Source organism: Podarcis raffonei, chromosome 5 (assembly GCF_027172205.1).
Source record: "Podarcis raffonei isolate rPodRaf1 chromosome 5, rPodRaf1.pri, whole genome shotgun sequence".
NCBI classification, from domain to species: domain Eukaryota; kingdom Metazoa; phylum Chordata; class Lepidosauria; order Squamata; family Lacertidae; genus Podarcis; species Podarcis raffonei.
This window is the reverse complement of record NC_070606.1, coordinates 29,643,659-30,620,133: the sequence shown is the minus strand read 5'-3', so window position 1 is coordinate 30,620,133 and position 976,475 is coordinate 29,643,659. Positions and strand designations below refer to the sequence as shown.

Sequence of the window (976,475 nt, the reverse complement as noted above, 5' to 3'; positions counted from 1 at the left end):
TCTCTCAGTTCCTTTCTGCCGGTCTCTTTGATAGTCCTTAGTGTTAAACCCCAAGTCTCGGAGGGGCTCCGGCCCAGCAGAATCCTTGTTGCTTCCAGCCAGTCTTCCATACTTGAACGCAAAGCCTATGGGGGGCTCCAACTCTTGTTTCAAATTTCTTACAGATCCAGATGTCCCCAAGGCTCCAGCTTTCACCTTCCGCAGATTTATAATCTCCCATTCAGACCAGGCTTTCCAGATCCAATTTTTATTGTCCTTTTTTATCATCATGTCAGGCCTCATATTGTAACTCTCCTTTAACTCCTGCACATCTCCTGCTTCTCCTTCATTTTCTTCAAAGATAAAGCGGGATATCAAATCCAAACTCCTCCTCCTCCTCTTCTTCTTCCTTCCACCGTTCCTCTGTGTCCAACTAGTCCATGACCTCAGTTCTGGTTGGTTCCCTCTTTATTTTTATTTCCCGCCCCCCAGGTCAAGCAGCTTGACTCATTGTTGCCACCATTTTAATTCCCTTATAATGCAATACCACACTTTGCCCTGCACCCGCCACACACACCTGGAGTTGGCCCTCTTTCAATAACCTAAAAATGTAATACACATAGGTAAAGGTAAAGGGATCCCTGACCATTAGGTCTAGTCGTGACTGACTCTCGGGTTGCAGCGCTCATCTCGCTTTATTGGCTGAGGGAGCCGGCGTACAGCTTCCAGGTCATGTGGCCAGCATGACTAAGCCGCTTCTGGCGAACCAGAGCAGCACACGGAAACGGCATTTACCTTCCCGCCAGAGCGGTACCTATTTATCTACTTGCACTTTGTGCTTTCACTGCTAGGTTGGCAGGAGCAGGGACCGATCAATGGGAGCTCACCCCGTCGTGGGGTTTCGAACCGCCAACCTTCTGATCAGCAAGTCCTAGGCTCTGTGGTTTAACCCACAGCGCCACCTGTGTCCCCGGATATATAATACACATATATCCACCTATATCCACCTAATTCTGGATCCCCCAAAACTAGTTTGGGGGGGAGGGACTACAGAACTACAGAAATTTAAAATCTCTAAATAATACAGATAGCTGCATGCAACTACTTGAAAATGGATGAGTGTATTTCTTCGTGGTGGCCAGCCATCTGTTAATGTGAAACTGCCATGTGATTTGGAAAATAATTTGCTGCTTCATGATTTACAACTCCGAATAAGATCTCACCCAATTAAGGCATAAAGGTCAAATATTTGTCCGTGTGGGGCCAGACAAGTGTGTACCTCCCATAGCAACTGACCTGAACCTCTGGGTAGGCTTCTTTAGAGGTTTTAAGCTCAAGTTGCCCTGAATAGTTTTCTATTAGACATGTTGATTGTTGGGTTTGCATACATGCAAAGAAGGGGAGCTGTACCAAGTTGAAATGCTAAAAGAGCATCTGCTATACAAATCCTGGCTATTGCCCTGTTTTAAGAACATAAGAGCCATACTGGATCAGAACAAAGGTCCAGCATCCTGTTCTCACAGTGGCCAGCCAGATGGAACCTGTAAGTAGGACCTTGAGTGCAACAGCATTCTCCCCACTTATGATTTCCAGCAGCTGGTATTGGGCTGGCCAGTCCATACTGCGCTGCTAGTCCAAGTCTTGGATAGTTGAACAGGAGTAGTCTTACTGTTTGGGGCTGAATGCTTCACACCAACTGGCCTACCCAGGAGTGCCACACAGACAATTTACCTATATGAAATGCTTGTAGGACTCCTGTAGCTGCACTAAGGAGGCAATTACTGTTCACCTGTCCAGATTTAACAAATAGACAATGCAGTTTTCTTTCCTGGGGGAATAAAATAATCAGCCAAGTCTAATAAGTTTTTTAAAGCATGCCCTATCTAAATCTTCCTGACTAGACCAATATAGTTGCTGCTTAACGCAGATTTCTTTATTCATGGTGTTGGGCTTTTTGGTACAGTTTATTTTTTCTTTGTTTATTTTTTCTGTGTAGTGCAGACAACAACAAAAAAAGAAGCAGAGAGCTCAGGTGGGAGTCTGAGCTCTAAATGTGTTTGTAATCAACAGATTAGTTAATCAGCCATGATTTATTAATGATGAATTAATTATCCCTGATTTTGCATTTCTCCTGGCTAAATGCAGCTTTAAAGAGGTTATTTTATTAATCATCGTGGTGCTAATTGCAGACACTTACAGAAGGACTGCTAATTAAACATGCAACCGTGTGCAGAACGAGGCCTTGGCTGCTGAGAGTGGCAAGAATAGAAGACCTCGTTTTCTGAGCAGTGAAACTTCATTCCCCATGAAATATTACTGTGTTGACCCGACCATACTAATTAGTTGCCAAGATCTGTTTTAATACATTACAGTTTTTTCCATCAGCAAAAATAAAATACCTGGTTATGTGTGAGGTGTTTGTGGGTTCTTTTGCTTCTTTTTGCACCCTCCCAACCTACATTGGAAAGTTCAGTGTGTTGTTCTTCCATTGCCTCTCCTTGCTACCATTCTAGAGGTACCGGTAAGTCAATACCACCAGTGTTGTGCAGATCTGTGTCATGAACTGGCAGGGCAACGAGAAGGAGGGAGAGGATCCTGGCGAGGGGTGTAGCTGAGACTGGGACACACCAGGGCAAGCAGAGAATGGAGAAGGAAGTACAAGGCGATGGAGGATGGTGTGGGGGTGGAGGTCAATGCACAGGAACCAGAGCAGCAGGACCCATCACCAGAGCCAGAGGGGCCCTGTCCCCATGTACATGGGCTGTGAGGTGTAGGAAGCAGTGGGAGTGGCACTCTAGGAGGTTGAGGCAGGCAAGGGCCAGTAGCCCAGCTCTCTAGCTGGCCACTAGTTCTGGAAGGAGGGTTGTGATTCCTCAGCTGCAGTAGGCTTAGAACAGGTGAGAGTCACCTGCCTCATCAAGCCCAGATGCTGCAATCAGCAGGCACAGTGTAAAAGGGAAGCTGAGCTGAGCTGAGGTGTTGTGTCTGCTCAACTGCCCTTGGCTTGGATGCTCCTGGACCACTTGGGGACTGTGCTTTAGGATTGTCTCTGGAGTGTATCCTGACTGGGACTTCAGACTTCGCTACTTGGATTGACCCTGAACTGTGTTTCCTGAACTTTGGACTTCACTTGTGTGGTCTGACCCCCCCCCCCAGACTTTGGACTTGCTACCAGGTAGGCCAAGGGTTCAACTTCAGGACAATCTGGTTTTCCCCAGTCTATTTGTTGCTGTGAGCTGTGTCAATCCTCTCATGAGAATAAGACGGAAGGGGAAGCCCCAATGATATTTAATCCCAGCTTCTTGCAGTTTAATCATACAAGCACATAGATTTATTCCCCGCCCTCCCCCCTGCCCGTGTTTCATAAGCCAGATCCTGCATCACCATAACTGGGCTGTTTTTATAAGTTATGGATATGAGGTTCCTCAGTTTGTTCCACACTTGCTCCTTTCTGTAATAGGCAAAGCAGACAACTATATCACACGGGGCAGGGAAGCTCCTCCCTCAGTTTGGGTCCAGGTGCTCAAAACCATTAGTGGAGATTATGAGGTCTGAAAGCAGTGATTTAAACCATGAGGCAATAAATTGTGCAGATCACTCTCTTCCACTCCCTCTTTAAAACAACATAAACGCAAACTAATTTTCCTATTTTGATTTTCTGCATCTTCAAGCTTGCTGCGAATACATTTTCTTTTTGTAATTCTTTGATCTTTTTGTCATGGATTTGGCTTAATTTTTCTGTTGCTGTAGTTTCTGTTCTGTCAGTTTCACTTCCATTGGAAGCATTAGCGCTTTCTGAGTATTTTTAAGAAGCTCGTTCATAGCTGCTTCTTGTGCTGCCAATTCTCTTAAGATATACCAAATTTCTTTCTCCAGTGAGGAAGAGGCCTTTATTGAGGGTGATGCCATCTTGATTGCGGCCTTCATTAGTGTCCTTGTTGAGAAGTGAGCCTTCTGTCTTCAGGCAGGCAGAATGGAGGGAGGCCTTTTGTTTTCAGCTTTTCTGAACCCATTCTCTCCTTTCTTCAAGATTTTTTTTTTTGGGGGGGGGGGTTAGACAGCAGGGGCTTTTCCTGTTTTTCTGGATCTTGAAGCAGAGCTTAGAGTTTAAGCGGTCATCTTATCTCCTTTGTGGCCACGCCTGCCTCAGTCATCTGTTTTGAGAAATTTTCTGTGCTTGGGTGCAGTTTACATAAAGGTAATAGAATACTGGTAGGGTGGAGAGGGAATTTACAGTTTGTGATTGTGAGCATGCAACACAGTTACTTTACTGCCTGCGATTGTTGTAATGTACAGCTCAGAACGGAATGAAATAGCAAAATACCTGATAAGCAGTAAATATAATGCTAATGGAGAAGTAAAACAAACAGCCTTAAGGATAAGACTACACATTATACCTCAGCAAACATATGCTTCCAAGCCCAAATTGGCCTGGGCAACAAAAATGTGTCGATTTAGGGGGGATTTATAGGGGAGAATTGACAGCCAGGAGGGAGTTCTTAACCTTTCCCACACCTGCCAGTTATCTCTTCCAGATAACCTCAGAGTTACTATTTGCTTAAAAGTATGGTTGGCTAAAAAGCAGGCAAAAATGGTTTGAAGGGCATCTGCAAAGGAAGATTGATGGGAAGGCAAAGAGTTAAGCGGCCCATCTTTGGCTTACGAAGTATAATGTGATACGGAAAAGTGAAATGAACACTGGGGAAGAATGTAAAACAAAATCAGGAAAAAGCCAACATTTTCCATATGAAGCTGTTTACATAATCAGTCTACTTGAGGAAAGTGTGAGGGACCTGAGGAAAGTCAAGAGGGAAATCAACCAAAGGAAAGTAAATTTGTAATAGTGATTGTCAGTGTTGGAAATAAAAACCAAGAAGAAGAAACTACTGATCTCTACACAGCAAGAGGTCATTGCTAGACTGAGCATCCAGAAAGGAGGGAGGGGGTGAGGTAGCGGAGAAAAAGGAGGGACGCTTAGTGACAGCTGAGGCAAATACTGTTGAGAAACGAACTGATTTCTTTGTCTCACCATCTAATGACAGGGAAACTTATGCTAGAAAGACAATTTTCCCAGGGGAAAAGAAAGAAATGAAAATTAAAGGTGACACCAAAATAGGCAAAAAAAAAAAAAAAGCTAGAAAGGAAGCAAAATGGTTGCTGTTGCATTTTGATGTTAGAGAAGTCAATAAAATGAAAAATGAAATCATTTTGCCACAGCAGTTGCTGTATGGACCAATCGCCAAGGACTTAAATAAATACAAGCATGAAAGCAGTGATGTAGAACCACTGTCCTTGCAAACTTTGGTAAAGGAAAAAGGAATATGTTTAATTAATATAAGCTAGTTCTCGTTTATTTGCCTAATTGGCAGTATATAAAAGTGTCCACAGGCAGTATAAAATACCCACCCAGAACCTAGTTTTGAAAAAGCGGCAGTTGTTGCTGTGAGAATGTTAAAGAACAATGCATTTTGTTGGGCCAAACTCTGATGGAATAGGGCAGGCAACACAGATGCATAGACTGTGTTCACACATCACCAACTACAGTAAGTGCTTTAACTATGGCTGGGCACAAACAAGTAGCATGCTAGCGCACACTGTTTAGAAGTCACCACTTTGCTCCCCCCCCTTTTATTGTCCATACTGTTCCTGGAAAAGGAAACTTGAAGCCTTGGCTTGCTGTGTTTTCCAAATCACAAGTGGTAAACCAGCAACAGACCTTAGCTACTGTACATGGTTCGCTTAGAGACAAGCAAACCATGTACTCAGGTTTTGACAGCAGACAAATAATTTAATGTGATATGCAAACCATTACTGATCTTAGGGTTGGCAAAAAAGCTCAATAACTTTTCTGTCTGGATTTTCACTGTTTGAAATATGGTGACCCTACATTGGGGACCTCTGCTTTGATAAGTTTATGAGGAATCCTAGAGTACCCTGATGCGTTACACCATCATTAATGTCCAAAGGTGTCACCTTATCCATCTTTATTTTATTTGGGAAAAAACTATACATTTATATTAAAGTTAAACAATTTCATTGTAGACCAGTTTGCTGTGAAGGAAATTTACTTTGGGAGAAATCCACTTTGGGATAAGTGGAGGTTGAGTGGTTCGTATTGTTCCCTCACTAGGTAATGAGGAAGTAAAGTTGTTTGCATGCATAGACAACTATTTAAGAAAGGCCTTGATGCTTTATTGGTCTAATATTGCAGCCTCTGGACAACATATAGTTAAAATATAAAAACGATTTTCCTGTCACTTTCCAAACTGCAAAAAGTGGCTTTGTCACACTAGGGAGGCAGAGAATTTTAATCCACTTTAACCACACAAACCAAAAATTCTGGTATGTGCTTGAATCCCTCTTGCAAACACACACCCACACCCACACCCACACACACCCCTTCTTGCCGGCATTTATGTGTAATGTCAACTTTGGGTCTGTTTGAGCTGTGTTACAACTCCTGCTGAAGTATCTATACTTAAAAAAAAATAAACCATTTAAGAGACTCTACATACTTAGCATTTTAAAAACAAAATGACATAATTAAAATCCTCACTGATAAGCACCCACAAGATACCTTTGATAATTAGCTAGAAACAGCCTTGATAAAGTAACAATTTCAGCAGAAAAAAACACACATTCAGAATGAGCACCTGCTCTTTTAAAATTACTCTGCTGCAGGTCCCAGCCCAGGAGAGTTTGCAGATGGTTTTATATTTACAAACCTGACCTCAGCAGCCCTTCATCAATCTTAAACCAAGCGATACTTCAGAAAGCATTGAACATTCTGTTCCAGGATCCTGCAATCTTCATATGTTTGCTAACTAGAAGACTAATTAATTAGGGATTTTGATTTTGGGCTTGTTTTTAACTCTTACCAAAAGCTCAGGACTGGGCACTGGGCAATTGGTTCTGGAGTATGTGGAACTCAGCTAGACAGTATCATCACTCATCAACTCATTCTAATGGCAAACTCAGGCAGTGAGTGCCAACAATTATGTAGGTATCTAACTTAGGTTAGAAATTAGCTTAGAATATTTGTCATTGGGGCAGGGGAATTTTAAGGTTTTGTAATGATAGCTTGAATCTCTCTCAGTTGCGAATTGCTCTGAATGTTGATTGTGAACTAACAACTTAACAAAATAAGCAGGTCTCATTTGTGCCACTGGTTTGCCCCATTAGAGATTTTTAAAGCATGCATTACTGGCCCTAGAGCTGCCATTGTCTAGCTACTTAAAGATCCTAGAGAAATTGCATGTTTCGTCATTATTTTTCACCTTCATTTTCTTTTGTTTATCAGCAGGGGGCAAAATATTTAATTAGGTCAGGGGCATTTATAATCTCTTCTGGGCCAGCTCCATCCATAACACTGGACGCCACTTCTAACTTAATTCCAGTCAGGCCCGCTACTCCACTGGAACATATGGATAACCTATAAGCCTTTAGTAAAAGGTGGGGGCCTCCCTGCTGAGAAAAGGCTATGCAAGAAAGCAGAAAGGCAGTCCACATCACTAGTGGAGGTCAAAGCAGCACTTAGACCAAACAGCATCTGGCATACTGTGCCAATTGGAAATCAATGAGAAACTCTAGGTTGTAAGTTGTAATTTTATGCCCATTTGCACAAGAAAATAACCCTGAATTAAAAAATAATAGGCCTCTGTCATTCACCAATACACTTATGGTAATGCATCTCTGACAGTTGAATGGTTGACAGACCAAGCAATGGATTATGACATTGCTTATGAGAAGGTGAGCCAATGTGGTGTCTTCCAAAACAATTCCCATCATCCTTGGTCATTGGCTACGCTGGCTGGGGCTGATGGGAGTTGTAGTCCAACAACATATGGCGGGCACCACATTGGATACCGCGGGCCTAATGAAGCTGAACCTTAGCTAGGTGAATACAGAACACCATTGACCAAGCGGTAATTTACCACGGAGAGCATCCAGCCACTCGATAAGCTAGTCTATAACATCCTACTGAAGTGGCACATGCTAGTACTGCACACAATTAAACAACAACAATTAAGAATGTGGAGGGTCAAATTCTCCGTGCCATATAGCAGGATTTATTTATTCATTTAAATAAATTTATATCCCACCGTAGGTCCCACAGAAGCCCAAGAACAGTGGCGGATTTGGGGCTCTTAAATTTCAGCACCCCCTGACTCTCTCACTCCGTTCTACAGCATTCTTGTGGTGCCCCCTGCAGCACGGTGCCCAGTGCGGCCGAACTGGTCGCGTGACTCTAAAACCACCTCTGCCAGGACAGAAAATGCGCAAATGATAAAACAATTTACAAATCTAAAAAAAAAGCCTAAAAACAATTCCAAAACAGATGTTACATATACCTGGCCTGCTAAAATGTGATTTCATGCCCATCCTGTTGAATTACCACTTGGTAAGTGGAAATCTTAGAGGAATTCCTATTTAGGATGCCAGTCTGCATTAATTATTATTACTTATATAGACTTTGGGTTAAGTTGGTTATAATACATCTGGCATATCTTTGTTGCCTTCCCTGTTTCTTGTCCAAACAGCCAAGCTAGGAAACAGGCTGGTACAAAAGACTACTCCTTCCCTATACCTTGCTAATTGGGCACATAGAACTGGTTTTATTATAATAAATTGGATCTTGGATATAAGGCAAGTGGGGGGAACCTGTGGCCCTCTAGATGTTGCTAGAATACAACTCCCACCATCCCTGGTCATTGGCCATGCTTAGTTGGGTATGAGGGGAGATGGAGTCCAACAACGAGGGGAAGGCCAAAGGGCAGCTCTACTATGGACCTAATGAAGCTTAGGTTTCAGGGCCCCTAATCCCAGAGGGGATCCTGAAGCAACTGACTCAGTATAAAGTAGCTTCCTATGTTCCTAAGGAAGGTGGTATCTACACACATATAAAAAATGCTGTGAAAATGCTTTAAAAAAAAAACATTTTTAAAAACACATTGAATTTTGCATAGTTCACTGTTGCCATCTAGTGTCATATTTGTATATTGCACTTTACAACACATTTAAAATGATTTATTTGCAGCTGTGTAGCTGAATCGTAAGATGAAACTATATTTGCTTATATCCACCCTCTGTTAAACTTTCATTTCGCAATCCCTAGTCCTGCTCTCTTTGTTGTTTACCTCACAGTTGAAATTTTGACTCCAAACTCTTGGGACAAGGACCTATCTTTCTTTCTTTGCTTAACTTTGTTTATGAAGTGTCATATACCATTATGATCCTAGATAAAGTACTAGCAAGCAAGCAGTTATTAACAGATTTGCAGCCTATTTTTGAGTAGTGGTTCTTGTTTCCAATAAGCACTGATTTGATCTAGTAGCCTAGCATGTGCTTTTACAAAAACCACAGTGAGTAAATAAATGATTTTGAAAGATGAGCCAAATAAAGCAAACCACGGGGTTGTAAATGAGACTCAAGTGCAGTTTGATTAGCCATAAGAAAGGGGCCATGTTTAAGTTTCTGTTCCAAATGTGGTAATAACGTGATTGCTCAGTTTACAAACCTTTGTGCAGCTATAACTATTTGTGAAAATTTTGTGCATATATCCAGTTTGAATGTTTGCTGGAATTTAAGTAGAGATCTGATGCTCCGGGGTGGAAATGAACAGCTTCATGACAATCTTAAATTATATTTTCCATTTGTTTATATCTAAATCACAAATGGTTGTTAGGAAAGCAAATGATGGAGGGAAAAACAATCAGTGCACAGTTGAAAGAACAAGTAATGATCTTGCTGGAACGAGAACATAATACAGTTCTTTAAAAATTGAAAATGTACCAGACATTTTGCTAATGAAATAATGGGGATGGTTGGGTGACCATATTAACTAAACCATTTAGGATGCAGAATATTAGGAGCAGAGTGACGGTGCCTAACAGACTAGGTTCAGCATCTGTCATGCTGGAGTCCACTAATGCTCAATTGCATCCTATTGTTTTCAGATTATTCAACTTCATTCATTGTCATTGCCTCTGTGAAGGATTAATCAACTGTTTGCAACCACATGATGTTTTGGAGTCATAGTGGGAACAATTGGTCTACAGTTTTAGATCAAAATGCCATGTTACAAGTCTGAATGAAAAGATGACTCGTCCATAAATACTCGGTAACAATTTAATTAGTCTGAAAATATATATAAAACATTGTTGCTTTGCTTTGTAACACACAGCACATTTGGAGGAGAAAATATTTGAAAGGCGTGGGGAGGAAACATCCTCACAATAAAACTAAAATAAGCTAGAAAAATATTCTTCAACCTCTATACGTATAATAAGTAGCCTAAAAAGTGAACATACGATAATTCAATAATTTCATTGTCAGTATTTCTTGTCGTTAGTCTTTTGTTTGACAGACTTCTTTATTATGTATTAAGCAGGCTTACAAGGCACTAGTCAATACTTTGCTTGATGTTGATCTGGCTGTTTGAAATAGATGTGAAGAGGATGTTTCTATATATTTTTGCTGGAGGTCAAGAATGTATATTTATATGAAATCTGTAGTATGCATCCTGAGGCAACTGTAAGGTGGATTTCTAAATCTATTTTTTAAATAATTTGAATATTATAAATATTTAAAGTTCAGTTCAAATATATATAAGCAACTACACACACACTGAGGTTCATTGGTGCTTTATGAAATATTACACTTCGCACTGTGGCAATTGGGAAAATCCCTAACTCTGCCATATGCCCAACATGCTTCACTTTGCAGTTAGGTTTGTGTGTTCCTTTAAAGCTGTTTGCAAATTCTCTTCCTCTTGGGCTTAGATATCCTTATTAGCAGCAGCTTCTTCTCCCAACCAAGCACTTTCAAGCAAATTCAGACTCAATGCTGTGATGTGTCAGGAAAGGTTTTTGCTGAGCTGCAGAAGGTTATTCATTGAAAAGACCTTTTGCTTAGCTGTTGTGATTCTTGTGGGGCCAGCCAGACACTAGTCCAGATGGCAAGTTGTTAGTGCTGGACAGACATGGCTTTGGGAGACTTTTCAACAGATGAAGCCTGCAATGTCAGGATTTTGTTGGAGGAGGTTTTTTTGTGTCGTTCCCAGGGTGGGAAGGTGCTGGGATGGAAATACAGGGCCGCCCACCCACCTGCTGCCACCTGTTCAGCTTTTGCCAGTGCCTCTATAAAGACTTCCCTTGCTTGTAATTTAGGCTCACTGACCAACACTAGGAACCGAGGAGGAAACAAGAGCGTTTCTCTCTCTGTCTTAGCATCCGCGTAAGACAGCATCACTTGAAGAAGAATTACGAAGACTTTATTCCTCTCTGCCCACTGTTACTGTACAGTCAATTGGAATAATTTTTATTTTTTGTCCTGTCCATTGAAACTTTTTTTTGGATTAAAAGGACTCTTCCTCCTTTTTTGGGTCCATTTGAAACCTGAACTTTTGAGAGCAGCAGTGCCATTTGTTCCCCTGTCATTATCAAACAGAATGAAATGAAGACAAATAAAAACATCCAATTAATTGCCATGTGCATTCCTGATTTCAGTCTTTAATCTGAGGGGTGAACAATTTTAAGCCTCAGTATTGTTTTGCAAGTGTGGGGAGATGTTGCTTTTCCAAAAAAGTCCATCTTCTTGAACTCCAGGTGAAGCTGGTTTTTTTTCTTTTTCTTTTTAAAACGAGAACGAAAAAGGAGAATCGTAGCAAAAGCTTTCTGTCTACCAACGCATTCATTGGCTGCAGTTCATTCATTTGTTTATTTGCGAAAGCATCCCACATGAAACCCTGCAAACTGAATAGCAGCATGGATGCTAGCTTGGAAACGGACCTCCAGTGCCGAAACGGAACAGTCTGTGCAGCAAAGTGTGGCTCTGAGCGCGTGGAGAGCACTGCCAAGCGCAGGCTGGCTGCCAACGCCAGGGAAAGGAGAAGAATGCAAGGGCTCAACACTGCCTTCGACCGCCTACGCAAAGTGGTCCCCCAGTGGGGGCAAGACAAAAAGCTGTCCAAATACGAGACGCTTCAGATGGCCCTGAGTTACATTATGGCCCTGACGAGGATCCTCGCTGAAGCCGAGAGATACAGTGCAGAGAAAGGCTGGATTAACTTTCACTGTGATCATTTCCACCAGGAGAGTTGCCATGCTTACACAGGGCAGAAGGTGGCAGCTGAAACAGACCCTTATGCGCAGAGACTTTTCAGTTTCCAGCCAGACCACTACTAAATGGGCAATTAAGAAATCACTGTGGACTTGCAAAGGCCCGCTTGGTCTTTTGTGTAGAAGTATTTGAGAACAGGAACTTAAAACAGCTGCATAAGGTAATCTTTGGTGGTTGTAGCCTTGTTCTTTGCCTGCAACGCACTGAGCTCCCTGGAACAAATTGATTTGGAACATTTTCCGATGCTTCATTTAATTCCTACTTTGAGGATGCATTTTTGTTTCCTGATTTAATTGTGTATCTTAAAATAGAAAACAGAAATTATACTGTTTAGTCCTCAGAGAAGTAACTTAAACTTTGTAAGTTTGCCATAACAGGTTCTTTGAGACCAAATTGTGTAGGTTTAACTCATCTACAACTTACCACTTCTCTGGCGTATGCTCGAAATAGAGCTAGTTTCAAATAGTGTTTATGGAATGCTTAGATGTTCCTCTGTGCTGACTGTAAAATCAGATTAGTTCATGTGATAATGACATTATGATAAAATAATTGCATGAAAATAGAGACTTTAGAGTTGGTAGGTTATGCTGATTCTGTATTTTTTTACATTGTTCTGTTTCCTTGAAGCCATAGGAAATTTTGTAAACTAAACTACAAATAAACATGGTTTTCTCTCATACAAAATGTTATTACATTTTAAAAGAAGTAGGTTCCTAGAGTGGGAGTTATATGTACCCAGTAAAGGTGCTGCTGTGGCTACTACTTTTGGAATTTGTAGTTAATGTAACAACAGCAAATGTTCAACATAAGGCTGGTTTTATTTCTCATGCCTTAGGATCGGGGATACATCAACACATCTCATTATAAACAACCTTTGAACTGGTTTCATTTTCTAATATGCTGTATTATACCACTGTTATAGCCAGGCATGTATTGAGTTTGAATTGAGCAAGCAGCAAAAGAGCGAGCCTGTGGAAAATCTTTCACACACTCAGAATGAACAGCCTTGTGCCTTACCTTGTACTTTAGCATTGAGCCAGCAGGGAAATTCTTTCCATCAGTGCTTGTCAGTGGGATGTGATATGCCAATATTATATATCATGACCAATATTCTGAATTTTTTTGAAATATAGTCCAGTCATTTATGGTGTTAGTAGTAGGCTGAACATACTGAAGTAACAGAAGCAGGGGGTTTATCTAGTGGTGTGGAGAAAGCGGGGTATAAAGACCTTTGGGGCAGGTATCTGCTTTCCATCAAGTTCACAACAGGAAAATATATACTGCCAATACTTGTTCTTATGCAGAGCAAACAGGCGTGCATACATCCTATATGCAGTTAATAGGAGTCTGTTGATTTGATCTGGAAAGTGGCGTAGACCTTGATGGCATTTAGGGTTGTGGTCAATGTTAGTTCTACATTGAAATGAATGACCATGACTACCCTAGGTCTATTAATTTCAGTGGGTCTACCCTGAGTAAAACTTAGCTGGCTACAACCGTCAACCTTTTCTGCAGCACAAAAAGCTGTTTGCTCCTCTGGTGGGCGGAGGAATCGGGTGCCTTTATCATTTCTGATAACATGATAGTAATCTTTCTAACGAGAAGACGTTTAAAAGGTCCCTGCATTAAGTGCAACTTCATTAAGTGTTTTACTTTGGCTGGATCATGCCCAAATGTCAGCACATAACATAAAATGTAACTCAAGATTTAACACAGTTGCCTTTGCCTACAAAAATACTAGAAGATTTTAATCTCTCTAAATGTGGCCATACTACTGCAATAAAGAATAGCTTATTAGTGAAATACTAAAGCTCTTCTAAAAATGTAATCCCTCACTAGCCTTTTGAATATTCTAAGTATGGTTTGCCTGCTACCAGTTGAAAACGTTTCTCCATTATTGTCACCAATTGCAAATAGTTTGCGTCCTCTACGGCTTGTGCCCTGTTGATGTTGTTTGGTATGCATAGAGCCACATAATGGCATCCATTACTCAGAATGGGTGGCCAGAAAACACCCCCTCTGTAGCCTTCCTCCCCTTTCCCAGGACTTTGGTCTGTCCATTAAGCACTTGCAAAAATACCCAAAATGATCTCTGGTAGAGATCCTTCTAATGAGTGGGAGAAATGCACACCATGGGTGACATGCCTTCAGCACTATGAGTGGGGGAGGAATCCCAAAACTTTAATCTTGAAGACTTGTAGCTATTTAAAAGATCGTTTAATTGCTGTTGTTCACAAGACCTGAATGCTGCTGCTAAAAGTGTAGCTAATATTTGCTTACTGGCACCAGGATTTTACAGAAAAGCATTGATAGAGATTTTGTCACATGCTACAATATGAATGCAGCGGGCAAAGCCAAGGCGCAGTGGTAATATAAAATATAAATCCTGATACGTTTTGCTGCTCTTTATCAACTTGTATATTGTATATTGTTGAGGGGGAGGGGAGAAACACATTAGGCATTAACTGATTAAGTTAAGCAGCCGGCAAAGATGATCAAGTGCCCTTTTTCTGGCATTCAGTACAACCCACTTTTCTGAGTGACACACAGCAAGACGAACAATGGGATCCGAATCAGCTTACTGGAATGCCTCTCATTCAGATGTGCATCTGATCTCTACAGTACTTGTCGTTGCTGATACAGCAATGGAATTGGGTACTGATCCAAACATATTCATCTGGTTCTTGCAGGGACCTCGCTTGCTCAGTGAGGAAAAAAATGTTTTGTGTCAAATCTTACCTGGATTGTTCATATGGAATTTCAAGTCACATGCCAGTCAAAGAGATACTCACACAATGCAACTCTGAAGCATTTATTTAATGGAGGAGGGAAAATACATTTGCTGAACATTCTGACATTTCCTTTTATATGCATTTTAAATATTATTTAAAATTGCAATATTTATTCCCCCCCTTTTTTCCCCTAGTGAAGGTATGCACCTTCACATATTATGAAGATAAAAACCCATTTTAATGGAAATGTAACAACTCCAAATTGGTAGACTATAAGGCCACCGGCTTGTGCAGTATTTAATTTAACAGCTATAAAGTTTTGTTAGATTTTCCTTGTCATATTAACTCAGTTACAGTTTACAGAGGGTATGAGAACACTTCTCAGAGAACTGTGTTTAAATCCTTCTGGTGCAGCTTATTAAAAAGAAAATCCACAATTTGTATTACACATCACATTTCTCTGACTCAAAGCAAGTTTCCAACATATTTTGAAGCAGACATTGGTCAGCTGACATAATTTTAAAAAAGTATTTTCAGTCATTCTAAAATATGAGGATATCAATGCTGATAGGTATGTTCATGTTTTGCCTACATATGAGAACCACACAGGGTTGTTTGTTTCCCAATACTAAATATCTGAGTTGGTGAATCTTCAAAGCCTTCATTATTAACATTTCTGCAGCACATCCTCAATGTTGTGCTTTTGATGCTGCTCTCTGCTGGAACTCACACAGAGATTTGAGCAGCTATATTTTAAATAGTCTCAAAGGACAGGAAGCAGCTTTCTGGCTTAATAGTGTTCTCATACACTATGTGCTGATTGTGGGGATGTCTTTTCGGCTTTGCAAAGTTTGTATTGTCTTAGCCAAGCTCAGAAAGCAACAAAATACATTTATAAATATATGAATTTTGAAAAGCTCAATTAAAAACCCCCTGCTCATTTTAGGGTTGTTAAGTCCTGAGTGAGTACTTAAAAGATAATGTTTATTTTGTTGTTATGAAAATTCTGTCCTTTTGCAGGTACATCTTTTGTTGCATAAGCCAAAATAATTTGTTCATAGTGCAAAGGCAGTTTGGCTTCTGTTCAATGAAATGAAGGGGAAAAAGAGCTCAAACAATATTGCAGAAGAAGAAAACTCTGGCAGAGCATCTGTACTGCATTTTGGCTATATAAGTGATTGCAACTATCTTTTCATATGTTATCCACACAACTGATATCACAGAATCAAAAGTTGTTGTATAAAATATTGTAAAACTGCCCTTAATATGGCTGTTGTTTAAGAAAAGAGCTTCACAGGGAGACTGCAATGTGAAACCACTGAATTAAAATTAAAGTACAGCTTCAGTGCTATCAACTGCAACTTGAAATGGGACAAAGGTATTTATTACTATTATCACATTTCATGTGTTAATTAGCTGACCTAATTCCAGGGTGCCTATCTTATCAACAACTGTTTTGTAAATTATCACCGTCTCTGTTCTTTATGCATTTCATTTTCCTCTGACCTCACTCCTTGCAATCCCCCCCAGGTGTGTGTGTGTGTGTGCGCGTGTGTATATATATCTCAAGATAAAGCTTCATGCATCTGCCGTGGTTGACTGTAGACAATGGAAGATTATGCCACAATACAAATATTTTTAGTCTTTAAGGTGCCACAAGACCCTTGGTTGTTTTTGCTGCAACATACCTGACACGGCTACTAGTCTGGGAGGTTTAGGTGGGGGATCAACAACTGTCAGTCATGACTAAAATCCATTGAAATAAACTATAATTAAATCAGTTGTAACAAAATTCACTGAATGTTGACATTCACACATGAACACTGACAATTCTAAGTAATGTCTTTAATTTCCAGAAATATTTATATGCCTTGCATTTTTCAGATATACACAACCGATGAATGCTGCCAATCACGTATAGGTAATTTTTAACATTCACTGGTGTATACAGGCAACTCCCAGTTTACGTACATTGAACTGATGCACAACTATACATGCACACATCGTGCTGAACCTGGAAGTGACTTTCAAAATGGCAAAAACGGCCCTTAAAGAGCCCAGAAAAGGCAAAAGGCATGAAAACAGCACCTAGGAATCCCAGGAGCCCTTATACCAACAGCTGATGCCGGTGAAGAGTTGGAGTTTGAGAAAGGAGGTTTGAAGGGAGTGATTGTGGTGGAATTTGGTGTCTCGTAAGTGTTGCTGTTTTTTAAAGAGTTGTTCAAGCATTTCCAGTGGTTTAGATGGTTTAGGCTTTTCCAATGGTATTTCAAATATACACAATTTCAGCGACGCTTGCAGTACCTCAGAACCAGGGTTTATTTTCAGCTGGAACACAGTTCCAGCACCTCAGGTGGGCACCATTGCCATTATAAGAGAACAAGGGAGGCGTTAATGGTGAGTTCTGGCACCTCTTTTTCTAGAAAAATTGCACTGCTTAGAACGTAACCCCTGTGTAAATTGGGAGTTGGCTGCACCTGACTTTTCAGGTTGGGCACAGCTATTGTCTGGAGCATTTACACATGAATAGAAAGGGTGGAATTCAACATAGTGTTAAGTGAATGCTCCATCAGTGCAGGGATTTCTGCTTGCACAATGGAACCCCGTCTAACTCCTAAATCTAAGGGAAGGGAGAGGGCAGAAAGTCCTGCCACACAAGTAGAAATTCTTGCACTGATGGAACACAGTAGCTGAATACCTCTAAACTTTAACCAAACTTTGGACATTTGCTGTAACATTTATGTGTCCTGAGAGTAGTGTTTTTTCCTGGGGGAAACTGGGGGTACTCAAGGGTACGCAGTACCAGCACCCTTCCCCCCCAGAAAAAAGCACTGCCTAAGAGACTTCTCTGCTGTTAACATAAATCATAGTATTCCTTTGTTCTTGAAACAGCAATTTCCTATTTATTGCACCTTTGTCTACAAAAGTGTTCATAGCAAAAATGACACAATGATATTATTTGTATTCAACACTTAAGAAGATGGACTCCATCTTTCTCTATGTGGGCAGTTAAAAGTAATCCTTAATTTCATGTACACATTCTGAGTATGATTTTAATTTATCAAAGTTTAGAATATATTTTGGGGACAAGTTCCGCCCACCAAGTTCTGCTCTTTGTAGAAGGTAGCACACCCATTTAAAAGCACTTGATCTCATGATATTAGTGCATTAGAATAGTCCAGTTTCTGGCCTAATTTAGAGAGCATTACCAGGCAACCCAGGACATTGTGCTGCCTGAGGTCCAAGATAAGCCATAAAGCTCTGTCCTTCACAAAGATAATGGCTGGTGGTGGGGAGGAGACTTAAGAGGAACAGCTAAAGCACTGCTGCCACTGGCACCCAGCATTTGTGGCCTGAAGCAGTTCCCTACTTTGCTTATTGGTAGGGCCTGCTTGTTTATGAGAAAGCAGAGGATATGGTCTCAAATGACATTTCCTTCTTTTTGTACTCTGTCTTACTGACATCAGAATCAGACCTTGAGCTAACTAGCAATGATTGAATTCAGTTTCATATTCTGTTTTACTCTATCAACAGCCATCAGGAACATCATACCAAACTAAGTCACCTGCCTTTCATTTGTATCAATCCTTTAAAACTTGCTCATGTTAAAAAGTCTTAGCATATCTTCCTTCTCCTGTCTATATTTGTAAATATTGAATCTCTGGCAGACTTCCATGAGCTTGATGATTCTTCAGTGAAAAAAGCTAGTGATCTCAGGTCATGTGTGTATGGTGGGTGCGGGTGCTTATCACTAGTGCAGTAATAGAAAATTCTCAGGCTCTTGGTTTGGATTAGAATTTAATTCTATTTCTTGGAAGGGTTCAACCTGTAGGGAGATTATTCAGCCAAGTGGCTATTCTCTACTATTAATACCTATAGCAATATTATTTTTGTGCTTTATGGGGGTCTTTGGCAGACCTGATGGCAACAGAATAATCCCTTAGCAATAAAATTGGAATCACACACCTGAGCAATAGCTTAAACATTAAGAAAATGCTAACACACATCCCTAGCTTTGAGATTTTGTTTAGAATACTGAATAAAACAGAAATGCAGTTAAACTGGTTAATGAGATGTATTAGTAAATACCTCTCTCTCATAAATAGCTTTTGTGTGTGTTCATTCTGCCACATGCAAATAACAATTGTTTTTTCTGGGTGCAGGTGGGATATTTTACCAAAAATGCTAAAGTTTTGCTCTAGAATCAGATGCATAATTACCTCTTTGAAAACTGGGAGCTCTACTAGTACCCAAAATGAAACAAATTTATTTGATTGGAATGGGCTATAGTTTGTTTAGTACAGAATATCTGTATAAGTATTTTCTCATCAGTGTGTGTCCAAAGTGGAGGGGCGGGGAAGGAAGTAGGATGGTCAGGTGGAACTCAGTTATGTCCATCTGAAAATGTCGGGTAGTTATAGGTCCATTTGCAAAGTATTTGGATGGCATCCTTCCACTGTACACACACAATTATCCAAACCTCCGGCTGAGAAAGGAATTCATATCACAATGAAACAAAAATAACCTGTATGCTATTTATTTTTGTTTCAAATTAGGGAATTCCTAAAATGAGAAAAGAACTAGTAAGCACACTTCAAAATGCACATAGCAATGGTAGCTGTGGTGTCTATATAATGTGTGTTTTGTAGGATATAAGCTGTTTAATTGCACATGTTAACATCCAAACTATATGCATGGTGTTTTTCCATTAGGATTTGATACACCATGAGTACATAAATTCATGGAACATAAGCCCACAACATTTTTTAAAATGTTCTGCGGTATTTAGCAGTTCCTTTTTGAAATGCTACGCCTATCTGCATTCACCAAATCTTTTATTGATGTAATTGTGTACTCCTCCTGAACAGATCTTTAATGATTCATTTCAATTTTTTTGCTGACATTTGACTTGTGCTTTGTGACTGTCAGCCACCTTTTAAGTATTATATTCAAAGTCATGCAGCTTACCCTCTTTCAGAATTCTCACAATGTCAATACTTCTCCTGGTCGTGTTCAGCTGGATGTCCAAAACCTTTACCATTATGCATTTAAGGTACAGTAGTTTGTTTTTTAATTCAAGCAGAAAAAAGTGGGCAGAGCTTTTTCTTTTAACAGCTTAAAACTCAGCTGCCTCCCCTCATAATACTTGGGAGGGGTAAAACAACAGAGCACTGAACTTGCCGCAGTGCATTTAATGCTACAGTGACCCCACAGTACAATGCTGAACTAAGATCTTGTACAGTATGTTACTCACAGGAATTGCAGCAACCCTACAGTTACTCAACAAATACAAGTTGCTTGTAAACCTTGAGCCTCCTGGCTTGTACCTTCCATTCTTTTTCACAGTTCTAGTTACGGGGTGGTGGTTGTTTTTTTGCAGGTAAGATTGGAATCGGAGGTTTTTAAAGTTCTTCACTTTCTACCACAGGCTGGGATGGTGACGAAAACCGCACTGGATTCTCAACAGTCGAGAAAGCAGAAAAAATGTCGAGTCCTTGCCCCGAGAGATTTGCATATCGGGTGCCACCAGGGCGAATCTTTATTGGCTGAGGGATCTGTTGATGCCACTGGGCTGGAGCCAAAAGCAACAACAAAAATCATAAACACCGTACACAAATCTCAACCTTCTCTCTTCAATCATCCATAAAGACACTGAATGTCTACCCCTACAAACACACAAGTTGAAACCTAAGAACTAGTGGGAACATGATGTTTCCAGTTGTCAACTGTTCCCAAGCTACTCAAATTAGAGAACTCCCTAGTACAGGGATGGCTAATGCCTTTTGTGGCCAAGGGTAAAATGGGCACGGCAGAGGCACAAAAATGGACGTGGCGAAAGCAGATAATAACTTACTTTCTACTCCACCCAGAGCCAGTCCCTTCCCTTCCTTAATCCCACCAAATACATTCTATTTGTTTGTATTCTGTCTTCCTGACTCTTCGGTATCCAACTCGGACCAAGCTACTTCTAACTGCCTCGCCATTATCTAAGTTGCTGTCTTTGCTAGTCACCCTCTGTTCAAAGCTCATCCATATATTCTACCTGGAATCTCAAGAGTCTCAGTTCAGCTGAAACAGCATAGCCCTGAGCAAACTTATCTCCCTTTATTATGTCAACCAAGCAAAAGATCTCTAAATTAAAAGGACAATGCTAAATTCAAAAGAATATCCCAACAGAGGAATAAGATAAGAAAAGACGACAAGCTACCAGCATGGAATTGATATTGGTGAAGTACATCAGTTCAATTATTTTATTACTGAAATCAGGGCTGAGGAAGCTGAGCCCCCATCCTGATATTGGTGGGCTACAAACTCCCATCATCCCTAAGCATTGACCCTGCTGGCTGGGCCTAATGGGAGTTGAGTCCCACAACACCCAGATGGCCACAGGTTCTGCATCCCATACTTAAACTACACCCACTTACCGTATATGTCAAGTCTAGCAGTGCAAGAGACGATACCAGCCTCGTTTTTTGCAGACAAAGTGTACCAGCCAGCATCCACTTTCTTAGCGGGCTGAATCAGAAGGCAAACATACCCTGTAGCATCTTGATGCATACTGAAAACAAAAATACCAAGGGTTCTTGTGTTATTTGCTGATATAACTGGGGCTGTTATAACCATACAAGGAAAGGAAACTACACAAATATTTTGGGTAAGGCCTGGCTTAGTACCCAGCATCTCCAGGTAAGGTTGGGAAAGACTTCTGTCTGAAACCCTAGAAAGCTGCTGCCAGGCAGTACTGAGCAATTTCCTTTCAATGTTCACATCTGTCCCTCTCTCCCAGGTACAACAGTAGTAACCACGAGAAAGAAAATTTTCCCAGTGCACCTAAATTCTTAGACTAGACTAGGAGTCCTGGAAACGACATGTTGCATTGCTCCTCTTGTATGGAACAACACTATGGAACGATAACTTTTCTTACAAACATTTTCTGTGTTTATATGCTTGTTTACTTGCAAACATACATAATACATACAAAGTACATGCAGCCATGGCCAATTGTGGTTGTTCAGTGCATGCTTACGCAGCAATTTACAGGCATAAAGACTTCTGCTGCAGGATCCCTCTCTTTAATAGGGCAGTCTTCTTACACAAAACCTGTAAAAACAGAGCCATACATGCTCCAGCCCTTATAGTGGATAAAATAGACTTCATGGGTAATATGGACTTCAGGTTTGGAACTTAGTCCTTGCTGTTTCTTAGGCCTTATGCAGGATAATATTAACTTTCCTGGGCAAGGAAATGCCTCCCCACTTGTAGAATGTCAGGTATTATCCCATTTTTAAAATATTTAAAGCTACCTCATCCTCTCTCTATGGGGAGGAATGGTGTCATTGTCTTTCTTCCAATAAAAGACTGGGGGTGGCATTCCAATCACTCTGCATTCTAGCCGGACTGGATGTCCTTCTGGTACTCCACAGTTCTGTAATTTCTCAAGAATCACTGGAGCTTTCTTAACTTCTTTTTCTGGAAAAGATGGAACCAAAGGCTTGTGTGATTCTCCTATCTGGTTTCTCTCTCACCCCTCACCCTGCCCTCAGCCCCACTGGACCACATTTTAATTTAATGTTAACATTCAGACCTGCAAACAAAATGTATAACGCTACGAAATTACTCATGTGATTCTCCAGGCTTATTTGGCAAGTTGCAGCCCACCATCGGAAACAATACAATTCACAACAGTATAGTTTCTGGAAGTCCCCAAAATATGTGTATGTATCTGTTTGTGTATGTCTGTTGGCAGGGAGAGGGCATGAGTACAAACCTTCCTACAACAAAGACACAATTTACTTAATGGAAATTGCTGGAATTGGCAGATAGAAGCTTGATCATTTTCAGCCCTGTTTTCCTCCTGCCATGTTCATATCACTATACCGGATTACATATTAAAGTTCCCTTCCTTCAAAAAAAGGCACTTCTTCTGGAGGAAAGGAATCATTGACAGTAGTCCACTATTGATTGATTTGCTTTTCAAAAAACAAACATGCATTCTGTCTTTCTTCCACTATACAAATAAATATAATGCTGTTGTCACACAACCCCCCTACAGGAGCACCTGTAGTGCCACATCACAATCCTGGATTTGTGTGATGTCAGGGTCCAGTAAGAGCGGCCATGGCATAGGAGCTTGAAGGGAAGGGGATTTGGCTGCCTTCTCCTTAAAGGTCCACTGATGGGGGAAGGCCTTTTAAAATAGGTCTCCTTGTGTAAGTGCCCTAGCAAGGCGCTTCTTACTCTCATGTAATTCCAGCAATATTCTGCATGACATAGGTTGGTTCCATCCTTCAGGTATGAAATGGGGCAAGTTCCCTTAGTATCAAGAGACACAATAAATTCAAATAATGAGGATTTTCATTTGCCTCTGTTTTGGCCAACGGAACCATGACACTGCAATGCATGATGTAGCCTCTGCATTAAACATCAAAAAACAGCCTTACCTACAACACTAAGCTCCAGGCTGAATGAATTTTGTCCTGTTTTGTTAGTGGCAATGCAAGTGTAAATTCCAGCATCATTTTGCGTAAGCGGATCAATAAGCAGAGAGTGCACTCCTGTCTCTCTGACCAGCATCTTATGAGTGGTGTCTGGTAAAACTGGCTTGCCATTCAGAAGCCACATCAGGTCAGGAGGTGGTAATCCACTCACCTAATAGACAAACGAAAAAGGAAGCAAACAAAAACCAACAGTGACATTATTATTGTTGTTGTTGTTGTTGTTGTTAAATTTCCCCATCCATGCCTCTAAGTTAAACAGATTAGGTCCAGAGTGAGATTAAAACATCCATCACTTTGTGTTCCATTTCGGATTTGCTCCTTGGTGCTCCAAAGATTCTCAAGAGGAAACTGTGGGGAAATTCATGCCATCTTTGTAAGTTACAAGCTTTAATGCAGGACGTGGTGCAGGGCTGGAAGAGGGCCCCCCGCTGAAGTACAATGTTAAAGAGGAACAGAAGGCAACAAATTCTGTTATGCCTGAACTGAGCAGGAGACCACGTCAAAAATATATATTTTATGATCCATTTGCTTATGTTGCCTTTTATTCGTTCGAAGTGTGCATTTTGTTCATTTCTACTTTCAGTTACACATTTGGGTTGTATGGCTGTGACAGGGGCAAGAAGAGAGTTGGTGGCTTTAAGTACCTCTGCTCTCCTCCAGGCTTGTGATTTTCTCTGGGTTGAAAGTTTCCACAAAAGCCAAATGTTTTAAAGTTACATACTGATAGTTATGGAGTTTTGTTGTTGTCGTTTTTTTGTGGTGATCAGCCTGAACCCAGCCTGCACTGATTTTCTCTGAAGAGATGATCAAATGCTAACGCAACAGGGCAAACAAAAAAAGCCAGCCAACCTTGCAATCCAGTCTACAAAGCCGTCCTTCGTGAGCTACCATGTCCCCAGGTGCCTGCAGAAAATAAGGCCGGAAAAATCGCTCCTGGACAGGTTCCTTATCTCCTTCTGGTATACGGGATCTTCCCCTGCAATGCAAAAACCTGTAAACATGGGATGAGCTTGGGAGGCAAGGCTGCCATCTTAGAAAAAGATGAACTTCCAGCCAAGCTTAATCTTTGGGCATCTCCCTCCGTTCACTGCTGGTGAACCCACCATAGCTTCAGTTTGCCCAGTTCACTCATCTTTACCTCACAATATATCTACACACCAAGGATCAGGTGTTGTTGGTTGTTTTTACCTGTGTGACTGGATTGCTGTTGTTAATCTACCACGCATTGGAGGAGTTTGAACCAGTAAGTGACCAGAACAGCTGATTCTCCCCTGTCAGAACGATATAGGAGAGAAGTAACACGATTCATTAAATTGTCTCCTTCCTCACTGCTGTTGTTGTGGTGTTTAAGACCAATGTACGGTTATGATATAACAGTGGTACTAGTCAATTGCAATACATTTTTAAAGGGAAGTAAACCCTTACCTGTGGATTTGCAGCCATGAATGTATAGTTCCCATCATCATCGTTCGTGGTCTCTTCAATATGCAATGAGCATGTCCCATCACCCTCCCTGATCATCTTGAAATGTCCATCTTTCTTTGAAATCTGCTTGCCATCCTTAAACCAATATACCTGTCATGATTGTAAAGAAAGGAGACTTAGGCTGCACACTTACCTGTGAGAGTAAGTCTCACTGAACTCAACCAGACTACATTCTACACCATTGTTGCGGTGCCCCCCGAGGCTCTACCCCCAGTGCAGCTGAACTGGTTGTGCTCCCCTAAATCTGTCTCTGATAGTTGCTACAGCTACAATCCTATACATACTTGCCAAAAAGCAAATCCAACTGAATAGAGAATGATTCATTTCTTCTCAAGGGCTACTTCAGATTGAACAGTTCACCAAGAAGCCCTTCACCACCACATTCAAATCAACTTACTTGGTGATCACAAGTCATTGTACTTGCCTTCACATACACTATACATTTAAAACACATCTCCAGCATGGTCTTCCCTTCTGTTGGATTTTTGTGCACCACCTACCTTAGGTATAGGAATTCCAACAATTTTGCAAGTGAAGGTAGCAGGGTACCCTTCCAAGACACGGAAATGCTTGAGTCTCTTGTCGAAGATTGGGGCAATGCACTTGCCCGTAGGGATCTCATCATGCTCAACTTCATCATCTGATTCATCCACTGGGGTACGTTCAAGGCGAAACTCTATTTCGTTCATCAACCTCTGCTCAAAGCTGGAAATTTTATATTCCTGCAATATAACCCAGTGGAGGGACATAATTAGTTACAAAATTTGTACTCCAATATATTGCTGAAATCACAGTTCACAGCAGATACTTCAGTGTTGTTTCCTCCATCTTCATAGAGACTGGCTATCCCCAGAACCAAGCAGTAGGACCTTTCCAAATGAAACCTGAGCATTGAAACATTACTTCAACCTCTGATTTTACCATGGGTGAGATCAAATGGGTTTTGGATTTCTCCATTCCATTCCAGCTTCCTTCCCTTGCTCTCCCCAAAATGAACTGACAATGCCTTCAGACCATCACTATTTTGTGTGAGACTTCAAGTGTGTACTAGAAATTTAGGTTTTTGCAATTAAAGTGGATTTAAAATGTTCTGTTGCCCTAACACAACAAATCTACTTATAACCCTCCCAGACATTTTGCAGATAGAAAAGTGACAGGAAAATGCACTGAAAAGTGTAGAATGAGCAAGGGATTAACAGAAAATATATAAACACCCCATAAGCAAATCAGTACAAAAACCGAACAGACTGGACATAGTGTAATATCCATGTAAGCTTCAGGCAAAATAGGATAAATGCTCAATAAGCATTTCATTTGGAGCCACCCTGAGTTATCCTGAGTCTTGCTCCTGATGTCACCTGGCTAAACTACAAAGGGTTAGAGGCCTGCAGCCTCATGAAAGGACACAGCATGTACATTTCCTCTTATACTTGGTTTGTTTATCCTGAGGCCCCAATTTGTGAGATTCTTCATCTTCAAAAAAGAGGAGGATTGCACAAAAATAGTTCCTGCATGTGTTGGCTTTTCTCGGGAGCATTAAACATTAATGGAACTGCATAGATATCAGAGAGGACACACTTACTTTTCCATCACACAGAGACTGGCAGGTTGAAGCTTCTTAAGTGTCAGCTTAACACCTGACTAGGACTAGGCAAAAGGTGGAAGATCTTAATCACAACTCTTCCCTCTTTTTTTAAGAAAAGTATTAGCAGTTGCGGGACGTGGGTGGCGCTGCGGGTAAAAGCCTCAGCGCCTAGGGCTTGCCGATCGAAAGGTCAGCGGTTCGAATCCCCGTGGCGGGGTGCGCTCCCGCTGCTCGGTCCCAGTGCCTGCCAACCTAGCAGTTCGAAAGCACCCCCGGGTGCAAGTAGATAAATAGGGACCGCTTGCTAGGGCGTTTCTGTGTGCGGCTCTGGCTCGCCAGAGCAGCAATGTCACGCTGGCCACATGACCCGGAAGTGTCTCCGGACAGCGCTGGCCCCCGGCCTCTTAAGTGAGATGGGCGCACAACCCTAGAGTCTGTCAAGACTGGCCCGTACGGGCAGGGGTACCTTTACCTTTATTAGCAGTTGCAGGGAGTCCCCAAATTTGATCAGGACTGTGGCACTGGGGGAGGGGATTCGGCCCCTTCCCTCATGACGTTTTCCTGCATAAAAGCACCCCTCTCCCACTCCAAAACATGTTTTTTCCAGCGGGGAAAACCATGCAGGCACCCACCATATGATACCTGTCCATGTGCTAATGAAGAGTTTAAACATATGTTACGTGTGCTGTTATTGTGTTATGAAATAACCAGACATTTCCCCTTTAATTTCTCCCTTCCCTGGGAAAGTCTTGAGAGCAGTATACTTAACTGCCTTCCAGGTCATGGATGCACAATGTTATGTAACTGAATTAGTTATAAAAATTTGTATCCCAAGCTAAAAATAACTTAGATAATTGTTGACAGGTACTTCCATGACTCATTTGACTAGATCCTGTTTACTACTGAATTATTGTTTATATAATACCATTTTACTGGTTTGTACATTGTATCTCTGTTTTTAGGATACTGTTTTATTGTTTTTATGGTGTATTTTTGTATTCAGTATTGTACTCCTTCTAAATAAATAAATATTGGTTGTTTTAATTTTGTCCCAATCTATCTTAAATCTGACAACGAGAACAAACAAGTTGATAGTGGGCTTTCTTGTGTGCGTTATTTTTTTAATGTCCATCTTTCCTCCTTGCATGGAATCAAACGTTTGTTTTTGGAATTTGAAGGGCTATGGACTACTCTTAAACCGAACTTCCTATAAATCTTTCACTGCAGGGCAGATAACATCAGGACAGTTTTAATTGGGAAAATGCTATGTGGTGGGGATGGTTAAGTCCCTCTTCCCCCAGTGCTATGGGGAATCTTTCTTTTCTTTTTCTCTCTCAGTGTGTGCGGGGCATCACATTGAATCTGATCCTTAAAACATGTCCTTAAGGAGAATGGTTTTCCTAAGTTCATCCAACAGTGAAAGACTGAGCCATGAAGCCATGAGTCCACCACTAGATGGGAGTCGTCAGATCACCTACAGGTTGGCCGTGCTTCATGGCTTTTCACCAGCTGGCATGCAAAGCCTATCCTTCTAGAATTTCACCTTGTTTAGTTTTCTCTTTCATGAAGCATGCCTCAGCAAATTGCTATACAAAATGGAGCAAATTCCTGTCTCAGTTACTTGCTTCTGATGGTTGTTACAGAATGCCTTTGCAAAATAGAAAGGCATGAGCTTCTAATAGTTGCCAACTGAAAGCACTTATTCCATGGGAGTAGATAAAAAAGGTCAAACATTCTGCTTATTGCTTTGTGATCTAAGCCTCCAAAATTGCTAAAACTAAGGTCAGTCTGAACCAGGGAAGTGCTGGATCCCCGAAATCATATATCTCAGCTCAGTCAATAGATGTAGTATTCACACTTGACGTATTTAACTTGAGGTAATTTTAAACTGGCTTAATATTTTAACTTTTGTATGTTTTAAAAGTATGGTTGTGAATTTTCCCCTTTTTATAAAATGCTTTGAGGGTTTTTTTACAATCAAGTAGTACGGTACATAAATTTTATAAAATTAATTAATTAACTAATTAAAGGAGGGCAAACTAGATGTGCAACAGTCAGCATATGTGTTTAAATGTGTGGGTTTCCTTGCAATATGCACAGAAACAGGAGCCCAGACCTCTCTTAATCATTGCTTTTGCTTCTATTGCAGATAGAAACCTGGGCATTTAGTATGCACATATGCTCACTTTGTATATTTTATCATTAAATGAGCCCTTTTTGTACCATGTTAAAACTGTAAAAATGTGAATTGACAAGTCACACTTTCTTAGCCTATAAACTGGGAATAATAGTGTCTCTGTGAAGTACTTTGGGATAGGATTCGATTATCTAGCTAACTAAGTAATAACACATAGAGCTAATGTCCTTCTAGAATTTAGAGCTTCTTTACTATATGGGTTTACAGAACATCTGTCTTGAAGTATAGCCTTCTTGTTCTTAACAAATTGGGAGCTTCATAATTGTCAAAAAATGTCAATTACTGTCAACCAATTGTCAAGAATTATCATGGAGGTATTTTCTGTAAGAAATAAACACACACACACACACACACACACACACACACACACTCCCTGCCACTTCCAATTGTGTTAATGGCTGAATTTCAGATTTTCAAATTCTAGTCATCAGATTTACATATGAAGCCTAGATGGGAGGGTTAGCAGGGTTGTACCTTAGATACATCCTGAGCTGTAAAGTTGAAGATTGGGGTATCATTGCTTGGTCCCTGAAGCTTGCGAGCCAGATTTTCATCATAGGTTGCTCTCTGGTAGAGGGAAGTAATGGGATTAGGAAAATGTTATGATGATTTATATGGGCATAATTTTAATAAAACCTAGCACAGGCAACAGAAGGGAGTTTCAGAAGTGACACGTGGTGTGAGGTTTGATTAATCACCCAGCACTGCAGTGCACACACCATTTCAAATAAATAAGAGAGCACAAAGTATTTTACAAGCTGGAAGGGACAGTTTAACTCCCAGTGATGTGAACTAAAAAGTCCCCACTGGTTAAAATGAGGAGCTGAATTGCAAATTCTGAGGTAAAAAAAAAAATTTCAGTTCCTTCTTACTACATGGAGGTAGTGGGGACGACTGAGAGACCTTCCTTTCTCCCCCCACCCTCTTGTAAAGTTTGAAACAAACACCTTAAAAACAAGGATGGGGGAACCTGTGGCTATCCAGATGTTGTTGGATTATAAATCTCTCATTCTTGAACAATGGCCATGGTGGCTGGGCCTGACAGGACCTGGAATTCAACAATATATGTGAGCTATAGGTTCCCTGTCTTTGCTTTAAGTGTTCTCTGGTAACAACAGAGGGCTGTGTCATAGCTGTCAAGTGTCCCTTATTTGAAGGGACAGTCCCTTATTCCAGTGCCATGTCCCGCTGCTGTCCCTTATTGATGGATGTCCCTTAAATGTCCCTTAAATGATGTCCCTTAAATTTCAAAGGAAGCAGCTCCTCTCCCTCCCTCCCTCCCTGCCGGCCAGGGAGGAGGGAGGCTCCAACTGTGTTGCTTGGCTGGGTTGCTCACCCACTAAGAAGTCTAAGAACGACTGGGGGGGTGGAGCTTGCATGCCTTGTGTGTGGCTAGTTAATGCAAGCTGAGGGGGGTTTTGAATGCTGGACGCCATTTTGTTGCACGTGCTGCTGCAAACTTTGCAGTGCAAAGCCAGGCCGGGGAGCCATCTTAAGTTGAGGCTGCATAGGCCTTGTGGCCTCTGGTTACAAAGTTGGCTGGACAGTGTTCTCGAAGCTACCAACATGAGTATGACCAGACTGCAGGAGGACAGCAAGACTGGAGTGCCTAGAACAGGTGAGGCCGCAGGTCCCTTATTTTGGCTGCTGGTCCCTTATTTTCAAGGCTGCTGGTCCCTTATTTTCAAATCTGTAAGTTGACAGCTATGGGCTGTGTATGGCTGAGGATGGCTGCAGCAGCCCTGTGGGCTATTTCTCCTTTGTACTTACAAGGAGATACCATTTTCAAAATCAATAAAATGTTGCTTTTTGTTAAAATTTGTCCTTTTCCTTTGGCTATTTTGAATTAACTTAAAGGGGACTATGTGGTAGCATGGATTTAAACAATAAGAAACATAAATAAAGCTTGGGACATTCTTGTTGTTTTGTTCATTCTCATATTCCTTAAAATATTATAATTAATTGGGAAAACTAACATTAATTCTTGGCATATACGACTGAAAGATAAATCAGAGTATATTCTGTACTCTGTTTGCATAAAAGCATTAAAGAAGACTATAGCGCTCTGCTCTGCAACATTTTCAGGAAACTGAACAAATAAACCCAGAATCTCTCCAATGAAGTTGTTCAAGCCTGATACGAGTGGAACAAAAACAGTCAGCCTGAGGCCTTCTTTCTGTTTCAAAATGGGCAGAATGCTAGGGCCCTGTAACAAAAAATGAGCAGACCCCGGTAGGAAAAATGATGGGAAGATGCACTGGAAATTGTGGGATAGCAATTACTCAATACAGTGTCATCTAACCTCTCTGCAAACAAATTCGGATAAATGCTCAATAAACAAGTCATCTGGTAGCAATCAGAGCCCCTTCTATTGCAGCAGCTATTGTGTGGCTGGCAAAACACAAGGAAACTTCCCTGCAAATGCTATCCAATCCAAGCAACAAAGGCACATCTAGGGGATCTCGACCAGTTCATTTGCACCAGGCATAGAGATTCTGGGGCGCTGCGACTGTGACATCCAGCAGAAGGAGGGAGTTGGGGAGGGGGACACACACCAGATTTTGGCATGACAGAGGGCACCACAGAAATTTGAGACGCCAAGGTCTGCCACTGCAAGCAACCCAGCAGAGGACATCCTTCTCTCTGATGGGGCCTCAGCTTTCAGCTCTGCCTGACCTCACCACAGAAACCAATGGCACACTAGGACTGAAGCCAGAAGATGGAGCTGCTGGAACGACTAGCAAACTGCGGCTCCATTATTTTCAGTGAGAACTCTCCCCTTTCAGGAAAGCAAGGAGAGTTTGCTGAGGGGAGAGAAATACTTTTGTTGAGTTGCTAGGGAGGATTTCTGTGCACATGCTCAGTAGGGAGGAGGCTCCTTAGCAATTATTTCTGTCAAATGTTTTGGTGGACACAGAAAGCAGGTGTGTATCCTGAACTCGACACTGAAGGGTTGAAAGTGTCACTCCTGCCTGACTTTGTCACCGTGCCTTTCTTTGCTCTGCCCTCTTCATACCTCTTCTGGTTCTGGGAGACCAGAGGGGAGAGGAGAGCAGGAGGGCTTCCAAGCAAGAGGCATTATCGCAGCTCAAGCCAAAGGACTAAAGGAGGCCACAGAGCAGGGGCAGTCAGGGGTTTTAGGGGTGGGGCAGAAGAAAAGAGAGGGGTGAGGAAACAGGGTAATGGGTATTTATTTATTTATTGTTAATGTTTCTATACTGCCTTTCTGTAAACCAGCAAGGCAGTGTACAACTGATCAGAAACAGTAAACAACATTAAAACTATATCTTTAAAACCTAAGCCACTGGAGCACAAAATATGCAGGAGGAATGACTTGTTGAGATGTCACTGGGCAGATTCACGTAGGGGCAACATTAACATATTACACCTGTTTCTTTCATGCAGCTTCCCCTACCTCAGCTCAGGAAGACAGGTGGGAATTGAGGCAGGACACACGACACGGTGTGAGCAGCACAAGCAGATGCTGGCAAAAAGAGCAGCAGAACTTCTGGGAAAGGTCAGCCCAATAAATTAAGCTGATGATTCTGAAGGGCTTTAGAACTCTGCTCTCTGCCACTCTACATTCAGCTTTTATAAAAACTATTAATTAAACCCAGATCTATCACTGATATAGAAAACCTGATTTTTAAAACATCAAGTGCTTTAAACATACTTGTAATACAACAAACTAATGAACAAACTTTTTATTGCTCACACAAACTACACTGGTCCCTTGGGTTGGCACCAGAATGCGGTGCAGTTGGGCATTTGCTGTGATGTCAAGATCTGCAAAGGGGCCCAGCACCCCAAAAGTGCAGCCATTCACACTTCTTGTGGAGTGTCCAAAAAGGGTCAGATGTGGCATGTTAGTATGTTCCACTTCTCCCAGGTTAAGGGTAGGTGCCTGGTCTAAGGTACACTCCTCACCACCGCCACAAAAAATATCCTAGAGCAAGTACATTTAGACCCCACCCCAAGTGGTCAATTGCTGAAAATATTGGGAAATGAAAGATGAAGAGATGGAAAGAATGAAAATGCTTTGGATGAAACGACAATGAAGTAAATGGCAATCACAATCTATTACCACGGTAATTAAAGATGGTTAAAAATTAACATTTCATATCATACAATCCAATGCACATCAATTCAGGAGTAAATATCAGTGTGTTCAGTGGGGCTTACTCCCAGGTAAGTGTGCACAGGATTACAGCCTCAAAGTTCTTGGCTCACTGTTCAATCACATCATGTATAAATAAATAGCTCATGCTCTCATCAGCACAAAGTGACTGTTGTTTCTAAAGGAGTTATTACGCCGTTAACATAAAGGATTGGGTGGTATTTCACAGTAGCCTTCTAAGAAATTCATCTCACCGCTTCAGCAAGTACAGACTTTAGCACCTATGATTCATCTGCAAAGACCCATCATGTGCCTGTGACTTACTAGAAGTGGTTTGGCAGGTGACTATGTCCCCAGAGCTGTCAACAAACCATATCACCTAAGTTATTGCCTGTGGGCAGTCTACCTCCAGGCTGATTTCCTTTTGTAAATATAAATATTTGGGCAAGGGTGGGGACAGCTGATTTACATGCACTGCGTGGCAGCTACAGCTAAGTTTGTATAGGGAGCTCCTCGCAAACCCGTTGAAGACGAAAAATTGCCCCTGCATTGTCACTAGTACATTCCTATGTGCTACTTCACGTTTATATATACAGGAACAAGGTCAGAGTTTAACTGGACTCCAAGTCACCACACTTGGCCCTTGAATCTGTTTTCAGCAACAGAGCTCAAATCTGGGTCAAGTGAAACAACAGTTAAAAATAGAATATATTTTAATGTGTGCAACAGTACTTTCCCCTACACCATGGAGCAATCACATTCACTTATCCTGCAACTGCTCCCAATTCAAACAGGGCTATCATATTTTTCAAAGTTCCATCTTGGGTGAGAAGAAACCCCATCCAAAACTCTGATTTTTAGGAATCAAACAATGTTTACTTCTCCATCACCCTCTTTCCTCCTTTCTTTCCCTTCTCTTGTACTACTTATGTCTAGAGGCATCATAAAACATTTGCCGTGTGGTTACAAATACATTTAAATTCTTAGTCGCTTTGAGGCAAAACTCTTTTTTTTTTTTTGGTAGAAAGCCACAAATAACAACAACTGTATTTCTGATATCCATTAGTTCCATGGTTCCCTATTGGCTAAGTACCGCGGAGCCCCCAGTTTTTCAAAAGCCAAGCCATGGACTCCCTACTTTTGAAAATTTTGATATCTCTATGGTAGGTTTGTTGGTTCATTAGAACTAGCGGCAATCAGCAACTACAGTTTACAAGTCTCTTGCATCCTAGGAGATCAGTTTTCTGGTCACTTGCAAAGATGCTATGAGCACTCAAGAAAGCTCATCTCTGATCTGAGAAGTGAATCAAAGAACTATATAAGCAGCAGAAGCTCTCACCACTGATCACTCAGTCTTCTCCCCTTCTGAGAAGTCACTAGACATTGTCCACACAATTTCAAGCCAAACTCCATTTCCTTAAGGATTAGAACCCTTAAAAAATATATCAAACATCAACTCCCTGACAGGTGCTCCACCTCTGCCATCCCTCCAATAAGCTTAACAGGAAGCAATGAGCAGAAGCTGCAGTGCCAAGACTGGCGGTGAGAAGAGAAGTGCCTGGTGGAGCAGCTGCAGCAGCCACTGCCAACTTAATTTCCCCAGAATGCCTCTGGACTCTAGCATAGCAGTCCAGAGGAATTCTTCTCAAATTAAGATGGGGTGGATGCAGCCTCACCTGGTACTTCTCTTCACTGTGCTGGGATGAGCACTGCCACCCAGAAAATGGCTTTAAAAAAGGATGCCAGAAAGCAGCAGCAGCAGCAGCTGTAGCAGGTCTTGTAGGGCCCTGCCATTTGCCCCACCATACCAGAAAATGATGCTGCACCTGAATATACACAAAAGAGTTCTCATCAGCAGCCCTGCTGACAGTGATTAATGTTCTGATCCTAAACATTAGGCCAGTCTATGTGCCTATAATGCCAGTAAAATGTCACACTATCCCCGGGAATAATGCCATGCAGTGTGATATTTTGCGAGCCTAGTGTGTTGGGTGTGTGAAGCAAGGTGTGGGCTGAAGGTCCAAGAAGAGCACATGTTTAAACAGTAGGCAGTGCTCTTACCTGTGGGCCATGTGGAAATGCATCATCCCGTAAATGCAGTCTTTTCTCCAGGTCCTTGACAACAGCAGCTTTGTGATCTCTAATTGAATCTTCTGTTGGCAGTGGCAAAGGCCTAAGATTTTTCTTCACCGTTCCCTGGCTTCCACTACAAAACAAATCTTCTGTTAAAATGCTGCTTTAGCATTTCATTAACCCATGCTTCTTTTCATTTTTCTACAAAAAACCACTGCCAACCAAAAGAAGCTGTTCAGATCCAGCTAGGGTCCATATGTGGATTGAGTACACCCAGCTCTGTAACTTATGATGCAATGAGGGGGACTTCAATTCTCACCCTCTACACCAAACAGCTGATCAGTGCAGTTGCAATTTATTTCATGGGCTGAGTGGTATAGCCCTTGCTAGTGCACACACACAGTCTGGAACCAAGGTCTTAGTCAATGATCCCAATCATTATGAAGAAAGAGGATGGCAAGTTCTAAATAGACTGCAGCTGTGATCCACTGGATAACTATTACATATACTATCCAGCTTTTCAAGTATAAAGCTCCTGGAGATGCCACAAACTTCTGTTAAAAATAAATTAACCAAAGCTAAAAATGCAGTTAAAGTGAAGCAAAATGCAACTGAAACTCTTTGCAATAATAAGGTCTGGTGGTTGCAAAGGATGACATCAGCTTGGTGGGATCCCTGTCCTCAAAGAAGCAGCATGGCCAGTGCAATATAAAAGCTGATAAAAAATTGCTGTAGGGACCACAAAACCTGCTTCCCACTAGTGCTTTCCCCCCCCTAAAAAAATGTTTAGGGGCACTCTCATTTTTCTACTCATATTGAAATACTGCCCCTCGATGAGGCCAAACTTAGATTCACAAAATGTTTAGGGGTATGCATCCCCCTGCGTCCCCCCCGAAAAAAAGCACTGTTTGTAACCTTTATTAATTAATATCAATATTTAACCCCACCAGGGCACAAGGATTTCATACTAACACCTGCTCCAACTTTGTCTGAATTAAGTTTTAGTCTGTTCAACCTCATTCATTTGATCATCGCTTCCAAACAATGGAAGACAGAAATGGCAGCACCTGGATGTTTAGCTAATAAGATACAAGGCATACCGGTGACACTCCACTAAACATACTAACATGCCACATCTGACCCTTTTTGGGTCTCTATCCCCAGACGATCTGTCCCAATTGGTTCATACAGTGATGTATCAATAGTCTTTTCCTACCCCCGGGCAAAAGAATAGAAAGTGCTAAGTGGAATTCAGAACTCCCAAGAAAGCACATAGTGGTGTGACAGAATGAATAAGCATGCATGGTAAAAAGATCCTCCTCTTCCCTACCATACACTTTCCTATTGGGGATAGAGATTCTAAATACAGAATATTAAAAATAACCTTGCCTGTGATATTGTATACAGACTCCTGGAGAGCTTTCCTTCAAAGGACCACTTTCCCTCCTTTTTCAAGAGCTCATCAATGTATAGGTTCTAACAATGGAGGCCAATTTGTTAACTGTGCTCAAAACACCCTACCCCACAATTATTATTTGGCAGATGTTTCCTATGGACAAACCATCCCTGTCTGTTCTTTCACAATGGCTCCCTTGTACTAACTTGAATGTGTAACATTTTCATCACTTACGGAGTTGGCGCACTTTTAGGTAGACCCATGGCATTCGTTGGGGGTGTAGAAGGAAGAGAAGGTAGAACAGAGCTGAGGAAGGCTACCGGGTTCTGAATGCGACCAGTTGGAGAGAGAGGAGTAGGAGGCACATTTTGGGGCTGGAACTGATTCAGGCTAGATACAGAAAGCAATAGTGGTGGCAACACAGGTTCTTTGGGACTTGTAAGAGGCTGCTCAGTTTGGTTTGCCAACCCTCCTGGAGGCCTTGTCTGGGCTGGTGGGGATCCTAAGAAGTTCTCCTTGTTGGTTGTCCTCTGGGATCCTTGTGGTATGTTGCTGAACGAAGGCATGGGGGAGCTGGAAGGGGAGCTGACGGCTGGGGTGGTGTTCTGAGATGCCAGGAACTGCTTAGGACGGGTGTAGGTGAATGTCTGTGTCGAGGGACCCTTGTTTTGCTTGTATGTAGTCGATGAAGGCTGTTGCTGGTTGGCTGAAGTAGCAGAGTTCAGTGTGCCAGTATTGAATGGCAACTCTCTTGGAGGTGGGGGGGATGGTTGCTGTGTTTGCTGTTGCTCAAGCAAGACCTGGGTGTGTAGCTGTTTTAACTGGGTGGGATCCCTGCATACAAAAACAAAAATGGATGAAATCTTTATTAGGGCCCTTAAGAAAACCATTGTGACGTGCGAATCAGGCCATAATATACTATACATATTATACATAATATAATTTCTGTTTGAAAAAAGAATATAAGTAACAATTAAAATGGAATTCCATTTCAGACACAGCTAAAGCTTTAAAAATGCCTTCTTACTTACAGTTTTGGTTTAGCCAGCACAGGAGGTGGCTCTTTTGACGGTGAGGTTAGCTCCTGGTTTTTAAATATCTGTCCATTGATCTTATCCGGGAAGCAGTTTGGTCTGGTTTGATTTGTAGGCGCTCCTCCACCCTCTGATGAAGCTTCACTTCCTTGATCATCTTCCGGAAGCTTAAAGTGCACATGAAGGCCTATCTTGGAACTTGACCGAGGTTCATTGTGGTTTACAAGAACTCCTTCCAGTTTAGGCTTTGGAGGCTGATCCACCCGTGGAAGTGAAGCGGCAGGTGCAGAAGGCTGCTGCTCAGCAGCAACTAAACTGATAGAACTTATAGTATGGAGAGCAGCATTATTATTCTGGTCCTCAGGTCCTGGAATAGCAAGCATTACAGTTATACAGTTAAGCATTACACAAATCAGTGACAACAGGGGTGCACAGAAGGGGCAAAATGCATTTTGAGTGGTGTGCAAGCTTTGTCACTCATATGAGGTTACTGAAAGCAAGACAAAATATTTTAGGATTTTTTGGGGGGGATGTGTGCTTTGGAGGTGCCTGTGACCCAAATACTGTATGCTGAACTTGATTACAGTGACAGCATACACATATTAATCAGAGAGACCTAAAATACTCTAAACTTTATTTTCTTGCAATTGGTGTAAACAAGGCTTGTTTGTTGGTGTAACAGATAAGGAGCAGTTAAAATGGTCTGCTCTTCCTGCAGTGTAACTGCACAATCCTGATTAAAAATACTCAAGAAAGCAGTGAAAACAGAGTGATAGAAGTCAAATTTATGAATCCTGACTAGTAGGAACATGGATGAGAGGAACTTTAAATGTATGCCTAGTGAAATAAAAGCCATTAGAACCCCACTGACATGTGGATCTGTGGATCAAGACTAATATTTTAATACGCCTTTTAAATTTTGTCACATTTTACTTATTTGTTTCAGTTTAGCCACCCCTTCACAAGCACACAATACTAATCAATAATTTTGAAACACTTGAACAAAAAAATAAGCCCCCCTATTATTATGATACAAACTTTTAATGAAATTGGTGTCTTTAGGCACGTTCAACTGAGATATGTCACCAGATTGGATTGAAATATTTTCACAATGGAGGAAATGTATTTGAGAAAGGCTGCTTCCTTGCTGAACCCAAACTCTTTTCTATATTCTCTGAAGTTCAGGCCACATATCAATATGTCTCTGATTATTGCAAAGGGATTATTACAGTCTTTTCTTACCCTTTACAGTTAAGCGAGCTGTACTGGAGACTGTCCCATATTTATTGCTTGCAGTGCACGTAAAACTCCCAGAATCTTCTGAAAACACCTCCGCAATGACCAACGTGCAAATCTCCTCTGAAAACCATCACAACGGAATTGGCAAATTTTACCACAGAGCAGGCGCGAATTAACAAATAAAATTATCATGCAATAGGGTAGGGTACCAAATAAATGGGGGCCCTCCAAGTGTGACCTGTTTGGGACTACTTTAATAATTACACTCAGCTGGCAACGGAGTTGCTGTTTCTTTGTTGCATGACCAGAAAGTAGTAGACATGTCTGTGGCATTTTTCAAAATACTGGTAGCCATCACAATATGTGGAGGAAAGTGGCCGTTCAACCCAGAGCTGACACTATCAAATATCAAGCAAGGGGCTAATTTTGAGCACCATCAAAGCCAGAAGAGTGAACAACAGGCAGATCTGGCCCATGAGACACAATCCACCAGGATGTTCTCTTCCGTAACTTGCATTGAAATTTCCATGCATTGTTGTAATGAGGCTCAGGGATTATGGCTCTTGAAGGGGAAGGGCCATAGCTCAGTGGCAGGGCTTTAAATGCAGAAGGTCCTAGGTTCAATCCCTGGCATCTTCAGGTAGGGTTGAGAAAGATTTCTGCTTGCAATCCTGGAAAGCAGCTGCCAGTTAATGCAGATAATGCAGAGCTAGGTGAAACAATGGCCCAATTCGGCATAAAGCAGCTTCCTATGTCCCTATATTAGTTTGGGGAAGGCAGGGGACTGGGAAGAGATTGCTGGTTAAATTTTCAACTGGCAGGGGAATGTCTTAGGCTGCTGGTTTTGATGCTGTCTCAGAAAAACAGATTTCAGGTACCGGAGTCATGGAAGATGGAAACTGTTTCCATATATATGCCTCCATATATACAGTATAAATGCAAACATGTTCTGAGGCTGCTTCATAGGAAACCAAGCCCCATGAGTAACAATTGAAATAGTATGTTTAGCTTGTAGAAGGGAAAGTTAAAGGGAGACTTGGTAGTGGTTTTCAAATATTTGAAGGGCTGCCACACAGAAGATGGAGCAGACCTCTTCTCTGTTGCCCTAGATGGCTGAAGTAAAATATGTGGATACTGTAAGGAAACCTTACAGACAGCCTTTGGAGGTGGTGGGTTTTCCTTAAACATGGCATGTTGTCAGGGCTGCTACAACTGCAAGATTCCTGGACTGAGCAAGGACAAGATGACGTCCAGGGCTGCTTCAAACTAAAAATGTCTATGATTCCAAGAAAACTAGCACCTATTTTTCACCTATCTTTCTGTATGGTCTATACCTTTCATTGGAGTGTATACTCCAAATGTCTATTGGCTGACAGGATAGCATTTTCTTTACCCTTCAGTACCACCTTTAAGCATCTTATAAGTCTAAAGTTCTGAAAAGTGCCGAATCTCATACCCACCCACACACCCACACACACCCAGGTGAATTGTTTTTGTGTTGTTTTTACGATGTCACTATCCAAAACCCATGTAGTCAGAATCAGTACACAGTTAAACCTTCTTGGCTCTCACAGGATTTAAACCTGTTCAGTTGCTCTGGGATAGCAGCCTTTTGGGGAGAGGAAAACGTGTGCTTCTGAGGTGAACGCTCTCAACATCTTTTAGCAGGTGGCATCCCATCTGCCAGTCCCTGCAGGAAGGGCACGTCTGTGCCACTTTTATGAAGTGCTCTCTCACATCATGTACAAACAAGTGAGTCTTCTTTCACCATCAAAAGCATTTCAGAGAGCACAAGGAGTGCCATATCAATGGGATCTAGAGGAATGGCACTGCATGGGGTCTCCATGCCCTTTAATTCAGCATTGCCTGCAGAAAATCTGCGCTGGTTTGGAATGCATTGAAAAAATCTAGTAACAGTCAGGATTCACCTCTCAAGAGGTAGAATGCACGACGTGGCATTCTCCGGTTTCAGAGGTGGAATGCCTGAAGTGGTACTCTCAGATTTCATGAGTGGGGCGGGGATGTGGGGAGCTGAGGGTTAAGAGAGAATAACTGGCATGGCCTGAGGTGTGACACAATACTCTCCAACTGGCAAGCAGGATAAAAATAGGACATCCCTACATCATCTGGTGCACAGTTTGCACCGAAGAAAAGAAGGGATTTAATACTGACTCCTTCATTCACATCTAGCCTGGGAAAAGACCATCCTCTGATCTGAAATAAGAGCAATCACAGGAGAGAACAGGATCCTTATCTCCCCACCAATGAAAGTAGTTAGTGTCCGCGTTAGCAGCCTTTTCAGGGCTGCAATCCTGTACCCAAAGGTCTGGGAATTAGTCCCACTGAACTCAACGGGGCTTGCTTCTGAGTAGAAATGTACAGGACTGCACAATCCTATACATCTCTACTCAGAAGTAAACCTTGTTGAGTTCACTACGGCTTACACTCATTAACTAGATATATGATTGCTGCTGCTCCTTTTGCAGAGGGTTGGGGAACTTTGGGCCCAGCATGGGTCCCAGTTTGGCCTGTTGTCCCCCGCCTCACAACTACTTGCCCCATACCTGACATCAGATGTGAAGTCAGGTGTGGGGCAGGTAGAGATGTGGCTGGCTGTGTGACTGAGCTCTCTTGTAGGGAACCTGACTGCGCAGTGAATCCCTTTCAAGTCTGCTTATCAGCAGCACTGCAGCACATCGTTTGGGGCTCTTTGCAAGCCCTGCATGGTGCTTTCAAGGCAGCTGACATCATTGTAACATCAGGTGATCGACAGGTGGGTGCCTCGCCCCATCTGTCATATTTGGCCTATAAGGGGTAAGGGAGATAAGGGCCTGGCCTACTGGCTAGATGACTCTGGTGGTAAACTTCACAGCAGATAACATCTCTGTTACTCTCAACAGCAAACGATATAAAAGGCAGCAGACCCACCACCATGCCAGCAATCCAACACTTGGTAGAGCAGAGTGCTTGATAATGTAGCACAATGCTGCAGAAAACGTGTCTGTTTCTCTTACACAGGGACTGCAGAGCTGAAGGCAGCACATTCTGGCCTCTGCAATCAGCCATGGACTGAGGCCAATGGGAGACTGTGCTTGCCTCCTAGGAAAAGCATAGTGACCAACTTGGCCTCATCCATTAGCCAGAGAAGGAGCAGCTGCAAGGACTTTCTTCCCCCATCTCTGGCAGAATTAGCACTTAACCCCCAACTGCTGGTTGTCCTGGGACTGCAGGCATGAGGGAAAAGAACAGGCTGGCCCCATCCATTGGCTAAAGCTCAGATGCCAGCTGCTATTCAAGGAAGAACACCAGCAAGGAACATCAGCCTGGCCCCAACTGGATATAAATGCCCACATAGCTCACCTCTTCGTTCTGGCCTTAACTAGCTGATGATTCCTCTCCCTTCCCTTCTGTGTGTCTGTACACTTGGCAGCAGTGCTTGATAGTCTCTCGCCACCCACCCTTGATGTGAGCTACTTTGGAAGACAGTAATTGTCTGACAAGCAGGATACAAATACAACACGTGACTAAATAAATAAATACCAGCTATTGATTTACTTATAAAAGTATTTATATACCACCCTCTCATAAAAATTGAGGGCGGTGTACAAGAATATAAAAACATACATTAGCCATGACTGTCTCTGTGCACTTTCTGGAAGAGGAACTGGAATGCTAGACTGCAGTCATTTATTTATTTTTTTTACTTTTTGCTTCAGTCTGTGTATGCCACAGTGGCATTTGGTAAGGCTCAAATAATGGAACATTTATGCATATAAGTTAAAGAAGTGTACTTACCTGGCTCAGCCATAGAGCGAGGTTCTAAAGGAAAGTAAGAGAAACATTACTCCATTCAATATTTATTTCAGTATTTTCCCTAAGGACCCACCAGGTAATTAATGGGGGGGGGGAGGCTTAGCTATTTTTTAATTAGAGTAGACCGATCAAAATGAATGGGCCTAACTTATTCAAGTTCTTTAATGTCATCAACACCACCACTTCATCTCTGTGTGTGCCTCCTTTCCACAAAAAATTATGCTCAAAGTTGCTTACAATGAGAATACATCACAAAAATCAAACACCGCACTGACAAACCTTGCAGAGGTTGTTGTAAGGATTGCTGAGAAAACACATGGTAAGTACCCTGAACCCTTGAAATGCACTACAGAAACAGCAATGACTATTTTACAGATTGTGGTAGAGTAACGTAAGTTCTGGAAATACCATGGCTCACTGCTTTTTATTATTCAGGTGCATTTACATCTAGCATACAACAAAATATAACAACTCTCCATGGGCATAGCTAGGATTTATGTTATGGGGGGGCAAGCCTTTTGTTAGGGGGTGCAGAACCTCAGTTAGCTATGTATTTTTATTGATTTTTATCAATCAGCTGCCCTTCCCTGCCTCCCCTTGGCTACGCCCATGCAACTCTCAGTACTGCCAACCCTTTCCAGATAAACGTCTGCAATGAAAGGAAAGCCTACTTTTCTGTAATATCCTGAAGTCCGGGGAGTCTTCTATCAACGTCCCTTCTCTGTACCACTCAACCTTTGGAGAAGGGGCTCCTTTCACTCTGCATTCAAACACAACCAGCTGGCCCTCAGAGGCAGATATTTCCTGTAGCATCTAAAGCAGAGACAGGCCACAACATGGTTTTAAATTAATTTTAAAATTAAAACCGAATAATTATGTGCCAATAGTTGTCTGTGTTGCAGTAAGAAGAGCTGTACCTTTGAATGTATATGTGTGCTGGGAATTTTCTTTACTCTGCGGTGCAGAGACATGTAGTGTTTTCAAATAGCCACACACATAAAAATGTTTCTACAAAAGTGACTCTAGATACCACGCTTGACAACACTGGGTTGGATCCAGATCAGCAATTGCAATTGCAGAAAGAACCAAGATCTATCAAAGGCTTCCCAATGGAAGTTGATCTGTGCCAATTCTTCCTTCACTTTGCACTGTCCTCACCCCCAGAGGTTTCCCAAACCCCACAGAGCAGCTTATTCAGGAAGTTCAGGGGATTGCATAGGGAAGGAAGAATTGATAAACATTGCCTCCTTGCCCCCTTCCTCCAGTATGAGCAGAGCTCCACTGAATGCAACTCGAGGTCCACCCCAAAACCCCTGATCTTCAGAGGGATATTTTATGGAAGGGGAAACAGCCTGGGGACGGTTAGGGACCCTCTTTTTTTTAAAAAAAAATATTGTTTCATTTTAGGTTAAAGTCCCTGTTGATAGCATCTATTTGTTTCTCATTGTGGAAAAGCAATAAGTAAGTTACCTTAGTAAACACTGGAGCAGCTATTATGGGGCTTCCATCAAGTCCTTGTAAATAGTTGGTGGGGCTTTGACTCTGGAGGTTAAAAAGCAAACAGGAAGATAAAGATACAAGAACAGCTATCAAGCAGCAGATTAGGGAAGCCCCCAGTCCTGACACTTAAGTAATTCCCACCCCCTCCAGTGCAAGATTAAGAGGGAAGTCCACGTGAAAAACATGACACAGGAAAACAATTTGATGCAAACTTTGCAGAGAAGGATCAGTGCATTTTCCTAAGGGCGTTACATAAAAACTGTCCCACATTACCCTCAGCATTTCATCTGGAGCCTCTGGAGAAGCCAGAAGGTCTGACATGATGACACACAAACTGTTCATTTTTCACAACATTTCCCCTCTTTTTTAGAAGCCTGACTGCTTATCCCACTCGTTCGCTGAATAATTCCTGGAGTCCATCTAACGATTGTCTACAATGACTGGCAACAGCTCGCCTAGATGTCTGGCAAGAACCTTTTCCAGAACTAGAACTTGGGACATCCCGCATGAGAAGCATGTGCTCCACCACTGAGCTATGGCTTTTTCAAAATCATCTGGAAGTAGAATTAAAACAGGGTTTCCCCAAAAGCACATAATATATCTCTCGACAGACAAAAGATTGCCCACCCGTCTCTTAGGGAAACATGCAAGCGATCTCCAGCTTACACAGTTTCTCTTCCTTGAATGATATAAATTTTTATCTCTCTTACATGGTAGGCGGGTATCGACACAGGATGTACCATAGAAGGTTGTGGTTTCGGTGTTTCTTGATGGGTGGTATTAACAGGAGGAGGAGCAGGAGGAGGAGGCACATTTGAAGAGATCTTGGTGCGGTTTTGGTATCTGGGAAAAATCCAAGAAGGTATATTTATTTACAAAGAAAGCAAGTTTCACGGATAGGTCATTTTGTTTGCTTTTAAAACCTTTGTTTGACTAAAGAAGCTCCCAACAGCAGATTCCCCCTTTTCTCTCACACAAAAGAGAATGCCTTTTGTAAGATGATGTCCACTTCAACGTACAACTTATCTCACTTAAAAAATAAAGGATTGTTGTGGGTGTGCCTTCCTATGTTCCTAGAAGTGTGTATTAATTAGAATTACAGTTTACCTTCCACCCTGCACCATCTTTCCAAATGGGATTGCCCCCACACCCCGCATGTGCTCTCCCCCCCCCAATTGGTACATGTATAGTTTCCCTTTTAATGGAACAAACAGTGACCTAGGAGAGATTATCTAGATTGGGAAAATGGCACAGGAGGAAAGACAACCTCCACTCACAGTACTATCGTCATGACCCAATTTTCTGCCACTCCCACAGTTGCTTTCAAAATAAATATAAATTGGTGGGAAATTCAATAATGGATCTTCAATGTCTAATCTATTTTAGCTCTCATACACATGGACTTACTGATCCATTTCTTCTTTGCTGGTGCTCGTGTCGCTTTCAGATTCAGAAGAGGAGGCTCCTGTGGGAAACCAAAAGTCAGTTTACGTGGCATCACATTTAATAATGCCTTTTAACTTCCTCACTGAGGTTTTTATTTATGTGATAAATGTACAATTATTACTAACTTCTTGTAGAGATGGATCCTGGCATCTTTCCCTGGGCCTATGCATCTTTTGCAGGAACATTGTGCTGTACCATTGTGCAAATTTCAATATGATATATTCCTAAAAAATAGTATTTCTCTTCCAGCTAAGGCTGAAATTGCTGTTGCAAGTGTCACGGGGAAGGACAGGACAGCACAAGGTTTGGTTTCGTATGCAAAAGTTCCTATGCAAGACTGGGAAAGATTCCCTGTCTGAAACCCTGGAAATCCGGTGCCACTCAAGACTGAGCTATAAAGTTCTGACTTGGTATAAGACAGCATCTTTTATCCTTAAGATAATTTTGTCAGGGTGACAGACACCCATTTGGTATGAAGGTGCACTAACTTCCCAATACCATTTTGTGACTTTGTGGGCTGGGTAATACTTACTTTTAAACTGTTGGTTAGCTGGGGTGAGCATTTTTCTGCACTGCTTTCCACTCAGCTTCAATCAATGAATAGGTACTTTCCCCCTCCATGGCAGGAGCAGATAGGAATCTAGCACCATTCATAAAATGTGTTTTGGTTTGGGCACTGCCAATATTTTTGTGTAATAAATCATCATTACCGCTTTATTTGTATGCCACTTTTACCCTACACAAAAATCATTCTTCAAGTGGGTTTTAACAAAGGGAACAACAATAAAGCACAAAACTAACAACAGGAAGAATAATTTCATAACAACAGCAATAATAGAACAGCAACATATGGGCTAATTCAACAGCAAAAAAATGTGCTTGCACCCAACAGCGAAGTGGGTTTGCTAAAGCCCACTTTTTGCAGCCAACATGTCTACTATTAAGGCATCACTGCTTTTTTTGTGGTTGCATCGCATTTAAAAAAAATTACAGCTGTGATATTCTTTGTATTTGGAAGCTGTATAGTATACAGAATATCACCTTCATGCCCTTTCATAGAGCACCTCATAGAGTCTGGAAGAGGTATTGGAAAGGATGTGCACTTTCATCCCAAATGGGTATCTGTCACCCTGGCAGGATATAAGATGCTGCCTTATAATCTATATTTTTTTAAGAGTACTGTACAGCAGCAAGGTTATCCATCCCATCTCAGCCCATGTTCACACCAGACTGTAAAACAGTAAATTTAGATTATGTTTATCTGTCTGTATACCCATCTATCTAAAAGATTGTAAATAGGCTAATTACCCTGTGCCATATCTATCCTAGCTGATAAGAAGTCTATCTCCCCTTCAGCACAGCTATTTCCTCCTCACTCATAAGAACATAAAAAGAGCCTGCTGGATCAAGACAATGGCCCATCTAGTCCAGCATCCTGTTTCACATTGACCAATCAAATGTCTGTGGAAAACCAGCAAATATTGTCTATCAAATAATTTTAATTGAAGAAATAAATTCAAGTACCTGACTCTATCAAAGAGAGAACTGTTTGCATTCCATGCTGTTGGATCACTGATTTCCATTTGGAACAACTATGCAGCAAAGCCACATAAAACCAAGTTGACAGTAAAACTTCCTTTTGTTAATTATCAAGCGCTTTCTGTTCCAAAGAGGCCCTTACCTTCTACGTAGATCTCTGCAGAGGTTGAGTCTGTCCCATAGATGTTAGAAGCAAAGCAGGAGTAACGCCCTGTGTCTTCTTCAAATGCTTCAACAATTACTAGTGAATGCAGCTGTCCTGACTGGATGATGTGAATATCTGGTGAGTTTTCAAGCTCTTTCCCTTCACAGTACCACCTGAAATGCAAGAGCACTATTTGTCACTGTAATATCCATTTGACAAAGAGACAGGCTGCAAGCGCAACAGTCAAAACAACGCCTGATCACCCTAAGCAGCAACATACCTCACACAAAAGACATTGAAGCAAACAGAGGAATATCCTGCACTCTTCAGTTATTAACAGTAACAGGACCACATTTTGAAGAGAGTATTTGGATCCTACTAGCTGATCAGTAAGTTGCACAATAGAAGATAGAACCGGTGTAGAGTAGCGGTTAGAGAGCTGGACTAAGACTACAGAGACTGAGGTTCCTGCTCAGACTGGAAGCTTGTTGGACCTGTCACTATCTCTTAGCCTAACCTAACTTGCAGGGTTGTTATGAGGAGAAAATGCAGAGTGAGGAGAAAATGCAGAGGGATCCTACTTGGATGGTCATTTCCAGAGGGTGATCTTTGGCCTTTTAAACGGTGTGTGAGGGTTGGTTGTTGTTATGGTATGTATTTTTGTGTTTTTATATTGTAAAATGCACTGTGATCTTCGGAAGAAGGGCCGTATATAAATTTAATAAATAATAATAATAATAATAAAGTACTGTTCCCATGATTCTGGGGTTGGGGGAGGTGTGCTTTAAATATACAGTGCATATGCTTGGGCTATGTAAGAAGCGCTAAGGAATGCTAAAACTCGGCAAGACTAAATAAAACAGGGCAAGGCAGATATTATATGGGGAAGAATTAGAAACAACAATATACAAAAAGCTAAAGGCAAGGCCTAAACGGTAGATCTTTATAAAATTATGCTTGATGCAGATACAGAGATAATGCTTCTTGTCAGAGGCTCAGGAGCAGAAGAGCAGGGGAGAGAGCAAATAGAGAGCGGAGGAGAGGAATCAGAGGGGAGCGTAGGGGAATATGACAGTGGACCGAGAGATTCCATGAGCTTCTCCAGCGAATCAGAAGATTCCCAGGAGGGGGCGCCTATGGTAAGGGCGAGGCGAATCCCAGAGGGGACGATCCATAAACAGGGAACCAGAGGGGAGTCCCAAAGGAGTAGCGGAGAAGTAGGGCCAGTTCCCCCACCAGAGCACAGTGGGGGAGAAGAGGCATGGGAGTCAGGACCAGCGTCTCCTCCATCGGGGAGTGGGGAGACGGAGGGAAGGGCAGGTCCAGCTAGCCTCCCCGAAAGGGGGAGCAGTGACACAAGTGTAACGGTCAGAAGGAAAGTGGGAGGCTGCGCGCGCGTGCCAAGTTCAAATGTGGAGGAGCGCGGGACAGCAGAAAACCCGGATTGGGAGCCAGGTCCTAAAGCCCGAAAGAGGGGGGAGGAGGAGTCGGGAGAACCAGCGTCAGAAGAATCTCGGAGGGCAGAGACTCCGACTAGCAGAAGGACCCAGAGAAAGAAGGAACAGAGGAAGAGGTGGAGTAAAGCTAGAATCTTAAGCTGGTGTCAGGGGGGCGGAGATTCAGATGGGACTTCTATGATCTGACGGATAGATGTAGCGTTGCGCGCTGCACGTCTGGAAATGAGACTGAACTTCAATAAAGACTTTTGAACTTGAGCAAGAAGCAGCGTTGGTCTTGTGTGAGCTGGGACCTTGGGCAGCGCTGACAGTAAGTCCCATCTCCAATAAACTCTGCGAGCTCACGGAGATAGGCAAAGATGACGACTGAGGAAAAAGTCAAGCAATTGCAGGAAGCGGTGTCAACGCTCTACGCAGAATTAGCTGCGTCTAGGAAAAAAGAAGAAGACACAGCTGCGCTCTGCCAGGATCTGCAAGCCAGGTGGGACAAATGGGGAAAGGAGGGGCAGCTGGGAGCCAAGCCGGAGGGAGTTAGCCTCGGGAAAAGGGGGGCAAGCCTTGTGACCCATTTTGACGGGAACCTGCAGCAGTACCCTAACTTCAGAGCAGAAGTAGTCTTCGCGCTCAATTTGCTTCGGAAAGATTTTAGAGATGAGGAGGAGAAAGTGGGTTTCATAATCACTCATCTGCATGGGGAAGCTAAGTCGTGGCTGCGAACTTTGCTACGCGAAAATGACCCCGCCCTCAAAGATTCAAGCGCTTTTATTGGAGCCATGGACGCTTGCTTTAAATCAACGGTGGATGTGGATGTCGCTAGAAGGGAAATGCATGGATTGCGACAAGGGAGAGCGACGGTGCGCCAGTATCATTCCCGCTTTTTTGGGTTAGTAAATGTGCTGGGCTGGCAGAAGGACTCAGCTGCCGTCAGGGATCTGTTCTGGGAGGGGCTGAATGGAGCCGTTAAAGATGAACTGGCGAGGGGGGAGAGACCCCAAAATACAACAGAAGTAGTCCAAAGGGCGCTTGCAATTGGGGTGCGCCTGGAAGAACGCCCGTGGAGCAGGGAGGAGGGGCGAAGAGCAAACACGTCAGTTAGAACGACTCCCTTCCTACCCAGAGAGACAGAGCGCGCTCAGTCCACGCCTCCTCTCATAAGTGGAGAGGAGCCAATGGAAATCGGAGGTGCAAGGGCTCAGACAGCAAGCAGAGCCCAGACACCAGGAGCAGTCAAGGCGAAGGCTCCTAGAGGGAGCAGGAAGTGTTACATCTGCGACAGTGCACAGCACATGGCGAAAGAGTGTCCCCAGAGGCTCCAGAAGCACACTGCAGCCTCAGCAACTGTTAAAGGAGGAATTCAGCAGGGAGTTGAGCAGCAGGGAAAAGGCGACGCCTGGTTGGAGATGGAGGCTCTGGGGCTCAACCAGGCGAGTCAGTGAAACAGTCCCCAGAGATTTTGCAGCCCACAGACCCCCTCCCACCCAAACCAGTGGTGCAACTCACTGCATCGCTCCAGCTGCCCGATGGGCTCACCCTGGAGGTCCCTATTACCATTGACTCTGGTAGCAACGCAGACTTTGTAGGGTTGGACTTCGTCAAGCAGCATCGCATAGCACTCCTGCCAGCCACGATGCCCCTAAATGTTGTCACGGTAGATGGCAGGAAGATACTGGGAGGAGAGGTGGTACAGCAAACACCGCCTCTGGTGATGCAAATTGGAAACCACCGCGAAGTCATCAGTTTCAACGTCACCCACCTGTCGGACACGCCCATAGTGTTGGGCATGAGTTGGCTGGATAGGCACAGCCCGGCATTAGCGTGGTACCAGCGGCAATTGACCTTCTGCTCTTCCTACTGCGCAGCGCACTGCATCCAGACCTGCCAGGAAGGAGAGGGGCAAGAGGATGCACTGCAGCTACACCTAGGCGTGGTGCAAGCGGTGCCCAACAAGTACAAGGACTTTTTGGAAGTCTTCTGCGAGAAGGAAGCAGACAAGCTGCCTCCCCACAGACCCTACGACTGCAAGATTGACCTCCTGCCAGGGGCGACGCTGCCAACTGGGAAACTGTACTCCATGTCTGAAGACGAAATGCAAGAACTCAGGGAGTTCATAGATCGCAATTTGAAGCGGGGATTCATCCGGGAATCCAAAGCAGTGGGGGGCAGTCCCGTGTTTTTCGTGAAGAAGAGAGACGCGCCCGAACGGAGGCTCATAGTGGATTATAGAATCATCAATTCCAGGACAAAGCCCACAGCATTCCCCATGCCCAAAATTGACGACCTGCTCGCGACGGTGAGGAAGGGACGGATCTTCACCAAGTTGGATTTACGAGGGGCCTACAACCTTATACGCATGCGGGAGGGCGACGAGTGGAAGACAGCCATGTTTACGCCTTTAGGAACCTATGAATACAGAGTCATGCCGTTTGGTCTCCAAAATGGCTCCCATTGTTTCCAAGCTTTCATGCACCACGTGCTAGCGGGACTCCTCTACAAGAAGTGCGTCTGCTTTTTAGATGATATCCTGATCTTTTCGGACTCGCAGGAGGCGCACGAGGAGGACGTCAAGGAGGTCCTGCAGAGACTACGGGAGCACAGACTTTACGCCAAACTGGAGAAGTGCCAGTTCGACACGACAGAGGTGGATTTCCTGGGCTACAAGCTGTCCGACAAGGGACTTGCCATGGACAGCGCCAAGGTCCGCTCAGTGTTGGACTGGAAGAGCCCGCGCAACCGGAAGGAGGTCCAGAAGTTCGTCGGTTTCGCCAACTTTTATCGCAAGTTCATCAAGGGGTTCGCGAAGGAGACAGCGGCCATCACGGACACCCTCAGCTCCAAGAAGAAGAAGTTCACCTGGACGGACCAGGCGGAGCAGTCCTTTCGGAGGCTCAAGCGTCTCTTCGCGTCCGAAGAACAGCTGCTACACGTAAACCCCAGCAAACCGATGAGGGTTGAAACGGACGCCTCGGACAGAGCGGTGGGGGCGGTCCTGTTGCAGCAAGATCCGCAAGGGGACTGGAGACCGTGCGCATTCTACTCCAGGAAGCTCAGCACGTCGGAGCAGAACTACACCATCTGGGACAGGGAGTTGCTGGCCATTCATGCAGCTTTCAAGGCGTGGCGGCACTTCCTCGTCGGAGCCAGACACACGGTGCAGGTTCGCACGGACCACAAGAACCTGGAGTACTGGCGCACGGCGAAATTCCTGAACCAGAGACACATCCGCTGGGCGGAGTTCTTTGCAGATTTTGATTTCCGGATAGAATACATCCCGGGAGACAACAACGTCATGGCGGATGCGCTATCCAGGAAGCCGCAGTATCTCGAGGAAGCGGCACCGGCAGCGGCCAAACACATTTTCGCACCAGAGGTGTGGGCGTGCGCTTCAGCCGCAGTGGACCTGGACGCAGTCCGTCGTGCGCTACAGGCGGATTCGTTTGCGCAAACCAAGATGGAGGAGGTGCGAAACGGCACAGCGAGGGACGACGAGTTCCAGATACGCGACGGACTACTCCTCCGCAAAGGGGCTCTCTACGTACCGGGAGAAGACCTTCGCGCGAGAGTCTTGCAGCAGCTGCACGACGCGCCCAGCGCTGGGCACTTCGGCAAGGACAAGACGGCGGAATTAGTCACCAGGGACTTTTGGTGGCCCAAGGTGCGGGGAGAAGTTGCGGATTACGTTTCCAGGTGTGACACCTGCCAAAGGGCCAAGCCAGTACACAGGAAGCCGGCGGGTCTGCTGGAACCGCTGCAGACGCCGCTCGAACCATGGGAGAAAGTGGCCCTGGACTTTGTTACAGATCTGCCCAGTTCGCGCGGCAAAACAGCAGTACTCGTGGTCGTAGACCTCTTCACCAAAATGGCGCATTTCATTCCGTGCGCGAAGGTGGCCACAGCGGAACAGACCGCCAAGCTGTTCATAGACCACGTGTTCAAAGCTCACGGCCTGCCGCGGTCCATCCTGTCCGACCGGGGCCGCCAATTCATCTCGAACTTTTGGCAGAAGCTGCTGGGCATCCTGAACGTCAAGATCAACTTAGCGTCGGCACGACACCCGCAGACCAACGGACAAGCGGAGAGGGTCAACGCCATCATGCAGCAGTACCTGCGATGCTACGCCAATCAACAGCCCTTGACCTGGGTGGACTACCTACCGCTAGCCGAGTTTGCCTACAACAACACGAAGCACGGGTCTACAGGGGTGACACCGTTCTTCGCCAACAATGGGCGCCACCCCAGAACCTTCCCGGGGTTGGAGACCGAGGCAGAGGGGGAGCCACGGGGGGCAGAGCACTTAGCCGCAGAGTTACAGGAGGTCCATGAGCAACTCCGAAGGCACTTGGAACTCGCGAAACACGCCTACAAGATGCAGGCAGACAGGCACAGGAGGGTTGGGGAAGACATACAGGTAGGGGACTGGGTCTGGTTAGCAGCTCAGGCAGTGCCGGCCAGAACGCTAGCTAAGAGGAAGCTAGGACACAAGCAGCTGGGACCTTACCAGGTCGCGGCACAAATCAATCCAGTGGCCTACCGGTTGACACTCCCGGAGGGCTCCAGAATGCACCCAGTCTTTCACAGGTCAGTGCTCACGCCTTACAAGGCGCCCCACAGGTTTCAGGCGCCAGGGACCGCACCAGCTCCACGTAGCCCATCGCCAGCAGGGGAGGGACCACAGAGGGCGACGCCACTCAACGAGGTCACAGAGATTTTGGACTCCAGATGGGGGGAAGAGGGAGTTGAATATCTCCTCGCCAGGGAGGGTACTCCGGCCAGCGCCAACGAGTGGGTGCCGTGCTACGCCGTGGAGGAGCACTATCTCAAAGACGAGTTCCATTCGATCTTCCCACACAGACCCATGCCGGCGGAGTATTTTGACGACTGGCTTTTCACACCCACACTGTCAGCCAGCACGTTCCAAGGTTTCTCCTCAGATGAGGAGCCGACGCCGGGGATGAGCTCCCCGGAGGGGTCGCTCTCGGGGTTTGCCACGGACCGCTCCTATTGGTGGGACACTCAACCAGAAGTGGGGTGGAGCAGGGAACTGCTGAGGGGGCCCTTGCACACAGCCTCACCCGAGGGACCGGGGGGAGAGGAGGACATGGACGTGTGGGGGGAGGATCTTGGTTTTGAGCACGACAGCAGAGAAATGGAAGCAGAGGAAGTCGACGTCGACGAACCCATCGTGGGGGGGCCTGATCCCGCTGGACGGTTGCACACCAGGGAGAGAGAACGGAAGCCAGCACTCACACCCCCAGCGCTGGAGCACCTGGAACCCACACCCGAAGAGGGGGAGGGGGGAAGGGGGGGCTTCGAGGGGGGGATGGATGTCAGAGGCTCAGGAGCAGAAGAGCAGGGGAGAGAGCAAATAGAGAGCGGAGGAGAGGAATCAGAGGGGAGCGTAGGGGAATATGACAGTGGACCGAGAGATTCCATGAGCTTCTCCAGCGAATCAGAAGATTCCCAGGAGGGGGCGCCTATGGTAAGGGCGAGGCGAATCCCAGAGGGGACGATCCATAAACAGGGAACCAGAGGGGAGTCCCAAAGGAGTAGCGGAGAAGTAGGGCCAGTTCCCCCACCAGAGCACAGTGGGGGAGAAGAGGCATGGGAGTCAGGACCAGCGTCTCCTCCATCGGGGAGTGGGGAGACGGAGGGAAGGGCAGGTCCAGCTAGCCTCCCCGAAAGGGGGAGCAGTGACACAAGTGTAACGGTCAGAAGGAAAGTGGGAGGCTGCGCGCGCGCGCCAAGTTCAAATGTGGAGGAGCGCGGGACAGCAGAAAACCCGGATTGGGAGCCAGGTCCTAAAGCCCGAAAGAGGGGGGAGGAGGAGTCGGGAGAATCAGCGTCAGAAGAATCTCGGAGGGCAGAGACTCCGACTAGCAGAAGGACCCAGAGAAAGAAGGAACAGAGGAAGAGGTGGAGTAAAGCTAGAATCTTAAGCTGGTGTCAGGGGGGCGGAGATTCAGATGGGACTTCTATGATCTGACGGATAGATGTAGCGTTGCGCGCTGCACGTCTGGAAATGAGACTGAACTTCAATAAAGACTTTTGAACTTGAGCAAGAAGGAGCGTTGGTCTTGTGTGAGCTGGGACCTTGGGCAGCGCTGACACTTCTCTTTCCTCATAAGGCTAAAACTCAGGGCTACTCAATGAAACTTGACTGACAGTAGATGCAGGACAAAGAGAAATGGAAGTGGTTCTTCACCCAATGCTTTAACTTATTGCATTCATTGCCATGAGATGTGGTGATTGCCAATGGATTTAAAAAAGAACTGGACAGTATCACACACACTGCATTCTGTCCTAATTTAGGGCTCCCTAGCACATGTGTATGATGTCATGCAGCAGGAGACGGCCTCATGGGGCCCACTGCAGCCAAGGGAAGGTCTGACGGGGCCCACCACAGCTAAGTCCCATGGGCTGCGGAATATTGAGGGGGCTTGGCCCCCTGCTTGAAATTTTTGGGGAGGCCTTGGCCCCCTGCCCCCCCAGATGGCTCAATTTAATCTCCTTGTCCAAAGGCAGTATAGCGGAGGCTGGGGGAACACAGCTAGGAGGGGTTGTTGCATTCATTAACTGCTAGTGGACTTCCCAGAAGCATCTGCCTTGTCTCTTAGGCACAGGAGGCTGGAGCAAACACTTCGTGTGATCCAGCAATTCATTTGATCTTATGTAGTACAGGAGGCAGGAGTAAGTGTAGGGCGGACTTCCGGGTTGGCGCCATCGTCTAATGGCGGATTCCCTCCGAGCTCCGGAGGGAATCTGCTCAACAGGGGTCGGGTCCTGCCGCGGCGGCGACGCGGGGACCCTTAGAAACCACAGACACTGAAGCCTGTGGACCTGGTGACTCGGTGGGCAGCATTTGCGCGCCACCCCGACCCGCAAAGAAGCCTTTCTAAAGGCTTCGGAACAGGGGACGGAGGGAGGTGTGGTGCTGAGAGTTCGACTGCTTCCCCTGCTGAGTGAAGCCGCATGCCATGGACGGAGAGCGTTAACTTCTTCTTCTGAACTTTTGGATCAAAAGTAACGACCCGTGAGTAACACGGTAATTGGACTTAAAAGGGAAATTTATTTATGGGAATTCGGCAAGATCGGGCAAGGTGCTAAAAAGGAAGTCAATCTACCCGCCTTGTAAACATCGTAAAGCAAGGATTTTATTACTAAGGTTGTGTGAATGTCTTTTTTTTTGTGTGTGGAAAAGAGCAATTAACTTTATATTGGGCCAATTTAAGTGACTGTGCTGGAGGATAAGAGAACGGAATTTACCCCTCCCCCAAAACCCGGGAGCGATCGGGGAGAGAGCCTGTGGAAGAGGTTTATAGATTTTGACAGCTGTCAAATTAGCTGTCAAAGTTGGGGGGAAAAAGGAGAACTGTGTCTTTGCTGTCTTTGCTGGTTACATCTGATACAATTTGGTAACAAATTGTTAAAAACAAAGAAGAAAAGGTTAATTTGTCATTAAGTAACTAGAATCCCTCTAGAGGGGGTTCAGGACATTACAAAAATGGCTGTAAGTGGAAAAATACTGGCTGAACTGGAAAGGACTTTCCGTCTTTTGGGAAACCTACAGGAGCAGACAACTGCTTTGACTATGAATGTAATAACAATGAAGGGAACAGTAAACAAAATTGCTGAACCTGGAAAGGATATGATTCAAGCTCCTGCAGATGAACAGGGAAGTGTTGTAGCTGATCCAAAAATCCTTATAGCCAAACAGGAGAAAGAGTCTGAGTCATTTGAGATGCCATTTAAAGAACATGAGAAAGAAGGAGGCGCTGGGATGTTGCAGATGGCTAAAGAGAGCCAGAGGCCTGTTAAGCTGGAAATAATTGAAAATAAGAACATGACGATGAAAGTTTGGTTGGAAGTGAAGAATGGAAATTGGAGAGATCTCCTCTTATGGGGATCTGAAGACATATGGAATATAAATATGGCCAATACAGAATTTGGAGCCTTTGGGACATTTGGACTTATGAGCAGTAAGAAACAAGATTTTGGCTCCATTGTTAAATATGGAGGCCCGGCTGGAAGAAATACGGACTTTACTGGAACAGAGCCTCTTCAAGATTCGGAATTTAAAATAAAGGACTATCAAGAAAACCGGCAGAGAGAAATTGAGAGAGGGTTAAGTGCCTCGGATATGAGATCGCCAGGCTGATTCTGGATGGACTGATGGACTTTGGTTGGGGATCGAAACCGGGAAAGGGGGTGGTAGGGCTTCGGGAATTCAAAGGGTGTAAAAATATGATTTTGTTTTAATTAAGTTGGTTTTTGCCACTAACATAAAAATGGGGAATTTGGGGAGAGATTTGGGGCCGACCTTAGCAAAAGATTATCAAAAATAAGTGTTGGTGTATAAAGACTGAGATTTTTAAGTTTAAATAGGTTAATTAAATTGATGGAGGAATTTAGGAAAAGTATGTTAAGAATAAGTTTTGAAATATAAAGATAGAGGTTTAGAAGTTAAAATTTGTTTAAGTTAATTGAATTAGAGGAAATAAGGTAAAGTGGGGGGGATAAAAATTGCTGAGCTAAAAATTGGAATTGGAATACAAGAAGGGCAGGTGTGGGGAAGTCAAGGAAATTGGGTATGGAATGTAATTAAGGTAAATTTTTTTAACTGCTGTTTTTTCTTCTTTTCTTTTTTTTCTTTCTTCTTTTCTTTTCTGTTTTCTTTTGTACTCTTTTTTGAAAATTTTAATAAACATTTAAAGAAAGAAAAAAAAGGAGTAAGTGTAGGGCAATGCAGCTTATGCCTAATAAAGCAAACATGGAGATGTGTGAGAGATCACAATTGCTTCAAGCGATGGCTTCCTTCCTCATGCATTGATAATCTACGCAGATTGGGTCCTCCCTAAAGAGGGCATGTATTGCGATCAGACCTGGAAACCGACACCCTGTGTTGTGGGGGGTATGATTGGTCAGAAACAACACCCAGTTGGTAGGTCCCTTGTAACTGAGTGCAATCTGGCCAATGGGACACAGTCCAAACAGTTCGAGGGACCTATTTACACCCATGCACGTGACCCAGAGCTTCCTCTTTCGGCACGTGCAATCGGAACACCCGCCCACCTCTCCCTACTTTTAGGGCTTTGCACTCGACCTTGCTATGCCTTCGTGTGTCATCTGTTGTTGGGACAGGGGCATGGCAGGAATTTTCCCCACTTGGCTGATTGGCTGTTGCCATTTGGGTTTCGCCTGCTGCGTAGCAAATCGTCACAATTTGTAAGGTTGCGGATAGGCTCTGGTTCAGGTGATAGGGATGGGAGAACGCTCTCACCATCCCTATGTGAAGGGAATTCCGTTAAAGGAATCCAGGGACTCGATGGTTTGGTCAACCCCTGAGAAGGGGTTCTGCCCATGCCTGAGTCCAGGGGGACATTTGGGTGGCGGAGATAGCCTGTTCCCGGCTTTCCGCTTATCCAGGTGTTCACCCTTGGCTGACCTATGCTGGAACCCTCGGTCAGCGCTACCTGCATGGCAGGGAGCTAGTTGAACCAGAGCCTATGCAACCATTCACTTTCTGTAATCAATAAAGTTGTGGCCTAAATTCTGCCAAAAACCAAAATCAAAATTTGAGTCAACTTTAGGGGGGAGATTTCTGGGTCTGAAAACGCAATTTAAAAAAGTGTACACTCACACCATCCAGTGTGAAAATAATACATGTTTATTAAAGGGATTTGGAATGCATGGCATGCAGCAGCTGAGGGCTACAAACAGACTCCCATTTATTCTGTAACTAGTGTACTCCCACAGCTGGTTTGGGAAGCATTAGCCACAATCCATATGTATCCTGTATCTAGACTGTAATTTCTAATGAAATACTGTGTTTTGGTATGTTTCCCTCCCAATCAGCTGTAATCCAAACTGTGCAAAAGAACAAAACCACTGCATTTTAAGCCAGTAATGTGTACACAGTCAACAGCTCATGTCATTTTTACACATGATGTACATATTTTAAGATCAGATGGGAGACAACATTACCCATTTATGAGAGAAGACACTAATTTGCTTTCCCCATCCCATGTGCAGAATAGCTTAGTTCTAGACAGACAAACTTTAAGGAACAAATCTGTAAACCTATGACAGAAACATAGGGCAGGAAGGAACTTATGATCTAGTATTTCTATATTCCTACCCAGCAGGATCCGTATATCCAAATGTTTTAATATATTTAATATCAATTCCTGTAGGTTGGCATAGTAGCAATGCTACAATCAGGTTGAGTTGCAATGACCAGGGTTGCACTCATTCATAATTTCAGTAGCTTGTTGTATTATGGTAATACCATTCACAATAAATTAAAAGTTCTTGTTATGGACAGAATTCTATACATTTGTTTTGGGTTTATCCTTGTGTGTTATTTCTCATAAGCCATGAAATCTTGATGGATGCACATGAATGATGAATCAGAGATGATGTATTCATCATTTTGATAGCTTGTATTACTCTATATACATCCACCTTTGAAATAATGCAGTCAACATTGCCATCGGTCATATTGGTGCAATGCTGCTGGACAGGAAAATCTCCCTCAGTAATAATCAAAACAATGTGACTAGATACTCATGGTTATAAAGTGACATTTAAAAAGTAAAGAAAGGGGGGGGGGACATAATTCTAAGTGCTACAGACAGGCTGCTTCCATATTACCTGAAACAAGGAAACACAGTACAAAAGGACAGTGATTTTGATTAACTTTGCACACCTAACTTATAGGTAGAGGTGCATATTTAGAAATCATTGCTATAACTTAAGTATTAATGCAATGCAACTCACCATAGTGAGGAAGACTGTGACCAAGCGACTGGTGTGCCTGATCAGTCTCCTGTTCAGGGGCTCACCACTGGTGAGTATAGTCATGGTCCTTGCTCTCTCTTCTTATGCTTATCATTAAGCTGTTCTTGGCCTGGACAGCTCTTTGAACAGAGCATTGCCCTCTGCAAAGTAGGACACATGACCAACTTATGAAAATGGTGTTCAACCACAATCTGCCAGGTTGAACTGCTGCCTAGCAAAAATTGCTGTGCCATTGTGACATGTGGTATTGCGTACCACCAGAGGATGTCATAAACATGTGAAGTTGCTTTCTACTTAGTCTGACCATTGGTCCATCTAGCCCTGGAAAGACATTTTCCAACAGGTAGTGGCTCCCTAGTATCTCAGGCAGAGGTCTTTCCCAGTCCTGCTGAGATTCTGTCCTGCCAGAGAGATTGTATCTGGGATGTTATATGTGCCAAGCATATATTCTGTTCTCTCCCCATTCCTGACTGATGTCTTTCCCCAGAACTCCACATCAACAAAAGCACTGTAAGTGTGCTGAATACTGAGCAGTCCCTCCTTACCTTCCAATTCATTTATGGGTCTGGATTAGACCCATAAATGAATTGGAAGGCAAGGAGGTACTTGGAGGTAATTGGAAGGTAAGGAGGGAAGGTAAGGTGGGTTTGACCTATAAAATCCTACATGGCTTGGGACTGGAGTACCTGAAGGTACCTCTTCCTATATGTAGCCACCCATGCCTTAAGATCAACAGCTTCCTTCATTCTGAAATATGGAGGTTGTCCTGAGGGAGAGGGCCTTTTTGGCAGTGCCCCCCTGGTTGTGGAAAACTCCATAAGGAGGCTCACCTGGCACCCACCTAAATGATATTTTGGTACCAAGAAAAGTTTTTTCTTAATTGTCCCAGCTGGGCCTTTTAATATGTTATAAGCAACATTTCAATATAATTTCATCATCATTGTTTAATATTTTCTCTAATGTTTGATCATGGTGGCTTAGCTTTTAACTTCTCAAGGTTAATTTAGTACATCTGAAGTGTAAAAGCAGCTATGTTTAGCAATGTTTTGTTTTTTCATACTGATTTCAGTTTTTGTGTATATTTGTGTCATTGTTCTGTTTTCAGGTTGTTGTTTTTTAATTTACTGTATGCTGCCTCTTCCATTAACCAGCAGCAGTTTCCCAATATTTCTGGCAGAGATCTTTTTCTGCTTGCATGCTAAGTTCTTTTAACTGGCAATAGCAAGGATTGCTATTGGTTTTGTGCATACAAAGAACTTTATCTCTGAGCTATGGTCCATCTGTTCCCCAATTTAGTGCTGACAAATTCTAGCAGAACTCAATAAAACAAAAATAAACTGAAGAAGGATGCTGTATCTTGGAAGAGATTGTGGCTGTGATCCTAAACATACTTATTAGGAAGTAAATCCCATTAGATGTCATTCGACTAAGTTTTACTCACAGTAGACCCATTTAAATTAATTAACATGACTAAGTTAGCGCCATTAATTTCAATGAGTTTGCTCTAAGTAAAAGAATACTACCCATTTAATTCTGTGTGGCTTATTTCTAAGTAAGCATTCTTAGGATCAGGCTGTGAATGTGGTTAGGAACCTTAAGTGCAGATGATCTGAATTCTCAAACAAAGCATGGTTAGAGTGTGCTTCTCTCAGGTATTCATGTGCATTTGCCAGAGAGTGCTCTCATAGAAAATGCATGACACATAGCCTGTTTATAGGGCTTCAAATCCTTTTGACACGGGTCAGGCTAGCTGTGTATGCCAAGCCAAAGTAAAATTAACCTAACAGAGGTGAGCTAAGTAGTTTGGAAAAAATGCAGGCACCTCTGAGTAGAGATGGCAAATATGGGTCACTTACAACCAATGGAGGAAATGTCTAAGATCGTAAGACTGGCCTTACTAGGTTACACTCATGGTCCATCTAGCACTGTATTCTGCCTCGGTGGGCCAGCTCTGACGTAGTATATGGCATTCATGGGAAGCTTCCTGGAATGTTTCCTGTGGAAAATGCTTCGGGGAATATCATTCATCTCACTTGCTGAGAGCCAGTTACTGTGATCTGAGACTAGATCCCAAGCTAAAGAGTTCCAGTCCATAGGACTGGCAGATCCTAGGGATTATCGGTCTCGGTGAAACATTTCCACATTTAATATTGTAGTGAATGTCCGAAAGTTAGCAAATGTTGGTAAATGATATGCATGTATGAATGCTGACAATGACAAATGAATTTTGTGAATGCTACCCTGAATATACATCAACATTTCAGACATACAGAAGCGAATGCTGACATGTAGTTCATTGCAACTTTGATTGGTGTCTCTCTCTTTAAAAGGTGAATTTTGGACAGTCCCTTCAACATATACAGCAGTGGGGAATCAAAGAGCCAACCTTGTGGCTGCTATAGGGTAAGAGAGGAAAATAGAGTAGTAATAGAATATTCACCTGCTGTTCACTCCTAATGCTGTTAAGAATTTAGGGACTGAACCTACAGGAATACCATCTGATTACATTGAATAATGGCCACTGATAATTAAATCTGTCATTATTTTGTGTGCATTTTCTGAAACCTATATCACAATATCCATACCATATAGTGACATCAGGTTCCCAAATCCACTGATTCCAAAACACATTCTAGTAAGTCCAATTCAATTTGGCGTGCATCCACTTACTACAAGGTACAAGAGATTGAATTGTCTCTTACCAACCCTTACATTTATGAAAGGATTTAGAACCATAGAATTGTAGAGTTGGAAGGGACAAGGAGGGTCATCTAATCCAATCCCCTGTAATGCAGGAATATCAATGGAAGCATCCATGACAGATAGCCATCTCACCACTGCTTAAAAACCTCCTACGAAGCAGACCAATATAAAACTTTATGCAAATCAAATTCTTGAAAGTGAGTTCACATATGCATGCCCATCACTTGATGACTGCTACATCAGGGAGTGACTTGCATATGTGAAATGGCCATCACAGATCCAGCACCTTAGAGCAAGCATTAGTATCCTTAGACAATCATGAAGTTAAACACTATGGGTGCAATTCAACACCCAGCCACTATGTAATAGGGCCACAGTCACATCTACAACCCTCTTGAGCATGCTGACAAAGACGGAAGATGTTGGGCAGGCAGATCACTGTCCCAGCCTGGAGCAGAGCCCTCCCTGCCTCTAGAATGCCCCATTTCAAGGCTTTTTGTTGCTGCTGGTTGGGACTCTGCCAGGGAAATAGGGACACTAGCAGAGCTGAGTGGAAGGGCACCTCTGCACAATCAACCCCCCCTCCCCATGCAAAGGGGAATTGGATTGGGCCCTAACCTTTTCAATGGGAAAAATTCCCCCATTCATCTATGCATCACTGAGCAATGTGCTAGAAAGGGATGCCCATGCATATGTGAATCAGCCCTGAGACAGTTTGAATGCCTGCTCCTGAAAATCTCTCAGTGCTCCTCATCATATTATTATATTTAAATAGCACTTCAGGAAGAGGAGCAGCAAGAATCACTCCTTGAAGAGCTGCTCTGGAGGATGGGGGGATCCTCTGGAACAGTGTGGGATATGGCAAAGGTGGGGGTTGCTGGGAGAAAAGGGGAATCAGCAAACAAAAAACGTCTTCTTCCTGTGGATGCTGCTATTGAATCAGAATCCCTCCTGCAAATGGAAGGAGCCCACAGTAGGGTGGCCATGTGTCCAACTTTACAGAGGACAGTCCTTTATTTGAAGGGCTATAGAAGGACAGTCCCCTGTCTGCAGGTGACTTCTCTCTAAAGGACTGACCAATCAAAGCCTGGTTTAAAGATAAAGAACCACCAGAAGGAATGGAGAAGCCTTGAACTTGAACTAGCACCTGGACCACACAGTTTCCCTGATCACAGTCTTCCCCACTATGGTGACATGCATTTTATTTCTATTTAAGTTATAGCAATGATTTCTAGTTTTGCAGCAATAAACAACTCTGGCTATTATTTTTTTGTTGATGCATTTCTTCTTTTTAGATAGTTTGTGAACGGCCCACCTTAGTGCACAGTATGACATGTCTGGATCCAAATATACAGCTTTTTTCCCATGAACAGAAGCATTTTGCCATCTTTGCCTTGTGCAAACATATTTTATATGTTTGGAATGGGAAAGAGTCTTATGGCTCAGATGACACAGCCTTTCAAGTCTCTTTCCTTAAACTAATCTTTCCAAGCAATTATTGGTGGTGCACATTCAACTGCTGTTCCAACGATTGATTTTCAAGAAAAAATATATAAACATAAACATAACCAAAAGGATTAATTTCCTTCCTTCCTTCCCACTCCCACACCCCAAAACAGAAAACTACTGCATCAATTTCCCACCCATAAGTCTATGTGCATAGTTGGTGATTGCCAGTCATCAGGGTGTTCATTTGAATATTTTATAAAGGGGTACCATATTTCAACAAATTTGTCTGTATCAGATATGTCATTCAGGGTGTGTACTCTCTTAGTTTCTCAGATACAGCAATTGTCCATACATTGTTTCCATTATGCGATGTGTGATCAAGTCCTTTGTTGTTTTTTGCTACAGTATAAGTAATTGTGTTGCTACCAGGCGAAGGGTGAAAATACATACACCACACTTCATTTACTATTGAATAAATGCCTTGACACTTACGCAGAACAGGCTTCAATGGGTCTGCATCACTGGGCAGTTTCTAAGTGCCAGCCTCACTTAGAAGAGCCTGTCCTCACTTAGAGGAGCCTGTCCTTGCTCCTCCCCTTCCTCCTTGCCATGAGGAGGAGGCAGCGCTGCTGCCACCCCAGCCCTGAAGCGCCAGCCCAGGCATGGCTTGCCTCCCTGCAGCTCCTGCCTCAATGAAGGAGCATCTCATGAGGGTGCCTTGTTGCGCCTCCTGAGAAATTTGCACCCAGGGCCTCCCTGCCCCCCCCCACTACATCACTGCATGCATGGTCATGCAGACTGGGCCCAGAGGAGAGTACAAGTGCATGGGCAGCTAGGGAGGAAGGCCCACTGAAGGCATTTTCATCAAAAGCTGCCTAAAACCTGTGACTGGCATCAATCTTATGCCAGTCACAAGTGACCTTTCCAAGGTCAGAGACAGAATAATTACTGGAGCATTGTAAAAGAGAAATGTATGGTTTTTAGAATACAATCTGAGGAAACATTGAGAAAACATTTAACTACTATACAGTAATCCACCCTCTGTGTACGCAAGCTATTACAGAAATAAGACAGGGACATGTTTACCTGATTTCAGGTGTTGGAATTCCTACCACAATGCAGTCCAACTGCACTTTGGTTCCTTCAGGGACCTCCCTGCTCTTCAGCTTTTGAGTAAAATGTGGTGGTTGGCCTATTGTCTCCTCAGAATAAAACGATGCAGCTGGTGACTCTGTTGTTAACCCTGAACTTTCTAGCTGATTAACAGCTTCCAAGTCTGCCTGTGGAGGGTTATCTGGGTTTTCAAGTGAGTGCTCAGCTACAGCTAAATCTTGCGGTACTGGGTCACAAGGCCTTTCTCTGTTTTCAGAGAGATTTGAGAAAGCAGAACCACTGTCCTGAGCAGCCTTATTTTTAGATTCAAGTTTGCTCCTGTAGTTTTTGCATGTTCGGGGCCTGATTCTTTTTGAATTGTGTGCTTTGAAAAGAGAAGAAAGCTCCTCAATGAAATCTGCAGCCTTGTTGAGGAATTCCTTTTTCGACTCTGTCTCAGAACCAAATTGCTGTTTCCTTAGGCTGCTGTCTGAAGTTGGTGAAGCTGCCTTAGATGGGAACTGCTGTTTGTTTGAAACTGTATTTCCAGAGTTTTTCAACTCAGAGGGAAAGAATACATGTATCTGTTCGTCCTGCTTGTTCTCAAGTGGATCTTGATTGATGGCTTGCCTTGCCAAGTTCACACTTTCATCCAGCTCTTCTTGGCTCAAAAAGGCTGAAAGATCAGGAAGGTCCTCTTGGCTAGCCACCTCGTCTGAAGGCCCCAAACTACTGCCACGGTGGAAAGAATGTGGAGATGGTTCTGATCTGCTTCTTTCACTATTCCCTTGGCGGTTGTTTTCAGCTAAATAGCTCTCTCTCAGTAGTTGAGTTATTGAAGTAGAAGATTCTGAAGTATTGTCTTGCATGCTGTTAACAAAGAGTACAAATAGGACCATAACCTTATAAATAACAAATCTATTCCTGGTATTGAATTAAAAAGGAAAATGGGGATGTGTCTACTCTATTACCCAGGGACATAGCAAGTCTTGAACCCCATCTGATGTCCAATTTCTGTATCCTTGTGAGCCTCTCTATTCTCCAAATGGTATGGCAGAGGCTGAAGGTGCATTTTGCAGCAAAAACTGCCCCCCCCCAAATTCCATTTAAAAAAATTGGTGCCATGAACTTATTAAACTGCCTTATATTCATGAATCCTTCAAGCCTACTGTAATAGGTGTCTCTGCTTTTAGACAGAGGTCTTTCTAAGCCCTGCAACCTGAGATCCTTTAAACTGGAGATACCAGGGATTGAGTGCTATTAACCCACCCTAATCAAGAAATTCCTTCCACTGAGCTGAGGTCCACCTTAGCAGGAAGTGAATGAAGAGTGCATGCACTCAGAGAATACATACAAATGTATGCATTTTACATGTTGCATGCATATAGATACCCAATCAAAATGCAATGCAAATTACAGTGTGAATTATTTCTCTTTCTTACAACATTAAAACTTTTTATCTGCCTTACAAGTCAAACTGTGGACAAACTTCTTAATGTACCTTGATTAAAAAATTGGTGAGGCTGCCTGGAACCAGTTAAAAGTAACCCAAGGTCTGCTACTTGGTCATCCCCAATCTATATGAAAACCTTTCCACTTGGAATGCTGTTTACATGAGATTGTTCTCTCAATGGCACTCTAGACCATGGTTTCCTGAAATCCTTATGTTTCCCTGAAAAGCATGTTGTTTCTTACCATTGCTTTTGGATTTTGAACTGTGGCTTGAGGTGGATAGTAGTACATATATTATGCATATATATTCATGTGATACCTATAAAACCAAAACTGATGTTTAAAGGTGTCAGAAATTAGTTACATACGTTTATTATTGGGGGGGGGGTTATCTATCTATATAAGACCAAAAGGGCCAAATGTGACTTTGCAATCAACATTCAGGGTTTTAAAAAGGCAAATAGCTTCAGTTGATGGGCATGGAGAAGAATTAACAGAATCAGAGCAGGTATTGTGAGAAAATTTAACCACTTCCTCCCTTGCTGCAGTCCTGAGGAAAATCCATTTTCTCAACTAGTGTTTGTATTGGGAGGAAATTCCTCCACTGGTGCCAAACAGGGATTTTCTGCAAAACAAATAATGTCACTGGAAGAACTAATTTTCTCAGGGCCACAGCTGGGGAGGAAACTGTTGAGTTCCTTTTCCATACCTTCCCTGAACCTATTAATTGGTAGCCACACTTCCTTAGTTTATTCTGATTGCATTTTTTAAAAACCTGCATGTTAAATGCAAAGATACATTTAACATCATGTATACAGTAGTTTGGCCCTTTGAATTTTTGAATAAAGGTCAGAGAGGGGTTTGTGAAAGCAATCCATCTAATTCAGACGCAATGCCTCTCAACTGGCTGAAGGGTGTCAGAATGGCCAGTCTTGTCCCTGTGAAGCAGCAGCTGGTCTGCAGAAGACCCGGAGCTGCGTGAGAAATTTTGACCAGCTTTACTGTGCAGCTGATTTAAAGAGGAACTCTTGAGCCAACTGAGCAGTTCAGTCAAAAGCAGCCAGCTGGGGTCTTAGGAATAGAAGAATCACTGCTATGTTAAGTATACCATTAAAAGGGGGAGGGGCTTAATGCAGCAAAAACACATGTGCTGCGTGCTGCATGTGGAACTTACCAAAGTTCTACATTTGACACATGGATCATCAGAAATAAATTCCATAGGTTAGCCTGTTTGGGGTGGGTGGTGCTATCTGTGCTAAAGACAACAGATAGGGGGCTGGAGAAAGATGATAGTTTTTCATAATTGAAAGTGATGTGCTAAGAGTAATCTTTAGTGCTCATGTCCTCTCTTTTTTGCCTCTTTTTTCCAGTAAACTGAAGGGTTTTTATGATTCTTGTCTATACCCAGAGACAATCATGAGGTCAGCATACCTGCCAGAGGCAATGATGCCTCTCCGTGGTGTCTCCCTTCAACATACTGAAAAGGACTACTGCCTATCTCCAGGCAGCATTTGCAAGTCTGCCAGAACAACTCTACCATTTCCTAATCCAGGGTCACACACCTAACAACCACATTCAGCAGCATCAGAGTCTGACTCCTGTCCAGAAAGCAACCCACTAGCGATGCTCACATTTTAGCAAAGTTCTGTAATCTAAGTGTGTAATATCTCTGCCTTGGGGTGTTGCGGTGGCTGACAATTTGGATGAAAGGAAGAAACATTTTGGAACTGGGATACTAGAAAGCTGTGACTGCTAGTGACTAAACTGACCTACACAACAACTAAGTATTAAGTATTACCTAAGAAGCAAAGAACAAAAATCATGATGCAGCCAAAGCATTTTAACTTCCAATCAATTTCAGTGGGCAAATGGTAACCATGTGGTTAAGTCCCCCAGTAAAATCAATAGGACTTAAAGTGTGGTCACCCTTTAGATGAATTGCACTTGAAATAAATTTATCTAGTCTTCTTCTGGGGTACATAAAAACATAAGAGCCTGCTAAATCAGGCCAATGGCCCACCTAGTCCAACATCCTAGCCTCACAGGGGCCAGCCAGATTCCTAAGGGACACCTGCAAACAGGACATGAGCAAAACTGCATTTTTGGCCACCTGTGATTCTCAGCAAAACAACAACACCCCCCCCCCCACCATAGGCTCTTTCATGAATAACTATTAAGACTCTTGACCAATTAAATAATGTTGAGTTGATTAAGCATCTTCATTTCAACCTATGAATTGGCTAATTCAATGTACATGAATCTGCATATTATAAAAACCCCAATATAGGAGCCTTTTTGAGAAAAGGTAAGAAGCAAAATCTATAATGCGACAAACAAAAGCTGCTACGGATACTTCGAAGCAAGGGCCATCCTGAACATACTTTTTAAAATTCCTGTTACAGTAACATACTATAACCAAAATAATCCTTAAAAATAAACAAATGTACATTGTGGCTCCACCAAGTAAAATTTGCTCTCACTTATTAAAATTGGCCCCTACTGATCAATCAACTAAAACTTCAGTTGATTAACTTACAAATGTCACTGCTCAAAGCTTGCAGTTCTAGTGAATATATTACATGGATTAGTAAAATGTAAGTATGACTAGACAGATAAATGTAATCAGTATCTCTAATCCCTTCAAGAACATCCATCGCTACAGTAACCCTGCCTGGCCTTGCTCAATAATTAGTGTAAAAGAGGGCTATGCAGACAAACAAGAGTAGATCCAGATGGGAAAAGGAAGGATGATGCTTTAACAACAGCAAAAGAAGCTACTATTTTCACTGCTAAGCAGATTCAGAGAGAGACTTTCATGCAACATATTTGCTCCATACATACAGCAATCTAAGGGGGGAAACATCTCATGCGCATGTAATTTCTGAGTTAGCCCTAAGCCTAAATCTTAACATTTTATTGTGGATCATCTAGGTCATAACATTCTATCAAAACTTTGCTTGCTATTCTGGCAAAGATAAATTCTTTTGCCCTGTATTTAGTAAGGGAGAATCTAGCTAGCAGTCAAACTATAGCACTCTGAAACATATTTTGCCCACCTCACTTTTTGTTAATTTTGCCTGCAACATATGCAATAATCAAACGAGAAAAGGTATCAGTTTTGCCAATAGTCTGCTTTGAAAAGATCAGTGGTGCAATCTTAATCATATATCTTCAGAAGTAAGTCCCACTGTGTACATATATGCTATACACTCACCTGGGAGTAAGTCCCATTAAACTGAGCAAAACTTACTTTTGAGTAGATGTGCATCAGCTTGTGTGGCAAGTGTTACAGGCAGTTCATGTTTTTAAATGACCCTGTCCTATGCTTCACAAACCCTGGACAAAATCAAGTCATGCCCACTGTACACCCTGTAGAAAACAACCTGACTTCAGAGGACAGCAAACTCAAAACTAGTGATACCCATATACTGTATGGGGATTGGGATGTACCAAGTCCTCTTGACTGAAATCACTTAAATGCAAAAAGACAAATTACCAGAATGTCTGGATGGATCCTATGATAAGTTAACTTAAGGAAACTAGGAATAAAAGTTTCCTGTCTCCTCTGCCCCACTTCCCCCATCCCAGAAATGCTGGTGGCTGAAGCAGGAAGAAGAGGATAGGAAACTCTTCTTCCTAGCTAGCAGTGGGCAAAACAGAACCAGCACAGGGTGTGATCTAGGGAGAAGCTCAAGGACCACATAAACAGGCTGGGGGCCACATTTGGCCCTCCAAGGTCCCCCAACCCTGTTCTAAAGTTCTGAGTTGCAGGCAGCAGCCAAGTTAGAACTTTCATATTTAGAGTTATCATATATCTACATCTATATCTTTATTCTGGTAGGGCTTCTGTGCTTTTGAAAGAGAAGCATAGCCAGCAAATGAAGCAGTTCCCTTTTCTGAATTTTCATATTTGAGAAAAGCTCCACCATTTGATTTCTGCTTTTTACAAAGGCGCAGCTGCTCTGCCAAACATGAAATTGGCAGAATTACTTTAATCATCATCATCATCATCATCATCATCATCATCAGATGCAGAATTTGAAGATGCTACCTCTCCATCACCTGTATAACCAGAAGGCAAGGAAGAAATTAACTAGCTTGCCACCCAGGCATCATCACACAGTAATTGATCTTTACCCTCAAACCCAAATGACAAAACCACAACAATGCTGTGGTTTAAATGAACAGAAAGCAAATCCTCTTTCAACAAGCCTCCTAACTAGAGATTTTTATCCTAGTCAGTATATGTATTAATTTTAGCTTGTTTAAGGTAAAGGTAAAGGTACCCCTGCCCGTACGGGCCAGTCTTGACAGACTCTAGGGTTGTGCGCTCATCTCACTCTAGAGGCCGGGAGCCAGCGCTGTCCGCAGACACTTCCGGGTCACGTGGCTAGCGTGACGAAGCTGCTCTGGCGAGCCAGCACCAGCGCAGCACACGGAAACGCCGTTTACCTTCCCGCTATAAAGCGGTACCTATTTATCTACTTGCACTTAAGGGTGCTTTCAAACTGCTAGGTGGGCAGGAGCTGGGACCAAACGACGGGAGCTCACCCCACTGCGGGGATTCGAACCGCCGACCATAGGATCGGCAAGTCCTAGGCGCTGAGGCTTGTTTATATGTATACAATTTTAACTGTTTTTATACATGCTGTTGTTTTCTGTAAGTTTATTGTATTATTATTATTTTATTTTATTTAGCTCTTGTGTGCCTAACATGTGCACAACACAAAGCCAAAAACACTCCCAGCTATGTATCCTAGCCTGCTAGGTACATGACCTCCCACCCACCTGCTTTTGCAGTTTCAGATAGACAGTGACAGCTGGAAGTTTATGAAGTCACTGGTGGGCTCTGATCATCTTGGAGTATGTGTGTGTTACAGTTCTGCAGGCCTGCTTTTGGCTAAACATGAGGAAAAACTTGCCAGTATGATGAAGCCGTGGAACAACCCAACCAATGCCACTGTAGAAGAATTTGTTTCGATAAGCTTCAGTACAAATACTGTGGCTCAGCTGAGCTGTGGAATGGGTGATACAATATTCAAGCATAAGAGTGATCTGTACTGAATAGAGGGTGTCACATCCTACTTGTGATGTTTGTGCATTCCAAAAATAGTCTCTCCCTGCAGAGACCAAAACACTGCTGGCATATATTTATAATTTGTGATCAGTTACAATCCCTGGGTTCTTTTACTGAAAAGTACTACATTCATCCTTTTAAAATATATGCATACATTTGCTTTTTCAATCTTCACCTGATATAATGCTTATACTTGCAAGTTGTTTTTGTTTTAATCCTTCCTTCCACAGCATTTACTGTCCCCCCCCCCGTTTTTCTGAAAATAGCACCCAGTTCAGAGTCTATGCTAATCTCATCCCATACTAGTAAACAAATAATTGAAAGCTACCTCTTCCAAAGCAGCTCTTCAACCAGCTGTGTTCCTACAGGCAGTCAGGACAATGCTTAGCTCTCCCATTTCAATCCATGGGATTTATATACTCTTAAATTTCACTGAATTGCATGCTGTATGTTCAAAATAGTTACCAAAAATATGGCACAGTGCGGCACAGGGGAACTGTATGTGAGCATTGTTTCTGTGATAGAGCAAACTGTGCTATTCATGATGGCTGTGTTGTTTACCCAAATCTGCAGTGCAGAGATGGAGAAAGAATTGTCATGAGTTGACCACAAGGTGCCCAGTGAGCGCATCTGATAACTCCTGAAGAAACTTCTACTTAAATCCTCCCTTAGCATATCTAGGACAATATCATATGGCAAGAAATGTCAACTGCATTCTAAGAGGTATCAACTAAAAAAAATGCATGTTAAAGAACACAGCATTGATCTTGTTATGGTATGTTTTTAATTCTCATTGACTTCCAGCTTCACTCTAACAGTGCAATCCCTATACATGACTAAGAAGAATGTCCCATTGTATGCAGCAGGACTTACTTCCAGGGATGTGGGTAAAGAACAGCAGTCTAAGGTAATTTCTCTGTAGTTTCCTAGGTTCTTTCCCCCTTCTTAATGGGGAAAGTACTATATTTATTTGTCATCAATTCTTTGTGATCTCTTTTGCCCTCCATAACTTCTCAAAGGTAACTGCTGGTAGTTCCAGCTCTAATCTTAGTTTCTTTAGTATAGTAGGACTGGGTTTACAAGAGGCCCTGCCAAATAAATTTGTTTTATATACCTTTTAATCCTGTTTTTTTCACTGTTCTGATCTATATACCTTCACAAGTATGATTTCTATTAAGTCAACTGGATTGCCATTTACTTTTTTAAGTGAGAGAAATAAAATAATTATATTAAACTTGCTGACAGAGCTATCCCTCTCTTAGGCTAACACACTTGTATCTGAAGAAGTGTGCATGCACACGAAAGCTCATACCAAGAACTAACTTAGTTGGTCTTTAAGGTGCTACTGGAAGGAAAAAAATTTTTTGTTTTGACTATGGCAGACCAACACGGCTACCTATCTGTAACTTAGGCTAACAGTTGGGTTTCCTCTCCCCTCCGGGCCTCCAGAATATTGAACGCAGCAATCATACATTAGAACCATCATTGTACACCTCACTCATCCTGCTTTAGTTAATAGGTTTTATAGGTTTTTTTAGGGCTACAAAAACCTGCAAAACCTGATCAATAGTAGAACAAAACACTATGTCAGCAAAAAAGAAAAGAAAAAAGAATAGGGCATAATTGCCTTGCTAGTCAAACTGCATTTTTTTAAGTACAGTGAGGAAAGACTACTGCATCAGGTGCACTCAAGAGATTAGTCAAATATGCCTGATCGTCACTCACTGGTTCATCACATTACAATTCCCAAATGAATGAACAACCCGGTCTGTGCCCCTGCTGAAAAGTATTGTGATTTAGATGAACTTCCATGAAATATCTGTCTGTAGTTTTTGACCTGTGATGGCTGTTTCACATATATAGCCCATAAGACAACATTTATATAGATATTGAATTATTAAAAAGGATGTATGATCTCTCCTTAACAGCACAGAGCAGTTATACAATGAAGGCAGAGGAATAGCCAGGGATTGGGCCCTGGGAGCTCAGCCGTAAAACTTGCACTAGTCGGTCATTTCAACTCAGCAGCATGGAAGGGCACTCTGCACATGTGCAGTGGCATTCTCTAGCAGGCATGAGCATACAAACAGTTGCTGCTCATGCTTAACATAGAAAGCTCACAGTGACTGGTTTTTTCAAATAGATTATGGAACCAGATACAGTTCTCATTTAAAATTTTATGAAATGTAGATGGCAGGTATAAAATTGGGTTGTTTGGTTAATCACTAGAATAGGTACCGGTAGTTATGCCCAGTAAACCTATATATCTTTTTAGGTTAATAGCAGTGTCCCCCCCCCCCAAAGAAACCTCCTTAGAGTGGGTAGAAGATTGATCTAATAAAGGTCACATCCACACACCACATTTAAAGCACTCTTATATGCAGTTTCCCCACAAAGAATCCTTGGGACCGTAGTTTGTTAAGGCTGCTGCTGGAATTGTAGCTCCAAGAGGGGTCTTCTAACAACTCTCAGCACCTCTAACAGCCATGACTGTTCAAGGGGAATAAGAATGCATTAAATGTATGGTGTAAATGTGACCTTGCAAGCATAAGCAAATGCATTATTACGCCACTTAACATATTCTCATGAATCTCATTATTCCAAAGCTAAGCCTTGTCCTAAAAAAAAGGTTGTGGGGTTAAACTCTAATGAACCAACTCATATTATATATTGCCTTCTGTAAAAAGAAATGGAAAGTCAGGATTCTACTGCCCCCAAATATAGGCCACCCTGAATTCCACTGCAGTTGAAGTGTGTGGTTCGGTCTTGTGCATACAGTGAATAACAGTTTTCGGTTGCTAAAAACCAAACAACCTCTATTTTTATACCTCCCCCCCCCCCATTCTCTTCTATTACAGCCATGAACCACACAGATCTGTGGGCAGCTTGGTGGACAAGAACTGATGGCAAAATTCAGCCCACCAGCTCTTTAGCAGAGAGGAGGCTCAGCTTGTATACCTGTGTAAATAAACCATATATCATAAAGACACCTCAGTCTCCACTGTGCCTCATTCCAAAAGCAAACACAAACCCTGGGTAAGAACCTGGAAGCCCTGAAATATCAGAGACTGGGGTGGCGTGCAACAGTATAATTTCTACAGTAATTAGGTGGTGGTGGTGTTTTTACATGGATCACTTCATGGATCACTCCCTTGTCATGGCGAAGGGGCTTGAATAGCTCCAAGAATCTATGAGCTATGCTGTGCAGGGCCACCCAAGATGGACAGTTCATAGCCAAGAGTTTAGACTAAATGTGATCCACCTGGAGAAGGAACTGGCAAACCACACCAGTAAGAAATCTCCATGGACATAAAAAAGGAGACGCTTTGAGAAGAAAGTGAGAGTTTCCAAGGCATGCTCTGGTTCATGGGGTCATGGAGAGTCGAATACAACTTAAGACGACTAAACAACTGCTATATTGAAGCTACTTTATTTGCAAAAAATTCCATTGGTTTCACTGGAGCCTACTTCCAAATAACTGGATTCTGGTTTGTAGCCCAATGATCAGAAATAAAATGAATTCATTGATACAATTGTGAACTACTAGTGAACAAGTGATTTCAAGATTGTAATGTTCTAAGCTGGATTGATCTGATACAAAATGGACTTCTGTATACTGATCTTTTTATGAACTCACACATTAATGCAATCCTGAATTGCTAATATTGTTTGATAGCTATTTTTAATGTCATTAACTGCATCTTAATGTATTAATTAAATTTTGGAGCCTCAAAGAGCATAGATATAAAATAGATATAAGATATATAAAATATTTTACTTAATACCTCAAAATGTTGATTATATATATATATATATATATATATATATAATTACAAGCCTGAAAATTCTGAATAAGTGTTTACATTAATAATCCTCTAACATGGTTAAGCTGAAGTGCTACTGTTTAATCTGATCAAATTTCATTGACTTTTATGGGACAACTACTTTAAAGTATAATATTTAAAATTAATTGTGTACCATATTTCAAGGCATATTAATTATACAAGTTTTATTCCTAAAAAGACTGAGCTACAATCCTGTAGCAATTTACTCTGGAGTAATCATACTTTGTTAGTAGAATCTCGGGTGGTATCTTGAGAAATGCATTTTCACGGCCTTAAGGATCACATTTTAAACATCTTCATTCTGAAAGGGTGGCAAACATACCCTCTGCCACCATAGATAACTTTAGCGTGGTGTTTACAGTTGAAGAGTTTAAAATTTATAGGCTGTATTGCTGCATGGGGCTTTGCTTTGCAAATCCAGGAACTTCTTTTTCAAACTTATTTAAAATAATAACATTTCTGCTTGTGTAAATTGATATGTAAGAATTGTTCCGAACAGATAACCGAAGAGTTTACTAAATTCTCTTTTATGTTGTTCATTCTTTTATTATATTTCACGATGCTCTTTCAATTACTGCTTAATGTTGCAACATATCAGGCCAAACATTTGCCACTGACCATCAAAAACATTTTTTTTCAGAGAGAGAGAGAGATGGGAGTTGGGGGTTGGGAGAGCAATGCCCTTCGAGCAAGACTGTTTCTGCAGCTGTTGTGTACATTAATCCACAGAGCAGATCTCCAAACCCTAAATATAGCTTGCAGTATCATTTTACATGACACATACTCTCTCCCCCCCAATTTTTTTTTAAAAGACTTTAAATATAGGGCAATATTAAACTAGACACTATGTATGTGTTTTCTTTAAGGAGGTAATGCTGATTATTGGTGTGGATTTAGTGCTAGTGATTACAAAGCAATTGCTTAAAGTACGGTTAAGAGGGGGATTCAAAAGGGACATTTCTCATCCATGCAATTTATACATTTTTTGCCTTCTGTCGACTCTACTTAGAATACCTAAACAGGCACAGAAGGAATTTGGACTCCCTCCCACCCTTCACACTCTGTAGATTCTGTAGATTATTTCATTTCCATTCAATCTTGTGTGCCTCTACGCCATTTAAGACAGAGAATTTTTAAAGTTTCTTGCTCACCTAATATGATTTATCAGCAACAATTATCATTCAGCTATAACATGGATTCTCTCCCTCCTGGACCCTCCGTGCACCTGCGCAATCTCATCGAAACACACACTCACTCTTGAAAGTTAAAGACATTACCTTTTCTGATTTATCCAGATGTTGAAATCCAACTCTGGCAACACAATCACGGTGATAAAGATTCCGAAGTAAGAGATTAAAATGACTGAAGCAATTCCTTCAAGTCCTTTGGAACCAAAACGTCTTGGAGTCCATCGGGTGGAGCGGGGGGGAAAGGCGTTAACCTTGGTTTTGGGGGGAGATGGCTGTAAGAAGCTGAACAACCTGTCACCACTGAAGCAATAGCATTTGTCCGTTTGCAGGTCCCAAGTTATTTTGAGACTCATAAACCATGTGCCTGTGAAACATTCCACCTCATTGGACAGGATAATATTGAGCAAAGGGATTCCATTGCTGTAACAGCACCTACGGGGTATGTGTGTGTATGCAAGGGAGGGGGTCATCATTTTATCTCCTCCCAGAATGTCTTTGATGGATGCTCACGCTCTTGGCATGACTCATTCAAAATGGATTTTGTATTGTTTTACGTAAACTGTTGTCAAAGAAGGCACATTCATTTTAAAATTAGAAAATAGTGGGATCTAAGCTCTTCCTTATTCTTATTACCCAGAATATCTGAGATGCCTAAGATTACATACCACTAATAAAGACTTAAGATTTTAACTAGTTAGATTCAAGGCTAAGAGTATATACATTAAAAAATCAGATTAAACATTGGGGGTATGATCCTGCTAAAGTTAAACCCTTTTAAGTCCCATTGGTTTCAGTGAGACATAATTAAGCAAGTGCTTAATTCTCCCATTGAAATCAAGGGCATTTAATTGTGCCTGGCTGATCCATTCAAATCAGCTTGCAGTGGGTTATCATCTTGCATCCTGAAAATGCAATCCTAAATACAGGCAGTGGCATATAAGCCTACAATACCATTTTGCCTGCAACGGTTGCATGAGGTCATGGTTTGTGAGGTGCCACTTATGTTTTAATTAATAACTCCATCCTAAACATCTGTTGCTAGTACATGAAGCCTGAAGACATGTTGTCTGACTGAAATAAACAGGAACTGTTTATGGGATTATGTCCCAGGGGCTTAACCTAAGATTTACGAAGCGAACACAGCACATTTTATCACTCTTAAGGCTGTGATCTTTTAAATATTTTGTTGCTGTTGTTGTTATTATATATAATAAATCAGGTTGTATTCATGCTAATTAAGTCACAGTTAAGCTGAAATAAATATGAAAAATATCAGGACTAACCAATAAACACATTTTTGTATGCAGTTTTCACTAATGTACACATTTTTGCAAGCAATCATTCCACAGACATTTTTGTATGTCGTTTTCACGAATATACTCATTTTTATGCTCGCTTCCCCCAATAGATGCATTAAAAAAACCAACAACCTGGGTTGGCGAACTGCATTGCAAATTTCAGGTGGCTGCAAATTTTAATGGATAGAAAAAGTATAGCTTGGTTTTGCTTCAACTGGGAAGAACTAGAGTTAGACATTGCAGGGGGCCACATGGTGGCTGTGAACTCTCATCTTTGAGAGCACAGGAAATGACATAATCATACTCAGAGTTTCCCTACCCGTTACATGGGGAGGTCAATGAAGTAAAACTGGGACGGGGAACTTTGAGTGTTATGGCACAGTGTCAATATGTGACTTTCAGTGTGTATTACTGGGGGAGATAGGTCAGACACACAAATGCCATACGTTCCTTGTAGCATCTAGTTTGTTTCAATTGGATTAAACCAATGGCTTCATAGGAAAGATGGTCTTTAAGGAGCAATCTGAATGGAGAGCGTATTATAGCATTCAGAACATTGATTGGAGAAGTTCCTGGCTGGTTAAATATATTTTAATTTCCTGGTATTAGATGCAACTGTAAAAATAAAAGTATAACATTCCGCAACTATTCTAGTCTCCAAGAATACATTAGATACTGGAATAGTGAATAAATTGGATGTTTATTTACATCATTGCAGACCCCTCCCTTCCACAAAGACATACAGACTCTTACATAGCTTTGCAGTACTGGAGAGACTCTTGAGGAGTTTCACAACTCTACACAAACTCTTCCGGAGGTTTTAAATCCTGCATGGAATCTCAATATGGATTATGCCACATTAGCACTCCACAAAGATAGCAATAAATACATTCCAACTTTTGAAACCAATAATGTATATCAGGGTGTCACCAAGCCATTTGTAAACATAATTTAAATACTTTCAACAGAAAACTCTTGAAGACAGAGTTATGGTTATGCAGTTGTAAAGTTACTGTCATGTAGAGATTGATCCCAGTCACATTTAAGTCAATGGCAATCCTTCACTATAATGATTACTGTGGCCCTAAAAAAATGGAATCAGTAAAAAGGCTGACTATTCAACATTTGAAAAGCACAGTAAGAGAAAATAGGGCTGAGATCCTAAGCACACTACTGACATGAATAGAACCTGCTTTAAAATAAAGGCTTTAGGACTCCATTGAAAAAAATCCAGGCTGAAATGTAACCAAATGAAATTAGGTTGGATACTCTAATATTTATATTATGCACGCTCTCTCTCTCACACACACAAACAAACAAACACACATTAATTAACAAAAACTATTGTTAACAGAAATAAACCAGATGCATGCTGTAAAATCTGCTAGCTGTTCTGCTAGCTGTATTGTGCTGTACGGTAACATCCTGCCCACACCTTCCAGGGGTTCAGCTCTTACCTGTGTCTGGTTTCCTAAGAATCTGTAACAGTCTTAGAAAATTCACATTTTTATATGCTTGCACAGTAAGGGTGTGTGTGGAGCAATCAAATAAACAGATAAAGTATCACTATGTTTGTATTTGATACTATTTAAATGTATATGAACAGACCCTCGCAAAATATAGTTAAGGGTCATTACGACAAAGGCAGCCACTCCTCTGCCCCTTCCTCTCTTTGCATGTTTGAATATTCCAAACTCTAAATGGCAAAGGGCTGCAAATTGCAAACATGCCCATTATTTGGTGGCCATCTCATTAGTAATAATTTTTTATATTATCTGTCATCAACGTTTAATATAAATGATTTGTATCTGCATCTGCAATAGAAATAACTGTTTTGATCCTAACTGAGAATATACTACAGACCAAATATGATGTGGCAACACCATTTGATGCATGTAGTATTGCATTCCTCCTCCCCACCAAACCAGCAATCTTGGCAGGATCAGGAGAATGTCAAGAGAGGAAGACAAGCGACAGCATATGTGAAGGTTATGTCCCCACCATTTTTTAGGATTAAGAATCCATATATCATTTCCTTGCCAGACATGTCCTAGTGAGGAGAGGTGTACATCTCCCTCAAAATGTCAAACATTAGAGGAAGACACAGTCTCCACACGTAAGTTCCTAGTGACTCAATCTAGAATCCCTTTTTCTGAAGTCCACACCACTAACTTCTTTGGCTATTGTTTTTAAGTGAGAGACAACATCTGTGTCTAAATGTCTGGAGGGAAGAATGTATCGCAGTGAACTCAAACTTGTTATGATATATGAAGTTGATCTTTAAATTCATTTTTCTTTAAATTCTTTAAATTCATTTTTAAGGCACTGTACAAAATTTCAGAAAGCATATTATTAACAACAACAATCCAATTAAAACCACATTCACCTCTTTAAAACTGAACAGCAGCAATTAGAATATCAACAGTAATTAATAAACCATATTGGCTATAAGTCCTGTAAGACCTGCTCCCTGCCCTGGGAAAGTGAGGCCCTAAATGACTCCAGTTACAGAAGCAAGTGCAAGTGTGCAGCCTGCAAAAGGTGTCCCAAAATATGATGGCAAGTGCACCTACTTAAACATAAGAAAGTGATACTCTATTAAAATAGACTGATGGTACACACCTAGCAGCATGAAAATAGCCAAACTGTTATTGTTGGCATTTGTCTGTCTCAAGAGACAATGAGTTGCTTTTTCAGTAACATACTAAACCCACTGCAACTTGGTACTCCCTTAAGAGTCATCATCATAAAAGAAATAAGACAAGATCACACTTGGGCTGTTCTCAAGTCGTCATACTTTCTGGGTTTTCAAGTTATTATTTATATGCTGTCTGCCTCATGCACTGGCACCATTCCTAGAATTGGATGCAGTATTTCCATTAATGATACATGAAATCACTTCTATTTTCTTCATCATCTAAACAAGAGTTGTAAGGATGAATTGGTTAATATACATATCCACAAATGTTTTATCCCTTCCACTGGGGTGTGGGTGTGTAAGAAAAACAAACAGGTCACATTCCTGACAGCTCCAGCAACTGCAACTTGATCTATAACACCACACAAATAAAACAAAATACCAAAATGCTATTGCCCTAATCCAGCAAGGTAAATGTGCATGCCAAAATTACTCACATCTCTTGGTTCTGCCCACATGTCACCCTTTCCTCAAATCCTTCCACTGGCTTCTCCCCCCATTTTGTATCCAGCACAAATGCCCTGTCCTTTAGGAAGGCAGAAATTGCTGTCTTACTCAGTCCAGATTCATAGTAGGACTTTAAACAAGGCATATTAAAAAAAACAACCATTGCCATAGGAGTTGGCGTAGTGCCCTGCCAGGGATTTTTTTTAAAATAAAAAATATTAATTCTAAAATACATTGCTCAGGAAACACATTATCAGAAACAATCACACTAATGGGGATTTTTTTAAGATTCAACCAGCTCCATGTACGCACACCTTCAGAAGTTCCAAAGTTCAGCATAAATTATCTCGCAAGAAAAGCAGGCAGCCTATCAATAGGTATTAAACAGGCACAGTTGGATAGTATGTTTTATGACAGGAATTGATATGTACTTTTGTATTACAAATGTGCTGAAGCAGCAAGCAGTCATTTGATTAGTGGCTGGATTTTAAACTTAAACCATTGTTTCTTTTCACTCTGATTGCTTGCCACACTCCCTCTACTGTTCCTGAGCATGTACTACACTTTGTGAAACCTCACATCATCGCTCAAAGGGAGAACTCCAAAAAAACAAGCATTAGTTTCAAATATTCAGTCTAAGGATGCTTTCGAATATGGATGATTTAACACCACCCAATCATTGCTGCTCCACTTTGAACTGGAAATGGAATAACAACTCTGCTTCCAAGCAGACAGTTCCATTTCCCCCAACACCAGATGTTTGTATGGGTTATTATCATTCTTTGCGAAGAAAGGCTAAATACTCCCTCCCCTTTTTACTGAATTCCTGGTCATGATTCTGCATCCCACCCCATTTAAGAAAATAGTCTGATAAAAAGGCAATACTATTTGGAAAGAGAAGAGTTAAAGTTATAGAGTTGGGAGAATAGGCTCCGTGAAATCCAGTCTTGTATATTTTCCTAATATCAAAAACTATTTAGTCTAAAGTTCTCTGAATTACTAATGTGGCAGAAAATTTGAAAAAAGAAGAAGTCAGGAGCTGCCAGATAAATCTGATATTATTGGTATATTTCTAGGATATTAGCAAACCAAGAAGCCAATTAAACAGTGCAATTCAAAACAGTGTCATACTTCAGCCTTTAACCTGAACTGATATTCTGACACTGAAAGAAAATACTAAGCTGGGGCAGAAGTTTCTATAAGACTTAACATAGATAGATAGATAGATAGATAGATAGATAGATTCTTTATTGTCATTACACACGTGCAACATTGCACAAGTGCAACGAAATTGGATGCCATCCCTTAAAAACAACAAAAGCAAAACAACAACAACAACCAACAAACCACATTCCAGCCACACCCACACCCATCAATCTCCCAGGTCACACTATCGAGTTACAGCATTCAAAAGGGCCACAGCTCTCGGGTAAAAACTGTTTTTCAGTCTATTTGTCCTTGACTTGATGTTTCTATATCTCCTGCCAGAAGGCAGTAGTGCAAACAGACTGTATCCCGGGTGAGATGAATCCTGCAGGATGTTGTTTGCTTTCCTAAGACAACGGGAACCGTACAATTCTTCCAAAGATGGGAGAGGTTGACCAATAATCCTTTGTGCTGTGGTTATGACCTTCTGGAGCACCTTCCTCTCCCTAGCTGTACAACTGGAGAACCAAGCACAAATACAGTATGTAAGAATGCTCTCTATGGAGCCTCGGTAGAAGGACACCAGCAGTCTCTCACTCAGATTGTTCTTCTTTAAAAGTCTGAGGAAATAAATTCTCTGCTGGGCCTTCTTCACCAGAGCAGTGGTATTTGCGCTCCAAGTCATGCCCTGATCGATAGTTACTCCCAAAAACCTGAATTCCGCCACCCTCTCCACCCGTTCCCCATTGATATGCAAGGGCTGAATGTCCGCCTTTTTTTTCCTGTAATCCACCACTAATTCCTTGGTCTTAGCCGTATTAAGAGCCAGATTGTTCTCTCCACACCAAACACAGAGCCGCTCCACCTCGTCCCGATAGGCGGACTCATCCCCTCCTGAAATGAGCCCTACCACCGTAGTGTCATCAGCAAACTTGATGATTTTGTTGCTGGAATAGGTGGCTGTACAGTCATACGTATAGAGAGCATAGAGCAGGGGACTCAACACACAACCCTGTGGTGAGCCGGTGTTAAGGCTAAGGGCTGTGGACATATGTGACCCTACTCTAACCCTCTGAGAACGTTCTGACAAAAAATCCAAAACCCAGAGACAGGTGGAGTTGGAGAGTCCAATCGCCTCTAGCTTGGACACCAGTCTATGGGGGAGGATAGTGTTAAAAGCTGAGCTAAAGTCCACAAACAGCAGCCTCACATAACTCCCCGGCTGCTCCAGATGGGACAGAGCAGCATGGAGAGTGGTGGTGATAGCATCCTCTGTGGATCTATTTGCCCTGTATGCAAACTGGTAGTTGTCAAAAGTTGATGGAAGACAGGAAATAATATGACGGCGCATCAGTTTCTCAAAACACTTCATGATGATTGGAGTCAGTGCAACTGGTCTGTAGTCGTTCAAACTACTGATTGTGGATTTTTTAGGCAGAGGGACAATAGTTGACGACTTCAGGCAGGGTGGGACAATAGACTGGTGTAAGGACTTGTTGAAGATCTTAGTAAAGACCCTCGCCAGCTGATCCGCACAGCCCTTCAACACCTTTCCAGTGATGCCATCAGGTCCAGCCGCCTTCCTCGGATTCACCATCCTCAATACCTTTCTCACCTCATGCTCCTCTACCGTGAATGAGGGGCCCCTATGGGCTGGTGGCTGTAATACCGGCGTCTCAGGTGGCTCCTTTCACCATAAATCTGGCATAGTTATTTCTTCATGCCAGTCAATATGGTTAATAATACTAACTTTGGAAAATGCTGTTTAGAGTTTCACCAAGTCTATTGAAAACTTATATGACTGCATCAGCCTAAATTCCCTCCCTCTAATTTTTTCACTTATCTGACTGGAATTCTTCTATTCCTTTGCTACTGAATCACTTCTTTGCTCTAGCCTTAAATTTCATTCATTTACATGTAAAGTGAGTTGACAGCTGGTGTATACTATGAAAAAATATGCTGCAAAACATTTATATAGCAAATTAAAGAATTTGCCATCCTAGTGGCACTGTTTGCTGTTTGGGAAGGAGCCAATATATTGTCACAAGATGTAATCCATCAGGGAAGATCCTGAGTGGATTGGATGCTGCTGTTGTAGATCCCATGGACAGATAATGCTCGAATCCTGCATTCAAGGTTGCATGCACAATTCACAATGTTTGTATGGACAGTGAATCCCATCTCTGTCATGATCCTGTGAGGTTAAGTTAGGCTGAGAGGTATATGGCTGCCTCAAGGTCATCCACCAAATGTTATGGCCAAGTGACGATTTAAATCTAGGTCATATTGTCCTATTCCAACATTCTCACCACTGTAACGGGGTGAACAACCTGTGGCCTTTCAAATGTTGTGAACTACAGCTCCCAGCATCCCCATCCATTGGTCATCCTGGCTGGGGCTGATGAAACATGGGAGTCATATGAACACAAGAGTCCTGCTGAATCAGGCCAATGGCTACCTAGTCTAGTATCCTATTGTCCCAGTGGCCAACCACTTGCCAGTGGAAAGCCCACAAACAGAATGTGAGTGCAGAAGGACTCTCCCCTCTTGAGATTTGTTTGTTTGTTTACTGCATTATATCCCACCTTTTTATCTAAGAAGCTCAAGGTGGCATACATGGTTTTCCTCCTCCTTATTTAATCCCCACAACAATCTTAAGAGGTAGGTTAGGCTGAGAGGCAGTGAGTGGCCCCAGATCATCCAGTGAGTTTCATGACAAAGTTGGGATTTAAACCCTGGTCTTCCAGGTCCTAGTCTAACACTAACCACTACTCCACACCATCAATACCATCAGTAGCTGATGGCATTCACCTAACAGCCTCTGGAAGTGGAGGATTGCCATCTGTGAAGTGGGATATATGGCAGCTCTACTCACTAGTGATATTCACAGCTCCAGTCACCTATTGCTTTGGTGCCATTCCACACACACCCCACAGACGTCTTCTTCATTTTAGTAACAGCAGTGTTGCCACACAGCCCATCAGATATGACTATGGGCTGAGGTCACAAAGTTACGTCAGAGAGTAGGCAATGTCTACTCAGGAAGCATTGCATTGTACCTCACTCTACATTAGCTTTGTTCACTCTCAGAAACATCAAAGTACTGCCAAATCTGATTTGCTATGTTATGGTGTTACTGTTCTTAATAAGAAGGCATTTATAAAGAAAAAATGGTGCTAAGGACAAACAGGATTCACAGTGAAGCGCTGCCTTTATGCCAGGTATGCAAAAGCAGGTTGGCTAACTGAATGCATATGGTGGTGAGCAGGCTGTCTAATTATACGCCAGCGAGACCTTCTTTCTAGTGCCACCAAGGGAATGGCAAAAAGTCTCCCTCGGATAGCCAAAAGGGGTGTGCATTTGTTGTGTGGTGGATAACATTTAATGAAAAGCACCTATAATTCCAGCTAATTCCTCCATTTCCCATTAAACAAACAACATATATCCCATGTACCCCGCCACCACAGAAAAGTTGCTTAAATGCCTATACTATAAAGTTAAGGAAGAATATTTTCCTGAGCTTTTTAATTTGCTTCCTGAGCCAATGTGTTCCCTAATGCCTAAATTATCAGCTGAGTCACTATGACTGGGCAAAACGGAACAGGTCATAGCATTTAAAATATAGTCTGATAATGACAGACTATGCATGAACATAAACCTTTTTAGACTAGTTACCGTAGTACATGTGTGACCGAGGAGAAATCTCTCTAGCTATGAATTAAAGCTTCTTTTCCCAGTGATATGCATAATTGTTTTCTCCAACAAGGAAGAGCAGACCTGGCTCACAAGCTTAGAACGAATGATCTTTTAAAAAACAATTATTTGGGTAAGTCTAAGAAACTCTAATTAAGCTATTAGAAATCCTAAAGAGAAAGCAAAACAATAACCTTACTTAACAGCTGCTTACAACAGTAGCTGCCAGTTCCAATTATTAGAAAAAGATTGTGTGTATTTTTTTAAAAAACACAGGTTGCAGTTCTAACGTTTTTAATTAAGATTTTATTGTCTATTAACATGAATGAGTTATGAGAGAGGTTGAAGAAACTGTTTGGCTTCAAGAGAATTGGTAGCTGAACAAATTTATGTAGGCCGCTCAGTTTTAACTTAAACTGAATCATTACTTTTATCATTCACTAGGCTTTGTTTTCTATCAGTTCAAGCACTCCTGAGAAATAAATCCTCCATACTTAGAATGAATTTTGAGATTACAATTTGAACCAACCCTTCAAATTGTGCCATATGTACAGAGTATATGAAATATAAATAAATGAGAAGCTGTCAGTTTTGTCATTTTAATCTGGAAGATGCAACAGATTCATTTTATGATTTTCATTCAATTGTTCGTTGTATATGAAAAATAAGATGTGCTTTAGTTTGCTATGTACCTATAGTGACAGATTGCATGCATTTGTATCTTTGTATATTAGGCGGTGAACTGTTGATTTCTAATGTAAAGGCGCCAGGTGGTGGTAACTGAAGTCTTTTGTTCAGATTGCTCTTTATAGAAAATCTATTAGGAGGGGCCTAGAGCGGAAGAAACACTGTGTGTGAAGAACAATGTAGAAGTTTCCCATAGTATTTTAGATGGAGAAGGACAATGAAATAATGACCTTTACAAAACAAAAATATTTCCAGCCTATGCTTTATTGCATTTTTTTAGCACCTTTAACGCCAATCTGCATCACAGAACCCCTTTCTATACTATTTCTTTCTCCTTTGCTTCTCTCTCTTTCTCACCAGAAAAAGAGTGCTGGTATGATCAGTAAAGAAGGAATATGGTGGGCTGGTCAGGGCTCAGACCATTTTTGGGTCCCAACCAGTGGCCAATCCTTGTGCACAGTGCACTAAACTATTAAGAGGGGGAAATTCAGACAGCTACCGACTTGCAGGGGACAGAGAGCAGCTGGTAAAGATCCAGGATTTTAAGGCTTTGAGGTTCTGGCACTAGTACTAGTAAGCTGGTGCAAGAGTACAAAAGGGGTTCACTCCTAGACCAAGCCTATGGTGGAAGCCAAGGGACAGATCATAGAACTACATGGTTGTTTAGTGAAGAAAACAGGAGGGGTAGCATAGTAAGGCTGCATCCATCTTACCGTCCAAAATGACCACAATAAATCAGTGAATTGCACTTCTGAGAAACATTGTAAAGTCTAATAATATAACTGTGTTAGGTTATTTCCTAACCTTCTTAGGTTTTAAATATCAGTCATTTGATATGACTAGTATAATCACAAATATCCTAATTACTGGCACATTAAAATATTTTGTTTGGAATTTCACTAGAGATCTCCCCTGCCCTCCCCATCTGCTTCAAGTCAAGATACATAATACTCAGAGCCCATCAAATTAATTTGGCATCTGAGGTGGGAAAATCCCACAAGTGCATGTTCCTCCCCCGTGACAGTAAAAAATACCAAAATTAAGTAAGTAACTATCAATTTGCTGCCCTTTCATGATGTCCAAAATCAGCTGCTTCACTCCACCTAACAGTAGGCCCAGCCCTGCCCAGGGCAGCAAAGAAAGAATATCTTCTGCTATGCACAGCATTGTGGACACTCAATTTACACTTCTACACAAACACACCAAGATGCATATGAGCTTTGGGGTCAAATATTAAGTCATTACTAAGTGGAAAACCATGGCAGTAAGAATTGTAAGGAAGGCTCTTATGAAATTATGGTTGTGACAGCGGGTCAACACATTTTAACATGTAAAAGTTCTAAGCAGGTGATAGTTGTTAAAAATTGTATCAAGTCTGTTGCCTATAAATATCTACTATTCATATGTCCCACACAATTTCTGTGGTCAGCTGAGGTTGGCCACTTGATAGCACTCTCCATGTGTCACATGCAAATGTAAAAGTTATTTAGAAAGTTACTCTTGCTTGCCACACCCTGGTTTAGGAACTTCCTTCCCCTGCTGTCAGGGAACTGACATCAGAGCGAGAGGCGAAGGGGAGGCTCCCAGATTCTGCTGGCGAAGGACCAAGCACCAGGGGGAGAAGCAGCTCGGTAGAGGGGGGAGGAAATCAGCGCAACACCAGGGATAAAGGGGGGCAGATGGGGGAAGCGGAGAGAGAGCTCCGGGACTCTTCACTGGACATCAGTGAGGAGAGCGCAGGTCCCCCACTACCCACGCCCTTCCTGCGCAGAAGACTCCCGCGCAGTGAGAGAAGGAGGAGACTGGGAGTCAAACGGCTTTTATGCTGGAAGAGGTTTAAGAAACGCCCACAGACAGATTCTGCCAGCGACAGAGACAGCCAGCTGGAGCTGGGCTGTGCAGTCAAAACGGTTTAACAAGGCAATTTAGCCTAGAGAGGCGGCAGTTTACGCACGAGTAACTCATACCCATAACACCTGCCTATCAGGAATTCTCAATTGGGTAGTTATTTAGGGGCTGGGGATAATATAAGTTTGTATATAGGCTGTGAATGTACTTTTAAGAGTCTAGAGCATGGGTAGGCAAACTAAGGCCCGGGGACCGGATCCGGCCCAATGGCCTTCTAAATCCGGCCCGCGGACAGTCAGCATGTTTTTACATGAGTAGAATGTGTCCTTTTATTTAACATGCATCTCTGGGTTATTTGTGGGGCCTGCCTGGTGTTTTTACATTAGTGGAATGTGTGCTTTTATTTAAAATGCATCTCTGGGTTATTTGTGGGGCATAGGAATTCGTTCATTTCCCCCCCCCAAAAAAAATAGTCCGGCCCCCCACAAGGTCTGAGGAACAGTGGACTGGCCCCCTGCTGAAAAAGTTTGCTGACCCCTGGTCTAGAGCATACCGTATGACACATTTTCATATTAGGGTGAAGGTAAACATATATTCTAAAGTATGGTGGAACATGCACTCACTGCATTTCGAGGTTCTTATTGACATTCATTTGTGCACAAATGAACACGGAATGCATGTTTGAGGGTAAACCTCTTGGCTGGCCTTCACTCTTTTAAAGGTAACATTTGCATGGGGTCTACCTGCACATACCTGAACGCATGAATGCATACACCTCTATGAGTGAACTGGTACCCTGGAAAATGGAGATTCAGAGCTCTATGCACATTCACTTGTTCAGAAATGAATGCCAGAAAAAGGATTCAAAATATTTATTTTTAGGGCACATCATATGTTGTTTGCTTTTAGGTCACGGAAATGTGGATTTTGACCTACATAAACAATTAAGTAAATTCCTTATACAGTATGCAGAACTACTAAAATGATTTATTTATTTTTAAATGCTGGGGAGTAGGTGGATTTTGGGAATCCTTCCTATGCTGAAGGGAACTACAAGAAAGCACTTTCTTTGATCCACAAATAGATAACCTGGCCTTACAGTTCAGACATCATAGCCTCTATGAAACTTCATTGTATTGTGCGCATGAAACAGCTGACCATTGGCAACTGCCTTAGGAGAGGTACAGCTAGTACCACCAAGCTTGCAGATAGAATGTAGAAGGTATCATCACTCACCAATTTTTCACTGTTCAGGATGAAATGAGGAACACGATGTAGGCTGGCTAATGTGCTGACCTGGCTGGCTTTGGAAACACAAATAGGTACAAACAGGGAACAGTATTTCATTATTTTGATCACAACCTATGGTTTCATTCACTACTCCATTCTCTCACAAGAATGAGTGGCCAGTTATTTAAAATATGTAGATCTGCCTCCTGGACCATAACTTATATTCACATGGGTGAAAAGGTCTCTTTTCTTTACTTCCAGGATTTTTTTTTTAATATCAAACTGGTTTTCTGGGGAATGTCCTATTGACTTCTATTACAGTAGGAAAAGTATCCCAGGGAAGCTTAAGAATATTATGGTTCAAGGAAGGGGTTAAAATTATTTCCATAATGAGCAGCTTTATTATGTTTGATATTTTTTTAATGGGGTTAAAGGATGCTTTTGGGAAACCTCTTCCTTCATCCCAGGAAGTTAAATAAGGGAAGCCCTGTGACACTATCCCTGCTTTCCTTACATTGTTTTGGAACTGTTGCGTGTGGACAGTGGCCCTAATTTCTGTAATTTGTTCACTATTCAACCATCCAAGCAGTTGTGCTGCTTATTGTCCTCCTCCCCTCCTTAAACAAATATTCTATAGGTTTCTTTCCCTTCTGCAGTTTCAGTATTTCTTCTTACAGTCACATCCACAAAACATGTGACAACACATTAACATTCTTTCTATGTCTCCCTGCCCCCACTGTCCCCATTTCCCTCACTTGCAACTATTCCTGCATCATTACAGCACTCTTTATTCCCAAGTGAATATTGTGGCTTCTCAGAAATATTCTGTGAGGGGAGAGGGAAACATCAGGGAAAATTCAGTCTGGGAGCACAGGAAGAACAGGTTGTACATCCAATTTTTACTAGGGCTATCAACCCATTAAATTAAACTGAAGAGACTGGTTACATTTAAATAAATGTGCATTTACCTAAACCTCTAGTTACGCACTTTTTTGAGATACTGAAGGAGGTGTGTAAGGTAATTTCCAAGTTGATAAATGGCTACCGCTCATTGTTAGAAGAGAAAGAGAGAGCCCAGCTTCATAGGTAAAGGTAAAGGTACCCCTGCCCGTACGGGCCAGTCTTGCCAGACTCTAGGTTGTGCGCTCACCTCACTCTATAGGCCGGGAGCCAGCACTGTCCGCAGACACTTCCGGGTCACATGGCCAGCGTGACAAGCTGCATCTGGCAAGCCAGCGCAGCACACAGAACGCCGTTTATCTTCTCGCTAGTAAGCGGTCCCTACTTGCACCCGGGGGTGCTTTCGAACTGCTAGGTTGGCAGGTGCTGGGACCAAACGACGGGAGCGCACCCCGCCGCGGGGATTTGAACCGCCGACCATGCTGCAAGTCCTAGGCGCTGAGGTTTTACCCACAGCGCCACCCGCGTCTCCCTTATTGTACAGTAGTCACACATCAAAACCATAATATTCTAAACAAATAGAAAAGGTATGTCCAGAACTGTCAAACTATTACTTTAGTTGTAAAGGCTGCTGCCCTAAGTTTTAAGGATAATCTGCTTCTACAGTATTCAATCATTTTTCATGTGGTAAAGGCCCTTGATGCAACTAGGCTTTGAACAAGCACCCTCAACTCCATTACAAAAACATGTGAGAATATAAAACCTACCCCTTTCTTTTAAAATTAAACTGCCTTCATCCCACTGCTCACCCCACCAATTCTCAAGTAGTAAACAACTCTTCTCTTTCCCTGGTGCTCTCAATGTAATATCCTCCCTACCTCCATCCCAGAACACTTGCACACAATGGATCACATTTAAATAATCCATTGTGGAAATTTGAATAGAAGCCAGCTCAGCTCACCATGAGGGAAGTGGCGTGACCTGCTTGTGTGTGAGCGAGTCCCAGGTCTTTCCTCTCCAGCGCCTCTTTCCTCTCCCCACTGAAGGCTACTTGCTTCCCTGCATGCAGTCTTGACAAAGTAGTAAGAAGGCTAATTTTAGGGTACTTCATCATAGTGCCATGCAAAGATATGGTGTCATTTCAAAATCAGCAGCATGTGGCACTGCTTTGAGCTCCCTCCCCCCCCCTTCCTGAATTGTGGTCTCACTTTGATCTACAGTAGGGCAGCACTTTGTACTTTGTGGCAATGCACATTAAGGTACTAAAGGAAATTTCTCAGGAGTAAGTTGCCTGACTGTGGAATTCCCTCTTCCAGCCTCTACTTTATTGGGCTTCTGCTTCCAGATCAAAACAAGAACTTTAGACAACAGCGGGTGCTAAAATTATGAAATTTGTGAAGGGAAGTTAAAGGAGATGGATATGTATCCAGTGAAGGGACTGAAGGGGGACATCTGTCCCCAATATTTGTCTTCAGAATTGTTTCCTGGCTTTGCTAATTTATTCATTTATTTATTTAGTAGACTTCTAAACTGCCTGCCATTTGAAAAGTTCCCAGGACGGTTCACAGGTCAGTTACTAAAAGCACAATTAAATACAAAATAAACAACAAAGCAACAATTTAAAAGAGTACAAGCAGATATTCAAGTACTGTATGGAGAAAACACAGCAGCAGACATAAAACACTCTGTAATCCAAGACCTCAGACCATCTAAACAGTTTTACCAAAGGCCTATGAGAAGAGATTAACTCCATTAACAGTGCAGTCCCACATGACCCGGAAAGCTGTCTGCGGACAATTGCTGGCTCCCTTGGCCTGAAGCTGACAGGACTTAACCATCCAGGGGTCCTTTACCTTTTTATCTTTACCTTTTAGTCTGTTCAGTTCAATGGGGATTGCTCCCAAGAAAGTGTGCACAGGATTGACCCTGGCCTGAGCACTCACATTTGTTGGCTAAAACTTGCATCCAGAGTATCTATGTGCTGCCACCTCTCTCCTTAATACTTTTATCTAAACCCACAATTGCAGCTTAACCTTTGCAAGCAGAAACTAAGTATATATAATTGCACTGATGCATATTCTTCTCTGGTAATTTGCACCTCTGACTTTTCATACCAAGTGGGCCTCAAGTGTACTTTGACACAGAACCTGCAGACTGCATACTGATTTGTCACACTGCTGGGTGTGATAGACCCTCACACCTCCTTCCCAAAGCCCAATGCCTCACTTACACCAAGCTGGCCAAGAACAACTATAGCACTATTCATGTGTTCTAATCTCTAACAAGATGAAAAGAGAACAGGAAACAGCATAGGACTCTGCCTTCCATTTCAGCTCTGTATAATACACCCCGCACTGTTCAGGGCCCCTCAGTCCTAAGGACAAGGTTTTAGAAGTACGTAGGGCTATAGGGGTAAGGAGGGGGAGAGAAACATTGGCTGGGTAAGCTGCCTTCCACTTGGGCCACCATCAGATATAGTGATACACACTAACATCAACATCACCTGCATAAGTACAACTGCAGCAATATTTTGAGGGAAATTTCTTTAGCTAAGAGGGCTTGACAATTATTCATTATGTATGAACTGGCTTTTACACTGTAGCGCAGACAATTCAATAACTGATAGTACTGATAACTAAAGACTAGTACCCAGTAGAATGTGAAGATGTTAACCCTTGCAGACTTGCAACAGATTATCAAATCTATTTACTAATTATGAAAAGAAGGCTTAGATACAAAAATATCTAAGTATTCTTTAATAGTCAAGTATCACTTCTTGTCTACATTGCCATTTGTTTCCATAGGTCCTGATGGTAATTATGCTGTTGCTTTGTAGCATAAGAGTCTGGTTCCCTCTGCCTGCAGGCAAAGACATTGCTACTTGAACAGATCAATATAATCACAACACAGAGAAATGTACTGAGTTCTTTTTATTCAGATGGGCTGCCACTGATTGTGATTCATACGAGCAAAATTAAAAAAAACCAAGTGTTCACACTCACCAGTATGGGAGGCAATAGGTAGGAACCAACTACGGTATTCCCCAAAGCAGTGGCATCCTAGCTTTACAATTTGATCATTAGCTGCTAGACTTGTGAGAACTGAGAATATTTTGAGACAACCATTACTTTCCTCTACTAAGTGATAATATTTGATAATATTTACAACCTGATTCTAAATCCCACTTCCCCAAATAATGAGAAGTTCCAGGGGCAGTGCTAACTGCTTTTGTTTTGCTTTGGAGAGCACTGGAAACTGAGGATAATTTTGTAATATGTGCTTTGAAGGCAAACAACATACATTTCTAACCAGGCAACAGATCTGCTACTTTACATGAGATTCCTTAAGAGATGCACCTTGCACCCCAAGATGCTTGTAGCTTTCAGGTCAATTTTCTCTCTCCACCCTCTGGTCGAAAACCTGCTTCTTTTGCTCCTTCACATATACTTCTTAATCTAGCATTTGCTAGAAATGAAATGTGTCACCTTCATAGTTCTGATCTCCAGTTATTTCCTGACGATTTTCTCCTGTTGAGGAAACACTTATCAACCTGGATCATTCTGGATCATTAGCATGCAGTCTGCCTAACAAAGGAATGCTGTCTATAATGTGGAGGTTAATTAGACTGAGTTACAAAAGGAAAACAGATAATTTGGTTTAGTTTTTTAAAAAGCAAGTTTTGAATTACTAAGGACTCCTCACCAGGCACAGCAGAAAGCTAAAGAGAAAAAAATCCTTAATAAAGAGCCTTGCATCACATTCAAACTTGCTACAACTATACTAACAGAAACAGATATATTAAGTGTCTTAGGCTGCAAACCTGAGCTTTCTTATTATTGCTTTACTCATACAGTTTAACCATTTAGTGTCAATTTAGCACTTTTCACTGCTGGATTTGAAACGTGTCTCCAATTAACCAGTGAATAAAAAAAATGTTAACTACTTTCCACACAAGTAATTGCCAAAACCACAGATGGCAGGCAGCATGTTAGAACAGACCTTCCCTTTTCCTTCTCACGGGAGGAAACTTCTCTCGTACTGCTGGTGGTGCCTGCTGTGACATGTGTGTGCGCATCATAGGAAAACAAAGAAACAAAAGAAGTCCATGGGCGCTATTCTTTAGAACTATTCCTTCTAGTCGTATGCAAATCTGTGGGAATCAATTACTGTCACAAAATTGTTTTTACGATGCCTTTAAGCCGTATTATAGGGCATCCCTCAGCAAATATATTTGGGCGTTTTACAGTATTAACATAATAGTAGGCAGAAAAGGCAAGTCCCTGCACTGCCCTAAGACCATAGGAGGCAACTCCTAGGGGCTGAGGTCACTTTGGCCCCCCAATAAAAAAATTGAGGCCTCCCTCCCCCCAAATTAATGGGCATTGCCATTCAAATAGTGTTCACCCACTCCGTCTTGTGATCGATTATGCGGGGCTGGGCTTACCCCCCCCCCCAAAAAATTTATATAAGGCGGCATCCTTTGCCTAGGAGCCTTGCAGTCTAAAATAGCGCTGGGCCCTGATCCTAATTTACTCAGAAGTAGATGGGGGACTTACTCCACAGTGAAGTGGGTCCCACTGAGTTACTTAAAAAGTGTGTGGAGACGTGAAAGGACCTGCTACCATTTCCCTCAGCTTCTAGCGAGCGAGGCAGGGGGGAGATACAGTGGTACCTCAGGTTAAGTACTTAATTCGTTCCGGAGGTCCGTACTTAACCTGAAACTGTTCTGAAGCACCACTTTAGCTAATGGGGCCTCCCGCTGCTACAGCGCCGCCGGAGCCCGATTTCTGTTCTCATCCTGAAGCAAAGTTCTTAACCTGAAGCACTATTTCTGGGTTAGCGGAGTCTGTAACCTGAAGCGTATGTAACCTGAAGCGTATGTAACCTGAGGTACCACTGTAATAAGCAACCCCATCTCTCCCCCCTCAGCGAAAGCGACACGAGGGGAAAAGCTGCCCCGGGCCCATTTCGTCCGCGGTGAGAAGAGCCAGAGCGTGCTTCCCGCCTGCCTCGGCTGTTCGACGCAGGCGGGCCCGGCGCTTGCGCACTGCGAGGGAGAGCGAGCAAGGCGAGCCGGCGCTGCTGGGCCTGTTTTCTCGGCGCGCGCGCCCGCCCGCCCGCCTGCTCTCCCGCTTCGGCGCTGCCGCACTCCGGGGCCCGCCTGGGGTGGAATCACCGGGCCGAGTCAGCCCGGCAGCTTCCTCCGTCGGAGGAGAGAAGCGGGGGCGGACGCTGTTGCGCAGGAGGCTGCCGTGAGTCGGGCAGGGCAGGGCGGCCTTGCTGTGTGTTTGTTTTCCCGAGGGGGTCCACGCTGTGGTCGGGGGTGGAGAAGCGGAGGAGAAAGCGGGCTTTCTAGGCTGGTAAGCTGGCCGGCGGGAGAGCGCGGAGCGGACCTCGGGGTGGAGCGCGGGGCCTGGAAGAGGGGAAGGGGAGGGTCAGCGGAGCCCGGCTGCCTGCGGGAGAGAGTTGGGGCTCTCCGGGGCCTCGGTCGGGGTGGGGGGTGGGGGGCTTCTCTTCAGCCTCCTCGTGACTCACGAAGAGGCGGCGGTGGGCGGAGGGGCAGCGCCGCCAGGAACGAGCCTTTTGGGGTCTGGTGGGGTTTGACAGCTGCCACTCGCCCCTCTTCCCGAGGGGTGCGTGAGGAAAAAGTGGGGCGCTCCACATGCATAGCTGCCGAAACCTCCGGGGGGAACGAACCCTGCTAAATAATATATATGCGTGTTTTGAATCCAGTCGCAGGCCTTTTAGATGAAAAAACCGTTGTGTTGAGCAAATGCAGGATGGTGTGTTTTCGTGACTAAAACACCAGCAGCCTAAAACAGCTGGAGCCTACATACAGGTAGTTGGGTATATCTAAAGTGAAGACAGTACAGTACTCGGTTAAATATATTTATATTCTTATTTTGTTAATAAGTACCCAGCGCTTACTGAGTGACCTTTGCATCATTGGAAGGGACATTTGAAGGCAGGAGCTTTTCTTTTCTTTTTTACTTCTTAGTGAGCAGTTGGTTAGAAGGCTACCAATACGCTTTTCCTCATACAAGTAAGAAACAAGTGATAGCAATGTTACGGTTTATTTATTTGCCACTGTTAGTCCAAAGGTTACCGGAGCTGTGAACTGCATAGTAAATTCAAATTAAATATACATTAAAAGTACAGTAATTCAAAAGAAGATAATACAGCAAACTCCCAAAATACCCATCTAGATGGGAATGATAGTTAGCCTTGCTGCAGAAGTACTCCTGGCTTCTGTATCGAAATGAAAGCTGAAACTTGAGAGAAGGAGCTTGAAATGAAACTGAGGGCCCAGTTTCACCTCTGTTCAGGGCAATGCTCTGTCAAGGCCCGAAAGAGCTGACCTTGCAGAAATTATGCACCCCAGCCTTTTATTCAAATAGGTCCAGTAGTACTCAATGATGCTTACTTCCAAATAAGTGTATCTAGGACTGCAACTATGCTTCTCCTACATCTGGACGTTTACTAATGTCAAACTCTGCCAACTTCACCAAAAATGGGGAGGGGGGACAAAAGAGCTACTGTACTGTAAAGTTGTTGGAGACTTGACTTGAGCCCTGTGTCAGAAGGTGCTCACTTTTTAATGCTACCTGTCCAAACACATAGCCTTCAGCCAATGCTTAAAAGGTTGACCTAGATAAACTATATAAGCTCAACTGGTTACTCAGTGGGTCTCATCATATTCTGTAAGGCTTACTTCCAAGTAAGTGAGCATAATATTGTAGCCACAGTGCTTCTTCATTCAATGATTCTTTTAGCGCAACAGTTCCTGTTAACCTAGAACCACAGAGATAGCAAATCATAGCATTTCTCTTCTCCTTCTCCCCATTAGACATGCTTAAGGTATGTTGAGTGGCAAGTGGGTGTTTTGCAATTTATTTGGTACTAGTCAGAGTGGTTTCATAACTGCAGCTGCCAAGTCAGAGTTACACACCCTTTGAAGGGTTAGTTTGGTAAGCCCCATCCATGGCTTAGAATATAAATCATCTGTGTGTGCCTTTAACCATACCAAGTAATTTTCATGTTAGAAATAATTTGAATTTTTAAACTTTTATGGTGATGCAGTAGTTACACATGTGGATCAGGAAATTCTAGCAGACATATACATTAACTCCCTGCTACATTAAGTTGTGAGCTTAATGGAGGTAGGCATAAAGGAGATACGTTTTGGAAGGTGCAATAGTTTGAAAACGGAAGTTGTGGTCCTTTTTTAAAAAACCATTTTGGAACTTGGCCTTGCACTGTTTTTCATCCAGAGTTGACAGAAAGTAGCTCTTGTGTGTAAGTTTACCCTCCATATCAATGTGCTCTATGTAGGGCTTCCTTCATGCTTGATCGGGAAGCTGCAGTTAGTGCAGAATGCTACAGCATGATTGCTGACAGTAGTGATGCCTTTTCAGCATGTAATACCTGTGCTCAGAGATCTGCCAATTTGCTGCTGGGCAAAGTGCAGAAAGAGTGGGGCAGAAGATGTGGATAAGCCCTTGGTCTTTAGACATCTGGAGATTTAGAGGTAGCTAGTGTTACTGTGCTTCGTATAAGTGATGTAGCAACAGTGATTCATACTGTAGGTGCTTCTGGAAAGCTCTAGGTTCATACAGTAAATCTTTTCAGAGTTATTGGGTGTATGACTAAAACAAACCATTATTCACCTAAATAGAAAGAAATACAGTAAAGCTTTGTCGTATTACGCCCCCCCACGCCCTTTCTAATTCAGGAATTTTTGCTTTTTAATCTTCTAATAATAAAAATGTTTATACAACTAAATGGCATGGCAGGACAGCACAGCCCCTGAATTAGTGAGAGAATAAATTGGCTTGGTATTGCCATTATAGTGTTCATTCTAGTGGATGATAAAGACTTCCTTGTATCTAGTGTTCAAAAATATTGATCTGGTTGTTTAGCCTCGTCATTATTGTTTTATGTCGATTCCTATTGTTTTATGCCAAATCCTATGAAATGGAACAGTATAAATTCAGCAAAAGAACTATCAAAGGTGAGCACAGAGAGGAGTGTCTTCTTCAGCATATGGTGAAAGCTGTATAGTGAAGACCCTAGATGCACCCCTATGGGAAGGAAGTCCATAATTTAGGGGCCACCACAGAGTAAGCCATCTCCCAAGCTGCCACTTCTCACACTTCTAAGCATGGCAGAGCTACCAAGAGAGCTCCCTCTGCACATCTTAACACCTGAGAAGATGAGTATGGATAGAGGCTGTCTTTCAGATATCTAGGATCTAAGTTGTTTAAAAGAAATGGTGAAAATAAATCATAGAAATATGCACAAGCGTGCTGAGAGCTATATAGAAAACTCTCTGGATCTGCTTGAGTAACCTTGTGTTGCTGTGTGCCTGTTTCATTGCACTGAAAGTAGAAGAAGCCCTTTTATTTTTCTGAAGAAGGGTGATATATATTTTCTAGGACATTTTAATCTAATTATTATTTTTGTTGTTTATTAAATTTCACTCCTGCTGTTTCTTTGAAAGGTGCTCAAGGCAGCAATTAACCAAGCAATAAAACAATATAATGAAAATTGAAAGACGTGTTTCAAAACATTTAAAAACAATTAGAAGATCTAAAAAAAGTTAAAGCCAGTCAAATAGCCTCATATCTAATGATTTCAGGGTTGCCAAGAACTGTTTCTTTCAGCCACTATATGCCTGGGTGGACAGGAATGTTTTTCACTTCCTCTTGCATTTTAATAAAGAAGAAGACAGGCATACCTAACTGGGGAAGGGTATTCCACATATGGGGAACCACCACTAACAGCACCCCCCCTGCCAGTTGTAGGGCCTGAATAGTTGATACTGGAGGAAGCTAAGATTTACCATGCTTTTTCAGTTAGGGACTCTCTTTAAATTCTATTTTCAGTGATATTCAAGTGGGGGGAAAATATGTGATTGGGTTTGGAGAAATGTGAATTCCCATAACTTTTACCTAATTATGTTCTTATAACATAGGTTGAATTTGCCGTGATTGGCATGGATGTCTGAGGGCCACTTTTTTACAAGTATGTTCCAGCTCTTGGCAGCACCATCTTGAGTGTCTCGTAAGTGTGGCTGGATTTTGTTAATTATCTTGCGGTTTGCAGTCTAAAGCTGCAATCCTATGCATACCTAGCTAGGAGTAAATCTCATGGAACTCAGTGGGATCTACTTATCAAGTAAAACATGCTTAGGATTGGGCTAAATATAATCTTAGGGGTTGACTTAAATGTAAAGACATGGGAGAAAATGTGTAAAAATAGTGGGGAAGAGAGAACTGTTCTTTTCCAAGTCTCAAATGTCCAGAAAATGTAATCTCCATGCTGAATTTGTAGTCAGCACAAAAATTTGTCTTGCACAAAAAAATCCTTTCAGATTTGCCGTTGTGGTGCTTTCTATCCTGCTGTCATTACTGGTTTCATAAATAGTTCTGGTTATGCCTTTTCGCATCTTACTCGCTTGTAAGAGTAACACACAGCAACCACATTTGGCCTGCAAGAAATGTTTGCAATTTTAATATTTAGAGGTCCAAAAATACTAGCTCTAGCAAAATACTTATTTAAAATTAGATGATTAATATTTTAGAGAACATGTAACAGTCATATTTACATTTTTCTGCTATAGAATTATTCTAATGAGACGTGAAATTCTTAGTGTTTTTATTTGGGCTAATCACAATAATTGAGATGAAATTTGTGAATCCTATTATAAATACCAAGTCACCTGTATTCTAGTACTAACTTATTTTCCACTCCATTACAGTGATGCTGGACGTTTGAATGCTGAAGCTGGCAGATCATTGAGAGGGCTGGCAACATGTTATGTTGGGGAAATGCCTCTTTTGGACAGCTTGGATTGGGCGGCATTGATGAAGAAGTTGTCCTAGAACCCAGAAGATGCAACTTTTTCATAAACAAAAAGGTTCGAGATGTAGGCTGTGGACTAAGACACACTGTGTTTGTCTTGGATGATGGGACTGTGTATACATGTGGATGTAATGATTTAGGACAATTAGGACATGAAAAATCCAGGAAAAGACCAGGTAAGTTAAAACAGTGCCTATTAGATAATCATATTGCTCTAGGTTCTGTATGTGGGTGCCAGTTATACTTGCAGCAGCAGTTGCTTAGATTATGGAAGTGTTTCTAGAATTAGTAGAGCTTCTAGGACCTGCTCTTTTTTCCCTTCTGACTTTTGTACCACTGCTATTGCGTGAAAGCCTCTATTTATATGGAACTGAAAACGCAACAAGATATTTCATTAAGGAATTGTTGGAGATCTGTTTTTTATATTATTTTAAACTGTAGCCCATTCAGAGGCAGTATTTAAAATATTTATTTTTGTCTGAGAAATTATGTATTAACATTAGTTGATCATTAAGTGTGTTATATTTTAAATTCTTAAAGCAGCAGCAGCTTGATTTCAGTGCTTAGAACCACTGAGGTACTTTTTTCTATTTATGCCAATGATACACTAATTGGACTAAACATGAAGTAATTTTTGGTAATACAAAGTGGGGTCTCTAGAAATAGTTTTATTGAAAATGCTTTAGTCTACAAAACTGCCTAGTCCTCAGTTGCCACTGTGTCTACCTCATGTGCTGCTGCTGCTGATTGATAGCACTGTAGTGTTCAACTCTGTTCTAAAATAGAATTCACTAGATAGCTACTAAGGTGCAACTACATATGATTCAGGAGATAGAATCTTCCATTTTTATTGGGGCTCCCTGAATCGGATAGGGACCATGGCATTGAGAGACAGCATCCAGTTGTGTCACTTTAGTGATTAAAATTACCTCCCCCACCAAAGCAGTTACTTCAGCCAAGGGTGAAAATAAATAGGTAGCATAAATTTTGTTCTTAAGAGAGGAAGAAAAACTACAATCCTTATTAGGCACAGATTAATAGTGAAATGGTTTCCTACAAGCCATGACCTCAGGTAAAGGAGATCTGACATGTTTGTAGGAACACATTTTTGCTAGTTCAGTTGTGCAGTCCATCATGGAAATGTTTGGGCAAGAGCAATGTAACATTATGCTGCTTTTTCTCTTGATTACAGAGCAGGTGAGTGCCTTGGATGCTCAAAATATTGTAGCTGTTTCATGTGGAGAAGCCCACACGTTAGCATTAAATGACAGTGGTCAAGTCTATGCTTGGGGTTTTGCTGCAGATGGACAACTTGGCTTGCCTGGAACTGAGGAGTATACCAGAGTGCCCAGGTAAAACTAAGTGATAACATAAGGCTTTTTTTGGGGGGGGGGTTAATAAAAAAATCTTTCATCTTAGAAAAATTGTTCCTTTTGCTTTTGTAAAAAGGGCTTATTGCTTCATCTTTACATCTTTGTAATTTTTCAAGATCAAACTAGTATGGCTAGTTTAACAAGTCAACAGTAAACTATTAGTAGTTTATGAATCTGGCTTGTTTAAACTAACCATAGATAATGTTAATCCTAGTTCTGGGTGCAGATGATATGGCAAGCTGGGGTTTACTAAAAGTGAGAGTGGAAGCTTCCAAATGACTCCTGAGCTATGCAGGCAGGAGTGGGTAGCATGCGAGTCCAACACTTCTGCAGCTTATTTACATCACTGAACCATAATGTTGCATATGGTCATGATGCCACATAATATTTGAAATGATTAAGATGCATTTTCTGTAAGGAAATAAAGCTTTGTGTTTTTATAGCATTTTGTGCAAAGGCTGTTCATTTAATTATGTCTTGTTATTCCTACAGAAACATAAAAAGCTTGTCAGACATCCAAATAGTGCAGGTTGCCTGCGGCTACTATCATTCCCTTGCACTCTCCAAAGGTAATCAATCTCTGGACTGTCTGCTTGTTTTTCTGTATAAATTTAAAATACTCTTACAATGACAATAGAAAAAACCACACTAAACATTTCACATCGTAAAATAGCCAGTGTTTGATAGCTTTGAGAGGACAGAAAGAGTAAACAAGTTTTCAGCTTTGCTCATGTTAAGGAAAGGAAATGTGTGTATTATGAGCATTTATGTTTGCCACTGATCTCCAAATTCTAAAATGTACAGAGATTCCATGCAATACCTGGAACTATTAATATATTGAGAATTGGGCTTTATTTGGAAATGTGTGTGTAGACTTGTTGCCTACCCTACTTCTTTAGCATTTAATTTCAAAAATACCCCTTTTTCTTGGCTGAAAAATTATTGCCACCATTTGAATTCTGTTGTGTATGATAGTGGAGTAATTTTAATTCTTAGAGTGACGTAAATTCCTACAGTTATTCTTCATCTTAAATGTGTGTCTTTTCTTTTCTTCAACAGGTAGTGAAGTCTTTTCCTGGGGACAGAACAAACATGGTCAACTAGGTTTAGGTTATGAATTCAAAAAGCAGACTTCCCCACAATGGATAAAATCTTTGCAAGGGATACCTTTTGCGCAAATTACAGCGGGCGGAGCACATAGCTTTGTGCTTACTCTTTCTGGAGCAGTTTTTGGGTGGGGACGCAACAAATTTGGCCAACTTGGTCTTAATGATGAAAATGGTAAGTACACAAAATTTAAAACTATGAACTATATTACTTTCCATTTTAGTTATGATCAGATAATGTGTGCTTATTTTTGTAAAACCAAATTATGCTACTCTGCTGAATTGATGCTCAGAGCGTCTGTGTTAACGGATGAGAAATCCACTGAACTGAAAGTTGCTGAAAGGAACTGTGGATATCATTGCAGTGCAGTACTACAATAACTTTGAAATGCTTTGCATGCTTTAATTGTAGGAAATAACGGTACTTTCAAAATAGTGAATAAAATACTATATAACTTCCAGGCACTTTGCTATTTGTTGCACTGTAGTGCTTCTCTGAACAACGCATACTGTGGAATTATAAACCTCAAAGTGCAACAAAACTATTTGTTATGTAAAACAATAATAGTTTATAAACTAAATGAGTAGTTTATATTTTTTTTATGTAATTTGTTGCAAAGTGTATATTACATTTCCTGATTTATTACAATTTTCAGATAGATACGTTCCCAATCTTCTAAAGTCACTAAGATCCCAGAAAATTGTTTACATCTCCTGTGGAGAAGATCATACTGCGGCTCTTACAAAGGTACTGTAGTAGAAAAACTGTATTTCACACTCTTAACTAATTAGTAGATTTGATAGCTTTTCACATGCAGGCTGACTGCTTCAGTAGTGAGGGATTCAGCAGTCTGTAGGAGAGAAAACATGTTCATGTCACCAGTTGGTCTGCTTTTTTGTAACCCTGCACTGTTGTCAAGAGTGAATGGTTACCCAATATTGGGTGTGAACTCCTCCCGCACCAACCCCTTCATCTGAGGGAAGATTCACACATTACAGTTGTACTGAGCCACTAGCTTGGGCAACGTCAGTGAACCTGCCAAGATCACATGTTGCATTGGCTTGCTCACACCAGCATTTATATAAGCTCGGGGAGCGGGGGGAGAGCTGCTGAAATGTAATGTGTCACTTGCTGCTGACTTGCAGAGGAGGGGAGAAAGAAAGGAGAACTTGTGCTTATTTTCCTTCAGAGCTTTACAAGTTCATGTTTAGAAATATTCCATTGCATTCAGCCTAGCTCTAATAACCATGTGGGCGGCTGCTCCGCTGATGGATGCCATCTCTCTTGCTAGTGCTGAAGCACAGTTTATAGTCTTGTGTGTGTGTTAATTTAATGCAACATACTTGGGTTTATTTACACAGCTGTCATTACATTCAGAATTGGAATATGACATTTACAGTATCTGCAAACAGAAGAATAGTTTAGGTTTTTTGTAAACAAATACTGTTTGCTTTCTCAGTACATAACGTAAAGCTTATATTTAAAAACCTGTGGGAACTCTTTCTTCAGGTAATGTGGAGAAATGCACTTTCTGTTCTCTTGAGCAATTCTTGCTCTGCAGTTGAAGTCATTTTGAAACAAATAAATATGAAAGTGAAAATAGTAGTCCTACTATATTGGGCAGGGCGCAATGCCCACTAATAGCATTTTACATTATCTTGTTTATCAGTCTGATATTACCACTAACTTAGGATTTTTTTAAATCAACCATGTGTTTTTAAATTGGAACTCAGCTAAAGATTACATGATTTTTTTGCATGGGTATTTTTTGTTACTTGAAATTAAAAATTTTTAATTTAATGTTAATGTTAATGTGATTTATTTTTGGTGTACAGGACTGTGGATTTATTTTATTGTTTATACTCTTACACAGTGAGGATGTTGTGCAGAGATTAAATTATATATCTATGAAGATAAGCATGTTTGTAAAGACAATTTATTTGTTATATGTGTAGGGCAAATATCTAGTGCTTCTCCACAGTTGTAACTATTATTTTTTGTACATAAAAAGTATTCTAACTTCAAATGTTTTTTAGGAAGGTGGGGTGTTTACTTTTGGAGCTGGAGGCTATGGGCAATTAGGTCATAACTCTACTGGCCATGAGATAAACCCAAGAAAAGTTTTTGAACTTATGGGGAGCATTGTCACACAGATTGCTTGTGGAAGGTAAGACCACAGAATGGAATAATTTTATGGGGTGTTTAGCAACTTGAAAAGTGTAAGAAGTAAGTTTACCTCTAGCTACTGTGGAATTCTCAAAATCTTGTTGGGCACCCCAGTTATGCGCCATTATAAAGAAAAGACTGCTGTAAGTTAGATAACACATTAGTTTATGCAGCCCGGTGAATTACTTAATTGGATTGGCATGAAGACTGTTCTATAGGCACAGTAGCCTTCCATCTCAATGCATTACAAGTTCCATGCGTTTTAGAGGCTGCTCCCTCTTAATACCCTGAACAGAACATTGCAACTGTCTTCTCTTAAGTTACTGGGGATAGATAAGTCACATATAGCATATGTAATATACTACAGCATTCTCAGTTTCTTACTTTTTGAATTTCTATTCTTTCTTTGCACTAGGCAGCACACATCTGCATTTGTCCCTTCCACTGGAAGAATTTATTCTTTTGGTCTTGGAGGCAATGGACAGTTGGGCATGGGATCAACCAGTAACAGGAAAAGTCCTTTCCCAGTGAAAGGAAACTGGCTTCCTTATAATGGAGACATCCCACTAAATTCAGGTAATAATGCTTGCTTTAGTTGTATATATATTTTTGGAGTGTTAGGGGGGAATTATTTTAAGAATAGTTATATTGTGAAAATGGGTAAGGGACTGGATTTGTTAGTATTGCATCTATGCCTCATGAGATTTTTGTGTTTACTGTAGAAGCAATAAATGCTGCACCAATATGTTGCAAATTGAAAACAAGGACCCCTAACATATCATAGTAACTGCTGCAAGAACAACCATTGCCAGGACATGGAAACCGTTACAGTTATTAACTATGAACCAATGATATAATGCAATTAGGCAATCAGCATTATTGGAAAAGCTGAGAGCAAAATTAAAAGTAGCAAGAAGCCAAAATAAACACGACAGATTTTTGCAGTCTGGTGTGACTTTATTGATTACAGAAATAATGAGACATAATGTAGAACAGCACCCTTAGTTTACAGCACAGTCTGGTGTGCGTGAAGTACAAGTTTTATTATTTCCCCCCCTTCCCATAAATTCCTATAAATTCTGATAGTTGTTGATACAATATACCTTTGACTTTTGATCAGTGATCTAAGCAAATACACATAATAACTAATACTTTTGGTATATACACTGACACAACTTTGTTAATATATTCAGAAATGTGTATCTGTTTATTGTTGTGTTGTTTTACTTTTAACTTTAATTTTATATAATCACAGCACGTTATGCTCTAATGTAAACAAAGATATATCTCAATGCAACCATGGTAAACAGTTTAAAGATGAAAATGAATAAAAATCCTTACTCCGCCCCCCAAAAATGCACCAAGTCAACTCTAGTTTTTCTCTGAATGAACTTGTTGATCTATGAGAGTGCAGAGCAATAACTGTGAATGTGATTCAAAAAGGAAGGTTGCTGTGTGTGGTGTAAAATGCTAGTATGCAGACCTGCTATTGGCAAAAGTTACCTGATGTTCTTGCAAAAGTGGCATCCCTCAATTTCATTCCTACCTAAATAAAAGACAAATTCTTTTCAAGCTTTCTTCTTGATGTTAACATCATGCTATTTTAATTATAGATCGTGAAGAATATTATTATGTACATAGGATTTTCTCTGGTGGAGACCAAAGCTTTTCACATTACGTTACTCTACAGGTAGTTCATCTCATTTTTAAAATCCATAAGCTGGCTTCTGTGTTTACTCAGTAAAGTGCTTAGAGCTGAATCTGATACCTGGAACTTTGACTTTGTATTAGTGTTGCTTTCAATTTGCTTCACTAGAGTATTCTTTAAAATATAGTGCAACTAGTGTAGCTTCAGTTGTGTATTATTGTACTTTAAGATAAAACTTTTTTTCCATATCTTAAGTGGTCAATATGCTTTCGGATTTGGTGTTAAAGTAGCTGAAACTTGTTATTTGTAAGTTGTTTAGAGAAAATTAAGCTTCATTTTGTTAGCTGATAAAGCAAAACTCACAGTTCCTAAACAAAGCAATCTTTCCTTTTGAGGATTGGTGTGCATACATAATATTTAGAGTTTAGTGACTGAGCCAATCCTTATTTTAAGTTAGGGAAAGCTGTAAACTGGGAAGTATGAATTCATAGAAATACAAAGTTTTATTGGAACTGTCTGCATTATTTAAATATAATTTTATAACCGTTTTAAATTTGATGTATTTTTATCTGCTTTGTTTCATCACAGTATATTTTATGTTTTATTCATCACCCTGGATGAAGTGCAGAATATAATTTTTTCAAGCAAATAAAATAAAAATGCCTTCTATATCACACACAGGATATGAATGTCCATTATGGTGATGTCAGCTTGTTATGTACATCCTGGCTCTCCACCTATGAGGATGGGAAACTTTTGACCCTTCCAAGTGTTGTGGGACTTTAACTCCCATCATCCCTGACCATTGGCTATGATGGTGGGGGCTGGGGGCAGCTGTGAGTTCAAAAACGCCTAAAGGACCACGTGTTCCCCATCCCTGTTATATCATATTATTAAAAACGGCCCATTCAGCCTTTAATTTAGATGGATGGACCTTGCCCTGAAATGCCCTACTGCAGCAAGGGAAATCTGTGAAGCACTGATGTGAGTGTATTGAACTTAATGAATTAATCTGGGGGTGATAGTTGCATGCAGGAAAGCATGACTACAGCTGGATTGGGGCCATTATGTATGCTGAGCTCCAATTAGCACTCCTGAAAAAAGGGAAATTTTAAAACAATTTCTTTAAAAGCATTTTATATAAATCATCTCAGATAATATAGAAACCAACCAGCTTCTGTGCATAATGCTTATATGCTACAAGTTCAAAAGCAAAATGTGTGGACTGCTCAAGAGTAAACATGAAACAAAGTTGTATGGTGTAGCAACTCTAAATATAGGGATTTCTGGAAATTAGCCCTAGTTAATGGGGGGGAATATTTCTGTGTATAATTTACCACTCAAAATGTAGGATTTGGAACCTCCAGATGACTTCAGATACCCATGTGCTTCAAAGCAAATCTGGACTGTGAATGAAGGCTTCATTCAGAGGTTGCTGCACTGCTCATCTTCAGGATCAGGGAGGCTCCCTGCAGAGATAGCAAAGTAAGAATGGTGGTTGTTACACTTTTCGGTATATCTTGCAGATAGTGGTGTTGTGTGCTTAACTTTACAGAACCATCCACTTGGCTCCTGCATTTGAATGTATTACTCTTACCTCATGGATGCTCAGCTTAGTTAACATAGGAAGAGCTCTGCTTAAAGGAAAGGATTGCAGTAGGAATGGGAGAGGGAAGGAAACAGACATGACAATGTCCATTAAATTCACTAAGAAATATGATTGGGCTTTGTAGAAAGTTTCTCTCCTTTTAGTCTTTTCAAGTGTAGTGTATGTTAAGCTATGTTTTCTTGTAACATAGGATGTTTCCTTTCAGTATGGCTATCTGTATGTATTGCTACCTTTATTGGTTGATCTGCCCTTTGCAGAACTGAACTATTTTTAAAATGAAATTGGAATTTTTTAAATAAACGTGTAAGAAGTGAAAAGGTGTCCCCTTAATTCTACTCCTGTACTGTCTTCTAGTGGTCATGATTCCAGTATCTCTCAAGCATATCATAGCTCTATAATGAATTGATAGGTGTCTGACTCTAATAATAAATAGAAATATGTCTTGTGAATTGATGCTTTTCTGTAAACATTGGCTTACATGCTCCATTTCACCTATTAATATACATACATTCTTAATTTCGATCCAGAGACTCACAAAAACATTTTCAAAAGCAAAATAAAACAGAAATACAGGGAAAGGATTCCAAGGCGGTTACTATGTTTTATCCAGACCATGTAGGTTTCTGTTTCTTATTCTTTCCAAGAGGAACTTAGCCATGGCCAGGATAGTATCATTTGACATATCTCCAAGGAGGTACTTAAGATAGAAGGTTTTGGATTTTCCAGTTTACCAAAAGGGGTTTAATTAATTGATCCCTGGCTTGTTTGAATTGCTCACAGTGTAGTGGGATATGTTTCACAGAGTCAACACCCTGAGAGCATAAGGACAGCCTGTTCTGATAGGGTATACCAGACAGTCTGCCGTTTAGTACTTCTGAAGGGATTACATTTAGTCTGACTTTGGTGAATAATTGGCAATAGTTAGGTTCAGACAGATTCATGAAATTCGATGGTAACTGAAAATCATGGCCATAGTGGATTCCAGTTGCAAATGGTCCACAGGTTACATAAGATATAGAATGAAGATCGCTGTATAAAATATCCCATAACCTTCGTCTCAGGGATTTAAGGGCAATGTCATAGCCCAAATGATGTAAAAAGGATGGTGAAAGACCAGTTGATGAGGCTTTTCGGATCATAGTTTTCAACCATGAATTGACAGACTCTTTTTTGGTTAGATGTAAAAGTAAGCCCTTCCCCAGGCCAAATACCAGTATTTCAAGGCAGCCCACCACACTTTAGTGGAGAGTGGACATTGACCTGTTTCCAACAATAGAATTGAATTAGGGACACAATTTGGGACCTGAAGTAGGAACCAAGGGAACTTAGTCTGGAACCCATCTAACTTAGAAAATAGACCATTGTACCAGACATTTGAAGCATAAAGGAGTTGGGAAACAGATTTTGCGTTAAAGACCCTTATGGCTGATAGAACATAGTGACCTCTCTTTGTGAAAAAGAAACGGAGTACAGCAACGGAATATAGTATTGCTCATCTCCGCCTTCTGACAGATACTCTGCCAGTGGCAATTCCAGGACTTTGTGTGGTGAAACAACTGCCATTGACTAGAATGTCAACAGTGATTATTACAGACTGTTAGAACATTGTAGTAAATTTAACTTTGTGTATATATTTTTTCTTATTCTTGTTTTTAATAGTGAAATCGACGGAACATTTTCCTCAGCTGGCTGTCTAAATGGAAGTTTTTTAGCTATCAGGTCAGTGGGTGATACACAATATTTTAAATGTCCAAGCCACAAGATTTAATGAAAGTTTGGAAATAATTAAGAATTCCATATTCATTTAAAAGTATAGAGAATAAGTAGTGGGAAGCAGAATTTACTTACTGCTTTTTTTTTTTATAGCCATGATGATCACTACAGAACTAGTGCCAGATACTCAGGGATTGACATGAATACTGCTCGACTTCTGTTTCACAAACTTATACAGCCGGAACATCCTCATATATCTCAGCAGGTTTGTTCTGAAATCCTTATTGCACCTAGTTTCAAATCCCAGGTATTACAATTGGTGGTTCTTTTTGCACAGAACTGGTAAATTTAGGTTTGTAATGCAATGCTTGATGCTTTGTTGAAATATTCTATACTTTAAAAAAAATGTAAATTGTAGTAGCTCCACAGAGTTGTCAACATTTTGAGATTTTTAAAATGTACTTCAGTTAGTGTTTCAATGGCTGGATTTGGGAATAACACTCAGCCATGGGTTGTTCAGGTGAGTTCTGCCTATGCCTGTGAGCATCCTGGCCAACCATTTATGGTTTGTTTGTGCCCAACAAATCATGATCTCAAACTGTGTTTTGAAGTTGGCTTGTGAATCTCTGCTTTTAGTTACCTCTGAACTTCAGATCCTTAGATTTGAGCTTAGTCACATCGCTCAGAAGCCCCTGCCTGGCAACAGAGGTGTAAGGGAAAAACAGCTAGAAAGTGAAATTGTTCATGCAACTAAGAGGTTATCACTGATACTTTTAACAGATCTCTCCATCCTTCACTACTGTGCCCAGTAACAGGCTCATTACCCTGCATGCCTCATTGCTGATGAGCCCTATGAGAAAGAAAAGTAGTAAGAGACCATGAGCATTTCCCCCTAATATCTAATGAGAGATATATGTTTAAAAGCTCACCTTTGTTCTTAGGAAGGACTATACTAACAGTTCAACAAATGCAGTTGCAGATTTTGATCTAAAAGCTTCCCCTGTCACCCATTCACTTCCTGATAAACTCAGTTCATTCCTAGTTCTGAGAAACACTTGTTGTTACTGAAAGAATAGCTAGAGCAGACAGAACTTTTGCTCAGGAGGATTGCAAGGAAAGGGTTGGTTGATAGTACCTTTAGGACTATTACTTTGCTCAGGGGCTTTTGGAGCCATTAAAGGATCTTGAGCAGAATGTTCGTTTCCTGTCTGCAGTTGGCCAGTGGCAAAAGAAGTGGTAAGTTGATAAGTTGATTGTCACAAAGGCCTTCTGCTCAGCAACCATCTATTCACAAGAGGATTTGGGGCGGGGGGGAATCACCAGGCAAAACAAGCCACAGTTTCTTTGATCATCTGTGGTTGGGGTCCTGGTTTCTTCAGTAAACCATGGTGATAGCAAACTATGGCTTAGTTTTATGTCTGACTAGAATGGCTCAAACCCCTGAACAGAAACACTCCATAGTATGAAACTGTGTTTCAGGGCCGCATTTTTCATATTGTAATGTGTGTTGTACTCCAGAACAGATATGAAAGGTAACTTTCATCATTCTTGTAAAATAGCTGTTATAAAAAACATTTATTGTGATTAAGTTGCTCTGGGTTTTGTTTTGTTTTTAAAAAACAAGTTTATGTTCAAATTCATTTTAAAAAAAAGTGTAAAATGAGTTATTATAATAGAAAATGATTTTAGTTTAAAACCAGAATCTATTTTGTACCACATTCCCAGGTTGCAGCTAGTTTGGAAAAGAACCTTATTCCTAAACTGACTAGTTCCTTGCCTGATGTTGAAGCCCTAAGACTGTTTCTAACCCTGCCAGAATGCCCACTAATGAGTGACGCAAACAATTACATGACACTAGCTATCCCATTTGCAACTGCTATTGTGAATCTAGAAAAGGCTCCACTGAAAGTACTTGGTAAGGTTTCTTTTGTTTAATTTGTATGTCTTAATCTGCTGCAAGGGTGTGGCAGCTTGCAAAACTAACTGTGGGCATATATAATCTCTCAAACTGTTCTTGCTATCAGTTTTCACCTTCTGTTCATTGCACTACTAAAGGGAAGTGCTGTTGCATATAGATAGCCTTGTGTAGCTCTATGAGCAAGTGTTGCTTTGTTTGCATACCACTGTAAACCTTTATTAATCGTTTGCCATGAACACACTGCCTCTGGCCACTTATTCCTCCACATTCACGGTGGGTGGAAACAGTGATCCCTGGCATAGCATTAAATGCAAACTAGAAATTGTGGTTTATGTCAGTCCTAAGGTTTGTTTTTTGCTTACTGATAGTGTTTGTTGGAGTGAAAAATACGTAATGTATTTCCTCTTGCCATTAGCAGGTACAGTGGTACCTCTAGTTGTGGACTTTATCTGCAACTAGAGTGCCTCTTCTGCGCATGTGTGCGGTGCGATCAAGCACATGCGCAAAGCACGCAGATCGCTTCTGAGCATGCACAGGCAGTGAGCCCGGAAGTAAACACTTCTGGGTTTGCCACGTTCGTAAGCTGAAAGTCCGTAACAAGAGCGGAATGCAACACGAGGTATGATTGTACGAGGCAAATATACCAGAAAGGCATAATAGTAGATTATAAATAATAGTAAATTATCAACTATGCTCTACTGTGATACAGATTTATAATTTTGAGGCCAAGTTATTTTTTAAATCCGAAATTGCTCAAGTGTCCAATGAAATTTCTTAAACTGTCTTTTTGAATTCATGATAGTTAATAAGCAGGGTTTCTTGCGACTGTTTGAGAGATATCTCCTCAGGGATAATAAACTTTGCACTTCCCTTTGTAACATCCAAAAAACTATGTCTCCTATTCTTACATATTAAAAGGATGTTGATATGGAGTGGAAAAATGGATGGTCTAATTTATTCATTGCTGAACAACTAATGAACTTGAGATCTAGACAGTATTAGTTACATATAAGTCCTGTTAAGTTGTGCAATGTTTTCGTCTGCTAGATTTGCTTTTCCCTTTTATTGATAGAAAACTGGTGGTCTGCATTGGAGCCTCCATTGTTCCTTAAAATAGTGGAACTTTACAAGGATGTTGTTGTCCACCTTCTTAAATTGTACAAGATGGGCATTCCAACTTCAGAGCAAAGAATCTTCTCTAGCTGCCTGCACTCTTCTCTCAAGGTTTTGGAAATTTTGCACAGGGTAGGTCTTTGCAGTTTGTATCCTTATTTCTGCTGCCAGATACGTTTTGGCTGATGTACTGTATCATTGATGCAATTGATTTTCACTGAGTCTAGAAGTCTAGAGTTTAGAAGTCTGAACTTTCACAGAAAGTTGTGGCTGTGTGGACCATTGAGATTTGTTTGGAATCCATATAATCAGTGGATGGAGTATTTCCTTATGTTCTCATGAAGAGACATGCAAGACCATACTTTGATTTAATGTAACATCAGAACTGAGATCAAAGTATACGGCTCTCAGTATATGGACTCACCCAAACCACAGAAGTTGAAAGTTCATGCCAGTATTACAAATGGAGTCAAAATTTATTTTGTGAACAACATACCTTGCTTTAGGAAAGGCAGAACCACAAAAGAGAAATCACTAAGGCTGCAATTCTATGCATACATGCATGCATTCTGGTTCAATGTCTTAAGATCTGACACTGCATATCGAAATAGCTGACAAGAAACATGTGGAACCCCACTTTTCAAATAGTCTTACTCACAGGCTGCCTGGTAATAGCAAGTACTTTTATTATCAAGTTGGTTTTTGGAGTGCATCTTGGAATAAAATTCATGGTTATTTTTACACTAACCTCTTAATGTTTACAACTTAATATATATAAACAGTATCATTCTATAAATAAATAATTTAAAACACATTTTCTCTTGCTGCTTATCAGTTATAAATAACCTTGGTCACATTCAGCAAACAAATACCAACCCCTAAAGTGGGAGGGAGAAAGCATCATATCAAAAAATGTCCTTAAAACATCAGCCTGTTCCAGCCCCTCCCCATTCTGTGGCTGAAAGTGGTGCACACAGAAAATGGCTGTTCCCTGTAGTTTATAACTAAATCATTGTGTGACTAACATATTCCAGTCTTGTTATGCTTTGGGAAAGGACATATATTTATAAAGGAAAATAGTTCAGACAAATTAAATGGATATAATTTGTATAAGGTATGTGGTGGATTTTTTGTTTATGTTTTTCCTGTATATATGTGCAAATATGAATAAAAATTTATAAAAAAAAAAAAGTTCAGACAAATTATTCCTCTTTGTGAAGAAGGCTGGCTAACATAGACAGCAACTTCCAGACTCCATAGTATGGCAATACCTTTATTAGGCCAGCCAAAATATTGCAAATAGCATTTCATATACAAATCTGAAGAAATAGTTTTAATAGAATAGAGTGAAATGTAAAATATTCTCAGTGACAAACTGCATTCTCTTTAAAATGCAGGTAAATGAAAGAGGTGGGCAAATCATACAATATGATAAATTCTACATACATGAACTACAGGATTTGATAGACATAAGAAGTGACTACTTTCACTGGATTCAGCAGCAGGCATATGGAATGGTAAATGTCCCATTTTTGTTTTCACTATGTGTTATAAAATACACTGCATGGGCTTGAATTCACATTGCATAGCTGCTCATTTGGATGAATTGTATGGCTCAGTGTTCCCAATACATAAATAAATTCCTGCAAACAGATAGCTAGGTGTGGGAGAGAAGGGTGTTCTCCATAACATGCTAGATTTCTATGGATGGTATTCAACCAAAATTTCACTCAACAGTGTACCTATTGAAATTAATGAACATGACTATGTTAGGTCCCCTGCTCCTCCACCACAGTCTGAAGCAGTGCAGGCCAAGAGCAGTTTAGGTTGTGACAAGTGCTCTATTTAGAGTGGTTCTTAGTGTATGTCAGTTTTGGGTTGTGGGTTTTCTTTTTCTTTTTAGTTTTTCCTGGACAATGTCCTTTTTATGAAGTTTTCTGAAACATTACATCCATACAGAGTAAAAAAGTTGGTCTTTGATAAGCGTTAGAGAGAGGGCTAGTTTTTCTTCTTTTCCTTTAAAGAATACAGAGTGTACATCAAAAGATGCACTGCTTGGTTTGGATATACTGGCAAATCATGGTGTACTACAGTCACATCTTGGCACATGAATTCTTCCTGAAGCTAACTGCCAAAATCCCTAGTCCATTCATTTGCACTGAGCCTAGACTGTTCAAAAGCAAAACCAAACTTGGTGCAGGTTCTTCTCCTGGCCTAACAAGAATTGGTGAGGCGAGCATGCAGGCCAGTGCTTTGCTCAGGGTTCAGGGAGATTTGTTCATGCAGCACTAAGCCATGGTATAGTGACAGACATGAATAACCTGAACTACGACTCACCACTGATCATTGGTGATGCTATCTGAGGCTGGTGGGAGTTGCAGTTGAGCAACAGGTTAACCACCCCTGGTTTGGTGTGAACTGGACCATAGGGTGCAAGCAGAGGTGATTTCTCACAGCCACATCTCTGAACTGAAAAGTAAATGCGTTGCTTGGATATATGAAAGACTTGCTGGGTATCTAAGTTTCTAGTTAGTTTGCTTCTTGCTTCCAAACACTAATTGAGATACCACTCAGGGTCAGAACATGGATTCTTAATTTATACTGAAGGTAGTAATAGAGTTGGGCTTTTAAACAAACAAGAATATTTTTGGAAACTATTTAATGTAGGCAACAGGAACCAAAATTCCAGGTTTATTAAATGATGGTGATCAAACACTAACACCTTTTTAAAATATCATCTGCCCTCATGCATCTCTCCTCATGAGTTAATCAAATATATTACTTTTATGGGAGAATACCTGTATTCTACATCCCACCATTGCAATTGTGCATATAATTCATTGTTCTTTTACTTCTTCTATTCAGTAATCGTGATGTTCTCAAAGGAAAGGTCCCCACCCTTATTTAATACTACTCCCTAAAGTATCAATTTTATTTTTAGCTCAGAAGTGTCTCTTTCCCTGCTCATATATCTCAAGTCGGGCATCTGAAGTATTTTTGTAATGGCTTGGAGCAGAGCCTAGAAACAGTGTAGGTTAAATAGGATCTGTGGTTTCGGAATACTGATTGTGAGAAATGCAATCTGCTTTTTAAGACTTTGAAAAGGAAAAAGATTATTCATAAATGTATTAATTGAATAGATAAGTTGTGCTCATGAGTGCTCTGTGTCCATTATCAACATGTTGATGAAGGATGAAAAGAACTTAAAAACTACCTAGGCTAGATTTTTGCGCCTGTGACATTTGGATTTTAGGCACATTAATAGTTTAGTCATAATTTGGAGGTGGGCCACAATAAAGCTTTAGAAATGAGCTGGGATAGATGTTTGAATAAACCAATCTTAAAGTTGGAGAATTGCACGGTTTAGGACCAAACCTCTCTGTGAACTTTTATTTATCCCTGTTTTCTAAGGAGCGACCACTGCATCTTGTGGAAGTGAATGTGTGCCAGGCATGACTTTGGTAGAGGCTCCATGCATGTATTAGCAGTGAATCTGTATGTGGGCACAGTTATGCCGTGTACCTCCCTGGGATCCATGTGCACTAGCATACATTGTTCTCTACACTGCTCTGTGTACATAGGACATAAAGGTAAAGGGACCCCTGACCATTAGGTCCAGTCGTGGCAGACTCTGGGGTTGCGGCGCTCATCTCGCTTTATTGGCCGAGGGAGCCGGTGTCCAGCTTCCAGGACATGTGGCCAGCATGACTATGTCGCTTCTGGTAAACCAGAGCAGCGCACGGAAACGCCATTTACCTTCCTGTCGGAGCGGTACCTATTTATCTACTTGCACTTTGACATGCAAAGCGCCACCCTATGTACAGCGCCACCCGCGTCCCTATACATAGGACATAGAGAGGTATTTAAATAAATTTTGCTCAAAATAGACCCATTGACATTCATGAAAGTGACTTAAGTTAGGGCTCGTCCACACGTAGAAAGCATGGGCCCAAGCAGTTTCCCCCTTGTCCCGCTCCTTTCCCAGGGAAAACCTGCTCTTTAAATTGGAACAAAGGGCAATCTATGGAAAAACCATTTGCTATTTTCCATTTGAGTACTAAAGAGCAGTTTTGCTTGGGGTAGGGCAGGGAAGCAGCAGGACAAGAGGAAGCTCTTGGGTTCATTAATTTCAATAGCTCTACTCTGAATGCCACACAGCCATTAGTCTGTGCCCATCTTTTTTTTAAAAAATGCAGGCATCTGCATGAAGGCTTTTGGGGGTGTGGAGGAAAGTGGAGAGGAACCTAACAGTGTTTTTTTCCTTTTAATTACTGCTGCCTCTTATGCACTCTTTTGGTAGGATATCAGCCATGGATTAAATGAGGTAAGAAGTTATCTAATTCCCACAGTAAAGTTTTGGAAACTAGACCCAAAGATTCTGACATCAGGTTTATCCATGGGCCTTGAATTCTGATAATCTTGCAATAAATTCACGGAGTAGATATATCTAAACTGTTTAAAAAACTTAACCTCTTCATAAGCTGGATATCCTGTATTATATCTCTCTGTCAAGTAAATGTTGCATAACTGCCAAAATAAAATTTATATATACTGTTGCTAATACTGCACATGCTAACAGCTTTTTCTATTGCCTTTCTAGCTAGCAGATGTGCCAGTTACAATTTGCACCTACCCATTTGTGTTTGACGCACAGGCAAAGACAACACTCTTGCAGACAGATGCGGTTTTACAGATGCAGGTAAAACAGTAATTTAAAAATAAAATACTTTAAAACACTGTAGTTATTCCTGGATTGATATAACTTAGGCCCTGTTTATATTAACTGGCTTGTATCACAGTTGTTCAGATATCAAGAAAAACTGTGTCTTTGGATATCAAAGATTCAGGCAGTACTGCATTAGTATAATCACAAGGTGGAAATATTACTAGGAATTGTAGATTCTCTTGAGCATCCAGTGTTTATTACTACTGCTGCTGCCACTAAGGTTTTTACTTGGTTTTTCCCAGATGGCTGTTGACCAGGCTCACAGACAGAATTTCTCATCTATTTTTCTCCCAGTATTTGAATCTGTCAATCCATGTCTGATCTTAATTGTGCGCAGAGACAATATTGTGGGGGATACCATGGAAGTCCTAAGAAAAACAAAAAATGTTGACTACAAGAAGCCTCTTAAGGTATAGCCTATATGCATGCATGTTTACCTTTTTGTGATGCACACCTGGCCTTCAGTTTTCTCTTCTTCTCCACCCCCTACCCTCTGCTTTTCCCATGGCAAATATTTGTCCTAGAACTGGGTGAAGGGAGAATTCTAAGCAAAGAACAGCTGGCCAAGAAAGGGTTCAGCACTCGCTTCCTCCCATCATTCAAAATCACAACTACCTAAGGCTCCTTTTGGTGCATTTTCTTTCTTTTTAATTGTTGGAACTTTAGTATATACACTTGCATATAATTCATAACTTGCCCCTCAACATTCATTCATAGACTTGAGGCTGCTCCAGGTCAATGAAAAATGTACCTGTATAATATATACCTGTATAACGCATGTCTTTACAAATATGCATTTGCCGTGTTCATTCATTCATCCATCCATTCATTCATTTATTATCTCCCCACCCATCTGGCTGCGTTTCCCCAGCCACTCTGGGCGCCATCCAGCACATTAATAATAATAAAAATTTTTTTTATAAAAACATAATAAAAACTTAAAACACATTTTACAACTTTAAAATATAATGTATGAAGTGGCCTTTATTCAGACTCCTTATTGTAAATGTCATTATCCAAGTAACAAATTGAGCACTTGTGGATAGCTCAGTTGGTTAGAGCCTGGTGCTGATAATGCCAGGGTCGCAGGTACGATTCCCTTACAGGACAGCTGCATATTCCTGCATCGCAGGAGGTTGTTCTAGATGATACTCAGGGTCCCTTCCAACTCTACAATTCTATGATTCTTTGAGTATGTGTGGTATTTTATTTTTTAAAAATGTAATGTTCTAACTGCATTGCCAATGTTAGGTTATTTTTGTAGGGGAAGAAGCTGTTGATGCAGGAGGAGTTCGCAAAGAATTTTTCTTGCTCATCATGAGAGAGCTGTTAGATCCCAAGTATGGAATGTTCAGGTACGATGAACAATCGAGGCTCATCTGGTTCTCAGATAAGGTATGTAATTTGTTGGATTTTGTGTATTTATAGTGGAAATGAATATCTTGATTTACTTTCAGCCTATGGTATCTTTGAGAATATTACTACTATGATATAATTGCACCAGTGCACACTGCATCCTTTAGTCTATGATAGCATTTGTTATGTTAGCCCTTTGCTCTTGATCCTGAATGTGCTCATTTCTGTCCCCTTTCCCTGGTGGTCACAGAAGGCCATGAATACAACAGCACTAGATTAAGTCAGTGTGTTTTTTGGCTGCTGCATGGCTGTGTTTTTGTATAGTCTGTTGGGGCCAAAATAAAAGTATCCGCATCTTAAAGTTTTATGGCATAAGCTTTCATGGAGTACAGATCACTTCAGCGGGTACATGAAGTGTTCACCTGAATTGTTTGGAAGAAGGATTATAAATCATGAGGTTAGAGGGAAATGAAATGTAGAACAAATGATCAGTCACAATTACATTATTAACAGCGGCCATTCACAAAACTCTTGTTGGTGACAAAACAGACACCCTAGCATTTTTAACACATGTAGTGTAATAAAAAATCCAAATGTAGTGTGATAAAAAGCCTTCCCACGGAAATACTCTACACCAGATGTGCCACAACAGAAAAGACCCTTTTCCTTTGTCGTAATTGGCTTCACCAGGGTGTCTCAGAGAAAGGACTTCAAGGATGATCTTAGAACTTGAGCTGTGGGTTCCTGTGAACAAAGCAGTCCTCCTAAGCTGATTAAAGTTCTAAAGGCAAGAATCAGCACCTTAAACTGTGCCAGAGATACAGCTAGTGCAGTTTTCTGTTGAGTGAGATATATATTCAGTTGGTCTCTGTTAGTAACCTAGGCATTGTATTTCGTACTAGCTGAATTTTCCTAGTTGCTTCAAAGGCAGCACCAAGGACAGTGCATTAATACAGGATGTTACCAGATCATAGATAACCATCATCAGGACTTCTCTCTCTAGAATGCTAACCCTCAAAACACTGGTTGCTTGCCACTTGAGTTGTTGCCTCGCTACACTAGAGGGGATTACAAAATCAAATACAAAGCAATTAAACACCCTTTTCTGTAACCCTTGAAAAAATGGCTTGATGAGTTTTTAACCCTATAGATCCCAACCTCAAACATATACATGAGTAATAACTGAGTGTACTAGCTTGCAAAATTATTGTGATTCCACTTGAAGTCTAGCAGCAGTTGAATGCAAGCATGGTCTCTAAAGCAATGTGCATGTTTTTGTAAGCTTTTAAAAGTTTAATTTCAGTTTTTTCATATTTGCAGACCTTTGAAGACAGTGACTTGTTTCATCTGATTGGTGTTGTCTGTGGGCTAGCAATATATAATTTTACTATTGTAGAGCTTCACTTCCCCTTGGCTTTATATAAGAAGCTCCTGAACAAGAAACCTTCCCTGGATGACCTCAAAGAGCTAATGCCTGATGTTGGCAGGTGAGCACATTACAACTGAAAGTACAGTAAGTAGATTAACATTTCTGTGCATCATAACTTCTTTCACAGTGCAAAGAAATAATTCAATAGCTTGTTAAGGAGATGAGATACAAGATTTAGAGTGTCTTTATTTCTAGTTGACACACTTGAAACAAATGTAGGTTTTTTAGGATTGAAATCCTTCCAGGGCAAAAAAACTTGAACAGATATTGACTTCTCAGTAGCTGCTAGATTTTTGCTAATCTAATCTAAACTGTAAATTTCTATGGAAGAATATAAAACCATTTCATTTCTGTAAGTTTCTGAATAAATTGTGCTGTTACAACTTGCGATGAGAGACATTTTATTCTCAGGAGTATGCAGCAATTATTGGACTACCCAGAAGATGATATAGAGGATACCTTCTGCCTCAACTTTACAGTAAGTGTGAGATCATCCATTGCCACTTTTTTAATGCCAGTGTAAGGAGTAACAATATGTAATCGAGTCTCTCTTTTCCTGTTAAAATGCTAGGCTTTGTATAGCATGCTTCGCTTTCCTGTATTGAATTATAGATTCTATTCTGCAACAAAAAGTAAAATACACTCTCATGTTCTAAACAGATCACTGTTGAAAATTTTGGTACCACGGAAGTTAAGGAGCTAATTCCTAATGGTACTGATATTCCTGTTGTCAAACAAAATAGGTAAGTTTTAGCATGGTAGGTTGACAGAATAGTTTGCCTTTGCAATTTTATCAGTGAGAAATACTTTTTTCATGTCATGCAGGTTCTTAACTCAGAATTGAACTATAAGGGGTGTGAGTGTGGTGGGGAGTTACACCCAACTTCTGAGATATTTATTCCAAACCTGTAATCTTGCAAAAGAAATTTCTCTTTCTCTTTCTTTCTTTCTTTGTTGTGGTGGTGATAAACAGGCAAAATATTTTAAGAAACGAGTTTTGCCCTCCTTCCGCTGCTCTTCTTGGTGGTTCCTTACTGCAGCCACCAAGACATTGGCAGCATTTGAATTATCTTTCCTGGCTTCATAAACCATAGCTTAAGAAGTAAGAAATTAGTGTCAAACTTGCCTGTTCCTTTCTCATGCCTCCCCCTTTGCCTTGTATGCTGGATTCAGTGTGACATTCATGTTATAGTTCTTAACTAGGAGCTATCTGAAGATAATTGTTGACAGTGTTAAAATGGTTGCTGTTCATTGCTAGTGGAGTTGTGGTTGAACATTCTCATCTTCTGAAAACATGGTGCCTTTTCTTCTCATTTGATCTTTAGGCAAGAGTTTGTGAATGCCTACGTGGACTACATCTTCAATAAATCTGTGGCTCCTCTCTATGACGCATTCCATGCAGGCTTTCACAAGGTGTGTGGAGGTAAAGTTCTGCAGCTCTTCCAGCCCAACGAACTGCAAGCAATGGTGATTGGGAATACAAACTATGATTGGAAAGAACTAGAGAAGGTATGTTACTAGTCCAGACATTAGCAACTACTGAACACTAAAGAATCCTGTATAATTAAGCGATTGTCCAAAATAGAGCTTTTCTGTATTATGTAGAAAAACACTAAAATACATAAAATTCAATAAATACATTTACGCATAGGTATTTTTGTTTGTTCAATATACAACATTTTATTTGTAAATTTGAGGGGGATATATTGTGATTTTGATTTGTTGTTCTTAGAATACTCAATACAAAGGAGAATATTGGGCAGAGAATCCAACAATTAAAATGTTCTGGGAAGTTTTTCATGAGTTACCACTGGAGAAGAAGAAACAGTTTTTATGTAAGTATACAAAACTGTGTAAGAAAATAAGAAATCTAAATAGGAACTCTAGAGCAATTGTTACCACTGGCTTATTTTTCATGTAACACTAGGTCATAATTTAGCACTATATGCTAAGCAGCAGTGAGCCTCGGGCCTGTGGAGCTTCCTTCAGCATAGCCGGCTATCGGAAGGATCTACCTATGGTTTTAAACAACCTACATCCAAACTTGGAACTGTGGTTAGTTTAGCTGTGGCGTGTTCAGACAAGCCAGGATCAATATGCAGTTTATGATCCTGTCTTGTTATCAAGTTATAGTGTAATCTGTCCCCAAATTTGGAAGTGAGAACTTCAGTTTAAGAGCGGCAGCAGCAGTTTCTTCTAATCACTTCAGGACTGGAGGTTAGGGGAAAATGCAGGCAGGAGTGCCAGCTTGGCCCTGGCACCAAAATTTGTGGGTGCCTGCCCCCTTCATGGGAATTTTGTGGGTGCTCAAGCACCCAGGGCCCCAGGGAGTTGGCACCTATGAATGTGAGCATGAGGCTCAGTGCTGTTCATGCACGTAATGCTAAACTACAGTGTAGACCTGGTTTACATGTCATGCTAAGCCCAAGAGTGTTGGGTTTGGTTTTTTTGAATGGTTAAAATGCTAAGTTGACTTTGGATTCTGTCCAAGGGAGAATTTGCATTTTCACTTTTTTAAAAAATGAATATTTTTAACAGAAATAAACAACAATTACTAGGATTAGGTCTGCAAGTTGCTTATTCACTTATGTTTCAAATGTTGGATCCAGACTTTTTTTGCCTGGTTTCAATGGGAATGAAGCACAACATGCATCATGACTTGGCTCACTTCATTGATTTCAGTAGGACCTAAGTTAACTTAAGTCTGGATTCCGCCCTGAGTTTTGAATGTGTGAGCACTCTAACATGCATACAAGCACATATATGAATAGATTAACTGCAGCTGTTTCTGGTGAAACATATCATACCAGTTGAAAGCACCCATGCAGCTGCTCTGCTTGATTTGATATGATTCATTAAAGGTTGAAAACCTTGCTTTAGGTGCAAGCACACCTGTTTCCAAGCAAATAATTATTTATTTAGCCAAGAGAAACTGTTAACTTAATTAAATCACTTCACACCACACTTGTTTTTTAGGGTTGGACTCGGGGGGTGTTATATGGAGTTTCTGTTTTTAGTTATATTGTTCCCCCAAAGAACCTCTGGGTGAAGCAATGAACAAATATAATAAATAAGTTCTCTAAACTATAAAATTTGTTTACAATAATTTTAAGCAAAAACAATGAACTATAAACAATTTCATATGGCTATAACTATCTTACATTTTCAGAATTTTAGATTTGGGCTATATCAGTCTAAAAAGTAAAATGAAAATTATAGCACAGCACTAAGTTTTTGGCCTTTGTACCCAGGCTTCTTACTTATTTATATTTTCTTGGTAGTATTTTTGACAGGCAGTGATCGTATTCCTATTCTTGGGATGAAGAGCCTTAGTCTTGTCATTCAGCCGACTGGAGGTGGTGATGAGTATCTCCCAGTGTCTCACACATGTTTTAATCTTCTTGATCTTCCAAAATATACAGATAAAGAAATACTCAGATCTAAGCTGATCCAAGCTATTGATCACAATGAAGGTTTCAATTTAGTATAACTTGCAGAGGCTAAGAACACAGCAACTCTTTAACATGGGAACATTGAACTAATTTTGCATCTATCTTGCAGTGTCACATTAGGTGAAAAGCCTGGCAGCGGAGCTATTATAAGAAATGCTTGTAAACATGTTCAGTGATCGGATCCTCTAATGGCAGCCAAAAATCCTTACACTAATAAACTGTCTTGATATGAATGCTGGAGCCACATTTTGCCGTCTTAATAAAAATTCAACTTTGGAATAAAAGCAATGGTTTCACTAACTAAATTTTAGTACTTCACATATTGCAAAATGACTTGCTGTGTGTGTGAAAGGTGTGCTTACTCCCCCCCCCCCCAATCACTGCAACTGTCACGTTAGGTTTGTCATTTTGTAAATAATTTTTTTTTTTGTAATAAAATACCTGTGCTCCAATAGCAGTAGAGTATCTATTGCTTGTAACTGAATTGGGGCTTATTTTATAAAAACAGACACACACCCAAAAGGCGTTAACATTTTAGCTGATAAATTAAGAGATATGCATCTCTTGTCTTTTTGTAAAAATCTAATGAGGAGCCATAAATTTTATGTCAACCCTTTCATACTGGAACAAATATGGCTCCTGTTAACATAAAAAAAAGAGATCAAGACAATGTGAAAGATAATTTGTCTGATAATCTCATGGCACCATGAAGCAACTATCAGTTGTTAAAATTATGAATGGAACCCATTATTTAATCTTGGAATTCAATCCTTGGCAACTGTTGGTAATTAGAATAATCAAGGAATGCCTGGCTTCAGCTCCACTTTTTGCCTTTTACCTTCAGTAGAGCTGAGAATTTTATCCTTTTGTTCCCATTCACAAATGTTGAAAGAGCAGTTTTGCGGTTCTGGTTCAGTTTACACTTTTTCAGATAATTGTTAAATGCTCTCTTTTTAAAAGACTTTTTGGATTTCAGTAAGACATCTCTTGATGATACCGAATTGAACATGAGGATTGATGGGGTGGGGGCTGGCTTAAGTTCCTGAATGTTTACATGTTAATGGATAGTATGTGACTTTCAGCTGTGAAATATTTATTTTTTTTTAGATTTATAAACTGCAGTGAAACAATTCAAGCATCAAATAAAAAAAATCTTGAATGAATTATGTACAAGTGTGCATGTAGGTGTTTCATTCTTTCAACAAATTTGATTCTGTGCAGGAGTTAGCATAGCAATGTGTCACTTAGCCCACATCTCTGTGATAATTATTTTGAGGTTCATATCAGGTTCAGCCTTAACTCCCAGTTCTGGCTGTACAAGACCCATGTAGGCTCTGTAGTCTGCACGACTGAAGTCCATCTGGCAATGTCACATAAGAGTGAAACAGGGATACTGTCAATGCAATACTGTCAATTTATATTGATACGCTGAAATGACAGGACATGGTTTAGCAAAGGATCAGATACACATGGACCATGCTCATGCATATGTGTAATACTTTGTATGTTATAATGCAAGGGTTGGCAACGTGTGGGCCAAGGGCCGGATGCAGCCCACGAAGACCGTTTTACTGGCTCACGAGCCACCCGCTCGGCGAGTCCCCCGCGCACTGTGCAGTGAGTGTCCAAGCATCGCCGGAAATCATGTCTGCGCACATGCAGATACTGGAAATCACTTCTGCACATGCCCAGACGCTGAAAATCGCTTCCGCGCAGGTGCAATTTTTGGCATCTGGGCATGCGCAGACATGATTTCCAGCATCGTGCTGTGCCGGTCTGGCCCACGGACAATCTCCACGGGAGTGATCTGGCCCATGGCTGGTAAGCCTTGCCAACCCCTGTTATAATGGAAGTGGGAAAAGCAGTAACCCAAGTTACTCGTTACAATGAATGAGTTCTTCCTTGCATATACCTTGTTAAGTAAGCTGTCTTTCCTTCCTACTAAGTTCCCAACATATCACTACTTCCCTTGTAGATGTTTGTTCCATAACCATGTGTTACATTGTAATAATGCTCAGCCTATACGTCTGTTACTTTGACCAAGCGTGCCATATGAAGCTAGGTTCTTCTACCATTCTTTTGGTTGCAGTTTGGATCATCTCCATTTTTGTAGTTCACAAATAACTTGTTGAAGTAGTTCCCGTGAAAATGATGAGATTTTTGAAGGAATATTTTGTGTGTCAGCAGGAGTTTTAAGAATGAAGCCAGGCATGTGTGTGTGTGTGTGTGTGTGTGTGTGTGCGCGCGCGCACGCACGCACGCACACACACGCACACACATGCTGTTATTACACTTGAGGTGGTAGATTATGAGCAATGAGGGTGCATGCATTGCTATCAAGGTCCTAATTGTACCTCATCCACCAGCATATAGGCACTTGTATGTTTCCCCTAAGGGGGTAAATAGCAGCTATAGGAGGGTGGGAGTGATTTTAAAAATAGAAAAAACAGCACAGCTGCAGCCATAATCCAAACCAGACCTACTTTGGCTGCTTTGATCCCAAAAAAGGGATACTGTTCAGAGCTCTTGTATTGTATTTCTGTTTCAGCTTTTAGATGCAGGTGCAGTAAAGTAACTAAGGTTGATGCAGCTAAAGGCAGGCAGATTTATTTAAGTCTACAATGAAAGAAAGAAAGAAAGAAAAAACACCTTTTCTTGGTATCAGTTCTCAGTGGGGGAGTTCATAATGAGTTAGCTTGTAGTAAGACCCACACTGAGGGCAACGGTGGCTGTCTCCTTTGTGTACCCAGAACCAAATAATAGTGGAGTTATCTTCCTCACCTGCAGAAAGAAAGAAAAAATTCCATTACAGTGGTACCCCGCAAGACGAACGCCTCAGAAGACGAAAAACTCGCTAGACGAAGGAGTTTTTCGTTTTCTTAGCCACTTCGCAAGACGCATTTCCCTATGGGCTTGCTTCGCAAAACGAAGCTTGCCCCGCAAGCTCCAGGGATAGCGGGGAAGCGCAGCGCATCTTCCCCGCTGTCCCCGGACCTCTTTTGAAGCAAGGGGCGGCGGGGAGAAGATCGCTTCTCCCCGTTGCCAGCCCCGCAATCTCCGGAGATTGTCCCCGGACCCCTTTTGAACCAAGGGGCGGCAACGGGGAGAAGCGATTCTCCCCACTGCCCCTTCCCTTGCTTTAAAACAGGTCCCCGGAGATTGCGGGGCAGGCAATGGGGAGAAGCAATCTTTTCCCCGCTGCCCCTTGCTTTAAAACAGGTCCGGGGACAGAGGGGAAGGCGCGCGGCGCTTCCCCTCTGTCCCCGGACGGTCTCCATAGGAACGCATTGATTGATTTTCAATGCATTCCTATGGGAAACCGTGCTTCGCAAGATGAAAAACTCGCAAGAAGAAAAAACTTGTGGAACGAATTAATTTCGTCTTGCGAGGCACCACTGTATCTGTTAATTAAGAACCCACATTTTAGAAAGCTTCAAGAACTTTAGAGAAGGGCCAGCTACATTTGACAACAGTTTTGGTTCCCTAGAATAATGGAACAGCAGCCTTTGAAGCTGGTCTATTTTTGAAGTTGGTTATGGCATCTTTCCCACCAGATCAGTGGGAAGTAGTTTTGTATGTTGCTGCATCTTTTGTGTAGTTGTCATTGTAGGACATAACTACACGTGGACTCTGGGAAAGAGACTCCCAAAGGCATGAATGTGGGGGAGAATTGGCAGGAAATGTTTAACTTGTCACCCTGCTGACTGTTGGTGTCGGACAAGAAAACAAGGCCAGAGAGTGAAAACAACCTGTGAAAGAGCTCCTTGGTGTTTCAAAGCAAGAATCATAGGAAATCCCATGTTTGTATCTTAATATAGTATGCATCTTCTACCAAAGACTCAGGCTTTGCATATTTTACATGCCGCTCCATTTGTAACAGGGTCAATAAGTATGCCTGTACAGTATTTTTAAAATTTCTTAAAGCACTCACACCCAACTCAACTAGAAACCACTGTTAACAATCAACACTATTACAACATAAATTTTGCTGTAGGCAATTTATAAGATATGGATGGAATACTTATACCCACTCTTACCCTCCTCAACTCGCCTTGGGTTCAGTGGATTCTTCCCCTTGTGCATGCACACAGGCAGCCCAGGACAGGGAATGGGAAGTCTGAGCATGATGCCTCTATAATTATCCCACTTTGAGTGCATGCATGCACTGAGGGATGTGTTGAAGGGGAAAGGCTCTACTGCTTGAATCAAAAGATGATTACTTCACCATGGTGGGGTGGGATTGCACCTGAAATGTCTGGTGCTTAATAGGTTTTACAAGACTATGCAATATGAGAATCAGGAAGACAGTATGTACTGAAGTCAAATGAATTATGATACCTACAGATACAACCCACTAGTCTCTTGTCCCCAATTGATGGAACAATATGAGGCTCTTCTCTGGTTCCTGGATATTTCTTGGGCTTCAAGACGTTGTATGGATCCTTTATAAAGAAAAAATGTGTTAGTTAGCAGCACAGTTGTTATATATCCCCTCCTGCCATGTTTTTCCTTTACTGAATGACCAAGGGTTGATTTTTAAAGAACTAGAATACAGTGGAAGAACAAAAAAGTTATAAATCTTGGGTGACTGAAGTAAGAGTTTAAGGCTGTATTCCACTCCAACCTTGGTTCATCTGCATGAATTTCATTGCTTTTAAATTCAGCTTGATGTGTAAATTAAGTGATGCTGAGAAAAATCTACAGGGCCCGTAAAGACTTGAGACCTCTAAGTCACAGTGCATGATGAGACCACAGCCAATGGTGTAGTCAACAAAAGCAATGGGAGATGTGTTGGGTTGGAGGTTAAATTTCTTTTTAAAATCTTCCACTGATAGTGATAGTTATTAGTCAAGAGTGTGAAACCAAACAAAATCGTATTTCAGTGAAACTCTTCAATTGCTTTAAACTTACTTCCCCTCTCTTCAATGCTTGCATACTTTTCAGTTCAAGCCCAGTAGCTTGCTCTTCATCCGTAGGGATACCTGAAAAGAGCAATGGAAACCCCCAGATTTGATTGCCTGTCTGACACTATGCACTGATATGCAAACTTAAACCCATTTAAATCAACTGTTAAGTGTAGGGTCAACTTGGGCTTAAGTACGCAAATCTCAGGCCTTCATAGCAAATGCAACAACTCTTTCTTTTGTAATTGCCATCTCTCTTTATGCACTGATCGAGATTCTCTCTATGTGTCATTCTACATTCTGCTTTGTTGGCATTGATGATAACAACTACAGTCATACTTCTTCTTGTGAATGCTTCATGTTGCATTTTTTCAGGTTAAGAACACAGCAAACCCGGAAGTTTCGCCACACACGCAGAAGCATTCTGCACAGTTCGCGCATGCGCAGAAGCACTGCTCTGGTTGCGGACTTTTCGGGGTGCGAATGGTACCCCAGAACGGATTGTTTCCACAACCAGAGGTACCACTGTACCTTTGGGCAGAGGCATAACTAGGCTCCCTTGTGTCCTTAACAAGGAGACACATCAGTCTGTTGCCTCCCCTGTCCCTTGCGCTTTTGGCAAGGAGCTGTATTGGGAGAGACCATGGACCAGAAACTCAAAACGGTTGCTTTTCATTGGCTTTTGCACTCAGCCAGTGACTTCCTCCACAGACATTGGGGTTGAGTCTGCTCTGCCTCCCCACCATCTCCATTAGTCCATCTTCCTGACTTCTGCCTCTTTTCCTTCTGCCTCCATTCCACTCTTGCCCTCTCCCTGTGTTCTGTTCCTCTGAGTCCTGCTGGGTGCTCTACTCACACTTCTAATAGCGCTGCCAGCCGCCTGGGGAGGGGGGCCCTCAGGGCTGCAGCAATCTGATTTCTCCATCATGGCACCCAGAGGAGCCTGCATATCTCACCCAGCCATCCAGAGCAGTAGAGGAGTGGCCTGAGGTGTACATGGATGATCAGGCTCCCAGCCACTCTGAGCCTACTGGGTATACCACTTCTCTTGAAGGTGCCACCAAACTCAGCTGTCCTGTGTATTTCCCGGTCTTTTCTGTTTTGGCTTCAGGCAAATTGAAAATTTGTTTTAATTTCCAAAATCTGAGTTTCATGGGCCCTTGGAGGATGTAGCAATTTAATATTAAATGTTGAACCGACTAAATGAACCACAGGAAGAAGTGGAGAATGACACAATGAAGATAAAATTAAGCACTTTTAAATCATACTGGTTTGAAGATGATATTTTAGGATGCACTACATATTCTTTACGACCACCACTGTTAAGTACACTGATCAGATAGGATATAGCAGGGTCTAATTAGAAACCTGGGGGTCATGGCAGAGAGCTCAATGAAATTATCAGTACGTTGCAGTGAATAAGACAGCTTCAGATGATAAAGAAATGAACTGAAATGAAAACTGAGAGTACCACAATGTCCTTACACAATACATTATAGCTTAGTCGGTAGAGAATGCAATTCTTAATCTCAGGGTCGTTGGTTTGAGCCCCACCTTGGGCAAAGGTTTGCTGCATTGCAGCAGGTTGGACTATGTTGTCCCTTCGAACTCTATAATTCTGATTCTGTGATCTATGGTGTTGCCACATTTAGAATGTTGTGCACAGCTTTAGCTGTAGCTCAAAAAGGATGTTGTAGAGGTAGAAACAGTGCAGAAAAGGGAGCATATTTCCATCACTAGTTACATCAGAGAAAGTATTCCATTGAATCCCAGTTACTGGGCTATTGCCATCAGGCTCTGTTCAGGGACATGATGTTTGCAATTTGGTAAGTGGGGTGGTGGGACACGGGTGGTGCTGTGGGTTAAACCACAGAGCGTAGGACTTGCCGATCAGAAGGTTGAAAATTTGAATCCCTGCGACGGGGTGAGCTCTTGTTGCTCAGTCCCTGCTCCTGCCAACCTAGTAGTTCGAAAGCACGAAGTGCAAGTAGATAAATAGGTACCGCTCCGGCGGGAAGGTAAACGCCGTTTCCATGTGCTGCTCTGGTTCGCCAGAAGCGGCTTAGTCATGCTGGCCACATGACCTGGGAGCTGTACGCCGGCTCCCTCGGCCAGTAAAGCGAGATGAGCGCCACAACCCCAGAGTCGGCCATGACTGGACCTAATGGTCAGGGGTCCCTTTACCTAAGTGGGGGGGTAGGAAAGCATACTCCTAAATTACTCCATATCCCCTAGACACCAGCAGAGTTAACCAAGGAAGGGGGCTGGGTGGCAGAACTGTGGTGAGAAGGGGCCATTTCGTAACCTTTGGCTTCCACCCATGGGTCAAACGAGAGTTACAACAGAGCCTCAGCAGAAAACAAACAACCCTTTTGCTTTGGGTAATTGTCAAGTTTAGATAATAATTATTAATCATTAGCTCGCTGGTCGCCAATGGTGACTCCCTCCCCCCTCCCCCCAAATCTCACGTGCAGCTCTGCAAACAGACTATTGCCTGCCTCACTTCAAAGGCCATTTATGGGGGGCTGTTCCACGTGTCTTCCCCACAGGACACGTGATTCCCTCCAAGAAGAGGGACACAAAGGGGCCTTGTGCCAGGGGCGGCTCTTGCCTGCCATACGCCCGGGGTGGGAGGGTGGGCTTTGGTTTCTTGGCGGAAAAGCAGGCAGGAGCGCCCCGGGGGGACGGGCCCTCGAGCGCCCAGCACGACCTCATAACCCCGAGGAGGCGCCTCCTGGACGGGGCGGGGGGTGCCGCGCTTTGGTTTGAGTTGAGGTCACCTTGCCGGGTCTGCGAGCGCCAGGCAAAAGCCGCCCCTCGCTCCCCCGGAGCGCGCTCTCGCAAGCCCAGCAGAACGCGCTCAGCCCCGCCGCCGCCCCTAGTCGGCCTGTACGCACCCCCGGCGCTCATGGCTCGGATGGAGGCGGGCGCCGTGGCCCGCACAGCTCGCGGGAAGAGCCGGAGGAGCAGCAGCCTGGTCGCCATGGCGGAGCTGCGGGGATCCGACGGCGGAGCAAGGTCAGCCAGCCCTGCAGCTGTCGCCGGCGCTCACAGCAGGCGGCCACTCCCACCAGAGGGAGGGGCAGCGGGCCACCGCCGTCAACACCAGCCCGAAGCGGTGCTGCACGCCCCCAGGCTCAGGGCTATGGGTCATTCGTCCCCCCCCAAGTTTTCGCCAGCTTGGTGCTCCCCCCATCGTGAAGATCACAACTCCCATCATCCCATACCCGCCAACATTTCTCCGATGACAATAGGGGCGTCCCATTGCATAATGATAATTTTACTATTTATACCCCACACATCTTACTGGGCTGCCCCAGACCATAGCTGTCAACTTTCAGATTTGAAAATAAGGGATCAGCAGCCTCACCTGTCCCGGGCACAGGCTACGGGATATCTAACAAAATGGGATAGCAGCGGGAAGCAGCGCTGGAATAAGGGAATTTCCAGCAAAAAAAGGGAAGGTTGACAGCTATGCCCCAGCCGCTCTGGGCAGCTTCCAACATATATGAAAACGTAATACAGTGGTACCTCAGGTTAAGTACTTAATTCGTTCCGGAGGTCCGTACTTAATCTGAAACTGTTCTTACCCTGAAGCACCACTTAAGCTAATGGGGCCTCCTGCTGCCGCCGCGCCGCCAGAGCACGATTTCTGTTCTCATCCTTAAGCAAAGTTCTTAACCCGAGGTAATATTTCTGGGTTAGCAGAGTCTGTAACCTGAAGCGTCTGTAACCTGAGGTACCCCTGTAAAACATTAACTCCGTACCCTCCAAGATTTCTCCCAATGGAAATAGGGCCGTCCTAAGGAAAAGCGGGACGTTCCCGGGATCATAGCAGAAACCAGGACGGCTTCACTAAATCAGGGATGTCCCTGGAAAACGGGGACACTTGGAGGGTCTGTCATCCCCAGTGTCTGGAGGTTACCAGGCTGGGGAAGGCTTGGAATGGAGGAAGGGGGGGATTTGCAATGCAGCACCTGCGCAGAAGCACTCTCAAGGGCCAGGTAGGGTCGCACCGGGGCTTTCATTCTAGAAAAATAGGTGCCGCTTCTCACAATGAAGTTGTTACAGTAAGTGCCACAACAAGAGGTGTCGGTTATCTGTTTCAGAAGATGAGCAACCGCCTCCAAGAATGGTCTTAGAACTCAGGTACAGTATGTCCATGTGGAATAAGATGACCCTTACTGGGTGTTTCACATGGCAAGGGGGCTCACAGAACAGTTTGCTATGAAATACAGCTAGGGCCAGAGAAAATGACAAGTCAAAGGTCTCCCCACTTAAAAAACAAACAAACAAAGTCATTCATCCTCCCTCACATCATATGAGAATTTGGGCAGGTGCACCTGTCCCCTCAGAGCTTTATTATTATACTGACCATATTAACTGTCCTATATTCTACTCCAGAGGAGTCTCACTCCTAAAAAAGACAGGCAATCCTTGATCACACAAATACACCCTCCTTAAGCCACTAGGTCTTTTATAGTTGCAGTTGCACAGCTGTTCTTAGGGTTTCATAAATACAAGGTTATCAGATTAAAATATTTACATACAAAGTATTAATTGCATTTTATCATTTTATTAATGAGCCACCCAGTGAACACTGTTTTTGAGTGGCCTTATATATTATTAAAATAAAAATCAGATAGAAAATTTCCTTTGTTTTTACTTTGAAAGTTACATTGCTGAACTGTGGCAGATTCTCCTCCATCTGTTGGGTTGTAGAGTCACCTGAAGATGAGTATCTTGATACACTTTTGCTCACACAATAATATGAAATAAAATACTTTTAAGTGGATTACATACTTCCCTTTCCTCACATGCAAGCCTCTGCCCTTGTGTAGGCAGCCAGTAGAATAACTGTTGCACATTAACTTTAGGTTTGATATGGAAAGATGACTATTATAGGGAGATGGCTGCCAAAAGGAACAATTAAGCTATTTCTAGCTTCTAAGGTGTTTGGATGGTGCATGAGTGATTTTCTGGGGCAAAACATAGGGAGAAAAAACTAACTGGCATGGCGAAGACTTGGCAATTCATGTAGTGAGTCAGACCAGCAGTCAGAAATGGCTTGTTACATGGAGGCAGCTAATTCAGTTATCCTAATGTATTGAGATATTCTAGCACCTCCTTTTAATGCATAAAACATACATAGGAAAAGCTTCTTATGAAGGATGGAAAACATTTAAGGTCCTGTCAGGCTGCTCTTCTCTGTTCATCTGTAAATAATCATTGTTGGCACTACTCATGGGTTAGCTCAAATCAGGGACTGCAAATTCACTGTGTGAATTCATGCTGTGAATTATAGCATGGCAGCAACAGTAGGCAAAGTGAAGAAATAGCACAATTGGCTTCAAGCATTAAAACAGGATGGGGTGTGTTTGCATCTCACATGCAGGATCTGAAGAGAGCAGGCACAGAAGTAATAGGCCACCTTATTATGCACAGGTAAGAGAAAGTTGGCTGCATTGCATCTGCAGTGGTCCTGTTCGTTCTTTAAAATGAAAAGTTAAGACATTTGATGGAGGCTTGGTCTAAATTGCTCAAAAGATCATATTGGTCTCATATTAAGCTTAGACTAAATTTAAAGCCAGCCATGGTGTTGTTCACATCCATTAGAAACCCTAGGTGCAGAAACACCATAGTATACTTTCCACAAGCTGTATTGTATTTCATATCTGTTGGTAAAACAAGAAGTTGCAAGAGAGGAGTGAGAGGCTTTCCACACACATTATTAACAGCAACCAAAATTTAAACGACCATTTAATAGACCTTAAAACAGACTATACGAGTATAAAACACTGGTTTTGTATTTCAAAAGTTGCAGGAAGAGAGCCAGATCATTTTAAAACAGTCTTCTACAAAACATTTGCCAGTTGGTTACATAAAAGACACTATATACAATATAAAAGCATAAAATAATCCACACTGTAAAAATAATTTAAAAACAAAATATTTTCATTTTAAAATATCTCCTATAGCACAAATACATTTTGACATGCAAGCAAAGCTAAACATATTGCATTCTTTAGTGTAGTCTAGCAAGTTCTGCTATTTAGAACCTGGACCATTAGAAAACATGCCAATGTTTTTCAGATGAACACAGAAGGCCATTCTTAACACTTTTTTATGCTATTGTTACAGAACAGGTGTATTAATTGCTTAAAAAGGACAACCACTTTACATATTTCAAAATGGAATAAATATTAAAGCAATGTACATGAATGAATGATCAATAACTGGCAGAGCTCTCTTGGGATACGGCTGAAAAGTGGTTTCACAAATAAACATAAAACTTACTATTAAATACAGGGTGAGGAAACACATTGTGGAAGATGGAAACAATCTGCAGCTGGAAGTATGTGTGACATCCACTTTTAAAAGGCAGCCTTGAAGAAGCAGCGTTGTGACCAATTTCTGTAGCTGCTTTTTGTATAATTCAGTACCAACACGTGGTATTAAGTTATCCAAAACAGAAGCCGTCCTCAAACAGCATATTTTAAACTTATGCTTAAACTGAACTTTCTGTTTTATATTGGAAGTTTAAGTTTCTCCTTTTAAGGGTTTGTGTTGGGTACAGAAGCTCTTTTGGAGACTGCTCCCATATCCTGAATATTATATACACACCTTCAGTACATTTACATATTCACATTTTGGCAGCATTCACAAAAGATTTTATACATTAAGTGCTAGCTTTGTATACTGACTTCCTGTTCCACCTACCCTTTGTGTGTCACAAAAAAGTTTAATGAGCTACTATTTAACTGAACACCATTTTGCTATAATTTTGCTAGCCAATAGGCACTATTACATATCCACAGGAAGTTTTTTGTTTTGCAGTAGCACTTTCTAATAATCAAAGTAGTCAGGGATTTCCAGGTATTCACTACGATGCCTAATTTCAATATGCTCACATGCATTTCAACATGAAGACTAATGTTAAGAAACATAGCTGCCATACTAACTTTTGGGGAAATACCAGTGTTAAACAGATTATGCAGTAACAGAGCTGGGGGGGGGAGGAGACTTTAAATAAATCAAAGTGTTACAAAGCAAGAGGCGTGAAAATACCATTCTTTGGTCTAGATTAGCTGTTCCCTTTATATTATATTAACATTCCAATGGCTTTTTCAAAACGGTTCAAAAAAAAAAAAAGGTTGAAATTTGTTAAGCAAAAATACTGTATATGTACACACACACAGCTCACACAGATTAAACTTAATAAAAATGAATGAGTGACAGTAAAAAGATACTTAGTACCTTCAAAATTCAAAGAGATTAGTGTTGAGTGTGCCTTTATAGAATTTAATTGGAAAAGTTAGAAAACTATGCATGAAAATCTATTCTAGTTGCTTATAAACACTACATCCTTATATTTTCCTTGCTCTAAATTCAGTACACATTCATTCCAACATGCCAAAACTGCTAATGCTGGTGGGAAAGTTCCTGAAACCAGTCAGTAATTACTTTATAGTTTGTCTGTCGAATGGTCAAATCCTACAGTTTCGTTTACCGACACAGACTCAGATTCCTGAAGCTCAATTCCATCTTCTCCATATCCATTCTCCTCTTCTCTGTCAGGAGTATCTTCTTCTATACCGTTATAGAACTCTTCAATTTCACTCTCGTCTTCTATGTCTAAGCTTGGACTATGACAGGACCCACTATCGCTGCTACTTCCACAAGAGCTGGAGGATATGACATCATCTTCAGAGTCCGAGTATACCTCAGCACCATGGAAAATATAGCGATTTGGTGGTAAAAACAAGTATTGGGTACCTGAAACATGTTTGATTAGCAAGAATAGTTATTTCAGCATTAATCATCCCAAGAAGTCCTAAATGTGATACATTAATGCTTATGGGTTGTCAATATTTTAAGCACTACTGTTTCTAGGTAAGGAAATAGGTATACATAAAATTTATTACACTTTAATTTCACATGTTGTGGACTATGGAATCCCTTTTTAAAGGCTTACTACATGCTGCTATGTGCTTAACTGGATTCAGTAACATATGAAGGCATTCACTATTCAGCAACCCCCTCCAAGTTTCTCACTGTACACATAATGTACACATTCCAATATTGTCTCAAAGGAAGAGCTCCCTTCCACTCTCATTTACTGGTGGCCACGATCAAAGATCTTGAGGGAAGGGAAGCAGCTATGACTGTGTAACTAATTTCTGTGGTTTAATTATGAAATCTACAATCCACTTCTTTCCCTTTACTTTTCTCAAAGATACATCTTAATAAGCAATGATGTCAGACTGTGCCAATGACTGTTATCAAAGAAATACAGCAATCGCTTCAGAGCTTACCGCCTAAAGGCTTATTAAAAGCAAGTTGACTGAAATACCATTTTTGATGGGACTGTGCAATTGCAAGCTACACTAAAAGGCCTGTACAACTCTTGGTATTGCTGCAACCTGTTCGTGCTGCAAGTCTCTCCCATTCCAGGCATCTAAATGAGATTTTGTCTTACTCAGAAAATCATATTTTTATCTCCAGTATACTATTAGACATTCTGAACTTGAGGAAAGCATACTGTTCTATATTAATACAATTTGTAATGCAAAAAACATATCCATGCTTCACATCTGGCAGACATGTACCAGAAGCTTGGTGCTGGTGTGCACACTACAACTTCTACAAGGCAAGCTGCCACAAATACCAAGTCAATTTCTATATGGCACTGCAAAAAAAGAAGAAGAAGAAATTGGATGGTGTGGAGAAAACTCACATAGTCCATATAAGGAATGGCTTCATATAATAGCTTGGCACTGAAAACTACTGCCATGTGCACCAATCCTTGTAAACTGAGGGGAAAACAAGTTTCCCAATTCTTTTCGGGTTTTTCTTGCAACAATTGAGTTGATTTGGATGCTTAAAAGCAGTGGTAATAACAGAAGTCTGCATCTTAAAATTTGGGTTGGTTTAGATAATCCTTCAAACCTTGTTTTAGATTTTCAGGAGTGAGACTTTGCCTCACGTTCCCCCCCCCCCACTCAAGATCCCCTTTCTGCTTAAAGCAAAACTTAATTTTGTCATGATGTCCTAATCAGGCAAACAATGCTGCTCAAATGTGTAGAAGTAATTCCGAATCCTGTGAATCATGTTTGAACTGACCCTTCCCCCTCTTGCTGCTTCTGGATTTTGTGAAAAGATGAGGGAGTGGGAAAGAAGAGGGGGAAGAGAAACAAAAGATGTGCATATTTCCTGTGGGGACTTGCAGGGGGAAAATATCCACGGGGATATGTAAATTCCCCTCCCCTTCACACGACACACAGAAGTGCCATTTCCATTGCCACTTTTTAGATTGTGTGGAATCGCCCATAATGTACTTGACAGCACAATCTTATACACGTCTTTTCAGAAGTAAGCCACATTGAACTCAATAATCCTTACCAGCCTAGAGTTGGTGTGAGGGTTAAGTGATGTCAGTGGGGCCAAGTTGGGATCCAGGGTATCCCTGGTTGGTTCAACCCCTCCCTGGCACATCCTGTTTGGGGGCTTTCCTCCAGTACAGCTGTTTTGGGCTGGGTGGAGGGATAGTGCTGCCCCTGTCACCCTACCTGTGGCAGATCAGAGGTCTGGACTGCAGCCTAATTGCTGAAACCAGTGGTAACCTATGTGATGCCAGTTATTGTGGACTACAGCTCCCATCATCCTTCACCAAGTCATGCCAAATGAAGGTGATGCGAGTTGACTTAAAGGCACTGCACAACTTCATCAACCAAGTGTTTATCAGTGTTTCACGTCCGATTGCCTTTCTAGATTTGTTGCATTTTAGAACAAAACAAAGATTACTACATTGTTTTATTACAAATATCCTAATTTGGATTTTGTCCACAGCCATGGGTAGGACCACTTTTTTAAATACCTTCAGGGACAAAGTGGGATATAATTATAAATAGATATCTCATTTCATATGGGTCTGACAATAGCTTTGTAAGGCAGAAAAGCAGAGAGATAAAACAAGTATATTAGAAATGCAGACATTATTTTTGAAGGCATACAAAATAAATTCAGTTCATATTGCCTACATGTAGTTTGAAAGCTTGCAAACATTTGAAGTAATCAGCTGGTTCAGTCAGAGGAATTCTTTCATTTGTTCTAGATTTCCTATTGTACTGCACCAACATAAATCTAAGTATTTTTTATTGAAGTGGATGTACATGTTTTTGTTTGTATCTCTGGTTGCAAGATCAGGACATTTTTACAAAATGCTGTTCACTACTGACTGAATTCCTTTAAAACAAAATTGCTGTGTTTAATACTTTGAAAGTATTGTTTAATTTGAATGTAGTGGTGTTTGCAAATTATTTAAGCACTTACCATCAAGCCGCTTGCTAATCTGCTCTTTTGCACATCTATTAACCCAACATTTTCTCAGTGTTTCAACAGATGTTTTTTCACTTCTCTCTTTGTTTTCCTCTTGGTTAGATCCATTTTCCTTCACATGTTCTGGGTTTTCTAGATGGTCAGAAAGACTTTCAACATTCTCTAAAGAGTTTTGAACTTCTTGATTTTTTTCTTCTACACAGTTCTCTTTAGACTCCAAGGAAGCATTAGAATTTCCTGCTTTATATTCAGAAGATTGCTCTGAACGTACCACCTGAGAATGTTGCGGTGCAATTCTTTCAGGTGAACTAGAATATTCAGAAATGTTTAGAGGAGTAGGTGGTAATTCAGCTGAATGTATTTCAAATTCTTTGTGAGGTCTGGGAGGCTTCTCTGTTATTTCTGAAAGTTTCACTGAATTGCTACAAAGTTTTGTATATTCACCACCTAATCTATGACATAATTCATTGATAATGACATCACAGTCACCAAGAAGCTCCACGTCGAAGTGTAGATGAGGCAATGGTTCCCTATTAATTAGAATCTGAGGCACTTCATGTGGGATAGAACCTACATGTTTAAGAAAAATAAAACAAAATGAATGTTACAGAAATATAATGTCAACTGTTATTAACAAATGTGACAACTAGTTTTAGGAACTACTTGTAAATGCACTAAAAAGTGACCTAGAATTCTGCTTCTGCAATATTACTTAATAGTATGCAAGATAAATACACTCCTTGCTCTTATATTCCTCCCAGATCTAAAAAACTCTCTAAATTCAATAATTACAGCACTGTACAGCATGACAGTTGTATGGAAGCTCCTTATATATTTATTCTGAAACAGAGATTCCCCTCCATATGCCTAAGAGATGAGCAATCAACACTTACTTGGAATTAACGCAACCGGTCTTACTTTAAGTGAAGACCCGATAACAATGAGAAGATCAACCTCATCTTTGTCATACTTCATGGCCCTATGAAACTGCTCAGGTAGATTTTCACCAAAGAACACTATTTCCGGCTTCATGATGGCAAGTGGTTCATCAGGTGAACACCTGGGACATCTAGGAACAACCTGCATACCAAAGGTTGCATTATTAGTTTTAGTTTTATAGAAGTTAAATTCAATTAGCAAATCACTGGGTCAAAACATTAGCTGCAACAGATTTATTAAGAAGTTCAGATTGCTATAAGAAATGACTGATGTTATAATCCACAGCTTTTCTAAATAATATTCCAAGTGTAACAAAACTGACGATGACATGCAAGTATGAATTGTATTCTTTAACAATTGTACTCAATAGAGGAAGACTAATACTTTAACCAGGTTTTTTCCATGAAGCACCTGAACAAATTATTTTTAAACTCGTGAAAATGTTAGAGATTACAATTTTCCAGAGACCTATTCTATGAATAATTTACAAATATTTCCTCTCATCTGACCCAACAAAGAGAAGCACAGCACATGTTGCATATTTATCAGCTTTTGTGAAGGACTGCCTCACATATGTATTCTCTCTCTATTGTACAGAAACAGATTATGATACATACAATGAAGATGCATCAATTAAACATTAGTCATGTGTTTCCATAGCCAGCATGGAAACCCAGGTTACTAGCCTCTTAGCAGGCGTATAATAATTTTTGCAGGGTAGTAGTTTCCACGGATGCCTTAGTTCCTCCTTTCCTAGTCTCACAAAGCCTTTCCTCCCAATTCTCAGTCTACTGTCACTATGCATCCTTGATTCAACCACCTTGTCTCCAGACCCCCATCCTTTAGATTCCCTCCTCTTAATCTTCAGTCTTTTCCCCAAAGCTGCTTCTTTCCCTAGAGCTTACAAATTATATCCCTGCAACTTTCCCTTCCCAAATGGAAGGTGGACTGAAATCATTCTGACACTACTAGCTCTAATCTTAGGCAGCTGAGCTAAAATACTTAGGGAAATAAAAGTCAAAGTGTCCTCCAGTGAATGACAGGTCCAGAGTCACATCTGAACTAACCTACAAGAAATATTCTACTTTGAAGAATCTTTCCAAGCTGCTTTGAGCTCAACTGAAGCAATGGTGAAATATAAATATAGTGTTATGAGATTTGGGGTTGGGAGGATTCCAGATCCCTATAATCCCTGGATCCAGCAAGTGTTAAAAGCCAATCAAGCCAGGCTAGCTTTTTGAACCCCTAGGTAAGCATCTGGAACCTCTGGAATCTTGCACTGCTTGGAGATTGGAGTGGTATGCAACAATGATAATAAATAAGAACTGCACTTGTCTGGAGAACTACAACTGCTTCTATGTAAACTGAATTCTTGAACTGCTACAGTTCACATTTCTAGATATAAGGATAACATTTTATCTGATAGTTATTAACACTCATACTTTTTGTTCATTAACAGTGCATTCCTAATCATGTTTGCACAGAAGATCAGTTAAGCTTAGTGAGCCTTACTCCTTAAGCCTGTTTATTAATGCAGCCTTAAATGTACCTGATAATATTTATGGTTTCATTCCTACCTGATTGAAAATGTCTCCTCGAACAACTTCACAATCGACTTTGTATTTACAGATGAGGCAAGAAGCTGTTGCAAAGGAACCTGAAACACATACACACACCAGAAAGCAAATAAAGATGTATGCAGTTGTCTGGATTAAAATATCAACCGACCTAGTTTATTCTAGTCATACTGATCTGAAAATAGGAACACATACAAACATATATGACTTAATTTGCATGTTCACACTTAGCTGATAAAATTCACTGGATGATATCCAGTTAGTCATACTTAGAGTAGGCCCACTGTAAGCAAACCCTTGGATTCCAATGGGTTTACTCCAAGTATGAATTAGTTGAATACTACCCATTGTTGTTTTATTTCATTTGTTCATCCTGAAAATCTATGGGGGCACTGCAGTAGAATTCACTGTCAGGGAGCGGACACAAAATCCTTTTCAGATGTATTCATAAATGTACAGTTCAAAACATTTATCCTATTCTATATTCTCCAGGAACTAACCAAGTGACAGATGATGCAAAATGCTGAAAGATTCCACATATCCCTTATCACGCACATTAAAATTAACATGAGATCTAGATAGAATTTAAGATTGACTAACCATGACATTGGATTATCCTTTGAATTCCTGCCACTTGTTCCAGTGTATCTATGTTCTGAGTATAATTGCGAAGCAGTTTTTTTTCTTTATCCATCAAAGCTATAAATTTATGACAGAGAGATGGTTGAAACTGTCCAGGATATATTTCCTGTAGAATTTTTTAAAAAGCGAAAAATAAATTTTGCTAATATCACATTTCAGTTTTTGTTTAAACATCAGTCACCATACATTAGCTATTGCTTACTAGAACCAACATTTTCTTAAACTGATCGTAACTTGTGTTAACCTTTCGGCTTGGAGAAAATACTATAACATACATCATTAACTTAAATGGGGGAAATGTATACACCATCTCCTGCCACCCCCATTGAACATATGACATGCTATGCACAGCTTAAATATGGAGTCATGTCCAGTGCTGCTGTTCTGATAGCACAGCATACTTCCACATGCAACAGAACTTCCCCCTCCTATCCTTTCCTTTGAAGACCTCCAGGGATTCTCAAAATCTGCTCCAGAGGGCTGCAGCCTTCAAAGGGTATTTTGAGGCAGCACAGGGAGAAGAGAGAAAGGGGAAGTCCAACTTTGTGAGCGGTACTCTGCACGCGCACAACCTTAATACAACCCACTCTTCTGAAAAAGTGTATCTTCCAAGCCCTAAAAATGTTGATCATTACAACTGTTGATCAGTGTTGATCATTAAAAGGTATGAATGAAAAGAAAAGCTATTTAGCATCCACAATCTTACATCCAGAAAGATCCCCAAAGGAATTATAGGTTGCATTAAAAAAAGTATACAGGCAGCTCCCTTTTATGTAGGAGCTATGTTCCGAGGCACCACGTGCATCAGTGAAATCACATATAATTGAAACCTACTGAAAAAGCTTTTGATTTTACATTTTACTAACATTGTACGTATTCAAGTTGGTCAACTTAGCTTGTGCTATTTTCATTCATTATGTTATTAATTTTATGAAAGAATAAAATTTGTTCATAAAGTAGAAAGCTTCCAAAACAATATTATTGCTTTTTCAGTGGATGCCTTAAGTTTAAGACAAAAATATTTATGCCGCAGCTTGGCATATAAATACACCGTCAGAAAATTAGTTTTCCCCACCCGCCACCATCAAACAAGATTCAGTATATGCAATGCTATTGTAAAGTCATAAATCATAATGGCATTTAAACATTTGATTGTATTCAAAACTGTCTATGAGTGGAATAGACTTTTAGTCATACTGAAGTATTTCACTTTCCTCTTCCCATCCAGACACCATCAAAATCTGATTCAGAGTAGGGAAGGAGATCATCTGAAACTTTTTTTTGGGGGGGGGAGGGGGAACCAGAGGCAGGAGGAGGGCTGGAGAGGAAGATGAAGTTCTACTGTGTAAGCTAAAGTTCACTCACACATTTGACTCCACCTATTTGTTATAAGCATATCGCTACTGTATCGAGTAAAAAAAAAAAAGAGTAGTGCCTTCTTAATAGGAGAAGCAACAGTGATAGTTACTCTATAAACTTTGGCTTCTTTAGTTTCTTTATATCCCATAAAAATAAGAACCACTACAAGAGAAAGAGAGCACTGATTATTACTCAAACACACTACAAAGCAAGCATGACATCATTATTTGCGATTTTATATTGGTGCAATAATCAATGTGCCTCTTTGCTCATGTAAGGGCATAACAGCTTTGAGGAAAACTGTCTTTGTTTTAGATACATAAAGATTATAGGTTGTTTAAACGTATCTGTTTTTCATACAAGCAAGAGAGAAAAGGCACCTTTGCAAACTTAAAAAACGGCCTTGGATCTTTCCTGAAGTAATCAATATCAAACATTGCTTGAGGATCAGGAAGATCTGGGAAATCTACTGCAAGGCGTGCATAGATACCATCTCTTGATCTGAAGTCAGGGATTCCACAAGAAACAGATACCTGAAATAGGTTACATACCATAATAAAGATCAATTGTATACTATAACAACATTTGTTGCTGTAAAATATTTGGACTATACACTGTAAAATTTAATGTTTAGAGATTATTTAAAACAGTGAGCAGTTTATAAATGCTTTTAATAACTAACTAAATAATTAACTAAAAATAGTCACCCCCTAACTGTTTGCTTATTTTCTTTTGGCAAATAAAATATTACTTTTTTTAGAACTATCCATTATTCAGGTACCTAAAAAAACTGCAGATTAGGAAATTCCACTTACAACTATAGCAAAACTACTTATGAGAATCCAACACAATATGCATACAGGCTAGAGAACTGCAGAGTTAATTAACGTTTCAGTTCAGTCACTTCAAAATCAGTAAGACTTTTCTTAACAGGTATCATATTGGTTCCAGACAAATGAAAGTAGGTAGTGTGATTCTATTCAGGGCATTAGTTGCTGCAGAACAAGCTTCTGCTTGCACTCCAACTAAAGTCATTGTATATGATGCAAATGAGCATCACTGCCAAGTTCTACCACTTACTTCCTAAAACTCTGTCAAATGCTTTACTAGTCCTGTCCAACTGTAAAATTCTATGATTCTACAATGGTTTGGAAATAGGCTGCAAATACACTGCTGCCTCAGTCTCCTGGAGGCTGGCCAACAATAGTGGGTTACCAGAAATTAGTTACTTTCCTTAGCCTTTCTACCTACCTTTGAAGATTCACTTGCATATACTTGAACACTGAAACAAGGGTGGCTGCTACTGCCTCAATGAAAGGTCAGTGTTTACAGTATCAGAGCAAGGGAATTAACTGTTCCTTCGTGCTAGTGATAGAAGTTAGTTGCTCATCCCTTTGCTCAGGTGCTCTGCAGGATGCACAATGAGACTCTGTCTGCCTGTTTGGCTGAATGCTCTCCCCTCCCCCACCACCGCACACTGTTCTAGCAGTTCTCCCACCCCTCCAAACCTGATGGGGGGGGGGGGAGAGAACACGAATGGCACTTGTTGCACTGGCTCCCACAAGTGCAACTAGTTTAATCTGGGCCGCAGTACAGAATTGTTGCCCATGATGAAAGGTCTTAAAATCACTGCATTTGCTACAACATTCACATTCCACTAGGGCACACAGGTATCTTTCCTTCAGCATATTTGGGCACATGGGATATAAATATTTTCTTAAGAACTGTGAGCTTTGTGATATGGACAACCATCCCTTGCTGGTGTTGGATATAGAAAAACATCTGCCCAGGAGCGACTCTAGCATTACTGTAGCACAGCAGAGAGCAATCCATTCACATGATCCACATACTTGCATCAGAATAATTAAAATCTCAAATAATGTTCTACTTATTCTATTCAACATTAGATACATACCCCAGCTCCTGTTAAGACAATTATTTTTTTGCACTCTTGTAGTAGTTTCACAGCATCCTCTATTGTATTGATATCTTTTCTCTTTTTTCTTTTAGGTGGTTCTGACAGGATATTAATAACAATTTGCCATAATGTCATGTCATCAAGTTCAGGAGGCGGAATAGTTTCTGGCAACAAGTCTTTCAGAATTGCACGTGGATCTGTGCCTAGCATGAGATGTTGTTGGACAAAAGTGTATGGGCCTGTAATAGAAAATAAAGCAATTGTCATCTGGCTGATGCAGAATATTCAACCTGAAGGAGAAAATTCTGCAACCTTTTTTGTTTATCACATTTTCAACAGAGCAAGTAGCATACCAATCTGAAAAAACGTGTAATGTACTGCACACAAAAGGGCATGCATTGGCATTATGGGTGAGGCATCCTGTGAGCAACAAATAACCACAGCATTTTTGTATTAATCCCATGAATAGGACAATTGGTTCCCATATCTTTTTTTCCTTTGTGGGGTAAAAGCAGCTAAGGAGATTATTTTCAGTAAGAAAACAATTCAAGCGGTAGGGCAGAATTAATCCCCAATTCAGATTGCAACCTCAGTTGCTGCATAAAACAAAGGAAAAAAATTGGTGGGGAAAAAAATTACAGAACTACATGTAATGTGAAAAGGCTTTGGGAGTAAACCCTAAGGAACAATCTGTGCCTGCTGCCTTGCAGGACATCCTTGGAAGAAGAAAAGGCCTGCAAAAATTAGGAGTGGAGTCCCTAAGGCACTTGTATGGTGTCTTGTATGCCTCCTTCCCGCAACTCCTGCCACCAAGCTGGTGCCAAATGTATTGCTTTCCTTTCCTTTGGACCACATGAGCAAATGTGAGAGAGGGTCTTGTTTTCTGGGCAGCCCAGGACCTCCATACACACTGCTCAGGCTTGCACCTCGGAATGCCCTCAATTGCCAATTCTGGATTTAGAGCTGAAGAAAGAGATAGAGCACTCCATAGTTTTGCACGGTGTAGAGTTGATAATATGGAAGGATAAAAGCAGGGGCAATTTGCCACTCAGCTACTCTTCCAAGGTGCAACTCCTACTCATGCCAAGATAAGCAGCCAAATATACAGGCACCTCAACAAACCACTCAGAGTTCAGACTTACATGAAGGAAAGACAACAGTGTCACAAATATAAAGATATGACTTGCCCAATAAAATAAAAGCAAGAATGAAGGTGTAATCTTACAAGATATTTAATTGGAACCCCTATATTCAATTCTAACTAGCTACCTATACGTGGCCTTGGAGTCCAATCACTGGAGCTTGCATGAGAGGCTCTATCATCTTCATCACTCTCACAGGAATGGAAGCCGTTTGCAATTATTTCATCATTAAAAAACATATTGTCTGAAAGACATTAAACAGAGACAAACTATTATCAGATAAAAGTAGGGCCATCACATTTAGAACAAGTTATGCTGTACTTCACCTACAAGAAGTAACAAGATTCCTTTAAACTGGGATTTAATCATGTTTACATCATTCATACTCATTTATGTAAACTTTAGGTACCATCGAAATAATATGTAAGATTTGCTTTAACTTCTGTATCTTCAAGAGTTGCATAGAAGAGGGTGCTCCGCCTCCACATGATGCACTTGCCATAGAAGTCAGAAAAACCTAGCTTGCCCAAGATCCCTGTATTCTGCATGGGATTACTAGCTTTTTGCTACTAAGCAAACCGTCAGCCCAAGTGAAACTGGCTTCGGCCAACTTTATCCTCCTAGGCACAGACTGCTGTTGAAGGCTGCAAGTTATACGCAGTTAGAGCAAACTTGTATAGGACCAGGCTGCACGTTTAGTCGCCTTCTTCCAGCTCTCTTCCCCCACCCCACCGGCTCCAGCGGTGACAAGTGGATGGGATGGGAGGAGCCACAGATTACTGCAAACATTAAGACTGTGTTTAGGAGGATTTCCCAAGGCCTTCAGGTCTTGAAGATCGCGGGAGGGAGAGAGAAGGACTAAGCAGTGCCTTGACTTCCCCCAGCCCCGACAGCGCGAATCCCATTGAGGTGGGGTTAGAAGAGGATGCCGGTGTTCTCGGGTCTCTCCCTGCGACTCCCTCCCTCCCGTGCCGCTAAAGAGCAGGCCGAGCGGTGCTGATGCTGCCGCTCCTCCTCCGTGACCTGGTCGCTGCCCTGCGCCCACCTGCCGCCCCCTCCCCCTCTGGAGCGGCTCCTCACCTGGGCGCGCGGCCGCCTCCGCAGCGCCGTTCGAACACTGCGCCGCCCCGCAGCCAATGGCCGCCTCCGCTGCGTCTCCGGCGGGCGCCGCCTCTGCTCCCTCCCCTTGGCTCGGCCACCACCTCGGCAGCGGCGGCGGCGACAACTGCGGCAGTAGTGGCTGCGGCGGCGGCTCCTCTCGGGCCAGGCCCCAGCGCCTCAGCCCAGCGCAGCTCCAGCCTTCCTCTCCTCCTCTTTCTCCCACCGCTGCCGAGGCCTCTCCCGGCTCGCTGTTGCCAGAGGAAGCAGCAGCAGCAGCAGCAGCGACCTCTTCCTCCTCCGCCAGGGCCTCCTCGGCGGCGGCGCTTCCTATGTAAAGAGGCGCCTCCGCCTCTCCGCCGGCTTCCTTCGCGGCCGAACAGGCCCGGCCGGCGCTGTCAGTGGAGCCCCGGCGTTGACGCTTCACAGCTGGCTCCGGGCTTTCCGAGGCGCCTGACACAGCCCCGCCGCCGCCGCTGCTGCCGCGGCCGCCGCTCCGGCACTGGAGGAGCGGCGTCTCCCCGTCCGCCATCTTGGAGAAGGAGCAACTACTCCCTCCCTCTCTCTCTCCGCCCGCTCGCTCTCACCCCCACCTTTCCCCGTAGACGGAAAAGACAGCCCCCCCTCCCGCACCTCTCTCACTCACACACACACACACACACACACACACACACACACACACACACACAGAGAGAGATTTAAACACGTCACGTGACCCCGTCGACGCCCACGCGGGCAGCCGCCCAGCGTAGGGCCGCAACAACAAACTGGATCACGTGACGCCGAGCGCGCGCGGGCGGGGGGTGAAATGACGAGGCGGCTAAGTTGCGGAGTCCGCAGTCACGTGACCCCCCTCCCGGAATTTTTCTGACGTGCCCACCTTCTTTATATATTAAAAAAGATTAATTCACCTATATTTTGTCAACTCTTTTGTAGTAAAACTTGAAGCTAAAAATACCGTAACGAATTCCTTTGGATTCTAACGTAACTTATGGAGTGCGGGGTAAGGGGGTGGGGAGGAATCCCTTTGAATTCAGTGGGATTTATTTCTGAGTTAATATGGATAGGGAGAAGATCGTTAAATGCTTTTGTAGTGTTTGGTGTGTTCCCTCCCCCCCCCCAAAAATGAATAAAAGCGAAAGGAGAATAAACAAAAGAACTGAGGGAGGAAAGAGGAAAGGCGCTGACGCAGCAACTCGTTGAAGGAGCAGCGAAGGCTGGATGGGCGAGCAGCTCCCGGGTTCTGCTCTGCCTGGGCAAAGACTGTAAAGAAGGGAAAGGGCGCTAGCGGGCCGGGAGCCGCAGCAAGCTCTGGAAACGGGTTGTAAGGGGAGGAGCCTTAAGAGGCAAGCAGAAGGCCGCCGCCTTCGGCAGGATGAAATACTACACACATTAAAGCAGTTAAAGGTGGGATTTAATAATGCACTCATTAAAATAAGCATCGGCTTGTAGATTGGAAGAACTCCCACTGAAATGCTTACCTGTTTTAAATACTTTAAAGCTTTACATTTCATGCAAATGTAAAGTAAAGCTGCAAAGTTTAAGCGCCACAACGCTATACATAAAAGCAGATAAAAATAGGTAGGCAACTAATTCAGCATCCTGTGCGAGTCATCTACAGATATACACGACGCCAAATAAATTGGGGCAGGCTTCAGAAGGAACGTGTTTAGGAATGCAAGTGATTTTTCATGCTGTTCTGGGTTTCCTTTTGCTTTTTAAGTAAGGTTCATAGCTCCTGTTTTGGCATCTCTATAAATATAAATCTGTAATCAAGACACAGTGCAGTGGAAGTTAACCTCTTTTTTCCACTCTTAAACATAATTTTCAGGTTAAATTTGTTTGTAAAGGAGACAAAGGAAAGCACCCTTGTAGGGAAAGCACCCACAAGTCAATTCAGGTTAAGAGCCTGACGTATTTACTGGTTGGTATTGTAAACACATTTTCCATACTTGTGGACATAGCAATTCATTTCAATGCATCATTTACCTGTTTTTCAGGTTTGTCTTTTAAAAATGGTTTCATAAAGATTATGGTATAGCTATAGTCACACTGGGTGCTTTCCAAAGGACTCATACACCCACTAAAATTGCCTTAGGGTATGTCTGTGCCAGCTGTTTTTCACTTGATTTGTTCCTGAATTTGGTGTATAAATAACCTGACTATCTTTTTCACTTCTAGCAGGACCTCAGTAAATAGATATCTGTCACCTTAATATATTACACAGACATCTCAACATACTCTTCAATGCAAATGTTGTATTTTCGTTCTTTCCTAAATAATCAGAATTCCAGCATAATCCTAACCCAAGATCCGTCAGGGTAAGAGAATTAGGATTTGGTGGGCCTGGGAGTCTCTTGGCTCAGCCATGGCTGAGCTGGTGATATGCTGGCGCAAGTACTTCACCCCAGCACAGCCAATGTGGAGTGCAAGTTCCCCAAAAGGGATGTTCTGGGAGTGGGGCAGGAAAATGACAGGATAAAAACCTGTCACAAAGGCTGTCATAAGGCAAATTCCTCTGAATTCACCCTGAACAGAGTTTGCCACTAGTAACCTAAATTGTTGTAACTTGCATTACTTTCTATAATTTATATTGCTCTGTAACTTGCTTCTCAATTTCTACCTATTCACTCATCCCCATGCTTAGATATACCTCATTCTCTCCCCTCCCTTTTCTTCTTGGTTAGTTTAGAATTGCATTCAGAAAAAGGTGTTGGTTTGGGGGGGGCGTTGGTTGGTCTTTATTTGTTTCCATTCTTGAAGGCTAACATTCAAATAAGCTAAATCATTTCTAGGCACAATGTAAACAATTATGCTGCAATTCTTTTCACAGGAATACCAATTGTTTCAATATTGCATGTACTTTTTATAAAGAGCAAAACTATGTTTCTTTTTCTTATGACTGAAATTTGCAAGTGTTACAATGGTTCAGTGACTAATGTTGCAATCCTGAACATACTTGCGTAAGAGTGAGCTCCACTGAATGCAACGAGACTTTGAAATAAACATACATGGTTCAGATGGTATTCTTACTGGGAGACGTGACCTTACTCCTAGTAAATATGTGAAGGATCGCACTGCGCAAGGCACCTAAGATCCTCAATAAATAGTATTCATTAACATATTTTTAAAAACTTTGAAAAGAAAACAGAGAACTAATAACTGTTTCATAACACCAGGAACTCACCCTGTGGAAGCTTGCAAAGTCAGCGCCATAAATCTCCTTAATGAGCTTCACTAACAACCTGATTATCTGTTACTTGGGCAGCCACCGGCCGCGCTTCCCTGGCCTTCCACCAGCTCTTGCTTGGCCTTTGAAGGACTCTTAGATAACCGAGCCGCTAAAGGGGTTTAGCATGACGAACCTAAAACGTGGTCGTACCTCTTCTGTGGAAGACCTTTCCTTTAATGCCTCAGAACCTATGTCTAAGGTTTCGAAGCCCACTGGGCTGGATTCACCACCTAAGACCTTAGAGCCTTCTATCTCATCATTGGAGGAGTTTTTCTGCAATCTTGTGCCTCCTTCGCCTGTTACCTCCAAGCAGTTAGATTGCCTACATGATCCTGCAATGACTCCAAACAACCTTTTAAACACCTCCAAGCAGGTAGACTGTCCATATGACCCCGCAACGACTTCAAATACTCCCTTGCCAGGAGACAAATCGCTGTTGGATATAACCTCCAGCCCAGATGGCCTCTCTCCCCACCCCGACCCTCATCGTAAATCTTTATGTGATATAGTACAATCAGTGGAGCTGAGGACTTTGCAGAAATATTGCCTGCACTTGGCTGACGAAATAAAGGTGCTATCAGCTTCCATCAATATGTTAGAGGGAAAACTAAATGCCTTCACCAAAACCCCTGCCTCGATTTTGAATCCGCCATTGAATCATCAGGGACCTGATAATCATGAGGCACAGAGCCTAAGTAGGGGGCAGCAGCTAGTAAACCTCCAACTCACCCCTAACAATATATGCTTGAACATCGCTCACTCCTGCTTCCCCTACTATGCCTGGAGAAATTGTAAAGCTGCTGTGATCTCATTGCGAATGTTGACCAGGTCCTACTTGGCCCAGGGTGATCTCCTATCATTAGAATGGCTGCCAGAGACTCCCGGAGACTGAGTGACATTGCCAGACAAGAGGACATAGCCCAGGTAAAACCAGGGATGTTCCTAGGGGACCAGATTTATCGGACCATACCAGCCCCCTACCTTGCAGAAATCCACTATGTGGAATACCGCAGACTTCTTACAGCGGCTAGATTAAATGTCCTTGACTCTGCGATATTGTGGGGAAGGTACAGGGGAGTACCATACGCTCAGAGAACCTGTCATTATGCTATGGGTGTGGTTGAGTCCACCGAACACATTCTCTTGACTTGCCCTTCTTATGCAGAGCTTAGACAAAATTTTATAGACCCACTCCTATGTCAATTTTGCTTCCTACCCGAAGAAAACCAGGTTTTACACTTGCTGAATAATGTCACTAGAGCTATACCTTCCTTGGTGGCCAAATTTCTTTTTTTAGCTTTTAAGCGTCGCAAGACTATAATTGACTGTATTGATATGGGGCTATCTGTTTAGCCCATTTTAGTGTTGGCTAAGTTCTAAAATCTTCCTGGATGTTTTAACTGTGTATTGACAAATGTATTTTTTTCTGACTGACGGTCGAATAAAAGGTTGATGATGATGATAACTGTTTCAATGGGACTCATTGGGGGCCATGGAATGAAAAGGCTGGAGAGGAACCTTAGTGCCATCTAGTCCTCTGGAAAAGAGGTGGGAAGCAGTATTCTGTTCCCACAGAGACCAAACAGATGCCTATGGAGACCCCCCTCTCCAGCAGGAGAGCACAAAAGCTCTTCCTGGTATTCATAGACATTATTTCCCTGATACTGGAGACAGCACACAGCCATCATGATGAGTAGCTATATCTTCCATCAATTTGTCTAATCCAGTTTTAAAGCCACCCAAACTGGTAGCAATACCTTGTGGTAGCAAATTGCATAGGTTGGTTATGCCCTGTGGGAAGAACTGCAACTTCGTCCTCTTCAAGAATTTGAAGGGTTTCCTCTGTTGTAAATGTGGTGCTTTTGAATGGTAGGGACTCCATCCTGTTCTGCTTCCTTGATGATCCACACTATAGCTGGTGACCAGTATGAGACACCTGTATACTGTTTTTCTGTATATAGGGTTCAGTGCACAAATATTTGCCCAAGGCCTTGTGATTAACTGTGGGACAGTTATTTTGGTACATGATGAACTAAATCAATGAAGCATTTTCCAACAAGCCGGCTGAACTGGTCCTATTATGTTATAACTGGTGATAGATATTAATGACTGCTATTAATTGCAGTGTATGGCTTTCAGCAAGAGTGAACTCCACCTTCTAATTCTTCTTTCAAATCAGTACAGAAATCCAGACCATTCAGGGATGTTACCTTGCCCACTGCAAACTAGAGTAAAGTTAGGTTGGTCTGTTCCTTATTACTGTATTTGTGGATGTTACTCTGTAAACCAGAACTTTAAGCACAGGAGGTTTTTTAAAAAAATTAATGAAGCTGGGAAAAACATAATACCCACATCTGTCAGAACTTCAAATATTAGATTTCATCATCCTGCACGTCATGCTAGTACTCTCACTTGTAAAAAGATTGGGCAAACAGACTTGTACACAGTGTTTTGCAACTACATAGGCAAACTAATGGCAAGAATCCATTTAGATGTTGGCACTTATTCCTCGTTGTTATTTGTTGCATCATCTTTCAAATTGCATTATGTGCCCTTTATAAATTCTTTTTAAATATATAGTTCTAAACTGTCAGAATTTGATTTTCTTATTCTCACAAGTGAGAAGGAACATACTTTGTAGCTCCATTAAATAACTGTTATAATACCTATTAAAACAAATAAATGTGAATGAATCGCAACAATGCCTTATCAAATCAAATTGAATCAGGAATTACAGTTTATATCAAAGCTGTTAATTTCCAAAACTAAGATTATTGCAAAAAATATTTTTTATGCTCTGAAATTCCCTCTTTATTTATTTTAAAAATTCCTATCATGCCTGGTTTTCCAAAGAAACTCAAGGTGGCTAACAAATCAGCAGCAAAACAATATAAAACAAACAACAACCCCCAAATTAAGCACATACCCGCGGCCAAAATATTAAACTAAAAGCAATTTTAACTGTTTCAAAACAACCATTAAAAAACTAACCTCTTTACAGGTGGAAACATGAATCATAAAGCTGGGTCCCCCCTCACTCTGTAAACTACAAATCCCAGAGAGCTTTGCAATCGTAAACTGTGATCAGAATTCGCTTCCACCAATAAGAGCAGGCTCATTCGAGGGTGTGCTTACAGAGTCTCGGGTGACATCTCAGTGTATAAAACCATCTGTAGAGAAGCTTCAGCATCACTGCACCTATCGGTTTTTCTCTAATCACTTTAAATAGCTCTGAACTGGTTAAAAGACGCATTTAAGCTTTTTGTGTCTCTGTTTTCAGAAAGTGGGAAAGTGCTTGCCAGACTGAAGCAGATGGATGCAATTTTGAACTGCAGACTGGAAGACATGGAAGATTTTTACAGCTTGCTAGGCTGTGATGAATTGTCTACAGTAAGACTAGTTAATTATGATTTTACTATTCTCCTCCTTAGTTCATTACAATTTTTTTAAAAAATGTCCTTTCTTTGTTAATTGGTTTGATTTGGTGTATATGTGCTGTTTCTGTTCTTCCCTAATTTCCCCATGTTTTCTGTACATATTTTTAGCAGTTGATCTGTTTTTCTCCCCCAGTTCAGTTTTTTTGACCTATGCAACATTAAGCTGTTGAACACAATTAACTGTTCACACAGCTTTGTTTCAATAGAATAGTTTGAATTTTTTCATTTTGAGTGAAGGAATACAGTTATCGGAATAGCACTTGAATAACCTTTTAATTGGTATATACCTAAGGAATTCTCTGCATTCTCTAGTTGTCCTGTGTTAACTTAAATAGTCCAGTTAATATCCAAAGCCTCAGTAGATTGTTTTGAGGTTACAGTGGCACAGAATGTAGTTACAGTTGTTCTGTTTAAAAAGATCTATGTTGACGTAATCCTTGCTGACTTTGAAAAGATAATATCCCTTCTCACAGTAAATAAAAACTTACCGTGAGCGTGCACATTTTGGGTTTGTGGATTTCACTTGTATTTTACTAGAACTTAGAGATCCACCAAGCAAAGTGAGGTGAAAAAAGCACAGACTAGAAGAATGCTGAGCCCAGAAATTTGCTTTGAGTACCCGAGAGGAATGGAACTGTTTCAGGCAAAAATCCACTCTGTTACCACAAACTTTCTTCACCTCAGTAGTTGAAGAAGGAAGAGGGGAGATAATTTTCTTGCTGCTATTGTTAAACAAGTTGAGAGTTGCAAATCCTTTCTGCAAACCACCAAGAGATCTACCAGTAGATTCAGATCTGCCTTCTGCCCACCCGCTAAAGGTTTGCTGAGATGGCTTCCAGCAAGGGGCCACTAGATTTTGCCTGCGTGAAAAGTCAGCGTGGTTGATTTTTGTAATGAAAAGCTGTGTCAATAGGATAGTCATTTTGAACCACAACAAGTGGATAGCATCCTAAGTGAAGTAAACAGAAATAACATTTTATGAAAAAGCTGTCTGCTGGCTTTGAAAGCTGATCCACTGCACAAAAGTGATTTATGTTAGGGAGACAGAGATGTTTCACATTACAAACCATGAGCAGTAGACACAAGAGATTGCTGACAGCCATGGTATTGTGTGAGTCTGCCATTTTCAACAGAACCTATGTATGTTTTAGAATTAAAGAAATCTAGATATATGGAAAATGTTTTGCACTCAAGCAGCTTTGGGATTAATTTACCATATTTACACATATAGTGGACTGCTCCCGTATATCCCAACATTGGTGGAGACTATTTCCAAGGAAATCTGACCTTGACTTCCATGGATCTTCTGTGGAATAAATGGTGCATGAACACATGCATAGACTATTTTGCTGTGTACTGAGGCTCTAGTGTCAACCTATAGCAAAAGAAGAGTTGCTTGACGCAGGTATTTGTAAGGGAAAATAAATATATTCCCATATGCACTGCTGCCTGTAAGTGGCTGTTTCACTGTGAATACCAATTGCCAGTTTAGTAAATCTTACATTCATTAAAATGGATAATACAAATCCATGAGTTTTACACATAGTGCCACACACATACTTGTGTAAGAAACAAGTCATATATGAAGCTTCCATAGGTATATTTTTCGTAAGAAAACAAGTTCCATCCATTCTTCAATTGTTTGTCTAGGTTGAACAAATTCTTGCAGAATTTAAGGTTCGAGCCCTCGAATGTCATCCTGACAAGCACCCTGGAAACCCTCAAGCTGGTATGTGGTTTTTCCTTTTCTCTCTCAAAATGAAACAGGTGACGTTACACAGAACAGTGGATTCAGGATTTTGTGAGCCATTGGCCAAGCACCCCCTAACCCTAACCCTGACAAAGGAGTGGGGTGCAAATCAAAAATTCCAAAAGATGCTGCCTTTCCTGCCATCTTAGGAAAGATGAGACTGGTCAGCCTGCTGTGGGTTCACCCTCAGGCTCTACAAGTATCCGGGCCCTAGCAAATGCCCAGCCTTGTCACTTGCTGGCACTGGCTATGATAGAAGAAGTTAATGCACAAGTATCCTCAATTTCCTGCCTAATACTTTGCCCTATTTATATATATGCAGCACACTTTGTTTTATTTTTATTTGTGTGGCACACTTCCTTTTCAGCAGCAAGTTGAACTATATTGCCCTAATGCTTATACAAACATTGATTCTGGAGGAAAATCATAGCTACTCTATTCTTTAGTGCAGTTGTTTGGCAACGTAGGTTTAATAGGGTGGCTTACAAAATCAAATGCTTCACTTCCCTTTTTTGAAACAAATTACGGTCCAGCTTTCTTTCTCCAAATGATCTGCAGCTAAAGAAAAGCATTAAGCAAACAGATGGGGCTTTATGAAGTTGCAACCCTGTTAACATGTGCACTTATTTTTTGAACAAGAAATAGTTATAAGAGACAATGCAAACTCAGGGTGTTTAATATTGTATAGATTTATTTGCATTTCCATAATTTTTACACATTTTGGGTTTTATCCAATGTTAATCCTACACATAGTGGACCCATTGAAGTTGTAGATGTGACTCATTTAGATTCATTAATTCCAAGGGGTCTAAGCTCGGTAGGACTTAGTTGGATATAACCCAAATATACATTATATTTGGCAGTACATTGTTTCTGGACCTGTGCAGAGTAATAATTTGGGAATAACTAAGATGTGGAAAGGGGGTAATGGGATTCTGTTTGTGTTAAATGTGGTTAACCCCTTTCATGCCCACTGTTTATCCACACCAAATTGTCCCCAAGTGAAACATATTTTGAACCTCATGGAGGAAATGTTGCCAGAAGGGACATTTTGGAGTAGAAAGAAGGTAGAGTACCTGCCTTCCCACTTAATCACTCAAAATCTCTTTCCAAAGCTATTTTTGCTTTCTAAAATGGTGTTGGGTCACTGCTAACACACATTTCCATGTAATGTGTAGTTAAAAAATCAGGGGCAACTGACGAAATTGCATATTATGCAAATAAGAATGCATACAAAAAAAATCATGTTTATGGGTCTAGTGAATGTATATTTATTTTTCATATGATTTACGTCATGACTAGATGTTAAAATACTAACTGCCTTGTCCCTTTTATCTAAATTGCTTCCTGTAGAAGAATTATCAGCTTGCCAATCAGGGGTGGGGGAGAAACATAACTGGAAAACTAAACTGTATGACGTTTTGTTTGTGTTTGCCAGTCCCTGTTAGCATTTTAATTCAGTGCCTTTCAAAAGATCTATCTAGTATAGTAAACTGGCATAAATGAATATAATAATAACGATCATATAATAGAAAGGTGACTCATAGATAAAATATAAATCTCCATAACCTTTACACAGATGGTTACTAAGGATGCGGACTTGTGTTTCTATTATAGTATGGAAACTTTTATATCCACTGGAAAAAATGAGATCACCCTAATACGATAGGGAAGTTTTTGTTTTGTAGTAGACGTAATATGTGCATATCACTGCTCCCATGATGCTCTTGGAACTATCTGTTCTGTTTCACTTGTATATACCTGGTTGCCTTTGATGACTAATTCTTTTTTAGTCATCGTGATTGCATTTGAAATCTTCAAAATCAAACTAAAGGCTCTTCCAGGTGACATATTTATTGGGTATTCATCCTGATTTGCTTGCGCAATCCTTTTGTGGAGAGTTAGACTATATTTATTGAGCATTTGTTCTGATTTGCTTGTGGGGTGTTTGAACACTTTCCTATAATCATTCCACACCTTTCAATATATGTCTCCTGTCACTTACCAAACTGCAATAAGTCTGATTTTTTAGAAAAAGAATAAGTGAATTTGTCATGCTAAGGAGACAGCGTGCTTTAATAATTTTTAACTGTACAGTACAAACCTACATTTTTATAATGCACTTGAATCCCTTCTGCAAAATATTGACAGTGGATATATCTTTCACACTGAGTGATATCCAACAAAGGATTATTGTTATTATTATTGCAATTAGTTTATTTATTGCCTTCTAAATCACTGACTGAAGGTCATTTACACATAAAATAATTAAAAACAGAAAAAACAACACATACATTTAAGTAAAATTTCCATAAAACTTTCTTCTGTCTCTGATTTGTAGTGGAGAATTTTCAGAAGCTACAGCAAGCTAAAGAAATCCTCACCAATGAAGAGAGCCGATCTCGCTATGATTACTGGCGGAGAAGCAAGATTACCATCCCATTCCAGCAGTGGGAGGCTCTGAGCAACTCAGTCAAAACTGTTAGTTTTGGTTTATGCATCTATAATTCTTGGGGAATAGAAAGAAAGAGGCCATTCTGTGGGTGGGAAAGTTCTCTGCTAGCTAGCATTGTTCAGCAAGGGGAATGGGAATCGGTGAGGATACCATTCATCCTTGAGCAAGCATGTGTAGCTGTGTTACAACTCACAAATTTCTTTGTTTTTTGTCTAGTCAATGCACTGGGCTGTCAGAGGTAAAAAAGAGCCAATGCTGGAAGCTCCCGATTTAAATCTTAATGATAAGATGGCTGACAATTTCCCCCAGAAATCTGAAAACAACAATCATGAACTGTTGGATGACCAAAAGGGGCTAGAAGACTTTGACCCCACTACTGGGAAGCTGCTGTCACCAAAGAGCCCTGATTCCCCAGGTAAATAGTTTGTGGTACCAGTGCTAGACCCAGAAAAAAATCCAGATAATTGGGGCTGGCACCAGATAAGTGAAATATGCAGCCTTCTTTTATTCTCAGGGGTGGGGTCTGTCCTCATGTGGGTTTGCATGAATATCAGGTATACTTCTTGGTGTACCTGACCCCTGCAAGCTGCATGGCACCTGTGCACAGCTCATTTGAATCTCCTACATAGCACACCCAAGAAATTGTAGGGTGTTCAGATGGTGTAGTCCATATAGGGCATCATGCTGCACATGTCTTTCTGAGTGCTGTGCTTCATACTTCTCATGTTTCAGCTGGGGCTAGTTCACATGTGCCTGAGTGTCCCCTGAAGACTGCAGGATCCAGTGGTGTGTGAGTGTGAGATTGCAGGTCAAACATCACAGATGGAGCTTCCCTATCATCACAAACACAGTGTAGCAGGCCACACATTCAGATGGAATTTTCAAATGATTTTGAAGAAGAGCAGAATAGCTTTTGTTAACAGTACAGTAACAAATGCTGAGAAATCAAGTGATGTGCATGCATGGATGAACTAGGTGCAGAATAGGAAGGGCAGGAAACTTCCTTGAACCTTTATCTCTGAAGAACAGTTGGTGGGAGAGACAAAGTACCATAGAGATTGGGGATACTAATCCTAGGGAGAGTGGGAGCCAGCGCTGCTGATTTATGGGCCCAAAATGTATGTATGGACAAAGAAACCCAACAATTTGGCATGCGTCGCTCCTTAAACCTCAAAGTGGCTTTACCATGCAGGTTCTCTTTGGGATACATTGTGATGCTGGTTTCATATTATTGTGTGTGTGCATGGTACTGAGTCAACCCAGGACTAGGTTTAGTTGTGTGCACAGCTTGAATGCACCCCCCTCCACCAAGTTACCAAAGCTTCATCTACAGTTTTTGGCCTTTCCTAAATGAATGAATGAAGCAGGGAGTTGGTAGTTTTTGTATTAAAGGAGTTTTACTTTATAAACCCAAAGTACCATTTCCTCTCTACTAGCTGATTCTTTTCTCTCTCTCTCTCTCTCTCTCAATTCCCCCCCCCCCACCTTACAGGATTTTCCGATCCAAATTGTTGGCATTTGCGCTTTCGTTGGTCTGGTGACACCCCATCTGAACTCTTGCGGAAGTTTAGAAACTATGAAATATGAAGCAGAAGACCAAATATATGTTGAACACCGTGTTCACCATTTCAGTATTTTGCATATGTTCATAAAGGAGTGTCTTTGAATATTATTTAACTAGGTAGTTTTGTACTATTGATGCCACAATTTCCCATGCAGAATACCATGTATAGTTTGCTTGGTTTTTTTAATGTTGGCAGGTACTTTGCTTTTATTCACTATTAGCATAAGTAATATGTGAATACAGTTAACCGCTTTTTCCAACATTCATACTTAATGTATATGTGAGTTGTTTCCTGTCATTATTGAACAGTTGGGAAAAGCACGTTACTCAACATCCTTGATCCCTTATATCTTTCTGCCCTTATTCCTGTTATATTCCTTCAAACAGACTTTAGCCCTTTAACTCTACCACACTCAGCCAACCAAAGGTATCCTGTATTCTTTCTATTTTCTCTTGCCACCAGCCACTGATACCTGGTTCCCTCTCTCTCCAGATTAACTTTCTCATGCTACCACTCAGTATCATTTCAAAACCCACCTTTCCTGGGATATAACCCTTTGAGTCTTTATCCCCCAGATAAAAAACGGCATCTACTCATATTTAGTTCTCGTTGTCCTATCGACTGAGGGACAAACTACATGTTAATTTGGATAACCTAACATAGAATAATAGAATTGTAGAGTTGCAAGGGAGCTCAAGCGTCATCTAGTCCAACCCCCTGCAATGCAGGAATCTTTATGCCTGGTGTGGGCATAAATCTTCATGCTCGAACCCACAATCCTGAGATCAAGAGTCTCATACTCTACTGACAGAGCTATCTTTAAATTTTTCTTTTTATAAAAGTGGTTTCAGGACCACCCCCAAAGGGTTTGCTATGGTGCATCGGGAAGGGTTCTAATATTTTCACCCTATCACTTCTTTCTTTTTCTTTCTCTCTCTCTCTCTCTTTCTTTCTTTCTTTCTTTCTTTCTTTCTCTTCCTTCCTTCCTTCCTTCCTTCCTTCCTTCCTTCCTTCCCTCACCCCCCCCCTCTCTCTCTCACACACACTAACTATGTTGGGATCTCCAATGTAACACATATTTTCCTTTCCCTCATTTGCTTCCTCATTGCCAAAATTTAGAACGAAAGTTTGTTGTGGCTGTTACCTGCCTTTTTCTTCCTTCCTTCCTGTTTTGCTTGTAATACTCTGTAAACATCATGTACAGTACATTGATGGCACTACAGTATATAAATAATATTATAACATAATTGTAACTCATAGTTAACAGTTGAAGACTGATCTGTCTTATATGCAGCTATATGTTATTTCTCAGATGTTTTGTTTTTGCTCTTCCGTGGACTCACATGTAGTATAGCAGACAACCCCAAACTCGGACCTCCAGATGTTTTGGGACTACAACTCCCTAGCTAACAGGAGCAGTTGTCAGGGATGATGGGAATTGTAGTCCCAAAACATCTGGAGGGCCGAGTTTGGGGGTGCCTGTAATATAGTATTCTGTGCTCACCTTCCTCTCTACAATGTTCACTGAAATTGTTCAACCAGCAGTGCAGGCACCTTGTCAGTTTGTGTCCATTAGATGATAAGAACTGTGCTTTCCTGTTTGACTTCTCTCATGCACCTTGAAAAAGTAGCATGAGAACCATGGGATCCGGAATGGCAGGATCCTGGTTCCTTTTCTCAGACAAAGATGGCGTAGGCTCTTGTTAAGGTGGCTTGAGCCATGTTTAGCATGGTTGCCACCAGTTTCAGTATCTTTGGCACACTGCACCACTGCTGCGTTAATACTTTTGGTGGCACTATCCTTCTGCTAAGATACTGAAGGGATATTAACTTTCTGCTAATAATGGTGTAAATAAATATTACACGTGGGCACTGAATATTTCCCTTCCTTGCACCAGAAGCTCTGCTTTGGGAATTTCTACCAGACACAACATCAACATTTTAAGCACTTATTTGACGCTTTAAGCACCAGACCACCCTTCCTTTAAAAAGAAAGATCTGTGCCTGGTACCAATCTTTTGGGATGCAGAAAGCAAAGCTATTTGTATACATGAGTTTAGTGTGGCACTGGCCCATTGTCAGTCATTTAAAATTTCAGCTTGAAATGGTTTTGTGTGCCTGAACCATAGCCTATTGTATATTATTAAAACTGTATTGACATCTTGCATCGAACACAAAAGGTGATGTGTACTCTGATCTGTTTCTTTTCTTGTAAGTTCTGTTGCCTTTATCTTAATAAATTATTTTGAAGTTATGTATAAAAGTTGCCTATTCCTTTTTATTTCCCCCCTTTGTTTAACCATATGAGTAAATCACAAGATAGAGAAGTACTGTGGGAAAGCAGACAATTCTACAGAAAAAAATATCATATAGTCAGGGAGCATTTTCCAAGTTTTGAGGATATTTTAGATTTATTTGTTTGAGCGGCTAAAGAAATCATTTTTCTAGTATCTCTGGAAACCAAATCGGCCTCTGCCTGGGTGATTCACTTTAGCTTGGATCAAGGGAATGGAGCAACTCCTCTATTATGAAAGGTTGGAACTTTTTAGCTTAGAAAAATGGTGAGCAAGGGTGGGGCATGATAGAGGTGTATAAAATTGGGCATGATGGAATAAGTGAATAAAGAGGGTTCTCTTTCTCTCACCCTCCTTGTTCTCCTCTGATAATATTAAAACCCACAGCCATCCAATGAAGCTGCTTGTTGGAAGATTCAGAACAGACAAAAGGAATTGCCTACTGCAAGATGTGGCAATAGTCACCAATTCAGATGACAGTGGGCGAATAAAATCATATTTGTTCAGTGAAATAACCCAGTTCCAGACCATACTGTTATGAGCTCGGGGTGCCAGCCCCCTACATTCCTGGATCCAGTAAGTGCTTGAATTTAATCAAGCGTCCTGAACTCCTGGATTCAGCAAGGGTTGAAATACAAGCCAGGCTAGTTTCCTGATGAGGTAATTGCCTGGGATGATGAGCCATTAAGAAAACAAGGGAAAGGTGATATTAAGAAAGTAAGGAGAGGGGGGCTTTGTGCCAATGGTATACGAGTTGGTTCCCCTTCGCTAGCTCTTAGATAGGACAAAGTCAGATTTGAGTTCCCTATGAGGAAAGATGGCAGGATGGAAAAGGCAGAGGCAGAGCACAATGCTTGATTTCTGTTTGAATCCAGGGCTGCAGCTATGGGAGAAACAATACTCTTTTAGGCTGCGAACCCCTCCATTCTAGGCTCAGGTTGTATATATGTGTAAATAAACCACATATCATAAAGGCACCGCAGTCTCTGCTGTGCCTCATTTCCAAAATGGAAACATGAATCCTGAATAAGGCGCCTGGAACCCCCTGGAATCTTGCACTGCTTGGAGATTTGGAGTGGTGTGTGACAATACTTTATAGGTAATAAACAACTCCTTAAACTGAGCTGGGAAATGCATTGGAAGCCATTCTTAGGCATAAGATACATGGTAAAACTACATTACATTACATGGTAGAACTCCTAGAGAAGGACTGTTTTTAGCAGTAGAGTACATGATTTGAATGTAGAAGATTCCCGATTCAATCTTTGGCATCTCCAGTTAAACAGGATAGGTAGTAGGATGGTAAATACATTTTCCTGAGACTATGGAGAGCCACTGGACTTGATGGATAATTAGTTTGACCATTTCTCTAGGCCACATATTTCAGCTTCTAGAATTATGTCTGCAGACTCTACATACCTCTGTTAATAGTTATCCCAAGGATTTATCTAGTGATTAGACAAAGGGATTTTGATGAGTGATGCTTATCCATTGTAGGGCCTGTGGTAAATTAAATGAATTAAATGAATCTGGAACTAAAATAATACCAAAGCTCTAAAGTCTAATTTTCAGTGGATACCCTCCCCCACAGCTGAAAATACATCTTCATGCAAAGTTAGCATGAATGCAAATAGCTTGTCATTTAAAATACTTATCTTCCTACGACTAGACAGCAAGAAAGACTGCTTCCTTTTATTCTGAGCAACAAGACAATAGCACCGTACACATCAATAGTAGCAAGTGCTACTGATGAGTAATATGGTAATTGAGGGGTTTTAATTTCCTGAAGGCAGTCGCCACCTCCTTCCAAATTCATAAAAAATGAATGGCAAGGGCAGTTTGGTGTGGTTGGCAGCGCATGAAATGTTATAAAGCTGATGTAATTGCAAAGCAAGTGATAAAACTGTCTCGCACAATAAAATACTTTGTATACTTTCAGGTTCAGATGTTGTGATATGCATCAGTCGCTAGCGCTTGGCGTTATTGCTTCTCGGCATCTGTTTGACCTATCAGTGTCACCAACGCTCTCTAAGCTCCAGTATCAAACAGCCCTTTTTGTGTGTGTGTGTTCTGTCTGTCCTATTGGTTCATTCCCTACAACTTCCCAGCTAACTCTGCAGCTGGCTGTGTCTACCTTTTTCAAATGGTGGCTTGGATCCCCTCAGTGGGCTCAAGGAATCCTATGTGTTGATAGAGGCCTAGCTCAGAGGGTAGGTAAAAAGACGACTTTATGAAAGAGGGTGGCTTCAGTGCAATGTGGAGGACCACGGCTGTGTTCACACTTCAGTTTACTGTGCACTCACTGCATTTCCATTGCTAGATTTATCTTAAATGCATTATGTATCCTGTCCTTTCTTATAAAATACTTATGTTTGATGTTGTTTCTCAAACTAGCTTCAGTCCTGGTGGAGATGGAAACCATTCCCCTGCTTTTTTGCTTTTCTGCTACCACTCTCCCCTTCCCCAGAAGCTGATTTCCTGCCCTGGTGGTTTCCAAGTATGTGTTGCAAAAGAGATAAATACTGTACACATCTGAAACCCTAAGAAGGAACGTAGAGAGTGGTGGGTGGCAGCTGAAAGGCAGTGGGTGAAAGAAGAGTTAAGCATCCCTCTCCCTGGCTATTTCTTTGTTGAAAATGCCCACTGGAGCTATTTTATCCCAGGAGACGCAGCCGGTGTGATTTTTAATGCATGCATTTGCTTATCATTTGGGGTTTATCTCAGATATATATGTGTCTATATTTTGAACCAGTGTTCAAAGAAAATGTACTTTGCTAGTCCTTGGACCTACACTTTCTCATTTTTCGACACGTGATACCACCATTTACACTCTAGGCACAAAGGATGAATAAATTCACAATACAGACCTGTTGCATTAAATTAAATGATGTCAAACGCTAGGGACAGAAAATTGAATGCAGAAAAATGAATGTTTTGGAAACTGTCAAGTATTATAGTTATTAAATAAGATGGTTTAGCCCTTTGTAGTTTCCTCTTATTGTAAAGGTTTGTGACGAATAACAAAAATTAAGAACACATGCCTTTTATGATGTGGATGTCTGGAATGGAGTGCTGACATCAACACTTAATAGAAAGGTTAGTAAACAAAAAACTTTTGATGCGATGGGGAAATCTTCTGGCAAGTCCCCACTACACATAAGTATCTAATAATCCCACTACACAAAGTACGGTAGTTAAAGCAAACATCTTAGTTTAAATCAGTTTGGTCAAATTGACTGCAATGGGGCTGAGACAGTTTAAATTCAAGAGCATTTGCTGAAGTCAACTGAGCCACATATTAACATTTTAATAAAGTTTCATGTGCCTGATGCACATCAGGCCTATACTTAGGGCATTTGGCATGGATCAAGGGACACAGACCATTGTGTTTCAACTCATTGTATGAAATTCAGCTGTGATGAGGGGTCTTTTTAAGGAAGAAACAGACTTATTTTTGTTAGGAAATAAGTCCCACTGATTTATCTAAGAAAAGTAGCACCACTTTAATTACTTTTGTAGTTCAAATATGTGGGTACTTAATTGCTGGTTGCCAGGGGAAAACCCGAAAACAAATCAGTCATACAACCTGATCCTGTGCATGTCTACTTGGAAGAAAGTACCACTGATTTCAATGGGACACACTTCCAATTAAGTGTGCATAACATTGTGTCCTAAAAACTGCAGTCCCACCTACATTTGCTTGGGAGTAAGCCCCATTAAACTGAGTGATACTTAATTTTGAACAAATTTGCTTAATTTGTTAATACTTAATTTTGAACAAATATGCTTAGGATTGTTCAGTACAACTGAGGGAAGAAATATGGAATGCATACCAGTTTTCTATGATGCAAAATAACTCGGATATGATTTCAACTTTGTCACTGCATTGACAGGATTATTAACATGTCAGTTTGAACAGAAAACAGGAGGTTGATATTTTTTCTAAGCCTTTTCATTGACTTTCTACAAAGCTTCCAGCTAAAATTTAGGAGAAGGTTGCCATAATGCACTAGGTTTAGAGTTGTCATGTCAGCTGGGAAGGAAATGTTTGGGATTTTAATGGAAATATCAAAGGAGAATTCTGTCACTGTCAAGAGGATGTCACCAGCACGATGACAGGCAAAAGTACATAGGGAACAGTGACTGTCTATCAACAACTGCTTAGCCATGACAAATAAGGAGAATTTTCATGCTCACTACAAATGTACCACTTGCTCAGGTACGAACTACAATTTAGGAACTATTCAGGGCTTGGTGTTGTTGATGGATGCACAGGTGGTGCTGGTGGCAAGCAGGAATGCCAACAGAATTTATTGGGCCCTGTAAAATGTATGTAGTTATGGCCCCCTGCATCTCTCACCTGCTCCCCCTTGCAATCTATTGGCAAGAACTGCTGCTTGCATATCTAAACTTAGACTAGCCCACATCGCAGGGCTGTTGAAAAGATAAAAAGTGAAAAGACAATAAACATAACCTTGAGTTCCAGGGAGAATCACCAAGTACCTCGGGTTACATGCGCTTCAGGTTACAGACTCCGCTAACCCAGAAATAGTGCTTCAGGTTAAGAACTTTGCTTCAGGATGAGAACAGAAATCACGCAGCAGCGACGTGGTGGCAGCAGGAGGCCCCATTAGCTAAAGTGGTGCTTCAGGTTAAGAACAGTTTCAGGTTAAGAATCGATCTCTGGAACAAATTAAGTACTTAACCCGAGGTACCACTGTATATCTATATCATATCATTTCAAACGTTTAAATAAATAAATAAATAAATACACACAATAAATTCAGTAAAGCAGCCCACCCTTTGCTTTAACTGCAATGTTTCATAGTTCTGATGTTTATGGCAAAAGGCCAAGACAAAAAAATAGAGAAAGAAAATGCCAACCCTGATAAATATCAACAAGCAAAAAAATAAAAATAAAAAAAAATACTCCAAGTATTTACAGGTTCACAACTTTGAGCTACCAACTCTACATCTACCCCATATCACAGGGCTGTTCTGAAGGAGGCGGAGGGGAGGCCAATGAATGCAGCCTTGAGCTCCTGGGAGGAAAAGCTAGATACAAATATACAACAACAACAAGCAACAAATACTCTAAGCATGTGCCGATTCACAGCCCTCAACAACACAAACACACACAAAAGCATTTTGCCAACTTTGACAAACAAAAAGTATCCTTGTGTAGCCTCTGTACCCTCCTGTCAACAGCCCTGCTCCAATCTGGAGAAAGGGTGGGGTAAGAAAAACCAACCACCAAGAAAAATTGCATGGTGCAAATGAAAAGTGCTGTTTAAGATCAAACAGATGTTGCATTTAATTTATAGCATTTTTTTTTAAAAAAAATGGGCGGCTAAGATTCAAGGAAAAGGTTAGGAGCAAAACACACAAACTGTGAACATTTCCCACCAGGTCTATATTTTTTTTCATTTCTATTCTAATTTATTGCAGTGCCTTTCTAGTAATTAGCATTCAAGGCAATTTACCCACAAAATAGAACAGATCCAAATACAACAATTCTAAAGACCAAAGTGCCCGTGAAACATGAGACGGTTGCACAATTTGGGGAGGGGGTGTGGTGGGATTCTTGCCAAAGTCCATAAAACTAAAGCCTTTGTCAGGCTTTCAAATTCCCCCCTTAAAATCAATGGGTGGAGGGAGGGCGAGCGAGGTCACGGCAGCAGTCCCTGCCCACGATGTCTATGCGCTGATTGGCTGCGAATGCGGAATGTGCGCGCGTACAACTTGTACCCGAGACACCAAGGAGAAAGTTACGCACGTGCGAGTGTGCGTGCCCGGCTCTGTACACACACAGGAGGACTAATCGGGAAGATTGTGTAACCGAGACAGGGCGAGCAGTCCCGACCTCTTCCAGGCAGTATACGAAGGTCTGAAAAGGAGTGAAACTACTACATTAAACGCCGTACATTTAAAGCACATTGCTCCTCCCAAAGGAATCTGGGAACTCTAGTTTTGCACTTCGTAGAGCTACCATTCCCAGCACCCTTGGCAAACTATATTTCCCAGGAATCTTGAGGCGGGGGCAGCGGAGGCATCTGCTTCAGATGTACGATGTTTTAGCAGCCCTTCCCCAGGGGGCTTGCAATTTGCCACCCCCCCTTTCCGAGGTATGCCTTGCTCCAGCCTCTGGGCATGTTTGAGGATGTGAACTGAAAATGTGAAAAAAATTAATTTTAAAAATTAATTTTAAATGTGAAAATGTAAAAAAATGTGAACCCAGAAAATGTGAGACTTCACTATTTGCCTTCTGTGCGTCCGTGGAAGGTAGTTGGTTGTGCTTCCTTTGCACGCGATATTTCTGTTTCACTCGAGCAAACGGATAACTCAAAGCTTTGCCTTCTTTCTTCCAAGCGGGGTGACTTGATGCGCGAAACAGGGACACGTTACATGGATGATGGGACAAAATTAATACAGCGGCAATTACGATTTGCGAGTTCTGTTAACTGTTGCATCGGGAAGACAAAATAGAGATGCGGCAGGCTGGATAAAATTTATTTGTCGCTGCTTCAGTTCGTTATTCAAAAGAATGTCTTGTGAATGTATGACTTCTTTTAAAATTTTTTTTTTTAAAATAAATAAATGAAAGAGCGAACGCTGTCACACCGACCTTGGGCATTTAAAGGAGGCAACGTTTAAATTGGCACGATGCACTCGAATGTTTCATTCAATTTGATATTTATGGTACGACCGCTAGTAAATGCTGCGAGTTCCCTTACACAAGCATAGGGTGTGAAAATAATAAAAAAAGTACCCCTCGCACTTCCGCAGCGAGCAGGGTTCGAACCTGCGCGGGGAGACCCCATTGGATTTCAAGTCCAACGCCTTAACCACTCGGCCATCGCTGCTACATAGAAACGAGAGGCAAACAGAGGTATTTAGCAGAACAGGAAATGGCATCCGCTGCTTACCTTCGCTTGCCAATCAAAATTAAAGCGCCCAACCAGAAAACGGCGTTTCTCCGCTCCTCCAATCCAGACCGGGGAAAGGCGGGCTCGCACAAAAGCTGCGGCGCTTCTTAGAAAATAGGATCCAGCCGAGCAATGGCGTCTCTCCAGAGGCGCCAAAGAGGTAGCACCGCGAAAGATGTCATCCCTTTTCTGCTCCCTGTAGTGCCGTTTCCAGAGACCCACAATCCTCCCCTCAGATGAACAACTCTCCCCCAGCTTCACAGGGTGTTTTGGCTCTCTCCCCCGCCAAAACAGTCCCGTCGCCCCAATATAATTCATGTCATTGAACGTAGTTCATAATTTAAACTCTGTTCAAAAGGCTGGCGGGAAAGCTTTCCACCCCGACAGAGATATAGGAGAAAGCGCCTGAGGTAAGAAAGGTTTAGCTGCCACACTGACTGGACGTCTCCCAAGTTCTCCACAGACCTCCACCTCAGAGCCGTGGTGAGGTGACAGGAATCGTAATCTGTGTGGAAGAATAAACAAGCTTTCGTGACAGATAACAGATATCAACACAAGTGACACCTATAAAACATAGGCAGCTGCCACCCAATACTATACCTACATTGTCACGATATGGCTCTCAAATGCCCTATTTTGTCAGGCAGCCTGCCCATCTCCACCCTGGCACACAGGGCTGGATTTAGATGAAGAGAGGCCCTAGGCTACTCCACTTGTGAGGCCCCTTCCCATCCCCCAACCCTCACAACCAGAAGAAAATGGAAGAGTGTTATAAACAAAACTGACTGAAGCCAAGGATGATGACGGGTATTTAAAATGCTACAATTCACAATTTCTCCTTTAAAGGACATAAGATATTATTGTTAAATACCATGGTGATTTAAAAAAAATGCATAACATTAACACTGAAAAACTTTTGCAATAACTGAACTTTGCAAGCCTTTTGCGGCCTGGGCAGGCCGGGTCGTCATCTTATATACCTTCTGGGATTGACAAGGCATCTGACCCGCACCTGAATCTCATAGATCTCCTGTAGCTACTTCTGATTAGTTATCATTTAACTCTTGGGGGAAATAATTAGCATTACACATCATGTGCATGGAAGTTGCCAAACCAATTAACCAACTAGAAGGATTACTATTAATAGCGCCAGGCTTCCTATAACTTGATATTGCTAGATAGTTTTGATGAACTGTAAAAGCATTTTTAGTTTGCTTTCTGTTGCCACCCTGGAACTTTTCCTTATTAGTGCCACTTTGTTTTGTATGATTCCTTGCAAATGAAGGAAAACAACTTTTCTGCTAGTATATGTTGATAATATAGTTTTGGTTACTGAGGAGAAACAAGATTGTACAAAAACAAGATTGGATGCAGGCCTGGCCAGGACATAGGCATCCTGACTGTTACAAAGGTGACCTGCATGCTTGCTTGCTTGATTAACAGCTGTTGGGAACTTCAAGGTCCCTGCTCTCCCTTCTTAGGGTCTTTGTACTGGACCTGGAGACTCCAATAGAGAGCATTCCATGTCAAGAAGGAGGGCAAGTGGGCACTCTATCAAATGACAGGGCAGGAGTTACACGGAGCAGGGCCTTTTAACTGGTGGTGCCCATTGTAAACCTTGCTCTTCCCAGACCTGCTCTCTTTTGGCCTGTATTTTGGAGCTTTATAATTTAGGAAGACTCTGGAAGAACTGGTTGACAAGTATTATCAGTTGCTGACATATGAGCAGATTTTATTTGCTGCTATTCTGTGCTTCTGGTGCACCAGGGTTTACACCAGCATAATATAGTTGGCTGCCAGAAGGAATACAATTTACAAGCTTTCTCCATTATCTGCACAGCAGGGGGTGTTCAGTGAACAGTGCAAAGGCTGAGCTGAAGCATTCCCTGCTGGTTACCTGCTTTCAGCAATAGGGGTCGCTGTTTGGTAGTACCCAATTGGTTAGCTGTCAGATTCTGGAGCTCCCTATTGGTGGCTCTTAGGTAATTCACAAAATACAGAGTCCATTCATAAAACACAGTGTTCATTCATAAAGCAGTAACATAAATCTCCATTGCTACATATTGGGTGTATATTTCAGCAGTTGAACGTACAAGTTTAAGGCCATGCTGTAGTGTAGTGCTTATGCGACTGTGAATAAAAGGTGGCTGGGCTCATTGTCTCAGGGTTTTGGGGGGAAGAGGTGACAAAACTGATTTCCAATAAGTGCCCCCACTTTATTTCCATAACAAGTTCTTGAGTCTGTGCTCTGAATGGTGACACCAGGGACCTAGAAGGTGCAGGGCTTGTAAGTCCAACCCCTGCACAGTCTCATCAGGGCTGACCTTAAGGCAATTGGAGCAATTGGGCCCCGTGGGCCGCAGACTTTGGCTGTGAACTGGGGCCCTACAAAAATAAATAAATAAAGCTGTGGCCCACTGCTTCAAATTGGGCCCCACTGGCTAGCATTGAGTCTAATAGTTGCTGGGCCTGAGTTGCCCTGCCCTTGCATGAAGTCTTGGGTTTACAGTTTTGGGAGAGGGGAGACTGCGGCTCTGGGGAGCAGGCAGGCTGGCGAGGCCCCCTAGATTTAGAGGCCCAAGTTGTCCTGCCCTCACATGAAGTATTGGGTTTCCAATTTTGGGAGAGGGGAGACTGCAGCACTGGGGAGAGGGCAGGCTGGTGAGGCCCCCTAGATTTAGAACCAATTGTTCCATTCCATGACTGAGAAAAATCCAGCAAAATAGCACTGTTGATCTGTACCAAAAAAGCGTTCATTGGTACACTAGTGGCTGATTGGTTCATTATGGCATGACCTATTGTAGAAAATAGCTTATGTCAACAGATTCCTGTTGTGCTCAGAAAATGTTGAATTTATATGAACAAAGTTTCAATGAACAAAGAATTGGTCCCTTCTCATTGACAGTCACCTTTCTTGAGACCCTCATTCACCATGACAGTAAACAATTTGCCACTCTGGAAGTGGGACATGGATATCATGTCCCTGAAGGCATTGTCAACAACCTTCTCTTTTTCAGGTCAGCTATTTTGACCACCTTCACAACTGTTTATGATTTTTGAGCATGTTTACTTTGAAAGTCAAGGGAGAAGTTTGATGGCCCTGACCTCCTTACTAAATGTTTCTTCAGCTGGTGATACTGCCATCCTTGTGGAGCTCCACGACCAGCACTTCCATGAGGTGAGCTGAAGCAATTTGCCTCAGGCAGCAGATTTGACTCCCACCCTACCATTGCGCCACTGCTGGCTGCATTGTGCCACAGCTTTGCCTGCATCACCGCCACCACAAAACCCTTACCCTCACTGCTAACACTGCACCCTCACTACTGCATCATTGAGGAAGTGCAGGTGCAGCTGTGGGCGAGGGAGCAGTTGAGGTAGCAGGCCAGGTGGTAGTGCAGGTGCAATGGTGGGGACAGAGAGGGGGTCACCACCACAAGTCTGTTTTACTTTTGTACCCCTCATTAGCTTACCCCCAACTTCTGCTTTTCCTTGTACAGGTGCTTAATGTTTTTATCTTGACACTTTGGACTCATTTACATTAGAAAAAAAGCAAAGCATTTTAAATGCATTATAACACTGTGACACCAGATGGCACTATAGCACTCAGTCTTTCAGCAACGTGATTTCCCATTATAATATGAGGTTTACAACGCGTTTTCCTGAAACAGTTTTTTGATGTGTCTAGGTCCAGCCTTTGACATTGGGGTTGAAATGATTTGTCAGATGGGGTTCCCCACATATTCACTGAATATTTGCTGATCATTCTCACTGTAGCTTGTTTTGCTGGCACCCATGTTGTTGTTGTTGTTGTTGTTTAGTTGTTTAGTCGTGTCCGACTCTTCGTGACCCCATGGACTAGAGCACGCCAGGCACTCCTGTCTTCCATTGCCTCCTGCAGTTTGGTCAAACTCATGCTGGTAGCTTCGAGAACACTATCCAACCATCTCATCCTCTGTCGTCCCCTTCTCCTTGTGCCCTCCATCTTTCCCAACATCAGGGTCTTTTCCAGGGAGTCTTCTCTTCTCATGAGGTGGCTAAAGTATTGGACAGCTTCAGGATCTGTCCTTCCAGTGAGCACTCAGGGCTGATTTCCTTAAGAATGGATAGGTTTCATCTTCTTGCCGTCCATGGGACTCTCAAGAGTCTCCTCCAGCACCATAATTCAAAAGCATCAATTCTTCGGCCGTCAGCCTTCTTTATGGCCTAGCTCTCACTTCCATACATCACTACTGGGAAAACCATAGCTTTAACTATACGGACCTTTGTTGGCAAGGTGATGTCTCTGCTTTTTAAGATGCTGTCTAGGTTTGTCATTGCTTTTCTCCCAAGAAGCAGGCGTCTTTTAATTTCATGGCTGCTGTCACCATCTGCAGTGATCATGGAGCCCAAGAAAGTAAAATCTCTCACTGCTTCCATTTCTTCCCCTTCTATTTGCCAGGAGGTGATGGGACCAGTGGCCATGATCTTCGTTTTTTTGATGTTGAGCTTCAAACCATATTTTGCGCTCTCCTCTTTCATCCTCATTAAAAGGTTCTTTAATTCCTCCTCACTTTCTGCCATCAAGGTTGTGTCATCTGCATATCTGAGGTTGTTGATATTTCTTCTGGCAATCTTAATTCCGGCTAGGGATTCATCCAGCCCAGCCTTTCTCATGATGAATTCTGCATATAAGTTAAATAAGCAGGGAGACAATATACAGCCTTGTTGTACTCCTTTCCCAATTTTGAACCAATCAGTTGTTCCATATCCAGTTCTAACTGTAGCTTCTTGTCCCACATAGAGATTTCTCAAGAGACAGATGAGGTGATCAGGCACTCCCATTTCTTTAAGAACTTGCCATAGTTTGCTGTGGTCAACACAGTCAAAGGCTTTTGCATAGTCAATGAAGCAGAAGTAGAAGTAGATGGCACCCATAGTATTTTCTAATTTCTTTCCATAATTTTGAAGCAGGTAGAGTCAGAGCATTTTCTCTACTTTGAGAGTGGATTTGTGACTGGTAGTGGAGGAAAGAATTAGAATACTCCATCCAGTTGTATATTCCATCATGGAAATGTTTTCAAACTCACATGCAGATTTTCATTATTATTCTCTACTGTGGTCAGAAAGCTTACAAAAATAGCTTCCTTAACATTGAACACTGTGCTGCTTTTAGATATATGCTCCAATATTTTTTTAATAGAAAACAATTACAGCTTATTCTGCTATGTAATTCCTTTAAGTCCATTGGAAAAAATAAAGTGCTTTGGTTCCTATGGTCCTTGAAGAAAAAAAGAAAAAAAAAGTTCTGCAGACTGTAGCATAAAGATGAATTATTTTAGTGCTAGGGTGCCCTCAAGTGTTCTTTGTTGAAATTGCATATATTTTCCTGTACCTGAGTGCACACTCCACTGAAATATATTGCACCCATACTTGGTTAATCTGCAGTTCTTGTTCCAGGAAATACTTGCTTGCAAGCTTCCTTCAATGCACAGAACTCCATACTTGGATCAGAATGCTTAGCTGCATGGACCTATCTCCACGTCAGCCATTGCAGACCTTCTGCACAAATACAGATTCAATCTAACCATACTGCATTGCTTTCAATGGAAAATATTCACTACAAAAATGCACATGCCCTTGAAATTCATGCAGCACAGAATAATAGTATCTGAACTTGAATATGCAGATAGATACACATGCACTTTATGTCTGCTGTTCCTGATGTCGCTGTGGAAAGCTGCTTCTGCATGTAGATATTTTTAGAACAGGGATGAGGAGTTTGCAGTCTGCGGAGCCAGTAGTTAGAGATGATGGAAATTGTAGCTGAACAGCTTCAGGGTGCAGGTAGGGAAAAGATTCTTTGTTCTTGCCATAGTTGGATGAGAGCTAGGAAGTGTGGATAAGGGGAGAAGGTGAAGAGCAAAAAGAGGACACATTTCTTCAATTTTGCCCTGCTGTTTTTCTCCTCCACTTCCTATCTTTCCCCCCAAGTTCACATTTGTTTTCCAATATAATAGATTTCACTTTTATCCATAACAGTATAGCATAGTATAATAGTATGGGTGCCCTCAGGCTAAATAAAAGAAATTCTACACCACAATATTCTGAATTCCACTTGCCTTCAGAAGCATGTCTAAAAGCCTAAAGTAAGAATGTCTACAAAGCATGTTTGTAAACTGCTTTGAAGGTTGTTGTTTTACAGTCAAGTGGTATATAATTTTTATTAAATAATTACATGAATGCATTTATATAGTGATAAATGGGTGGAGAATGCTTTTTGTATAATTTAATGAACTACAGCACTTAGAATGAGACATGAACTGAACTATTAGTTGAACCTTGATGCTAAACAGGTTAAAACGCATTCTCAGTATATAATTCCCAACCATTTAATGGATGGTTTATCTACAAAGAGACAGAAACACCCATCATTCTCAATATTAATTATGGATCTCTTTAATGTTTCATTTTACTAGCTTTTAAGCGTGTTATTAGGGACACGGGTGGCGCTGTGGTCTGAACCACAGAGCCTAGGGCTTGCCAATCAGAAGGTCAGCGGTTCGAATCCCCGTGATGGGGTGAGCTACCGTTGTTAGGTCGCAGCTTCTGCCCACCTAGCAGTTCAAAAGCACATCAAAGTGCAAGTAGATAAATAGGTACCACTCCAGCGGGAAGGTAAACAGCATTTCTGTGTGCTGCTCTGGTTTGCCAGAAGCTGCTTAGTCATGCGGGCCACATGACCCGGAAGCTGTCTGCAGACAAACGTCGGCTCCCTTGGCCAGTAAAGCGAGATGAGTGGTGCAACCCCCGAGTCATCTGCGACTGGAGCTAACGGTCAGGGGTACCTTTACCTTTAAGAGTATTATTACAGTGGTACCTCTGGATGTGAACGGGATCTGTTCCGGAGCCCCGTTCGCATCCTGAAGAGAATGCAATTCGCCACTTCCGCGCATGCGCGTGACATAATTTTGAGCATCTGTGCATGCACGAGTGGTGAAACCTGGAAGTAACGTGTTCCGTTACTTCCGGGTCGCCGCGGAGCATAACCTGAAAACGCTCGACCCGAAGCTACTTCAACCTGAGGTATGACTGTACTCAGTCTTGGGTCTCTGCGTACTCCCCCCCCCCATTTAGTTCAGGCTTCCTCAAACTCAGCCCTCCAGATGTTTTTGGCCTACAACTCCCATGATCCCTAGCTAGCAGGACCAGCGGTCAGGGATGATGGGAATTGTAGTCTCAAAACATCTGGAGGGCCGAGGTTGAAGATACAATTCCTACAGGTGTAAAATAGAGGTTTTATGGGAAGTAGCTTTGTGCTATGCTGTTTTGTGCTATGAGTAAGGACATGAGTAGAAGCAGCAGCATATTGGACTAGTTGTGTGGGTTGCTACCACCAGCACTGTTGCTGCTATTAGCTTCCTTGCTCCTCTTCCTTTTGTTTGGTGGACTAGAAACAATGAGAGGAAGCCCTCTTTAAAATGATGGAAAGAAAGCAGGGATAAAATAGCTGTTGGTTTGCTGGCTCTTTGCAATTGCAGGGGAAGTTTGCTAATTTTTCTTCTAAATAAAAGAAATGTGTGTGTGCATTTTAGCACTGAAGGGACACAGTGCACCGTGAAAAGAAAAGTTTGAAGTTGAAGTTTGAAGTTGAAGGGCAGATTGTCATGTCACTAGCATCATTGTGTACTTCAGTCATTTGGTGTCTCTAACACTCCCATAGTCATATCCTCACTGCCCTCATAACTCTTATGAGAAAGCCCTAATTGAGGGCACATTTCTGAGCAACTCAATATTGTGGAGTTTTTCAATCATTTGAATCCTCTGGTCATTTTGCACACTTTTGGATTACTTTTTCTAAGTGTAACTCTGATACTGTGAAGCATGAATGTAAAATGTGTCCCTGAATTTTACACTTCCATTGTAACAGTTTTACTCATGAAGGGGACAGTGGTAGCTGCAATTTCAAGAGAGGTTCGCTGCCGGGTACTGTGTTAAAACTGAGTAACAATTGCACAGTTCAAGTGCAACAATACAGTTTGGGGAAATATTCCTTTGGTTATTGAGAAGTCAATTTTCAGCTTAGGCAGGGGCACCTGTCCTTTTAAAATCTGTGTGGGGCTGATGGGAATTGGAGTCCAATAACTTTGGGAGGGCCACGGGTTCCCCATTCCTAATGGAAAGCATGGGTTCTTAGTTCAGGATGAAATGCTGAAGATCTTTGAAATTCTACAAAAAGTAGGGAAAAAAGAGGGTTTACAGACCCCTATCTGTTGTATCCCTTTTTAAGGGAATATAAAATAAACTAGGGTGGGTCATTAGTCTACCATGTCTCCTTCTGTGTGTAGTTATTATTATTTTGACATCATCCTTAGGGTTTTTGTTTTGTTTTGTTTTGCCCCTTCCTCTTAATTAAGCAACAAGAGTAAAAATGTTTTTAGCATTTTTATTATTTAATAATATTTGCTTATAAGCAGCTAGCAATAACAAAATGCAAATAAGCTTGGCTTGTTTGTAGTCAGCTCTGTCCCCCTCCATTCAAAGCAGAGCAGCTAAAGAAAGAGTTCAAAATACTTGAGAAAGTAACACATTTCCAAACAGGTGATTGAGGGCATAAGGCAGCTCAGCTAATTGATATCAGTTATAAGTATAAACAGGAGCAAAAGTAAAAAGCTATTGAACTTCTATAATTTATAATATAATACATTTAAGTCAAGAAATATAAAAAAATCACGACACGGCTTTTGGCTTCATCAATCACTTTCCCTCTTTCTGAAGATGGCCTTGGAAAAAAGACATTTAAAGGCTCAAGGTACATTAAAAGTCAGCTAATATAATATTCAGACCCATATATGAAGACATTTTGAAGAGGATTTTATTTTGATTCCTTATGTTGTTTCCTATATCTTCTAGAAAGGTCTATCTATTTTGTCAGAGATCTTTTAAAAAGCATCTCACTCACCAGTATGGAGAAAAAAATCCATCCATTTCTTAATATTGCTAATGTGCACATTACTTTTTTTGAAATGGAAATACAATAACATGTGAAGTTTTCATATTCATTACTCGTGTTGTGTTATGCAGTTTTACTATTTGTTGAATGCACATCTTTATTATATGAGGGCTCGTGAAATGATTTCACTGCTCCGCACTGAACTCGTATTCTAGTCCAGTTCCTGAACCACAGAAACTTACTGCGTTTCAGTTCTTGTTCACCTAAGTCAATCACTGTGTCACCATCCATTTGTTCATCTTCAACAGGTTGTGGTGGTTGACCACCAACTTCCCACAGGAACCCCAGGAACCTATTTGGAATATATACAATCAGCTGCCCCCATAGCAATGTTCCTAGGCCAAAGAAGATTGACCATAGCCACTGCTCTAGTGTAAGACTTGCACAACTAAAGGGCTTCCCTCCGAACTGAACAATGATTAGTTGTGTAATCAATGTTCCCACAAAAACACAACAAAAAATGGAATTTGTGAATATTCCTGAAAAAACATTCCTTTCCCCATGAATCTTGCGCGCATTGACTTCATTAAAAATCTGCATCATTACAAATGTGTTAAAAACAATAGTGTAATGCCGGGTAGGTGGGGCATGTAGTGGTGCAATTCGTCCATTTTCAATATCAAATAATTTTTCACCCACAAAAAGAAGTGCAAAGACAACTACAAGTTGATAAATAGCATGAAACATAATATTTTTTAGCATTGTACGGGAAATAAGAGGTTTATTTCTGCCATAAGGCTTTCGTTCCAGCAGAGTCTCTGTTGGCTTTTCTGTTGCTAGAGCAAGAGAAGCAAGTGTGTCCATAATGAGATTGACCCACAGCATCTGAACAGCTTTCAGAGGTGAATTCTGGGTGACTGCTGCTCCAATAAAAGCAACTACCACTGCTACTACATTAACAGTAAGCTGAAACTGAAGGAATTTGGAAATGCTGTCATATACATTCCTACCCCACATGACAGCTTTGACAATGCTTGAGAAGTTGTCATCAGTAAGAATTATATCAGAAGCTTCTTTAGCTACATCTGTTCCAGCAATACCCATTGCAAAACCAACATCAGCTTTTTTTAATGCAGGCCCATCATTTGTACCATCACCAGTTACTGCTACCACTTGCCTTTGTTCTGTGATATTGCTGTTAATGATCCCTTCTACCAAGTTGTACTTGTCAGCAGGTGAGGACCTTGCAAGCACACGAAGCGTAGGCCAAATCTCGTCAATAAGCTCTTGTTTAATCTTTCCATCTGGACCACGTATTAGTCTATTAAACTCATGCCCCTCTAAGCACTCAAAGTTCTCCCCGGGTTGCAGAATTCCACATTTTGCAGCTATTGCACGAGCTGTGTTAATGTTATCCCCAGTAACCATACGTACAACAATACCAGCTTTCTGACATTTTCTTATTGCATCAGGAACCTCAGGTCTCACTGGATCTTCAATACCTACAACTGCAATACAAGTCATGTCTCTGAAAATATCATCTTCTTTGTCCCAGTTTGGTCCTGAGCCGGCTGGGAAATCTTTGAATGCTAGACATAAGGTGCGAAGTCCCCCAGAGGCCATTTGCGCAATCACATTTTTTATCACATTTTCCTTCTCTTTTTTGGTAAAGGATATAGGTTCCCCAGCAGCATCCAGTATATGGGTGCATTTTTGAAGAAGTATTTCAGAAGCACCTTTGCTAAAGAGTTGATAACTCCCATTGGGGTTTTCCAAAACTGTGCTCATTGATTTCCTTTCAGAATTGAAGGTATATACCTTAAACAATTTCTCTTCTGGTATCTTAGTCCTCATAGCCTCATAATCCTGCTTTAATTCCACAAGCAAGCCCAGTAAAGCACACTCAGTCTTATTGCCAATTTGAAGAGCAAGGCCTCCTTTTTTGTCAGGAGGCAGTATTTTCGAAGTATATGCACAGTTTAAAGAAATACTTTTAAGCAAATAATTCAGCATGGTTGGATGAATTAATTTAGGTTCAGGAACATGTTTATAATGTGTGCCAGCAATTAAAATTTCGACTACTGTCATTCTGTTCATGGTTAAGGTTCCTGTTTTATCTGAACAAATTGCTGTTGCATTACCCATAGTTTCACAGGCATCCAAATGTCTCACTAGGTTATTATCTTTCATCATTTGTTTCACAGAGTAGGCAAGTGAGATGGTGACTGCAAGTGGAAGGCCCTCTGGTACTGCTACGACCAAGATTGTAACTCCAATAATAAAGAACGTCACAATATATTGTATATAAATGGGTGTGCATTCAGCAGTCCAAGTATGCTTCTCAATCACAAAAGTTTGAACTAAAAAATAGACTATTAGAACAGTAACAGTGATTATAGACATTGCCAGCCCTGCTTTTCCAATCTGAACAGCCAATCTTGTGAGTTTTGCTTGTAGAATTGATTTTTCTTTTTTGTGTTTTGAAGTTTGTTCTTTTTCCTTTGTTTCGTTTCCAGCAGTTTTATGAGGGTTGGCTGGCTTTTTATGATTTGCTTTCTCATTATCTTCTCCAACTCCAAGTAAACTGAGGATAATTCCTGTTTGCGAGTTTAAACCTACAGCTGTAATAACCATTTTTCCAGAGCCTTCCATCACATGGGTACCTGAAAGCAACATGGGGTCCTCTGTCAAAGACTTCTTGACATGATCTGATTCCCCTGTGAGGCTGCTCTCATCAATTTTTAGATCATGTCCTTGAAGGAGCAAACCATCAGCTGGCAAAAGGTCACCGTATTTGATCTGTGCAACATCCCCAACCACTAACTCAGCTACTGGCACCTGTACTGACTCCCCTTTCCTGATGACAGTAAATTTCTGTTCCTTTTCAATGCGCTCCTGCAACCCCCTGAATTGTTTTTCCTTACTCCAGTCATTGAAAGCTGTTACCAACACTACACAAAGTACTGATACAAGTATTGCAAATCCTTCAATCCAGTCAGCCTCCGCTTCTTCTTCTTCTTCTCCAAATTCATTTGCATGACATTCTGCAACACTTCCTCCTGGATCATAAAAAGAAAGTCCCAGTGATATAATGGCTGCAATTTCTAAGATGCATAATGTCGTATCCTGCAGTGCTTCCCACATTAATTCCAGGAAAGTTAGGGACTTTTTAGGAGGTATAAAATTCTTTCCAAATACAGCTTTCCTTGCATCTATTTCTGATTTGGAACCAAGTATCCCAAGTGTGGGGGAAGTATTCAGCATTGCACAGATTTTAAAGATGTCACCATAAAGTTCCTTTATTTTCTTCACTGCATCTTTCTTTCGAAATTCCATCAAATGTTGCAACTCTGGGAGAGTGATCTTAAAGTCTGTTGCCTCAAAGTTGACTGGAGTCACCATCATCCTGCCTTCCTGCAGTTTACAATAACAACCCAGAAACTTTTAATAGCATTAAAACAGGGTTAGAGACATATTTTATTGCATTTACCTAAAAAAGGCACTTCTTACAATATTAAAAAGGGCAAACTTTTTAAAAATGGGACAGAGGAAATGAAACTCTTTCTTTTACCATTAGCCCTAGAATGAGGTGTAGCTAGGTGTATCACAAAAACAGGAAAACTATGAGCTTCTCCATAGCTTTGTAAACCCTCCATTAACAGGTGAGGTCAAGGACTCAGCTATACAGCTGCAGATAAAACGTTTTGAATGTGTTGTAAAGTGCAATATACAATTGTGACACTAGATGACGACTGTGAGCTATAGCAAATTCAATGCATTTTTCAAAACGATTTTAAAAAAACTTTTCCACAAATTTTTAATGTGTGTAGATTCCACGCAAATGTACTCCAACAGTGATTTGTGTCAGTTTTCCACAACAACATGTTCCAGATCAGGCTTCCTCAAACTCGGCCCTCCAGATGTTTTGAGACACAATTCCCATCATCCCTGACCACTGGTTCTGCTAGCTAGGGATCATGGGAGTTGTAGGCCAAAAACATTTGGAGGGCTGAGTTTGAGGAAGCCTGTTCCAGATGCTTCTCAAACACAGTAAGTTGTGATTTGCCATATGTTTCAGTGACCTCTCCTAAATCTAGTAAAAAAATCATGTTAATATTTTAACAGCTTTGGGGACAATTATACCCGTACTGGAATGAAAGAAAAACTGCACAAAACTACTAAGAGATGGAGTGATCCTGAAAAATGCTGTTAAATATTTTAGTTATTCTTTATGTATGCAGATGCTCAGATCAGATTCTTTCCATTTCTTGTGAGAAAGGAGCAGAGGGTGAAAACTGACTTGTCTATTGCAATAATACACAATTTACTTATTTCACTTAATATCACTACACATGGTATTATGGTTAGTAATACCCCACAGGTTTACAATGCCCTTCCCACAATCAATTAGAATGTTCCTTGTGTTTTTTACATTATCAGTTTTTTATATATTGAGCAGAACATGCTGGCTCTGCTTTTGGGATAATTCTAACTCACACTGTAAGACACTCTCAAAGGTGTCTGTGTCATATGAGAATGTTTCAATCGGCAAGCAGTGTCATATAGTGGAAGATGACCAACACTGCTCAAACTCACAAACCATGGAAAAAAAACACCTGGCTGTTGCAATTCCAAATCATCAAAATCTTTCTGATTGGTGCATTGAAAACAAACCAGCCAACCAGAAATATCTCCAGAATTCCTTGCCCGTGAATCCAGAAGTGTCAGTAGCAGTATTTTCGGTTTTCAAGAAGGTTTGACACTGACTGCTTACCCATGAATGCTTGGGGAGTGGCAGTTTATGGGCGAGTCATGGTGCCAGATTGCCTGGAGCCTAAATCTGGTCTGCACAGCCAGTGACTGAGCAGGCCAGCTGCAGGGTGCCTGATTCAAACAGGCCAATCAGGAGAGAGTGGAGAGGTGTGGTGATGGAGGCAGATTTGGTGTGGGACGTCTCCAACCAGGTCCTAACCAGAGATTTAGAATGGGAGCTGTGCCTTGCCTCTGCCTCTCTGATCATCGATGGATTCTCCACCTTGTCTAGGATGGTGTGGCCTGGACAGTGTTGGCTTGACACTGGTATTGAATGTTCAGCTGCCGTATTCAGAGTCTGGGAGAATATTTTTCTTGCTGACAAATTGGTTGGTCTGTAGGTTTTCGCCTGCCTCATAGCAATTGTCATAATTTATGGTGGATTAGGCGTGGTGTTTGAATTTTAGCCAAATGAGTACCCTGTTAAAGGGGTCCAGGAGGATATTTATGTCCTGGAGCCAACATAGGGCTGATGAGCCATAGTACCCTTACCTCTGGCGGTCCTAAGGATAGCGCCCCAGTTTGAGTCATAGGGCAACCTTCCATCCAGAGTAACCCAGCTCAGGCAGACTGGCTGATGCAGAATTCATAGCCAATGCCTTTTCCAAAGCCTGCTTACACCTGTAATCAATATGACTGGTGTCATAAATCTTAATCCTTCCTGGGGCTGTCCCGGATGGCCCACATGCTTCTGTGCCTGGGTATGCAATTGCAAATTATGTGCAAAAGAAGCATGGTGATTCTCCTTTCTTCCATGAATAACCACAAATCCAAGCCTAAGATTGCTCTTTTGTTATAATAAAAACTAAAACTGACTTTGACACCTGTGACCTGATCGTATTCACATATGCTTCACTACACTATCAAATGGTGGTGATTCGCTTAAATGGCTACATGGTTTGGAAGCTGAACAACCCAAAATGGAGTGGAAATCTCAAAGTACATCTCTTCCTCTACATACATAGCTACATGCCCAAGAATAAAATTAGGTAGTCTCAGAACCATTAGGACCTGCTACTTCTAACACCCAGAAAAGGGGAATGTGCCGTGTTTTCAGCCAATGCAATAAAAGCAAATCACTTTGCTACGTTTGCAAGGTCTGCAAAATTATTATAAAACTCATAGTTATTACAATTATTGTGTGTGTGTGTGTGTGTTTTGGATTGAGATGACAACACCTCTGGCTCTCTTTTACAATACATGTATATGCATGCTTGTATGTATATGCATGCTTTCATGTATAATGAATATTTATATAGAATATTTCTTTTGCTTTTCTGTGAAGTAGTGATATGGTCAATTTTAGTTCCTCAAAAATGTAATGGGAAATATGCAAACTGGGCCAGGCTACCAGTTCTGTATGAGCAGTAGTTTAATTCAAATGCTAGGCCTGAAAAGGCTTCTTTTCTGAGAATCATTCACAATGAAAATGACTTTTTTTAAAAAATCACATACCCTTAGATAAAGAAATGGGAGAATCCAGTTGTTCCTTATTCACAGAAATATACCTGGATGGCTGCTGTTCTCTTTCCAGTGGCATTTGCCAAATTTCAAGGAAATAGGCCTTGGCTAAAATGCTATAATGGCAAAGCAAAAGATTACTTAGCAATAACGATAGTTCTTAAATTGCATTTTTTTTTTACAAACAGACAATGCAGCAAAGCTAGTCATAATATTACTAATATTATAGATTATAAATAATTTTTTATAAGAGAATCTGACCATCTTATTGCTTGAAGTTAAGATTTAAGCTTTTTTCCTAAAAAACCTATCTCATTGTCTTGGTTAGATATTGTTTCATGCTCCCCATTTTCCAAGGGACAGGAAATTTAAGGGATAGCCTTTTATATGCTCAATTAGACAGTGAGGCAAGAACCCTTTAGATATTTGTAGCACCTATTTATTTATAAATAAAACTTGGGTGACAAGGGGTGCTTCCAGACTACCAATATTCTGCTGTTGTATTTCAATCACATACCAGCAAATTCAGGTTGGGCAATTAAAGTGGATTGGGTGTTCTTGTGCAACAAACGCACTTCCAAAAGTAAAAATAGGAACCTGACATTTTGTGGAATAAGACTTGCTTGATGCTGTGTAATATAAATTCCTTGCAAATATTGTGCAAAAAAATCATGATGAATTCTCAATCAACAGACCACTTGGAAGTGTCTTATTTCTCAAAAACAGTATATAAAATGGCAAACATATGCTTTGACTGTACCACTTTGAACTACAGATGGGGGCTCGTATAGTATGCTAATAGGAGTGAGGGGTAAAGGTAAAAGTAAAGGGACCCCTGACCATTAGGTCCAGTCGTGACAGACTCTGAGGTTGTGGCGCTCATCTCGCTTTATTGGCCGAGGGAGCCGGCGTACAGCTTCCGGGTCATGTGGCCAGCATGACTAAGTGAGTGAGGGGTAGAACCCATCAGATTAAAAGTTAGACACTCTTCTTTTTGAAATCTAGTTTTCTATGTGCAGATAATTATTTTCTGTGAAGGAGAATTCAATTATGTAAGCTTTGTAAAGCTCTTTTTCTGCCAGTTTAAGGCAAAAACTCAATATATTCTTCCTCCTTCCTTCTTCTCTTTCCTTTCTTTGAACTTTCATACACAGCAGTGTTTATTTGTGTGTGGGGGGGTGGAGGTCATAATGTCCTTGGTGCAAAGGAAAAAGGTTGAGTCCACTTCTTGTGGCTGCTTTTGTTTATTTTATTTTAACCCCCCAGATGCATTAATTGCAACAACACATTTAATGTAACCTGTAGTTTGGCCTTTGCCCTCCATCATAGCAGTTACGGTTTGACCTTAATTTGAAACACTTATCAACAGGTAACCAAGCACTGTCAGTTATCAAATTACACAAAACACTAAAGGTAAAGGTAGAGGGACCCCTGACCATTAGGTCCAGTCGTGGCCGACTCCGGGGTTGCGGCACTCATCTCTCTTTATTGGCCAAGGGAGCCGGCGTACAGCTTCCGGGTCATGTGGCCAGCATGACTAAGCCGCTTCTGGCGAACCAGAGCAGCGCATGGAAACGCCGTTTACCTTCCTACTGGAATGGTACCTATTTATCTACTTGCACTTTGACGTGCTTTTGAACTGCTAGGTTGGCAGGAGCAGGGACCGAGCAACGAGCCCACCCTGTCACGGGGATTCGAACTGCCGACCTTCTGATCAGCAAGTCCTAGGCTCTGTGGTTTAACCCACAGCGCCACCCGCTAGCAAGATGATAATTTACCTTTTCAACCACTGGAAGATTACAATTGTCCCTTAGATAATTTATAGTCCATGACATTTATAACTGAATGTGCATATGTAAAATTCAGACATCTTGAAGTGATGTTGTATGTGTTGAATAATACCTTGTCTGAATGCACTATCATGTGGTAAGAGGATGAAACGTAAGCCCTAATGAAAGGATGTAGGACTGCCCTGCCTGCCACACACCTGTTGTTAATCCACCATCTACCTATACAGTGGTACCTCGGGTTACATACGCTTAGACTCCACTAACCCAGAAATAGTACCTTGGGTTAAGAACTTTGCTTCAGGATGACAACAGAAATTGTGCTTCAATGGCGCGGCAGCAGCGGGAGGTCCCATTAGCTAAAGTGGTGCTTCAGGTTAAGAACAGTTTCAGATTAAGAACAGACCTCTGCCTGGCACTTAAAAATAGATAAATATGAAACCAGGCATGCTTTCCTGGGGATAACCTGACACAAAGGGCAGGTGGAAGGACATATCCAAAAAGGCCTGTTCTCTGGATATAATCCTCCAGTCCTCCTGTGGAAGAGGCACACAGATGGCAGTCACAGAGGTGGTCTTTGAAGCGTTATGTTCTACTACAGATATTAATTGACCAATGCTAAGATGATTGCATTATAATCAATTACTGCTGTTAGTGTCATTGCCATTCCACTTTTTCTGCATACATTTCAGCTATAAATTAATTGGGGCAAACTCTGCCATTTATGTTTCATTGCATTCATTTGATAACCTTGTATATTTTTTTCTACTTTTGTTTGAGAATAGCAGTTGTGCATTGGAAGGACCATGCAAGCTTACTCCAGAATCCATTTGTTACTAGAGGTATCACAGGACTCTCTGTTCTTAATAGGCTACTCAAGACCTCAAAACTAAATTATTAGCATAAGTAGTTTGATTACCTGAACAGGGGACCTCAGTCAGCAGAAGGCACTTTAAACTGAAAGAATCAGCATCCTGACAGGTAAAGAGAAAGGAAGTGAGAATAGGAGAGAGATTAGAATGATAGATTATCAACAGCTGTGTAGTCATGTGGACTGAAACAATAATTATAAGATTTATTGCAGGAACAGCTAGGTAAATGTTTCCTATTTGTATGTAGACAGCCAGAGCAGAATTTATTGTCTTCACGGGAAAGAATTCAGTGTCTCTTTCTACAGTAGCTACACATGGGTCCTTACTTTTAATTTTGACAGGAATAGTACTCTGATGGTTTATCTGATCAGGTGAAAGCAGGCGTCAGGGCCCCCTGAAAATTTTCAGCAAGGTGGTGGTTGCATGCCCCCTGTGAGGCATGCTCGCAAGCCACGGGGTGTCCACATGGCATGGCAGCACACCCTGTGGTATGTGCACATGGCATGTTGACATTGTGCAGGCCTAGCCCCCTCAATTGCAGGAGCAAGGCAGTGTGCATGTTTCCATGGCCACTGTGGCATTAATGTTTGTCTTCTTCACTGGAAAATTTACAACCGTGCCTGTTTAGCAAGGAGTGTGCATGCAGTATAAAGCCTGTGCCTTGTTACAAGCTGAAGAGTGAGGACATGAAGGCTCTCATCCTACATCTCTCATGTGGTGGAAGACAGGAAATAGTAGCTAGATAATGAGATGCAGCTGTCGCCAAATCATTAAGGGGCCACAAGGGTGAATTGAGAATACCTGGTCTCCTATTCCCAAGGAGCTGCAACCTTGTTAACATCTTCAAACTGAGCAGTAAGAATTGGAGGTATTTGCAGCACCTACCACCTCCTGGTGGGCTTTGTTCACCCCAAAATCAGTATCTCCTGGCAGCAAGAACTACTGAAGAGGGTGCTGGACTTTCCATTTCTGCATATGAAGTTCTAAAGAGGTGTTACAGCTTTTGGGTGTTGTGAGGGCCCTGATCCTGTTAGGGTTGTGTTTTGGTTGAATGTGGGAATGTGTGCTGCTGCCCCAGAGTGGGACGATAGAGCAATTAAGGGAGACTGACCGCATCTCAAGTGGAAATTGGTGGCTGACTAGGGTGAGAGCTTTATTTCTCAGCCATATGATAACCATATGTGATTGTTAAATGAAGGGTTGGGCGAACGGTGTGAGGTTCTTATTTGGGTTGGTGTAGTCCTAAATTAGATACGATTTTACTCTCACTGTGAGGCTGCCAACGTTTTAGTATACTCTCCCTGTTTTATTTCTGAAGAGCAAACTGGCATCATCAGGAGTAGTTTAAAAATATTGATACAGGACAACAGAACTGGCAGGCTAATGACTTTCAGCAGCAACCAAGTATGTATGGTCTTTTTGTATATGTATTCAGGGGATTGTTGGGGTTGGCAACTGTTAAGAGTGAAGGAAAGGGTGTTCGCATGTGGGTTTGTTTTTGTGTGGGTGAAAGTGCAGGTAGATTGAGATATGGATGGTTAGTAGGTACTGGATAGTGAAATCCTCTTTTATAGATTTTGATGCTCTTATTGTTTTCTACACTATATTTACATTTGCTTGATTTCCTTGTGGCTTGCTTTGCACTTTACAAGTGGTATATAAATGGTAGTAGTAGTAATAATAACAACAACAATATACTACTACTATTCATTTCATTTCTATACCACTTTATACTTTTTTGGGGGGAATCTCAAAGTTGTCTACAGTCTGCGTGAAAACATCAAATTATATAGTATACATCACTGAAGGTAGTTAAATATGTTGCTTTGAGTGTCTAACAAAAAACTAAAATATTTTAAAACATTTTTATTTTATTTTTAAAAAAGCATTACAAAGGAGATCAACTATAGAATGCTGATAGCCTGACTTATTCTAAACAGTGTTTCCTCTAAAACTTTCTATAGCCCATCTGAAGACACAATTCAACCTGCTGCTATAAAATAAAATGTCACCAAAAATTGCTTTAACAACAAAGGCTGGAGCAAGCACATATAGCTCTCCCTACAGCCTGGAGCTAGATGTTTTTAATAGGGCAAATCCAATTGAGTCCCTGGATATCTTTACTCGGACTCAAGTTCTACTGATGTTTAATAGGAATTACTTCCTAGTAAATGTAATTAGGATTGCACTCTTCATTCTATAATATGTACAGGCTGGTAGGCAGCATTTTAGTGACTATGTACGCCTTTCCCAGCTGATACATTCTGCCTGTATCCAATTTCACTCAAATTTATTTCACCATTTTCCATACATTCCTGAACTCTTTTCTCCATAAAAATCAAGCAAAATGTTCTAGTAAAATATTTTCATAGGCAACTTATTGTCAATAGCAGTCTCTTAGCTTGTTTACATTTTTTCAAAAACAACGAATCTATAAGGTCTAAAGTTGCAGATTACATACTCCTTGTTTGTATTCACAAATTCTTTAGATTATCTTCTATGTCTTCCTCCAAAGGAGAAAGGCTCCAAAGGCTCTTATCTTCATTTTTCTCCATTTCCACATATAGAGACAAAGGTATTGCAAGATGGTTGAAAATCAACTTGTTATACTTTACAGTATTTGTAAGCAGTCAGGGAATATTAATAGACAAACTTGGAAACGGGTCTATCTGACTTCTCAAAGGTAAACACTGTGGCAGGGGAAGATCAGTCTTATGTCCTTTTCTACTACGTACTAGATAAAATAGTCAAATCAAACACACAAATCATTATGTTCTGCTTTGTTTTTAGCTAGGGAGGGAGGGGACAGCCTAGCCTGCTAATGTCCCTTTAACAGCATCTTGATATGTGGAATTTGGCAGATTAAGCCAGCATTATCACCTGGTAATGTCCAACTATAACATGGGTGAGTCTAGTTTAAATGGAAGAATTTTCTAGCTGCCGTACCTTGTAAACATTCGAAGCTGTTTTTTCCTGGTAGGGCTCCTGTGTCTTTAACAGCTGCTTGGCTGGCAGAAATTTAGCAAGCAAAGCTTTCCCCCTCATTTCACCTCCATACTGGAAAAACTTCACCAACTAAGTTTCTGCCTGTCAGGCAGCAATAATAGGCTTGTCAGAAAAAGTTGTTAGCTTATTAATCGCCTGCACCTTACACAGCATCCTTAATTATCTAAACCACTGTACAATGCGAACCTGCATTTTTCCTTCTGTTCTTTTCTAGTTCCCTGTTCCCAACTCAGCCCTAGCTCAAGACTTGCAGCAATACTTTGACCTAGCTCCAAGGTTCAAGAAAGACTGTAATAGCTCTATATCTCAGCCTCTTTCATTTCCCCATATCAACCAGTAACTGCTCAAAGTGACAGTTAAAGTAAGATGGGAGCTGGAATCAGAACACTTCCATCAACCAATGACATGTGGCTTATGGTTACATTTCTTTTAGTTCTGACTCTGTTTGATACCCACATGCTTATAGGGCTTGTTTCTTGGAACAAATCAAGGTGCTGGTTTGGGCCTTTAAGCTTGCTATTCTGGAAACAGGGTATTTTATGTACTACCTTATCCCATATGAAATGACCCAATATTAGGCAGAAGAGAGGATTTGGTCTTTACTATGGTTGCCAGTATGGTGTTTCCACAAATGAAACTACACTAATGGGAGAAGCTACAATTGGCGGACTTTCCTCTTTTGGGCTGCTTTTACAAGTCCAAGGCCTTATATAGGGCCTGGCCATGGCACTTAACCCCTCCCCCCTTCATTCATGGGATGAAGGTGCATCCTGCACATTTTTGTCAGGTGAGGCTTTTCTAGATATGCAAAAACTTTAAACAGCAGTGATAACTTACAGAATTCACTTTCACAAAATGTGGTGACAGTCACCAGTTTAGGTGGCTTTAAAAGTGGATTAGGCAAATGAAAGAGGATAAGGCTATCATTTGTTACTAATAATGATGGCTATACTCCAGGAACAGATACATGTTAAATTCCAAATGCTGGAGATCATGAGTGGGGTGAGTGCTGTGGTGCTTCCTATAGGCATCTGGTTGGCCACTCTGAGAACAAGACACTGGACTAGACAAGCTTTTCGCTTGATCCTACCAGGCTCTTTTTATCTTTCTTTACAAAGTTATGGAAAAATGGCACCAACTAAATTTCTTCGTGTTTGGTAAATGATAAAAGTTGAGAGCCCTGCAAGAAAAGCAATGTTGGTAGCCCAATGAGATTTGTGTGTGTGTGTGTGTGTGTGTGTGTGTGTGGCAGAAAGGGCCTATCCTGCCTGCTGGACTTCTTGTGAGTGTTTTCTTTAATATGTCATTGATGCAGCAATAGGGCATTAGAGGTAGTTTTATACTGGACCATCCATACATCATTCCTCTTTATTACTTCTGGTGATGCTTCCCCAGAGTTACCATATTGTTCTGAATTGGGGCGGGGACAGACTCCCCAAATGGGCGCGGGTGGTGTGGTGGTCTAAACCACAGAGCCGAGGGCTTGCCGATCAGAAGGTCGGTGGTTCAAATCCCCGTGATGGGGTGAGCTCCTGTTGCTCGGTCCATGCTCCTGCTAACCTAGCAGTTCAAAGTGCAAGTAGATAAATAGGTATCGCTCTGGTGGGAAGGTAACAGTTTTTCCGTGCGCTGCTCTGGTTCACCAGAAGTGGCTTAGTCATGCTGGCCACATGACCCGGAAGCTGTACGCCGGCTCCCTTGGCCAGTAAAGCGAGATGAGCGCTGCAACCCTAGAGTCATCCGCGACTGGACCTAATGGTCAGGGTTCCCTTTACCTTTATCTTCCCCTAATATACATTTTAATGCAATTTTGCCTAATATTAGCTTTTTGCAAAGCAGTTTCCCTTAACAGAATGCACTTGCTATTTTCATGAGTATATACATTTTTATGCATACTTCACCTTGGTATATGCATCTTTGTACACGTTACTTTGGTGAAGAACTGCATTGCAAAATTCAGAGAAGTGTGAATTTTGAAGGATGGCTGTGTTTCATTTTGTAAATTGCTTTGGAAAGTATGAATTAGGTAAAAAAGGTAAAGGTACCCCTGACCATCAGGTCCAGTCGTGACCGACTCTGGGGTTGCGCGCTCATCTCGCTCAAGAGGCCGGGAGCCGGCGCTTGTCCGCAGACAGCTTCCAGGTCACGTGGCCAGCGTGACTAAGCCGCTCCTGGCGAACCAGGGCAGCACACGGAAACGCCGTTTACGCCGTTTCCCGCCGGAGAGTGGTCCCTATTTATCTACTTGCACTGTGAGGTGCTTTCGAACTGCTAGGTTGACAGGAGCTGGGACCGAACAACGGGAGCTCACCCCGCTGCGGGGATTCGAACTGCCGACCTTCCGAACGGCAAGTCCTAGGCACTGTGGTTTAACCCGCCTGAATTAGGTAGGTTTCCTTTAAATGCAAACTGAATCAAATTTCTCTCCTATCCCTACCAGAGGGTCCTTAGTGGTAGATGATGTCTTCTTTGTTTACCTCTATCTCTATCTTCCCACAGGGCAGTTGTTGGTAGATAGCCCTCTGTGGAGAACCCAAATAAAGTAGACTCCAAGGTTGTGTTTGCCTTTCTGCCTCTCTTTCTCTCCTGGAATTTTTCCACAAGGCAGTAGGTGGTAAAAGACCTGTGAAAGGGGAGAGAAAAGTCCAGGTGGTACAGCTCAGATATCTTCCTTTCTCTCCTGGAATCGTTCAACTTGTGGTAGATTTAGCTAGCAGCTGAAGTGGTAAAGGCTTAAGAACATAGATTATATGACAAAAGGGTGGCGGGGGGAAAGAATTATATTTTTTGCTGAAGTTTAAAGAACAACTTGATAGGTTTTCAAAAATATAAAAATATGCCATAAAAAGACAGTGTGCAATTCCTCACAAGTGCCACTGAGATAAAGGAGGTTCAAGTGATGAAGGATAAAACACATAAAAATGTAATCTAGGTCAAAGTATTGTAATTGCTGGTTTCAAAGTAAAAAAAGCTATAATTTTTGGTGAAGGTTGTAAAAGTCTCAGTTAAAGACAGGGCTCTGGAAATACCATTTTGTTTATTTGGTTTTTGAAAAACAGGAAGGCATAGTTTTTATGCCTTAAACTATTACGTATGGTGTCATAGGTCAACTGAACAGGACACTATGCTGACATTAGCTAGAACAGACATGCTGTTGCTTTAAATTGGCTTAGCTTCATTAAACTCTATAGAACTATAATATTTTATGCCAACTATTTTACAACAGCCAGTTTGCTGTTATGGGAGAATACACCATATTTTCCATTCCAAGAAAAACTGTAAAAATTTCACAGATAACAAGTCTCTTGCATTCTAAACATCTTTCCTGCATAAGGGCAAATTAAAGAAAAAATATAGTCACATTTTTTTGGTGGTGCCTATAAAACATGATTTGTGTTTTATGTATTGTCTCAGTAACAAACAAGAGGCTAACAAATAACATTCCTAGCGTTGCGCTGACATCAACTGATGATGACGACGTGTGAGAAATATAAAATTAAGAGCTAACTGCAACTATAAAACATATCCTGCCAAGTATGCCTTCACACTGTCTTGGCCTCCTAAGAGATTTGGTGGTTTTATGTGCACTTCTCTTTTACTTTGTGTTATAGCAAGGGTTGCCAATGTGCTGCTCTCCAGCTCATATGGACTACAGCTCTCATCATCCCTTACCATTGATCATGCTGGCAGGAGCTAACGGGAGTAGTAGTACATGACATTGGTGGGGGTTGAGTGGGAAAGGCACCAGTTGTTAGATTGGATTCATTATTCCAATATAGAGCTCTGTTTTCCTTCTTGATAGAGAATGAAATTCCTACAGCAGGACTACCACCACAGCTGGGTGGAAATTTCAAATGCCTGTATCTATATCAAGATAGACAGACAGATAGATAGATATTCTAGCTTGGCGAGGGAGACGGGACCCTGAAGCTGAATAGAGAAAACATGAAGATGTCCTATAAAAGTGAGTGAACAGAGAAGGCTGTTCCACGGTCAGTGCTCAAGGTGGAAGAAGTCTGAGGACTCTAAAGGGAAGTGTTGAAATTTCATAGTCATTCATTCCATCATATACAAAGGGGCAGAACCTGCTCTAGATGCCCGCACAAAGGAGAGCAATTAAGTAAAATGACTGTCAGGGTTGAGTACTGTTTCTTACCAACATACTTCTGTTTGGAAGTGGGTGGAAGACAAAATACATCTTATGAGTCAGATGCAATATTCTGTGGGTTGCCACATGGTGCAGAAAAGAAAAAATAACAACAATAACATTGCAATCCCAGTGCAGTGGGTGAGAACCTTATGAATCCCTTCGCTGTCCTCTTTGAAATTCTGAGTCATTGCTTTGAGGCTGAGACTGGCATTTGACCAAATTGTAGGAGAGAAGAAAAGGGGGGGGACACACCAATAATCTGGAAACAAAGACAGTTTTCTCTTGGCAAAACAAGGCATCTTTTATCCAGGTATGTTCCATGTAGACTAGAAGAATTATGTTCTTTATTTTTATTTTTTCATTATTTGTCCAAGAGTTTGTATAGTATTGCTCTCTATAGCTTTAAGGAGTGCCCATCCCCCCCCCCCGAGAAGTCCCTATGGCCCTGCTGTCACTTACCCTGAAATACACTGCAGCGCTTGTCAAGCTTTCTGTTTGCAGATGTATGATAAGCCAAGTAGTGAGCTATAATAGCTGCACTGAACTTCTAAACTTTGGGAGAATTGCCTAGACATTGGTTCAGCACTTGAACGGCAACTGTTTGTATTCTGAAATAGGTGAGTGTTGTAGCATTGCACCTTTAAAAATCTTTTGTCACAAATTACCATTCAGTTGAGTTCTGTGACTGAAACAGACTAGCTGTTTTTTTTAAGGCAAGTGAGAACATATAGTGCACACATGTACTAAGGAACTGTCACTCATTAGCTGAGTTGACAGTACTCCTGTTAAAGTTGCAAAAAACTTTAAACTCCTGAAATGTCAATTTTTGTTCGTTCATTCATTATACAGAAAGAAAAAACCAAAGTGGCTTTACACATTGCTTTGTACTAAAATTCTGTAGGTGTAGTTATTCCATCTAGTTTTAAGAGAAAGATTTATTAGGAATTACAGCACCTAATAATATTCTTTCTGTCTCAAGTGCATACAAAAATAAGCTCTTAAAATTTAAGATTTTGTATATCCTGTGCAAACTTCACCAAGAAGATTCAAATTCTGAAATCAATAAATTATAGAAATTAGGTATTTCTGAACATAACCTAATTTTGTACAATTTATTGTACAGCTCTGGAGATCTAGTTAGCTAAGGAACCCAGAATTTATGTGCAAGAATAGTGGGATGATATTGACGAAATATTCAAAATACTGACTTCGTATTTCAATTGTATGCACGCTTGGGAGTAAATCTCATTGAAATCAAGAATCATGTGTAGGTTCTGACTATGTGAACATTGGCAAAATATGTGCCTGCCTATAGCACTTGTAATTTGCAGGGAATTGGAAGATGTCAAAAAGTATTCACTACTTTTGGAACATTATTGGAATTGGTTTATAAAGCAGAATCTCTCTGGGCCTGTGGTAACACAGATTAAAAACAATTGGGAGCTTTCCACTAATTGCATAGTTATTTTTACAGGTCTATATTTAATCAAGGAAGGAAACATTACACATGTTGCATCTCTTTAGTTTTTGTGTCAACTTCCAAGGCACTTTATCAAGCATTCAGTATTAAGACTTTATAGTGTATGTTAAGTTATACCTTTTGTGTTGATTTATTGTTATGAAAAAGCTCACATTTTATTGAGTTTTCACAGTTTTGCCTTTAAGATATTAACTGATGTTTTGATGTATTGTACTAGTAAAAAGGTAAAAAAAAATACTAGTATAATTGTGCAACAATGATCTTGAGTAAAGCATGTTTACTCAGAAATAAGCCCAACTTAGTTCAATAGCAGTTACTTCCTAGTAAGCATGCATAGAGTTGTACAATTACTATATTAATGTCTTTTGTGATAGGCTGACACAAATCCTTTCAAGGCTGTTCTAGCCAAATAATTGTGTTTTATATGATGGCCCAGTTATTGATTTTTTGGCTCCAGTTGGAAGAGCAGCCAACTGTGCTAAAGGCTCTGTTTGAGAAATAACACTCTGAAAGAGGTTAGTAAAGGCCATGTCAAATAAGTAATTGAGTAGGAGAATTAATTAAAGTCATACATGGCAATAACTCAGTGATGTTACCTAGCTTTTCTAGGTGTGGATTCACAATCAAATGATAAATAGTTCAATATCTTTGTCTAATGGTACAGGATGTTAACACTTACGAATCCATGTCCAGGAGAATCTGACAACTGATGTTCCCGTAGTTCAGCATATGAGAAACATATCACATAAGTGAAAGTCTGAGGTGCCATTTTTTTGTTAACTGAAAAGGACTGAGCCATATGCTAGTATTTACCAGAAGTGATGCAACACTTGTCTACGTGACAAGAATAAATACACCAGCGGGATAAGGAGGCTGCCAGAATCAGAGTATAAAATAATATTGTTGAGATAAGTGAATGAGAGATAAAAGCCATATCTATATATGCTAAACAGGATTTATCCCCAAATATCTCTGAGGTTGCAACATTATGGTTTATATGTCTTGTGATCCTGTCTGACGTGAAGAATTATATTTCTGCATAAGTTTACTTGCTCACCTTCTAATTATGTTCTTGCCTCCCATAGTATGCTGGTTGGAAATAATGTCTGGTTGCAAGCTGGCATCATTGTAGTAATGTCGGGTACTTATATGTGGCAGTATGACTATAGGCTGGTCCAAGCAAGCAAGAAACAGCAGCAGTACTGGGATGGGGGTCTCTACTAATGTGAATGGGGCCATAGAAGGACAACACAACAATAGGCATCTACAACTATTTCATAATAGTGTTGTTTGGATTATTTCTAAGGTGTGGTGCAAGGAAGGGCAGCAATTCCAGAGAATGGACCTAGTGCAGATGGAGACTTAGTTGGAAAAACCATACATCTACCAGGAGAGATTACAAATAAGGCTACAATCCTAACCCTACTTACTTTGGAGTAAGCCCTACTTACCTCAGGAGGACTTCTTTCTGAGTAGATACGGTTAGGATTACACTGTAAATCTATTATTTTATAAAGTCTGGAGCTCAGCAATTCTCACTTTGGCTCAAGAATATAATTCTGACACTTGGAAGTTTCCATCTTCTACCTTCTGAAGTTGGTGTAGTTGTCTTCTTGTGCTGAAACGTATGCACCTGATCCTATGGCCAGTGGTAGAGCATATTTTTTTGCATTCATTCCAGTCATTGTAGACAATACTGAGCTAGATTAACCAGAGGTTATGTATAAGTGTAGTTGAATTCATTTGGAATCCTGATGAATATATTTTGTCTTTTTGATTGTCTTAGCCTTCCTGCTGCTTTCTCATCCTCTCAATCTGGCTTTAGCTTGTAAATTTCTTGGCATAATTAAGCATATATGCTTAGCTCTTTCGATACCATGATTGCTGATATAACTACATAATTATTTTCCTTTTGCCCCCAGGGAAAAAATGTCAGCAGCCATGCCATACATGAAAATGAAAATTGATCCATGGAACTTGCAGATTCAGACACATACTGTGGAGAAGTTATTGGAACCCCTCATTATTCAGGTAAATTAGAAATGGGAAAAGTGTGTTATGGAACTATTAAATGAAACTGGGAAAATTTTGAGATGGCTCATGTGATATTTTATGAGAGTTCAGAAAAATAAGTTGAGCAAAATATTGACTCAGGATAGCTATATATGCATTTTCCACTGCATTAAGTATGAACTCATGCCTACCCAAAATAAGGATTATGAACTCAGTGTAAACCACAGTTTGTTCACACAGTGAAGATATCTAGGGTTGCCATATTTTGAAGAGCAAAAAAGAGGACATATTTGCAGACTTCTTCCTTTAACTATGGATTGCTATGACAACTCTCATTTTCCATACCCATGAAAAAGAGGACATGTGGGCTAGAATATGTGAATGTTTGGGGAGGAGGCTGAACCTCCTCTTTTGGCCTGTTAGAAATCTTGTTTCCTACTGAGAACAGTGCAAGGGCTTGGAGGACCCAAACCTCCTCTCTGCAAAACTATTGAACTGGTATGTGAACAAAAGGCAAGATAGAGGCTTGTGTGTAATTTGTGCTTTCCTTTGTGTATTTGTGACTTCAAGGAGACTTGTGCAATTTTAGGCCTAGACTTTGTCAGAGAGTATGCTTTGCAAATGTTTCAGAACTATGGCCAGAGTTAAGTTTTGAAGCTGACAGGCTCTGGTTTTGGTGTTGGGGATGCATAAAGTGACTTCTGCTGAACTATAGTAATTTAGGTTCAGCAGCTAAGCTGAATCTCTTCTGTTTTGATGCCTCTCTATTCATAAATCTTTAGCCTTCTTACATATTCCTTAGTACTCACATAAAAGCTTGATTTTTCCTGAACCTAAAACTTTCCACTGGCATATAGGTAAATCAGTAAGCTAGTTTACACAGATGCCTACCTTCTGATATATTTCAATAATTTCATTCCATTTATTCCATGTGATAACTTTCACAATGGCCTCTACTTGCAGTAAATTATTTCAATTGACTACACGTTTCCCCTGGTAATTGCATTTTCTATTATTGTAACTATATCATATGCCCTTCATCATTTTCTAAATTCTCACTTAGCCAATTCATGAATATTCTCTCTCTCTCTCTTCCTGAGTTGTTTTAGCTTTGTTGTCTGAACTTCATTTTTTTGTGGTTCTGTGAATGTGATCCAATTTTCTAATCCAATTTTCTAGATCCAATCTGTATAATCCTTATTCCTTGTTTATTTGTGGTAAAGATTAATTTTGAAACTGTTTCTCTCATTTCCTTTTTTACAAGCAGAAAATAAAGTTACAGTATGAAACTAAAGTATAAAGACTATAGAAACTGAACACTAAACTGCTGCCCATTTTATTTGTCTTATTCATCAGTGAGATAAAAGTTTACTAGGTGCTATTGGTATATAAATGGTTCAGGCGGATAAATAAACTATTAGGTTTGAAGTGACCACTTTGCTTCTTTTGCACTGCCCTTTAACCTAGCCATTTTGAGTCAGAGATTAATACTGTTAGGAGAACTCTCTCCTACTGTTGATTTATGTCTCCATTCCATGCAGGTCAATTTGATAATCCAAAAATTCTTGGTGCATTTGTTTTATGGAAGTTTTCTTTCTTTTTCTTTCCCCCAAACTCTGAGCTGTACTTAGTTCTAGTATGACAGGCACTTTTAGCCAGAGTTTTCTGTGTGTTCCCCCTAGTTTGTTTTAAATTTTTAAACCGTGATGAATTTGTTGCAAGTTATTTTTCCCTAAACCGAATACTAGTGAATGAGGCATATTTCTCTCAACATCCCTTGTGTTTTCAGACAGATCTATGTGGCCAGCAGGCTGTCTCACTTCTTCTCTTATACTGGGAGTTCTCATACTATGTGTTTTCTCTTGCCCTGAAAGATTGTCTTTGTGTAGAAAGAGGCAGCAGCCAGGCAGGGAACGTGTTTGCAGGGATGAATGTTGGTTGTCCTGTCCTTTTCAGTTTTGATGAAAAAATGCCTCCAGAAACTATAGTAAAATGAAAACTACTCTTACAACTTCCATGGATGTTTGAGTGCCCCAAACCAGAAGGCTGGATCTGCTGCAAACACTGGGCCATCCAGTAATCTTCAAAGGACTCTGGAGAAGTGGCACCGGGGGGGGGGGGAGCTAGAAGAAGAGGCGAGGGGGGCAAGTAGTCCTCCTCCCTACCCCCCTAGCCCCAGCCGCCTTCTTGGTTTGCCGCCTGCCTCATTCACTGAAGGGCTGGCTACGGTGGCGCGAAACGGGCTTCCTCCCCGCCCAGAGAAAGAAGGCGCTGCACATAACTTCCTGCAGCTGCTGCCACCGCTGCTGCTGCTTCTTGTGAAGCAGGTAGGCAGAGCAAGCTTGTCTGTTCCACTCTCTGGCCCACAGGAGCACCATGGCGGTGGCAGCGATGGGAGGAAGAGGCCGAGCGGTGGTGGCTCTGCAAATCAAACACCATGCCTGGTTTACCTCAGCATGGTGCGGGGACATCTCTGCAAATCAAATGTTGCTGAGGTAAACCAGGTGCGGCATGTGATTTGCAGAGATGTCTCCGCACTGCGCTGAGGTAAACCAGGCACGGTATTTGATTGGCAGAGCTGCCACCGCTTGGCCTCTTCATCCTGTCGCCATTGCCGGGAGTCTTGGCTTTGCGGCGGGTTCTTAAATGGCTGGGCAGGCTGGATTTAGGACCCAGACTGGCCTGATCTGGCCTGGGGACCGTAGTTTGCCGACCCCTGCTTTAAAGCTTCCACAAACCTTACCAAACAGTAAGTACACACTTGTGTAACTGTTATACAGTCATAGACTCATATGTCACATGTTTAATGTTACTAAGTAACTGGGATTAGATAGTAAAATCTGGATAAAAAAATGGCAGGAGGACAAGGCCCCGCTAGAATATGAGGCCCTCAGCTGCAGCCTGCTCAGCCCATATGTAAATCTGGCACTGTAGCCACTAAGTATGTTTGGTCCTCATTGGACTCTGTACACTTATATGTAATATGCCATGCCTAGCTATCAATGTAAATCAGAAAAACTTACACTGAAGCAGCTTAAATAAAGGAACTAAAGAAAGTAAAGGAGGTTTTTCAAGGGAGGCAACACTGTTTTCCCCAAGGGGGTGAGGAGAGCAGTGAATCTAACAAAAGAGAGCAACAGGAACAACAGGGAGTAACAGGATGTTCACAGGAAAGGCAAGGGTTCAGTTCTAGCTCAGATTCGGAGGAGGGGAGATACAAGCCAGCTCTAGTCAGGAGGTTAGAAAAAAGAGCGGGAAAGCGAAGGGAAGGGCGCCTTCGCCATTTTGAGAGTGGCTGGTCACGGAGAGGCAGAGCTCAAAAGGTATCTGAAATAAGTGACTCTGAGGAAGAATAGTTAAAGATAAGGATAGTTTAAAAGTTTGTTTGTTAATACACAATAAAAAGTTATAAAAGAACAAGAAGCGTTTGTGTGGTGATCTGAAGAGGACAATGACCAGTCCTGACAGGAACTATCCTGGAAATAGCTTTAATATTGAAAAGCAACTTTCGCTCTATCTCTCTCTGAAAAGCTTATATAAGCAAAGCAAACACTATGATTATATGATGTCTGTTTTAGCACCACTGTTATACCTCTACATATTTTGCCTTTGTGTGACTAATCACTATAACAGCTTGAAAAGCTAGAGGCTGCTTTTGGGGCAATTAATGAGACTATTTGTTTGTGTGTGCTTCATTCTGAATTTATTTCTTCATACACCATGTGTTGGATATACTAGTGCTGTGTGCACAAATCATGGATTATGAATTTGATATAAAAATTCCCTTAGAGCTTCATTAGTCAGTTATCTGGGATCATTATTTTCTTAATATATGCTGAAAAATGTAACTGTTTAATTTCAGAGCTGAAAGTACTAAAATGTCTTTTATGTTTTTAGGTTACCACATTAGTGAATTGCCCTCAAAACCCTTCTAATAAGAAAAAAGGATGCTCCAAACGAGCCCGTGTTATCCTTGCTTCTGTGGAAGAAGCCACTTGGAACTTACTGGACAAAGGGGAAAAAATTGCTAAAGAAGCTCCTGTGCTAATGGAGGAACTTAATGCTGCGCTTCGTGATGTCCGCAAAGAAAGTAAGTCTGTAATTGCTATAACAATAACACACCTATTTCAAAGAGCAGCTGCATTTAAAAAAAAGTGCATTTGACTCTAATCTATGAATTTTTTTTATTATGATTCTTAAAATTTCAACAATCCCCATAGTTTGGAATAATAGGCACATGCCCATTCCAAAACTTATTAAATCATTCTATCTGTTTTCCTTCTCTTCTCAATCTCACTAGAGTTACAGGCAAATCAGCCCTTTCCCTGTGAGATGGAAGACAAGTGTTCTCTAAGGAGATTCATGGGCATCTTTGTGTCTGAGAGATGCATTAGCTGGAACTGATTCATTTTTGTGTTCAGGGAGTGTATCAATTGCAGGGAACTCTGGATGGCTCACTGGTAACATGTTGAAAAAAGTTGTGTGATTCCTATGAGTTTATATATTGTCCTCAACCTCATAGTGGTGTTGATTGCAAAGTGGCACCATCAGAAGGCTGATTTCAGTTTCTTCCTGTTGTGTTGTGGCTGTCATCATGTACATATGTTCAGCAGTTCACTACACAAATATAAGGCACTGGAGAAGGTGAGGCTGAAACCTTGGGGTTAGATAAGTACATTGCAACATGGTGTGATGTTTGCTGTCCATCCACTTTCCACTGTCCAATATATGAATAAGTTACAGGCTTGTTATTGTGCGTATTATAAATGTTTTTAAGAATTCTTTCAAATTGATTGGAAGAAAATACAGTATGACTTGAACTGAAAAGATTACCTGTCAGCCATAATCATACACTGTTCTAGTGAGGATCATTCATTTCAGTCTACCTATCCATCTCAGTTTAACAGAACTTACAATTTTGTATTGATAGGCAACCTCAATTTTCACTTTGCAATTGACATTAGATCAGTTCTTGAGATAACTGCCAAAATAAAATATTCATGAAGCCAATTACATACATATATACATATGTGAATTTTAATGGTAGAAGGTTCCCTTGTTAAAATTTCCATGATGTGTATGTTCGTGTGTGTAAAGAAATGGGATGGGATCAGGAACAGGAGGATGTCATGATCGCAGAGATCAATGTAAACAGATCCCTTTGGCCTTTTGTTTTGTTTTTTAAACATCGGGTGTCCTTCAAGCTACATGATAGCAGTTTCCCCCCTGTAGTGCAATGTGAACAGTGCCTACTCAGAAGTAAGCCGTATTGTATCCAATGGGGAAGTGGGGTTAGAATTGCAGCCTCGATTTGTCAAAAACGATGAGTAAAATTGTACTAAGCTTGGATCCTAGAACAATAGGCAGGTAGGATCCTAGAATGCAACAACTGATTGGCTTGCAGGAAAAGATCAATCAGGCTCCAGAAGGAAGTTACCGTATTTTTCGCCCTATAGGACGCACCAGCCCATAGGACACACCTAGTTTTTTTTGGGGGGGGGGAAATAAAGGGAAAAAAATTATTCCCCTCCCCAGCCGCGGCTTTAGTGTGCCCCGCGCTCCGGGCAGCAGGCTGCTATCCGCAGCCTAGGGAGCCCTGTGGGAACTGCCGCGGGCTCCCCAGGCTTGCGGATAGCTTTCTGAAGCCTGGAGAGCGAGAGGGGTCGGTGCACACCGACCCCTCTCGCTCTCCAAGCTTCAGCGAAAGCTTGCATTCACCCCATAGGACGCACACAGATTTCCCCTTCATTTTTGGAGGGGAAGAAGTGCGTCCTATAGGGCGAAAAATACGGTAATCAGCCTGTTAGGCTGGTAGGATCGTAGAATGCAACAACTGACTGGCCTGCAGGAAAAGACCAATCAGGCTCCAGGAGGGAAGCAGAATCAGCCAATCAGACAGGACTCATTGTGTAAATAATGTATATAAAAGCCTGAGGTTTGGGGGTCAATTCAATCACTTTTACAAGCTGCAATAAAGAGCATGAAATCACTACAGGACTCTGAGTATATTTCAAAAATCCTGCTTCTTCTCCCTCCTCCCCCAAACCCCCACACCACCACCCAGTTCTGTGGGGTGCAGTCAGACGCTTTGGATTCTGTCGCTCGTGAGCTGCCTCCAAATTTGAAACAAGCATGAGGCATAGAACTGGAATAAATGGTGCAGAAAGGAAGGTCTCCAGTTCACGAATTTGCAAACAGAAACCCCAAAAGTGGCCCATTTTCTCCTTTTGCTGCTGTCCTGCTTGGCACGTGTGTGTGTGTGTTTGTGTGGTATCTGGCCATGGGCATCCCACCCATGAATCATAATTTCCAGGACCCCCCCATCTTAAATTGTTTTTTTAGCATTTGTAGAATGCAAAATATGCAAGCACGATTCTTCTCAAAAAAAAAAGGGTGGTGGTGATAAATTAACCTGCCCCCCCACAATGAAAAAAAATCTTGTGGATACCCAGATGCCCCTTTTGAGTGACAGTTGTCAAGTTGAGTTACCTATATGTCTATTTGACATAGAGTGAAATGCAGCCTCACCCCACACAAGCAAGACCCACTGAGATGTATCTAGTTATGTCCTACAGAGAGTAAACTTATTAAGGGGCCTTAGTTACCATGGCTATCATTTACCATGGCTGCACTCTGTGTAAGACTAACATTGTCTAAAACCTGCTGAATGCAATCAATGGGATATTTAAAAGGGTGATATTAGACTGAAGCCAGCCTTACAGGGAGATTCTAACCACATCTGTGCAGAAGTAAACCACATTTCATTCAGCCGGGTTTATTCCCAGGAAGGGGGGGGGTTAAGATTGCAGCAGCCCTAGGGTTGTATCCAACCAAATTCCAGTCAGAACAGACCCACTGAAATTAATGGGCCTAAATTAAGCATGCCCATTAACTTCAATGGGTTTACTCTGAGCAGGATTTGTATGAGCTGCAACCCATAGTCTACAGTCCTCATGCACAGGACTAACTTCTGAAGACACAAGAGTTAGGATTGTGCCTGTTTGTCAAGGAACATGGGAATGGAGAAGGTAGTTTATCTGCAACAATAAAAAGATGCTTGTCATAGGTTAGGCTGGGTGTGGGCCATGTAGGTGGGAGGGTTGCATTGAGGACCTATGTGAATCTCCTCCCCATCTTTCCCCCTCTGCCTCCCTTTCTCTGCCTTCCAGCCTGCTCAGAGCAAAAAGGCACCTTTCCTCCTGGCCATCCCTTTCCAAGAATGCCAGAGAAGGGTTAAAAAGGCAGTGCATTGGGGGAAGCACCCCCTCCCAACAACCTGGAATCAGAGAGGGAGGGGAAGGAGGGAAGTAAAGCTCCATCTCATCCCTCCCAGCCCAGGCCAGTGCCAGGTGGGGAAACAAAATAAGACTAGATGAGCAAACTTGGCTCTGTTGGAAGAGGGTGCCAACCTCTGTTGCTTCCCCCCTTGGCAGAGAGGAACCCACTCCCCAGTCAGCAAGGTAGGGAAGGAGGAATTGGGTTACGTGGGTAGAGGGGCAAATGGCCCTAAGGATGGCTGGAGCGCCCCCAACCAGTTGCTAGGCTAGGAATAACTGGGTGTTTCATTTTTTTCTAATTCCCAACATTCCAGTTATTTATTTAATCTGCAAATAAAGCAGGGGGGCGGAGTCATAGCTCTGTGGCAGAGCATCTGCTTTGATGCAGAAGATCCCAGGTAGAGCTGGAAGAGACTCCTGAAGAGCCACTGCCAGTCAGTGTGGGCAATACTGAGCTAGATGAACCAAGAGTTTGATGGCTTCCAATGTACCTATGTCTTAAGGGGAGGGTCATAGTTCAGTGGTTAGAACACCTTGCACCTGAGTTTTCCTCCCTGGCATCTGCATGTATGGCTAGGAATCTCCCCTGCCTGAATCCCTGGAGAGCTGCTGCCAGTCAGTGCAGTAAGTACTGAGCTAGATGGACTAATGGTTTGACTTGGGAAAAGGCACCTTTCCAGTAACACAGTCCTTATTTATTTTCTTTATTTACTACATTTATACTCCTCCATTTCCCCCAAGGTGTCCAAGGCAGTAAACACGCTTTTCATTTCATCTTTGTAACAACTTTGCAAGGTAGGCAAGGCTGAGAGAGAACAACTGGTCCAAGGCTGTGCAATGAGCTTCTTGGCTGAGTGGGGATTTGAACCTGGGTCTCTGGTCCTAGCCCAACATTCTTAACTGCTATACTTCCCTGGCTCTCTTATTTGCTAAATCTTATTTTTTTCCATAAAGGAGAATCCTCCGCCCCCCCCCCCCCGTCCATTATATAGGACAACCTCCTCCACAGTGCCAGTTTAATCGGGGACACATGACCTGAGGAAATGAAATACTACTTTTATAGAGGGATAACTTAACCAGATTTGGATCACTGGCCTACTTAGCTCCATAGTGTCTACACTGACTGACAACAGCCCTCTGGGATTTTTACATGGTCCTATCTCAGCACACCTGGAGATGCCAGGGACTGAACCAGGGATCTTCCGCATGTCAAGCAGATGTTCAGCCGCTGACACCGGTTCTAGACCACACAATTAAAGCACGTGGCTTCCTCTAAAGTATCCTGGGAACTTTAGCTCTGTGAGTGGGAAGCTACAGTTTCCAGGATTCTCTGGGGGAAATCATGTGCTTTAAATGTTTGTTGAATATGGGATGTGGAAAATGGGGGGGCGGGTGGAGGGATCTTTGTACCCCGAACGCTGGATATGCTTTATTTTATTTTATTTTTATTAGGAATTTAAACAAAACATATTATCTGAAAACATATCATCCTTAATTCCCCCCATTTTTCTACCTCCCCGCACCCTCCCATGAAGAAACCCCCCCACCTCCCTGACTTCCCTCAGTTCCAATCTCTGATTTCTCTATGGATGCTATTCTCTGCATGTTACAAAGTTGTATAAATCCTTAAGTTATCTAACTGATTATTGTTAATAAAAAGTTTGTGAGTGTTTACTCAAAACCTGCCAAGGAGTCCAATTCACTTTGTTGCGTCTTTAAATACTTTGTAAAAGGTTCCCATTCATCTTTGAAGTCACAGTTGTCCTTGTCCCGTAGCTTATGTGTCAGTTTTGCCAGTTCTGATAAGTCCATCAGTTTCTCTTGCCATGATTCTTTAGTCGGGATTTCCTCAGTCTTCCATCCTTGTGCTATTAAGACTCTCGCGGCTGTTGTTGCTTACCAGCGCTGGATATGCTTAAGACGGCCCTGCACCTGACCTTACTATGCCTCTGGTTATTGCTCCCTGCATCATGGGAATCCTGGGCCCACCTCATGCCACCCTGCCAGCCAAAAGGTCAACAACTCTGGGAAATGGGGTGGGGTGGGGGACGCCGGAGGGATCTTTGCACCACAGCGCCGGATATGCTTAAGACGGCCCTCATCTTTCAGACAGTAAGAGCTGTTTGACAGTGGCATAGTCTCCCTTTGGCAGTGGTGGAATCCTTGGACTTCCTTGGAGGTTTTTAAACAGAGGTTGGATGGCCATTTGTCGAGGATGCTTTAGTTCAGATTCCTGAATTGCAGTGGATTGAACTAGATGACCCTCAGTGTCCCTTCTAACTCTATAACACTGTTTATATGACAGCTTTTCACCATCACTGGGTGCTTGCACTAGAGCTGGCTGCAGTAACAATCTGGAGCTCATTTCCCTACTCAAATAGGCACTGTAATAGCTAAAGTGGTTGTAATGAAACTGGTCCCTGGATGATTTCTTGTGCATCTGTTTTCTGCCAGGTAAATATAATGGTAAATAACACCTAGCTGTAGAAGTTCTTTGTGCCTTAATGAACAAAGAGTCAGATTTTCAACTTTGTCAGTTTTTCTAATTTTTTAAAACATTGATTTATTTAAAATTTATTTAGCCTTTATGTGGTATAAAATATCTTCGAGGTGCCAGAATAAGCAATAATGGTAGGTTTAAAAAGGTGAAGGGGCAGGTTCATAAATGAACAGTAAATATGGGTGGTGGAGAGAAAAGCTCATTGGTAGCAAATGATACAGACTGGTAGTTACTACATTCAGTTCTCCCATTTCTGCAACATCTTCTGCTTTGTATAAGAACTTGTTTAAGGTAGGGCTCATCCACACCTCAGTTTGCCCCACCACTTTCCCCTGGGAAAACCCGCATTTTAGCGTTGAATTGGAGCAAACAGCAATCATGTTTTACGTGGATTGACTTTGTTATGATTTAGCACTAAAGAGCAGGTTTTCTGGGCGAAAGTGGCGGGGCAAAGGCAAAACTGCTCTGACCCATGTTTTCGGTGTAGAAGTGTAGATGAGCCCTTGGTTTGGAGGACCAAAGTCACATGTTGTATGGGGACATTGTCCTACCCCTCCTTTCTCAGCCTTTTTTCTATCTTCAAAAATAGCCTTGGTGAACAATCAACATGCCTACGTGCATTGTTCATCTTCATACTTTATTAATTTGGCACTGACCCTGTGGGATGTCCTCCCCCTTGTCATCTGTGAGGTATCAACTGTGGAATATTTCAAATGTCTTTTAAAACATTTTTTGTTTACTCAGGTTTTCCCTGATAGTTGAAACATTATCACTGCTCAGTTTTGTGTTTTTATATTTTGGTAATATGTCTCTTTTCTATTTTATTTGTGTTTTTATTATTGTACATTTTCTCATAAACCACTACAAGTTTTTCTTTAAAATGTTAAGTAAATTAAGTAAATTAAATTGACCTCCTGGCAGAAATTAATCCCCTGAGCTGACAACTTCATCATCTTGTTGCAAAGTCTCCCCACTTAGCCAGCATTCTGCTTCAAAACATATCAGAATGGCCTTAGGTCCGTGACTGCAATTGCACAAATTCAGAGGACAGAACAATCATATTAGCACAATCAGTGTTGAATTCCACCCATAGTGTGTTACTCCCTTTCTCTTACCTTTTCTCTTCCGACCTCATCTGTATTTTTAATATTCAGTCTCTTTTAAGCATTTTCAAGCCTTGGGATAACCCAAGTATGCTGATACCTCTCTCTTCTGCATGAGTGGTGGGGATTTTAGCACAGGAACACATAAATCAGTATTTGAAGGAACGAGTGAGGACCTGTACCAAAATATCACAGTGTGGAGTGCTTTGGTTCAGGGTTTCAACCACTTTGTTCTATCCAATACCCCTTATTTTTCATTCTCCACCTCCCCTCCCCAAATTTAATCAACATTCTGTGCCCACTGAGCATCCTCAGTTCTCATTGGTCTCGTCCTCATCAATTTAAAATTTGGGAGGATGGCATGGGCATGTTTGTGCTCAGTGCCAGCTCCAATTAAAATCTTGGGTGCTTCCAGTGTTTTCTATTGACAGCTCTTCATCCCATCCTTGGGGAGATTTAAAAATAGTTTCTTAGTGTGAACCAGGAAGAGATCTCTCCAGATGAATGAGAAGACTATTTCTTCCCTTTTTTTTGTATGTGTCTCCTCCTCTAGCCATTCTTCCAACCATATATCAGATTCCCCACTTTCTGTGCCAATCCATTTGCAGTCATTGACCACTCCACTCCATTTCATTCCATTCCCCCTCCTGCTCTTTTGTCAGGTTTCTTCCTTCCCCTTACACACTCAACATTTTGTGCCATTGAGTTATTATGGGGTTGTTCCCCACTTCATCACACTTCCCCTCCCCCATTTAAAAACTACAAATCATATATACTTCACTTTATATAGTTAATACAAAACTCATTTTCTACTCATCACAAGGATTCCTTTTTTAAAAGGTTGTGTAGCATTTTGGACTCTATGTCATAGTGAAATTTACAACATTTACTTTTTAAAAATCCATTAGCATTCATTTCCCTTGCTTTCTCAAAAGCCAAGTAATCTTAACAGGATTTTATGTGTTCTTTATAAATTCAAACCCCATTCTTCTGACACATGAAATCCTGTGTGTGGTATGACTCAAAAGCAGGTGGGAAGAAAAAGACTTGTAACAGAAAAAAAGAACTATTTCTGTAGTGGGAGTTTTCAAACTGTTAATATCAAACTATAATTTAATTAACAGCATGTTAGTGAGGCTGATATTTAATTATTGTAAAACCAGGACAACAATGTAATATATTCCTAGGATAATCATTTGTGTATTTCATCCCTTTCCCTCCTCCCCCAGACAGAAGTGGTTCAGACATAGCTCAAATGCTTGATATCTATTCCCATTACTTACAGCCTATATATGGTATTGAAGGCAACAGCTGCAGCTTGTATTATTTCCGTCTATTGCCTTGTCAGTGTTGCATGCAGTTAGTTGCTATCACATCTCAAGTGAACGCCTAGATAAACTTTAGCTCACAAATACCACAATCACTATGAAACAAATATAGGTTGCTTCAGATACTGTTTGTTCTCAAGCCAAAAGGAAATCGGAAGATATGGATTTGACATTCTTAATTTGCTGATGTAATTTTCTCATATCAGGAAACAATATATAAGGAAATACTCACTGAATCTAATTGTAGAATGCAATTCTTTCATACTATTTTGTGGGACGCTGCTTCCCGATTTATGATGATGCTTGTCTTTGTATCCTGCAGCCCCATCCTATTGGCTCCTCTTGCTTCTGCAATGGAAATGCTAGCAGAAGCTAAGGGACTCTGGAACTTATAGTTGCTTAGAGAGCATGTTACACAGAGATGTATAATTCTCTTTAGTTCTCAAGCTACAAGTCTTAGTTTCTTGTACAAATTCCCTTGCTATCTGTTTTAGAGAAGAACCTGGGCCAGCAGTTTGATGACTGAAATGGTGCATGTTTGCCACTGCATGCTGCTTCTGTTTGCCTTTAGTAAATATCAAAAGGTTGTACAAATTGTGAGCACATGCTAAAGATAGTTTTGGTAGTCAGTGGTCAGCAATAGCAATTTTAGGACAAATCTGCCTGTTCGCTTTTGGGATTAATTGGTACTTGGTATCATTTACTGTTTGCCTAAATCAAATTTGTAAAAGACTTTAAAATAATTATTTTAATTCATTAAGTTTATTATTGTTTGCACAGATGAGTTATCAGCCAATCACACCATTGATGCATGTTTAAATATTGTACAAATTAAATATTAGAATTAGAATTGCTAATCACCCACTTCAGTAATCAACACTTGAGACCTGTTGTGATTGGCTCAGCCAGACACAAAATCTCATAATCTCTAAACTGTATCTCTCTTTCAGATATCATCAAATAACCTTCTCTAGAGAGTAACTGCCTCTCCAAAGCAAAGCCCCCTCTCCATTTGTGACTGAGGGCCAAACAAGATAAAGTGCTAATTGCATGAATGCAATTAATGTGCATGTTTTTTGTTATGTAAGTAGGCACAGGGAAACTATTTATGTGACAAAAATATGCCCATAACATGCAGTAAAATGCATAGGTTTAGGAAGGGGGAGTCTGGTTCTTTATGTCTGCTTCTCTCCCAATGCCTTTCTTTTTGCATTTTGTTGTTGGTGTTTTGAGGGAAGGTTTGATCACTGCCAATGGGAGACTCCCTTGAAATGCAAATAGCAGCTGCATAGAGTAGTGTGTTTATTTGTTTTTTCTGTGAGAGAAACTTCCACAGTTCTGAGTTTGAACAGACTTGTAGGTGGCTTTGCATATAGCAACAAAAAAGGCTTGTCTTGTTTGTTCCAATAATTACAACAGTAGGGAAGGACAACAGGCGAAAGGTATACCCTTGCATCAAAAATAACAGCTTGTGGCATACATTTTCTCCTTTTTTATCATGCCAAAGTGGTTCAAGGTGAAGTGAAAGAACAATGTAGACCAAATACTTCAGGGCAATATGCTACAGAAATAGTAAAAGCAGGTTGAGGGTGTTTTAAACTAAGTGTACAGCTATATAAGTCAAATTTAAGGTCATGCGTAATGGTCAAATCTCCCCTAGAAACTTCAGCTAGTGAACATTATTGCTAATGTTGCTCTGGAAAATTAGAGCTGGCAACCTGAGGGTTTCAGAGTGGGTGACTATTCCTGGCAGAAGGAGCAAGCTTTTATAACTCTTTGTGGGAGGAGAAAGGAATGCCCATTGCTTTCAGCCTAGCTTTCTCAGAGTGGCAGCTAAAAGCAGATGTCTAGAGGGAAGGGGAGGTGAAGGCCAGAACAAGTAAGGGAGGATATAGATTGAAGGCTTAAATTCCAGGCACTGAATTCCACTGAAAGTTTGAACGGCCAACAGCAGCCAGTGCCTCTCTGCAGCAATGCCTAGATAATGACCTTTAAAGTTACGTTTAGTTCACTTTTTTTTTTAAAAAAGCTTAACTATCATGGCACAGCGGTGGCAGCACAAGCACCCTTCTGTGCCAGTTTGCCCAGAACGTGTTTGTCTGAGGAAAGATCCCTGGATTTTCCTCAGAGTGAGTCTGGAAGACCGCCAGCACTGCTTCAACATTTGCAGTGGCAAAACAGCAGTTAGTCAGTAACTGGAGCAACAGAGGGGCAGATGAGCAGGGGCCACAGCAGTGGAAGAGAGGAGAAAGGCAAGGGATGACTTTGAGGATGATGCAGCAACTGGGTGGGTGTCATTGAGGCAAGTGAGCATGGGGCCTGGGCCACCTCTGCTGCCTGTGGTAATTGTCTCATTCTGCCTCATGGTAGTATCACTCCTGATAATCAGATTTCTCTCTAGATCCAGTTGTAGGAAGACTTGTATCTCATTAAACAAAGTATAATTTTTGGTATAAGAAAATATCAAAGTTTGACCAGGCAATAGGTCATTTGCTTGCATATAGGAGGCAAGGGATTGTATGTGCTGCCCCACCCCAACTTCCTTGTATATGAGTGCCTCACCCCCTCTGTGTATGACTGTCTCTCTCTCACACCCCTTTTCATGTTGAGTAGGGAGGATGTCAGCAGAAGCCTCCATACAATCAGGAGCCCTGAGTGCATATGATTAGAAGCCCCCTTCAAACCTTCCCTGCACAACATGGGAACATCAGGCAGATAGGTTTTGGGATGTTGAGGGTTGGACCAGCAAGGCCCCAAGCTCCCAACTTGAATTGTTATTTCCAGTTCAGCCATAAGGTCTAATCAGGGCTCAAGTGGAGTGCTGGACAGAAAGCAGGAATGAATTGGAGTTCAAAACAAAGAAAAGCGATGACAGCGGATCACAGAATTCAGTGTGGTCTTTTCCATTCCTGTACATGATGGGGCTGTACAGTAGCACTCTCCTTCCCCCACAAAGATGAGTCTGGGTGCATGTGGAAAAGTGGAATGTGAACATCTTATCACAGTTGCTATTGCACTGCTCCTTGGGCTTTGATAGGAAGGTTGCCTGGTTGTGCATGTGGGAAACTTGTTGAGTCTTGCTTTGTTGAAGGGTGTGTGCTTCTCCTCTTTCTATTCTCTTTCTCTTTCTATTCATGACAACTTCTGCTTGGGCATGTGGCCTTTTCATTTGAATGCCCCCCCCCCCGGAAAACTTAATGCTGTTTTAATCTCCAATCTAAATTCGTCTGTCCCTTATCATTCATTCTTGGATCATCAAAGCGCTGCTATTTTACATGCAGAATTAATCAATCAGTTCTTTTCCTGCTTTCTTTCACATTTTTTTCCCATTTCCCTTTTTCAGTCTGCCTTGCAGTAATAAATTCTCTTTGCCAATCAGTTCTCCCTTGTCCCATTTTCCCCTTTCCCTGAGTTCAGTAACTTTTTTTTTTCTGTGCCCAACAAATCTATTAGCTCCACTGTAGCAATTCTTCAAAGCTGCAGCCAGCAGTCTCAGTATGTCTTTCTTGGCTAGGGAGATACAACTTGAAAACAGTCTAATGTATTGATTCTTCTTTCTTTTTATTCTTGTGAAACACTCCAGTTAAAAAAGAGAGTTTTCTGAAGGAAATAGGGATGGTTTCATTTTTGCTCTTGGCGTTGGTGATTCAAAGCAGTTATAAAACAAATTAATGTCGTCAGAACTGTAATGCTGGAAGGAACCAGCGGGTCATAAAGTTTTACCCCTGCCGTATGCCCAGACCTGGCATCTGTCAGCCTTTCTCTCCCAGATTGACAGCTGCTTTGTATGTTAATGTATTGTACATGCTAAAAAATTTAACAGGAAACAACCTGTGGTTGACTTGGGTACACTCCACAGTGAACTGATTAGCAATTGTTCCCAGTGGTATGCAGCCACACTGCAAGATTTGGAGATTCTATGGTATTGTGTTGAAACAGCCCCAGAATGCAAAATGAACAAGTTGTACTAAACCAACAGTTCACCTGGAGTAAATACACAATGACTGTAAAGTGGATGGCTCTAAAACTACACAATATTGCAAAGTTGCATTGTGCTGCCTTTTCCTCCAGTCTTTATAAACTATAACACAGAATGATATATATTATAAATAATATCCTATATTAAAAAGCAATAATTGGCATGATGCATAGGTAGAAAGTGGTATATTGTAGCACGAAAATGAATACATTGTCATGTAATTTTAAGCTTCCCTGCCTTAGTTATTGTTTCCCCTAATAAAGAATGCAAAAAAGAGAAAACTTTTCACAAAGGTGAACTACCGTATTTTTCGCTCTATAACATGCACCCGACCATAACACGCACGTAGTTTTTAGAGGAGGAAAATCCATAGGCATGCCACCCATAGGCATTCCCTCCATAACACGCACAGACATTTCCCCTTACTTTTTAGGAGGAAAAAAGTGAGTGTTATGGTGCAAAAAATACGGTAATTCCTTTCAACTCCACATCTCTGTAAATCTGAAGCATCTATCTGTCAATGTGCCTCTGGGGGTGAAGCCAACAGCTGCACAAGCAGCACCAAAGTAAGCTCCCTGGGCCGCAAGCCTGGGCAGTGTGGAGGTCTTGGGGTGCCTGGACGAGAAGAACCCCCTCTTGGCCTCACTGATGTGGTCCAAAGGAAAGCAGATGAATTTGCTTATGGACTGCAGCATTACTTGTATCTTTATTTTACAGGTGAAGCTTTAAGGGTAGCTGCAAAAAAGTTCACAGATGATCCTTGTTATTTGCCTAAAAGGGAGGCCGTTGTCCAAGTAGCACGTGCTCTTCTGGCTGCTGTTACAAGGCTTCTTATTCTGGCAGATATGATTGATGTCTCATACCTGTTGCAACATCTAACCACGGTAAGTAGCTACTATGGTCAGCAAATGACCTTTCCCATCTTCTCGGCTACCAAGCTTTCTTAATTTTCAGATTTTTTTGAGTAAGTAATTATAATATTCATTGATTGGTTGAGTTTACTTATATGCAGCTTTTCCACAATGAGCTGTGTCCAAAGCAGCTTACAGCAAACATTCAAAGCGTGGAAATACAGATAACTGGAAATACAAATATACAAAAAGTGGAACATGTCAGTAAATTCAAATTCATGTTGGTAAGCCATGGAGCTTGCTACTGATGAACGAAAGGATTGGATTTTGAATCATTGCTGCTCAACCTGCAAATTCCATTATATCAAATGTGTTGGGAGTTAAACTTTTTATTTTTTAAACTGTCCTGGGGCTAATTCGGACTTTCAGACAGAACTGGTATTAATTCCTCTTTTTAATTTGTATAGCACCTTACTATTGGTCCCCACCCCTCCAGTCTTTATGACCTTGGCTGTGGATGATTTTAGCTGTTGGTATGAGTTTATGGTGTTGTTCTTAGTTATAATATGCGGTTATTGTACTATATTTATTCCCATTATTTTTCTTCTGGTACAGTATTTTATTCAGTTTACTTTGAATAGGCTGTATAGAATCCCTAAAAATAAATGAACAAATAAATCTTTAGAAATGGGAGGTTTTTTGTTTTCAAAAGCAACAACCAAGCCATGGCTCAACTCTAACCAAAGTTAATTATGCTCTTGTTCCATTGAAATCCATGAGACTTAAGTTAGTCATGGCTAACTAGTTTCATTGATTCTAGTGGGACTTAAACATGACTTACTAGCAGATAGATCAGGGCAAATGTTTCATTTTTATGAGCAGCATATGGCATCTCTAAGGGGCAAGAAACACTTATACAGTGGTACCTCAGGTTACATACGCTTCATGTTACAGGTTACAGACTCCGCTAACCCAGAAATAGTGCTTCAGGTTAAGAACTTTGCTTCAGGATGAGAACAGAAATTATGCTTCGGCGGCGTGGCAGCAGCAGCAGGAGGCCCCATTAGCTAAAGTGGTCCTTCAGGTTAAGAACAGTTTCAGGTTAAGAACAGACCTCCAGAACGAATTAAGTACTTAACCAGAGGTACCACTGTACTGCTTTTGCTGTGCTCTTGTTTTATATAACAACATTTCTGTACAGCATGCATCTTAACAGCAATCCTGTTGCCACCACTCCCACTTTAGAGAAGGTAGAAAAGAAAGATATTGGCCTTCCTAAGAGGCATGGGCTCAAATCCAGGTTATCTAGAAGCAGTTTTGTCACCTTAGGCTCAGAAGACAGGATTAAATGGTATGCACATACATTTACCTTCATACGACATTCATGTAGGTTTTGTAATGTGTATTTTTGGTAATCTGTAATGTAATGAATGGTTTGGGATGCTGCGTATGGATGGTAATACAGAAATGCTTCATAAATGAGCACCTATTGTTTTTGTTATTTGTTATTAGCTGTTTCCCGCTTTCTTTTGGAAGATTTCTGCAAGTATTTAGTTTTTGCTTTGTTTTAAATCTTGTAGACTGACTTTCCATCCAAACAAAAGTTTAGTTCAGAAAAATCAGTAAACCCATTAACCTAATTTAAAAAAGCTGAAATGTGCATAATAACAATGTCAACTGAAAAATATACCACCATAGTATCAATGAAATTAGACAGCAAGGCAGCATTCCTTCCTCAATGTCTTTTCTGTACAGAAATACATTTACTTCTAGAGGCTTTTAAGATTGAGTTTTGGAGACCTGCTAATGTGTGTCCTCCTCTGTGTGACCTCACTGCAGTATTTTAACATCCTAAGCAGTGCTTATTTTTAGGAAAAATAGTGACAGTACGCACCATGCTCCCCCATTCCCCCATCCTGACACCATTTACCTGTGCAATGTCCATTCAGTTGTGAACTGGAAGAACTGATTTCCATAGCGACTAATCTTGGAAGAGGGGGAGAGATGATATATGTAGCCAAAATGTGGAGAAGGCATTTCCACAATGGGATCAGAGCTGAATTTCTATTCCCTTATATGCATGCTGTGTCTGTGGACAAACTGTACATTTCAAGCACGCACCCCCCTGAATCCTGGGAACTGCAGCTTACTTCTTACAGAACTACAATTCCCAGCACCCTTAAACTACAGTTTCCAGGATTATTGGTGGGTGGGTGTGAAATGTGTATGCAGACTATTTCTGTTGAAAGGCAGGTAGCAGTTTCCAAGCAGTCACTGAAGCAGCTACATGTAGAACATAGCGCAGTGGTGCATCTGTGATTGGAGGTCACTGAGGAAGACCAGTGTCCTATAGCATATGTTAGTTTATACAGGCACTGTGAGTGAAACAGTTCAGTTTTTTAAATAAAAAAATTACATATTTTTATTTATAATCCACAATATTCTGCAGAGCAGGGATAGAATGTTATTTTTCTGTTGAGCCTTATATTATTATTATTTATTTAGCCCACTATGTTTTTTTATATCTAAGCTCTATCAGAGTTCTGAAATTTGACTTGCCACAATGCTTCATATAGCAGTAATAACCAATCTTAAGTAATCATCTTGTGGGTACTTTCAGTACTTCTGAAACTTTTCTGGTTACTTTATTGTGTGAATTGTTAGAAATTGCTAAAACGATTGAAAACCACACAAGTGTGCTGTTGAATATTTCAGAAATATGGAGCATATACCAAAGAATACTATAATCGTCTCCTTTCTATTTTCTAAAAATGTAGTATTCATTGAAAACAAACCATCAGTAAAGAATGATTTTCTCTCCTTACAGAGCATATTAGACAGCTGTATAATCTTCCTCTACAGTGCCCAGCATATTCCTCAGTTCTGTTCTGTGGAAGTAGTAGTATATTTTTCATTGCTTTGCAGTGCTTGTTCATCATACTGCATCTGCCAAAAGCATTTCTTTTTTATGTTGTCACATTAATTAGAAAATAGACTGAGATGGCCAGGTAACTTTAACATATGCTGTTGAATAGCCATCAAGCGCTAATAGCATTTTGGTCACTGCCATCCAGGGCCAAATTCTAATACAATTGAAATCTGTAATGAGTTCTGACTTTGCTTTTTTCTATCCGAAGTCTTTTAACTTTCATTATTATATTTTAGAGCTCCCTCAGGTAATTGAAATATTCTTAACTATGGAGCTGATCCAAGAAAAGGCATTTGAACTTCTGCAGTACCTTAGAGATGGTTGTGCAGCACTGAGAGCAACCCTTCTCAGAATGTTTGCTAGTTCACGTCAATTAAAAAGGCAATCTTGTTTAAATATATGTCTATAAAGCTTCCCCTGGAATGTGTTCTTCTATAGTGGCAATGCTGACATATTGTACTATTCCTTCATGAGGATTTTGGCTGTTAAGGTTTGTCCATTAATCATCTGAGAGCAGATGAAGAGGTTCTTTCCTTTCCAGTTCCATTGCTCCAAGGTTTTCTAATTTCCATAGAATAAAATAGGTGTTTGATCACTGAACCGAAATTAATTTTAAAGGTTATGTCATTCACTACGAAATGAAACTGCTGACCAAGTAAGAGATTTGTTAAATGTATAAAATGGTGGGAGAAGGGGGCCAAATCCATAAATGGGTTTTGGCACAGCATTTTATCGCTTTAGTGTCAGAGACATACTGTCTGGTCTGGGGCGTGCAGTGCATGAAATGATATTGTATAGAATAGCTATATTGTGGAGGATTATTAAAATTCACATCATGCAGTTTCTACAAAAGTGCCCATTGCTCATCAGAATTAGGTTAGGAACTGGTTTTTGAAGCACTGTAACACCTGTGTCTCCTTGCTAAGGTGAGACCCTCACTCCTAGGCATAGTGGTTTTAATTATATATGACATCAGGTAATATAAAATGAAATGTGATCAAAGTCAATCTAAATAGTAGGCAGGAAATCTATCATGCAACCTCTGATACTAGTCTATAGCAAGCACTATAAAAATGGTGGCATGCCATACAATCTTTTCTATAGTCCAGTGTCTGTAAAGTCTGTATAGTTAGTGAGAGTGATGTCAGTACCCAACTGTTCTGTTCCACTTCGTAGTCTAATAACTTTTTTGTATCTTCATTCTTGCTCTCTTGTTGGACCTTTATGTCCCATAAGTGCACACCACCTTAAAATAAAGAACCTGGTAGCACAGGAGTGTCGAGCACTGACATTGTTCCTGATGTCATGCTGATGTTTGCATAGTGATTATATTAGTTAAAATGTAGGTTGCGTTGTGTGACTTGACTGAGCTCCATGCAGATTATGGAGGTCTGGTTGTTGCACATTTTAGTGCAGAGTTTTAGCACCAGAGTTTTAGCACATCCACGTTTAAAGTACATTTGCTGTCGCAAAATTACAGCTATTTTTAACTAAGTAATACTCATTTGTGACCACTATTACAAATATTAGCTTCCTACTGTTAAGTGGGTGTCCTGCATGCAGATGTGCTGGGTAGCCTTGTACATATGCACCTTTCTCTTGCTGCCTCAAACTTTTAGTGAGAAGCTTTTTAGAGTTAGGCTGAAAGGAAGCCAACAGTCTGTGACTTGCTTGCCTCCAGCTTAGGGTACTCCAGAGAGAGGAGTACACATCTTCCCAGATCATCTTCCTATAAGCTCCTTTGACGTATGAGACTGATGCTCCCTTGGAATCTGAAAAGCTATGTGCATGTAGTGGGGAACAGTTTGTCTTGAAGATGTGCATCCACAGGAAAGTTGACACAGCCCCTCTGCTTGAGCAATCACAGCCTGTTTCCAGCAGGGGAACTGTAAAGGTCCATCTACAGACTCAAGTCTATCCAAGCTGGCTTTTGCATGCACATCACCTGCTTGATCATAAACCAGGATACAAATGTAGGTGTGAGCTATTGATGCTTCATGGCCAGCGCTGGATTTACGTACAAATATAAGCTAAACAAGCTATAGTTTAGGGCCCCACTTTCTTGGGCCCCCCAAAAAAATTTAAAGGAAAAAAACACCTGGATGTACATTTCCAAAATATAAGATAAAAAACAAATAAAATAAAACCTACATACAGCAACAGTGTTTTGTGTTGTGTAGGTTCATAAATTACCATATAGCATATTCAACACAAAAACAGTGACAATTTGTTTTTGACAAAGGACAGCTGGACATATAAAGGGCCCCATTACCTCCAGTAGCTTAGGGCCTCATCAAACCTAAATCTGGCCCTGTGCATGGCTTAAAAAAGATTGCATACCTGAATGTGTATTCCATTTAAAGCAATGCAGTGTGGATGGACAGCATCTGAGTTAAAACATTTGTCTGAATACATCTATGACTTAACCTAGTTTCTGATCCATAATGTGGGACCAGTATATACTAACTGCAATCCATGGGCCCGTGCTTTTCTGCATATCATTGTACACTCTGTAACATTTCTCTTCCAGTTTGTGTTTGTAACCATAGTAACTGTGTACTTCTCAGCAATTAATGATTTGATGCATTTAAAGCAGCTGAGAGCTAAAGGCTTTTTATGTTCCAGTAGCAGATACTGAGACACATGGGGAATACTCTGGAATCCCTTGTTTGTGCATTGCACATTCAACAGGTGTTTCTTAAATGTGAAAGAAAAGCTTTAGTAAATAAAAGCATTGAACAAAGTTTAATTGCAAAACCACCCATCTCTCTTAATTGAAAGTTAGTTCAGGCATAATGTGCACGAATAAACTGAATCATTGATGGATGCAAATGGGGGAAAATAGTTTTTCATCAAAATGAGTTGTCCAAACATTAATTCTGTAAACTAGGGCTGCATGCCCTAATTTACCTCAAGGTCAAGAAAATATTTTTGGACAATGAAAGGGGAATTGAATTTAAAGTATGAATCTCGTGAGACAAAGTATGCATGTCTTGTTCATACAAAAACATATATGAAATAATAATTATGTATCAATGCAGATGATGTTTGAATTCCCGAGTTTACTTATTTATAAGCCAAGCCCAAGCTCCTCTGAAATTCAAGCTCAGTTAGTTTAGACCCAGCCCCAGTCTAGCTATCCTCACCAAAGCAGCTGTCCTCTTCCATTTCACCTGGAAAACAGCAACAGAAACCCGGAGAACTAAATTTCCCAGTGATCTTGATATCCACAGTGGTGCTACCACCACCTGATATCTTTCTTGCCACTAACAGGTAACTTTTGGAGAAAAGGGACAGACCTTACCAGGTGCCCCAGTGAGGGGCAGCTCCTGTTTGGGTTGAGGGTATAGAGGGGAAGCCACCAAGAGGCACCGTCATGTTTCCAATACAGTGGTACCTCGGGTTAAGTACTTAATTTGTTCCGGAGGTCTGTTCTTAACCTGAAACTGTTTTTAACCTGAAGCACCACTTTAGCTGATGGGGCCTCCTGGTGCCACTGTGCCGCCACTGCATGATTTCTGTTCTCATCCTGAAGCAAAGTTCTTAACTTGAGGTACTATTTCTGGGTTAGTGGAGTCTGTAACCTGAAGCGTATGTAACCTGAAGCATATGTAACCCAAGGTGTTACATATGCTGAAGCATATGTAACTGTAGTGTGGCTAGACCTGGTGTCAAAGCAAATAGATCCCAATTTAGCTTATTCTTTCTGAGCCTATTCCTAATTAAGCACGGAAGATTTTAAAAGAATATTTAACCCCCTCCTTGTTTGGCCATAGGTTCAAAGGACATTTGTGTGTCTTCAAAATGCATCTAGTAAATCTGAACTGCAGAAAACATATAAAAACCTGCAGAAAGAGTTGAAAAAGCTGGACCATTTGGCATTCAAACGACAACAGGTAAGAAACTTTGGTAGCCCAATTATATGTGTTTGTACATTTGGATCACCAATTTTCAACTGCTCTCAAACCCAAGTATGTAAATGTTGCTATCACATGCAACTTCTGTTTATTTCAATATAATGTGAACCCTGAATTTTACCCACGTCTTATGTAGGTGTAAACTGAGGTTGTTTGCAATGTTTTAAAAACTGAAAATTATCACAATCCCCCCCCCCATATTTCACTCAGGTTTGTTCTCTTAACGCCAGGACAAAAATATAGGGTACAGCCCAGAATCCATAGGACAGACACATTCACAACAGAGACCACTGTACTATTCTTCCCATTTGTTTTGTGGAAAAGTAGCTTGTTCTCACCTTTCAATGTGTTTAGCCAATGAATGATATGATAGCAATGACTGACAGTTAGGAAAGCAGATCTAGCTAATTAGACAAAGAGAAGGCTGGAGTGAAACACCCATTGTCCAGACTAGAGAAGGAGCTTCTCAGTTTATTTCAAGCAGTTTATTTTTGATTGCTTCCAAGGGATGGAGGAGGAATCCAGAGATCAGATTTGGTTATTTTCCTTGCCCTTGCAGCTCCCATGCCCCTTAGGTCTGCTCCAGAGGGTTGAGGGGCCCTCCAGAGCAGATGTAGGAGGACTGTGGAGGACTGCAGAGGGGGAAATTGCTAAAAATTGTTTCCCTCCCTGTTCTGCTGACAGAAGTCTTACGACCACCTGAGCTACATAGTATTCTTCTAAGCTGCTTTGGATACTCCTGTAGAAAACCAGGGTGTAAATAAAGGGTTGTTGAATTATTTTGAACCCAGGTACTCAGTTGAAAAAACCCTAAAATACAGACCTTTCCCAGCACTTTTATATCCAGGAGTGATACAACTATCTCTATTCTATCCTTTCCTCTTTTCTAAATAAAAAAACTTTTGAGGACTACTTGCTGCTCTGAGGAATAAAATTCAACGGCTTTGTTTTAAACCACTAGATTTCTCTTCTACATTTCTTCTGTATCAATAAACGGTCAATTATTCATCAGTATCATGCTCAGCGCCTTCTAGCAATTGTTCTAAACTCTAATAACACATTATGTAGAACAGGGGTAGCCAACCCGGGGATCACCAACCTGACACCCAAGGGTGCCCAGGTGCCTGCGAAGGCTTTCATTGGCACGCTGGACAGATGCCAGACTCTGGCCTTTCTTTTTTCTTTTTAAAAAGTAAGGGCTTGATTCAGCTAAGTAGTTGCACTAGCAGGCAGCAGTGCAGGGGGACTTGCCCCTCTCATCCATGCCATCCAGATCTATTTGGAGTGGAGTAAGAACCCCCGGGAAGGGACGCGGGTGGCGCTGTGGGTTAAACCATAGAGCCTAGGGCTTGCCAATCAGAAGGTTGGTGGTTTGAATCCCCGCTACGGGATGAGCTCCCGTTGCTCGGTCCCTGCTCCTGCCAACCTAGCAGTTTGAAAGCACGTCAAAGTGCAAGTAGATAAATAGGTACCGCTCTGGCGGGAAGGTAACAGCGTTTCCGTGCGCTGCTCTGGTTCACCAGAAGCAACTTAGTCATGCTGGCCACAGGACCCGGAAGCTGTACGCCGGCTCCCTCAGCCAGTAAAGCGAGGTGAGTGCCACAACCCCAGAGTTGTCCGTGACTGGACCTAATGGTCAGGGGTCCCTTTACCTTTACCTTTAAGAACCCCTGGAACAGCAAATGGGGGAAGGGGATTGAGAGATCATTCCATTGGGCAAACAGAAATGTGTGTGCTGACAGAACCATCAAATTAGCACAGCATCAAATTCCTCCCTTAGTCTCTAGCCCTCCTAAAAAAGAAGCTACAATGCAAAATGTATCACATTAGCAGCAAGGTCATTTCCCTCCTGCTACATTTCAAGCTGCATTTGCAGAATGTTGTTCACATCAGAGAGTGGGTGGGGTGTCTTCACCCAGTGTGCATGACCCCCCTGTAACCCCTCCAGAACTGAAGCTGCCATCTGCACATGCACACTCATCAAATGTTCACATTACTGTTCGTTTCACATCCAGTTTTCTAGAGGAAAGCTGAAGAAGCTGGTTTGAGGAAAATATTGCATTATTGTCAAGAAACTACAGTACAGGATTGATATGGATTGCAGCTAATGTTGTGGGAGTGCACTGGATGCATACCAAACAATAATGTGAACATATACAAAGTCTGAGATGAGATACCAGGTTCATCCACACTGGATTTACAGATACACATATTTTATGGTGTTATGGATCATATTTTCTATGGCAAAGGTAAATTCAGATTAAATAGGTAGGCGGGGGGAACTGTCTGGTCTTCTGATGCCAAAAGATCACGTGAATGCTCTGAAAGACTTCTAGAAGCCTATGAGTTGGTCTATTGTGTGACTTCCTTTTTAGCCGGTGGTTTTTTTACTGGCAGTAGGTGGCAGTGTTTTCAAACATATCCCCATTCGTTTTGACAGCATTTATTTCTTCTGGTTGGTGGTTTAGCATCAGATATTGTAACCTGCAGCCATTAAAAGGTTTATTTGGTGAGGGCAGATTTTAATAGTTAAAGCCAAGGATTAAGGGCACATTTGCTTATTGTTAGAAAGCATTTTTGTTCTTTGTTTTAATGTAAAAGGAAATGAAAAATAAAATATAAAAGTTGGCCATTTGTGACATCTCAACCATGAGTGGTGCAGCTCATTTATTAATTGTATGTAAGTTGTTACTTTGTTGAATAAATAATATTTGAATTCTTAGGAGCAATATAAGCATTTATTTTAATTTTTTTTATAAAGCTGGTTAATCAGTTAAATATTTAATCTTCTGATATCCTTAATTCATTTGTTTTTAACTGAAATTGCTAGTTATTAACAATCTTATTCAAGCTTCTTTTAACACAAACAGGATTCTCCTGCATCATTTGTGCATGAAGCAGAAACACTATGTAGTATAAGAACACTGATGTAGTTGTAGACAAGCAGTGCTGAATTTTTAAAAATTGGTTCATTGCCACTGACACTGATAAAAGTAGAATCATTCAGGACAACTTGCATGAGGCTTTTCCTGTTCTGCATTGGTAGTTGGGAGCCCCACAGCCCAGGAGATGCAGTTGGGGAGTTAGATCTGGAAAACTTTCCTATCTTTTCAGAGGTAGACACTTGGGCAGGTTTCCCCCTCTGCTCCTCAGTTGTGAAGACAATATTCAGATGAATATTGTACAACATTCTGCATATCAATAAAGCTTTAAAAACGATTATGAAGTAACAGTACCTGATGTTCACTCCAGATCTTTACATCTGTAAGAGGCCTTGTTGTAATTGCATGTTTTTAGAATCACATTCTACCTGGTCCTTAAAACTTTACTGGGAATTTCGTCAGTTTTCAAATAGGGGGTGGGCAAATTGTGACTCCCTGAGTGATCTTAATGATATGCTGTATTTTTATTTTGCTTTTATAAATTGAGCTGGATTTGTTTTATTGTAGCATTATTTTACTGCTTGTTTTGATGCTTTATTGTATTGGGTACTGCCCTGGATCATATGTTGACGGGTGGACTAAAAATATTCTTCCTGCTCCTTGCTGTGATAATAGTGGAAGGCAATATCATCTTAAAATTGTTTTAGCTAATTAGTCAATTAGAAAAATGAAGGGGTTATAAGGTCATCATATGTGTATTAATATTATGATCTGTTTCAGCAGTACATTTGTCAAACTAGGTATTTGGTTAAAACAGTAATGTTTTTAATGTTGGTAGTGCCTTTGGCGTGCCTGTGGCACTGCTGGTTCAAATTCAAAGGAAGTTTTGTTTCTGCTTAGATTTCTCTGATTATATAGTGACATAATAGCTGACAACAGAGCTTTAAAAATGTAAAAATACCACCCCACTCTAATGTAGATGTTAAGGTAGTTGTTTGATTTTGATTGTATACCCCGAGGCTAATAATATGCGATAAAAGAGCTTTTAATTTTTCTGTACAGAAAGATTTTTAATTGATCATGAATTATTTAAATAGTGCTATTTTAAGGCAAATAAGAATATGTCGTGACCACCTCTTTGTGCAGATAGAAAACTGTCAGACAAAAACATATCAGTTCAATAGAAATTCTTAGACATATTTGGGTGTGCAAAGTCGTGTTTCCAGTTTCCAGAAGATGGAGCAATCTATCAGTCTTTTGGTGCACAAAATTTGTATCCATTGTACAATAATCACTTGGTCCAATTCATCAAGGGCACGGTGGGGATTCAGATACGTAGGGTTTGGGAACCAGTGGCCCTTCAGATGTTGTTGGACTACAACTTCCATAATCCCTGACTGTCGGCCATGCTGGCTGAGACTGATTTGAGTTAGGGTCCAATAATGTATGGAGAACATAGGTTCACTACCATGGCCAGATGGGACAGTAGAGTCCTGTTCTGCTCTCCCATTCTTATTCTTCCTCTGGGCGGGAGTCCTTGGAGTTCACTGAGAGCACTGTGACCTCTTCAGGCTGGAGAGCTGCTTGCATCGTGAGCTCCTCTGATGCTGGAATTCCCAAGAAGGCAGGGCTATCTAAGGCTGACTCTAAAGACAAGTCCATTCCAAGATGTCTGTCTTAGCCATAACCTTTTCCCCTTGAGGATGGGGAGTTGGAGACCTCAGTTAAGCCAAGAGGTTTGTATCCAGTGGTGACTTTCTCTTTGGAAAAAGAATTTCAACTTTTAGAAGTTGGACCGTATTGATTTTTGCCATACCTATTGCACCCCTCCATGTCATATTCCTTTCTCCTCCAGAGAATCCTTAGAACTGGTTTCAGGGAACTGGTGACTTGTGCTGAATTTCAGGAGCGGACCTGCTTTCTGCTAAATGAAAACCACCATTGTATACAATTCTGAGACTTAAGCTTAAAAAGAGAAAGATGCCACAAGGAAAGGCTGCTGTTACTGCCCACCCCAATCTCCGCTGAGTGGTAGCAAGATTTCAGGGATCTTGGCACTTAACCATTAGCATGTAACCATTTTAAACATGACTATGCATTTTCGTCAGTCTTGCTTCTTAAGCAGAAAAATATTTGAGTGTCAATTCAGATAATGCTCTTAAATTACATGTGCATCCCACACCAATCAATGTTCTGGGAAGTTTTGTATTCAGTATTGTTTCAGCAGACTTAATAGAATAATTTCCAACATATTTTTCTCTTGCTATCTGCACTGAACCTTACACAATGGGTCTTCCATTCCTCTAGTATGATTGGCTTTCTTTTCACTGCTGAAGGATGCCTGGAGCTATGCTATAGGTGAAGCTGTCCAAAGTATCACCACCATCTTTTGATGCCTTGCTTTACAATATTTAGCACTCAGATAAGAAAGTCAGAGGAGAAATCTAGTCTAAAAAAGGGCTGTCAAAAATGTTAGGCAAAAGATGATAAAACTATAAATGTGAAAACAGAAAGAGGAAAGGTTTAAAGGATAAATGCCAGCCCCTGGAGCCAGATTTTCAGGTTAGACTTCTTTTTGAAAGTACCTGAACAAATAGTTCCTGTTTTTATGGTATTGTTGATCTGCTACTTCCAACCTTTGGAGAATATTTGAAAGCTCAGTAAGAAAAGGAAGTCTTCTCCAACCCTTGCCTTTGGTTGTAGAAATAAAGGAAGGCATAGAGGCAGTCTCCCCTACTACTGGAAGGCCTTCAGGAAAATTTAAAGATGTGCCCCCCTATCTGTGTCTCTCCTCCCTTGCAAAAAACTATTTACAGTATATACAGTGGTACCTCTGGTTGTGGACAGGATTCATTCTGGAGGTCCAGTCAGATCCTGCTTTTGTGCATGTGCAGGCTGCTTCTGCGCATGTGCATGCGGTGAAACCTGGTAAAATACTTCTGGGTTTGCTGCGCGCACATCCCAAAGTTTATGTAACCAGAGGGTCACGTAAATGGAGGTACGACTGTACTGTACACTAGTGGCATTATATATGCTTTAGCCACATTGACATTACTTGTGTAACTTTGCATTTGGTGGAAAACCTGTGACTTCTAGGCACTCACATGGCTCCATCTTCCATTAATATATTAATGGGAAAACATGAACAAGACCACCTCAAAAAGTGTGCTAACAAACCATGGATAAAAGAATAAAAGAACAAATAAAACAATAAAAGAACAAATAGCAAACCAACTCCAATACTTCCCAGACATGTTTTCATCTGTCCTTTACCTAATAAGGGATGAAGTTCTGAGGTGCTTTCCTATACTCCCCAGTCTAAAGTGCCTCTTCCAAATTTACACTGTTCTATGTACCAGATTTGTGACAAATAAAACTGCCAAGCGTAAGCCATTGGACCAGATTTAGCCAGATACAGATTATGTCCACCAGGACAAGAAGGAACAATATAAGGAAGGTAGAAAACATAACACACTCAGTAGTCAATGAGGGCAGGCATTAAAAAAATCCTGGTCTCTATGGAGGTTGACCAACCAAAGTCCAACAGCTTTGGTCTCCCCAAAATGCCCCAAATCCAACAGCTCTGTGGAAAGATAAAGGTCCATTTCCAACCTCTTTCTTGAAGTTTTGTTATGCCATTTGAGCTAACTTGTGTTTCATGAGACTTCAGGCCAGCCTTAAGCCTCAGAAATGAAACCCACCTCCTTCTGTCTCCCTACAATTACCCACCTATCCCTCAGTTTATGCTGTATAGGGGGGAGGCTATTTTTAGTGGGGTACTTACATTCTTTTGCTGCCACAGATAGATTTAGCACTAGATCATATATTTTCTCAGGGATAACTTCCTTCACATAATTAAGCAGAAAAATATTGAGTCCAAGTGGTAAATGAACATTCTTTGTGTTGGCTACCATCTTCCAAAACTGTTAGCTTTTTCACATAATCACTGAATATGGAGGAAGTCAATGCTTTCCTTGTGACACACCTAACATCCAACTGAATCTAGTTTTGGATCTTTAAAATTCTCTGAGAAGAGAAATGCCATTGTGTTTAAAAACATTTTTCTCTAGTACTCTGAGGCTCTTTAGTAAAACAAGAAAACCTGTATTTCTGGAGGACTTTCACAGTTCAGTGTTCAGTCTTTTTTAATATTAACTTTAGAACATCCACATTCTGACTTCGATAAGACATAAAAGATGCATTGTCTTTTAAAATGCATTGCTTCTGCTTCGGTCTCTAAATACATTGTGAAAGACTATTGTGTATCTGCTTTTATCAAAACCTTCAAATTTTCACTGCAAGCTGCCAGAAAGCTAGCAGTTTTAAAGACTTCTGCTTTTTAGTCGGCAGTCGTAGAGATTAGATACATGGATGATTTAAATTCACACAAGAGTTCAGGAAACACCAAATTATTATTCAGTTGTTCTAAAACTGTAGCATCAATGCATAGAGAGGGAATCTTGCCTGCTGCCTCCCCCCACATTGCCAACCAGTGTGCACATAGAACCAATCCACATACCAATTCTGAAGGCTGGCCAAGGAAACATCACCCATATATTGATCTTGTGCTGCTTTTGATTGTCTGTACGGGCTTGAGACTCATATCCTCAGAAACTAGGGATGACATTTGACTTTAATCCCTTTTCAAATGTATAAATTTGGTGGGTTTCACATACGAACACAGTTGCAGGGCAACAACTTTTCCATGATGCAACCCCACATGGTTTGGGATGGTGTATAAATGAAGCAGCCACATTGATGGGGCAGATCCCATAGCTCTTTCTCATATAGTCAGCACCCTCCCTCCCACTCTTGAGGAAAGCATGTTTGTTTTAAAATCATCACTACTGAATAGTCTATTTAAGGAGCAAATATCATCTGGTGGCATTTTATGTAAAATGTGGCATGGACGGGCACAGAAGACTGAAGGATCTACATTGGCTCCCAGTATATTTCCGAGCATAATTCAAAGTGTTGGTGCTGACTTTTAAAGCCCTAAGCTGCCTCAGCCCTGTATACTTGAAGGAGCATCTCCATCCCCATCGTTCAGCCTGTACACTGAGATCCAGCTCCTAGGGCCCTTTGGCAGTTCCCTCCCTGCGAGAAGTGAAGTTACAGGGAACCAAGCAGAGGGCCTTCTTGGTAGTGACTCCCAGCCTGTGGAATGCCTTCCCATCAGATGTCAAACAGATAAACAACTATATGACACCTGAAGGCAGCCCTGTATAGGGAAGTGTTACATATTTGATGTTTTATTGTGTTTTTATAGTTTGCTGGAAGCCGCCCAGAGTAACCCAGTCAGATGGGTGGCATATAAATAATAAAAATATTTATTATCCCTGTTCCTGAGAACTGTTGCAATGGAAGCAAAGACTTGTAACATCCCTGCCACATCTATTATCGTATCCGGTATGAGGCAAGAAAGGCAACACCAAATAGTTCTGCCTTGTGCATTTCTAAATGCAAAGGCAAATCCAACTGCTATAGCACCCAGCTGCTTTGAGCCTGCAGTGCCACCATGAACTGCGGTGTCCTGAGCACCACCATGAAATCTCATTCAGAATTTATGCAAATTCAAGATGTTGTGACTAATATTTATTCTTAAAATTCTATATGCCAATGATTCAGTTTGTATATTTTTTCCCTCACCAAACAATTTAGGGCAGTTGGTTGCAGTATTCAAAGAAATGCATGTCATGTGGATCTTGTCATGTCAGCTTCTGTTGCTGTTGCAGTCCTTTATGCATGTTTGGTAATGAAAAGAAATACAACAAGCATCCTGAACAATAGCTTCAGACTGTATTAATAAATAGCTGTTGTGTGAAATCAGAATGTGCATATTTCCTATTGACAGCATTTCGCTTATGGACAAATATAGAAAAGTTTTCCATGTCACAATAGAAATATTCTAAATTGTTAACCAATGGAGAATTATGGGTTTGTGGTTTTTTTGCAGTTGTAAGGGTCTAAGCTGCTCACATATTTTAAATGTGAGCACTGGCTTTGTTTACCACTAGCAGATCTATGATGTGCTGTGAAAAAATTACAGGGAAGACGGTGCCAAGGTTTCATTTGTTGTAATTGGGTATCACTGAGCATGCAAAAGATGTGCTCCACCATGATACTTTCTGTTTTAAATGTGGCAAAATTCCTTGGTGGGTGGGTATGCTATTGACTTTACATGCTATTTCATTTTTTGACTAGCCCTCTGCACTGGGAAAATGGAAAAAAGTCTATCTTTGCGGGAGAGGAAAGTCTTAAGAATCAGATGGTTAAAAAGGGCAGTGAGGCAATTCCCCTTCTTTTATAATCCCCAGCACTAATAAGAATTCCTTAAAACACCCAGCCACCCTGGAAATAAAAGTAATAAAGATGATATATCAAGCAATGCTTTATATTTATGTTGTTTTTCTTCTGCAGAAATAATCTATATCACCCCAAACCTTGTGTAGTAATTTCTATTAATTGCAGTTAGCTCTACTGCTGAGGGAGAATTTATCAGCTACAGGCTTCCCTTGGGCAAAGTTTAACCAATAGGGTGCCATGGGTACCTGGCATCCCCATGTTTTGCAGATCAATAGGAAAACTTTATGGAGTGTGGTGTATGCTCTAGTTGAAATTGATTGCGTCCTTGAGACCAGAATAAAATAGCTCTGTGTTTGGAGTGATTTGGGAAATAAAAAGGTCTCAGAGGTCAGCACCAAGTATTGTGTTTATGCTTCTTAATATTTCTTATAGTTATTTTGTATTGGCAAACACTCAGAGAAATTGTTTAGCAGGAACTTGGGCTGTGCACAGGCATGACTAGCAGTTGTATTTATCTCAGAGTTCACTGTTTTTTCTGATGATATGATAGGTCTGAAGGAAATACACGCAGTTGGTAAGCCACTTTTTAAAACCATTAACTAAATCCTTTCCTTATATGCTTTTTGGATTAAATGATCATGAAACCAGTGTTTTCAAACTTATTGACCTACTCAGGTTTTTCCCTTCCCTGTTCATCTTCTCTTCCTCTTAATAATCAATAGACACCCTAAAAAGTGATTTGAAATTCTGCAGCCTTTTAGTTCTGTGGCTAACAGGTGCCCAGAATCCAATGATCAATCCAGAAAACACTGGGAAAATTCACCAGTGGACCTTTTCAGGAAAAGCATAGTATTTATTATTTTATTTACTAATTTGTAAACTATTTATAGGTCTTTTGTTTTAGTAAGCAGTATAAGTTTTTTAAAAATAGATACTATTATCTACTGCTCTTCCCAGAGCACTGAAGCATGACTCAAGTAATGGGAAATTTTATGTAGCTGGGAAGCATTAGCTCACCTGTAAAGCAACAATGGTGTTAACTTATTCTCAGTCTGCTCTTGCTGGAGGCATAATTTCAGAGTGCTTTCAGGGGGATGATGTTAGTGGCTGGGATGGACAGGAATGAATAGTGTTCACAGGGCACACCAGGACATGGGCTAACATTCAAGGTTAAATTGCAAAAAAAAGCAATTTTAAGGGCATTACTTGTAATTATTTCTCAACATAAAAATATAAAACAACAACAACTGCATGAGTATCAACCCAGGGCAAATAAGTACTCTTGAAAAAAATGCTAAGTTGTGCCTGACTTTTTAAGTGACTTTGGAGTACTGAATTTGAGACCCAGAGGGGGGAGGGGGGATTTAGGATAAATTGGTTGTATCTGAAATGATGCACACAACTTTGAAAGAATCCATATGTGTGTCCAGTCTCAGTTTTCCTAATGAAAGTTATTCGTCTGTATAGGGAGGATAGAAAGAAGTAATGTAAATCTTTTGATTAGTTGCTGTGGACGGAAAGGTAACTACAAACCATTTTCTGTATACAGTATACCAGAGGTGGTTTGAGGGATCTTTTGCAATTTTATTGAAGAAAGAAAGAAAAAACTTAAAAATATTACACAGCTTGTCAGATCTTCGTTGTTCTTTTTTTAGAACCCCAAATGCAAAGGATTCAGGGATCATCCACTTCTGCTTGCCCTGGGCCTAGAAAGCATGGGTCTAAGTGGTTTTCCTCTTGCTCTGCTCCTTTCCCAGGGAAAACCCGCTCTTTAGTGCTAAATCGGAGCAGATGTCGATCCAAAGAAAACCTAAGTTTGCTCCGATTGAGTGCTAAAAAGCGGGGAATGTTACTCCATCCAGCACTGGCTGAATCTCTATTCCCTGTTCTGTCTCCCAACTGACCATCTGTCTTGTCTGGATTAAGTTTCAATTTCTTCACCCTCATCCAGTCTATTACTGATGACAGACACCAGTCACAAAGGCAGCTTCCTTGGATTTAGGTGGAAAGGAGAACTAGAGCTGGGTGTCATCAGCATACTAGTTGACACTGAACCCTGAAACTCCAGACAATGTCTCCCAGTTGTTTCATGTAAATGTTAAATAGCATGGGGGACAGAACCAAACCCTGAGGGACCCCATAGGCCAACGAATAAAACTGTGGAAGGAGTCCGCTGCACCACTTTTAGCATTCACCCCGGAAGGAAGGAAGGAAGGAGTCGCTGTTGAACAGTAGTTGCTATTAAGCCATTGGGAATCAGAAACCCTTGAGGATCTACTGGAGACCACCCAGGGATTTACCAGTAAACTTCTGCTCCCCTCCTAATATACTACTAAAAATATAACTATATTGGCCTCTTGGATGCTAACCTGGAGTAGGAAGATGTACAACTGCTATTAAATTAGGAAGATAATTCAATATGATTGCAATTACATTATCAATATTTTTCTAATCTGCTATATCTGTGTGCTCTTCAGGATGAGCAAGCCCAGTGCCATACTACTCCACCCTGCCCCGCACCCCCTGCGATGATGAATTTTGTCATGGGCTCAAGGCAAGAGAGTACAGTTCTACATTGTCATGCCAGGTTACCTGGCAGTCCCCTTGCATCCAATATTTAGATGATGAGACATGTTTAAGAAAGAAAAGGGAGGTAGAAGCTGCTTATCAGAATATGAGAAATGAATCAGGAAAGGAGTTGTGTGTGGCAGAGGGAGCACAGCAGATTGTATTCTCAGTAAATCTTTGGCCTTTTGTCTCATTCCCAGCATCTCTCTCTCTCTCATACAGAATCCGCATTTTCTTTCACAGGTTTGTAGCTGTGTTTATGAGCAGAAGTGCGGTGCCTGTGGCCCTTCAGATATTATTGGAATGCAACTCTCATCAGCCTCTGCTAGTATGGCCAATGGTCTAGGATCAATGGAGATGGAGTCCAACGACATCTGAAGGGCCATTGATTCCCCAGACCTGTGATGTTTCATGTTTGTTCAGTGTTGATTGCTCCCAGCTATTAATGCTTGTTCAGTCAAAAAAGCTTCAGTCTTTCAGATTCCATTGGAGATGGAAAAGATTTCAGTGTATGTGTGTATTACAGGAGCACTTACTGTGGTTATTTCCCTTTTTATACTTCATAACAACTAGTTCAATGTTATCAGCATAGGTTACTCTTTTATTATTATTAAGCGAAGTGACATGTTCCCTTTGGCATACACATCTAGCATATAACCCCCTGTAAACAATAGCAATGGAATGTGTAGGACGAGCAAGATGGCAAGATCTATGAGTGCTTATGAGAAACCAAGCTTTTGGTCTGAAAGAGAGGGATGTAATTGCCTTCTGTTTTCTCTAAATCACACTCCTTTCTTGACATTGTTGTGGCAAGATACTTGAAGCTGCAGAACAATTAAGACTCGTCATTACCTTATGGGGTACACACAACAAACTATCAAGAGAACGTTATTTTGGCCTACATGAGAGACCGTATCAATGGCATTACTATACCTATGCTAATGTTCAAAGTAGTGATGACTGAAATGCATCACTGAACCCATTAAAGTTTACCTTAGTTTTATGTCCAAAACCAGTTGCCTTAAAAAAACCCTCTCAAACACCTTTTAGAGAGTTGATTTTTTAAAAAGCATATTGGTTCCATTCAGATATTTTTTACTCACTGTAAAATTAATTCCCCTTGAATGTGACTATTGAAAATCTATTTGAAGTTGCCCATGGTAGTAAGAAGACAGGCTGTATAATGAGATGAAGTGTGACTGACATGCTGTGTTCATGCTTGATTTACTGTGGTACACAAACAGCATATGACTTTTAAAGGTGGTAAGCCTCAAATAGTAGATGTGTCACATACAGTATCTTTAGCATGGCCTTTTCAGAAGGATAAAGGAGGGAAAGAGCCTTTATCTTATCAATAGAAAATATGTTCATATCTTGATTTTGTGACTGCAATGCATTGGTACCTTGGGTTAAGAACTTAATTTGTCCTGGAGGTCCGTTCTGAACCTGAAATTGCTCTTAACCTGAGGTACCACTTTAGCTAATGGGGCCTCCTGCTGCCACTGCGCCGCTGGAGCACGATTTCTGTTCTCACCCTGAAGCAAAATTCTTAACCCGAGGTACTATTTCTGGGTTAGTGGAGTCTGTAACCTGAAGTGTCTGTAACCCGAGGTACCACTGTAAACTAAATATAAAGGGGGAATATTCTAAAACATATATTTTCTTTTTCCAGATGGACAGTCACCTAAAGCAGAATATCTTAATTTATCCTACATTCCCCCCCCCATAAATGGAAAATGTAATCCATAAATGTAATCCATTCTCTGACTCATATATGAACATTGCAATTAAAGCATTCTTTTTTAAAACACCATAGATGGTCTGCTCCCATGTGAATATTAATTTTTTAAAAGGATTTGGTCATAATAAAATACCAGGTTCCTCTGACAGAATGGTGGAGGAGAGAGATTTAGCATTTAGAACTGCATAAATAACTGAATGATTTGGTTCAAGCATTACCTTTAATCTATCTGTATTCTCCAGTTTCAATGGAAAACATGAACCCAGTATTCATAATGTAAACCTTATCTAGAGTAAATTGTCCAAAAGCCCAGCTTTGGGGCTAATGTGTCACAGTGCCTCCAATAGGTTGCCTGATGGGGATACCAGCTCCAGTTCATGCTGTGGTGGACCCCAAACCCATCAGGTGAAGTTCCTACTTTTGGTGAACCCTGCAAACGGTCCAGGAGGAAATAGTTGGCCTAATGAATAGACCTAAGCCCCATGACATGCCAACTTTGCTTCTTTGCAATCGAATAAAGTTGTGGCCATTTTTCACCCATCACTTGACTCATGTCTGTTATTTGCTCCTCAATCCCATGCCCTTGTGTGTGCACATGGGGGAACAATTCTACTGGTAGTTCTTTGCATTACTGAAATTCTGTTTAGGAAATGCCTTGTAAATATGGGTAAACACACACAGCGGAATTCTAAATATCCAGTGATGTGAGTTTTTTTCTGGAAAATTTTGAATTGGCTAATTTGCATAGGGGAAACTTCAGTTTGCGCCAGAACAATTTTTTATGCCACAGATAGTGATCTATTTTGGCATATTTATTTTACTTGTACTTCTGAGATGGAAAATTTTATGCAGAAAAATAAAGCACTGAACAGTTGGTTTTTTGCCCCATATATCTGCTTATAGCACAATTCTGTGCATGATTACTCAGAAGTAAGCCTCATTGCATTCACTGGGACTTACTCCCAATAAAGTGTGTATAGGATAGTTCTTTTGAATGTGTTGGGACTGGTTGCACTTTCTCCAGTGCTTGTATGCATTGCTAAATAGATGAGCACTTGTGATCCTGTTATCTCCTACACAGGAAATATGTAATTAAAAAAATCATCCTAAACTGGGAACATCTTCTGTGCACAGCTGATCCATCCTCATGTCTTCCTTTCTCTTTATATTATCTTTATATTATCACAATATTTCTTCTCTTAGCTCTAACATGCAGATTCTTTCTTAGTGTCTTGCAATCATTCTGAACTATTTATAAGAACAGTTTTGAGAAGATGCCTCCTACAACCAAACAACTCTTTCTTCTATCTAAATTTCATATGTCTTTTTATATTTTATTTTTCATTTGTTAACAGTGTTATTTATATATAAATCATTTTCATTTTTTTTACACATCTGGGATTACTTGAATCCCCGGACTTCCCCCCACTGCACCCCTGGTTTCCATTATTTATCTGTTCTTTCTACTGCATCTAATTACATTTTTCAGATTCATTTTATGTCCACTTTTAACTTTAACCTTACTGCATTATATTTTTCTTAAAATGATATTTATTAGAAGTTTCAAAAATTACAGAAAAAAGAAAAGAAGAAAACAACAAAAAATTTAACAAAACATACATAACAATACATCAAAAAAGGAAAAAAGAAAACATAAAAACCAATATAACAATAAAAAACACACATCCAATATTCCATATTTTTATCTTTCATTTACTTGTTTCATCGACCTCCTCACACCTCCCTTTTTGTATTCTAGTTTAGTTATTTGTTTCAGCAAATTCTTTCCATCTTTCCCAATTTCTATTGAATAATTTGTCTTAACAGTCTAACCTATTAATTAACTCAGCAAATCCTTTCCATCTTTCACTATATTCTGTCATTCAATTTACCTTAATTTATTTTAACCTTATCTTACCATAAAATACCTTAAAGCTTAAAACTTAATATTTATTTGTACATAATTCCTTATATCATTTCTACTAAAGCCAAATATTTTCATTCCAACGTTTTTCCTAATGCTCATTAATTTTACACTAATTCCCAAAATAAATTTTTTAAAAATTTTCTTCCAATCTTCCTCCAACGTCTCTTCTTCCTGGTCTCGGGTTATGTCAGTCCTTACTGTCCATTCCATCTAGTCCATCAACCTGGTAATCTTATGTCCGAGGCTCTTAAGTCTTTTCCATGTCCCTTCTGCAGATCTTCTTCTTGTTTGTACCTGCACTTTACCTTGTCTTTTGTTGATCTCTTTCTTAATTTATTTTCTTTCTCGTTGAGGAGTAGGTCTCGGGGATACTCCAACTCAAAAATATCTCCATCTCTCCTCAGCAGATCGGCCCATTCCCCACAGTCCCATTCCCCACAGTCAGCAGTGTAGTCCAGAAAATATTTAAAAGCATGTTTCAAAGTCCCTCCAAAATTAAGGGCCCCCATATCTCCAAACCCCCTCTGGCCCACTCCAAATTCAGTCTTCAAGGACAGCGGCTTATGCTCCTGCAGGGCCTCGGGTCTCTCCATTTGTGTTACTTGAGGTTCAACAGCAACCTCCTCCATTATCTTCTGCATTTGCACTTGCCCTGTCAAAACAGGTTCCTGCGTTGGCTCCTGAATGGTTTCTGTATAAGTATTCACTGTTTGTCCAAAATTTTTGACTGCAACAGTCATCAAATCCATCTTCTCATGCATCTGCTCCAACAAAGCGCTTGTCTTACAAAAAGCAAGCACCAAAACTTCTTCCAAACACATTTTTATTCAAGGTCAGAGTCTGGTCCCATGATCTTAATCTCCACAGCTGTAAAATTCCCAGATCGACTCCAGCAACAATTTAACAAGCTCCCTCTAGAGGAGACAATTTCTATTTGTATCCATCTTTTGAAAGCAGGTCCAACAAAAGAGAATTACTTTCATTTTTCAAATTCTTTGTTTCTTTTAAATGCAAAAGGCAACATTGGAATCAATTTGTTTCTCTTCTTTAACTATCTGTCAAAAGGCGTTCCATTCACAGTCAATGAACTTCCCCAAAAATCTCTGTCTCTGACACCCCGTTCCCAGGTTTGAGACGGTGGAAATTTATCTTTCTTTACTCTTTCTCCTGCAGGCTTGAACAATCAAAATTCCCCCTCTTTACTCCTGCTTCCAAGAGGGGTTTTGATGGTTAAAACTGGAGGAATTTTAAACCTTTATATACGGCTTTCCTGACTTTAGCTTGCACAAATTTTGCTTCAGTCTATTTACAAAAGTGGAAGGCGGACTTCCTGTTTAGAACCTTCCCGCTTCAGTGCCAAATTAAAATATTTCTTAATCCAATTTTCCGTTCTACTCACGGGTACTTGTTTAGAGTTTAGAGTCCAATTGTCCACAGGAAAAAGTCAGTGCTCTCCGGCAACGGCTGTGCGGCTTCACTCCGTAAAAATAACGGTCGATTCAAAACACCGCGCCGCTCACCCCATGTCACTTCAGATCCCCCCAAAAAGGGGTTTCCTTGCGAGTAGGGGGGGCGCTCCTGGTGTCAGCCGAATCCCACATTCCCAGGCTTCCTCCGCCTGGGATTTTTGAAGGGTCTCTGCCTTCGCCGCCGCGGCAAGACCCGATTTTCGCGGAGCGGGTTCCTCTTGATCAGAGGAATTCCGCCATTGCCGATGGCGCTAACCCGGAAGTCCCAACCTTACTGCATTATAAGTGTTATAACAATCCTGCTAACGTTTTAAAATATCTTCAGTCATCTTTAGGGTACTTTATAATTTCCCTCCACTCTTCATTAAATTTCTTATCATCTAGGTGTCTGATCTTCACGGTCATTTTTGCCATTTTGGCATAGTCCATCATCTTGGTTATCCATTCTTCTTTGGTTGGGACTTTCTAAATTTCATCTGTCAGTCTTTGTTGCTTGCTCAACTTTCTAAACTATGATGGCAAAATGCCAAAGCATGTCTTTCTGTCCTTTACACAAGGAGCAAACAACAACCCAACAACAGTCCAATCTACTGATGTGAATTTGACTGACTTTGAACTGTTTAAAAGGTTATTGGACAAATTCTTGGCTGATAGGTCTATCAGTTGATATTAGCTAAATGTAACCTTCATGTCCAGTGTACCTCCCAATAGCAATAAAAGCATGGACAAACATTAGGGGAGGGCCACTGCCTTCATACGCTGCTTGTGGGCATCTCTGGAAGCATCTGACTGACCACTGTTGGAAATATAATACTGGGCTAGATGGACCATTGCTGGTCTGATCCAGCAGGGCAGTTCTTGTGCTCTCCTCCTTCCTACTATGCATTGGACCTCATCTGTAGGATTGCAGCCAACAGCTTCAGTTGATAAATGCAAGGACAATTTAAATTGGTTGCTCTGTGGGTTAAAGGCATGCTCCTTTGTCTTTATTCAGCTGTTTTGGTCCTCGTGTGTTCCTGCAAAAGGGAATGATATATGGTAGCATATGAAAACTTGATTTGTTTGTTAGTTGCTCAAAGAGCATAGGGAGAGATTAGGAGATGGTAAAATGCTTACTTTGATTACTGGTTTGTATGTATTTTGGAAAGTAATGGGTTTTTCCCAGACCTTGTAGTATATATTATATGCATTATTATTGCTGTTTTGTTACAGATCTGGGGTAACAAAGTTTTGGGGATGCAGGGGCACCCACAACTGCTAGAACTAGTGAATGTTATAAATTAATAAAGGGGTAATATTAAGCTGATATTTGGAGTATGGGGAAGATTCCAAGCCAGTGGAAAAACACAGGCTTAGCTCCCTTTCCAGGGAGCATGCTTTCCAAGCATCAGAAAAGGTGTTGATGGCCCATCACAGGGAAATCCTTGGGCTTGTGCCAATGAAGGTTGCTAAGGTTATGCTGAGTGATTGTGTAGGTTACAGGAAATTTGTCACCTTTTAAAACTAGGCTTGGAATAATGGGGAGAAGGAGTGCAAGCAGACAGAAGAGAAGAACTGCTTAGCAAGGGGTTTTCTGGGTAGGAGAAGCAGGAAGTGAGAAGAACTTCATGCGGCATTGGCTGGAGGAGCCAGCACTGAGAGACCATGGGCTATGACTGGCAGCTGCTTTGGAACCAAGCTTGCTGAAGTTATGAGTGGCCATGAGGGACACTTGTGGGGTGTAACGTTCTATGCCATATCCACTGAAGGCTTTAGGTGTAAATAGGTGTAAAATAAACTATATTTCTGGGTAAGTGCCTGGAACCCTATGGAATCTTGCTACTGCTTAGCAGAGATTGTGGGTGGCAACCTTTGTAACATTATTATTCCTATTTCAATTAAGCATTGGATTCTATCCTTTCAGGCAAAATTCCAGGTACAAAAAAAGACATTTTTATTTCCACAGGTATGTATTGTATTATCTCACAGTTCCCCCCATATACACAAAAGAACATCCATAACAAGGGTTTGGGTAATATGAAAATGTATGTAATCAATTTAATTACAATTTAACAGCCCTACAGAAATACTGAGATTATGTAAATGTTTATTTATATAACAAATGGAGCACATAGTGCTTCTTTGTATAATGAATGCCATTAGCAGGTGGCATAGCTATATTTTACACCAACATGTATTTCCACAAAAAGTTATTGCAGAATCTGAACTGGGCTACTGATGGTCCCAAACTGAAATGTTCAAAAAATATGTTATCATTTCCCCACACATTTGAACATTCGCTTATTCAACAGCATGAGTTACTTAACATGTCTTAAGTGTGTGTGGGGGGGAGGGGGAACTTGACATTGGTAATGCTTAGCATATGGCATAGATAGCCATAGGGCATATAAACCCCAGCTGTTATGTTAGCAATAAGTAAAGTTACAAAAATGACATTTTAGAATGAGATGCCTGTTTTTACATGATTTATCAAGCTTTGGAACTAGATAGGTGAAATTTTAAAGTTGGGTTTTGTTTTGCTGAGGCTGTGAAACCACACCCAGCTAGTTCCTGACACTGAATATATATCTATTTTTTAAATATACGCACAGCTTCCTACTTATTATTTTTTATCTGCCCCCTTCTACTGCTGGAGGTTATTGGCATTTTGCAGAGCTTCTCAGAATTGCGGCATCAGCTTCTGACAAACAAAATGTCCATTTGATTGCTGGGGAACAAAAGAAACCCATCTGCATGATCAAAATGCTGTGTTGTTCCATTAAAATAGAATCCACTGAGTCAGTAAAGCAATATACATTATTAAGGTGAACCAGTATGTAGCACGCCAGCTTTGATTTGGACAGAACTCTTCCTCAGGCTGGATGTTAAAGATTATTTTTTGTGATTAAAAGTTTCTGGGCACAGACTTGTTGTTAAGCACCATGTACCTCTACAGTTGTTTACAGTATTATTATTATTATTTTTAAGAAACTCAATTGGCTATAAAAAACCATTTTGGTCAAAAAACCGATATGTTGCTTTTCAGTTATTTTGATACTTGCCTCTGTTATTATTATGTTTCAAACTGAAGTGTAAGCTTTTCCATGTCAAGTGCCTTTATGGTTGTCTTGCTATATACTCATATTCTTGCATGTGTGTGCATGTGAACAATACTAAAGAAAGGTGCACCCTTCTGTAGCTCTTTCAGTTAATCAGATTTCCAATTTCAGGCAGCTCTCTTAGCAGATCAGATTAGAGGTGATTCTGTTGTCACTGTAAAATATTCCTGACAGAATGACAGTTCTGAAAACCTAATTTCCATTGTTAAAACGATATATGCACTTGAAACATTTTCAGTGCATGAGTCCTCATCATCTGTGATCATTCTGAAGTTAAAGAGCATGTCAAGCCACACTTTAACGTTTGGTGAAAGACAAGACTCTATAAAGTTCACTGTGAATGGAAGTTGTTTCGAAGTCAGATGCAGTGCTTGTCACTGCATTTGATAAGGTATACTGTACGTGTTCATAAGGTTACATGATTGCACCAATAATCACTTCTCTATTTTGCAAGACTTTTGAACATTCTAGAAGTTGCAGTGGTTAATTTATATCTCCAAATGTTAGCTACTCGAATCTGACAGCATATTTTTTATACTTAATTTACCAGCTGTTGGAATTGCACCTACGCTTGTGCCCTGGGACTATTTGATTGAAAAATTTCAAATATAATCTGCATGCTAATAAATGTCAATAAGTGTCATTCTGAATTCTGGTTTCTTGTTGGTTGCTTGTGTGCATACTTCACATTTCTTAATGGTGTCATTGTGATATGGGATAGCAAACATTCAGGGCCATAGGGGGTGAACTCCCTGTTGACTTGAAACACATCTTTTCTCACAACTGTGTGACTGGCAGCAAACCCTGTTAGCCTTGTTTGTACTGCAGAGATGTGTTCAGACGCAGTGGGTGTTAAGAAACAGTTGAGTCTGCTGACAGGTGGTTCTTGTTACTCTATCAATTAACACAGCAGGATAGCTACAAACTGCTGAGTATCCAGTGGGAAAGCTGTAGGCTCCGAAACAAAACCAGAGAGCCTGTTGAAGGTATTTTTGCCAAAGGAATCAAGCTGTTCTGCTCTTTTTTTCTCAGCCTAGTTCATTGTAAAAAGAAGGACCTGGACCTGTTCCCCATGACCTTCGGTAAAATACTTTCCCCCCTACCTGAGAGTCCAGTGGAATGTCAGTTATCAAAGGAAGGCTTTCTGTTATGCTTGTATAAACGTTGAACATTATTTACTATGAAGTCGTCTTGTTTACACCAATCTTTTTTAACTAGACTTCCTTTATTTTAAATGAAAGCAATGCTCCTTAATTCGCCCAGTGCATTTTTTTAGATCCTGGTGTCATGATGTGTGATTACCCCCTTTCTGTTTAAGGAGACTGATAGCTTGGCGTCCTGTCAACCTTTGATATATTAATCAGAGCTCACCCTACCTAACTTTATAAAGTAAATATAGATCAGGACTTGTGGTCTCTCTCTTTTAATTTAGTAGCATCACTTCTTCCGATGGAGTCTTGGTTTGATGGTTTTTGATGGGAAATTTTCATTAATAGAAGTCAAAGGAGAAAATGTGCAGATGACATTCTGCAGAGTTTCTGTTTGAATTCCTATGTGCTATTTTATATGCTTATTCGGGCTTATCCCCTGGCTTCTGAGTTTAAAAGCCCCAGGAAGGCACACAAGGCAAATAAAGGTTCTCTTGTTTAGTAGCCAGCTGCCTTACCCTTGAAGGTGGAGGGAAAGGTCTTCAAAGTTTAATCTCAATTGTTAGACAGCTTTGTGTCTAGGTGTGTGTGTTCAAACTATGGAAATTCCAGTTTGAGCTGGGAGTAGAGATGGTGGAATCTGTCAATTTCTGTTTCTGTCAAGTCTTCATTTTCTAGTCTTAGCTTCAGTTCTCCACATTTCCACATCAGGTGGTGTGTGTAGGCAGTTTTAAACCATTGAGAAAATGAATCAGCATTTTTGTATTAACTTCTCCAAATATACACATCCCCCCCCCCCCGTATAATGTATTATTGCGTGTTATTTTCACTTGGCTGCAGAACTGCATTACAAAATTAAAGTGTGAATTCCAAAATGTGGCTGTATTTCAGTTTTGTAGTGTTGGAAAGTGCAAATTTGGAAGACTTGCCTTAAAATACAAACTCAATTTAATTTCCCCCCATTCTAGTGTGGAGTGCTAAAACGATGACAGTGCAGTTCTCCAACCAAAGTGTACAGAAATGCATCTATTGGTGAACACTGCATACAAAATGCATTATATTAGGGAAAATTGCTTGCAAAAATGTGTATATTAGTCAAAACTGCATGTAAAATGTGTACATTAGGAGCAATTTGCACTAAAGTACTGTTGGATTTTCATGAGGATTAAAGAAATTACAACTTGCTACAGAAACATGGAGAGCTGAATTTCAGAGAGGAAAAACTGAGAAACTGAAATAGACAGATTTATCCATTCCTAGTTCCAATGAACACAGGAGAAGTACAGCGGGGTTCTTGGCTGTTGGCAAATTATTTGCTTTCCTTGCCATGGAATTATGAGACTTTACAATAAGCCCCATGATTCCTATGATGAAATTATGTTTTGTGTGTCATTTGCAGCACTGGTCATCTTCCCTTCTCCTCTTTCCTGAGGATTGTGCAAGGGAGTGGTTAGCAGAATAGAGTAAACTTGGAGAAGGCCTTGAGATCTCTTATGTGGCAGCAGTGGTTGATCACTTTCTCTTTTCAGTTAACTTTTGAAAAGATAGTAGCTAAAGAAATTCCCACATACTGTGATGAAAATGAAGCTTGATTATCACTCACTCATGCTGTATGTTAGACTTGTCAAGTTTGATGAAAAGGAGCTTGAGAACAATAGACTGATCTGAAAGCTCAGTTGTTGTTCTGTATCAAAATAACCCAAATAGTGGAAGACTGGGCATATTTTTGGTCCTATAACTGCCTTGTTTTTTTTAAAAGAAAATTCACTGTATTACATGAGTCATTGTGTGTGCATGTAGGCACATGCAAAATTTTAACTTCACAATGGCTCTAAAATACTTGGCACATGTAATACTCTTCAGGGTGTTGCATTACTCCTGGAGGGTAGGCTATTAAGCATTATATTATTTCAGTTTTTATGGTCATAGTTTGCCTACTAGTTAAAAAATATATTAGACATACAGTGTGGTCTGTGCAACTAAAATGAATCTGAGACACATTAGTTTACAGCAACTATGTAGTCTACAAACCAAGTGAATATAACAGAAGTGAAAAAGTGCAAAGTAGTAGAGGATGTGACCAAGCCAGAAGTTGTAAATTAAGGGACCCGAGTGGCACTGTGGTCTAAACCAATGAACCTCTTGGGCTGGCTGATTGGAACGTCAGCGGTTTGAATCTGCGCGACAGGGTGAGCTCCTGTTGCTGTCCCAGCTTCTGCTAACCTAGCAGTTCCAAAACATTCCAGTGCAAGTAGATAAATAGGTGCCGCTGTGGCAGGAAGGTAAATGGTGTTTTCATGTGCAATGGCACTGGTCACAGTCTCCTATTGCACCAGAAGTAATTTAGTCATGCTGGCCACATGACCTGGAAAGCTGTCTGCAGACAAACACTGGCTCCCTTGGCCTGAAAAGCGAGATGAGCGCCACACCCCATAGTCACCTTTGGCTGAACTTAACTGTCCAGGGGTCCTTTACCTTTTTTTTTTTTTTTTGGTAAATCAAGTAAGTTTGTGTCTGTCTCCCCCTCCTTCCCTCCCTCCCTCCCTCCCTGAAGCATGCTCAGATGCAGTCAGTCCCCTTTCATTTTTCTTGTGGTAAGTAGGCCACAACAGAAAACAGACATGAGTACCACTCCTTGCCCTAGTGAACTGACTGTTTTAAAATGGAACTTGTTTTAAGTGGTTTAAAGTTGTATTTGGGTGAGCACAAATAGCTGCAAAACATGTGATGTCTGCCCGATAATAGCCACCTTCACATATGAATCGTGTGTGAATTCTTTTAAGGGTTTTCTGAAAAGACCACCTACATTAACTCTAGAGTGATGTTTAAACTATCAGCTGTTTTAAAACAATTACAGTGTTCCTTTCCTCCACCCAGGCTAAAATGCTTGAAGTGGGCAACAAAATAGCCACGACACAGAATATTTTCGGCAGAAAAGTGTTCTGTATACATTCCTAATTTCTAGACAAGGTTTTATGCTATATTTTCAACTTTCATTTATTCTGACCTCTAATTAGGAATTGTGAGTCTGAGTGTTTACATTAGAAATAGTACCCATTGTAGCTGATCACTTATTTAAAACAATAAAAAGAAAGTTATTTTGTCAAAGCTACTGTACTTAATCTTATAAATTTTCTTAGGCATGTTTGCATTCTCTAAACCCATACACCACTAATATACAAGTACAAACCTGTTGTCAAGGCAGTAATTGAACTGGTGGAGTTAACAATTAACTAAAGTTCCCAGCACAGTACCCTACGAATGTAGTAGGTAATGGAGAAACTGCCACTATGCAAGAACAACTTTTTTTTTTGAATGCGTACTTTATAAGTCTGACAACTCACTGACATACTGGTGGTTTGCCACAGTGACCTAAATATCAAATGTCAATTAAAGTACTAATCTTTTCTAAGAAATGTTAAATCAAGATCTTTCTAGCCTGTCTTTGGTGGTTGTCCTGGAGCAACTTTCAGATCCTTTAGTGTTGGAATGAACAAGAAATAGCCTAGCATTCATTTTTTTTCCTCACTAAGAGAGAGAGATGCTATGACACTGAAGGCTCTCTGGCATATTTTATGTAAACTTTTTTATTTTGGTAAAAAGAATTTTTTTTTTTAGCCATAGATCTGTATAAGACCCAAGTAACCTGCTTACCTGATGATTTTGTTTTGTGTCCAGCAGTGGTGGGTAAGGAACAGGTCTGCTTCACTTCAGGTACAGTACTGCAATGGTGTCGCATGGTGCTAATGGTGCATAAGCAGGCCAGACCTCAGGGAGTCAGTTTGCCTCTGCTTGGCTTCCTGGGGAGGTGGAAGGAATTGGCCATCCCATGCCAAGGTTGCTGTAGTCAATATCTTGTGACTTGTTGAATCTCTCTCTGTTATTTGCTGCTCTGGCCCCCTTCCCCTCATGTGCCTGGGCACACAAAATGTACTTAAGTTGCAAACCTTTATGCATCTTACGTCTGTATAGATGAGTATTCGTTGAAGTCATTGGGACCTATTGCTGAGCAGGCACGCTGTTAAGTGCAATTCATTTGTACATAAAAAAGGATGGAGGAAGGTAGGTGGGATGCATTGTGAATGAAAAACTATGTGATGCTTAAAGGTGCTCTTTCAGGTCCAAGGGAGATGTGACATGGAGAGCCATGATAGGTCTCCTGACTTTAATAGGAAAAAACAAGAACCTTCAAAGGAAAAATCTGTTCCCCATGCTCTTATCCCATACTATACTGTATTTTCTTCCCTTCCAAAGCAACTTTTGGGGGCAAGGACAGCGGGTGGGGAGACAGCTACATGCTTATACAGTACTGTGCTTGTGGTGTTGTTACTTTTCCAGCAATGTGAAAACTGCAGGAGAAAAGCTAAATGCCCCTCCCTCAGCACAGTGCTGATCCAATCCAAACCAGAGCACACAGTTGTGTTGTTGTTTAATCTGAACTCAGATCTCCTAGGTCACATCTTTTCCAGCCTTATTTAGAATTCCTAATAATATAGCAATTGGTTAGGGTTAGGCAAGCTGTAGCTTCTATATAATCTATTGTAAAAGTTTATACAGTTTTGAGAACTTGAATAAAATTTTATGCCCCTGATAATAGGTTTTGACAAGGTTCCTGTCATTGCTCAAACTGTTATAAAGGGCAATTTCATTTTCATTTCATTTTGTCATGAATAGTAATTTCTCTCTTGATGAGTGTTTGATTTTTCTTTGATTTTGGTAGGAAATGGCTTCCGGAAATCATGCCATGAGAAAGTGGTGTCTGCAGGGCCAAATAAAGAAGCCTGGCCCACAGACCTCAGGTTCCCCACCCTCAGTGTAGTGTTTTGAGCACCTCTAAACACAACTTTCCTCCAAGGATTTAATCTTTTCGTAGGCAAATATATTATTGTGTAATGCATACACTTCGGTACAAACGTTCATTGCATTCTGAATGCATATTGGAAGATCAGAGTTCAAACCCAGCCATGAAGCCTACTGGGTGCTCTTGGGCCAGTCACTATCTCTCAACCTAACCTTACACGACAGGGCTGTTGTGGTGAGCATAAAATGGAGGGGGTGGGAGAAGTATGTATCCCACCTTGAGCTTCTTGGAGAAGAAGTGGGATCTAAATGTAATGATACATCATCACAAGTGCACATAACAGTTAGGCTGTTGCAGTAAATATGTATTTTTCTCCAGGATGCAAAGTTATGTTGTGTAAAACAGTTATCAGGATTTTTTTTAATCTTACTGTGTGGAAAATGCTTCTATTACACAATATAGCTTCATACCCCACAAGAGAGTTCAAGCATTGAAATGGGAGTACTGATTAAATATCTACCGGGAAGCATTTTGGTTTACTTTGCCAATGGTGTTTTTGTGAGTTCAGGAGATGCAGTTGAAAAGAAAGAAAATGCACACAGTGGTTTCTTTACAGGTGTGTAAAACTTTCTAGCAGCCTTGTACAATACTTTCATTCATTATAATCTGTAAGAGGAGAGGACCAAATTCAATAGTTTAGTAGTGATTCGTCTGACATTGTTATCCACCGTAGAGGTAGACTTAATCTTATTTAACAACTGTTTTGCAGTTGTCTTATATGACTAATTCTTTTCCAATACTCTAGTTTGTGATTTTGCTGAGTACAGGAAGAGTTCTCTATACAACAAGACCTACAAAAAACATGTTTGACTGGAAAGGGTTCCTATTTCTAACCCTGAGTTTTGGCACTTTTATTTTTAAAAGGCAGAAAATATGGAATTGATTTCTGTAATACTCTTTTATATTATCATTTATGGTCTGAGAAACAATGGAAGACTTCAATACAATTAATGTTGGCTGTTTTACATATTTGCACCTAGCTGCAAAATCTGAAAGACCTCTTGTTACTATTTAGGGTTTCAGGAAAAAATTCAAAGAAAAATTTCACTGTATGTCTTTTTCTGTTAGATTGTTATATTGATGCGAGAAACCATATGATATTTAGTGGAATTTTCCATCTGTGCAACTCTGAAAAGTATACGAGCCCTTTCAGAATTGGTGGTGTTAACCACCAAAACACTAATTCATATGTGTTTGTTTGTAGCATGTCCTGTCACTCTTCCTTTTCAGAAGTTAACCTTTGAAATTGGTTTATTTTATTTGGTGTTCCTTGCTGTGCAACAGGGATTGATTTTTTGTTTAAAGATTGTTTTGATAGAAATGGTGCAGGCTGAGGCAAAAGTGATTCTGGATTCAGCATTGCTCGCTGAAAGCATCCATTTAAGTCTCACTTGTTTTTGGCATACTTTTTGAGCTGGATGACATGTCTTCATAACAAGTAATTTATTGGGATTTTCAGTTGTAAATGTATGAAGGTGACAATGTGAAAGCAAATCATAACTCATATATATCAAGTGCAATATAAGCTATGACTCCCCCTCTCAACACTTACCCAATCATTATTGATCAGGTAATCCAAATTAGTACATAATGCATTCATTTAAGGGTGTTGTAGGAGATAAAATTACCTTGGATATAAGTACCATTGAAATCAGTGGAAGTTACTGCTGAATAAATATGCACTAGATTACATTATTAGAGGAGGGACTATCTGTGATTATAGAGCAAAACATGTTCACAAGTGGAACCAGATATAATTCAAAAACCTTTTTTTTTTTTGCATTTTCTGTTCTCAAAATAGGAAAATAGCTTTCTAAAACACCATATCTGGTTTCCGGGCTTGTGTGTGTGTGTGTGTGTGTGTGTGCGCGCAATTGTTGATTGCTGCCATCTTGTCTTTTCCCTTTGAGCTTCAATGTGGCAAGCTTATTTGATATATACTGTATTCTTTATAGTCATGTGTACTTATTTGGATTTTAAAAAATATGTTTAACATTTGCAGCATGCACTACTGTGACTGCATACTTAAAAATACTCTAGATAAACAATCGGGACTATTTTACAGTGGCTGCAGTTTACATTAATGAACACACCCTTCCACACAAAGTAATTCATTTTTTTCAAACTAGAAACGCTTACTGTACTGAATAATGGGTTATCAATGTGCATACATCTATGACTGCAATCCTGTGTACATTAACTCAATAGAGGTAGGTCCATGAGGGTGAATGGGGCACTGCCCCACCAACATCAGCCAGCCCTCAGCCAATCACACCAGCTTGCCTTACTAACACAGTCCAGGGGGTGACACTGCCTATCAGCTTCCTTCTCCCTAGAACTAGGCAAAGGAGGAGGATGGGCACAAAACTAGAATTAATTTGCTCTATCTGTCATTGGCTCTGGCTTCATCTACCATTGGTCTCCCTGTCTTCTGCTCAACCAGTCCCAATGGGTAGCAGCTACCACTGCATTTACTTGTTGAGAGTTAAGCCTCACTTAGCCAGCTGAGGGTTGCTTCTGAACAAACATGTCCAGAATTGAGCCATGCATGGTTTTCTTCCAGTGGGAAAAATGCCGAAGTCCTAGGCATTGCTATTGAAACACTAGGTACCTTTTGCCCTTTTAGGCATCTAAAAGTCTAGGAAGCCCACAAAAAGCATTGGCTCATAAACCAGATAATGAAAGTTGGTTATTGAGTTATTTTTAAGGCAATAAAATGAGTCAAATTCCATGCTTCTTATGATGCCTGTCCTGTCTGCCTGATTATAGAGTCTTAAAAGAAGGGGTTGGCTTCTCTTCTAGCTCCTTCCCTTTCCAGTTGCTAAAAATTCTGCTAAATGGCTGGGCAAATAATTTCTCATATAATTTATTGTCATGCTTTCATTTTCAAAAGGCTTAAAAATTAGACATGTAAATCCTGCTGCAATTTTGCATCTAAAGGGTTGGTTTCAGGGGAGATTCCCAGATGTGACTACATTGTACTATACTTCTATACTATACATTCAACAATTTTCTCCCCACAGAAGCATACTTTTCACTCCTTTCAACAAGCACCCAATGCCCCAAAGTACTTCGCTAATCACTCAGAACAGTAGGCTCCCATGGGACTGAAGCAAGAGTACTTTAAGAGTTGCTACTTTTTAGTAGTGAAATAAATGGCAATCTAAAGCACTTTCGTAAGGTCACGCAAGCTGTGCTGCTATTTTGTTGCTTTGCAGTAGGAAGATTGTTAAAAGATTCCTGGGGGAATCAAAATGTGAAGAAACAGTGCATTTGGAAGGTAAATTATGAACAGATGTGCTGGGCAGTGGGAGGCCAGCACAAAGCAGGTATTTGGAGCAGAGCAGCACGGAAGCACAGCATGCAGTTATGGCAGCTGTGCATGCAGAAGGGTTGCATGGGCCAACAGTTACTTTCATTCTGCAAGATTCAGTAATAAAAACCAATTGGCTCTTATTAACATTTTTATAACTGGTCTGATTGATACTGAGCGCAATAGTTAAATCATATATAAGAGTAAATTAGGTTTGTTGACTGAAAATGCATCTGATAGACATTTTCACATTGTGGAACTTCTTTGACTATTATAAAAAGATGGACATTGACTTCTTTTTGAAGGAGGCAGTAGTGTGACCCCCCCCCCCGAAAAAACCCACTTTGGACCAGATGCTATTTAACAATTATCACCCAGTCACAAATACTCTGTTTTGTGTCAATATGCTTGATGCTTGAAAGGGTTGTGGTGGTGCAGGGATAAAGAACATGTATGAATTATGTTCACTCAATAAATTGGACTGCTTCACTGTATGTTTGGTGGAATAATGTCTTCAATGGCACTGTCAAACCCTTATACTTACCTAGGCTAATGATCAGAAACATTCAGTTTAGTTACAGAAATCAGGGTGAAAATATTATATCAATAGCAAAGAAGATTCTGTACCTATATGAATGGCTGGTGCACACATTGCACATATACTTAATACTGAAGCTCTGATAGTTACCAAGTTTTCCTATATATAATGGTGGTAATATCTTCAAAGAACATAGCAGATTAGTTAACCATGACCTCCCCTACCTGCAGCCATGTTCTTTGTCTTTAATCAAACTGCTTTCCCAGGTGTTCCCTGTAGATAGTTTCCTAGGTTTTCCCTGTGGCTGATGTTAAAGTGGTTGCACTATAGCTTTCTTCTTTGTTTCAGATTTGTTTCCCTTATAAAATGGGTTATGCTTGCTGTGCTCCAGTTTTCAGCAAAGACTCCATTTACTGATGACAAATGGCTAATCCTGCAGGGTAGGTTGAAGGAAACATTCCCTGCAGTTCAGAATTTAATTACAGAGTGACAATGAATTACCTGTATACAATTACCCTGGTTGTGCTCTCAACAAAATCTTCTTACATCAACAGACACTTCCATGCTTTCCATAGTATCTGGCATAAGATATGGAGCAATGTAAAAGATAGTGACACCACTTCAATAAATCTGTTGATTCCTAATTATATTTTTGGGGTCAAGGGCATAGACAAAGGATATTGAGTGGCTTTTACGTAGGCTAGTATATGCAAATATGATCAACAGTGGCTTCATTGTTTCACAAATATGCAGGTCAACCTGTATGTGACACCACTGATATAATTAACAGTTGTATATATAGTGCAAATGGGGGGAGCCAATTCAGATCTGTGTCACCATAGGAGGCAAAGGTATTTTGAAGAAAATGTAAAGGAGATTCCGAGGCAGAAAATTTGTATTTTAAATGGGGTTAACTTTTTGTGTGTATTAAAGTATACAAAACAACAACAATGTTCTGTGAGCAGAATAAAAAGCTAATAAGTTATATGTAAGAGCTTCCATATATGCTTTTGAAGATGAAATGCTTTGGGTGCACTCTTAACAGGGTGTTGCTTGTCAGCTTATTTTTTCTGGTCATTTGTCTTTAAAGTGAGTTTCTTGATTCACAAGATGCATATGGAAGATCTAGTGTACTGTCAAGAGCATTTATTTCTGTGTATGTGTATTCAGTAGCTGCATCTGATCTGTATTAGTTATTATGATAATCACTACTTTTAGCCAAACTTATTTCAGTCTGGCATGCTTTTAAAAGTGCCTATATTATTACCTTCTCCCTCATTCTGTGGAGAAGCTTGTTGACTTGACTTTCCTTCATACACAGCTTTTTTATCCTGCTGTGAATTCCCATCAAAGCACTTACACGATCAAATTTTGCCCCAGGCAGCCTTTAATGCTACTCAAGGGTGTTTTATAGAATGTGATATATCTCCTTTAGTGTATAAACTTAATGGCTAGCTTTTGCCAATCAACAACCCCTCCACAATTGTTCCCTAAAGTGGTTTGATTCCCTTGTCAAAGCTCTTCAGTAGGCTAAATTCCTAAGTAATTAAAATGGAAATTTTAATTTCCTCCTTGAAGAGGAGCTGGGTCTTAATCCTAGTGCATGGTGAAGACCATTTCTTCTCTCAGAATTAAATATGGGTAACATGTATGTAGTACAAATTAATGTGTATGTGACCATAATAGCTCTGATAAATTTCTTAATGCAATTAAACAAATTCTTTCATATAATAGTAACTCAGTATATGTCAGATAGTGTGTTATCTTGGAAATTAGTAATGCTATTAAAGGATTTCTGTGCATCAAAGGACCTTAAGGGAAAGATAGCAGCTTTCAGGGACAAGAAACACTCTTGTTATCTATCAGTTGTCCATTTATTTCAATTGTAATGTCACCTTTTTATTCAAAACATGCTGTGAGCATGAGTCTTCACAATAATTTCAAACATTAACAAAGATGGAATTCTACTAATTCAGCCTCTCATTTTAGAATACCCTTTTAAAGTGGTTGTCTAAATGTTGACATATTGTCATTCATTTCCATTGTAATTTCTCTAACATTTCACCTTGTGTCTATTAGCATGCATGGTGTTGCTTAAATTCACTTACATATCCCTGTGTGATACTTCAAAGGCAACTTTATGAATATTAATTGTATTAGATTAGATAGGCTGTTGCTCGGGCTGTGCTTTTTTTCCACTTTTCATATATTGGCAACAAACAAGGAATCTAGTGTTAAGTTTTCCTTTATTACACCTTTGCTTATTTAAGGCTCTTAATGTACATGCATTAAGCATTTCTGGGAATAGCCTTGAATAGGTTGGTACAGGATCACACTGTTTGTAAATTGCTGAAGTTAAGGAAGTCTGAGTTTGGTCAATGCTGCATGGGTGACTGCCTAGGAACCACATCTATGCCACTTTGGGTTCCATTATTGCAGAAAGGAGAAAAGGCGTAAGACAATACACATACATACATACATACATACATGCATACATAATGTTTCCCCTCTTTTCTTTAAAAACACTTGTTATTGTGAGTCAAATATGTTGGACATATGAAAAACTATATTGAAAATGAGAATATGAATTAAGTTCCCTCAATAGCAACTACAGCATCTAGGTGACAAGATTATTGACATTTAGAAAAATCACTGAAAGCTATTTTCAGCTTGCGGGATAGAGCTTAGTCATAGAATTGTAGAGTTGGAAGCAACCCCAAGGGTCATCTAGTCCAACCCCCTGCAATTGAAGGAATCCTGAACAAGAGCACTCTACACTGCAGATTCCACTTGTATATTTCAGTTAGGAAAACCAAAGTCAACATTGATTTAGAATATACATACAGTGGTACCTTGAGTTACATACGCTTCAGGTTACATACACTTCAGGTTACAGACTCCGCTAACCCAGAAATAATACCTTGGGTTAAGAATTTTGCTTCAGGATGAGAACAGAAATCATGTGGCGGAGATGCAGCAGCAGCAGCAGCAGGAGGAGGCCCCATTAGCTAAAGTGGTGCTTCAGGTTAAGAACAGTTTCAGGTTAAGAACGGACCTCTGGAACGAATTAAGTACGTAACCAGAGGTACCACTGTATTAAACAACCTCAGGTGAGATTCTGAAGTGGGAGGGTGGGAGGAATTCTTTCCTTTGAGATCATATTAAAATTAACCCATTCTTACAGTTTTCTATGCAGCCAGTGACAGTCCATAGCAAACTCCAAGAACAGAGGTGCATGGCTATGGCTACATCCAACATTCTTTAACGTTGCTTTCCTAGAAATGATAAATATTTAAGGAAAATGCTATATAAAGATAATTTTTGCTTCTTAGCTGGAAGTCTTTGATGAGTAACCTCGAAGTCTGTGGGTAACTTACCTATAGGTTCATCCGAGCTTTCTTCCTTGGGCTTACATACCCTGTGATTTGTTAGAAAAACCATAAAGGTAGAGCTAAAGATAGCATTCACTATGACCAAAAGTTGGCCCTGGTGAAATCATGGATAAAAGCCCTTCATGTGAAAACTAATTCCCAAGTCAATTAGGTTTAGGAAAAAACACTGGAGCTCAGTGGTAGGTCATCTGGTTTGTGTGCATAAGGTTCCAGATTCATTCCCCAGCAGCTCCAGGTAGGGTTGTGAAAGATTCCTGGTCTGCAGTTCTGGAAAGCCTCTGCCAGTCAACATAGACAATACTTATTCACCTAACTCAGTATAAAGCAGCTTCTTATGTTCCTGTGTTCCTTCCACTGTGCTCAAGGTTTTGTGTTGTTTTTATGTGGGTCTGAGCCATAAAGAGGGCAGAGAAAATCTTTAAAATGTAAATTTGTGTCAGTGCAATTGGCTCCATTGCAGTGGCATCTACCTGAGCTTGCTGGCTTCCTTGTGCAGAATATCTTAAAGGTGTGAATTATTCTGTCCCAGAGAAGCTTTTTCTTACATAGCTGCTCATTAAAGTTGATGCAAATTATATATGATTATTTCTATAAAGAGCCAGCTGAATGCGTGAAGAGAAAAGGGAGAAAAAACTCTCTTACTTAAAAGATTGTTTACATCTAATTATGTCTTGCACATGTGTTGCAAAATAGGATCAAAGCTATGAATAACAACAAAATGATAGCATAGCAACTTTCATATGTGGTGTGAGTTGGCAATGCTTTATTCATAACTGTTTTAATAAGTTGTGAATATAATGTTGAATTCAAAGTAGCAATCTACACTGAAACTGTACCCACTTGTTGGTGTCACTTGAGAAAAAGCATCAAGAGAAAACAGTCTTCTATATATATTTATTATTTGTTTCAGAAAATTTATTATATACTTTTGATTGTAAAAACCAAAAACCCTCCAAGCGGTTTACAAAAAGAATAAAACAATGACACCATCAATTAAAAAGTTAAAAGCTACTGTTTGAAACATTTTAAAATTAATTTTAAAACATTTTAAAAATAATAATAATTGAAATCAACAAGAAGCTAAAAACCTGATTTAAAACACATGTCAACATTCTGCATTTCTTTTGAGCTGAAAAAACTGAACAACAAACATGAACTTAGACTCGGCTGGGCCAAGTATATTTTTCCAGAGAGGAGAGGTATTCACCAATATTTGTTTGGAAAATCTGGAACTCTTAAGTTTGTGGAGTTATATTGATGTATCAGGATTTTGTCTTCTTCCTGAGTCAAGGGATGTTACACATTTTATTGATCTATTCAACTTTGTTCACAAACATTCTGTTTTGCAAGATTTTTTGCAGACTGAGGCAAAACTTCTGGACGCACTGAAACAAAGAATGCAGGCCTCTAGCTGCCGCACCTTCTTCCCTCTTTACACAGAGCATCATATACATATTTTGGAGCCTTGCCACCACTGTTGCTTTCCTTTAAAAGAAGAAACAAAAACCAAACCAATATTTTAATGAGTTTTGCAGACCCTCCAAGTGTCCTTGTTTTCTAGGGGTGTCCCTGATTTACTGAAGCCATCCTAGTTTCTGATTGGATCCCGGAATGTCCCACTTTTCCTTAAGATGTACTTATTTCCAATGCAGAAATGTTGGAGGGTAAGGAGTTATACAACCCCCAAGCCCTCTGAAGGTGATCCTGTATATGGTTTTTTAAAAAATGTTCAATGTTTTATGATGTTTTTATATATGTTGGAAGCTGCCCAGAGTGCTGGGGCAACCCAATAAGATGTGTGGTGTATAAATAGTAAAATTATCATTATGGAATGGGATGTCCCTATTTTCATCGGATCAATGTCGGAGGGTATGGTTTTGCATCTAATCTGTAGCAAGTTCATGTATTGTGGGCAAGGATAAGACTTCCTTTTGTACTGTAGTTGATTTTACAGCATGATGGAGAGTGGGGGCAGATTCTCTCTCTCTCTCTCCTTCTCTCTCTCTCTCTCTCTCACACACACACACACACACACTTCTTAAAGAAACTATGAGGTTTTGTTTTCTGGTTGACTAGCAACCCTAATAAATGATGAAATGATTTTTCAAAGTATCAACTTCTAGATGTTTATTTCATTTTTGTGAAAAGTGGTACCCTGATGCAGTCCTGTTGCTCTTTTTTCCCTTCCACAAAAGATGGTCACTATGACACCATTTTACTTGAGAAATAGAAAGGAAAGTCAGAGAGTCAGCCCTTCTTGTCCACCCCAACCTCTCTTCTTTCTTGCAGAAAGGAACAAAAGGCAGTGGAGTGCTCACATTTCATTCCTAGGAGCATAATGGTTTGATGAGAAAGCATTATGGTTTTATATTTGCTCACATACCTTGAGGTTTCAGAATAGGGTGGGGTACAAATTGGAAAAGCAATAGTTGGAATCTTATTGGTGGACGAAGGAAAATTAAACCGACAGACAGCTGCCACATAGATTCAGGACACTTTAAAAAAATGATTTGGAATGGATTGATGAAAAATTCATGACTTTTCACATTTGTGAGCTTTAAGCCTCACAAAAAACACCATCCAGTTAGATTTAACTGTGTGCCTCAGTTCCATTGATTAGAGTAGGCCTCAGGCACACCTGTTCATTCAGTTACATCCAGAGCGGAGAGCACAGGGTGTTTGTTCCGTTGTTTCCCACAGTAATGGAAGCTGCCAGGTGGGTGTGTTTTTAAAGTTGATTGTGTGGAATTACTACATAGTATGGTTAGATTTTTGAAAAGCTGTATATTATAGTATATTTACTTATATGAAAGAATGTTCTTGTGATATTTTTGGCAATACTATACACATGGAAAAAGGCTAACTATCCTTTCAGAATGGCTTTAAATGCCTAAATATATCCACAGGTACTGGGTGGTTTGTTTGAGGGCTACACACAATTTCCTCTAGAATCTTTTATAGTGGTTGGCACACACTTTGACAAAACACCATTTTTATAATGCTGTAAGTGTATTTCACATAAGCCTGCATGGTATATCAATTGCCTGTCAGAACTACAGCAACTTTGACTCTGAAGTTGACAATCTTACAGTGCCTGTGCACTTGGCATATCAGCTGTTAGAAAAATTAGTGACTGATATGTTTAAAGGATTGGCAGCAAAGTGCTTACTAAGACAATCTGGTGTATTTATCACCACAACAAAATTTCTTTGGGATTTTTCCTTTTAACTTTCTCTGCAGAAAAAATATGGTATTTAGGGCAATTCCCCTTCATTGTTCCATTGCTTCTTTTCGTATAGTAGGATCCATTTGACCAATATATCTAGATAGATAGATAGATATGCTAAATCTATCCTTTTTTTCCTGGGTCTGCATCTTTTTCTTTCCCTTATTTAGGACAGGCATGGGGAATCCGTGGTCCTCCAGATATTGCTGGCCCCCACTGTAGTTAACCCATGAAGTCACAAACATTGAACTGTATGTGCTAGCAGTGTGCTTCTTGCTACCATGGTTGTAATTTTGTAATGTCTTGTTTACAGAAGCTGTGGACTCCTGCAGACAGTTGATTCTGTTAGAGTCCTTTGGTGGAAGTAACTTTATGTAACCAGCCCCTCTCATCCTAGGTGCTTTTATGTTCAGTGATTTTCTTATGAAATGTTCCCCAAAGAGCAGGACTATGTCTGAATTTCTAGTTCTCTTAAAAAGTGGTGGTATTTGGGCAGGAGTCCATGGCTCCACTCTGCAGGTCTGGAGTCTACCAAACCCAGCAAGGGTTTTATTTTTTCTGCCCCCCCTTTTTTACTGCCCTTCATCCAGGGATTACAGGGCAGTTTGCAATATGAAAGGCTGCTCCTAGAATAGGATGGGATGGCTTCTTGCACCATGATAGGAAGACCAGTTCACCCTCATTGTTCCTTTTAATTTGTCAAGAAATATTAAGAAGTCTCATTTGATATGCAAGATTTGCAGTTCTGTACAGATCTAATATAGAGAGAGTTGTATCCAACTAAGTCTGCTCAGGGTAGACCCATTGAAATTAATGGACCTAAATTAGTAATGTTCGTTAATTCCAGTGAGTCTGCTATGGATAAAACTTAGCCAAATAATGCCCACAGGTTTTGCACCTGTTCCTACAGAGCTGTGGTACCTGCTGCATGAAAATAGGTACTGGGAAGGAGAAGTGCGTCATTAAAAGCGTCATTTTTCTTCAACTTATGTTTCACAAACCAAGGAAGCTGGCAGGTGAAGCAAGATAATCCATTTGTGCATGCATGTGTGCGCACCATGAAGAAAGAGAAAAGGAAAATGCAGTAGACTGGTAAAGGCTTAAATTTTAAATTGAAATTGGGGTAGACATAGAAAAAAAGTGAGATGCTAAGAGTGGCAAAATATAGGTAAATGGAGAGAAAGAAACGTGTTATAATGGCTGACAAAATATGTTCCATAAAGATTACATACCTCCTTTTCACCCTGCGTTCTGTAAGCGCTTTAAAACAAATCTTGACATATTATGAGTGAGATCAGTGGTAGTGAGTCTAGTCTAGATGTATAGGTCAGAAAGAAGTCAAGCAAGAGGGAACGTAATAGAGTTGTATGGAAGTATGCATGGTGTGGAAAAAGTGGATAGAGAAAAGGTTTTGTTCTGTTTCTGATAATACTGGAACCTGGGGTCATTCAATGAAGCTGAATGGTGGAGGATTCAGGACAGACAAAAGAAAGCCCTACTTCACACAGTGCATAATTGAAATTATGGAATTCACCAGCAGCAGCCAGCTTTGATTATCCTTTTAGTTAAATTCAATGAGGATATGGTTTTCAGTGGCTGCTGTTCATGATGGCTGTTGTACTATCTCCAGTATTGGAAACTATGTCTCTGAGAATACCAGTTGCTGAATATCACAAGGGGGATACAGCTGTTGTTTTCAGGTCCTGCTTGTGAGTTTCCCATAGGCATCTCATTAGTCATTTTGAGAACAGAATGCTGGGGTAAGTGGGCCTTTGGTTCAGAATGTTGTTTTGAACCACAATATGAGAGTGGGGTAATTATGGCTGCATTTTAAAAGCATGCACTAGAGTTCCACCCCTTGAAATGTGAAATTATCATTGTTTGCCTATGAATCAGGAGGAAAAGCATCAGGATGTTCAATATTGTGCTTAGGCTGCAGTGCTGTACACATTTTCCTGGGAGTAAACCTCAATGAAATAAATGAAACTTACTTCTGCCTTGAAGTTTAATGGAAAATTGGGAAAGTAAGTACGGAAGTAAGTAAGTAAATTTTTATTTATACCCTGCCCTCCCCGGCCAAGACCGGGCTCAGGGAAGCTAACATCAAATATCAAATACATTAAAACACAATCAAACATTTGATTAATATACTGCTTAAAAATTAGAATCAGGATAAAATTAAATGACTGTGCACGAATTACAACCATAAGGGTTGGGAACCCCAAGTATTCATCAGGGCCAGCTATCCATGTTGGTCCCACATGAGCTGATAAAAGGGCCAAAGTGGTAAAGTGGTCCCATGGGAGGGGGGTCAAACTGTGCCCGGACCAAAGGCCAGGCGGAACAGCTCTGTCTTGCAGGCCCTGCAGAAGGATGTCAAGTGGCTATGTGTGTTGTCATAGAAAAATGTGTGTGCCTGAGCATGTATGAATAAGAGACTTTTAAAATCCATTATAGCTGTAATGGCTTTAGGGGTTGCTTGTGCGTAAATAGCTGCCGCTCTGGGCTAGGTTGGCTGGTTAAACCATTTCTCGCTGGACAGCCATCCACTCCGTGGCTGTTCAGTCGCTGGCAGAATCCGTCAGTGGGCGTTTCTTAAACCTTTTCCAACATAAAAGTTGTTTGACGCCCAGTCTCCTCCTACTCTCCCTGCGCGGAAGTCTTCTGCGCAGGGAGGGCGTGGGTAGCGGAGGACCTGTGCTCTCCCCGCTGGTGTCCAGTGAAGAGTCCCGGAGCCTGCTCTCTGCTTCCCCCATTGGCCCCCCTCTATCCCTGGTGTTGTGCTGATTTTCTTCCCCAACAGGAGACCTGCCTCTCTCCCTGCTTGGCCCCTCTCCAGCATCGCTGTGGAGCCTCGCCTCCTCCTCCTCTAGTTCCGATGGCAGTTCCCTGACAATAGCCATATCCCAATACGTAGCTAGGAATATGTACATAATATTAGGGCATATTATAGGCTATATAAAATCAGGTGCAATTGATTGATTCTGTTTTTGCACCATCTATATATTGTATTAAAGCACCATATTGGTATTATCAGAGCTCTAAATAAAAAAAGAAGCACTGGAGAAAAATAATTCTAGTAAAGTATCCTGTCTTTAAATGGCAGGATGCAGCATTTCCCAGTGCTTTATCCTGTTGACTGTATCTGTAATTGATCTTAAAGCAGAACATAATTTCTTTGGTGTGTGAGTAGAAACAGTCCTATTTTCTACACCAACATGTGCAACAAATTAACTGTAAAATGACTTCCTTTGTAGTTTACTGATTTTAAAGATAAGGAATCACACAATACCAGTTAGTATCTGATGGGTACAACAGTTATGCTTCAGACAACTGAACTTTCAGAAATAAAAAAAATAGCTTTGAAGTAGAATTCAGAGCTGAAATTTAGAGGTGTGTTGCAGGAAGAAAGATATCTAAAGCAAATTATTTAGCAGTAAGTGTGGAAGAGCCTATGACATTTGCTGAAAGATTGCAATTGAGTAGGGGTGACAGATAGAACAAAAGGAAGAAAACTACTGTATTCATAGGGTTAATTCAGTCTCTCTTCATCCTGTCATGGAATGGAATGTTCAAAATTAATAGAAGAAACTTATATACAATTCTTCATGAAGAGCATCTGCCATTGGGCAGCAATGATCACATGTGCTAACATAATATTTTGGGCCCAGTATACTGCATGTGGATTGGGCTTTCTGCTGCACTTGCAAAAGAACACACAAATTTGCATATACTTTTGCAGTCAGTGGTGGAGCACACATAAGTAATAAGATGTCTGAGAGACAGTATATCAACATGTGAAGCTTTCACCATAATTAATAGTTCAAATCTAAAAAAGGCTTACTCTGTTTAATACTACCTGCCACATAACTGTTAAAGTTGAACAAAATAACACAACACAATGGCCAATAACAACGGCACTAGACTGATACAAATGATCAGAAATTGCAACCAAAGTCTCTAAATCTTCTTCACCAGTCGCGGTAGAATAATTCAAAAGTTCGATATATGCATAATCTGTCACCAAATATCGTCGGAACAGAGTTTCCGGATAACCAATCTGTTTTGTTCAATGCTTCATCAGCCAATCTTGATCAATTCTTCATCAGCCAGACTTGTAAGAATTAATATGAGAAGGATGCAGTTCAATTTCTTAACAAGCTGAAATTACAATACACATGTGATGAAACCTGCGTCTGTATAAAACAAAATGCATAATACAATATATACTGTTGGGAAACTGTGTACGTGCAGCTACTCACACAGAGTCAATTAAGGTTTGGCAGACAGCCAGAAGGTCATGTGAAGAAGTAAGTCTGCCTGGTGATAACAGAGACATAGAGACAGCTCCCTGATTGGTCAAGCTCTTTCAAAGGAGTGATAATTAATGGCCTACTAACTGGAATGTGTTAGTTCAGAGTTCAAAGGTTCAGAGTTCTGTATGTCAGTGTAGGAGTTGTGAGTCGTGTCAGAGAGAGCTAGCAAAAGATCTGTGTTCTGTTCCTGTAAATAGTCCACTGTATATAATAAACACCTAACAACAAGTTCCTGGTTTCTGCTTCGTCTATCCTGTCTGCAGCCAAGTTGCCAATTGCTTCCATGGATTCTGCGTTTACTCTGCTAGGTCTGGCTAAGGTCCTGCAACTAGTCAGAAAGTTGTGACACACCTAATAGGTTTTGCCAATAAAATACATTTGCCACCTAAAATGCATACCCAATCTTACATGTAAGTGAATATAAATGCTGTAGAAAATATGCTCTTCTTATATTTGCTGATCTTAGGCTGGCAGTACTACATTCATTGCAAGACCAAGTGTGATGTTTCGGGGAGGGGGGTTAAAAGTATACTTTGACTCTCAAAAAGCTTTTGACAAAGTACCTCACAAAAGGCTTATGAGTAAGTTTAGCAGTCATGGAATAAGAGGAGAGGTCCTCTTGTAGACCAGGAATTTGTTAAGTTTCAGGAAGGAAAGAGTAGGAATAAATGGACAGTTCTCTGAATGGAGAGAAGTAGAAAGTGGTATTGGGACCTGTGCTTTTTAACTTGTTCATAAATGGAGTTAGGAGTGAGATAGCCAGGTTTGCTGAGAGTGCTAAATTATTCTGAGTTCTTCAAACAGAAAAAGATTGTGAAGAGACCCCAAAGGACTTCTCACAACTGAATGAATGAGCAGTAAAACAGCAAATGCAATTCAATGTAAACGAGTGTAAAGCTCATGGGGTCTGAAATGGTGGTGACGGACCAGGAATGAGGCCTCCTGGTCTTAGTAGGTAGCTTGATTAAGATGTCACCTCAGGGTTTGGCAGTCATGACAAAGGCAGATACCATGCTAGGGATCATAGAATCATAGAAGGTACTAACAGAAGGAGCAACAAGGGCCATCTAGTTCAACTCCCTGTGATGCAGGAATTAGGAAACTAATTTAAAATAAAACTGCCAGTGCTGTTATACATTTGGAACAGTGTACAGTTCTGGTTACCTCACCTCAAAAAGGGTACTGTTGAGTTGGAAAAGGGAGTTCAGAAAAGGGAGACTAACATGATCAAGGGGATGTAGCGACTCCTTTATGAAGAAAAGTTATAATGTTTGAGACATTTTAGTTTAGAGAAAATGCAAAAGATGCAATGATAGAAGTTTATAAAATCATGCATGTCATGGAGAAAGTGGATGGAGTCCCCCCTTATCATAACTCATGGGCATCCAATGAAGATGAATGTTGGAAGATTTATTCTGTGCCTCCACAATTGGAGGCAGCAATGCTTCTGAATACCAGTTGCTGGAAACCACAGGAGGGGAGAGTGCTCTTGTGCTCAAATCCTGCTTGTTGGTTTCCCATAGGTATCTGGTTGGCCACTGTGAGAACAGGATGTTGGACTAGATAGGTCATTGGCCTCATCCAGCAGGCTCTTATGTATGATGTGACTAACTTAGGTCTATTAATTTAAATGGCTCTAAAACAGGACACAAGTGGTGCTGTGGGTTAAACCACAGAGCCGAGGACTTGCCGATCAGGAGGTCGGCAGTTCGAATCCCTGTGACGAGGTGAGCTCCTGTTGCTTGGTCCCTGCTCCTGCCAACCTAGCAGTTCGAAAGCACGTCAAAGTGCAAGTAGATAAATAGGTACCACTCCGGTGGGAAGGTAAACAGCGTTTCCGTGTGCTGCTCTGGTTCGCCAGAAGCGGCTTAGTCATGCTGGCCACATGACCCAGAAGCTGTACGCTGGCTCCCTTGGCCAATAAAGCGAGATGAGCACCACAACCCCAGAGTCAGTCACGACTGGACCTAATGGTCAGGGTCCCTTTAATCTTTAAAACTTAGTTGTATGCAACTCTCTAACCCCAAAGTTTGAGGTATAAAGGCAAGGTGGACTGCAGAATGGAGAAAGCATCGAGTATACATACAGACTTTCACCTTCTTTCTGAAACTAAATGAATGAGGTCTTTGTTTTGCTGGTTCCTTCCTTTTTAAAAAAGAACAGTGCAATATGCATCTGGAGCTACCTCTACTACAACTTCAATAAATCACATTTTCCAATTTTCCACATTTGTTGTGAATTTTGCTTGGCTGATCACAGAAACCTTTAGGGATCCTGGGTTATGAGAATGTTTTGATCCCAAAAGCCAGTGAGTTCAGCATTACATCAGATAATACCTTCAGGGACAAGCTGAAAATAGAGAAAATGATGAGCAGCAATATTTCGGTACTCTTTGATCTGAATATGAAAAAAAATAGGCCAATGCTAGAAGAAAATATTTCCTCTAACACTATTTGAAATCTCAGTTTTTGAAACAACAACATATATTGTTGGTTGTGAATATCTGTCCAAATTTCAGAGGTATAGTCAGACTACGGAAAACCTCAATTTAAATTCCTGAGTAACAGCTTGTGTTTTCTTGAATATGGAAAATGACAGCAGCTAATTTTCATACATTTAAAAACATTTTATTATGGTGTAGCCTAAAGGGTTGCACACAAATGAACAAGGACTTCATCCATTTTTAATAAATTAGATTCTTCTGCCAAAATCTCTTTAATTCCTTTAGCAATCTTATTTCTATATTGCCCTGTATCTGAGGATCACAGGGTGGTTTACAATATAAAAACCACAAAAATACATAACATAGTAACAAACTAAGATAATACCTCCCAGTTTAAAAGGCCATAGATTGCTTAATTAACCAAAGGCCTGGAAGAAGAAGAATGTTTTCGCTTGGCACTTTAAGATATGTAACAAAGACACCAGGCAAGTATCCCTCAGAAGAACATGCTGCAAATGGGGAACGATCACAGAAAAGGCCTGTTATCATGTTGCTACCTTCCAGAGCTCTCATGGAGGGGGCACACAGAGAAGGGCGTCAGATGATGATTGCAGGGTCTGGGTCAGTTTCTATGGGCGGAGGCGGTCCTTGAGATATTGCAGTCCTGAGCCATTTAAGGCTGTATAGGTAAAGACCAGTAGTGATGTATGGAAGTGAAAGCTGGACCATAAAGAAGGCTGATCGCTGAAGAATTGATGCTTTTGAATTATGGTGCTGGAGGAGACTCTTGAGAGTCCCATGGACTGCAAGAAGATCAAACCTATCCATTCTTAAGGAAATCAGCCCTGAGTGCTCATTGGAAGGACAGATTGTGAAGCTGAGGCTCCAATATTTTGGCCACCTCATGAGAAGAGAAGACTCTCTGGAAAAGACCCTGATGTTGGGAAAGATGGAGGGCACAAGGAGAAGGGGAAGACTGAGGACGAGATGGTTGGATAGTGTTCTCGAAGCTACCAGCATGAGTTTGACCAAACTGTGGGAGGCAGTGGAAGACAGAAGTGCCTGGCGTGCTCTGGTCCATGGGGTCATGAAGAGTCGGACACGACTAAACGACTATACAACAACAAGGTAAAGACCAGCACTTTGAATTGGGCCTGGAAACTGATTGGCAGCCAGTGCACTCAGGTCAGGAATGGTGTTATATGCTCAAACCATCTTGCCCCAGTGATCAACCTGGTTGCTTAATTCTGCACCAACTGAAGTTTCTGAACCATCTTCAGAGGTAGCCCCACATATAATGTGTTACAGTATATCTTAATGGTTTAATGCCTTTCCTCTCAGTTGTGACCAATCAACAAGGTAGTTGCCTTTTTCTTTAACTGTTGTGCCACTGCTTTGTTCCTCTTCTGCCAATGGTGACATAACATGCCACCCTCCTATGAGGAATTCTGTGGCTGGACCATACCGCAGAGGAGCCCCTGTTGCCTGGTATAGGGTAGGTGGATATTTTTTGATGAAAAAAATGTCCTCATTCAAAGCAGGAACAAAATGCCTAGTTTTGCAAATGCCCAATTCTGCAAAATACAGGTTTAGAGGTGCACTCATCAGCCAACCTCCTCAACTGTTGGTATCCAGCAATATAAAATGGCCCCCACTGCAACCTTCAGATCTGCAGTGTTCCTACCGTAAGAGTGGTGGCAGAAAGCTCCCGTTTCCTTTTCATTAAGGAGGCCAGCATGAAAATTCATGCTTTTCCTCCTGGCATACTCATTTTAGGGGAACATAGTTGCCAAACTTCTTAGGCTAGTGGACACATCTGGAATTCTGAGAAAGTGGCATATCCAACAGTCATAAAATGGCTGCCTTGAGGGTGTGGCATAACACAAAGTGGCTGTCACATCTAACAGAGCAGAAAAAGACAGGGAAAAATGTGTGGGCATGTCCCCCAACACCTGTCCCACTGATGGGGAAAAGGGACCTATATGAGCAATAACTTTTCATCTATTCAGAATGGAAGGGAGGATGGGTGTCGAGTCCTGGTGTCCAGTGCAGTGTGGGCATGTTTAAGGTGTGCATAAATGTAGGAGAGGCTGAGCCACTGCAACCAGGAATTGAACAGGAAGAGCAACCACTCTCTGTAGCCCAGCCAGCCAATCTGCCAGCCCTTGTTGTTGAAAATGGACAGACAAGTGTGAGACTGGGCAGGCAGACGCTGCAGTGGCTTTCTTGTGCTTGCTGCATGCAAGGCATGCCTGGGAGCTGAGTGCCCGGCACCTATGGTTCTGACCTCACATTTACCTTTGGCTAGTCTCAGTTGGGCCACTAAGGCTGGGGGCATCCTCTTCCCAGGCCCCTGTGGGGGAGTGAGAGGTGGCATCTCTCCTTGGGGCAGGGTGGGCAGCTCAGAGACCAGGGTTAGTGGCCAGAGGACTCCCAAGGAGAGGGGAGAGGAGGCTGAGGGAACACTCCACATGGGAGGGTGTTTGAAAAAGGTTGAGAGGCTGCCAGCTCTGCAGGCAAGGGGTGACATATTGGGGCTCCTGAGCCCCACAGGGGTGCTGCAGAAAGAATGTGGTTGGTTAAGGGAGCCGTGGACTCAAAAAGGTTGAAAACCTCTGCATTAGTACTTTGTCACCCTCCGTGTGTTCTGGAAACCTGAGGTCCATTGTGGGCTTGCATGCATGTATGTCAATTTTCTCTCTCTCTGGACAGTTTTTATTTTTAAGTTTCAAGTTTTCTGATATACCAAACTTGCAGAAAACAGGCTAAAACGGAAAATAAAAAGTCTGGTCCAACCTGTAGTCTATCCTGGAAGTTCAACAAACCCATGGTCTATTGGGGGCGTATGTGCAGGCATGTACCTGAGGAGCAATGCTTAGCCAATTACTCCCCTCTTCCATCCCAGGACTAAATGGGATGATACTCAATTTTCTGTTTCAGAGCAACTAGGTTTTCTGTCTCTCTCTTTCTTCTTCCAGCAGCAACTTTGAAGGTTTCTGAAGATGAATCTTTCTTTGAATTTGAGGAAAATATTTTTTTCTATTTTTAGAACCTTTGTCCTTGGTGTGCCTTGCAAAAAAACCAGAAAAGTTTACAGGCAGGATGTTTCCATGCTATTTTTTATGGCTAACCCTTTTAGTCTGTAGCCATATATCCACTTACCTGAGAGTAAGACTAATTTGCTTTTGAGTAGACATGCATAAGATTGCACTGAAAGACTGCAGTCCTAAACACACTTATTTGGGAGTAAGCCCCATTGAACACAGTGGGCATTAACCTCTATGTAAATGTGTAGTATTATGATGTTAATAGATGAGGAATGCATGGTGCATAACTCTTCTTATTTATCTTCTTCTGCAGAAATGCATATAACTGAGCCTTAGCACAGAAACCTCTGCGAAATATGAGATAGTTGTAGTTATGGTGATTAAATTAAAAACCATTTGTCATTAATATTCCCTAAGTATCATGAATCAGGGGATATTTTAGGCAATTACATTCCCAGGACAATTAAAATGTACCACAGAGATAGGAAACCAATAACAGCTATAGGTAAACAGTGTTTGTCATATGCGTACGGGAAGAGAATAACAAGGCCATGAAAACTTGCATTGCCCTTAGGACAAATTAATGTGATGTTTTGTAATTTGCTATGCCTCTCTCACAAGGAGAATCAAGCATACAGATAAAGAATTTCTGGGTCGTAAAATTAAAGAGGTGGATACAAAGGTGGAGGCAAGGAAAATGGTTCTCCTCAATCAACCATAACTACCACCCTTGGTGGTATTCCTCTGGTGTTCTATAAAACACTGAACATGTTTTAATTTAAATCTTCTGAACATCTAAATAGATTGGGGGACATAGCCTCCCCACTCATATTCATACTGTTAACTACTATACAATGACCCCTGTGCTTAGTGGACTGTAGGAACATGGCTACTGGTATATGTTGCATTAATGCCCAGTGGGTTAATGGTCCATTCTCTCCTTAAATATGATTGAGCCTCCTGGATTCCCTCTTCCTCCTCATTCCCTGGCTCAAACAACTGGCAGTAGTATTCAGTCACTGTGGCCCTGCTTAAGAGCCATGTTAATAAACCAGTTCAGATTAACCAGTTTGTGTGGAATGTCAACATCATCAAGGTGGCATGCCCTACGCGCATTTGGATGAATAAGTGTAGGGTGGCAGAGGAGCCTGTTGGTGTGTTGTTTTCCCTCACCCCAAAACATGCTTGTCTATTAAATTTATGTTCTGTCCTTCCTCCCAAAGGAGCCCAGGGTGACAAACAACAAGTGATAAAACAGTGAAACAAATTTTTCAAAAAACAATTCTTTGAGACAGGGAAAAATCTCAACTTAAAAAGGTTTGTTGAAAGAGGAAGGTTTTCAGTATGCACTGAGAAGACAACAGACTGTGCCTGCCTGAGATTCAGAGAGAGTGAATTCCAAAGAGTAGCTGCCATAACACAAAAGGCCCAATTTCTAAATTGTGTGGAATGGACCTCATGATAATATGGTATCTGCAGGAGGCCGTCACCTCCAGAGCACAGTGATTGCTTAGTATATAAAAGGGTGAGATTATCTTTCAGGTATCCTTGTCAGGACTCACATTTTGCACCAGCTGCAGCTTCCGAATCTATCTCAAGGGCAGCTCCACACAGCGAGCATTGCAGTAATCCAGCCTTCATTTTACCCCAGATTCATATCTGAAAAGGGCTTTGGTTTTTGAAATATAAAGTTGGGTTGGTGGGGGGTAGGTTCAGGTGCAGAAGACTACATCTAGTCAGCAGAATTAATTCATGTCGCTCAGAGCAAGCATTAATGGTTCTGCCAGTTTTTCCTCCTAGGCTGGTAAGAAAGGGCACATTTCTGCCATGTGTCCCATCACTGCTGCAAGTCCTGGGAATGAAAGTGGATTGGTAAACTTTGACAATTCTAATTATGGAGTTCGGAAATACTTTCTGCTCCTTCACTGCAGTGGTCAATGAATCCATAGGTTATCTGGGCCCCTTTCCTATGAAGCAACAATTGCTTTAGAGGTGGTGAGATCACTGTGCAACCAGTTAACTGCATCTCTGCAACACTTATTCCAACTTCATCTTTCAGTCAGCTGTTTTTCTGCTAAATGGAAACAGGGATGAAGAATGTGACATTTGATCTCTTCCAGATTGTGTCACAATTTTAGATACAAAGACAAATGCTTTAAATTACTTCAAAATAATCCCAAACGCAAATGTCTGCTCAGTTAAAAAATACATTTTGTGTTTGTATTTGATCTGTTGACCTCCACCTACAGCTCATTCGACATCAAAAATCTTTCATTTGCATAAGTTTACAGGGTTCATCAGGCTACATTTACACACAAACATTCCTAGTAGGAGTTATTACAAGGACATCTTCACGATGCTTGACCTCTACACAGGGCAGCTACTGAGATGTTATGAAGGAAGTTGAGATAATGTGCTTGGTAATGATATATTGGATGCATTTTAATTGCCTCTGTAGAACATCAAGTTGGGAAAAAAGGACTTCTACCTCATTTCCTAATGGATGCAACTAGTGATTTGTTTGTAGCATATTGATTGACACAAATACCATGGAGACCAACATATTTGGGGAGAATAAATAAGTAAATCCCCAAATGCCTTACTACTACTACTACTACTACTACTACTACTACTTGTAGGGCAGTCTGAAAATGTTCCGAAACTTTATGTGGTTCAGAATAGTGCAGCCAAATTTATTAACTTGAGTTTGCCATATTTATCATATTCTGCCAGTGTTGAGTGAAGGATCATCATGTGGTGGTGGTGGGTGGGGTTTAGTGGTTGCATGGAGGGGTCAGGTAATTACTATTTTCCCACTCCACTTCATCTCATACACCAGTTACTTATTTTTTCAGCACTGTTTTCCTGCTACCACCATAAGAATCTAAGTATAGTTGATAATCCAAGTATAAATTACCAGTTATAATAAACCTCCACCCATCCAACAGCAGCTGTTCAAAAAAGTGTGATACAAAACAGTGCAGACTGCACTTTAAAGTAAAACATGTTTTATTAATAAAATCAGATAGTTAATAATAGAATTGCAGAGTTGGAAGGGATCCCGAGGGTCATCTAGTCCAACCCCCTGCAATACAAGAATCTCAACTAGATCATACATGACAGGTGGTCATCCAACCTTTGCTTAAAAACCTCCAGTGAAGAAGAGCCCACCATCTTCTGAGGGAGATCGTTCCATTGTCGAACAGTTCTTACTGTCAGAAAGTTCTTCCTGATGTTTAGTTTCTTGTAACTTGAATCCATTTGTTCAAGTCCTGCCCTCTAGAGCAGGAGAAAACAAACTTGCTCCATCCTCCATGTGACAGACATTTAGATATTTGAAGATGGCTATCATATTTTCTCTCAGTCTCTTCTTGTCCAGGCTAAACACACCCAGTTCCCTCCACTGTTCCTCATAAGTCTTGGTTTCCAGACCCTTTATCATCTTTGGTCACTCTTCTTTGTTTATGTTCCATCTTGTCAATATGTGAAAAGTTGGGATGTGGTTTAAAGTGTGACCTGATTTTTTCTCTGTAAGAGAGTATATTGGTTTTTGTAATTTGTTCTCCTTGAAGCTCACAGTGAAATAGTACTGAAAAACCATCGCTCTGTCATAAGAATAGGTCAGATAAATATTTATGCAAGACACACAAGTTTTTAAAGTCAAATTGTGCACTTTCTCATAATATATAAATTTTATAGAGCTTTCTTTCACTTTATAGCTACAGATCTTAAAAGGTCTTCAATCCCACCAACCCATCTGTTTTTTATCAAATACATGGCAAATTCTCAAAAAGAAGGACCAGAGCATCCATGCAAGGAATGTCCACAAGTTTTCTTTTGCACTCAAGGACAGCTGTTTGATAGAACAGATCAGGTCCTAGAAGGCTTTCTAGCAGGAAGATAGACTTCTCTGCATGTTTCCTGTCATCTCCTTTAATCCACTGAAATGGGCTTCTGTTCTGTTCTGACAGGAAGGGAATGTGTAAGAAGAGAAAAGAACAGGTTCTGAGGGCTGCTTTGAACATTATTTTGTTCATAGGAGCACTGTGACTTCAGTTACATCAGCAGTGAGTAATCTTATTACTGGTGTCAGGTGGAATTATAACTCTCCTAATATATTCTTCAGAAGGTATTTACACGTCCTGAATAAAAATATACCACCTACATTCCCTTGTCACCAGTGGTGTTTGGTTATCTGTGAATGATACGGGCTACAGAACAGAGGTTGAATTTATTTTATATCTTAAAAGTGTTCTATTTCTAGTTAACACTGCAGTCCATAGAATACATTCAGACCACAATATACTTTCAATAATCGATCAGCAACCGCTATGTGCTGTACCCTGTGGGGATGTGCTAACTAGATAGGCACAGGGCTGATTCTTACCATCCTTGTGTGGGGATTGTAACATCTGATTATTTCATGAGGAAGCACTTGCCTGAAAATACCATATTATGTTGGTCTGCATCATCAGAGAGCCAGTGTGGTGTAGTGAGAGCCAGTGTGGTGTAGTGGTTAAGAGCGGTAGACTTGTAATCTGGGGAACCGTGTTCGCATCTCCGCTCCTCCACATGCAGCTGCTGGGTGACCTTGGGCCAGTCACACTTCTTTGAAGTCTCTCGACCTCACTCACCTCACAGAGTGTTTGTTGTGGGGAAGGAAGGGAAAGGAGATTGTTAGCCACTTTGAGACTCCTTAGGGTAGTGATAAAGCGGGATATCAAATCCAAACACTTCGGTGTTGCTAGTTTCCAAGCCTTCTCTGTGGCATGGTAAATTCTGCTGTTTTCACACGGAATTGGTTTTGGACAAACAGTTAATCCGTTATCATCATCATTATCATTATCACCTGCAGGTCTCAGAGTGGGTTACAACAATTTAAAATTCAGTATTAAAAACAGTTAAAACAAATTACAGCCACAGGAATAAGGCGATTGTAATTAAGAAAATGAGGTGATCCTTGCACAGGAGTTGTGCTGCATCAAAAAGGACCATAATGTTGGCCTAAGAGAGATAATAAAAGCATTTCCAATTCCCCATTCAAAATAAATGGGTGACTACATGATGCATTGTATGGGGACGCAGGTGGCGCTGTGGGTAAAACCTCAGCACCTAGGACTTGCCGATCGCATGGTCGGCGGTTCGAATCCCCGCGGCGGGGCGCGCTCTCGTCGTTCGGTCCCAGCGCCTGCCAACCTAGCAGTTCGAAAGCACCCCCGGGTGCAAGTAGATAAATAGGGACCACTTACCGGCGGGAAGGTAAATGGCGTTCCGTGTGCTGCGCTGGCTCGCCAGATGCAGCTTGTCACGCTGGCCACGTGACCCGGAAGTGTCTGTGGACAGCGCTGGCTCCCGGCCTATAGAGTGAGATGAGCGCACAACCCTAGAGTCTGGCAAGACTGGCCCGAACGGGCAGGGGTACCTTTACCTTCACCTTACATGATGCATTGCACTACAACAGCACTTTTCACAATGGTGATCCCTCTGCAGTAAGAAACCATTAGATTTACAAATGGAGATGTAAAAATTAGAATTTGTAACGGATGCAATTGGATCTTGTATATCAGGGATGTCCAACAGGTTGATTGCGATCTACCAGTCGATCGCGGGGTGTCCCTGATTGATCCTGGTCGATCATGGGACCCTGATTGCCCCCCCAAACTCAACAACTTTGGCTCATCCTCCCCCCCCCAAAAAAGCACAACAACTGCCAGATTTTTAATAGTGGGTGTAGATCGCAATCTCTTGGAAGCTGGACAGCCCTGTTGTAGATCAGACACAATGTGAGACTCAAGCTCACTATCCATACCTATGGAATAACCAGCACAGGAAAATTGGAGATTCTACATTTTTAAATGACACTACTAGCCAAACATTTCACCATTATGTCCTGTGGCAAGATTTAGAATCTTGGTGGTCCAGAGATTATTTTATTCTCTAGATAAAAAAACATTCTCTCATTCCTATTATGGGAACAAATGAACCTTTTGCCACAGGTAGAAAATAAATGCAGGGTTCTTGATCTTTTTGAAGTAATTTTGAATTATTGCAAGTATTAAACTATATAATTATAAAGCAAGCCAGTAGCTCTCATTGATTCTCAGACATATTTTATTTTTTAAATGATGAAGTATTCACAAAGCATTGGGTGCAATTAGTATTTTGCTTAGTTAAAAAAATTAAAAAAAAACATTGAACACCCAAATTTCTCAAGGGTTCTTGCCCAGGAGCCTTGTACTCTTCTGCACATTAGTAAGTGGTTTATGTTGTCTCTTTAGATGGCAGCCATTCTTGTATCTTAAAAATACTTGTTAATCAGAATAATTTCATTAGTGTTTTTTTTTAAAAAAATGCATCTAAATTGTACATACTCCTGAAATATGCACTTTGAACATCTGTCATATACAGACCACATAGAAGTTCAGATGTGGTCTGAACTTCAAGAAATAACATCAAGGCTCTGTAGAAATTCAGAACTACTCTTAATAGAAGTTTTTTTTAAAAAAATGATTAGTTTCTTAGCAGATTTGGCATTTAATTAGACTAGCAAATACTGTCTGCTACCAACTAGAGTTGATAGAGATGGATAGATGCATGCCTATCTAGCAATCATATCTGATTTTGAACAAAAGTACTCTCCCTTTTTCTCTTACTCAGAACTGATAATGTACAGTATTTACAAATATTTTTGTTCATATATACTGTACACTTAATTGCTTCAAGATGAGTTCAAAACTTTTTTATTTTAAATCAGCATGCACATGGAAAATCACCATAGTTCTCTTAGATCAAATTAAGGAAGAGGTAAGCCACTGATAAGGAATTCTTGGTTATTTTCCAAATCTATCTTACTTTAAAAACAATTACTGAAGCAGAGTACTGTTTGGGGATCATTCAGGTTGGCAAATTAGTTAATAGCATTTTAAAAACAGTTCTACTTTTCTTCTTGGTTCAAAAACCTGTTTTTAGTTATCTTTATCTTGAGCACCAAATCCATTTACTAAAGATTGTATAATTTAGTTTATTTTCTTTCTGTGGCTTAGGTGCAACTCATATAAATGAAACTTCTCCAACTCAATAAAAGAAGTCAGAGGTTCTTTAGAAACACTTAAGCCATAGCATAAACTAGATTCACCAACCAACAAACAAAAAATCTCTTTTGCATTTGCATTGGCTAAAGTACTTTCAGTAGAGCTTTTGCTGGTAATACTATGTGTTGTGATTTGTTGTCAGTTTACTGAAGTTAGTAGAAAACATAGCATTATTTGTCTTTAAAAATTAAATATTGTGAATTATAGAACCAGGGGCATAAGTACCATCTCCCTGTGTTAATTTGTTGATTAGTTTGGAGCAGGGGTCAACAACCTTTGTGTCTGGATTTTCACTTTTTGAAATATGGAAAACCTACATTCCGTTAAATTATCCTTTATTATGCATTTATTATTGAGATGTGTTACTTGCCCTATACTGTAGAAAGCACCCCCACCAGCCAGTTTTCCAATTAAATTTCTTGCCTTCTGGTGCTTTTCTCTTGCCAGTGTTTCAGACCAATTATTTACCTCCTGAGACATGGGTTTTTTAAGTGGAACCCTTTGTCCAGAGAAGGGGAGTGACTTGTGGAAAGGAAGTTCCTGTGTAAATGTGGCAGGGAAAGGATTAAGCACTGCTCCCTCCAATTCACTACTGCAAAGTCCTTCCTTCTGAGGGTGCTTTGCAACACTGACAAGACTGTGGGTCTAATCTTATATCTGAATGCAATATAATGTGGCATTTGACTCTTAGCCCCTGGCAGATTTCCAGGGGTGATTTTATTTTCCAACAAAGCCCCCATAAATAGGCAAGTATCTGTATTTTCACTAACTATGGCACAGATTTATAGAAAGAGTTGTTTAAGTAGACCGCTGAAGACTTTTTCTTATGGCAGTATATACTGAATTTAATAGGGTTTTCTCAGTAAGTGTTTAATATTAGTCTCATTTCCTTAAAACTAAAAAAAAAAGGATTCCCATCTCTACTTTGCACATACAATATTCTCTTTCTCTAGCTTTCTGGTTTACAAAAGAAGTGGAAGAGAACTTGGGAAAGACAGGAACAGATGACACATCTGTTATGTACTGAAGTTCTCACCCTGGGCCAGCAGGGGGATACTGTAGATAGTTCAGGTCCACATATACAAATAAGGGATCAAAAGTGACGTTCAGTGATTGGATAGTTACAGAAAATGGTTACTGTTGCGTTCTAGTGGAGCTCTATATAAGCAGGCTGGCTGAACCCTTCAGTTCTGTTCTGGCCTGGCCTGTGAATAAACAAGAGCTGTTTGAAGAATTGCTGTGTCGTCTGATATGTTCACTCACAACTTAACAACATCTGAGCTTAAAGGAATTTGAAATACCAAGATGCACAAAAATTAAACTTTGCAATCCAAGATCCAGTTGAATTTTCAGAATTAAAACCCTGGTGCATAGCTTTGAATGTTAAGTTTCAGAGCTGCTTCATACAATCTCCAAATAAGGAGGTAGAATTCTGGACTGTGCCTCAGACTACAGCCGTGTGTGTGTGTGTGTGTGTGTGTGTTTCATATTTCTGAATATTTTCCCATGGAAAAAGCAAATCAAATCCTGGTTGCACTAGTTTCTTACATGTAGGCAGCTGCAGTGGTTCAGTCCAGAGTTCTTCAATCTTGGTAAGAAACTAGTATAGACCATACAATTAGCAATTGAGTGAATGCCTTTTGAAAAATAAATTGCAGGTGCAGACCATGGTGTGACCTTTAGCAGTGCTTTAACCCTTTCCTCTGATGTGGGTAGCGGTCCTGGGTCTGTTTATTTCCATTGTAGATGGAATTTCCTATTGGAGTGAATGTGAGCTTCTCCTAATGCACATAGCAGTTGCGTGAGGCCTGGCCCACATTAGGACAACAGTGTTGGGAGAAAGAGAATTAAAGATCTCCTGTCCCAATGCCAAAGTGAATTTTGAAGTATTTGAAAAAATTTGATTTTGATTTCAAATGCTTGAATTGGAATTAAGGCAAATTGTCCTCTTTCTGTTTCCTTTGCTTTTAGGCAGGAATTGAAACAATAGTTTAAATGCTGAGAAATAATAAGACAATTAGTACCTAGAAAATGCTGTAAATACCACATTCATTTAGCCCAAATCTGTGAAACAGATCTTAAAAGCTTTGGATTGGTAAAATATCTGCTTGAATAAATCAAATATGGGAGGAGTAGATGTGTTAATATTCAAAGGAGCTGTAATTCTTAAACATTGAGGAAACTGATATATGAATGCAGGCTGTGTCTTTTAGGCCTGTCTTTGGGATAATAGATGGGGAAATATGTTGAAAGAAACTCCCATCAAATCTCTGTCTTACCTGTTAGCTCATGGTTTTGGTGCCCTGTGAAGTTGCATAGGTCTTCCTACTTTACTGTAGCATAACTCTGGCAAAGCATAATAAAGCAAATGCTAATTAGCTTCACACTTTTAAAATTGCATTAAAATTGCCATGGTGTTTATGCTCTTTGAATTTTACTTAGATCTATTAAGGGTTAAAGAGGATGCTGTATGTAGCAATGTGAAAGTTAAATAAATGTAATTATTTACTTATACAAGTAGGCTGTTCATAATTATACAAGTATGTTCTCTGCAAACACTCCCCCCCCCCAAGAAGGTGCCTTCTGAAGCTGAAAAAGGACCTGTACTGGCTGCTTTTCTTGACAAATGCTGATGCTGTAAATTATACAGCTGTTCTTCCTCTGTATGGATTTTGCAGTACCAAGAGCGATTTATAGGTCCAGAGTGCAGCTGTTGAAAGTCATTTATTCTTGGTTCTCATATTAAATCTATCATATACAAATGTATTAACATTCAGTACAGAACTCAAGGGCTTAAGATAGTTTTTTCCTTCTTCATGGTCTTGCAGCCTGTAAATATTCTCTGGTTACACAAAACACATTTTTGACTGTCATTTATTATTAAGTTCATATTTAAAGAGGGGCTCCATCTTTTTATGATTTCCCCTTACTAAATATTTGAGGCTTTTTTCATTTAATACTATGATTTATATATATTTGTTTTAAAAGCCTCCTGTCAACGTTAGGGAAAATTGGAAGCCTAATAAGCATGTTTGAATAAATTCTTTTGCATTAGTTTTACTGTATGTCACTTTAAAACATGTTCAGGTTTCATTAATGTATTATCTTAACATATGCCAGGCTGACTTTGGAAGATCAGTTTTAGTGTTCATTAGTGTAATTTGAATCTATTGCTTAACAAACTGTATTTTTAAAGAAACATTCCTTTATACTAGCATGAACAAGAAACAGAGCCCAAGGTAGTTCCCTGTAGGAAACAGAAACAGGTGTGGTTTTCAGTAACTGGGATCCCTGGCATCACTGAGCAGGCTTAGCCACCATCTCAATGTCGTCCGTCATTTCTCTCATAATGTGAATAAATTCCATTCTCTCTGCTGTTGGGGGGTTGTGATTGCACTGTTATTCCTGATACTGTGTTGGCCCAGCTTTACTAGCAGAGATCCTGAAGTGGGTGCAGAATGCCCCTGTGCACAAACTCCACATTGCCTAGGCAGGCACATTATGTGACCCATAAGAGCAGCAAAATAACCAGACTGTACAACTGTGATGGAATAAAATCAGGCCAAATCTTTATTGACAGCAGCAGGCAGGGCAAGAGCTGGCATGGCATTGGGTCCCAGGATCAGTTCATCATCCCACAAGCCCCATGTTGATGGAATGGATCTGCTGGGTTTGGATCGCTCCAAACCTGTAGGACGGGAGTTGGCCAGTGTTGAACCTTGCCGTGGTGCCCATTTTGCTGCTTTATTTTATAGAGAAGTACACAGGATTATGCTTTTAGGAAGATATAGTGCAGATAAAACTTGATAAGAAGAATGGAGAATCGAAACACATGTTTCTAAAATTGGCAATTGCTAATAAACAAGTGGACAGCCTGTGGCTCCTGACTCATTTTCTGTGTCTGACACAATCTGAAAGTACCCCATTCTTCCACCCCATCAAATTTCCTTCCTTTATGTTCCTTTCTATTTTATTTCCTGGCTTTTAAAAGCCCCTCTCCTTACTATGTAGTTTTAGAACAACTGGAAGGGTCAGCATTTTATTTTATTTCTCACTTTCTCCTAGTTGTATGACTTGGGGCGGGGGAGTCATTTATGTATGAACATGTATATAGCATGCTAAAGTTGGAAAAGGAAATACTTTCACTTGCTTTCCAGAATAGTGGGTACATTGTCTGCTGAACTAAACAATGCTCTGTATACTTACTTGAGAGCAACCCCACCAAACTCAGTAGGGCTTAGTTCTAAACAGACCAGCATATGATTTGGATTTCTAATCTGAGGTGCAATGTGAAAATTGAAGCAAGGCAGCATTTATGCCAGAGCAATTGGAGTGCTTTTGTCCCTGACTCTGCCCATCATTGGTTCTGGCTCACCCGCTGCTTGCATGCACCCACTAACAGATTTCTCAGAGGATTGATAGGAAAAGGTTGCCCACCCCTGCTGCAAATATAATATGGAAGACTGTTTCCACAATGGGCTTAGTGAGTTCTAGGAGCTCGGCCCAACTCCCTTGTCTCAGATTACCTCAATAGGAATTGCTGCCTAGTAGGTGATAGTGTAAGGACAATATCAGGGAAGACGAGGAAATAAATGCTAGATTCAGCCTAGCATCATATGGACATAATGCCATCTGTACTCCTTGTATTAGTTTGAGCTTGATTTCATTGAGAGACGATTTTGAAATAATATTTGAGAGCCTCTTGCAACTATATAGTGGAATTTAAGTATTTTAAATAAATAAATAATCGGGGTGGGTGGGCTGAAATCTATTCTGTATGTGTTGTGTGTCTCTACAACCCTGACAGTTTCACATGAATCTAGACCAAGTATTAAGAACAGCTCACTGGAATCAAACTGCATCCAAGACCAGGAAAGATTATATACCTGAAGAGTCTGAGCTGATTTATTGCAGAATGGATCCACAAACTGGTGAAGGTATTGGTGAAGGACAAATCCAAATGACACTAATCCCATAAGAGGCTACTAATTGGATTTCTTAAAAATATTAAACTAAAAGTATCTGAGAACAGGTCAAAACACATACAGTGACTGAAATTGGTGTACAATGCATATGAAAAAAGCTGAAGTTACAACAGATAATACATTCTTTTCTCTGATTTCAGTACAAGTAGATATGATGTACATGCCTGTGGGTGGCAACTGGTGTGTGCATAAGAAATTGAAAAATTCAGAAGTGTAATACTTCACCAACTGAAGCATGGAACCTCAGTGGCCAGCTGAATTTCTAAATGGTGCTGATAACTCATGTAGAACAAAATGAGAATGAAATGTTGTGGTAGTGAAGCTCAAAATCATCTTAAAGTTTTAAAAAGTTAATGCTGTTATGTGGAGTAATTGGGTTTTATTATCTGTTTTTGAAAATGCGTATCCTAACGCCTTTGCTAACCTGTCTGTGATTTTTCTCCAGGAAAGGTGTTTGTTGTACATCTGGGGATAGGTGTCTGGTTTTTTGGGGGAGGGGGTAGTATTATGAGTTTGTGAACCCCTCCATTGTAGGCTCAGGTTGTATATATGTGTAAATAAACCATATATCATAAAGACACCACTGTTTCTGCTGTGTCTCATTTCCAAAAGGAAACACAAACCATGGGTAAGCGCCTGGAACCCCTGGAATCTCACTTGAAGACTGTGGTGGCGTGCAACAGTATTCAGGTGCTTGGATAGATATAAAATCCATTTTCCACTATCCACTAGCTCATCACCCCTTTGATGATGTATTTGGAAACACACATTAGCTTAAGCTCATATGATACTTCCTGGTGAATAATATATCTGTGGAGTAGTAATATGATGCAGAATGGCAATTGTATGCCACACTGGCTGCAAACAAATCCCTAGCTAGATGCATATTTAAAAAGACGAATTAATTTACCTCTTTTACCAAGGAACAAGTAAGATACTGGTTTCTTTTTTTTAAAAGGTTCTAGTAAATATCTACAGTCCAGCCAGCAAAGCCATCTCCTTTAATATAATTTTTAGCATGATTGCTGATAACTTGAGAGGTGGATCATGACTGTACTTTAATAAGAACTCACATTTACAACTTGGTAAAGTTGTCACAAATGCTTTTCCTGGTAACTGGTTTTGGGCTATGCTTCATGTAACTTGAAATCTGACACCAGAATATAGTTTCTATATACAGTGGTACATCGGGTTACAAACACCTCGGGTTACAGACTCCGCTAACCTGGAAGTAGTACCTCGGGTTAAGAACTTTACCTCAGGATGAGAACAGAAATCGCGTGGCGGTGGCAGTGGGAGGCCCCATTAGCTACCTTAGGTTAAGAACGGACCTCCGGAACAAATGAAGTTCATAACCAGAGGTACCACTGTAATCTTATGTCCTCCTTCCTTTTGCAGTTAGAATAGATTATATGTTTCTTGATTGTACTTCAAGCTGTTTGTAGATAGCATGCTGGGAAAGTATTGCTTTCCAGTACTGCCACATCTGGTATCCTCTTCCAAGACCTGCCATATTGATTCTAATCTGATCTGGCCCCAAATGAGCACCATCACAAAGTGTCATTCCTATAAACTAGTTTTCATTCCACCTGATTTTTATATTTAATCTGAATTCACTGGACTTGCAGACTTTACACAGGTGGAAGATACGAAACAATATTTCCATTTTAAGGGATTGTTTCTGTTCATACAGCCATTAATGGAGAGCTCTAGCCTACCCCCCCCTTTTAGCAGACAGATACTGATCTATCTAGCTACCCATTGTTTATAACAGCAGTGTCTTTTAAGTGCATCAAGTAGGCTCTTTCCCAGACCTACCTGGAGATGCAAGGCAACAAGTCTGGGGCGATTTGCATGCAAAACAAATGCTTTACCATTCAGCTACAGCCCTTCCAGGACTGTTTTTATTCATACTCCCTGCAACAAATTCTCAAAATGTGAATTACATGAAAATTATACAGTTGTGTGTGGAGAAATAGGAAAAAGCTGCAAGGAAAAATATTAATGGATCTTGAGGCATGTGCAAGTATAATTAACCTTCATACCGTTGTTAGACAGTAATTAAGCTGCATTTATTAGGGATTTTATGGCAGAGGATAGAAATGGTACACAAAAATCTAAACGATAATAATATTTTTTTAAAAAAATAAAAGACAACCCCCACTTTTCCTGCCCTTTTGCTATATTTGTAAAATAGGAATTGAGTTGCAAAGTAGAAATAAGCTCAGGGAATTTATTTTCTTTGTGTTACTAGAAAAATAAACATGCTGCTTTTTTGAGCTTTTTATCTAAGCCAAGATGCCAGCATGCTCTAGTTCATAATTACAAATCCCAGGATGTTTTGTGCAGCTACAAGTGCTAACCTTGGGTGCTTTTTTCTCCAGGAATCTTCTTAAAATTATATCTTATTGTTCTCTGTTTAGAATGTGTTATATAGCGGTAGCCAACGTTTTGCTCCTTAAAAATGTCGATTCTTTCTTTTCTCAGTTTCCTTGCTCACTCTATTTTTTCTAGTTTTGATTATTGTACATCTTGTACTCTTGGTACTATAGTATCTTGAACTATTTCTGCCGGTGCTTCAGGTTCAAATCTCACCTCAGCCGTGAACCTATTAGGTCGGATTAAATGAACCTCACTATCTGCAAGATGAGGTCAACAAACTGACCTACTTAGGGTACTGGGATCAGTCAGGATCAGGTTCATGAATAGCTAGGAATCCTAGAGAATGGGTATGATGATTCTCCATTGTGCTTAAACTGAGCAGCTGGCCCTAGCAATCTGGTCAGCACAGTAGTCTGGATTAATAGGTTTGTGAAGGACTTAGAACACTCAAAAAGTGCTATAAATAATTCTGTTCTTTACATAGTGACAAGTACTTCCAGTAGAAAATTAATATATTTCCTTGGCTGGGCAGAATATAGCATTGGATTGTGTTGCATTGTTTGCATACTCATTAACCCATATGCATTACCTGAAACATGCAGAACGTTCATGAAAATGCTTCTGTTGTGCTTATGATTCTTCTTTGAAGCCATGACCTGTAGCTTCTGATTATATTCCTACTGTTTCTGTTTATTGCATTTTTAAAAAATAAACAACCACTTTATGGTGTTACATTTGATGTGGTATCCAAATACATACTATTGGAAACTAAATTTATAACTTCTCATCGTGGACAAACAAATTCATTGTTCCTACACCTACTAAGCATTTAGTGTTTTGAGTTGCTATTGAAAAAGAGTCTCCTGTCTGTTGCTGAGCTGATACAGTATATTCTTTAATGACGTGGTTGAATCAGGATATGGGGCCTGTGTGCAACACTAATTTAACCACAGTTAAAACATTGCCATTTCTTAAGACAATTCAAAATAAATTATGGTCCTGTTTGGGCTGTCTCCAGGCTCACAAGGGAAGTGGAACAGAACAGTGGCACCTACTGGCAGTAGAGTGTAAGGGAAAGTAAGGCAGAGTCATATGCAGTGAAATTAGGTCAAGTATGACAAAGTCATGTCTAGTAAGGTCAGATCAAGGCAGATCCTGTAGGGTCTGGCTTCAACAGGTCAGAAGCAGCACCTTTGACAGAGCATTGTGATAGCATGTTCTCTCACGAGGAAGGCTGTTGCTTCAGCAAGGTGAACAAGCCTGAGACCTTCGTCAGATCTGCCTGTGCTTTTAAAGGGCTGTTGTTTTGTTCTGCAGCGTTTGGCTCCTACAGCATAGGGGTTACAGAGGGCTGCTGTGGGGGTGAACTCTGATTGTCAGATACTGCATGCAAGCAATAGGAGGTGGCTATTTTTCGCTCTGCCATGCCCTACTTGGGAAATCCTGGTGGGCAGCTAACTGGAGAAGATATTCAGGCTACATGATCCAGAAAGGCAGTTCATGTGTTCTTAAGGGCAGTGAACAATTACTGTGGACTGAACTATTCCAGGCACTCTGAAAAGCAAACAAACACAAAAATATTTCTTTCCTTTTGAGCTAGAATTCATTTCTTTCCATTTCATCCTAGGCATGTTATAAACGAGCAGCAAAACGTGCTGCCGGAGAATACACAGTTAATAAATCTTTATTGAATTTTTCTCTCTTTCTTTCTTTAGTAGATACAGAACAAATTGAAATAATGTGTTGCTACACTGCTTGCCAGTATTTAAGTTGAAATAATAATAGTAATAATCCCCATATGTATGATTTTCTTGACAGGATTTAAAATCCAACAATCAACGCGATGACATTGCAGCAGCACGTGCTTCTCTGAAGGAAAATTCATCTCTTCTCCATTCAATTTGCTCTGCTTGTTTGGAACATTCAGACATTTCATCTCTTGCAGCCAGCAAGGACTCTGTTTGTAATGAAATACAGAATGCTCTTGATGTCATTTCCAATGCTTCTCAAGGAATTGGAAATCAAAAGGTTCAGTCGACAACACAGTCTGCTACTCTTGGAAGTGCCCTTGATGAATTTGAGGTAGGTGAATGTGTAGCACTGTAGCACACTCTGTAAAATGGCCTAATTTATTTTAAATGATGTGCTTGTGGAAAGTAGCATACCAGAAAACCAAATCTTACTGACCTATGTGTGATCAGTTCCATAGCAGTTCTCAGACATGCTTCCAGCCTGGCTGATTTGTTTTGCTGAGTGATTGTGACCTGCAACCTAGGGATCAGACTTAAACATGGTATCTACTAAAGCAGGGAATAGCCAATGTGGACCATCTGCCTCAAGAAATGATGGGACTTGTAGTCCACAGCATCTGGTGGCTATCACAATAGGTACCCCAGTACTATAGCATTGATAGAGCCCATTGACTAATTTTACAAATGACAAATGCCTCCACAGGGCTCCATGAAAACAGCAATAAATAGACAATTAAACATCAAGACAATCAACTACCCAGTTAAATCCCAATCTTTAAAAGCAACAAAAGGTGACATAATGGCAACAGATAGATATCTCAAAAATTCACAGTAGCAAGTTCGTCTCACACCTTCTTACTATTTAACAACAATTTATCCAAAAATGCTCTGAATAATAAAAGTTTTCATATCTATTTCCCCCCAAATGTGAAAATGAAGCTATGCTACTGGGCTTTCTTGGGCAAAGGGGTCTACAAGGAAGGTTTCACTGTTTGAAAGACTTTACTCTTGCCCACATCAGTATGAGCTCAGAAAGAGATGGCATTTGGAGGAGGGACCTTTTTGGTGACCCATTTTAGAGCGTGGAGGCATGTTCAAATAGGAAGAGGCAATTCTTGGGCCATTCTAGATCAAGATCATTTAGGCCTTTAAAGATCAAAACTAATATTTTGAATTGTGCGTCAGAACAAATTGGAGCCAATATAGTTATTTCTGCAAAGGTATTATAGTCTCCCACCAACCAGCTCCAGCCAATTAATAGGCTGCTGCATTTTGAACCATCTGAAATATGTGTTTATGGGGCGATACATGATCATTTTTGCACAACGCAAGTTAAAATATACTAAATATATTAAAATACGCTTCTCACATATTATGGAGGGAGCGAATCTGCTTCTAGCAACAGGTCACTATCCTTAATGGTGTGCTTTGTTTGGGGGGGGGATGTGTTCATGGAGTTGGGGGCTGCCTCTATGTATAAGCAGAGCACCCATATATACATTTTTGGATCCTGGCCTTAGATTATATTGTTAAATGTCTTCTTGTTCATAGACTTTTTCTATATTTCTTTAACCCAAGTAGTGCAAATGGTACCTTAGGCTGAGTGAGTTAGATAAAGCAAAATTTATTGAGTATCTAACCTTTTACGAATGTTTGAGAATTAAATTGTTTCATTTTTCTTTATTTATGGGGAAATGGCATTGGATAAGAACCTGAAACAACCTTTGCTCTATCTTCTGCATTATAAATAAAGTACAATGAAATAAATGGATGTAGTCAACAGTCTGTTGGGAGCCAATCTCATTAAATGTTTACAGTCTGGAAATATTTGAAAGCGCTTACTCAACAAGTACTGTCTGGAAGCTTTCTTAATATCATTCATATACAGTATGGGAAGTTAGGATTTATACTTGGGCAAAAGCTGAAGTGAGTCTGAATACCTCCCAAAGCTTTAGGCTTACAATACATTCTAACAATACTATATATGTAGTTGTGACTGTAATAAAAAGTATAATACTAAATGTGTAATAACTGAAACTTAAATCCCCCATTAGCTGGTCAGTTACTGTACTGCATTCCAGCTAGCTGTGTAAGAGGTCTAGAAATGCTTGCAATGTGTTGATTTAGTCAGCTATCTTAGGGAAGCATGGCTACACCATAGCTCTTCCTATGACAATTTTAAAAAGTTGAGCATGTTCTTGGGAATCATAGCTGTTTTGTATGTTCATAGCCCTATTCAAATGACATATGTGGAGATATCAATGTATGGACCAGGAGGTAAGATGAGATAATTCATAGGCCTGAGCCAAGAAGACTACTTCTGTGACGAAGACCCTGATAACTTGAAGACTTTGTGGCACGTCCTAGCTCCAGCAGTGCCCCAGTTACCTCCAGCATCTCTTGAGAAATGGCATCATAGCCATCTGAAGCAGAGGGAAAGGAATGACAGATAGACAGTTCTTTCTCGATCCCCTGTACAAAGGACCTGGACATACCGTTCCTGATTCACCTGTGGCAGCTTCTTTGTCTGTGAAATCAGATGAGGTGGTTCTAATGGGGGCAGGACAAAGATACTTGTAGGACCTAAAGGAGTGTGTGGCCATCTCCCACTACCTCAGGATTTGGCCTCTGTGTCGCTTTCCCGGCCCCACAGGAACAAATGGTGCCATTAATTCCTGGGGGTGTGGGGGAAGAGATGCTGCAGTGGCAAAAAGTGGAGGTGGTGTGAGGGAGAAACCCCCTACTTATCCTCAGTGGCTGGTTCTCCCCTTACCTTTAATGTTCCCTGCAAGGGTTTTTCTACCCCCAAAGCAAGCTAATGGAGTTAAGACAGCTCATTAAATTGTATTGGGTTTTTTGGGGGGGGGATTTGTGGGTGCAGGAGTGACCCTTAAAGAGGACTCTGTAGAGTCCTCACTCCATGCAAGCTAATGGAGCAGAGCCACTCCATTAGCTTCTATAGGACAGGGAGAAAAACCTTGCTGGGGTCCAAGATGGCAATACTTCTCCAGCTTAGACTTCAGTCAAAAGTGGCGAAGAATTCAAGGGCTTTAAAAAGCTAATCTTTTCTTTGAGGAGGATGTTAAGGAGGCGCCCTGCAATTTCTTTTCTGAGAGAGAGTTTTGTCCGTGTCTCTAATCTGAAGTGAAACCAAGTTAGAGTGGCGCTGTTACGAGTATTTCAGATGATGTATAAAACTGGAAACTTGGTGGAAAAGTCTGTAGCTAAGCATTCTATTTAAATCTAATATCTTCTTACCACACCATTAATTCTACAGGAGCAAAACGCATGAAGCACTCAGGCAGGACAGATTAAAAAATCTGTTTGATCAGATCTGTCTACTGCAAATGCTCACTCATTTGTATTGATTTCGTTACTGCTCCTTTTAAACTCATCAATGCAAGTTGCCCAGCACATATCAGATTTCTGTTGGTAACCTCAATTGGATAATAAGATGGCTCTTTATCTTCAGTCTTCCTCCACCCTCAGTTGTTTTTTTTTAATGAAGGAAACATAGAGATTTGACAGAAGTTGTAGTAAGAATTAAAACACCATATCATGAATCAAATATCACTTTCTTGTGTTGAAATTATGGATGCCCAGGTGAACTAATATAAAATGAATTTATGTACCTAAGATGATCACCACTGCAGCATTTGGTCATACTACATATAATTATTATTTTTAAGTAAGTTGAGAATTTTGAATATTTAAAAAACAACAACCATTGGGTGGTCTAATTTTACTCACAGTAGACCCACAGAAATTAATTGACCTAACTTAGTCATGTTCATTAATTTCAGTGGGCCTAGTTTTTTTAAAAAAGTTAGTTGAATACCACCCATTTTCTCTGTTCTCCTTCACTTTGTCAGTATGGTTTTTAATGGATTGCCTAGCTATACCAAAATTATCAATCCCTCCGATTGGAACAATAGAATTGCAAGTGAAGGGACTCAGACTGCAAATCACGGATCAACAATTATGGTTGAAGGACGGGCCTTGGCAGTACCTCTAATAGGAATGCTTTCTCTTTGGAATATCAATCTGCATTCACAATCCAGAGTAAGGAATCAGGGCATAAGCAGATGATGTAGACCAATTCCTTGAAAAAAAATAGCAACATATATACTGAAATCTAAAGTTGGGACAGCCTGCAAAATCTCATCCACAAACTATGTACATTAGAGTGGGCAAGTGTAATTATTTAATAATTTGTTAACAGAGCTTAATGATTTGATGTACCTTGTAGCAGTGTCTTGGTTATAATATTCTTGAGATTTTGCTAGCTTAAGATATTTGATGGAAATAAGAGGGCACAAGAAGGGCCTGCTCATTTCAGCTTTTTAGTTTTAGCCTCCTACACCATTTTAGCTGCTGGTTGTTTCATATGACAGTGATTTTGAAGGAAACTTTAACACAAGCCTCTCGGTACATATTTGCTGAGAGCAGTTTCTTAAGTCTAGTTTTTTTTAAGAAAAAGATTTGATGTTTCTCAAACTTTTGAAATGCCGAAACCTTCTAATGTTACTCTTAATTCTTTTGCCTCTCAACCCACTGACAGCCATCTCTTTAGAAGATGAATGCACTCTTCTCATAGATTTGGCTTCATTGATGCTGATGTTTGGTCAGAATCTACTAAGGAACAACTATGTGGAAGGTGACCCTTTGATCACATCAAAATGGAAAGTTAGATTATATGGAAAAAGTCAGAGTTTAAATATAGCTTTCTCTGTCTCCATAAAGTTACAGTTGGTCCTGGGAGGCCGTCATCTTCTTGTGTGGACAGGGGAGTGGCTGGGCAGCTGGTACCAGCCACCTCTGGCTGCACTGGACATTCCAAGTGGGGTGGGCCTCACTCACAAGGCCAACCAGGTGCAGGAGCTGGCCCAGCATTTTGAAATTTAATTTGTTCATTCAGACATTTCTACAAATGTGTTTGTTTTCATTATAGTACATACTTCCTCAAAATACCCCACACAACCCCAAATTAAGCTTTCGTTGCTGCAGTTCCTTAATTTTCCTCTCTGAAAGAAGTCACAGAAAAAGATATTTCTTGCTTAATTAAATACTGCTAATTTTCATGAATTCGTATTGTAGTTAGAAAAAGACTCCCAGAAGAGTTCTCTCTCGTGTGTGATTTCCCTTTGCAATCAGGCAGACTCACCCTGCTGTGAGAAGAGGGTGCTGCAAAAAAGAAAAAGAAAGAAAGAAATGTAATAGTTTGATGAATTTCTAATGTCTGTTGCCATTATCGTGAGTTAGGAAAGTGATTTGCTTAAATTAGATATTATGAAATTGATAATGCTTTTGGATAAACAAAGCAACATTATTCCATTTTCAGATAAAGGAATTTCATACACACAGAGAGAAGCTTGATATAGTCATTCAAAATTTTCTAGTTAAACAAACCTCACTTTACAGAATGCACAATCCATTTCATTAATTTTTTTCTTCAAACACTTAACCCTCAAATCCCAAGCAGTAGATCACCAGCATTTATTTGCATATGTCTTGCCTTATTGAGAGGGCTCAGGATCACTTAAATGCATGGAATAGTGGCAGGAGAACTCCTGAATTTCCCGTTTAAAGATGCCCCACTTGCAGCAAGAGCAACAACATTTATTGGAAGAAAATGGAGGGGTCAGATGCATGCAGAAGCTGAAATGATATTTATTGTTGCTACTACTGTTTTTTATTATTGATGATATCTGTAACGTTTTTATTGAAATTGTTTTAATGTATTTTAGTTCTGTCTTTACATACTACTTTGAGATTTACTTGTAATGGTAAGCAGTATAAAATATATTAAAAATATATAATTATACTAATTTATAAAACTACTTCTGCCAGTTAGCATCCATGGAAAAGTATTTCTGAGGCCAGTTCCTTTATCTGCCCCATGATCAAACCATCAGAGTTTGTCATTTGATAAAAGGAACTGGGCTAGGAATCCATCATCATCTTTGAGGCCAATTTATTTTACTTTATTTTATTTTAGGAATGTATTTAGTTCACCATCAACTATAAGTTCTCAGGGCAGTTTTCAAACATAAAATTAACATAGGGCAGGGGGTTTCAACCAGTGAGCCACGCCCTCTTGCATCTCTGCCTCCTAAAGGCTTGCACAGCCATTTGCTGTAGCAGCCCTGGCTGCAAGCTCCTCAAGCTGCTTCCCAGGTCCCTGTGGGGCAGTGTGAGGAGGCACCTCTCTTTGGGGCAGGGTGAGCAGCTCGGAGACCAGGGTGGCAGCAGTGGCTGCCTGGAGGACTCGCAAGGAAAAGGGAGGAGAGGAGGCTGAGGGAACACTCCACAAGAGAGGGTGTTCAAAAGGTGAGAGGCTGCCAGCTCTGCAGGTGAGAGGTGACATAACTGGGCTCCTGAGCTCCACAGGGATGCTGCTGAAAGAATGTAGTTGGTCAAGGGAGCTGTGGACTCAAAAAAGTTGAAAACCTCTGCCTATAGTAATCTAATTCTTCATATGCAGGAGAAACCAGATTGTGCTTTCTGCCACATTTATTATACTTCATTCAGCAATAACTGCTCTGTGGGCCATGGGGTTTGAATGACACAGGGTCATTCAAGGGAGAGAAGAGACAGGGTGTGAGTAGGGATGGGCTTAAAAAATAAATAAATCTCAGTGTTGAGCTAATTCCTATCTTGCTATTGATGAGAAGTGGATTATTATACCCCCCCCACCCCCCCACCCCATTCTGCTAAAAATCTGAGCAAATCTCACATATTATATGCACTGACACTCCAGGTTTTCTAAGGTAACTAGCGCTCAAGACATTCTGGCATCTGAGGTGGACAACAAAATGGCACCTCCCCTCCCTGCTAGAGAAGAAAGGGTTAGGGAAGAGCTACATCAGGAACAGGGGAGGAAGAAAAATTGACATCAGGATCTGCTGCCCCGGCGGATCCTGCCACCTGAGGCAGTCACCTCACCTTGCTGTGGGCTGGCCCTGGCCAGCGCATAAACAGATAATACAACAATTGGTCTGCCCTGGTTGTCTGCCAATGGGCATTTTGCAGCCATCTATTGCATGTATTGTAATGTACCCAATGAACAAGATCTTTGCTTGAGAACCATATAAATGTACAACTTTGCTTTGAATTTCTTGCTGTCCTTCAGAGATGAAGATTATCAAGATTCAAACAGTAGGATGGTTACACTGGGGATATGATATATGCATTCCAGCTATGTGTTCAAGAAGACCAGTGTGAGCATGAGTACTCTTCTTATTTCCCCCTTTTTATCTTACCCTATAGAATCTGGTTGTCTTGGATCCTCTTACTGTGAAGGAAGGCAAAATAAGGCCATCGCTAGAAAAGCGTTTAGAAGGAATTATCAGTGGTGCTGCTTTGTTAGCAGATTCTTCTTGCACACGTGATACTCACCGTGAGCGCATTATCATGGAGTGCAATGCTATTCGCCAAGCCCTCCAAGATCTTCTTTCAGAGTACATGAATAATGTAAGTGAATGTTTTACTCCACCCACTCTTGCTGTTTGTCACTGTTTTCTGCACTGCTACTTACATGAAGGTAGTCCAATAGTTATTGGTGTCTACTGAGTAGTACTTTGAAAATAAAGTTTAGTCAAAGTTTTCTGAAAGGTATTTATATACTGCTGATTCTCAGAATAATACTTAATATGTTGTATATGTACAAAGTCGACCTTAACCCATGCTGCTCTATGGTGCCATTTTTGCAAAAGTCAACAGAAAAGGAGATGGTAAGTAATTTATTTTTTTTTAGCCTTCTTGTTTTCTCAGAACATTAGAAATAAGATATCTGTGATTATTATTCTGTAAACATTTTCCTGGTACATGTGGTTATTTTTAAAAATAGCAGTATGTCAAGAGTGATCTTAAGGGGCCAGTGTTCAGTAGGGGAAAGTCTTAGATTCACAAATCTGAAATGTTTATAATGTATTCTGAAAAGACAATGCTTAGATGTTGGAGGTAGACTTTTGATTGAACCACTACTATAGTGAATGTTACTGGCAGTAAAGAGATAAAACAAATACCAGCAACGCTACTAGACAGAACTACTTCTTCCAGTGTTTGATTTGGAAACATAACCTCTCTGTTGAACAGATAGATTATCTTACTCTTATTCAGAAGACAATTTGGGAATGAGTTTTGTTGAGTAGCTAATAGTATTCATGTTGAGACATGATATTCTTTTACTTTCTTCTCAGGTGTACAAACTATTGACGCTATGTGTTCTCTCAGGTCCCCCCCCCAAGCTTTATTGATCATGTAGTGCTTTCAGTATTTTATCATAGCTATAGAGAGATATCTACAATATATATGAATTTAATAAGATGAAAACAATAGGGAAAACAGGAAAGGAAGATGGGTAAACAGAGAAAAATGTGTGATTATTTCTAGTACAATTATTTCAGTTATTTGTTGCACAGCATCCAGGTATCCTTCCTCTATTGAATATTCTTCATATTCAAATTGGGAAAATGGGATTCTTCACCCAGATAGAACATGTATTGTTAATGTGGCTGAATGAATGCCATAGTTACTTACTGATTATTTTCTGTAATGGCAAAGATACAACTACAGTCATACCTCATGTTACGTTTGCTTCAGGTTGTGCATTTTCAGGTTGCGTTCCGTGGCGACCCAGAAGTACCGGAAAGGGTTACTTCCGGGTTTCGTCGCTCGCACATACGCAGACGCGCAAAATGACATCACACGCATGCACAGAAGCGGCGAATTGCGACCCGCGCGTGCGCAGATGTGGGTTGCATTCTTTTCAGGTTGCGAACGGGCCACCGGAACGGATCCCGTTCGCAACCAGAGGTACCACTGTATTCACAGATGTGGACACCATTGTGTGAAGTTGTATATTCCCACCTTTCATTCTGTCTTTTAAAGGAATGAAATGCTCGTGTGCTCCTATGGAGTATTACCACAGAATAGGGAACTCTCAACCCATCTTGGGTTTTGTTGTTTTGTTTTTTAAAAAAGATTTTCCAGAGATTAAGGCAATACCCAGGAGGTTCGATCTGCCACTTCCATTTTAGGAGCTGCAAGGTGACATTCAGCCAAGTTTTACCCAGAGGAGACCAACTGAAATGAATGACTAAGTAAGAGTAATTATAGATTCAGGAAGGTAGCCGGTTGGTCTGACACAGTCGAAATAAAAATAATAAAAAATGAAAAATTGTTCAGTAGCACCTTATAGACCAACTAAGTTTGTTCTGGTATAAGCTTTCATGTGCATGCACACTTCTTCAGATCTGAAAGCTTATACCAGAAAAACTTAGTTGGTCTATAAGGTGCTACTGGACATTTTTTTATTATTAAGAGTAATTATTTTTAGTAGATCAGCTGCAAGTAAAATATATATGAATACCACCTTTTGTTGCTGCTGCTGCATCATCATCATGATGTACGGTATTGTTTACAAGCAAAGGCTGTAAAATAAATGGAAGCATAGTTATCTCTTCACAGCTAGGCTCCATGCCTTCTCCAGCTAGGATAAGTATAGCAACAATACAATTCCATTTTTGAACATTTGTATGGAGAAGCCCTATAATTTACACTGGCCACTACCACAGGTCCGCTGCTATGATTTTGTGGAGCCTGTGACACCTGCCCAGGTATTTAAAAAATAAGAACTGCCACATCTATCTGACATGCAGCTCTTACCCTGAAAAAGATTATCCGTCCCTGGGCTGGATGAACAGATTGTCTGGATCTAGAAAAAAGCAACTTTCTATGGATTCCTAAGTTGCATGCTTCCATAATAAGGCTAGCTGCTCTTGACTGGACAGTAGACTGCAGCATGTTTGGAAGATTTTTGTTTGTTTGCAATGAGTATGTGGAATTTTAGCAACAATACTCTGTTCCAATTATTAACCTGTGCCTGATCCAGGGGATAATTGGACATGTGCAGAACAGTGTAAAATATCCATTTTCAGGATGTGAGAACTATATATATGAGAAATGGAGACTCCAAATATTTCATGCACCTTTTCTAGGCAAGCAGTTTCGTTTATTTCTTAACATAGTCACATCCTTTTAGAGAGAGTAGATGAATTGTGCAAGGTTAAGGGGACCCTGTGGGTTCATTGTATGTGATGTAAGTATAGAACCCCCCTCACTGTTGTTCATTCCCAGTTATCAGAAAATTCAGGTCTCTCATATTCCCATGTTTCTGTAACCTAGTTTAATGTAATTTACCCATACTTCTATTTTGAATGATGCCTGGAGTATTATTTGAATAAATGAAGTTCTGGTGTCAGTTCCTTTGTCTTTGAAGTAGCTGGTATATGAAAAGCTTAGAACATAATACATATGAAATAAATAAAAAATATGAATCCCTATCACAGAAGAAGGCTGCCTGAATCAAACAAGAAGCTACACTTTGCATTTGTGCTGCAATTTTTCATTACATTTCATTATAATGACTTGCTGAGCATTGTAGCTGCTTAAAATTTGATTGCCAGGAGCCACTGAGCAATCAAATTTTCAGGAGCTGCCATGCACCCAGGATTCATTTGCATTAGCCCTAGGATGTTCTTCTAAGTCAGAATTAATGGTCTAGACTTGAAGTATTAAGAGTAGATGCTAAAATCTGCAAAACAAAATACACTCTAAGAACACAAAGCTCTATGAAAATGCTTTAAAACAGTGCCTAAATTGAGACATGCTGTATCCATAGATGTATAGTGGAGAGAATCCAAAATTAGAAATGCATACCATGGGCTGACAATAAGAAGAGACAATAGCATCAGATTAAGGGATACAAGGCTGCCTTCCAACAGTTCTCTTAGGGCTCATTTAATCTCCTCTTGTCTCATGGCTGTACAGTTTTATTACACAACATGATTCCTAGCAGAAAATATATACAGTAATATTGAAGATAAATGCACAAGGTGAACAAACAGACTGGATCCTGCTATTGAAACTGGGATGCTGAGCTTTACATGTTTCAGTTTAATATTACAGCTGTCAACTATGATACTCTGTGTGCCAGGGATCTCAAACACCTTCCTCACATTGAGAGGTGGGTAGTGAGCTGCCTGGAATTACTAGTCAGAGCAAATCCTCTACTATCCTGTATTATATCAAGAATAGGGTCTAAGGTGGATTATGATATTTTTTGCTGTGCTATTTTATAATTCTCTCTCCATCTGCATGTCCTGGGTGCAGAAGGCAATGACCCTATAGTTAAAAAGATGATACCCACTCTAGGTATCATGATTAAAGATTTGTTGTATTTTATTCTTATTGCTTTGAAGAATTTGAAGGATCCATTTGCTTATAAAATGCATGATCCCAGCAAAAATATATTTTGATTTAGAGAAACAAGAGCTTCCAAATGAGCTTAACGTTGTGGGGATCACAGTTATTCATTGTGACAAGCTTTTCAAGTACAATTGAAGAGTAGAAATGTTTGAATGACTTCCAGTTCTTCCTGAATTATTTAATCTTTGATGATGGAGATTTCTGCACTGCTGTGACATTCTCATTACAGGGGGGTTTGCAAACAAAGATTGAGATTGTGGTTGTGTAGTTTGGAAGTTGATATATTCTACAGAAAATGGGCGGAAAACAAATTAACTCTGTGTGACAATGCCAACAAAGTGGTGGAGGTTATATACAAAAACTGAGGCTACGATGACAGTATTATTATTATTATTATTATTATTATTATTATTATTATTATTAATTTTTATCCTGCCCTTCATCATATGGTTAGCGTAAGTTAAAAGCAAACCTAAATCAATTAACAATAAATACAAAAATAAAAATGTAAAAATGTAAACAACAGATAAAACAACCATAGAATCAAGTACAAAACATAACACGAAGCTAAACACAGTTCCTTGTTACAGCAACATACCTATACTAGCATTGTGAAGAGGACCAGGCAAACTGAGAGGTCTTAACATGTTGCTGAAATGTCAGTATTGTTTGTTCTGGTTGACCTTATTGGAGGTAGGCATTCTAACTGGGGTGCCACCATGACAAATGTTCACACACATTCAAAAACCAGGCTTCCTAAACCTGCTTTTCTCTTCTAGAGGTTTCTGTTCTGGTAAATAATGTGTGAGATCCCTAAGTTGCTATTTTTTTTTAGCCAGGAGAACTGGAGAAACAAGATTAAAGATTTTTCTTGCTTAAGTCCTGTTCTTCATTAAATGTTTCTGAGCCAGCAATTTCAGCATTAATCGGATACTTATTTGAGGAATCCACTAGAAAAATATAGAGTGATGCACAGCTCATGGATCTTGAGAGGATGATTCAGTACAATAGTCAGTAATTCATATTTGGTATACTTGACAGCACCCAAAATATATTAGTCTGCTGAAGACCATTTTTTCCCAGGAAGCCTTCAACAAAATGGTATTTTCCCTCCCTCCAAGGTAGAATAAATCCTTGATTATGGTAATAACCTAGCACTGCAAAGAAATATTGGAAGTGTTCACTGACTAAACAGCTACCACACTTTTTAATTCATGAGAAGGAATTTTCCTTAGGTAAATCAAAAATTACTGTAAATAAGTCCATTGCAAGTAGAAAAGAATTTAATGTATTTAACATGGCTTGCTTTTTTAAATGCATTAAAAATATGGCAAAGGTCATTCTATTGTTCAAATTAATGGTTGCAGAAACTATATTTAATTTTCATATCTCATTGCTAGTTCTGCCAGGAATTTGCCCTAGAGCATTTCAGGATTTTTAAGGGTGAATGGGAAAGAGGAGGAACTGGATTTTTATCTGTAGCTTCTGCACAAACTGTAGCTTCCAGATCAAGTGCAAGGGAAGCCCCACATAGAGTGCATTGCAGTAATCCAGTCTTGACCTGACCAAAGCATGCACTACTGTGCCCAGGATTTCCTGGTTCAGGAATGGCAAAAGCTGTTGAACCAGTCACAGTTAGTAACAGTACAATCTAGGTATTAAGTCTTTGATTGTACCTTTACTGTGGGTTCTGTTTGCCTCCCCGTGGTGTTTAACTTAGGACCTTTCTAAAGAAACTGCTGTTGCTTCCAAGCATTATTGTTTGAGATAGAAAGGAGTTAATATAATGCATTTTTCAAATATATGTACAGATTTTCTCAAAAGCAACTAAAAATAAATGTATTTTTCTCAAAAAGCATGCAGAATAAATTATCAGTGTCATTAGGTCTTGAATTTTTAAGAAAACATCAGAAAAGTTGTTCAGCTTTTGTCTGCCTTTGCAAATGCTTCTGAAACTTCTTAAGTACTTTAGTAAACTTTGTATATTCCTGCCTGAAATCAGTGGAGCATTATATTTCTCTAGTATTTGACTAGCAAAATCCTGACTTCTTTGTCACTGGTTCTTTGCTCCCTTTTGGAACACATTTTAAGTATAAATCGTATTCTAATAAGTGTAATTTCATAAATCAGTTTTGATGATCTGTTCAGAAGAATAAATAGGAATGCTTATTGCTGAGTTACTTATATATGTAATTTTAAAGTAATTTTTAGCATAACTTTAGGAACTCAATATATCTGCTGCTGCATTTTGAACATAGCTGCTTGCTAAAGAAATATCTACTAGTAATAACATCAACACTGCCTATAACATAGGATCTAATCATGAGATCCTGCCCCTTGGCTTTGAACTTTGCCAATACAGTGGTGCCCCGCAAGACGAATGCCTCGCAAAACGAAAAACACGCAAGACGAAAGGGTTTTTCGGTTTTTGCGTCGCTTCGCTAGACGATTTTCCCTATGGGCTTGCTTCGCAAGACGAAACATCTTGCGAGTTCTTGCGAGTTTGTTTCCTTTGTTCCTTTGTTTCCTTGTTTTCTTAAAGCCGCTAAGCCGTTAATAGCCGCTAAGCCGCTAATAGCCGCTAAGCCGCTAATAGCCATGCTTCGCAAGACGAAGAAACCGCAAGACGAAGAGACTCGCGGAACGGATTAATTTCGTCTTGCGAGGCACCACTGTACAAGTTTCGCTAGCCTATTAACACAGAAGTCAAGAGATGTATGAAACTTGTTAACAGAACAGTTGACAGCACCAAGTGTTCGTGCTTAATGTGGTTTGTCTCTTCCTGTGCAGCATGGTTTAATCAATCAGCAATCTACACATTAAATCAATTAATGAAATAGTAAATTAATGACACTAATTAATTAGTTAAAGCTTTCAGCCCTGTTATTAAACCACTTTGAGATTTTGCTGTTTAAAGAACTGGAGAAAGAAGGCAATGTTTTGATTCAGCAGAATGAGAACTTCCTTATGAGCAGGTATTGTTAACAGTGATTAAATCCACATCTGGATCTGAGCATACCTACTTGGAGCCTTGGCTATGAGGCTCCCTCTCCTCCCTCTTTATCTTAGTGGACTTGTGAAACAGGACAATTGTTTAGCAATCGTAACAAGGAGTGAAAATTCCACTTAACTAGTAAAAATACAAAGTAAGCAGTTTTGATCCCCTTGAAATTATTGGGTGCTTGAGTTTCCTTTTATGATCTGAGAATTATGCCCAAAGTGAGACTGGCTTAATTTCTGACAACAGATTTATTAATTTTAGATTTATATATATACACTCTTCCGTTGCTTGGTCCCTGCTCCTGCCAACCCAGCAGTTCGAAAGCACATCAGAATACAAGTAGATAAATAGGTACTGCTCCGGCAGGAAGGTAAACGGTGTTTCCATGCACTGCTCTGGTTCGCCAGAAGCGGCTTTGTCATGCTGGCCACATGACCCAGAAGCTGTACGTCGGCTCCCTCGGCCAGTAAAGCGAGATGAGCGCTGCAACCCCAGAGTCGTTCATGACTGGACCTAATGGTCAGGGGTCCCTTTACCCTTTACCTTTACCTAAGGCACATTTTTAGAAGCATTTTTTAAGTCAGTCTCTATAGGCATGTAAACATACAACAGCATTTAAAGTGTTTTTTATACTACCCTGCATAATTTTTATTTCAAGGCAGTTTAAAACAGAATAACAAGACATGCAATTAAATGCAACATTAAATCTCCATTAAAACAGCAGAGTAAATGCTTCATTTCCATGTTTTCAATACTTGAAATAAAAAACTATTAAAATGCCTGAGAAAATAAGTGTGACAAAGTGGGTGCCAGGCAAGCCTCCTCTGGATGGGATACCACAGATAAGATGAGAAAGCCCTCTCCTTTGTTGCCACTTGCTTGACCTCTGGTGGTGGGAACATTCTGAGAAGGGCCTCAGTGAAAAATATGGATGCTTGGGCACAGTGCTTTTTTTCTTCTAAAAAAATGTTTAGGGGTACTCTCATTTTGGCTCAAGAAAATCACCATTTTATAGTTCAAATTGGTAAAAAATAAATACAGTAAATGGACAAAAGTACAAAGATTCACAAAATGATTAGGGGTATGTGTCGCCCCAAAGAAAATGCACTGCTTGGGCAGGCTTGCAGAATAACTATCAAAAGAACAAAAGGGTTATTTTTCAGAAGAGACCATAGACACCTCTTTGGAGGTTAGACAGGGTGAAAATTGAGGAAGTATATTTTTTCTGATATTTGGGAGTGGTGTTTTCTCAGACAGAAACCTGTACACAACATGTAGAGTTTATTTTACTTTAGAGCTAATGGTGCACCAGCATTAGAACTATATAAAGGAAACTCGTTCTTTAGCTTCTCAAAGTGTGGTCTTCAGAGAAACGAAGTCCCTTGGATATAGTTAAAAACAAAATTATATAATTGTGGCTATTACTGCCCTATCAGTCCCTTCTGATTTATGCATTGGCTGTAACAACAATTCAAACAGTGGCATACGTGATGCTGCTAAATATTTGGCTAAGGAAAAATATCTGTCATGAACAATCACACTTGGAATGTATTTGTTTGTTCCATAGTGGTGAAATTAGGCTTCTTTTGAACTATATGCAGAGTTTGGGGGTGGAGCTCACTAAAAAGCATTAGAAGCAGGAATTATCTGATCTGATGTATCTCTTCAGATGGGCAGAACAATTGAACTGGTGCCTTAAAAAGTTCCATTATTTAATAATTTCGCTTACATTTATATTGTACTACCTTGTAAGGATTTGAAGAAACCCAGTGAGGGGATGGTGTTTATTAAAGCCTAGTTAAATGTGATGCTCTCAATTGTCCCAGAAGGAAGGTTTACCAATATGCTGTATTCTGAATATACCTGTACTTGTGGTACTTGAGTACCAGGTTGGAGTCATAGAATCACAGAATTGTGGAGTTGGAAGGGACTCCAAGGGTCATCTAGTCCAATCCCCGGCAATGCAGGAATCTCATCTAAAGTATCCTTGTACATATATTATTGTATATTGTTCTTTGTATGATGCCTTGAACAATTTGGGACAGATTTTGTGGACAGATGTGGAGAGGTTTGATTATAAGCCTGCGGTTTCTCTATTGGGTGGAAATGATACAACTGTGAAGTATATTCATTTTCTATCTGCAGTAATTGATGAGATGAGAAAATTTGTAACGGGAGAATGCTGTGTCCTGTCAGCAAGATTCAGAATCTTAAATTTGTTTTATACTCTTATTCATTTAGTATTTACATAATTTTATTAAGATTTGCATAAATATATTTAATTTCATTTTAACATTTTTTAAAAATAGGTCCAACATTTTTAAACGGCATGTTGTGATCTGCCTGACAGCTTTTGAAGCAGATTTCCAGGCACTGCAGCCTGACTAAGAAATGTGACTGGAATTTCCCTGTCTTTGTGAGGAGAGGGCAAAAATTCATGAGACAGAGCACTTCTCAGTTCTGTAACAATTTCAGGTTGATAGGCCTTATGACCTACATAAGGCTCCGTGCTTCATTCAGGTACAGAAAGCAGCACAGAATAGTGTGTTCATCAGGTTTACTTTGGGCATTAAGCTGGATGTCCTGTTGACAGATGGGAATGGGTTTTTCTATTTCATCAATGTTGGCTGGGTATGGTCATATTTTTTATCTTCCTTGAGGTATTTGTTAGGGAAACACATACAATTTTGATTTGGCTCTTAACTATCACAACTTTGGCAGAAAAAAATGTATGCAGGGGGCCTTCCGAGGGTGGGCAGGTACCTGTGGCTATGGGCATGGTAGGGCAGGGTAGAGAGACTGGCAGCACCAGAAAAAATTGGGGGGGGGGGGACAGAAAGGGCTAAATATATTTCTAGGTGGGCTGGTTGTGTGCCACATATTAAGATAGCTGAAAGAAAAACAACAGTTGATCTTAAAGAAAGGAGTCCAGTAATAGCAAGGGGGTGAGCTTCTGATTTAGGTGTGCCATGTCGTCCATGGGTAAAGACCACCCAACAGAGTTTGAGCAACTGCAGGAAAAGAGACCTACCTGTAGCTAAACCATATGCCCAACATAGGACAGAAAGTTCAAGTGCGAACACTCAGATCATCCAAGGCATAGAAGTGGCATGAAAAGCCAGGCCAGTGAGTTGGGTGGGTAGGATGGCCTTCATCCCCCTTTTCTTAATTAGTATTATGTTGCATAATGCTTAAATTTATAATCCAAGAATAGTGTACATTTCTTTCTTGCTGATCACAGTTGGGTTCAGAAGTGAACAAATAGCCAGTATTGATTTCTCAGCATGGATGAAATATGTTCCTGATGAGCTTTTCCAGTTAAAATCCTGCCTGCAGTATTTTGAGCAAATAGCAGCTTCAAGGGCAATACAGTGCACAAGAGTCAGCCTCAGCTGACATACCAGCCTAAGCTGGTAGAAAGCAGGTACTGAATTTTGACTTGCCACCACCATCCTGATTGGATGACATTTTAAAAAGCTCTCATTGATTGCTGGGTCATCAAGAAGCTGACCTAGAGTCTGTCCATGACAGACTGAAAAAGATTTTCTAGAACACTGGTGGCGGGGGGTGTGTGTGGGAGAATAGCTTTATATAATAGAGGCTGATAGCGGTGGCTTGTGCTAAAACTAATTTGTGGATAAAATGTATTTCAAATAACAAGGCAAAACTAGATGAGAGTGGTTCAAGTTGAAAGTGGACACAAACATTTGAATGGTATGGACTGGTGAAGCGTGTTTTATCCTTCCACTTCCACTTCATAATATCAATATATCATCTACTGATTGATCCTCCATCCCCTAAGTGTGGTTTTCCATGCATAGATACATAAAAAATCTACTGGTATCAATGGGAGATTGATTGACAGCCTCACTTAAAAACAAAGTATGTTGATCTACAAATGCACAGTCTTGTGCATGTGGCTTCTGAGTTGAATGAATACTTGGATAGGGAGTTGAGGTTGTGCCCACTGGCCTGCCCCAACCTACACACATTCTTCACCTTTTCTGCACCAATGCTATGCATGCACCAGCAGTACACACACAGGCTCTCTCCGTGCAATCTGTTTTTTTCATTTTTAAAGGTACATAAAACATATGCATAGCCTACATATGTATGTACAGGTTATGAATATATAGACTCCGTGTAAAACAGACAATGAGTACATTGAGACCAATGTGCAGGGGCAGTGGGTGTCAAAGAATTTAACTTTAATAGGTCTTCTATTTCAAAAGACCATTCTATTTTCGTTCCTAATTTTCTTTGCTTTAGAGAAAAGCTCATTCTCTCTCTCTATATTACTTGTTTGGAGCTTCTAACTTCTTGGTTGCCAAGGAGAGTCAGCAGAATAGCAGTGCAGGGTTCTAACCTCCAGCACTCAAATGGATCAAGTAAAAGGAAACTCTGCATCTCTCTTCATGTAAAATGCACCGTGTTCCAATTTCCGTTCAGAAAACAAGCTCATGCTGTCTAATTGATTGCAGTAATATTAGGTCTAGTCTAGATCAGCACTTAATTTTTGTGATTATTTCCTCCGATAAAGTATTTTGTGCCACTATGCAGATTGCTGCTTCTTGACTCTTCTCCTTCTCTTCCTCGCTTTTTCAGGGAAGGATGTAGGGGCAAAGAAGCACCATTCTATTTCACAGGTTTTGAGGTCCAGAGGCAGAGAGGTGGGGCCCTGATGCTGCGAGGCAGAGCGATGTGGGGTGGAAAGGGCTTGAGTGGCCTGGATGCAACAGCTCTGATTCCAAGCACGACAAAACAGCTCTGATTCCAAGCACGACAAAACTCAGCACAGAATGAACTCAGGCTTGCTAGAGAGGTTAAAAGCAACAAAAAAGGCTTTTATGGGTCTGTTTGTAGCAAAAGGAAGAACAAAGAAACAGTGGGGTCACTCAGAGGAGAAGATGGTGAAATGCAAACAGGGGACACAGAAAGGGCTGAACTCCTCAATGCCTTCTTTGCCTCAGTCTTCTCCGATAAAGAAAACAATGCCCGACCTGAAGAATTTGGAGCAAATGATTCAGCAGAGGAAACACAGCCCAGAATAACTAAGGAGATAGTACAAGAATACTTGGCTAGTTTAGATGTATTCAAGTCTCCAGGGCCAGATGAACTGCATCCAAGAGTATTAAAAGAACTGGCAGATGTGATCTTAGAACCACTGGCAGTCATCTTTGAGAATTCCTGGAGAACAGGCGAAGTCCCGGCAGACTGGAGGAGGGCAAATGTTGTCCCTATTTTCAAAAAGGGGAAAAGAGAGGACCCAAATAATTACCGCCCAGTCAGTCTGACATCAATACCAGGGAAGATTCTGGAGCAGATCATTAAGCAAACAGTCTGTGAGCACCTAGAAAGGAATGCTGTGATCACCAATAGTCAGCATGGATTTCTGAAAAATAATTCATGTCAGACTAACTTGATCTCGTTTTTTGACAGAATTACAAGCCTGGTAGATGAAGGGAATGCAGTGGATGTAGCCTACCTTGATTTCAGCAAGGCATTTGACAAGGTGCCCCATGATATTCTTGTAAAGAAGATGGTAAAATGCGGTCTTGACTATGCTACCACTCAGTGGATTTGTAACTGGCTGACTGACCGAACCCAAAGGGTGCTCATCAATGGTTCCTCTTCATCCTGGAGAAGAGTGACTAGTGGGGTGCCACAGGGTTCTGTCTTGGGCCCGGTCTTATTCAAAATCTTTATCAGAGACTTGGATGATGGACTCAAGGGCATCCTGATCAAATTTGCAGATGACACCAAACTGGGAGGGGTGGCTAACACCCCAGAGGACAGGATCACACTTCAAAACGACCTTGACAGATTAGAGAACTGGGCCAAAACAAACAAGATGAATTTTAACAGGCAGAAATGTAAAGTATTGCACTTGGGCAAAAAAAATGAGAGGCACAAATACAAGATGGGTGACACCTGGCTTGAGAGCAGTACATGTGAAAAGGATCTAGGAGTCTTGGTTGACCACAAACTTGACATGAGCCAACAGTGTGACGCGGCAGCTAAAAAAGCCAATGCAATTCTGGGCTGCATCAATAGGAGTATAGCATCTAGATCAAGGGAAGTAATAGTGCCACTGTATTCTGCTCTGGTCAGACCTCACCTGGAGTATTGTGTCCAGTTCTGGGCACCACAGTTCAAGAAGGACACTGACAAACTGGAACGTGTCCAGAGGAGGGCAACCAAAATGGTCAAAGGCCTGGAAACGATGCCTTATGAGGAACAGCTAAGGGAGCTGGGCATGTTTAGCCTGGAGAAGAGGAGGTTAAGGGGTGATATGATAGCCATGTTCAAATATATAAAAGGATGTCACATAGAGGAGGGAGAAAGGTTGTTTTCTGCTGCTCCAGAGAAGCGGACACGGAGCAATGGTTCCAAACTACAAGAAAGAAGATTCCACCTAAACATTAGGAAGAACTTCCTGACAGTAAGAGCTGTTCGACAGTGGAATTTGCTGCCAAGGAGTGTGGTGGAGTCTCCTTCTTTGGAGGTCTTTAAGCAGAGGCTTGACAACCATATGTCAGGAGTGCTCTGATGGTGTTTCCTGCTTGGCAGGGGGTTGGACTCGATGGCCCTTGTGGTCTCTTCCAACTCTATGATTCTATGAAAACAAAAAGCTGTCTGGGCGATGACTCTGCATGCTCCGCTCCTTGCATCCCACTGCCCCCAAACACTTATGAACCTCCTTCCATTCTGCTGCTCCTGCCATGGAGGGGAAGGAGGGGGGAAGCAGCCCCAGAGCGATGGCAGTGGCCGATGGCATTGTGGCTCTGACCACAGAAGAATATTATTGGGGGTGCAACACACCTGATACCCCCTAAAGTTGGTGTCTATGACATCTGCCCCTGATTGTCTTCAACACTGGGGGGCAGCCCCCCAATATTTTATTGAGGAGGGGGATGAAGGGACCTGAGCCCCTTAGAGTTGGCACCAATGGTTCAAGAAAGGTTTAACCACATGGCTTTTCTGGAAAAACTGCAAGTTTTAGAGATGCTGTTTCTGGAAAACTGCAAGCTCTAGCTGACAGCTTAGGGAGGAGGGACATCTTATTCTTATTGTTCATTTTCCTTACCTCTGTAGCCCTGCTGTAAAATGCATCTATACAATAGCACTTTGTGGGGCAAAGCAGAAAGAGCTGTAGAACCTTGTTTCAAGGCACAGTAGTTCTGTTATCCACAATAACACCAAGCCACCACGTACAAAGTTATTGTACCAAAGATGTATAGCCTGGTCCAAGCCATGTTTGCATGGTAATAAGTCCCATTGATTTTAATCAGATTTACTTCCTAGTGAGTATGCCTAGGTAGGAAGAAGACGTGCTAAATAACACCAAACCTATTGGTAATGATTGGGCTGTGTAACTACATAGTCCCCAAGGGAGGAGAAGTAATGGGAGGAAAAGAAAATCATATGCAGAACATGTGCTATTTGAGGTCAGACACCAATTACATTAAAAATGCTTGCTGACTGTACAGTGGAAAAGAAAAGGAAAAATATTCTGTAGGCTGAATTCCAATTTTATGTTTGTGTTGACCCGTGCCCTTTATTGAGATTCCAGCAGTGACCATTATTTACCCCAAACACAACACAAAATATACGTGTGTGTGTGTGTGTGTGTGTGTGTGTGTGAAAGTGTGAAACATTGCTTAGCAGAAGTGTTGCCAGAAAGCATCATTAAGCTCTAAAATTTTATTTTATATAGCACACTGTAAATAGAAATATTAAAGATTTATGGAATAAAATTAGTGGTGCTTTGTCACTGTGTAGATCTGGGAAATAAATAAGCAGGAGTCACAATCGATGTCTGGCTCTGTACCTCGTAATTCACTGCTCATACTTGCTTCCTATAAGGCAGCGTGACTCCCATGGAGCTCCAGCCATTGATTGCAAAGTCACCTGGCTCAGCATGACGGATGATTCTTGATAACCTATCTATCTAAAGTAGAATGGATGTTACTTATACAGATACAAAATTGTCCCTGCTCCTTATCGTTAACCACACATGCCTTATGCTGTTTGCTGCAGATTATACTGTTGGCCTGTGCATTAGTTACAGGGGGATACATTTATAATGCCCTACCAACTGCATAATGCAAAGTTACTGGCATGCCTGTCTTCTTTGAATGGCTAAAACATAAATTAATGTTATTCAAATTGATATCACATAGTCCCAAATCCCAACATTCTCTTTTTTCTGGTTGTTGGCAGATTATTTTTTAAGCTTCTAATGGTCTGTGTGTGCTTGTGTTTGTGCAAAGAGTCAGGCAAACAAACAGGTGAAGCACAGAATATAAATATGCAACACTCTCTACAGCTGTTTGCTTCCAAACTGGCCATTTTCTCTGAAATGTATCACCATTTTGTTTGCTCAATTTTAATGGACAATCCTGATGACAATATTGCTAGAACATTGCATTTTAGTATTTTTACTGAATTGTCTGCTTGTCTGGATAGCTCAGTTGGTTAGAGCGTGGCGCTGATAATGCCAACATTGCAGGTTCACAACTTAACAAGTCCCATATGGGACAACTGCATATTCCTGCATTGCAGGGGGTTGGACTAGATGACCATTAGGGTCCCTTCGATCTCTACAATTCTAAGATTCTAATTGTGATGCTAGACTGTCCAGTGTGGGCTGACATGGTGGTCTTTCTGTACCTTGCAGGAAGAGTGGTTTCCCACCAACAACTTGGTCCCAGCTTGGCCAAATTTTTGTTTTTAACTCCCAACCTTGTTTTGCGTTCAAGCTGAACTGCATAAATCTATTTTTGTTCAATAAAGTTCATATTTCTAGTTAAAAACCAGTAATTTATCGCTTGTTGGGTTTACTTCACCAAATGCAAAATCAAAGTGTGACTTGTTTGAGATGATGTGTTAATAAGGGGCTGATCTGGGCTACTTACTTGGAGCCCATTTGGGTAGAGAGTGAGCAGCAGTGGCTACATAAACCAGGGTAAGAATGAAAAGAGGAAAGCAGACAGTGTTTGCCAGGGAAAAGAATCTAGATTGCTGTTGATAGACTCCTTGCCCACCTGGAATCAGCCTAGGGATGGAGGACTGGGATCTGAGCCTTCTCAGCCACAGAAGAAGTCTGTGGATGCACCCTGCACCAACCGTGCTTCCTTCCTTTCAGTGAAACGTTTGCCTTTGCTGTGGGGATGGCTATTGTGAGATGCTGAACCATGTCAGTATACAAAATGGTTTTCAGTTATATAGTTTTGCCTGCATCCTTTTGGAAACATTCGTCATCTGTCACATGCGTCATTTGCCTCCTCATTTTCTTCTCCTTTGCTAAGTTGTTGAATTGAAAAAGCTGGTTCAAATGTGACACATCCTTCTCTTGAGGTGAGTTCACACTTGCATTTTTCAGAAGTGAATGACTGCAGCACAAAATGATGACTTCCATGTATGAAACAGCTTTTGCATATCAAAATACCACACACAGAATCCGCTACTGTAAAAATGTGTGCCTGTTTAGCATACAATTTAAGCTCTAATTGTTGCATCTCATTGCCACTCAACTCCCACCTTATAGTCTTCTCCTTTACATACAAGCCAACTAAAATTTTATGTAATGAATCGAATGAAGTGTGTTTAAGTCCATTAAAAGTTATGCCATGATAAATTGGTTAGTCTTTAAGATTACACAATTCTGTTTGTGGCTTTCATATGGAAAATGTAGTGTGTGGCATCACCATGCAGACAATGACAGCAGTATGCACTGCTGTGTGTCATTTGGCTATGTGTCATCGAGTGGTGTGATACTGACAGGAGAACATGCATGTTCAAAACAGTATATGGACATTTTCTCTGAAGTTTTATAAGGGACACAATTTTAGGTGATGGCTCTTTCGAATAGTCCACACTGTGCCTCTCAGGGAATGTTTGAATTGGTCCTGATTATTATGGTTTTATGGTTAGATAATAAATTCCATAAATCATAAATTTACTTGAAGACAGGAGCACCTGCCTTTGAAAACTGACTTCTTCAAGTATAGAAAACATGATTCAGGTAGACAAGCTCCTGTGAGATCTCCAGACTCATGAGATATTTATCTTTTCTCAGATGGTGCATAGAGGTCTGTGTCCAAATCTTTTCAGTAAAGTGTCATCAGTCAATTGATTTGATATTGCTTCCAGATGAAGCATATGTTAATGATACATCCTGAATTGTTTGCGTACCCAGGTGCATGATGCCTGCAGCCTGGTGAGAGCCCAACCATAGAAATAAGACACAGGGTTAAAATAAGCAACAACTTTTAATGATTACAGATGTAATCATTGGGTATGTATCCGGTATCAAGCAGCCTGTCTGCTGGTTGATTAGTAGGGTAGGCGGTCTACCTTGACTGGGGGTTGCCCCCAGACATGCACCAGGTGATACAATTCTGCCAGGGCTGCCATTGGGAAGGGTCCTATGGCTCTTTAAGTGTGGACTCCTGGACAGAGACACCGCTCCTTGACCCCTTTAACAGGGTACCTGATCAGCTAATGATCCAAACCAATGCCTGATCTGCCAAAAGTTGTGGCATTTGCTATGAGGTAGGCAAAAACCTGCAGACAAGACAGTTTGTCTGCAGGACAGTGTAATATAGCAAGGTCCTCACTGTGTTGAAAGACGAATAACGTTAACAAATGAAAGCAGTTATATTTGTTGATGCATGTTACATTTATTCATGTATAGATGTTGCCAAAACATAAACGGTAACTAATCCATGTTAAAATATTTTATTTCATACTTTCCTTTTTTTGGACAAACTCAGTATGTTTTGTGATTTCCCATGTTCTACTCCGGCATAAATAGTAATATGGAAGTAAACCTTTGAGAACATAGGTGTGTGTGTGTGTGTGTTTTCATGTAGGCTGCAATTTTATCTTAATCCCTCTGTTTGTTTGCTGTAATTGTTTGCTCATAAGCTTTTTCTCATAACCTCTTTTAGCAGATCTCATTTAACTTCAAGAGGTGAATGGATATATTTCCCACAAGAGAGATGGGAAATTATTTGTTTCTAATTTGCAATATATTGTGACTATACTAGTTAAGGCAGGGACGTGGGTGGCACTGTGGTGTAAACCACTGAGCCCTGAGCTTGCCGATTGGAAGGTTGGCAGTTCAAATCCCCACGACGGGGTGAGCTCCCGTTGTTCGGTCCCAGCCCCTGCCAACCTAGCAGTTTGAAAGCACATCCAAGTAGATAAATTGGTACCGCTCCGGTGGGAAGGTAAATGGCGCTTCCATGCGCTGCTCTGGTTTTGCCAGAACCGGCTTAGTCATGCCAGGGGTGAATGAAGGCTAACCAGCACCTGGGGTGGGGCAAACCGCTGGCTGCGCATGCGTGGCGCCGCTACGTACGACGCATGCATGCAATGACGTACATGCCCTTGTTTGGGAGTTGGGTTTGTGGGTTCCCCCCTTTCCTTTCCTCTCTCTCTCTCCTCCCCTCCCCGAGTGCACATACACATACACATACACCCCAGAGTCGTTTGTGACGACTTAGCTGTCAGGGTTTCCTTTACCTTTTTATACTAGTTAAGTAGAGCTAGTCATGAGGACCGACTGCCATATAAGCAGAGATATTTCTGTAAATACCTTTCCTGGAACTTTTCTGTTTTTTGATGTTGCCATCACATGTGCTGATGAGTCCCTTTAGTGGAAAATCCTCTCCAGCACATGGGAGAACTGTTCTGTTTTATATAGGCTAGGCATCTATGTGTTAAGTACCAGTCACGCAGAATTTTAAAGGCTCCTTCTCTGGTTGTTGCAAATATGGATTTGTATGGCACTTTTGTTCACAGTCTGTCCTATGCCTCTTCAATTTCTAAATCCCAATTCACCTTCTCAAATTTTGCCAAGGACAAAATTGAACCTCTATAATAGATTTATACAAAGATGATACTAACCTTTTCGTTATTATATTATTTTTTTCATATGTTGTTAATTGTCTCATAGCTTCATTTTTAACTAGGGAAAAATGACCTTAACTGGTAGACTAATAGCCATGATACTTGAACATTTCCCAATTGAATTTGTATCTCTTTTATGGTAAGCAGTCGCCCATCTTTGTAAAAATCTTTCAAATAATACAATTAATTTTCTTCCCACACACCTGTATTATAGGCTCCATAGTTGTTGGCATCTACTGCTGCTGTGGTTTTGGAATGTGATGAATGAATAATTTCACATGGATATTTCTGTCAACCTATAATATCATTTAAGGAAAACTGGAGCTGAGTTGTTGGAGTGCATCTTGATAGGTGGCAACTCTGTGGCCTATTGCATATTCAAAGCACACTCACATTATCCTTAGACAAGTTTCTCACATCCTTTTGCCTCTCCAGTGAGTGTTAAAAGAGTTGACTAAGGTACAGATTTGCATGCAAAGTAAGAATTTGTCTTTTAAATCTATCCACATCTATGGCTCATAAATCAGACTTTTCAGCTCACTTCTACATGAATTAGGGTTCTACACTTTAAGGGTAAAAATGGCTATGTCTAACTTCATACAGTTTTATGAACCTTGTCTAATGTTAACATACTTGGATGCCACTTACAAATTAGTTGGTCTCTATGAATGTTGAAAGAGCTTCAGAATCATATAAATATTTCCCCCCAGTATGTGTATTCTCATAGTGAAAAAAAGCTTTTGTGTTTTATTCATTTCAAGAGACAGCAATCCCTGTGCTGCAATGAATGCTTTCATCTGATTTCTTTGGGGACTGTAAGATGCAGGCCTATTACAGATAACTGTCTTTTTCATTATTATTTTTAAAATATATGGTGTTATTAAAACAATTTATTAATATTTACTTTCCTGACCATGTCATCAATTAAGTGCATTCTCCTCATATTCTCTTATTATGCAAACTTTGTTTCCAGTATGATTTTAAAGTTAATTACTCGGAGGAAGCTTGGAATAGTTTCCACTACTGTAAGCAGTTTTGAATCTAGGATGTAGTAAACTATTTCTCACTGGCAATGATTGTAAAACAAGCCATCCAGTAGAGAGTGAGCAAGAGATACTAAGAGAATAAAATTAAAGAAATGGTTGACACTGGAAATTTCAATGAAATATTGCCAATGGGCAGAAGCTGCTGAAGTTCAGAGCCTCTCTGAGGATTCTCTCTCTAATATTGCTTAGGCCAACCTGCTATCTAAAGCCTTAGTTTCTGATTGTCTGGTGAGAGCTGTACAGCATATGCTGCAGGCACTATTTTGATATTCATCTGAACACATATAGAGTAGGAGCAGTGTACACAATCACATTGCAGTCTTCATCTTTTCTGTACATTAAAAAAGAGTCTCTAAAAAAGACATTGCTTATACAGTATAGGCAATCTCTTTTGCAGGTCTTCTGTATATGTACAGGACACTCTCTCTCTCTCTCTCTGTGTGTGTGTGTGTGGTACCCTGAAAATATGGTACATAGGCAGTTCAGAAAGAGAAAGAGGATAATTCCATCATCATTGTTTTAGTTCAGTAATGATAGCTTGAGTTAGGATTAGGTGAGGGGACTGAGGTAGAATCTACTAGGTGCCTCTATTTGCAGCAGCTTAAATGCTGACTCCGATTTCAGGTCTAAGATGACGTATTGCTATAGGATTGGGGGGATGGTAGTTGAAGGAACTGCTGAATTGGTCAAACCAATTTCTTTGTCAAGCTGATGGCCAGTTAGGTATCCCCATCTCCAAAGGGGAAGTGATACGCATGTTACCATAGAGATAACTGGAGATGTTTTCAGGAGGAGGGGTGGGTCTTTCCCACCTCACCTGGCTGGATGCCACATCATCCTAGGAAGGATGTGTGGTGAGTTTGGATGGACTGGGAGCTGGAGACACAAAGACTTGACTCAGGGCCATCTTTTCTATTTGGCTTAGTGGCGCCATGCGCCACGTGCCTGCCCAGCAGGGGCATCCAGCAGCGGGACGTGGTTTGCCGTGTTTAAACTCATTCCTGTTATTTACACCTGTCTTTAGCATTCTAATTACTTGCTTTATTACTCTGGGAGGGGGCACCGAGCGTTGGAGTCAGGCATGGCTTACCCATAGGCGCCCGCTGCTGAAGCCGCCGCACTCCCCAGCTGCAGGGTGGGACGATGCGAGCCAAGCAAACGAGGCTTTTTTGCTCGTCTCTCTCTTCAAGCGGTGCGCTCACCCCAGCCTCAAAACCTGGTCTGGAATCGCCTTCCTGCACTCGCCCGAGCCTCAAAACCTGGACTGAAATCACCTTCCTGCTGCATAGGCGGCCGCCAGCGGGCAGCTGCTGCTGCTGCCAGGGGCGTCGCAATGTGGGGGCATGGGAAGCAGTGCCATCCAAAAGGGGGGGGGCGACAAAATTCCAATTTGTTTTTCTATTAAAAGAATCTCCATGTATCTGACCGTCGCGGATATGGGTTTCTTTTCTTGAGTAATGGGCTGTGTTTTTGAAGTTGTGACACTCGCAACAGGATGACACTCTCTCTGTCTCTCTGCCCTCTCCCACCTTTCTACATCTCCCTTCTTAACTGTTTCCTGCCTCACTTGAAATCCTTTCTCACGTGTAAAGACACCTTTGGGAGGCGATTTTGCCCTTTTGGCTCCTTTCCCCTAGAATTATAGTACAGAATTGTAGAGTTGGAAGGGACCCTGTTGAGGATCATCAGTCCAACCCCCTGCAATACAGGAATCTCAACTAAATCATCCATGACAGCATCCAACGTCCGATTGCAAACTTCCAAGGAAGGAGAGTGCAAAGCCTCCTAAGGGAGTCTGTTGCACTGTTGAAGGGCTCTTGCTGTCAGAAAAGTTCTTCCTGATGTTTCGTCAGAATTGCCTTTCATGTAACTTGAAGCCATTGCTTTGTGTCCTATCCTCCAGAAAAGAAGCTTGTTCCAAATATTTGAAGATGGCTGTCATATCTCCTCTCGGATCCCTTGTTTCCAAGCTAAACATACGCAGCTCCTTCAAGCACTCCTCATAAGGCTTGGTTTCCAGACCCTTGATCATCTTGGCTGCCCTCCTCTGCACATGTTCCAGCTTGTCAATGTCCTCCTTAAATTGTGGCACCCAGAACTGCAAACAGTATTCCAGGTGTGGTCTGACTAAAGCAGAGTAGAGTGGTACTTGATCTAGAGACTAGATTTTTGTTGATGCAGCCTAGAATAGCATTAGCTTTTTTTGCTGCAGCAACACATTGTTGACTCATATTGTGGTCTACTAAGCAGCGATCATTTTTTATAAGGGCTGGCACAGGCCATTTAGGAGTCTTCATTGTCAGCTTCCTAGAATCATAGAATCATAGAATCATAGAGTTGGAAGAGACCACAAGGGCCATCGAGTCCACCCCCCTGCCAAGCAGGAAACACCATCAGAGCACTCCTTACATATGGTTGTCAAGCCTCTGCTTAAAGACCTCCAAAGAAGGAGACTCCACCACACTCCTTGGCAGCAAATTCCACTGTCAAACAGCTCTTACTGTCAGGAAGTTCTTCCTAATGTTTAGGTGGAATCTTCTTTCTTGTAGTTTGGATCCATTGCTCCGTGTCCGCTTCTCTGGAGCAGCAGAAAACAACCTTTTCCCCTCCTCTATGTGACATCCTTTTATATATTTGAACATGGCTATCATATCACCCCTTAACCTCCTCTTCTCCAGGCTAAACATGCCCAGCTCCCTTAGCCGTTCCTCATAAGGCATCGTTTCCAGGCCTTTGACCATTTTGGTTGCCCTCCTCTGGACACGTTCCAGTTTGTCAGTGTCCTTCTTGAACTGTGGTGCCCAGAACTGGACACAGTACTCCAGGTGAGGTCTGACCAGAGCAGACTACAGTGGCACTATTACTTCCCTTGATCTAGATGCTATACTCCTATTGATGCAGCCCAGAATTGCATTGGCTTTTTTAGCTGCCGCGTCACACTGTTGGCTCATGTCAAGTTTGTGGTCAACAAAGACTCCTAGATCCTTTTCACATGTAGTGCTCTCAAGCCAGGTGTCACCCATCTTGTATTTGTGCCTCTCATTTTTTTTGCCCAAGTGCAATACTTTACATTTCTGCCTGTTAAAATTCATCTTGTTTGTTTTGGCCCAGTTCTCTAATCTGTCAAGGTCGTTTTGAAGTGTGATCCTCTCCTCTGGGGTGTTAGCCACCCCTCCCAGTTTGGTGTCATCTGCAAATTTGATCAGGATGCCCTTGAGTCCATCATCCAAGTCGTTGATAAACTTGCTGGTTCCTTGAATTAATAAAGGGTTCCTTTCAAATTAAATGCTGTGTTTGTTCATTTCTGATCTTGAGCTTTTAGGGAGGTTTAAAAAAATAATAATTTGCCTTGTTACTGCACTGGATTGCTCTGCAACTCAATTTATTAGTTTGCTTGCTGGCATAACGGCAAAGGAATCTATTTAACTAGCCTGCCCCTTTTTTCTTTTCCTGAGCAGAGAGAAGCGTGGTGTCAGTTCCTTAAAAAAAAAGATGACAACTCTGGGCAACCTTGGGAGGGGGGAGCGCCAGGCAGATCTTTGCACCCCGTCGCCACATATGCTTAAGCCGGCCCTGACTTGACTTGCTCTCTGTACTGTACTGTACTGAATCCAGAGCTATGGCTTTGGTGGTGGTGGTGCTCCCTGGAAGCTTAATGGGGAGACAAAATCTGCTGGAGGGTTCATGCTGTGAGCCCTTCATTCTATGCTCAGGTTGTATATATGCATATTTAAAACCATATATCCTAAAGACACCACCTTTAACCTTTGTTCCAAGGAAACTGAACACTGGGTAATCGGTGGCTCCCCATAATCTCTTGCTTCTCAGAGACTGGAGTGTACACAGCAGTATAATAAAATCTTTAAATTGACTTCCGTACTTATCTGTATAATTTATTTTGTGAGCAGAATTTCTTGCCAAATAATGTGTTTCCATCTTGCAGTTTGGTCTTTTTAATGAGTAATGTGAATAAATAAAGAACACAGAATTCATATTATGCAAAGCTATAAAAATTAAGCCTTAGGTATTGACCTAGAAAAATAGCATGGATTTGGAATCCAATTTCTGTATTTTCTTTTCTGAAACTTGAAAATCTTCGTAGTGCTGAGAGTCCAGTGTTGTTGATGTCAAATTTTGATTTGCTTCTTTCCTCTAATGATATTTCTGCTGTATACAAATAAAGAGTTCAACTGATTTTCAGGGATTGAACACATCTACACTAGAAAATCTTTATTTGCATGTTACCAAATTATATCCCACTTTAATTTTACATAATCTTCAGGAACTGTAAGTAAGTGATCATGAACAAGTCCACAGCAATCCTGTACTAATTTGGGAATTCAGAAGTGCTCATGTAGATCACTTTGTATCAGACATTTCAGCTGGTGCTACACTGTCATCTTTCAACATTGCCAATACGGAAGATTTTTTAGACCAAAAAAATCATACTGTGCTGCCTACAGAGCCAGCTTCCAACTATTGATATGAGGGTGTACTGGCGAAAAGGCCTATGTGTTTTCCACTAACGTGTTCCACACCTTGAATTGACCATCAACAGCACCAAACTGAAAGCATGGGCAGCTGAATTACAGGCATGCCCCAAGAAGATTGTTGTTAATCAGACATTGCCTGGGTATTTACTTCACTCATATTGCCAACACTCAGTAGATTTTGGTTCCTCATGCCAATGAGACCTCTGATGATGTGTAAATTGTCTATGCAGAACAGAGTTGTGTTTGAAGTCGTTTCAGGTGATACAGAAGGCTCTTTCTGATGTTTGATCTGTAATGGCAATTTCACACGTCATTTAGTTGTTTATTAAACCGATGAATAATCCACTTTCCTGCCAGAATACTCAAATCATTGTACAACTAATGATCACTTCATGTTATGGCTATTGAGGAGTGAACATGCATGTGTGAACCCTGCCTTATAAGATTACTTTCAAAGTGTGCGGTTGTTGGTTAAGGGGGCAGGACATTGGGCAGGGGAGTGGTTTATTACAAAATGCTTCCTAGCTCATATTTTATTATGTACTTTAGTCTACTAGTCTACTCATTTTATGAGTGACAGCAGACAGATGGAACTAGGTCTGGTGAAAGTCTGGAGATAGGTATTGCTTAGCTTTCTTGCTTATGCCAATGAGATTTTTGACGAAGGAAGAAAGCTGTGAAAGTGTAACGAGAAGAAACAAACATGGATAAGACTGATAAAATAATAATTGCCTCCCAGTGCATGCTTGCATTCAGATTTTGTTCCTTAAAAGAATTTTTTTCTGGAAAGAAAAGCTATACTTTCAGTTTTGTTGGGAACAGTGGGAGACTGTTTTGTTTATTTATAGTCGCAGTCCAAAGCGAAATGTACTGAAAATGCAGGTGGAAGTGTACAATTATCATTAGCTGTGAAATAGATCACTTATTATTTCTATTGATACAAAGAAAACAACAAAATCTATTCCTTTTGAGAGTTTCCTGTAATAGCTTTTCATGCCTCATTTATGACATACTTTAGCATTAAGGCAGTGAAAGATTGAAGTATATAGTGCTGGGGTGACACATGGTTTATTATTAATGACGACTATTATTTCTAATGAAAGAGTTTTCTCCTCCAAAAGAGCACATGATTAGTAGATGCAATATCTTACTCTCTCTGACTTTGAAATAACATTAAGAGCAATACAATCACTTTATAGTGCAGGTAGGCAAGCAGTGATCAAAGGCTCTGTTTGTCCCACAATGCTGCCCAATTCCAGGGATACTGCCATGGTAATGCATTGATAGGCCCTTTGAATGAATGATTAAGTTGCTTTAAGGGATTGCTATGACAAAGGCTCTGTAGGAAAGGCTTTTAGAATCATTTGCTTGTGGCAAAAGGAATGGCACCCCACCTTTGGTGGGGGCAAGTTTGCCCCACACCCCTCTCATTGGAAGAGACTTGAATTGATCTCCCCTGAGGGGGTGGGCTATATGGGAACCACCTGTGCAGGAGTGCTCTCTCAGAGGAAGCCATTCAACCCTGCTGTGTCACTTCCTCTCCTTCCTTTCACGTTGCAGCATTGGTAAGAGTGGTTCACGTTCTCTCTCCATGCTGTGGAGGCTAGCTCCTTAGGTACTCTGAGGCGCAGCTGGCTGGCTGATGGTGAAGAGTAGGAGTGAGCACGAGTGTCTCACTTTGAATAGGACTATGCTTCCTGCCTTCAGTAGGAGCACAGCAGGTAACTGCCCTTTCAGTCATCAGTTTGGTCATCAGTATTGCTTATGGCATTTGGGGCTTGCACAGGTGAGAAATCCACTAGCTGACCACGTAGGACTGGACATCAGGATGTTTATGTGCGAACATCAGTCTAAACCCCATGAATGGCCAAGCAGGCCCACCATGTAGGCCTCACTATCAGAACATCTCCCCTTGCCCATATAGGTCCATACCCTCCAAGATTTCTCCAATGAAAATAGGGACGACCCATTTCATAATGATAATTTTACTGTTTATACCCCACACATCTTATTGGTTTGCCCCAGTCACTCTGGGCAACTTCCAACATATATACAAACATAATAAAACATTAAACATTAAAAAGCCTTCCCTATACAGGATTGCCTTCAGGCAGCTCAGGAGTCAAGTAACTCCATACCCTCCAACATTTTGATAATGGAAATAGGGATGTCCTAAGGAAAAGTGGGACATTATGGGATCAAATCAGAAACTGGGATGGCTTCTCTAAATCAGGGACATTCCTGGAAAATAGGGACACTTTGAGGATTTGTAGGTCTCACTGCCTAGATGTGCTTGTCGGTTGTGTGAGCCCAATTTTCCATCCTTGCAGTTTGGCTCCTTAGGTCCTACCATAACTTCTCCATCTTTGTCTGTGTTGAATTCAGTTTTGGACCTGCCATCAGGCCATTTAGGCTTTGCCTGTGTCCTGCTCAGCCCTCCTTTGGCATAATAATAATAATAATAATAATAATAATAATAATAATAATACAGTCATACCTCGGGTTAAATATGCTTCGGGATGATTATTTTCGGGTTGCGCTCCACAGCGACCCAGAGGTAATGGAGCCGTTACTTCTGGGTTTCGCCGCTCGCATATGCGCAGACGCTCAAAATGACGTCACGAGCATGCGCGGAAGCGGCGAATTACGACCCGCAGACGCACTGACGCAGGTTGCGTTCGCTTCAGGATGTGAACAGGGCTCTGGAACAGATCCCATTCGCATCCAGAGTACCACTGTAATAATAATTTATACCCCAGCCACTCTGCTCTGGGCGGCTTCCAGCAAAATATTAAAATACAGTAATTCATCAAATATTAAAAGCTTCCCTAAACAGGGCTGCCTTCAGATGTCTTCTAAAAGTCAGATAGTTGTTTATATCTTTGACATCTGATGGGAGGGCGTCCCACATGCCCAACTTCTGGCAGCATTGGACATGTTATTACGTACCTGCTAGATTGCAATGGTGGAGTTAGGCCCCTAAGTTCTTGCCCTCAAATTCTGGTTTTTGTTGGTAGTCCCTGCATTTGGCTATAGGGTCTGCCTTTGGCTTTGAGAACCTGGCCCTTCTGCAACACATCATTGTGGATCCTGATTCTGGTTTACATACCTCTAAGACCTGGCCATTGAGCTCTGTGAGTCTCTGCCTCCAGGATGCCTTCTCTGTGGGATGATTTGTACCCCACCCGTCTGGCTGGGTTTCCCCAGCCACTCTGATAACACCCCTTCCCCCATAGGTTCAGAAATTATTGTGCCTGGCAGGCTGTGGCAGTTAAGGGAAGGGGCTGAACTCAGTGGCAGGGCATAGAAATGAACTCGCAGGTAGAAAGGAATGAGTCCCACTGCTTATATGCTCACAAGTCTTGAGGGATGCATTCTTCACACTCAGGAATTAACTTTACCTGCTTACGTTTCTATGATTGGCCTATGCTGTAACAGATCTTCCCATTGTTATATAACCTTTCCACCAATATCCTATCTCTTGACTCCTCTTTCATGATGTGTGTACAATGAGTTGGTCAGTGATCGTGGCCATTTAACAGTCATCCCAGCCTCTGTTAAAAACTAGGAGCTGAGCAGTTTTCTCCCCACAGGAGTCCCATTGCACTGATTTTCTGAAAGACTTAGTGCTAAATCTCTCAGCACCACACCACGTTAGATGTGTATATTCACATTTATCAATCAGGTTTGGTACTCCAATGTTCAGGAAAGGTATAATAATAATAATAATAATAATAATAATAATAATAATAATAATAATAAAATAAATAAAATAAAATAAAACACCTTTCCTCACAGCACTGTGGTTTTGAAAAACCAGCCCCTCCCTGAAACAGTTCTTTACCCTGGGAGGGAAGCTTGGTTCTGGTGTCAACAGCAGTTTCTCTTCTGGGGTAAATAATAGCTTCAGGGAGGTTATTTCCATTGGAGCTATGGCAGGGCTAACTTTCTCCCCATGCCTTGCAGCCTTGATTCTTATTAGACTCCCTTGTGGCTCCAAAAGTACATGTTAAATCTGTTATTGTATTTTAAATATCATGTAGATTGGCCCTTGGTCCTTAAAAAAGTGTTAAGCAATCTTTTGCTTTTCTCCCGTTCTGCTCCTCCCCTGGAAAATCATTTAGACCAAAACTTTAATGTGTGAAGGGAATGACCAGGGTCCCACCTGCACTGGCAAACCCTCCAATTTCCCCCTTTTTCCAGGGACAGTCCTGGATTTACAGAAGCTGTCCTAGCTTCTTATTTGACCCCAGAATGTCCCACGTTCCCTTAGGATGTCCCTATGTTGGAGGGTATGCATTGGCATTGGATATTTCTCTCAAGAGTCACCTGCTATGGGCTGTGTGGCATTCCTTGTATCAAAAAGCAGCTGCTGTCCACCATTGTCTCACTAGAAGTTTGACTGTCTTTCAGCTGGAGACCTTTCGGTATTAATCAAGATGTAATGCATCAGTAAGGTAATGTAGTGTTAATTAATGCTCACTTGTAGATGATTATCATTACATATGTAATATCAAAATTAGTGGCACTTGGAAATATTCAACATCATGAATACATTAGACCTTTGAGATAAAAGGACTTAGTTATAATGAAGTCAATGTTGCAGGTCATTTCCCACTACTCAGTAGAATCTATGTTGTAGTTAACCATCTAAAGAAACACCTTAAAAAGTAATTTATGTGCAAAATTGAGGTTAGTAGACTGGTAAGGTCTGTGTCATGTGGAATTTTCACAGGTGCATTTGCTGCACCTTCAGTTTATTTGAGAATTCTCAGTGTTCCAGTGGAAAACACTGAAATACACTAATTCCTTTGATATTCATTAAAATAACATTAATCTTGATGAACTCTGCTGGTGTTAATGTTGATTTATTCTGAAACCTTCTAATTAAAATAAATCAGATTCTATAATTAGCTAGAGGGGAAAATAGGCACTGACCTAGTTACTCTATGCTACACTATATAGTGAGTTTAAACTTGGAAATATTTTGTGGGATGAATTTAATAACAAGAAATGGTTTTAAGGATTGATCTGTAGAGGATAGGAGATTTTGTGCACCTCTTTGGCTGGAAGTACTAAAAAAATCATTTCAACAATATACTTAGAAAGATGCAGCAGTGTTTTGTAGCAAATACATTTGTTTTACAGCAAATAAACTATTTTCCTAATGATTTGAGCCTAATGATTTGGATTGACTTAAGAAATTAGTAAATGCATTGGCTCTAGAGACACTGGAGTTTGTGATTGCTGCAACATACACACTGTAATTCCCAGGGGCTGAGAAATGTATATCCAGTTTTCATATTTCTCATGCTCCAGAGGGGGCCCTCAGGAGCTAGGGTCTCAGTCTCAGGAGGCATAAGCCTTTTACCAAAATATTCATCAACAATGACAGGGTTGCAAGTGCAGTGCATTCCAGAGAAACCAAGATCAAGTGTGGAGAATCGGTCTAGGTCCAAAATGTGATCCAGAAGCAGGGTCAGGCAACAGTCCAAGGTCAACATCACAGGGAGTTCAGGCAAGGTGCAACACAACAAGGAAGGGAAACAAGAATCAGGATCAAGGAGCCAGAGACATGTGTTCTTTTCAGCAAATAGAAGGCTCAAGAGGGAGACCTTATGTTCTCTGGTTCCCTAGATCATACCCTAACTGTAGCTGCTAGTAGAGAAGGAGTTTCAGGAATTTCTTTCTGGGCCAGTAGATGTTTTTGCTCTTTGGCCCAGACTTGGACCTTTTGACATCAGCATTCTTGAGAAGGTTGGGGAGGGATGTTCTCCACCTCCTCTGACAGCTCCAAGGGTTCTTTAGTGGGTCTCAACTTGATAGGCCTCTCAAGAGGATCCTCAGCATTGGTTCCAGGGGACCCTGCCCGCCCCTCAGTGTCCTTGACATGTGAGGTACTCATACTAGGTCAGGGTTAGGCATTTTATTAAAATATTTACATACTGCTCTTCATAATTTACAATAGCCATACATAAAAGCATACAATAAAAACCATATTAAATGGGGAAATCAGAAACCAACTATTATGTACAGATGTTTTCTTAATTGTCTGCTTAAGCCTAATGGAAGAGAAAGCTTTCAGCAGCCATTTAAAGGTTGAAACAAGGTGCCTGCTGAATCTGTATTGGCAGAGTATTCCACAGGACTGGAATATGAATTTTCTGCCAGAAATGAGCATATAATATGAAGCATCATGTCTGTGCTGGTTGAAGGAATGGTTGTTATTGAAGAATTCGAAAGTATACGATAATATTTTTGGTTGGCATGCCTATTTGTGGTATGAAAAGGCAAAAGTACATAAAGGTTTCACAAACCATATAATTAGGAAAAATTTGTGTAGATTATGGGATAAATATAAAAACTTATTGGAGACCAAAATACCACTTTGGCTTTAACCTTTGGAAATAGTGGTGAAAAATAAAAATATGATGGAGAGTTGGGCAACTTATAGAAATTTGCTAAGAGAGGAGAATTTAAATTAAGAGAGTTTAAGGATTTATGTGGGTTGTTAACAACATGGTTACAATATGGCCTAGGACCCTCGTATCTACAGGACCGCCTCTCCTGGTATACCCCACGGAGGACCTTACGGTCTGCAAATAATAACATCTTGGAGATCCCGGGCCTCAGGGAGATTAAGCTAGCCTTGACCTTTTTGGCCTTGGCCCCGGCCTGGTGGAACACTTGTTTAAGAGAAAATTATATGAAAATGCTATATAGATGGTACCTAACACCTAGTAGTTTGACAAAAATGTATAAATCAAATTCGAAGCAGTGTTGGAAATGTAAAGAGAAAGAAGAAACCTTTTTTTTATGTGGTCTTCTAATAAGGTTAAAGCTTACTGGGAAATGATATATAATGAATTGAAAAAAGATGTTTAAGACAACATTTGTTTAAAAAACAACAACCCCAGAAGCTGTTCTCTTGGGAATTATGGGATCAGAACTACCTAAACAGTATAGAAATTCATTTATGTACGAAACTACAGCTGCAAGAATGTTGTATGCCCAAAAATGGAAGGAAGAAGAAGTCCCGATGAGAGAAGAATGGCTACTGAAATTAATGGAGTATGCAGAAATGGCAAAAATTACCGGAAGAATAGGAACTCAAGATAAAAAGTTATTTAGAAAGGAATGGAAATGGTTTATTTGTACAAGCAAAGTGTAAACAGATTAAGACAGTGGCAGGATTACTATAAAAACCTGCAGTTTAAAAAAAGGCATATGAGATACATATGGCAATAGATGAATAAAAAATAAATTAAGATAATTTGGAGTATGCAGGAAAGGATGAAAATAAATGTAAAGAACCACAGAAAGAGGGAGAAGGGAGTCAGAGTTTGAAATGTTAGAATTATATTTGAATAAGTGTTGAAATGCATATAAATAAAAATTATTTTTAAAAATTAAAAAAAGAAAAAACAAACAAGGCCCAATGGCAGCCCTACATAGAGTACACTGCAGTAATCCAGCCTCAAGATTACATGAATCACAGTGGTTAGGCTATCCTTGTCCAGGAATGGCCATAACTGGCAAACCAGACCAAGCTGCTAAAAGGCACTTGTAGCCAAGGATCCTTGGGCTTGGAGTGACAAAGTACCCCCAAACTGTGTACTTGCTTCTTCAGAGGGAGTGCAACCCCATTCAGAACAGGTTCAGTGACTATTTTCATAGGACTCAGCTCAGTGTTCTTAATTGGATATTTTCATTGTGCCTCAAAGTTTGCTTTCTTCATACCTGTTCTTCTCAGCAGCTGCTTGCTATAAAAACTGCATCATTATTGTCATTTTCATTTCCTTCCTGTTCTTTAATTGGCAGGGAGTGGGATGCCATCACATCTCAGATCATATACCACCTGCTGTCCCAGCCACCGATTCAAACTGAAGGCAATCAGATTTGTCCTCTGAATTGGCTTTGTGACAATTTTACATCACAAGGCAGATTTTCACTAAGGACAGGAAACATTCCTCTCCATCTCAGTTGGTATTGGGAAAAGAGGACAATGTGGCTATGGATAGCTACAGTGCTCCATTAGTGGGCTTTCACCAGCAGCAAGGTTGGATAGGTGAACGCTCTTCTTCTGTTCACAGGGCCCTCTCAAGAATCACCAAAATAAGTGCTCATTATTTAACTGAAAATAGATCTGCAAAGGGGGTATGTGTGGTGTGTTTTAGGTCAGCGCTAGTTGGAACAAATGTAGGAACAAAAACAACCATATACATTTATCTTCGTTGTTAGAAGGCAACTACTGTTCTTTCACTGCACTGTCTGCCCTCTTTTCCATACTGTAGATACCTAGAAAAATCCATGAACATAACCATTGTTTGCATGAGTCATTCATTGTAGGGGATTGGTGGATGGATCCTGTTAGATATTTGCTGTAAAAAGATCTTTGAGATGCTAAAAAGAATTATCCATGACTGAACCCTTTCAGGAAAAAAAATCAGGTATTCCCTCTCTGTGATGTGTTTTAAGATTAATAGAGAGACCTCTGGATGGCTAGTGTTAGAATATCTTAGTGCTGGTAAAAAATAATTAAAAAAGTGAGCTTTTCCATGGTCACAGTCCAACACAGAGCTTTGCATGTTTCAGCTCATCAATTTTATTGATTTTAAGTCCCTTAACTGTGGACTGAATGTATGTCCTGCAAGTATTCCTACAGATGTTTGCACCCTACAGATGCAAAATATTTATTTGGAGCTGCAAATTCTCAATTGCAAATTCTTCCACTATGAATCTGCTCCCAACATGTGACAGTGCCGGATTTAGGGTGGTTCTTCTGCACAGGGAGCCAAGCCAAGGGGCTGCAAAATTGCAAAGATCCATTGGGCGTACCAAATTTTGGCCTTCCACAAGGTGCCATATTATGAAAGATTACCAAAGTCCGCTCTGCATGTATGAACTTTAATAACAAATATCTCTTTTTAGCACAACTCTCTGCTACCTGATTCCCAATGAAATAGAATATTCTCACTGTGGTCTTTTTCAAATGACGAGTTTGCGATTGAGCAAAACGCAGATGAAATATGGCATATACTAAAAGAAGCTTTTTCAGAGTTAGAAGAGGAGAAGCATGGAAAGTTAACTAGACATGCCCATTGATTAATGAAGAAATGAGTGTGTTGCAGATACTGTAGTTCCTTGTTGAATAAATGTGTTCACTTACTACTTTTGATAAAAAGCCCAGTAAAAACATTTCATTATTAAGACTGACTATTTCAAATAATCCCATACTTTCATGCATAGATGTAAAACATTTGTGGGAGCTCCGGAAGACCTTTATTCCAGAGTTCTTAATACTTTAGTCCTGGGTTCTTAAAGAGATGAAACCAGTAGGGTCTCTGTTCACAATCTCTTTCCTTCACCTCTTGGGGCCTATCTATGTGCTATATTAAATGCATGTTTACTTTTAAAAAGAAGAATCGGGGAAGGGAATCAGTATTCGGGCTGTATTGTTTGTAGAGGAGAGTCAAAGTGCCAGGTTTATGCAGACAATTAGGAAAATCATTTTCTATAATAGCTGATGGTCTAACTTTAGATCTTTAAATCTCTATGTGGTCACCCACCTGCACACATTTGTTGAAAACTGCTTTGATACTGGTTTTATGAAATTGTGGTACATATGAAATGCCCACGTCGGCATAAAAATAGCTCAAAAACAGCAAAAAAAAAGCTCAACAACTTTTCTGTCTGGATTTTCACTGTTTGAAATATGACACCCCTACCCAGGAGGGAAGCTGCATTTGAAGGGATGGGTTTTAACTGGACAACAGAACAAAGGTTATATCCTACACATGCTTCAGTCCAAGTTTGAACTCTTCTGGGGCTGCTTTGGGTTAAAACAATGTTGAGGTGGGTAAGTGCAGGGGTGATTGGGAAATCTAAACTTCTCTGTTAAGAAGACTAGAGCTTCATCTCTTGGCCTAATGTGCAGATTGGATCACTGAATTATCCACTGACTTTTGCAATTCCACAATATCCCATTGTAGTTCTTGGCTAAAACAAAATTATTGAAATGCATATTCTGAGAGAGAACAAGTTCAAAGTTCTCCAGAAGTTTGTCTAATTCTCTTTCATAGCCATTTCCTATGTAGTGGGAAGTTGGCTATATATTTGATGAAGATAAGCATTAAAAGTCCTTGTTTTTTTTAATCCCTTTTCTTTTATGTGCGCATGTTTCTTTTGGGCGATACTCTCCCCAATGCTTTTCAACATCTTTATGCGCCCCCTCGCCCAGCTTGTCCGGAGTTTTGGGCTGGGTTGCCATCAGTATGCCGATGACACCCAACTCTATCTGTTGATGGATGGCCATCCTGACTCGGCCCCAGACACACTGACCAGATGTCTGGAAGCTGTGGCTGGATGGTTACGTGGGAGCCGGTTGAAGCTAAATCCTTCGAAGACAGAGGTCCTGTGGCTGGGACGGGACGATATGGGATTGGGGGGGCAACTCCCATCTCTTGCGGGGGCGCAGTTAGTGCCAGCACCGTCCGTTAAGAGTTTGGGTGTAATCTTCGACACCTCCCTTTCCATGGAGGCGCAGATTGCAGCTATAACAAAGGCGGCATTTTTCCATCTCCGCCAAGCTAAGCAGTTGGCTCCTTACCTCTCTCGCCCTGACCTAGCCACTGTGATCCACGCGACGGTCACCTCCAGACTGGATTATTGTAACTCGCTCTACGTGGGGCTGCCCTTAAGACTGACCCAGAAACTCCAGCGGGTGCAGAATGCTGCAGCGAGACTCCTTACGGGGTCTTCGCTGCGAGATCACATTCATCCGGTGCTATATCAACTGCACTGGCTCCCGGTGGAGTACAGGATCAGGTTTAAGGTGCTGGTTTTAACCTTTAAAGCCCTATATGGCCTAGGACCCTCGTACCTACGGGACCGCCTCTCCTGGTATGCCCCACAGAGAAACTTACGGTCTTCAAATAAAAACATCTTGAAGGTCCCAGGCCACAGAGAAGTTAGGCTGGCCTCAACTAGAGCCAGGGCTTTTTCGGCTGTGGCTCCGACCTGGTGGAACACTCTGTCACAAGAGACTAGGGCCCTGCGGGACTTGACATCTTTCCGCAGGGCCTGCAAGACAGAGCTGTTCCGCCAGGCCTTTGGCCAGGGCACAGCCTGACTCCCTCCCTCGGCAATCTTCGCGGAGCTCTGGCCCAATGGTGGCCAGTGGCTTGAATTTAATTAATTTTATAATGAATGATTTTAGAGTGTTGTTTGTGTTGTACTTTTGTATTGTTTTATTGTTGTTAGCCGCCCTGAGCCCGGCTTCGGCTGGGGAGGGCGGGATATAAATAAAATTTATTATTATTATTATTATTCTCCCCCCCAAATAATAATAATATAAACTCTTCAGGGAAGAAGTGTTCTTCCCAAGTGTCAAGCCATTCATTAACGATTGCTGATGCATTCAATTGTAGATTTTCTTGAGGCCAAGGATTTGTCTTTCTAATGACTGCTTATGCAACCTCTTACAGCCACTGTTGTTGGTACAAGAAGTAGTGAAAAGAAGGGGTGAATGATTTCTGCTTCAACTTTTGTGCCTCTGGTGTTTTGTGGTGATGATGGAAGACTTTTAGTGTTTTTCCTATGCTGAGAAAAGAGAGTTGCAGCATTGCATCTCATCAAAAAGAAGATGCCCATGTCCTTTCCCCCCATGTTATTTTTTAAATGTTAAAAAATGGAAACATCAAATGCAAAAAATCACTTATGTTTTGCACCTTCTTTACATGCTTTTAATATGCAAGGCCTCTTTTATTTGAACAAATTACTTATTTAGAAGTGTTTTTCCTTAAGCAACTTACTTGTTTACCTTTTCGTGCATTCTTAACAAGCGTTGTACATTCTCTTGATGGCTGTTGTGAGTACTTCAGCACACAGCACCACTTGCTGTAGCATCACCTCTCAATCTTCCTTGTATTCAAGATCACTGTGACATCTTCGCACCTTCATCGCTTAGAGATGCAGAGGACCCAATGGCACTTTGTGAGCCTCCACAATTCTCATTCTAGTGAGTGTGAAGATTTGCTAAGAAGAACATGAAATAAGCAGTTTATACAACATATAGCTTGCATGCAAGGACATTGTTAGCTTGGGTGGTACTACAGCATCACAACCCAGTTGTCCAAGACTCAGTTAATGTTAACAGCAAAGGAAAACATGTTATTTCATTATTTCCTCTCTCTTGCACAGCAGCAGCTAAAGAAAAAAACCACATTAAATGAAAAGAATATTTTTTTTCCATAAAGTGCCTTTCTTTCTAAGGAAGAACCCAGTTGCCCTGTAGCCCAGTGTTGTAGTGAACTTGAATTCAGCTCCTAACCATGTAATTAGTGGCAGGGACATATGAACCGGAATATTTAAAAGATTTGCATCAGTGTCTCTTGTGAAATACATTTAAATAATTTTTTCCACTTCTAGTGCATTTTCAGAATTGATGCTGGTTTTATTATTGCCTTATTTATTTATTGTAAGCTGCCTCAAATGTGTTTTATACAGAAAGGTGGAATATAAATTAATAAATCAAATAAACTAAGCTAAAACCAAGTATTCCAGCTTCTAGTAGCATTTATCCCAGCTGTTGTAGCTCTTGTTTCACAAGGATACAGTCAAACACTGAGTAGATTTTACCTGTCTTTACTTAGAAAAACATTAGCATATCCTTCAAGTTTATGTGACCAGACCACTGTTAATATCTAGGAAAGCTGGCTTTGAGGTTTGCTAAGGCTACCAGAATCTTTCAGGAGTTAATGCTGAGCTCTGGAACCTGAAGTCTCCTGCATAATACAGAAGCTGGGAATGCTTACTCTGTATCTATAGAGGAAATAGTCTGTTGGCATGCTCAGGCTGCCTTCTACCCCAGCCTGGGTGGAATCTAGACACAAATAAAAAATGTAGTGAAAATGCTTTTTTAAAAAAAGTTTTGAAAAATATATATTGAATTTGCCATAGCTCACCATCATCATCTAGTGTCACATTTGTATAATGCACTTTACAACACACTTAAAACGTTTTATTTGCAGCTTTATAGCTGAGTCCCTGCATATTTTTGGAAATATGGTTGGGGTTCTTCTGCACCTTCTGTGTGATCTTGTGATTCAGTGTGAGAACTCTGGAGAGCTGCTGTTTGTCATTGTAGAGCAGTAGATAAAACTGAGCTAGATATAGACCAGTGTTCTGACACTGTGTGCATCTTTTAAAATTAAGGACATAGGGCTGGATTCAGCTAAGTAGGCGCAGTAGCCGGAAACAGCACAGTGGGTCCCAGCAGTGCAGTGTGACTTCCCCCCTCTCTTCCTGCTCCATGCCCTCTCATAAGCTCTTGGGGATCAGGAGATCCCGTGGGGATTGGGAGCACGTGGGGAGGCAGAGAGAGGAACTCATTCCATCAGGCAAGCTGAAATGCTTGTGGTGACTGAACCATTGGAAGAGGACAACATTGAATTCTTCCTTTAATTGTCTATTAGAGAGCTACACACCCTGATGGCTAGGACAAATGGATTTATTTCTTGTCTTCTAGTAATTATTTAATATCTGAAGAAGTGTGCGTGCACACAAAAGCTGATACCAGAACAAGCCTAGTTGGTATATAAGGTGCTACTGGAATTTTTTATTATTATTTTTATTTTTATTTTGACTGCATCAGACCAACACGGCTACCTACCTGAATATTTAATTACTGCATGCCATGTACACTGGGATCCAGAGCACAAACACATCTGCATGTATCCTGGGTTTCCCCATGCTTTCTCTGCTATTTTTGGAAGAAGGAACCTGAAAGGATCCATTGTGCAGATGGCCCTTCTAATCTTGGCTCATTGCTTATGAACTATCAACAGTGATCACATTAGAATGAACAGCATGCAGGTGGGTGTAGTATCTACAGCTATCAGGGCTGGTGGTTTTGAACGTTTTCATTAATTTAACAGCTAATGAAAATTTCCATTAATAAACTGAGTTCCCAATTATTTGATTATTGCACATTGTATGATAAAATGAAAGCGGCACCCTAGTAATAATATAACTAGTTATTTGAAGGTAATTACTGGGCTACAAATATGAAATGTGTCCAGCATTATGAAAGCCAGCTGAAGCTTCTGCATAGCTTAATCCCAGCAAGCAAATGACACCCACCCACCAGCGTTATATTGTGGCCTGTCAGGTGCTTGATTATCCATTGTCTCCCAAGGCAGACGGATGCCAACAGCAAGAGGAGCAGCAAAAATTCTGTATTTAGTACCGTATTTTTCACTCTATAAGATGCACTTTTTCCCTCCTAAAAAGTAAGGGGAAATGTGTGTGCGTCTTATTGGGCGAATGCAGGCTGCGCAGCTATCCCAGAAGCCAGAACAGCGAAAGGGATCACTGCACTCCCTCTCGCTGTTCTAGCTTCTGGCTTAGCCGTGCTGTGTCCCTTCCCCCACCTCCCGCAAAAGCCAGCAAGAGCCACGCTCCCTTTAAAGAGCGCGTGGCTCTTGCTGGCTTTTGCAGGAGGTGGGGGAAGGGACAGAGCGTGTGGTTCCTGCCTCTTCGCTCAAGAGGCTTTGCATTGCGTTCGCTGAAGCCAGAAGAGCAAGAGGGATTGGTGCGCACCAATCCCTCTTGCTCTTTGGGCTTCTGGGATAGCCACACAAAGCCTCTTGAGTGAGGTGGAAGCGCTCCTGCCTCTTCGCTCAAGAGGCTTTGCATTGCTTTCCGTGTGCTGCTCTGGTTCGCCAGAAGCGGCTTAGTCATGTTGGCCACATGACCTAGAAGCTGTCTGCAGACAAACGCCGGTTCCCTTGGCCTATAGAGCGAGATGAGCGCGCAACCCCAGAGTCGTCTGTGACTGGACCTAACGGTCAGGGGTACCTTTACCTTTACCTTTATTTCCTCCTCAATAAGGCTGGATGAGTACCTCACATAATTGCTCTACAAACCAACCCCTTTCATGTCCTTATTTGGTTTGGTGCTCTTGAGAGGCAAGAGGCTTTCCAAAGGCCACCCAAGCTCTTTTTAGATGTTATAGTAGAGCCAAGTTAACATATTGCAGGTGGGGAGCACCAGTATAGAGGCAAATTTCTCTCCAAACCAATGCTCACTCTTTGGAACATCTGTGGAAAGCATTATGTCTATGCATAGGGATCTCTACATGTTTTAATCATCCCATCTAGGTATGTGGAGGAGCTTTCTATTACAGTTCTGCCTCTTCCCCCATCATATTGTGCACCCATTCAGCCCTAACAAACATCTGAGGAGTGTAAGTGTGAAGCCATATGAAGGCTGACTTTATAAGTTGTTTGAGGTTCAGCATGGTAGCTACTAATAATATTGAACATGGAGGCCTTTCCTTATGTGAAGTGCATAGATACACATAGGTGCAGCAGTTTTAACCATGCCAACATACCCCCTCATAGTCATAGAAAGGCATCCACACAGTTCTGTTTTTAGTAGCTAGTGACTGTGCTGCTGTAGTAGTAAGTGGTCTTCATGAGCCAACAGTGAGGAAAGAACATAATATTATATTGGTTTGTTACTGAACTTGTATTTTTTGTTACCAGACTCATAATTTGGGAACACTGAGATTTCCTCTAAACTCAAACCCATCACAATCAGATAAATTAATTCCATACTTAAACTACATACTTAAAGTAGTCAAGGTCTGGAAATGTTTTTTCTCATGCAGTACATGTGAATACAGTTTCCCCCCACCTCTTCTTACTACCCACTGCAAGTAGCTAAATCCATTTTCAAACCTCATGGCTCTGGCCCAGATTATTAAATGAAGATCAGAAATCCAAGAATCATTATGCCAATATAATAAAGAAACCAGAAACTGAAAAGCTTATGAAAGTTAGGATGAATTTTAAAAATGACAAATAAAATATTTTGAATAGCAAATAATTTATGCAAAATATGTTACAAAATCTAGGATGCTAAATAAATAATACAGTGTACTCTTTTTTGACATTTTGTATTCCCATATTTCTTTTTAACAATATTCCGAAGGTAATTTTTTCCCAATAATAGTTGCTTTATACAAATGGTGGATTTCATAGTTTTTAATTTTCTTTCATGAAGTTACTGTAAAATATTTGGGAGAAGTATTGAAAAAAATAGATTTGTGGTTAAATAATTTCTCTTTATTTATATATAAAAAGAAGATATTTGTTACTACTGTATGAAACATTTTGCCCTAACCTTTTGGAAAACCCAGGTAATCCTGAATACTTATCCCTAGTCAGAACCCCAGAGGATGAATCTTTTAACTTATGTAACCTTCCATATTTTTAAAGTAATTGTACTGTAACCTCTGTTGCTATAGCCCAGTATTGTTAGCATTATTGAAGCTAAAATATGAAGATTTCCTTCTCAAAAACCAGTAATTGGGTGGCAATTAGTAGGTTCTGTATGAACAGCTAGAATTCATGACCAATTTATTTAGATTTTAGACATCTTAAATATTTAAATATTATTTAGAGATCTTTCTCTATAATTGGTTCTGTGATACAATAAAACATTTCTTACTTTTTGGTCAATATCTTTCCTTATTAAGTTACCTGTAAATATAGAGGAGAGGGAGATAATCTCATTATGGTTTCAGGGGCTTTCTTTTTGTCTGACTTATTTTTGTCATCTTTAACTGAATATGGAGGCAAAGTAGCTGTAACCTGTAGGCAATCATGAGCACAGATCCAAACTGGGGGCTGGTTTCTGCATTAGCTTAAAGTAGGATCCAACTGCAAGAAGGTTGGATGGTGGCTGCATAAATGCCTCCTATCACACTTGTTAGGCAATGAGATAATGCGGGTTCTGTGTGTAAAGGGCACATCCATATTTAGTTCCAATTCATATAATCTTTCCCACTTGGCCACAGCTGTGTGTGTGTGTCAGATGATGTCAATCAAATCTAAAAGCAAATGAGCCTGTGCATGGAACATTCAGGTTATATGCATGTTGCAGAATACGTCCAAAGGTGCAAATATGCATGTGGGAAGGGTAGGAGGCTAGGTAATGTGTGAACCTGTCCTTAGAATCCATTTCTGTGGCTGTGCCAAATAAGGATCTGTGCCCTTGACAACTGTTTGGAGGATTAATTTATTACCTCTTCATTCAGTCAGAGATAACCCCTAAAAAGGGCAACATGACTGAACCCTATCCCCAAAAGGATATGTGTGACTTGTCTCTACATTTTATTCTCCATCTGTAATTTGTTATGTCCAAATGGCATTTCCAAAAGCCAACATTCAGGCCTCTTTAGATAACTTTTTATATGCATTGTACTATGCATCCCAAAACTTATTTTTAATTGTAAAACCAGGGAATTGGCTTATTGGCTAATTTTCAGGATGAAACAGCCATAAAAGCATACTGCTGGTGCTTGTACTGATTGAATACTTGAGGAATTAAAATACATCTAATTGTCATGGCTACCTGGTTGCTTTATCTGAATTACTTAGAAACTACCTAAAACTGCATCCTGGTCAGCCATTAACTGAATGTAACTTTGTTGCTGTGGTTACTTCCTTTGTCATCAATGCTCTTATTCTCTGTGGTGTGTTTCTCTGTTTTTTGATGCAGTACTACATGAAGGAATAGGACAATGAGTCATTCATTCACAGATGCATTGATAAAATATCCCTCTTTATCATTACATTTCATTGCTTTACAAACCAGGCTGCAATACAAGGCAACAGTTAATTCTGAGAACTGTTTTTAAAAAACTTTGATTCCTTTTTTAATAGGGAAAAAATTGTCTCTGTAATCTTGTACAATCCACCCCTCCATTTGGTTAATGGATTATTTCTGGAACAAATAGATAGAATTTCCTGCACAGTCAGTGTGATAACAGTTGTGCAGATTTTGCACAGCACAGAATTTCAGAGTGAAGTTTTCTTTCTGGGCACAAAAGCAGTAACAAAACAGTTTCTACAAAACTGAGAAACTCTGAATATAACACAGGATAAAACTTTTGTTAATTTAAAATTTTAGAAACTGAAATTTGCAAAGTAAAATGTAATTAAATCATGGTCCTGTACATACCAGTACATCTCAGTATATTGAAACTTTACAATATGAAAAAATACATTAGATCTGTACAGTTTTGTTTTTTTACAGGTAGGTAGGATGAGTTTTGAAAAAAGATTTATTTTAAGGATTGTACTCTGTTTTTAAAGTCAAAAAATACTGCACAACTTAGCTAATTATAAATTGTAGACATCAAACAATCTGTATCTGAATGTGTAAATTTCAACAGAACAGGAATTTTGGAATCCATTACTGAAGAAATCTTCATTTCATCCTTCATGTGAAAAAAAAATGGTGGCAACCCTTGGCTGTATTTCAGGCCACTGAATGTATCACTGATTTCGTGCTACCGTTGTGATTGTGCTCAGATCCAAATCAGTCTCTAAGTGTGTTTCCATTGTTTCTTCCTGTGCATTAGATTCATAGGGCTTATGAGCAAGAAGTTCATGGTGTACACCACAGTAACTTATTGTAGGCTGGTCATATGCAAGAAATGTTGACATGTTCATAGATAAAGGTATCTAGAGGTGGAAATAAATATGAAAAGTAGTTAGTAAAGAGGCAGTTGAGCACTAAACTAGATGTAATATTGAAAGACCATGATTGCATTTTCTGCTTTTTTTTACAGCTTCATTAGCAGCTACAGAAGGGAGGTGGGGGAGATTCGAATAGAATTGTGATGCTGGGGAGAAGGTTTTTTTTTCTGTTTCCCCTCCACATTCTGTACTATCTATTAAATATCTGTTTTTCACATAAAAGAACTCTTAACTAGGAAAAAAACCAAGCCGTCTCTCTCCCTCCCATCTATTTTTAATTTCATTATCGATTTGATACTCCATTGTAGACTACTTGGTCTCTAAATCTATTATCCCACAAATATTATCCCACAATGGTAAAATGTGGACATTTCTTTCATAAATGTAGTCATCTCCCACAAAGACTAATGGTAGTTTAGCCAGACTTAATTTATTTCAGCTAATGGTATTTCATCATCATTAATCTGTAATAGATTGTTTGAATACATCAATTACACAAATGTTTCACCAATCCATGAACCACTTAATACAGTTTTCAAATTAATACATTTTTACCATTGTTACAGCCAGAAATACTTTTTTCTTTTATTGCTACATATATTATTTTATTCCATTTCCCCAAAAATATTTTTTCCCTGGACTGTTTTCATAATAGTAATCATCCCCTCTACTCCAATTGCTGTTTGCCTGATGGGACAAATAATTTTTCATTAGGAAAATTTGATAGGGGATAGGGTTAACTTCGCTTTCCAAATACCATGGTCCTCATTGCATCATACACTCCTTGCATGGTGGCTGTTATTAATCTTTATCAGAAAAGAACAACAGCAGGAGGAGGATGATCACAGCTCTCCTGTCATGTCTCATTTCATAGTTACCATTCTATTTAATAAAGACTTCTAGAGTCCATGCGCCACTCAAAGTGGCTTATAGCAATTAAAAAACTTTGTATATATTATATTAGCATGGTTGTTTGTGAAAAGGAGTAGGTGAAAGTGATGATGAATACCTATAGAGTGCTACAGTGTAAGAATGCCTATAATGAGGAAGCTTGGCCTTAAACAATTACACAATGCAAAATGTGTCTTTTAGCTACCCTGTCAAAAAGCACAGCTAAGAGGCAAGTCTTTATTTTTTTATTAGTTGTCATAACAATCATGTGAGATGTATCAGACTGTGAGGCCTTGAATTAGGAACTGTTAAAAAGCATAGAATCGTAACTCTGGAATTCTTCTAACAAATGCTGGTGGGGTATAGTAATGGCTATGCTACTCCAGCATTTGATAGAATAATTCCAGTGAAAATCTCATTTAACTTAGGAAGAGAGTGAATATGCTTAAGGTTATGCTGTGAGCTAGACGGTTATTGGCTCAAATCTTACCTCATCGCTAGAAGGCCTTGGGCAAGCCTCAGTTCTCTCAGCCTCAGCACTCCCTCTCCAGCAGCAATACAATTGAATTACTGACTTACCTCACATTTTGGGGGGGAGGCTTGTGAAAATAATGTATGTGAAGCAGTTTGAACACTAAAGAAAAGCTATATAAATGCTAAGTATCGCCAAACCCAGTGCCCAATCCAAGCATCTCCTCTCCCCCAACTCAGATCAGCATATTTAAGCAGAGCATAAGAAGAAATCAGGTGAACTATCCCAAATGACTCAAGTTGCACACACCAGGGAAATCAGAAAGTAGAAAAAACTCCAGAGTTACTCAGCTAGTTTGATCCTAAGCAGTAAGCAAAACCCATCTACAGAGTCTTCTTAAAGAAAAAATTGCTGAAAAACAAGTCCAGCCATTCAACAAGCAAATGAAGAACACGTCACTTAGCGACGATAGAGAATGGTCTCCTTTGGCTATAAAGGAAGAGTCGGAGACCTCTAGCTGCTAATTAGTTGAGAAACTCTTGTCTCACTATCCACCCCCACATTATGAAATACTTTCATTTGACATATGATGTATGTAAGCTTTTTGTGGCAGCAGATAATGACCTTTTATGAGACCAAGCTGTGTTGCTGAAATGGCAAGCAAAGGAACTGAGATTTTTTTTTGAAAACTAAAATATAAATCAGAGAATGCCAAAAAGTCGTGATACTTCATTATATGAGAACAAAGAAGCTCGCTGATTCTAAAAAGAGCTGAATAAATGTATGAAATGTGATTTTGGTTCTAATGGTAGAGATATGGGTGACCCATTAGGGTAAGGGAAGAAGTTCCTAGCAGCTTCACCTTCATAGATGTTGAAGGGACCAATATCTAGTGCCATTCTGTGATACCAAACTACCAACAGAAGGACTCATAAACCAGACTCAGGTGCTCCAACAAGCAGGAATCAGTCATAGAATAGTGACTGTGCCTACAACACAAATAGCTATCAATAAGAACATAAGAGCCCTGCAGGATTAGACAAGAGGGTCACCTAGTCCAGCATCATGTTCCCACACTGGCCAAGTAGATCCCTATGGAAACAATCAGGATATAAGAGCAATAGCTCCTTCATGCTTGGATGCGCCAACTGGTGGTATTCAGAGGATACTACCTCTGATACTAGAACTAATATATAGCCACTGTAACTAAAAGCCAGTGATTAGACAAATTCAATGAGGAAAAGTATCACACACACCCCTTTAAAGCCATCAATATGTATTGTGGTAGCAACTTACATGGCTTAGGTATGTGCTATGTGAAGAAGCACTTCCTATTGTCTGTCCTGAATCTCCAATTCACCTTCATTGTGTGGCCCTGGGTTCTCCTATTATGAGAGAAGGAGAAAAAATCCCCCCATCCACTTTCTCAACATCATACAGATGATTCAAGAAAGTCAGTGAGCTATAGTCTTCAAGTGGCTCCCATACAAATAAAGTACCTCTGTCTTCAACAGCTCTTCTTAACATGAATCTTCATAATAAGCGTTGCATCATTTCCCAGTACATGGTGGGGAGGCATATCATACAGCAACCTTGCTAAATCTAAGGAGATCAAAGTCAACTCAGTGCCTGGATGGTGGGGGAACAGCTGGGAATCCCACACAGCAAGAGTGGAGATCCTGTGGCCCTCCAGATGTTGTTGGATTCCAACCTCCACCAGCTCCAGACAGCACAGGATGACTGGAGATGTAGTCCGAAAGTGCCTGGAGGACCACAGGTTTCCCCTTTCTGACTTACAGGCTGTGGAAGACAAACAGAATATAAATGCAATAAGCAAAGAAACCTATGTAGTACAGTGGTACCTCGGGTTACAGACGCTTCAGGTTACATACGCTTCAGGTTACAGACTCCGCTAACCCAGAAATAGTACCTCGGGTTAAGAACTTTGCTTCAGGATAAGAACAGAAATCGTGCTCCGGCAGTGCGGCGGCAGCAGGAGGCCCCATTAGCTAAAGTGGTGCTTCAGGTTAAGAACAGTTTCAGGATAAGAATGGACCTCCAGAACGAATTAAGTTCTTAACCGAGGTACCACTGTATTTCCAGTCATAAAGTAATATGCCTATTCCACCATTTCCATTTAAATGTTATAAATTTACATTCACAGACAGCTTTATCCTTTTGTTTTGTGGTATCAGCTGATATGCTGGGCATACTTATGCATTGTTCAGACATCATCCACCTTGCAAAAGCATAGCCTTCAGGATTTAACTGACTGCATATTTTGCAAAAGTACGGCCGCGCCAATGTAGTGGTCTCACCGTGGTGCTTATCCTGGTGAGGGAGCTGATGAGACAGGAGTGGAACTCTAGACATGGATGGAATCTAGATGGATGGAAGAGGTTCTATACTTCTTTGCTGTAGTAATGCTGCTTTCCTTTTTTTTCACATTATACTACACAATTTTTGTGCCCCAAGGGAGGGTTAGGTTCTTCATTTGTGGGACAAGGTGGGTCAAGTAATAGTTTTCATGAGACTAATGCCTGCTGTAGGCAAGATGAGCTTAATGAAGGATTAAGTGTTTTGAAAGCTATTTCACTTGGTTTAATTATCACTGAATAGTCCTTCATTTGGGAGCACTAACTGAACATTCTAACTTCCGATATTCCCTGTAAAGCTCCAAAGTTTGGCAGATCTTAGTAAATGAGATCTCTTGGGCTACATGTTTTACTTCCTGTATTCCAAGGCCATTATGATAACATCCCTGCAGTACGTACATTTCATTTCAGTATATGTTTCCTAATAGAAGACAACAGCTCATTTCATCACAGTGGAAGCTGTGGCCTCAGCATGTTGCAAATCAACATCAGCTGTGTTCTCAACTGTGTTGGTATGTGAGAATTTTATTAACATTACAGAAGCCATGGCTCCTCTCAGAGGGGAACATATTAAGCATTGTTTTGGACAAGATGAAGAAACTCAGGGATTGGGACTGTGGTGGCTGGAGCTCACTGGAAGCAGCAATAAGAGGAGGCAGAACCAATGACAGGCAGAAACAACTAATTTTAGTTTTGTCCACATCCTTGCAGAGTTCTACAGGGGCAACATTGAGACTGAGGAAGATTAAGCTAACAGGCAGGGCTACTCCCTTGACTGGTTGTAAATGAGAAGGCAAGCAGGTGAGAGCTGATGGAAGTTACTGGGATAGTGCTCCAGCCATCTAACGGACTAGCCTCCACTGTCTGTTTCCTGTTCACCCCACTCATTTGCACATTCAAAATGCGCTTCACGGTAAGGATTTTTCCAGCTTTGCTACCAGAGCCTTTAACAGTGATGTAGAGGCTCCGTCTGTGACCTCCAATAAAAACATCACTGTGTTTTTATTAAGTTGGGAGCCAGCCAGAGTGGCTGGGGCAACCCAGTCAGATGGGCAGGGTATAAGTAATAAATAAAAATTGTTGTTATGCTGCAAGCATATGTTCTATTACTGAGGGCAATGACCTGTTTATTCAGTGTTAATTCTGATTTGTTTGCAGGGAGATTAGATGACTGCTATTTAGTGAGCATTCATTCTGATATGTTTGTAGGGGAGGTCAAAGCAAGTATCATCCCACACCTTCCAGTGCATTTTCATGCCCCTTTGCAAAATATGTGATCTTTTGGCGAAGTGGGTTTGTTGTGCAAGACCTCCCAATAATTATGCACCCTGAATTTGCAAGTATGTGATTGAATCCCTCCTGGAAATAGAAATAGTCTGGAAGAATCCTGAGTTAGTGGTAGCCCAAATAACATTTTTCCTACTACTGGCTAGAACAAAATTATTGGATTTTTCTTCCTAGCAAGTTGTGTTAAGATGAACATCTTGAAAACTTTATTACTGTTGTTGTTTTTTAAAACCAATACATTCTGATTTATGTCATCATTTACCACTAAGATGCACATATGGATTGTGCTTTGTTTGTGTATATTAAGGAAACATTAATTTTGCAAAGTATGTTGTCCCAGAATTAAAATTGTCACACATTCAGTCCACATTATAGGATGCAGTGCAGGAGTTTGTTATTAGTCATATAAACTATGTTTGTAGGGTTTTTGTGATCTGTAATAAAGAAACCATCTGGAATGTAAAGGATCCTCATATTCTTGGCATTCAAAAATATAATTTGGAACTTTTGAAAAACATATGTCTATAGAACCGTCTGTTTCTGATGGAATACATATGAAATGTTAAGACCAGGCAGAGTGGTTAACTTATAGTGCCTAAAAAGTAGGCACATTGAGAAGTCTGTGTCGTCAGACTGTAAGTTATAAATAAAGCAAGCTTTAAAATTGAATACTAAATCCCATTAGAGATATGTATATTCTTTTTCATTTTATCTTTTCTTCTCCTGTGCAATGAATCCAAAATGCTTATTGGGAGTAAAATTTCTATAGTGTACTATGTATGAATAGCAATCCATATCTGTTTACTCATGAAAATTCATGAACCAGAATCCATGATTTCTGGTTATGAAAAACTTTGTTTTCTTGGATTAAGGGTTGAGGAGATGGAGGGGACTAAGTGCAGAGGTGAAGCATGGAGCCGAGTGTGGTGCTCGATTTAAATGCAACTGCAATTTTCATTCAAACATTTTTTTTTAATTATGTGTTTTCATGTTTTAAACCACCCTGTGATCTGTAGATGAAGGGCAGTATATAAATTTATTATTTTTATTATTATTTTTTATTTTATCACTGTTCATTTATAAAAATAATTATGTGCTATCCTAAATAATAACACTATCATCCACTATGAAGCTAAAAATGACAGTGGCAGGAATGTAACAAATCATTTAAAACATGAGCCAATCAAAACACATGAAATTAGTATAGAATACAGTCTCAATATCAGGATTCCTGTTTGGGACAAGTCCTTAAGCAAAAGGCCTCAATTAACAATTAAAGAAAGTCCAAGAATTGTTATGTGTTCAAAGGTAACGCCTAATAAACTAAAGCAAAAGTAGAAAGGAAGCCCTTTTCAAGCAGAATGCTTTAGTTCTGTGCCATCTGGTGTAAAGCTGTATTTATTATGAATAATTTCACTTCAGGAGATGAAGCAAACAGTAAAGTGAAGCAGTAAAGCAGTAAAGTGTTAACTGGAAACATCAGTAGGAGAAGTTGGTTGTTAAGGACTCTACATTCTGTAATAAACTAGGAATTTTCTACATAATTGGAAGTAATATACCTCTGAATATCAGTTGCTGGGGAATATGAATGGGTAGAGTGTTGTTGTGCTCATGACCTGCTTGTGGGCTTCCCAAAGGCATCATTGAGAGAACAGGATGCTGGACTAGCTGGGACATTGGTCTGATCCTTTCCATATATAGTAGGAGAGAATGGGATGTTAACATAGTGACACATTTCTTTAACTCTGATATACATGAACAAGGTAATCATAATGATGCTTATGAAAATGGCATGGGATTATTACAGCCTGTCAAAGTGGGAGCTGGGCTTCCCTGTGGTTATCTAGTTAATTCATAAAGGAGGTACAAGCAAGTTCCTCTCGTTTTCCTGCCAGATCATTTTTGTGTATATTATATAGCTGAAAGCAGATCTTCCCATCTCTTCCCAGTCAGCATAATGTGACATCCATGATGGTGTGTTGCTAAATGAAATGAATGTGCAAAGGATAGGGAAGGAAAACCGGAGGAAGTCTAACTAAGCAGCCTGTCTTCAAATTTGCTTTTAGAAGGAGACATATTTTGCTGTGACAGAGATAGGCAGAGCTTTTAAAGAACTGACTGAAAATGCAATCCAATGCATGTCTACTCTGAAGTAAAATCTATTAGGTTCAATGAAATTTACTCCAAGATATCTTTGTATAGGATTGCAGTCCATAGCTGGTTTTTGTCTTTAGAAATCATCCACTGCTTGCTATTTATGTTAATATTGTCATTTTATTATTATGCCTTTATTATATTATTTGAGAACTCAGTGAGCAAGAAATGGTGGTATACATACTCATATTTGTCCCATGAAATACTGTTGGTTGCCTTTACTCTTCAGAATGAAAGGATTTAACAGAACTGTAGATGTCCATCTTGTCGGTCTGTGCCAAAGTCCTTGATTTTTAATTTGTCACTTTGTGCTGTAGACGTGCAAAACATGTATGTATGTATGTATGTTCAATCTTTTTTGGTTTATAAACAATACATCCATTCACCTTGAAACACCGATACACAAAAGCATTTTTTCCCCTTTTGTATTGGTAGTGGTTTGGTTTATTTTTTTATATTGTTATCTATTGCTACAGTTATATCCCACATTTCCTGCAAACAGCCCAGGTGGCATATCTGATTCTCTCCTCTCCCATTTATCCTCCCAACATCCCTGTGAGGTAGGTTAGGCTGAGAGCATACTCAGTCCCTTGCTAGTACTGTCATGCAGCAGGTGGAGTGACCTGCTTCATTTGGCAACCTGATTGAGGGTAGAGGGGAGTGGAATAACATGAAGGCAGGAACTGGTGTCTGAGAAGTAAAGCGAAATGTTTTAAAGGGTTGATTCTTCTTGGGCTCTGCTTCAAGAAGCACAATTGGGGCCAGCACTAGGTAGAGGATCGTATCAGAATTGTTAATATGAATAACAGGAAGAATGAAAATGGGGTCTTCACAGAAAGTGATTGAGAGATTTAAAGAGCAGTGCAGGGTTGTTGGCCTTTCAGACAGTCCCAAACTGCACTATGAAGCAGCACCAACAGGTCTGAAGTTTGAAGTCCAATCATGCATACGTAACCTTAAAGCTTAAGTATAAAGCTTACGTAATACGTAAAGCTTAAAACGGGGGGGCGCCCTTTGCGTGGACGCGTGCAGCCCCTAGATCTGGAGCGGCTCCAACAGCATAGGCTTGGCTTTGCCTTCCCTCAGGTGGGATACCTGGAGGTCTCCGCCTACCTCAGTCAGTTGTCCAATCCCACCTGGGGGAAGCGTTGCCAAGGAGACCAGGCCAGGTAGGGGAGGGATTACCTGCCCACACAATAGAGGGAGGATCTTACCTAGGAATCCTCACTTGGCTCCAGAGCTTCTCCCACCCTACCCACCCTCAGTTAATGTCTTATTTTGCAGGTTAACTTTTCTTCACAGGTATGCGGGCGCTGCTACGTTAAGGTCGCTGTTAAAGGGCCGGAAAGGAATTTCCCTGCATTGGCAGGTTTCGCCTTTCCCGTAGCAAAACGCACAACTTTGGCGGTATCAGGCCTTGGGCGGAATCCTTTTGTCCATCTTCCTCTTTGCGGCGGCGATACCAGGGTTCCCCGTTAAAGGGGTTTTCTAAGGGAGGCTTTGACCGTACGCCGAAAGGTCGTCATTGCTCTCCCCTGCAGCGGCGGCGTTATGGGGGTGGCTATCTCTGCTTGAACATATGTTCTCCAGAGCCTGCCCATCCCCCCTACACACACTGGATAACCCTGATGCTCCCTAGGTCCCCGGCTGGGGACTGGGGAGGGAGAACGCCCAATGCCTGAGCCAAGGTCTACCCACATTTGAAATTTAATAAAGTTGTGGCCAATGTAATCCCATAGCACGTTGTCTTGAGTCGTTATTCCACATGACGGGGGGACCGCACGGGATCTGGGGACTCCGCCTGTCCACGCAAATGCATAGAGTTTGTACACAGGCAGATTTCATGCACAAAACATACCCAACTCCATGCATTGATTGCGTATTGATTATATCCAGTTTTTAGAATGTTTGGTTAGTGATTCCCTGGTAAAGTGATTCCCTAGTAACAGACTTTATGGATCTTGAAAATAAAATGAGATATATATTTTATTATACAAACGTAATAAAATGATAGAATAAGTTATATATATATAACCTACTGAGAAGTTGGCGCTGATTGCTCCTGCCTCTCTTCATATTCCTAACCAACTTTTGTTTCATTTATATCTGCTTCTTCCTCCCCATCCCCTTCTGCTACAATTTTCCATCCCCTTGTTTTCAATGTGATTTTCTTGTTTGTTTGCCTTAATTTCATACAAAGTATTCTGTTAACACAAATTGCAAGTTAGCAATAGTTGTTCTCTGCCCCTCCTAACCCCTACTCTTCAATCTCTCTCACACTAATTCATATACTTAGGCTTTTGGGGACTACTGATGGGCGCTTATTATTGATCACCCTTATTTAGGGCAGGATCAATCAATGCTTTTAATATTGGAAGGTTCAGTAAAACATACAGTGTGAATTCCTCCAAGGCTAAACAGGAAAAGCAGTTTTTCCTTCAGACTTCCCAGGTGTGGGCTGTTCAGTCATAGCATGTACAGCTCACTCCCCCAGGAGCCTTCACTAAGAATCTTCTGAAGAGCTGGAGGAAAGGTAAGCATTCCACTGTTAACAGGTGGCTTATTTTGTATCCCTGGAGAGCCCACTTTAGTCAGATTTTTGCTGCCCTTCTTCTTGCCGAAGCAGAAGTAACATATGGCCCCATATCTTCTTAAGCCTGCACGTTGTTACACCTCCATTTGGAAACCAGACAAAATATTACACAATCTGGCTTTAAATGCTAGACACGGCATTGCCCATATTTCAGTTGCAACTGTTAGTGAGGAGACATTTAACACTGCATCTCTCAAGACAGATGAGAATTTTACAGGATGCTGCTGCTTTATGTAATTAAAATATGTGCCTCCATGCTGGAAATAACAAGAAGTGATTGGAGTACATTGCTGAACAGCTTGCTTGTAGCCATGCAGATGGCAGCCTAAACCTGAATAAATGTGCCTGTTTGTGTTGCACCCACGTCTTTTCAGTCTGAGCTTGTGTACACATTACCAGTTTAAAATGCAGCTAGATTGTTCTTTTTCTCAAATTGGTTTGAAGCTGATTTGGTGGAAATGCATCAAAATGCAGTTTTTCCCAATAAAGTGCAGACAGGATGGATATGGATTCTGGCTAGTGTGTTTACACTTCTTCCCAAACCTGTGGTGGGACTGTGCTGGATGCAGACTAAATAGGAGTGTGCACACAGCCTGAGTATGATGAAGATGATTTTATTTATTACCCACCTTTCACCCTAAGGTCCCAGGGTGGGTTGCGCAAAACACAACATTAAAAGCAGTTTAAAACAACTTGCAATTTCCAATATCTGGGCTGGTGTTTACTAGACCCCCCACCCTGGTGATGTTTCTTTCATTTCCCCTACCAAGCCCTGTACCCAATACAGAGTCAGTATTCTATCAAGTTGTTAGGCAGTTTATACATTAAAATGCTTTTGTATTTAAATAAAAATGATAAATTATCAGATGGTACTGAAAGATTGAGGTGACAGAATGGCCTGGACCACTTGAGAATGCAGATATGGATTCACATTTTGGGTGCTGTTTTGTGTTAAAGATTCCCCCCTGTAAGTAGAAAATAATCCCAATCCCCTTTCTTTCTGATGTGCTAGTTTACCCTCACTTGCTATATTCTCCACTTAAAGTCTGAAAAATATTACTGTTCATTCTACTGCATGTGTTCATCAGGTCATACATTTATTTATTTTAAGGCTAACTTGAGATACAGTGAGGCAGGTCAAAAAGGTGTGTAACATAAAAACAAAATGAGTCCAATATTGAGCAACCACATGCCACTTTGGCATGGAATAATTTGTCAACTGATTGTCACTAAGCAATCTCTGGTTGCTTGATGACACAGAGATGCTGTGTCTCCATCTTCCGTGGCATGCAGGGGGAGAAGTGGATTTGTAGATTGTAGCAAGGAAGCCTGGCCTAAATTCTTCAAGCTTCAGTGAGGCAAAATGAAACAATAAACATAATACTGGTGAGGTTGTGGGTTGATATCTGATCTCAAGGTGTGATTTGTGAGCTCCAAACTGGTAACAATAGGCCATAATCCCACACTTACATGAGAGTAGGCCTCCTTGAACTCAGTGTGGCTTACTTCTGAGTAGGTATGTGTAGAATTGTTCTGTTAACCTCTTGTTACAATATTGTGCCCCAAAACATATAAATAAATAGTATTTTTGAAGAGGATTAACATCATTTCTTGCAGCTGCAAGTTCACAGTGGGTGTTTTAGATTTTTTTTTTTTAACTTAACCAATAGTTTTCTAATAACTGTGAGCAATGCCCAACTGATCAGCTTTATAACTGCAAGCCTGTATCAGGTCTTGGGAATAAAAGCATTTCAAAGCTCCTTTGCTAGAAGTGTCTTTTCTGCTCACAACAATCTTGTGAATGAACAGATGCAGAATGTCTAAAAGGTCTAAGGTATTGTCATATCAACAATATGCTGAATAAAGCTCTACTGCTTGTAGAATTCATGTCGAGACACTGAGCTCCCGTTGATTATTTTTCACCTTGTCAACCTTCAACTTTGAATTGTTACAGGTAACTTACATTCATGGTAGAGCTGTTGAATTCATAATATTTAAGGTGCTAAGCAGGCACTAAAACATCAAGAGAAAAAGATCAGATACTTCTGCCTGTTGACTATCTGAACTACTTACTGTCTGAACTACTATATTCTTCATAAATAAGAAGGGAAGCCACAGATCTGTCTGAAACTGTGATCAGTTTTTAACAAACTAACCTCCAATTTTAAGTAAAATATTTCTAACACTTAATATCACAAATAGCATTTGGAATGCAAATAATTCCAATAATTCCCAGTAGTTTTATTGGCTGCAAGCTATAAAACACTGAGAAATTGCTCCTTATGCAGCAGAGCACTGAATACCAAAGCAGTGGCCCAACCAGCTAGATTTTTTTCCAAGATGAGGGGCTCTTGTATTTAGTGATTAGTGATATTATACATACATTGGGCTTTATTTATTTAATGTGGCAAGTTCAAAGTGGAGGCAGAAAGTGGGTTCAAGGTTGTCAAGTTACCATGAAACTTAGGAAATCTGCACCCTCTTCTTCTTGGAAAAGGGTAATTATAAGCATTTAATTCTAACTTCTGTCTTCCCCACTTCATAATTTTTGCAATGCTTCTGCCCTAATGTGGTCCAGTTGTCTTATTTGCATTCAAGTATTCTTCCTGGTGCATTTAGGCCTCCAGTACAGCCAGCCAGATTCCTAGTACTACTCCCCTATCATTATACAAAAGCCATAGGATTCCCTGCTTCTGTCTATTTCCTATCTTAGAAACAAGTGAAGTATAGACAATGGTTTGGATTGTAAGTCTCTCTATTTGAACTAATCATTTTACTTTTCTTTAAACATTACATTTGGTGCTTCAAGTCACAAAACCGTTTTCCATGCTGACTTCTTGCCACTTTGATTCTGTAAATAAACACTTTTCTATCTTTAAATTCAGAATTAAGACTCAATGCCTTTTGCTAATTCACCCAAGTAATTAAGGCAAGTAACAGGACAGTACAATGTGAGGAGCTCCAGATTAAAGGTCCTAAATATCACACTTCCATGGCCACATGTGTAATGCTCAAGTTCAAGTAGTGTTTGACTAGGGACATATGCAGACTTGGTAAGAGGGGTGTATTTTTTATTAATCAGAATCCACATCAAAACCAGCTTTATTACTTGAAAGCTCCACCATGTTCAAAAAAGCTCTCAGTACACAAAAAACTGATGTCAGGGAGGGAGTTTGGTTTATTCTTCATGCTGGGAGTTCTATCAAGTGAACAATCAGTAGTCAAACATTACACCCCCAAACAGCCTGACATGCTTCTCAATCCATGATGAACTTCATCATTTGCTTTTCTAAATGTATACACTAACCCTCAGAAACCTTTGAATTCGAAGTGGTGTGATAAAATGTCAATGTGCATTGAAAAAATGGTATTTGGACTTATTTAGTGATGCAATCACACCATTTACACAGTGCACACCAATTTGGCCCTTATAACCTCAAACCATGTTGCTTAATAATGACATAATATGGGATAGCAACAGAAGCAACTGGTGTGGGAAGGCAGTCACCCTCCCAACACCTCGTGTAGTGGTTAAGAGTGGTAGACTCGTAATCTGGTGAACCGGGTTCGCTTCCCCGCTCCTCCAAATGCAGCTGCTGGGTGACCTTGGGCTAGTCACACTTCTCTGAAGTCTCTCAGCCCCACTCACCTCACAGAGTGTTTGTTGTAGGGGAGGAAGGGAAAGGAGATTGTTGGCTGCTTTGAGACTCCTTAGGGTAGTGATAAAGCGGGATATCAAATCCAAACCTCCCGACAAGGGAGGTGTTCCTGCAGCCTGTGGATAGGATGAGGGCAGGGCAGGGTTGCAATGAGGTTGGGATTTCACACTGCTGGAACAACTGACTGAGGTAGGCGGAGACCTCCAGGTATCCCACCTGAGGGAAGGCAAAGCCAAGCCTATGCTGATGGGGCCGCTCCAGATCCAGGGCTGCGCGCGTCCACGCAAAGGTCGCCCCCCATTTTAAGCGGGGAGCGGTCATTACAAAATTGTAGATAAGTTCAATACATCACCCCTTAGGGAAAGCCTGGATGTAGCATTAAATATTATTTAAAGCAGTGGTTCCGAAAGTGTGGCCCGCAGACCACCAGTTGTCTGTAAGCTTCATTTAGATGGCCAATGGAGTGATGTAGCTACATTTGTGTGAAGAATGCTGTGTGTGTGTGTGTGTGTGTGTGTGTGTGTACCACAGGCACAGTGGCTTCTCCATAGTTCTTAGAACTCAGCAAAGGTGAGCAGGATGAATGAACCGGAAGTGTCAAGGGAAAGGAAGCTCCGCCTTTCTCGAAGGAATAAAGCTGTGGCTGGTAGCATGAAGTGGGAAGGTTGCGAACAGTGAAAAGTAGCTGATGAGGTGCTTGAAAGGAGTGGAGAGTTAGTACTTTGATAGAAGCAGAATGAATACTAAATCCGACCAACGATTCAAGATGACAATTCTTACGCTGAATATTGAAGAACTTTAGCATAACAGGCATATCCATCATATTAAAATATTCATATTGATTTTTGATTGTATTTAAATTGCTTCTTTTATTTCTTACTATATTTTATTGTATTAAAATTTGAATTTTATATATTAAAAAAATACTCTAGCACAACATAACTGTAAAACAACAGATTGGGGGGGGAATCATTAAATGATCTGTCAAGATCCTCAGCAATTTTCAGGTGGTCTGGTGGTGGTGGGGAGTTTGAACCACTGATCAAAAGCAGTGGTACCAAGCCTATGTGTCCTCCTCCTCATGGGATATGGCTGGCAACCCAGGATCTGTGACAATATTGGATGTGTTCTTAACCATGTCAGAAGCTCTCAACCTGTGTGTCCATATGTTGTATTTGTGGTGCTCAACTCCTTTTCATAGTCTCCATGACTTGTATAAGGAGTCTCATGTAAAGAATTTTTAAAGAAATACAATTAACTGCCTTACTAACAAATTTTTGCCAAGGAACACTAGCTAAAAAGGGTTTTAAAAATTGCCAATGAGACATAATGTGAAAGAATTTCAGAGAATCTCCTCCTGCCCCTGAAGTGGCCAGGAAAGAGGTGAGCAGAAAGGTGTTTATCTTATCACTGCGCTTATGCTGTTAGTAGTTTGTCAGTTGACTGTGGAATTGGGAGAGAAGTACGTGGTTAGCAGAATTTGGGATTATACTGAGGCTGCTTTCCAATGTTTGGGTCTGTGCCCTTTGAGCACTTAGAATTTAAATACTTAAAATATTATATCTTGCAGATTCTGTTACAAAGACTGTATGGGCAGCAAAGACACTATTGAAACTCCCCTCCACATTTATAGCAACAGATGGGAAAGGTTTCTTCATGTAAATTGTTGTGTACTTGATGTTTGTCCAATACATGTTGCAACATTTTGAGATGAAAGCCTGGTAGTGATTTAGCAAAGTACAAACCAAAGGAAGAGGCAGATGGCTAAAAGTGGTTGGGTACACAATGCAGTAAGTGAACTCCCCTTTCATATTTCCTACAGCAGTTTTAAACTTTTAATGATGAACCCATGTATTTCTACCAGAGATTATGAAAAGAAATTAAAACATTGTAATTTGTTTGCTAATTGAAAAGGGCCGCTCACTGCCACAGCAAAGCCTGCTGGGTGAAGGGAAGATTGCTCAGAGCATGTGGATGTTTGCCTGTGTTTTCCTGGGATTTTATGTGACTGCAAGTGAGAGGCAGAAAAAGAGTTTATAATAGCATCCTTCTCATGCAGCTGGCAGGATGAGTCAGGCAAGCATCACCAAGCATATTTGGATTTGCACCAACTGAGGTTTCTTGGTAGGCAGACTCCGCTGGAGGCACAACAGCTGGGATAGTTTGGGGGTTTGTGAGCCAAAAGGGTTTGAGGTTTGTGGGCCAGTGTCTCCTTCAAGTGCTGCTACTCCTCTAACTCCACTGCTTAGACCTTAAATACTACAAATTCTACTAATAATACTGCGTGGAAGAACTAAATTTTGTATTTGGAAAGGGTCACTGTGACTCATGGTACTGTGATGCTATTGATAACCACCTCAGTATTTGCATATTGTAATGCTTCAGAGGCTATAAAAAGAGGCTCAGTTGACCACAGAGGGTTTTGGCTATAGAAAATCCTATGCTAGGGTGATTCAGAGATGCATTATCCAACCATGTCCCCACTATGTATGCTACTCTGTGCTGTGAGTTTTACTTCTGCATGCTCCAATGCACGCCACCAGAAAATACAAATTGGGTTGCTTCCCAATGCTTTGTTATGGGCATATAGCAATACATTTTGATTTAGAGGGTTTTACCTTAATCAATGGCATGGGCTACATGCACAACAAGGAAAAATAATGTATGTGTGCCATAGCTCTCTCTGAATGCACTCTTAATGCAGTGGTTGGATTAGATTGCTTTTGGATTCCTTCCAACCCTATGATTTTATGGGTTTTTTCCCCTTTTCAGTTGGCAACAATCCAAGTTCGCTAATGACTGGATAACTAGCAAATATAAATGTCAGATCCAGATAAAATGGGAAAGATACACAGTGATATCTGAGTTATAAATATACTTATTTGTAGATAATGCTTGTGTCCTTGGCTTTTGAAAGAGATTGTGGCTGTTATGCCAAGGGAAGTGCAAGAATTTTTTTTGGAGTCTGCTTTGTGCTGTCTGAGTGCTAGTTTATGCAATCCTAGGGAAGTAATAGAAGCTTGTATAATGCTTTTAAAGTAATCTCTATAACTAGCAGGTGTCTTGCTTATCTGAGTTATGTTGAGGAATACTGAGAGAACACTTAAAATATCTTATGCACATTCTTGGAAGAAACTTCAGAAAATCATGCCTGTACAGGTGGCGACCATTTCACGCACGGGTTCCGTTTCCACTACATTTAATGGAAATGGACACTACATTTAAAATGTGTGTCTATCTCCACCATCACTATCAACTGCCAGGGTATGGAAGAGTCTGCAGATCAATGGAAGAGCTGTTCCCATGGACTGGCATTTGCCCTAAGCAAACTACTGAGTGAGCCTGCAGCTTCAAAAAAGAAAATAGTTTTCCTATCAGGCAGCAATGTGATAGTTTATGTTCTGTGAAAAGTATTTTGAACACTGAACAAACAGAACTATCCCCCTCCTGATTTGTGGAAATGAATAGCTGCAAATAACTTCATAGGTATTTTTTGATGGAAACTTAACAAGAAAATAAAAGAGGTCTAGACACTAGGAAGATAATTCATATGGGGCAAAACAGGTGAAATTCCTTATATCAGCTTCAGTGTAAAAAGTGAAAAAGTCTGATCATCATTAAACTTGTCCAAGTCATTTGCTTGGATGTTTCAATTTTAGTGATGTCCATCAAAGTTATGGTTAAAATTTGGATTCAGAGGCTTGCTGTTCCCCAAACCCTTTACATAGCTGAAACTATCATTTCACTGCTGAACTCTGTTGCCTCTTTCTCTATCAAACATAAAAGTAATTGGTACAAATGTCTCTGAATGAACATTAAGTATGGTGGAATGAATGGCATTGGAGTAGTGGGAGATTCAATTCCAATTTTACTTGGAAAATACACAGATCTTTTGGAACTTTATGTAGAGCTATTTTTATTTTATTTTATTACTTTCAGTTCTCTCATTCAAACACAAAATGTTACCAAGTAGCTATGAAACAAATCTGTGCAGCTTTTTCAAAAATAAAATAACTAATGGTGTTGAACAAAAGGCAAAGTTAAGATTTAGTTGGGTGGACTAATAGTCTTCTGAATTAAAAATAAAATCCTCATCAGCAAGCAAATTATGTCTATATTAAAAGGACAGTTTCTTTCAGGTACTATTTTTTTCAGTTCAAGTATCACTCACTACATAACAGCTCTCAGATCAGATAAACAATAAAATTAGGAAATCTGATTGCAATTTTATAGAGATGTGTGCACTTAATGGAAGAAAGCAAGTAGATTTTATATACTTTGATATTAAGAAGGTACTTGATGTTATTTGTAATGAAATCATACTCTCAATTTATTTCATGCCAGATTGAACATGAACAGTCTTGTGACTAAAATATGCATATCATCACACAAATAAGCAATGAGAAACAATCATGTTAAGCTCCTTTTGTTGTTGTTGTTGCCTCTTTAGAAGTGTCACAGCTAACTACTGAGCTGGATTCTGTTCTGTAGATAAAAAGGAAACTTGAGACAAATTCATCTTCCACATTCATAAACAATGCCATTCAGCACTCCAAAAAACAAACTGAACATAATTTACTGTGGTAGAAGTTGCTGGGCTTTTAAGTGGATTGTCCAAAGTGCTGTGCTTTTGTTCTCCCCCCCCCCCCGCCAAGTGATAATAAGCTTTATTTTGAGTGTTATTTAAAAGAAATTATTGAAGAAAATAAATGTTACACAACATTCTCTCTCTCTCTCTCTCTCTCTCTCTCTCTCTCTCTCATTCTTTCTGTCTGTCTTTAGACACTCATGGTACCATGTGTAAAGCTGCAGCAAACTATTAGATTTATGCTCAGTTAAACAGGCTTTGAACAGTTTGGTCCCTTGGAACAGAGTCCTGTTCATTGAAAGAGACTATATTTCTTCGTCCTGTAGCTCTCTGCAGCCCTGAAAGTCTTCTCCTCAGGTCTGGGGGTCTCCTTGCTAAAGAGTATCTTAGGATACCTGCCATTGCTAAAAAAATACTTCCTTAGATCTTCCTAACATGTATATTTAAAAGTGTTTAATAAAAAGTGTAATATTAATTACATGTATGTATTTAACCAAGTCCTGAAAATGTTGCATGGTTTACATTAAGCAAAGAGATTTAAAACAAAAATAATAAGAGACATTGCCCACAAGTCCCCATGTTTTCATCTGAAGGCACATTTTGAAGCTGAGTTTTTCATGTGTGAGTCTATTCAGTGATGGGATGGGAAACCTTCTGGGAATCCCAAGCCCACTACTTTGAGTTCTATGGTGGAGGAAAGTGGGAATAGAAATGTGCTAAACAAATTAATAAAATACAAATACCATGCTTTTTGAGCCTACCTCCTTTGTCACAATTTACCTTACCACTGGAGACCTTTCAGAGCATTTCACAAACCATACACCATTTTAAGTACCTGTGAACATTGCACCTTTAGTGGTGGTTTATTTATCAAATATAGAACATTTCAGCTAAATATTAGTGAATTCATTCAAATAGAATTATTTTCAGGGATAAAATGCTGGGGTAGATCCCCCCCTGCCACTCTTCACAAATATCCCAGCCTCTTATTGTCAGTTTTGTTTTTACTGTCAATTTTCCATGTCAGTTATAGAAAAAGTTATGAATAGAAAAAGGGCTGGTCATGTTTTTCCTTTGAAACAGATAATGGGAGTAGAGAGAGAAAGCATAATGGACCCACTTAAGGAATTTAGCATTAAATATTTCAGTTGAAGAAATGAGCATAAAAGTTTAAGCGATGTGCCACAAAACTAATATATGTGCTGCCTTGTTGCAAACTGTTACAGTGCTGCTAATTCTTCTGTCTTTGATGCATGATGATGTACTGTCCCCTGATCATCATATAAACTTCACATTCCTAATGCCTGTCCCTCGATACACATAGTGTCAGTAACACATTCCCTGGATTTAGTCTGTTGTCTGTTTCCCCCTATAGTAATCTGATTTTTCACATGCAGGAGAAACCAGATTGTGCTTTCTGACACATTTATTATACTTCATTCAGTGATAACTGCTCCATGGGCCCAGGGGTTTGAATGACATTGATCCTGACACTTGTAGCTTAGAAATAAAGCCAGTTTTGTCCATGAAGAAATCTTACGACCTGTGCCTGCTGGAAGATCATTAAGCCTTGCAGCTTATTGACGGGGGGGGGGGAGGGGGCAGGGATAAATGGACAAGGAAAAGGCAGCTTAGCTAAGTGAAGCATGATGCAACAGCTAACAGCACAATTGGTGCTGGTGGAACAATGCAAGAAATGTTTGATGAAGGCATGAATCAAGTAGACAGCTTTGGGAGGAAGCTTGGCTTTACCAGCTGTAGAAAAACATATTCTTTGAGTGAAATACAGATGTAAACCTTACTTTTGAGCTTTCTGCTTCTAAACAACCTTCTCCATTTATGGTAACTGGATTGATCCAAGCCTTTGTGTTTTGTTAATTTCCTTGATGAAAAATGTCCCATTTTTAGAGATTCACAAGTAGTCAATTTGTCAGGAAAATACTCCAGTAAGCATGCCATTGTTTAGTTTAAAAGCTTGGGGTTTTGCTTAATCATGGCTCTAGTCCATGTAGAAATGACTTGGGAATTCTAGGATACATTTATCTGTGGAATAAGGACAGGTGGAGAGATGTTATTTAACTATTTATACTTTGTGGCCTTTCTCCAAGTCAGAAATACTCTTGCCAAGCTGCTTTTTCATCTGCAAGATAAAAGATGTAGGCTCTCTGTATCTTCCACTCTCTGTGTGAAAAAGCAGTGCTTGGGATGGTGTCATGGGGTCTGTACTGGCAGTGAAGGACCAGGAATGGGATCATGGTGGATAGCTAAATGCAGATGTTTGACCTAGGACTCAGGTGCATTAGTAAAGAAAAATCTTTTTATATGTGTTATAACACCGTGACACCAGATGGTGGTGTGGAGTTCTGTCTTTCGCCAACATGATTTCCCAGTTTGAGGTTTGCAATGTGTTTTCCTGAAACACTTTTTGATGTGTCTAGTTCCAGCCCCAGTGTGCAGCAGCTGTGAAAAGGGAAAAATCCATGCTAGGTGTCATTCGGAAAAGAATTGAAATTGAAATGCCATTATACAAATCTATGGTGTGACTTTACTTGGAATACTGTGTAGAGTTATGGCAATCTCAGCCTAAAAAGTATGTTGTGCAGTTGGAAAGGGTTCAGAAAAGGGCAATGAAAATTATCAAGGGGATGGAGCAACTTCTCCAGGAGGAGGGTTTGCAACAATTGGGGATTTTAAGTTTAGCAAAAAAGGTGAGGAAGAGGCAATGTGATGGGAGTGTAGAAAATTATGCATGGTATGGAGACAGTGAATAGAGAATCCCACCCCTCTCTCATAAGACCAGAACTGGGGGACAGCAATGAACATTCAGGACAGACAAAAGAAAGTGCTTCTCCATACAGCTAAACTATGGCATTAACTTTCTGTTCTGCCTCCGCTATTGGAGGCAGGCTTCCAAAGCCAGGAGAGTCTATCATAGTTGCACAATGGATAACAAAGTTTTGTTTCCCCTCATCCTGTTCTTTGACTAGTATCACACCAGGTGTCCCCCCCCCATGTGTTGCTTACTACAGAAGCAAAAACAGATATCCTTAAATTGATCTCTAGGCTCCTGGTGCTAATTTAACAAAGGCAGGTTTACAGCTGTGCAACCCTTGATTAAAAAAAAGAGCAAAATCTTACTACAAGTGATTTGACAAGAAATGGGAAACTTTGTCTATTGTAAATAGCTGATATGTGGGATTTGGAGGTGCAGAAATGGGCCAGGGAATCACATTCACACACTTCGTTCCCCATCCAGGTAGTGATATGCATGCAGAAGCCTTTTTCACCTACTCCCTTAACTGGAGCAGGGCCACTGTCTTTGGGGGGTAGTTTGTTAAATTTGGAAGCATCTGCCTAATTATCTGCCTAAGCATCTCACCCTCATCACTTGTGCATAATTTTATTCTTGGACCATTACTGTTAATACTTTCCAGATGCTTTTTCCTAAACATTTCTCCTCAGTAAGGGCAGCTAAAGGGAACAGAACAGGTGGCTGCTTAAGCAGCAAAATATTTAGCATGGAAATAGCCAGGACCGTGTTCAAATACTTAAAAGGCTTTCTTAGGGCTTCGGGCAATCCATTGTTCCCTTTGTTTAGCAGTGCCATTCTGCAACCAAAAAAAACCCACACACAAAACCCACCCATCTTCACTAGTTTTAACTATACTTAATCCAAAAAAAATTAAACATACATACATATTACCTGCATATAAAACGTTGTGAAACAACAGAGGTGAAATCTGTGGAAAGTTACAGTTCCTTTTATATTCTACAGATCCATTTCATTATACTGAGTATATTTTAGAGATTGTTTTCTTTCTGTTTCTATATTAATAAATACCCAACATATAATATTGGTTAGTAATTCAGAAGGGCGGGGAAGAGTGGGGATGGCTACCTTCTGTGAAGAAACTACTTTTCTGAGAAGTATAAATGAAAGAATTCTGTTCTGTACTGAACGCTGTTTAGACTGTAGATAGTTTACTGTGTTAAAGGGGAAAACCTTGTCTGACCAAAGTTGGTGACATCCATTGTACTGGAGTTCAGTTGGAGGTCTGCCAAGAAGCAGTTAAACTGATAGAATTGCTGAAGAGATGAGTAGGTAATTTCTGAGGTTTCCGTTATGGCAGTTGCTGTAGAATTCAGATTTTAAATGGAATTCAAAAGGGCAGAATGTGATAGGTCATTTTGTGGACATTCCTTTCAAATTTATTGGTCCATAGATCTAGGCCAAAGAGAGTATGGAATTCAAGCAAAAACCTGGTGGTTGGTTAGAGGGTTCTGAATGCATACTATAAAAGGGCAAGTTCAAGACTGTTTAAGGACTAGTCCAGTAGTGGCCAGCATTGCTCACTTGTCTTCCCAACACTGCCCCATACTGAGCTCCCCTATGGTTTTGCTCCTCTTCCTTCCAGTAACCAACAGCAGTGCATGGCATTGGGGAGCCATGTGAGCAACACGGCACTACCCTGCTGGCTGCTACTGGCTCTGCCATATGGGCAATTTTGGGGAGAGTCTGGAGCTGAGAACAGCAACAAGAAAAGGAGGGATCCAGAACGGGGCCAGGAGCTTGAGAAATCCTTGCGGTACCAAGCAGCTGCTGAAGGGAGAGGAGTCAGTTCCTTAAAGGTAAAATTACTGAAGGTAGAAACTAAGAAAGTCTGTAGGGGGTGGCAATGAATTTAGCAGCAGTCTTTGGGAAGAGCTGGATCAGTGTGTCAGTGGTTGGCAGTTAAACTTGAAGAAACGGCAAGTCCCTGACCAGACATCTAGTATGAACTTCAACAGTGCCTATAAGAGAGAACAGGTAAAGTCTGCTAAACAACCAATGGCTTAATTTAGGTGGAGATTAGCAGGGTATTTGGCTAATGGTGTCATTGGAGTAAGAAATAGAGCAAGTCTAGAGACCTCTTTAAAGCAACAGTAACATAATTAATGTAAATGGAACATCTTTAAGGCAATCGTAATACATTTAAAGTTATTCTTATATAACTAACCTGCAAATAAATTATAATGTATTTGACTTTCAGACTGTAGTCTCTTGGACTGTTCATCTCATACAGTACATAGGTACTGTATGTGATAAAAGCTACACAAGGTATTATTTATATGAAATAAATGATTGCATCAGTGAGATACAAGCAATTATGATAGTAGGTACTTTTAATCAATGTAATTTGTGGCATAGATTCTGCATACAGTAATAAAGTGATGGGATAAGTAAACCATAGTAATGATGTGATTGTGAACCAGCCCACCATTGGTGCTATTTGTGAGATTGTAAGATCACAGGCAGTGGTGGACCTTGGGGCCTCAAATTTCAGCGGGACCCTGTGTGACACCAAATTTCTGTGTCCCCTGCATCTCGCCTTCCATTGTACATTATAGTTGTAGCGCCCCCGAGGCTCTGAACCCAGTGCGACCAAACCAGTTGTGCTGCCCTAAATCCACCTCTGCCACAGCCCATCATACCCGCAAGTGTTATCAATTTATCCAGGGGAGATTAGTTGTTTATTTATCAGGACACCCCATTATTTTATAACATCATCCACTACCCAAATATGTCCAATCTAAATCCTGTTCTTAAGCCAGGATGAAATCAGTTAGTGAAATTTGCAGCCACAAGATGTGATGCCTCTGGGCTTAGATGGCTTTAAAGAGGGTTATAGAAATTAATGGAGGATAGGTCTGTCAGTTGATATTGGTCCCATGATAGCTTGTTGAAATCATGTTCAGAACAGTGATGCTGCTAGGGCAGGACCACCCAGGGGGGCACACTATGGGTCAGCATGGGTATTTTGGGCCCACTTGGGCTGATGTTGTTCATCACATAAAATTTCTTGTCATTCTAAAACACGTTTTATAGCTTGAGGAGACATCTGGGCATATACAAATACTCTGTTTCTTATGAATAAATTATCATTTTCTGCAACAAAATAATGCTTATTTCCAGATACTAGTGTTTAGCCTCAGGACAGCAGAAGCAAACTCCATTTTATTGTAGTAATAATCACAGTATGTTTAAAAGGAGTGTAACATGCAAAACTGCACATGCTCACAGTATTGTGTGTGTGTGTGTGTGTGTGTGTGTGTGTGTGTAGTGGGATTGGCAAACCTTTGCTTGTTTTCTTTTATCAGGACAGTATAGGGAGTGCCGTGTAAAGCATAGAATGGCAGGTGGTGAGGAAAGACAGTATGTATTGTTTACTTTGCATCATGGGCACCTAAAGAGGGCTCTCCGTAAGATAATTGTCTCTCCATAAGATCATCTAGCTGCATTGTGGGCCCAAGTGCAGGAAGCATGGGGCCCTGGTGTGGGGCCACCCAAAGTAGAAATGAGACTTAGGACATCAGTATTGAGTTGAAATTGGCTGCCACTTGGAAAGGTGCTATGGCCCATTAGTCCCTGTATGGACTCCTGGACAGAGACACCCCTTCCCAGATCCCTTTAGTGGGGTGCCCAATAGGATAAAGATGGGACCCAATGCCTTATCTGCCCAAAGTTGTGAATGTTGGACGAAATGGATCTGTGGTCTGATTCAGCAGGAATCTTAATTTATTTTGGATCAGAATGTATGTGATCCAGCACTGATCTTTTAATGTTAACTTATATTTTAGCATAATATTATTCACCCATTTTTAATAAAAAAAACCATCAATGATTTATTACGCCAGAGGATACAGCCACAATCAAACAAAAATGTTAAAAACCCTCTCTCACACCCCAAACTGTTAAAAATCACACCATTATCTGAATCTGACATACTGCACCGTGTGTAATGTCAGACTAATGTAACAAATCTCAGAAGTAGGGGAATGTTGAGAGAAATAATATCATTCCACATTTAGAACTCCCATATCTCTTTATACTATTAGTCTCTGCAGAACCTGAAGGGTTTCCTAGGGCATTTGTTATCTCTGATATAACCCTTGGCATAAAATTCATTTCCCCTATGATGATATGTCCCATCCATGAAATATTTCTAATCCATTTGTCCAAATCTTTTATTTGTTGACAACACATATTAGGACAATACTTTTATTAGGCCAATGAAAAGGACACAAAGCATGTGTTTGAGTTTCCTAGAACTCTTCTTCAGGCTAAATGGTAAAAAATATATGCAAGGGTGTATGTGTGAAAGAGAAAGAGAAAGAGAAAGAGAAAGAGAAAGAGAAAGAGAGAGAGAGAGAGAGAGAGAGAGAGAGAGATGTCAATCCATCCTTGTCTGCGTCCAGTAAGAGTCTTAAGATGGAATGTAGGAGGGGGAAGTAGATATTCACAGGTTTCAGGGCTCCTGGGAAGGAAGGAAGGCACCCCTCATCTCAGTAAATACAGCCAACTGTCACTCAGCTCTGCCTCCATTTTTAGGCAAAACATGCAGGAGAACAGGAATAGATAGAAAATTGAATTTCTTATCCATCTGTCTTGAGACAGCTGTTGTGCATATGCAGATGATGCATTCATGAATAGGAGTACAAGAGCAGAGAGAGGTTGCAGGCATGGGGAAACCAAACAGGCAATGCACATCAGATGAAGATGTACCAGTCCCCTCTCTGTGTGTACAGTGATATGACTTGAAACACAATGTGGTGGGGTGGGGTGGGGGAAACAACCTTGCTGCATTTTAAGCCGCTATTGTGTAGGTAGCCTTAGTAAGAGGTAACTTCCTACATTCCCCATGATACAGGGGGAAAGGCTGCTTTGTTCAAACACATCTGGGAGCTTGAGAAAATGGCTAACACAAAGGTCTGTCCAAACAAAAAAAATTGGCTCCTGGTGAAGGGTAAGTAGAGAGGGGGCCAGCCTAGCCTCCTGTGGAGGGAAATCCCACAATCTGGGACCAGCCACTGAGAATGCCCTCCTTGTGTCCAAATGTGTCTATGAGGGTGGTGGGACTGAAATAAATACTTTCTCTGGAGATCTCAAAACCCAAGCAGGCCCATATTCAGCACTTTGAGTTGTGCCTAGAAATGGACCAAAAACCAGTGGAACTGTTGTAAGAATGAGTTTTTGTTCCTCCTGTAACTGGCTCCAGTTAGCAGTCTATTCATAGCATCTTGAACCCAATGAAGTTTCTGAACATTTCCCAAAGGCAGCCTCACATAGAGCACCTTGCAGTGATCCAAACAACATCCCTATCTCACACAGGTACAGGACCCACCCCACTGCCAGTTCCATTCAGACCAAGGAGGAGGCGCACTGCACAACTCTCAGCTGTGACCAAGATGCTTCTAGCTCCTCCTCTGCAGAGTTGCTAACCAGCATTTGAACCCTGCATGGGCTGACTGGTTGGCAAATTCATCTTTGTGGGATCAGCTCCATTAGGGATACAGTTCATTAAAGACTGTATATGGGTCTGCAGTGGCAGACTTTGGGCTCTCAAATTTCAGTTGCACCCTGTGAGACGATAAAATTTTATGGCACCCCCCCCCCAGCATTGTTCTACAGCATTGTGTTGGTGCCCCCTGCAGCATGGTAGCCAGTGTGACCGCACCAGTTGTGCCACCCTAAAACTGCTTCTCCTCTCAAGGAGAACAAGGTGGGTAGATGCTGTTTGAGGCAGTCAGTGGGGAGTGGGATGATCCAGGAAGGAGGCTTGCTAGGATGTTCCCCTCATGAACTGGGCCAGCAAACCAGCTGATAGGGGTGGAGTGGGTAAGGATTGAAGGTGCCAACCACTTTCACTAGTATAGTAATTGGCGAGCAAAAAGCACAGTAAGAAAACTGGATTTTCAGAAAAACAATGGGGAATCCTTCTTTAAGGTTGCTGTTGCTGTTTACTATTTGTCAATACACTCTGCAGTCTTGTGTTGCCTGGCTGACTTGGGACATGTTTATTTGGAAGCAGTGGCAGCATCCAGTAATGAGTGATCCCCTTGAGCTTTTACTGGCTATGCCTCTGCCAAGTTATCAAACTTTAGTGTTTTATGAGCATTGTTAATTAGCTGTGTTTTCTGCAGTGAAGTAAAAACAATCTGTTATTTTACAAAACATGTTCACTCATGAATTTGAACCTTCTTTACAGCACTGGTTTTCAACTAGTGGGTTGGGACCCACAAGTGGGTTGTGGCCTGATCCAGGGTGGGTTGCAGCAGAAGTACTACCACCATGCAGATATTTAGGAGGGGGAAAGAAATGGGTCCGCCAAATGCATGTTTGGGTTAAAAGAGGGTCTTGGGTCTGAAAAGGTTGGCGATAACCTGAAATATTGTTTGTGAATCAATCAAATTACATGCTAGTTTTGCATCGTATCACATTATAGCAGTTCCCCCCTTAAACACTACATTGCTATATATTACATTACTCATGCTTCACTGGGGTCAACGCTGTAAGCTTTATGTGCCTGTCTTCGGTATTTATGAGGATATGGAACTGAGATGCTGCATTTTTTGCTGTGTTGGAACTGAGATGATTGAGTTGTTTTTATTTCTTCTCCCTGGTTAACTATTTCTAGGGGTTGATGGGCATCTTTCCCACAGATTTCTGCCATATAACAATGAGCCACTTTATATATAAGCAGCACAGTTTTAAAAAATGATCTCCTTGGCGTGTTATGCTGACTATCTGGAGACTTCACAACTAACTAACAAAAGAAAGTCATCTTCATACCCCATATATATATAACTACCACCTAGAGTGCTGGTACCACAAGCCTATTAAAAAGTTGCTTGCTCTGTAAGTTATTACAAATTTAAAAAACCCCCAATATTCATGAATACATATTTTATTGGGAGATGAGGGGAATAGGAAGAGTTGGGGAAATAGGAAGAGTTCAGAAATAGATAAAATTGACAACATCCTTAGAGATGACGGTGCAAATGTCCTAGGTCCTCATAGTAGGGATCCCAGTGTATAATTTCACAATGAGAGAATACAAAATGAAATGCCTGCTATTTAAAGAGAACATAAGAGAAATTGCACAATGGACATTTGGGAAGGATTTAATGTATAAGTGTTTATATGCTAATTCTAGAAGCCTGAAAGCTATGGTAAGGGCAACAGATGGCACTAATAGAGAGCATAGATACATTGGACATATCAGAGACCTGGTGAACAATGGGATTCAGTTATCCCTAAAAAAATCTGTAGAAAGGATAGGGAAGGGCATATTGGAGGTGATGTTGCTGTATCTTTTCAAATAGGGCATACATTTCAATAAACTTGGCAATGTAAGAAAAACAACATACGATACAATGTCACTGTAAGTGGAAATCGTAGCCTCCAAAAATAAGATAGCATTGGTGACATACTCTCTGATGCACACACCTCTGACAAAGCAAATAAATAAATAAATGGGAGGGCCAAAGTGTTTGTGATAGTCACTTTAATTTTTTTCCCTTTTTACCAAATGGAGCTGCAATTCTACCATGGAAGACCAGAATCTTATATAGCTATGAATATATGTGTGCCTGTGTGTAATTCTTAACCCTTTCCCTCTGGTATTCTTTCTGACTGAAAATCACCCCCTCCCCCACAACACCATTCTAGCTGCTTTTCCTTTTGCAAGAGAAAGTAGACAGTGCTGCATATTTTCCCCTCTGTGGAGAAAGCTGTAACTAAAACTGCTGGGGTGGGTGGGACTCAATTACCTCTCTTTGGGACTTTAAAAACAAAACAAAAACAAAAAGTGGGACATGGAAGAAGACAAAATCATAACAAAATTATGAATAGTATAGAGAAAGTGGATACAGATTCCCCACCCCATGTTATAATACTAGAACTTATCCAGTAACACTGAATGGTTAGAAATTTAGAACAGAGGAAAGTATTTCTTCATACATTGCATAATTGATTTAAGAATTTGCTGCTGCAAGATACAAAGGCCACTACTTAGATGGCTTTAAAAGGACATTGTACATATTAATTGGAGGATAGCATTGTCAACAACTTTTAGCCACAATAATGGAACCTCTGTGTAAAGAGCGAATACGTTCCAGGGGGACAAATAACATGGGAGGCCATTGCCCTGCTTCTGGGCTTCTTGGAGGCATCTGCCTCTCACCTGTTTGAAATACAGTCCTGAACAAGATGATCTGATCTGGCTTTTTAATGATTTTTAAGATGTTCCAATAAGCTGTTTTGAGGTTTAAAGAAAAAAGTCATCTTACATAGAAACTGCTATCATTTGATCAAAAGTACTGTTGAAATCGCCTGCCAACCTAGCAGTTCGAAAGCACCCCTGGGTGCAAGTAGATAAATAGGGACCGCTTACAAGCGGGAAGGTAAATGGCGTTTCCGTGTGCAGCTCTGGCTCGCCAGAGCAGCGATGTCACGCTGGCCACGTGACCCGGAAGTGTCTCCGGACAGCGCTGGCCCCTGGCCTCTTAAGTGAGATGGGCGCACAACCCCAGAGTCTGTCAAGACTGGCCCGCATGGGCAGGGGTACCTTTACCTTTACCTTTTTTACTGTTGAAATAGGATGATTCGACACTGATCTTATTAGCTGTTTGCCTATTGATGGAATTTAGAAAGACAAAAGTGTTACTTCTGTAGAATAAAAACAAAATAAAAAAAGTTCTCCATCAACTTTGCTGAAGTTGTCAGTAGGTGACAAGTTTGTTTATGAGATCTGAAGGCAGGGTAATAACAGAGGCCTTGCCTCTTCAACAGATTTTGTATTGCTTAAGGATCAGCTTCTCTACAGGATGTGGAAGTGAGAAAAAAATAGTGAATTTGTGGACAATAATACCACTACCATCCCATTTTCATCTTTGAGTGTGAGTGGGATTTCTTGTCTCAGCTCTCAAATCCATTATGAGATATAGATTGGGTTGGTTGCTTTTGTTGTTTCTGGTCATCAAAATATATTAATAGTTTTATGAGTTCTTAAACATGTCCTATGAAAGCATTTAGAAGCCAAAGTCAGCCAAGTGCTACTTTTATGCAAATCTCATTGATTTTAGTGGATTGTAAAACAGCTTGGGAACTGCTCTTTTGGAGTATATATTTAATTCCTTACCTCTAACATCAAAACTTTTGATATAAGGTTAGTGTGTTTCTCCATAAGCTCTTAATAATGTCCCTCTTTTAGATGCTACTTACTTTTACCAGATATGAAAGTTAGTTGTGTATTTAATTAACACAGAAGTAGAGAAGAAAAACTGTGAGAAGATAGGGATTTTTGTGAATGCATCATATTAACTATAGAAGTTGGAAATCACAGTGTAAAGAAAGGAGCGGTAGTTTGGGAAATGATGGGTAGAACTAGATGTCGTTCCTCAGACCTTTTAATTTCCAGAGATGTGACTTAGAAAAATATAAATTTAGGTACTTGCTGGAATTGCTGTCTACAGGTGAAATGAGTAGTGCAAATTACAAGTGAAATGGGAAATGCAAATTTCAGCAGTAAGAAAGGAACTCTGAAACCACTTTCGGTTTACCCTGGAAATGTCACTCTTTAAGGAACTAGGATTCCTTGGGCCCATGCATGCTTATCATCTGCTACATCAGGCATAGGCAAACTAGGCCCTCCAGATGTTTTGGGACTAAACTCCCATCATCCCTAGCTAACAGGACCAGTGTTCAGGGATGATGGGAATTGTAGTCCAAAACATCTGGAGGGCCAAGTTTGCCTATGCCTGTGCTACATACACCCACCTGTGCAGTTCAGACCATAGTATACCACACATAAAAATGGCCAAAGCAAAAAAGTCAGATGATTCAAGCAATTCAAAAAAATATGCTACTGTGGGAAGGGAAAAGGTCCCCATAGTCAACTGTTCAACCTGACTTGAAGGCAATGCTGAGTGAAAGCAATCCACTGACACATCCTGAACACTTAATTGGAGGCAGCTCACACTACTCAGGAACATCGTCAGTATCATCAATACCGGAGGCATGCCTAAGGGTTGGTGAAACTGGCCCGCTCCAGAGGTGCAGGCCCAGCGGAGGAAGGTGCAAAAATCATGTATCAGACTATAGTGTATAGACCATATGTGTTTGTAGCGATGCAATGCCACTGTTGTGGTGAGATCAAACAAGGGAGATACTTCCTGTCCTTCTTGCACCGTGACACAAAGACGTGTGAATTTGTTTGCCCTTCCTCCTCACTTCACCCTCTCTCCAAGTACTTGGGCCACATAAAAAATAGTAATATCTAATGTGGCTATTGCAGTAAAATATTTTTTTTCCTGAGTGGGGTTGCTGATACAGCTCCTTTCCAAGGATGCAAAGAACCCCAGGTATGCCTCTGATCAACACAATATTCACCAATTGTTCAATTGTGTTGTTCAAATCTGGTCTCTGTCTGTGGCAGCTGCATTTGTCAGGTATAATAGCAAAATTTTCTCTAAAGTCAGAAGTCCATTTGGGCAAGCTCGCTTATTTAATCCCTTTAGGTCATTAATTTACAAAATAAATTTTGTGTCACTTCTTTGACAGCAGCTTTTTAATTGTCTGATGTGTGAAAAGAAGTGACCTTGTGCAAGACACAAGACCACTACATTGCACAGTAGAGTAATGGTATTAACATAATTATAATGTGAAATACGCCAGAGGTGAATTATTTTAAAACAAATTAAACAAATGACATTCTTATATCATAAACTGCATTTAATATCATGCATGACTGTCTTTATGATAGATCTTACAGCAATATAGCAAATTAAATATACATGGAAGAGTAGCCGATGCATTCATGGGCAGATGTTTTGCATTTGAATTAAATCTGATGAAGGTGTGAAATATAAGTCATTCAGGACAAACAAGCATAATTTACTGACTATTGCAGTGAGGGGAAGGTGCCCATTGGCAAAGTAAGAAATATAGTTACCCATGATGAATGCTTAATGTTAGCAGAAGAAGAAAGAAGATAGATTGTCCTATTTTCTGAATGGGAAACTGAAACAAAAATGGAATTACTGAATTGGTGAAATAATCCCTAAGGGTCTTTCTTTAGAGTGCCAGTTTTATCAACAAAAACTCTGAGGAACTAGCTGGGAAGGGGGAGAAGGGATTGAATGTATGTGTATGTGGCAAGGGAGAGAACTGAGGAGGAATGACCCGGCCAGTTGACAAAACTGAAGAAAATGTTATATAGAACAATGAGATATTGAAGAACATACCATTAGTATCATTATGATTTAAACATTGGCCTATACTGTATAGCTATTTCACAAATAAATTGTGCACCCTTGTGTGGGTTGTGGGTGTGGTTTTGCTGAGCGTGCTTTATCATCTCTATCTGTTCAAAGTTGCAAAGCTGTCTACAGCAATTCAGAATAAGATTTCATTATCAACGTTATGTACGTCAGCCCACCCCACTTGAGTAGTAGGAGGCTTTCCTCTAGAGACACTGAGCAAATCTTAATTAAAAAGCATAATTGCATATCCCACTTCTCTGAGTTAAGAGAGTCCTCAATACATTGCTGGTGGCAGAACGGTACTGGTTTAAATATTGTGAAGTACTGTTGCAAGGACACATTCACATATGGCATAATTACTAATGCTACAGTACTTCTAATGATTGCATTTTATTCAGCTATGACAGTTCTCATTAAGAGTCTGGTTAGTGCAAAGAAAAGCTAGCTCTGAATAATTAGAGTTGGAAGGAACCATTCTCTAGTTAGAGTTACTTCTCTCTCATTCTCATTTTATATAGCTTATTTTGAAAATGCCCTCATTTAGGAGAAAGAGAAATCTTATCCAGAAAAATGCCACACACCATTTATATCAGGAGTGGGATGCTGCATGCATTATCTCAAAATTATGCAATAAATATGTTTGATTCAAAGACTCTTTACGTCTTTCAGGTGATGACTTTGAACAGTGTAATGCAATTTGTAGAAATAAAATAAGGCACCCCCCAAAAAAGATACATTTTCAAATTATTTAGCATGGGTATGACCCTAGTATTCCTTAGACAGGGCAACTCAGGGCTTCCTTAATACAGTGCCCGTAGAAAACCAAACAACACATTTCATTAGTTTTGTATTTTGCTCTTGTGTATACAAGATTTTTCTTTTCACAAATCACCGCCATGGGGGCCCCATAATCTAGAACAGGCATAGGCAAAGTCAGCCCTCAGATGTTTTTGGCCTACAACTCCCAACATCCCTAGCTAACAGGACCAGTGGTCAGGGATGGTGGGAACTGCAATGATGCATTTGAAGAGCCTGCCTAGGGGTCAGAGTAGACACAAAGAAGCTCATGTGTCCACATCATTCAGGGTGGGGGAAGGTTTGATTTTAATAGTGAAATGAGCTATAACTGAGGGGTTGGAAGCTTGTGGTCCTGGGCATTTCTAGTTAATAGAATCTGGTAGCAAGTAATGGGAAAGTTCCTGTGCTTTGATACCTTGGAGTGCAGCTGCCAATCAAAGTGAACATTACTGGGCTAGTTGAAGAATCAGTCATAGTATAAGGCAGTTTACTAGGGTCATATGAGTACAAATGAGAGGGATGCTGAACCTGAGCCCCACCACTTCCTACCTTCTCCCTCAATCTTGGATCAATGAGTTGGGGTGTGGTAAAATGTGGTAATGATGAATGTTTCCGTGTCCTCCTCCTCCCTGTAGGAACATATGTATCTTGGAGGATAGGCACATGAAAAGAAACCTGTGACTGCACTGTTGGATCTAGTTTGGCTCTAAAATGAATGGTGTAAATGAAAGAGTTTATTCCAGAATTATTCTACTGTGGAGATGGTGGTTGCTGTGGAAATTCATTTTGCTTTTTAAAACATATAAAGGAAGGTGCACCTCAGGAAAAATGTCTTTTGAAAAGAAGCCTACTTTGCATCATAAAACAGAGCAATGTTTCCCACTCGTATGATATAACACAAATTTTATTGTATGGTCACAGATCCGGTAATCCCAATCATATTTATAAAAAAAGATGCAACCTAAGGGGTTTATTTTATCAACTGCTCCTTTACCAAGTTCTGTTGCTCGCTCTGACAGCCCATATAACGACAGGGTCATAAACTTGATCTTGCAGAGTCTAAGAATATTGCCAAATTCACAAATTCTTTTGAGTTCAGACACATACATCTAAGTAATACCTCTCTCGCAGTTTTTTCCAGAGTTTGCTATAGGTTGCAAAATCACTTTTTTTGTTTTCTCTTGAACCTTGCTCTTAGGTTCTCTAGCTGTGCTGCGGAAGCTACTGTTGCTTTGGGGGGGGGGGGGGAAATAGACACCCATGTTCCAAGTCTGCATCTATGTTTTCCTTGCCCAAAGGGAAATTACTTACTCTACCACGCTTTAAAAAAGTACTCTTGCATCATAACAAGTCCCAGAGGAACAATTGCCCTGGGAGGGGCTGGGATATAAGCATTTCAGTAGGAAAAATATCCACAACCCACAATTCTTTGTAATTTTTTTAATACCTTCTTTTTCTACTTCTGACAGCATGCAATAATAACCTTTCAATCAACAGCTTCTGCATTGATTACAGATGTGAAAGAGAAGGCAAGCTAATGCAGAGTACAGAAGGAAACAAACTTGGCTTCAGCTTTTTGGCCTTCTCTTTCTACTTAATAAATGCACAGGAAATATCAGAGCCAGACCATAGTCACCTACACCCACACAATGATGATTTATCCTTGATGGCACATTTACCTCAGCAATCCACTTACAATATATAATACACTTGAAGGCCAAACTTGTTCACACTGGCTTGGTGCTGACCAGCAGTTTTCTGCAGTTGCTGATCAAGTCCTGCTTCTTGATAAATCTGCCTTTTGGTTTATAGGCACACACAGCTTATATGGCAATAAAACAAGCACGTTCATTAACTGCTTGAGCAGTGGCAGAAGAGTGTAGATGCTTGGCATTATTTTCCACATTCAGGCTTCAATGCTGGAAACTGCAGCACCTCCTAAGCTTGGCTGCTAGCAGGCATTGATGCTGCTGCACCAGCCTTGAGCAGAAATCCCTATGCAGTGCAGAAATGACGTGCAACTGGTTTTCAAGGTGGCGGTGGTAGAAAGATGTAACTAGTGGGGTCATCTTATGCCACATCCTAAGGGCTCAGGAGTCTCTCCAAGCTCCTTCCCTGGACTCAGTGCTAGCAGTGAAGTAGTTAGAGCAGAAAATACAGGGTGAGTCTTTTAAAAGAGGCCCCGTGGAACATGTGTACTCTGTATCCACGGGGCCTCTTTTAAAGGACTCATCCTGTATCAAACTGGTCTAGGTAACAGGACATAAATGGCAATTGCAAGTGCACTCATGGCATGTTCATGGCAAGCACAGTTTTGGTTTTATTTATTTTTAATGCATGCACTCAGGTAAACCATGTTTGGGTCCAAGCATCATTTTTGAGGCCTACTACGAACTTGTACAATCGCCGCCACCCCCATCTTCCACAATCACACTGCACATGCAGTCTTATGAGTCATGAAAGAAAGAAAAAAATCTGTTTTAATACTTGCATGTTCTACATTTCTCAGTTACAATATGACTCATACAGAGGCAGTTCTCTCATATCCTAACCCCCTCCCCTTTCCCCCCTTTTTGTTTAACATAATATGCAGACTATTTTGTCTATTTTGCAACTTTGGTTTGTCCATATAACGGTATATTTTTTGTTTCTTGCTCTAATAGACAATCACATTTGCAAAATAAACAATTTCACTTTACAACTTTACTTATCTGGCCTTTTCCATTGCAAAATCATGAATTACGCATTATGTTTTTAGGCCTTTGAAAAAACATGAATCCAGAAGTGTACCACTCCTGCTCTTTGTTGAACATTCTTCTGAATGTAGTCATGCTAGTGGTAATATTACCTGACTGTCTTCTAAAAGCGCTACGTTGGTGTCTCATGATGCATCTAGCAGCTTTTCTTCATCATTGGTTGCCACAGACACTGTCCCTATACAGTGGTACCTCGGGTTACAAACACCTTGGGTTACAGATTCCACTAACCCAGAAGTAGTACCTCAGGTTGAGAACTTTGTCCCAGGATGAGAACAGAAATCGCTCCACAGTGGCGGCGGCAGCGGGAGGCCCCATTAGCTAAAGTGGTACCTCAGGTTAAGAACGGTTTCAGGTTAAGAACGGACCTCCGGAACGAATTAGGTTCGTAACCAGAGGTACCACTATATTGAAATCATTTTCATCTTGATTTTATTAATCTATTTCCGTAGCATACTGCCTGATCTAGACTGCAGAAAATGTTTGGACTCCTTCAGATGACCTGTTTTTAAAGCAGTTATTCTGATTGTCTTGTGCAAAGCTTATGCAGTCTTACAATCAATGCTCACTATAATTTAAGTGTTCATTCTGATTTGTTTGTAGGGAGGTTATACGACAGTGAGTTTTCATCTTCATTGCTTGCATGGAGGTGATATGTCATCCCATCAATCATTTATCCCACACTTTTTAGTGCATTTTTTTTGCCGCTGTCCTAACCTTAGAAAGGCAATTTATTTTAAAAAGTGGATTTGCTGTGCAAGTGTGCTTTAATTCAGTTTAAATGTGCAGACCTAAATTTCTAGAATGTGATTTAATACCTCGCACAAAGTACTAACAGCCTGGAGGTGACCCTTGTCTGTTTTGAAAAAAATGAGAGGATTTATTGGTATTCTTTTGCTTCTTTTTTCCTTTGTTTAACCATCTTACATTTTTCTGGCTGCCTGATTCGTACTTAAAGCCAGACATGGTAGTTTGATGTGTGTGACACAGAGCAAACTAGACATTTACTCACATATAATTTTGGCCTGTAATTCCTATGAGCAGCACTCCCTCCCACTGTTCCTGGGATCCTGGTGCTTTCTACCTCCCACCAGGTGCTCTTCCCTTTGGGTTATGCCCAAGGAGCTGTAGGAATGGCAGCTCTTGAGTATGTGAGGGAGCATGCCACATAGGGAAACACAAATCTCTCTCAGTTCGCAAACTACCATGCCCTATATTAATCTCACAAGCAGACATATCCTTTTCTAGGGAAAGGTCTGGACCAGCAACTCAGAATGTCATGTCCCCTGACTGAAACCCTGGAGAGCTGCTGCTAAGTGTAGACATCACTGAACTTGATGGTCTGACTCAATATTAGATGGCTTTTAATATTGGCAAACCTAGTGATTCTTGCCATAGACACGATTATGGGAGTGTCTGTTTACAAGGATGTTCTATCCCCTGTGCTACCATAACTGTTGTGTTAGAAAGTCACTAGCAAATCATTCTTCAAAGTACACAGTGAATCTTGCCCTACTTTTTTTGACTGGCAAGCAGTAGGCAGCACACTTCATTTCCCTGTCACTAAACAAGTTTAGGTCATAAAAAGGTCTACTTATTTGAACAAAATCAAAGTAAATCTGCTTATGAAGTTATGATCAAAGTGAAATATGGCTGCAGGTGTTTTCTTTTTAAATTACGGATCAGCACTATGATAAATAATGTACATTCATCTCTAGCCCAAATCATCTCTTCATTTCTTTGCTCTTTTTAAAATTCACAAATCCATAGAAAATGAAAGCAAAGGAATTCTCATACGTTGGTTAGGATACCAGTACATACACAGTTATGGTGTGCATGTCAAATAAGTTCTGTTTTCTACAAAGGCAACTTATTGCACAGTATAATGGCAGTTAATTTATTTAAAATTACAAAGGTCAAAATCTATTCAGTTCAGAACTGTACTTCATGACCTGTGGGGTTCCAAGGCAGTAGATTATTTTGACACAAGTTACAGTCATTAGCTGCTATTCAGCCTACATTTTTGATCCTATCAAAATGGATAAATTTGGAGTTTTATACCCTGACCAGTTTTGGCAAAAAAGAACCATATGCAATGGAGGAATTTTTTTAATGTAATAAAGGATCCTTTCTGTTCTTACTGCATTACCATCTGCTTTCAAAGTGTGTCTTTTTTGCCTCTTACATGCTAACAGAGAATGATGAATTATGCTGAGTCAGTGCTTGATCAATAGCCAGACAACTATGGATGAGTAATTGACTTGGGTGCCAAGCCATCAAGTTAAATTTCCTCTATGCTTCAGTCCTAATGAAACTGTAATAATTCCCGCCCCCTGCTGTTGTCATGCTGTCATCTCCAAATATTTTTTCCCCTGTTGACTTACTTCCATGTCATCAGCACTGACATTGCTTGACTGCGGCATAGCATTTTCTTTCATTTTCTTTGTCATCTTCACAATTTGTTTTTAATGCATATTATTTTGATAAAAGAGCATTAGTTGTGAATAAAAATGAAGGCTGGAAAAGTATTTTCTGTTTTGAGGGGAATGGAACAGTTTTCTCTCACTTCACTAACGCAATTACAAGGAACCTGATTGGAAGAAATAACTTTGTATCTATATTATTATTTATTACTATTTTTATTCGATTTATATACCGCTGTTTATCAAAAGATCTCAGGGCAGTGTAAAACATTAAAAAACATTACAAAAATCAATGGCAAAACATAATATAACATAAAAGCATGGAAAATAATCTCTGGTATGTTTTATTATGCCTGATCTATGTTGAGCATGAACTTTCATCTGAGAGAGACCAAAAAGCCATTCTCTTCCAGTTTTTGTAGGAACAGATTTGAAAAAGTTCATCTCTGAAAGTGGCCAAAACATATTTACTTGGAAGTAAGTCCATTTCATTACCAGTGTCTTCAAAGTAAATATGTGTAGGATTTGAAGTTAAGGGATGTCAGCTCTTCTGATTGCTCTGTGAGTGCAAGCATTCCTGCTTGCAAAGTCAAGTGATCTTCCCTCTCCTCCCCCATGTACTGTTCTGGGAGTTCTTCTCGCGTTTCTGAGCAGATTTGGGGGAGAGGTGGGAAAGCGCCATTGCACCAGTGGGAGTGCTTGTGTTGGCTTCTACTAGCACACTTGATTCGTTTAATTCAGGCCTTTGTGTTGATGCACACTACTAAAGAGGATGAAGCTAACTCATAAGCAAGATCACATTATACTTTGTAGTTATGTAGCATAGTTTAACTGCTTGCTAACATTTCTGCCATTCCTGGACATTTTTTTCCATTTTCTCAGGATGGGTGATTTATTTTTTTAATATATTTTTTGTGCAAGGCCACATGAGAAGGTGACAGCCTATTTCCCCCTGAACCCAGCTACGTTTTTCAAATTCAGGAGAAAGCTCATGTAAGAGTTTCTAAAAGTAGAGCATTGTAGTATAATAGCTTCTTCATTGCCTCAAGGGTATTTTTCATTGCTCTGAGATGTCATGTATTTTTACAATTTGTTGGGTCCTAGGACCTTTCAGTGCATTTATTGAGGGCTTTGTGAGTTTGGTGAATGCAGAAAAATATATTTTAAAAGGTTCTAGCTTTGAGCTACTTAATATGTGATGACATTTCTACAAAGAAAAGTCTTCCAGGTAGGATATAACATGAGTTTGTGTGTAAAAAATGTCAACAGGAAGGTGAACTCCTTCTATTTTATTTCCTTTGCTCACTATTGTATCTTATTTTTAGCTAGGAAGTTGATGGGCAGTATCTGTTTTAGTTTTAATTTTTGTATTGCACCTAGCATTTTGGTCGTTTATAAATAATAATGTGTGATGATCACAGACATTTTCTCCCCCAATGTAAACACTCCAACACCTCCCAGAAATACTAAAGGTTCTACTATCTTCACACAATTCAGGTGTTGCTGGCAGACAGAATTTAACTTTTAACACACACTTGTCATTGATCCTCTCCTGGAGAAGGAGTGCATGAAGTAAGCATTACAGTTGCAGGCAGTATGAGTCACCCGTGTTACCTTCAATGTTTCCATCAGCAAACAGATAAAGTGTGAATGACTATTAATGTCTTTCAGCACACAGACGTATGCATTTTCCAAGAAGTATTGTTCCTGGATGTGCATACATAGGGGATACATGTCTGTCATGCACACAATGTGTTTGCTATTTGAAAAAAAAGGCTGCTTCAAATGTAATAAAAATGCATAAAAAATTTATACCACCTTAAAAACTATCGATATGCAGTGCAATCCTACACTTTGCTGTTTAGTTGGAAGCAAGTCCCACTATTGTCAATGGGGCTTGTTCCCAGAGAGGGGTGCTTTGGATTGTGTTGAGGCCTCATTGTACCATACTCCTTTGTGGACTAGGAATCACTTCATCAGCAGTGAGGCCTGAAACAGCAGCTGGGCGGGGGAAAATGCAGCTTTTGGGGCACTTTAAGGGATCTGTGTACAAATCAAAGGGGCCTGTGAAGAAGTCGAGGGGTGGGGTGAACTTTGTTGGACACAGAGTTTCCAGAGTGTAGATCCTTTGTATCAGACCTATACACATATAGCTTGTACACGTAATAGACGGTGCACAAGGTACAACTCGTATATGAAAGTCAGATGGGAGGGTCAGAAGATGCAATTCCACTTCCACTTCCACCTCCAGGAGTTTGCTGATATGTTGCATATCATGAAGATAGCTTATATCATTCTTATTCAAAAGGGAAGAGCTTCTTGGGGGGGGGGGTATAAGAAGAAGTTCAGATTTCACACACACACACACACATTCACTGTATGCCAGAATAGTAATGTAGCCTGCAACTCTGATTAATGCCTCTTTTGAATTAAAGTTGACAGAGCAGTGACTGGCAAAATCTAGCCAGAGATGTATTGTAGATCTTGCTAATCCAGTGACCTTCACTGTCTTTAATTACCACAGCTTTATATATTTTCATTATCTGGTGTGGGTGTGGGCAGAGCACAGCAGTAGCATACCATCAGAGGCACTCAATAAGTTGATTAATTCTCTAGTTAAGGGCCCTATACAGTCATACCTCGGGTTGAAGTAGCTTCGGGTTGAGTGTTTTAGGGTTGCACTCTGTGGTGACCCGGAAGTAGAAGAACATGTTACTTCCAGGTTTTGCTGCTCGCGCATGCACAGACGCTCAAAATGACGTCACGCGCATGCACGGAAGTGGCGAATCACGATCCGCGCATGCGTAGACGTGGGTTGCGTTCGCTTCAGGATGCGAATGGGGCTCCGGAACAGATCCTGTTCGCATCCAGAGGTACCACTGTACTGAAGATCCCAAATAAGGCAGTGCTGTATGTTTAGAGTGTTTTAGCAAACTGAAATGAATACAGATATAGTGTAGGCACATTTAACATGCATAAATACAATTACACATGCCTGGCTCTGGTGGCAGCTGCTGCCTTCTGGGTGATGGTTGCAGATGAGGAGGCTTCAAGACGGGAAGGGAAGATGAGGGAGGCAAACAGAGAAAGAAGAAACCTGGCCCGCTAGGCTGTGAGACCAGTGGGGAAGTGGCAAGTTGGGGAGAGATGAAGGTGGAAGGAAGGAGGAGTGAGACAGAAAGATGAAGGCAAAAGGCAAAAGAAAAAGGGTGGAATGAAGCTGCAGATTCTGCATGTCTTTCTCTCTGTCTGCTTCTCTCTTCCTCCCTTCTAACTTTCCTCCAACACTTCCCTGTTAGTCTCACAGCTGAGGGAGCTGAGTTTCTTCTTCTTCTTCTCTCTACCTCTTTCTTTCTTGCTTCCAACTTTGTCTTTATGCCTCCTCCACTGCAACCACTGCACCATTGCTGGAGCTAAACACCCCACTGCCACTTCACCACTGGCTGTTGCAGCTGAGGGAGCTGGGTTGGTGTTTCCCAAGTTCCCTCAGAGAGGAGGGAAAGCAATCTGCTTTGCTTGAAGGAGTGAGGAAAGGCAGCAGAGACAGGGAGAGGGGCTCCACTGGGGCTCTCCATCCCTGCCAGCTAGCAGCCAGGTAAACATTGTCTATACACAGTTTTGTGTATGTGCACTGCCTCTGGAATGGAACCCATGTGTGTGATGCAATGACACAGTATTTATAGTTGCAGTCATGTGGCAATTGCTGATCTCACAATAGCGTGAACATGTGAACATGACACCAATTAAAGAAAGCTCCTTGCATCAATAGATAAGCATTGAAGACCTGCTTCTTCATTGCTGCCTTTAACTGAGACTGTCATTAGCTTATGTGTTATAGAGCAGGTTTTTTAAAACACTTTTGTATTATTGCTAATGTGGCTATATCTATATATAGCATTGCTCTTGTGTGTTTGTTGATTTGTGAGGGTGTCGCCCTAATAACTTCCTAAAATACTTTAAATAAATCAAAGTCTCTTGCAGGGGTTGATTGCTGGTCTTGGGAATTGAAAGACTGCACTATGCTCTTGCTCACTATTGATTGCCTTCACCTTCTTTCCCTTCCCTTTTCTTGTCTTAATACGAGTAAGAGTAACATTCACATGAGTCCAGCAGAATGAATAGATAAAGATTACTTAATCCAGAAATTTTATTTGCTTTCAAGCATTACTATTACTGAGTGTGCTATTCTTCCATTTCTGCCTTTTACAGTGTAATGATATGAGGTCAGAGTAACAGGCTACAAGTAAGGAAGAAGAGATGTTTCACAAATTTGATGTATCAAGGTGAATCCATTTCTCAGAATTACCATTACCTTGCTTACTCAACATTAGTTGTATTTGGGAAGCAAGTAGATTCATTACCCTCAGAAATATATCAATATTCCTCTTGCACTCTCTCAAAATAAATTTTCATCTTACTGCCTTGTCTTATGGAATCAGTGTGTGTATGTATGTTAATGTAAGTTTTACTGATCTGAAAAAATGTATAAAGATTTTTGGTCTACAAGAGAAAACTGAATCGTAATTGGGAAGAAAAGGGCTGTATTAGTGGGCACAGAACCATTATCTCAATAATTCATAGTGAGGATGTAAGCTTTAATTGACCATTAATAAGAATCTGTAATATTAGTGCATGAAAAATGTACCAAAGTATTTAAAGTAACACTGCACTTTAAAATGAGGATTTGCTGGCATGCTTTGCTGTTAAAACCTTCCTTTGGTGGGTGAGAAATAGGGATGTAGTATGTAATTTCTATGAAAATGAAATATTTATATTACTGAGGAAAATCAAGGAGGTCCTTTGCAGACATTCCCACAGAGCCCAGTTAGTGCTCCAGGGTCTTGACCTTCTGGTGTTACTGCTCTGGATTTCTCAAAATGAGCTCTCTGGATTCATTTACATTGAAGTTGCATATAACACTTCATGAACTAACACTCTAACACTATGTAATGAAGGTACCAGATATTTCAAGTTGGGAGCTGGGAGACCAGGCCCTGTTGAGAGCTCAGCTAGTTCACAATGGGTGCTTACAAGAGGTAGTGATGAGGAGCAGAACTTGGGAGAGCAGGCTGTTTTGCAATAGACTATTGACAATGCAAAAATGGAAAAGAGAAGATGTAGGGCAGGAATAGGCAAACTCCGGCACTCCAAATGTTTGGGACTACAATTCCCATCATCCCTGACCACTGGTCCTGTTAGCTAGGGATAATGGGAATTGTAGTCCCAAACTTCTGGAGGGCCGGAGTTTGCCTATGCCTGATCTAGGGGAAAGGTGAAGCAACCCAACTCACTTCTGGGGATCCAACAGATAGCGTAGCAACTGGTTGCAAGCTTGATAATGATGGCAACAACAACAACAACAACAACAATTTATTATTTATACCCCGCCCATCTGGCTGGGTTTCCCCAGCCACTCTGGGCGGCTTCCAACAAAATATAAAAAATACAATAAAACATCAGACATTAAAAACTTCCCTAAACAGGGCTGCCTTCAGATGTCTTCTAAAAGTCAGATAGTTGTTTATTTCCTTGACATCTGGTGGGAGGGAATTCCACTGGGACCACAATAGCATAAACAATGAAATTTTTTATAGCATTTGAAATGATCAAAGTAATCCCATAGGGTAGGTGGGGACAATAAGTCGTGGCAGCACCATGGATAGCTCTTAGTGAACAACATGCTCCAACAAGTGTTGGAAGTGAAGTGAAGCCTTTTAGCCTCTGTCTCCAGCCCACCTATGCTAAGCTTCAATTCCTTGAGGAAAACTAGAGTCTTTTAAAGGGCCAAGCTCTGGCCTAAAGACAGGCAGTTCTCCTGCACTTCGTAGCCCCCTCCCTGGTGTACTCTCTGCACTGATAGTAAGATAGTTTAGGACGTACTCAGTTCCTGAGAAGGTGCTCAAGAGGGCCTTGACTTTGATTCTATGCACCTAAGTTCTGTGGCATCTGCTTACTTATATATAGCCAGTTGTAAGCATGCATCTGAAAGTACACTCTTAACAATGTGTAGATTTAGCCATACCATACTATTTTTTATTTTTAAAAAGATCATATCTCTGTATTTTACTGAGTTTTAGGTGCATCTTACCAAGTGACTAATGTGGAGCACTTGATAAAATCTTCAACTTTTATCATACATTGGGATGTGTGGCAGAAAAATCATAACAAGACATACCATGTTAGAGAATCTTACACTGCATAAATTGGTTGTCTGTACTGGGCCACAGAGCTCCAGAGAATCACTCCAGACTGGTTAATTCAGGCTGCTCTACTATACATTCAGAAATCTAGGTACTATTGTCAATTACTCATTTCTTTTACTGAACCTGTAGTATGGTGAAACTCAAAATGGTAGTTATATTTTGCTGCAGGTTCTATTACCGTAGAAATGTCATTACTGGGGACGCTGTTTTTCAGTAAGAGAAATGGAAAACAGTGTGAAAACAAGCTCAAAGAGAGACTCCCACAAAGCTCAGTATGAATTAGATAAAAATAAAATGGCTTCACTTCTGCAAAATGTTCTGTGTCAACAGTAAGTTTTTACACAACTGTGTTTTATTGGCAATTAAATATTTTCCTTGCAGAATCCCTTTAAGAAAGGAGTGTAGGGTCCCCATTAAAAAACTAGTGCAGGTCAAAGGGAACAGCAATTAGAATAGATTGCTCATTATTGCCACAAATATGCTAGCAAGTTATGTTGACAGAGCAAACTTCCTTAACCCCACAACAGCATTTTGAACAATCCACTGCTGTTCAATTTGGATGTCACCTCCAAAAATAATAAGCTTACATTCCTATGAAAACTGAAGTGTGTTCATTTGTCAAAGTTAGAAACTTTCCCCCTTTTATCTTCCACATCCCTACAAATAACTGAAAAGCACCTGGTAATTATAATTCTTTACTCTTAACTTTTCCATATCATGTATTGCAAGATTTAGCAGGCTGTTGAAAAATAGTATGCTTACAAAAGCTTTGGGTTCTCCCCACCCCCCGAATTTCCCTTGTAAATTCTCAAACATATGGCTAAGAAAATTAAAGTCAGAAAGTACATGCTGAATGAAACTTGAAAATATTGACTATGGAAAGTTAGTTTAGATGAGAATATCCAACTGTTGCATATTCTGTGTAGCCTGTAGTCTATGCTATAATTTCCAACACTCTAAAACTGGCATGAAGTTTGGTGCAGAATGATTGGCTCATAAAATATGGCAGAATACTCAAGGAAGTTCTATATAGTGTGACTGGTGTGGAAAACACCTGTGTTTCCTGCAGCAAATATATAAAGTGTAGATGTGTTGTCTGTGTCAGTCTTTGGCCCTCCTAGCTTGTGTAAGGTCACTAAGGAGTTCAGGTTGGATATAGGTAAGATGATGAACCTATTTGCCAGAGGCAAGAGGAGTGGTCATGGGTGGGTTGGAGATCAGGTACCAGAGCAGGCAAATGTGAACTCAGAAATGTAATTTGTAGCCCAGTCGCAACTGGAATCAAATACGGGTACGACTTTCAGATATCCTCATACCTTAGGAATGTGTCTGTACCTACCTGTCGGCGTTTATTCACCAAAGCCAAACTAAATGTATTTCCCTCGGAATTTCTAAATAGCAGACTGAGAGGCATCCACTATCAGAATAGGCTTTGTTTATGTTCTCAGGACGTCGATTGTATGAAGCATATCCTACTGCATTGTGGGCAATATGAGCAAGCAAGGGATCAACTGATAAAACCCTTACTGGCAAATTTGCCGGGGAAATCTTTTGGAAGACAGGTCAAATGATATTACACTGGCTGTGGTAAAGTTTCTTTCAGAGGTTATAAGAAACAAAGATCATTATGCCCTAGATAAAACAAAATGACTGTCTTGGTTTCTTCCATCTGTCTGTCTGGTCGTTTTAACTGTATCTAGTTTTGAAATTGTTTTGTGGGACTTTGGACTGCAGTAAAGTTTTGTTTTGATTTGATTTGAACAATGAGAGAAATAATTAGTCACATCATGGAGGTTAAATACTGGATTGGGCAGGCTTGTGTACAGTAGCTGCTTATCTCTGGGAATAGTCACCTCCAGTGCACTAGGCAGGGAAGCTTTTGGGGGTGCTTGTTTCTTCTAGGCCATCAAGGTGTCACAAATGATATTAAGCTTAGGAAAAACCTTAATAGAAGTATCAGGCCAATCATCATGGGAATCATAGTGGAGGGAAGAATAAATCAGTTGAGAAGGGGTCAACCCTTATAAATTGCTTTTGCTGGAATTTATAAAGAAAACATCCTTAAGGTGCCCTCTTGGTGGCATAGGATGGCCTGGAAAGTGTTTAAAATACACTTGTACCTCGGGTTAAGAACTTAATTCGTTCTGGAGGTCTGTTCTTAATCTGAAACTGTTCTTAACCTGAGGTACCACTTTAGCTAATGGGGTTCTCCCGCTGCCGCCGCGTAGCCACCGCACAATTTCTGTTCTTATCCTGAAGCAAAGTTCTTAACCCGAGGTACTACTTCCGGGTTAGCGGAGCCTGTAACCTGAAGCGTCTGTAACCCGAGGTACCACTGTATATGAAAAAGAGTAAGGAAATTGTTGGGGCCACAATAAACTGAAAGGTAATTTTCTACATATATAGTGGCAATGTAGTGAGGCAATCAAGTACTGGAAGATGGTAACTGATTTAATTACAGTATTTTCATTATAAAAGTTAATGATATGCTGAAGAAGATGGTCACTGGTGGAGGAACCTGTCTGCTGTGGATTCCCCTGTTATTTAAAAAGTTTTTAAAAGGAGTTTATGGCTAATAATAAAATCAAAGAGCAGCTATGGAAAGTATCCATGGAATCTTTGAAAAATGTCTTAATATTTTAAATTGCATCTGTTTTTCCTAACAGCTTTCTAATGTACTTTAAAAATTTGACACCTGTGCATACAGCTGAAATAGCTAATTTCAGTTATGATCTTAGCCAGATCATTGCTTATAGTGATGCTTAGTTCCATTCCTTTCATTCTAAATCTAGAGCTTTGTTTCTGAAGTACAAGAAAGAGCCGTAACACCTGTGTGCTGGGCTGCAACTTCCGCTGGGGGTGGATTCATATATTATGATAATCACATAGTAATTATAGTTCTCACTCAATCTTCTAAATGCAAAACTTCTATGACAGAGTGAGTCATAAAATTATTATTACCTTAGATACATTCCAAAAAGATCATTTACGTGCACACATGCACAATGCTTCCATGCTACATTGAAATGTGCCTCCCCACTTTTTTTGGTAGTACAGTGTTGTCACTAGAGTTTAGGACAAAGAGGAAAGCATGGCTTAAATCCCTACTCACCTATGAAGCTCACTGGATTATTTTGGGCCATTCAATCTCTCTCATTCTAACCTAAAATCCTTGAGAATGTGAGATTAATCTCACGTACATTGCCCTTAGCTCTTGGGAGGAAGGGTAGTATATCATTATAATAATAATATTGCATGCATGTGTATGCATACTCCAACAATCTCACATACATTCATGCATACTTCCCCTTGACATATACATTTTTGTACTTATTATTTGGTTGGAGAACTACCCTGAAAAATGGAGAACAGGTTGTGAAGGACAGATGTACTTTGGTCCATGTATTATTCGGGGTAACTGCAGCTTCCGTAGATTCACATTAAAATGTGAACCAAACTGAATTTCTCCCCCATCCCTACTTACAAACATCTTTTGAAATCAGCATGTTTCAAATACAGATTGTCACATGGTATTTAAGATGTAGGACTGTGTTTATTGTGATGGTGGCAGTGGGTAGGTGGGGGGGTGGAGAGTTAAAGCTCAACTGAGTGCATGCATCTGGCCTTGGCATTCTCTGGATTGCAGTATTTACTTCCTCTCAGGTGAGTTCTAGGAAATGTGAGCAAAGCTAGGGGAAGATAAGGGTCAAAGGATTCATCCACACTTTTGTTTGACCTGTATTTTGATTGTATCATGTACCGATTAATTCCCCTGGGTCTGAGAGCTTTTCTCATTGTTCTGCATCTGTGCCCTGAGAAAAACTTACCCACTTACCAGATGTGTGGACAATCTGAAGAGATCTTGCTTAACCGAGCTTTAGTTCAGTGGGTTAGATTGAATTTGCACAAGGCACATCTGTGGCACAACAATAAATTAATTCCAGGGAAATTAATTAGTACACAATACGATTGAAATATGGATTAAATGAAAGGATGAATAAGCCCAAAGTGACAAGGCTTGTGATGGCTGATACTGGCAGTTTAAAAATATTCACTTGCTCTAAGTCAGGGGTTGTTACTGCTACAGTAGTTACTGCTACTGTGACTCTAAAACACACCACCTTGGAAACAAGTCCCATTTATTTAAGAAATTTGCATATCTTGAATATATATGCTCAATCAAATGCGCTTTCTTCCAAAGTTTATGTGGTCAAGACTGAGATAATAACCCACAGCAGCAGCTCTGGTCTAAAACAACTGGGCATCTGAATTTCCTTTATTAACCCACCATCACTATTATTGTCCAGAAGTTATGAGGATATTCACTTATATTTATATACCATTACTGGCAGCAACCATTTTAGGCATGTTCAATGCATGTACGCATCACCACAACTCAGAAGCGGCCAGAAAAGGGAGTGGGGGTGCAATGGGACAGAGAAGGCTTGCACGCACTCTGCCGATGTGTGTGGGGGGGGGGGAGTCAGGAACGCAACCCCTGCACAAAACAGTCATTGCCTGTATATGCAGGATGCCAAGGATAAATGCACAAACTTCTTGATTAATTGCACACAATGAATGAAAACACATTATGCTTTTGAGAAAAGTATCTCTCATCTCTTAAGTCTGTGCTATGTTGAAACAGATTGCCTACTGCTCTCATACCTAGTCTTATACCTCACCTCCACTCTGTATATATCTGCTGTCCTCTCTCCCTCAGCTCTGGCTCATATCTCTTCCTCCCCTTCAGATGCTGATTCACTTACTTGTCCTTTCAATGGCAAACAAACATCAACATGAAGAAAAAGATCCAGGAACTCAATGAGTCACATTACGTACAACATGTCCTCTTATCAATGGGCCATTACCAATAAGATCTCCAGCTCAAAGTGTGGGCCAAATTTTTGTAGGAACAACATTACAACTGTACGCACATTTACTTGGACACAAGTTTTACTGTGTTCAACAGGGTTTACTCCCTTGTAAGTGTAGACAGAATTGCAGCCTGATTCCCAAACCCATTAGCCATATAGTGGTCTGTTTTGAATCTTATTGAGTGGAGAATGCTCCATGCACCGACAAACTGCTTTTGAGCAGCTACTGCTCACTAGGTAGAACTTCTGACTTTTACCACATCAGCGTAAACTTTCTTAAATTTGGAAGATTGATGGCACAGTGAAAACAGAAGGTGCCTTGTGGAGAGCAGTAATACGTGAAAGGATTGCAGCCCCCTTGTTATGCGACATAATGCAGCAGCTCAGATACACAACTTTGAGCTACCAGAATTTGTTAATCTCTGTACTTTAATTTCAGTTCAGAGGAACTATTTTATGACTTGGCTATGCTTGGGGGGATTTTTGATACTGAACAGTAGGCCCACCTCATCCCTCCCATGCCAATCACAGGCTGCTTTTGAAATTCTTCTTGGTTTCAAAAGTGATTTGCCATGTGAATCGGGTGGTTGTGCTTTTGTTCGGGAAAAACCAGCTTGACGTCTTCTTGGATACATAAAACTAGCTGCATTCTGGCCAAAGATATAGTGTGTCGATTTTTAGATGTAAACATTCCACATCAGGATTTTTTTTGTCATTACTAGCAAATATGGTAGAGAAATGTTTTTCTTTATATATGTTTAATGTATAATGTGACTATAAAAATTCTTCATCTCATTTCAGAGTTTTTAAAAGAGCTAATAAGAAAGGTTTTCACCTTGCTTAAGTGGGGGATTCTGCATTTATAGTGCCAAAGAACCACTTTTGTAACATTTTCAAGGACCATTAGGCATTCTTCCAAGAGTAAAACCTTCAAGGCTATGATCACCTCTTCCTGATGGAAAAAGATGCAACATTTTAATTGCGTCTCTCTAATGCATCTGCAGAATTAATAATAGCCCCTGTGACTTACTTTAGAACAAAACTGCTAACAACTAAAACATTTCACAAAGTAAAGCAGCACTTAAAGAAATGATCTTGTTTGGTTGAACCATAATCTTAAAATATGGATTCTCCCTCCTTCCCTTGCGATTAGATAATTTCTTGTGTGTGTGTGTGTGTGTGTGCGCGCGCCTGTGTGTCCCCATGTGTGCATGCTTGCAGGCACACATTTTTGGGAAAGTGACAGTAAGTAAAAATAACTTTTATATGGCCATTTGGTAGAGATTTTGAAGAACAATAGACTAAAAAAGCAATACTGTAATTAATTTCTAAACATTAACATTAATTAAAAGTAAGGCTGAGCCAGAACCTTTGTGAGCTTTTGCAATAAAACCCCTTCAAAAAGGTTAAACCTTTAATCACATCAATGGGCAAGTTAAACAAAAATTGCCCCTCTCCCCATGGCAATGTGAGAAGTGTGGGGGCCCTAACTTAGGTCATAAGACACCACCTTGACTTTTATGTATGTCTGCAATTCCTGAGTGGTGTGGGACAATCTGAGTGGCAGGAATGAGTACTAGGTAGGAAGGAGGTCTAGACCTGTTGGGCAATTCACCAATAGTATGTGGACATCAAGAGCAAAGGACTTGACCAAGAGTCCTGGACCAGTAGAGGAGTGGTCCAGCAGAATCCTGGGAAGAAGGAAACTGATCACAAGATGAGGGGAGGGAGCTTCCTATGTTGCTTCCAATGACTCTCTGGAAGCAACTGAACCATTTTTTATTTTTTTAAAAAAGAGAGGGTTTTGAGGTGAGTAGGGAGAACCTTCATTACATGTGCATGTAGTGTTGGCTTGGTCCTAATTAAAAGCCACTGCAAGTGTTAGCACACAGAAAAATCATTGGAGAATCATTATATGCTACTCAGCAATATAAATGGAGTTAGTAGGAGCATAATTCTATCTGTTTTAAATGGCAAACAGATCTCTCTGTGTAGTATATTTTGCCATTTTACACGGAGTACTCTTTTAAATTTGCTTAGCAATAACAAAGGGGCTTCCCAGCATTAGTAAAAGTGGCATGATTGGTTGCACAGAAATTTCTTTATACAATATACTCTCTGTACATAATCATCCATCCTTATGGAATATTGTTTGGGTGCCATTTAGGAAGAATGGGGGGGCACATGTTTCTGACTATGATTATTTCTTAGGAGCTCAGAGATTATATCTCTGGTAATCATGAGGTATGGGACGTGGATGGCGCTGTGGGTTAAACCACAGAGCCTAGTACTTGCTGATCAGAAGGTTGGCGGTTCGAATCCCTGCAACGGGGTGAGCTCCCGTTGCTCGGTCCCTGCTCCTGCCAACCTTGCAGTTCGAAAGCACATCAAAGTGTAAGTAGATAAATAGGTGCCGCTGTGACGGGAAGGTAAATGGTGTTTCTGTGCGCTGCTCTGGTTCGCCAGAAGCGGCTTAGTCATGCTGGCCACATGACCTGGAAGTTGTACGCCGGCTCCCTCGGCCAATAAAGCGAGATGAGCGTCGCAACCCCAGAGTCGGTCACGACTGGACCTAATGGTCAGGGGTCCCTTTACCTTTTACCTTTAATCATGAGGTATAACTCATTAATTACAATAAAGGTTTGTAAAATAATGTTGGATATTTTTCTGCAATTTAAACTTGGTTTTTGAATGTTTTTGTGAATCTGACCTCCCCACAAATGAAATCTTTTTGCACTCCTCCACAGAAATGTGGAAGAGAACTTCTGATCATTAGTGCACAGAAAAGGTATGGCAGCATATTTAATAACTAACATTACAATTTTCAGTTCTTATTGCATGTGTTGGTTAAGAAATTTTAATTAGAAACCAGTTTGTGGTGATTTAAATGGCTCAAAGTATATATTTAGAATTTAATGAGAATCGTTCAGAAGGCTCAAGTAAGCCGTGTTGCTGAAACACTCTTTAGATTTCCTGAATGAAAGACTGACATAGAGAAAAATTAATTTGGCCCTTGCTTCATCTTCTAATAGAGAGGCAGCTAAATATTCAGCACACTTGCCAGTAATTAGTACATTTGTCGCCGGTCATAGGGATGGAAGCAAGGCCAGCTTTAGCTGAGTTAGTTCTTTGGATTAAATAATGTGATGTTTCTCTAGCTCTCCCATATAGACCCCACATTGCCCATCCATCCATATACAGAGTTCCCATATACATGTTTTGCCTTCCTGTGTGCTGTTACTGTGCCTTGCAGAATGTGTGGGGGCACACATTCTTTGCTATTTTTAAATAGAGAGTGACCTGTGTATACATACATTCCCCTTCATACAGACACTCAACATGGATTGGCCAGGATGTATGGGCAACACTTGCATTGGTGTCTAAGTTTGTGTGTGGGGATTATTCTATGACTACCACATTTGTTCTCACTCACCCATTCACCTGTTAAGGACCCATGGTGCAACTGCACACCTCAACAGGGCTAGTGTCATGCTCAATGCTGAATATAGGTGCAAAACCATGAGAAAGCACAGCATTACATTAGGCTCCAATTGCCAAAACACAAGTCTGCAATCTACAATTTCTATTAAAAATGGCTCCCATTTTGTGCTGGGGATTTGAGATTTTTATGGTTCCTGGGAGAGCAACCCTGGGGCTACAGGATATATTATATCTTCCTTTCCAACATCAGAAACAGCTTTGATGTCACAAAGGGAGATAAAATGTTAGATCTTTCCACCCCACTGTTTTGGAAACTTTTGATGCATGGAGCTCCAACATTAATAGGGCCAAAAGGGTGTGTGTGTTCTGGAGGCAGTTTGGGAATATGAACCAAGAAATGGTTTCAATCCAAAGGATCCAGAACTGTCACAGTCTCCGTTTCTGATGGGGTGGGGTTTAAAGCCTGAAAACAGGCAGCAGCACAATAATATCCTGCTGACATAAGCCTGGGAATGCATTGGATGGGTGGTTAGGCCATCTTTGGATTTCCCCACTGCCGCATTAATTGTTCTGAATTTTAAAGAAATTTGCCCAGCCACATACAGTGTAACCTTGCCACAATCTCCTTTTATTTTAAATATTGGGCGGAAAAGAATGTAGAAGAGAAACTGAAGCTGGACTAAATTGTTGGCTGGTGGTTGGGCTGAGATGAAGACAAGAAAAGTACCATATTTTTCAGTGTATAAGTAGGTTCCCTCCCTAAAAATAATATCCAAAATTGGGGGCATCTTATACACTGGGGCCATCTCCCCCCATTTTCTTAAATCGGAGTTCTCAAAAAATAGGTGGCATCTTATACATGGGGGTGTCTTATAGACGGAAAAATATGGTAGTTTGTAGATAGGAAGTGAGTGAAGAAAAACGTGGATTGGACTTAGTCAGACATAATTAGCCATTTAGAATTATGAGAATGACCCCCCCCCCCAGCTCATACACTCCCCTTGCTCCTCTGGTTGGAACATGAGTTGGGTAGATTTTGCTTCTATTTAAAATTAAACGCAGCTTGCCATGCTGTCCAAACTACTATTAATCTTATTTCTGGTTAATGGAAACAAGCCATTTTCGAATCATAGTCTATTAATTTAACTATTCAAAGTTAAGACTAACCTTATCTTAGGGTGTAGACACTGGTTAGGGTATACATACTGAAAAACTGATGGCTGTGATTCTAAGCAAGCAAACATGCAGAAATAAACTACATTACATTCAAAGGGACAACTTAATGGGCACAACTATGAGAGATATTTTGGAGGGGTTGTGGCATTTGGGAAAATGGAGTACTGGGGAAAGGCTAGAGAGTGCCTTCCCAGTCTTTTGAGATGAGGATCTTTTGGAACTAAGTCCAATCTGCCGTTCTTAACTATCAACTTGAGGTTAAGGTACATATTATAATATATGCCCATCCATGTAGCAGTTGTTGAAAATTGTTCCATATGACAGCAGCTTAACACTCAGGCTATCATTTTGTCAGCTGTTTGCCATGCCAGTTGCCTCTGGCATGTGGTGAATCTCCATGGCAGCTCTACCAAAAAATAAGTGGTGGATATATATTAGCTAATTTATATACATGTTAAATGGCTCAGAAGCACTGGAACAATGACAGCAGCACCAACATCCAGTAGCCATTGCACAGAAAAAACTGAATGCAATACTTCTTCAATACTTACCATAATACCTACTGAATAATGTATTATAGTTGCTAAAAGGTCAATAGCTAAGAAATTACAATACAAAATAAAAAATTAAGCTGCTGAGGCTTCTGCAGCTGGTTTTTGCTAAAGATGACCTGAATATTTCTTGCACTCAAATACTTAACACCACAGCACTCAAAGTACTTATGAGAGCAAAAGCAAAGCCCGCTTGCTGTGTTCAATTTTTAAAAAATTCTTCTACAATCTGCTAGGCTGAGATTTCTATTAGACACCATTGGGCTCAAAGCAGAAGCCCTGTGGATCAGACACTCAAGCCATGTGCTTCTGTGAAGAGCTGCTTTTACTTCCTATATTCTGCCCTGAAGTCTTATCTTAACGGGTAACTACCACAGGCTGAGTTTACAAGTTGTCATATCCCAATAAAGATAAAAGGTAGTACAAGCCTTGGTCCCTAACATATGTGAAACAGCAGGCATATTTTTCCTCCCTTGTTTATCAGCTGAACCCAAGGTGGTGGGAATAGGCTATTACCCCTTCAGCTACTAATGGCACTTTGCCAAATACTAAGGAAGAAACTATCGAAGAAAAAAACTCCTAGGACATATGTGTTGGAGCACACTGGTTGTAGTAGCTTAAAGTCCTCAGAATGAGCAATGGATTTGACTAAATCCCTTAAAAAGTAAGGGTTAGAGATCTGCTCAGCTCCCTGGACTGCAGTCCATTTGCATTGCAATCATATTAACTTGTTTTGTTTCCAAGCTGATCTGTTTGCAATTTTTGGAGGGCCTTTGAGACAACAGCTTCATTCAGAGGTAATGAATGAGAATAAGCCCAGCTCTAGCCCCCTCCCCAGCTTGTGTTCTCCCTTCCCTCCACCAGTGCTGTGTGGAAGTTTCTATAGCCATTTCAGATTAATCACAGCTTAACTTTACTTGGAACGCTGCCACCTAATAGGATTGTTTGTAACTATGTGTGCATAAGATTTGAATGCAATACTCTTACAAGACATATTATTGACTAGCTTAGCCATTTTCTGTCTTCACTAGTCTTTCTAAACATATTTGACTAACTAATGGATGTAGATATTTGCAAAAAAATAAGAGATCAAATAAGTTCGAGCAATTCCTTTTACTTTAGACTTGTGAACCATAAAAGCAATTATTAAAAGTTCAAGTAAAACTGTAGCCGTACTTGATCTAGATTTATTTTGACTTGCAACCTCAGTGACTGTGAAAGCTATTTACTGTCTTATAATGTGCAAGGCAGACATCTAAGGCAAAAGTATTAAGATATGTGGCGATCTCACTACAAACAAGAATTATTAGTATACTAGTATGTTAAATGGGCCACTCCCTGCACAGATATATATTGACTTACATGTCCATTAGGAATAATAAAGAGGATGGTATAGCTCTGACATTGTCTGCCTTTCCCATTCTTCAGCTTCTACTTAATTGCACAATACGAAGAAGACAATGAGATCAGGCTTTGGTTTTTGGTTAACTGCCTGCCAGTGTTATGTATAGGTGAAGGTCCCATATTGCCCCATCTGTTAATGACATATGGGTGTTCTACACTTGAACAATTGTTGAATAGCCATGACTGTGCTCTTCTGTTTTGAAGAATGATAGGGGATAGGGATGAGAGTAATACTTAGACTTGTAGGAAGCAAAGGGCAACCTATAGTACATTGTATTTATGCTTTTGGTCTTGTGTGGAGGTTTTTTTTGGGGGGGATGTTTTGTATGTGTGCACAAGGAGCAACCCATTTAGTAAGAAGGATGTGTGTCTCACTACGTTATGGGTCTATTCAAATTTCTGCACCAGTCAACTAACTGTATTGGTGATGCAAATGGTGCTGTTAGAGAGAAGAACTATGCAGCACTTCCATTTTAACAGAATCTTTGAGCCTTAACAGCCAGGTACTTCCAGTGATGTGATATGCTCTATACTGACTGAAAATGCAGTATGATGAGTTAAATTGAAACACAGGCTGTATTCGAATGACAATATCAAAGGTTAATAATTCAGGATTTTCCTGTGCTGACCAGCACACAGCCCCTTCACTCCCCTTCCTTTCTACAAAAGGGCTTCCCCCAAAAAGCCTGAGCAGGAAACTATGGTTAATGACTTTCAAACAAGCCAGGACATGAATCCATGGTTTAAAAGTTGGCTTAAGAACCCTGACTTTATTTGCACCATTATCCATAATTCCCAGTGCATTTACTGAGAAGTTGTGGTTAACAGTCCTGAGGTGTGATTGTGGCAACCAGGTCACAGTCAGAGTGACAAGCATTTCTACTGTACATTTTTACATAAAAGGAGGGGGAATCCCCATCCATTGCTCAGCAGTCTCTGTAACCATACAGAAAGAAGGCATGTTTACTAACCATGATCTTCCTTTTAGAAGCTGGACCCCAGAACATAAAGATCCTAACCTGATTACTATTATAATTATTAGGAAAATAACTGTTTACAATAGGCGTAGTTTCATTTAAACTGTAATTTTAAAGAAAGTTGATGCTCTCCTGAGTGTAGGCTCTGTTATACTGCATTTTGACTTTATTTTCATCCAGAATATATCTTATAGAACATTCTATAGCAGATATTATTATTTTATAAACCTTGATACTCCTGCCATTCATTTTGCGTCATGTATTTCTCTGCTATGTTCTTAGCAGGTTTTCTCATGAACTATGTTTTCAGTTTTTCACATGTCACTTCTTCATATTTTTGCACCCTTGGAATGTACAAAAATGTCCTGAACTAGTGCATATGTGTGTGTGTACCTTTCTCTGCATGGAAGAAATTAAAACGGTGTGTCATTTGTCATCTTTCCAATGCTAACTTGCAAGGTGAAGGCATTTCACAATGGAGCCAGTTAATTGTTCACAGCAGGAAAATGTCTATTCCCTGAGGGGGCAGCAAATGAACTGTTCATTGCTATAATCTCTTTTAACTATTTTTAAAGGTATTCTTTCTGTTGCTGTTCCATTAAGACCTTCTTAACTACTACAGATCACACTTGGCTAGATAGTGTTGCAACGGATGTCTTCTAATTATGATTGTACTGTACAGTGTGAAGAAAGAGACACAACTGGTTCAACTTGAAATTTAGTTGAATGGATAGGAATTCACTTGCCTGATAACTTCAGACAGTTTAATAAAATTCTGGGTTTTTATAAACTTCTGAGTTTATTCAGGGCCTATTCTCGTGTAACACTCCAGAAAGAGGGCTCAACCTCGTGTTTGTCTCCAGTCCTCACAAATAGCCTCCTGTTCCCAAAATTAATGAACTAGTCTTTGTCTCCCTATTCTCCTGACATGTCCCCCAAAATAATGTTGATTTCTTTTAAAAAAGCAGGGAGTCAGGGAGATGCTGTATGCAATTAAAAGTGGTACAGCAGAGTTCATTCATTACATTTCCCCACATTGAGGTGTGTGTGTGTGTGTGTGTGTGTGTGTGTGTGTGTGTGTCTAAAACTAATGCTGGGTTTTTTATTATTATTTATTGAATTTATATACCTCCCTACACCTTTGGGTCTCAGGGCGATTCACAGAATAATGAGAGTAATGTAATGTTTGAGGTGTAATGCCTAAACGGTTACCATTAGGCCTTTCAGCAAAGGCTACAACAGTATTTCTCTGTGAGTACAGAGACTTTTCCTGGGCAAGAAGAGACTTCCTGGCTCTACTGTGTTGTGTTTCTCTTCCCTGGCTCCAGGTTTTACTTCTTATTTGACTCCCCAGTTCTGCCCTCTGATGCAACTCCTTGCAGTGACAGACCTTCTTGGGGTCTTGAATTTCAGTGGTGCCCTGTGCAACACCAACATTTGGCATCGCTCCACATCTTGCAGTCCATTCTAAATAATAGCCACGGCATCCCTGAGGTTCCACATCCAGTGCGAGCAAACGGTGGCGCTTCCCTAAATCCACCTCTGCTCCTGGTTCCTGGTTCCCAGCTCCTGGTTCCCAGCTCCTATGGCTCACCCATGACAATTTATTAGCCTATATTATAACTACTGCCTCAGGCATGGTGTCTTCTGTACAAATCATACAGTATGTTCCCTGCCATTGACTTACCTATTGAAGTCTGTTGTCTTTTAAACAAAGGAGGGAAAGGAAAGTATTCTTACTTACCAACTTGCTTTCAAGTTGCCTTTCATTCACTGAGGCTGGAATAGAAACTGACAGTATGCCTAGAACCAGACATGGAATTCTCTGCAGTTTCTTAGAAATATGTATCATGGTTAGTACTTTGCTGAGTATTTTCTCTCTCTTCTAAACCTAACTCCCCGTGAATAAGTCTGGTCACAGATGTGGGCTATCATGTGGCTGTGTAGCAGGGGAATAATGATATTTGATCCTGCATTTACCAGTAATTTTTTTCCTTTCAAATACACTTCGATTTTTATGTCTTAAGAAAGAAGTCATTTGGAGAAATTGATCTAGGATCACACCTAAATCAAAGACTTTAAAAAAATTGTTGCAGTCAACGTACTGATAGACTTTTTGATAACAAAGCTGTTATATGCAGCTTGCAAAAAAGAAAGTTATGTTCAGAAAAGCATATTCTTTATTTCTTTTCAACACTTTGCCATAAAAACCATGTGAAGGGTTTATTGTTGTTGGACAGACATAGTTTATATGCATATTCAAAGGCATCGTTTATATGCATATTCAAAGGCATTGTTTGCAGTGGTTGAGCAATTTACAGTGATGACAGCAAAGTATTATCTGAACACACGGTATTTTCATATAGGATGGACTCCATTTTGTGGTTTTGCTTTTTCCCTGCCCTACATCTCTCCTGTTAGAGAATGTAGTTCTTGTTTTTGATGAAAGACAAAAGATTCAATGGTAGAATTGCTTTCTTAATAATCTATTGAAAAATGACCTCTATAGAAATGAGCATTGCCCACTGGATAATTGACTCTTTTGTTCTGCAGATACAAGATTTTTCTTCTTCAAAAAAATTGCCTTAAGTTCACTGAAGCAGCTTATGAGAATTTTCTAGGAAAACCATTTATTGGGTTTATGTTGCATAATTTAAGATAGAAATTTATGAGTTAAACTGCTGTTCTATATTCCACATTAGTTGCTATTACAAAATTCATCATAGAAATTAGGGATCTAGGAAAATAACTATTTGTATGTAGAGTATTATTTGGCAACATACTGTGATTAGTGCTAGAATTTGTATAGCTAAATAAACAGGTATGAGTTCATTCAGCAAGTCAAAATAAATTCCAGCATCTAAAGGAAATAGTGGACTATAGCACTAAGATTTCAATATCCTTCTTTGTGTAAGCTTTAAATAAAATGAATGTAGTGAAGTTGCTCAATAAATAGAGATTTTCATATGCTACTGCTTTCTGCTGTAGTAAAGAGAAGACTTTGAAAACTGCTGGACACAACACTTAGAATCTGTTAGAATACAATAATTAGCCTTGTTTAATAGATAGACGTGGGTAGCGCTGTGGTCTAAACCACAGAGCCTAGGGCTTGCCGATCAGAAGGTCAGTGGTTCGAATCCCCACGACGGGGTGCGCTCCTGTTGCTCGGTCCCTGCTCCTGCTAACCTAGCAGTTCAAAAGCACGTCAAAGTGCAAGTAGATAAATAGGTACCGCTCTGGCGGGAAGGTAAACGGTGTTTCCGTGTGCTGCTCTGGTTCACCCCAGAGTCGTCCGCGACTGAACCTAACGGTCAGGGGTCCCTTTACCTAATAGATAGATGTATGATTAAAAGTTTACTGAATGGTTGTGTAAGATCTCAATTTTTGTTCTATAATGTTTCTACTCATTTTAATTATAACAAACACAAATAAAAGCTAATGAAACCTGGTTATATTCTTGTAATTTCTCTGTGCAGGATGTAAGATAGTAAAATATTGTTTTCTTCTAAGCTGCTCTTTTTAGCCTTGGTCCAGGCACGTTCTGAGCACGGGGTGACTGCGCAGTGGTGCAGGGCCATATAGTGGGGGGGGGGCTGGAATTGTGTCTACCCTAATAAGTCCTCTCAGGATCTTGCAGAATGACTATCTTGGCTGTGAGTCCTGGACAGGGCCTGATTTAGGTTTGATTGAGGCCCTAAGGTACTGAAGGGGCCCTTTATATGTGAGCAGGCTAGCAGGCGGGACCCATAGGAGCCTACATAACACAAAACAAAACACTTTTGCTGTATGTATGTTTTATTTGTTTTTTTATCTTATATTTTGGAAATATACATCCAGTTTCCCCCCCCGTGTTCCCCCCCCCGAGAGTGGGGCCCTAAGCTATAACTTGTTTAGCTTATATGTAAATCTGGCACTGGTCTTGGAGCCCTCTGCTCTCTGCCTTACAGGCCTTTCCCCACTTGGCCTGGAAGGGTGGGGCTACAAAGGCTGAGGCTGCTGAAGAGGCCAAATACCATCTTGGCTGTCTCTTAGGGCAGACTCAGGTCATTGAGCCCAAACTTGCATTTCATAGTTCAAGTGAGTGTAGAAATTTAACAAGGTCCAAGTTTCTGCTCATAGACATATTAAAGTTATGTTGAAAAGACTGTATATTCTAAGTTCATTACTCTACTATAGCAATGTTGCAATACTGTAGAAGAACTGGTTCAGGGTTTTTTTGTACTGTTGTCATTCAAAGAGTACTAACTTTTACTCACAACTGAGTGCATACTGTTTTAGGCGTGCAAGATAAGCTTTGTCTTCTTTTTAAACGTGTTCAGTGAAAGCATAATTGCTCACTGGTTATCCTGGTTGAATTGTACTTTCAGAAGCAAAGTGACAACATGAAAAACAAAACCTGCAATTTTTGGATGCTGTGTATTTATGAACTGAGACAATGAAAACTAAAGTAGCTGAAATTTTGGCTGTTTTGGGAATTTATTTTAGGATGAACTAGCTTGTAATACTTATTGACACCTTTATAGATCTGCTCTTATTCCGATCAATAATTTATAACAGATATTGCCTTCAGGAAACCTCAGAAATTTATTCTCTATGGCCAGCAGGGTCACTAAGAAGGATACATGGGCTGAACAGTGAAATCTAAAATATTTTTTGCATCATGGCTTTTTATTGACAAAAGTATTTTTACAGTCCTTTCATAAAAAAACCCAACACATTTATTTGTGTCAGAGGTTTAGAAGCAGTGATGTATTTATAGCATTGGTTGGGGAAGAGGTCTTAGCTATGAAGACAAAACAAATTTACACATGAGAGCAAGGAGTTGCAATGAGTCATAATATGTTGCTGAAGTTTTCTGAACCCACTATAAGAATAAAAAGACTAGTTTCAGGCAGAATCAGTCACTCCAGTAACTAAACTGGGAGGGGTGGCTAACACCCCAGAGGACAGGATCACACTTCAAAACGATCTTGACAGATTAGAGAACTGGGCCAAAACAAACAAGATGAATTTTAACAGGGAGAAATGTAAAGTATTGCACTTGGGCAAAAAAAATGAGAGGCACAAATACAAGATGGGTGACACCTGGCTTGAGAGCAGTACATGTGAAAAGGATCTAGGAGTCTTGGTTGACCACAAACTTGACATGAGCCAACAGTGTGATGCGGCAGCTAAAAAAGCCAATGCAATTCTGGGCTGCATCAATAGGAGTATAGCATCTAGATCAAGGGAAGTAATAGTGCCACTGTATTCTGCTCTGGTCAGACCTCACCTGGAGTACTGTGTCCAGTTCTGGGCACCACAGTTCAAGAAGGACACTGACAAACTGGAACGTGTCCAGAGGAGGGCAACCAAAATGGTCAAAGGCCTGGAAACGATGCCTTATGAGGAACGGCTAAGGGAGCTGGGCATGTTTAGCCTGGAGAAGAGGAGGTTAAGGGGTGATATGATAGCCATGTTCAAATATATAAAAGGATGTCACATAGAGGAGGGAGAAAGGTTGTTTTCTGCTGCTCCAGAGAAGCGGACACGGAGCAATGGATCCAAACTACAAGAAAGAAGATTCCACCTAAACATTAGGAAGAACTTCCTGACAGTAAGAGGTGTTCGACAGTGGAATTTGCTGCCAAGGAGTTGTTAGGAGAGACTCAGAACTTACAGGGTTAAGAGTTCTGAGTGATGCCTCACATTCTGAGGGCGGGCTTAGAACACTGAAGGGAGTGGTTTCTCTTATTCTTTCAGTGTGCGTGTTAGCTCCGTGGAGAAAGGAGCAACATGGGCGAACTATCGCCAGGAGATTTATAGCTGTTGTGTTTTGCTAAGGAATAAAGACTTTAAGATAAGGAGACTGCTGCGTTTCAGCCTGAGTTATTACCACACGACAGAACGTTCCTGCTTCTGCTTCCGCTGTGTTTTACGCTCTGCTGCGTCAAAGGTCCCAGGGGGGAAGAGCAGAGCTGCGCAAGAGAAGTGTGCCGGACCCCTGGACGTAATTGACCCCGAACAGGAGTGTGGTGGAGTCTCCTTCTTTGGAGGTCTTTAAGCAGAGGCTTGACAACCATATGTCAGGAGTGCTCTGATGGTGTTTCCTGCTTGGCAGGGGGTTGGACTCGATGGCCCTTGTGGTCTCTTCCAACTCTATGATTCTATTATTCTACCTTTCTCATCAACAAGAAGCTTGATTTCTCTGATATGCATCATGTTTGCGCTATATATTCAAGGAAAACTGTCTATAAAACTAAAATGGGCTTAAAGTGAGGGGAGTGCTGTACAGTGGTACCTCGGGTTAAGTACTTAATTCATTCCGGAGGTCTGTTCTTAACCTGAAACTGTTCTTAACCTGAAGCACCACTTTAGCTAATGGGGCCTCCTGCTGCTGCTGCGCCGCCAGAGCACCATTTCTGTTCTCATCCTGAAGCAAAGTTCTTAACCTGAGGTACTATTTCTGGGTTAGCGGAGTCTGTAACCTGAAGCGTATGTAACCCGAGGTACCACTGTATGTACATAGGTTAGTATGTGTGGCTTGCTGCTTCCTTGGTGCTAAATCCTACTGCAAACTCCTACAAGTCATTAAGATTTTCATGTGGAGGCAGAAGGAAGATTAAGTACTGCTACCAAATAAAAGACTTCCAAAGTGATTTGGCACTGTTTTAATTAGTGTAGCTGCTAAAAGTCAGTTTATTGTCTACTATCTGTGAAGACAGTGTTACCAATGGAGGTTGTTAACGAACACAAGGAGAACAATAACTGGCTCCAGGAAATGTGACAAACAGCCTGAATCTCTGTGCTGCTTGTTTCTTTCAAGAAAGAGGAATGGGGGTCTAGTAATATAATTGCTATAGTACAGTGTCATAATCAGCCTTAAGGGTGATTGTTTTTCTGAACCAAAACCACATACCCGAGAGAGCTTTTCCTATAAATAAATACCCACGTATTGGTGTGCATTCAGCTTCACTGAATCTTCTTGCTGATAAACGATCAAAACCCCGCTGCTGCATTTTTCAAAATCTCCTAATTGTTAAGCTATACTTGGAACTGAGTTTATTATTATCACCATTTGTTACAAAATAACATTCTGTACTTGTACTTCTGCAGTGAAAAACAAGTATTGAATTAATCAAAAAAGATTCCAGTTTCATCCAACACTCTTAGATCAATTGAGGATGTGCAAAAGTTGATGTCAACAGGAGAATTGCAATGAACGCATTTCTTGTACATTGTGTGTTAGATATCTTTTAAAAACACTATATCAAAATATAACCTATTCCAAAAGCATGTAGGGGACCCTCTATTTTAATTTCTTCTTCAGAAACTCTAATACTGTCTGAGGTTTGAAAATTGGACTGCTTTTGGTTATTAATAGACTATGTGGTGCTTGGAATAAGCCAAAGTTTATTATTGACTACAGTTTGTGGTTAGCAATGAGAGAGCTTAACCATGAGCCTGGGTTTGGATGACACACTGTCAATTATTGGATTAGTTCAGTGTGGCTCAAGAGTAAAAAATACTAGAGCAACAAAGTAGTTATGAGCTCCTCTTGGAGGCCCACCTGTGTGCGTAGTCCTCGCAAGCTAGTACTGTAGTTGTTTTAAAATAAATTTATGTAACTAATAGTCTGTATACCACAGATTGCTAGATGCAGGGCAGAGGGGACAAAAATAATATGAAAGACCTGAGGAAGACTTAAATGCAGCAATTTCTTTTTATGGGCAGAGGCAAACAGTGGTAATAAGAAGAATTTCCTGAAATCGTGATAGAATAATAGGAAAAGCTGTATTTGCTGAAGATAATGAGGACTAAACTACATGTGATGTTGTCCATGAGTTTGTTTTTTTAAGCATGCTCAGCTGTCTTGAGAAAAAGTAGCTCCCAGATCCAGATTTGGGGTGGCAGGTGGGTGAGTGCCTTTTTATCTGGGACAAATAGCTCCCTCCCTGTCTGATATTTGCTACCAGAGATGCTGTTTGCAGTGAAAGCCTGAATTATGTGTCATGTAGTGTCTGTTCATTAAAGCTGTGGCAATTTTATAATGAGAATAAGAGAATGCTGAGTATTGAAATGAAGCGTATTATCCCCCCCCCAGTAGAATCTTATTAAGGTGGTTTCATGAAGACAATATAATAACCTTCTTTTAAAATATTAACTAGTTACAACATTTCTCCAAGCGTGTGAGCATTGAATGACTGACTCCATTCAAGTACGCTACTCTGTTTTTTAGATACTCTGTTTATTCAAAGCTGCTATTAGCATTGTTATTACTTATGCTTTTACCAGGTACAGTTTATCTACAGAATTGTCCTTTATGCAGTGAAAGTGAAAAAATGCCATCTTTCTTTGAAAAGATTTCAAACAAGTCCATGATGGAACTATAAAGGCAAGATTAAAATTGCAAACTGATCTCTCATCTGCACTGTGTACAGCAGTCCTCCTCTATTCAGTAATAAAGGATTGTTTTTCTTATCTTCAAGCTGCAATATAGATTCACTGATGCATGAATTGCTGAAATAACAGGCATTTCTGGAAAGAAATGTGCTCTGATTTGTGCATTGGCCATGCCTTGTAAACACGTGTGCTATCTGTGTCTAACCTTATGCACCCTCCTGTTTGCATGGAGTAAGAGAATAGATTTTAATTTGTGCTATTCATAAGAATTTTAATCTTACACAGTAGGGTTCTAATCACAATCCTACAGCTCTCGCCATTTTAGTATAATGGGTTTTGATGTTCATAAGCATTTCCCTGATTTTAAGAGGTGGAAAGCAACAGAGTTGTTGACCATATTTTATTTCAGAATTATAGCTTCATAATAGCTCGGCTTGGCTACTTTTCATCCAATACAGGTAAATGTGAATGATGCCTCTATGTTTAGAATTGGCCAAGTGATGGTGTCTTTGTAATTGTCAGGGAACTGCCATCTGAGACGCAGGAGGTGAAAGGGCTCACGGAGGGTGAGAGAGACCATTCAGCTGAGGAGGGGACCAGCAGGGGGAGAAGTGGAGTTCCAAGGGAAAGTGAGTCGGAGGGAGGGCTCAGAGACACTTCAAGCGAGAACAGTGGGGAGGTTTCAGGACCTCCTGTAGGGACACCCACTCCTCGCCGGAAACTGTCACGCCGAGAGTCCAGAAGACGCGTTTCCGTTAAGGAGCTTTTATGCTGGAAGAAGTTCCGTAAACGCCCACTGTCCGATTCAACGAGCGACTGATGGAGCCATGCTTAAGGAGCTCCGTCACAGACAGAGGTTTGTGGACTTAGCCAAACTCTGAGGGACTAGGATTTTACGCACAAGCAGCTCACCATCCCATCACAGCAATCGGACAGTCCCTGAAAGCAGCTTGTGCAGAGAGGCATCATGAGCAACCCAGCCGGAGCCGGGGGAGCAGGAGGAGCTGGAGAGGGTCCAAGCCTGGAAGAAAGGTACAGGGTGTTGGAAGTCCAGCTAGCACTGCAAACGGCGAGGCTAGAAGAAAGGAGGGCGCAGGATGCAGAAAAGGCAAAAGGCGCTACACTAGCAAGAAAGATGCCAGGATTGGTGCAGAAGTTTGGGGGGGACCCCAGGAACTACCAAGCCTTTAGGACAGAGATGCAGTATGCTCTTGAACTGCAGTTTAACGACTTTCCCGACGAGGCATCGCGAGTGGCGTTTGTGATTGGCCATCTCGAAGGGGGGGCGAGAGACTGGGTTAGACCCCTGATGGCAGGGAATAGTGAAATGCTGAAGGACACGAGGAAGTTTTTTCGCGCCATGGATTTGATGTTTTCCAGCGAGATTGAACAGGGACTGGTGCGCAGACAATTGATGGCTTGCAAACAGGGGAGCCGATCGGTTCGTGAGTACTGGACTGAGTTTACAATGTTGATACATAAATTGGGATGGGACCTATCGGCGGAACCCATTCAAATGCTCTTTGAAGAGGGGCTTTCTTCGGCGGTGAAAGACGAACTTTCCCGGGCGCCCAGGGCGGAGTCTATGGACCAGCTGACCAAATCAGCGCTGACCATTGGAGCGCGCCAGGAGGCAAGAGCCTTGGACAAGCGGGAGGGGAAAGGAGAGCGTTGGAGGGATTTCCGCATTCCAGAGATTCCAGAGCCAAGTTTCCCGCCAGGAGAGCCGATGGAAGTTGGAACAGCGCGCGCGTGCGCAGTTTCAAATCCCAGTGAAGGGAGGAAGAAGGAGGGAAAGAGCGCCAAGAAATGTTATCTCTGCCAGCAGCCAGGTCACTTTGCCAGAGTCTGCCCGCAAAGAAAGGAATGGCAAGGGATGGCGGGAGCTGTTGGGGGGAAGGAGGAGGGAGTCCAGGAGCCAGTAAAAGCCAACGCCTGGCTGCCACCGTCAGGGCACTGCAGCCAGGCCAAGGAGCAGTAAAAGTGCCCACTCCGGAACCTCCAAGACCAGCCCTAGTAATAGAGGTGTTGCTAGAGCTGGCAAATGGATACCCACTAAAGACAAAGGCGCTGTTGGACTCAGGCAGCTCCTGTAATTTTATGAGTAAGGAGTTTGCAGCTGAACACCAGATACAGACACTCCCTTTAAGCAACCCCCTGCAGGTGACCACGATCGATGGGAGGGAGCTGTTGGGAGGAGAAGTTAGCCTACAGACCGTCCCAATGGTTATGAGGGTGGCCAGGCACACCGAAAGGATAGCGTTCAATGTGGCCACCCTGGGAGGGGCTCCCGTCATTTTGGGAATGAGCTGGCTAGCGTTGCATGACCCGCTAGTGGGCTGGCATCAGAGAGTGGTCTCCTTTGGGTCAGCACATTGCCTGGAACACTGCAGAGAGGGAAAGGTGCCAGAAGGGGCAAAAGCCTTTCTAGCAGGGACGGAAGTGGCGGACAAAGGGAAGGTGCCCAAACAATACGCTGACCTGAGCAAGGTCTTCAGCGAAAGGGAAGCAGATAAACTACCACCGCATAGAGACTTTGACTGCCAAATTAACCTGGTCCCTGGGGCCCAGCTCCCCGTGGGCAAGCTGTACGCCATGTCAGACAGGGAAATGCAGGAGTTAAGGGAGTTTATTGATAAAAACCTGAAGAGGGGCTTCATCAGAGAGTCCAGAGCGGTGGGGGGGAGCCCAGTGTTTTTTGTGGACAAAAAAAACACGGATAAACCCAGGCTTGTAGTGGACTACCGGCGGCTAAATGCCGTGTCAGAACCAGTGACTTTCCCCATGCCCAGGATTGATGACATTTTGACCAGGGTGAGGAAGGGAAAGATATTCACGAAACTGGACCTGAGAGGGGCATACAACCTGATACGAATAAAGAAAGGGGATGAATGGAAAACCACCATGTTCACCCCTTTGGGGGCTTTTGAATATCTCGTTATGCCATTCGGATTGCAATCAGGCTCCGCCTGTTTTCAATCGCTCATGAACCATGTCCTGGGACCTTTGCTCTACAAGAATTGCGTGGCCTTCCTCGATGACGTGCTGATATATTCAGAGAATGAGGAGCAGCATGTAAAGGATGTCAGGGAAGTACTGAGCCAGCTGCAAGCAAACCAGCTGTGGGTGAAATTGGAGAAGTGTCAGTTTCACACCAAGGAGGTGGAATTCCTGGGGTACCGCTTATCAGACAAGGGATTAGCCATGGATCCAGGCAAGGTCCAGGCGGTGCTGGAATGGAAGACACCGAAAACGAAAAAGGATGTGCAAAGGTTCTTAGGGTTTGGGAACTTTTACCGTAAATTCATCAAGAACTTTGCCCACTTAACGGCTCCCATCACGGACTGTCTAAGCAGCAAGAAGAAATTCGTTTGGACGGCGGAGGCGGAGCAAGCATTTGAGGAATTGAAAAGGGCATTCGCTTCGGAAGAACAGCTCCTGCATGTGGATTTACAAAAACCCATGAGAGTGGAAACTGATGCCTCAGACCGGGCGGTGGGGGCGGTGCTGCTTCAGCCAGGAAGCAATAAGTCGGAATGGAGACCGTGTGCCTTCTTTTCGCGTAAGCTGAACAAATCCGAGAGGAACTACACCGTATATGACCGAGAACTACTCGCCATTCACGAAGCGTTCCGGAGATGGAGACACTTACTAATTGGCGCACAGCATAAGGTGCAAGTGTGTACGGACCACAAGAATTTGGAGTATTGGAGAACGGCACGAGTGCTCAACCAACGACAAGTGAGATGGGCCCAGGAGTTCTCCAAATTCCATTTTGAAATCTGCTATGTGCCAGGTCCAGAAAACATCAGAGCGGACGCTCTCTCTCGCAAACCTGAATATTTGGAGGGGGAGGGAGCGCCTGAAGAGAGACATATTATCCCAGAGGACCACTGGGTGTGTGGGGCGGCCTGGGTGGGGCAAAGAGAACTGGTAGAGGGAACGGTAAATGATGAATACGCCCAGGATAAGCTCAGAAGTTTAAGGAGAGAGGGAGAAGACCCCGGAGGTTTTGAGGAAAGAAACGGGGCATTGTATTACAAAGGGGCACTATATATACCCGAAGGGGAATTGAGGGGGAGAGTACTCAAACAGCTGCACGACAATCCCACAGCGGGGCATTTTGGGCAACACAAGACCATGTGGTTGGTGACCAGGGAGTTTTGGTGGCCCAAGGTGAGGGAGGATGTACGGGAGTATGTGAGAAGGTGTGACCAATGCCAGAGAGCCAAAGGAGAAAGGCGGGCACCAGCGGGGTTATTAGAACCGTTACCCACACCAGAACGACCGTGGGAGGCGGTATCGATAGATTTTATGACTGATCTGCCTAAATCCCAGGGGAAAACCGCCATACTAGTCGTAGTAGATCTGTTAACTAAGATGGGTCACTTTGTAGCTTGCTCACATGCAGTCACGGCGGAAGAGACAGCGAAATTGTTTGTAGAACATATTTTTAGGCTGCATGGCGCCCCCTTGAGGGTGGTCTCCGACAGAGGGAAACAGTTCACGTCCAGATTCTGGAGGAAACTTATGAGCTTGTTGCACGTAGAGGTCAACTTTTCGACTGCCAGGCACCCTGAGACCAATGGGCAGGCGGAGAGGGCAAACGGTATCCTCCAACAATACCTGAGGTGTTATGTCAATGACAGAGAGAACGATTGGGTCGAAAAGTTGGCGCTAGCGGAATTTGCTTACAATAATGCAGAGAATGTGTCCACCGGGATGAGCCCCTTTTTGGCTAATTATGGGTGCCACCCCAGGGCGTTTCCAGGGGGAGGAGGGGAGAGATGGAGTGTCCCGGCCGCTGAACATTTTGTAGAAGAAATGGAAGCGATCCATCGTCAACTCCAACTCAACTTAGAAAGGGCCAAAGAAGAATATAAGAGGCAGGCAGACAAGAGCAGAAGGGAAGGTGAAACCATTAGGGTGGGGAGTCAGGTCTGGCTATCAACCCAAGGGTTGCCGTTCAAGGGGGGTTGCAAGAAATTGAGACCCAAAAGATTGGGACCATTTGAGGTCATCCAACAGGTCAACCCAGTGGCTTTCAGACTCCGGTTACCGAACCACATGAAACTGCACCCAGTATTCCACAGGTCATTACTGTCACCATATGGGGGGAAGGTGAAGGGGTATCCACACGGGGGCCAGCCATAGAAGAAAGGGAAAGCAGCAACCATGTGGCGGAAATCATCGACTCCAGGTGGAAGGGTAATCAGGTGGAGTATTTGGTCGCGTGGGAAGGGGAACCGGAGTCGGAAAACACCTGGGTGACGGCAGAGGAGGTCCGTGACGAGATCTTGATCGAAACGTTCCACCAAAGGTTCCCCAGGAAACCTCAGCCAGTAGCGAGGTTCCGGAGGGAGTACTTTGGCACCACCGACGATGAGGAGGAACTGGAAGGATTCAGGGAATCAGAGTTGGAAGGAGGAACAGACTCCGATGAGGAGGAGTACTTGGAAACCGGAAACAGCAAGAGGTGGAGGGAAGTGTTCGAAACTTCGGAAGATGAGGGAGGTTCCTTCAGGGGTTTTGCTCCCTCGCCTCCCGCAGAGGAGGGGAGGGAAGGGGGTGAAGGGGGCCCTGGAGGGGAGGTGGATGTCAGGGAACTGCCATCTGAGACGCAGGAGGTGAAAGGGCTCACGGAGGGTGAGAGAGACCATTCAGCTGAGGAGGGGACCAGCAGGGGGAGAAGTGGAGTTCCAAGGGAAAGTGAGTCGGAGGGAGGGCTCAGAGACACTTCAAGCGAGAACAGTGGGGAGGTTTCAGGACCTCCTGTAGGGACACCCACTCCTCGCCGGAAACTGTCACGCCGAGAGTCCAGAAGACGCGTTTCCGTTAAGGAGCTTTTATGCTGGAAGAAGTTCCGTAAACGCCCACTGTCCGATTCAACGAGCGACTGATGGAGCCATGCTTAAGGAGCTCCGTCACAGACAGAGGTTTGTGGACTTAGCCAAACTCTGAGGGACTAGGATTTTACGCACAAGCAGCTCACCATCCCATCACAGTAATATATCTGGGTTCAGCCTTCTAAGGTTTAGAGTTTAATTGGGCTGGTGGGGAGGAGAGAAGGACATACTACCTTGGCTCCAGCCCCTGTTCTCACCTCAGCCTTTCTGTATGTAGTCTTCCATTTTATTCCTCCTCTTCAGAGGCTGTGCTGCCATATACAAAGACTAGTTTAAATTCAACAAACACAATGCCTCCCCTTAAAAAAAAGCTAAGGATGGGGAAAAATTGTGGTGAGAGCACAGTGATTAAGGCATGTGAACTGAGAACTCTGAAAAAGCATATTGGGATTTTTGTGAAGGTGGCAAAACAATGGAAGATTTTTTTTCACGAGCGTTATCTGAAACTCTCAGCATATCTGGTAAATAGGTTATCAGATGAGAATTCAAAAAAATTGATTTGGGCTAAATTTTGGGTTTGACCATGATGTTTTTTTTTTATTTGCAAATGACAAAAAAGTTCAGAACGGTACTTGAATTTACTTCTGCCAAATTTTCCAGATATAAATTGACAAATGCTTAGTACTTGGCTTAGTGTTTGTGAAATACTCTCAGAGAGCCTGAACTGCAGCACCTCAAAATGTTGTCACTGCTGCCCAGGTAACAAGCTAATATTTTATACTATGACTTCACCATGTTGGGTAATCAATATTTTCTGACAAGATAAACTGGGTGAAGCAGAGCTACTTAATATAAATTATTATTTGGACTATCAAAAAACCTCTGACAAATTCCATTACAGGAGGTTATTTAGGAAACTACAGTAAATATGAAGTGAAAGGTAAAATATTCATGTGCATTAGAAACTGCAAATAAAACAGTAAATAAAAAGCACTATAGACAATTTCTGGGTGCAATCAATATCTTGGGAGATGAGCAGGTTGATGATCACTAGCTCTACCCTCTGGTTTTACACACATCTTGTACTGTGCCTATATGTGTGCAGAGGCTCTGTGCAGAAGAGCCATTCAATATCTGGATATCAGTGGCATAACCAGATGGTCCAATCCTACTCCCTCCTTCTCACATGTTAACTGCATAGGGTATGTGCATAAGGATGCATAGTCAGTTAGTTATCCAAAAGGAGTCATCTTGCAAAAAGTGCCTTTAGAGGACAAACTTTTCTCATGACTTCAGCTACATTCTACCTCGACACCTGCTGCTATTTTGATAATGATCAGCCCCACCCCACTTCAGCTGATGCTATTTGCATTTGGCACATTAAAGGCAAAAATGCATTTAACATCACAACTAGTTCATTTCTCTAGGAAAACACCGGATTCATTTCCAGCACTTGAACTTAACAATATACAAACAAGGTATTATTTATCCATATCAGGACTTAAGCTTGCTTTTGTATAATTAGGATTCAGATTAATAGGGCATCAGTCATTGAAACATAGAAGGCGTCTAATACTAAAATTAGATTCCTTTGATGACTGGTTTATTATTCTGGTCCTAACTGTGGTATTGGTGACTGTGGGAGTTTTAATCCATTTACTTTAATGAAAAGAATACAGTAGCTTGTAAGGCAATGCTCTTTTGCTGACTTGCAGTCTGCACAATATGTTTATCCTGAAAGTCTGCAAGTTGCCATCATTTGTATAATGTCTGACAAGCTATATGGAAAGCTAGAGTCCTGCAGGTTTTTCATAGTGATTAGAAGCATTACTTAAGGAAGTATTTAATTTTATGAGCAGCTGGGGCCTTCATCTTGAACTAGTGTTAAAGCACATGGGCACTTCCTTTCACAATTTTAATTAAAATTAATTCACATATAAATACATTAAAAACTTGTTTACATTTCCATTTAATTTTAGTTGGGGCCAAGCATCCAAAATCCTTCCAAATTAATAAACATGCATAATTGTTATACTGCATTTCCCTTAATTATCATTGTGCAAGTCACAAGAAAAGGTCTTGTTGGAATTCAGTATTAAATTAGCTGTAAACAGATGTCTATTAAAACATATGCAATCATACCTTTCACTTTGGCTTCCTGCAGATTAACTCTCCAACATTTGAAATATATATCCTTAAGAAACAACTTTACAGGGCAATCCTATATTTACGGTACCTTACGGTCAGCTGAGATGCCTCAGGATGCAGAATAAGTACCACTGCACTGGCAGAGATGGAGATAACACCATCCAGATGCTGCTTACACAGCCAAACTCTCCTGACATGCTGGCAGGAAACACCACTCACATAGTTTTTCTGTTAGTGAGAGTCTGCCAGTTAAATGGAGAAAAGTGAGACCAGTCATGAGCAGGCATGGATGCACTGCAACTAAAGCTCTCTTATTTTCCTGACATGCCCCAGGAACCCTAGCATAGTTGATTTGCAGTTACTGTGAAAGGAAGAGAAAAATCTGTTCCCTACCTAGAGATTGGGGTGTGAGTATGGGAATTTGATTCACTTCAAATTAAAGGCAAATGTACCAAATCCACACTTTACAAGACAATATGCAAACTGAAACAAAGTTTCATCCCTTTCCAAATTTTGCAGTGCAATTTTCCAGTCAAGTAATATGTTAAAAAATGTGTGTTCCACATTTGTGGAGTTACTCCTTTAGTGTGGCAGCACCTGTGCTCTAGAACTCCCTGCCTATTGATGTTACTCTGGCACGTTTATATTGTCAGCAAGCTTATCCAGGCAAACGATTCAGTGACTTATATTTATTTTATTGATTTTAGCCTTGTTTTTAATGATGATGATCATATGTAAATTTATTTTTAATTGGATTATGGATTTTAGCCATGTTTATCCGTCAGTTTATCTGCACACTACTTGGAGATTTATTTATTTTTAACAATAGCTTTTATTATTTTTCTAAATAAATAAATTTTGAATTACATTCAGTAGAATAAATGCTTAATGAAGAGGGAACAATATAGAGCTCCCCATTATCTCTTTGGGCCTACAGGAGTCCTTTGGGTTACAAAATTCCACTCTTCAAGCTAGAGTCCATGTTCAAAAATTGAATATTTTCAGCAAGTAAATCAGAGAGCAGGTAAAATTGTTGGCCCCAATCCAGTTATAGTTCTTACTTAAGTCTTGTTGATAACATAACCAATGAGCTTCAATGGTTTCACAGCTAACTCATTCCTTTGGACCTAAAGAGGAACTTAAGTTTAGCTGGATTGAGGCCATTTTCATTTTAAATATCCTGCATTCATTTGATTACATGGCACTTATTCTGTGACTTTCTTGCACTCCAGCCAGCACTGCTACTGAATATAAAATCATACATACTTGTGAAAAATGAACAGTAAGGAAAGAACGTTGCCTTTACAACTGGCTCCATTCCCATTGGCTGTGCAAATTCTGCACCCTGAGATCATTAACAGAAGTTGTAGAGCATAAGGTTACCGCAGCTATTGGGCCATTGCTGCTGTATTCAGTGTTACCACTGTCAAACCCAACACTGCTTTCTAATGAAGAGTATGTGCCTGTACTGTTAGGTAACATAGGCTAATGGCAGCTAAGCTAATAAACATACACTATGCTCAATATCGTTCCTGTTAAATGTACTCTAATTTGGCTACAGTGGCTCAGATTTGTCACTGGTCAATGGCCCTTTATGTCTGACCTTATTACTAATACTGTTGTAATTAAAGCCATTATTCTGTCCCAGGTTTACAAAGGGAAACTTGTTTCTCCAGGCTCACTATTTTCCGACCAGAGTTGTTGCTCGTTCATGCTATTTGTTAGACCATAGGGAGTGCTATTAAAGACGTGTCTGCTTTCTCCAGTGTCCCCAATTCCAGATGCCTAGAGCCTGCATCTCTCACTGCTTCATGCATTCCCAGGAAAGGAAACAATCAAATTTCCAACCATCTCTGCTTCCACAGTGAAGAGCAGAAGCAGAAGGGTTGTGCCAAGGACGGAGGCAAGCCCTGGTCCAGCCAGAGAATGCCTGTCTGGGCAAAACTCTCTCCAAAGGGCTCCAGTTGCATTCTTGTTGTTGCTGCCACCACTTTAGACTACACTATGTCAGGACTTTTGCAGTGAGGGCCCTGTGCAAGCTCTGCCCCATCAGGCAGGATTTCACCAGAGGCACCCAGTCTCATACACCCTATAGCTGCCTTTGTCTGTCCTGGAGAACACAGTGGGATGTCTATCCTGGAGACTGCAGTGGGAATGGTGGAGACATCCTGTCTTGAGGCTGGTGAGCTGCAGACTGGACAGGGTTACTCATAGTTACTCTGTATGAGGGAGGGTCACTGAAGTGACCCAACCTCCCTGCAGAGGTTCAGAACCAGGGGAAAGGTTCTGAACTCTCTCTTGTGCTAGCGCCTAGTGTTCATCCCACAGCACGTTGCATATGCATGTGAGCCCTAGCCATGGCCTACAGGCTGAAATGAAGCAGGAAGACCAGGCACAGGACCTCCCAGCTGCATGAGGCCCTACATCTGTGAGTACTGTGGTATAAACCTGCTGAGTGTCCCGAAGCCTCTCTATGCAGTATGCTTCTGAATGTTGGTTGCTGGAAACTGCAGGAGGGGGGAGTGCTAGTGCAGTCAGGTCCTGCTTGCATGCTTCTCATAGGCATCTGGTTGGCCATTGCAAGCACAGAATTCAGAACTAGATGGGTCACTGGTCTGATCCAGAAGGCTCCTATATTCTTATGGATACTTACCGTATTGGCCCGAATATAAGCCGCACCCAGATATAAGCCACACCTTTAAAATTGGAGGGGAAACCCCCCCTGAATATAAGCTACTCCCTTCCTCACTGTTCCTAGCTGCATATGGGGGGCGGGGAGAGAGCCATGCTGCATTGCCAACAACCTTTCCCCTTCCTCGCTCTCTCCCTTCCTGGCCTTGTGGGAGAGGATGGGGACTGCGCGTGGGGTGGGCTTTGGGACGCTTCTGGCACTGCTTGCCCTGCGCTCCTGGCTGCATACCGTAAGATCGCGAATATAAGCCGCACTTTAACTTTTCACCGTTGAATTTGGGGGGCAAGTGTGGCATATTCGGGCCAATATGGTACATTTATTCTGTAGGACTTTATTATGAGGCTGGATCTACACAGATATAAAAAAACACTATGAAAATGCTATAAAAATGCAATAAAATATATTTGCGATCTGCCATCGAGCTCTACAGCGCTATCTGGTGTCACATTTTTATAACACACTTATAGCATTATAATTGCAGCTGTGTAGCTGGGTCCTAAGTGTCTAAATTTGGGGTGTCCCTGATTTTTGCTGCCAACCTCACTCTGGTGGTTTAGTTTTCACTGTTTTTGTACACAACAGTGGGACCTAGAATGTTATTTAAAACAAGACACCACCATGTGCCAAGTATATGGGGGAAGATCATATGCTAACCCCTGTATGTTAACTTCTCTGTGTTTGACTTTCCCCATGACTATTACAGTTGTTCAAGTGGAAAGGTACTTCAGAATCCATGGTCTAGAATGTCGATAAGGGTGATCTTAGAGGCAAGTCTAAATCCTGGCTCCTTGCCTCACATTTTAGAAATTAAGCACTGGCCCCAAGCCTGGACTACCATTATGCTCCTGCCAATTAGCAAACACACACACACACACACACACACACAGAGAGAGAGAGAGAGAGAGAGAGAGAGAGAGAGAGAGAGAGAGAGAGACTCATTCCAGAAAGATGCAGATTGCAACACTCTGATTAAATTCTCCTGGAATTGTCCCATTTACCCAAAGTGCACTGTGGCCCTGCAGGGGAGGAAAAGTCCATGGATAATTCAGCTGCAGCTCTAAGAGAGCCTGTTGTAAGCTTGCATTTTAATGAACCAGATCAGCTGAAGAAATGTTGCCTATGCACTGCAGCGTAGCTGTCTGCTTGTAAACTAGCCTGTCGATAAACAGAGATCTTCTCTGTCCAGAGCTTCCATCTCCCCCCTCCTCTTTTCAAATACGTTTAGAAAAATACATGTGAAAGGAAGACGCCTCTTAATAATTAAACTACTGTGAAATTAGCCCTGGGCAAGTCTGCTTTCTCCTTCTAGGGTAAAGACATGTCACGGCTATGACTCATGTGTCATGACCGTGGTAAATCATTAATGTAAAAAATTTAAATTAAATTTAGTTGAAATGCGAAGCTGTGGCAACACCCTAGCTGTTGGGAGTATGACCAAATACAAGTTGTTTAAGAAATCAAATGCTGCCTTCTCAACTAATCAGCCCTTTGCTGTATGAGGTCCCCAGTTCAGCAGTAGTGCAGACATTGAGCTCTACATTTGGCCATTTCCTTGAAACACTACAGTATTTGAATATGTTGCATAGAATTTGTTCTGGTGGCACAGGCTGCCTGCTGCCAGTGTGCATTTTGGCAATATTGTTTAATATTAGCCTTCAGTGGGCTGCTTGATTGACTAACCCATATATCTTTTGTTCCCCAGACAAAGCAGTTCTAGCTAAGAATTATAAGGAAAAGGTTTCAACTAAAAAAAAGCCCATTCTCTTTTTAATGAATGTAACCTTTTAGCACAGACCCGTTCATTTTTGAATGCATATGAATAGCAGTGGTTAATAGAACAAAGGGACTTGCACCCATGAGCTCTATAATGCATGTACCATCATATTATTGCACTTTGAATATTTATATTAGGAAAGAGAAATCTCTCTCTCTCTCTCTCTCTCTCTCTCTCTCTCGTGTGTGTGTGTGTGTGTGTTTGCACACACACACACACACACACACGCCTGCCTGCCTGCAAGCCAACAATAAAAGGAGAGAATATCTACATTCCATCTCTGTACATAGCACCAGATGTAATGAAACTGCAAATAGCAGACATTACTATTATATAAAATTATAGGCATGGAGGGAGATGGAATTGGATCTCTGTTCCCTTTCCCTATTAAAGCACAGGCATACAGTTCTTGATCTAAAGAAAGTATTTCAAGGACATGTCCTCCATGTATACAAGACATGCACTGCATGGCTTATTATTCCTGAACTCAGTTCTTCCTCCCTCCTCCTTTTAACTTAACAAAACAACTAAGGAGAATCTTTCCAGGGAGGAAACTGTTTGCTCTTCTCCTTACAGCAGGGGTGACTAGTCTATGACCCTCCAGATGTTGTTGGATCACAAATCTCCTCATCCCTGACCACTGGCCATGCCAGCTTGGTCTGACAGGAGGACCAACAACATCTGGAGGGTCCCAGGGTCTTTATCCCTGCTTTAAAGACCCTCCTAGCAGCACTGGATTTAGGATAGTGTGAGTGGTTTCCCTTCACAGCGTACTGAGCCAAGGGGCTGCAAAATGTAAGAGATCCATTTGGGGGATGCCATATTACCAAAGTCTGCCCCTGCCCTCCACTCTACAATATGTGTCTGTAGTTTCTCAGGTTGATGACCACTGCACTAGATAATAGGCACAACAATTTATTTGAGAGCTGAGTGAAGGATTATAGCTTAGGGAAAGGGCTGCAGCTCAATGGTAGAGAACTTGCTTTGCATGCAGATGTTTCCAGATTCAATTTCCAGCATCTCTTGATAGGGCTGGTGACCCCTATCTGAAATCCTGTAGAGCCACTGCCAGTCTGTGTAGACAATGCTCCCCTAGATAGACCAATATTCCTTGGTATAAGGCAGCTTCCTGTGTTCAAATGATGCAGAGAGCAAAAGCGAGTACTTTTGGGTCCTTCCACTTCCTTCCTCAGTTCACTGAGGCCTTGTGTGGAAGATTGTGGAAGAATGAGGTGGTAGAATTGAGGAGCAGAAGAGTGCACTGCGCCACTTCTGGTTGTGCGAATACATTTTTTCAATCCTTCCCCCAATAATATCTCCCTGAAGGTAAAATGCTAACACATCTGGGAAGAAGAGCACAGCCCAAACTGCAGGGAATTTGGGAGCAACTTGGGGCAAAAAGGCTGTAGCTCATTGGTGGAGCACATAGAATCATAGCATCATGGAATCGTTGGAAGGGACCCAGGGGTCGTCTAGTCTAACCCCCTGCAATGCAGAAATCACAGCTAAAGCATCCATGACAGGTGGCCATCCAACCTCTGCTTAAAAACCTCAAAAGAAGGAGAGTCCACAACCTCACGAGGGAGGCCTTTCCACTGTCAAACAGCTCTTACTGTTGGACAATTTTTCCTCATGGAATCTCCTTTCTTGTAATGTGAAGCCATTGGCTGAGTCCTACCCTCTAGAGCAGGAGAAAACAAGCTTGTTCCCTCTTCCATGTGGCAGGCCTTGAGCTATTTGAAGATGGCTATCATATGACATACTGCATTCAAAACCAACCCCTAGCATCTCCAGGAAACTGGGAATGACTGGGAAACATATTCCGAATAGGATTCCTCACAAGAAAAGGGAAAAGTTGACAGCTATGCTGGGAAGTACTCTTGCTTGAAATCCTGGAGAGCTGCTGCCAGTCAGTGTCAAGAATACTGAGCTAGATGGACTGACAGGCTTTCTCAGTATATGGCAGCTTCCTGTATTTCTAAAGGTGAACTGATTTATTTCCCTTCCCATTGAGAGGGGTCAGTTGCTGGCAACCACAAATAATGGCTGGCTGTTAAGCCAAGAGCAAATTTGTGGATTCCTGGACACATAGAATGGAAGCATGTCTTAAACTTATTTCTCTAATTCCTCAGTAATGCACAGCATTTGCTTGAGGATTGCCGCCAAATGCATTTGAGCTGTTACAGGAAAGGCTGCCCCTCAGTGGAAGTGGCCATAGCTCAGTGACAGAACACATGCATTGAAGCCAATAGGTCCCTGGCTTCAGTCCCTGGCAATGCCAATCAGGGTTGGGAAAGACTCCTATCTGAGGCCCTTGAAAGCTACTGTCACTCAGTGTGCACAATGAGAGCTAGATGGACCATGGTCTGATTTGGTATCATGCAGCTTTCTATGTTCCTAACAGAATAGGAATAAAAACCCTAGACCAAATGCCAAAGCAGCAGCTAAGAGTGCCAAAACTGTCATGGTAACTTATTTACTTGCACTGGGGCTGGATTCCAACCCCACTGCCAGTGAGTGGTAAAACTGCAGCCATCCCACTTCTAGCACAAGTCACCTTGTCATCCTGCAGAATCCTAGTCAGATTATAAAATAAATCAGCAAAAGCTTCCCCTCACAGTTGGTAAATTCATCCCTCCCTACGCTAATGTGGCATGTGGATACTTAAAACCCCTCAGCCAGAACATTATAACAAGCAAACAACTTTAGAAAAGAAATCTGACATTTCCCCATGGCATGTGCTACCTATGAGCACCTACTTAGCATCTTATAACTGTGAGCTATTTATTGGTGGCTTAGTGTGACATCCCATTGTAGCCTTTCTTTCTGCTGATTGCCTGAGGAGGGAGCTGAGTGTATTTTACAGATTAACTGCTTTGACTGAATTCTGTCTCAAACAAATGTTTAAATAATGTTGGCTGGATGGCATGCTTTAGTGAGCTCCATGCACTGGATATCACCAAATTTAATCAACATCACAGGCAGAGATAATCCTGTACTGTAAAACTCAAGGAGAAAAGTTATGAATTGAGGAAGGGGAGGGGGACACCTTTTAGGCAGCTGTCACCAACCTAGTGCCCTCCAGCTGTTTTGGACTATGATGCCAATCAGCTCCAGCTGCCTGTGAGTTGTAGTCCAAAACAGTTGGAGGGCATCATTTGCAAAGGCAATCTTAGAGAATAACTAGAAGTTACAGTGAACATGGGTGAGTAGCTGAGTTTCCCCTTCCTCTCACTACAGCTATGGAAATAAGCTACAAAAATTAACTATGTACTGTAAAAGAAATATACATGCAGGTCCCACTTTATGAACACTTGCTTTGTGAAAATTCACTTATCCAAACCTTGGATTGGATTGGTCAGGAACACATTCAATATTTCCCCATAGGAATCAGTGGACATTGTTGAATCGTTTTGCAAACAAAAATTGTTGAGTCATTATGCAAACTCTTGCCTAAAGAACGATTCCAGGGAATGCATTTTTTTTTCATAAAGCGGGACCTGCATGTACTGTCATGTTCCTACCTCACACCCTTGTGGCAGCCAATAATGGGTGAAGCAGGAAACATGCAATAGGGTGCCATCAAACATTAATTGTTCTCATTATTACATGTGATGATACAGAGAGGGACAGGGAAAATAGACACAGGGGCAACCCTGTTTTCATCATCACATCATTGTTTAAACTCTTTTGGAAAGCTTGAATTTCACCATCCTGAATACTGGGGAAATAATAAGGTGACTGACTTTGGCTTATGGAATAAGTGAAAATAATGAATGCTTGTAACCACAATGAATGCTGTAACCACAACATATGCATTTAGGACCGTTTTATTTACCACCTCATTAATGAGTTTGAGCAACTAAGAATTTAGAGTGCTGAATAAGGATTTACATTTAATTGAAGTCCGCTTTTCTTTTCCTGACAAAATGTATTTTTGCACCCTGGTTGGATGTAATTAGTTCAACAAGGCTTTAAAAGAAATTGGCTTTGTTAAAATGTTGTATTTGCCACGTCAGTTTCTATGTGGAAATCAAAGCATAGAAATCACTAGCTTTATGGAGCTAGGGAAGTAAACCAGAGAGGTTTATTTTATTTTACTGTCCTTTTTGCTGTCACTATTTCGAAATTCAGAATAATAGTGAACCCCAAGGGGAAAACGTTTAATTTCAGATAAGATATTAAACATACTTAACAATTATTTATTTTACTGTTACAAAAATGGCAGCTACAGTAGTGGCTATAACAAATACACCACTCGTTTTCATCTTCCCAGGTACTGTTACATTTGCTAATGGTAATCACATGAAAATACAGTGGTACCTCAGGTTAAGTACTTAATTCATTCCGGAGGTCCGTTCTTAACCTGAAACTGTTCTTAACCTGAAGCACCACTTTAGCTAATGGGGCCTCCTGCTACCGCCGCACCGCCGGAGCCCGATTTCTGTTCTTATCCTGAAGCAAAGTTCTTAACCTGAAGCACTATTTCTGGGTTAGCGGAGTGTGTAACCTGAAGCGCATGTAACCTGAAGCATATGTAACCCAAGGTACCACTGTATTAAGCTTTTTTTATACTGGTTCAGAACACTTATCCATCTAGACCAGAGTTGTCTTTGTCAACTATTAATGCCAAGCAGAGGTATTCCCAAGGCCAGCTACCTGAACATAAAACATAGGAAGCTGCTGTATACCAAATCAGTCCATCGCTCCATCTAGCTCATTGTCTACACTGACTGGCAGTGGCTCTCAAGGGTTTCCAACGGGATGGCTCCAGCCATACCTGGAGATGCCAGGCATTGAACCTGGGACCCTCTGCATACACACCACTGAGCTACAGCCCTTCCTTACCTGGATGCCAAACGGGCATGATTTTTTGTTGTTGTACAGCAGCTCCATAGGGCTGCTTTGAAGTCAGGAAAGTGTTGCTCTCATTAGGTCTTTCTCTAAATCCCCAGCACCTGCTAATAGCTTCATAAGGGACAAAGGGCAGGCATGGATGCTGTTTCTCCTCTCACATGAAAGAGATAATGGCAGCTATGTGTAAGAAAGAGAAAAAGAGATTTATGGGGTGGGGGTGGGAGGTGGGGAATGGATGAATACTCTCTCCCAGAGCAACAATTTGCAGATCTTCAAAGAAACCCAGTGGGGCTGCTAATTAGCAAAATAAAGACCCATAGGAGAGCATAATTATGTATCTCGCCTATCATGACTCATTTGGGTCTCAGCATCGTTCCTAATGGGAGATGCTGTGGATGGGGCCAAGGGATCTTCTCCGTACTTGTAAAGCATGTCTTCCACCACAGAGGTATGAGCTCTCTCCTTTGACAGTGTGCATTAAACATTCAGAAAGACAAAATGGATAGGCAACATCCTATTAAAAGCTCATTGTATTTTCCTCTACTGCATACTACCAGTTCACCAAATGTTTCTTCTGAGAAATCTGCATTTTCTCCCTACCCTCTGAAAGTGCTTCATGTAAAAATATGTCAAGCAACAGAAGCAGTAGAGCTCTGGCTGTCCATCACTGTTTTCTTTCCTTCCCAGAGTGCTTCAGAGACTAGCTTCTTTCCCAGAGGCACTCTGGGAAGAAAACAGAATAGCTTTCGGAAGTTTTTTTCTTTTTAAGAAACAAAACAAGGAAGGTAAGAAGTTCTTCCCCATTCTAAATGCCCCCCATAGTTTGCATAATTTTGTGCTGCCCTCACTGCCCACTTTTGTTTTGGAAGCCTGCCCCCCAAGAGGGGTCCCCTCAAAAAAATCAAGACCAGTCTTACTGTGATTGGTAACAAGGTCTATCTTAATTCCACCCCTAGGCCTGCTTACAGTCATATAGTTGGATGGGTTATAGTGAATATATAAAGAGAGCCCACCTATGCTTCAACTCAGTCCAGCTGGGGACCTTCCCTCAATTTGATTGGATAAAGGTCTTTGCTCCCAAAGCCTGCAAGCTTCTTCAATCTATGCCATGCTAAACTAGCATGAACTGTAGGGGCATAGCCAAGGACAGCTGAGGGGGAGTTGCCCCCCCCCCAGCAAGTAAGTAAATAAAAATACTTAACTGACCAATCACATCACAGGTAGCTTGGTTCTGCCCTTCCAAGATAAAGTCTGCCCCCATCAAAAATCCTGGCTATGCTCATGAGGGATGGCACATTTTCCTGGAACCTTAAAATCAGACATGGGTGGCTTTTGCACAGTTTAGTTGCAGCTGTGCTTAATGTTCAAGATTTGGACTAAAAAATTTAAGGCAGCAGGCAAAAGCAGACCCCCAAAACAGAGGGGCTTTGTCTTCTATGGTAACAAAATGATAAACAAACCTACAAACTGTGTTTTGGCTCAGCTCTGAATTTAACAAAGGGGAAATATGGCTAATGGGGTACACATATACTTGTATCCTCACATAGATAGTATTTGGTAATTCAAAAGAAAAGAAAACAGAATAGGACATAATGCTCTGTTTTGAAGCAATGACTCATTGTTAAAATGATAATGGCTGGAAGTAGCAGAGTACAATACAAGTAAACAATTTGCAGTGTCAACAGAAATGCAGTCAGTTGAAAAATTAACCTGAATACATTTCCGTAGAAATAAAGTAGGATTCCCCCTGCCCTAATCACAGCTAAATTCTTCTGAGAGAACCAGGCAGAACGTGGCAAAATATCTTCTGAAACATTGCCAAATACATGCATCAAATTTATTGCAGGAATTTTTTGAACAGGCAACTTTATTGAGATGCATAGTGGCAGCCACTCCACTGAGGATATGAAAACTGGAATTACATTATGCATCTGCATTCTATGTGGGAAAGAGCTCTGCCTCAATGCTTGGCATTGCAGAAGAGTCCAGGTTCAATCCTCAACATCTCTAGATAGGACTTGGAGAGGGCCTGGTTTAAAATCCTGGAGAGCTGTTGTCAGTCAGAGCAAATGCTGAGCTGGATGGACCAATACTCAATGGCTATGAACACATTAGCAGCTGAAGATACAGTGAGATGATTTTCCCTGGTTCATTTCAAGTTGCCTTTGCATGCTGTACTCACCAGAGAAAGGCAGGAATGTCTTCATCTGGTGCACATTACAGGTTTGGTTTCCCTGTCACTGCAGTGCCCTGAACTCATGAAGCTGTCACCTACATATGCACTGTTACCTGCACATGGGCTATGGCTTTCTAAGAAGTACACACCTCAGCTGAACTGTGAGGTGAATGTAGCATTTACCTTGTAGCAGCAGAAAAGTAAAATAAGATGTGTGAACTAGTTCTGTATATGGATGAAATTTAAAAAAACAAAAACAAATTGGAAGTACAATTTTTATTCTGCAATAGCTATGGGATTCACATAACTCAGTAGGAGCAACAAAGAAGTAAAACGTAATGGCTTATATGATTTGCAATGAAGCCTGGGCGCTGTTACTTTGCTTGCAGCTCCCAACCTATTTTAAAGGTCATGATCTGGAACCATGTCCATGCAGGACTTATTTCTCATTGTCCTTCAGTTTGTCAGGATATCTTGCATGCATCAGCCTGTGTAGTTCAGCCTATTGGGCCTAGTAGCTGTTAGTCTGGGAGTCTCTCTGAGCTTGTGAGGCAGCTGTTATAAATTGAGAGAAGAAGGGCTGGAGAAAGGAGGATGAGGAAGGAGCCTGCAGGTTCTATCTAATGATATTAGCAGAACCAGAGAAAGAAGACACTCAAGGGCAGAGAAGAAGTGTAGCTACTGGAGACAGCATTTGGAGTTCCTTGTTGGCTAAAATAAACAGAAGCCAAGGTCTGTGTCTGATACTGTACAGGAATGCTTTAGACAGAAACTAAGGTGGTGGTGGTTATCCTCTTTTTTCTCCTTTTTTCTCCATATGTATGTACTGCACCCCTGAGGCTGCAAACATCCAAACAATAATACCAGATATTGTGAGGAGTCATCCTGTTTCCTTTGTAAGCTGACAGAAGTCAGTGCTGAAGGTCTGCACTGCTGGCCCTACTGACTGCAGTGTAACATGAACCAATTTAACTCACCAGCTGAGTTGTGCTTAACAGGCAATGTTGGTGAAAACTGGAGAAGCCTGGAGTTTGAGAGGTGCCAGTTTTTGGCAGCTAAAGTTTGATGAGGAAGCAGGAGTAGATGGATAACGTTTTGGTTGATCAAATGGTGTGCACTAGTGTGTTGCTCAGTTGGGATTTACATTGGTGCAAGGGCATTACAGTCATACCTCGGGTTGAAGTAGCTTCGGGATAAGTATTTTTGGGTTGCACACTGCGGCGACCCAGAAGTAACGGAGCGCGTTACTTCCGGGTTTCGCCGCTCGCGCATGCGCAGACAGTCAAAATGACATTACATGCATGTGCGAAAGTGGCGAATCGCAATTCGTGCGGACGCGGGTTGTGTTCGCTTCTGGATGCGAACTGGCCTCTGAAACGGATCCCGTTTGCATCCAGAGATACCACTGTATTAGTTACCATATAGTAGATAAGAACTACTGACTCCTATGGAGAAATCACCAGTGATACAAGGTATAAGCAAGGAGAAAGTCATGTTTTGGGTTCATTTAGTACTTTTGTGTGTGTGTGTGTGTGTGTGTGTGTGTGTGTGTGTGTGTGTGTATGGTGTCTGATGGAGAATTTATACTGTTGGAAAACCTACTTCCCTCCCTCTCATTTGCCTTTGCACACATGGAACACTTTGCTTTTCATAAAACAATAGAAAAGCTCCACTCCCTGTTACCACATCAATCTGAATCTTAGAGCAATAACCACAATTGCAGTATTTCTTCCATCTCCAGCAGTTATTCTGCAATTGTGACTTCAGACACTGATGTTAAAATGTTGACCTTTTCTTGACACAGCAAGCTTCTGATGTCTAATATTAGCATAGTTATGTTCTTAATAAAAAACGGTACATGATGCTGTGGTAAAGGTTAGTACCCCTTTGGCTTATCAATGAGCAGCTGCTCACTGACTGTTGCTCCTTTGACAAGGTATACTCTTTTAAAAAAAAAAGCTGAGGTTTGCTCATAACAGAGTTAAAACTATAGATGCATCAGTTGTTTTGGCCTTTCCTAAATCCACTCACTGATTGACTTTCATATATTCAATGCGTTTAAATTACATACCAATCTAGAATAGAATAGAATATTACTATTTTCTTGAAGGTGCTGTGGGGTGGGCAAAGGATCACAATCTTCACTTTAAGTAGAGGGGGAAAGGCCTGTAACAAATAGGACTGCAAGCTTTAATTGCCTCAATTTATAATCAGCTATGGCTGGAATCTGAGGGGTGGGGAAGGGCTGTTGCTCAGTGGTAGAGAATCTGCTTCGCATGCAAAAGTTTCCAGGTTCAACTCTCAACATCTCTAAGTGGGCCTGGAAATGTTCCCTGTCTGAAACTGTGGGCAGCTGCTGCCAGTCAGTTTAGACAATATTGAGCTAGATGGACCATTGATTCGACTTGTTGTAAGGCAGGTTTCTATGTTTCTAATGCAGCTTACCTGTGAGTGAGCCACGTTAAATTCAATGGAACTTACTCCTGAGTGGGCATGACTAGGATACAACTTTATTTTAACTGGTGACTAATTTTATTTGTTAAATAATTAGGATGTGAAAAGGACTATAATCATAGCTTTCTTGATTAGCCATGAATGAGCTGAAAGTTACGGTTTTGCCTGACAAACCTGAACAGGTGATTAGGAAGTTAAGAAAAATGCAGTATGTTTCTTGGTGGCTGCAGCTTTTGGTATATAATAACACCAGAATTTTACAGGAGAATAATAAGAGTTCAAAATTTAAATACACACATGATGAATTGAGACTTAACAGCAAACCATGGTGTTTTGATCCAATAATGCACTGCATTGAGCCATTGTGGTTTGTAACAAACCACTGTTGGTCATCAAAGCAGGATTTTATATCAGGACATGGTTTGAATAAACCACAGTTAGCTGTATTTTAACAATTTAGGAAACTGCAATTTGTTGCAAACTGGAAATGGAAACTTAAGATTTCCTCTCCTTAGGCATACAAGAGTGGGGGAAGGAGAGCAGATGAGCTTAAGGGTCACGAAGTGCTTTGTTGTTATGCCTGAATTTGGGCACGGTGACCAGAGAGGGTTTTTTTGTTTTTTACTCAAATTAGCTAAAACCAAGGTATCCCTCAGTTACATTTGTTCTCTTTGGGAACCTGTTGCATGATTAATGGTTGTGCTTCCTGCTTTAAACGTTTGCTGACTTTCACTATCTGTGTTAGTATTTGTAAATAAAAATATATTACTGTATGTCTCTAGATGTGTCTCTAGTACATTTAGTACTTGAGACACAACTAGTATACTCAGGGCTTTTTTTTTGAGCTGGAACTCTCTAGAACTCAGTACTGGCACCTCTCAGGTGGGTGCCATTGCCATTGTAAGAGAACAAGGGAGGTGTTCACGATGAGTTCCAGCACTTCTTTTTCTAGAAAAATAGCACTGAGTACACTTAGGGAAATTTAACTTTGTTGCTCTGCCCCTACATTTCTTATGCAGATATAACAATATGAAAATGACCATGATGTCTGCTGGAAGCCGCCCAGAGTATCTGGGGAAACCCAGCCAGATGGGTGGGGTATAAATATTATTATTATTATTATTATTATTATTATTATTATTATTAAGCAGTAGCTTTTGCATGTTGGATCTTTGGTTGTCAGAACTGTTTTGGATAACATGACAAATGGAACCTTCCATGTGCATTCACAGCTTATTTAGTCTTTTTACTTAACTTTCTGTCTAACTTTTTCATACAGTTGTATAGTGAACTGTTAAATAATCCATCCCAGAGGTGCTTCAGTTCAGAGTAGAGTTAATTAGCTATTATTTAGAAATGCATTTCCAAAGTGCTAAATCTTGTAAGTCCTCTTAATCACTGCTTGATGAATGCATTAATGACCCTCTGCTCAACCATATTCTGGCACGTTTCTCACCTCTGATATACAAGCAGCATCCTCTTTTGCCCTTGAACTTGAGCATGTGCATAAGTGCAGCCATAGAGACATATAGGCATAGGCAGGTGCTCTTCCCTCATCCTGCTGATCCTGTTCTCAAAATATGCTTTGGTATGAAAAGCACAGTTTATTCTGGTTCATTTGCTTAGTTAGCTGGTGCTATTTTAATTTAGCCCTGAACTGCCTTAGTTGCAAGGGAACAGCCATCCATTGTTTAGTTGTGGGCAATTTTAAATCCATCTAAAGATGCTCAATCACAGAAGCCACACAGATGCATGGTTGAATAATTTTGTCTCACATGTTCCAATTTGGCTTCCTCCATGTCTTAATTAGCATGCTGGGTAATCCTTCTCTGGTTCTGCCTTTTGATACCATTTAAATAATAATAATGGATGCAACTTCCCTCAGATAATTAGTTTGCTCTGCTGTTGTGTATATTTATGAGTACTTCACTCAGTATTATCCAAACAGGGATGCCAGGCACCAGACAGGTGAACTGATCACTCTGGTATATTCGAAGGGAATGCCAGGTTTGGCTCTCAAAAGGAAATCTCCATTATTTCAATTGGTGTTGGCTCTGGACAAGGAGAAGCAACCCCCAGCACAGTTCCTAGGGTACTGGCTCTTCACTTGTAAAAGTATTCTATGCATTGCTTAAAGACAGAATTAAGTTTAAAGAGAAGTATTGCTCCAATAGGCATGTAGTTCTGTATCTTAAAGGTATGTGAACATCAGTAATAAGGTACACCTTCTGAATCACACCATTGCTTTTTGCATATGTTTATGTGAATGTACATCAGGTCTTGTTTGGTACTAGGTTTGAATATTAAGAACTGGGTAGTTATTGTAGTTTTGCAAGCATCTAGTAAATTTTGTTGGTAGCATTAATATATAGTTTGCATACTTGTAATGAATTGATCACTTGTGGCATCTTAATTTTGATTGCAGCTCAGATACAAAAGGGAAACAATTGTGTGTTGGGCCTTATGCCCATTGCAGCAGTTCTCAGTGAAAAAATGGGGCAACCAAATACCTGGGAGTAAATAAAACAATAGCAGCAACAAAAAACAAAGCCACCCTTACCTGCTTTACTTAATCCTGCCACTGGGTGTCACTGCTTTTCTTTAAAAAATTAGTTTACCAAATATTTTCAATCTGTGTCAAAAGTACCACTCTGCTTCTGGAGCCCCATTTGCAGTCTGAGAAAGCAGGGCAATATTTTTGGCTATGTTTTCAAGAGATGAGGGAGATAAGAAATGCTAAAAAATTTCAGCCCCTGGAAAGGGCTTACCTTAATGAGTGGTGGTGGCAGAAGCATTTTGTGTGTGTGTGTGTGTGTGTGTGTGTGTGTGTGCACTCTCTTTCTGTTAACTTACAGTGGTAAGCATTGGTAGAACTCAAATCCGTGGTCCTGCAGGCTGCTCCCCCCCCCCAATTCCACAGGAAGATATTTGCATCACACTGTGGCATAATTTAACTTTACAGTGGAGGTTGCCATATTTCTCCCATACAGTGGTGGATGGTGTCCACTGGGTTTGATAAGCCTGCTAGGGAGCCATGGGGATGTGGCCAATAGTCACATGGGTGTGGCCAATTGTGATTTTCTCCCTATCCTCCCTGTTTGCAAAGATGCTGTGGACACATAAGTACTGCAGTTATACAAATACTCAGCACATAACTAAACTGAAAAATGCCTTACGGGGCCCCTGTTGTTCTTTGTTGGAAGGAAAGTTGTGTGGCCTCCACCTGTTCTGACATCCTTCTCCTTTGCAATGGACCAATGGACACTTCATACAACATTGCAGCTGTATACATTAAGGTTGCCATATTTCAAAAAGTAAAAACCAGGACACCAAAATTGTTGAGCTTCTTTTAGAAAAAGCCGAAAGTTGTTGAGCTTACACTCCTAAGTGTTTTTACAAAAACACTCCTAGGCCTGGCTGCCTAGGTATGCCCTTCAAGGAAACAGCTCGGAGCATGATCAGAACATATACTTCCAGTTTAATTGACTCCCCCACCCCAATTTTTTTTAGAACCAAAGTTAAGCAGAGAATGTGTATATGTGTATATATGCATGTGTGCCTAACACAGAGGTTCCTGTAACGTGATGCAGTTTCAGTCTCATTAGTATGAGAAATGCTTTTGAGAATTGAATATCAATCTCAAGAACTGAAGTAATTTATTTAGCAACAGCCCACTTGTAGCATCCACTTCAGTTTATCCCTAGGAAGGTGAAGGCTTGGATTATAGAGAACTGGGTATCCCACCAGTGCTCTGCAGCAGGTATGCTGGCACTTTATACTGATATGAGCTAATGCACCATCATACTTCAGTGACCACCAGCTTTTGTATATTAGCAGCTTAAATGTTTTAGAAGCTTGGAATCCAAAACATGGGGTGGGGTGGGGTGGCTGGAAGATAAGTCAAAAGTGCATCCTATTGATTTAAGTGAGTAAGATTTGCAGTTGCTCCAGAACATGTGTCATCTTCACATGCAGAAGCATTGGAGTGCCTTCCCTGTGCTATAATCCCACACTGTTCCTGTGACAGGAACATTGCCTTCTCTCTCTGCTGGACAACATGTGTGTCAGTAGTATCCCCACCCTGCCTGATGAAGCTGTGTAGACTCACATGTTGGGAAAGCCGCTCTCACGCCACTGTAGGCACATGTGAATTGGCTAAGTGAGAGTCTGGGAAGGAGCCCAGGAGACCCTTGATTGAGACACAACAGGTGATAATGGAGAGCTGGAGCTTACTCTAAACCTAGTGAATTAAAATCACATCACTAGGGCTAAGGCTAACTCTGTAAATACTCAATTGCCAACCTTTCCATGTTCTCAGAAAATGTGCTGGCTGATGAAGTGAGACTCTCCTCATTCTAAGCTAGAGTAGCATACTCATTATCAATAGCAGGAGAGTTCTGAAGTACCTTATCTGTAGGGGACTGAATAAAGCTAACCCCACAGGACCAGGGATGTAAGCATCACCAGGACATTGATTAATGGGCTGGTAGACATAAACGGGTTATGGAGAAGAGATGACCTGGATCCCTCAGAGAGTTTAGGGTTACCAAAAGCACATTGTTTTCTGGTATTCAAAATTTGGAAACAAAAAACAAAACAGTTCATGTCCTGTATTGTTAGTCCCAAAATCAACACTTCATATTGGAATGTCATCCTTATCACAGAAAATTAAAATAGATATTTTAGATGGTCTTGAAATAATGGTTTTTCATGAATAATTGGATTTCTGCATAAGGCCTGCTTCATAGGAAAATGGAGTGAAGTAAAATCCTACTCCCGCCCCCCCAAAAAGAACGAAGCTATGAATTCACTTTTTCATTATTTTACTCTGCCATATGCAGAGACAGCATCTTCTCATTATGCTAAGAAAAGGTTTGTCTGAATTTTACCAACAAGGTCTTTAAAAATGAAATGAAACATGAAATAAACATTTGTGCTGTTCTTGCTGTTGACTCCTGGGGCACAACATATTAAAGCTGGTCTTAGCATATTAATTAATTAATTTTATTGAATATATATGATGCCTTATGCCCGGAGATCTCAGGGCAGTTCACAGAACAAGATCAAAATATAAAACCACAATATATATAATCAAAATAAAAACAATAACACCCCCCAAAAAAGAACCGCATTTTAAAAGGGCATAGGATGTTCCCATTAATTCCTCTTCTGTCCCTAACCAACTGTTACAGCTATGCTTTAACTCAAAATTTACATTATTATTCTGCCACCCAGAATACTCTTTACTCCAGAATCAGCATTCAAAATGACCTTAACAGATTGGAGAACTGGGTGCCAGCTAACAAAATGAATTTCAATAGGGACAAATGTAAGGTTATGCACTTAGGCAGGCAGAACCAGATGCACAAATATAGGATGGGGGACACCTGGTTTACTAGCAGTATATGTGAAAAGGATCTAGGGGTCTTGGTGGACCACAAGTTTAACATAAGTCAACAGTGTGATGCAGCAGCAAAAAAAGCTAAAGCTATTCTAGGCTGCATCAACAAAAGTATAGTGTCCAGATCAAGGGAAGTAAATAGTACCACTCTATTCTGCATTAGTCAGACCACACTTGGAGTATTTTGTCCAATTCTGGGTACCACAATTTAAGAAGGATGTTGACAAGCTGGAATGTGTGTAGACGAGGGCAACCAAGATGACCAAGGGTCTGGAAACTAAGCCTTATGAGGAGTGCTTGAAGGAGCTGGGTATGTTTAGCCTGGAAAAGAGGAAAGTGAGAGGATATATGATAGCCATCTTCAAATATCTTAAGGGCTGTCACATGAAGGAGGAAGCATGCTTGTTTTCCCCTGCTCTGGAGGGTAGGACTCAAACCAATGGCTTTAAACTGCAAGAAAAGGAGATTCTGACTAAGCGTTGAAAAAACTTTCTGACAGCAAGAGCTGTTCAGCAGTGGAACAGACTCCCACAAGAGATGGTGGACTCTCCTTCCTTGGAGGTTTTTAAGCAGAGGTTGGATGGCCATCTGTCATGGATGCTTTGATTGAGTTTCCTGCATTGCAGGGGGTTGGACTAGATGAACCTTGGGGTCCCTTCCAACTCTAAGAGTCTATGATCCTATGATTCTATGATTTCCCGAAGTGCAGAGTGGATGGCTGAGGCAGAGAAGTAGTTCTGTCTTTACCAACAGTCTCACATCTTGCATTAGAGTTTCTAAAGTGTGGAGTTGGCTTTTTTTAAGGCAGCACATGTATGTGCTTGGGGAAGAATTAGGTGCCTGAGAATCCACAACAGAATTTTTGGTTCAGATGGTAGGAGGCCTATTGACCTCCTACTTCCCCGTCAAAAGTGGTGGCTGTGTGGGCTGTGCCCCTTAATTCCATATTGATTGACAGTGTTATGTAGGCTTTCCTTCTTCCTTTGAATTCTGTAACCCATAGACTTGAAAACAGATGTGTGCTCTGCAACCTCCTTTCTCCTAGGATTTGCTTTCCTCTGTCCAGTAAAGCTTAACTGCCTTAAGAACATAAGGAGACCTCTGGATCAGATCAAAGCCTATCTAGTCAAGCATCCTTTTCTCACTCTGCCAGGCAGATGCCTATGGAAGACTTCTTCTGGAATTTGATCTCAACAATTGATTCCCTTGTTGATGTTTGTGGTGGAAATATCACTACAAAACAGTTCTTTTCTCCTTTTCTAGTAATCTGGCAAAGAAGTCTTGTAAAGCACCCCCTCCCACCAAATGTGGTAAAAACACATGACACAGTGTCAAGAAAAGGGCATGTTTCTCCCAACATCTTTTCATGTGCAAATTTTGCCACCTAAGAGCCTTTTCATTTGGCCTTGATCACATAAGAGTAAAAACTTTCATAGTGACATTATACCTCAAAAAAGATGGCATGGCATCTGTTCAGGGGAGAGCCAGAATATTTCATTGTTCTTTGTTAAGAGATTTGGGTAGAATTTTGTGATGCAAAGGAGTAAATGGTTGCTGTAAACCCAGTAGCAGTGTACAAGGAGGTTATGACTACAGACACAGTTTTTTTCATCTCTGCGTGACAAGCTGCCACCTGCTTCTGCATAGCATTAAAGGCAGAGGAATAAACTCTCTTTTTTGCATCTTGGGAAGACGCTGTGTGGAAACCACTGGCCAACTGTTTGTTTGTTGCACAAAATAATGAATAAAGCATGGTTTGATTCTCTTGAGACAGAGAAGGTTCAACCATTTACAATCAATTTCCATCTCCTGGAACTAATGTTATTTAACTCAGTTTTGACCCCCACCCCCACTTTTTTAAAAAAGATTGTAGACTAGAGTGGTTGGAACGGGCCTGCATAAGCTGCACCATCAGCCAGACACTTCTTTCTTAGACTATAGTAATAATTACATGTTCACCTCTGTTTTATCACTGAAGTAATGCACAAATAAATATTGCCTGCTAGATATCCTTCAGCTGAAAATGCAGTTTCTTAAGGCCTGGGCAATATTTTTCATGTGTTAATTCTACATAATAAATATGAAACATTATTGATATCAATAGTTCAACTGTTGGGCATTTGAAAAGACACCACTATTCTTAATGGTTTCCTTTTCTACATTCCCGACCCCTACCTCCTGGGTTATAAAATGCTATAGCACATTATTCTGACCAGAACATTTTTGTATAGGGGTACTTGAGCTTTCTTCAATGTAGTGTTAGCTTCAGGTATGGTCAGAGACAAAGAAACATGCCTAATATAAAGTCACTCTACCAATATTTGCAATCCATTTGTTACCATATTTGAGCCAGACACATTTTTAAAAATAAAATATTCTCATATTGCCACGTCAAAACTGTCCCTGGTTAACACTATGAAATATATGTTCATTGCAAATTTCATACTAAGAATTAAAGACTGGGAAAACATTTTCTGTGTGATAATTTTGGGTGGTATTAATTTTTCTCATTTTGTATATGCACGAATGGCATTTCCCACCAATCTAGAGAGAGTGCCTTGACATTTTTCATATTGCAGTTATAGAAAGTCAATATTTTCAGTACAGATATTATCTGATACAATGTTGGTGCTCTCTTGGCACTAGATATATTCACTTTTATGGTAATATTATATCTCAAGAAGAATATTGACTCAGAAAATCACATCTCCTGAGTAAAGTGCGTCATATTTAATCAAGCTGAAATCACTGACTCCTGGCTTTCAACAAATGTATGATACTAGTTCACATGAGTAAAATTATGAAGCAGCCTTTCACTTTCTTTCTGCTTATATTCCTGTAAAACAAAAACAACTTTATACCCTGAAAATCACCTTAAGTGCATTGGTGGTGATTAGATTCTGCAGTTCTTACCTCTGGAAATAGTTCACAGTGATTTTCTTTCACTATCTCCCCATCCCCCCAAAAGCAAAAATACCCCAGAACATGGATGCTCTTTTTCTAGATTGCTGCAGTGCAACCGCTTTGTAGATACATTCTCTCCCAAGTGGCCAGAGATGGGCAGTGTACAAAGCCAAATCAAGTTATGCAACAGAAGTGGTGAAATTATTTGCCACCTTTTATAAACATGCTCCAGTTTGTTTCTGAAGATGGAGGGGAAAGGTCTGTTTTTCATAAAGGAGTAATATGTGGTTGCTAATTATAAAATATTTAGAGGAAATTTTCATTTGGTTATATTTTGCCATGGCATTTGAGGTGGGTCTTATGGATTACAAGTATCCACCATGACAACCTCCAATCTATTCTGAACATTGCATCCCTATTAAAATAAACAAACAAGTGTGTCTCTAAAATGCCATTCAGCAAGGTTATACAAAAGAATCAATTGATTCCCAACTCCAACCCTCATTGATCCATGGACTTTTCCTAAAAGATAATATTTCTGGTGTGCTTTTCCTTAGACTGGGCAAGTATCCAGTTTTCACTGCAAGCTTTTTCTAGTTGCTGTGCTGTATTTAAAATGTAGCTCTGCCAGCTTTCTAAATACCCAAAGTGGCAAATTGCATACTGAAACACCACCAAGCACAATGTAGCATTTTTTCAAGATAGAAAAATGACAGATTTAATGCCTCCATTGTCAATCACGTTAATGCCTCTAACACTGTTGCAGAATGAATTTCTAATGAGCACCCAAGCAAATGTGTGCAGGAAGTGGTTTTGCCTTTGTAACTGTACATTTCAGCTCCTCTAATTGCATCAATAAGGAATTTGGTCTCCTCATTTAATGAATGCCTTTTGACTACTTTCTGAAAGGAAACTGACTGTGAGAAGGGAGAAACACTAGCATCTTTTATATGAAACCACATAAACAGGTTTCAATTAGTAGTTATCAACTCTACAAACTATTGTGTTAGACTGAGCACAGTGCAGTGAATCCCATTCTGTTCTACTACCCATCTTTTATTCCTCATGAAAGCTTTTATTCCTCCTTTGAACTTCAAATGATTCCCCTGCCCCTGCCCCCACCCTCAGTAGTTCAGGATGTTGCTTTAAACCCACTTGCTTCTGATAATGCCTTGCATTCAACAGAAATCAAGCATTCGGCCGCAGTTGTTCCTGCACCATCTATAAGCCAAAGCATGTCCTAAAATGTGTATGAGCCTACAACACTTGGCTGCCATGCATCCTTGAATCATGAAGTGAATTTCAGCATTTATTAAAATGCTTGCACTGTTCTTTTTTTAGCATTATTTGTCCACATAAAATCAGCACATATGCAAACAACTCTGCATTTAAAAAACAACGCAGCAACACTGCAGATGTGATTTATGAGCTATGAAATAAGCTTTCCATTGAAATAATAATGATGATGGAATAAAAACCAACAAAGCACCTGTACCAACAGGTACTGTGTCGAACCTGAACTCAAACTTCTGATTTGCATTCTCTTCACTTTCAGTGGATTTATGGAGGAAAGTTTAAAATGATAAAAGGAAAGGAAAAGGCCAACATATGATGAGCATGTGTCAAGATGTGATATAGAAGTGGTTGTGGCAGAAAAGAGAAATGTAACCTTCATCTTAATCACTGAGGTTCAACAAACCCACCTTTTTTAAAAGCTTATTTTATTTGAATCACAATGGTTCATACCTCACATTCCCTGGAGCCTGCTTTGCTATATGTGCAGGGTCCCGTCCCGTTCAGCAGCATCTCACTGGTCTCGGTGTTAGTTGGCTTATAATCGACATAAAATTCCTGTGTGGTTGGAGTCATCTGCTTCAGCGACTGCCGTTTCTTCTTCCTGTGCCTTCGCATGAGAGAGCGCTGCTGCAGCTGCTTCATGCTGGCAGGGTACCGCTTCCACGACACATAGATTACCAGCAGGATCACAAGCACAGACAAGAAAAGGGCCACACTCCCTGCTATGATTTTGTGGAAAGAGATGTGTTCTGTGTCGTGCTCAGGCTCTGAGCTGGCTTCTGTGGACCCGACGGTGGGGGGCAGAGGGGGCTTGCTGTCATGCTTAGGCCTGATGACTTTGGGTTTAAAGGTTGGCTTTGGGAAAGCCTGTGGCAATTCAAACCTCTCTGTAGTACTTTTGCCACATATGCTGTAATTTTTCACTGCATCAATAACGTTCACCCCCTGCAGCTCTTTGGGGCTGGCACAGATAATTGTATTTTCCCTCAGCCCTTTAAAACTTTTTAGCCAGTTTACCAGGGAGCAAATGTTCCTGCTGCATTCCCATATATTCCCAGCAAGGCTGATGTCATTGAGAGATATCCAAGAATCCAAAATCTCTTGACCAATAAACGTGAGCTTGTTGGAATCCAGGTTGAGACGCTGTAAATTGGGCACACACTGGAAAACACTAGGTCCACTGAAAGCTTCTATTTCATTGCCAGATAAATCAAGCCTTTGTAATGAGCTCCAGGTCCAGGACATCGTTTGTCCTATAACACTGATTTTATTCCACTGTAAATAAAGGTTCTGGAGGCTGACTAGCCTTGGAAAAAGAGCCAAGTTAAGCTTAGAAAATTGATTGTGCTCCAGGTGAAGCTCTTTCAGCCTGATCATGCCTGCAAAGACATTCCTTGCTAAGCTTCGGATTCTGTTGTAGCCCAGGTCTAAGAGTTCGAGGTTCCTACAGTCCTGGAAAATTCGGACAGGGATTGTTCTCAGGGAATTGGACCGCAAATGTAAACTCAGCAGCTTCCTTAAGCCCCTGAATTGTTCAGCTCCCAGAGACTGCAGCTGATTATATGACAGATCCAAGTTCCGGAGATTTGTTACTGGTCTGAAGGTGTTATTAAGAAAATAGGCAATTCTGTTGGAACTTAAAATCAACTCTTTTAGCCTGCGTATTCCATTGAAAGCATTTTCATCAATATTGCTGATGTGGTTATGGTCTAGATAGAGCCAGGTGAGTTGATTAAGACCTTTAAACTGATTGTATTTTAGTTTCTGGAGGCTGTTGTATCGGAGGGACAAACCTAAACAACCAGCTGATATACTTGAGGGTATCTCCTGTAATTTCTGGGACTCGCAATATACCATTTTGCCTTCGCACCTACAGCCCTTTGGGCATCCTCGTTCAGCAGAAGAAAGCATTGTCAGTAATACAGTAGGGGCTATTACCAGGGCTACAGCTGATCCGCTCAGTAGCCTAAATACATTGAAACCTGGAAATAAAAATAACTTAGAAAAGTTATCCCCCCAAATAAACAATCCAGATCTATTTCAATCATGCTCAGAATTGCTACTTAAATGCATAAGAAACCCCCAGCAGCATAAGTACTTTGTAGCTTGCCCCCACTTTATTTTAATAAAGGAAAATGTAATAAAGAAAAAAAATCATGCACATAAGCTAGCCACAGTCAAATACAATCTCTTGGAAATTTAACTCTGGTCACATCTTGCAGGGAGGCAAACCTATAGAGCAATTAAAACAGAATCAGTGCAGGCACTGCTGTAGGCTAACTATAAATAAATAAAATGGAAAACCTACCCATCCTTTGTGTTTTCAAAGGTCGTCGTTAGGTCTTTTGCTTTTGCTTAGGGTGCCACAAGCATGACAGCCCCTGTCAGCTGCTCTGTGGTGAGTCAGGGCTTGCTGACACCCAGGAAGAAAAATTGGACCCCTTGGGAGATGGACCGATTTTGGAACATTATTCTTTGCCAGCCATGCAGAACATCCCAAGAATAAATAAATCCCAACACAGCATTTGCAGCAGAATGTCAAGTTCTTCCTAGGTAATAGGATCTTCATGGATGGTGCGTTTTTGCATCTTTACATTTAGAAACGAGCTGCTTTAAAATCTCCCCGTGCAAAGCATGATAGATTCCTCCAAGTGATGCTCAGCTGTCTGAATTCACCCGTCTGTATTCCATTGGGCAGCAGTTCTCATAGTTAGCACTCCCGATCCAGCTAAGGAAACTGCGTTGGAGCACAGAAGCCAGGATGACCCTGTTCAATGAACAAGCACTGTTCACTTCTGCGTACTGTCATTCTGAAAGCTCCTCCGACTGTTGCTTTGGTTTCAGTGAATGCAGTCTTATGTAAAGCTGCCCCCAGTGGCGAAGAATATTATGGGCATGTGCAGAAATATCTTCCTCCTCCCTCCCCCCCCTTCAATCTTGCAAATGAGTAAGCCCTGTGCTGGGAAATGAGTGATTGTTCTGGGTGACTAAATAGGAGCAGACTGGTCAGCCTCAGTATACACTAGTGAAATAGTTGGAAATTTCCCTGGGCTTTTAGCTTTTCATTGTCATCTTTTTCTTTTGGGTAATTTAACTAAGCCTTTTAAGCCCAGCATCTGCTGCTGGGACTTCCACCTAGCATAAAGCTTGGATGTAACATTTCTTTTCATTTAGGCAAGAAAACAGCACACACACAAGCCCATACTCACAGAAACCTGCGTGTATATACACAATGGGTGTAATTGAACACCACAGGCATTACATTGTCATGTAAAACACACTAATCCTCGCTATTACCACTGGTATACAGATGGTAAGTACTATGAGTAATCAGGCAGGAAAACTTAACAGGTCTAATACCAGTGCAGTTAACTTTTTTGGGTGGGTGTAGGAGGAGGCATGTCTGTATACTGACTGGCTTACTACAATGCATATTCCCTGATCCCCCACATCTATGGAAGGCACATAACCCCCATATGAATCTCTGAGATCTACCTCTGAAACCCCACACTATTTGAAGATGGCAAATGGACCTGAGATATAGTTGGCCCGATAGATGGCAGGGTGACTTAGACGCATCCCTTTCAGTGGGCGCTTTGTGATGCTGCCTTTTAAGGTGGGCTTGATTGTCATGTCAACTTTTTAATGTTGTTTCCAATTAATTTTTCCTTTTCCATGTTTGTTATGCTTTTAAAAATGTACATTTTTGGTTACGTTGTTGTTTGCTGCCTCTATCATTTTCATGGAAAGGTGGGTATAAATTGTTATAAATAAATAAGGATAGTTAATAATAATATATACGCTCTGCAGTTAGTGAAGTAATGCTGTGCACGTTCTTCATAGCCTTCCCATCTCCCTAGATTTCGCCAGCTTAGACGTAGGAGACACTGAAGTGTGGGTTTGCAAGAGTTGAGATCCTCTTTGAACACCCTGCCCTCTAATTTGGGTGAGAAAGAGGGGTCCCCCGCAATCCCCAAATGTCTGTCTTCTGTCCATAGATTAAGTGGGACACCTCAGAGGAAATTGCCAACTGTACAGCAAAATGGAAGCACATTGATTCTATGCAGTTTAAGACTCCTCTGCATTTGCATCTATGTTGCCTTCTTTGCTGTTTCCCACATAGGAAACATGCGAGTTTCCATTCAGTGCTGCAGCCATCAAGTGATGGACATCCATGTATTGAATGTTCTTACTTGTAGACAGTCAGTGATGTTCTTTATTCGGCACTCTACCATTTATCTTGATGTTTCCCACATGGTACAGAGAAGCTAGAGGAGAAAAGGATGGTGACAGATTCTGAATACGAATTATTTTACCAGTATTGTAATTCCTGTTCCCTGTTTGAGAAGCTATGCACAGTTTTTCAATTACCCTGTATTCTGCCTTCCTTCCAGGGCCTAACTACACATAACATGAATGGTGTGATTAGCAGTCATGTCAAGGCTTTTCAAAAATTAAATATCAGGGGTGGGTGGCAGTGTTGTGCTCAGGAACATAGTGTTCAATAAGGGAAGGCTAGGTCTTCAATGTATTCCGGCTTATTCGGCATATTTAAGATACAGCATTTCAACAAGTATATAGGATTTCTGTGGAAGGTGAAAATGGAGCTTTGATACCCCCCAACTTCTCTCTCTCTCTCTCTCTCTCTCTCTCTCTCTCTCTCTCTCTCTCTCTCTCTCAATATACAGCACACTGATTGGGTCACTTTGCTCCACAACTTGCTCTTGTTGCTTCAAATCCTTAAGAATTTGAAGCTTAAAACATTCATTGAAAGCAAAAGAACCAAAAGCCTTGAAAGCACAGCACTCAAAACAGACTTGACCTGGAAGTCGGCCCAGGCAATTTTAGTTCGGAAGTTTTGAGTACACATACAAGTACCTTTGCGTACTTCTATTACATAATCCAATTCTCTCTATATACCTAGCCAGCCTTCTGCTCCTTTTTTTGCTGCTTTCCGCTCTAAATATATGATTAAGAAAAGATTGCACCTTGTCCACAGAAGTGTAAAGGCAGGGACCTTTCAGTTTTGCATATAAAGCTCTCTATAAAGTTCTGTGTGCATTGATGTCGTGGTGGAGCATGCTCTCATAGCACCTGGGGTTGCAGTGGACAGTGTGACTGCACTCAGAATACTGTTTAAAGTTTTGATCACCTCACCTCAAAGAAGGTGTTGTGTTTTAATGATGTAACCCACCCAGGGTCCTTATGGTGAAGGCTGGATTAACAACAACAACAACAGTCTTGTAAAGCTGGAAAAGATTTGGAAAAGGTCAATGAAAATTATCAAGAGGATGGAGCATCTCCACTATGAGGAAAAGCAGCATTTTATTTTTTACTTTAGAGAAAAGCTGAGTAAGATTGAACATGATAGAGGTTTATAAAATTATGCAGTGAGTGAAGGAAGGATAATCTTTTTGCTCCCTCTTTCATCATACTCATGGACATCCAATAAACTGAATGCTGGAAGACTCAGGGCAGATAAAAGAAAGTTCATTCTCATGTGACACATTGCATTTGCTCCCTGAGGATATAGTGATGACCCCCAACTTGGATGACTTTAAATCAGGTTTGTACAAATTCATGAAGAATAAGGCAATCAGTGACTGCTAAACATGTTGGCCATATTCTCCCTCCACTTTCGAGGGTAGTATGCATTTAAATACAGTTTGCTGGGTATGGCTGATGGGGAGGGTGCTGTTGTGCACATGTTGTGTTTGTGATAACTCCACTATCAGTAATCACTTGCGTTTCACAAATTTTGTATTTTGAAGGAAGACAATGATTTTAACTGGGACACACACACACACACTCACACAATATTATCAGCACAACTAGGAAGTCACACAGATAAACTGGAAAAGTAGATGTACATATTTTATGATTACAAACTTAGTACAATTTGCACTTCATCTTTGGGTTTTGAGGTGAATGTGAAGTTTTCTTAAGCAGAGCATCTGAGGAAGGCTAATGAAATTTTCAGTGGGAATGCCATTTTATGTTGGCTAATCTCTTTCAAGTAAATGATAAACCCCACCAAGTTTTTGTTTTTTTAAATTACACCTGTACTGGATAGGCAACTCATTCAGATAAGAAGTTTGGCAAGTGCCTTTCATATTTTCATTCCTGCCCTTCCATAGTTCTTTGACCTAGATGGTCCAATATTTTATTTCATCTGTCTTTTAACAAGGCCCTCTGATTTCTACATGTTTGTATTTTTGCTTGGGGAATTCTTACCTTGTATTTTCATCCCAACCTTTAGAAATTTGTTTTCACTGCTATTGCAACTGTGTTTTTCATACAGTTAAGGGACATCTGAATTCCCAGGTCAAGCCCTGGCTTATGTCACAATTCATGGAGTAGCTTGTGCTAAGAATTCACATAAGGATTCACCTCAAGAACCCTTAACAAGAATCTGGGATGTCAGTGACAGAATTCAGAATGCAAAACCCCCAAGCAATGCATGCATAAATACATGTATATGTGCATACAGAATGCTAAACAAATCAACTTCAAGCCCAAGGATTATGAAGCTGGCTTGTTTAAATAACCGGAATTTGTTTTAAATCAAAATCTCTGGTTTGTACGATGTTCACTTGAACCCCTTCCTGTTTGTGCACATCCAGCGAAACTGCCTTGGTTCCCACTATCGGGGCTTATCCACACTTCCTCTTGTCCCACTGCTTTAGTGCTTTCTAGTCAAAGGACAAGTGGAAATGTGGATGAACCCTCACACACAGAATTTGAACTTGAAAACATCTAGAGGCTTTATTCAAGAAATCAGTGCATGATCAAGGCATAATTACAGGGCACAGGGCACATAAATGGAGTTCTCACATGACCATGCAAAAGCTAAGCTCTCCCAAGATCTGGTGTGTCCCTCCTGCTCTTCTTTTTTACAGCAGGTGAAGGCTATCACTCACGTGAATCACACCCACGTTATATAAACAAACGTCTGCCTGTAAGGGCTCTGCCAGAATGGCTCAGTCTGTGTGTGCTGGCACATTTGACACCATGTCTTTGGAAACAGAAACTTGTCTAGCTCCTCTGTTCCAATCTTGGTCTTGGGCTCAGCCAGCCCTTCTGATTGATCAGCTCCTTGGCAGGGTCTATACTGGCTTCAGCTCTTCCTCTGCCTTGGGAGTATTTGTCAGGGGTGGCAGCAATGACTTCTCAGGGCTGTGAAGATTTGGGTCTGGGCTTGAGTAGCTCCATGAAAGACACTTTGCCATTCTAGGCAGCTAGCAAACACTATGTGTGTGTTTGAAGAGTATGCGTGTGAGGCTGAGCAATCAAAAGATACCAAATTTAGTACAAACTTTTCTTGTCTTGTTTAGCATATTTAGAATTTTCCATTAGCTGCTGCTAAGAAAAGCCTGTTATTTTAATCTGTAAGCTAATGGAAGGGTTCTGCATCAAAAATATGTACGATCAGCATTTCATGCTGTGGTTAATGGAAAGAACATGGAACTGATCATGGGAACCATTGATGCTTTTTAGGAATGTGTATATAAGAGATAGCTTTGAATGCAGTATTTTAAAGCTATTGCTTTTAAAATAATAATAATAATAATAATAATAATAATAATAATAATAATACAGTACAGACGTTTAAATGTTGTTCTGCCATGGTCTCTGGTAAAACCAGCATCAGATTTTCATGTTGCTTGTAACACAGACCTGTTAAAGCTAAAATGCACCCCCAGAAGTATGACTGGCATGATTGCAATTAGATGTGTATGCATTTGGTTGCAATTGTCACAAATACCTATTTGCTGCAGCCCATACATAACAAGTAACACCTCTACCTTAATGGATTTACTTTGGGTATGATTAACATTGGATACAAAATGTTTATATTTTTGTTTTCATTTGTTGTGTCATGGGGAACTTAAACTGGGTGGTATAACAGCTTATCCCACAGGTATATTGTTGGACTACAACCCGCACACATGCTCACAAATGTACACACATGCACTCACACAGACACACGTCCAGATGTTAAATCACTTATAATTTTGTTCTTTGCATGGTATCAGTGATTCAGAAATGTTTTGGTGCTTAAGATAAAGGGCCCTTCCACATGTTATGGATTTTGTACACACGGATATTAGTTTTGTGTAAGAAATGATTCAAATGATATGAATTCCACAACCATTTCACAATGAAACATCAACCAGCTTTTGTTTCAAGAGACAGAAATCCCATTCCTTGTTTTTTCTTCTACCATCTTGGTGATTAACATTAAAATACTCTGCATGTCAGCTTGGAAGTAAGTCTCACAGTGTTAAATTGGACTTACTCCCAAGTAAGTGTGTAAATAGGATTTTAGTGTAAATTATCCGGTATATCAGTCCAACTGATTTTGTATTTCAAAATAGCTATGTTTGGTTTTCCCTGTCATAGAGCATGTATACATCTTTTTGCTGATTTCTACAATGTGTAGTCCAGTAAATAAAAACTCTGAAACAGCATTCAATAAAATACTTACGAGATCTGGGACAAAATTAGAAGGCTATAACACTTTTCACGTACTCCTCCAGACTGCAATAAGTAGCTGTCTGCCCAACTGTGAGATGTGTTAAATTGTAGACTCCCTCCTGCACAGAATCTTATCTGACCTTTCTCAGTGACAGTGCTCAGGAGATCTTATCCACCACTTCTCAACTGCATGTCTAGCATTGTGGAGTGTCGCAACACAGATGGGGATGTTGAAGAAAATCAAACTTAAGTGATGTTCTCTCCAAACTCACCTATTGATGTTGGGCAAAACTGGGAATAGAAAACACATTTTTAGAGTTCTATGCACTAAGTAAAGGTGCTTCCCATGAGAAGACTGGCATTCCTGTTCTCTGCGTTTTTGTTCCTGTATGGCAAATTAACAGTTTCAGTTTCCTGATTTTTATTTCCTATGGCAGAACATTCATCATGCTAAAAAATAAAGCAGAACTAAAATTTTAAAAGATGCTTACTTTTGTAGCTTAATCAATCATATATGCAAATGTCTAAGAAGTATTAGATCTCTTTGTGGTTTAGCCCAAAATTGGTAGCAGACTGTTGGAAGCTATGTCTGTTAATTCCCTAGAGGTACCATAAGGTTAGGGATTTTTAAAAATTCATCTATTATCATCACTGCCTATTTCCCCCCTATGAAAGCATCCTCAGTCTCATAGCTGCATTATTTACAGAGTTCAGAAGAATGATTCATTAGACAGTTATTCATATTTAAATTGATTACTCTTTCTTGATCTAGGTATTGGTTTTTCTTTTGCAATGATGTAGAAAATTTCAAGAGAAAGGACACATCTACTAACTCTGATTTTCTTCAACTGAATTTGATATAGTACATTTACAGCTGATGGGATCTGAGCACCCATCTGCCAGTTTTGACTTTTCTGAATTTAATTAAAAATATATTTCACTGGGACATTGTTTGCTGCCTCTGGTGATATGCTCTGCATATGGAAACCTGCATGGCCCCCATCATTCTCTCTCTGTCTCTTTCACTCTCTCTCTCTCACACACACACCACACACCAGACAACATATACACACACAGAGCACATGAGTGAGTGAGAAAGCAATATAGTGGTGCTTCCCTGTGGTGTGAGCCTATGGATAAGAACTAAGAAAACTCTTTATTATGGTTACCAGATGCCCCCATTTCCTGGGGACAGTCCCCGGATTTACAAATCTGTCCCCGGACAAAATCCGTCCCCGGAATGTCCCCAGATTTCATTTAATGTCCCCAGAATTATATTTTTAGTGTTGTAGATTTATTAGTAGGGAATGAAAGTTGCATGATTGGTTCAACGGCACAAGGCACATCATATGGGGACTTCTAGCAAGGCAAAATGGCGGGTGCTATGGCAGCAAGCAGCTCCTGAAGTCAGCCAGAGCCAGCTGCACTACCAGGCTGACTCTGGGCTGCTGATACTGCCGCTGCCACCACCACTGCCGAGAGGGAACCGGGGATGGCCGGCACGTCAACTGGGGGAACCGCTGACCACCCTCCCGCAACCTAAATTGAGCTGGGAACAAGAGAACCCGGCCACCCGGCTGACTGCCCAGCGGCACTCCAGGGCCAGAGCCAACGCAGGGAGAAGGAGGAGAGGAGAAGGAAAAGGAAGAGAGAGAAAGAGGAATGAGAAAAAAGAGGGGAGCCCCATCTTGCTGCGCCGCTGCCGCCGCTGAGGAAGAGAGGTAGGAGAGCACCTGCAGGGCAAGGACATGTGTCTGAGCCCAGGCCCAACCTGAGCCTACTCCATGGAAGCTAATGCTCCAAGAGAGCAGGCCGGGGCCCAGAGGAAGGCCGCGTGACAGATGAGACCACAGAAGAGAAGATATTACTTCTTAATTTTTTTATAAAAAAAACCCTTATTTTTAATAACTTTGTTTTCTCTCTTTTTTTTAAAAGGTGTCCCCAGATTCTTTGAAAAACATCTGGTAACCTTACTTTTTATCCCAGGTCAATCTGTTTTCCCCATCTACCTCAGTATTGTCTGCTTTGACTGCCAGCAATTATTCAGAGTGTGAGGGAGAAGTGTCTGCCTGAAAACCAGTTGCAGGGAATTATAAGCAAGAAGAGTGTTGTTGCATTCATATCTTGTTTGCAGGCATCTGGTTGGCCATTGTGGGAACAGGATGCTGGACTAGATGGGCCTTTGGTCTGATTCTGCAGGGCATTACTTACTTTTTTTTTTTACCAAAACCTGCTTCTTGATCCTTTAAACTGTAAGGATTGAATTTGGGGCCTTTTGCCCACAAAACATTGTTTTCTGTTACTGAATTATGACCCTTCGTCATGCAGTTGTTGTGGTGTGTAAGAGAGACAGAGAATATTGGAACCATGTGAGTGGGACAAATTTCATGAATCTTTCTTTTCCAGTAGCCATCTCACTAAAAAGTAGGGCAACAATTTCTGGGCTCAATCCACATAGTTGAGCTTACTCATGTGGTTTGAATACTCATGTATACGGCATCAGTGTGATATTGCACTACAAGGAAACAGGTTTCTTGCTGCGTGTGAATGGAACTATTTGCAGAGTTCACCCTGCACATTGCTTATGTAAGCACCTGCGCATCTGACTACCAAGCTGTGGAAACTGTATTTCTCCTCCTCTTCCACTCACAGTTCTTTGGATCACAGCCATCGTTCTGCTATTAAATGCAGGCAGGCATTCAGGTGTAAGCAATTAGAGTACAGTCTACCTGTAATTTGACTTGTCCTTTCAAAATATTTTAAAGCTCCCTGTAAATTTCTCTTTGAACCTGTATATTGCCAGTAAAATATACTGAATACTCATCACTCTGTAAAATTAAAGTGCTTACTCATATGAGATGTTCAGATCTGAGCTCTGAGGTCATGTACTGAGTTCCGCAGATGGGAAAAACTGGTCTCATACAGTATTCAGTAACATCTCAAGAAACGACATTATGACTGTTTAGTGGATTTGCAAGTGAAAGAGGGAAAAAACCCATGAGTATAGTAAAGAGACATATAATTATATCCATTCATTCTGGGGCTAGAATCAAGATAGTCTATTCACAATGATTACAGTTGTGTATTTAGCCACCACCACCCCTTTCTTGAGCTCCACTTTGATTCTGCAGGATGGGGTGGGTGGGATGACAAAGAAGGACAAATTCCTTGCTAAAAATATTTATTCATACCTCCTGGAAGTGAATTTTCCTGTATTGTGTATTTGTGCATAAAATCAATCAAATCTTTTTCAGTCAGCCCAACTACTGTAAGTTGCTAGATAGTCTAATTGTAATAGGCAATATTCTTGGAGAAATACCGGAACTTAATTGTACAGGCAGCCTTGGTTAGTTAATTAGCTTGTCAACCAGTTCTTTTTAGTCTTGGCTGCTACTGATTTATACCCAGTAAAAATATAAAAGGATTTTCTGGTGTAAAATGAGAATGCAGGTTCCTATAATGCTTTCTCATGGTGCTATCTTTTTTCTTTCTTTTCTTTCATCTTCCCCCCTCCTGATCCTTTTCCCTACCAACAAAACGAAAAAGCAAACTTTGAAGAATCTATTAAGATGTCTAAACTACTAGTTAGTTTGCTTCCTTTTGAGGTCACACCTGCCAAGAGTACAGTTTGTTACTCTTTGTGGTCTTCAGAATCTGCATTTGTGCAGAACAAAGAGCAGGAATAGAGAGCCTATGGTACAACTCTGAATGTTGCTGGACTACAACTCCCATTATCCCTGAACCCTTTGCCATGCTGCTTGGGGCTGATAGTTTATCACCCCAGTCTAGAGCTTAGAAGAGCTTGAAGTCCTTGCCCTCAATTGCGGAGAACTGTATCACTGCATACCTCAAAGATGGGGCCTCTTTAATTGTAGCCTGTACATAGCATTCCTTGGTGTTGATGGCTTTCATAAGCAGCCCATGTCTCGATGCTCAGCATTTCTCCATATAGGCAGCCTTAGTGTCTGATAAAAGCTCATGCTTTCTGTCGTGGTGGCCTTGGTATCTAGCCCAAGCTGCGGTAGGTGGTTCTTTCTGCACTGACAGCATCATGTGGAGGAAGGGGTTCGATAAGGATCTGAGTGATGGACCATCCTTGAAATCTTTCCCTCCTCATAGGTCCTTCTCATATATTATCCTCTGCATTTTCATGATGTTTTGTGGATATCCTCTTGGAAGTTACTGGGGGAATATTATCTACACTATAAACTTACTTCAGTTTTTGTAACCAACTCCAGTGCCATGGTTTTCCACAAAGAATGCAAGGAATTAAAATTTGATGAGGGTGCTAAGAATTCTTTTAGAACTACACTTCCCAGGCTTCCCTTGAAAGAAAGGAATAACTGTTCTGTGGTGTAGATAGGGCCTAATATATCACTTTTTTTCTCTCCTTTGTGCAAAAGCTGTCCTTCCATGACTAAGTGTACTTTTCTTTGTATTCAGTCTATATCGTAATGTAGTCCAATCACCTTTAAAGCTTTTCAAAAGTACCCATTAATTTGGTGTGTGTGTGTGATCTTTGCTGCAGCAGGTGTGCTTTATCTCTCGCAGTTTCCTAAAGTGAATTGTTTCAAAATAACCTTGCACAGATAGATATAACAACTGTAGGAATATCTTTGTGGTTTTGTGTATATGTGTGAGTCTTGTGGCTCCCACTTAAATGCATAAGTCTCAGAAATAGACTCAGTGCAGCCCAGTGTTTGCTTTGAGTGGATTCCGTTCCCATTTTTGCTTAAGTCCTCCTGAAAAGGTCTGTCTCTTTCAGGAATATGAAATAATTTAATGCCTTTTGAAAACATGCTCTGATTTGGGGAAAGCAGTGTTTACCCCTCCTTCCCTGAAAGGTGCTGCAAACAATGGAGGAATACTTGAAGCACTTCAAAAGTAATATATGCTTCGTGTCTCAGTGACTTTCCTTTCCCATTTCCATGTTAGTGGCAAGACTAGCTACTGATCGATGTAAATATTTTATCTCAAGGTGATGTCCAACTTAAGTTGGCTTTATTTATTTAGTCATCTTCCTTTCTTTTTTAACCACCAAGGCAAACTACAAGGTAGGTTTGGCTGAGAGATAAGGACTTGTAGAAGACTACTTTGTACAATGGCTGGGGAGGGGTTTTTTGTTTTTACTTCAATTTCACTTGTAGGAGGGTGGTAGCTTGTGTAAATATATCATCAGGATGTGTGAAAGACTCAGAAGTCCCTAGAAAGGCCTGGGTCTCTTTCGGTCTTGTTAGCTCCATTTTGGAGACCATACATTTCACTCAGATTCCAAAGTGGGCAACAACAACAACAAAAGGGAATAATATAGCAACTCAGACTCTAATATATCACCTGCTGATTATAGGCTGTGTCCCGACAGGGACATTATATTGCAAACAGGTCGTTCCGATCCAATTCTGTGTGCGTGATTGGCACATATGAGGGTCCACATGCTCCCATTTTTCCCATTCACTAAATTGCTATTCCGCTACTTCCAGTCAACCCCACTGGGTAGAACTAGGCAGAAAATATCCTGGATTTTTTTTTTGTCCCTCTCATCAGTCACTCCTTTACACACTCAGACTCAGTTAGTTTACAGGATTGAATTGTAGTTGGCTTGTTCTTTTTTTCCCAAATTATAAATTAATTTTTGTTCATAGTTGCAGAAGATCTGTAATAATAAAAACAAATTGGGGCTGCTTAGTGCTCTGTGTGTGGTGGGTACACATGCTGAACTTTCTGTAAATTAAGATAATTTCTCTCTCCCAGCCTTCTCCACTTGACATCTAATTTCAGTTTAAAGGACATTAGGATCTGATTGTGTTGCTGAGATGGAGGGGAATCAGTCAGTCCTGAACCTCTTCTTGCTGCTTTCTCAAAGCTCTCCAAGCCTCTCTTGCAGTATCAGAGAGGTTTGGGGTGAAAAGCAGAAGGCAGCAAGGGAGTTTCCTGATGTTGACAGGCACTTGACTCTTCCCACTTTTTTCTTTTAAAATATATATCTCTGAGAGTGCCATGTCCCAAGGCACCCTTCTGCTGCAGGAGACCCTTGAAGAAGTCTGAAATAACAGCTAGAAGAGGACTCTCAGCAGCACAATACTGAGGTGATTTAAGCTAGGGATGGGGAAGAAACTGGATTCAGTTTGCATTTAAAGGTGAATCTACCTACTTCACACTTTCTGAAATAATATGTTAATCAAAACACAGCCATCCTTTGAAAGTCGCACTTCCGCAAATTTTGCTGTGGAATTTCTGTAGCCAAATTGTTGTTGTTTAGTCGTTTAGTCGTGTCTGACTCTTTGTGACCCCATGGACCAGAGCACGCCAGGCACTTCTGTCTTCCACTGCCTCCCACAGTTTGGTCAAATAATGTGCAGCCAAATAATGTGTACCAAAATGCATATGCTAGGGTTTGCATAAACATGCATATATTAATGAAAATAACATACAAAAATATATTTTATGAGGGAAAATAGATGCTCTGAAAAATGTCTGTTACAGGGATGTCTGGACTTTCCTGGACATGCCATCTTTTTCAGGCTTAAAATTTATATCCAGGCAGAATTTTAAAATGTGACAAAATATCCAGTTTTTGTTTGTTTGGTGGCGCACAAGTGCTCATCTACTCAGTACTCTCTCCTCCTCCTCCTCTGGACCCTCTTCCTTTCCTTTCCTTTCCTTTCCTTTCCTTTCCTTTCCTTTCCTTTCCTTTCCTTTCCTTTCCTTCCCTTCCCTTCCCTTCCCTTCCCTTCCCTTCCCTCTCTCTCCTTCTCCCTGGATCCCTCTTTCATTCTCTCCCCTTTCTCCGCTTCTCCCTCTTCCCTCCAAGGACTTGCCCCTCCACTGCCCGCTGCATCCCTTTTCTTTCTCCACCTTCACGTCCAGCATTCTACCCCCTGCACTACGGTGACTCCCCAGCCTTTGCCTAATGACTTCCTGTGAGTGAGATCCTCATCCAGGGTCTGTCCATCTCTTTAAACCTCTCTCTGCTCATGTGATCTTCGGTTTGTTTTAGGGCCATAGTTCAGTGGCAGGGCATCTGCTCTGAATGCAGAAGACCCCAGATCCATCGTTAAAAGTGGAAGTCAGCAAATGCATCCTCTTTTTTGCTCTTCAAAATAGGGCAACCCTAGCTAGGCAAAAATGCATATAAGAATGCATATTTTAGGAGAAATTTGCACTAAAATGCTGGTGATTTTCATGAAATGTGGAGAACCAAATTTAAGATTAGAAAATTGAGGAGCTCAGAGAAACCAAAATTGACAAATTCATCCATCCCTACTTTAAGCTGAATTTGAAGGTCATCTGAAAATGCGGAGAGATAGGAAAGATTGGCACACCCGCCCACACCCATCCATACAGAGCACTAATCCACCCAAAGTGTTTATTTTATTATTGCTTGTCTCACACAAATTTGGTCATACAAATTGTGTGAATTTCCCCCCACTGAAATGAATGACACCTAAACATGCATAGCTCTGTGTGTGATTGTAGCCTTAGTGTTTGCTTAACACAAATATCACACACACACACGCTCTCTCTATCTCTCACACTCATCCAATTCTTTTGACAAGCCATGGTGTTTCCTATTTCACCTTCCGATTATTTTATCTTCTTTCCTTCTTTTCTCTGTAATCTTTGCCACCTACAGGTTATCTGTCACCTCCCTGTATATCCCTTAGCCATTACAATAATGTAACCTGTAGGGCCAAAAAAAGAAACCTCTTAGCACTTTCTATACTGGAGGCATACCTTAGTGTGTGCCCTAAGTAACAGTGGGCATGATACATTTACCAATAATAAATAAATAACTGCATCCCTGCTATAAAGTCTATTGAAGCAATTTATGGATAGTAGAAGCAAAGCAGGGCAGAGTTCTGAAGTAAATTTTATGTTTGTGGCTGAGTTCTTTTGAAGTGAAAATAATGAGAAGAATTTAGCAGGAAAATGGCAGTTTTAAGAAGCCTTTCTAATGTAATGCAAAACTTTGTATTTGCTCAGGGCTTCATAATAGCTTCTAGTTTTGCAATAAACACGTGCAGCATGCTTTAAATAAAACTTAATAAAATCCTATAATAAAAATGTATACAATATGACACCAACTTTTTACATGCACAAAAATATTCACATTAAGTGGACAGCATATATACTGGCAAATCTTTGTCCATCTTCCTTAAATTACACTATAATCATATTATTGCAATAAAATAATGTGAGTTGAGATTTTATTTTTGGAAGAGGGTAATTACCAGTCTGCAGCTTTATTGTTCTGCTTTGTGTGTGCATGCCTTCAAATACAAGATGAAAGTGAGAAAGAGGAGATAAGTGATGAGAATCATAATATATTTTATTGGTAATTCTGCAGTTTTAAGAGAACAGAATTTTGTTTATGGGAGAGACCAAATGTTGCTACTTCATAGAGAAACAGAAGAGAGAAGGAAAGCTCAGCAAGTTAGACTGACTCTTGGCCTTTTAAACCAGCCCTGAGGTGATATGTAGCCTGCTCCACTGTCATCTCGCTTCAAAGCTTGTGGTTAAAATGGTTTTTTTCTGTTTATCATATACAATTTTATATTCATCTGCTGATGATCACAAGGCAGGGCAGAAAATACTGTCAGTGCAAAAGGCCCTAATAACGATTAGTGACTGATTTAGCTCCCCCTGAATTTCACCTAGAGGGAAATTGAATGCCTACCTTGGAGGACCATGCTGAGGCATAATACCTGGAGGCGTTTTTGAGGGATTTTTAAAAGGCAGCTTCACAGAGGTTTGTGCAGATTCTTAGGGGAGGGAGCTTCACTCCTTTAAGCTGTTTCATGTTCTGCCTAAAGCAAAATTTGAGATTAATCTGGAGGACCCTTTAAGAAGGTAAAACATCTGTAAGAATTTGGCGAGTAGTTAAGAGTATCACTGTCAAATATTCTTGGAGGAGTGGAGGAGGTGGCCCTTGGAATATCTTCACATCACCATTTGGTCTGTGGTAGCCAAGGGCTACTTAGGGATACGGGTGGCGCTGTGGGTTAAACCACAGAGCCTAGGACTTGCCTCTCAGAATGTTGGCGGTTCGAATCCCCTCAACGGGGTGAGCTCCAGTTGCTCAGTCCCTGCTCCTGCCAACCTAGCAGTTCAAAAGCATGTCAAAGTGCAAATAGATAAATAGGTACCGCTCCAGCGGGAAGGTAAATAGCATTTCCATGCGCTGCTCTGGTTCGCCAGAAGCGCTTAGTCATGCTGGCCACATGACCTGGAAGCTGTACGCCGGCTGCCCTTGGCTAGGTAAAGGGACCCCTTATGGTCAGGGTCCCTTTACCTAGCCAAGGGCAGCATAAGATGCTTCCTTACACGGAGTCAAACCAATTGGCCCATCTGTTGTCTACACTGTGTTGTCTACACTGACTGGCACTGGCTCTTCAAGATTACAGACATGGAATCTTTTCCAGCTCTACCTGGAGATGCCAAGGATTGAACCATGGACCATCTACATGCAAAGCAAGTGTTCTGTCACTGAGCTACAGAAAGGGCATGAAAGTGAGTGCAACCATAATTGGCTGGTATGTCTGTTGTCTGGACAAAAGCACCCTTGGGAAACTACCAGGGACAGAGCACCCTGGCGGGGCCCATTGCTGTCCTGATGTGTGCCCTGTACAGCTGGATCTTGCAACTGCCACTTTCATTTCTCACAATGACGCACAGCAATGCTGCACCAGCCAAGCCTTGCAGTGTGGCCTCTCTCCGTGGGCAGGGTTTAGTTTTTAGCAGCAGGAGCAGCAACATCAAATTTATTATATGGTCAAAGATCTGGTAAATAATTGCTATAATTTAAATAGAAGTACAGTATATTAAACTATTGTGAGGAAGGCACCGGATGATTAGTGTGCTTGCTCAGTCTCCCGACCAGGTGCTAATAACTGCTAATAGACAAGTGCAAGGCTCCTGCTTCTGTTCTTATGATTTCTTATCTGTAAACCAGACTTGGAGCAGGTATCTGTCAAACGGAGGGAACTTTCAAACAGAGGATTGTCCTCTGTAAAGGAGGCAGCCATGAGTTTAAATGCTTACATGTGTCACCCAGTCATGTGAAAAAGCCACACTTATCACCACTGGTCCACAGCTCTGATTTACATTTTTGGATCAGCTGTGATTTATATTTTTAGCTCCCCATTTTGCATGTTGCACAAATACTCTTCCCCTGAGGGCATGCTGTTATTTCCAGAACACTGAGATGATTAATAGTGGAGCTATTTGAGCTCCTCAGGTGGTTTTCATTATTTCCCAGAGATAACCTGTTGTAAGTATAAATTTATTCACAAGTCATTGGGCATGCATGGCAACTAGCCCTGCAAGAATTATTATATTTGTACTGTGTTTTCAGCTCTAAAGAGCCTGATTTTTTTGGGGGGGGGCCAAGGTAGCTCACATCAATAATTTGTCTTCTTGGTGAGCAACAATATCTAGAATTTAAACCATTACAGAAATCTCTCACTTGTGGGATTTGGTGGTAGTGTCTTGATCAAGCCCCACACTTATAAAGGAAGTTGTGGATTTCTTTATATTTGACATAGAAACTATGCTTTCTGCATCTCTCCTGCTCTTGTTTACAAAGCACATGGACTTTCCTAGGTATTTAATTTATTTATTTCTAAAATGTCTTTCTATCCCACATTAGTCATAGCGTAGACCAAGCAAAATTAATGGGAATTACAAATGAACATCATGAATTTTAATGGGCCTACTTTGAGTAAAACTCAGTTAGCTACAACTCAGTGTAACCAATAATTTACCATCCATTAAAAACAATTTAACACAAAATAGAGGTCAATAAAAACAAATCATAGAGAGCTAGTAACATTAATATAACAACTTACAGAATTATTCAGTAATTTGTGGTTCTCTGAGAATGATCTTCTTCAAAGAAAAGCAGTCCTAAAAGGATGTGCTTTTAAAGCCTGTTTAAGAGTCTGGAATGGTGAGGATATGCCCATCTCCATGGCAAGGGAGTTCCACAATGGGGGAGGGCACCGGATAGTTTCAGTATATTTTGTAATGGCAATATTGTTATTCATTTAAGACAACTTGTATATGATCTTTCCTATACCTGAAATGGGTTGTGTTTTAAAAACAAACCCTCCGGCAACATAGAAAATTACATTGAATGTACAGTGGTATCTCAGGTTACAGACGCTTCAGGTTACAGACTCCGCTAACCCAGAAATAGTACCTCGGGTTAAGAACTTTGCTTCAGGATGAGAACAGAAATCGTGCTCTGGCGGCGCGGCGGCAGCAGGAGACCCCATTAGCTAAAGTGGTGCTTCAGGTTAAGAACAGTTTCAGGTTAAGAACGGACCTCCGGAATGAATTAAGTTCTTAACCCGAGGTACCACTGTATAAAACCCAATACTTAACAACAATTCAATTTCAGCATAACAGCCCAAGTGGGGTGCTTTTTCAAATGGTGATGTTAAAGGCAAAAGGCAGATGGTAGAGATGTAAAGTTACTGGGATTTGTTTGTTTTTGTCCTCCCCAATACTGAACTTTACATTAGGCTGCTGTGAATGTGCAACACAATTATTTTGCCATGTACTTACCTCTCAGTATTACATAATTATACATTGTAATTATGTCATTATATGTACTTACTTTAACAACATAATACAGCCTGTTTCTAAAATGTACATTATTAAGAACATTGTTTTTTACCCAACAAAAAAATTGTTGCTGGAAGGAACATTGTGGCTGCAACAAGCACATTATATTTCTTGTTGTTGTTTAGTCGTTTTATCGTGTCCAACTCTACGTGACCCCATGGACCAGAGCACGCCAGGCACTCCTGTCTTCCACTGCCTCCCGCAGTTTGGTCAAACTCTTGCAGGTAGCTTCGAGAACACTATCCAACCATCTCGTCCTCTGTCGTCCCCTTCTCCTTGTGCCCTCCATCTTTTCCAACATCAGAAAAGGGCACAAGGGAATACCTGCTACTTGAAGCAATTGTTTTAGATGTTTCAAAGACTAAATTAGATGACTGCTCCGATGCTTAGACTATAACTCTGAAACAGTTTCCCATTGTCAAGTGTAATATTTATTAGTAATCACATATTTAGAAATATAATTTTGCAAAAATGCTTTACAGTAATTAAATCTTGTTTATAGTCACAACAACCATTTTACAGATGCACAGTAACTTGGCCAAGTCCACTCAATGAGTTCATGGCCAAGAAGGACTTGTTTATCTTCTTAGTTTTCCTTGGGCATCTGGTTGGTTATTGAGAGAACAGGATGCTGGACTAAATGGGCCTTTCCTGTGATCCAGTAGGGTTCTTCTTATAGTCACATGTCTGGCATGTTAAAGATCCCAGGAATGCTGTTGTCAGAAACTTTGGAGAATTGTTGCTAGTTGATGTCAACCACACTGAGCTAGAAAGACCAATTGATTGACACTGTAGAAGGCAGTTTCCTATGTTCCTGTCCTCCTAGGGTTAGTTTTATTTTGGTACTTGTTCTGCACACTAATAAAATATTTCATCTCATAATGTGCCATCCTTCCCCTTTCCCCTAAGATATCTGTTACTTCTGCTCTTTTGTTTCATATTTTTATTGTCTTCCCCCACCATTGCATCAACAATGTAGGAATACATACGTATGCTAGGGAAGCAAAGGCTCCCTGTCTTGTATCCATCTTATAGCTAATGCTGCAAACAGCCATCTCCTCACTGAATAATGATGGAGGCACTTGCCCCATAGCGCTTTTCTGTCTCTCACACTGTGGCACCCACTACCACCCCACCTAGGCATGCAAGGTTAATGTGGCAGTGATTCATGGTCCTGGCAGATGCTTTGTTAACTTAAGATGTGTAGGAAATGTTATCATTTGCTAAAATCCATAATGGGATGTGAATTATAGTTTTAACTAATCCCCTCTTGGTAGGCTCTCTACCCAAAGCATTTAGATTATTAGTAGTGTTACATTAGGTTTAGGTGAGCTGCAAGAGAAGGTGCCCCAAGCGGTGTTCCAAGAAGCACTGGAGGAAATCCCTAGATAAAGAGTGATTTTCTCAACATGCATTAGGAACGTAACCAGCTGCCTCAATTTTAATTTTCAACATTAGACTTTGCATATGGTTTATTTCATCTCATGAGAAACCAGCTACTAAACAGGTCCTGTTGGACGTACATGGACCCATAATATTAACATTAATAATCTACTCACTTGCACATCTAATTCTCAATGCTTCTTGAAGTGCCCAAAGCCAGTGTTAATTTGCTATTCATATCAGGAAGAGAACAATCGAGGGAAAGGGGCAATTGTTTTGTTTTTATTTAGCAAAGAGCACATACCGGTAATTCTATAGGACATTGATTAAGCTTAATGGCCCATCATCTATCCAGGAAGGAGATTATTTTTAGGTGTAGCAAGCACCTTGACCATCTAGAGAGGCCTTAGCAAATGGAAAGAACCTGACAGAGACTGTTAATTAAGTATTTCCATTTTTAAAAATACTTTCTGCTTGCATAGGAAATAGAGATGCAGTAGCCTCGCCCTCCTAACTGAGGTTTGCTATTTGGGACAAAATATCCATAGCAGAATAAACAAGAGTCTATTTCCTTCACTGCGTGTCCTTCATCATTGTTCCGTGGGACATCTAGAACCTCAGGAAAAATGGGGAAATAAGTTACATTGAATAATGAGTTGGTTTGTTACCACTGATGTTTATTTACTCAGCAATAGAATATATGTGCATGCCTGATTAGGAAGGAAGGTTGTTATAAAGTAGATTCACATTGATGCTTCTCAAGGGCAAATTCCAAAAGAAATCTCCTAATCCTTCTCTCTCTTAAGGTATTCAGCATTCCAGTTATGATGAAGTAGATTGTCTTTGTTATGGAGTGAGTCATAGTTCCTCAACTTCAGCAGCGTCAACACAGTCTTAGTAGTAGAGCCAACCTAATGCATATTTAAGAACACACATTAGTTGGTAGAAGGTGATTCATTCCAGTAGATTCAGTGTGTATTCTAATAAAACACCAGATGACAGCGAAAAGCAGAAATATTGAGAGAGACATGCAAATAAATTTATTCACTTAATACAGAATTCCTTTGTAATAGAGTGTTACATCTTTGGGTCACCTTTTAGTGATCCAATTGCCTAGCTAAACTGGGTTCACAGAAACAACCCTTAAACATTATGGCAACTCAAAGTAGAGTTTTGTCTGGACCTGAGCCTTTATCAGTTTCTGAATCTCAGTCAGGTGTACCATGTCCCAGCTTTGTCCAAAGGATGAAACTGTAGGGAGACAAGCCTTTTTATAACAATAGATCAGAGTGGGTCAGGTGGTGCTCTTGATTCCTGTAAAAGCTTCCTGGTTAAGATGGCTCACTTATTTGAGCAATTAGAGGATTCTATTCATTTTCTTTGTGTTGGCAACAACACATGCTTTGCATCTAGTGGATTCCAGGTTCAGTCACTAGAATATCCAGTTAGAAAGACTGAATTGACAGGAAAGACACCTCTGCCTGAGACTATGGAGCACTGCTGCTAGTCAGTGTATATAATACTGGGCTAAACCTAGTATAAGCATCCTCTTTGCTTTCCCTGCATATTTGTATTGTATTGTATTGTATTGATCTTTATTACGGCCATTGGCCCATCACACGACAGTTTCCCATACCAACATAATGCCTGCATATTTGTCTGTTCCTGCCTACAGCTGGGCAGGAACTGAGTCTGACAAGTGGCTACTGAATTATTGCCTGAAACAAAAGCAAATGTGGGAGTTTCTCCCCACATCACAGAAATTTTTAGGAAAATACTTTTGCTAAGATTGACAGTAGGTTTGTCCAGATGACCTGTGCTTTGGCTTAATTCGTCTTGATTTCTTTGCACAAAGGTTGCATGGTGGTTAGACTATATCTAGCCCTTATTGAGCATTTGTTCCAAATAGTTTACAGGCTGGTTGTATGGCAATGAGCATTTATCCTGTTTGGCTTTTGGGATCTTCACATTAATCATGCATTCATCCCACACTTTTCAGAGCATTTCCCTGTCACTTTCCTAACTATAAAAAGCTCGTGTTATTTTTAAAGTGGATTTTCTGTGCTAGGGTGACAAGAGTGCTTTATTCCACTTCAATTGTTCAAAGCTAAATTTCTGATATGTAATTGAATCTCTCTCACAATATAATGAAAATTTGGAGGCACCCAGTAATAGTTGGAGGCACCCCACACATCTGTAGTACAACTGAAAGAAAGATGAACAGAAATGATATTGCAACAAGGTGCCCAAGATGTGTTTTATAGGATATTAAAAGTTCAAAGGACAGCATAAGTTTGAAAAATATCATTTTATCACATGGAAGCACTACAGTATTGCCCCAGGACAAATCAATGCTTCTTGGAGTCAGATCAGGAATAATATATGTGCTTTCTTGCCAAGGGTCCAGGGGCTCATTGTTGAAGTTCCAGTTTTGAAGGCATATTTGGACAAGTTCAGAGGATGTAATTAAATTGATTTTCTGTCCCTGAGCTACATGTCCCCATCAAATTAATCTGATGCTAATGAAGTTTATGGACCATCTTCTCCAAGATGTCTACAAAATAGCGGGAAATAAATTAGCCAAATTGGAATGATAATGGTTTGATGGAAGTGCCTTTTACTCTGCTGGAACCAATTCTGTATTAGTTCAGATCAATGAGACAAGGGCAACTGCCAGATCATCAACTGCCACAATACACTTAATACACTATAACGTCCTCTTCATACTATGAAAAGTGTTTGACGCCTCCTTTTTATGCACACAGTACAACCATGAGAAATTGATTTCCAAAAGCTCTGGGAATCTGCATCTTTGTGATAACATATACATTGCAGAGTAAGGTCATCAATCCACAGTATAAAGGTTTACTCAAGGTCCAAAGAATGCCAGCTGTCACTGTTTTTAAAAAGTCGCAAGACATCATGGTTGACTAGCAATTTTGTTGTGTTCTGATCTGATGCTTGTTCTGGCAGAGAAAATGTCAAGGCCAGAAAGCTGGAGGCAGTTGCAGGACCATGGATAGCGCAGAGTGAGCAATTTGCTCTGAAAAAAGTTGAGGGCTGCTTAACCTTTTAAAGCCTTGGCCTCTAGCTTCAATGCCTTTTGGAGAACTTTGAAGCCTTAAAGGGCTAACCCTTTGGCTTGAAAATGGATATTTCCCCTCCATTTTGTACCCCCCCTTTCTGGTATACTCTCTGTGCTGCTGGACCAAGGACATGGTACCATTTTAACAATCCCACACAACCATTTCAAAAGTGGTCCTATTACATATTTGGTAGCCAACCAATTTTCTGTAATTTGATCTGTGGTGTGAAGATTGCACCAGTATTTCCAAAGTTATGACCCTAAATAGGAGACAGGCCCATATCCTTGGAAACAGATATAAAACACAAAGTACATACTTGTACATAGTATGTAGAAACAAATGGACACCTCCCCCCCCGCAAAAGCTTTGTGTACTTTACATGCAGTCATATTGCATATTGAAGTATGTGAAGGAACAAGATTTACAGAATATAAAGAAATGGTTAATAAACAAAAACTTAAAACTAGGACATTTTTTTTTTTAAGTAGAAGATCCTATTTCTGGTGGGGGGGGCAGAGCAGGTAGTTTAGACAACTGACAGCTTAAAATGATATCCAATCAGTTGAGCCATTTTTTTTCCTAGGCTACAATCTGGGTGGCAAAAAATAATGTAAGATAGCAGATTTTGGAAATGATTGACAAATGGTATTCATTTTGATTTCAGACATCCATTCCTTCTCATTCTTGTTAACTGCAGTTCTTCAGGGCCCATTTTTATACAAATATATTTCCATGTAAGAAGGTGCAAAATTAGCTTATTTCCTGATTTCTCTGAAGGCAAGGTGTTTCTTTTGTTGAGCTAGCAGCTACTTACACATCTGTGAGCTTAGATGAATAAAATGGAGGGGGGCATGGAGAGATGACTGAAGCTTGAGTCAACCAAAAGTTCTTTCATGGTGGCATAAATTCTTTTTAAAAAAATCCTGCTGCAGCAGTGGCAGAAATAAATACATATTTTTCTTTCTCTACTATGCATCTCCAAAGTGCTGTCCAGTAGTGATGTTTCATTTGGTGAACAGTCAGGTGAATACAGGGTGTTTCTGTCTGGAGGTTGAGTCATCAATATCATCCTGTAATTTCTCTGTTTTGTAGAGAAACCCAGTCACATTCAACTTGATTGGGGTGCTGGAATGGAAATTTTTGCCTGGTAGTATTGGTGGAGAGGTAAGGAGTAATAATTTATGAACTGGACCCCAGTCCATTGTGGCTATTCAAATTAATTCAGGAAAAGCTGAGTTGGTTTATGCATCTCTTAAAGAAGAACAGAATCATGGGTGGCCTTGAGATTACAGATGTTCAGGCTGTGCTAAAAAAGAAGCAAATTTTGATCCAGAATTCTTCAGCCATATAATGTTCTATTTACAACCTTCAATATGTGGTGAAAATGAGATTAAAAGTAAGTAAATATGAAATACTTAAGCAAGTATGTACTTAGACCACCAGTCCATCTCAGTTAGGATATACCCTTTTGCATCCTAATTCTGCTGGTACTCTTATTTCTTATTTTATTTTAAGAAAGCCCAGAAAACAAAAACAGCTACAAAAATAATAGACAATAAAAGTTGCTCATAAGAATTGTTCATTGTTTGTAGTTAATAAATAGCAGAAAATATGGACAGCTACTACTGTACTGGCTTAATAAGATCCAGTATTTTCATGGCTACTTTGTCAACTGTTTCTAGCATGTTGCTTTGGAAGGGCCAGTGAGCATAACAGCACCCAAGGTCACATGAAGGGTGCAGTTGCTTCACTAAGGCTGCTATCCTAACCCCAGTTACCTGGAACTAAGCCCCACTGAATTAAATAGCATTTACTTCTGAGTACACATGATTAGGATTCTGCTGTAAAGTTGTGATCCTGTGCACACTTATTTCAGACAATTCCTTCCAGTGCATTCCCAAGAGACTCTCAATTGCTTAGTGTATAATCACATGGGTGGCGCTGTGGTCTAAACCATAGATCCTAGGGCTTGCTGATCAGAAGGTTGGCGATTCGAATCCATGCTACGGGGTGAACTCCCATTGCTCAGTCCCTGCTCCTGCCAACCTAGCAGTTTGAAAGCACGTCAAAGTGCAAATAGTTAAATAGCTACTGCTCTGGCCGGAAGTTAACGGCGTTTCTGTATGCTGCTCTGGTTCGCCAGAAGCGGCTTAGTCATGCTGGCCACATGACCCGGAAGCTGTATGCCGGCTCCCTCGGCCAGTAAAGTAAGATGAGTGCCGCAACCCCAGAGTCGTCCACGACTGGATCTAACAGTCAGGGGTCCCTTTACCCTTTATAATCAAAGGAGGGAGAAGGGGGGGGGCAAGGAAAATCAAAATGGTCCAACATTCATCTTGAGCCACCCATACTAGAAAGGTTTTCAATTTCTTGTTTAAAATAATGTATTTTACTTTTCTTTTTTTTAACCCTGGATACAGAGGTGTCAGCTACTGATGATTGTGATTGGTTGTACTGTCCAGATATGATTGGTCAGCACAGGAGATAGTCCCTAAATGAGAAGTAATACATTGGATGTGAGGGTGGAGGCAGAGGAGAGAATGAGCAATAGTTTAGGGAAGGTTTGAGGTTCAGAAAGATGTTTGGGTGTGCAATGCATTCCCTGCCCCCCTCTCAGTGAAGTTTGTATAGGACTGCAGCCTAAATCATAGAATCAGGATGGATGAAAGGGAGCATAGATTTGTATATTATTGATTTCAGAGGGTAAAGGTGTTGATTGCAGAGGAACTGGAGGTAGCCCAAGCCTGCTTATATTAGAGGTTTCCAGATGTTGCTCCTAGGGAAAGACATGTTAGTAGTAACTGTTGGGATTGTATGCCAGAAAGAAAATGTGTAGTGAAAGGAGAACAGCAGCTGCTTTTAGCTGATAGCATTTTTTTTTTTATGTTGTGCCATTTTACATTTTTCAGTAAGTGGAGAAATGATAGGAAATGTCTATAGAAATACATCATTGTGAAATATACTATATTCAAAAGATGTGTGTGCTCTCCCTTCTGATTTTCTTCCGTCTTTTCATCCATCCTGCATAAATATGGACGCTCTCCTCTGGTGTATTTCATTGAGTTGTTTTATAGAAGTGGCTTGCGGAATACTCTTGACTTCAGCTTTGAATAATATGCAGAATGGTTCAGGAAAACATTTCATTTTTACTAATTGGAATGAATTCAGTCAGGGGTTCAGGGAGGGAAATGCAGTGGCGTAGCGTGGGGGGTGCAGGGGGGGCCCGCTGCACCGGGCGCAACATCTGGGGGTTAGGGTTAGGGGGCGCAAATCCATGGGTTAGGGGGCGCAAATCCACGGGTTAGGGGGCGCAAATTACTTGCCTTGCCCCGGGTGCTGACAACTCACGCTACGCCACTGGGGAAATGTACCATGGATCTTTTTATCTTGAGGCAATATCACCATAAATGGCTGCATCTCGAAGCAATTCACAAATTATGAATTGTGAGAGCAGATTAATGCTACACTGTGCTGTCGATTATTGACAAGTAAATAGCTCCTTGCCTGGAAACCCCCTGATGCCAAATAGGGCCATACCAATGCTTCCAAAAGGGAGCTGTTAAACTGGAAACACCTTGATTCAGAATCTATGCAATTGTGTGTGAAAATTAAAATGATGCAATCATTTCCATGTATCATATGAGAATGGAAACAAACTACAGATAACCAGCATGACACCGAGCAGCTTAAAATTCTTCAAGGAGTTGCTGTTGGCATGTTAAAATAGGAAAATATTGCAGAATTAAAGTACGGCTATGTTGAAGTGTGAGCAGGATACTTAAAAAGAGATTTGTTTGTTTATTAAAAATACAATGAAGTTGTATAACTTGAAGTTCAACCATTGATTGATAATGCTATGTTAGGAAAATGCGAAGAGAAATTTATAGTTATTGTAAATTTAAGAGAAAGGATATTTCAAGTTAATTTACTAGTTAAAAAAACCACCCTTTTGTGAAATTATTTTATTTTTGTAGAAGCCTTGGACTAGACATAAATCCTCAGTGGCTGGTTATAAAAGTTGAAAATAAAACGGATGATGGGTTTTACCTGCATGCAGAATGTAATAGCTTGCACTGGGGTTATTTAATGTGTAAATACATTCTGTTCAATGCCATTTGGATTGCCTGTAATTTGGGGCTAATATAGTTTTACATGTATGGGACGCGGGTGGCGCTGTGGGTAAAAGCCTCAGCGTCTAGGGCTTGCCGATTGAAAGGTCGGCAGTTCGAATCCCCGCGGCGGGGTGCGCTCCCGCTGCTCGGTCCCAGCGCCTGCCAACCTAGCAGTTCGAAAGCACCTCCGGGTGCAAGTAGATAAATAGGGACCGCTTACCAGCGGGAAGGTAAACGGCGTTCCGTGTGCTGCGCTGGCTCGCCAGATGCAGCTTGTCACGCTGGCCACGTGACCCGGAAGTGTCTTCGGACAGCGCTGGCCCCCGGCCTATAGAGTGAGATGGGCGCACAACCCTAGAGTCTGTCAAGACTGGCCCGTACGGGCAGGGGTACCTTTACCTTTATAGTTTTACATATATACTAATGAACTGTATTGCCATCTTGCTGTGAGAGGTCTTCACTTCAATGTCTGTTAAGGATTTAAAACTGTCTGGGTTTTAAAAAAATCTATTTTGCAGTGCATCCTGGCTTCCCTGGAAGAATATTACACCTGAGAGATATTGGGATAATTTGTTTTGGTTAATAAATTATTTGGATAGTTGTGGAATTTTGACTAAACTTGATTGTCTTTGCTTGTCGCCCCTGAAACATGTTTATTTATGTATAAACTGTTCTTCCTTTTCAGAGGTTTGGAGCTATTTAAGTAGTTAAAATAAACTACAGTTTAAAGTAAAATATGGTTTAATGTAATGTGTGAACCAGGCCACTGAAAACTGAGCATTTGACTGACCTCATTCTGGACATTGGTATTAAAATCTTTGCCACATACAGCTTGGGAAAGTGGATTGTCACATCTTCCTTATTTTAGCAAGCCCTTTATAACATAATTATTAAGTTCAATAATATTTTGTGGGCAATATTCCATGTTCGTTCCTAATTTCAGATTTGGATGCATCTTGCAACACCAGATTTTATGTTTGTATTTGTAAATTTAAAACTACGCCACTTTTTTATTTTTAAAATGCCACCATTTTCCATTTTTAGTTCTTTGGTATTCTAGTAATTTCACATATTTAGAGAATAATAATAATAATAATAATAATAATAATAATAATAATAATACAGGCTCTCCATTATGAAACACAGGTTGTGTTACTTTTGTTTTGCCACTGCTGCTATATTCAACACAAGATTATTGTTGATCATTGAGGTTCATATTTAAATATCTGCTTAAAGCTTCAGTCCTAATTATGTAAGTCGGACTTCCTTCTGAACTAACGTGCATAGAATTTACGCTATCTATCTGTGGTCCGATATACTAGCCTTCCCCAACTGGGTGTCCCCCAAATGTTTTGGAAAACAGCTCCCATTATCTATGACCACTGGGCATGCTGACCACTGTGTTTTAGGCAAATGCAACAGAATATTTGCAGACTTACTATGTATTTCTTTTGCTATGTCCATCTTACTTTAATTTCCAGTCAGTGTCAAAGTTACAGAAAACACATATCGTTACCCAGGTGTTCTGAGAAGGAACACTGTAAAGTACAAAAAAAGATTTTCAATACTTGTGGCAGGGGAAAATGTGACCAACAAACCAATTTTAGAGTTTAGCTACACTTGGCAAATTTGGAAGCCTTGTAAATCTAGAGTAAGTGGGGATAGCATTGGGCTCACTAATTTGCAAACAAGACTAGAGTGGCTCCAGGGATTTCTTTGAATGGGACTAAAATAAGTGGCTTTCCTAGTCATTAAGTTTACAAGCCTTTGCAAATCAATAGACCAGTCTGTTACGAAACAAATGACTGTCTTTAAAAAGCAAAAAGCAGGGATTTCACCACAGTGATCCAGGCAGTAACTAAGGTAACTAGGAAGTATTAAATCAGCATATTTAATTTCAGACTTTAAGGTTAGAGACATTGGGCTCCGGTAATAAGCCAAATCAGAGGAAAAATAATAGAATCACAGTGGGTAGACTCTAGAAATATTTCTTCCCCAGTTCCATGCCATATTTGTTTCCTCGCACTTAAGCCTGTCTTATCTATATCCACAAGAAGAGAATAGCACTTAACAGGTTACCCCATGCAAACTATGTTGGCTAGATTATGGAAAGGAATAAATATACCTAATAGGAAATGGGTAAGTGTGTAACTGTTGATCAGCTGGACTTTTGATACAGTTTAACTGGTGGAAATTCCATATAAAGCTAGTTGGACAAATGTGGGAATGTTTTATGAGTTATCCAGGAACCCAAAATGATCACTCAAGGGATTTAAAAATCAATTACCTTCCACAACTCTAGCATTCAAAGAAGCCATTTTTCATCAAGCCAAACCTTAATATATACTAGAAAAGTCATTAGTACACCATTGTTCATTCTTCAAGATCACTTCTATCATATGCCCAGATGTATTTGGAGCATATGCTCCAATATTGATTGCAAATTCAATTTAAGGCAAATCTCTTCCATCAAGGTTCCAGTTGACAATATCGTTCTCAGTATTTTCTGTCCCTGCTTTTATGCTGTTGCTGATGTTAGTAATATATTGTTTTTCAAATTATTTTGGGCTTTTGTGTTGCAGTGTAAACCAATGAAAGCATCAGGAAAGCAGCATATAACCATTTTATTAAAGTACCACTCAGTATACAGTTACCTCTGAGAAACACCTGGGACAGTCTGAACACACTTCCAGGTTTCCTAAGCTTATAGACTATAATGAGAGGCAAAAACTCCCCTTGGTATTGTAACTGTGGCATGTTGAATATCTCTTTAATGAGCCTGTAATGGAACATTTCATTTCCCCCTTTGATACTTGCCTGGTGTGATTTAGTCCCACTGGGCATGGCTCTACTTCATTTTATATCTGGGTCAGGCATGTTGGGATTGAGTAGAAGGCTGTCTAAGCTGCTTTGCTTAGCTGCCATATAGATTTCTATGTATTGTTCTGAAGAAAAAGGAAGTTGCCTTTGAACCTGCCTGTCCCTGCTGAGTGTTCACATGAGAGTAGAATCTTTCACAACATGGACTCCTGAGTGCATAGTTCACCCCTGGTACGAGGGTGAGCAGATGCAGATCAGGACAGGGCTCCTTCACCTTTAATAAGTCGTCTTCCCATGTTATGCTGAACACAGGTACAAACTGTCTCCATCCATGTTTGTGTGAAAGAGTGCACACTTGTGGATTAATCCAGCTCAGCTACAGTGTACACAGTACAAGACTCTACACTCATTGTACAGCTCAACTATTGTGTACATATACATTGTATGCTTGTTGAATGTAATGTGTGAATGCCCCTGGAGTTGTATAGAAGAGGGAATTTCAGAAGGTGCAGCTTGCATAATGAGCTATACTTGATGAAATTCTGTCTTTTCAAACCAACTGCTAAAGGTGTAGCAACCCTCTCCTCTTTTTCATCTGGTCACCTTAACTGGATCTTGGAGGCAAATAATAAATACCGGTATATGGTATCAGAAGGCCTATCTTCTATTTTGGTCTCCAGCACACCAAACAGAACTGATGCCTAAGATAAAGCCAATTTGGATCAAATTTATAGGCTACAGGCATACCCTCCAACATTTCTCCAATGAAAATAGGGACGTCCGATTCCATAATGATAATTTTACTGTTTTTACACCACCCATCTTACTGGGTTGCCCCAGCCACTCTGGGCAGCTTCTAACATATATAAAAACATAATAAACTATTAATTTTTTTTTAAAAAACCCTATGCAGGATTGCCCTCAGATGGCTCAGGGGTTAGATAACTCCATACCCTCCAACATTTCTCCCATGAAAATAGGGGCCTCCTAAGGAAAAGTGGGACATTCTGGGATCAAATTGGAAACCGGGACGGCTTCTTTAAATCAGGGATGTCTCTGGAAAATAGGGACACTTGGAGGGTCTGCGAAGGTGATAGCTTGGTAACCTTCACCATTCTCTAGCAACAGTCCAGTGATGTAATAATGATTCATAATAGCTAAAGACATCTACTACTGTCCCCAGCCAGTTGATGTGCCATTAGAGATGTTATCTCATATCCTGAAAACAAATGAAGATGTGGTCTCTTACCTGGCTCCCAAATCTTAATATAAGTTGGGGAGAACTGCTATGGAGATCTTTAAATGCTCACAGGATAGGCAAGCACCATACAGAGACTCTAAATTATGGTGACCATGTTGCTGGTGGTGAGAGGGAGTTTAAACTTGGAGCAAGAAGGAGGGAACTGTGGAGGAAAACAGAAACTGAAAGGTCAGCAAGAATGATTTCTTGATAGTTTTGTGCAATTTCAACCTTGTTTTGGGAGCTTTTGGAACAACATCCTCTCATTTAGCATTCCTTTTGTCTTCCATGGTTTGACAGTAACTCTAACAAATGTAGTGCTTTTTTTTAGTATCTAACAATTAGTTAGCTGGTGGCAACATACACTTCCCATAGGATGTTGCTTCTCATTCCCAACTAGAGTAAGATGATGACTAAAGATGACAGATCTATTAATTATCTATGCATGTTTGGTTGTTTTCTTCAGCCTTAAGGATTCCACTTAATGCAGATCATATGGAAACTGCCGGAAGGATTGTGGTGTCCGTGTATGACAGTTAGGAGTGAAGCTCTCCCTTCCAAAGGACACCTGTGTAGTTTGTGTGCACCTCTCACAGGCAATCTTAAATAATTTGTAGAAGCAGGGATGTGTGAAAGTGCCTTAGTCCATTCTGACATTCATTCGCACTTGTAATGTGGTATTTTCCATTCTGTTGCAATTGGTTTATTTTGCATAAGTCTTCCTTCCATTTTGTCATCTGCTTATGGGGACTTCCGACGGCTTTGCTCAAAAGGGTCATAGGAACGTGCAAGCCCACTCACCAGCACCAGCCCCTCCCAATTAAGTAGACTGCTATTTGTGGGTTTAAATAAACACTCTCCTGTTCCTGTTTTCATCCTGATACACATCAAGCCTTGTGTTAAAGGCACTAGTAGTAAACAGTGGGGAAGCTGGCATGGAGCTGAAGTAAGATAGATGCATCCTTCCTATTGTATAGTAAGTCAGATTTCAGTGACCTGAAGCAAGATTGTCCTTTTCTGAGAAAATTGAAAAAGCAGAAAATGGTTTAGGGAGCAGAGGAAGGTTATCTGATTAGAACACCTCTGAATGACAGCAGCTTTTGAGTGGAATATAAAATAATTATCTCATTTGTGGTCAGTTCAGATTGCATATTGTTTGTTCTCTCTGGGAGACTGGGTGACCTTTATTTTATGCATGTATTTCATTGTTGTAGTTTTTTACTTGATATTATTTACTTGTTTGTATTTTTTTAAAATGAAGTCCAGATCAACCCATCTTTTCATATTATTTATCACCAGTGTCACAAACACACTGCTCTGATGATATGCCTTTGCTCCTCCTTCCATCTAGTGTACGATCTTTTTAGTTTTGCCTTACTTTGTCTTCACCTTCTAGTATCCAGAAGTTTCACAGCCCTCCCAGAAAATTGTATTCTAAACTGTCCATATTTAGGGAGATCTTTTGGATTGGGATAATTTCAAAGACTTTATTCTAGAGGCACAGATAATGAAGTCTGCCACAGAACTGTACTACCTGAAGACTCCTTGCTTATATAAGCTTCCATTGTTTCTCAAAAACTTTCTCTTAGACACATGGAAAAGTATGTTGTTTTAACAAGAAATCTCTTCCATTCATTCTACAGTAGTACAGTCCCATGAGAAGTCTGTGGCTTTTGATGGCTTTTCTTATTTAGATTTATCCCACCTAGAGCAGGGGTAGGTATTAAAGGCCAAATTTGACATGGCGGTATGTGTATGCTTTCTCTAAGTCTAGGACCTGATCACAGAACACAGCAGGCACTATCTTTCTGTGTGTCACACATGTGGAAGCATATCATTTAGACTTCACAAATATTTTAAAGCATTATAAATACACATATAAAACAATATAAATCTCTATATAACCACACTAACCAGTACTTGAAAGTTGTGTGTGTGTGTGTGTGTGTGTGTAAAATATATACATTACTTGTCATATATACAAATACATTACAAGTGCTGGTTATTGCAGTTGCATGCAAAGTACTATGGATATATTTTCTTAAATGTATTAATGTTACCATAATCATTTATTTAATGAATAAAAGATTTAGAGAGAAAATGAAGTAGGAAAGCAAGACAGTTGAGGTCGAAACCCAAAAGCAAGGGTCAGTTTTATCTTACTAGATCTTGTTAGACAATTGTCCCTTTATTCCTAGCATAGCCCAGATAGTTGTCTGTGTAAGTAATCTGGCTTTTTCTCTTGGACCTGTTCTGCTCTCAGCTTTAACGCCTTGTTTTTAACTTAGTGGCAGACTAAGTTACATTTATTTTGACTTTTGCCAGAGCGCTGTGCAGTGGCCTGAGAGTTATGCAGCAAGAGACCTCCATCCATGTTGTTAGGTGGATTAACATCTGAAAGAAACAGCCTCTTCCTTTAAGGGCAGGCTCACAGGCCATGTTATTGTATATAATACTTCAAAGTTTCATTCCTGGGACTGCTCTTGAAATTACCCATAATTGTCAGCTGATGCAAAGCACTCCCCCCCCCCCCCGTTTAAGTCTTTGGGGAGGATGAACCAAAGGCAATAAATTATTTGGCTGTTGAGCACTGGTTATCAGTTAGCTTCTGGGTGCAATGCAAGGTGCTGGTTTTAGACTATGAAGCTCTTTTCGGCAACATAAAACATTTTATTTAAAGTGGTATGGGTGGACAGGGATAGGGTAGAGTTGCTAGCTTACTGTTATTACCTGTCCTGAGCTCATGGGGTAAAGCAGGCCATAATTACAGTTAATAACTAACGAAATCCTTCATGTGGACTTTCTGAGGAGTTGTACCAACAAAATATATATAAGGGTTGATTCAATGTTAGGACTTCCGGGTTGGCGCCATTGTTTAATGGCGGATTCCCTCCGAGCTCCGGAGGGAATCGGCTCCGTAGCGTCTGGGTCTGGCCGCTGCGGCGAAGCGGAGACCCTTAAAATCACAGGCGCGGATGCCTGTGAACACAGAGACTCGGCGGGCACCATTTGCGCCCCCCCAATCCGCGACGGAGCCTTTTTAAAGGCTTCGGAACGGAGGCAGGGTGAGGCGTGGTGCTGAGAGTACTCCCTCGCCTACGGAGTGAAGCCGCAAGCCATTGACAGAGAGCGCCAACTTCTTCCAAGATCGATTGGACTCTAAAACATCAACCCGTGAGTAATACGGAGATTGGAATCTTAAAAAAAATTTTTTTTAATTTTGGATTTGGAACGAGCGGGAAGGGGCTAAAAAGGAAGTCCACCCCCCCTCTTTGTAAACAATTTAAAGCAAAGGACTGAGCAGCTAAGGTCGAGAGAATCTGTTTCTTGTTTTTTAATAAAAGATCCTGACTTCACGGTTTTGACATTATAAGAAGATTTACTGGAGGATAAAAAGAATTTTGGGAGCTGAAATTTCACCCCCCCTAGACCCGGGAACGTCCTATGAGAAAGCCTGTTGTATTGAAGATTTTGACAGCTGTCAAATGAGCTGTTAGTCAGCTAGTTGTCAGCTGGAAAAAGAGAACATTGTTTCTGCTGTTTTTGCTGGTTTATTCGGTATAACTTGTTGAAAATAAGGAGGGCTGATACAAAATAACTGGACTTTTGGTTTTGAGCTGAAAGGAACATTAAGGAACTAAAATCCCCCTAGAGGGGTAATAGGGATACTACATCACAAAAATGGCTGGAGTATGTAAAATCCAAGCAGAATTGGACAGAGCACTTGTTCTCTTGGGAAACTTGCAAGATGAATACAATGCTTTGTCTACAGAGGTATCACTACTACACTGGACAGTAAACAACAGTTTTGAGCCTGATAAGGACTTGAAACAGGAAGCCTATTCAATTGAACAAATAAATGAAACTGAAAGTGTAGATACGATGGAGCAATATATTGTTTTTGAGGAAAATGAAGGAGGAGCTGGAGGTTTGCAGGAGTCAAAGGAGAGTTACAATATGAGGCCTGACATGATGATAAAAAAGGACAATAAAAATTGGATGCGGAAAGCCTGGTCTGAATGGGAGTTTGGAAAATGGAGAGATCCCCTTTCGAGGAGATCTGAAGACCTGAGGATTACAAATTTGTTGAAGGTGAAAGCTGGAGCTTTGGGGACATCTGGATCTGAAAGAAATTTGAAACAAGAGTTGGAGCACCCCATAGGCTTTGCTTTTAAGTATGGAGGACTGGCTGGAAGCAATATGGATTCTGTTGGGCCGGAGCCCCTCCGAGACTTGGGGCTTAACATCAAGGACTATCAAAGAGACCGGCAGAAAGGAACTGAGAGAGATATAAGGGCCTCGGACGTGAGATCTCCAGGCTAAATAAATAACATAAAGACTGATGGATATTGGTTGGGGACTGGAACCGGGAAAAGGGTGGGTGGAGGTTGGGAATCCAAAGGGTACATAAGGATAATTTGCTTTTTATATTTTGTTAGTGGTAAGGAAATTGGGTAAATCGTGGAAGGGAAATTTTGGTCGACTTTAGGAAAAAGGTTTAAGAATAATTAATGAGGTATAAGTATTGATGTGTAATGTTAATAAGGTAAAATTGGTTTTTTATTTTTAAATTAATTGAAAATAAGGCTGTTAAAAATAAATTGAGGAAATGGAAAAAAGAAGTAAAGTAAAATAATAGTATGTTAGAACAAATGTTCAAGCTAAGGTGAAGAAATAAGTTAAGGACTTGCTGAATTGACAACTTAAATTGGAATACAAGAAGGGGAGGTGTGAGGAGGTCTGAGAAATAAGGTTAAGGATAATAAGTATCAGAAACTTTATGTGTTTTTTTTCTATTTTTCTGTTTAGTTTTGAATATTATGTATTTTTGTGTGTTTTTTTTATTTTGTTTATTTCTTGTTTTTGTATGTTGTGTGTTTCTTGAAAATATCAATAAATATTTAATAAAAAAAAAAACAATTTTACATGTATTTGATACGCCTTATTTTTCCAATTTTACCTCATCTAGTATCGGAATAGAAATAATTCCATTTGTCTCAGGCCCTCATTGATAGCTCACATTTTATGCTATGGTCACAGAACATTACAATTCTGTTAAAAAGCTTCATTGTTATACAACCATTTAAGAGTTATGTTTGTTCAACTCCATTAGGGTCCCAATATTAATTAGCCATATCTTCTCAGTGGCACTATGTTCGCTTTCTTGTTTTAAGAAAGTGGTCAGTTTTGCTGTAGTTATTAAATTCCCCCAAAGCATATTAATGTCTAAGTTAACAACTCTCAAGGGGTGAATTCATTTGTGCATTCCAACATTTTTCCTAATATACTACAGAAATGTATGCAATATGACTTGATTTTACAACACCAACCATTTCACATTGCAATTGTTAATTTGAATATGTCAGATAAATCCTTTTAGATCTGGCAGGGACAAGGAGCTAAAAAACACACCTTATTATATAGAGAGCTTATAGAAACACAGTATATGAGCCATATTTATAAATATATGGCCATTGTTTATCAGGGATCTTAGTGTCTATAAAGTTTTCTATTTTTAGGGCTGTGTTGCCATGCAGATCTGCATGGCTCTGTCCTATGAGTTCCATAATGTTTTAGGGCTCAGACTGCAATCATATGTGTACTGGGACTTTCTTCCATTTTAGGACCGTACGGTTCTCCATCTCTGTTAATTTATGTTTTGAACAATTGACTTGTCTTTTCTAATCGAGAAGTTGATAATGGCTACATGTAACAAGAGTGCTGCACCAAGTGATGCTGTGTTCCAGAGTGCCAATGAGCTTGAGCCCTTCCTCCCTCTTTCTTTTAAGCACATGAGACAAGCCCTGCTGGATCCTACCAAAGGCCCATCTAGTCTATTATCCTGTTCTCTCTATGACCAACCAAATGCCCATGAGGAGCCTGCAAGGAGAACCTCAGTACAGTTGTACTCTCCCCAACTTGTGATTCCCGGCAACTGGTATTGAAGGGCATTCTCCCTTCAACAGTGGAAGTAGCTAGCAGCCATTAATAGCCTTATCCTCTATGGCAGGCATGGCTAAACTTTGCCCTCCAGATGTTTTGGGACTACAGCTCCCATCATCCCTAGCTAACAGGACCAGTGGTCAGGGATGATGGGAATTGTAGTCCCAAAACATCTGGAGGGCCAAGTGGCTATGGGTTTGTCTAAACCCCTTTTATAGCCATCTACATTTGTGGCTATCTCTACATCTTGTGATGGCAAATTCATAGATTTAACTCTGTGCTATGTGAACATGTTTTTTGGCTCGTAGTTTGTGCGTTATGAAAGAGGGTGAAAACTCTCTCTGTATTCACTTCCTCCACACAATGCTTAGTTTTATTTTCCCTTTCTCTTGTGTGCTTGGCTACAAGGATTCTTCCTGATTGCTTAAACCATAGTTTCCGATGATATTTGAACTGGGAAATGGTAGCTTTCAGGACTCCCTACAGAGAGTGTAGAGAAGGATCAGATTATCACAGGAAGCTGTGGTTTTAAAATCCACTAACTTTTCTTTGCAGCTAGATGGGGAAGAAGAGCAGGGAAGGGGAGGGGAGAGAGAATAAGGAAGTGGTCCAGCTTGTCACTTGTTCATGTGGCAGCAAACTGTGGTTTGTTGCAATGATGACCTTGATTCAGCTGAACCAGGCCAATGAGTGCTTTAGTTCTAAGGTGCCTTTGTTTTCATTCCAAGGTGTTCCATTTCAACCAACTTAATTCAAGAGGGTTGAACATTTCCTAAGAATAGGACATGAACTTACTAGGCACCCATTGTTATTAATTGCTGTTAAATGTTTTAAACTTTAGCTTGCACCAACATGCTTGTTATTTGTATATGTACTGGAATAAGAATAACTGTAGAGATCAGAAACCTGTACTGTGACATCGACATATTTAGGTTGACATTTTTTTAATGAGAATATAAAGTGTCAAAGATGTTGCTTAGGGCTATTTCAGCTACTAGTTAGTGAGCTGGAATAAGCAGTGGGTGCCCCATGAGAACAAGAACTTCCGCAGGTATGTTGGTATAGCATACATTGGAAGAATAGAGAAAATAAAATTATATCCTGAATATACAGTTTTTTTCAGATATAATCAAGAGCCAATTTACACTTACTATTTTAGGCACACACCAAAGTTTTACAAGTGTGCAGCTAAAATACGTAAAGTGTGAATGTGACAAACACATGTTTGCAAATATATATTTCACACATATACTTCTCAGGGACATGTGATTGGCTGCAGCTCTCTCTTGATTTTATGCTCAGTAGCAAACCCTGGTTTGCCCCCGTGTAATGTGTGAAATGGTCCCCAAATGACAGTTATTTGGAGATCAGCAAAGCTTTTTAGATGCTGCTTCTACAAAATGAATTGAGGTTGAACATTTCACTTAGGGGTTGTGTACTTTTTTCAAGAAACTGTAAGTATACATTTGGAGTGCCCATAGGCCTATGACACTCGGTGAATACTTCAGGATATAACAGATATCTTTTACTTAATGCACTTTTCAAATGATTATCTGGAGGTGAAATTGATTTAACCCTGTTTTCTTTTTCTTACCCTGCAGCCCCTCACTCCCTTTGTTTCATTTCTAAACACTCCCAAATTAAATTAAAGGATAGTGTTGAAAATATGTACAAACAGTAAACATATATGTTTGCCTAAGTTAATTAAGTGAAACTGTCTCCAGAGTCTAGGCCCTTTGTTTTTGTTTTTTATTACATCCCTCTCTCTATGGTAGGTTTTCATTTATTGTTGATATTCATTAACACATACTGCAATTTTTCCCCACTGGGAACCTTTACTGTTCTATATCCAGTAAAATTCTACACTATAAATGAAAATACTATGTAGAAAGTATGCCTACTGGACACCTCTTTAACACCCTTTAAAACTTGCAATAGTCTAATCCTTGCATTGTTTTTTTTACTGGGAGCAAAAAGACAATGGAGGCACGGTCCCCTGTATACTTCTGTCCTGTAGAAGCTAAAACTGTATCATGTCAGGACCTGCCAGCACCCAGAGCCAGACTTGGATGAGATTTCATTATCATAGGAAGAGCTCATGGGTTCTAGCAAAAACTAGGGCTAGGCGAATTCCTGAGATCATATACTAGGGTGATATCCCACCCAGGGAAACTGCAGAATTGGAAGAACTAATGTGCCTCAGCTGGACACACTCCCCTCTCTGTGGCATTTAATGTACCGTGTCATCTATAAAGTGTCATATACATCATTACAGATTAGAAGAATAACACAAATATGTGTTATCTTCACTTTTTGAACTGTATGCATTTCACATTAATGATGCAACTCTCCTCTTCCACCGTGATATCCTGAAAACTCCACCAGAAGATGCACACACCATGGAAATGGCTGTGTATTATATATGTCATGGTTGTTACCATGCTGAAAATGCCTATAATTCAAGGTTAAAGTAAAAGTAAAGGGACCCCTGACCATTAAGTCCAGTCGTGGACGACTCTGGGGTTGTGGCGCTCATCTCGCTTTACTGGCCGAGGGAGCCGGCGTTTGTCCGCAGACAGCTTCCGGGTCATGTGGCCAGCATAACTAGGCCACTTCTGGCAAACCAGAGCAGCACATGGAAACGCCATTTACCTTCCCCCTGGAGTGGTACCTATTTATCTACATGCACTTTGATGTGCTTTCGAACTGCTAGGTTGGCAGGTTACAGTGGATATATACACTGGGTGTTCTCCCACTTGATTGTGACAAAATGGTTGACTGAATGAATTTCTAGAAAACAAAATGAAATAAGTCAATGTAGCAGGAGCTGAGTTTTGAAACATTATTGTGTCATACAAGTGGTGTTATCCTCATAGTCAGGGCCAGCCTGAAACATTTTCCTTCCTGAGGCAGACAAGATGGTGCCCCCTGTTCATTCCACATTCAGGAGTTGGCTGGACTATCTGTTGATTCTTATTTCATCCCTTGTGACAAGGTAACATCCTCCACTTGACCTGAACCAGCAAACTAGCTTCAGGGAGTGTAGGGCGAGGCATGTAGCACATGAACACCTCTCTGCTATCACTCAGAATCTGCTGCCCAAAGCAGATGCCTCAATCTGCCTCATGGAAGGGTTGGCCCTGCTCAGGGTATGTATCACACACCCTCATGGGGCAACTGACACCATTTGCCATGTGGGAAGAAAGCAGAGAGTAAGAGAGGCAGGCAAATACAATACCAGTAATTGCTTTGGTTGAATTCTAACCCCCGCATAGGGCCAACTTTGCTTTATTTGTTTTAGTACTTTAAAATTTTAAACCACCTTGAGCGCCTTGAGAACAAGGAGGCGTTCATGGTGAGTTATGATACCTCTTTTTCTAGAAAAATAGCACTGAGTAGGCCACTTCCCCTTCTACCTCTGCCACCCATTTTTCATTGGGGTTGGGGTTTGCCCTTCAACTGACACTCATGGTTCAACTGTTCTTAACCATAGACTGATAGACCTACACAGTCCTCTCAACTTCTTGAAAAGTCTTGTTTCATTAGGCACCTCCCTTTTATCCCTCCTTTGCTAGTGTCAGCTACTATTAACATTTTATAAATTCTGGGCATTCACAGGGCATCTCTGTTTTTCTTTTTAATTTGCACATTTGTAGACTTTTGTTTATCTTGGGAGACCTCAGGAAATATGTAAAAAACCAAACAAAAACAAACCCCAATTATTTATTTTTGGGTGGCTCCATTTTACTTTCAAACCGATGGGCACTCAACTATCCAAGTTTGCTATTAGAGGGAATGATGGTTTCTTCAGTGAACCGAGTTTGTTCCCAATATATCACTTTTATATACATTGCACATGTCTGGGTATCTTGTCTGCTATCAACCGATAATAACATGGTAAGAGCTGCATTTCTCAGCAAAATGATGTAACTGGTATGAAGCATAGTCAAAAAGGTCCACAGCTTCCAAGTTATCAAGAAAGACGTATTTTTCTGTTGGAGGGGAGATGATTGTCTCAAGTCTGTTTAGATTTGCAGTTTGCACACATTGGCTGTTATTGCTCTGAGTAATGATGGCTATTAACAGAAAAAACATCAACAGAGTGAAAACAGCTGTCGCAAATGCAAGACAGTAATGGAGATCTGTGCTCATATTCTCAGCCAGATTGCAGGCTCTATCTCTTAACTCCTCCAGAAGCATAATCATTGCTTTTTATCACAATTCTGGTATGTATGTATTGAAAAATAATCCATAAGGCTTCCACTTTCCCTAGCCTTAGATTCTCAGAATAAGTTTTGTTACCTGTCGTAAATCTGATTTATACTAAAACAAAAGTCTTTTAACAGCCCCTCTTCTTAGGCACCTAATTAGTACAATCACTTCTAGAGTTGGACTGAGTATCGACAATGATTTAGATTTGAACTGGGGAGACTTGGAATCAAATCCCTTTTTAGCCATGAAGCTTAGGGCCAAGTGAGATTCTAAAGTGGGTGATGTGCCCTGACATTTTTTGTTTTGCTTTTACTTCCACACAGCAAATGGAGACTGAATTTGATCAGAATAAGGAGATAGCAGGAACAGGTGCTCAGTCTTCTCCTTACTTGCCGGTTTCTGATCAAAGTTGTCACAAACTGCTTTGCAAGGGAACTGGACCATTGCCAAAACTCTGATCAAATTCATGGCTATGCTCCACCTGTCTCACACAACACATCCATTTTTGCTCTTAATGGATGTTTAGGCCTGTAATTGTCTTGTGGCCTAACCTACCTCACAGAGATGTTATAAACAAAATGGTGGTGGGAAATCCATGCATACTACACCAAGCTCCTTAGTAGAAGGGTGGGATGAAAATGTAACAAAGAATAAATAAGTATGTGAATGTGTTTTTACAATCCGATTTGAAAGATGAAATTTGAAATGTAAATATTCATATTTGTTTGAAGCTCACTGTGGCTTATTCCTGTAATGATAAACCACTGTTTATTGGGATGTCCAAGTGAGATCATTTTGTGAGCAAAATCCTTTCAGCTCTTGTCAAGTCGCAACTGCAGGATCCATAAAGATAGTGGAGGGGAAAGGGTGATACATAAAGAAAACCCTCCATTCCCATCCATCTGCAGAAACACAATGTAGGCTTCAGAGATGAGGGGAACGATTTTGTTTCTTCTTTGTGTTTTGAGTCTGCATTTTGCATGGACTTGCCAGGAACAGACAAGTACTGCTTTTTTATAGTAAGATCCTTTCAATTGTTATCATTTGCCATCTACAGTTTTTAGGCATTTTGGGATCCTGAACCCTTTCTTTGACACATCAATTTGTTTGGTAAGGACACAAGATGAGCCTGCTGGATCAGGCCAATGGCCCATCTAGTCTGCATTCTGCTCTCACAGTGGCCACACAAATGCAAGTAGGACATGAGCACAACAGCACCCTTCCTACGCACCATTTCCAGCAACTGGTAAACTCCAGTTTCAGAATTATTTTGTTTTACCTTGAGAGGGATCTCTATATGTTTTCATTTGTTATTATTATTATTTGGTCTTTTTCTAGGGCCCTGAGAGGGGCAGACAATGATGATGTAATGATACTTTAACTACAATATCTGAAGAGTCCATGACAAAGCTGGCTAGGAAATTTGTCAACTTGTTTTGACATACAAAACAGATTGAAAAAAATGGTTGTAAACAAAATTGTCAGGTATGGTTTTCATACCTTTCAACACTTTCCCATTATTAACGGTAGTTATATGTGTGAAACTTTTACGTGGGTTGATTTAAGTGAGCTTCCTAGACTGTTTGTACATTTCCTGATGCATTATACAGACATAAATATTTTTTTGTACAAGGAATTATGATTAGGCAGCAATAATGAGCTTTAGTAAATTGAAATAGATCTCAGAGGCCCTCAGCTAGATTGGCTGGCAGCCTGAGCACATTGGCATTATATCCAGTACACAGACTGGGCCATCTTGGTAATATGCCATATCTGTGGATTCTTCTAGTTGATTATTCCTAGAGCTAAAGAGACCCTGATGAATCCAGTCTTCCATTATACAGCCTGGCTTCTTAGGCTAATGAAGAAATTGGAAGCAAGGATGTGGCTTTTGCCTCAAGCGTGCATCCATAGACCAGTTGTGGTTACAAGACTGGTGCATGCTATTTGTCCAAACTCAAAATGGAAATATTCAGTGTAGCAGGGAACTAAGAATATCCTTAGCCCTTTCCATCTGAAAATAATCACATAATAATAATAATAATAATAATAATTTATTATTTATACCCCGCCCATCTGGCTGGGCCTCCCCAGCCACTCTGGGCGGCTTCCATAAAAACCAAAAATACAGTAAAATATCACACGTTAAAAACTTCCCTGAACAGGGCTGCCTTAAGATGTCTTCTGAATGTCAGGTAGTTGTTTATCTCTTTGACATCTGCTGGAAGGGCATTCCACAGGGCGGGCGCCACTACCGAGAAGGCCCTCTGCCTGGTTCCCTGTAGCTTTGCTTCTCGCAATGAGGGAACCGCCAGAAGGCCCTCGGCGCTAGACCTCAGCGTCCGGGCAGAATGATGGGGGTGGAGACGCTCCTTCAGGTATACTGGACCGAGGCCGTTTAGGGCTTTAAAGGTCAGCACCAACACTTTGAATTGTGCTCGGAAACGTACTGGGAGCCAATGTAGGTCTTTCAAGACCGGTGTTATATGGTCTCGGCGGCCGCCCCCAGTCACCAGTCTAGCTGCCGCATTCTGGATTAGTTGTAGTTTCCGGGTCACCTTCAAAGGTAGCCCCACGTAGAGCGCATTGCAGTAATCCAAGCGGGAGATAACCAGAGCATGCACCACTCTGGCGAGACAGTCCGCAGGCAGATAGGGTCTCAGCCTACGTACCAGATGGAGCTGGTAAGCAGCTGCCCTGGACACAGATTTGACCTGTGCCTCCATGGACAGCTGTGAGTCCAAAATGACTCCCAGGCTGCGCACCTGGTCCTTCAGGGGCACAGTTACCCCATTCAGGACCAGGGAATCCTCCACACCTGCCCGCCTCCTGTCCCCCAAAAACAGTACTTCTGTCTTGTCAGGATTCAACCTCAATCTGTTAGCCGCCATCCATCCTCCAACCGCCTCCAGACACTCACACAGGACCTTCACCGCCCTCACTGGTTCTGATTTAAAAGAGAGGTAGAGCTGGGTATCATCCGCATACTGATGAACACCCAGCCCAAACCTCCTGATGATCTCTCCCAGCGGCTGCATGTAAATGTTGAAAAGCATGGGGGAGAGGACAGAACCCTGAGGCACCCCACAAGTGAGAGCCCAGGGGTCTGAACACTCATCCCCCACCACCACTTTCTGAACACGGCCCAGGAGGAAGGAGCGGAACCACTGTATGACAGTGCCCCCAGCTCCCAGCCCCTCAAGACGGTCCAGAAGGATGTTATGGTCGATGGTATCAAACGCCGCTGAGAGATCCAGCAGAACTAGGAAACAGCTCTCACCTTTGTCTCTAGCCCGCCGGAGATCATCAACCAGTGCGACCAAGGCAGTTTCAGTCCCATGATGAGGCCTGAATCCCGACTGGAAGGGATCCAAATGGTCCGCTTCTTCCAGGCGTGCCTGGAGTTGTTCGGCAACCGCTCGCTCAATCACCTTGCCCAAGAATGGAAGATTTGAGACTGGGCGATAGTTGGCCATCGTGGCCGCATCTAAAGATGGTTTTTTAAGAAGCGGTTTAATAACCGCCTCTTTCAGCGGGTCTGGGAAGGCTCCCTCACGGAGGGAAGCATTCACCACCCCACGAAGCCCATCGCCCAGTCCTTCCCGGCTAGCTTTTATAAGCCAGGATGGGCAAGGATCCAGGAGACAGGTGGTTGGTCTCACTCGTCCAAGCAGCCTGTCCACATCCTCGGAGGTAACAGATTGGAATTGATCCCACTCAACTTGACTAGACAGAACTCTAGCACTCTCCCGCCCCGGCCCTGCTCCCACGGTGGAGTCTACTTCTTCCCGAATCTGAGCGATTTTATCTGCAAAAAACTTTGCAAAATCATTGCAGGAGAACATGTGGCCCATACTGGGCCCCGATGTTGCAGGTGGTTCCGCTAAATTGTGAACCACCTGAAAAAGTCTCCTGCTGCTATTTTCTGCAGATGCAATAGAGGCGGTGAAGAAATTCTTCTTCGCCGTCGCTATCGCCACTTGGTAGGCTCGACGTTGAGCTCTAACCTGTGTCCGGTCAGATTCGGAATGAGTTATCCGCCACCGGCGCTCTAGCCGTCTCAACGATTGTTTCATTGCCCTCAGATCCGTGGAAAACCACGGGGCTGTCCGGGCTCCATGCAATCGGAGAGGGCGCTTCGGAGCCAAACAGTCAATAGCCCTGGTTAACTCCGCATTCCAGCGGGCCACCAGGGAATCAGCTGAAAGGCCATCAACATGGGATAAAGCATCCCCTACCACTCTCTGGAAACCATTTGGATCCATTAAGTGGCGGGGGCGGACCATCCGAATTGGTCCCACCTCCCTGCAGAGGGGATGGGTCGCAGAGAAGTCCAGTTGCACCAGGAAGTGATCTGACCATGGCACTTCTTTCGTTTCGCTTTTACTTAGTGTCAGATCACCAACATCCATAGAGGTAAACACCAGGTCCAAGGCATGTCTGCGGCTATGGGTTGGGCCAGACTTATTCAGGGACAGCCCCATGGAGGCCATGCTTTCCACGAAGTCCCGAGCGGCCCCTTGTAAGGTCGTGTCGGCATGGATGTTAAAATCCCCTAGGACGACCAAGCTAGGTGTCTCCAGGAGAACATCCGCCACGACCTGAAGCAGCTCGGGCAGGGAATCCTTGGTGCAGCGGGGAGGTCGGTACACCAAAAGGAATCCTGTACTGCCCCTATTGCCCAACTTCCAGAACATGCACTCGGAAAACTGGGTCTTCCCAATAGGACGCCTGGTGCAAACTAATGACTTCCTAAAAATCACTGCAACCCCCCCTCCCCGCCCACATGACCTGGGTTGCTGTGCGTAAGAGAAACCTGGTGGACAAGCAGCGGCAAGGACAGGCCCATCTGCTTCATCCAACCAAGTCTCTGTTACACATGCCAGGTCAAGTCCTCCATCCATGATCAAGTCATGGATGGCAGTGGTCTTATGAATCATTGACCTGGCATTGCACAGCAGCACCTTCAGGTCATGTGGGTATCCCTTGCTGATTCTAGTATCCATCCGGTCAGGACCAGACCCGGAGGCAGGAATAGTCCTCAGACAACGACTAAACCTGCCCCCTCTGTAATGACGTGGTCTAGTCTTAGCGTAACTCCTCCTCCTACCCGTGATCACTGAGATCGGTTGCCCCAGTGCATCCCCCCCTGTGGAACATGCCCCAGCCATTTTGTGGGCTGGGGCCCACTCCCCGGCAGCCCTGACCCCTCCCCCTAAGAACAAAATAACACCTTAAACAAACAAACAAACAAAAAACCAATAAAACAATACAAACAAAAAAATTAATAATGTAAAAATTACAAAAACATCAAAATAAATAAAAAATAATAATTCCCCAAGCCCAACCAAACATCCATCCCACCCCCACCCCCCACATACCAAAAATCCAAATGAAAAATTTTAAAAACATTTTAAAAACACTCTGTGCCCCCCGGCAGTAACAACTGTCCTCGTGAGGCCTGTCAGGCCCTGCCCTGGGCCAGGTGGTAAGTGGCAGGAAGGAGCAGGGCCCTCAGGCACTCACACAGGGGAGTCCTCCTGGGCAGCAGGCAGCAAGCACCACGCAGTCCTTATGAGGCCCCAGGCCCCGCCCCAGGCCAGATGGTAAGTGGCAGGAAGGAGCAGGGCCCTCAGGCACTCACACAGGGGAGTCCTCCTGGGCAGCAGGCATGTATTACTGTACATGAAGGGTTATCTGTATGAGTTTCTTGAATCATGAAGAGATCCTTCACAGGAAATGAAAACTGATTTTTTTCCTTCTTCTTCTGAGGGAAGACTTGATAAAAACCTTTGCCTGGGTTTAAGAGAATTTTGCAGAGAGCAAGCATTTGGTGAAGTCTCTGAACTCTGCCATCATCTTCCAGGAACTCTACATTCCAGAAGTACAACTTTCTTTTAATTTGTTCAGATGTGTTGCTCTTTCCTGGGGTTAAAAAAATAGAGAATTCCTGCAGGGAACTTTAGAGAACCATGCCCACAAAGCCAAGATTGATCCCCTTCAAGATTCTTTGAATCCCTGCTGTATAAAAGAGTCAGTAGAATACTATAGTTTCCAGCTTGTGTGCAATTCCATGCAAACTCCCCTTCTCACTTTGTTAGACTATTATATTTAACTCATTTTCCGGTTTCTCCACAACCTCTTTCCCTGCCACTGAGAAAGTTCAATTATTTTTGAAATAATAAAAATCTAAATAATAAAATATAGTCAAGATTTATGGATACATAAGTTTATTTATGGGATGTGGGTGGCGCTGTGGTCTAAACCACAGAGACTAGGGCTTGTCGATCAGAAGGTTAGCAGTTTGAATCCCCGCGATGGGGTGAGTGCCTGTTGTTTGGTCCCAGCTCCTGCCCACCTAGCAGTTCGAAATCACGTCAAAGTGCAAGTAGATAAATAGGTACCGCTCTGGCAGGAAGATAAACGGCGTTTCCATGTGCTGCTCTGGTTTGCCAGAAGTGGCTTAGTCATACTGACCACATGACCCGGAAGCTGTCTGCAGATAAACACCGGCTCCCTTGGCCTATAGAGCGAGATGAGCGCACAACCTCAGAGTCATCCATGACTGGACCTAACGGTCAGGAGTACCTTTACCTTATTAAGTTTGTTGCCATCCCATTCCACATGTTAAAAAACCCCAGAAGAGCCCATATCCCCCTAGACAACATTGTGTAGGGATGATTCAAATTCTGTTCAGTCAGTCTCTACCATGCTTGTTTTTCCATAGGAACTAGTTTCAGATGTTATCAGTACTGAGAATACATTCTAGCTAACAATAGTAATATTTCAATGACATACATATATCAGAAACATTTAGTCATTGGCTTTAAGCTGTGGGTGGGTGACCTTTTTCAGCTAAAGCCTGCATACCCTCGTGGGCCAGAGTAAAAAAGAAAGTGGCTTGGGCCAGGGGCAAAAGTGGGCAGAGCAACAGATATTACTCCTACTTTGTGCAGTAGCTTGCATTCCAACCACACACATCGGAGGTTCCTACACATCCCCACATATAAAGACAAGCAAGATGCATTATCATAGGTCATGGATACATTCCAACCAGGCAAAAACACATGAAGATTGTGTAGAACAGGGTCAGTGAGGGATGTGTCCTGGGAATGGGATGTGGCCTAGGGAGGGTCTCTAAGCCCAGATTAGAGAGGCCAGGACGACTGCATTCTTTCCCCAGGCCTGATGTTTCTTACACCTGCCTTTAGAGAATACAGTTTTCACACTCTCAGCTTTTGGGTGTTTATAATCCCCTCGAATCTTTCACAGTTGGGAATAACGGAAGAGGTTGGTTAGTCAGTGGGAGCTACTTACCGTATTTTTTGCTCCATAACACTCACTTTTTTACTCCTAGAAAGTAAGGGGAAATGTCTGTGCGTGTTATGGAGCGAATGCCTACGGATGGTGGGGGGATCTGCTGCAGCCGTGAGCAGAGGATGCATGGTTCCCCTTCCTTCCCTCCTCCGTGGCTTGCAAAGCGGGACAAGAGCTGCTGAGTGGGGAGGAGAGAGGGACAGAGAGCCTGCTTCTTTAAAGGAGCAAAACGGGAGAGGAGAGGAGCCTTCTCCTCTTATACCCCTCACCTGCATTATTAGCAGCATCCTTCTCCACACACCACATGTGTGCTCCTTGTCCCTTGGGTGCTTTTCCTTCCCTCCCCACTTAAAACGTGGTTACAAAGCACGGATCCACATGGATCCTCAGGATTCTTGCACTGGGTGACCCCAAATTCACCGTCAGATCACATGTCTGTGGCCACAGCATGAACCACAAAAATCATACATCCATTGGTTTGTTTAGAATATTTTTTTTTCTTGTTTTCCTCCTCTAAAAACTATGTGCGTGTTATGGTCGGGTGCGTGTTATAGAGCGAAAAATACGGTAAGAGGTACCAGCATGAACACTAGTTAATCTGAGCCCTTTCCATGCCCCTCCCAGTTGTAAACCTTCTGAGCTGGTCTGGCCCTAACACTATGGTCAGGAACTCTTTGCAATAAGCGTTCCTGATCATGGGGAGAGCCTATCTGTGTACAGTAGGCTCCTCTTTCCAGACATGTGGCTGGCAGAGGTGCTGGGGCCAGCAGGAGACATTGAGATGGGGCCAATAAGTGCAGCTCTGCTTTCCCCTCAGTGTGGTTACAGTTGTGTGGAGGAGAATATCTGAGAAGCCAAAGCTCTATTCTTAATTGTTGCGTCGTGGTAAAATTCTGGCCATGCTCTGTCACTCAGAGCAATCTCTGGGCCTGTGTCCATCTAAAAAACACAACACCACCCATATATTTTAAATAGGTGTACGCAACTTGTGATCTTTCAAGCCAAATTTAGGATGCATTGTGGCCTGTTCTTAACAGCCAGAAGGAGCAAAAGGAAGAGGATTTTCATGCTGCTTCTTGGTTTGTGAACATGGCTTGTTGCTGCTTAGCTGGGCATACAAGTCACCCATTAGCAGTACCTCTGCCTTGCCTGAATTCAGAATAATTATTGGCTCCCATTCAGACCATTAACCACACCCACACACTAAATCAGTGCACCCACTGTCTCTCTTGGATTTGCTGAAAAGGAGGGAGAGAGCTGGATTTCATCTGCACACTGATGACACTTCAACCCACATTTCCAGTTAAGAATAATTCCCCTTGTTTTTTATGGAAGGGTGTTGGCGGTTCTGTTTGTTTTATTTGTTTTGAAAACTCAATAAAGCATTTTCGTTTTCAAAAAGAAGAAGAAATGTATGCATACACTCAGAGCAACCAAGTCTTTCATGCCCTATTTTTGGCACTCTGGAAAATAGTAATCTCCAGCTAATGTGTAACTTCAGATGTATAGATTTAGATATAGATATGAAACAGTGTCCATCAAACATAACATAGATCTCTCAAAGCATTTTATGATTTTCTGAAGCAAGGCTGGTTCTGTCATTATGGACAACCAACTGACTGCCAAGGGCAAATGTTAATATAAACAGATATGGAAAAGATGCAAAGGAGCCTAGCATGTGGATGAGAGACTGGCTAATCCTACCTACTTTGGTGTGTTGGTAAACAGCCATTAAAACCTGCTTGGCTGTAACATGTTCTTTGTTTTCCATTATTATTATTATTATTATTAAAATTTATATATCACCCTTCATCCAAGGATCACAGGGCAGTTTATAATATAAACACACAAAAATACATAGTAACAAACAATAGCAATAGCTAGTTTCACATTTTCTATTTCTATGGTGGCAGGAGAACCAAGTAAAATCAAGCCCATATTGGAAAATCGTCTTCTACTGGGCAGCTCCAGAGTCACGGCCAAAAATATTTTAACAAATTCCAGCTTAGGGTGTAGCTCACTTTTAACATGAGATACACTGGGCATTGCAAACAACAGTGGGTGAGCAAGTTGACAGTGCAAAATGCTGCTTCATTGAATTGTACAGTGTGAATCATATCATTCTTGGCATACCAGCCTCTCAGGAGACCAAGTCATTATTTTGAGGTAAATTGGCTCCTGGTAAGGATGTAAACAATGAACAAAAATTGTGTACCATTTATTTGTTTTCGCCTTATGTGTTTAAAAAGTAGGTTTAGAAGAGATTTCCTGCTCCTCGCCCCCCTATGGGAGGACAGTAGGGGACTGAGGAATTGCATTGGACTTTGAGTATGTGAAGGGGGAGAGATAGCTGGGGGGAAAGACTAAGAAAATACAGCATTTCTTCCAAGCTCAGCTTTTCAATTACAAAACCTGCCTCCGCACCATCCTACAGCCCCATCTGACTCTGCCTGTTGTCTGAGGATGGAATGGGGGAAGGTACAGATCATTTTTTAAGAGCATTGAAGAATCAACAGGGGGAAAGTGCCCCAGAGGGAAACCATGGGAGACACTGAATAAAGTCTCTGCTTCCTCATTCACTGGATATTGCTACTAGCATTAATATTGCAGAGAACAAGGAGGTTAAGAGTATACACATGTGGAACATTGGCAGGCAGTCTGAACATAGTGCAAGTAGTATTAGTTAGAGGGGTTGTTTTTTTGTTATTATTTCCTCTATCAAAGGAATATGAAACCACAGGGAAACAGATGGCTCTGAGAATTCATCAGGACAACCACCATGGAATAGCATCGACGAAACATTGGCACAGTGGGTAGGCGGACACTTTCATTTGTAAAAGCACAGAGGGTCATGGATATGTCAAATGTAAACACAGCAATATATCTTATACAGGACACACTGACCAAGCAAGTGTATGAACTCTATTCTCATTTGCTAGTTTCACTAACCAGCACCTGTGGTGATTTTGAATTTGTTGATAAGCTGATACTAATGCACAGGTTGTCACCCAGAGGCTGAGCATGGCTTTACGCACAACTTGGAGTGGAAACTGGAAAGGAGCTATGCTGTTTCTGGTATAATTCCAGGACTCTTAAAATAAGGATTCTTCAAGAGTTGCTGAGGGAAATTAAGCTTTGTGATCCTGAGATATGCAATAATCCGCTCCAACCAGATTTTAGGCATAAATGAGAGGAAGGAATAAGCAAAATGTAGATAACGCCTCACAGATCAGGCCCTTGTCAAACAGACCCCCACCATCTGCGGAGTCCAAGGCCTTCACCCTTGGTGAATTTGTAATTTTGCTTTTATATGTAACATTGCAGTACAGTGGTACTTTGGTTTGCAACCACTTTGGATTACAACCATTTTGGATTACAACCACATCAAACCCGGAAGTGCGTGTCCCTTTTTTTTGGATTGCAACCCCCCCCTTTTTTGGATTACAACCAATTTTTTTTTGGAGGCCCCATTGGCGAAAGTGCGCCTTGGGTTATGTCAGGGAACTGCCATCTGAGACTAAGGAGGTGAAAGGGCTCATGGAGGGTGAGAGAGACCATTCAGCGGAGGAGGGGACCAGCAGGGGGAGAAGTGGAGTTCCAAGGGAAAGTGAGTCGGAGGGAGGGCTCAGAGACACTTCAAGCGGGAGCAGCGGGGAGATTTCAGGACCTCCTGTAGGGACACCCACTCCTCGGCGGAAACTGTCACGCCGAGAGTCCAGAAGACGCGTTTCCGTTAAGGAGCTTTTATGCTGGAAGAAGTTCCGTAAACGCCCACTGTCCGATTCAACGAGCGATTGATGGAGTCATGTTTAAGGAGCTCCATCACAGACAGAGGTTTGGGGACTTAGCCAAACTCTGAGGGATTAGGATTTTACGCACAAGCAGCTCATCATCCCATCACAGCAATCGGACAGTCCCTGAAAGCAGCTTGTGCAGAGAGGCATCATGAGTAACCCAGCCGGAGCCGGAGGAGCAGCAGGAGCTGGAGAGGGTCCAAGCCTGGAAGAAAGGTAAAGAGTGTTGGAACTCCAGCTAGCAATGCAAACGGCGAGGCTAGAAGAAAGGAGGGCGCAGGATGCAGAAAAGGCAAAAGGCGCTACACTAGCAAGAAAGATGCCAGGAATGGTGCAGAAGTTTGGGGGGGACCCCAGGAACTACCAAGCCTTTAGGACAGAGATGCAGTATGCTCTTGAACTGCAGTTTAATGACTTTCCCGACGAGGCATCGAGAGTGGCGTTTGTGATTGGCCATCTCGAAGGAGGGGCGAGAGATTGGGTCAGACCCCTGATGGCAGGGAATAGTGACATGCTGAAGGACGCGAGGAAGTTTTTTCGCGCCATGGATTTGATGTTTTCCAGCGAGATTGAACAGGGGCTGGTGCGCAGACAATTGATGGCGTGCAAACAGGGGAGCCGATCGGTTCGTGAGTACTGGACTGAGTTTACAATGTTGATACATAGATTGGGGTGGGACCTTTCGGCGGAACCCATTCAAATGCTCTTTGAAGAGGGGCTTTCTTCGGCGGTGAAAGATGAACTTTCCCGGGCGCCCAGGGCGGAGTCTATGGACCAGCTGACCAAATCAGCGCTGACCATTGGAGCACGCCAGGAGGCAAGAGCCTTGGAGAAGCGGGAGGGGAAAGGAGAGCGTTGGAGGGATTTCCGCATTCCAGAGATTCCAGAACCAAGTTTCCCGCCAGGAGAGCCGATGGAAGTTGGAACAGCGCGCGCGCGCGCAGTTTCAAATCCCAGTGAAGGGAGGAAGAAGGAGGGAAAGAGCGCCAAGAAATGTTATCTCTGCCAGCAGCCAGGTCACTTTGCCAGAGTCTGCCCGCAAAGAAAGGAATGGCAAGGGATGGCGGGAGCTGTTGGGGGGAAGGAGGAGGAAGTCCAGGAGCCAGTAAAAGCCAACGCCTGTCTGCCTCTGTCAGGGCACTGCAGACAGGCCAAGGAGCAGTAAAAGTGCCCACTCCGGAACCTCCAAGACCAGCCCTAGTAATAGAGGTGTTGCTAGAGCTGGCAAACGGATACCCACTAAAGACTAAGGCGCTGCTGGACTCAGGCAGCTCCTGTAATTTTATGAGCAAGGAGTTTGCAGCTGAACACCAGATACAGACACTCCCTTTAAGCAACCCCCTGCAGGTCACCACGATCGATGGGAGGGAGCTGCTGGGAGGAGAAGTCAGCCTACAAACCGTCCCAATGGTTATGAGGGTGGCCAGGCACACTGAGAGGATAGCGTTCAATGTAGCCACCCTGGGAGGGGCTCCAGTCATTTTGGGAATGAGCTGGCTAGCGTTGCATGACCCGCTAGTGGGCTGGCATCAGAGAGTGGTCTCCTTTGGGTCAGCACATTGTCTGGAACACTGCAGAGAGGGAAAGGTGCCAGAAGGGGCAAAAGCCTCTCTAGCAGGGACGGAAGTGGCGGACAAAGGGAAGGTGCCCAAACAATACGCTGACCTGAGCAAGGTCTTCAGTGAAAGGGAAGCAGATAAATTACCACCGCACAGAGACTTTGACTGCCAAATTAATCTGGTCCCTGGGGCCCAGCTCCCCGTGGGCAAGCTGTACGCCATGTCAGACAGGGAAATGCAGGAGTTAAGGGAGTTTATTGATAAAAACCTGAAGAGGGGCTTCATCAGAGAGTCCAGAGCGGTGGGGGGGAGCCCAGTGTTTTTTGTGGACAAAAAAAACACGGATAAACCGAGATTGGTCGTGGACTACCGGGCCCTAAATGCCGTGTCAGAACCAGTGACTTTCCCCATGCCCAGGATTGATGACATTTTGACCAGGGTGAGGAAGGGAAAGATATTCACGAAACTGGACCTGAGAGGAGCATACAACCTGATACGAATAAAGAAGGGGGATGAATGGAAAACCACCATGTTCACCCCTTTGGGGGCGTTTGAATATCTCGTTATGCCATTCGGATTACAATCAGGCTCCGCCTGTTTTCAATCGCTCATGAACCACGTACTGGGACCTTTGATCTACAAGAATTGCGTGGCCTTCCTCGATGACGTGCTGATATATTCAGAGAATGAGGAGCAGCATGTAAAGGATGTCAGGGAAGTGCTGAGCCAGCTGCAAGCAAACCAGTTGTAGGTGAAATTGGAGAAGTGTCAGTTCCACACCAAGGAGGTGGAATTCCTGGGGTACCGCTTATCAGACAAGGGATTAGCCATGGATCCAGGCAAGGTCCAGGCGGTGCTGGAATGGAAGACACCGAAAACGAAAAAAGATGTGCAAAGGTTCTTAGGGTTTGGGAACTTTTACCGTAAATTCATCAAGAACTTTGCCCACTTAACGGCTCCCATCACGGACTGTCTAAGCAGCAAGAAGAAATTCGTTTGGACGGCGGAGGCGGAGCATGCTTTTGAGGAATTGAAAAGGGCATTCGCTTCGGAAGAACAGCTCCTGCATGTGGATTTACAAAAACCCATGAGAGTGGAAACTGATGCCTCAGACCAGGCGGTGGGGGCGGTGCTGCTTCAGCCAGGGAGCAATAAGTCGGAATGGAGACCGTGTGCCTTCTTTTCGCGTAAGCTGAACAAATCCGAGAGGAACTACACGGTATATGACCGAGAACTACTCGCCATTCACGAAGCGTTCCGGAGATGGAGACACTTACTAATTGGCGCACAACATAAGGTGCAAGTGTGTACGGACCACAAGAATTTGGAGTATTGGAGAACGGCACGGGTGCTCAACCAACGACAAGTGAGATGGGCCCAGGAGTTCTCCAAATTCCATTTTGAAATTTGCTATGTGCCAGGTCCAGAAAACATCAGAGCGGACGCTCTCTCTCGCAAACCTGAATATTTGGAGGGGGAGGGAGCGCCGGAAGAGAGACATATTATCCCAGAGGACCACTGGGTGTGTGGTGCGGCCTGGGTGGGGCAAAGAGAACTGGTAGAGGGAACGGTAAATGATGAGTACGCCCAGGACAAGCTCAGAGGTCTGAGGAGAGAGGGAGAAGACCCCGGGGGTTTTGAAGAAAGAAACGGGGCATTGTATTACAGAGGGGCGCTATATATACCCGAAGGGGAATTGAGGGGGAGAGTACTCAAACAGCTGCACGACAATCCCACAGCGGGGCATTTTGGGCAACACAAGACCATGTGGTTGGTGACCAGGGAGTTTTGGTGGCCCAAGGTGAGGGAGGATGTACGGGAGTATGTGAGAAGGTGTGACCAATGCCAGAGAGCCAAAGGGGAAAGGCGGGCACCAGCGGGGTTATTAGAACCGTTACCCACACCAGAACGACCGTGGGAGGCGGTGTCGATAGATTTTATGACTGATCTGCCCAAATCCCAGGGGAAAACCGCCATACTAGTCGTAGTAGACCTGTTAACTAAGATGGGTCACTTTGTAGCTTGCTCACATGCAGTCACGGCGGAAGAAACAGCGAAATTGTTTGTAGAACATATTTTCAGACTGCATGGCGCCCCCTTGAGGGTGGTTTCCGACAGAGGGAAACAGTTCACGTCCAGATTCTGGAGGAAACTTATGAGCTTATTGCACGTAGAGGTCAACTTTTTGACTGCCAGGCACCCTGAGACCAATGGGCAGGCGGAGAGAGCAAACGGTATTCTCCAACAATACCTGAGGTGTTATGTCAATGACAGAGAGAACGATTGGGTCGAAAAGTTGGCACTAGCGGAATTTGCTTACAATAATGCTGAGAATGTGTCCACCGGGATGAGCCCCTTTTTGGCTAATTATGGGTGCCACCCCAGGGCGTTTCCAGGGGAAGGAGGGGAAAGATGGAGTGTTCCGGCCGCGGAACTTTTTGTAGAAGAAATGGAAGCGATCCATCGTCAACTCCAACTCAACTTAGAAAGGGCCAAGGAAGAATATAAGAGGCAGGCAGACAAGAGCAGAAGGGAAGGTGAAACAATTAGGGTGGGGAGTCGGGTCTGGCTATCAACCCAAGGGTTGCCGTTCAAGGGGGGTTGCAAGAAATTGAGACCCAAAAGATTGGGACCATTTGAGGTCATCCAACAGGTCAACCCAGTGGCGTTCAGACTCCGGTTACCGAACCACATGAAACTGCACCCAGTATTCCACAGGTCATTACTGTCACCATACAGGGGGGAAGGTGAAGGGGTATCCACACGGGGGCCAGCCATAGAAGAAAGGGAAAGCCACAACCATGTGGCGGAAATCATCGACTCCAGGTGGAAGGGTAATCAGGTGGAGTATTTGGTCGCGTGGGAAGGGGAACCGGAGTCGGAAAACACCTGGGTGAAGGCAGAGGAGGTCCGTGACGAGATCTTGATCGAAACGTTCCACCAAAGGTTCCCCAGGAAACCTCAGCCAGTAGCGAGGTTTCGGAGGGAGTACTTTGGCACCACCGACGATGAGGAGGAACTGGAGGGATTCAGGGAATCGGAGTTGGAAGGAGGAACAGACTCCGATGAGGAGGAGTACTTGGAAACCGGAGACAGCAAAAGGTGGAGGGAAGTGTTCGAAACTTCGGAAGATGAGGGAGGTTCCTTCAGGGGTTTTGCTCCCTCGCCTCCCGCAGAGGAGGGGAGGGAAGGGGGTGAAGGGGGCCCTGGAGGGGAGGTGGATGTCAGGGAACTGCCATCTGAGACTAAGGAGGTGAAAGGGCTCATGGAGGGTGAGAGAGACCATTCAGCGGAGGAGGGGACCAGCAGGGGGAGAAGTGGAGTTCCAAGGGAAAGTGAGTCGGAGGGAGGGCTCAGAGACACTTCAAGCGGGAGCAGCGGGGAGATTTCAGGACCTCCTGTAGGGACACCCACTCCTCGGCGGAAACTGTCACGCCGAGAGTCCAGAAGACGCGTTTCCATTAAGGAGCTTTTATGCTGGAAGAAGTTCCGTAAACGCCCACTGTCCGATTCAACGAGCGATTGATGGAGTCATGTTTAAGGAGCTCCATCACAGACAGAGGTTTGGGGACTTAGCCAAACTCTGAGGGATTAGGATTTTACGCACAAGCAGCTCATCATCCCATCACAGGTTACAACCTGTTTTGGTTTACAACCAGACCTCTGGAACGGATTATGGTTGTATACCAAGGTACCACTGTACTCTTTATGGTTTCAGTTTCTGAAATCAAAATGGTAGCCTAAGCACAAAGGGTGAATTTGATGTTGTGCTCTTCTAAATATTCTGTCTACACAAGGGGCTATGGTGGAATGCTAAGTGCCCGGGGCAGTTGCACAACCATCTGTGCTGGAACTCGGTGTGAGTGGAAGATGAATCTGTTTTAAATGAATTTATACTCAGAACTTGGCAGTATTGAACCACCTCTTGTACTGAGTGGCCACTTATATGTAACCTGCTTATGTATTTGTTATTTTTAGAATAATGATCAATTTTATACTAAATTATACATAAGAAATCTTTATTATGCATATAATACAAATAAATAATCAAGCTGCATGTGGTACAATATTTGTGCAGCATAATATTATCTCTACATATGTATATTAATACATACATATTTTTATACAGTTATATGCATTGTTGTATGTCTCTATGTGTTGATTACTTGAGGCAACCTGGGATATACATGGATCTGTGTGTGTGTGTATAAATCTGAATCATATGTATAATGATGTGAATAATGATAAATTTTATATGTGAACATTGTTCCTATTTTTGGTAACTCAAAATGTGGGGTGGTGGAGGGGAACTTGCTTCTTGTCAAAATTAAGGAGCAAGATGGGAATTACAAAAAAAACCCTAAAAATATAAGCTTGACATTAAAATTTTAATAAAATTAGTATTTTCCTGAGGCAGCCACATTCTTGTGTGTGTGTGTGTGTGTGTGTGTGTGTGTGTATGTGCACACACACGCACGTGCCATGGGACTAGGCCCTGGTTGTGAGGCAAAAGTCAGTATTTTTACTTTATCCGCATTTTCTGGTATTTCCATTTTATGATAGATGTCAACCCCCAAACTGTTTCCATTTTGTTTGGATTAACAGGAAAATGTTGGTTTTATTTTTGATCTGAAAACCTTGGTTTTAAAAAAATCAGGCCTGACAGTCAACTGATTACAAACATTACAATATCCAATGAAGAAAATGTAGAACACAACATTTAAAGGTGAACTGTTTTATTGTGACATTTTTTAAAGGTGGCATAGGATTATTTGTTTTTTGTTTTTGTTTTTGCTACATCAGACTAACACAGATGCTCTTGAGATATTTAATTAAGATAAGTTTTCTTACACTAAGGTGCTGAGACAAGTAATTTATTTGGACAAATTGTTCTAAACGTATAGTGAACCAAGGGATTGAGAGACATACTTTGCTTGCAGTGTTATCAACACTGCCTAAAGTAACATTTACAGGAGAAACCTTCTGCAAAAAATAACAATGAGTGATGCAGTTCTAAGCATGTTGTATAGCCTTGTGTGCACAAAGGCAGGGGATAATACTTACAATAGAGATGTTTAACTTGTAAACAGATCCCATTAGTTCAATGGATTTACTTCCCAGTAAGCAGCATTGTAGCCATAGTTAATCATGTTTCCAATCCTAACCACGAGTTTTCTGCAATTATGTGGAAAAGAACAGTCCAGAGTCTGGACAGTTCACTCCCACTGGATTTTGCAAGGCAGAAAACTCTTCACTGATGTTATTCAAGAGCAGGACAACTCTTTCATTCCCAGAGCAGAGCCATAGCAAAACTGGAAGCAAACCATAGGGTCATAGAAGAGGTAGGATGAAAATACTGGGACAAACAGCTGCTTTGCCATGGGGAATTCTGGTTGAGATAGTCTTCTAGCAAAAATGTAATCTGCTTAATGAGCTCTGTTTGAGGCAGGGGGGGTAGAACTTGACACTCAGGGAGGCTTTGTGACTCCCCAGGCCTATTTGACCTTTGGGGTTCTCCCTAGGCCAGACTCCCTTTCCTTGCCACCCTCACTTACTAGCACTGCCCTGCATTCTCCATTATTTATGCCTAGCTGGAATGTGTCTTTGAACTGTGATAGTGCTTGCTGGATGGAGAATGGAGAAGTGTTTTGTTTGGGCAATGGTAGAAAGATAAGCGTGCCCTCTATTGCTTGAATTACTTTCCCCCTGGCATATCCACCCCTGGCATGCAGCCCTTGGAGGTTGCCCTTAGGCTAAAAAAGGTTCTCCATTCCCTTGTTTAAGGGTTTCCAGGCAATAAAAATTATGACAGTTAATCTTGGTTTACTATACCAGGATACCATTCTGTTGGCTTTGTAAAGGCTGCCAGAGTTTTTACATGTGAACAGTCCCCTTGGTCAGGTGGCGTCTTTGCTTCTAGGCTCGCAGACCTCATATGCATTTAGAGTAGATTACATACACTTACTTTTTTACCATGTCAAAGGACTGATGATCAAATGAAATCTTGCTCGCCCACTGCTGTTCTGTAGCCTGAACAGCAAACTTGCAGTAATGTTTTTGCATTCTAGTACTTTCGGTGCATGCAATATTTTAATGAAACAAACAAAAAGTGTTCATTCTAGTTTTGTGTGGTGTTGCTAAAGGTTGCACAACTTCTATTATTTACTTGGGTACTTAATCCGGAAATTCATATTAGAACTGGTGAGGAAAGGGATGAAATGTCCTGAAGCATCTTTTCACTGTTGCAACATGAAGCTTCAGCTCAATATGTCCATAGCAGCTTCTTTGATCACCCAGTCTCTGTGAAAATTGTAAACTGTCAAAATGGTGAGACTTCTGCAGATGCACGAAAATGTCTTAAGTGAGCCCGAGTAGTTTTCCCCATTGGAAACACAGTGAGTGAATTATTCCTTCTAGTCACTGCTGAACTGTGCAGTTATTGCAGAACCCTGATTATTTTCAGCATGTAGACCTGTAAACATTTTAAGTGGAGTTGGCCCAAGACATTTTGCTGCCTGAAGCAGAGCAGCAAATCTGTCCTCTTCAAAATTCAAGGTGCATAGTACCCAAAATTGGTCAAGTTATTTTGGCACCTCAGGCAAAAAAATCCAACAAGCACCTCTCCCTCTCCCTGGCAGCAAAAAATCTAACAGTAATACATTTAATAATATACCAATTTGTTGCCATTTCACAACACCCAAAATCAGCAGCCAGAGGCAGCACAGTCTCACTCTGCCTAATGATAGGCCCAGCCCTGAAAAAATCTTTTTTCCCCAGTGCCATTGATTGATCTTAATGTGCCTTAATTACTTATAACATTTCTACCCTCCCCTTCTGCGGAGTAGTTTCCTAGGCTGCTGAACCTCACAACACCATCACAAGACTGAGAAATAGTGACTTGGTCAAAATTACAGGGTTTGCTTCTTGTCTCAGTGGTGATTTGAAGGTCAGTTTTAGGGGTATCAAGGGACACGGGTGGCGCTGTGGGTAAAACCTCAGTGCCTAGGACTTGCCGATCGTATGGTCGGCGGTTCGAATCCCTGCGGCGGGGTGAGCTCCCATCGTTTGGTCCCAGCTCCTGTCCACCTAGCAGTTCGAAAGCACTCTTAAGTGCAAGTAGATAAATAGGTACCGCTTTATAGCGGGAAGGTAAACGGCGTTTCCGTGTGCTGCACTGGTGCTGGCTCGCCAGAGCAGCTTCGTCACGCTGGCCATGTGACCCGGAAGTGTCTCCGGACAGCGCTGGCCCCCGGCCTCTTAAGTGAGATGGGCACACAACCCTAGAGTCGGACACGACTGGCCCGTACCTTACCTTTAGGGGTATAAACAGACTGGAGGGCTTGGATTGGATCCTGATTTAGTGCTTCAGAAAACAGCCTGTCAGTTTTAGGCTGAATCTGATTTGGAAAAAAATGAGGCTTCTTCTGCCAACATTTCCCAAAATTCACTATTACTGGGAAATAAAAGTATCTATACTTTTTCCTTTTGCAAGACATAGTTAAGGTTGTAAGAATGAGTTGGGTATGTCTGTATGGGGGGTGGGGGACAGGGAAGTTAGTGGGTGTTGGAGGTAGGATTTATTTTGGGATTGCAAAACATGGTTGAAATTTGCAGGCATAGTAGCACCTCCAGAATGGATAAGGCCTGTCAGGTTACAGGCAGAGGATCTTCTTCTGTGCTGGGCGCCTTTAAAATTTGCCCCACCACAGAAACCTCCATAAATTTGATTTTTGGCAGAATTGGGTGAAATTTGCTGCCAGGTTAAACTCTCTGGAGGAAATGAATCCTGCCAGATTTCAGGAGGACTACTGTAATGGTTTTCCTTCAAGGACAGCCTTTACAGTTTTCTGGTGGGTAAAATCATTATCTCTAATTACAAGCTTGAAGTATCAGTCACAACTGAGCATGCTCCCCACCCCACACCCCTACCCTGGTATTTTCCTTAAGGTAACGTCAGAGATGTTAGGTTTGCTTTTTGTAGACAACTTTTCTGCAGTGGCTTTCCATTTGTGAAATGTTTTCCCCAGGGAGGTTTGGCTGGCACCTGCATTATACACCTTTAGGCGTCGGGTGAAAACAGTCCTCTTCAACCAAGCGTTTGGCCGATAAATATATGAGTCCCTTCTAAATGTGTTGTTGGAGGGGGGTTACTGGTTTGTGTTTTTCTTGTTTTTATTTTATATTTTGAGGGGTTTTTTTACCTTGTATTTTTATGTTGTGAACCACCCTGAGATCTATGGATGAAAAGCGCTATTCAAATTTAATAAATAAAATAAATAGTACTTATGCATTACATAGTTATTTTTAACTTGTAGAAGTTGGAGCTATTTCTTTATTTAACTCTACTGTAATTAATTGTCCTATGAAAAATATGTATATTCTAATGGAGCCCCTAAGCAGGGAAATGTGCAAGGGGTTGGGCAGTGCCCATATGAATGTATGTTATGGTTAGCCTGGATATACTAGATCAATATGAACGTAAGTTGATTGGAAATCCTTGAAACCAGAAGCATATATTTATTGCAAGTACATGTGGCCTGAATGAACAAACCACCCTTGTTGAACACAGTACTTTTGTACCTTTTGTTACGTTCAAAAATATAATTTACTAAAGTAGATTGAATATATTATTTTCTAAAGAGAAATTATGGTAGTGAGAAATGCTAGTCTTTAAGGTGCCATGGGACTCTTTGTTGCTTTTATTAAGATGTTAAACATACTAGCTTTGTATGCTCAAAATTTTCATTTTTGCTGTTTTTTTTCCAGGCTGACAAAAAAGAAAGGAGCAATGCCTTGAATATTGCAATAGATAATATGTGCAAGAAAACAAGAGACCTCCGCAGGCAGGTAATCTCCTCAGGGAAAAAGTATGTTAAATAGATAGTTCTGCAAGCAGTTATAACATAAAATAATAATTATGACATGCTTTTGTTTTATTTTACGGAGACACACTTTTCTTTAAGAAATGCAGATGGAGATTAGGGATGCAGGTTTGGAACAGTGGAAACACCAAAAGTCCAAGATTTAGAAATATGTATTCAAGGGTCCAGTGAGTGGTGAGAACACCTAATGTTGCTTTATTGCTTGAAGGTGTGGGCTTAGTCAGTTCCTTGGATGACAGATTCCATTATATAAGAGTGAGAGATTAAATAGTCCTAGGGCAAAGGCACATGACGAAGCAGCATTGCTGAAAGCTAAGCAGATCTGGATCTGGTCAGCCCCTCCTGCACAGCAATGTCTGTTTTGAGAGAAAGGATGGAAAACAGAATAACAGCTTTCTTCTGTGAAAATGATTCTTTCCATACTGGAGGTTGTTTAAAAGCATCCTTACACAATACATTTTAAAAACATCTTTACACAATGCATTAAAATAAAATTAAAACTAACAGCCATAATCTAGCATAGCCTTGCTGGAATATAATAGTCTTATTTATACCCTCAAACCCAGACAGAATCCTGTTCCTAATCTATGCTTAGTATAAGAATATTAAATTGATTATGTGATGGAAAAAAGCAGGTTGATGGGCAAATAATTTATGCTGGGTGTCAAAGGCGACAGAACCAGTTTGTGGATTCATCTTATATATTGTAAATGTGTGATTATAACATTGAGTGTGCAGATCTGTACACATACATTTTACTGTTCATATCCAGGAACATTTAGGTACCAAGTAGTGTGAAAATCAACTTACAAGGTAAAATTCACTAAGTTCTACTAGCCACTAGAAAAAGTGATACTCTCACCAAGCATTTGTAACAGGAGGCTGAAAAATACACTCTTAAATCTGAGATTGTTCTTTGAAGTTGTTGGTATCCATCTTTCTAGAAAGACAATGGAAAACTGCACCTTCGGGGGTAAAGTCAAACCATTGGAGAGTTACAGCGCCTGCTGTGGCTGTATAGACAAATACAAGAGAGACCTGTTTTATTATTGCAACTGGGGCAGATGAAGGCATCCAGTTTCGCTGTTACAAGTACCCCATTGTGTTTCTTCTCTCTGTGCTCCTCCCAGTGGTCATTTCCAGTGGTCATTTCTCCACTGGCTGCTGCTGTGGATACATGACCTGAATGTCTGTCTCCAGGCACTGCAGTCATCAGTAAGGGATTCTCACATGGTGGGGTTAATGTTGCCAGCCTTCATGTCACGTTTGCAGACATCTTTATAACACAGAGTTGGCCTGGTGCCTGAGGCCAGCTACTTATAAAGCACATCCTGGGGGATCCTGACATCTTCCATTCTATGTACATGACTAATCAATAAAGATCCCTTCTCTTTAAAATAATTTTTAAAGCACATTGTTTCATTTTGCATCACATTTAGTATTTTTACATGTACTGATAAGAGCAAGAGTCATAATTCACAGTGAATAATTTAACCCAGTTGATTGTGTTAGTAGTCAGTTCTGACATAAAGCAGGAGTGGAGGACCTCATGGGTCCAGAGCAGCTTAGATGGGGGCATGGGGTGGGGGAGAGGAAATGGAAGTCCCACTGCATTAGCAAAAACTATGTGCACAGAGCATTGGATACAACCCAAGGTTTCTTATTTGCAGAGTACATTTACTGCATAGCATAACACACACGAAATACCATGATATATGATTTAATTAATGGTGCTTTCTTTTCCCAGCTCCGCAAAGCTATCATTGATCATATCTCAGACTCCTTCTTGGACACAACTGTTCCACTTCTTGTGCTCACTGAAGCTGCCAAAAATGGAAGAGAAAAGGAAATAATGGAATATGCTGCTATATTTAAAGAACATACGTGCAGGCTTATTGAGGTGAGTTTGTTGGTAGTGCAGTGGACCCGATGTAACCTTAGCTTTCAGTAATCGCTTTGTATTTTTGTCCCCTAGGAAAGTACAGTGACTGCATTAGTGACTATGTTCACAGCAGCATATTTTTGGTTTTCCCTATTATACATATTTTTGTATGGCCCTGCTCCATGTTTGTTCATGTGGAAGTGTTTGTACCATACTGTTGTTTTTCTTGTAGCTATTATTGGAATCTTCTGTGGGTGTTTTGAATAGTCCTAGAGTGTTTAAAATAATGTTAGGTACTTACTGTCTAATTATTAAGAGAGATACATATAAGCATATTCTTTCACATGTGGATAGTGTACAGGAGTGAACAGACTTTGCATTTGCAGGATCTACTTTGTTTTTTATTAGAATCCTGACATCTACTAACTGGAGTCAGGTGGCAAATAGTAGCTCAGGAAGGGGTAGGGAGAAAGCCACCCACTGTGTCCCATGAAACATATACTCGTATGACTGAATCTGAAGTTCTCTTATAGCCCACCTCTCTCTGTTTTCTTCAGCTTAGCAGGCTAATTCCTTGGCACCTATAAAAGTTTCTAGGTTTGCTTACCTTGCTGTTTTGAGCAAATAGAACTGTCTTTTCTAGCTGCAGACTGACTTTGCCTCACTCCACCCCCAACTTTACTGAAGCCTGGTCTGAACTGAACCCATGCAAGAGAACTCAAGAACATGTGCTTTCACAATCAGAATCAAGAAATCATGGAAATTATTGTCAAGTGGTGTGTGTGCATGCCATTGAACTTAGAAGTGACTGATCTGATAAATTATTTGCTACTCTGGACGCTGCAGTCTTTCTGCATTGTAGGACATGTGAAAGTGTGGCAGGAAAACTTGGGAGTAGCTTTGCTCCTGGATGATGTTGCACATGCTAGTAACACCACTGAGCTGATGTGCACTTGACTGAGTGAAGTGGGCAGTTCATTATAAGAAGAGTTTTCAACATGGGAATAGAAACCCTCAATAAGATTCCCATCTCCCTGCTAGAAACACTTCGCATAGTGAAGCAACCCTCTCCAGTCTCAGCCAATCATATGGTGTCTTGGGAAGAGTTGCTGGTGCATGCAATATTGCCCAGGGGTGGAGTGAGCCCCATGCGTACCAACAGGCACCTTTGTGTGTTCTGCGATAAATGTCTGAAGAAGGTAGATGTGTGACTTATCCTTCATAAATACTACTGCATTTTGCTCATCTTTCTTTGGAAAGAGGCAACACTGCTATAATTTGAAAAGTTACTGGGGGGATTTGAATTCCTTAGAGTTGCCTCTGTGACTACTAGTGAGATATTCTGCTAAGCAATTTGTTTCACAAACACAGTAATAAGCTTTGCCTCATCCACAGATGAAAAAAGAATTAAACAGATGCTAAAGTGGCTGCTGGATGACATTGTCTATGCAATTCTACACTTCCTCTTACAATAGAAATTCAGGCTCAATCACTCACTTTTTTCACAAGTATTTCATTTACATTGAACAATGTAACATTCACACCCACCCACCCACCCACCCCCATTTGCAAAAGGCATTTTATTCTGACTTTGAGCTCCAAAAGGAACCCTCAGTGCAGGCTGGAATAAATAGATACCCAACTAAAACAAATACAAATATAATTTATTCACAGTCCACCAAACACTTCATTTGTGTTTGGTCACAGAATTTACAATACATAATATTGTTAAAAGAGAAGAATATCAGGAAACAAGCATGGAAAGTCAAAAGGAAATTGCAATGGTTGGAAATTTTGTAATTTGATTACCATTTTTTTTTAAGTCCTCCAAAAAGAAAAAAGATTGACAGATACTCTTATTATCATTCTGGAAAGGATTATGTAATGATATATATAAGAGTTTATCTTGCCTCCTGATAAAAACTAGATTTAAAAAGAACATGTGGTGTAGAATCCACCTCTTCATTATTACAAGGGCAGTATCTGTGATTTATGGGAATTTTGCTATATTAAAAAGTTTTAAGTGTAAGGTATTAAATATGCCAGAGAAAAAGCTTTAAGAGCAGATATCCATTTCAGATCAGGCATCCCATTCTTAGAACTAGAACCCCGCAAACCCAGTGACTGGGGTAGAACAAGACCTCTGGTCTGCACCGGACTTTGCGAGTCAATATTCAATGCTCTCTGTTTGGCAGTTTGTAGATAACAAATTAGAAGACAGAAGTTCAACTGACACAAGTTTTGCAACAATTTCTTCATCCAGGCAGACTTGTCTATCATTTCCTGGAATACAGAGGAACTGGGAGTAAGCAGAAGATAGCAACAGAGCCAAAATTTAATGGACTAGATCCAATAGCTCAAAGAATTTAGACCAGTGTCCAAATTAAGAGCAGCACCAGTAACACGTCTAGGAATGCCAAATATAAACCAAAAGAAAATAGGGTTGAGCTCCTTCCATGTGCATTTAAAAGCATGGAAACCAATTAAGTGCTCCAGAAATTGTATCCGTGATGCAAGTTTGGCTTTAACAACTCTACTGGTCACTGGGATAAAACTTTCACCCTTATAATCAGCAGATCCAACCAGGCCAGTCACAATATTAAAAACAGTTTAAAACAACTTAAAATCACAAAAATAACTACGCACTATTCACCCTGCAATATTCTGCCCTACACTGTCTTAGTAAACTGACTATAACTCTATATTATATGCCTGCAAGAGGCATGCCACTTAGTGAAAGGGGTGAACCATGTTAAATAAGACAGTGGGTGTCCGTATTGGGATGAAATAGGTCACAACTTATTGAATACATATGTAAACAGGTTTTGACAAAGGCACTGGGTATGTATCCAAGATCAACCAACCCACCTGCTGGTTGATAATGTATGGGCCGACTATGTGGGAAAATGTTGCCCCCCCTCAACATACTCCTTCCAGGGCCATTTCTTGAAGATCTCAGGGCTGTTAGCAGCATAAAAATACAAAATACATAAAAAACAAGAAGAAAAAGCAAAAACAATAGCCCCCCTCCCACAAGCACATTTAAAAGGATATAGAAAGTTAATCAGCTAATAGCCTGGTTGAAAAGGATCATTTTCACCTGAACCTCCTTGGAGAGAGCATTTCACAGATAGGAAGCCACTGCAGAAAAGGCCTGTTCTCATATTGCCACCCTCTGGACCTCTCATGGAGGAGGCACACAAAGCCTCTGATCCGGGCAGGTTCTTATGGGGAGAGGTGATCCATATTAACGTACATGTGAATTTGCATGGAATGGGTGAGTTACGAATAATTCCTGTGTACAAATGCAGCTACCATGGTTTAGTATGTGTAGGCCTGAAGTATCAGCCTTCTGTTTAAGGAACATGCCTTGGACAAAATCAATTTTCTCTCGTGCCTCTAATCACGAGAGAAACCTATGGCTCTCCAGCTGTTGTTGGACTATAACTCTCATCAGCCTTGAGCACTGACCATTCTGTCTGGGGCCACAGCTTCCCCCTCCTTGCTCTGAACAATGATGCTTTTAAGTGTGTGTGTGTGTGTGTGTGTGCGCGTGTGTGTGCATGCACGCTTGAAAACTTAGCTTTACATTATGCATCCTAAAGTTGTAAAAATGCACCTCTCTGCAGAATTTAGTGACTTGGAAGCATTATTAGAAGCACTGTCAAGGTTTGTAACCTCAAAACATAAACAGCATTTTTTCCTAATTTCTTTGAAAATCTGTGAAGTGCTTTCTTCTCTTTCCTCCTCCTCCTCTTCTCTTTGAGAACAAATGCTTTCATGTGCATGTTTAAATTTTCTTTAATAATAAGCTGCATATAATAAGCTAGCTCCTTGGCAAACACTGTAGCTTCTCACTTTTTTTTGCATCAGTGCAATTTTTGTTTATGTTTTACACACATTTCTGGATCCCTACTTCCAGCGAAAATTAGGAAGACTGTATTCTTATCTTCCTTCTCCTAGTGCTATATCACATGTTATAACAGAAACAGGCATCTGCTAAAGATTTATATATTTATATGCAGCACAGATAGACCATCTTATAACCTAGGTGTTTGGGGAGCTTGCAGCATAAATCTGAGTTTAAAAACTGGTAACAGTAAGATTAAAAAGTACCAATAAAAATATTGCAATTCTCCACATTTTATTTTTTTATTTTTTTTAAATCCTCAAGACAATCAGTGTTTTAGTGTGAATTTCTCTGAATATATACATCTTTGTATGCAGTTTTACTAATATACAAGTTTTTGCAAGCTATTTCCCCTAATATAATGCCTTTTTGTACTTAATATATATTAGCCCTTTCCAGAAATATATGCATTTTAATGTACATTTTATCCTAGTATATACATTTTTGTTCACATTACTTGGCTTGAGAACTGAATTGCAAAATTTGGAGAAGTGCAAATTTGAAAGTGAGACTGCATTTCAATTCTCATATTGTTTTGGGAAGTGTGAATTAGGCAGGTTTGCCTTTAAAGGCAAACTGAACTGAATCTCTCCCCCATCTCTAGCTGAGGGTCTTCTACTGTCAGGTGGGTTTCGGGGGGGGGGGAATTGAGATTGAATAATATATGTGTAATTTTAGAGTTTTCCTTTTAAGGTAATTGCTTCCTTCATTTTAATATAATATTACCATTGAGTGTAACAAGCATATACGTAGCTGAGGGCTGTTTTAATCCTACTAACACTGGATTCAGAGAAATGCTCATTTAGGTATGCATAAATGCTTCCATTTCCTTTTAGTGATATTAATTATTATAATTTAACTGCTTCTGGTGCTCCCATTACTTTCTGGTTTTGAGAGTTATCATCCTATTATTGGATACATGTAATGAAAAAAAGGGACAGCTATAAGAAATTCTTATTTAAAAGTTTCATGATGTGGTTCCCAAGTACTTACATGCATTTCTGAGAAACAGCATGATTAACGATGCTGAGTGCATTTTCAATAAATAGTAGTGCTTGGCTCTCCAGGAAATTAATTAGATAGCAGCTATATTGCATCTGTCAAGTTAGTAGTATTTCATATGTAAAATACTCCTAAGAAAGCAGTCATACAAGGGGATATTTGACACACAAATTAACAGATTTACAATGCAATCCTGTGCACGCCTGCTCAGAAGTCTCTGCTTTGAACTCTTATTGAATTCACAGAGGCTAAATTTGTCTTTGATTGCAGCCCTGTGTATGCAAAAATAAATATCTTTTAGTATCCAACACTATTAGATATGAGGGCGGGGGGAAATGGATAGAGTTGTATCATGTAAACAAATATCCCCTTTCAGCCTGCCAGAAATCTATTTGGAATAGCACTGAATACTCAGAATTATAGAGGAAACGCTGTTCTTTTTGTTGTTTATGTATCTTGGCTGTTAAGGATCCAAACTTAAATATGTTTGAATTTATCATATTTGTGTAAAACCATACAAGTTTCCTACAGTTGATTATGTGTATGGGGCAGTAATGGAGATTTAGAGGACTCGTGTCATGGGCAAAATGGGCACCAAAGAGTCTGTCCAATAACATCTAACACTGTATGTGGGGCTGCAATTTAAAACACAAAAGGGTACATGTATGGAAGGTACCAACTCTTTCCCTACACGGCTCCTCCTTTCAGCACTTTTCTTCTCTCTGTGAGAAGTAGCCTATCCTGGCTCTAGGAGACCCTGTGGTCAAATCATTCTCTCCAATTAATTTTAATCTCAAGCTGTACGAATAGCAGTTTATGCTTCTCTCAGAATTTAAGAGGAGAACAAAGTGAAACCTAAATCTGTAGCTAGTAATGGCCTGAAAGTGTAGTAAGTCTGAAATATACTCAGAGTCGCAAAGTGATTTCATGCTCTTTATTCAGCTCATAGTGGTGAGGAGGAATGAATGAAAGTCCCCTCAAAGTATCTGCTTTATATACATTATTTACACAATGGGCTGCACATGATTGGCTAATTCCGGAATTCTACTGTAAGCCAATCAGGTTGTGGATTCACTTCTATCTGGAGCATGATTGGGTAGTTCCTGCCAACCAATCATACTGCTGCATTGTTCTAGGACCAATCAGACTGCTGCATTCTGAATCCTATTGTTCTAGGACCAATCAGACTGCTGCCTTTTGGATCCTATTGTTCTAGGACCAATCAGACTGCTGCAGTTTGGATCCTATTCAACTCAGTACATAACACCCCTCCCCTCTAAGTTCCAGTCCTGCCCGGGAGGTCGCATTCATAGTCCTCGAGGTACGCTGGCGGCCTACGTGTGCGTTGCGGCCTGGGGTGTTCCCTGGTCCGGGGTTCAGGTTCTGGCTCGTGTTCCAAGGATGCTGGCTGTGATGGGGCTATTTGGTCTGGCGCAACCGGCTCGCTCAGTCGTGGTTCTGGTTCTGGTGTCCTTTCGGCCTCGCAGGTCCTCTCTGTATTTACTGATTCTGCCTCTCCTGCTGGCCCCTCGTGCTCTATGGGCCTCACTGCCCCTCTGTTCCCTTGGGACTCCTCTGACCTTTCCTCCTCCTGGTTTTCTCCCGGGAATCGTCGCCGTATCTGGTCGCAGTGGCGGCGCCAGCATTGCCCCCCATCTGTTAGCACCTCGTACGACACGGGGCCAGTGACCCTGGTGACTGTGGCGGGTACCCATGCTGGGCCTGCCCCAAAATTCTTTGCGTACACTGGGTCCTGGGCCTCGAAGGTCCGGGGGTTCCTGCCTTCCCCCACCACTACCTCATCCTGAGCTCTATCGGGGTGAATGCGGTCCAATCTGATTGCAAGGCGCCGACCCATTAGTAGTTCAGCGGGGCTCCGGCCAGTTGTTGAGCTGGGGGTGCTGTGCTGTGCTAGAAGGAATGTGGCAAGGCGGTACTCCCAATCCCCTTGCGTCATGCGGCGAAGGGTGTCCTTGGTGGTCCGCACCATGCGTTCTGCTTGGCCATTGGTGGCAGGATGGAATGGCGCCGAACGGATGTGGCGGATGGCGTTCTGCGCTGTGAAGGTTTGGAATTCTCCTGACGTAAATGCAGTCCCGTTGTCTGAGACGAGAGTGTCAGGGAGCCCGTGGGTTGCAAACAGCCTGCGTAGTACCCGGATGGCTGCGGACGTAGAAGTGGATGGTACCAGTGCGACTTCCAGCCATTTGGTGTAGGAGTCCACCACTATGAAGAATGTTTTCCCCTGAAAGGGGCCAGCGAAGTCCACATGCAGGCGTGACCATGGTGCTCGGGCGGACTCCCAGGACTGGACTGGGGCCCTTGGGGGATCTGGGCGGGATTCTTGGCAGGCCTGGCAGTGTTTGACCCAGGCCTCTATCTCTCCGTCGATCCCCGGCCACCACACATAACTCCTGGCAAGGGCCTTCATTCTTACTACCCCTGGGTGTGTCTCGTGTAGGGCTGTGAGGACCCTTTTGCGGAGGGGCTGGGGAACAACGACCCTGCTTCCCCATAACAGGCACCCCTTGTGGGCCGACAGTTCATGTTTGCGGGTTGTGTAGCCGGCGAATTCTGGCCCGGGGCTGCTGCTGGGCCATCCCCTCCACACCCAGTCCAGGACCCGGGAGATGACCCTATCTTTCTTGGAATGGTGTGCAACTTCTTGTGCCTGAATGGGGCGGTCGGGAAGCAGCTCCAGGCTCATAACCTCTTGTGCAGGTGCTGGGTCGGGGCCTGTTTCCGGTAGTGGTAGCCTGCTGAGGGCATCCGCATGGCCCATCGCCTTCCCCGGACGGTGAATCAGTGCATACTGGTAGCTGGCAAGGAAAATTGACCACCTGAGGACGCAAGGAGACAGCACTTGGGGGGTCTGCTTTTCAGGGGCAAATAAGCCAAGCAACGGCTTGTGGTCAGTCACCACGGTGAAGGGCCGCCCGTACAAGAAATCATGGAATTTTTTTACTCCCTTCACGATTGCCAGTCCCTCCTTGTCGATTTGCGAGTAGTTCCGCTCGGTTGCGTTGAGTGTCTGGGAAAAGTATGCCACCGGTACCTCTCTTCCATCCGGGAGTTGGTGTCCCAGGACAGCGCCAATTCCATAGGGCGAGGCATTGCATGCTAGCACCACCGGCAGCCTCTCATCGAAGTGTGCCAAGACCGAGTTTGAGACAAGCAAGTCCTTGACTGCCTGGAATGCGGCCTCCTGGCGCTGGCCCCACACCCAAGGGGCCCGCTTGTCCAGGAGTCTGTGTAGGGGCTCTGCTACCGCCGCCTTGTGGGGAAGGAAGGAATGGTAAAAGTTCAATAGTCCCAAGAAGGCCTGAAGTTCAGTCTTGTTCTTGGGCGCTGGGGCATCACAAATGGCCCGTACCTTGTCCCCAGTCGGGTGGACCCCTTCTGCGTCCACCATAAATCCCAGAAAGTCCACCTGAGGCACTCCTAGTAGACATTTTTCCCGCTTCACCTTGAGACCCGCCGTCTGGAAACGGTGCAGAACGGTGCGGAGGCGGTCCTCAAACTCCTCTGGTGTGGGCCCGGCAATCAACACATCATCGAAGAAGGGGGTGACGCCAGGAATCCCTTTAAGTAGAGAGTCCATTAGATTCTGGAATATGCCTGGTGCCACGCTGACACCGAATTGCAGCCGCTTTACCCTGAATGCTCCTCTGTGCGTCACAATCGTCTGTGCCTCTGCTGTGGCCTCATCTACTGGCAGCTGTTGATATGCTTGGGCCAAGTCCAGCTTGCCAAAAATTTTCGACCCAGCCAGGGTGGCAAGAACATGGCTGACCACTGGCACTGGGTATGCATGGGCCGTGAGGGCCTTGTTTATGGTACATTTGTAGTCTGCGCAGATGCGGACTGAACCATTAGGCTTGAAGGGCGTGACGATTGGGGTTTCCCAGGGGGCATTAGGCACCGGCTCCAGCACTCCTTGCTTCACGAGCCGGTCCAATTCCTCGTCTATACGAGGTTTCAGGGCGAACGGGACCCGGCGGGCCTTGAGCCTGACCGGTCGTACTGCGGGGTCAAGCTGTAGAGCAATGGGGGGGCCCGTATACTGTCCCAATTTCCCATCGAAAACCCCCGGAAATTCCTTGCATATGGCGTCCACGTCCACTTGTAAGCTAGTGTGGTTCACCCCGGTGACGGCTAGCCCCAGTGGTCCAAACCATGCTAATCCCAGTAAGCTAATGTAGGGGCCCTTGACCACAAGCAAGTCCAGTTGCCGCGTCCGCCCTCGGTATTGCACCCTGAAGGTCCCCACCCCCATTGTGGGGACCTTACGTTTTTGGAAGTCCCGGAGGGTGAATGGGGCCGGCCTGAGTTTGGGACCCCCAGTAGGACACAGTTTCCTTAAGGTCCTTGCCGAGATTATGGATAGAGTTGAACCCGTGTCAAGCTCCATGCGGCATGGGGCCCCCTCTATCTGTACGTCAACATAAATTTTCTCTACGTTGGGGTGGGGCAACTGGTATACCTGGAAGTCCGTGAGCTCTGTCGAGTTGCCTTGGTGCGTTGGGCCCCGGGACCTGGGGCTCTTGGATTGGTCATCTGATGCCTGGCGTCGGGTGGGCCGAGCCCGACACACCCGGGCGATGTGTCCCAATTTTCTGCACTGCCTGCACTCTGCGTTGCGGAAACGGCAGGTCCTCCTCTCGTGACTTTCTCCACAGCTTGCGCAGTTCCCTCCTCGTCGAGGCAGCTGTGGTATGTGGGCTGCTTGAGTGCGCTGCTGTACTCGGTGCACCTCCTCCCTGTCGGATCCTGAGTCATCGGTGAGGTCTTCGTGGTGGACCCTCGGTTGGGACGGCTGGCTCGGCCGTGCCTCTTGCGTCGACCTCTCGGCAGCTTCCGTTGCCAGGGCCTCCTCCAGAGCGACCTGGAACGTTAGGTCCTTCTTAGCGTAGAGGCGTCGTTGCAGCTTCTCATCCTTCAGGCCACCGACGAGGCGGTCACGAAGCATGTTCTCCAGCTCTGAGAAGTTGCAGAACCGGGCGGCTTGGCGGAGAGAGGTCACAAACCCAGTTATGGTTTCCCCAGGGGCTTGCCGCTTTGCGTAGAAGGCATTTCGACGAGCCACCACTGAGGGCTGCGGCGAAAAGTGCCCCTTCAGCTGTTCCATTATTGTTTTGTATGGAACAGTAGCGACGTCTTCAGGCGCAAGGAGGGCCCGGGCAATTTCAAACGTCTCCTCTCCGCAGACGCTGAAGAATATCGCCCTCTTCTTGGCGTCTTCTTCGTCGATGACCCCTTTGGCTTCTAGGAGGAAGGTGAAACGGGAGGCGTACGCTTCCCAGTCTCCAGATGCTGGGTTGAATGGCGAGAAGCTGTTGTCGGTTGCCATTCTGAGTTCCTTGTGTCCCGGAGCTGAAGCCTGGATACACGGTGCGAGGCAGCGGTGCGGCAGGTGGCGGTGCTGCGGTGCTGTGTGTGGCAGTCAGCTCAGCGGGATCCCACCCTCGTCGCCAGTGAAATATACTCAGAGTCGCAAAGTGATTTCATGCTCTTTATTCAGCTCATAGTGGTGAGGAGGAATGAATGAAAGTCCCCTCAAAGTATCTGCTTTATATACATTATTTACACAATGGGCTGCACATGATTGGCTAATTCCGGAATTCTACTGTAAGCCAATCAGGTTGTGGATTCACTTCTATCTGGAGCATGATTGGGTAGTTCCTGCCAACCAATCATACTGCTGCATTGTTCTAGGACCAATCAGACTGCTGCATTCTGAATCCTATTGTTCTAGGACCAATCAGACTGCTGCCTTTTGGATCCTATTGTTCTAGGACCAATCAGACTGCTGCAGTTTGGATCCTATTCAACTCAGTACATAACAAAGTCCTTCTCACGTACGTCAGCGTCATATTGTCTAGTCAAATCAGTCACTCAGATAGTTATTGTTTGAAGCTGGTTCCATTACAATATAATTCACAAAAGACAAGTGAGGCAATCCAACTGAAAGTTGAAGACAGGGATTTTCAGAAACGTTAGTTGTCAAAAGAATTAAAAAAATTAAGTTTCCTAAATCATTTCAATTAAAAAAACCAAAACTTTGGCAGTTGACACTGTTTGGAGTCAAAAAAGTAGCTTGTAACTTTCTCATTGGTATTATGTATGAAGCTACCCAATAGGTAACAATCAAATGACCTGATTCACTTGGTAGAAGATTCTGAAATGAATGGATGAATCTATCCCCAGGGGAATTGTATAAGTTGTAGTGCACAAAGACTATGATCTAGCTTGATCTGCATAAACAGAGATGATAATTTGTTGGCCTATTAAACAATTCACTGGTCAGATATTCTTTGGGCCATATGAAAGAAATTATTCTCATCACAAGCCAATATACATAATGCAGTGTTTGGGAAAATTGAATTATGCAGTTGCACACAGTAAGGAAAAAACTCATGTAAATGAGGTAAATATATAGATATTTATTTATATTTGATTTGCATGTACACTCAGATGGCATTTTGGAAACTATTCTCTTTTTTGTTTTCGTTTTTTGAATCTGTCTATTTTTATACTTCTAACAGTACCATCATAAAACTACAACTAAATGAGCATTTATGTGTATCATATCATTATTTTAAAACAGAATTCTGCCACAGTTGTATCAGTTTATTAGAAATCTATTTCGCTCCCCTTTCCCTTGAATGCTTCTGATGCTATATTCAAAGGAAGAGAACCCCACTAAGACCTCATAACATAGCTGTGTGATAATCTCACAAGGTAAAAAATCATTTCTAATGAAATGTGAGATAGCCTGTGTTCTGAAATGGTAGCATTATAATTCAGTATAAATAATACATTGTGTTTAAAAGGTAAGCAGTTAAAAGGAATCTTGAATATTAAAAGTGACATAAAACAATAGCCATATTATAGTGGGTTGTACAGATTCTCTGGGCAAAATTCCAATCATGCAAAGGTTTATTGCCCATATGTCTGTGATGTAATTATCATATAAATATGAAACTAACACTAAAAGAGTCATTTTACTGTGGCTTTCTTTTGCATTGTGCCTAAACTGACCATCATGGCCAGTGAAATTTATGGCAAAAATGGAAAGTGAGGAACTTGAAATTGGATATGATGCATTTGCGGTGAATACCAGATAATTCAAAGTTGTCCAATATATTTATCCTGTCAATATTTTAGGGGCCTAGAATTAATGGAACAATTATCTAGGAAAGAAGTGTAGATTTGGCACTGCTTATGGCATTAAAAGAACCAACATTCAAACCAAAAATCTTTAGTGAATGTAACTGTGTGCAGAAGTGGTATGGGGGGGGCAGAAATGTGGAGCTGCCCTCCTGACACTAACATTGCTGCTGCTGACTTGGATGGGGCTGGGGCAGAGCTGTGGGGCCATGTGGTTGCAGCAGCAGGACTTCACTTGTCCCACTGGTGTAACTGGAACCCAGACTTTGACACAACTCCAGGTAAGCAGCTATGACACACCACTGCATGCACCGCTTCTTACTGTGTGCATGCCACCTGGGGTTCCATGATGGAAGAAATGGGGGGGGGGTATAAATGTAAGGAATGAAAGGTGTTCTGGAAGCCTTTTAGTGACCAGAAGTCATGACAATGGCCTGATCTCCCAAATATATATGCCGTTTGATAAAGTGACATGGCGGTCCTTATGGGACAAGACACCATTTAGATCTAACTGTGAGAAATGGGGAACTTATGTTGAATTGTTCCATAAGTGGCATATAACTTCACAAAGATTATCACATATGGCTCCAGTTTCCTTGCTGAGGTCCTAGAAAGGATGTTAAGATATAGGAACATATCTGCATTTATGGTGGAAATATCCACAGATTAAATTGTATTGGAACGCTGTGTTTTGTTATATCAGACTCATTGTAAAAGGTACAATAATGCTATCCCTGCAGTTAGCCCTTCTAAACAACAGAAGATGGGTCTGTTTTGTGTAGCAGGGAACTGGCCAGTTATTTACTTAGTGCTGCCAGACTAATTATTTTAGAGATACATGGTGGAAGCAGATATAGGCTACTGATATAAAAAAGTGTGAGATATTGCATTATTAGAAAAATGGACACACAAACGGAGAGCACTTAGAGGCCAATGCAAAAGTGAAAAGTTTGTTTTAATTTGGTATGATTTTGTGACTAATAGTAAAGACATACAAACCTGGATAACCAACTGCCAAGTTTGTGTTTGACATCAGTCAATACCAGTAGTGACATGCATTATGACAGAATCACCAGTTCACCCATAGCAAACCCTGGTAGTTTATCTATTTCTTTACCTGGAAGGACTCTGTTTACTTTGTTATTGATTGATTACCATTCCTGCTACCTGGAGCACCACTGCAGAAGGACTTGTTACCACTTTAAAGTGCATATTTGCTCATCATGGCATACCTTCTATTTTGAGAACAGATAATAGGCCAGAATTTTCTGCCAAGCTGCTTTGCAATTGACTTTGATTTTCAACATAACATCATCAGTCAAGAGTTCTCTTGAAGTAGTGGGAAAACAAAACAGGTAATTCATGCAGTAAAGAACCTGCTGCAAAATAATGAAGAAATACACACAGTTCTCCTGATATGCTGCTCAGCCCCACTGGTTGGAATCCTGCAGAGCTGCTTGTGAATCAGTAGCACCATAGACCCTAGCAAACTTGGCAGCCCTTACTGCTCATTCAGGTTGATACTTGTGGACATTGAATTAAATTAAGTTCAGTAAAAAGATTGTCAGAGACACAGTTTCAATATCAGACATGGAAGCAGGACTATATTGCCCATTGTCTTGGTCAAAGCAATTTCTAATAATGCACCCGGGAAACAGAGAGAATTGAGGAAGTATACTGCAGTCACAACCCATTCTCACACAGCACACAGAAAGCATTTTATGCTTTAATTTTATGCATCAATTTAGCCGACCGGTCAAAGCCATTTTCTAGGGTGTGGCTGCTGTCACATGCTGACAGCTCCTAGGAGCCACAGAGAGCTGAGTGCAGGCTGGGGACCCAAGGTGGACAAACTACCTCAGAAAGAGCAGTATGTGTCCCCCACCTGAGGACACCAGAGGATACTACCCCTCACTTAACACCCCATACACCCCAAGTACCAATCTAGTGACTGGTGAGCACCTCAGGGCTTTATTTGGATTGAGGTTTCCTATTATGAGTGAAACTGGAAAGCACTTGGGGAATGGTTCGTTTTTTCTTCTGAGAATTCTAAATTTTCTCATAATTTCTGGTCCCGATTCATGAAGCCTCCAGTTCCCTTGCTTGTGACCCCCCCCCCCCGCCAAATCTGTTACCTGGTGACTGTTGCTTCTTCAGTAGCAATGACAATCCTCTTCCTCCCATCTCTCTCTCCCATCCCCATTCACCCCTGGTCATAGGCAGAAATAACAGGAGGGCTCCCTTATCCCACACCACCCATAGAACTGTTATGCCATATTACATGTGCCAGCAGTCCCAGGACATATAATTTTCTCTGTGTTCCACACTATCAGGCAACAGAAGGAAACTGTAGCAGACAGTAACAGTGGCACAGATGCCAGTGAAGGAGAGGGGGGAGAAACAGGAAGATTCTCCTTTTATCTCTACCACAGACTTCACCACACCAGCAGTCAGTTAAATGAGTGGGTCAGAGGGGACAGAGAGTTTTTCCTCTCAGATTAAAATACATATGGAGAGAATGCAGGGGCCATAACACACACCTCCATATTGAAACGAAGCATCATGAGTTGCCAAGGAATTATGAACTACAGTGATACTATTTTGCTATTTGCATAATTTCACCCCCCAGGACTACTGGCAAAAATTCCAATTCTGCTGAATTAAGCCTAGCACCCAACAGAACCTGCTCACCTATCCTAAGACCTGAGAAAGTGCAAGGTCACTAGAGGAACAAGTTCAGGCTGGTAAACTGCCCTCCATCTGAGCTTCCCAGTGGTACATGACCAGCATGTCAGGGGTTTGTGCACTTTTGCAATGGGGAGCTATTTGACTTGCACACACTGAGGACTCAGCAGAAGCAAAAGAGAGAAGGGGATTTTGCTTGGAGAGAGACCCTATCCTATTTGAGACCAGAACACTGCAAGGGTTGCTGGCAAGACTTGGCACAAAATCAATCTAATTGTAAGAGATCAGGACGCTGGTCAGCTCTCTGCAGAGAGAGTATCTGAGGTTGGATGCAAGGCAACTTAGAGCAGCAAGCTGGAAACATTGCTTCAGCAATTGTCTTATGTCTTTTGAGTTTAACAATCCTGCAGTTACAGAGCTCTTCCCTGCCCTCTAAGGGAAGCAGTTGCAAAGGGGTAGGCAACCTAAGGCCCGGGGGCCGAATGCAGCCCAATCGCCTTCTCAATCCGGCCTGTGGATGGTCCGGGAATCAGCATGTTTTTACATGAGTAGAATGTGTGCTTTTATTTAAAATGCATCTCTGGGTTATTTGTGGGGCATAGGAATTCATTTTTTCTCTCAAAATATAGTCCGGCCCACCACATGGTCTGAGGGACAGTGGACCGGCCCACAGCTGAAAAAGGTTGCTGACCCCTGCTCTAGAGCGCCATGGGGGGGGAGGTCTCAACAAGCTCAGGGAAACCCAGATGTTTGCAGAAATACAAACAACATAGTATAAAACCCTCCCCCTCCCAAAACAAACAAACAATCAAGAAACCACCCAATGAGGCTGAACATGCTTAGTGGACAAGGATGTTGACAGTCTTCTGGAACGTAAAATTGGAAAGCCATGGAGGAAGTAGAATGGAGTACAGCATATTGCAAGAAGGCATGGATTAATGGCTGGAACACTGGGCAGGAGTGTTCCACATTGTAATCTTTTTTTTTTTTTTTTGAAAGTCTTTCTCTTTGTTAGACTTCCTGCTGACAGATTTTAATTGCTATGTTGATCAGAGAGAATGAAAGATAGCAAAGGCAACTTGATGTCTGAAGACTTGCAGCCAATTTAATTGATAATCATAGAGTCATAGAAGTATAGTTGGAATCATAGTTGGAAGAGATACGTGGCCCAGTTGAATTTAATTTCCTTATATTGCAATTTTGTGGTTCTGAATATGGACGCCTCTAATGAATAAAACTGTATCAGGATCAATTAGCACATAATCCTCCATTTCCTAGTTTAAAAGGAGTGAATGAGTGCATGTATTTGAGGAAAGTTGCAGTCGTGCAATAGGTGTGGGAAACTCTAATTGCCCTGAGTCGATCTGTCAGGTCATCAGCATCAATCAATTCTAACCTTTTTGTGCTCCCTTTCTCACTGGTGCAGATATTCTCACACAGAAGGGAACCCAATAATGAACTAGCTCAACAGTCTGATTTTAATGCAGGATTGTGGAATGCTCCAAGCCTGGGGATCCTTAGTGGAGAGAGATGAAATATAAAATGCCCTGCAGGACATGCAGAATGGATTTGCAGAGTCTGTGAAATCCTGAGAGGATCAAGGACAATCTTTATTATTATAATTCATTGTTTTCTGAGCTCATGGGCTGGTTGGAACTAGCAGAAAGTGCTATATTTTTCAGTCATGCAGTAAGCCCCCAGATATTTTAAAAACCACTTAATTCAGAATATCCAATAACACCACAGTTCTTTCACAGAATGAAGGCATTGGGGAAAGAGGTCCCTTATGCTAGCTATATATTTTTTTCCTAGGAACAGCCTGTCAAAATCAATCACAATTTAGTAAAGACACTTCTCCAAATCAGAATAAATGAAAAATGACCAGCCCGAGGTGTCAGGCGAAAGGAAACGTAATTTTGAATATGTATCGGTATTATTAATAGAGCTGAGACAGGACTGGTTTTTCTAATTCAACTAATTCACACACACACAAAGGCTGACCCCTACGGACAATGTTGTTCCCTTCTATTCCTGAACAGGATGTTAACTCTTTCTTATCCCATTTTTTTTCCCCTGGAAAGGGTTGCAACAAAATAACTATAACAGCATCCAAGCTTCCAATTTATATATGTTTTTTCACTCTTTGAGAACTGATATTGTTTGTTAAACATAACTGAGGCTTTTCCAAATTTGATCTCTTTGGAGAAGCTGAATTACATCCCATCATAATATGAGCAATATAGGAGAAATGTGATGGAGATGCTCAGGATTCTGAACAGAAGAGTCCTTGGTGTTCTCACTAAAGAAAAGAGTTTCCGCAATTGCCTGAATGGTTCCTTGTGTTGCAGCATCTAGAACCTAGTGTTTCTGTTTTGGGGAAAGATTTGACATCTCTGGCTTAATACTTGGAAATGAGCATCAAGCCTGGACACTCCTTGCCCCTTCCCTCCTCCTGTTGCAGGCGAGCTGTGGAACTTCATTCCTGGTCCCTTTTTAAACCACAGTTCCCCATTAAACCACTTTTGAACTGTGAGGGTTTCTCTTGCATTTGGCCTGGAAACTGGAGCTAGTACAGATGCTGCATTGCAGTTGCTAGCATGAGTGAGATCCTGTTGGCTTATAACACCCCTGCTCATACATGTGCACTGGCTGCCAATTTCTTACTGGACCAAGTTCAAGGTGCTACTATTAGTATATTAAGCCCTTAACATCTTGGTGCCTGGTTCCTTGGCAGATTGTCTTATATACCCATTTGACTACTATATGTAGAACTGGCACTTTTACAAGTTCTGGATAATGTTTGTCCTGTATTTGTGGGGTGTTAGGGGAGGCGATTTGTAAAGAACTGATCTTATAGCGTGGCAGCTCCTACACTCTGGAACTCCCTGCCCATTGACACAAGGAAGGTGCCTTCCCTATAATCTTTTAGGTGCCTGCTAAACAACTTTTCTGTTTTGGCAAGCCTACCCAGACATATAAAGTTGATGTGTATCTTAATCTGTAATTTAATTCTTGATTTTATTTAATTTACTTTTTATAAACTTGTTTTTAATGCTGGATTATAGGCATTCTAAATGTATATTTTATATTATTTGTAAACTGCTTAGAGGCCTTATTTGTATTCAAGCAGTATACATTTTTTGTTAAATAAATAAATAAGTGGAGAGCAATGTACTTGGGGACAGGGGAGTGCTGCCACCAATTCTTCCTTTCCTCACCCTTGCTATGCTATCCTCAAGCCTTTTCTTCTCCCATATTATTTACATTGTGAGTCCACCAAGCAGAGATCTTCTGTGCTCTGGATGATGCCTAGCATGCTATTGAAGAGCTAAGTATAGGTTCAGTAATAACACAGTGGTGTGTGAATCAAGAAGCATGGGCAGCCATTTTGCTGCTTCTTTCTGAAACACCCTCATAATAAATGCCTTTGTAACAATACTTTTGGCAAGAGTAATTGTTACTGTTCTATATCACCCATAAACACACGGTTTTTATTTCCATGGCAGATAAAGAGCATTGAAGTTTCATTGAAAATACACAGTTGATGTATTTGTGCTATCTTCAGTGAAATTCCAGTGTTTCTTTTTTTGTGTGATAAACGGCCTTCAATCTTTTTGGTGTAAATTTACTCACTTGTGGCTATATCGGTAACACCCACTGAAATAAATTTGTTATTTACCAGTGAAATATTGCAGTGATACCTTCATGCTGAGCTTCACAAAAAAAGCAAAGTGCTCTGGTTGAAATTCCTATTCCTGTACAGACAGAGAAGTCTGTCTACATGCTCACTTAAGATCTGCTGATCATCATGTTGTCAGTGGTGATTTTTAGAACAGTTGTTTAAGATAGCCATATTTTGTCCTCTCATTTATTGACTTTTGACTTTTGACACTGTACAACAAACATAAATATATTGCACAAACATCTATGTCACCCTTCCCCAACCTGGTGCCCTCCAGAAGTTCTCATTAGCTCCAACCAACATAGATTTTCTAGATGGGACTGACGGGAGTTATAGCCAGAATATTGGAAGGGGAAGGCTGCTTTTTGCAATGTAGGCATACTGCTGTCACTGTTTTATCATATAGATTACCAGTGTTATTTTTCTAGTAAAAGAGGTGCTGGAACTCACCTTGTTCTCTTATAATGGCAATGATGTCCACCTGAGAGGTGCTGGAACCAAGTTCCAGCCTAAGAAAAGCCCTGTAGACTACTAATGATGTTTCGTGGTGTATTCTAAAAAAAAAAAAAAAGTGCTTCGTAATTAAGCCTTCATATACTGTAGAGTATGCTGTGCTACTAAGCAAAAAGCTTGACCCATCTCATATTCTTGCTGGATTGCTTAGTTAAACTAATGAAGTTTTATAGTCTTTGAATCTATTGTGTAGATAGAGATTGAAGAGCCAAAAGGAATAGTGCTCAGTAATGATAATCACTCCATAGCTCTCTGGTGCACCTTAATTAACCTTGGTTACTATTCGCTGAATGCTGTTGCTTTGTAACATAGTAAGTAGTGACACTTAGCAATTTATAGTGTGTCTTATGGATGGTATGGTAAAGATACTAATGCTGGAGTAACTAACACCCATTCTGATCTGGTTTATCATTGATCTCAGGAGTATTACGGTAATGGATAAGAGGGGAAGAACTCATCAAAAGTTACTTGTCAGTCATAACATGCTTTTTTTAAAAAAAAAAAAAGTATGGCGCTGGTTCAGCTAGGGTTGAACTTCTGTCTAGATGTCTAGAAAACACTGGTGACTGGAAAGACGATTATTCAGAGGCTCCCCTATTTCCATTGATTTGCTGCCTATGGTTATGATTAAGTGATGGGACAGGAGAGTTAAAAATGGGGGGGGGGGTCCTCTACCCTACCTCCTGTTTACATTTGAATATATCAGAGGTAGAAGCAGTTGGAACAACAGGACATATCCTTTCCAGCTGTCTCACTGATATCTCAGGCTCAGTGGCATTTGGGGAAAAACAGTGCACCATTTTTACAAGATAGGTACATGTTTGCAGGAATAGTTTGCTTGTTGCAGGATATTTGGTTTGTATCTTTTTAAAGCCTATATGATTACTATCCTCCTCCCTCTCCACAGTTCATATTTTCATTATACTTTTGTTCTTTTATGCACCTACACATATACAGTATATATCCTCGCCATTACACAACAACTGACTGATGAGTATTTGTATTTTGAAGGACATTTGATACCATACATTTTATTTCTCCTTTGCATATGTAGTATAATTATAACATCTCTCTACCATTCACTCCATCTCAGTGCTTATCATGTGAAAGGACTGAAGAGTTTTGAATATGAATTTTTGAATTTATTATGAGATAATTATATGTGTTGAATACAATAAGCAGAGAATTGGAGCTTATGAAGGCAAAGGTTCTGCTTTGCACACAGATTGCTCCAGCAGGAAGTCTGTGATGGAAATGGAAAAGAGGTACTTAAAATATCAATGGTAGTTCTTTTTACATGGCTTCCATTTTTTAGTTCCACTTAGATGCAAACAGTTGCATTCATTTGAATTTGCTTTGAAAGTGTAGTGTTTATTGAGCTAAGCATTGACCTAAATAGTACAGTGATCTGAGAAACAAGCATGGTTCTTATAAGTTGATGACCTTTCTGATTCACCTAAGGATTGAAATCTCTGATGAGCATATGCATATGAAGTGGAATTCAAGAGCCCATACTAGACTATATCTATATTATTATTTTTTGCTGCTTTCAGTTTATAAAATAATGGCTAAATAGTACATTGTCACAGATGTCCCAAAAACACAGCAACAATCTGGTTGCAGAATTCCTGTTTGAGATAAAAGATAACTCTTTGGAATTCAGCATAGCACTAAGGAAATCATTCCATCAGTGCAGACATTTATGCATGCCTGATGGAACAATCTCTACTTTTCTTCCCACTACACATGTACTTGGGGTTTCTCCCAATGCTCCAGAGTTGAAGGATGTTGGGCGTACTTGCTCTGGTTTCTACTAACATAAGCAGAATTTTTAGTAAGAACAAATCCAATTGTAATTTCAGTATTTAGTTTTGTGGGACAAATTTACATAATTTTTGGGAAATTACAGATAACATGTCTGGTGTTTCTATCAGTGCTGGTCATTGTCTTTGGAATATAGAAACAGATACTCACGATCCCTTCCAACTCTACAATTCTATAGTTCTATTATCCAGAAAGTTGACACCTGGGTGTCCTATCTGGCTCTTGAGACTCTCCCCAGGTTACACACACCTCTCCATCCATGTGCTATGTAGTCTTTGATTTCTGCATATGTTGCTGAACTTCAACTTCCATCATCCCTGGCCATTGACCATGCTTAGCGGGGCTTTAATTGTTATTTGCTGATGTTTAATTTTACTCTTTACTCTTTAATTTTACTCTTTAGATTTTAATGGATTATTGAATATTGCTTTATTTGATATGTTGTTTATTTCAAAATTATTGTGGCTTTCTATATTGGATCAGATTGCTACTAATAATATTTGATATTTTATTATGTTTTTATATTTGTTGGAAGCAACCTAGAGTGGCTGGGGCAGCCCAGCCAGATGGGTGGGGTTTGAATAATAATAATAATAATAATAATAATAATAATAATAATAATAATAATTCAGCAACATCTGCAGGACCAAAGATTTCTTACACCTGCACCAGAGCCAGGGTTGTCATTCTCACTGCTAATGTAGGAGTGAGAAGCTTTGACCTGCTGTTCCAGATGCAGCAGCCACTAGTGACCAATACGGGGAGGAGATTGCTGTGGCTGAAGGAAATGGAATTAGTGCTGGCACATGGCTCTCCAAACTGAAGTTCCTTTTGTGTTCTACCTCAACCAGATATATAAAAAGGCAATTTGGCAGAGGGAGCAGGGAAGAGATGGCTAAAATAAATTGACTTGCTAACATATAATCAGCAATAAACTGGATCACCTTTTCTGCCTCTGTAAGGTAGGGAATGAGGAGGGTGCTTTAGCTAATTTGCCTGCACTGGGGCAATACATTCAAAAGAGAGCAGAGGTACCTTAAAAACATTATACAGTTCTTCTCTCAAATCAAAATTCTCTCATGGCTGCACTTTTAAGCAAGCCAAAGTGTAATCTGTGTTCAGATTATTTTGTTTCCTGATGCCACTAATGCTTCTGAAGTCAAGGCTCTCAACTTTATATTTCACACACATTCCCTCTGGTCTACCCCACATTATGAAAATAATTAGATAAAAGCTTCAGTTCTCGATAAAATCCACCTAACCAACTCCAGCTCCTCCATTACTAAACTGAGCTGCAAGCTACATCCTGCCTACATCCTGATTAATCCATTTAATCACAACCTTTATTACGGAAGAACAAAGATGAACAAGTAAAGATTTCCTAGTTTCAGGATGCCTGAGAGATATATTTCAATACCAGTTAGAAATGTCAATCAACCTACAGTTAACAGGCATGGCAGATGGTGCACTGTGCAAACAAAGACATTTAAAAGTTGTATTGACCTATGAAATGTCATATTAACATTATAGTAGGCATGTATCCATCTTGCATAGAAATTTACATGATTGAAGATTGGTGATTGCTTTTTTACCGTATTAAGAAAATGTATATTAGGAGATCCAGATGATTTAGACATTACAGCAGAGAAGCAATATGCCATATTATATTATGTAGATGTGTTATATTTAAACAGGCAAGGCCTTTTCAGGCTGACCTTTTTGTTTGGAATGTACTTAGTTTGCTCTGTATGATAGTTGTCTCTGGCAGTGACTCATTAAAGCCTATGAATTATGTCACTAGATCAGCCAAGATAAGCTTTCCCCAACCTAGTGCTCTCCAGCTGTTTTGGACTACAACTCCCATCAGTCATGACCAATGTCAGGGATGATGGGAGTTGTAGCTAAAAGCATCTGGTGGGCATCAGGTTGGGGAGGGCTGGCCTAGACCATGCAAGAGTTATGATTAATTGTGCATAGAGGAAGGGTCCACAGGGAAAATTCACACATTCTCAGATAAAAAAATTATTTCAAAGCAAGAAAGATTCCATCAGCAGTATCTCTGAAAAATTTTACACATTGCCTGGGAAGACAGGTGAACTAATGCCAGTGTACTGGAAGAGGCAAAGATCACCAGTGTTGAAGCAATGATTCTTCAACATAAACTTCGTTGGACTGGTCATGTTGTGCAGATGCCTGATTATCGTCTTCCAAAGCAAATACTCTATTCTAAACTTAAAAATGGTAAGTGTAATGCTGGTGGTCAACAAAAGAGGTTCAAAGACTCTCTCAAGACAAATCTAAAAAAATGTAGTATAAACACCAACAAGTGGGAAACATTGGCCTGTAAAGCGCTCCAATTGGAGAACAGCTTTTACCAAAAGTTTCATGGATTTTGAAGACACTTGAACTCAGGACGGAAGGGAGAAATGTGCCAAGAGAAAGGCATGCTTGGCAAACCCTCACCGTGATCAACTCCCGCCTAGAAACCTATGTCCCCACTGTGGAAGGACATGTCGATCCAGAATTGGGCTCCACAGTCACTCATGGACTCACTTTTAAAACCGTGTTTATGGAAGACAATCTTACTCGGCTACAAGTGATCGCCAAAGAAGAAAAATAGGCAGAAGTGCTTTAAGTGTACCCAAAGGCTCAGACATGCACATTGGGTTTTAAACTCACCCCCCCCTTGAACAAAAGATGCCATACTGTATATCTTTTGCTTTTGAATGTCCCTCCATGTGAAGTGAGGAAATACTCTTCAAGAAACAACCCCAGCCATAATTTATACCTTATGCAGTTCTTCGGGCTGAGGCAAACTACCACTGTTTTACTAACCACAAGTCTGAAATGGCACACAATAAGTAATAAGTAATAAATATAAAGGCAGGAGGAAATGCAGAAGGGAGAACTTTATTATAACTGGGCATGGAAAATGGAATTGTTTTACCATGAAAGAAAACTGCAAGAAAGAAGTAACTTATAGCGGGTAAATATACTAATTTATGATTCTGGTCTTCAAAGAAATAAAATGAATGAATACTGGTATATTTGTCATCGAGGAGAGAACCATGTCAAAATAGTAAGATGAAACAATAGTTTTGCTATGGTGGTGACTCATGTATAGTTCTTTAATTTGAACCTAGTGTGGGCAAGAAAATCCTGCCCAAGCTCCCTGTAATGCCTGAATTCCTTCAACATCTCATGGCACAAAATGTAATACCCTTGATTATTTTTTTCATTAGCAGATCTGGGCACTTGCTGAGCTGCTGGTGCTGCTTGAGTAGGTTCTAGAAAGAAATCAGAAAAGCTGAAGCAACAGTTTTGTGAATGCATATCAATAAAAAAGAAAACATTGTGCACCATCACAATAACTAGAACAATTTTGCCTCTTGGGAATACATTAAATTATGACTATGTTAAAAATCAAATGATGCAGGAGGAACACATGGAAAGTGGACTCCATGTTGTTCCCTCTAAGGGAATCTTTTAGATGCAAGAGAAGGCCCTTCTTTTGTTGAGATCAAAGGGGAAGGAAAAAAATTCCCTTTCACTTTGATGGGGATGGTACCAATTAGTATGATTTTACTAGATCAGGTTTTGGGGAAACTTTGCAAACAGGCTTGATTGAACCAATTGAGATGTTGTTGTTGATACTGCTGCTGCTGCTGCTTTAGGCTCAATTGTGTGCACACTCACTTGGGGGCAAGCCCCACTGAATACTATCAGGCTTACATCCAAGTGAACATATTGTACATAGAACTACACTGTTAAAATTGCTTTTGAAATGATGTGAAGCCATGCTTGCCAGCTTACAGTAAGGTGAATTTGTCTGTTTTGATTCCATAGCACTTTCACATTTTGTTTTACCCATATTCATATTCCATTCCATTTCTACATTAAAATGACAAGTATAGAGAGTACTTTCAAAATATGTATTTAAATGGCGAAGAACTGCATCACAGAAGTTCACAGAAGTGCAAAATCTGGTAGACAGCTAAATTCCAATCCAAGATGTGTGGATTAGGCCATTTCTGAGAGAAATTTGCAAAAGCTGACTTTCTTAGTCTTCCCTAGTTTACAGTATAAATTATAAACGTCCACAGCTCTGTAGTTTCCATGATTTTGAGGGTAAAAAACAACAACTCCAGGTATTTAGGGCTCCGAACAATAGCTCCATGTAATATGTCCATATTGTGAAACTTTTTTAGATTTATAAAGTCCTGTGCTTAAGTTGAAATACTGAGTCCTATATTATAATAATTTGTTTATAATGCTTATAAATGTTTAATATGTTCCCTTATGATCCTTTTTTTACCTTTCCTAGAACAGTAATTTTACTGTGAAGAGTGAGCCCTTGTAAAAATGTTTTATCATCCTTTTAAACTGAATTAAGATCACATAATGAATTCTAGGAGCATGGAAGCATTTTTTATATCATTTCAATCCATTTTTTTATTTTATGTAATCTATACTAGACAAATATTTTTTAGAAAATTCTTAGGAGCTAGTGCTGTCTGATTCTATGCAACGTTTCCACGGTAACTGGAGGAAGCAGATAACCCTTCTCCCTGATGTCTCCAACTGTACACAGGAAAGGCAAGAAAAGCCAATAAAATGAAAAGAAATGGAAAAACTCTTGATGTAGAAACTGCAATGCTACATATTATGGGAAGGCTGGAATATGAATGAGAAAATTAATTGAATGCTTCTAGGCTAGTCAATAGATGAGTAACATATTATATAGATAAATACTTTATTTGCAATGAATCTGCTTTGCAACAAATAATGGCTAGACATTTTTCAACTGATGCTGTCTTATTTTGAGAGCTGCATGCTGCATTACAAATGTCCCAGCTTCCAGTGAGGATGCTTGTCCATTGACATTTGCAGAGCCATATAATATCCATATTGCTGTGTGTAAAGTTTGCAATAGTTCTGTAGCCATTACAAATGCATTGCTTTTAAGGCCTGGTTAACCCCTCCCGTTATTCCTGTTTATTATAAAATGTTTCTAGCAGTTCCATTGTGTATGACACATAAACATTACCTGAGCCATATTGAAAGGGAGCATGTAGCCTTCATGTCAGATCCAGATGTTTCCAGATGAAGTTGAATCTGTGTAAAAGCGAGGGCAGGAATTTAGGGCTAGGAAACCTGCTTAGTCTATTCTGTGTGCAAAATCAGATTTTAGTGTGAGAAACAAGAGTGTTGGCCCAGTTAGACCTCCAACAACGTGGTTCTATGAAAATTTCCAAATGTGATTAGGACAGGTCATCAATATTAGAAGGTTTTGTGCCCCATGTTGGGAGTCTGAAAATATTGATCTAGGCTACAATCCAAAAACTGGTTACTGAAGTGTAGGGCTACAAAACCAATATGGCTAACCCTGAGTAAGATGTTTGTGGACTAACCATAGTGCATATTAAGAGTCTGTGTAAAGTTCTGTGGTCATAAAACATCAGTTTTTCCATTTGTAGTATAGAAGTACGAATTACCTTGACAATTGAAACTGATGTCAAGTTGGCATGAAGGACAAGCAGAACCACAGAGCAGAAATAAAAAATAAGGCAGCTCTGGCTATGGTCAGCAGTTTTGTAAATTATTACTTCTGGAAGAAACACCCCAGAACAACTTCAGAAAATACCTGTTGTTTTAGCTCAGTGTGTCGCATATGAGAAAGCATTGGTGCACATGTTATCCTTGGAGATTCTCCTTACCTTTTAAAAATGAAAGTTCTATGACAACCATTCTAGTTTCCCTCCAAAATGTAACATTACTATAGTGCAACTGGACGTCCAGTCATCATTGTGCTCAGCATGGTATTGTCACAGAATCCTGTTTGAGGTGGAACTGGATTGTGAACTTTAAACAACCACCTTGCTGTGTATGCCAAGATTGATCTTGGCACACAGCCTAGGGATCTTTCTTTGCAAAAGGAGAATGCAAGTTCAAAACTTTATTTCCTAAAAATCAATGTTACACAGTTGGGACTTTTCTCTTCCTTTTGAAGAGAAAAGCCCTAGAAAGTGGTGAAGAGAAATTGGAATGAATGAATAATTCTACTTAGCATGCTAACCCTAATTTCATACACACAAAAGATGGGGGTATTCTCTCTCTCTCTCTCTCTCTCTCTCTCTCTCTCTCTCTCACACACACACACACACACACACACACACACACACGACCCAGGGGCCTAAGGATCCTGTAGGGATTTTTCAGCTGATATGACGGGTGCTCCTGTCAAAGCTCTGGCTGACTTCTGGAACATCCAAATGGCTTGGGCAGTTGACACAATCACTCCTGAATGCCCTCTTCTGCTTTGTGGAGCCCATTTAGCTCCCTGATATACTCCAGAACTTAGGGTGAGGAAACAAGCTGGGAGAAAGCTTGCATGTGAAAGAATGAAAACTCCAGTCAAATGGAGTCAAACACTGGCGAGGGCTCATTATTGAGCCAGCCTAGTGACAGTGAAGGCAGCAAAGAAGGCATACTTTGCAGCCGCCATTGTATTCTCATTGTGCCGTCCAGCAGAGCTGTTATTGGGTAACGCAGGGCCTTTTACAGTCTGGCCTGAAGGAGGTGACAGAACTGACGGTAGCTCGTGTGACTTGTTTGCAAAGCATTTTGAGGATAAAATTGCTTGCATCCGCTGGGACCTTGACTCCACTGTTACAGCAGATGAATCTTGAGAGATGTCCAGAGCACTGTCCAAACCTGCTATGTTAGTAAGGTTCAAAAATACGGCAAAGGTGTGTGGATCAGTCAGGGTGACCACTTGCACTCTAGGCTCTTGCCCCTCTTGGCTGATAAAAACTAGCAGGGAGGGGACACCTTCCTGAGCCAGAGAGGTGATGAATGCCTCTTGTGAGAAGGGGTAGGCCCTGCCTGCTTGAAGGAGGCTTCTCCACCCAAATTGCCTTCTCTCAATTGGCACTGACGCAGAACTGCCTTTATACACACATGGGATGGTTAAGCACTTTCATTTGTCACAGGATCTAGATCAGGCTTCCTCAACCTCGGCTCTCCAGATGTTTTGAGACTACAATTCCCATCATCCCTGACCACTGGTCCTGCTAGCTAGGGATCATGGGAGTTGTAGGCCAAAAACATCTGGAGGGCTGAGGTTGAGGAAGCCTGATCTAGAATGCCACTGGGCTGAAAAATGCATGGGAACATACTCCATTTCCATAGGCCCACAGTTGGTAGTATAGTAAAGCAAAGCAGAAAATGTCTGGCTTACCTGTTTGCTCATCTGCAAGGCTACATCTGCTTTTTTCCTTCTTAGCCCTCTGCAAGCAAAAAAACCATTTGCTCACATACACACATACACATTTTGGCGGTTTTAAGGCTGACCTGCTTGTACAAAGATTTGTCAATGCAACTGGGTTTTAAAAATGAAAAGATAAAATAGAGTAGAATAAATATGCTTGATACATGTTTTTAAAAGCATTATATATGAATATAGTATAGGCATAAATGCATCTAACAAGCAGTAGCTTACAAGGTTGTCAAAATACACAATTTGACCTTAGTGCTTCTGCTTTTTACTGTTGCCAACTTACTAAAATCATACTAAAAAAATTACAAAATGCATTTTAATCATGACAGTATAAAGCTATAAAAGCCAAGAACCTCATTTTTGTACCCACCCTGGGGTAGTGGCATTTGTAGTTCTGATAGAATAGTATTTTAAAATATTCTTGGGGTATGCAGACATATAAATACCTATATTGGTTTTAAATCTAGCCCTTCTTAATTAAAATAGTTGGATTTTCTCCCCAATAGTAATTTATTTAACAATAGAAAACATAGTATATTTTGCTTTACGCACTTCTATATTCGCAAAAGATCATTCAGAACAGAGAGGAGAAATGTACTGATTTTGGTTGAAGTGATATGGTCTGCCTCTACAACTGTTTAATTTAGCTAGGGACAAGTGGCACTTCCAATAATTGTATATGAAAAGCAATCTCTCACTTCAGTGTAATAGCCAATCTCCACTTTCCCATGAGGCCATCTCTGTCTGAATTCTCTTTTTAATGGACAGAAAGAGCACTCGTACATTTCCAAAAATGAAAAAAGAAAGAAAGTGAAATAAAAGATTTGCCTCTGGCAAATGATTAATACTAATGTGCAAAACTGGTTGTTTTCTTTTTCTCTCTTCCTCCACCCCTTTTTCTTCCGTTTCCCTGTGTTGTGGATACATTGGTCTTTATGAAAACCTTACGAAATACATTTGAGAGGTAATGGTTTGTGAACTAAGGCTTGTTTCAAATGTAATGCTAGTGGTAAGCATGAGTGGAGCTCCATACAGTCAGTGTTCACATTTGTGAACACATTTGCAGTTATTTGGTGACATGCAATGTGAGTGTCCTAGTTCTGACTTTGACCTTGCTGTTGCCCTGCCCCATCGCAGTTAGCAGCAAGGACATCACTGTGAGGAGGCCTGCTCCGCAAGGCCCTCCTACCCCCTAGCTGCTCATGACTATATAAGTGCATGGCAACAAAGGGCTGCAACAACGTGTGGGGCTAGATTAATGTCTTTTACATTTCTCAGGCTCCACCCTTCCTTTCTGAATGAGAGGAATTCATTTTAATTTGCATCCAAAATTGGGAAGGGGAATGATGCTGATGTAAAGACTGCTTACCAGCTTCTGTTGGAAGAGAGGTTGTGGCCCAGCAAGAACATGGGTGAGATGGGGGGGGGAAGCTTCTGTTGCCCACATGGCCACTGGATGACACTGGCTCCTCCTCTTGCCACGGGATAGATCCCTATCCTTCTCCCTGATCCAAAGAAATAGCGTACCCCAGCAAAGAGGTCTGGGGAGGCGTTGTGTGTGAATACCCTGATGGGGCTTGATGGGCCACAGATGCCACCCCAAACAGCATCCTGGAGGAACCACCTGGATTTGACATGTGTCGTAGGTCGGTCCTTAAACCAGGATTGATCTTGATGGGGCCAGTCAAACTCGAATACAGTGGTACCTTGGGTTAAGTACTTAATTCGTTCCGGAGGTCCGTTCTTAACCTGAAACTGTTCTTAACCTGAAGCACCATTTTAGCTAATGGGACCTCCTGCTGCCGCTGCGCCACCGGAGCACGATTTCTGTTCTCATCCTGAAGCAAAGTTCTTAACCCGAGGTACTATTTCTGGGTTAGCAGAGTCTGTAACCTGAAGCGTCTGTAACCTGAAACGTATGTAACCCGAGGTACCACTGTACAGGGGAAAAGGCCTCCTGTTTGAAGTCCAAACAGGACAGGGGACACTTTTGTCCAAAAATGGGGAGATCCTATGGAATATGTCTTTCTCTTGCCTTTTTAGGACAGTTTTCTTTTCCTCTTAACTGAATTATGGAAAAATCTTTCCCACATCTCTTTTGAAGGGTCACCAGAGGCCAGATAGATTGCTTTGTGTTTGCATTCAATGAGTGACCAGTTGGCTTTCACATATGCAGTGCTAGTTAAAAACAGCAATGCAAAGTTGATTAGAATTACTTTAATTCTTAACTGGAACTTGTAAATATAGTTGGTAGTCTCCTAAAAGCTGTTCCTATTCATCATAGGATCAAGTCATTATTTGATTAAAAAAGTATCCAGTCAACTAATTCATCTTTGCCCCTTTGGGTAATAGGAAGAATATATTAGGCTACATATTCCCCAGCATAACTTCAGAGATTACAGCTTTTAAGTATCATGAATATGTATAAACTTCACATCAAAACTTAACGGTCATGAAAGATTGTTCTCTTTCCTTTCTTCTTTTTTCACTGATTGAGCATCTCTTAAGTTTTAGAATTTCTTTACACAGGTTGTTGGCCTGCATAGTTATTAAACACACTTGATAGTGCAATCCTGCACATGTCTGCTTAGAAGTAAGCCCTATTAAGTTCAATGAGATTTACTCCTAAGTAAGTGTATATAGGGCTGCAGCCTAAAACCATAACCCTCACACTACCTGTACTAGTCTTACTGAAGCAAATGGAATTACTTTGCAGTAAGTGATTTGAGGATTGTCTCCCTGCTGTTTGAAATACATACTCCCAACTGCGGGGGAGTTTTCATGCTTAATGTTACGGAGAAAAAAATATTCAATAGTTTGTCTGGAGGCTTCTTAATTTATTGACTGCATTTGTGTACACAGCTTTTCTGCCAATGCACTCAAAGGATGATGTATACAAAATTTAAAATAATGACATGGCTATCGATGGCAACTAGCTATGATGGCTATGCTTGGCCTCCACAGCTGGAGGCAGCAGTGTTGGAAAGCACAGTTGGGGAGATTGCTCTTATGTTCACATCCTGCTTGCTGATTTCCCGCAGGCATCTGATCAGCCTCTGTGGGAACAGGATGCTGTACTAGATGGGCCACTGGCCTGATCCAGCTGGCTCTTCTTTACGTTCTTATGACATGCAAACTAATACAGAAAGAAAAGGGGCTGGGGAAGGCAGAAGAAAACAACACTTTGATAAAACAGCTTCTGCTGGCCAGCCTCTAACAAAGTAAAATCTTGCAGACAGGGTTTCAATTTGTGCTTTCTGTTGGACTGGATCCAAATTATATTGCTTTTGAGTTTGCTGCATGAGTAGCATGAATTAGTATATCACTCTGGCTTTTCAGGAATGTGCCATCTGATTAGAGTTTTGAGTTGACGAAAGGATGCTTATATTCTGTTAATGGCTGCGGGTAGTTTCGTGAATGGACAATTTGCGGGTGGAGAAGAGCCCTATCCAGTAATTGTGGGGTTGTGTTTGGTAAACAGCTGCAAGGAGAGGATGTTTATTCTCTGTGTGTTTAGTGTGGGGTTGCAACTCTTGGTTTATTCAGTTTTTATGGGGCATCCACATATTGTTGCCATTATTCAAACTGGAGAAGGTTTGGCTTAATTTTTGTTTATTCAAAGGGCGGAAGAGTAGTGCAGTCTTCTCAGCTGTAGCTGCCCTTAGGGCTTGCTGTAGCTGGTGGGAATTGTAGTCCAAAACATCTGGGGGGCACCTGATTTGTGAAGGCTAGTTTAGGGGCAGACACAAACATCAGGTGGTTCTGCATTTTGTGCTAAAAGGAGCAAAAGCTGGCCCCTTGGCTGGGCTCCTGTTGATGTCCTTAGCTCCCTATACTGCATTGGTACAATGAACCATTTTGAAAAAAGCAAGGGAAATCTCTACAAAGTAAATCTGCGCCAGGGCCCAGGCAGCATTTTGGAGGCAGCAGCAGTGACTGCTTAAGCCACAGGGAACCAGCAGGCATGGCAGCAGGATCTGCCACCCCTGGATCATGGCAGGGTCTTGCCACCCGAGGCAATCGCCTGAGGATGCTTCATCATAACGCCGGCCCTGGGTGGGACATAACCTGGAAACCTAGAGGCAACATGTCCTGGGGCAGCCAAGTCACCCTATTTAGCACTGTTTTAGCTGTCAACTTCACTTAACAAAGCAAGCATTTGCTCCAGCTGCAAAAGGAGGTCTCTGGGGTGAATTGAGATGTGGAGGGACCTCACACCAAGGAGCGAACAGCCTGCCAGCTTCTTTCCAGAGGCCAGTGGCTTCTTTCCAGGGGTCAGTGGTTGCAAGAAGATTTCCAAGCACACTTGTACTTAAATGCCGCCCTCTAGCAATAATTGTGGTCCTGTCTGGCCATGTCCATGGATGATTAGGAACGCCTGCAAACAGTTGCCTTGTCTTTAGTGTGGCATTACATGATCACAGTCTTTAATGCCTTTACAATATTTCCCTCATAGAGTCATAGAGTTAGAAAGGACCTTGGGTGTCACTAATTCAGCTCCCTTTTCAGTGCAGGATCTGCATGACTGATGGCTGTCTAACCTTTGCTTGAGTCTCTCCAGTTTACCAGCCACCTCCACACTGATAGTCTTTTTCACTGATACTGTTGGAAAGTTTATCCTAATGTTAAATGAAATATTCATTGTGATTGGGCTGGCTTGAGGTTCTTGACACGCAAATGAAATATTCATTGCGATTTCCACCTACTGACTTGTCTTGTCCTCTGGAACAACACCATACAGGTTTGCTATATCTTCTGCAGTATTGCCTTTTGGATATTTGAAAATCTCTTCCTCCCACAATAACAACAACCCTTCTCTTTACCAAGCTAAACATAGGCTGGATCTACACTCATCTCAAAAACACTAATAAAAAAAACACTATAAAAATATAGCTCCCAGTGGAATTTCCCATTGGCGACAGATCGCTGCTTTACAGCACCCTCTGGTGTCACATTTCTATAACACATTTTTAACGTTATAACTCATCAGTGTAGATTATTCCTTTCTCAGCTCTTCCAACCACTCATCATAGGACTTGATTTCCAGAGCTTTTCACCATTCTGGTCATTGTCCTCTGGATATACTCCAGCTGATCAGTATCCTTCTTAAAGTGTGGTGTCCACAGTACGACACAGTACTCCACATGTTCCCTTAGCATGCAGGATAGAGAGAAACTATTAACTGCAATAGCTATATATCTATATTATATATTTGATGAGAATGGTAACGATATAAAACCAAAACATGAGGCTTATTGGGAAATGCATGTATATGGTTATTTTAAAAGAGACCTTATTGTTGACTTTGCACTGGCAAGATAAATGCAGGATGCTAATTTTCCGCAAGGTTAGTCTAAAATTGCATCTACCATACTAGCTCCTCTGAAACAGGTACTACTGTGAAAATGAATGTAGAATTTGGGTTATGGTTTCTCTGACTTAGGAATTAAGTTTGCTATTCTGTTTCATGTACAAAACTCTGTATCCTGGTTTCTTCATTCAACACAGTGGTGCATTTATTAGGATGGTCTTCCCACAGAACATTCCCTAACTTCAGCAGTTATGGATGCCCCTGAGCCCCCAAACTCTGTTCAGCCAAGAATGAGGGTAACAAATAAACATTTGTGTTAATCAATGAGATTTTTGCTGTCCTTCTGCTGTGCTTCTAGGGGAACCTCACATGGAACATCATAATAAGAACAACTTTGTTTATATAAATCTTCATGTGTCATGACTTCTACCTTGATTTTCCTTGAGAGGCTTTCAATAGTGAGACAGCATACATCCATATTTTCCTGGCCTTTATAATAATTTATAATAATAATAATAATTTATTATTTATACCCCGCCCATCTGGCTGGGCTTCCCTTTATTGCCCTTTATTGCATTCCGTATCCATAGTGCTGCCCTATCCATTATTAATCCATAGAAGGAATCTTGCACTATCAATGTAGATTAAACATTAAATATGTTAAAGGTCAAAGAAACCATCACAATGAAGATGAATTGAGAGCTATCAAAGTCCAGACAAGTACACTTGATATTTGTGGTTTAGAGTTTTGAAAATGGAAGAATAATAGGAAAAAAAAATTGTTCACAACTGCCTGCTGTGAAGCTTGGATGCAAAACTAAGTAGCAAATTTAAGCCAGGGTGGAGGAGAAGGAGGAATGGGTGGGCAGAGCAAGAATAATTTTGACCAGTCCTCTCTTCCTCAGTGCAGGGGGAGGAGGCAGAACCATCCAATGCCAGGGAAGCCCTTTCAATGCCCAAGGAAGGAGGAAGCTGCACAGCACAGACTGAGCAATCAAGGGAGAAGGGAAGCCATGCATTGTCTCTGATGCAACAGCAGCACCTCAAGAGGCTAGTGCAGACCCAGCTCCCTAGAAGGAGTGCCCGGCATCAATCCAGGAGCTCTTGGTGGGACAGGCAGTTCTCATGAGTAGCTGTACTTTCCTGCCTGTTTAAAAGTGTGGCAGGTAAGCAGGGCCAATTGTTGATACAACTTCATGCTCCTGTGCAGTCTTAAGATCAGAACTCCTGATCCTGAAGCCTTGGCCCCCTGGCCTTGTCCCTGAACTGCCTTCAGGGCATGGGTGTAGCCAGGGGGCAGGAACAACAACAACAACAACAACAACAATTTATTTATACCCTGCCCATCTGGCTGGGTTTCCCCAGCCACTCTGGGCGGCTTCCAACAAAATATTAAAATACAGTGGTCACTTAACTAACTGACCAAGAAAAGTCCTGTCACCCCTAACAAAAACCCTGGCTATGCCCATGCTTCAGGGAATGCTGAAGCTTCTCTCATAAGTTGGTTTGATATTTGCCTCATTGCTGGTGCCCAGACTAAACAAAATTCTGCCCTTCTGCTTTTGCTGAGTTTACACTGTCAAAATAAAGTTTGTTTTCTTACTTACAAGAAAGGACACCTTTTTTTGTTCTTGGGCAGGAGCCAGGATGCCTCCCAGGGCACATGCTGCAGTTGGAAGCCCCACACTTAGTCCTGTGCCAGATAATGCTGGCCTCTGCCCACTGCTGCCACTCAACCCACTACCCACCAATGCCATCTGCTTTCCCTCTCCTAATCTGCGCCCCCCCCCCCCCGGCACCATCAAAAGTGGAAGCTTTGCTGTATCTGGGATGGCATGTCAGTACCCACAGCTGTGCCCCTCTTTGGCAGACTCTGCAAGTGGTCACCCTGTTATATCATGCAGTTACTTCCCATCTCAACAAGAGACATACTCATATGCTCTTGAACATGCCTACATAAATGAAAAAGAGACTGTGCTGTTTCTGACCAATGCGTTTTGCACTCTGAAGCTGATGCTGTTTGCCTGATGTCATTATGACATCATGTTGATGCCTAAAGAGGAGGGAATGTGACCTCATGCTGCCAGAACAGTGACTGACTCCTGTGCCCTTATGTTGATGGAAATAGAAACTGACCAACATACCATCACATACCTGCTAACCACCTGAAGGAGAAAGCAGGCAGTGGCCCCTTGCCCACATGCCACTATTCTTTACACCTTAAAGCAGAAAAATTCTTAACAGTCTGTTTCACTCTCCCATTCTCTCAAATGTAAGTTTAACCTCTCATTGGGAAGACAGGCAGACAAGGAAGCATCACTGTCAACCAAAGCAATCTAAGTAAGGTATGAGATGGTTGTTTTCTAACTTATGATGGCTGCTGGTGGTACAGTCTCTCTGTGCAATGTCTGCCTCCTATCAGTTATTTCTCTAGTGAATAGGAGGCACTGGAAAGCCATCAGCCATCCTTTGTGGTATAACAGTACATTAGAGATCCAGCTTGAGAAGAGTTGTAGTCCCACAGAGAAAAAATGGGCAAGTAAAAGCAAATCAAGTATAAACACTGAAAACAAATAAGCAAACATTTAAGCCTAGTCTGTACTCTGGTTTTGATATTAGCTGTATGAATTACCTAGAGTGGGGCTTGTGTACCTGGTTGCTGTCAGTTATGCTTGCCTATTTTTGTGCACCAGACATGTGCAGTGAGAGTTGTGTGTGTCTCTAATGCAATACTCACAGGAGAGGGGAGATATGAGAGAGGCTGGCAGTCATGCCAGTAAGAAGAGGGGACCGTCAGTATCAGAAGTTGCTCTGTTTTGGATTGGTTGCCTATCTCCAGGATTTGATTTGTCATGCCAGCCAGCCCTCTAGACTAGCAGTGCTATTGGTGAACACCAGATCTTCCACTCATTCACCATTTGGTTGTGGATGAACCAACGTCCAGCTGGGTGGTCTGGATGTGACTCAGTTCTGTCCACCTGAGTACTTGGCACAGCACCATCATAGCCTTGATTGGAGGAGTTCTTGTTGCCCACCAGGATTCAATCACCCTTGCCAGGAGACCAGCCTGGGTCCTGGTCAGAGGCTTTGCACATAGTACTGGACCAATGAGATAGAGTAGGGATTCTGGTTATATACCATCCACCCTGCTGCATAGCAGTCTTCTTCCCTGAGATGGCAGAGATAGTTTTCAGGATGGTATTAGCTAACCTCAGGACACCAGGCTGTTTTCAACTAATCTGGTCAAGTGGAATGCAGGAACTATCTCTAGTGCAACAGAGCTTCCCCCCTTCCCCACCCCTGCGACTCCACCATATCTGCTTTGGGGGGTTGAGAGGACCCTAGAACAGACTTATGAAATCCTAGGGATTCCTGAATGTCCTGGCATCTTTTTTTGATGGTGTGGCTGGCAACCCTATCAGTACCCTAGTCTTGCTGTGGAATGATAAGATGGAAGGGGCAACTGACATGGTCACTCCTGAGCTCCCTCTCTATGATTGCTTTTCTGCATTGATTAAGGTGAACCGCTGACATGGAAACCTGGCTGGTGAGACATTTCGGGAGTTCTATGTGAATCAGATCAAGCTAACAGGAGGAGGTTTCATGTTCATTATAATATATGTTCAATACATGTTCATTATAATATATACATGTTCATTATACTCAATAAGGTTTGGAGAAGCTAATGAAATATATTAAAAAATATTTAAAAATAGAAAAGCTAAAATATAAATATATAGATAAATAATCCAATGCTTATAAGCAAGAGAACAGAGTTTTATAAAAGAGCAGAAACAAGAGACCTATAGTGAGGGCTTTAGTTTAAGCAGCAGAGATTTATGATATTTATAAAGGGTTATGGAGGAGTTCCACTTTCTTTGACAAATAGTTTGGTTTAGCCATTTTGGGCCATTGTACACTTGTGGGTACAAACAGTATATCAGACTTCTTAAAGCTTATTTTTCTTGATATGGCTGTTAAAATCTCCCAGCAAAACACATTATTTAATATCCACTTTCTCTAGCCCTTTGTGATTTCCAGTGACACAAGTCTGCCACTTGAGCCAGGTAAAGGGAGTACTGTTGGGTTATGGCATGGGATGAAATAGGAACATGTCTATGTCAGGTGTACTGCCCTGAGTAGCAGGAAACAAGGACAACAGATAATTTGACAGGAGGATATGTGTTACATTTATATCCACACTGAAATGTGCTACTTACTAACTTGCATTTATGTTTTTGCTATGCCAGATGAAGAACATATAGTTCAAAACTATCCCTTACTATAAGTGACTATTTTGCCCAAATTCGTTGTTGGATTGTGGTGCTGGTATTTTGTGGACTGCTAATCTCAGATCTAGAACAAGGAAGAGAAACTGGCACAAATTTAAATGTTACCGGTATTTGTGTTAAAAATAGCACTGAGTTACTTTTAGTACAAATAATGGACACTTCTTTATTTCTTTTTTTTAATTTATATGCTGCCTTTTTCTTTAAAAACATATATAATATAAATAAAACAGGCATCCCTAAGCAATAATACTGCTCTGTGTTTGTATCATGCAGGATGGGGACCCTGTGGTCTCCCAGATGTTGTAGGACTCCCAACTCCCATCAGTCCTGTTAGGTTCCCCACTCTTGGTACTGTGTTTTCAAAATGATTCTCATACATTATCTACCTGTATTACAGATGGGAATACTGAGGCTGGGAGTCTGCCTGTTAGTAATATGGGCAGTAATGTCAAAGCGGGCTCTGTGAAATAATTACTTTTTAATGTCAGCAAATGCAGGTTGCTGTGAAGCAGGTTCTGAAGAAGAATATGGTGCAGGACAAATGCATATTGGCTGATGTGTAAACGTTTATGGTTCCTGGGATCTTTTCATCCTTTTATGGGGGTGCTTGGTGAGATACATATATGCTGTGCCATTTACATGACTGAAGCTGCAATTCTGAAAACACTTACCTGGAAGTAAGTCCCACTGAACTCAATGACGTTTCCATGTATGGGATTGTTCAGCATGGCCACAATGCTCTACATATTTACTTAGGAGTAAGCCCTGGAACTCATTGGCACATCTCCCTGAGTAAATGCATCCTGGATTGTGCTGCTGCTTTTGTTTTCCTCAATGATAATTTAGGAAATACTTTCTGCAGATTTTAAGATGCAGTTGCAGAAAAAGTCTTGCTTTTGAAGCATATTGCTTGAGTTTAGATGATTTCTTTGTCAGCAGAATATATCAGCCCTTATCTAGTGGCTGTGAACATTAGTATTTACAGTCAATATACTGTGCAATAAACTGACAAACCAAATGGGATTTTTGTTTACTTTAACAGCCCTGCATTTATCTGATGCTGTTTAGATCTCATTAAGTCTCCCTTTCCTGAACTGCTCTCATGGGCCAGCTGAATAGGAAAGGTAGTGTCAAAGCACTTTATAAATCCATTAGGCTGAAAGGTCTTAGGTTTCTAACATTATAAATTCGATATCTTGCCTTTAGTTGCAATGTTTACATTAATTAAGAGTTCTCACAATGCCAGAATACTGACTTTAATTACAAAAAGTTTAGTCTGATCTGAAAGTAATCTATCGGGTCCAGCATCTTTACCCCCACAGTGGCCAAGAAAGCTTACCAGCAGACTCCTTCTTCCACTGCTTCCCAGCTACAGCCATTCAGCAGCATGCTGCCTCTGAACCTGACAGTAGCATATAGACATTGTGGCTATTGTCCAAAACGACTTTAAATCAATTTAACAAAGTGACACGTCTTGTGGCAGTAAATTCCATATATTAATGTTGTGTTATGTGAAGAAGCATTTTCTCTTGTCCTGCAAAACAGGAGCTTTGGGACAGAACCTCTTTCCTTGGCTCTCCTTAATGGCCCATCACCCAGGCAATTGCCTCACCTAGGAAGCTAACTAGGCTTATATTTTAGCATTTGTTGGATCCAGGGGTTAGAAGCATCCAGGGGTTAGAAGGGCCTTGGCAACAACCTTCTCTACCCCCCCCCCCGAACTCATAACAATACATTTGCTAGCCTATAAGGTGCCATAAGACTCTTATTTTTCTGCTTCACAATAAATATGTTTGACATACTCTACCAAAGAAAATGAGGAATAGACACTCCGCAGCTTTCAAGAGAATGGGTATTCCAAAACCTTTGATTAAATGCAGTTAAGGTCTTGTCCTTTGCAGTTAAAGGCAACTTTTATTTTAGGACTGTACCAAAATGGATGCCAATTTTAGTAAGGGGATAAAAAGTAAAGGTTCCACTATGAATACTTTCCACACCGTTTCTTTATTTATTGAGTAGCCAATTCATCCATTTAGTACCTTGACAAACAAAATTACAGTGAACATTTCAATAATTATATGATTCCGTAAGACACTTCCCTCGTTAACAAGACAGTTACAGCGGCAGTAGGGCAAAGATAATCATCCTGTGGGTATACTGTGTAATCTTTTCAAATCAATAGCAGATGTGACATTAATAACATAGTACATAACTAAAATAATCCTTTTCCTAGAAGGAAAATAATTTAGTAGTGCAATCCTATATACTCAGAAGTAATCCCCATTGAGTTCAGTGGCTCTTACTCACAAGTGACTGTACGATTGAAACCTAAATTATGCTTTCTATGATAATTTTAAAAGGCATGCATATTCTAAGGGAATGAATGTTCAGATTTGTGGTGTAGTGCCTGTGGTTATCAAATATAAATATGCAAATTTTGAAAAATGTCTCAGTAGAATAACGTTTAAACATACTTCTTAAATAGTATAGAGGCTGATAAACACAGTGGCCTGGTTTGGATAATCATTGAGACTTCGTAAACAATAGTTTTTGAAATCAGGTTGGGCATCAGGTCTGAACTTCACCCCTTCCCTCCTCCCATCATGCATCTTTAGTATAAAGATCCTGGGTCATATTAATGTGGTGTGCACATTCCCGTTTACTCTGTATTCCGTGCACTCCCACCACTGGTCTGGAAAGTGGTGTACACACATTAGCCACAATCCTTATCTATCCTATTGTTTCTTATGAAATACTGCATTTTGATGCACACCCCCCCCCGCAACACAGGTTTGATCCAAATTGAGAGAAAACATGTCATAGCTTCTTTTTAAGCCAGTGATGTCTACACAGCCTAATCCAAAGTTCCTGATTATATCTGAACCAGGGAACTCTGGCTTTATTGGTTAACTGACATTAGGCCAGTGTTCCCTAGTAATAGGGAACACTGGTTTAACTCAAGCCAGACTCTACATGCTGAAGGCAGCTTAAAGAAGTGGAGGAGAGAGAAGGGGTAAGGCGAGAAGTGCTGGGCCAAAACACCCATTCACACCATAACCATAGTTTGTGAGGACTTGAACAATTGTCTGAGCTGGGAATGATGGATGGGGGTGGTAATTATATTGTAACATGAAATATGTTATTCCTAACTTTTAACATAAAGAATTCTAAATGATATAGAAATTATAGTTAGAAGAGTAACCAAAATTTTGTGTGCTGGCTATTGCTCAGTATTTGACATCCAGAAGAGCTCTGCTAAAGCTCAGTTTCACATTGAAAAAGAGGTTGAAACATCAACTAGCCTTGTAGTATTATTTTATTGCATGTCGGAGGTCAGTTTTTCAACCCAGTGAAATATAGTTTCCCCCCATAAACCAAATATTCCACTCTATATAAGTTATAAACCACAATGAAAATGTATACAGCATTCATAAATACACATAAAAGCACTGTTAAATAGAATCTCTATATACCTCAATAGATCTTCCTCCTCAAAAATATAAACAGGAACCATTATTTATTAGTAAGCATATAGGTTCTCTGACAAATTTTTCATATAAATACAATGCATCTGTGCTTAAGACTTCCTGCAAGGACATATAAAGGTGTATAGAAAGAAACAAAAAGAATACTGCAAGCAATCTAAACTGGCACAGTCATCAAGGATTTAGTACAATACTGTGGCCTGTGTTTCTGATGTAATTCATATATTCCTATAACCTTGGGAAATTGCACCCCAAAATTACTCTACTTGCTTTTAGCTTGTTTTCTTATAAGCATCTTCGCAAGAGGGGTGGAAATACAGGTGGTCATTAGCTGACTGGCTAAGTTGTTTAACTAGCTTCCTGAGCAGGGCCGATCCTACTGTGAGGCAGAGTGAGGCAGTTGCCTCAGACGGCAATTTCTGAGAGGTGTTAAGTGGTTAGAAAGGTGTACTGCATGGTCTGCCCTGCAGACTCTGAGCTAGTTTGCTCCCCTAGCATGGTTGGCATACCAGTGAGACAAACTGAAGCAACCCACCTTGGGCAGCATTCTCCTCTCACCCCAGCAGGGCATGGGTCCAGATCTGTGGGGTAGAAGCGTTGGTGGCACTTGTCTCAGGTGCCTAAGGGTTTGGGGCTGGTCCTGTTCCTGAGAGTAATTAATAGTTATCTTCTACGTTTAAGTGCTGCTATATATCAAACCAGTGTATACTGGTTTTTTGTAATTCTTGCAGGATAAATTATAGTTTCCAAATCTCTTTCCTCTCCTGCCAAAGGAAATAAGCTGCACATTTCTTTAGCCAGAGTAGTTATCTCACCTGGATCTGAGGCAACCAGTCCTTCCAAGGACTAAAAATCCACATGGTCCTTCAGTGCCAACCAGGCCTGTCCACTTGTGAGGTGAGGTGCCTGCCTTGAGTGGCAGAAGTGCAAGAGGTGTTGGCCACCTACACCACCAGTGGCACTGGTTTCTAGGGTGATCTCATGGAGTGTACAAAATCTCACCAGAAGATGCTGGTGCTGCCAGCACTTTGGAAGTGCCGCCACCCAACACAAGTAGGAGAAGTGTGTTGCTTGTGATGGGGTGGTGATGACAGAGGGGGCACGTTCCTGTTTTGCCTCAAGTGGCAAAATAAGACCCACAAAGTCTGGTGAAGTCCACCCATGTGCTCAGTAGCAAGGGAAGGAATTTCTCCCTACCTTGAAGCAGGTGGGCTCAGCAGCAACAAGAAAACCATTCCAAGCAACATGTGCTTCTAGTTGTACTCGCCATTTTAATCTCCCAAAATGCCTCTGGGGCCTTGATGGAGCAATGAAAGTGGGCCTACCAGCACATGTGGTTGGGCTATTAACCTACACACTTACACCTGCAGGGCTGGCTCTATGATTAGTTCTTGTGAGGTGGCTGTCTCAGGCAGATGATTTAGGGGTCATGAAGCAGCTGCAAATCATTATTGAATTGTATTTATTTTATTGCCAAGAGGTGCTTGTGGGATTTTCTACCTGAGGTGTCAGAATAACTTGGCTGGCCTTGGGTACTATGCACTTGGTGTTGGTCAGGAATGCCATTTTCTGCTCTTCCTCGTGCAGCAAAATGTCTTGGGCTGGCTCTGAATGGCATGGGAAAGTGCCAGTTGAAATCAGTTCCCATGCGGCTCTGCATATATGAAAAAGGGGCTCTGCTATTTCCTTCAGGCCTGTCCTGTGTGTAGTATCTGAGCTTGAGGAGAATAGTGACAGATCCACTAGATCAGTTTGGCTCTATGATCAACTGCATGTGGGGGGAAGCTAATGCATAATAACCAACTGGGAATAAGCTAATTCAAATGGATTTTAAACTGTTATAGAAAACACTAGGTCAATGGGTCCAATCAGGCACAGAGTTAAAGACATTAAAGTCCATTGAACTTAGAGGAAGTTTACCTTAAAAACCCTAACATATCCCAATATAGAATCATTTTTCAACATAGGAGCCAACTCCTAGGAGCTGTGGCCCCCACAATAAAATATTTGAGGGGGTTGGACCATAGCTGTCAACTTTTCCCTTTTCTTGCGAGGAATCCTATTTGGAATAAGGGAATTTCCCTTTAAAAAAGGAAAACATTGACAGCTATGGGCTGGACCCCCACAAAGTTGATGGCCATTCACATTCAAATGCTGTGTGCACACTATTTCATGTGACTGGTTTTGCGGTGTGGGGCTTACCTGTGCCCTCACAATATTTTATTCAAGTCGGCACCCCTGCTCTTCAAACATTCAAAAGAATGGGTGGGGGCTCAAGCTGGGTAAGGGGTGCAGGGACTCATGCATTTCCAGACCTGTGAAGATCTGCAGGGAGAGATCTTGCTCCTTGCCCAACAGGTTCTAACCATGTTCGACTGAATGTTGTTAACATCCCATTGCAGATCCTTGTGTTCTGCACACACAGGTAGGGGCAGAGCCTGTTCCCCCATGGGGATGTTGGGGACATGGCCAGTGCATGTGTACCTGCTTTTCAGACCCACACATTGCTTTGAATGCTTGAAGAAGGTTTCTGTATTAGAATGTGACCATTCTATATTTAAAAATAATAATTAGATGGCCACTCCAGGTGTTTGGGAAGGCCCAGATGTAGTTCAGAGAATGAACTGCAGAGCAGTTTTTCAGTACCCTTTCAGCTTCCTTTTGGAGAGGTTGCTGGAGGTGTTGGGGTTGATGAAGCCAAATTAGTGGTAGCTATCATAATGGATTTCTGCATAACAGGCAGTATTCAGTACTGTACTAGTCCTACTCAGACTAGACCCATAGAAGTTAATGGACATGGCTACCTTAGCTTCGTTGATTCCAGTAAGTCTACTCTGAGTAGGGCTTAGATGAATACCACATATAAAGTGGGATACAACAAATGAGGCCAGCTGAAGCCCTCTTCAAGGAGTTCTGCTTCCCCAGTGGGGCTTTCCCCACTCTTCTCCTTTCTGCATCCCCCTAAATTGGCAGCGGGGGGGGGGCAGGTTGGCAGAAGCCCCAGAACAGCACACAGAGGTAGGAGAGGGGCATCGTTCTGTTTGGCAAAACGACAGATTGATTGTCTTTGCACAACACTGAATTTCTCCCATAGTTTTTCATGCTTGTGAATAGTTAGCAATGCTATGTTTGAGCCTATATTGAGCCTCTACAACATAATTTATGTTTCAAATTGGGATGTATTTGCATGGTGGTTATTTTTATATTTTTATGTAGCCCATCAGCATGAATGACTTTTATATCACCATGGAGTCTCTGCACTTAGGAACTCCACAAGGGTGGAGCTAATGATAGAAGCAGTGGAGAGAGAGCTTCTAGTTGTTGGATACCAGGGATACTGAATTGCATGCATATCTTAGACACAAGTAGAAAGTCTTTGTTCAGTATAGGATTTCATACAGTGCCTTTGCCAGCACATCATCTCCTTTTTTATGCATGCACATGTATTTTATAGGGCAGGTGTAAGGAACTTGTAGCCGTTCAGATGTTGATATATTCCAACTCCAGCCAGCTCCGGTCAGCATGGTCAATCGTAAGGGCTGATAGGAGCTGTAGTCCAACAACCTCTAGAGAGCCACATATTCCCTGCCCCTTTTGTCAGGGAAAGAAGTGACTTCTGCTTGTATGTGTCATTCAAGTGTGATGTACTTCACATGTATTTTGTAGTCAAGGATCTACAAAATGCACCAAAGCAGTCCTAAGAAGCAGTTCTTTGCCTCATTTTATTCAAAGGTGTTATTTTCACAGCAGGATATTTTGGGCATGTCAGTCTTCTCCATTCTTATTGGTTTTTAAAGCAGCCATCTATGTTTTAGAGGACAGTAATATAGAAAAAAAATCAACATTAAAGATATCAGATTCTCCCATTTTATGCGCATCACTTCTCCCCCCCCCATCCAAACCTCAAGTAGGAGGGCATAATTCAATTGGCCATCTATTTCGATTGATAGTTTGGGAAGATATGGAGGCAAGTTAGTAAGCTTTCTCATAACAGAATGATAGAATCACATTGTCAAATCACCAAAGCTATGATTGTCAACCTAATGAAAGCAAACCTGGACACGGAAGAATAAGAGACAGAGAGATAGCTATATTTATCATACCACCACACTGTGCAGGTTTTACAAATTGTGTATGACATGCAATCTATTTACCAAACTGAGGGAGGTGACCAGTTTTGTTTTCTCTTGAGTCAACTTTACAGATTGTGAATTGGAAGTCAGTGTGAACTAAAACTCTAGGGCTGATATATATGTGCTTTTTTCTTTCTTTTTTGTGGTGGTGGTGGGGACACCCTGAGCTGTGTGGCTATCACACATAAAATCACCTCCAAAGGCAGCCTTGGACAAAATGGAATTATTTACAGTGGTACCTCGGGTTACATACGCTTCAGGTTACACACGCTTCAGGTTACAGACTCCGCTAACCCAGAAATAGCACCTCGGGTTAAGAACTTTGCTTCAGGATCAGAACAGAAATCGTGCTCCGGCAGCGTGGCAGCAGCAGGCCTCATAGCAGCCTCAGTAGTCTAGGTTTATTAACCACATTCAGTAGCACAACAAGAAAATAAAATGAATCTTGGCCTATTAACAGTGTGTTCAGATCAGCAGTCATTATCATCATTCTAATACAAGTCTTCATACAAATTCCCTCCTTGAAGTGCAGGTTTGGATTTTTTAAAAAAATAAAAATTAATTCTGAATTTGCGGTTTCCCCATAAACCCCACCTCTCTTGATAAATTATATATAATGTAAAAAAAAGTGTAGAGAATGGAGAAGACACCTTAAGATGGGACTGTTAAATAATTGGGTCCCAGGACTTTAAAAAGGCCAGTTTTATCATCTAATTAATAAAGTTAGCAGTAGACCTTACATGAATCTCTAACGGTATCAGAGGTATACATCTATTATAATTTTTATTTAAAGGGCTCCAGTCATTGAAGGAGGGACAGGGTGAAACCTCTATTTGGACCAATTATAGAGGATATTTTTCATTCTAATGAGAGACAAGCTTCTACATCATCATCATAATAAATGAAATGGAATATTAATGAGAAACAAAGAGTGACCATAAAAATTTGGGAGGATCTCAACTGCTTGCCATCAGGTGTTGAGTAGCTGACTGTATAAAACAGTGCATCTGGATACATTATTTGGGTCTACAATATACTGCTTTGTGGATAAATACCTTTGCCAAAGCAGTTATTATTGACTTACATGATATACAATGACAAAAATAGCTTTTGTTTATGGTAGCAAAAAACTAATGCAAATAAATGTTCAAACAATAAAAATATCAGTCTCCTTGTTTCAAGATAAAATATGGTCTTCCTACATATCGTGGCTTTTGATCTTGCCTCTGAAAAGGCTTCTTTCAAATGTTAACTTGTTTTCTTTGCTCAGCATTGTTGTATTTTGAAGCTTTAAATGATATTCGTATATCCTTTAGTTTCTGGTTGGTTTTTTCTCACTAAGTAACTTCAGAGAATGAGAAAACTACTGTTTAGAAATTAAAATATCCCTGGTGTTATACCTTAAACCATTTTTATCTCATGTGCAGTAATACAGCATATTGCTGTTTTGCCAGATAGGTTTATATGTTCTCGAACTCATCACATTTTCTCACTTTTACCCTTCAGGAACTTCATCTTATTTTATATGCATAAAATATAAATGTTCTTGTTTCCATTAAAATGGCAACAAAATAAAACCTTGTCAAATTCATGCAGTAGAAAGCAAATTTTAATAGAACTGATAATAGTTGTCTGTACAGTGTCTTCCTAAGTCATGAACAAGCTCAGCTTTATTGGGAGGTAACAAGTTCATAAACTTCTTTTCTGCCCTGTAGAGGAACTTGTATAATAATAAATATGCTCTGGAAATTCAGAACCAAAAGGCAGTAGTGATCCCATGCCATTCCAAGTTGTTGTTGTTGTTGTTGTTGTTGTTATAATAAGTAATAATATGTCGCCCATCTGACTGGGTTGTCCCAGTCATTCTGGCCAGCTTCCAACAAATTAAAGCGTCAAACTTTAAAAACGTCCCTATACAGGTCTGCCTTCAGATGTCTTCTAAAAGTCAGATAGTCATTTATTTCCTTGACATCTGATGGGAGGGCGTTCCACAACTACCAAGAAGGCCCACTGCCTGGGTCCCTATAACCTCACTTCTCACAATGAGGGAACTGCCAGAAGGCCCTCAGAGCTGGATCTCTGTGAGAGTAGTTATGCCTCTCTACTAATAGAAGACACATTTCATAGTTAGAAACAGAAAAAGATAAATCCTAAAGGTATTAAGATTAGATAATTAGACATGCTCAATGGTTATAATTTCCCCATGCTAAGGATTAGCCAGATCAGTGGTAGTGCATTTCCAGCACAAACTACCGCAAGGTGTGCTGTTGTACTTTTTATCAAAGACACACAGATTGTAGTTTATCCTTTTGGGTGGAATTAGTATATCTGGGCATCTGTTGGATTAGTTTTGGTAAATAAGATTAAAGAAACATAGTTCTTAGACAAAATATTTGGCTTTGTAAACTTCTGCTTGTCAAATGCTTAAGATTAAATGTGCAATTCAGACAGCTTATGCTGAATGTAAAGCTTATTGATTTGACATTATTGATCTGGTCCTGCAAAGTGCCCCCAAATATAATTGACTTAAATGAGATATAAAACTCTCAGTATTCAGCGGAGACCACGGAAGTGACTGTTTGCATTGAGCGGCGCAATGGTAAAGGAGGCCATAACAGGTCAGCTGAGCCTTAGCATATACAGAAATGTGGAATGACCTTCTTTGGGGCACAAACTTATTGGGAGGAGAAAATAAATAATACAAAAGTGCCGTATTGTGGGTTCCATTGTGCATTTGGCCTGGCAAAGTCATCTCTAAAGTTCTGCAAATACAAAATAATAAAAGTATGAAATGGAGCTTAAACCTATCTGGTTTTATATGTGTTTTTTGAACACAGATTTAGAAAAAACCACCAGTTTCTATTTCAAGAGACGTTTTGATCTGTAAGGACAGAGATGGCCAATAATAGGTGGAACGTTCCTCTTTAACCACGCCTTCGGTTGACTGACATTCAGTGCCCTTTTAAAATGTGTTGGAGGGGATTGGGTTGTTCTTGTTTTTATTTTGATTATGTATTTTGTGATTTTATATTGTGATTTTATCCTGTGAACCGCCCTAAGACCTGTGGGTATAGGGCAGTATACAAAGTTAATCAATCAATAAAATGTGGGATAATAGTGTCACAGTTACCCTAGATGTTTACATTCATTTATTTTGTCTCATTATCTATTTAATTAGTACACACACAGAGAGGGAGACTTTCCGTCAATGCAGTTGTCATACAGAGTTTGGGAGTTATAGTTTAAATGAGAAAGATGCATATAAATTTGAATGTATGATCTTGCATTACATCCAACCCCCAATGTTCCTTCCTACCTTCTTTCCTTGGGGTGCTGTGTGTTTTGCGGGGGATGAGATATCGGCAGAAAAAATGGGATGTCCTGTTGGAGGGGGGGCACTTGCAGGGTATGCAGTTTGGTTTCCCAATGCAAGTCAATGGGAGGCCCAAAGCTCTGGATATTTCTGGATATTGCTTTGGATTTGGGGTCCAAAGCAAGCCCCTTATGAAGCAATCTGAACTGAAGGGCTGGATCTACCAAAGTGGGCCCTGAAGCAAAGCAGGAGGGCCTCACACAGCAATAATAATAATAATAATAATAATAATAATAATAATATCTGTTTAGGGGGAAGCAGTTGCAGGGGGCAATTTTCAGTAAAAAAGCCATTGGGAATAGCCACTTACTCATGGGATATGGGGGGCTTTGCCGCCTGGTGCGGCTATGCCACAGATCATGGGACCCTAGGGGGTTTATAGTTCATACGGTTGGAGGGAGAGCATTGGGGCTACCCTCCTAGTCACACAATTATAACATGCTGAGGTCCATGACGTGGTCCAATCACATCAGGGCTGGAGAGGCTGGGTGTGGGTGGAGACCTGGCCAAAGCGAGCTCTGCTTCCTCACTATAAAAGGGAGTCCCGCTCTATCGTGTTATGGTCATGCCCAAAGATAAGTGGGCTGGAACTTGTTAGGACCTTGCTATGGAATACTTGGTCACCATATTCAGGGCCAGGGAGATATTTTTCCTGCAGATTATTTGGCCTGTCTGCAGGTTTTCACCTTCCTCCTATCAATTGTCACAACTTTGGTGGTTAAGGCATTGGGTCTGGATCTTTAACATCTGGATAGCCTGCTAAAGGGGTCTGGGAAGGAGTAGTGCTGTCTGGGAGCCCACACAGGGACTGATTGGGTCATAGCAGCTCTTCAAGAGGTGGCTCTGGAGGAAGCCTCATACTCGATGTATCTCCCCAGGGTGACCTCGTTTCCAGGGTCAACCCATCTATTATTAACCAGCACATGGGTTGGTTGATCTTGGATACATACCTAATGCCTTCACCAAAATCGGTTTACATCTGTAATCAATGAAGTTGTGGCCTATTTCATCCCAATACCAATGTCCTGTGTCTCATTTAATATGGTTGGCCCCCACCCCATGGCGACATACTTCTTGTGATTCAGCCTGCAATAGGGGGAACGGAGTTTTAGCTCTCAAAGAAGCATCCCTCATTTAAGTCACATGCTTTTGTGTGTATTATTGTGTGTATAATGGCTGTGTCGTCTTTTCTCACCTATGTCTCCTAACTTGAGCTGCTTAAATATTGATTGGGTAAATCCACTTTTATTATTTTTACTTTATATTAAAGAAACCCATAAAATGCTAACATCTTGCTTTCGCAATCTCAGTGAAAGGTGAAAGAATAAAACTCACCTCAGCTTATCATGGACCTCAACAGAATTTCATTTGCTTTCAGCAAGATCTAATTTGTGAGAATCTCAATGCAGCAAGAAATTTCAAGTGTAGAAGAAAGCTGGAGAAAAAAAAATGCTGTGAAATAAAAGAATGTTGGTGATGCTCATAACATTTTTGTTATGCGTTACTTTTAGTATGTGTACACCTAGGATATTTTAAGTGAACACAATGGTAAGCTTGACTGTGTGGCATTCATCTGTTTGAATGGCTACAGTCCTAACCCATTTACCTGGGAGTAAGCCCCACTGAATGCAGTGGGACTTCCTTCTGAGCAGATGGAATTCCAGATGGAAATGCAAATGAAGGTTGGAACTGATTGAGGAACGCACCACTGCTTAGGATCCAGGTCTCATTTTCTTCCCCTAGGGTTTCCTGTGCCCCATCTCCTATAGTTCAGGAGGGCTTCCCAATCCACCAGAGAAGCTTTTCCATGGGTGTAGGTGGCTGCAAGGGAGAGCATGGAACAGGGAACTTTGCTTCTGTGAATTTACCTTAACACAGCTAATGTGCTCTCTTCTGCCCCAAACTGGACTTTGAGCTACTATTTGGGTTATCCATTTCCCCCTTTTCTCTCATATAAGAAGTATTTCCATAATGATGGATATCTTCAAGATTTATGCCTCAGCTGCAAATGCTACTCTAATACAAGCAAGCATTTTTAATCATCTTATCTGTCAGGGCTGCAGTTTCCATCTGCATAAATCTAAGCTTTGTTACTGCTTTTTTTGTCTGAAGTTTGTTAACATCAGACTGGTTGCAGCAGAGTATTCAATATATTTTAACACTGCTGCATTTAACAAGACTCAAGTAATTCTGCATACTAAATAATGTTTTAAAATCTTTGCTAAAATATAGCTATATCTTTGTTACCCTAGATTGGCTGTCTGCTTGGAAGTTTAGGCTTCATCTGCAATGACTTTCAGTTTGTTTCTAGGTATAACCCAAAGTGCTAGTTCACACATACCTATAAAGTCCTAATGATAGGGCTGTGCTGGACAGCTTCTCTGGGCAATAGTAAGCTCCAGGAGTGGTCTCTTTGCAGAATTCGTTTCCTTATAACGAGAGACCAACGAAGACTTGCGCAGTCTTTGTAATATCTGTTTATCTGCAATTTATACAACGTAGGTCCAATTTGGCCCCTTGATGTTGTTTTCCCCAAACCATGTGCATCTGCCCCACACCTGATGTTATCTGTGGTATCAGGAGTGGGGCAGGTAGAGATTGTGCAATTGAGTTAAATCAATCCCTGCAGAAAATAATTTATAGATGATGACTCCAAATCTCGTGAATTTGCTGCATGGCAAGAGTTCCCTGTGGGGAACTCGATTGTACAGCCAATCCCTTTAAGCCTCATCTGATCATCGGTGCTTCAAAGGCAGTAAAAGACCAGATTATCATCTGATTCCATTGCTACAACAGGTGTTTGATAGGTTGGTGAACTTGCCTGCAAGGGCTAGGGGAGATCCACTTCTCTTGCCCTGACCTATATGCACAAGCAGAGCATAGTGGAAGTCAAAAGACTTAGAGGAGGAGGCACATTCATAAATCTTGCATTGGATTCCAAAAGGTCAATACTCACTACTTTCTGGCTCTTTGCCCAAATTTAAGTTTCCCTTCTTCTACAACCCTGACTCTGATCCCCAGTAGAATGCTTGTCTCAGAACCCATCCTGTGTGTAGACTGGCCATTAAGGAAACAGTACACCCCATTCAGGAAATAAAAACTGATAATTCTGAATTGTTAGTGGGCAGCTAGCTTAACAAAGATAGCCAGCTGACAACCTGTGCTTTATTTAGGTCTTATGTTTTAAATTTGATATCCTGAAAAGATACTATTGCTTGTAGAATTTTTCATTATTGTCAGTAGGTTTATTTCTTCAATCAAAGGTCATAACTTAAGTTAACAACTCGACAGATAAAAGTGTCAGTGGCTTAAAGCAAAATTCAAAGCACACAATCAAATGTATCATCGAACCAGCTTCTATCAAGGCATCTATGTCAAGAGGTCACTATTACAATCTACAACATTTCACTGAACAAATGGCCACCCAGGGTTTTGTGTGGCTATGGCAAAAAAGAGCTATCCTAGCAGTGCTATAATTATCCTGATTATTTAGCAAAACACAGCTTTTCTCTGGGTGAGATTGCTCCCTCCATCAGTGTTGCAATAAATGACAATGACTATTTCTTTATGAGATATACAAATCTGGCAATATAACAATAATGACTGACATTTTAAATTTCCTGTTGACCACAGGCACAGAATGTATACTTGTCATTGGCATCTTAGCATATCACCCTTCTAAATACATAGAGGACACTATCTGAAATTAAAGGGCAGTCAAAGTCATACGCAAGTATGGGATGCTTATTTGTGAAAATAATGTTCTAGAAAAAAATGTTTTATGGACTATGTATCTGTGTTGGGGATAAATGCAAACATGTCAATGTTTTTTCTCCAGGTGGCTAATCTTGCTTGCTCAGTATCAACAAACGAAGAAGGAATAAAAATTGTCCAAACAGCAGCCAGTCATATGGAGACTTTGTGCCCACAGGTATGACTTTTACATTCAATATATTTTTTAAAAGAATCTGTTCAATATGTGTGTAGGAATATAATGCCAGAATGAGTCATTGAAAAAAGTATAAGCATAAAGAGAAAAATATTAAAAGAGGAATGTTTTGTTATTTGTCTTTACAAACAGCATACCGTACAGATTCAAAAATGCAGAGCGTGACTTGTCTTGCAGTAGCATGTTGTCCTTTGGGGCTATTGGTGCATTGTCATTCCATTAGAAAAATTGGGAGTTCTTAGGGCAAGTTGATATCCTCCTCAGTTCCAGCCCTAGGCATTTTGCTGCTTGAAGCAGAGAAGCTTGGCATCTACATCAGCGAGGTTAGTGAGCCATTTGCAAGGGGTCTCCAGGGCTGATGCTTTTCCTGGCCCCACCTCAGCATCCACTGCCATTTTGTAGCCCTGGTGGTGAGATTCCTGCTGCCACCAGCCTTCCCACCATGCTTGCCAGATGGTGGCACCTCATTTCAGCACCATGTGAAAGAGGGGAGGTTGTTTGGGCTGTCTGTCTTGCTGTCAGGTAAGAGCACTTGTTTATGAGCACTGTGGGGAGTGGAGAGGGGAACCAAAACTTTCCAAGGCCTTGCTGCACCATTCAGACATCTTTCTCTATCACCTCCCTCCCCTGTGGTGCCACCTGAAACAGATCATAGAATTGTAGAACTGGAAGGAACCCCAAGACTCATCTAGTTCAATACCCTGCAGTGCAGGAATCCTGCCCACAGTCATCCCTAGGGGGACTTGAACTTATTTCACTGTGTTTCAGGGCACGGCTAGCCCTGATTGCAATATAGATAGTGGTCAGGAAACACTATTTTCATGGGGGAGGGGGAGAAACCAACATAATTTTAAAAAAAACTTTCATTTTTACCAGGCATGTATTTATTAGATATAATAAGAGAGCACATGAGTCCTGGCATGTTTTCAATACAGAGACAGTTCTTCTGTGTCTGCAATGTGTGGTACAGGGCATACTCTGGCACAGCAAATTCAGGTTTGACTCATATGCGTATGAAAGGTTGACAGTCTGTTGCAACCCAGACCTAACAGCAGTGTGACAGATGTTTCTTTGAGAAGACTGGAGTGAGAGAAGAGTGAGTGCTCGAGAAACAATTGACAGGTCACTGTGGTGTGTTTCTCTCTTTTTCAGAGTTACAGGCCCAATACAAGTTGCCAGCTTAAGCAGTATGGTAATACACACCACTAACGCACTTATTGTCCTCTGTTTTTGGTTCTTCATTACGCTGCGCCTCTGATTCCTCTAGAGTAGGGATGTGGTAGTGTGTGGTGTTTGTCATTGTGACTGACTTATACAGCTTTGCATATTAAAAGATATAAGGTATATGCAGTGCTTTTTTTCTTAAAAAAATGTTTAGGGGCACTCTCATTTTGACTCAAGAAAATCACCATTGGTCCATAAAGGACTGCTGCTGCTGCCACAGCTCAGGACTGACCTGCTGGGAGCCTGAAGGGCCCTGCCCTGCCTCTCTCCACCTGGCTTGGGGCAGGGCCTGACAGGCTCCAAAAAGGACTGCTGCTGCTGCTTAAAATTGTTTTTATTTTTATCTATGTCATTTTAAATTGTTATTGATATTAATGTTGTATTTTTAGTTTTAGATTTTATGATTTATGTGGAAATTTTTCCCATTTGGTTGTGTACCTTTTGATGTGTTTTATTTATTGTTTATGACTTTTGTTGTGTTGGTAATTATGTAAATCTTGTCATGTTGTAAGCCGCCTCGAGCATTGGTTTAACTATGGAAAGGTGGCATACAAATAAAATGATGATGATGACCATTTTATAGTTCAAATTGGGAAACATAAATACAGTAAATGGACAAAAGTACAAAGATTCACAAAATGTTTAGGGGTATGCGTCCCCCTGCATCCCCCCAGAAAAAAGCACTGGGTACGTGTTAGGTATGGAGATACTTGTAAAACACAGTGAGGTGAGTGTAAAGCAGGGATGAGAGAGGGATGGGATGTTGGAGTGTGCTGTGTGCTGATTGGCTGTGGGTGACGTGTGACAGAACAAGTGTGTGGAGAGAGCAAAAGACAGTTAGCTTTGGAGTGAGTGAGAGAAGGGTGGCTGGTGTGGATGTTGAGGAGTAAGGGATAGAGTAGGCAGGATGGGATTAGGGATATAGTTATCAGTGCATGTCAGAATGCACAGTATCCTAACACAGTTATTAGAAACCAATCATATAAGAAACTACTATATTTAGTTTTTGTTACAGTAATTTTGTTGTTCCTACCATGTATCATATTTGGCAAATCTATCAGGGCTATGACAGAGTAAACAAGAGGTAATAGTGTTTATATGGTGACAGCGGGATACCAATAATTAAGAGATTGCTTGAACTATTGGAAGGCTAGACCTCCTAACCTTAAAAGGGATCCCTAACCATTAGGTCCAGTGAAAGAACATTTACCAAGCAAAAGGGATTGGTGATTTGAAATCAAGTACCCACTTGCTTATAAGACTTGGGCCGGGGAGGGTATGACAAAGTAAAATTAGATTCAGTATGCATTTAAAGCCAAATCTATCAGATGTGCACTTTCTGAAACAATTTGTAAACCAAAACACAGCTATCCTTGCTAATTCACATTTATCTGAATTTTGTGATCCTGTTCTCCAACTAAACAATGTTTACTATATATTGCATATATTAGGGCATATTGCTTGCAAAAAGTGTTCATTAGTCAAAATTCAACTTTATTATTTTAATGGGCTCTATTTGCTTTTGATATAGAAAGTTGTTCTTTGTTTTCAGGCATGGATAAGATTGCCATATTTCAAAAAGTAAAAATCTGGACAGATTTTTGTTGGGCTTTTTAAAGTTTTGCCCAAAGTTGTTGAGTAAAGAAATAGGAAAATCATCAAAAACGATACTGCCGACATTGGCTCTGCCATACGTCTGGATTTTCCCTGATATTTAGCTGATTTCCTCCTGGATACTGCTTGCAGTTGCAGTATTCTGGATATGTCTGGGAAATTCCGGACATATGGCAACCATAGATTTATTGTGTGTACATGTGTAAATATACATTTGTGAGAGTTTTGCTTTGTTTTGCTCAGTTTTGTCCCCCCCCTTACTTTATACAATAATATAAAGGTAAAGGTAAAGGGACCCCTGACCATTAGGTCCAGTTGTGACCGACTCTGGGGTTGCGGCACTCATCTCGCTTTATTGGCCGAGGGAGCCGGCGTACAGCTTCTGGGTCATGTGGCCAGCATGACAAAGCCGCTTCTGGTGAACCAGAGCAGGGCACGGAAACGCTGTTTACCTTCCTGCTGGAGCGGTACCTATTTATCTACTTGCACTTTGACATGCTTTTGAACTGCTAGGTTGGCAGGAGCTGGGACCGAGCAACGGGAGCTCACCCCATCGCGGGGATTTGAACCACCGACCTTCTGATTGGCAAGCCCTAGGCTCAGTGGTTTAGACCACAGCGCCACCCGCATATATATATATATATATATATATATATATATATATATATATGTGTGTGTGTGTGTGTGTGTGTATAGATATTGCATTGATACACCACTTCTTGCCTTCATTTATCACTCCCGCTTTTAGTCACCTTGCCCTAAACCAAAGGAAACTTTTTTTGCAATGCTAATTGCCATACGAGGGGGCAGTTTCCACTATGTCAGGGGAGGAGAGGCTTAGATCCTCACACCCTCCTGCCCATGTCATTTCTTAAAAACCCAACATGATTGCTAATTATATCATTAATGTAACATGTTGTTAGGCCCTAAGAATGGATCCTCACTGGGTTGTCACTGTTCCCTCTGTTGCTGGACTGGGGCCTGGGGCAGAGGAAAGATAGGGGCAATGGCAAATGATGGCTTGAAATAGGCAGTGGTTTATTCTTAGCTGGGAAGGCTGATATACTGCTGCAACTGCTCAGCCACTGATGGCTAAGCTGGCAATCCTCCCTACCCACCCACTGTGGCTGACGGTCTTACATGCCTCTGTGGAGGATGGGGGCTGCCTTACAATTTGAGTCATATTGAAGTGCGGTGGTGAAATGCAGGCAGTCATAGGAAATGTTAGCTCTTGTCTCCAGCTTGCAGAGCTACTTTTTAATAATATAGGCATATTGGTACAGCCATCTGTTTTTATCCTTACATCCGCAATTGGTTTATGAAAGCACAAATATGCAGCATATTCATGTACAGTAATATTTTTCTTAATGTCATCCTGTCTTGCTGCTTGAGAGCCCTATATGCTGTAATTATTTTTAACATTACATGCTAATGTTATGTGACTATTAAGACACCAACCACAATACTTTAAAGAAGTATACTTTGTCTTTTCAGAATATTAATGAAACCTACTTGGCAAATGGCCTAGACGGCCCTCTATAAATAGAGCTGTATTTATTGCTACAAAGAGGAAATGAAATAAGTCCTAAAGTGGCCAATAAATGTGTAAAATAATTTGATGCCATGCTGAAAGAGCAGTGATGCTGCTGGAACATTTTTACTGAGATTTACCACAATCCAACTGTGGCTTTAATTAACTAAACTTATTGCGCCACCCTTGTGCCTCCATAATCTTTATACCTCACCAGCCCACTGCTGCTTCTGCTACGTAATATGAAGGGTTTATAGCAGGAAAGCTGAAATTGCCTGCAAATCTGCTTGGGTATCTGGTATATCTGAAGTACTATGGTCCTTCATTCACAATAGCTTAATTTCCTTCGCCATCTTAAAATGCTTTTCTCAGATAACTGTTCACCTTTGGGTTGGGGCTACTTAGGGCAGGAGTCAGAGTAGTGTTGCAGACACAATCTAGTTTTCTTTTCCTCTGCCTCCAAGCATTACTTCTCTGGACGTTTATGGCATTTTCTTTGTACTTCTAGCCAGAAATGGTCATATATAGTCATAACGTAACAGTATATTTATGATGCTTGTGTACACTAACTGTCCTTCAATTAAAAGTTAGGAATAACTTTCTGACAGAGCTGTTGGACAGTGGAAGGTGGTGGACTCTGCTTCCATGGAGATTTTGATGGCCATCTGTCAGGGATTCTTTAGCTGCAATTCCTGCATTGCAGGGGGTTCGAATAGATGATTATTGGGAACCCTCTTAAATCAATGATTCCATGTCTGCCTCTTAAGGAGACCCAACATCATCAGACAACATTCCTAGGTAGTTGTTTGGGTCCTAAAACGCTGGTTGGCTCAACCACCAATGTGACACCTGCCCTGGTCTGTCCCTAAACATTTATTTATTGGGTTGAGTACTGAGCAGCAAATATCACCCCACCCTGCCACATGCAATTGAGAAGCACAGATCTTACTGTAGTTAATGCTAATGCTAAGAAAGTTTCCCATCTTCACCAGTATCTGAAGCAAACATTCATCTATGGTTTCAGATCCTTTCTAAAACAGAATTAGGGGTAGTGTTAACTGCAGCTTAATCCAGCGCTGGCATTTCTTTCAGTGCATGGTGGGGATTTGCTCCTGAGAGGAGAAGGGGTGTGAGACAGGAGCACACTTTCTGGAGTTCTGGCTCCTCATCTCTGAGCTGCAGTGAAGAGGCAGCCAGCAGCCTGTCCGCAACACTGCAGTACCTTGCTTTACAGAGCTGCTGCTGTGAGGATAAAAATGAAATAATGCCACGTATGCTGCACTAAGCTCCTTGGTGAAAAAACGACAACTGCATACACAAATGGTAAATACCTCAGTAGAGTCTGATTATATTATTGTGTTTGTGTTTAAGTGATACAAGTTCAAATATAATGACTGAAACAGTTATTACAGATCCACAGTCATGTATTGTTCTTTGCATCCTGGGATTTCCTTTGTCCTCTCGCTGTGTTCCCCTAGTATATCCTGGGTTTTGTCTAACCCCTTCCCCACAATTGCAGGCCTAAGTTTTCTATTTGAACAACTCATTATGCAATGTCTGGATATCCCACTTAAGCCTTAAATAACAATAGTATCTGCAACTGCGGTCTTAGGGCTCATTCACACTTCCTTTTGTCCCACAATTTCTTCCATTTGTCTCCTGATTTCTAAGCATGGGTCCAAGAGATTTTCCTTTCGTCCCACTACTTTCCCCAGGAAACCCCACTGTTTATTGCTGAATTGGAACAAACACCAATCCACAGACAATCCTGGGTTTTCCCGGTGAAAGTGGTGGGATGAAATAACAACCTCTTGGACAACCCCTTATACCAAATCACCTCTCAGTGTGCCCCTTTGAACTCTTACTTGTGAATAAACATATATAAGCTTGTGCTGTAAACCTTCATTTATAGTTCCAGTTACAGAAAGGTAGCCGTGTTGGTCTGCCATACTCAAAACAAACAAACAAACAAACAAATTTCTTTCCAGTAGCACCTTAAAGACCAACTAAGTTAGTTCTTGGTATGAGCTTTCGTGTGCATGCACACTTCTTCAGATACACTTGAAACAGAAGTTGCCAGATCCCTCTATATAGTGAGAAGGTGGGGAGGGGTATTACTCAGAAGGGTGGTGGGAATGGGTGATTGGCAGATAGCTGTGATGAGCCTGTTGACGACTCTTAACGACTGCAATAGGTCTTACAGGAAAAAGCAAGGGGTGAGGTGAGAAGGTGAAAAATAGCTTTGTCATTTATAATGAGATAAGAATCCAATGTCTTTGTTCAGACCAGGTCTCTCCATGGTTTTAAGTTTGGTAATGAGTTGCAATTCAGCAGCTTCTCTTTCCAGTCTATTTCTGAAATTCCTTTGTAGTAAAACAGCTACTTTGAGATCTTGTATAGAATGTCCTGGGAGATTGAAGTGTTCTCCTACTGGTTTCTCTGTCTTGTGATTCTTGCTGCTGAATTGCAACTCATTACCAAACTTAAAACCATGGAGAGACCTGGTCTGAACAAAGACATTGGATTCTTATCTCATTATAAATGACAAAGCTATTTTTCACCTTCTCACCTCACCCCTTGCTTTTTCCTGTAAGACCTATTGCAGTCGTTAAGAGTCGTCAACAGGCTCATCACAGCTATCTGCCAATCACCCATTCCCACCACCCTTCTGAGTAATACCCCTCCCCACCTTCTCACTATATAGAGGGATCTGGCAACTTCTGTTTCAAGTGTATCTGAAGAAGTGTGCATGCACACGAAAGCTCATACCAAGAACTAACTTAGTTGGTCTTTAAGGTGCTACTGGAAAGAAATTTGTTTGTTTGTTTGTTTCTTCATTTATAGATGCACAATATTTCATTTCCATCCCAAAGCCATCAATGGTTGTTTGGGATGTTGCTGTTTTTGCAGTTTCTTTCTATGCTTTGTTCCTAGCCCTTATTGAACTTTGAATTGTTGAGCCTCCTCTAGTTTGTACACATATTGATTCATGTCTCCAGCTAGCATAATTATGTAAGCTGGCAAAAATGCAAAATTCTTCTCTACAAAAGCTATCACTTGGAAGCAATGTGATCCTGCAAAATTATTCATCCGATATGTTGGTTTCTAGGTAATGCAGAGTTTCAAACATCTGTTTGTGTTATTATGGATTTTTGGAGCTGAAAGCACCTCAATTTCCTGTATATTATATTTGCTTTCATTCCACTAAATGTCAGGTATCTATTTGGTTTTCTTCTCTAGATCTTGATGTCATGATTAAAGAGTCATGCATGTTGTTCATCAAAGTAATTGAAATGATCACAATTTTATTCCATTTTGAATCTCCTGATGTGTGCAGAGTGCTGCTAGACAAGAGTTTCTGTCCAAAACTATTTTCTACACATACTGAGTACTGAACAAGGGCAGAAATAATAGGGTAAAGTGGAGAGTCAGTGAACTACTAACCATCTGCCTTAAAATTGGCAAAACAGATGTTAGTGTCTCAAACAATGTCAACATTTTCTTAAGTGCCATTTCCAGCCTTTCAATAAGCATATTAATTAAAGGTACATACCATAGTCTTGAGATTAGTGCTATTAAAGTGGAAATGACATTTTGAAAAAGCAGGAAAAATGTTTTACTGCTATTTTTATGGCTGTTGCTACAATCCTACACACACTGATTGGAAGTCAGTGCAACTTTCTGCCAGTATAGCATATTTAGGACTGGCATATACTATTCTGGTTTTATAATTGTTTTTGTTGTTTTCTTTCCCAATTTTCTATGGATCTATTTTATGTACACAGCTTAGAAATGCAAATAATTTAGTAATATAAACATGTCTTAAATATAGAAAGGTAAATAATTTTTGCGAAGACCATTTTGAGTATTAATGAAGGGAGCTGCTGTTTTAATTAGGGAGAATTTTTTTTTATACCTGTTGCTTACATTGCTTAACCATTTTCTTAATTTCCTTTCTAACACTGTTAAACTAAACACAAGGTGGGACGTGCTTAGAATCACGGTGCCTCAGGTTGGGGCCAACGATAATGTGTGGTGGGTGGAAGAGAGGGGCACAAAGAGGAATAAGAATCTTCATGAGGGTGCCCTTTTCTTGCAGAGGACAGATTGCTGTGCATTGCAGAGAGTTGCCCTAGGTGACTCTTTGGGCACCGTCCAACTCTACAATTCTATGACTCTTTCAGAAGACAGTCTTCTATTGGGAGGCATTCTCTATTTAAAAGACTGTCCATGTCGAGTTTAGCCAACAAGAACCTTATGTGCAGGACTGCTGATGGCAGTTTTGTGTGCACAGTATTGAGAAGCATGATGTAGAATGCAGGAGAGATTAGAAGTACTGAGAACACCTTCTGCATCCTCAGTTGGTCAACCCTCTTATTTGAGAATTCCACACCTGTCCAGCTACTTGTTCCTGGGCTCTCTCTTACAAGAACCAAAAATCTTTTAAGGAAGGAATTAAAATACTGGTGACCCAGATGCTCAGAATCTCCAAATCCATGCCTCTTTTGCATCTTAATTGCTTTCTTGATTGAGGTACGCAACCTCAGGAACAGGTAAAGAAATGGTGGCCCTCCTAGTGAGAATAGTATCCATGCATTCACCTGGCAATACATTTGCACCCATACTGTCAAAATGCAATAGTTTATTCCAGTCATAACTTCCATACTCAAGTACTTTACTTCCACACTGGCTGCACTGCCAATTCACTTTCAAACACCAATAGTTTTAATACCACTGTCATTTAAATGCAGAAGTGAAATACTCCATGGCAAGAACAAACTGTTCATTTATTTAAAGGATTTCAAGGTGAAGTGCCCTCACAAGTTAGTGATGGAGAAACATTTTCACCCTGAGGGCTGCCTTCTGTTCTGGGCACCACATGCCAGTGGTGGGTGAGACCAGAAGCAAATATTTCTCTGCACACTCATACAACCCTCTCTGTTCTTCATCCAGCCAAGCAAGATGCATTATCAGATGAAGGGCAAAAAACCTTCAAGGACAGTGTAGAGCAGGGCCAGTGAAGGATGTGGACTAGGGAGATTCTTAAGGGCCAGCAGCTTTTCTTCCAGCTCAGATAATAGAGTTTAAAGACTATCTATCTCTGAGTTGATGGAGAGGTCCCACCCATTTGTCTTCTCACACAGAGTTCCCTTTCCTTTGTTCTCTTAATGGTCCATCACCCAGGTGATCATCTCAACACAGGAAGCTAGCCAACCTTATATTTTAACACTTGCTGGGTTAGAAGCATCTCACATATAGACTACTTCCTTCTCCACCCCCTAGCCACAACACCTTGTTGCGGATTGGAGGGCAGTGCTTATATCAGCCCTGCAGTGTGGTATAATTTTATATTTCAGGTGCGAGGTGCGGCTAATTAAATTGCCCTCAGACTTCCTCCCTGAGCAAACAAAGCATTCAATTCCATACAGAAGCCTCATGCTCTGTTGACTAGCATGCAGACTGGCTTTAAATATTCAAAAACTAAAAATACATTTTCCATGTGATGCAAGATCTAAGGAGTCTTAGAGCCTAATGTTTATTTTCTAACCCCCTCAGCCAGAGACACAGGAAGCACAAATATACCAGAGATACATTGCATCATTTTGTTGCAGAGTCCTCCTTGCCATTTATAATATTAGGTTTGAAAACTCTGGTGAAATCATTGTTTATTCAAGCAATACTGCTTTTCTTCATATGTCCAGAAGCTTATATCATTTGTAGGAAATTCTGTTAATGAAAGATGAACGTAAAGCTGGACACTCCTTTAAAGTCCACAGCAAATTCACAAAAGTGTCTTGTGATCGTTTTCTGTCTCTCTCATATCCCTTTGTATCAGAATATTTGAATTCTTTTTTGCGCCAGAAAGTCTTTTCTTTAATTTCCCCATTTTGCACGATCCCTTTACAAAATCAGTGTATTTTAATGTATTATGTTGTTGTTGTTTTTGGAAGAGACAAGAAACAGAATGCTAGAAGTGCCATGGGTAAAGCAGAATAGCATTACTATTAGAGAGTTATCTCCTTTGATCAGAAACTACCAATTTTTAAAAATAAGCTTGCCTTGCAATGTAGTAGGACACAATACCAAGCAGCCCAAAGATCCATTCAGTTTGTTGTGTGAGTATTCTTTTCAATGAAAGCAAAAAGGAATGAACTAGGGACTACAAAAAAAAGAAGTCTTTAGTAAACAGTAATGAAGGAAAATATTTAGATTGAAATTACATGTTTTAAAAGGTGTATTGTGACTTGCGAGTGTATTCTACTGCAGGAATGGCCTTTTATATTATTGGAATTCTCTTTATTCTTCAGACAATGTCCTGGGGAATAGACTGGAAATGCATCTTGCTGCATAACATGAGCTCCATAATAAAGCTGGTGCAATCTAGAAGTACAGGCTTTATAATTAATAATTAACTCCACTCAGGTCCACCCGCATACCATATATTCTGGTTGTGTTTTGAGGGGGCAGCACAGTTGGCAATGAAAGTCCCACCCCCCCTGCATATCTTGGCAGTGCCTGAAAGCAACCTTGCTGTGGAATCTATCTGTCACCATATTTGGGGCAGGGAGGAATCTGCCTGCATAAAAATTGGGCTTGCCTGGAGATTTTGGCTACCTCATAGCAACTGTCATAACTTTTGGCAGAAAATGCATTGGCCTGGATCCTTAATCTAAACTGGAACAAAGGTTTAGGGAACCCAGATAAAGGGGTCCATGGAGAAAGTTTATCGTAAGGCCCAGACAGAGGGGCTAATATGCCATAAAACTCCCTAAGTAGAGACTTGGTGGGTTTGCCCCATTTGATCTGTGTCATGGGGGGACCCAGAATATACCCTAATGGACCAATCAGCCAACAATTGGGCTTAGCTGATGCCAGATACATACCTAATGCCTATGCCAAAGCCTACTTCCATCTGTAATCAATGAAGGTTGTGGCCATTTCAATCCCAAGCTGTTGTCCTGTCCTTATAGGTACCCTCATGCCCCTGGTGAACCCAGGTTCACTACACCTGAGCCTGCAACCTATATTTTTGTTTTAGTTATTTAATATTTCCATCCATCTCAGTATTATAGCTACAATACCCACAAAAGGGACATGGGTGGCGATGTGGTCTAACTACCAAGCCTTATGGAGCTCCCCCCATACCAGCGTGAGTAGATAAATAGGTATGACAGTGGCAGGAAGGTAAACAGCATTTCTCTGCACTTTGGCACTCATCACGGTATTCTGTTGCACCAGAAACAGTTTAGTCATGCTGGCCACATGACCTGGAAAAGCTGTCTGCGGATAAATGCTGGCTCCCTCGACCTGAAAGCAGATATGAGCACTGCACCCCATAGTTTCAGTTTACTGGACTTAACCATCCAGGGGTCCTTTGGCTTACGTTAATCTTACAATACCTACATTGTTAAATCTTATTATTATTCATTAAATTTCTGTCCTGCTCTTCCTCCCAAAGGCACCTAGGGTGGCAAACAACAAAGCAGCTGAACAATACCAAAAACACAATTAAAACCATTTTTTAAATCTGAAAACCTTTTAAAATGTAGGGATTTGGTGCATCTCCCAGAGAAAGTGTGACTCATATTTTGTACCTTTTCTGTATTTTACCACTGGGAACCAGCTCCTGTGTGCCTTTTCTTTCCTTTTTTCTGTAAGTTATAATTTAATTCATTTGAATGCAGAATCTAGTGTTCTATAGCTGAGAACCATGTTGTACCCAATTGATTTTAACAACAGCAGTTTTTAAAATTAACAGTCATTATGCGAGCTATTTCCTTTCCTTGCTATTTTATTGGCTCTTTAGCTGGCTAATTCAATTACCTGGCATCCCTGTGTCTATTCAGATGTTGTCTGGTAAAAATGCATGCATGTGCCTGCCTCAGCCACATTAGTTTTTCTCTTGCTAGGAAGTGGGGAAGTAATATTCTTTGAAAGCATGGCCTTGCTGCTGTGGTCCTTTGATTTCAGAGTGACCTCAAATGCCTTTTCGGAAGAGGAAAACATATAATGCCTGCAAGGCAATATTGATGTGTGTCTCAAGGACAGCCCTCACCCATGCAGAAATTCATGGCCCAGGGGTATATTTTCTCAAAGGTGTAGAGTTTGGAAATGTACTACATCCATTCAGGTTTTGTGTAGAGGTTTACTCACCTAGAAAACATAAAGACATGCAGAAATAATTTGGAATGAACCAGCCTCTCATTAATATTTATGAAATTTTGTTCTACAGTCATTCTAAATAATTCTTTAATAGTACATAGCCAGAACACTGGACTCTGCTGAATCTTCTTTTATGGAATCTTCTTTTCCGAAATACCAGTCACCTTATTTTATTCCTTCTATCCTCATGTTTAGATTAGTTTTGCATCGATTTGCATAGATTGAGTACATAGGTGAATGATTCTGGGGGTTCTATTTTGTTTCTTTTGCGATATATTTGTGACATTTGTGAATTTTTTTTAATGTACTTGCATTCCATTTTGATGCGTCTTGATATATCTTGTATACAATTTGTTTTTGTGGATTTACTTGTTTTACTTACGTATATTGTTTAGAGAATTATGATTAGTAGTATTGTTTGATTTTGAATGTGGAATTCATAATGCATTTATTACATTTCTCCCTTTTTTGTTGGGTTTTGTAAACTACTTAAGAGATTTTTGTGGAAATATAGCAGGATTTCATAGGGGTTCTAGGCAAAAAAAAGGGACAATGCTGTTTACCACCTAAACCTCCTGGAAATCGTAATGGTCCTCTGTGATTTTACAATATATATGCTCACCTGGAAGTAGGGCTAAGCCACCCATGAGGCAAGGTGAGATGATTACCTCAAGTGGCAGAATCCACAGGGACAGCAGTTCTGGCTTCCAAGGAATGCATCGCCAACTGCTGCTGTGGTGGCAGAAACAGCTATGGTGTGCTCCTTGGAAAGCCAAATCTGCCCCCATGCCACCTCTACAGTAGCCGCTTGGTGAATAGGAGGCGCTGGTGGTCTCCTCCCACCCTTGTCCCCAATGTAGGTCTTTATTCTCCCATTGTTCCCAGTGTAGGATCTTCACTCACCTCTTCTGCCCTGGGTGCAGGGGGATGGGACACACACCATTTTGTGGTTTGCCTCAGGTGCCAAAATAGCTTGGGCCAGCACTGCCTGGTAGCACTGGTGGAGGAAGAGGAGTGCGGGGGGAGTGCATTGCCCCCGGCAGCGCGATCCCGGTGGGGTGCCATCGCGGCTGGGTGCCACGCCCTCCGGACGCGCGCCATGCCCCTGCGGGCGGTGCGCCAGTCCCGCCCCTGCCTGCTCTCCGACCCCCGGTGCCGGAGCATGAAGCTCTGCCACTGCCTGGTAGCTTCTCAACACAGAACTTAATTTGTGAACTGGGATAAAATGCTGAGCAATGCTGATTATTTGCAAGCGTGCACACACTCAAATATTCATGAAAGTGGAGGGTTGCTAGAATTCATGCGAGCAGTTTAGAATTGGAAGTTTTTTGGAATGAAACTGATTTTTTTTTCTTTTGCCCTTTAATAAACTGTTAGAGGGTACAGTACATTTGCCTGTAACTAAAAGTTCTTCTTGCCTGTTTATAGCCACAAGGGTCTCTGTCTCTTTGGCTGCTAATAACTGGAGACAGATGCTTTACCTGAAGCTAATTTCTACAGCCAGCCCATGCAGTCAATCATATCATTTATATTATGGACAAATTATGCCTTTGACACTTGCTTATTCAAAACAGTGCATATAATTAGTGTACTTCTTTGTGATTGCTTTTTTATTTCATGTATTTTTAATTTGTTTTGCAATTATATAATATTCAAACATAAACAAGAGGAGCTGTGAAAAAGAAGAAGAAGAATTTGTGTCATTAACAGAAAGTTTTCCTTTTAACGTGTGGTTAGAACAGTTACAGTTTAATTTGTAGATGCATTTCAGTAATAACTTAACAAATAAAAGATTTAGTAAGAATGTAACAAATAAAATATGTGTTTGTGGAAGGGGATTGTTGGTTTTTTGGTTGTTATTATTATGATACTATTTTGTGCTTTCATTTTTTATTTTTATGCAATAAACCACCCTGTGATCTTTTGAGTGGTATATAAATTTAATAGTAAATAAATAGATAACTATTCTTTTTTCTGTTAATGTCTTCCAGCTTGTCATGCAATCTGCATGGGGAAAAGTAAAACCAATAAATTTATTTGCCGCAGTAATAAATCACTCCGCTTCATAGTAGGAAGACCCCAGGAAACCATTCAATGGATAGCTATTTGATGTGCACAGGGGTATTCTAAAGGTCTGCAATTTCTAGTTGGCTGTGCTTAATTGAGCACCTTTACAATAAAGTTCTGTTTGATGAGAAAAAATAATGTGACATTGCTAACCTCACAGCACAATCTTATCCATCTCTTTTTAGAAGTAATTTCCATTTTCAGTGGGATTTACATGTTCATAGGACCAGTTTTTTCCAAGACTCAAAGAGGCACAATATAACATCAAAAAGTAAAAATGCTAACTTAAAAATTGTATTTGGGGGTGCTGAAAATTTGGTGGGGATATACTACAGTATACCGCAATAATTGCTTGATTGCTTGTTATACATAATTAAACCCTACTCTTTCAACATAGATTAATGTTCCAACGGCAGCTAGCATGATAAGACACAAAAAATATTATTATCATTCCAAATTAAAACAACAAAGTTAAACAGCAAAACAGATGGTGAAATCAAACTACTGTAAGCTGAAAGTGCTTCCTTTAGTAGTCACTGAAAGCCTGGGAACAGAACAGAAACATTTTTGCCTTACACCTGATGATAGTAATGAGGTCTCTAGGCAGGGCTTCTTGGACAATATATTCAAAAAGCTTTCAATCTGTCAATTTTGGTTTCTCTCAGTTTCTCATTTTCCCAGTTTTAAGTTTATTTCTCACATTTCCACATCAAGCGTGTACAGTGGTACCTTGGGTTACATACGCTTCAGGTTGCATATGCTTCAGGTTACAGACTCCACTAACCCAGAAATATTACCTTGGGTTAAGAACTTTGCTTCAGGATGAGAACAGAAATCGTGCTCTAGCGGTGCGGCAGCAGCAGGAGGCCCCATTAGCTAAAGTGGTGCTTCAGGTTAAGAACAGTTTCAGGTTAAGAATGGACCTGCGGAACGAATTAAGTACTTAATCCGAGGTACCACTGTAAGGCACAAATATTAACTTGTTCCACAAGTCTGTAAACCAACTGACTTGGGAGCCAAGCCTACATTCCAAGTCTTCGTCCCTGGGTGGAGTCAGAGCCCAACCCAGTCCAATAACCCTATGCAGGCAATGTAAATCTACCCTTCAGGTGAGTACCAGTTGTACTAGCTCTCCCCCCCCCCGTACTATTTCCCTGATCGAAATGGCCCCCCTGGTGCTGTTATTAGGCATTGTGTGTGTTTGTGTACTTTGTTTCTGGTGGAACTAATAGTAGCTTCAGACAGAGGATGTAGATCATGGAAATGGTGCTTAAGTAAGTATACACTGACGAGACTTCCAGTTTCCTGCCGACAGAACAGGGAGTACGGGTCTGATCTCTGGACAGACCTGAGCCCCACAGAGGTCAGAGGGGAGCGACCAAGGCAAGGCGCCCCTCCTACAAAAGCTCTGCAAGGGTGTGCAGAGTGTCAAGGATTCCGGCATAGCACCAAATCTCCCACCATCCCCAGAATAACCGCTGCTGAAGGTCAAAGGGGCGGGGGAGAGAGCGGTTGAGAGCACTCTTGGCTGCACCGAGACTCTGTGGGATAAAGCCTTGAACTGCCTACCATCAACAGGAGATTCTCAACTAAAAATATTCAAACTGAAATAAAAGGGTAAGAAGAATTCTGCATCTTCTATAATTTTGTTTGAAGAAAGGAACATAATCAGATCGGAATTAATTAGACTGAATTTGCTGATACACATAGGGTTAAAACAGGAGGTCCACCCTTCTTTCTTCCAGGATCTCCTTTGTGCACTGTTGTGGCTCCTGCATAAGCACTCTGTGTAAAAAGAACAGGTATGAGGAAGGAAAGATTTGCATGGGGCTGGGAGAACACCCTACAAGTTGAGTGTCAACAGAGAATGGGAGAAGAACCATCCTGCATGAGAGCAGAAAGGAGATGTTCTTGTCCTGAAGTGGGTGGGCCAAGCTTTCTTTGGAAGCAATGTCAGGGCAGGGGCATTGGGCATCCATTGCCCACATCTACCAGGAGGATACCAAGTCCTTCTTCCTTCACAGGGCCACGCTTCAAGAGAATGGTCTCCGTTGCCAGCACACAAGCTGATGGACAAAAGCGAAACTCCGTCTTCTGTGGCATTCCAGTCTTGCCTTTCTGAATTGTAAAGTCCTTCCAAGTCGCTGGAGGAATCCATGCTGCTCACGGCCTTGCATGCCTTCTGGGATGTCCCGGTTGCTGTCTGAATGTGCCCTTCCCTGAAAGAGGAGAACGGCATGACTGGCACATGTTAAAACTAAAAGAAAATAGAGCAACTGGTTGCTTTCGATATGCCAACGATCAAATAATATTTCGTAATAAACATTGTTAAAAAGAAGTTAGCTGCCTTCCCTCCTTTTACCACACTTAAGAAAGAATCAGGTATCAACTGGGGAACTTGAAAAATAAGCTTTACTTACCACTAGGGGCGCATCGGAAGATGGCTGACAAGATGGCTGACAATAACATCTCTCCGACCCACACGAGGTAATTAGGAGGCTGTGATGGGAGTAAATAGCCTCCCTACCCCCCCAAGGTTGTGGGGGGGTGGCTGCCCTTGCCTGCTGTGCCCTATACCACCCCCGAATTTGTGGGGATGGGGGCACTAGGCAGAATGCCCTCCTGTGGGATCTCGGCGCTCCTGGACGCTGTCTCTGATCCGCGCCACTAGCTGCAATAACTTCAAAAGAATCAATTAGGAGGAAGCGAATGCACATATTTCAAGGAAGGAGGGGGAGTAAAGACTGCTAACTGAAGAGATCTCTGATAAACAAGACGAGTTGGAGGAACAAGACTAAATCATGAGAAGATACGCCAAGACTCGGTATGGCAAAGGGACTGGATGGGGGAGGGGGAAAAAACTTTCCTTTCTTTCCTTTATGTGATTAAACAAGAATCCCCCCCCCACAAGTCAGAAATGCCGTTTTAATGACAAGCTGTGGATTTAAGACTGTGTGGAGATAAATTTTCTAATCAAAGCATGTTTTAAGAAGACCGTGGAATGTATAAGAGCTTTGGAATGACGCAGTTAAAAATACCGTCGCCATGTTGGCAAGCTCTGTCGGAGGACTTGAGTCTGGGAGGAGAAATAGAGCTGCTTTTATATTGTGTGTGAGACTCCTCAGAGGGACTTAAGAACAACAGTTTGCGAGATAAATGATGGAAAGAGCGATGTTATTTATGAAAGCGATGATATATGGAAACCATCTTGATATGAGGATTGGATGAACAGAAAAATCCACACAGGACTATAATTGGTGTTTATCTGCTTAAAGAGATTACCAGAAGAGATCATAAGGAAAAAAGAAAAAAATGTACGAACAAGATGAGATGTGGAAACAGCAAGATAAGACTGGATAGAATTATGAACTTTATTTGGACTGATTTGATTAACGCAGTAGCAAGAAGATGATCGGAATCCCCCTTCGGAACTTGGGTCCCCTCAACAAAAATTTAAAATTTGGCTTTGTAATTCGGAATTTATGTGATGATTTGATTGGTCGGTTAATAAAAAATATTTTTAAAAAATATATATAATCATGCATCAGTTCACAACAATAGAGGCATTAAAAACTGTACAGGAGAAATACTGTTATAGATTTACAGGAGCCCCCCACTCCCAATGCTAGAAATTGATCAATGGTAAATTTTTTGATTAATTGGGATATCAATGAAAGGAGAAGCTGCAGACAAGGAATCCCTGAGCTGACTTTTGCAAACCAGGCTGGCTGGTCTAGCAAAGAGCAAATCTGTTAACACACCTGTGCTTGCTAGGCACATGACCTAAGGGGAAGTGGAGATGAGCCCCAAATGTATGGTGGGTACACGGCCTATGGTTTCAAGGGGAATGTCTCTAGCAGGCTTTAGCTTGCATGGGGCAGGAGCGTAGTGAGATTTATTTGGTATTATTTGTTTGCACTATCACTGTGTGTGACCTTTACAAAGACTCTTTAATTTGACGCAAGGAGGCAACAGCAAAAGGCTGAGGGTCCAGGGTGGTCCCTGAGTCCTGCTGAAAAACATAAGCCAGGACCTCTCAGTTTAGACTTCTGGGTTTCCTGGCATTTCTCATATGTAATATCTGTGACAACACAGGGCCTCCACCACCACTGGCTATTCCCCGTCTCGGCTCGCATGTGGCACTACAGCTTCCAGATGGATGCAGAGTACAACTGCGAGCATTAAAAATCCAGGAGCCACTGGCGATTTTATGCACTGTGAATTTAACCAGCAGTGGCAATAGAGTAATTGGGGAATCCAAGGAAAGTGAGAGCCCATTGACATGAGAGCCCAAACAATATCCTGCTTCCTCCACAGGGCCACACCTCTAGGGATGAGGCTCCAACTCCAGCTCCCAGGATGAAGGACCAGAGGACATCCCTGCAGTTCCCGACTGCCATCCCTCACGCCTCTTCCCCACCGTGCAGGAATGGCTCCTTCCTGGCCCTGTTTGGTGCGGAGGGACCAGCCAAAGTCTCTTCCGATTAAAACAGCATCTCAACTTATTTCAGAGAGGAAGGAGACTTTGGCTGCTGCTTCTGGGCTAGGCCGGCCGGGATGGAGCTGAGATGCCCGTATGGAGGCAAAGTGGGGAAAGATGCTAAGAACAGTGAGGAAAAGATTCAGCCTGGGAGCTGCCGCATCCTGGGAGGGACTGGAGCCCAGACAGCGGGCACTTGCCTCAGGTACTGGGACAGGGGGAAGGGTGGAGACCTCCATATGGAGGCAGAGAGGGAAAAGGCTCAGAGTTCAGGAGGGAGCCATTCCCCAACATTTACCTTGTTCTGGACAAATCCCTGGAGAGAGGTGATGACCCTCAAGTACAGGGGCAGAGGGAAGGAAGAGGTTCTTCTGAAACAGGATTGGGGAGTTGTAGGAACACTGTCCCCTGTGGCTGTTGCCAAAGCCACCCTTATAAAAAGAACAGACAAACACCCAGGTGGCCACGCTGCAAGTGGACATTCTGCACTTTCCAAACCAAGGCTTAGTCCCAGAACCATTTTTGTTTGTTGGTTTGTTTGAAATATTTTTCATTAAAGATTTTCTTGGCTTACTGGGGGGGGGCATTCACTGACCTCTCCCCCAGCAGTTCTTCCTTGACTGAATTAAGGCTAAATGACAGATGACATTTATCATACAGATTGCCCTTGAATGAAAGCTTTTTCTTTCATAATTGCTAGCACAGGAGAAAGAGGAAAAAAAAACTTGCAATCCAGAGTAAACTATGTAATAAAAGTCACATATAGTTTGGCCATTAGTTGCTCCCTTCTCCTCCTTTGATGTAAAAGAAAAAAAGGTTGGGAGATCTGATCATGTATCTCCCACCTTATGGCACTTTTGACCCTTGCCTGTTAATTTATGTGGTTTGGAATGGAGTGTCAAAAGCCATCATGTCTCTGCAAGACAAGATAGAATATTGCAGTGTATGCTAAAAGGAAGTGTAAAGGTAATTGCACTCAAAATTGCATTATTTCCTTCCCTCCCCCAGTTTATAAGGTCAAATTTCCTTTCTTGTTCATCAGAGACCATAGGAGATGAAGCCTTCTGTGGATTCATCTCATTATTTTTAAAGTTCATATATCTAAAAAGTTCTAATAGTACTGATACCAAGCCCTTTTTCTAAAAATAAGAAAAGAATCATATTTGTTTATTAGGGAATATTTGTGTTCCATTTATTAGCAATCACAATCATATTAAAATTGGAAATCTCTTCATATTTGGTGGCATTTTGAGCTTAGATTCAATCATAGCAATAGGCTAATGCAAAGCTTGTTATTTTGCTCTTATTAACAAGCCTATTTTCAACATGTAATTTGAGTTTGGTGTAAGTGCATCCAGTAAATCTATATTTAATTAAAGCAAAATAATACTGACCAGATCCTTACTTTATTTGAGGAAAGTTCAAGAATAACTAAACTTGTTTCCGTAGAAATTAATAGGACCATAAATTCAGTCGTTCTCATTGTGTACTCCTTTTCCTCATTTACTCATGAGTCTTTCTATGTAGGCAGAACAAACATAAATGACTTGAGCTACATAATGTGGGTTTGCAGTCAGGATTCCTCTAGGCAGCATGATGAAAATATCAGATTGCAAAGTACCAAATTTCGCAATTGGTTCAAGGTGTAGTTTAGTGTAAGAATGGAAAGGAATTGTGTCTTTTGTTTCCTGACAAGCCTGTTGCTTAGTGGCAAAACTGTTCCTGGACAGTATGAATGATACCTGTTCACCACAGGATTGGACACCATTAGCAGAATGGATTCACCATCCCCTCTGTGTGTCCCCCAAATCTACTCCATAGGCTTGGGAGATCCTCCAGGGCCTATTTGCAGGCAGCACATGAGGTTTCTTGGGTAAGAGAGGAACAGGAAATCCTATCATGTGAGCAGAGATCTTCCTCTGGAGCTCTGTTGAATGTCTCTCTATGACATCCAAGACAGAGTGTATGATTGAATGGTGCCCCATATCAGGGAGAGGTCTAAGCTAAAAACCCTTATCTCTGACATCTAATTTTCTATGTGCAGGATATCCCCCACCCCCCAAGGTAGAAGCATCCAATTATACAATCTCTATCCTGATATCATCTAGGATAGAGCTGTATGCAAATGGCATCTCAAAATGTTGCACCCTATTTGTGGCAGTGGGAGGATAAATCCTTCAACAGCTTCTCAGGAGTGGGGCTCACTATTAGCAGTGGTGGGAGCACAAATTCTTTTTCTCTTCAGGGTATGTGTGTGTGTGTTGGTGTGTTGGGAGGGGCGTGCCTGCCACAACATAAAACTGGCGAAAATTCTGATAAAATTCTGAAGAGGGGCCTTCTTTTCCCCAGAAGTAGGGTGAGAAAAAGGCATTTTGGCTCAGCTGTACTCCAGGAACAGTTTTACCACCTCATCTAGGCCACCTCATTCTAGGTCAGTGCATGTATTCATAGAATCATAGAATCATACAGTTGGAAGAGACCACAAGGGCCATCGAGTCCAACCCCCTGCCAAGTAGGAAACATCATCAGAGCACTCCTGACATATGGTTGTCAAGCCTCTGCTTAAAGACCTCCAAAGAAGGAGACTCCACCACACTCCTTGGCAGCAAATTCCACTGTCGAACAGCTCTTACTGTCAGGAAGTTCTTCCTAACGTTTAGGTGGAATCTTCTTTCTTGTAGTTTGGAACCATTGCTCCGTGTCCGCTTCTCTGGAGCAGCAGAAAACAACCTTTCTCCCTCCTCTATGTGACATCCTTTTATATATTTGAACATGGCTATCATATCACCCCTTAACCTCCTCTTCTCCAGGCTAAACATGCCCAGCTCCCTTAGCCTTTCCTCATAAGGCATTGTTTCCAGGCTTTTGACCATTTTGGTTGCCCTCCTCTGGACACGTTCCAGTTTGTCAGTTTCCTTCTTGAACTGTGGTGCCCAGAACTGGACACAGTACTCCAGGTGAGGTCTGACCAGAGCAGAATACAGTGGCACTATTACTTCCCTTGATCTAGATGCTATACTCCTATTGATGCAGCCCAGAATTGCATTGGCTTTTTTAGCTGCCGCGTCACACTGTTGGCTCATGTCAAGTTTGTGGTCAACCAAGACTCCTAGATCCTTTTCACATGTACTGCTCTCAAGCCAGGTGTCACCCATCTTGTATTTGTGCCTCTCATTTTTTTTGCCCAAGTGCAATACTTTACATTTCTCCCTGTTAAAATTCATCTTGTTTGTTTTGGCCCAGTTCTCTAATCTGTCAAGGTCATTTTGAAGTGTGATCCTGTCCTCTGGGGTGTTAGCCACACCTCCCAGTTTGGTGTCATCTGCAAATTTGATCAGGATGCCCTTGAGTCCATCACCCAAGTCATTGATAAAGATGTTGAATAAGACCGGGCCCAAGAGAGAACCCTGTGGCACCCCACTAGTCACTCTTCTCCAGGATGAAGAGGAACCATTGATGAGCACCCTTTGAGTTCGGTCAGTCAGCCAGTTACAAATCCACTGAGTGGTAGCATAGTCAAGACCGCATTTTACCAGCTTCTTTACAAGAATATCGTGGGACACCTTTTCAAATGCCTTGCTGAAATCAAGGTAGGCTACATCCACTGCATTCCCTTCGTCTACCAGGCTTGTAATTCTGTCAAAAAATGAGATCAGGTTAGTCTGACATGACTTATTTTTCAGAAATCCATGCTGACTATTGGTGATCACAGCATTCCTTTCTAGGTGCTCACAGACTGTTTGCTTAATGATCTGCTCCAGAATCTTCCCTGGTATTGATGTCAGACTGACTGGGCGGTAATTATTTGGGTCCTCTCTTTTCCCCTTTTTGAAAATAGGGACAACATTTGCCCTCCTCTAGTCTGCCGGGACTTCACCTGTTCTCCAGGAATTCTCAAAGATGACTGCCAGTGGTTCTGAGATCACATCTGCCAGTTCTTTTAATACTCTTGGATGCAGTTCATCTGGCCCTGGAGACTTGAATACATCTAAACTAGCCAAGTATTCTTGTACTATCTCCTTAGTTATTCTGGGCTGTGTTTCCTCTGCTGAATCATTTGCTCCAAATTCTTCAGGTCGGGCATTGTTTTCTTTATCGGAGAAGACTGAGGCAAAGAAGGCATTGAGGAGTTCAGCCCTTTCTGTGTCCCCTGTTTGCATTTCACCATCTTCTCCTCTGAGTGACCCCACTGTTTCTTTGTTCTTCCTTTTGCTACAAACATACCCATAAAAGCCTTTTTTGTTGCTTTTAACCTCTCTAGCAAGCCTGAGTTCATTCTGTGCTTTAGCTTTTCTGACTTTGTGTCTACACGTGCTGGCTATTTGTTTGAATTCCTCTTTGGTGGTTTCCCCCTTTTCCATTTTTTGTACACATCCTTTTTTAATCTTAACTCAGTTAAAAGTTCTTTAGATAGCCACCCTGGCTTCTTTAGGCACCTTCCATGTTTCCGTCTCATTGGTGTTGCCTGAAGTTGTGCTTTTACTATCTCCCTCTTAACAAACTCCCACCCATCATGAACTCCCTTTCCTTTTAGTATTACTGTCCATGGGATCTCACCCAGCACTTCCCTAAGTTTTATGAAGTCGGCTTTCTTAAAGTCAAGAAATTGAGTCCTAGTATGCTTGGTTGCTCCTTTCCGCTGTATAGTAAACTTCAGAAGAGCATGATCACTCGCGCCTAATGATCCTTCCACTTCTACCCCACTAACCAGGTCATCAACATTGGTTAGGACCAGATCTAAAATGGCTGTTCCTCTTGTTGCTTCTCCCACTTTCTGGACAACAAAGTTGTCTGCAAGGCCAGTGAGGAATCTGTTTGACCTTATGCTCTTGGCTGAGTTTGACATCCAACAAATATCTGGGTAATTGAAGTCCCCCATTACTACTATCTCCCTTCCTTTTGCATGCTTGGCCATCTGTTCCAGGAAGGCATCATCTATGTCCTCCGTTTGGCTTGGGGGTCTATAGTTAACTCCCACAATGAGGTCACTGTTATTCTTCTCTCCCTTAATTTTGACCCAAATGCTCTCACTTTGGCTTTGAGGTTCTAAATCTTGGATCTCTTCACAGGTATACACATCCCTGACATATAACGCCACTCCTGCTCCTTTCTTGTCTGGTCTGTTTCTCTGAAATAGATTGTATCCCTCCATTATTACATTCCAATCGTGGGACTTATCCCACCAGGTTTCAGTGTTTCAGTATTCCATAAGCTTACATGTGGCTCTCTTATAGTAAAGGCTCGTCTGTGGCCAACCTCAGTAATTCTTGTATAGCTGGTGGGATTTAAACAAGGGAACAGAGTTCCAAATGTATGTGGAAGCCACAATTTGATTAAATCTGGCACAGGATTGTAAACTGTTTCCCCTTTAAGTCAAAGTTTGTACTGCTTGAGCAGGTGAGAGGCCCACAACTATAGCAAACTATAGCAATAAAACAACACAAGGACAGGAGCACCGAGATGATAAATTGCTGTTGTGCTTGTGCTCTATGAATTTTTTTTAACAGTACCGTAATACATGAAAACAAATCAGCTGAGGCATTGGTAATGGTTAGCTTCTTCCCAACACCCATTAAGAGATTTCAGATGGGCAAATTTAGCATATAAATTAAAGCACAAGATGGGTTGGCATTGCCACATTTGAGCAAGAATGCTTATTACTCCTCCTTGGATTCTTACATTTGCCAAATGCTGATGAAGACAACAGATTTTGCAGTTGAAACACTGTGGGGAGGGGGAGGATTTGCTGTATCTGCATCTTGCACATTACTGCAGCAGAAGCGTTGATATGGACGGCTGTACCCTGTAAGTAATGGGAGTAGTGTATGCCAGGTAAGACAAATGGGAGCCTAACATTGGCACAAAGCTACCAAAACTGTCCAGCATCTGACTTGATTTAGTCTATTTTTGCATTTGTAGGCAGGATTCCATCCTTCTGCATTGACACCCATATGTTTCTGCTCCCTATCTCTTGCGCACATGCATTCTGTCCAACTCAGAAGTCTGAGCTGGAAAGTTTTGTTTCCAAATGTTACCTAGATATAAAGTGTTTTGCTGGCAGAAGCCTCATTCACGCCAGTGAGGCTTCAAACTTGAACATTCCTTGAAGGGATTCAGGCTCTTCCAGTAGAGCACTTGGAGTTTTGTTTTGCAGTCATTGTGAGTTGGATTACAGCATGTTCTTCACAGTTAGGCCCCATTGGAATCAATGGTGCTCAGGTTTGTTATTATTATTTCAATGGGGCCTAAGTGCAACCAACTTGTTCTGGATCCAGGCCAATGTAATAATGGGTTGTAAGCGCTGTGATGTCTGAGTGACAAAAGACAAGGGGAGGAATTCAGCATTGCACTGTTATGATCCTTCCATCAGTGCAAACATTTCTCCCAGCTGGATGGAACAATCTCCTCTGTTCTCATGAGCTGTTCTGGGGGTTATTCCAACCCCTCAGAGCTGATGGGGGTAGGACACAAGTAGGGGAAGTGAGCATATCTGCTCTAGCACAACTTGTTAGGTAGTGCAACTATTTAGTTGAATTTAGCCTATGGAATATTCCAGAATCGATCTGTTTCTTGTATACATCCTCTCACAGCATCTCCATTAGATACCGTATTGATTTGACTAAGGCATTTTCTTAAATTGTTTTTATAAGCTAACTAAATGAGGTTGGGCACATGAGGCTTCAGAATTAGGGCTGTCCTGCTAATTTTGGGTGTCACTTAAGGGCCGTGAATTGTTCTTTATTTATCACTGTTATATTTTTACTTCCAAGAACGGGGAGAGATGCTTGTGGGATTTTCTGCCTTGAGTGTCAAAATAACTTTACTGGTGGGAGAGGGGCATTTTCTATTCCAGCTCAATTAGAAAAAATGTTTTGGGTTGGTTGGATCAGAATGGGTTTCAAGCTTTTCTGCATATTACTGCACTTGACATATCAGTAGCAATAATACAGCAAAACAAAGAAAATTAGCAAATCCAGCCAAGAACATTTGTTATGCTAATCTTGACCAGTTGATAATCTTCAGCTGAAGGTATGAGTGCTTGTACTCACCTGGGATTTTCACCAAACATGTCTTTGGGTACAGCTGTTACAGTCCACTACCAACAATCAAAATAGAGGCAATATTCTCTGACCCTAACCACATGGTAGAATTGCCATGTTTTGAAGAGCAAAAAAGGACACATTTGACAACTTCTACTTTTAACTATGGATCTCTTTGACGACTCTTATTTTACATACCCTTGAAAAAGGGTACATGTCCTGGAAAAAGAGGACATATGGCAATCCTACCTTATCTAGAAGCCCTGTGGCCATGTTGCATGAAGGAATGATGCAACCAGCACCATTTCTGACCAGCTTTGAACTCCCAGCCAAATTGAATGGTTGTTCTTAGGGGGAGGGATGCACATGTGATGGGACCATGAGCAATACTTAAACATGTAGCCTCAGGCACCCACTTCTGAAGCACCTGCTTTTAGAAGTGGGTCATACAAAGGTCACTAATCTGTGGAATCACTGGCATGGGATACAAGAGAAGACTGAGCTTGATTACAGTGGTGCCTCGCAAGACAAAATTAATCCGTTCTGCGAGTCTCTTCGTCTTGCGGTTTTTTAGTCTTGCGAAGCACGGCTATTAGCAGCTTAGCGGCTATTAACGGCTTAGCAGCTTAGCGGCTATTAACGGCTTAGCGGCTTTAAGAAAAAGGAAACAAACTCACAAGAACTCGCAAGACGTTTCGTCTTGCAAAGCAAGCCCATAGGGAAATTCGTCTTGCGGAACGACTCAAAAAACGGAAAACTCTTCCATCTTGCGCGTTTTTCGTCTTGCGAGGTACCATTGTACATCTTAGAAATGAGGTCATGGGACATTCTATCTACCACTAACGGCACATTCAGGAGAGAGCCAATATGGAGTAGTGGACTATGTGTTAGACTGTTGGGCTATGACCTGGGAGACCAGGGCTCAACTCTCTGCACAACCATGAAGTTCACTGATGACTTTGGCTTAGTTACAGTCTCTCAGCAAATTTGCTTTGAGAGAAAAAGGAAGGGAGTGAGGACCATGAATTTTATTACTTCAGCTCCTTGGATGAAAGGTGGGATATAAATGGAATAATAAATACAAATTTAAACCTCTCTTGTTGAACCCTCTCAGACATTTTATTGCACACATGTATTACACCTCCCACTCTCTGCCTGTTTCATAAAACCCCTATAACCTTTTTCTATCTCTTCTATTTCCAGGCATATTTAAGTTGCTGTTAAATTTCATTACATCCTCTTCCTTGCCTCTTTTGATATCCAGATAAGGAGATCTTTTGCTTTGCTTTGCTTGCCAGCTGTGGGCAAAGAACCATCCTCTTCTTCCCTCCCCTCTCTCACTCAGGGAGGTGTTGGCATGGAGGCTTCTCCTCTGTCCCTCAGGCTAGATTAGCAGAGTGACTCCACTGCCGCTGTATCACTTGAGGAACATTTCTTCATCCTGGCTGCCAAAGCACTCCTCAGCAAACAGCTTGGCTGCAGGGCCTATGCTCTGGCAGCAGCGTCTAGAATTAATTTCCACATTGGAAGGAGTTCATCAATCTCATATCTTAAAAAAGAAATCCTAATGTGTTGAAGAATTGGCCGCAAACATCCTCCTGGTGATTTTTCTTATTTTATTCATTTTTTAAAAATCCAGTTTGCTGGATTCTCTGTTGCTTAGAGAAATTGATTTTGAGAATTACTTGATGGCGTCACTTGGTTATCTTCAATAAAGGTAACCTGATGAGATTTTTAAACATGTTGTCTTTAAATATATTGTAGAGGTGTGCATTGTCTCTCTGTGGAGAGGCTGAATAATGAGGCAGATGAGGTGATTCAGGAATCTTCCCTCCCTCTCAAGTTTAAGCTCAATGTCGTTAACCCTGCCTCCAGTTGGATTAGGGCCCCCATTGTTGCTGTTTTGCCTCTGAACATTTCGGTATCATACAGCTCCATCTTTTTTTATACCTCTATATTTTTGTATATTTCTATGTTTCTCTAGGTTCACGGGCTTAGCAAGAACAAAGGCTATCCAAAATCTTGCCTGTGGAACACTGAAGAAATCTGTTTTCTTTTCCTTGTTATTTTGTTAAAGTGCAACAACAGAGGGCTTAAAAAAGAAAAGTTAAAAGCCTTATTCAAGTTTTTTTTCCTGAATCCTACTTTTCTGGCTTTAACCAAAAAACAAATAAACAGAGCCTTTCAGAACTCCACAGGCAGCAGTCTAGGCAGCCTCATGTTGTATGATCTGTAAGGCCTATACTGGAGGATCATGCTGAAGGACACGAAAAAAATCAGAAAGCTTTTTAGAATAAGCAAGAATGCACAACACTTGGACATCTTTTAATTATTTCAAGATAAGAAAGAGCAGTAGTTAGTCCCGCAGCCCACCCACCCCCAAATATGAAACTGATGTGGAAACTGGCCATTTAGTTGAACTAATAAAGGTATTGCCCTAATATGGATTATGAAGGAATCCCCTAGATCAGTCGTCCCCCCCCCCCGCAATTTGGCTGGCTTAATCCACTTGGATGCTGGAAAATTTTATTCACTTTGGCTGTAAGGGGGAAATCCAATTTTTACATTCCCTGTTCTCAGTGGAGCAATTCTGGATAAAGATTTCTGATCCCTGGACTCCTCACATCAGTCAACAGAATCAAATGGTGGTGATAATGAACGATTCTTTTTCTGAAAGGAGTTTTAAAAAAACCTAGAGGTAAAACACCTCATATTACAAGGGTGCATAAGTGTCATGAACCAGTCATTATTACAAATATTCACATATTGGTTAAAAGAAAGAAAGAAAGAAAAAATGATGGAAAGATGAGTCAGAGGCTGATCTCAGTGTGAAGAATGTAGAGGAATATAGAAGAAAATGTGTAGTGTGGGAAGAGAATGTTAAAATAGGAAAATAACCACAGCTGGTCAAATCTAAAGTGAAGCTGCAGAAACTAAAAGTATCATCTCTTGATATACTTTTGGCCACAGTATCTTATCATTGCCTAGAACAGTTTTAAAACCATGCGCCTCTTGAATCACCACCCTTTGCTGTTTTCTCTCTTTAAAATACTAATGGTGTTACCCTCTGTGAAAGATTTTTAAACACCCAAATTATGTAGTGTTTTAAAAGTTTATTCAATCTCAGAAGTTCAGAATAGGTGACAGTCTTTTAAAAAAGAAAAACAATAATAATTAAATTCAAACTAAAACACATAACAAACATTGCATATTATGCTTTCAAAAAACTTCTGACTTTTTAAGGGAAATGTTGGGTGGTTTCTCAGAATTTCTATGCATATTTGTGGCCTGAATTTTGCGTGTGAGTGGCAAACTTTGAGAGCCTGTCCTCAGCCAATTTCATATATGTGTGTGAATGAACTCTCTTGTTGGAATCTAGGTAGGCTTGAGAAGTGACTCATTTTTTAAAAAGGGAGGGAGAAAAGGATTTGGTTAATTGACTGCTCAAATACTGTCAAATAATGGTCAAGTATCATTAAGTTTAATACTTATGGGAGTTACCAAAACACACACACACCCTAATCAGCTGGTATTGTGAAACAAAGAGGTTCAACTTTAAATAAAATGTAAATATTTGTTAATTGATTATGTTTTATATTGCCCTTGTTCAAAGGGGTTCATGGTGGTTAACATAGTTCCTTCTACCATATTGTTTTCACAATAATTATGTAAGGTAGGTTAGGCTGAAAGACAAGCCTAGCATTCCCCATTGAGCCTCATGACTGAATGAGGATTCTCCCTGGTCCTAGTGCAACGCTCTAGCCAATAGGCAGTGCATTTTGCCTCTAATTACTCCTTGTTTTGGACTATCCTGAAGTTATAGAAGGTAGCCAATGAGAATAGCTTTACTATGCTGGTTTTCCCTGACTGCTGCAAGGATATAGACCAGCCAGATATTTGGTCACATAAAAGGCAGTCAATTAATCTGCGGCTTGGCATGATGGAAGCTGTCAGATTTGGAAGCAGTGACATTGTGGCACAACTGTGGGGGGACGAACCAGTGAATTATACAATCTTAGTTTAGTGATATTCTTCCTCTGCCCCAGATAAACTTGGATTGTGACACAGGTTGGCTAGATCCAGCTCAGTAGGTATCAAAACCGCATTAAAGGCATGGGCAGCCATATTGGAATCAGACACAGACCTCCTCAGAATACCTGGAGCTACATCACTGAATGATCTTGACCTAATATAATAGCACATGCATGCAGGCACCCTGGAAATTGTGTAGGATAGTAAAGCAGATCAGTGGGACCTGGCACAGTGTCAGAAAGAAGATTCTAATTTGCCTAATTATTGCAAGAACAAGGCTGAATTCGAGGCAGGAGGTTGATGTGATTTAATCTATATGGAACATATGGAATAATATTTGCAAAATCTGCGAAAACAGCCTAATTAGGCTCTAATGGGTTTTCTTTCCTTGGTCCTATACCAATCCTAACCCTATGGCCACATCACAAATGACAAATTTATTTCACCAATATTACTTCCATGCCAGATTGAGTCCTCAGGCTGCTGCTGATCTGCATTCTAAAGGTTCAGTTTGTTGTGTTGCTTTTATTTGAATGCCATAAAAAGTTGCAAAATGTTCATTTGAATACCTTGCACAGACTGCACATACCTTTATCATTAAATACTCGATTTTCTTCTGCACAATATGAAGGGGCAACTGGGTAACATTGCAAAATCAAAACAGGAAAGAGATGTGCAGCCTCAATTGATATATGTTTACTCAGAAGTAAATTCCACTGAATTAAATGGGATTATAGGATTACAGTAAGGGGTTATAGGATTGTGGTATAAGGAAAAGCATTTGAGGCATATCATTCCAGGAGACAATACTAGGATTGATAGTTAAAAGAGAGATGTCTATTGACTAAAAAGAAATAGGTTATTGGATTGTTTACAGAATATCAATACAAAGAAGGAGATGCACAAGGTGGTGTTCCAGGCAATAATAAGATCTGCATTATGAAGGCTTTGGTTCTGTGAACGCTAAGGAGCTAGCCCCACTGAACACAATGATATGCATTTTTTTTAGTAAGCGTGTGTAGGATTGCACAGTAACGCAGAAGTAGAAACAAAATGCAAGTTAATAAGCCAAATGCCCATGGTGTATTTTAGGCTGAAACAGCCGATACAGGACTGAACCTGACTCCAGGGTCACAGCTGTGGAATTCCGGTTCCAAGAGCATCATAAGCAACTCCTGCAAACTCCTAGTCAGCCCCTGGGCTAACAGTTGTGCCTTTGTCTTCATTGCATATGTATCTCTCGAGTGGGATATTGAATGTGATGAACCAAGATTGCTCTAGGCAACTTATATAACATATACTAGGAAGCTACCGTAGCCTGTCCTTTCACTTTATGTGCAAGTAGGTTGCTAAATTGTTCACCAAGGAAATACCAAATGTTTTTTTAAATAAGGAGTTTTGTGTACAGGTTGGCTCAAGAGCCTCACAGTCCGTTATTTCAAAACCAGTTAAGTGGATCAAGAATGCAAGTGTTTTTGAAATCTCCTCCTGAAGCTACAGGGAAAATAGCATTTTTTGTTCCTCTGCCACTCCCTCCACCCACTCTCACTCACTCTTTATTTGCAAACAAATTTCTAGATTTCTAGAATATGGATTCCAGCGTTTCCATGAAAAAGCCCAAGCTCTCTAAACCTCTTCCAAAAGCCACTCATCATTTCACAGCAACCTTGTTGTGTGCTGTTGCCCCTCACTCAAGAGTGTATGGATCAGTGTGGTCTCCCTAAAAGTATGGGTAACCCCCGGCTGCTCCATGATCTATCATTTGCAAGTCACTCTAGTGCAGAGATGGGGAACTTGTGGTCCTCCAGTTGTTGCTAGACTACTCATCCATATGCTGTTTTGGCTGGGAGTTGGTGTTCAACAGCACTTGGAGGGGAAAACATTCCTCATCCCTGCTCTAGTGCAATGCTAAACACAGTTTACACCAATGGTTCTGTCCGGTTGTGACTTAAGTAGCTTTGTATCCTTGTAGCCCATCTAGCCCTAGCATCTTGTTCTCACAGTTTCCAGCCAGATACCTATGGGAAGCCCATGCCTAGTAGCTGTTATTCAGAGGCATACTGCCTCCAACAGTGGAGGCAGCACAGCCATTATGGCCAGTAGCCAGTTTCTGGCAGATGCCTTCTGTTTGAGACGATTGCAGGACAGGCGGAAACAAATTTTATCCCACCGTGCAGATGCTCCACTGGGGAAAGAAACTAGTGCTATACAACTGTTCAAGGCTTGGAAGCCTTACAGGAGTGAGGATGGGAGAGGCTAACAATTCTAGTGACATGCCTTGATAGATGGGTGAAGCAATGCATGAAGGCATATAGCTCAGCTGGTTAAAGCATGGTACTGTTAATGCCAAGGTTGCAGGTGTGATCCCCGTATGGGACAACCGCATATTCTTGCATTGCAGGAGGTTGGACTGGATGATCCTCAGGGTCCCTTCCAACTCTGTTGTTTGTTGTTTAGTCGTTTAGTCGTGTCCGACTCTTCGTGACCCCATGGACCAGAGCACGCCAGGCACCTCTGTCCTCCACTACCTCCCGCAGTTTGGTCAGACTCATGTTTGTGGCTTCGAGAACACTATCCAACCATCTCATCCTCTTCCAACTCTACAGTTCTATTATCTTTGTAAGAACTGGTATCTGGTTGTTGCAGCTAGTGATTTTGCTAGTGAGGAGGAAGGTGCCATTTGAATTTGACTTGGGTGGGGGGAAATAGGGAACAAAAAATTGCTTTTTAATTCTCTTACCAAAAGAAGCAGAAAAGAGCTCATGCTGTGATTATTTAAAGTAGGGATGGGGAACCTGTACTCCCCTAAATATTGTTGAACTCAATATCGTGTCAGCAACATGCACCATGGCCAATGGACAGGGGTGATGAGAGTTGAGACCAAGTAACATCTAGAGGGCAACAGGGGACACACACACACACAAAATTTACAACTTTATCAGTGAACAAGGATTTAAGCCTAAGTCTGCCTGGTCCAAATCTGATGCATCCTCCACATTTACCTAATGGAATGTCATGTTATGTTATTTGTTAAAAAATAGGACAGAAAACTGTGTCAGAAAAGGTATCTGGGCAGTATTGTTCCTAAAAGGACTACTCTGCTTTGCTACCTGGGGCAACCATAGTTGTAAGAAATAATTCAGCCATTTTGAGCAATAATAATAATAATAATAATAATAATAATAATAATAATAATAATAAAAAAATTTTATTTACACCCCAACCTTCCTGGTTTAAAAACCGGGCTCAGGGTGGCTAACAGCAAATATAAAACATTGATTAAAATGCGACTTAAAAACAGCATAAAATACAACATAAATGCAGTATCAATGTCAATAAAATTCAAAAATTCCAAAAAAATTTGGGAGGTGGGGGGAACCCAGTCAGTAAACATCCAATGATCACCAGGGCTAACTGGCCAAGTTGGTCCTACTCGGGCCAGCAAGGAGACCAGGGAAGAGTTTAAATGTGGAGTCTCAGAAGGTTTTCTTCATAAAAAAGGAAAGGGGAAAGGGAATGGAGGATCAGGCTAACTCAAGCAGCATGTTTCTCTTCATATAAATTGTAACTGGAGGCAATTTCATATTATGTTGTTATAAATGCTGAGAAACTGAAACACACTTCAGATGTAATTTGACCCAAAGTGCACAAAGAAATAGAATAGCATCAGTTGCCTCTCTTGGCCAGAGTCCATTCCTACCTCCTCAAGTGTGAGCAGCAAGCATTTCCTTCCATGGAAACAAAGTGTTATGATAAGTTTCACCCCCAGCTTCATATCCTTATTTATTTATTTTGTTTAAAGGACCAGGATCCACATTCCCATTCAGCCGTGAAGCTCACTGGAGGATTGGGGGCCGGTCACCAGCTCCCAGAGTAACTTACCTCATAGAGTTGTTGTGAAGATAAATAAGGAAACAAGGAGTGCCATGTTCTCCACCTTGGCTTCCTCGGAGGAAATGTGGGATATGAATGTAATAAATAAGTAAGAGTGTTTCTGAACCACATTGGGTTGTATTCAATGTAGTGTTAAGGTGAATGCTTTGTCATTACAAGGATTTCTCCTGGTGCAACAGACCGTTCTCCCCCTCTCCTCCCCACACTCCCCTAAATTGTTTCTGGGTCCCCCCCCAACCCTTTCGAGCAGATTTGGGGATGGTGCAGGGCACACATGGGGAGAGAAGAGAGGGGGAAATCCCCTTGCGCTGGGGCAGAAATTTAGTTGTCCTTAATATTAAAAAATTCCTAAGAGGTGTCCAAAAATACAACATGAAAACAATAGCATATTTATCTAAAAACAAATGTGCAACATAAACCTGGTAAAAGAGCATTTTAATTAACATTATAATTATGCATTAAATTATTCTTTTTTAAAAACAACAACAACAACAGTGTACTGCTGTATTCAGTGTCCTCCCAGGAGCAGGTTCTCATGCAGTGCAAGGCCCTGCAGTAGCAAAGAGTGGCAGAAAAGTATTCTGCATCTCGCCCTTTGGATTTTAGCCCTCAGTTTGAGGGGTTTGCTTTGTTTTTTGTTTTTAATCTTCAGAGCAACCACTTTAATGAAAACTAAGAAAATGGATTGCATTAGGTTTGATAAAGAGACAGGTTGCCTGTACCTGTTTTAATTATGAAAAAGGTGTGTTGGCCCAGGGACATATTGAATTTGAAAGGGGAGATAGATGGTGGCTAAGGCTGGCATTAGCGTGCAGTGCTCTTCTGTACCTGCCATGCCTACTATGAAGCATTTTTCAAAGTGTGTGTAGAATGTCAAAGACAAATTTCTAGCAGGTGGATACGCTAAGTATGTGTCCCTGTAAGGATGCCCTCCTAATAATCTCTTAAATCTTCTGGTTTGATGTTTTGCTGCAAAGAACCATATTATATTGCTTTCAGCAGCACTGGTGCATTATACTGGAAGTTTAAGTCACCTCTTCAGAGATATCACCCTAGTGTTTTGTGTAAGGGGCTTCAGTGACAGTGAAATGATTTCAAAGAGTGAAATGCTAAACTAGCAAAAACAAAGGATGCTTTTCTATTAGTTAATGCTTATATAACTTTGAATTATTTATATACTAAGATGAAAAAAGAACGTTTATTTACATGGTGCAGGATTGCAGTGTATGAGCACAATTTAGCCCTTAATTAGGAAGCTAAACAATAAAAATCAGTTTTGTTTTCGTTATTGAATTGACTCCGTATAAAGAGGACACAAACCAAGTAGAGTTTGGATTTTACATTGGCCTCAAAACTGCCTGCCATGAGGCTGAGATGCAAAACTGTCTGGCAATGTAAGACAGAGGGAATGGGGAAAGCATGGCAAATTGTATCCCTTTATGTCATGTGGTCAATTTATGCCTCTCTTTGTGCTGGGGCTGTATACCCCTGAATCCTGTTTGGGTCAGACACTGGAGGGGTCTTGCCTTTGTGTCTTAGGAACGTTCCAGGGGCACCTGGCCTGCCTGGAAAGAATATGCTGGGACAAACGCATGCATTGCAGGGGGTTGGACTAGATGACCCTTGGAGTCCCTTCCAACTCTGAAATTTTATGATTTTAGGATTCTAACTGGCATTGCAAACACATCAGGCAGCACTGTGACAGTGGGGCAACATGTGCTGAAGCTGAAGGACCATAATATCTGGGGCATCGTGTTTTTCTGATCACCTGGAGCTTTCCAGGCTGTTTCACAAACTGTGCTCAGCATTGGCAGACTATGAAGGTTGGCATCCTATCATATCTGGGGTAGTACCAACATTCCTGTGTACAAACATTTAAACTGATTGCTCTGATAGAAGAAATGGCCACCTTTAGAAAAAATGAACTTGTTACCTTTTGCAAGGTGGAATATAGAATTTGTGTGTGAGAGAATGATGTAGCAATATTGTTCTATTTAGCAGTTCTGTTTAACTGCACAATAAAATTTGAACTATAATATATATATATTCCACGTTACTAAGAAACATTTGAATAATGACTTACATTTTACTCAGGTGTTCTTTTTCAAAAGAGAAAAGAAGAAAAAAATAAAACCAACCTGGTTTTTGACAAAAAGTATTTTAGCTGCCTTCAAATCTCAGGCTTTCCCAATTTTTGGAGTACCTCCTTTTATATATTCAGGGCCATATGAGATTTCTTTTTGTGTTATATATTTGTTTAATAATGCGAATCATAAATGCCTGTGTAATGCAGAATATGGTTTAGTAGCTTTTAATTTTTGACCATTTTTCTTTATTATTTGTTCTGTTTGTCAAAGGCAGCTTTAGTATGAAAAAAAAACCTCTATTAGAAACGCAAGATTTACCTTCAAACCTAATAGCTTTTTGAAACTGATTTAGATTTCTGTGTTTTAATGAACCGTTAACTTGAAAAGTATCTGAATAATGGATATTCCCTAAAAGAAAATGTATTTGTTTTGAGGACTGATGTCTTGGTATATTTTAAAGCTGGAAGCAATTTAATGCAATGAAAATTCAGGGAGCCTTCCTTACTCAACAAGAAAACAATTCTAGATAGTATTTCAAAAAAGATATGCAAAACTACATGTTTGATTTTGCTGTTGCATTTAACTCTCATGTGGGCACGTAATGTGTCTATGTCATATGATTTATGAACTGAAAATACAGTACCTAACCCAACCCCTTTAAAATTGGACTTATAAAGCAAGGATGGTTTCCAGTATGCTTCCAGTCTTTATTTATCACTTCTCTTAAAAGTATTAGGTATTAATTTATTCTTTAAAAGATAGCCATTACAGGTACCCTGACCTAATTAAAATTTTGTATTATTATCTGTGCCTGCCCTACAGGAAGTATCTGGTGCTCAGAGGCTCTGTTGACACCAAACAGACTATTCATCTTCTTAAAATTATTTAAATAATTGACTCTTTCACATACAAATAAAAACCACAAGTGTTTTCTTGCAGTAAGTTTGAAGATTTGAAGGTGAGACAGAAAGCAGGGGGGCAAGTTAGCAGATGGGCAGCCTGTAAGCCTAATCTATGCATGAACAACAAGTTTATTAGGACAAGGCAGAATGGTTTGGGTCCCTTTTGTCACCTGACTGCTGCTGAGCTAGTAGCTGCAACACCCCTTTCTGGCCATGCATGATGGTGGCACTGCAGAAGATGAGCAGGTAAGCATCTCTGTCCTCTGACCATCTACCATGGTCATGAGTGCAAAGGATATGATGCTTGTGTCTATCTGCTAGTCTTCCATTTGAGACTCTCTGTCGCTGTTTCCTGTCTCACCCTAACAGAATTTAAAATCATCAGGAAGGTTAGCATATGCACAATATTTCTATGTGGTGTGAAAACTGAGACTTTTCTGTTGTAGAGCTTGGAAAACTGAAATGTAGTTAAATACTTTTCTGCCTGGTTTTAGGGTATTTTACAAAGAAAAGTGTGCATTTTCTTTTCCTTTAGGTTATCAACGCTGCTTTAGCTCTTGCGGCCAAACCCAAAAGCCAGGTGGTGAGAAACAACATGGAAATGTATAAAAACACATGGGAGAACCACATACATGTGCTCACTGAAGCTGTGGATGACATTACAAGCATTGATGACTTTCTTGCTGTATCAGGTGTGCTGCTTTTTATTTCATCTTTTCCCGTTGAGATACCTTTCCCGCTCCCTCTTTTTTTTTAATGATTATCTGAGAAACGACACAATCCCTTAGGAAGCTGCATTATATCATCCAGCCTCCAGTATCTAGCCAGGTGTGAAATTAGTGTGAGGGAAAGTGAATATGAAGACAGAGGAATGCAATTGCTGCCAGTCCCTGTAGGAGTTTGCAAAAGACAGCAGAGGCTCGTTGCTCCCTTCACCTCATCCTCGGCTACAGCAAAAACACTGTACAGCTTGAAGCATGCAACCCACCAGTGGGATAGCCTTCAATGAAAATTAGTAGCATTTCTAGGCAGGCTTTGAAAGGTTCACATTTTACTCCTACTAAGATAAAAAGCTAATTAGTGGACCCAACTCACACTTGGGTTTTCAGGGGAAAGTAATTATAATTGTATGTGATTGAAAAGATGTTCTGAAATGCTTACTTGGCCATAAGGCACATCTAGCAGCAAAGGGGTGTAGCATGTTTCACAAACATCAATAGGAACTGCTGAAATAATATCTAAGAACAGCAAGGTTGAGAAGAAACCATTACTATTCAGGACAAAGTCAGGGAGTCAAGACACTCCAGCCAATTTGGGAATTAATGGCTGGGTTCACCCATGGCTTCCCATGTCAATTACACACTTCATGGTGCTCAGGAGCACCAGAGTCATGAGTTTATGCGCTGTGAATCGAATCTTCAATGTGAACTTGGGCTTTGACACATAAATATCCACATGAGATCCCATTTGTGGGATCTTTCACAGTCATAAAAAGAGGTTGAATAGTGTCATGTTTAAGGAGGGGTTGTGTGTCATGGTTGGGAAAGCAAACAGATACAAGTTGGTAGAAATATTTCAGTTCTCACTGTAGCCTTTTTAGAACCATTGTCATTTCTGACATCAGATTCAAAAATGGCGTTGAATTTTGGACCTCTTTTTTCCCTTGTGGATTTGTTGTTTGTCCTTCACACAGATTTGTCTTTGAAAAAAGCTGTTTGTGAGCTGGCTTCTAATTATCAGGTGTGCTAGGATTGTGTAGCTGTCAGATGTTGGTGTGTTTTTGGGTGGAAGCTCTGTGCATGAAGTCTGGTATATGCTCTGGAGAGGATTGCCATATTTGAATGCCAGAAAGATTTTTTCTTGTCCTATGTCAATGACTAGTAACCCTGGGAATGTCCCCCATTCCTCTGAAGTGTGTACCATGATTTGGCTCTTTAGCTATTTCTGTGCTTTTGACCAACCTTATCACTATTTTATTCTATCATCTATCTATCTATCTATCTATCTATCTATCTATCTATCTATCTATCATCTATCTATCTATCTATCTATCTATCTATCTATCTATCATCTATCATCTATCTATCTATATAATGGGCTAATATGATTGTTTAGAGCACGGGTGTCAAACACAAGGCCCGCGGGCCGAATCTGGCCCGCCAGACCTCGTCATGTGGCCCATGTAGCCGCCGCCGGCCACCAGCTTTCACCTTTTATTCTCGCCTTTTTTTTGACACAAGAAAGCCGCCTCTTCAGCGCATGCACGGCAGCCTACAAGCCAGAGAACGTCTGCCCCCTAGCGGCATCGGCCGTTCTACACAGGAAACCTCCACTTTACATGTCCTTTACATAGTCCTACAGATACAACCGGCCCTTTGAGGGTGACCAAACTGCTGATGCGGCCCCCGATGAATTTGAGTTTGACACCCCTGGTTTAGAGGGTGTCTCTTGCTTACTCTGTCTAGCATCTTAAACTTTATCAGATCTTAACCTTTCTGATAAAGGGGTGGCATTCTGTTTTAACTGTGTTGACTTTGGGAAGCCAGTTTTTGAACAAGTCTTCCTTGTACCATTCATCATTAAACCCAATCAAATACTGTGGGGTTTTTTAACTCCTTCACTGCTTGAATATCCTTCACCATCCCCACCATCAGTCACAGACAGATTTGAGAGGGGTTGAAAATTTAAAAAGAAAAGAAAGCTAAGACCAGTATGGTGCAGAGAGGACTGCCATTTGTGCCATACTTTGTTGCAAAAAAAGATACAGGGAACTGCTCTTGGGTTTGAAATCATTCTAGCGTAGCTGTCTAACACTCCTTTTCACACCAGTTTAGAGTATTCACCATTGTTTGTAATGTTATGAACTGTGAGGGGAGACACTCCTCCCTTCTAAACTTAATAAATGAATGAATGCTAGAATTTAGCTAATATCGGGGATAGGAAGGGGGGAAATAAAAGCTGCAGGACTGTGCCAGACAACGAATGCTTGGGTTAGCTTATTCAAATCAGCCTGGCTGGGCTAGCTAAGTGCAGAGACATTGGAGGTAGAGGTAAAGGACCTCTGGATGATTACCGTATTTTTCATCCCATAGGATGCACCGGCCCGTAGGACGCACCTAGTTTTTTGGGGGGGAAATAAAGTAAATTTCCCCCCCTTTATTTTCCTCCCAAAACCAGATTGGGGAATCCAAACCGGGTCGGGGAACAGCGGTATGGCGGCGCTGCGCCTCCCTGCTGTCCCCCGAGCTTGTGGGGCTGCCCGATGTCTGCCCAAAGCGCGGGGCGCTCTGCTTCAGCGCTCCCCATGCTCCGTGCAGCAGGCTACTATCCGCAGCCTAGGGAGCCCTGCGGGAACTCCTGCAGGGCTCCCCAGGCTGTGGATGTCTGCCCAGCGCGCGGGGCGCTCTGCTTCAGGGCGCCCGCGCACCGGGCAGCAGGCTGCGGTCCGCAGCCTAGGGAGCCCTGTGGGAACTCCCGCGGGCTCCCCAGGCTTGCTGATAGCTTCCTGAAGCCTGGAGAGCGAGAGGGGTCGGTGCACACTGACCCCTCTCGCTCTCCAAGCTTCAGCAAAAGCCTGTATTCACCCCATAGGACGCACACAGATTTCCCCTTCATTTTTGGAGGGGAAAAAGTACGTCCTATAGGGTAAGTCCCGTCAAAGGCGACTATGAGGTGCGGCGCTCATCTCTCTTGAGGTGAGAGAGCCAGTGTTTGTCCACAGACAGCTTTCCAAGTCATGTGGCCAGCATGACGAAATTGCTTCTGGTGCAGTGGAGACATTGAGTGACAATGGGGAACCACTAAGAGCCTTTGGCAGCGCAAAATAACTGTCCACCTGCCCCCCCCTCATATTTTGGATTAGAGGTATACTGGTGTCAGAAGGGAAATAGACAGCTAAGTGATGGGCTGTAATGGAGTACAGATAAAGAGACACGACTGACAACCATGAGAGAAACAGAAGGAGTTTTGTGGGATGTAGTTCCTTAATGGTAGATCCTTCTGAAGATCTTGCTTGTATATTTATACTGAGCACCCTTTTGCAGATGTGAAAGCTTTAAATACAAGCTAGGATGCTGTGGTTTCTGTAAAGGGTATTGAATTCTACACTCTGTATGCTGATGCTGTGTGCGTGGCATTTCGGATTGCTAGCATTTCTGCCGGTCATATGGGGCACCTGCAAGACTGGGGAAAAGAAGTAATTGCCACTTCATCCCCTTTAGTCTCTTCAGATACCTCTTGGGTCCCTATTAGTTTTCAAAGGCTATGCGCAACAGCACCTCTTGTATATTGAACTGGCATTAGATTTGTAGAGATAAATGGGTCATAAAGCCACCTTTGTGTCTCCTATTCCTTGAATATTATTTACCAGCAGCAAAAAACCAGGCCTTTATATGGAGTCTGGCTTTATGGTTTTATCTATAGCTATCTAGCATTCAGTTGCAACTGGTTGAACAATAAATAAATGTATAATTAAAAGTTTACCAGCAATAGTGTGTGTGTGTGTGTGTGTGTGTGTGTGTGTGTGTGTGTACAGCCTGCACACACACTTATGCTATGGTATATTTTGAAGTGCTTCCTAAATTGAACAAATATACTGTGCCAAATTCACATTTTTAAAGAGAGATATGCATATTAATCTTGGGAAATGTATTCTAAAATAGTGTTCACTAAAAATGTATTCAGTGTAAATTCACATTCAGTGGTGGTTTTCTGCAGTCTTTCTTCAGCAATTAAGGAGGGGATGCGAACTGGCTCTCTTATTCATCTTGTATTGAGTCTGATTCTGCTTTATCTTCACAAAGAATGGCTCAACCTTTTAATGGTATTTCTGCGGAAAGCCCTCTCATTTTAGTGAGCAGCTGTGATGTTTCGTTAACTGTTAGTTAATCACATGTGTGCTCGCCCTGCTCTGAGCTAATTGTGATGAAATGCAACTACAAATTATCCAAATTGTCTTAAGGCACCCAGTAACTTGACTTGTGTGAAGCAACAAATGAGAAACAGCAACCATTCCGTTCCGGGTAACACAAATTTATGGGGCCTAGGAAGAGCACGAAGATATGATGGTTTGGCTAAAAATTCCACACCATTTGACACACCATGTGACTTGCTTCTTTCTGCTGGACAACAGGAGGGAGCTCCATTTTCAGTATACTCTAAGCAACCCTCTGCTAATAGTGAACTCAAGTGGCAAGGTCAAACTAGATCAACTGAGAAACAAGAGGGATGAACAGGAGAGATTTGCCCTTTGCAGAAGTACAAGAAAATCTTTCAAAAATAAAATCTAAGGGCTCATCCCCCGCCTCCCAATGAAATAATTCAATGAGGACCGAGAATACTCAGTAGCCACTAAATGTTGTGTTAGTAGTGAGGAACAGAGGCATACTCAGGTTCCCTTGTATCCTTTGCAAGGATCTGTATTGGTGCCTCCAAAGCCATGGAAGTCAACAACCAAACTGGCAGGTGAGATAGGGCTCCTGTCCTAGAAGCATGTCTCACTGGCGCTGCTAGTTGGAGGAGGAAGGTTTGATTTTTCCAGGTGTTGCGAGCAGTGCCAGAGAGCCCAGTCGAACCTTGATCTGTCCATCCTCATTAGGGGCAAAGAGCAACCCGCCTTCTCCCACTTCCCTTCACGGTACTTTCACCCTTCACTTAACAGGGCAAGTTGCCAGAGCGGTGGCAGTGCCAGCGCCTGCCAGTCCACCTCCCAAATTCCTTCTTTCTCCTCTCATGCTGCTGCTGCAATGCGGGTAGTTAAGCTGCCTCATTTTTACAGGGCATATACAGAGAGAGGGGGTAGGAGGGTGGGAATGTGTCAGTGGCTGCTATTACTTCAAAGATGGCTGCACTGAAGACAAGTACTGCCTCCTCCTGCTGCTGCCTGGGGTGGGGAGCTGACAGGAGCAATGATCTGTAGGGAAACTCTGGCCTCTGGCCAGGTTGGGGGCAGTCAAACCTGAAGGAGAGAGAGAGGGTGTGGATTCACACACCCCTTTTGCCCTCACATGCATTGATAAGCGGCACGATTTTCACATGTACCCTGAGCCTGCCTGCACTCAGGTCCCTGGTGAGGAATAGAAAATGGGGGGTTGGAATGGAAGAGAACATGGCTAGCTAGCTGCAACAGGAACGATCCTATTTAGGAAGTGAGTACACACTGAAACATTTTGCTTCAGGCTCCACCTTCTAAAGCTTACAGTACGTGGCCATCCATAAATTGTTGTATTCTAAATCCCATCAGGCTTGCTGACTGGAGTTGATGGGAGCCTGGACGCAACACAAGGAGGGCAACAGGTTCCCAACACTTGTTTTAGGTTATTTCCCTGCACTTGACCCCTGAAGAGAAGAGAAATAAACATCAGTGCACCTTGGTAGTGCTAATGTTGAACTGTTACTATATACAACATCCTTTTCCCACTCAACACTATATTTGCATGATGTCCAAATGCTATTGCACATCCATCCCAGTTAATGAAGCATCCTATTTTTGGTTTGCCTTTCATTTAAGAATTGGAGAGCATGGTTTGTGCTGAAATTATGAATAATTGCGTCACCAGAGACCTTTAACTGTTCCAGCTGAGTGTACTTATCCATTTTCTTCAAGACTCTTCTTGTCCAGAATCTCTCTACAAAAATTGGATATAACCAGCGGCAATATTCACATATTTTTTTATCCTGGAAAAGGCTCCAGGTATCAATACAAAATAAGAACCTTAGAGCAAGTTTTAGTTTGGTTCTAAACAAGCCCCTATGGGAGCAAATTTTGAAAAGGCCTATTTTTCCAGTAGTTTAAGACAGTTTGGAGTTCTGTTCAGCTCCTGATCTCCATCTTGCCCACTCCTAATGTTTTTACAAAAGTTTAAGCCTTCTGCTGAATGTAAATAAGTACTTTGTGTTCCTCTAAAATACCCACTTTGTGTTCCTTTAAAACATCTGTTTTTGCTTGTCAGATAGAGAGCTGTTTTGCACATATTGTGCAAAATATGCTTTTCGTATGTTCAAAATGTCATCCCTTCAAGCCATATTTTGGCAATGGAACATACTTAAGGGCCTTTAATGACTAGCGGAGACTAGCTGCTTGAATTTGTGATATACCATCTCTGCTTGGGTAGGGGCTGAAGGAAACAATTGTGCATTTTAAGTTTCTAGGTTTTGTTCTTGGGTAGCTTCCAAGCATGAGATTTGTGATTCCTTAAATTGTTTGTTATTGCTTTGGGGAGCTGATTGAGTTCTGAAGACAAGCCCTGTCTGTCTGGTTGTTGGTATGGTCCCCTCTGCTCAACATGTATATTTGTAAAAAACAGATACTACAAAAACAGTGTGAGTCTGCCTTACAAGGGAACTGGCTCTATAAAAAGCTGCCCTTGAAATATCCTATCACTTGAGGAAATGCAAAATGAAAAACAATATGAACAGTTTAAAAGTCTTCTATGACAAGTAATAAATAGTACGGCTCTGATGATTTGAAAGAAACATGCTGTGGGTAAGGACTTAAGAATATAAAATGGCCCCTTACGCTAATAGTGACATTTATGCCCAGAGAGGGAATCAAGTGTTTCATTGTTATCTAGCACACTTGTACAATTCCTCTGTAAACAACCGTCAGGAAATTGAACTAGGTGAACCATTTGTCTGACTCTGTAATGTTGCTTTTACACTGTGATTCAACCTATAATTAAAATTAAACCCAATTTATGCTATGTAGTGTTTATCCACTAGGGCTGACATTGATGATTTTCCTGCAGAGGTTCATTCTCTAACAGGACTTAGAAAAATGCTTGATCTTCCTTTTGTTTTGTTTATTGTACCACATTTTTTGACGTAGTAAAATCATCATAATTAACAGATGGGAGCAAGGCCTAAGCATCTTTCATGTGTGGTAGTGGTACAGATTTGTAAAACAGGTCCCCTCCTCCATAGTATATGCACACCTCCACAGTATGTGCACACTTTCCCTTAACATACATGTTTTGTACACATTTTTGATTAAAGAAGTATATTTCAAAATTTGGAGGGCAGTGAATTTCTAAGATAGCTGCTGTTTGCTTTTTCATTCAGTTAGTGCAAATTCCAGAGGTTTGCATTAAAATGCTAAGCAATCCAAATTTCTTCCACATCCCTATTTGCTGTTGTTTTAACCTGTGCTTCCTCTTGGTCACACTTGCTGATCCACTAATAATATTTTTCATGGAGTTTGAAATACGTGTGAGCACCTTCCATGGATAAAGCTCTTGAGAGCTTTGCATTGTTGTAACATTTGGTCATGATTTCTTGGTGCAAGCAGCTTCAGGTTTAATATTACAATTGCTTCCCCTGTCATTTCCACCACTTGAACTACCTCAAGATCCTTTCTCCTTCACTTCCCTCCAGTGACTACTGCTGTTTTCTTTTTGCTGCTTCTGGGCAAATGCACTTTGTCAGAGTCACTGCAAGTAGGAATGTCTTTACAAACAATTCTCCCTAATACTCTAGTTAATTATTAGGCCTTTTTTTACTTTCAAAGTCAGCAGCAATAGGGCTCAATGGAGTGGCACCACCAGCACCACATCCGAAGCCCCAGTGGTCATACTGGACAGGTCAGAAGATGAGATGCAGGATATACCTTTTGCTGTGCCAGCTCCTAGACTGGGGTAAAGAAGAGGCCTGGCATGGGCACTTGGCTGCCATGTGTTGGCAGCAGAGTTCACATAGGATCCAGATGACAGCTTTGTCCTGCTCCCTCCTCACCCTGTTTGGTGAGTTTCTGCCGGCCGTAGCTTCCTCCTTGTGAGTGGGCATATTGGGGCTCTCCTTGCCGGCAAGTCTTCCCAGCCAGTGGTGGAGTTCCCCCATTGGCAAAGACTGGCTGAGCTGAGCTATTCAAACCAAACATCTTCCAGCATGGTGTATAGGGATGAGTTTGTGGGTGGATTGTTGTGCTACTTCCTGAAATGCCATAGATAGAGAGAGAGAGATGCATGACACATGTAACTAAACACAATAATTTGAGATCATACAATCTCTTTTTGCAAGTCACTCAAGCTGGATATTATCCTGTATCTGGATATTCAGTATCTGGGAAAATATTTAATACACATGTCTGTAGAAGAACCCCTCCTGCACAATAATAAGCGTGGAGGGCTCTCTACAGTATCCATGGATATGGAATGACTGGCTAGGGCCTTGGAGTTAAATGGCTGATAAGAACATTTTTTAAAAAATATTATTATTATTATTAAATTTATATACCACCCTATACCTGCAGGTCTCAGGGCAGTTCACAGGATAAAATTGTAGAATATTAATTCCTTTAAAAAGGGAGGTTCATTAGGTACAACAACTAGGAACTGAACTCATTTTTTAAATAGATCTAAACAAAATGATGAACATGATTTCTAAATGAGTCATGGGTTTGTAAACTTCCCCCAATGCACAATATTTTATACTTGTTTTATTCATTTGTTACATTTGTTTGACAATGTAATTAACAAAGGCTGCAGTCCTAATCCTCCCCCTTTCCCTAGAAGGAAGGCAGAGAGGGAGGGCCACTGATAGGTGGCTGGGGCTGCCCACTTGTCAGTCACATAATATCATATGGCATCAGGTAACTTAAACTTCAAGGAAGAACTGTGAAAGTTTTCAGCATGAAGCTGAAGGTGGGAAAGAAAAAAATCCCTAAAAATTAAAGAAATATATATTGAAAATCTCCCACTCAGAATAAAGTCATTGTATGTTCTGAATGTGGCTGAGAGGGACAAAAACGAAAAAGAAATGTCAAAAACTGTTTTGCATTAGTAGTTGCATATTCACCTCAGCTGCTTTTAGCTATTATAAGTATAGAAATCTCACATTTATATTCCTGTCAAGTAAAAAAAAAGGGGGGGTGCCTACAGGTGAGTGCTAATGTAACATCTTCCACTTAGGTAGCACACAAAAGCTTGTTAAAATCGCAGCTCAGCAGGCTCTGTTTGAAGCAAAACAAGTCTTTAAAATTGCTGCTGTTGGGTATGAGGTTGACAAGACCCATGGCTGTTTCTGCAGATTTTTTAAAAAATAAAAATGCACACCCCCTGGAAACCTTTTTATCTAGACACATCTAGCCCTCTATTTTACTAGTAAAAAGACATCTTTCAAGGGCAGTCGAAAATATTCCAGGACCTTTTGATGGATACTGCAGGAATTCTCTGATTCCAGTCTCTTGCTGGAATCACCTATGTTGACTCAACTATGTTGAATCTGTCTGTTTGATCTCATCACTGAAGCTGACACTCTGAGAGGGTATGGAACCAATGTGTAAAACAGTAATAAAAAATAATACACATGCATCAAATGGAAATTCACCCTAATCGAGTTATCCCTGCTTGTTAAAAGCTAGACCAAAACAAGAAGGGCTTACTGAAAATCAGGAAAATGCCCAAGCCTGGGCATTTGGCAAGTTTCCCATGGAAAGATTTTCCACAATTGTGGTGGTCATCTTCCTTTAAAAACAACAGCAGCAGCAGCAGCCTGTCTCCTTGGATTGTTCTGTTACAAGTGAGGTACACTGCTGGGATTCTTGAAATAGGAGCAAACAGCTTTTTGCTGTTTTTTTTAAACATACAATAAAATAAAGCTTATGAAAAACTATCATCTTATCTAAGCCACCTGCCATCCTGAAAAAAATATTAGTGCTTATTCCAATATCCTTGAAAATCTCTGAAAAACACATGCACACATACGCATATACAACAAAAGGGTGACACTTTGCATCTCAGCATAACATCAGGCAGCGGAGAGGCATTGTACAACTTTGAATATTCCCCATGGGGAAACAAAGAAAAACAGCAGGTCATGTTTGGGATACATTATGCTCAAGCTAGTTGAAGGACTCTCCCTGGCCCTTGGAGGATTGCTGCTCAATTCTCCACCTCATACAATCCAGGAAACAAAATAAATCAGGATCTAAAGAATTGTAGAACTCATTGCACATCTCAAAGGAAACTCTAGACTTAATGTTTCCTGAAGGGAAACTGCTGATGTCACATTGCAGATGACTGAGGTTCAAAGAGCACTTTGTGAATGTTCAAAGGAAAAACCCCACAACCCCATTTATCTCATGCAACATGGGTCACACCCACACCATACATTTAAAGCACTCTTATGCCACATGGAAGCCATGACTGAGACAGAATCCTGGGAACTGTAGTTTGTTAGGAGTGCTGAGTGTTTTTAGAAGCACCCTTGATAGACTAGAGTTCCAAAGATTCTTTGGTGAAAGTAATGACTGTTAAAATTGTATAATCGTGCTTTTATATGTACAGTGTGGTGTATGTAACCTTAGGGTTGTTTTTTGGATTCCAAGCCTAGATGAAATGCTGTGGAGAGCACTCAGTTTGGAGCAAGACTTGGGAGATATTCTGATCTCTCAGGTACGCAGGTTCTAAAGAGTTTAGGGCAAAATGCAGATGCTGAACCATTGATTTATTCTCACCCAGCTCTGTCTGTTGATAGGAGGATGCATTCTACACCAGCTTAAATGTTAAAGACAGGAAACTTCCACCCCCGCTCCCCAAGTAAATGATGTATATAGCACAGAAGATTATGTGTGCACCATGCCATAATATGTTATCTCACGAATAGATCTGCTTTTTAAAAAATGTTTCCTGTTTCTTGTGATTTAATGGTGTAGATCTAATGATAAAATATTGTGTGGGCAGTTTTGAACCCACTCTATAACATGCAGGTTTCAATATTGCAATATCTCGCTATTTGCCAATATTGCCAAAACTCCAACCCTTAACAGGAGTTATTCGGGAAATAATGATGTGTGTCTGAACAACAAAATTTATTTTGCTTGTGTTGTAGAAGAAATACTATGACTGTAGAGAATGTCCCAACTGTAGAGAACGGGAATGGTTGTGGTGTTGTTGGTTTTTACATGAATGTTGCTATGAATCAGATGGTGCTGTGAAGAGGGAGAACGAGTGATTCAGCATTCACCTTGATTTTACTGCCAACAGGGAAATGGCTGATGGTTCAGATTGACAGGCCAGTTTCAGGAAAATTATGTGTGCTTGCCCATTTATATCAAAGTGAAATGATTTCCCAATGCAGGCAGAGTAAAAGGCTGAAATGTAGGCCATCTTACTAATCCTCTTTTGGGGAGTGCAGTAGTGTGTACCTTATAATTAAGGTGCACAGTAGACGGGTTTTTCAATCACTGTGGAAGTCAGTGGGCACAGGAGCTGAGACACGGCAGTCATAGGAGATGAGAAGGAACCAATGCAGCTTGTCTCATCAAAAACTTTTTAAGATATAAGGACATATTGAGAGAGTGGCGAACGGAAAGAGACAAACAATTACCAGACTGCATTTTGGAGGGAACTTGGAAGGCATTTGCTGTGGATATAAAAGGATACATTGCACAGATGGTAAAGAGCTATTCTGTAGGTTCATTTGCACCCAGTGGGGAAAATGTAGGAGTTAAGGCGTAGATCTAATGATGAAGCAAATGAATCAGATTCTCTTCTGACATAAATTGGTGAAGCTTCAACGGAACTGTCAAAAATAAACCTGCAGTGCATTTGACCTAGTAACTTAAAAGGAGCACTGTAGGTGGAACGTTCAAATGCTATCAAGATATTGGGATCACAGCATCAGAAGTGAGGAGGGATTCTTTTAAGTAGAGAGTCTGAAAAATATATAATAAATATACAGAAAGTTTCAAAATACTTAACAGGGTACCGATATGGTGCTAAAGAATAGGCAAATGGGTAACATTCAGCTCCTTCTCTTTAAACTCTTCTCCTGCTTCTTTCTGAAGTTCTCTTTCCTTTCACTGTTAATTAAAACTACTAAACTTTCTCATCCTTTCCAACAAAAATGTGTGTTCAGCTGGACATTTTTTCTTTCTCTCTCTATCTCTCTCACTCCCCCCCCCAAGCAATGCAGATCTGAGCTGAAAGCAATGCCAGTCCATTTCAAGCATGCAGATGGAATATGTCCATTATGCCATTTATTAGGAAGAGATGACAAACTCTTTCCTATATATTTAAGTTCAACACTACAGCTAGGGGTTGAAATTAAGAAGCATTCCTTCCTTGCTACTAATGAAATTAAGGATTTGGATCTGTGACACTCAGTGAGTAGCTGAAGAGTGGGTAGATAGGCTGATTTATTTTTTCCAGTGTGAAGGGTCGTCTTTTGGTAGTAAATAATATGTGCTTATCACTTCTGAATAGCATTTATTTTGCCCTGAGTACAAGGGTTTGGAGCACAATGGGTCCATTTACTTTCAGCAAAGTTTGTTGTGCCTTCCTAGCCACATTCTGACCAATTTGAGAGATGAAAGCGATAGAAATGTGTCTAGCAGTATTTCCCTTCTTCTATATATGTCAGGGCTAATCCAGTTATGTGAAGAAAATCCTAAAATTATACCTTGGAGACAGTTTTTGTCAAGCATCAGATTCATTTACAAAAAGCATTTTTAAAATGACTTTACTATATGAAACCACCACAATTCATTCGTTCGTTCGTTCGTTCTTTTGTCTGTCTGTCTGTCTGTCTGTCTGTTTTGTTTTTCTATCACTTGCTAGGGTTTGATTCACATCTCTTGGCTCAACCCATATTCTAAAAATTTTTGATGGCGTGACAAATTGTGTCAAGACACATGAAGGGTGGTGAACACAGAATGTCAGCTTCCCGTTAATCACGGTTAGCAAATAGGAGTTAGCTTTGGGAATACGGTATTTATTTAAGAGATTCCTATACCACCCCTCACCAAAAATGTCCACAAGGAAGTTTATAAAAATTAGGTAATGTAAAAACATTATTCATTATAAACAGAAATATTACAATAATGACCATAAATTACGTGATTAACAGCATCATAAAAATGGCAGCCTATCAGCCTCTTAAAAGGAGAGTTTTTACCTGGCATCTGAAAGAATATAAGGTTAGGGCAAGATACACACCCACCCACCGCTGAAGTGTGTTTCATTCCATAGGTGTGGAGCCACCACCAAAAAGGCCCTTTCACCCCCAGCCCCTCTCCTATCTATAACATATCCATCCCACTTCACTCTCATTCCTCAGATCTCAGAGATATGTGTTTAATGTACATACATTCCCATGTTGTTTCCTTTCATCACTCTTAGCTGGCAGTTTGTGAGCCACTCAGTGCAGCATACCTCCAAGGAAGGAGAATCACCCACCTTCTGAGGGAGTCTGTCAAACAGCTTTTAATATCAGAAAGTTCTTTCTGATATTTAGTCGGAGTCTCTTGTATTGCAACTTGAAGACATTGGTTTTTGTCCTACACTCTGGAGCAGGAAATACAAGCTTGCTCCATCTTCCATGTGACAGCCCTTTAGATATTTTAAGATGGCTATCACATCTCCTCTCAGTCTCCTCTTTTCCAGGCTAAAGATATCTTGGTTGTTCTCCACTGCACATGTTCCAACTTGTCAATATCCTCCTTAAATTGTGGTGCCCAAGACTGGACACAGTATTCCAGGTGTGGTCTGACCAAGGCAGATTAGAGTGGTCCTATTACTTCCTTTGACTTTGATGCAGCCTAGAATAGGATTAGCTTTTTGTGATAGAGCAGGGGTCAGCAAACTTTTCCAGCAGGGGGTCGGTCCACTGTCCCTCAGACCTTGTGGGGGGCTGGACTATATTTTGAAGGGGGGGAATGAACAAATTCCTATGCCCCACAAATAACTCAGAGATGCATTTTAAATAAAAGGACACATTCCACTCATGTAAAAACACACTGATTCCCAGACCATCTGTGGGCTGGATTTAGCAGGCGATTGGGCCAGATCCAGGCCCCAGGCCTTAGTTTGCCTACCCATGTGATGGAGCAAGGGGATCTCTGGGCTGACTGGGTCATCTGCACTAGAATCCTCAGGCTGGGGCATATGCAGTGCTTTTTTTCTGGGGGTATGCATACTCCTAAACATTTTGTGAAGTTTGGCCTCATTGAGGGGCAGTATTTCAATATGAGTAAAAAAAATGAGAGTACCCCTAAACATTTTTTAAGAAGAAAAGCACTGGGCATATGCACCAATAATAGCTCACCTGGTGGATATGCTGACACTGCATGCCTTTCCTTTTTTTGCTTCAGAGTCCTTGCCTTCATCCCCTGGAGATAAGGAATCTGACTCCAGGGTCATGAGAAATGTCATGTGCTACATTGGTTAAAGACATAGTATTAGAATGTATATTTACATATATATTTACTTTATCCCAACAGATCCAACCATATATTACCAATCCCATGAACAGTAGGTGAAGTTACTCCACTTGCTTATTTCTACGTAAATCTTATAAAACTGTACCATTGTGTGCTAAATCCATTCAAAAGTTTTGACAGCAAAGCCTGTGCTGGTCTACTGTGAACCACTTGCTCTGTTATTTTACTATATTCTGAAATAACTTTGTCTCAAAATATTTGCACGCTCAGACAAATTCACCACATGTCATACAGTGCGAGATCTGAACAGCCCCATGCGAGATCTGAACAGCCCCACCTCCAGCATGTGGGATTTACGGATCTCAGTGTGTAAGGTGTAAAATACCATTCATACAGCACTTTGTTTATTTTCTTTTATTATTGCAGGCACTGGGGTTTTTTGGGGGGGAGGGGTTGCTCCAAAGTTCCTCCCACGTTTCCTGAGCAACTGATTCTCCCAATTCTTTTCTTAGCATTTCTTTTACTCCATCTCATGTTCCTGTAGGTAATTTATAAATTGTTTTATATATTGTTGACACCAGCTCCTCTATTATTTGGGGAATATGAATCTATTATTAATTCCAACTTTGTCAGTCTTATCCTACCCCCAGCTTTTACCAATGCATTAGAGTCTTTGATAAATAAGGTGCCGATTGTGTGGAATTTCCCTTAATTGCTCCTTTACTAGATTGCCTGTTTTCCATGCACAGATTTTATATGGAGGCCATTGCTGTCTGTTGTTTTTACATTCCTGAATAATTCATTGCTGTTTTTTTTCCAATTGGAATCCCAAAATAACTACCTGGCCACTGTGTCCTTGGTTATAATGTATTGTTGAAATGGTAATCCTGCTCAATAAAAAAGGAGCCACAAGTTCAGGCATTTGGTATATACTTGGCTGAGAATCAGGATGGATGGATTTGGCTCTGTTTCATCCATGTCTATGTTACACATGACCAGTATTAAGTCAGTTTTGTCCAGGCTAAAATGGAACTTGCATTTTTTTAAAAATTGTGCATAGTTCTTTTCTTTAAGTGAGATACTTCCATGTTTATATTGTACTACAATCAATTAACACTCTCTCCACTTTCATTTCTAACAGGATCTAGCTACTCAGAGAAGCTAGAAAGTGCATCAGTTGCTACACAGTTCAAAACAGGACTAGAAATGCCTCTGTGAGGGACTGTGTGATGACATGAGGGCTCTCTCTCTCTCTGTCTCTCAAAAATACTTTTTTTAGTGCTACCACATACCATTTATCATGGGGTATTTTCAGCCCTTTTGCAAAATGCGTAGCACCTGTTGCTCTTCCTAACTTCTCTAAGCAGCTAGATTCTGTTAAAGAAAATGAAAGCCCTCACTTGGACTATGCTACAATATCCGTATTAAATCAGGCACGGCAGATCAGGTGCAAATTTGGTTTCCCTCAAATTTGTTCTCTGGCCTTAGCTGATGAGCCAGTGGGACAAAACCACCATCTGTGAGTACTTCTAAGCAAGAAACTCTCCTCAATATAATGATACCCATCACTCAGACTGGTTCTTCACAGTTTGATCAGTTCAGCATGTTCAGTGCTCCACTCCTAGCTTATATGCTTGACCTTTTATAACATCCTAAGAGTTTCCAGTTCTGCACCACACATAATTTGACTGATGCTAATAAGCTTAATATTATTTTTTGTAGGATAAAAGATGAACTTTGGGGCTTCATTTAGTAGAAGTAATTGGGAGTTCACAGGCAGCGTGTGACATTTATTTCCCTGGAACTTACCACAAATTGCTTTGGAGGAGAATTGTGCACACATGATAACTGCCATAAATGTCTATGCTTTCCGGCTGTCCCACACTTTCCCCAGTGTATATCTCTCCCTTCTGTTTAACCTGCATTTTAATTTCCATACCATCTAACCATAAGCTTCATAAAATATGGTTTCATGTATTTCTGTACATACATATATTATTGAAACAACAGCCAAATGCTTACGCATTTTTCCTCCTAAATTTATTCATTAAGATCCCTTTCCCACCTTTACATAAATGCTTATTTATTTATTTTTACCTTAATGAGTTTTTGGGTGGGGTGGGGTGGGGTGGGGTAAGGTGGGTGAAGGAGAGGACAGGCTATGAGGCCCAGCCACTAAATGGGAAGTGACATAAGCATTCAGTGTGCTCAGTAACATTATTCTAGCTTTTCTTGTTGCTGGTGATTCTGAAAGCCATCCTACTTACTCACCCCCATATTCTTCCCTTGACTTCTGGAAAGTCAGTGAGACCCTTCTGGTGGATGCCACATAATGCCAGGAGCTCAGCAGCAACATCTAAATCCCTTGCACCCTTGCTTGGCAGCTGGGACTGGTGGCCCCTCTGCCACTCCAGGTGGAAGCAGCCTGTTCAAAAATGCTCAGTCCACTAGATGCCTGGGTGAGAATAAGGTTGCAGGGGAATCATTGCCTTTCTGTCCCAGTATGGAGACATCAGCTGGGCACTGGATTGAGGCAAACATATGGCTACTCTTTTCTGGCCCCAAGGTGCTTTTGTATGTGAAGAACCTCAACAGGACGTGGTGGAGATGAGCAGGATTGTGCACCTGCCTGTGCCTTGCTGTGAAATAATGTGATGCAATGTTCAACTTATCTCTTACGTCCTGCTATATATGGTTTCTAATAGTTTCAAAAGCAGCAATTAAAAATGATACATTGCTGAACACTATGAGTCATCGGCTGAGTTTCTCAAGATGATGGCGTTAGCTGGAGCTGGGATTTGCTGGATGAATGCCCTTTGGTAATGCAGTAGTTGCTGCATTGTACTGAAGGTTATAATTTATATGGGCTGAAAAGCATAGCTTTTCCTGTAATTGAAAATGTTCTCTAAAGGCATTTCATTGGCAGTCTTCAAGTTAACATAATTTATTAAACTAAAACAACAATGAAAACCATTTTCAATTTATCTTTTCTTTTACTACAGTAGAACATAGTGATGACTGATATCATCCAGAATTGATAGGGCAGGTACATGTAAGCCTGTAATGTGGGGTTGCCAAGTTCAGGAGTGTGCCTCTGTTATCTTGAATAGCTATGTGGATGCCCACGTCCTTTCTACCACCACAGTTTTGCAACAGTGAAAGAAGATGAAGCTCATCAATAGCTACCTTCCCCACATTAGCTGTGGCATTGCTTAAATTGTTGGTTTTCAAAGTATCTTCCTGGAAACGCTGTGGTTTCTCAGAGGTGTATTAGTGACTTCCTTGAGATATAATCTGTAATGTTGCACAAGGGTCCTTGAAATACAGCTTGTCAACCATCATGGTCACATCCACACCGTATGTTTAAAGTACATTGATACCACTTTAATAGTCATGACTTCCCCTGGGAATAAGAGTTTCCCCTCAAAGAGGGAAACCCCTCAAAGAGTTTCCAGCTTAACAAATTACAGTTCCCAGGATTCTTGAGAGGGGGAAGGCATGTGCCGCTTATGGGGGAAATGTATGATGTGGACGTGACCTAAGATAGAGCTGGGTGTCCCAAGCCCACCTCAGATTACCTTGGAAAGAATATGACATCTTTCCAAAAGAGAGGGGGAAGTTTTCCTCTCCAAGCCAATTTGAAAGCTCATAAAAATGTCCTCCAGCCCCCACTTCAATTTCCCAAAAGCCTCCCAACCAGTTCTCAACCCTCCAACCTCACCAGTCCCTTTCAGTCAGTAGAAGTGGCTGGAGCAGCAGTGATAGTGTACAAGGGCAGCAGTGGGGGGAGGTTTTCCCCTTCCCATCCTCCTTTAGCATCCCCAAGGCACTCTGGATCACAGCATCAGGCAGAAAACCAAGGGATCAAGAGAGAAGTAGTTTCCTTGAGGGCTGTTGGCTACCTTGCTGCTTAGGAGGTCAGGACTTCAATGCAAATCTTCTGTTCTTGCTGGTGGCCAGGGTTCCAGCCCATGTGTGTGTGTGTGTTTGTATAGATCACAGGTTTAAGAGTCACCAGATTGCATACTGCTAGTCCCAGTTCCAAATCCAGGAAGGAAGATCAGGTAAACAGTAGTCAGGTTCCAGCAAGGCACAGTCAGGTGTAGTAGACTTTAAGTTCAGATAAGCAAGGTCACACAAGAAGTTAAATCCAGATAAGCAAGGTCACACAAAACAGACCAAAGGCAAACAAAGGAAGTGGGTAGCACCTTGGATAGTTCCAAGTGCCACCTAAACTCGGAAGCAGACTTTAAAGCTTCTCTGTCAGTAAATCCCCACAGAGAACTGCAGTGTCCTTTGATAGCTAATCCCACTCCTTGTGAGAGGCACCTCTGCTGTTTCAGCAGCCACTGGTTCCAGGGGAGAGGAAAGGCAAGGTTTCTGAGCTAGAGTCCTTCAAGCCTGAGAAAGGTAATAAATATGACCTCTTGAGGCTGGAGGGTGCTGGAACCCCAAAGGTGGTAGGAATGTCAAAAGGCATAGTTTCCTACTGGCCTTAGAGAGTATTGAATCTGTGGCCTCTTCCATTGAGGATTGGAAGTCAGAGCCCTGAATCATGACAGCAATGCGTGGAGTGGACCATCTACTAACTGAGTAGACCTGGGTTGGCAGCAATGCAACACAGACTGATGAATGCTGAAGCCCACTAAACTTAATGGCCTTAAACTTACTCAATAGGATTTAAGTACCAAGACAATCACAGACATGTAGAGTTGAACCACAAGGTGATCTACTCCAACCTCCTGCAATGTAAAAATCTTTGACCCAGCATGGGGCTCGAACCCACAACCCTGAGATTAAGAACCTCATGCTTTACCGACTGAGCTATCCCTCAGGGATTGTTCTCTGTCTTTCAGCCTTTGTTGTTTACCATACAATGGAGAGCAAGGAAACATTGGCTTGCTTCCAGAGATCCTGGATGCTTCTGTTGGTGGAAGAAAGGAGGCAACTTCTCTCCCTGTCCGCAAATCTTCTTTATGGGGGTTGGGGGAGCCACTCCAGATTAGTGTATGGGGAGGTTATATGGGAAATCTGCTAACAGAAGGAGCCCTTTCATTCATGGAAGAGCAAATATGGATCCAAGCCACTGAGAGTCTGAATGGGATAAGGACTGTAAATGTATATATAATATAAATTGTCTTATTATCCCCCCTGCATGTCCAGCATGTTTTAATTTAGGATAGTAATTGTAATCTCCATTCCCAGTGGTTAGGTAACAGTGTCGTTTCCTCTCTGGTTTAAAAAGCAGAATCAAGAACAGGATTTATTATTATTATTATTGGTTCCATAAGCCAATGGCATATTTGTTTGTTTTTCATTCAGGAGATCTGATCTTTGAGTTTAAACTATGTTGCCTGTAGAAAGGAAGGTTTCCTTATTAATAGTTGCAAACAAGCACATCTTAGATGCAATTTGTGTATTACAGCTACTTTATAATTTCAGATAGTCACATTCAGATTGGCTCTCTGGGATTAAACATAAAACCCCACATAGCTGAGTTTTTGGTTTTTTTAAAACCCAAAATCCTGACTGTTCTTCTTTTAACCTTGTAACTTTATTGTAGCTTGTGTCATTGTATTAAATAACATTTTATTAGGAAAACCGAAATGAACTGAATTGTTAAGGTCAAGCTGTAGGCTACAGGCATTCTGCCAGCAAAAGCTCGATTTGTACCATGCTGTTTTCGGTCTCTGCTGTCCTGATCCTCTTAACATTCCAGGGATAGAAACCCAGTTTAAGTGAACAGAACTTGCACTGGTAAAGCAGCTTGGATAATTGGTTATGTGACAGTAAATTATAGTTTATGATCAGGCTTATGTTTCAAATTTGTTGCGACAAGTCACAGACATTAAGATAGTAATCAGGGAAAATTCAAGTTGTTCAAAGCAAATTGCACAGCATATTGTAAATAGACAATGGCTAGCAATATGATTGAGATCTTAGGCTTTCCTATCTTTATCTTTATTTGCAATTACTTTTCCATCAGTGGTTCAAAAGTTCTGATTGACATTCTTCTTCTTTCCCTATAAAGCCAGCTTTCAGATGAGTGCACCACATGATGCTAATTCTAGGTTTACTTTTAGTGCAGCTGTACAGAAAGATGGGGGGGGGGGTGTTAAACATTACAGTTTGAATATGACTTGCTAGTAGCTGTAATAAAAGGTTTAACACCAGTGTAGTTAATCCATAAAATACCCATAACATTAAGTCTGACTTTGTAGAAATAGACTGTTATTATACAGCATACTTTCTAAAAATGATTATGTATATTAAAAAGCCTTCAGAATAGGAGTGTATTGAAATTATTTCTCATTTTATTCTAAAGGAAAAGTATTATGTCAGGACAATAAAAACACATACTCATACTACCAGCATTTGAAAATCCAGATTTACAGGCTTACTCTCCCACCCCCAACTTTCTGATCTTTGGGTAAATACAGATTAACAATTTACCAGATAGTAAAATGTATTGAAATACGTGTTTAAAGAAGACTACAATTTCATGCATTAATTGGGGGGGGGTAGCAAGGAAGAAGAAGGCTATGACATAATGAAAACAAAGAGGGTGGTTTGTGGCAGCTTCTTTCAAGGAGGAGAGGAATAGCAATGGGCAGATCCATCTACTTTCAGTCCATGTCAGCTGCACACGTTTTCATTCCTAAATCCATTTAATCTGTCTTTTTTCAAGTAAAAATGTCATAAAATACATGTTTCTAAATATATTTCATCCTAAATTTGTATTTTTAATGCATTTTATGCTTTTGGTTACATTTCTAACTGCAGACCCTCCAAGTGTCCAGGGACATCCCTGATTTAGAGAAGTTGTCCCAGTTTCTGATTTGATCCTGGAATGTCCCACTTTCCCTTAGGACGTCCCTATTTTCATTGGTGAAAAATTGGAGGGGATGGAGTTATCCAACCCCTGAGCTGTCTGATGGCAGTTCTGTATAGGGAAGCTTTTTAAAAATATTTAATGTTTTTATATATGTTGGAAGCTTCCCAGCATGGCTGGGGCAACCCAGTATGATGTGTGGGGTATAAATAGTAAAATTATCATTATGGAATGGGATGTTGGAATGGGATGTCCCTATTTCCATCGGAAAAATGTTGGAGGGTATGATATTGCAGAATTTGCATAAAACACCACACATTTTTATTGTGACCAGACAGCTTGAGAGAAACCAGATCAGGCATTTGGTTTGGGGCTCCGCCACCCCACCCCACCAGCAGCTTCTTTATCTTCTCTTAGAGAACTGATATTTGGTCAGTTTATTATACTTGCAAAAGAGCTGAAGGGCGTATCAAAACAGAACTCTTCAGCTAGAAGCTCAGATACTGCACGTACAAGCCAGAGCGGTGTTTGCTAGATCAACACAAAGAACTCTGGGACACAATTTTTCAATTCCTTTGCTAACTAATTACACATAAAGTCAGTTATTGCCATCTCAAGGGGGTTTTTGCCTGCAATTTTCTTTGAACTGTGGAATCTTAAGAGAGAATGACCACATGCCAGGTAATGCTGACCTTTCTGGATGCGCTGTTAAGGAAGCACGGTGAGTGAGCCATCTCCTTAGGCAATCAATCAGCCTCCCATAGAACACTGTGTGTGTGTGTGTGTGTGTGTGTGTGTGTGTGTGTGTATCTCATTCACAGATTATTTTTCCCATTCCTGTTTGAGATCTCAGTGCAGTTTGAATGGGAGCAAATTCTTATTTCAAATAAAAGAAAATAAAAAGAAATAAAAGATACAGAAAAGGAAATGTCATCCTAGCCATTCCTTAGTGAGATGAGGTTCCTTAATCAAATGTTAACACTATGGGGGACAAATCTAACTGAATATGGATGTGGCCTAATGATCATGTAGTTGACACGGTTTTTCAGCATAATGCAAGATGCATTTATTTGATTTACCTTATGTTCACTTAAAAAAAAAATCTTTTAACAACCAAGGTGTCATTTTTATTCAAACTTCATTCATTTTATTTATTAAGCTTCATTTGCTGTTTTAAGTAGTAATTTAGGGAAGCTGCCCATAATAAATGTTGTACAGTTGTTTCCCATATCCCATGTGTTACAATAGTGATTCTCATAGCAGCATAGATTACATACACTGTCTACGTGTGTTTTAAAACACTCCCATACACACATTTGTAAACCTTGATTGGGTTTATAAACATAGCAGTTTTCAAAGTAAGGTATTTAACCGGAAATGGCTGCAGCTTCTTTCTTTAATCTTTCTCGTTCCAGAAAAATCCCCAGCCTCTTTAAGTGCCTGGGAGCAGCCTCAGCCTTTGCCAAGCCATGCCATCCTGTTTCCTCACAATGCTACACTGGCTGCAACAGTGTGTCATTATGATGCAGCAGCATTATTCTAGGTGCACAGTGTACAGAGAGTGGGATAGATGACAGTCTTGTTTGTTTATTAAAGCTACTGAGCATTTGCACATCAAGAAAAGAAGCAGAGAGCCAGTGTCAGTGACAGCTTACTCACCCTCTCTCCCTTGGCTGGGCACCATTGCTATGACTTGGTTAACACAGATGGGAAGAAATTTTGCCCTCCACATTTCTGGTCATTGTGGAGGGCATCCTCATAGCATTGGGTCACATGTTTGTGTTGTTACACCTCTCTATACAGGCTGGCCGTGGTTTTATGGGTTTCTGGTCTCCTAATCTTGCCCTCACTCCCTACCAGCCATGGACTACAAATAAAATGTGTCCTGCTTTTCACCAATACATGTCTCTGCATTGGGCTCTTGAGCACTTATTCCCTGATCAAATGCAAAAGGATATTGCATTTTGTTTTTGTCTTTAAAACTTTGTTATGTTTTTCCCCCTACAACAAACCTTTAGTCCAATTCTTTTGGACTAAACAAAGCATCTGGATATGTATATATTTTATATATGCACAAGCCAATCATTGACTAAGAGGTACTTTTTCTAAGCTCCCCACTGGTGAGCTTAATAGCAAACCACACAGGACATTAATGAGGTTACCCTAATTATTCTAAGACACAACTGAATAGCAACAAAATGGTAGAGTATAATTGCTCTTGGATAAGCTAAGGATCCCCAGGATATTGTAAGCAAATGATGATAGATCCAGGGATTGTTGCCCCATTCTGAGTTTCATACTGTACCCTTGGTGTCTCAGTCTGGGAGGAACAGAGGGGAAAGAATTCACTGATGTGTTTTTAAGAGTTGCTAGTTCATATCCCTGCATGCCCTCTTTCCAAGGAGAGTGAAGGAGCAGGAGGATTATTCTGCACAGACAATCTGTATGTAAATTATAAGAGGCTCAATCTTCCACTGTCTAAATAAACAAGATAGATGTTTTAGTGGTATTTGCTACTTCTTTCTTTTTCTTTTTACTTTCTGAGTAAAATAAAGCTAAATGCATGCTTTCTTTCCTTAAATCTCCCTTCCTTCAAAAGCTCCACCCATAAAATCCTTCTGCAGCTTGAACACATGCTTTTTTTGCTGTTTTTGTTTTGGTAAAACTGTGGAAAGTTTAAGGTTTGAACTCTTGTCAATTACACTCCTGTCAGTTTGAACTCTTTTCTACATAGTTTTAAGTAAATGGTTTCAGTCAAGGGTAGGGAACCCTTTTTCTGTTGGTAGGCACGCTCCCTTGTGGGCATTCCTCATAGGCCACATGCCTATGGAACACAGGAAACTGCCATACGCTAAGCAAGTCAGACCATTGGTCTATCTAGATCAGTAATATATACAGTGACTGGTAGTAGCACTCAAATAGTCCCACCTGGAGATGTTGGGCATCGAACCAGGGACCTTTGGAATGCAAAGCAGGTGCTCTACCACTGAGCAGGGGTCCTTTCCTGTGAGTGGGACTGGACTGAAAAGTGAGTAAGACCAGGGCTAAAAGTGGGTAGAGCTCATTCACTCACTTGCTCCTCCCTCCCTCCCTCTGTTTTAACCCTTCTTGCTACCTATGTGAAATTAGGCCAAGAGGTGCATGTGTCCCCAGGGCCACAGATAGTCTACCCATGGCTTAACTGGTGACAGCTGCCTTGCATTATGTGAAGATTGCCATTGGTCCTACCCACATGGATCATAGAGTGTTCCACTGTATTCATATACAGCATATATACTGGATGATGTCGGTGATGATCTGTTTAGATACAGCACTATATGTATCCATAGGTTTGACAGGTTTTTAACCCAGGTGAGGGCCTTTCCACATTTACCTTTTTATAGTGCTGTAGTTGCACCTTTATTTAGCATTCTTAAGATTGAATTTGTAGCTGATTATCTGCACCTTTGGAGTGAGTCTAGGGTTTTCCTTTCCATATTAATGGCTGCATTGTGCCCAAAATGAGAAAAGTTCCATGGCTATATTCACATCTCTTACATACCCTCATGTTCCTCCAGCCAGTAAATGTTGGAATAATGAGCATGCACACAACCATAGCCTTTTATTTTAGTTTTAACGTCTAGTACTCTTACATTCTAACCTTGTGGGAGTATAGATTAGAAGAGGAACCATGTGATTGCTTGAGCTATGGTGAATTTGACTATTGCAATGGATTTTCTTCTGCAACTAATGATTGCTGTCATGGGAAATATTTTGACTCAGTACCAATGTCTCGAACATCTGTTTCCTCAGGCAAACCTATCAGAGGGTCTTCTTCTTATTTGGTGATCACTTATAGCCAAGTAAGATTGTCTTCCATAAACACGGTTTTAACAACGATTCCGTAAGTGACTGTGGAGGTCAATTCTGGATCCACACATCCTTCCACAGTGGGGACATTGGTTTCTGGGCGGGATTTGATCATGATGTGGATTTTCCAAGCGTGCCTTCCTTTTAGCATGTTTCTCCCTTTCGTCCTGAGTTCGAGTGTCTTCAAAGCCCATGACACCTTTGGTATAGGCTGTTCTCCAACTGGAGCGCTCGCAGGCCAGTGTTTCCCAGTTGTCAGTGTTTATACTACATTAAGATTTGCCTTGAGACAGTCTTTAGACCTCTTTTGTTGACCACCAGCATTATGCTTTCCATTTTGAAGTTTGGAATAGAGTAGTTGCTTTGGAAGACTATCATCAGGCATCCGCACATCATGACCAGTCCAACGAATTTGATGTTGAAGAATCATTGCTTCAACACTGGTGATCTTTGCTTCTTCCAGTACACTGTTATTAGTTTGCCTGTCTTCCCAAGTGATGTGTAAAATTTTTCGGAGACACGGTTGATGGAATCTTTTGAGGAGTTGGAGATGGCGTTTATAAATGGTCCATGTTTCACAAGCAAACAGTAAGGTTGGTAGTACAGTAGCTTTGTAAACAAGCATTTTGGTTTCCCTGTGAGGTATCAGAGGGTAGCTGTGCAAAACAGACATCTCCCAAGCCTCACGCACTAACCACATCACCCAGAAACTGGAACGGATGCTTGCACACATGCCACACAAGCGAACATGTTGAGGATCCATTCTGGATCTTTCTCTCTCACACACATACACATATTGATAGGAGAGGGAAAAACAGGTTTTTTCAGTACATTATTCTGGAGCAGTAGCTCAACTATGATGTTGTGTGGCAGCATGCCAAAATATCCCCCAAACCTGGGAACCATACAGCTTTAAATGGTAGATGTGGAAAGACTTTATAATAGGCCACCTGGGGGTGTTACCAGCTAGAATATTGCTGTTGGGGCACCGCCAGCAGGTGCGATGCTGCTTTCTCCTCATGCATTCAGTAAACACATGAGGAGGTCTCTTGAACAATCGGATTGCAGTACATGAGTCTGGAACTCACTGAACAGTAATTCATGGCATATTGTTGAATGCTAAAATCTTTTCTCTTTCTCTGAACCATTATTAAAATGCAATATAAAAATATTGATGAGGTAGGGAAAATGTTGATTTAAATGATTGCTGCTTGCATTCCAGCTGATTCATAGTGGAATGGAATGGATTGCAGCCAACTTACTTTTATTGACTCTCTCTCTAGATTAATCAACTAATAGATGTTTTCCATCTACAGCCAGCCTTGTTGCATAAGCCAAATTGACTTATAACCTAAAAGATAGGCAATGAAATGAGAATTGATGATGGCAACTCAGAATTATTATGCTTGGTCTTAATAAAGATGAGTGGAAGGAGATCAAAACAAAAATTAACAGAACAGAAAAATCAGAACAGATGTGAATCTCTTTCTCATCCCGAGGTACTTAAAAGCAAGGAATGTCCTCCCAGGCAATGATATTGAATTTGCTCAAGGAAGTTTGATTATATGCTGTGACAGGAGAGGGTTAGCACAAAGAATATACTGAAGAATATACTGATGAGCCAGCTGGTCTCTTCTTATTTCCCTCAGATGTCTCTTGTTTACATCTTGAACTTCAGACTATATATTAACAACAAGAAGCCTTAAATTTTTGCTGGCATACTTTTTCCAGTTTAGCAACAAATATATTTTATTTTACCATCATAATTTCAAATGTTGCTCAACAAGCATTTTCACACATCACTTTTCAGCAGGTACCACCTTAAAAAATTCTGTATCTGCCAGGGATTCTAGCTGACACCTAGCTTGGTGAGCTACCTTGGACTATGGGTGCTCCAGCCTCACAAAAATATCCAGGTTCAAAGGGGAATAAAGCCATGCAGCATCATTCCCTACAATTTGTAGAATCCTCTTGATTGGCCCAGCTCAAGTATAAATATTGAGTGTCTGAGCATGGTCAACAGAGCACTATCTGCTGCTTGCAGGTTCTCTGCATCTTGAGATGTAGATTCATATATGGGTACCAATGGCCCAGTCTGAATCCAAAACATTATCAGTCTCTGCACTTCTGCTCTCCATATTGTATAATGATTAAATCTGTGGGTGATCACTTAGTGGATCAGTTAGAACAGGAAACCAGTGTAGTGCCCCTTCCTTACTGTTTCCCTAGTCTCCCTGACCCCTCCTGAAGCAACTATTAAAGCAAAAAAGGCTGAAAGTCATCGGGTACACTACATTCAGTTAAGTGTAATGTGTAGCTTGGCCCCAAACCTGGATTAGGTGCAAGTTTGCTGCTTTAAATGACTTGTGAATTGCAACCTTAATGTCAGTCTGCACTTGCTATCCAACAAAGACACAGAGGACAAATTTCACTGCCACGGGCAGACATCACATTTGTGTCAGGGTTTGGTATTGCAGATATAAAGCAGTTACAATAGAATATTTCCACAAAACCAGTGTCTTCACCTGAGCAATTATGTAGGAGCAGCAGATGGCCATTATCCTCTGACAATATTTTATTGGCATCTCTGAAATGGATAGCACTTAGCAATGTATAATCTGATGTGATGTTCACTCTGTTATTCACATTGCACAAGAAGTAAAAACATTGCAGAGATGTCTGCAGTCATATAATGCTAATGGAGCAAGGGGGGGGAGCCTAAAATTTAAGTGTTCATCTATTTGTTTCAAAGTGAATTTAGTCATCCTATAAAAGCTGGTGAATTAACTGGGGCCCTCTAGCTATTGATGGAAAACTTGTAACAACATTATCAGGAGAGATGCAAAACTTCATCTTTACTTTTAAGGTGTCACTTCAAGTGACCTTGAAAAAGTTGTTTAGCTACCATTTTTTGGTCTTTCTCCCTCTAATTGTCAAGAAGATTGCCAGGTGCATGTAGTAGTTTACTAAGTGCTTGGACAACTTTAAGAAACCTCTCGTGATTTGCACGTATATCCAGTTGCCAGCACACCAGGAAGATGAGTCAAGATGACCAAATGTGGATAAATAGGTTGTATTTATTAAATATAACAACTTGAGGATCTGCAAAATAAATTTTAACTAGTCAGATTCAACCAATGTAACCAAATCAAGTCCGGGTAGGTGTTCATTAATAGAAATTACCGCCATCACATGGGCAAGTTAACAGCCGCACACTGTGTGCACACTACAAGGTTTCCTAAGATTCCTCCCTCCCTGCTGCGTGGACCTTGGGTGTAAGAGCCCAACAGGCACATTGTGGCCCCATTGGCCAACGTTCACCCCGATGTGTCCGTCTTGCCAAAGGGCACCCCCCAGCTCCTCCAGGCCATGCCTGACAACAGTGACTAAGGGATGCCCACAACCCAACACTGATTCGGGTAAGTGTTCCATTCTTTCTGAAATCATCTCACTTGCCTGGACTACATGCCAATTAGCCAAATTGATGGAACACCAACAAACATCACCCAGCAGTGTGGAGTAGGCAAAAAAGAGGAGACCCAGAGCCAATTAGGGTCTCCCCCCAAAAAATCCTACTCAGCCCCTGGAAAACGGACTAGTCTGTAGGTCCATGCTGCAAAAGGGAGGGAGGGTGGTTGCTGAATAAAGAAGAGGGAAGAGTCTGGGTCAGAGCAGGCTTAATAGCCTGTCACCACCTCTCCTCATTGGGCTAATCACTCTCAGGCCATAATGTCATGTGGCAAAAACACCCACCCAGCTATAAATGGGGTGGTAGGCATTGTAACAATCCTTTCTTACCAACTTCTGAATAAGAATAGAGAGGTTTCTGCTGTTCAAGTGGTTCAGTTAAGGCATAAAGTTTGGAAGGCTTAACTTCCAGATTCAATGAATGCATGAACTATGTAGGGATACCCTTGAAGATGCAGCCAGTGCAAAATGTTGCTACTTAACTGTTAAGTGAAGCCTCCCATCAGATCTGAGTAAATCTGAGCCAGGTAGCCTTACGAGGTACCTAGTTCAAATCTCATCTTCAGCCCTCTTTCGGCACTGTAGACCTTCCTTGTAAAGATTGCTGAGGGAAATGTATATGACGTGCTTCAGAAATGCTATATGAATGCTAATGATTACAGAATCACCACAAGAAGCCCTTTGCTTTCTTATGCTCTTTCTATGTAGAATATATTGTCTTTACATTCTTATCCAATATTCCTTACTGTTTTTCTCATCTCTGGGAGGATAGATTTAAGTCTGTGAACCAGAGTAGTCATTAGCTGCACTCCTAAAATAAGTCAAATAGGTCCCTTGGTTCTGGCAATTTCCTTATTAATAGACACTAATTTTAGTAAAGACATCCCTTTTCCTCTCCATTTTTGGCTGTTGTAGAAATCTTAGAAACAGCATTTATCTTTGTATCGGGGGGAGATACAAGAAGTACCTTCACACTGACAGTGTATGAGACCCACATGATCCCCAGCCCCACTTCAGTAACAAAGGGGAAGTGTCAAGGAATGCCCCACCCCATGAGCTCTTGGTGGCTCAATGCAATTTTCCTAAGTCTTCCCTTGTATTAAGGGGTCACTTTTCCATTTGTAAGGGGGTCCTGTTGCTTTGCTCTGCTTTCCTTTCCAGAGATTAGATGTGCTTTAGAGCAAGTTAGGCATCAACATGATTCTTCTCATCCTATTATTTGAACATTGAAATTTAATATTTGTAATTTACATGGCAATGGCTAGATGCAAGAAAAATGATCTATGGTCTCTGTTGGAGGTTGTAAGTTTAGTATGTGGGATGAAGTTTGACATTTTGGTCTGAAGTGATGGAGCATAAATAGAGATGATTGTTGGATGCCATTAATATTGTCAACTGTTATTCTGTTTTTGTTTAACCAGGCAGGGGGAGAATGTACATTATCTTTCTGCCTCAGATACCATCATGTCATGGGCTAACCTTAAAAAGTCAAGAGGCACATGAAACTAATCTCAAATGGGGGGTATCCAGACTCAAGCCTTCACTCAGCTGTGAAGCTGACTAGATGGCCCAGGGCCAGTCACTTTCTTTTAGCCTAAACTACTTCACAGAACTGCTGAGAGAAGGGGAGAGAAGTCAGATAAAAATGTAATGAAACAAACAAAAATATTAAAATGAAATAAACGGAAGGAAGCTTTAAAAGACACGCCCCCTCAAAAAGGTGTAAGAAAAGATGGAAAATGTGTGATGCTTCAGGTGTTCATGAACATTTTATGCAGAGTTAGCTAAAGGCTGTTTGGACCAGCCTGCACTGACATAAATGAAATGTTAACTTAAATGGCAGTGGACTGGTTTGATTAATTTCATATATCCTCAGTGATAGCTTGGTCTATATAATCATGTTTTGCTGTTTCTCTTTCACACAGAAAGTCATATCCTTGAGGATGTAAACAAATGCATCATTGCCCTAAGAGAACAGGATGCCGATGATTTAGATCGTGCAGCTGGCGCCATCCGAGGGCGTGTGGCTAGAGTGGCACATATTGTTTCTGGTGAGATGGACAGTTACGAGGCTGGGGCCTACACTGAAGGAGTGATGCGAAATGTGCAGTATCTTACAAATGCTGGTATGTATCCATTCTATCCTAGGTTTTGATTTGCGTTGAATTTTTGTAGAGAAAAGTCAAACACCAGCAACTGAAGGGTTTTTGTTTTTTAAGGGTAAGGTCCATCCATATGAAGATAACAGCCCAAATTTATTTAGCTTCCGTCCTGCCAGAGCTTAGTTTTCCTCCTTATGACACCCAGATTTTTACATTCTGGAGTGCGGGGCATGCTCTTCTTTGTATAGACCTAGCTATCATAATGGAAAGAAGTGTCTCTGTTACAGCTCCAATCAAGTAATGCTTTGGATGCTTGACCCAATTTGACCTGTCAATTTAGCAAGTGCTTTTGGAGTGTGGTGTTAGAATTCCTGCTCCATGATTGCAGTCATGGGATTGTTGTCTTTCACATGACGGTATGTGTTTTGACTCCACAGAGTGGGAAGTGACGGAGACAGGATGTTTGTGTTACTATGTTCCACGAAGTGGGATTATTGTCCTTTGTTCTTTTTCTCTTTGCTGTCTGATGCTAGAGAGAGAGGGAGCTACGTTGCAGTGCTCCATGTGTGTTTATATGTAAATAAAGTAGATTAGCCAAAATGCTGTTCCTGAGGTCTGTTACGCAAGTTGCACAAACTCTGCGGATCGCTAAGTGTGCCGGTGTCAGTTGGCATTGGTCACTGTGATGTTTGGGCTGAAGAAAGCTTATGAAGCTCCCGAACGATCAACCAGGAGGGAGGGAATATGCCAGTCGAGCATGTGTCTCTGCCAGGGTCCTACTTGAGTGTAGGCTAAACTCCTGACATGTGGTGCTATTGCCTGCTTCTGCACAGTAAAGTTCCATAGCTGGGTTGCTTAGGGTAGATGTTATGGCCTGCTACTGCTGCCGCAGTGCAGGGAAGCACAGAATCAAGTTGCCGGAGTGCTTGAGTATTGTGACATTAGAGCGGTTCCCTAGCCAACCCTGCAAAGTAGGCTTGTAGTCCTGTGGAACCCATCCTAGACCTTTCTTTTTGATGCTACCACCTATGTTTAGGTCACATAGGGCAAGGGAGCACGAATCCCACTGCATGAATTTTGTATTCAAATATGCATAGTCTCCCAAAATACACATTCCTAAATGTATTTGTTTAAAGAAATATTCAAATTGAATATCTTTTGTGCAAAGAAATGCTTAGATTTGGAAAAGTGTGAAATCCAAAGCATGACTATATTCTAGTCCAGACATTAGTTTGGGAGGTGTGGATCCGAACAGTTCATATCAGAATTAACAAAAACTAATTCCTGAAGCATCCCCAGTTCCTCCCTCTATTCATTTTTCTTCCTCAGGAAGGAATAGGTGAGAAATCTTGTGGCACAACACAGTTTTCTCATTATTTCTTGAGTGGAATGACTGGAAATGATAGAAAAAGCTCGGCTTTTGTGTAAACTTCAACCCTTCCTCATTGTAACTTGGTTCAAAGTCACTTTGAATTGGCGCTGACTGCTGTTCCATTGCACATCTATGACAGTAATGTACCAGAGTCTAAATCCATATATAACAAAAGGCAGCCATAAATAAGAGGCTTTTGGTTGCAAAATTTTTTGGCACACTTCACTAATGTGTTACACACTGAGTTTTTAACATCTGAATCCAGCACCCTTAAATTATTCAACTAAAATTCATAAGAAACATTATTATAAATGGTTCATGACTTTTGGACCATATGTTGTAAATAAATATGAAATCCTAAAAGATACCCCACCCAAGGAAAAGCATACTGAAAGCAAAATACAACTGGCTCTAAAAAGCTAGATCCAGCAAGCAATGATACAGCTAGTTTTTCCATGCAGAAACTAATCAAATATTTAGAAGCAGCTTGTCCAAATGTGCATCACTGAATCCATTTCTTTTCCAAGAGGGCCTACGTTTTGCTGTTACATCAGCAGCTTCTGCCTCACAGGTGGTTACCCTCTTCAGCCAGAGATCATTGCCTTATTGCAACCACTCTGAAAATTGTCCCTTAGGGGCAAATAGTAGCACTGGGAAAAGCTGTAGAATAAAAGGTTTTAATAAGAGCTCTCTCAGTACCATAGTCCCTATCTGGGTTGAGGGTCCCAGTAGTGGTTTTTACTAATCAAGAATAGTGCCTGGTACTCCAAGTGTCATTGCACCATAGAGTTGCATAATGGCAGCCCAATATTGGCAGTTTTATTTTCCTGTCCCTTTCCATATCGTGAAATGCAGTAGCTGCAAAGACAGCAACTAAACACCAAATTTTATGTTGGGGGAACATTACAAATGGCAGTGAAAATAAAACTGCCAATATTGTAATGCTATTATACAGCTGTATATTCTGTGTAAAGTTCTGGTCTCCCCATCTCAAAAAGGATATTGTAAATCTGCAAAAAAATGTATAACCAAATGTTCACAAGACTGGGGCAACTCCCCTATGAAGAAAGGGTTTGGGTTCTTAGTTTAGAAAAAAAAGGTGAGGGGGCCATACTTGAGAGAGACGGGATAAATAAATAAATAAATAAATAAAGGTGTGGACAAAGTGGATAGAAATACTTTTTATCCCATTCCAATAACTAGATTCCAGTGTCATCCAGTGAAGCTGAAATGTGGGAGCATATAGATGAACTCATTGACCATTCTCAGCCTTCCACCACATGGCATTTGTCATGTCTGGCACTATCATTTATTTTGAGAGAAGAGCAGCAACATGGGAAAGGAAGGGCATTCTTCAACTGTGCAGTATCTGAAAACGTAACATAATCTTACTGTTAGAAGGCCCCTTTTAAATATTACTGCCTGTCAGAAAATACAGCAGTTAAAGATTAGGGAACAATTTGCACTCTGATGACTGAATAAAGAGACAAACAAACAGGCTGGGGTTGAACTGGGCCACTTTTATTCAGTTAACATAATGAGATCAGCAGAGCGAGTTAGCTATAAAGGGAGAACTCACTTGAACCACAACTGTAACTATTGGACAACACACCCCTGCCTGTTATAGGATTGTCATGAACTGGCAGAACTACGAGGAGGAGGAAGAGGATCCCGGCAAGGGGTGTAGCCAGGACTGAGACACACTGGGGCAAGCTGGGGATGGGAAAGGACAGGTTGGTGTAGGAAGTACTCACAGGGGGACGGAGGATGACGAGGGGATGGGGGTCAGAGCACAGGACCCAGAACCAGAGGGGTCCCTGTCTCCATGAACACGGTGGGCTCTGAGGTGTAGGGAGCAATTCCAGGAGGCAGAGGCAGGCAAGGGCCCACAGCCCAGCTCCCTGGGTGGCCAGGTGGGACTCATTAGCTCTGAGTTGTGATTCCTCAACTGGAGTAGGCTTGGAGCAGGTGAGGGTCACCTGCCTCGTCAAGCCCGGATGCTGCAATCAGCAGGCAAAGTACAAAAGGGAAGCAGAGCTGAGGTGCTGTGTCTGCTCAGCTGCCCATGATTGGGCCATGGCTGGGATCCTGCAGGATCTCTGTGGGACTGTTCTTTGGTTTTTGACTCTGGACGTGTGTATTGGCCCTGGACTGGGAACTTGGCATACTGACTTGCTGCCAGGTAGGCCAGGGGTTCAGGCCAAGGGTGCTGCTGGGGACTGTTTATCTCCACTCCTTTTTTAATATCTACATGAAGCCATTGGAAGTGGTAATTAGGTGTTTGATTTTACTGTTTTATCTTTTGCAAACCAGTTTGAGGGTTTTCTTTTTAACAGTCAAGCGGTGTGTGGAATAAATAAATGAGCCACCATTTGGTGTTGCTTGCTTATTATCGTTTGTATTGCTAACTTCTGGTTTGATTTTGGTCCATTGTGCTGTGTTCTACACAGAAGATTCAAATTGCTGAGTATCTTTAGATGTATAAATATGCCAATTAACTTAGCGCAAACTTCATGCTTATATTTGTAGGCTCAACATCTGAGTCGAAGCACACTGATTTGTTTTAAAGGAAAAGCTTACTTTAATAGCCCTTGAATTGCAAATCATCCATAACCATTGATCTGAAGAGTCACAAATTTGCTGTAAAATACAGCTCCCCATTAAAGTTAGAGAAAGGCTCAAATGAATGACTGTGGATAAGAAAAGATGTGTCCTCAGAGGCAAGGCAGAGGTTTCACCTACAGGGCTGAGTGGTGATTTAATAGGTTTATAGATAAATCCTGTATATATTTGTCCCTTAATCCTGCCGAGTTTAGAGAAGAAAATATTTTCTGTGTTCTCAGTTTCTGAATTTGACAGTCATTGTGCCCAATCCTGTGCATGTTTCCTCAGAAGTAAGGCCCTTTGTGATCATTGGACTTAACTCCCAAGTGAGGGTAAACAGGATTACAGCCTGTTGACGCTGTGATGATTCATGGAGCTAAATGGGGCTTACCTTTGTGTAGGAATGTATAGGATTGCACTGTTAGAGCCTAGTCAATTATGTTTTTTCCTTGTGCTGAAAATTATTTGTTGGCTAGGGCAAGGAAAGCTCCATGACAAAAAATGGAATTAAATTACCTGCCTTAACAAAGCATGTCTGCCTTTTCCGTTGCCTCCATAAAGCTTGCCTACCTCTGAAAAAAAGTTTTACTGAGCATGTAGTCATTTCAACTTTTTAATACACAGTAGTCTGTGGCATTCATGCCTAACATATTATTAAATATGCAATATATTACATTAGTTGATCACTTTTTATGACATAATTTTTATTGGTTTGTTCACTGTTGAAAACACTTTTGTCCATCACTAATGGAGGACAGATTGTAGGCCCTGCATCAATAACAAGTATTTTCATAGAGCAACCTAATCCCCTTATGTGCATCAGAGGAAATCTCTAGTCAAGATTACTTAGATATAGGTTTGTCATTAATTTAGGGCATATTTACATTGCAAAGTTATCGGGGATTCTCCAAAGAATCCCAGGAATTGTGTTTGGGAGTTTGGTGAAATCTGCCTCTATTCCACATACGGTTGCTGCAGTTTTCTGTTCCTGATGCTTACAGCTGCCCTGTATATCATATTTCCTGTTCCCTATTCTTAGTAAACTACTGTCTCTAGTTTCTCCTTATGTTCCTCATTTGGAAGGATGTTTAAATTTTGTAAATGTGAGAGTTGTCATTCTTCAGGGTTCACCTCGCTCCTCAAGACCACAGGTAATAGAATATTGAACTGGGTATCTCTTGTCAGCAATGCATAAGCCCTGCTATTTGGCATAGTTGGGTGGCTGGCTCTGGTAACTGAATTGGGGAGTAATGAAACAGTAGCATATGTCTATTTAGTGTATGGTTTGTACATTTTTTTACTGCCATAGGGGTGGAGGAGATGCACTTGTGGGGATTTTCTGCCTCAAGTGCCAAACTGGCCTTGGAATCTGTGCACCTTGAATTGGGGTGTGTGTGTGTGCCATTAGCTACTCCATCTCGGGCAGAAAAATCTTTTCTGTGAGCTTTCAGGTTTGTTTGCTACATGGAATCCAGAGTAGTAGCTATTTATTTCTTTAATTGGAAGCATTTATATACTGCTTTATATTTCAAAAATCTATCAGTAGTGTACACTCTATAAACAAACATAGAATCATAGATTTGTAGAGTTGGAAGGGACCCCAAGGGCCATCTAGTCCAACCCCCCCGCAATGCAAGAATCTCTGCTAAAGCCGTCCAATCTTTGCTTAAAAACGTCTCCAAGGAAGGAGAGTCCACCACCTTCTAAGGGATTCCATTCCACTGTTGAACAGCTTTTATCATCAGAAAGGTCTTCCTGATGTTTAGTCAGAATCTCCTTTCTTGTATCTTGAAGCCCTTGGTTTGGGTCCTAACCTCCAGAGCAGGAGAAAACAAGCTTGCTCTATCTTCCATATTGACAGCCCTTTAGGTATTTGCAGGTTATCTCAGGGCTAGCTCAGTCAGTAGAACATGAAACTTTTAATCTTAGGGTTGTGGATTTGAGCCCCACCTTAAGCATTGCAGGGGGTTGAACTACATGACCCATGTGGTTCCTTCCAATTCTACAATTCTATCTCCTCTTAGTCCCCATTTATCCAGACTAAACATACCCAGCTCCCTCAACCATTTATCTTAAGGCTTAGATTCCAGGTCCTTGATTATCTTGGTTGCTCTCTACTACACACGTTCTAGCTTGTCAATACTCCTCTTAAATGGTGGCACCCAGTACTGGACACAGAACTCCAACTGTGGTCTGACCAAGGCAGAATAGAGTGGGACTATTCCCTTGACCAGGACACTATACTTCTGCTGATGCAGCCTAGAATAACATAAGTTCTTTTTGATCCTACATCCCACTGTTGACTCATGTTAAGCTTGTGGTCTACCATGACCCCTAGATCCTTTTCACATGTACTACTGGCAATTGCTTCTATTTGTGCAGCTGGTTCTTCCTGCCTAAGTGTAGAGCCTTACATTTGTCCTTACTGAAATTCATTTTGTTAGTTTGGGTCCAGTTCTCCAATCTGTTAAGGCCATCTTGAATCCTGATTCTGTCTTTCACAGCATTAGCTACCCCTCCCAGGTTGGTGTCATCTGCAAAGTTGATGCACATCCCCTCAATTCCTTTGTCCAAGTCATTTATAAATACACTGAATAACAGTGGGCCCAGGACAGAACCCTGCAGAACTCCATTTGCCACTTTTTTCCAGGGTGATGAAGAACCATTAGTGAGCACTCTTTGGGTTCTCACTATATCATTAAAATGAAAACACAACGTAAAAACCAGTAAACAGCAATATAAAAATATAGAAAAGTATATAAAAGTGAATAAAACAAAAATTCTGAGGATTTAGTGACATAAAGCCAGGCCCAACCTTATGGGTCAGGGGAAAGCCTGGGAGGAGAAAATAATATGTCTTCACAAGATATCTGAGGCAACTTATTGTTGCTGTTTCACATATGGCAGTACAGGATCAACAGCAGAAAATGACCATTTTCAGGTCATTGCCCTGTGATATTCTATGGGATGCAATGCCATTAATAGAATTTCTCCAGGTGATATATGTGACCTTATCAAGGACAGGTGGTCCTTCAGGCAACCTTGATCCCAAGTTGTTCCAGGCATAATATATTAACAAGAGGACCTTCGACATAGCCTGGTAGCTGATCAGCAGCTAATGCAATTCTCTCCACGTAGGTATAATAGGTGTGCATCCAGGTGCTCCACTCTGACTACAACATTCTGCACCAACTGCAGCTTCCAGATCAATCCTAAGTAAAACCTCACATAGAGTACATTACAGTAGTCCAATTGTGAAGCTACCAATGCATGAATTACTGTAGCTAAGCTATCCCTGTCCAGGAAAGGGCATAGTTGGCAACCTAAGCTGATGATTGCTGGCCCTCGTCCAGCCCACTACTGCATCCAGGCACTGATTTAAAACATAGCACAAAACATAACATAAACTGGTATATATATGTGTGTGTGTGTGCGTGTGTGTGTGTATATATTCCATTTTTAACAATATTATAAAATCGTATCACCTGTCAGAGGCTCAGGAGCAGAAGAGCAGGGGAGAGAGCAAATAGAGAGCGGAGGAGAGGAATCAGAGGGGAGCGTAGGGGAATATGACAGTGGCCCGAGAGATTCCATGAGCTTCTCCAGCGAATCAGAAGATTCCCAGGAGGGGGCGCCTATGGTAAGGGCGAGGGGAGTCCCAGGGGGGACGCTCCATAAACAAGGAACCAGAGGGGACTCCCAAAGGAGTAGCGGAGGATCAGGACCAGTTCCCCCACCAGAGCACAGTGGGGGGGAAGAGTCACATGAGTCAGGACCAGCTTCTCCTCCAGCGGGGAGAGAAGATGAGTCAGGGGTAACCACGCCCCCATCGGGGAGTGGGGAAACGGAGGGAAGGCCATGTCCAGCTAGCCTCCCCGAAAGAGGGAGCAGTGACACAAGTGTAACGGTCAGAAGGAAAGTGGGAGGCTGCGCGCGCGCGCCAAGTTCAAATGTGGAGGAGCGCGGGACAGCAGAAAACCCGGATTGGGAGCCAGGTCCTAAAGCCCGAAGGAGGGGGGGAGAAGAGTCAGGGGACTCAGCGTCAGAAGAATCTAGGAGGGCTGAAACTCCGACTAGCAGGAGGACCCAGAGAAAGAAGGAACAGAGGAAGAGGTGGAGTAAGGCTAGAATCTTAAGCTGGTGTCAGGGGGGAGGAGATTCAGATGGGACTTCTACGGTCTAAGGTATAGACGTAGCGTTGCGCGCTGCGCGTCTGGAAATGAAACTGAACTTCAATAAAGACCTTTTTACTTGAGGAAGAAGCAGCGTTGGTCTTGTGTGAGCTGGGACCTTGGGCAGCGCTGACATCACCTTTTACAAATTTTAGCTCTGCCAAGCTTTTGACTTCCCTCCATTTCATTTGGACCATCTAAATTCTACATTTATCTTAAGTTATTTAAAACTTAAAGCACAAGTAGAAAGTTTCTTCTTTTAAACATTGCGAGCTTTATCACAGTCCAGCTAGTGTCTTTATATGTTTACAATGATTGTCTATGTATTGAACAAATTTACTCCATTCTCCCTGGGACACTTGATCACTCTGGTTTTGGATTCTCCCCGTCTGCTTTGCCAATTCCGCATAGTCCATTTTTGTCTGCCATTCGCCTACTGTTGGTAATTCTTGCTGCTTCAACTTTGGGGCTAATAAAATTCTAGCTGCCATAGTGGCATACATAAACAATTTCTGGTCAACTTTTAATAGTTCCGCTCCTGTCATCCCCAACAGGAATGCTTCCATTTTTTGGGAGGAAAGTATATCTAAACATTTTTTAAAAACTTGTTATAAATAATATATTCAATTGTACTGTTGAATGCCACTACAATCTCTGAGTAGTGTGAGATTCCAAGGGTTCCAGATGCACTTCTGTGCTTTCTTTTGGGAATGATGCATAGGGGAGACTGTAGTGTCTTTATGATATATGGTTTATTTGTACATATCTACAACCTGAGCCTACGATTGAGAAGTTCAAAGCACAGTCACCCAAAGAGGGTATTGCTTCTCCCATAGCTGCAGTCTTGGATCCAAACAGACATCAAATGTACTCTCAAAATGTTGCTCTGTCCCTTCTACTTCCTGCTTTACTTCTAGGTCATATTACTCTAAGTTCTGGCTCTATCTGCTGAGGGAAAGTGGGGCCACTCTTTTGGCATGTCACACTGAGTTCCTTTGATTGTCTTAATGGCCCATTCCCCAAGCTATTACCTCAACCCAGGAATCTTAGCCTAGCTTTTAACACTTGTATATTCCAGGGGATTAGATGTGTCTAGCACACAACTTAATACACATGAGTCTAGCACCCAGTTTCAACACCCCAAGCCTTAATTAAATTTTAACACTTACTGGACTCAGAAATTTAAGTGAGTCTGGCACCAACCAACACAACAATACAAATACCGTGTTAGGAGATGACCAGGTTAGAGCAAGTGCTTTTGGAATGATTAAGTGAGTGAATACGCCAAAGTGTTCATTGGATTCTACCTGCTGCACTAGCTGCTATAAGAATGTAAAAACATTTCATTGTTCATTCCGTCATATTTGCATAGAGCTCCAAAATATGAATTCAAATACAGCCAGTACCTGGGATCTTCAGTACACCAGGAATTTATATTCGCACTTCAGAGTAGTAGGCCATCTTTGTATCACATTTGCTACTCTGGATCCTTTAGAGCTTGCAGCTCTGAAAGGTCACACAGAAACACGGCAGAAATGGGTACAAGAAAAGAGAAGTTTCCCCTTCCCATATATTACTAGCAAATAGCATTATGACTTCGTATTACATCATTAAAGAGGTACTATTTTCTAGAGAAAAAATTTGATGGAAGCGAAGGCTCAGAAAAAGCTCAATATGGAGGCCAAATGGCCAAAATATTGGGAGATTTTGGAACAAGAAGGTGACAAATTGAAATTGCAGAGTTTTGAGAAACTAAAAGATAAAGTGCGAGACTGGCTTCATTATTACCAAATTTTTTATCTATATGGATAAAAAAACTGGTTTCCAGGTGGAAAAATCAAAATTGGAAACAGAACTGTTAGATCCCAAAACTAAGATACTATCAAGAATGTATAACTTGCTGTTGAAATGGAATACACAGGATGAAACGGTTAAATCTGTTATGATTAAATGGGCACAAGATGTTGGACATAATATAATGTTTGCTGACTGGGAGCAGTTGTGGACCACAGGTATGAAATTTACGGCATGTAATGCCCTAAGAGAGAATATTATGAAAATGATATACAGGTGGTACATGACACCAGTCAAGCTTGCAAAAATATATCACTTGCCCGATAATAAGTGTTGGAAATGTAAGGAAAATGAAGGTACATTCTTTCACCTTTGGTGGACATGCCCAAAGATTAAGGCTTTCTGGGAAATGATATATAATGAAATGAAAAAGGTATTTAAATAGACCTTCCTGAAGAAACCAGAGGCCTTTCTCCTGGGCATGGTCAGCCAATTGGTGCCAAAGAAGGACAGAACTTTTTTATGTATGCCACAACAGCAGCAAGAATACTCATCGCGAAGTATTGGAAGACACAAGATCTACCCACCTTGGAAGAATGGCAGATGAAAGTGATAGACTATATGGAATTGGCGGAAATGACTGGCAGAAGCTGCGACCAGGGAGAAGAGTTGGTGGAAGAAAATTGGAAGAAATTTAAAGACTAACTGCAGAAACACTGTAAAATTAATGAATGTTAAAATGATGCAGGATTGAAAGGAGATGGTTTTAGTAACAAAATTAAAAGAATATGCAAAAAAGGATTGATAATTAGATGAAAATATGATGTTTAATATGTTAAGATTTATAATTAAGATAAAAACAAAGAGGGAAAGGATTTGCTGAATTAACTATGTGAACTGGAATACAAAAAAGGGAGGTGTGAGGAGGTCAGGAAACGAGTAATTGAAATATAAGACATGAAAAGTTTGATTTGGTTTTAATTGTTTTTTATTTTTCACATATTTTGTTCTTTTTTCTGTATTTTTGTATCTTTTTTCTTTGTCTTTTTTATTTTTCCTTTCTTATATTGTAATTTTCTTTGTAAAATCTCAATAAATATCTTTTAAAAAAAAATTTCTAGAGAAAAAATTGAACAAATGTTTACCTGTGTTATTCATCCAGACCTTGGTATGCCACTCTTCCTTTATAAGCCAAACATTTTCCCTTTAAGATGGGAGTATTTATAGCTGAAGCTTCATAGTACTTAGTCCCTATTTCATCCTCTATTCCTAAATTGTAAGCTACATTTTCAAAGCACACCTACATACATGTATATATTTGGGATGAGTGAGATGGGTTTCCTGATATAATTATATTTGGAGACCCAGTCAGATTATAATTATGTATCATAGTTCTTCCTTCTCATATTTTCACAATAGTGCCTATCTATCAAATTTCTATTTCCAGACGCCAACACAGGCCCCATAATTTTATTGCATATTATATTCTACAGCAAAGGTCATGCTGAGTCCATTAGTTTTAAATGATTGTAGAATCAGTGGACAAAGATTCACTCCCTAATCTATACAGTCTTTTACCTCTGTTGTGCAGAGACCTAGTCTGTGCCAGAACTGATGGTTGTACTTCTTTTTAATGTATTTTATCTAATTGGATGTGTATCCTTTCCTGTTCCCGGGACTCGGGGAGGATTATATAACTTTATTTACATCCTTTGAGCAGCCCGGACCATGTAGCAGAAAGGATGGGAAATGTTCGTTTTCCCCATCCCCACTAATTTCAATTGCAGACCTTTTAAGTGGATTAAATGCATATGCCCTCAACTGTACTCTAAGTAACTTTTAAGCAGTCAAAGAATACAAGGCACCAGACAGTGAAGGTGAAGCCTGTTGGTTGTTTGCAAAGATGGGCCGATGGGTGAGCTTACTTGACATTTTGCACTCCAGAAGAGATGCTTTATATTCAAAATTGATTATGTATCCCACATAAATTTAGTTAACCATAAGAAGAGCCTGCTGGTTCATTCCAGTGGGCTATTTAGTCTAGCATCCTGTTCTCACAGTGGCCAACCTGTGGGAAACCAGCAAGCAGGATTCAAGCACAAGAGCACTCTCTGCAACTGTGGTTTTCAGCAACTAGTATTCAGAAGCATTGCTGCCTCAACTGTGGAAGCAGAGTATAGTCATCATGGCCAGTAGCCCTCTCCGTCCATTTTTCTATTCCTCTTTTAAAGCCATCCAAGTTGAGAATCACTGTCTCCTGTTGGAGCAAGTTCCGTCGTTTATGCACTGCATAAAGAAGTACTTTGTTTTAACTGTCCTGAATCTTCCAACATTCAGTTTCTTTGGATGTCCACAAGTTACATATTTTTGTGTGTGTGTGTGTGTGTGTGTGTGTGTGTGTGTGTGTGTGTAGGGTACACAGGTGTGTAAAGAAAGGGTTTTAAGTGGTATGTAAATTAATAAGTAATAAATTCTCATGAAAAACATTTTAGTTCATATTTCTCCAAATGTGCATTTTTTTGTACTCATTATTTGGCTGGGGAACTGCATTTCAAAAATGTGTAGACGTGTGAATTTTAAGGATGCTTGTGTTTCTGTTCTTGTACCGTTTTGGAAAGTGTGTAGTAGGGAACTTTGCCTTTAAATGCAAACTGAATTCTCCCCCTAGCTGCAATTATAATGAACCTTACTATGGAGTAAATTCCATTGGACTTACTTCTGAGTAAACATGGTTGGAGGTCTATTTTAACAGTTACTTCTGTTCCAGTCAGTATGCTTAATTTACATACATTGAAGCTTTAATTGAATGATCCCAGTCATTCAATGTACATGATGATGTGAATTTGGAAGATGCCACAAGATTATATGTTGGCTGTATTGTCTAATACATCTACCACTTAGGAAGTTGTTAGGCTTGCAGTGTTGGTAATGCTGCATTATACTAACTTGAGCCTAAGCGCCTTGAGAAAAGTGAGACTTGCTCTTAGGATAGCATTGGATTCAGCTGTAAGACTGCTTTTCCTTACCCATTCTGAAATAAAGTCAGCTAAATTAGGTCAGCAGCAACACAATCTTTCCCCAGTAGTTTTCTTGATTCTGAATTGCTTCCCTGTAGTGTTTTAAATTCATCCCAGTTGAGTCAAGCCTGGGCACTAGCCTAATAGTAGCAGTTGTTAGGAAATAGCTAGTGCTATATAGATTGAGACTGTTGACTGTTGAGACTGACTGGGGAATAGAAATCAGAATATGATGTTTAATTGGGGAAGTAGGGCAGGTTTTTAGAAAACAAACTGGAGTGCTAGAAGAAAATGCAATTTTGTGCTGATTTAACAAATGAATAATTTCTCTGAAGAATTATTTCTCTCCCTTGAGTTCAATTTCTATAATGCACTCTGTGAGACAATAAAAGCCTCCAAATTATGGTGAGAACTAAGTTCAGCATCATACAAGTAACACAGATGAAGGTGAGAATCATTGTACAATCTACCTACTCTATATACCATATAACATAAGGAAAAGCCCAAAAATGTACTGAAGAAGGCAACAGAGAGGAAGTAATGCTTGCTTTTGTGAAGAGGTCCTCTAAATATCTCCAAGTGTACATTTTGCATAGTCTTGAAACAGCATCAAGGGTTGCACCCAATGTAGTGCTACACTTAAGTCACTTAACGTTATACTCATCCCACTGGTGAACTGTTTTATACCCGTGAAGCATTGTTTCACAAGAGAATGCATAAGCAGATTTCTGGTAACTTTGTTGCACAATGAGATCAACCGCTGCATTGGACTGTTCTGTTGCTGAACATTCAAGCACGTCTGCTACCACAAGAGCCCTTATCCTACCAGAGAACATTGGACACAAACCCATATGTCTCGCTTCCCCAAACCCATCAAGAACGTACAAAATCCACTTCACTTTATAGCAACTCCACCCCCCCCCACCGCCAGTGATCAGGGCAGATGGTAATGGCAGCCTCACAGAGGCTGGACTTTCCTGTTCTGAATCGGCAGTTGTTATTTGTTTTCCTCCCCACTGTATCACTTTTATTGGAATGAGAAATATGACAGAGGGCAATAAATCCTTTATTTCTCTTCTAAAACTGGGAGCAGTATTAATGAAAATTGCACTGCAATTTAGAACAATTTGAAATGAATTAGTTATATGAAGAATCGTCTAGCATCTCGCCATACTTAGACAGTTGTAAAGAATCCGTTCTAAGAACTGTACAGAAAGGGGAATGAAGCCTGGGTTTCAATTGCCAGAGCTTGGGAAGCTGTCAAATTGGTGACATTTCTTTGTAATAAAATTATAAACAAAATCCCATGTGGATATATAAACTGGTGCATGATATAAAAAGCAAGACAGGAGAAGTTATTTAATCACCTTTTGAAGGCTGAAGGAAGCTCACATTTGATAAGCTGTACCTCATTTTTAAAAGGGCATCACAGAAATAAATACCATTCAATGCAAAGCAGCCACCTTGCCATGGCACTAAAGGTTCTTCAAGTCTTCAGAAAGGTTAGTTGTTGTGAACTTTGGGAAATTAGGATGGTGCCCAGAAGGAAAGTAACGAGGAAGAATAGCATCATTGCCACACCTACTATAGCTGCAAATACAACAACAAAGGCAAATTGTAGGAAGAAAAGTCTTTTGTTTACTACATAGTGGCTTTCACCACAATTGTATAGGCATTTCTGCTGGCAGTAGTGGCCTCCTTTAGAACGTTATGCCTTGAGTATGTGCACGGTATTATCAACCAGTGCTTTGAATCATTTTGATTGCTCTAACTAGAATTTAAGAATTCTAGGGCTGGCCCAAGTTATTGTGCTGCTCCAGGTTGATGTTTTCAGCACCTAAGATGCATCTGTTAAAATATTTTGGAACCTGAGGCAGGAAATCCACAAGAACGTCTCTCCCAGTCTGGAAGGAAAACTGCAGTAACAATCAAACAACTAATAATTTGTTTCCCTTTTATGATATGAAAAATCAGCTGCCTGCGGAGGTCACTTCACTCTGCCTAATGGTACGACCAGTCCTGGAGGACAGAAACCTCCCTGGCTTTTTACTCCTACCATAGTGACTTAGGCAGCAGCAGTTGGGGTGTATGTGTTACACGCCAGTTTCCTTCCTGTAGACCTCTCCACACTCATCACCTGATTGGCACCATCACCTATGAATGTTCATTTTCCATGTGTAATGAATGAGGATGTGGCTGAGAGGCAGTGATTTCCATCCCATCCTGTATTCACTGCAATCAGTGCTGTTTCCATTCTGCTATAGTTTAGCTTCCACTAAGATCTGGGTTATTCATCTTGCTATGCAAAGAACATAACTTAAAACATAAATAAAATTCAGGTCCAGAGACTAACAGGCACTGCAAGAATCACACAGAATTTGGCCTCTACAAAGAACAGTATAAATATAATGAGCTTCCTTACTGTTACTAGAGCATAAAGAATTATGAGTTCCACAGGGTAGCATATTGAGATGGCAGCATTACATCATTAGTTTCCTTATTCACATAAATTCCACAATCAAACCATACTGATCCAGAAACTGTCCGTCTTTCTATCACTTTCTGAAAGAGAAGTGGCCCAGAATACTTCCCCCCCCTTGTTTTATCTTTAACAGCCTTCTCCTACCACCTGACCATGGAAACTTCCATATGTATCCCTGATGCATAATTCATAAGGAATTGCTTTCTCTGAATCAGAGTTCATAGTTTGTGTGTTTAAAAAAATTATAATGGCTTTTAGAGAGTAAGAGCAGTGAGAGGACAATGTGTGAGCCTGAAGTTTGGGATAGTCTATTTAAAAATGCAATTGCATTTTCTGCTTAATTAGGTGCTTAACTCCATGATTAAAGTAAGTGTATGTATATATTTAATACTTATTATTGGAAAGTATTCACTTTGTGAGTCCTTTGTTTCCCCTTTCCTAACAAATAAACTATTATAAGGCAATTGCTTTCAAGAATGTTATATAATTCTACCTTCCGTAAATTGTTCATGTAGTAATCTTGCCAGCTGTGATTTAGTGAGGCCAGGGTTATTGTGAGCCTTTGGAGAAATTACTAGGAAGAAATATTGCCAACATATCAAATGAGAGTATTTTAATTTTTATATTTACAAATACAAAAGCCAAAATAATCAATGAGTGAGAAAATGCCCTGAATCCTTTTCACCCACATGCTATACTAGGGAGCTGAAGTTTGATAGCTCAGTTGGTAGAGCATGAGACTCTTAATCTCAGGGGTGTGGGTTTGAGCCCCACGTTGGACAAAATATTTCTGTATTACAGGAGGTTGGACTCGAGGATCCTCATGGTCCCTTCCAATTCCACAATTCTATGATTCTCCAGGTGTGAAATCTTAGGCCAGGATGAACTTAAGGTAAACACTGCAAGGAAGCCTCCTGATAAGAATTTATAGCTTCCCAATTTGGAGATGGATACTTCATAGGGAGCTCAGTTCAGCTGAGAGTATGGGTTGGTTATAGAATCACAGAGCTGGAAGAAGACCCCAAGGATCATCTCGTCCAACCCCCTGCAAAGCAGGAAACTCAATTAAAGCATCCATGACAGATGGCCATCCTACCTCTGTTTAAAAACCTCCAGGGAAGGAGAGTCCACCACCTCTCGTGGGAGTCTGTTCCACTGCTGAACAGCTCTTACTGTCAGAAAGCTTTTTCCGAATGTTTAGTTGGAATCTCCTTTCTTGTAACTTGAAGCCATTGGTTTGAGCCCTACCCTCCAGAGCAAGAAAAAACAAGCATGCTCCCTCTCTTCCATGTGACAGCCCTTAAGATATTTGAAGATGGCTTTCACATCTCCTCTCACTCTCCTCTTTTCCAGGCTAAATATACTCAGCTCCTTCAAGTATTCCTCATAAGGCTATTTCCAGACCCTTAATCATCTTGGCTGCCTTCCTCTGCATGTGTTCCAGTTTGTTAACATCTTTCTTAAATTGTGGTACCCAGAATTGGACACAGTATTCCAGGTGTGGTCTGACCAAGGTAGAATAGTGGTACTATTACTTCCCTTGATCTGGACACTATACTTTTGTTGACGCAGCCTAGATATAGTATTTCCATGAGATACTGTTTCTATGACCTAAACTTTTTCCTGCTTTTACGTAGAGGATGTAGTGGTATTGGTATCAATAGCATCATAGACAGCCTTCCTCACCAGATGAAGCTGCCACATTTCCCAATGGGGCTTCCAAGAAACAAATGGGACCTTCAACAAAATGTTGCCGTGTTGGAAGGCTCTTCTTTAGTGTTCCAACCAACTAACTATGCCTTTTCCCATTTCAATCTCTCTGGGCCTCTAACGATTGGCAGTAGGACTGCTTAGCCACATCCATCAGCCGTTAAGTGGAGGCTGGTTTAGGTGGTTTGCTTGCCTTTCCTCTCAGGGTGCAGACTATGCCTTGTGCTGTCACAGCCTGTTTTTATTTTGTTTTTAACTTAGATGGGGGAAAACAATATTGTAGGCAGGGTAGGGCACTTCCTGGTAATGGCCTGGCTATGGCTCATTGAGATACACCTATGATTTGTGATTCTACAATCTCAGTAGTGTTAATTCACTAGAGGAAGTCACTGTAGGCCAATGCATGCAATCAGCAGATTCAAGTGATTTTTCCTGGACTGTCAGCAGCAGAGCAAGGCAGCACTTCCTGTTTCACCTCAAGCAGTGAAATAGGACATGCTGCCCCTCCCTCAGGCTGTAGGTGATGAGGGGGGCTGCATGTTATAATATTAAATATATATTTATATAAATTGTCCAGTAGCAGCTTAGAGACCAACTAAGTTTGTTCTTGGTATGAGCTTTTGTGTGCATGCACACTTCTTCAGATACTTCAGATAATGTCTCCTGATGGAAAAAGAAACTGCTCCACCACTTCTAACATTAAAATATATCTCGCTTGCATGCTCTTTTTCTCTGTGCAGCTTTGTGCTGTTGTTTCCTGGCATGGATAATATTCAGATATGAAACTCATCATGACTACTATCTGACATGGTGCAGTCCAGGAAGTTTTGCCTTCAGTATCACCTTGATTCTGCTTGTATAGTGACCCTGAGAGTCAAAGGGAAAGTTGTAAGTGGCCCTTCTCCTTCCCCCTCTCTGTATCAGGGCCTCCAAGGGTCACAGGGAAGAAGGCTTAGCCACATCCCTCAACCAGAAGGCCCATAGGTGTTTTGAGCCTGCATGCCATCTCAGCAAGAGCAAAGCCAGTCTGGCCACAGCATCTGTGGGTGAATGTACAGAATCTGGTTTTGGGAATGCAATTTTGTTTTTGTTTTTTAATTATTCAGATAACACACTCTCTTTTCCTTTCAATTCTGCTTTTCAAATGTCAGATTTAGGGTTAGACCAGGATGCAAATCTAAAATCTAAAACATTTCCATAGTTTCTTTGACTTAGTTTGAATGGCTGGGAAAGGACTGTAGCTCAGTGCTAGAGCACACGTTTTGCATGCAAAGTGCCTAAAGTTCAATAACTTGGCACCTCTAGCCAGGATTGGGAGAGACTTCTGTCTGGAACCCTGGAGAGCCACTGCCAGTCAGTCGAATGTGCTCCTGTCTGAAACTATTCTTGTGAATTTAAACTTTTGTAGTGTTATCAGTTTATAGAGTTAGCCTTTAGAAAGATTTGAGCAACCAACAAACTGATTACTACACTTCAACACAGAGTACACCTATTAATTTAATAGTGGGTTCATTTTTTGTTTGGGTAATTAAAGTACAAAGTATTGAGTTCTTTTCCTATTTTTATTAATAAACATATCAAATAAACAAATCAAAGCTTAGATTTTAAATTTCAATCCTTTAAATAGGAGAACATTGTCTAGGTTCCCTGTCTAACCAGAACTTGTGTAAGATCCTGCAGTTAGTAGGTACAAGCAAGGGAGCTTCAGATGGTAGAAAGCATGTATGTTCAAACCCCACAGCATAGTTAGTCTCTGATAATCCTATCACTTGAAGAAAATAACTCAGCTCAATTCAGAATACAATCAAACTATTTTAATGTTTCTTGAAAATCCTAAGCACTTAAAATATACAAATTAACTAATAAAATATACTATTAACTAATTTATCCTCCCTAAAGATTCTTATGATGTTAAGCTAAGCAAAGAGACACATATATTTCTTCTAGATAAGGGGTGATAGCCAATGTTAGCCATAATCAAGAGACACATTAAAAGCAATGGACAAGTAACTAAAGTCCATTATTTTCAAAGGGTCTAACCTAAGTTGAATATCACTTAAAGTAAGATCCACATTTACTTTTGACAAGTCTTTAGCAGGGCTTTTTTAAAGCCAGAACTCAGTTCCAGCACATCTCAGGTGCTTGCCATTGCTATTATAAGTTCATAGTGAGTTCTGGCACGGTGTGTTCTCCCTCATGGAAAGCACGGGTTGTGGGCGGGGCTGACAAGACACCTCACTGTTACTAGGCAAATGGTTTGGCCATCCTTGAAGCAGGGGCGGGCTGTTACTGGGGAAATCTAGATGTTGCCAATTGTTGATTGACAGCCCTATTTGTTAAATACAATGCTCACAGCGAGGAACTTCCTCTTTTCGCTGTTTACTTCGGATCACCCGCCCTCCCTTCCCTAATTTTAAGCTGTTTGCTTGACCTTGCTATGCCTGTCATGGGGTCGTCTGCTTTGGGGCAGGGGCCTGGTAGGAATTTTGTCCATTTGGCTGATTAATGTGTGCCACTTGGTTTTTGCCTACTGCGTAGCAAATCGTCACAACTTGTAAGGTTGCGGTTAGGCATTGGTCTTGGAATTGGTTGGTGGAGGGGTATGGATTCGGCTGTGCCTGCCCCTCCAAAATGCTGCTGCTGCTGCTTCAAGGGTTTTCCGTTAAAGGAACCCAGGGGCTCCCCATGCTTTTGTCCGAAACCCCCTGGCAAGGGGCTAGGGCCACGCAAGCCCCTGGGAGCATTCTGGGGAGAGGTGAGGCATGGTTCCCAGTCCCGTCTCTCTCCCCAGGTGACTTACCCTTGCTGACTTCGCGGGGGGTGCGAATGTCAGAGCTGTCCCCATGCAGGGTCAGTTAGTGCTACCAATGCCTAAGATACCACTCACATTGCTGTAATTTGAAAAAAGTTGTGGCCAAAATTATGTCAAAAACCTTAAACAAAAATTAAGTGTCAATTGTGTTTTTCTTTGGGGGGGGTGTCTTGGGGACCTCGACACGCAACTCATTTTCTAGAAAAATAGCACTGGTCTTAAGCATAACATCAGTACATCAGCTTTATATGCCTAGCCTTATCGTTATATACATATATTGGGTGGGATTCAATTACAGCATCTGGACAAGTGAGAGCATGGATTTTGATTTTAATTAATTTAATTTTAATATTAATTTTAATTAATTATTTATAGTGAAACAACTTCAATGTTGTCAAGATGTTTTCAATTAAGGAAACAGAATGTTGTTGTTGTTTTAACCTGGAAATTCTAAATAATGAAAATGGGAAAAACAACTCACATTTATAGTTTCAGGCAGTTTATATAGGTCATATATTTCCATATTAAAAGCTGGGAGAAGTTACATTTTAATGACTTAATTTCATGTGATTCTTAAATTACAGTACCTGGTATAGACCTCTAATTAGAGATAATTACTGTTGCTTTACCCTTCCCATTTACTTAAGCAGTAGGAGATTTCAGAGGCTACCTGTTACCATCAGTTACTGTGTGAAGAGAATGTACCAGAGACTGAGTGTTTTATGGTGTCTCTTTATTTACAAATGTACATGCTGAACAAGAGGAAGTTGACAGATTGTGGGTAAAACCTCAGCGCCTAGGACTTGCCGATCGCATGGTCGGCGGTTCGAATCCCCGCGGCGGGGTGAGCTCCCGTCGTTCGGTCCCAGCTCCTGCCCACCTAGCAGTTCGAAAGCACCCTTAAGTGCAAGTAGATAAATAGGTACCGCTTTATAGCGGGAAGGTAAACGGCGTTTCCGTGTGCTGCTCTGGTGCCGGTTCGCCGGAGCAGCTTCGTCACGCTGGCCACGTGACCCGGAAGTGTCTGCGGACAGCGCTGGCTCCCGGCCTCTAGAGTGAGATGAGCGCACAACCCTAGAGTCTGTCAAGACTGGCCCGTACGGGCAGGGGTACCTTTACCTTTACCTTACCTGTTACCATCAGTTACTGTGTGAAGAGAATGTACCAGAGACTGGGTGTTTTATGGTGTCTCTTTATTTACGAATGTACATGCTGAACAAGAGGAAGTTGACAGATTGCACTAGCCAGCCAGCGCCCCCCCCCCCAACAATCTTGTCCTTTGAGCCCTTGAAGGCTTCTTCTTGAGAGTAATCTAAAAACCCAGATATCTGACTAGTCCCCACCCAGATAAGTGGGATATGTTCAGTAGCTAGTATCCACCAACCACCTTTGCTCTTTTAATCAGATATCTTGCAGCATTCAATACCCATTGAGCTATTTAGCTATTAAGTTACCAGAAGCCTAGAGAAAAGGTAATCTCCTTATTTAAGGGCCATAGCACTAAAGTCAATGGCTTGAGTTTAGTGTTCATACTGAACTACTTAGATTAGAAAAGATTTGGGTCTGCTACAGCTATTTTGTTTGACTTGAAAATATATGTAATGGCATAAAACATTTGGAGACGACAATGTGCAATAATAGAGATGACACTGCAAAGGACAGGAACCTGACAAATAGAGTGTTATCTTTTAGTGTGTCTGAGCTCATTCTGGAGACTGGTTATTAATCTTAAATTTATACTCAGTTTAATATCTTCCTGGTGCCAGTCAGATGAAAATTTTCTTGGCAACTGGCAATGATGCATATTCACTGGTTTTCAGTTTAATTAAGAACCTTGGAGTTTTATTTTGAGTCCCTCTCCCCCTCTACACTTACTGTTAAATGTCAGCAGTCTGCCAGGAAAGGTACCTTGCCATGATTAAATTATTATTTCAGTTATTCCAAGTTATTTACTGTAATGACTACAGTATTTAAAAAACAACAACAACCACAACAACCACCTAGAACAACCTTTTTCACAGATTAGATTTACCCCAGGCTGTTCAACCTGGCTTAACATGGTTGTTTTTTGTTAGCATATTTCCCATGGGGGGGAAATATTTATTTTTCTGTTTCCAATTAAAAGTTCAAATATTTTAATCAGATTTCAAGGAAATTTTTAATTGCTAAGCTACCAGTTCAGGTATAGTCTGAGTTCTGGCCACACCCATGATGTCCCCTGCAGATGTAGCTGAAGAGGGTATATTTTCCTTTTTCTCTCCTAAAGATTTATTAGGTGTTTCAGCTAAGGTTGTTCACCCAAATCCAGTTCTAACTTCACTTTAGTCAAAATGCTAGTGATAATTTCAGTTAATATCAGGTACAATCTGACCACATTTGAGTTTCCCACCTCTGAGAAGCAAGGTGTAATTCAGAAAATGAGGGCTGTGACAGGAATGAAATAAACCAGTGTTTCTAGAAGAATTGCTAGATTTTTATGTGAGGGGGTGGGATGTATTCCTTACATCAGCACATGTGTGGAATGAGAGAAACTATTGTGAGAAAGCCCTTCCAAAGGGATGACAAATTATCACTGTCAAACAATCCTGTTAAAAGTGGAAATGTCGGGAGGTATGTTAATATGTGGTGCGTAGGCTACTCCCCAAGGAACAGCTGTGTTAATCTGCCACACTTTAAAGGCTGACAAATTTATTATGGCATGGGAAGTTGGATCCCTCTGGATCCAGTGATTATCACTTCAAAAGGTGGGTTGGGTTGCCCACCTGTCAGTCACTGATATTATAACATCACTTAAAGTTCATGCCCTATCCTGTATTCCAGATGGAACTGCCAAAATTCTGCAGTTTGTGGATCTGTTGCCTTTTTTGTTGCTGTGCAGCATGACAGAAAAGGTGACAAATTTTAAAAGCACCATATTTTGTCTGCAAAAGAAGGATGAGGAGCGCATGTAGCGTTTCATCTATATAACCTGTGGAAGATCTAACATTTTCAAATTAATGCTGTTTGTATGGTATGCAAGAGAAGCTGAATGAGAAAGTGGCTTTTACTGGCCTGGTTTTCTTTAATCTAGTACTTCATTTAAGTGTTTTTAAAAAACAAAGAGTAAACACAACTTTATTGTGGTTTTATTAAAACAGAGAAAACGAAAGCCACCATGGGCATATTCTGAATCGGAATAATGTCTTTTCAGACCACAGTTGAGCCCTGAAAAGCTGAGAACATACTGTCAAGTAACTGGGCACATGAGGATTAAAAAAATGTTCTTTAAAACTTCAGTTGAATTCTGCATATTTGCTGTGTGTAACAATCATAAAGCAATGGAAAGAAGGCAGCCTTATACCAGGTCAGAGTGCAGGCAACTCCCCACTTACTTGGGGGTTACGTTCCAGGCCCATGCACATGAGTGAAATCACGTAAAGTGGGGAGCACCCTTTACACAGCCTCTAAACATCCTTCCTGCCATTCTCTCTCCAATCCAGACCAAAAATACTGTATCCAAAACAAGAATTGAAGCTCTGGGGCTGGTTGGAGCCTGGAGGATGCACAGGAAAGTGGCTGCTGCACTAACCTGGACACCAACTGTTAGGCGGGGAGGCGGAGCAGTGTAAACAAAGCCCCACACTGCCTCCGGTCTCTTTGGGGCTTCCTCTGCCCACACTGGAGTCTGGGGGCTCTGGGGAGGGTCTCCTCTCCAGCTCCCTCACCATTTCCAGATTTGATTTGAATTATTTATTTCCTGGCGTCACATGTATACAGTGGTACCTCGGGTTAAGAACTTAAATTTGTTCTGGAGGTCCGTTCTTAACCTGAAGCACCACTTTAGCTAATGGGGCCTCCCGCTGCCGCTGCAGCGTGATTTCTGTTCTTATCTTGAAGCAAAGTTATTAACCTGAGGTACTATTTCTGGGTTAGCAGAATCTGTAACCTGAAGTGTCTGTAACCTGAAGCGTATGTAACCCAAGGTACCACTGTACGCCGTTGTGTACTCATGGTGTGCAATTGGGGGGGGGGTGTATTCGTTTATCTAGAACGGGTATATTCTACTCTTGAATGGTAGCCTCCTTCAAGGTCTCAGGAAGACTTCTACCTCTTTTTCCGCTGGAGATACCAAGGGATACCTGAGACTTTAAGAATGCAAAGCTTGAACCATGGTCCTTCGCTATGGGGAAGATAGAAAGCTCTAAGCTCAGCATATGAATGGGCAATACTTCTCACTGCCTGGAAGCACAGTAGAAAGTCAACAGCCAGGGATGGATTAGTCAGATCATATCGAACACCTGTACAAAACCTATCTCTGTTCATTTCCAATAGAGCATTTACACAGAGAGGTACTGGCACTCTCACCATACACAAAATAAAAAGAATATGTTTATTTTCTCTCCTGGTTTTAGACTGGCTGTTGGTACTTTGCATTTCCTTGCAGGTGGGGCCATGGCTACTGCTCACAGTGAACTGTCACCATGTTCTGAATTGCCAGGAATTTTAATTGAGCCAGATGCAAATGCTGGAAAGCTGTCTGATCTTTAGCGCGTGTGCTCTCTCTCTCTCTCTCTGTGCCACATTCTCTTTAATCTTCTTTTAAAAAAACACCAAACCAAACTATTTGCCCTTTTTGGATACACTGTTACAAAACACCAGTTGCCTGTGATTGGGTTTTCTTGGTTAACTGGCCTTTGCTTCATATTGGCTAAATTTAATTGGAAAGGGCTGCAGCCCTGTGTACAATCAGGCTGCGTAAATTCCGCTAACTTCACTGGGTATTAAAGCAGCTGAATGTGTGCAGCACTGCAGCCAAAATCTCAATGCTCTTACTTGGCTTTTATTTTTAGCTTTATTGAGCAATTATGCTTTCTGATCCAAATAATGCTGCATGTTTCCTATATTGACTTGGGCTTTCTTCTTTTTTTACATGTGTATCATTAAGTGATATAAAAGTTGTCAAACTGAAAATGTGTATTAAATATAAACTAAAGCCTCCCAAGTCTGACTTGAATTCCAATACAGTTTAACTTGAATCAAAAGTAGAATATTTAGAACTGGATTACCCTTTGAACATGCTGCCTTTGAAAATGTGATCTAATTAAACATTGTAGATGTGGCATATGCATTTCCCAGGAAATTATAATAGAACATGCATGGAAGTGTTAAGCAATAAATACAGATGCCCCAGTTCTACTGGTGGACATGTGCCAGTTGAAGTAGGCTTCATTCCACCTGGGCATCCCTAGGTAGATGTGGAATTGCACATGCAAATGGATGCTGCATATGTGGTTCCTTTCCTGATCTATGTGTGGAGCTTTGTACATAAAGCTTCAATCAGAAAATCAGTGATAGCACAAGGGATGCTTGAGGAATTCTGATACAAACTGACCTGCTCCACCTCTCCCATACAAATGTGCAGCTTAGAACACTGTTACCCTTCAGATTTCACACTTCTTCAAGCTTTGTAGTGCTGATCTTTGCTCACAATGTGTACAAAAATGCATGTAGCACTGCATATTTAGAATTGGGAGAAAATAGATTGAACTATGTGTATTTATGAATTTAGACAGATTTTCTAAAAATTGCAAATTAATGCAGAAATAGGATATAAAAACTTATGCTAAATTGAAATGTGATAGAAATACACTTGTCTGTTTGATAAGCTGCTGGAAGGGACATTGGGAGCAAATCACTGGATTTACCTGTCCTGTCCTTTCTTCCACTAAACAGTCAATAAATGTCATCATCGATTATCTGACCTGGGTTATGCATGTGTGGGCTACAGTTTTAATGTTTATTGTGAAATAAATCAGTGAAACTGTACACAGCTTCACCTGTGTCTGGTGGTAAATATAATTTTGTCATAGTGATACAATTGGACACTTGTCTTGGACAAAAAATAAGCATCATGTCTGAGCGGTACTTATTTGGCTTGGGAAATCCCACCTCTGCATTTAAATATTGAGCTTGTTTGGACATTGGTGTCATTTCCAAGATCTCACTCAGCATTAAAGGCTATAAATAGCTCAAGTTACAGCTTTCAACTGCCAAAATGTATCTCCATTAAATTAGAAAAAAGTGCAGATCATGGGGCTCAGCAAGGGGATGTAATCAAAAAATACAGAATATTGAGGAGGATAATTTGCCATAGTACAGACATTTCAGAGAGAGCATTATGTGACTGGTGAACTGCAGGTCACAGGGCTTGGTCAGAGAGAAAATGCCATTTGTGAATAAACACAAATGGCACCTTATGAGAGGAGTCCCTTTGGTAGGATTGCATATAGCCTAAAGGCTGAACTGCATATTGCAACAGACACGGGACTGTGTTTGGAGGGGAAATGTATCTATTGTATTCTCTTCCCACCCCATAATGTGTAGTTTCATAGCTCATGATGTAATGTTGTCAAGTTCTGCATTTCCCTGTTGCCACTCAACTACATGGGCTGTCACATACAAGGAAAAGCACAGTGATGTGTCATACCATGGGATGTGAAACTACATTTAATGGGGACAGGCAGAGGAATGTGACATGTGAAATGTCAGTTTCAGCCACAGCCCCATGTCTGCAATAATGTACACTTCTGCCCTAATAATTGCAGATTTTATAGAGGCCGCTCACCTCTAGCATATGGATGTGGAGTTAACATCTCATCAAAGATGCAGCAAACTGAACAAATTATTTGCCTTAACCCCAAGCTGAACAATTAATTGTCTAAACCCCAAACTACAAAGGAGACGGAACAACATGGCATATTGAGCTTTGCAAACAAAATATCAATAGGTTTTCAAGACTTGATTTACAAGTCCAAAAACTGTAAGCAAAAGAAAATGAAAGAGAGAGAAAGAGAAAGTAAGAAAGAAAAGCCTATGGAAAGGGGAAACCATGGACATGGAACATTCCCCCCCCCCCTCTCTTTGAGGGAGCATAGGAATCCTCTATCTTCTTGCTCTTGATGATTACAAGCAAGGAGTTATATCTCAAGGCTCCCCTTCAGTAACCTTCCTCTGATAGAAAATCTCCCTCTGTCACAACTAGCTCCCCTTCCATCAGAAAACATGAGCCCTGGAATTCAATCCATGAATTGCAGAGCAGAAGCAACAGACTACCCGTGCTAGATAAAAGAAGTTACTTCTTCACACAGTGCTTAGTTAAGGTATGGAATTTGCTGCCACAAGATGGAGTTGATGACCACCAACTTGGATGGTTTTAAAAGTGGGTTAGACAAATTCATGGAGTATAAGAGTCTTCATGGCTACTAAATGTGATGGCTGTTTACTACCTCCAGTATCAAACACAGAGGGCCCCTGAATACCTGCTGATGGGGAGTGCAAGTGGAGAAAGTTCTGTCATGCTGATGTCTTTCCTATGAGCTTCTCATAAGCATCTGGTTGGCCACTGTGAGAATAGGCAGCTGGATTAGGTGGGTCTTTGGTCTGATACAGCAGGGCTCTTTCTATGTCCTTATATTCTTAGATCAATTCATATATTTCTTGTATTTCAGACTTCTTTCAAAAGACAAATATAGAACCCTTGAAATTCTACCTGGAGTTCTAAGCCAGGGATTTCATTCTGTTTGCAAGCTGCATCGGGATAATAAAATCCATTAATAACAATGGATTATCTGTGCACAACACACTGAATATAAATTGGGGAATGAACTCAAAAATTCAAGACATGATTTAAAATGTAGGTTATAAATTGTCCTCTGCCATTCAGTATCGTCACCAGGTATAGGTTCAGTATACGCAACAACGGAGCACTTTAGTGAAACACTTCATTACAGCATCTTATACTACTTAAAGGATTATGTTAATGTTCATCCCACAAAATAACAAGATACTTAAAACATTTGAGCTGTCTGAGAACTTATTAGCTAGAACCAATAGCGGGAATCTTTATTTATTTATTTATTTTGCCAAATGCAACTTTGCTGTGTTATCATGTGATACAGGTGCAAAAAAGTCAATGAAAGCTTTGGATGTGTTGGGCCTGGCACATCTTTTCTAAATTGGCTTGTGGAAATTATTTCATCTATTTCAGAACATAGAAAATACTATATAAAGCATATATGTGGATTCTTTGGGAGAGGGGGTAAAAAAGAACTCTTTCCAGCTACAGTTTGTCTCCCAATTGCAGCTAGGATCCTTGTCTTAGTGTGAATTTGTACCAGCAGGCCAAAATGTGTGGGTTTTTTTCTTTTTCTGTTGGCCATTGAGAAACACTGGATAGATTGTGCTTGTCACTCATGCCATCTTTGTGGCAAATCAGCACCAGAGGTGGAATACTGCATCCCACAACAGCTGAGTGAACGGTAGCAGTGGGGAAAGTTAAGTGTGAATAAACTTCTCCTTTCAGTGGAGCTTTTGATATCCCTCTCCTGGGAAGGGAGAGTTGGTAACCTTTGTTTCCAGTAGAGAGCAAGAAATACTGTTCCCAGAAATAAAAAATAAATCCTCAGCGTACAAACATTATTGCTTTGTAGTTTCACACCCTGATTCCCCGTAAGTGGCTATTTATATTCAAATCTCTGACTCAATGAATACTGTTGCTGTGGGGGTGTTTTTTATATTCATCTACCCCTCCTTTTCTATGAGTTCATAAGCAACAATCTGTTTTTAATAAGGTGTGGACTCTGGGATTTGTTTGATCAGCGAAAATACATTTTATCACTATGCATATTTCTTACCAAGTGTGATGCCACTTTAGGAGCAACTACGCAACAAAACAAAAAGCTGTCTTCTCTTTTAAGGTACTTGCTCCAGTGTGCTGTCTGGTCATTGCTTAGGAGAGCACATTTCCATTGATGGATGTGTCTGAAGTGCAGCCTCCACGTTTGGGCAAAGGAAGTTCAGCTTCAGTGAGGAAACCTTATTAGGAAACTGCTTTGTTTTGCATTTGCAAAAGGCATGCTCCAGGCAAGAGCTAAAAAATCCACTCACTGTCATTCAAGTAGAAATGAATACTGGGCTTTTTTTTTTTGCTATTGAATTCAATTCCCATTGTTATTTTATGAGCTTCATAAAGACAAACATGTAAGCAAATGGAAATTGGCAAAATATCTCAGCTTCTGTAAACAGAACAAGCAGGTGTTTTTTTTTAATCCTATGGGGATAACATATATGGCTTCCTTTTTATGATAAAATAAGGAATGTTTTTAAAGCATGTGTTTTCCAGTGCTTGCACAGAAGCACTGTTCCTTGACTGGATTCACATGGATGTAGATTAATGCTGAGAAGCCGGTCAAAATACACAATCAATACTGAATCCATTCACACTGCTGTAAAGTTAGAAAAGTCATGATTACGGTACGTCATGGTGGTGTGAAACTAATCCACATTTCAATCGGGTAACAACATGGACAGGGCCAATTCCATAGATCATTTACAGATTCACCCCTGCAGTGTGAGGTCCAATCATGCTGAGGTGGCTCAACCCATATACAAAGAGCACTCATGTCGCTGGCATCTTCAGGTAGGGCTGTTCTCTTTGAAACCATAGGAAGCTTGCTTCCATCCAGTATAGACCAGGGCTGCAGGGCCAAACCACAGCCACCTGACCACCAGCTGATGTTACTGGGTGATGTCAGCTGATAATTGGTGGTGTGGTTCAATTCTGCTGGGTGCTATGCTGCCAGTCCTATCGCTGCCAGAGAACAAGCTGGCAAAACAGACCCTTGCAGCCAGCAGGATTGCACTTTCCACTCTGAGTTCAATTGTGCTGGATGCTGCTTTGCCCGCATGTTCCCTGCAGGGGGTGCACTGCTGAAGCAGACCCCTCCCCTCCTGCAGCCCAGCTTAGACAGTTGGGTGGAACCACACACTTACCAGTCACATGACACCAAGTGGGTGGCTCTGCCCATCTGTCAAGGTTGATCTGCAGGAGTGTCCTCCCAGTTGAACGACGTGGCCCAGGGAGAGAGGGAAAAATAGTGGAAGTGAACAACTGGCTTCGCAAAGGGTGTAAACAGAAACGGTTTAGATTCTTCGATCACGGACTGCAGTTTCTTGAAGATGGACTTCTGGCAAGCGATGGGCTGCACCTCACAACGGTTGGGAGGAATGTTTTTGCCAAAAATCTCAGAAACCTCATCAGGAGGGCTTTAAACTGACTAATGTGGGGGAGGGAGACAGTGCTCCTGAAGGTAGGAGTCTATCAATTGATGAAGATGATCATCCAAATGTCATAGACCGAATGGAGGAAACAGCACGCAGACCTAGTGGTGGGAGGAAAAAATCCTTAAATAAGAGACACGGGGGAGTGATTAATGGACTTCAATGTGTGTACACTAATGCGCAAAGCATGGGAAATAAACAAGATCAGCTTGAGCTCTTGGTACAGCAAACTAAATATGACATAATAGGCATCACTGAAACCTGGTGGGATAAGTCCCACGATTGGAATGTAATAATGGAGGGATACAATCTATTTCAGAGAAACAGACCAGACAAGAAAGGAGGAGGAGTGGCGTTATATGTCAGGGATGTGTATACCTGTGAAGAGATCCAAGATTCAGAACCTCAAAGCCAAAGTGAGAGCATTTGGGTCAAAATTAAGGGAGAGAAGAATAACAGTGACCTCATTGTGGGAATTTACTATAGATCCCCAAGCCAAACGGAGGACATAGATGATGCCTTCCTGGAACAGATGGCCAAGCATGCAAAAGGAAGGGGATAGTAGTAATGGGGGACTTCAATTACCCAGATATTTGTTGGATGTCAAACTCAGCCAAGACCATAAGGTCAAACAGATTCCTCACTGGCCTTGCAGACAACTTCATTGTCCAGAAAGTGGGAGAAGCAACAAGAGGAACAGCCATTTTAGATCTGGTCCTAACCAATGTTGATGACCTGGTTAGTGGGGTAGAAGTGGAAGGATCATTAGGCGCAAGTGATCATGCTCTTCTGAAGTTTACTATACAGCGGAAAGGAGCAACCAAGCATACTAGGACTCAATTTCTTGACTTTAAGAAAGCCGACTTCATAAAACTTAGGGAAGTGCTGGGTGAGATCCCATGGACAGTAATACTAAAAGGAAAGGGAGTTCATGATGGCTGGGAGTTTGTTAAGAGGGAGATAGTAAAAGCACAACTTCAGGCAATACCAATGAGACGGAAACATGGAAGGTGCCTAAAGAAGCCAGGGTGGCTATCTAAAGAACTTTTAACTGAGTTAAGATTAAAAAAGGATGTGTACAAAAAATGGAAAAGGGGGGAAACCACCAAAGAGGAATTCAAACAAATAGCCAGCACGTGTAGACACAAAGTCAGAAAAGCTAAAGCACAGAATGAACTCAGGCTTGCTAGAGAGGTTAAAAGCAACAAAAAAGGCTTTTATGGGTATGTTCGTAGCAAAAGGAAGAACAAAGAAACAGTGGGGTCACTCAGAGGAGAAGATGGTGAAATGCAAACAGGGGACACAGAAAGGGCTGATCTCCTCAATGCCTTCTTTGCCTCAGTCTTCTCCGATAAAGAAAACAATGCCCGACCTGAAGAATTTGGAGCAAATGATTCAGCAGAGGAAACACAGCCCAGAATAACTAAGGAGATAGTACAAGAATACTTGGCTAGTTTAGATGTATTCAAGTCTCCAGGGCCAGATGAACTGCATCCAAGAGTATTAAAAGAACTGGCAGATGTGATCTCAGAACCACTGGCAGTCATCTTTGAGAATTCCTGGAGAACAGGCGAAGTCCCGGCAGACTGGAGGAGGGCAGATGTTGTCCCTATTTTCAAAAAGGGGAAAAGAGAGGACCCAAATAATTACCGCCCAGTCAGTCTGACATCAATACCAGGGAAGATTCTGGAGCAGATCATTAAGCAAACAGTCTGTGAGCACCTAGAAAGGAATGCTGTGATCACCAATAGTCAGCATGGATTTCTGAAAAATAAGTCATGTCAGACTAACCTGATCTCGTTTTTTGACAGAATTACAAGCCTGGTAGATGAAGGGAATGCAGTGGATGTAGCCTACCTTGATTTCAGCAAGGCATTTGACAAGGTGCCCCATGATATTCTTGTAAAGAAGCTGGTAAAATGCGGTCTTGACTATGCTACCACTCAGTGGATTTGTAACTGGCTGACTGACCGAACTCAAAGGGTGCTCATCAATGGTTCCTCTTCATCCTGGAGAAGAGTGACTAGTGGGGTGCCACAGGGTTCTGTCTTGGGCCCAGTCTTATTCAACATCTTTATCAATGACTTGGATGATGGACTCAAGGGCATCCTGATCAAATTTGCAGATGACACCAAACTGGGAGGGGTGGCTAACACCCCAGAGGACAGGATCACACTTCAAAACAACCTTGACAGATTAGAGAACTGGGCCAAAACAAACAAGATGAATTTTAACAGGGAGAAATGTAAAGTATTGCACTTGGGCAAAAAAAATGAGAGGCACAAATACAAGATGGATGACACCTGGCATGAGAGCAGTACATGTGAAAAGGATCTAGGAGTCTTGGTTGACCACAAACTAGACATGAGCCAACAGTGTGACGCGGCAGCTAAAAAAGCCAATGCAATTCTGGGCTGCATCAATAGGAGTATAGCATCTAGATCAAGGGAAGTAATAGTGCCACTGTATTCTGCTCTGGTCAGACCTCACCTGGAGTACTGTGTCCAGTTCTGGGCACCACAGTTCAAGAAGGACACTGACAAACTGGAACGTGTCCAGAGGAGGGCAACCAAAATGGTCAAAGGCCTGGAAACGATGCCTTATGAGGAACGGCTAAGGGAGCTGGGCATGTTTAGCCTGGAGAAGAGGAGGTTAAGGGGTGATATGATAGCCATGTTCAAATATATAAAAGGATGTCACATAGAGGAGGGAGAAAGGTTGTTTTCTGCTGCTCCAGAGAAGCGGACACGGAGCAATGGATCCAAACTACAAGAAAGAAGATTCCACCTAAACATTAGGAAGAACTTCCTGACAGTAAGAGCTGTTCGACAGTGGAATTTGCTGCCAAGGAGTGTGGTGGAGTCTCCTTCTTTGGAGGTCTTTAAGCAGAGGCTTGACAACCATATGTCAGGAGTGCTCTGGTGGTGTTTCCTGCTTGGCAGGGGGTTGGACTCGATGGCCCTTGTGGTCTCTTCCAACTCTATGATTCTATGATTCTAGGGAGAAGATGTGGCCTGCTGGGGCAAACTGGTCCCCAAGTGTCCCTATTTTTCAGGGACAGTCCCAGATTAACAGAAGCTGTCTCAGTTTCTGATTTGATCCTGGAATTTTCCTTAGGGTGTCCCTATTTTCATTGGAGAAATGTTGGAGGGCATGTAGTTATGACCCCCAAGCCAAGGAGATAAGAAACTGTGCAACCTTTAGAAGACATCTGGTGGTTACCCTGTATAGGGAAGATTTAAATGTTTAATGTTTTATGTTTTTATATGTGTTGGAAGCTGCCCAGAGTAGCTGGAGCAACCCAGTCAGATGGGTGGGGCTTTATTTATTTATTTATTTTGTTTAATAGGACGTCCCTATTTTCACTGGAGAAATGTTGGACAGTTTGCAATCTTGGTGTAGATGGACTAATGGTCTGCCTCCATGTGAGGCAACTTTCTATGTTACTACAAGTCCTTTTACTGTTTCCTTGGTCACTCCAGTCCAGACTTTGTCCCACGATGAACCCTGGACTTGCCAACCCTGAATGACAGGAGTGCCCGGGGAGAAATTAAAAGTGCCCACAAATCTCTCTCCATTTCCTAGTGTGCTGCAGAAATATGTGCCACCTGGGGTGGTTTTAGAGTCCCATTGGGCAGTATTAATTTTGCTGACCTGGAGGATTGGCTGTTCAGGACTGGAGGTGCTTTCTGCTTGACAAGATACTAGTAGTTATGGGGCTCAAAGCCAGGGTAGGTACTGCCAAAAAATGTGACACTATATCCATTGCCCCATAGGTGTTTGATTCCTTAAGAAAGCTGTGGTAATCATTCACTGTAGCTGCTTCATCCTTGTCTTTCTTCCTGTTCTTGGGGCAATGCAATACAGTAATGACATTATGTAAGGCAGAATCTGGGGAACCTGCAGCCCTCCAGATATTGCTGGACTCTGATTCCCATCATCCTTATCATTGGCCATGCTGGCTGAGACTGATGGAGGTTGGAGTCCAACAATGCCTGCAGGATCACAGGTTCTCCATCCTTGAGGCAGGGGTAAGACCTCTAAGCATAGATGGTATGCCAAAGGTTTACTATAGTAATGGTTATTTAGGGCACAATTGTATACATGCTTAGTGGAGAATAAGACTCATTGGACATAAAGGGACCTGCTTCTGAGTAGATAGGAATAGCCCTGGAATACTTTGGGAGGACGGGTGGGATACACATCTAAAAAATAAATATGATTGTGCTATTAAGTCTAGATTCTGTAAATGTTCTTTTCAATAAAGCTACATTATTCTCTTCGTTCTAGACGTGCAGACTAAATCTAGCTCATAGCCTTTATACTGAAATATCGTTATTTGTAACATTTCTCCATTCTGGTTAAATATTTTCCTACCTTTATTACTGACCTCCAGATTAATTCTGCTGAGATAATGAAAGGCAAAAATGTTCTTAACATAGCTTCTCAGTTCCATTTACCTTAATGCAATTTTTTCCTTTGAAAAACAATTCCCATTATACCTTTTTAAAATGAAGTAATCCAAAGCTATGCAAAAGTATTCTTCTCAATTATGAACTGCCACATTATATATAAATTCAATATGGAATACACATCATGTGGACTAGGATCTGTAGGAGGTATTAAAGTTCCAGTTTAGTCTTTTTTTAAAAAAAATTAGTTTCCATTGTCCATTTAGTTTCAGATCTCTCTTCCCTGTAGGAATGACAACAGACCTTCTTGAGCTGGTTTTCTGATGTTTTCTCATCCCCACAGGTTGACTGCTCACTCTTCAGTGGCTCTCATTGATTTGAGAGATGACTGGCAGGTAGTATGAGAGCATAGCACAGCGGGCAAACATCACACAGGTTTGCCAGCATTCACCCATGTCCTAGAAAGCTTTGGTAACCCCTGGGAAGAAAAGCATGCACATGAGAGGATGGGAGTAAAAAAATAATTGATTCCTATGTGCTCCTGGGTACAAATTTGTTTTGCAAATGTACAGGAGTGTGTAGTCAGAGGCCAATGTTGTCTTCAGGCAGACAGCATCAGCCTGAGGTCACAATGGCATGTCTCTCCTCTTCAAGAAGACAGTGTCAGCATGAGGTTAAAATGGCCCACTCTCTTTCAGACAGGCAGCATCAGCAACATGAACACTTGGGCACCATCTCTTCCTCGCTGAGGAGAGCGTATGCAGGTGGGTGTGGCCTCAGCCTGTCATTCTCTTTTTAGGGTGGGCAAAAGCGTTACGTGGGCAGGATGGCCACAATTCCCTGTCTTCCACTTAAACAGAAAGTAGCAATTCAAAGGTACACGATAGTCTACAAATATCAAGGGTTTCAGCAGTACAAAATTGAGACATTCATTTTGGTCTGAAGTTGTTGTTTGTATCATTGGACATACCCATATCATTGGAACATAAGAACAGCTGCTGGATCAGGTCGGTGGCCCATCTAGTCTAGCCATCTAGATGCCTATGGGAATCCCGCAAGCAGACCCAAATGTAAGAGCACTTTCTTCTCCTGTGACTTCTGTTAACTGGTATTTGGAAGAATACTGCCCCCAACTATGGAGGCAGAACATAGCCATCAATGCTAGTAGCTCCTGAGAACCTTTACCTCCTTGAATTCCCTTCTAAATCACATGTCTCAATGAGCCATTTCCAGCATTACACCTTCAGCATCTATCTTTATTAGATAATACTTGAAACATTAATTTTTGCTGAATCAATCTCAGTTTTAAGCCTCAGGAGATGTTCTTGATAGATTCTAAAGCCATTTTTTATTGTTTATGTTGTATAACCTGAACTTTTACTTTACAAAAATCCAGTAAGCGTTTATAGGTTTATTGCCCGATTCTGCAGCTGTTAGCTCCTGTGACATGGAGGCGATAGGGATTGCATTGAGAGAGTGTTTTTTGAGTCTGAGGAATTGGGCAAAGCAATTTATTCCGCCCTGGAAGTTCTGTAGTAGGGAATAAATAACAACTCTCTGAGAGGTGTCTACTTGCTGTCCATTGCTTACTCTGAACGTAAGGTGGGATGAAGGCCAGAGAAACTGCATCAGATTGCATGGTGTGACCGTGACACTCACCTGATCTCCAGCAAGGTGCAAAGTGGAACCAATGCAGCACTCCTACCAGTGTCTTTACACCAAAATGACCCTATCACCACTGTGTTCTTTCTCCTCCTCTCCATCCTTGTTTGCTATAACAATCAAGAGAGATCAGGTGAATGCTGCAGCCCCACCGTGCCATCCACCGCTGCAGGTAATGTGTCAGAAGTTGTGTAAATCAACTCCTTAGGGTGGGGGTGCTTTCTGTTGGGAATTTCCATTCCACCTTTAGTTGCAGACATGGAACTGTTGCATGTCACATGTCTGCTTATGTTCCAGCACAGTTTGCTGGGAATTTCTGTTGTGTATAGCCTTTGCTTTTGACACTCTCTGATGAGACGAAAGAGAGATGACATGTTTTCCTTGTCCTGATTTATGCTTAATAAATCTGTAGCTTGTTAGTATGCTTCCACAAGCCTCACGCCACTTCTGTTTGCACAGTATGCTCTGCTGATATAGTGTACTCAGGCTTTGAAGTCTGAGTTGCTGATTTACATCACACCAGAGATCGGGGGATCGTCACTGCTGGAAGGGCATGATCCAGCTGGGGGCTAGCCTGCCGGCTTCACGAACCCCGAAGGATGCTGACACTTTCTAACAAGATGCTTAAATTAAGGCTAAAGTCCTAGGCATACTTGCCAAGATGCGAGAAACACATGATTGCAGGGTGGGACTGCAGAGCAAACATGTTTAGAATTGGCCTGCAAATCCCACAGGATATTTAGCATATATGTAGCACATTATAAATGTTCAAAAGCTCCTCATAAAACAGGTCAGTGTTGCTATCCCCATTTTGCAGGTAGAGAGTGGTGCAGCTGAGACAACAGAGGCTTGGCTAAAGCCACTGGATGAATTTGTGGCTGAGGTGGCATTTAACCAGATATTTTCCTGTTACGTAAAAATTACCGTAAGGATTAAAAAGGCTTGTAAAGACATTGTGACTGGACAATAAGTAATTTTAATGATTTTATAATTTAAAATGGACATGTGGTATGATGATAAACAATGGAACCAGGGAAGGGAATAGGGGGAAGTCAACTCTACTTTTTTCTATGTTTGAATATGCATTGTTGCTTTTATTTTTTGTTGTTTTTGGAAAATTAATAAAATAATATTTTTTAAAAAATTACCAAAACGGAAATACGTTATTGCAGGTTCTGCACCCTCCTTCCCACTGTGCCTGGAATCATATTTTAATCAGCCTTTCTGACTTTAGCCTTCAAGCTTTCTATTATATAATTTATGATTAAATATGAACAATCAAGGCCTAAGATGTAGAGCAGATATAAAAAGCATGTTGTGGCAGATCTGGTTAGCCCCCCACTTATGGATGTCCTTATGAACTGTCTCTCGTGATATTGTACAAAATGTGAAACCAATGACATTTAATTACAGAAACATTACAGAATGTCTATGCCACCATGTAACAAAATTTAGAAACAACTTAATCTTTCCCTTTTCTGTACTGCATTGGAAAAACTAATTGCAAAGAGGCTTAGATTTCTGTGATATCCAGAGATTGCCTGTGTCATACAGTTCAAGCTTCTTTAAAGAGCCAAAATAGTTTTCTACTGCATTAATACAATCATTCTTTTTCTCTCCTTTGTTGTTTCATTTTCATCTATATTTGAACAGATCATTTCTCAACTACTCATTATGGATTTTGCTGTACTGTTAATAACTTGCCCTGGAATTATTTGTGCATATTATGAATGATGACCCAATGGCACTTAAAACATTTTGGCCAATACATTTATGTATGTGTGTGTGTACACCCACCCACACACCCCTTGGCCAATTCCGTTCTCTTAGCATTAGAAGGTTATCTTATCTAGTCTATTAGAATTATTTATATACTATAGCAGATACATCAGTGCTTTCCAAGATTTTGACATTTGGAGTTACACTTTTTTCTCAACTAGAAATTGGAGACACATTTAAGTCTAATTTCCAAAAGTGTTGTTTGTGCAGTAATAAGAATTTACCAACACTTCAATTTATTGTAGACTATGCACTAGTGTAAACTGGTATACAGTTTATAATAATAATAACAATAATAATAATAATTTATTATTTATACCCTGCCCATCTGGCTGAGTTTCCCCAGCCACTCTGGGCGGCTCCCAATCAAGTGTTAAAAACAGTACAGCATTAAATATTAAAAACTTCCTTGGAGGACTTTTAAAGTTATTTCTATGTTGCTTGAGTCCTGGAACTTCTTAACTAATCATTGCCTAAAAGAATGGCAGTGGGGTAGGCTGTGGCAAAAAATAGAATATACTAAGAAGAGCAATTCCCAAGCAGTCCTGTTACTTGTGCTTTCATCTCAATTGAAAAATTTGCTGGCTCCTAAAATTTGTGCATGCACAAAATGTTTACCCTTTGTCTATCACTGTTAGCAGACTTAGAGTACTTCTGATAGGAATCCATTTTCATAATCAGAACAGTTAAATCAATCTGAATTCCCCATTGCAAACAATGTGGCTGGCAACAGAAGCACTAGGGTCTGATCTGCCTGGCCTGCATGCAGAAAGCATAGGTTTTCAAAATATGTAACAAATCAAAGCCAACAATCAAAACTCAACATGTGACTCCTTCAATTATAGATAGTATTGAAAATCGGAACGTGAAAGCTTAAGATAAGAAACTCAGTTCACCTGTATTTGAAATGGAAATTTGCCTTGGGCTCCTTGGCATGCTTAATATATGATCAGTTTATGTGCCAAGCGTTAAAATGTATTAGGACCAACTGGTGTGATCTGAGATCTGAGGGTGCAAATGTCTTGTCAAGTTAAGTAGTTTATATATTCTGGGTTAAAGATTCTGTTTAATATCTGGAATATTGAACTATATCCATTTATCTTTTTCCTCTTTCGTATACTTGGTAGCATACAGTATTTAATATTTTTTGAATGGTATGCCTCTTGGGCCTTAGGTTCCTAGTATCAAGGTTCCTTATGTTCCTTGAATCTCTTTAAAAAAGAGATGATGCTTTAGGGATGTTGGAATGTTCGCATGTTGCACAAGCACCTCTGAAGTCCCACTCTTTCACCAGAATTTTTTTGTAAATGAGGCTTGGATATAAAGGGACAAAGCAGGAAAAGAAGGGAGGAGGAACTGATACCCAGTTCATATTCCTGCAGCCCAAAGCCAAACATGTTTTCTCAGACATCCTGCAGAGATGATGCAATTTAGTTGATGTGGATAGGACTGCTGACTTTTTTATGTTGACACACCAGATTTCTTAACCAAATAGTTGTTTCTGCTTGTGAATTGTTCAAAACCACCATAAGAACTTGCATATCATTTAGGAGTTGAAAAAAGGCTTCTTTGCAGTGACAATTTCCTTTACTGAGTTTTGACGGAAAGTAACAGTACTTTTTCTCCTTGTATCTTAATAATGTCAGGATTGTTTTTGTAGTGGATAGGTGGTAACTGATCTGTGGTATCATTCAATCAATATATACATTTAAGTTAATTTTTTTTACTGGGCTGTAGTGCCTATACACCAGCTCGTCAGGAAAAGATACAATAAAATGAAGAGCCACAGTGACGGTTATAATTATAATAGCAAGCACAGTTAAACTTACGCTAGCTTAAATAGCCTGTCTAATCTTTTAGTAAGATCTCTCTTAAGACATACAGAGAACATTAAAGTGCTTTCCATTGAGGTCTCCAGAAGGTCAAATGCTATTCTGTTAGGACCAGCTTTGGATATGGATGCTCATGTGACCTTTTACAAATCAAAGATTGCCCCACGATTCATGCTAAAAACCTTCCATGCTTTTGGCAGAGCACCTCCTAACTCATGGGTACTTAAAACTCATGGAACTGAAACTCAGAGAAAGAGCTCACGGCTGAGCTTTTACACAGAAAGTTTCTTTACATTTTATTTTTAATAAGTCTTAAGATACGACTCCATTCTGAGACTTTCTATGGGGAAGCCCTATGGGATAAAAAGGTCATTATAACTTTAGCTAGTGGTAGCAGTGCCAACGTCTTAGCAATGTGGACTATTGCACTTATAGCATTGCTTAGCCATCGTAAATTATTTGAATACAAAATCAATCATTGGAGGAAAATGCAGTTAATTTTGTTATGGTGCACACCCTTTTATTTTAGTCAGCATGGAAATTACTTAGTAGGATGAGGGATGAATTTTGCCTCCTTCATGCTTTTAAGAGGTACACAGTAGGAAAGGCAGTGCACATTAGCCCTTTTCAGGTGACCAAGCGAACATGTGAAGGATAATGCCAGGATTGTGCACACTGTCCTTTTTGTAATCTTCATATGTTCATCTGATTGTCTATCTGGTCCTTGCATGCATGCAGTTTGTACATTCATAAGGTATCTACAAAAGCAGGTTGCAAAATGCAGGTTAGAGCTTGGTTAGAGAGAGTTTATATGCATAATCAGATAATCAAATGTACATGTAGTTGTATTTCTGACCCTTTCCTTCATAATAGATGTGTACTTTGGTTCCTGGTTCTTATTATACGATCGCTTAGTGCTCGTGTGCCTCAGACTAAATTGATAGAGCAATGTCCCTGAAACTGAGCTCAGGCATCAAACCTGGCAAAGTATTCTGAGCTCTTGTGTCCTTCCTCCAGAGCAGGACAAAGAGAGGTTGCCAGACAAAGCCAGTCCTTGGAAATATGACACAAACAAAACAATTCTCCATGTGGACCCAACTTGGGGGGGGGGGAGTAAGTGAAAGAAAATAAACAAGATGGGAAATGCAGGAACTGATTATTGTATTGTTACCGACCATTTATTCATTTTCTCTCCCTTCTGTCTAAACATTTCCTTTCTCTACTGTGCCCTGGACTAATAAAAACATGAGCTGGGAGCCGAAGTACAGCAAGTTTTGGGAGATTTCCACTGGGTATGATGCACGGAGCAATCATGTGAATCAACACTTAATCCCCACCCCTTTAAAAGCCTTTACTGGTGGGCAAATGGAATTGTAATGCGTTGCATTATTATTAACCTAGGTGTCTGCCTTCCATTTTCTTTTTCCTTTCCACTATTGTCCCCAAAAGCTTTCTTTAAAAAACAAACAAATACATGGGATTTCTCAAAACTGAAAGATAATGGCTAAGAAGACGTTCTACAATTGCCTTAAAAATTCTCTTTTTAATTTGATTTAACAGTGATTCCAGAGTTTATCGGTCAAGTCAACACTGCATTGGAAAAGATAAGCAGGAATACAATTCATCTGTTTGATGACAATCAGTTTGTTGACATCTCCAAGAAGGTCTATGACACAATTCATGACATTAGATGTTCGGTTATGATGATTCGGGTAAGTGTCTTCATTCTTTCATGCATTGCCAATTAAAACAAATTAGTCAGCCACATTGTTGTGCAGCATTCATATGAACGAGAGCTAAAGCCAAGTGACTAAGCAAGTGTGAAAGACAAATTCTTTCAAAAAATAGTTTGCATTTTGTTTCGAGAAACTGCGCTGTAACATTCAGAACCAGCCACTGGAGAGAGAAGGTGTGCAGTGTGTGGTTTCTCCTACTTAGGAAGAATCTGTACTGCTCACAGATGTCCTCTTTGTAGGCACAAATATGTATGCTTTATGTGTATTCTTTGTCCAAGTCAAATAATAGAACAAATAAAACATAATAAAATACATTAGCAAAATAAAATAAGCAAGAGTTATTTCATAGAATGTTTGTGTACCATATGAAGAAGAGTTTTTTGGCAGTGTATCATATTAGCTATACAGAAATTGTTTTGAAATTTAGCAGCTATTTGAAAAAGCTATTATTGCTACTTGATTGAAGGCTAATTTTGAATCATAGAATCATAGAATTGGAAGGAACCAGGAGGATCCTCTAGTTCAACCCCCTGCAATGCAGGAATCTTTTGCCCAATGTGGGGCTCAAAACCATGACCCTGAGATTAAGAGTCTTGTTCTGTACTGACTGGTGATGTAACAACATAAAGTAACCCTATTGACAACGCAAGGCACTAACTTTGGCTGGGGTTAAAATTAAAGAGACATTTAATTTCTGTACTAGAACTGCATGAACGCAGGGTATTTGATGAGAGCAGAAGCAACTTTGGTTTCTCAGCCTCCAACTCCATGACAGACATGGCTTGAAAGTGAATAGCTGTGAATGCTCTCCTTATGTTACAAATGCCCTCCAGGTCATAGAATAATCTTTCTAAATCATGGTATATTTTAAGATGGCAAAACCAATGAACTAATTTGTAATTCTAGATTTCTGTTCTATTCTGTTTCACCACCAAGTCTTGGATGTTGGGATTTAGCAGCTATTCTGCTTGCTTCCATGGCTCATAGATTCCTTCCTGGAAAACAGGTGTGCTCTCCTGACATTTTGCTGAACCCGCCTGTGAATGATTGCGTGCTCTTGGGTTTGAGAGAATGCATGTCCCATCTTTTGTGCTTATGAAATTCCTAAAGAAATATAGATTCCTCATCCTGCCAAAATGAATAAGATTGTGTTAAATGGCAAGCTTCTTTCACATTCTTCACACACATTACGTGCAAATTATGCAGAGCAAACACTTTTGCTACATTATCAATATGTTCATTTTTTCTAAGAACAAAGTATAAATATACTCAGGATAAAAGGATAAAAGTTTCAAGGGATGTTTACTTCCTTATTTCTGAAGAGGAAGATCAATTTTATTTCCCAAACATGCATTTTCATGTGCTTTGGTATAATGAAAATATGGAGACTTTTATGTAGGAAATACTTCTAAAATACGGGTAGCAGATTACTGCATGGAGACTGTGAGACATGGGGGTGTTCAGGATTGCGCTTACATCTAAATTAGCAAATGAACTGAAAATACCAAATTAGCTCATTCACAGTGTTGTAAATGGTGCTACAGCTAGTATGGATGTTAAAATTATATATGAAATGCACTTGCCATTTAAAGCACTCACCTTGGTAATACCCAGTAAAATAACCATTAAAATATGTCCCTGTCTTCTTGCTGTGCTTGTACAGTGTGATGAGGTCAGAAAAAGATCTGTTGCGAATGTGACAGGGGGAATGGAGGTGACTTTTTGCAGAGGATGTAGGAAGAAGTGAACACTTTAGTAAACACTGAGCAGAGTTTTCTCCGCTCAAGAAATCCTCTAGTTTTATTGAAACTCTTATTTTTATTCTTTTGCTCCCCTTGAGATTCCTTGGACATTCCATCAGAGACCAAACCTCCAAATTCTACTCAAATTTTGCTTTAGGCAAAATTGGTTGCAGCTCTGCTTTCGACATCCATCAGAGTCCTGAAATAACAGCTTAGTGCTTGATAGCACAGGAACAGTTGCACTTTTCTCGCTCGCTCTCTTGCTCCCTCATTCTCTCCTAGACAGGCTAGCTGAAAACTATTGCTAGACTATTATGGAACAGGACATTGCAGCAGAGGTGTTTAGTCCTTTGATTATCGAAATCTAGTTTTTCTGTGCCACATGAAAATAGGCTTAACATTATGGCAGGTTTTTTCTAGTAATATTTGCAGTTAGTTTCCTATAGTTATAGTTGTTTGAATTGTGTCAGGATTCCCTTCCTTATTGTGTGAGTCACTCTGAGGCTTCTTTTGTAAAACAATAACAACCAACCAACAGATTAATATAATTATAATGCATAACATATAATACATTTCATTATTTATTAATAGTACTTATGCCTTGCCTTTCCATTTTGAACAAAATGCTTTATCAGGCTGTAAATGGTCTTGTCCAGGGACAGTTCCTGGGGTTTGTAATGCTGCTAGTATTTATTTTTAAAAACACCCCTCTGTAGAAACTCTTCATTCTTCCCCCATACCCAAAAGACAGCTGTTATGCAGCTTGTTCATTTCTGCCATTTTTAATTCACCCTACTCAAGGGCTTACAGCGGGGATGGGAAACACGTGGATCTTTGAATGTTGTTGGACTGCAAGTCCCATCATCACTGACCATTGTCCTTTCTGGCTGGGGCTAATGGAAGTTGGGGTCAAATAACGTATGGAGGGCTGCAGGTTCCTTGCGGATGGGCTAGCTGGTGCAAAGGAGAATGAATGGGAAAGTAGGAATCACAGCAAATTAGTCCTAGGCAGGTGCCCATGTTTCCCAGATACTGGTGCCAGCTGTTACCTAATCTGCATTAGAATATGCTTAACATTGGCAACTCAAGGAAAAGTCAGAAGAAGTTAAATAGTCCAATACACCATCTGGACATTTCTGTTTCATTGACTTTGTTGCGAGAGCTTGACACCTGAAGTGTTTCTGAGGTTTGCTTTAATAACAGAGGGCACACTTCCCCTTACCCTTGAACCAGAGATCTGGTTCAGAACAGTGCCTCACAAAATGAGTCGAAATAAAGAATTCCATGCGTTTTGAAAGGAGGTGCATTCATATTCCTAATTAGATACCATCCAATTAGTTGTAAGAAACAGAACTAATACCTGCCTATAAGGCACTTCTGTATCTCTAAATGCTATTTAGGCATAAGCACTGTCTGCAGCAGCCAAGGTGAGGGAAGTAACATGCTTTACAGCCAACTGCTGGGACACATTGACTCCCTGCCAAACACACTGGGCTTCTGATTACACAAGGATCTGAGTACTGATGCGAGCAACAAAATTCTTGATCAAAATATAACTGGGAGATGTAAATGAACAAGGACACAAATTCATGGGGTTCCTTTCAACAAGAAAGGAAAAGGAGAATCTCTCAATGGGAACAGCATGGCAACTATTTCAACCATGAAATGACTGTGGGGTATTTTTTTTAATTAAAAAACCTGCTAAAAACAACCAGTCTGCCAAAAGTAATTATTAGCTTAGATTGTCAGTGGTATAGTTCAAAGTTTAAGCAACCTCTCAAATGTGTAAAATGTTAGGAAGCACTGGGGGGAGATCAAAGGCAGGTACTTTGCCCTACTACAGACTCTATTATTGCTCTGCTAGGAGATTTGCTGAATTAGACCTAAACCCGATGACTGGTTCAGAAATGTACCATTTTGTGTTCATTCTGTGAAAGTGCCTTCATGGTTTCCCTACTTGAGTTTTCTCCTCTATACTTGCCACATTTTCTATATCACGTTCTGTTAATAGCTTATATTATTCAAGATAGAGGACAAGTCCTCTTATATATTTGCCATTTGTGGCTTGCACCTAGTATAAAAACCAGTCAAATAGTCATACATGGTCAGATTCATTTGCTTCACGGGTTCATTTCAAAACATCAATCAGACTGCAGACCAGATCTAGCTATAAGTGATTTGAAAATTACACTATTAGTAGGGAATCAGTGATAAAGTGAAGCCTGTTTGTAAATTAGTTACATATGTATTTACCATTTTATTGGTAAATATATACATAAGGAGCATTTGGATTTGGCATTGTATTGCTTGAACCTGTAATTCTATGGCAATCTGGCTGGCCTTTTTAAAGCGGCAACTGAGGACTAAAAGGTTGGGAAAGCGGAGTTCTGGTTCATAGCACTGTTTATATGGGGTGGCTGAATGGTATCTAGGCAGCTGTCTATGCTGCATATTATTTGATGCCAGCTGAGTACTGGAGCCTCAAACATGATACTCTTTGAATACCTGTAAAAATGACAGGGGGTCACCGTCTGGGTAAGATAATGCTGCCAGGGGCTCTGCATGGAAATGAAAAAGCTACACAGAGCAAAAATGACTAGAAATCACAATAACTCACACAGGCAGTTGTTTGAACAATATCAAACTGTAAATTCAGCAGCAGTCATGAATCAGAGCACACAAAGCTTCTCCGCCCCCTAATCATCAGAATGCAACATTTTGAATTTAATCCTTATTAATTTAAATGTTTGAAATGTTTCTGTGCACATAAAGGTGGGAAAACATAGAACCATCCTCTTCCATTGAAATAAATGTGGCAGCTCCTGTGAGCACTTGACTTCTGTGTGTGCTTCAATGATTTCCCAGCCAGAAAAGATACCATATTTACTCGAGTCAAATGTGCACTTCAATTTTCAGAAACTTGAAACCAAAAAAAGTATTTGTGAATGTGTCATTGAATCTAATGCGCACCTTAATTTTTGCAACGTAATTTGGCCAAAAAAGGTGAGCATTAAATTCAAGTAAATACAGTAATTGCTTCGTGGTAAAGAGCAATGAAATCTTCTGCATAAATTTTAGTTTCAATCAGCATAGAGTTTTAACTTCCAGGTTTCTATTGAGAGTTATAATAGTCTGTTTTAGGATATATCAGTGGAATTCTGGACTGGTGAACCACTGACCAGCTCTTCCATCATAACTTCACTCAGTTTTCAAGGTATTCTAATAGCGATAGCATTGTTTGTTTTAGTAGATCTTGTTCTTGCCAAGTTCCTGAGGGCTAGGCTGATAAAATATGATCACGTCACCAGGACTTTGTTTCATTTGTGCTAAACCTCTCCCTTCTTCCTTCACAAATGAAAGTGGAATTCTGAAATGTTCATACATTATACAAATTGTTATGTGCTGAAGTTCTCACCCTGGGCCAACAGGGGGATACTGTAGATAGTTATGCAAATGAAGGATTGAAAGTGACATTCAGTGATTGGATAGTTTGTATGCAAATGAAGGATCGAAAGTGACATTCAGTGAATGGATAGTTTTAGAAAGTTGCTACAGTTACGTTGTTCTGGAGCTCTATATAAGCAGGCTGACTGAGCTCTTCAAGTTCTATTCTGGCCTCTGAATAAACAAGAGCCGTTTGAAGAATCGCTGTGTCGTCTAATATGTTCGCCCACAACTTAACACAAATTGTAATTGTACAAATTCAGTACATTCTCGCATGCTTGCTTGTCACGTATGATTTTTCTATTGCTGTTTATAGGGAGGGAATCATAGCTGTCAGCAGTAGAGCATGCATTTCTTACATAGAAAGCTCCAGATCTACACCATTCACTTAAAGCATGTGGCTTCCCCCCAAGAATCCTGGTACCTGTAGTTTACCCCTCACAGAGCTGTAGTTCCTACCAGCCTTAATAAATTGCTGTTCCCAGGGTTCTTTAGGGAGAGCCATAGTGCGGATGTGACCTTTGTTTCAATTCCTGGAATATCCAGCATAGAAAGACCCTGGAGAGCTGCTGCCAGCGAAGGGGAGTTAATACTGCACTAGATGGATATTTAGTTTGCCCTGGTATAAAGCAGCTTACTATGAGGAGAAGACCTATAACTCGTCCTAATATTTCACTGGTCATTGCTTATACAGCTACGGACTTTGCTTAACAAAGCTCGAATCTTGTTTTAAAAAATAAAATGAAAACGAGGGGTGTGTTTCACCAACTATTCGCAACAATGCTTGTGCATTGCGGTTTTGGAATTGGGGCATGAGTTCAGCCATGCTAATAACTGGATAAGACTACTTTAGCTCTTTCCCTTCACTTGTAAGTTCCACAGACTGCGAGGTTGCCTCCTTGTGCTAGGCCTGACCCCATACATTGCTTTGGTTGCTTAAGCTGGTGTTCTTTTGATCCCCCCCCCTTCCTCCTTTGAGTGCGAACAAAAGGGCAATGCTTTTGTCTCCAGCCCTCTCTGGTCCTGAAATGTTGCTCTGCTACTGTGTTGATCCCTGCCCTTCTTCTTTGCAAGCCTTTTTGAGACTATTCAGTTTGCTGCCATCTCTATTTTTGTGGCTTTGTATTCAGAACAAGAGATGGTTTTCATTCTCTGATTATAATTACGCCACTGGAGTCAGAGGTTAAGGTTACGAAGGTTGCATCTTTGGGCACAGGAAAGACTTTTATTTTTCTGTCCTCAGTAGTGATAATTGAAGGTTTCATGGGCTGCTTTTTTGTTGTCATGGTCAGTCCACAACGTTTCATTTTGTTCATTGGCTATCTTGCACAACTTACTTACAAATGCCTTATAGACCTTAAAAGAAAGCCGTAGAGTCTTCAAGCGAAGGGAAGCTTAGTTCAGGCAAGTCTGAAAACTCACATACTCTTCCACAGCTCAACAAACAAATTGTTCCACAGCTCAACAAACAGTCTACATATTGATGGCAGTGGATTTCTGGGAGTATTTGTTCTCCAGTGTGGACACTGCAAATGAAAATGCTTGTAAGCAAGTCATGTGTAATGAATGAATCAATCTGTTTCTACTCCTCTTTTGCATGTGTTTACTTGGTCAATTAAGGCCTGTATCTGCATTAATATGCTATTTATTTTTATCTGAAGTCCACACAAACATTGTAATTTAAAAACATGTTCAAAAATATTTTTTCTCTTAATATATGGGCATCTAAACATTGCTTGCCACTCCAATCTCCAAGCAGTGAGAGACTCCAGGGATTTCAAGTGCTTACCCTTGGTTTCCTTGGAAGGAAGGTCAGTGGAGACTATGGTGTCTTTAATATCTATGGTTTTATTTACACATATATACAACCTTGAGCATAGGATGTAAGGACTCACAATCTTTTTACATACATATATGCACATGCACATGTAACTCAGCTGGGAGTCTTCCCCCTAAAAAAAGCCCAGGCATTCTGAGATATTCTGAGATACTATAGCATGTTAATGCTCCATTTCCTTGATTTAGAGGACAGCACAACAACTACTATTTAATGCTTTTTATACTGTTGTTGGGAACTATGCTGATAGCGGCTCTCTCATGACTACAGTGCTTGCCCAGCCAAAGGTAGACATTGCTGGGCTGGACCCTGGTGTTGTGGGTGCCTGTGCTCCTGCTTCCTACTTCTTCTGCCTTTTCATGGCAGTGGAGAATAAAGCTGGACTTTGGGGAAATGGTGTGATTGAGAACAGTGGAGACTGGAAGACAGGAGGACTCGGTGCAGGAAGTGAGAAGGCAGAGGAGCAAGCCAGAACATCTGCAGCTGAGAGAGGCACTAGATACGAAATGAACTCCTCTTCTTGCTTATTTGATATCTATGTATCCAACTGACACAGCCAAGGGAGCTATCTAAGAACAGCACTCCTTGATTCCCAGTGCTTAAAAAATTGTTTCAGCTAAAATGGCACATTGTTTTGTCTATTGTGTATTGTTGTAACATGCACCAGCACATAGTTTTGCAAGTGAAACCAGGCTACATAATGAATGCTTTTTTCTGGTTCTCCTTGAACTGTCTGCATTATGTTTGCTCCAATGCTCTTGTTGGGATTTGTGGCTACTCTGCAAAATTAAAATAGATATAAACTGATCACTGTCATGAGATCAAATAGATGGGATTGTGTGTTTACTTCTGGCCAACATTTCTTTTCCTAATCTCAAGAGATAATCAGCTCTTTGAAATATTGCTTCTCCCTGATCTCATAGGACTGGGCTGAATGTTCATTTGAAGCAATTCACTGACCACTTAACAATGGCACAAACTGTCTCTGTTGATTTAATTCCTCGCCTTGACAGTATTTTGGAGCTGCACCAAATATCTACTTGTTTCAATGTTGTGGATAAAAGTAGAGCTTCCAAGGATATAAAAATGTTCTCGAACTTTCCCTGCACTCAGTTTGTTAGCTGCCTTTATCCACCCCAACAGCTGATGCTTTAGCATTGTGTGTGTGTGCGCGTGCGCCCACACACACACACACACACACACACACACACACACACATAATTAGATGGTTTTCTTTGTGGTAATGGTGTTCTGCTCCAGCCACAGGGATTGTGTAGTGAGTGTGAAGATGGTAGTATATTACAATGGCCTATCAGAATATGAGTGAGGGCAGTATTTTCTAAATCAGGCTTGCCCTTAACATGATTTTTTGTTTCCTCCTTTAACATGGCCTGCCCCACTACGAATTGCTTTTCAGAAATGCCTCACTGTTTCAGTTGCTGGAAATAAGCAGGTTCTGTTTGTAGCTTTCCCATGGGGATCTGGTTGGTCATTTGAGAACAGAATGCTAGACTAGATGAGCTTTTGGGTTGATTCAGCAGGGCCGCTCTTATATTTTTATGTGCAAGTGATAGTGTGAAGATCTTTTTGCTTTAAAGTTCTCTAGAAAAAGGATTGGTGGGAAGCTAGAGTCTGACTAAATTCATTCTTAAAATGGAGTGTTGGAGGAGTGAGGCTCTACTAGTTTTCAGGTTGCACCTAGGAATGCCAGCTGCAAATTCCATGGCTTTAACATCTGCCAACTTTTTTTTCTCCCTTCCCTGCTGCTTTGTTTAACATGCAGCTGATGAAGAGCTATGAAGAACCCAAAACCTTGCTCAGTATTTTATGAGTTTTTGGTTGGTTCTAATAAATGTATTGCCTCACCGTGGATTTTGGACTTTTTCTCTGTTGGAACAGCATAGCTTCTATACTTTTTAATATGTGGAGAACTATGAGTTTTAAGAAGATCACAGTATACAGTGTGAGTGTATTGTACCTTATACTAGAGCAGTGAGCCAGATTGCTAGATATTATATTGCTTTATTCCTACATTCGATTTATTCCTACACTCAATACAAGAATTGAGCACCCAGCCTGAACTCCCCTTCTATTATATGAGCACTGTAGCAAGACCATAGATTCCCACTTTATTGTCTCTTTATAACACTCGAGGGAATGCTGTAAGAGTGAATCACATACATAATGATAAATTTGCCAGGTAGTGTGTGGATCTGAAGGTAAGGAATTTTCTAAAGTTACTCAGACTTGGTTCAGGCTTTAAATTAAATTGCATACTGTGCAGACATGCAGCAAAATAAGAATTTGGGCAAAACATGCCCCACAATTAGTAAAAAGCTAAATTCCTCCTTAAGGGCAAATATCATCATCATCACACCTTTATTGGCATCACTTACAAACATTCAGAATAAATAGGCCAATGCGATCTCATTGCCATTTCAACAGTACAGTCATTTGCCAAAGGGAAGAAGAGGTGAGTAATCTATTTCACCTCTGTGGGACTCCAGCAAGGGCAGGGTCCTGTAGCGTACCTCGGCGGCAGAAAATCAAATAGAGGAACTTGGCTACTGTCTTGGTGAGCTCCTGGTCTCTCCCCTGTAATAAGAAGCGTATAACCTCTGTCTCTGGTTTCCATGTTGGGATACATAGGTGGTCTAAGAATTGTTGGCGGAGATCATCATATATTTTACAATTAAGGGCCATGTGAGCTAGAGTTTCCACCAGGTGGGCATCACATGGGCAGATCCTACCTCCTTCTGCCATACCCACAAACCTACCCCAAAGGAGGTTAGAAGGATTACAATTGAACCTTAAGGGCAAATACCAGCCACACAACTGAAACTTCCGCTTCCGGAAATGAAATGTATGCAATTAAAGGAAGCATATCTGAACCAAACCTGCAAAGTTTCAAAGTGAAGGGGGAGCAGTGAGTGAGTTAACTGGAAGTAGATAACTCCATCAGGATCCAGGAAGAAGTAAGAGTGAGGAAAGCTTTGGGGGAAGAACAACTCGATTATAAAAGCGAAAGCACTCCATACCAGGTGCCCTCCATATATTGTTGGACTGCAACTTCCCTCAACCCCAACGAGCATGGCAAATGCCCAGACATGATGGGAGTTGTGGTCTTAACAACACCTAGAGGTAGCATTGGCTACCTGTGCTCTGTACAATCCATCACCAGACACTTTGCTCTCTAACAGGCCTGGGGAAGGTGGAACACGATGAGAGGTTGCTGATAGTATACAAGCCAACTAGTAAGTGTAGATCTGAGTAGTTTCCCCACACTGTTTTGTTAAAGTTGTACATATTGACTCTACCAGTGTTCTAGTTAATCTCTGAAAGTTTCTGAAATTGATTTTAGAATTGGCACATGCACAGTTCATTGAGTCTTCATTGTGTGTCTTTTTATCCTTCCCCTCACTGATTGGTTAAAACTGCACATAGAAGAGTATTGATATGATTGCGGAATTCTCTTTCTCATAACAGGAAAAAATGGACAGATCCATCAGTCTCTCAAGGCTGTTGCAGCCTTAATGTAGTTTGTGCTTCTATGTGAAACTGTAGAGAGAAAATATAAGACACCACATAGTAACTTCCATAAGCTCCAACCAGCATGGCCAGTAGTCAGAGATGGTGGGAGATGTGGTCTACCAATATCTGGAGGTCACTAGGTTGGTGAAGTCTGAGTTAAGAGAAAGAGAGCAATGCCTCTCCTTTCTTAGAGGGCCCTCTGCCAACTCCTCTGAAATAAGCATACAGTGGTACCTCAGGTTACAAACACTTCGGGTTACAGACTCCGCTAACCCGGAAGTAGTACCTCGGGTTAAGAACTTTACCTCAGGATGAGAACAGAAATTGTGTGCCAGCAGCGCGGTGGCAGCAGGAGGCCCCATTAGCTAAAGTAGTACCTCAGGTTAAGAACGGACCTCCAGAACGAATTAAGTTCGTAACCAGAGGTACCACTGTATTTGCTTAGGAAACAGATGTGGAGAGGTCTGGCTGCAAGGCTGGTGCAGCAATCTCTATTTTGAGTAGAACTAGAATTAAGCACTTTGGACTTGTATGAAACTTGGCACACTTATACACCAAGTCTTTTTTGTGTGTGTTTTGCTTTGTTTTTGTTTTTTTTGCTATGAGTCCCAGTAAGGGTAGGGGAGCATGAGAGAGACAAATGCGTATTTGTAGTTAACATGGTGCTATCTGGATGGTGCCTTGCTAGCAGGAACCTTTTGAACTTTAACAGTTTTTTCTCCAAAGTATTTTACAAACCTAGAAGACAGGCTAGACATATGTGGGATAGCTGTATCAAAGGTAGCTTTAAAGCAGCCAGAAAGAAAAGAAGCAAAGGTTTGAGATGGAGAGTTTGTCCTGCATCAAAGATGCCAAGTAACTAGCCCCACTTTCTTCATGCCAATGAAAATAAAACTGATCCGTTTCAGCTGCTGGTGGAACATACTTCGATTAAAACAGAAGGCTAACAACTGTACAGTATCTTTGAGGTCCAAGTACTATGCTTCCCAGGCAGAGATAGCAAAGGTTGCATTGAGCCACGTTTGCATGAGGAAGCTGACACACGTCTGATGTTGAGTATCAGATGCAGCACATAGCAGGCAGGAAAAGATGGTTGTCGGGACAGCAGGCACAGATGTGGATGTGATCATTGTGTCTGCCTTGCAGCACTTTCCAGGGACAAACACAGCTGTTACAACAAAGCACATGAAATTACAACTAGTTGGGACCCTAGGAGAGCAAACACATCAAATATGTTTCATGGATTCAGTGGGCATAATGTGACCTTGTTCTTTGATAGCTTTGGGACACATGGAACATATTTCCTTACAGAAATGTTTCCTCTTGGAGAAATGCATTTCTGATACTGGCAGAAGGCCCAACACATTTTTCTTTCACCAAAAAAATAAAATAAATACTTTGCTGTCTCATCGGGAGGTGATTTTGCTGCTTTCAGTTCAAGGTGGCTAGCTGGGGCAGCCATCTCCCCCCCCCCATGTGAATCCCTTTGGGAAAAGGCTGAATTATGGCATAGTGTTGTTTCCAGGAGCATCCTGGCCCAGCCACACAGACTGCTGAGAACATCTAAGCTGCTGCCTGAAATGGTTGCAATGCCTTTTGGAGGGAGAGGGAGAGGGAGAGGGAAAGGAAGAGGGAGAGGGAGAGGGAGAAGCCTCCACTGACATAGTTAAAAGACAGAAGGGTCACAACAACACCATACAGTGGTACCTCGGTTTACAAACGCTTCGGGTTACAAACGCTTCAGGTTACAGACTCCGCTAACCCGGAAGTAGTACCTCGGGTTAAGAACTTTACCTCAGGATGAGAACAGAAATCATGTGCTGGTGGCGTGGCGGCAGCAGGAGGCCCCATTAGCAAAAGTGGTACCTCAGGTAAAGAACAGTTTCAGCTTGAGAACGGACCTCCGGAACGAATTAAGTTCTTAACCAGAGGCACCACTGTACTTCTAAAGCAAATTTAACACAAATTTAAACTACATGGCTTTCCCAAAGCAGCTTGAGAACTGTAGTGTAGCCTTCCCAGAGCAGCCTTAAAGAAATCAGTGCCCAGGATTATTTGGAAGAAGCATTGTTTGGATGTGAGAAAGATTACTGCCATAGAAAATTTGTAATTGCAGGTAAAGTGACACCCCCATCTCAACAGTAATAGAATATACCGTACTTCCTTTTTGTAGTCAATGAATGGCCCAGGAAGAGGAGGGGGAGGCGATATTTGTCCTAGCCTGACCATATAGGATCGTGGTTGCAGCATGTCTTCTTTCCCTCACCAACAGAGAAGTTCACTTACTTCAGGGAGTAATGGTGTGATATTTTTAAATTACCATAGTTGCAGTGACATTTCATAGAAAGGCTCTTTCCCCTTCCAATGTTCTATTCAATATTGTATTTTTAAACTTTAAAACATGCAAGCAAATACCCTTGTAACCTCTACAAGGAAAATTTCTACTGGTGTAAAAACACAAAGAAAAACTGTTAAAATGAATGGGAAAACTGCATAGGTTAGAGAACCGTGTCAGAAGTCACAGTATGACATACATTTTTATCATGGCCCTACTGTGGTATTTGACATTTTAAATCCCTACTGAAACAAGAATTGAGCAAATATTGTACAATTGGAAACAAAAAAGGGAAAAAAAGAAAAATCTAATTGCTTCCTGCAAAAAGACTGTGGAGAGAGATAGCACTTATAAGGAACACTTTCTGTCCTGCTGTTTGAAAAAGCTCCAAGTGAAACTAGAGTAAGCAGGAGCACAATTCACTAGCAGTTACCAATATAAAACAAGTTATTGTTGCTGTATCATCCTTACCGGAGAAGAAATGCTACAAATATTGACATTCATTTTGAATAATGCCCTGTGAATACTGGAAGAGAGGTTGACTATGCAAGAGTTGGGAGGCAAATGTCTCATCTCCCCCAAAAGGAAAAAAACCCACAACCCGACTATATTAAACTGTTCTAGAGATTCTTCTTTTGGCACACCCTGATCAGATCCATACCATTAGCGTCCACCATCTTTTGCACCAGGTGTTCCTAGATAAATTCACTGGGTCAGTGTATTTTGATACCTGGAGCAATATAGGAAGCTGCCTTACACTGACCATTGGTCCATCTAGCTGACTGGCAGCGATTCCCCAAGGTTTCAGACAAGGGACATTCCTTGCCCAACCTGGAAATGCTGAGAACTGAACTGGGACTTTCTGCAGGCACAGCAGATCCTCTACCTCTGAGCTACTTCCTTTCATCAGCAGACGGAGCAGGCACACAAGCCACCTGGTGCCTTCCCCTCTCTGGTGAAATCCATTATATTTCTGTTTGTAGTAATTGCTTCAAAGTTTGCATCTAAACGCATACATTGTTTTTGTATACCGTATGTGCTCTTTAAGCTGCTTAAAGAGGCGATTGTGTTTTATGGGCTTTTATTTGTGCTTGTGGATCACTTCAAGATGCTTCATAGCAAGTGATTCATAAATGAAATGAAATCTAATATAAATAGCCATATGCCACTTTTATGCAAATTTGTGTCCACTTTTATGCAAATTTGTATAGAGTGTAGGATGCCTTGTGTGGCAGGGCTGAGGAGGCAGCAGAGGCCCCACTGCTCTGTTCAACCCTGCTGGGTAACAGCTGGGGTTAGGACTCTAGTCTTTTTCATTAGGCTGTCTATTACAGATGTCAAAAGTATGAGAGAATAGTAGATTTTTGTTTTGTAAGTTATAAACCATGTATATTCTAAAAGACCTTTAAAGTAGTGAATGTTTCTTTCCTTTATAGGTCACCTTTAATTGAAAGCAACCAGGGAACTTTGATCTGACTATGTATTTCTCGTACCGGTGTGCTACCCATTTTCTAGGCCACTTATCTCAAGTAATGAAGTAACATTACAGTAATCTTGAGATTATGTTTTATAGCACCTTAGAAGTTCACACCAAAATTAAGTAGCTGGTTATCTTCAGAATACTCCTGTAGTACAAGGAAAGGCCTATTCAAGACAAAATTCCCACTTAATTCAGGAAGATTTTCTTAATTTAAAGCAGGGTTCATACAGAAAAGGGCTATTCACCAATACTGCTGTATATCCCGATAATTTTTCAGGAGTCGAGGCTGATGAAAATCCTTATCGCAGGGACAAATGTTTCTCTACATGCAATACAAAATGTTTATTTTTTCAAAATGTTTAAGTTGAGAAGGGTGCTTTAAACAAAACTCCTGGGGCACTGCCTAGGGACAAATCATTCTGAAAAAAGTGGTATCAGTCTAATCTGCAGATTATTTTATATTTTCCATCTTGCTCCTTGATCTTGGTTCAACCTGTTCTGTTAAACTACACATTATTAATTAATAGTTAAAATGGTAGGTTTGTGTACAATGCATGTATTTTACCCAGTGCCCTGTGCACGACCTGCCCTTTGTTTTCCTGACTACACAAACGTCCACCACATCCATTTGCTCTGGTCAGTGACAACCACTCCAGTTCTACCCAGGATACTTGAGGAATCTGTAAATGGTAACCCCCCCCCCCAAACTTCATGATTATGGTTCACCCAGGAAAATTGTGGGACTGCAGCTTGTGTGTCCTTGAGTCACGTTTGTTAATTTGCATCCCCCCCACCCCAATATCCCTGATGTGCATACACCATAAAACAGTATGTTGACACAAACACAATATGTCGTCACAAGAAGATGGTGGCTTCAGGGTGTGTCAGCAATGTGAAGAGAGCAGGAAAGTGTGAAAGGATTGGAAAGTTGCAGCAATGGCAGTGCACTTTATTGCATCTGAAGACTGTGGGGAGGGGAGCCGTTTCCAGGGCTCCTTGATGTCAAGGCCATGTGTAGCAGCGAAGGCAGTTCTTTCTTGTCCAGAAATGCAAGTCATGGGGGAAATGAATAAGCAAATGGGAGGTGCATTTGCAGTCACAGTTGTGTATTTTGGGCAGTGTAGAAAGGGACTTTCCTATTTTTTTTTCTGGAGTCCAGTACAGGATGTGCTATTCAGAAGGCGCCACATCAAGAGGCAAATGTACAAGCTGGACCAAATTTCTAAGCTTAGTTAAAAGTCAAAAAGAATTTCCTTTGCATAGCTCCTCCTCAAGGCAATTTTTTTCAGAGATTTTAAATACCTTAATTATAGATAGTTGGCCTTGTGTTAGAGTAAAATTTATTTTAAAAAAAAAAAAACCTCCCCTGGAATCATTCTTGTTGGTTTTGAATGTCTTATTTCATTCGATCATCCCATAGTTTTGTTGAAGAATACAAATAATATTTCCTAACACCTTTTCACCATCAAGGCAACAGCTGGAAGAGCCATTCGTCATTTCAGGCTGGGAAGTGTGGAAAAATATTCCTTTAGCTCACATACTTGTTCATACTTCTTTTAAAATGGTATTTTCATTCCCCACGGTGCTCCATCAGGTTTGGGAGGAGTTGCTCAGCCATGAGCAAGCTGTTCCTGTCAGCCTTTTACTCAGGTACTGACTGTAACTGTGTGGTGTAATGACTTCTATTTAGAATTTGATTGACAGGCCGCTGACAGGTGGGCACAGAGCTAGTGTGGAGGCCCAGTGCATGGAGGCTCCAACTGAAGAGTAATAGAGACATAGAGGTGTTCTCCTTTGGTGTTTTTTCTTCATTTATATGGCATGTGCCTTTTGACTTGCTAGCAGCAGCAGCAGTAGCAACAGTGGGGCAAATCCTGGTATATTGCTCAAGATCTCAGGAAAGGGAGACATGTGCAGGTGCTGGCTCAACCCAGCCAAGTCACCCTTTGCTTGCATCAATACCTCAAGTCAGTGGTGCTCCAGTTATGTGAGCTGCTTGAATATTTGTTTGGTGTGAGCTATGAGTTTAGCTCCCTTTGTGCAGAAAGAGGTGGTAGGATTCTAGTCTGCCCTGCTTCAGATTGCAAGTGAGGGGTGTGGTCATATTTATTTACTCGTGACAATTGTTTATTATCCCACCTCCCAGGTATAAACTATTCCAAGGTGGCTTACAAGCTACATTAAATTACATACAGTGGTGCCTCGCAAGACGAAATTAATTCGTTCCGCAAGTTTTTTCTTCTTGCGAGTTTTTCGTCTTGCGAAGCACGGTTTCCCATAGGAATGCATTGAAAATCAATCAATGCGTTCCTATGGAAACCGCCTTCAGACCAGGTCCGGGGACAGTCTGTCCCCCGACCTCTTCTGAAGGCTGGGGGGGGGGACAAGGGCTTTTCTTCCCACCGCCAGCCTTCAGAAGGCTGTTCTGAAGCCTGGCGGTGGGAAGAAAAGCCCTTCTCCCCACCTCCCACCCCGGAAGCTCCGGGGACAGGAGGGCTTTCCTCCCGACTGCCAGCATTTTAAAAGCCCTCAGGACAGCGGAGGCTTTTAAAATGCTGGCGGGCGGCAGCGCAGCGTTTGCTGCCGCCCGCCAGCATTTTCAGATCACCCGGGACAGCGGAGAAGTCTCCGCTGTCCCGGGAAGGCAGGCGGGGGGAGCAAAGACTTTTGCCCCCCACCGGCCTTCAGAAGAGGTCCAGGACCTCTTCTTGCGAAGCAAGCCCATAGGGAAATTCGTTTTGCGAAGCACCTCCAAAACGGAAAACTCTTTCGTCTTGCGAGTTTTTCGTTTTGCGAGGCGTTCGTCTTGCGAGGCACCACTGTATTTTAATAAAACAATAAAAGCAATATTTAACATGTTGTTGCATGCCACCCCAATCTCTGAGTGGCGTGAGATTCCAGGCACTTACCCAGGGTTTGATTTCCTCAGAATGAGGGACAGTGGAGACTATAGTGTCTTTAAGATACATGGCTTATTTACACATACATACTGTATAACCTGAGCCTATGATGGAGGTGCTCACAGCATTAACACCCGAAGAGGGTCTTGCATCTCCCATACAGCCTTGGATCCCAGCAGAAATCAGGCATGGCTCTGTCTCCCAGCTGTCCAGCCTCCTCCTAGCTTGCACACCTCAACTCTTGCTTTTGTCCTTCTAACTGACAAACAGTTGAGGGACAGGGCCCACCCACTTGTCGTCTGGCACAGAGCCACCTCCTTCGTTAATTTAATGACCCATACTTAGGGATCATTACCAAGAAACTTGTTTAAAACTCTCTGGGATCCTTCCCAAAGGACACCGGATGCCGTCATCCTGTGGAGGGAAGGAGGTAGGGACAATACAAACTGTTGTAGATCCTGTGGTGGTCTTCACTATTCTGGAAATAGTTGTGCTAGCAGGAGCCGAAGCAACAGGTCCCACTAGTGCCATGGATCTTTCTCCCTGTCTTCTGCCCCACCCCAAATTTGGCTCTAGGCAGATCAGAACTCCCAGAACAGCATGTGGGGGAGGAGAAAGGAAATAGCTCTGTGAGTGCGGCAGTTCTGCTTGATGAAACAATCTCATTGGCACTGCTTTGAGTTCCATCTATGGTCTTGTAGGGTTTGTTGGCTATGAATATGTGGGAATGAGGTTGTTTTCCTTCTCTCTCTCTCTCTCTCTCTCTCTCTCTCTCTCTCTCTCTCTCTCTCTCTGTGTGTGTGTGTGTGTTTCTTTAGTGGAAATCAATAGCTGATCCACATAACTACTTTGGGTGTGCTGATGGATTTAGGTATGCTCAGCAGCAATCTGACACCCCCCCCACACACCTTTGAATAGCAAAATTTATTCACATCATACTGTGGGAGGAAAAATATGAATCCCTGTGATCCATATGTGTGGTGTAAATAACAAAAGGATAGGCTAGGTGCCTGGATTCAAAACTAACTGTCCTGAAAGAGAGAGCCCCCAGTAGCATAGTGAAAACTCAAAAAATCAAGCAGCAGTATAGTGTTAGTAGACCCTTTTATCCCATTTAGTCTGCTTATAAACAGTGCTCCTCTCTTTCTACCCCTCTTGCAATGAGCAGACCACACACAGTGAAGTCAGTTAAAAATGCCTTACTTACGGATTCATTCATATAGCAGCAAGGAGAACACAGGCAGAATACTAGGGTAGAAAATACAGAAAGATAGCTTCAGACATGTGCTCTAAGCTTGGAGTTTGCTTAGGCATGTCTTCCTTGGTCAGTTACATGGCGCAGAGAGAGGGGGAACTGGAAGTGGAGAAGAGGGGGCATGACCTAGCTGAGTCTAGGATGACAACCTCGTTGCCTTAACCCCTTCATGCACTAACTGGCACTCATGCATATATTTGACTGCAATTTCCCACACATATCACAGTCAGATGGGCAAGGTAAATAAAATTTTTACTAATCTGCTGTTGAAAACATTTTTGGTTTGCAGGATAGTGGAAGGTTGTTAGGAAAACAAGAATCCAAAGTTTTCCTGGGCATGTACAACTAACTATACATGTCTTCGTAGTCAATTAAAAAAACCTCCGGACATGGCCCTGCAATGAATTTTTAATAGCATTTTTAAAAAAAATGAAGTGAATGGCAAAAAGGCTTTTAAAGGCTTTTTATTCTCCTGCATAGTGAATGCTGAATGTTAATGTAGCGATGTAGAGTAGGTTTACTGATAGCCTCACTGATTTGTGAATGATGTGCACCATTCTTTGAGAATGGCTTTGTTTAAATTCTTTTGCTAAGTATCAATTCATATAAAAATAAAGGAAATAGAAATAAAAGAAAAATAGATGGTTGCCCTGTTCATGGCAGGTATTCAGCTGAAAAATAACTGCAGTATATTTATTTTTAAATGTAATTCCCATTATGATAGTTGCCAAAGAGTTTTTATTAGTGCAAAATATTAGTATTCATACATTCTGAATGGAGACTATGGTTGAATTTATTGCAACAAACAAAGGAGCGGGATGGCTCTTGTAATTTGGGAGCATGTTCTTCTAAAAAAACTCTTCAGAGAAAACTAGAATGGAGACAGTGCTGCGTATGCATGTTTTCTGAAAGAATATTCATTTGACAGCTCTAATCCAAATGTAAAAGGCATGTTTAAATGTATCTCATGGAAGAGTCACTAACAAATAGAGGCAGTGCAGTGTGGATAACCAGCATGGCATAGTGGTTAAGAGTTTTGGAATAGGACCTGGGAGGCCTTGGTTCAAACTGCCATTTAGCTAGTTAGTGAAAACTAACTTAAGTCACATTGGGTGGCATTCAACTACGTTTTATTCAGAGTAGAACTGTTTAAATTAATGGACCTAACAATCATCTTCCTTCATTTAAATTGGTCTACTCTGAGTAAAACTTCATTGAATACCATCCTTTATATTCAAAGGTAGCCTTCCCAAGTTTACTCACGCCCCAGTCTTACCCTGCATTTAGTGGGACAGGTACTCCTTAGTAAGTTTGCTTAGTTTTACAGCCTTCTTCATAACTAACATTAGCTGGATTTGAACCATTTAATTCTCCTTTTTTTCTATATTCCTTTGAACAAATCCATTTCATTCGTCTCCTTATATACAATAAACAAATTATACAAGCTGATTTCTATAAAGGGCATGATATCTTTGTCCAAGAGCCATCCATGGGATAGTAGCAAGGCAGGGATGGTAGCCTTCAGAAGCTATTAGATTCCAGCTTCAATCAACCTCATCCAGCATAGCCAATGATCAGAAATGATGGGCATTGTAGTCCAACCAACATTTGGAGAGCATCATGTTGACTACCCCGGGCATAGGGCTAAGTAAAGAAGTAATACATACTGAGCTGTATTCAATAATCTTTACTTGGGTCATTTCACCTGTTCACTGTCAGGTAAACAGAGCCTAATCCCTATTAATTATGTGTTGTGTCTCCTTGGCTGATGCAAGCTTATTCAGAAGTAAGTTCTATACAGTCTAAAGAGACTTACTCAAAAGTAAGTGTGCATGCCTTTGCAGCATCCATCCAGTTCTCTTCAACGTATTATGCCAAAGCTCATGTTGACCTTGCATAAGCTTAGTATTTTGGATAGTATCTTCTTCATTCTGTATATCTTTCACAGAGGCATGATTCCACAATGTTATGGCTGTGTAATATGTTTCAATTAATTTTTGATCAGGCTGTTTCTGGTCTGGAAGCTAGAGGTGTCTGTCTCTTTCCTTATCTTGGGCTCACTAGAAAGCTTGCATTTAGTCTTTACTCATACCATGCTGTGATTGATAATTTAATGAGACAAGCTGCTTAATGGGGGCGGGGGACCAGAAAGATTAACACCGTTAAACCTAGCTAGGAGAAATCAATTCATTTTTTTTAAAAAAACCCTCAGATTAATAAACATTCAATTTAACATTTGCTGCATCTGTTTGATGGGATATGCTGCTCTTCTTACGCCAATCAAAGGTGAAATAATATTGTACGCTGACAAAAATAAGAATTAATTAGGCATAACCACCTACAATTTCATCATTCAATTTAGCATTAGGACAGTAAGGGTAGAATTATCAGAATCACTGTGAGTAGCATGCCAGGAATTTTTCTTTTTATATTCCCTTAAAATTGACAATTATATTTATAAGTGTGCTACTGTTTTGGGTAAGTCATTTTGAGTTCACCTTTATGAAAAAAGTGCCTAATAAATAAATGAAGGCAGACCTGAGGAACATGTGGACCTCCAGGTATTGTTGAATTACAATTTGCATCATTCCTGGCCTTTGCTATGCTAGATGGGGCTGGTTTGGCTTATCTACTAGGGTCTCTTGTTTATTTAGTTTGATAGCCTGCCCTGTTCTATCAAAAACAATTCTCTTCCCCAAAGACAGCAGAATTCAAATTCCTCTAAACTTCCCCATGCTTTCCAACTCAACCTTGAGGCCAGTCAATACAGGCAGGACAAATGCTTCAGACAAGGGTTTTGTGTTGGACTGTGGCGAGTCTGTAGTAGTGTATGCCTTCAGGCTGTGTAGGCCGTAAGACCAACAGATATAGATGTTATTTCCCTGCACAGGTACAAAAATGGTAAAGAAAACCACGGAAGCACACATATCCCCAGTCACAGAACTGTTTTCTAGAGTCCTTTTCATAGTGAGGCATGACACTTAAATTGGTTTATATTTGTAGTTTAAAGATGTCCTGAGAGAGCCTGTGTAAGAAAAATCTAAAACACATCACCGTGACATGTGATGCTGTGTGTTCCATTGCATATACTCATCCTCCTGTGGCAGATGTTTTCTGACTACTTTAACGTGAAAAAGACCAGATAAGAACCTCATAAATACTGGTTCAAGGATGGCTGCAGTGTGTCTTTCACAGGGTAAATGGACAGTTATCCTTTCTGGCAACTCAACAGTGTCCCTTGCTATAGCTATATTGCCTAAGGCATAACGTAAGGCAGTGAATTAAAGGATTTGCAGCAGTAAATTGGTCTGTGGCTTGCCACCAAGTTGCTTAGCTCTGGGCTTGCTAGATCAGACAGAGGAGCCAAATCAGTGAATAAAGAGAGTGCCGATGACACAATTTGTGCCATTATTTACAGCTACTGTGTGTTCTTCTGAAATTCACTTGGAAATGGACTAATATAGCCATTACTCAAGGCAAAGGTTAAGAGTGTGTGTGTGTGTGTGTGTGTGTGAGAGAGAGAGAGAGAGAGAGAGAGAGAGAGAGAGAGAGAGAGAGAGAGAATGAGCCAGTTCAGCCGATTCTTCCTTTAAGGAAAAGAGAACATCTAGAAAAAATAATTAGCTCTGTAGAATACTTTTGCTGTAAGCAACCTTAATGATTAATATTAAAGTGTGGGCTATTCTGCACCTTACCAACTGTCAAAAGATATGCAGCTAAAACTATGGTAATCCAAGCATTCACATTTATTCATGGTGGAGGGGCAGAAAAAGAGTGTCATAACTAAACATGCTTATATTTATGCTTGTTTTGCCATTCACCACTTCCTGTGTGGTAGCATTCATACTGCTAGCAAGCAATGAATTAATAATGGGCGTAGGAGGTGCTGTATATCTGGAAATCGTTATAATAAACCTCCTAAATAGTTGCAGTGCATAATGTTTTGTTAACATATGAAATATGCCAGCTGGTTATCCCAGAGAACGAAATGCGGGAGATACCTAGAGAAGAGGTCAGGATGGTGATAAGTTAGTGTCAGTGAGAACTGGGGAGGGTTTATGCTTCTGAAAGTAGCTCAAGCTCTAGCAGGGCTCTAATTATGTTCTTATGAAACCACAGTTATTACCTGTAGGGATTTAAATGCAGTGCTCTCAGTACCTGCTATCTATTCCTATTCATGTCTTGGGTTCATTCCCCCACTTTGCTATATTATGTAGAAATATACTAATGTCAGAAGAGAGCTCTGATACCCTAATTGCAATTTGGCCCAACTTCAATTGTCATGCATTCCCTCCTGTACGCATAAGTTAATACCTTTTCCACTTCATCACATCCAGACTTGATTTTGATCCCTTATTATCACATGTTCAGACGTGCTCATTTCTTATTTTTAAACTGCTCACCTACATGTGATAATTAAAATATTCTAACTGCAGCAGGCTATTTCTTTGTTGGCCGGAGTGGTTTTTGATAGCCCAGGACATTTGGCTGATGTATCCTTCATGGGATCTAATGGTTGGGAGATAGCTGGAGCTTTATTGAGTGTGCTTGAATGGAAAAACCATCACAACTTTGAAAGTGACACACTCCCCCAATAGCCCAGGTAAGGAGAGGGGCCAGGTGTGAGTGAGCAAAAAGCAGTGGTATATGTCAAATAGGGAAAGAGAGAGGGAGTAGCAGGAATTTGGCTGAATGTGCTAGGGGCGGGTGAGGCAGATATCTCCCTGACCACCCTTTGTCAAATGTAAGACCATAAAATAGCCCTGCTGGTTCAGGGCCAAGTCCATCGTTCAGCATCCTGTACTCACAGTGGCCAATCAGATGTCTATGGGAAGCCCACAAGCAGGTCCAAAGTGAAACATTGCTCTGAATACTGCCTCTGACAGTGGAGGTAGAACCATAGCTGTCAATCATCCCTTATTTGGAGGAACAGTCCCTTATTCCAGCGCCATGTCCCATTGCTGTCCCTTATTGATGGATGCCCCTTAAATTTCCCGGGTTTCAAAGGAAGCAGCTCCTCTCCCTCCCTCCCTGCCGGCCAGGGACGAGGGAGGCTCCAACTGTGTTGCTTGGCTGCCCGGCCCGCCCCACTCTGGCCTCCTCTCACCAGCCTCAGCCCCGGGAGCCCCTCCCTGCCGGGACTGGCGGGAGCCTCGGGCCCTTCCGCTGCCATCCTCCTTGCTGCCACCAAACTGAGCGTCTCTGCCTGGGGCCTCCCCTTTGCCCGTCGCTGCCACTCCCGCTCCCGCTAGGCCGTACTGCGGCTGGTGTCTTGAGCAGCAACCTCTGGAAACGAACGGCTAAAAACCGGCGCTGCTCTCCAGAATTATCTGGTCCCTTTTAACTTCATACTTCAGATGGTTTACTAAAATCCCTTATTTTGGCTGCTGGTCCCTTATTTTCAAGGCTGCTGGTCCCTTATTTTCAAATCTGTAAGTTGACAGCTATGGGTAGAACACAGCCATCATGGGTAGTAGCCCCTGACAGCTCTGATATGCCGTAGTAGATTCTGCATTACTTAAGCACACATTGCCTGCCTCCACCCATGTTCTACTTCTGTATATGTAAATAAAACAAATATAACCAAAAAGGCCTCTGTTCTACAAATGAAACCAAAACCTGGCGAATGTTGCTTCTACAATGTCTCACCACTCAGGAAAGGAATTATGCAACAATATATACACAGTTTTCAAAATGCCCCTCAGAGCAGCCCTATATATGTTGTCAGGGTAAAATAATCACATCTGGGTCCCATCTAGTTTATTAATCATATGTACATTCATATTTAGATGGACAGCGTTTTGGTGTCCTGGGATCTAGAAATCAGTATTATCAGTATTATTGTCAGTATTGTCTAGTATATGGAAAAGCCAGATATTCAATGATCCATTGAGATACAAATATGTATCACTGCTCAAGAAGTCCAGAATTTCCCACAACCAGCTATTAACCGACTTAATTGAGTTTGGGTGTGTATTTGTTTAACCTGGGCTGTGATGATGAGCCAAGTGGTTTATCAGCTGCCCAAAAAAGAATCCCTTGAGAGTTTTATTAACGACTTAAAGATTTCCCTGAACCAATTGATGGCAAGAGAACAAATTGAAAGTGCTGCTGTCTGTGACCACAGAACAGTCTATACAAAACATTTTCCTATGAAAAAATCTGGTTAATGTTCTTGGAAGAAAATGTTTTAAAATACGGCATAAGAGCTCTGTCTAGATTCTGTTACAGGACATACAAGGACTCTACATTTATTTCCTATGAGCATCTTTTCCTCACCAATCCATCCTTTTCAAATGTACTCTGCTCTATAGATAGTCAGTGGAATTTAATTCCCCTTAGACATCTCCAATTCCCAGCTGATGTTTCTAATTATATGTGTGACTAGATGTCATCTCAACAAAAAGCTGATTTAAAAATAAACCCTTTCTTTTGCTATGGAAACGGGAGACGTGTACCCTTCATTGCTTTGTTGCCTCCATATGCAGCACAATTTTCATAGTCAACACAATTTATACGTTCACAAGTGATGGATAATCAGAGTTAAAAGATACTCTGTTTCAGAGCAAGCGACATTTATGACCTGCCAACATTAATAACTATGATCAGAGTGCAAGCATGACGAAATAACATCAATGGTGGTCAATTACAGTAATGTTGTTTGACTATGTACATCATTATTTAGTGCCAACAATTAGCACTGTGACAAAAAGGAAGTGATGCAGTTCCTCTCCAGGAAGCCTTTTAATCTATAAGCATATTGGGGCGTTACAAAGAACTTCTACCCGGTTCCTGTGTGGTATCTTCTACAATCAGCCACAGCTCCTTGTTTGAGCCATCTGAAGGGGCATTTGTGGAATAAGGTAGGGCAAGACATGCTTCCAAGATCCCTTTCAGACAAACCCTGGGTCCTCACTTAACCGGGAACCCTCTTTAGAGACACAGTGTTACGGTTGCTCCACTCAGAGCTGGATGAAATAGCTGCCTCAGGTGGCAGAAGAGTAAGGGACCAAAGGTAGACAAACTCCCCCAGAAGAAGCATGACGTGTCCCCCATCAGAGGTACTACCCCTCCCCTAACACCCCATACACAACAAAACAACAGCAGCAGCAATAATCTAATAATCTATAATAACATATTAATAATGAAAAGAATAGTAATAAATAAAAGGATGGCACAGGTAGCAGGTAGTTGGTGCTTGTCAAGCAGCAGTCTTCTGAGCACTTACATGGGAGGAAGCCTCATTGAATATGAGAAAATAAGTATCAATTGCACCATCATGCTATTAGAAAAAGATATATATATATAATAACTCAAAGACCCCACCACCTCTCCCTCTGCAAGAAAATAGCCAACCTACACAAACCTATGGGGAGATTGTCCAAGAGGGAATTACTCAGCCTCTCTTCTGGGATTAATAGGAAGCCTAAATAAATATTTGAACCTGAATTTGAACCTGCCAACTATAAACTCTTATTGCCATGGATCTTTGTTGAAACTTATCTGTGAGTAGAGCTAGAGGAGAAATTCAGTTCAGTTCACATTTTAGTGTGAATTTACCTAATTTGCATTTCCTGAAACAGTACGCAGACCCAAATACAGCTAGCTATTCACTGAATTTATAATCCACAGCACCTTTCTCTTGATTAATCCTCAGTTTATTTACTCCCATCTACCCAAATCTACCTCAAGACCACAGGTTCAAGAGTTTCACAGCTTTCCTGAAATGAGTTGATGGAAACGAGATAGACGAATATAAATATTTTGGATCTAATCCATCAATTATGTACAATTATTCTTGATTCTCTCATATCATAGCCAAGCTGACTGTGTGAATCAGTATTGTACTGCCAGCAGCATTAGCTCCTATCTTCTTCTCCATCGAGAAAAGTACATTTTCAGTGCCATCCTACTGTAAATGCTATTCTCTAATTTAAGCAATAATAAGCCCTGGAGGAAATTAACAATATGCTGCAATAATGAAAAACAAGCATAATGATTATTGGATTTTTTTTGCATCCATTTGACAGGACTTAGTTATCTAATTAGCATTACAATGCAATTCTTATAGAGCCCTAATTTGTATGGAAATTTATAGTCCTTGCAGAAATAGAACATATTTGTACCTCAGAGGGAAAACACCATAGCAAAGATATTCTAAAGCTATCAGCCCAAGTGTACTTCAGCAGAGAAGTTTATATTTTATTTTGTTTTTTTAAATTGGCTTTCTCGAAACTTTGTCATTTATCTTCAATTGTGTTTAAGCTACTGTGAAACAAAATTGTCCATTTCCAGGTTTCAAATGTTCTTTATTTTATTTTATTCATAGCAGAAACTCCCACAGCATTAACCTACAGCACCTCTGCTTAGATAACCATTTCACTTGCATTACTTTTGCCATCGACCCTTATCACATATTCACTTGCAAAATAACAGGGTTTTAAATTGGCCATAAAGTTGTTGCTGTTGCTGACCCTTTACCGATACACTGTTGGCAGAGTTGCTGTGGAAGGCTGTGTGGTGTGACTTTTCAATTCCATAGAAGCAAAGGCACACTACAGAAAGCTGCATCACAGAAAGTTCACTGCTTAGAAATAGAATTCTGTTGTGATGCTGTCTATTAGGTCATCCCATGAGTACAATGGAGCAGCTACTCTAGAATTGTGTCTGGATGCAGAACTGGCTGTGCATTCTATATGTCTCTCACCAGTCACCCCAATCAGTGAACCAACCCAGAGAATCCCTTGGCATTCCCTTCTTTTCCTTCCAGTCTGATAAAATAGCAGGACTGGACTTCAGTACCAGGTAAAGCATCATGCCCATCCTCTGTGGCGGCCTTGCATAGCCTTGTGCCAAAATGCTTTCAATATATTTTATCTGTTTATAAAATTTCTTACCCGCCCTTCACCATAAGGTCCCAGGGCAGGTTACAACAAATTAATATGCAATTATAAAAACAGATTAAAATAATAAAACAAGCATAACCATTCCAAGAAGTTTGGGAACTACTGTGCTAGACTGATGGTTTCTGGTTGCTGTGAGGCTTAGCTACTATATATTTTGGAAAATGGTTTGTCTGTTTGTTCTCTGTGTACAGTGGTGCCCCGCAAGACGAATGCCTCGCAAGACGGAAAACCCGCTAGACGAAAGGGTTTTCCGTTTTGGAGGTGCTTCTCAAAACGAATTTCCTATGGGCTTGCTTCGCAAGACGAAAATGTCTTGCGAGTTCCTGCGGGGTTTTTTTCCTCCCCCCCCTTTTCCCAAGCCGCTAAGCCGCTTATCAGCTGATCCGCTAAGCCGCTAAACAGCTGATCCGCTAAGCCGCTAAGCTGCTGATCGCTAAGCCGCTTAACAGCTGATCCGCTAAGCCGCTTATCAGCTGATCCACTAAGCCGTTTATCAGCTGATCCGCTAAGCCCGCTAAGCCGCTAATAGCGCTAATCGGCTTGCTTTGCAAGACGAAAAAACCGCAAGACGAAGAGACTCACGGAACGGATTCTTTTCGTCTTGCAAGGCACCACTGTATTGGACGGCTCTTGAGATTTTGTCACCAAATTTGACGTGGGTTTCCAAGGTGAGAGCAGCAGTTTTCGTTGCTGTTGGGATGCCAGACACTGTTTTGAATAAAGATAGCTGTCTGAAATGTGGCTTTAGTATGACTTTGCCCAATTGCTGGCATAGTAGTTCCAAACTCTGCCACATTGGACACCCCTGAAGATATCGTCACCTCATTTGGCAGGGCTTTGCCAGTTTGGATGGCTCTGAAGGTGTTACCCAATTTGGCTGTATAGTTACCTCTTGAGGTTTCATTACCAAACTCAACATGAAGGTTCCCAAGGTAGAGGAGGTGGTCTGTCTATATTTGGATGCTGGGCACCAAGATGGTGGTCCAAATTAACCCTATTTAAACATTAGTCCTGGGTTTCTATGAAGACTCAAATATATGGCTGGTTGTGTATATTTCATGATGTTTGTCTGGACCTCACTGAGCTGATTGCGTGTATATTTTAGTATGACTGGAGATGAACAGGATGAAGCAGTAGTGTTGATTTTGAGATCTTGGAAAGCAACTTATGAGATCTAATAGTGTAAGCATTGGCTTAGGTCAGTGTAATGGGTTATGAGGATTATACAAACCACATAATCAGGAACAGAAATCCATACTACAAAATGATGAAGCCTGGGTACCAAATTAATTTTATTTTGTTGATAACAACTATAATGCATTGTCCCACAAGGCCAATCCTTATGTCCACAAGGCTGTCATATTGTATAAAGTCCTCACGTACAGCTTCCCAACCACAAAATATAATTACCAGTCAACAGTAGGTCCTGGTCACTCCACCAATTTTCAGTTGGAAGTGAGGCCCTCTTTTGGTCACTTTAAGGCAAGGCTTCACCAGTGAAACATGCAGTGTGTCCTGCAGTTCATCGTTCAGAGTCCTTCAGAAGTTTCTCTTCAGTGACATAAATAATCCATCTGTACCACTAAAATGTGTCCATTGATTTGTCAAGGCTGGAACTTGGCATGTTTGCTTAATGTGTTTTGGGTCACTGAATTACATACAGGCTTCTTATAGCAATGAAATGGAGCTGAAAATCTGGCTTAAAGGGCTCTGAAAGAGCTATTGCTGTCTCTTGGGTCAACAAAATACAGCAGAACCATGCAATCACCATTTATTTGGAATGACATACGGGTGTTAAGGGTATTGTGAAACAAACAAACAAAATCCTTAGGTATAAAAGCTGACAAACCCACGAGACTGTTAGCAATAGGATCAATTTTCTCTCTGCCTTCGTGCCATTGTGCTTGTGTGTTTGCTTACACTGTAGGGTAAGTTTAGGACAATGTCTACCTGGAGATTTGGCCTTGCCTCTAAATTTCGTAGCCTCTGTGACTGAGCCTCTTTATTATAGCCTTGATGATGCAATACATGTATAGGGATTTTGGTTATAAATGTTGCTGTAAATGCTTTGTGAGCAATTGTTTCTTTGGAAATGTTTTTGGCTTTCAGAGGAACAGCATTAGGGATGAGGAGGATTCTCCAGTGTTCATGATTACATTAAATAAAAGTAGTAATAACCCCAAACTTGCAAAAGCATAGATTAAAAAACCAGAACAGAGGGAGGGCTCTGGATGTGCCCTTCTATTTCAATACTCTCAGAAGAGCATTAGCCCAAGATCCAAATAAACAATGGCTGCTGGTAGATGGGTCACTTTTGTGCCCAATGAACTGTATTAATGCTCTTCTCACATGGGAGAAAACTACAATCACTGTAGAGGGCAGATTATTGCATGCATTTCCTGTTTTGTACACTTATGAATGCTTGTAAGGGCCTCTAAGAAACTAGAACTTCAATCCTAGTCGCACATCCTTGGCAGTAAGTCTCACTGGATTCAGATAAATTGACTTTGGATTAGACATGCATAGACTATGGCTGTAAAAACTAAAAAGATCAAAGAGATCTTAATGACAGATCATGAGACATTTGTCTGCCACCTTGTATTTCTATATCACAATCCTAAATATTTGTCCTGGCAGGCTAGGCTTAGGAAGCTGTCTTATATCAAGTCTGATGAATGGTCTAGCTCCAAGTCCCCCAAATGTGGGTCTCCAGTTGCTTTTGAACTACAATTCTCATCATCCCTGACCACTGGTCCTACTACCTAGGGATGATGGGAGTTGTAGTCCAAAAACAACTGGACACCCACGTTTGAGAAACCCTGCTCTAGCTCAATATTGTCTACACTGGCTGACAGCAGTTGCCTAGAACTTCAAATGGGAATTTCCCCAGCCCTGTCTGCTATTGCTAAGGATTGAACCCAAGACCTTTTGTGGGTAAAGCAAGTGCTCTAACACTATGCTATGGACCTTCCTCATGCTGGCTTTCCACACTGGTGAATCAGCCCTACAACATTGCTATGTTGTAAAATTCAACACCTGAATTTTAACTGGAATCGTAGATGGCATACTTCCCCTTAAGCATTTTTGTTCTTGCTCAGCAGTTCTCATGGCTGTGCTATTCAAATGTAACTTGTAAATCAAATGCAGGGGTTATGAAATCAGGTGGATTGCCTTTTGTCTCAGCCAAAGGCAGTTCATAGGTAGATGTGAATTATATGAGTTATGACTGAACTGACTACAGCAGCTTGGAGCATAATGTGAACAAGGTGTAAAATATACCAGCGCTGGGCTTAACTATAAATATTATTGGAGTATGATTAGCATGCATGGACTTCACTCTCAATAAAAGACCAAGCAAGATGAAAACAGAGGTGAGAATTCCAAGCAGACATGCTCTCAAGTCCTGTTACCCGCACTGCTCTGTGTAATGTCTGCTTCTTCCACCTGTATGGTTAGGGCATATCAGACACTTATGAAACCTGCCACCGGCGCAGCAGCAATAGCACAGCTTCAGACACTGTCTCAATTGGACTTTGTTCCATGGAATTTGTAATATAAGCTGAGTTACAATAAATTCTCAAACGGGTGGGATCAGGATTTTGAAACATATTTGTGTCCTGAACCATGGGCTACCTGGCAGGAAGTCCTGCTGGAGTGCATGATCCTATGGCAGATGTTAGTGTGCAGTCCGTATCCAGAGTCCAGTCAGGCCAGGTTTCCTCCTCTGCAGCCAATCAGGTCAGGGCACCTGAAGGTCAGTCCCAAAGAGCTCCCTGGAAAATCCAAGCTGTGGGCCAACCAACAGGGGAAGTTGAACATGCTGATTACAACATCTGGGCTTGATGAGACATGTGACCATCACCTGTTCTGAGCCTACTCCAGGTGAGGAATCATGCCCCTCCTCCCAGAGCCATGGATGCATGGGTGCAGCCTGGTAAGGGGAAGGCTGAATCTGGTTGGCAGTCCAGAAATTATACTGATTTCTGACACCAAAATCCAGGCATATGAATACTTCCACAGGGCTCCTTCACTGGGTTTTACCCTTCTTTAATTACAACCTAATCCCCTTCCTTTCTTATTTTTATGTATCAAAGAATTCATAGAGTTTGGCAACACTCATCCTTGCACAGTGTGAAATGTTTTCTTGGGGCTCTAGAGCCCTATGTAAAATATTGTCCAAAATACCGACAAGTTATTTGAAAAGTCCTTTTTTAGAGCTTTTCAAAATAACTGTCATTTTTGTCTCTTCCCCCAAGGGCTGTACCATTGCTCCTGTGGTGCCAAGAAAACACTCCTTGAAAGGCATAGAGTAGTGAAAAATAATACCAATAAAATGTTGAGGAACTCTGGAAAAACATATCTGAAATACAGTTTCTGTAAAATGTGTTTTACCTCAAATATATTATGGTGTGGCAGAGTATAAAATGTTGTATTGAAATTCATTTGGCATCATCTAAACAGCTCAATTGCACATTATAACAGTTCTGTTCCACTTTCATGATTTTAACATCTTTACGCCATGACACGCCACCATAATGATACGCCATATTTTCTATATACCCTCCTCCCCAAAGTTGAGTTCTTAAACATTTTCTAAGTACTTTTCTCTCCTTGTAGTATAAAGTGTCACTGATGTCATATGAATCTAACTTCCTTGGAAGAGGCAAAGGAGGAGGATCAATCTTTCGTGTGCAATGAGAGAATTACTACTGTATAGCCTTTTCAGAATCACAGGCAATGAATCTGAAAGAACATTTTTCACGCTCCTGAGATTAGAAATGAACAAGTGAGACCTGCAATAATATGTTTTGGGATGAAGTTCTCCTGTTTAGGTCTCAGCCGTGTCCCTTTCCTGGATACTGCAGTCTTTCTCATCTGGGAGACTCAAGCTTTGGCAAGTCTCTAGGGGAACAGTATTCTGCAGTGAAGGGAAAACCTTTATGGCAGAGGTTTTAAAACCTTTTGAGTCCTTGACCAACTACATACATTCTGTAGTTCCCCTGTGGGATTTTCTATCTTTCCTTCCTTCATTAACTCCTCCATCTATGTCATGCCCCACACTGTTTTGGAAGGTCGCCCAACTTTCAGGAGCAGCTTTTTGGGCTGCATGGCTGGATAGGGGGAAGCGGACACTCCATTTTGCATGAATAGATGAGTCCTCTGCCAGTGCAAACAGCAGTACAGTGGCATCTCGGTTCTCGAACTCCGAAAATCCGGAAGTAATTGCTTCCGTTTGCAAATGCGCCTCAGAAGTCGAAAGGCTTCCGCTGCGTGTTTTTCAATTTTTCCAATTGAACTTGCAGATAGCACTTTTTCGCCTCAGTTTCCGAACATTTCGGAAGTTGAACAGTCTTCCAGAACGGATTATGTTTGAGAACCGAGGTACCACTGTATCTGTGACCAACCCTACCCAAAGACATACTTCCTCCTTCAACCACGCATACCCCTTGAGGACAATTTCCCTCATTATACAAATTATACAAGCTTAGTCTGTCAACTAAAATGGTTAATCCCACTATCAATGATTTGATGAGGCAACAGCCTTCATTATATGAACTGCAACCCCTGCCAGGTTGGGCAGCCCCTTACCGACTTGCACAGTCAAGAGCAGTAGCATTCCCCTGCCCCCTTACACTCTAAAAAGGGCAATGGGGAAAGAGAGAGGGAGAGAAGGCAAGGGGAGGGAGTCACAAGCAAATACATTACCCCATATTTGGGCCCCCTAATGGGTTTCCCATAAGCCCACCCCCATCCTACCTGTATCTTCTACACATTCCCTCACATATATCTATTCACAACCCCTCCCCAAAGCTCCAAATTCCCCCCTCAAAATTTGGCCCATAACTTTAGGGCTACATGTAGCTTGCCCGTTTGTTACCCCATCCCCATTCACCTGCACCCAGCTCAGGTATTCTGTTTCCAGGTCGAGGGGTGGTGGCAAGAGCGCATGTGTCAATGGAAGTGGGATGCAAGTTCTGTGGGCCCAGGTTTTATAGGGCTATTTAGGCAGTTGGACTGAGGTTTCCAGTGCAAGTACAATCTGTTCAGTATTGTCAATGAAGCAGCATTTTTAATGCTTAAAATACAGAATGTTACTTGTTAATTTTTATAGGACATATTGGTCTTCCAGCAATAGGGTCACTGGTGAATAACGGAAAAGCTAGTACAGATGAAGATTGGACCCTGCGGGGAAATGCATATTAATTGACTCTTACAGAATTTATGCATTGTCAAAAAGTTGCTTAGAGGAGATAACTAAATCTTACATGGAGTCTTGATAACCCTCAACATTTCAGTTGTTTTCACTGAACAAGAACTCTGGATTCACCAAGAATTTGCCAAGAGCTTTGGCAAAATATATTCAAAAGAACATCTCACAGCTTTGGTAAATACTTCCAGAAGGATAAAAAAAAATCCCTACCAGCAATTTTTCAGTTCTCGGTGAAAAGGTTCACATTTGTTTAAGATATGTCATTGCATAGATATGACTGCCTAAGTAGCAGTGTGGCATCCTTGCATTGACTGCAGAATTAGGTGAGATCATCCATGCCATTCGTTTGGAAGGCAAAGTCAGCAGAACATAGGGCTTGGAGCAGACTTGGGAAAAGGTACTATCTGCAATATATATAAGAAAATCATCTTGACTAAACTAACTAGTGGTAGCAGTGTAAATCTAGTCAGAAGTCAATCTGTGCTGAGTTCAGCATGTAGCATCAACCACTTACTCAACTGATCCAGCCCACAGCAACGTCAGTAAAACTCTGCATAGGTTGACTAAAAACTGTAGTTGCCATGAGCTGAAATTATACTTGTCCGTTTTGGTCTATTCATCCCGATTTGCTTGCACAGTCAGGGTTCATGCAGGTTAGACTATATCCAGTCTTTTTTATCATTCATTCTGATTTTTTTGCAGGAAAGTTATACAACAATGAACATCCTGATTTGCTTATGTGGTGTTTACACATTTCCCTGTTAATTATTCAATCATTCCACACATTTCAGATCGAACGGCAAAAAGTCCGGGGGGGGGGGCAGTTCGGGCTAGGACAATAGAGTTGTTTAAATCAGTTGAGTTGCACAAACCTAAAATTCTAGTATGCACTTCAATCCTTCCCACAGAATACTGGAGGCAACCTTTGTGTATGTTTACGATTACATAATAGACCGAAAAAAATGCATGAGTGACTGCATCTCCCACAGTGGACCCCCTCCATTACTTTTGTCTGTCGTATTGTTTCAACATCCTCTCAATATAGAACTGAATCAAGACAGGATTGAATCCTGCATTTTCTTACATGCTGTTTACATGCTATAGACCAAAATTATAGATTTAGATAAGTCAAGTCCTCTCTGCATTGCAGATGTAACACCAGTTGTGCTTTGCTCTAGGGTCTGAGGATTGTTTTTTAAAAAGTGAAAAAGCTGTCTAAGCTTGTACCCATCACTGCAGCTAAGTGACTTTGCATATTTGCCTACAGTGATTGTCTTCTGATTAGGTAAAAAAGAATGTATACTGTGGAACAGTAAAATCTGGGGTTTCCTGCATGTAATAATAAAAAAACAAATACACTTATAATGAAGTTATCTTTTAAGAATTTAAGGATTTTATTTTCTGAGCAGCCTGCCCAATCATATTGTAAGCTCATATTTACCAGGGTGGTTTAAGAATGTAGTCTTTTATTCTCTTTCTGAACCAAGGCAAAGTTCCATCTAGGCTGGGACTCCGTTTTCAACAGTAGCCAACCAGCTGCTGTTGTGTAGTGCCCAAAGTAGATGATACACTTTCCTCTATGGACAGTTATATGTTTTAAAAGTATGTGTGCTCAGGCATGAATCTTTAGGCATCAGAGCCAGCCCTACCATTGGGCAGAGTTCAGGAGATACTTCAGGTGGCAGATGCTCTGGAGGAGGGAGTAGCTGTGTTGCAGGACTGGGCCTGTAGCTTCTCCTATTATTACTAAGGTAGCCTACTGCCCTCAGATATGGTGGAGTTAATGGCAGAATGAATCCAACACAATCTTGGCTACAGCTGTACCATGTTGATTCCCCCATCGCCATAGCCCACCCCCCTTTAAGTAACAAACAGCAATGCATGCCATTGGGAAGCAAGATCAGCAGCACAGCCATGCCTGCACTGCTCACTTGGCTGCTCCTGATTGAAGTAATTCTCAACTGCCAGGCTGATTGGCTTCTGTTCACTTGTGAGAAAGGGTATGTGTGTCCATTTCCACAGGTCAGGAAGGGTGGAGTTTGAATAAGAGTCATTGCTTCAGTAATGAAGCATCTTAACTTTGGACCTTGTATAGGAACTGGAGGCTCCCTCCATTCCTGCTCTCAGTTAGGCCCTGATCTGAGCAGGTGTTTGCATGTACTTACCTTCTCTCCTCCCAAGCTGCCCCATATGCAGCTAGCCAGGAACTTCAGTGGTGGCTCTGTAGTTTCTACCTGCCTTGTCATCTCCTCTGTTCCTATGACTGCAGGAGTTGGGAAGCAGCTGTGCGTCTGAGAGATGCAAGTGCTGGCCAAGAACTGAAGCATTTGGTGTAGGCACTCCAGTCCTGGGGCAGAGATGTCCCAATCCCATGACTCTTCTGTTTTACTGGCAGTATGGAGATCTGCTGGAGAGTCCTGCACCTCTTGCTCCTTTTCTGAGCAGGGCTGACCCCTAGGAGACAGCACTCTGTCCTTCACTTCATGCAGTAAAGTGCCTTGCACTGGCCTTATGTGCATATTCAGAGTCAGGATGCCATTGCCTGGGAGCAACAACAGGGGAGGGTGGTTGCCTTTCCAGCACTGTCTGTTGGTTTACTGGGCATGTATGTTTGACCATTGTGGAAATAGGATGGTGATCTAGATGGGCCTTTCGTATAATCTAGCTGCATTCTCTTTATGTAAATTAAAATGATCTTGGGTAGTGGGGATGGAAATTATTGTGGTCTTGGAGAGTAAGCAGTACTGGGCTAGACAGAGTCATGGTACTACTAATTACAAGGCCACATCATTCATATATATTTTGCTACAGCACTTGAAAAGTACCCACAAAGAGAAGGATTTTGAACAGTTTGATAGGAAAGTGACTCTTAAAGTACAGGGATCAGGGATGCTGTATAATCAATGCGTCATTCACAATTTTATGAGCATTTTCACTTTTGTGAATTACTGCAGAATACTAAATTAGGTAAAGGACAATGCATATTCTTTCCAGGAAAAAGGTCCCAGGGGCTGAGAAAGCTCTCTAAATGGGACTCTGAAGAGCCACTGCCTGTGAGCATAGGGCATCCTTCCCTAACCTGGTGTCCTCCAGATGTTCTGAGCTATAGCTCTCAGTAGCGCCAGCTGCACTATACAAAAATTAGGTGACAGGAGTGAAAAATGACAAATGAAAGCAAGTGTGTATATGTCTGTAATAAAACTATTTCATCTAGAATTTAATTAGTTCAACCATTAGTTCTAATTTGTCATTAGAGCTTGTTGTGGTCAGAATTTCTGTAGATGTCACACAAAAGCTTATATATTTTTCGGTGTAGTGAGGCCATCCAGGATTCTCTGTCTTGGAATAAAAAGCCTTTGGTGGTGGTGATTTTTTAAAGTCTTGTGGTGGTTTCCAGACATGAGAATCACCACCTCAGCACTAACTTATTTTAGCATTTGGGTCACCTGGGCATATTTTTCTAAACAATGCATAAACTACTAGAAAGTGTTCCATTCTGCATGTTTCAAACAAGCTATGAGAGATGTTTGTGCAAACAAGTTCTTGCTAGACTTGGTTGTTCTAGAAACCAGTTTTAGTTCCAGTTTTACTTCTAGTATAGCCAGCACAAGCTATACTAGAGCTTTCCAAACTGTGTGTCGTGACACGGTAGTGTGTAGATGCGTCATGGAAATGCTCCCCGTGCTCTTCCCGGGGCAGGAAAGGGGCTAGTTTAACCTCTGGTTTGCTAGTAAAACTGAGTTACTGTGTTGCGAAATGATGCACGTCTAAAAAGTCTCTCACCAACATGAAAAGTTTGGAAAGCTCTGAGTTATACTGTTTTGTCTTTTGGTATTCATAAATCAAACTAAGAACAGGAGAAACACAGGGCAATTGTAGTCAAACCCAATTCCTTGTTAGCTCAGAATTCAGCACATACAATCTTTATGAGCAATCACTCTTTCAATATAAAGTTATATTCATCTTTAAAAGCAATTTGAATAAATGCAGTCTGTTTCTATGCAAATAGGGGTGAGTGTTTGGTAATGCACAACTCAAAATATGCGGATAAATAAATGATTAGAGGCAGACCTACACAGACGTTCTCATCATAGAGGTCTGGCATTTGAATTCTAACTTGAAAATGTAGGGAGCTTTCTTGGAAAATGCAAGTGTCTTTTAATCCCAGGAAAAAAGAGTTGGGTCACTTAACTGACTATATCAAATAACATGCAATTAATATGAAGCAATAAGGAGCATAACTAAAATATGTGTTTGCAAAGTCAGGCTTTGGAACACTTGCTATGGTCTGAGAGAGACAAATGAGGTATCAGACTAAATCAAAGTGTCTAGCTGATGAACTATGGGTGGTATTCAACAAATTTTTACTTAAGAGTAGACCAAATAACATTAATGAAAATGACTAAGTGAGGTCTAGTAATTTCATTTGGTCTACTCTGAGTAAAAGTTGAATACCATCCCATGTTTTTGCAAAATATACCCCAAAATTAGAGCAAATGGGTGGGACAGGTGAAAGAAAGTGGCAAAAGCCAGCAGTTTTTCATTACCAATTTTTATTGGTTGTAAGCAGTCTAACTTCAGTTGAGGCCTAACCTCAACAACTAAAGATTTATGGAATGCTAATGGACACTTTCAGCTGCTCAGATGTCAAAACAACAATAGCAGCACACACGCCTTAGTGGAAGATGAGGCTGTGTGCTTTTGGTACAGAGATATAGCAGAGAAGACAGCAGATATTATTGAAGTGTTAGTGAATTATTAAACACAAGTGGACAACATGATTAGGCAGCACTGGTCACCTGACCTCCAGCTGATGACATGGTCCCAATTTCTCTGGAGAATTGCGAGAGGTCATTTGCACACACGTAACTCTAATATGTATCCTAACAAATTATTAGGATAATGTGGTGAAATCAGCCTCCTTTTACAAGTCTCATAGGTTACTTTGTAACATTTGTTTTTAATAATCACAAACCATTCTGTGATAGCATTGTGATAGGAACACTGCATTGTGTAAGCCATGCATAACTGTCACAAATATAACATCCAAGAAAATCAGGAATGATCAGTGCAAAATATGGGGGTAAAACAGTCTGGCTGTGCATGTTCAGTTATATAATTATATGCTACACAAAAACTAGTTAAATAGGCTGAAATAATAGCTCATGTTCTTGAATTCACATTTTTCTTATATGTGCATTCATTGCGGAAGTGGGACCATATACCACCTACATTAGGTCCAGGCGGAAATCTGGTAATCTGTCACAGGTGTGTGACATCTTTAAAGTTCATGCATAAGAATAATGTCATGTTCTTTTCACAGACCCCAGAAGAACTTGAAGATGTCTCTGATCTTGAAGACGATCATGATGCACACAGCCGCACCAGTACTCAAACTGAAGGGAAAACAGACAGGGTATGTACCAAAGCCATTTTATTCAAAAATAGTTGCCTGTATTGTTTGTCCTTTAAGGAGTCTTATCATGAATAATGCCAAAATATTAGCTCCTTTCTCCAGTAGATTTCTGGAAAAAGCATATGAGATCCAGAGTGAAATTAGTTATGAACTGAATGAGAAAAGGCTGAAGTTCTTAATGCTGGTGTGTGTGTGTTCAATTTGCTTGTGAAATGCCCACTCAAAATTGGAAGGTGCTCATTCCTTGAAGGGCTGATTGTTATTATTGAGTGTTCATATTCTTGTATGTTGTTCGAATACAAAAGGAAACTAGTTTTAAACAGTTTGGCTAGTGCTGCTTCATTGTAGTTCTCTACTTGCAGCCTGGCTCTTATGGAGACTCTTCACACTTCCAGAATTTAGGCTAACCTACATTTCTCAGATAACTAGGCAATGTGAAATCTCCCATGAAGGGAGTACATCTGTATTTGTGAATCTGACAGATACTGTAGTGTCATATTCAGTTTTAATGGAACATGAAATATAAAATTTCATTGGGAACTATTTTACTGTGAAAAGTAAAAGGTAGCATTTCCACTTCTCTCCATCACAGCTTGGGAGTGGGAGTGGGGAAGACAACCTTTGGAGAGCAAACAGAGACATTTCCAACCTTTCCAATCATAGTTCTGAGAAGGGGGGGTGCAGGGGTGGTAGCACAATCTTTTACACTTCACAGAAGGATATGTGAAAGGTAAAAAGCAGAATTTCCAGGGCTGCCCCCTCTCAGCTTTAGGGTAGGTATGGTGCAGAATGCAAAATCCAAAGAATCGAGAAAACACTTTATCTTCCAATCTCACTGCTGAGATCAGGAGATAAAGCTGTGGGGGCTGGTGGGCCACTTCCTGAATCTTGGTGGGCTGCATCTGGCCCACAGGTTAGTCATCCCTTTTATGTAATTTATATCTTGATCTCCCTGACATCAAGCGATACAAGATGGGATAGAAATATTTGAATAAATAAAGCATGCACCCACTACCTTGCCCACAGCTATAGATGTAAAGCAGCTGTTTCAGAAAAAGAGAGTCCAAGTGGTGTAGTTCCAGATGCTCCTTCTTGCATTGTGAACAAAAATAGAGTTTTCTAAGCGCTAAAAGCAAGAAACAAGCACCCTCCATCTTGCGTCCACTCCCTTGTTCCTTGCATGCTGCTTCTGTTAAGACCTTATCAGTTCCAGTTCCCTACATCAGAGAGACCCACCATTCCAGGAAGACACTCAGAAGAATGACAGCTGAATGTCAGGGTTCTAGTTGAATTGTTTATCCTGTTTACAATAAGCCAAGGTTTTCTACATCCTGGAAAAATATCTCTCTCTCTCTCTCTCTCTCTCTCTCTCTCTCTCTCTCTCTCTCTCAAACACACACACACACACACACCCCTAAACTTGTGTACAATGCAGATACCACAATTCCTTTTATTTTAAATAGTCTCTAGGGACATCATTTTAATAATATTAACTCCTGTTATTATGGGATGCACCTTAGTTAATATAGAAGAGATAACAGTTTGCTACCCTATCATTCATTAAATTTTCAGAAACTGAAACAAAACAGTAGGAACAGTACCAGTCAAAGTAGCAAACCCCCTTTTGGCTTTTAAGTTGCAGTGCCTTTCTAGCAATAAAACGACAGTCTTCTCAGATTGCAGTAGCAACTTTATAGAAGGCGAGCAACCCAGCCAGCCATAATCTGAGATATATATGCTCTCCTAGGAGCCTGTACATACCATCTTGAGAATTACCACTCATTGGGATTAGCTCACCTGCTGCTGCACAAGTACAATTTTCTCTGCGTGAGGAATGACATAAAGTTGGATAAACATCCAAACTGACCAGATGGCGGCTGTACAGATGCCAAATGGGTGATGCCCTTTTGCACTATGCTTTGGCAGCTGCCCAAAGCACCTGTCCTGATCAACAGCTGTCTTCTACACAGTCTCCAGGAGCAAAGTCCTCTTCTGCCCAGGTGAAAGAGCGTTCAGAGGAACAGAATCTTCACCATGCTTCCACAATGGTGTCCAATAGTAACAGAATGTTGGCAACTTCCATGCAGTCTCTGTATAGAATGAATGCAGATAATCAGGACATAAGTGATTATACCTACTCTTTCTTCAATTTATTATGTTAGACTTTGGAAAAAAACGTATCAATATTCTAAAGGAACAGTGCAAATATTTAAAATCAGTTAATTCCCCAGGGTTTAACTGTGACTTTCCAGTGTTCTTAAAACATACTGTGTGAAATGATGTGAAGTGTAGGTGGGTTCCTATGAAGCAAGACACAGTGATAACAGCAATAACTTTTACTGAACTAAAAGAACTGGACAACTAGGGCAAAGCAGCTGCTTATATACTTTTCTGAAGGCCTGGGCCACTCCCACTCGCAACGTGTCTAAACTCCCAAGCTTCAAATCATAAAGAGGCCAATGGCTATAGCCCAAATCCTAAAACATTCTGTGATTGGATATGTATTGCGCTAAGAATCCTTAGTTCAGACTCAAGCTCAGGCAAACACAGGCCACTGAATACATAACACAATGATTCCTAAACTAAACAAAACACTTGGCAATTAAGATACCACTGCTGCCCAATTTAGTCTGAATTGTGCCTTAAAACTATTACCTTTGGAGTTTGAGATAAATAAGGGATTTCCTTAAAATAGTTTCCATGTGGAATAATTGTTGGTGTAATTTGGAAAAATAGGTGAAATTGCAGGAAGGGATGCTGACAAGATTTGTTCATTAATTGAATTTATATCCCACTTTTCCTCAAAGGAGCCCAAGGTGGTGAACATAATTCTCCTCCTGCTTCCCCATTTTATGCTCATAACCACATTGTGAGGTAGTTTCGGCTGAGAGTGACTATGGTTTCAGATTTGGGTTTCAGTCCGGAGGCTGAGAATTTGCCTAGGAAAAGGTCTGCTGCTTCTCTTCCTGTTGACAACTGTCTGTATATGGTACTCACTGCCTACTGTTATTGCTGAATTATGCCATGCCACTCCCATTAGGACTGCATCATTCATTGTACAAGTGTGCTCAAGCTCCCATATGGAAAAGTCTGTTGGTGGGGAAAATACAAATTGTGGTGCAAACATGGCAATAGTGGCACAGGAACGTAACAACAGCCCTCCTGGGTCAAGCCATTGGCCTATCTAGTTCAGTATCTTGTTCCCTCAGGAGTCTGATGTCTGATGCTGATGGGATAACCCACAAGCAAGGCATGAGCACAACAGCACTTGGTCCGCCTGAGATTACCCACACCTGGTATTCAGAGGCCTAATGCCTACGCCAGTGAGGTAGAACATAGCCATCCTTGTCCTCCATGAATTTGTATTTTAAAATTGCCCTTCAATTTTATATAATTTAAATTTGATTTTTTATTTATTAAATTTGTTTTTTTAAGTGATCCAAGTTGGTGGCCATCACTGATTCCCATTGAAGTAAATTTCATAGTTTACTATGCATTAGGATGGATTGCAGGGGATAGATAACAGTGATTCTTGAACTGTGCATTAAATGGTAAACGGGGAAGCTTGGTGGTTTTTAGACAATGGTGCGGTGGTGGCTGGTTTCAAGTTTAAGAGACAATAGAAGTCATTCCAGAAAACACATTCAAACATTTACAGTACAGTAACGCAGGTAGCGCTGTGGTCTAAACCACAGAGCCTAGGGCTTGCCGATCAGAAGGTCGTGATTCGAATCCCCGTGATGGGGTGAGCTCCTGTTGCTCCTGCCAACCTAGCAGTTCAAAAGCACATCAAAGTGCAAACAGATAAATAGGAACCGCTCCGGTGGGAAGGTAAACAGCGTTTCATCGCAATGCTCTGGTTTGCCAGAAGCGGCTTTTTTTCATACTGGCCACATGACCCGGAAGCTGTACGCCGGCTCCCTCGGCCAATAAAGCGAGATGAGCGCTGCCACCCCAGTTGTCCACGACTGGACCTAATGGTCAGGGGTCCCTTTACCTTTACAAACAATAAAGTAAGCATGCAAAACTATATACAAAATCAAACTGAGCCATTTTCAAGTTACAATGGTCTTAACTGATCAAGCACCTAAGATATTTAATGTAGTGAAGTGATCTCATAGTATACTGGACCTTATTGTGACACTAAGCCCAGCAGTGTATTCAAAACTCATGAATGGGATTAAGAGCCTAATTTAAATGGATAAGCAGATGCATAGGTGAGAAGGCAAAGGGTTTGTATTTTTGTTTTGACAGTGAGAACCAAACAGATATTTTATATTTTACATATAAAATTGGATTGACAAACAAGCTGTTTGTGTAACTTTGAGAACTCTTGTAGTGATATGATTGTTATGCAGAAGATGCCTGACATGATTTCACAGTAGCTCCTGCTTGCCCTTCAACCTCCTTGCCTCCATATCTTTTCGCTTATGAAAATGCATTTGCAGATGCATTGTAGTCTCCAAACAGCTCTGCTACACTTGAATTTAACAGGCTTCTTTGACCCCACATGCTCCCTGCACCAGAATCATGATTTATTTTATATGTCCTTTTGGAGAAGGGCTATTTGAGAGGGATTTTCTTTTGTTCACTTTTGTGTTCAGTAATATTTAAAAATAAATCCACAGTGGAAATAGTTTAGCAAGGCTGTGTGGGTTCTGGATAAGGAAACTGAAGTGAGAAGCCAGCAAAATATATATTAAAAAAACAAAACATTTTCCCATAATTCTTTTTGCTATTTTAAAAATTGTTTAAATCAAGTTGTCCCAACATTCTGAGTTGGGATGATAGACTTTCATTCCGGCTGAGCTGGGCTTGGGGCTTATGCCAGTGTAGCCCCACCTGAGCTTGGGGATCCATTGGATCCTGGCAGAACTTGGGATTGAATTACCCCCTCAGTGGGCACAGGATTGCAGCCTGAATAATAATAATAATAATAATAATAATAATAATAATAATAATAATTGTTTTTAGGTTTCCCCAGCTACTCTGGGCAGCTGCCAACAAAGGACTAAAAACAGAATAAAACATCAAACATTAAAAACTTCCCTAAACAGCGATGCCTTCAGATGTCTTTTAAAAGTTGGATAGTCGGATAGTTGTTTATTTCCTTGACATCTGATGGGAGGGCGTTCTGCAGGGCGGGCGCCACTACCAAGAAGGCCCTCTGCTTGGTTCCCTGTAACCTCACATCTTGCAGTGTGGGAACCACCAGAAGGCCCTCAGTGCTGTACCTCAGTGAATATCCTCCTCCTCCTGTTCTCTTGAATGAGGAACAATACTTCTATAAGGCTCCACAGCCTCAGGGTGGACTGATGTCAGATTAATTTGATTATGTATTTAAAATTCAGTCTAAGTTCACAGCATGTTGGTTGGCATACACAAAAATATTCAGGAATTTGTTTTTCAGTGAAGCGAAATTGCTATAATGTTAATTAACCATCTGTTATGCATATCCTTAACGTATCACACAAAATCTAAACTTATTTTACTGTCCTGTAATCTGAATGGATTTTATAATCAGGATGAAGAGTGAGAAGTTGTCCAATTTCTAACACAATAGCAGCCAGAAAATGTATGCCTGAAAGTATGTCATTTTAAAATGGATTCTGAAAAAATTATTTAGGCATTATTCCTCTAAGCAAGGAGTAGCAATTATTTTAGGTGCACATACAATACATACAGCTGTTAAGAGGGCAGTCACCTGAGCTCTAACAATGCATTGGTGAACTGATGCCCCTGCCAATTTCCATATGGGAGGGAAACAGTGAAGCAGTCTGGTCTGGAATGTGATGGGTACTTTTTTCAGGAAAGTGGCTGGCAACATGTGGGCATGATGGGGTGTCTTTTAGTCTTTTTGTCAGATGAGCAGGAGCTGCAGTAGGGTACACAGACCACATTCTCTCTCCTAAAGATGGACAGCATCAACATGAAGTACACGCTACAGTCAGTCTTCTGGCAGGCAGCATCAGTATTAGGCAGAGGTGATGTCAAATGGGAATGTGCTGTCCCACATTTCCACCATGTGCCAGAATGCCCTCCCTCGTGGAACTTGACAATAGGGGTGGCCAAAAGAAGGTTTTGCCACTTGCCTTTTCGCTCAAGGGGAAAGAAAGATGAATAGCAACTCTATGTGCTGGAAGTGACGGGACAGGCAGGGTGCCTCCTCTTGTGCTTATTCACACTGCCTGATGGGTGGGCCGGCTCTGGCATTAGGTCACAATGGCGAAACTCTCCTTTTCAGCCTCACTCCTTCAGGCAAGTGGCATCAGAAGGTGGTCACAATGGCCAGCCACTCATCATTCAGGCAGGTGGCATCATAAGTTCACCGGAATGGCCAACTTGTCTCCTTCAGGCAGAGATAACCTTAGTGTTGCTGATAATATCAGAAGAGAGCTTTGCTCTTCCATTATGCTGTAGTAGTTGGCCATTGTGACCTCCTCCTGATGCCACCTACCGGAAGGAGAGAGACTGGCAACTGTGTTGATACCACAGTGCAGGGTAACAACCTACCTGAAAAAGACAGGTTGGCCATTATAGCTCTATTTAGCCATTGCTATTTATTGTAACACACCCACTTTCTTTGTGGCAGTTTATGAAGCTGAAATCTATTGCTTTAAAGGGGACCTACTGCCACTGGGAACGCGGGTGGCGCTGTGGGTTAAACCACAGAGCCTAGGGCTTGCCGATCAGAAGATTGGCGGTTCAAATCCCCACAATGAGCTGAGGTCCCGTTGCTCAGTCCCTGCTCCTGCCAACCCAGCAGTTCGAAAGCACATCAAAAGTGCTAGTAGATAAATAGGTACCACTCCGGCAGGAAGGTAAACGGCGTTTCCGTGCACTGCTCTGGTTCGCCAGAAGCGGCTTAGTCATGCTGGCCACATGACCCAGAAGCTGTACGCCAGCTCCCTTGGCCAATAAAGAAAGATGAGCGCTGCAACTCCAGAGTCGGCCACGACTGGACCTAATGGTCAGGGGTCCCTTTACCTTTACTGCCACCTACCCAAATATGTGAGAGATCCACACAAGTGCAACACCCCAAGTTAAGTGAAGAACGATCTGTTTCCCTTCGCTTTCCTGTGGAATATACCCCCACTTCACCTATTATAATAGAGTGGTACCTCTGGTTACAAACTTAATTCGTTTTGGAGGTCCGTTCTTAACCTGAAACCTTTCTTAACCTGAGGTACCACTTTAGCTAATGGGGCCTTCTGCTGCCGCTGCCACATGATTTCTGTTCTCATCCTGAGGCAAAGTTCTTAACCCGAGGTACTACTTCTGGGTTAGCGGAGTCTGTAACCCAAAGTGTTTGTAACCTGAGGTGTTTGTAACCCGAGGTACCACTGTACTTACTTGTTGGTGTCTGTCACGCCAGAATCCATGGCTTTTGCTCTAAACAGTGGCACTACCTGGTATCATTTAGTAATGCAAAACATGTCATTGATTGGGAGTACAGCAAACATGTGATTGAGTAGTACAGCAGATGCTTTCGATGCAGAAAGTCCCAGTTTTAGGTCCTGGCATCTCCAGGCAGAACTGGGGAAAGTCTCCTGTCTCAAATGCTGGAGAGCTACAATCAATCAGTGAAGATAATATTGCACAAGATGGACAAATGGTCTGAGACAGTATCAGGAGGCTATTTCTATGTGACTTAAGTTTCTCTGGCCGTAAGCAAACAGCAAACTGCTGTAGAGGCAGGGACACTAGCAACACAATATTATTACATCATGCATTTTTCATTATTAAAATGCAGCAAGGAAAAGAGGAGGAGGAGCCTTTCAAGCATGTAAAGTAAGATAGAGAACTGCATTTCTGGTTTGAATTTTAAAATTTAGTTGAATGCAGCCATGAGTCAGCTTTGGTTTCTGTTTCAGCTGAATACTTTTAAATATTGTTCCCCTTAAATATGAAAAGTCCTTAGCCATCAGAGAATATTCCCACAGAGATCCATGCCTACAGGCTGATTATTCTGTATGATTTATGAGCAGCATGGCACTGTGCTACTAAGGAAGATAGAATGAATGACCTAGAGAAACTTGCTTCTAAATATGTCCTCTGTTAAGATTTGGAATGTTTCACTACCTTGTAGTGCCAGGAAAGATCAAGAACCCTATAAAGGTCCCCCAATGTATGGGATAATCAATATTTTCTCATGCAGTTGGATGGAATTCTAAAACTGAAGGGAGGCTATATTCGCTTCTCCACGATCTGCAAGGTTTAAAATAATTTATCCAATGTAACTAGAATTTAGTCACAGTTCAGTCTAAACGTGTTTTCTGTTTCAATCCACTTAAGCTGTCCTCTCATTCTGAAAATGACAAGCACAGTAGGAAAAGGGTTGTTTTCAGTTGTGCTATTCTTACACATTTCTTTTTGTTCTCTTTAGTTTTTAAAAAATGTTCCTTGTGGTGACCAAGTGAATGGTTATATAAGAAGAGTTTGGATTTGATATCCCGCTTTATCACTACCCTAGGGAGTCTCAAAGTGGCTAACATTCTCCTTTCCCTTCCTCCCCCACAACAAACACTCTGTGAGGTGAGTGGGGCTGAGAGACTTCAAAGAAGTGTGACTGGCCCAAGGTCACCCAGCAGCTGCATGTGGAGGAGCGGAGACGCAAACCCGGTTCCCCAGATTACAAGTCTATTGCTCTTAACCACTACACCGCACTGGCTCTCGAATATAAATCTGTAAATACATTTTTCTAAGCATGTCAGATTAGTTTAGGAATATATATCTACAGATATAGATAACCACAGATTAGCAGATTTCTATTCCAATACCAGAGCAGTTTCTCTTCTCCTCAAGCATTTATTCAGAGCGCCTTTTGGCAAGGCAGATGGCATAATCATTGACAGCTGGAAAGAGGCTGGCCATCATTAAAACAAACACTAAATACACGCTTCTAGACAATTCCTGGAAATTAAAGCATGTAAGTAGAAGAAAGAATAGAACATGGGCACTGAAAATGACTAAACAGTTTATCCGTATTTCATGCCTTTGGGAGAGAAACTGATTTTTTTCTTTATAGAAGTGATATGCTTAAAGTGCATCTGAATTCAGGTAATCCTGCTTGTCAGTTACTGCAGAGACTGTGGATCTGATCTAGTCACTGCTGCACCCAGGCCTGGTGTCAGCACTTGGTATGCTTGGGAAACAACTGGGGTCCAGGTGCCGCGTAGGGCTCTTGGGGGCTGATGCTTTGTCTGCTGAAACCTTGCCACCAGTCTCCACCTCCTCTGGGTGGTGGCAGAGGTGCTGTGATTTGTCTGAAAAATACCCATATGGTTGTGATATTGTATGCTCCACAATGCAAGGAATGCCCACTGTCAGGCATTGCATTATGGGGAATGGCAGCTGCTTGAATCCTTTCCAGCAATTACAGTGCCACTGTTTCTAGCTAATCCTGCTAGTCCCGAGGAGGAGGAAGTGGTTGGCAGCAGCTCTAGGAATACCACTACAGACAGTGGGCCCAAATGACAGCAAGGGGTGGTCTGTGCTGGCAGGTAACCCACAGAAAGTAGTAAGCAGAGGGCCCATCCAGTACAGGAGTATTCAGCGTACAGGAGTATTCAGCTAATCATTCCCTTGTCTATTCTAGAAGGATTGTATGATGAGCCTTTCACATTGAAGGGATGGGGAGCACACCACAAAACACACCCACCCACCCACCCCAAAATAAAATACCTGGTACTTTATCCTCCATTTGTATTAAGCTGTCAATATACATGTATTTGTACTATATAATATGTATACAAACAGGTTAATAATGAGTTATCCTGGGTAAGATGGTGGAGTCAAAACAAATGGCCCAAACTACACAATACAGTAATATATGAACATATTAAAATGAAGAATATGCTTGGATCACAGTGAGTATGACAATATCAGTAATTTTAAATTGTTTGATACCAAAGAGTAGTACCCACTTTTGCAACTGATACATTCCCCAGTATCAATTCACAACACTTTCCTTTCATCAGGGATATTTCTGCCCCACTGTGATGATTTGCCCTGAGGACATCTCTTTACTTCCTTCTATATAGGTAAATAAAGGTAAAGGTGAAGGGACCCCTGACCATTCAGTCCAGTCGTGGACAACTCTGGGGTTGCACGCTCATCTTGCTTTACTGGCCGAGGGAGCCGGCGTTTGTCTGCAGACAGCTTCTGGGTCATGTGGCCAGCATGACAAAGCCGCTTCTGGCAAACCAGAGCAGCGCACGGAAACACCGTTTACCTTCCCGCCGGAGTGGTACCTATTTATCTAATTGCACTTTGATGTGCTTTTGAACTGCTAGGTTGGCAGGAGCAGGGACTGAGCAACGGGAGCTCACCCAGTTGTGGGATTCGAACCGCCAACCTTCTGATCAGCAAGCCCTAGGCTCTGTGGTTTAGACCACAGCGCCACCCGCATCCCTTATATAGGTAAATAGGTAAAGGGACCCTTGACCATTAGGCCCAATCGTGACTGACTCTGGGGTTGGGGCGCTCAACTCGCTTTATTGGCCGAGGGAGATGGCGTACAGCTTCCGGGTCATGTGGCCAGCGTGACTAAGCCACTTCTGGTGAACCAGAGCAGTGCACGGAAACGCCGTTTACCTTCCCGCCGGAGTGGTACCTATTTATCTACTTGCACTTTGATGTGCTTTTGAACTGCTAGGTTGGCAGGAGCAGGGACTGAGCAACGGGAGCTCACCTCGTCGCGGGGATTCGAATCGCCGACTTTCAGATCGGCAAGTCCTAGGCTCTGTGGTTTAACCCACAGCGCTACCCACGTCCCACTATATAGGTAAATAGTTGCTATTAATTCCTTTGGTGAAGAGGAAAGTGCTACACTTAAACTGCCCTTTATCTCTGTTACTGGGTGGCCTGTCCCACTAAAAGGGACCCTGGGTGTCTGGGTATGACGTGTTTATTTATTACAATCTGTGCACAGAACACACAGTGGTGCAGTTTTGACTTTTCTAAGTATCCAGTGCAGGACCAGCCAATCCTTGGACAAATACATAGCCCAAAGATGCAGGCATCAGATCTCAGCTGTTGTTTTCAAAATGACATCTTATTCAGAGCAGTCATTTGTTAATGTCCATTTGCATCCACAAAAGAAGGACACCCTCTGACAAAGGCAGATGTTTTGCAAATCAAATGATCTTACCTTGCAGGCAAAGATGACTCAGTTGCCAGAGGCAGAGAAAGAAAAGATAGCTGAGCAAGTGGCTGACTTTAAGAAAGTCAAGAGTAAACTTGATGCAGAGATTGAAATATGGGATGATACCAGCAATGACATCATCGTTCTGGCTAAACGGATGTGTGTGATTATGATGGAGATGACAGACTTCACAAGGTAATTATGCAGGATTTAAAATACATACATACATGCATACATAGAGCTAGAAGCAATTGTCACGTTCAGAGTGGAAAACACAAAAGAGTTTATAATGACAGATGACAAGTGAGTGTCACAACTAATAAAACTGAAAATTGAAGTATTCAGTGTGAAATACTGAAATGCCAAGCCGTTTAAACCATCATACTGTGCTTGCCTTAGGGGAGAAAAAGTGATGTTTATCTTTGTCCTTTTTGTTTTCCTTTGATTTTACTTGAGGTTATTTTCTCTCGTTGATCCTTTTAGCACTGTTAAACAGTAAAGTGACCTAATGGGATTGAAGTCCTGTGGTTATGAAATTACTCAGATAAAAACAGAAAAGCTCTCGAATGTGTACAGCATTTGTTCTTCATTGTGAACTTTGGGCCTATCTATGGTAGAAATTTACATGGTTTTACGACTTTAAATGTCACAGCTTCATCAAAGAATCATGGATATGATGATATGGAGAGGGAGTAGATCCAGGGATCCCTCCTAGATAACAACAATTCCCAGTGTTCTCTGGGAATGTTATAGGAATTTAAATTGGTGGTGTAATGCAGCCTTTGTGTTTCTGTACTTATGTCTGAAATACTGGAATTTTCCATAATGCTATCAGGGTTGGGTCTACTGGTCAGAGTGCATCCAGTATCTGTTTGTGCAAACTACACCTTTGCAGGCATTTTATTACCATTTAATCAACTTTTGGATAAAAAAGATTAGTTAAAGACCTAAAGAAAACTAAAAGAGTAATTATTTTCTGGCTGGAAACTGAAACTATTGATAGAGACTACGAGATAGACATACAGCTACACTGGGAAATCTCCCTTTTCCCAGATCTCTGCAGCTCATTGTTTAAGGCTATATCCCGGACTTGCTTCGTAACACATAATGGTAAGGATGCTGTGAATCCAAGGACATATCTATACAGTATTGTGAAACATGATGTTTGGCTTGGCTGATAAGCATACATGTTGGCAGAAATGTTGTAGATATGGGTTTTATGGAAATAAACGGGAGCTCTTCCATATATATAAGGGCTTTCATGACCCCCTTCCTAATGCAGCCTCCTGTGTCACTCAAACAAGACTATTCTCAAAAGCAGGGGGACCACTCCAAGAGAATTTCCGAACAAACAAGATTTTTAAGATGTTACAGTCTGTTCTGCTTTGTTTGAAAAGTGGTATCCTTGTTGTGGTATAACATCTTAGTTCTTCTGTCGTGCAAACTTAAAATAAGCTCTTGTTTAAAACAAACAAAATCCCACCCTTATCTGCCATTATATTTTGAAATTTGCACTTTAAAACAATAGTATCAGGATGCTTCCTCAAAAACCCTTTGGCACAGGAAGACTTTGAATCTCCCTACTAATGGTTCTGCTACCTGTAACTGTAACTAAGGCAGACTTAGAAATGAAATGGAGTGCAGTTCACAGCCACTTTTACCAAGCAAACACTGACTTTCACTGGCCTCTCATAAAAAAAGTAAAGGACCCCGACCATTAAGTCCAGTCATGAACAACTCTGGGGTTGCGGCGCTCACCTCGGTTTACTGGCCGAGGGAGCTGATGTTTGTCCGCTGATAGTTTTTCCGGGTCATGTGGCCAGCATGACTAAGCTGCTTCTGGCGAAACTAGAGCAGTGCACGGAAACACCGTTTACCTTCCTGCCGGAGCGGTACCTATTTATCTAACTGCACTTTGATGTGCTTTTGAACTGCATGGTTGGCAGGAGCAGGGACCGAGCAACAGGAGCTCACCCAGTTGCGGGATTCAAACTGCCGACCTTCTGATCGGCAAGCTAGGCTCAGTGATTTAGACCACAGTGCCACCTGCGTCCCTCCTGGCCTCTTATACATAGGATTAAATAAATGCCTTGCAAAAACTTTTACTACCTGCTCTCTCTGATCCATATTAACAGGTCCTTACAACAAGGGAACCTGCAAATCAAGTACTCCCAATCAATGGAGAAATATATAAATATAATCTTTTAGTTGGACATAAGAGGTGAAATACTGAATGCACAAATGCAGACAATTCTAACAAGAAAGAAAGAAGAGTGAGAGGCACCTAAGAAAAACGGTGTGCCTGCATAAGGAGCATATAGATGAGCTGAGAAGAAAGAAGGGAATGTGTAAGAAGTGGAACAAAGTAGAAATCACGAAGTAGCCTACAGTTGTAGGAAGGTCAGGCAGGCCAAAGCTCAGAATGTACCCTGGCTTGGACTACAAGACTCTCAGGGTCTCTTCCAGCTAATACAATTCTATGATTTTATTATTCTAATTGGCAAACTTATTCTGGAATTTCTTGTTGGACATCCTTTGCCTGTCCTTTTTACATTGCAGAGGAATTGCATTTGTTTTGCTGCACTACTATTTTATAAATATTCACGAAGAGCTATCCCTCCCTCTTTCTTTATTATTAATGTTTCAAAAACAGTTCTTTCTCTGTTTCACCTTTGGTTCTGTTCTAACCTATTCAGGTAGGTTCTCCTCTGGATAAAGTGAAATGGAAGAGGTCTATATTGCATTCTGTTTGTTCTTCATATGTTTGAAGATGGGTCTAATTGTTGTATGAAATTAAACCCCTGGTTCTCCATTCTTGAAAGTATCCTAACCTCCTTCTTGTGTTAAATTTTTCATGAATTGAAACAGGTGTTGTTGGTGAAACATCTGATGTCCAACCACAAAACCTGCTAAGCTGGTGTGGGGACACCCTAACCTAGTTTCCTACTTTCTATTTCTATTCATGATCTCAGTTTAACATGCATAATTGAAATAAATGTTATGTACAAAGCAAAGTAAACAAGTAAATAGAACAAGGGATTATTTGGTTTGCATCTTGATAAACAGGATTGAGAATGTCAATTTGCTTAGGTTCACTTATGTAAATATACTGGTTTGACCTTAGCTTCCAAACAAAATTATGCCACTAGGGATGTCAGGTGTTGTCAGGAGATGTTTGATGTCCTACAGATGAATCAAGTACAAGAACAAAGAGAGTAGCCAATTAACAATACAATCAGTGCCTACATTTCTCTCTCATTTCTTTTAGTTCTTTTGTTTTTAATGCTAGGCAAAGGCTATGTTTAACAGCACAATCCTATGCATGATTACAGTATGCCCAAGTGTTTTCAAAGTAGCCTATTTCCTAAATTTGCTTATCTTTTTAATATATTTACCTATGCCCATAAACAGTGCTTTTGCCTCTTTGGGAAATATATCAGTTCTACCTTAGCTGAGTATTAAACATAATTTCAAACAGAGCTGAGGGGAAAGGAAAGTAGGGAGGAAATTTAATCTAAAAATGCTCTCTACAACAGGGATGGGGAACCTGTGGCCTTCCAGATGTTGCTGGTGCTGATGCGAGCTGGAAGACTACAGATTCGCCCTTGCTATTGTACATCATGGGTGAGATTATCCTGATAATGGACTGTTAACTTGATGAGCATTATTGTTGTTTTTATAAGGCTGCTGGGGGATACAACAGGCGGATAGTTTCCCTCACTTGAGAGATGCTGGCTGAGTTTTTTTGATAGTGCTAGTGCAGAACAGTGTTCCAACGACAGAAACCCATTCCTTCTTAATTTAGTGGCTCTTTTTATTTGATTGAAGTCTTCTGCCTAGGTGGCCCTAGAGCAGCTGTCCATTACAACATTGTTCCTATAAAACAAAATGGGGAATGTGTGACCTTTTCACGAGGCAGTTGTTTGGTTGATTGTTTCTCACAGGGACAGAAAATGTTTTGTGTCTATCTTGCCTTTACATTTCATCATATTGAATGGTCCAGACATCATCTAAATGATTGCTGGCTATTTAAACTGGTCACTTACAACATCTGTGTTCTAATCCTAGTGGGAATAAACATTTTCATGTGTAAATAGAAGTAGAAATAATGAGTGGACAGGAACTGTTGGGCAATTTTTCCCTCCTCCAACTATCCCTAATACAAAAAACTGTGTTCTCTACATTGCTGCAGATCCATGTATCTGCTAGATTTAATGTGTATCAGTTTAATAGTAGTAGTACTACCTGACTTAAGAAATATAACTTCTGTATATCTTATCTTTTTGAACTACTGACCTGCAACAAAATGTTGCAGTGTGGAATGCTGCTGTGTAGGATTGTGGGTGGGGTTTTTTTTTGGGGGGGGGGTTACTTCTGTCATTCTTGGAATCCCCTAATGCACCAGTGGAGAATGGTTGAATGGTTTCTTTAAATGTAAAGGTTCATCATTGTTCCACTTGATGTGTATGTCTTTAAGGGGCCAGAGCAAAATAACGAGACCCAGCTTTACAGCTGTGAAACATAGCAGGTGCTGCTGAGTTGCATTGATTAAGCTGTGTCAGCAATTGGGTGTAGTATATAAGGAGCAGCACCTAGCTCTCCCATTACCCTGGGGGATGGGTTGGTGGTTGGGTCATGTTTGTTTGTTGATGTATTTAGTGTAAAAGGAGTTTTTGTTACTAAAACCTTGTTTAAGTTATTTTTGAGTCCCTTTTTAATGCATGGTCTCCCCAGCAAGCTCTCTGCAGCGCTACCATACTGCAAATAGCCAACACTTTCGACCCTCCAGATGTTTGCTGAACTACAACTCCAATCATTCCTGGCCATTGGCTAATGGGAGTTGCACACTTTTGCACAATGTTTAGCAGCAGCTAAACACTAGAAATAGATGCAGTGATTTATAGTTGGGAGTTGACCCTATTATAGTATAACCTGTTGGACAAAGTCTTCCACCACCTCATGACTTGTTAGATTTCTTTTCTCAATTAAAAGAATTTAGATTTAAATTCTAACATTTATTTTATTAATTTTTTTTAAAAAAATGATTTAAAATTAAAAAGCACACATGAATTGAAGGAGACAATTGAAATATGACAACACTGGTGTGTATATTCACTCTCTAGTGTCTGCCTTTCCCTGAAAAGGTCTGGATGATTGAAAATATATTTGAATTCCCAAAGAGGAGCATCAAATGCTTTTTGCAGTGCGCTGGCTCCATTGTGTCATACTGCAGCAGGATTCCTAGTTCCAGTGCATGGGGTCAGAGTTGTTTCACAGGGCATCAGAGTAAGAGGTAGAAATAACCAGCACTCTGTCCCACACAGAGATGTCAAGACGACCTTCCTTCCAAGGTTCTTAAGAGCACAGCAAGGATGAACTTACTACTTTTTCAATGGGGTTTGCCATAAAGTTCCAGAACGTAACTGAGGAGTAAAGCTAAAGAGAATGAGGATTTTGAATTAAAACCTACAGAGCCACAAAGAGTGGTTTCCACAGCTGGAGAGATAAGCAGTTGGTTAATTTTAAGAAGCAGCCAACCTCTTTGGCTATGGGAACTGCGGCATGATACAAGGCACAGGCTGTCCGCGCAAATCACTTCTTTGGATCTGTGCCCTGATAATTTATTAAGGACAGGGAGGCCATCTGTATGTAGTTCCACTAAATGAATTCTGGCATATTTTGTTTCAGATACAGTACATTTATTTTAAATTGATTTTTTTTGCATACCAAATAGCATCGTCTATTATTTATATTCTAAAGCGAGCCTGCCTGCACAACTTGTTGTCATGCACCAAGCTAAACACAGCCCACCAGATTGTTGCCTGCCGGAGAATTAGTAGGCCTTTGCTGTTTGCCCAACAAGGCAGAGATTGGGGGCAGGGGTGGAATTTATCAAGCACATAGAATCCCACAATAATGCCTAAACTTGATGGGTCACAAGTAGTAAAGTTATTTTTTAAAAAAAACCCATCTTTTGGAAACACCTTATGCCTGCACTATGCCTCTGTGTAGTATAATAATATTCCTGTATGTTCATAGGGTTCAGTGGTGTGTGTGTGCACATGGGTGTGCCTCAGCTGTGCGAGCAATTCTCCACACAAGTATTTGTTGCATGTACGAATTCAACGGAGAATGTGTACATTGACACAAAGACATGGAGAATGTGCCTAAACTAACAGCACAGCACAGGGGATTTTGTGCATTTTCTCTGCCTAGGCATTTTGCATATTGCCTGGGAAAAGTCTAAAATTGATGTGGAGGCTATTCATATTACACAGGCAACATACAAAACATTTCAGATAAATTTGCATTAGTTGGGGTTTATCCATCTTGGCTGAGTATTGAGTAAATTGTCTTATGATACTTTAAGTTTGTACACGTTCTTCATATGAATGTGCACAATTGTCAGTTGTTATGCAAATTTATTTGTCAATTCACACTACCCCCTACATGGTGCTATCTAAAGTTTCTGGGGCTGCTTATGATGATAATTTCATTTATACCCCACCTTTCTTCCAAGGAATTCAGGGTAACGTACATGGTTCTCTGCCTCCTTATGACATAGATTAGGTGGGTGATCCAAGGTCACCCACACAATGAGCTTCATGGTCAAGTGAAGATTTGAAACCCGGTATCCCAGCTTCTAGCCTACAATTCTAACTACTACACCACAATGCAGACAAGAATATTAATCACTGAGCATAGGAAACCCCTCTAGCCGCTGGGATCTATGGACACAAGCAGAACTAATGTATGGTACCCTTTATCTATATTATTAAATTTTGTCATATCAAATGATTAAATTAAAACAGTGCATTAACCTTCAAAAGATACACATTTTCCTGATAGGTCAGAAGTAGTCATGTACAAAAGATAAATGTAAAATATTTTGATAAGTGATTGTAATGTATAATGAAAGATATACATATTTGAAAGATGAGTTACTGAGGCATTAGCGACCTAGAAATGTGATTAGACATCCATATTAATAAACACCTGTCACTATTGCATAACAGATGTTCCAAGAACATATCAAATGCAAATTCACGCGACTCCTTCACTGTGCGGTTAATTACATTACCTATCCTGCAATTTATTTGTTTTTATTTTGTTCCATTTCAGTTGCTAACTGTGGATTTCTGAACGAGGGAAGTATTTTAGGAAGTTTTGGAACTTGTTCTTGCAGCGGGGTTTAAACATAATTCTGACACTCATCCAAATTGTGCTTTTTTTGTTTGAGCTCAGTTCTAAACTGAACTTGCTCTTTCAGAACAGATTTATGCCTATATGCTGTAGGTGGTATCCACACCCTTGGAAATGAGTTTAGCTTATTTAGTCAACTTACCCAAAGTGAGTAAGCTGTTCAGTAAACAAGGAGAATTCAGGTTTGCTGGAAGTCTATATTGTTTTAACAACAAACCTATCTACTCAGAAACAAGTCCAATTGAGTTCAGTGGGGCTTACTTCCAGGTAAGTGGGCAAAAGACTTTAGACTTCAAAAAATCTTTTAAGCGAGTTCCATGTATGGTTCTACTCAGGCTCAAGTCACACCACATGCAGTTAACATCTTACTGCCACCTTACTGGCTTGAACCAATGTACTGAACACCAGGGATTAAATATCTAAATTTAGGAGTGTGAAGGTGGTGTGGGATGTTTAAGATTCACCTAAACCTTGCGGGTGGCACTTCTTAGAACCAGCTAGCTGTGCAAGTAGGCAATTTCTGCAGTCCTTGTCCAACCCCACATTACCAGGAGAACATAAGAAGTGGGCTCAAGAAAGCTTGAGAATTTAAGATTAGAGGAAAGGACTGAATAATAATAATAATAATAATAATAAGTTTTGTTATTTATTCCCCACCCAACTGGCTGGGCTTCCCCAGCTACTCTGGGCAGCTTACAGCACGTTAAAAAATTGTGCAAGATCAGACATTGAAAATTTTTCGATACAGGGCTGCCTTCAGATGCAAGCTCATAATAAAAGTATTTGGGGGACTGGAATACTATAACCAATTAAGATTCTCACTGCCATTGTGGCAGCTGCCTGAGCAAAAGCTGTGTGATGGGAGCTGTCCTGATCTCCTCCTATTATCTGTTGTGTCCTTGAACTAGGGTGGGGAGCTCATAATTGGACAGCAAGAGCAGAGGTGTTGGTTCACTCTCATAGCATCAGGGGTTAGGTGAGGGAGTCCTTTGATTTGTTCTAGAGGAGAAGGAGTAGATGTGGAAGTCCATCCCCCGAGACTGAAAGGAACTGTTTGTTAGCCATCTTCAAAATCTAAGTGGTGGAAAGGTGGGTTAATCTGTTAAATAACTAAAATTCTTAATATATTTTACTTATAAATGAAATCAGCTGCCTTAGGAACAGCAAAATTTATTTTTCTAATGCTTTTCTTGCTCCTCTTTATCTCCCATATATTGATTATTTGTCCTGGTTTAGATCGTCTTTTCATTAGATATTGGTGTAGTTAAGTGGGAGGATGAAAATCTGGCCAATTTGGTAGATAGGTAAAAAACAAAACAAAACCCCAACCTCAGGTGTTGTCAGCCATGAGGGGTTACCAGGACAAACTGTGACTTTTCCTTTCCTAAAAAACTCTAGTTTGATAATATGGCCTGGGAACCCATGGCCCTCTAGAAGATGTGGGATCACAACATCACGAGGGCCACATGTTCCCCATCCCTGTTTCAAAGTATAAAACTGACGGTTCCGCAGGTGCTATTAGCACCAATGGCAATAATCACAATGCAATCTTGGAATTAGTGTTGTTCCAAGGGTGCATTATTGGCAGAAACAACGATGGGCACCAGAGAGTAGCTGCTGATTAAAGCGAAGCTGTAGCTTGCAAAACCTGCACTTCCCCCCATAAAGCTAAAGGAAAGAGGAAAACTAGTGTTCTTGTTGGCTGTATACATTGGTTGTATATAATGATAGTTGTTTCTTATAATTAGATAGATAGATAAATAGGTAGGTAGAGTGTGCAGTATTGAAACTAGCGTAAGTTATGGTCCAGCCCAAAGCTGTGCACCATTAAGGCCCCCAGATTTCAATCCGAGAGATTTAAAGAGTAGAATTTAAATTATCTCATTAAAATATGTGGGACTTCAAAGTGCTGGGCTGACTTGTGCTCTTAGCTATTAAAAAGAAGGCAGAAAGTCACCTGTTGGATATTCTTTCAGTACAGGAGTAGATGACTTACTTGATCATAGGCTGTTCTTGCTCTATTCTAGCAAAATTATGCTTCCTAGGTATCTGTCTTTACTGACATTATTTTGTTGCTGATGTTATTTTAGCATTATTTGCAAAACACATCAATATACCATGTCAGGGTTTGTTTGTGCCTCTATGACACTGGAAGCTGATTCACATAATCTTATTTTTCTGTGGCTGACTAGAGACCACAGAAAAGAATTTTGTAATTCTTGCTGAACAGATTGGGCTTGTCATTCCTTTAGCCAACTTATTATTAGAGCTGAGTTTGACAGCTGAGAGAGAGAATTTACTTGCATGCAAAGGATTAAATCTAATTCTGAATAAATAAACGTAGCAGCATATATCCAAGTCTCTTGCAAATTGCACAAGCAGTTTTGATACTGGGTTTTACGTTAAAAAGCCACAAAATGATCTTAAAAGCCAAAAAGATTAAGTTCAGAACTCAGCAACCCACTTACAATATTCACACCCCCTGCAGTATCACAATTGAAGATAATAATCGCTTTTTGTATTTTTCAGTAGAGCTGGTACTCCCCCCCCCAGCTTTATTTGGCAATTAATGAGGGGTTGGATAAAGCTTTTATGATGCACTCTTGCTCCCATGAGCATTCCAGAAAATGTGGTGCTAGGAGGCTGCAGAGAGCTAGAAGGCTTAACTTTAAGAGCAGGAGAAATGTGGCAAGGCCAGGAAGCTATGAAGAGCTTCACAACTAAAACGAGCAACCACAACACTTTAGTTAAAGCCACACCATACATTTAAAGCTCTGAAACCTGAGAAACCAGGGTTCAAATCCCTACTCAGCCATGCAGGTCACTGCCAGGATTTGGGCCAGCCACTGCCTCAGGTTAACCTACCTCACAGAGTTGTTGTGAGGAAACAAAATGGGAGGGGAAAGATCACATGTGCTGCATAGAGCTCCTTGGAGGGATGGTGGAATATAATAATAATAAATAACAATATAAATTATACTTGCATTTGTGAGGCTGGGATAGTAAAGTATGCTCCAGGGCACAAAGGTACCTTTCTGGCTGGCAATATGTTGGCATGAAAAGCAGTCTTTTCTCTCTCTCCTTCAGATGGATGGGGCAAGGGGCATGCTAGCCAGTTTCTCTCCCATTCAGGTGGGCGACATCAGCATGAGGTCACTATGGCCAGTTCCTCCCCTTCAAGCAGGCATCATCAACACAAGAGCAAATGTCCTCAGTGGCCAGCCAAATGCCTGTGGGAAGAAGTCAAAGCTGAGTGCATACTGCCTCCAACAGTGGAGGTAGAGCATAGATATTGATATTATTATTATTATTATTATTATTTAGTACTCATGAAGGATAAGACTAACAACAACAACAACAACAACAACAACAACAACATTTATTTATATCCCGCCCTCCCCGGCCGAAGTCTGGCTCAGGGCGGCTAACATCGGGTACAGTGGTACCTCGGGTTAAGTACTTAATTCATTCCGGAGGTCCATTCTTAACCTGAAACTGTTCTTAACCTGAAGCACAACTTTAGCAAGGTACTTTTCTGGGTTAGCGGAGTCTGTAACCTGAAGTGTATGTAACCTGAAGCATATGTAACCCTAGGTACCAATGTATATAACATTGGTATAAAATCAAACAATAATTAAATTACCTCCTAAAAACAGATCAAAATCAAATTAAAGTCTAATTAGATGGCTTTCCGCAGGGTTAGGGTTGGGAACAGGGTAAGAGAGCAAGAGAAATAAGTAAGGAAGATGGTTAGTGAGGGAGGCAGCACACACTGAGGAGCAGGATGTGGGAGTAGAAAGAGAAGTTATGTCGGAAAGAGCACCAGTGCTCCCCCTTTTAGAAGTGCCACTTACTCCAATCATAGGGAATCTAGGGGAACCCCAACAGAAGAAGGCTAACCCCAGCAGCTTGGAAAGGGGAAAGAATTATCCACAAACAGACTGAGACAGGGAGATTACTAGTAGCTGCAGAGCAGAAGTAAATGTGATCAAAATAAAAGCATAAGCAGGTAAAAGTGAGGGAGGAGTAAAATAAAGAGACAAGATTTAGAACATGAGGGTTATGATTTGGGAAGCAAACCCTGGAGGAAACAACCTAGAAATAGCACCAGACATGAGCTCAGAGCAACAGCCCCGTTTAGTAATTGTTTTCCCACCGCACCCGAGTTCTCCTGACTGCGTATTGGCCAAGTTGTGGCATCCTCAAGTTGTGGCCTGGCTTCTCTGTGTGAGTCACACTCTTGCCTGATGGATTTGCAATGTCACTTGGCCAGCATGGGGCCAATCAGTGCTCTTCTCCTTCTACCCAGCCCCCTCTGGCTTTAAATTGCTATGTAGCTTTGAATCTCAGCCTCAGGGCAGACAGCTATGATACAGTATTAAAACTTAATTTTGTTTGCTTTCTATTTTGCTTTCGTTAACACAATATCTCAAATGAAGTTGAGCAAAGTGGAGCGGAGAGCGCTCCCTGGCATTTTTGCATGCCTAATGAAACTGAAACTGCCCTTGTCTACAGGCTTCTGAGGCAGCTAAGTTGAGCTCAGTATTTTCAGACAAGAGGGAGGGAAGGGCTTTCCTCACAGGAACAGTTCTCTTCCTCCTTCTCACAGGAGCAATTAATTTTAATTTTTGAATTCTATACAGTTAGCTGTGGGAAGTGAAGTGCAGCCAGCTATCCTAAGGCTTAAACAACAACAACCCAAGAGGTTAAATAAAAGGTGGGAGGGCACCTTTTTCATAAAGGCTCCTCCATCTGCACAAAAGTTTACAGCACTTTAAACAGCCATGTCTTCCTCCAAAGACTCCTGGGAACTGTAGTTTGTTGAGGGTGCTGAGAGTTGTTAGAAACACCAAGTCCCCTCAATTCCTCTTCCCAGGGAAATTCCCAGCATTATGATGATGTGTTATTTAAATTGTTGTTAAATTCACCAAATTGAATGTTTAACTGAGTAACATTATACACATACATGCATGTATTTATACTGTAGTCTGTGGATTGCCTTTGGTTTCCAGAAGCCATCTGCAATATATTTGCGCACTATATTATTATTATTATTGTGACACTTGCTATCTTAACTGTGAAAAATCTCTCACTACATATTCACAGGTGAGTAGGGATGGTAGCAAAATCCATCAGAAAAGGGAATGAGAGTGGAGATTCTCACAGTTCAAATGTTTGTCCATGATGAGGAATGGAAATCACGGAAGCCAATACAAGCAGTCTTCACTATCGTGATTCTTTAGTGTGCAAACATTACACAAATAATTGTGTTATTTTCTACATTGTGTTCCCTGTTGAAATGTATTGCATTTATTTATGTAATTAATCACATAAGTTTCAGCCATAGCTGATACTGAGATCCATTAATGTTTTTAATGGAAGCTGAAAAGCAGCAGAATAGATGATTCCATGGCAGAATGGAAATGATGCCCTCCTTACATCCCTCCAGGAGAGTCCCTATTGCCATCTTGAAATACTGTGGGGGGAATCCTGTGGCAAGTTAGCTGGTCAGTAACATCTATATTATCCAATGTTACAACTGTCTCAGTCATAAATACAGTTTAATAGTGTTGACCAAAAAGATTTAAAAGCAAAAGAGCACACTAATAACATTTTCTTGCAATTGCTGAAGTCATTTGAGTAACAAGATTAGAAGCAACATGATGATAAAAAAGGCAGGTCAGCTGTTTATAGACCATCAGTTATAAACATGCTGATTGCTCAATTACATTTAGGTGTATAATTTATTTAATCCAGATAACTTCATTCTTTCAGAATAAATGCTCTCTTTCAAAAATGCTACTTCTCTCTAGAAGGGTTCCTTCCTACCTGACAGAGATTGCCCGTCTCACAGTACGAGTTTGTAAATGTTGTGCAGGCCATGAATTGCTCTCTTTCATTCTCATTCATGTTAAAGAATTAGGAGAAAAGCATTCATTTGTTTCTAATCACTTTTTTTTATTATCGATGCAAAAATATTTGTTTTTGCAGTTTTCAAAAGGCATATTAGACACTCCAGGGAATCAGATTAATATAAACTGATCTTCTGTTTCATTTTGCTACCTTGTGCTTGAGATGAAGAACTAATTTCCCTCCTATGTCTGATCTTAAAATAATTTTAGTATAGTTCAAATTGTAATCGCTGTTGGTGTGCATTACTAAACTCACTTATTTGGAAATAAATTCAATTGAAATCAGTAGGATTTGCTTTAAGGTAAATAAGTGTGAGCTGCAAACAAGAGTGTACCTTCAGCATGTTGACATAGAAAAATGAACATATGAATTTAACAGAGGATCATATGCAGACTCTCATAACACAACAGCTATTTTTATATGTGTTCTTATGTAGCTTGATAAAACCTGTGAATGGGCCCCCTCTTCCTTAGATTTTGCCCCTGTGGTCCCTGATACTGGTGATCCACTGCACAAAAAAGGGGCAACATTTGGAGAAGGGTAAAACAAAAACAAAATCAAGGGTGGGGATGGGAAAAGCACTTCTCCCATAAAGGCCCCCCATGGGAAATAATAGGCTCCCCTCACTTGGTTTTTGCCCCTGCAGCACCTTATTTCCCCACTTTTCCATTCCTTTAAGGATGGGAAATAAGCCACATGGGAAACGTGCAATTTTAATCCATGCCTCAGAATTTTGGGGTTTACAAAATCTCACTTCCCCTTTGAAATTTGGTACATCTTTCCAGATCAACAGAAGTATCAGAAAACATTTGTATACCTGTTCCTCAAAATGGAAGATTCAAATGGGGGGGGGGAGAGATCAAGCTATTCACACACTAGCTAGGAAGCATAAATCAGAGGCACCCTATTACGCTATTACCCTATTACGCTAGAAAAGATAATTTTATGTTTAACTGTTGTCAGGAGTTTTAGTTAACCCAGCACAGAGCAGACATAACTTCATATTGGATGGAAGGCTGTGGAAGTTCTGTTGCCCTTGAATCATCCTTTGGACAATTTCCAGTAGGCGCCAATAGAGATGTGAAGGCCCAAGTTAAAAATACAAAAATGGGAGGAGTCACCCCCCCATTTTTCTTGTCCCCCCCCCTCAACAAAAGTTTTCATCTCTCTAGGATCCAGAAGTGACATTAATCTTTCTTGAAAATTGCAAATGCCGTGCATTTGTTTAATAAACAAGTTCTTTCCAGGATTCAGCTCAAACCCCACCCTTTTCAGGTACAACTGTCAGGTCCAGTCCTAACCCTTTACCATCCATATCAATTGCCGAGTAAAAAGCATTGTCCCATCTTGCCACATACATTTAGTCCATCCAGTAAAACTGACATTTAACCAAAATGGAGGTCTGAAATGCCCATCAAATACTTTTTGTGTTGTCTGCTTCTAAGCCTTCCAGACTCTGCCCCAAGGCCCATTTAGTGGCCAGGGTATAGGAGTCTGCTATCTTAGTCATGAAAATAAATGCTCACGAGGCATTTGTCTTTTCAATGACAAAATACAAGCACTATTTCAAAACAGAAAAGTTGGGAATAGCTGACAGAGTTATTTACAGAGGAAGAAGGAGAAGTGCAGGTATGTTTAGTTATTTATTTTGCAAGCCTTGTTGAATCCTGAGGGAGTCACAGTGAGATCTAACAAAGATAAGAGACATTGAGCTTGAAACCAACATGAAATATCTCAACGTCTGTATCTGAAAGAAAGAAGCACTGATAGCAGATGATCCCAGTAGGAAAAATTGCTTTAAATGACAGAACATATTCAACTAGCAAAGTGTTATATTTAAAGGGTTTAATGTCAGTGAGAGTTACATCCCTCTGCAAAGGTTATTTCTAATCCTTTCCCACTCCTGTAGTTACATAGTCTAGAGTGAACAGATCTCTATCTAGACATAAGTAGCTACAATTGCCAACTGCACATCAGGCACAATCTAGTCATGATTTGAATGGTTGGGGTCAAATGGGTGTCTTCCCACAGAAAGAAGGGCATTCTTAACTGAAACAGGGGGGGACAAATTTTTCTCTCCCCTGCCCCTAAAGGTCTTCCAATCCTCCAGATCAAATTGGGGGGCTGCAGGAGGGAGAAGGGATAACCAAAAATTGCTTCCTTGCCCGGTCCATTGATGGATAGCTACCCTTCCATTAGCAGAGCAACACCCATTTGATTCCACCCCTAAGGCTTAGTCGTTACTTAACTTCTGCCAGATTTTGCCCATTGTGTTCACAGAATTTTCACAAACTTGAATGCTACTGACTTTAAACGAATAAAATAAAATTCACACCTTTTGCCTTTATTACTCCCACACTTTCCTATAGAAGCCTTTCCAGTGTCTCTTTGGCATTTATTGTATCCACAAGTAAGAGAAAAACAGAGGATGGATCATATTTTGGAGTGAAGCAGAAATCTCACCCCTCAATAGTTTGCCTATGTCCTTCCCCCCTTTCCCACCTGTTCATTTGCACCTGCCAGAGTCTCTCCCCTTGTCTTTCCCACTCCCCAAATTAATTGCATTTGTGAAATGGTTGAGTCACAATGGTCTGTTTCTAGGTAGAAACTTTGTATGTAATCTTAATGCTTCAGAGCAATTGGCAACAGCAGAATGATATTGCTTAAATATGGCCCATTTGTGTTTAAAGTTCATGCTTAGAATGGCCACTCATGGATCATAAAAAATAAAACATTCTTCATTAAAAAAGGCACAAAAATGTGCAAAAAGTACAAGTGCTGATATATATGTACAGATGCAAAATTAGAAATAATTTAATTGAAATACAGGAATCTCACCATAGTGAGGAAGAGATAACCCTGCTGCTCTTCTTTTGTATGGTTCTTTAACTCTAAACTGGACTCGGACCAGACAGCCCCTTGAACAGGGGAATGTCCTCTGTAAAGTAGGACACCTGCCCACCCTATTCCTGCTCATTCATTGTCTTTGCCAAAAATAGCAAGGTGGAAGAAGTGAGAGAGAAAGCAGCAGTTTTGAAAGGAAGTGTGTTTCTAGGTCCATCAGCTATTTCAGTTTATAAGAATTTACCCCTAGCAAAAGTATTATTTCCCTACAACTAGCCGGGGGGGGGGGGAGAGGAGAGATAAACTGATGAAACCTTTTGCAGTTAGAAAAAATAATTCTTGTTTGCTAAAAGTTTTCAAATTCCTTTCAGATTCTATTTCAGCATGCCTTACAACACATGCTGAAATACAATACAATTTTTCTTCATTGACCTTGATTTAAATTGAATACATCTAACAATTTTTTAAAGCTTCTCTGTAGCTTTTTATGCAAATATATATTAGTTAAAAGTTGCCGCATCTTTTTCTTTTCTTTTTAAAAAAATATTTTTAGGAGTTCTGAAGTTGTATTCACAATATGACAATTTGAATGACCTTTAAAAAAACAAGCAGCCAAGATAATGCAAATCTATGTGTAATACAAAACCAGAATATTCTGAGGGCAATATGTTACTTAGTAGGAAATGTACTGTTCCTTTTTATTCCTTCTTCTTAGTGGCATTCAAATCTATCACACTGTGACTAAGAATTAGGAAAATCAGTCTTGGATGAAAATCAAACAAAGGCCCAGTGCAGAGGAAGGATTTAGCTTTAGAGGGTCCTTGGTCTACTTCACTTGCTGATGAAAAATGAGCAAGTAGAAGCACTAGGTGAGGCTCTCAGCTTGTTCCTAAGCTGTCTTTGTAAAAATGACAGCAGAGCCTGCCCACCTATGACGCAGGTGAAGTGCCAGCCTCAGGTGGTGGAAGTGCAAGAGGTGGTGCTTCATCCGTGCCACCACCAAGGAGGCATTCCAGTGTGCAGTGTTGCCACTCATCTTCCCTACCCCCAGGCCGAACGCTCTGGCTCCCACTGAGTTCAGCAAGAGCCAGGACATTCATCTATGCTGTTTGCCACTCGGCACTCTGCAATGCAGGCAGCACTTAGGGGAGCACTCTCTGGCTCCTGCTGACTTTGGCAAGAGCTAGGGTGTGGTGGTGGCAGAAGGGAGGCATGCTTGGGCAGGGCCAAGAGGTGGCAATTCCCATTTAGCCTGAGTTGACAAAATGGGGCGGCCACCCCTGAATAACAGATAGGTTGCGGGGCTCTAGGGCCATGATGCTGATGGGATCAGGGAAGTAGGTAGCAGAGGATGAGGACAAACCTGCACTCTCAGAAACTGTTGCTGCTGCTGTACTAGGAAGGAAAGAGCAAAGTACACAGTGGACCCTCTGGATACGAACTTAATTCGTTCTAGGGGGCAATGCGCAACCTGAAAAGTCCGCAACAAGAGGCACTGCTTCTCTGCATGTGTGCGGTGCGCTTCTGCGCAGAAACCTGGAAGTATACACTTCTGGGTTTGCCACGTTCGCAACCTGAAAGTTATGTTACCCAAAGGTAACGTAACCCGAGGTACCACTGTAGTTCAAATATAACTAAATTTAACATAATGCCACAGTGATGACCTAGGGGCAGTAGGGACAGGCCAGGAGCTATTCTATTGGGTCCCCTAGAAAATGAAATTATCAGGCTATACTTTCTAAACTTTATTCCTGGTGACTTCCAGGGAATCATTACAATACTTGCCTGCATGAAATGTAAGCTGCATTGTTTGCTTTTGAGCAGAACATAATTAGAAAGGTATGATCTCTTTCCCCTCAATCAAAGAGTTGAATGGCTAAAACCCGATTCTACTGGATAATTTATAATTCACTGTGAATCTGTCTCCGGGAGCATTCATTTATTAGAATAATTGAAAGTGTGGCATTTGCAGAATGGTTCTTCTTTTGTTTCAGATGTACTGTTCCTTCATTTCTAGATTTGACCAATTTAAGTGTAGATGAGTGGCATTAATAGTCACATATTGAGGTAAATGTGGCATGACACAGGACTGGGGAAATGTCACATACAGGCGGTTGGAGGATGGATGGCGGCTAACAGATTGAGGTTGAATCCTGACAAGACAGAAGTACTGTTTTTGGGGGACAGGAGGCGGGCAGGTGTGGAGGATTCCCTGGTCCTGAATGGGGTAACTGTGCCCCTGAAGGACCAGGTGTGCAGCCTGGGAGTCATTTTGGACTCACAGCTGTCCATGGAGGCACAGGTCAAATCTGTGTCCAGGGCAGCTGTTTACCAGCTCCATCTGGTACGTAGGCTGAGACCCTATCTGCCTGCGGACTGTCTCGCCAGAGTGGTGCATGCTCTGGTTATCTCCCGCTTGGACTACTGCAATGCGCTCTACGTGGGGCTACCTTTGAAGGTGACTCGGAAACTACAACTAATCCAGAATGCAGCAGCTAGACTGGTGACTGGGGGTGGCCGCCGAGACCATATAACACCGGTCTTGAAAGACCTACATTGGCTCCCAGTACGTTTCTGAGCACAATTCAAAGTGTTGGTGCTGACCTTTAAAGCCCTAAACGGCCTCGGTCCAGTATACCTGAAGGAGCGTCTCCACCCCCATCATTCTGCCCGGACGCTGAGGTCCAGCGCCGAGGGCCTTCTGGCGGTTCCCTCATTGCGAGAAGCAAAGCTACAGGGAACCAGGCAGAGGGCCTTCTCGGTAGTGGCGCCCGCCCTGTGGAACGCCCTTCCAGCAGATGTCAAAGAGATAAACAACTACCTGACATTCAGAAGACATCTTAAGGCAGCCCTGTTCAGGGAAGTTTTTAACGTGTGATATTTTACTGTATTTTTGGTTTTTATGGAAGCCGCCCAGAGTGGCTGGGGAGGCCCAGCCAGATGGGCGGGGTATAAATAATAAATTATTATTATTATTATAGCTCAGGTTACAGACGCTTCAGGTTACAGACTCCACTAACCCAGAAATAGTACCTCAGGTTAAGAACTTTGCTTCAGGATGAGAACAGAAATTGTGCGGCGGCAGCACAAGGCCCCATTAGCTAAAGTGGTGCTTCAGGTTAAGAACAGTTTCAGCTTAAGAATGGACCTCCAGAACGAATTAAGTTCTTAACCTGAGTTACCACTGTAATCACTTACTTATTGATAATTTATTGCACTCAGTTACCAAAACTTCCTATGCTCCCTGAGATGCCATTTATAGATTCTCCACAACTTTACTGAGGATCAGACCAAGCCATTTTGCCACCTGAGAAAAGTCAGGACCCACGACCACCGCACCAGCAGCTATCACTTACTGCAGATGCTGCCCTGAAGCTGCCCTGAATGAGACGTTGCCAATGTGTGCGGCCTGGCAGCTGCCATCAACAGGAGGCTGAGTGGCAAGCGGGTGCCCTTGCTCTGGCAGCCTAGCTGGTGGGCTTGTTACACTGTCCCTTTCCAAGTCTTGTGGTCAGCATGACTAAACCACTTCTTGCGCAACGGAACACTGTGACAGAAACCAGAGCGCACAGAAACGCTGTTTACCTTCCTGTCGCAGCAGTACCTATTTATCTACTTGCACTGGTTTTCTTTCAAACTGTTAGGTTGGCAGGAGCTGGGACAGAGCAACGGGAGCTCACCCCGTCGCGGGGATTCGAACTGCCGACCTTCTCATCAGCAAACCCAAGACTCAGTGGTTTAAACCACAGCGCCATTCATGATAAGAGTGGCCCAGAGCACACACATCTCCCGCAAAGCACTCTTTCCTCCAGATCAGATCCAGGCGAAGAGAAGGTGACAACATGCAGACCAGGAAGACAGGGCAGCTCTTGTCACACTATTACTGCCCCAGATAGCAGTCTTGATGGCAGTTTTAATCCTCACAGGAAGGAGCTTTGATGGTATTGGTAGCATATATGCTAAGGTAGGAATTGTGCCAGTGTGACTTCTGGAAGCGGGCTTGAGATATTTTAAAGTAAAACAACTGCCTTTTTGATTGGAAAGGATTGGATGGCTATCAATTCAAGAAAACAATGAAACAGTTTGGACACAGCTTCAGTAACGGAATTTTTTTAAAAAAGCCAGGAAGAAGGTTTGCCTTTAATTCTCAGACAACTGTTCTCTAGTTAACTCCAGTACTGCAATTAGTGATGTGAGGTGAGAATATTCACTGGAGACTATTCTGGAGAATGTGAATATTCTCTGCTAGAAAATTCTCCGGAGAATATTCTCCACAAACTGTAAATTCTAATGTAAGAACCAGTTTTACAATCCACATTTAAAAAAAATCTAGTAAATAAGAAGTCAATGTGTGATATTACCAGTTTAAGTAATGAATAATGATTTTTTGATCCAGTTACATTACTGGACATTGTGTCATTCACCATTGGCAGTTCTGAAATGTGAGTTACAGAAAACTTAAAAAAAAAAAAGTTTTAAAAATGCTATTCATTTAATTTGATGAACATTTGAATTTGTATGTATTTCAACATACTATTTGCCCCCTATTTTGGTGTGACCTTATTCTTAGCAATTCTATATCCTTGGCCATATAGTGTGGTTTTTTTTTTACAGTAGCTTTAATGCTTTATACACTTAAAGTCCCTAGGCCTAGGCAATTATGTGTAACAGCATGTGAAGTGGCCTTGAGTTAAACAGTTGACGTTTCTATATTTTTATTTAGTGCCAGTAACTGGTTTTTACAGTGCCATTCAATGGTACAAGGTGCCATTTACCAGAGATTGACATACGGAAATATATTATCATATAATGATAATATATTTAATGTTAATGGCTTCTTTTTTGTATGTATGCATATAGTTTTGTTTATCAAACTGTGTTTTAGTCACCAAAACAGTTATTAAGTGTTAGAGCTATTAGAAGCACAAGATAGCCTATTACTGAATTTACTTTTATCAAACTTTAACACGCCAATTGTATTCTTTGACTTGTCCTATAACATGTACATGTTCTAATAGAAGAATAAAATACGATTAAACTACGGAGTTTCCTTATACCAAACCTTAACATGATAATTACTGGTGCCATCACCCTAGAATGGTCTAACTTTAACTATAAAACATGTTTTACTTTTTAATTTGATACTTGCAAGTGACAAGTAGGTTTGTGCTTATGTATTTTCACTGTTTCCTTTACTATTGTTTCCCTATATGTCAACAGTGCTGACCTGCTGACCAGTAAGAAAGTTTTCTAGATTCCCCCCACTTTATATCAATTTTATTAGTGTTGTACTGAAAATACTGTACCGTGTATATATGCTTATTAAAGAATATACTCATGTAGCCGACCTGAGGTTTTTTTAAATATTCCTTTTACTTTAAAAGCTACATTTAATACATACACAACATAATTAGAATTCAAAGCTGATGGTAAATATATGTCATTCACATTGAATTTTCAATTTCAAGTTTGGTGCAAAAAATCAAAGAATGTGAATTCACTGCATTGCCCCATTGAATAAAAGTATCTGTACAGTTTTTGGTTGCCATCTGAACAAGTTTACCCATGAATAAACATGTATATTAACTAATTTTCAATGCATTAAAATTATATCATTTTCAATGCATTAAAATAAGTATTCTCCTATTTTAAATGAAAATTCTCTAATATTCTCATTAATCAAGAATATTCTCAAGAATATTGTCCAAAAGATTATTCTCAAGAACTTAACATCACTAATTGCAATACATACTTAATTCATTATATTTATTGCTTTTCTTTTTTAAGGGGTAGAGGCCCACTGAAGAATACATCAGATGTTATTAATGCAGCAAAAATGATCTCAGAGTCAGGATCAAGAATGGATATGCTTGCAAGACTAATTTCTAATCAGGTATGTATAATAATTTGAACACAGTAGTTAACACAGTAGTTGATGAATACAACTGTTACCATGCTTCATACTTTCATATTCTTTGTATTTGTGGCTCCCTTCATCTAAAGTCCAGTTTCTGTGTCAGAAGAACACCTAAGAATTATCACAGCTGGCAAACTGTGGCATAGTAAACTATTATACCAGGAGTACATAAGCCACATCAATATTTGCCAATGAACTGTCTTGGTCAAATGACTTTAAAACCCTGTCACTCCTTTCATAAAAATTTCCATTGTTTCATTGAGATGTTACCTCAATGTTACCCTACTTTTTCAATTGAATTATTATGAGCTGTACACTGGAACTGATGTGCAGTTAAATTAAAATGGAAGAAGAAATGACACATTAATTTATTTTCTCTTATATCAGGAATAAGAATTCGTTCACTTTTCAGATGCAGTCTAGCTAGTCTAAAAATAAAAGGCTACATATCAAGGATACTTGTTTAGTATAAACTAAACTTTACGATTGTGCTGCCACCAGTTCACTCAGTAGCAGTACCTCAGTTTTTGAATGCAATCAGTTCCGGAAGACTTTTCGAGTTCTGAAATGTTTGAAAACCAAAACTCAATAGTCGACAAGCTAGGCTTGAAGGTCTTGCACTCAGCAGAAGCTGCGTTTCCAGTCCGACTTCCGAGACATGTTCAAAAACCGAAGCATTTGCTTCCGGGTTTACAGCGTTCAAGATCCGAAACATTCGTCAACGGAGACGTTTGAAAACCGAGGTACCACAGTATAGTATAGTATTTCTTTAATGCTATTTAGCATATTTATATACCACCCTTCCTACCGAAAGAGCTCATGAAGGCAAAATACAAGCCACAAAACAATAAAAACTTCTTAAAAACCATTCCAATGCAGACTGGGAAATATCTCAATTTAAAAGGCTTGTTGAAATAGAAAGAGTAGGCTCCAAAATGATGACAGATGGCACCTGTCTAATATTGAAGGGGAGGGAATTCCAAATAGTAGGTGCCACAACTGGGTATATAAGGGGTGAACCAATCTTTTAGGTATTCTGATCCCAAGTTGTATAAGGCTTTATACACCAAAACCAGCCCCCTGAGCCTGGTCTGGAAGCTAATTAGGAACCAATGCAATTCTATCAACAGTGTGTAATGTCTTGGCAGTACCTTGCTGAAACAAGAAGTCAAGCAATTGCAGTTTGCACCTTCTGGACCAACATTAAGGGCAGCCCCACAATTCAGTAATCCAGCCTTTAGGTTACAAGCACATGGATGTCTGCGGTCAGGCTATCCCAATGGCTTTAATTTTCTTACCAGCACTCACAGCTACTGAGGTTACCTAGGCCTCTAGCAACAAAGATGGATCAGGGGCACCTCCATACTATGTACCTGCTCTTTGAGGAGTACAGCTCCCTCCAAAGCAGCCAGTTAACCAAATATCCATACGTGGAATCCATGCACCCACAGTGCCTCCATCTTGCCAGGATTCAGAGTCACTTTAGTGGTCCTCCTCTAGCCCACCATCAAGTCCAGGGCTTACAAGGCCTCTCCTAATTCAAATATTGTAGAGAAGTAAAGCCAGGTGCCCCAGTGTACCTTGTGTGTTTAACAAACATGCACTTCTCCATTTATATAAAGCTCAGGACATGAACAAAGCCGCCGCCTCTGCTGATACTGAAAGTTAACCAGGCTAAGGGAGAACAGCTTAAAGCAGCCAACCCAGGGAAGGAAATAGGTATCCTTCCTCTCTTCCACAAGCTTATTTTGATATATGCAAAGCAGCATTCCCATGCTTTACAGGCAAGCAGGGACATGCTTAGCATGGTCCATAGTTTTCTGATGTGCTGTTTTCTAAGCATTTCCCTGTCCTCACCTTGTGCAAATATCTGCCCTAGTCCAGCAAATGGGTGCAAATGGGTGCTGCATGTGCAGTTTGCTCCCTGGTGCAGCTGCTACAGCTGGTGCATGTAGCCTTTGAGAAAACTGAAAGTAGCATAAATTGGCTATTCAGATGAGGGTGCTAGACTTAGATCTCCCCTTGTCTCTTAATAGCTGATAGGCACCACTGCAATTATCTCGCCTGGATATGTGCACACAACCCCAACCACTGGGGCCTGGATTGTTTGATTGTTCTCAGGATGGAACATACCTTTCTCATAGTTTCTCCCCGCTCTGGTTCCCTAAACTGGGAATAACAGAGTCATTACAGGTCTTCTTGTCACAACCAATAATGTCCGTTCATTAGAATACATCAGTTTATTACTCACAATACCTCACAGAGCAGACTCTATTATCTTGACACCCCTTTCCCAATCAGCACCTTGGCCATAATGTAAGAGAGAGTTTTCAGTATCCCATATTACATGCAAGTTAGAAAAACAAACCCTTCTTTTCTTTTCCCCATGTAGCTTCTAAAGCGAGAGAGCAGCTGAAATAAGCAATCACTGTGTAATGAAGACTCATTGTTGCATCTCTTTGACCTTTTCCAGTTCATAAAGTAGAGCAGTTTCAAATGAATGACTTTTACTCAAGCTGCATACAATCTCATATCATCAAAATAGGGAACTGTGAAACCATTTGAATTAGGCTTTGAGATTTTTGCCTCTGGGAAAAAAATATGTGTTGTGGCTTAACATTAACTACATCGTATAGATTATTCACTTTAGCAGGAGCCATTTTGAAAATCTACAGGAAAAACAACATTACTTCTTATTTCTGGTTAAAGAAATAGGACACAGTGCAATACAAGTGGCCACATTCATTCAGGTTACAACCCATTTTCATTGCAGGTTTAAAATATATCAGCAACCCTTATTCATAAACTCTAAAAATAAATCTGCTAAGGGTTCATTTATTTAAATTGCAGAAATATTATCTCCCACTATTAGAGGATAGTTTTGTTTGCACTGGGAACAAGCTACCTGCAAAACTGAAGGGGAACTTCAGGCTCAGGTACTTCGCCCAAATTCAGAACTGCCAACTGCCTTATAGTCCCTGTCTGATCCCAAACTCCAGCCTGCAAGTAAATTGCCCCATTCAGGAGGAAACACCAAAATATCATCTTTGACTATAGGCAAGTAATCAATTTAACAAAGGACAGTCACCCGGCAGCCATAACAATACACTTTATGCTACCATCACTGTGCGGTGGGAGCCAAAGACTTAAAGCAAACTGTAATTAATATATTTATTTTTTCATTTATATTCCATTTTGTTGCATATCACCAAACTACCATTAAAGGGTACTAGCTGATGATAAAATAACTGAGACAAAAATCACAGTTGTATAATTACAATAAGCACAGTCATGGGTGTTATTTCGAATAGCTTAAATACAATTTCAACGTATGCACCATTTGATGAGAAGCCACTGAAAGCGGTATCGGGGCGACAATCCAGCACATTTAGTTTTTAATAGGCTTAAGTGTACTTTGATCCGTACTGGATTATGGCCATGATCTGTAGCACTAGCCATTACTAGAATCAGTACAGCAGCAAAGTAATTTTATGTCCTTGGAAAGTGATGAGATGGAAGTAAAGCAAAACCCACATAATGTATACTGGAGGCAGTTTACAGCATTTTGAATTATGGAATTATATTAACTAACCCCCTCCCCAGCTATTCTGCAAAATGGCTTTACCCATTGAAATCAATGAATATGCTACCATTGTTTTCAGTGAATCTGCCCATTTCAGCTCCACTTGATCATTACTTTTTATTGTGAGAAATGAAATGGCTAATTCTGTTATCATTTGGATGACAGACACTCATTAGAATGAAAGGAATTCTTGTTCCTACGGGAAATATCATGGTAACCATACAATAGCTAACACGACAACTGGTAGTGTCTAATGGTCATATGACACACAACAGTGATTTTAATCTGCATTATACTGCTTTGCTTTTGAAGGGGATCAGAATACATAAACAATTTTATATATATATATATATATAAACACACACACACACACACACACACACACACACACACAGAGGCTATGTTATGGATTTACTTTGGAGTAAGTCCAGCTGAACACAGTGGCGCTTCCTTTTAAATAGCAATACATTGAACTGAGAGAGGGGGTTGGGGAGAGACAGTATGACACTATTATATCGCTCCATGTTGTAGAAAAAGCATATCTATTAGATACCTATCCAACCAATCACTATGTTGTACAAAAGAGGGCAATCTGCAGATACCATATTATGAGAAGGTCTATTCTGTGTGATATCAAAACAGACTGTTGTTAATGTGTTGTTACACACGCTTTGTTGTATTGTAAAAGCTTAACTTCAGGATGCTTAGAATCACTGTGGACAATTGTAGAGCTGGAAGGAACCTTGAGGGTCCTCTGGTCCAACCCCCTGCAAAGCAGGAATCTCAACTAGAAGTGGTTCAGAAATTAAATAAATAAAAGTGTTCCAAACATGCATTGCCAGTATACAGGAAGGCAGAAATACGTGCAGAAATTCAAATTTCACACACTCCATGCAACCCACACACGCCATCCAGCCAGTTACAAACTCCATTCCCAGTAGCCCAGATTAATATGGAAGTTTATACAAGCTCACGTTTCCTCTGTGCAATTCCATATGCTTATCTTAAAGCAACACATGCCAAATGCTGGATTGGAATGCCTGTCTTCATTCACCACACTGCGCTGAAAATATTATTGAGCAATGAAGTCTAGTTATTTAAAACAGCCACTCCCATGTATTTTTTTGCGCAGTAAATATCATCAACAGGTGTGCCTGAGAATGTCCACATAAAAATATTCATTACTGCATAGACTGAGGAAGGTCAGCTATGTCATTATTAATTTTAGTAATGGATGCCTGGACAAAGAGAAGTTTGGACTAATGCTAAATGTCAGTGGGAGCTACTTTACCTTAGCCCTTTACACCTCTAGATTCTCTGTTGCCTTGTTCCATCTCCAATTGGTCAACTAGGGGGGGAGGACATTTTAGGGAGCAGCAACTGCCATCTCCTTGTATTTGTCAAGTACACCTAAGTGTTACATTTAGAAGTGCTTGGAAGGTATAAAGAAAGGAAGGATGCAGCAGGACATCTACAGGGCTGTGAAGATGAGTATCCAATGTATCAAGTGCTACCTTCTAGTGCTGCTACTCATTTCATTATTGGGTCATTTCAACGAGGTCATGTCACCCTCCGTATTGGATGTTGATGAAATTTGCTGTACACCCTTCCCTTATGGTTGAAAGAAACCCCCTTAATTCCCCCCCTCTATCTCAAACGGTTTTAATTTTATAGCACTTCAATGTTTTGTCAAATCTGCATTGTCTGTCCCTCGAGACCCTTGGCACAAGATACCCTTGTGTACATTTTATTTTTTCCCTCCATAACCAAGGATCAGATCTCTGAAATTTTACACAGAGCTCAATAAAATGATGAGGATTTCAGAAAAAAATACACCAGCACTCAAAAGATTTTATAAATGCCTAAATTTTTTTTAAATAAATGCACTTGTAGCCTAGTTTTTTGGGTGAAAAAAACTAGGTTTCGAAAAGCTGAATTTACAGTGTGCGGGCATGAGGCAACCCAAAGTTTTTGGTGTTGAAAATTATTGCAAAGACATGCTCTTTCTCGATAAAGAATGAAATTTATGGGTTTTTTTATTCCTTGTAATGAAAATTTTACATTTTTGGACGTGGGGGAGGGAGGGAATGGCTACTGGGTAGCCATTTTGTACAACTTTCCTACAATCCATAGCTGTAATAGAAAAAATTAATGAAACCAAGTTGTTCATCTTAAAAATTAAAATAATAAAGGTTTTTTTGAGAGGGCAGCCATGTTTTAACTTTGGGATATTTGAATTTGAAGTTATGAAAATTAGAACATTATATGCTGACATGTAAGGAAATAAGACCTAGCAAGAAAAAAATCCAAAAAAAGTAAAAATTGAGTATTATATACAAATTTGAGTACATCAAATTAGGCTTAAATTATTTAAAAAATATTCATTTCAGAAATATTAAAAATATTTAGAAAACATATTCAGTAACCTGAATATGTTTATATAACCACATTGGTTCTACTACCAATATAATAGAATAAAATGTTATCATAATTATTTTCTTGCAAAAGGAACATGGCATAATCAAATGATGATACAAAAGAGCAAGATTAGACTAGGGCATGATGTTCAATGTGTGCTCTTGAACCGGACATGAAAAAATCCAGTCATGTCAAGGTCAAGGATTTGAGAATGTGATTCATTTGAGTTAAGAAAAAAAAAAGTTTTTTGTAGCATGCACCTTATAGGTAGTGTTGGAGAAGTGAGATATTTAGAGAACCATTGTTTAAAATGTCGGGAGTTTGTAGCATGGATGCCTGCTTTTCAAGTAAAACCTTTTTTAAAAAAATACTACTATATGTATGCGGTCTCTTGGACTGGATTCACCTGTATTCCAAAAAATAAAAATTGCTAGCAAAATGAAATATTGTTTCCTTCTTTTTTTAGTGTCAAGACCCATCATGTAAGCAGGACTTACTGGCTTATCTAGAACAGATCAAACTGTATTCCCACCAGCTCAAAATCTGCAGTCAAGTTAAAGCTGAAATACAGAATTTAGGCGGAGAACTCATCATGTCAGCAGTAAGTGCAAATTGTCCTGAGGTCATTTCATTATACCATTATCTTCTGGTTACAACCTGCACTATAATCAGACAAAATATCAGATCCATGAGACGAATATTTTAGTCTCTTGTGGGTGCGGCAGTTTAGCCCACATTTGGAAGGAATACATACATAGATACATGTGAATATTCTAATGTACATTGTATTTGTTGCCTCAGCATAAAGATCTTTCAGGCTAGATTGGGGGTGGGGGTGGGGAGAGATACATTTGATAGCAGCATTATTAGTGTAGTGCACCAATTTCAAGACATGCTGCATTACCAAATAATTATTTAAAATAGCAGGTAGACTTCGCATTACTCACATAGAAAACATAATGGGGGAAAGTGGGATGCATTTGTTGCTGTACTAGAGCAAAATCAAGAAAAAGGCTGATACTATATGGTGGTTATGCCAAAGTTATGGGCAAACATGCCACTGCACAAGTGTAGGATTGGTATTTAAAAAAACAGCATGTTTAGATTCAATTTTAGTTAAATATTCCTTCTGTACACGATCCCATCCTGTTTATTTAAATGTGGCATTATTGTATAATTCTTTACTCATTTCTTGCCATCATACCTTGCCATCCTTTTATTATGAGGAATATCAATGCACTCCAGGAAATATGTGAGAAAGATGAATTGTCCCAGTGACTGAGAATACAAAAACGATACTTTCCTCCAGTGGTTCCCTTCATTCTTATAACAATAAACACTCTGTGAATACGTTTAGTGGGAAATGCATAGGAGAAAACAAACCTGTTGGTAAAGTGGCAGAATCAACATTCATAGAACAAATTGCTGAGCTACCGTAGTGAACGACTGACCACTCTTCTACTACTGTTAATAGCTTGAGTATACACAAAATGAAGTATAAAATTAGGGGGCATGGGTGGTGCTGTGGTCTAAACTACTGGGCCTCTCGGGCTTGCCGGTCAGAAGGTCAGCGGTTTGAATCTGTGTGACGAGGTGAGCTCCCATTGCTCTATCCCAGCTTCTGCCAACCTAGCAGTTTGAAAGCACACTAGTGTAAGTAGATAAATAGGTACCACTGCAGCAGGAAAATAAATGGAAGCATCAAGGTGTCCTGTTGCACCAGAAGTGGTTTAGTCATATTGGCCACATAAGCCGGAAAGCTGTGGACGAACGCCGACTCCCTCGGCCTGAAAAGCGAGATGAGTGCCTCACCCCATAGCCACCTTTGGCTGGACTTAACTGTCCAGGGGTCCTTTACCTTTACATTATAAAGTTTGAGAGCTTATCATTTAGGTATGTTCCATGGCAATATGCAAATAGCTTTAACAACTATAACAAAGAGACTTGAACTGCAATAGGAATGCAGTAACAGTAATTCAGATTTTTGCAAAACAACATGGTGGAGTTTTTGGGGGGGATGTGGGATATTGTTTCTCATGCAGTATGACTTATTAAAGCTGTAAATAGAAACAGCCTTCATAAAAACAACCGCAATCCTTTCTGCTTACTCACTGCTCTCCAAGCTTTTGCATGTGTAAAAAAATGGTTTACTAAAGTGCGCAATCAAATGTGCTCACTTTCTTGTGATTGCAGAGGAAAAGTCCTTGCTGGTGATCCATACTTGCAGAGTAATAGAAATGTAGAATTGGAAGGGGTCCCAAGGGCCATCTAGCTAACCTTCTGCAATGTAGGACTCTCAACTCGATCATACATGACAGATGGCCGTCCAACCTCTGCTTCAAAATCTCCAAGGATTGAGAGTCCACCACCTCTCATGAGAGTCTGTTCCACTGCCAAAGAGCTCTTATTCCAGGGCATGCAGAAGAGAGGTTCAAACATTACTCCCCCACCACAGTTGGTCTCTAAGGTGCTACTGGACAATTTTTAAAAATTTTAAAAATATATTTTGACTGCGTCAGACCAACACGGCTACCTACCTGGATCCCCAACCATATTTTGCCAACATGGGCAAGGGCTGTTTGGGGTCAGCCACAGGAAGGTTGAACAAGCCCTGGCAAGGAGAAGCTGAGAATAAGACATCAGTCACAACCAAACAATCCTACACGTTCTTCTAATAAAGTTCTTCTAATGCTGTAAAGTAAACAGAAAACTGATAACACATCCAGCTTTTCATAATCATCCTAAATACCACCAACTGGCATAATGACAAATGAACTGCTAAATAGAAGAGAGCATCTGACAGAAAATCAATGCAGCAGGCAAGAAGAAAGAAAACTATTTCACTTTAGGCAAGTCCTTTTTTATATTGTGAATTTTCCACCTTCTTCTCCTGACCTTCTGCACAACCATACACACACATATCCCAAGAGTTCTCCCCTGCAGTCTGCTCTTTAACTTGGTATGCTCTTAGACTGATATCTTTTTTTCACACCGAGCTAATGATAAGTATCTACATAGGCATGAGAATTATGTCCCCTGGAACCATTATCTGAAACCCGGGGTTGCTCCTGGGTCCATCTTTGTTAATAGTGGCCAGCAGTGCTGTTAAAGGTATCGGTTGGTTGCTCGACAGCAATCAGGCAACATGCCTCAATAGTCTGTTCTAAAGCTTTCTTATTAGTGATAAAAACCTTTAGAATGCAGAGCGCCTATATTCCATGTCTTGCTAATTCACTGGCAGAATCTGAGAGTGGGCGGTCCTTAAACCTTCCCCAGCAGAGTAGTTTCTTGACCCCCAGTCTGCGCCTTCCCTCTCTGCACGGAAGCTTTCTGCGCAAGGAAGGCTTGGGTAACAGGGCACCTCCCTCCTCCCCGCTTTGCTCCAGCAAGGTATCCTGGCACTGCCTTGCCTCCTCCGCCCCCTGCATCTCCTCTCCACTAGAGGCGTGGCTACCTTCCTCTGCTGAGGAAGTGCTGCTTCCCACGATCTTTGGGGGCTCTCTGTAATCCATCTGCCTTTTCCCCTCTCGCCCCTGAGCGGATGGCAGTTCCCTGACAAGTGCCTTCAACCAGCTTTGGCTGGTACGCCAGTTGGGGCCATTCCTCAGCTGAACCTTATCCCATCCCATGCCATTTATTTTATCCCTTTCCCCCTGGTCCTTTTGCATTCACTTCTTCCTCTTAAAGCAGCTTTCCGCTCGTATCCCTTTCCTTTCTTTTCACAGTTTATGTAGACAACAACAACATTTTATCTGACTTTATCATTTCCTTAAAACTTTCTTAGTCCCTTTTCTCTCAGAGGAGGGAGACCTTCCTTCCCACTCTCCCCAACTTATCTTTTCCTGGTCTCTGCCCACCTCCACTTTATTCAGGATGCAAGGAGCTGCTGGTCCAACTTAAGGCTATATGGCGTGAGTAGTGGGCGGAGGTAGTGATGGGCAGGCAGTGGCACTGAGGTTCACCGGAAAGTGGCCCAAGGCTTATGGTTTGAGAAAACGCTGCCTTAGAAAGCTACACATTCATTGTCTTTGTTCCTCAGAAGTTTTAATTGTTTGGCTTGCCTCAGAACAGATTTTGGATAGTTCAGGAGAACCTACCCACCGTTCCTTTTTCACTGCTGCTTTTGATGTACAGATACTTGATTTCTGGCCAATTCTAACTATGTATAGCTTTTGCCAAACTCAGTTACGCGTTGACCTTCTGCTTAAATTGTATTCCTTATGGCCTGCCCTTTTCTCTTCCAGTTTCCCTTCTCTGCCAGAATTTGCTACAGATATTCAGCAGCTGCAGTAATGGCATGGAAGGCAAAATGTAGATGGAATGAAAGAACATTCATTAGTCTTCTCGTTTGTACACTTTGAATCTGATTCTGATTTCCATGACCAGACTATGGGTTAAATTATTTGGCTGTAAACATTGAAATACTTCAGAGGTGACTGGATTTCAGTTGGAGGGGAGCATAGGAATGACATATCAAGCTCTTATTTGTCCTGTCAGTCTAAGGATCAAAGAAGAAATGCTTTTACTTCTGCTGATTACAGTTTAACCTGCATTTCCCCCTATTTTCTTACACTCTGCTTTTTCCTCTAGGATGGCAGCCTGGAGAAGACATATTGATATAAAGTGCAGCCCTTGGCAGCAAAACAATTCTCACATTAAGCACAGAAAAGAAAATTGGTCTAAAGCAAGGATGCAGAAGCATCTTGTAAAGGAGTGGGGAGGGCAGGAATCTCTCCATCTGGAGATGCCCCAGGCACCTCTGCTCCAACTCTTCCTTTGCTCACAATGCTCGCCAGTCACACCAGACCCCTCTGCCTATTCCCCTTCTTACACTGTCACAATGCTTCGAATTTGCATGGAGCTGAGTAAGGGCAGGGCAGGGGAGGGCAGGGGAGGGGAGGGAGAACAGTGGCAGGGAGTTTGCAGCAAAATCTGGTCTGGATCAAAATCGTATGGCATGCCACCTTAGGGCAGGGGTTTGCCTTCATAAGAGCCACCATGCACATGGATTGGCAGAAACAGCTCACTAGGTGGGGGAGAACCCCTATGCTTGCTTCCTGGCAGGTGGGCTGCTGTTACTTAATGGGAAATGTCAGGGAGCTTGACTCAGTGGAAACGCACAGGCAGAGCCAATCTGGTACTCCAACAACATGCCAAAATACCCAATAGTCCTACCTCTCCCCCCCCCCAGTAAGCAATAGCAACACACCTGTCAGGAAACTAGCATAGCATCCATGGACGTAGCCAGGATTTGGGGGGGGGCAGGACTTTTGTGGGCCTCCCAGAAGTGATGTGTTTAGTCTGTTAGTTAAGTGTTTCTATTGTTTTACTTGATCAGAGGGGCAGCTGCCCCCCTGCGCTCCCTTGGCTATGCCCATGATAGCATCTCTGCCCCACTCTCAAATTTATTTTGCATATGAAACGGGGCTTGATAATTTCCTGACTATATTTGGAAGGGGGAAAGTGGTGATTTATATCAGAGTATGCCTGATAAAAGGTGCATACATTTTTTTCTCAGGAAGAGGATGCTGATGGCAAAGTGTCATCTAAGAAGCATCTTTGAAAGATTAACTTCAGGGTGCTGTAAAGAAATATTTTGTCTATTTTGTGTTTATGTGGATTCTCGTTTCATCAGTTTTCTCTGGTTATGATGGCATGAGGCCTTGAAGAGGCTGTAGAGAATAGCAGAGAAAGACAAAAAGGTATCCTAGTGACTATTGTCCTTGAGTACGTTAGATTCCCTGCAGAACGTTACTCAGAGATGTATGGAACAGGCTGTGGGTAAAACTATAAACTATGCTTGCTGTAATGTGCAAAGACTAAAGGACTGTGACTGAACCACAAATCTACTACAATTCATGTTCATTTCCATCTGCAGCCTGACCTGGGGGTGGGTGTAATTATGTAATTTGTTTTAAATTTTAAGTGTTTTTTGAAGGGGAAGAATGCAGATACCAGTCGATGTAGAATTTTAGTACTGGAAATCAGTGAAGTATTGTTTGTTTGGAACCAACTTTCTACCCTAAAGTGTAGTCAAGGTGGCTCCTTGTACAACAGCCCCAAATAATAAAATGCAAAGTCATAAATATACAAACCAACAACAAAACAGAATAGTAAAAGGCAATCGCTGCCAAGAATGCCAAATTAAAAGAATGCTCACTGGAGTAAATTGTCTTCATCTCTGGAATAAGCTTGCATGGTTTTCTCCTTTCCATAACTCTCTGAGTAGGTTAACGTAAAAGGTGATGACTATTATAAGGTCATGTCCAACAAGGGATTAAAACCTGAGCCTTCCCAGTCCTAGCCTTCCCGACACACCAGCCATTACACACACTAGAGCTGTGTATGCACCATACAGTTAAAGTGGCTTCCTCTAAAGAAACATGGGAACTGCAGTTTACCCCTCACAAAGCTACAATCCCCAGAACCCTTAACACAATTCCCTTCTTGGGGGGGGGGGAGTCATGTGTTTAGTTCTCAATTGTCCAAATTTTATTTATTTTTCTCACTACACACAAGACAAACGCATGCCCTCTAACACTGATACATACTGACATACAGGCAGTCATCCTGTGGCAGAAATGGCATGGGCAACTGGAGTTTGGAGCATGTCTGTGTAGAAGAAATAGGGTTAGCATTGGCAAAGAACCAAGGAGTCCACAATCCCCTAGCCTCTCCAGTGGTGCCGGGGCCTGTACGGTGCCATATGCACATGATAGAGCAAGCATTATAGTGGACCTCTATTATTCTTTGGACTCAGTGAAAGGCATACTGGCTGAAAATGACTGGTCACTCTGTTGTGCATATCACAACCCCCCCCCCAAATGCAGCTTCCTGAGCACTACGAAATTCATTCTGATCACATTCTCATGATGCAGTACAAATTCTTATCACTTAATTCCATAGTAGCTTTTGAAACAAATTGTGTTCGGGAGTTACAAAAGCCAAACTTCAAAACATGTTCAGAATAATCAGATGGATCTTCAAGAGGAGGTGGGCAGAAACCCCAGAACAGAGTATTCTTTAAAATTATTCAAAAAGGAGCTGCATTTCAAAATTGAAATTGTCAACCTTATAATTAAATATGAGCACAGTGACTCTTCGAAGCTTAAAAGTTATTCATTCAGGTTATTGATATGAATTACAGTAAATTTATCCCTTGCCAATTTTCTAGTGCAAAATGACAACAGCAAAGGCAGCTTAAGCTGGAGGTGGAATTCATAGCACATGGAAAGAAATGCTGAAGAATTTTAACATTCACCAAGAGGCTCATACACAAAAATGAAATATGACACAGTTCAAATGCTATGCAGTCCATGTTGGAAATCATCTGCCTAAAAATCTTCTGCTCTTCTAGAGTTCCAGAATTCCTCCCCCAACTTAGGTGTATTTAAACAGTGGCACAATACATCTACAGGAATTTTCTGTTGTTTAACTGGCATATGTTTTTGTTAATACTGTACTGCTCCTTTATTCACTTTTTTAAAGCTTGGGTTATGTATTATGCTTTTATGACATTGTGAGTTCTCTTGAATGGGCTATGCCCCCAAAGGCAGGCTATAAATAATGTTATAAATAAATAATACAAAACTAGCTGCAAAACTAGAAAGGCAAGGCTCATTGTAGTCTTGAGCAATTAGAGCTTGTTGCTTTCTATTACTAAGCAGCAAAGCTGAACTCCTTTGTTGTTAAATCTTATTTGCTATATCAACACTGACTTTAAAAGTTTACTGTGAAAAAAGAAACAGGGAAAGTACTAGCATGAGGAAGAATGATCCCAGCCAGGGTGCCATCGCAGCTGCCCCCACCTGCTCTCTGCGCCCCCCCCCCCAGTGCCGGAGCATGAAGCTCCACCCCTGGCTGGGGGTAGTACCAAACTATCTGATAGGGCTACATGTGTCCCACCATAGCTGTTGTATGAGGATCGGACCAATACGTTGCATAATTCCAACCCAGCTGCAGAGACAGAGTTAGAAGCCTGCTTCAAAGTCCCAAAGCAGAATTAGGGGTGAGAAAATGTTAGAGAAAAAAACTTATGGATGTAAGAGGATTTTATTTAGAAACTGGCATCAGTTTTCCTGAATGTTCTGGAAAACTGTGTGTTTCCTCCACAGAGAATGAAATCAATATACATGCAAACATACACCATTCATAAAAAATATTAAGATATAGTGTATGCTTTCAGTTTGTTTCTAAAAACTCTTGTATCCATTGGCTTCTTTTTCTCCATCCTTTGGAGACATGGCACAGTTGTCCTACTCCTCATTAGAATGACACAATAATCCAGATACATAGTTCCATTACCTACATAAGTCTTTTGTTGATTTTAATATTTGCTTTTAATTCTGATAGTTTTATAGATATATTTGATTTTAGCCAAGTTCTTTCTATCTATCATCTATCTATCTATCTATCTATCTATCTATCTATCTATCTATCTTATGCATGCTTTGAGAACATTTTGATCAAGCAGTTAATATTTTTTCTATATAAACCTTCTCAATCAAATTTGCAGACCTCAGAAATCACAAAAGATCAGGGGATTAAAAGATGTGTAACATCATTTCTAAGACAAATTATAGCCAAAATTACTGTATTTTTCACTCTATAAGACGCACCAGACCACAAGACGCACCTAGTTTTTGGAGGAGTAAAACAAGAAAAAAAAAAATATTCTGAATCTCAGAAGCCAGAACAGCAAGAGGGATCGGTGCGCAGTGAAAGCAGCAATCCCTCTTGTTGTTCTGGCTTCTGGGATAGCTGCGCAGCCTGCATTCGCTCCATAAGACGCACAAACATTTCCCCTTACTTTTTAGGAGGGAAAAAGTGAGTCTTATACAGCAAAAAATTCGGTATATTTAAGACTGTGATTTAGTGATTCTACTGTATTGTTCTTGGGTTTGTTTTTAAAATTGTGCTGTCTTTAGGTTTCCAGTAAGAAAAGACTGGATGTAATGCTTTACAAATGCAAAAAAATAAAAATAAAAAAATGTCCACCGTTAAAGTAACTCTGTCCTCACCTCAAGCTTCTATTTATCCAACATTGCAAATAACTTTTGACCCTTCTGCATTCATGTTGGCTTATTCCTTACATGGAATGCACAAATGGAAACAAAGATCACCTGCATTTTAAATGTTTGTTTTTGATTACAGCTCGCTTGATTTCTGAGGCTGTTAACAGTTGTGTTTCTGATTACAGTTGGACAGCGTGACTTCACTAATTCAGGCTGCCAAGAACTTGATGAACGCCGTGGTGCAGACAGTGAAGATGTCCTATATCGCCTCTACGAAGATTATCAGAATTCAAAGTCCTGCTGGCCCACGACACCCTGTGGTGATGTGGCGGATGAAGGCTCCAGAAAAGAAGCCTTTGATTAAGAGAGAGAAGCCAGAGGAAATCTATGCAGCTGTCAGGAAAGGGTCGGCTAAGAAGAAAATCCATCCCGTTCAAATCATGAGTGAATTTAGAGGAAGAGAAATAAACTGAAATTATTATTCTGTTCACTGCACAAGTTTCCTACACCAAGAGGCTGCTTGTTCTGTGTAGTTATTTTTTCACTTCTCTAATCCTACAAGTAAAGTAATAGTTGATGTTCTCGTTTTACATATGTTTGACATTTACATTACATTAGGTTATATTCATTTGTACACGATGAAGCAGCCTATGATTTTTTAAACCCACTTTTCAGTCATTGCCATCATATCTTTTAACACGATTTCTTCTGTTTTGAAGAGTGCTTTAATTTTGATCACTCACCCCATTATTTAATATATTTGATCTGGAATCTCACTATTTTGAACACAATATTAGGAAAACAAAATAGTATCACAATGTGCCATGTTTAATCAAAAAAAGAAAAGCATTTGTTCAAAGCTTTGCATTGTTCACAGCACTTCAGACACAATATACATTTAAAACAACCTTTGTTGTCCCCCAGGTTTCAGAAAGGGGCTGAGGCAGCTTGATAAGAGGTTGTCTAACAATGTCACCTAGGGACTTCATGGTTAAGGAGGAACGGATCAGTCTATTTTCACTCCATGATGCAGAAAAATTCATATTGCAAAGAATGAATTATTAGAACATCCTTATTTGTGGTTGTGGATTTGATTATGGGATGTTACTGTTCACACTCTTAAGAACTGCACTGCAGCAACTCTCACATTATTTCTAGTGGGATAGTTAATAAGACTAGATTTTTGCTCATGTTATGAAATACTGGCTTAATTAAAGTCAATGGGTGGCCTTCAGAAAAATCTTACAATAATCAGCACTACAAGGATAATGTATAATTGGACCAGCTGTTCAAGTGATGGAACTGATACAGCTGCAGGGTGTGTTGGACTTCAGGAGCAGAAAGAAAACCTTGTTCTTCAAACCAGTCTTCTCCTGCTCCTTTCACAGCTCTCTGTTTTTTGGAGGAGGCTTGCTGATTCATCCAACGCTCTCCTGTTTTACCTTCCTTCCTTAAAACCCACTAGTCCTGCTTAACAATGAAAAATATATAAACCTGAAGAAAACGGAAGTTTTAACCATCTAGTAATGAACAACTAAGGTATCCCGCAGAGTGATGAAATTTAATATCTCATAGGAGGAGTAATTATAAAAATGTAAAACGTGTATTGAGTTTGCGATATATTTTCTCCTGCTTTTTTCCTGTTTCCCCAGGTGATGTTTTGACCGAACTCTACCAGCGGGCACAATGACTTCAATGATCAAATGCATATTCCATTTGGTTGATGCTGTCATATAGTTGTACAATATATAGTTAGGGAACCAAAACTGCTAAAACTAAAATAATTGAAGTATTTTAGTCTCCATGAGGCGAACATACTAAATTCCTGTTGAAACGCTAAAGGATTGAAATAATCATTGTCAAAGAGAAAGCCACCATTTGTTTCAACATCATCAAAAATGAAAATGATTATATAAATTTCTGTATAATTTATATGAATACTGGGATAATTGCACCTTTCATAAGATCCATTTAACTAGCCCTCATAGGGGGTGGGGGGAGAGAAACCTTGATATGATGGAACAGCAAACCATTTTTGTAAATGACCCAAAAATCACCTTTATTTGTGACACTATGATAAATTGAAATGTAATGTAAGGAGACGGCTCAGTATATAAACGTCTTTTCCTGTGGTGTCCCAGTTCTCAAAATGTGACAATTCAGAAGCAGAAATAGCTTTGTGAATTATTACATTTAATGTTTTTCAAAGTATACACCAAAGATGAAAGGGCTTTTGAAATCCTTGATTATCAGATGTTTTGAACAAAGTCAGCTATATCACTGTGAACTTCCTTCATTCCACCGTCTCTGCTACCCTCTGTCTCTCAGGACATGGTCGGATGTTACTTTTCAAACACAACATGAAAGGAGATTGGGACCCTGTCCTGTGCTTATGTGCCTACACCTCTCCTTCTTGAATAAGAAAGTGGTATCTGACATAACCAAATGCCATGCTTACTTGCACCAAGGATCTACCTAAACGTATTGTCACTGACAAGCCTGAAACTAGATCCCTTTCCATACCAGAAGTTGGCTTTCAGCACCCATAATCTATCAATGACCTACAGATTTAAGCAGGAGGTGCCCTATTTAGACACTCTGCTTACATCAGGTGTGGGGAACTGGCTCTGGTTAGTGGACCATAGGCAGGCCACTTTGAGAGGTGGGCAGGGCCAGTCCAGTAGAACTGACATCACTGATATCAGTGACATCAAGCCCTACCTTCTGCAAGTTTCAGCTGTGTTCCCCCCCATGGGGAACTCAATAGTGCAGCCATTCCAGCAGACTTGAAGGAGGTAGCTTCAACTGCTGCCTTGGGCAGGGTATGGATGTGCTACTAAGTTTTCTATGGGGAATACCATAGCTCAGCTGATCCCAGCAGGCCTGCACTCAAAGCCAACCAACAGCAGTGGTAGTAATCTCCCTGACATGTTAAGGAGCACACACGAATCTACCTGCCCCACACCTGACATCATGCCACACTTGATATCACATACGACATCAGGTGTGGAGCAGGTGGGCATAATTATGGGAAAACAGCCTCACAGGCCCAACTGGGGACCTTGCTAGGCCTAAAAATGCCTGCAGACTGGAGTTTCCACACCCCTGGCTTACACGTAAAACTACATGCAAGCTAAGAGAATGGGGACATGTGCACTAAGCTCTCCCCCCCCCCATGACCCTTCCAAGTCATGGAGGGTGAAGGCATAAAGTGAGGAGCTTCCTCTACTTGTGGAAGTTTCCTGAACGTTTTAGAACCCAAATTATGCAGGTGCAACTTAGCACCTCTTGTGTCCCTGTGCACATGTTTTACATGCAAGCAAAAATGCCCCCAAGGCCCTTTTCTGAGTGCTGGATGCTCTCATGTTGGGTCTTCGTGGGGCATAAAATAGCAGATTCCTCTTTATGCTGTATAACGTGGAGTTAAGTTTAAAATATAATGGTTGCTTCCTCCACTTCTAGTGGATTTCATAAACTGGAGGGGGGGGGTTCTTAAAACTCAGCAGCAACAAAGCTTCACATCTGTTACAGTGGTTGCTAGGAAACTGTTAACAATTTCCGGGAAAATGTATTAGAAATGTTGGCCCTCAATGCTTTTGTGATTAGTTAGTGAGTGTAAGCAGGGGTGACATGAAAGGATACCTAATCTGCTTTCTCCACTCTACTACTACTACTATTTATTATTATTATTTTGTAGGCACTAAGGTAAAGAACAGTGGGTTGTATCCAAAGTAGTGCTAAGCAACTCAATCTACCAGTGCAAGGATTTATGCTCGCACCTTCTCTGGGCAGTGCAAGGATTTATTTCCCACCTTCTCTGGGCAGAAACCAGTGATGGGACCTGCAGCCACCATGTGAGGATGCCATGTGCCAATGCCAGGACTGGCTGAGATGATACGGCAGTATCAGTCATACCAGCACCTTCATGTGAGGAGTGGGCAGATGACTGGTGTGATTTGTGCAAATCAGGGATGCAGTAATCCTATCAATTGCAGCAAATTACACATTCTAGCTGGAACCAGAGTTCTCACAACTGGCACCACAATATGAAATGGTTGTGGACATCAGAGTTGCTCCCTCAGAAACTCAAATTCCACAAGGCTCAGGTTGCAGATATTTTGTTTAAAGCCTTTCACTTCTTGGAGTCATGTCTTTGTTTCAGCTTACTTTGATGTTGATGAGTCATGGTGTGACTTACATTACTAATCAATCTGAAATAAATATTGTTTGGCACACACAGAAGTAATTCACTCCTGTTTTTTTCTATTATAGTTTCAGTTTATTATAGTTTCTGGGCAATATTAGGTAATATTAGAAAATGTGAAGGAACAAGGTAACTGGGTACAAAGGAGAAGGGAAGGTCCAAGGAGACAATACTAACATGGCTATCTATCTGTCAAGAAAAAAAGGACTGTCCATTGCTATGGGATCTTATTGAGAAAATAAGCACCTCTGAAAGTGAACTGTGTCTCCAAGCTCACCCTGAGAATAACAAAACAACCCTGTGCTAGTGTGACACAAGATTCTGCTGGTTAACCTACTCCATAATTGGAATGTTTCTCCAATTATATCCCATAATATACTTCAAGGCAAAATACAAGAAAGCAGAAGGATGATGCAGTAATCGTGTGTTAGTAACATTTATAAAACCAGAAATAAGTGGGGTGGATGTGGTCCAGTGCCTGCCTTGCTATATAAACAGGCTCTGCTGCAGGTTGTGGGGATGACTCCAGATGGGTCAACACCAAAGCAAGATCATTAGGGTTTGGTGCCCCCCCCATGAGAGACAGAGGGAGAGTGTTGAAGGAGACTTATTCTCTTATTCCTGACAGAGTGTGATGTGCCTACTACTGGATTTTTGTTTATTATCTTTGGCCCTAAACTCTGAATTATATATGGTGACACAGGATAATGATAATAATGATAATAATAATTTATACCCCGCCCATCTGCTAACTAGTCTGGTTGGGCAAGAAGCAAGGAGTTGCAAAGATGCTGCCACATTTTCTGTTGAAGTGGAGTGACTGACCACCATCTGAGGCAGAGGCCTAAATGTTTGGTCTCTCGTTTCTTGTTTCAGCCATAACACACCTCTGGAAGGTACTGGCAGCTCATCCACTGATCCATCTTTTAGTGTGAACTGCATACATAAAAAGGTCCTGCATTCAGTTTTCTTCTTCACTTCAACATGTGTGCACATGCTTTTCTCTTTCTTTAAAAGATGAGATTCTGCCATTCAACTGTCTGAAAGAGTAGAGGGCTAGATTCAGTCCCTTACCCAGCTTTCCCATCAGAGAGCTGACTGGGGACATGCTAGCTTTTTAAAAGCTGCTCCATTTATGCTGTGTTGGATAAAAGCTTTGTGTTTCTGAATTTCAATTGGTTTCCTATTATACATGCTACTTTATGGAGTATTTTAAAGGTACTCATCCTAAACAGCATAGGCCCCGTGTAACTGAAGGAATAAAATTTCCCCATGTGACCCACATTTGCAGCTGTGTGATCATCAAGAGGCAGCCTGCTTCAGGGTCCATCTGTTTGCCTTATTAGGCTGATTGAGATGGGACCATTGTGACACCATCTACGTGGGAACGCCCTTGGCAGAGAGGTGCTCTGTGCTTCTGTCACCAATTATAGGAAGCTTTTGGGATTCAGATTGTCATTCAAATTAAAATTAGATGTAAAACTGTACATAGGCTTCATATGCTATTTTAATATTGACTTTTCTTTCATTTTATTGTTAAGCCATTTTGACAGTTTTATTAGAAAGGCACTGGCTTAATTTTAAAATAAACCATGTCAAATAAAATTGCTTTCCCACATGCACAGTTTGACTCTGGCCAGTTCTACCCACACTGCCTTTCTTTTATTTCAGCTAGAGCTACTGCTGAGCCAAAAGTTCTTGAGGAAGAATATTCAGATAACAAAAAAAGGAGGGATGAATTTTGTTCCTTGAAACTGGGGTGAGGAATTTGGGCTGCCATAAACATTTGCTCCCTGAAAGAAATGCCTAAATGCCTTCACCCCAGATTTGGTGTCTCCAACTGGATATTGAATAGAAAAGGGGGGGCGTTGCTCGGTACAAATTCAAGCCCATAATGTTTGTCTTACTCTATGCAAATATCAATCTCCCACATAATGTCTTGTCAGGTGGTTTGTTCAAATCCAAACACAAAACATAATCATATTTCTGAAAAACCCAAATAGGAAGTTAGTCTGACATCTTTAGTGGACATTTGATGATTTACAAAACATGGGATAGAAATATTAATGAGACAAACCTATACACAACTGAACTCAGCAGGACTTGCATCTCAGTAGACATGCAGAGGATTGTGCTTTAAGGCCACACCTTTGTACACTAGTCATTCTAGCAAACAGTTTGGGAATCATTCACCACACCAGCCGCAGATTTGTTTTGAAAGCTGCTACTGCAAGCTACCTCAAGTGCTTAAAGAAGATAATAAAATGGGATTAAAATCTACAGAATGCAAGAGCAGTAACTTTTTTGTTTTCACGCCTTAGATATTAAGTGTGTTCCTGTGGTTCTTACTCCCTCAACCAATTGGTTCCTTGAACCTACGCCACCTGTTGTCATGGTTTCCTTCTGCATTTAAAGCTCTTTGATCAGCAAAGGCCACATTCTACCAGCCTCCCTCACTCCAAGTAGGGCGTCTTCCGCAAATTGTCTCAATTATGTCAAACCTGCCCAGACTCTGTGAGTCAATTCCATTGTTTTCTTTAAATGAAACCCCTAATTATTTTACCTATGCAATCAATGCAATGTGGGTCTCTATTATCATTTCCCTCTTACAGTATCTCTCTGAGCCTCCAAATCTAATTAGCATTTCTCAGATAATCTCAGGAGCCGGTCAAATAGATTTAAACCACTTTGATTTACATCACGAGTTTTAATCATGATTTAACAACAAGGCAGCCTTGATTCAAATGCTTAGTTTTAATCATAATTTCCATTTATATTAGGTAGCTAATTTATTTAGAAGAGATTCACCCTCGCCGGCTGGCATTGCCATTAGACCACCTTCATTTGATTACTTTCTTACAGATAAAGCCAGGTAAAATTAAATATAAGTCATATTTTGCTAGCCACGGGGACAGATTCATGAGCCTTGAATTAACAGTTGCACAGCAATTTGCTCACACTAGGGATTGCCACCACTAACCATGTGACTGGTGCTTGCCTCAGTAGCAACTTGGGAAAGTGGTAGAGATGACAGAGCTGGATTCAGATGCCCTATTTTCAGCTCAAGGGCCACATATATTTCTGTAAAAACCTTTCAAAGGCCGCATGCCAATGGTAAGCAGAGCCACAGGCAAAACTGGGAGGAGCAAAACATTGGGGGGGGGTTTGCCTTTGCACACACTTTGGTCCGACACATATCTTTATAGCGGGGATGATGAACCTGTGTTCCACCAAATGTAGCTGAACTCCAGCTCCCACCAGCCCCAGTCAGCACGGCCAATAGTCAGGATGATGGGAAATGTAGTCTAACAACGCTCAGAGGGCCAATGTTACCCCATTGCTGCCTTACAGATCCAGGAAAGTTCTATATTATGCCTCCTTAGTAAAGTGCTATGGAGACAGTGTGTTTTAAAACAAGAGACAGCTAATCCAAAAACAGACAACATTCAATAATAAGGTAAAAATATTAATGAACAACCCTAATTTTAGTACACCAATTCCTAATTCATAATGCATCAAACTTACCCAACTGCCTTTCATGCTCTTTTTATTAAAAGTAGTAATAGGAAAATAATTTGACTGGGTTTTGCAATAATCCCTTGCATGTACTCACAAGTAACGATCACACAAGCCTGATCAGATCTACCCAGCACAAGGAAAAACAGACCCTTATATTTACAAAGGGGGATGACCGGTGGCTCCTAGATAAAGAGGCAAGCCAGGAGGAAGCTTCAGCTTCCAGAGAGGCAGCCAAACTGAATGAATGGGTGTTAAGGTGGCAAATACAACTCAGCATAAGCAAATGTAAATTGATTCACATTGGGCAAAAAATTCAAGCTTCACATATACACTTATGAATTGGTGGTGAATATGTCAAGTCACAGTGCGGCAGCTGTGAAAAGAGATTTCAAGTCAGGGGTCATTAGAAAAGGGTTTGGAACAAAAACTGCAGAGATCATAACACTGCTATACAGATCTAGTACAACCACAATTAGAAAACTGTTTACAGTTCTGGTCCTGACATCTCAAAAAGGACATGGCAGAGATGGGAAAGGTTCAGAAAAAAGCAACCAAAATGATAAATGGGCTGGTACAACACTCCTATGAAGAAAGATTATAATGCTGGGGCTTTTTAGTTTGCAAAAAAGTTGAGGAAGGGGTGGACATGATAAGGTGTATAAAATTATGTATGGTATGGAGAAACAAGATAGAAAGAAGTATTTCTCCATCTCTCACTATGCTACAACCCGGGGTCATCTGCTGAAGCTGAATATGGGAAGGTTCAGGATTGGCAAAATGAAGTTCTTCACACAGTGTACAGTTGCAAACTATGGAATATGCTATTGCAATGTGTGGTGATGATCACCAATTTAATGGCTTTGAAAAGGTTTCAGGCAAATTCACTGAGGATAAGGTTAACCAAGGCTACAAGCCAAGATGGCTGTGTACTACCTCAAGAATCAGAGGTGGTATGCCTCTGAATATCTGTTGCTGGGGAAAAGACTGATACAACTAGAGAGGCTTTTGGCCTGATCCAGCCGGGTGTTTCTTGTGGTCTTTGAGTAGACAGAGAATGGAATCTCTGGCAGAAGTGTCTGGAGGAGGACAGTGACTGCGCTGCTTATCCACAGAGAATAAATCTCTGAACATGATTACAGAGCAGTTTAAAATGGGGAGAGAGACTGCCCAGTTTGGCAGTCAGACCAATTACTTGGTGGGGTAGGTTTTGCTAATGTAGGAGAAGCTCTATAGAAATGCTAATAAATATTATGGGGTATTTTGCAAACAATGCTAAGAATTCAGTATATCTCTTAATGCATAACTTTTGAATCTGAGTTAGTGCAAAAGAGAAAGCCATTTAAAAATTGAACACACTTTTTGAAAACCAACATGGATTTGTCAGTTGATTTTAAAAAGCGCGCCATCAAAATGCAATTCATGGCACCCCTTTATTTCAAATCTAGTATGCTGATGATCATCTTAATACAAGTCATTTGGCTGTCGTGTTCCAGTTTGATTTTTTTTACTGTTGGCCAGGGATATTGAAGAAAGTAAACCAAATGTTGGCACTACTACATGAAAGAGGACAGCATTTGTACGAAGTAGCCATGCTTGTTGTGATTTGTTTCATTAACCATCCTTGGTCAGATAGTAATTGACTGGTATAAATTAGGGAATCCAAGGAGTTTCAGCAAACAATGAACACAAGAGGCATCTATAAGGGAACAAAGGCCCCTGCAAATGGAGCAATTATATGCTTGTTGCAGAACTCACCACTATCAAATAAGTGCTATGCTAATAACAAGGATGGGACTGTGTCACTGGATTAAATAAAGATTTCTTGTAAACAGATGGTAGAAGACGTGTCTTCCAAGCTAATGAAGAAGAAAAGAGGGACGAGAAACTAAGCAATAGTAAAAATATTCTTGTGTCCACAGGCCTGCCTACATGTGACAGACACCCTCTTGCAACTATTCAGGTCCACTGCAAGGATGGGAAACCTGTTGTTGGACTCCAATGCCCATCAGCCCCAGTCAGCATGGCAAAAGGGTGCTTTGGTCCAACAACATCTGGGAGGCCACACATTTCCCATGCCACAGAGTTACTGTGCTTTAGGAGTCTCTTGCAAGAATGAACCATCCTGTAATGCTACATTTGCAAAATGCTGGAGCGCAGGAAAGGGCTGTGTGTGGGAGTCTGTCGTATGGATGACCTCAGGGTTCCCATAGCCATTATGTACATTCTTTATGCAAAGGATAATTATCTTACTTAAAATACATTCTAATTTAATATAATTATCCTTTCAACAAAGAATGTTCGTAACATCTAGAAGAAAACTGAAATCACTACATTCAGGCATACATGCATATACCAGATGCTATTATCAAAAATGCAGGTCAAGAATATGTCAAAGTTCTGAAGGAGGGAGACTATAAGAAACCAAAGGCCCATCTAGTCCAGCATCCTAGTCTCTCAGTGGCCAACCAGATGCTTACAGAAAGCCTAACAAGAAAAATACATGCACAACAGACCTCTCCACACTTGCAGTCTCCAGCAACTGGTTTTCAGGGGCATATTGCCTCCAATATAGGAATCATTGCACAGCCATTGTAGTTAGTAGCCAATGATAGCCTTATCCTCCATAAATTTCTCCCTTTTTAAAGCCATCCAAGTTGGTGGCCATTGATAGTGAACCAAGTAAACTAGCAGAGTAGCAGGTTGGCTCTGCCAGGACATTGGCACCACGCTGACCTCCCTGTTGCCTTGCCCCCTTTCCCCTCCTCCCCTCCAGTAAGAAGCAGCTCAGCTGTTGTTAAGCCAGGTTAGTACTGCCATCCCACCCCACCGTCCACTACTGAAGTCCCTGATGTTGAGTTCCAGTAGGCACAGTAAACTAACTGTAATCTGGGACACAGTTCAGAAGGGCAAAACCTGAGCCTCATCCCAAGCTCTGGAATTACGCAGGACAGGCTTTACTTCTATGGTGTCCTTGAGTTATATAATAAACGGAATAGTGATTCAGCTTCTTATAGAAGTAAATGAGTGCTCTTTATTCATAAGAAGAAACAATGCTGTAGAGGTAACACCCACCTACCAAGCACATAAGTGTATAGTACTTATATGGGGTTGGATCCAGAGTTCCCATGGGCACAATGTTTCTAGTAGGAGGTTATTTTTACCAATTCCCCTTTCTCTCTAGTAGTAGAGCAGCTCTCTTGGTGGGGCAGAGCAGCTACACTAGCTTCCCAGCAGGTGGGTTGCTGTTGCTTTTCACGAGGCTTGGGGAAGGGTGACAGGCATTAGACATGGTGCAAACACACAGGCAAGACTTCCAGAACAATGCCAGAGGTGGCGCTAAGGCTGCAGAGGTAAGGAAAGTGGCAAAATGGCTTCCTCTATCCCTCCTGTGAGAGTCAACACAGAGTCAACATCTTTGTCCCTTCCATGACCTGGAGCCAACCCTCAGCTTCCTGCATTGGCACCAGCTCTGTCAATGTATTAAGCTGCTGATCAACAGAATGGAGACGATGAAACATGATGTTTTCGTTATGCAGCTTCTTTGCTGGGTGAGATTTACAGGAGGCTGTAAAAGTAATATATTGGCAATCAAAACCCAAAGAAAAGATGTCTTGACGGCCATATTTCTCCTTTTTTGCACCCCCTGGGATCCTCGCACTCACACACACGTATGTCTACCAGTCTACCTCAAAATGACATAGATATATGTAGCTAGCAATTAAATTTTATAATTCTAACAAAAGAAATAACACTGGATCATAAAAATCAAGTTTCCAATCCTCCCCCCTTAATAAACGTTTCCCTACTCAACGCATACAATCCAGTTTCAAATTTCATCAAACTCAAGAGGAATGTTTAGCATGTCCTTAACCCTTTCCTGCTGAAATGAACAAGAACTTTAAAGTGCTTAATCATGACTGAATATCTGCCAGTGTTTTCCATTCACAATCTTTTCTTCCCATGGGAACTTTATTATATTAATAGACAGAGAGAGGCAGTGGTTATCAAAGGCTTTCCAGGGACCAAAAGATACATCAGAACTCTCATCCCTCCACTACTCCAACATTCACTCCTTATGATATAGACTTTGGAGATTTGACATTGGTAGGGCCAAAAAAGTGCTGTGTTAGGGAGCAAGTTGGGCAAGGATCCAGCGTCTTCCAGTTCCTCACTCTCCCTTTTGCCCAGTCTGTAAACTAAAATAAGGATAAGGGGGAGGGACTACCTTTGAATTCCTAACCCTCCATTTCTTAGGATTGAACAATAAGGGATACCTCACTTTACATTTTAAAAAAAATTGCTTATAGCTGGTCACATAAATTACTGTCTCAGAATTCTTCAAATCATCTCTGCTTTGAAGAATTATGTGTACAGTATACCCCCTGGGGTGAAATGCACTTTTAAGCGCTTGGACTTGCTTCCTGTGCAGGGCCTGCTTGGTGCACTGGCTCTGGGACTAGTAGGGATGCTCTCCCTCTCCCTGACTGCTATAAGGCTGGCTAGCTAGTCATGGGGTGGATAACACAATTTTGTCTATATGGAATTTTCACACATATGCATTACCCTTTGAACTAAACCCCTGCATACGATTCAGGCCAATTCTATCTACAAATGACACAAAACTGAAAGATTTGCAAATTCTTTAGAGAACAGGAGTGAGATACTGAAAAAATATGTACAACCTTTAAGGTGAATATATACAATGTCACTGGGCTACTGTCTTCATATTTAATTATTATTAATTAATTAATTAATTAATTAAATTTGAATAGTGCCCTTCATCCGTAGGTCTAAGGGAGGTTCGGAGCATAAAAATACAAAATAAAAACACAAAATACATAATAAAACAAGAGCAAAAAATCCACAAACCAATAACCCCACATCCCGTTTTCTAGGATCCTATTGCCTAATATTCATCATTCTTAAAATCCAAAAATCTTTTTCATGCTTTATATGCCTACATAGGACTCTAACAGAAACCAACTTTACTAGCACAATATATTTTGAAAAGCAAACTGACGGGTTCTCACTTTCTCCCTAAACTATTTCCCATTTATTGCTTGTAAATAGCAGGAAGAAATGTATATGCAATTAAAGATTTTTCACTCAAACAACTCAGTGCTGAAAAGGCAATCCTTCAATTTACAAAAGCAGCTTGCCACTTTTGCAGTGAACAAAGAGACCACCTGGCATGTATTTCTGTTTCTCCTTGTGCTTCAATTGACTGTCAGTATTTCCTCCACGCTCAATGATAGCCAGTGACCCCTCCATAATAATAAAAAAAAATCCATTGAATTTTTTAAAAATCTCTATTAATGCTACTTAGTACTATTTGTTCCAGAAAACAAATATTCAACTATTCAGTTACTGGATTGTATGCCTATTAGTGGGTACAATAGTGCCCCCCCCCCAGTCTTACTATATTTTAAAGATGGCTCAATCCCATCTGTCAATTTGTCCTTAACTGTCAAGATAGTGACTGGTATTCAACGTCCATCACTGCAGTCAAGACAAAAAACTCACAAAACATTACATGCTGTGCCTGCAGGCAGTCACATACTGAAGTCTATATATTTTGCTGTGATAAAACGTAAGAAAGTAGTAAAGTCCTAGCAATCTGATGGGGGAATTAATTACACACATGGACTCATGTATAGCAACCATGCTGTCAGTCTCCATTATCTAACAGTATTTATAAAATTAGTTACACACCAACAGTGTTTGATAATGTTTGACCAAAGTGTAAATATACAATGAATCATTCCAGTATTTATTATTTATGTCTTTATTTTATGAGGGCTGTCACTGCAACTTAAAAATAATTTAAAACCGAAGAGTAAAATGATGTTAGAAATGAGTCAAAGGGTGGTTGCTTTGAAAGAGTTAGAAACTGCTTGCCTATTCATTGCCCTCAGTCTGAATTAGGGCTGCCATACATCCAAATTCTCCCAGACATTAGTGGGATCTCAAAGGCGGAACTGACGTCGGGGGGGGGGGTTCTAAAAGGAAGTGCTTTGCCCTGGATCGAAAAATTGCATTATTGTAAAGCTCAGCAACTTTCAGGGTGTCCTGATTCTTACTTTTTGAAATATGGCAACCTTAGTCTGAATCAATTTTGGTTGTCTTTAAAGACAGTCAGAAAGTCATTCTACGCATGTTTAACCAAAAATAAGGCCCTTTAATCGTACATCGAAATGAGTGTTTAGAGTAGGGTTTCGCAAATGTTTGACTCAAGCTGGGCTTTTTTTCACTACAGTTCCGATCATCCCTGTCCACTGGGTCCTGCTAGCTAGGGATGATGGGAGTTGCAGTCCAAAAACAGACGGTTTAGAGGACTGGTGCTTTTCCAAGCACAATTCAAAGTGAAGATACAGCTTGGGACCCAGTTTCTGAAGGAATGCATCTACCTGTCTATGTGCAGAGGTCAACTTTGGAGGCTCTCCTCCAGGTGACCCTGCCAAATGGGCCTTCTATGGTTCACGGTGCCCACGAGTGAAATTTGCTTCCCAGGAAAGTTTGCCTGAGAATAACATTGCTCTCTGTTCAGCATCAGGCTAAATATTTGCTGTTCTGTGTAAGGAAGATTATATTTCTTTTTCTTTTTAAAAATGTAAATAATATATGCTTTTATTTTCTCAGTGTTTCTATTATTATTACAGTATGTACATATATTTGCGTTTTAAAACTTGTATTTAAATATTTTATACATACATAGAATGAGCAGATAAATAACTGGCAATATTGCTGAGAAAGAATCAGTTTGAATACAGAACAATGTGTCTATTCAATTTTATGCTAAGCTGAAAAGAAAATATTTTCAACCATCAGTTCCCATGGCACTGGATACCTCAAAGGTTGAAGCACATTTATATGTTAAAACATGATAGACAGAGTGACGTTTAAGCCTCCTAACAATGGCACAAGGGAGCTGTAGAACAGTTTTCCTCAACCTGTTACCCTCCAGCTCTGGCTTTCATTAGTCCTAGCTAGCATGCCAAATGGTCAGGGGTGATGAGAGTTATAGTTTAAAACCTTTGGAGGGCACCATGTTGAAGCCTGAATGTAAGTTCAATGCTCCTGAATGAAGATAGCTCAGTCTGTAGAGCACAAGTTGCTTAATCTCAGGGTTATGGGTTCGAGACCCACACTGGTCAAAAAATTCCTGCATTGAGGGGTTGGACCCTCATGGTCCCTTCAAACTCTACAATTCTATGATTCTATGAAGTAAGAGAAAAGAATGCAGACTCTAATATCTAATAAAGTTAATATGTTAATTTGATTATGTAATAATGTGAATCAAAGTACTGATCCGAGTTTTGTTCCTGAAGATGTACTGGTAAATGCATCTGTAGAGGATCTGGATTCAAGGTGGGGATAACAGGACCGAAACAACTTTATAAAACAAGCCTTAACTTCTGCCGCCATCTAGCATTTCTCAAGGCCTCTTACAAAATAACCCAAATAATTGTGGTGACTCCAAAACTACTAGTTTCCACAGCATTTGCCAACAGATGACATAGGAGGGTGCCTCAAGTGAACTCTGGTCACAGATTATCATAATCATCATCAAAGGAAAACCAAATGTATTTAAGGGAATTAGAATGTACATGACATAAAAAAAATCCATAGTGACTTTCTGTACAAGACAAAATTCCTCCCCATAGTCACACACTCATCGACTAATGAGTAGCTATAGTAAAGGGCAGCTCAGGGGGAGTCAGTTAATTCATACCAAAGAACGCCAGCACATCCACAGGCCAATGTACTATTTACTATGAGATTTGAAGCTCCAAAGATGGAACAGGTCGGGTTTGTTGAGAAAACTTTAAAAAATGAAATACATTTCCTTTCATCAATGACCCTTATGCACTGTTGATTAGTATTACTGAGGGATTTGTCATCTCTTTCTCCCTCTGCATTGGCGTTAAGATTTATATGATAAAAAGGTAAAATTTTAAGATAATCTGCTTTGACAGTAGAGAACAAAAGGCTGACCCTTTGAATCAAAACAGAATCAGTCTTTGCCCATGAACTCCTGTTCCGGCCCTCCAAACAGTGATTCCTGGATGCCTCAGACAACAAATAGGTGCATTGCAAATAATGATAATGAATAATAATAATAATAGTACCAAGTCATTAGGAACCCAGAGTTGAGAGTTCATCTCCAGATCCTAGTCAATCCTTTCCCCCCCAAAGTCCCTAGCTGTTTGCTGTTGAAAACAGCACGCTGGAGATGGACTAGATCATGGGTAGGCCCAATCACCTTCTAAATCCGGCCCGCGGATGGTCCGGGAATCATCATGCTTTTACATGAGTAGAATGCGTCCTTTTACAGTCATACCTCATGATATAGACGCTTCAGGTTACGTGTTTTCGGGTTGCGGATCACGGGAAACCCGGAAGTACCGGAATGGGTTACTTCCAGGTTTCGCTGCTCATGTATGTGCAGACGTGCTAAATCACACTTTGTGCATGGGCAGTAGCGCCAATTCGCGCCTGCGCAGATGCGGTGCTTCAGGATGCAAACGCTGTGGGTTGCAGACATGCCTCTGTCATGGATTATGTCTGCAACCCAAGGTTCCACTGTATTTAAAATGCATCTCTGGGTTATTTGTGGGGCCTGCCTGGTGTTTTTACATGAGTAGAATGTGTGCTTTTATTTAAAATACATCTCTGGGTTATTTGTGGGGCATAGGAATTTGTTCATTTCCCCCCCTTCAAAATATAGTCCAGCCCCCCCCACAAGGTCTGAGGGACAGTGGACCTGCCCCCTGCTGAAAACGTTTGCTGACCCTTGGACTAGATGGACCTTGGCATGATCCAGCAAGGCAATTTTTGTGCTAGTCACTTAAATAACACATAGTCCCCATGTTTGGCTACTTTTCATCCAAGTTCCGGATAGTCAAAAAGCGTATGCAAAAGCCCCCCAAATGTTGGCATTTAGACTCCAGTGAGCAGTGCAGTCCCTGAGCCCCAGCTACCCAAAGGATACAAATAAAAAAGGCTCCCATGCTTTGACAGCAGTCAATCCCACGTCTGGCCTGACAATACTTGGAAAGCTCCCCAACTAGTCTCAGCTAAAACTTGAGCAGACTCACTTTATATTACTGATAGGGAACCCAGTGATGGGTCAGAAGGGGGAGGGCAGAAGAAGTGGTGTCATTCCAGTGGCAGCACTATGCTCACAAGAGCAAGGGCAGGGCGGGGTGAGGCAGTGTCATTGTGGGGGAGTTTTAGGTTGTTGGTGGCTCCACTTGGGGGGTGGGCTACATGTAGAGCTGTTGTCACCACCAACCTGGAGCTCCCCACGGTACCCTGCCTCATTTTAATGAGTGACGTGCCTCCATCACCAATTGGATGCCGCTGTCCTCCCCCCCACACACAAATGACCTACTGCTGGAGCAACTTGTGGCCCCCCAGATGTTGTTGAATTACAACTCCCATTATTCCTGATCATCATACGCAATAAAAGGGCATCTGGAGGGGGCCTTTCTCTCTTCCTGCTGTTGGTGCTTAACCTCTTCTACTGGTGCAAAGTACTAGTGGGATTCCTCTTTATCCAGTGACATAATGGCAGTATACACCACCAAAGCTCCAGCAAATGAATGTAAAGAGGATACCTGGCCGGCTGTGTGGGGAGCTCCTTCCACCTAAGCATCTGTCTGTCTGTCTGTCTGTCTGTCTGTCTGTCTGTCTGTCTGTCTTGTCTATCTATCATCTGCGGTGACACTTTTTACAACTGAGGGGAAAAAAGTGAAATCTTCATTCAACCAATATATGCTACTGAAGGACTGTGCACAGATATTGAGTTCACAGTACTCCTCATCGGGCAGGCAGACTGGGAAGGACAGATGAAAGTACAAACACTTTTAGACAAGATGACTTGGTGTCCTTAGTAGCCGAGATGCTGCTATATTGCCTATTTATTTCTCTCACACTTCCAGCCCATCAGCAGCTCTCTATATACTGAACATCACCACGGTACACATCCTTGATAGAAGCATATATTTATGTTTTCCTTTAAATATTTCAGAAATGGTATACAGTAACTGCATAGGAGTAAAATAAACCTAAAAGCACAGGCTGGATGACCTGTGAGTTGAGATTCCTGCAGTGCAGGGGGTTGGAGTTTCCTTCTAATCACTATGCCCTGAAACCCCTTCACCACTTTTCAAATGTGGCTTTACTGAAATCAGCTGAAGCTTTCCAAACGATTTAATGTGTTTTTATTATGTGTTTTTTATAATTTCATAATTCATGATCCAGCAAAAACCATTAATTTAAATGCGAGAGCTTTGCATGCATTTAAATCTCTCTTATTGAAACCAGGGGATCTAAAAGTGTTTAACTTTTACCAAACTAACTAGCTCCTTATTAGTGGTCATTGTACATTTTGGCAGCAATTTAATCCATCGTGCAGATACACATAATTGGTATACACATAACTGGGTCTGTTCAGCTATGGATTCTGCTTGCATTTCAGCCACTAAATACCCACACATATGATAGATTTCAATTATTGACCTTTTGGTCCCTGGACCTTGCTGCAAAACTCGTCAAAGTCTCTGTGAATGCTAATTATGAATCCATATTTAATTATTTGTGGATGTGTAAGAATAGAATTCCCTTACTTCATGGATTTAGGCATCACCAATTAAACAAAAATGCAATTAGGACTGATTCTCATACGTAGTAGATGTAAAATGACCAATCCTGATGATATATTTTCTTCAAGTAATAACCTCTGAGATTGGCAAAATGAAAGTGTCATTTGCAACCCCTTTGCAGAATTGTTTATCAAACGAATTACAGAGAAACTGGAATATGAAAAGGTGGTAATTAAAAGAATTCATGGAAGTGCCACAGAATGAATGAATATTCATACACCATCATGAGCTTTAACGCTTCAAGTCTGATTTTCATTTCATATTTATAATGTCAATCTGGAGTTGCAGAACTTTGTGATTACCTTTTCAGGATTTACTGAGGTCTGGAGACAACAAACACTCCCCCCCATAGGTAGATGGATGGATATAGATACAGATTTTCACTTAGATGACATAGATCCACTTTTCACAGGGGATTGACATGATCTGATGTACCTGAACTTGCTTGAGATCTGATGTACCTGAACTTGCTTGAGAAATGGAACATAACTCCCAGCTGCCTTATGTACTTTTCTGGATTTTGCGCAAATATGTTTTTTTCTGGATTTTGCACAAATTATGTTTTTTTCTAAATGGCTCAATGTATTGAAAATAATTGATAAATTCTGGGTAAAAAGTGTCTACAAAAGGCATACAGTGAGAGATAATAGCTTGCAACCAAGGACTGATTCCATTAGCCTACAACCACCTCCAGCAACTAGAAAGAGTTGGTAAAGTGCCAACTGATTACCAAAAGAGTGGAGATTATTTGTTGTTGGTGATCATCATGATTAGTAGGTTCAATCAGGCTACAGTAAAGCACTTTTAAAGTGTGTAGCTGAATGTTGCACACAACAAGCACAGGCTGATGTCCTGTTTCTTCACTATAAGGCCATGTTTGGAGGGTGTGATTATGAGTAGAGGGGTTGATGCAGGGGAACTTTTCTGATACACACCAACCCATTTTTCCAGATAAACAATAAAAACACACAAAATGTGCAAAAGTCCAACGTCACAAAGTTCGTTCGTTGTTTTTTGAACAAGAATACCACTGCTGTTTCAAGAATGAGTTAAGAAAAGGTAACTACAATATTGCATTAAGAGTTCTGAAACTTACTTTGCCTAAGTGCTTTCTGCTTCCTCTTTCCCCTCAGGTGGTTTCCAGTGGATTCCTGATGCATGACGATGATGTTAAATTTCACAAACACATATCTGGAATCAAAGTGGAAAGAATTTATTTTATATAGCTCCTCAGCCGTATTGTTTCCATTTGTATATAGTAGTGAACGCTCAACTCTCCTATGGACGAAACTCTATGCAGTTTCAAAGAGTGTAGAGAGGTTGCTAGCTGGAACACGATCATATTATGCCAGTGTTTAGTCAGTCTGTTTGGAGGCCAAATTAAAAGTGTCATTTAAAGCCCTAAACATTTGGGGTCAGGTTTCCTGAAGGATCACCTCCTCTGGAACTTATCTTACCTACATGGACCTTCAGAGGCTATTCTTTGGGTGTCTCTCTACCAAATGACTTATGATGGGAGTTTACTAGAGACATGACATTTTCTGGGCTGGCACCCTGGTTATGGAATGCCTTTCCCAAAGACGCTTCCCTGAAGTCTATGTTGCAACATTTTGGTGCTGCATTACAATCCTCACACCCACCCACACATCCAGAGCATTTCAATCTTAAAGACCTTTTAGTCAGTAATCCTAAATTCACTTACCCCAACCCCAATTCATGCACCCCCATGTGCAGATTTGTCATTTTAATGATTTACAGACTCTTTCCAGTGAAGGGCACTGCTATGAACTCTGTTCTATGGACATTTCCTTCTGCTGAATTCATTTTACTTATGGTTGCATAAGTATATTATATTCATTTTTTAAAAAAACTTTTGGCGTCCAGAGCAATGAACTATAAATATACTAAAAGTGGTACCACATGTGGTGGGGTGGAATCTCCAGCATCACTTCTACTTACATGGGTGGGGCAGTGGGAGGGCCAGGGTTGCGCAGATACACTGGTGTTCCTAACCTGTTGCCTCCCTGCCCAGGCCCTGTCCATGTAGAGTAATGTCAGGAAGATGGTTCTTCCTCACCATACACACCATTACTGATCAGAAATACCTTTTAATATACGTGTGAAAGTGCTTACTTTGGTATGCACTCCTTCATTTTTTATTAAATATTGCTCTAGCATTTAATTGTTATGAATCTAAATTCTCTAGCATACCTAAGGGGTAAGCTGTTTGAAACTGAGCTTGAAAATCCATACCCCAACTAGATTGGTGAGTTCATGACCATAGAGAGCTTAAACCCATTATTCATATTCAACATCCAACACATTAGCAGCAATGGCCAAAGTTGACATCACATCAAGAGTTCATGTTGTCCACTGTTTTTCTTTAAAACTTTAAGAACAATGCAATATCATGGCCCTATTTGCGCATTGAAGCCACATCTGGCTTGTTTGTGGGGTAAAATATGCAGCGTATAGGTGGAGAACCTGTGGCATTCCCATGATCCCTGATCATTACCCACATTGGCTTGTGCTGACAGTAGTTGGAATCCAGTAACATCTGAAGGGCCATAGATTCCCCATGCCTGGTATAGGAGATCCCTGCAGTGATGCCTTTGTGCAATTGGGAACCTTGACAACACAGGATTCCCAGTCCCAAAGAGGCAATTGCATTCAGCTGAATATGGTTGGAGCCCCCTTCAGACCTTTGCACTCAGTGCATGAAGGTGTCCTCTTGGAATTGGGTTTTGCAGGCAGGGTTTCTGCACACAATGCCACAGCAATCTTCACATATTCACTCTGAATGCCTGAAAAGAGCTTATGTCTGCATCAGATCCATTTTCTTAACCCAGTAGCACACATCTCTCTTGCAACTGTTATTTAGCTCAGCCGAACCTGAACTAACTGCACAGCGAACTGGGTGAATAAACGTGTGTCTCTAAATTGACTGGGTCTGCTATTAGTTGTTCATGAATTCTTCTCCTATGGGAGTTTATAGAATGTGCAGAGACCAAAAATGTCATACTTAGAAAAATCTTTGAGCACACAAGTTTAAATTTGCCTCTCGTGATAATTGTTATATGGTATTGGGGAAAACTGAAATAAGTTAAGGGCCCACTGAATGAATTATTAAATCCACTTGAACTTTCAAATTATTGACTATCATGAGAGAATGGATTCATATAATGGAATTGGCTGTAATGAAATTCATAATATAAGCAATTAGAATGGATAAAAAATTGATTCTTTCTTCTAACATGTATTCTCCTTTGACATCACTTTCACTATTTTTGATATCTTCAATGGGATCACTAAATGCTCTGTTCAAGATGTGACTGGCATCAGTGAAAAGGAAACAAAAGCAATCAATTTTCTGATAGAGACTGCAGTGCAGAAGGGGGGGAAACCCAAGCTTTTCTAGAAAAATATACATTACTTATGAGTTTCACAAGGATGGAGCCAGACTTTGCTTCCTGCAGATAGAAAGGCACATGATATAGCAGAGGAATTATTCTGACAAAATGCTGAAGGGGGTGGTTTTCATGATTTACCCACTCCCTGCAGCTCCCTATACCTCCCATCTGTTCTGGGAGGTCGGGGGACCCTCCAAAATAGTATGAAATAGCATGAAGTATGACATAGTACGAAGTATAAAAGGTAGCACCGGGAGCTTCAGGGAGGAGGTGATATTTCCTCCCTCCCTTTCTATCAGTGGGGGTGCCCATGTGGAATTCTGCCCATATGATATAGACAATAGCAGGTCCAAACTCTAGATTGATTGATTGATTGATTGAATGAATGAATGAATGCCTGTCATTTCCTCTATGGAGCTTAGTGTGTTGGGCATGGAGATTACCCATTTTTAGGCTAGTCTACAAGTAACAGGCCCACAGTTGCCCACTGAGCCTCACACTAAGCAGAGACTGAAACCTGGGCCTTCCTGGTTGAAACTCCCAACACACACCAACACCACCTCACAGGTGTCTTATTCACAAAAGAGCAGTGTGTGTCTGAGCTATAGAATACATTGAAAGACCAAGGTGACTTCAAACTGATTGTGTTACACATCTAATAGTAAATAAAAGCTACTTTAGCCATCAAAATGTCTTGAGCCAGCACCAGTACGGACAAATTGAACTGTATGCACCATAACTGCTACATATAAATTAGAGTCGGCAGTGACAAACACCAGGAGCAGCTTGCTTCGTGAAGCATAGCTACAGCAATGCTCCCATCAGTATCACTGCCGCATACTAGGAAAGGGGGACAAGGTTGGGGCTGCACACAGACTGCCATATAAGCTATGTTAGCGCACCTGCACACCCCAACCACACCACTGTCTCACCCCTCACTTTAAGTGACAGTGATGCTGCGGCTGGGAGGCTATTGCCACGGTTCCATACCCCCCTCTCCAAGCAGGTGGACTGCTCCTTGCAAATACTGTGTAATACGAAGTGCAGGATACATGTTAGAGTAAGAAAGCACAAGAGAATCTAGCCAGCTGCAACTCCCTGCTGAACAGGTTTTCCCACCTGCTTATAAGGATGGACAGATCAGCCTATTTCTGGCCCATGACGCTTGTCTCATCCCAGTTCCACATTCATCTGCTCCTGCGATCATTAAATCATCATTTATTTATTTATTTGGGTGAGTGAAAGATGGGACCTTTTTGTTGTTGTTAAGGCAGTCCTTGGAGAACTGCACTGCAAAATTTGGAGAGGTGCAAAATCTGAAGGATAGCTATGTTCCGATCTGCATATTAGTCTGGGAGGTACAGTTCAGATCTGTTAGCTCCAGAACATGCACAGACTGAATAGTTTAAAAACAAATTTCAAAATAACTTATCTCCGCACCTTATACAAACACCAGTGTGCAAATGACAAATAGATTTGTTATGTAAGGGTCAAAAGGAATCTGAATATAGACATATACTAGACTAAACACATCTAAGACTAAAGCCCTCTTCAAACATTCAGTAATAGTAACAACAACAACAACAACAACAACAACAACAACAACAACAACAGTAATAATTACCCCGCCCATCCGTCTGGGTTTCCCCAGCCACTCTGGGTGGCTCCCAACAGATTAAAAACAGAATAAAACATCAAACATTAAAAACTTCCCTAAACAGGACTGCCTTCAGATGTGAGTAAACATGTGAAAGGAACCATGAGGAAGAGTATCTACAGCCCTGTCCCATTCCAATTGCCCTCGATAAATTGAAAGGCAATCATCTGAAGCAAGGAGCGTCCTGTAACCATTGAGACTTCTTGTACATCTTAGAACTCTGGGAAAATCGATTGAAAAATAGTGGAGACTTCCTGCAAATAGTCACCCTCCACAAAGAATAGTGATGGAGGCAGAGTTAAATACCTCTCCCTACCCTGCCTTATCAGTTGCTTGTCAACTATGCTGCTCCAAAGGATTAATACTGAGGTGTTAATATAAGGAAGAATTGGCCCTGCAATTTAGCCTGAAGTGAAATTGGATGGGGAACACTTGGGGATGGAAACATTCTGAAAAGACTTCAGAAACAGGAGGGGTCCACACTCCATCCTAGACACAGTTTTAAAAGCAACATTTTTACAGCTTTAAATGGGCTTATAAAAAGCATGAATGGTGTGAAGAAAATGGGACAGAGATAAATGTTTCTTCCTCTCTTATAAGACTAGAACTTGGCGGCACTCAATGAAATTGTTTGGCAGTACACCCAAGAGAAATTTCAGTTCAGGTAGGGTCCAAATCAAAACTGGAAATTCCTCCTCGGGCCAAATGTTCAAGAAATTTTGACAATAGCCAAAAGACACCTGGAAAGGTCAAGCAATATTTCAGGGAGGACAGAGTGAGGTCATCAGACACCCTTATTAAAGGTGTCAGGAAATAATATTTTTGTATTTTCTTATAATAAAATTTATAGGCAATTCTGACTTGAAAATCAAGGGAAGTGCACCTGCTTTACAGTGGTACCTCGGGTTACATATGCTTCAGGTTACATACGCTTCAGGTTACAGACTCCACTAACCCAGAAATAGTACCTCGGGTTAAGAACTTTGCTTCAGGATGAGAACAGAAATCGTGCTCCGGCGGCACGGCAGCAGCAGGAGACCACATTAGCTAAAGTGGTGCTTCGGGTTAAGAACAGTTTCAGGTTAAGAACGGACCTCCGGAACGAATTAAGTACTTAACCCGAGGTACCACTGTATTTCAAAGCAATTTTATACATAAAGCAAAAATACATTTTGGTTCACTTATGATTTCAGAAAGTGCCAATTTGATAAGATTCCCCTTTGAATGTGAACTGAACTGAATTTCTTGCCCATCTCTAGCTGAGTATGAGTAGTGGAGAGAGACCAAAACTACAAGTGTCAGTTCAGATGACACACGGAGCCAAATCTTGGGTTAGTATGGCACAGCTTGGCAGCAAAAGAGAGCAGGGAGGGGGGCTAAGTGGCTGTGAGCTCCTCTCTGGAAGGCCTCATGCTTGTGTCATCTCAGCAAGCCAAGGTTTGGCTTAGTAGGTTACCTGAATCATCTTACTGTTTCCAAATTACAAACTACTGATCATATTTATAGTGTGACTGCTGGGAGGAGCGCAGAGAGAAGAAACATCATGGTGCAGCTGTAGCAGCACATCCGAATGCCCCAGCTGGAACAAAACATGTCTCTCCCGCATTGGTTACAGCAGGCGCTGTAAACCTTCCAACAGTTTATCTTCACCCCCCAAAGGCACACTCCTCCATTGTCTCCCAAGACAGAAATACCAACAACAACAATAACAGTACCTGATTGCTTTTCTAGGCTACAATCCTATACCCTTTTACATAGGAGAAGCTTAATTGAAATTAGAGGGACTTACTTCAGAGTGGACATGCACAGGATTGCATTGTAAGGCTTTAATCCTATATCCATCTACTTGTAAGTAACCCTGTTACATTCAGTTGTGTTTCTGATATAAGACTGATCCATTATAATCTATCAACATCAGGAATAACAAATTATCTCAGATATACATGTGATTTGATTGAGCTCAAATATTCCTCTCTACATACAGACAGAAACAGTTATCTCCTCTGTGTTTCCTGTATTTTCTTGTAATATGTAGTTCTGCCCTATGGAAATGCCAGGCGACCATTCAGACAATCAAAGAGCCATAATGTAATGAGCCAAGAATTTTTAAGACACTAAGCCTGGAGCTACTTCATTTTATAATATATAAACAAATGTCTCAAAGTCAACTTTTCAGTTAACATGTAATCACACTTCTAAATGTGTGTCTTTATGCATATTACAGCTAATTCATGCAAACTGAAAATTAATTAGGTTTTAATAGTACATCAGCCAAACATCTTATAATTATATCTATAAAGCCATTAGATGGGCAGAAAGAACAGTTAAAAGGGCAGAACAAGCTGGCCAGATATCAGCGCTGAATAGTAAGCAAACCACAATAATCAAAGCTGTAGCTTTTACAGATTTAAAAAGGACCCTTTTACAACTTGGAAGGGGACTTGATAGAGATTTACAAAATTATGAATGGTAATGAAGAAATCTGACAGATATTTTCTTCTTTTTTCATAATAGAACTTGAGATCCCCCCTAAAGTGATTTGCAATAAATTCTACACTGACAAATAAAGAGACAATGTAGCCATGTCACCCTCTTGTCACAAGGCTCCAGCAAACAGCCTGATTATTCATCATTCTATCTTGAGTTCATGTCAGTTTTGCATGTGTTTAATCATAACTCCATTCAGACCCATTTTTACAATGTTCTGTGGGGTGTTTTTTTTTAAGCAAATGGAAATTTGTATTTAAATATTTGAGCACAAAACACTTATTTAAACACTTATTTTATCTCAATGTACTCATTTCTAAATGTACTTTACCCTTAAATTCCTCTCCCCCCTTCTTCTACATTTTAATACATTTTTTCAAGGCAATAGCTGTATTTCAAAATCTGGAGAAGTGCGAAATCCAAAGGATAATTGTCTTCCAATATCTGTATTAGTTCAGGAGGTGCAAATTGAGTCACTTAAAATGCAGACCAAACAAAATTAAGGGCTGTAGTGCTGTGATAAAGTACACATTTTGCATGAAGAGGTACCCAGATTCAGTTTATGGTATCTCAAGGTAGTGCTGCCTGAAATTCTATAGAGAGCTGCTGCCAGTCAATGTAGACAATACAGCGCTTGATGGACCAGCAGGTATAAGACAACTTCTTAAGTCCTCCTACAACGTGACTGGAAGCTCCTCATCTAAAGCAAATGAAGGTGGCAGCATGACCACGGAAAGAAGGAACTCAAAAGGCACACCATTCCTGGGAGGAGAGCCCTTTGAAAACAGTGGGCCATACCTCAGAATAACCATGCCAGGCTAATTGCTTAATAACACCATTTATATTATTAAGCTAAGGTTGAGTTTCTTTAATTGGCAAAATTATAGTAAAATCCTGGACTGCCTGGTGCGTATATATGTCTGAATGCTTCCCTATGTGGGGGAAAAAGCGCATTCATCTATCAGGTGAATATCAGTAAGAAAGAGAGGTTGGCCCCCTCTCCTGACATGTTAATTTACTATGGACCTGCGGGACAGCTCAGTCAGTAGAACAAGAGACTCTTACTCTCAGGGTTGTGGGTTCTAATCCCATGTTGGGGGAGAATATTCCTGCATTGCAGGCAGCTGAACTAGTTGACTCTCGTGGTCCCTTCCAAGTGTACAATTCAATGAATCTATGCAAAATAAATGTATCAAGGAGGGGTGGGGATAAACACATAGCCCTCTGCAGCCTGAAGTGGTATGGTATAGGAAAAGAGCCTACAGTGGTAGGATATAGGAACAGATTTTGGATCTGCAGTTTCTGCGGCGAAGTCTACTTTTCAATAACATTCAATTATATATACCTGTTCACACCTCTTGATTTCATTTTCTGTATTGCAGGAGAAAAGTGCTGAGCAAAGTTTTGTTTTCCGCCCCCCATAAAGCTCAGAAGGTCAAAATCATTTATTGAAAGCATTCCCACATCTGAGTTAGACTATCTACAGGTTCTCATTAACACAACTAAAATATAAATCTCACTGCGTCTTGACACCTCATTGCAAAAATGCAAATAGAAGCAAGAGATCTCAGTCCTATTTAAGAGAAGCTTCAGTGTAGCTAAGGGAAAAACACTTGGCCACTGTCTTGAACACAAGGAAGGATCTAGACAAATCTGTAATCCTATCCTCACTTATGTGCAAGTAAGCTCTATTGACCTCAATGAGATTCACTTTTCGATTGGATTGTGCTGATAAGTTAGTCATGCCTTATTTAGTTCCACTGAAATCAAGGAGACAACTAAGTCATGTCTAACTTAAGCTTCCTTGATTTCAATGAAGCCAAAGCATGACTTAGTCTGGATCCAGCCCTATGTCTTTGTTCAGACCATTCCTTTTGCTGTACCAACTATTTAGGGATAGTACTTAATATTTTCTTTGCTAGGTGTATGTCAGCACAGTCTTGCGTGAATATTAGGGACACATTGACTTTTCCACAGAAAAGAGGAAAAAGCTTAATTTTCTGCTTCAGGAAACTGAATTCTTGGGTTAAAAGGCCATCAAATACCAACCTCCTGGGCATATAAGAGAAACCAAACATATGTAGCAAGCTTTGATAACTAGCCTCTTTGTGGTGCAAGACAAAGACAATGGGAAGTCATTGAGAGCGAAACAAATATTGTAATTTTTTAAAATTAAGTTTCCAACATATTATTTAAGCAAAGTCATTTTTTTTGGACAGTTTTGAAAAACAAGAAGGAAGTGACTGCTCAATCAGGCATCTTTAAAATTATTAACAGTGACGGAAGTCATAGATTCATAGTTGGAACGTGACCCAAAGGTCATCTACAACAACTCTTGTTGTTGCAGGAAGCCCACTATAGCAGGGGTGGTGGACTGTTATCTCGTGAGCCAAGGGAACTCCAAAGCATAAGGCAAGGAATGTGCCCCCCACCAAAAAAATTTAAGTCTCCTCAGTCTATTGCAATGTTGCCTGTACTCTGAGCTTATAATTGTACCGTATTTTTAGAAAGTTGTTTCAGAATGTATGAAGCAGTGAGACTTCACCACTTCTTTTGGGAGACATTTTCTATGTTCTGAGAAGATTCTGTTTCAGTTCATCAATCCTCAGACTGTCACTAAGAGCAATGGAGCAGGAAAGCAAGAAATCTTCCTTCTTTATCCAGGAATGATATAGAGAAAGACAGTTACCTCTCTGAAATTTGATAGGGCCAAGGATGTGAGAACACCCACTCCTCTTACAAGTTGCACGAGTCTTATCAAAATGTGATTTGTTTCCCACAAAATTCCTTGGATATTCCCTGAGGGGCCTCCAAATTTAACATGAAAATGTGCTTTAAGCAAAATTCATGACAGCTCTTTTTGCTATTACTCTTGTAACGGGGCAGATAGCTGTCATGAAAGGCATAGGAGAGAGGGGGCCAAGGCATGACAGCCTTGTGACCCACTGGCTTGCAAGCATTTAAATCAGAATGCAGTGGATATCACAAAAAATAAGCAAACCACTAAATGGATTCATGACTCATGTTTCCACTTTTCACACATTTATGTTCCAAGTAGAACTCTTACAAAAATGATGGTCAGTATAACTGACTCACTCGGCTGCTTATTATCACTGGCTGTAACACCCAAAGTTGTTCTCAGTCCTTTTTAGATATCATAGCCTGTGAATATGTGAGCATAAAGGTACCCCTTGCCAGTTCCACACTTCCTGTAACTGCTATGTTCTTGGGAGACTCCTGGCATTTCATTTGTCTAGGGAAAAGGGCCTTCATTAAATTTGTCACTAGATGGCATTTGGGTTAACGAATTATGAGTGCATAGGTTCAGGGATCACTTCTTCAGAAATCTTTTCATGTCTCAAATTAACTTTTTAAATGTTAAAACATTCATTGCGGATCAAGCTCCCCCCCCCCCCTTTGAACAGCAAGTGCCGCAACTATTCAAGACAACACACCAAAGCCTTGTTACAATGACTGAAGTTCAAGAATAGAGCACAGGTAGGAAACTCAGGAGCCAAATGTGGCCCTCCAGCTCTCTCAGTTTGGCCCTCAGGACTTTCCCCAGTTTTGCATCTAGTCCTGCCCACCAGTTGCATACACCCCCATCATGGAATTTAGCCCTTGGAATCAAGAGGGTTATCCAGCCTTTGCATATAGCATACAGAATTTCCTGTTCATCCTCCTCCAAATTTCTCTGACCTATGGCTTGGAGCTGTTTATCTTCTTGCTGCTCATCTCTCCTTTGGTACAACACTCTCTATTGGATAAGAGACTATATAATATGTCGTTATTCAAAACCCACCTTTCATTCTACGTTCAAATACTAGGTTATAATTTTATCTGCGTCTTTGGAACATTTTAGATCACATAGGAAATATATACCCCAATCTCAACCAAAGTGCAAACAAACTAAAATGCATGTGGTAATCACATTAAAATGCAAAGTCTAGAACTCTTTCATTTAATATCCAGGATGTATGTACAGTAGCCACAGATTAGATACAGAATTCCTTCCAATAGTTTTCTGTTTTCATAGATAGGGGATGCATAATTAATAGCACTAACCATCATTCGTCATCCGCAAGAAACCTTGTAGACTCCAGTTCTATGAAAGAAACAAAGCATCTCTAGCAGGGGTTTCTCAGAACTACTTACTGTATTTTTCGCCCTATAGGACGCACCGGCCCATAGGACGCACCTAGTTTTTTTGGGGGGGAAATCAAGGAAACATTTTTTATTTCCCCCCAGGTTTGTGCAGCCATCCCCAAGCTAGAAGAGGGCCTTCAGGGACAGCCTCTCTAGCCTCCGTGGGGCAGCGGCTTGCCCCGCTGTCCCCCGAGTTTGTGGGGCTGGCGGGGAGGAGAAGCAAGCTTGCCTCCCCCCCCGCCAGCCTCCAGACCAGGTCGAGGAATAGCGGGGTGGCAGCGCTGCGCCTCCCCGCTGTCCCCCGAGCTTTTGGGCTGCAGGCTGCTGCCCGCAAGCCTTGCGAGCCCGCAGGACCTCCCGCCGGGCTTGCAAGACTTGCAGATAGCTTCCTGAAGCCTGGAGAGCCTGCATTCGCTCCATAGGACGCACAAACATTTCCCCTTCATTTTTGGAGGGGAAAAAGTGCGTCCTATAGGGCGAAAAATACAGTATGTTGTGAGCAAAGTATACGGAGGCGGAAAGGACTAACAGTTCTGCTTCTTTTCTTCTCTGTATAATTGCAGTACTGCTAGAAGACTTCAAGTTATTCAGTCACCATCTGCAGATTGTCTATTCATTAATCCCCATGACCTTCAGGAGATTCCAGCGAGGCAAATGGAAATACACTCATTTACATCAACCGTCCTCAAGCAGGCTCCGTGAGTTACACATAAATAATGGTTTTTCTCTTCTGAAGATGCGGAAGAGTCTTTTTGACTAGGAATGGGCAAATCTGTCAACTTCAGGTTCTCTCAACCTCTTACTTTTCTGATCTTAAATTCAGTACTCCACATCCCCAAATCTGCTTGTGATTATTATTATTTTTTAAAAGCCCTCATGAAAACCCGCCAGTATTTTGATGTGATTTTTTCCTAATATACACATCCTAGTATCCAATTTAGCCTAATATACAAATTTTTGCAAAGCAATTACCCCTAAAACAAGGCATTATTGCAAATTATTTTCAGCAATATATGCATTTTTATGGACACTACTTCAGCATATGCATTTTTGGACACATTATTTGACTGGAAATCTGTGCTGCAAAATTTGCAGAAGTGTGGATTTTGAAGGATGACTGCATTTCGGTTCTCATATAGTTTCAGAAAGTGCAAATTAGGTAGGTTTCCCTTTTAATGTAAACTGTACTGAATTTCTCCCCCATCCCTATTCCTTACTAGAGCATTCTGAAATCCCAAAGAAGCCATTTCTAAATTTTTCACCAAGGCTGCAAGCTGAATAATGGTTTTGGTTTTTACAGAAGTTCTGCTTGCGAGACAATGCAAACATTGTCGACAACTACATTTGACAGTACATAGGTAAGTTCAATTAGTTTGCTTGTGTCTGTGACAATGTGAATAATCAGGGTGAGTTAAACGGCACAGCAGCAGTAGCAACAACAACAGAAAAGAGGCAATAATAAAAGAATGAAAGCTGAATGTCACAAAAAGAAACAACTCCCCTTACAGGATGACTGATTGCTGAAGAGGAAGAGTAGGCATGAACTGAAAGCCAAGGACTATTAATGGGGAGTGGGGAGAGGAACAGTTAACTGGATGCATAAATCTCTCTCTCTCACTCCCTCTCCAAGGAGATAATCCTTGTTAGAAACCTATTTTCAAACTGAAGGGAAGTTTCACGTGGGGCATGGCTGGACTCTATCCTAGGTAATGGGGGTGGGAAATTGGTTGGTTTTTTCCAGTGATTGGCAGAGGAATCCAAATGATTGGAATGGTGTTGGTGTGGATTGGGTGGAAGTGACCCACCCCCTGTTGACATCTCCCTATGGAGTGATACCAGTGCGACTCCACCAGCATGAAGTTTCCCTTTTCAACCACCAAACAGGTGAATGGGTGGAAGTTATCACGGCAGCAACCAGTGGGGAGCATTCCCCAGCCTGCCCCATCTTTGGTCACAGCCAGCACTCTTGGCAAGACTGTGGATGTGATGGTGGTCTTGCTGCTCTATTAAGTAATTTCACCAGCTCCAAATGGTATGGCCAGTGATTAGGGATGGTGGGAGTTGTAGTCCAGCAATATCTGGAGGGCCACAGGGTGGATGGAAGGGTGGAGGGAATCTTTATTTATTAAATGTGACCAATTACACAGAACTGGGAGGCACACCTAACACCTCAAAAGACAGGAATAAACGGATGCTAGACTAGAAAGCTGCTCTGAAACTTAGCAAAATGAATTTTGATAGGGACAAAGTTCTCAATTTTGCCCCCTCTCCTGTAATCAAGCACACCACTATAGGGTAGGAGATACCTGAACTGAAGGCAGCATATGTGAAAAAGATCTCAGGATTTTGGTCTATCAGAAGCTGAATATGAGTTGGCAACGTGATGTGGCTGGGAAAAAAAGACAGAGGCTGATATGATTTTAGGCCACACTAACATAATTCAAGTTTCCAAATCATAAGAAGCAAAGGGCCCACTTCATTCTGCACTAGTCAGACCTCTTCTGCTGTTCTACGTCCAGTTCTGGGTGCCATACTTTAAGAAGTATCTAGACATAATTAGAACAGGTTTACAAGAGGGCAACCAAGATGGTCAATGGTATGGAAAAAAAAGTCCTAGGAATAAAGGTTGAAGAATCTTGGAATGCTTTCGTTTGGAAAATAAGAAGGGGGGGATGGGGGACCATAGTAGCACTCTACAAATATTTGAAGCGCTGTCACACAGCAGAGGACAAAAACTTTTTCTTTGCCCTGGAGGGCAGGTTTAACTTATGGGTTTAACTTACAGCAGGATTGATTTCAGTTGAACATTAAGAGGAATGCTCAACAATGGAACCAATTACTTGGAGGGCTTTTCGTTGCTAAGGTCTAAAAGTGTAAGTTGGACAGCCATCTGTTGGGATGTTCTAGCTCTGGATTTCATGTACTGAGCAAGGGATTGGATCAGCTTTATGATTTTACAACTCTTGATCATCCAGCTCTTATGATTTTGTGAAAGCTACATACTTGGGGATCCTTTACACAAAAAGTTACCAGTGACACAATGAAATAGACACATATGCACACACTATATGCAACAAACTGAATCTAGAATTCACACAGTTCCCTACACTGTAATGACTTCCATCCTGAATTGGGGCAATTATTCAAAGCAGGGGTGCTCAAAAATATAAGCATCCCTTGCTTTACTTGGTCTTCCCTGATTTGAATTTTCTGTCTCTGGTGCTTTTAGAAATCCTTCTGTTAGGGTTGTGGAGGAGCAGGGTTAAACCGCACATTGGTTACTTTCTATTTTCTCTCTTCTACCCTCCAATGGCTGTTTAAAATTCACAGCCATTCAATACATTTGAGAATGTATTATCTGTTCTTCAAAAGTTTCCTATGTATACCTTTGGCTATCACTCCTAGTTCCTCTATAACCTGTATGTGCGTTCCCCTACTCTTGTGATGACTTCTATAGCTAGGATTTTGATCAGCTTCTTCTCCTTCACACCATGGAGACACAATGTCACAGGGAGAAAAAACAGCTTATAAGGCTTTCAGAAGGCACAAGAAAAAGCAGCCCTTGTAGGCCAGTAGAGCGACAGGTGTGTTTGCTTTCATGTACTGCCTCTGCTTGACATTCCTCACCAGTTCTTTTGTCCTGATTTTCAGTCTGTTTTTGCAGTAGCCTGATTTTTCCGTTTCTTTCTCCTGTTTTAAAGCTTTTTCTAGGCATGCTTCAGGAATTCAGTCTTTGTGAATTCCAATACAAACTCACCTAACCCATACCTTGCTGACCAAAGTGTGAATTGAAAGTTAGGGAGCCACCAGCTTTCACACTTCCAAGATGTTTTGATGAAGTTCTTAGCTGAAGAAAGATATCGAGATGAGTTTTAAAATGACTTTGAGAGAAAATGTTTCTAGAAATAGATATATTTTCTCTCAAAATATCTAAGACTTTAATCCTATGCATACTGAACTGTGAGTAAGCCGATCCATGGGAGTAAAGCTACTGATTTATTTTTTAAGACTTCTGATTAAACATGTATAGGAGTGTGTTGAACAAACATGTATTTCTTCTAAATATGGGTTTGTTTTTTAAAAAATAAATAACATATGAATGCAGAAATATAATAAAACTGATACATGCCAAAGTAATGTAGACACTTAATCCTCTAGTTTCCCCCCACACCATGTTGAGGGTTTCTTTAGAAGCCCACCTCTTTCAATCTCTTTTATCCATGTATTTCCCATTTCTGATGGGAGTAGAGTGTGAGAAAGAACCCCTGCTACTTGCCCCACTCTGAAATTATTCCCGTTTGCTAGAGAGGGCTTGGGAGTCAGTGTGCTGGCAGGCCCAGGTTTCAAGCTCACAGGGTATCCTTGGGTGAACGATTTTCGCTCAAGCAATCCTCAAGATCATTGGGAGGATGAAACGGGTGGTAGAGAACCATGTGTGCCACCTGAACACCTTGGAGGAAATACAAGGTATCAGTGTAATAGTCAATTATGGGCTGTGGGGTGCAGAATGAAATGAGAAGGGGGAACCTGAGAATCAGAAGCAAAGTGTTATCAGGATCAGAGGACAAACCAAAGGACCACAGATCAATGGCAGAGGATCTGCCTTGCATGCATAATAACCCAGGTTCAATCCCTAGTGACACCAGGTAGGGCTGGGAAAGGCTGCTATCGAAAACCCCGGAGAGCCATTGGCAGGCAGAGTAGACAGTACCGAGTATAAGGCTGCTTACTATCTCCCTCTTACACTTCTTCCTGCCCAGGAGGAGCCAATGGCCACTATGGATGGAATCAGTCTAGAAAACTCTCATGGAGATGCTGTAGTGATGCGGCTTGTCATATGGGAGCAGTGGTCTAGTCAGTTTTTTGCCTGTCTCTAGAATGTGTTCTAGAACTCTTGATAGTTTGCCTGGACAGAGGATAGAGAAAGGTACGGGTGAATGTGTGTAGAAACTAGCCAGCGGTACAAAATTTACATTATTGCTGCACCCACTTTTTCCTCTGGTATAAGCTCTCTGGAAGGCTGCCCAGGAGGAATGTGGCTCTGGGGCTGAAAAGCTTCCCCAGCCCTAGTATAAATTGATCCTTATTTTTGAAAATCAATTTAACCCATATATTTCTTATTCTAGTAAGAGCTAACATTGCAAGGAATTTAGAAACGGTGCCTCAGCAGCTGAGGTTTCTTGCCTTAATGGTCCCCAAGTGTCTTAATGAATAAATAAGATGCCAGTAAAAGCAAAATATAAATAGTAGAGTATTCAAAACAAACCTCTGAAGCGTTAAAACTGGCCTCAGATACGCTTATATGTTTGCTTTAATAAAATGCTTCTAAAAGTCCCCAAATGCTCAAAGGGGTGGGGGAAAACTAGGTCAGACTCACTCTGCCTATTTAAACGTAGATCAAAGCATGATCTCAAAGGATGAAAACATCTTTTTAAAAACAACAACAACAGAGCCCAGAGAGATTCTCAAATAAACCTGCGGAGTTTCTAAAAGGAGTCAATGGAGAGAGGACAAAGTTGGTCCACAATGCACCTTCATGGAAGTACTAAAGGTATCAATATTTCCAACCTCACAGCTCAGTTTTCAAAGACATTGTACCAGTGGGAGTGCTACATCTTTAAAGAGATCCCTAGTGGTGGCTACACTTTGAGGACTAACGAGTCTGAAAAGACTAGAAGAAGTTGATGCGGTAAAATAAGCGAGTAACAAATACCGTGAGAGCTGCCTGTAATTGTCAGCTTTGTCCTCTGGGTCCCCTCCTTTAATATCAGAAGCTGGACCGTGGCTTTTCAGTGATAAGAAAAAGTACTTTGTACATTTCATTTATTTATTCTAAAAGGAGCATCTAGAGATGGGTGCCAAGAGGTCATCATGCAACTGGATTGAGGACCCAAAGACACAACAGGCTTTACAAGCTATTTTTACATAAAGGCATATGCAGGTATCATCATTAGTTCCACATAAAGTCATTTTCGGCAGGTATAATGTTCAAACGGGGACAATTGTTATGTCACAAACGTCCACCAAACACCGGCAAAGTCCTCAGGTTCTGCGTATCCACTTAATATATGTCCAATGGATGCCCCCCCCCCCATGTCTAGATACAAAAAAAGGACCAGGCAGAACTGCTAATACTTTCTTGTCCAACAGCCTACAAAAACTGGAGCTGTGACTACATTGGCTTAATTTGAAAATCTCCACCAAGAGTAGCTAAAAAACCCCAGCAACTGTCCAAAAATAACATTTCTCATGGCTGACTGATGACCTGCCAGTCATCTACAGTTGCATGATCTATTGTAGTAGCAAGCATTAAACAGTGTACGGAATCATGCGTATGGACGGAAAACTGGGTTTTAAGAATTAGTATCCCTAACCAACTTTGGTTAAAATTATTAGCTCTTATATGAGTCATGGGACACAGGAGTTTGAGTTGTAGAGTCAAACTCTTTGGTCTCAGATTCTACAAATTCTCATGGTATTATTCACGACTCCTTGACTGTTTTGCTGAACAGTATCAATGATAATTATCAGCCACCAGGTAATTTGCCGATTATCCACTTGTTATGAGTGTTTGCTCACTAAATGTTTGTAGCTGTGTCCATTATTTCAGTCCACATATCTGTAGGCATGAATTTAGACACCAGGAGAGGACATATTGTTTAGCTATTATCCTTTCTTGTTCATCTTAGTGAGATCAGCAGAGCACCATGATTTGCAGCTTAAACATGGAAGCTGAGACAAGGTTGACTGAACCTTCTAGAAACAATAACCCAGGACCCTTTAAGACAGACTGGATTTTCCCTGCTTTTACCTCTTTTCTCCCCCTTAACACACACATTCTTTGTGAAAAAATTAAAAGTGGTATTTACTTACATAATCTAGGTCTTGAAGCAGCAACTACAGTAGCAAAATGAAGGCAGGTTTATAGTTACTATCTAAACTATAAAAGTACAAAATGTAAGTTCAAAAATGGTAACTGAGATGCAGAGCTCAGACATGCACATGTGGTCAGCTTGGAAGCATGATGAAGAAAGAGGCGGCTGCTAAGCAGGCAGGAAGGATGTAGTATTACAGCTTCCTGCCAAGACAGACAAAGGAAGTGATCTCACAGAGTTCTCTCTAGCAAATTTTACAGAAAAGCTCTGTGAGCCTCACAAATTGTTGGTCTGGCTGTAATAATGCCCCACAATATTGAAGAATAAGTTCTGCTATTTGTGAAATAAGCACAGCCCCCATTTGAAGCCCACTGAATGCCATGCATTTTAAAATGCATAGCTTTAGGATTATTATATACAGGACATTAAAACCTGGCATATCGTTTTAACCAAAAGTCTGTTTGTGGTCATTACTGAACCTTAAAAGCACAAATAAATTATCTTTATAGACCTGTGACCGACTAGTGCATGTTCCTTTAAGAATTATAGAGAGAGATTATTTCTGCACATGTTCAGTTGAGAGCTGAAGGCATCATTATGGGGTGTGAGTCTATACTAAGAAATGAGTATGATTTCATTGACTGCAGTAAGGAACTGATGATTACACAGGAGTGATGTCTATTTACCTCCTTTCTGTAAAGCCCTGAATCTCTAGGAGCAGGCTGGTATAGAGACTTTATTTACAAGTCCTATTGTGCCATAGCTGAAGTCCAGGAATGCACACTGTACAGCTATTTGCAGCAGAATGGTATACATGTCTACTCAGAAGTAAGTCCCTTTGTGTTTAATTGGGGTTGCTCCCAAGTAAGTGAGTACAGGGTTGAAAAATAAAATACTTTACTACAATTAAACTATTATTAATAAAATTAAATAAAAACTATTCTATAAAGTTTTAAAATCTTGTTAGGTTTATTAGTTACTTTTTGCCACTAGGGACACTGGAGAGTAGGAACAGGCTGTTATTAGTTTTTATTTTTACTAAACCAGTAAGAAAAAAAATATTAAATCTGTGCTTTTCCTTAATATTTTACCTGTTAAAGGGAAACAGTTAAAAAAACAAAAAACAAAACAAAACAAAAACTGAACATAGAACATTCTGCTTTCTGCAGCCCCACTCTCAGTGGCTACAGGCCTAAACTCAGTCCTTTTAGGAAATAATAGCCTGTCACAGACTATCCTGAGAATAAGCTCAACTGAACACAACTGCGACTCATGCATATAAAATACGCATTGGTTGAAGCCTTGAAGCTATATTAATTTTCAGGGTGGCGTGGGGTCTGAAAGACATGGTCTTCTATAGCACCAAGATACAAGGCACCTCCCCACTTACGTGGAAGTTACATTCCCGGATACCACACATATACATGAAATTGCATATAGCGGAGAACATAATAAAAAAGCCAGTAAACACTTGTATATTTATTGCTGTTTAATATTGGAAAAGGAAAGAAAAAAAAAATAAAGTGTAAGTTTGTGTGTGCGTGCGCGTGTGTGTGTGTCTATCTGTCTATCTATGAAACCTTGTGGATCTACATATTAATGAAAACAAATCTGAATAGAAAGTGATGGCAACACCAGTCATGACTTTCTGGAAATTAACACATGTTTATTTTTTGTTTTGAAAACACCCTATTTCCATTTGAAATATATTTGCCCCTGCATGACTGACAGAACATACACTTATCTCTGGAAAAGAGCACCATGATTTGAGAGAAACAGTAGTTTTTGAAAACAGAATTATTCTGCATCTAATAGGTAACACTAAAGGTAAAGGTCTCCTGACAGTTAAGTCCAGTCGCTGACAACTCTGGGGTTGCGGCGCTCATCTCGCTTTACAGGCTGAGGGAGCTGGCGTTTGCCCACAGAAAGTTTTTCCAGGTCATGTGGCCAGCATGACTAAGCCGCTTCTGGTGCAACGGAACACTGAAACCAGAGCAGCGCACAGAAATGCCGTTTACCTTCCAGCCGGAGTGGTACCTATTTATCTACTTGCACGTTTGTGCGTGCTTTCGAACTGCTAGGTTGGCAAGAGCTGGGACCGAGCAACAGCTGCTCATCCCATCGGGGGATTCGAACCGCCGACATTCTGATTGGCAAGCCCAAGAGGCTCAGTGATTTAGACCACAGCGCCACCCGCATCCAAGGAACACCAAGGAAGGAATTAATTTTTACAATATTTATGGTGTTTTTTAGTTCAACCTTTCAGATGCTCCTGAAAAGAACATGAAGCATCACTGTGCAAGAACCAGTGCTTTAAAACTTGGTTGCAATTAGATTTCAAACATACTGGCAGGCACCTCTATAAAATACAGCTTACCCCTGAGCTGTGTCAATTTAAATCACTTAGCAGACTCAGGCCAGCTTGAATTTGATTCTGAAAAATGCCACTGGCTTTAGGATCCTAAATCCTATGATTGCTTTTATATATATTTAACTGCAACAAGCACAGCCAAGGTTCTAAGCCCAAATGTGACCTACTTTAATACAGTTACAAAAGCAAAAATTCCCCTAATGTTCTATTTGCTTCTCTCATTTATTATGTTTCACTTTTGAAAAGCCTTTCGGTATAGAGCATCTAGTGATGTCTGTGGAAGTTCTACTTCAAAGAAAATGTCAAAAACAAAACAAAGGTACATGCTGTGCTGGATAAGACTGAAATCATTCCAGGTCCATTTTTTTAGGCTTTGCTATTATGTGGAAAGGGCATACTCTGAAGGTATGTGATGCAGCCTGTTTACTAAGTAGGTCTAGTTATGCTCAATATCGTGGATGGGAGACCACATGGAACACCATCTATGTTGCCTTGAGTTCTTTGGTATAAACAAGGTGGGATATAAATGTATATGAGACAGATCTATCGGATTGCATACCAAGTGAAAACTAAATGCTTAGCAATAACCTCAAATGAGCAAATTGTGTCTCTGGGAAATAATGGTTGGTAAAGGAATTAACTGCTTTTGAATGGGCCACCCTTCTGTGTGTAAATCTTGCTGAACTTCACGGGACGTTAGGCTGACATTTGGTAAGAGCAGGACATTTTTTGAAGTGGCATTTTAAGTGACTCCCTCCTTTTGGAATCTGGTGCTATTGTGGATGTCTGCCAAAGCCTTTTTAATTCACTGGACATTTGGATTTGTGGCATGCACAGCTGTGTGTGCATGTGTGTGTATGCATATAGGTAGGTACATAGGTTTTTTTTAATATTGTATTTCAAATACATCATGGTTCCTAAACAGCTTTGGGAGTGTTTCAGGTTGAAAGGTGAGATTAAAACATGGAATAAATTGGAACGAATTACTGAATAAGGACTAAATATGCATAGAATTAGCTTGTTAAGCTTGCATTTCCTGCATAGGGTGCCGGTTGGTTTCTGAATAACATCCAGCCACAAAATTGGAGCATAGGGAAAGTCTATTCACCAAGCCAGTCTATCCTGTATAAAGAAAGGCGCACAAATAAAATGGAAGCCAACTGTGTGTCTAATTACCCTGGCTCCAGCCTTCCCAGTCCGCTTACTTCTGAATGCAAACATAAGTACCCTTCATCTTCTGATTTGCATATAAGTTGGTAGAATGAATCAGGAAGTGAATTGGAAGAGTCAACAACCCTTAACAAAATCAAGAGCTCTCTCTCTTTAATCTGGAGATATGTGATCAGTAGCAGGCCAATTAACTCCATAGTCTTCTCCCTTTCAGACAACAGTTCTGAGGTAACAATGAGCATACAGAGCAGGGCAGGATTGTGATGGCAATCCTCAACCCCAAACAGTGTATGTTCAGTACACATATTATATGTAACCTTATACACGTGTTAAAATCTCACCCAATGAGGGTAGAGAATGGGAAGGAGCCCATCGATCTGGCCCTATCTATTGCATTTCCACCACTGGCCATCACTTTTCATACGCTGAGAAGGGAGCTCCTCCTGTGCAAAGCCTTCTCGGCTTAGGTTGGCTCCTCATATGATTTGAGAACATTGAAAATTCAGGGTTCTAATCATGCAAGGAGCATTCATGAGTACAGCAGGCTTCTTGCTGCAAAAGTTCCCTTCCCAGCACAAGGAAGGTAATAAAGCCAAAAACAGGGATACAGTGAATAGACCAATGGCCTTGCCCCCACTCATTATGCAAAGGGGAAAATGATGGAAGGAGGCTTTTGTGTACAGAAAATGAGCATACACCCATTCATATGAGCACATACAGCTTGTGGTTGCATAGCATGCAGGCATTGTTCAAGGGCAAGGCCTGCCTGTGCAATCCCACTCCACCTCAAAACATGTTCACTTGCTTCCGAGTTGTCATTTGTTGGTGGCAGCCTGGCATCCACCACAGTGCCTTGTTTCATTCCCGAGTACTCTGGAGCGCTGCTTAACAATTGTGAGAAAACAACTTTTGGATCTTGATTGTGCTAAAGAAGTCCTAAGCAGCATACCAGCCAATTTGACTGAGAAACAAAGGGTGAACGTGATTGTTGCTAGCAACATTAGTGCTTCCTGGTACAGATTATTTCATCAGGATGTACAAAAAATTGTATAAACAGCTTTGCATAATGAGAATTCTTGGTTAGCCTCTAATCAAACTGCTGATACTCTAATTAACAGAATACTCTGCCAATGTAATAAATATTCTTTTGGTTTAACATTCATTTGGGCTATGGGTGCCAGTATACAATTTCAGCTCAGCATTAAAACAGTTATCAAATAAAGTTGTAGTTTTTAAAACAAGCATTTTGTGTGTCGTCGTGACAGTTTAATGTTATCATTGAAATCTCACTGTAACTGTCCACCAGGTGGAACCGATCTCCAAAGCTTATAAAGAAAAAATTCCCCAGCAGTTCCTCCAATTATTACTTCTCTCATAGGAAAAAAAGTCTACTCCACATATTGCTTTTCTCTATACCTTCCTAATTTTAGTTTCTTATGAGTAAAACCTCAAATCAGTTCTTAGGAGAAAAGAAAGTGTGACATCTGCAGCACAGATGGCAGCCATTCACTGCGGCTGCTTAAATTGTGCTTTTCATCTGACCTGGCACAGTAAGGCTGTGACACCAGCTTCACTGAAGTAGGAAAGCAACATCCTACTTCTCAGCAGTGAGAAGCATCCTTCCCTTTTTTTCATGTTTCTGGAAAATTCAAAAGACCAGCTACTCATATTTAGGCTTTCTGTCTTGCAGCTTGATGTAAGACAATGGAAAGGAAGTTTATTATATTATGCTTATCTGTTCTCTTATCTTTTATTCCTTCCTTCTGGAAAAGTATTTATTTCATATATATTTTTTGTTTCTTTGAAATATCAGGTAGCTTTCAGGAGCCATGGGAGAGGATTTCATTTGTATATGTGCTGCCGAAGCGAGCACGGGAGAGGATTTCATTTGGTCCACTTTCCACAGTGAACCACTCTGATCCAACACACTGAATTTGCTTGTAGATCAGAACACAACTCCTAGTCACATTAGGCACTTCTCCAGATTTCACAATGCATTTTGGTGCACCCAAAAAGGGTAAAAGATGTGCAAAAGATGCATAAAATGTATTTACTGGTAAGTGCATTGGAAAGAATTGAAAAATGCATAATTTATGTGAAAATATGTGCACAATGGAACGAGGTGGAATAATACACAACAGAACAGACTGTAATGAATGGAACAGGAGGGAAGGGGTCACCATGGTGGGCAGGATTCCAAAACTTAAGAATACAGCAGATCCAAATGGAAAAGCTACAGAACCAGCCATCCAATTGGCTTCCATTTTATTCGCGTCCCTATTTCAAGATTGTAGGTGATATTAAGGTTGCCACACCTATCAGTTGAACAAACCCACACTGTCCATCACCTATATCTGGATTATGCATTGTTTTTCATCTGGGAGTGGTTCTGAGACAAAACTAGGATACCTGGGTAAATAACCCTCCGTAGCATGTGGAACAGAAATTGCAGGGGGGAAATTAAAAGCTAGGACTTGGATTTAAAAACATTATCTGTCAAAGCTATTCAGTAGGAGAAAAACAAAGAAAAGAAAGCAAATGTCAAAGTGTTTGTGATGTGCTTGTACAATATGTGGAAAACAAACAGCTACACTAGGTATGTGACATAAACTTCATCAGACCTCAGAATATGTGATGCTTCTACTACTTTTCTGTGCTTAAGAGTCACTAAAAACATATTAACAGATAATTGCCCAGCTAGACATTTGCTAAAGACAAAACAGATGGAGCTTTTACATTGTCTGTTGTCATGGATTCTATTTTTTTCCTTCCTTCCATCTTATCTTATTATCTTATTACTACTTATATGACACCAACTGTGCACAAAATGCACATACCACATCACAGAGAACTTACAGTATTTTGTTTTATCTTATTTTTAGGTGGTTGAATGCTCCCCTAAAGCTTCTTGCTCATTGATAGCTAGTATGTGGGAGAGAAGGATTTAGTCTTTTTGTCCCTGGTGTCCTAACTTTCTGCCTGCAAGGAGTTAGTAGGCTCATTCATAGTATTACTTCAATAAGCAAATGAATCACTTAAGTTGTGTCTAAAGCCCAATTAAGCACGACAAGGGTATTTATTAACAGGATACATATCACAATAATTTGCATATTTACTCAGAACTAAAACTCACTGTGTCAAATAGAACATACTTCTTAGTATGACTGCAGCCTGAGAAAGCTAAAGGCCACTTTTAATCAGTTTCTAAGTTACGCTAGTATCTGGGGGAAAACAAAATTTATGCAGGAAATATTTTCAGTTAACCAATGTGTTCTGCCGTCTTACAACCTCCCTTATAAACCCATTCCAGCTACATACTTCTCGATGTACCTGTTCCCATCTCATCTATGCCCTTGTGATTCTGCAGCATCTCCAAACAATTCAAGAGGGTTATTTGGATTTTATACCAGAGCAAAATGTGATCCTGTCATTGTAAAATATGGTCTTACTTAGTGTTCTTCCATCTCATGTACTATTTGCTTGCAATTCATTCTTTGGAGTCCACAGTATACACAAAATTGAGCTGCATTTCTTCCATCTTATATGGCTTAATTCAGTTCCAAGAGGAATGGCGCCAACCCAGCATTTCAGCTTCTGCTTGTTAGTTAGTTCTTCAGCAGGTCTCGGCCACAGAGTGGTGGGTTTTTAATGAGCTTTTCCAAAAGACTGAGGTTTCAGTGAGGTGCATTCTATTTGTTTCACCTCTGTTCGACTCCTACCACTGTTCAGTGCCTCATACAAATGCATAGTGTCACAGAAGGAATTTTCACACTTCCTATCATTGCTTTCTAGTACAGTTGAAATCCAGAGACAAGCTATGGTCACAAAAAAACCCAAAGCAAAATCAGACTTAAGGATTTAACTGAAGACAAACTCAGCACCATGGAGGAAAAAAGAGGAAATAATAGCCACCAAAAGGTATAGCAGAGGTATATCCTTTCTATTTTATTCATGGGAATGGTTGTGGCTCAGGTAGAGCATCTGCTTTCCATGTAGAAGTTTCCATGTTCAATCCCCGGTATCTCTGAAGAGGGCTTGGAAAGACTCCTCTCTGAAACTCTGGAAAGCTGCTGCCAGTCAGTGTAGATAATTAAACTAAATGGACCAAAGTATAAGAAGAGGTACAGCAAGGCCTAAAAATGTGTCATTATGATGGCTGGTTTTCATGCTATTTACCCTATAAAGGATGAGAATGGTGCTCGATGCCCTTCCTGTGTGTCTTGCAGGCAGAAAGCACACTGATTTAGAGTCAACCACATAGCAAGAAAACAGCCAACCTAAAATGCTCTCCTACAAGGTTCATTGGGCTTGTAATTGGCTCAGGAGACTGCAGCTATATCAGGATACCATTTTCGCTAAGTCTAATCCAGAGCTGATGTTGTAATGTCATGATTCACAAGGAGTGGGCTTTGATTTCCCCCCTCCACTATTTGCTACTCTGCCAAAGAAACTGAAGTTAAGACACCAACTTGCCATCACTGGGAAGTGAGGGCTTCTAGTCATCCCATGATAAGACATCTTGAATAGTCCAATTATAGCTAACTTAGAGCAATCATGACAACGCTTGGATCTATCCAATCATGCAGAATTGGATCAAACACACACAAACCTCACAGCTCTTTCTACCTTCCCTTGTTATATCATAGCAGAAAATCTGTCTACATCTCCTTGATTTGATTGCCTAGTTTTATTTCACAGCACGCTTGAACTCTTTGATGTAAAGAAGTATATAAGCATATAAAAGAGGTAGGTGCATCATTGCTTCTTTTTTCATTCATTAGGGCTGAAAAATCATTGGGCCATTCTTACAGAGAGTAACAAAAAGCCATTCAGCTTTTATTGTCATTTCATAAAATATAAATGAGATGAGGCAGCACAAAGAAATATTAAGTTACAATTTGCTTTGCATTCAGTGAATCCCATGCTTCAAGGTTAAGGTAAGGAGCTGAGATTTATGTCAAAACTAGATTTTCATCAGACTACTTTACTGTGAGTAGTTTGTGTCATGCAGCCTTTGGCTCTTATCCAGGGGTAGGCAAACTAAGGCCTGTGGGCCAGATCCAGCCCAATCTCCTTCTAAATCCGGCCCGCTGACAGTCCGGGAATCAGCTTGTTTTTACATGATTAGAATGTGTCCTTTTATTTAAACTGCATCTCTGGGTTATTTGTGGGGCATAGGAATTCGTTCATTTCTCCCCCCCCCCCCCAAAAAAATAGCCCGTCCCCCCACCAGGTCTGAGGGACAGCCCACGGCTGAAAAAGTTTGCTGACGCCTGCTCTTATCCAATGGGCAACTCTGTGTGTGGAGAATTAGTGGGAGGAGGTATCCTCTCTAACTGTCTGAATAGTGAAGCTTTTGTGGTTGTGGGACCTGCTTCTAAGCTCCCACATTTTTAATATGCATCATAAAATATGAAGGACCCATTTACCACAAGAAGAAGCATGTAGCAAAATTTTTCATCAAGGGATTTGTGAAACAAGGAAACACAAACATACTTCCTATCGAGGGCTGGAGTTTCCAGGAAAAGGAAAGCCACAGCTAAGGTGTTAAAACAGAAAACATCCTGCTAGGAGCCACAAACAGTATTAAATACCCTGTGTGTTTTCCTTAACGCGTGGTGTGGATGGATTTTAAACACTAGCATGAGCACCTGGAATTGGGTCTGAAAACAAACTGGGAACCAGAGCAGCTGTTTTAAAACAGGGGTTAAATGAGATCTAAATTGAACCCCCGTCACTAACCTGGCTGTTGTATTTTGGTCCAACTGAAGTTTCCAAGTCATTTTCAAGGCAAGCACTTTGCAATAATCTAATCCGAATGTTACTGGAGCATGCAGTACAGTGGTCAAATCATTGCTGTGCAAAGTGAGCTGTAGCTGGCGAACAAGCCAGAACTAAAAAGCCACTCCTAGCTATTGAAGTCACATGAACTTCCAGCAACAGTTTTGAATCAGAAGCACCCCAAGCTGTGAACCTGCTTCCCCAGGAGAGTTCAACCCCATCCAGGGCAGGTCACCTCCCCATCTCCTGGACATGAGAACTCAGGACACATGACACCTCTGTCTTCAGTTTATTGGTCCAAACACCAACCTAATGCTGCCTCCAAACACTGTAAGAGAACATGGAATAATTACTAATTTCTGGAGGTAGGAGCAGTAGGTCAACAGTACTGAATTCTGCTGAGAAATCAAGAGAATGAACAGCATTGACTCCCCCATCTCTCATCTGATAAATGCTATCAACAAGTGTGACCAATGCAGTTTCAGTGCCATAACCAAGCCTGAAGCCAGAATGGAACGGATCCAAATACCCGTATTGGCCCGAATATAAGCTGCACCTGAATATAAGCTGCACATTTAAAAGACATGGGGGGGGGGGAGAAGACTACCCGAATATAAGCCGGTCACTTCCTCGCTTTCTCCCTTCCCGGCCTTGGGGGAGAGGATGGGGGACTATGTGAGGGGGATATCTGCCGCTGGGCAAAAGTTGTTTAACTCTTCTGGGTCCCGGTAAGTCTTCACAAGAGTAGATCACACGTTTTTCCGTGCATGTTCATGGGGAACTCCCTTTGCTTTGCCAACTTAATTTCTTTAATGCAAACTGCCTCTTTTAATTTGCTCCTTTGGGGACAGAGCTGAATGTGATCTGATAGATCAGAGATAAGTCTCTCCCTTGGGTATTTCTTCTTTATTCAAAGCCGATAATGATAGCAAGCTGATCAGGGAAAACAGTGCTGGATAAATCTTTTCCTCCTCTACCATCCCCCCACGCTCACTTCAGCTAAGTAAATATAATTTCTTGTTACCTCCCCCCCCCTTTAGCTTGTTTTCAATTGTACAGACACTCATACCAACTGGCCAAAGCTCTGGTCTTCTGCCTGCCTTTACTGTGAGTTTACCAAAATTACAGAAAGGCCCCCATAGACTTATATTCTTAAATAAGTTTCTGTTCAGTAAATATTATAAGATCCCTGGGCGGCTCTCATTAGAAAGCCAGCTAGATGGAAAGCTAAAAATAAGATGGTACATTTTTCATTTCATAATTTGTTCTGCTTATTATATATATATTTAATAGTCAAGCCATAGATTATGCTGACAAAGTACTGCACAGATAACTTATGAAAAATAAACCAAACTAAAACATCATTAAAGCTCCCGAATGTTAAAATGTGAGATTTTCTCTTGGTTATTTTGTTAATGCATCTCATGGGAATGAAAGAAACAGGATAAAAGCTAATGAGCAATATAGCAAATATGGATTCAGTGCACACCAGACTGTGTCCGTTAGAAAACCTAATTTAGAAAGTAGCAATAGAATCTACCATACCCAGACTTTCTTCCATAGCCACAACCTTGGAGTCAAACAGAAATCCGGCATTGTTCTCAAACGTTGCTCTTACTCTCTCCTGCTGCTTTATTTCTAGGTCACATCACTGCCCCCTTCAACTCCAAATTCTGGCCTTTTATTTTGAGGGAGGAGGCCCACTCATTTGATATATCACACTGAGCCCCTTAATGGTTTACCACCCAGGCTATCACCTCACCAGGAGGCTAGCCTGGCTATTTCTAGAATTAGAGGCCTTGATTAAATTCTAACACTTGATGGATCCAGGGATTAGAGGTTTCTGGCACCCAGTTTAACATCCCAAACTCGTAACAATATAAATTCATTTTTCTATAGTTATTAGATACAATTGTGAAATTTCCTTGAAGCCACAAAAAGGAGAAATCAGGGCTATGAAGCTATATTGTGAAAGGAAATAACTCCATTTTGACAGTGATCTCAGAATTTGACTGTAAACTTAAGTTCATATCCTGCATGCATTCCTTTCACTATAATCAATGGTGCAGCATTGCAATATAATGCCTTTTACTTCAATGGCTCCTGCTAACACTCTTCTCACCTGATATTCATCATGTTTATACTTGTTACATTTTCCTTGAATCAGATCTGTAGCATATTGATGTTAACTGCTAATTGTAATGCTCTAAAGGACTCATTCATATAATAATCATCATATTAGCAACCTATTTCACACATTGTTTTTAGTACTTCCACACTAAAAGGTGAATGTGTGTGAGAGAGAAGCCATATTTTCTATGACACATAAGTCTGCAGCCTCTGTTCGCATTTTATATCCTTGTTCCACATCTGCAAGTTCAGCTGGAGGTCTATATCGAGTCTCTGTGTACAGTTTTATTTTCTTCATTTGCAAATAAAATAAAATATTTGGCTATACTGCCAATGTTAGATCACATTAATACATCAAATTAGGTGGATCATTTGCTGAAGTAAAGCCGGCACTTAAATGCCAATACTGTAAATGCTTCTCTTCACATGGCTGACAACCTTGCTCTTTTCCGGGATTCTTGACTGCACAGGGAGGAACTGTGTGCTCTTTATCTGTATGTATGCACACCATCAGCAGAACTCATGAAAGTTGGGAGTTAGGACAGTGCACATGGTCCTATCCCCCCTCCATTGCAACATGTGAATAGAGTTTGTATGTCCCTGTAGCAGGGGGCTGTGATTTCCAGATTTCAATATACATTAAAATCAAATCAAGCATGCCCTTAAAATACATTGAGCACTAACTCAATGGACCACAGTTGACAGTCCCACCCTCTGCCAGATAGCAATCATATCGGAGGACCAACATGTATTTCTCTCTAGTCCTCCCACTCATTGTCGGAATTAACTTGTTATAACGAAAAACAAAGTAGAACAATTCTTTTCTATTGAGCTGGCATTGATGTTGGTTTCGATTCTCAAGCCAATTTTCCCCTTGAATGGATTTTTTCCTTCTATTGCAATCCTCTGGCCCCAAACTAGTTAAGGCAGAACATACCAACTGCAGGGATCTGGGTGTCAGTGTGTGTTTGCTGACTGGGATCCATAATTATGGGGGGAATGTCTTGACTGTGTCATGTTCTCACTTCATCAGCATCAATGATTGTCAGAATACTGGTATTTCAGTTATCAGTGTGTGAGTGTGGAAGAACTGGAGCCCCCATGATCATTCTGATCAGGCCTTTAGACAATGTTTCCACATTGTATTTACAGCTAGGGAGTGTCCAACACTACTTTAATTATTCATTATTGTGATGCCTATTGGAGCCCCAAAAGCGTACAAGCAAGAGTACACCTACAGTGGCCACTTCTTCTTTTTTAAAGGTAACAGAGAGTAAGACACAAAAATCCCAGTCTCCCTAGAAAATGTGGAACTAATGCCAATTTTGAAGCTTACTTGGACTAATAAAGATGCTGCCCTAATATGGACTGGGGGGAAAGTGAATGTATTTTAGTTCCCTGCAATTTGGCACGCTTAATCCACTATGAAGGCTCCTTTGCTTACAAATTTCATCTGCTTCTGCTACAAGAGGAAAAAAGGTTTCTTATTTTTCAATTCCCTATAAGAGTGTATGGGGAACACAAAACTTTGCTTTATATAAAGCAGCTCAGAACCCAAATGAAAGAAGACAGAACAACTCAGAAATAGATTGGATTTTTTTTAAAAGCACAGGTAAAAGAAGAAAGCGAATTTTGGGATCTATACACATCCCTACTAGAGATAATCCCTGTATGATACAAAGGAGCAGAAATAACAAGAGTGACTGATCATGTGCAGAAGATCTGGGAGAGGGGTAAGATTACAGCCATGAGCCTACTGGTGGTTTTTAGCTGCCCTTGTCAATGTTGTGTTTAGCGGGAGAAACATGAAAGGCTCTCCCTCTCATTACTTCTATTACCTTTAAAAGATTTTTCTTTTTTGCTTACGAGGCATACACATTTTGCACGTGGTGAACTTTTAACATCTCTTGATCATTAGTCTGTCTTTTTAAGTCTCCCTCGGTGCTGTCGTTATTAAGTATTGTCATGGGAAGTGGGGAGTGAATAGGTGCAGTTATTACCAACAGTCATTATGTGTCATGAAGTTGCACCAATTATGGTACGTTGACTGCATGACTGAAAAGTGAAATTGCTTATGCTAGTGAATTCTACTTTTTAAATATTAAGAGGCATTTTAAGTGCTTATTTAAATTAAGCCGTCTGAGATAGGGAGAAAAAGAGAGAGACTATGTCTAAAAGAAATTGCAACTGAAATAGGGCATCAGAAGTGGGAATGAAATTGGCTGGTATCTGGGTAGGTCTGATGGGACCCATACCACAAGCAGATTACGGGAAGCACTGAAGAAGGGCAAGAGAGCACCTGTATTGTTGGCCAATTAATTGCCTCTATCACAGGTGTGGGAGGGAAATTTGACCCTCTTATAGTTGTTGAACTGCAACTCCCATCATCCCAGGTGAGTGGCCATGCTTGTAAGACCTGATGACACCTTGTACGCCTCCTTCCGGCAGCCAAGCTGGTTCTAAATGTATTGCTCTGTTTTCCTTTGGACCACACCAGTGAGGCCAAGAAGGAGATCTTATCATCTGGGCAGCCCAGGACCTTCATACACACTGCCCAGGCTTGTACCCCAGGGAGGACATTTCGGTGCTGCTAACACAGTTGTTTGACACACACACCCCGGCACACTCCATTGCTTCTCGAGACAGGTGGATGCTAACAACAATAGTTCAATTTTAGGCATGTCTGAAAGTAAGTAAGTAAGTAAGTAAGTAAGTAAGTACCATTGTATTCATTGGGACATATTTCCAGGTAAGTGTATTTAGGATTGAAGTCTAAATGAGTGCTTTATCTGTGATCATTGTTGCAGATGCTGGGTATACAAAAGCATCTGCAATGGTATTCACAGACTTCATTTTGGCAGTTCAGTCTTGAATTTATTTAAGCACAGGCCTTTAAATCTTGCTGAACACCCCACCCTGCCCCCAATCAAAATCTGAAATGTCCCTGACTCAAAATCAGTTTCAAAAGAGAGGTAAATTGCATTTGTCAAACTGGCACAAAGAAATGGTATCCGAAGGGAGAGTTCTGTGGCACAGCACTGTACACAGTGGAAAGAACGAGGAAAGGAAAATGAGACAGGCCAAGGCAAGGGCCCCTTTGTTTGGGCTCACAGATCACCAGCCGAATGCCCATCCCTAGGGTTGACCTCAAGGCTCCTGTTGTGCTCTCAGGCAAGATGGCTGTACTGGAAAGTGATGTTTAGAAATCCTACATCAGAAATCTTGATAGCATACAGTTCCAGTCTGGGTTTTAGTTATTGTTTTACTTCTACATATGCTGTTCTTGGTGAGATTGCTCACCCTTTAGCTGAGGAAAGTTGCAAGAAAGAAAAAAATGGGCTCACACCGTTATAAGCCTCAAACTTATATTGCTTAAAATAAGGGTATCTGTTTAGCTAAGAACTAGCAACTTGACACACATGAGGTAGCTGATGAGGTCTACGAATGTGTCAAATTTCAATATGTTCTGATATAAATTGCTACAGTTACAATGAAAGTTGAAATTTTTAGTACAACTTGTAAATACCGTACAGGCATATCATATATTTCTTTCCAATTTTGGTGAAATCTACAGTGGTACCTCTACTTATGAATGTGATCAGTTTCGGGGTGCCATTTGTACCCCAAATAGTCTGTAAGTAGAGCATCGCTACTGCACATGCGTGAAGCGCACAGATCGCTTCTGTGCACGCGCAAAGATCGCTTCTGCGCGTGCGGCGAACCCGGAAGTAAACACTTCCGGGTTTGCCACGTTCGTAATCTGAAAAGCCACAACATGAAGCAAACGTAACACGAGGTATGACTGTATTGATGTAATTTATTCAAGCTTGTAGAGGAAGGGATACTTTCACCGGTTTGGAGAAGTTCTGAGTAGCAGTTCAAAGTTATTCAGTCTTTCTTGCCCCATTAAAGCATATGACAGCACCTTCTGGCAGAACAATATGGTGCATGTGCAGTTTGATCTTGAAGTGATAATTCTGCTAGTGTGCCAGTGTTTGCAAAGGGAGTCACCTAGTGGATGCTGTGTAAAATGATTATTCCTTTTGGTATAGAATATGGCAGTGTGGTGCAGTGGCTAAACCAGGATTCACCTAACTATGGGGGCCTGTGTTGTAGGCAACACACACAAATTGACATATACCCCACATTGCAACTACACACACACACACACACACACACACACTTGACAGAGTCTAGTATTTAAATACATTTCCATTTCAAAAGCCAGGGAAATAAAGTGTTCAAAGACTAGAGTTAAGTAGCCTGTAACATTTTTGATCCAAAAAAGTGTTGCCTGCCAAGGAGATATTTCAATCTAAATTATTCTGGGAACTTTACAAGTTTAACTTTTGATAATTTGTAGTTCTGAAAATTTATATGCTTTAAGTTGCACTTGGGTTCTTTTGTTTGTCTGTTGTGATTTATGTTGTTGTAGCCTTGGTTACAAACAATAAAAATCTGATTTCTAATTATAAATACTGCTGAAAGATAAGGAATTAGAACTGGTGCGTTGCAGCATGACTTACACAGACAATGCGGCAGACTTTATGAGCAGTCCAGAAATATTGCTGGATAAGTGCGTTAATTGGAAAAAATAGCCAAGCCTCACATTCAATACCTAAAAATCAGAACTTATGCTGCTGAATGTACCAAACAAAAGGGGGTTTGAGTTGAAAATGGTTTCGTATCATCCCTTTGAAAAAAAATATATTTCTCTTTAAATATCAGGGAGTTACAGTATCAGCTTCACTATGGGAGCTGTATAAAAATAATTATCTTCCATTAGTACATAAAGTAGAAGCAGATATAAATCACTGGCAAAAGGTGGGAATTTATTGGCTGGGTAGCCATGATGGACAATGCTACCAACATTTCTGTTTCTCTTTAGAAGTTTGCCCAGTGTACTTTACCTATGCGTTTTTACACACACGGCAAAATATGATACAGAAATTTATATCCAGTGATAAATATCTAAGAATATATTTTTGTTAAATTATTTATATTTGTTTATTAATATGGAAATATAGTTCTATGTTTTTGATACTACCATGATGAAAAGAAACTATAGGGCTGCAATCACATAAACATTACCAGGGAGTAAGCCCCATTAAATTCAACAAGTTAGACCTGTATAGGTTTTCCTGTAGCAAAAGCATTGCATCCCTGACTGCACATTGCCAAAAAGAAGAAAAGGTCAGTTCAATTTCAGGCCATTCATACAACGAGTGGATTCAGCTGACAAAGTTTTGTTGGCAACTTTTATGTTTGAATGTTCTCCTGTGAAAAGACATGAAAGTCTTTCCCTGCTTGGCAGAACCCTTCACTCCTTGCATGCTAGTTTTCGATGTATAAAGATCGTTCTCAGGGTAGGAACATTTAAGCATGTGAATTCCTCCCGCTACCCCACCCCATAACTTCCAGTTTGAAATGGTGCAGGGCAGGAAAAGCATTATCATGTGATGCTACAGATAACAGAATCTGGTCTTTAATCAAATTTGTTTGTATGTGATGCTTCAGTAATTGTATGACTTATTAATGGTCTTTTTTAAAATGAGAAAAAAGCCACTTTTCCTCCTAAATAACTGTAATATCCCTGTGCTTATTTAGGGATAATTTGTGAAAACTTGGCCCTTTCCTGCCACTGATCACCAAACATTTCCTCAGCTTTTCTCCCAGTGGCATGCATTACACTTTTTAAGTGCATTTCAGTACAATTACCCTACTGGCTACAGTGCCTGTCCTTATTAAGACAACATTTCTCAATTATGCTGTCTTGGCATTACAGCAGTTCCCTAAGGTTTCAATGAAGAGTAATTGATACCTAAGAAATTACTTCGAAAGCAAGATTCTATTATGGCAGCTATAGGCAAATATGGAGTCTTAAACCACCCATATATATTTTTTAAAAAATCCAAACTCAAAGCCCCAATTCATGTTGCAGTAATATTTTAGAGACGTCTATGAGCTGTCTAGCCAAATGTAAGGTAATTTCACACTCTGAGTGTATTCAAGTGCTTTTTAAATATGCACATTTTTAGTGTTTAAAAATGTATGCAACACAGACTACTTTTGTGATCATACTGTGTTCTTTGAATAAATATCAGACTTTCTAGTGAATTCAGTTTGTACGATATATTGTACGGTATTTCTAGGGATGTACAGAACCCCTCAGAGAAATGTTGCTAGTCATACCCAAATTCTTTCTGCCTCCTTCAGAATGGTCAAGTCTTCTCTTTCTCTCCCCAATGGCCCCACCATGGTAGGAACCTCATCCCTCTGATTGAAGAAAATTTGCTGGCAAATCCAGGCTCTTCAAATTGGTCCCTGAACAGACAGCTCCTTCACCAGCCCAGATCTTCCAGAGGGACATCCAACACTGTTGAGAAGCTGATGGATCACCAAAGCAAAAGCTGACTAACAGCCGTCGTTATGAGTTTCTGTGGGTCCCAAATAAAAATGTGTGGAATATCTTTGAGGAATGTCATTAGTGTCATTTTTCTTCTTTCATAATTCCTCAGATATTACTCCTGAGCAGGACCCACCAGATTCACCTTGAACTGTGGCTTTAGGTAATGTTCAATAGCAGCACTAAATATTTCTATACAGGTTCTCACTATTTTGTTTAATACTTCACATATGCTTGACACAGATGTCCCATAGGATTGGGTTTTCATGTTGGTAAAGATTGGCGCTTTCCCCATTGGATTTTGGATCATGTGATGGGATGGTGAGCTGCTTGTGCGTAAAATCCTAGTCCCTCAGAGTTTGGCTAAGTCCACAAACCTCTGTCTGTGACGGAGCTCCTTAAGCATGGCTCCATCAGTCGCTCGTAGAATCGGACAGTGGGTGTTTACGGAACTTCTTCCAGCATAAAAGTTCCTTAACGGAAACGCGTCTTCGGGACTCTCGGCGTGACAGTTTCCGGCGAGGAGTGGGTGTCCCTATGGGAGGTCCTGAAACCTCCCCACTATTTTCGCTGAAAGTGTCTCTGAGCCCTCCCTCCGACTCACTTTCCCTTGGAGCTCTTCCTCTCCCCCTGCTGGTACCTTCCCCAGCTGATAAGTCTCTCTCAGCCTCTGTGAGCCCTTTCACCTCCTGCTTCTCCGATGGCAGTTCCCTGACAGATCACTTATCAAGCTTAACTTAATCTACATAATACAGTATGATTTTTTTAAAAAAACCTTTCCTCATAGTACTTGTGAACAGGACTGGCTTAGGCCTGGATGTTATTTCCTCCTGCCATTGCTAGGCCATTTGTACCTGTGAAAGTGTTGCGTGGAGAATACTGACAACTTTCGTATGGTGGGTGAAAGTGGCAGCACTTTCAGGAAGGTGATATCCTTACTTTCAACAAAGCGGTCAAGCACTGTTGTTTTTTTCCTTTCCTTCTTTAGCAATAGCAAAAGCTACAATGCTGTCTCAAACAGAGGCTTGACTATGCTTAACAGCTAAGCTGCCATTCCATTCAAAGTGTCTGAATGCAACTGGGAAAAATGCTACATGATGATGCAGTTTCAGGTCAGGGAAGCTATTGACAGGGGTGTGGGTGTGTGGCTACCTCTCCTTGCCTGAATAAAGTACAAATAGTTATTGGAGCTTGAGTTGCTCCTCCATTCATATAAAGGGGCTAATTTCCACCAACTCCTCCATCTGCAGCGAAGGATCCCCAACCACCAGGAGCAAACCTTCAAGAGGCCCAGAGGCCTGAAGTAGGAGGTAAGAAGGTCTCACTGCATGAACATGAATGCTCTTCCATTCATAGAATGAGGTATAGGCTCCAGACCAATAGGCTAAAGTTATTCTGTCGGGGAGGGAAAATAACACTGAAAATGTGTTGCTTCATTTGGAAGACTCAACCAACACTTGCAAAAATTAACAGAACATTAACATTAAAAAATGCAAATCATATGTAAGTGCTCTGAACAGAAGTGCTTCTGATTTTAGCTGAATTGTTATTGCTATGCTATTTTATTACAAAAACTCAATTTAGGTGAAGACCATAGAATTATAGGTAGAACCGTTTGTTAAGTGGAATGGTACGATCTAATCTTCCGACAACAAATGAGCAATAACCATTTCAGTTTCATTGCCATTTATATGATGTGTATCTAATAAAATAGCTTAGCTTTTATTCTTGTATCTACTATCTCCATATTACAAAAGGGAAAAAAGAACCACCTTGAAGCACAATATTTAGGATTAACTTACATGAAGGGCAGCAAGATACACAATGGCAAAACCCTCATATGGGCCCAAGTGCAGAGAAATTAGCCATGGATTCTGAAGTCTGGGAATGCCTAAGAGTGCCTGTCATATACTGCCATGCTGATCAATGGCACACAGAAGGATCTATGGGGATATGGCAGACACTTATGGGTCTTCCATTCCCAATACTGCACAAACTTGGTCCACATGTCAATCAAGGAGGTGAGGAACAGTATTCCATTGGTCTCCATGTTGGTTTATCCATTCATAGGTGGCTTCACACAGATCACACAGTCTCATTTATATAATTTATATTGAAATAAAAGTTCAAATTACTTAGCATATTGGAGAGGTTTGTCGATTTAATGACAAAACACACCCACATCTTTTAAAAAGGTTCTTCAGTTAACTTTAAAGGATCCAGATATGCTTGAGAGACCCTCACTGGCTCGTACAAGGACTTCTGGAAACCAGTTTTGTGCATACGATTTTTGTGGGCGCAAAGGGGCATAGCCTCTGCATTGTGTGCAGAAGGCCCCAGGTTCAATCTGCATCTCCAGGTAGATCTGGGAGAGACTCCTGTTTGAAATCCTGGAGAGCTGCCACCAATCAGAGTACATAATGAGCTAGATGGACCTGGAAGAGTTGAATGAGGAAGTTGAAAGAGGGACAATCCCACTTTCTCTCTCAGCTCTATGTGCTTTTCAAGGCTCAGACTAATTCCACTTGGTCCAACTTTCAAGATACATTAGAGAAACAGTGTGTGGGGGATGATCCAGGAGACAAACTCTAAATGTCACATGTTGGTGGAACCTGGCCTAAAGCAAACTGGTGTCATCCTGATGTTTTGGACTAACATTCCCTCCAGCTCCATGCAACATGACCAATTGCTGTGAACGATGGGAAGTGTAGTCCAAAACATCTGGAAGGTACCAGGTTGGGAAAGACTGGTCCAAGGGCACATAATACAGCTATTATGCCGAAGCTGAGCAGGTCTGGGTCTGGTCGGTGCCTGGATGGGAGACAGTCTTGAAATCTCATATCTACCACCTTGAATTCCATGATGGAAGAAAGGCAAGTTGTCAAAAGTGGTGAAGAAGTACATAAAATATGCACCACAATATTTTCCAGTTATATATTCCCACTGTAATTATTTGTGAGCTCTCAATCTGAGTCATACAAATTCTGAACAAGGGGATGTGAACTCATCCTAACTGCTCTCACCCCACCCCAAAAAACTCAACTCTTTCTACTCTTACACTGTGATTTCCTTAAAATTACAAAAGTATGCTAAAGGTGGGAAAAACTAATATTCTAGTCATTGGTGTTCTCATGCCTTTACAGTGGTACCTTGGGTTAAGAATTTAATTCATTCTGGAGGTCCGTTCTTAACCTGAAACTGTTCTGAACCTGAGGTACCACTTTAGTACCACTTTAGCTAATGGGGCCGCGTGTTGCCGCTGCGCTGCCGGCGTGCGATTTCTGTTCTCATCCTGAAGCAAAGTTCTTAACCACAGGTACTATTTCTGGGTTAGCAGAGTCTGTAACCTGAAGCTTCTATAACCTGAAGCGCCTGTAACTCGAGGTACCACAGTCTTAAAAGGGCTGTATCTCAATGGTACAGCATCTCCTTTATACGCAGAAGGCCCCAATTTCAATCCATGCCATTTCCAGGTCTACTCCCAGTTAGTGTGGACAACACTAAACTAGATGGTCTGACTTAGTACACAGTACTAACTTCTGTATTTTGAAGATGGCCAGGCCAATGCATTCTTCATAAACAGTTCTGAAATCATATATTTAATAAAGCCACCATTTCTGGAAGAGGGAGGCGGGTGGCACAGTGGGTTAAACCACAGAGCCTAGGATTTGCCGATCAGAAGGTCAGTGGTTCGAATCCCCACAACAGGGTGAGCTCCCATTGCTTGGTCCCTGCTCCTGCCAACCTAGCAGTTTGAAAGCACATCAAAGTGCAAGTAGATAAATAGGTACCGCTCTGGCGGGAAGGTAAACAGCGTTTCCATGCGCTGCTCTGGCTCGCCAGAAGCAGCTTAGTCATGCTGGCCACATGACCCAGAAGCTGTACGCCAGCTCCCTCGGCCAATAAAGCGAGATGAGCGTCGCAACCCCAGAGTCGGTCACGACTGGACCTAATGGTCAGGGGTCCCTTTACCTTTACCTTTATTTCTGGAAGAAGATGGTAACTCAGTTGTGACAACTAGGCAATTGTCAAGATACAACACCAACCCAATAAAAGACAATATTGAAATAATATGATTTAAAAAAATAAAACTGCTTGGTTAAAAAGCTCACTTAAATGACATTCATTTTCTGGGTTTATTAAGCATATTGATAATACTTAATATAAACGAGTCTAAAGATACATAGTCTATTAATCAAATTAACTACTAATACATCCTTCATAATGTGACATTAATAATGATACAGTAATATCTTCCTAATCATAGGCATAGCTTTGTACTGTTAATTAACCACCTTAGGCAAAGTCAAAAGTTATTAGTGCACTATTTCTTTGCTCACCTATTAAATCCAGGTTGCCTACAGAGCACAGCTTGAGATCAGCCTCACACAAAACTTTTGACAAGAAAATCTATTTCTAAATATATTAAATATGTAATCCCCATTTTGGCTTCTGGCAGCACAATTGTGCTGCCACCACCTTCTGAAATTAAGTTAGGCTAATTCATGCACCTATCTCAACAACAGGAATATACATTTATGGAAGAAACGTTTCTGACAGAAGAAAGCTCTTAGAGATGACTTTTATATAATGGTGAGTCAAATGTTTTCCCAGTTCAATTTTTGCCTCAAAATTGTTATTTCAATGAGCCTCCTCCCCATACTAATCCTATAGTTTTCATTGCCTTTTGTAACTATTCATCAGTGGTACACACACACCACACCACCACATATCATTGCTGCTGATTTGGTGCAAATGGCTTCTATTGAAAGGTTTCCTTATACTCACTGAAGGAGTTATCTCTTCATGAAAGTGGAGGGGGAAGGCGTGTATGAATGGAAATGAAAGGAAGCAAGTTTTGCTATTTTCTCCTTCTTCTGCAGCAAATCAAGGGAACCCATAAAGAAAGAGGAACTGGGATCTGCAAGCAAGCTGCCCCATGAAAACTGCTCATGAAGCCCTGGAACCAAACCAACCCTCACTTTTTTATACTTCCTTAAGTAATCACAGCAAGTCAGGGGGTCAAAGATCATATGCTGAATTTGATGGAGCTACATGGATTTGGCTATGTTACTGTAATGAAATGAAAAGGCAAACCATGCAATTTAGTCTGCAAGCAGTACTTCTGACAGTCGTTGCAAGAAGTTTTCAGTGAATTGTTGTCTATCCCTTTCAAAGAAGCTCTGAAAAATAACAGCACCCTTTTGATGCTAATGAAGTTTTTCATGAAATCTTCATGAACTAGACCCTACAGCTTGGATCAGTTCTAATGTTACACATCCATTTTCTGTTATATTTCAATAGCACAGGGAGCTAGTCAAACTTTCAGCTGATTGCTTCAATTCAGTAGCCAACCGTAACTCTGTCCACCAATGATGTTTTTGTCGCCTTGTGTTGCTAGCTCCCTAACAGCGGGCCACATCTCTCCTAAGTTCTCCTGCCTGCCATTCCTCCCAGCCTCAAGTTTCTTCTGTTCCTCCCTGGGCGTGGAGTACTTCTCTCTCTCTCCTCATCCCTGCATCATCTCTCTGCTTCTAAACCCACTGCTTTTTGCTCCCTTGCTTCAGCAGTTCTGAATCCTATCCTATACCTCATTCTTCAGCTCCCCTGCCTCTTGGGTCCAGATTATCCATTTATCTTTCTAGCTCAGCCTTTCTGCCTCTGAAGGGTACCAGCCTCTGCCATCCTTCCTTCTGCTAACAGCATGTCACCCCCACAGCTTTTTTGCTGTTAGAATGTTTTTAAACATTCCCTGACATTGCAGCTGCTCAATTAAGGTATAAGGGGGCTTATAGGTAGATTATGCTGATGGAAGGGTGGAAAGAAGAATTCCTGGATGCCAAGCTCTAACTTTGGGGCAAGTACTCTTTGGTGGGAGAACCCCAAACAGGGATTTAAAATCACAAAACATGGAGCAAAGTATAGTGTGGAAATAGGTCGTTCCAAGTTTCCTCTTAAGTTTCCCTCTTCCTCTAGCATGGAAAAAGACCATGTTTGGTAAGTTAAAAATAGTTTACTTACAAACTTCAAAGATCAGATTCACGTGCTTTAGATAGTTGCAAGCCAGTAAAACTTGGCTTAGAAGCAAAGTGGTGAAAGTTCCTAAATTACTGGCACAGGAACACAAGAGTGGCTTGTGAGAGCCATACAGCATGAGCTGGAACAACCAGCTCAAACCTCTTCACTCGTTATGCTTCTCAAGCAGACTGAGGGAACAAATGCTGTCCTCCTCCAAAGGTAAGCTAAACCTGGCAGGATAGCTTACTCTATGGTCTTAACACTTTAATGCATTAATTAGACTTAAGCATATTAGTTATATGAGGCTTATTATCCCACAGATTACAGTCAGTGTTAAGCCATAGGTAGATATTTAAATGAGACAATCATGTATACCTTTAAAAAAAGTGCAGGGGTATTGCTGAAATGTTATACAGTGGTACCTCCAGATACGCACACCTCTGGTTGCGTATCCTTCAGGTTACACACACGGCAAACCAGGAAGTATTTTTCTGGGTTTCGCCGCATGTGGATGCGCAGAAGCGCTCTACACGTCGTGTGCATGCGCAGAAGCACTCTACATGCAGCGCACATACACAGAAACACTCTGCTGTGCTGCGTGCATGCGCAGAACGGGCACCTCTGGTTGCGAATTCCTCAGGATCTGACCGGAGCTCCAGAACGGATCCCGTGTGCAACCAGAGGTATCACTGTATATTTGACTTCCAATTTAGTTTTCATTTTCCTCTCAGGGAGACCTTTGTGTCCAACCCCCTCAAAGGAAGAGGCCTGAGTCTCCAGGGGAACCCAACACCTCTCCAGTGTGCGATCATTGCAGAAATTAAAAAAATGTTGCTCTGAAGTTCAAAAATATTCTTCAGCGAAGCATCTTTGAGCTTCAGAAACCTAGTTTCTTTGTGAAAACTTTTAAAATTATGAGATAATTAATTAAAATAATAATTGTACATGCTGCGGTAACCAATCACTGTAACGCAATTTTATTCAGCAACACAGGCCACAAACACCACTTATTACTGCCACTAAATGGTTGTTTTATTTGTTAATCAAAAGAAAATTGTTTAGTGTCTTTTATTTATAGCCTTGCTAGCAGAATATGAAATATTTATGAGCCACCACACACACAAACACGCACACAAAATTTCATGAATGACTGCATAAAATATATTGGGCAGACTTGTACTCACCAAGAAAATAACCTATAGTTAACCACGTGTTATAAATTTGTTAAGATGATGATGTGCTTTTCATATGCAATACAAAGCGGTGTGTGTGTGTGAGAGAGAGAGAGGGGGGGGGAGATCAGGACTGTAATCAACATCTAGCTGTGTTTTCTTTGCAGAATAAAAGGTTTATAAAAATAGTAACGAGCGTAGTGTCAAGCAAATGCATCATCAAAGAACTTCTTTTAAGATTTAATGTCAGATCAGGTTAATGTCTACATTGCATTTTCAACATTTTAATCAAACATGGAAAAGTTAGCAACCACAAATGGACAACATTGATAGTTATCAACAGGGTCAGCCTGCCCATGAAAAAGACGGAGTCAGCCACCTCAGGAGACAAAATCCTGTGGGAAAGTGCGCCCATGGGTGCCTGCCTCTAGAGAAGCAAGGAAAATTGGCGGTGGCTTCCAGCAAGATTTCGTAAGATTTTGTGGAACTCACTTGAGATCTCACCAAAAGCCGCTGTATGACCCTGGTAAGTGAGGCTTCAACAGAGGGGGAAGCAGCGGTGGCACCTTCCTGTGATGGGCCACCTGTGGTTTTCAAGATTCAACATGTGGTGGTCTGAAGGGGGACAAGGCAGCCTGAGGGAAGTTCAGTCTATGTCTCAATAGTCACTTTCTCAGACTGGAGAGTAAAACCAAAGTCACCAGCTTTATAGGGGCAGATGGAGACCCACTGACTCATTAAGTCGCCTAATCATGCTTGGTTGGTAGGTTCAGTGCCTCCTCTAGCCATCTGAGTGGCAGCAGAGCAATGCAGTACCATAGAACTTTTCAATGCATTGCATTGTAAGAAAAAGAAAACAAAAACAGATTAGGAAATGGTGTCACTTTGCCTTTTAACTCTCCAGCCTTATCCTTCATGCAGAAATGTATAGCAGAGTCTAGCAGTGAGTGGCAGGATGGCCAGTGAATATCTTCAAAGGCATGCTCTTGAGTGATGAGAGGCAAGACCATCTTATCAATTATAGCAGGCCTAAAAGGTTATCACCCTGCTAGCTTCCTCACACTATGTCACCATTTTAATGCTATATAAAGTGGCTGTCTGGCAAGGTTTGCGTTGACTAATACAGCACAGAAAATCATTACAGTATAGAAATGCCTGTGTTGCCCATAACCAAAGTTGGATCAGATAACACCTCTATACATTATAATGGTCCGCACAGGTGCAAACTTCATAATCATCCTAAGTAATGAATAAGTACAAATTGACTGTCTTCTTGCACATCTGAACCACAGGATGTATACAGCAGACCAGGTGAGAAGCCCAAAGTTGTATCATTAGGGTGTGCATGGTTACAAACCAGAGCTTTCCCCTCTTGGAAAACCCTGCTAGCTCACATTTGAGGGGTAGAGTTTGGGGCATCAGTGGGCTTGCTCAACTTGACAGTTCAGTTGAGCTCTGCTAGAGCATTGGCTGCTATTCATGGGAGCTCTCCCAGGTACTGAATGGTCTGTATCAGTGTTCTTCAACTTTGGATAACCAGATGTTGCTGAACTGCAACACCCATCATTCCCAGATGGCTTACTCAATGGGATTAGGGAGCCAAGGGTGAAGAACACTGGTATAGATGAGCTGTCTAGGAAACTGCTCTCGTTAGTGACAAGGGCTCACTCCTTAATCCTTGATCCCAGCATCCTGCTGCTTGCCTCCAGTTGCCCCTGTGCAAGATTGCCCTCCATCCAGTTGTAGATGCTTAATCTACCTAGAACATGACAAAAATATTAAAAGATGGGATAATTTCTCTAGTTCTTTGAAAAGTATGCTTGTCACTGGCTTCTGATTTCCCAGGCTTTATTGATATCTTTTTTTTTAATAGATATAATCAACTCAGAATCATAGACTGTGCAACAGCAAAGGAGGAATTAATTTGGTCTTTGATTTTATAACTGTTCTTTTACCACTAAAAAAAAACCCTTTAAAATGGTATATTGGCCTTTTGGCTAAAGCTGTTGTCACAGACACTAAATGGATTACTTTCATTTCTTCCTTTCATGTGTTGCAACCTCTAGATGCCCAACTTCTGCTGTGGAAAAGCTTCTTTTTTATATAGACTTATCAGTTTTTACTGTGTGCTCATGGGGGTTTATCCTTTTTTTAATTCACAGGATCAAACACTCAAGATGGCTCATAAGCACACCATCCACCATAGCAGCTGTAACAAAATAAACTCTATGTTGGCTGTAGTGCTTTTTGATTATCTCTGCCCTAGCAAGTGTGATTACATCTCTATCTATCATCTCCAAGAAAGAGAGATGAAACACTCAGAGCCTTGTTACTGTTTATTGGAAGGGGCCCAGTGCTGAGGCTGGCTGGCTGGCTTTAGCTGTGAACCTGGCTCCGCTAGTTGGCCTTGGTCAACCAACTATCAAGATTCCTTGGTCTAATGCTTGTCACCAATCCACAAACATATATGCTTAGTCCATTTAAACTTTTAAAAAAGCTTGAGTTGCATCCAGTGCCTCTATTACACATATGCAGTACTACAATGACTTGAAATTAGCATGTGATTAATCAGGAAAACCAAATGCTAATTCAAATTTTTCACAAATGCGTTCTTAAATTTGCTGTTTGGGAATGTATGTTTGATCCCCTTTCTCTCTTTTACACATATGACCACTCAGCAGAATAGTTAGCAAAATTGTTGTTGCTGTTGTTTTTCTGGACTGTGCTGTGTGTGTGTGTGTGTGTGTGTGTGTGTGTTGCTCCCTAAAACAAATCCATACACAAAATTAGAAGTCAGAAAAAACGTTAGCCTGTCCTTCACTTTGAGACACTAGCTTTTTACGTGCAAGAATCTTGTAAATAAGCATCCGTGATAAGACTGTGGTCCACAATCTGCTTAAATACCTTGAGTAATTTAAGGGCACATTACCCCATGAGGCAGTTTCTGTCCCCTAGTTGAACAGCTCTTGCCATTATAAAGTTTTTCTGAACGTTTAACTGAACTCCACTTCCCTGTTATTTCTACCCATTTGTTCTAGTCCTTCCCTCAGGAGAAATCTAGAACACATTCATTACATCTTCTAGGTGGCATACATAATAGGGGTGGAGACATTGATCTATTTCATTGTCTTAGTTCTTTTCATTTTTGCAATCTCAAATTTTGTCCTCATGTTCTCAGCCATTGGGGGGGGGGGAATCCTCCAGAAAATTTATCATTTATTTATTGTCCACCCTTCGCCCTAAGGTTCCAGAGCAGTTTATAACATTAACATCATCATCATCATCATTATTAAAAAACAACCCACTTACAACTATAAGTGGGTCCTAAAAACATACACTTCATGTGTTAAAAGTGTTTTGGCAAGAATTTATCCTAATAAACACATTTTTGTATGCAGTTTTGGCTAATATACATATATTTGCAAGCAACTTCCACTAATGTAATGCACTTTGTTGTCACTTCTATATGTATTTTATCCACATTTTCCCCTAATACATGCATTATTGTGCATATTAACTGGATAACGGCACTGCAAAATTTGGATAAGTGTGAATTCCAAAGGATGACAATTTTGGTTCATGTATTGTTTTGAGAAGTGTAAATTTGGTCATTTCTGATTAAAATGCAAACAAATCTGAATTCCTCCTTCCTCCCTAGAAATACACACCTGCAATCCCTTCCTGAAACCTGAAATAGTTTGGCCATGCTTTCCCACTTGATTCTGCTGATTGCAGTAGAAACCTCTTTCCAGAAAGCCTAGTGTCTGAATGCCCTCAACATTAAATAGAATCATAGACTTGTAGAGATGGAAGGGAAGGGACCCAAAAGGTCATCTAGTCCAACCCCCTGCAACTCAAGTGGTGACAGGACGAAACAGACGTCTGCCAAGAAGACAGCCTTAGCATACAGCAATGCCAAACAGGCATCAAAGATCATGTGGTGCATTATCTGTTAGTAAATGTTATGTACAACTTTATTTTCAGTATGGGATAATAGAGCTTCGTAAATGAAAAGCTGAATTGCACAGCCAGCTGAGGCTTAGTGGGGGCAGCAGGTCAAGCAGGGTGTGGCCACGGCAGATTCTCACTGGCCTTGTGATAGCAGCCTAACACAATCAAGCACATTCAGCTATTGCAATGCTGCTGCTGCTGCTCCTGAGAATGTGGGGGGTGGGTAGGAATCTGGGGTGTGACACTGGCAGTCAAGTCACCAGGATTTGTGCCCAACAGCTTTTGAACAGCCAACCTGAGTTTGAATTATTTAAACAAGATTAAAGGAAAACCATATCCTTTCAAATGTTTTAGGCTTAGTTTGACCATAGGTTGGGCCTGACACTGTATGCATTTTTCAGGTGGTGCTATATGCCAAATGCAGTTATACTAGCTCCTAAGAGAAAGGTTAGAGGAGTTTCTCCAGCCACTGGATACCGTCACCAGCTACCTAGGGATGTTGTAAAAGCTCCTTATGTATCAGCTCAAGACCCAGAAAGATAGTTAACAACAACAAAAGTGCTTCTCAGGCATATTGTGAAACGGGGGTGGGGGGTGGGGGGGCTGAACAATGTGAATTGGGTGCAATGGACTGCTGGAAGAAGTGAGAATCATTCCAAATCTTGGGTCCCAAGATAAATTAACTTTAGGAAGTTCATGGAAGCAAAGGTCTACATCCCTTCCTCCCCCTCCAACCAATGGGAATATAGTCTTGTTGTCACTGTACACCACACTCCAAGAAGTCAGACATCTGCTCCTGAATTTGAAGTACAGAATGCAATGCCTTTATTACAGATCTGTTTTCCACTGTCTCTGGGGCATGCCCACCATTTCATTCTATCCATCTATTTAACTTATCCAAATGGTGGGTTTCTAATTCACACTGCACAGCCTTAGCCTCCAGACTTCCAGTGTTGTTACTGCCCTCTATTTTGAATGTTTTTCAATGGTTAGCCTATTTCTAATTAGTTGGATTATGAATCTACACAAGTCCTGACTCCCTAATCACATAGATTCTCATGGGATCATGCCAATCACAATTTGTACATGCATATATTTAGTTCTTTCTACAAATGTGCTTCTCCCTGTATTTTGATGGCCTTCTCCTTGTTACCACCAGCTCCCACAAGAAAAATAACATTATCCCAGAGGAATCACAATGTCTGCTGCGATTATAAAACTGCAAGCAACAGAGTATTAAAATTTATCATTCGTTTACAGGTTTTCAGATTGGCATCATCATGTTAATAGCTTCTGTGTGATTTCTGGTGTTTATGAAATTTATTACTGTAGTTGACCCCTATTATTGCTTTCCTTCCTTGAGGTGCTGTGTGATGATGCCACTTGATACATTTTTTCTTTTAAGTTTAGGAGGAAAGAGAGAAAGGAAGCTAAAAGTGGCAAATGTTCTTTTCAACTACCAAAAGGCAGCAGTACATGAATGCTGTATTCTTTCCCTTCCCTTGCTTTTGATTCTACAAGGCTCCTTCCAGCAAGGAAAGATTGAAAGAGAATACAAAATGTAACACAGACCCTGTCTGGTGAATTGCTCCAGCTCCGCCAATCGAATTGACGTATGAAGGAATGAGAAAAGTAAATGGCAGAAAACATCATCCCATAAGAAACAGATACAATGTCAGTAAACAAGGCAGCTTGGATTGAGTGACATACAAGCTTCTAACGTCAAGGAAAGCAAGCTACCTGTACAAGACTCTTTGTTAATCAATGCACAACGAGATCGTGGGCGGAAGGGGGAATTGTCAGCTTCCAAGTAGATGAGTGCCTAACTGCTTTTACCTGAATGTAGCAGAATTTCACACTGGGTCTGTATTTGGCCCAGCTTCCATCTTGTCCTATCTTTCTATGAAACTCAATTGCATAGATTATTTAATCTCATTTAAACAGGTTTATCCTTCTCCAAAGCTTAAAGTGTCTTGCAACAAAAATCTAAACTGTAGCTATTAAAAAGTGCACAGGTTGCCTTTCTGAATGCACTAAGAACAGATATAATTTCACAGGCTTAATGTTTGTGTAAAGAAATAATATAACTAGAAGCAAATGTTACATGTACTTAGAGGCAAAAAGCCAAACGAGACGGACCATTAACTGCTGAACACAATTAAGGTGCATATTTTGTTATGTATATAGCAGCTGTGGGGAAGCTGGAGCAACTTCCAACCCTTCTCTCCCTGTCACAGTCCTGGCAAAGGGCCCCTCCCAGAAGCTGCTCTTTGCATTTCAAGGGAAGCTTCCTTGTTCAGTTGTGGCTCCCTGTTTGTGAAACATCCTCCCCACTGAGGTCTCCCTGGAGCCTTCTTTGACATATTTTCAGTGTCAGGTAAAAACTTACCTTTTCCCCAAGGCTTTTGAGAGACTGCAAAGATATTGATTGCTGTTAGTTGTGTTGCTGAAGCTTTCTGCAGGGGGTTGCTTTGTGTATTTTTTAATGAATTGCACGCTTTTTCATAAATGTGTTTTTATTATAATGAATTTTTACTTATGCTCTGAAATATGTTGTAAGTTGCCTGGAGGCCTTTTTGCAGAACAAGTGGCTAGCAAGTTGTAATCATAATAGGAATGATAAGAAAAAAATGAGCTTTCCCTTGAAATGTAAACAACTTAAAAGAAGGGATTTTTGCCAGGACTGTAGTAGGAAGAGGAAGCATTAAATTCTCTCTGCTCATGCTCCAGATCTCTGAGACTGCTGAGGTCTCCCCACATCTGCTGTTTACATAAACAAAGATGTGCAGATTAATTGCACAAATGCAATTACTACCACTTCTTGTTTAGCCATGGTCAGGGGAAAGAGAGAAGAACAGTAGACGGACTTGAGGTTAGGTTTGCTATCATTTGGGGGGCGGGGAGAAACAGGAAGAGTTGCTTGCAACACAAATGACCCAAGAAAGTGGAGGTAGGACTGCACAAATGCTCCCCCCATGTGGGTGACACTTTTCTTTCCAACAGCGGTGGTGAATTCAGTGGCATCTCAAGTGGGGATGGGAAAGAAAGTCACTTGGCTTTTAGGGTGGGGAATTTACAGTGATGAAAGAAAGGGGCCTTTTTCATTCCTTAAAAAAAATGGTAAAGGGTGCATAGCGGGGCAAATGCACAAGACAAAGCTCTGGGGTCAAAATTGTCTAGCATCCTCTTCAATATACGAATCAGTGTCTGTTTCTCATCTGACAGTAGCCCAAGATGGGGATCATTTCCATTTACACTTCCTCTTCTCCCATCCTCAAATGGCAAGAACAAAACACCAATTTCCTCCAAGGGAAGACATCCCATACGCCATTTTGCTGCCTTCTGATGGGATATCCTCCCTCAGATAATATTTTATGTGGTGACTTCGAGTGTGCTTTATCTTTATCCTCCATGGCCTGGGGAGTTTCACTTCGGTTGTAAGTTACTGAAATGAATGTTAGGATCAAGTATAAAAGCTTGCTAGATAATATTGTTTATCTTTATCTTCGGTGCATCTTACTATTTCCTCTATTCACTTATCTAAAGCCTTTAATAATAGTAAAAAATACTTGAAATTCAAAGCCTGAAGTTGACTAAGTGCTTTGCCTAACCACAGGACCATCTCAACCATATGCTTAAATGGCTATTGATTTTCAAGGAGAGGTGAAGAGAAATAATAGGATTGAGTTTGGCTGGCAGGGACCACTGGCCTTGAGAAGCATTATTTCCCTACTCTCAGCAAATCCCATAGCTCTGAAATTTCTCTGACTTCAAAGTCAGGGAGAGCACAGAGGTTGCAGCAACAGCTGATTATTAAATGGGCAGATCTCAGCTGAAAATGCTTACCTGTCTGTTGTAGTGTGGGAGGAGCAGAGTTTTCCAGCTGTCTGGAACACAAATTCCCTTTTAATTGTTTTAAAAGCAGAAAGAAAAGTCATCACACCACCTCATACTTGTAAGAATGTGTGGCCCAAACTGTCCCTACAAACATCCCCCCCCCCCCCGTTCACTCCTCCTCTCAACTTCAGAATTCATAAGGAAACAGAGCCCAGGAAGCTGCATTTTACTAAGCCAGACCATCTAACTCAGCATTGGCAATGACTGGCAGCAGCTCTCCAGCATTTCAGGCAGGGGTCTCTCACAGATCTACTTCAAGATGCCAGGGCTTGAACCCAGGACCCTCTGCTGAGCTACCACCCTTCCCCAAGCCCCTCCCTCAGTGATGGTTGGTACCCATTGTGACTAGTAGGGTGTAAAGCAGGGGAGGGGGCAACAATAGGTGGAGCCAGAGTCAATGGCAGACAGAGCCAACTCCTGAATGGTTGTAAGAAGGCAGGCAGGTAAGGGCTGATGGGGCAGTGCTGTGTGGCGCTGTGGGTAAAACCACAGTGCCTAGGACTTGCCGATCGTATGGTCGGCGGTTCAAATCCCCGTGGCGGGGTGAGCTCCCGTCTTTCGGTCCCAGCTCCTGCCCACCTAGCAGTTCGAAAGCACCCCTAAGTGCAAGTAGATAAATAGGTACCGCTTTATAGCGGGAAGGTAAACGGCGTTCCGTGTGCTGCTCTGGTGCCGGTTCGCCAGAGCAGCTTCGTCACGCTGGCCACGTGACCCGGAAGTGTCTGCGGACGGCGCCGGCTCCCGGCCTCTAGAGTGAGATGAGCGCACAACCCTAGAGTCTGTCAAGACTGGCCCGTATGGGCAGGGGTACCTTTACCTTTATATCCCTAGTAGGGCAGCCCCTCACACTCAGGATCTCCCTGCCTACTGATATCAGGCAGGCACCTTTACTGTACTCTTCTCAGTGACTGTTCAAACATTTCATTTAAGCAAGCATAAACATGACAGAAAGCATCGTGTTTAATCTGGTATTAGGTCATGGTTGATTTTAATTTCTTTAATGTTTTTAATATTGATGGTTTTTAACCAACAATCTTACTGTTTTATTCCTTTTGTAAAGTGCTTTGAGGTTTTACTACAACGAATGTTATGAAATAAAAATAAGTAAATGAAGAGGTCTTTGGTACATGCTTGGATACTGCCTGAAGCACTGAAAAGTTCTAACCATCAGTGTAATACTGAACTTGCTGGAGCAACTGTCTGATTAGGATGCTTCTAACATGACATTCCAATCTTAAATGTCTCGGGTGAGCTAGATGGTGGTTTCCCCTTCTTTGAAAGGAGACTGTGTTTTAAAAGATGGTATTTTGCAAGGATGTAAACAAATCAAATAGACATTAATTGTTTTTTTACACCTCACTGTTCCCAGTTAACACTGCAAGAGGATTAGCACAAATAAAAAATGTGAAAAGAGAAACTATGAAATAAACCATGCAAAATTCACAAACTCATGCACATAAAAAGGAGAAATCAGTCAAAGATTAGAATTTTGAAAGCTAGTTAGGATCCCAAGCCAACAATCCATCATTTTATTATTTCAATGGGACTACCTTTCTGATGTAGTGTATATGGAGGAGTAGGAGGAAGCCCAAGTCCCTCAGTTAAGGATTTTTCAGCAAATCTACTATATATTTTGGAAAGTTGTATGCTTGTTCGCTATGTATTTGGACACCACTTTAGATATTGTAACCAAATTTGGCAAGATTGCTCCTAAAATCTAGGAGCAGATGTCTGCTTATGTATGGATACAATAGTGCAGTAGATAAACAGATGCACCTAATAAAACTCATTTCATGCATACTTCTCAATCAATATTCCTGGGTTTCTTTTGCAGATCATTCCACTGACTATAGTTGATGGAAAATGGTAAATTCACCTGAGAATGAGGGCTTCCTTCACAGTTATTAATTTTCAACTGATTACAAGATCCCCCCTGGCCGCAGCAGCTTCATGTTGTTGATCAGTGAAAAGTCTGAAATACGTTCACACTGGGGGAGTGTCAAGGTAGGCCCAGGGACCTGAGATATTATTTGGACAAAGCCCCATATTGATTCCATTGCCACAGAAGCATTACATCTCTTCCTGGCTATGGGGATCAAATCCATGATGGCTGGAATTCTGGGGACTTGCCTCCCACCCCAGCCCTGTTCTGTTGCCATGACTGCAACATCACTTGATTACTGTGACATTACTGCCACCTTTGACTGGCAGTGCAAGTGTATATATTATATTCACACTGGGCTATCATTGCTGTTGACTCCACCCCGTAAGAGTACCCAACTTCTACGTATTCTAACGTTGCATATGCACAAGGTCTCAACAAATGCAAGTTGGGCCCAAAGAGAGGATAGGGTCAACATGACCATTACCCACCATGTATCCACTATACCAATTCAGAACATCTGCACAGTGTTACTGAGAAGTGCAGGCAATGTGGCCTCTGAAAACCATTTGCTCAGGAGCACAAGTGTGGAGAGTGCTGCTGCACTCAGGTCCTGCTTATAGACTTCCCACAGGTATCTGGTTGGCCACTGTGAGAAGAGGATGCTGGACTAGATGGCCTGACCTGGAAGAATGTGTCTTGGGTTCTTACTGCGGTCGTAAAAAAGAGCAAGCAAGAGAGAATCATACAGAGGCAGGAAAGGATGGACAGTAATGAGACAGTTCCCCATATTCTGAGTTTGCCCCAAAGACTACTACCTAAAGGAGAGGGGGGGATTATTCAGACTATTTTCAAGCAAAAAAGAGCAATTTGGTATGGTGTACTTTAGTGCAATATTCACTGAATTATACTTTTTAAAAAAAATAACATATAATTCATTCCCATAACTGAGTGAATTTCACTCCTCAGAATTTACAACACACACACATACATGGGGGGTGGGGGTGTTACGGTTCTTTCATAATCAGTCATTCAGGCATATTCCTTACACTATTCCTTTGTTTAAAAATAGTACCATAAATCCATTATTAACATAATTATTGATGATCTACACTCCATTAGTTCATAAAGCCTGACAAACTATCAAGTGTTCAACCACCATCAGCGTTTTCTTGACTGCTTTACGATACAGATAGATTGAGTAGGCTGAGCTTTAATTCCAGTTTTGTAATAATGCTACTGGGTAGACGTGATCTGGCTTTCAAATCATTGCAGCAATGCAGATGGAAAAATTAAAACATATTTTACTCCAAAAGAACATAAACAAATCATTTCCACTTCACACTTGTGGCATTCAATTTATTATATTTTTTAATGCAAGCCAGTCTTCTCCCAACCTCCCCTTGTATATTACACTGATTATATGCTGGCTGGAAATCTGGGATACCCACTAAGTTATATCAAATATTACAACCTGGGTTTAAACTTTCATAATTGACAGCCATGCTCATCAGTGGCAGACCTATTGTTATTATTTCTTAGAATGGAAAAAGAGTGGTACATCGGCTTCTGTAGTTCTCAAAATTACCGTCATTAGTTGTTCTCTGAGAAAGCGTCACTTGCAAATAAATCATACAAATTACCATGCTTGTTGTTATTCATGTAACACCAGTCACTGATGTGCCTGTTGCTTTGCAGGGTAACTGTAAAGAAGAGAGGTTCCTGCCCTGAGGAGCTTACTGTCTAATGGATGAAAGAGACAATCCATTAAATGTGCGATTACATTTACTTTGTCGTTGTCCCCTCTCCTTTAAAAATAGCAGCTGTATGGAGGAAATCAGGCTTAGCACTGCTGCACATGCAGTGCGGTTTAACCCTTTCCTCCTATACTGTAGTTCTGGGGGAAATAATCTCATGAAGTGGCTGTTGACCCTGGGAGAGAAGCTGCCACTGGATGCTGGATTTAAGGTGCTTCTCCTTATGAATTATGAAGGCTCTCTATATGAATTATGAACAGAACTGACAGCACTTAAATACTTATAAATAAGTTAATCAATGATATGCAAAAAAAAAAACCCTACAATTATTATTTTGCCATTTACATGCCAGAAAGGATAGAAACTGTTGATAATCTTTAAATGTCAGAAATTGGAATATCTTTATCTGTGTGACCGCACCATGGCGAGTAACAAGTAAGAGAAGGGGGAAATATCACCTCATAAAGTTATGAACTAAAAGTAAAGCACAGTCATACTATGACTTTTTTTGGAAACAAATACAGCTCTGATAATATCGTAAGAGCATAAGAAGAGCCTCGCTTGATCAAATTCAGGCCAAATTCCCATGTAGTCTGGCATCCTGTTCACACAGTGGCCACCTAGATGACACACTTAAACCTCAGTGTTCCCTGTTCTTAGAGTCTGGTTCCACCTCAACTGCTACTCTCACATAGAAGGAAGCTGGTTCTGATCTTAGAAGCGTGACAGTCTCCTTCCCCCCAATAACCCTTACAGGTAGGGGAAACAAGAGGCTTGGGATACTGGCTCCCCTGGCTCCCTCTATGAAAAAATCCACTGTGTTTAAACTGTGTCTTGATGGGTCTTGTATAATGCATTCTGTCATTTGCAATGTGTTTGATGGGGGATGTCTTCTGCCTGGTGAGGTGAAATTCCATGTTGGCTGGTGTTCATAGTGAACAATCAGAAGAAGACACGAGAGGATGAGGATCGAGGAAGAAGAAAGAAGACTTGAAAGGAAGGCAGAGTGGCTTGGTGACTGAAAACTTGCTCAGGTAGTTGAATCACTTGGCTCAGGTTGAAGAGACGGGGAGAGAAGCTGTCTACAGCACTGAGTGAGAGGCAGTCTGGAATGCTAGACTCTGGGGCCTGGTAAGCAGGGCCGGCTCTCCCATGAGGGCCACAGCTGGGAGGGGCGGCAGATCCAGTCCTGAGACACACGCACCACTCGCTGCTTCCAACCCTTGTCACCCACCTCCCTCCTCCTTCTCCAATGCCCCCTGCCCCTCTGATGCCCACACAGTCATGAGGGAGAAAACATATTGTGTCTTCCCCACTGCCCTCCCCTGCAGTGAGGCTCAATTCTGCAGGATGCTCCTTTACGATCAACTTCTCTGCAGGGAAACTGCTTGCAAGTAAGCACCCCACTGGACTGATGCCTCAGCTGAACAGCTGTTGAATGAAAGTGGTGATCCTGCAGGGTGGAGCATTGTAGGGCACCTACTTTCTCCTTCCTGCCATGCCCTTGCAGCCCTGGAGCACTCTGGGCCATCAAAAGTGACTGTAGTGATTTCTGGCTGTCTCAACCCACCTTGAACAATGCCCAAATCTCTCTGAATAGGCCCAATTTGGCTTGGGATTTGCACCTTGGTCAAAACCAGTGAACAACCCTACAAAATACCTGTGTCTCTCCACACCCTCCTGGAAAAAGGAAGGACATCCACTGAATAAAAAACTGGGATAATTGAGGAAAAGCGTTGTGTTGTCCTACTGCTGGCTTTTAAAAAAATCCTTAAAAGAGGACACATTTAATGGAATCTTGTTGTTGCTTACAAGAAGCAACTTTGCTTTCTGGTACCTTAGGAGTTTCAGAAAACAAGAACTTTTGTTTGCTGTGGAGCTGGAGAGTATTTTTAAAAGCTAGCTGGGAGACAAGGTAGAAATCATACAAAAGTATGTTTGATGAGAAGGGAGGCTGTTCCTTCGTGACTTCTCCCCGAAATAATGACTACTGTCCATTTTTTTTGCTGTCAGGAAAGATATGTTTCCACAGGATGTCAAAAGCTCCTGGCTTAACAATGTCCCTGGCCTGCCACCTTTTCAAGCAAAACTCTGTTGTAGTAGCTGGTTGTCTTAGCAACATCTCCAATACATGACAGCCCCCAGCATTCTGACACCTAAAAAGGAAGAAAGCAACAACTCCACAAAAGGAGCATATTGTTCTGTCAAAGATTGTTTCTATACATTGTGCAGAATAAGATACTAGACTGAGATAACAGATGACTGCAAGTGAGGCGCAAGGTCATGTTTGTGAATGCTCTCTTAATTATATTCTGCACATATAATAAACAAGCATATGAAGAAGAGAGCTATGCTAGGTCTCTATCTCAGGGTTCACCAACTTTTTTGGGTCCATGGGCCCATTTGCAGACTGGTGAAACTGTCATGGGGAAATGGGGTGATTTTCAAGCCAAATTTTAGTTGGATGATAGGACCCTGTGGCAACAGGGAAGGCCTCTGCAGGCACATGTGTACCCACAGGCACTACCTGTGAGACCCCCTTCTCTATCTGATGTGCTAACCATATATTAACTACATGCCTGGGTTTGTTTTTGCTGTTGTTTTCTTGAAGAGCTTTGGGAAATCTTAAGTTAACATTCTTAAAAAAGCCAGAAGCCTTTCTGCTTGGAATTTTAGGTAAAGACATTCCAAAAAATGTAAGAGAAATTTTTCTATATACAACGGCTGCAGCCTGAGTACTGATCTCAATGAATTGGAAAGGGGGGAAAGTTCCAACCTTATCAGATTGGCAGTGCAAATTATTGGAATATGTGGAAATGGCACAACTGACTAACAAGCTAAGAGGTAATACAAGACAATCATTTATTAAAAAATGGGACATGTATAAGAGATATCTACAGAATAACAGCAATACAATATCTATGGCAGTGTTTGAATGACCCTTGTCTAAACAAACTGTTAAAAAACAAGCATAAAGGTATGAATTGTTGTAAGAAAGTATTAGAAAGTACAGAAAGAGTAAGGTAATAATGATAAGTACATTCATCACCAGAAAGGTCATATGCATCGGGAAATGATAGGAAATCTATTCTATGTTAGCAAAAAAGATAGAAAAAAAGAGATTGCATAAATTTAATTTAAATTTATTTTTTGTAAACATATATAAGATTATTAGTACATGATTGTTTTCATCTTAGTATGTTTTGTATGTTATCTATGAATTTCAATAAAGTATTTAAACTGGGGGCAGGGGGGAGAAAAGATTAGGGAAATCATTCAAAACTATGACATACTACCTTCAGCCCAAGGTAGCACAGTCCAGGATATCCCATTATATCTGCCTACTGTACATAATATGCAGACACGTTCAAATCATATTTACTTCCTCAGTAAAAGAGATCACCATGAGATCAATTAGCAGCTCACTGGGGTTTGAGACAGGAAGGAGCTTTTCTACCTAGAGACACATGGGATCGAACCTGGAAATTTTTGCATGCAAAGCATATCTTCTACCACTGAGCTACATATGATCAATTTCACTTCTCCCTTAAGAATAACCATGGTAAAAAACGACTGGTAGCACCACACCCCCTGCAACTTGCTCCAGTAAGCACAAATCCTCACTGTGGCCTCTGATTTCTTCCCGTATGATCTTCAGATCACAAAACAACAAAAGAGAAAACTGCCATATATTCAGTGTATGCCTGGTCTTATTGATACAAGTTCAACAGGGATTCAAATCAGCAGAACAAAGGAAAAACTCCACTGTGAAGCATAAAACAGCCCATCGCCTCATTAGTATGATGTATCGCACTCTACAGTGTCCCACAAAGATCTCACTTTCCTTTAGGAAAACTGCAGGTACACATCTTGTCCCTCAAATTCCACTGTATGTACGCACAGCAACATAGAAATGTGATCATCAGGCACGATTAGAGAGAAGCAAAACCTCTCTATTTATGCGGATACAAAAATTAAATCAAAGGAAGAACAACAAATATTTATACATCATCAGCCAGTGGTCTGACTCTTTTACTAATGCAAGAGGAGGGAAGGCAAATTTCACAAATTTCCCATATTTGTTGCAGCCTCTTGCACACCCTGAAAAATCTATTCCAGAAGGTTGGGGACTCTCCAGAGCTGCATGGAAGAAAATTACCCTTCCCTTCCATTGGTGGAAGCATCTGTTGGAACAAAATATTTTACATAAGTGGAAGAGATGCATCAGATGTCAAAGGTCTAATTCATGTTTGGAAATGTACCTTACTCAATTCAATTTGTATTTTCAAAATGTAAACATTTTCATTAGTTATATTAACATTACTCATCTTGATTCTCTGGGGTAAAATCAGTGAAATCCAATGTTTATAGAGCAGGTACCCTTCTGTTTGAAAGCCTCCTAGGCAGGAAATAACTGAATTGGACTGCTAATCCTAACACTGTTTGCCTGTAAGAAAGCCTCACTGAATTCAATAGGACTGACTTCTGAGACTTGAAGCAGAAGCACCCCTGCTGGTGAGCCACACAAGACTAGAAAGAACAAGAGACATCTATATTCCCTCCCTTCCCCAAAAGTAATAGTTGTGTTTTAATTTGTAATATAGGCACATTCTCCCAATAATGAGAAGATGATGTTGAAACACTCAAGTTATTTGGATAATTAAGAACATAACGAAAACCCTGCTGGATCAGTCCAAAGGCCCATCGTCCAGCTTCCTGTTCCCACTGTGACGAACCAGATGCCTATGAGATTCACAACAACCATTGTTCAAAGACATATTGCCCCCAACACCGGAGGCAGAACATAGCTTTTATGGCTAGTAGCCATTGGATTTCCTATCCTCCATTAATTTGCTTTACCCTCTTTTAAAACCATTCGCATTGGTGACCATCACTACATCTTGTGATTTATTTATTTTTGGTCTCGTCTGAATCTTCCAACATTCAGCTTCATTGGATTATCCCATGTCCTCATGAAATGAGAGAGGGAGAAAAACCTCTCTCTATCTACTTTGTCCATACAGTTCATTTTGCACACCTTTATCATGTTTTTTTTCAAACCTAAAAAGCAACAGTGAAGAGATTTTAATTCAACAGATGTTTGACTAGGCTCCCAAGATTCTCAGTGCTGGAGGAAACTAAATTCTCCAACAACTGGCCTGTCCATTTTAATTTATTTTATTTGGCTAGCTATAAGGTGAGCGGTGCATCATCACTCCACTACCTTTTCCTTCTTTTTGAATTAGATTTCATTCTGTTTCCCCAATGGCCTCAATCCGCATAAAAGAAGCTTGAGAAGTAGGTAAACCTAAGCTGAGGTAGGTAAAACTAAGTCTCTTAACAATGCAGTGTCCTTGTCGGAACATACATGGATGCGTTAAAATCTTCCTCCGGTGGGATACGATCACTCCTTCAATAAAATTCATTCATATTTCAACTCTTACCAAATCTTTTTTTTTCTTTGTGAGGGAAGCTGTCAATTATGCAGTGTTTAATCTGTCTGTTTTACATGTAGAACAATTATTACTGGTTCCCTGGCTTCTCCCAGACACAATCCATTTCAATATAAGTTCTTTTGTCTGTATTCCTACCAACCACAGTTCTTTCCTACAACTAGTATGCAGCATTCTGAATTTCAGGCTTGGTACTTTCATGAAGCAACCGTATAAAATGGTAAGGGGTGGCAGGGGTGGTAGAGTCCTACTCATTTCCTCACTGACCACTGCTGCCGCCACCCACCACTCTAGTGTGGCTCTCTTGGTTTAGACAAATGGATGGAGGAGAGGGCAATTGATAGCTACTAGCCATGATGTTATGCTCTGCCCTCCACAACTGGAGGCAGTAATGTTTCTGAATACCAGTTGCTGGAAACCACAGAAGGGGAGAGTGCTCTTGCTTGTGGGCTTCCCTTTGAGGGATCTGGTTGACCACTGTGAGAACGAGATGCTGGACTAGATGGGCCATTGGTCTGATCCTCTGCCTCCTCCTCTTTTTCTTACGCTGGGGGAAGAGGTCCTTCCTTAGAGCGAGACGTTATGGGTAAGATGGCCCAGGAGAGTGCCTTGTTATTGCAGCTGGAAATTCTTTTAAAAAATTAGTTTAAAACTGAAAGTTACTAAATTAACTTTTAACTAACCTTGAAATAAAAATTCTAGCTGCTGTGGTGAAGCAACAGCAGCACCTGCCTTATTCTGAGAAAAGATCCAGTCTTGACCCCTCCTGGAAAAGTGCAATCTGGAGCCGAAAATGAAGTCTGGAAAAAGGATTGAGCATGCTTTCCCAGATCAAAGTTGCAAACTGCCGAAAGCTTCTTTTTCTTATTACAATCAGCCAATGGATCTTAAATACCCCTGTATACATGTAGCTTCACAATAGGCCCTGAACCACAGATGCTAAGGAGCACCATTGTACTTTCCATCTGAGAAATGGCTTTAACACCACGTACAGAAGGTGTGAGGCTCCCGCTCCCCTTTCACCCGACTCACGTCTTCATGGTGGTTGTTAAAAGTACGTGTATGTCCAACACTGATGTGCTGCAGAAATGCTATCACCTTAATAAGGGCTAATCAAAGAGAATGGGTTAATCCAGGTTGATCTTTGTACGAATAGAAGTGCCACTGGATGCAGGGAAATGAAAAGAAATGGATTCGCTTTATTGTTTTATTATCTCCCAGTAATGATTTTTATCCTCCTTTCTAAAGGTTACCTGGTGTAGGTCTCTGAAATTACACTGTTTGTTTTGATTAAAAGGACACTACACTCCAAATGAGTATTACACATTCTCAATCATTAAAGACAGAAAGAAGAAGCTCTTATTTCACCAGGGCTGTATTTATTCCTTAGACCTCCCGATTAGAGGTGAAAAATTGATGAAGGGTGGGAGGGAGAGGATCCCCTGTAGCTATAAATGAAGTCAGGAAGCTTGAATAATTTGTATTTTGCAAGTGCTCATAAAAGCAGTACAATTCATATGTAGGGCAACCAAGGTTTTAGAAGTGATCCACAGTCAAACACCAACAGCGCACAAAAAGAAAATATAAATCCCATTCACAAAAAATGCTATAAAGTTTTTTATAGTTTAAGGTGCTTCAACCTATTTAATGCTATGAGTGTCAGGATCCCAGCTCACTCAGATCCTGCTCCCACTGAAGACAAAGAGAAAACCATGCTAGCAGGGTTCAAAATTAGCAGGGCGCCAGACACATTTTGTGCCTAAAGATTCTCCATTTGCGAGCACCTAAAAAAGTCTGGGTGCCATTTTTTGTGCCTGGCTGACACTCAAGGATTACAGAAACGTATGTGTTTTGAAGCCTCAAAGTATATGTTAAAGATAGATGTTAAGGAGTTAAGTAGAGTGTTTTGAAAACTGAAGTACGGTACCAATATTTTTATTGTACACCTAATTAAACATGTATTAAGAATTTATGTTAAAAATGTGATATTAAATGTGTCACTTAGGTGAATTGTGTTTTAGTTCATGCTTATCAAAATAATAAATATAAAGTGTTTCCAACCCCACCCCCAGATGGTGACTAGACTTTCTGTTTTAGTGCCCACAACCCAAGTCCCAGGAGCCATTTGGCTCCTAGCTTTTCTACCCCAGTTTCTAACACTGCATGCCAGTCCAAAGGCAGCCTGAAGAGCCTCATCTCAGACATGCCTTGCCTGTGTCCTCACCCCCAATGAACCCATTGTGAGCCCCACTTTGATCTCTGGTTCTCCTTCATTGCCCCCTGGAGCTCAGGAGCAAAGGTGGTGGTGGGCAAGACAGGAAGCCCAAAGTCACAGGAAGAGCAGGGATCATGCCCTCAGCATACCTGAAAAAATTGGGCAGTGGGAGTTTCTTGAAAATGGGTGAATAAATGAGGCCTTGGAGCCAGGTAAAGCTTTGTGTGAGTGGTAAAACTGCTGAGTTGTCTCCCATCAATCAGGGAAGCGAGAATAATTTAACCAATGCTACATAATTATGCTAGTAATTAATTCACCAGATTTTGCTCAATCAGCATCTAAATATACACAAAAGACAGTAAGCAAGCAAAGCAGACTTTGAAGAGAAGCATGTGATGCCTAAACCTTGGCTACAAAGATTTTTCTTTCTTTTTAAGAAGTATGGTATTATTTGTTTAGTTACACAAAAGTATATGGAGTGGTCTTACAGGTGAAACTCGGAAAATTAGAATATCGTGGAAAAGTTCATTTATTTCAGTAATTCAACTTAAAAGGTAAAACTAATATACGATATAGTTTCATGACATGCAAAGCGAGATATGTCAAGCCTTTATTTGTTATAATTGTGATAATGATGGCGTACAGCTGATGAAAACCCCAAATTAACCTTAGAAAATTAGAATATTAAATGAAATCAGCAAAACAAGGATTGCAAATAGAGCAATATTGGACCTCTGAGAAGTAGAAGAATGCATATGTACTCAGTACTTGGTTTGGGCCCCTTTTGCATCAATTACTGCCTCAATGCGGGCTAGCAATAGATTGTCCACATTGCATTCCTTGTGTTCCATAAATTCACCCAGTGTGGTGTAGTGGTTAAGAGCAATAGACTCGTAATCTGGGGAACCGGGTTCGCTTCCCCGCTCCTCCACATGCAACTGCTGGGTGACCTTGGGCTAGTCACACTTCTTTGAAGTCTCTCAGCCCCACTCACCTCACAGAGTGTTTGTTGTGGGGGAAGAAGGGAAAGGAGAATGTTAGCCGCTTTGAGACTCCTTGTTGTTGTTTAGTCGTTTAGTCGTGTCCGACTCTTCGTGACCCCATAGACCAGAGCACGCCATTAGGTAGTGATCATTAGGAGTGAGACTCCTTAGGTAGTGATAAAGCAGGATATCAAATCCAAACTCCTCCTCCTCTTCTTTCACTCTTCCAGAGTCCATTTAACCAGAAGTATTTCTATAATTCTGGCATTGAAGCATGCTCAATTTGCTACAGCTTTGAGTTTCTTCACTTAATTTGCACCTACCCTCCACCTGATGTCACTGATGTATGCACACAAACACACACACACACACACACACACACAGAGAGAGAGAGAGAGAGAGAGAAACACTGCCCCCCACCAAAAAAAAGAGAATAGTTAAAGCAATCATAATATGGTAGCCTCATATTATGTATTTTTTTTTTTTGCAGTGTTGCAGTGTCACACATGTACTCTTGCACACTGGTAAAGCACGATTCTCAGTGATTAAACACATGCTTTGTATACAAGCCCTGGGATCTCCTAGGATGGCTGAAAGAGTGAAACTCAGAGGAGCCTCTGACAACCATTGTGTAGACAACACTGAGCTAGATGGACCAACGGTCTGACTCAGTACAGTGGTGCCTCGCAAGACGAAATTAATTCGTTCCGCAAGTTTTTTCTTCTTGCGAGTTTTTCGTCTTGCAAAGCACGGTTTCCCATAGGAATGCACTGAAAATCAATCAATGCGTTCCTATGGAAACCGCCTTCAGACTAGGTCCGGGGACAATCTGTCCCCCGACCTCTTCTGAAGGCTGGGGGGGGGGGGGGGACAAGGGCTTTTCTTCCCACCGCCAGCCTTCAGAAGGCTGTTCTGAAGGCTAGCGGTGGGAAGAAAAGCCCTTCTCCCCACCTCCCACCCCGTAAGCTCCGGGGACAGGAGGGCTTTCCTCCCGACTGCCAGCATTTTAAAAGCCCCCAGGACAGCGGAGACTTCTCCGCTGTCCCGGGGAGATTTTAAAATGCTGGTGGGCGGCAGCGAAGGCTTCGCTGCCGCCTGCCAGCATTTTCAGATCGCCCCGGGACAGCGGAGAAGTCTCCGTTGTCCCGGGGGCTTTTAAAATGCTGGCGGGTGGCAGCGAAGCCTTGGCTGCCGCCCGCCAGCATTTTCAGATCGCCCCAGGACAGCGGAGAAGTCTCCGTTGTCCCGGGGGCTTTTAAAATGCTGGCGGGCGGCAGCGAAGGGTTCGCTGCCGCCCGCCAGCATTTTAAGATCGCCCGGGACAGCGGAGAAGTCTCCGCTGTCCCGGGAAGGCAGGCGGGGGGGGAGCAAAGACTTTTGCCCCCCGCCGGCCTTCAGAAGAGGTCCAGGACCTCTTGTGAAGGCCGGCGGTGGGCGAAAGTCTTTGCTCCCGATGGCCAGCATTTAAAAGAGGTCCCCGGGGATTTCCCTATGGGCTTTCTTCTTGCGAAGCAAGCCCATAGGGAAATTCGTCTTGCGAAACGACTCAAAAACGGAAAACTCTTTCGTCTTGCGAGTTTTTCGTTTTGTGAGGCGTTCGTCTTGCGAGGCACCACTGTATAAGGTAGTTTCCTATGTACCGCACAAAAAGTATCTCAAAACTATTTGTACAGTACAATATATATTATGGGGAAATGCATATAAAAATGAATATATTACTGAAGATAGCATAGAAAATGCATTATCTTAGAAGCTACTTGCAAAAGATACATATATTAATCAAAACTGCAGAAATCGTACTAAAATGAAGCATTTCCATAATGATCGTTAAAAAAATAATTGCAAATTGCTGCAGCTGAATTTAAGATTAGAAAAATGAGAAACTAAGAGAATCAAAACTGACCAATCCTTCCATCCCTACTGGTAGCCTTAATTTGTTCTGTACTACGTTGATTTAAGCCATCTGAAGATCCAGCAGAGGAAATACTTAGGAATATGTCGAATGGAGACTAATATTTGCAGACTGACTGTATATTGAAATTAATCAGATAATTTCCTGTGTGATGGGGAAACCTAGGCTGCTCTCATAAAGTTATCACAAGCCCATCTGTGCTAATCTAGCAGATGTCTTCGTTCACAATGTTCTACTGCTGATTCCCTATCCCCCTTCTTTTGAGAAAAGCATGCAGATGTCCAGTGTCATTTCAGCCTACCTTTCCTTACAAAGCTTTTGACAAGGTAGCTACTCTCAGTTAACATACCAGCATGCTATGTGAACGATGTGATTAGCAGTCATGCTGTGGATTTTGAAAAATTAATGACCAGGTGTGTTTGTATGTCTAGGGTGGCTGTGACTAGCACCGCTGCGTGCCAGGAAGGTTGGTTTAAGTCTCTTTTCCAGCTGTGATCTTGGTAAAAGCCACCTAGCACCTTTGCAATCAACACTGGAGTCAATGGGAAGTTTTCCCCCTCTAATGGTAATTGGTCTATGGGAGAGGCTGGGAAACAAAGGCTTAGCCCCCACTTCCCTACACACTTGTTGTTGTTTTTAACAAACTCTAAGATGTGATTGCTAATCACATCATTTATGTAGCATGCAGTTAGGTCCTTAATTGCATAAGTACATTAAATATGTTGTATTCAGTATGGATTCAGTGTCAATAATGCAATCCATCATGGTTTCTGCACATCTCAGCTGCACCAGTACAGGCCTATGTAGCATATTTCCCTAGGATACTTCTAAAACTAAACACTGACATCTTCAACAAGCCTCTTTATTTAGTTTTGCTTGCAACTGCAGTCCCCTGCTTCCTTCTTTGTGCATTAAAGGTGGTCTTAGGATTTTTTGGCCACAATATTTAGGTTAAATACTCAGACATATTTATCTCTTCTGGCAACTCTTCCATTAGCAAACTCAGCAGAACTTCAAGTAGCAACACCAGCAGTTTTTGGGTTGGCAATAATTATAAGAAGTTTAAATAAAATCTGGCGCTAAAAATTAAACTACAGAGCATGTTGATCATTTGGCTCCTCTCCCATATTTACTACCTGCCTGTTTATTACACCTTGGCAATCTGATGGCTGAAAGACATGGTTCCTGGTAACCTTGAAATTAATATTAATACGGCTTTGTGAGTGTTTTCAGGTGTTCTTAATATTTTAAAATGTTTTTGATGTTATAAACATATATATATATATATATATATATATATATATATATATGTATGTATGTATTGTTTTGTTATTTTCTTTGCCACTAGAAATTTATGAGAATGCCAAAGTCTGTTCCAACATTCATTCACACTTTCAACTGATATTTTCTATTCTGCCGCTATTTGTCTATGTTGCTCAAGTCTTTTTCTTGTGGATATTCACGTGGATATGTTTTTGTTTTTGTTTTAAATACATCATAGTACACAACAGACATGCATATCTCAGCCACCAACAAATATTTACAATTCAGTTATCTTCCCTCTGTGTTCCCTTTCAAAGTGAATGAATTCCCAGAGGGGCAGCCTTGCTAGCCATTTGCAGCAAGAACAATGAGGAATTTTGTGGCACCTTAAAGGCAAAGTTAATGATGTGACTAATGGCCCACCACAAAGCTTCTACAGCTGCAATTTTAAATGTGTACTAAGAAGTACAGTGGTTCTGGAGGTCCGTTCTTAACCTGAAACTGTTCTTAACCTGAAGCACCACTTTAGCTAATGGGGCCTCCCACTGCCGCTGCGCGATTTCTGTTCTCATCCTGAAGCAAAGTTCTTAACCCGAGGTACTATTTCTGGGTTAGCGGAGTCTGTAACTTGAAGCGTCTGTAACCCAAAGGTACCACTGTAAGTCACATTTAATTCAGTGCGGCTTACTCCCAGGTAAGAAGGGTTAGAATTGCAGCCTATCTTGCTCACTTAATAATGCAGAAGTCCCTTTTTATTGCAACATTTCATTTCTTAAATGCATATTTTATACAGAAAATGGTGTGTGTGCGTGCGTGCATGCGCCTATCTGCTAAAGCAATGTTCAAGCTAAGAACTGCTTTACAGGATCAGACCCAAGTCCTAATTCTAATTAATCCAGCTAATTCTAATTACAGGTCCAATGCCTCTGATATACTGCCTCTGTATATGCAGATTCCATTCATCTAACAAGACACCAATAGACTAAAGTTGTTGGGGCATTTTAGGAGTTTTAATGGTGAGCTGGGTAGTGCTGCTATCTTCTGCCCAGAAGTGTTGTGGAGATATAATGCCAGAAGGTATTGTTCCTGCTTACTGGGAGAGGCTGAGTGCAGGCACACTAGCAGAAGGAAACGATTGTTTTTTTCTGGTGCACCCACACCACTCTGACCTCCTTGTTGCCCCACTACCACCCCTTGTGGTAAGTGGCAGTGACACAACCACCAGGAAGCTAGTACTGTGGCTCTGCCCCACCGGATGTGCTGCTTCTGGCTCTGCCCCAAAATGGTAAGTGATAGGCTGCAACGTTGACTCTCATACCACAAAGCCCACTTCACCATTCTGTAGATAAATTTGAGAAAGGGTCATAGCTCAGTAGTAGAGCATCTGCTTCCACGCAGAAGGTCCCAGATTCAATCCCCAGCATCATGTAGGGATAGGAATAGCCCCTTGTCTGTAACCCTTGATAGCTGCTGCTAGTCACTGTACACAATATTGAGCTAGATGAACCACTGATCAGTAATGGCAGCTTCCTATGGGCAGATTAGGTTTCTTGACACAAGCAGCAAACTTTATCCATATCCGCCATCAGCATGGATATGTCAAAAGATTTCCTTTCCCTCAAAAGATTCTCCTGGATGTTTTGCTGCAGCAGGTATGCTATTGATTTATTCCAACTACTTTAAATGCAACGCCTCAAAACTGACTGCTTTGAAAAACTGGAATCGTTTAGTATGCGATGTGTCATTTCATCTAATATTTGCATCACAAGAGCACGATGTAAGCTTTCTATTACTTTCACTTTTAATGAAATCCATTTTATACTTTAGCACTGAATAGGATACCTAAGAGGGAAAAAGTGTGACCAAAACGGCTTGTGTTCAAAGCTCCCAGAAGTGGAACCAATGACTCAGGCAAGTCACTCAACTGTAGAATGAGGCAAGTGTTCAATTTTTCATTGGATTGAAGGATCTAAGGTAGCCATAAAAGAAGCCATTTGGCGGAGTTTCATACTTTGTCTTATAAAGCTGTTCCATGTCATTTAGAATTCATCTGGGGGAGTGGGGATCACACAGTCCTGTTCAAGCTTTCTCTACTGAAATGTCACTTTGTGTTTGCAGATTGTACAGAATATTTTATGTTACGGCTGTAAGCTGCATTATATGCCCGTTGAGTGAAAAGGCAGGGTATAAAGAGGAACGTATGAACTAAACATACAGAACATCTATTTTTTGGTGGTATGTCAATAGCGCTTTTCAGGCATTCGCCCTGTATGAACTTAGAATCCTTTAAGAGGAAGAATGAAGGCCCCTTCCTCCCTCGGTTTACCCACTGGGGTTGAGTGTTGGTGTTGCTAGCATTTCCCTGCCCTTTCTTACCTGACCAGGTTGACTTCTAGTCAGGTCAATTGGAGCATCCTTCTGCTATGGTACCTCACACATGGAAGGCTAAGCCCATTTCATTCATTCATTCTTTACAAAGTGTATCCATGTCCGGCTCATTGGCTGCTTTGGAGGACTTACAAAACAATTGAGATAACAATTTATACAATTTAAAATCCAAATAATTAAACAAATAAAATATAACAAAAACGAAGGGGTAGAGGAGTCAAGATAACAAAAATACAGTCAACAGAAAGAGAAACGTTTATGTCAAACCAAAACCGTTAAGAACTTAAGACAAGCCTTGTTGGATCAGGCCAATGGCCCGTGTAGTCCAGCATCCTGTTCTCACAGCATCCTGTTCTCACAATGCCTATGAGAAGCTTGAACACCATTTGGTTTTACTGGATTGGTGATCAGCTGTGCATGGATCAAACACATCCCTCCTCTCCCCTATCCACATACAGTAGCATATTGCATGTACCATGGCCTTCATGTGGAGGTCCATATGCATATTCCTAGTAAGTACAATTGCCCTTCCCCACTCCAGTCACTGCATGATGATGATCACTCAGTAAGCATGTGAACTTGGCTCTAACCTTCGCCGGTGAAATATTTTAAAATTAAGAGTTCAATCACTAAACTAAATATGCAGACCAACAGATTCACTCAAGCCAACAGATCATTACTCACAGAAATGTCCAGGTTTTTCCTATCAGACCTAAAAAGTTCATAAAAAGCATCAAGAAGCCAACCGATATTATGTAGTTCTTTAAACCTTGAAAGGAGGATATGTGTTGTTGTTTTTGGATTTTAAATTGAGTGTTGCTGGAGATACTGATTTAATTTTCTGTAATGGCACATGACTCAAAAATATTCTCTCTAATAAAAGGGAGAGAAAATCACATTATTAAACCATGGACACTTAATGTTGCAATTTATCCAGCTTAATGAGACGCTTTCTGTAATACACTTTACTCCAAAAAGATGTTTTCACACTATTCATTAAAAGTCTCAAAATTAATTACTTTAATTTCAGGGGTTTTTGCTTTGTTTTATGGAGACTTCCTTAACTTCAGCTTCAACTTTTATTGTATTTGCTTCTTCAAGTATTAGGAATATATACTACATTATCTCCTGTTTTAAAAAGACATATTCCTACCACACTGTCTTATACAACTACATAAGCAAATGCACTTATCAAATTGTGCAACAAATATATGCAGTCCCCATGAAAAAAACCTTTGTATTCTGCTATTTCAAAGCTATGTTTTATTATTTACATTAGGAGATGGTTCTTGTTCTTTCATTTTTTCCATTGTATATCACCCTGGGTTCCCTTGGAAGAGAGGGCAGTTCAGAAATGAAATGAAATGAAATGAGTAATATTGATCAGTGTATTTCTTGGAAACAGCTTGCAGTGCTATAGGTTCTGGCCTACACAGTTGTTAAGTATCACCTGGGGTCTTCATGAAACTAGATTTTTATTTGCCTGTAACATTTAAGCAACTTAGCTTATACAGGATACATATTAAACCACTGGTCCAGTTAAGTTAGTACTGTGGAAACTGACATTGAGCAGTTCTTTAGGGTGTCAGATGGGGATCTTTCCCAGCCCTACTTGAACTTGCCAGGGATTAAACCTGACAACCCTTTTGTATTCAAAGTACTGTAAGTGCTCTACAACTGAGCTGCAGGATAGGAGAGATTGCATCAAAATGCATCCTATTATACTAAATTGGTAATGTGGTGAGAATAATTAACCAAAGCTGGAAAAAATATGTTGGGAGGGATTATGTTTATGACATTCTTAACATGTTTGGAAGAATATAAGTTTTCTTTCAGAGCAACATGGCCTTGAAATACAAGGCTTCCTAGGTGCGTAGGTACGTGCACAATGCTGTCCCTTTCACTACCACTCTGAGGCTGCAAAGGAGACATAGCTTGGTAAGGAGACAGGCATGTCGGCACACAGCTTTCACCTGCAAGGAACTCAATTAGACAAGCCTGCTATTTCAAAAATGTCAAAATCTTTGACATTTCCATTGTCCACTTAGTATCCGAGCCACCTCTTCCCTGAACCCAAAATGTGTAAATAAGAAAAGCAAGACTTCTAATCAGATAAATAGGAAGAATCTATTCCCTCAGTTTGCTTGGACAGCCAGAAGACATTTGCATTTTGAAATCAAACTGGGATCTGATGGGCTTAGAATTAGCTACTCGGTTCCCCACCACCACTAGTGTAAGGACAGAACAGGCTTAGCCAATGTGTTACCCACCAAATGGTCATGTGATCTGGGGCAGATGGGAGTTTTGAGTCCAGAAACATCTGAAGGGCACCATGTTGGCTACCTAAGGGTCAGAATTATGCTCATGGTTCTCTCTGATTCTTCCTTCTACCTTAAAGGTCTGTTGGTTGTTAAGCAGAGGGCTTTGGTCACACTGTAAATTGAACATGGGTTTGTCTTTCTTTAACCACAGGGTGAGACAAAAGAGAGGCCCATGTTCTGTGACTCATGTGCTCTTTTAAGATTGTCATTGAGACTGTAGCATGAGAGGAAATGGTGAATCTCCTCCTCATGACTCTGAACCTGATCTGCATTTACAGTTCCCAAAATATTCATGCTGCTTCAAGTGACATGTTTAGCATCACATGAACCTGGTCCTTCATATATATTTAAGTTCTGAACACCAGTCAATCGGTAGAGACAGTGACTGCAATCCTGTTTCTCTCCATGTTGTTCACTGTAACACAATTGGATGACTGTGTGGCCTTATAATGGAACTATAAAATTAGATGAAGCCTTATGGCAGCACAGATTCTCTAGGAAGAAACCGCCTATTCCAAGCTATTTAACCTAAAAAGAAAACCACCTCTTCCTTCCATATGAACACAATGCAGATTTAAAGCAATGCCAATTTAAAACAAGTAAATTAGGAGAAAAGTCTGACAGAAGCATCCTTTTGCTTCAGGCTATAAGAACTCTAAGAAATCCAACTATTTTAGATGGCATATTCTCTACATTTCCCTGCAGATACGTTGTGCATTTTAAGTATTTTAGGCGCACACTGGAGAATATACTCCCTATTCATCTCACCCACCAAATGCTGCAGCAGTGACTCAGGATGCTATTAGCAAAATGCAATTTTAAAAATAAATATTTGTTGCTATAGGAGCAGCTGAAATCTTGATCACCATCCCAAAGAAAAATCTGTCACAACCGTCATTTCCCTTGTGGCTACCAGAGAAAGAGATTAAGGCCCGAGTGGCCCAGTCACAATTCAGAGGACCAAGAGCTCTTGCAAGTCCTTCAAGCTTGCGCCCAGTGACTGAACAAAGCTGTAGCCCTCTGAATGTAATTACCGTATTTTTCGCTCGATAACACGCACCTGACCATAACACGCACATAGTTTTTAGAGGAGGAAAACAAGGAAAAAAATTCTGAATGAAGCAGTGGATGTATCATTTTTGTGCTTCATGCTGTGGCCACAGACATGTGATTTGACGGTGAGTTTGGGGTAGCCCAATGCAAAAATCCTGAGAATCCATGTGGATCTGTGCTTTGTAACCACGTTTTTGCACCATTGCAGCCCCAGGCAACAGTGGGTGCGTGATTTTTTTGGTGCAGGCTGTAGCCATGGATATGCTATGTGATCTGATGTTGAATTTGGGGTGACCCTATGCAAAGATCCTGAGGATCCATGTGGATCCATGCTTTGTAACCACGTTTTTGCACCATTGCAGCCCCAGGCAACAGTGGGTGCGTGATTCTTTTGGTGCAGGCTGTAGCCATGGATATGCTATGTGATCTGATGGTGAATTTGGGGTGACCCTATGCAAAGATCCTGAGGATCCATGTGGATCCGTGCTTTGTAACCACGTTTTAAGTGGGGAGGGAAGGAAAAACATAGAATGGACAAGGAGCACCGAGAGGGGTGTGCGGAGAAGCAGCTGGCTAAGAATGCAGGAGAGGGGTTTTACCGGAGGGAGGAAAGGAAGGCAAAAGTTCCCCCACCCACCCACCCACCCACCCAAGCCAGCCAGCCAGCTCTCTCTCTCTCTCTCTCTCTCCCCACCTGCGTGTTGCCTGCGAGTCCCTAGACGCAGCCGCACTGGAGCACGGAGAGGAATTACGGTAGAAGGAAGGACGCGCTGCTTTCCCCTCTGCTTGCCTGGAGGGGAGGGGTTTTCTCTGCTCTTTGTTCCGTTTGAGCAAACACAGTAATGAAACAGAAGCGGGTGGGCAGTAAGACCCTGAGGCAGAATGCAGGAAAGCAACAGCTTTCTCTCTCGGGAGGCTCGAACGCAGAGAATGAAGATAAACTGGTAAAATAAGGGGGCTGGGTTAAAGCTAAAGGGAAAACCTCAAAGATCCCCCAAGAACAAGGCAGGGGTTCAGGGCTCCCAAAGCCGAGCTGCAGCCTTAGAAGGGAAAAATGGGGCTTTCGGGGGTGGTTTTTACTGCCCCGCTGCTTCCAATTTTTTAAAAGGCAAATTGCAGGAGAAGATGCAGCAGTCAGTCACTCTCTCACTCCCTCCAAGCACCCACGCTAGCGAACAAACACACAGGCAACCACACACTCACAAAGCACACACACTAGCAAACACACAGTCGCGCTGCAGAGTGGCGAAACCTCCTAGCAAGCACTTCCCTGGCTTCTGCTGACCGCAACGAAGACGTCCCTCGAAGAAAATGTGTGATGCACTTGGGCCAGTCGGCTCCAGGGACCACACATTCGCTCAATAACACGCATAGACATTTCCCCTTACTTTTTAGGAGAAAAAATCTGCGTGTTATAGAGGGAAAAATACGGTAGTCTGTAACTCCCATAATTCCTGACCATGGGCTATGCTGGTTGTGGTTAATGGGAGATTCTTCTATTTATGCACATTGTGAATATAATACATATTGACCCCCAATGCTCTGGCACATTTCGTTATTGAGAAAAGAAAGGAAAAACACAAAAAAGAAGCATCATAATTTGCTGTGGTCCCAGAAGAGGATCAGTTTTATAAGATAAAGGGTTTAGTGAAAAGCATCACCTTCTTTAATACTGAATGGCGATCAGTTCATACAGTTCACCTGGCTATAATTACAGCAATATAACAAAGGAAAGAGACCTCAGATTTTCCTGAGAGCATGTTACATTTCCCAGAATTAAGTTATGCAAGTGACCTCCTAAGAAACTTAAAGAATTGAGAAATAGCTCAACAATATTGTAAATGGGGTGCCTAGGGACAGGTTTGTGTATTATACCAGTTACCGTAGATTCCGGCGTATTAGGTGACTGGGCGTGTAAGACGCCCCCCCCCCAGTTGGCAGTTGCCAATTTGGGGGGGGTCGTCTTACACGCTTCGGCAGCTTCGCTGGGCAGCGGCAGTGGCCGGCGGGCTGCACGCCGGGAGGAAGCTGCCCAGCAATGCTACGCCGGCTTTGCCGGGCAGCTTCCTTCCGGTGCGGAGCGGAGCCCGCCACCCACTGCAGCCATACCCGGTGTATAAGATGACCCCAGACTTTTTAACCTCTTTTCTGGGGTTAAAAGGTCGTCTTTAGGCCAGAATCTACAGTATGTAGAAACTGTCAGAAAGCTCTTTCCTGCCATAACTGGAGGCTGGCAGGCTTCAACAAGCAAGGTGATTCACAGATTGTATTCTACCAGTATGAGCTGGTGATCAATAAGCATTCCCCAATGGCTTCCACCAATTCTGGCTTTTTCTTGGGCATCGCACTGGGAATATGACTGAAATATAGTTATCAGAATACCTAAACTAAGTAAATTTAATTTAGTCTAAGTTAAACTGCAAGATGGAGTTAGGCAGTGAACATTGTTGTGGGTTTAGGGGGTGTCCTGGATGACCTGAGTCCCACCTAATTTTTGGAGTCCTGTACCCAGTGAGGGTTAGAATCGAACACAGGAAATTGCTGAAACAGTCAGACCAGTTTCTTTGTAAGACAATACCTTGGCTGGTCACTTAAGTGTCTTCATCAGGATCCCTAAAGAATAAGCTAGCTTGCAAGAGTCACAACTAAGTGGTGGTGCCCTCTGGGCTAATGGATGGGCCTTCCTCCCACTTCAGCTAGCTGCCAGGTGGGAGAACAATAGGTCAGTGTGGTGTGTGTTAGCAGAGCTGGAAGCAGGCTGGAAGCTTTAGAGAAGAAGCCATGCTTGATGTGTCCTGGATCCAAAGCTGTGTCTAATGGAGAAGCAAGATCTGTTGGGGTTTTAATACTGTGAGCCCCTCCAACTTATGTTCAGGTTGCATGTATGTGTAAACAAAACCTTCTAAAAACCTTAATGTCTACTGACTATCATGAAAAAACAAAGCAAAATGCTGAGTAAGCACCTGGAACCCCTCAAGTCTCTAACCACTCAGAGATTGGAGTGCCATGTACAAATATTTTTAAGCTGCTAAGTTTTTTATATACATACAATTTCAAATGTTGCTGCCATGGTACATCAAGGTTTTTAAAAAATGCAACTGCTTTTAGAAAGCTAAACACTTCTAAAATATTTTATTTTTTATTTACTTCATTTTTTTAATAATTCATATCTCATACCTTCTGCATTAAATAAATTATGTTCCCAGGTTGTCTTTCTGGGAAAACAATAGAAGCACTTTAAAAAAATAATAAAATTTAGCATGAAAGTAACACAACAAAGTAAAGCGGCAACAATACAGTCATATTGTCTATTTAGACAGAAAAATAGTAAAGGTAAAGGTACCCCTGCCCGTACGGGCCAGTTGTGTCCGACTCTAGGGTTGTGCGCCCATCTCACTTAAGAGGCCGGGGGCCAGCACTGTCCAAAGACACTTCCGGGTCACGTGGCCAGCGTGACAAGCTGCATCTGGCGAGCCAGCGCAGCACACGGAAACGCCGTTTACCTGGTGCCTAATGACAGTAACAGCATCACCAGGCTACCTGGGGAGTTTGTGGCATCTTATTAAAACTATCGTTCCAAAGGTAAAGAGTGGGGGTTTTTTTGTTTTTGTTTTAAAAAGGCTGTCTCTCACAGTTCAGATGGCAGGGGAGCCCAGAGAAAGACCTCTGATAAATTCAGTGCATAGGTAGATTGGTGTGGAGAAGGTGGCCCAACAGGTATTTCGTCCTAGACTGTTTGGTGCTGTAATGGCTCAGACGAATGGCTCTTAGAACTGGGGTTGAGAGCCAGTAGATAGGGCTGGGCAATATCTAGTATTCAACACTGCAATACATCACCAGCTAAACATCACGATATATCAATATATCACAATGTCTGAAATAAAGATGGAGCTATGGAGAGGCATTGGTTGGCTTCATGGTTTTTCCTGCACACACGCACACAGACACACACAAACCATGATTCACAATATTTTGTAGGACCAAAAATTATGAAACCCATATCACGATAGGGACTTCAAACCAGTTTGGGATGCTGTAGCGCCCACCCCTACCAGTGGAGTTGTTGCAATACACACCAAGATATGACCTCGCTACAGCATCTGAACTGTCTTCAACAGCCAATGGCGCAGGCAAAGCAAGACTTTTTGGCTAAAGGTTGGGGCCCCACAGCCCATGGGCCCCAAAATGACTACTCACGAGACAGTGGCTGATGATACTGAAAGAAAGCAAATAGGTATTTGCTAAGAAAGGATGCAGAAGCTGGACCTTTCTTAGCAGACACATGCCTAGTTCCAACAATCTACACCAATTTCCCTGTGTTGTTTTTTTTTGTGCTCTTTCTTTCAAGACAAAAACCAGCCTGGACAGGCAGCAGAGAAATGAAAGTGGATTCGGAGGAGAGAAGCTGCCTGACCCTTTTCCCTCTGGTTATTTTTCAGCTCAACCCCACTCTACCCCACTTTTTCTTTTCCACCCAGGGCATCAGTGGAAGGGGATATGGAGAAGAACCAGAAGGAAAAAGGGTTAAGCAATTTCTCTCTGCCTACAATTCTTCAGCTTCTATTCATAGTCTGTCTAGGCTAATTTGAAAGAATCAGAAAGGGAGAAAAAAGTTTAATGTGCAGTTTCAGCCTTCAAAGTAGATGCTTGTCTATGACTTTCCTTATATACATTAATCATGAGAGTGACTTTCAGAAGATTTCCTAATTCCCCAAAAGCAGCATGGCAAAAGCTGCCTAAAGTTGTCTCTTGTAAGCAGTTTCTGGATCCAATATTGCGGCTGTTCTATCAGAGCAATCCTCCTGTGGAAGTCGGGGCTATTATTTATTATTTATTATTACTTGTTGCAGAAGGGCACCTGCATTCATAAAATGTTAATCATCGCTGTTACACAAATGCCTTTGCTGAGCCCCGAAGATAAGAGATTATTAGTCAAAGCCATGTGCCTTACCAAAGGCACAAATGAGCTGATAACACTAAAATGCAAAGAAACCTAAGACTGCAAAAAGGAAACAAAACCCTACCACATTTCCATAGATAACACAAATCTCTGCCCCTTACAGCATTTTGAACCAAGAAATAAAGAAATCACAAGTGGAATGTAAAAGAATATATCACCATTAATTGTTCTTCATTCATTTCTCACTAGTAATTGCACTTGTTATCATTAGATAACATATTGACAAGTTCACATTCTCTCTGTTTCCTTAGTTAATCTCAAATACAAAAAGAAACTTTCAAAAAATAAATCACTAGATCCTGGGAATCTATATAACTGCTGTATATAATATTGCAATGTACAGGCTTTTCACAACCTCAATGCAACATCAACAATAACACATTTTGGCAGACATTTGGAGCAATGGAAAAGATTCCCATATTGTGAGCATCTGTTCTGCAAAGCCATTAGCATTGCTTCTGTTTCCTAAAAGAAGCTCTGCAGTCCAATCCTATGCATATTTAGTTAAAAGTGAGCCTAGTTAAAGAAATCTTTCTGCAATGATTTCTTTAAATGTTAAATAACCTCGCCTAAAAAATAGAAAAAGACAAACAGCTGTCAGATTCACTGGAGGCAGCCTCCCCAGCTTCCTACTCACAGGAAAGCCCAGCTGAGAATGCCATGGGGATTTCAGGAAATGGGAGCACCCAAGAAGGATGCAGAATACAACCCAGTGAATATATTTACAGCATGAAAGGACACTCACAAACTCTTCAGCTCCCTTGAAAGTACATTAAGTGCAACAAAAACTCCAAACCCCATCCATGAGATTTTCATTCAATTATTTCCTCCCCTTTGATTTTTTTTTTAATGTAGTTTCTTATGTCACTAACTGAAGAAGTGGGGTGGAGTAGGTAAAGCATGGGAGATGCTTTCAGCACAGTATTACTCCTGATAGTTGTGTCCAGCAGTGTTTGGAGGGCCCAGGGGCAGATTCTACCACAAAAGTTGTTGCCTCAGCTAATGTGTATGGCTAAGAAACTCCATGTAGCTGGGGAGGAAGAGGGAAACAGATTTGCAGCTTGCTTTATTGGCAACTGGGCCAAAACAGCCAACCAAAGTAGGCAGGCTGTTTTGTTTCATTTTCTAGTTTGCAACCACAGAGAAAGGACACCTCTTATGCTTCCCATCTCCATAAGTTTCAGTATGATGCTGGTGTCATACAATAAACCGTATCAAGAGAAAAAACATAAAAGAATAAAATAGAATTAAAAATTCACATAAATTGTACCTGATGTCAATAGGATGGAAGAATCGAATAGATCCAACTAGGAACTCTTCACGCAGATTTTCTTCACAAAGTGCAGTCAAACTATGGAGCTCGCTCCCACAGGAGGCAGTGATAGCCACCAATTTGGATGGCTTTAAAAGAGGACTGGACAAATTCATGGAGGAGAGGGCTACTGATGGCTACTAGCCATGATAGCCATGCTCTGCCACTGCAGCTGGAGGCAGCAAATGCTTCTGAATACCAGTCTCTGGAATCCACAGGAGAGGGGAGTGCTCTTGTGCTCGAATCCAGCTTGCAGGTTTCCCACAGACATCTGGCAGGCCTCTGAAAACAGGATGCTGGACTAGATGGGCTATTGGCCTGATCCAACAGGCTCTTTTTATGTTCTTATCTCTATCATGCTGAACTGTTTGCGCTGACTGTATCTAGCTGATCCCTCAGCAACAAAGAATCATTAATAAGAAGAACTATGCAAGTAATGATGGCAAATGGGAACCATGCCAGGAGAGTCGCTACCTGTTTAATTCTTCAGCACTCCTACAATTTTGAGAATTAGTTCAGAAATGTGTTTAGCTAATGTCCCCATGATTGCATTAAGAGAAATATATACTACCAATTTCATTTAATGAAACGCTGGGAATGTTACAATTCCCTGACTTAGTTTAATGCTCTTAAAGACATGTGCACATTATCCACAGTAAAGCTAACGACAAATTCTGTATCTCTCTAGATGGTAGTTAATTGTTAGTGATGGAATAAATTCATGGCTGATTATCCTGTATCTAGGCAACTTAAAAATAAATGCACAAGCTTATTTCATCTCTTATTCACCAGTGCAGGAAATACAGTGCAGGTTCCACAGTATGTCAGCTCTCAGAGGTATGGCACATTAGCTTGATAGACTATATTAAGACTAATATGCATTGGAAGTGAGATCGCAACAAGACCATTTTGCTTAAATGCGATGAACCCCAGGATACCTGGCTGCTACTTTAAGCCCAATAAGCTTACTTCTGATGATTGCTTTAATTTCCAGTGTGTCTGGAACTGTTCAATGTCATATTTTATAAAAGGAAATGTTACAAAATCAGTATGGATCCAGAAAAGAGTTTTCATGAGTGGAACTTCACTTATGGAACACTCGTAACAAAGGAGAGAGCTTTGAAAGCTTTGGAAATCCTGAATATTCTAATCTGGACATGTTTAACAACTGAATTGCACACTTCCCTAAATTTTGAGGTATGGTTTTTGGTTCCGAAAATGTGATTGGGGGGGACATACATGTGCACAAAATTATTTTAGGGGAAAGTGCATGCAAAAATGCATATAATTTAAGACTTTTTAAAAAAAAGATTAGCTGAAAATGGGGCTGAACCAACTTCTGATTGAACATGTGTGAAAATGACATCAAATGGAAATAGAAGGATCCATAACTACTCTAGACAGTGTGGGAGGTGGCATGGGAGGCTGTAGGAAGAAGGAGCCTGTCAGGGCAACTCTGGATACAACCCAATGTAAGTTAATAGGTGCTGCAGTCCAAATTTCTGTAAAACAAAGTACTGGTGACTTTGCTGTTTTTTTAGAATTGTGGGACTCCAGAAATGAAAACGACTTGAAAGAAGACAACTATTTTATATGCAGTTTCTCGACGGTTGTTAAGGGCAGAAAGTAAAATAATCCAACATCTTTGTCTCCCACATCTTCACACAGATTCCAAGCCTCCATTTCTGGCAATATGAGAAAGTCTCGGTTACTTCATAATCCAGAGATATTGTTGATTTAGATGAAAAACAAATGATCAAGGCAATGAGGCTCCACAGATCGTAACAGGTTCTGTCTTATTTCCTCAGGTGGGCATCATCAGCAGGAGGTCACATTGGCTGGTCCCTCCCCTTAGGGTAGGATGCATCAGCACAGGATTGCAATGGTTGGTCCCTCCCATTCAAACAGACAGCATTAGTACAATGTCACAATGGATGACTGCTTCCCTTGAGGCAGGAAACATCAGCACTAGGTCACAATGGCCAGCCTGCCTTCTTGAGGCAGGGAGCAAGTATGAAGGCACATTGGTCAGGGCTGTATCTCATGAAAGCAGGCTTCAACAGACCGTGGGCACAAGGCAAGCAGAATCAGGAGCACAGTCTCATTCTCCGTGAGAAAAGCTACGCAAGAGCACGTGAGCGCAGTCTCTCTCTTCGTGAGGTGGGTGGCAGATGATAAGACAACACTCAAATCAGCAGCAATATTTGGTTGGAAAAGCTGTAAGCAAAAAGAAGAGACCTTAGCAGGTAGACACCCCCACTATTATGCAAAAGAATGCTTAAAAAACAAACCGTCTTGCAGGCCCCTCTCCATGCATTTATTTTGTCTCCATGAATCTCAGTGGACAGATTTTATCATCCTGCGTGCCCGAAAAGAGCTGATGTGGTGTCAGGGAAGCAACCTGCCCCTGCTCTTGTCCCAAGGGTCTACAGAGGTGTGTCACTCCCACACAGCCCTACTGAGGGATGCAACAGGTTGAAAACTGACTGTGAAAATTAACAAGGGAGAAGTCACACCGTCAACACCTATTCCTCATCCTCCAGTCTCTTCCCCATCCATCCATCATTTTGTTTCCCCTCTTTTCATTTGTCATCATTTTGTGTCTTTTTAAAAATAAAATGTTTCTATATTTTATTATATTACATAATACTTCAAATAGATACACACATATTCTATTACTTAGAAAAACAAAATCCTGCCAACACTTAAAATTTTCAATAATGAACAAAAACATGTCCATCTCTCAGCAAACAAAATCTGAACACTCGTATTTCCCATATGAATCAAGTTGGTTAATTTGTCCGTTTCTGCAAGCTCTAAACATTTCAATAATCATTCCCAGATAGATGTGATGTGTGGCTTTTTCCTCTTGTGAACCCACACAATTTTTGCTGTTATTAATAAAGGCAAGTCTTTAATAATGAATTTATTTTGGAATATCCTCTGCAATCCAATTAAACAAAATCAACATTGGGCTAAGTCCCTCTGTTAGATCCATCATTTCTGATATAATGAATGTTACTTGCCTCCAAAAAGCGTAAGCCAGCTTGGCTGCCCCACCAAATATGAAGCAGATATGCATTTGTGACTGAGCACTTCCAACATTTGAACTGTGTGTCTGAATAAACATTGTCAAGCCTAGCTGGTGTCATATCCCACCATAACAGCTTCTTACACTGATAGACTCAGGATGGAATTCAACCTCACACTCTTCCAATCATTCCATCTGTGCAAGCATTTCAGCTTGCCAGATAGAACCCCCCTCTCCTCCTCCACGTTCTGGGGCTTCTCCTGACCCCCTTCCTAAATGCAAAAAAACCTTCAGGCAGATGGAAGAAAAGGCAGAAACAGCAGTGACCTGTGGTCCCAGCCTTCCTAATGAGGACTAGAACCACAATGTGCATTCCGGAGGGGGTAAGTAACCATGCAGAAAGTAGATATGATAGAATTTTGCCTCCCTCATAACAGAACTGGGGTCATCTAAGAAAGTTTAAAGGTCAGAGATTCAAGATAGACAAGAGAATATATATGCACACAGCACATTGTCCGACTACAGAACTTGTTCACACAAGATGCAGTGGTGGCTGTCAACATGGATGGCTTTAAATGGGATTTGACAAATTTCAGGGAAGATAAGGCTATCACGGACCACTAGTAATGATGACTATATACTCCAGTACCAGCTGCTAAAGAAATGTCAGTGGGAGAGTCCTGCTACCTTTTGCTCTGCTTGTGGGCTTCCCATTGGCCACTTTGAGAACAGAATGCTAGACTAGATGGGCCACCAGCACGCCTTGTGCTGTTCCTGTCAAGATTTCTCTTGCATAAAGGCAATTCATCTAAACAAACTGGCATTGTTCTGTAAATTACATGTCAATTTCAAACAGTTCGTGAGCTTTAGTCCAATGAATGAAAATTGAAGTGAGTCATAGGGTTAACAAGAAATGCTATACATCTATCTAGAAAGCAGCTGGCTCATTTACCTTTTCTGAGCTAGATAAAAATTCATTTTGCATGTGTGTGTGTACAAATGTGTGTGCTTGATTCAGGTATCATCAGCCAAGCGGTACAAGCGGGCCAAATTCATAATTACAAACTTCAGTGCCATAACTACTAAGGATCATTAGTCTGATTTTTATTCATTTCCCCCATATATCTAAGTGCTATTATCTTAGAAATCATTACATCTTTTGGGCTCTCTCAGTGTCTGCCTCCTGGCATTTATATGGATTATGGTGATCTATGGGTGCTCAAAAAAATTAAAGACTTGGGGATGGGTGAACTCCAAAGGGTGATTTTATATATATGGCCCTCTTCTCAAAGCCTGCTTTATTCCAAAGAGAAATCTCATACATTTGATCTTCCCTAAATAACATGCTACAGAATAGCTTCAAAAGCAAGAAACGAACATGGAAAAAAGTCTGTTAGTTAAATGATGTATAAAGATGCTCATTTATTACAGTTACAAAAAGGTAGTCGTGTTGGTCTGCCATAGTCAAAACAAAAATTTTTTCCCCTTCCAGTAGCACCTTAAAGACCAACTAAGTTAGTTCTTGGTATGAGCTTTCGTGTGCATGCACACTTCTTCTTGTATCTGAAGAAGTGTGCATGCACACGAAAGCTCATACCAAGAACTAACTTAGTTGGTCTTTAAGGTGCTACTGGAAGGAAAAATTTTTTTTCATTTATTACAGATGAAGATGCAGTCCACACTGAGATGACAATTATAAGCAGGGGCTGTTGATCTCTGGAAAAAAAACAAAGACACATCCTTATTTTGGGGGTGGGGGGTGGGGAGCTTAACTTTACAGAATTTTTCCTTAGGAAGAATATTGGGGAAATGAGTTCTGAACTGATGTTGCGGGAAGAGGAGGAGCTTATAGGAACAAGTAGTAGGGCATCTACATTTTTCTAAGGAGGGGATGGCCCCATGCAGCAGTGGTAGGTAGTCAGTAGGGGGCCAGTGAGCATGACTGTGGTGCTGGGGGCCATGCTCCTTTTGCTACACAGTCACAAGGGCACACACTACGAGAGATGGGTTAACCCTTCCCTTTCTGCACACCATTCAATTGTTTTGATTACAGGGGGAAAGGGGGAAAGAAAATACAATAATTGCATTTTTGTCATGAAACACTTATAATGCAACATGACAAAGAACATTTGTCTATAACTGGGAAGACCTTATCCATTAAGTTGAGGCAATTATGCCTTCAAATGTCATCCAATTCTGTCAGCTGGGAGGGAGGGGTGTGAATAGACTTTACACACACACACACACACACACACACTTAATGATAGTGAATCGAGGAGCCATTAAGCTTTATTTTTCTGAATTGTGATCCAGATTTGAACTTGAACCAAATCAGGCAGTCCCTTTACTGCTTATGACTTCTCAGATTGTTTTCAAAAGTGCTAAAATGGGGTCAAAACTATATCTTATGCTCAGGGCCTGCTTCTAACCGGTTCATAGGAAACTCAGAACTAAGGTCTTTCAGAATTTTTATTTCTTTACTGTAAATAACATTCTCTCAAATCACGCACTGCATAACCATTCAGCTCATCCGAATTATATTTTGTCCCTTTTAGAAGAATTTGGAGATGAAATTTTCAGTTAAATTTCTTCTTCAAGTATCATCTTCAGAAACTAGGGTTTAAAATGAACTATTGTTCAAAAATTCAGTATCTAGATCGCTGCTGGTTGTTGATTCATATTTAAATGCAATTGTACTAAACAATTTATAATAATATCTCTAGTATAGAGGTACATTATGTGCATATGATTGCAGCCTAAATTATTTTATGTTTTTGTCACTTTTAGATATTTTCCTTTTCCACATTGGGGCTTCATTTCTATAACTTATTGTAAAAAGAAACAAATCTCTCATGTCACATAATGCATGACAATGAAAAATAAAACAGTGTTGAGTTTGAATTGTTTTATTGCTCTGAATGTTGATTTTAACTTGGACATTTGTCAAAGGAAATGATAGTGAAACATGATGTGTAAATTTACTATTTTCACTCTAAAAATGAAATGATGCACACTGACAGGAGAAACTGCACAGACGGAAATTTGTAGGACGTTTTGCCATGGCAATTGCTGCCAAATATTCAAGCCAGTATTCAGCTTTTAAAAAGCAGCTTCTCTGTTCAGCTGAATGAACTGCTGCAAGACACAGGATGAATCTCTGCCTGAGAATGCAGTTCTTACACATGAAAATGTTTTACTACCCCCTTCCAAATCATTTGTGGGGAGGGTGGACTACGATTTTTTCAGGCTTGCTCATCTCTTCACACTAACAAACCAAGATGTTGGCTTGCTTGACTCATAAGAACTGCAAAATGTGTGCTACTAATGTAATTATCCTCCTTGCTAGCACTTTTTTTCCTGAAGCCTAAATAACTGCAGAAACCCTATCGTCCAGAATTTAGTTTAAACCAAATTACTCCTGTCTAATAATATTTCTCTTTTTTATGTAACATAGTAGAGCAATTTAAAAGATTATAGTCTTGAACCAGAATGATTACATATTGGGAACATTTCATTTCATTTGGTTTTGTTCTTGCAGCATTTCTGTGGCAAGGGAGGGAGGGAAGACAGAAAAAGCTGAGGGTGGTGAGAAATAGGCAACAGCAAACAATACTTCAAACTGCAAGGTAAACAGTATTTTTTATTACTTATTCAAACAAACAAATGTATTTTAAAATTCAGTGATGTTAGAACATACACTAGGTGAAATTTATGCTGTAATTAAAAACTAATTGCCACTGTTATTTTTAAGTTGCTAATTCTATTTCTTGCTTATTTGTGCATGCGTGGCATTGGATTGATCAGATAAGAAGTCAAGCTTCTTTTTTAAGAAACCACTTTTATTAATATCAGATATATGGAAAGTGATGATGCCTTGAAGATTTCATATCTGCTACATTTTATCCCCCAAAGGAGCAAGAGTGGGTAACTTAGCTAAGATTTTCTTCTTAGTGTCTTGCTAATCTATCTGTAAAATGGAGGAGGTCAAGTGGTAAATAGGGGTTTATGAATCTGTCAGTTTTCTGATTTCTCTCAGATGCTTATTTTTCCAATATGAAATTCAGTGCTTCATGTTTCTGCATCCCCATTTCTATGATTTTTTTAAAAGTCCTCCCAAAAGATTTATCAGCTTTTTACTAAGTTTAAAAAGGTAAAGGTAAAGGACCCCTGACAGTTAAGTCCAGTCACGGACAACTCTGGGGTTGCGGCACTCATCTCGCTTTACAGGTCGAGGGAGCCGACGTTTGTCCGCAGACAGTTTTTCCAGGTCATGTGGCCAGCATGACTAAGCATCTTCTGGTGAAACCAGAGCAGTGCACAGAAACGCCGTTTACCTTGCCACCGGAGCGGCACCTATTTATCTACTTGCACTTTGATGTGCTTTCAAACTGCTAGATTGGCAGGAGCTGGGACCGAACAACGGGAGCTCACCCCTGTTGCAGGGATTCGAACTGCCGACCTTCCGATCGGCAAGCCCTAGGCTCAGTGGTTTAGACCACAGCGCCACCCACATTTACTTTCTTCCAATATTTTTATTAACCACAACTTATAGTCAAACCTACACCCTGATGTTTTCCTATATTTTAAGTTTCAGTACAGAAATATGATGACTACCCTGCTCACAATTATACTAAAATGAAATAATTAAAAATTGTAAAAACAATCTAAGGATAACCAAGATTGTTTCTTGGCGCACAGAGACACACACACCTCAGAGGATGTTGGTTCAAGAATAAATCCTGTGTCTTCACAGATTAAGTATGGATTGCAGTGTCAAGACTTCTATCTTGTTACAAAGGTGTCCGTTTGCAATATATGATACTTTTCCTGCATCTTCATCCCAAGGACCTTCAGACATGTTCAAATCAATGGATTAGTAGTGGGAAACGACTGCATCCACCTGGTAGGCTGAACCACAACACCCTCTATTGCCTGCAGGTCAATTATATGCTACGTGAGCACTGATGTCAGGTATGACATCAAAGGTCCTTGCTCTCAACTCCAATCAGCTGATGGGTGCAAAGTGGAAGCCCTTGTAAGTTTTAGGCATCATATGGATTCAAACTGTGTCTCCAAATGGTAATTTTCTCTCTGTCAGTCTGCAGAAGGGAAAAAAATGTGATTTGCAGACACATGGTTTGCATTCAAACTGCACCTGGAAGCAGACATTTTCCAGACTTCAAAGGGGCTCCCTCCCAATCCCCATCAGCTGATCAGCACTGAAAGCAACCCCATCAGCTGCATTAGGGAGTGGGTGTATAGCATTTAAATTACAAAACAGGCAGTGAAGTGGAAAAAAATACGCAAGCCAAATGCCAAGCCACTGACTATTTCGAATCACTCCCACTGTAGCTTTGTTCATTTTTGCTACAATGAGTGCTGTCTAAAGGATGATGAGAGATTTAGGCAGAAAATGGGTAGTCTGATGGATCCAAGGTTAGACAGAGGGAAGTTTCAAGAAATTCGCCTCCTTTCTTCTTGTGGTATGGCAAAGTAAGTTGGGGTTAAAGGGGATGCAGTAGTAGTAATGTCAGTTTCCAAAGAGTGCTACAGTAATGGCAATTCAAAGGTTGTGTGCATCCACTTTTATTAAAAAGAGTAAGCACATGCCTATTGCAGTATATATTATGCACTATTGTAGGAGTTGAACTTAAGAAGAGCTCTGCTGGATCTGGTCTAGTATCTTTTCTGTTTCCCACCGTGGCCAGCCTGCTACAACTAGTTTCAAAAACATTGATCCCTCTCATCCCAGAGGTAGAATATAGCCAAATCATAACTAGTAGCACAGTTGTAATTGCACATGCTCCTAAGAAGAATATATCCTGTGATGCTGGAGGGCAATAGCTGCATTGCATCTTTATAGGAATATTCAAACTTCCTGTTGCTCACACTGCACAAATCAATCCACCCTCTTGCTGCCCCTGATATCTGCCAAGAGATGGCAAGGCAGGTCCAACGCACACCAAGATGGAGACTGCAACTGGCAGGCTACTCTATGTACGAGTATTTGAGAAAGCATTTGCTCTAAACAGACTCCTGCAATCTTATTTTGCTGTGAGTAAATAAAACAATCCGACACTTTCCAGTGATTAACCAAGACTCAGCATTCTTAGTTTCAAAAATTATTTGAAAGGAGTCAAGATGATACCTTCTATTACAGTGGTACCTCTGGTTACGAACTTAATTCATTCCAGAAGTCCGTTCTTAACCTGAAGCACTACTTTAGCTAATGGGGCCTCCTGTTGCCGCATGATTTCTGTTCTCATCCTGAGGTAAAGTTCTTAACCCGAGGTCCTACTTCCGGGTTAGCGGAGTCTGTAACCTGAAGTTTTTGTAACCTGAGGTCCCACTGTAGTGCCATCCAACAATCAGCAAGCTCTGGCTGGATACAACTTTGCCTAACTTAAGGCTTATCCACACTAGGGCTGGGCGATATCAGCTTTTCAACATCACAGTCTATCACCAGCTAAACATCGCAGTCTGGTGATATGCCGCAATGCTGAAAAAACAAGCTGCATTGGCCTCAGGCTGAGAGGCGCTGGGTGAAACTGCCACAGCTCTCAATGTGGGAGCTGAAGCGCTTTCACCCCAGCTCCTAGTGGGCTGGAACAAAGTGGCTTGTTTGAACGGCTAGCAGAATCATCACCAGTGCTCCCCCCACTTTCGAGGGAGCCAGAGCTGGATTGGGGGATCCTTTAATTGCTCGGCTGAGGCAAGCGGCAACCGCACACTCAGCTGAGCAGTTTGAAGATGCAGAGGGAAAAACAAGCTGTATTGGTGCCTCACCAATGCAGCTTTTTTCTCCCTCTGTGCAATGAGAGCAGAGTGGGATGGTGGCTTCACTCAGCTATATATCACTGGTGAAACCACCACTGCTCCTGAGTCCCTCTGCTAGCAATGCTCACTGGAGAAAGTTGCTAGCAGAGGGACTCAGGAGCGGTGGCAATTTCACCAATGATATACCATTGAATAAAGCCAACATTGTGGTCTGCTCCCATACTGGTCCTGGGTAATATTTTGATTTATCACCCAGGCCTAATCCATGCCTCTGTTTGCTCCACTGCTTTCCCCTGGGGAAACCCAATCTTTAGCACTGAATCTGAACAAGCAGCAATCAGGTTTTCCACAGATTTCCATTTGTTCCTATTTAGTTTAGTGCAGGTTTTCCAAGGGAAAGTGGCAAGGCAAAGGCAAAACCACCTAGAAAGCACGGGACAAGTGGAAACTTGGACTCGTTCTTTCTTTGTACAGGGCAAGCGGAAGTCCTGGTGACTTTATTATTGCTTCACAAAGCTCTATCTCCATCATGTCCAAAGCCCATACAGACACAGAACAAACAGGACACCTTGTAGGCTAGAGCAGAAGTTACTCGTGCCAAGATCTACCAAAGACCCTAGTCCTTTTCTTTTTTTTCTGAATAATAAAAGCATTATTCACTTGCATGGACCTATAATATAATTACTTATATGAGCAAGAATTATTTTAATAAAGAATAGTTGAAAGGTAGGGTGGTAACTAAAGTCTTTTACAATTTATGCCGCATTAAATTATATTATTGGAGATACAGGTCATAGTCACATAATTATAGAGACTCCATTATTATGAGCAACAAAGCAAACCTGGATTATGCTCTCCTCCTTTTTCATATTTGTGGACTTTTGCATAATTAACAGTGCAAATATAAATGGTTTCTGTCCCCACCTCAATTTAAGTGCATTTTTGCAAGTTCAAAGTAGTGCAAGGCCACATAAAAAGTTTCAGCTGGATGGAGGGAGGAACTACACTTTAGTTAAGCCACAAAAATGAGTTCAGCAGGAGTGCAGGTAGAGGTGGAATTCTATTGTACCAGAACATATTCATCTAGTTCCAGTAATTAACAGCTAAAGTTAGGCCTTTTAAAATATACTTCATCTAAATTCTTCCCGTCTTTCATTGCCTGACTATTAAAGCCCCTGAAACAGAAGCAGCAGTTATTTAACCAGTTGTATTATCATTTCAGTTTAAGGAGTTAGTATATAAAGCCCTTGGTACCAGTTTAGTTGCAGGATCACTTTACACCAAGGGTAGTCAACATTTTTATACCTACCGCCCACAAATGCGTCCTTCATGATGGTAAAATTTCCTTACCGCCCACCAGTGCTTGATGGAAGGAGGATTCAGTTTATGCCGTAGAACACCCTACTGCCCACCTAGAATCCTGAAACGCCCACTAGTGGGTGGTAGGGACTAGGTTGACCACCCCTGCTTTACACAATATATGCCCACTCAACCAGTATGGTCTGAGTTTGTGGCACTGTTACAGGTGCAATATAATATTTGTTCTACACTTCTAAGAAAAGGATCTAAGGAACTAAATATAAATTTGGGGGATCACATTTTGAAAGTGTCCACCCCCAAAGCCCCTTTACCTATTTGCCTGTAATTTGGCAGGCATCATCCATTCTGGAGGGGCTCTCCCAGCCCTGTTTCTCAAGACCTTTTAACTGGAATTGCTGCATATTGACAGCACAATTATGTAGGTAAGTGTGTGGCCAGGCAGCATGTGAACCATTCTGTGGAATACGCTAAGGTCACAGTCTTCCAGTGCTTCCATGTGCACCTTCCATTCCAGAATCTCTTACATGAAAACTAGACATTTCCTAGGCTAAATGTTTACTTATTAATACACTCAGCACACATGGAAATATGTTGACCAGCATCTCAATGGAGATAATTTTGTCCTCTTTTTAAAATACTCTTGTCTCTTTGCTTATCAAAAAACTGATGGCCTATTTTGAGCTTCTGGACAGCTGCTTTTGTTCCATGGTTTGTCAGTTTACATTTTTATCACAGTAATTTGTGGACAAACGCTTTGCATAACTGAAGTGCACAACTTCAAGTTGGTCTTTAAATTAAAAGGAGAGTGGGCAATTGGGTCTTCTTTTCATGCAGTAAGGTTTGTTTTTAAAACATTAAATAAATAAGATTAACAGCAGTTGATGCAAATTGTGGGCGGATCTGATGAAGGCTCATGGAAAAACACAGTGATTGATAGAGCAATTTATTTTTATTGAAGCACCTCTTTTTAAAAATATGACTAACTTTGGGGTGGGTGGGGGAAATGGTTCCATCTGCTAACCAGCTGACAACCACAAGAAAAAGGCCTTAATTCATTTGGACTGTGCATTCTCTCCTCCCTTAATGCATATCATTCCTGCCAAAATTTCTACAATTGGACTCCATGCTGAGTTCTCTTTTCAGAGATCCTGTCCCTGAGACGATTGCATTCAGTAATTCTCAAAAATTATTTTCCCAGGAACCTGATTGTCCCATGAAATAATGCCTGACTTGAAAAATGTTATTACTATTCCAGCACCTCCTGCAAGCACTAGGAAATTTCAAAAGATCGCTTTTATAGGGTCAGTTATCTTTTAAGGAAAGTGTACTAGAGTACTGAATATTGAGGGGCGCAGGTGGCGCTGTGGTCTAAACCACTGAGCCTCTTGTGCTTGCCAATTGAAAAGTCAGCGGTTCAAATCCACACGACAGTGGTGAGCTCCCGTTGCTCTGTCCCAGCTTCTGCCAACCTAGCAGTTCAAAAAAACACCAGTGTGAGTAGATAAATAGGTACCACTGCAGTGGGAAGGTAAATGGCATTTTCATGCGCTGTGGCTTCTGTCACAGTGTTCCTTTGTGACAGAAGCAGTTTAATCATGCTGGCCACATGACCCAGAAAGCTATCTGTGGACAAACACTGGTTCGCTTGGCCTGAAAAACAAGATGAGTGCCATATCTCATAGTCACCTTTGACTGGACTTAACCATCCAGGGGTCCTTTTACTAGAGTATTATAATGTTATTTTTTAAAAAAATATACAAGTTGAGCAGAAGGAAGCAGGCAAGCATTTTGACAAGACAGCACTAGTTCTCCCAAAACCAACAGCAGCCAATACACACACCTACAAAGGCTGCTTCTTGCCAACCATATGCCAAAGTAAGACTTCTGCCTTAAATTGGCTTCATTCAAATTTCCGAAACCATTTCTCTCCACCATCTTCCAACGGACCATACAGGATGTGACTACTACCTAATAGTCATCATACAAACATCTGCTAGATACTTGCTTATACAAAAACCTAGATATGGTATTCCTTCCACTTGACCCAACATAACAGCATTCAAGTTACATTGCACATTTCCATAGATCAGGGGTAGGCAACATTTTTATACCTGCCGCCCACTAAATGCATCTTTCTTGATGGTAAAATTTCCTTACTGCCCACCAGTGCTCGATGGAAGGAGAATTCAGTTGTGCCACAGAACCCCCTACAGCCCACCTAGAATCCTGAAACGCCCAATAGTGGGCGGTAGGGACCAGGTTGACAACCCCTGCCATAAATAAAGTGTTAAGGAGCTTGTCTAACCAGGGGAACAGCAAGTTGCTTCTAAGGAGGTATAGATGAATCAATCAACTTTGTATTTTCAGAGTTTGTCATTTTTCCATTTTAAAATCAGTTATTCCAATTTCCACATCAGTTTGTGATTTTTTTAATATAAAAGTCTTCATGAACTTTTATCAGCATTTTAGTGTGAAGTTCTCCTAACATACTTTTCTATGCAATTTTCCCTAATATACACTTTTTGCAATCTGATTTTCCCTAATATACATTTTATATGTTATTTTCACTTATACATGCATCTTATGCAAAACCATGCCCTAGTATTTGCATTTCTGTACACATTACTTGGCTAGAGAACAGCACTGCAAATTTCAGAGAAGTGCTTGCTTTTAAATGTGAACTGACTCAGATTTGCCCCCTATCCCTTCTTCCAAGTAGGGCAGATTTAGCAATTGTCCAAAAATGCCTCCTGAGCTAACAGAGTGCAGTTACCAGAAGCTATTTCAAATTTAAGTCTCTTGCATAAGCCATCTTTAAATGATTTACATTATAACAGAAGAATTCTGTTTACCAGTCAGAGGGGAAACACTTTCGCATTCAAAAACCCTCCACAATGCCTATCATCATTTTCCCGTTCCCATTATAAAAGAACATCCGCCACGCTTACATAATTGAGATATTGTCCCTACCCATGACCAAGCATATGTCATTATTATATTTGCTACTATCCACAATCCCTTAGGAGGTCTTCTCCTACAGCCGGCTTTGAAGGAGTACATAGATCTTCGTTTTAATGCCTCGGGCTTTTGTTGCTCCCATGGTTTGGTAATCCCAGGCACCAATTAACCTGGAACCTAACACTACATTTCTTGCCAGTAATATGTACAACCACTGTTATCACAAGAGGATAGAGTGCCTCACCATAACCTGAGCCAAAAAAGCTAATGAGGAAAATGAGATAACAGGCTACAAAAGGTATGCCAGAAGCAGGAAGAGGCGAACGAAGAGGTGTAGGGATGGCTAACTTAAAAGGGTGGGTAGAAGGACCTAGAGACACAAGCTGGATTTCAAGCACACTTCATTTTGGATGGACATCTTCCAGCCATTTTAATAAGGCTGGAAACAAAATGTTCATCTTCTTTCCTATAAGCCATTTCCCAGCTATTTCTGGGTTGTTTAGGCACTAACCTCCCTTTCAAAATTGCGGGCTGAACAGACCTTTTCTGAATGCCCCCCCCAAAATGGATCCTTCCAAACTAGGAATCTGTTTTTCTCCCTGATGTATGAAGTTAGATCTATGAACTTTCTCGGCTTGTATCTAGCGAATAACAGAATAATTGGAAAGGGGGAGCTGAATTGGCTACAGTTCAGTTTAAAAACATTTGGGGGGGGATCATCAGTAGGGCTGGATTTGAAATATCCTTTAAGCTTCGTCCCCCTCCCCCACATTTCTATATGTTCTTAGTCAGATGAAGGCAGGGGAAAGCGAGTAATCAAGTGTACTAGAGGTGTGTCTATTGAACAGACTGGGCAGAGCCCTGAGGAACTTGTAAGGAGAAAACGTTTTTTTTTAAAAAAACAACTCCTAAATCCCAAAGCCAAACACACTCAGGCCCAACCATATATCCTTCACGATCACTTACAGAGACTTCTGCAACTCACTGCTATTCTCCTGTTCTGTAGGTAGTCAGAAAACACTGCAACGGACAGGGGCAGTTCTTCAGTTCTGACCGTTTTAGTTCAAAAGAAGGCAGAACTCCTGAGGACACTGTGAGCAGACAAAATGGCGTCCTTTTCTTCTTGCTTAGCGGTCTAGCCAATCAGGTCACAGGAATACCATACAGCACAAAGGGAACTAGGATGGGTCACGTGGCAACCTTGTTAGCCAATCAGAACCTTTCAATGGGCTGTTTCTGCCCGGAGACTGCGCAATTCATTCCCTCGGCTGCAAGCACGTTCTGAGAGTCAGACCTTCCCCCAGGGAGGAGCCTTTGCTTGAGGCTCAGGTGGGTGGCCGTAGCTGGTAGTGGAGGGAAGGCGTCTGCGTTTACACCGAGATGTATTGGGTTGTCTGTCGCGCGGGAGATTGACCGACTTCTTCGAGAACGTGCCAGCCAGCCAACTTCAGTGCCTTTCCTGGGGTTTTTTTCCCCTTGCCTGAATTGTGATTGCAGGGTCTGGACGTCAGAAATTTTAAATGGTAGTTTTCAGAGGAAGAAGCCACTCATCAGCTCTATTTACTTTTTAAAAGTTTTAATTTGTACAGTGAGTCGTGAAGGGTGGGTGGAAATTGGGGTTTTGGAAATGATGGGAGGGAAGGAGAATTTGTTTCTTCATGAAAAGGGTGCGCGAGAATGGGAGGCTTGTGGGGCTTCCTTAAATATGCCTCTGTTTTTCTTAGCATCATAGACTCATAGAATTGTAAGGTACCCCGAGGGCCATCTAGTCCAACCCCCTGCAATACAGGACTCTCAAATCATCCATGACAGGTGACCATCCAACTTCTGCTGCAAAACCTCCAGTCAGCAGCCACCTCCTCTTTCCTCATGTTAAGAGAGGGTCCTGTAGGTGGTTCTTCTGTTGTTTCTCTCCCCCCCCCCATCCTATATAGGTAATGAGTGAAGGGGAAGCCTGAGGGTATGATGCATTCATGTATTATTATTATTAATAATAATAATAATTAAATTTCCACACTACTATTCATCTGAGGAACACAGGACAGTTCACTATTTAAAAAACCACAAAAATACACAACAAAGCAATAACCCCTCCCCCAGTTTAAAAGGCTAGAGATTGCTTAGTCTTTTAGCCAAGGTCAGTGCAACACAACCTCAACCAGCAAGTTGTTGAGTGGGATAGCACACCAAATATGAAAAAAGCATATTTATACATTTACAAGCAAAGGAGCAGTTATGTCTGTGTAAGGCAACCCTTCTACTAGTTTCTACTGGTTTAATCACAAGGCATAGCAACTTTCTCATCTTTCACTCCTTTCTTTGTCATCAACGGTATAGCAATAGCTTCTGCGTACACATTGTTCCGTTCTTCTCTCATGGTTCTCTTGCAAACAAACCTTCACCTGTTCACACATTTCAACGTTTAATTTTATTGTTTATATAATTTCTAACCTCAGATATTCACATGTCCTTACCCATCTGTGTACATCCTTTCATAATGCAGGCACCGGCAAGTGCAGGAAGTAATTCAATCCACAGATTTTAAGAGAGCGACCAGATAAAGTCAAGTTTTATCCCTGTACTTAAGAGTATTTTCAACTTGAAGTTGCTGAAATTCTTCAAAAGCCTCCCTCAAACAAAACCATCAAAGACCTTTGTTTCACATTTGGTTTACATTTATGCACACATTTATGAAGGATGCTGTATGGTTTTCAATCAGGGCTATTTCATGCAGCAGTTTATTGGTGACTGTGTGTTGCTTGTACATGCAGATTTTGTGAAATACCCACACGGCATCCTCACCAAAATGCCCTCTTATTATTTCCCCATGTAAACTGAATTTTACCCATTGGAAAATGCAATAATTAAACAAGCCCTACAAAAATGGTAAATCCAGATTAAATGGGAGCAGGAAGAAGGGACAGCACTTACTAGTGCTGTCGAGTCCACAGCCAACTGCTGTGTGGAAGTACTCCCACATACCTCATTGATCATTCTCATATGATCAGATATGAACAAATCACCACTAGACATTTTCACCATAGCAGCTTCAGCAGTGGTGAATCTTTTGTTTGATTACACCAGACATCCCCAAACTTGGCCCTCCAGCTGTTTTGGGACTACAACGCCCATCATCCCTAGCTAACAGGACCAGTTGTCAAGGATGATGGGAGTTGTAGTCCCAAAACAGCTGGAGGGCCAAGTTTGGGGATGCCTGGACTACACCTTTGCGTGTTTAGAGCTGGCAATTAACATGCTGTAGTTGTTGGGACCCTCCTTCCTCCATTTAAAATTTCAGCTCTTACTATCCCATGAATGATTTAAAACATTTTTATCTCAACTTTGCAATCATTTTATGAGACTTCTGTTGTTTGCTTTTAATGGTGTAGATTTGTCATTTGTTACATTTTCTCTGTTAAAAAATACTGACTGGTGTTTTACAATAAGGAATGGCATTTTATTAATGTTAAGGTAAAATTAAATGAATACATACAGTGCAGTGTATTTCTCAGTTCTGCCTACTTGGAATGATTAAGCCAATGTACAGAGGTCTGCTCATTCTAATCAGCCGTGCAATACAGAATACAACGCTTCCCCAAATCAGCTGGAAATCAGACACGAGCAGGTGCAGTTTTGTTTTGTTTTTGAGTTAATTTGAGAAGAAACCCATGAGGGATTTGAGTATGAGAGAAGCTGGATTGTTTTATGGAGGTTTTGTTCACACATACATGTGTAAATCACTCGGTGAATCACAGCTGAAAATTACATCTGTGCTCATTTAGAAGAGATGTATTTGCACGTACAAAATAATACCTTGATATTGAGGTAAACTATTGGTATATCTAGCCCCAGTAATATTTATTGTACTTATAAGTGGCTCTCCAGATCTCGGTTTCAGATCTTTCCCAACTGTATTGCCTGTGATTTTAAAATAATAATTATTGGAGACATCAGAGATTGAACCTTGGGTCTGATACAGGAAAACAGAATGATCTATCCCTGAGCTACACTCCTCCCTGCCCCCTAGTGATTGCATGTAGGCAATATTTAAAGCACCATCTATGCTCTTTAATCTGCAGTGGCCTTTTCACACAAGTAAGTCATCAAGATTTAGCCAATGAATGATAGCCACACAACCAGCAAGATATGCAATAATACCTTTTCCTTCTTCAGACCACATGCGATTCCTCAAGCAGTGAACTTTTGTCACCTTTGCAGCTCTTATCTTCCCTGGCATGACATGTCCCTGATAATGGGTTTGTATCACTTCCCTTGGGAAAAGTTCTTTGGAGCAATATACATCACTGTCAAGAAGATTTTCTTGAAGTTCAGCCAAACATTTATCTTTCCATATTGTTCCCATTAATCTTTGTTATACGTTGAACATACCTCACTAAATGATTTCTCACATTCTCTGCACATTTTAATTAACGATATTTCATGAACTTTTAATTGACTAAACTGCATGTTTGCTGAAAGCCGACTTCAAACTTTGCTGATGCAGTTATTCTGTGCCCCTTTCATGGACAAATGGAGGGACTGATACTGGAGCCTGCGCAGCAGCATGGAGGGATACCCAATCCATCTGTTCCATTTGTCATTTGTTTGAAATCTAGATTCCCCATTCTGTTTCTGTTCTGGAAGGTTACAATTTTTACTTAGAATAATTATTTATAATTACCAATATTGTCTGGGCCTCCTTGGCATGTCTTTCATTAGGGTCAAATGAACAATGCCTGATGCAAGGTGACAGAAGGGTGAAGTCTACTAATATTCCCATCAAAGACCCTGTCCAGGGAATCCTTATAGCAAGCAGAAAAAAGGGAAAGGTGAGGCTTGAAAGGAGGTGCCTGTCAACACATTCTCCCTTTGAGTTCTTTCTACAGCCTTCTCCAAACTAGCACAGAGAAATAACTGGACTTTTAGACACAAGGGATGGAAAACAAAGTCCTTTCCCACAGGATCCAGAATACCATAAAGTTGCAAAGCAGTGCCAAAATCCATGTTCTAGGTGCCGAAAAATATCTCGGTTATTATCCTCTTCATATGCATGGGAACATCCACTATATAGGCCCACAATCTCCCCAAGTAGCAAATTGCTTTGCATCCCAGTTCCAGCTTGATCTTCACACCTCATAGCCACAGCCCCCAACTACTTCTTTGCTCTCAGCCTTTGGAAGGGAAAAAAATACCCACATACACACAAATGTATTCTTGCTGCTATGTGGTCGCTAAGCAGTTGCTAAGGACATTCTGGCCTGATATCAAGGTTACTGATAGAACAACTGCAAAGCTTCATTGGTTATGCTAAGTTTTCAGTCTATTTGGGTTACAGACACTTAACTTTAAAATGAAAGGATAGGACTGAAACAAGAAGTTTGGTACATGTTTTAAAAGAATGAATATAATCATAAGCATAAATGTCTCAAACAAGCATTAGCTTACTGGGTTGCCAAATACACAAGTTGGTTGTTGTGCTTCTGCTTTATAAGACTTGCCAACTGTCTAGAGCCATATTTAAATAGTACAAGATGCATTTTAATCTTGGCACAGCATCAAGCCTGTACATGCTGATTGCTAGGCTCAACAATTGCTGGGTTTTGGAGTAATGTGCTGCTATCACAACGGCAGCAATGCCTCCTTCAGGCAGAATGAAGTGCTATCCACCTTTGCAGTTCTTAAGAGGAGGGAGCACTTGCTCTCCTGCAAGTAAACAATAGTGGGTCACTTTCTCCTCCCTCTCGACCTTTGGGAAGTAAATCTCCCAACGGCATTGGCAAAGCACTGCAGTAAGAGGAGGAGGACAAACAGACTAAAGAAGTGTGGGGCATTAATTCAATACTATTTCTTCTGTAAAACAGTAGAGCAGAAAGTTATTGACAAAAACAAATTGCAGCTAAAAATTACTTAACAACATGAACACAGTAGTCATTTTGACAAAACAAGCAGCTCCTTCTCAGTTTGGATTTGAGAAGTACTTCAAGTTAGCGGCTCAAGGTGAGCTGTTGGTAATTTCTGCTCCAAACCTATTTCCGTCAGGTCATGCCATTCTTCTTTTCAGGAACATATATTTGTGATTGCAAACATGGCAACAGCAGACAAGTAAGCTTTAGGCAAACAGAACCATGTAATCTATAGGGGGAAAAGTCAAAGCAGTTGGTCTTTAACCGCTTCAGGATTGTTGGGTGCTTTCCATCCTCAATCCAATAATGAATGTAGGAAATGTTTGGCTATATGTTAATTGGGGTTTATAAAGATCCTTATGGGGTCTTCGCTGCGAGATCACATTCATCCGGTACTATACGAGCTGCACTGGCTCCCGGTGGAGTACAGGATCAGGTTTAAGGTGCTGGTTTTAACCTTTAAAGCCCTAAACGGCCTAGGACCCTCGTACCTATGGGACCGCCTCTCCTGGTATGTCCCACAGAGGAACTTACGGTCTGCAAATAAAAACATCCTGAAGGTCCCAGGCCACAGAGAGGCTAGGCTGGCCTCAACTAGAGCCAGGGCATTCTCAGCTGCGGCTCCAATCTGGTGGAACGCTCTGTCACAAGAGACTAGGGCCCTGCTGTTCCATCAGGCCTTTGGTCAGGGCGCAGCCTGACCCCCTCCTCTGGCAATCTGCACAGAATTTTGCTTAATGGTTGCCATCAATTTGATTTTAATTAATTTTTATAATGAAATGTTTTTAGAATGTTGGATTATTTGATTGTTGTTAGCCGCCCTGAGCCCGGCTTTGGATATAAATAAAATTTATTATTATTTAATAATAATAATAATAATAATAATAATAATAATAATTATTATTATTATTATTATTATATAGGAGGAAATTATGGCAAAGGGAGTGAAACCTTATACAAAACAAGCTGAACCCCAGTTCCTTGATCTGCCTCCATTTTCTTGCAGGCTTCTGTTTGTTCACCTGCATCCAGTCCATGATCATCATCAGACATAAAGTCAACTTCCTTTGATTGTGATGGAAATGAGTGTGTGTGTTAGGTGTCATCTACATTCTGATGACACCAAATTCCAAGCTACTAGTGGCTTCATGTAGATGTTATGTGGCACGGGAGGGGGGCAGAATGGGGGGGTATTGTTTTGTTTGTTAGTAAGTTATGTATTTTTGTGTTTTTTAATTGTAAACCACCCTGTGATCCTCGGATGATGTATAGTATAGAAATTTAATGAATAATGAATAATAATATTAACCCTATGAGATGCAATAAGCAAGTGGGCCAAGGAGTTTTCCAGCACCACCTTCTGAAACCACCCCTCTAGCAAGGAACTGACATCTCAGAATGGTGTCACTCAGGTGATCCATGATACTATGGTGGATGGTATCGAAAGCTGCTGAGCATGCTAACAGAACCAACAGGGGCAGGCTACCATTGTCTCAACTGTATAAACTATGAAGGCGACTAAACCAGTCTTCAGTCTCTATCTAGGCCTGAAACCAAATGGAAATGGCTCTAGATGATTCAAAACCATCCAGGAAAACATGGCATTAAGATACTTCCACATGCTTAAGCACTTTGTCCAAGAACAGAGCAATAGAGACCGGTCAGAAATTATCCCAAATACATTGGGGTTCAGTAATTTTTTTAAAAAAGACCTTACCACTACCTCTAATGCTTTCTGAAGCAACTTCCTCATGCAGGAAGGCATTGAGGAGCCTCCCTACATCACCCAGTCACCCCGTGTCCTTCTGGCAGCTTTTATGAGCCAGGAAGGACTAGGATTAATCATACACGTGGTAAATCTCACTTCACGAATCCTGTCCACATCCTCACTCTTTACAAGCTAAAAAGTACCCCTAACAACTGGACAAGCCAGATCCAAAGCTACAAAAAGTGGATCTGATCAACCATGGCATCAAAGTTAGAAGGGGTGTGAATGGTTTTATCTGAAAAGTGTCTTTGGCTCTAAAGGGATATGGAGGCCTGATTCTCCTCTCAAATGGAATTCTGCAACTGATTTGAGGAAGAATATGATTGGGTGCTATTTAAGATAATACTGTTCCTTGCCAGAGCATGATGGTTTCCTCACTTTTCAATGTAAATGTGATTTGGACAATCAGAATGCAGTCAGTCAAATTCCAAATTTTCAATCCCATGCAAGTTATCCCCTTTAAAATATTCATAAACCATCCATGAATAGGTCAGTCACAGGCTCCTAGGCATTCAAAAACCAATCTACATCCATCTGAACTATCTATAGCATTTGGCCATTTCCTCCAAAACTTCTATGTAGGTAGGCAATCTGATTTGACATGAGTTTCTGCATCTTTGGGAACACTTGATGTGCTATATTAATTGATGAAATGGATAGTGACTATTCTAGCATGGAGAATAGTCAGGGGAAGCATTCTGATCAATCAGAAAGGAAATGATTTATAAATCAGCAGCCCAATCCCATTTTTAGTTATTTTTTCCACTGATAGTTGCATGTTTGAATGGTCTAATTCCCCCCAACCAAAAAAGAAAGAAAGAGAAAACAACAAAAGGGGGAACTTTTATTTGATTTTCTTTAATTAATTAGCAAAACAGCCCTGTTACCCTTGATCCCCATAGATTCCATATGGTTTAATCTCAAATCAAGAAAGTAATGCTGGCATGAAGTCCATGTCCATGACTCAAACCAAATAAATTAACATGGAAAAAATGCGTGCACTTTGAATTGTACGTAGAAAAGATCTTCTGAAATCTTCATGCATACATATTTTGCTAATTCTAAGACAATCCGATACACACAAGAGGTGCTCACACACCTTTACTCATCAATCCAATTTTGCTGTTTCTGTGACAAATCTTCCAACAGCGTTGCATGTAGACCCACACCAGCATATTATGCCTTAATCCTCTATGTCAACATTGTTACTCATCAAGACATTACACAACTGCAACAGCCTATGTATCTGTTTCTCATTTTGATAGAGGCTTCCAATCATTTCAAGCCAATATAAAAACTTTCCCCACTTTTGCAGTTCATGGACTTATCTCTCAACTCACAGTCTCCTGCTCACTCCCATTTTCAGCCTTATTTCCTAGGTTCACCTGCCTTTATCTGATAAACAGGCAACTGAGCCTGTTACTTTTTGAGCGCTCACTGGCTAGCTCCTCCTGGAGAGACAGGTGAAGGCCTTAAGAGACTGACCATTATTCACATTTACTCTTGATTGAGGTCTGTATGAACCAACATATTTATAAAAGGGCAGGGTGGATGAGGTGAAGCCCAGTGACTTGCAGTTTTAAAAGGCATCCCTGATTGGCTGGTGGCAGACCCAGACTAGTTTATCTGAACCAGTGTAAAGTTGGCAAAACTTGGAGAGAATCACTAAAAAGTGTGCTGCATTGGAGAGTTCAGTAGTGTTAAGTTATATAAGAATTATTTCCATTTCATTTCTGTCTCATCTTCCATCACAGAACCCAAGACGGAATACATTAGTTTACCATCCATGCAGTGGCCAGATCCAGACCTGCTTAGCTAAAACTGGTGGACTCATTTGTCCTTCAGACCATCCTAGTTCTTGTTCTATTATATAGAAAGGTTTCTGCTTTTAACAAAGATGCTTCCCAAGGCATTTATGCATTTTGCTTCCAAGGGCATTTATTATAAATCTCACGTATTGCAAGTATACTACGTATCTCACAGATCACATATAGTCATTAATCATTACTGGTAAGGGGAGATTGGCAACATCTTGAGCAAAGGAGATAAAAAGGTGATATAGAACAAAGTGGGTTGGGCAAGAACAGTTGTGTCGGTAAAGATGAGGCGATGCTAAGGCCCCCCAGATTGGACCACAGTTCTCATTATCCATGATCAGTGGCCATACTAGCAGGAACTAATGCGAGCCCAATATGTGGAAGGTGCCATGTTGCCCCAGTGTTGAACAAATCCATCAATTTCAGTTTCTCTTATTTTCTCCTTTGTCCAAGCAGAAGTTCAGTTCTCCACATTTCTACACAAGTGCAAGGTTTTTTTTTAAGTCCTCAGTGCACATTTTCCCAACATACACAATTTTTAATAAGAAATTTACTCTAATATAATGCATATTTATATTTTCAATAATAAAGTCATTTCTGTGCACGCATCCTAATATACACACTTTTATGCACATTAAATAGTTGGAGAACTGATAACAAAATTCAGAGAAATGAGAATCTGGAAGAATGTCTGTTTTGGTTCAAGCATTGTTTTGGAAAGTGTGCATTGGGCAGCTTTATATTAAAATAAAAAGTGAACTGAATTTATCCCCCATCCCTAGCTACCCCCTTATCCAAGGCACTCAGATGAGACAGTTCCAGGAAAGTTTGCCTGTTCTATCTAAAAACCCTTGCCATGGAAGGGCTGGAAAAAGCCTAGCTCTTGCTTCTATCTGAAGAAAAAGAGACCATGTGTTGCAAATAGTATTAATCTACTCATAACTAAAAATAGATCTGTAATTTAATCCTGGGTGGGATGCTTTAAGTGTAGGGGGGGTTGCCTTGGGCAAGATAAAGCAACTAGCACATTTAATGAATAATAATCCTCTTTTCCTGAAGATGGCAAATAGGCATCAGTGTTTGGCAATTATCCTTTGTTGTGATTGATTTAATGTTTAATAAAATTGAAATTGTATATTTCTCCCTTTCTGTTGTCTGGATTTCTGTTTGAGATCACACAGTGGGTTAAACACTCAAGATTTGTCAGTGCTTACACATGCAGCTGAGCCAATCACTGATAGTAGCATCATCCAATCCATCATTAAATTCCTTAGCACATTACAATACTATAGATTTGCTGTGCTTCCTGTATTGGGCCATAAACATGTCACTGTTTTGAGATGCTAAAGTCTATCACAAATAAACATTACAGCTTGGAAAAAGGAGGGGAGAGAGGCTGCATCATTTCCTCACCTCAGAATATTGCATTGAGGAATTCCTGAGGCCTACAGTCCTTTATATTATCAGATGATTAAAGCTGTGCTTACAATACATCCTATAGGATTTGCTAATGTTCATTACAGAGGCACACATCTTTTAATTCTTAGAATAACCATGTTATTTCCTGATGCATGGTGCATAGGAAACATTAAAGGTTTGGTAGCTAGAAGACAAGTCAGTGCACAGGAGTAAAATTTAATCCACTGTATTGCGGTGCAGTTTACTGGACTATTATGGGCTATGTCCTTGTGGTTAATGAGGTGGGATTATGAAGGGAGTACATAGCCTTGCATTTATGCAGCACTACATTATACAACCTTAAAAAAAATACTTAAACCAAACTACAGCGGACAAATGCCCAAGAGCTATTTAGCAGAGCCCAGTCAAGTTATTGTGTTTTTATGTTTTGAAATAGTTTACATTTCTTATTCCAAATGCTTCATTGGATTTCATTTCATGCTTTGACTATTTGCCATGTGAACTGAACATTAAAGCAAATTGGTCTATCTGGCAAGGGAAAAAATGGAGTGGTGATTTTGTAAAGTGATTCTATGCAAAAATGGAGGGTGAGAGAGACTTTCAGAACAGCTTTGTGAGTTCCAAAATCATGTACCTATTCATTTAAAATGCCTTTCTGATACAAATGTATACAAAAGGTAGATTGCAGTAATTATAACCACATTATAAAAATATGCTGCTAGTATTAACAGTATTAAGAAATCACAATATAACCATCACAAATTAGCAAACTTGACAGGGATGGACACAGCAGATAAAACCCTAACCAATTCAGCCTGGCCAATGAAAAGCCTTCTAGAATAAAAAGGATACACCAGCCAGCAAAAAAGCAATCAAAGACAGAACCATGCCAGCCTTATGGGGCAAGGTGTTCCATAATACTGGCATAGACATTTAGAAGGCACTATTGTTTCACCCTAACCAACCTGACTTCCCTCATAGGTGGGGCACAGGGAAGTGCTTCCTCACAAAATCTCAAGGAGCAGGCAGGCAGGAAAAGGCAGTCCCTCAAGTAACCACCTAAGTCATTTAGGCATTTAAAAGGTAAGGACAGCCACCTTGAATTGAGCCTGGAAACAAATCGCTAAGCAGCACAGGCAGCAAGCACTCTTTGCTACTGCATCTTGGACCAACAGACAAACAGACGTTTCTGAAGACTCTTCTATGGCAGTCCCATGCAGACGGCTGGCCCCAATACATCTTTGCACCTGAGGCACACCACACAATGGCACCCCTCCTGCCAGTTTAGTGAAATGGAGGTGCATCTCACATGCAACCATGAATTTGTCACGGAACTGCTACAGTTTGTTAGCGAAGTGAGTGAAAGTAATAGCCATGCATGTGGGTGATTTAAAAAGAAAAAACAGGAGGAAAGGGAAAGTTGGCATGAGGGGATGAAAAGAGGGGAGGGAAAGTTTGTATCGGGGTGGGGTTGGAAAGCAGAGGGGGAAAGTTTGCATCAGGGAGGGAAAGATCAGCATTTGGGGAAAGGTGGGAGCAGAGATCAACATATGGAAGAAGCAGGAGTTGAAGATCAGCATTTGTGAAGTTGTGGCTTTGACTTCTCCAGTTGCTGCCCCTCTCCAGTCTTGGTGAAAAGAGGGCAGAGTTGTGGCTGCACAGGAGCCTCTGGCTGAAAAGGAGGCAGAAGGTAAGCTGGGAGCTAAGGCCAAAGAAGGGGAGGGCCAGTGGCAGGCGGCACCTGGATGAAGCTTTAAGCGGCAGTGGCACCTCTGCATTAGCGGATGGATCTGCCATCCTTTTGGATTGAACAGATCCTGACACCTGAGGCGGACTCTACACATGGCCTCATAGGCTGGCCATCCTGCATACAGAGCACATTGCAATAATCCAGTCTAGGCATAGTTACAGCATGTGCTACCAGAGTCCTATCAGGGTTTTCCCTTCCCCAGTATCACAGTGGAGAGAGAATGAAACAGAATTAAGCCTCAGAGATCTCTGTTCAAATCACATCTCAGCTTGGAATCTTTGCAGCTTTGGAAAACAAATACTACTTGTAAAAAGAGACTACTATCCTTTCTCATGCAGCAGCTGTGAAAATGCTTTTTTAAAAAAATTATCACCATCATAATCACCACCATCATTACATTTATTAAGCATTCTTCATCAGCAGGTCCCAACAATCTAAACTCCAACATAAAAAACAACAATGTTAAAACACATTACAGTCACAGGGTGGGTCCCAAAACGCATATCTTGGGTGTCAAAAGGCCAGAGCAAAGAAGTGTGTCTTTAGCATATGACGAAAGCACAAGTACAATATTTCTCTGTTATCTCACACATTCAGCTGTGAGTCACCATGTGTGTTCCGCTGATGACAGGCATGTGTGAATTGGCACATAGTTGTTGTTCATGTTCTCACTTGCCCAGTCATTACTATGCTGGCTTCTGCTCCTTCAGGCATATCTATACCATTGATTTAATAGTTATTCTCTCATCCTAAGCAATTTAATAGGCTAGTGGTCTCTAACAGAGTGTTAATTGCAGTCTTGTGACACTACAATTCCCAGGATTTTAGAGGAATATGTGACAGTTCTAATGCTGTAAAATCAATATGTCTGCAATGTCTTCCCTTAAGGGTTTGCTGTGTTCTTCACACATTCCTGGTGGTGCAATTCCTCTGAATGATTCTTTCTGCAATGCTGTCTCAGTAACAAATATGTGATTGGAAGTAGTGCTGGGTGCAAATCTACCTCTTGTACGTACATGAAAATGTGGAATATTATTTTCTGAATTTCTTGTGTGTATGGGTGTGGTGGAAGGAGGCAAAAGAGAAATGTCTCCAATATTTGGAATAGGAAAGCAGATAGGAGCTTCTGCTTACCTTAACCATTCAAAATAGTAGAGTCGCCCCCCCCCCCCTTTTAAATTTCAAACAAAGGTCCTGCAGCTTGCAAGCCAGTCCATATAGGCTGCTTTGTATAAGTAATGGAAGCAATAAAGAAAGGTGTAGAACACAAAGTGAACATGTTTGCAGATGACATGCCAGGACCCTTGGGAGGCCCTCCCCTATATATCGGAGCAACACAATATATTCTGCAAAGTGACAGGTTTGCAAATTATTCAAAAATAATAATCTGTTCGGTCAGTCTGGCTTCTCTCAAACTCATTCCCAGCCATAGCCCATAGCCTAGGAATAACTGTCACATCTGCTATTAAATAGGCCAAAGCAACGATACAAATATTTATGAAAGCGTGCAACAGGATTTAAACAATTGGAAGTATATTAACCTAAGCAGGCTTGATAGCCTAGCAGTGGAAAAAGCAATCAGAAATACACATGAATCTATGGTTTAATGCTGTGTGGGATGTGACCTTATCAAAAAGACTCACCTGTCACAGAAGGGTTGTACAAGGAACTTCCAAAAGAGATAAGCTTGACATGGTGTGGGATCCACTTATTTCTCATGCCAATGAACATGTTGTTTGCAATTGTCCCTAAAGAACACATTCGTTGTAGAGACACTTCCCCCCAATACTGTATGATGCCTTATGTATGTTATTTTTGCACATATTATATGTGTGTGCGCGCGCACACATACACACACATTTTTCACTCTTGTATATGGTGGGTATTTTTACACATTACATGGCTAGAGAGCTGCACTGCAAAATCTGGAAAAGTGTGAATTGCAAAGGATCCCCCCTACATTCTCTTTTATCCAGAAAGTGCAAATTAAGTCGATTCTCCATTAAGTGCAAAATGAATCAAATTTATCCTCTACCGTTATGCTAATTTAAAAAGTACATAGTGTGCATGCCACTCTGTGAACTTCTTTATCTCTCTCTTTCTCACCCAAAGTTTTGGGGGAAAGAGAGACACATGGCTGAGCTGTTTCAAATGTAGGAGAACAATAGTCCCCCCGCCCACACACACAAGGTGTATCTACCGTTTCCCATTTGGGTGGGTGCCATTGCATCAAGTACCGGCATTCAGCTGTGACCAATGCTGACTCGAGCCTTGTGAGCAGCTTGCAAGGGAAAAAAAAATATGAACATAAAGTTTAGATTTAGATCTAGTACAGCTATTAAATGACTTTGGAAGTGATGACACCAAACCATTCCACAGCAAAAGGGTTGTAATGCCTCATTACAAAGACAGGAGAAAGAGCTTACAAACGCAGTCTGTGCCCCCGCCTTCCACCCAACAACCACAGATATTTTGTCAGAGGAGAAGTGGAATTTATGTTATGCTTCCAAGAAACAGAGATTCACATTCTAGCAATAACCCCTTATCGCAAACCATAGAAAGGTTTGAGAGGATTTTTGAGATCTGAGAGATTATCCACTTTACAAAGCATGCTTAAAATGTACTGACAATTAGTTCATAGTTATTTTGCAATACACTTGGGGACAGTCTTTAGTGTGTAAAAAGTGATGGATCAATATAATAAACAAATAAATTAGTTTACGACATCTCCTTGGCATTGCGAGACCTGTAGGGCCACTATTTGCTCAAGAAAGAAAACTTTGCGAATCACTGTGATGGAAACAAATTCATCCTCTCCAAATTCACCACAAAATGACTTCAACTGATGCAGAGGTTGGTTATCAATGCATATTACCAATTTGTCTGCTGCTATTTGACATTTCATATCTGAAAAAGAATGTGGTGTCTTACTTTGGGGTGTGCACAAGGCAGAAAAAAAGATCAGCCCTGCGTCTCTGAATTCTTAAACAATTCTAATGTTTCTTTGTGCTGCCTCCACTTCAATATATATTTCAGGTTCTGAGTCATTCTGTATAAAATGAAGCTCTGTGGGTTCCCAAGATGGAGAAACTGCTTTTTGTCTATGTTTGGAAACCACTAGGTGCCATTTCAGATTGTGAGCTGAATCTTTAAAAACGGCAATTATTTTAACAAAATTTGGCATGAAACTAATAGGCTATGTATTGGATATGGCCAGATCCTGCCAGATCCCTGGACAAGTGATACAGCTGTGGGGAGAAAATGCCTCCCTCCTTGTTATGTGAGCCCTGGATGTTTTTATTTAATTAGTTAATAAATAAACAAACTCAACATGCACACCCAAGCCCTGCTTGTCCAGTGCTCAATACATCTGGTACCCTAAAATGTATCCTTAACCTAACAATACCTCAGTATACCTACAGTTTTTATTCCCCACTTCCTCACCTGCCTAGACTCAATACATTAACAGCAACAAAAAAATATACTTAGGACTCAGCTGTACAGCTTTAAATAAAATGTTTTAAGTGAAATATACAATGTGACACTAGAAGGTGATGGTGAGCCTTATGGAAAATTCAGTGTATTTTCAGAATGGTTTTTATATGTGTGTAGATTCCACCTCAGTCCCTTTAGCAGATGACTAGCTGAAACCCACATTGCATACAGGGAGGGAGGGCACAGTTAAATGGCAAAGAGGAAGGGCTCAAGGGAGCAGCAGGCTTATAAAGCCAGGCTCCTTCTCCTTTCTGAATTGGCCTTCAGGCCCCACATCACTCTCCTCAACCCCCTCTATTTAGGTCCCAACTTCCTGAGTCCTCTTTGCAAAGGAGGGGATAAGGCAAACCAAAGGGTAGGAATGACACATTTGATTTGCAAAAATGTATGTATATTAGGGAAAAATTAACACTAAAATGCTGGTGAATTTTCATGAGTATTATCAAACAGATTAGGAAATGAGAAACTGAAATTGACAGATCCACCTGTCCCAGTAGTAAGAGTGCTAAATGTTTTAAAGACTGTCAGGAGGCATCTGGGTATTGAAAGCTCATAACTCAGCACGCCTCTCTCTCTCTCTCTCACTGAACTGCTACAAGCAAATAACCCATAGTTGTCTTGGTAATAATGATTTAATAGTGCATTCATCTGGCTACACTCCTTTGCTGTTTGGTTTCTGTGTTTAACACAAGGAGTGTTACTTTAAAGAGTTACAATATATTTGATACAGTGAACTTCCACAGTTTAATGCATGGGTAGGGACGCGGGTGGCGCTGTGGGTAAAACCTCAGTGCCTAGGACTTGCCGATCGTAAGGTCGGCGGTTCGAATCCCTGCGGCGGGGTGAGCTCCCGTCGTTCGGTACCAGCTCCTGCCCACCTAGCAGTTCGAAAGCACCCCTAAGTGCAAGTAGATAAATAGGTACCGCTTTATAGCAGGAAGGTAAACGGTGTTTCCGTGTGCGGCGCTGGTGCTGGCTCGCCAGTTGCAGCTTCGTCACACTGGCCACGTGACCCGGAAGTGTCTTCGGACGGCGCTGGCTCCCGGCCTCTTGAGTGAGATGAGCGCACAACCCTAGAGTCGGACACGACTGGCCCGTACGGGCAGGGGCACCTTTACCTTTTCTAGGCAAACTAAGGCCTGGGGGCCAGATCCAGCCCAATCGCCTTCTAAATCTGGCCTGCGGAAGGTCTGGGAATCAGTGTGTTTTTACGTGAGTAGAATGTGCCCTTTTATTTAAAATGCATCTCTGGGTTATTTGTGAGGCCTCTGGTGTTTTTACATGAGCAGAATGTGTGCTTTTGTTTAAAATGCATCTCTGGGTTATTTGTGGGGCATAGGAATTCATTCATCCCCCCCCCCGAAAAAATAGTCCGGCCCCCCACAAGGTCTGAGGGACAGTGGTCTGGCCCCCTGCTGAAAAAGTTTGCTAGCCCCTGGTATAATGAATCACTATCAACAATCCCGTGCAAATGTTGATCATCCCAAGCAGATGGTGCAAGTGACTGTAATACTAAGGGATACACCATTGAATGGTGACAGACACCGCAAAGTGATTGTCAGCACTCTCAGACTTATATCTGAAACATCAGTAAATACATTTCATGAATGTCTGAAACCATTTCTGCATGACTGTTGGCAATCCCAGATGAATGGTGTTGAGGTGTGCTTAATTTTTTGGAGAGCATTCAAAAAGCAAACTTGACAAATTCAAATCACACAGTTCCATATTCTGAATGACTGGATGCTTCCTCCCTGTCTTTTTCCCTGTTACCACATTACTGAGTGGTGGCAAGAGAAGCAAGTCAGGTTTTGTGGTGTAGCCTCCATTAGCAAAGCATAACAAAGTCCATTCATAGTGAATATGCACAGCAGTGTCCAGACCAGCCAAGAATCAAGGGAAATGCAATTTCACAATGTGCCTAACATGGATGTTGCAGCAATGCTGCCATTATACACTGTTACTGCTATATACCCTCCCCGCCCCAAATAAGTAGGCTCATTAGAATGAACTGACTGGGGTTAATCATGCCCATCAGTTTCAATGCGTCTACTTTGTAGGGCTTCAGATGCAATCTTTTATTTTTATTTGTCTTGAAATCATTTGCTTGAACCAATTCTAAATCAGGCCAGGGAGAGTTTACATACCACATACAAATGCTGACATTCTCTAAAATTGGACAGTTATATGAGTTCAACTTCTTCTTTTTTACTTAAACAAAGTTTTGGGATTGCTACAAAAAAACAGCTTAAGATAGTGCCTTTCTTTTCATGGTTTCCATTGTATCTCATTAATCACTGTGAAAGAGGTGCTCACCCTAGCGACAAGAATACAACTTGAAGGCACTTGCTAAATTAGAGTGATTTACAGCAACTCCAAGTTCAGTTCTTTTCATTTTAACCTCCTCCTAGCTGTTAGCAGGTGCATGTTGCAATTCTGTTCATAATCTTGCTACAAGGAATTTAGCCCTACCATACCTTTCCTCTACCAAGTTAATGCAGACCTTTAAGAGAAAGGATCAATTTTCCCCGTGTGTTTCTGTGTAATATATGGCTTTCTCAATACTGCTCTCATCTAATGACACAATTAGGACAATTCTCACAATATGTGTTACAGCCCAACTCCCTGCAATAAATTTAATATTCGTATTCACATGGTGAGTATCACCATTATATATGCAAAGGATAGTTCCCCTGATGGCATCGAGGTTGCCCTTATCCCCAGAAAGAAGCAGTGCTGAACCAGTCAGGCACACAGAATGCTTTAAGTAGAAATCCAGTTGGTATTTGTGCTAGGATAAAATTCTTCTCTAGATTATATACTTTCAGCAGGGGAATTTTGTCTGCTGTGTATATGTCACCAAGCAAAAAGCAAAACACAATGCCTGCTCTCTCACCCACACCCACACCCCTTTGATAAGAGAATCATAGAATTTTCCCTTTAAACCTTACAACTACCCTGTAGGTTAGGCTGAGAGAGTGACTGGCCCAAAGTCACTCAATGAGCTTTATGGCTGTATGGAGATTTGAACCTTTATCCTTCCAGTTCTTTGCTGGGCATTTTTGTGGCATCCCCTCTCCCTTCTGAATAAGTTTCCAGCTCAATCAACCAACAAACGGGCAGGTTGATTCAGGGTCCATACCCAGTGCCTATGCCAAAGTCTACTGCCATCTGTAATCAATAAAGTTGTGGCCATTTCAATCCCAAGGTGCTGTTCTGTCTTTCTTTCCACCTATCACAATCCTGCTCCCGGTGACCTCAGGTTTCTGTGCCTGGGCCTGCAAGTGCTGTTGCACTCAGGTCCTATTGAAAGCCTTGCCATGGGCATCCACTCTAATAACAACAATACAGTGGTACCTCGGGTTACATACGCTTCAGGTTACATACGCTTCAGGTTACAGACTCTGCTAACCCAGAAATAGTGCTTCAGGTTAAGAACTTTGCTTCAGGATGAGAACAGAAATCGTGCTCTGGCAGTGCAGCAGCAGCAGGAGGCCCCATTAGCTAAAGTGGTGCTTCAGGTTAAGAACAGTTTCAGGTTAAGAACGGACCTCCAGAACGAATTAAGTACTTAACCCAAGGTACCACGGTACTTAATTGTACCCTGCCCATCTGACTGAGGACACAATAAAACATCAAACATTAAAAGCTTCACTATACTCTGAGAACAAGATGCTAAGCTAGATGGGCAATTGGCCTGACCTAGCTGGGCTATTTTTACATTCTTACGCTGCATCAGAGCATTAGTTCCATCTTAACTCTGTATTGTTAACACTGACTGCCAGCAGGTCTTTGGGGTTTCAGACAGGGGTCTCTCCCAGTCCTGTGCTTGGAGATGCTAGGGAATGAACCTGGGACCTTCTGCAATGCTAATCAGTTGTTCTACCACTGACCTACAGCCCATAATGCATATAAAATGGTAGTGCTTACAGTATACAATGCAGCAGTGCCTCTAATGCAAAATTTCTAGGGTGCAACATGAATGCTTTCCCAAGTTTCCACATTTTGCTGGCTGTTGCAACTGACACAAGCAACTTTTTGCTGGCAGAAGAGCTGCTCACATCAGCTGCGGCAGTAACAGTGTCCACTGAAGGTGGCTTCCTAGTTGCATTCATGTTGCTCCATTGAGTGAGCACACTGAGCCACACTATCTTAGATACCTGTGTCTGATTGGGTATATAAATCCACCCAGTCTAAGATGAAACCCATAGTGTGGTCGTCTCTAGGAGCAAGGTGGATGCTTTCTAAAGATGGCACCATGCAAAATTGTTTTTATTACCGGTATGTTCAAAAGGGAGGCATTTTATTTATTAGATGTTAATAATTTTTGCTAATCCCTCATGTGTATAATTAAACTATTTCATCTGCCAAAACCACCTTGTAGCTCACAGTGGTCCTTACAATGAAATTGAGCTAGAAATATATCATTAGTATATCATTAGTCTGAACTTTTAAAATGCTCTGCTCTAGATACAAACTTACCCTTAAGCCATTTATGGACTGGGGCAGAGAAAATGAGTTTTGTTATGAGTAACAACAACAACAAAGGCCAGGAGGAGACATGGCGCACAATTAAAATGTTCTTGGCAAGAGTCAACATTAGAGAAGGCTAATTGGAAATATGAATTTAAAAGGGGAGAGGGATGCCAAAATAGGGCCAAAATGGTGAATACACCTATGATAAAATAAGGCTGATACTGCTGATGACAGATTGTTCATCTGTTAGTGACTGAAGAGCAGTTTGGTTGAAGAGAAGAAGCACAGTAATCCACGAATATATGACCCAAACTCAAGGATGAAATGAAGGAGCTTTGTTTTAGCTGGGTACATAAATGTGATAAAATTGCTACCTAATTCATATTTGAACAGACTGTTTATATCCTGATGTAATAAAGAAGATTGCAAAGGGCATACAGAAAATGTATTGATCAGTAACTACAGACAAGCAAAACCTCAGTGCTGGCTATAAAACATAGAGACAGTCATAGAAAGCTTGCCAGAGACCAATGTATCTCCCAAACACTAGAGAAACAGCATACTGAGAGGTAGTTAATAAGACTCTGAATCCTCAGTGCTGAGAGGCCCATGGAAGTGGTAACATATGAGCACGGCAACAACAGTGAGCAGTGACAATTCCCAGCAGCGATTCATGCAAGCAGGCCAGGTGAAAAATGTGCTCCTAAGCTCACACGAATCACTGCCAAAAAGCCATGAGCATCAATGTGGTTACTTCCTCCATGCAGCTGCATGACATATTTTAAAGAATGAATTGTCTATTTTTAGAGCTCTGTTTTACGGTCTCCAACTGCAGTTTTCTAGAGAGGCACATATATGCTTTTGCCTTCCAGGGTGCTCCTATTTCCAGGAAACCGTTTCTGACATTTTCAAAAGTACAAAAAGTTATTTTCTCTGTGCTCTCCATTACCACAAGAGTTAGAAATTTATAGTTGAGTGTCAGTAGGGTACACAGAGTTATCTGGCAGACCCTGTATATACTTGAACACTGAAAAAGCTTTTAAGAAAGTCCCTCACCAAAGCTACTTGAGTCAGCAGTCATGGGATAAGATGCTGGTTTGGTAAATGGCTAAAGAATAGAAAGCAAGGTAAGGTTAAACAGTTTTCACAATGGAAGGAAGTATGCAGTTGGAAAGCTGATAATGTGCTGTTGGAAAAAATGGGGGGAAACAAGACACATTTAGAAAGCACTTAAATATCAGGCAATATCAGGGACAATATGTACAAAAATTATACTGTATAAGGATAGAATGGACTTAAACTGCATTAAAGTACATTGGTACCTCAGATTACATACGCTTCAGGTTACATATGTTTCAGGTTACAGACTCCGCTAACCCAGAAATAGTGCTTCAGGTGAAGAACTTTGCTTCAGGATAAGAACAGAAATCTTGCTCCGGCAGCGCAGCAGCAGCAGGAGGCCCCATTAGCTAAAGTGGTGCTTCAGATTAAGAACAGTTTCAGGTTAAGAATAGACCTCCAGAACGAATTACTTAACCCGAGGTACCACTGTACCTTTTTTTTGGCCAGAACCTTTTCACTTTATCCATGGGTAAAAGTCTGGTGGCTCCAGTCACCTGTGGAAGCTGGCCATCTACCCCTGGCTCCTCTCCAACTACGTGAGTCAAGGGGAAGAGCAGGGCCTGGGTGGTGAGGGAGTTGGGAGACCGAATGCAGGGAACCCCACTTCACAAACGGGGGGAGGATTTGGTTTCATGAGTGTGTGTGTGCCCTCCAATGCCTCTCCCCCCAACCAGTCCCGTATTTTGCCCAACCAAAGGTGGCAACTCCACCTCAGGCTGTGAAACAGGATGGGCTGCCCTGCCCTTGCTCTACCTAGCTTAGCCTGTTGGACCTAGTAGCTGTTAGTCTGGGAGTCTCCCTGAGCTTGTCCTGCAACTATTATAAATTGAGAGGAGAAAGGTTGAAGAAGGAAGGATGACCAACCTACAGGCCCTGAAGAAAGAGCTGAAATATTGATACTGAGAACAGTGAATTATCACTTGTAATAACTTATCAGAACCAGGACTGAGGGCTGAGCAAAAAGCACTTAAGGGCAGAGAAGACCTGTAGCTATTGGATTTTTGTGTCTTCACCCCTGATACAACAAACACCCAAGCAATAATACCATATGCCATACATAAGGAAAATAAGCAGAAAAGCATCTATGCAAGCTTTACAATGAAAGGTGGAAAACACACTTGGGGCTGCAGCAGGAAGATGTGTTGCTCTCTCTGCCCACTCTATCCCCTCAACTCTCAACTCACAGAGGGCAACGGTGTGAAAAGAGGAGCCTCTAGGATCCAGGGGAAAGCCCCAAGCATTTTGCAACACTGAAAAATGAGGGTTCCAAATCATGTGAAAAGCCTCCATGTATACTGGAGGCTTCCCTCTTCACTGCCCCCCTCCGCAGGTTGAAGGAGATGGGAACAATGGTGCAGGAAGTGAAGCTAGTGCCCTCATCCCTGCCCCCATCTGTTTATTTTCTACACTTCACTGTACAGCCTGCATAGGGCTCAAAAAAGGAGAAAAGGGAAAGCTTACAACATTTCAAGGTCTGCGGTGGATAAAGTAGAGAGACGGGGGGCGGGGGGAATCCTCTCACAGTATAAGAACTTGGGGTCATTCAATTAAATTGATTGGCAGCAGACTCAGGACAGAGAAGAGAAAAGCACTTCCCCACAGAATCTATAATTAACTTGTGGAATTAATTCCCATAAGATATAGTGATGGTCATTTGGCCTAGATGAATGTACAAGAAGGTTAAAGAAATTGTGGAAGATAGGTTTGTCAATTGCTGTTATCCACCCCTCATTGCATGATGGATCCTGCATTTATGTTGCTGTGCCACTTGCTACCTCATAGCTGGGATCCTATATCACACCAAATGATCAAAAAGTAACCTGGAAATAGCAATATCCTCATTCTAAACCTGATTTAGCAGCAGAAGCATGATATGCCTTCCCCACATGTTTAACGCACTAGCCTTCTTGCAGATAGGGTGCCAAGCACATGCCTGATCAGACAAGACAGTAAATATGTAGGGGGGCATATTGAAAACAGTTAAAAATATCTAAACACACATTAAAACTTCACCTATTCTTCCAGCAAAAAACATTTCAAGGTTGTCAATAGAATCTGTATCTATAGTATATTTACAGTATCTGTAATTCCTCTGAAAGTCAGTGAGGAAGACAGATGCTCCTTGTCAGGGAGGGCATTCCACAAATGGGGAACCACCACTGACAAGGCCCGTAATTACTGAGCGGGCAGCACCTGCTGATGGTACAGCTTGAAAAGGCTGATATGTAAGTGCAGGAGGCAGGAAAAGTTGGTGGAATAGCTACACTTTTAAAATTTCCGTGTTTTTAAAACATACAAAATTAACTGAGTACTCTAATGCTAGCTTTCAAAGGGGAGATACATAGACAGCATGGTGGTGGTGTTTTGAACCCCCCCCAAAAAAGAATGCTCCTTAAACAACAACCATTCAGAAGTGATGGCAGGGTATAGGCTTTTTCTTTTTCAATACTGTCAGGGGACTGCCATCGGAACAGGGAAGGGAGGCAGGGGGGCCGTTGGGATACAGAGAGCCTCCGAAACTCCTGAGGAGCAGTTCCTCTTCCAGTGGTGGGAAAAGCCACACCTCCAGTGGAGAAGAGAGGGAAGGGGCCAGCCAAGCGAGGAAAGGGCTCAAGGATGCTGCTGAGAGCCCCAGCGCCTCACCTCGCCAGGCCGGCCAGGAGGGACGCACGCCACTTCCATCACCCAGCTTGCGCAGAGGGGTGAAACGCGAGGACGGGAGGAGGAGGCTTGGGATGCTGAAGTTCTTATGTTTGGGGAGAAGCCGGAAGGGGCCACTCCCGGATTCTGCAAGTGACTAAGACGGACATGAACTTTGTAGATCTGCATTGTAAATAGTTTGCACAATAAAACTTGTAAAAGACAGGTCGGAGTCCTGCCTGGTTACTCATGAGCAACCAACAGCAGCATCTGACAAATACTTTGATTTCTCTTTATTCCATAACAGTCATTCCTGCCTTTTGTTTGTACTCCTTATTGCCACTGCAGTTCTGGTGTATTATAGCACAATCCACATGATCATACAAGAGCACCAACAGATTTACACTTCTCATTTCCAAAGGAGAAGCAATCATTACTGTTCTTTAAATTCAAACTCAAAAGGCTTCTTCTTAAGCAATAAAAAAACTAATTAAAACATGAGAAATAGGAGGACAAAAAAGGTAAACATGGTATACAGTATGTTGGAATTTGCTATAGTGATTAGTAGGCAGTTAAACAAATACAAAGTAATTATAACAGCAAATCTGTTCTTCACTGTGTATATCCTTACATACTATAAATAAAAAGCACCATAGAATGTAACTGAAATCAAATGGGGGGAGGCAGGTGAATGGTCGAATGAGTACAAATACGCAAATGCTATAGTGTAGCCTTTATGAATATAGAACTATTGTAAACTACTGCAATCACTTCGTTGGAAATGATTGAGAAAAAAGTGACAGGGGAAATGAGAAAACACATGGTTGGCACAATTTCTCTTCTGTTTAAGCAGGTGATCTTAGCTTGTTTCTCCAGATGTTGTTGTACTATAACTCCCATCATCCTTGACCTTTGCTCATGTTACATGGGGCTAATGGGAATTATAGTCCAGCAAAATCTGGAGGGCTATAGATTCCTAACCATGTGTTTAAGATAAGGCAATGAGATTGTAGGATGCATTGGTCTGTGGGACTTAGAAGAAACTGGTGCATCTTGAAAGCCTTCTGAGTAGCAGGAACTGGGGTACATGGAAAGCTGGTAGTTTACCCCGAATTTCATGGAGATAGCAATCTCCACAGGTAAAGGAGAGCATAGAACTCAGAAATGTATTCTGGCCAACAAGAGAATTGGTCAAAGGGGCCTAGAAGTGTTGATTCACTAAACATAAAGCAAGGTTGCCCAAACATTGCCCATTAAAGGTTATAGCTCAACAGGGCTATTATGTATTATCAGCAAGTCTAACCTCACCCTCAACATAGCAGTATCATAGCTTGCAGCCCAAGTGACAATGAGTATCATCTGTCAATCTACCAGGGAAGGGTCTCAGATATACACAAGATCAGCCACCCCAGGCATTGGAGTGGGCAAAATTTTGCCTTCTCTGTTAAAAAAATTCTATACCACCCTTCAATTAGACATTTTCAGGGTGGTTTACAAGAGTATTATTCCAAGAATCCATGTCAAAATATTTTATGAGTACATTTTATGAGTAAAAGGTAAAGGTAAAGGTACCCCTGCCCGTACGGGCCAGTCTTGACTCTAGGGTTGTGTGCCCATCTCACTTAAGAAGCCGGGGGCCAGCACTGTCTGCAGACACTTCCGGGATGAAAAAAGCTGTATCTATAGATGAATCAGGGGTGCCAACTTGGGCCCTAGGTTATGGGTGCCCACAGGCACCTGCGCCACAACGTCATGATATCAACGTGCTGCAGAAATGCTTCCGAGGCCTGGCAGGGCCTTGGAGATCACGTCTGAGGCCTCACAAGACCTCCAACATGACCAGAACCAACATGACCAGAAGTTGCATCGGAGGCCTAGTAGGGTCTCTGGCATAGTCTCAGAGGTCGCTTTGGGGTCTGAAGTTGCATCGGAGGCCTGGTAGGATCTCCGGCATAGTCTCAGAGGTCGCTTTGGGCTCTGGCACGACTTTCAGTAGAAACAGGAAGTCACGTCAGAGCCTGCACTGTGAGTGCTGAGCACCCATATAAAATACCCTATAGTTGACGCCTATGAAGTCAATCTAGTGTACATTCCAGAATGTACTACAGTGGTACCTTGGGTTACACATGCTTCAGGTTACAGACTCCGCTAACCCAGAAATAGTACCTCAGGTTAAGAACTTTGCTTCAGGATGAGAACAGAAATCGTGTGGCGGTGGCGCAACGGCAGTGTTAGGCCCCCATTAGCTAAAGTGGTACCTCAGGTTAAGAACAGTTTCAGGTTAAGAATGGACCTCCAGAATGAATTAAGTTCTTAACCTGAGGTACCACTGTATAAGATATTAATGGGGCTCAACCCCAACAAATTAATTACTTATAACTGATCATATCATAAGGTATTGTGGCTGAAACTGGCAACACTTGATAGAGGTCACCATCTTGCATCTTAAAATATCCAATCTGACTACTTGACATGGGGACAGTTCCAAATAAGCTCATTTAATATGGTAGAAGCCATAACAATTTCCACTGTATTGGATTGAAACTATGCATGAACTATTTTGGCAATAATCTCAAAGTAAAGCATTGCTCAGTTGCTAAACCTATGTCCCTTTTGCAAATAAAATCATTTTACCACACCACTCAATTTACTTTTTGGACTCTTTGTGTTGCTGTGATAATAAATATTAATTGGAGTGGCAAACTGGCTTTGCTCACATTATTATATTAATTTAGTAGTAGTAATTGACCTTATCAAATCCTGATTGCACCATCCAGATTGAGTGGGTGGGTGCGAGAAAAAGAAATTAATGAGATAAGGTGGACTTTTGAAGAGTTTCTGCATGATAGGGTGGTGATGGACAGCTTTCAGAGCTATTATGAAAACCTTGGTTGGCATTTTCAAAAATAGCCGTTACCAAGGTGTTCCTAAACTGGAGGTGGAGCCAAACAACATTTGAGGACCAAAGTTTTCCATCCCCAGAGTATAAAATAAAGGCATTTCATTTGTGTTTTCCAAATCTGACAAATGTACCTGTGGTCTTATAATAAAGAGAACTGTATTAGGTTAGCTTTGACACTGAAAACCTGTGCTTTCTACAGGAGATAAAACAGAATGCATTTTCTATAAATGGATTCTAAATCACTGACAGCCTTTTAACTGAAGTGATTCAATGCAGGGGAGACAAACTCAGAGTCCCATCAATTCTAGTAGCTGAGGGATTGATACTTGTCAACTTCAATGCCTCCTTAATTTTTACTACCTCTATAAATGGTTGCAAACTCCTGTGTTCCTTTTAGCAACACTATTCAAAAATGATGTACTCCTCATTATCTGTCTGAGCTCACAGAGAATAATCTGTTTTCATTCATTGACAAGGTGAAGTCTCCATCCAGTTTCCAGGTCCTACAAGTTTTGTTTCTTAAGAATGTGGACAACAGCAAACATACAGTGGTACATCGGGTTAAGTACTTAATTCATTCTGGAGGTCTATTCGTAACCTGAAACTGTACTTAACCTGAAGCACCACTTTAGCTAATGGGGCTCCTGCTGCTGCCACGCCATTGGAGCACAATTTCTGTTCTCATCCTGAAGCAAAGTTCTTAACCTGAAGCACTATTTCTGGGTTAGTGGAATCTGTAACCTGAAGCGTATGTAACCCGAGGTACCACTGTAATCTGTCAACGTTTGCTACTAAATTTAGGTGAGCGAAGGAGACCCACTTTCTCAACTTCTTTTTTCCACATTCTCTAGTACGTACTATGTACAGTGGTACCTCGCAAGACGAATGCCTCGCAAGACGAAAAACACGCAAGACGAAAGAGTTTTCCGTTTTTTGAGTTGTTCCGCAAGACGAATTTCCCTATGGGCTTGCTTCGCAAGACGAAGTTTGTTTCCTTTTTCTTAAAGCTGCTAAGCCGTTAAAAGCCGCTAAGCCGCTAATAGCCGCTAAGCCGCTAATAGCTGTGCTTCGCAAGACGAAAAAACCGCAAGATAAAGAGACTCGCGGAACGGATTAATTTCGTCTTGCGAGGCACCACTGTATTTCTTTTTACTGAACTTAGGCTTATATACTTTCCTATCTTGCACTAAAGTACTCCAATACAGTGGGAAGCTTGGTGTGGTGTGGACACAGTGGCAGCGCTAATCCAGTGCTCCTGACACTGTACCCACACAATGCCAAGATCCCTGCTACCTTGTCCTTCCTAAGGTTCAGCACTGGGAATACAGGAGAGCAACACAGCCCTGCTGGCAACTACTGCATCAGCATATGCAACTTTAATGCAATCACTAATTTCTTTTTAGGGCAATGGTTCTCAAACTTCTTTCTCTAGACCAGGGGTCCTCAAACTTTTTAAACAGAGGGCTGGTTCACTGTCCCTCGGACACTGTTGGGGGCCAGACTGTATTTTGAAAAAGAATATGAATGAATTCCTATGCACACTGCACATATTTTATTTGCAGTGCACAAAAAACAGGAAAAACAATACAATATTTAAAATGAAGAATGATTTTAATCAACATAAACTTGGGCCTGCCTTTGGCTAACAAGATGGTCAATATCTGGTTCTATATTTGTCACTGCTAGTCATAGCAAGCAGTGTACAAAACAATGTACCAGCAATAATGACTACTAAACTAGGTCACAACCTTGTTATGAGGGGTGTTTGTCTCTAGAAACACATGGTACTCACAGGTACACTGCCTCTAAAAATGGAGGTTCCATTTAGTTACCAGATGCCTATGTGGTGTCCACATTACATCTGACTTAAGAGCCCCTGCAGCCAGGCTCAGATCCACACATGAAGTTCACTGGGTGATCTCAGGCCAGTCTTTGAGCCTGAACTCTCTTACAGGGCTGTGGCAAGAATAAAATAGAATGGAGTGGAGAAAGAAGAAGAGCTATGTACCCTGAACTCGAGGAAAGGGTAGGATTAAAATGACAGACAACTAAAAATTCCTCCAAGAATTTGTCTTGTTCTGATTCTATTTTAATTTTTAAAAAAACAAACCATCACCAACACCACCATTAAAAGAAGAGCACAACTGGGCTTGACTTAATGTCAGCTGCAGAAAGACAACCTCACCTCTCCAGCTTCATCACTCTCAGCCCTCTTATCCTGCTCCTCCTAGGAACACCAGAAGAGCCCTTCTGGATCAGGCCAATGGCCCATCTAATTCAGCATCCTGTCTTCCCAGTGGCCACTGCCTCCGACCCTCCTAATGCAGCTACAGAAGAACATGAATCATTCCTAAAAATTTATTATAAATGAGCCTCTTACATATGTACCTTAAGTATGCATAAAAACCTCAATGAGTTATATTGTCCTTGACTCCTTCTGCCACACTTGCCATCCTCTCATGCCTCACCACTGTGGCACACCATTCCCTTTGAGAACTACTGCTTTAGGGGGGTGCATTTTCTCATTCTGGGTGATGTGTAAGTCACAACCGTGAGTCAAACATCTGTGCGACTGTTTCAGACATATACCACCAGTATTAATTTGCACTACAGAAAAAATGTCATGCTAATAGCATTTGCTATTAACTTGTCCATAAAAGCCCTTTTTAATAATAAATTAGGGCTGAGAAGAATATTTGTCAGTTTATAATTTGTGCATTAGGCATTTCCCCTTTCAGCGAAGTAGAACTTCTACATTTTTTTAAAAGTGAAAACCAAAACTAATGCAAGACTTACAGCTTATGGAAGCGGGTGGTACAGGCAAGGCGGAATGCAGCCCAGACATTTTGCAACAAGACGCAACATGTTGGTCACCCTTCCATCCCATTCCTCATACAGAAGCTGACTAGATTGGCAGGTAACTCTAACTTCAACACTGGGGATAGGACAGCATCATCTGGTGAAAATGAAAGCAGGTGACGCAAGGCAGGCCATGTGGCACACACAGCTCTGTCCTTCAACACCTCACAACTGCTCCCCAGCACCCAATAATCTGCTGCCTGAAACTTAGTCTTCACTATATGGACAGAGCTGGTCCTGGATTCAGACTTATTTCAAAATGATTAAGCAGAGGCAACCTTCCTATCTTTAGACCTCAGGCAGCTGCATAACCCTTCTGGTAGCTCCACAAGGACCCAATTTAGGAAACTTCCTCCAGTCCCTCTGAGCTAGAGTTCATTTGGCCTCCCTTTATATGTTTGACACAATCCTCCCCCTGTTCCATGTGGCCATCAACAACCACATCCCTGTCCCCCTGCTCCCATATAAGCACTCAGGAAAGCAGATACCTGGAGGCTTATCAAAAACCCAGTAATAAAGAACCACAAACAATGCATACTTCACAACATCTTGGACCCAGAAGACCACAAAAGACTACCTTTTTCATCCTTCGAAGAAGATAAAGGGTCAGTAGCTATTCTACCATCTGCTAAAGAGGCACTGTTAGTGGGCAAGATTTAAGCTCTTCAGAGTTGCCTCTAGCAAGGATTTAAACAAAAGCCAATACCTGCATTATTTTTATTTGCCTCCATATTCAACCAGCAAAATTGCATTATTTTTATTTTGCAATTATTTCTTGTTACTGAAGTTTAAAAAGGCTTGTCACTAGGCCCAGTGCATGGGGTATTTACTGCATACTTAAGCCCCTTAATGAATGCAGATCCAACTGCTTTAAAATCTCAAACTTAGGCCGACAATTTATATTCCACATTATACTAAGCCATAATCTCGCTTAATAAAATAAAGTCCCTTTAAAATTATTATATGGTTTTATAACTTGTTTTAATCTAGTTTTATAACATATTTTAATCTATTAAAACAATTTATACAGTGATTCATGGTTGAACATAAAAATGATTACATACATATTCTGTTCGCAAATGATAATGCTGTCCAATGAGATCTAACTATATATCAAAAAGGAGGCATGTTTGACATTTAAAATAAGATCCACAATAAGCACTACTTATCATCATAAAGCAAGTTCTAAAACTATTGATAAAAGGATTAAGTTAGGAGGGGAAAAACAGCTTTACAACAATTCAGCCTGCATGCTACATGCTCCCTGTGGAGGAAAAAAACGGGTTGGTGTATTGAGATTACAGTAATCTGACCTCAGAAAGTTATTTCACAGGACTAGAGATAAGTGTTGAACCTAGAGTGGTGAAGTCAAGCAGTCAGCCTGCTTTTTTAGAACATAAAAGCTGCCTCACTGGGCCAAAGCAAAAAGCTTATACTAGGGATGAAGAGCCTGTGGCTCAGGAGTAAAATGTGGTTCTCCATACCTCTCTGCCAACCTTCAAGACTCAATCTCTTGTGGCACAAGGGGTCAGTGTATCTGGCTCTTATCCAGAAAGTAGGTGGTTCAAGCCTACCCAGGGACGGTTGTGAGCAAGATTCCTGCATTGCAGGGAGTTGGACTAGATGACAATCAGATTTGTATAGTCCTGATAGCTGACCAGCCAGCTACTGCAGCCTGCCAGTAGCTGAATCAAAAGCTCCTGGCTCTTCCAGCCAGAAATGGTCACAGGAAGAAGAAGAAAAGTTTGGATTTAATATCCCGCTTTATCGTTACCCTAAGGAGTCTCAAAGTGGCTCTCCTTTCCCTTCCTCCCCTACAACAAACACTCTGTGAAGTGAGTGAGGCTGAGAGACTTCAGAAAAGTGTGACTAGCCCAATGTCACCCAGCAGCAGCATGTGGCGGAGCGGGGACGTGAACCTGGTTCACCAGGTTATGTGTCTACTGCTCTTAACCACTACACCACACTACACCATAGGACCCTCCTCTTCCTTCTCCTCCTCTTCTTCTTAGCGATGTAAACGCTTCAGGGACCCATAATGTCACCCTTTTTGATCTGGTGGCCAAAAAGATCAGAAAGAAGACCCTGGACAATATAGCAGTGAACTGTAAGAGAGATGCAGAGATCTAAATAGAGACCATTATGTGTGGCACGGCACACCTTTTGCTGTATTTATTCTTGACTCAGGTTTGCCATGGCCAATGGCTAGTACAATAAAGTTACTTGGATTGGAAGTGGACTGTAGTCCATGAAAGCTTATGTTGCAATGATGTAATTATTTCCACATCATTCATTTTAATGAAATATCAAAACAATGTTAAAACAACAAAAACACACCATTAATTTGGAATTGGTTGTAAGCTGTAAATAAAACCCTAAAACCAAGAATGTTGTGATTGAATACCAGTCATATTAAATGGATTGCTACCTGTTCCAGACTTGGGAGAAGAATGCAAATAGCAGCAATTTTCACTTCCTTTTCTGGTGGAATTCTCCAACATTCCTAGTTCCCTTAGAAGTGCAGTGCTTGTAAAGGTAAAGGTAAAGGTACCCCTGCCCATACGGGCCAGTCTTGACAGACTCTAGGGTTGTGCGCCCATCTCACTCAAGAGGCCGGGGGCCAGCGCTGTCCGGAGACACTTCCGGGTCACGTGGCCAGCGTGACATCACTGCTCTGGCGAGCCAGAGCCGCACACGGAATCGCCGTTTACCTTCCCGCTGGTAAGCGGTTCCTATTTATCTACTTGCACTTTGACGTGCTTTCGAACTGCTAGGTTGGCAGGTGCTGGGACCGAACAACGGGAGCGCACCCCGCCGCGGGGATTCGAACCGCCGACCTTTCGATCGGCAAGCCCTAGGCGCTGAGGCTTTTACCCACAGCGCCACCCGCGCCCCAAGCACCTCAAGCACCTCAAGCACCGGGCAGTGCTTGAGGTACAATCAAATGCACTTGTAACAGTGCACTTCAAATAAATGGTTCCAAGTTATAAATTTAGCAAGAGAAAAAGCAAGAGATGTTTCTACATTTTCTAAACTAAAATTGCTGATAGTTTTGTTTTATTTGTTGAGTGACTTGACAATCGACTGCATGAGGAGCCATTACATCCTCCACAAGTGTCAGAGAGACCTTGTAAAATATATCCATTGACTTGTCTGGCAAAAGCCTATTTAGTGATAAATGATTTGTATCTAGCCTCCTTTGAAATGACGCTCTCCCTATGCATCAGGAGTAAAAACAGTGATCTGTCATTGAGGCAGTGGAAAAAAATCTATTTAAAACAAAACAATGAATTCTTGATCAAATGTTATCTCATAAATGGTTCTTAACTATACTACAATATATGCAGAAACTTCTTGCAAATCTTTAGGGATCTGAATACATTATAGGTACTTCCAAAATTACTAAGATGAGACCAGAGAGAAAAATCATTCATACTGTTAATACTGTGGTCAAAGGCAAGAGGAAGATGACCAGCGAATGACCTTTCATTGTCTCACCTCTGCCTCTATAGAACAGACAAAAATTGAGAAAGAAATCAATTGGTGACATCTAGTGATGTCTGCCTGCCTGCTTGCATAGTGAAAATCTACTTGCACAACAAGACTTATCTTTCCTCTCCTCCTCCTTACAATACCCCCCACCCACCCACCCATGCAAAATCTACTCTGGAGCATCCCCCAACTTTATGAGGCAGAATTTGTGAGCAACTGCAGGAGGAGAGCAGATGGGAGGAGAGACAGGAGGAGAGGAAGGAGAAGCCTCATTACATGCGAAGATGCTTGTGTGGCATTCGAACGGAGCCCCCGGTCGTCTCACGGACTATTGACCTGTACACCACTAATCTGCTGCCGCCAACCAGGTTCTCCCCGGTAAAACACTTAGTCTCAGTCGGGTTCTCAAGTTAACAACGAAGATTGTCGTTTATTGCAAACACAAATAAACTTTAAATGCATTCGAAACACTGTTACCCTTTACCCTCCGAGTCTTATTTTAACCTGTCTCTAACTCTTCTACCTCCCCTCACACAAGAACCAACTGCACTAACTGTCTCTCTATTTCCATCTGTCTTCCAACTGTTTTCCCAACTGCTCTTTCCCCCAACTGCTTTTCCCCAACTGTTTTTCCCCAACTAACTAAACCTCTGGCTAAGCCTTTTAAAAACAGATAGGCTCCGCCTCTGGCTTTTCTTTTGGTCTACCTATTAACATTTCTCTCCCCCTGTACAGACATTTCCAAAAGAACGGGCAAACGCCACTTCCCTCCCCCCTTAAAGAAATTTGATCAGGAGGGATAACTGAACAGAGTTAAACTGCATTAGACGTTTAAAGCAAATAAACATATTTATACTTACGTTATACATTTAACTTCCCATACTCTCTAGTACAACAATTGCCTATTGGCAAAACATTCAATTATACAGAGGTTTTGGTACATTTTAGGCAACTCAGTTATCTACAGGAAAAATTATTAACTGCCCATGGTTAACCTTCATCATCGGGTCTTCTTGATAAAGCATTGGCCACAATGTTCAGGGACCCTTTCACACTTCTTATGGTGATATTGAAGTTCTGCGGCAACAGGGCCCACCCCATCAGTTTGCTATTGGTTCTCATTGTCCTTAACCTAAGCAAGGGTGAATGATCAGTGCACAGTATAAATTTCCGGCCCCAGATGTATGGCTTCAACTTCTGTAGGGACCAGACGATAACAAAACATACCTTTTCTATCATGAAAAGGTGTTTCTCTCTGGGTAGCAAGTTCTTGCTGACATATGTGATCGGATGCAGGTTGTCTTCCTCTCCTGGTTGACACAACATGGCTCTGACCCCGGCATTCGATGCATCTGTAAAGATGGTGAACTCTAGGTCATGGTTCGGTGCGATGAGGACTGGTCCGGTAATCAAGGAATTCTTTAGCGCATCAAATGACTGCTGGCACGCTGATGTCCCCTCAACACTCTCCGGTTCTTTCTTGCGAGTCAGGTTGGTCAGTGGTGCAGCTAGTTCACTGAACTTAGGGATAAATTTTCGATAATACCCTGCCAAACCTAGGAAGGCTCTCACTTTCTTTTTTGACGTAGGGGTAGGCCAGTTCGTCATTGCTTCTACCGTGGTTTCTGAAGGCTTTTATTATTCCTCCACCCACCATATGTCCAAGGTACTTGATTTCTGAGTCCCCAATCTGACATTTACTAGCCTTAATGGTCAACCCCATGCAGGATCCCATCCACTAGCCTTTGAAAGGTCGCTGGCGCATTTTTTAGTCCAAAGGCCATCACCTTAAATTCATATAATCCTAGGGGACTTCTAAAGACAGTCTTTTCCTGGTCCCCAGGATACATTTTTACTTGATAATAGCCTTTTGTCATGTCTAGAAAGGTAATGAAATGGCACCTGCCTATGGTCTCAGTTAGGTCATCTTGCTATGCTGGATTGCACCCATTGATGCTACAAGGAAAGAGAACAGCAACTTTAAAATAAAGAGATGGGGCATCGTTCTCACTAGAAGCAGAGGTCGTGGAAAATCTATGCCCAAATTGCATCACACTTGTGACTGCATTTGAGGCTCCCATGATTACATATTCTTCCATGCCACCAAAAAAACCTCTACAAACCTCCAAAACTTGGCCTGCCAGAAGACATAATGCCAGGGAATCAAAAATAACATATTTGTGTTGTATACACCCAGTATCTTAGTGAAGCCAAGCCCTCAACTACAGGCTATGAAACTCGGGCAGCTAAGGCAAGCCTGGATATGTGCAGAGTTACCTGGGTACATTGAATGCATCAGGTTTAAACTAGGGCTTTGAAGGAAACAAAAGCACTTCAATAAGAGCTGCAAAATTTTACAGGAGCAATCAGGGCTGGCCTCACCATTCGACAGAAAGAAGGAGTCCCCTCAGAGAGCTGATTTCTGGCATCACAGAAGGGCAGCAAATTGTTAAATTATTTATTATTACTGCATTTTTACTGTGAAGCGCTTCAGAGATTTTTGGCCTCGGATGCCAAAATAACTTGGCCAGGCTTGGGTACGATGTGTCTTGACTGGGGGAGGTCACCATCTGCTGTTCCACCTTGGGCAGCAAGACCAGTCCTGGGCAATCCACATTCATCCTCAGAGCCTCCCTGAACCTTGCTCACCTCAGTTGCTCTGCCCTTTCAAACCCTTCTGTGGTACAGAGAGCATTCCGCTCCTCACAATGGCCAAGCTGCCAATGTTCTAAAAAGTTGCCTTACAGCTTCCCCAAATTGTGATGTACTAATCATCACATTCAGAGGCTGCTCACATAGCCATCTGGGCCAGTTTACCTGACTGCAATATCACAGAATGAATTCTGGTTCTGGAACATCAATGCAGACCTTCCTAAGTAGCCATGGTTAAACAGAAGTGGAATCCTGATCAGCTTGGATGACATTCTCTTTACTCCACATTAATAATATAAAAAAAACCTCTCAATGTGAACGACATCATTATATTTCTCCTCCACCTAACTAGCTTTCCCATTTGCTACATTTGAATGTCTCTGAACACTCTCTAAGCAGTCCATACATTGTTTTGCATTTAGTCAATTTACCCAGTATTTTTGAATTATTTTCAGAGAAGGTTCAGAAAGGTTCCCACACTGACAAAAACATTTTCTGGCTTGCTTTGTCTTTTGACAACTTCTAGTTTCTTTATGACCATAAGTTCCCACACCTTATCAATTCACAACACATACGTGGGTAAAATATCACCTTTCCAGAACCTTGCTACAACAAATTTGGCAGCTAACAACAGAAATACTAGACAAATATGCTCAGATATGTTTCTGTGTGAATTTTAAACAAAAGTAACTCTGATAAAGGTAGCAAAAAATCTCAGTGAGTCAGTGGAAGCTCTTCTGTCGGACAAAGTGCCCCCCTATGTGCCTCCAAAGCCATAGTACAGTCTTACTTCTGTCGCCTACAGAATCAAGAAAGTAGTCTTGAAGGGGATTCATATCCCTGCATCTTGTAAAGTAACATCTATAGATGTTAGTGATGTGAGAATACAGTCTACATGACTCTCCACTCATTTCCTTTCAGCTCATGCATGCTGAGAATTTCAGGACCACAGGAGAGAAGAGCTTTGAAGTTCTCTCCATTCCCAATGGGGAGCACGTGCTGCAAGGCTCAACCAATTTCTTTTTGCTCCCTGCTAGGAGCAGCTATAGAGGGACTGGGAACTAGAGACTTCTCTTTAGCCTTTCCTTCACTGAGCAGCTATAGTTTCAATGGCTCAGCGACAGCTCAGGAAAAGATAATAACCCTCTTGGGATATCGTACCTACTACCTAAATAGTAAGGCAATTACTGCATTCCAAGAGGGATTAGCAAAAGAACCCACTTACAGTTGAGTGAAAATTTAGTCTGACTGGACTGAAGCTTCACTGGGAATGAATTGACTGTCCTAGAAATCAGTCCTCCACAAAGAAATGGAGCAAGAGTCAAGTTTCATTAGGATGAACGAATCCTCTGTGACAAGACTTGCATTTTAAACAGATTTGTGGTTAACAAATACCAACACTTTTGGAATAAATTGGCCCCTTTGAACTTTGTAAGTGCAAACATCCATTCAGCCCTGCTTCTGCACCTAGCTTTTAAATCCACATACCTGTGGATGAACACTATATGCTTACCTTCTGGCTCAATTTGTATCCAGGCACAGGATCACCTGGAGAAAAGGTAATATGCAAATTACACCTAGCTGCCAAGCTTGAGTTTCTGCCACAAATATATTTACACTACAGCAATTTTGGATCCTGCTGATAACAGTAGCTCTGGTGAAAATGCATTAATAGAATACACGAAGTCTTAACATGTTACCTAGCAGTCTTGTATGATGAAAGTGGACTTCATAGTTTTGCCAAGACCTCTCCAATGTCATCTAGCCAGCACTTCAGTGTTATGAGTGAATGTAGGTAAAATGTTTGGCCAGAAGCACATAATATTTGGGGCCATTTTGTTCTTGTCAATTGCAACTGCTGCCTCCCTGACTTTTACAAGAGTTCACATTCATCCATCCACAATAGCTCTCACTATCATGATGCAAAGTGTCTTTCTAGTATATTAATATTGTGGGCCCAGGTGCAATGAACCCAGGTTCCCTGGGAGCTGATGGCATGTACATTCCAATAATGACAGGGCAACAGTTTTGGTTTGCAATGGCTACAACTTTTATTGATTACAGACGTAAGTTGGCTTTGGCATAGGTGTTGGGTTTGTATCCCAAATCAGCCTAGCCTGAATGCTGGCTGATTGTTCCCTTAGGGTCAATTCTGGGTTAAAGGATCCCCCCCATGCAGATAAAATGGGGCAAACCCACCACTTGAGGAAGTTTTCTGGTCCATTAGTCCCCATCTGGGTCTTTCGCCATGGACCCCTTTACCAGGACCCCTTTGTTCCAGTTTAGACCAACCCAATGCCTTTCCCACCAATATATACAGGGTGGGCAGATGGGATGACCGTTGCAGACTGTGCTGCCCACTCCCAATGCAACAGGAATATAAGGCATGGAGGCAGTTCTGAGTGGAGACAGTCTTCGTCAGGTCCGTCTCAACACTTGTGCTCCCTACTTTGGCTGTGATTGGCAGTTTTAAATTTCAAATTTGGGCAGAAAACCCCAGAAGACCCTACAACTGACTGAGGCTGAAGATGCCACTGGTGATCGCATGGGTGAAAATCCCCACCCCTGGGGTCCCCCACAGCCACACTAAGCTACAATCACCACTGCTCCTGATTATACTGTAAATGGTCTTTTTCAATCAAACAAGGTCCTGTATCACATGGCATTTGGTAATATCGTAGAAGCATACCTTGACTCTCATCTAGACAGCTGAAGTCCTGATACATTCTAGGACAATTACAGTGATTTTGCCAGTGAGGAAAAAATATATTTCTTAAGTTCATTAGTAACAATGACTGGATGCCAATTCCAAATAAATATTGAATAGATGCCAATAGCAAATTAAAATTAGGCAAGCCTGGCAATTTCAAAGTTTTCAGCTTTGTTTACTAAATACAAGTAAAATCAGTACACTAAATTAGATCACTCTCTAGGGCAGCAGGAAATTTTCTGGTACATACTAAAAAATGCTCTGGTGCAAATTACCCTGTGCCAAGTAGCCTAATTTGCCTAGGGACATTTTCCAATTCAATGGTTTCCAGAAAATCAAAATAATTGAAAAATGCTCCATAACATGCAGCTTTTTACATACATGGCACAACAGACAAGATTTGAACACTATTGGTCTGTAACTACCTGGTTCATAGCTCACATGCTATATATAGCAGAGACCCAGGCCCACATGTAACACGTCTGAACTAGATCAAAGATGTGATAAACAAACACCTTTCCCTCATCTTTCCCAAGTCATAAGAATACATGAAGAGCTGCTGCATCAGGCAAAAGGCCCATCTAGTCCAGCATCCTGTTCTCACAGCAGCTAACCAGATTCCCGTAGGAAGTCTTCAAACAGAACCTGTGCACAACAATACTCACCCTATCCTGTGATTGCGAGGAACTGGTAGCCAGAGGCATCTTGCCTCCATCAGTGGAAGTAGAGCATAGCCATCATGGCTAGTAGCCATGGAAAGCCTTATCCCCCATGAATTTGTCTATTCCTTTTTTGAAGCCATCCAAGTTCACTCTAGTCCCCTGAACTATTTTTAGAGATTTATCTCCTACTTCTTGGATCAACTAAATTAGGGGACCTATGGCCCTACAAATGTTGTTGGACCCCAACTCCCATCAACCCTAACTATCATGGGCAGAGATGGAAGTTGTAGTCCAGCAACATGGGGCAGGACACAAGTTGACCACTGAACTAAATGATCCCCATCCTACTACATCTAGACTCCTTTTATCCTCATCCAATAGCACTGGAATCAGGCAAGCAAATATCAAGACATATTATTATTTTGTTGGAAAGTGATGTCCATACCACTGAGTTTCTTCTGTTGTTCCTAACAATGTACCTAAAATTCACTGCAAGAACTGACACTGAGGTTAATGTAATTTGAGAGTACAAAACTGCATCTCTGGAGTCGCTAACAAAATTTCACATGAAATTGATTTTGAGGCAATATGGGAATGCCTTCTCATACAAAACATTTGAGAACCTGTGGAGCTAGTCCCTTTAAACTTTCTTAAATATTATATGAAACTGGGTCTAATTTAAAATTTTACTCACTTGCAAACTTTCTGACCTAGAAACATAAATGAACAGACATCCCAGACACTCTGTGGAATTAAGTCAGCAGGAAAGCATGCTTATCTCTAGCCTCTGCCCCTAAATTGTGTGATGTCCTAACATTTGTATGTGTTCTTTGAATATATGGAATGTAGACTATGGAAGTTGGATAAATGCTGAAGAAAGTTCTTCTAGCTTCATTACTCAACTTCCAGCTTATCGCACTATGTCTGAGTCAGCAAATAGGTATATGGGACTGGTATACTCAGAATAGTAATAGGAACTGTATGATTTCTTCTACAGACACACACTTTTGATTTGCATAACTTCCTAAACTGTGGACGTAGAGGGCATATAACAGGAAGTATCCCATGCCCCCACCAGAAGAAAATGCAAAGCAATCAAGAAAAGAATTGGCAGCAGAGTTTAGTCTTCACAATAAAGTTTAGGGTTCCAACATTTGAGCAAAATTGCCCTTCTGTGGGATCACTAATACATTGTAGGTCAGGAAACAGAGGAGTAATAAACACATACACACACACACGGTCTTTAAATGAGCAGGTCTCCTTACTAGACCACAATCTATTTATTAAGCTTCCAGTTCAGCAAAAGGATCTGCTGAAACAACATGCCCACTATTTCAAGAGAAATATCTGCTTTATAAGAGCCTTTGGATTGTGGCTATCTGTGTATGATCACGCCCCCCACCCTCCCCTGAACAACCTATGGCACATGGCTTGGCAGCCTGCCTTTGAAAGTTACATTTGACAACCTAAGAGCAAGGATGACAAGATCTTTCAAAACTTTTTATCTTTATGTCTCCACTGATACTCTTCTACGGAGAAGGAGATATATCTGTAAGGTTTATACGACATGAAGCTTTTATTCTCCACTTTCAAGTGGTGACATTTTACTCCTCTTTTCTCCCATCACAGTATATGGAAAAGAATTTCTTTACTCCATTATCTTTCATCATTGCTCACTGCAGTGTTACTGATGTGAACCTTTCAAAGTTGGGTTCCATCGCTTAACGAGTAAGACATGAACTTCAAGTTGAATAGGCAGTCAGGCAATTGAGCTTATTTATTTATGTATTATTTATAATTATATTTTTACCCCACCTTTCTTCCAAGAGGAATCAAGGTGGTGTACATGGTTCTTCCCTTCCCATCTTTTCCTCACAACAACCCTGTGAAGTAGGCTAGTGTTAAGAGACAATGACTGGCTCAAGATCTCACCCAGTGAGTTTCATAGCTAACCACTACACCAGACAGACTTTTTGAGATAGATACACTTCAATGAAGTGCGATCGGCAATCAATATCAGATTACAAACCTGCCCACAATTTCAAGATGGGCCTGTGTGACAGTGCTTCCAACCGTTATTTAATTCATCCTAAGAAAGCTTGCATCCCCCCTTTGAGGCTAGCCAGAAAATAAGTATCTTATTGAGCTAAACTGGTAAATCTTTCTGCAGAAAGAGACACTTTCAGATTGATTAATCCAGATGATTGTTCCAAATATTACTTCTTGCCTTCAACCACTATCTATTAATCTATGGTTCTCTCCAGGTTCTCAGTTTTCCTTGTGACCAATAAATATATTTCAGTGAGTCCAGGGATTTTCTTTGTTTAAACAATACTAGTGTGAAAGGTGACATTGAAAGGGACCCAAAAGATAATCTGATCCAATCCCCCACAATTCAGAAATGACAACTAAAGAATCCCTGACAGATGGTCATTCAACCTCTGTTTTAAGACATCTAATGAAAGTAGTCCTTTCTGAGGTAGTCCATTCCACTATTGAACAGCACTTCCTGTTAGAAAGTTATTCCTAATGTTTAGCTGGAATCTTCTTTCTTGGTTCCAAATACAGATAATTGTTACGATGAACTGTATAGTGGATTATCTTTTGGATAAAATATGCAACAGGCTGCATCTGCTTTTGCTGCCTTTTCCCATCATTCTAAAAAAATGTGTTGGAGGGCTCAGATCAGTCATTTGGTACTTGATTCATTCTCTTTCCTGTCATACCTTCTGTCTACCCTAGTTCCTATTAAACAATGCTTCTCTGCCCACTTTCAGATGTGTCCAGCAAATTAACCTGGTTGTATCAGACTTCACCGCTCTTCTTTGGAGAAGTAGGTTACCAGAAAGACTGAAAGACTTTAGTGATGTCACTGAAATTCACATTAACAGGATAAAAATACAAAAGTTTCCAGTTTTCATTCTTTTTCATGCTTCAAATTGAGATTATTTTGAGCACATATGCCAATGTTCTGCTTTCATTGGCATACAAAGCCAACACAGGCTTAGAAATGGATTATTTTAAGTTTTGCATAAAACTTGGTTATTGAAATTGATTTGACATTGGAAAATGATAGTAGCAGCAGACAAAAAGCTTCCTGAACCACTTACAGCTCCAGGCTCGGCCTTGGAAATGTACTGCTTACCCCCCATTCATGCACTGGAACCACAAATTCATTTAAGGTATACCAGGCCTGCACAACATTATCCACAAGGGGCTTGATAACCCTCCCATTTTTGCTACCTGCCACTGGTTGCCTATTGAGCCCTTGATGGCTGCCTCACAATGGCTGGAAGGAGGACTTCTGGCTTGATGGATAGCAGGCTGTGCAGTGGGCAAAACTCCATAGTCTAACCAAAGTTAAGCACATTCAACTCTAAGAAGTCCAACTGGAAGAGAGTTGAACACTTATTTTAATTCTACAGAAATCAATGGGCCTTAACAGTGGATTGCACCCGCTGTTTGCACTCTGAAAACTCATTCTCCTTTGAGTCCCATCACTGGTTCCAGAAATATTTGGCATATTATACTTCAGGCTCAATCATTCAGAAACGATACTGCATAAAACAAGTGCAAACACCATATATGCATATAGAGTATTTACTCACCCAGTGAACTCTGCATGCATTATTAATCAAAAGCTGTGATGTTATGAGAAGGATGGTGGTTGACTTTTCACACTAGAAAGGTGACAGGAATCTCCTGAAACAGAAACCCAGAATTTTGTAGTATGAACACAGCCTATCCTCTCAACTTTTGCATGAGCTTGACACTTTTCTTATGTTTAGATAAATTTCATATTCACATAAAAATACAAATTGAAAAGACAGAAAGATGTTCCAATTAAAAAAAATATAATTAAAAAAAGATTTCATTAAGGCTTACATTTTATGATACAGACTTAAGGTTGCTAAACTTAAAGCCAAACCAAACAGATGTCAATCACAATCAGAGAGTTTACTTTGCCCCCCATAATTGCAGAAAGGCTAATGACAGGATTAATTAGATTAACCATGTACGGTTTTGCTCTTAACAAGCAACCTGCCAAGCTAGAGTAGTATAATTTATTTTAGACTAAAAGTTAGATACTTTTATATAAATAATAGCTTAGCCTATCATACAATTCAAGCAGCTATGCAGCAGTCATTTACAGCAGGATTTAGATTATCGGATCTAGCTCAAGTCAGATTTTTGTTTGTGACCATGACAGAGAAATAAAACACAAATAAAGTGTGTTGAATGAGATCATTTAATGATTCTCTAAAAATGAATATGTATAGGTGATAATATGTCCAGAAATCTGACTGCTGCAACTCCAAGCAAGTAGTACAGTGGTACCTCGGGTTACATACGCTTCAGGTTACAGACGCTTCAGGTTACAGACTCCGCTAACTCAGAAATAGTACCTCGGGTTAAGAACTTTGCTTCAGGATGAGAACAGAAATCGCACGGTGGCGACGCGGCAGCAGCAGGAGGCCCCATTAGCCAAAGTGGTGCTTCAGGTTAAGAACAGTTTCAGGTTAAGAACAGACCTCCGGAACGAATTAAGTACTTAACCCAAGGTACCACTGTACAGGTTAGCCTCTAAGTTGATCCTTACCTTGTCAACATGTCTCACAGCCTTGAAGGCAAGTTTTGGGACTAAGCTCCTCAGGGGGACTAAGAGCGATCACCTAAGCTTAACCCTGCCTAGTGAATTCACACACCTACCTACCAAAAAATGTGACCAAATTATTCTATTTACCATGCTTCTATCACTAGATGATTCATCTCCATGCCAATGCAGAGCAGGCAAAACAAATCCTGTGAACTGGGCCAATCTATTGGCAAGTCTCCTCCTGTAGTCTCCTCCAGAGCCACACAAAACCTTCCCTTAAAAGTTCACTCCATGCTAGGTTTTCCCACTGTGGAAAGAGCTTTTAAGCTCTCCGCCTCACTTACCAAGGTCTGGGAGGCTTTCAGAGCTGGTATGATAGCCTCCCAGAGGTAAGGCGGAGAGCTTAAAAGCTCTCTACCTTGCTAGGAAGGGGGCGGGCACCTGCTTGGTATGCCAGATCCAGAAAGATAGGGATGGTCGCAGGAGTCAGTTCTGGGGTTGTTCTGGCTATACACAATTTCAGCTTGATATGCAATCTCCAGAACCAAATCCCCACAGAAGTTGCAAGTCTGTATATTTTTGGTGATGGGTCTGGAGGTCTATTTATTTTCATTAACATCCTTCTTGGCTTGAATTTCAGAAGCTTTATTTCAAAGTTAACATTTCAAGCTAAATCCCAGCATCCAATTGCTACTCGATCCTACCTTTCCTATGCCAGCCACATGGATTATTTCTTCTTAAAATAAATGTTTGCATCTATGCAGACAGAGAGGTGACAGCAATAGTAACCTTTTCCATGTGAAAAGTAGCATTTGAAAACCACTGTGGTCTACAGTACATTTTCAAAGCAAGAGTGCAAAGAAGAAAAGATGAGTGAGCTCCAAGGATTAGCAGCAGCTAAACTGCCAAAGGAAGTCTAGGAGTACAATCCCAAGCACATTTACCTGAGAGTTCTTGGGACTTCTGAATACACATGCACAGAATTGTTCTGCACATTGATTTAATTGAATGGAAAATTCAGGATTTGATATTATTTTTATTATTTTTTATGTTACAGGAATAGAGTTCTCTGAGCTGGTAGTGTTTCTGATAAAATGGAAGAGACTAATTGAAAATTAGGATGAATTAGCTTAATGAACTACTATATTATATTCCCATTCAGCTGAATCCATAACTCTGCAAGAATACGAATATTTTTAGGTTAATGATTGAATTAGGGTGGGGATATTAGCAATGTTGATGAACTGATAGGCTGATTTAATTAAACTGGAAAATGGATAAATTAATGTTTTGGAGAAAAAGAAAACAATGATGATCAGAAAGATTGAAGAAGATTTAGTGATCTAAATTGATATAATGATTAACTGGAATACATAATTAAAATGAAATGATAATTTTTTCAACATACTGAAGTTTGATTAGACCTTTAGTTACTGCATTGTTATCAGTCTGTTTTGTAGGCTATGATAGATTGAAGTTATTGGAAAAAACACTGCTAATTGTTCTTGATTAACCATAGATCCATAGGTAACTTAAACATACTGGCTTAACTTTAAATATAAATACATATACATACACCTGTGATATCTATGCACAATTTTCATTTTTAACTCGTTAATTTGATTATATTTTAAAAAGGTATGCTGTGAAGAAAAATAACCATGGGTGCATGCATTCTGTAAGGAACAGATAAACTCTCAGCTTCTACTGAGGGATGGGTACTTAGCCCTCCAGAGGTTGTTACTCCCATCAGCCCCAGCCAACAAGCCCAATGGTTAGGGATGATGGAGTCACAATAGCATTTGGAGAGCATCAGATTCCTCACCCCTTCTCTACAGATAATTTAGAATATGTGCATTCTAAAAATTAAGAATTGGTTGCTTACACAGTACAGCATAGTACTTGAAACATCCACCCTACATTTTGGATGGGGCTGTACTCCTGTGTCAATTCAAATAAAAGTAATATTAAATTTATTGTTAGGGGCCAAATTCCAGTTTAATTAGTGGAGCTAGGAATTAAGAGTAGAGGTGCTCTGGAAAATCTAGGCTTTCCAACCAACCATGTGTGGTACCTGTTTTTTATCAATTTTATTATCTCAAAAAGGCAACAGTGCAATGATCCTGATAACAAGTATAGCCCTTTAATATGCTAAAAGCATAATTAATTAATTAATTAAATAAGTTAAATAATATAGATTATTGATGGTGCTTATATTTGTGAACTTAAAAAAAAAATCTGGACTAGTTTCCCCAAATAAGTCATATGAATTAACTGTGTTACATATACATATTATGCTCTCTTAAAAAGAACAACACCAAGAACCCACAGCAGATCAATTTCTGTAATTAGTTTCAAGCCAACAGTGTGTGTACTCTTATCCAATAGGGTGTGTCATTTAGAAGTATGCTGGTGCCTGTTTGTTTTATTCTGGTAGGATGCTGATGCTGTGCTCAGCTTAGGGAGGAAATTTGTCAGGAAGCCAAGTATACCACAGTGAGAATACATTCTTCTAAATACTTGTAAGAGCCCTTAAACAGACATGCAATTTTCAAATGCCAAGTAATCACTTAATCCTCTCTTCTGTGCTACTGTAACTACTTGTCTTACACACTGCTGCTGCATACAAGGAAGGATGAAATAAAATAAAAGACTAAAGAACAGTAGATGTGTTAAAAGGCACCATTCTTTACTTGAGGGTGCTTGGGAGTTGTATAGATGCAAACACGTGTGATCAATGCTACAGTTCTGAAATAAAAATATATTGATGATATCATTAGGAATGACACTTTAAGCGTTAACCACAGTCACTGAGAGCATGCCATTCAAACAAAAAACATAAAGTCTAAAAAATGAGCAGTAAAGGTAACTATTGCTAAAGTGTGGAAGCAAAGTTAAACACCATTAATTGTAGAATGGTTTGAAATTATTAGGAATATAATAATGTTAGTGAAACTTATGTACTTCATCAGAGGAGAAAACAATAATTGTCAAATTCTATTTTGTTTTGAAACAAAACAGTATGTGATAATGCATACGTTTTATCTACATTGTAATGCTCTAGTATGATTTTGCTTACATTGATTCATAATTTATGATACACATTTTTTAAAAAGAACAGTGTAGTTTAAAGGCATTTGTTGGGGTTGCTTTTTAATAATGTAGCATTGTGGCCAAGAGACTGAACTATGAATATTGATGTCCGGGTTTGAATCTTGCTTCTGCCGTGAGCTTAGCTGGATGACCTTAGGCAAACTACCTCAATTCCCCTCCACGTCTCCAGTATGTGGAATAATAAGGATCTAATGCTAACTTACCATACAGAATTATTGAAAGGATTACAATTAGATCATCTGAACTGTTTCAGAAAGTGATATACTGTACAAATGTTAAGTATTAGAGGCCCCAAGATTTACCTTGTATCTGTATCTGTATTTAAAAAATTCTGATGTTTCTGAGTCACTCTGCACTCTCTCATCTTTGATTTATAATTTATTTTATTTATTGCATTCTGCCCCCCTTTTCTCCAAGGAGCTCAGGGCTGCGTACATGGTTCTCCCATTCCTCTTTTAATCTCCACAACTACCCTGTGAGGTGGGTTAGGCTGAAAGGCAGTGACTGGCCCAAAGGCATGCAGTGAGCTTCATTGCTGAGTGGGGACTGGAACCCTGGTCTTCCCAGGTTCTAGTCCTACACTCCAACCACCACTTCATATTTTTGTAAACTTACTACCAGGAGAAGCCACACTCCTTTTTCTTTCCTCTGTTATTCATACAGCCATCAGGCTCCTCCTGCAGGTTATAGAGAAGCCTGTAAGTAACTCATCATTCTCACATACTGAAAAGGGAGGACTGTTAGGATCCTCACCAGCTAAAAAAGCTAGATTTCATCTCAGAGTTAATCATAAGTACTCAGGAGAAAAGGGATGCGGGTGGCGCTGTGGGTTAAACCACAGAGCCTGGGACTTGCCGATCAAAAGGTCGGTGGTTCGAATCCCGCGATGGGGTGAGCTCCCGTTGCTTGGTCCCTGCTCCTGCCAACCTAGCAGTTTTAAAGCGCGTCAAAGTGCAAGTAGATAAATAGGTACCGCTCCAGCAGGAAGGTAAACGGTGTTTCTGTGTGCTGCTCTGGTTTGCCAGAAGCGGCTTAGTCATGCTGGCCACATGACCCGGAAGCTGTACGCCGGCTCCCTCGGCCAATAAAGCGAGATGAGCACCTTAACCCCAGAGTCGGTCACAACTGGACCTAATGGTCAGGGGTCCCTTTACCTTTACCTACTCAGGAGAAAATCCCATTCATTGCAATCTAAGTATGCTTAGGACATTCTGTAGCTTTGCAACATTATCCTCTACCCACTGAAATCAATGGGCTCTCTACACAGGAATAGCTCTGCAGAGCAACTAAAAAGGGGGAGTGGAAGGACATCCCCTTTCTTAGTTACAAAGGCTGCTGCTCATATTTCCCATGTTGACAGTGGTACTTGCCTTTTACATACATGGATGTGTTCTTCGCTTTTTGTTTACTTGGTTTTAATATTTGTACTATTTTGTATTATTACAATTTTTGTAAATCTCTTTAAGACACTTCTTGTGTAAAAAGGGATTAATAAACACAATAAATCATTTTAGATAACTGCAAAAGCACAAGTCACATTGTTAAGGATTCCAAAGAAAGTGTAATTATATTCCTCCAATATATTAAAACAATGCCCATGCTCTAGCCCAAGTTAGTCATGAATGTTATCAAGAATCTCCAGATAACCCACCCATAGCTGTACTCATCCTTCACAGCCACTCCTCCATCAGTTATTCCAGTATTTTAAAGTAGACAAATTGCCAAGGGATTGTTTTGTGAAAGTGTTATTGTTATCCATGTATTTTCTGTAGCATTTCAGTTCCAAATGAGCTAGACAGCTTACTTTTGTATGTGTATGTGTATGTGTGGAGGTCACCCTAGCTGAGGGAAACTACATTAAAAAAAAACAAAAACAAAAAAGTCAGTCTACATCATCTAAATATTAATTCTATCAGACCACAGGCATTTAAAATGTGCTATGTGACTTAGCAGGATAAATGTATGCCTTATATTCCAGTGTTTCTATACTGCAAATCACCCTGTGATCCTCGGATGAAGGGCAGTGGATAAATTTAATAAATAAATAAATAAATAAATAAATAGGAGGCTTTAAAATTGTGACATTTTATCAACAGAATCTTAACAAGCATTCTGTTGACAAGATATTACGCATCACTGAACCAGTTCATTATAACATCATCTTAAAAGGGAAAAAGTTATGCAACCCAGTTAATAAATGTGACATTATTAATGAATGACTTAAGAATGATATAAGCAGAAAGGATGGGAGAAAATAAAAGGATAACCCACTCCACATATAAGCAACATTCATGAGGTATTTTATGGATTAACAAGTCGCAAAACATTTCTGATCAATACCAACTGTGGCTGCTTGCAATGAATAATTTATATTTCAGAATAAAGGGATTGTCAGAAATCTTAGCTCTTAAAGAAATAAGTTTGTTGGTGATCATGATTTATTTACAGGCAATACAACTCAAGAATAAGAATATTAAAAAGCACATGCCCAAATCATTCTGCAGCAGAACAAATGAGTAGATTTGCCATTATGAGGCCTGACTTTTAAAATAAAAACAGATTTGGTCCCCGCTACACACACACACACACACACACACACACACACACTCTTTCACCCCTTCCACCAAGAATGTAGACCTACATATGGAACATTAAGAAGGAGAGCCTAGTATGAAAGACATTTATATTGAACTGAACTTTTTCACATTTGCTATGATAGGGGGAATTGAATAAATGAAATTTAAGAATGTCATATTGCATATAATGAGGGTTGATGGTGTATTATAAAAAAATTAAAGCCAACATTACTACTAAAGAAAAAAAATAGTACTTGCATCTCATGTATTATTGACATGACCTATCATTCCATGAGACGCAATAGAATTTTGCCAGGAAAGAAAAGCACTATTCAACTATCCTGTATACCACAAACCATGTTCACGTTCTAATAAAGGTATTGCCCAAATATGAATTATAGAGGGAAGTGAATCTCTTTCATTTTCCCTACCAAAGCCCCTGGAAATAGAGACTTCCGGTTAGCGCCAGCGCTTAATGGCGGATTTCTCCCGGAGCTCCGGGAGAGATCTGCTTCGTGGGTTCGGGTCCTGCAGCCACGGCGGAGCGAGGACCCCCAAAAATCACAGGCGCGTAGCCTGTGAACTGGAGACTCGGCGGGCACCTTTGCGCCCCCCCGACGTTGTGAAATAGCCTTTTTAAAGGCTACGGATCAGCGGAGGGTGTATGGAGCGGTGCTGAGAGTCGCTTTCACCCAGCCTGCGAAGCGAAGCCGCGTCGCCATTAGCGGAGAGCGCTGACTTCTTCCGGTGAATTTGGACTAAAAAGAGCAACTTTCCGTGAGTAGGATTGAGCTTTAAAACATAATTGGACGTTAAAATTAAAGAAATTGGGCACCGAGACGGACAAGCATCAAAAAGGAAGTCTGCTTTCCGTTCTGTAGCAAGATTAAAGCGAAAGGCATTTAAGCTGTAACCTTTTGACAGGAGAGTTTTACGAACTAAGAAATCCATCACCAAGCAAAGAACTCCCTCCCCCGAAGGCAGGAGGGGGGGGGGAAGAAGACTTTAAAGTGATCTCCTGCCTGTTTTAAAATAAATTGAACTGTTTACCGCTGCTCCTTTACCTGGGGGTCGGACTGCCGGAGAAAAGGAACCGGCTAAGGACTGTCGCTACAATAAGGTTAAAAAGTAACTGTAATATCGACTTTGGCTACTCTCAACTTGAAACATCTTATTTTGTTGCACAGTAAGTTATCTGCAGGTTACTATTGATTTGGATCTTTTACAAAGAAAGGGACTAGGAGGGCTTTTGTTTTTTGGAAAGTGTGGGAACAATTTGAAGTTAAAGAACTGATTTTACGCCCTCTAGAGGACTTGTGAATAGTTTCAGCAACAAGTGGAGCTTAAAACCTGAGAATTTTTTTTTTCTGACAGCTTAAGAGTGTGGGAATGACCTTGAGTGAAAGACTTTGTTATGGCAGATGGTAAACAGAAAGAGGACTCACAAGAAACAACTTTGAGATCTGGTAGACAATACAAAGTCGATCTTTCTATGCAAAGAAGGGCCTCTATATCAGGGGCTTCCGGAACTGCAGCTGTCACAAAGGCAAAAGTGAAAATAATGTCTTCAGAAGAAGCATTTGCAAAGGCATTGGGGAAAATAAATGACTCTTTGGAGGAACTAAAGAAGCAAGGCGCTGAAACAAATAAGAAAATTGAGGAAATCTCTGGGAAAATTGATTTAAATACTAAAAGTATAACTGACCTCGGGAACAAAGTGAACTCCAATGCAGAAGCAATTGGGAAATTACTGGAAGATTCATCCACAACACGAAAGATAGCTGAGGAAGCTAAGGAAATTGCAACTGCTGCCGAGGAAAAATTTCCACCGGTGTACAGGAAATTAGATGAGTATGAGCTGGCACTCTCTATGCAAGATATGCAACGCAAGGAGAAAAATTTAAGGATCAGACTTGTGCCGGAAAAGGAAGGAGACAACTTGGTGGATTACTTGACAAAAGAATTTTCTGACTTTTGGAAGCAGGAGCTGAATAAGGAAGAATTCAAGATAGAGAGTGCATTTAGGCTGGGAATAAGGCAGAGGAAGAACAGACCCAGAGATTGCTTGATAACTTTAAGATCAAAGGAAGAGAGAGACAAAATATTGAACCTGCACTATCAAACAACCCTTCGAATTGAAGATTTTCACATTGAGATTTTTAAAGACATTCCCAAAAGTATTTTGGATGCAAGAGGTCCTTACAAGGACTTGGTGACACTGCTGAAAAGGAACTACATACTATTCAGGTGGGAGTTCCCCCAAGGCTTGTCTTTTAAATACAAGGGGAAGAAAAGAAGAATAAAGACAGTGAGTGATAAAGACAAGTTCTTGGGAGAACACGAAGAAGACCTACAGAAAGAGACGTTTCCAGGACAAGGACACCCTTCAAGCAAGGGACCATTAGATACGGACACAGAACCACCGACAAAAGACGAACAACAACTGGGAGCTGTAGGAGGAAGCAAATAACCCCATCATGGCCTTGCAACTTCTAACCTGGAATTGTAACGGTTTGAATAATCCCAGAAAAAGAAAAAATATATTTCACGCTTTAAAGAAAGACCAATTGGACTTGATTTGTTTACAAGAGACTCATGTGACAAGAGCACATAGAAAATTATTAATAAATAAGAGATTGGGACAAGAATTTATATCTTCAGACAGAGTAAAAAAGAGAGGAGTGGTGATTTATGCAAAGGAAAATTTGCAACCGAAACAAATCTTTAAAGATGACCAAGGAAGATATGTGGCAATTGAAATTCAATTTCAAGGAGAAAAATTTTTGATAGTGGGAATATATGCACCAAATGAAGGGAAAGCAGAATTTTTTAAGAAGTTGCATGAGACTTTGATGGACTATATGGATTACAATTTAATCATGATGGGTGATATGAATGGAGTAGTTTCAACAAATATGGACAAAGCACAAAGACAGGTAGTTACAAAAGACGGAAGACTACCAAAAACCTTTTTTGAAATGACTGACAATATGGACTTGATTGACATTTGGAGAACAAAACACCCATTAGAAAGAGAGGGAACCTTCTTTTCTGAAGCCAAAATGACATGGACACGGATTGACCAAATTTGGGTGACTAGCAGTATGGCGCCGAACATAAAGAAAGTGGAAATCTGCCCAAAAACCTTCTCCGACCATAACGCAGTAAAGATGGTGATGAAGCAAACAACAACTGGTTCCTTCAGATGGAGAATGAATGACACCTTATTTAGAGACGAGGAGATTTGCAAGAAGGCCCAAAAAACTTTGAAAGATTATTTTGAAATCAACTTAAGGACTAAAGTAGAAAAAAGAATAGTATGGGACACAAGTAAAGCCGTGATGAGAGGGTTTTTGATACAACAAAATTCATTAAAGAAAAGAAAGCAAAATGAGAGGAAAGAGAAAATCTTGGAAAAGATAAAAGAAGGGGAAAGGAAACTAAGACTGAAGCCAAAATCGCAAGAGATTTTAAGAGAAATTAAATTTTATCAAACACAATATATGGAACTGATGAATCAAGAAATAGAATGGAAAATTAAACAAATGAGACAAAAGACTTTTGAATCTGCAGATAAATGTGGTAAGTTATTGGCTTGGCAAATAAAAAAGAGACAAAAACTCAACACGGTAACAAACTTAGAAGTAGAAGGAAAGAATATATGTAACCCAGTGGAAATTAGGAACTGTTTTCAGAGCTACTTTAGACAACTGTACACACAAGGGCCGCAGAAAGAAATGGACATACAACAATTCCTCGAGAAAAATGGGCTGAAAAAGATTTCGCAGGAAAGTAAGACTATTTTGAACCAGGAGATATCAGCACAGGAAATAGAAGATGCCATTCAAAGTATGACGTTGGGCAAATCACCTGGACCGGATGGACTGACTTCCAAATATTACAAAGTTTTGAAGGAAGGGTTGATACAACCTTTGAAGGAAGTCTGCAACGAGATTATGGAGGGGAGGAAGGCACCCGATACGTGGAGGGAGGCCTACATTACACTTATACCAAAGACAGAGACTGAAAAGACCCAACTTAAGAACTACCGACCCATCTCGTTACTAAATGTGGATTACAAAATCTTTGCTGACATTTTAGCAAAGAGATTGAAAAGAGTTTTAATGGAGGAGATTCATGGGGACCAAGCGGGCTTTCTCCCGAAAAGGCATTTGTCGGATAACGTAAGGAATATAATTGACATTTTGGAGAAGTTGGAAGTGAATATAAACACTAAGGCTGTTTTGATATTTGTGGACGCTGAGAAAGCCTTTGACAATATATCTTGGAGTTTCATGTTGAAGAACCTCCGGGGGATGGGGGTAGGCCAAGGGTTTGAAAATGGTATAGGTGCAATATACTCTGAACAGAAAGCAAAACTAATTGTAAACAATGTGGTTACAGAAGAGTTCAAGATTGAAAAAGGGACACGTCAGGGGTGTCCTATCTCCCCACTACTTTTTATATCGGTCCTGGAGGTTTTGCTTAATATGATTAGGAGGGACCAGTTGGTTAAAGGGATCCAGGTCGGAGCTAAACAATACAAATTGAGAGCATTTGCAGATGACCTAGTACTTATATTACAAGAGCCAGAAGCTAGTACGAAAAGAGTTTTGGAAATAATTCAAGAGTTTGGTCAAATGGCAGGATTTAAATTGAATAAGTTAAAGACTAAGGTATTGGAGAAAAATTTAACACAGGTTGAAAAAGAAAGGTTTCAGAATGAGACGGGGTTGACTGTGGTTAAAAAAGTGAAATACCTGGGTATAAATATGACAGCTAAGAATGTGAACCTATTTAAAGACAATTATGAAAAAACTTGGACAGAAGTGAAAAAAGATTTGGAGATTTGGTCAAATTTGAAGCTTTCCTTGTTAGGTCGAATTGCAGTTATAAAAATGAATGTATTGCCAAGAATGTTGTTCTTGTTTCAAGCATTACAAATAATGGATAAAATGGATTGTTTCAAGAAGTGGCAGAAAGATATATCTAAATTTGTCTGGCAGGGCAAGAAGCCCAGAATAAAATTTAAGATATTAACGGATTCAAAGGAAAGAGGGGGGTTTGCCCTGCCAGACCTTAAACTGTACTATGAAGCGGCAGCTTTCTGCTGGCTAAAAGATTGGCTGCTTCTTGAAAACACAGACATTTTGGATTTGGAAGGTTTCAACAATATTTTTGGGTGGCATGCATATTTGTGGTATGACAAGGTTAAAGCACATAAAAGTTTTAAAAACCATATTGTCAGAAAAGCACTATTAAATGTCTGGGTCAGATATAAAGATTTGCTGGAAAACAAAACCCCAAGGTGGTTGTCGCCAATGGAAGCTAAGGCAGTTAAAAAGTTAAATATGGAGTCGAAGTGGCCAAGATATTGGGAAATTCTGGAAAAGGAAGGGGACAAACTGAGATTGCAGAGTTTTGAGAAATTAAAAGAGAAGGTGAGAGATTGGTTGCACTATCACCAAATAAATGAAGTGTTTAAATTGGACAGTAAAATTGGCTTCCAGGTGGAAAAATCAAAATTGGAGACTGAATTGTTAGAATCCAGTACTAAGAATCTGTCAAAAATGTACAATTTGCTGCTGAAATGGAACACACAAGATGAAACGGTTAAATCAACTATGATTAAATGCGCTCAGGACATTGGTCATAATATTTTGTTTGCTGACTGGGAAAAGTTGTGGACCACCGGGATGAGATTCACGGCATGTAATGCCTTAAGAGAAAATATTATGAAAATGATTTATAGGTGGTACATAACCCCAGTCAAGCTTGCAAAGATTTACCATTTGCCTGATAATAAATGTTGGAAATGTAAAGAAAAGGAAGGTACATTTTTTCACCTTTGGTGGACGTGCCCGAAGATTAAGGCATTCTGGGAAATGATCTATAATGAACTTAAAAAGGTATTTAAATATACCTTCACTAAGAAACCAGAGGCCTTTCTCTTGGGCATTGTCGGCCAAGGGGTGTTAAAGACGGATATAACTTTCTTTATGTATGCTACAACAGCAGCTAGAATACTCATTGCAAAGTACTGGAAGACACAGGATCTACCCACACTGGAAGAATGGCAGATGAAGGTGATGGACTACATGGGCTTGGCAGAAATGACGAGCAGAATCCGAAACCAGGGAAGAGAAGCAGCGGAAGAAGAATGGAAAAAGTTTAAGGACTATCTAAAGAAATACTACAAAATTAATGAAAGTTAGAATGATGTTGGACTGGAAAGTAAATGGTTACTATTAGCAATGGTTAAGACAAGGAGAATAAGGAAGATTAGCTTAAATTTAAAGTAAAATAAGGGAAGATTTGCTGAGTAATTGATTAGAATTTGGAATACAGAAAAGGGAGGCATGAGGAAGTCGAGGAAGAAAGGTTTAAGAAATTAGGATATGAAATGGTACTTGTTTTTCTTGTTTTGTTTTTGTTATTGTTTGTTTATGTATTTGCTGTTGTTATAAAAACTGTTTAATAAAAATATTAAAAAAAAAAAAAAACAAAGCCCCTGGAAATATTTGTCTGCAATTTGGCAGGCTTAATCCACTCTGAAGGAGCATCTGTGCCTGTAAATTTTATCTGCTTTGGTCAAAAGGAAGAAGCTATAGTCATTTCATAGATTCATCTTATAGATTTATAATGAATGGAAAGCACAGAGCTTTGTTTTATGCAGAGCTGCTTCAAATCTGCAGCACAGTTTGAAGCAAAGAGAGCATAGTGTTACTCAGAAACAGCAAATTTAATTATTTAAAACGTATTAAAACCTACAAGGTGGCTCATTTACCTCGTCTCACACTGTGCTGGGCTGATTCGGCAGGTGGGAGCAAGGGTGTGCTCTATTTTATGTTACCCAGGATTCATGTGCACCGGGGACAATGAATTAAAGTGACAAAAAGTCGGCATATTGTCTGCCATGCCATCACAATAAGAACATACATGAGGAGTGTGCAGAGGCCCCCAGATTTGCCTCATATCTGTTTCTGTGCATTTGAAAAATATCCTGATCCATTTCTGAGTCACCATTGCCCCCAATTTTATACCACTTTAAAGACTCATTTGTTAAAGATTCCTTGGAACTGTAGTGTGTTAAGAGCAGTGAGAGTTGTTAAGAGGCCTCTCATGCCCACACAGAGCTGCAATTCCCAAAGTTCCCTGAGAGGAGAGACTGAACCACTGTAATAATGTTAGAGCTTTTGATGTTGGTATAGCAAGGGGCGTACAAGTTTCCGTGGTGGCAGAGAGGGGGTGCACCTTAGAACCTCCCTCTTTACACTCTGAGAGAAAGATCTGATGTGTCCTATGGTCCTTGGGTTAGCATCCCTGGAGCCACATGATGGCAGGGCAAATCTTGCATTTTTCATTAATCTAATGACTTTAACATCCCTACTTAGTAACTAATGAAATAATTATCATATATTGATGATATACTGCCATTTTAATCTTATTATGTGATATGTGGCATTTTAACACAAGCCAAACATATTGTTCACTAGCTTAGCTAGGCAAAATAATCCAAATCACCAATGAAATGTGTATGTTAGCATCTAAAGTCAGGTGTTCCTTTTGGTTTTCTAAAGGCAAAACCTTTAATAAGCTTACATACACCCTCAAATTGCAAAGGAAGCTTGGTGCTACAAGCCATGCGATTTTAATTTAGCTTAAAAATACCTTTGATATAGGACAGTATTTTATCTGGTAGATAAAATTTCAAGATAGCAAGATTGTCTGTGTGTTTCTTTAGAGATTTGGCTTGAAATATTATACATTCATCCTTCCGATTGAAATGATTTAATAGTTGAATCAAACATTCACAGCACCAATCTTGTGTTGCAGTTCAATAATTCTTTTATATGGAAAATGTAATGTCTTCCCACTCAAATTCACTGCTGTACTCAAAGCAGTTTCAAGATGATTTACTCAGGCATTACATATCAGTATATAGAGAAAGTGTCCTTTCCAAGTTAATTCCTGCTGGGTAAAAAATCCTACACCTTTTAAATATTTAAATTTTTTGGAACATGTTGACTAGCTCAATAGAAATCAAAGCAGTGCCCCTCACTCCTCTTGTACATACACAGTTGTACTCATTTATCTGAGGAACAAAGAGCCAAGTTTTACATGAAAAACATAGTGCTACAGCTAACTGACCACTTTCTATTAAACCATTTCTCAGCAAGTCATCTCAAAATAGTTCTAACTCAACTAATTTATACATGCAGCTGAAATAAGTGGCAATAGCTTTCCTGGACTGCACCACTTCAGCATGCAGGTAGAGGGTTGTGTGTTCAAATGCCTTTACAAAAATAAAATTCATCCTGCATACAGAAGACTAGAAAAAGTATTCTGTTTTAGCATAGGGTTGACTGGATATACTTTCTGGAATCCAGGAAGCTTGTGTCATTGTCTCATCAGCTTGCAATTTTTTTAAAAATAAAAGTCATGAAATTCATCAACTTTTCAGTGTGTTTCTCTTAATATAAACATTTTTGCAAGAAATGTTCATAATGTAGTACATTTTGTATGTCATTTTCACTAATATTTTAAGAGTACAACAACACAGGATATCTGTGTTCTGTTTTTGCATGGTGAGAAATGTGAATATGCTTGCATTAAAATACAAAGCTAGGCAGATTTCTCCCCATCCCTTGATCCAGACCTCTCAGTTTAAAATTATGCCGGGGGGGGGGGATGAGGCAGTATTGAAAACCATAATTGAGGATGTTTTCACAATTTATGTCCCTGCATCTATAGGGTTGTAGCCAATGCTGTACCAGGACAGATCCACTGGTGCAAAAGGACTTCCATATCCTCTCCTCTCCTCTCCTCTCCTTACCTATTTTGTTTAAAACATTCAGCTCTGTACTTGAGTAGCATAATCTATTTTCATCTAAACCATTGTATGTTTAATACAACCTCTGTGTGCTCTATGTAATGGGATAGTTCCCACACCTTCAGTTCACTCCTGAAAACCTGCTATCAAATTCTGTTTTGTTAGTCTCACCAAAGCCTTCTACTCACCATTGGATCCATTTCAAGATTGCATGGGAATTCCTAATTACCTCTTAGAAAACAGCCAACAGTTGCAGAACTGAACCAGTTGTATTGCATCAACACAGTCATGAGACGCCTCTCCCTTTATAATACAGTGAGCCATCACAAGTAATTTACTTACAAAATTGTGACCTGAGGCTCTTGGCCAAATAAAGAAATAAACAAAAAGAGGTGGAACCTGCAGCCCTCCACCTTGCTTACTGGGCTCTGGGGAGGAGGTACAAGGGAAGCAAGGTAGAAGGCAAGGCCCACTTGGACAGGTAGGGATGGTCATGCAGGAGCAGCAATTCCAGAGGCTCTTGGCTTTATGCAATTTTGTCTTTGCATGTGGACCCCCAGAACTGGACCCTCACATAAGTGGTGAGCCCACTGTACTTCAGCTGACAAATTATCCTAAACTTTTTATTACAGTGGTACCTCAGGTTACATACGCTTCAGGTTACAGACTCCGCTAACCCAGAAATAGTACCTCGGGTTAAGAACTTTGCTTCAGGATGAGAACAGAAATTGTGTGGTGGGAGGCCCCATTAGCTAAAGTGGTGCTTCAGGTTAAGAACAGTTTCAGGTTAAGAACGGACCTCCAGAACGAATTAAGTTCTTAATTCGAGGTACCACTGTACTTACATTGTTGTCCTGTCCTTCCTTGAGGGAGGTCAAAGCAGCATATACTGTACCTCCAGTTCATCCTCTACAGTGGGAATAAGAAACATTTGGCCCTTTCGATTGGCTGAACTACAACCCCCTTCAGCCCCAGCAATTATGGCCAATGGTCAGGGATGATGGGAGTTGTACTTCAACAACTTCTGGAGAGCCTGGGTTTTCTCACACCTGCCCTACAGGTTAGCAACAGTAACTAGTCTAGGGGCACTCCGAGTGAGCCGTCATAGCTGGGTGGGCAATTGAACACGAGACTTCCCAGCCCAATATTCTATCTACTCTACCACATTAGCTGTCTTGTATACAACTCACATAGTATATCTCCAACTTTCCTCTACATACCTGTGCTAAGAGAACCTAGTGAGCTACAGGTGTTTAGCCTCTTCATATTTCTCTGCAATTAAAAACACAGGTGAGGAGGTGAAATAATTCTGTCTCTGCAATAGTTTGTCTTGGTGAAATTTATTCATGTTAAGTTTTTGTTAAATGGCACAAGTTTACACTAGTTAAAAAGTTGACAGTGCTGATAGCAATTTCATGCACACCTTCAGGAGTCCCATAGCTTGTTTTACGGGTATTCAGATATATATTTTTAAACAAAGCACCATGGCACTGACATTTTAAACATCTGCATTATGACCGGCAAGTTCAACAGGTGAAGCTTTCTCTTGATCACTGAAAGGCTATGCAGCTAGACAGCTAGACTGGTGACTGGGAGCGGCCACCGAGACCATATAGCACCGGTCTTGAAAGACCTACATTGGCTCCCCGTACGTTTCCGAGCACAATTCAAAGTGTTGGTGCTGACCTTTAAAGCCCTAAGCGGCCTCGGTCCAGTATATCTGAAGGAGCGTCTCCTCCCCCATCGTTCTGCCCGGACACTGAGGTCCAACTCCGAGGTCCTTCTGGCGGTTCCCTCACTGCGAAAGGCCAAGTTACAGGGAACCAGGCAGAGGGCCTTCTCGGTAGTGGCGCCCGCCCTGTGGAATGCCCTCCCATCAGATGTCAAAGCGATAAACAACTACCTGACATTCAGAAGACATCTGAAGGCAGCCCTGTTCAGGGAAGTTTTTAATATGTGACATTTTAGTGTATTTTTCATCTTTGTTGGAAGCCGCCCAGAGTGGCTGGGAAAACCCAGCCAGATGGGCGGGGTACAAATAATAAATTATTATTATTATTATTATTAATGAAAAGTGTTAAAGGTAGAGAAACCATTTCAAAATAAGTAGGCAACCACCATCAGTGGAGCTTACACCTTCAAAGCTGGGTCAGTAGTCAAATAGTTGAAAAAGTGAAGAAGATCACTAAGGGGGTGGGATTGGGCAGATGCCATTGATCATGCAAAGGTATGGAAAGCTGTATCTGTTCAAATTTTTTCTACAAAACAACCATTAAAAGCTCAGTAGCCCCAACCTCCTGTACACCTTGTTGTCTTACTACCTATGGAGAAAAGATAAAGCTCGCTTCCAGAGCTGCATAAATTACAGTTTTAGCCATTATACAACTGAGCAGCTAACTTACATTTCTCCCACCTGTGTGTTCTGTAAAAACTGATCTTTTCAGAAGACAAGTTTATTAATAAGCCTTGAGCATTTTAAGATTTTGTTGTCATCCTAACTCTATTTATTCTGTGTCTCCTTTGTATTTGTCTTTTTTGCTTTCTGCTACCTTAGTGTCTTTTAATTTCACTTCTTTCAAAACCATAATTTATTAGTACTGTATTATTTTATTTTCAAATGTGTGCATTATTTTTTCAGCATTTATATCCTATGTTTCTACGCAAAATCAATTTTTTTTGGATGAGTTATGTCTGTATCATTTTACCTATTGAGATCAAGTACATTCAGGAGTCATTCCTATGTATACTTACTTAGGAATAAATCCCATTGAACTCAGTGGGGCTTACTTTTGTGTAGGATGGGTAATATTGCCTCTCCTACCTTTTTTAATGGTGTATTGTCATACTTTCCCTCTTTTTCTTTCTTTCTTTCTTTGTCTTATGTCACTGTTTAGATTATAAGCATTCAGACATTAAACATCGGCATTTATACAGCACTAATTGCATATGTATTTAACAAATAGTTAGGTTTCATAATCATTCAAGGAAGTATTGGTGAGGACAGATGGCATTTTGTCAGTCAAATTCTTCTTTTTTGGAAGAAACTAATTTCATATGGTGGTTATTGAAGGGGAGGGGGAGATAAGGCCACTCAATTGTATTTGTTACACAGAGAATCAATGGATGGCATGACCCTAAACTTCAGTGTAGACGGCAAGATCGCCACACAGTTCTGCAGCCAATGATATTGACCCCACCACCATACTAGCAGCTGTTTCTACCTTCCCCCATTCTCCCATTCACCCTAATGCACAGGGGCCAAATAACCCCATTGTGAGCTCCAGAGAGGGTCTGCCCTGCCTCAGTCATTTTGCAGGATCCTGTGAGCTTACTTATGATGTTGGGGATGCCAGGAATAGGAAACCTGACTTCAATTGCAGTAATAAAACAACCGAAAAAGCACCCCCGGTGAACAATGAAGATGATACTAACCAGTGAAATATCATGCAAAACAAAATTGAGAGATATTATAGCATAAATCTCTTAAATCCTCATGGAGTTTCTACAGATGCACAGAGGTTATAGCGGCATAGGCAATCATCCAAGCCTTCCCCCATCACTTTATCTTCCTGCCAGGAAATCATCTACTTAGAGTCAGGTTGCTGTTGAAGGGACAGGAGCTGTTCATTTTTAGTTGTGGTTTTATATCTGATACACAGCATAAGATGGTATCCATTCTGCTCTTCTTGTGTAGCATGCCTTAGAATTGTTCTACGAAAGGCAGGATAGAAACCGAATAATTTGTTCATTTATTATTTGGTGGTGGTGGTGCAACCCTAGGGTGTACATGTTTCAAGAGTTCTAAATTGACTCATAGTATTTTTATTCCTGTACACTCTTGAAATGCTGTTTGCAAACTTAGCACAGGGCAGGGGGCAGGGGGCAGGCAAAAGTATATTACCTATGCTAGGGGTTGCTAACCTTTTTTGGGCCAAGGGCTACATGTCCAAGCAGACACAGGCAAAGTGTAAATGCATGGAGGCCATTTTTTTCTAAAAGACAAATTTGGGGTGCGGGGTCGGGGGGGGGGTCTGACAAAAATCTTTCAGCACCAGGTAATTACATCCAGGGACATATGGAAGTGGTTATTAAAATAAATATTTCATTAAAAAAATAGAATGGAGAAATTTGGGCCGTCTTGGGAGACCAAAAAACAAAATAAGAAACATATTGTGTCATCACAATGTTACAGTAGCATGCTTATTAGAGCAGTCAGTAAAAGTTTTAATGAAAAAATGGAAACATTGCAGGGGGCGGGGGTCTTAAAAGTCCACACACAGAAACTTTTGGCATCATTACATCTGGCCACAGGTTGCGGGTTAGCCCCCACCAGCCTCAGGAACCATGGTTTTCTCCTGTTCTTCAGTTGTCATGAGCCTCAGTGCCCTGACTCCTAATTGGTTGTTGGATTGTAGAGAAGGGGCTATCAGCAGCTCCACTGGTGGCAAACTTTACTGCCACACTACTCTGAACCTGTTCCAGGAGTGCACATTATCCACTCTTTCCTATGTGGAAATGGGGCCTGCTATTGTTAAGAGGCAATATAAATTCCCAGTAGAAGTGGGAGCCATGGAGATGGGTAGCAGGACTTGGTGGCAGGAAACCATTACATGAATACAAATACAGCTATGGGTATATCACTGGATTAAAATGCAGCTATTAGGTAGGTAGGGCAGTTTCTCCTTGATACCTGGAAAGGAGTAATCAAATGATTTCTGAGCATGTACTAACAGGGCCCCTGAGTTTGCTGGTCTGGTCGTATGAATGCTGCTATGTGGGCACAAAAGATGGACATTCACTCAAAATGCATCTCATTATTTGTGATGAATGCAGCAAGAGTTTCAGGATAAGGTTTCCTGACTCCCAATTTAAATAAGAATTATGAGCCATGTAAATTAATATGACAAGCTTGTTGTTTGGGGTGAACTTCATCAGCGTTCCTCCACCTTCATTGCAAATAAATCTCATGTGCTGTGCAGAGTATAATGGTTTGTTGAAATGAACTACTGGATTTATAATTTAAGTTCTAGGAACATTTTTAAAATAAGCCAATGGCAAAAAGACTGTGCTCCAAAGAAAAATAACAAGAATTCTTGTTAATTTGCCAAAAGTGAATATAATGGTGTGCATTTCTTCCTAACCTGTATGAAATTGAGCACATAAATTATACAGAACATTTCAGTTGACCCAGAATATGTCACTTGCAATGAATAGTGATGGGTAAGCAAGCTGTACATATATGCCAAATACTTCAGCACAAAATGTTTAGGTATCTGTGCTTCTTCACTAATTTGGGGCAGCATAAATAGATACCCAAACTTATGTTTATACAACATGATGCTGAGGGAACCAGTATCCCTGACAACACATTTTGTGCCAAATAACTGGTATGCTAGGCTTAGGCATGAGATGGACACCAACACGAGAGATAGAATGAACTTTTAAAACTAAGGTTGGCTAATTAGCAAGATACTATACACTTAAGGTAATACGGATACTTACAGTCTTAAAGGTGCTTGTTGATAGGTTCTTAAGACTCAAGAGACCCTGTTGGCTGTAAATATTCAGTCCTATCTTTCTCTGGTCTATTCTCTTCCTTATCAACTCCCCTTTCCCTCCTATCCTCCAAGTGACTCCTCCACTGCCTCTCCACTCAACTGACAGTTAACTCCCAACTGACTGGAACCTCCAGCCAATCAAGAGTCCTCTGTCATCCAGACCAATCAGACAGCATTTACCTGATTCAGGCCACACCTGATAAGTTCTCAAAGTGATGACCTCTCTCTCCTCTCAGAACCCGCCACTTAGCAACTACTACTAAACGGGCTTGAAACTTTTGTTAATAGTACAAGGCCTTGAACTTTGTCACAGATTTTTTTGTTTGTTCCAAACATAAACAGGCATATATGACCACAGTCCGCTGTATTTTCCCTAAATTTCACGGACATTTAGGCAGTTTCTTAGAGTCATGCTCACTTTGTTATTTCATGCTTGTTATGCTCCGAACAGTTCACAAGAAAGCATAATATATAAAAAACCCAACCATCAGTATCCATAATATCCACATAAAAGACAGTTCAAATGAACGTAATAATAAAAAAATTAAATAGGCATAAAAATAACTTATTAAAAGTGCATTACCAGCAATAGCAAGGTGAAACACCCTCTGGCCGGCATGCTAACAGCAGAGTTAAAGCCCTGAAGAGGGAGATAGCACTAGACCTCAGTGCCAGTTGTTATAAGGAACAGAGTGAGACACCCTCTACTGGTAACAAGCAGCAGATAGCTAAACTCGTTCTTCTGGTGATGGTATTGAAAGAACAAGCAGTTTTTCATAATCTGATTGGCCAGAGGTCAAGCAGGTCATTGATTAGGTACTTGCTTTCATGTATAAATTTAAAATTAGTCTCCTAGAGATTGACCCGCATAAAGCAAATCACAGTATGATAGTTTATCATATAAATCAGAGAGCTGTACACAAGATCAAGAAGGCACACAAGATAATTTCCTCCACACAGTGGAGGAAATCAAGCTCAGTATTAGCATTTGTAGCTGTTGGCCATATCAACCTGTGTCTTAAGGACATCTTCAATTTCCTAATTGCTCTCTAGTAACTTTCAATCAGCTGTCTATAATTTCCTAAATCACCTTCTGTGTGATACACCCTTAAAAAGGTATAAACATGCTGTATGAGTGTTTATTTTTATATAAAAGGGTAAAGTTATACTATAACTCTTCATTACACAAACCATCTCACAAATTTATTTGAACTGTGTTATCATTTCAATTGGCTGGCAGAGGCACCACCAGGGAATTCCTGCTTTGCAGATGACAGTAATTGGAACTCTGTGGGTTTCTAGCCTCTTCTATCTCAAATTGGAAAATAATTACAACTCATTGATTAGCTATCCTAACCAAATAAAAAGTATCAAGTAAAATACCATAAGCTGATTCCCTCTTTAAAGTACCTAAATAGGTATTTGTGGCAATTTATTATTAAACTTGTTGTCCATGGATTATTAGGATGACACTATAAAAAGTAAATGCTGCTGGTCTTGCTCTCATAAATTAAATATATTGGGCACAATCTGGAGAAAGTTAGGCATATCTAAATTCATTGAAACTAATGGGACCTATCTGTTGGAAGCTGGGTCACACATGCAGCACAATGAAGTAGGAACGTGATCATGGAAAGGATTTCAGTACTTCAGATATGAGGATGCCACGCACCACTACATTTAAAAAATCCCAGCAAATGGAAACACAACAGGGTGAATTGTTCCAGGTCACCCACTTTTTCTGACTATTTAGGAGTTTTTTGAGGTGGTGTGAGAAAAGGCAGACTGTGTTTAAAAAGGGAAAACATTAAAAGGTTTGATTTCGCACCCAGGGGCATAGGAAGGGGGGCGGTGGGGTGGTCCGCCCCAGGTGTCATCCCTGAGGGGGGGTGACAAAATCCCCCTGGGCGGATTGCCGCCGTGCCAATTGCCCCCTGTGGTTGGATTGCCCCGCCCCATGGGCAGATCGCCCCACCCCTGGGTGCATGGCATGCTAGCCTGGGTGCCCAAGCAGCTAGCTCCACCGCTGTTTGCACCTCCATTCTGAAGGGACACAGTGAATTTTACCACTCCTTTTTGTTACATGTAAGGTAAAGGTAAAAGACGCCTGGACAGTTAAGTCCAGTTGAATTTGACTATGAGGTTGCAGCGCTCATCTCCACTTTCAGGCCAAGGGAGCTGGTATTTGTCTGCAGACAGCTTTCTTGGTCATGTGGCCAGCATAACTAAGCCACTTCTGCCTCAATGGAACATCGTGACGGAAGCCAGAGCGCACAGAAATGCACTTTACGTTCCCGCTGCAGCAGTACGTATTTATCTATTCATGCTAGTATGCTTTCGAACTGCTAGGTTGGCTGGAGCTGGGACAAAGTGACAGGAGCTCACCCCATTGCACAGATTCAAACTGCTGACCTTACGATCAACAAGTTCAAGAGGCTCAGTGGTTTAGACTATAGCACCACCCGCGTCCAATTTGTTACATGTATAGACCAGATCTCATGCTGTTTAAAATGAAGGAAACATCAGCTGGTGCAAAATGCAATAGCCAGGGTCTGGTTTATTCTAGCATAAAAGCTTGGTAGTATTCATTCTGCACTGAAAACAGCCCCTCCTTAGCCATCTCTGTCTTCCCATGCCACACCACTCACTGGCTTTGCTTTGCACCCAGCTTGAGTACTTTTTGCCTGGCTGGAGTGCATCCTTGAACTTTGGCAATGATTCCTGCTTGCCTGGATGGAGACTAGAGAGGAAGTGTGTGTGTGTGTGTGTGTGTGTGTGTGTGTGTGTGTGAATTCACCTTAATATTGTTCTGCCTAGTCTTGCCTCTGGCCCTGTCCCACACTGAGAAGTGCCCCTCAGAAGGTTCTTCAGAAGCAAATGTGGACCTTGGACTGATAAGGTTTCCTGCCCTTGGTCTATATGAACACTTTGCATTTTTGAAAAAGTAGAAGCAGCAACCACAAAATATGCACAATGGAGCTTTCATTCCAGAAGATGTGGAATGGATTTAGCATTTCTAAAAGAAGGAACATACAGTGTGGGAGACTTACTCATTAGCATCCCTTTTATAAGCAGGCATCCTTCCTGTTGTACTGGAACTATGATAACTCATATCTGTAGCACAATTGCGCTGCATGCAGTATGGATCATGAGGACCCAATGCAGAGCTAATCCCCGAAAGACAGCCCATTTAAACAGAATGGGGAAAGGCATGGATGCAGTGGACAGCAAAAATCAAAGGGGTGTGTGTGATAAACTTGTATAGGGCAATAGGAGCCAAAATGGGAATTCAAAATGACAGATGTAGGTAAAACAAAGTGGTGGGGCCTCTAAATCAAGACTCGACAACTTGTGGCCAATCAAACCGTACAGAGCTCATCCAGGTATATCTATTTGTGGCAGAAGAGGTGAATGATAACTCCAATCCCCCGCCCCTTCCTGTTTTTGCAGTCCTAGGAAAGTAGCTGAACCAAAAAGTTAGTTTGTTGGTTTTTTGATACCCCCCCCCATTGGCCACAACTGGTTTAATATGAGTAACAGGAGTTTGAAGCTGAAAAAGAAAGTGAAGAGGAAGTGCAGAAAGTTGGATAGAAGAATAAATGAGCTGCTTTTGCTATCGTTTTGGTATCCTGGTGTAATAAGCTATACAGATCTTTCACCATAGCTAGGACCGTTTATTATAAATGAGTTACTGGTGTGAACATGTATAGTTCCAAGCCAGTAGAACTGTACTGACACTGAGAAGAATGACAGAAAGCTAACTACTTAATTATAGTCCAGAGTACATCCAATAACTTCCCACGTAAATTCTGTCCTGTCAAATGTGCCCAGCAAGCTGTGACATTAATTAACATTGCAAAAATGGCTAGTTGGAAAAAGTGATGTTGAAATGTGAAAAGTAACGGATGCCGAGTAATCATAGCACCTCTACATGCACCAAACTTAGCAGGCGTGTGGAACTTCTCATTCACTTTTATGATTTCAGCCACTTTTGGAATGTTCCTTGGATGCAGCCAAGATGATAAATTAAGCGATAAAACCTTGGTCAACCCTACTGAGAGAGAAATGAATACAGAGTTAAAATATCACAGCTCCACAGATGGCAAATGCACAACCTTCTGAACTGCGGAGGAAAATACTTCCAGGCACTGAACTACTAGTGCTTGGTTAATGCTTCTGGATTCTTTTAAGTAGCAAAGTCTCCACTGGTGGTAAAATACATTTCTGTCGATTTGATAACCATGTCTTAAAAGCTGGACAGCCAACAAATGGACTGGTTTTCCCATGTTACTATAACCTTACATTGATCACCTGATACTCCAAAATGGTTCGTAATGACAACACTGTTGCCACACTTTATGTTTCATTATGTAGCAGCACAGAAATGCTTAGTGGTAATTTTAATTAACAAGTCATAGCTCAAAAATCTGGTACTTCACTGAAGATATATGATGTACATGTGCCTTTTTAAATCTGTGGCAACTAGGGATGCAATTAATATCAATGATTTTCATTTCCTGAAGAGAAAACAACACATTCAATGTATCAAGATAGGCATCTAATACATGACAAGTTTCTGAACAGTTTTCATGGATCTGCAGGGGGGTGTGTGTGATATTCCCTAGAATATCAGTATGTACAGAGTATGTGTGATTTTGGCTTTAGAGGGTTGAGCCAATCACTAGTTTTATGTAGCAGAGATAGTCACCAGTTACTTTCATTTGCCATTATGTTTTCATCATATAAATAGGTCATAACTGGCAGGTTTGGTGGAGATTGGAGGGAAGGAGAAAGATGGAGGAGACAATGATAAACATCAGAGTGGTGAAGAGAGGGGTACTTAGAGCAACCTTTCATGGCTCCCCAGCTCAAGTGGATTTGGGCTAGGATCCTTTTCATAAATGGACCTTGGTGGCCCCTTTCCAACAAAGACTGAGGGGGCTGGAGACTCTTCAGCCCCCTAAAGTTGGCATGCCTGGTATAGACACCAAACCAATTTTCTCCCCCATCCCTAGTCTGGTGCAGTAGGAGCCAGGGTGGGTAGCAGGATTTATGGCACCCTGGCAGGCTGCAGTGTAGAGCATCACTAGTGGCTCAGTGTGGTGGGGACTCAAAGCAGTGGTTGGTGGAGGTGCTTGTTCCAGCAATTCAGTGGCAATTCAGGAAGGTGTCCAGGGTACCTAGTGGCAACAGAGGCTTAAGCAAGCCATGGGGACAGGGGACACTGTACCCTGTCCCTCCCAATCTGCCACCTGAGGCAAGAGGCACACAGTATGACCAGCCCTGGCAACACTAACTTGTCCCCTGACAAAATGGAGTGGCTCATCTGGGGATGATGAGGTAAAGGACTTCCCAATCTACAGCATGTCAGGCAATATGCTAACCTCAGCCAGGCTGCCAGAACACTTAGTCTGAAAGTATTCAGAGAAGGTGGCTGAATCACAGGGGTCCCTGGGGCCATTAGAACTGAATTTTCCTTCAGGAATAACAATACATGATGAGAAGACTGGATGTGATGTCTTGTTTTCATAAGAGTTCTCTTCTTGATGTAGAGTATATTACCCCTTAGAAGCTTTTGCAAGCATTTGTGTGAGTTGTTGTTATTTAGTTGTTTAGTTGTGTCTGACACTTCGTGACCCCATGGACCAGAGCACTCCAGGCACTCATTTGTGTGAGTGTGCATGGTTATTTCCTCTGAGTGACACAATAGAGAACTGGAGCATTTTGGGGTCACAAAAGTGTTTTCTGAAATAATTGCTTAAAAGTTGGAAGATTCAGCTCAGATTTCTAAAGATGCCCTTCATCTCTGTGTTAAAGCACTCTTGAATCAGCCCTGCCAGATTCTGCCAATGCAGAAGGAAGAGAAGGGGGGGAAATGAGACAAAATCTATGTTATCAAGAGAATTGAGCAGATGTCCCTGGACCTCCAAGGCACTTAGCTAGAACCTAGAGAGGGAGAGATATATGGTGTCACAACCATTCAAATACTCCCAAAGCAACAAGCCATTTACTGCAAGCTTCTGTGAAAGCCAAATAAATAAATCACAATGAAATAGAACCGCAAAGCTTTTTCCGGCTAGGAAATAAGCATTTGGTAAGTATGAGGTATTGTTTTTCAGTGTACCTGCCATGAACATGATCTTTGCAAAAATCAGGTTACATGTTCAGGGTTTTTTTGTAAGCCATGTAGCTTTAATTTTTACTGAATGGAGTCATTCTAAACACAGAACCACTGATCGAGGGAGCCATGTGTAGGCTCAACTATACACGTACAGGGGACTTGCCAATTTTTGATTCCAATTGTAACCCTTGTACAGTTTGGATGTTGCACTGGACTGGGGGGGGGGTCCCCTGAGTAGCTTCCACGGCTGCTGTGAGGAGAGGGAGCTACACAATCTCATTGCCTAAACAGAAGACCTATCATAATTATGGAATAATCCTAACCAGCATTTGATCATTACTACAGTGAAGAAAAATGTATGTATTTTTTCTGAAGGAGCCCAGACAACATAGGAAGCTGTGAAACCATTGGCCCATCTAACTCATTATTGTCTACCCTGACTGGCAGAGGCTCTCAAGGTTTCAGACATGGGACATTTCTGTCAGAATCTCCACTCGGCCAAGCTGATAAAGCCTCATCTTCTTCCAAGCCGAGCCTTCAGAATCACCTCCGATGAATAATTAATGACCTCGAGCCTTTGATGAGGCTCCAAGGCACGTTTTCATCCATTAAGCAGAGTTCCCAGCACAAGGAAGAGACGAGAGGTTTGGGCTACATTGTAAAGAGTTTTATTTCTAAGCTACGCAGTCAGAAAAGACATCCTCTCTTTATGAAAGCAGAGAGCAACTGAACAAAGGAACAAAGGAACAAACGTCACATCCTGTCTCCCTTCCCATGAGACTCCAACAGTATGGAATCCCAGGAATTCCACAGAGTCCTGTGACTCTAAGCAGCTGCTCAGTGGCAAAACAGAAACTAACAATTTCCACTCCAACCAGGAGATGCTAGGTGCCCTAGGCTTCTGTTCCTAGCCAATGGCCTGCGTGCATTGTTTGGACTTCATGCATCTGCTGCAGAATATAACTGATTTTTCAAGGATAAGCATTCTGCACTAACCAGTATTTCAATTATGTTCACTGTATAAGAGCAATAGCTTTTTCTCATGACACTCAGAAAACGCATAAACCAGAAATTTGAAGTTAAATAGTACTTGCAAAAGGAACACTTTGATGCCCTAAAGGATATCTGTCTCTGCAAATGCTGATGAAGGAGCACTGCTAACTGTTACTGTCGGGAAGGTCACTTTCTTGGAACTTCCTCCAAGCAACTGTAGGAAAGAGATGATCGATGGTGCTAAATCTCCACTTCTCTCTCGCTCACATTCACACATGAAATGCAAACAAACACAAGCCAAGTCTGATCTGTCAGACATTTGATTAATTGGGAGGATTTTCAAGAAATGTCCAAAGATCTTATACAAGGGTTGTCATCTCCTTTACAAGTGGTACAAAACCAGCCCAAGTTCATAACTTGTCACTATCCCATGGATAATTTAAAAAAAAAAAATATTTGCAGCTTCCTATATACCAATTATGACTTAGAAAAAGGAATTAAAATCCACAATGTTTAGGTTTATTCATGAAACACTTTCTACGTTATACCACATCCCTCATTACAAAGTGAGATGGCTACTGCTGAAATCTGGATGTTTATCATGGCTGAGGTGCAAAACCATGCTTTTGGGGGGAAGTTTGGATATATGCTCAGGATAAATCTACTGGGAGTCAGCTCCTACCCCTTGAGCCATTTGTTATATCCACCACACTATTCCCCTTGTGTTGCTGGGTGTGTATTTATTAATTGTATCCACTGTAATTGATTATGCCCCCCACCCTATCTGCATTATGTTTCCTTCACACTGAAATGATTGAGGTGGAATAATGTAATGACAATACAAATTATGTAATTAATGCCAGACACAGCAAGGTGATAAACTGGTGTTCCCTGGGCCCCTCCTCTTGCATGCGTTCCCAGATCACATTATTGCTGCTGCTACCAGACACTCATCTGGCAAGGCTCTCTGCAGACCCTACCCTGCCTCTCTCTACCTTCTGAAGAAGGGCCAAGGTTGGTGGATGGGAGAGGGCCTGCCCTGCTGCTGTAGTTTGCCACCACAGTGAGAAATGTTCTTTGAACTGGATGTGGCTCACTCGTCAGGGTGAAGCCACAATGCCACCTTCCCAGCAGGTGTGTTGCTGCCACTTATCTGGAAGGGCAAGGGCAAGATGGAAGGGAAATTGGTGCCCTGTGGGTGCACTGGAATAGTTAACCTGGTGCTCCCATCAGCACACCTTCACTGCACTAACGTCCCTCCTGCCCACCCCCTTCTTACTGCTCGTAAATGGCAGTGACACATTGTGGCTCTTGTTTAAATTTAGAAAAAAATGTAAGAAGCATTTCTAGCTACTGTGGCACTTTCTCTGCCACCTCACCCAGAATGCATCACTCTGAGGAAGGACCCTCTTGATCTTGGTCCTTCCTCAGAGTGAGGCAGGAAGGAGGCAGAGAAAATGTCAGTGATGTTACTGCTAATGGAGTGGCAAAACAAAGGGGGTGGGGATTAAGTGGAGGTGAGGAGTAAGAATGGGGATGTTGGAGGGGAAGAGGAGAAATAAGATTGGTGATGCGGAAAAGAATATAATGGCAGCTTTGCTGCTGCAATATCACACACTGGAATGATTATATGCATTCCGTAGGAAATATTATACCTCTTTCTTCATTCTCTAAGGCATATCTCATGCCACATTTTCCTACACATATTCTTCTTGAGATTATTAAAATATCAATTCTGCATTTTCTTGGGCTTTTTGTGATCAGTGATGCAGCCCTACTTTTTTGTGTATCAATGAAAGCCAGCAAGGCAGGAAATGGGAATGCAGATGATTAGTGAATAATGGAACAGTAATTTGTTTTCTCTTGAGAGAACGTTTAAATTTGGTCAATTAAACCTAAAAACAGCAGAGGTCAAATCCGTTATAGGCAAGAGCTGCAACATCTCCCACCTCAGTTATCTAATTTCTTACAAACCAGAAAGAGGGGGTGGAGAGGGGGGAAACAGTATGGTATTTTCAGTGTACCTGAAAATGGAAAGTAAATAAAAAATAGATTAAGGATAGGGTTGTCTAAAAATAGAATGACCTTTACAAGGGGTGCTCTGGCCAAAACCTGATTTGCAATTCCCACAGGAGATACAGTGTTTAGAAAGCAGTTTAAACATTGGTTGTAAACTGATTTTTAATGATCAAATCCTAATAAAGATTGTAGCATTTATATGTCAAATGCCAAGCATCCAAAGCACTTTGCATATATTGAATTTAATGAGACTTACATCTGAGTAGACATGGCACTACCCCACACCACTCTGTTTTGTGTGCCTTTTTGTTATAGGTGGAAACACTCCTGAAGCTGGCAAACACTCTGAAGGTCTAGTGCATGGATGGCCAACCTGTGGCCCTCCGTTTATTGCTGGACGCTAGCTTTTATCAACCCCAGCCTGCAAGTGGTAAAAGCTCATGGGAGCTGCAGTCCAGCAACATCTGGAGAGCCATAAGTTCTACACATCAGACTGAGTATAACTTTTGCAGGTGCCTGATTAGTGCTAGTCAACATATGTAACAATTATCTAACCACTGTAGGTGTGTGCATGATAATATCATATGCCTGTGGTATATTTCCCCTCCCTTCCAGCTTATTTATTGCTCTTCAGAACAGTTTAGGCTCTAAACCTGTAAAAGCAAAATTAATAGCAACAATAGATTTGGGTACTGACCTTTGAATCCCATATAGAATTGCCCTATAAATAGTTTTGATTTGCTACTTTTTTATATGTTAAACTTACACTGAAAAGTTGGCTGCCTTATGTCTGTATTTTCCTGGACGTTACCCAGGGGGTGGGGTAGGATTTCTGAAAGGTGGTGCTTTGTCCTGGATCTTAGGCAAGTCAAGTTATTAATTTTTGAAATATGGCAACCTTACCATGGAGAAGGCTGAAACTAACATTCCTGCAGGCAGCATATATTTTCTTTAGTAAACTAAGTATTTTTAAATAAATAAATAAATACCATCCCACAGTAAGCCAAGAGATCTGGTTCAATCTATTACGAATTGACTCTTTGTAACCTCTTAATCATAACCCACACACAATCAACTGGAGATATTCATTCATCCAAAGTTTAGAACTGTAATTGGAGTTACAAACATTGGTAAACTTCTTACAATCCTACTAGTAAATATTTGACTGCAGACATTGCTTTTTGATCCATGCCACTTGTAAACTGTAATTAGACTTCATGCACCAATGACATTAGCATCATAAATGCTTACATACTGATTTTAAAATAATTAATTTTCTTTTACATCTTTCCTTTTACCATCTATTACTCTGCTATTGCTGTGTTTTTCAAATTGGGGTGTCTTAGGGTTCTTGGGCAGTAATATCAGACAGTTGTCAAAGAGAAAATCAAGGTGGACAAGGCTCTTTAAAATATTCTATCTTATCTGTCGGAAGCAGTAAGCTTCCGAATACCAGTTGCTGTGAATTGCAAACGGGGAGAAGGCTGGGGCACTCAAGGCTTGCTTGCAGGTTGGCTTGTGAAAAGAGAACGCTGGACCAGATAGATGGACCTGGTCCTCAAAGGCTTTCCTTATGTTCTTATGTTAACAGACAGAATGCTCACCACCCCCATAAATTTTCAACGGCAGGGGAATGCTGCATTTTGTTTGGGGACACACTATCAGTTTATGCTGGATAACAATTATGCCCAACAGGCCAGACCAGTGACTGACTGACTAATTGATTGTATTTCTATGCCAGTGTTTTCATTGAGAGTGCATTCTAAAGCATGACCCCAATCTTTTGAAACACACAAGGCTTATATGGCAGGTGCCCAGGGCTATGTTGGAAGGGCTCCCTGAAGTTAGAAAGCTATTAAGATAGCCACTGACACATTTCAAAAAAAGAAAAGAAAAGAAAAGAAAGAGGGAAATTCATCACAAAAAAGGAAGACAAAAGAGGGCACAGAGTTGCACACAATTTGTGAAACAAAAGGTATTTTTTAGCGGTGCAGGCGCAAGAAAGCAAAAGTGTTCTGGAGCTGTGTACCAGAGATAATATGGGGACTTCTTCAGGCTGAACTCCATTTCGACCCTTAAGATGTTTATTACATTTTTGTCAAGGATAGATTATTGCAAGCATATGAAATTCAAACTTTACGCATATTAACTACTGCAGGGCTTCTTATGTTAGGCCTTGGGAGAACATCCATGAACTAAGTCACATAGATTTCATTAGGAAAATCTGAGAACAGTTAAGTTTGTTGTTGAACCATGTTAAGCAACAGAGAAAATCACCAAGAAGAGCTAGATAATAATAAATGGAGTAGTAGCTAGTGATGCAAAAATGGAATTGAGAATTTTGGTTGATGGGGAGAAATGCTTAGTTTTGTAACATGTAAAATAAGTCACACAACAATATTAATAATATAATTTAAGCCACAGTATAAACCTGTGGGAGTAAGTAATAATATTATCCTGCTGGTGTAGGTATATTATTAATATATAAAAAATAATATTGTAAGATTGTCTAATTTTTGTATGTTTCCCATGGAGTATATAAAAGCACTGTATAAAAAAAAATTGAATGTGCTACTTTTGGTGTCTGGATGTGAAGTTAGAAATTAGTAATTTAAATAAAAATACAATACATCTCGCCATATTGAAGGATGAGACCTGCTGAGTTATATGACTTTCTGTCTGCTGCCCAGGTACCAGACATCTTCAAGGCCTCTGCTCTCCCTTCTTATGGTTATTTATCTTCAAACTGGATATGGATATAGGCAGGTATTCAAACAATTTTAGATGAAAACAAAGTATCCTATTTTAACTAACATTGATTAATCTTCTTTTCATCCTCCCTTTCTAAGAGTAGGATCCTTAAAACTGTATGCATACTAACCTTTTAAGGACAGTTCTAAGAGAACAGCCATCTGTTCAATATGGTAGAGGTTGTGATAATTAACCCACTTATATTCTATGGAAAAATGTTAGCTGCTTCAATATAATAATGGCTATGGATGCTAAAGTTTCTTGATTTAAGATGGAATCATAGACATACTTGCTAGAGATGCAGGCCCCATTGAACTCAGTGGAACTTATTTATGAGCAGACATGTGTAGTATTGTGCTATTAAACACATAGCTAACTATGAACAGATTTAGAGAGTGCATGGCTGGGGAGTTCTATTGTGCAAGCAGAAACACTTGCACTAATGGAGCACATTAGCTGGGCACCACCCTATTTTATTTTCTTATATTCTGGCGTTCTTTCATCATAGAATCCAATGGCACATCCATGTGGTACTCAGGCAACCAACCACCCATTAAAACACTAACCAGACACATACTTGCTTTGCTTCAGCAAAGTAATTGTGTTGTGTGCTTTCAGACCATATTCTCAATAGGGTAGATTTTTTTCCTAAGGGAACTGATTGGGCAAAGTATTTACCTTTTAATGACCATTTTCCCTCCTCTGGTTTCTCCACTGGCACCAGTTTTTTGCCATCTGCTTCACCTTCTGCCTTCTTGGATTAGTTGCATGGATTAGGGTTGCCATATTTCAAAATGTAAAATTCCTGACACCCATAAACCCAAATTGTTGAGCTGTTTTGGGGAAACTGCCCCCAAAAATAGTGATTTAAAGCTTTTGGAGCTGTCTCCACTCCTTTTTCCATCACGTTGCCATACATCCAGGTTTCCTTTTCCTGACACCATTTTTATACCCGAAAGCCAGGACATGTCAAGAATTTTCTTGATGTATGGCAAGCCTGTTGTCTTTGTCCATGGAGTTTTCTTGGCAGGGATACTGGAGTGGCTTGCCGGTTCCTGCTCCAGGTGGATCACGTTTGGTCAAAACTCTCCACTATGACGTGTCCATCTTGGGTAGCCCTGCACGGTATAGCTCATAGTTTCTCTGAGTTATTCAAGCCCCTTTGCCACGGCAAGGCAGTGATCCATGACAAACCTAGACAGCATCTTAAAAAGCAGAGACATCACCTTGCCAACAAAGGTCCGTATAGTTAAAGCCATGGTTTTCCCAGTAGTGATGTATGGAAGTGAGAGCTGGACCATAAAAAAGGCTGCTTGCCGAAGAATTGGTGCTTTTGAATTATGGTGCTGGAGGAGACTCTTGAGAGTCCCATGGACTGCATGAAGATCAAACCTATCCATTCTTAAGGAAATCAGACCTGAGTGCTCACTGGAAGGACAGATCCTGAAGCTGAGGCTCCAATACTTTGGCCACCTCATGAGAAGAGAAGACTCCCTGGAAAAGACCCTGATGTTGGGAAAGACGGAGGGCACAAGGAGAAGGGGACGACAGAGGGCGAGATGGTTGGGCAGTGTTCTCGAAGCTACGAACATGAGTTTGACCAAACTGCGGGAGGCAGTGGAAGACAGGAGTGCCTGGCGTGCTCTGGTCCATGGGGTCACGAAGAGTCGGACACGACTAAACAACTAAACAGCAACAACAACAATGGCAAGCCTAGCATGGGTGAGCCCACTCATTCAGGGACCATGCAGGGAACAGGATGATATTACTACTACTACTACTACTACTACTACTACTACTACTACTTTATTTATTAAATTTGTATACTGCTTTCAGGGCTGTTCACAGTGCTATAAGGTTAGTCACAATCAGTTAATTAGATTGGGATGCAAGATGTCAACACTAATGGCAATATATATTTTGTTTGTTATTGTGATATGTATTTTTGTGTTTTTATATTGTAAACTGCCCTGTGATCTTTGGATGAAGGGTGGTATAGAAATTAATTAATTGAATGATTAAGAATGAGGACAATGTTACTGAGTATGTGAATATTTTTTGCAAGGAGTGCTAAAAGATTTCAAAAGAGGGTGTTTTTTAGCATTGCTGAAAATATTCATGAAAGGGTAAGTTGTTTCAACTCTAATTCTAACACATTTGCATAATGGCAGTCCTAACACATTGCGGGAAGGTCGGAGCAAGCACATTATCTATAAATGGTCAGACATCAGGGAGTTCATTCTTATCCCCTCTGAGATATTTCAAGTTAAGAAAAGTCAGTGGGCTATATACAATGCTAGTCCTACTTGGAGTAGATTCATTGGAATTAATATACATGACTAATTTAGGTTCACAAATTTCAATGAAAACAACAATAGAGTTCCAGATTTGAATTGATGACAATGAGTTGCACCAGCATCTACAGAAGAACATAGGAAAAGCCTGCTGGATCAGGCCAGTGGCCCATCTAGTCCAGTATCCTGTTCTCACTGTGGCAAACCAGATGCCTGTGAGAAGACAACAAACAGAATGCAAGCTCAATGGCACTCAGCCCACCTGTGATTCCCAGCAACTGGTATTCAGAAGTGTACTGCCTCTGATAGTGGAAGCAGAACATAGCCATCATGGCTGGTAGCCACTGATAGCCTTATCCTCCATGAATTTGTCTAATCCTCTTTAAAGCCATCCACGTTGGTGGCCATCACTGACTCCCACTGACTTGTGGGAGCAATCTCCACAATTTAACTATGTGCCACATGAACAAGTACTTCCTTTGATATGTCCTGGATCTTCTAACATTCAGCTTCATTGGATTCAGGAATTCTAATGTAATGGGAGAGATCGAAGCTTTTCTCTATCCCTTTCGCTATGCCATGTATACAAAAGCTGTTGTCTGTTCATGCAAAAGTCTTACCAATCCAATTACATTTCCCTTTATTATACATCCTTCTGTATGAATATACTTTCTTTCCTGGATTATAAACTCTGAATATTTTCAATGGCTATCTTGCTAAATTGTGTTTACCTACTGTGTAAACAAAAAATGATATTCATTTTGTTTAAATGGGAATAAAATCCTTTCAGTAGTTTCAACTTCCTGGAGAAAACTGAGTTACCTTTTATAAAGGCACCAGAAATGGTTCTATCAGTTTCATAATATACTTTTGGTAATCCAAATCCTATTATCAGAAGGGTCACAAATCCAATTGCCTGATTCACAAATTGCTTTTAAACTGCTTCTGACATAAATAATAACAATTTAATTGTTAGCACATTGGTTTTCCTTGACTTTGAATTTTGTCATTAGAACACATGGCATTTCGTATCAGCATTATGATATACAGGTTTGAAAGTTAACTAGGGCTAAAATGACCTCCCAAAATTCTCCACATTATCGTGGGTGGTGAAATTGGGGGTGGCTCTCTAGAGAATATGTTTGTGAGGGTGAGATGATGTTCTCCAACTTTTTGGCACGCTTAATGATGACAAACTTTAAGGGTGCCAAGAAGCAATGGGTTCAGAGATGATGATAAATTTTATTTATATCCCGCCCTCCCCAGCCAAGACCAGGCTCAGGGCAGCTAACATCAAATATATAATACATTAAAACATAAGATCAAACAATCGGTTGAAATACAGCTTAAAATCAGAATAAAATCAGATGGCAACCCACAAATTATAACTATAACTATGGTGTTGGTAACATTAAGTGCTCACCAGGCCCGGCTATTTCTGCTGGTCTCATATGAGCCAGTGAGAAAGGTTAAAGAGGCCCCTTACATACAAGGTTTTGTAAAAAAAAGAGGGGTCAGACTGGACCCAGGCCAAAGGCCTGGCGGAACAGCTCCGTCTTGCAGGCCCTGCAGAAAGATGTCAAATCCCACTGGGCCCTTGTCTCTTGCAACAGAGCATTCCACCAGGCTGGGGCCAGGGCCGAAAAGGCCCTTGCCCTGGCCGAGGCCAGCCTAACCTCCTTGAGGCCCAGGACCTCCAAGGTTTAATTATTTGTGGACCGTAAGGTCCTCCGTTGGGCATACCAGGAGAGGCGGTCCCATAGGTACGAGGGTCCTAGGCAATATAGGGCTTTAAAGGTTAAAACCCGCACCTTAAACCTGACCCTGTACTCCACCAGGAGTCAGTGCAGCTGGTGTAGCACTGGATGAATGTGATCCAATGGCGAGGACCCCGTAAGGAGACTCACAGCGGCATTCTGCACCCACTCAAGTTTCTGGGCCAGCTTCACGGGCAAGCCCGCATAGAGTGAATTACAATAATCGAGCATGGAGGTGACTGTCGCATGGAACACAGTGGCAAGATCAGGGCGGGAAAGGTAAGGGACCAACTGTTTGGCACGGCGGAGATGGAAAAATGCCGCTTTTGCTGTAGCTGCGATCTGCGCCTCCATAGAGAGGGAGGCATTGAAGGTTATACCCAGACTCTTGTGCCCCCACAAGAGATGGGAGTTGGCCTCCCAACCCCATGTCATCCCAACCCAATCAGAGAAATGGAAGGAGCAGCGTTGGCACCCATTGCTTCCTTCAACAACATTTTACTGTAACTGGATTCATGGTTGCATTCAAAAGTCTCACATGGTGAAACTGGGGAGGCTATTTTTCAGATTTTTCTCCAGGTGTTAAGTAAAATCCTCTAACAACTCAGGAGGAGCTTCAAAATGAATGTTAAAAAAACAACAACACATGCCAGACATCATTTCCTGAGATATTTCAGCTGAGCCCTATTTGAAACCTTTCCTGCTTCATATAGAAGGAAGTTGATAAAGTACTATATTTGGACACACGGAACAGGCAGGTAGTGTGCCTTGAATCAAAGATGTACTAAAAGTGGGGATAGATTTCACTAAATCAGGATCCCAACTAGAAATTCAGGTTTTGATTTGGTCCAGAATGAACCCATCAGTATCAAGAGAATTCTCTTCGGTTCTGGACAGAAACACTAGATTCTACAATCCACTTTGGGGGGTGTGTGTTATAGGAGTGGAATGGTTCCATCCTTGACTCCACCAACGCTTATTGGCCTACAACCAAACAGCGAGTTATTCCCCTTTCTAAGTTATACCCGACTTCTTCACAGGCTTGCACATCTATCTGCTTGTGCCATTTGTTACTGTGAACCTTCAGTGAACAGCCTTTAGAGAAGGCTTGCTAGCAACTGAAGGTGAAACAGTTAACTGACAACAATAAGAACAAAGTCCCTGGGGAAATGCAACTGAAGGGTTATGATGCAAGATAACCTCTGCTGGAAATAAAGTACTTCCCTATCAACCATTCAAATCTTGCTGGACTATCCATAATTGTTTAGCAAGGACTTATAGATAAGAGAGTATTCACAGTGATGACTGTATATTCAATGAAATATGTTCCTTCTACAACATAGGCAGTCATTGTAATATATATTTTTCACATTCACTAGTGAGTGCTCTATGGTTATGGTACCATAGTCAATAAATGAAAGCACCCCCATAGGTTTTTGGCTAGTGTTTTCTGACAGCATATGGATAAAACAAACATGATATATTGAATAATAATAATAATAATAATAATAATAATAATTTTTTATTCATACCCCGCCCTCCCCAGCCAAGGCCGGGCTCAGAGCGGCTTACAAGCAATAATAAAAACAAGATGAATGATTACAACTTAAAAACAAAAATAAAAAACAACATTAAAATAACGGAACACTAAAATATTAAAATGTAGCCTCATCGCAGGAGGAGAAGGAAAAGAAAAAAGAAAGAGAGGGAGGGAGGGAATCAAATTGGCTCCAAGCCAAAGGCCAGGCGGAACAACTCTGTCTTACAGGCCCTGCGGAAAGAAATCAGATCCTGCAGGGCCCTGGTCTCATGAGGCAGAGCGTTCCACGAGGCCGGAGCCAGAGTTGAAAATGCCCTGGCTCTGGTTGAAGCCAATCTAACTTCCTTAGGGCCTGGGACCACTAGGGTGTTGTTATTTATGGACCTTGAGGCTCTCCGTGGGGCATACCAGGAGAGGCGGTCCCGTAGGTACGAGGGTCCTAGGCCATGAACGGCTTTAAAGGTCAAAAGCAGCACCTTAAATCTGACCCTGTACTCCACCGGGAGCCAGTGCAGCTTGAAAAGCACTGGGTGAATATGCTCCCATGGCAGAGACCCCGTGAGGAGCCTCGCTGCAGCATTCTGTACCCGCTGGAGTTTCTGGGACAGCTTCAAGGGCAGCCCCGCGTAGAGCGAATTACAGTAGTCAAGCCTGGAGATGACCGTTGCATGGATCACTGTCGCCAGGTCGGGGCGGGAAAGGTAAGGGACCAACTGCTTGATGCGGTGAAGGTGGAAAAATGTCGCCTTGGCTGTTGCTGTAACTTGCGCCTCCATGGAAAGGGAAGCGTCAAGGATTACACCCAAACTCTTAACGGAAGGCAATGGCACTAATTGGGCCCCCGCAAGAGAAGGGAGTTGGTCTCTCATCCCCATGCCATCCCGACCTAGCCATAGGACCTCTGTCTTCGAAGGATTTAGTTTCAATCGGCTCCCACGAAACCATCCAGCCACAGCTTCCAAGCATCTGGTCAGTGTGTCCGGGGCCGAGTCGGTGTGGCCATCCATCAGCAGACAGAGCTGAGTGTCATCAGCATATTGGTGACAGCCCAGCCCAAAGCTCCGGATAATCTGGGCAAGGGGGCGCATAAAGATGTTAAAAAGCATCGGGGAGAGAATTGCGCCCTGCGGCACTCCACACACCAAGGAGTGGCGCGACGACATTTCCCTCCCTAGTGCCACCCTCTGTCCCCGACCAGAGATAAAAGAGCACAACCAGTTACGGGCTATGCCCTGTATCCCCACGTCTGCGAGGCGGTGGTCCAGAAGATCATGATCGACCATGTCAAAGGCTGCTGACAAATCTAAAAGGATCAGCAGTCCTGACCCGCCTCGATCCAGTTGTCTACGGAGATCATCTGTTAGGGCAACCAGAGCCGTCTCCGTCCCAAAACCAGGACGGAAACCGGACTGAAATGGATATAATGCCGATGTTTCCTCCAGAAACCTACCAAGCTGTTCAGCAACCGCTCTCTCAATTACCTTACCCAGGTATGGAAGATTTGAAACTGGGCGGTAACTGGATAGGTCTAAGGGATCTGATGAAGTTTTCTTTAAGAGTGGACACACCACTGCTTCCTTCAGTTCCCCTGGGAATGTCCGCGTGTCAAGGGACAAATTGATAATTTCAGCCAGGGGGGTCCGCGCAACATCTGGACACTCCCTAATCAGCCAAGACGGGCACGGATCAAGGAGGCAGGTGGTGGGCCTACCAACTTGGAGTAATCTATCCACATCAGTAGGGAGTATCCGATCGAAATGGTCCAACACTGGACCTGAAGTCAGTCGAGGGGCCTCCAGTTCAGTCACTGTATCTAAATTGGCAGGGAGGTCACGGCGGAGCAACAGGACTTTCTCCGCAAAAAAGCTCGCGAATGCCTCACAGCTGTGGGTTGAATTTGTGCTTAAATTTGGTTGTCCTCCTAAGGACGTTATTGACCTAATTATTCTAAAAAATTGTGCCGGGCGAGAGCTAGTGGATGCAATGGAAGCTGCAAAGTAAGATTTCTTAGCAGCTTTCATAGCCATCTCATAGGCTTTCATAAGCGTCCTATAAGATGCTCTTGAGGCTCCGTCACGAGTCCGTTGCCATACTTGCTCTAGCCGTCTGAGATCCCGCTTCATTTTCCGGAGCTCCTCAGTAAACCAAGGTGCCCGGTTTCGATGGGGTCGTAGAGGGCGCTTAGGCGCGATCTCATCAATGGCTGCCAAGAGCCGGTTATTCCAGTCCTCAACAAGGTCATCTAATAGTCACCAGGAGGAGCAGGGTTCCGCAAGGCTTGTCGGAATCTATCAGGATCCATCAGTTTTCGCGGACGAGCCCAAATAGGTTTGCCACCCGAGCCGGGGAGGAGCGGGAAGTCAATCTTGGCTTTCAGAGCGTAGTGATCAGACCATGGCACTTCCACAGCGGGGAGCATGATCACATCTATGCCAGCCCCAAAGATCAGATCCAGCGTGTGGCCTGCTTGATGAGTGGGGCCCAAAACAAACTGGGAGAGCCCTAGTGTTGCCATGGAAGTCACTAGGTCCAGAGCCTGTGAGGAGGGAGAGGCATCGGCATGGATGTTGAAGTCTCCCAAAACCAGTAGGTTTGGGAACTCCAAGGCCCAGCCCGCCACCACCTCCAGCAGGTCTGACAGGGTGGCTGCAGGTGTGCTGGGTGGTCAGTACACTAGCCAGACAGCCAAGCTCTCCTTGGTGCCCCACATGAGACCAACACATTCAATGCTGGAGATCGCCGGTGATGCCAGAGCTCTGAAAGAGCAATCCTCCCGGAATAACAACGCTACTCCTCCCCCCCGACCCACAGTCCGCGATTGATAGAGGACAGAGAAACCTGGGGGTGTTATCTCATGTAGGGAGACTACTTCGCCTTCCCGTACCCAGGTCTCCATCATGCAAGCCAGGTCAATCCCCTGCGAGACAAAAAAGTCACGCATGGTGGCGGTTTTGTTGCATATGGACCTGGCATTGCACAGCACCAATGACGGAGGTGTAATCCTTGCTCTCCCTACCCTCATCCCTTGGGATGGGGCGTAGATTGGAAGGGGTTCGAGGATCACTCAGATAAGTGAATGCTCAGATAATACTGGAGATTAGAGAAATAAGTGGTCAGCTCTCCAAACCACAGATTATGACTGAGTTTAAACAACATACTTACTTTCATGTCCTTTTTGTTGTTCTTGATAATCTGCTTACATCCATTGTGATCATATTTGTGTCATACCAATGTTGTTCCATTCATTATCTGTGTTTCCTCAATGGCTGTTCTTCTTTCTACCATTTTCACTTCTGTGCCCTTGCTGGCCATGGCCTGATTGGTTCTCACTTATGTTTAATCTGATCAGCTGCAGTAAGCTCCATGGTTTTATCAGTGATGTCATAATGCTCTGTTTGCCATGATGGTGTCATCATGGATGCTCATAAAGTCAGAGTGAAGGCAGTGTGGGCAAAGATGAGGAAGAATGGTGCCCAAAAGCATCAGCATTAAAGAAGAACTGAACAGCATCAAAGCAATTGATGAAATGAGTAGTTGTGGGTAATTAGTTTGGCTGTACTGAATATGCAAATTTCAGAGCAATATTAGAGAATTTTCAGTGCGACTCTACCACATATTTGTATTAGAAATACGCCAACAGTTGTGTGCACCACAGATGAGTGTCTGTAACCACATTATATGCCAGGCCAACAAATTTAGCAAGATAAATCTAGCCTTGCAATTTATCAACATGCATAAATCAAATGTGTACCCAATATCCCCCTAAAGGATATCGGGGAAATAAGCAGCTGCCTAGATGGATTATTGTAGTGTGTAATGCAGTAAAAAAGAGTGGCAACCATGTTCATTGACACAGAATTATAGCAGGGGATATTCCAAAAGGGAATGAAAAATTATTGCTAAAATTGTAATTGTCTTTTGAAATCTCATCATTCGAATCACAAACAACACACATTTGGAATGGCTCAGTCATGGACAATAAAAATACTATGCACAGAATGGAACAGAAACAATTAGCGTGATTTATATTGGCGAGAACAGTAATTTGGACCAGTTGCTTCTCCTTCAAATAGTCTAGAAGGACAAACGAGGAGAAACAAATATCAAACAGATAGGAGGTAGTTTGGAAGGGAGGGTAAATGTTAAATTCCATAGGTTCCTTCCTTCTCCATTTGAAGGTTCTGACATATTTGACAAAATGTGTCAAATTTGTGGAATGCTTTCCCCAGGGAGGTTTGGCTGGCGTCTTCATTATACACCTTTAGGCACCAGGTGAAAACATTTGTCCAGGTGAAAACCAGACCTTTGGCTGATTGACATCCCAATGCCCTTTTAAATATGTTGTGGGGGATTATTGGCTTGTTGTTCTTAATTTTATTATGTATTTTGTGGATTTTATATAGTAATTTTATGTTGTGCACTGCCATGAGACCTATGGATAAAGGGTGGTATACTTTATCTGTGTTATATTATAAATGTGTTATATAGATATGTAATTTGCCACTGTTTTGTTTCCAAACAATGACACTTTTAGAAAATGTCCTCATAAGATGAACCCTGCTCACCCTTTTCCATCTGTGTGGACCAATTTTAATCAATGCTTTATGGAGGGCTGTTGTGAGGGCTAAAGCTGCAGTCCTAATCCCATGGCTTTCAGTGCCATATCCTCAACCCCACCACTTTCACTGGCTAGAATGAATGGAAGGGGGCAGGAAATCAATGAAACCAAAAGCTGCAATCCGACCCCCACTTACTTGGGAGTAAGTCTCACTGAATTCATTAGGATTCATTTCTGAGTAGACATGCTTAGTATTATGCTGTGGGATATTAAATTCATTTCCTGAAACTAGGTTGTTCACTGGAGTCTTGGTACAATATTGTAATTTGTTACAAAACCTTCCACTGTGGAAAAATAGAATATGCATTGCATTTACTTATTTATTTATAGTTTAATGAAAAATGTTAAGACTTTATGTCATTAAATTACTCTATATTCAGAAAGCTTGTGAAGTTCGTTGCCAGCTAATGAAACAATTGTCTAAGGAGAGGCAGCATTTATTTTCTATAACACTTTAGGGAAATGTGAAAAAAACCTAGCTCTAGATTAAGAATGAAGTTTAATCTCTTTACTACAATTGCTAAACTCTCTGTAATATATAAAGGAGGCTAGGAATACATTCCCTTAGGCAACCAGAGAGCAACAGGAATGTGCATTCAGTTTTAGTTAATACAATAACGAAAACTAAATTAGTCACTTTCAATTTAATTAATGCTAAAACAAAATAGAAAGCAAACAAAATTTTGTTGGATTTCATTATGGTTTCCTAGCTGCCTAACATGAGGTAGGGATGCAAAGTTATGCAACAATGTAAGAGGGGGCCAGAGAAAGAGGGGATTGGTGAGAGCAAGAATCACAGTGACTGGCGTTGCAAATACACTAGGGATCAGGTAAAAGGTAAAGGGACCCCTGACTGTTAGGTCCAGTCACAGACAACTCTGGGGTTGCGGTGCTCATCTCACTTTACTGGCCGAGGGAGCCGGCATACAGCTTCTGGGTCATGTGGCCAGCATGACAAAGCCGCTTCTGGCGAACCAGAGCAGCGCACGCAAACGCCGTTTACCTTCCCGCCAGAGCAATACCAATTTATCTACTTGCACTTTGATGTGCTTTCGAACTGCTAGATTGGCAGCAGCTGGGACAGAGCAACGGGAGCTCACCTTGTCGGGGGGATTCGAACTGCCGGCCTTCCGATCGGCAAGCCCTAGGCTCAGTGGTTTAACCCACAGCACCACCCACGTCCCTAGGGATCAGGTAGTAACACACAAAAGAGCTTTGTTCAACTTGAGGGAGGACATTATGAAAGCTATCCCTAAAGGGGACAGATGCTCTCAGCTCTTGCTTGCTGCTAAGACCAGAGGGCCTGGCACATTCCAGCATTTGCTTCCCAAATCATAACCCTACTCCTTTCAATATTTTGGTATCTGTATTCCATTCCTTCCCAGGAGCAGGTGATGTGGTGGGAATATTTCCCCCCGTAGTAGTTGAGGATGGCTGCATCCCACGTCTCCTCTCCCTGCCCACTGCTTCTCGACTGTGGCATACTTAGGGATCCTTAAGAGAGCTCTTACTCCTCTCTGCACCCTGACCTCCAGCTTTGTCCCCATCCTCTTCCCCACAAAGTTCTGCAAGGGCTACACTAAGACTAAGAAGGAGGAAGCTGATAGGCAGTCCTATCCCTGGACTGCTTTTAAGTAAGAAGGTCTACTCTGCTGAATTTCTGCCTGGCACACAGCTATCAGAGGCACAGAAATTCTGCTGTCCCCCAATGCCAACCCCAAGGTGTAAAAAGGGCTCAGGTTTCATGAATTATAAACCAGTTCTGTTAGTGCAGCTCTTTTAGCAATTGATCTTAGGTTGACATTATGTTCATCTATGCAAGACCAAGCATAGTATTTTAGATGGCGGAGGCAGTGGCTTGATGTCAATTATTATTTTTTAGATTTACAGTAACCAAGGTTCGGGTGCCAATACAAGATCAAACTGTTAAAAAGACAGCAATGTATTCTAAGAGCATGTGTTGTAGTTATTCATTCATACCTCATAATAACTACAGTAGGGTTATCAGCACGGGTCAAACAGGCAACCTTTTCTTTTCTTTTGAGCAAAATGGATTTGATCTTTTCATACAAATATCAACTTCCTCATTTAAGAGTTTATACTAGTGGCAATAATTCACTCTCAAGAATCCCCCTACAAGCATAATAACCCCTCCCTCCATGTTGCTGATACTATCAATTTAACCTGTCCAATGCATTCCCCTTAAACAGTGGCAAACTTTGGGTTCTCAAAATTCAGTGGCACCCTGTGCAATGCAAAAAATTGGCACCCCATGTTCCATTCTACAGCATTTTTGTGTGGCCAGTGTTGGCCAGTACCCAGTGTGGCTACACTGGTCATGCTACCTTAAAACTGTTTCTGCCCCTTTAAAAAAACCCAACACACTAAGGGAGCATTCCTGCACATAAGAAGCTGGCATAAAGCAATTCTGTGTGTATTAAGTTACACCAATTCAAAACCCACTGCTGCTGCTACTCTGCCAAAGCTTGGCAGGGAGAAAATAATATTTTGAACTGGTGATTTATGCCAAGTATATACACTACTGCCCCATCTTAGCTACACTAAAATCCTGGACTTCTCAATTATTTCCTCTAGGCAACAATCATTTCTCTACCAGGGAAGAAGAACATAGAGCTTCAAAATGAACCAGGATGCCGTTTTTGAGTGAACCAAGCAATCCTTCTCCAATCCTTCTCCATTATGTGAATCTAGAGAAAATCTGGAATGATACACCAAAGAAGATCTAGAAATAGCTCCAAAATGAACCAGAAATTTCCTTCTCCATCATCTTTAAAAGCTGTTTTGGAAAATCTTTTGGGGGTCTTTCCTTAGGCTTGTACACTTCTACATTTCTCTATAGCATCCATCAAGAAGTATCCAGGGAGTGAGGAACGTTTTTTCATCCCAAGGGCTGCTTTCTGGCATGTGGCTAATCACCTGGGGCATCATGCCAGAGGGGAGTGGGTGACTAGTCATAGTTAAGATTATCCACAGTTTAGGATTCATATGACATACTAAACTGTTGTTGATCTAAAATGGGAGTGGAAGCTTCTGACCTCCTCATGGCAAGTTGGTGAAGAGGGAAGTGCATGTGACAGAAGCTCATTGCAGCTTGTTTGCCTAATGAGAAATCATGCTTTTGCTTTGTGGACAATGCAGCCATGTTTGTTACTGAATCATGCCTTGAAAGCTACAACACAAAAGTATAAAGTGAAATACTTCAGTTGCTGCTGAGATCATCAATGTTCATGAGTGCACACACTAATTTCTCACTTGAAGGGCTTCCAGTTGACCTTGTAGCCTTATGAAGGAAAAGCCAGAAGCATCTGTTTCAAGTGCTTACTGCAAGAATGTACTTAAGTTGTCAGAGACAACTGCTTGCTCAAGATTTATTATTAGTGACCAGGAGTTCCTTTAATCACTGACACTACACATTAAAAATAATCTGGGAAGGAGTGATGGGTAGAAAATGAAGATACTGTCACAAGGTCATGGTCAGATGTCATAAAATTACACGCAATGCCATTAAGGAAAAAAACACAGGTGAGGGTCATGTCTTAAACTGCAATTGTCAAAAGGAGGATATCATTAACACCAAATTTCCATAATAATTGTAATGAGTTCTACTTGACATGTTTAATAATTCTCTTTTGAAGTTCTTGTTTCTTTTTGGTACTATTCAAATAATGGCAATTACAAGTGACTTGATGTGGCCACAATTCTGGACTCCGCAACCAGAATGTACCACTGTCAGCATCCCCCCCAGAAACCCACTTTCAGTGTGCCAGAGGGCCTAAGCTTGTCCAGTGGAATTTTTGTTAACAGATTCATTAACAGCACAATTTCACTTTAAGCAGAGCTTTTTTCAGCTGGAACTTGCTGGAACTCAGTTCCAGCACCTCTCAGGTGGCACCACTGCCATTGTGAGAGAACAAGGGAGGTGTTCATGGTGAGTTCTGGCACCTCTTTTTCTAGAACAATGGCATTAACTTTAAATAAACTTACTGTATGCATCTATGTTGTTTTTTTCTCCTGACCATCTTCAAGGAATCCATGACAATATGTGTGTGTGTGTGTGTGTGATGCAATGCAATATTTAAAGCATTTAAAATCAATCAAAGGTATCCAAAAACAATAAACACAGTAGGATATTAAATAAATTTTAAAACAGATGTAACAAAATCATGCATCTGGATAGGCCTACTAAAACATTAAAGTTTCTAAAAAGCATCTAAAAAGTGTAATGAATGCACCTGTCTAATGCCAGTAAGGCAGGGTTTCAGAGCAGAGGTGCTGCCACACTAGGGAATCAGTCCTTGCAAATACAGAACAAATATTGTGTGGCACTTGTAAAAGTGCAAGTTCTGCAGATAGAAGTGACTGAGTTGGCATTTATGGGGTAAGGCAATCTCTTAACTAAACTGGTCCCAAGCTGTTGAGACCTTTATGTGCCAATTGTAGCACCTTGAACTCAACCTAGAAGCAAACTTGAACTTACTGTAAGTATCCCAAAGCTCACTTTGCCAGTCAAAGATGTAGATGGAAGGAAATCTGCTTCATAGTTCATTTTCAATGGATTCCTCCGAAATCTCTAGCTCAGAGCAAGTCTTTGATATACAACATTTAGGAAATCTACTAGAACCAAATGTGTGCATTCTTCATTTCCTGGAAAAAATATATGCAGTGAGTCAGGTGCTGTTAAAAGGTTTTGCAAATCATAAACATGACTTATAATGTTTCTCAGGCATGATATGTACCACTTAAAGCCTCATTTGGTGGAAACTTTTCTTAGGCCTTTTATCATTCAAGCATGCTAATGAGGGACTCCAGTAGATTAGTGAGTAGCCTAATAGCGCAATGGTCTATTTTAGTCATCGTTTGAAACCATCTTTCATTGGAGTCAAGTAAACCTCTGCATTTTAATCACCCGTTAATGAATTTGCAGACATGTGCACCCTTTTGAACTATACAGGACAGCTGAGATTATTTTAAAGATATTATGCCAAATTTATATAAACATTGGCAACAGAACGACAACATTTTTCGGTGACTTGCAGAAAGGAATTTTATGCATTTGGCAAGCAGTATACATAAATGTGTATTGGCAAGTCATCCTGCAAACTTGTTTGAAGGGAAAGGTTGACATTTTTTAAAATTAAAAGAAAATCAAGTAAATAAAATAAAAAATGCTGCTTTAGATTCAGGGTCCCTTATTCTTTTTGCTCCAACCTAAACAGAGAATAGCCATGTCAGCCAGAAGCCTCGCTGCTCATATACAGATATAATGAAATAGTATCATCACCCCCGCCAAGCAGGCCATTAACTGAGAAACCCACACAACCAAGAGTGGTCTCTAGAAGGAACTGTCAGTGCTCAGGGGCCTTTATGATTCACTGCAATGACAAGGACAGCAGTGCCTGTGTCTTCACACTGAATGCAAGAATTGCCTCTGATGTTGCAGCTAATACAGAAGCTTTTGAATACTTAATAGCTCATCAGGAGCATTGGAATACCTATGGAACTCTGATGTCTTTTACAAGAACTTTACTGAGCATTAGCATCTTTTGTAGATACCCTAATTCTCTTCCTTGATACGTCAAAACAAATTCAAAATAATGAGGAATTAATTTCCCCCCACCATTGTCAGGCTTTGTGTTTGCCTCTTTAAAGTGTTGCATTTCAAGCACTCCAGGATTTTCCCCTGTAACTGAGTCTTAAGGATCAAGTTTCAAATTAATTATATTGTATTCACTGAATCCCTGCTACGCAAATTCAATATTATGCTTCCTTTTTCTAGTTAGGCTCCTAATTTCTCACTCACACAATTTGCCCAAACCATTATCTTGTATTGACATAGCTTGGCAAGTGGTGCTATGCAAAATATTTTATTACTTGAAAGTTTTCAATATAATACAAGCTTTGCTACAGTGGTTTTTATATTATTTGCTTGATCATGGCCATACCAGTATTTCCAATTACTTTGCTGCATCAGCAGGTGTGATTAAACTGAAAATATATAAACTGAATAAACTGGGACAGAGTGTATATGATGAAATTGACTGGTGTGGCAAGGGCTAGAGAGAGCAGGCAGATCAACAAACTTATTATTGAAAAATGAAGCATGCTTGTCGTGTGTTCTTCATTGGAGGTTGAATGGCCACCTGTCAGGGATTCTTTAGGTGTGATTCCTGCATTGCAGGGCATCGGACTAGATGACCCTTGTGGTCCCTTCCAACTCAACAAGTCTATGATTTGATTACTCTTAAATATGTTTTGTACCTTATCAGAGCAGCTTGTAAAAGAACCACGTGGATTAACTGTGTCAATGAGGAATGGCACTAGTTCCTTTTGCTGGTAGCGTGGGGAGTAATTCCTTCATAAAATGGACTTTCAAAGTACTGAAGTTTTCTAATTAGATCAGGAAATGCATTCATCTTACCAGGGCAAGAACCTTTGGATTTCGTTCTCCTTTCTTCAGAAATATGGCTGTTCTTTTCTGCATCCCAAGAGGAGCGAAAAAGCAGCCCCATGTTATTAACCTAATGCTCTCCTGCTGCTGGTTCATTTTACTTTGAAAGTAGGAATTCAAATGCTACTCTGGCAGAAAGCCAACAAAAGCTACTTGTGACAAAAACCCTCTTGAAATCTGTGGGACTTGGCACCAGGCCTTTAAGTAAGTCTATTCCAATGTAAGGACATAAGAATAGCGCTTTGGATCAGGCCAGTGACTCATCCAGTCATAGAATCATAGAACTGTAGAGTTGGAAGGGGCCACCAGGAAACCTTTGCCCAGTGTGGGGCTCGAACCTACGACCCTGATATTAAGAGCCTTATGCTTTACCGACTGAGCAGCACCCTGTTCTCACAACAGCCAACCAGATGCCCCAATGGGAAGCCCACAAGCAGGACATGATTCTGAAAGCACTCTCCCTTTGCTTTGAATTGCGATATAGTTATAGCTCTGTTTTGCTGGAGTATTTCCCCCTGCCACATGCCCCTTAATCTGTTTGTTTCACAGTTGGAAAGAATCATTAGTTAATGTAAGAATCATTAGCCATCTACCTATTAACTAGCTGATTAAAGTTACACATGCCTAATCATCAAAACTGTGGTACAGCATTTTTTTTAAAAAAACCTCACAATTCTTAACAAATGTTATCAATCACTGTATTCTAAAACATTAACATGTTAATATCTTTTGTCCTTCTGCATCGCAGTAACACACCAGAACTAAAATTGCCTTTAAAAAAATGCAAGTAAGTGTGCCCTTAGCTCATAACCCTACCTATTAGAATTTCCCTCACCGATAAAAATTGATCCCCATAAATTCATCAAGTGAGTTAGGTATTAATGAAGTCAGTTAAACTTTGGAGCCCTAATGGTTTTTAAAAACAAAACAAAAGCTTGCATTGCAAAGAAATAATGGGAAGAAAGAAATGAGAATTCAGAGTCACTGAATCTATCAAAGCATGAATATAACTATGAGATAAATAATAATACTTAATACTTTCTACGTCTCTAAGCAGGTCTAAGTTTTTTAAAATAGATAGCATATTAGTTTTCATATTTTTACCATAGCATAGTATCAACTATTCACACACATCCCTTGTTCCCTCCCACAACGCAGACAGTAGTAGTAGTTTCATTTCTGTTACAGTGGTACCTCGGGTTACATACGCTTCAGGTTACATATGCTTCAGGTTACAGACTCCGCTAACCCAGAAATAGTGCTTCAGGTTAAGAACTTTGCTTCAGGATGAGAACAGAAATCGGGCTCCGGCGGCGCAGCGGCAGCAGGAGGCCCCATTAGCTAAAGTGGTGCTTCAGGTTAAGAACAGTTTCAGGTTTAGAACGGACCTCTGGAAAGAATTAAGTTCTTAACCCGAGGTACCACTGTATACCTTTATTTGTTCATTCACACAATGGTTAAGTATGCTAGGCAGTTAAGTAAGTTGGACTGAGCATGCAGCAACATTGTGCCATGCTATCAGAAGGAGTAAAGAGAAGTCAAACAGATTCCTGTGTTGCATCTCCCACTGTTTACAGCCTTGGAAGTTACTCAGCTAGCTTTACCAGATCAGTTTTCCTTTAGATAGGAATTACTGGGGACTTAAATCTAGCACCTGTTCATTTTAAAGCTGAATCAAGGTTATCTGGTGAGAATGGTTAAAATTTGGGGGACAAATATCCCAAAGCCAACACCCAAGGTTATCTCCTCCTTCTTCTTTTTTGAAGCAGCAGCTGCCAATTTTGTGGCAGAAGTGGCACTTCTCAAAGTGGCTGGTGACCAGTAGCAGTTGTTTGGATGGGGCATCATTGCTTACCTGGCTTCTTAATGCAGAGGTCACTGCCAGTAAAAGAGAGGGAGAGGAGTGAGGTGGTGGAGGTGTCAGCAAAGTGCAGCTGCCTCAGCGGGTGCAGTGGATTGTTCTGCCGCTGCACCACAAAGCCCTCCCTGCCGCATCTCCCCACTCTCTTGGCTTCTGGCAGTGTCTTCCGCATTGGGAAGCTAGGTGAGCATTGCCATCCCACCCTGCTGTGCTCTGCCAACTGCTAATGCTGGTAGCTGCCAGAATCCACAATGATGGTATGTAATCACATGGCATAGCGCCAAGAGGACTTCTGCCTGGGTGTGTGGGGTATTTGCAGTCACCCCGAAAAGCACTGCTGCCAGTTCTGGTAAGTTGTTTTCCACTTCATTGCCAGAAAATGAAAGAAAGGAAACATCAGCAACAGCCTAGCTCATCTTTTGAGGCAATTTTTGAAAGAAAATGTAAGTGTAGGATTTATTACAGAAGAGAAAATGGAAGTAAAAGGGTATAGAAACACTTCTTGTTAACAGAGTGGTATTATCAAGACACCCCACTCAGTTGCCTATCATATTTCACATCTGCCAATAGATAAGCTGTGCAATTATGAACTTCAGCATTCAACTTTTCCAAGCAGGTATGTGAGTGAAGATCATGGAGGTTTCCCCCCACTGAATAATGTAAATCAAGGCACCCTGTGGCTAAAATTTGTTCTTAAAAAAACCAAATTGATTCTCCTGTGATTTGGCCTACCACTGTTTTTCTGTGAACAGAAATACATTCCTAAATCATGCTGACATTTGTCTTAGTTTTATTTGTACTGCTTAAAAAAATAACCTCTAAGACTTCATATATCAATCTAGAGTTGCTTGGCTCCTTCTGTCACAAAAAGGAGGGGAGCTTGTTGCTATTGATTCTTTATTGCACACTACAGACTTCTACATTTCATACATTAATGTAGAATTCCTTTAGTCATTGTTCCCTACTGTCCTGAACAGGGGGAGGCATTTGGTATTACCTTTGTAATAAAGCTGCTGTTATTAGAGAAGAGAAATGAGACCAGCAATCACAGGCATCATAAATATGAATGGATATTTGTGTGTGCACAAACAAAGTAAAGTATGGAAGCTTTTAGACTTTTTTTAAATAAAAAAAATTCCTCAGATAGGCAGCCCAAGATTTGCGAAGCATACCTATTAGATCCCAGTGACTAGAGCCAAATCTGGTTCAATAGAAACTGGCAATTGCCCCATTATCATGCTAAAAACCAGGGCAGCACATCCTGTTTCTCTGCTTGAGGTGTAACAGGAAGTGCCATTCTGCCCTGCCACTGTTGCCATCACTTCTGCCACCACTACACTTGCTGCCGCTGCCACTGTCAACACTGCCTGCTCTGCTGTCATGTGCCCTGTTGCAATTTTGAGTGAGATCTCAGCCCAAATGACATGATCTTGATCAAAATCAGCACCAATCACAGCAGTGCTCCTCTACCACTAGCAGATGTAGTGGGGCAGGTGGGGCACCTGCAGGGGTGTCAGCTGGGAGGCATCTGCTGCCTGGGGCAGCAGCCTCACTCTGCCTAATGGCTGGGTGAGCTCTGCTAGAAACCACAGTCTCCATCTCCTCCCTGACCAGGTTGCTCCATGCATAAACAAGTCTGCTGGATCAGGCCAAATATTCAACTAGTCCTGCAATCTCTTCTGACCGTAGCCAACCAGATGCCCATGGGAAACCTGCAAGCAGGAGCCAAGTGCAACCGTCTTTCCTCACTTGTGATTCCCAGCAGCTGGTATTCAGAGGCACACAGCTTCCAACAGTGGGGGTAGAAGCTAGCCATCACGGCTAGTGACTACTGATAGCCTTATCTCCCATGCATTTGTCTAATCCTCATCCAAGTTAGCGGTCATGAAACGTGTCTTGTGGGAATGAACTCCCTAGTTCAACTATGTCCTGTGCAAAGAAATTCTTTTGTTTGTCCTGAACATTCCAACATTCAGATTGCACTATCCTGGTTAGCACCCCTATAAGGTCTGCTTCGGGAGAAGAGTGCAGTCTGCATGGAATGAGCATCCGCAGTGCTGATGACAAAGCAATTCAGCTATTAGTTTTCACAAACAGCAGAGGAGGTTCTTAAATCTGCTTCTGGGCTTTGCTGTTGACGTCTCACATGAGGAGATGCTTCTGCATACAAAAATATCCCCTCAAAACAAGCATACAGAACCAAAAGCCACTTTGTGTTCTGTTTGTGAAAAGGAGGCTGCAGTCTGTGTGAGGGGAGGGAAGAGAGTGTTCCTTCAGCCGCCGCATATGGCATAGCTTGCTTGAATGAGTCATCTGGAGTTGTTTGCCTTGCGAGTCATTCTGGCAGGTTCACTCATTATCTGCTGTTGCTTTGGCTTGCTTTGGCTAACAATGGACAAACTCTCCCCAGATCAGTTTGCATTTGGGGTATTTTCTTCCCAACCTGGAAAATAGCTTGATTGACTGTATACCAATCTGAGACTCAGTCTCAGTCCTGCACACCAGGACTGAAATTCGCCCCCTCATTGGCCCAACCCACTAACCTAGCTGGGCAGTGGCGGTCTCACCAAAGAGCTTTATCTCTCCTTCCACGGTCCCTCCTGGAATTCTAATTTTCTTAGGGAAAAACAAAAATAACTGGAGTCAAGACTGGACATCTTGGTAACAGGGTGCCCCTCTGTGTACATTGCTCTCTTCCTGGAGAACCCACAACACACTACTAACCCATTATGGCAATAAATATATTTCATTTCAGCAAGCAATTGAACACTAATTGATGTCCAAATCTGTTACCAAGTTTCATGGAGAAACGTGGTACACTGCACTTTTCCACTTTTCTGTTTTGTTTTGTTTTTTTTTAAATCTGAGTAACTTTATTGATATGATGTCTTACTGATTTTATGTCTTGCAAACCTCCTGAAGGCTTTTGATGCCATGCTGGTGGGCTATCCATTTGAAAATATAATAAGTGAATGAAACATGCTTGTCATTGCTCATGTAAGCAGTTGGAATAAAATCGGAAAGGGACAAACAAACTCACATCCTCTCCAATAATCATATTCAGGTCTTGGGATTAAAGCTATGAAATATGCCAGATGTTTAATGCTTCAAAGGGAGCCACATGTTCTCTTTTGGGGACAGGGGGTGATCACAAGATTTTGAAACTCCAGATTTCAGGAGCGGGGTAACTTCCCAATGAGGAATGAATTCTTACCGGGGCAGAGGAAGGTATTTTAGAACATGAGAAAAATGCAACAGAGTGTTGTGGGTGACTAAGATTTACTCAGAGTAGACCAAATAAATTAGTGACCAGGTTTAACTTGAATCCACTAATTTCAATGGGCTTACTTTGAGAAAAAGTTAGCTGAAAACAACCCGGTATCTTTTCTGCATGCACATTGCTGTTCATTCCAGTTTTTCATAGATGCTGCCTGCCCATCCTGTAATTAATTCTATGGCTCCAGTCATGTGCAGTTGATTTCTGTGGGGCCCTCATCTACCTTCATCTTTGGGGGAGACAGCTGTGCAAAGATGTTTCTTTCTGACAGCCTGCTTCATAGCACTGTCCACCGCTGCAGACTCAGCTGTAGTTTATTGGTACAGTGCTTTGAAGGTTGGGACCATGAGTAAATTTTATCTAGGGGTTTTATCTGTAGAATATTGATGTGAATCTGGCTTGCTGAAATATAAATATAAAGGTAATATACACCTCCACTCTCCTGATGAGAGCAAGCAGTAAATATTTCACATTCTGCATCTGCCCTTTTCTTCTTTCTGGCTCACAAGAAACGTCCAGGACAGTATAGAGTCTAGCATAATATAGAGAATCCAAAGTGTAAGCGAATGAGGTTTCTGATGGCAGTGTGTGTGATAAAAAGGCTAAAGAATTTGGGGCCCTCCCTCATGGCTGGGAAACTGCATGGATTATTCTGCTGTGTATGACTAAGACCTTTTTTAGCTCCATGGCAGCTTTCTCCCTCTTGGTCCTGCCCCGCCCCGTTGCTTTGGACTATAACCCTAATCAGTTCCAGACCACTAGGGTTGCTGGGAGTTGTAGTCCAAAACAGCTGCAGTGTGCCTCATTGGGGAAGGCTGTTCCATGGGGAAGAGTCAGCATGGTGTACAGTATGGAAATGCTTGTTAATCTGGTGAGTAGTTACGAATATATTGCATCTGGCATTCTGAATAATTGAGGTTTTATGATACACAAGGTGGAATAAAAACCCCCACACTATTTCAAGTTAATGCAGTCCATGTTTGCCCATCTATAATTCCTCAAAAAGAAACACACAGAGCTCTCCTTCTTTAGGCCATTCCAATAGCTCACTGTCAGTCAGAAACCTGCAACAAATCCAAGATTAAAGGTTTTGTGCTGAACCAGACTCTGGGGATACACATCTCTTGCTAAGCAGGCAGACACACACACACCTTGGGGCAGGTTTTAAATTTCTTCACAACTTGAAATATAATGAGTAATCTCCAGTTATGTTATAGGAGAGCAAATACCCAGCAGGACCTGGAAGGAGGGCAGTTCCTAATAGGTCTCCCCTCCTGTGTATCCGACCCTGCCCTGCCTTCTAGCTGCCTAGCTCAGATAGGTTAAAAGGGTTTTTTCTGTTCCTGTTAATATGGTATTGAGATAATATTTTGAACTGTTTATAGAATACAGTGGTACCTTGGAATACAAATGCTTTGAGTTACAAACGTTTTGGGTTACAAACTCCGCTAACCTGGAAGTAGTACCTCGGGTTGCGAACTTTGCCCCAGGATGAGAACGGAAATTGCGTGTTGGTGGCGCAGCGGCAGCGGAAGGCACGCCGCAGGTTAAGAACAGACCTCCAGAACAAATTAAGTTTGTAACTTGAGGTACCACTGTATTTTAATTGTCTCTAGAATGCTTAAAAAACGATGATGGTGTGTTTGCTGCCCTGGGCTCCTCTGGGAGTAATATATATTGAAATATCATTATCATCACCATCATAATTCAGGGACCAATGTACTTAAAATCCTGGGGACAATTTTCATGTGTTTTGACCATTCTGGTGAGGTCTGATATATTTTTACTCTTTCTTTCAACATCAAAAGCCTTCAGGGCATCTTCCAAAACAAAAACAGTATCAAACTTGGCTTGTTCCTTTAGCCATCTGGTTCAAATCTGTTATCTGGGTTGTGTCTTTTTATATCTGTCAAGGCTTCTTCCAACTGATCTCCTGATGGATAACTGGTATAGGCAACTTGTTAGTGACAGAGTTACTGAAATATTCCAGTTGTTTTTATTCTTTGGGTTTTTGTGTCCTCTTTATTTTTTCAATGTGGCTGTGAATCCATACTAACTGGAGGAGACAGTCTTAGGAGGGCATGGAACCAAATGATAGACTGATGAAGAAGGCCTTACTCTCTCTCCTTTCTCCTGATGCAGCCAGGTGGACTGACTGCAAGTGGACAACTGATTTTTGGTCAGCCAGGCTGGTATAAGTCAGGGAAGAGGTATCAAATTGTTCCTTGCTGATCAACCTACTTGCCTAGCTAAATGGTGGCAGTCTGGAAATGAAACAAAAGAAAAGAAAGAAAAGAAACAGACATTCTTCCAAATCTGCAGAAGCTCCCAAAATAATAAACTGGGCTACAAGAATCTGGAGATTGCTCCTTCCACAAAATTAACATATTCTTAAGTAGCTTTGTGGCCTGCAGCAGCTTAGCCAGGCAGGCATTTTTCTGAGAAGACAGTAATCCAGTTGAGGCAAACAACAGGTGTTGTATTTATCAACTTATGCTCACATAATACAGGCCTCTCAAAAACCTTCTCTCAGAATGACTCATCTCCAAAGACACAGATGTCTTTAGGCTTCCAGAATCCTCTCTGGCCTTCAGGGCTTGCATCTCTATACATATTACCTTTACAAACGGGTCAAGCATACATATACAGTACTACAATATTTTGCAACCAGACACTAGTGCAGTCTCATTTTAGAGCCTATTTGGCAGCAGTGAAGGCCACTGTATTTTCTCGGGTTGTCTTGTGCAGCTTTCCTGATTGATCCAGAGCATGCAACGTTCTGGCCCAACTGAGGGGTGGAAACTATTGGAGGTGCATTGTGACTTGTCTGTGAAGCAATTTGGGGATAAAATTGCTTGCATCCACCAGAATTGCACTGTTGTAGCAAGTCAACGGTTTGAGGTCTGAACTGCAATGGTTAGTGGTATTTTGTTGGATGTGTTTCACTTGGTGTGGTCTGAGAATGGGGACATAGTACTTGGATAGGTTTGGGCAACCACCTGCACACTGGACCCTTGCCCCTTATGGATCATAAAACTGAGTAAGTGTGGGACAGCAGGTTGAGGCAAGAAGATAATCAATCCCTCACTGTGAGAGGTGGTGGCCCCAAGCCACCTGAAAGTGGCAGCAGTATGATCGTTTAAACTCCTAATTAGACATGGCTGGAAATGGGGAGAAGGAGATGCAGACAGGATGTATTTTCCTTGCGGGTTCTTTTCAATTTCAATTTTCAATGAATTTTCTGGGACATTAGATGCCCCAGTGAAATGCTGTTTTCTGAAGTCCCTAGTGCCAGGGGATGCTGCCATAACAGCATTTGGTCCAGACTGGAGGAAAAGCAGGTAAGAGAGACATCCTTCCCTTTTGCTGCAACCACTGCAGTTGCAACCAGCAAGTAAGGAACGGTGTGTGAGGACTCAGTGTGGGATTAGCAATTACGAACAAATTTATAATGCTTGATGGGGAGATGGAAGAAGCTTTTTGAAGCATTCTTCAGTATTGTTTTTTAATTGCCAGCATCTTTCTGAATTGAGACTAGGGAGTTTGTCCATTGCTATTTGTATTATTAAATATATTCATTTGACACCAACAGTTAATTTAAAACTAATGGCTCATCGTATATTACCTTGCATCCGTTAGAACCAAGCATATTTTGCTATCTGATTACCGTTTCATAATGATTCCTCCTTTAGGCCTTACAAGCTGTTTCATTTTAATAATGGAAGACCTTTGTTTAACCTATCCAGCTAACTTGCTGAAAACTGCATGATTCTTAATGAATATTACTTGGCTATTAATAGCAACCTTTCAAAGCCATGAGGTCAAATTGATGCTTATTTAGGATAGAACTGTTTGTCACCAAGATAAAAGATCTTGTTAATCTTCTGGAGAAAATCAATTGATTTTAATTTTCTGGCATCTGTTTCAGTTCTCTTCACCCATTAGTAGTTTGCATGTAATGTCCAAGAGAAAAGTGCTAAAAAAGCAGAATTTGACAGTGTAAGGTGAGCAGGTTGTGAAAATTTAAAACTTTACAGAAACATGGAGTCCAACATTCAACTTACTTAGCGCATAGGGTTGAGTTGAAACTTTCAGGAACATTTTTGGCTGTGTCAAAACACACACACAAACACCCTTGTAATTGAGGGTTTTGTTTTGTTTATTGTTTTGGTCAATGCTTCCAAAAACGTTTGTTCATATAACACTCACCTCTCTTGTTCCTTTTCTGATGTCATCAAATGTCCAAATTGGGTTGAATATGTAGTGCCATGATATCATCTTGTTTACTGCATAATCTCCAATTGACAGGGATCATCTAAGAATGAAAACCAGTTTAAGTAATCAGCGATTTCACACTGTGCTGGTGTTACTCCTCTCAACCCTTTCTAAACCTTGTTTTAACTGTATGTTAAAAATAGGGTTTAAAAACCTCTTTAAAATCCTTATCCCCCCCCCAATACTGATCCAGGGTGGGTTAAGTGTCCCCTGGAGTGGCACAAGGTAGATAAAGGAGTCTGTGCACAGCATAATTTCAAGCAGGGAACAAGCAGGAACCAAGCTTCATATGCCATGACATTGAAGGCAAAAAGAAATATTGCTGTTGATCTAAAGCACAAAAATCTACATGACGGGTGGGCACAGCTGACAAGACTCATTCCTTTTGCTCCTGACAAAACAAATCATTTGAATAAACTCATGTGCTTTGCAGCTAAAACAAGGTGTTTTCCCAATGAATGGCTGGTTACGACAACACAAGTCAGGTTGCCTAGAAGATGACTCAAAATTAAAATGATGAAATAATGATAGCTTTAATTCAAGGGTATAATGTAAAAGCCAACATGTTTGTTGAAAGCACTGATGGGCAAGGCCACTAAGACTCCCTTTGGTTTGGCTCAGAATTCCCCCAGGATTTAAAAAAAGTCCTCTGAGCCAAGCCAAGAGTTTGGGCTGTGCCCCCTTCCTGTTTCTACCACCTCCTCCTCCAGCTCTGCAATTCCCTGCAGCACATGCAGACGATGAGTGAATTTTCCCATAACTGAAATGTGTACAACCTTTTTGAGCCAATTACCAATTGTGACATTTGAACTAACTTGCCATCCATGGGGTAGAACAAGTTGGGCTGCCGCTACAAGATAAAGGGCATGTGGTTTTAATGTTGCTGAGAAGTTGTTGCCTTTAAATATAGAGATGAGGCACAGAGCCAGATCTCAGTGGACTAAATCACCAGCAATGTCACTAATTTATTTATTTTTCTTGCTTCTTAAATGCAGGCATAGCATAGCCATTGTGGGGGCAGCAATGTGAAGCAAAAGGGAAGGCTATTTTCAAGTCAATTTATGCATCCACCCAGAAGGAGTCTTCGTGATTTACAGAGACAACCATATGTAAGCTATACAGTGAAAATCCATTAAAATGAAACAAATGTACTAAAAGTATTTAGTCACAAAAATCATCCAACATAAAATTACCACCCCACCCACGTAAGGGTGAACATCAAAGATAAACAACCAAGGGGCGGACCCTGTGGCAGGGGAATAGCACTGTTTTCTCTCCCTCTGTTCCTCTTTCTTCCTCCCCTCCACCACAAAAATGTTGCATGTATCATGAGTCCTCATGACACTGGGCAGGTGCCAGACTCCTCAGGTTTGGGGAATGAGGCTGTGGACTCAAGAGAAAGTGTCTGACCAAGAGAGGAAATTGTTTGCAACATCAACCCTGGATGACACCCATTTATTGGTAGCTATTCTGAAGCAAGAGGCCTGGCTGCCACTTCTGAGTCTGAGGACTCCTGCCCAGAAGTCCTAGCATAGTCACTGTTTCCTCCACACCATCAGAAGCAACAGCTGAAGAAGGAGAGATTTTTAACTGGAAGAGACTTCCAGTTAACCACTCAGACTTAGCAGAAACCCTAGATAGGTTTCAGTCTTGGGTTATCTGTTCCTCAACTGGCATTTGAGTCTGAGTTCCACATGGAGCTATCCAAGGTGCTACCTCGCCTTATTTTGCTGTAACTTTTCCTATTCTTTTGTGAGGGGTGGAAGACCATGCTCCAAGTTTGGGAAGAGAGTCTGCAAGCCTATAGAAAGACCTTTGTTAAAACATCATTTTTTTCATTCATGGGGGAAGGAATAACATTTCTCCAGCAGGTGGGCCTGACAAGATGTCTCGGGAAGTGTGCTGTCTCCCCGGGGCTAAGATCCAAGATGTAACTGAACGACTGCAAGGAATCATAAAACCCACTGACAAATACCCCTTCCTCTTGGTTCATGTGGGAACCAATGACACTGCAAGCAATAGCCTCCAGAAGATCAAAAGAGATTACGAGGCTCTGGGCAGGAAATTGAAGCAATTAAATGCACAAATTGTCATCTCATCTGTCCTCCCAGTTGAACGACGTGGCCCAGGGAGAGAGGGAAAAATAGTGGAAGTGAACAACTGGCTTCGCAAATGGTGTAAACAGGAACGGCTTGGATTCTTAGATCACGGACTGCAGTTTCTTGAAGATGGACTTCTGGCAAGCGATGGGCTGCGCCTCACAACGGTTGGGAGGAATGTTTTTGCAAAAAATCTCAGAAACCTCATCAGGAGGGCTTTAAACTGACTAATGTGGGGGAGGGGGACAGTGCTCCTGAAGGTAGGAGTCTATCAATTGATGAAGATGATCATCCAAATGTCATAGACCGAATGGAGCAAACAGCACGCAGACCTAGTGGTGGGAGGAAAAAAATCCTTAAATAAGAGACATGGGGGAATGATTAATGGACTTCAATGTCTGTACACTAATGCACAAAGCATGGGAAATAAACAAGATGAGCTTGAGCTCTTGGTACAGCAAACTAAATATGACATAATAGGCATCACTGAAACCTGGTGGGATAAGTCCCACGATTGGAATGTAATAATGGAGGGATACAATCTATTTCAGAGAAACAGACCAGACAAGAAAGGAGGAGGAGTAGCGTTATATGTCAGGGATGTGTATACCTGTGAAGAGATCCAAGATTTAGAACCTCAAAGCCAAAGTGAGAGCATTTGGGTCAAAATTAAAGGAGAGAAGAATAACAGTGACCTCATTGTGGGAGTTTATTATAGATCCCCAAGCCAAACGGAGGACATAGATGATGCCTTCCTGGAACAGATGGCCAAGCATGCAAAAGGAAGGGAGATAGTAGTAATGGGGGCATAATGTCAAAAAGATTCCTCACTGGCCTTGCAGACAACTTCATTGTCCAGAAAGTGGGAGAAGCAACAAGAGGAACAGCCATTTTAGATCTGGTCCTAACCAATGTTGATGACCTGGTTAGTGGGGTAGAAGTGGAAGGATCATTAGGCGCAAGTGATCATGCTCTTCTGAAGTTTACTATACAGCGGAAAGGAGCAGCCAAGCATACTAGGACTCAATTTCTTGACTTTAAGAAAGCCGACTTCATAAAACTTAGGGAAGTGCTGGGTGAGATCCCATGGACAGTAATACTGAAAGGGAGTTCATGATGGCTGGGAGTTTGTTAAGAGGGAGATAGTAAAAGCACAACTTCAGGCAATACCAATGAGATGGAAACATGGAAGGTGCCTAAAGAAGCCAGGGTGGCTATCTAAAGAACTTTTAAGTGAGTTAAGATTAAAAAAGGATGTGTACAAAAAATGGAAAAGGGGGGAAACCACCAAAGAGGAATTCAAACAAATAGCCAGCACTTGTAGACACAAAGTCAGAAAAGCTAAAGCACAGAATGAACTCAGGCTTGCTAGAGAGGTTAAAAGCAACAAAAAAGGCTTTTATGGGTATGTTCGTAGCAAAAGGAAGAACAAAGAAACAGTGGGGTCACTCAGAGGAGAAGATGGTGAAATGCAAACAGGGGACACAGAAAGGGCTGAACTCCTCAATGCCTTCTTTGCCTCAGTCTTCTCCAATAAAGAAAATAATGCCCGACCTGAAGAATTTGGAGCAAATGATTCAGCAGAGGAAACACAGCCCAGAATAACTAAGGAGATAGTACAAGAATACTTGGCTAGTCTAGATGTATTCAAGTCTCCAGGGCCAGATGAACTGCATCCAAGAGTATTAAAAGAACTGGCAGATGTGATCTCAGAACCACTGGCAGTCATCTTTGAGAATTCCTGGAGAACAGGTGAAGTCCTGGCAGACTGGAGGAGGGCAAATGTTGTCCCTATTTTCAAAAAGGGGAAAAGAGAGGACCCAAATAATTACCGCCCAGTCAGTCTGACATCAATACCAGGGAAGATTCTGGAGCAGATCATTAAGCAAACAGTCTGTGAGCACCTAGAAAGGAATGCTGTGATCACCAATAGTCAGCATGGATTTCTGAAAAATAAGTCATGTCAGACGAACCTGATCTCGTTTTTTGACAGAATTACAAGCCTGGTAGATGAAGGGAACGCAGTGGATGTAGCCTACCTTGATTTCAGCAAGGCATTTGACAAGGTGCCCCATGATATTCTTGTAAAGAAGCTAGTAAAATGCGGCCTTGACTATGCTACCACTCAGTGGATTTGTAACTGGCTGACTGACCGAACCCAAAGGGTGCTCATCAATGGTTCCTCTTCATCCTGGAGAAGAGTGACTAGTGGGGTGCCACAGGGTTCTGTCTTGGGCCCGGTCTTATTCAACATCTTTATCAGCAACTTGGATGATGGACTCAAGGGCATCCTGATCAAATTTGCAGATGACACCAAACTGGGAGGGGTGGCTAACACCCCAGAGGACAGGATCACACTTCAAAACAACCTTGACAGATTAGAGAACTGGGCCAAAACAAACAAGATGAATTTTAACAGGGAGAAATGTAAAGTATTGCACTTGGGCAAAAAAAATGAGAGGCACAAATACAAGATGGGTGACACCTGGCTTGAGAGCAGTACATGTGAAAAGGATCTAGGAGTCTTGGTTGACCACAAACTTGACATGAGCCAACAGTGTGACGCGGCAGCTAAAAAAGCCAATGCAATTCTGGGCTGCATCAATAGGAGTATAGCATCTAGATCAAGGGAAGTAATAGTGCAACTGTATTCTGCTCTGGTCAGACCTCACCTGGAGTACTGTGTCCAGTTCTGGGCACCACAGTTCAAGAAGGACACTGACAAACTGGAACGTGTCCAGAGGAGGGCAACCAAAATGGTCAAAGGCCTGGAAACGATGCCCTATGAGGAACGGCTAAGGGAGCTGGGCATGTTTAGCCTGGAGAAGAGGAGGTTAAGGGGTGATATGATAGCCATGTTCAAATATATAAAAGGATGTCACATAGAGGAGGGAGAAAGGTTGTTTTCTGCTGCTCCAGAGAAGCGGACACGGAGCAATGGATCCAAACTACAAGAAAGAAGATTCCACCTAAACATTAGGAAGAACTTCCTGACAGTAAGAGCTGTTCGACAGTGGAATTTGCTGCCAAGGAGTGTGGTGGAGTCTCCTTCTTTGGAGGTCTTTAAGCAGAGGCTTGACAACCAGATGTCAGGAGTGCTCTGATGGTGTTTCCTGCTTGGCAGGGGGTTGGACTCGATGGCCCTTGTGGTCTCTTCCAACTCTATGATTCTATGATTCTATGATTCTAGGTGATACCTTTACAAGACCATACCCTTTCTTGGAAAATGAACCAACACTGAAGCTCTTTCTCCCAGAGTCTCATATGTTGCCTAAATATTTCTGTATGGTGATGCTCTCACATTGCTCCTTCACATTACAGTATTCCAGTTCCCCATGCACCAGCCATTCCATCTCTCATCACTCTTTTGTTCCACCACTATCCACTTCCAGCACTTGATTATACCATCCACTCTGTAGACATGTTCTAGAAATTTGTAGCAACTCTTTCTTCTTCCTCACTAGCCCATTATTCCTTCTCTTCCATCTTAATTGCCCCAACTTCACCATTCCCAACATTCCAATTCCCTTGGAAACAGTTGCCAGCTGCCCAGAATGGTCTTGTATTTAACAGCTTGCATTTAGTTATCCCTTGTTTTCCCTAGGCAACTGCTGCTCAGGAAAGCAAAAATGGGAGTTAGTTGGACTCAGATCCTCTGAATCCTTGGGGTTTGATTCTGAGAAAGGCTTGGGAGACCACTCATGCCATCCCTGGTTGAAACCTGAAGTATAAAGATTTAAAAGAAGAGCAATCAACCAAGATCCAGTTAACACAAGATTTTAACTATGGAAATGTGGCATGCAAATAAAATGATAATGAGTAGGAAGACTTGATCCTTTGGGGTGCTGATCAACTGCAAGCAGTTTCTTACACAGGGCTTGATGGGAGAAAATAACTATATATAATGCAGTGTTTAATGGAAAAAATAGATGATTGTTACAATGAGTCAAAGTTTTAGTCTGCTTAGAGATGTCTTAGGACTTTATAGGAAAAATATATTGAGACTTAGTAATTGAGAGGGCTGAACACAGTACCATCTATAACTCTTCCCCTCGGTGTGAAAGCAGTCTATTACTAGTGCCCCAGGGTTAAAAAAATAAGGAAAATGCTTATATCAGGAAAACCAGTAAGTATGGGTACCCTGGGTGATCATTTTCATTTATTATAGTTATGCCTGAAATGTAACACACACAATAGCTCTTTATTTGTTAGCTTTTTCAAACTCAGTAAAGCTTCTCCCAGAAGCCACACTTTTATATAGTTGTTCCTCATTTGTTACCTTTTGCAGTTCTCTATGCAGTATAAAGGTGTTGAGAAGACCAATTCTAAATCACCCTACATTTGTGGACAAGAGCACTGTGTTATAATGAAGCGGTACAGGCCCACCCTTTACGTCCTCCCATTGTTTTTTGTACAGTTGCAATACATAGTTGACAAAATAATATATTTGTGTTCAACACTAGTATAGACATGTAAGTGGGGAAAGCATTGCATGATTGCTTTTGGGCGGCACTGTTCTTAAGAGAACTTGTCACTTTGGGGGAGGGGTTGTGAAGAGGGAAGGTGAAAAACCTGACAAACTAAAGAATATCTGGATACTTTTGCAGGTGCATGGGGGAGGGTTGATTTTCAACAGCCATTAGCAGAGGATTCTGTTAATTCTTTTAACCATTTTGATTCTTTTTTTAAAAAAAAGTTGTTGTGCTGTGGAAGTGATGGCAACAATCCTCCTTGACTCCAGAACCACTTCCCCCCATAATGCATCTGGAGGATGGACTCAGTGTCACAATGTTGCTTCCTTCCAGGTAGCTGCCCCCACCGTCCTATTGCATGACAGTATGGACAGCCATGTCCTGCTCCCCTAGTGACACAGTCTTTCTTCAGATGCTTTGTGGAATAAGATGCTCCAGGAGTGGAAGATGGTTCTTGCCAACATTTTCTGCAGCACCAAAAGCTGTTTAAAAACAAAAAAGATAATCAAAATAGAATATATATATATATATATATATATATATATATATATATATATATATAATATATATATAACTGTTGAAAAGTATGTCCCATACTCACAAATGTGAGCTTGGAAATAATTAGTTTCTCTAGCCAATACCCTGTGAAGCTGGGAAGGCACTTCGCTCACTCATATTAGTTGTGTATTTGAATTTGATGGAAGGAAGAGGGAAATGAAGGTGGAAACCTTGTGCACACTTATTAATTAATTAGGTGAAAGTAAGCTCCCGTGAAATCCAGAAATGAGATATTTCTGATCAGCCATGAAAGAATCAGGCTGTAAAGGTGATTTCAAAAACGATGTTAAGAACATTTCTTTAAAAAAGCATTGGATGTGTTTAGTTTTGAATATTGTTAACACAAGGTAAAACAAAAAAAAGTAGGGTAGGGCTACGGTTACTGTAGGGGGATGAGTGACTCTTTCAATTTTGGTTTCCTTTAGTTTCTCAGTTTTCCACTCATTTCTCTACATTCTCACATCAATATATTATTTATTTATTTAAAGACCTCATGAAGGTTAGTGTGAATTTCTTCTCATATACACATTTCTGTATGCAAAGCAACTTCCCTCAATAGAATCACCCTCTGTGTTATTTCACTAGTATATGCATTTGTATGTGCATTTACCCCCAGTATATGCTTTTCTGTACACGTTACTTGGCAGGAGATCTGCACTGCAAAATCTGGAGTAGTACAAATTTCAAAGGATAGCTGTGTTTAACTTCTCGTGCTGTTTCAGAAAGCATGAATTAGACGGGCTCACCTTCAGGTATGTGCCAAATTTCTCCCACATCCCTATTTTAAGTATGACTAACATGAGATACATACCCTTTCTTTCTTAGAAGCCACAGCACGCCTACAGCAGAAAAGCTCAAAGAGCTGGTTTTTAAAATATTGATACCTCATCTTTCCATCCATTAGATGCCACAAGGCAGTTTTATTGCTATCACAGCTATCCATTGTTCATTTTTCCACAAAGTATTTTGTGCAGCACTCATACTATCTGAACCTCCTCCAGCTTCTACTGGACAACCTTGTTCAGACTATGTACAATGACAGGTTCTTATTCATTAACGTACATTTTACTCAAAAAGTATTCAGGCACTTCTTATAGTTCTTTGTTTGAAGGAGGAGAATCTGGAGCCATGCAAAAATTGTATAACAATAAATGACACCAAGAGCAAAGCACGCTCTCTGTCTCCTCAATTCATTGTATGTTTTGTTTATTAAGTACAAAGCCATGTTCTAGCTCTTTGTCTGCTGTGTATAATTTGAATTATAAAGCAATGATCCAGTGTACTAATGTGTCAAAGCAAATGGAATTCATTTTCTGACCTCATCTCCCTACTGTAATGTAGGCATAAAAATGTGTTCCGCGAGTGACAGGTCATTAGATTTAGCATGACTGACAGCTACCTTCCCCAACACATTCATTTCTTTATTAAGATGGACTCCTTCTATGACCTTGTTGCCTGGCACTTTTCATTGCTTTATCATCCGCAATAAAGAGAAAAAATCTGTTGCTCTAGGTGAGAATTCAGAGGAACTGGAGGGAAAGCCAACAAAATTTCACTAAGGCAATGAAAGGACTTAATCCTTATCTCCAACCTGTTCTGCCATCTTTACTGAGGAACCTGTAGCCCATCAGATGTTGTTGTACAAGAACACTGATTATCTCTGATTATCCCTGAGGCTGATGAGGGCTGGAGTCTAACAACATCTGACTCCCGTTCCTTGCTCTAAGTAATGCATAGGATACTGTTGGCTCTCTAGATGTTGCTGAACTACAACTTCCATCATCCCTGGCCATTGACCATGCTTGCTGGGATTGATGTGAGTTGCAGTTCAGCAACATCTGGAGGGCCAAAGGTTCTCCAGACCTCCTCTAGAATTTGGTTCACTTTTTCTTCTCTTATCCACTGGTCCCAATCCTGAAAGGACTCCTCCCTATGCTCCTGACTACTTCTTGGGTGACTTGGGTAACATTTGTGTTCCAGGGGGTCATTTGTTTCTGAAAGATAATTTGAAGTGTGACTCGTCAAGCTTGAAAAATTGTGCATATTTTCCTCGGGGCAGACCCCCACGCAATCCAGTCACTTCGATCCATTTATTTCACCTCTGCCCTGGCAGTTATCTGTTAATTTTATTCATTTATTTTTGTAAATTATGTTTTGTTTAAATATTACTGTTAACTGCTTTGATAGTTTGCTCCTCGAAGCTGCCAATGGCTGTGGCATTTTATTGGATTGTTTTAAAAAGTTTATATACTACTTTTGAGGAATAACATTTTTTGCTCTGCTTCCCATTTCTGAATCATATAGAAATGCACACATAGATCAAGTTATTAGGAAAAGTCAACAAGCCACATGTTTCCATTTTTCACAGGCACCTGTCCTGTGGGAGGTAGTTATGGGAACTGTAAGTATGTAGTATGAATTTAAACAAGAAATATTGAGACTTTTTTTTATTGTGTTCAGGGACAATAAACACCCATTTCGGAGGCAAGGTTGGTCTAGGAGTCACAAACAGGACTATAATGTGGATAATTACCTTGCTGCCTCTCTTTCTGACAGCTCTTTTAGCCCCCCTCTCTGTGTTTGACAGAATAATAATTTAAAACAAAATTACTTTCACTGTAGCAGAAAGTACAGAAGGCAGACAAAGGAAAAAACGTGGTGCATTCTAGACGCTAGCCTTGATGGAGAGGTAGGGGGAGAACCTTCATACCCATAGCGTAAGGGAGATGTTATGTTGAACTAAATATGATCTTTGAAAATACTGATGGGAAGCCAAGGGTATCAAACACATTATTTAGCTATGGCTCATGAGGAGAGGAGAGGAGGCAGTGGTGTCATCTTGGTGGTAGCACCACATTCATTGTGATGGGGATGGGACAGAATAAAGCAGCAGTGGCAAGATGAGGAGAACTCTGGGGCTGTTGCAACTGTGCACCCAAAGCTCTCCCAACCTCACCAGCATCTTGCCTCACTCTGCCCCAAACCCATCCAGATGAGCACCAGGAGAGGACACCACTGCCTCCACCCCACTCCCTGCACAAGCCACCACTGGCATTATCCACCAGAATCTAGTGAAAACTTAAAACTAGGTTATACTGACGTATCAAAAGCTATTTAGTACATAAAGTGTATATGTACATTTTAGTATATAAAGTGGTTTATATACCACTTTTCTTCCATCTTCTAAGCCACCTTTACTCCTGCATTGCAAAAGGTTGTACTAGATGACCTTAGAGTACCTTCCAATGCTACATTATAAACTCCTGGATGGTTAAGTCCAGTCAAAGGCAACGATGGGGTGCGGTGCTCATCTTGCTTCAGGCCAAGGGAGCTGGTGTTTGTCCACAGACAGCTTTCCAGGTCATGTGGCCAGCATGGCTAAACCGTTTCTGGTGCAACATAACACCATGACCAGCAAGCATGGAAATGCTGTTTACCTACCCACCACATCAGTACCTATTTATCTACTTGCATTGGCATGCTTTCGAACTGCTAGGTTGGCAGGAGCTGGGACAGAGCAATAGGAGCTCACTCCATCGTGGGATTTGAACCGCCGACCTTCTGATCGGCAAGCCCAAGAGGTTCAGTGCTTTAGACCACAGCGCCACCTGTGTCTACACTATATGATTTTGTGTTCATGGAATTCAGGGCAGTGTATGTAGGATTGTTGAGTAGTTTCTCATGTGGCCACTGAGGAGACCCAAAGCTGCTAAGCTTCAGCTGCATCATTGTGTTGCCCTCTGATCATGTAACGGAGAAAGGAGTGAAGTTTTCGCTATTTGTGTAACCAGAAGTAATCAGCACATAGTGGGCCTTCACACACTTCTAAACATATGGGCAAGCCAACTAGATCAGGACAATGTCTCACCTAGACCAGCATCCTGTTCTCACAACCAGATGCCTGCGGGAAACCAGCAAGCAGGACCCAAGCACAAGAGCCCTCTCCCCCTGCAGTTTCCAACAACTGGTAATCAGAAGCATTTCTGCCTCCGACACATTTTCATGCACTGAGCAGAATTCTGTCTCCTTTGCTTATCACTCAAGATTGGAACACGCTCCAAATCGGGTGCCAAATATTTGTTTCTTCTCAGCACTGAACAAAGGGTTACCCTATGCATATCTGGAACACCCATCTTTTTCCATAAAAAAATGCAGCTGGGAGGCGGGGGGCGGGGTATTGGGATTATATCATGGACAGTGCTCTTTTTATAGAAAAAGAGGTGCTGGAACTCACCTTATTCTCTAAGAATAGTAATGGCGGCCACCTGTGAGGTGCCGGAACTGAGTCCTGGCAAGTTTCTGCTGGGGAAAAAAGCCCTGATCATGGACCAGATCTAAATCAGCAGCCTCCCTGATCCAAATTATGGCCCAAATCCATATCAGGACCCCTTTTCTTATAGAAAAAGACATTGAGCAGTCTTCCCTTCAGAGTTCAGCATGGACAGCAGTGAGGGCTGGAGTTTAAACTGGAGGGGCTGAACTTTGAAATGCAGCCAGTGTTAATGTGTTGACTAAGCAAGGGCTAAATGTTCAGCTTTCTTGTATGTAAATCAGGCCAATCCAATCCAGAGGCTTTATATCACCTCCCAGTAACAGGGGCAAGGTCATACATACCCTCACCACCATTGGAAAGGTGGTGAGGGCTCGGAAGCAGGCTCTCCCTAATAATAATAATAATTTATTACTTATACCCTGCCCCTCTGGCTGGGTCTCCCCAGCCACTCTGGGCGGCTTCCAACAGGAGATTAAAAATACATTAAAACATCAGTCATTAAAAATCTTCCCTAAACAGGGCTGCCTTCAGATGTCTTCTAAACGTGAGATAGTTGTTTATTCCTTTGACATCTAATGGGAGGGTTCCACAGGGTGGGAGCCACTACTGAGTAGGCCCTCTGCCTGGTTCCCTGTAACTTTGCTTCTTGCAGTCAGGGAACCACCAGAAGGCCCTCAGCGCTAGACCTCCCTAGGCTTCCTCCTATCCTGAGACCGGACCCTTTGCACTTTTCATTCTTTGTCTGCTTTCCAGCAAAACCTTAAATTAGTAGAAAACTTTATTCTAACAAGCATCAGTGCAATTAAAAACTTTGGAATCAGAAACTTCAAAGGGGGGAAAGGGGGTACGGTTACAATAGAGGTGTGAAGCCTACAGAATTAGAGAGAGACTTTAATGAGCATGAAGGCAGTTTGATCAAAAAAACGAGTTGAGCTTTTTTAAATTGTTATTTTAGCAAAGAGTTGTAACTGTTGGGTTTCCCTACCAATTTCATCCCAGTGAGCCTCGTGTATTAATTAAAAGGCACTGAAGACCGAATAGCATTTATTACACTTATTCCCATTTTAAGGAGAAAATGTTTAACATGGTAAATGTGTGGCTCATCATGTAGGAATGCACTGTACGCAACTTATTATCTTAAGTATGACTGCATCCCACTGGAAATCAAAAAGATGTGACATAGCAACCTTTATTAGCTTAATGGGAGCTGACCTGCCGTAAATATGACACCTTAAATTGAACATGAGAGGTGACCTTCATTTAATGCAAGCATTTCTTCTGAAATAAAGACTCCTGTCATTAAACCAAGGCCAGTGTGCTGCTAAGTAACCAAATTGATAACTCTTCCAAATGGAATTCCTTTGAGTGAGGAGTTGTTGGGTGGCTATGTCATGGCTGGAGTCAGCACAAAACAATACATCAGTTAACTGTTTATTCAAGGAAACAATCCACAGCCCTGGCCTAGTGCCCCCAGCAATTCCTTTGAGGAGGTCTTGCCCCAATGAGCCAGTTGCGAGGACTGAAGGTCCCCACCTTCCCAGTGCCCACTAGGACTCTCCAGGGTCTTTCGCACGCAGTCTCAGGCTGCATCTGCACACCATCACCCTCTGCTCTGCCCATTTCAGTTGTCTGCGGGTTCTAGGAGACCGGGGGAGGGGAGCTAGGAGATGCTTTTCAAAGTTATTCACCTCACATTAAATTTATTAATAGGATTAGTCATCAGATTTCTTAGTAGCAAAATAAATTATGTGCACATGTAAAAAAAGAAAAGAAAAAGAAATGGAAGACTTTTAAGTATGATCCTTCAGGAGTTTGATCTTTGGAAATTCAAAGCGTTATGATCTGCAGCTCCTGGACTAATGTGCTGATGAAAACATAGGTTTCCAGATGATTTCAGGCTCCTCCAGATGGCCTGTGTATTGTGCATTCATCCTGATTTGTTTGCACAAAACTTACACAGCAGTTAGACTATCTTTGCTCTTTATTAAACATTTGCTCTGTTCATCTCCTCCATTTGTTTGTGGGGAGATTATAGAACCATGAACATTCATTTGGATTTGTTGCAGGGTGTTTATATGTCATCTCCTTAATTTTGCAGGGAATTTCTCCATAGCTTTCCTAAGTGGAAAAGACCTTCCCCCCTTTCTGTAGGTGGATTTGCTGCACTGGGGCAATAGAAGGATATAATCCACTTTCAATTGTGAACACCTACATTTCTGACATTCTAGAAGCACCTTTCACTTTTCCTGAACCTTCTGACTCAGATTTAGAGAAGTTATGGCAAGGGGAGTCAACATGTTCCATAAGCAGCAAAATGAACTGTCAAATGAACTGACAGAGGAAGAATCAGAAGAAAAAGGAGGCTGATAAAGTTCTCTCTATGCAAGTCAAACGGGTACTTTAAATGTACATTGATGACTTACGCTCAGTGAACTCGGGCCTTGACTGTGGTCCATTATCAGAGGATACAGCTAATTATGTCATCCGTTTTCTAGATGGATGACACAAAGCAAATAGAAAGTGAGAGTTCCCTGTGCTTGAAGCGCTCTATGCAGAACAATGGACTATGGACACATCAGCTGCCTTGAGTTAGAAACAAACACAGCTTGCAAATTAGGCTTGAGATCTGTTCAGAGCTGAAATTCATTGGGACTGGCAAACTGGAATCAAGTTAATAGTTGATCCAGGAAAGCAACTAGGATCCAGGCTGCAGGAGAACAGTAGCAGTCTGTGCCTGAGTAATGGGTTTACTCAGACTGAGATGCTAAGCCAGAATACAGATTGGGGAAATGTTTTGACTTAGTTTGGTTTTAAAGGCAAGCCTGCTTAATCTGCTCTTTTCTTTCCAAAACAATATGAGAACCAAACCATAGATGACCTTTGAAACTGACATCTCTCCAGATTTTGCAATGCAGTTCTCCTGACAAGTAATGGGCATAAAAAAGTATTTTATTTTTTAAAAATGACTCTGTTTTCCATCTCATATGGGTCTCAAAGCAGCTGGTGCATGTAATGGGATAAAAGTACATAAAAATACACATATCCGTGAAAACGACATGCAAAAATGCATTATTTTGTGGAAATTTGCTTTGCAAAAAGATGTATATGAGGCAAAAGTGCACACTAAAGTGTGTACAGGAGAAATTTGAGCTAAAATGCTGAAAAAGTTTCATGAGTTAAAAAAAATTTACAGGAAAATGTGGAGAACTGAACTTAAGATTTGAAAAGCAAATCTGATGAGGGCGGCTGGGAAGAATGTGTGATTAATCATTATTTTACGGTGTGAAATTACACACAACAGATAGTGATACTTTTAAGTTTGTGAACGGTCTCATTTTTTTTAAGAGCCAAAACATTTCCCTAAGAAAAGGATAATAATTCCAGTGAAAGGAGAAAATGTTTTATTGACCTCTTTGAAACAGAACTATTAACAGCATGAATAAACTGTAAGGATAGTTAATATGTTTTCACAGTCTATTTTCCCCATGCAAGGAACTAGGAAGTAGTGGCATATCACAGCACCATACTGAAGGGGGAAAAATATTGTGATATTATTCCACCCTACTGCCTTTCAAGTAATTAAAAGGTAATCTTCCTGCTTCCAATTCAGCGCGTGCACACACACACACACACACACACACACACACACTCACTGAGAAAGAAGATTGCAAACAACAAAAGAGCTGGTGGTAGAAAAAGGCTTCCTTCTGCCGTCCGCAATGGGAATTGGCCTCCTGCTGGAGACTGAAAGAGAGATGCCGTTGTATGTAACCTTGCAGGAAGGACAAGAGACTGCCGAATCAATGGACACCATCTATGGCAGCCTGCCAATGATTCAGAAATGAACAATAATGTAAGATGGATGCTCTATGTAAACCCTCATCACCTACAGGAGCTTGTTCCTAGACACAGATAAGATACTTGATGAATTAAGGTTGGCAACTCTCCTGTATCTAGCCTTTCCAACAAGGCTATTGAAAAATGAAACATTGATTGACTGGCATAGGATTGGGGGAGGAAGTACCAACTGTTCTGATGCTCATACCAGGCTAAAGAACACTCCGTAGCATCATTTTGTATATAGCGGGTGGGAGTTTTTAAAGCGCTTTAGTACTATAATGTGCAGATGGAAGCAACTTTTATAGCCATGCCTTATTGTTTTCTATATTTCAGGCAGCATTGTGCCGCAGGAAATGATATATCTAGGACTACTGCAGTTAAGAATGCAAGAAAGCTAAATTCAGTCAAATCTGCTGTGCTTCTTAAACACAGAAATTTGAAGGAGCTGGGGGGAGGAATATAAATTTGTCTGTTTCGCACTGGGGCACAGACAGCATTCACTAAAGCTGGCCTATTGACATGGAGTTGTTTACAGCGATGACACTATAAAATAAAAATGGTGCCAATTTGCAGATAGGAGTGGATCCTTTCTGTACAGAATGAAACTATTGGCAGGGACTCCAGATCCTGTACTGGGAACCTCATAGGATTTAATCTCAGAGCGATTCAGGCATGTGGGTGCTCAGAGCTTTTTTCCGGAACAGAACAACAGAATAAAACTGTGTAGCAAGGGACCTCGTGGTTGGCAGGTAGGACGAAG

The 976,475-nt window shown here is 41.1% G+C and overlaps 9 protein-coding genes, 2 long non-coding RNA genes and 1 other non-coding gene across 41 annotated transcripts; 5 read left to right on the top strand and 7 right to left on the bottom strand.

Annotated features, from left to right (window-relative positions):
• Window positions 1-11,509: 11,509 nt before the first annotated feature.
• ATOH7 (atonal bHLH transcription factor 7) lies at window positions 11,510-20,428 on the top strand. Of its 2 annotated transcripts, none has more exons than XM_053388425.1 (2): window positions 11,510-12,259; window positions 20,260-20,428. In XM_053388425.1, exon 1 carries the CDS (start codon window positions 11,718-11,720, stop codon window positions 12,162-12,164), a length of 447 nt encoding a protein of 148 aa, XP_053244400.1. In that variant the 5' UTR covers window positions 11,510-11,717; the 3' UTR covers window positions 12,165-12,259; window positions 20,260-20,428. The 2 variants fall into 2 exon arrangements, 1 of the variants encoding a protein (XP_053244400.1); XR_008330517.1 differs by lacking the exon at window positions 11,510-12,259 and adding an exon at window positions 19,806-19,884.
• On the bottom strand, window positions 19,844-91,029 carry MYPN (myopalladin). 5 transcript variants are annotated; one of them, XM_053388409.1, is made up of 22 exons: window positions 90,866-91,029; window positions 89,011-89,078; window positions 64,388-65,263; window positions 46,896-47,071; window positions 45,176-45,233; window positions 44,479-44,611; window positions 43,739-43,810; window positions 42,940-43,081; window positions 42,251-42,274; window positions 38,459-38,575; window positions 37,214-37,583; window positions 36,417-37,016; window positions 34,775-34,919; window positions 29,071-29,163; window positions 25,315-25,536; window positions 24,755-24,904; window positions 24,518-24,600; window positions 24,179-24,305; window positions 23,273-23,480; window positions 22,136-22,301; window positions 21,257-21,390; window positions 19,844-20,403 (listed from the first exon to the last, which is right to left on the bottom strand). In XM_053388409.1, the coding sequence occupies exons 3-22, from the start codon at window positions 65,260-65,262 to the stop codon at window positions 20,234-20,236; spliced, it is 4,065 nt and encodes a 1,354-aa protein (XP_053244384.1). In that variant the 5' UTR covers window position 65,263; window positions 89,011-89,078; window positions 90,866-91,029; the 3' UTR covers window positions 19,844-20,233. The 5 variants fall into 5 exon arrangements, with proteins under 5 accessions (XP_053244384.1, XP_053244385.1, XP_053244382.1 ...); XM_053388410.1 differs by having other exon boundaries at window positions 89,011-89,074; XM_053388407.1 differs by lacking the exons at window positions 89,011-89,078; window positions 90,866-91,029 and adding an exon at window positions 76,045-76,281.
• A 3,927-nt stretch (window positions 91,030-94,956) lies between these two features.
• On the top strand, window positions 94,957-124,541 carry HERC4 (HECT and RLD domain containing E3 ubiquitin protein ligase 4). Of its 14 annotated transcripts, none has more exons than XM_053388416.1 (28): window positions 94,959-95,156; window positions 95,638-95,743; window positions 95,903-95,947; window positions 98,879-98,967; window positions 99,665-99,944; window positions 100,961-101,120; window positions 101,634-101,710; window positions 102,201-102,422; window positions 102,904-102,995; window positions 104,285-104,415; window positions 104,830-104,990; window positions 106,028-106,104; window positions 107,414-107,547; window positions 109,331-109,390; window positions 109,538-109,649; window positions 111,110-111,299; window positions 112,375-112,547; window positions 113,813-113,932; window positions 116,716-116,739; window positions 117,016-117,114; window positions 117,384-117,551; window positions 118,393-118,536; window positions 119,818-119,984; window positions 120,338-120,404; window positions 120,587-120,669; window positions 121,252-121,435; window positions 121,659-121,761; window positions 123,208-124,541. In XM_053388416.1, the coding sequence occupies exons 5-28, from the start codon at window positions 99,719-99,721 to the stop codon at window positions 123,414-123,416; spliced, it is 3,183 nt and encodes a 1,060-aa protein (XP_053244391.1). In that variant the 5' UTR covers window positions 94,959-95,156; window positions 95,638-95,743; window positions 95,903-95,947; window positions 98,879-98,967; window positions 99,665-99,718; the 3' UTR covers window positions 123,417-124,541. The 14 variants fall into 14 exon arrangements, 12 of the variants coding, with proteins under 12 accessions (XP_053244391.1, XP_053244388.1, XP_053244394.1 ...); XM_053388413.1 differs by having other exon boundaries at window positions 94,959-95,264; XM_053388419.1 differs by lacking the exon at window positions 95,903-95,947 and having other exon boundaries at window positions 94,959-95,264; window positions 98,879-98,928.
• A 1,422-nt stretch (window positions 124,542-125,963) lies between these two features.
• On the bottom strand, window positions 125,964-131,354 carry LOC128413902 (cytochrome c oxidase subunit 5B, mitochondrial-like). Its single transcript, XM_053388405.1, has 4 exons — window positions 131,180-131,354; window positions 128,290-128,360; window positions 127,721-127,820; window positions 125,964-126,159 (listed from the first exon to the last, which is right to left on the bottom strand). Exons 1-4 carry the CDS (start codon window positions 131,265-131,267, stop codon window positions 126,047-126,049), a joined length of 372 nt encoding a protein of 123 aa, XP_053244380.1. The 5' UTR covers window positions 131,268-131,354; the 3' UTR covers window positions 125,964-126,046.
• A 2,670-nt stretch (window positions 131,355-134,024) lies between these two features.
• On the bottom strand, window positions 134,025-147,873 carry SIRT1 (sirtuin 1). The gene is made up of 9 exons (XM_053388404.1): window positions 147,278-147,873; window positions 146,325-146,441; window positions 145,053-145,294; window positions 143,518-143,670; window positions 141,737-141,884; window positions 141,137-141,216; window positions 139,514-139,700; window positions 138,615-139,190; window positions 134,025-136,058 (listed from the first exon to the last, which is right to left on the bottom strand). Exons 1-9 carry the CDS (start codon window positions 147,825-147,827, stop codon window positions 135,748-135,750), a joined length of 2,364 nt encoding a protein of 787 aa, XP_053244379.1. The 5' UTR covers window positions 147,828-147,873; the 3' UTR covers window positions 134,025-135,747.
• Window positions 147,874-153,651: 5,778 nt separating this feature from the next.
• DNAJC12 (DnaJ heat shock protein family (Hsp40) member C12) lies at window positions 153,652-160,646 on the top strand. 2 transcript variants are annotated; one of them, XM_053388403.1, is made up of 5 exons: window positions 153,652-153,917; window positions 155,615-155,693; window positions 158,056-158,195; window positions 158,479-158,584; window positions 159,662-160,646. In XM_053388403.1, the coding sequence occupies exons 1-5, from the start codon at window positions 153,840-153,842 to the stop codon at window positions 159,754-159,756; spliced, it is 498 nt and encodes a 165-aa protein (XP_053244378.1). In that variant the 5' UTR covers window positions 153,652-153,839; the 3' UTR covers window positions 159,757-160,646. The 2 variants fall into 2 exon arrangements, with proteins under 2 accessions (XP_053244378.1, XP_053244377.1); XM_053388402.1 differs by having other exon boundaries at window positions 153,654-153,917; window positions 158,386-158,584; window positions 159,662-160,645.
• An 8,163-nt stretch (window positions 160,647-168,809) lies between these two features.
• Window positions 168,810-168,891, bottom strand: TRNAS-UGA (transfer RNA serine (anticodon UGA)). Its single transcript has one exon. It is a non-coding gene; the product is annotated as a tRNA-Ser (tRNA).
• A 354-nt stretch (window positions 168,892-169,245) lies between these two features.
• CTNNA3 (catenin alpha 3) lies at window positions 169,246-747,219 on the top strand. Of its 8 annotated transcripts, none has more exons than XM_053388388.1 (18): window positions 169,246-169,364; window positions 197,374-197,482; window positions 201,362-201,554; window positions 214,369-214,535; window positions 221,208-221,327; window positions 283,900-284,163; window positions 291,102-291,305; window positions 495,086-495,166; window positions 496,949-497,101; window positions 549,581-549,673; window positions 587,261-587,417; window positions 617,954-618,154; window positions 659,437-659,588; window positions 698,577-698,669; window positions 709,829-710,010; window positions 731,563-731,668; window positions 738,160-738,294; window positions 746,893-747,219. In XM_053388388.1, exons 2-18 carry the CDS (start codon window positions 197,381-197,383, stop codon window positions 747,178-747,180), a joined length of 2,691 nt encoding a protein of 896 aa, XP_053244363.1. In that variant the 5' UTR covers window positions 169,246-169,364; window positions 197,374-197,380; the 3' UTR covers window positions 747,181-747,219. The 8 variants fall into 8 exon arrangements, with proteins under 8 accessions (XP_053244363.1, XP_053244362.1, XP_053244366.1 ...); XM_053388387.1 differs by lacking the exon at window positions 169,246-169,364 and adding an exon at window positions 193,697-193,785; XM_053388385.1 differs by lacking the exon at window positions 169,246-169,364 and adding an exon at window positions 194,452-194,588.
• LOC128413887 (plasma membrane calcium-transporting ATPase 1-like) lies at window positions 177,363-190,179 on the bottom strand. 4 transcript variants are annotated; one of them, XM_053388382.1, is made up of 5 exons: window positions 189,762-190,179; window positions 189,277-189,364; window positions 186,863-186,917; window positions 184,151-184,272; window positions 177,363-181,297 (listed from the first exon to the last, which is right to left on the bottom strand). In XM_053388382.1, the coding sequence occupies exon 5, from the start codon at window positions 181,286-181,288 to the stop codon at window positions 178,007-178,009; it is 3,282 nt and encodes a 1,093-aa protein (XP_053244357.1). In that variant the 5' UTR covers window positions 181,289-181,297; window positions 184,151-184,272; window positions 186,863-186,917; window positions 189,277-189,364; window positions 189,762-190,179; the 3' UTR covers window positions 177,363-178,006. The 4 variants fall into 4 exon arrangements, with proteins under 4 accessions (XP_053244357.1, XP_053244356.1, XP_053244358.1 ...); XM_053388381.1 differs by having other exon boundaries at window positions 189,277-190,179; XM_053388383.1 differs by lacking the exon at window positions 189,277-189,364.
• Window positions 331,395-433,596, bottom strand: LRRTM3 (leucine rich repeat transmembrane neuronal 3). Its single transcript, XM_053388394.1, has 3 exons — window positions 433,056-433,596; window positions 431,198-432,729; window positions 331,395-334,098 (listed from the first exon to the last, which is right to left on the bottom strand). The coding sequence occupies exons 1-3, from the start codon at window positions 433,057-433,059 to the stop codon at window positions 333,910-333,912; spliced, it is 1,725 nt and encodes a 574-aa protein (XP_053244369.1). The 5' UTR covers window positions 433,060-433,596; the 3' UTR covers window positions 331,395-333,909.
• Window positions 697,127-699,766, bottom strand: LOC128413893 (uncharacterized). Its single transcript, XR_008330507.1, has 2 exons — window positions 699,685-699,766; window positions 697,127-698,649 (listed from the first exon to the last, which is right to left on the bottom strand). It is a non-coding gene; the product is annotated as an uncharacterized LOC128413893 (long non-coding RNA).
• Window positions 747,220-816,939: 69,720 nt separating the features above from the next.
• LOC128413896 (uncharacterized) lies at window positions 816,940-820,229 on the top strand. The gene is made up of 3 exons (XR_008330511.1): window positions 816,940-817,011; window positions 818,403-818,572; window positions 820,149-820,229. It is a non-coding gene; the product is annotated as an uncharacterized LOC128413896 (long non-coding RNA).
• Window positions 820,230-976,475: the final 156,246 nt, after the last annotated feature.

What these genes read in the sequence shown, in the direction of transcription:
- ATOH7 (XM_053388425.1), top strand. Translation starts at nt 11,718, where the DNA reads ATGAAACCCTGCAAACTGAATAGCAGCATGGATGCTAGCTTGGAAACG.
- MYPN (XM_053388409.1), bottom strand. Translation starts at nt 65,262, where the DNA reads ATGCAAGACAATACTTCAGAATCTTCTACTTCAATAACTCAACTACTG. An exon ending in TGTCGATACCCGCCTACCAT is followed by an intron (nt 43,811 to 44,478) that starts GTAAGAGAGATA and finishes TTTAACCTCCAG; the next exon opens with AGTCAAAGCCCCACCAACTA. An exon ending in TTTGTAGACTGGATTGCAAG is followed by an intron (nt 23,481 to 24,178) that starts GTTGGCTGGCTT and finishes TTTGTCTATTAG; the next exon opens with GTGAGTGGATTACCACCTCC.
- HERC4 (XM_053388422.1), top strand. Translation starts at nt 99,719, where the DNA reads ATGTTATGTTGGGGAAATGCCTCTTTTGGACAGCTTGGATTGGGCGGC. An exon ending in AAAATCCAGGAAAAGACCAG is followed by an intron (nt 99,945 to 100,960) that starts GTAAGTTAAAAC and finishes TCTTGATTACAG; the next exon opens with AGCAGGTGAGTGCCTTGGAT. An exon ending in ACTACAAGAAGCCTCTTAAG is followed by an intron (nt 117,552 to 118,392) that starts GTATAGCCTATA and finishes TGCCAATGTTAG; the next exon opens with GTTATTTTTGTAGGGGAAGA.
- LOC128413902 (XM_053388405.1), bottom strand. Translation starts at nt 131,267, where the DNA reads ATGGCGACCAGGCTGCTGCTCCTCCGGCTCTTCCCGCGAGCTGTGCGG. An exon ending in CCGAGCCATGAGCGCCGGGG is followed by an intron (nt 128,361 to 131,179) that starts GTGCGTACAGGC and finishes TGCTCTTTTCAG; the next exon opens with GTATCCCTACGGATGAAGAG. An exon ending in AAGCATTGAAGAGAGGGGAA is followed by an intron (nt 127,821 to 128,289) that starts GTAAGTTTAAAG and finishes TTCTTTATAAAG; the next exon opens with GATCCATACAACGTCTTGAA.
- SIRT1 (XM_053388404.1), bottom strand. Translation starts at nt 147,827, where the DNA reads ATGGCGGACGGGGAGACGCCGCTCCTCCAGTGCCGGAGCGGCGGCCGC. An exon ending in AAGGATAATCCAATGTCATG is followed by an intron (nt 141,217 to 141,736) that starts GTTAGTCAATCT and finishes TATGTGTTTCAG; the next exon opens with GTTCCTTTGCAACAGCTTCT. An exon ending in GATTAGCAAGCGGCTTGATG is followed by an intron (nt 136,059 to 138,614) that starts GTAAGTGCTTAA and finishes AACATGTTTCAG; the next exon opens with GTACCCAATACTTGTTTTTA.
- DNAJC12 (XM_053388402.1), top strand. Translation starts at nt 153,840, where the DNA reads ATGGATGCAATTTTGAACTGCAGACTGGAAGACATGGAAGATTTTTAC. An exon ending in GCTGTGATGAATTGTCTACA is followed by an intron (nt 153,918 to 155,614) that starts GTAAGACTAGTT and finishes TTGTTTGTCTAG; the next exon opens with GTTGAACAAATTCTTGCAGA. An exon ending in CCCTGGAAACCCTCAAGCTG is followed by an intron (nt 155,694 to 158,055) that starts GTATGTGGTTTT and finishes TCTGATTTGTAG; the next exon opens with TGGAGAATTTTCAGAAGCTA.
- LOC128413887 (XM_053388381.1), bottom strand. Translation starts at nt 181,288, where the DNA reads ATGATGGTGACTCCAGTCAACTTTGAGGCAACAGACTTTAAGATCACT.
- CTNNA3 (XM_053388388.1), top strand. Translation starts at nt 197,381, where the DNA reads ATGTCAGCAGCCATGCCATACATGAAAATGAAAATTGATCCATGGAAC. An exon ending in TTTCAGAGTACATGAATAAT is followed by an intron (nt 291,306 to 495,085) that starts GTAAGTGAATGT and finishes TTTTTTTTCCAG; the next exon opens with GCTGACAAAAAAGAAAGGAG. An exon ending in CAAGAGACCTCCGCAGGCAG is followed by an intron (nt 495,167 to 496,948) that starts GTAATCTCCTCA and finishes TTCTTTTCCCAG; the next exon opens with CTCCGCAAAGCTATCATTGA.
- LRRTM3 (XM_053388394.1), bottom strand. An exon ending in CAGGCTCCAGGGAATGTGAG is followed by an intron (nt 334,099 to 431,197) that starts GTATGAACCATT and finishes TTCCACCTCTAG; the next exon opens with ATACCTTTATCTATGAACAT.